Source organism: Caretta caretta, chromosome 2, assembly GCF_965140235.1.
Source record: "Caretta caretta isolate rCarCar2 chromosome 2, rCarCar1.hap1, whole genome shotgun sequence".
In the NCBI taxonomy this organism is placed as follows: Eukaryota; Metazoa; Chordata; order Testudines; family Cheloniidae; genus Caretta; species Caretta caretta.
In genome coordinates, this window is record NC_134207.1 from 17,910,405 (window position 1) to 19,063,837 (window position 1,153,433).

General features: G+C 42.6%; 4 protein-coding genes and 5 long non-coding RNA genes across 21 annotated transcripts; 4 read left to right on the top strand and 5 right to left on the bottom strand.

Annotated features, from left to right (window-relative positions):
- The first annotated feature begins 1,457 nt into the window (after positions 1-1,457).
- Positions 1,458-181,020, top strand: ADCY8 (adenylate cyclase 8). Of its 2 annotated transcripts, XM_048841661.2 has the most exons (18): positions 1,459-3,997; positions 56,079-56,228; positions 87,276-87,406; positions 91,986-92,097; positions 103,746-103,873; positions 110,940-111,098; positions 116,982-117,252; positions 125,730-125,927; positions 133,717-133,817; positions 142,452-142,653; positions 146,869-146,958; positions 149,799-149,971; positions 155,819-155,900; positions 168,098-168,256; positions 171,210-171,356; positions 177,586-177,678; positions 178,294-178,408; positions 180,455-181,020. In XM_048841661.2, the coding sequence occupies exons 1-18, from the start codon at positions 3,092-3,094 to the stop codon at positions 180,940-180,942; spliced, it is 3,705 nt and encodes a 1,234-aa protein (XP_048697618.2). In that variant the 5' UTR covers positions 1,459-3,091; the 3' UTR covers positions 180,943-181,020. The 2 variants fall into 2 exon arrangements, with proteins under 2 accessions (XP_048697621.2, XP_048697618.2); XM_048841664.2 differs by lacking the exon at positions 125,730-125,927 and having other exon boundaries at positions 1,458-3,997.
- On the top strand, positions 23,153-27,258 carry LOC142070940 (uncharacterized). Its single transcript, XR_012666871.1, has 2 exons — positions 23,153-26,045; positions 26,765-27,258. It is a non-coding gene; the product is annotated as an uncharacterized LOC142070940 (long non-coding RNA).
- Positions 181,021-230,615: 49,595 nt separating the features above from the next.
- Positions 230,616-259,689, bottom strand: LOC142070941 (uncharacterized). The gene is made up of 4 exons (XR_012666872.1): positions 259,633-259,689; positions 240,169-240,297; positions 239,824-239,966; positions 230,616-235,878 (listed from the first exon to the last, which is right to left on the bottom strand). It is a non-coding gene; the product is annotated as an uncharacterized LOC142070941 (long non-coding RNA).
- Positions 259,690-365,620: 105,931 nt separating this feature from the next.
- Positions 365,621-378,688, bottom strand: LOC125632844 (uncharacterized). The gene is made up of 3 exons (XR_007355423.2): positions 378,557-378,688; positions 370,546-370,657; positions 365,621-368,532 (listed from the first exon to the last, which is right to left on the bottom strand). It is a non-coding gene; the product is annotated as an uncharacterized LOC125632844 (long non-coding RNA).
- Positions 378,689-380,395: 1,707 nt separating this feature from the next.
- ASAP1 (ArfGAP with SH3 domain, ankyrin repeat and PH domain 1) lies at positions 380,396-743,003 on the top strand. 6 transcript variants are annotated; one of them, XM_048841649.2, is made up of 32 exons: positions 380,400-380,871; positions 461,238-461,470; positions 466,992-467,078; positions 477,895-478,024; positions 554,064-554,136; positions 570,274-570,419; positions 582,183-582,257; positions 582,601-582,650; positions 601,680-601,809; positions 602,650-602,735; positions 604,541-604,616; positions 610,185-610,271; positions 622,978-623,078; positions 626,518-626,587; positions 650,767-650,854; positions 652,390-652,438; positions 665,988-666,151; positions 667,914-668,047; positions 676,033-676,124; positions 677,657-677,843; positions 680,437-680,522; positions 686,634-686,749; positions 687,084-687,151; positions 692,610-692,717; positions 700,609-700,837; positions 708,147-708,200; positions 711,726-711,887; positions 719,652-719,718; positions 724,670-724,728; positions 728,298-728,800; positions 731,174-731,296; positions 739,356-743,003. In XM_048841649.2, exons 3-32 carry the CDS (start codon positions 467,020-467,022, stop codon positions 739,428-739,430), a joined length of 3,447 nt encoding a protein of 1,148 aa, XP_048697606.1. In that variant the 5' UTR covers positions 380,400-380,871; positions 461,238-461,470; positions 466,992-467,019; the 3' UTR covers positions 739,431-743,003. The 6 variants fall into 6 exon arrangements, with proteins under 6 accessions (XP_048697610.1, XP_048697606.1, XP_048697605.1 ...); XM_048841653.2 differs by lacking the exon at positions 461,238-461,470 and having other exon boundaries at positions 380,396-380,871; positions 728,298-728,602; XM_048841648.2 differs by lacking the exon at positions 461,238-461,470.
- Positions 411,920-477,345, bottom strand: LOC142070942 (uncharacterized). 2 transcript variants are annotated; one of them, XR_012666874.1, is made up of 4 exons: positions 477,272-477,345; positions 473,019-473,096; positions 466,975-467,053; positions 411,920-412,119 (listed from the first exon to the last, which is right to left on the bottom strand). It is a non-coding gene; the product is annotated as an uncharacterized LOC142070942 (long non-coding RNA). The 2 variants fall into 2 exon arrangements; XR_012666873.1 differs by lacking the exon at positions 411,920-412,119 and adding an exon at positions 443,333-444,123.
- LOC142070943 (uncharacterized) lies at positions 712,948-716,995 on the bottom strand. Its single transcript, XR_012666875.1, has 3 exons — positions 716,882-716,995; positions 715,672-715,853; positions 712,948-713,150 (listed from the first exon to the last, which is right to left on the bottom strand). It is a non-coding gene; the product is annotated as an uncharacterized LOC142070943 (long non-coding RNA).
- A 4,842-nt stretch (positions 743,004-747,845) lies between the features above and the next one.
- On the bottom strand, positions 747,846-757,572 carry LOC125631076 (elongation factor 1-alpha-like). The gene is given in 9 exon segments (XM_048837252.2): positions 747,846-748,176; positions 748,632-748,866; positions 749,924-750,180; positions 750,593-750,745; positions 751,128-751,273; positions 751,275-751,410; positions 751,699-751,769; positions 751,771-752,170; positions 757,464-757,572. Coding segments are annotated over 9 exon segments (1,626 nt in total). The 3' UTR covers positions 747,846-748,057.
- CYRIB (CYFIP related Rac1 interactor B) lies at positions 757,438-918,914 on the top strand. 6 transcript variants are annotated; one of them, XM_048841659.2, is made up of 14 exons: positions 781,396-781,601; positions 843,205-843,284; positions 856,998-857,034; positions 877,673-877,755; positions 878,785-878,867; positions 891,952-892,073; positions 897,141-897,246; positions 900,032-900,168; positions 908,278-908,355; positions 908,921-909,037; positions 910,548-910,627; positions 911,781-911,907; positions 912,868-912,938; positions 918,108-918,914. In XM_048841659.2, exons 5-14 carry the CDS (start codon positions 878,795-878,797, stop codon positions 918,169-918,171), a joined length of 975 nt encoding a protein of 324 aa, XP_048697616.1. In that variant the 5' UTR covers positions 781,396-781,601; positions 843,205-843,284; positions 856,998-857,034; positions 877,673-877,755; positions 878,785-878,794; the 3' UTR covers positions 918,172-918,914. The 6 variants fall into 6 exon arrangements, with proteins under 6 accessions (XP_048697614.1, XP_048697617.1, XP_048697612.1 ...); XM_048841657.2 differs by lacking the exons at positions 781,396-781,601; positions 877,673-877,755 and adding an exon at positions 757,438-757,557; XM_048841660.2 differs by lacking the exons at positions 781,396-781,601; positions 877,673-877,755 and adding an exon at positions 757,438-757,557 and having other exon boundaries at positions 856,998-857,030.
- Positions 918,915-1,153,433: the final 234,519 nt, after the last annotated feature.

Genomic DNA, 1,153,433 nt, shown 5'->3' on the forward strand with positions numbered 1-1,153,433 from the left:
GTCACTAGGCAGAGGACACATGTGGGGAGGTCACATGTCCTCCCTTTTAGATTATGCTGGAGAGTAAATACAGTCGAAACTTTCAGTGAAAGCACTTTTGTTTGCCTGTTTGTATCAACTGTCTATCAGCCAGACAATCGTGTCCCCGTTTATTTATTTCCTGTCACTGCCTCTCTAAGAGTAAAGTTACCAGGAGCTTTGGGTTCAGCAAAAGCCCAGGTAGCAACAGGATCTGATCCAATGCAACCAACATTATAATATATTAATATATTAAGATTTCAGTTAGACAATTAATACATTAATATAATAACATTAGAGCATTTACTGCTTCTTATGTTACCTTCATATTATGCTGTTTTTGAACTGGCAAATTGACTGTTTGGTTAAATCATATTATAATGTTTGTCCCTGTTTCCTTTGTTAAAATGTGATTTTTATAGTGAGTTGAGTAAACTAGACATGAGATCCCTTTTCTACTATGATTTGGGGTATCATTATTATTAATCAGAATAATTATGAGCCCATAGTTATGATACCGCTTCTTATATTGAGTAGCACTTTCATCCTCAGGGAGTCTCAATGTTTTAATGGGATGATTCTTGAAGTGAAGTACTGCCCAATATGAGTACAGATATTATTTCTATTATTATTTATTATTATGTATTAATCCTTGATGTCCCATTTGTTACACTCTCCCACTCCAGATCAGTGTCTTTTTCTACCCTGCCCCCTAAGAGTGTAATGATCTTCCACTCCAGTTCACCAAGCCCACTCCTCATCCAAGCTCTTTGTGAGGATTTTCTTTGCTCTAAGTCTGTATAGTGCCTAGCAGAATGGGGCTCAGACTTGGTTGGGACCCAGCCTTGTGGATTCAGTGTTTACTTGTCCACACTGCTTTGTTAACCTGGGTTTACAGTTGCTGGACCAGGCTCTTCTAGCCATGCTAACATGTCTATACTGCACTATGCAGACCTTCTGACTTGTGTTTATGGCTTGACCTGCATCGACACTGCAAAATGGCAGGGATTGGACCTTAGTCCTTGATGGATCCTAGGGCCCAGGTCCAGGGGGCTGCTGACCTGGATCAGCAAGATGTGTGTGCATGACCCATAAGGGGTATTTGGGCTCAACCCTGAGTCTGAGCCGAGTGTGTGGATGCTCTGGATGGCTGTTGTAATACAAATAATAGTCATTGAAATCCTTCCTAAAATCTATTTATTCTATATGATGTCCACCAGAAGTGAGTTTAATAATGAGGAGGGGACGCAGAAGTCACTAAGTCCTACCCACCTCTGGCTCTCCCAGTGCCTGCCGATTTCTGTGCGCCTGTTCTCTACACTGCAGGCTCTTTAGGGCGGGGGCTGGCTCTCTTGATCTCCCCCCCCCGCCCCCCCCTCCATTGTCAGCACTTAACAAACACTTCAGTTCAGTTCCAAAGTCAGTGCCAAAGAAAGTGGCCGGCTTTCACGGCGCCTCTGAGCCGAGCCGAGCCGAGCCCGGGCAGGTCCTGACTCGCCGCCCCTGCACGGGGGATGATTCTGCTGTCACTGGACAGAAGGGGAGGGCAAGAGACTAGAGCCTGACGTCACTGGGCATCAGCTGACCGTGCCAGGGCTCTGCCCGCCTCTTCCAGGAGCAGCCGGAGCAGCCGCGGCAGCCCCGGACACCGCGGCCGGTCTTTACCCCGCTAATCCCGTCTATCCCGGGCGCTAACGCTGCGTGCGCCGCTGCTGCTAATGCCGGCCCGCGGGAACCACTCCGCGCCCTGCTCGCCCGGCCGCCGGCCGCGCGCGCCCCGGGGAGCCGCGCTCGCGGCAGGGCTCGGGCTCACATCTGCCTGCAAGGACCGGGTGTGGATTAAGCCCGGCGGCCCCGAGAGCTCATGAGTTCCCGCCTCGTCCACGCGGCCGCCAACACTTTTGAGAGCGAGGAAACTCCCGCCCTGCTCTCTCCCGGATCCCACACCTGGACCGCGGCTGCCCCAGTCACCCCCGAGGGCGGCTGGAAGTGAGGGCGCCCGGTCTCGCCTCTTTCCCCGGCCCGGGGGCAAGTGGCGGAGCCCCTGGATGCTCGGAGGCGCGCCTGGAAGTCCCGGGGAAAGAACCCGCGCTCCGAGGTGCTCTGAGAGTTGGTTTTGCTTTGTGCAAAGCCCGGCCGTGGCTCCCTGTCCTAGGCTCCCTCCTGCGGGGGCGGGCCCGTAGCCCAGAGCGGCCATCCCCGCCGGACATGTGCAGCTGCAAGTCACCGCTCGCAGGAGAGAGAGAACAAAGTCCCGCTGGGCTGGAGTTGCGTTTGGCAGCCGCTTTCTCCGCCCCTGCCAGCCCGCACGGGGAGATGCTGCTGCCCAGCCCGCAGCCAGGGATGCGGCACCGCTCGTTGCCCTGCCCGTCCCGTGCCCCGGGGCTGCCCGGCCCCCACTTCTAGGTTTCATGAGTGACCTCGGCAAAGACCTTGCTGGGTTGTTTGCTTCTCCGCTCGCTCTTGCACGGATGGCTTCTGCGGCCCGGCGCCTGCGGGGTGACAGCAGGTCAATGAGCCGCTCGCTCCCCGAATCCCGGGGCGAGTAACAGCCGCACCCCGGGGGGCTGAGCTGCCCGGTGGGACCGCCGGGGCTGCAGACTCTGGGGGTGCATGTTGCACCGCTCCGTGCTCCCGCAGCTGGTCCCTGGATGGGACCAAGGCTGCTGCGTCCCTGGGACGTTGCCTCGCTGAGCCTGGGGGCGGGAGGGGGAGGGGGGCGCTTTGCCGGTCCATGGGCCTCTCCTCCTCCTCCTCCTCCTCTCTGCGCTGCGCGGTGCCAAGCCAGACATCACCGCGGCGTGGCTGCACCTGCTAAAAACCAACCGGCGGCAGAGCCAACCAGCCCGCTTCCCTCCCCCGCCCAGCCCCTGTGCAACAAACCAGCCCGCACTCGCGGCATGCGGCAGGGGACCCACCCGGCTCTGCCAGGGGCGGCCGGCGCGCCAGGCACGGGGCCACCCGGCCCCGCCACCCTCCGCTGACCGCCCGCCTCTCGATGTGACACTCGCCCACCCCGACACCCCCTCCTGCTCCTCCCCCCCCCCCGCCACCCCTCTGCCCCCCGGCCGCCATGGAGCTCTCCGAGGTGCGCTGCCTGAGCGACAGCGCGGAGCTGTACACCATCAACCGGACCCCCCCGGGCAGCGGCCGCGCCAGACCCCAGCGCCTGCTGTGGCAAACCGCGGTGCGCCACATCACCGAGCAGCGCTTCATCCAGGAGCAGAGCAGCAGCAGCGGGGGGAGCAGCAGCGGCGGCGGCGGCGGGGGCAAAGCCCTGGGCTCGCAGGACTCCTGCTGCCCCAACCACCACCCCCACCCGCCGCGCCGCCCCTCCGAGCGCCACAACAACGGGGGCACCAAAGTCTTCCCGGAGCGCACGAGCAGCAGCGGGGACCTGGGCTTCCTGCACCTCGACTGCGCCCCCAGCAACTCCGACTTCTTCCTCAGCTGGGGCTACACCTACCGCGGGGTCATCTTCCCCACGCTGCGCAACTCCTTCAAGTCCCGGGACCTGGAGCGCCTTTACCAGCGCTACTTCCTGGGCCAGCGGCGCAAGTCCCAGGTGGTCATGAACATCCTGGACGTGCTGACCAAGCTGACCTTGCTGCTGCTCCACCTGACCCTGGCCTCGGCCCCCATGGACCCCATCAAGGGCATCCTGCTGGGCTTCTTCACCGGCATCGAGGTGGTGATCTGTGCCTTAGTGGTGGTCAGGAAGGACACGACCTCCTACACCTACCTGCAGTACAGCGGGGTGGTGACTTGGGTGGCCATGGCCACGCAGATCCTGGCCGCCGGCCTGGGCTGTGGCCTTCTGGGCGACGGGATCGGCTACGTGCTCTTCACCCTCTTTGCCACCTACAGCATGCTTCCGTTGCCCCTCACCTGGGCCATCCTGGCAGGACTGGTGACTTCCCTCCTGCAGCTCGTCATGCAGCTGGTCATCCCTAGGCTGGCAGTGACTTCCCTCAACCAGGTACCCTCTTCATAAAGTGACAGCCAGCCTGCACTTCTGCCCCAGGATGTGCGGGGGGGAGGGGGATAATAGCCCTTGATTTCTTTAGTCATTGAAATGTGTGTCACTGGGAGGAGAAGGACAAAGATAAGAGACATTGGTTACAGTAAGAAAGCCCCCTGGGAAAGGGAGCGTGGCCTGGGTGAAGCACCTGAATTGGGGCAAGGGGGATGTAGAGGTGGGTTTGCTGAATTCTGCCCCTCCCCCCCACATATCTCACTGCTGCCCCTTGAAACACTTTTTGGGGAGAGTGGAGAGGCTTTGGGGTACCCTGTCACTTCTCCGCTCCTCAGTTCAAGCACTGATCCAGTAGTTAAAGCACAGGAACTGGGAGGCAGCAATGTTGATGCCTCTTCCCAGCTGTGCTCTGATCTCTGGCAAATCACTTCACTTGTTTGTGCCTTTTGGTTTCCTCACTCTCAGAATTATACCCTACCTCCCAGGGGTGTTGGATGTGTGGAGCATTTTGAGATGCTGGCATGGAAAGTGTTGTAGAAAAGTGTGAAATGTTATTGATGACTTTTTTTCCCAAAAGAACATAAGAATAGCCATATTGGCTCAGACCAATGGTCCATCTAGTCCAGTATCCTGTCCTCTGAGAGTGGGCAGGGTCAGGTGTTTCAGAGGGAATGAGGGCAGTTATTGCGTGATCCATTCCATGTTGTCCAGTCCCAGCTTTTGGCAGTCAGAGGCTAGGGATGCACAGAGACTCTTGGCTAATAGCTGTTGATGGACATATCCTCCATGAACTTATCTAATTCTTTTTTGTATCCTGTTATAGTTTTGGCCTTCACAACATCCCCTGGCAAGGAGTTCCACAGGTTGACTGTGTGTTGTGTGAAGAAGGGCTTCCTTTTCTTTGTTTTAAACCTGTTGCCTATTAATTTAATTGGGTGACCCCTGGTTCTTGTGCTATGTGAAGGAGTAAATAACACTTCTTTATTTACTTTCTCTCCACCATTCATGATTTTATAGAGCTCTATCGTAGCCTCCCTTAGCAGCTGCTTTTCCAAGCTGTAAAGTTAATCTCTCCTCATGTGCAAGGTCTGAGAGTCAGAGCTGAAGCCCACTGAAATAATGGAAAGACTCCCATTGAATTCAAAGGGCTTTGGATCTAGTTCTTAGGCAGCCATCTAAACAGTCACCCAAAATTGGTTTGCTGGTAGAGGTGGGTCTTCCTGGGTCAAACAGAAGTGTACAGGGCACTTTGAAGGAATCACTTAGGTCAGGGAGTTTATTGCCTGGTGGAGGTTGTGTGTGCAGTTTATTGGCTAACATACCCCTTGTGAGAGCAGCTCAGGCATGAACGTTCTGAAATGTTAACTGCGTAGGGGCAGGAAGGAAGGACAAAGAGAGTAAATTAAGGACTTAATATTACTTTGCACTCCCATAGCCCCTTTTGTCCTACAATCTCAAAATCACTTTACAAACATTAATGTACAAAAATTTGCAACATCCCTGTGAAACTGGGAAATATGATATTTTGCTAAGCTTTTTTCTCCCACTCACTGGGCAGCAATGGAGAACTTAGTCATTTAGATGCTCCTTTCTCCCCTTCTAGAATGTCATGGTTCTGTGGTCCCCGTATTTCAGATAAGATTATCATGTAAACGTGACTCACTAAAGTGGAGAGGGGAGGCCAGGGGGAGTTAATCTGAGCCAGAGGAAAGCACAAAAATAGCATCATTTTTCTTATTTGGAGACAGTATCTAGCCTCATTTGTGTCTTCTGCTGTTGTGGCCACATGACCGTAAGAGACATGCAAGTAGACGGTGTGCACATTCTTACACTAGGAGTTTTGACTAGATTGGTCTCCTGGCAATCAGATGCCTCAAACCAGTCTCATGGCAGCCAGATGATTCTGCTTATATCATTTAGTACTACAGCTAGTCCATTTCATTTATTTATCCTTGACCTTATGGTCACTGCAAGCACTTTTAGGAGCCTTGCCTTATTTCTAATTGCACTCCTTTCCTGTAACAGCTGGTCTGTTTGGCTGCCTTTGCTTGTTAATGTCCAGGCTCTTTATGATTTATATACAGGAGGCACAGTGTGTCTTACATGGCATTAGCTGTTAGAATATGAAATAGTTGTGCTGTACTATAAAGTCTTTGCTGCTTACAATTAACTATAGTACAAAAAGGAGTACTTATACCAATCAAAATAATTGTCTATGGCAGGTTTTCATCCCAATCCACAAAAACCTTAAAGACTAACATTTATTTGGGCATAAGCTTTCGGGCATAAGCTTATGCCCAAATAACTCTGTTCCAGTCTTTAAGGTGCCACTGGACTCCCTGTTGTTTTTGTGGGTACAGACTAATGCGGCTACCCCCTAATACTTGACATCCCAATCCAGTTTCACTTACCAAAATGTACTTCTGTGATCTTTTTTCATTGTGAGTAATACTGTATAATCTGCTTCATGCATTTCAATGCAGTTAACTAGTCTTTTTGGGGGAAGGGGGGGTCATTCATAACATAGACATTTCTTGGGAGAGATACCAATTATCCCTTCTATTTGACAGCACAATACCTAGTCAGTTATATGAATGAAATGCTATTGAACCATGCAAAATGATAAACTACTTGCTACATGATTGTCTTCATGAACTAAAGATATAGAACTGGGTAATAGGCTCCACACACTATTCAGTACATGGGTGTTGTTTTACACTTTACACCTTTAGACCCAGTTATTTAAACTATCAAATTATAAATCGCTTCAGCACGTTTTTCTCCACTAGAATATTTGATTTGACCTGATCCTCCACCTCCGTGCCAGTCAAAAGGATATTAACATTTATATGACATTTCACGTTTTTTTCTTTTTTCTTCTCTTTTTCTTTCCATTCCCCCCCCCACACACACACACACACTAAGCATTCACCTGATTTAAGGGAATATAGAGATATTTAAGAATATAAATAGCTCTCTCTACCCCCTACCCCATCAAAAAATGTTTCAGAGAATACATAGTTTAGACGATTTTATTTTTTGATCTTGTATTAAAGTGGAGGAGGAATGGAATAGTAAGTAAAGCCAGAGCTGGCAGGCCTGTGACCTCTATTTACACTGGGCGCTCTCCTCTGGCTTTTGGTGCTGAACATCCTTTGCCTTTTTATTTTTGGATGTAGAACACTTTCATTTGGCTCCCTCTTGTGGTTTCTTGTTACTTCCAATAGCAGCTTCTCTCATCTCCCAGCTTAATTTGATATTTACTCTGCCAGTCCAAATGGTTGGCATGATCCTGCCAGGTGCTTAGAAACCCCTGCAAGGCACTGAACGCCCTCAGCTCCTGTGAAGTAAATGGGAGCTGGGTGTGCTCAGTACCCCCACAGAATTGGACCTATTGTCTACATGATAAGGTGTCTCTAAGGTGCCACAAGTACTCCTTTTCTTTTTATGATAAGGTGTAGGTTAGGATAAGTTTACGGGTACTGCACTAAGACGCAATCAGGTATTGCACTAAGACAATGAATTGTAATTCAAATCACATTATCTACCTTGTACACTTTATGGATTTCTTGCATGGTAAAGTGAAGGAACAGGAAACCATTAAACAATATTTATTGCATAGGGGCAGCACATTATAAAGTCATAGTGATGTGATGGCTGCCCTATCATGTAGTTTAGAATAACTCTTATTGTTATTCTTATCATGTCCACAATGTACGAGGCTCTGTACACTCACATGGGAAGATACAGCCCAAAGGGTCGCTTTGCACTGTTATAGCCATTTTCCCTCTGAGGCTTTCAAAGCATTTTAAAATTATTAATGATTTAAGCCCCATAACACTGTCAATATTATTTTACAGATAGGTGCAGATAGTTTAAATGACTTGCCCAAGGTTATACATTAAGTCTGCAGGAGAATTCAGCTATCCTGATCTTCCAGATAAAACTGTCTCTTTTATCATATGGTTTATTTTACCTGGTTGTAAACGTCAAATTCACTGACCCGTGACTATCTAATAATATTACATGCAGTGTTGTCACAGCTGTGTTGGTCCCAGGATATTAGTGAGATAAAGAGGGTGAGATAATAAAAGATAAAGTAAAAATAAAATATATTACCTCACCCATGTTGTTTCTCTAATAATGTTCTGGAAGCTGTAATAATTTAGCCATCTGGATAGACAGGAAGGTGTGTGGGTACCTACATTAGACCAGCTACATGAATTAAAATATGCCAGGAAAGATGGAAAAGACAGAGGGTGAAATTCTGAGTTTTTCTGGAAATAAGAGGTTTTCCATTGACTTAAATGGGGATTTCATGCAGGGAAAATATTGCGCACAGTACTGAATACAATAGCATGGTCTATAGCGTAGCTAATTCATTAGCTTATCCAGTAGTATCTATGTGGACAATGAGTCTGATTCTTTTCTTACTCACACTGGTGTAAATCAGGAGTAATTCCATAAAAATAATGAGGTTATAGTGGTGTAAGAGGGGAGTCAAGTACCAGGTGTCCTGTTTTCTCTTTATCCTAATTAATTACACTTTTATTGAGAAGCACATACTCAGATGCAGCTGAAAGTCTTCAGTCTTCAGACACACAGAGCTTGCCTTTTGGGGTAGCTGTGATTTTTGTTATTTAAGGCACACATTTTAATGCATATAAATATTGCCCACAGTTCACCGTTTTCTCCAATAGTCATTTGCAAGAGGTTATGTGAATTTCCCTGCACCGCTTTTCCAAAATATTATTTAACCTCTGATTTACTTATAGCACTTTAAGGGAGAAAGTGGGGGAGGGGAGGAAGAGAGAGAGAAGTGAAATGAGAAATGAGATAAAGAAAACAAAATTAGATCTACTCAGGCCCAGTTCTGCAAGGTGCCCAGCACCTATTGGAAGATTCTGAGAATTCTCATCTCCCACTGACTTCCAGTTGAGAGTGTTGAGAATTGTACAGGCAATGTTCAATACTTGCCAAGGTTAAAGCCCACAAAGAGGGTCTGATCCCATAATCCTGTTGAAGGCAAAGCTTCTGTTGACTTCCCTAGGAATTTTCCCTGAGTAAGGGTTGCAAGATCAGGCTCAAAGTCTTTACCCCGCTAAAAACATAACTCTCATTTTTATTCGGTCAGCTACTGTGATGTGGTGATGTTTGCTGCAGACATTCCTATAAACGAATTCCCAGAGAGTGTCTGTTTGTATTGTATTTATGATTGTGTTTTCCTCTATTGAATTATAAAATATAAAGAATAAATTATCTGCGTCAGGAATATAGAGAAGAATAAACAATTCACTGCATTTTATATTATTATACAATACAGGCAGATGATGCCATAGATACGAATTCTGATAGGCTGCAAAATAGTCATGTAAATCATGTACATAAACTGGATTTTTATGCTCCACTCCTGCAACCATTGTTCATGTAAGTCAATGAGCCTACCCATGTGAGAAATAGCTACTCACACTGATGGCTTGGAGGATCAAGTCTAAATTACGTACATTAAACCAGGCTTTTAAAAAGAGTTAAGGAACACTACCAAGATTAGTTAGACCTGTAATTTGATCCTTCTATTAATAAATATCTTTGCAGAGGCTATGCAGTTCTTTAGATTTATATAGGTTGGTTTTTTTCCAGACATGTTTCAAAGTTATTATAAAAAAAAGATGACAAATGGCAACCTTACAGTAACAAACTAGTGTACATACTTAATGGGACTAAAAGATTTTGTAAACACATTTCACCTTCATTATTTCCAATAATTTATTGTTGATATCAGTGTGGGAATTTTGCCAAATACCTTGGCAGTATCCTTTAAAATATTTTAGTCTAAAATTGTTTTAAAGACCAAGTTGAATTTGAAAGTCAAAAAATGATTAAACTGTTTCACTCTTTAGCCCTAAAGCCTCCTTCATAGTACAATTTACTGTCAAGTTTTACTGCCATTTTTTACCTGGGGTGATTTATAAACTGATTGTATTTTTTTAGAATGGATTATGACCTTGTTTTTATATCCCAACGGGTATCAGTGGGTCAAAGCATAATTAGATTAGAACTGGATATACTTTTCTCTGGAGCAGCTGCAATAATGTGCCCCATAGGACAAATGCATTAGTCATATTTACAATTTGATGATTAATTGCATTTTGAGAGTTCATCAGAAATGGAGTAATCCAAGCAGGAACATGGAAGCCTGTTTTTATCACTAAGCTTTATCACTGAGTTTCAGACAACAGCAGAACTCTAGGGCACTTGCTCTCAGTGGAGGTGAGTACGATCATTTTGATAGATTATTGTCAAAATCGCTCTGATGATGATTTTTTTTCCCCATGATCAAAACAAGGGGATATGCTGGTTTGGCCAAAATAGCAACTTCCAGCAAAAACCTCTTGTCTGCTAGCGTAGTGCACCAAGGTAGTTATTGATCATGAATGGATCGGATTGGCATGGTCCTTTTTCAGATGTGCAAGAAATTAAAGGAGGGTAACATCCCCATACTCAATCCTGTATTCATGCCTGCCCAGCCTGTGAATCTGGCCATGGCTTGGAAGGAGGAATAGCTGCACCTATTCAACTGATACTTCCCTCTGTAAGCAAGTGGGAGGAGAGGAGGCCCAGAGTGGGGTGGGGGAGTTCGGGCTCTTCCCGCATCGCTACAAGAGTAGCTGGCAAGGCACACATTGGGGTAAGCTGCTGTATGGAATGGAGTGAAATAACTTGTTTCCAGAGTAGGAGAGCATGGTTCTCTGAGATGTTTGGTCTGCTCCTGGGGCAGTATAGCTACCTATCACCCCCCTAACTCAAGGCAGGCTGTAATATTACAGGCTAGCCCAGTGCCAGGGGCACATATGAAAAATATGTCAGTTATTTGTACAATGTAGAGATGAACATTTACAGATCGATTCCAATCTCAGTTACGCTGATGTAAGCCAGGAGTAAATGTGATCAGTCTGGTGTGCAGGGCCTGAACCAGAGAGATGCTAACTCTCCCAATACCCATTGATTTGCTGGTGTTCAACATAGCTTCGAGCCATGCCCAAAGGGGTCTTGCTAGGTGCTGAATGAATGGAAGGCACTCAGCAGTTTGCACAGGGGCCTGATTAAAGCCCACTGAGGTTAATGGAAAGACACCCATTGACTTCAGTGAGCTTTGGATCAGAATATAGGATTGATTTTTCTTTAGGAAAACCAGCAAGATAATTCGGCATTTCTACAAAATGTTACAAGTACATTCCAGGTTAAAGCACTGATTTATGCTTGGAAACCTGCTCATTCTGTCGTGTATTGGTTTGCTCCGATTTCAGTCATTTGGAATAAATTATGTCAATCTTACCTTTATAAACACCTGAATCTGTATCTGATGATGCTGATGTGCTTCTGCCTAAACTACAAGAGAGCAAATGAAGAAGCCAAGAGCATGTTGCACAATGCAAACTTCCGAAACATACTATCACCTGCTGACACAATAACTTTTCATCATGCAAGTTTTGTTTATAAGCAACTATTTTAAGAAGTCCTTGAATTTCATTTGCATTTCATTTGCCAGCTTCTCCTGCTGCAGGATTTCACACAGTTAGTCTTGCAGCAAAGACTCAGACTTTAAGGCCAGAAGGACCATCATGATCATTGCAGGCCACGGACCCTCATTCACCCAGCCCATAACTCCTGTCTGAGTTACTGAAGTTCTTTTCAGAGTAGCAGCCATGTTAGTCTGTATCCGCAAAAAGAAAAGGAAAAGGAGTACTTGTGGCACCTTAGAGACTAACCAATTTATTTGAGCATGAGCTTTCGTGAGCTACAGCTCACTTCATCAGTGAGCTGTAGCTCACGAAAGCTCATGCTCAAATAAATTGGTTAGTCTCTAAGGTGCCACAAGTACTCCTTTTCTTTTTGCGAATACAGACTAACACGGCTGTTCCTCTGAAACCTGTCAAAAAGAAAAGGAGGACTTGTGGCACCTTAGAGACTAAACAGATTTATTTGAGCATAAGCTTTCGTGAGCTACAGGAGAGCTTATGCTCAAATAAATTTGTTAGTCTCTAAGGTGCCCCAAGTCCTTCTTTTCTTTTTGAAGTTCTTTTGTTCTTGACAAATCCATGCTGGCTATTCCTTTAACACTATTATTCTATATGTGCTTACAGGCTGATTATTTTTAATAATCGAGAGGAGGGTTGCTGAGTAGTTTAATTAACCACTACTGCAATGTGGCATTCTGAGAAATCACTGAAGCATTTCAGTGCAGCAACAGCCATTTTATCAGCTGCAGCAAAAAACTGCATTCCTTGCACATAATCCAAAGGGTTTGGGGCTTTGTTTGTTTGTTTGTTTTCTCATCCTGGTGCTCTTAGTATTAATTTAATTCATATTTTCTACCTGTTTTGAATTATGAATCTGAATGCAAAGTGCACATGCATTTCATGATTTGATTATTGTATCTACTGCAATTTTTGATTTTTTACCAGATTTTTTCCCCAACGTTTTACGACGTCATATGCCAAAGTATGTTCTTTTCCTGAGACACCCTACATTGTTTCCAGATGCATCGTCCTCTTGGAGTTAGAGAGTACAATCCCGATTTACCAAATCAATAGGAGCCTCTAATGGGACCAGGATTTCACCAAGAATATTTTTGATTCTTCTAAACAAGGGCGGAGAGAGAGAGAACTGCAGTATTTACACAGATATCCTAGTTCATATGGTTAGAAGAGGTTTGCATTACAGACACGTGACCGTTCCTCCTTTTCTCCAATCTCTGCTGATTTACGTAGGTGGTCAGTTCTTCAGGGCAGGCACCGTCTCTTTGTTCTGTGTTTGTTCTGTGTTGATCCATGACGGGGGCCTGGAGGCACAACTACATACAAATAATTAATAATAATTTGGTAAAGTCTTTCTGTGAGTCAGAGACATAGCGTGGAAAATTATTTATCAAATACTGTCTACCTTAAATGTGCAACAAAGAGATTAATTAAAGAAACAGCTATTTGTTTTCCCATCTCTGTTACTCAAACAAATGAAGAAGATCTATATCGTATGTGATTGTCTTATGTGTAGTGCCCTACCAAATTTGTGGCCATGAAAAATGCATCGCGGACCATGAAATCAGGTCTCCCATCATGAAATCTGGTATTTTGTGTGTTTTTACTCTATACTGTACAGATTTCATGGGGGAGACCAGCATTTCTCAAATTGGAGGTCTTGACCCAAAAGGGAGTTGCAGGGGGTTGCAAGGTTATTTTAGAGGGGTTACAGAATTGCCACCCTTACTTCTGCGCTGCCTTTAGAGCTGGGCAGCTGGAGAGTGGCAACTTTTGGCCAGGCGCTCAGCGCTGATGATGGTGCCCCACCACCAGTAGCACAGAAGTAAGCATGGCAATACCATACTATGCCACCCTTCCTTCTGCATTGCTGCCTGCAGAGCTGGGCGGCCGGAGAGTGGCGGCTGCTGACTGAGGGCCCAGCTCTGCAAGCAGCAGCGCAGAAGGAAGGGTGGCAATACCACACCAGGCCGTCCTTCCTTCTGCGCTGCTGCTGGCGGCGGCTCTGCCTTCAGAGCTGGGCTCCCGGCCAGCAGCCGCCGCTCCCCAGCCGCCCAGCTCGGAAGGCAGCGCTGCTACCAGCCACAGTGCAGAAGGAAGGGTAGCAGTACCACAACCCCCCCTACAATAACCTTGCAACCTTCCCCCACACAACTCCTTTTTGGGTCAGCTTCCCTACAATTACAACACCATGACATTTCAGATTTAAATAGATGAAATCATGAAATTTAAGATTTTTAAAATCCCATGACCGTGAAATTGACCAAAATGGACCCTTAATTTGGCAGGGCCCTACTTATGTGAAAGTATTTCTAATGGGTATCAGTGTTAATAATATGTATCTATAATTATATACACATCCTTAGAGACTTCTAATCATTATAGAGATCATTCCAATATGTATTAAATCTAATTTATTATGATAGACATATGTGGTCTTGTATGGGAGGTATTGATATCTCGTGCACATTCCAACCAGGGACTGGGAATCAAGAGTTCTGGGTTCCGCTCCTGAATTTGCCACCTGCCATGCTATGTGTGTGACTTTGACAAGTCTCTTTACCTCTCTGTATCTCAGTTTACAAACACAGATATAAATGTATCTTCCAGGGTCCTGTAAGGGTAAATAATTAATGTTTTTGCAAAGTGCTTTGAGAACTTCATGCCAAAGGTGTTATGTAAGTGCCAACTCTTATTATTACCTTGTTGACTACACAAAGTTAGTCTCTGCACCTCACTGTTACCTTTCATTCAAACATATTACCCTTCCACAACAAAGAGCAGGAATAACTACTCTCTGTTTAGTGTCAACAGTCATTAAGATAAAAAGAAAAGGAGGACTTGTGGCACCTTAGAGACTAACAAATTATTTGAGCATGAGCTTTTGTGAGCTACAGCTCACTAGTGAGGATGATTTCAGAAAAAGTGTTGTAATATGACTTTGTTCTTTATAAAGCAGATCTGATTATATAGTGATGGATTTTCTGTTTTAGGGACCTGGTACTCTTTTACACCACAGCCACTTTACACCCCCATGGCACTGCAGGAGGCCATACAATGGGAGTAAACTACTTTATGTCCACTTCAAGGCCTCTTTACACAGCCAGAGCTCATGAGGATTCGGCCTTTGGAGTGCAAAGTTTACATGTCCTAGGATGAATCGTCTGAAATTCAATTCATATTGTTTTTCTTCTCTTCTTCATTTCTCTGTTTATTGATTAACTCTATGAAAAAGCCCCTCCCGAACGGAAAATAAGATCTTAAATAAAATAAAACTCAATCGTTCCCATCAAAGATGGCATGGCACTTTCAAGAACACAATTCAGAGATTTGTGAGAAACTGTTTGTCTGTTTAAAGCACCATTGCTTATGTCAGCTATTTGCCTTCCCTTTCCAGCTGCACTGTGAAACTAGAGCAAGATGGCATAGTTAAAATTAAAAATGCAAATCTTAATGGTTCCCACAGCAATGGTAACTGGGCTGCATTGCCCATATGTAGTATTTTCTATTTGTCTTTTTCTTGTTAAGGACTCAAGCCTTCTACCATTGAAAGTCAATGGCAAAACTCCCATTGACTTCAAAGAGAGAAGGATTGGCACAATAGTTTTATTTTAAATGAAATCTTGAAATTTGCAGATAAAAGCTAAATGCAACAAAAAATATGGAGTGACGCTACTTTGACAGAAGCTGTGATATTGCCAATGTCAATACAGCTTTTGGGTTGATAATGTGGGTAGGGATTGGCTGTATTTGTTAAAATGAAAGGGTTACAGTCTCCTTCAGAGAAAACATCTCAGTAGCCCCCTGAGAGTGGCAGCCCCGTGCTTGTCAAGCTGAAAAGAGCATGTGCAATGTTATCACTCCCTGTGTGATGACACACAGCAAATGGGGCTTCAATCATCTTCTAAAAATCTTAACATGCCCACTGAGCATGCTCAGAATTGATTTTCTTCAATAGCTCACAACTTTCTTTTCTGCCAGAAATGTACTTGTCCCTTCATCGTTAAGGAATATTTATATGTACATTTTCAAAATTCAGCCATATTTTTTGGCTACTGCCCTATAAAAAATACCTCAAGTAGCAGCCTAATATTACTCCCAAATTGTATGTTTAAGTGATGGCTGTGATAGCAACCTAAGACGTTTTAAAGTGGAGTTCTCCCCTGAAAAGTAACTTCATAGACATAGCATTAGGGGGTTCCTGTTTATTGTCTGTTAGTGATTTCCACCTCATGGTCCAGATCAATGGGATTGCTCATGTATTTAAAATTATGCACATGTTTATTGGATTTATTCCCAAATGGTAAAGTAACTGCCAGCCCTACAAATTCAGTCTGAGATCTGGAAGTGAAGCTGGGTCCTTTCATAGAGTCATAGAATATAACGGTTGGAAGGGGGTCATCTAGTCCTGCTCAAAGCAGGACCAACCCCAACTAAATCATCCCAGCCAGGGCTTTGTCAAGCCTTACCTTAAAAACTTCTAAGGAAGGAGATTCCACCACCTCCCTAGGTAATGCATTCCAGTGCTTCACCATCCTCCTAGTGAAAAAGTTTTTCCTAATATCCAACCTAAACCTCCCCCACTGCAACTTGAGACCATTACTCCTCGTTCTGTCATCTGCTACCACTGAGAACAGTCTAGATCCATCCTCTTTGGAACCCCCTTTCAGGTAGTTGAAAGCAGCTATCAAATCCCCCCTCATTCTTCTCTCCCACAGACTAACCATCTCAACCATCTGCATAACCTTGTTGCATTCAGTGGATTTGCACATGTGTAAATAAATGGCACTTATTACATAATTCTGTTGGTGATGCACAAGAAGGCATAGAACCCTGAGTTTTCTAGCTGAGTTTTTTAACATAAGTAAAAATCAGTAAAAACATTTTGTGACTAAGCTCAGAAGATTCGACCCTGAAAATACAAACCAAATAAATCTGCTGAATAAGAAAGTGTTATGTTTACATAGACAAGCCGGATCAGCTTCTGTTGGTGAGAGAGGCAAGCTTTACTGGATCAGCTTCTGTTGGTGAGAGAGGCAAGCGTTCGCTCGAGCACCTTGCTCTCGGCTCTGGGACCTTGCTTCCTCGTGCGGTCCTAGAACTCAGGCTCCAGCCTGAGCCCGAACATCTACAGCACAAGTTTACAGCCCCTCAGCCTGAGCCCCTCCCCCCCCCCAGAGCCCGAGTCAGCTGACACAGGCCAACAACCGCTGGGGTTTAATTGCAATGGAGACATACCCAGAGATTTACAATTAAATACAAGGTGGAACAGATTGTTTGGCATAAGGAGTTAACACGTATTCTAAGGGACTGTTAAAGGTGAAGTGGCCCATTAACAACTACAAGTCATACCACAAAAAAAAAAAGGGAATAGTGGGTTACAGATTGTTGTAATATGCCATAAATCTAGTGTTGCCAGGTGTCTGATTTTCGACTGGAATGCCCGGTCGAAAAGGGACCCTGGCAGCTCCGGTCGGCACCATCGACCAGGCCGTTAAAAGTCTGGTCGGCAGTGCAGCGTAGGCCCAGAACTAAGGCTGCTTCCCTGCCTGCCCTGGCTCCACACGGGTCCCAGAAGCAGCCGCCAGGTCCCTGCAGCCCCTAGGCGCGTGGGCGGCCAGAGACGCTCCGTGCACTGCCCCCACCCCCAGCGCTGGCTTCGCAGCTCCCATTGGCCGGGAACCATGACCAATGGGACCTGTAGGGGCAGCGCCTGTGGGCGTAAGGGCAGTGCGCAGAGCCTCCCTGGCCGCCAATGCACCTAGGGGCTGCAGGGACCTGGCAGATGCTTTCTGGGAGCTGCAGTGAGCCCCGCCAGGACCTCTGCGCCCCAAACCCCCTCCCGAAGCCCAACCCCCTGCCCCAGCTCAGAGTCCCCTCCTGCATCCCAAACCCCTCGTTCCCAGCCCAACCCAGAGCCCGCACCCCCTGCTGGAGCCCTCGACCCCCCCCCCCACACACACACACTCCAACCCCCTGCTGCAACCCGGAGCCCTCTCCCACCCTCTGAACCCCTGATTTCTGGCCCCACCCAGAGCCTGCACCCCAGCTCAGAGCCCATACCTGCCCCCCCCCCCCGCACTCCGACCCTCTTCCCCAGCCCGGTGAAAGTGAGTGAGGGTGGGGAAGAGCGGGCAACGGAGGTAGGGGAGATGGAGCAAGAGGAGGACAGGGCCTCGGAGAAGGGGCGGGGTGGGGGTAGGGCCTCCAGAAGGGGCTGGGCAGGGTGTTTGGTTTTGTGCGATTAGAAAGTTGGAAACCCTACATAAATCAAAGTGTCTTTATTAAGACCATGATTTTTAGGCCCAAGCAACATTGTGGATTTAAGCTCCCAGGGTCATCCTTTGAACGTGGTGTGCATGTTTCCACTTAGGATGAGGACTGAGAGGTCAGATATGGAGTGATCATTTTGTTGAAAATGGTGCTTTTGTCATTTTTCTATGTGAGAGCATAGTGATTGTCTGGTTTCACCCACATACTTGTTATTGGGGTGCACTGGATGAGGTATGCTACATGTTGTAATAGGCATGTGTAGGACCCATGAATCTTGAAAGGTGTATTGGGGCGTAGGCATGTATTGATTACCGTAGCAATGGTGATATGTCTGCAGGCTTTGCATTTAGACACTTTTCGGACATGCTCTTTAGGGCCTTAAAATACAATTACAGTTGGAAAAAGGACTCAGCAAAAATGACATTGTGGTGTTTCCTGTTTATTCTTTCTCTGTAACTTGCTTTCCGATCAGATTAATTATCTTTGCATGTCAAAATAATATCCGCTGTTTTCCTAAAGTTTGTGCATACCTAGCGAGAACTGATAGGTGCAATATAAAGATTGAGAATAAATACTTTAATTAATAAACACGCTGTTTTTTCTAATTACCATTGCTGCAAACTCAAGCTGGAATCTGGAAATGAAGCTGTATTTTTTATGCCACCAGTAATAAAGATGCTGCAATTATAAACTTCGTGGTACTTTGTGCAGTAAATTGAGCTGAATTCTATCATCAGCTGCCTTTACAGAAGTCAGCAACATGCCTTCTCTAAGGGAGGCACCGGCTATCTCCGTCAGCAGTGGATTCCTTTGCAGTGGACCCTGCTAATCTTCACCACCTATGCAGCATATGTAGGATATGGACCCAGAATTCTGTTTGTGGCACAAAGTGTTCTCAACTCTCATACCTCAAGGAAGGCACAGTGTTTGTGCCTCCAGAATTTGCTTGGCGGAGATATCCAGTTCAGTTCAAATTTGCTTGGTTTACTCCACAAAGTAACATGAAGTTTGAAGATAGCCTGGATCAGCCACTAATTAGAAATTAGCCCACAGTATTGTTGGTGATGCAAGTAGAGGGTAGGATCCAGCTGATTCTTCCGTAGCACTAATGATAGATTGCTAAAAGTAGTAAAACATGATCTGCTCAGTAAAGTCAGCATGTACTGTAGAACGCAAAGAAACTGCAGAGAGCGAGTTTGCCAAATAAGCAGAGGCCATTTTTACACAGTCACATTTTTTTATTTTATCACAAACTCACTTCAAATTGTCTCTTGTGCTGAGTTAATAGAAGTCCACCCAGTTCCAATGCCACACAAAGCTGCAAAATTCTCCCACCCCTAATTTCATAGCCCTGTTCTAACTTTAGTAATCTCATTAATGTACATTGCTTTGGTTATGGCCACAGATCATGTTCTTTATTGCAGATGCCATTCAGTAGACTAGCAGAAGGTGTATACACGAGTTTGAGTGAAGAACAATCAGGTAGAATTTTTACAGTTCCTAATGAAAGCCTTGATTCAGCAAGAGACTTTAAGGACATGCATAACTTTAAGCATATGAGTTGTCTTGTTGAAGCCAGTGGGACTTGAGCTGGGTGAAGTATTTTTGGCAAATAGTAAATTCATTGAAATATTAATTTTTCAGGACATCAAAACTATTTGCAAATTCGGGTTGATTTCAGCAACTAGTTTCAGCTTCAAAAAACTGATTTTTGGTAAAGCCAAAAACTGTTTGTTTCATCTATTTTGAAATGTTTCATTTTGACTTTTTGTTTCAAAATGGTGGTTTGTTTTGGTATTTAACCCAAAACAAAATGAAAAAACAAAACCTTTTGTTTTCAACCAAACAAATCATTTTGTTTGACCAAAACAAATTATTTTTAATTGTTGGGTGTTCTTTTTATATTTTTGTTTTGGCAAGAAAATTAAAAAAAATAATCAATTTCGGTTTGAACTGAGCCCTTCCCCCCTGCCCAGATTTTCCAGTTCTTTCCTCCAATCAAAAAATCAGTTCTTGGTCAGCTTTAAATTGGCCTACTCATGTTCTTAAAATTATGCAGAGGCCTATGGGACTTTTATAAAAATAACAGAAATCTTAAAATGTAGATAAAAATGGCCTTGAAGAAGATTCGGAGCTGCTCTACCTCTTGTTTTGCAGCTGAGGATCACCCAGGTGTGGAAATGTCCTGGCCAAGATCCCTTGAAGCTAAACATGCCCATTTGTCAGGAAATCTAGAGCATGGGTGGGGGTGGGGAGCTTAGGAGCAGTTATGGAGTCCATACATCACTGGAAGATTCCTCTGTTTCGGAGAAATTCTCTTGGGGCTGGAGCCACTGGGTTTAAGGCTGCTTTATATCACTGGAGCTGCGGAAGCATCCTTGTGGGCTGACCATCTGGCCCACTTTACACAGGTGTGACTACATGAGATGCCAAGAAGTTGAGAACTGGCTTTTCCTTGTAGCTCAATGAATATAAAGTGATCCCCACCTTATCTAAATAAGCCGAGACTCTTAGCAGCAGCACAGAATTGTAATTCAGGCAACATAATAGCTAATGTTCTCTTCAGGAACAATATACTGAGACCATGCTGGGATATTTTTTTATAATTTTTTCATCGCGTGAAGGGCAGTTCACTCATTCAGCAACGTGCCTTAATTTCCTGAGCACAAATGCACATCAGCACAGTTCAGAACAGCGATCTAAAATTCTTCTGCTCTTATAAAGGATTTTCAAGGCAGCTATCCACCAGCTCCTGCAAAGTACAGGAATCTGGCCGTAATGATGAATACTTTGGGAGTTCAGGCCTTTGGGAAAAATATTCAAACTCATTCTGAGGACATTGTTATAGAACCAGGGAACCTCTGGAGCTGAAAGCAAGAATCTCTACTGCCTGAGGTGAAGGGCCAGCTTCCCCCCTTCTGAACCGTAATAAAGACATGTCTACGCTGCATTGTAAATCCGGGTCTGTGGGATCCAGGCTTGTGGACTCCGTGTTTCCAAGCCTACACTTGAGCAGCCACACTGCGTTGTAAACCTGGGTTTACAGTTTCTGGACCCAGGTCTCACAGGTATGCTAGCGCATCCACACTGTGCTACGCAGACCTTCTGACTCAGGTCTGCAACTTGAACTGCATCAACACTGCAAAATGACAGGGCTTGGACCTGAGTCACAGCAGGAGTTGGTCTCAGGCCTACCCCCCGGAGTGGTTCTAGGACCTGGGTCTTGCATGCGTGCTGATCAGAGTCAGACAGTTTTGTGTGTGGATGATAGTGGGTTTTGGGTTCAAACCTGAGTCTGAGCCCAAGTTTACAATGCTGTGTAGACATACCCTAACAGAATCCCATCCTCTGTGGATCAAGCACCAAGAGGCACACATAACACATTGACCAATGAGCTACAATTGCTCTTTATGCTGTTCTTTTACTAGAACTATTTCAGAAGTGCCAACCACCCTCCCTCTGATAATCAAGCCAGTATTCAAGGTGTCTCAGGTCAGGGAGCCAAAACTTCCAATATGCAAAATCAGCGGTCACTTTGGAAAATGTTGACTGTGGTATTCACAATTGGCTAAGTTAACAATCACACAGAAAAGAGAGATCTTTCATTGCTGTACGCAGTGTTGTTGTAGCCATGCTGGTCCCAGGATATTAGAGAGACAAAGTGGGTGAGGTCATATCTTCTATTGGACTGACTTCTGTTGGTGAGAGAGCTTGTATCTCTCACCAACAGAAGTCAGTCCAATAAAAGATATTACCTCACATACCTCCCCACAGAGAAGAGAGGCAGGAAGAGACAGCTACAACAGAGCCTGATGCCTCTGCGGGCCTCTCTGTATGCCCTGCTAGGAAAATGGAAAGCCGCACCTGTTTAGGCCCCCTCTTGCCATCCCCTGCTGGCTTAGAGGGGTTGAGAGAGGAAGCCTTCCCTCTGCTGCATCTGGCCTAATCAGCAACAAGAGCTGACACTTCATTGCCTGCTCCCACATGAGGTAATGGGAGATGGGGTCAGAGGGGCTGTGGGGAGAATGTGGGCACAGGAGGCTTGTGGAGGGGGACAAGAGTTACATGGGGAAAATTGGAGAGATGGGTACAGGACGGTCTGGTACTGGGGAGTGGGGGAGAAATACAGGGGGACCCTGGAGAAGGGCAATTGGGAGGAACTAGAGGAAGTGGAACAGAGGGAAAGATGGACAAGGGGGAGACCAATAAGGTGAGGACCTTGAGTGGGGGGCCACCACAGGCCGGGACTTTGGGTTGGGGGTTTGGGTACAGGAGGACTGGGGATGGGGTAACTAGTGCAAAGGGGGGTTCTTGAGGAAAAGGGACAGGTACAAAGGGATCTGGGGGGGAAGCAAAGGGTGTGGTGGGGAAACTGGGAGGGTGGCTGGAAGGAGAGGCAGAGTAGTGGAGAGAGTTGCAGGGAGGGGAGCTCTGTAGGAGACTTCAGGGGCACCTGGAAAGAGGGAGGCAGAGCCTGGGAACTGAAGGGGGAGGGATCCGGGAGACAAAGAGAGATGAAGACAGAGATTAGCTGGAGAAAGGATGGGGGACGCAGAGCAAAGAGAAAGGGTGTGAAATGTTGAGAGACAGAGGGGGAGTATCTGAGGGATTGAGAGAGAGAGAGAAGTGGAAGTTTGGTGCATGTCAGACTGAGGGGATGTTAGGGGTGTATGTTTTTGAGAGACCTGGGGGCAGAGGGATATTGGGAGAGGCAGAGAGAGATGGGGACTTTACAGGGGCAATGAGGAGGGGACTGGGATGCTAAGTACTTTTGAGCTCTAGAGCTAGGTCTTAGAGCTTGAAACACTTCTGTGTATCATTATAAATACAGTATCCAGCTCTTCAGCGGGGAAGGCTAGTGCTGCTGGCCCTCTTTGTTCACAAGATGACATATGGTGTCATAGAAGCATCACTGGACCAGAACTAAAATGATCACTGCTGGTCCCCAGACAAAGGTCATTTGGGGATAAATTCCACATTTGAAGGAAAAACTTGCTTTTCTTTTTAGAATTGGTCAAAAATGCAATTATTTTTCATGGGAAATATCAAAACATCTTTATTTTTTCTAAGTTTCCTGTGGAAACTTTTCAGGGTTTGTTTTAATTAAAGAAAAGAATTGATTTTCAGTAAAAAAAAATTGGTTTTCAAATATATAACCAAATTCTAACATTTTTCCTGAAATATTAATATTTTAAATGAAATTGTTTTGGTTTTCAGTTACTGTTTTTTCATTAAAAAAAAAACAACCCAAATTTCAACCAAAACAAAATTTTTCCAGTTTTCCCAATTTTTCTTTCAATTTGAAAGCCATTTTTCATTAATAAAATGTTTTGATGAATTAATTTTGACCAGCTGTATTTATTTTTGTGGTAGGTGCTTTTCTTTTAACAAATAGGAGTTGTTTGAAGTAACTTAGAGATTGGTAATTTTTTTTAAGTACTCCGTGTAGAGAAAGTATAGATACAGCATGTGAGGATGAGGTCAAATGTGCATGATTAATACCGTGTATTACATGACTGTGTGGTTTACTTCATGGTTGCAGAAATATGGGAATTTATTTTATGAGTCTAATGCCCATATATGTGTTTACCTCTAGCTGTTTTCTACAAACTGATTACTTTTAAAATGTCAGCATTTGCAAAAAAGTGGTATTGTCTGTTTGTTCCCTATAGTTAGAATAGTTTATAAATGTGGTTTCTGTGTCATATGTGTTACCAAATGTTGACTTAATAATGGCTGCTAATGTATTTGAAAACCTCTCAATCAGTGTTTTTCTATAGCACCAGCACTGTTGTATCTGAACACACAGGGAGAAACCATTTGAATATTGGGTCCTGATTCATTCTCCATCAAGATACAAGGCTTTCCCATTTTTTCCAGCAAAAGACACCCATACCCCATAGAGCAGTGGTGCCCAACCTTATGAGACAGCAAGACCACATAAAGGGCTACATATTTTAATAAGATTTAAAGTCACCTGTATTAATTTATACTTTAAGTTCAGCTTGCTTCATATGTATTTAAATGATTGTTTCTATGTGCAGTATTGTCTATTTAAACACTTGTGTAAACTAAGATGATGAAAACAGGACAACAAAATGCTAATGAATCGGCCATTAGTACATTGTGTTGAAAGCAGGCCACGGGCCTTATAAAATGCTCTGGTGGGCCATAAGTTGGGCTCCCCTGCCACAGAGAGACAATTAGGCTACTTGGTTGGCTACCCTGCAGCCAGTTTGATTGAAGAACCTCTGCTGTTTGCTGGAGGATGTAACCCAGGAACCGCTTAATGCCAACTAGCAGAGGATACTGGGGTTAGTTTTACAAGGATCCCCTGAGTCAGATATATGTACATATTAAGTTAATCAAAGGGTTGCATGTCAGATCTCTATCATGAGCCACTAGCCCACTGGTCATCATAATCATTTCAAAATGTATGCACAGCTAATAGTTAAGGACTTATGTATCTATACTGGAAATTCGGTTCTCAAAGCCTTGGAACTAAGGTAGGTGACCAGTAGGTGATATGTCTGAGGCCTGGACTGCACTACAAAGTTAGGACGACATAAATCTCCTTGCATTGACCTAGTTGTTCATATGTCTACACTTAAATTTGTCTCCCACCGATGTAAGCACCCTGTTGTAGCAACACAGTAACACTCCCTCCCTGCCTCACAGTGCCCGACACTGACTGTTTAGGTCACAACTGTGATCTCCACTGCCCAGGAGTCACGAAGGCTGGAAGCCTTCCCTCCACTTTAAAGTCTTGCACATTTTTGAAATGCCTTTTCCTGATTGCCCAGCGTGGCGAGCACACCTAGCTGCTCTCCATCGTCATGTGCAACTGCCCAGCTGAGCATGCCAGCAACATGCTCCAGATGTGCTCCAGCTTGGTGTAGACAGGAAATATTGGATCACCTTGACCTGTAGGGAGAAGAGGCTGTGAAAGCACAGCTATGGACCAACCATTGAAATGTCGACATCTATGAGCAGATTGCATGAGGGATACAGGAGAAGGAGTATGACAGGGACCAGCAGTAGTGACACATGAAAGCGAAGGAACTGCAGCAGGCATATCAGAAGGCCAGGGAGGTGAACAGTCAATCAAGTGCCAAGCCACAGACCTGCCGCTTTTATAAAAAGCTGCATCCCATACTTGGGGAAACTTCACCACCACCCTGCAGACCACCATGGATACCTTCAGGGAACCAAAGTCACAGGCCCCTGGCATGAACAGTGAGGAGGAGGTGGAGCAGGTAGAGAAGGAGATGGGGGATGTGCGATGAAGTGGGAATTTTCTGTAATATTTTTAAGACTCCTATGTATGCCTCAGTTTCCCCAATATGCTGCACTTCACCCAATAAAGGGTGGAAAAGGACTGTTTGCTCTCAGGGCAGGCTAAGAAACATAAGTGTGGTTGTTGGCTATCAATCTGAGCCTCAGTCCCCATATCAGTGGAGCACCTGAGAAGACAATGGCAAAGCCAATCACCAGAACACTGACACCTAGCTACCAACAACCCAGAGGGAGGTGGAATTCCCCAAGTCTCAGCAGGGAAGCTGAGCAACATTCCCCAGCTCAGGAACAAAGAACTGGAGAGGTGTGAGGTAGGGGGATAAGTGTTGGCTGCTGGGAGGAGTCAGGGCCCTCACCTAGGAATGGACCAAGGAGGTCAGACTGAGAAACACACAGAGTTTGAACAATGGGAGTCACTACAGCTTGGCTGGGCTCTGGGCTGACAAGAATGGTCTATGCATTCTCCTTCGTTTCTCTATGTTAACCAAAGGATTCCCTATGCTGTCTTCCAGTTGACTAATAAACCCTACTGGTTTTGGTAATGCTGTTTGAGAGTCACTGCAAATGCTTGGCAAGGTGCATTAATCCCCAAAGAGTGTACAAGTCTCTATCAGGAGTCTATCTAGTTGGACTTACTGAACGGAGCTCACACTGTGAAGCAGGAGTGCTGAAGGCCTAGAGGTCCAGTCTAAGGAGGTGTTGAAGCTGCCTGGCTTACCCTGTAGGAAGACTGAAACCCCTAGAGGGTCTGGCACACTGAAGGTTCTCCTCCTAGAGAATGTTCCAAAGCGGGGTTGTTAACACCAGTCCTGTGGACCCGAGACAACATCCCACCAGGGAATCCAGCTATTCCACAAGGCAGGACCTGTTTGAGATTCCACTGCAGTCCAGTCAGTTCCGGCAGTCGAGCATGGGTGCACCCGTTGCAGGGGAAGGAACATCGAGTAAGTGTGTGATTGTATTTCCTATTACAGTGATGTACTGATGGCACCCCCAGTGTAACAGGACACAGCTATCAACTTTTCATTAAGGGCTAGCAGAACAACCAGGAGAGGTGGAATTGCTATTTGCTTTTCATTCCCCTGTAGAGTTAGGCAAGGGGGGCCATGCGGAGCAGTTTGTGTATCTACACAGGACTGTTGCTTGGATCCTCCTGAGAGATCTCGATGAAACTTTCATGGACTTAGTCTGCAGTCCTTTGCCGAAGGTGTCTAGGGATGGCAGCCTTATTTCTTCCTCTGTGTAGGACACTTCCAAATGCCAGTCACAGTAACTCTGGCTGCTACTACTGCAGTACACAGACTAGCAGCATATGGCCCCAGGCAGCAGCTGCTCTCTCTCTTCCTTTGTTACCCTCAGGAGTGAGGTATCAGCTAAAAGCACCACTGCCTCTGGAAAATAGTGCCAGTATTCAGTGCCATTGCCCTGTACTCGGTTTCATGCAATCAAGCAATTTCCTCCCCATTTCCCTGAGCCCAGGTGGGCCATACTCACCATGGCTGGTGCTATGAGTGGTGCGCTGCACAAGCACGCCAAAGCAGAAGTGTCAATAAGCACATCTCGTTTAAAACTTTAGGGGACCGAAGGAAAAGAGTTCTGAATCTTAACTTTCTCTTTCCATTGTGACTGTTTTGACAGTTGTACCTCTGTGTTTTACCTGCAGTTGCTAGCACGGGGGAGGGTTCCCCCTCCACACCCATGGAACACCTGAGCCAGATAAGGAGGAGACAGAAGAGGACTCGGAATGAGATCCATCAGATCCTGCAAGCCAGTGCTGCATTAGACAAAGGGCCTGGAGGGTGAACATCGCAGGCAGCCTGGAGAAGGAAATAGCAGACAGGAGAAAGGCCCAAGAGTGCCAGCAGGGAGAGGAGAGGGAGATGCACCAGGACATAATGGGGTTTCTCTGGCAGCAAACACAGACGCTGCAGACTCTTATGGACCTATAGGTTCAACAATTGCCACCTCTCCTCCCTTTGCAATCCATGGAGAACTCCATTAAAACACCTCCCTTAAAACCCCATCAACGTTCCATGTGGCATCAGGGGCCACATCCCTACCCCTATCACTTCACGCTGGGGGACACTAAGGACAACCACAGCTTCACATACGTTGACCTGTGAAAGTCACGGTTGCTGTATGTGTAGGTAAAATGGACATGAATGTTTTTTTTCCCCTTGCTAAGTTCTGTTCCATTAATTTATTACGTTTTTATAGGTTTGCTTTTCAATTGCACAGCTTTTTCTTTGCACTGATTTTGTTACAGAATAAAATTCTGTTATTTGGGAAATAATTCACCTTTATTAGTTCACAACATATGCTGCAGAGGGCCTAGCAGTTCAGAAAGCACTCGCTTACTTGTTACTGTACAGTCTGACACAACTCATAGGATCAGTGACAAACAAGGTGTAATAATCATAAATGTACATCAAGAATCACAAAATTAACAGGTGCATTGATACTGTTATGTTCACAAATGCACACCAAGCAGCACACAATTCCTAGCAGGCCTCAAAACAGCAGGGCCAGGTAGAGCACAATACACCACCATGCATTACTGTGGCTCAGTGTTAAAGTATTCTTTCAGAGTCCCTGAGTCATATAGCTCCGCGTTTAGCTCTTCTAATAGCTTTTGTGTCTTGCTGTTTGAACTTAGTAGCCAGCAGCTCCATCTCTGCCCTCTGCCCCAATGGCAATTTTTCCCCCTTTACTTCACAAACGTTATGCCGGACACAACAGACATCTATAACCACTGGGAATTTTGTGCACTGAGATCCAGTCTTGTGAGTAAATAACGCCAGTGTCCCTTCAATCTACCAAAGTGCATTCAACTGTCATTCTGCGCTTGCTGAGCCGGTAGCTGAATCTTTCCTTGGTTCCATCAAGGTGGCTAGTGTGTGGCTTCGTGAGCCAGGGGAGCAAACTGCAGGTTGAGTCCCCCAGAATCACTATTAGCATTTCAACATCCCCAGTGGTAATCCACCAGTCGGGAATGAAGGTCCCTGCTTATAGCTTTCTGAATAGCACTGTGTTCTTAAAGATGCATGCATCATGCACCTTCTCTGACGAGCTAACACTGGTGTTGGCAAAGTATCCCCGGTGATCCACCAAATGTGCATAACCATAGAAATGTAGCCCTTTCTGTTGATGTGCTCTATAGCAAGGTCATCTGGCGTCAAAATAGGACTATGCGTGCCATCTGTTTGTCCACTGCAGTTCAGGAACCCCATTGCTGCAAATCCATTGACTGTGTCCTGCACATTGCTGAGAGTCACAGTCCTGCGTAGCAAGAGGGGATTAATGGCTCTGCACATTTGCATGACAACGGCTGCCAGCATGGATTTTTCAAAATCCAAAGTGATGTCCCACTGACCACAGAGCGATCGCCACTCGCTTCTCCACTGTCGGTGCAGCCACTCTCATCAACCCAAACCTTATTGTGATGTGATCTCACCAGAGCGGACCCGGAAGCAGTTCTCTGCCATCTGCAGCTGCTCTGTGAATGCCACCATCTACCTTGAATTGGCTCTCACTATGTCCCATAGCAATCCGTTCTCCAAGAAATTGTCATGTTCCGCGCTGATTCGGTTCTTGTTGTGGCTGTGCAAACTCTGGAGGATTGTGCCTCCTCTGCTTGCAATGCTCATGGCAATAGTGCAGAGCTGTGCAGGCTCGATGCTTCTGTCAGAGATGGTGGACAGCGAGGAGGGACATGCAGATTCATGCAGTTTTTTTAAAAAAGGCACCAAAATGATGAGCTAAGCTATAGATTACTTTATGGGATGGAGACTGTTGCATGCCAGGAAATTGACCCCATGCTCCGAGTCACCCCTGTACGACTCATTTCTGCCCCACCATGCATTGCCAAAGCTTCCCAAAAGACAGTGCGCTGGATGGCGGCGAGTTGCACAGTGGGATACCTGCCCATGGTGCACCACACTGTGCAGTGACACAAGCACTTCTAGTGAGCACGTGCAACACCAATACAAGGAGCCAAGTATGCATGCATACAAACAATATACAACCGCAGTGACTTTATGGCAACGTAAGCTGCACTGACCAAAGTTTGTAGCGTAGACATGGCCTTAGACAAGTTGAAGCAGGAGGAAACAAATGCTTCTCTCTCTGTCTGGTCATGTGTGTATTGAACATTGTATGTCTCACAATGGAAGCCTTTTTGCATACTGAGCCTTATATCAGTGAAAGATTGTGAAATCTACAAGAGAGGAAATTTACAGGAAGAAATAAACAGCAGGAGGGGATCCTGTTTATGCATAAAGGCAATGGATTGTGGGGGTACATCTAGGAGCGTGGGTCTTTCACCTGGGAGACAACCTGACAGGATGGCTTGTCTCATGAAAAAGGGATCACAGTGTGGCTAGCTGGAAAGTACGGGTGAGCAGTAATTTATTAGACCTGAAAGTATCTTGTTAATTATATCTAAGTTCTAGGATGCCTGTTATGGTTTTATTTTATATGTAATCCTTCGTTTCCAATACTTCTACTTGCTATCACTGGAATCTTCATACTTTGTTAAATAAACTTTTCCTTGTTTTGACTACAAACATATCTAAGAGTTGTGCGTTAAGCAGAGTGGTGATCTGAGGTGTATCAGGTAAACTGGTGTGCACTGCTTCTTTGGAAGAAGTGAATTTGTGAATACTGCGAGTGTCCAGTGGGAAAGGGACTGGACATTCCAGGGAGACACTTGCAGGGCTCAGGGGTTGGGCTGGACCTATTGATAATGTGTAAAGAGACAGCGAGGCCTGATTAGACCTAGAGGGGAGGGCTTGTGTTGCCAGTAGCCAATGGAGTTGTGGAGCAGACCTCCAGCAGGCCCAGGCAGGGCTTCCTCACGCCAAAGGCGGGTGGTAGCAAGGTGCCTCACAGCCCTGGGGATCTCTGGGAAGCCTCACAGGGGGTTTATGCTTCCAGAGAAACACTCGTTCTGAGTATTAACAAACATGAGAAATTAAAGAGGATCATCACATGAACATGAGGAACACTTTATTTCACTTGTGTTCCAATAGACGGTGAACTGAGACCATCAGAACAGAGCCCAAGGGCTTGATCTAAAGCCTGTAGAAGTCAATGGGCATGTCACCATCGATTTCAACAGGCTTTGGGTTACTGCCCAAGTCCTAAACAATATATCATCCCGTTTTAATTAAACAGAGTCCCTTTTCACCTGGCACCTTTCATAGTGTTTATACATAAACACTGCTTGACTTCCTGTAAAAATCAGCCAATGGGCAGAATCAATTTATTGTAATAGTATTGGCTTGATTTTTAAAGATTAAGGAATAATTTTTCACCCAATGACTGAAACCCCATTGACAAACCCAATACACCAGATTATTCTCCATTTTTTTTAATGACACGAAGCTCTTAAACATTGTCTGTCAGCCCTCAATAATAGCTCCCCAGCATGTCCAAAAGCATATAATGTTCCTTTTCAGAGGCTCATCAGCAATGCTTTCCCACGAGATCAGCAGTTATGTATCATTACTGCTTGGGCACTGATCTGTATATTCTCTGGAGGACCAAAAGCTGCTTTGCTCATGCAGAGAGACTCTCTGATATCCACAGAGTTTTGTGTGAGGAGGACAAGCAGGATTTTGTGTCTCTAAAGTCTGATTGAACTGGTATTGTAAAGCAGCAATGTAGATCGCTCATATTGTGTGTGCATATGGGGCCTGATCCTCAGTCGGTATAAATCAGCATAGCTCCATTTTGGAGCGTGATGCTGATTTACACCAGCTAAGGATCTTGCTCATTATATGTTAACGTATATACATCAAGATCAATGCAATAGGTTTGATCCTGAGATGTACTGAGTTCCTGCAACTTCCACTGCCAGCAGCTGGGATTGGATGACAGGGGATGGATCACTCGATAATTGCTCTGTTCTGTTCATTCCCTCTGAAGTACCTGGCATTGGCCACTGTTGGAAGACAGGATACTGGGTTAGCTGGACCATTGGTTTGACCCAGGATGGCCATTCTTATGTTCACTGATGTCAGTGGGAATTGCAGATGCTCAGCATCTCCCAAGTTTAACCTCCATATTCTTTTAATTTGCTCGGAAGGATCCAATTCCTGTTTACCTTGCTCACGTGAGTAGTCCCACTGAAAGAAATGAACCTACCCTTTTGAGTAAACCAAGCAGGATTTAGTCCACAGTAGTTATCTGGGTGTGCTTGTGATCCCATACTTGTTTTATACCAGAGTAACTCCATAAACCTCAGTGGAATTACTTCTGGCTAGCCACAGTGTGAGATCAGAATCAGGCCTTGCTCAGTGTTTTTTCTCTTCCAACAAACCAGCAGAAGAAATCTAAACCTGTATTATGTCTCTGACATATTCTGTCAGGCAAAGAACTGAGTCAACTTTTTCCCGCAGCACTCTTGGTACTTTTGTATTGCGCTGAGTTTTCATGGCTCGTCACACTGAAACATCCACTGTGGCGAATAGCAAAACACCCCCCACAGGTTTCACAAAGGAAAACATTTGTCTTTGTCTAACTTTCTGAGATAAAGTTTTAATCCAGCTGCTGTGCTGTAGTCTCTTGTGGGTCGTGTCTAGTATATTTCCACTCGCCTCTGTGTTCCTTTCCCATTCTCCGTCTGGGTGGGTTCTTAATTGTGTCTTATGAAAAGAAAAAAAAAATAAGAATCAAAACCAAATAGGCTTTTAAAGAGAACATTTGACCACTGTAAATAAAACTCCTGAGGTGACCTGGCAAGCAGTGATCCAGATCTTGGGTTGCATTTGAGCTGTGCCCAGCCCAGCTCTGGATGGGTGGGAGTGCAGTTGTGGCCTTAAGCCACCTTTGCATCTCACCAACAATTCTAGAGTTTTTCAACTAGGCTGGACCCCAGCCTCAGGGCTTCTCTAATTTATGTCAACTACCAATGGTCCCTAAGGGCCATTCCAGCAACTGGGTGTTGGTGTGGCATAGAGATGCCCCAGACATGCTCCCTTTTCCATGGTCTGCATGTCTATATACTCAAGGCTAGGAAGGGGATGGTACATCAGAGGGCTACATCAATTTTATGCCATTCAAGAATTCCCCTAGATAGGGACAATATTTAGAGGCCTGTATCTTCCATGTTTACAGACTGCTATGGTGCAAAGCAGCTGCCGATCAGCTGAGAATCTCAGTCAGTATTTTTATTTAGGGGTTGTCTATATGGCAAGTTACTGCATGGGATGGTACGGTGTGAATCTACAGTGGATCAGCTTGACCTGTGGTAACATCCCATTTGGACACTGCTACAATTCTGGAGTGCATCTTGATCTACTACTACTTGAAAGCTTAGTATGCCAAGCCACACTCTGGGACATAGCACACGGGATGTTACTGCAGGGCAAGCACAGTAACTTGTTATATAGACAAGCCCTAAAGGTATAGATCTGTTATGAAAACAGACTCTAAAAATGACATTGTTGGAATACATTTTTTTAGTGATTTCCAAATGGAACTGACTAGTTCCCAGAAAAAAAGTTGGGGGATTTTTTTTTCCTTTTTTTTAAATATTTCTTTAGTTATCTTAATTGTGACTTTCAGGGGCATTGCAAAAAGAAAAATGTAATGTCGTAAAATGGCAGGAGCAGTGGGCACTGGGTAACAGAACAGAGTTGCTATTTTGCTACCAGCAGGTCTGAGTAAATATATTCCATTTTATGTGCAGGTAAGCTGTATGTACTAAAAGTTTTACAGTGTGATGAAGAGATCGCTAGATTTCTGGGTGGCCAGCCATGCAGAATCAACCTGGAATCTGAAAGTCAAACTTTTGGATTTTTACCAATATTATATATGGATTCTTCAAGCCAACTTATATCCTTATTGACACCCATGCAATCTGATTTTCTTCAGATGCTTCCATCAGTGACTGGTGTAATTGAGTGGGAAAATTATTCCTGCCATTGGAAGTTAGATAAACATTCTATCCATGATGCTTAAAAAGGGCTAGAATTGAGCTCGCTTTTCTCAGCTGCGTTGAACTGCAGAGTAAACAGGAGTAAAAATGCAATAAAAACTTATTTCATAGAATCATAGAATATCAGGATTGGAAGGGGCCTCAGGAGGTCATCTAGTCCAACCCCCTGCTCAAAGCAGGGCCAATCCCCAACTAAATCATCCCAGCCAGGGCTTTGTCAAGCCTGACCTTAAAAACCTCTAAGAAAGGAGATTCCACCACCTCCCTAGGTAACGCAATCCAGTGCTTCACCACCCTCCTAGTGAAAAAGCTTTTCCTAATATCCATCCTAAACCTCCCCCATTGCAACTTGAGGCCATTGCTCCTTGTTCTGTCATCTGCTACCACTGGGAACAGTCTAGATCAGAGGTGGGCAAACTACAGCCCGTGGGACCCTCTGGCTCGGCTCCTAAGCTCATGGCCTGGGAGGCGAGCCCCCGGCCCTTCCCCCACTGTTCCCCCTCCCGCGCAGCCTCAGCTCACTGCGCCGCCATCGCAATGCTCTGGGCGGGGGGCCGTGAGCTCCTGGGGCAGCGCAGCTGCAGAGCCCGGCCTGCCCCAGTGCTCTGTGCTGCGTGGTGGTGCAGTAAGGGGGCAGGGAGCCGGGGGGTTGGATAGAGGGCAGAGGAGTTTGAGGGGCTGTTCAGGGACCAGGGGTGTGGATAGGGGTTGGGGCGGTCAGAGGGTGGGGAACAGGGGGGTTGAATGGAGGCAGGGGTCCCGGGGGGGGCAGTCAGGAATGAGAGGAGGGGTTGGATGGGTTGGTGTGGGGAAGTCGGGGCGGGGGGTCCAGGGGCGGTCAGGGGACAGGGAGCAAGGGGTGGTGGATGGGGCAGGAATCCGGGGGGAGGGCTGTCAGGGGGCAAGAAGCAGGGGGGGTCGGTTAGGGGTCAGGGGCTGGGCCACGCCTGGCTGTTTGGGGAGGCACAGCCTCCCCTAACCGGCCCTCCATACAATTTTGGAAACCCGATGTGGCCCTCGGGCTAAAAAGTTTGCCCACCCCTGGTCTAGATACAGCCTCTTTGGAACATTTTTGAGATTAAAACCAGCAAATGTGACTTTGACTACATGCAGGGAGCCAATCTGTTGAATAAGAAGGTGCCACTTTCACAGTTTCATTTCAGAGTAGAAACACACTTTGAAGCACAGTTGTACTGCGCAAAAAGACTAATGATATCATGGAGTTCCTTAGTTATCCTTCAATAATTTCCATATCACATTTTCTCACTTTTACAAGTCAAAAGATGATTTTCTAACTGCGGACAATGCAAACTCTTCCCGGGGTATGAAACCCAAGCTGTGTTCTGTTTGTGCTTTATAGCATCACTGACAAAGGTTCTTGTTAGGTTCATGGCATATACACACACACAGTTATAACAAAAGATGAATATTCTCCCTGAAAGGTTGCAGTGGAACACCACTTATCCAGAACTCTAACACCCAACAACCAAATGCAGAGAGAGAGAGAGAGAGAGAGCGCGCGCAAGCAGGCTGCTACCTACATGCATCTGACGAAGTGGGTATTCACCCACGAAAGCTGATGCTCCAATACGTCTGTTAGTCTATAAGGTGCCACAGGACTCTTTGCCGCTCTTACCTAAGGCAGAGAGGCACAGCTCCAGGCTGGCTCTTTATGCAGAGTGAGTCTGCTGAATATCCAGCTTGCATGCTTTCCCACAGAGTCTCGTAGCCTGCAATCAGCACCAGGAAACCCCTTCAAACTTAAAGTGGTCACTTGTAATTTTAACACAGTTTTCAAAACACCACAGTTCTATAATCACAACTCAACAGACAAGTTTGAAGCAGATGAGCAAAGAAGAGAATCCTGCATGCTCTTCTGCAGCTATGCTGGCTGTACAGCATTAACAGTGCTATACGCTTGTTTTTGTCTCTCGAGTAAGCAGGTGTGATTCAAGGGCACACAGTGGACACATATGTAGTGAAGGATAAGGAGACATTTTAGCAGGTTTCCTTTTCAGATCATACTACACTTTAAATAGGACTGTGGGCAAAGAGTGACCAGCAGAGCCCTAAGTCTCTAAAAGGGTTTGATTCAGCTTGCACACATACTTTTACACTGTATTTTTACACTGACTTCATCTGAGTTATGCCTGAATTAATATTTGTGTAAAGGAAATCAGAAGCAGGCCCTGTTAGAAGCAAAGGTCTTGTGGTTAAGTGTGGAGATTCAGTAAACCTGGGCTGAGTTCTCATTTCTGCCTGTACTTCAAGTGTGACCTGAGTCCAGTCATTTAGTCTATTCTAGTTCCCTGCCTGTAAAGTTGGGGTAATAGTACCTCCTTACCACATAGAAGTGTTGTGAAGTGAAATACATTAAAGGTTTTGGAGCACTCAAATGCTATGGCAAGGCAGGCAAAGTAAGTAACCGCGTTACATTATCACTATTTCACAGATGGCACATTCATTATTTCGGGAGACTCTCACCCGGGATGGAATGCCCTTCATAGCAGCCTTTTTATTTCTTGAAAAGTATAAAGGACCTAAGGCAAATGCTAGCTCACTATTGCTTTGCTGTTGCTTTCCTCTTCCATTCTATAGCAGATCTGGTTAGGCAAATCCAGTTTCCTGCCTCTAGCAATGGCCATGACTTGATATTTCAGAGGAGCACACACACACAATATTGCACCTGATCTATTATGCATGGAGGGAAAAAGCCTTTGTAATCTCTGCTCTGGGCAGGCTCTTGCGGTTATTCTATAGAACTGCATCAAACACTGTTGTCTGGATAGAGGTCATGAGACTTGGCAGTTGCAGTGGGGAAGGAAGTGCAGTGTGTTCTGCGGGTAATTGTCAGGACACACATATATTTGATGGACAAAGAACAGCAACAAATAGTGGAAGAAAAGATTGATTGCTGTCCATCACACAAACATAATTATCCCTCATCCACTTTTGACAACCTCCTCCTAATGAGAACTGTCATCTGAGCAATGAAAAACAAAAAATTGTCAGAAAGTTGAAATATAGGTCAGCTAATTCTGTTTTTGTTATACTATATTTTAGCTAATACCGAAGCTGAAGCGGCATAGCAGTCAGTGTTTGATAGTGGCTGTAAATAACCATCTACATCAGTGGTTCCCAAACTTGTTCTGCCGCTTGTGCAGGGAAAGCCCCTGGAGGCCGGGCCAGTTTGTTTACCTGCCACGTCTGCAGGTTCGGCCGATCGCAGCTCCCAGTGGCCGCGGTTCACTGCTCCAGGCCAATGGGAGCTGCTGGAAGTGGCGGCCAGTACATCCCTTGGCCTGCGTCGCTTCCAGCAGCTCCCATTGGCAATCTGATGGCTAAATCTTTTGTTCGTTGTTCGGGATGACACATTATCACCATAGTTCACACATTTTTACATGGTTACAGGCATGCAAAACTCCCTATTTAAGGTGGGCCATCTATTTTTCACATGAATATCAATCCCTTTTCCATTCTGTCCCCCCTAAAACTTCTTCTAGGCCAGCACATTTTGGTAGAGCTCAAAAGGGAAAATTCACATCCCTATTTTTCTCCCTATATATCTTTATTGATAGCTTTGAAAACCCTAGCACATTTAGTAGCTTTTCTCCTTACTTTAAAACATAACTAGTTAAATTTGTCAATGCTACTGACATAGGACCTGATCCTGTGTCAGCCTGCACTGAGTGGCAGAAAAAGTGATGGTTCTCTGCATGCCATCATCTCTTGCCCAGTGACTGAAGTAACTGTAAATAAGTATATGAGGCAGCCAAAAGCAAACAGGATAAGGTGGGAGGCTGCCACCTGCTCAGATATAGGGTTCTTCTCCCTCAACACTCACATTACTGTATATATGTACCTGAAACAGCTGTGCGGCTTTCTCTTCTGCACGCAATCATCCCACTCCCAAATTTCAGATTTACAAGGCTGAGTCTGTCCAAAGATGGGATACTTCACCTATCTTTTATTCAGAAGCTGATCTGATCATAGAATCATAGAAGATTAGGGTTGGAAGGGACCTCAGGAGGTCATCTAGTCCAACCCCCTGCTCAAAGCAGGACCAACCCCAATTAAATCAGCCGACATAGTAGCTGCACAATTACTGTTCAAGACAAAGGCCAACGTGATTACATTTAATATACGCTGCCTTCCTTTTAAAGGCACATGGAAAGTTAATTACTTTTAATAGAAGTTACAGTATTTAACCAAAGATCTCTGCTAAGTGTCTCTGAAATAGGGAAGCACCTTCATATAATCATAGATGTTAGAGATAGGAAATTATTCTTAGGTTTTGTAGCCCATCCCTTACCAATGCTGGGTTATTCTCCCTGATTTATACATACTATGCAAACTCTGGGTCAAGTGTTCAAAAGTGGTCTCCGATTTTGGTTGGCTCAATATTTGAGTGCTCAACTTTAGACCCCTAGGACTGTTTTTACTGAGCACTTGCAACCCCAGCTTAAGAAAATGGGTGCTCTGAATGCCCAGCACCTCTGAATCAGGCTGCCGTTGAAGCATTAGGGCACCCTAAAATTGAAGCATCCAAAATTGGAGGTCACTTCTGAAAATTTTCCGTCTCCACTGCTTTGTCCATTTTAACGTTAAATAAGTAAGGCAATGAGGCTTCGAGCACTTCCTTTAAAATATATTCCATTATCAGGACTCCTGGAAAAAATTTCCACCAAAACTGGTTATCAAATGAAAATTGGGTTTTTGACTAAATAAAATTCTTCACAAAAACTGCCTGGGAAAAAAAATTGACTTTTCATTCATAAAGCCCCAAAAAGCAAACAAACAAACAAAACCTGAAACCAAAATTTTTTGCCTGAAAACTGGAAAATTTCTATTTGGAAATGCTACAACACCACCTCATGGGTGCTGTAGTTCAGGTCCCTCATGTCCCAGTTCTCCTCTTTGGAACATGTGCCCAGCAAGACTGCATTTCCCATGCTATACCGTGGCCAGGGACTACCATGATACTCCAAGGTGGCTCAGCAGGAGAGACCCTGGTGCATCATGGGAGGTGCAGGTTCGCCAGGGAGCCTGGTTTATAAAGGAGAAGAGAAGCATGAGGCACCACAAGTACAACTTCCATGAGCCACCATGAGCATCAGCATTTCCAAATAATTTTTTGGTGGATTTGGACAAAAATGTTCCATTTGTGAACTTTTGTCCAAAAGTAAAAAGAAAAAGTCATTTCCCAACCAGCTCTAACTTTTATCTTAGAGACTACTTGTGTATACCACACTTTTAGGAGGTTTCTCCTGATGTTCAACCTAAATTTTCTTTTCCTTACATGCATCCCATTGTTCCTAGTTATATCCCCCTTATACCAACCTAGAGAATCCTTCTCCCTCCTATAGTCATAGATTCCAAAGCCAGAAGGGACCACTGTAATCATCTAGTCTGACCTCCTGTATACCAGAGGTCATAGAACTTCCCCAAAATAATTCCTAGAGCAGATCGTCTAAAAAATAAAATAAATAATCCAATCTTGATTTAAAAATAGCCAGTAATGGAGAATGCACCACAACAACACTTGGTAAATTGTTCCAATGGTTAATTACTTTCACTATAAAAATGTATGCCTTATTTCCAGTGTGAATTTGTCTAGCTTTAACTTCCAGCCATAGGATTGTGTAGTTCTTCCTCTCCTAGGCTAGTAACCAACTATCAAATATTTGTTCCCCATGTAGGTACATATAGACTGTCATCAAGCCACCTGTAGCAGGGTAGACACCCGCTCCTCCTCTGAAGGGCTTAGAACAGCCCAGGAGAGGGCTGGGGCTGGGTAAGCAGCCCAGGCTGAGTAGGGAAGTAAGCTCAGCTGGGGCCACACCCCAATTAGGGCTCAGCTGGCCTTATAAGTAGGCAGTGAGCCAGGAGCTGAAACACTCTCTCTCTCGCCTTTGGAGAGGGAGGGACCTGGCTGTAGGGAGCAGAGAGTACCTAGATTGGAGCAGGGCTAGGGAAAGGCCAAGGGAGCTGGGGAGCTCCGGCTGGGAAAATCCCAGACTGTGGCCTAGTTGAAGGCCAGGCAGGTACTGGGGTTGCAAAGGGGCCAGCCCACAGGTAGGCCGAGGCAGCAACTCCAAACCCCTCCTTGCCAGTGATTAGTGGCTTTTACACTGCAGTCTGCCCCTGATACAAGGGGCTAGTTGGTGACTGGCAGTAGACTTACACTGAGGCAAGGTGGGGATAGTGGGTGGGGGGACCCTGAGAGACACTGGGTGTGCTGCCAGGGAGCAGCTATCCAGGAGGCAAGGGGCACTGGGTCCAGGAGGGATGCAGAGCCAGCAGTAAGGTGGATCATTGGCCTGCAGAGGGTGCTCCAGAGCCTGGTGAGCTAATTCCCAACCAAGACCAGCAGGAGGTGCTGCAGGGGTGAGTCCATTCCCTTACACCACCCCTTAGCCTTCTCTTTGTTAAGCTAAATAGGTTGAGTTCCTTGAGTCTATCACTATAAGGCATGGTTTCTAATCCTTCAGTCATTCTTGTGGCTCTTCTTTGAACCCTCTCCAATTTATCAACATCCTTCTTGAATTGTAGGTTCCAGAACTGGACATAAAATTCTAGCACTGGTTGCACCAGTGCTAAATACAGAGGTAATATAACCTCTCTACTCCTACCTGAGATTCCCCTTTTTATGCATCTGATTGCATTAGCCTTTTTGATGACAGTGTTGCACTGTGAGTTCATGTTCAGTTGATTATCCACCAAATTTTCTTCAGTCACCGCTTCACAGGATGGAGTCCCCCATCCTGTAAGTGGGGCCTACAGTCTTTGTTCCCAGATGTATGTTTACATTTAGCCATATTAAAACACATATTGTTTGCTTGCACCCAGCTTCCCAAGTGATCTAGATTGCTCTGTATCAGTGACCTGTCATTATTTACTACTCCCCCAATTTGTGTCTCATCTGGAGACTTACATTTTTACTAATGAGCTGGAAGAAAACATAATTACTGATAAACAGCATAGGGTGAAAAAAAAATCTGTGAGATCCTGTTAAACACAACCACTCAATGATCAATTTCCATTTAGAATTACATTTTGAGAGGTATCCGTTAACCATCTTGTAATCCATTTAGTGAGTGCCCTGTTAATTTTATATTCTAATTTTTAATCAAAAGGTAATGTGGTACCAAGTCAAGTCCCATATCAGCTGCTCCATTGTCTTGCCCAGGATTGATGTCAGACTGACAGGCCTATAATTACTCAGGTCATTCTCTTTATCCCTTTTAAATATTGGCACAACAATAGCTTTTGTCCAGTATTCTGGAACTTCTAAAGTGTTTCATTGAAAATTTGAACACTAGCTGTCCATCAAGCTCCTTAGCCAGCTCTTTTAAAAGTCTTGGATGTATGTTATTCAGACCTGCTGATTTAAAAATGTCTAACTTTAGTAGATGCTGTTTAACATCCCCCTGAGATACTAGTGGAATGCAAAGAGTGTTATAATAAGATGACTACATCATCCGTTTTTCTCAAAATACAGGATAGATATACTTCTGACTTTTCTGCATAATTGTTGATAATTCTACCACTTCCATCTAGTAATGGGCTAATACCATTGTTAGGATTTTTTTGTTGTTGTTCCTAAAATACTTAAGTCTCTTTTTTTTATTGTCCTTAACTATGCTGGCCATACATTTCTCCTTGGATTCCTTTGCTTCCCTTATCCATTTTGTACAGCTTCTGATTTATTTTCATTTCTATCAACTTCCCCTTTCTTCCAATTATTATATTATTTTTATAGCTGCCTTCAGTTCCCCTCCAAACCAGATTGTTTTTTGGACATTAGCGCCTTCTTCCTCAATGGTGGGACATCAAGAAAAGTGTTTTTAATCAATTCCCAATTATCATTCACATTCTTGGCAGTTAGTTTGTTCAAATACATGTAGATCAGTGGTTCCCAAACATCTAGTGATGAGCGGGGTGTGTGTGTGTATGTATGCCTGGATGGGTGGAGAGACAGATGTTTAGATAGACTGAGATGTCACGCAGCCATGGAAAGCAATTTCTGAAAAAAAGGAGCGTTACAGTTGGGACCGCACCTGGGCTATAAAGGGTCAGAGGGAGGTCAGTAAGAGCGAAGCAGCTGCGGGGAGAGGAGGTCCCCTCCAGTGGTCCCTGAAGGAGGAAGGGGCAGGGAATTGGGACAAGGACCAGGATCGGGACCCAGCTGAGACAGTTCCTCGTGGAGAATGGGCTGTGACCAGCTTAAGGCTTTGTGGAAGATTTGATTTGTTTGCTTTGGAACTTTGTAAGTAAAGAAATCAGCCTTCAAGTATGGCTGTGATTGCATGAGAGAGATTGTGTGGGGTTTGCATAAGGACCCCTGAGGAAAAGGAAGATGGGGTGGGGGCACTGCAGAGTCACCCCTTGTCTTGAAGTGGAACTTGGGGGAGGGGCAGGCAACCCTGTTCCAAGGAAGTATTCATATCGGTCCTCATTTACCTGGGGTGCAGGGAGCAGCCCCAAGCCTTCCAGTGTCCCAGACAGTCCTTGATGTCTGGTCACTTTAGCATTTTTATGAAAAGACAGACTTATCAAAACTCCAGAAATATGTACGTTTGCTAAGGTTATGCCTAAATACTAGACTAGCTCAAAATGAGTTAGCGGTGATTTGCTGAAAATGGCTTGGCATTTAGGGATGCTCAGTGGCACTATGAGGGTTATATTTTAGCTTGCCTGCCTCAATGCATCACTCAGGTTGTGTCACTTGCTGTCACTTTGTGGCTGATAGGACATGATTTGTCTTCCCGACCTAATGTATGGGCAGTGTATTGCAAATGCCCTGCCTTAAGTGGACAGCTGCTTTGCTAAATGGCATGTTTCGAGTTACCCATGAACAATTTTCTCTAACGTTTAATTTTCTGCATGTCTAATGGACTCAATGGAAGAGCTCAAGAGGGAAATAGCCATGTTTTCATAATAGAATATTACACCTCTTGTTGTGAATATTAAAACAAGCATTTCTGAATTTTTGTTTTGATCTAAAACCATGACAACTGACTTTATGTAAGTGTATTGTTCTGGGGGGGAATGTTTTGTTTTCTAAATTGTTTTTAGATACAGACTAACACGGCTACCCCTCTTATACACACTACGAACACTCGTATTTCTGGAAATCCACAACTTACCTGTTGAAAACTTTCCTTTTGAAAAATCTGGACAACGGGCTGAGCTCCTGAAAATCTGGCCCTGAGCTCTTTTGAAAATTTTGCACCAAATTGTCATTTCCAGAAGTTAAAACCCCAAGAGGTAATACCTGCAAAAACTAATGGTGCTTACACTTAACAATCCAACAAAGGACCTCATATGAACCATGAGGACATGTGTTTGCTTAAACTGAGCTGACTCAGAATCAAACCTCCTAATCTTATTATTGATTTGTATTTTAGTGCCCAAGAGCTCTGGTCATGGAACAGGACCCTATCGTGCTTGACTCTGTACAAACACACCACAAAGACTGTTCCTGCCCCCAAAGAGCTTGCAGTCTAAGTCTTATATCTGTAACCAGGGTCCTTTTTTTTTCTCCCAACTGCCCCTCTCAGGTATGTTATATGCTCACTCATCTCTCAAGTCCATCACTTACTTTATAAACTCGTTGAGGCATCTAGAACAATTATGGGTGTAAAATAACAATCCCTTACCTGAGTACCAATAGAACATGTAGTATAACTGTGGCCTGGATGATGCAGGGGATTAATAATGGTCTATGGAGCCTTTCCTCCTATGTCAAGTGTGTAAATCAAGCCTGAGTCAGTCTGTATTAACTAAAAGTTATGGCAGTGGCTCAGTGGCCTTTGCAAAACGAGTTGGTGGTCTCCATTCAGTTCCTGGTGGAGACATGTCCATAAGTTAAAAAGTAAATGCTACAGTTGTTAGTACTTGGCAGCATCCGCTGAGAAGCCGAAAGAGCATGGAGAGTGATTTTGGCCTTTTGAGTGCTGATGCGTGCCTTTCAAAGTCCATTGATCAGATGGGGATGGGAAGCTTGCATAGCCAAAAGTTCCTGTTCTAGCCAAAGCAGAGGAGTTCAGCCTCCAGAGCTAACAGTCCAGCACATCACAACCCCACCATTAATTAATTTGAGTTATTATAAGTGATTTTAAAAGAGCATGTTGAATAATATCTTACACTGAAGTAACCAAACCCCAGGTGAGCTGCAAGGGGAAGGGGTAAATGAGACTTTGGAGACTATTTTATTAAAGAAAACAACCTTCTGGCAAACAGCTATTTTTAGTTTAATAACTAATGATGCTTCAGAATGCTTCATCAAACCTAATTAACCAATAATAATTACCATAGCAACCACTGCTTTATATGGCACATACTGAAAACATTCTTAAAGGAACACAACAGCTTTCATTTCCACTACTTACCTATCCTCAGTCAAACTTCTGTAATGCACTGGTGGAACCAACGCAAACTTAAAACATGGAGTAGGAAAAGAATAAAGTTGTTATAGTTTGTTTTGCAGTTGGCTTTATTTGGCTTCCAGAAGCAGTTTGGCTGTTGAACTGCTAATGTTCCTTTTATACTCACAGTGCCAGTCTGCTGTCTCCAGTTCCGCTTCTAAGTGGCTTTTATCATCAGTTTCATCATACACTAGAACTTTGGGACTGTGTTCTTTTGCAGAGCACTTTGGGGTATTTGACTATGATATGGGATAAAATACTTCTGTTAAGGTGTATCTGCATTGCAATAGAGCATGATTCCAGATGGGGTAGGCATATCTGTACTAGCTTTAGTGTAGCTAGCTCCGTTAAAAATGGCAGTGAAGATGGAGCTGGCCAGGCTTCAGCACAGGCTGTGGAATCCTGGGTGTATACTCATGTTGCTAGCCTGCACTGAGGTCTCTATCACTGCCTCGTTACTGCTATTTTAAGCTTCCTTAGCTAGATTAAATCAAGCATGGATTTGCCTGTCTGAGCTGCAGTCGCACCTCTCATTGCAGTGTAGATGGAGAGCTTCAATTCTCCTCTGGTTTTCAAAATTCTTCACGGACTCTGTCAACTTTATCTCAGATCTATTCTCTCTCCCTTCTCCCTCTCTCAACTGGAGTTGGTCAAACTATTAATTGTGAAGAATGTTTGTCACCTATCTACCCCCATCTTGTTAGTTAACTAACCACTAACCAACTGATTCTCATAATCTTCATAATGCATTCATAAATATTCACCAGAAAATTTGGATCAATAATTTTCAGATGACTAGCTCCTTGGAGGGGGTCTTTGATAATTGGCTATTCATTTATTGCTTATCCTCCCTGCTTGGATGACTGAATCTTTTCAAACAGGAGAATAATGAATAGTGTGACAAAGCTCTGTCCTTGCCTCCGTGGGTCCCATGTTTCCTGGCGGATTTCACTAGCCTCAGAGGCTCACTGTGACCCTCCACGTAACCCTTCTCTCTCTAGAGACAAGGGTCACAGTCTGAGCCATTTTCATCATAAGCCAGCAAGGGAGGAGAGGACAAATTATCCTTCCTTGCACAGTCTCTGTTATCTCCCAGTTTCAGTGATTGATCAGGGGGCAAAGGTGGGCAGGGGGGAGCCCAGGCCCACCCTCTATTCCAGGCTCCAGCCCAGGGACCCTAATAGTATCAGCTATGGTAGCTGTCCTTTTAGAAACATAACAATTCCCTGGGCTACTTCTCCCACAGCAGCCCTCACTTCCTCAAGCTCCACTTCACCCTTACCTCAGGGCCACCTTCCTTGCGCCTGATATGGTGTGTACTACTCAGCCTCTCCACCAACACAACTTCCTCCCACAGCTCCTGACATGCACACCCACCTGACTGGCTGGGAGGCTTTTAACTAGTTTCAGCCAGTCCCTGATTGGCTTCAGGTGTCCCAATCAACCTAGCCTTCTCCCTGCCTTCTGGAAAGTTCTTAATTGGCCCCAGGTGTCTTAATTGACCTGGAGCAGCTGCCATTTCACTTATCCTGGTACTAGGGATTTGTTTAGCCTGGAGCTAATATAGCCATCTGGCCTTGCCCCGTCACAATAGCAAAAAAGCAAACAACACACGTTCTGTTTGGAAATTTTGGATGCAACATCACTCGTGCTAAAACTTTCAGGATTCACAAACATTTCTGTTCAGACCTGCCAGTTGTCCAAATAATGGATTACACTACCCTGCAAATGAAGTCAACTGAACCAAGTATTTTTATTTGCAGATATATCTACAAGTCAGTATGGTGACTCTTGGATCAGCTTTTTTCAGTAGCTAGGAACTACTTTCCTACCTGTGACATTTTGAAGTTTCTTCTTTCTGAACCATTAATTCTCTCTTTCTCTTCAGATCAGCCCCTCTATCGTTTTGCCTGTGGTTCTGATTCATTCAGCTCTAATCTGCAAACCTACTGGCATACCCCACTGTCCTTTTAAAGAATATTCCCTTTTTCTGTTCTCTTTATTTACAGTCATTGCTTCTTTGACTAACACTTCCTCCAACTGTGTTTGAATTGCTCTTCGGCTGAGATCTGCTGCTCCCAAATATCTTCCAAATGTTATCGGGTTTCATCTCTTTTCGCAAAGCACTTTGAGAGTCTCTGCATGACAGGCCCCAGACAAAAATGAATTGAATCAAATCATTGTCCACTTTCACAGCAAAACTTACCTTGTTTGTTTGACTTGGCTTGCTCACGTTGCATTGCCTTTGTTTTTATACTGACTTTGTAAAGTGCCCTCGAGGTGCCTGCATGAAGGACATTTTATAAATGTAAATTTGATTTGACAAGTGATTTCTTTGTGAATCAAGCTCTTATCTCCTGAGTGATAGAGGGCAGTTAGATTTACAGGAAGTAGAGATATGGGAGTAAAAATTATAACAGCATTTCTAGTCACCTGTGGACACTTTAGCATAACCTTCTTATTCATCCACCCTTGTTATGTGACTCCAACACATACAGCTGTGCAGTGGAAGTAGCTCTGATTTTGGAGTAATGATATCTCCCCAACCATTGTGTGGATGGACACTTTCTTGTTTCCAGTTATATAATATCTAATATGCAGATCTTCCTGGGGCATAATTTTACATCTACCAGTCCTGTATATGGCTTTTTATGTCACTTTATAGCCCAGCTGCATCTGTTTATCCAAAGGCTGTGGGAGACACAAGAAGGGTTAAGGGACTCGTAAGTGATCTGAAAAGGTTTTCTTTTTTTAACCTCTCATTCCTACTGTGTTGGCATCTGTTTTCTACAATACAGCAGAAAGAACATGGAGTGGTCCACAGCTTATAAAACCACAATTTGGCTTTGGCATCTGGCCAGGCTGTTCAGTGGAAATCTCACAGGCCTTTTGGTACCAGCCATGTTGTGTGGGTGGTGGAGGGGCAACAGCGAAAGACTCGAGTCTTTTTTTTTTTAAACAAGACCCAGATTCTTCCACCCTTACATTGAGAAGTACCTTACTCTGCAAGTGGTTCTGTTCGTTTCAGTCGTGCTACTCTGTGTAAGGATGGCAGAAAGTGGCTCCATCTAAATAAGTCATATCTTCTTCTGTAACTAGTTTTCTTTAGTACTTTTTGTCCAGAATTAGACTGTGCAGTCATGGAATGTATTTGAAGGCCGGAGTTGTCATAAATATAAAGGGAAGGGTAACAACCTTTATGTATGCAGTAATATAAAATCCCTCTTGGCCAGAGGTATAGAATCACTGAACTGATTAACCCCTACAGGTAAATTAACCTAGTTGGCACCTGACCAGAAGGACCAATGGGGAATGAAGATACTTTCAAATCCAGAGGAAGGGGGGAGGATGTCTTGTTTGTGCTTTTTGTGTGTTCCCTCTCTCGGGACAAAGAGACCAAGCAGGTAACCCAGCTCCTACTGAAATGATGCACCTAAAATTACAGAAATTGTAAGTAATAGCAAGGAAATGCATTAGATTATCTTTTGTTTTAGCTTGCGAATTTTTACTGTACTAAGAGGTCATTTTATTCCTGTTTTGTAACTGGGAAGCCAACTCAGAGGGAAATCCTCTGGATTTTAAATCTTTTTATTTACCCTGTAAAGTTATCTTCCATCCTGATTTTGCAGGTGTGATTCTTTTACTTTTTTTAATAAAATTCGTCTTTTAAGAACCTGATTTTCAATGCCCTAAAAACCAGGGATTTGGTCTGTGCTCACTTTGTTAACCTATTGGTTGGTATATTATTCTCAAGCTCCCCAGGAAAGGGGGTGAAAGGGCTTCGGGGGATCTTTTTTGGGGGGATAGGTCTCCAAGTGGCCCCTCCCTAAATGTTTGTTTAAATCACTTGGTGGTGGCAGCAATACCGTCCAAGGACAAGGAAAGGAATTTGTGCCTTGGGGAAGTTTTTATCCTAAGCTGGTGGAATATAAGCCTAGGGGGTCTTCCATGCGGGTCCCCACATCTGTACCCCAGAGTTCAGAGTGGGGAGGGAACCCTGACAAGAGTCTACTGCCCATATTCTATGAGCAGTGCCACTGAAGTTGGTGGAACAAGTTATGAACTAAAGTATCAGTGAGTAGAGGCCAGAACTGGCCCTACCAGAACATACAGTTGATCTACCGAAAACTGGACTAACTGTACTCTAAAATCTGTAAGATGCTTGTCTGTGTAAGGTAAATTGGCCAACTCTTTTTGGAATGTGTATGTTGGGGAGGAATGGGGTTGAATGCCAGGTTTCCAAATAAAGTTGATTCTTGATGTACTGAGGGATCAGTATTAGAGGTGGTTCTGTTGAAACTGTGTTTTGATGAAAAATTGGGTTTTTGATTAAATGAAATTTCACATAGAAAATGTCTGCTCTCTGAATGCAAGTCAGGAGAGGCAGGGATTGTAACAGAATTGGAACTGGTCTGTATTAACTTACGATTACCCCCAGTTATTGGGATGTTCACTATATGTGTAATGATCTTGGGGTTCATTAGATAATAAACCAGTGAATGAGAAAGGAATAAAACATTAATAAAACAAATTGGAGAGCATCTGTTGTGAGTTGTTGCACCCAGCCATGCGGTGTTCCCAACCTCCGCCTCCAGGGCACATCTCCAAATTCCCATGTTTATAATATTGTCCCTTATGAGGGAGCATCTCCAGATCACAATCTTATACAGACAGCTATCAGCTCTCATAACACATGCATAAAATTCTCAACCCATGTAGTAACTTTCCAGAAACCCATCAACTACCTTGAGAGGAGAGGTTACTATCATATCACTGTAGAGTGATACACTCACTTTCCCCACTTACCCCTTCTCCAGGCACATTAGCACATCTGAGTCTTTCAGGATGTTTAATCTCCCGCACTGATCAGCCACACTATCAGAGGCTCATTCACCTGCGCATCTACCAATGTGATATATGCCATCATGTGCCAGCAATGCCCCTCTGCCATGTACATTGGCCAAACTGGACAGCCTCTACATAAAAGATTAAATAGACACAAATCAGACGTCAAGAATTATAACATTCAAAAACCAGTCGGAGAACACTTCAGTCTCTTTGGTCACTCGATTACAGACCTAAAAGTGGCAATTCTTCAACAAAAAAACTTCAAAAACAGACTCCAAGGAGAGGCTGCTGAATTGGAATTAATTTGCAAATTGGATACAATTAACTTAAGCTTGAATAAAGACTGGGAGTGGACGGGTCATTATACGAAGTAAAACTATTTCCCCTCCTACTGTTCTTGTAAGTGCTGGAAATGGCCCACCTTGATTATCACTACAAAAGGCTCTCGCCCCCCTCTCCCCCCAAGCTCTCCTGCTGGTAATAATTCACCTTTCCTGATCACTCTTGTTACAGTCTGTAACACCCATTGTTTCATGTTCTCTGTGTATATAAAATCTCCCCACTATATTTTCCACTGTACGCATCTGATGAAGTGAGCTGTAGCTCACAAAAGCTTATGCTCTAATAAATTTGTTAGTCTCTAAGGTACCACAAGTCCTCCTTTTCTTTTTACAGATACAGACTAACACGGCTGCTACTCTGAAACCTGATCTTCTCAGTATCACTCTTTCATTAGAGTGTGAGTTGCTCTCTTGTTCGTTGACAGTTTCTCCTTTATGCATTGACAATAAAGGATCAGTCAGATAGGAAATGCCGGAGTCCACATCTACTGTCAATGTGTTGGAACTTTCTGGGATTACTCGTAAATCCCTTTGATTACATTGAAATGTGTCTTCCCTGGTCCGTCTGGATTATATAAAATCTTGGATGCAGCTGTTCTTTAACAGTACTCTTTGGCCCTGTGTATTAGAGGTGTGATTACAAAGGCACACCCCATCACCTGGGTTAAGAGATGGGAGACCACGGGCCCTTTGCCAAAATAATTCTGCTTCCACTTCAGATTTTCTTTCTTTTTCCATATGGTTTCATTGTTATGAGATTTCAGCAAGTTATCAGTAATTGGTAAATTAGATCTGATCCTTCTTCCCATTACAGCTGAGCTGGAGAAAAGCCATTGTCTGGGGTGTACTTCAGTGAACCAGTAATGTTTTTTATACAAATCACCCCACTGTCAAGTCTTTTCATAAGATTCTTTACTGTCCATCTAGACCTTTCCACAAGGCCTTTTGATTGGGGATAATTTGGATTTGATGTTTTGTGATGAAAATCCCAGTCTATGGCAAATTGCCTAAAATCCACAATGGAAAATTGTGGCACATTATCGCTAAAGACTTCATCTGGAATGCCACATCTAGAGAAGATTCCCTTCATGCCAGCTATCACTGACTTACTATTAGTACTGTGCAGTGTGTAAATTTATGGATACAGAGAATCATAATCTGTGACTATTAAATAATCCTTTGATTGCCAGGTAAAGAAGTCAGTGCTGACCTTCTCATAAGGCCTTTGTGGAGCTGTATGCACTTGACTTTTCTGCATTTGGTATCTACAGCATTTTGCAAAATGATTATTTTCCCCACATTTATGACAGTTTCCCAAAGGAAACACACTGTTTGGGGCCATGCTGTGATCCATCTGTACCCAGTCTTCCCCCTCACAGTGGTTTTCATAGTGATTGGTTCCACTCTTTGATTTGACCTATTCTGGCTATATTCTTTTGTACTTAGAACATGGATTCACCCTTTCTGGTGAATTTAGTTCTTTGGCTTGTGCTTTCACAGTTTCTACTGCCCTGCATATCTGGAGATCTTTTTCTAAAGTTAAGTCTCCTTCACGGAGCTGTTTCTCTCAACACGTTGTCTTTAATGCCACAAATGATTCTATCTCTGACCAGAGACTGTCAGCTCACTAAAGTCACAGGCTCTACTGAGTTTTCTTAATTCTGTGACACATTGCTCTATGGTGTTATCAGTGTTGTCTTTGGTGTTATCATGGATGTAAAAATGTTTCTCTCTCAAAGGTTTCATTCCTTTTTGAGGAACATTGCATGCCAAATTTAGTCAGTCGGTATTTTACTTTACTTCATGCTTCCACCTTCTTCAAACTTAAACTTGTTATAAATATTGAATGCTTTCTCCTCAGCAACATGCAAAAAGATACATGATTTCACTTTATCATTTTTCTCCTCTGCCCCATGACAGTTAAATATAATTCAAATCTCTGAATTTTTTACAGTTCTCTGCACCATTGCCTGACAATTGCAGACAGGAAGGAGGTTGCAACACATCAATTTTTGGCTTCCCCACCCTGCTTTCTTAAGCTAGTCAAGCTACTACTGTGCTCACCAAATACATGCAAAAGCCTCCATGCCTGATGCTCCACATGCTTCTCTGGTGCTTCCCTTTGTCTTTGTTTTTAGTTGCAAACATAGGAGTTAACTTCAAAATGACTGCGGTTTCCTTCTCATTCAGCACTTCTGATACCAGGTAATGATCTTTGGGTTCATTAAATAACCAGTGAATGAGAAAGGAACACAACTTTAATAAAACAAACTGGAGAGCTTCTGTAGTGAGCTTCTGCACCCAGCCATGTGGTGTTCCCAACCCCGGCCTCCAGAGCACATCTTCAAAATCCTATGATCACAATACTGTCCCTTAGAATCATAGAAATCAGGGTTGGAAGGGACCTCAGGAGGTCATCTAGTCCAACCCCCTGCTCAAAGCAGGACCAATTCCCAACTAAATCATCCCAGCCAGGGCTTTGTCAAGCCTGACCTTAAAAACCTCAAAGGAAGGAGATTCCTCCACCTCCCTAGATAACGCATTCCAGTGCTTCACCACCCTCCTGGTGAAAGTTTTTTTCCTAATATCCAACCTAAACCTCCCCCACTGCAACTTGAGACCATTACTCCTCGTTCTGTCATCTGCTACCACTGAGAACAGTCTAGATCCATCCTCTTTGGAACCCACTTTCAGGTAGTTGAAAGCAGCTATCAAATCCCCCCTCATTCTTCTCTTCTGCAGACTAAACAATCCCAGTTCCCTCAGCCTCTCCTCATAAGTAGTGTGTTCCAGTCCCCTAATAATTTTTGTTGCCCTCCGCTGGACGTTTTCCAATTGTTCCACATACTTGTAGTCTGGGGCTCAAAACTGGACACAGTACTCCAGATGAGGCCTCACCAATGTCTAATAGAGGGGGAACGATCACGTCCTTTGATCTGCTGGCAATGCCCCTACTTATACATCCCAAAATGCCATTGGCCTTCTTGGCAACAAGGGCACACTCTTGACTCATATCCAGCTTCTTGTCCAGTGTAACCCCTAGGTCGTTTTCTGCAGAACTGATGCCTAGCCATTCGGTCCATAGTCTGTAGCGGTGCATGGGATTCTTCTGTCCTAAGTGCAGGACTCTGCACTTGTCTTTGTTGAACCTCATCAGATTTCTTTTGGCCCAATCCTCCAATTTGTCTAGGTCCCTCTGTATCCTATCCCTACCGTCCAGCGTATCTATCGCCCCTCCCAGTTTAGTGTCATCTGCAAACTTGCTGAGGGTGCAATCCACACCATCCTCCAGATCATTAATGAAGGTATTGAACAAAACCAGCCCCAGGACCGACACTTGGGGTCCTCCACTTGATACCGGCTGCCAACTACACATGGAGCCATTGATCACTACCCATTGAGCCCAACAATCTAGCCAGCTTTCTATCCACCTTATAGTCCGTCCATCCAGCCCATACTACTTTAACTTGCTGCCAAGAATACTGTGGGAGACAGTGTCAAAAGCTTTGCTAAAGTCCAGTAATAACACATCCACTGCTTTTTCCCTCATCCACAGAGCCAGTTATCTCATCATAGAAGGCAATTAGCTTAGTCAGGCATGACTTGCCCTTGGTGAATCCATGCTGACTGTTCCTGATCACTTTCTTCTCTAGTGCTTCAGAATTGATTCCTTGAGGACCTGCTCCATGATTTTTCCAGGGACTGAGGTGAGGCTGACTGGCCTGTAGTTCCCAGGATCATCCTCCTTCCTTTTTTAAAGTTGGGGGCCCTACATTAACCTTTTTCCAGTTGTCCAGGACCTCCCCCGATTGCCATGAGTTTTCAAAGATAATGGCCAATGGTTCTGCAATCACATCCGCTAACTCCTTTAGCACTCTCAGATGCAGCGCATCCAGCCCCATGGACTTGTGCTCGTCCAGCTTTTCTAAATAGTCCCAAACCACTTCTTTCTTCACAGAGGGCTGGTCACCTCCTCCCCATGCTGTGCTGCCCAGTGCAGTAGCCTGGGAGCTGCCCTTGTTCGTGAAGACAGAGGCAAAAAAAGCATTGAATACATTAGCTTTTTCCATATCCTCTGTCACTAGGTTGCCTCCCTCATTCAGTAAGGGGCCCACACTTTCCTTGACTTTCTTCTCGTTGCTAAAATACCTGAAGAAACCCTTCTTGTTACTCTTAACATCTCTTGCTAGCTGCACCTCCAGGTGTGATTTGGCCTTCCTGATTTCACTCCTGCATGCCCGAGCAATATTTTTATACTCCTCCCTGGTCATTTTTCCAATCTTCCACTTCTTGTAAGCTTCTTTTTTGTGTTTAAGATCAGCAAGGATTTCACAGTTTAAGCCAAGCTGGTCGCCTGCCGTATTTACTATTCTTTCTACACATGGGATGGTTTGTCCCTGTAACCTCAATAAGGATTCTTTAAAATACAGCCAGCTCTCCTGGACTCCTTTCCCCCTCATGTTGTTCTCCCAGGGGATCCTGCCCATCAGTTCCCTGAGGTTGTCAAAGTCTGCTTTTCTGAAGTCCAGGGTCCGTACGCTGCTGGTCTCCTTTCTTCCTTGTGTCAGGATCCTGAACTGGACCATCTCATGGTCACTGCCTCCCAGGTTCCCCTCCACTTTTGCTTCCCTTACTGATTCTTCCCAGTTTGTGAGCAGTAGGTCAAGAAGAGCTCTGCCCCTAGTTGGTTCCTCCAGCACTTGCACCAGGAAATTGTCCCCTACACTTTCCAAAAACTTCCTAGATTGTCTGTGCACTGCTGTATTGCTCTCCCAGCAGATATCAGGGTGATTGAAGTCTCCCATGAGAACCAGGGCCTGTGATCTAGTAACTTCTGTTAGTTGCCGGAAGAAAACCTCGTCCACCTCATCCCCCTGGTCCGGCGGTCTATAGCAGACTCCCACCATGACATCACCCTTGATGCTCACACTTCTAAACTTATCCAGAGACTCTCCAGGTTTTTCTGCAGTTTCACAGCGGAGCTCTGAGCAGTCATACTGGTCTCTTACATACAATGCAACTCCCCCACCTTTTCTGCCCTGCCTGTCCTTCCTGCATAGTTTATATCCATCCATGACAGTACTCCAGTACTGAGGAAGCATCTCTAAATTAAAATCTTCTACAAACATCTCTCTCCAGTATGGATCCATTGGTTTAGTTCAATAGGGGGCTATAAGGAAAACCAAAGAGGAGGGTAAAGGAATGGCTCAGGATGTACACTTCTCCTCAACCAACTGACAGATGTTAAGAGTGCCAAAATGGGAATATATATGGGAACGAGAGGATTAAAGGACTTTAGCAGTTTAAAGGGGGGAGTTACTTCGGTAAACTAGACAAAAACACAGGCACCTGTTACGGGTGAGTGAAAAACATAGGCCTGCCTAGGTTACCATCAGGGGATTATAGAATCATAGAAATGTCGAGCTTGACGGGACCTCAAGAGGTAACTAGTCCAGCCCCCTGTGCTGAGGAAGGACCAAGTAAACCTAGACCATCCTGACAAGTGTTTATCTAACTTGTTCTTAAAAATCTCTACAACCTCCCTTGGAAGTGTAGTCCATTGCTTAACTATCTTTATAGATAGATATTAGGAAAAACTTTCTAACCTAAATCTCCCTTGCTGCAGATTAAGCCCATTACTACTTGTCCTGAATCCAGTGGACACTGAGAACAACTGGTCACCATCCCCTTTATAATAGCCCTTAACATATTTGAAGACCATTATCAGGTCTCCCCCTCCGCCCCCGTCTTTTTTTCAAGACTAAACATGCCCAGTTTTTTTATCCATCCCTCATAGGTCATGTTTTCTAAACTTTTTTTATCCTTTGTGTTGCTCTCCTCTGGACTCTCTCCAATTTGTTCATCTTCCTTAAGGTGCGGCTTCTAAAACTGGACATAGTATTCCTTCTCAGGTCTCACCAGTGCTGAGGAGAATGTGACAATTACCTGCTGTTCTTACGTACAACATTCCTGTTAATATACCCCAGAGATAATCGCCTTTTCTCAACTGCAGCACGTGGTTGATTCATATTTAAGTTGTTATCCACTGTGCCCCCCAGATCCTTTTTCAGCAGTATCACTGCCTACCCAATTATTCCACATTTTGTAGCTGTGCACTTGATTTTTCTTTTCTTCCTAAGGGCGTGTCTACACTGGCAATTTACCGCGCTGCAACTTTCTCGCTCAGGGGGGTGAAAAAACACCCCCCCGAGCGCAGCAAGTTTCAGCACTGTATGGTGCCAGTGTATTGCGGTTCCCAGGCATATCGAGGTGGGTTTTTTTAGAGCGCTGAGAGCAACAGTGCTTTAGCGTTGCCAGTGTAGACTAGCCCTAAGTGAAGTATTTTGCAGTTTTCTTTATTGAATTTCATCTTGTGGATTTCAGACCAAATCTCCATTTTTTTTTTTCAAGGTAGTTTCAAATTCTAATCCTGTCCTTCAAAGTGTTCAGAATCCCTCCCATCTTGGTGTCATGCTCAAATTTTATAAGCATACTCTGCTCTCCATTATCCAAGTCATTAATGAAACTATTGAGTAGTACCAGACCCAGGAGTTTAGTTTGTGAAGGTCTGGGGGAAAGTGAGACAACAAGCAGAATTAGAGTGACCTTGTAAATTGTGCTCACAGGGCAAAATCCCCAGCTAGTGTAAATCAGCATAGCTCATTTAAAGACAGTTGAGCCCTGCAAATTCACAGTAGCTGAGGCGCGACTCCAGGCATGCCCCAAGCTAAAATAAACTTTATGGAGGGGAGAAGAGGAAGAAGCTGGGATGCCCCTTCCCCTAGCACAGAGTGTAGTTTGCAGTTACAGGAGAGGAGAATGTTTCCTTAACCTTTTAATGTGGTAGGGATGAAGTAAGACCTCTGTTTATACCACAGCCATACTGCAAGTATTTGTTTATGCCTTGGGTTTGTGTTGGGTTTTTCGTTCAGAAATATGCGTGCCGGTTCGTTGTCAGCTGATAATGAGGTTGTTTCGAGTGTCAATAATATTAATACAGTAACAACAATTCAAAATTAAATGGATAATCTGCCCTTTTGTGGTTCTTTTTTATGTGGCTCACTTCTCACACAAAGCATGAAGCGTATCACAATGCTGCTTTTACAGATGGGACTATGGAAAAATTCTTAATTGTGTTTGTAACTATGCTTGACTAGGGCTTTGTGAGTCAGCTCTTGGAAACATCATTTGTGGTTCAACCAGAGTTTAATGCCCCCACAAATACTGCATATTTCCTCCTGCAGGCAGAGTGTTTCATATGTTTGACACCTTTAAGATCCAAGACTTTTTTCTACTAACTTTCTTAACTGTTTAGTTTTCCAGCCTACATGACTTTTAAGCAGTCTTTTCCCTTTTTAAATGGATATTTCTGCCTCAGTTGTCTGATCAAAGTCCTGTTTTTCTTGTCTGTTTCAGATAGCGGCTCCAGCAGTGTTGTTTATGTGTATGAATACAGCGGGAATCTTCATCAGCTACCTATCAGATAGAGCTCAGCGCCAAGCCTTCTTAGAGACCAGAAGATGTGTAGAAGCAAGACTGAGGCTAGAGACGGAAAACCAGAGACAGGTATCCAGAGAAATGCTGCTGCTGTCCTATAAATTGGAGCTGATACATCACTAGGACCAGAGCCTCCTCTTACTTACACACTTGTAACCTCACTGATGTGAATGGATTTATACTGGTTAAGTGAGGGTCATGCTCTATCGTTTGTTGTATTTTGCTCACATGACATCTCAAAGGCTTTCATCAGGAAATCTCTTCCTTGCCTCATTTGTGCAGAGGAGCCTACTCTGACACCCTTCTCATGCAGTAGTTCATTCTCCTGTATACACCCTCACTCTGCCTCCTGGGTGTATACGTTAAACTCGCTTTGCACCCACCAAATGCTAAATCAATGCCATTGTGCTGCATTGCCATTTAAACTAGTTTTAGGACCAGTATGCATTCAACATATAAATTGTGTTGCCACTTAATTCACTAATGAAATTAGCCTAATTTTATTATATATGTAAATGGTTTTCTCCTTATTTCCTTCCCTTTTTGCCAAACTTACATTGAGAGATCCAGAAGTTGTGTAATGTTCTTGACATTTTATCTCTGCACTATCCTGCCTAGGGTTACCATACATCTGGGTTTTCCCAGCCATTACTACTTTTTTGAGGCTCCGTCCTCTGTCCAGGCAGGTTTTTCAAATAACAGGAAATGTCTCATATTTTTGCAGAGAAGACATTGCAGATCAGAAAGATGCCCGAATTGGTCTGCTTCCTGATTGGTCCATGCCCCTGCATCCAGTGCTGTGGGATCCTGCTCATCCAGGCCCAGCTCCCAGCTCTGTGGATGGGGACAGGGTACCACAGGGAGGCACTGACTGACGGCTTGCACCAGTCACCCTGCCACTGAGACAGGGAACAATACTGCCCCCCACCTCCAGTGAGTAACCCTGCCACAGGTACCCCCTTCAGCTCCCTCTCCCGATCTCCCCCCTCAGCATAAGGAGACCAGCCTTTGAAACGGCAAAAGCGGGATACATGCAGGATCCCCACCCACTGATCCTCCTTCCCCTGAGGCCCTGCCGCCCGGCCAGGCTGGAAGCCAAAGGCAGGCCATGGTAAGAGCTGCCCAGGGAGCCTGGGCTACTGTGGGGTGACCTGGACTCTTCACCTGCTCTGGGCAGGCGGCCAGGTGCTTAAGAGCAGCCCCTGGCTCATGTCCCCACCACCCAGGTCCGCCGCCCAGGGTAGGTGGAGGGTTTGGGGATCCCCACAGTGGCCCAGGCTCCCTGGGTGGCTCTTACTACTGCCTAGCTCCAGCTTCTAGCCTGGCCAGGGGGTGGGGCATCAGGGAGGAACAAGAGGCAGGGGCGGAACCTTGTGGTGGGGGGCGGGCTAAGGGCTAAGCCAGGAAGAGACTGGTACTACCTCTGAGCCTTGGGCAGGTGTGGAGTGGCACCACAGGGAACCCAGAACAAATATTGTCCCAGAAACATTCAACCCAAGATCAGGACTTGAACTCTGCATTGCAGGACTGTGGATGGGTGGTCACCATACTCTTTTGGGGAATTTAAAATCAAAATTTTCTGTTGGAAAATTTCAATTTTGCTTAATTTTTTTGATTTTTCAATTGGGAAAATTAAACAAATTTGAGGTCAGACACAGATCAGAATATTTTGTTTCGTTGAACTGACCCAAAATGTTTCAAATCAGTTAATATCAAACTGCATTTCCCATCATGGCATATTGCCTCAAGGGAACTGTAGTTCAGGTCCCCATTCTTTCCTATGGCTTAGACTCCCTGCAGGACTACATCGCTCATAATGACAGGTTTCAGAGTAGCAGCCGTGTTGGTCTGTATCCGCAAAAAGAAAAGGAGGACTTGTGCACCTTAGCCTAACAAATTTATTTGAGCATAAGCTTTCATGAGCTACAGCTCACTTCATCAGATGCAACTCAGATTCAAGTCTGACCAAGCTTGTTACATCATTGGAGTCACATGACTGATGGTGCATGATGGGAGATGTAGTTTGTCCAGGAAGCCTGGCCCATGGAGGTGAGTGGTGAACAACAACTCTTAGGAGGCACTCCTCCACACCTGGGAAATGCAATTTAATGTTGAGGTTTCTCAAAACAAAATATGCACGGTCAGGTTAAAAACTAGACAAACATTTTGATTTCAAGAATGTCAATGTGTTTTGACTGAAATTGTCAAAACAAATTTCAATATTTCTGAATCAAATCTTTTGGAATATTTTATTCTATGAAAAACGTTGAAATTTCAGCTTTTTGTCTCAATCTAGGATAAACACAAATGTGGAAATACTGGAACTTCCTGTGGGATGGAAATTCTGCCTTTTGCTCAGCCCTGCCCTCTAGATACATGCTTATTTCTTTGATTTCTGAGAATTTAAGGTCATTTGAAGGCCGGGATGTGTACAGAGGTGAAGCAAAGAACTGTGCTAAATATGTAACAAAAAATAACTGCCATAATTTACCATATCAGTATGTTCTCTACTTTAGCTTTAATCAGAATTATCCAAGGAGTCCCTCATTAGCATAGAAAACTCTTGACTTACTGAGGCCATAAGCCCTGCTTATTCTGCGTTTGGTTTTATTTCTCCCCATTCACGTAAACTGGTTAAAGATAGCCACGCTTTAAAGATATGTATAACATACAACACTCTTCTGGTTTCCTGTAACCCTAGGGTTCCCTTTCATTGGCGTGCATGGGATGATTAAAAGGGAGATATTTTTACTTGAAATTCTGCTCCCTTCCATTCAATTCTTTGCCACCAAATTCCCTCCCTCATTTAAAAAGTCTGTCTAACCACTCCCCACACCATGGTGTAAACTCTTCTTTGAGGAACATAAAGCCACCCTGATTCAGAATGAAAATGTCATTATCAAACAGAGATTTCATGTTCAGTAGATACACAGTACATTGTGGATCAGATTCTCTTCTTTGTTATCAGCTGGGCAACACAGGCATCTCACGGTAGCTCCTTGATTCCATGGATTGATCTGTACTGGTCCCAGGTAAGTTAGAGCAGCCTAGGCGCTGCTGGATACTACTCCAGGTGGCAATGGCCCCCGAAGGAACCTTAAAGTAGCTTGACATTGCCAGAATACAGTACACTCTGGCTGCCTCTCGCCCCTCCTCCTTCCTATAGGCAAAATGCAGGGGGTGATGCTGGGGCCAACTGCATGGGAATGCAGTAGAGAAGCTCGTGTTCTATTCACAAAAAGCGGCATGATCTAGAGGTTTGAACAAGGGGCTGACTGCTTGTAAATTTTGAGTTCTAATCTTGATTCTGATATTGACTTGCTGCATGGCCTTGGGCACATCTATCTTTCTCTTTGTTTTCCCCATCTGTAAAATGGGGATTATAGTGCATATTTACCACACAGAGATTAAGGGGCTGATCCCACAAACACGTGGTCGTTGTTTGTATTACATAGTCATAGACCAGGACCTCATTGTACTAGGTACTGTATAATTACAGAAGAAGAAGACAGGTGCATGCCCCAGAGAGCTTACAGTCTAAGTTTAAGACAACACATAACAGATGGGAGAGTACAAGGAAATGGTGAGACAACGTTGGCCAGCACGGTATAGACTGCATAAAGCCGTTAAATGTTTTGGTGGTGTTTGGGGGATTTTGCATTGATCCTCCAATAAGCACCTGCAGATCTATTAGAATACAAATATTGCACTCATATTTTAATGGAGGAATGCAGGACTTGGTAGTATGTATGTCTAGATAAATTCCACATAGAAATCATGACACTTTCCCCAGCAAAAACAGTTTTGCTTATTTCTTTTGCCTTTGCTAATCATAGCTGGTTCTTATGGAATGCGGTGCAAATTCAAGGTGACACTATCAGAATGATGCTTTTCCCCTCCCTCCCCATGTGTGTGTTTTGTTTTTGGGGGGGTGGGGAGGTGATTCAGTTTTTTCCATGCAGCTCTGAGCTGAAATTGGACAGTTAATGTGGTAGCATCTGCTGCATATTATGTAATTCTTGTTATTCTACAGCAACTCTTGTTCTCCTTGTCATTGATATTTTTCATTATAATGTGGGTCCCTCGCTTTTTTTTATTGTTATAATTGGTTTTCTCAGCTGGGCACCATATTGGCCAAATTCTATTCTCAGGTACATGGGTGTATACTTGGAGTAACTCCACTGATCCATTGCTCATAGCTAGATACATTGTGATAAATTCACCTACTGTGAAGAAAGCAAATAACTATGGAAATGCAGAATTTTATGGTGGGTAACAGTTTTATATATAGGATTATGGGTAAATTTTCAAAAGGGACTTAAGTATGTAGGAGCCTAAATCCCATTGACTTTCACTGATACGTCAGGTAAAATTTGCAATAAGAACATAAAAATGGCCGTACTTGGTTGACCAATGGTCCATCTAGCCCAGTATCCGGTCTTCTGATAGTGGCTAATGCCAGGTGCTTCAGAGGGTATGAACAGAAGAGGGCAACTCAGTGATGCATCCCGTATTGTCCAGTTCCAGCATCTGGCAGTCAGTGGCTTAGGGACACCCAATGCATGGGGTTGCATCCCTGACCATCTTGGCTACTAGCCATTGACAGAGCTATCCTCGATGAACTTAACAAGTTCTGTTGTTTTTTTTTAACCCAGTTATACTTTTGGACTTCTCAGCATCTTGTGGCAACAAGTTCCACAGGTTGACACTGTGTGTGGGAAATACTTCCTTTTTGTTTGTTTGTTTGTTTTTTTAAAAAAAACCAGCTGCCTATTAATTCCATCAGGTGATCCCTGGTTCTTGTGTTATGTAAAGGGGTAAATAACACTTCTTTATTCACTTTCTCCACACCATGATTTTATAGATCTCTATCATATCTCCCCTTAGTCATCTCTTTTCCAAGATGAATAGTCCCAGTCTTTTTAATCTTTTATCATGTGAAAGCTGTTTCATACCCCTAATCATTTTTATTGCCCTTCTATACCCTTTCCAATTCTAATATATCTTTTTGGAGGTAGGATAACCAGAACTCAATGCAGTTATCAAGGGGTGGGGGTGTGTGTGTGCCATAGATTATGTAGTGACTTTATGATATTTGCAATCTTATTATCTATCCCTTTCCCAATGGTTCCTAACATTCTGTTATCTTTTTTGACTGTCACCACACATTGAGCAGATGTTTTCAGAGAACTGTCCACAATGAGTCCAAGATCTTTCTTGAGTGGTAACAGCTAATTTAGACCTCATTTTGTATGTATACTTGGGATTGTTTTCCAGTGTGCAATTTGGCAATTATCAACATTGAATTACAACTGCCATTTTGTTGCCCAGTCACCCAGTTTTGAGATCCAGTTGTAACTCTTCAGTCTTCTTTGGATTTAACTATCTTGAGAAATTTTGTATCATCTGCAGACTTTGTCACCTCACTGTTTACCCCTTTTTTCAGATCATTAATGAATATTTTGAACATCTCTGGTCCCATTACAGACTCTTGCAGAACCTGCTATTTACCCCTCTCCCCTGTGAACCCTGACCATTTATTACTATTCTTTGTTTCATGTCTTTTTACCAATTAGGGAATGTCCTCTCATGGATCTCTCTGATATCATAACTACTTTTTTTGCCTAAAAACCTTTGTTGAGGGACCTTGTCAAACGCTTTCTGGAAGTTCAAGTACACTGCCTCTACTGGATCACCCTTGTCCACATGTTTGTTGACCCCTTCAAAGAATTCTGATCAGTGTGTCATGATTTCCCTTTACAAAATCCATGTTGATCTTCCCAAACAAATCATGTTCATCTGTGTCTGACAATTTTATTCTTTACTATAGTTTCAACCAATTTTCCTGGTACTGAAGTTAGGCTTACCAGCCTGTAATTGCCAGGATCGCTTCTGGAGACTGTTTTAAAAAAATTGGCATTGCATTAGCTATCCTCCTGTCGTCTGGTACAGAGGCTGATTTTAAGCAATAGTTTACATACCACAGTTAATAGTGCTGCAATTTCATAGTTGCATCCCTTCAGAACTCTTGGGTGAGTACCAACAGGCTTGGTGATTTGCTACTGTTTAATTTATCAGTTTCTTCAAAAACTTCCTGTACTGACACCTCAATCTCTGAGAGTTCCTCAGATTTGTTACCTGAAAAGAATGGCTTAGGTGTGTAAATCTCACTCACATAATCAGCCATGGAGTCTGATTCAAAGAATTCATCTAGCTTCTCCATAAAGGCCTTGTCTTCACTGAGTGCTCCTTTAGCATCTTTATTGTCCAGTGGCCCCACTGGTTGTTTTAAAAAGGCCTAGGTGCCTTACTCTCATTGGGAATTGGGCATCTAGGTGCTTTTGAAAATCCCCTTGGGCATCTAGCAGCACCTAAATAATGTTAAGAATCTGGCCCTTACCCTATACCGGTGTTTCCCAAACTTGGGACACCGCTTGTTCAGGGAAAGCCCCTGGCGGGCACAGCTGGTTTGTTTACCTGCCGCGTCCACAGGTCGCAGGAAGCAGCGGCCAGCACATCCCTTGGCCCGCGCCGCTTCCCGCAGCCCCCCATTGGCCAGGCACAGCGAACCGCAGCCAGTGGGAGTCGCGACCAGCCGAACCTGCGGACACAGCAGGTAAACAAACCGGCCGGGCCCGCCGGGGCTTTCTCTGAACAAGCTCAATCCCAAGTTTGGGAAACACTACCCTATACCAAACATGTGGATGACAGTAGAACTAAGGAGGGAGAATTTTTGCCACCATTAGGTGTGAGTGATATTGTGATAAGTCAGTAGCACACTTCCTTGGCCTTGTTTCTATCTGTTTGATAAAACCACAAGAAACCTGGTCAACGTGTGACAGTGAAATCCAAAGAAGAGGCTATGGCTATACTTTTCCTGTTTTCACGTAGAAATCAAATCTGAGTTTGCAACTTGGTTTTGGTTAAGATCTAGAACCTTTGAAAGCCAGATTGAGAAAGTGAAACCTCACAAATGAAGACTCCCAAGTATTCCTATTTGTGGAAAAAACAAAAGTGGGCTAGTGGGGGTAACACAGCTGAGACAACTTGTTGTGAAGCAATGGTGCAAGTAGATTTTAACTCTTACTGGTACGCCTAGGTGACTTATGGGAGGGACACAAAGGTGGGGCACGAGTCCTCCCGTGTGACTCCTCCCAGCCCAGGGCCTCCATCCCATGTTACCTGGGTGGGGGCTGTCTACCCTCTGTGCTGGATACCAATTTCAGTGGATACCGATTTCTGAACTGCAGGGCTCTCCTGAGAATTGCAGCGCCGAAAGGAGCGGAGCCAGCAGCTCCTCCGGTGCGGCTGTACCACACCTAGTCCCACCTCCAGTCCTGTCCTCCGGCAGGGCTGTACAGACCCTAGACAGGAGGTGGAGCTGCCAGCATGGGGCCACCTGGCAGCCCCACATTCCTCTTCTTTTGCCACTGCAGTTCCCAGGAGATCCCTACGGTGTTCAGCGATACAGAATGTGGCTTTCCTGTACGGCACACCGGCAATAAATGTCTTAATGGTACAGCGAACCTGACCGTACTGGTTTGCTTATACCACTGTTGTGAAGGCAATTGTATGTAGCAGGTTGATGACACTGGCCAGTATGTTAATTCATTTATGGAATGGTGGAACACACTCACCCACCTGGGCCTGAAAACTATGGATGTTTCAGGCAACAAAAATGCTAAAGTTAAAACAAAGCATATCTTGTCAGCCAGTTTGTCAGCTGCTGTAAGCCATCATAGCTCCATTGACTTTACTGATTTACACAAGGTGAGTATTGGGCCCAGTATGTTACGTGGAGCATTACAAAAAGACTTACAGCCAGTGCTTCACCAACCTTGTGAACAGAATATTTAAAGATCGATATAGTGTATTTTTTCTTTCGTACTTGGTATTACCTCAAAGACCGAGTGGGCAATCCTTCTTTCATTAGGGCAAGGCAATGAAAATGAAATGTGGGACTAATTTTCTGGAATATATTCTACACGTTTTTCAAAAATAATTATAACCCAGATATGCAGTTTGCCTTAGTGCTAAAGTTTTTTGTATACTTGCTACCAGGACAGAGCAGAAAGCTTCACTGAGATGAAAATGGAATTTGTTCTTTATTTATCCACTGTTCCTAACTTGCAAATGAGCCATATAATACACATACACACACTGGGGTAATGTCCATATGATTATTGCATTAATGATACTCTCTTGTCTTCCTTACATGCTCTTTATCCGGTAATTGATCTCCACTGGAAACTGGTTGGATAAATCAATCTTTAAATATCTTCATTTAAAGATAAACAAATCTCCCAGAGAATTGTACCCTTCTCCACCCCCCATCCAAAAAAAAAATTGCGTCTGAAAACTGCACTAGTGCAAACTCTCATGACTCAAGTCTGGAAATAGACACCATAGAAGGGGAGACTTCCTTCTTCCAAACAAGGCACAGCTCTCAAAATAAAACCTCAAAATTACAACATTATTATGCATAGAAAAGCTATTTTAGTTAAGCTTTCCAGGTCTCTACAGTGTATTAGTTAAAGTTTTCTTCTCCACCCAAGGTCCATATAGACTCATTTTATTAAGTAAGCCTGCCTTTCTTGGTGGAGAGATATGGGACCTGATCCAAAATCCAACAGATTCACTGAAAAGAGTCCTGTTGACGTTAATGGGTTTTGGATCAGGCTCATGAAGAAGTGTGCCAATAAAAAGATTAAAAAACCTCTCTAATATATTTTTCTCTGAAATGTGTGACGCATGCACAATGCATGATGGTGTCTTGTGGCGTAAGGACTCTATATGGGCACTTGTTTGAGATGACCAGCTTAACCCGTAATGTGTCACTTGGATATGTATGTTTACTCTCATGGTAAGTATTTGTTACTCTCCTCACTGCAGCAGGTTCTGAATAATTTATAAAATGTAAACTCCCCTACCCAGTGCCAAGATAACCACCCACAGGGCTACACAATTACTGCTGTGCAGGGACTGATATTTGGCTTAGACTCAATCAAAAAAATTCATCAGGTCTAGAAACCTGAAGAAGAAAAAGAAAGGAAAAAATGCTTTGGGTCGTAATTCACCACTGTGTTCTGCCAGTTCCCATGGAGCCACCCCAGCAGAAAAAGGGAGTAAGGCAGCAGGGAGACAGACCTTTTGTTGTTAGCTTCTTTGTTTTCTGGGAAGACAATCTCCCTCCATCACATCAGCCAGACTTCTAGAAAGCAGCCCTTTTCTATGCTCGCATTATTGTCCTGCGATGTACCCACAGGGGGCGGGGGTCTTCTGGGTATGGATGTAGTTCACGCAAGCAAAAGGGAGTGCTTCAGTCACCTCCACAGACCTTCTACTCCACTGCTCCGGACTACATAAAGACCTCAATGGCATTTGAGCGCATGATGGGGGAGTGGGGGGAGACTGAGTAGGTCAAAGGAAGAAGCAGTTGGTCAAGGTGCAACTGGGAAATACACACTGCCCTACTCTGGTCCCACGTGTCATCAACTGTGGCATGAGTGTGTCCTCTCTGCATGCTGTCCCAGCTCTGCACAGGTAGCTGATTCAACAGACCTTGATAGAACTGCCCAGAAAGATCACAGCCTCCGTTCAGTGATGAAGGTGCTCAGCCAGGTATATTGCCAATAAAGTATGGTAATAGCACCCTGTAGCTTCTACAGAGACACTAATACATGTATGCCCGTGACAACTGACCAGCCCAGTCAGTGGTGGGACTTTCCACTGCCCCCTAAGCCAGATAAAGAGTTGAGGCGAGGTACCCCAACAGTTGTAGACTGAGACAAACAACTTATGTGTTTTTGTGACATGTTCGTTTCCCCCCCACCGCTCCCCCCGTACCTTTCTCCTGATGATTCGGACAAAATGTCCCTATTTATCACTTCTGTCAAACCATCCTATCTTGTGCTAGTTTGGGGTGTTCTTGTGCTAGCCTGCTGGAATGTGTTTCCATATTCAGTGTATTTTGGCAGTGTTAGCAGAATCTCTGCCAAGTTCATGTACTGGACACTGCACTTAGAGGCATTTGCTTTAATACATTGCTTGACTTTGGTTCACAGCCTCTGGTGCAGGTCTTGCCCAGGCCTAACACTCTAGACTCTATTGACTACACCATGCCAATTACTCAGCAGCCTGCTTGTCTTCTATCTGTTCTGGGGAGGCTGTTAGGGTGCCAGGGGAGGCTGTGACCAATAAGAGTGCCTGGTCATGTGGCTCCAGTGGAAGCTGGGGCCAAGTGTACCAGGGGTTACAACCAGTAGGGCTATCCCTGGAAATCTGCCAGCTTGTGAAGAGGGGCTCCCTTTTCAGGGAAGAGAGGACAAATTCCTATGAATTCTACAATTTCAAGTACAGTTCAATTGAAAAGATACCATTTTACTTCTACTACTTCACCACTTTGTTTCCTCTGTATTTCTTTCACTCACCCACCCAAAACACTACTTGCCCAGGGTAAGTGGAGTTTTGCTAGGCTGTCCAAATCTACTTCTTATCTACCTAAAATCATGGAGCAGGTCCTCCAGGACTCAATTGTGAAGCACTCTGAGGAGAAGAAAGTGATCAGGAACAGTCAGCATGGATTCAACAAGGGCAAGTCATGCCTGACTAATCTAATTGCCTTCTATGACAAGATAACTGGCTCTGTGGATGAGGGGAAAGCAGTGGACATGTTATTCCTTGACTTTAGCAAAGCTTTTGATACAGTCCCCCACAGTATTCTTGGCAGCAAGTTAAAAGTATGGGCTGGATGGACTATAAGCTGAATAGAAAGCTGGCTAGATCGTCGGGCTTAATGGATAGTGATCAATGGCTCCAGTCTAGTTGGCAACCGGTGTCTAGCGGAGTGCCCCAAGGGTCGGTCCTGGGGCTGGTTTTGTTCAATACCTTCATTAATGATCTGGAGGATGGTGTGGATTGCACCCTCAGCAAGTTTGCAGATGACACTAAACTGGGAGGAGAGGTAGATACGCTGGAGGGTAGAGATAGGATACAGAGGGCACTAGACAAATTGGAGGATTGGGCCAAAAGAAATCTGATGAGGTTCAACAAAGACAAGTGCAGAGTCCTGCACTTAGGACAGAAGAATCCCATGCACCACTACAGACTATGGACCGAATGGCTAGGCATCAGTTCTGCAGAAAACGACCTAGGGGTTACACTGGACAAGAAGCTGGATATGAGTCAACAGTGTGCCATTGTTGCCAAAAAGGCTAACAGCATTTTGGGCTGTATAAGTAGGGGCATTTCCAGAAGATTGAGGGATGTGATCGTTCCCCTCTATTAGACATTGGTGAGGCCTCATCTGGAGTACTGTGTCCAGTTTTGGGCCCCACACTACAAGAAGGATGTGGAACAATTGGAAAGCATCCAGTGGAGGGCAACAAAAATGATTAGGGGACTGGAACACATGACTTATGAGGAGAGGCTGAGGGAACTGGGATTGTTTAGTCTGCAGAAGAGAAGAATGAGGGGGGATTTGATAGCTGCTTTCAACTACCTGAAAGGGGGTTTCAAAGAGGATGGATCTAGACTGTTCTCAGTGGTAGCAGATGACAGAACGAGGAGTAATGGTCTCAAGTTGCAGTGGGGGAGGTTTAGGTTGGATATTAGGAAAAACGTTTTCACTAGGAGGGTGGTGAAGCACTGGAATGGGTTACCTAGGGAGGTGGTGGAATCTCCTTCCTTTTGAGGCTTTTAAGGTCAGGCTTGACAAAGCCCTGGCTGGGATGATTTAGTTGGGGATTGGTCCTGCTTTGAGCAGGTGGTTTGGACTAGATGACCTCTTGAGGTCCCTTCCAACCCTGATATTCTACGATACCTACTGATACTGTGCTGGTAAAGAAACCTTGTCCAGGGCTAGAGGAGGGTTAGAAATATCAAAGGATTAGTGCTAACAGTTTGTCCCCCACATGCTCTCCCACCATCTGTTGTCTCAATGGAACAACCATCTGTAACCTCCCCCCCCCCCCCCCACCCAGATCTCTCTTTTCCTGTTGGATTGTTAACAATGTACCAATATAGAAACTAAACAGTGTGCTAGTTACACACAGCAGTGGCACATTGCCTATCCATGTGGAGATCTGAATGTCTACCTTGTTTTGCTTAGTCTGGGCTGGGAAAGGAATCCAGGATTCGATGGAAAGCTGACACCATGATTAAGAAGCAAGTTCCTTCTTTCTGCTTTCCATTTATTTCCCTTACATCTCCAGTTTCAGGAGTATTTTTTCTTGCTTCCCTTCAGCAGTCGCCATCTCATTTTTTTTTCCATTTGCTGTAATAAAGCTCTCTGGAGGCTGATGAGATCTGAAATTTTGTTTTTAAAGAAGCTTACATGTCATGCAGGTTTTATCAAGCTCTTACAGCTCTAGTTTTTAATCAACAGTCAGTATTTACAACTTTTAAAATAAGAGCAGATTGGGTTGAGATTGGAAAGGATATTTTAAGAAGGTTATATGGTCTAAAATCATCTCTTTTTTTAATATGGAGACTAAGAATATAAAAATCCCTCTAAACTGGTATGAGGATAAAGTTCAGATTGGTGAAAAAATATTCAGAGACTTCATATTTCAATGCAGAAATGGTCTAGAAAGTATCATAAATAAAAATTCCAATCACAGTTATTTGGGACTTGTTTTAAAGGGTGAATGTTAACCCCCTTATAAAGTTTCTCTGTAGTAAGCCTTTGATCCGGGTTTGTTTATTATTAAATAGAAATAAAAGACCAGTTATTTCTCTATGAAGGAATTTCAGGAAACTTCTTAAGCTTAAGCTGCCAGAGTTTTCTTGCAGTCATTAGAATATAAGAACATAACAGCCATACGGGGTCAGAACAATGGTCCATCTAGCCCAGTATCCTGTCTTCTGACAGTGACCAATGCCAGATACTTCACAGGGAAAGAACAGAAAAGGCAATCATTGAGTGATCCATCCCATGCCGTCCACTCCCAGCTTTTGGCAAACAGACTCCTAGGGACACACAGAGCATGGGGTTGCATCTCTGATCATCTTGGCTAAAAGTCATTGATGGACCTATCCTCCAGGAACTTATCTAATTATTTTGGAACCCTGTTATAGTTTGATCTTCACAAAATCTCCTGGCAATAAGTTCCACAGGTGGACTGTGTGTTGTGTGAAAAAGTACTTCCTTTTTGTTTTAAACCTGCTGCCTATTAATTTCATTGCATGACCCTTGGTTCTTGTGTTATGTGAAGGGGTAAATAACACTTCCCTATTCACTTTCTCCTCACTATTCATGAGCGTATAGACCTCTGTCATATCCCCCCTTACTCATCTTTTTCCAAACTGAACAGCCCCAGCGTTTTTAATCTTTCATCATATGGAAGCTACTCCATACCCTTAATCATTTTGTTGCCCTTGTCTGTACCTATTCCAATTCTAATATATGTTTTTTGAGGTGGGATGATCAGAACTGCTCACCGTACTCAAGGTGTGGACGTACCTTGGATTTATCTACTAACATTATGATATTTACTGTCTTGTTACCTATTCCTTTCTTAATGGTTCCTAACATTTTGTTAGCTTTTTTGACTGTCGCTGCATAATAAGCAGATGTTTTCAGAGAACTATCCAAAATGAGTCCAAGATCTTTTTCTTGAGCGGTAACAATTAATTTAGACCCAATCATTTTGTATATGTAGTTGGCATTTATGTTTTCCAGTGTGCATTACTTTGCATTTATCAACATTAAATTTCATCTGCCATTTTGTTGCTCAGTCACCCAGTTTTGTGAGATCCCGTTGTAACTCTTCACAGTCTGCTTTGGGCTTAACTATCTTGAATAATTTTATGCAAATTTTTCCACCTTACAGTTTACCACTTTTTCCAGATCCTTTATTAATATGTTCAACCACTCTGATCCCAGTACAGCCCCCTCGGCAACACCACTATTTACCTCTCACCATTCTCAAAACTGACCATTTATTCCTGCTCTTTCTTTTCTGTCAGTTAAACAGTTACTGATCTCTGAGAAAAAAGAAAAGGAGTACTTGTGGCACCTTAGAGACTAACCAATTTATTTGAGCATAAGCTTTCGTGAGCTACAGCTCACTTCATCAGATGCATGAAGCTGTAGCTCACAAAAGCTTATGCTCAAATAAATTGGTTAGTCTCTAAGGTGCCACAAGTACTCCTTTTCTTTTTGCGAATACAGACTAACATGGCTGTTACTCTGAAACCTGATCTCTGAGAGGAACTTCACTATCATCCCATGAGTGCTTACTTTGCTTAGGGGCCTTTGGTGGGGAATCTTGTCAAAGGCTTTCTGAAAGTCTAAGTATGCTATATCCACTGGAGGATCACCATTGATCACATGCTTGTTGACCCGCTCAAATAATTCTAGTAGGTTGGTGAGGCATGATTTCCCTTTACAAAAATCCTGTTGACTCTTCCCCAACAAATTATGTTGATCTATGTGTCTGACAATTCTGTTCTTTACTATAGTTTCAACCAGTTTGCCCAGTACTAAAGTCATTTACTGGCCTGTAATTACTGGGATCACCTCTGGAGCCCTTTTTATGAATTGGCTTCACATTAGCTATCTTCCAGCCATCTGGTAAAGAAGCTGATTTAAATGATAGGTTACAAACCACAGTTAGTAGTTCTGCAATTTCACATTTGAGTTCCTTCAGAACTCTTGGGTGAATACGATCTGGTCCTGATGACTTATTACTATTTAACGTATCAATTTGTTCCACAACCTCCTCGACTGACACCTGAATCTGGTGACTGTTCCTCAGATCTGTTACCTAAAAAGAAAGGCTCAGGTCTGGGAATCTCCCTTGTCGTCCTTGAGTGCTGCTTTGATACCTTGATCATCCAGTAGCCCCACTAGATGGTTTGGCAAGCTTCCTGCTTCTGATGTACTTAGAAAAAAATTACCATTCGTTTTTGTGTCTTTTGCTAGTTGCTTTTCAGATTCTGTTTTGGCCTGTCTAATTATACTTTACACTTGACTTGTGTTTATGCTCCTTTCTATTTTCCTCAGTAAGGTTTGACTTCCAGTGTTAAAAGGATGCCTTTTTTGTCTTTAATTGACTTCTTTACGTTATTGTTTAGCCCTGGTTGTATTTTTTTTTTGACATCTTCCCATTTTGGAGGGCAGGAGGGGGGTGGGTTGTTATTATTGTTTCTGGATATATATTTAGTTTGAGCCTCTCCTATGGTGTTTTTAAATAGTTTCTCTGCAGCTTGCAGATATTTCACTTTGGGGACTATACCTTTTTAATTTCTGTTTAACTAGTTTCCTCATTTTTGTGTAGATCCTCTTTCTGAAGTTAAATGCTACCATGATGGGCTTCTTTGGTGTTTCCCCGCAGGGATGTTAAATTTAATTTATATTATGGTTGTGATTACCACGTGGTTCAGCTGCATTCACTTATTAGACCAGATCCTGTGCTCCGCTTAGGACTATATCAATAATTGCCTCTCCTCTTGTGGGTTCTTGAGAGGCTCCAAGAAACAGTCATTTGTGGTGTCAAGAAGCTTTATGTCTGAATCCTGTCCTGAGGTGACATGTACCCAGTCAATATGGGGATAGTTGAAATCCCCCATTATTATTGAGTTTTCTATTTTTTATTGCCTCTCTAATCTCCCAGAGCATTTCACAGTCTCATCACCATCCTCATCAGGTGGTCGGTAGTATATCCCTACTGCTATATTCTTATTATTCAAGTATGGCATTGCTATCCAGAGAGATTATATGGTACAGTTTGATTAATTTAAGATTTTTACTATATTTGATTCACTGCTTTCTTTTACATGTAGTGTCATTCCCCCACCAGCACGACCTATTCTATCATTCCTCTATATTTTGTACTCCAGTATTAACATATCCCATTGATGATCATCATTCCACCAAGTTTCTGTGATGCCTAGTATATCAATATTCTCATTTAACACCAGGCACTCAAGTTCATCCATCTTAGTATGTAGACTTCTAGCATTTGTATATAAGCACTTATAAAATGTGTCACTTTTAGCTGTCTGCCATTATGTGATGTAAGTGAATGGGACTCTTTTTCATTTGACTGTTTCTCATCAGATCCTACCTGTATTTGATCCTCTTCCATCCTCTGCTCCTTACTAGGACATAGAGAATCCGCATTAATAGATTCTCCCCTGCAGGGTGTCTCTGTCTGAACCATGTGCTCCTATGCACATGTTGACTTTCCCTCAGCCCACAGTTTAAAAAACTCCTCTGCAATCTTTTTTAATTTTACATGCCAGCAATCTGGTTCTGTTTTGGTTTAGGTGGAGCCCATTCTATTGTGGAGGAGAACTTTAGCCCCCAATGTGATTTGAGCTGAGTGAATAAGACTTTTCGAGTCACTAGCAATTCTGAAAAATCAGGAGAAGGAGGAAGTAGCTTCTGATCAAACCAAAAATGATTTTTTAAAAAGTTTTTGGCAAATCAAAAAGTTTAAAAAAATTGTTTTAGTCAAATTAAATATTTATTTCAATTTTAAGCATCTTTAAATGTTTCTGATTGCTTTTAAAATAAAATTAAAGAAATTTTAGATACAAAAAGTCATGTTGAATTGAAAAATCAAAATGTTTTTCTTTGAAAATGTCAAAATTAAATGTTTCATTTAAAATATTTTTAAACGACTGAAACAATTCAGTGAAATTGACACAAATTCACAAAATGTTTCTTGTGTTGCGCGATCTGCATTTTTTTGCTGACGAACTTTAGTGTGAAAAATGTCACCCAGCTCAAGTGGGAATGGGCAGGGCGTTTCAGCCCTCTAAATCTGTAGAACTTCAGACACCCAGTTAGGACAGCCTAATGCCTCTGCACAGTTCCCCAGGCCTTTCTCTTACAGTGGCACATTTCCCTTAGGAGCCATGATCGCATAATGTCCTTTGTGGCTGCTGCATTCAAGTTTCCACTTTGAGGCTAAGGAGAATCACTCAGTGGATAGGCCAACAACTTAACTGGCGGACTGGGCCAGTGTTATATTGTGCTTCGCAAGTCTTGTACACTTGTGCCATAGGGGGTGACTCTCTTCGCCCTAGCCCTGCTCCCTCCTGACTCATGAAACCAAAACCTTGATGTTCACATGTATTGAAGCTTCTCTAGAAACCTAGGAACATGTCACAGAGCTGATGTTCCCCTCTTCCTGTCCTCTACCCCAGAAATGTCTAACGCTTCCACTTGCAGTGACCAAGGGAATACTTTTGCCATAAGATTTCAGATCCTGTTTCTCCTGGCTCTGCTCGTCTGCAGCGTTTGCCCTTTCTGATTATGTCTAGTCCATCCTCAAAGCAGCACCCATAGCTCCTTCCTTCAAGCAAAGATTTAAGAAAAGGACTGCAAATCAGTAGTTAAAGGACCTGTCACCTCTCATGCCCATTGTAGATGAGGAGTAACTCCACTGAGGTCAGTAGAGTGATACTAGTGTACAACCAGTGCAAATGAACTGCAATTTGTAAAATCAATAGTCCGGTTAGGGCTTCAGTGAAAAGAAGCTTTCCCTATCTGAGTTCTGTTGGTGAGCAAGAAGACATAATTCTCACACTATAAATAGTTTCAGAGTTGTTTATTATAATATATATGTTGTGTCACCTCTCAAACACTTGTTCAAACCTAGCACAGGTCAATAGTGAGCCGGACTTATTACTGTCTGATGGGTGTTTGGTGGCCTTTGACTTTGGTCATCTCAGTTCACTGCCAAATACACAGATATTTAATTAAAAATAATAATAACTAAATACAAGACTATCACTGCTGAGAATGACTAGTTGCAGTAGAGAGGTCAAGGATGGAAAGGGCACAGAAATGGAAATGTTCTCACAGCTCAACAGAGATGAGACACTTTGTCCAGGCAGTCTGCATTTCTACTGGCTATGGTTAAATAGAGGATCCCAGGCTCCACAGTCATCATTCAAGTACCTTTTGCAAACTCTAAATACACCTGAGTTGGCTGCCTGAAGACTTTTCCAGAAGGTGAAGGTCACTGATCAGCCAAAGCGATTCCCTGTCAAGAGAGTCAAACTCGGCCTTCATATCCATGAATGCAGTGTGAATGTGGCACTTGAATTCTTGTACCTTCTGAATAAGGTGGCACATTGTGGCATGGCTGGGAGTGAAGCCAGCTTGTTGTGGTCTTCTGTTGCTCCTTAAGATATCAATGTTTTGACCCAACAGGACATAGGCAAAAACTTTCCTCAGGACAGAGAGAAGAGTAATGCTGTGATAGTTACAGCAGTCTCATTTGCTATGTTTATGTTTCCAAAGCAGTAAAATAATGCCTTTTTTGCTAGTCCAACAGGAATGACTTTATTCTCCAGGTGATATTGAACAGCATCGGCAGCCACAAAAGAAGGTGCGTAAAGTGTGTACTTAAAATCTGGGGCAGCCAAAATCACTTGTCGCTTTTTAAAATATTGGCCTAAGGCTACTTGGGGTGTTGGTTTGACCCAATGGTGGTTGCTCTAAAACAATGAAAGCTAAATAGTAAAAGTCTAGTATTGGTGTTGCTTAGAATAACTTGGCACCTAGTGCTGTTAATATCGCATTGCAGACTGGTCTGAGACCTTGTCGCTGCTTCATCAGCTAAGAATGCTGGGGGCAGAGAGAGCTGAGGTAATGTCCACATGCCCTCAGGAGTCAGACCAGCAATCTAGAAATTATATGACTGGGCTGAATATCAAGAAGTATTCAGTGTCAGTAGAATTAGTCAAATAGCAGAGATGGCAGAAGGGTTGGCAAACATTTTTCATTAGCACCATAGGCTCTTGCATGCTATCAGTGAAAGTTAAATAATAGGATGAAATTAAGACAGTACATTTAAAATAGGACAGCTGGAGACTGGAGAGGGTGCAGAAAAGAGCCACAAAAATTATTCAAATGGTGAGAGACTAAGAGTGCAATCAATTTAGCATATCAGAAAGAGAAGTTTGGTTTGAGATGTGACTTGATTACAACGTCTAAGCAGGTTTAGTATCAGATTAGTTAATCTAATGGTCCCCTCTGGCCTTAAGCTCTATGAATTTATGAGATAGGACACCGGATATGTTGGATCAGTGCTTTGAGGTGGTACAGGGAATCCTAGATGCTTAGCTGGTGAGTCTTGCTCATGTGCTCAGCCTCCACATAGGGATAACTGGGTGAAATGTAATGGCCTGTGATGTACAGGAGGTCAGATTAGATTATATGTCCCTTCCAGACTTAATCTCTATGAACTACATGAACATTTTCTGATAGTGAAATCTGTTAATCCATGGAAAAGCCTCTCCTGGGAAATGTTGGAAGCCTTGGTGCTTGTGACATTTAAGATTGGACAAAACACATATAAATAAACAATAGGGAGTATTCCTGCTTTGGCAGGGAGATGGTAGGATATAACCTTTGGGGTCTTTTCCATTTCTATATTCTATGATATTAGGCTGCAAAAGAAATGACACTCAATCTTTATTTCTGCCACTTTTCTTGTTATTTTCTTATTATTTAAGGAACATACTTATTATCCAAGATGCTTGGTAATTTTTTAAACCACAAGAAAATAACAAAATGGGGAGGGGGATCTAAATGAATGAAGAATACCAGCAATGTAGAATAATTATAAGAGCATTTAACAGCAACAGGATCAAAGCAATCGTAGAAAGGTCAAGGAGTGTTGTGAGATATAGATTCATAGATGTTAAAGCCAGAAGGAACCATTATGGTCTTTTAGTCTGGAATATGGATTGACTTTGTAACAGGGAACTCCATTCACATCCAAATAAAATTAAAAGCAGGACTAGAAACATTTGTTTATCCTAATTATCTGTACAAGAAGAGGAATTTTAAGTGCTGCAGATTTTTGAAGCCTTTATAGATCTGCTTTTTGAGTGGGATTCTATTTTTTGTTGTATACATCAAATTTTATTAAGGCAAGGCTATAGAGCCCAGTGGGTGATAAGCCAGAAGATAGTATAGTATTTCTATTGAGGACTTGCCTGTGTTGTCACATAAGTACTTTTTCTTCCTAGTTGTTTTTATCCTCTAAAATCATCCAACAAATTATCACACCAGAATGTATTATGAGGGTGGGTAGAAACACACGAACATTACTTAAAAATTATTTAAAATTTCCCTTGCAATACACTGTTGCCAATGGAGTATAACAATTTTGGACAGTATCTAAAATACACATCAACTTTCACCCCAACAAGACCGGCTAGAGATGTATATTATTGTGTAGCCTATGCTGTGTCTCTGTGTCACCCTCTAGTGGCTGGACCTTATGGGGAAAAACAAAACACAACAGTATTTACAGTTACCTCAACAAAAATGTACTTCAGCAACAATGGTCAGTGCACTTTGTTTACCAGCATGCTACATGACAAAGTTAGTGTTCACAGATCAAAGTATCACTCTTAAGGTATAAAAACACAAGCTTCCATCCCCAGAGGGAGCCTTCTGCCTTACAGGGAGCTCCAGCTCCAAAGAGGGCACCTTGATAAATAAACTTTGCAAGCTATATTGGTGCATAACCAAATGACCAAACTGAAAGTTACCTTTGAATTACAGCAACACTTAGGATATAATGTTAATCACCAAAGCCGTCAGGATTTCACAATATTATACTAGCTATTTGCAGTTATCAGCCATTCCTTTTTATCCCCTGTCAAACAAGGAGGCGACAATGAGATCAAACGGTACTCTTAAAAAGCAGCCGTGAGCCATGCTCTCCTCCATTATGTCCTGTGTTTACTACTTCATGCCATTCTCTACTCCATTACCTAGGAAAATATCAAATAACATGTTCCCCCAATGGTGGGAGAAACTGTGTGTCTCTTCTCACCTTGAAACAATAAACATTTTCTCTGGTGCCTTTTTATTAACTATACACAGTATTAAGGCTACTGCGCATAAACTTCTATAAACCCCAGTTGCTTTGGAAAAGGCCACAAATTGCCACATTTCAAAAGATTCTCAAATCAAGTACCCAAACAAAAAAAATATATAACTAGAGGTTTCAGCACTGCCCTGTGTTTTTCTTGGAGTATACCAAATTTCTAAGTGCCATAAGCAGCCAAGTACTGAATAACTGGAATTGGTAACTAGCTGAATCCAAAATAAAGGCAAGCTGATATGTCTTGTAATCTCACATTGCAGCAGCAAGTAATAAAAACTAATAGACAACCTTGTAAACTCACAAACCAGAACATATAAGATATTGCTTTTCCTTCTGTATCCCATGCATCACCTACTATTGTCTTCATAGAGTATTGTAAAGAAGTGCGACAAAGAGCCCATCTATTTTAGATGACGTAAGAGTGTGAGAATTTCAGTTCAAAGAAAAGGAGGACTTGTGGCACCTTAGAGACTAACAAATTTATTTGAGTATAAGCTTTCGTGAAGTGAGCTGTAGTTCACGAAAGCTTATGCTCAAATTTGTTAGTCTCTAAAGTGCCACAAGTACTCCTTTTCTTTTTGTGGATACAGACTAACATGGCTTCCCCTCTGAAACCTTTCATAATTTCAGTTCAGAGTCCCTAACTATAATGAGAGTTGATTTTTCCATAAAGGTTTTTTGAAAATTAAAGCTATTCTGAAAATAATTACTTTTTCTTTCATACAATGATTACATTTTCTTGTTTCTAAAATGTAAAATGAGCAAATGCACTTTGAAAAGGTTAAGGTTTCTTATTCTATTAACCTAGAGGCTTAAGATAACTAAGCCTACATTGTGATATTCATTAACTACCTCCTTTAAGCAAGTTTGGTCCTGGCAAAAAGCTTCTTAAAATAAAGACTGCAAGTGTGAAGTTGTTTTCCCTATAAACTAGAGTCTCACCTCTAATCTATGATCTTGAGTTCACAGATATCGGGCAGGTGGGTGGGAACAGAAAGGCAGAGAGGGAGGTTCTGATACAAACTGGTAATAAGGAGGCGGGAAATCTTCTAATTTTTCCTTGATCTGTGCTGATCCTGCCACCGAACTGCCCATGAAGAAAAGGGTGAGAAAGCAAAGGAAGTCCAGGAGAAGCTCTGGCAGCATGACTCTGTTGGAGCTGTGCTGCCTGGAAGGGGCTGGTGCAGACAGTGTTCTCTTTGGGTTGAATCCCATACTCATTCCACAGGGGAATCCTGTGGAGCGTAGCTTCCTCTTGGCATCCTCCCTCAGGGCCCATGTCATTAATATATTTGTTGATGTTTGTTCCTTTATTCATCTCTACAAATGAATTTTTACTCACAAGATTAGGCTCTGATCTTTTTGCTAATTAAGGCTTTATGAAAAATGTTTAAAGGGTATTAATTACTCAGCAGGGAGATGTTGAACTGGGTTGTGAATACACATGGCCAAATTCTGTGCTGGAGTGTGCAGGCCTGACTTTCAGTGGGAGAAATGCCCATTCACCAACGGTTTCAGAGTAACAGCCGTGTTAGTCTGTATTCGCAAAAAGAAAAGGAGTACTTGTGGCACCTTAGAGACTAACCAGTTTATTTGAGCATAAGCTTTCGTGAGCTACAGCCTACTTCATCGGATGCATCATATGCATCCGATGAAGTGAGCTGTAGCTCACGAAAGCTTATGCTCAGATAAACTGGTTAGTCTCTAAGGTGCCACAAGTACTCCTTTTCCATTCACCAAAGTTACAATCCAGCCATAGGGACGATGTTGGGATTGGTGTCGTTTATTGCAGATGCATAATGCAACATGTGGACTGTGGCATAAAAATAATCTTAGCATCATATGGATCAAAATGAACCTGTAATAACTCATGTAGGTAATTTCCCATTCTCGTGATAGGATTTAATTAATTCTTCCTAAACTGTCCCTAATAGTTCAGTAATAGATGTGTATAAAGTCTGGTCTTTGATTGTGATTTCAGCTGGCCTGTTCCCTTGTCTAACTGTTCTTCCAGTGAAGGCTTTTCTTTTAGTTAACTTAAAATTGTCCTGCTCCAGTTTAAGTCCATTCCTTCTTGTTCCTTCCTCGCTGACTAAAGGATAAAGGACGGAGGATAAAAGAGATCTGTCTCCTTTATAACATCCCTTTGGATAGTTGTAGATAGTTATTACTTCTTTTCTCTTGAATGATTAGGTCCTGTGTATTTCCAGACTTCTTATCATTACTATCACTCTCCTACTAGTCAGTTGCTCATCTAGCAACAGGAGATGCAACAAGGTGATCTGGTGGACCGTCCCCCTTTCCTTCTGCTTCAGCCTTCAGGACATTTCCCCATTAGGTTTCTCTCTGAGGCATGAGCATCCTCAAAAGATATTTGGCATACATTGCTCACTCCCCAAAAGTGCCACCCACTATGAAACTGACTGGAATTGTGAAGGGGGGAAGGTAATGGGTGCGGGGGGGGGGGGGAGAGAACAGATTTGTACAGTAAGAGAGTGGTTCCAGTAATGAAGCATAGGCGACTGCAGAGAGACTCAGGACTCTGCGTTCTATTCCTTGATCTGTCACTGGTATGCTGCATGTGACCTTGGGGCGGCCACAGAATCATTCTGTGCCTCAGTTTCCACATTTGTAAAATGGAAATAATAATATGTAGTTCATAGCAGTGTTTGCAAAACACTGAGAGATCCTTAAATAAAGGCGAGTATACACAGAAAATTATATCCTTAGACCTGCAAAGATCTCTTTGCACTGCTGCATTGGTGCAAAGTAGGAAAGCTGTATAGACTAGATGGCATATCAGGGTTAGATGGAGGTGAGAGAGCATGTTCCAGGGGAGAGAAGGGAAGTACATGGTATGCTATGCACTCCACCAATCCCTGGCCAAGGAAGTGATCCCTAAATAGTATGAATTTGAGCAGCCCTGTGGCTGCTCTGACTTGCAGAATGTGACTGGTTCAGCACCTCCACCAGAGTATGGTCATGGGTGGCATAAGAGTGGTTTAGAGCCAACTTTGCCTCTGCTGAGGATGGTGCCCGCAGACATTATTAGCTGGTGGATTTTATAAGCAGGGGAATCAATCACGGACTGTTTTGCATAATTTATATATGCAGTAATTTTGTTTCCATTTTAAAATGTTTGGCTGTAGCATGACATACAATACAGCTTACTGTGTGAACTGCATATGGGATTCATGCTGGCATCTGGACAATATCCCTGCACGTGCTGGGGTATTATAGTAAACGTCTACAGCGGTGGCACACTAAAGATCATCTCTCTTTTTATGGGTCATTGCCAGATTTTATGTGCAGTTAAGACCATTGAATTTATCTTAATAAGTAGGATGAAGGTCAAAGTATCAAATGTGTTAGGCACATTTTTCTTGGTTTGCTGAATGTGTGTCAAGTGAACCGTCCTTTATTTTAAAAAAAATGTTCTGGAGCCACTGTTTGATACCTTCCCCAAATGAACACCAATGAGGTTTATAAATCTTTCCTGTCATGAAAGAAAGAATATTCTATTTCTTTGTCTCTGTGTCTATGAAGAAATGGCCTTTTCTTATTTGCTCTTATCACAGCATTAATAAGTAGTTCAATAATAAACAGTTCTTCTGTTTGATTTCTTTTCTTTTTTCTTTCAATTCAAAGTACAATTTCCTTTCTACAAGGAGAAAGTCGGAAATAAAATACATGATTTTATAATGGAAAGAGCTTTGAATATAAGGCAAGTGTCTTCAGAGGAATTTGTCAGACTTTTTAATCATCTGGATGCCTAAAAGACTGATATGATTTAGTTAAAAGGGGTTTTATTATATAGTCATGCTGAGCAATGTGTTATAATATTCAGAGAATAAGGGACACTGAGACAATATTCTGTTAGATTTCAGAGTAGCAGCCGTGTTAGTCTGTATTCGCAAAAAGAAAAGGAGTACTTGTGGCACCTTAGAGACTAACAAATTTATTTGAGCATAAGCTTTCGTGAGCTACAGCTGATTTCATCAGATGCAGAGTTTTGTTATGTTAGAGTGTATCTTAAGGACATGAAGTACCAAGAGTGTTTTTATTTTTCCTTGAAAATTTTGGCTTTTGATCAGCTAATGACCCCAAGTCTGCTGTGCGGAGAAGCCCTGAGACATTGTGTTAACAATGGCGGGGTTGCATTAGAACTGTCACTACACAAGTGCATTCTGGGACCTGCAATTCAAACTGACTGCATATTTTTGCAGGTTTGGTCACTGAACTAGGAAGTGAGCTTTCCGAATGGGAAGGGCAGAAAAATAAACAGAGCAGAGTTGTGGAAATGTGGACTCCCACCTCTATAAAGGTCACAGTTTGCAATGTCCATCCACTAAGGCAACAGATGGGGTGTCCAGTAAGAATGTCTGTCAAATCACTGACAGATATTCTTATCTGTAGAGTGGCTTCTTCTCCTTCTGAGTTTCTGTGGGCTCTCATAGATTCTGAAAGCCATCCTGGGTTAACAATGAATTCTAGGTGCAGACTCAGTAGGGGACAGATTGGAGAAGAAGAGGCACGGGTCAGTGATGTTCTGCATTAGAATTTTATGCAGGGAGATGCACTGAAGAGACCGACTATCTTTAAGTGGAACATTATTTTTCTCCTGCTGGAAATAATGTGAATAAACTATTGACAATATGTGTTCTAGTTTCTGAAGCTAAATTACCTGTGGAACTGAAGATGTTTGAACTGAAGGTTGTTTGTTCATAATGCGCTTTCAGTGCAGCTGGGAATTGCTTGCTACCTAATAAGTCAGTCTTCCTGGAAGGAAAATGCTGGACAGTTTTCATTTTACAAAAAGTAAGCATGGGATATATTTCTTTCAAACACTATTGTTGTTCCAGCTACTCATGCTGATATCTAAGGTACTGATATGGCCACCATTACCAAAGTATCTGAGCACCTCATAATCTTTAATGTGTTTAGCCTTACAACACATCTATGAGTTAGGGAAATATCTATTATCCCAATATTAGAAATGAGAAACAGAGGCACTGAGAGGTTATCTGATTTACCCAAGCTCACACAGGAGGTCAGGGAATTGAATGCAGCGCTTCTGAATTCAAGGCTAACACCCTAACCTCTGTTCCCATCCTTCGTTCCTGCTAGACCCTCAGACTCTCACACCAGTGAGCAGTCACATCTAAAGGAGAGACAACTACAAAGTCAAAAAGAAACCTATAAATACACAGTCAAAAGGCACTGTGGTGGTGAGAGACCTTAAAAGCCCTGGGCCAATGCTCCTCTCACATACAGGTCCTAGGACATCAATTCTAATGGGAGAATTTATCCCCCTGGCTCTCCTGTAGGAGCTGGGCTTGCAATTGCACCATGGTTCTCCACCAGAGAGGGTGCTTTCCAGGGAGCTGGTGGGAGGATGTTCACTCAATGTGGTTATTCACCACCACTCCCTAATGTGATTAGTCCCCATGCCTAACCCATTAAAAAACCTTCCCATAATGTCCAGGGTAGTGAGAACCAATCTGTAAAAGTGGCTGCTACCTCCCTACCATGTGAGAAAGGGGAGATATATTTTTGGAATTCCCTCTGCATGCAGATCTTAGATGCATGATGTGGCCCTGGACAATTACTGACTACTTAGTCAGGCAGTTATTTATTTATTACTAAGTTGCTTAAAAAGACATACAGATATGCATGATTCCCTATGTCTGTTTACTTAGCAATTGTAGCATGTGTGGGCATATTTCATGCACATCCTTCCTCTCATTATCATCTCTGGTGTTTGTCTGACCTCAGGTTCGTATATGGCATTCCCTGGCCTTATCTCATCCCATCCAACAACCTCATCAACTGAAATTTGGTGATAAGCAGCTTAAAGAATCGATATGCTTCTTCATCTTGTCCTAATCTGCTGCTTATAGACCTTGTAGACCAGGTGCCAGCTCATGCCAAGATCCCTAGGCTTCATGTGCATAGCTGGAAACTATTCTAGCTTGCCTATATGTTAGTAATACAAAATAGGTATTAGACTTGTAACAACGTGTTTAGTTTTTAGACTTTTTGAAATGCTTGTAAGTTGTGACATGTATTAATCTCACTAATAATATCTGTAACCCATGCTATATGGCAGTGCTTAAGTGTTTGTTCTGTAACTGTAAAACTGCTCTGAAACTGTAAATCCAGTCAGGAAGGAAACATCACCAAGTATGTAATACTGGTTTGCACCCGCCAGGAGGGATTATCTCCAGCCCCTCGGGAAGCCTGTTGAATCCAAATGGGTCATTGTAAGCCATCAAAGAACAAGGACTTCATTGATTGCTCTCCGTACACCCACGAAGAGGAGCAGGTGATGATCCTGAGACAAAAGACCCTGAAAAGTTATGTAAGGTGAGGAGAATATCCCATAAAAAGAAAGCCCTAGATGAGGAGCCAAGAGCTTTCCTCATAAGTTCCGACCAGGCATCCAAGCACCCTGCTACTCCAGATGCCATAGAGACTGCTGCAGTGGAACTGGCTCAGTAGGGCAGGCCAGGAAGAACACCAGCGACTGATGATGGAACTGTGGATCAAGGAGACCGATCAAATCCAAGAAGCTGAGGACAGAACCCATCACAGATACATGGAACATAGAGCAGCAGTCAAAGCCAAGGCTGAAATTGAGGAGGGAGCCCACCAAAGATGCATGGAACAATGAGAAGCTGAGGAGAGAGCTCACACATTGCAGGTTAGAGTACTGGAGCAGCAAAAGGAGCTTCCTCAGTCAGCAAGTACACTGCCCATAAAGGAGTGGGAGAAAGCCTGCCCAATTTAAAAGGGAGTGGCTGTATAGAAAAGTTCCTACCTGCCTTTGAAAGATTGTGTGGGATCCACAAGGTCCCAGAGGATAAGTGGATGCCTATCCTCTTGACCAGATTAACTGGGAAGGCAAGAACTATGGTGTGTAAGAAATGTAAAAGAAATGTATTCAAACGGTTTAAGATTACCCTGAATCCTATCAACTGAAGTAGAGAAATCTTAAAATGTTTGACAATATCACACATGTGGAATATGTACATACAATGTGTAAGTTTATGAGAAAATGAATAATGGGGGCAGGACTGAAGGTGACTTGATCTGATAGCCCAGGTGCAATTATTATGGGTGGTTACAAGGAGTTGAAGGCAGCTATTTATGATCAAAAAAACCCCAACCTTCCACAGTTTTGGAGGCTGATGAATATTGTTATAATTTTTGGTGTAAAGTGATCATCTATCACAAAGTCCAGCTTGCCTGGGTGGCAAGATAGACTGGAATGCCCAAGAGGACTGTCTGTGACTCCATGGTAAGACTGTTAGAGTGCTTTAGGAATTCACACTTGTGACTGGGTTGGTGAAATCGACTTACAGAACATACAACCAGTTTGGGTTTTTTTCCCTGCTTCTTAACAGTCTGCCCTGAAGTTTGCACTCACAGTGTGAGCCACTCCAGACAATGTGACATTTGTTTGTGAGCCTTTAGCTCAAAAGCTGGTTAACTGGAGTCTTGACAGTGGAAGCTGCTAGATTTGTTTCCAATGGATATCTCAGGATAGGGTCTGTAGCCCAAATAATGGACACATTGAATTGGTTTTTATATTTGTGACAGGAGGCTGGGCAGTTAGAACAATTTTATTTTACATAAACTAATAGTAAAGCTGAATCTACTCTTGAGTGTTCCTAGTCTATTAGATCAGTCTAAAAATTATTAATATTAAATGCTGAGTATGTTGAGTTGTTTTTTACTGAGAGCAGTTAGTGGAGTAGTTAGCATTGGACATTGTTGATTAAATGGTTAGGCTTACTTTCTGAGATTATGGGTTACATTTTCAAAAGTGCTTCAGTGATTTGGGGCTAGCATTGCCAACTTTCTAATCACACAAACCGAACACCCCTGCCCTGCCCCTGCCCCACCCCTTCTCCGAGGCCCCCACTGACTCCATCCCCCTCTCTCTCCATCACTCACTTCTCCCCAAGCTCACACACTTTCACCAGGCTGGGGCAGAGTGTTGGTGTGTGGGAGGAGGTATGGGCTTTGGGCTGGGGGTGCAGGCTCTGGGGTGGGGTTTGGGGTGCAGGAAGGGGCTCTGGGCTGGGGCAGAGGGTTGGGGTGCAGCGGGGGTGAGGGCTCCAGCTGGAGGTGAGGCCAGGGATGAGGGGATTGGGATGCAGGAGGGGATTCAGGAGGGGGTTGGGGTGCAGGGGGACGTGAGAGTTCCAGCTGGGGGTGGGGGTGCAGGAAGGGGCTCCAGGATGGGCCAGAGGGTTGGGGGGTGAGGGTTCTGGCTGGGGGTGGGGCCAGGGATGAGGGGTGCAGGATGAGACTCTGGGCTGAGCCAAGGGGTTGGGGTGCGGGGGGAGGTGAGGGCTCTGGCTGGGGGTGGGGATGAGGGGTTTGAGGTGCAGGAGGCGGTTCCAGGCTTTGCCAGGGGGTTGGGGTGCGGGGGGGGTGAGGACTCCAGCTGGGGATATGGGCTCTAAGGTGGGACAGGGATGAGGAGTTTGGGGTCCAGCAGGGGGCTCTGGGCTGAGCCAAGGGGTTGGGGTGTGAGGTCCCAGCGGCGTTTACCGTGGCTCCGAGGAAGGCACTTAGAGGTCCCTGTGGCCTCAAGGTGCATGGGGTCTTTGTGCCCAGAGGCGCTGCCCCCCACAGCTCCCATTGGTCATGGTTCCTGGCTAACGGGAGCTGCAGAGCCAGTACTCAGGGCAGGGGGCAGCGCGCAGAGCCTCGCAGTCCCTGGCCGCGCCAGCACCTAGGGGCTGCAGGCACCTGGTGGCCGCTTCCAGGAGCAGTATGGAGCCAGGGCAGGTAGGGAGCCTGCCTTAGCCCTGCTGTACCGCTTACCGCACTTTGGCACTGCCGACCAGGCCATTAAACCAGAGCTGCCAGGGTTCCTTTTGGACCAGGTGTTCCAGTTGAAAACTGGTCACCTGGCAACCCTACTTGGGGTCCAAGTCCTATTTTCAGTGAAGGTCAATGGAACATGGGCCCCTACATGCCTAAGGCCAAAATTTAAAGGTTTTCAAAAATGATTAGTTATGGGAGCTCAACTTGAGGCATCTTAATGAAGACTAATTTTCAAAGGCTGGGTGCTCAACACTCTCTGAAAACCAGGCTCTTTGAATGTATCTCAAACGGGACACCCCAAAATTAATGCATCTAAAATCACTAGTCGCTTTTCAAAATCTTGGCCTAAGTTGCTCTTGAAACATAGGTCTTGGGCTCCTAGATCAGTGAGATTCATTTGAAAATTTTGCCCTGTGACTTTATTGTTAATAAGTTATTTTCTCTCTCTCTTGTATCTACTTTAGACTCCCCCACCCACAAAACTTTTACAGCCAGATTGTACCTATTAGGTACAAAGCAATGCTGGAGGTGGTGGGGGACTACACCGCATCAGTCAGCATTGTTCCTTCAGTCAACAGCTGTCACTTATGGTCTCATGCTTCCCTGCCACTGTTAGCAGGACTAGTGCCGTAGAAGTGACACAAAGGCCAGCAGCCAACTTGTGTTTTCCCCTCCCCCTCTCAAACATAAACAAGCACCCACCATAGTCTGGCCCTTCGGGTAAGAAGAGTATTTTAAATACATATCAATTCATTGCTGGTATCCAGCTTCTTCAGCATCTCTTATTGAGGTTAATGAAGATCACTCTGAGGCAAAGCCTGGCTGATGGCACATAAGGCTTTTGCAGACATCCAAATCATAACACAGTTTAGGCTGGTGTTGCCAGCTAAATATGGTCTATAGTGAGTGCCAGCTAAACAGTCTCAGCTAGTGTAAATTGGCATGGCTCTGCTGAAGTCATTGGAGCTATGCTGATTTATAGCAATTGGGGATCTGCCCCTTAGATTATAGCACAAGTAGGCATTTTATTATATTATACTGTGTCTTTAACTTCTTCTTGTTAGGTCAAATTTGGGGCCAAATCCTGCTCTTCTTACTCATGTGAGTTATCCCGTTGACTTCCAGATGAGCAGGATTCTAGGCTCACTGTGCACTTGTTAATAGATATTGATCTGCAGTTACATTAACTAATTATGTGCATATGAGTATTATACACCCCATTTGGAGTTTCTGAAAAGAGGTCAATACTGAGGATCTGATCCAGCAAAACTGTTCAAACATTTAAACAGTTTAAGTTTAATTGTGCAGGAAAAGCTCCCAATACAGAGCTCTGTCATTTTGCTGCGAAGGATTAACGCAGACCCAGTCTAAAGGGCCCATCCTGTATTTTTTTTTTTTTGCTTTGGTTCAGGAACGGCTGGTGCTCTCCGTATTACCTCGATTTGTTGTACTAGAAATGATTAACGACATGACCAATGTGGAAGATGAGCACCTGCAGCACCAATTCCATAAGATCTATATTCACCGCTATGAGAATGTCAGGTGAGTGAAGGTGCCTGTCTTCTATTTTAACAACTCAGCTTGTACTGGATATCAGTTTCGTAGGGGTGGGGGGAGATATTTTTTGTTTTTTGTTTTTTTCTGCCCCTTGATCAATTCAATAATCAGCTATTTGAAATACCAGGAAGTTTTTTTGTTTTTCCTAAACAGATGTGTATTTCAGAGCCTTCTCTAATTTATCAGACTGGTTGGATGCCTTTGCAACAGCTGTTCAAATTGAACACTGCCCTTTTTTAGCACATGGGAGCAACACACAGAAATGTTTATTTCTTCATTACTAAACTGCGCCACAGCTTTATTTGATCCCATCCAGGGACAGCCCCACAATGTGGGGGTCTGCAAGCTTTGCCAACAAATGGGTGGGAAGTTCAGCATGAACTTTCCTCCCTATGTTCCCTCTACTCGAGAAGAACATCTTGTTCCCTTTTGAGCTAACAAATCAGCTGAGAAACTCTGGGGCCCTGTCAAGAGTGTAGGGTTATCAAGTGATTGCCCTGAACTCATATTAACGGCCCTTCTCTGCAGCGTTCATACAATCAAGCTTCTTCGTGACCATTTTCTTCTCCTCCTACTTCTCCCTTTTCTAAGTCACTCTATCTAGTGGACACAAAACTACAGCTCAGGGATGGTGTGGGAATAGTCCTTGCATGCACTTGCCAGCACTGGGAGTCAGTAAATAACAACCGCCTTTCATTTGCACCAGAATGGTTAGCTTTCACTCCCAAAGTGTTACAGAATCTCTTCCCCTCTTTGGGCTTGCCTCTAAGGGCAGAGAGTAAATCTATAGCATACTAGTGCCTCGCAGTAACTCTCCGTGTGGAGCCTGCTACCATGCACTAAAAGTTCCGCACTGCTCACTGACCCACTGCTGTTTCAAGGTGGAGTGGATCAGTGGTTTTCAAACTTCTTTTCTGGGGACCCAGTTGAAGAAAATTTGTTGATGCCTGTGACCCAGTGGAGCTGAGGATGAAGGGTTTGGGGTGTGGGAGGGGCTCAGGGCTGGGGCACAGGGTTGGGGTACGGGGGTGAGGGCTGAGGTGTGGGGCGGGAATGAGGGGTTCAGGGTGTGGGAGGGGACCCTGGGCTGGGGCAGGAGGAGGTGCAGGAGGGGGTCAGGGCCCCAGACTGGGGGTGCAGCTCTGGGGTGGGGCCTGGGATGAGCGGTTTGGGGTGCAGGAAGGGATTCCAGGTTTGGGGGGCTCAGGGTTGGGGCAGGGGATTGGGGCACAGGGTTGGGGCATGCACTTACCTCCAGTAGCTACCGGTCAGTGGCGTAGCCGGGGTGCACCGTGGACTGTGCTGTGCCACGGAAGCAGCCAGCAGCAGGTCTGGCTCCTAGACGGAGGTGCACAAGCGACTCCGCACGACTCTCGCCTGCAGGCACCACCCCCCCAGTTCCCATTGTCCGTCAACTCATCGTGTGGAGCCAGTGCTTGGGGCGGGGGCAGCACGTGGCCCCCCTTCCTAGAAGCCAGACCCCGCTGCTGGCCACTTCCGGGACACAGCGTGGTGTCGGAAAAGGTAAGCACTAGCCTGCCTTAGCTGGGCAGCACCGCTGACGGGACTTTTAACATCCCAGTTGGCAGTGCTGACCAGAGCAAGGCGACCCAGTAGTGGGTAGTGACCCGTGGTTTGAAAAACACCGGAGTAGATCAAAGTGCACTGTGGAACTTTTAGTGTGCAGTAACAGAGTCAACAAAGCCAGTTACGCATGCTAATGTGCTATAGATTTATATTTCAGCTCACCACACACTACCTCTCTGTCTAGACAAGCCCTTTGATTCAAACATGATACCTCTGGCTTAGAACATCAAGCTTAGCCCGTAATGTCTGTCATGAGTCTGTCCCATACCAGGAGGAGAGAGTAATCAAACTGCCATCATATAAGCATCTTCTTATTAAGGTCTATGATTCAATAGGAAAGCATTTGTCTAGATTTTAAATGAAACCCCTATATAACTTCGGAAGGGCCAGTTCAATAAACAACATGTTCAACTTTTACAAAGTGTAAATTGATTTTCTGCCACTCCTGTGGCCTTGGCAGCAAGCCACACATATTATTGTATTGGATGTGGCTGAAGGTACCAGGAACCTTTACAAAAGGTTTAGACAACACTAAATAAAAATTTAGTTTATTATCCTTTCTCATCCTCTGTTACAGTAACTGTTTTTGTAGATTTCAGAGTAACAGCCGTGTTAGTCTGTATTCGCAAAAAGAAAAGGAGTACTTGTGGCACCTTAGAGATTAACCAATTTATTTGAGCATAAGCTTTCGTGAGCTTCAGCTCACTTCATCACATGCATCCGATGAAGTGAGCTGGAGCTCACGAAAGCTTATGCTCAAATAAATTGATTAGTCTCTAAGGTGCCACAAGTACTCCTTTTGGTTTTGTAGAATAATTCAAATGGGGAGCAGATTATTGTTACTTAGGTAATGCTGCCTCTGCCTTTTAAACACTGATAGTAAAGGGTAATTAAACACTGATAGTAAAGGTTTTGAGATGAAGAATGAAAATATTTCACCTATCTCCCACTTGAAAATGGTTATTGCTGTACAGGTGCTTTAAAACTGTTATGCGCCCCCCCCCCCTTTTTTTTTATGTGAGCCCTAGTAGAACCTACTAGGAAAAGTCCTGCTTTAGATTTTCAGCCTCTTAGAACCTTCATCCAATTTCTTTATTAGCTTTTGCCTCTAGGAAAGCAGCGAATTATCCTTAGCCACATTTTACCTTCTTCCTGATCATAATCTAATTTTTGCATTAGTCTGGATTTAGCATTTAGTTATTCAACAAACATACTGAAGCTCTTCAACTGGGTTACTCTTTGCTAAATCTCAAGCTGCACCACTGATTGTTGTTTTACTATGAAGTTTCAATGAAGTCGGCTTCAAATTATTCGCAGTTCTGGGCCTAGTTGAAACACTCCGTGCTGAAGTTTACTTTCTTCCCCAAACAAATCCTTGCTTTCCTCGTCTTTGGTTTTCGTCCTCCAAAGTCTGTGCTTCTGCATGCTTAGATCGGAAATGGGAGGGAAATTCTTATTCTGCATCTAAGGCCATATCTATACATGCAACGCTGCAGTGGTACAGCTGTCCCCGTGGAGCTGCGCCGTTGCAGTGTATCTGGTGAAGACGCTCTGTGCCAAGGGGAGAAAGCTCGCCCGTCGGCCTAATGAAACCACCTCTGCGAGCAGCAGAAGCTATGTCAGCAGGAGAAGCACTGTGCATGCAAGCACTTATGTCGGTGTAACTTATGTTGATGAGGGGGTGTTTTTCCGAAATCCCGGAGTAACATAAGTTATGCCAGCATAGGTTGTAGTGTAGACATAGCCTTAGATATAGCAGACTATTTGGGCAAGTGTGTCTGTGCGTGCTTAAGCACTATTAAAGCCTTTCCCTCCCCGCATTCTTAAATTTGAGGTGGTTGTTATTGTAGGAATAGAGGACAGGGGTCCACCCCTCTTTGCTCTCTCCATCTCTGGTTGCTAAAATGGCCCTTTGGGCTGTTGGCTGCTGAGCACATATTAGAGCAGGGCTGACAGCATTGGAGAGTCATAAAGTAGGCATAAATCTACCTATGTTCCCCCTTTTGAGTCTAGCTGTGAGCATAATTTGGCTAGACCTGAAGACCAAAGAATGAAGTGTCAAGCTCTCACTGTGCCCCCAGCAAGAAAGGTTGTGTACACAGACAAGTTCTAGTCTATATATTGAGGAACAGTGTCAGCTAGTGGCTGAAGACTGGAAGTCAAGACTTCTGGGTTTCTGTCTATCAACTTATACGGCCTTCATCATCACCATAGCGTCTGAGCATCTCACGATCGTTAACAGATTTTATCCTCACAACACCTCTATGGGTCACACAGGCAGTCTGTGGCTGACCCAGGAGTTCGCCCCAGGTCTCCGAAGTCCCACTGTAGTGCTCTATCCATTAGACCATCCTCTGTACCGTCCGTTCCCAGCTCTGCCACACTGACTTGCTGCATAACCTTGGACAAGTCACTTAGGCCCCAGTGCTCGAAGGTATTTAGGTGTCTAATTCCCATTGATTTCATTAGATATTAGACACCTAACTACCTTTGAGGATCTGGGCTTTAACCCCATTGTGTCTCTGTCTCCTCAATCATAAAATGGGATAATTATGCTAAATATAAAAGTTTAGTTAGTGCTTTATAAGTGATATGAGATCCTCTGATGAAAGGACCTATAGAAACACAAAGTATGAAAATTACTATAACATTCTTTTATGAAGCAGTTTTTTAGTACTTTTCTGCTCATATTTTAGTACTTTTAATACTAGTTCTTTGTACTGCAAATAGTCTAGTGAGTAAGGCCCATAGCAAAGACAGAATAACTTTAAAATGTTCCCTCCCTGCGTCTGAGCTAATGAATTTCCCGCTCTCCTTAAATTACACCCTGGCCAGACATTGGCTATTTGCCTATCACTTTTTCACATATGCAGAGTCCATACTAATCACTATACACAGGATTACTGTTTGTATTTATCTTGCCAATTATGGCGGAAATGGATTGAAATATTAATATCCTTTCCCTTTCTTTGTTTAGCATTCTTTTTGCAGATGTTAAAGGTTTCACCAACCTCTCCACAACCTTGTCAGCACAGGAGCTGGTCCGAATGCTGAATGAACTCTTTGCCAGATTTGATCGACTAGCACATGTGAGTTAAATGCAGTTCATTTTCAAAGGGGCGTGATGTTGCATCTACAATTCCTCACCAGCTGAGATTGGACATAGCCACTAGGGATGGGTGAAGCGCCAAAGGTCTGCAGTTAGGTTTCAGTTCAGATAAGCATCCAAAAGTTCACATTCTCATCTGAACCTCATGTGTTTGCAAAACTAGGCTGAGAATCTCATGAGAGCAGGCTTTCAGAGAGTTGTCTCCTTTTGTTCCAAGATGAAAACTGGAAGAGAAATCGACTGATCTGAACATTTTAAATAGCTCAAAGATTTATTTAGAGTTTGATTCTAAGAGTTGGGCAAAGGTTCAAAGATTTATTATTGTCACTGGCCTTTCTTTGCCCAGCCACCATACTCACCAAGTATTGTTACTTAGGGTCACATTTTGATTCCCTTCTTCATGTTAGACAATACCTAACGCCACATATAGTCCCATTGGAAACAATGGCGTGACTTGTGGAATTAGGTGCTACTCAACATGAGCAGACTAGAACCTGCCCTCCTAGCTCACCAATGGGAATTCTTGCAGAGAAAGGTGCTGAGTGGCAGAATTGGGTCCATTATAAACTCTTTTGGGAGGGTTCTCCTATTTTCTGCTTTTCGACTGGCTTCCGGTACAGCGGCATTACTAACATTGTGGTATGTCTCAAAGTCCTTTAATAAGGTCCCTCTTTAGTTTCCTGTGCATTGTGCTTATTCAGAGGACAGGTGTGCATCTCCCCACACTGATGCGATCCTCAGCCTAGGCTCTTTACTTGCACATCAAGGTCAAGAAAAGTAAGACTCTATTTCTCAATTACTGAGTGTAATTTCTGAGCCAGCCTTTGTGATCTGAAAAGGAAATGTACTTTCTCAAGTGTATAATATTGCCCTGGTAATGGGCCAAAGCATTAGCATATTGCCAGTGCATTAAGATCTACTTACAATATTTGTTTTGCCAACAAACAAAAAATGCCCACTCTCTGGCTGTGCGGTGCTGATTTGTGTTGCCAAAGCAAGCTAAGTGAAAGGAGTTAAATTGGTTTTGTCTTTGATGCAGGTTAAACACTCACAACTGCTTCTTTATCACTTAGTGAAAGTAAATTGTCAGGTGGAGAAAAGTATATTAGATCAAATTTAATTAATTTGTGTGTGTTACAAAGGCATTTTAAAACATAACTTTTTTTCACAAATGTATTTAATGCATTTGTTTTACATTTCATATTTGCCCAATATGCCAGGAATAGTCTCGAGCCTCATGTGCATAGATTTCTTCTTTTTTAATTCCTTCTTAAACCATATTTAATGCACAATGCCTTTGTAACCAGGTGTCTGGCTTCCATCGCTATTGTGTCTGACAAACATTAATGAATTTATCCTCACATGACCACTGTCAAGTCAGGAAATAATTTAATCCCAATTTTACAGACGGGGAAGCTGAGGCACAGAGAATAACTGCTTCTCCTCTCATCTGAGGTAAATCAAAAATAGCTCCATTGAAGCCACTGGTGCTAATGGGAGAATAAGGAAGCCCGGAGGGGTTAAACGACTTGCCCGATGTCACACAGGATGCAATAGCAGAACAGGGAGTAGAGTCGTTGTCTGAGATTTTCAAAATTAGATGCCTAACGTTTCAGCTTCTGAGTCCACATCTAGGCACCTAAATGGACAGCCTGATTTCCAAAGTGACCTGCACAGCTGCATAGACCTACTCTGATCTGAGCTAGGGGAGCAGAGGGGAAGAACAAGGACTGTGTGCCTAGTCGGTCCTGCCTTCTGTAACCAAGTGGGCCAGGAGAGGACAGGGAAAGGCAGGAAGAGCTGGACAGGCAAGAGGGAGAAGGTGAGCTGCACTCTGAAAACACAGTTTTTTTTCCAGATCAGGGGAGAGCCAGAATTCCTTCCTAAGGCAGCCCAGGTGCGTGCTGCCCCTTCACAGAGTCCCTAAAAGATTCTATGGGGGCAGGGGTCATCTTGGAGTTGAGGATTTGTACAGCATCTAGCACAGTGGGGTCATGGTCCATCACTAGGACTCCTAGCTGCTACAGTAATGCAAATAATAAGCTCAATCTAACCTTTAATATCAGGAATCGACTCCTAGTTATACCTCCTCAGACCAGCGTTAATAATTGCTCTCTCCATGGGGCTTAATGGCCTTCAGATATGCATAGATGATTATGTTCTCCAAGAGCCACCTCGTAGCCAAGCTATAGGCAATTAGCTCCTTCAGTCTAAATCAACTCAAGAGATCCAGTATCCTTTTTGTTGCTTGTTCTCTGAATTCCCTCACACTGTCAGTTTTCTTGACAGGGGGTTGCCCAGTACTGAATTCCAGGGGCATTTGCACCAGCATTGTCAGGAGAAGGGCTGTTGCCTCCCCACTCTATAGCATGAAGTTCTGCCCACCCAACTCCAAACGAGTACTGCATTCACTTCATGTCTATTTGATAACTGACTTTACTCTATGTGGGTCCAGACTGAGCCATATATCTGCAAGTCATGATCTCATTGTAGATTAAGGGTAACCAAAGATTCCCATTAACTTCCATGGGCTTTTGGGGTAGGATTGTCCAAAAACAGCTAGGTGATGAAGAGCACAAGATCCTTTGACTTTCAATGAGATATGCCCCTAAGTCACTGGGGCACTTTTGAAAATCCCAGCCCTAAATAGGGTACAACCGCATTTCTGTCATTCATGAATTCCTGTTCCCACATGTCATAGAAAAGTGTTGCAGTGAGATGGATGCATATTTATTACAAAATTTAATTAAAAAAAGATTCTGTAAAATATACCAGGGCAAACTCTGTTGTCAGTTATATCGATATAATTTTACTGACCTCTTTGGAGTTTGTCAGAATAGTTAACATTAATTATGTCAAAAGAAAAGGCGTACTTGTGGCACCTTAGAGACTAGCAAATTTATTTGAGCATAAGCTTTCGTGAGCTACAGCTGATGCTCAAATAAATTTGTTAGTCTCTAAGGTGCCACAAGTACGCCTTTTCTTTTTGCGGATACAGACTAACACGGCTGCTACTCTGAAACCATTAATTATATAGCTAGCCCGTTAGCTCTATGAGGTTTCTCACTCCTCTTTGGACCTGTGTTGCTTAGCTATGGTACATACTGAAGAATGAATTTAAATGTAATAGATTTTAAGGCTAGAAGGGATTGTTAGATCATCTAGTCTGACCTCCTGGATAACTCAGGCCATATAATTTATTCCAATCACCACTTTTTTTGAGCCCAATAACGTGTATTTGACTGAAGCATAACTTCCAGCAAGGCATCTAGTCTTGATTTGAAAACTTCAAGAGTGAGAATTCACCGCTTCCCGTGGTAGTTTGTCTAATAATTAATCTCCCTCACAGTGATTCCTTATTTCTAATTTGAATTTGTCTGGCTTTAACAACTAGCCATTGGTTCTTGTTATGCCTTTCTTCATTAACGAGTCCTTTAGTACCCACTCTTTTCTTCCTGGGAAGGAACTTATACACTGTAATCAAGTCACTTCTCAGTCTTCTTCTTGATAAACTAAACACAATGAGCTGCTTAACTCTCTCACTGTAAGACTCCAGCCCTTGAATCATTTTGGTGGCTCTTCACTGCACTCTCTGCAATTTTTCATCATACTTTTTACAATGGGCGCATCAGAACTATATGTAGTAGTCCAGTATTGGTCCTACCTGTGCTGTAAACAGGAGTAAAATCATTTCCCTACTCTTATTCACTTCTCCTCTGTTTATACCTCCAAGGTTGCCTTTGTCATTTTTGCCACAGCATTGCACTGGGAGTTCATGTTCAGTTGTTTGCTCAGTATGATTGCTAGATCCTTTTCAGAAGCACTGCATTCTTTATTCCTAAATGTATGACCTTGCATTTGGCTATATTAAAATGCATTTTATCTGAATGTGTCCTGCCTATCAAGAGATCCAGATCTGTATGACTGCCCTCTCCACATCATTATACACCACTCTGCCAATCTGTGTGTCATCCATAAATTTTATCAGCAGTGATGTTATATTTACTTCCAGCTCATTGCTTAAAGTATTGGATAACATTGGGCCTGGAACTGATCCCTGAAGAACCCCACCAAAAACACCCGCATTTTATGATGATTTACCACTGACAACTATTTTGAGATCTGTTAATTAGCCAGTTCTTACTCCATTTAAGATGTGCTTTATTGATCACACCTCTATTTAAAATAGACAGCATTGTTCAAACAATTTGCAATACACTCTGTGCTCAGATTGGCTTGACAATGACTCTTCCTCAAATGAAAAGGTTTGCTACAGAAAGCTTTAGATAACTTTAAATTTTTGATATAATTTCTTAAATTTTAATTGACACCTTATACATTCATATTTACTCATTAATAATATTATACATTTATAATACTATGTCAAATAGCAGCTTGATCTGCTGAATCTCTCTTACAAACTTATAGGCATAAAGCTGATAATATGAAAAAGGAAGTTACTTCACAGCTTAGCAAGTTTCTGGTTAGTTTAGCTAACTAACTGTGTCTGTTAGTCTGATTCCTCTATATGGAACACAGAAGCAGCATCTGCTGTTTGACATTTTTTAAAGGCTTAGGCCTGAGTTATGCCAAGGATTCTGGTCTATGTGGATGTATATGACTATTACTATTAGTAACAAATTTCATAAGCTGTACTGAATTAAGAGCAGACATCAGCCCACCATTTGTTTAGAAGAAAAATATAATAGCATGATATATTTTGCTACTTCTCTCTCCTACTCTCTCTCCAACATTTTCAAAAGATTTATGGTTATTAAAGACCCAAGTGGCAACTGGAAAGAAAGCAAACCGAACTGGCATAAACCAGAGCTGAAGAAATGAGTTCTTCAAATATCAATCTACTGGTACAGAAGCTTCATTAATATTTCTGTTTTCCTCAGGCAGAAATTCTGAGGTGGGGGGGAAATGACTGACTGCATTTTGCAGGATGTGTATGGCTAAGAAAGTTCCAGCTTTGGTGAAGTAATAGCTATATTTGCTATTTATTTTTCTCTCCCCATCTCAGAAAAGCGATTATCTGGCCCACCAGATTAAATTGCTTGCCATATGTCTCTGTCCCTGTCATCTGTGTGGAGATGCAGTTTTAGATATAAAAAACTAAGGAGAAATGATCCGATCCTCAATTGGTGTAAATGATTGTAGTTTTGAAGGCTTCTATTACACCAGCTGGCTATCAAGTTCACTGTCATTACTCACAGCTGTAGCTCACGAAAGCTCATGCTCAAATAAATTGGTTAGTCTCTAAGGTGCCACAAGTACTCCTTTTCTTCTTGTATATGTAGTTGGTGTAGAGTATTCTGGAATCTCTGGTTGAAAGGGACTATTTAAACATCATATATACATGTAAATAAGGGAGTAAAATTCAACATCATACAGTAACATGTTAGATTAATGGTATGTCGCACAGAGAGGGAGAATTAATTGGACTGCTAATGTACATGTCAGTGACATTTAACTAAGCATTTCATTCACCTTTCTGTAGATGTGTAATGACAATTTTAGAAAACCTTTAGTTTCCATAACTTCTCTTTGAAGTCTTGCATTCTTAAAGGTCATTCTGGAGTATTTTTTTTCTGACTGTGTCCAATACTTAATTATCCACTACTAAAGCTCATTTTTTTTCATATAGTTATAGCATTAGAGACTATAAAAAGCCTATTAGGTCAGCAAGGGACCTATATTATCCACATGATGCCCCAATCTAGCAAACGTTTAGGCACCCGCTTCACTTTATGCACATGATTAGTTCCATAAGCCTTATGCAGAAAATCAAACTCGATGAGGGCCAAAATTTTCAAAAGCGCCTACATTCCATTTTCAAAAAGAAAAGGAGGACTTGTGGCACCTTAGAGGCTCACAAATTTGTTAGAGCATAAGCTTTCGTGAGCTACAGCCCACTTCATCAGATTCACCTGCATCCGATGAAGTGAGCTGTAGCTCACGAAAGCTTATGCTCTAATAAATTTGTTAGTCTCTAAGGTGCCACAAGTACTCCTGTTCTTTTTGTGGATACAGACTAACACGGCTGCTACTCTGAAACAATTCCATTTTCAAGAATCACTTAGGAACCTAATTGTTATTGATTTTCACTGGGACATAGGCTTGTAAAGCAACTTTTGAAAATGAGATTTCAGTTCCTAAGTCACTTACATGCTTCTGAAACTGTTACCCAAGATGATCGTAATAGTCCCTTCTGACCTTAAAATCTGTTTATCACATGGACCACATAGCAGATTAAAGAGTTTGGAAACCTTTGCTCTAGCAAATATTTTGAGGGACTTTTTGTGTTCTGCACTCCAACCTCACCCGATTCCTCACTTACGGATGATGAAGTCGAGCTTGAAATACTTGTGAAAACTGAATGTTTGGTTAGTTGATAGTGAACATTTCGGGCTCCTTTGAAAAGCGGGTGGAATGATTAATTCACTGCAGCTGGAACTCTGATAAGCTGGGTTTATTTTACGAAATGCAATCAATCTTTTTATTTTATTTTTTTTCCTTGGAATTTCTGCCTGAGGAGACAAGAAATGTTAATGAAGTTTCTGTTTGTGTGTTTCAGTGGTTTGATATTTGAGCAACTCATTTCTTCAGCTCTATTTTATGCCAATTTGCTTTGCTTACTTTCCAGTCACTGCTGGTGTTTTTAATAAGCCAAAGCATAAATCATTCACATGCTACTCTGTCATAATCAGCTCATGTGTTTACAGTAGGACTGCAAATTCCCTTTTGCTCTGGGTTAAGGTGTTTTGGATTGGGGAAAAAACTCCCTATTAACTGCTAAGGATCTCTGTTAGAACTGTTATTGCTGATCATCTAGGGCATGATCCTGCTCAATTTACTCAGGGAAAACTGCTTTTGACTTCAGTTGAAGTCTTGCTTGAGTGAGGATGGCGGGATCAGGCCCCTAAACACTGTCATTCAAATCAGACGAGAAACTGATTTAGAGGGAAAGGAAGTATTCCAGTAGACAGTTTGACACTAATCGGAACCAACAGAAAATAATGCTAATCACAGGGGGATGAGTGATACTAATGCATGTATTTTTGAGCAGTGTTGCCTGTCATTCACATGCAAAAGGAGAATTTCTGGGGTTCCAGGAGGGAAGTGGAATAGGAAGAGAACATAAGGAACAGAAGAGGATGAATGAGACATCATCAAAGAGCAGAATAGCAACTGCTGGTTTGAAATATTGCTCTAACCAGTTCATCTTTCTTTTTTAAAAGCATTTTGATCATTTTGCAGTTGATTTTTTTTTCTGCATAAAGTTGGATTTCACTTTACATAAGCTTTCAGCTTTTTAATCATCTATTGTAATCAGGCTAGTATACAGCAATAGGCTTGAATACTAAAGGCAGGGCAGGTTATTCCTCTTTATTGTTTCCTTTGACTGAGAAATGTGCTGGGCAATTCCAAAAGGTAACTTGGGTCCAAATTTACAGCCACACTTCTGCTGCATTGCACCTCTCCAGTGGCACAGAGCAGCCATAAACCAATAAACCTGACCCCTGGTCCCTCCCCAATCTAAATTTTAGATGTGACACGAGTGGTGGAAATAAACGGCAGGAGGAATTGGTGTGGGCAGCACAGTGACACTGTTACTTAGCTCCCGCACGCGTTGACACTGAGCCCGTCACAATGATTCAGTTCAGGGTTTGTTTTATAAAACAAAAACAAGGCAGGTAAGACCTTGAATATTCTTGACTCATTGTGGCCATCACAGAAGAGAGACATTTCTAGGAGAGATTTTAAAAAGAGAGGGTAGGGTGCTTGCTCGATAAAACAGAGTAGAGGTGGTATTCTGAAGGGGGCAGCATCTATCTAGCCAGCGTCGTGCTAAAAATATGTCAGCGGTCTCACACATATATTCACACTTACATGCAACAAACCCTTATTAGCATGTGACAGGTAAGGATGTGTATTTCTTATCATTTGTCTACATTACTGTTCTTTTTGGCAACAATTTGGTTTGGGGATTTTTTTATACAGATGGTTAACATGCAGGGTGAAATTCTAGACCCATTAGAATCTATGGGAGTTTTACCATTGACATCAATTAAGCCAGGATTTCACCCACTGTTTTTAAAGAGGCACCAAGATCCAAACCACTGAGATCGTTCCAGTTTTGCATGAGATTTCAAATTAGATACTTGGTTAATGGCGAATAAGTGTTATAGGGAACAGTCTGATATTTCAAGAATAACCAGGCATATTAGTGTCACATACAAGCTTATCACTGGAAGGACTTTTTCCTAATAAGAGTTACTCTATCAGAGACCCTTTTGTTACCTGGAAGTTGACCACTTTTTGTTCTTTCTCTAAATTAGAATGGCGAATCATCAACTGATCATTTTTGTAATTGTCCCCGGTGGAAAAGAATCTGTTCAACAATCCATTACCTTATTCCAGTGGCCTCCTATCAGTATAATATTACACAATGCTTATTATAGTATGTCAGCATAAAAGCAAAATATAATTTATCCATCTGAAATCAATGGGACTATTTGAGAAGCAGTGCAGCTTATTATGAATATGGGTATCAGGATCATAGAATCATGGGGATGGAAGAGACCTCAGGAGGTCATCTAGTCCAATCCCCTGCTCAAAGCAGGACCAATCCCAACTAAATCATCCCAGCCAGTGCTTTGTCAAGCTGGGCCTTAAAAACCTCCAAGGATAGAGATTCCACCACCTCCCTAGGTAACCCATTCCAGTGCTTCACCACCCTCCTAGTGAAATAGTGTTTCCTAATATCCAACCTAGACCTCCCCCACTGCAACTTAAGACCATTGCTTCTTGTTCTGTTCTTTAGTAATTATAAAAGTGCCTAGAACCACGTAGAGGGAACATGCTACAGAAACTCTTTAAGGTAAAAGTTCTGGTATCACTAATCAACTTCCACCAACATAAATTTGTTTGACTTGGAGTCACATCTCTGAGCAGAAAGTAACCTTTCGTACCTCTGTGTTAGGAATGATGGTGTCCCAAACCAATCAGAAAAGATATCCCTTTAGCCCTAACTGGAATTACTAGTAGTTCAATAGTGTGCATGCATGTGTGTAAGGGGAGGAGAGGAGCAGATATAATGTTTACAGTTTTAGAAGCTTTACTTCATTTTAACATCCCTTGTTACACTCCAAAAGCAATGCATTGCACTGCAAGGGCCTGATCCAGTATTCATTGTGATATCCACCCCTGTACAGAGGGCCAGCCCAAGGCCTATGCACCACTCAAGTCCCACTGAGGGCTTCAGTAGCACTTATGTGGTGCATAAGCTTAATCTGGCCTCTACAGTCGGCGTGGATTTCACCTTCCCTGCATACCCAAAGGTTCCGTTGACTTCACTGGGAGCTCTGGTCCCAAGTGATGCTGTAATTAGGTCACTTTCACCACTTAAGTATTTGAAAGGAATATTCTGAGGCTATTTTTCAAGACTCCACTTTGATTCTGTAGTAATGTAAATGATAGCATAGAGTCAATTTGCCAATAACCGATTCCAGAGGCATGGCAGGCACTGGCAGTTGCTGCTGTATGACACCTGCAGTCATCATGTTCCCCGGTGTTATTAGTGCACCCCTGTGCTCCCACTCCATTTCTTTTGATTGAAGTACAGCTTACACTGGAGATTGCTTGGGACATCAAGGAGAAAAGAGCTAAAATAAATATTATAGATAAAGGAGACCAGATTTTATTGTTAATGCAGGAGTTTGAGAAATCTCTACACTGCTTCCCTTGTACTGTATGTCTGCGTCTTTACTGCAAAGGTTTCCTGCTACCATACAAACATACACTGATCTGGTGTTAGAGTGCATTTATTTTTTAAACTACTTTTCATCATGAAAAGTCTCTTCCAGCTCTAGAAAACCCACATTTGTACCCCTGAACCCTGTAATTCCAATTACAGCACATTGATTCTCAACCATAGCCCACAATCCAGCAAAGCACGTAAGCATATGCTTACAATTGAACACAGTCTTAAGTGCTTTGATGGGTTGGGGATTTTGTAAAAAATGAATTTTATTTCATCAAGTACAGTGGAGAGTGGAACCCGTGAATACTTGGGTGTTTCTGAGTGCTGTTTCACTAGAAAATGATATGCCAAAGTAATGATCTAAAAACAGGATAATATGGTGTTTCAGTTCATTACTATAGACTCCAGAAGTATCTTTATATATGATGAAATACTACAGTTTCCCTTGAAGTTGAAGAACATTTCTAGTTGGATGGTATGCAAATAAATATGTACTGTATCTGTGACCAATGACATCTGTTTTTTTATTTTATTTTGGAATATAGGCTTCATCCAAAGCCTATTGAAATCAATGGGAGTCTGCTGACTTCAGTGGGTATTGGATCAAGCTCTGGAAATGTCTGCAATTGTATTGGAAGCAAAAACTTTTTTTAAGAGGTGGAAAATGCTCCTGGAGATATGATTCAAAAGGTTTTGCTGTTCTATATTTTCTTGCCTTGTGGACCTGAACAAAGAGAGAACAGAAAAAAATGAAAAAAAATCCAAAGCAAAATAAATAACTCTTTAAATCTAACTATTTAAGCTTGTTTTTTTCCCTTAACAAACATCTTGGAGGGAGGGTGTAACAGGTCCTCCTGGGTCCTGCTTCTGTCTCAGTCGACAGACTACACAGAAACCCTTGTGCTGGTCCAACACCTTGTGCAGTTTATTTATTTATCTTCACATCATACATAGTGCCGTTAACAAGCAGGGGAGAGCAATCTCTCTCTCTCCCTATTACTGCCTGCTTCCCCTCCTTCTTACTTACTTCCTGTGCCTATTTGTGGGCTCTGACTAATGGCTTAATCAGCCTTTCTGCCCTGCGCCACCCACAAATTAGGCACAATCTGCTTTGCCTGATTGAAGCAGCTGTGAACAGAATGCTGACTCAGGCTTTCATACCTAGCACTCTGTCACAGAGGGGTAGAGGTGCTCCAAAACATTGCCTGTAGCCTTCATTCAGTAATTGCTTCATGAGAAACTAAGGAACTGTTTTCTTACTATAATTAAATGTAATGGACCACATTTCATTGCTGGATATATGCTCTGATTTGTTTGTAAGGGACAGAGGCAGAGGAGGAAAACCATGGAAATTCCTTCCTACTACATTGTTTATTCCCTGTCCCCAGTGTTCAATATCTTCCCGGACAGGGAATGTGTTGTTCCTCTCTGTGGGCCTGATCCATGCCCAGTGAAGTCAGTGGAAGGGCACGCTACGGTGTGGATCAGTCCCTATATATTTCTGTTGTTTTATAAATGTGAGACTCCAGTTAACCCACTGTGCAGCTTCTGGGACCTTTGCCTAACTTCTCATCCAACCCTGCTAAGAACTTCACACACCTGCAATAAGAACTTCAGACACCCACAAAAAATAAGTAATTGTATATATGTATATATATATTTTTTTCTAGAAGTATAAAGGCACTAATTTTCAAAATCAGAACAAATCAAGGTAGTATTAGTTACACACATACACACACAGAGTATAGTGAAAACCTTTTACATTTCCTTCCAATATTTTTTCACTGCCACCTCCATGCTTGTGTTGCAAATACAAATCCATTACTAAAAATCTTTCTGTTTTGATACATTTAATTTAGGAACATCATTGCCTTAGAATTAAGATCCTGGGGGATTGTTACTACTGTGTTTCTGGGCTCCCGGAACCTCGCCAAGATCATGCACACTGTTGTGTTGAAATGGGACTCAGCATGATCAAAACTATCAGGTAATTCTTTTCTTTGTTGTCCTCTTGTGTTGTTGCTACTGTCCTGTGGTCTGTTATTTAAGCATTTTTATTGCTAGACAGAGTAACTCTTCAAATATTATCTTGATGGTGCATTGGCTTCAGAGATGGATTATTGACTTACTGGAGCAAGACAGAATTTTTTTATCTGTGAAGCAGCACCAGGTCCACATTCATAGAAACTGAATCAATGTAAGTAAAATACTAGGATTTAGAATCTATAACATAATGTCTAAGATGATAGTAAGAAGGTGGAGGAGGAGACAATGGCCAGTGTATTTCCACAGATTGGAATTTAGCAGTTATTCATTTTCACTGCTGCAGTTTTTTAAAGATGAGGTTGCTTAGGATAAAACGAGGCAGGCTCATTTTCTATAATCTCTTTGACAATCAAAGATCAGTAAGTAGACAGCAGTGGCAATGGCTTTATATGAATACTAGGTCAGAGAGAAATTTATAAGTTATATAAGATTTGCCAGCTAAATAGGCTTGCTTATTCTGTTAAGGTTGCCTCTTAACTCTACCAGAACTATGAACGTTTTAGTTACAGCTTGAACCCCCAGTGTATATATAGCTTTGTTTCTGGTAGCGTACGGTATTCAGAGGTGATCCAAGCCCATTGGGAGCCCTAAGCAGGAATATTGTGGGAACCTTTCCACCCACTCCCCACAACTCATATTAATAATTAGTAGGGGGCCCCATGAGCTGCTCAGAGCCCAAATCAATTGCTTAGTCTACTTATGCCTAATGCCAGTTCTGCATATTTTGATCAGATATATGCACTGAAACTATCAGGCTTCAGCAGCCCATTTATAGTCAAGTATTTTGCCCTGCTAGTGCCCAATTTCCAATACTACAAAAGAAGCATTCTTGGCTTTTTTCACCCGTGACCTCAAAACCACCCACTTTTTGGTCCAATGAATCCTTCTCCCAATGCTCCTCCTGTTGTTGCCTTCCTTATCAAATCAGTGAGTCCCACACCAAAACTCCTCCCCTTATTACTGCTGTTTTCCTTTCCAATCTCTTGTGTATTCCATTTCCTGTTTTTCCCACCTTTCCACCTGCCTTCCTTCCTAATCCTGGATGTGTCCCATGGAATTAGAGAGTTACTGTGGACTGCACCTATATTACTGTGTCCTGAATTTAAGAGGAGCTTGAAGATAATTAATAAAAATGCAACTAAATAATGGACCTTGCTGTTACTGATCTCTAGGAGGGGAGCTGACAAAACTAACGGACCAAATATTGCAGAGTGTGGTGGATATTTTGCTTCGGGTCCCACAACCAAAGTAAAGCACAAATTATAGAAGTTATAGGTGGAAAAAAACTATCTATGGGCTTGTCTTCACTACCGGGGAGATTGATACTGCTGCAATCAATACGGCGGGTGTCAATTTAGTGGGTCTAAGACCTGCTAAACTGACAAGAGAGTGTTCTCCAGTTGACTCTGGTACTCTAGCTCCCCAAGAAGAGTAAGGGAAGTCGGCAGGAGAGTGTATCCCATCGACGCAGCACAGTGAAGACACCGGGGTAAGTCAACCTAAGGTACATCGACTCTGGCTATGTTATTCATGTAGCTGGAGTTGTGTAACTTAGGTCGACTTCCAGTAGTGAAGACAAGCCCTATGAGTAATATTAAATATTGCAGTTATGTATATAAATATATGCAGTGTAGTAACCCACTAACCCCCTCTTTTTGTCCTAAGACTGCAGAGGTGTTAACAGGCCACTGTACCTTGAAAGATCCCTTACAATATGTGCTATCTACTTATGTTAACAATCTGTTCCACCTTGCATTTTGCTGTGACGCTGGGAGTTCCTTTCCCAGACCTGAAGAAGAGCTCTGTGTGGATCAAAAGCTTGTCCAATAAAAGAGGTTACCACACCCACCTTGTCCCTCTTATATAGATAAAGTCATTTGTACAAACTTGACAGCATATCCTCTGCCAAGTCCTTCATAGGTCACTTTTCCTCAATGATTGTAAATTCCCTGGGGACAGGAACCCATGTCTCCTTATGTATTTGTCAGCATTTAGCACATTGGGATCTCATTACTGATAAGGCTTTTTCATAGAGTCCAAAGCCAAAAGAGACCATTGTGATCATCTAGTCTGACCTCCTTTGTATCACAGGCCATAGAACTTCCCCAAAATAATTTCTAGAGCACAGCTTTTAGAAAAACATCCAATCTTGATTAAAAATCTTCAGTGATGGAGAATCCATACAACCCTTGGTAAATTGTTGCAATTGTTAATTATTCTCCCTGTTCAAAATTATGCCTTATTTCCAGTCTGAATTTGTCTAGCTTCAACTTCCAGCCCCAGGAGCATGCTGTACCTTTCTCTGGTAGGTTGAAGAGCCCATTATCAAATATTTGTTACCCAGGTAGATATTTATAGACAGTAATCAAGTTACCCCGTAACCTTCTTTTTGATAAGCTAAAAAGATTCAGCTCCTTGAGTTTATCCTGTAAAGCATGTTTTCTAATCCTTCAATCATTCTTGTCATTCTTGTCTCACCCCTCTGCAATCTATCAACAGCCTTCTTGAATTGTAGGCACCAGAAATGGACACAGTATTCCAGCAACAGTCTCACCAGTGCCACATACAGAGGTAAAATAACCTCTCTGCTCTTACCCGAGATTCTCCTCTTTAGGCATCCCAAGATCGCATGAGCTCTTTTGGCCATAGCATTACACTGGGAGCTCATGTTCAACTGATTATTCCCAGAACCCTCAAATCTTTTTCAGAGTCGCTGCTTCCCAGGATCAAGTTGTAGCTTTGACCACTTGCCCATGCAGCTGTATGGATATACCCAAATTTAACAGAAGAAGAAGACAGAGCTGCTAAGGACCTAGCAAGAATAGAATCTACTATCTCTGCATCCCTTTATTCAATCTTATGTCAGATCATCTGGATTATTGTAACACAAATAAATTATAAGAGTAACAATAGGGTCTGGAGGCCAAATAAAAATGGGATCTTCTTGTGCAATGTGACCAGCACGTCCCTTGGCCCGTGCTACTTCCCGCCCCTGGAGTGGCGAACCATGGCCAGTGGGAGCCGCAATCGGCCGAACCTGCGGACACGGCAGATAAACAAACCAGTCCGGCCCGCAAGGGGCTTTCCCTGAACAAGCAGCGGACTGGCTTTGAGAACCACTGATATACAGGATGGTACACACTAGATGGTCTCTTCTGGCCTTAAACTCTATGAATCTGTGGTAACATAGGTGGCCAACAGTCCATGTTAAGCTGGCTTCTGTGATTGCTCAGCTGGCTTGAATTTCTCTGGGCCTGGGGCTAACTCCCCCCTGGAATTTCTTTGTTCCTGAGGCTTACTTCACTCGGAGAAGGGAGGTTGTGTGGCTGTGTGAGTTCTAGTACCATCAAAGGGACAGGGGTCTCCCTGCACAGTAGTGGAAATCCAAACAAACCTTACCAACACACTTATTTTGCAGGTCAAGGAGTCTTGGATGGCTAAGTGTCTGGGATACCTGCCCACTAAAGTGCCAGCTGAAAGAATATTTATTATTATGACAGGAGAAGTAGTCTCACCACACAACTGAAACTCAACTCAGGAAATAGTGTAACAGCTTGTCTTCATTATAAACCAGTCTGTCTATGCATAGTCTCTAATAGAAGTAACATTAATTCAAGAAAAGCCACTACCATGCATGATCTCAGTAGCAGACCTGCCAAGTTTCCTGCTGTTTCCCAAGAAACAACTGCTTTTTGACCTGTCGTATTGGTCTGTTGGGAAACCTGACCCACCTACTCCTTATTCTGTTATATATGAATTCAGAGAGATTTATGTATGGTAAAGAAAGTGCCCTGGCACTAAAACGTTCAAAAGTTGTTTTTGAACACCCTGACATAGCACAAATTATTCAAAATTAGGTGCCTTTTCTAATTGGTTTTGGTAATCATATAGGGCTAGCTCCTCAGCTGGTATAAAAATGAGCATAGTTGCAGTGAAGATAGCAGTGAAGATGCTGTGCAGTGAAGATAGCAGTGAAGATGCAGTGCAGAGCAAAATTCAGAATCCCAAGAGACAAGAGGTCAAGAGACACTGGCAAGTCATTTACCACAATCGGTGTGTTTGAACACAATGTTGGTGGAGTAAGAAAGCTGGGTGTGCTTGTTGTTTATAAAGAAACATGTTTTTGTTCAATACATTGGAGGAAATGTGCCAAAAAATAGTTTATCAAGGTGTAAATCTCAGTTCATCCCTCTTGCCAAGGTCACTGAGACCTCCTGGTATCTGAATCTGACAAGTAGGTGCTGGGCTAGCAGGATAACAGCTGCATAGGAACATATTATAGTCATCATTTTTCTAAGAAAATGTGCAGGAGAGGGCAATAAAGGTGAATTGCTTTTTCTAGAATCCTCTCATTTTTATATAATTTCTCTCCCTTTTTGAAACTCAATTTCACACACTGCATTGATGTCCTTGTTGACAGCAATCAAAGGCCAAGGATTGAATGGAAACTGGTGATTTATCCTTTTGTCCCTAGACATGATCTGTCTAGGTCAGATTTGAGTCTATGATGTGCAGCTCGTGAATTGTGAAACAGCTGTTTATTCTTTGTCTGTCCTAAGGTGTGATCATGCATCATTGCCATTGACTTCAGTGGTAGCAGGACTGGGAGTGTACAAAGAAATAGCAAATTTCAGCCTGCCGTGCACTTTATTTATTCTGAGACTGCCAGCAAGGATATTAATTAGTGCAAACAGTAGTGGGGGGGAGGTCGGTAAGGAAAATTTAGAGTTCATTAATAGTGTTAGATTGAGAGCTCTGAAGACAATACGCTCTTTGTCCTCCCAGTAGGTATAGCACAGGTAACTTAGTTGTGAGCTGCTCCACACTGCCCAGGCAAAGTCCTTGGAAGGACCACCTCTGGGATGCAAAGTTAATTTAGTGTCTCCACGTACACTGCATTGGAATCAGTCTGAAAGGAAGGTACTAATTTAGTGTAAGATCATTGTAAATCCATCTTTTGGCTCAAGTCTTCATCTGGTGGAGCTCCATTTACTTCAGTAGAGCTACATTGATTTAAACCAGCTGATGATCAAGCACATGATTTTCTTTCTGAGACTGTTAACAAAGTTGCCTAGTAATGTCAACTCTGAGAACAATTTTTGTAAAATGGATTTTACCATGATACACACAACAGGGCAGAGCTGAAGGTTGTTTATGCAACTTATCTCTGGCATTTCCTGATTTCCAGACAACTGTAACATTCTCTCAACATAGGCTTTGTGTGCACAATATTCCTTAGACTGGGGAAAAAAATGGCAATGGTGCATGCAAGCTCATAAATCTGGAACTATCTGTATCATGGGCAACCTGGACATGTCATGTCCCATGCCCCTTAGGAGAGCTGCCAAAGTAAGCACTTCTCCTTGTGAACCTGGTATGTTGGGAAGTTGGGGAAGGCATTCTGTTCTTTCCTCAGATCTGGCACATTTAAAACATATCAGAGGAGTGCTTCTTTCTGCAAACCATACAAAGAGCAAAGCAGTGCTCCCTAGCCCTGTCACATTTCACAAGATCTGCCGGGGCTTTGGCACCTTCGCTACATAGCTAAGATAGTCATGCGTGCATACATAACACAACCTCCATTAGCTGCATATTTTATCAGCTTCATGCAAAGCCCTGTGAAAAATGTACTCTGTGAGTGTGCAGGGTACAATTTTCAATTGGGCAAATCTCCAATTTTTACAAGCACACCCCAAGGCTTGGTCTATGCTTAAAATTTAAGTTGACATAGCTACAGCATTCCAGGGTGTGAAAAATCCAGGCTCATGAGAACGATAGCTATGCTGTCCTAATTCCCGATGGAGACACAACTAGGTCAATGGAAGAATGCTTCCATCGACATAGCAACTGTTGCTCAGGTAGGTGGTGGTCCAACAGTAGTGGACAAACAAACCCCTTCCATCGCTGTAGGATGCATCTACATTATAGGTTTATGCTGGTAAAGCTAAGGCACCTGGCTGTGCTGCTATAGTCCCCATAGCGTAGACATGGCCCAAGATACTTCTCTTTAATAAGGCTTATTTCCATGCCAGATTTTAGGTATGCAACCCCAGCCGTTTTGACTTCAGAGCCGCTCAAAAAAGATCACAGGAATTTTTGTTATAATGGGAAATGTATATATTTTTTTCAATCCCTTCATATTCTAAGAAGCATTTTTGTCCAAACCCTCTAACAAATATTTCACCTTTGGGTGAAGACCAACCCTAGAAAATGTCAGCCAGAAAAGGGATGTTTTGGAAAGTAATGAGTTACTCCAAGTAGGAGGAGGATAGAATGAGAACATTGTATATGTTAACTATAATCGCGGCAAAGAGTCCTGTGGCACCTTATAGACTAACAGACATATTGGAGCATAAGCTTTCGTGGGATCTGATGAAGTGGGTATTCACCCACGAAAGCTTATGTTTCAATACATCTGTTAGTCTATAAGGTGCCACAGGACTCTTTGCCACTTTTACAGATCCAGAGAAATACGGCTACCCCTTTGATACTTAACTATAATAGTTTCTCTTGATGTGTTAAATGTTCAATTATGCTTTTATGGGAAAGGACTCCGTGGACCCTACGGTTGCTTCCATTTAAACGTGTCTCTCTCTCTCTCTCTCTCTCCCTCTCTCCTTTGATATTTCTGTAAAATAGGAATAATATGTTTGCCATCAAACCGCAATTAAGCACCTCTGTGATAATCCAGCTTTCAGACCTATTTTATGACTGCATGTACTCTGTGACCCAGAATGTTATCTCTTAATTGTACCAGGCTACCAAGTATCCCTACATGTCAAATTGGTGTTGCATTTTATGGACTATACATTTTTTAAACACGTAAAACCTCTGAATGATGTTAGTTCTGCAGCTGCCCTGTTATCTGACAAGACCTACAGGACAGTTGTTACGATGCAGTAAAGATGTGACTTTTCCATATGGATCATAGTTACAGCCTTCTATGGAGTTGATGGCATGAGCTGATCTTGTATTTCTTTGTGTATTTAACCCCTTAACAAAAACAGGTATGTTAGGTCAAGAACAAAGCATGACATTGACATGCGGATTGGAATACATTCTGGATCAGTGCTGTGTGGGGTGCTGGGCCTACGGAAGTGGCAGTTTGATGTCTGGTCATGGGATGTGGATATTGCAAACAAACTCGAGTCAGGCGGAATTCCTGGGTAAGACGGAGCATGATACCATCAGCTGTATAATTTTTGTGTGCCTTTGACAAATTAACTCTCTTTCCAGTATTTAAATAGGTTTGATGCAATGTTGAAAGCATCCTTCTGGTGATATTTGTAAAATGGCACTTAGCAAAGGCTGGTCAAAAGATTGTCACAAAATACCCATATGTCAGTTCCTCCTCTTAGATAGCCATTGACTGCCCCCACCGCGCCACCCCTGGCATGCAGATCTTCTGGGAAGGTCAGCGGATCTCATTTCCATCGCTGTCTTGCCTGCCATGCAAGCCTGGGTGTTGTGGATCTGGCTGGGGGAAAGAGAATGTTGCTCTTTGCAAATGGTCAGTGATAGTATTCAGTCAATAACTATTCCTAAATGAAGCAGAGCTTACCCGGTCTGGCTTCCAGCCCTGCTGCTCCCTCAGTTTCCTTCCTTTCCCCGTTAATCACACTTCACGCTGCAGCTGTTTTCTCAGTCATTCTTTCCTTTTAAGAGTCTGATTTATTGATGTAAAATACAAAACAACACAGAGCTTACATCCAGCCTTCCTAGCTAGATCATAGACCTTGGGGGCAGGATTCTTGGTCCCAGTCCTCATTGCAAACTTCCTCCCCTCACTCCAGCCTTCCCAGTTGATTCCTGATCTTTGGAGGCTTGCACAATCCAGGCCTTTGCTTGGGACCCTATGGGGAGTGTCTTTTGGAACTCTCCTCCTGCCCCTTTTAGACTCTCCTCTGAATGGTCACAAGCTGTCTCTTATATTTTTTAGCAGACCTGGTTCTGAGTTCCCCCCTCACATGCTCATTATACTAATTTCCTTTACCTGAAGAGCTGAGTTAAACCTGCCACAGGTGAGGGTGAGCCCCAAACCCCTTAAAAGGCCAGCTCACCCTGTGACGCAGTATCGGACATTAGATTTATGGATATACCTTTGGTTCAAGATTCTCTCTTCTGACTAGCATGCAGACTTCACTTCTAAGTCCTTTGGTTCCAAATGCTGGTGTGAGGAACATGGGTGCAGTTTCCCATGATTTTACACAAGATGTGGGAGCATTGTTGCATCCTTCATGAGCTGCCAACCTAATTTCATAGAATTTTGGAAAACTTACCCTGCAGGGATTATTCACAACTAACTTGATGCTTTGAGCTGCTAATCTGTGCTTTGTGACCTTTACAGCAGCAGTTGTATATGTAGGGATATACATGTTGCCATCCATCTGCTTCGTGTTTCTTCATCTGAGATGTCTGCTTCGCCCCAGGGCTGAAAAGTTATTTCTGCCTCATATGACCTGCATCTCAACACATTTTGAGATGCACAATTCCTATCTTTGCTGTGGTGAGTCAACCACTCTCAGTACCCTTTGCAGCCAGACCACTTACGATTTTGGAGATCTGTTAAGGTCAAGCAATTGTGCCATGCTGGCCTCAGAAATCCCTGTTGAAGCTCTGGTCCTGTTCCTGTTGGTGTATCTGGGAAAAGTCCTATTTACTTTAATGTTGCAGGGTCAGGACCTTGGAGCATAGAAGCAACATCTGGGGAAGTCTGGAACAGATGAAGTTTAGTGTGACTGCCAGTTCTTGCAGTGGGAGTTGTGCTTAACTAGTTCGGTCTTTAAGTGCCTTAGAACACCCCCTTCTACCTAGATCTGCCTTAAGCAATGCATGGAAAAACCATGTTTCCAGGCTGTTGTAGAGATATTGCAGATACAGTACCCCCGCCCCCATACTGACTGCCGAATAATTGTCTTTAAAGTCTGTGGGAAATGAGTCATTTTACCAATCTGTTGGTATTGCCTGTAATTGGTTTCTAAGTATTTGCAAAAAGAAAAGGAGGACTTGTGGCATCTTAGAGACTAACCTTAGTCTCTAAGGTGCCACAAGTCCTCCTTTTCTTTTTGCGAATGCAGACTAACACGGCTGTTACTCTGAAACCTTTCTAAGTATTGGTTTTTAAAGTGTAGTTATGCTCAGAAAAATGACTCCTCCTTTCCCAACATATATGATCTGTATGTGCCTGAGTCACATGTGCACACAGGAGTGACAAAACCCTTTCATTAGTGTTACCACCACAGAACCAATACAGGAACAAGCTGCATCATACTCAGCCTGGTCTTCATTAGCAAAATGATCAAGCCAAGTTCTGCTTCCCAAATCTGTATTGTAGTGGGTTGAATTTCACCCCTTCACTGAAAGTGCACAACACAAAGCCTATGCATTTATACATAGGGCCTACCAAATTCACAGCCATGAAATACTCATCACAGACCGTGAAATCTGGTCTCCCCCCATGAAATCTGGTTTTTGTGTGCTTTTACCGTATATACTATACAGATTTCATGGGGGAGACCAGAGTTTCTCAAACTGGGGTTCTGACCCAAAAGAGTGTTCTGGGGCAGGGGGTCACAAAGTTATTTTGGGGGGGTTGCAGCATTGCTTCCCTTACTTCTGTGCTGCCTTCAGAGCTGGGCGGTCAGAGGGCGGTGACTTTTGGCCAGGCGCTCAGCTCTGCAGGCAGCAGCGCAGAAGTCAGGGTGGCAGTACTATACCAGGCCGTCCTTCCTTCTGCACTGCTGCTGGCGGGGCGCTGCCTTCAGAGCTGGGCTCCCGGCCAGCAGCTGCCGCTCTCCAGCCGCCCAGCTCTGAAGGCAGCGTCGCCGCCAGCCGCAGTGCAGAAGTGAGGGTAGCAGTACTGCACCCCCCCTACAATAACCTTGCAACCCCCCCGCAACTCCTTTTTGGGTCAGGACCCCGACAATTACAACACTGTGAAATTTCAGATTTAAGTAGCTTAAATCATGAAATGTACAATTTTTAGCATCCTATGACAGGGAAATTGACCAAAATGGACCACGAATTTGGTAGGGCCCTAACCATATAAATCCCACCTAGGCCCTCAATAGTGGGGCTTAGTGGGACTTCAGTGGTGCATAGATTGAAACCTGGCCCTTAGCTTGCAAGGGGGTGAATTTCACACCTAGTGACTAGGAGCACAAAGAATACACCTTGACTTTCAGATCTCAGATGCAGTTTGCTGCAATGAAAGATCAATCATTTCTGTCTTCCTTAGGGCATGTCTACACAAGCACTTGCTGTGCAGCTAGCTGGGGTGTTAATCTACAGTGCTCTAGCGTCCCGCACACTAAGTGTCCGTGTGGGACCATGCTGCTGCTCAGTAAAAGTTTCCTAGTGCACTTTGACCTACGGCTGTTTCAAACCACAGTACGGCACCAGAGAACTTTTCATGTACATAAGCACAGTACACACAGACAGCTAGTGCGTGGCATTCTGGAGCTCTGTAGATTTTTATTGCAGCTTGGCATACAATGTTTGTGTGGATGTGCTCTAAAATGAGCAAATGGATCCAGAACCCACTGATAGAGAATACATACGGAATCCCAGAATATTATTTTTAGAGTCACTTTTCTGTGTATTAAAGTCAGGGCTGTTATTTCTAATACATGATATGTGTCACTGTGCATTATGGAATTAACCTTTTTGTTCCTGCATAAGACATAGATGATAACTGATTTTTCAAGATACCTATTTATGAATACGTTCAAAAGTCTTGGGTCTGATTCCGGTCTTACCTTTTCTAAAACGGGTTAGATCCGTTGACTTCAATGCGAGTGTTCCTGATGTACACATTTTAAGTGAGCCCAGAATCAGGCCACTTCAACATACATTTTAAATGGATGAAGAAAAATCAAATGCATGTAAGGTGGAACCAAAACCCATTCTTGACTCCACCAGCTGGTTTATTAATATTTTGTCCCAGTATGTTTATTAAATCAGTAGCCAGGATCACAGCTCTACTGAGCGCTGTTATCGTTTCCATTATAAGCCCCACATTTCAGGAGTTTATAATGCAATCTTCTGAAATTATATTAGACTAAAACTCAGCACAAAGATAGTCACCCTAGCAACTAATGTATTATCTTCTTTTCTTTTTTTATTTAGTCCCTTACTTAAATTAATTTAGCCTTTTTGGATTTATAAGCTTGGAAACAAAGTCTGTTTCTCAGGTAGAGACTATTTGTTTTTTCAAATCCAGGCCAAATGCTGCTTACCGTCTGGAAACAATTTTTACAGTAATTTTATTGTTAGAGACCATTCATCTCGGGGGAAATTTTGGAAAAAACAATGGTTCAGATCCTCTTCTGAGTTAAATTGGCATAGATGCATTGACTTCCATTCAGCTACATTGATTTATATCGGCTGAAAATCTGGCCCTGGGTTTTAAATGGATTGAGATGTAAATATTTCAAATTTCTTGGGTTTTTTATTGTGAAATTATGTTTCATATTATATATAGCTCCTGATTCTGTGTTTTTCTGGATTCTTTCACTTCCAGGCACTTCAGAGGAGTTAAGTGTAATCAGCAACTTGGAGGAGGTAGTCACTAACACAAAGGGTTAAACCCATACCCTTTTTACTACACAAATTTCGAGGTCTATCGCTAGGATTTTACATAGTATAAATCTGCAATGGCACCAAATAGGCCGCAAAACAAGGGTTGCAAAGAGGTGGGATGGGAAATATTATGGGCCAGAGTCTGAGCTGGTGTAAACCAGCACAGAGCTATTGAAATCAATGCCAGGTTACACCACTGCAAAATCTAGCTCTGTGTATCTCCTGCATATGTTACTCCTGGGGGAATTCTGTTCCAAAAGATTAAGAATTCTGCACACACTATTCTGTTTGTTAAAATAACACAATAGAATCATGCCAGTTTCAATTAGTTAGGTAATTTATTTCAAAATACCTGTCAGCAAGTAATAATACAGACCAAAAAAAAAAGATCCAGGAAATGTTTTCTGACAAATAGATTCCTCACTAGGTGTATTAATGCAGAACTTCAAGTAACTCATTTAAACTACCATACGAAAACATATTCCTGCACCTCTCAGAAGCAGTGCAAAGCCTTCGGGGGGGGGGGGATAGGGAGGAGGGCAGCACACGGAGCCCCGTGGCCTCCTCGCCTAGGAGCCGGACCAGCTGCTGGCCACTTCCGGGGCACGGTGCAGTGTCAGAACAGGTAGGGACTGTCTTAGCCGGGCAGCACTGCCAAGGGGACTTTTAACAGCCCGGTCGGAGGTGCTGACCAGAGCCGCGACGACCCAGTGCCTTACATTCCGCCACCCAGTACTGGTTCATGATCCGCAGTTTGAAAACCACTGCTCTGGCTCACACTGAATAGTACCTCACTCTGGGGGTAGTCTGATGGCAATCAATGGGACTGTTCCTGGAGTAAGGTCCTACTTATCTTAAGGGCATCAGGTTCTGGTATTAAAGCCCCAGTCCTGCAATCTGATCCATGTTAGCCTGGTGATGGTCTGATACCACTGCATACCATGCTCACCAATAGTGTCTCATTGTTTTCTTGTACTCCCTCCTCAGTCTGTCGGTATCCATTTGTTGTCCCTTGCCCTATACTTGGATTGTAAGCACTTTGAGGCAGGGACTGTCTGTTTGTGTGTATAGTACCTAGCACAATGGGGTCCTGGTGCGTGGCTGGGGCTCCCGAGTGAGACTTCAATCCAAATAATTTAATAATAATAATAATAATAATAATATAGGCAGATCCCTACACCTGCATGGAATCCCAAGAAGTGAATGGGGCTCCATGCTGGTGCCAGTGTTTGCCCTTGGGCTCCCACTGCAGAACTGGAGCCTGTGTTTATAAAGAAATTTGGGGATCATGAGTGATTACACAGCACCTCTAAAATGTAACCATTTATAATGTTTAATTATCGTAAAATCATATGTAATACCAAAAAGAGCATTTATCTATAATGTTAAATAATGATGTAAAGCTCTTGATAGTCCTTCCTGTCAAAATATGCAATCAGCATTTAGTACCACTTGTGTCATACACGCAGGAGGATCCACATCTCCAAAGCCACTCTGGACTGCCTGAATGGGGATTATAAAGTTGAAGAAGGACATGGTAAAGAAAGAAACGAATTCTTAAGGAAACATAACATTGAGACCTATTTAATAAAACAGCCCGAGGAGAGTCTGTTGACTTTGCCTGAAGACATTGTGAAAGAATCTGTCAGCATCTCAGACAGGAGAAACAGTGGGGCAACATTTACAGAAGGATCATGGAGCCCTGAACTCCCATTTGATAACATAGTGGGAAAACAGAACGTAAGTCAAATTTTCCTTAATGTCATCAACTATGAAAGCATGCTTGAATGCGTCTCAATAATGAAAGCCTCAGAGGAAACAAATTCATCTTTAACCTTTTCTCTAACATTTACTGCAACTGTAGATGATTAAACAAATCACCTCAGGACAGAATTAACCTATGTATCAGAATCGGGGAAATGCCAAGGTTTCATGACGAGAAGGGGCAGGGGTTGGGTTTTTTTGGTCCAACTAAAATTAAATACTCTGCAGCTGAGTTTTAATTGTACCAAACCTCAAAGTAGTTAATTAAATGTAAAACCAATGTCCTTAAATGACACGAGATGGGCAAGTCACCATGTGTAACCTCTATTTAACCAACACACTATATTTTCAGTGCACTGCTGTATTCATTGTCAAAGTCAAGACAAGTAGGTGTATGCTGTGTGGGATATGCAAACATAGCGATGCATGAGTCCAAGTAAAGATATTTGGACTAATACGCACCTTGTGATAACAGTATCATTATTCTTCACATTCGTTCTTTATTAGCTTAAAAAAAAGTCCTGGATGTAATTATGGTTCCCTGACAGGGGGTTACTGGAATCTTGACTAGCTAAGGAGAAGTAGGGAGCAATAACATGAAAGAAATGTCTCTCTAGATTGCTCTCAATCAGACCCTTTTCAAAAGCATTTTATGTAAGTTGTACGCATCCTGGGGATCCAATAATTTTTCACAGTCCTAAAATCAGTTATGAAACCTGTCTGCTTAAAACGAATTAAAGATGAAAAGGTTAAAATGCCCTAAGACACCACTCTTTCTACTGCATTTGAAAGATTGATGAGTCATAGTGAAACAAGATCAGTTTGAGTTGCTTTCCATTGGTATGTGAGAGATCTATAATGACATATTTTCTTTCTTTTGCTGCATGTACTTAGTCCTAGTCGGCTGAAACGTCTGTAGAACTTAAAGCTTTATTGTATGAAGATCTTGCTTCGTCAACTGTCTCTTGCTTAGAGTGATAAACCCTCACAAGTGATCAATTCTTTGTGAAAAGTCTTTGCCCTTTCAGACTAAAATGGTGCATGGTACAGTTTGCGGTTACATAAAACATACGTTTTATATGGGTATTTGCTTATCTGCATGTATAACTCCTTTCAGCTCTCACATCATTTTGTCAGCTTATATCCCTATTTTCATTCCATTGGGAATGAAAGAGTGCATGTGTGTTGCTAAAATTAACTTCTCTCAACATTCTCCCTTTCTTTGTTCTTTCCCTTTCCGATTTCTGTAGGCCAAAAAAAAAAATGTTGCAGATTGGGCTATTCTCCCATTGTCCATATTCTCAACTGTACCTTATCATGGTGCTAACAATGAAGAAAAAGAGCTATTGTTTTATACCATTGTTGACCTCCTTCCATCTAACAAGCCCATAAAAAGTCTGTGAAAATGACTGAAAGGTGTATCAATGCATGTATCTTCAAAGGGATTTGCACCTTATGGCTACAAAACGAATCTAAATCAACAGAAGATGGCTTCTCCCTATTTTGATTGACTATTATTTATCCCAGTATTAAAAACATAAACCATTTTTACTATATAACAGTTAATTAGCTGGGTAGATGCTCTAATTAGCCAATCACTGCATGCATGACTCAATTGTGTAATTTTCAATTGTAAAGTCAATATAGTGTGCATTATTGTTCATTAATAGTGGGCTGCAGCTAATATAATCTTAGAAATCAGATGGCATCTTTGAATTATGCTAGTAATTTGTATCTTTCTCCAAGGGCTGGTCAGCCTTGGACAGATTAAGCATTTAATAATGTTAATTATCAGCAGAAAGATCAATTGTAGCAGAGGAGGTTAGAGATGCAAGAAGCAGCTGTTCAACAGCGAAGCACTGGATCTGCTTTAGTATTTGCCAGTTCCTTTCAAATGTCCTCACTAAAAAATTATCAGTTACAACAAGATTTGGGTAACTCAACTCATCTGGTACCTGTGGCTTAATTCTAGGTCTTGCCGAGTCTATTTGAATCTGACAGATTAGAGTCTCTTCTGATTTCTCTCCTCCAAGCCCCAATTCATCACATTTCAAATTCTTTTCCCTAATTTATTTTGGACTGGTAGCGTATGCGAGTGGCGGGGAGTGGAGGTATGAGATTTGATTTAGAGGCCAAATAAGCCATCTACACATCACACACATGTAGAAAAGCTAAAGTTACCAGGCTTGTGACTTAGGTTTGGTTGTGAATTACGCCGAGGTTGTGAGTGGCCATAATGAAATTTAGTCCATGTCCAATATTCCTGGACTGTAAGGCTAGTGGAATGGAGCTATTAGCATGGGTGGGCCCTTCTGTAAAGCACAGACAGTCTCCAATCCCTGTGGTATATGGATAGTTGGTGGAATTGGATTCTCTGTCTGTGCTTTACAGAAGTTGAAACCAAGGGCAGAATATGGCCCCTGATGTTACTCTGAAGAAATTTGACACAAATGGGATGCAGTTACAAACATGCTAATCTGACAGCTTTGTGGTGAATGCACATATTCTAGTGATTGTTTTGGTGACTGTTACCAATGCAGACATCTAATAAACAATGTATAAAGAATTCCATTGATTTTAGAGAAGTATGAACAACTGTTGTAAAGATCAGGAGTCAAACATAAAAGGGCAGGGGGTCATAAAGTGCAGGAGACGTAGATACAATTCCTAGTGTCAACCTCTTATTTTGGTGCCAAAAGCCCCTATGAAATAGTTTTACAGGATTGAATAGACAATGGAAACCTGTCTTTTGTTATTTTAATCATCCTGTAGTGTTTAACAAAAAATCATATCCCTGCTGTAGCACTCCACTGTAAAAAAGAAACTTACAGAAAGGATATATTGCTCTCTATTCAATTTTATTACTTTTAGAATAATTTTCATAGAATTCTGTTTCATGCTTATGCAGTTCTGTAGGACTTCGACATAGAGCATCTTTAGCTGCTTCCATATCTTTGTGAATCTGGCCCTTGGGCTAGGAATATATGATGACAAAATGGAGCAGAGGGAATACTTCCTATTTTTTTCAAAAATGTGTGTATTTTTATTTTGAAAACTAACTTTTTAAAATTTGACCTCTGATTCCTGTACTTCAATATATTTCTGCACCCTCTGTTTTCAATGTATCTTATTTTATGTCTGTTTTTGCCCTCTCACGCTTTTTGGTCTTTTCACTTTGAAGTCCAGATTCTGCCCTCTGGTGTCAATGTTATCTCATCTAGAGGTGGAACTTGAACCTGAGAGCTTGTGCCTGTGTCATACACTACAAGACTCAAGCAATTAACCCATGTTCGAAAAGGAAACATTCAGCTCAGTGAACGGGAATTCGAATGCACCATCTTTTTTAGCTAATGGTAGTATGAGTAGCCTGTCTACATTTGCATTACATCATGCTGAAAACACAGCCCTTAAGGTCCACCAGAGTGTCATTTCTTCTGGCTAATAAATCAGGAGGCAAAACAAAACTCTGTTGGCACCACAGTCAGTTGTCCAAGATTCCACTTGGCCAAGTTTTATATTCCGAATAACTAAGTTGACTCTGGATCTTTTTTGTTTACACAACAAAACCAATCCCAATTCCACACTAATTGGATATAGATAATATTGTAATTAGATTTAGTACTAAATTACAATTCAGCTGGAATATGTTGAATCAAAAGTATTTAAACCTACCCCCTGAAACTCACTCCGTGTTTTTTCTTGTATTTTTTCAGTTACAAAAAAAATAAGGAACCCTGGGTTAATGGGAAGTATTCTACTACTTCTTCCAACATTATTTGGGCCTAAACCCATATTCCCTGTCTATGCAAAACTACCACAGGCATCACTGGGAGATGACAAGTAATGGGCCTGTCTCACGCAACTCTTTTATATCAAAGTACGAGCCTCTTGAGTTGAGATAACCCAAATATTTGAAGTAATATGATTGCAAGGTGTTAACATGCTAAGGCCCAAAACCTAGTCACAATGAAGTCAATGGAAATTTTGCTGTTGGTTTCAACGCGATAAGGATTCGCAGCTGAAGCATTAAACAACACTGGGAAATGCATTGTACTGTCAAACTGGAAAAGTTTTGTGTGAAAAACAAATTATAACAACTTCACTTGGGTGGCGGTAATAGGCATGAGAAAAATTGGAAACCATGTGCTGAACTGCATTATTCATGCCTTTTGATCCGCCTCACTAGATCTCTGTTTAGTAATCCTCGCCCTCCCTTGGAACATACTTGTAATTCCAAATCTCTTGACAACATCAAACAATGCCTATTTTAAACCTATCAACTTACTGGATGTTTCCTCCTTTCCCTTAATATTACACTGGTCTGAGGTACAGGATGGGCACCAGGAAGAGATCCTCAGCTGATGTAAATTGTCAAGACAATGTACTCCCAACTGATCTGCCCCATGGGATGAAATCCTGGTTCCATTGAAATCAATGGCAAAACTCCCAGGACTTTAACAGGGCTAGGATTTCAACCCGGACTAATGCAGGGGTAAGGTTAGATATACTGTGGTCCTGCAGCGTAACACATAGGAGCTTTGTGTGGTTAGAAAGGGGATATTGCCCTATTTTCCCATGGGATATACAGCACTTGCATCTCACCCTGGAAGGGCTAGTGATATCTGCATGGATGATCTCACTTAAGTCATTCTTAGAGTTTTCTAAAAATATATTCATTATTACTTTCCTCTTCAGTACAGCTGGACTCGTGATATTAAAGGAGCTTGGTTTTACAGGCAGAGGGAAGTGAAATATCGTTCCCATGCAGTATTTCAAATCTCTCTGAAACATTTCTAAAGTTGTTTTTTTTGTAACACATCTTCATCTGTGTTTGAGTAGAACCTCGTACACTAGTTCCCTGATTCTGAATGGAGTCTTAAGGTGCTACTGTAGTGTAAATGCTGATGATCATGATATATAGAATATGTCATTGCATGATATAAAGGTTTCAGTGCTGTTCATTTGGGAGGTTAGGCCTAACTCCTGAGTACAATGGCTATCCCCAAACTCAGGTCAATAAAACCTTTAGAGCACACCGTTGCATGCATGCACATTTGTGCATATGACAGACAGACACAGAACCGTTGCCTTTAAAAAAAAAAAAGACATTTGCCAACCGTTAACCACACTCATATCATGGACACTAGTTTTTCCCTAGACTTAGAAGAATAAATAAATGTGATAACTCTACAGTAGGGCATCTGTGGCAAACGTGGAACTGTTTTGTTTTGACCACTGTATATACAATGCTTTCTCTGCCAGTAGGGGTGTGACTGAAAGCACTATGTCTTGTCTTTCAATGTCACTCACTAATATGGAAAAACAAATCCTTAGGTCCAGATTCTGCCACCCTCACTAATATTCAGTAGTACTTTACTCTGCAAATAGCCCTGTTGGTTTCAATGGGATTACTCGAGGAATAAGAACTACTCTGGATGAATAAGGGTGGCGGCATCTGGCCCTCAGTAGTTATATGGATCACCAGTATTTGTTCCATATAGCTGCTGACCAGACAGCATCATAGGCTTGGTGGGGAAGCAAGTATTCCACATTGGTTCCCCTAGCAAATGCAGAACAAAGCATGGGATGTGCTGGCACAAGTGGATTAGAGCACATACCTTGGTCAATGACACACAGATAACCTTTTATTACTTGATTTTTATTGCCCATTAGGGAGAAGCTGTTTGTGTCAGTGTCTTTGTTTGTGTGAGAGAGAAAGATGGACATATTACATCATGTTCAGCTGGGATTTGTCCTTCTTTTTCCCGGAGAAATATGGATTGTTTCAATCCGCTTCCCTCCTTGTCCCACTGCAAATTGCATTGTGGCCCCTGTCATGATTAGGTGGCATATTTAGTCACCAGTAGTTCTAAACCAATTAGTTAATATACGCAGCAACAAAGCAGCATGATTCTTCACTTCACATTAAGCCAAATAATTTTAGTTACCTGCTGAGGTGAGGTGAGATAATTTGCCCCAATTAATCAAGAGTTACCCTGCTAAAACATCAGGCACTTGTCTCCCTCTGTTTCCAGCAGAGCTGGACTTAATTCTGAAGAGACCAAAACACTTCAGCCTCTGAAGTGATCCTGTTCTTATAGAGACCAAGCACTGCTTCAAGCCTCCATCCCTGTAACAGAATATCCATAATAGCTTCGCCACAGATCCCAAGTTTAAATTAACTCCTTCAAGTCTGGAGAATGACTAATATACCTCTAAAGAAAGGATGTTATTAGGTGTGATCCACAACACATTGCAATCACATTTTCTAATGTTCCTAAAATCTCAAATCTCATGATCCAGGGCTTCTCCCAATCACCTGTAGGGATCAGAAAGGACCCTTATTTTTTTTTTCTCCTTCCTCTGAAGTATCAGAGATGTCCATACCTGCAGATGGAACACTTGGCAGAGTGGGCCAGTGATTTGAGGTGGTACTGAGCATTGTGTCTCTCAGCTTGGCTGGCTGGTTCATGCTCACATGCTCTGGGTCTAACTGATCGCCATATGTGGGGATGGGAAGTTATTCCCCCAGATCAAATTGGCAGGGACGCTGGTTGTGGTTTTTTCTACGGCATGGGGCATGAATGCCAAAATCATCTGGGTATATATCACTGAAAAACTCCTTGTCACTGCTGGGGCCTCAGGCATTTGTGCACCTCGGTCCTTCCTGTTCTCTGCCTGTGGCATGCAATAGTTTAAGCCATAGACAGCTATAATACTTTGATCTAATTCTGGTTGATAGGGTTGGTCTGGGGATGGCTAGCTGGAGTTTATTGGCCTGTGATTTACAAGAGGTCAGATTAGACGTTCTGGTGGTACCTTCTGGCATGAAACTCTGACTCTAGAAAGATTCCTAATGATTTCACTGGAATCTGCCCTTAATGCATACATCTTAACTTTTGCATACCAGCGATAAGATGGGGACCTAGATATGTCTGAAAGTTTTTATGGTAATGTTTAATTGATTTCCCTTTCCGAAAATTTGGTAGTGCTGCCTTTTTTGTGACTAAGTAAAAGGGCTTCTCAAAACATTTAAAGGGTGAAATCCAGCCGTATTGAAGTCAAGAGCAAAATCCCCATCAACGTCAATATTGGAAGGGATTTGAGCCATAGTGTGTTAAGCTCTTTTGGCTTTCTGTGTTCTAAAGTTTCTCTTCTAATTATGCAGTGTAAGAGAGCAATTTACTATTCAGGATTATTTCATCCTTGGCCTCTGTACCAGGACTTCAAATAAGGTTGCCACTTCAGCTGTATTTTGTGGTGGTAATTAGGCTAAAACCACTCTCATTTCTTATGTGCTACTCAACATTTATCAGAAGGTAACAGCTTAAGATCGTTTCTGTCCATGCTCTGAATTTGGACCAGGGAAAGACTCCATATTCCATTATCTGCATGGAGTCTCCTAATCAATAAAAATTGCCTTATGGGTTCAAACCACTGGTCCATCTAGACCAGTATTATGTCTGCTGCAGCGGGCAGTACCAGATACATCAGAGGAGCCCTGCAACAGGCAGCTGTGAATTAACCTGCCCACAAGGAACATTTCTTCCTAACCCCTAATAATTAGAGGTTGTCTTGTACCCTAAAGTTTGAGAGTTTATATCCCTTCTACTCACTAGCATTTTTTTAAACATTGGGACTATAGCAGACAATAATGTTTAAGTTTTCCCGTTCAGTCTGCTGTCTTGTGGTTTGCATAATGAATTGCTACACTGGGTTGAGTTACTCCTTCATGGAATTAAATTCTACATCTGTTCTCAAAGTTAAACACTACTCTTACTATCTCCACCATCTGTCCTTTTCGAAACTTCACAGAAATCACTTGCGTCATCAGTGATGGAAAAGGACAATTTAAATGATCTACAAAAAAATCTACCACAGTTACGACCATGAAAAGTGATGTATATGAATGATGTTAACCAATATGGCATAACTGTGATCTACATATGCTGGTTGGAACATACCAATGTAGAGAAGCTCACTGTCTGTTTGAAAGCATATGAACAGGCACATGGTGAGGCAGACAGGGACGTTTCTCTTTCTTTCTCCTCCCCTCCAAAATATCTGTTCCCTGACTATACACATCCAGTAACTTCACTGTCTTTTCTCCTTTACATATTTTCTGTGAATTCTATTCTAATTTGCTGAGACTGACCACTGAATTCAGTCCCCTGTTTCCTTGGTAATGCAGCGGCAAAATCTGGAAACATTACAATGATATAGTTCAGTGGAACCACAAACATAAAGGCCCCTACAAAACGTGACACGAAAGCAGCCACCTACTATACTGTATGTGTTTAGTGGAACAGACGTTATTTTAAACTTCTGTAGGTTTCATTGAATGAATTGCATGAAATGCTGTTACGGTTTGCAATGCAACATAATCTAAAACATTGCATTTTTAACCCAAGGGGACCAGCAGGTTTATTCTGTTTGCATGTGCTTTCCCCTAGACTCTGGCTGCCCTAACAAGAAATTCAATAAATCTGCTTCCAAACCATCTTGCACAAGCTTTGCATGTCCAGTCTGGGCCCGAGGAAATTAACAAGCGAATAGAGCACACCATCGACTTACGGAGTGGCGATAAATTGAGAAGAGAGCATATCAAGCCTTTCTCACTGATGTTTAAAGACTCCAGCCTGGAGCATAAGGTAGCTGGGTCTTGATAGCTGCATTTTTCCAATTCAAATTGTCTTAAATGTCCACTGAATTAGAGACAATAGCTCTAGGTTCTAGCTTTGTTTTGTTTTGTTTTGTTTTTTAGAAGACACGATTGAACCGAAGGTCATTCTACTCCTTGATGAGTCAGTTCCAAAGCTAGCAAATCCCTACTAGTGAGCCAAGGGCTGCTTTTGAAGAAAAGTGAAAGCTGTTTGCCAGCTTTTTAATTGGATGATGAGTCAAAGCAGAGCTTACTTTTTAAAATGAGGCTGCTTGGGCACAAAAACCGGGAGCAAGCATGTCAATAAAATGATGCTTCTCCTTAGGAAAATAAAAAAAAAAAGAGGATAGATAGTATAGAAATCTATTCCCCCTTTTTGGTGACACAATCCCACCCGAAATCCTAGTCAATTGCTATTTTTTATTTTGAGTCAAAACCACTCTATCAAATCTTTGTTTTAGTCCCGAAATTAAAGAAACGTTCTACTTCTGAGGGATAAATATTGTTTTCTCATGTCTCATGTTGCTCCTGAGCTGCAGTATGATCCCACCCGAATCTTGTCTCTTGTCTGCATTCAAAAGCACATATATATTTCAGTTTGAAAGTGGGGGGGAGGGGAATGGAAAAGCGAGCTCGTCCAGTGTTCCTTGCAAACTAATTGTGTTGGTTCTTTTCATTGGTTTCAAATGACTTCATCAACCCAGAGAATAACAAAGTGCTCAGTGTCAGCAGTGATAGTCTTATGGTCAGGTATATGCCTAATTGGAGAAGGGGGAGGGAGAGAAACAGCATGGAAGTTGCACGCTTGAGGAGTCTTGCTGTCCATCAGTGCTTTAACATCTGTTGAGCAACAGCTCAAGGTACATTCGCTCAACTCATGTAGGCAGATCCTCAACTGGTGTAAATTGTCATAGCTCCATTGACTTCCACAGAATTATAATAATTGACAGCAGCTAGGGGCCTGTCCCATAGACATCTGCGAGCAATTTGAGTCTGATCCCACATTCCGGACTCAGGCAATACTCTGATTACAGACCTTGCTCTCATTAAGTAGGAACTTCTCCTCCTGAAACCCTTGCTGTCATTGAATCGTACATTACTTTGCAAAAGACCCCACTGAAGAAAAGAGGACTGACTATTCAAGAAGTAAGTTACTACTCAATACGAGCAAAGCCTCAATCTGGCCCAAAGTAAATAGGAATTTTCCAGAATCAAGTCCTATGTTAGGGGCATTGTTTTGTTAAACCTGCCTGCCAGCTCAGACTCCACAATCAGCAATGACAGGAAAATTCCAGACAGAAAATTTGGGATCTAATTTAAATTCGGTTTAAGCAGGGCAAGAAAAAACCCACCCATCACATCTCATAGGTCAGATTTCAAATATTAACAAGGTGTTAAATTATATCTAAATGACGGAAAGGTGTCTGTCAAAAAGTCAGCATTTGTTAGTGGTTGCAACACCTGTTGCTCTCAGTATGGTACCTCAGAGAGCACAGTGCCATAACTGTTGGTAAATTATGACTTTTTTAATGATAACCATTGTATATCCGCATTTCTAGTCCATGCAGAACCAGCAGGCACAGAATATGAAAAAATGAAGAACGTCTTTTAAAAGTGAACTGGAATAGTTTCAACTTTCTGAATCTGCTTTTTTCAAGTACTGGGTAGAAGTAGATTCAGATAGATTATGTTATCTGATCTGGTTTGTTCAGAGCTAATAATTAGAGGAAAACCAAGTTCTCATAGCTATTCATCTTGCTAAGATGCAGTCTAACCATGCCATCACAAGCTAGACAATGAGTTCTTGAGGGCCTGGGACTGCTTCGTCGTACATGTGTGCAAAGTGCCATACACACCAATTGTGCTACTCAAAATAATACATCTAGTAAGTATTCATGGGGCCAGTAGGTTAATGAAAGGCAAATCATCATGTACATTTGATTACTAATATAGTGGAACTACCGTATATTGACATGCAGGAAATGTTTGTTCCTCCCAGTTTTGCCTGTGCAATGATTGCAGGGTTAGCACCACTTAGTGACGTTATACAAGGTAATATCTGCAGAGAATAGCTACAATTTCTAGAAAGGCAGCCCCTAATTATTTTCTAGATTGTCTCTATACTATCATTTAACACTAATTGTTTTCCTCTTGTTTTATCAGGTTAAAATTTGAGTCCGACCAGACTATTTCAAAACATTTTCTCGCTAAGCTCTCATTGTCCCCGGTCCTTGCCTTTCACTCCAGAATCAGACTTTTTCCCCAGTTCTTAACACTTCTCTGCTGTCTGCCACGACCTTCTACATCAGCTCCTCTAGTTGCTCTCCGCAGTGCTTCTGAGTAAATGAACTGGCACACGTTTATTGGCCTTCCCCTCTCACTCTGCAGTTCCCCCATACCTGATTGATTTAGTTTGCTCCCTGTCGCCTTCAGTTTAGTGCGGTGGCTGCCGCAAGACAGCAGCGGCTTAGAAATAAAAATATTTCCAAAATGTTTCCAATTTCTTTTTTTTGAAACCTTGTGTCCGTACATTCAGCCTGGTGCTTTTACACAGCACCGACTTCTCCCGAATAAACCCTTCTCTTTTGTTGTCCATGTATTTCTCCCTAGAGAATGCATATATTAAATGTGTACAATAGATTCGCTAGCATTAACCCCACTGGCAATAATAAAGCATCATACTTGCTAGCCATGGTCATTCTGGACAGAGAGTCAATGGCTTATATCTCAGATCAATTGACAAGCAAGTAAATATAAAAAATGCACTCCGACTGTATAGGCAATAGGACTGTGCACCACTTATGTCCCATTGAAGGCTTATTTTCGGTAGTTTGAGTGGGACTTAAAGGGAGCATTGAACTTACATTGCATCTCTGCTCAGGAGCTGGGATTTCATCCATTATAAAATCACTGCAGTCAGTGGAATTACAGCAGGGTTAATTTGGAGCTTTGATTTGTTAAAAAGGATATAAAAGCAAAGTATCAATTTCAGGAATCCACCTGTTTTGTGTAAATGGCACAATTTGTTGTGACGTAGCACAATTCCTATCTATTTATAACAGTTTAGGTCTTTATGATTACTTCCAGTGGCAGGTTCCCCATTCCTCTGTTGTTCTCCTCTACTGTTGCATGAATGTAGATTCCACAGACACGGCAAGCATAGTTATATCAGAAAATAGGATACCACCATGAAAGGAAAGATAAAATGCACAGTGAACTCCACCAGGATTCATTGTGTTAGGAGGAATTCATGCAAGATCCCAAATAGTGTGTTTTTAAAATTATATCACCAAATGGACCAGTCATTGCTAATTCATATGTCACGTATTAGTGCTTGATATCTCACTGGACTTTCATTATAATTCACTCCCAGTTTCACTTGAAGCTATTTTCACAAACAGGATAGTGGCAAATGGGCAAAATCAAAAGAGACAGAGCTAAAGAATCCTTGAAGTTTTAGCATCAGACTGTGGAAGATGCTGACAGCCTTCTAATGGCTCACAAAGGTTCTCAGCTATCACTTAGGATGATTCCCCTCTAAATAGGTGTTTATCATGGAGGGGGTTCTCTGCATTTCTTGTTTGTCCGTTAGAAATTTCCCAATACCATGAATCCCATGCAGATATATCAGGGGAGTGTGGCAGAGAAATTTTCAGCAGGGCGAATGTTGTGCTCAGGAAAGTCTCATTCCTAAAAATGTAGCTATCCCTAAAGGAATTCCTAGCCTCAGAGTTATTCCTCTCCTCACAAGGGTTATTCCTACAGAGAACTACATTGCATTGGGAAAGGAATGTAGGAGGAAGTTGCTATGGGGAAGTTGTCCCCAGGGTGACATTTCAATCTTAGTGTTCCCATGGAAAATGTGTAATCTGGGCTGTTCTAATTACAAAAACATCTCCGAAGGCTGTGAGCTCTTAAGGGCAGGGACTGTCCTTCCATTACATGCTTGTACAGTGCCCAGCACAGTGGTGCCTGATACTGCATTGTGGCCTCTACAGGCTAATGATGATAAACCTCCTCATCACTAATATTAATTAAGGCCAGTTCATGCCCTGGTTCTCTGCAGCCGTGAACGGCGGAGTGCCCACTGCCATCTGTGACTGCACAGTCCCTGCCCAGACCACCGCTCTACGCATGCGGAAGGAAAGGGATTGGATGCTGCGAGCAAGTGGTCAGAGAGGGGTGGGGAATGAGCAAAGCTGTTTGGGGCCTGCTATGCTACGCACAGTGCCGGATGGGAGCCCAGGGAAGCATTGTGCCTCTCTGAGTCAGAGTGACTTCCTGGCATTCCTCCTGGAGCAGGGATGAGCCTCGAGGCTCAGTCCAGCCCCTAATGATTTCAAAGCACTCAGAAATATTAACAACAAGTCCTTCTCAAGGCACAATTATGCCACATACGCCTTTATCCTTTCAAAATCAATTTAAATACAGCAGGAAATGCTGTATTTGTACTGCAGTAAATTAATTCTCTATAATTTCCCTAACCAATCATTTTCATTTCATAATAAATTGTAAAAACTTAAAATTAACTTTCCTTGGTTATTTTGTGCAGTGCATAGGCCCAGTCCTGTACAGTTTAGGCAGGCAAAACCCTTTCTTTCTTCAGTGATAGTTTTACCTGAATCAGGAGTGTGGAACTGGGTATTTCACATGTTACTAGAAAGAAAATGGGGCTTTATATTTGAGAGGAGACAAGTTTTGTGTTTACGAAGAGCAGCTGAATTTAATATGCCAGTTCTCTTTTGTACTATCATTATGTCATTGTTGCTGATAGCTCAGTGACTCAGGTAGTATGTGGAGACAACTCTAACTAAACTCACACCCATGGCTTCAAAAATTGTAATCCATCTCGAAAAGCGAGTAGGAAGCATCCCCTAATGAGTGTGGTGAGGCACTAGCAATCAATTTCTGCAAAGTTTAAGCCGCCTTTAAAAAAAGAAAAAGAAAAAAGAAAACATGAATGGATGAAGTGGTGTCTTGCAAACGCAGGTAAACAGATCTACTGTCTCTGCACACAGCAGCAGAGTGAAACTAGTAACCTTGTGCACAGTAGTGAAACCATCAAGAATCATGTCAATTTCACACTGCCGCGGCAATGAGTAGACAAAGGAGTTATTCATGAGAGAAGGGGATCCAAAAGACAGAAGCAGGCAGAGAGGTAAATGGACATCCTTCTTCCTTATAGCAAACAGGACACTTTGGAAGAGGGAGAAGCTAAGAAGCACCTTCTCCCTTCCAAAAGCTAGATGAGATAGAGCTTTAGATTTCAGCAGATGCTCAAACAGGAAATGAAGCCCAAGGATGCAAGGATTGGACACAGTTTTAAAGCCCATCACTCACCTCCTTCAAAAGTAGCCAAGAAGACAGAGGGTTGAACTTTGCAGCATGCTGTTACCCAGGGACCTTAGTGATGCAGCTCCCTCTCTCTTGCCACTTGCCCTGCTCATGCCCACATTTTAGTTCTGCTTCTCTGGACCTGTCGGCATTGGGGGGGGGGGAGTTTGTTTGTTTCTCACAAAATCTGAAAGGGAGATCCATATACATTTTATATTACCTTTGATTTCATTTACAGTGCTGAATATATAACTCGGCTTCACCATCACTTAGAGAGATTAGATGAAGCAGAGAGGCATGATTCCATTGCAATAAAAGAGGAGAGAGAAAGTTTTACAGATAGGCATCTTTTTACTTTTATTCCTTAAAGGAATTTTTGTAGCACAGATAAGGCATAAATAGAGCTATGCCAGGTTTTTTGAAATTTAGGTACACGGGCCAGCTCCTCATCGGCTGTAAATCGACATTGCTCCACTGAAGTCAGCGGTGATATGCTGATTTCCACCACTTAAGGACCTAGTCCATCTGCCTCCTGGTTTAACTGATTCACTTTTATTGACTGAGCCCAAAACTCGTTTATGAAGGGACTTGCATGGCAAGGGTCACGTGGTAATCTGCGATGTCTGCTAGGATTTCCAAAATCTGTGGTTTGCAGGACTGGAAGCAAAATGCTTGGCAATATGTAGTTTGAATTTCAAAAAAAAAAAAAAAAAAAGCCAAAACAGAGGAAAGCATTTGGTGGCATCTTTGCAACTCAAGGAGCCTTCAGTATAAAAGTTGGGCTGTTGGCAGAATAATATCCCCACTTGAATGCTCATGTTCATAAGTTTCTATATTACCTGTGTGTTAGTTGGAATATTGACTGTCACGACTTGAAAGGAGAACAGGATAAATGTAATACAGAGTTCAGGCCATATTCTGTTAGGCTCCTGGGAAAAGGCATAATGCTACCCCAAGTGACTCATACATTACAAAGGGAGCATTAACGGTTATCCATATTATCACCCAGCGCCATTCACAAATCTCATGCACAATTTATTCTCCTGAGAGTAGGATATGTATGGGTTTGTGGAAGGGGGGGAGCTGTGTGAAGAGGAAATTACAGATTTAAAGATCATTTAGATATGAATAGAGCCCTACCAAATTCACGATCATGAAAAACGCATCATGGACTGTGAAATCTGGTCTTTTGTGTGCTTTTACCCTACACTATACAGATTTCTTGGGGGAGACCAGTGTTTCCCAAACTGGGGGCCTTGACCCAAAAGGGAGTTGCAGGGGGGTCGCAAGGTTATTTTAGGGGGTCACGGTGTTGCCACCTTTACTTCTGCGCTGCCTTCAGAGCTGGGCGGCCGGAGAGTGGCGGCTGCTGACTGAGGGCCCAGCTCTGTAGGCAGCAGCGCAGAAGGAAGGGTGGCAATACCACACCAGGCCGTCCTTCCTTCTGCGCTGCTGCTGGCGGCGGCTCTGCCTTCAGAGCTGGGCTCCCGGCCAGCAGCCGCCGCTCCCCAGCCGCCCAGCTCGGAAGACAGCGTCACCATCAGCAGCAGTGCAGAAGTGAGGGTAGCAATACCGCAACCCCCCATAGCTCCTTTTTGGGTCAGGACCCCTACAATTACAACACTGTGAAATTTCAGATTTAAATAGCTGAAATCAACTATTTTTAAAATCCCATGACCGTGAAATTGACCAAAATGGACGTGAATTTGGTAGGGCCCTAGATATAAAGCTATAGACTGACCTTGACATTACACTCCGTGATCCCTTCCCATCACAGAGTGGTCTCTTGCCATGTTTTGGAGAAGTCAGAATAAGCAAGGGCAGTAGAGCTCAGGAGCGGAGGGGAGGGACTCACTTCAGCTGAAAGTTGAGTATTTTAAAAGGAAAATGTAATGACCTTTATCCTGAAAACACTTACGCACACATGTAACTTTATGTATGTGATGCAGCCCCTGTTGACTTCGGTGCATTTCTTCCATTTCTTTTTAATAGAGTCCCCAATTAAAACCTTGTATCCAAACACTGCTGAACTATGGGATATTAGAGATCTAGATCTGAATTTACTGCTTGGACTTCCCTGTCAGTACTATGTACCTAGGTATTTTGCATCATATTCATCCCCGTGGTACCTGTATCCTCACCCCATCTTTTGCTTTTTAATGCATGGAATTCAGACAAAAAGGCAACCATGTAAAAGCACTTTGTATTATAAAGCAAAAGGGTTGGGGTTTGCTCCCATTGTGAGAGTGGTTTATTGGCTCATTCATGACATGATGATTTTCTTTCATGATGATTTTCTTTCTTTTTTAAAAACAACACCACAATATGCTGATTAATGTACCAGATCCTCTTGTAAATTTCCCAGAAATGTCAAAGAATGTCACTCTTTACAAAACTGATGCATGAGCCGAAGGTTAATTCATTCTTCTTTATTTTTTTTCCAGTATTCTCAAATGAGGGATGAAGTGTTCAAATCAAACTTGGTGTGTGCATTCATTGTCCTTGTATTTATCACGGCAATCCAAAGTTTACTTCCTTCTACAAGGTAAATACAAAGAGACCTCATTACAATTCTAAAAGGCATTACGGGGAAAGCACAGGATTAGGGCCAGTGTTTTCTGGCAATGAAAACAGAATAATTTCAGATTTTCAAAGCTGTATATTTCGGAAATTTTGGAAATGTAGTATATTACTACAAAAATACATTAATACAAATATCAACAAACATGAGCAATATATAATTCTTTACCGCACAAAAATCCTAAGTGCTGAGGGGTAGACCCAGGTGTGCAGGGGAGGTGAGCGGGGTAGAAGTGCTGTGAATGCTCTCAAGAGCAGGTACGAGTGCCATCCGCTCTGCAGCATGACAAGGGAGCCCGGCGCCCGGCTGCCAAGTCCCCTGCCCACCCAGGGGAAACTCCGCAGCAGTTTTGCTGAGCCCAGGCCTCTATGAGAAGAGGAGAAGGTATCAGCAAGTCTCAATAGCCAGCGTCTGCCCTGTGCCCTCAGGATGAGTCAGGTTTCTCCGGGAAGAAATCAGCAGTCGGAGGGCATGACCCTGCATGCCCTGCCCACCCTCTGACCAGCGATTCTGGAAATTAAGTGTAATTCTAGAAATGAAGTGTCATTTCAGAAAAAAACATGGTAATAGCAACAGTTTCACGGAAAACACTGGCCCTACCCAGGTCAATAATATTTCTAGAATTTCCTTCATTTATGTAACATAAATCAAGCAACTTGATTCTAAAGTTCCTAAGAAAAGATTGGAAATATTAATGCATGGGTTTTTTTTCTTGTAACATACTTTTGTATCATGCTGTCTTCAGGACCTAACACCACTCCTGTCTTCTCATCTTGTTAGGGAGAGAATTGAAATCCACAAGGCCTGCTATGTCTTGAATCATTCTATCAGTTTTAAGTGGCATGTACCATTGAAATGAATGGGGAGTTTGACTTTAAAAAATCAGCATCATATGGCCTCATGTTTCTACAGATAATCTAAAAAATGCTCATTCTGAATGGGTACAATTTCTTATTAGTAAATAATTATTGGTGGGTTGGTGACTGGTTAAAAAGTGCTTTTGTTTCTGTGTTCCATCACAGCACATAAGTATGTCTTAAGTAAGTTGTGTAATTATACTTTATCAAGGGTGTGATGTGATGTATAATTATCCTGTCAGGAACAGTCTTGTACTGTCAAGAATGGTAGAGTAAATGACCTAGTAGCTCTTTTCCCACTCTGATTTATCTGGGCTTCACATAGCGCTGAGTTCTCTTAACTCCCGCTGAAGTCAACAGGAGTTGAGGGTGATCAGTAATTTGAATAACTAGGCCATCTGTATTGCACGATGGAACTTCATGTAACATAACCAAACGTGTCAGACTTTCATTTTTGTCCAGCTTCTCCTGCCATTGAATGCAGCATTTTTCTAAGCATTATGCACCCATTTGTCTATCTACATGCCACAGCCGTGTTGAGCATCTCCTGCTCTACAATACAAAAACCCTAGGCTCTTCACTTCCCCAAAGTCACACGGCTGAGTCTCCTATGAGGTGAATGATGCTGCTACTACAGAACGGGATGCACAAAGCACTCAATTCTCAGACAGCTGCTTGTCACACAAAGGAACTTGACCACCTGTGGGATAACTTTGAAACTATAGCAACCTGACAAGCGCTAAGGACTTAAACTAACTGATTTGTGCTTTGAATAAGTATTAAAAGTGCCTGTAGCCTAGGACAAGTGCTTTTTTTCATTTATCAATGAAAAATTTTAAAAACATATGATCTTAGGCATGCCTTTATATTATGGTGATGGGCACATTATAAATGTGTGTATAGTAATTTGCGTAAACTCCCACAACATTTAGAATTCTAACGGATCAAAAACACCCCTTATTTTTGATTTTATAGAAATCACAAACCCAGCCACCACTGGTTTGCAAAATGTCCCTGTCCCCCAGCCCATTTTTACCAATTTATAATCTCCAGTTTCTTACCTTCCGTTCTTTAGAAATAATCTACTCTGAGTATCATAAAGCAAGGTGAATACTGGGTACATGAGCTATTCTAGTCATGGTGGGAGTCTACTATAGACCACCGGACCAGGACGATGAGGTGGACGAGGCTTTCTTCCACAGAAGAAAACTTTCTAACTCGCAGAAGTTACTAGATCGCATGCCCCGGTTCTCATGGGAGACTTCAATCACCCTGATATCTGCTGGGAGAGCACTACAGCGGTGCACAGACAATCCAGGAAGTTTTTGGAAAGTGTAGGGGACAAGTTCCTGGTGCAAGTGCTGGAGGAACCAACTAGGGGCAGAGCTCTTCTTGACCTGCTCCTCACAAACCAGGAAGAATTAGTACGGGAAGCAAAAGTGGAGGGGAACCTGGGAGGCAGTGACCTATGAGATGGTCCAGTTCAGGATCCTGACACAAGGAAGAAAGGAAAGCAGCAGAATACGGACCCTGGACTTCAGAAAAGCAGACTTTGACTCCCTCAGGGAACTGATGGGCAAGGTCCCCTGGGAGAATAACATGAGGGGGAAAGGAGTCCAGGAGAGCTGGCTGTATTTTAAAGAATCCTTATTGAGGTTACAGGGACAAACCATCCTGATGTGTAGAAAGAATAGTAAATACAGCAGGCGACCAGCTTGGCTTAACAGTGAAATCCTTACTGATCTTAAATACAAAAAAGAAGCTTACAAGAAGTAGAAGATTGGACAAATGACCAGGGGATGAGTATAAAAATATTGCTCGGGCATGCAGGAGTGAAATCAGGAAGGCCAAATCACTGGTGGAGTTGCAGCTAGCAAAAGATGTTAAGAGTAACAAGAAGGGTTTCTTCAGGTATGTTAGCAACAAGAAGAAAGTCAAGGAAAGTGTGGGCCCCTTACTGAGGGAGACAACCTAGTGACAGAGGATGTGGAAAAAGCTAATGTACTCAATGCTTTTTTTGCCTCTGTCTTCACGAACAAGGTCATCTCCCAGACTGCTGCACTGGGCAGCACAGCATAGGGAGGAGGTGACCAGCCCTCTGTGGAGAAAGAAGTAGTTCGGGACTATTTAGAAAAGCTGGGCGTGCACAAGTCCATGGGGCCGGATGCATTGCATCCGAGAGTGCTAAAGGAGTTGGCGGATGTGATTACAGAGCCATTGACCATTATCTTTGAAAACTCATGGCGATCGGGGGAAGTCCCAGACGACTGGAAAAAGGCTAATGTAGTGCCTATCTTTAAAAAAGGGAAGAAGGAGGATCCTGGGAACTACAGGCCAGTCAGCCTCACCTCAGTCCCTGGAAAAATCATGGAGCAGGTCCTCAAGGAATCAATTCTGAAGCACTTAGAGGAGAGGAAAGTGATCAGGAAAAGTCAGCATGGATTCACCAACGGCAAGTCATGTCTGACTAATCTAATTGCCTTCTAAGATGAGATAACTGGTTCTGTGGATGAAGGGAAAGCCGTGGACGTGTTGTTCTTTGACTTTAGCAAAGCTTTTGACACTGTCTCCCACAATATTCTTGCCAGCAAGTTAAAGAAGTATGGGCTGGATGAATGGACGATAAGGTGGATAGAAAGCTGGCTAGATTGTCGGGCTCAACGGGTAGTGATCAATGGCTCCATGTCTAGTTGGCAGCCGGTATCAAGTGGAGTGCCCCAAGGGTCAGTCCTGGGGCCGGTTTTGTTCAATATCTTCATAAATGATCTGGAGTATGGTGTGGATTACACCCTCAGCAAGTTTGCAGATGACACTAAACTGGGAGGAGAGGTAGATACGCTGGAGGGTAGGGATAGGATACAGAGGGACCTAGGCAAATTGGAGGATTGGGCCAAAAGAAATCTGATGAGGTTCAACAAGGACAAGTGCAGAGTCCTGCACTTAGGATGGAAGAATCCCATGCACTGCTACAGACTATGGACCAAATGGCTAGGCAGCAGTTCTGCAGAAAAGCACCTAGGGGTGACAGTGGACGAGAAGCTGGATATTAGTCAAGAGTGTGCCCTTGTTGCCAAGAATGCCAATGGCATTTTGGGATGTATAAGTAGGGGCATTGCCAACGTGATTGTTCCCCTCTATTCGACACTGGTGAGGCCTCATCTGGAGTAGTGTGTCCAGTTTTGGGCCACACACTACAAGAAGGTTGTGGAAAAATTGGAAAGAGTCCAGCAGAGGGCAACAAAAATGATTAGGGGACTGGAACACATGACTTATGAGGAGAAGCTGAGGGAACTGGGGATGTTTAGTCTTCAGAAGAGAAGAATGAGGGGGGATTTGATAGCTGCTTTCAACTACCTGAAAGGGGGTTCCAAAGAGGATGGCTCTTGACTGTTCTCAGTGGTAGCAGATGACAGAACAAGGAGTAATGGTCTCAAGTTGCAGTGGGGGAGATTTAGGTTGGATATTAGGAAAAACTTTTTCACTAGGAGGGTGGTGAAGCACTGGAATGCGTTACCTAGGGAGGTGGTGGAATCTCCTTCCTTAGAAGATTTTAAGGTCAGGTTTGACAAAGCCCTGGCTGGGATGATTTAATTGGGGATCATCCCTGCTTTGAGCAGGGGATTGGACTAGATGACCTCCTGAGGTCCCTTCCAACCCTGATATTCTATGATTCTATGATTCTATACACTGAGGCTCAGGGCACCTGTGAATGTAACGGGGCGTTTCCCAGCTCTGACATTTAGCTTGTTGGCGCTTCTGATGTACTGCATTGCTGCCAATGGTATTGCAAAATCTGTTCGTGTTTTTTAAAGTCCTTCTTCTTCCAGTACATTAATCTACCATGTCTAGAGTGCTTGACTTTCTTGTGGTTGCTCGTATGCAATAGGATTGATGGAGCTTGCTTATGGAACCTACTTTTCATTGGAGTTTTTTGCTCCTTTATCACTTCTGTCACAGTAACAAAATACAATGTGCTCTCTAGTTGTATGGATTCCTTTCCACTAATACTCACAACCCCACCCAGTGCCATATGTGACATATCCATCTTCACTGCAGCTCTTTTGCTTTCCCTCTGGTTTCTCTTCCTCGGTTCCGTGCTACAGGGCAAGTTTCTGCTCTCAGGAGTTGAAAGATCACTCTCCAAGTTAATGACGACAAACATTTACCTACCACTTTTTCTTGTTGGTAAAGTCCATATATTTTGTTTTGAAAACAAAACCTCGTTCTTTACAAAGCATACAAATAATAATACTCTTTGCTAAATAATCATGTACAACCCTGCAATACGAAATAGGTCTGTTAGAGCAAGAGAGAGGAAAACATTTAGGTGAGGAAACTGATCTAGGCGTTGTATTTCTAGCACAGCATTTCAGCCCACACTGAATTTTAAGCATGTGAGTAATCCCATCATGTTCAGCAAAGCACTTCATGTTTTTGACTTCAGCGGGATTTAGGCACATGCTTAAGTGGTATGTTGAATAGGGAATAGGATCGCACGCATGCTTAAGGTTAAGTAACTACTGAAACGTATTGCTGAGCTGGACCTCTGGTGAATTATTGGAAACAAGTGAAGGGAAGCATTATTGAAATGATAATGAGCAAGACTTTACTCAGTAGCTTTACTAACACTCTCAGATATGCTGTATGCACTCATGACAAAGAAGGAAACTCTTTGTTCCATTCTCATATCTGGTGTGTACAGAACCATTGGCAATCTCTTTGGCACCCTCTTGTGGCAAAGCTGGATGACAGAGCAAGCCTGCCTCAGTTTCCCTCCTCTGCTGGACCCCTGGCTATCTCACCCCCTTATTGGTCCTTCATCATGACCTCAGCCCTCTGGCTGGGTCATTGGTAGTCCTTTCCCCTTGCAGGGTGCTGAAGAGTACAATATCTCAGGAGACCAGTTGCCCTAGATGGGGGAGTATAGTCCCTGGCCTCTTTGAATGTACCTGTTTGCTCAAGGCCTTCATGAACCTTCCTGTTGGGTTAGTAGGGGGACCCAGGCCCATACACCCTCTGGGTTCCAAGCCAGGAACTCTGTATAAGGTGGTTGGTGCCAATTTCTCCCAACCCTTTACAGATTCCCTGCCCTGCTTCCTACCATGCTCCTCCTACTGGCCATTCCTCTGGTTCACAACCTATAGTCCTCTTCTCCAGAGGATTTCCTGTATGGCTTCTCCCTGGTCCTCTCAGCTATTCCACTGGGCGAAACTCCAGATCATCCTTATGGTTTCCCTCCTGAAAGCAGGAGTCCCCCACCCCTGTTCTCGTTCTGGAGCTGGAGTTGTGGTTTAGGTGAATAATAACTCCCTCCTTTGGACAGGAGTTCTCTCCGCCTGCTTCCTGGGGCTGTGCTTATGGTTTAGGCCAGCTGCACAGCTTTAGCTTGGAGGTCTCAGCAAGCCAGTCCCTGTTTCTCAGGAGCAGCGAGTTCTTGAGAGTGTGTGTGTTTGTTTGCTTGCTGGCTTGTTTTCCATTTGTTTTTCAGTTTGCAAAGTCTGGTAGGAAGCCAAGCCTTAGATTACAGCTGAACCTTGATTAAGGGGCGGGGCTTCCTTAGGCATCAGGCCTATAAAGGCAGCTAACTGGCCAGCCAGCAGCACAGGAGCCAGCAAACTGAGCTGAAAACAGGGAAATTTGGGGGAGCGTGGGTGTGGTGTGGGTGGCTTTTTTCCTTCTTTTTGACAGGAGTTAAGTAGGGAAGGTTATGAGAGATACAAAGACCCAATGAATGGAAGAGACAATGAAGATGACCGGATGTGGAAGCTGCGGGATGAATATTCTGGAGCAGATACCTGAAAGGTGTTTCATTTCTATGATGTGCTGCCTGATAGATCTCATGGAAGAGAAGACCCGAGGTTTGGAGGTGCAGCTAGAAATTCTGGTTGAATTTAGAAGGGGATTTGAGTGAATGATGGAGGGAAGGAGAAAGGAGGCTGAGGAGGAAACTCAAGACTTGCAGATGCAAGATGGACAAGAGTATTGTGAGGGTAGACGTCTGTCAGCAACTGAGTCATGGGCCATTTTGCCCAGTGGTTGGAGCAAGAGCCTACCAGTTGGAATCCAGATGGGGAGGATGCAGCCAAGTGTCATAGCTGGGAGTCAGAGACAAAAGCCTAATCTGAAGGGTTAACTGGAATCAGAGTTGGAAAGTGTAGCAGAAGTTTTAGCTGGGCGTCAGAAACCAAATCCAAAGCCAAAGGGTTAACTGGACTTGCAGTAAGAAGGTGGAACTGAGGGTCTGAGTCAGAGCTCCGGCAGGAGCTGGGACAGGCTGGAGCAGGAGCGGAAGCAAGACTAGAGATAGTGGAGGCAAGTACAGGACCAAGCACAGTTGCAGGCGAGGAATGCATTGAGCAGCCACTGGACTACTGCTGCCATTGAGCTTAAATATCAGCCTGCTGACTCCTGCAACCAGTCAGGACAGTCAATGGAGACAGCTTCCATCAGGGCCAGCTGTGCTCATTGGATTGCTAGGAGACTGGCTCTGCTGCAGATTAAGACCCTGACAACTTCTGGATGAAGAAAGTGGCCCATGTAAGCATGTGACTATGAGAACAAGGCAGATGAAAAGACTAGCTAGTAAAAGAGAAACAGAGGAACCGGAGGAACAGGTTGGCTGAGTTGGAAAATGAAGGGGCGCAGCAGGCAGTAAAGGAAGGTGGGAAGGCAAGAAAGAAGAGAAGAGCAGCTAGTCCTACAAGAAGAAGGAAAGAGATCATGCAGATAATGCAGAGTTTGGAGCCCCAGGAGGCTAGCGGATGATGCACAGAAGATTGAAAGTGAGAACAAAAGACAAGAAGACTTGCAGCCAGAAAAGAACAGAAGGGGGAAGGCCAGAGAATCACATCAACAACAGGAAGAGGCAGTTTCTACATGACTGGGGACTCCTTACTAAGAACAGACAGGTCTGTTACCAAAGCTGATCTGGTGAACAGATGGGGTGCTATCTGCCAGGAGCTAAGACACAGGATATGGACCTATGGCTGAAGAGGATTCTAATGGGAGTGGGAAGGAATCAACTGACTGTCCTTCGTGTGAGAGCAAATGAAACTGTTCAATTCTCACTGGAACACATCAAGGAAGACTACGCCAGACTGGGGAAGACACTTAAAGAAATGGAGACACAGGTGATCTTCAGAGGGATTCTATTTGTCCCTAGAGGAGGAGAGTGAAGGTGAGCCAAGATTATGATGATCAACAGATGGCTCAAGCAGTGGTGCTATAAGGAGGTTTTTGGGATGTTTGACCACTGGGAGGCATTCATGGACAGAGAACTGGGATGGACTCCACCTGAGTAGGAAGGGTAATAGACTTCTTGGATGGCATCTTGAAAGAGAAGCACTGAGGCTTGAAAAGAAGGATATTTCTACCACTCGAACACCCAGTGCACAGAGAGATATTGGTAGTAATTTCGGTGGAATGTTGCCTTGACAGCAGTTGCTTAGCAAGCTAGAGGATAATAAAATAAGTGAAGTTATGGTCAGCCATATGGAATATAAACAATTCTTTGTATTCACTGGGATGTCCACAGCATATATGATGTGTCTTGGGGCTAATTGTGCCAGTCATTAGAACAACTGATTTTAAGAGAAAAAACTGATGGAAAAGGAAGGGGAAATGTGCTGTGATCTAACTAGTATTTATTTCCTAATACTAACTAGCAGTTTACTAGGATTTTTTTTTAATACTAAGTGGTATTGTTTTAATATTTTGCTGGGTTTTCTTTTTTGCCCTGCAGGATGATGCCAATGGTCATTCAGTTTTCCATTCTGATTATGCTGCACTCCACTCTTGTGCTGATCACCACTGCAGAGGATTATAAATGTTTACCCCTAGTGCTACGGAAAACTTGCTGCTGGATTAATGAGACCTATTTGGCCAGGAATGTGATCATTTTTGCATCCATTTTGATTAACTTTCTGGGAGCCATCATAAATATTGTAAGTATCAGACGGACTAAGGGAGGGTGGTACATGTATACCAGAGAACTTTTTTATGAATTATAAAATCCTATCATTCTTCCTGTTACTCTTCTTGCTAACTAATGTGGTAATGAGCCACCCATGGTTTAAATATAAAAGGCAAAGCTAAAGCACTTCAGAAAATTCAATCGGTTGTTTAAAATATGGTTTTCTCCAGTGCATAATTATTTCTCCCTTATGAGGATTATCTATTTTCAAATCCCATCTGCTGCTTTCTGCTCAACATGTCCAGTGCTTTGCAAACCGTTTATGGTCTACTGCTGTGATGATGTGGTTTCTTAAGAACTAGTATTCGAAATAATGATCACAAATAAAAGGTACAGGATTCTCATCTGTTGCAACTCTGTTGTGAATTAGATTTCTAAGCAATGCTATTGACTGATAACATAAGAAAACACCAGTGGAAGAATGGATCAAATGTGGGGTAATCCAGTGGTTAGAGTCAGAGACAAGAAGTCAGGAGTCCTCGTTTCAGTTCCTAACTTGGCTATCCATTCAATGTGTGACCTTTGACGAGTCACTTAGCTTATCTCTCTGTCAGTGTACTCATCTGTAAAGTAAGCAAAGCAATGTTTGTGAAGCATTTGTGCTTAGATACGAAGTGTTAGTGCTTGATTGTGTGGTGAGGAGCTCTATAGAAAAGGGCCCTGTGTAACTGAAAAATTCAAGAATGCACAGACTATCTGAAGGTCTTCAGAGGCACCAGCAACCTTCAGATAAATGGGTCAGATAAGCAGGTTCTGCCAGTCCAACCAGTATCGAAGTCTGTGCTCAGGGTGAGCTAGGGTGACCAGATGTTCCATTTTTAAAGGGATAGTCCCATTTTGGGGGACTTTTTCTTATATAGGCGCCTATTACCCCCCACCCCCGTCCCATTTTTTCACACTTGCTATCTGGGCACCCTAGGGTGAGCTGAAATCTCACTGTGTGAATTCTAATATGTTCATTCTTTCCCCTTCTAAATTACCTTTTGACCAAGGATCTTGAAGTGCTTTACCTGCTTGATTTTACTATTTGTATCTTTATAACTCTTACCAGATGAAGACCTGAAAGCCCTTTCCAAAAACATAATTAACTAAGCCACCATATGATAGGCACATGTTATTATTTTCCCCCATTTTGATAGATGGGGAAATGTCGCCACAACGAGGTTAAATGACAAAGTCTTGTGTGCTGAAGTCAAACCTCTGACTATGAATAACCAAGAGTTTAATTTAGGGCTGGTGTACATGAAGTTAGTGCATAACAACCTGGGATGTAAATGTACCTTGCACTAGCCTGCAGCATGTGAACTGTCCATGCAGGCCCTGCTGCCATGCACTAAAAGTTCCCTAGTGCACTTTAATCTACTGTTTCATAGCAGGGTAGATCAAAGCACACTATGAAACTTTTAGTGTGCAGCATCTGATTCCACTTGGACAGTGAATGCGTGGCAGGCTGCAGTGAGGTAAATTCACACCCCAGTTTGCTACACACTAACTTTTCATAGAGACAACCCTTACCCATGTCACCATTGTGGTTTGATAGTACTGTGTTCTGCTGTTGTCATTCCACTGTGATTGACAGATGGTTATCAGTGTGCTATGGCTTCCTTCCAATTTTTTTGTGATATCACGTAGCCAGTGGTAGGGAGGACAGGAGCAGAAAGAAGAATGTGACCACTGATTCTTACCATTGTAGATGAAGTCCCCATTGTCTTCAGTAGGGGCAAGATTTAATGCGTGGTATTTAGATAATTACCACAAGAATGGTGCTTCTAAAATGGGCAAATAGATTATAGTTGTGAATGCATCTGATGAAGTGAGCGGTAGCTCACGAAAGCTTATGCTCAGATAAATTGGTTAGTCTCTCAGGTGCCACAAGTCCTCCTGTTCTTTTTGCGGATACAGACTAGCACGGCGCTATTCTGGAACATTGTACCAATAGTTAGTATAGTTGTGGTAAACATTTCTAACTATTGTATTGCTGTTACTTCATATTTGGCCTGAGAAAACATATACAAAATTCCACAGGGGTACTCCAGCATGCCCGTGAGTTCTGTCTAGTTGATCCTCGCACATACTATTGAATTGCGCCTCTGTCAAGGTTCCTCCCCAACTCTGAACTCTAGGGTACAGATGTGGGGACCTGCATGAAAACCTCCTAAGCTTACTTTTACCAGCTTAGGTTAAAACTTCCACAAGGTACAAATTAATTTTATCCTTTGTCCTTGGAATAACCACTGCCACCACCAAACTCTAACTGGGTTTACTGGGAAACGTAGTTTGGACACGTCTTTCCCCCCAAAATCCTCCCAACCCTTGCACCCCACTTCCTGGGAAAGGTTTGGTAAAAATCCTCACCAATTTGCATAGGTGACCACAGACCCAAATCCTTGGATCTGAGAACAATGAAAAAGCATTCAGTTTTCTTATAAGAAGACTTTTAATAGAAATAGAAGTAAATAGGAGTAAAGGAATCACCCCTGTAAAATCAGGATGGTAGGTACCTTACAGGGTAATTAGATTCAAAACATAGAGAATCCCTCTAGGCAAAGCCTTAAGTTACAAAAAAGACACACAGACAGAAATAGTCATTCTATTCAGCACAATTCTTTTCTCAGCCATTTAAAGAAATCATAATCTAACACATACCTAGCTAGATTACTTACTAAAAGTTCTAAGACTCCATTCCTGTTCTATCCCCGGCAAAGCAGCATACCAACAGACACAGACCCTTTGTTTCTCTCCCTCCTCCCAGCTTTTGAAAGTATCTTGTCTCCTCATTGGTCATTTTGGTCAGGTGCCAGCAAGGTTACCTTTAGCTTCTTAACCCTTTACAGGTGAGAGGATTTTTCCTCTGGCCAGGAGGGATTTTAAAGGGGTTTACCCTTCCCTTTATATTTATGACAGCTTCGTAGATCATTCCATCTTTGCAGCCACATGCATCTGCTAAGTTCACAGCACCAGATAAAAAGGGCAAGAATCATCGAATTAAAAAAAAATAATTAAATTCTTTCTAACAAAAAAGATTTGGGTTTTGGTTCAAGCTTTCATCAGAAGGTCAAATGGGTTTTATGTTTCTCCGAATTGGTTCACTCATCCCTGGTGGAATATTCACATACAACCTCTAAGCCTGCTGATCTTTTAACTAGATAGCCAAAGTGGTTCTCATGAACTCTATAGTGCGAACAGAGATATTCTCTGATGAATGCCATATGAACTTATATAAGACATAAACTACTAATAGTCACTGAGGAGTGCACAAATATCCTAGAGGATGGTACTGCATTGCTGAGACCACCATTATTAGAGGAACAAATAGGAGAGTTGCAAGTTGAGACTTCATTAGAATTTAATTATAGGAAATCGGACCTCATTAAACAAACTATCTACTCTGTTTCCAAGAGTGAGAGGAGATTTGGCCTGGAAGTATTAGCCTGCTAATAAACATCCAGACTGGATTAACATGTGTGACAAGTGACTCCTAACTTCATTTTTAAGATATTAAATCATTACAGAATTTTTCTGTTTTTATATTATGATATATTGCATCTCAAACTGCCATTTGGTTTAGATTTTAGCTGGTTTATATATTTTAATTAAATACTCTATTTAAAGCATCTGTTGAGTTTGTATCAGATAAATCTATTTCCAGTACAACCCTCTAATTTCCTATCATCACAATAGTCACTCCCAGAATCTTAGGATCAAATTCTGTTTTTTGAATGCACAAGCCAAACTTCCAGTGAAGCTATGGGGATTTGGCCCATATCTGCTGGGACCATACTGTCATTTTTAGTGCAATGTGTATGTTGTCAAAGGGGTGCATAACTTTTATGTGTACAAAAATATATATCTATCCATGTAAAGTGGGTATTTTTAATTAATCTACTCTTAATCTAATTAATCTAATCTTGTGAAATGAGTTTGGTCTTTATATGCCAATAGACAGTTGCACACAGACTTCCTAGACATCTTCCTAAGCATTCAGCCTTTGGATTTTCTGCTAAGACTGCTGGCAAGGGAGCCAGTTGTAGTGGTGGTGTGTTTTGTGATGTGACAACCTGGAAACCAAAGAGTTCCCTGCTCTATGTCCACCTAATTCTACTGGGGGTTTGGTCATCAGGGACCAGTATAGTGAATAACTTCAGTTTAAATGCATCCCTAACTTCTTGTTTTTTTTAATCCACAGCTATGGTGTGATTTTGATAAACCAATACCCTTTAAGAATCAGACTTTCAATTCCTCTGAATCTTTTACGGATATCTGCTCCTATCCTGAGGTATTTCTGAGTTTATATTTAAACTCGTTGAGATCTTCGTGTTTATCAACATGCTGGTAGAAAACACAATGGAAGGTTACAGAGAGAACCAACTTGACGATCTTGTAGGACATTACAACCAGTTTTTGCTCTCTATTATTGATACAGTGGTTCCTGAGTGCCCCTCCCTTTGCACTGTTCTCACAGATCACTTCCATAGGCAGGTATCAGAAGGGTAGCCGTGTTAGTCTGGATCTGTAAAAGCGGCAAAGAGTCCGGTGGCACCTTATAGACTAACAGACGTATTGGAGCATAAGGTTTTGTGGGTGAATACCCACTTCATCAGATGCATGTAGTGGAAATTTCCGGAGGCAGGTATAAATATGCAAGCAAGAATCAGGCTAGGGATAATGAGGTTAGTTCAATCAGGGAGGATGAGGTCCTCTTCTAGCAGCTGAGGTGTGAACACCAAGGGAGGAGAAACTGCTTTTGTAGTTGGCGAGCCATTCATAGATGATTCACATCATCAGTGATCTAGAACCCATCCTGGACAACGATCCCTCACTTTCACAAGGCCTTGGAAGGCAGGCCAGTCCTCGCCCACAGACAACCCACCAACCTGAAGCATATTCTCACCAGCAACTACACACCGCACCATAGTAACTCTAACTCAGGAACCAATCCATGCAACAAACCTCGTTGCCAACTCTGCCCACATATCTACACCAGCGACACCATCACAGGACCTAACCAGTTCAGCCACACCATCACCGGTTTATTCACCTGCACGTCCACCAATGTAATATACGCCATCATGTGCCAGCAATGCCCCTCTGCTATGTACATCGGCCAAACTGGACAGTCCCTACCTAAAAAGATAAATGGACACAAATCAGACATTAGGAATGGCAATATACAAAAACCTGTAGGAGAATACCTCAACCTCCCTGGACACACACTAGCAGATTTAAAGGTAGCCATCCTGCAGCAAAAAAACTTCAGGACCAGACTTCAAAGAGAAACTGCTGAACTTCAGTTCATTTGCAAATTTGACACCATCAGCTCAGGATTAAACAAAGACTGTGACTGGCTCGCCAACTACAAAAGCAGTTTCTCTTCCCTTGGTGTTCACACCTCAACTGCTAGATGAGGACCTCATCCTCCCTAATTGAACTAACCTCATTATTCCTAGCCTGATTCTTGCTTGCATATTTATACCTGCCTCTGGAAATTTCCACTACATGCATCCGATGAAGTGGGTATTCACCCACGAAAGCTTATGCTCCAATATGTCTGTTAGTCTATAAGGTGCCACAGGACTCTTTGCTGCTTCCATAGGCAGGTGAACTTTGGCAGACATATGCAGTGTTAGGAGACTAGGGTGGCTATGACAAAATAACATTTTGAAGTCCTATACTATGGTGAAGGCCAAAGAAGAGTTGGTTTTGCAATCAGCACACCTTAGAGGCCTGTTTGCTTACTCATATCCCTGTTGAGCCAAGCGCTTATGCACATCCTTATGTCCCATTCAAGGCAATGAGAATAAAGAAGATGCCTGAGTGATTGGCTAAGCCGGGGCCTTAGACAGGGAGAATGAGACACTTGTTGTTGGCTCAAACCCCTGTTTGAGTTGACTTTTGTCAATGTTTCATTGTTGTTTGCATTATAGACTTTTAAATAATGCACCCAAAGATTATTCCTTGGTTCAATAAAATACAAAACCAAATGTAAGTCAGAGGAAGTCAATGGAGTGTGCTAATAAATCTTACACACCAAAGAAGAACTGCAGTGACTCTGCTGCCACAGCTTTCGTTCCAGTCTGTGCCTTTGAAGCAGATGGACTCTTCCTTCCATTGGGAGCAAACACATCAGCAGAACTGAACTGGGTGGTTGTAGATAAAAACAAGTATGTTGCTCTAAAAGAGGCACATGGCAGTGTCATAATGTTGCCATCGTTATGCAACGAATTTCCAGGTGGCAGCACCTTACTGGAGAAGAGAGGGCAAAGAGGTGGCATAAGAGAAATTCCATAAAAATAATCAATTCTGCACCATTGCAAAATATTACTAATGAAATATTATGGATGTTTATCGGCACTAAGATGTTCGGATTATAGGTGTTAACGTTGCCATTTCAAATGTAAGCCGTTTGAGGCCAGGTCCATGTTTTCCTCTATGTACAACATCAAGTGCAAGGATGGTGTTTGACAAAAACGTAGTCATGAAGAAAAATGAGATGTTGAAAGTATTAGAAAATGAGAAGTGAATGAGGTTCTGGGCATCACATTGTAAGAGGGCAGTGAAATTTTGCTGGATTTGCAATACCAAAGCACCCCTTCAGGTTTGATTCTCCACTTGGACAGCATGGAGGGGGCATGTTGCAAGGCAGGGGCTCCATGATCCTGAACCTAGTGTAAGAAAGGACTGCCAGGGGCAAACCTAATTTATGCCCCGAGAGACCATTTGCAAGTGGGCAATTAGGTATAATGCCCTCTCCTCTCTCCACTGTGCCCAAGAAATGCCCTTCCCAGGATGGGGTAGCTAGCACAGGAATTGGTAGAGCCATCTCTGCCAGATTTCTGCAAGTGGAGAGTTCTCCTGCACAAAGGGAATCCTCCTCTGACCATCTCCATACAAACTAACTGTAGTTAGTCTGCACCAATGACTAACTGCACATATATACCCCATAAATGTTTAGGCCTAAATTATCGTAAGGGTCCACCGTGCAGGGATGCTTCCATTTTTGGTGCCCCAAATAGGATACAGAGCTGGATTTTCTAAAGTTCTGAGCACAATTGGTGGACACTTTGAAAATTCAGGCCTTCATAAAGTTGAAACTGACCACTCGTGCTCTCTGTTCAGTATTTTGTCTTTACCGGTGTTTTGGCAATGGTGACCTGTGCCGTGTTTCTTCGTCTCAACTCCGTCCTGAAGTTGGCAGTGCTTCTCATTATGATCGCAATCTATTCTCTGCTGACTGAGACCGTTTATGCCTCCCTCTTCCTGCAATACGACAACTTGAATCACAATGGAGAGTAAGTGTTAGCAGCTACATTTGGAAAAAATGTCTATTGTTGTTATACTTTTTATGGGACGGGTTTTGCCACTTTTGCTCACAATGAGTAGTGCCATGCTCCGAAAGGGACTCCTAGTGTGGTAAGGTGCTACTCACCAGGAGTAAGCACAACTCTGTGTGCACTGTATCCTTGCTTTCATTTCTTGAATAATCATTAATAATTAAGGATCGGACTGTGATCTCCTTACTCATGCTGATTAGTACCTTCCACTTTTAATAGTCCCAGCAGAGTGAAAGGATCTACTTCTGGAGTAATATGCTGCTCAGTGTGGAAAAGAGAATCACAATCTGGCCCTGAATAAATAATAATAACACCGAGCTCTGATACAGTGCTCTTCAACAATACATTTCAAAGCATTTCACAACCTTTAATGAAAGAATCAATATAGTCTTGGCTAAGAAACCAACAAGGCATTGAAATTGGAGTGATAATCTCAAGTTTATTGGAAATAGTTTCAACTGTCAATAAGTGATCAATATGTTAAGGCAACTCAAATAAAAAAGAAAAAGTAAACTCCAGACATTCACCAGGAGTTATAAACAATAATTAGCAATACGTGTCAATTAAGAGAACATGCAAAAATCTTAAGCATAATTTACATATACATATAAAATCTGTCTGTGCATGTAGATTGTATGTGATGTACTTCCTTCAGATAATACAGTGGAGTAGCAACACCATACTTAAGGTTGTGCCAGACATCTAATTTTAACGCAGCTGAAAAAGTTGCATTAGAAATGTGTTTTCAAAGAAGGGATTGATTTGAAATGCTGGATGTAGTTTGAATTTAGCTATCACGATTCCAAACAACACCATATGTTAAACATTTTTGAAGTGGCTCTTGTTTTCTTCAGAACCCTTTTTAAAATGTACTAAAGCAGCCTTCGGTATGATGTTAATGTGATCCTTTGCTATCTGTACTTTGGATGATGGTTAGATAAAAGCTGCAGCATGCTTTGTATCACTACTTTTTAAGATTCAAAGAGTTACCATTTCGGGCCTCCACAAGACTAATTAACAATGTAAGAGGCATAAGAGCTGTGATGACACAGTGGCTGAGGGTGTCAGATGACGCAGTGTGTCAGGCTTACTTGTTACTATGGCGCTAGAGGTCTTCAGAAAATGCAGTGGTAATCCACATTAACCCAGTGTGCATGTTTGCTGTACTCTAGTGGCCAGGCCACTTATAGAGGTTTATGCTATTGCATGTGAATTAATGGAGCTGGTCCTTTAGGCCTCCACAGCAGACATGCGTGCTTTTAGATTCAGAGTTCAATCCCTGAGGACCAAGGGAGTCATTATGTGAGGTGGCCCATGCAGGGGTTGTGGATTGTGTATTCTCAACATGAGCTTCTCAGGGCAGATGGAATGCGTTAATCACACAAACACAAGTGTGACTTTATAGCCCCCTTGAGTGGTTAGATCATGTGTAATAATACCCATAAGCCAGATCATCTGCAAGGACTGAATTTGGGAACTAGTAGATCTCAAGCCTTAAGCCGCTGCTGCTTAGCTCCATTAGCTCACATGTAGGAGCAGACTTGTGAGCCTCTACAGAGCCCTTCAGGGTGAGGCTGTCTCTTGCTGTGCAGTTATTTTCTTGGGGGCTCGTAGGAGCTACTATAATATAAATAATGCTGATAATAAGCTACAAGCATCAAATGCCATGGTGATATATTTAAGCATGATCTTCTTTCTCCGAGCTACCTGCTGCTGATGGTTAATTTATTCAGTCAGTTATATTTCATTCATGCCATGTGTTGCTATTTTCTGTCCTCTGCTAGGAGTATAATGTCATGTCGTTAAACATTAAGGGACAAAAAGGCCTTAGAAACACAAAAAATGTACCCTGAGTCGTCTCATTTGTAGACAAATCAGTACCTCCTTGCTGCAGGAAACGTCTCATTAACTAGCAATAGAAGAAGATGTATGAATGGAACAGGGCAGCCTTAATATAGGTCTCATAAATTAAAAAAAATAAAGCTGTAACTGTTCTGATGTGTAGATCCTTCCCATTTCAATCTCAGATGAGTGGTTTTGTGGCTCTCTAATATTCTGTGCAACTCTCTGGCCATATGAACTACCTGTAGTATATGCATGTCCTTGTATGCACCAAGAGCTAAAATATTTCCTTTGAACCATGGCCACGTAGCCCAAGTTTGGCCCCGTGGGGAAGGAAAACTCTCCTCAAGATATGCCACAACTGTTACTGTAACTTTAAAGCTGCCAAAGCCTCCATTCTTTCTCTGTCCATGCCCCCTGGGGACAAAAACGGGTGGATTTTCAGTCTCCCCACTGGCCCTTCCTCAGCCTGCCCTCCAAGACACAGGGGATGTGCACCTCCTACTTCTGAGGGAATTATGTGCCAAAAAAAATAAAAATTCTGCACACAATATTTTTAAATTCTGCAAATTTAATTTGTCAATAAAGAAATGAGAAGGCTCCAGCATGGCAGTGAGGAGCACAGGTGACTGGCTTCACAGAGGTGGGAGATCACCATGCAGCCCCTCTACCCCTGGACATGGACTTGGCCATGAGGCTGCACCCAATCCTGACACAGCACAAAGGCTGGGCCTGCCCCAAAGGTCCATGTCCCAGGGAGGAAGAAGGGATCTCCCACCTCTGTGCAGCCAGTGGCCTGTGCTCCTTACTGCCATGCTAGAGCCTCCACATTTATTTATTGACATATAAAATTTGCAGAATTTTGCAGAATTTCTAATTTTTTTGGCACAGAATTTTCTCAGGAATAAGACTTCCAAATCCACACATTTGAACCATCTCTAAAAATTATCTACTGTAGTCTTTAATGCACAACATTAAGGTGTAGATGAAACAGCTCAATTCCCATCGATTTCCGTTGAGCCATCATTTCACCCTTATCTCTGGATCTTTCAGGGCTAGAAGGAAGTGTTGTATATCTCACTGGAAAGCTTATTCCACTGCTTCTGGGGCCCTGCTCCTGAAAAGAAATGCAGCTTAATTGCAAGGAGTGCTTCTTGTGGTTCCTATGTATTTGAGGGTAGGTGTACACTTAAAACACTACAGCAGCACTGGTGCAGCTGGGCCACTGTAGCGCTTCAGTGAAGATGCTACTGTCCGGACAGGAGAGCTTATCCCATCAGTGGAGTTAATCCACCCCCACAAGAGGCAGTAGGTATGTCGACAGGAGAAGGGCTCCTGTCGACATAGCATTGTCTACTCCGGGGGATAGGTCAGTATAACTGCTTCGCTCAGGGATGTGGATTTTTCACACCCCTGAGCGACATAATTATACCGATGTATGTTTATAGTGTAGACCTGGCCTAAGTGCCATGTGAGCACTCCATAAAGTGATAGAATTGCCAGTGAAGATTCATGTTTTTGACTAGTCTTGGGCCAAATCCAGAGAATTCCACATTTTAATTCTTCTTCAAATATCTTTGTATTTTCAGAGAAAATAGTCATATATCCAAATCAATTTAGCACAGATGTACTTGCATGACAAAGATGATATTTATCAGCTTACGTTACCCTCGGCTACAGTGACACGTACAGTGTGCCCGCTGGTTTGTTGTTATGTATTAGAGAGTTGTCTTTGTTCACAGCCAGTCTTGGATTGTTAGGAAAAAAATCTAGTAGAAAAGAATGTACAAATGCTATTATCAATATAAATCATCTAATACTGAAAAAAAGAGGACAGGTTGATTGGAACTTAACAGTGAGTGTTACTATTAGAAACCAGTTTTCCTGACAGTCTTGAGGCACCATGAATGACAGTGAGAAGATACCAACTGTTACAGGGCAGTGGTTTCTAAAAGGCATATTTAAGGAGATGCTTACTCTTACAAAAAGGGAATATATTCTAAGCATACTAAAAATATACTAGTTTTCCATCAGGAAATATTATCAGATGGATTTTCATGGGATGACTTCAGTTTGTCGATAATATGAGTTTTGGGCTAAACTGATGAATGGTATGTTGAGGTGAAAAAAAAGACTATTATATTGAAACATGTAACCATTGTTTTATAACACTGTGACATAAGAGAAAGAGTGATCTAGGTACCTGTTGCCATTCTAAAATTACCATAGGCTAGACGGACAGGCAGGTAGATTGATATGATCAAGTTACCTGGTATCAACAAAATATCCAACAAATGTAGCCCTCCTTTCTATTTAAAAATCATTTCCAAATATAGCTGATTTTTGCAAATCTATTTGTAATTGTGCAAATAGAGCAAAACATGTTTGTATAAGTTATGGGCTGTTCACAAACTTTTCATTTTATCCCTCCTGCTATTTGTAATTCATGGTTTCTGATTGTTCATCTTAGTCAAATGATATTGTTTCCAGTCTCGACAGGAGGATTTAAAACATCAGGACACTAAGACATTATGAATGGTATCTGCTTTTATTCATACACAGATACCTTTCTTCACTTTTTAACTGTGAGTAATTGTATGAATAACAGACATTTCCCAGATATTTGGGTGAACAAAACCTATTTATGTGAATATTCATCAATAGTGATTAAAAAGGGCCTCGGCATAATCTAACCAAACAGCCACTTGGAATTCAAATGAAAGGCACAAACAAATTATCTGACTTGCTCTAGATGTCTGGAAATCATTTGCAAAGCCAGGAATAGAACCCAGTGGTCCTGACTTTATCTTCTACTCAAATCACTCTCTCAGCCAGAGCTAGTAAACAATGTTTTTGTAGTATTTCACCAGCTCAGGTCGGGAGAATCATTCGAGTAGAAGACAAAGTCCGAACTACTTGGTTCTATTCCAGGCTTTGCAAGTGACTTCCAGACACCTGGGACAAGTCACATAATTTATTTGTGCTTCTCCTTACCCAGCTGTAGAATGGACAGAATACTGATCTACCTCAAAAGGGTGTTGGGAGGCTTTGTCAATATGTGTAAAATGTTTTGAAGTCCTTGAATGAAAGGTGCTAGGCACGTGCAAAATATTGTAATGGCTGAAGTTAGGATTGTAGGTCATAATCCCAGATATAGGGTCAGGTTCTCTCCACTCTTCCAAACCCCTTGCACTGCTCCACCAGCAAAAAGGTGCCAGATGCTGGTTGTATCTGGCCCGCTGAGAATTCCTTCAGTGAAAGGAGGTCTCAGCTGGCCTAAAGCCAGCATAGCCAGTTCCTACCCTGTGTACTCTCCCCTGATCCTGACACAGAGGGCATGCTGGGAACCAAAGTAGGTTTCTAGGGGTGCAGCAGGAATGTGCTGTGCTCTCCCCAGCTTGTGTAATGGACCCTTTGGGGCCACTAAGCTGCTCTAAATTCCAGCAGGACCAGGGCAAACTAGAGACTTACAAAGCCATAACACACTCTGTTATAGGCCCCCTTCTTCAGTGCCAAGTGGGTTTTGGTGCTGCAGATCATCCTGGCCCATAGCTCTGAAGCCTGGATTGGGAGAGGACTGAAGTGTGCATACCTCATTTAAGGATATATTTAATCATGTCAGTTCTGTTCATTGCATACCACTGCCACTGGGATCACCACCACAAAGAGAGTGACGAATGCATGGCTTCTCTGTCATGGTTGGAAGGGAAGGATTAGCATCTCCTGATTGCTAGTGGAGGCCTCGCTTTAATCGTTCAACACATTGGTTATTAGACAGTGAACATTTTAATTACAGTCTTGTACTGTTGAATTAATTGTTATTGGTTATATTTTCAAATGCCAAGGTTTTTCACAACAAACCATAGAAAAGCACGTAGGTTACCAAATTAAAGCCCTCCCTGATTAAAATAAAACTCTGACCGATCAATAATAATGTCTTTCTTTGGGTTTTTTTCTTTCCAGAACCGATTTCCTGGGCACAAAGGAGGCATCCTTGCTACTGATGGCAATGTTCCTGTTAGCCGTATTTTATCATGGTCAACAGGTAAAGCAAACATTTACTGTAACTGCTCGCTTTACAAACTAGAATTGCAGGATGCAGCAATAATTACTTTCAAAATACCAGCTGGCATTTGAAGCAAATATTTTTATCCACTTGAGTATATGACCTTTAATAATGTAATGTCAAATAAGCCAATTAAGCAAAGACTGATTAAAGAAGGCTCACATCCAGCACAGTGCAGTTTTAGTGATTCTTAAGAGCAGCATGCACTGCATAATGGAGAGAGGCCAAATGTGCAATCGTCTCTGTATCTTAGGTACTTATATGGCTTCCATAGCCATAGTATTGGAGTGTCTCACCGCCTTTGATGTATTCATCCTCATCACACCACTGTGAAACAGGGCAGAGCTGTTAGCCTCAATTTACAGATAGGAAAGGGAGGCATAGAGAGGCCAAGTAATTGGGACTTGAGTGCAGAACTCCCACGTCCCAGGTGAGTGCCCTAACCACTGGGAAAGACTTCCTACCTAGGATACCTCAGAAATAGAGAGTTATGGTTAAAGGGGGACCAGGATCTGAACCCATCCATGCTTCTGGATTTGTAAACGTAGAACCGCATTGAAGTTGTTGCAAAACCAATCCAGAGCAGTGTCGGTCACTAAACTCCTCTGGGTTATACAGTAGGAATGTTAAGATCTAACCCTAGGCAGTCCTAGTCCAGTGCTGGAAAACCTCCTTTGGCTTTGGCTGAAGTTTTTTTCTAGTAATCTCAGAAGGATCAAGCCCTTAGAACACCCCAAGTCATGCAAGGTTCACCTGTGGCATCAAACCACAGTGCTGCATTCGAGCAACCAACGTGAAGGAACAGAACTCCTGGGGGTGGGGCGGTATTTGGAGTCATTCTGCTTCAGGAAGATGCAATGTCTCCTGGAGCTCCCTGGTTGGGCTGGTGGGGGTAGAGGTAATTTGCTACAGCCATTTAGGGCATGAAGCATACTCCCCTCTGCCGTCTGGAAGGAGAGGAGAGCATGGGGAAGGCATGGCTCTGTATGTTCTCAATCTCTTTCCAGGGAATTGTTCCTAGGGACAAACAACTTGGCAGCAGCCCTTGTGCTCTCACAAATACAGGGGCTGTGATTCAGACCAGCCCTTACACAGTCTAAGATTTGGACGATAATGTAGAGTTACTTTCACTGACTACACCAAGGTGTAAATTTGGCCCTGACTTGCACCATATTGCAGCAAGCGAATGGATTGCACACTGTAAATCCATGGTCCTAGATGTTTTTAAATCATTTCTTATTTCTGGAGATCTTGAAGTTTATTCATAGAAAAAATAGCATGTGATCATGTAATTAAATACAGTATCATAATGCATGTGCACAAGAGGGCCAAATTAAGGTTGCATGGGAAATGCTTATGCTGGCATTTCCTAACTTTTAAAGTGCTTGAGTTTTGCAACCTTAATGTTCTTTCAATATAGTTTGTATGTAATTTCCCAGTTTAAAAAAAAATAAACAAAAAAAGAAATTCCACTACATGGTATCATATTGACACCCATGTGGGGTATTGGTGGGGCTGGAACCTTTAGATCTCTTCCACTTGAGCTAATGGAGTAACTGATAGCATTAGTAGGTTGTCATCCTCTATGGGGATGGTTTTACCATCACCCCCTGCTCTAGAAGGGGATGAGAAGCACACTTTGCCAGTAGTTTAATAAATACTTGCTGAGAAATGGTGGGACTTAGAAACCTTGAGTTCCATTCCAGGCTCTGTGGGGGGAGTGTTCTCTAATGAGTACAGACTCTTCTTCATATTTCCCCCAAGATTAGACCCCTTCTGCTCCATCCTGTCCAACTTGTCCCTGTCCTAATTCAGTCTCTTTCCCACCCCTGGTTTCTGATCCCAGCCCCATTCTCCTCACCTAGTCCCAATCTCAACTCATCAGGTTTATCATTCCAGCCCTAGCCTCTTGCTGAGCAAATCCTATTCTAATGACTCCAGATTCCCTGTCCCATTCTCTCCTAATTTCCAGCCCTAGCATCCTTGCCCAGACATTCCACTTCCCCTTTCCTAACTCCTCATCCAATCTGTCTCTCTCTCCCATACTCTGGCCTCCAGTCACCGCATCCATATTCCCTGTCCCTACTGGTTCCCAGTTCCAGTCTCCCTCCTTGAGCTTGTCCTCCAATGTCAGAGCTTCTTGTCCAATTTCAGTTGCCCACTTCCCCTGCACCAGCTCCTTGTCTCGGTCTCTTTGCTCAGTCAGTCCCAGTTCTCCTCCTGGACCCTGACTCCTTACTGGTATACGTCTGCCTTCCCCGCTCAATGCCTTCCCCCTTCCCCAATGCTTCTGAGTCCCCATCTCCTTGCTTAGCCAGTTTTCCCACCTGACTGTTCCTCTAATCCTGGTCTCCCACACACTTACTGGCTCCCAGTCTCTCTCCAACATTTCCCACCCATTCTCAGTCCCAATCTCTTTGGCCTGTCCCAATTCCTCTCCCATGCTGGTTGTCCTAATCTACTCTTCCCCCAGCTCCAGCTCTAGCCCCCTCTGCCTTCAAATCAGGCATCTTCCTCCTTCATATTGCCTAGGCTCAGCACGGAGGTCATGGAGAACACAAGAGAGAAAGGCTCTCTGCTCTCAGTTTTAGTATTCAGATGGCCTACAGCAGGTCAGAGCTGCAGTTGCAAGGAAAGTCCTGTTCAACTGCCAGCTGGAAAAATGTTCATTGCAGACAGAATCTTTGGAGACTTTAGCTGCTTAAGCCTAACAAGTCAATACTGAGCCCATTTAAACCGTGATTTTCCAAAGATTTATAGCTTGGCCAAATTTGGCTGGATTTGCACAGGGTCAGGAAAAGGTATACTGCTGACACAAAGGCCACCCCCTGCCAACTTTCAAGACTCTGCTCCAAACATGGGCACACACTAGAACTTTCAAAAATGGTTGCCCACCACTATATTTTTCCCTAGCCTCATTCTCAGAAATGGCTAAACAATACTGGCTGACATTTTCCAAAAATAAATAAATAAATAAAATCCACACTGATGCAGACACCTGGCATGAAAAATTTCAGTCAAAACAGCTGTAGTCTGGCAAAGTTATAAGCAACTGAAAACAGGGTTTTAGAATGGGCAACATCAGGCAACCTTAATAACATGCTGCTTATAATATGCCACTGTGTAACCTTGTGCTCCTTGCTGTGTCCTAATTTCAGCTTCCACTCACTTCAGCTATACATTGAAAGCATGTAAAAGTCAAAGAGAGCCCAGCTCTCCCAGAAATAGATATATAAAAATAAGTAAATCACTATGGAAACATGGAGATAATGGGGGTTTGCAAGAAAGGGGTTGAAAGAACTGTAAATGCTTTAGTGTTGGATTTTTTGTTTGTTTTTCAAATTACATAGTATTGAATGGTGTGAAATAAAAAGAAAGTTTTAGAAGTGGATGAAACAGAACATTAAAAGTACCTCAAAGAAGAGCATAAAACCTTTAAAGTGTAACAAAAAGCAAAAAAACCCTGACATGTGCTAAATAAAAATCACGACAGTGATTCTTCATGTTGCAACTCCAGTATTATGTTGCAGCAAAGACACTGATTTCAGCATGCATTGGTGTAAAACTGGAGTGATATGATGAAGGAACCATGCTCAGAATATTTTAGGTACAGGGGGGAAATGCTGTAAAGTGACTGATTGATATGTCCAAAGGGAGAACATGAATGTAGGAAATACAAGCTCAGGAAATGAAAAGGGACAGTTGTACAGAGTGGCTCCCGGATGGGGCTGAGTACCCTCCCCCTCACTGACTCCTCTGGATAGCAGCTAAAGGCCTATCTGGGGTGGAGAAACAGGGGGACTTGATTCAGCTTTGGCTTGTTTGGTCCCTGGCTACAGTTATTAAAGCCTCACTTTAGCTGCTTAGGCAGAGTATTAGAGTTAAGGTTAGGTCTAATAGATGCTTTAGCTGCTATCCAGAGAGCTAGGGCCCTAGAAGCATTTCCCTGTATGGATTTTGTCTTGAAACATTTTTCTCTTGTCGAGGAACTTGTATGTGATGTTCTAGTTATATGTAATTTGGGCTACATGATTTTTGAATGAAATAAATACTTCGATATAGAATAGCCATGAGACTGGGACTGCCTCAAATGTCAGAACAGCTCTCCTGTGCAACATGTCATTTCAAAATATTGCTGGAAGTCAAATGCTTTTAGAATATAATTTTCAGGCTCAGAATGCTTGTTTTTGTGTTAAATTAGGTTCCTGGTATGGAAATATTTGATATATGTTGATACCATATATTGCTAATGGAACTATTTTTAATTAGGGGTTTAGCATGACTGATTTTTCCAGACTTATTGGCTGCACCAGAGATGGATTCTTTAGGAAATTCTCTCACTGTGACGAGACAGCCTTGCTCTGTCTCGACTGTATCTAGAAAAAGTAACTTAAAAGCTTGTGTGTGCAAAATGAGGGATGAACTTTAAATTAAGTTTGTCAGGCTCCATAAAGAATGGCAGACAGCTAACAATTCTGAAATGGAAAACACTCACATTTGTTTTAACACGAATCTCCTGCCTAATAACTCTTCCTAGAACAGTGCATGCCTCAACCTATTCTACCACAGCTGAGTGAGGAGAGGGATGAGAGACTGGGGGTAGGAGGCTTCAGCCAAAGGCATTATTTTCTTCTGCAATCCAGACTTTTGAACTGCATATGTCATACAGGATGAAATTCCGCTGTATTTACTACTCAATGCTCATCTGGAGATTTGCATACATTGATGACCCACAATACTGGGATAATATTTCAGTTCTGCAGAGCTCTGCATTCTGGCTGGTAGGACCGATTTGCCTAAGTAGCTATTTCTCAACCACAAAATAAACACAATTATCTCAGCTTCTCACCCTCTCTACCTGGTTACTCCATTGGCGCTACTCTCCTCCACTGAATTAATCCCAAGGGAGATTAAGTCCACATACTTGCAGTAAAGAGCTTCTTGTAATTTAGTTATATTTATTTTAGATGCTCTTCCTCTCCACCTGGTTGAGATTCATCAGTGCAGCTGGAGGAGAATCCAGCATCCATCCTCAGACCTTTCAGCATCTGAATAGCTCTGAATGTGGAAAGGGGCTCTATGGGAGGAGAGGTGAAAGCAGGAGAGAATTTGGGGAAGGGAAAAGAATCTTAGGGAAAGAGAGAAGAAGGAAAATGGAGGGAAGCTTTGAAATTCAATGTGATGTTAAAACTCCCTCTTGTCGTTGGAGTACAGGGTAACCCTTCTGGAGACTGATCCATCTCCCACTGAGTCTTTCCACTGAACTCAGTGGGAAGTGGCAGGTCTTGCAAGTGTAGTGAAAGGGGAGAAAGCACATTTGCAAGCACTCTGTCCTTGGAATCTTTTAGTCCAGCATGTGATTATTTGCTCTTAGAGGAAGCACCCTCAAGAGATGTCTTGACTACACTCCCTCTTCCCCAAAATAAATTACACTAGAAATACTGAGAAAACTGAGAGTTGAACCCGTTAGCACCTTGTGCTTCCACCATGCATGGTGATTATATATGCATAGAGGCTGGATGGTATCTCCACTCCTAGGAATTGGGGGTTTTTGGCTTCCCATGCAATAGCCTATTTTCTTTACTCAATAATGAAGGTAGCCACATTTCTAGTAATCACATGGCAGAACCAAAAAATCTGATTAGCAGTGATGCAGCCCTTGGAACAGTCCTTTCCCATTAACACCACAGTGGGGCCGTTCCATTTGTTCACAGACAAAAATAAGCTTACATTTTAGATATTTAATAACCCTGTATATACAAACCACTCTCACCCACAAAGTCACATAGAGTCAACTCTGGAGTAGAACAGAGCAGCCATTTTGTGCCAGGGAGGCATAGAAAATTGTTCCAGCTGAAATAAGAGGGAATTTTAAATAGCGAAAATTAAATTATCCAGATTGGATTTTGGCCTGGATATAAAGGCTAAACACTGATATGCTGGACTGGACTTGGAGGAGTCTTATGTTAAAATTCTCCCAATGTTAGTAATTTATTTTTCACAGGCAATTTAAATACATATATAATTTCAAAGCTCTCATTCTAAACTACAAAATAAAATTTGAATGAAATCTTTCATTATGTGCAATGAGAAATATTCTGCAAATAACTAAATTTCTAAATGTTATAGAAGACAATTTTCTAACTCAAAAAGTGTTGCATCCAACCCCGGGGAATTCTATATTAGTCCTCATGTTGACAGATAAAGAAGAACTGATCACAAATCTAAAAATTAGTGGTAGCTTAGATACAAGTGATTATGACTAGATCACTCTTATAACATGCAAATAGCATAAAGTCCACAACAGTTTTATAACATATGATGCTTTAAAAGGGTCAATTTCACAAAGCTGAAAACAATTATGAGCCAAGTCAGCTGGAAGGAAGAATTTAATTGGTAAAAATGTGAATAATAATTGGGAATTGTTTAAGAATACTTTGTTAGATTGTGCTTTTGGGGGCATCTAACAATCGAGGAAGAAGGCTGTATTGGTTAAAATAACAACCTGGTTTAGAGCTATAAAAATAGACAGATAAATAAATAAATTAAATTAAACCAATGGAAGAAAATGGAAGTTGATAGTCGTGAGTATAAATCAGAAGGTAGAACTTATAGAAAATTGATAAGAGATGCAAAAGGGACCTACAGAGAAATGTATGGACAGCTCATTTAAGAACAATAAGAAGGATTTTTTAAAACATATTAGAAACAAAAAGAATCCTAACAATGGTATTGGTTCATTACTAGATGGAAATATTAGAATGATCAATAAATAACGCAGAAAAGGCAGAAGTGTTCAATAAATATTTTGTTCTGTATTTGGGAAAAACATAAGATGTTGTCATACCATGTGATAACACTCTTTCCATTCCACTAGTATCTCAGGAGGATGTTAAACATAAGCTACAAAAGTTACACATTTTCAAATCAGCCAGCCTGGGTAACTTGCATCTAAAAGTTTTTAAAGAGCTGGCTAAGGAGCTCACTGGATCATTAATGTTGATTTTCAGTAAGTCTTGGAACACTGGGGAAGTTCCAGAAGACTGGAAGAAAGCTAATGTACCAATATTTAAAAAGCGTAAATAGAATGACAGAGTCTGTGATTCTGAAATTGATCCTGGGCAAGACAACGATTAAGCAGATGATTAGGAAAGAATTAAAGGAGGGTAATGTAATTAATGCCAATCAAAATGGGTTTATGGAAAATAGATGGTGTCAAACTAACTTGATATCTTTTTCTGATGAGGTTACAAGTTTGGTTGATAAAGGTAACAACGTTGATGTAATAAACTTCAGTAAGGCATTTGATTTGGTACCACATGACATTATTGAAAAATTAGAATGATTTAAAATGAACATGGCACACATTAAATGGATTAATAGCTGGCTAACTGATACGTCTCAACATGTAATTCTAAACAGGGAATCATCATTGAACTAGTATATTCCTAATAGAGTCCCACTCTGTTCTTGGCCTCATACTATTTAACATGTTTACGAATGACCTGGAAGAAAACATACAATCATCACAGATAAAGTTTGCAGATAATGCACAGTTTGGGGGACTGGTAAATAATGAAGAGGACAGGTCACTGATACAGAGCAATCTGGATCACTTGTTAAGCTGGGTGCAACCAAACAATATGTGTTTTAACATGGCTAAATATAAATGTCAGGTTTCAGAGGAACAGCCGTGTTAGTCTGTATTCGCAAAAAGAAAAGGAGTACTTGTGGCACCTTAGAGACTAACCAATTTATTTGAGCATGAGCTTTCGTGAGCTACAGCTCACTTCATCAGATGTATACCGTGGAAACTGCAGCAGACTTTATATACACACAGAGAATATGAAACAATACCTCCTCCCACCCCACTGTCCTGCTGGTAATAGCTTATCTAAAGTGATCAACAGGTGGGCCATTTCCAGCACAAATCCAGGTTTTCTCACCCTCCACCCCCCCACACAAATTCACTCTCCTGCTGGTGCTAGCCCATCCAAAGTGACAACTCTTTACATAATCAAGTCGGGCTATTTCCTGCATAGATCCAGGTTTTCTCACATCCCCCCCCCACCCCCATACACACACAAACTCACTCTCCTGCTGGTAATAGCTCATCTAAACTGACCACTCTCCAAGTTTAAATCCAAGTTAAACCAGAACATCTGGGGGGGGGGGGGGGGTAGGAAAAAACAAGAGGAAACAGGCTACCTTGCATAATGACTTAGCCACTCCCAGTCTCTATTTAAGCCTAAATTAATAGTATCCAATTTGCAAATGAATTCCAATTCAGCAGTTTCTCGCTGGAGTCTGGATTTGAAGTTTTTTTGTTTTAAGATAGCGACCTTCATGTCTGTGATTGCGTGACCAGAGAGATTGAAGTGTTCTCCGACTGGTTTATGAATGTTATAATTCTTGACATCTGATTTGTGTCCATTTATTCTTTTACGTAGAGACTGTCCAGTTTGACCAATGTACATGGCAGAGGGGCATTGCTGGCACATGATGGCATATATCACATTGGTGGATGTGCAGGTGAACGAGCCTCTGATAGTGTGGCTGATGTTATTAGGCCCTGTGATGGTGTCCCTTGAATAGATATGTGGGCACAATTGGCAACGGGCTTTGTTGCAAGGATAAGTTCCTGGGTTAGTGGTTCTGTTGTGTGCACTTTGGATGGGCTAGCACCAGCAGGAGAGTGAATTTGTGTGGGGGGGTGGAGGGTGAGAAAACCTGGATTTGTGCTGGAAATGGCCCACCTGTTGATCACTTTAGATAAGCTATTACCAGCAGGACAGTGGGGTGGGAGGAGGTATTGTTTCATATTCTCTGTGTGTATATAAAGTCTGCTGCAGTTTCCACGGTATACATCTGATGAAGTGAGCTGTAGCTCACGAAAGCTCATGCTCAAATAAATTGGTTAGTCTCTAAGGTGCCACAAGTACTCCTTTTCTTTTTGCAAATATAAATGTGTACATCTAGGAACAAAGAATGCAGGCCATACTTACAGCATGGGAGACTCTATTAGGAACATACTTGTTCTAAATAAGATGTGTGGGTGGTGATGGAAAGTCAGCTGAACATAAGCTCCCAGTGTGATGCTGTGGCCAAAAGATTTAATGTGATCCTGGGATGCATGAAGAGGGGATTCTTGGGTAAGAGCAGAGAGGTTATTTTACCTCCGTATTTGACACTGGTGCCACCACTTCTGGATCACTGCATCCAGTTCTGGTGCCCTGTGCCAGAGAATTGAGGCCCAAGAGATGGGTCAGCACTCTGATCACGGTAGGCTCAGTTAGTTTACGCAGTGTCAGCAGATTGAGGAAATAGGGAGGAATTAGCTATTCAGATGGGGAGGCTGTATAACTGGAATTAATTCGTCCATAAATTGACTAGCTTGATAAAAGGCAGGAAGGAAGTGTTAGAGGGAGGGAGGATAAGGCCGGGTGTGCCCAGATTGAAGGAGATCCCAAGGAAGAGAGTTCTCTTTTCCTCCAGGGCCCTGATAAACAGGCACTGAAGGTTGTAGGGATTCTGGCTGTTGTGTTGCATTCTACAGGTGCTGATGGAGGGGACAGTAAAAGAAGAGAGTCTGAGCAGTTCATGGGGTTACAAGGACAACAGTGTGGGGGAAGGCCTTGCACCCCCTCACATCCCCACAATTCAAGAAGGATGTTGATAAATTGGAGAGGGTTCAGGGCAGAGCCACAAGAATGATGAAAGGATTAGAAATCATGCATTATAGTGACAAAATCAGGGAACTCAATCGATTTATCTTAACAAAGAGAAGATTAAGAGGTGACTTGATTATGGTCTACACATTCCTATATAGGGAACAAATATTTGATAATGGGCTCTTCAGTCTAGCAGCGAAAGGTATAACATGATCCAATGGCTGGAAGTTGAACCTAGACAAATTAGAACCTAGACTAGAAAGGTGTAAATTTTTAACAATGAGGGTAATTAACCATTGGAACAATTTACCAAGGATCAAGGTGCATTTTCCATCACTGTCAATTTTTAAATCAAAATTGGATGCTTATTCTAAAAGAAACGCTTTACGAATTATTTTGGGGAAGTTCTATGGCCTGTGTTACAATGGAAGTCAGAGAGGATGATCACAGTGGAACCTTCTGACCTTGGAATCTATGAATCTGTTAATCTAAAGCCCCACGTAATTATTCAAATCACGAGGGGATCCCATGACAAGTAAAAAGAAAAGGAGTACTTGTGGCACCTTAGAGACTAACCAATTTATTTGAGCATGAGCTGTAGCTCACGAAAGCTCATGCTCAAATAAATTGGTTAGTCTCTAAGGTGCCACAAGTACTCCTTTTCTTTTTGCGAATACAGACTAACACGGCTGTTACTCTGAAACATGACAAGTAAATGAGAGATGATTTTAGGCCTCTTTTTCCTGGTGATGTAAAGGTAGATCAGGGTCTTATCTGCACCCTGGCTCATAACACAAGAGCAAGGGGGTATTCAATGAGATTGAAAGCTGAAAAAACTGGTAAAAGGAAATAGTTTTACAGACTATGCACCGTTAGCCTGTGGAACTCACTGCCATGGATATAACAGAGATCAAGAACTTAGCAGGATTCATATGGATGACAAGAGTTTTAGAAAATAGTGCAAAATAAATACAAGTTTGTAATGAGATATAAACCTGCATCCTGCAGGGCTTAAACTCTGTTCTAGCTATGGGAAGTGAGGAAGAAACTTTCCCTCCAGTTAGGTTATCCTATAACGGTCCATGCAGCATTTCTTGCACCTTTCTCAGAAGATCACTGGCCAGTGTTCTTGACAAGATACTGAACTGGATGGACCACTAGACTGCTACAATGTGGCAATACCTAAATTCATTGTTCACCATTGGGGATTATCCTCTAGACAAAGATACCAAGTGTCTTATCTGGTCTGCTCTCAAACATTTCTCGTGCTGGAATCTCAATAACTGTCGTTGGCAAATCATTTGATTGGCTAATGCATCTCACAGCTAGAAAATGTGCTTGTTCTCTTATTTGAAATATTCCCATTCTAGTTGTTTGACCCTTACTCTTGGTTGTATCATCCCAAACAGCATAAATCGTTCTTTGACATGTTTGATGGCATCCATACACAGACACAGCCCCATTATTTCAGTGCCTTTCCATAGTTCAATCAGTGACCGCTTCTGCACCTCTACCAGGATTAAACTGCATTGTCTTCCTTCAGATCCCTCATTAAAACTCTCTCATTTGATGTGATGCCTACAAAAATCTGAACAATGGTGAGGCAGCTGGTATCTAGAGACCACTATTGTCTCATTCTTCCTTGTGCTCCCCACGCCTGTCTGCACCCACCTATTGCCTCGCGTTCTAGGGACTCTTTTCCAGAGATCCTGTTTGTACAGCATCTACTGCACTGGGGTCCTGGCCCATGACTGGGGCTACTAGGCACTATGGTTATACAAATAATCAATAGCAATTTTGCAACCTTTGGAACCAGAATGCAATCTGAATGAAACTACAGATTATTCATGTAGCTACAAGACAATCTATATGCTTCCACTATCATATATCAGTTCAAAAGCAAATGTCTGTTTGCCCTAGCAGCAGAAACAGCTCACTTCAGGCATCTCAAACTTGAAAGTCTGAAGCATGTTGGGCTTTTCATTTTTTTTTTCACTGAGAGAAGAGTGCTTGTCCTTGAGATGTAAATTATCTCTCTGCACAGTATCCTTATTCACCCTGGCTCTGTTTTTTTGTGAAGTACATTCCAGTTGAAAACAGTTGTAAAAAGCTGAATATATTTTCTGATTCAGGAGCTGGAAGAATATGTTGTTAACCTAGCTATGTATTCTGTTACTTTATCTCATGTCTGACTCCATAATATCATTCTTTAAGTAATGCAGACATGTTCTAGGGGGAAATAACTTTATTGAAATTTTCCAACCACTAAATATAAGATAGCAATATGACTCATGTTATTGGGCCCTTGATTCCTTTGCGATTCTCACTATACATGACAAAATGCTGGTATTTGTTTATAGGAGAAAGAAAATTATTTAGGAGTCATAGTTCTGGTGTCTACAGCACTGAAGTAATTTAGGTAGTAGCGACAGGCTTCCATGATTACAATCCCATGTCTGCATTTAGCTCATCAGACTTAATGTTTGCCTTTCTTCATAAATATAGCTTGAATACACAGCCCGCCTGGACTTTCTGTGGCGTGTTCAAGCGAAAGAAGAAATCAACGAAATGAAGGAATTAAGGGAACACAATGAAAATATGCTTCGAAATATTCTGCCAAGTCATGTTGCCCGTCACTTCCTGGAGAAGGATCGAGATAACGAAGTACATATCAGTTTGTTTCTGATACTTTTTTCCTAACAGGCAAAAGAAAACTAGTGTCCTTTATGATACTGTGAGAATGTTAAAGCTGTTGCCTCTGTCTGATATTATTTATTCCATGCAGAAAATAATGCTAAAAGAACATTAATGTTGCAAATCCCTCCAAAGATAGGAAATGCCAGAATTAACTAATGCCTGTGTAACCTTAATACACTCTGCTCATGCATAATTAGTCTTGTTCAGCATCACACAGGAAGTTTGTGGGAGAGCTCTCCTGGGTGCCAGTCCAGCCCCTTAAATCCAAGAGAACATCCTTTCTCTTTTTACAGCCGTTTGCCTCATTTACTATCCATCCTGTGCACTGAGGGATGCATCCGATGAAGTGAGCTGTAGCTCACGAAAGCTTATGCTCAAATAAATTGGTTAGTCTCTAGGGTGCCACAAGTCCTCCTTTTCTTTTTGTGTATGAAACAGGGGTTTTCTTAGAACAAATATAGACCATGTAATTAAAGAATGTATCCTAATGGGCCTTGGCAAACTTAATAAGGATATGTTAAGAATCAGAATAAATACAAAGCTACACTGGACAGGCCCCTGAGACAGAGGAAACAGGTAATAACAGCTGCTGGTAGGGGAGGCTTTGGAGATTCTTGATGGAGATCTCAGAGGGGTTTACTCAAGGGATGAAGGAAATCTGAGAAAAAAGAAAAGGGAGAAAGCATGTCTGAAAGTAGTGTGACCAGAAATAAGTCAAATTCTCACAATAATATTAGTAGGGGCCAAGCTGAGCCCTTTTCTACGCTAAAGGGAAAAGTCAATCTAAGCTATGAAATTTGAGTTATATGAATAGTGTAATTCAAATCGACATAGCTTAGATCAACTTACCGTGGGGTCCACAATACGCAATGTCAACGGGAGACACTCTCCCGTCCACTCCCCCTACTCTTCTCGATCAGGTAGATTACAGGCATTGACAGGAGAATGATGGATGGTCAATTTAGCGGGTCTTCACTAGACCCACTAAATCAACGGCCGATGCATCGATCGCCACAATGTCAATCCTCCGGGAGGTGTAGACAAGCCCTGAGTGTGTTGTAAAGTGCGATGTAAATCAGGCTTGGGATTGGAGATATACATGACCTTTGAACTGTGCATCAGGAACCAAGGGTTCACAAATAGTTCTAGAATCAAGATACCAACAATAAGCTATTTGCTGTACAATTAAATGGGTTCAGAATCCCACTTGTCAGGCAGTACTTTTTTGAAAATAGATGTAACTAGCCAAAATAGGTCTGACAGGACATGCCATTGTTTTTTCTAAAAGTTATGCTTTAAAGTATTAGCTAGGAAAAAATGGCATCATCTTCAGGGGTTTACATGTCCAGGCATTTAAGAGTTTCACCTCTTGGGGAATCTCCTACTTTGCAAGAATTAAATTGCTAAGAAAACACAATGTTATTCTGCACAATTGAAAGTGTGTGTGCATATGACAGAAAGAGAGCAAAAGTAAAGCCCTTTTTTTAGTGTGAAATAAACTCCAATTCTGGCCCCTGCCATCTTCTGTCACGAATATACTATGGCTGCTGGAAGGGTACATGCTCCATCCTACTGAACCATTGAGATATGTACCTCCACACACATTCACATTCAGTGCTAAAATAATTTTCAAAAGAAGCATTGAAACCAGTTGCCTGGTATTTCAGTGCTGATGCATTCAATACACTTGCAGTTGGATTTCAGCTGCCACCTCTGCTTTTTGCAAGGCAATTTCCTGGAGCGATTATACCTGGGGAGGATTTATGAATGAGCTGGCTGGCATTAACATCTGGAAGATTACTGTACAATCAATCCTGTAATTCATGTCTGGCTATTAACTTAATTCTCCTGCTCTCAAAAAATGAATCCCCAGATGTGTACTGTAAGCACTTTCTCATGGACTTATTATTTCTATCTTGATGTTTCCTACTAAAAATAGAAAAACTGAGCAACGGAAGGCTCAGCTGAACAGTTTTATAGACAGAGATAAACAGACAGAGATATATAGACAGAGATTTATAGACAGAGATATATATACATACACGTTTATATATATATATATATATACACACACACACACTGTCTCTTCTCCCATAATTAGGGCCCCAGGCTCCACTCTGTGCACTGCAGCCGTGAAAGGGGGAGTTTGGCCTCGGTGGTATGGTTCCCCTGTCCCTGCAGAGGCACCTCCATCACAGACGGAGGAGGGGCTGGGGTAAGAAAGTCAGCTGTGTTCCAAAGAACGAACGAACAAACAAACAAACCTGAACAAATTAAGACTCCCCTGGGTGGTTGTTGTTATTCCCATTTTTACTGTTGGGTAAATTGCTGCACAGAGAGAAGGGATGTGCCAACGACTACAGAGTGAGTCAGCAGAAGAGTGAAGAACAGAAATCAAGAATCTTGATTCATGTCCCCGATTCTTGCCGTTAGACAACACCTCTATTGCCAATCCCACTCATTCAAAAAAAATTGAGTGGCTTAAAAATCATGTGATTTTCACAATATTAAATGTAAGGTTCTTTTTATTTGTTTTCTGGTGTTTGAGCCTTGCAGGTACACATTTTCAACGCTTCTCCACAACCATGAGGGCTGAAACCGTTTTTCTTTTAAATGAAAGCTGAAATTCTTACATAATCACATGACTCAAGCTGATAGGGCTTTAAGAAAAGCACCGACTATTGTGAGAGACTCATGATAAAATTACAAGAGTTGGCAACCCTCTTGGCAACCTTCTCCCAGGGAACTCAATAGTACCTACGAAATGCCATGTCCAGAGCTGTTCATCAAACAAATGTTAAGTTCTTAAAAAGATAGACATGTGGGTTGTGAAGTGCAGACAATGATTTTCAACAGCCCTACATCACCTATGGGATACATTTCCACTCCAACTTGTTTTTCTTCCCTATTGTTCCTTTAGGAGTTATACTCTCAGTCCTATGATGCTGTTGGCGTGATGTTTGCTTCCATTCCTGGGTTTGCTGATTTTTATTCTCAAACTGAAATGAACAACCAAGGAGTGGAATGTCTCCGTTTGCTGAATGAAATCATTGCAGACTTCGATGAGGTAATACCAGCTAATAGAGAAGGGGACTTGGTGGACTTTAAATATTGAACACCCAGATCAGCAGGTCTGACATTTGATTCATCATCTTTACTAAGTCCCTGCAATATTTGTGCCTGGTCTTTACTGTAATTGCTATCCAAATTGTTTATCTTTTCTTCTACTGAAAGTGCCAAGCACTGATATTAATTACACCAGTAAGGTGAAGTTAAGACTAAAATTAGTTGAGTGACTTGGATTTACACCTTTGTGATTGCAATCAGAATCTGTCCCAATACATCTAGATAATATAGATATAGACTATACCTTGGTATTGATGGTTAAAGAGGATGAAGTTATCTGCACTAGTTTTGGGAAAGGAGTGGTCCAGATATAGGAAGTAATGGCATTGTTTTGAAGGCAATGAATTTATGGACTCAAGGAATATGAAAGAAAAAATAGTGAACAGTGTCAAATCAAATGTCCAGATTCTTGAAAGAAGATGGTAAATGAGGGATGGAGAGATGGTTGAGTTTTGATTGAGGGTGCTGGCCTGATCAGATAGGGAGGATACAGGTTTAGATATATTAAGCTGAACAAAGTTTCATAGTGATGCTAATAATCTGTGAGGAAAGGACTTAAAGTAAAGGGCTATATTTAGGTATCATTTCCACAGAAAGGACAACCAAGGTTGACTTCAGAATAGGCACCAACGGGGATAAGATAAACAAGAGGAGAGAAGCCGGCCTAGGACAAACCCCTTAGGTTTAAAAGCAGAGAAGTAACCATTGCCCATTGCAAGAGAGGAGCAGTTGGCTAGCGGAGTGAGAGCAGGAAGCAAGTTGTCCAAGGCTATTGCTAACTCTGCCAATCAATTAATAGGGATGTCAAGATAGATGGTGTCAAATTCTGTACTGCGGTCAGGAAGGATTAGAAGAGAAAAGGAACAAGGGCTAGACCTGAGAAGATCTTTGAGCAGAAGGACAGTTTAAGAACTGTGAAGCAGCTGGAAGTGAGAGTGGAAACTACCAAGGATAGAGACTGTCAACCTGGGGGGTACAAACAAGTTTCAGTAGGTTGTGACTGCTCTGCCCTTCGCATATTGCCAAATGGCAGCAGTTCTAGATCCCAGCTAAATGGAAGAGAGGTCCTGGTTTCAGTGTGGAAAAGCTTGAGCACCACGGATCCAGGGCATTGCTTTTGGAAAAGCAAATTAGAGAGCTCAGAAAAAAAATCTGGATTTCCAGGATTTTGCTAAGAAAGAGAAGATTGGAGATCAGATGGAGAGAGGGTGGGGATGGACGTAAATAAGGAGGAATCTTCAGAAAGGGTAGGAATAGTGGTAATCTTAAAACCACCAGGGAAGGTACCAAAGGACAGTGGGTGGCTGTCTGTTGCTGTGACACTGAACTGGGAATCAGGAGGAGATACGGTGACAGGGAATACAATCAAGGCTTACAGTGCTTTTCTACTGAAAGGAAGATAGTTCAACAGGCACCAAAGGAAAAGGATGAGGGTGTGAGTGATAAGAACATGAATGGAGTAGAGGAGATACATTTCTCTAGGTTCTTATATGGCCTCCAGCACCATGGTGTCCAAGCGCCTCTGAATTTTAAATGAATTTATCCTCATATTGCCTCTTTGCCAGAAGCATTGTTATCCAAATTTTACAGGTGGGGAACTGAGGCAGAACTAGGACCCTCACCTTCCTCTCCCAGGGTAGTGTGAGAGGGAGACTGGTGGTGGGTACATCTTGGATTTTGACTCACTGGCATTTGAAGCATATAGACATCGTGGATAAAGAGGTGGATGAGAGGAGAAGCCTGAGGATGTGTCCACAGAACTGGATGGGGAACAGCAATTGCTGGAGTGAGGTAGTGGTGGTCAGGGTGGAAGAAAGAGACACAATCTGATGTCCTTATGTAACATAATTACCTTTCAAATATCATTGCTACTTAACAAGCTTTGCTACTTGCTAGGCTCCTGCACAGGTATAAATATCTGATTTTATACCTAAGCTAACACCCAGATGTCATCATATTTCTTTATTAATGGTTTTGTTTTTCTTTGTAGTTCTGATTTAAAACTTTATGCCTCAAAGATAATTCAAAGTTTATGCTATGAATTAATTTTAAGAAGTCCCATCATGCATGTGAGTGCAATTTTGGCAGAAGAATCTTATTGCTGTAGCTATGATCATTAAAGACATCTCGTTCACCAAGAATATGAAAGTTATCTCACATTCAAGTCCCTAACACCTGCTCTCTGATGAATAAAGAGCCTATTGAGGAACTATGTTAAGTCTCAGACATCTTTAGTTGTATAATAGGTTGTGGTGTGGATATTAAATGAAATAATGTGATCCCTTGCTGGCTGCTAACCTATTTCTATGGTGGAGATGCAGTTTGCTTACTCTAGCTAGACTCTGGTCTGCAGCTCAGCTGTTTGAAAGGAAGCACATAAGAGAGAATGACTGAAAAGAGTTAATGATCATACACAGGAAAGAAGGGAAGGCTGAGAAGCATGAACAAAATGTACTGCAAAGAGACAGAGACGTCATTAAGCTTCCTGTTTTCAGCTGTGCAACATCCCCTAGCTGAAAGTCTGCTGGTAACATTTTCTTGCAAATATTGACTTAAGGACAAGGTGGAGGGGTGGAGGCATGATGCTTCCTTGCCAGTATTTCACCCTACTCCTTATTTGCAGACCTGTCAGCCACGTCTGGATGCACAGTTTGGGAGCAGCACTGTTAGTGTTGGAAAAATGCGGCTTTTCAGCATTACATATGGAAAGATTGTGAAAAACAATTGCTTTACTCAGCAGCTGTTAAGAGCTAGAAGGGTGATTATGAAAAATGGTGACATCTTAGTCAACGTTTCTGCACCCTGCATGTATTCGGAGTCAGAGCCGCTGACTTCAGTGACCAACATCCATTGTGACTGCCTATTATTCCTGTTTGACCCAGTCAGTGCCAGTGAGAGAGAGTGAGATGGATTCTTTACTGTTAAAGATTCTGCAACTGGAATGTAGTTGTCATTGGTGATGGCATGTGAGCTGGAACAAATCCAGTTTGCCTGTCAGAGCCAAGATTGAGTTTGCAGATCTGGCAGGTGGAGGGGAACAAATTAATTATGGAATCACTGAATGATAACAAACCATTCTTTATTCAGCTTGAGATCAGGGCTCAGATTTGCACCTACCTGGGCAGAGGACCTTTTCTGTTGATATTCCTTCCGCACCCCATTGCATTTGAGAGCTGCATAAAGGAACATACTGTGTTGAACCATTCGGTTTATATGTTGATGGGAAAATATAATTATCTTCTTTCCTTGATACGTGTCTTCTAAATGTCCTTCTGCACCATCCTCTTTGGTATGCCTTCTGCAGCAGAAGAAGCATGAAGGAAGGGCGGTTAGAAAGCTAGTAGTAAAAATCTTGTTCTGGATTCGCCCAATTGCTGCATGTACACTTTTAAGTCATGTGCGGTGGCTGTGATGTAAACCACCTCTTTCACCACCATAGCAGTCTACAAATAAGGAGGAGTGGTGTGCATCAGGAGAACTCTTCTGGGTGTAGTCAGCCTGAGGAAACCAATCTGTCTATGCTCAAAAACTGAGATGAATGTTGATTGCTGTATAATTTGGTGAACAGGACTGCTAGGGTCTGGTCTTTTGTCCTCATGGTCTATGTTGAGGAGAGAAAAACAAACAGAAGATTTATCTGGCTGAATTTCAGCCATTTTGTGCTTCCTGTGCTTCTGGGAAGCTGTATGCTACCTCAGAGAGTCACAATCCCACCACTCTTTGCCCTTTGTCTCTGGGGAGAAATAACCTACACTGGGGGAATGAATTCAAGACTGCCCACTCCCTACCCCTCTCCTCCAACTCGCCACACATCCACACAGGAGGGGGAAGCAGTGGCCTCATGAAGCCCTGCTTTCCTTGTGTTCCTAGAGCACAGTCCAAAGAGGACTCTCATGGATGTAGAGGCAGGTGTCTAACTGCCTCTTATATCCTTGTACAGTCACACAAGGCCAGGCCACAGTCTGGCCGCAAATTTGTGTATTTGGGGTCATGTGAGTCTGGAACTTGCTTTCCCCAAAGCTCCAAAAGTCTGTTGACCTTCAGAACCTGCTGTAAGGCCTGTCTAGTTACCTAGGCTTTCCCTGATTGGCAAGCCGGGAGATGTTGACTTCTGGACTGGCATGGGGAGTCTTTCAGTGTGACAACGTGTCATTTCAGAATGCAATTATACGTGATTTTCTATTTTGTAGATGTGCTCAGAGGCACTGACGGCACATTGACTATATGGACACTGTGCTGCCTTTTTATAGCACCACTTTTCAGAGTCCAAGATGAATATTATTATAATTATTTGTTGTATCCCAGAAGCCACAACCAAGACCAAGCCCTCAGTGTTTGGTATGCTGTACAGAAGCACACACAGACATTGTCACTGCCCTGAAAATTGTAGATCTAAGGCAATTTTTTTGGATATCTCATTTTCTATCTAATCAATTTAATCTAAGGTGCTTACCACCTTAGTGGTGTCTTGGTGCTGATATTACTTGTTTTGGTATTTTAATAAGGGCTTTCTACTTCACGGACCATTTTTCCTTTCTCTTTACGCTGCAGTGACTTACGCCGTGTTTATGCCATAGCCGTTATTATACTGTCATAAATATAAATTATGATTTAACTGCAGAATCACATTTTCACACTTCACTGGTTAAATTGTACTTGCATGCATGCAACTGGGTAATATTGCATGTGTACACTTGAGAACCAATCTTGCATTTTTTGCATGATCAGTGGCATCCCACTGACCTTGGATATGTGAAGAATGTGGGATCAGGCCCTGAACTGGTTTTTGGGCTCAAGGTAAGTGTTAGTATTAGAAAATGTTCCCTAAATTGCCTAGGCAAATTAGTGAACACAATAAGGGGGAAAAAAACAGAATTGAGTCAATTTGAATATTTTCCCACAATATTAAAATCCATCTTTGTAAGATGCCACAGAGCAGAAAATGAAAAAGAAGGCATTGTTTTAAACATGGATGAAGCAGCTGATAAAAAGGCTAAACCTCTGAAATATAGGGGTATTTAAAATAATAGAAGACAAAAAAGAAGATAGCTTGAGATATTCTCTGTAAATGATCTAAGAGCCAATGGCTTCTTTGCGCCTGAAAAGAGCACGGTTCAGATATTTGTCATGCTTGTTAAATTACTGCGTTGCTCACTGCTGTTTACAAAAACCCTTTGGAAGCTGAAAATGAAATCTGTTTCTTTACCATAATTGTTTTCCCTGAACGCCTGTTCACACTGATCTGTTGCCATCTGATTGCTCATGAAGGCTGCGTTACAAGCAGTGATTCCTTTCTTTAGGAGAGCATTGAAGCTGCTGGCTTTGGGCAGGGAAAGGCACATAAATGGCTTTGCAAGCAGATAGTAGGTCAGGTGTTGGCCTTCCCATGGTTTGAAAGGCATATGGGTTTACATTCCCTGCATAGGCGGCAGTGCAGCATTCCATGAGAGGCAGGTGGTGTGATTTCCATAAACGAGATACAATGTTTCCAAGACCCCAGATTCTTGACTTACGTACAATGTGGTTAGTTTGATGGGAGGTCATCTGTGATAAGCCTGTGGTATGCGTCTTGCTTTGAATAAAGTAATCCCTTTAGCTTTTAATCAATGGGAACCTCAGACACATGAACTGGAAGAACTTTGCATAGTGGTATATAGTATAAGGGTGTTCATGTTTTGCCTAATAAAAGAGAAGTTTCCTCTAGGATTTACGGAGATTTTGTAACATTCTGGAGGGCTGGTTGTTGGTTTTTTTCAGTTTGTTTATGCACAATTAGTGTGTGTGTGTGTACATGTATATGTATCTGTGTATGTGTGGGTGTGTGTGTGATGGAACTCCAGCAATTGCCTGAATTTAAATTGGACTTGAGTGTGTGTATTTTGTACAATCCATAATTTGCTGTGCCGAGCAGACCTGCAGGGTTTAACTGAATGCATTTTGTGAATACCTACCATGAAAACATTGAAAGCTTTAAGCTCATTGTACAAAGAAGTTCAAGCAAACTGTGTGCCGTTGTCAATTACACAAGATGCTCTACCAAATTAGATCTTCCTTACAATGAACTGTGAGAATAATTATTAGTTTAGGTCTTTGTACTTTTACAATTTAACTCTACCGCATTTTGAATCAGGTACTATAGAAGTAACAGCCTTTTGTCTCATTTGCATTAGTTACTAGGTGAAGAAAGATTTCAAGATATTGAAAAAATTAAAACCATTGGCAGCACATACATGGCTGTATCGGGATTATCACCTGAAAAACAGGTAAGGGACTAATTCAATCTTTTTAAAACAAGCAGAGATGTCAATGTTATGCTCTTCATCTGTTCCTGCAAAGTAAAGGATATTGGTGTCATTTTTAGATGCTCACAGGGTGGTATTTACTAGAAGAAAATAGATATTTGGAACTTCTAGCAAATGAAAATCACAATTGTTCTCAAAGAATTCTCTCTCCCTCTCTTTTCTTCTTTCACTCTCAGTGCTGTTTGTCCCCTTATTCCCCTGCCTCCCATTCTCGTTACTTTTCCTCCTAAGACAAGTTGTGTTTCTCTCCTTCCTCACACCCTCTCAGCTTTAATTTTATCCCCTGAAATCCCACCTCCTGCTTATTCCCATTATTACCCATCAAATTCCTGATCTCAAGCAAAGTATCTACAATATTTCACAGCAAGGCAGCTCTGCACTGAAATGTGTAAGCAGCGCACCATAAATGGAATGTATTACCTCTCCATTAACCGTGAACCACTTCACTGAGATTTAATAGGGTATGATGAGACTGCTCTTATGAATTATGATTTCACATACTTAGCTCTGGGGAGACCGTTGTTTTATAGCAAATGCAAAACACACATAATGTATTCCATTTTAATTCACTCTTAGCAATGTGAAGACAAATGGGGACATTTGTGCGCTCTGGCTGACTTTTCCATAGCTTTGAATGAAAGTATACAGGAGATCAACAAACATTCGTTCAACAACTTTGAACTCCGCATCGGTAAGTACCGTGCAAGCATTTGAAATAAAATGGCTTATTTTTTGCAAGCACACACCCTTTATATGTAAGAACATAGGAATGGCCACACTGGGTCAGACCAGTGGTCCTTCTAGCCCAGTATCCTTTCTTCTGATAGTGGCCAGTGTCTGATGCTTAAGAGGGAATGCACAGAAGAAGGCAATTATTCATTGAGCCCTCTCCTGTCATCCAGTCCCAGCTTCTAGCAGTCAGAGGTTTAGGGACACCCGGAGCATGGGGTTGCATCCAGACCATCTGGGGTAATAGCCATTGACGGACCTTTCCTTCATGGACTCATCTAATTGTTTTTTGAACCCAGTTATACTTTTGGCAGTAAGTTCCACAGGTTGCTCGTGCACTGGGTGAAGAAGTGCTTCCTTATGTTTGATTTAAACCTGCTGCCTGTTACCTACCTGCTGCCTATTATGACCTGCAAGGACATTGTATACTGATCACGTGGATGTACTGAACTTCAATACCACCAGCTATTTTGTCTTCTGTGATCACATTGACTTCAAAGTCGTGAGCAGGATAGAAATACGATCCTCCGGCTCCCAAAATACAGCCTCCCACTATGTAGCCTAAAAGAGAATCTTCTGGTTCTCTTTTTATAATGCCTATAATCTCTTGGGCAAGCTATGGTACCAATGGATGACAACATCCTGTACACTCTCGCATGAGTCTGACAGAGAGGCATCACTGTGTGATGGTCTGAACACTAGACTGGGAGCCAGGAGCACCCTGGATCTGATATTGACTCACCTTCTCTTTTTTCATTTAATCTCCCTGCATCAACTGCTTCTCCTGTAAAATAGAAATGGGAGCTTATTCTAAGTACAGCAACTTGGTTTTTGGCTTTGCACAAAAAGCTAATCCCAGTTCTGCCCAGACCTGTAGGACCACCAGAGGTTTTGAATTGCTGCCATAGGAAACCTGGCATCCTGGATGAAACCATTAGGATGGGACACAAAAGTATCATAGGCTATATGTATTGGATACAGCAGTAACATGCCTGCACCTGACAGTCAGTATAGCAGACTGCATTACTGGACAAGCCCAAAACACATCCAACAGAAATGTGATCCCTTCGAGGTGGTTTTCCACATCAAGGTTGAGCTATACAGATCATGCAATCTGGAGGTTTGCATTGTCATTGTCCCTATATATATGCTGTCCTTGTATACACATATACATCTGAGAGAAAGCAAAGCAATTTCTCTCCAGAGCTGTGTATCTATCACCTTTCACCAGTACTGAATTTACTTTTAAAATAGGCATATAGACCCTTTTAATCTTACAGCATTACCCCTTGTCTTAAATTTATTAGGAGTGCTTGCAGGACAATTTTAGCTTTCCCAAAATAATGCTAAGCTGTTAAGAAACTATGACATTTTTAAGCAATTGCATCATGATCTTGTGATGTCTTTCCATAGGAAGTAACAATATGATGACAATGAGGAGTCCGGTGGCACCTTAAAGACTAACGGATTTATTTGGTCATAAGCTTTCATGGGTAAGAAACCCACTTGCGTCTGAAGACGTGGGGTTTTTTACACACGAAAGCTTATGCCCAAATAAAACTGTTAGTCTTTAAGGTGCCACCGGACTCCTCATTGTTTTTGTGGATAGATACTAACATGGCTACCCCCTAATACTTAACAATATGATGATGTCACATCTAATACTAACAAGTTTGTCTTTCAGGATAAACTCCCAAAAGATGGCAAACCTACTTGGAACAATGGCTAGTCCTGAGCCCTTGTACAGTACCAAGTTTATTGCTGTCAAGGTGATGCATAGTTTACAGATATTCACATCATATAGTGATAGCTACCATATACAATCAATATCCAGATAGAAGTTCCAATGTTTTATGTCCTTATTTCTCTTTATTTCCACCCTTTTCCTAAAACTCCGAGAAGAATGTGTCTGAAGCAAACTTCTAAAGCATAATTGCAAACTTGGTATTTCAAACATTCTTGCCCGATTGTCTAATTATGTTTCCTCTTGATTTTATTTTGTTTGTAGGTATTAGCCATGGCTCTGTTGTAGCAGGAGTTATCGGTGCTAAGAAGCCCCAATATGATATCTGGGGCAAAACGGTTAACCTAGCTAGTCGAATGGATAGCACGGGTGTAAGTGGCAGAATACAAGTGCCTGAAGAAACGTATCTGATCCTGAAGGACAAGGGATTTGCCTTCGACTATCGAGGAGAGATTTATGTCAAAGGTATCAGCGAACAGGAAGGAAAAATCAAAACGTATTTTCTTCTAGGAAGAGTACAACCAAATCCTTTAATCTTACAACCAAGAAAACTGACTGGACAGTATTCCTTAGCGGCTGTTGTATTAGGACTTGTACAGTCTCTTAACAGGCAAAAACAGAAGCAAATTCTTAATGAGAACAATAACTCCGGCATCATAAAGGGACATTATAACCGGCGGACTTTGCTAACTTCCAGTGGACCAGAGGCAGTGACCCAAGCAGAGGGCTCTGACAAAACTGAATTGCCATAATAAACATTTTGTTTGTGTTCTTTTTTTTAATTTCTTTTATATATAAATAAATATACAAATAAAAAGGGTTTAATTTTTTTTAGAAGTATGATTTTTTTTCCTTTTCATACAATGTTCATGCAAAACGTAAGTCACTAGCAGTTTCGGGAATTAGTAATGGACTGAGAGACCTCTAGTCATTACTTAGTCTTAGTTATCCATTGTACTACCATAGTAAGCTAGAAGCCCCATCTAAGATCAGGGTCCCATTGTGCTAGTCATCGCACAAGCCCCTAATAAAAGAGAATCCTGGCCTGGAAGAGTTTAGAATCTAAAGAGGCCTAACAGACCAAATGGGGAGGGAACTGAGGCACAGAGAGGTCATGTGACTTGTCCAAGGTCACACAGGAAACCTGTGGCACAGCCAGGAATTGCACTCAGATCTCCTGATTTCCAGTCCAATGCCTTAACGACAAGGTTGTCCTTCATCTCCTTGAGCATCACTTCAAATTCACACCAGGTCTACATCATTACCATCTGATGGCTCTTTGGCCTGTGTGAAATGAGTGAGTCTCAGTCTAGTCCACATCACAGAACTCACCACTTCAACCGCTGCTCCTTTTAGATTTATAGACTTGAAGATCAGAAGGGACTATGGTGATCGAGTCTGAGCTCCTGTAGGTCGCAGGCCTCAGAACTTCACCCACCCATTCACTCCTGTAATAGGCCCATAACCTCTGGCTGGGTTACTGAAGTCCTCAATCCTTGATTTAAAGACTTCAAGTTCTAGAGAGTCCACCATTTACTCTAGTTCAGACCAGCCCCACGTTGCAGAAGAAGGCAAAATTTAAACCCCAGGGTCTCTGCCAATCTGACCTGGGGAAAAATTCATTCCCAACCCCAAATGTGGTGATCAGTTAGACCCTGAGTATATTGGAAAGACCCACCAACCAAACACCTGGGAAAGAATTCACTGTAGTAATTCAGAGCCCTCCCCATCTAGTGTCCCATCTGTGATCACTGGGGATATTTCCTACTAGCAGTAGCAGATGGGCCATATGCCATTGCAGTCAGTTTCATCATAACATCCTCTCCCTAAGTGTATCAAGCTCAGTCTTGAAACCAGTTAGATTTTTTCCCCTACTGCTGTCCTTGGGAGGTTGTTCCAGAACATAGCTTGTCTGATGGTTAGAAACCTTCATCTAATTTTAAGCCTAAACTTGTTTATGGCCATTGTATAGCTATTTGTTCTTGTGCCAACATTGGCATTTAACTTAAATAACTGCTCTCCCTCCCTGGTATTTTTCCCTCTGATGTATTTATAGAGAGCCTTTGTTTTGTTAGGCAAAATAAGACACTCTGCCTAAGTTTCCTCTTGTAAGGTAGGTTCTCCATTCCTCTAATCATCCTGGTAGTCCATCTTTATACTTGTTCCAGTTAGAATTCATCTTTCTTAGACATGGGAGACCAGAATTGCACACATTAATCCAGATGAGGTCTCACCAGGCCCTTGTATAATGGTAATAACACTCCATTGTTGATTCCAACTGATAAATCCCCATCTTATGGCAAGAATTCTTGTTGTTAGTCCCTAAGTATATGACCTTGCACTATTAAATTTCATCCCATTCCTATTACTCCAGTTTTCAAGGTCATCCATATCTTCTTGTATGATATTCTGGTCCGCCTCTGTATTGACAATACCTCCCAACTTTGTGTCATCCGCAAATTTTATTAACACACTCCCACTCTTTGTGCCAAGGTCATTAAGGAAAATGTTAAATAAAATTGGTTCCAAACCAAAAGACCAAGACCAAACCAGCAAACAAACACTCTCAAGAACTCATACTGCCCCTATGGAACCAGGGCTTACCTCCCTTCCCCTCCAGCAGATCTCCACTCAAATTCCCGTTTTCAGCTCTTTTTGCTGGCTCCTGTGCCCTTTTGACATCTATAAAGAGGCCAAGTACTTATTCTTAGCGTATGCACAATGTGCCTCAGGTGGTACATGCCCAGGAGTCATCATCGAATTTGGTCCACTAGTTGGATCATTAGCTTCACCAGGGCTGGGTACTGACAGGGAGCACAACATGAATGCTGATCTGGGCCCCGCAGATGGAGAATTAAGACTGAACTACCCTTCTTACCTCTGGATGTAGATCTCTGTGCCAGGATTGAGACATCTTAGTGGGGAGGGGGGAAGCTTGCCCTGCTGCTATGCATATTTGCCACAAGATAAACGAAGGACTCTTTTCTCCAGAGCTGCCAATCTGGCACCTTTCACAAGCACTAAAAATCACTTTTAAAAGCAAGCTGTGGATGTGAATGTAAAAATGTGAAAAATTCACACTAAGCAAAGAGGCAGGAAACAGACTTTCTGGAAACTCCAGAATGCAGTTCCCGTGTATACAGCAGTAGAATTCGTAAATACAGTAGTTTGAAATATAGAGTTGTCAAGGTTCCTTCCCCACTCTGAACTCTAGGCTACAGCTGTGGGGACCTGCATGAAAAACCCCCTAAACTTATTTTTACCAGCTTAGGTTAAAACTTCCCCAAGGTACAAACTATTTTACCTTTTGCCCCTGGACTTTATTGCTGCCACCACCAAGCGTCTAACAAATATATAACAGGGAAAGAGCCCACTTGGAAACGTCTTTCCCCCCAAAATCCTCCCAAACCCTATACCCCCTTTCCTGAGGAAGGCTTGATAAAAATCCTCACCAATTTGCATAGGTGAACACAGACCCAAACCCTTGGATCTTAAGAACAATGAAAAAGCAACCAGGTTCTTAAAGAAGAATTTTAATTGAAGAAAAAGTGAAAGAATCACCTCTGTAAAATCAGGATGGTAAATACCTTACAGGGTAATCAGATTCAAAACATAGAGAATCCCTCTAGGCAAAACCTTAAGTTACAAAAAGACATAAAAACAGGAATATACATTCCATTCAGCACAACTTATTTTCTCAGCCATTTAAACAAAACAGAATCTAACGCATATCTAACTAGATTGCTTATTAACCCTTTACAGGAGTTCTGACCTGCATTCCTGCTCTGGTCTCGGCAAAAGCAACACAGACAGAGAGAACCTTTGTTTCTCCCCGCCTCCAGCTTTGAAAGTATCTTGTCTCCTCATTGGTCATTTTGGTCAGGTACCAGCAAGGTTATCCTAGCGTCTTAACCCTTTACAGATGAAAGCATTTTTCCTCGGGCCAGGAGGGATTTAAAGGTGTTTACCCTTCCCTTTATATTTATGACAAGAGTAATGTCCAGGTGAGTGGAATAGAATTACTGTGCCAACAGAAAATACACTAAACTCTTACCTCTTTTACCATAGCTTAAATTCCTCACCCTCATAATGTTGGGCAGTCCTTATCCCATGGGTTAGTATAGTAGTTAAGTTAAACTCATTAATATATTTGTCAGTTAGGTTACTATGCTTACCTGTAGTTAGGCTGTTAGAGGGCTTTCCCTTCACCCTCCCACTTCCCTGGTTCTTGTCACACACACAGCAAGCAGCAAAAGACCAGAAGTCCAAAGTACAAAACAATTTAATATTTAATGGGGTTAGTTTCCAAGCAAGCATATTCCAAAGCCCTTCGCACCAATCAGGCTTACCTCTATACGCCAACAGAGTCTGTTCCCAGCGTCCGCCTTCCCAGCTCTGACGCCGTAGAGCGTTTACCCCGCATCCCCCTTCCCAGCTCCGACGCCGCAGAGCGTTTACCCCGCGTCCCCCTTCCCAGCTCCGACGCCGCAGAGCGTTTACCCCGCGTCCCCCTGCCCAGCTCCGACGCCGCAGAGCGTTTACCGCGCGTCCCCCTGCCCAGCTCCGACGCCGCAGAGCATTTACCCCATGTCCCACTCCCAGCTCCGACGCCGCAGAGCATTTACCCCGCATCCCCCTTCCCAGCTCCGACGCCGCAGAGCATTTACCCCGTGTCCCCCTGCCCGGCTCCAATGCCGCAGAGCGTTTACCCGTGTCCCCCTCCCAGCTCCGACGACGCAGAGCGTTTACCCCGCATCCCCCTTCCCGGCTCCGACGCCTCAGAGTGTTTACCCCGCGTCCCCCTTCTCAGCTCCGACGCCGCAAAGCATTTATCCCATGTCCCACTCCGAGCTCCGACGCCGCAGAGTGTTTACCCCACGTCCCCCTGCCCGGCTCCAACGCCGCAGAGCGTTTACCCCACGTCCCCCTTCCCAGCTCCGACGCCGCAGAGCATTTACCCCGCATCCCCCTGCCCAGCTCCAACGCCGCAGAGCATTTACCCCATGTCCCACTCCCAGCTCCGATGCCGCAGAGCGTTTACCCCGCATCCCCCTTCCCGGTTTTGACGCCACAGAGCATTTACCCCATGTCCCACTCCCAGCTCCGACGCCGCAGAGCGTTTACCCCGCATCCCCCTTCCCGGTTTTGACGCCACAGAGCATTTACCCCATGTCCCACTCCCAGCTCTGACGCCGCAGAGCGTTTACCCCGCGTCCCCCTTCCCAGCTCCGACGCCGCAGAGTGTTTACCCCGCATCCCCCTTCCCGGCTCCGATGCCACAGAGTGTTTACCCCATGTCCCACTCCCAGCTCCGACGCCGCAGAGCGTTTACCCAGCGTCCCCCTTCCCAGCTCCGATGCCGCAGAGCATTTACCCAATGTCCCACTCCCAGCTCCGACGCCGCAGAGCGTTTACCCAGTGTCTCCCTGCCCGGCTCCAACGCCGCAGAGCGTTTAGTTACCATTCCCAGCTCTGACACTGCAGAGCATTTACCCTGCGTCCCCCTTCCCAGCTCTAATGCCGCAGAGCATTTACCCCGCATCCCCCTTCCCAGCTCCGATGCTGCAGAGCATTTACCCTGCGTCCCCCTTCCTGGCTCTGACACCGCAGAGCGTTTACCCCATGTCCCCGTTCCCAACTCTGACGCCGCAGAGCCTTGCCTGTGATCCTGTTCTCCGTTCCCTATTCCTTATTCCCGTTCTCCCCCCACTTAGCGAGCATAATTCCAATTTCCCTCCCCCCCCACTTCCTGTTTGACCCCAGTTTATATAGTAATATTCTCAGCTATACCTTAACCAATTATTTTACTGAAATTTAACAAACCAATCCTAACATATTGTAACAAAATTCTCTAACCAATTATATCCCACTACCCTAATTAACTTACACCTAGCAAAATTAATTATACAGCAGACAGAGACAATTAGAGAACCAGACAGATTAACAATAGAAATGTGGGGGCCATAAAGATAAAACAATACAGAAATGAGGGTTTCACAATTACAACCATTGATAAGTGATTTTTTGCCAGACAGGGTGCTATCAAACTAAGTTTTCTTTAACCATCTTAAAAATCTGTTTCTTCATCTGGTGGTGATGGGCACTATCAGGACAGGATCATCTTCCTAACAGCCCAATACCACTTTATTTCAGTGCAACTGGTTTGGGATGTGAGGAGGTGAACGGTGGCTTCCCAGCTTATGGCTGCCTCTGCTGTTTAGCTAAAGGTCTTAGCATAAGCACAGAGCCTCAGACTATCCTAGTGAGAGAAGGCCCGCACACAGGCGGACTGTGATTTTGCTCCTTTGTTTTAAATACCCCTGTAACTAGCTAAGTGTTAAAAATACACCTACATTCTTAAAGTTAGCGTATGCTAAAGTATCGGCTTTACAGGCAAGCCTGATTATCTATAGTCTAACACTGGCATCTGCTGTTGTGTCCCTCCAAAATATTCTACGTTGGTATAAACTCCCTTCTTGCAGTTACCTGCCATCAGTTTGCAACACTGGTGTTTATTGCAAAACAATAAACAAAGTCTTATGCATCTTGTGACTTAAGATCACGGTTCGGTTATTTACTTATACTAATTTATTGAGCAGCTACTCCTACTCACGCTATAAGGCCTTATGCTAACTGCATAAGCTATTCTGATAAGTCTAGGCCTATAGGTCTCGCATTTCTGCTACTAATTCCTTACCCCTTTCTCTGATGATTACTGCTATAATTACTGTATGGGCTACACTATGTTAATGTGAACTAGGTACCTTTTAGTTCATGCTAGCAGGGTCTACATGGGGCAGTTAGAGTACGTCTACACTGCAATTAGATATCCGCAACTGGACCATGCCAGCTGACATGGGTTCATGTGGCTTGGGCGAAGTGGCCGTTTAATTGCAGTGTAGACATCTGGCCTTGGGCGGGAGCCCAGATTCCAGGACCCTGCAAGGTGGGAGGATCCCAAAGTTCGGGCTGCAGCCCAAGCCTGGACATCTACACTCCCACTAAACAGCCCCTTCGCTCAAGCCCAGCGAGTCTGAGTCAGATGGCACGGGCCCGTCGTGGATTTTTAATCGCAGCGTAAACTTACCCTTGGCTTGCAACATTTTAATGTGCATTGCTAGTCATAGCCCCATAATCTGCACTGCACAGACAAGCCCTGAGATAGTTAAACTAATTTCACATTCGATGCAGCATTTGGGGCACTAGGAAACCAAGTCTTGGCATGTTTAAACAGCGCTTTAAAAAACAGCTGTCTTTTCCCTTAGGCGCTAGTTTTCCTACCAACAGGGATAGATGAGTGTTTCCTGTGGTTCACTTGGCATTTCATCCTTGCTAAACACACATGTCCCTGATGACCAGTTTTCTCCTTCTCATTGTCAATGCTGCCAACCCTTGTAGTGACAATTTCCAGCATGAGGAAGGTGTTAACTAGACAACAGGAATCCATGCTGAAGATGTGAGGATAATAGGATTTTTAATCTTGTGCTTCTCGGCATAGGCATTGGTGGCTTTTTTTTTTTTTTGTTAGTCCTTCCAAAATCCCCCTTAGTGTAGCTATATTCCCGAGCAGAATTCTTTGCTAATGAAGTCTGAGCTTTGTGTCACACAGATAAAGCGCTGGCTAAATTTGTTCAGTCTCATGGAATAATATGCTAGTGAGGACATTTCATCTGTGACTATCACAGGTAAAAAATCCCAGCCTGGGGTTACTTGTCTATGTTAGATGGAGCCTACTTATTCCACTGCTTGTGACTTATGCAAATATGATAGCCAAAAGCAGTGGTCTCCAACCTTTTTAAGCCCAAGATCACGTTTTGAATTTAAGGACAACCCAGGATCTACCCTGTCCCTTCCCCAAGGCCCCACCCCTTCCCCAAAGCCCTGCCCCACTCACTCCACTCTCCCTCCCCCATCACTCGCTCTCCCCCAACCTCACTCACTTTCACGGGGCTGGGGTAGAGGGTTGGGGTTCGGGAGGGGGTGCGGGCTCTGGGCTGGGACCAAGGGATTTGCAGTGTGGGAGGGGGCTCTGGGCTGAGCCTGGGGCAGGGGGTTGGGGTGCAGGAGGGGGGTCAGGGCTGGGGCTTGTGGTACAGGAGGGGGGTCAGGGTGCAGGAGGGGGTATGGGGTATTGGTTCCAGGAGGGGGCTCAGGGCTGGGGGTTGGGGTGTGGCCCCCCGCCCGGCAGCACTTACCTCCAGCGGCTCCCGGTTGGCAGTGCAGCATGGCTGCCGCTGAGGCAGGCTCCCTGCCTGCCCAGGCCCCATGCCACTCCCGGAAGGGGCCAACGCACCCCTGTGGCCCCTGGGGAAGGGAGCGGGCCGGACATGGCTCTGCACGCTGCCCCTCTCTGCAAGCACCACCCCACAGCTCCCATTGGCCATAGCTCCCTGTTCCTGGCCAATTGGAGCTGCAGGGGGCGGTGCTTGCAGGCGGAAGCAGCGCGCAGAGGGAGACCCCTACCTTCCCGAGGCCACGGGCCACGCTGGCCACTTCCAGGAGCAGCGTGGGGCCGGGGCAGGCAGGAAGCCTGTCTTAGCAGCAGCCCCGCTGGAGATTGCGATCGACTGGGAGATCCTCTAGGACCAACCAGTCAATCAGATCGACTGGTTGGTGACCACTGGCCGAAAGGCTACAAGTGAAACACTAGCTATTACCTATGCTCTGTTTTATAGATATACTCTACGACTTGTCAATAGCATTGTAGTTTGTGATCTTACACCCAACCCATATCAATATTTATATCTAGCGTCAGTGGTTCTTGTCTGCTGGTGCAGGTACCGCTATTCAGGCTAAAGAAGGAGGGATCCACCCGGACCACATACTTGATTTCTACATTCCAGTACAAAACTTAAGTCGTTCTCTGTGTAAGCATAGGCTTAGTAGTACAGGATGTCGCTATGCAGGCAACTTGTCATGATATCTTTGGCCCAAGAGGTTAGCCAATATTGGGGGCTTTATGGGGTTGTTTCTAGTCGAATGAGAAATAGATGATGTGAGTCAGGTTTTTCTTTGGTAAAATCTTTGTTTCTATTGTGTTCATAGACACAGAACTTTTTGGACATTTTTTGTACACAAACAGCAGCAGGCAGTTTCCTTGCGCAGAAACTCCCCAGTCTACCATTCCATGACCCCAAGCTCTGCTGGCTTCTACCACAAACAGGCTGCAAAACCAATAGCCTCGCCCCTGTATCTGCAACCAGGGAAATCCCTCAGACCACTTGGTTTTGCTCCGACTTGCCGTGTGCCCAGGCCAGCGCTTCCATTGTCTGTAGCTGTCTCTTCTACACAGAGGGGCTTGACTGGTTCTTCCACTGAGACTGAAGGAGTATTAGCCACACCCATTGGCTTTAAATTAGGTCTGTGATGGTCTTCGGAACAAAGACTTACCCAGTGGCAGCCTACAAGAAGTCCAATATGCAAGCAGTGTAGGCAGTGACTAGGCATATGCACCCTCGTAAATACCAGCGGTGAGCTCAAGCCCCAGTATAGAGCTGGAGTTGAATTTACCCAAAGTTTAGGCATGTTTGAATCCACAGTTTGGTTTGGATGCATCTCCCATAACAATACACTGTTTCATATAGCTTCAGAAATTGTCTTTTTAAAAAGATTAGCTATTTGTAGGAAGAAGAATAGCATCTGCTGAACCAACACATCAATTGCAGTATGGTCAGTTATTCCCAGTCTCTGAAGAACCCAATTTTGATCACTGACTCAGATAGGATATTGAACTAGCTGGATCACTGATCTTACACTCCTCCATGTGTATATATTTACAATGTAAGGTCATTCACCCACTTTAATAAAGAGCAAATTTGGGGCTAAAATTGTAGTGTTTGGCATATTAAAAAAATATTTCAGGTCCCTTCTGGTTGATTGACAATACCATATCTAATGTTCAAAGTTCAAGAAGAAGAGGTGAAAATGCTATATGACTCACCACTACAGAGACAACATTTATCACACAGTGAGATTTGAGAGTATTGGGGCTTGTCTACACAGGGACACTCAGGAAAATTAATCCAAATTAATTTTTGAAGTAGATTAGTGAGACCACATTTTATCCCTATGTGCACACTATAATTCACTTTGGAAGTTAATTAAATTAAAACAAATTAAGACCATCTGAATTCTGAATGAGAGCATCCACACAAGCATTTAATGTGGTTTAACAAATCCACTTTAAATTCACACATTTAGTTCATTTGGATTAATTTTCCCTGAGTGTCCCCATGTAGACAATCCTTCATTTCCCTGTCCTTAGCATAGAGCTGAACTGTGGTATCTCAGGGCTTTTCTATACAGCGCATTAGTACATGCTAGAGGGATGTAAATTCCAGTGTTGCACTAGTGTGTTGCACACTAAGTGGCCTGTGTGGACCCTGCTGACACACACTAAAAGGTCGCCAGTGTGTGTTAATGTACTACTCTTTGAAACAGGACTACATTAATGCACAGTAGGGAACTTTTAGTGTGCATTGGCAGGGTCTAGCATGGGCCCTTAGCGCCACATGCTAGTGCATACAGGAATTTACACAGTTTAGATAAGCTGTCAGATACCACAGTGTGGACTTGGCTAAATGCTGACCTGATAACGGTGGCTGTTGTGTATGTAACAACTGAAAAAAAACACAGCTTCTCACTCATTCCTGATAATCTCACTGTTGCTTGCTGAAAACATCTGAAAACAGCCAGCAAAGATTTCTCTAAGTGACAGTCTCATTTAATCCTTCTCTTCGGTATCCATAAGCATTTACCTCCTTTTTCTATGCAGCATGGAACATCAAGGAGTTTCCATGTCAAAAATACTCAGTATCTCCCTGTTTTCAATAATGACAGGTTTCAGAGTAGCAGCCGTGTTAGTGTGTATTCGTAAAAAGAAAAGGAGTACTTGTGGCACCTTAGACACTAACCAATTAGTCTGTAAGGTGCCACAAGTACTCCTTTTCTGTTTTCAGTGGACAGTTAATAATGGCCAAATAACCTTTCATTGGACACTGTCAAGCTGACACCTTAGAAGCAGAGAGTCCTACCCAAGACTTGATTTTGGCAGAGGTGCAATGAAATGATTAGAGCAGAAAAGCGCCACATTAAGCTTCTCCATTGGTACATGAAGAGCTTTGTAATTGCACAGTCAAATTCTTAACCTGGCTGGGAATTCCTGTCAGTTGTCATCCAACAGCAGAGTGACATGGATGGGCATTTGCAGTCTTTCAAGCTTCGCTCTTCACTACAGTGAGGGGGAAAGATTACAATGCAATAGACGGGACACACAGAGAATGCTTAAAAACTCCATGTCAGTGTCTCCTTGTCATTGAAGCCTATTGTCCTTGGGTTCGAATTTAAGGCACTTTGTGTTAATTAGCCTTGCTGTAGTAATGTTTACTTGGGGTATGTCACATTAATGGGTGAAGTCCGTTTCTTTATATAGTCATTTTCCTTAATCAATTTTTTTTTCCATTTTCCCCTTTTACCACTTAATAAACACACTGAAATTGATGCGCCGAAGGCCTTGCTACTTCACAATTAATGTACCTCTGAAGCTCTTTTCAGCAGCGTTCCCTTCGGATGTGGGGGAGGAACACAATTCAGTACAGCTTTGCCTTGAGACAGTGGGATATAGGTAAAATAAAATATGTGAAGACTCTTACCAGGATAGTGTGAAACTGGAGGATTTTTGTCCATTGATCCAAACAAGTAAAGGGGTTTGGGCAACAAAGCTCTCATCTTTATACCTGCTCACACACAGCAGCAATGATACTGAGATTTTTATGGCAGTGAGTTAAGGATCAGTTTCATTAGGTATCTATTTCTTTTTTTAAAAAAACCTATTTTCTATACTTTGACACTCATCCTCACCCATGTTGAGTAGAAATACTAGCTTCCCAAAGTGCCAGCCATAGGCGATTGAGGCTAATGCAGGTTTAGGAGAGAGAATACCTCCCCTGAATGGTTCACAGGGAGATGGGCTCAGATAGCATTTCTAGGTGGCTGATTCTAGTCTAGCCCATTGACTGCAAGTTGTTACGGGATGACGGCTGGTCAGTGGCCTGAGTAAAATGACTTGGTTGTATCAGGCTTGGTCACCGTGTGAAAAGGCGGTAGGAAAGCCACCATCACCAACACAACTGGTCCGTTTGTTGGCAATCATTGTCCATGAGGGTGGAGGGTCACTGGGGAGATGATGTGGGTTCTGTTTTCCCATGCTGTTCAGCTCCTGCTGTGTGAATAACAGGAGGAGTTCAGTTTCCATGCAAACCAATCCATCACCCTATTTAAAAAAAAAAGGGCTCCTGTGTCCTGGCTGCAAAATGCCATTTCATGGCTTCCTTTTTATTTATTCATTCAGATTTCAGTCTGAATTCAAAGAGACAAGAACACTGGAAATGCCAAATAAAACCCAACCAGAGCAAGAGCACTGCTTCCTCCCACCCTGCCACACACCAGCTGATCACCAGGCACGTGACCAATACAACTTACAACCCCAATTGCACTTCCCCACCAGACACACCCACCCTCAACTGCCTTAACCCTCAGCCATCCCTGCCCAAAGAGACAGGCCTTGCAGTGTGCCTGGAAGGTCAGCAAATTTGGGTTTCTTTGGATCTTGAGGTGCTACATGGGGCAACCGTTCTGCCTCGGTAAGGCTGGAGCCTGGCAGCAAGGTCCACATCTGGAAGAATGCAATCTCCCAGACAGGCAGAAGCTGGTAAAAAGCAATCAAGACACTTGCTGCAGTGTGCACATCCAACAGCAGATGGCGATCCAGCACTACCCCCAGATTGCAAATGCTCACAAGAAGTGAGTGGCAGGCAAGTACCTGAGGTATCAGCCTCCCGGTCCCCAACCTACCGGCATAACCTTAGTCTGATCTGAATTAAGCTTCAGACAGCTAGTTCTTATCCATACCCCAACTTTCCTCAGACACTTGGCTAAGAGTTCAACCAGACTGTCTGGACTTTACCCCTATAAACATTTTCACTGATCCTGCCTCCCCCTTCTTTCTGTGTATTCAAGTTTGAAAATGCCAGGTGGGGTTTCGCTAAGCATTACTGGCTAGTCTGCACACTGCCACCCTACAGCTGAGTGCTTCTCTCATCTGGCTGTCAGCTACTCTGACAAGGAAAGGGCATAGTCTAAGACTGTCACATATAATTCCTTACTAGTTCTAATTTCTGTGCTCCACCAGCCTGACAGCTCAGTTTCTGTGTGGTCGTCAAACAGGTTCTGCCAGTGCATAGTGCCAATGTCAAGCCTGACTGACTCAGAAGGAATATTTATGGAAAAGGAAGGGATTCACTGGATTTCATTTAATTCATTACAGAGTATAAATACATAAAAACAGCCACACTGGGTCAAGCCAAAGGTCCATCTAGCCCAGCATCCTGTCTTCCGACAATGGCCAATGCCAGGTGCCCCAGAGGGACTGAACAGAACAGGCAGTCATCAAGTGATTCATCCCCTGTCACCTATTCCCAGCTTCTGGCAAACAGAGGCTGGGGACACCATCCCTGCCCATCCTGGCTATAAGTCATTGATGGACTTGTCCTCCATGAACTTATCAAGTTCTTTTTTGAACCCTCTTATAGTCTTGGCTTTCACAACATCCTCTCGCAAGGAGCTCCACAGGTTGACTGTGTGTTGTGTGAAAAAATACTTTGTTTTGTTTGTTTTAAACCTGCTGCCTATTAATTTAATTTGGTGACCCCTAGTTCTTGTGTTATGAGGAGTAAATAATACTTCCTTATTTACTTTCTCCACACCAGTCATGATTTTATAGACCTCAATCATATCCCCCCTTAGTCGTCGCTTTTCCAAGGTGAAAAGTCCCAGTCTCATTAATTAATATGGCAGCCATTCCATACCCCTAATCATTGTTGTTGCCCTTTTCTGAACCTTTTCCAATTCTAATATACCTTTTTTGAGATGGGGCAACCACATCTGCACACAGTATTCAAGATGTGGTGTACCATAGATTTATATAGAGGCAATATGATATTTTCTATCTTATTATCTACCTTCCCAGGAAGAAAATATCATATACAAAAGAGCTCTTTAATTTACCAGAGAAAGGCATAACAAGAAGCAATGGCTGGAAGCTAAAGCCAGAAAAATTCAAATTAGAAATAAGATACAAATGTTTCATAGTGAGGATGATTCACCATTGAAACAAATTGCCAAGGGAAGTGATGGATTCGCCATCTTCTGAAGTCTTCAAATCAAGACTGAGGATGCCTCTCTGGAAGAGATGCTCCAATCAAAGACAAGTTATTGGGTTCAATGCAGGGATAACTGAGGGAAATTCTGTGCCTGTGCTGTACAGGAGGTCAGACTAAATGAACTAATGGTCCTTTCTGGCCTTAAACTCCATGAATCTAGCATGATCTCTTCACTCTCGTCCAAAGCTGGCTCCTGGGGGCTGACCAACCATTGCCTACAGAAGCAAAATATTCAGCCTATGGAATGGTCAGTGTCACTGACTGAGTGTTAAAAAGGCTGACATTTTCCATGTTACTAATGTGTGCAAAACCCCTAGCAAACAACGCTCACTCTGTGCATCTTGCTAGGGAAAGCACCCATGGAACTCTCCATCCCTGTGTCTGGCTGATTGATTTTAAAAACACATCCAGATCTTAACAACTAAATATCAGAAGAGAAGTTAAAATTGTTTCTTCCAATTGCATTTCCTCCAGCACCACCCAGATTCTCACTCCCTTCATCGTGTGTTGTGAAAATATTATGTAATCTGTTTTAATTAGATTTTAAGATCCTCGGGGCAGGGTCCATCTTTTCTTGACATGAGACCAGGAGAACTGAGGTCTACTCCCAGCTCTCTCACAGTGACCCAAGATGTGACCTTGGCCAAACAGGGGTATTAATGTATTCCCATACGATTAAAGTGCTTTGAGTTCCGTGGATGAATAGTGCTAGGTAAGTGCCATATCTCATTACTATTAAATGTCTCAATCATTTGCAAATAAGCATGTGTGCATCTGGTGCAGTATAAATAACTATGCAGTCTTCCATGGCTTATGCAATCTTCTGTGTCACAAAGGCCACAAATGGCTGCTGCAGAATAGATCATACAGAAAGTAGTAAAAGAAGAGTGGAGAGAAAATCTTCTCCTGGAGATGGGGGAAGGGGAGGAGTTATTTTTAGATGCTCAAAAGGATCTTTCCGAAAGAAAAACATTACATAACTGCAATCCATAATTAAAAATGTGTTTCCTGTACTTGTCACAGAGGCTAATTAGGGGAATTAGAGAATTATTTGTTTTATTGTCTCTCTCCCGGCAAAGTCTGAACTGCACTGTTAGCTGAATCTGTCCCAAGACAAAAATAATATTTATAAAGCATAGTATTTCACTTGGATTAGCCATTCCTGCCGAAAAACAGAGGCTAGAGTTTTTATTGATGAAAGTGACAGTGCAAAGCATCAAGGCAGAATAAAAGCTTCTGCTGCTTTGAATTATTAATTCTATATCAGCTCAGCGCACACCCAAATCACACGGCTCTTCCTTCTCTTGCCTCGGGAAAAAAGTGACATACTTGTAGAGAACTTTAAGTCTATTAAAAGTGTTCTGAGTTCACCAGGCTATTCCATAATGGGCCTTGTCCCACTCCAGTCCTCTTACACATATCCCAAGCTCCTTTGGCACCTGAAATCAGACTCTTGCACTAAGCTTTTAGGGGGGAAATTTTTAAAAGTGGAAGGGAGCGGATCAGTGTGGAAAATCTCCCCTTTGAAACTAATTATTTTGTATCATTCTCTTATGTCACCAAGCTCCATGAAGTGCGAGGAGAGGATGTAAGCTAGGAATTGTCATCTATCATGATCTTCCTCTGCTAACTTATCTCTTGCAGGGCCCATTGTTTGATCCTTCAGGTTAAGACATTAAAGCCTTTATAATGTATCTAATGAGGCCTCCTTCAGTTTCCCTCCAAGCTAACCAAAAGGCTGCCGTGGATAGCTCTTTGCCAGACCCTTAGTATGGTTGCCTGGGTGTCAGTGTCACCCTGCTCTTGGCCAACTGAATTGGCTAAATAGGAAGCCAACAGGTACACAACAGGGTGTTATTACCGATAGAAAAGCTCTTCATGAACTAGGAATGAGGAACTTCCTGGGCTAGCTTCAGCTCTGTGATCTACCCAAGCAACTGATCTCAGCCGAGGTGACTTTTCCCATCAGCCAGCTAAAGATTCAGGCTGGATCAGGCCAAAGCTAAGGCTCCCCTCCCTTAGTATCAGGCTCCTTCTGGGGCTGTTCTTAGAACTCATGATAAGTCCTTCTTGTCTATGCATTTTTATTTATGATTTGCCCTGCTTCCATCTTGCTTCTTTGCAGAAGAGGAGCAAGGATTTGGGGTGAGGTGGGATTAGCGGGATTCTAAGTCTGACTGACTGGGTTATTTTATCTACAAAACCCAGGGCCAGATTCTGATAGCAGTTCTGAAGAACACATTCAAAATGTGAAACAAGTGTTATAGCAATGACTGCAAGAGTCTGCAGGCAGCCTGAAACAATAGCTCGGGGAGATGAGAATTGCTCCATTCATCTTATTGGGTTAGTAACCCTGAAACACATTACCCTGTGCCACCCACCAGGGGTCTATATGAGGTGATAAAGGAGGGGGTTCCCTGTCACTGGCCAATCTCAGTTGTGATGTGATGGCGTCAGAAGGGACCCACACACACATGAGGGATGGAGGCATCTGAATCTTCTCACCTATTATAGACACACCCCAAGCTACCAGTAGACAAGGAACCCTGCTCAAAGTGGGCACTCCAGCACAATACTCTTGTGTAAGTGGCCTCTGGCATTGCCACCCCAAGAAGGTGTAGGGACCCAGTACATGGGGGTGTGGCTATAGTGTGGGGGTGTGACCAAGGGCAGTCCGCATATACAGTGTGTTTAGGGCCCCAGATTGCCTTAAGCTTGTCCTGGCAACACTGAGTCCCATTGCTGAATAGTAGAAATAAATAATCATTCAATACTGTATCATGAAACCATATTCATTCCTGGCCCCAGCTACTTTTCAATCTACAACCTGAAACAGGAGGGAATAACAGCTCTTGAAACTTCTATCCCGGTTACTGGAATAGCAGATACTATTTTTAATCACACCAGTGTCTAATGCTGTTAGCATCCCACTTCTCACTGTCATTCATGGAAAGGTTAGCCTCACTGTCACTGAGGACTGCAATCCCTCTCCATTCGGCCTTGTGCTCAGACTGACTTGTTTCAGTTGTCTGAATATAAAAGCTGACCCAGGTCAGACTTCTACTGCCTGTCTCCATCAATTCAAGTGAGGCTCTTTCTCCCATTCCTCCCACTTCAAGCTTCCAACATGGCTGCTTACATTTCCATGAACACAGTAACTCTTGCTCACCGTGCAACCTTTGCAATAAGCGTTCCTTCGCACCCCTAATTCTTTCTGACTTTAAAAATGCCACTAACGAGACTATATTTGGCCACCTTTATGCTGGGCCCTGATTGCCAGCTAAATCCAAGCACCCTGGAATGTGAAAATTGAATTATAGAATGGCCATAACCCATCAGGGAGGTTGTTAAAGCTGCTGGTCTCCACAAACTGCCACAGGATCATCAAAACGACCTTTCATGGGCTTTTCTATTGCACCCATCTACATAGTATCTGAGTGCCTTTGGTACAACTAACACTTTAACACAGAGGAGCCAGAGTTGAATGAAATGGATTTAGCCTGTGGCATCTCTATCATAGCTGCACAAATGTGTTAAAATCGAGTACCTGTGTATACAAATGTGAGTGCACAAAGGGCATAATCAACAGCCACTGGACCTAATGAATCAGACCGCAAAAGTGCTCGAGACTATGGTGAGAGGCTCTGTAGAAAAAACATGGGTAGAATATATGTTTGCTCATACATCAAGCTTGTGCTTACACAAATGGAGGCCTAGATCTGAACAACTGATGCAGAGAGTTCCTCCTATTAGAGATGAATTCAAACACATGTAGATCTCGGCTGTGCTTCAAGAAATATAAATGCGAGAAAAGATTTAGCATGCTTGGAGAAGGAAAAATTAGGGTAATTAATTGCATATTAATTAGGGTTGTTGATTAATTGCAGTTAACTCACATGGTTAACTCAAACAAATTGTGATTAAAAAAATTAATCGCGCTTAATTCCAGTTTTAATCATACTGTTAAACAATAGAATACCAATTGAAATTTATTAAATATTTTTGGATGTTTTTCTACATTTTCAGATATATTGATTGCAATTACAACACAGAATACAAAGTGCACAGTGCTCACTTTATATTAATATTTTTGAATACAAATATTTGCACTGTAAAGATAATAAACAAAAGAAATAATATTTTTCAATTCACCTCACACAAGAACCATAGTACAATCTCTTTATCATGAAAGTACAACTTTCAAATGTAGATTTTTTTTTTGTTACATCACTGCACTCAAAAACAAAACAATGTAAAACTTTAGAGCCTAAAAGTCAACTCAGTCTCGTTCAGCTAATTGCTAAGAGAAACAAGTTTGTTTACATTTACGGGAGATAATGCTGCCTGCTTCTTATTTACAATGTCGCCTGAAAGTCAGAACAGATGGGTCACATGACATTTATGTAGCCAGCATTGCAAGGTATTTACATGCCAGATATGCCCCTTTATGCTTTGGCCACCATTCCAAAGAACATGCTTCCATGCTGATGACGCTCATTAAAAAAATAATGCATTGATTAAATTTGTGACTGAACTCCTTGGGGGAGAATTGTATGTTTCCGACTCTGTTTTCCCTGCATTCTACCATATATTTCATGTTATAACAGTCTCAGATGACGACCCAGCAGATGTTGTTCTATTTAAGAACATTTTCACTGCAGATTTGACAAAACAGAAAAAAAGTACCAACATGAGATTTCTAGCTACGGCACTGGACCCAAGGTTTAAGAATCTGAAGTACCTTCCAAAATCTGAAAGGGATGAGGTGTGGAGCATGCTTTCAGAAGTCTTAAAAGAGTAACACTCTGATGCAGAAACTAGAGAACCCGACCCACCAAAAAAGAAAATCAACCTTCTGCTGGGGGCATCTGACTCAGATGATGAAAATGAACAGGTGTCGGTCCGCTTTGCTTTGGATCGTTATTGAGCAGAACCCTTCATCAGCATGGACATGTCCTCTGGAGTGGTGGATGAAGCATGAAGGGACATATAAATCTTTAGCACATTTGGCACGTAAATATCTTGCAACGCTGACTAAACAGTGCCAAGCAAGCGCCTGTTCTCACTTTCAGGTGATGTAACCAGGAAGACGGCAGCATTATCTCCTACAAATATAAACAAACTTGTTTGTCTGAGCGATTGACTGAACAAGAAGTTGGACTGGCACCAAAGTTTTACATAATTTTATTTTTGAATGCAGTTATTTTTGTACATAATTCTACATTTGTAAGTTCAACTTTCATGATAAAGAGATTGCACTACAGTACTTGTATTAGGTGAATTGAAAAATACTATTTCTTTTGTTTTTTACAGTGCAAATATTTGTAATAAAAAATAAAGTGAGAACTGTACACTTTGTATGTGTTGAAATTGAAATCCATATATTTGAAAATGTAGAAAACATCCAAAAATATTTAAATAAATGGTATTCTAGTATTGTTTAACTGCATGATTAATCGTGATATTTTTTATAATCACTTGACAGCCCTAATAATATATGTGTGACGGGTTGGGTCACAGAAACTCCCTCAAGACTGTCACTAGATGTGCTGGGATACCACTGAGAACAAACCTCCGTTCCACTCCCGTCTTGCTGAGCTAGACACACCAGTTGGCTCCAGCACAGACCAAGAGGTTGGGCTATGCCCCCCTGCAGTTACAGAATCTAAGATTCACTTAGCCGAGGGGCTTCTCAGTTAACAGGGACTTTCCTAGCACCCAGTATTCAGTTCTTCTAGGAGCTTAAACCCCAAATAAAACCATTTTGCTCTGTATAAAGCTTATGCAGGGTAAACTTATACATTTTCAGCCCTCTACAACACTGATAGAGAGATATGCACAGCTGTTTGCTCTCCTGGTTATTAATCACATACTCTGGGTTCAATAACAAACAAAAGTGATTTTATTAAGTACAAAAAGTAGTATTCAAGTGGTTCCAAGTAATAACAGACAGAACAAAGTAAGTTACTAAGTAAAATAAAACAAAACAAGCAAGTCTAAGCCTAATATATTAAAAAACTGAGTACAGGTAAATCTCCTTAGAGATGTTCCAATAAGCTTCTTTCACAGACTAGACTCCTTCCTAGTCTGGGCCCAATCTTTTTTCGTGGTACAGTCCTTGTTAATTCCAGCAGGCATCTTAAGTGAAAAGCAGGGGATTCCACATGACTGGCCACCCATTTGTTCTGTTTCACCCCCTTATATATCTTTTGCACAAGGTGGGAATCCTTTGTCTCTCTCTGGGTTCCCACCCTACCTTCTTAATGGAAAAGCACCAGATTAAGGATGGATTCCAGTTCAGGTGACATGATCACATGTCACAGTAATACTTCATTACTCATTTGTTGGCACACACATATACAGTGGAAGCTTGCAGGTAAACAGAGCCATTTACAACCAATTGTCCTGGTTAATGGGAGCCATTAAGATTCCAAACCACCATTAATGGCCCACACTTTGCATAACTACAATAGGACCTCAGAGTTATATTTCATATTCCTAATTTCAGATACAAGAATGATATACATACAAATAGAATGAGCACACTCAGTAGATTATAATACCTTACAAGAGACCTTTTGCATAAAGCATATTCCAGTTACATCATATTCACACTCATTCGCATATTTCCATGAAACATAGGGAGCGCAATGTCAGAACATGCTCCTGCTCCTTGAAACAAGTCAAGGAATATTCAGCTCTTTCAGCAGGCATGCACTAAAAAAATGCCATTAAAACATGGTCACATCTTCTGACTGTGACATTCAGACTCATTTAGAAATCCATCCTAATACTTCTCAGAGGAAAACTGCTAGCATTAGTAATGCTCTCAGTGTTTGCTGTGAGATTCATTTGTGCAGTGAACAGTGAGTGTCGCTTGCAATGGCTTTCCCTATTTCTCGCCTTCCTGTGACACTTCTAAAGAGCACTTGTCTCCCTTTTATCAGTACACGCTGCTAATGTGCACACAGGTCAGCAGTTTCAGTGCTGTATATGCATCATTTTGAAGTCGCTCTTGAGTAGCACAAACGTCTTACAAATAGCATCAAACACCGTTCTTTCAAGCCTAGCACTCTCTCTCAAGAACAAGGATGGTTGATAATGTCCAAAAATAACCCTGTGGCATTGATGGCTGAGTAAAATGATTACAGTGCAACTTAAAACCCCAAAGAACTAAGGATTTGTTGGCCTAAGGATTTGTTGCAAACCCATGTTCTGCTTAGGTTTACCAGAAGGTTACATAATGTTTGTGAATCTTTCTAGTGAAATTGAGGCCCAGTTTAAAGCTATCTGTCATGGACTTCACTCACCACTAGTGGTGCCTCCTCCTGGGGATTATCTTTGACCAGGTGTTGCGCCCTCCTCTGGTGGTGTCTTTCCTGTTGTCCTCTTGCACCCTCTTAACTTAGGGTGTTGCTTCTTTGTGATTTGGCCCTCTGGCCAGGTCACTATGTATGTTTCTCCTCCTGCTATACAAAATGGCTGTCTTCCCTTCACTGCTGTGACCATGCCACTTTCCTGTGGCTGGTAGGGGAGCCAGGGCCCACCTTCTGCTCCAGGTTCCAGTCCAGGGATGCTATTTCTTGCAAGAGTGACTTGTTTGGTCCGAGACTGTATTGGTCTTCCCCTGAACTCCTTCCTACTTCATAGCTCTACCTTCTGACTTCCCCGCTTTCTCTGGGTTTGCCAGGCCAAGCCCCTCCTCTCAGGGAGTGATTGCAGACTACTTCCCTGCAGCCTCTTTCTGCTCTCAGCTCCTGGGCTTTATACAGGCCTCCTCCTGTCCACCTTAGTCCCAGGTCTAATCAATTCCCTGCTCCCTGACTCCTCCTCCAGGTGCAGCCTGGGCAGTTAATTGGCCTACGTGCACACCTGAATCCCTTCCAGTCTTGTGTGGGGTGGACATCCCATTACACTATCCTTGGATGATTTATGGTTTCAAACCTAAACCTCGGGAAATTTATGGTTTTGATGTGAAATCACAATAAAAATAAAATCATATTGAAATGGGAGGAAAATGAGGGTGAGGGAAGTCAGTGGTGGGAGGGGAGAAGAAGAAAGAATCACCTAAGGTAACTTCTTCATCTGAATCATCAGTATGTGTTGTTTGCAGTTTGTGGTTCTAGACTCCAAGCTGCCTGAGACAGGAATCATGTTGTATCTGTGTCTTTGAGAGCAGCAAGTCATGGTACCAACACTTAACAAAAAATGAAAAACAATAATATATAACAATACCATGGGGAGCGGTTGTCTGAGTATCACTTGGGGTTTTTGGTTTCAGAGTGGTAGCCGTGTTTGTCTGTATCAGCAAAAACAACAAAGAGTCCTTGTGACACCTTAGAGACAAATTTATTTGGACATAAGCTTTCGTGGGCTAGAACCCACTTCATTAGATGCATGGAGTGGAAAATACAGAACCAGGTATAAATATATGAAAAGATGGGTGTTCCATTACCAAGTGTGAGGTCAGTCTAACGGAACAATTCAACTACCAGTAGGATACCAAGGGAGGAAAAATAACTTTTGTAGTGGTAATGAGAGTGGCACATTTCAAACTGTTGACCAGAAGATGTGAGTAACAGTAGGGGGAAATTAGGCTTAGGTTTTGTAATGACCCAAGCACTGCCAGTCTTTATTCAGGCCTAATGTGATGGTGTCAAGTTTGCAAATTAATTCCAGTTCTACAGTTTCACGTTAGAGTCTGTTTTTGAAGTTTTTTGTTGAAGAATTGCCACTTTTAGGTCTGTTATTGAGTGACCAGGGAGACTGAAATGCTCTCCTACTGGTTTTTGAATGTTATAATTCCTGATGTTAGATTTGTGTCCATTTATTCTTTTGCATAGAGACTGTCCGGTTTGGTCAATGTACATGGCAGAGGGGCATTGCTGGCACATGATGGCATATATCACGTTAGTAGATGTGCAGGTGAATGAGCCCCTGATGGTGTGGCTGATGCAGTTAGGTCCTATGATGGTGCCCCTTGAATAGATATGTGGACACAGTTGGCACCAGGGTTTGTTGAAGGGTTTGATTCCTGGGTTGATGTTTTTGTTGTGTGGTGTGTAGTTGCTGGTGAGTATTTGCTTTAGGTTGGGGGGCTGTCCTTAAGCAAGGACTGGCCTGTCTCCCAAGGTCTGTGACAGTGAGGGATTGTCCTTCAGGATAGGTTGTAGATCCTTGATGATGCGCTGCAGAGGTTTTAGTTTGGGGCTGTAGGTGACAGCTAGTGGTGTTCTGTTACTTTCTTTGTTGGGCCTGTCTTGTAGTATTAATTGATTAATTAATAATTAATTAAAATTGATTAATTTGCAAACTGGATTAATTTATACCTGCTCCTGTATTTTCCACTCCCTGCATCTGATGAAGTGGGTTCTAGCCCACAAAAGCTTATGCCCAAATAAATTTTTTAGTCTCTAATCACAAAAACAACAAGGAGTCTGCTCCAATCCCTCAGACAGAGACAAACACCTACAAGATCTTTATCAAGCATTCTTAAAAGTACAATACCCACCTGGGGAAGTAAAGAAACAGATTGACAGAGCAAGACAGGTACCCAGAAATCACCTACTACAGGACAGGCCCAACAAGGAAAATAACAGAACACCACTGGCCATCACGTACAGCCCCCAGCTAAAATCCCTTGAGCACATTATCTCCAGCACCATCTACAACCTATCCTGGAAAACGATGCCTCACTCTCACAGATTTTGGGAGACAGGCCGGTCCTTGCTTACAGACAGCCCCCCAACCTGAAGCAAATACTCACCAGCAACTACACACCGCACTACAGAAACACTAACCTTTTAGGGGGGGGGATAGCTCAGTGGTTTGAGCATTGGCCTGCTAAACCCAGGGTTGTGAGTTCAATCCTTGAGGGGGCCATTTAGGGAGCTGGGGCAAAAATTGGGGATTGGTCCTGGTTTGAGCAGGGGGTTGGACTAGATGACTTCTTGAGGTCCCTTCCAACTCTGATATTCTATTCTAACCCAGGAACCAATCCCTGTAGCAAACCTCATTGCCTACTCTGTCCCCATATCTACTCTAGCGACACCATCAGAGGACCAAACCACATCAGCCATAACATCAGAGCTCATTCACCTGCACATCCACCAATGTGATATGTGCCAGCAATGCCCCTCTGCCATGTACATTGGCCAAACCGGACAGTCCCTATGTAAAAGAATAAATGGACGCAAATTGGACATCAGGAATGGCAACATACAAAAGCCAGTGGGAGAACACTTCAATCTTCCTGGACATTCTATAACAGATTTAAAAGTAGCTATACTTGAACAAAAAAACTTCAGAAACAGACTTCAACGAGAAACAGCAGAACTAAAATTCATTTGCAAATTTAACACTTGAATAGGGCTTGAATAGGGACTAGGAGTGGCTGGCTCATTACAGAAGCAGCTTTGCCTCTCCTGGAATTGACACCTCCTCATCTATTATTGGGCGTGGACTACATCCACCCTGATCGAATTGGCCCTGTCAACACTGGCTCTCCACTTGTGAGGGAGGTAATTCCCTTCCCTTCATGTGTCATTATATAATGCCTGCGTCTGTAATTTTCACTACATGCATCTGAAGAAGTGGTGTTTTACCCACGAAAGCTTGTGCCCAAATAAATCTGGTAGTCTTTAAGGTGCCACCAGACTCCTTGTTGTTTTTGTGGATACAGACTAACACGGCTACCCCTGATATTAGTCTCTAAGGTGCCCCAAGGACTTCTCATTGTTTTCGGATTCATTAGGAACTAAAGCTCATTCGACTGTAGTTGTCTAATAGGTGTGTTTTCATCTTGTACATCAGGCTTGAACCCTCACAATTCTGGACAGTTTTTACAGTTATAGTCTGAGGCAGTGTGTAAGTTTACACACACATGGTGTTATCTTGTAAATTATTTTACCACAAAAAGCTTCTATAATTTGGAATGCTTGGTCAGTGTGGGAAATAAAACTTAGCTAGACAGTTTCATCTTGTGGATTTCATTGGTTTCCAGCACTGCCAGGGACAGTTTATATTACAAACTCTTTTCACTGAAATTACAATATTAGGAAATCATGAAAACATTTTCCTCTACATTAGGTGTCATAAAACTCTTCCTTTCACAACCTAAATTTGGGACCTAATCTACTTTGACAGTGGTTGCCCTGTAAAGTTCTATTAATCTGCTTTCCTCCCATATATGCAACTCTGTTATACTCCACTGGATTGGAGGTTGCATGTTGTTATAGTTATTTACTACTCTTTTTTTTACAGTAGTGCCTAGAGACACCAAATTAATTTGGGGCCCCAGTGTACTAGGCACTATACATACATATTGGGTATTAGGCTCCTAAGTCACTTAGGTGCTTCTGAAAAGGTTATGCTATGTGTATGTACAGCACCTACCACAATGGGTGCCCCAGTCACTTAGGCACTTTTGAAAAATATATCTGTAGTAAGACAGTCCCTGAAGTGCTTACAAACTAAATAGACAAGACAGACACAGAGGGAAAGGAAACAGAAGCACACTGAGTTAAAGCCATCTGCTGTGTGATCTTGGGCAAGACTGTGGCAGAGCCAGGGGAAGAAATAAGGATTCCTGATTCCCAGTCTAGTGTCCTGCCCACTAAACAATGTCGCCTCCTCCACACTCCTACCTCACTGACACATCGGCATTAGTGACTTTTAGAAGAGACTTGGAAGCGAAGACCTCTTGGGCATGTAGTTTTACAGCCCACCTTGTTGAATTGACTATATGTTTTTGCTTAACATATTTCTTAAAGAAACCCTTAAAGAAAACACTTCCTGCCTGAGGAGCCTAATCCTTGTAGAATCTCAGGAGAGACTCAACAAGGATTTTGGTCCATTTTCTGTCACTATTATCAAGATCTGATTGACTTATTCTTTCATTATTCTACAAGCTTAGAATAATGGAGAGTGGCACTTTGTGGTTGTTTGCTTAAAAAACACTCCTACTCCACCATTCAAACAGTACTGTGTCAAAGCTCTGTAGTACAGAATAGAGCACTGTTACTATTTAAATACCCAGTTTAACACTGAAAGGATTTTTTTGCATATTTGAAACTTGCCTTATGGCTTTACTTGTTAGGCATTTTTCTTTTGATCTTACAAAATATGTTCATCTCTACAAAATGGGTTTGATTTTTGTCAGTGTTGTATTGAGGCTCCTAAATTAATTATTTGCAGCCATTTAGAGTCAGAGTCACTCCTTTTATTCCAGCTGACCACATTGGTAGGCATTAATGTGGCAGACAACTAGATTTTTGCAAGACTAAATGGGGTGGGGGAGGGTGCTGGTATCATGGGGGTATACCAAGAATGCTTTTATGCAATTACATGGTGGTTAACCAAGAGCAACCAGGACTCAGGATTGATGCCCACAATGGGACCATGAGGCTTTGCAATGATTCTTACTGATCACATCTACCTGACAGTGATCTACAGAGGTCTCCATTCTACTAGTCTCTGAGCCCTGGTCTACACTAGGACTTTAGGTCAAATTTAGCAGCGTTAAATCGATGTAAACCTGCACCCGTCCACACGATGAAGCCCTTTATTTCGACTTAAAGGGCTCTTAAAATCGATTTCCTTACTCCACCCCTGACAAGTGGATTAGCGCTTAAATCGGCCTTGCCAGGTCGAATTTGGGGTACTGTGGACACAATTCGACGGTATTGGCCTCCGGGAGCTATCCCAGAGTGCTCCATTGTGACCGCTCTGGACAGCACTCTCAACTCAGATGCACGATTGTTTGCCGTTGCTCTGATGCAGGGAGGGGTGACTGAGGACACGGCTTACAGGGTTGGCTTCAGGGAGCTAAAATCAACAAAGGGGGTGGCTTTACATCAAGGAGTATTTCAGGCAGGACTTCACGGAGGGTTCCAATAAGAAATGGTGCACCTAAGTTATTGTTCTTATTGGAACAAGGAAGTTAGTCTGGCCTCTGATTGATACATGGCTAGATTTACCTCGCTGCACCTTCCCTGTGAGTGACTACAGTGTGACCTAGAGGAATGAGTCCCCTAGACAGGGGAAGGGGGGAAGCAAATGAGTACAAAACAAATCTGGTCTATTTCTTGTTTTGATCCACTCCATCTATCTTTTACATCTTTGGCTGGCAGCAGATGGTGCAGAAGGACTGCATGCCATCCACATCTCATGGCTGCTCAGCAGAAGATGGTACAATACGACTGCTAGCCATCCTCATCTCTTGCCTGCCCGGCAGAAGATGGTACAATACAACTGCTAGCCATCCTCATCTCTTGCCTGCCCGGCAGAAGATGGTACAATACAACTGCTAGCCATCCGTATAGCCTGCCTGCTCACCATAAGACGGTTCAATAGGACTGACTGCAGGACTAAAGAGAATGACCTGGTCAAGTCACTCCAAATTTAGTCCCTGAGCCCATGTCTGTCCAGACACTCCCGGCCAACGTGGCCAGGAGCACCTCGGACATGACGATGACGGCTACCAGTCGTATTGCACCGTCTGCTGCCAGAAGGCAAGGGGTTGCTGCTACTGTGTAGCAATGCAGTACCGCATCTGCCAGCACGCAGGAGACATACGGTGACAGTTACCTGAGCGGGCTCCATGCTTGCCGTCATATGGAGTCTGCACAGGTAACTCAGGAAAAAAGGCGCAAAACGATTGTCTGCCCTTGCTTTCACAGAGGGAGGGAGGGAACGGGGGCCTGACGATATGTACCCAGAACCACTCGCGACAATGTTTTAGCCCCATCAGGCATTGGGATCTCAACCCAGAATTCCAATGGGCAGCGGAGACTGCGGGAACTGTGGGATAGTCACCCACAGTGCAACGCTCCGGAAGTCGACTCTAGCCTCGGTACTGTGGAAGCGCTCCGCCGAGTTAATGCACTTAATGCACTTAGAGCATTTTCTGTGGGGACACACACACTCGAATATATAAAACTGATTTCTAAAAAAACGACTTCTATAAATTCGACCTAATTCCATAGTGTAGACATACCCTGAGGGACATATCTCATTAGGAAAACAATAAAATTCTGCATCTATTTAGAATTTGTTAGGGGCTTCCCTTTCCTACATAAGGAAATATCTAACCTCTCTTTCATCAGTTGGCTGACCTATAGCGAGAGAGAGACATAAATAGAGAAAAGAAAAAAATCTTCAATTCTTCCTTTATGTCCTCCTTAGCCTTCCAGTGTTCCTCAGCTCCTTTGCCTTTCCTCTGTCCAGCCATCAACTCACCATGACTCCTCATTATGGATCAAAATGCAATACATTTACTCACATTGGGTATTGCCACATTCCACCTACACTCCCATTAAATTCAGTGGAACTTCACATGGAGTAAAGTCCTACTGAGTGTGAGTAAAGATATCACTATATGGTCCTTATTTATATTCTGGTAGCACCCAGAAGGTCCAGTAGGGATCATGGTCCCATTGTGCTGGATACAGTAAACCAGCAAGGAGGTAATATGGTCTAGTGAATAGGCCACTGGCCTGGTAGTCAGGCTGTTTGGGGTCTAGTCCCAGCTCTGTCACTGACCAGTTGTATGTCTGTAGGTAAGTCTCTGCACCACTGTTTCCTCTCACACCTTTTGTCTGTTTTGAATCTGAATTCTTCAGGGCAGTGATTGTATGTACATATACAGTGCCTAGCACAACGGGGCAAACTCAGTTGGCGCATTTAAGTGTTACTGCATTACAAGTAAAAACAGAGGACTAGAAAGCTATTTTTGTGGTTAAACTTATTGGGGGTGGGGGACACACAAAAATTAACACTTGAAATCAGGACCTCAAAGTCCAGGTATCAGAGCCTAGCTGTTGCTGTATCACATGAACAATGGGCATATATTTAATGTAATACAAAGTAACTTTCATTTAGCTCTTCATAGACAGGTAAGCTTGGAAAGCATATACAATAAATAAATCTCTCTCACCAGGTGGCTTCCCACAAGCATTCATGGTTCTATCACAATGGTATTTTCAATGTCTTAATCACAGTTGGAAAGCTGCATATCCTTGTGTGTCTTTGTCCTGTACTTGGGCAACAATTTTCCTTTGCTGCCATCTTGTGGAGCAATTGGCAAAATGCCTATTGAAACAAAGCAAAAGGTTTCATTCAACCTGTTCATCCTTACTGAAGTGAAAAAAAAAAAAAACAGGTGTAGAGTTACATGAGACTTTCTGTTTTGGTTCACATGGTTTGTACCCACTGAGTTTTCCCTTTGAATGTCAGCTTCTGTGTAGCAAAAGCTGAAATGCTGAATGAAACCAGCAGAAAAAACGAGGTGTCTTGGAATGAGACAAGAATATCGTTTAAGTGATTTTTTGGAAGCAGTCTACTTTCTTTAGACAAGGTCAAAATGAAATTCTCATTTTCACTCCCACATACTAAGGTGACTCCCATGAAGTACATGGGAACTATTCCTAACCTGAGGCATGACAATAGGGTCCCCTAAATTACCTGTGTATCAAATAACACATCTTGAGAGAGAATATCTCACACCTGTAAGAGAATTAGAGGAGGTCTTGGAAAAATGAATAAGGCAAAGGATTAACAGCTAATTGCTATTGTCCATTAACTAAAACAAATTCTGAAAACTAAGAACCCCTTTCCCATACGCGATACAGACTATGTATGCCAGATTATTGGCAAACAAGTTGAACAGAGACTTCATAGAACTTCATTGTCTTTGAGAGAGTCATCCAATTGAAATTACAGTCTCCTTGAGACCTATAAAGCTAGTCAAATTTGAAGAATATCAATTTTGAGAATGTAAGTGGGACTCAAGTGGTGCACAGGTTTTGTACACTGAGGTGAATTTCAACATCAGTGACCGTGTTTCTACCCATGACTCTCCAAAACAGCTGTGCTCCTCTGGGACAACACAGTTGACAGGACACATGAGAGCCAAAGACAAAGCCTTCTTGCGTGAGAAGGTTCAACTCTTTGGCAGGAGGGATAGCTCAGCGGTTTGAACATTGGCCTGCTAAAGCCAGGGTTGTGAGCTCCTACCCAAGGAGGGAAGGGGAGCAGAAAATACCATGGAGTATACGATGAACTGCACTATGCAGATTTAACTGACCTGTGACGCACTTAGGGTCAGGCCCTTGAATACTAAAATATTGGATACTATAGAAAACCCTTAATTGATTGATTATGTCAATCCCCTGGGCAGTCTCATCCTTGTCTGCAGTTTAAAGATGCCTTTCCCTGGTGGGACCATCAGCAAACACTATAAGTTTGTATTGGTGAATTAGAAAAAGCAATTGCAATGGTGTATTACAATATAGACGTACTAGGTTCTTCACTGTAGTCCATTAACAGGTCTGATCTCAGCTGAGGAAAGCTTCAGTGTAACCTCAGTTTATAAGTAAATAAATGCTATTACCCAAGACAGGGTGGCCCAGAAAGCTAATAATGCAGTCAGCACTGGGTGAGCTACAGGTGCAAAGCTTGGTGCTTGGTGCATAGTCAGAGAAAGTACAGAGATTGCCTGCAATAAACTTGTGGGGCTTGAAGGACTTTACATCATCTCAGTAAAACAAAGTGCTATAAAAACTTGTGGGACCTTGGGGCTTTATAGGTGCAGTGTCATTTCAGTGATGTGGAACTTTTGGGGGGGAGGGAGGTAATGTTGATTTTTTATCAGTATGTTTAAAACCTAAATCTTTAGGAAGTGGAGTTAAGAATTTTCCAGGTAGTGCTTCACACTGTTAGAAGCAGTTCATGCGGGGAAGTGGCTGCTCAGATCTGAAGAACCCAGGTTCTGGCTGTGTAGCCTGTCAGCAAGGCTTACAGTGTGTCTGCAGCAAGAAGTGTTAAGTCTGCCATAGTCCAATGATGGAACTTCATTGTTCATTGGAAAAAAAAAGGTTAGGGTTCAGAGAGCTTGTTCAGATACATTAATAATGACCTCTCACAATAATCCACCTCAGACCCACTTTAAAGCTCTTCTTTTTGTGGCGGTGATGGGAGGGTAGGTATATGAACCTGGAAGGCCCCAGGTTCAAGTTTTGGTCCCACGTGAAAATTATGTTGGTGGTCTTGTACTTCCCTATTGTCTAGTGGCCATTTCTCTACCCAAAAAAACCTATGGAACAACTGAACATGATTTACAGTTTCTGCTGAAGCAAGCCCAAGATTAGACTAGACCAGCAGTGTCCTTTTATGTTAGTGCTTTCACAGCAGAGGACATTACATTACAGCACAGCATTAGCCTTATCTTCCAAGTGAATAGTATCGGAGCCGGCTTCCTCCGTGCTGAGGTCCTCATGTCTCTGTTTTTAATATTCATGCACTCTGGGGTTCAACGCTATCCAGTGAGCATTGTGATCCTGAGCTCATAAATTCAAAATGGAGGCTCCCAGGGCTCAGCCCAGAGATAGGTAGGCCTGACTGCCCAATGTACAAGCTAAAGGGGATCTGTGGGAAGGCCTGTGGCAGATGGACAGAAGTTAGTGGGCTTCCAGAGGGTGTGGGAATTGAGCAGAGATAACAGTAAAGTGGCTCACCCAAGAGGCAGAAGCAGTGTGGAAGAACCAGTGTCAGTCCCTGCTCTGTAAGAAACAACAACAAAAGACACATTGTAAAAATGGAAAATGCTGTGGATCAGATCCTCTGCCTGTGTAGATCAGCATGGCTCCTTTGACTTCCCTGGAGTGATACTGGTTCACTAGCTGATGAGCTGCCACTGCATTTCAAAGGGGGGAAATGCTGGAAATTTTAGCCTGGCCAAGTGAGTGCTTGGTTGGGAGGCAGAGGAACAAAATAAATCATTAAATCCTCAATCTGCCTGTCCTCCAACATGCGTAGCAAGTTGTCTGTCCTAGTCTGTGAGTTTTCTGGAGCAGGACTGTCCTTGTTCTACTCATTTGTGCATCACCCAGCACAATGGGGCACTGAGGCCCGATTAGGGACTCTATGTGCTACTGCAACATAAATAACAAACTTCCAACCCATTTACATCTCTCAGCCTATATGGTCTCTCTGAGCTTTGGTGATCCTCTTTATCCGCATGTGAAACGCAGCAGAGTCCTAGCCAACAGAACCCAGCACATGCCAGCAGCAAATAGTCTGCTGACAGCAGTGATTGCTTCATTTAAACAACTGCTTCCAAACACTTTTCTGAATGCAGGTAGGGTCTGTTGTGTTCCTTACTAACAAACACACTGTGTATGAGGAGCAAAACTAACTACAGAGCTGAAGTGGACTGTAGGCATTCAAAGAGATGTAGGACCAGATTCTCAGCAGAGGTATATTACCACTAGGGGAAGGGATAGCTCAGTGGTTTGAGCATTGGCCTGCTGAACCGAGGGTTGTGAGTTCAATCCTTGAGGAGGCCATTTAGGGATCTGGGAGAAAAATTGGGGATTGGTCCTGCTTTGAGCAGGGGGTTGGACTAGATGACCTCCTATGGTCACTTCTGACCCTGAGATTCTATGACCATAGCTTTCCCCCATTGGTGTAAACTGCCACAGGTCCACTGATTTCATTGGCTCTACACTTGTTTACAAGAACAGAGAATCTAGCCCTTAATTTAGTTATTTTTTTCCTCATATTGAATTTAAGGCACAACCTGAGCACTTTACTTTACTATTATGGGCAAAGTCATTTGAAAAATATCCTCAGGGTCATAGAATCATAGAATCATAGAATATCAGGGTTGGAAGGGACACCAGAAGGTCATCTAGTCCAACCCCTGCTCGAAGCAGGACCAATTCCCAGTTAAATCATCCCAGCCAGGGCTTTGTCAAGCCTGACCTTAAAAACCTCTAAGGAAGGAGATTCTACCACCTCCCTAGGTAACGCATTCCAGTGTTTCACCACCCTCTTAGTGAAAAAGTTTTTCCTAATATCCAATCTAAACCTCCCCCACTGCAACTTGAGACCATTACTCCTCGTTCTGTCATCTGCTACCATTGAGAACAGTCTAGAGCCATCCTCTTTGGAACCCCCTTTCAGGTAGTTGAAAGCAGCTATCAAATCCCCCCTCATTCTTCTCTTCCGCAGGCTAAACAATCCCAGCTCCCTCAGCCTCTCCTCATAACTCATGTGTTCCAGACCCCTAATCATTTTTGTTGCCCTTCGCTGGACTCTCTCCAATTTATCCACATCCTTCTTGAAGTGTGGGGTCCAAAACTGGACACAGTACTCCAGATGAGGCCTCACCAATGTCGAATAGAGGGGAACGATCACGTCCCTCGATCTGCTCGCTATGCCCCTACTTATACATCCCAAAATGCCATTGGCCTTCTTGGCAACAAGGGCACTCTGCTGACTCATATCCAGCTTCTCGTCCACTGTCACCCCTAGGTCCTTTTCCGCACAACTGCTGCCTAGCCATTCGGTCCCTAGTCTGTAGCTGTGCATTGGGTTCTTCCGTCCTAAGTGCAGGACCCTGCACTTATCCTTATTGAACCTCATCAGATTTCTTTTGGCCCAATCCTCCAATTTGTCTAGGTCCTTCTGTATCCTATCCCTCCCCTCCAGCGTATCTACCACTCCTCCCAGTTTAGTATCATCCGCAAATTTGCTGAGAGTGCAATCCACACCATCCTCCAGATCATTTATGAAGATATTGAACAAAACCGGCCCCAGGACCAACCCTTGGGGCACTCCACTTGATACCAGCTGCCAACTAGACATGGAGCCATTGATCACTACCCGTTGAGCCCGACAATCTAGCCAGCTTTCTACCCACCTTATAGTGCATTCATCCAGCCCATACTTCCTTAACTTGCTGACAAGAATACTGTGGGAGACCGTGTCAAAAGCTTTGCTAAAGTCAAGAAACAATACATCCACTGCTTTCCCTTCATCCACAGAACCAGTAATCTCATCATAAAAGGCGATTAGATTAGTCAGGCATGACCTTCCCTTGGTGAATCCATGCTGGCTGTTCCTGATCACTTTCCTCTCATGCAAGTGTTTCAGGATTGATTCTTTGAGGACCTGCTCCATGATTTTTCCAGGGACTGAGGTGAGGCTGGCTGGCCTGTAGTTCCCAGGATCCTCCTTCTTCCCTTTTTTAAAGATTGGCACTACATTAGCCTTTTTCCAGTCATCCGAGGAGGGCTCCCCGAGGAGGGCTCGGGGTCCTAGTTCTCCACTGCCTTGCACACTGTGTAGTCCTTGCAAAGTGGATGCAAATGTTGTCATGTCAGAATTTTCCCTTCACTTGCCCCATCATAGCATTTCACACCCTCTCTGCACAGAGCAAATGACAAGGCAAATCAAACCCTCCCATTTTTTAGTAATGAGCAAATCCATTCAGCTCTCTAGTCATTCAGATACCAGCGGACGGGTCCTGGTTGCCAAAATGTACCAACAACTGTTCTTATTCATGCTTTCTGAATTCGCCACATTATTTCATCTTGGAACACTAAAATAACCTCAATCACTTAATCAGTAGAAAAAAAAGATGTCTCTCTCCAAAGGTCTTGGGTGGGGGGGTGGGATGTTCTTTGTTTTCATTTTTTTTTGGTTGCTTTGTTTTGGTTTTTGACAACAGAAACTATCAAAATGTAATGCATTGTACTATCATTTTTGGCTGGGAGAGCCATTGTCCTTCTCACAGTTGCATTCTTGCAATACCTCTCATTTTTGTTGCTCACAAAGAACAACAAACTAGTTTTGTTTTATTTAGTTATGTTTATTACAGTAGTGCCTAAGGGGTGACGGAAAACTTCATTGCGCTAGAGTGATGGCCAGTCCCTGCTCCAAAGAACGTACAGTTTATCAAGACACACACAGGATAGGGGAATGCATAGAATGTACAATCGAAGAGAACAGTGATCGTTTGCAGTTGTCACATGTTAGGGGGCTTATTCCTTCACCCACTTACTTCCCTGGTCCTTCTCGCATGAACAGAGAGCAACAAAACCCGAAGTCCAAAGGTGCAAACAATTCGATGTTTATTGGGGTGAACTTCCAGCAAGCATGATTCCAGTTTCCTTCCTTAGTATCCTCCTTCCCAGCTCTGACACCACAGAGCCTTACACCTGTGTTCCTGTTCCCATTCCTGCCCTTAGCCAAACATGATTCCAACTTCCTTACTCCCATTCCCTGTTCCCATTTCCCCCTTTAGCAAAACATGATTCCAACTTCCTTACTCCCATTCCCTGTTCCCATTTCCCCCTTTAGCAAAACATGATTCCAATTTTCTTACCCCCATTCCCTGTTCCCATCTCACACACCCACATGCCCACCCCCACCCACACCCCGTCACTTCCTCATTGACTACAGATTATATAGTAAAACTTGAGTTCTGCTTAGCTATACCTTAACCAATCATTTTCCTGAAATTTAACTAACCAATCCTAACATATTGTAACATGATTATGTAACCAATTATATCCCACCACCTCAATTAGTTTACACCCAGCAAAATTAATTATACAGCAGACAGGAACAATCACAGAACCAGACAGAGATTATACAGACAAACAACAGCAAAGTGGGAACTATAATGACAAAACAATACAGAAGTGAGGATTTCACATCCCAGCTATTGATAAGTGAGTTCTTGCCAGACAGGATGCTATCAAACTAAGTTTCCTTTTACATTTTCTAGGCACTTCCCTTCCTCTGGAGGTGATAGGAATACAATCCTGTCCTGATAGTGCCTAACAGCCCAATAGCACCTTATTTCAATGTGACTAGTTTGGAATGTGAGGATGTGACCGTTCGCTTCCCAGCTTATGGCTGCCTCTGCTGCTTAGCCAAAGGCCTGAGCCTAAGCACAGGGCCACAAACTGTCACAGTAAGAGAAGGCCCTTACACTGGCAGACAGTGGTTTTGATTCTTTCTTTCTTTTATACCTCTATCACTAGCCAAGTGATAAGAATACACCTAAATTCTTAGAGTATAGGCCTTTACAGACAGGCCTGAATATCTATATCCTAACATCACACTAGAGCAGGGATATTTTTGTTTGTTAATTTTTTAGGGTGGGGTGTTGTTGGGAGATGATTGCTAAGTGGAGAGACAACAAAGGAAGGGAGAGGGGGACAGAAAGAGGAGGAGGGCTCGGGGGACAGGGAGAAGAGTGAAGGAAGGGGAGAATGGAGATGAGCTAGAGTGAGGCTGGGCTGAACAGACTGCAAGGGAAGAGGCAGGTGGAGTTGAGCTCACAGCCAATCAGAGCAGGGGAGAGAATGTCCAGAGGGAAAACTGTAGGAAGCAGCCTAATGATATCATCAGTATCCAATGGTCCCTACTGAGGCTGCTTCTGTGTCTGCTCTGCTGGTGAACTTCATTGTCTTTGAGAGAGTGGCCTGGGTTGGCTCCTCCCCAGAGTTTTGATTCACTAAGCCCATATGGCTTAGGGGAAAAGATGGAACTGTATGAATCTTAGTGCCCCTAAAGAACAGAGGGCACCATTCCATACTTCTGGGTGCTTGGGTGCAGAGCTGGCCACAGCTGGGCCCCATCTTTCCTACTCACCACATAGTGCTGTTTCTGTGTCTGCTCCTGAGATTTGGAAAGAGAATTTGGAGATACACCACCAGTGTATTAATAGTCCAAGAATATAATAAGCTGTTACAATTTTACAATGAAGTGTCAATAATACATGCCCCAATAGGAAAGTAGATACTCTTTTGTGGTGGTGATGGTGATGATGATGAATTATTAGTATTACAGCAGCACCTAAAGGCCCAAATTTCAGTTGGGCCTAGGCACTGTACAGACACACAGCAAAAGGCAGTATACACTGCCCTGAGGAGCGCTCAGTCTAAATAGACAAGAAAGATGAAGAGCAAGAGGATAGATCCAAAGGTCTTGCAATTTTCAGCTATTTGTAGCCATTTTTATGTATCCCTTCAGTCATCACTTAGCCAGTATAGTTAATTTTCCTCATAGATTAATTCCTGCAGCCTCCTGCTCATTTTAGCTTCTTTCCTCTGAACCCCCTCAATTTGGAAATCTATTTCTAGTAATGTGGTGCCCAGAACTGAACCCAACATCAGAATTATGGTAATACCAGAAACCAGAACCTCTGTGCTTAGTGGTCTAATTATTTTGTATATATTGCAAAATCGTATCTAATTTACTGTCCAGTTTCATCTAGGTCTCTCTCAGCATTAATGATTCCCAAGTGTCCTTTACTCATTGAGTAGATCAGTATGTGTTTCAGGTTATTTCCCCCCAGATCATTTAGCTTGCTTTTCTCTAAATTGAATCTCATTTTATTTTCTGCCCACCCAGCCTGCTAACAACTCCTTGTCCTTTTGTGTTAGTTCTTTCTCCTTACTGGTGTTCACATTTCCTTCCAATTTAATAGTCACTGAGAATTCCATTAACATGCTGCCTACTCACTCTCCTAGACCATTAATGAGGGAATTAAACTAGATTGACTCTAATGGTACCCCATTAGCTAACCCCCTCAAAATATTACCTTTTTATTATTTCCAGCCAGTTTTCAATCCACATGCCAGTGGTCCCATTAAGTCATTTTGAATTAACTTTTTGAGTAAGATTTCCTGAGAGATAGCACCAAATGCTTCCCTAAAATCCAAATCCATTACAGTGACTGTGTTCCCTTCATCCACTTACATCCTGAGCCGTATTTGACTTCAATGGGTGCTGCGGGTGGCAGACCTTTATCATTCTAACAAAAAGCAATCGAGAAAATGCATTTGGCTGCTGATTGCTCATGGTACCATTACCATCTTTTCACTTTCTTGCAGTACTGTTTCATAATTTTCTTAGCAACAGAAGTTAAATGGAAGGGATGCTGATTGCCAGCATCATTGTTCTCTCCTTGTTTGAAAACTTTTCTTTAGCTTTTCAGAGCAATCCTAGTTGCCCATGATTTTTCAGAAGAAGTTATCATGGGTCTCGCGAACATGTTAGCTAATTCTCCTAGGGCTAGATTCAAAATCAGAGCACATACCTGAACAGGGGATATAAGAGATGCATAGATCCGTAGATGGGGTACTTGGACCTTGGGTCCAGGCTCATGGGATTGAGTGCAGTTACTCATCTGTTTGCTCTCTCTCTGCAACAGGTGGGTGGAGAGTGGCTGAGCATCACTGGTTCTAAAGTGTGGTGAATCTGCTGTAGTAGAAGGCTGATGGGGGCAAATCTGCTGTTCTCCTTCTCCAGATGGGAGGTTGATTGGGTCACAGAGGCAGGGTCTCTCAGTCTCTAGGCAGAGCATATCATTGAAGGCAGTTAAAGGAGTGGATATGGGGACCCACTGGTGTTATGGCCTATAGAGCTTTAACTGGTTTAAAAGTTCAACTCAGATATAACAGCTATTTCTCAGGGATGCTGTTCTATAGAGTACATGATTTCATGCTTTTGGAAACTAAAGCGAATGGAGGTAGGTTGTCAAATGAGAGAAAGATCATTCATACACAATCACTACCCACGTAGAAAGTTGCATGGAATTACTTCCCAGATCTGTGATGAGAAAACATTCCATACCCTGAAGAAACGCTACATAATTACACATCTACCACTTTCAGAAGAGGAAATGGTCTGTGTAATAGCTATCCATAAGAGAAGATGCGTAATTCAGCCACCTACTCTAATTAGGCGAGAGTATAATTAACAACACAAACACTGCCCTGGGATACAGGTTTATACAAAGAATGATTCATGGATTCTTTGCCCACTGGTCAAAGGAGAAAGTAAAAAATGTTTAAACTGATATATAAAAGGCCAGGAAATAGTTTCTGAATTGCTCACAATTCCCTCCTGCACCTCCCAGCCAATTCTAGTTGATTTTGTTGCTAGCTGTAATGAACAGAAAACATTAGCAAAAAATACCATCCTTTAAAATTCCTCAGCCAGACAGTGCCATCTGCTGAGACATTGCTGTGAGGAAAGATTCACACATAAGTTTTTAGCTGGATAAAACAGTTACTAACCTGTTCTGTAGCTGTTCTTCCGAGATGTGTTGCACATGTCCATTCCACTTCAGATGTGTACATGCCCAGTGCACTAGCTGCAGAAATGTTTCCCTTAGTGTTACCTGTCAGGGTGGTGCATGCACCCTCTACTGCCTCCTGCTGCTGCACAAATGGGTATGAAATAAAGGGCAGAGACAGCCCAGGCCCCCTGCAGTTTCTTCTTCCCCTCTATATCACAGTCCTTCCAGGAGGGAGGATAGGTCATGGAATGGACAGGTGCGGCATATCTCGAAGAATGACAGTTGCAGAACCGGTTAGTAACCATTTTTCTTCAAGTGATTGCATGTGCCCATTCTGCTTCAGGTGACTCACCAAGTGGGATTAGAGTCTACCTAAATAATGATTGAAGGATTGTACATCCAAATCTGGCATCATCTCTAGACTGTTGAGAGCTGGCATAAATGAGAAGCAAAAATATGTACTGCAGACGAAGTTGCAGCTCTACAAATGTCCAGTCTAGGCACTTGAGCTAGAAAGTTTGCAAAGGGGGATTCACCGGACTCAGTACTGGGAGCACCTGCCTACAGCTCTTGTTGCATATTTTCGAAACATCTAGTGGAGAACATAGAGAGGGGAGGGTGTGGAGAGGATCTAGAGGCAAGAGGAAACCTCCACAGATTCCAGTACAGCCATTGATAGGCATGGGAGCCCAATCGTGGCTCCCTGCTAGCTGACCAATGTGGAAACTCAACTGAATACCAGGGTAAAAACCCCTCAGAAGAAAGTGATGGCTTACACATGACACATGAGATCCAACTTCCGACTTAGACAACAAACTCGAGCCATCCTGCCAGGGAGATGCAGTGCCTCTCAGTGCTGGGGAATAGTGATGGGAGTCTGAAGAAGATGACATCGGGGAAGTCAGAGCCACCTTGGCTCTTGATAGCACAGTACAAGGGGATACCACAGTGACCAGAGGTGCCCACAGTACTCAGGGCTGAACTCTGGCCTCCAGAAAATCCACACAAGTGTCCGTCGGTACCAGGCAAGATGTCTCTTGAATCACTGGCGAAGTCATCACCGAGATACTCAGCAGATCACGTGCTGCAGTATATGCCTCAGGCACTGATGGCACGCTGGGAGAGTCTTTTGTTGCTGTCGCTGAGCCAAAGATGATGGCACCGCTGAACAGGATGGTGGTCCTAAATCAAAACTGACCATGTGAATGCACCCGACTGGATCTGAACCTGGATCTTTTAAGGATGTGCATTTTGCGTTACTAATCCAACAGAGAGGATCTCATTAATCCACATTACTGAGATGCAGCATCAAGAGCCTATCCCTGAAGACATCTCGGTATTGAGGTGGAAAGCACTTCAGGGCAGGGATCATGATTTGCTCCCGGTTTCTACAGCCCTGCACACACTGTCAGCATTCAGTAAATAACAATCTTTCACTTAAGGGTGAACTAATTGCCCAATTCCAATCCCATTAAAATCAAAAGTGACTCTTTCCACAGCTTGATTGGGTCCTAGATGAATAGCTATAAACAGATTGAGGTTAAGGCTTAACATTTGTAGTTATTGTGTCTAAACATCTCATATGAAACCACATGCATCACCACTAAGAAGATTAATAAACCCCACTTTCAATTCTATGGACTTGATTCGCTATTGTGTTGTGCTGCTCCAGGTTTACACTGGTGAAGTGCCACTGATTTCAGTGGAGTTACACCAAATTCTCACTGGGGTAGATGAGAACAGAAGTTAACCCAATATGTATCTATTTGCTTCTATATGGGCTAAAAACCTTGCTGGCCCTTACTCAGGTGCACAGAGGGGGAAGGAGCCCATAAGGAGCCTTCCCACAACCCCATGCATGGCTCGTGAAAGACTCAGACACAACTGAAACTCCTGAGCTCTGGAGAGTGCACCAGCGGCTGCCTCCCTGCTTCCTTCGCAGGGCCATGCAGAGGCATGAATCCATCCCCCTACACACTGGCTGGCAGAACCAGTCTGCACAGACAGGATAGCAGGTTGCACCTTCCAAAGGGGTGTGGCACTGGGTGCATGGTTTTCTATGCCCATGAGCTCCAGGAGGCATTCTGCACCCTTTGGGCCAGGGCAGTTCTGCATTGACTTCTGTGCAGGGCTGTGCTTAAAGGGAAAATGTTCAAGTCCAATATTATAACTGTCCTTAAGATATAGTCATATTATCTTCATGCTTTGCCTTTTCCCTCCTGCAGCATTTGTTTAATTTCAGAGCTAGCGTTAATGCATTTCCTTTATTAAAATTGTCACCTCTTTTTGCTTTTATTAACACTCTGCTTCTGAGTCAAACAAGAGCAGAATGTCATGCAGTAAATTGAATTCTGGCTCCAGCAAAAAGTTCATCATCTCCCATTATCCTGCATTCACATCATAATTTACACCCTTGATAAAAAGAGGTGCAAAATCAGGTTTAAAAATATCCCATTCCGCAGACTACAATTGCTGTCCTCTGTAGGGAAGGGGGTATTTCAGTTCTGTTTTATTCAGCACACCCTCTGTAAAGAACAAAACCTGTATGAATATACTGGCAAAGGAGACTTCACCTTACAGATGGGTTCACTGTTGTTTCTATGACAGTGACATCTGGAGGCCAAAGCTGGGAGTGCGGCCCCACTTTGTTAGGTGCTGTACACACTTCTAGTAAGAGTGTCCCAAACATTTGAAATGGACAAGATGCAGGGTGGGAGAAAGAGAATTTCATCCCCACGTTACAGTTGGTGATCTCGCGCACAGAGAGGTTCAGTGACCCTTGCAAGGTTACACAGGGTGGCTATTGCAGAAGCAGGGAGTGAACCCAGCTTCCTGAGTCCTAGGCAAGTGTTTTAACCACAAAACCATTTTTCTTCTCAGGCCTTATTTAAGGAAAGCTCCTGTTGATCCTACTACAGCAATCTGGAGTTAGTCAAGGAGAGCTGGCTGGTGAGCCCCCCAGACCCTTCTAGATCAGCTGGATTGGTTGCTTCCCCATTCTGGCTCCTAAAGGCTGAGTGTTCCCCCACTGCCAGGCCAGTGCTTGGGAACTAAGCCTGGCTCTCCTGCATGGCAACACACACTGCTTAATTTCATTACACACGCTGTTATAGGTACAGTATGAAAAAATTAACATATGTTGTCATTATTTATCAATTTAACACCTATACCTCACGTAAAGTGCACAAGTTCCACAAAGTGTTAAACCCCAGGTTGTTACCTCCTCTACCACCACCATCTGTGGAGTCAGCAATCAGCAGAGATATCTCACTTGAAGGGCAATTATACTCCTTCCCATCTAATCAACTGGGATTGACATTGCTGCTACTTCCGATGGAATAGATTCCATTTCCCTCTCAGGTTAATTGCTGAAGAGGTAATGCCTTACTCAGCCTCACTGCAGGACCCCTCCCCAAACATCACAGGTAGGAAAGCATCTGCCATTTGCTTTGTCAAATTTCCTTGAAAAAGAAAGGTTGGTTTTAGGTGAGCACCTTAGAAATCCAATGGAACATAATATTTTATGCAGAGAATGGCAAATTGGAAGGACCAGTTTTGGAAACAATTTTACTCACTATGGATAGGCTAATGATAAGATCTGTAATCTGATAAAAGAGCGAATGCAATTAATGCAGTTACTGAGCCAAACAATTTAACATTCTTTGAGCAACAAGAAGGAATGGGAAATACCAATTAAAATGGGAGAAGGGTTTGTATTTCTAGAGAAGTGGCTCTTACCCAGTGGTTCCCAAACTGGGGTTTGTGAACCCCTGGAGTTTCATGAAATGTTACAGGGAGTTCTTGGGAAAAAATTCCCTAATGGCAGACAGAGCTGTCCCTAGGGACTCCGGGCAGCACGGGACCAGCAACCCAGAGCCCCTGGACTTCCAAGAGCTAAGCAGATCAAAGCAAGCATATCTATCACACTGAGGAGATTTAAACTTCAAGACTCCTTATAAGAAATGGAAAGGGAGGTGGATATCTTTTGCTGTTTTTAAAATTAAATAGGCAGCTAGTGTTGTTTCTAAAATTATTATGAAGAACAAGTTTAAGCTTTTGTTGTAATGTGCGTTGTTTGCCTGGACTGCTTGTGTAGGAGGAACTCTTTGAGTTGGCTTCTTAAATATCTTTATGCTGTTTCACATCTGATACTCCTTGATGAAACCTAGGAGCCTTGTCTTATAACAGGCTTATTCAAAGTGATATAAGCTACAAAAGTGAGATCTTGGAATAGTGTTGTCATTTTTATAATGTAATAAAAATACTGTAATGATAAATAATAATTAATAATAAATAGTGTGTAATAAGCATGTCATAAAAACAAATTTTATATTTTCAAGATCACTGCTTTTATAATTTATACTCAGGTAAAGGATAAAATCCCTGGAAATATTCATTTTTTGGAGGGGGTTCGCGAGACTTGACATTTTATTGAAAGGGGTTCACAGGTTGTTAAAGTTTGGGAACTACTGCTCTGACCTGTGGTCTATCCAATGGTTGAGGTTCTTCAGACAGGTGCTGTCTAATACTATAATATTAAAAAATAACAGACTACAGTATGAGGGAGACAAAGTAGGAGAGGTAATATTTTTTACTGGACCAACTTCTGTTGGTGGAAGGTACAAGATTTCGAGCTACCCAGAGCTCTTCTTCAGGTCCAGGGAAGGAAACCTGAATGCATCAGATGAAGTGAGCTGTAGCTCATGAAAGCTTATGCTCAAATAAATTTGTTAGTCTCTAAGATGCCACAAGTACTCCTTTTCTTTTATCCTGGAATCAGTGACTCTGAAGAAAGGTTTTGGGGTCATAGTAGATAATGAGCTGAACATGAGCTCATGGGATGACTTTGTGGCCAAAAGGGTTAATGTGATCCTTGGATACATAAACAGAGGAATCTCAAGTAGGACTAAAGAAGTTATTTTACCTCTGTATTTGGCACTGGTACGACCACTGTGTTTGGATCTGGTGTCCACAATTCAAGATGGATGTTGATAAATTGGATAGAATTCAGAGAGGAGCCATAATAATGATTAAAGGATTAGAAAACATGCCTTATAGTGATAGACTCACAGAGCTCAATCTATTTAGCTTAACAAAGAGAAGGTTAAGGGGTGACTTGATTACAATTTATAAGTCCCTGGGAGAACAAATATTTTATAATGGGCTTGTCAGTGTATCAGAGAAAGGTATAATATTGGCTGGAATTTGTCACAGTTCAGGACAACTGCACCTGTATTTCCCTTTCATGCACAAAGTGCACCCCCTCTATGCTCCAAACTCCTCCGCTGTCACTCCTCCGCAGACACCATCTGTCTCTCTCCATCCTGGCCAGGAGTTTTTCAGAATGCATAGTTCCCTGCCTATACTGTGATATTCCCATCAATCCAGACTGCCTAAACTGGCCAGTGTCTGTGTTTTGCTTTCTATCCAGAGGCTATGTGGGTGGAGCCATGGCTCTGCTTCCCACAGCCATTAGCCATCACAGCTGAGCTGACAGAGGGGGAAAGAAGATGTACATTGCAAAGGGATGGTGCAACTTACTTCCTACTCAGAGCAAGAGGGGAGTGGTTTTGCTTCTCTCACATAGAAAAGAAGTGACTTGCTCAAGGTCACCCATTTTGCCAGTGGCAGAACTGGGAATCGTATCCATCAATGTCAATGGAACCTCTTGCATGAGTAAAGCAAATAGGATTGGCATATTTAATGCCACCTGCTATAGGCGGTGTGTAGCAGACATGAGCGTCACATCACACACCTCAATACATCTGTAGTTTTTAAACAATTTTAATTGGAAGTAAAGTGGCTGATCACCAACATTGCATATAAACCTGTTTCAGGATCAATCAGAGTAATTTCCTTATATGGTGTCATAAATATAAAGGGAAGGGTAAACCCCTTTGAAATCCCTCCTGGCCAGGGGAAAGCTCCTCTCACCTGTAAAGGGTTAAGAAGCTAAAGGTAACCTCGCTGGCACCTGACCAAAATGACCAATGAGGAGACAAGATACTTTCAAAAGCTGGGAGGAGGGAGAGAAACAAAGGGTCTGTGTCTCTCTGTATGCTGCTCTTGCCAAGGACAGAACAGGAATGGAGTCTTAGAACTTTTAGTAAGTAATCTAGCTAGGTATGTGTTAGATTATGATTTCTTTAAATGGCTGAGAAAAGCATTGTGCTGAATAGAATAACTATTTCTGTCTGTGTATCTTTTTTGTAACTTAAGGTTTTGCCTAGAGGGGTTCTCTATGTTTTTGAATCTAATTACCCTGTAAGATATCTACCATCCTGATTTTACAGGGGGGATTTCTTTATTTCTATTTACTTCTATTTTTTATTAAAAGTCTTCTTGTAAAAAACTGAATGCTTTTTCATTGTTCTCAGATCCAAGGGTTTGGGTCTGTGGTCACCTATGCAAATTGGTGAGGCTTTTTATCCAACATTTCCCAGGAAAGGGGGGGTGCAAGTGTTGGGAGGATTGTTCATTGTTCTTAAGATCCGAGGGCCTGGGTCTGTAGTCACCTGGGCAAATTGGTGAGGCTTTTTACCAAACCTTGTCCAGGAAGTGGGGTGCAGGGTTTTGGGAAGTATTTTGGGGGGAAAGACGCGTCCAAACAGCTCTTCCCCAGTAACCAGTATTAGTTTGGTGGTGGTAGCGGCCATTCCAAGGATAACGGGTGTAATATTTTGTACCTTGGGGAAGTTTTGACCTAAGCTGGTAAAGATAAGCTTAGGAGGTTTTTCATGCAGGTCCCCACATCTGTACCCTAGAGTTCAGAGTGGGGGAGGAACCTTGACATATGGTTTATATTAACATTATCCTGATGAGACAACCCTAACCAGGTAATATAAGATCACGACTCCTGTAACCTATTAAGTCATAAATAGGTGGCTCAATTAGCTACTAGATGTCAGAAAATAATCCAGAATACATTTGTATTAGGCCACCACAGGCAGTAACTGATCATTCTTCTAATCCATCTTCAAATCTGTTTCCTATAACCGGTCACCATAAATGCAAGAATTCACAGCACAAGGACAATACACCTGAAACTAGAGCTGGCAGAACAATTTCTGAAGGTTAAGCATTTGGGTTGGGTTCAGCTAAGTAAGCAGAAGTTTGGAGGCTTACTTGAAACTCTGCCAAACTCTCCAACCATTTAATTTGCTAAACTGGTCAAGAATATGTGAATGATTGGACTCTCGTGGGATTTCCTGAATGTTAAAGTAAATCAATACATTTCAGAACCTTAATAAAGGTTTGGTTTGGTTTGCTTGAATAAGTATAAGCCACAAGCAGAAAAAAATATATTTAGGCCAAACGATTCAGGCTATGACAACAGAATCCACGAGTAATATGTTCAACAGCCAAAGAACTGCATCACAGCTAAGACTAAGCATTTCTCTAAGATACAGGGTATTACATAGGAAGAGAAAACAAAAATTGTATTATTGGTACCAATATAATTTAGTGACAACCTATAATACTACAAGTTCAAGGTTGATTTTACAAATAGACTGATTCAGATGGGATTTCTCGCTTTTTCTGAACCTGTCTGCCCATCTCTACGTGAACCCAGGACCAGTAATCAATCCTATAATATATAAATCATAAATTAATCAGTTAGAATTATTCATAGGACCATTTCAGTAAGAAGCTGTACATTCTATCTGATTACTTATTGGCTCCAGCGTCATCAGTAATTTTTCAAAGAGCTGTAGCAAAAACGATTGTTGTTAAAGTAACTTTAGCAAGCTGAGGTATACGTTGCCTACTTAGAGATAAAGTTTTATTGAGGTGCCTAAACACAAGATCTTTGCCATGTAGGGTGAAATTCTGCCTTCAGTTATACCCAGTCATCCCCACTAAAATCAAATAGGTTGCACTGGTGTAAATGAAAGCAGAATTTGGCTCATAAGCCTCCCTTGAACTAAGTTCTGCCCCCTTGAAAATTGCTGAGAGCAATGTTGCAACTTGTCTTCAGTGTCCGAGTAAAGGAGCATAAAATGTCTCCCTATTTCTCTGATCTGGCTACCCATATCACAAGTAGCAGAGTGGAGTGTAGAATGGCCTATGGATGGCCATTGTTTTCCTTCCCATGCAGGTTGGTGGGTGGATGTGGAGTCTTGTCTCCTCCCACACACAGTGTTCAGGCCAGCCCGGCTGAGCAGGCATGGATGGAGACATACAGTGCACCAGGTTTAGAATCCCTGAGCAGGATGGGAACCAGATTATTATCCTGAGTCACGCAATCTAATTCCTGGGACAGGAGAACTATGCACTGCCTATTACTCACGGTTTGTGGCAAGGTCACAATTGATCCCTTAGATTACTCAGGTGTAAAGGAGAGCAGATCCTGTCCCCTATCTTAGATAAAACATAAAATACATATAAAACATGCACTGTAGCAAAGATCTGAATATATTGAATCCTGAAAGTACCAGATCAGTTATTTTTCACATTAATTATATTAGATTAGCATATTCTGTTAGTTATGTTGGATTAATTAACTAAAAAACCCTATCTTTTAATTCCTGCAACAGCCTCTCAGTGCCTGCAGGGTGGCACAATTGTCTTTTTTCATATGCACTGCATGACATAAAGTTAATATGCTAATTATAAAGGCACAGTCAGTTATCTGGCATGGGATGTTAGAATGCCCGCTACAGCCTTACTGAGAGCAACGTGTTCAGATCTTTTCAGCCAAGGAAGAAGGCCTTTAGGGGTAAATATGAATACGGTGTGCTAGGGTTTAGCTCCAGCACTCCAATTAACTTTAATGGGAGTCACGCAGCTGAGACTTAGTGGCTCGTGTTACAAATTTAGCCCTTGATGTTCAATATTTAAACAAAAGGTTTAGTGTGAGATCAGACATTCTTCCTTTAACATTAAAGCAGCATGAAACCAGGAGAGAGCAGGTTTCCAAACTCTGACATTGGGTTCCTATACTGACGGTGTTACAAATGAAGCCACTATTCAAACAAAGGGCAGCCCACAGCAAAGGGCTCAGAAATGCCTATTTTAATTACTTTACAGTTCAAGAACGCACATCCAGGAAATATTAAAATTCCTCGGCCAGCTCTGAGCATCACAAGAGACTAGTGAGCAAGACAAATTGGAAATGGCCCAACTTGATGATCACTTTAGATAAGCTATTACCAGCAGGACAGTGGGGTGGGAGGAGGTATTGTTTCATGGTCTCTGTGTATATATAATGTCTTCTGCAGTTTCCACAGTATGCATCCGATGAAGTGAGCTGTAGCTCACGAAAGCTTATGCTCAAATAAATTGGTTAGTCTCTAAGGTGCCACAAGTACTCCTTTTCTTTTTAAATTCCTTGTGCCTGCAGCTCAAATCAAAGTAGCAGCTCACGGAGGAAGTCTCTATATTCTTCCGAGGGCCAGTGATCACTGGTTGCCAGAAATCTGGGACACCCTGGAAAATGCCATCTACACAATTGGAATATTGATCTTTTCTGTATGTGGATCCCTCTTATCACTTACTGTCAAACAAATAAACAGGTGACCTTTACTTGTGGTGCTTTAGCTCTCCCCTCTTATGTTTTAATATATGCTGAAATATGTGTAGTGCAGTGAAACGGGTGGGCTTTTGTTGTCTGTTGCATCATCTGGGTCAAATCATGCCATCAATGGGAGCTTTGCCTGAGTAAGTGTTACAGGATCTGTCCCTCTATGTGACAATATATGTACTCTGTCCCATGGGTCTAACCCTAGTCCATCACTTCCACAGCCACGGAGGGTGCAGTGCAGAAGTACAGCACAGGGAGGCAATAATACCAGCAGGCCCAGGAAAGCATGCTAGGGGGAGCTTGCAGGAGGAGGTGGAGCACAAGGCTCCCATGATAGCTGTGGAGTAGCTGGTTCCATTACCACAGCATGACAGGAGTACTCTGCCCCCCTGCCTTGGCTCAAGCCCAGCTTGGCATCAAGGGGAAGACTGCCACCATATAAGATTTTCTTTACTGTTGCTCTTCATTCAGAATCCTGGGTTAAGCGATGGGGGCTGCTTTCCAGCCTGGGTGTTGCTGCCACACAAATTCTCAAGGTGTTGAGAAGGGCTGCTGTGTTTCACAAGAAGTGCTCCTCAGCAAGTCCCCAGCCAACCATGTCCCTCCCCAACTGCTGCCTCACTTGTACCAGCACCTTGCCTCTGCCACAGTCACTGATCTCAGGGGAACAGGAGTAGGTTCCATGCCTTCCTGCAGAGCTGGAATGTACAAAAACAAAGCACAGCACAGGTCAGCAGCCATGGGCCTAGAGTGGAGCCTGGTCTCTCTTCTGGCTGTACAGATGCTATGGGTCAGTCAGACACAGCCGAAGGTTACTAATGGAGATGGAGAACTGAGGGGCAGTGGGGTATCCTGAGTAAAGAGCAATGCATGGTTGTGCGGAGCCCAGAAACCAGATTGTGATTCACAACCCGGTTCCCACTCTGTTTGGGGGTAGGGGGAAAGAAAGATAACCAGTGGAGTAGAAAGACAGAAAAGAAAATGAAAGGAAAGGGATGGAGAGGCAGGAGGGAGAGGGAAAAGAGAGTGATAGTAAAACAGAGGGAGAGGAGAAAACCTGAGGGAAGGGAGAAATCCAACAAGGAAGGAAAAGGGAAGAAAAATATTATGAGTAAGGATAAGATTATGTCACAGAAGTCACGGATTCTGCGACTTTCAGAGACCTCCATGACATTTTCTAGTGGGACCCTGGATCTCCCAGCCCTGAGGCACATCGGGTGATGGCGGGGGGGGACCCTGGAGCTCTGAGGTGCTTCAGGCGGTGGGGGGGACCCCAGAGTTCCAAGGCGCTACGGGTGGGGGGGGGGAACCCTGGAGCTCTGAGGTGATTCGAGGGGGGGATCCTGGAGCCCCAAGCCACAGTGGACAGCAGGGGGGCCCAGAGCTTCCAGCAGCGTGGGGGGACCACGGAGCTCTCATCCGCTGAAGGCAGTGGGGGAGACCATGGAGCTCTCATCTACCGCAAGCAGCGGGGACCCAGGAGCTGGCAGCCACAGGGGCGCAGGCAATGGGGACCCTGGAGGTCTGAGCCACTGGGGCTGCGGTGGGGGCACCAATCTATCAGTCGCCACAGATGCGGGTGCTGGACGCCTCTCCCGCACCCATCGCAGCAGGACTATGGTTCTCTGCCCCCGTCCTGGCTCAGGCTTCAGTCACCCACCCCCGCCAACACCCCCCCACACACATTATTTTTAGTAAAAGTCACAGACAGGTCATGGCTTCCGTGAATTGTTGTTTGTTGCCCGCGACCTGTCTGTGACATTTACTAAAAATAACCGTGACAAAATCTTAACCTTAATTATGAGACTAAGGAAGAGGATGATAGAGAGAGAGGAAAAAGCAAGCAAAAGGCCCAGCTCAGAGGGTAATGAGCTGTGCTTTATCTATTGCTATATGTCTCTTTTATGCAAATTGCATCGTGGGGAGAATACAAATTGACACCAAAATGAATGTAAATTTATGAAAACATATGTGCAATTTAGCTGCACCCTTGGGGCTCCTGGAAAGTTATCAACACAGCGCTCTGCACTGCCAAAAGTGTCTGATCTAGTCAGTACAGTTCAAGCGCATAGAGCTCATACTGGTCTCTTATGGAAGGTAATCAAGAAAGTTGACAGTGGACCTGTTTTCCTTTGTAGCTTGATCAGACTTTGACTACTTCACATTGCCTTGGGGTCCCTTATGTACTCAGTAGTCTCTTTTCTTTTGTCTACTGGATAAAAATCAGCCACAGACAAGGGCTATATTCTTTTCTTCCCCTCTGATGCAATGGTTTGAAATGTGAAGTTCATCAGGTTCCTGGATAGCAAGTGAGCTTGCATATTTCCTGCATGGACAGAAGTGTGATTGATTAATTAGAGCGCAGAACTGGGAGTCAGGAGATCAGGGTTTCATTCTGAGCTCTGTCACTGATATATTGTGTGACCTTTCCAAGTCAGTTTAGTTCTCTGTGCCTTGTATTTCCCTGTCTGCAAAATGGGGATAAAAATATGTACCTCACAGGGTGGGGGGGGGCCTCAAACGGTGCTCTGACTCCCCTGACTTTTTAGCTATGCAGGACCATGGGGTGCAGTAGACCATTTTTAGTCTTTTTGTTTATTTTCAGTGACATGGCCTATTTTGGCCCCGCACTGCCAAGGGCCCCTTCCCATCATTTAGAGAGACAAGCTAGCCACTGTTGGAAGTGGGTGAGTCTGGCCCTGATTCTGTAATTAACCTGTGCAGAGATCCACTGACTTCAGCAGTGAATGTTCAAGCTCTCGTTGACATCTGTTGGCAGCCTCAGCCCCTTTCTGAACTCATACAGATTCCCCTCTAGAGGGAGCCTTTGCTCTAGTGTCAGGTTAGTCTTCCATGGAAGCAGTTCTGATCACTGGATAGCCACCGCTTCTGGTGCTGAGCCCTCATCCAGCCCAATGGACAGGGAATTTGTGCTGCAAGTCCTCTTGAACACCTCTGACAGTGGTAAAACTTTTCTTGCCATGTTCCTTGGCCTCCTAAGGATATGTCCACACAGCAATGTAAGCCCAGAGTTAGTAAAACTCAAGTTAGCAGAGCCTGTTTTTTTTAACCTAGGGCTTGAGAGGCTACACTTATTTGAAAATCCAGGTTAGGAATTGTTGAACCCTGAGTCCCAACCTAGGGCTCCATTGTCTATGCTGCATTACGGGGCCTAAGTCCAACTACCCATATCCCAGACTTCCTAGCATCCTCCCAAAATGTGGCTGCTCGGCCCATGGGATTGTGGGATACTTTTAATGGACTCCCAGAGCACAAGTCCAGTGGGGCTATGTTTATACTGAAAAGCAATAGGCCTTGAACCCTGGTCCAGGTTTGACTCAGGCTCAGACCCTCCACCCTATGGAGTCATAGGACCGTGGGTCGGAGCCATGGGTTAGTGTGTAGACAGGAGGTGGATTAAAACAGCCACATTTTGAAGATGTCTATTGCCTGGCCTAAATTCTGCCTCTCTTCAAGTGAGCCCTGTGGTATAAGGTATGGAAGGGGACTCTGAAGTTCACTGATTAGTGCCCCTGGTTCCCAAATGAGCTGTGTACCAACTAACATGATTTATTACTAATTGATATTAATAGTTTCCTTTTGGGTTAGTTAAGGTTCTCTTTGTTCATAGATGTCACCTTATTTACCAATGAAACCTCATCAGAATCAAAGATTAATTCTGACCTGAATGATCATTTAGAATCATAGAAATGTAGGGCTGGAAGGCTCGTTAAGAGGTCATCTAGTTCAGCCCTTTGTGTTGAGGCAGGATCTAGACCTTCTCTGACAGGTGTTTGATTAACCTGTTCTTAAACCTGTTCCAATTGTGGAAATTCCACATCAGTGCTTTAAGGTTTTTGCTTATGCAATCTTAACTAGTCACACGTACTGCACTGTTGAATGTACTGAGAACCACCAAATCTGCCGGAGAGCACTTCTAGGTTGGGATTGTAAAACCTGCAAACTGAAAAGCACAAAAGATGTTGTAGTACCCAGAGTAACAACAAAATGACCCCAGGGCAATTATAATACTTAGCAATTTACATAGCAAGCAGGCCACTTGACTATTGTCATATGCTGGGAAAATGAAACAGAATTTCAAGTACACTTCTTATTATTAGTCTGGTGTTCAGTGCAAACTTTTCTACCTTTCCTCTGAACTCCAGTACCCTGAACAAATCCAGCAAATAGTGTCTAGACTCCAGCAGCAATTGGAAGCAGTGACAGCTCTATAGGCAGCAACGTGTCCCTCTGATATCCTATCACCCAGGCCCTCTCCTTCACCATTGCTTCGGTTGGCACTTTTTACATGAGCACAGATGTTTAACACCAGGGTCCTGGCTGAATTCTAGAGTAGTTATCTGAATTCTGAATTCTAACTGAATTCTATCTACAGTTTCAAGTGACTGAGGTATTCTGCTTCATTGCCTGTCCTAAACTGTTGTACATTGTCACAAATTCACATTTCAACCTGGACAGTGGAATTTCACCCAGAAAAGGTTTGCTTGCCAGAGGAAATGGTCATTTTCCAACTGAATCCCAGTCTCAAATGTGCAGAAAATGTCAGTTTGTACATGCTCTTAAAACAAAACTCGGTAGCTTTGCACCCGACCTTCCTCCAAGATTGCAGCAACAGAGGTGTGTCTGAGCAGAGACATATCATCCTTCCTACCCATTTAAGCTCCTGCTTTCTAAAATAGCCACACTCAGTTTTCTTACATCTCCACAAACTCAGGGCCATATTTTTCTTTCATCACCCGTGGATGTCATTGGGAGTTCTGCACAAAAATTCATGAGAATGGGACTGTTGCGGGAGAGGGGGGCAGTCATAGAATCATGGACTTTAAGGTCAGAAGGGACCATTACGATTGTCTAGTCCGACCTCCTGCACAACTCAGGCCACAGAATCTCACCCACCCACTCCTGTAACAAACCCCTAACCTATGTCTGAGCTATTGAAGTCCTCAAATCATGATTTAAAGACTTCAAGGTGCAGAGAATCTTCCAGCAAGTGACCCGTGCCCCACACTGCTGAGGAAGGCGAGAAACCCCCAGGGCCTCTTCCAATCTGCCCTGGAGGAAAATTCCTTCCCGACCCCAAATATGGTGATCAGCTGAACCCTGAGCATGTGGGCAAGACTCACCAGCCAGACACCCAGGAAAGAATTCTCTATAGTAACTCAGATGCCTCCCCGTCTAACATCCCATCACAGGCCATTGGGCCTCTTTGATTACTTGCTAAAGCAACATGTTGCTTTTTTTAGTATTCTGAGCTATACGTAGAGCAGAGTATTTCTGTATTTTGCCACTCACGTGTTAAAATAGCCAAAGATTCATAGTTTGACATCTGAGGAGGGCTGAATATGGCAAAAGGGTGAGCTATTTGGGAACTGTGATGGGAAAATCCAAACTATTGATCTATGAAAAAGTGTAAAAGAAAATAATTGTAAAAAATTTAAGTAAGTAGCTTCCTTATTATTTATATTATGGTAAAGCATAAAGGCCCCAGCTGAGAATAGGGCCCCATTATACTAAGTGCTGTATGTACACAGGACGAGAGAGAGTCCCTGCCCCAGTGAGTTTACAGTCTAAATACACAAGACAGGCAAAGGGTAGGATTAGAAACAGAGACACAGAGAAAGAAGTGATTTGCCCAAGGTCACACAGTAGGTTAATGGCAGCCCTGGGATTTAAAAATGGCTAACTGGTAGATCTCAAAAAGGAATTGTAAACAGGAAATCATCATCCAATGGGAGTTTTTTCTAGTAGGGTTCCACAGGGATCTGTTCTTATATCTTTATCAACGATCGGGAAGAAAATATACCTTCATTATTGGTAAAGATTTTAGATGACACAAAAATTGGTGAAATGGTGTCGCATGGGAAACTGAGCTCACTTGAACAACATGCATTTTAATACAGCTAAATGCAAGGTCATAGGAACCAAAAATGTACTTTTAGGATGAGGGACTGTGTTTTGGAAAGCAGTGACTCATAACAGGATTTAGGAAAACCAGCTACTCATGAATTCACACTGAGATGCTGTGGCTAACAGAGCAAATGCAAAAGTAGAAACAGGGAATTAACATTACCACCATGTGTGGCAGTAGTGAGACTATTCCTGGAATACCGAGTCCAGTTCTGGTGTTGACACTTAAAAAATAACGGGTTCCACAAGCTGGAAAGGATTCAGAAAAGAGCTACAGGAATGATGTTAGGTCTGGAAAACGTGCTACAGTGAGACTCTGAAGAAGCTCAACGTATTTGGCTTAACAAATAAAAGGTTAAGAGGGGACTTGATCATAGTCTATAACTACCCACATGAGGAAAAGATCTCTGAGAGGAGAGGGTTCTTTACGCTAGCAGTCAAAGGCGTAATATGACCCAGTCTGAAGTTAGAAACATTCAGACTAGAAATAAGGCATGCATTTTTAGTGGGGGTAGTTAGCCATTGGAACACTTTGCCTTCAGACATGGTGAATTCTCCATCACTCAAAGTCTATACATATGGATTAGCTGTCTCTCTAAAATGTATGTTCTAGCTCAACCAGAAGGCTTGATGCAGAAACTACTTGGAAATCCTATGGCCTGTGTTACATAGGTGGTCAAATTAAATTATCATAATGGTTCTCTCTGGCCTTGAAATTCATGAGAAGCCAATTTTCCTGAGTTCCCATCCAGGGCCACTACCCACTAGCCCACAATGCCTCTCCGTTTTAGGCCCTGATTCTGCAATCTGATCTATGTGGGCAGATGCCTGCACCCAGATGGAGCACCGTTGACTTCTGTGGGGCTACATGTGAGCAAAATGGTCTGCTTGTGCAGATCAAATTGTCGTTTCAGGACCTTAGTTTGCATTGTTGCTGGTACTGTGTTGAGCAAATTAGACCCTAGTCCTGCAATGAGCCTTGCACAGATAGTCCCCAGAGTCTGTGCTGAGCCTCAGTGGCAATGAATGGACTCCATGTGGTGTAAAGATCCACCTGCGCAGAACTCATGTCGATCCTTAGACTGCACTGTAGCTGTGCTATGGTAAGCAGCTTCCTGTGATCTGTCACTCAAAGATGCTGAAATCAGAAAAAAAAAAATGAATGAAGTTGTTTCCCCAATATTTTCAGTGTGTATTTTCTGTTTTGATCTCTCTGACAAGTTAATATTTAGAATTTCACCAGTTATCTTCCCGGTTGCTAAGTGACAGCAGAACTGAGGGTGAGGAAATTTACTGTATAGGAAACAATAGGATGCTGTTCTCAGAGGTATAGCACTTTAATTGTTACATTGCAACGCATGTCGTAGAAAACAATATGCTAAGCACATCCAAGGAAGGAGATCCGGCAGCATAACTGACAGTCTGCTAATTTGAAACAATGTTCAACAGAAACTGTCAATGCCCACAAAAGTGTGTTCATCATTGTTCAGGGTCTATCCCGATTCTTTTGCATTATCATATTAAAGGGATGCTGTCAGTTCATGCAGCAGTCAGCATTAAGGCTCTGACTGAGCAAGGTATTTAAGCATGTTGTCACAGCTTGACCCAGTACTGCACTGTATGGACACCAGTCTGTTGCAAGTGGACCCAAGCACTAGGTTCCATGTGCTTCTAAGCCCCGTGGGTCTGGGAAGAGCCTAGTCGCTGTTTCTAGCTCTGGATATTCAGGCTGCAATCCCAGGTCTGAGCACGTCCTTGGGACTCCACAGAACAGCCCGTTAGACCCTGAAACTGGCGCCTCAGACCTTCTGAGCTACCCCACCCAGCAATGACTTGCTCGTGCTTCCTCAGAGTGTGATCACTCTGGGCTTCTTGTTCAATCCCCTCAGGGACCACGTGACAGGAAAGCAAGGAAACACAGGCTTAGCACAGGAATTTCTTAATCACAGTCACATTAATCTTAAGAGCACTAGACAGTTACAGATCTTTGACAAATAACAAAAGTGCCCTCAGGCCAGGATGCACTTCACCCCTACTCTGATCTCACCCCTTCAGTAGGTCCGGGGTTTGTCAAAGTTTCAGGCTAAGCAGAGGACCTTCTGCCTGCTCCCTCTCCAGTTGGCCCTGCTTATATGTGGTGACAGTCTTCCCCCACTACTCAAAGAAACGCCCTCCTCCCCAATACAGTCTGCTTCTCCTTTTGCCATGGGCCCAGGCTGTGCACATCTACCAGCCATGCAGGTGCCCCTATGTAGAAAATACAAAGTGACCTACTGTTTCATATCTTAAGCAAAAATTAAGACTGTTATATCAAATAACAATTAATCAGATGAGACTGTTACCATCCAGACTCACTAACTGTTTGTGTCAGACTCTACTTTATTTCACTGAGAGAGTGAATCCATTTTCAACTACCTACTGGTTTTCTTCACATGGGCATTTACCGGTCTTTGCTTTCCCCCTGCTGATGGCCATTTTATTGTTATTTCACAGTGCGACAAGAGGCTACTGGGTTCTGCACAGCACAACGGAAACAGCACATGCATTTGCAGTTCTCACCTTCCAATCAGTCACATACTAGGCAGCAGCTGGAAGAGTAAAGTGGTGCTAAGTCTTAGGCTGTTTTCTGTATGTGAGTGTGTATGTGTACTTATATAGGTCAGTATATGCATGTATGAGTGCACACACAGAAAACAATTTTTTTTTGTACTGTGGTATAATTCAAGTGCTCGCTACAGCAGTCTTTGAATGTTCTACTGAGAGAGCCAGAAGGCTCCTTACAAGCTTTGCTACAAACCCCTATACACCTTCTTTGCTTGAGCGGTCTCATCTGTAAAATACTTATGTATGAGGATTAATGAGTGGATGTTAAGATAGTGCTTTAATGCACTATCGTAAGTGCCAAATATTATCTGTATTATTATTTACACTTCAGAGGCTTTGACTGGGTTCTAAATGTGGTCGAGCATCAGACAAGCTGTTTCCATCCTGCTCTGTTTAACATTTAATAAACGTATTTTAACCAGAGCAAGATGGAAATAGCTCTCCTGATACCAAAGCCCACATCCTAGACCCCTCCTTACCTTACCTCATGTTTCCTGCCTGGTTAACCTTAAACCTGCAGCGAACCCCATTGGACAGATGTACCCCTACTACAATAACAAACACCGTAAAGCTCCCTAACAATTCACATTTTCAAAAGTAGCCACTTGCTTTGGGTGCTGTCTTTGTTTCAGGGCCCCCAAAATTAGTGGCCGCTTTTGAAAATGTTCACCCTCAGCTTTGCAATGGGGTATACAAACCCCACACTGGGCAACCAGGGGTAGCCTGGCCCTGCCAAACCTATAGAAAATATTCCAACTGGAGGAGAAGTTAAAAGGCAGGGGAGTGGCTCATTTGGTGGCAGACCAGTGTAACCCTTCTGCCCGTCAGAGTTGGCAGCAACAAGGGCAGGTTTCAGTATCTAGGGGTTCCATTCCAATAACACAATGCAAAACTGGCTCAAACCCCACCCAGTGACCTGGGACAAATATATACCACCCTCGCTGGGCGCCTCCAAGAGGCAATACTTCCTCTCTCGCAAGCACAGAGTCTGAGTGTAGCAAAAAGCCTTTTAATAACAGAGAGAAACAATGTGGCATTATGTTGGGGAAACACCACCAACAGGATTCATAACACAACCCATGAGAAAAAAACCCACCCCAAGGAAATTGGGACATCTCCTTTCCCTTTGGTTCTTGAGTCCAGCAACCCAAAATCACCCAAAGTCCCAAAAGTCCAACAACCCGAAAGTCTCTGTCCCTGGTCAGGGCAGCCCCAGAGTTTGAAAGTTTATCTGCAGAGTTTTACCTCCCAACCTGGGTGGAGATCGGGGGGGGGGGGCAGTTAAGGGGCATCTTACATGGTCCAAAGCGGATTGCCCCACCTCCCCATGGGGCTCCACTCTGCCAGCCACCCCCATGAGCTGCTCCAGACATCCGACAAACTGCTCTGCTCTGCCAGCTGTCGCGCAAACTGCTCCACAATATATCTTCAGGCTCTCCCCCTACTTAACACAACACTCAGTGATTTCAGCTCTTAATAAATTTAGCTCTTTTGTGATTTCAGCTTGTAGTAGGGGAGCCTCAGTACTGGTGCACCATTAGCTCAAAGTGAATTCAGCTCAGCAGTCTGTAACTAAACTCCTAATAGAATCAAAATTACCTCTGATATTCTATAGTGGAGATACATGCTAATTGCACTTCCTTCTAAGACCCTCACCAGGGGAGGAGGCCTATATCACCAAATATTAATACCTCTCCCCACTCACTGAGTTTTGGAACCCAGGACCCTTGCATAGCGAGCGCTGCTTAGTTGATGGTGAGTCCCTCCATCATAACAAAAGGCCAAGTACAGTTCCACTGTCCTTGATTCACATAATCAGGATAATAATCGTTTATTCCTGCCCCAATAACAGAGAAACTGGGGCTCCTACAGCAGCCAAAGTGACCATCTAGGCAGGGTGGGTGTGCCTATGCAAATGAGATCAGCCCCTGAAGTTCTTTTCCACAACCCACCATGACTCGCCACCAGATGTCAGGGTAGAGCTCATCCTGACTCTGCTTACACCAGGAAAGAGAGCAGACCTACCACCTACAGCTCCAGCGGAGGAAAGCTGAGTGAAGGAAAAGACAGAATCTCTCCCCACAACAGCTACCCAAAAATCCCTCCCTGAGGAAAGGAAGGACCTGCTAGAGACAGCCTGAAAGGGAAGCATTCCCCTCTCCCTCTCATATGGACTCTGAATTTTGTTAATTCCCCTTTACTTTGTTTGGACTACCCCAGCATGGGCAAGCCCTAGGACTGAGCTGGCCCAGGAGGGTGGGCCACACTGCAGGAGGAGGCAGTTGCTGCCCAAGAGAGATGAAGCTACCATGCTACATGTAACTGCCAGATGGTGCCTTGTGGTGAGCAGATACCCTTCATGCCGCCTAACCCAGATGGTGACTTCGGGACAATTGCAAGGGGGCGGTGATAGACAGTGGCCAGGGAGGGCAGGCTTAACCAGCCCAACTTAACTAAGTGAGTGGCTTTGAGGACTTACATAAACACAGTGTGCATCAGTTTTTCCCATCTGTAGCATCACATCTCCCACAAAAGGGGGCTGGGAGTGTTATTGCTTGTAAAATGCTTTGAGATCCTTGGATAGAAGGTGCACGTTGAGTCTAGAGTTGCATGGTCACAGTCCTGTACAATGGAAATAAAAGGAGGTCACTACAGTGCATGATAAAGTTGGCATTTGTGTCTATTTCTTCCTCATTTGGGGTGAGATTTTCAAAAGTGTTCAGTGTTGATCTAATTTTACTACTAATGAAATCAAATAGAAACCTCACTGTGACTTCTGTAGGGCAGAATTAGGCCAATGCCAAATGATTTTATAAAATCCCACCTTATAGCTCATAAGCTGTTTAAACTTTATCCTGAAGACAAATCCAATATTCTTCACATGAAGTCCTGAGTAGCTTGTCATAAGATCATAGTAGGTAGAAGTATGGGAACCATGGATCCAGTCCCTTCCCTAGGAGGGCAGGACATTATCAATTGACAGAGAACACAGCTAATACTAAACTGATAACCAAGAACTTAGTCAAAGGGCAGCGACAAACATAATGCATATGCAAACATCTGCGTAATATAACATACCTCTGTCTATTTTAACTCTCAGGGTCTGCAGGCCAACAGTAGAAGTTCTGAGTTTCTATCCTTGTTTTCAGGCAGGCTGCAGTTGTTTCTGCTCCCTTACAATGACCTACCTATTCTCTGAGAGAGAGTGTGTCTTTTCTTATCTTACAATTAATACTTCACAGAACAAGTCTGCAGGTGTCTTACTAAAGCACTCTAAATTTCTCTCGACAAACACACTTTGTTTTCATTGCTTTCACTTTGGGGGCTAAAATCATGAACCGGATAGTCTGTGTGTGTACACTGCACTCTCTGAGATGGAATCAGAATTGTCTCCGTTGGTTCAAATGGTAGAAGCTTGTGCTTTTGGAGCAGGATAATCTGAGGTCTATCCCTGATTTTGCTTTGGCATTCTAGGTGGCCATTGCTAGCAGCATAGTGACAATCAAGAATGTTCTAGATACCACAGGTTTGTAACAATACTTTGTGCTACTGCAACACCTTTCAGCAGCAGATCTCAAAACATTTTATATTAATTAGGCCTCACAATATCAACATCAATGTGAGGTAAGTATTATGCCCATGCTACAGATAGGAAAACTGAGGCATGAGGCAGTTAAGTGGCATGTTCTAGGTCAATGACAGAGCCAGCACTAAAATTCAGGGATCCGACCTTGCTCTACCCACTACACAACATTGTCTTAGCCATGCAGTGCCTTGGGTTTAAAACCTTTTGCAGTAAACCTCTCTCAACAAATCCTCTTATAAACAGTCCACCACCTTTCCCCTGACTACTTTCTGTGGTTGTTTTAAATAAGTTTATATTTAGTATCAGCACTTTCCCCTCTTGCAGAGATTACAGATAAGAAATGTAAGGCAAACGGTGTAGTTTCCTGCATCGTATTTGGCCCAATACCAATACTCGATCCAGTCCTGCTAAATGGGAAATTTGCCCTTGATTTCAGTGAGAGCACAATTCTCTCCTTATTTCCGTAGTACATCTTTTGCCAAATTGTGCTCTCAGTTACACCTGTGTAAATCTGGAGTAGTCCCATTGAAATAACATGGCATATATGAGACCAGACTCTGGCCCATTGCTTTCAAATTTACATTTCAAAACACATCACTCTTGTGTCATCAAAGAGAGAGATTCAAAATCTGGAGTGAATAAATGCCAGCACTTGCATATAAATTCTTTCAGAAACCTGGGGCTGGTTTCTGCTGTTATCCTGGAGTAACTATCTAAGCTAAGCAAGTTACACTAGCATATGTAAGATCTGAATCAGACACATTTAGTCTGCCTCATCAGATGTCATAGAAGACAAATGTTACCACAACAGCAGTGTCCTGCCAGCTCTCATCACTTCATGTAGGGAGAGAGAGTTGCTGGATTTGAAGCGGTGGTATGCAATAGCTTTTGAGATGACTTGTTTAGAACATAGGGGTATTCAAAAGAGAACAAACAGAAGTGTTTTTCTTGAGGAGATTATTTAAAAAATGTGGCTCTGTGACCCTACCGTTTGCTAGTTCCGGCTTTGAGGTTTAGCAAAGAATTCTGTAATATTCATGCAGTGCTAAATTAGATGTTTGCTGAGTCTGGGGAAACATTTATAAATCCCCCTCTGCTTAACAGTTCACCTGATGAATGTAAAGTAGGCACTGGACGTTTGGTGCTCAATTTGAGCAGATTTGCCAGTGAAGGGAAACTGCTGGGTTAAGAGCTACAGCTGGGAAAGAAACCTGTATGCATGCTGAAACTCACTGGCCCAATTTCTGAAGTACTGTGGTGAATACATAATAGAAAGGTGACAAAGGCTTCCTGCACAATAACAACTGTGTGAATGTGGGTCTTTCTGTGTTCTGAGGTACATTTGAAGAAGTTGGAGGTATGGCTGAGGGTCACAGCCCCAGTTCAGAAAAACATTTAAGCGTGTGCTTAAGTGCATCCTTATTCAGCAGCGCATTTAAGTAATGGGACTTAAGTGCATGCTTATTGCTTTGCTGCATCAGGGCTGATGGATTTATCTCAAAGCTCTTTGACACGCTCTGACATGAACTCAAATTTCATGTGATCTTGGATGAAAGAAGAAATAAAGAAATATGTTGAAAATATTTTTTTTTTTTAGTTTAAAGTAGCTTCATTTGAAGGATTCTTTCTGAATCTCTCGTTTTTTCTTGCTCTCTTGGGGCCCAATCCAGCTGACATTCAGTCAACAGGAATTTTTTCCATTGACCTGTATGGAAGTTGGATCAGATCTTGGGTGATTTGGTCAAGTAGGTCTGCCTATTACTCGCAGTTAACTGATGTGATTAACTCAAAACAATTAATCGTGATTAATCGCACTGTTAAACAATAGAATACCAATTGAAATGTATTAAATATTTTGGAAGTTTTTCTGCATTTTTAAATATATTTATTTCAATTACAACACAGTACACAAAGTTGACTGTTCAATTTATATTATTTTTATTATGGATATTTGCCGTGTAAAAATGGCAAACAAAAGAAATAGTATTTTTCAATTCACCACATACAAGTACTGTAGTGCAATCTCTTTATCATGTAAGTGCAACTTACAAATATAGACTTTTTTTGTTCCATAACTGCACTCAAAAACAAAACAATGTAAAACTTTAGAGCCTACAAGTCCACTCAGTCCTATTTCTTATTCAGCCAATGACAAACAAGTTTGTTTACATTTACAGGAGATAATGCTGGCCTCTTCTTATTTACAATGTCACCTGAAACTGAGAACAGGCGGTCACATGGCACTTATGTAGCCAGCATTGCAAGGTATTTACATGCCAGTTATGCTAAACATTTGTATGCCCCTTCATGCTTTGGCCACCATTCCAGAGGACATGCTTCCATGCTGATGATGCTTATTAAAAAAATAATACGTTAATTAAATTTGTGACTGAACTCCTTGGGGGGAGAATTGTATGTCTCCTACTCTGTTTTACCCACATTCTGCCATATATTTCATGTTATAGCAATCTTGTATGATGACCCAGCACATTGTTCATTTTAAGAAGACTTTCACTGAAGATTTGACAAAACACAAAGAAGGTATCATTGTGAGATTTCTAAAGATATCTCCAACACTCGACCCAAGGTTTTAGACTCTGAAGTGCCTTCCAAAATCTGAGAGGAATGAGGTTTGGAGCCTGCTTTCATAAGTCTTAAAAGAGCAACATTCCAATGCAGAAACTACAGAACCCGAACAACCAAAAAAGAAAATCAACCTTTCTGCTGGTGGCATCTGACTCAGATGACGAAAATGAACATGGTTTACTTCCCCCACCACCACCACCACCGTTCTTGTCAACTGGTGGAAATGGCCCACCTTGATTATCACTACAAAATGTTCCCCCGCCCCCCGGTCTCCTGCTGGTAAAATAGCTCACCTTTCCTGATCACTCTTGTTACAGTCTGTTTGGTAACACCCATTGTTTCATGTTCTCTGTGTATATAAAATCTCCCCACTGTATTTTCCACTGTATGCATCCGATGAAGTGACTGTAGCTCACGAAAGCTTATGCTCAAATAAATTTGTTAGTCTCTAAGGTGCCACAAGTACTCCTTTTCTTTTTGCGAATACAGACTAACACGGCTGCTACTCTGTATTCTGTGTTGTAATTGAAATCAGTATATTTGAAAATATAGAAAATATCAAAAACTATTTCAATACATGGTAGTCTATTATTGTTTAACAGTGAGATTAATCGTGATTAATTTCTTTAATCAAGAGATTAATCATGATTAATTTTTTAATCACTTGACAGCCCTAATCAAAAGTTACTCAGTAGTAAAAGAGGATCTTACTTTGTTTTACTTTGTTAGGATAGGGCTATGGAAAAGATGTTAGTGTGGGACATTTCTCTTTCTTTCCTGTTGAATGCCATCTATTAAAAATAGTCAACGACTGCATCTGTGAATTCAATAGTGTGTCCAGTTCTGTGCTACAGGGTATGTTTGAAGATGTAGTCCCACTCAACTTCACTAGGGGGAGTCAGAGAGCTGTTCAAGTCTGGTTCAGCACATTGCTGAACTGTGTGCTCCTTTGCTGACCTAGGATCCTGGCCTTTACCTAGCTGTAATGCAGCTAATTGTGGAATCCTGCTAAAAAAAAAAATCTCAGGAAGCAGCTCTTACACAACAGAGATGCTTATAGCTCTCACTAAGAGAGCTCAATGGATACATATGGTGGCTGAGCATGAGAAGGAGCCAGACTCAGGAAGTGTGGGCAGGCTCTTGCAAGGTCCTCTGTTAAAGTGGGATTTGATCCTGCATTCACCCCAGCTGCCTGCCTCCATCTCTGCATTCTGCCTGCCTTGTGATGCTGGACCTGAACGCATACTGCCTACCAGGCAAACAGCTTTTTAGCTTTATCCCAATTTCGTGCAAATGACGGAGGCGTGAGAAAAACTGAATCTTGACAGCTGTTGAGCTGTAACACCAAAGCAAACCTCTTTCAACAGTAAAACTACCTGTGAGCATTTCATATTGAATTGTGCATCTTCTCCTCGCTTAGCTGGTTGCACCGATTCCTGTGAATTAAGCGTGAACAAAGCATCGGCTCTGGGTCCAGAGTCTTACCCTGTCTTCTTACTCGCAGATTCCTATTCTTGTTTCCCTGGGGAGGGCAACGCTAGTGCCAGCAGTTCAAAAGCAAGTTCATAGCTGTTTGTGCCTGTGATGTTTCTGCAGGGTATGGATGACTTGATGAAATTCTTGTGACACACCAGTCTCTTCCTAAAATCTATGCTTGCATCAGTCACTGCAGACCTTTCACTGAGATATAACTGACCTGATTTTCAGAGATCCTTGCAGTTCCCCATTGTCTTCATCAGTGGGTAAAGTAGGTTGAATCAGGAGGGGGAGTTATCACAGCACCAACCAGAGAGGAAGGGGAGATCTCGGACGGGGAGGTGCTCTGACCTTTGCCTTCTCCCTCCCTTAATTTAATCCCTGCACTTCATCTGGAGGTGCAAGTGCCTGGCATCCTTGAGTCCTAGTAAGTGCGTCTTTTTATCAGACTGGTTGATGGGCCCTGGGAACAGTATTTGAGTCCAGACCTCTAAAACACTATGATAATGTGACAAAGAATAACGTACTGTAGGCCTGATCTAAACCCACTGAAGTCCATGGAAAGATTCTCATTGACTCATTTGGTCTTTTGATCAGGCCTTCTCTGAGCAAGAATCATCTCGGACTGCATTGCAGTATTTTAAAGGATGCTATCAATGCTGCAATCTAGGGCCTAAAGCAGACAAGTAGGAGTCAGGACACTTTGGCTCTGTTTCTGAATCTGCCACTGGCTCCGTGCATGTCTTAGGGTAACTCAGGTCATCTCTCTTGGCCAAATGCTCCCTTTTGGTTCCATGAGCAGAGAGGAGACTGCTAGGTGGATCATGGCTAGAGGATGCTGCACAAGGGGGGGATGCCAGCCTTGCTTCCCACTCCTTCTAGCCCTGCAGTTTGAGAAGGGGTGGGGCATGGGGGAAGGGACATGGACTGCTTGAGGAGCTGGCTGAGCGGTGTCAGATTCTCCCCTCAAAACCTGCAGGGTAAAGCAGACTGAGTGTGAGGGGTCCACACATCAGTGTACTCTGGTAGACTAAGGAGACCTTAAAGTGGGCATAAATGTATGTCCTTTTTAAGGCCCCTTTACACTGCGAGAATGGTATAAAGGGACCCTTAGTGTAAATGAGAATCAGGAACTAAATATTTTACACTAGTTTCTATAGAATACAACTATACAACTGTGGGGGGTGTTTCCTGGGGTGGGCAGCAGTCAGGGAAGCCCCAGGTGGCATGGCTCCATCATCAGGAGCTGTGCAGCACTGTGGAGAAAAGCACCATGAAGGTATTCCCTATTCCAAGGGATTTGCCCCCACCCCAAATTCCCAGCAGATTAAGTAATCTGTGGCGTCAATTAACTGACACAAGGAGGCATAGACCCTTGTTGCCTTTCCCATCTGTCAAGTGAGTGTGATAATACTTTCCTGTTTCATAGAGATGTGGGAGACGTAATTAATACTGGTAAAGTGCTTGGAAATCCTTGGATTAAAGGCACAGTTTACAGGTACAGTGCCCTTTTATTTCATTGCTCTGCACTGTTTGTCATCCCCTCGTAGGAGCCTGGCAATAGCACGTCTCTTCTCCGCAGATTTTATCCCCTCATGTATGCCAAACATCGCTTTCTGTTTGTTTGCTTTTCCCCTGTTTTTAATGAAGGTGAAATTAACATGCCACCTTGTTTACATCGCTGTCTGTGCTGCACCAGCAGCGTTCATTGCTGTCAGCACAGTTCTGGGACCTGCAGTGTTTAGATAATCACTGGTGCAAAAATCTCCTGTTCCGTTAATGGAATAAGTTAGTCACTTTTGGTTAGGACCATAGATCATGCTGCCCTCTTACTAAATATACATGCACTGCTGTTCCCTTCAACAAAATCCCCCATTTTCTACACTATTGCGCAATGACAAGGTAGTCATTAGTACACAGAAAAGAAAATAACCTATATGAAGCAATGCTAGTCATAAGCCGAAATGCAGAATGCACTGCTTCTTCAAGGCCATCTCTGATCCCTGAACTCTGCCTACAGAAATAATTGAGTTCAGGTGTGATTGCTAGTTGGGGGGCATAACATTTGGGAAGTGTAACACACAGGTAAAGTGTGTGTTACATCCCCTCCTCATAGCTGGTCCAGGAGCGGCAAACTGCTGCAAACCCCATGTTACCAGATGTGCCGGTTACTTTGGGGTATGCTCATTTATTAGGGTTACTCTTCTGGGGGCGAGTTCTGTAATTCTATCAATGTACTGCTTGTGTCACTTGTGTGTTCATATGGAGCTCTACTTCTCCCTTCTGCAAGTCCCCTCCCCGTGGAACTATCCTGCAGGATCTAGGTTCCCCAGGGCTGGGTTCCTCCAGCCCCAGAATCAGATATATACACACACACACACATACACACTAACAGAGCAAGTCTGAGTGGACCGTGTCAATCAGCACTCTCAAGCTGACCCCTTACATGCCCCTGGACTCAATAGACTGGGCCAAGCAGCACTTCCAAGCTGCCACCCTCATATGCCACAGGTACCGCACCGGAATAGAGTAAGCCTGAGAAAGCTGGGTTGAACAGCACTTCCAGGCTGCCACGCTTATATGCCCCTGGACTCAGCAGACTGGATCAAGCAGCACTTCCAAGCTGCCACCCTCATGTCATAGATTCGGTACATCCCTATCCCCACTTTCACATTACAATGGTTCTTGTTAGTAACCCACTTGATAAGCAAACCCTACAGTAGTTTGGGCGCTACAGGGATCTTTCGCGTACGTAAGAGGAGCATTGCTGCAGAATAAATGGGGAAGCCAAAACACAAAAGAGTAAAGCTCAGAGAGAGAGGGAGGGGAGTAACCAGCTTAACCATAAAAGTAATTTATTGAATAATAGTGATAACTACATAAGAAGAGCCTAAACAGACATAGCAATTACATTATTAAAGATTAAAAACTGATCAAACAAGTCAGGGTTAAAAAGTTATACCTGAGGTAGAAAAGAAAACAGAGAGAGAGAGCTGGGGTCTCACCACTCCATGAAGCTTGAACTCGTCAGTGTACCCAGGTGATGGTGGTAGCTTAGGGTTCTGAGTGCTGGAGACAGGCAGAGCCCCCAGCATGATCAGTCAGGAGAAGATGAAGTCCCAGTGGAACTGATGCAGAGTTTGGATCAGGATTCAGAACACTTAAATGAGTATGAGTAGGGGTTTTTGTAGGGAAACACAATGGTTCAAGGGAGAACACTAGATTCGTTTATGGGTAAACTGATGACTCAAAGGTTTTCTTTAGGCTAGACAACAAGAACTGATTATTCCTGGCTATGGGTGGTGTTCCTTCAAGGGAGCTCACAATGCAATTAGGCAGCTTAAGTATTTTGGATATCAATCAAGGATTCATTACTAGAATTGGTCTGATAACTGCTGAGCTGGGTGTGTGCCGGTGTAGGTTCATTAACATCTGGAGCAGAGATTCCCCATGATGCAGTGCTTCCCTGCTTTTCTGGTCCCAAAGTTCAGGGCAGTTCTTGCCTTGGAATCTCTGTTCTCCATTCTGTATGCTAATGGAGATGCCTCCCTGTCCAATCTTTGATGCAGATGAGGCTAGAAGAGTTGCCTTAATCTTGTCACCCTTGTCAGGAGGGGTTTAGGTGTGTCTCCCACCGCCTTTTCATTGCTTTCTGTAAGTCTTTCTTCTGACTGGTTTTGGTTCAAGCAGAGGCTATAGGCAGGGAGGTGTCCTTTGTGAGTCAGACAGGCTGGATACTGCACCCTGGTTCCCCAAGAACACAGAGCTGACTGGTATCACCCAAAGAGAGTTAGTCCTGTAGCTCAAGGGGTAGCAGTCTATGAAGCAGTGCTGAAGGTTCCAGCTTCAAACCCTACTGGCTACCAATGCAGGAGGTTGTTATAAAAAGGAGCCACACTGGATGGAGCAAAAGCCCAGCACTTGGATTAATTGTACAATCATTCTGGTCAGTGTGAGTCTACTGAGGCTTCTAGTTCACACTGGGTATGCTCTGAGGTTTAACCTGGGTATTAAAATAGTCACACCCAGACTTATAACTTGATACCTTTCATTCAGGGCACTGGAGTAAACTGTTAAAGGTTATTAGAGAGACCTCTCAATTTAAAAATAATTTATCTTTAATATTTTAAAGAAATTTCCATTCCCCTACCAATTTCTCTGGTTTTACAATCGTTTCCCTCATGTATTTAAAATGCTCTTTTCTCCCATCCTGGTGTTCAAAAAACTCACATAAAGAAGGGCAGCTGTGTGGTGATTGGAGGGAAAACAGTAAAATCAATGATATGCAAAGCAACGTGAAAGGCACAAAAGAAATAAACTATATTAAAATAAGAGAAAAATGTGTGTTTTAATAAACTGCTTTCATTGATAGATGTTAATTGGTACAACAATGGGCCAAATCCTCAGCCAGTGTCAATCAATACAAAATCAGTGGGCCCAAAACCTGGAGACATAAGCTGACAGTCTGTCTCTTTTAACACTAGTTCATTTTTTATATCTACAGTGTGCTTTAAAAAGCCGGCTTCTGGCCAAAGCCAAGAAAAGGGAAAGAAAAACAGTTCACTTGTGCAGTTTTTGAAAGAGAGACATGAGATCAAAGTTTCCATAAATGAAAGAGGAAACAGGGACTGTGAACCTTGTTTGTTCCTTTCATCTACACCCACCTACCAGAAGGAAAACTTATGGCTTCATGTTTTTTATTTGCTTCCATGTCTAAATTGCTAGCATTCAGCAAGCTATACAGAGACGGAACGCTCTGTAGCTTGAGCTGGGCTCTTCTGTGACCTGATTTTATTCTCTTGCATCCTGCAGAGAAGCTTGCTGTCTTTCAAAGTAGCCTGAAGATCTGATCTGATATTTTTAGAACCCCTCTCTGGTGACAATCAGCCTGCATTCCCAAGAAACAAACATACTCGTTGTTATTAAATAGAGAATTGGCTCTGGCCACCCAAGTCTCTGCTATACAAGATTTTTTTTCTCTTCCCCTTAGAAAAGACAAGGACATTCTGAACTACAGGTTCACCTTTTTCTTTCCCCTGTTTCTTGAAAGGATTTTTCTAAATAAATCACTTCTGCTTTCTCAGGGCTGCTGCAGACATACAGTCCATGGAAAGTATCATCAATTTCAGCACAGAGCTGACAAGGCCAGCACAAAAATGTACATGGTTGGCAAATATGCCTCTGTGAACTCTCCCATTATCAGATACAATTGTTAACCAGCAGCTGTATTTTGATGTATCCTCTCTGTCCTTTTGGAAATAAAACATGTCCATATACCAAACTCACTGCTTTGGTACAAGATGATGAAAATGATCAAGGGAATGAACAAACTCTCAAAGGAATGGAGAGATTGAATAGACAGGAATTATTTATCTTAGAAAGGAGATGAAATAGTGGAGACATGATAAAAAATATATAAAATAATGAATGGTCTAGAAAAGCTGGTCCGGGAACTTCTGTTCTGCTCGTCTCATAACACAAGAAAATGGGGACATTCAATGATGGTAAAGGTGGCAAATTCAAAACTGATCAAAGGAAATACTTTTTCACACGATGAATAATTAGACTGTGGAACTCCTTGCCACAGTAAGTTGTGGCCAGGAATTTAGCAAGATTCATAAAGGGATTGGACATTTATATGGTTATCAAGAATACCTAGTGGGATCATAGCTAATGCTAACAAAAAGTGTGGAAGGGCTATAAAACCTCATACTTCAGGCAGAAAGCCAATCTCTGACTAGTAGAGATCAGGAGATGTAATGTGGGAGACAGATTATCCCACAGCTGTCTACTATAGGAGGTCTTACACCTTCTTTTGCAGCATCTGGTGGTGGGAATATTGAAAACAGGATCATGGACTAGTTGGCCCTCAGGTCTGATCCAGTCTGGCAATTCTTATTTTCTATCATAACAAATATGGTTTAAAAGAGAAATTAAACCCCATCTGGCCAAGAGGAGTGAGTAAAGTGCTGGGCCATTGGGTGCCTGGGCTTCTAATCTCAGCTGAGCTACTGATTGGATGAGCCAAACCCCTGGGATCCTGCACTGTAAGCCTGCCTCCTGGAGGCAGAATTCAAATCATCCACGATTTCCTCCCGAGATCTAACTGGCTTGCAAAGGGGTAGAAGTGAATTAATTTATTCAGAGCTTGATTTTCAGAAGCTCTGAACACCCTTGGCTCAGCTGCCAATGATCAATGGGACATTAGGGCATCTGACAATAGCTAAGGCACAAGAACGCCCCAGCCACTCCTCCTTCTCCCAATCCCAGCAACATCCCTGACTTTGCCTCCTCTTCCAGAAGCTCTCACTGGGGTCGGTATTGAGCCAATTGTAGTGACACAGTGGCTGCTGGGGAGTCCCTGTGCACCCAGGTGGCACACTTCAATAGGAACTTTACACCAGCAGAGCCATGAATCTGGCCTTTAGAGAAGAGATGCCCTGAAGGCAGGCCCTATTCCACCAACAGTTCCAAGCTCCATCAGCCCTTAGGGGAAGCCATTTCCAAAGTGTAGGGCCCCTCGGTGATGACAGCCTGCCCACAGCTCCCCTCTCTCCAAACCAGAGGCCTGTGAGCTCATGTGCCTTTGATGATCACAAAGTGCCATATCCTCATACAGGGAGAGAGCTGATCTGGAAGCCAGGCCGCTACCCATTCAAGGTTCTATAGCTCAAAACTAACGTCTCCACCCACTTCCTGCCCACTGGAAGCTCAGTGGAGCCCAGCACGTCACTGAGTTCAGTTTTAAAATGAGAGATATTGCTTGATAAACGTGCACACACACCTTACTGCAGAAGACATTCCTCGACTAGGGATACCCCACCCTATTGGCATTACATGCCTGAAAAAGAAACACAGGCAACATAGGCAGAGAATACAATAACATTGTCAATTTATTGAAGCAGCCAAGGGTCTCCTGACCTTCCACCTTGCCTTAGGACATCCTTGCACATCTTACTTCCTACATGAGCAGCTCTAGATCATTTACCTGCTCTGTTGTGGAAAAATACTTAATACTTTTGTTAGTCAAGGAGGCGTAAACCTTAAAAATCACAAACAATTGGGCACAACCAGGAGAGCAGAATCGTGCTTAACCGGCCTTCACAATGCTGCACAAAGGCAACGCTGATATGTACTGAATGACCAGTTCCCAAGCTACTGTAAATCAGGACAGGTTCACCGAAAGCACAGCCTGGTTGCCCTTCTAGCTTGGTTTTGCTTGGGATCCCTCCAACTGTAAGCCTTAGCACATTGAAGTGGGATTGATGAGACCTGGGTTCTAGTCCTGGTTCTGCCACTAACCTGCTGCATGACCCTGAGCAAGTCACTTCACTGCTTTGTGCCTCAGTTTCCCCATCTTTAAAATGGATTTAATAACACTCACCCTCCTTTGCAAAGTGCTTTCAGACCCAGAGATGAAAAGTGATTTACAAGAACTAAGTAGGTTTCAGAGTAACAGCTGTGTTAGTCTCTATTTGCAAAACGAAAAGGAGTACTTGTGGCACCTTAGAGACTAACCAATTTATTTGAGCATAAGCTTTCGTGAGCTACAGCTCACTTCATTGGATGCATACTGTGGAAAGTGTAGAAGATCTTTTTATACACACAAAGCATGAAAAAATACCTCGCCCCACCCCACTCTCCTGCTGGTAATAGCTTATCTAAAGTGATCACTCTCCTTACAATGTGTATGAGTATCAAGTTGGGCCATTTCCAGCACAAATCCAGGTTTTCTCTCCCCCCCACACACACACACTCTCACAAATCTTGGGAGACAGGCCAGTCCTTGCCTACAGACAGCCCCCCAACCTGAAGCAAATACTCACCAGCAATCACATACCACACAACAGAACCACGAACCCAGGAACCTATCCTTGCAACAAAGCCCGTTGCCAATTGTGCCCACATATCTATTCAGGGGACACCATCACAGGGCCTAATAACATCAGCCACACTATGAGGCTCGTTCACCTGCACATCCACCAATGTGATATATGCCATCATGTGCCAGCAATGCCTTGTACATTTGTCAAACTGGACAGTCTCTACGTAAAAGAATAAATGGACACAAATCAGATGTCAAGAATTATAACATTCATAAACCAGTCAGAGAACACTTCAATCTCTCTGGTCACGTGATTACAGACATGAAAGTTGCGATATTACAACAAAAAATCTTCAAATCCAGACTCCAGCGAGAGACTGCTGAATTGGAATTCATTTGCAAATTGGATACAATTAACTTAGGCTTGAATAGAGACTGGGAGTGGCTAAGTCATTATGCAAGGTAACCTATTTCCCCTTGTTTTTTCCTACACCCCTCCCCCCCCCGACGTTCTTGTTAAACCCTGGATTTGTGCTGGAAATGGCCCACCTTGATTATCATACACATTGTAAGGAGAGTGGTCACTTTAGATAAGCTATTACCAACAGGAGAGTGGGTTTGTGGGGGTGAGGGAGAGAAAACCTGGATTTGTGCTGGAAATGGCCCAACTTGATTATCATACACATTGTAAGGAGAGTGATCACTTTAGATAAGCTATTACCAGCAGGAGAGTGGGGTGGGGGGAGGTATTTTTTCATGCTTTGTGTGTATACAAAGATCTTCTACACTTTCCACAGTATGCATCCGATGAAGTGAGCTGTAGCTCACGAAAGCTTATTCTCAAATAAATTGGTTAGTCTCTAAGGTGCCACAAGTACTCCTTTTCTTTTTAAGAACTAAGTATTATTATGACCCTGAACTACCGCCGAGACAGGGCACATTGGACAAAGCCCAGGATCTGTTGGAAGGAGTCATTGTTGCTGAAATAGGTCAAAATATTCATATTGTGTAAAATGTTTAACTCAGTATTTAACTCATCATCTCTAATTTCAATGGGCAGAGGAAAGAAAAATAAAAGACACAAGAGATAAAAACTATATACAGTGAAAAGGGGAATGCATTTTATCTGGGCCAATGACAATGATTCTTTCTGAAGCATTTGGTATTGCCTACCAGACAAGTTCAATTCACAGCTGGCCAATTTATTAGAGCCTCTGAAACATTTCAACCAAATAACAGAATGAAAGTAAAACTGTATTTAATAAACAGCACATTGTCAAGCTGTGGCCCATTTTTCTCTATATAAAGAAAAGCTGATTTGTTCCATTATTATTTCTAATCGTTTCCTTCCTTGCTCTCTCTCTCTCTCTCTCTTTCCTCGTGGTTACTCTACCAAGATAGAATAATCACTGTGCCAGATTAAAGCTGACATTTCAAACCCTTTTTGTAGGCCGTATCTTCTGGATGTAAAGTATTAGCTGAATGTCTCTTCTAAGTACTCCAGGCTCTGGAAGGATGAGGTTCTTAGGTATAATATGGGGAGAGCAATGGGATAATATATATGACCAAGCAAAAATTTTCCTTAAGGGTCTAAGTAGAGCTGGTCAGAAAATTTTCATCAAAACAGTTTTATGTCAGAAAGAGCTGTATTGATTTTAATGAATTTTCCCAAGAAAAGAAAATTCTGAATTTCAACCAGCAATATGCTATTGCACCCAACCTGTGGCCCTTGAGTCTCTAAACTGTGACCCTCAATGGCAACTGTGTTCAGAACAAACGTGTAATTGGAAGATGAAACCCAGCTGGCCTCTCTGAACCACGCACGGTGATTTTTAAACAGAAGTGTTTGACTTACCCCATTACAGACCAGGGCTCTGTCTCCCACTGCTGCCCCCTAGACAGGTGCAATTTGACAGTGAGCAGTGCAAAGGAAGGAAAACAGAAAGAAACTCTTCCCCCCAAAGTTTGATTGTGGTCCCTTGACGTTTATGAAATAATCTGTCATCCCTGATGCTGAAAAGATTGGGCACGACTGCTCTGAAGAGATTTGTGTATCTGATATATTGCCTCTCAACATTTATTAATAAACCTTCATTATTGAAGTGGGTCAGACCTCACACCGAACCTCCGGGGTTAGACAAGCATCCAAGAATTCAGGCATTTATCAAAGCTTATCCTAATCATTTTGGCCTGGTAACAGACAGCTATAACAGTGTAATAATTAGCAGTCACAGCTCACCAGCTGCCCAGCCATTGATTTCAATGGGCATTGTTCTGAACATTGAGCTCTACTGAAATGCATCTAGGAAAATGTTTTAGTCTATTATTTCATAATATTAATAATCCGCACTTATCAGCACCTTCTTCCCAAGGATCTCAGAGCCCTTCACATACATCAATGAACTGAGCTTTGCAATACGACACGAGAGGTACAGAAGTAGTATTATCCTGATTCCCCCTCTTACAAATTGGCAAACTGGTGCGTGGAGATTTTAAGTGACTTGCCAGAGATCAACTGGGAAGCTAGGACAGAACTAAGATCACTTTGTTCCCAGTTTTATGCACACAGCATCTTTTGCCTTATATTTTTGATCCATTCAGAGGCAGAGCACATGAGGATTTTTATAACTCCCACAATTCTTTTTATAGCTCATAGCCATCCTGGTGCAGGATGAATTAAATCTCTCTTCTGATGAAGCAATACAGAGCGAAATAAGTTTCAGTGCATTTCATATTTCATTAGCTCTAAATGCATTACTGTGCTAATACCAGGTGCTTTCTTCAAAAGGGACTTAGGCTTCTAGGCCATTGGGCAAACAACTTTTATTCTGTTCTCTTTAACTCTGGATATTTTGTATAATGAATGTTAGCACTGGTGAAAGAGGGTGGCCTGAGAGATCTGGGAACAAATGCACTGAAAAGCCAGCTCGCACTTTGGTCTGTTAAAAAACAGAGATAAGATTTAGCCATCACACACGATGTATAAGGGAGGGGAAGGCAGGCTATTAGCAAAACAAAAATAAATACACATGCAAAATAAAATAAAACTCACTCTGCAAATACAGATCATTTACATTAGAAAGAGGTGGGTCCGAGATGCAAAATTCAGCCCTGGGTTTCTAACCTGCAGAGTCCTAAGGTGTTTGGCTCTGGGATTTTGAGATAGCACATTAGGGGCTAAATGGAAGAGAAGAATGAGGGGGGATTTGATAGCTACTTTCAACTACCTGAGAGGTGGTTCCAGAGAGGATGGTTCTAGACTATTCTCAGTGGTAGAAGAGGACAGGACAAGGAGTAATGGTCTCAAGTTGCTGTGGGGGAGGTTTAGGTTGGATATTAGGAAAAACTTTTTCACTAGGAGGGTGGTGAAACACTGGAATGCGTTGCCTAGGGAGGTGGTGGAATCTCCTTCCTTAGAAGTTTTTAAGGTCAGGCTTGACAAAGCCCTGGCTGGGATGATTTAATTGGGGATTGGTCCTGCTTTGAGCAGGGGGTTGGACTAGATGACCTCCTGAGGTCCCTTCCAACCCTGATATTCTATGATTCTATGGTCACAGCCATTACTTGGCTTTGCAAGGGACTAAAGGGTAGTGGGGGAAGGTGTTCCTTTCTCCCTGTTTGGCCCTGTTTAGATTGTTACTACAGCTTGGCGGGGAAGCTAGTTCTACTTGCCTGATACATGCCATTGTGAGTAAGTGGGCAGGGAAGCGGTGGTGGGACAGAGAATTGGAGGAACCCAAGCTCCGCCACTCCAGCTCGCTGGCCAGACGCACAGTGTAGGAAGGAAGCTCTTCAATAAGAAGGTGTGAAGTGACTCCTCCATCACTACCCTCAGAGCAAGTGGTGATCTCAGGAGGAAGGGTTGTCTCTGAGTCACAATTTGTTCCCAGGTCTGTTGCTGGGGCAGAGCAGCTACTCAGAGCTGACTGTACAGTTGCAGTCTAGCCCTAGGTAAATAGTGCCCAGCCATGTCATCCAGTTCCAGATCTGGGCTTGGATTCTGAAATACCTCTCTACCATCTCCAGAGTTCAGGGGTGTTCAGATCCAGGGGTTGGGTCCAACTAAATCTAAATGGATCTCGCCAACAGTCTACTAAGCAGGGTTTGGATCTGTCCCCATAAATAATAATTAGCACTTGCCTATTGCTACTGAAACTGGTAAGAGCTAAGTGGTAAAAGGCGCTGCAAGAAGAGGTTTTTGGCCAAAGGACTGGGCCAGGTTTTATTTTATCTGAAAAAAATGGCTTATTTTCATCCTCAGTCTTAACTTCCATGGGAAATTGACCACAGGGGAGAAGTAGCATAAATAACAATGGGAGGATCAAACCACTGTTCCATTCGGCAGCATCCTGGGTGCAGTGTAAAACACAGTGGGCCTTCTCCTGGGCTCATCCACAGGCAAACTCATCAGCATAGGGCCACTCGGTCTAATCTGTATTCTCTAATCCCATACACCAACCTTCCCTTCCTTTAGGGCCTGATCCAGTGGGCTTTGTATCAGCTTTCTCATTCAGTCTCACCCCATCCAACCCTCATATTTTATTCCCTGCTTTGCAGCTTTGTTAGCTTTTAAATAAACAGGATTTCTACAGAGAAGTGACACAGTTGCACCATGCATGTCCAACCTATTATGGCTATTATCAAAACTCAAGATGCAGGACCTTCCAGCTATTTATTATCTCTGTAGGCCAGAGAGCAGTCACTTCCTTCCCAAATACAACAACTACATAACATCCACACCCTATTCTTTCCTGCATCATGACATCCTGCCTTGATCTGTAAAGTCATGCACTGGCCTGGGATGAGCAAACTCATTGTACAAAATTTCGAACAGGGTGGTTTTAAAAATTGCTCTCAAACTTGATATTCTTGCATCCATGCTGTAGTCTGGAGAGACATTTAAAAAGGTGCAAGGAGGGGAAGGAGGGAGATTTCCAATGGAAAAAAAGGGAGCAGAAAGTGTGCCAAGCAAGGGAAGGAGCCGTGAAGCTGGGAGGGAGAAAGTCTAATAAAACAACTAGAAATGCAATATTAGTACACAGGACACCCTTCTTCCTGGGAGATTCTCCTGAGACTTGTTTGAAAGGCTTCCCTTCAGCTAGAAAAACAGCTGCTTGTTTTGAAATTATTTCAGCCTTTAGTGGAGGAAAGGTCTGTGACCTTGAACTGTTTTTGTCAACCTAAAAATTCATTCCAGCAGTCTGCAAAAAGCACAAAGCCCATGAGGTTCGCCTGTCTCCAGTACTGGCTCCATCTTCCAATACAGAAGCAGGGGTCTCTTTCAAAACATGTTTGAGGCTGGCAGTGACCCTCTCAAACCTGCTAAATTTGTTTAGTAGATTTGTTTCTGAAATGCATTTCACAGAGCAAGCAGAGCCAGCTGTGCCATGGTTTGTTTCTTACAGTCCCATGGCCATAAAATTTGTCCTGTGAAATCCTGGCTACATTCCCATTCCCTTCAGCAGGGGCAAGATTTCATCCCATTTGTCTTGAGGGGAGAGAGAAAATGAGACTCTTCTGCACCGATTATAGTCTATAGAGTTTAAGCCCAGAAGGGACCATCAGATCGGCCAGTCCAACGGTCTGAATATCAGAGGCTACCAGCACCACCCAGCACCTGCACACTAAACCGAATGACCAAAATTAGACCAAAGTGTTACAGCCCTCAGTAGACTAAACTATGATGTGCTAGAGGCAGAGAATAAGAGGGACCAAGGCACTCTAATCCCCAAGGCCCTCACAATAGCAGGGAAAAGTTTTCGTGAGATAAACTCAGATGAGCCTAGCAAGTGACCTACACTCCATGCTTCAGGGAAAGGCGAAAATACCCCAAGGACATTGCAAATCTGATCTGTGGGAAAATTCTTTCCTGACCCCACATATGGCAATCAGTTAGACCCTGAGCATGTGAGCAAGAACCAGCCAGCCAAGCTGAGAGAGAGAATGCTCAGTGCCACCTCAGAGCCCTGGCCCACCCTGCCGAAAGTCCCATCTCCAGCCATAACCATCTTGGATGCTTCAGGGGAAGGAGACAAGAAAATGGAGTGTGGGGGGGAAATCTCTTCTTGACTCTGTTGATGGAGGGGACAGTCCCATAGTGTGTATGCAGCATATCGGGACCAGAACAGGAGTAACAATCTCACCCAGGGTGGTTTTTTTCCCCACAGAAGCTGTCAAGGCTGATTCCCTACTCTGGCACTTTGAGTGCAGAAGGTGGGAGCCCACAAGGATTCTAAAAATTAATACTGGCCACTCCAGGCTGGTATTAAACTTCCAAGGTTACAGCTTCTCTCTGACCTTAGATAGGTAGATGGTGCCACCACCCAAGTGTAAAAAACCCCCTTGGACCCAGGAGGGCACACTTGGGAATTCCTCCTTGTGGGGTAACCTCAAGCCCTTTCACACGCACCCAGGGAAGAGCTAAGAAAGAAAACAAAGGAAATCAGCTGTTGCCACCAGCTAATTAAACAACGTGTGCACAAACCCCTTAGGACACCAAAAACCTAATCCTGTTCTTAAAAAAAAGTAAATTTTATTAAAAACAAAAAAGAAAGAAAATACATCTAGAACTCAGCTATTGCTAGATTTAAAAAGAGCAAATATAATAATTAAGCATCAAGAATGGTTTTCTTGAGGCCCAGCTTAAAGGTTACAAGCAAAACAAAAGCACCTGTGGTTAGCACAGAGGAGTCCACAAGCCATAAAGAAATAAGAGAGATAAACTTAATCGTGTCTTCCTACACATTCCCAGATCTATTTACATACCTGGGGTTTCAGATAAGTAGTTTTGAGGTAGTTTTGATGATTTTTCATACCTGGTTTAAAGGTTCTTACAGCATTGCTGCTCTGTGTCTCCCCTCTCCGGAGAACAACAGACAAAGGGAATGTTTTTTTCCTAATTTTATAAAGTTCTAGCCTTCCCATTGGCTCTTTTAGTCAGGTGCCCACTCCCTTCCTTTTACCTATGAGCTTTTTTTAACCCTTTACAGTAAAGCAAGTACAGAACAGCTACTAACAGGGATATTGTAGCTAACTGGCTGGCTGGGTGTCCATAAAACTGAGCTACCGCCCGCCCCCTTCATTTATCACAGAAGCTCAGTCTTAATTCATTGTCATTTGTCTTGCAGGGTAGATGGAATATCAAGGCTCTTGGTCTATAATCTATTGTTTCTTGAGTGCTGTCAAGGTTGCTTGGTACTGTGCAATGCAGAGGTGAGCAGATCACTTGATATTACTTGCAAACTAGTTGTCCCTGCAAAATACAACTGTGAAGTATAGTCTCCAGCCACATGCATGTTTTCCTCCTCCTTAGCATTAATGAGAGGTTCTTTATGCTCACTAATAGAATAGACCCCCATGGAACCCAGCGTATGTAATATGTGCAACCTCTTTTCCAATGGCTTTAGACTCTTTGATCAGACTTGATATTTGGTATCTGTAACATATTGTTGAATTTTAACTCAGTAGAAGCAATCCTATTGCTCATACTTTGCTTATTGCAAGAGTATGGGCTGAGGAAAATGTGAGTCTTTATGGCAGTGGTGGGCAACCTGCAGCCCGCGGGGCACACACAGCCCATCAGGGTAATCCACTGGCGGGCCACGAGACAGTCTGTTTACATTGGCCATCCTCAGGCACGACCCCCCGCAGCTCCCAGTGTAATACAATGTATTTATTTGCTTTGTGTCTCTCTGTGAATGCTACCCTGATTTAGGGCTACAGCATGCTGGATCCAAGGCACAATTAAGGCTGTAATAATTATTATAATTAACAATGTGTTAGATGCTTTAGAAATGGAGGAGGTAAGGCCCCTGCTCTGAGAAGCTTACAGTTTAAATATCAGCAGAGATGAGATGCGGTGGAGATTGGTTAATAGGCCTTGTGGCCTATAAAGCCTTCCTTACACAAGCAGATAACATTTCGGTCCCTAAAAATGCCCCAGAGGGGAGTGTGACGGGGTGTACCAATCGTGCATTGGGCCAGTGGGGCCAGACCAATCACTGTGGGCCCAGGAGCACAGCCGCCTTTTCCCTGCTGCGCATGCTCTAGGTGGAAGAGCCAGATAAAGGGAGGCAGCCCAGCTCAGTCAGGGCTGGCTGTGGAGGAGGAAGGATGTGGATGGCAGGTTCCTTTAAAGGTGCCGGTGACACTCCAGGCGGTAGAGCCCGAGTGTGATGGGTTCAGTCACAAAGACCCCCTTGGGACTGTCACCTCACATGCTGGAATTACCTCTGAGCCCGTTTTCCCCGCCAGCTTGGGACTCTAGAACCCTGCCTTGTTGAGCCAGACACACAAGCCTGCTGCAACACAGACCCAGGTCTGCTCCATGTCCCCAAACCTGCAGACTTTAACCAAAAATTGCTCAGCAGGTCACCTATCTCCAACACCCAGACACCCAGTTTCCAATGGGATCCAAACCCCAAATAAATCTGTTTTACTCTGTATAAATCTTATACAGGGTAAACTCATAAATTGTCCACCCTCTATAACACTGATAGAGAGATATGCACAGCTGTTTGCTTCCCCAGGTATTAATCACTTACTCTGGGTTAATTAATAAACAAAAGTGATTGTATTAAGTATAAAAAGTAGGATTTAAGTGGTTTCAAGTAATAACAGACAGAACAAAGTAAGTTACCAAGCAAAATAAAGCAAAAATATGCAAGTCTAAGCCTAATAAATTAAGAAACTGTTTTCAGGTAAAATCTCACCCTCAAAGATGTTCCAATAAGCTTCTTTCACAGACTAGACTCCTTCGTAGTCTGGGCCCAATCCTTTCCCCTGGTACAATCCTTGTTAGTTCCAGCAGCCATCTTAGGTGGAAAGCAGGGGTGTCCTCATGACTGGCAGCCTCCTTTGTTCTGTTCCAACGCCTTTTGGAGCATTAGCACCAGGCAGGAATCTTTTGTCTCTCTGGGTCCCCACCCCTCCTTCTAAATGGAAAAGCACCAGGTTTAAGATGGATTCCAGTATCAGGTGGCATGGTCACATGTCCTGTGAGACCCCAGGCTCCATTTTTCCAGAGCTGGCCCGCAAGCACCCAGAAGGGTTTGCAAGTAAACAGACCATTTACAACCAATTGTCCTAGTCAATGGGAGCCATCAAGCTTCTAAACCACCATTAAATGCCCTCACTTTGCATAATTACAATAGGACCTCAGAGTTATACTTCATATTCCTAGTTTCAGACACAAGAATGATACATTCATACAAATAGGATGAACACACTTAGTAGATTATAAGCTTTGTAATGATACCTTACGAGACCTTTTGCATAAAGCATATTCCAGTTACATTATATTCACACTCATAAACATATTTCCATAAAACGTTATCGAGTGCAACATCACACTTACCTGCGGACAACTCGCTGACTGTGGAGACTGACAGGGAAGCCAAGCCGCCACCAGCTGAGGAGGTGCCCAGACCACAACTTGTGTTAGGAAGTGACCCAGGGAAGGTAGTAGAAGCCGATGCCTGAACCCCTAACTGCTAGTTCCCTGGCTTCATAGGGCCCTGGGTTGGAACATGTTGGAGAGGGAGGGCCAGGTTCCCCTACCACACCCCATGGGCTATCAGGCATGGCTGCTGTCTGTTCTACGTCCCAGCCCAGAGGCTTAGAGGCCACAGACCAGGGGCGGCCAAACTGTGGCTCGTGAGCTACAAGTGGCTCTTTTACCATTAAAGTGTGGCTCGTGGAGCCCCCCAACCCCCACATTCTCCACCTACCAGACTGAGAGAAAGGAGCTCAGGACCTCTGCCTTGCAGCGGGGTGGTGGGGTAGGAGCTTCTGCCCAGAGGGGATGGGCAGTCTCGGGGCTTCTGCCCTGTGGGAGGGGTCGCGGGGCACACCTGCCGGGGCTCAGGCTTCAGCAGGCTCTCGAACTTCTGAAGATTATCCTCTGTGGCTCAGCGGGTCAGTAAATTTGGCTTCCCCTGCCACAGACTTCTTGTTTGTTTTGCCCCGTCCAAGGGGCACAGACTGATTGCTGTTTTGCTCTGCCCAGGGGGCCAGAACTACAGCTGTGGTTGTCGGTCCCAGCCCAGAGGCTCAGGGGCTATGGACTGTTTGTTTACGTGGCCCCACCAGGGGACCGGAGTCCATCTTGCTTCAACTCCCTGAATTAGCAGGAAATCCCAACGACTGGGTGACGATGTATACCAACCCCACACTGGGCCAATGGGGGCAGCCCGGCTCAGCACATGGAGCCCCGGTCGCAGGGAGATCATAGTAATGATGTCACATGGCTATAATCTATCCTCTAATATCAGGTAGCTACATGTGTGTATGTTTTTTATGACCATGGTGACATTATCACATAAAGCAAATTCCCAGCTTTAAATAGGGCAGTTTCTCTCGCTCGCTCGCTCGCTCTCTGTCTCTCTCTCACACACACACAGAATAAAATTAACCACTGGAAAAACTTACCTAGTGCTGCGGTAGATTCTCCATCACTTGAAGTCTTTAAAGCAAGTCTTTCTAAAAGATATGCTCCAGCTCCCCAAAAAGTTGTGGGCTTGATGCAAAAATCACTGGATGAAATTCTCTCCAGGATGTCAGACTACATGATTATAATGGTTTAGTTTGGTCTTAAAAATTTATAAACCTATGAATTTACTAATTTCAGCCCTGATTCAGGAAGGCAAATCTATTCAGGGCTGCGTTTAAGCACATGCTTAGTTTAGGCACATGCGTAAGTCCCATTAACGTCAGCAGGACATAAGCACATGCTGAAGTGCTTTGCTGAATGGAGATGGAGTTAAGTAAGTGCTTACAATCTTTGAGAACTGGGGCCTTTATCTGTATTTCCTTTTGTTCCACCATTAAGTGCAGTATTATCATTTAGCTTAATTGCTGGTCTGTGTCAGATACACTTGGCAGTTCACATTTCTGATTTCAGCTCAGGGCTTTTGGTCCAGATACTGTGGATTCTACACAGCTGGACTAGACTTGCATCCTTACATAACCTCAGCTGCTTTGATGTGGTTTTGGTTTATTTATAACAGCTCGGTCTTGTGAATAATAATTCCTGCTTCAAAGAGTTCATAGCTCAAGTTTCTGTTCCTCCTCTACTTGCCCTTCAGGAAAAAAAATGTATTGTTTATCTGTGCACTTTTCTGTAGCCCTGGAGCAGAATAGGCACAATGACAGTTTTTAGTCTTATGTTGTTCATTCTATGTGACTCATGGTCTATTGGTCAGTGCTCAAAAAAATACAGTTCATAGGAGATACCTTCGTTGGACTGGAGGCATTTCCAGACGTAGATTTCATGACATCCAGGCTGACCCCTTTCTCCTTCATGGTGTATTTTTAATGGCTCTTGCCCTTGGCACTGGAGAAATGTTTACAGATGAATTATTTGACTTCTATTGTTGGACAAACGCTTCTGGTGCCAATTAAGCTTCATCATGATGCAGTGAGGAATTTCAGGAGTCCTTTTGGGTCTGTGGAAAGAGGGTCCACACCTCGGACCATATTTTTACTTCATTCCTTGCACTGAGTTTCCACTTGCACCCAGGGGATGTGGGCCCAAAGGTTATGACCGTGGAAGAAAAAATAGCCATTTCTGCCAGTGTCATGCAAAGACTTCTAAAGCGTCTTTTTTCATGGGTGCAGCCTAATGGGATTTCATCACAAGTGAAAGTCTGTAAGTGCATGGGCCAGAGAAGATGGTTAGGGGGAATCAAAGGTTTTTCTATCCCTAGTGTTTGTGGCCATGTAACCAGTTCTTTTGTATTGTTGGGTTGGTAGGAGAGGCCATCAGAGACTAATGAGGTTCTTTGTTTCTCTTCTTAATCAGATGCTTATGTTACCAGCTTGGACAGGGAGCCCTGGTACTGCCCAAAGGCTCCTGGCTCTCCACCACTGGGAGCCCAGATGCCCAGATCCGACTCTCGGCTCCCTGCTCACCACCACCGGAAGCCTGGTTGCCTCCTCCCCCAGGCTCTCGGCTCCCTGATCCCTGCCGCAGCTGGACTCCCGGCAGTAAGACGGGAGCCTCTGGGCGCCCATGAGGAGTAGGGAGTCCAAGGTGCAGCCTGGTTGGGAGCAGGGAGCCAAGAGCCTGGGGAGAAGCCGGGGTCCCAGCAGGGAGCTGCATGTGGAGCTGAGAGCCCAGGTTCTCAGCCCTCCACCTTTTCCCTCTAAAGTCAGTGGAAGTGCTCTGGGTGAGGACATGCACCACCAATAAAAGAAGGGCAGCGTGGACGTGAACCAACGCAGTAATTACTGTGGTGGTTGTAAGTTGACCTAACACAGGTTGACTTGCGTGTCTACTGTAGACATGCCCTAAACTTGCTGTCCACCATCACCATAATGTCTGTGTTCAGGATTATTTTCCACCCAATGCGTTTTGATGGCTTGCGGTTTTCCAAGGTGAATCCCATTTTCTCACTTTTGTCTCATATTTCTAACCTGTCCAGGTTCCTTTGTATTATTCTTCTGTTGTCAGTGGTGTTCACAAATCTTCCATTCTATTTAAGAATTGCACTATACCCATAGTGAAAATCAACAGCTTACAGGAAATGAAAGCAGAAGACAGAGTAGCAGAATAAATTGAATCTTTTGGGAAGAAGGATGGGTCTCGTGGGTAAGACACTGGACGGGGAATCAGGAAATCTGAATATAGCTCCCAGCTGGGCCACAAACTATGTGTGACTTTAGCCAAGTCATTTAATCTCTCTGTGCCTCAAAATGAGGATACTAACATTTCCTTTCTTTAGACTATCTCGTGTATTTAAATCCTTAAGCTCTTTTCAGCAGGGATTGTCTCTTACTATGTGTATGTACAGCACCTCTCACAGAAGGGCCCCGATTTCAGCTAGGACTTCTAGGTACCATTTTAAAACAAATAATAATACAATCAATTAGTCTGAGGATAATTCAAATGAGCAGGAACATTGTTTATAGTCAAAAATTGTGTGATGGTCCCTATGACCTATGAATCTGTCAATCACATAAATTTTTCCCACAATGAATCCTGAAGAATTAAGTCTGCAATCATTACTGAAGGCCAACTTCAGGCTCTGGGGAGCACTGCTTGAATTGCAGCATGAAAAGATAAGTACCAAGTGCACAGAATGAGTGTGTCTAGCCAGTGATGAATATTAATGGGCTATACAGCAAACACTACAAAAGCTCCATACAGCCACTAGCTTATACAAATGCATTTTAATTAAAGAACAATCCTGTAACACTCATCTCTCTGGCCTCGGTCTTCCCATCTGTAAAATAGTGAGAATAGCAGACCTTTACCCTGTTGTACAAAGCACTTTGAGATGCTCAGATGACAGATGCTATAAGTGTGAAGGACCATTCTTTTTCACTTCTATTCCGCACGGTTTTGAGCATCCTTCAGATGCAAATCAACAAAGGGGTTGACATGAGAATGGCCCTGAGGGACCTGCCATTATGAAAATCTAACCTCTCCTAGGTTCAGTGGAATCAATGAGATTTTACAAACTACACTGAACATACTGGGATATAAACAGCATCTCATCTCCTCTCAGAACATAGACCCAGTTCTCAATCTGATACAATGAACCTAGATATACAATGTCAACCTGGCCAAAGTGAAATGTGTTCCTAAAAGGACACACACAAAAATAACAGATCAGGGCTTTTGCGATGGTGCACAATGTGCTGTTTTCACACACATGAAGTTTTCTAAAACCTCAGACTCCAGAATCAGCATCGCTCATGTCAGTAACTTACAGTAATAAATAGTGATAGAAAACACCAGGTTTCTATAGGCTGCAGGTTAGGGTCTAAAATAACAAACAGCCTCAAGGAGATGGCCAGTCCATTTGTCATTGTTGCCGCCCAGTGTGAAAGAACTAGCTTCATCTTCATTTTTCATTCACTTGTCCCACTTCCTGCAACAACACTTTGCACAGCATTCGAAGTCTCTTAAAACAGGGCAATGTCAGTGTGCATTCTTCCATCTAGACCACCCCCTCCTGCCCAGATGTGGTTTTGCAGGGGACTTTGATTACAACTACCCCTCTGGTAGGTGCTTTCCCCACTATGTGCACTGGTCCCAGCCGGCCTCTTCTCTGGGCCTTCTATATCTCAGCCCTCCAGCCAAGTCACACAACAGTTCAATCACCTTCCAAGGTTCAGCTCTAAACAGAAGGAACTTTGCCCCTCCTGGCCTGGACTCCATACAACAAGTCCTTTGCCCCTCCCGGGCTCAACTTCAATTCTTCCCCCTTATCAGGGTACTGACCTCCCAGGTGTTTCCTTGCTGGGAGTCAAAGTACCTCTTAAACTGACTTTCCACCCCTCCTGGGTGTCTACCTCATTCCCTGGTCCTCACAGATCCTAACCCAGGTCTTCTCTCTGCTCTAGGGCCCCATCACAGGACTTAACCCTACTCCTATAGCTCTGCCTCCTGACCATAACCAATTCCAGGCTACCAGATCTTCCTCCTGGTCCTTCCCGTGCAGAGAGACCTCTCCCTACCTCCTCCCTTCTGGGTCTGTCACCTCAGCTGAACTCCCACAGCTCCTTGTACAGTCTAGGTCTGCCTCCTCTGGCCAGGAGGCAATTAATCACCTCCCAGGGGCAGAGCATAACTAATTAGGTCCTTTCCCTTTCCTTACACATGATGGGGATAAGCCCCATCACAGACAAAGACCTCCGTTTCAATTGCTGAGCATTCCATGAGCCCCTGTACCCCAAACGTATGAAACATAACATGTCATCTCAAGGTTAGAGAAGAGGTCTAGGGGAAAGGGACTCCTGGGTTTTATTCACATCTCTACATCTCACTTGTGCAAATCATTTAACCTCTCTGTGCCTCAGTTTATCTACATAGCGATTTGGGCATAATAACACTTACTAAGCTCTGCGAGGTGCTGTGAAGCTTCATTAACTGTGGGATAGAATCACAGAATCATAGAATATCAGGGTTGGAAGGGATCTCTGGAGGTCATCTAGTCCAACCCCCTGCTCAAAGCAGAACCAATCCCCAACTAAATCATCCCAGCTAGGGCTTTGTCAAGCCTGACCTTAAAAACCTCCACCACCTCCCCAGGTAACCCATTCCAGTGCTTCACCACCCTCCTAGTGAAAATGTTTTTTCTAACATCCAACCGAAACCTCCCCCACTGCAACTTGAGACCATTACTCCTCATTCTGTCATCTGGTACCACTGAGAACAGTCTAGAGCCATCCCCTCTGGAGCCTCATTTTAGGTAGTTGAAAGCAGCTATCAAATCCCCCCTCATTCTTCTCTTCTGCAGACCAAACAATCCCAGTTCCCTCAGCCTCTCCTCATAAGTCATGTGCTCTAACTCCCTAATCATTTTTGTTGCCCTCCGCTGGACACATTCCAATTTTTCCACATCCTTCTTGCAGTGAGGGGCCCAAAAATGGACACAGTACTCCAGATGAGGCCTCACCAATGTCGAATAGAGGGGAACAATCACGTCCTTCGATCTGCTGGCAATGCCCCTACTTATACAGCCCAAAAATTCCGTTAGCCTTCTTGGCAACAAGAGCACACTGTTGACTCACATCCAGCTTCTCATCCACTGTAACCCCTAAGTCCCTTTCTGCGGAACTGCTGCCTAGCCATTTGGTCCATAGTCTGTAGCAGTGTACGGGATTCTTCCGTCCTAAGTGCAGGACTCTGCACTTGTCCTTGCTGAACCTCATCAGATTTCTTTTGGCCCAATCCTCTAATTTGTCAAGGTCCCTCTGTATCCTATCCCTACCCTCCTCCCAGTTTAGTGTCATCTACAAACTTGCTGAGGGTGCAATCCACGCCATCCTCCAGATCAGTAATGAAGATATTGAACAAAACCGGCCCCAGGAGCGACCCTTGGGGCACTTCACTTGATACTTGCTGCCAACTAGACATGGAGCCATTGATCACTACCCGTTGAGCCCCACAATCTAGCCAGCTTTCTATCCACCTTATAGTCCATTCATCCAGCCCACACTGCTTTAACTTGCTGCCAAGAATACTGTGGGAGACCATATGAAAAGCTTTGCTAAAGTCAAGGAATAACACGTCCACTGCTTTCCCCTCATCCACAGAGCCAATTATCGCATCATAGAAGGCAGTTAGGTTAGTCAGGCATGACGTGCCCTTGGTGAATCCATGCTGATTGTTCCTGATTACTTTCTTCTCCTCTAAGTGCTTCAGAATTGATTCCTTGAGGACCTGCTTCATGATTTTTCCAGGGGTTGACGTGAGGCTGACTGGCCTGTAGTTCCCCAGATCCTCCTTCTTCCCTTTTTTAAAGATGGGCACTACATTAGCCTTTTTCCAGTTGTCCGGGACCTCCCCCGATCGCCATGAGTTTTCAAAGATAATGGCTAATGGCTCTGCAATCACATCCGCCAACTCCTTTATCACCTTCGGGAGCTGACCTTGTTCGTGAAGACAGAGGCAAAAAAAGCATTGAGTACATTAGCTTTTTCCACATCCTCTGTCACTAGGTTGCCTCCCTCATTCAGTAAGGGGCCCACAATTTCCTTGACTTTCTTCTTGTTGCTAACATACCTGTAGAAACCCTTCTTGTTACTCTTAACATCTCTTGCTAGCTGCAACTCCAAGTGTGATTTGGCCTTCCTGATTTCACTCCTGCATGCCTGAGCAACATTTTTTTATACTCCTCCCTGGTCTTTTGTGCAACCTTCCACTTCTTGTAAGCTTCTTTTTTGTGTGTTTAAGATCAGCAAGGATTTCACTGTTAAGCCAAGCTCGTCGCCTGCCATATTTACTATTCTTTCTACACATCGGGATGGTTTGTTCCTGTAACCTCAATAAGGATTCTTTAAAATACAGCCAGCTCTCCTGGACTCCTTTCCCCCTCATGTTATTCTCCCAGAGGACCCTGTCCACCAGTTCCCTGAGGGAGTCAAAGTCTGCTTTTCTGAAGTCCAGGGTCCGTATTCTGCTGATCTCCTTTCTTCCTTGTGTCAGGATCCTGAACTCAACCATCTCATGGTCACTGCCTCCCAGGTTCCCCTCCACTTTTGCTTCCCCTACTAATTCTTCCCGGTTTGTGAGCAGCAAGTCAAGAAGGACTCTCTCCCTAGTTGGTTCCTCCAGCACTTGCACCAGGAAATTGTCCCCTACACTTTCCAAAAACTTCCTGGATTGCCTGTGCACTGCTGTATTGCTCTCCCAGCAGATATCAGGGTGATTGAAGTCTCCCATGAGAACCAGGGCCTGCGATCTAGTAACTTCTGTTAGTTGCTGGAAGAAAGCCTCATCCACCTCATCCCCGTGATCTGGTGGTCTATAGCAGACTCCCACCACAACATCACACTTGTTGCTCACACTTCCAAACTTAATCCAGAGACTCTCAGGTTAGAGCATGGAGTTGGTTTAGTTTAGCATTTAGTTAGAGGATCTCATACAAGATTGTGAAACCAGAAACCATTATTTAAAAATTGTGCCTTGCCTGACATCATGATTTTTATTTTTGGGGTGAATGTAAATTCAATAGACTGAGTTACAACCTCTCCTTAAGGTGTCCACAATGGAAACATTCTCACTTAACCATGCACAGCTACCACAAGCCTGAATAGTAATAATTATCATCCCTGGGGAGATTAATCAGTGGCTGTCTTTAGAGACCAATTTATGAATTTAGAAAACAAAATGAGTACTGCATGGAGGTTTCACAGCAAACATAATTTTTATGAAAGCTTGTTTGCAAATAATTGCTAGATATTCAATAAACTGAGCATTTCAGAATTGGGTTTTTGTGCTGTACAGAAAGACATGATACAACAATAGAGAGGAGCAATGCAAGACATTGCTGATCACAAAAAATTGCTGCCTTGTGAGTGGAACAGAACTGAATGGAGTGTGAACCTTCCCATCGTACTGGGTTTCATCGACTTCAAGGCCAGAAGGGAACATCATGCTCATCTAATGGGACCTCTTGCCCATCGCAGGCCACAGAACTTCACCCACCCTCCAATAGGTCCAGAACCTCTGGCTGAGTTACTCAAGTCCTCAACTCTAGTTTTAAAGACTTCAAGTTACAAACAAGCCATCATTTACTCTTGTTCAAATCAGCAAGTGACCCATGCCCCATGCTACAGAAGAAGGCAAACTGCCCCTTGCCCCAGGGTCTCTGCTAATCTGACTTGTGGCAAATTCCTTCCCGACCCCAAATATGGTGATCATTTAGACCCTGAGCATGTGAGAGAGACCCACCAGCCAGATGCCTGGGAAAGAATTCTCTGTGATGGGTCACGATGGATGCTCACAGTTATACTTCAGCCTCAGGAGCTCTCAGCTATGGTCTATACCATAGCCATAGGACCTTGTAAAGCTCTCTTTAAAGGGAAGGAGGATAATCTTGTGGTTCAGGAACTGTCAGGACTACAGTCCCTGGCACTAGCCTCGCCCATGATACTGTAGCCCAGCAGAATATAATGCAAAGCAGGGTATAGAATAGTGGGTTTCCTTACCTCTATTCTATTCCCTGCTTTGCATTATATTCTGCTTTATTATAATCCACAGTAATGCAAGGAACCTACAGGTTTGTATCCTGTAATACATTGGCTTCAGCAGTTAGCATGAGGCTTGAGGCCTACAAACTTTGGCATAGATAAATATAGGTAACTCATAAGTTTGGGGAACTGAAAGTAGAGTATAGGGGGGAATTTCGTCCTTAATCACATTAGCCAACCACAGAAACATGAACTGACACTGGCTTCTGGAAGGTTTTGGATAGAACATCCAACCACAAGAGTGCCATGGCAACGAATTGACATATATGATAATGGGATGAAATCATAAATACACTCATCTAGAGAAGAAGGACACCTTAACATTGGTAAGGGGAGGAAATACAAATAAGGAAGAGGGGAGAAACCCCTATTGAATATTCATTGGACATAGGAAAGTTGGCGTAATATATTATAAAAGTGGCATCACACTCTGTGGGCAATAGGAGAGAGAGATGTAGCCCTTGGGAGGGGCCAGAATGATGCCCACTGGTGAAGAGAGGAAGGTAACAGTGATGAGGAAGATATTAGCTAAAATTTCAGGTTGTTCTGCAAGGGATGGTGTGAGTGTGGATGTTCAGAGGTACTTTCTGTATTATCTCTCTCTATCTTACTGAGTTCGAGTGTGTGTGACTTTGCTAAACATATTAATAAATTATTTATTTGTAAATAAAAAAGAGTTCCTAGTGTGAGTGTTGCACCTGTGCACATCGGGGTTCCCAACTATATAATAATTTTAATAACACTGGGCCTGATCTTGGGACAAGAACCTGTCAACCCTCAAAGTGATATCTGGGAATTTTTATTCATAACCTACAGATCAGGCTACAATACCAAATAATTGTATATCTTCCTTTAGTGCTACAGTTTACCGTTGTCATATCTCTAAACCATCTCAAGGTGGCATTGTTTCAGATATCACTGAAGCAGATAAAACATTAGCAAAAAAACCTGATATATAAAAAATTATCTAGTAAAGGATTATTTGGTTTCTTTAGAAAGTGTTTGAATCATGTAATTATTTGCTTGGAATTAGATTATGTTAAAAATATTCACAATCACTGAACTCTGCAAGTTAATGAAAAGCACTTATGCTTTTTACGTTCAGGCTGCTTTATAAATATTAATTAAAGTGGTGAACTATCACTGAGAAAGCAAATGTGTGTCAAACATCTACATGAGTGAGGCTCACAGAGAAGAAATGTTGCTTTTTGCATGGGCAACATGCTTTTCATTCAGCACACCGTATTTTGGAGTTTTCCCAGTGAAAGCAGCTTTTCAAATTCTTGTGTTGAAATCAGAGATGAACCCAAGCTGCAGGATACCAATTGAGAATTGGATCAAAATCCGAAGTTACCAAAGATGGGATGAGTCATATTCGGTATCCTTTTGTAATGTTATGATAAGCTTCAAGACACCTATCTGTAACCCTGGGCTCAAGCCTGCCTCAGTGAAACAAATGAGAGCTTTGCCATTGACTTCAGTGAGAGCAGGATTGAGACCTAGATTTGTATCCTAACTAGCCCAAAGACTTTGGAACAGGTGTTACCCATTAGGTCTATCTTTGTCTCAAGTAAACAATGGAGATTAGATCCTCACCTCCCAGCCTCCCCTTTGCCTCCTTTAGACCAAGTACAAGGTCCAGTGTGGCATAAACAGGCTCTATGAGCACTGGTTTGCCTGGGGGAAGATGCCCCTCACCTAAGCACTATGCAGGACGGCCATAATGCTGCCTGCTGAAGACCCTCCACAAGCCCTGACGTAGGGGAGGCAGGGCTGGGAGCAGCAGGGCTGTTTCAAGGATAGGGCCCTGGGAGATACAGTGCACTGATTCTGCAGGCCACGGTACGCACAATGAAGCAGCCTGGGGAGGCTGCTGTAAATTAGGCCCCTTGTGCTGTCTGAGTTATGGCAGGGCTACTCCAGACCCTGGAGCCACACAGGATCAGGAAGGCACAAAAGTAACTTTGAAGACGCTTTAGCTCCTCCTTCCGCACTGTTGTGAGCGTTCTACGGAGTCTCTAAGAGGCATAGCAGAATCATGCTGTGAGGATAAATCCATTAAAGAGTGCGAGGCACTCAGATGCTCACATAATGGGGGGCTATGTAAGCACCAAAGATAAATAGACTGAAATATTTCTGTATCATGGATCAACAGCCACATGCTAGTCCCAGTGATGACAGTGGCCAAACTCCCATTCGTTTCAGCAGGCGCAGGGTTTGGTTCCGATATATTAACATTCTCTTCAAAGAGAGTCATGCTGACTGAACAGAAACAAACGGAAAATCAAACTGTTGAAATTTTGGACTTACTGCAAAATTCCTGTGTCAGGGACTGGGTTGAATATGTGCCGTGTTTGCTGCTCAACAAAACTCGGACATTTATGACATACAGAGAGGCAAATTGCTAAACGGTTACCTCAGTTCAACTGAGGCAGAGTTTATAAATGAGATGAAGGAGATGAGGCCTTGTAGTCCAAGGCTACAATGTACTGACGAATCCTCTAAGGCAGAGGTTCTCAAACTGCAGTCCGCGGACCAAGCTCCATTCAGGGGGTCCGTGGATAGTTCCCTCTAAGGTGCTCGCCTGGGCGGTCGCACACGAGAGAATGAAGGGCCACCCACCTAATTAGTGGAGCCGTGCAGGGGCGGCCCCACTAATTAGGTACCTGGACCCTGGAGAAGACGCACATGTAAAGTGAGTTGGTGGCCTTGGGTGGACTAGAGGGGTGAGAAGAGGGGGTGTGGGGAATTTGGGATGTGCAGGGCAGCGGTGGCCAGAGAAAGAGGTGACTTTCCCCAGTTCCAGGGTCTGTGGCTGCTGGGGAGAGGTGGCCCTCCTTTCCAGCCCCAGCAATGTGGCTGCTGTGGCTGGGGAGAGGCCCCCCATCCCTCTCAGCCCCAGCTCGGGGGGCTGCCACAGCGGGGGAGACAGGGAGAGACCCACCTCCTTCCTAGCCCCAGCTTAGGGGCTCCCACAGCGGGCGGGAGAGGGCACATCCATCACATTAGAAAGGTAAAACTACTGATATTAAAATATGAGTTGTGTGCTTTTATTTGTAGAACAAAAAGAGTCAATTATTATTGCTTTTTTTTATGTAGCACTTTTATCCAAAGCGTTTTACAATAGTTAGCTAACGGTACAAACAACATTTGGAAAGTTCATTAAGTGGTCCGCTGAGACCCTCAGCAATTTTCAAGTGGTCCACGAAAAAAAAAGTTTGAGAACCACTGCTCTCAGGCCTGAATACCAGCCAAATGCATTCTCTATGTATGTCTACATCATAGCTGGGAATGTGCCTCCCAGCCCAGGTAGACAGACATGGAGCAGGGGTGGGCAAACTTTTTGGCCCGAGGGCCACAACAGGGTTCCAAAACTGTATGGAGGGCTGGGTAGGGAAGGCTGTGCCTCCCCAAACGGCCTGGCCCCCGCCCTCTAACCGACCCCTCCCACCTCCCGCTGACTGCCCCCCTCAGAACTCCTGACCCATACAACCCCCCCTGCTCCTTGTCCCCTGACCGCCCCCACCTGGGACCCCCACCCCTAACTGCCCCCCCCGGGACCCCACCCCCATCCAACCCTCCCTGCTCCCTGTCACCTGACTGCCCCAACCCTATCTACACCCCGCCCCCTAACCGCCCCCTGGGCTCCCATGCCTATCCAGCCGCCCCCTGCTCCCTGTCCTCTGATTGCTGACTACCCCCTGGGACCCGCTGCCCCTTATCCCACCCCCCGGCCCCAGGCCCCTTACCATGCCACTCTGAGCAGCATGTCTGGCAGCCACGCCGCTCAGCCAGAGCCAGACACGCTGCCGCGCTGTCCTGCAGGCGTGCGCAGCCCCTCCACCCAGAGCACTGCCAGCACGGCAGCGGCGTGGCTGTGGGGGAAGAGGGGACAGTGGGGGAGGGGCTGGGGGCTAGCCTCGCAGGCCAGGAGCTCAGGGGCCTGGCAGGATGGTCCCGTGGGCCAGATGTGGCCCGCAGGGCATAGTTTGCTCACCTGTCCTAGAGCTAGTGAACTAAAAATAGCAGTGTGGATATTGTGGCATGGGTGTCACAGGCTAGTTACCCAAGGGGTTGAGCAGGCTTGTGTTTGGGTTCCATCCTGTAGTTCTTGCATAAGCAAAATTTCAAGTGTTCCCTGAATAAGGATGCAAGATTAACAATAGGGGCGCCTACAGTAAGAGAAATGGAACACCCCCACAGCTAACTAATGAGTCTCCTGTTCCCATTGTATACATTGCATTTCATTAAAACTTCATGAACACAGAGCTGTTTCTCAAATCTGGACACTCAAAAAGCAACGTGGGAGATGCAGAATCTTAGCCATGCAATTGCAACGCTTGCAAATGTTAACAAATCTTAGTTTTCTGGGGTGATTAAAACATTCAGATCTACTGAACACCACAAATAAAATCGTTTCCTTTGTTCCAAAGCCCTGAGGTCGTGGCCGTAAAATGGTCTTTTCAGCCATTATCGGCTGCATAGAATTTTTTTCTCTTTTCATACAGTTTTTAAAATGTTGTAATTCACACACATTGATTTTCACTCAGCAGTTTATGAAATGCTGGAGAGATGCAGAAATGAAAAGTAATGAGTCTCTTTTTTTCTATCTGTCTGGCTCATTGACTCACCATCTCTTTTCAAACTTCATCTGAAAATATCAGGCTATCTGGCCCTTGTTATATGTGAGACCTCCTTGCTGGGGTAGGCCTGAGAATGGGGAATTCACTCCACTCTGGAATTCCCCCCTCCCTACCAACAACGAGTACCTACAATTAGTATGTTACAGGCCCCACTCTCCCCAAGGAGCTTTTCAGAATGACTCCTCCTAGCCCCTTTCCCTCCCATCACTGTGTGCATCATACTCTTCTCATTCACGCTCCCTGTCTGAACTTCAACAGGGCGATGTTTAATTCTGGCTTCATGGGCTTTATTATGTGTACAGCACCAAGCCCCAGGGCAGAGAGTTTGGATGCGAGGGGAGCTTTATACATAAATTATGATGACCCGTCCCCCCTCACCTACCCCCGCAGTTCCTCTCTCCCTCGGTTATTATTTATTAACTCTGTATGTGAATTATTTAATCCTCTGAAGCCCTTTGGGGATACAGCATGTATGAAAGAAATGAGGGTCCAACACTGCTCCCATTGAACTCAATGGCCCAGTTCCTGTTGATTTCAGGGGGAGCAGTACCAGGCCTTAGGGTTGCTTTAAATGAAAATTAGCTCATTATCATAGGGCCATATGACATTATTCAAAGACTCGGCTTTAGAATTCTACATAGATGTGTGAACAGAGCCCTCCAAGCAGCTCATTCCTTAGGGCTGATGAAGAGGGTAAGCATGTTGCTATCCATACTGAGACAACCCCACCCTTATATAGGGATTCAAGAAGCAGCCCTGGCAAGGCGCACTGGCAAGGAGAAACAGAGTCGGTGTGCAGGATCCAGGCATCTCCTAGAGGGCTGGGGGGGATCCCAAATCCCTAGGTCAGGGAACCCAGGAAATCTCTGCAAAGATCCCCTGTGGAACCTACTTTCCTCTCAGAGCCCCATCCCATAGTTATTTCGGGGGGGGGGGCAATCTGGCCCACTGTATCATCCTGTCTTCTCCTTCAGTGTTTCTATGGTAACTTTCAAGTTCTGGGACTCATCCCATCAAGTTTGATAATTTGCATTAGGTTATACTCTGCATCAGTTACTCCGGCTTTTAGCACATCTTGCTTATTTCCCATTCTCCTCAAATGTGTGTACACATCATTGAGTAATTAATACTCCATTGTATTATTCACCTTTTAAGGGAGACCATTGCAGTCATCTTTCACATGATGCAGTTTGAAAGTACATAAGTACTTCTCCAATTTTTAGAGGCAAGTGGAAAGATTGTTAGGCTAATTATCATTGATTTTTAAATATAATTTTCCTTTCTGTGCTCCTAAGAGTATCACAGCGTAAAAAAATTGAAACAATTTCAAGAACATAACTTACCTTTCCTCTTTTATGCTCCCTGTTTACTTTCTATATTTTACTCCACATGGAGGATAAAAATAGACTAGTCAATTTCACCATGCCTCTCCAATGTGCTAGCAAAATGATACAGGGCTTGTAAACATTACAGAGAAATAACTCAAATCAAAAATGTTTTCATTGGAATGTTTAAAAAATGAAACATTTTGAAGCATCTGAAACTTGCTTTTACAAAATTTAAATTAGATTCTAAGCCAAGCTGATGGTGTCCTCTTGAAAGTGCCCCCTCTACACACTTCATGCCTGCATTAAAGACAACATAACAATCCTTGGGCCACATCATGCCATGGGTTTTTAGGAGGAAAGCTCCATACTTTGGAATGATATGGCCTCATGTTGCTTCTGAACCCAACAATAGATTATCCTTCCTACTATGAAATATATTAAAACAACAAAAATATCTCAACCTATCTGAGAAAATGGGCATTGGGGAAACATATTTGGAACAGACTTGAGACAATGAGTCTTCTGGTAGCTTAGGTAGGAAGTAGAGTATGAGTTTTTCAGGTTATTCATCTCCTCTGGGCTTGAGTTAACTTACCTTTGAAGGATTTTAAAGCCACAGAAAAATGTCAAAGTCCAAAATTGGCACTGTACATTTTCTTCCATTAGATTCTTTTTTTTTTATAAAGCAAAAGCTTAACTTTTTTTGCTTCCAAATACAATAGAAACACTTCCAAGTGTAGCCATATGGATTTAGTGTACTTCCACTGAAAACATGCGTAAATCCCCAGTAATTTTCTTAGCCTAGGGGAAAATTCTGTACTCTTCTTGGCCCTGGAGAGCAAGAAAAAAAAGGGTTTCTGACAATTAGCAGCGGGCTGTGGTGGGCAAAGGTAAGTTGGAGGCCATGTCAAAGAGATACTAGTTAGTAATACTATGGAACCGTCTCTGCTCCACTGGAAGGTTAGTACCAAGCTGATAAGAGACAAGCCCTGGTTTGCTTGGCAATCAGCTGCATTTGCCAGGTGCCAGATCAGCACTTTGCACTCTCCAGTACAGCCATGATGTGAGAATGCTGCTCTCTAACCACAGCTGTGACAGTGTGTGGTGAGTAATAAAAAAAAAAAAAAAAAACCCTATAGAGGCAACAGCCAAGTCTCCCAGGCTTCAAGCAAGTAAGTAGGACCATTAAGTATAGATGCAGAACAAGATAATACAATGGTTAGGGTATTAGTCTAGGACTTGGGAGACCAGTGTCAAATCCTTGCTCTGCCACAGACTGCCTATGCGACCTTGGGCAAATCACTTAGCCCCTCTCTATGTCAGTTCCCCATGGATAAAGCAGAGATAATAGCACTTCCTTCAGAGGGTGTTGAGAAGGTAAAAGCATTAACAGATTGTGAGGCAGACACACTATGGTAATGGAGATCGCATAAGTATCTAACATGGGTAAAGCTTGGGCAGAAGAGAACTCTGTGTTAGTGCACCAAGTTCTTTGTAAAATGGTAATAAGCAAGAGGAAGAGTCTGTGATCTGATGTCCAAACACCATCAGCTGAAGCAGGCATTAGCCTCCATCCCTTAGCAGAACTGTGATCACTCAGGTTCTCCTGGCCGCTCCAGACAGAAACCCACATCAGTATTAAACCCAAATAGCCAAAGCATGGCATGACATGCTGAATGTCAAACCTTCTCCATTCTCATGAGAAAGAGAATGTGCAACGCCAACATTCATAAACAAACCATCTAGAGGAACAAGAAGGACTGTAATGGGAAATATCAGGGAAACAAAAATAGCTCATCACAAGTTCACCACCAGGAGGGACTTTCCCTTTGGGATGAGATATTTGTGGCTAGGTAGGCAGATGAATCATATAAATAGAGTCTGTGTAAATTCTGTAAATGTGAAAATGTCAGCCAAAACAATAACATTATTGTCTGGGGAAAGCTACAAGGAGTGACCCTGTATTGAACTCAAGATTTAATTCTTTGTTCATCTATTGCAGAAAATGCAGGATATGTTTTCAATCACATCTAAGCCCTTCTAAGCTTATTTATTGATCCCAGTTCTACCAATTGGGAACCAAAACCCACCGAGATTAATTGACTTGCCCTAGATCACAGTGACTTTGTGGTAGAGCCACAAGTTGAACCCTGAACTCCTGAAGGCCAGTCTAGTGCCTTCACTACAAGACCATCCTTCCTCTCAAGTGAAAAGGCTGTCTCTGGGGACAGTACCTCTACTTTGCCACACAAGCAGAAAAAATACCATTAACGCACTATGCTTCATACTGAATAACAACTTCCAGCCTTTTCTTCTTTAATTAAAAGTTCTTGTGTCCCACCTCGTTGTTTTACGTATTCATTTAGACTCTCCTTCTCACTGTCCACAGATGTGCAGCGGTACAGGCATCCCCTAAGCCAGCATTTAATTTTCAAGATGACTGTCTCTTGGCTTGGTGAACTGAGATATTTTATGGGCCAGGATATCACAGCAAGATGGCACATGGGATTATTCACCTTCTATTTCCAGTGTGAAGTTGTAGCAGCATGGGGACCCTGAGGCTAAGTGTGGATGTTGTACTGCAGTCACGGATACATAATCCAAGAGACAGTTCTAGTAGCTGTGTGTAGGTTGGAGGTGTCCAACTCCTCTGAGGTCAGGGGGCACAATGAAGATTTGCAAGGGCTCTTAGAGACACATGGAAAATTGGAGCAAATTGCAACAGGCCTCATCTTTAACACAAAGCTTCATCCATGGAGCAATATAGAACTTAGTATGCATGGTACCATTTTGATCTAAGCATCCTTCCTCTAGGATCAAGGTAGAACATAGCAGAATGAAATGTGGGGCCAAGGATGCTGGAACAATTTTACAGTGGGGGTGTTGAGAGCATTGAACCAATCTGTAAACCCTATATATAATGGAAACCATTTCAAGCCGGGGGTGTGGCATCACACCCAGCACCCCTAGTTCTAGCACCTATGTGTAGGGCTCACCTCCATGCTCAAGAAGAGGGCAGCCACATTGCAGATTTCCATGCGATACGTTTGGTATGCAAGCTGTACTTCATCCACCCCTATTATACAAATTCCACCTTCACTCACCACAAGAGGGAGCTACCCGTCCCTAGGACCCAGAGACTGGCACACAGCCATATTCTGCAGGGGTTCCCTGTGTGGTGCGCTATACAGCTGAAGTTTATCTCAAAGATTAGCAGCTTTTACATTTTAAAATAATCTACGCAAATATGTCTTCCTGTCCTGAGTAAGGTTATTTTTAGATAGAAAAAACTACATACACACACAGCTATATAAATAATCAAGACCATATGGGTTTGGCATTCTAAAATGATCAGTGAAATTAGCTGAGAGTTTGGTTTTCCTTTTTTTTTTTTGATTGCGTAAGGAATTTAGCACAGACGAACTGTAGCAGATCGACAGCCCCAGAGAACAAGGTCCTCTAAAGATTTACAGCATGAGCAGCAGCTCAGTAAGCTTCTGATCTTTGCCATACTAACCTGCCTCAGCACCGATCTGGAGGGACAACCTCTATAAGAAAGGGATAGGTCAGTTTCTATGATACATTCAGTCTTGGACCTTTGCTCTGACACAATGAGGCCAAGCAGTGCCCGTTGTGGTGGTGATTTGGGAGATGGGCACTGTACCTGCTGAAACTACCTAGCACATTTCACATAGGCCACCTCTCTCTTCTTCTTCCTTGCCACTTCCCTATACAGGGTCAGTGACTTTTATAGCCTTCTTCCAAAAGTCAATATTGTACATCTGGCTGTGGTTCAAACTGGTCTCTCTAAGGTCCACTGGTAGTCAGTCCATGTACCCCAGAGTTCACATGAGTAATTTTATTGGATGAGCTTTACAGATTGGCTGTCCAAGCCTGATACCCCTGGTTTAAAATTGGAGTTTCCCTTCTCCTAGGCTGCTTACGGAGGCTAATGAACCACACCGGCCCTGGCAAGTCATACTTCAAGGCAGTTTTTACTCACCTGGATGTCTTCGTCATAGGGTATTTATAGAGGTAGCTGCGTCACCATCTACCCCCTCCCCCCGGCCCTGCTGAAAGATGCCGCCACATGGTTTGCTACTGCTAATTGGATATTCGCAGCTGTCCTGCTTTGGCAGGATGGTCCCCTATCCACCACCCAGGGATGCGCCTGATGGAAGTTGGTTGCTTCTTCATAAGCCACCTCCCCACCACCACATATTTACAAATTTTGGTCACCCCAGCCATAGGTTGGGTTTGAATGGGTGAGCTAGAGATAAAAGGCTCCCTTGTTCACCCCTAAGGCCTAAAGCCATGCAGACCAAATATACCAAGAGCCCGATCCTGTGAACACTTACACAAAGAAATAATATTACTTATATGAATAGTCACACTGAACTGACTAAAGTCACTCAAATTATCTTAATAATATTTATTTATTTATTATGCTTCTAGGAACAAAGAACAGATAGGCCATACTTACCGGATGGGGGACTCTATCCTGGGAATCAATGACTCTGAAAAAGATCTGAGGGGCATGGTGGATAATCAGCTGAACATGAGCTCCCAATGTAACGCTGTGGCCAAAAAAGCTAATGCGACCCTGGGATTCATAAACAGGGGAATCTCGAGTAGGAGTAGAGACGTTATTTTACCTCTGTATTTGACACTGGTGCAACCACTGTTGGAATATTGTACCCAGTTCTGGTCCCCACAATTCAAGAAGGATGTTGATAAATTGGAGAAGGTTCAGAAAAGAGCCACGAGAATGATTAAAGGATTAGAAAATATGCCTTGTAGTGACAGACTCAAAGAGCTCAATCTATATAGCTTAACAAAGCAAAGGTTAAGGGGTGACTTGATTACAGTCTATAATTTTCTACCCAGGGAACAAATATTTATTAATGGGCTTGTCAGTGTAGCGGACAAACGTATAACACAATCCAATGGCTGGAAGTTGAAGTTAGACAAATTAAACAAATTCAGACTGGAAATAAGGCACACATTTCTAACAGTGAGGGTGATTAACCATGGGAACAGTTCACCCAGGATCATGGTGGATTCTCTATCACTGACCATTTTTAAATCAAGTTTGGATGTTTTTTCTAAAAGGCCTGCATCAGGGATTATTTTGGGGAAGCTCTATGGCCTATGTCAGGAGATCAGACAAGATGGCCATTATGGTTCCTTATGGCCTTGGAATCTTTGAATCTATTAGTTATTAATTATTTGTATTATGACAGTGCCTAGAGGCCCAGTCAGGCATTGGTGTCCCATTGTGCTTGGCACTGTCCACACATACAATGAAAAGTCAGTCCTTTTCCCAAAGAATTTACAGCCTAAATATCACATGTGAAAGTAGTTACAGGATTGAGCCCTACATTTTCTTTGGCTATGTTGAAATAAGCTGCAAGTTCTCTTTATCTACATGGTAATTTAATGGGCTTTCACTCAGATGATGCCAAACAGCGGCAGTTCCTTCCAGGCTGCTAGATATTAAAGTTCACCCTATCAGCACCCGGGGGTTTAAGAGACAAATATTGCAGGGAAGTTTGTATATTACTTGGGTTGAAGAACCCACTCAAAAGCTGTTGAAGAAAATAAAGACAGAGTCCCATGGTGACAACTAATGCAGTGAGTAACAAGACAGATGCCAGTATATGCAGAGTAAATTAGTAGAGGGAGTGCAGCCAAAATTAACCAGTGTCATAAAGTGTTTTTAATAGTAGGGCAGGGGCAGACTATATTGCTTTTCTGTTTACTTGTTTGTTTTAATTTTTAATACCAGGTAGTCCCCATTCTAAATGCTTCACATTGTTTACACATTCTGCCAGAAATTATTCTTAGTTTGAAAGCTCTGTGCCCAATTCTCTCCCCGAATCCAGCCCCTTTGTGTTGATCACATACAGGCTATATATCTGGCCAGCTGAGAATTCTCCCCATGTGGGGAGTTCTCAGATGATGCAAAAAGGCTCCTCTCGTCCCACCTTGTCCTGGTTTAGGGGCTGTGCTGAGAGGATAACAAGACACGGTTGGTGTGTTGCTATGTTCCAGCAGTTCTCAGCTGGCCATCCCTTTGGTACTGCTGCTAGCTGGCATAGGTTAGAGCAGTTTCAGGAGCTACTCCAACTCCCGCTGGGGTAAGAAAGAGCTCCAAGCAAGGCTGTCCCCTTAACCCACCTGGGCCCAGAGTATGGTCCCAGGTTCCCCGACACACACCACAAATACACATACCCGGGGGCAACACATGGGGTAGGAGCTACCCAGACTCCCAGGGTAAAGGAGAGACAGAGGAGCCAACTGCTAGTAAACCCCCAGCACGTGGCCTCAACAATGCATTTCCCCCGGGGGGGCATCCCATGGAGCAGGTGCTCTCACTTCCCAAAATAGGTAAGAGAGCCAGGTCAGGATCCCCCCGGCTACTCTCTGGATCCAAATGGCACCAGTGACCCATTCCTTCTGGGATAAAGCCTTCTCCTAGTGCCACCTGTTGTAGTTAGTCCTGTAGCTCAGTATGAGCAGTCTATGCTACAATGCTGAAGGCTCAGGGTATAAACCCTGCTGATGATGCATAGAAGGGAGACTGTTACAGCTACACTTAATGGCTTTTATCTTTGTCCTTAAAACAAGCAAACAAAAAAAAACATTAGGAGCATTTAGGTTGCAAAGTCAGGCACTCCAAAGTTAGGAAATGCTGGAATTAAGATTGCCTATGCAACCATAATTCCCCCCCTTACACATATGCATTATTATGCTATGGTCTGTAATTACATGACCACATACTATTTTGTTCACACCTGTCTCATTCAGTGCACAGGTTGGATGCACAAGGGCAATCATAAATCTAGGATTTGCTAACTTTCAGGTGATTGACTTTGTAATCTAAATAACATTGTTTGAGCAGAGTTTTTGTATGTGATATATTACATATATTACATATACATATTACAGTACCAGTGCATAGAACAGCAGTGGCTGAGTGGTCAAGGTGGGCCTGGGTCTCACTTTGACCGCACACTGACAGGCTGCTTCCAGTTCACCCAAATGTAAAATGGGTACATGATCCAAAAGTGGCTGGACATGATACTAGTTGCATCACTTGCTTGAATACTGTGGGCTATAGAAACTGATGTGCCTTAAACCTCATCTGCCTCATGAGTTGTCTGTGACTTGGGGCAGACTTTGATACTAGTAGTAACTGGTGAAATATTTACTTTTATGTAATTGTATTAGGGCTTATAGCCTCTGTAGGCTGCAGCCCATAGAAGACCACATGACCATGACCACTGCAGAGATGAGAGTAGTGTAGCCTATATAGTATTTATTAGTAAGGACACACTTGCTCCCTGTCAGTGTAGTAGTTAGCCATTTGCAAGTAGTATATAGCCCTTAGAGGGCAACATGATCTCACACACACTTGAGCATGTTTGCCTCATTCCAACCTGTAGAGGGAAGTGATACATTTTATACACCCAGACCATCAAGGGAGGACAGACACAGAAAAATACACTGTATAGTTACAGGGACATTAAATAATCTGAAATATTACTTTGTGGTCCACAACCGCTGTGTTTTCTCACTTCTCCATAATTTGGTAATGGACCTGTTCTCTTTTCTTCTGCTCTTCTTTGGACTTTTCATTTTTCTTCAAGATAAGTGGCCTTCTCTAATTTCCCCACTTTTGGCTGGACCCAGGAGCTGAGGAAATCACTACACTTCTTGCAGGTAGTTGTTAATTGTCTCAAATCATTTAGAAAAACAACAAATACCATTTATATCAGACTTTCTGTCGGCAGAAATGTTTGTCAGTGATCTGACTTCAGCCTCGTTTTGCTGCTTCCTAGCAAGCCCTGATTTTCTTAGTACCCAGGTTTTTTCTTTTAAATCGCTGTTTATCCCCATTCCTCATCTATCCATCCATTATTTCTCCGTTCACTGATATTTATCCGTCCATGCTTGATAAAGCTGAGCTCTTCTTCGTGTACTGTTCACAGTCTCCCAAGCTTTGACTCATCTCCCTAGAGTATCCCAGCTGCTTTTCAGCCACAAAAATTTCTCTGCCGCATTTTATTTTTCATTCCATGCATAGTTAGAAGCGGGAGATGACTGATAGCTCTGACTGATTACTTTAATATTCATCTCTGTTTTGTGCCTTTTTTCCCGCATTACTCGCTTTTTGTACATGTGGGATTTCTGTCAGGTGGTGTTAATTTCTTCCTCTGATGTGGGTGTCACAAGTGACAGGAGTTATTCAGGTTTGATCAGTGACTTTTTGTTTTATTCGATTGGAGGATTTTTTTCCTTTCACTCTCTTTGTCTCTTTAACACCTTTGATAGATGGTACATCACTGAGTATCAAGGCACAATATAGAAGTCTTGTTGATATTTATACACGTAGGGTATTTATATATATTTATATTTATATATTTATATTTATTAAATATATAGATATTTATCTCACAGTTGCTTGGAACTAGGCCTTCTGCTGAAAAGCCTTTAATTGTATACAAGCACATTTTCACCCTTCTAGCTAAGGTTGACTTCCAAGGAATCCCCATCCATCCCTCCTCAACCTAAATGACATGGTGCCTTGGATAAAAAATAGCCACTGAGGAGAGATACTTGGGGCCTGAACAGGTAACCAAAGGACTCTCAACCCCCTTCCCAGCCAAAAAAAATAGTACATTTGATTTTAACTCCAACTGAGCTTTTAAAATAAGCAATATTACTAATAGGAGAGACAGAGACTTACATTGCAGGTTCAAGTTCACTCTGACTCATAGTGACTCAATGTTGTTACCAATTACTGACCTCAGATGAGGGGGTGTTCTTAGTCCACACTCACAAGGTTGGGGATCTATGCAGAAAGTAGACATAGAATACTGCTCCTCTGTTGGGGTGTATGATCTGAGAAATCATCATACACCCCAACCTTTCTTTTGTTTTATGCATCACCCAATCTCGAGCCATAGACACCTTTTGTGACCTCTAGTCTAGCCTACTGCAATGCTCTGTAACTTCATGGGAAAGCACAAACTCTTTAAAAATCTTCATTTGATGTAGAGCACAGCAGCCTGCCTCCTCAGCAGTGCAGGTCACCGAGAACACATCATGCTGTGCTTCACTGGCTTCCTATTGAACATCAAACCAAGTTTAAGTTCACAGCATTTATCCTTAAGAGCCTCAGTGGAATGTGCCCAGGATAACTACAAGACCACCTGCACCTCTAGGATCTCTATATCCCTGGACAGCTCCACTCCACAAGAACAATAAAACTGTCCACCTGCACCAGAGTCAGGGCTTTCTCATTGGTTGGACCATGGCTCTGAAACTTACAGGCACAGGAGCTGTGATGAGACTGACCAAAAATCTGTCTGCCTTCTGGTCTCAGTGTATATCTCCCCTCTTCTGCCTTATTTTCCCCACACAGCAACAGATAATTGTAGCAATTAAAAAATATAATCCAAAACTACTCCTCACAAGTGGGGAGGGAAAAAAGACCAAGGATGAATCACCCTGATTTATTTTCTTCTCTGTAGGATGTCCTAACACTACAGTAATGGGTGTAATATAACAACCTAAATCCACTCTCCAATTAATGAGTCCACACAGCAAAAAGAATCAACATAACCGGCAGTCATAGCAGAGAGGGCAATGAATTTGCATTGACACAGGGCTATCTGTTGAAATCAGGAGGGTGGTCCCTCCACCAGGGTTGAGTCACATTAGCAGGAAGTGCTGTTGCATCTGTTCTGTAGAGTAATAAATAGAAAGCTTCCGTCTCCAGGGCCTATCAATTTAGTAACCACCCTAAAGACAATAAATGTCACGCACAATTTTTAAAGAAAAAAAATAAATCAGGTTAGATAAATTTAATTTGTAGGTGTTTAAACAGAAGAGAGGGGGAGAAAAGTGTACCAATATTCATCTAGTGCCTCCTGCATGATTCTTAATATTGCTTATGAGCTGGCACGCACTCTATTAGTCATGCATTACCTGAAAATGAGAATTTGTTCTTAGTGGAATTTCAGTAGATTAAATGTAGGGTTTGACTGATTTTTCAAAAGGTCTTGTTGCACTTGTGCAATGAAGAAAAAAAATTACTGAACTTAAAAAAGAATCAAACTCTACGAGCCCCATTCCCTGTTGCTCTGCACGTCGGGTTAGCATTAGCACCTGTCCAAAGCCCACAATTGTAACTACTGATGCTTCTGGTTATGGACTGGGGGCTGTCCTCACACAACTTCATGAGGACAACACAGAGAGGACTGTTGCATTTGCTTCAAGGACACTGAGTAATGCTGAGAGAAAATATTCTACAGTCCAAAAAGAAGCACTTGCTTGTGTCTGGGCTACTGAAAAATGGAGAACTTACCTGTGGGGCCGCACATTCAAGTTGCGCACAGACCACAGCCCTTTGATGACGTTGCTCACCATGAAAGGACTGGGAAGAACAGGATATTGTATTGCTCCGTGGTCTGCAAGACTACTCTCTTTCACTTATGAACTGGAATATAAGCCTGGAAACCGAAATGTGGTCACTGATTGCCTTTCTCGCCTGCCTTTGCCTTCACCAGATGGTCCACCGGAGGATGAGGATGTAGTGGTTGCGCTTATTACAAGCACTCTCACTGCAGTTACAAGAGAACAATTTCAAGCTGCTTGTTCAGCGTGTCCAATTCAACAAAAACTATGGGAATTTCTGACAAAGAGATGGCCCAGTCACCCTAAAAACCTTGAGCCAGTTTTGCTGCCTTATTTTAGAGTTCAGGATGAACTTTCTTTGCTCGATGGCTGAGTGCTACGAGGTACACACCGGCTCCTTGTGCCAGAAGAATTACAGTCAAAACTCATACACCTGGCACACAATACTCATCAAAGAATTGTCCGAACCAAACAATGACTACGGGATCTGTATTGGTGGCCAGGGATGGACTCTCAAACTGAAGCACTCATAAAATCCTGTGTTACTTGCCAAATGTATGATAAGACAGCAGTGACATGTACCCCTCCATTACAGCCTGTTCCTCTTCCTGAATCTGTATGGGAAAAAGTGGTGAGTGACATTGTAGGACCCTTTGATACTGCTCCAAGTGACTGTCTTTATGGCATAACCTTAATAGACTATTTCAGTAAATGGCCTGAGGTAGCGTTTACATTGCAAATCTCTTCTGCTACAGTAATTAAGTTCCTCTCTTCAGTTTTTAGCAGGGAAGGTAACCCCAAAGAACTGGTTTCAAACAACGGTAGTCAATTTACTTCCCTGAAGTTTGAAACTTTTCTAGCGGAGACGAACATTTTACACAGACAGTCATCCCTACCCTCAAACCAATGGGGAAATCAAACGGTTTAATAGAAGTTTGAAAGGGAGTTTGCAAACAGCTAAACTGGAAGGGGATTGTGGATAACCGTCGCCACTGATTTCTTGCAAGCATACCAGGCTACACGACTTGCCACAACACAAAGATCACCCGCAGAGTTACTGCATGGGAAACAGATGAATACTAAACTGAACATTGCTGGATTGTTAAAGGCACGACCTGAGGCCCCAACCGAGGATGATGTGAGAAAAACAGTTGAACAGAACCAAGCAAAGTATAAGGCTTTCACAGACAAGCAGCAGGGTGCTAAGGAACCAAAGTTTCAGTGTGGTTCCTTCGTTAGAATATGAAAACTTGGACTTTTATGCAAAGGGGACCATAAATTCACAGCCAACCTTACACCTATCGACTTTCTGATGGGCGGGTATGGAATGCTTCTTATCTTGCACCTGCCTATGCACCAAGAGGAGATTATGCCAACACCCAGTCTGCACTGGATGACTTCACTGTAGTATCAACACAACAAGACATCGCACTGGAACCAGGGCTTGAGAGACGGCCTGTCAGACCCAGACAACCACCTGTCTGGTCTAGAGACTATGTTATGTAGTATCTATAGTGTTTTTAGTGTAATATTTCTGTCAACAGTATAGTGCCTTATTTCCTATTTGTTCCTGTGGTTAGAACAACAATGTTTATTGTAATTGGGAGAGTTTCTTAAGAGAGGAGGGAATGTGGTGTTTAGATGTTGCTTGTAATTATTAGAATTGGGAGCATTGGCTCTTGGGAGTCTGAAAGGACAGAAAACAGGAAGGCAGGGGAGGAGTTGAAGAGGCTGAGGGAGAGCTACTGAGGATGCAGCAGCAGCTTGGAAAAGAGATTTCCACTTTAAAAAAATAAAGTCCTGTTGAAGTTTGTTAGTACCTTGCCTGGCTACTACAACAGTTATTTATCCCTTCACGTAACACAAGAAGCAGGGGTCACCAAATGAAATTAATAGGCAACAGGTTTAAAACAAAGAAAAGAAAGTACTTCTTCACACAATGCACAGTCAACCTGTGGAATTTATTGCCAGTGGATGTTGTAAAGGCCAAAACTATAACTGGGTTCAAAAAAGAATTAGATAAGTTCATGAAGGATAGGTCCATCAAAGGCTATTAGCCAAGACGGTCAAGAATACAACCCCATGCTCTGGGTGTCCCTAGCCTCTGACTGCCAGAAGCTGGGATGGATCAATCGATAATTGTCATGTTCTGTTCGTTCCCTCAGAAGCACTTGGTATTGGCCACTGTCAGAAGACACGATACTGGGCTAGATGGATCAATGGTCTGACCCAGTATGACTGTTCTTATATTCTCTACTTTAACAGCAGAGGGGATGCTATGCTTCCAATCTACTTCATTTCTTAGCTACAGGCCCATCTATCTCTCCTAATACACAGACTAAACACCTATACTCATCTGTATTTTCCAGTATTGCAAAAGCCCCTCCACCCATGGAAAAGTTGTTAATAGTCACTCTTTCATGAATGTTATAGGCAAAACCATGGCATTGATTACTATTATTTATTTATTTTTATTTATACAGTGCCATAAATACACAAGCATCTGTTCAAAGGCTTACTGCAAGCAACTGACAGACACTCCCTTGGTGTTGTTGGTATTCCTAGTGACATCGTAGATAGATAGATATTCCAGCTTTGGAATAACATACTCCATTTTTCATTCAGCGCAGACTGTCTAGATACTATACATACAGTCTCTAGAATGTAAGATTAACATTTACTCTGGTATCTGGAACACGACAATTATTGATTGATCTATCCCCTGTCATCCATTCCCCGCTGCCAGCAATCAGAGGCTAGGGACATATATATATATATATGTATGTGTGTTTGTCATATATATATATATATATATTTACATGCATGTGCATATAACCCCATGTACTATTATGAAGGGTTAACCTGAGTTGAATATATTATTGATTTTTCTTCAGGTAAACTTGAGTTGAATAATATATTCAACCTGAGTTGAATATATTATTGATTTTTCTTCAGGTAAACTTAACAGAGGACAAACAAACAGAGCTCTGAAGCTGAAAAGAATGACAGCTCCAAAACAACCTGGAGAAAAAGACTTATCTACCAAACAACTCACTTTGAGGAAGAAGTTTTGGGCAGTCTCTAGAATGTAAAGATTAACATTTACTGTGTACAAGTCACTGGTATCTAGACTGTCTGTGCTGAATTAAAAACAGAGTGTGTTGTTCCACTCTTGTGAAGGATGTCTTTTACAGTACATGAGTCTTAAATATTTGATCATGGTGGCAGATTCCTATGTTCTTCCACAATGTTTGTGCCAAATTGCATTCACCTGGCTGGTGTCCAGTGTGAAAACTCAGAAGCCCAGTCCTGCAAAGAGCTGGGTGTTCATAATTCCCATTAGCTGTGTTGGGAGATGAGCATGCTCAGCACCTCACAGGATTGGGACCTATAGCACCTGGCGTGTAAGTCAGTGTCTTATTTCTGACAATTAAATTATCTTAGGCCCCAATTCAGCAAAGCAGTTAAGCATGTGTTTAAATCCATTCCAGGTCAGGAATGCACATGCTTAAGTCTCATTGATTTAGCATAAGCATGTGCTTAAATTTTCCGCTGAATAAGGATGGACTGCTGAATCAAATGGGAATTGGTCACTGATTATTAGTTGTACAGTATATTAATCAATATGTATTATTTTTTCTTCAATACAGTGGATCTTTCTCTGTATTCAGCAAATTCCATCCTGGGAGTTTTTCCAGTTGGGTTCCCATTCACTTGTCATTAAAAATCACAAGACAAAGAAACTAAGTTATTGAGACACAGCCAAGTGCTGCAGAGAAGGCAACATAATGCCCCAGGCATAAGAGATGAGGACTGGAAGCTCCTTCCAAACATTTCAGAGGTGATCAGAATGCATACTCTCATTTGGCTCTAGATCAAATGTATCCTCTAGATCTGAAAGGGATGTTAAAGATGCAAAAATGAGAGACCTTCAGTAAATTTTTATTTATTCATGATTTCCCATTTCCACTAATCGTTATGTTAGTGAGCATAACACAAACTGAAAATACAGCACAATGCTTTCTTTCCCCTTCTCCCAAAACAGACTTGATAGCATAAGCTTTTGAAATCATTAATCACTGGAAAGATTATACAAGAAAGGCCCATTAGGATTTCACTTGCACTAGGATACATCAGGAATTAACTCTATTGGAGTTATGGAGTGATGCTGGGGTAAAACCAATGTAGGCGAGATGTACCTTATACAGAGATCACTGGCTCCTTTCTAGGTCAAGTAGATATTATAAATAATTTTCAAATAAATGAATAAACAAATATGCAAGATAAGAGAAAAGGCAATAAAAAAATCACCTGAGAAATGAAATATACCTTTTTTTACTTCCCCTCAAACATGTTGATATTGAAATCTTCGCCTACCTCGGATATACAGCAAATCAATTGCACTGTACTGTGTGGGTTTTTTTTATTGTGTTCCTCTCATCACTTTCCTCTGTCTCAATATTTTCAGCATTTTATGGTATCTTACACACACATACTCAGTATAAGAGTAGGAAGCGGGCAGCAGGATCGACTGGATAGGGCACTGGGCTGGGAAGCAGGAGACCCGGGTTCCAGCTCCAGTTTACTCACTGACCTCCTGTGCCTCTGTTTCCCCTCCCACCCTTTGTCTGTCTCACCTGTTTTGTTGTAAACTCCTACGGTCAGGGATTGTGTCTTCCTTGCACAATGGGGCCAAGGTGTTGACTGAGGCCTCTAGGCATACCTATAAAAACACTGACCAATGCCTGCATTCCCGGTTATTGTCAACTTCAGACACCTGCATCTGGAACTGTATTCTGCAGGAAGTGTTAACTACAGTGGTTTAGTCAGAATAAAACAATGTGTTGTAGTAGCTCTGTGGGGGATGTTAGAATCAGAGAATATCAGGGTTGGAAGGGACCCCAGAAGGTCATCTAGTCCCACCCCCTGCTCAAAGCAGGACCAATCCCCAACTAAATCATCCCAGCCAGGGCTTTGTCAAGCCTGACCTTAAAAACTTCTAAGCAAGGAGATTCCACCACCTCCCTGGGTAACGCATTCCAGTGCTTCACCACCCTCCTAGTGAAAAAGATTTTCCTAATATCCAACCTAAACTTCCTTCACTGCAACTTGAGACCATTACTCCTCGTTCTGTCATCTGCTACCACTGAGAACAGACTAGATACATCCTCTTTGGAACCCCCTTTCAGGTAGCTGAAAGCAGCTATCAAATCCCCCCTCGTTTCTCTCTTCAGCAGACTAAACAATCCCAGTTCTCCCAGCCTCTCTTCATAAGTCATGTGTTCCAGTCCCCTAATCATTTCTGTTGCTCTCCGCTGGACGTTTTCCAATTTTTTCACATCCTTCTTGTAGTGTGGGGCCCAAAACTGGACACAGTACTCCAGATGAGGCCTCACCAATGTCGAATAGAGGAGAACGATCACATCTTTCGATATGCTGGCAATGCCCCTACTTATACAGCCCAAAATGCCATTGGTCTTCTTGACAACAAGGGCACACTGTTGACTCATATCCAGCTTCTCATCCACTGTAACCCCTAGGTCCTTTTCTGCAGAACTGCTGCCTAGTCATTCAGTCCCTAGTCTGTAGTGGTGCATGGGATTCTTCCGTCCTAAGAGCAGGACTCTGCACTTGTCCTTGTTGAACTTCATCAGATTTCTTTTGGCCCACTCCTCTAATTTGTCGAGGTCCCTCTGTATCCTATCCCTACCCTCCAGCGTATCTACCTCTGTCATAAATATAAAGGGAAATGTAACCACCTTTCTCTATACAGTGCTATAAAATCCCTCTTGGCCAGAAGCAACATCCTGTTATCTGTAAAGGGTTAAGAAGCTCAGCTAACATGGATGGCACCTGACCCAAAGGATCAATAAGGGAACAAGATACTTTCAAATCTTGGAGGGGGGGAGGCTTTTGTTTGTGCTCTTTGTTTACGTGGTTGTTCTCTCTTGGGACTGAGAGAGGCCAGACAGAAATCCATCTTCTCCAACCCATCCTAATCCAAGTCCCTAATATTGCAACCAGTATAGGTAAGCCAGGCAAGGCGGATTAGTTTCTCTTTTGTTTTATGTGAATTTTCCCTGTGTTAAGAGGGAGGTTTATTTCTGTTTTTTGTAACTTTAAGGTTTTGCCCAGAGGGGGATCCTCTGTGTTTTGAATCTGAATACCCTGTAAAGTATTTTCCCCTGATTTTACAGAGGTGATTCTTTTACCTTTTCTTTAATTAAAATTCTTCTTTTAAGAACCTGATTGATTTTTCATTGTTCTTAAGATCCAAGGGTTTGGGTCTGTGTTCACCTGTACAAATTGGTGAGGATTATTATCAAGCCTTCTCCAGGAAAGGGGGTGTAGGGCTTGGAGGGATATTTTGGGGAAAGACGTTTCCAAGTGGGCTCTTTCCCTGTTCTTTGTTTAAAATGCTTTGTGGTGGCAGCATACTGTTCAAGGACAAGGCAAAGTTTGTACCTTGGGGAAGTTTTTAACCTAAGCTGGTAAGAATAAGCTTAGGGGGTCTTTCATGCGGGTCCCCATATCTGTGCCCTAGAGTTCAGAGTGGGGAAGGAACCCTGACAACCTCTCCTCCCAGTTTAGTGTCATCTGCAAACTTGCTGAGGGTGCAATCCATGCCATCCTCCAGATCATTAATGAAGATATTGAACAAAACCGGCCCCAGGACGGACCCTTGGGGCACTTCACTTGATACCAGCTGCCAACTAGACATGGAGCCATTGATCACTACCCGTTGAACCCAACAATCTAGCCAGCTTTTATCCACCTTATAGTCCATTCATCCAGCCCATAGTTCTTTAACTTGCTGCCAAGAATACTGTGGGAGACCATGTCAAAGGCTTTGCTAAAGTCAAGGAATAACATGTCCACTGCTTTCCCCTCATCCACAGAGCCAGTTATCTCATCATAGAAGGCAATTAGCTTAGTCAGGCATGACTTGCCCTTGGTGAATCCATGCTGACTCTTCCTGATCACTTTCCTCTCCTCTAAGTGCTTCAGAATTGATTCCTTGAGAACTTGCTCCATGATTTTTCCAGGGACTGAGGTGAGGCTGACTGGCCTGTAGTTCCCCAGATCCTCCTCCTTCCCTTTTTTAAAGATGGGCACTACATTAGCTTTTTTCCAGTCGTCCGGGACCTCCCCTGATCGCCATGAGTTTTCAAAGATAATGGCCAATGGCTCTGCAATCACATCCGCCAACTCCTTTAGCACTCTCGGATGCAGTACATCCAGCCCCATGGACTTGTGCTCGTCCAGCTTTTCTAAATAGTCCTGAACCACTTCGTTCACCACAGAGGGCTGGTCACCTTCTCCCCATGTTGTGCTGCCCAGTGCAGTAGTCTGGGAGCTGACCTTGTTCGTGAAGACAGAGGCAAAAAAAGCATTGAGTACATTAGCTTTTTCCACATCTTCTGTCACTAGGTTGCCTCCCGCATTCAGTAAGGGGCCCACACTTTCCTTGACTTTCTTCTTGTTGCTAACATACCTGAAGAAACCCTTCTTGTTACTCTTAACATCTCTTGCTAGCTGTAACTCCAAGTGTGATTTGGGCTTCCTGATTTCACTCCTGCATGCCTGAGCAATATTTTTATACTCCTCCTTGGTCTTCTGTGCAACCTTCCACTTCTTGTAAGCTTCTTTTTTGTGTTTAAGATCAGCAAGGATTTCACTGTTAAGCCAAGCTGGTCACCTGCCATATTTACTATTCTTTCTAAACTTTGGGATGGTTTGTTCCTGTAACCTCAATAAGGATTCTTTAAAATACAGCCAGCTCTCCTAGACTCCTTTCCCCCTCATGTTGTTCTCCCAGGGGATCCTGCCCATCAGTTCCCTGAGGGGGTCAAAGTCTGCTTTTCTGAAGTCCAGGGTCTGTATTCTGCTGCTCTCCTTTCTTCCCTGTGTCAGGATCCTGAACTCAACCATCTCATGGTCACTGCCTCCCAGGTTCCCCTCCACTTTTGCTTCCCCTACTAATTCTTCCCGGTTTGTGAGCAGCAAGTCAAGAAGGGCTCTCCCCCTAGTTGGTTCCTCGTCCACTTCATCCCCCTGGTCTGGTGGTCTATAGCAGACTCCCACCACGACATAACCCTTGTTGCTCACACTTCTAAACTTAATCTAGAGACTCTCAGGTTTTTCTGAAGCTTTATACCGGAGCTCTGAGCAGTCATACAGCTCTCTTACATACAATGCAACTCCCCACCTGTTCTGCCCTGCCTGTCCTTCCTGAACAGTTTATATCCATCCATGACAGTACCCCAGTCATGTGAGTTATCCCACCAAGTTTCTGTTATTCGTCACATCATAATTCCTTCACTGTGCCAGGACTTCCAGTTCTCTCTGCTTGTTTCCCAGGCTTCTTGCATTTGAGTATAGGCACTTGAGATAACTCACTGATCATCCCTCTTTCTCAGTATGAGGCGGGAGCCCTCCCCTCTCACGCTCTTCTGCTCGTGCTTCCTCTTGGTATCCCATGTCCCCACTTACCTCAGGACTTTGTGTACTCTGAGGGGACTGTGGTACTAAAAGGTTCACCATCCATGCAGAATAGGCAGGTCCTCAGCCTCACAGTCTCCTCTGAATGAATAACACAGAGTAAACTCCATGGAATTCCATTTACCTGCCTCAGAAAGATGAAGAGTTGAGACAACCCTAATTAATCACTTTGTAAGATACTTGGTGCATGTGAAATGTTATATCAGTGATACCCATGTTGAAATTTGAATCTGTAGTTCCCAGAAGTCTTCGTATTTCAAACTCTTCACTTACAACCCCACTTACAACCGTCTGTCCCTTCCACCATTATTTTTTAGCTCTCCTTGTATTATTCCCATGGACTGACTTCCTTTGACTGCACACAGGCTATAGGTCTGAAGGAGATACTTCTGATCTGGCTGGACACATATTATTGGTCATGCAGTGTTAGATTATTTCTAACAGATTCACTAAAAAAAATTTTGTTGCAGAGACCTGAAGTCTCTGAAGTAAAAGCTGATATTATGTTTCTGTGCTCACCTCCAACCACAATCCACATACCGCCCAAAAATCTGCCATGAGTACTCTTTGGCAGGCAGGGCCAAAAGCCTTTGCCAGACACTCGGCACATCAAGTGTCAATGAGAAGAGATCTAAGGACAGGAGTTATTATCCTTGGAGCAATTCACTTCTGCTGTAATTTTTAAAACCTGCATTTCTACAGTTTTCTAGTCTCCAGTCTTTAGTTTCTCAAGCTTTTCAGTGTCCATTCTAAGTCAGATCAATAACTCTGAACTTCTAAACCCAAACCTAAGTTACATTATATAATGTGACCACAGCTAACCCCCAAATTTTTGCAGTTTGGCTAAGTAAGAAATTACAGTGTCACACTGAGATCAACACCCAGGCCAAGCAGGCTCTAGGTTTAGTTTTATCAAATAAAAAATAAGTTTTAATCCACTTAAAGAATTACAGCAGCATTTTGGAAACCAGAGGACTTGTCTCTGAAGTTCACATTGAAGTAATGTATTATTAGTCTTGATTCCTTTTTGGTTTAATCCATTGTGTGCATGTGGGCAGATTGGGTCCTGCCTTTGACTTTTTTAAGAAAATATTTATCTATCATCCTGAGAAAACTCAGAAATGAGCAGTGACACATGAAGGAGGACCCAGCAGGGGACTCTGCAGTGCTATTTTTTGAGAGCAAAAAGGGAAGAATGGATTGCTAGTACTTTAAAAGCCATCGACACCTAACCATTTATCTATGTACCAGATCTAATATTACATATGCTAATAACTAGTGTTCTAAGCTCCTTGCTCCTGAGCTCAGGGCTTACTTGTGTGATTAAAAGCTGGTTGATAGGAGCTCTCACTCAGTTTCAAACTCCAAAAGTGTTTAGGCTTCTCCACACTGCGCTGTTGTGACTGCAAAGCTCCATCATGCCTTTAACAGCATACGCAACTGAAGAATACTGGCTGGTACAGCCTCTGTTTTTATTGTGGTAAACTGATACTGACGCCCAAAAAAGTTGGGAACCATTTGTGATGGGTTCAGTCACAGAGACCCCCTTGGGACTGTCACCTGATGTCTGAGCCTGTTTTCTTTGCTAACTTGGGACCCCAGAACCCTGTCTTGTTGAGCCAGACAAGCTAACCTGCTGCAACACAGACCCAGGGTCTGAACCACGCCGCCAAAGCTGAAGACTTAACTGAAAACAGCTTAGCAAGTACTCCTGTCTCCAGCTCCCAGACACCCAGTTCCCAATGGGATCCATTGTGCTAATAAAATTTGCTGATAACACAAAGTTGGGGGGTATTACCAATATGGAGGGGGACCAGAATATCATACAAGAAAATTTGCTTGACCTTGAAAACTGGAGTAATAGAAATGGGATGGAATTTAATAGTGCAAAGTCATGAACTCAAGGACTAACAAGAGTTTTTTTGCTATAAACTGGGGACTTACGAGTTGGAAGCGACAGAGGATGAGAAAGACAGGTGTGTACTGGTCCATAACAGGGTGACTATGAGTCACCAAAGTGATGTGGCCACGGAAAAGGTTAACACAATACTAAGGTGCATTACGTGAGATATTTCCAGTAGAGATAGGGACGTGTTACCATTGTACAAGGTACTGGTGAGACCTCATCTGGAATACTGTAGTGTGTGCAATTCTAGTCTCCCATGTTTCAAAAAGATGAATTCAAACTGGTACAGCTGCAGAGAAGGGTTACTAGGATGATCACAGAAATGAAGAACATGTCCTGTGAGAGGAGACTTAAGGAGCTTGGCTCATTTTGCCTAACAAAACAAAGGCTGAGAGGAGATGTGATTGTTCTTTGTAAATACATCAGAGGGATAAACACTAGTGAGGGAGAGGAGTTATATAAATTAAGGGCCAATGCTGACACAAGAACAAATGGATATAAACTGGCCATCAAGAAGTTTAGGCTTGAAATTAAATAAAGGTTTCTAACTATCAGAGGAGTTAAGTTCTGGAACAACCTTTCAAGGGCAATAGTGGGGGCAAAAAACTAACTTGTTTCAAGACTGAGCATGATAAGTTTATGGAGGGCATGATATGATGAGGTTGCTTTACAATAGCTTATGGCCCATCCACATCTGCTATTAGAAAATATCTCCAACAGCTGGAAATGGGACACTAGATAGGGATGGCTCTGAGTTACTATAGAAAATTCTTTCCCAGGGTCTAACTGATCACCATATTTGGGGTCAGGAAGGAATTTTTCTTCAGGTCAGATTGTCAGAGACCTTGCAGGGTTTCACCTTCTTCAGCAGCCTGAGGCATGCTGGTTTGAACTAGAGTAAATGGTGGACTCTCTGTAACTTGAAGTGTTTAAATCAGGATTTGGAGGACTTCAGTAACTCAGCCAGAGGTTATGGGCCTGTTACAGGAGTGGGTGGGTGAGGTTCTATGACCTGCAATGTGCAGGAGGTCAGACTAGGTGATCATAACCATCCATTTTGGCCTATGAGTCTAGAAGAATCTACACGCCATGGCGCTCTCTGAATTTGACGCACAAACCATAATTTTAAAATAAGGATTTATTTAAAGCATCAGAACACATGAAAAAGAAATAAACTATTGTTGCAGAAGCCCCCCCAGAAATCAACAGCTGGCATTTTTCAGCTTTGAGTGATAGCTATAACCTAGGCTACTGGGTAAATCCACCTAAGCCCACTCAGGTAGCATGTAAAACCAGTCTGTCAGAGACACTATTGCAAGTGTTCCCTGTGTGCGGAAACAAACAGCAGGGAAGCCAGTGAGACGAGTGGATAGAACTTGTGGAAAATGGTAATTATTTATCATGGAAATATTATGGGCTTCATGCAGAAATTATTGGGTTCTTTGGCCTGTGTTATGCAGGAGGTAAGACAAGATGATCTTAATAGTCCCTTCTGGCCTTATAATCTCTGAAACTATGAATCTTTACATTTTATATTTTTTGTTAAAAAAACCTGGATTTTGGTTTTTCTCAAAGTAGTATCACTTAGTGTGAAAATGCAGAATCTGATGATTGGAGGTACTTCATTTCCTCACAAAGATATATACAAGGTTATGTGGAACTCACCGTATAGTCAAACCGAAAACCAGATTGACCACATTATTATCAGTGGAAGGTAAGGTATCAGTGGAAGGAAGGTAAGGTATCAGTGGAAGATTGACCACATTATTATCAGTGGAAGGAAGGTAAGGTATCAGTGGCAGGTCACTGTTGGGTGTTACTGTGTATATACCTGTCAAGTGTGGCAGTGATCATGAACTACTAATAGGAAAGATTAAGATTAAGCTAAAGTGAAAAGAAACAAGATAGGTGCAACCGGAGTCAAATTTGATCTTCATAAGTTAAACGTTACTTCTGCTGGGGAGACCTGTAAGGTGATGCTTGGAGGGCTTTTCCGGCCATTAATTTGCAATGAGGAAAAAATCTCACTGCGGCCTGGATGGGAAATATTCAGGGAACCAATACAAGATACAGCAGAGGATGTTATTAGAAGTTGTGAGCAAACAAGAAAAAGCCAGATAAGCAACAAAACAAGAACAGTGTAAACAAGCCAAGACTCCTGGAAAAGCAGAAGTAAACGTGTTGCACAGTGAGGTTAAAAATTACAATGATTGGACAAGCAAAATCTCGCAAAGAAGAGGCTCAACAACTAGAAGAGGCATCAAGAAAACAATATATGAAAATGAGATACAAAAAGGTTAAATTGTATGGAAACACAATCGGGTCAATGACACAAGAGGTAAGAAAGGCTATGGGTGAACTGGCAACAAGCGCAGAAGAGTTTCTGGAAGTATGGAAGAAGCATATTGATAAAGTGCTGAACCCTGTAATTCATCCATATGAAATCATTCTAGAAACACTAGGTGACCAGGGCAGTTTGGAAGGCAGAAAGGGTGTCAGCACTGAACCACCATCTGAAGAAGAAATAGAAAGAGCAATGAAGCAGTTAAAAAATGGGGAAGCTGCAGGAATAGACAATATAACCTCTGAGATACTAAAAGCCAGTAGGACAAGTGCCATCAAAGCATTAGGAAAAATATAAGCTGGTATGGGGGCAAGAAGAGGTACCAGATGACTGGCTAAAGGCAATTGTTGTACTAATCCTGAAGAAAGGAGATCCTGCCAATCCAAATAATTATAGATGCATAATTTATTGTCAATACCAGGGAAAATCAAGATGAAAGTCATTGTATACAGAGTAAGGCCAGTTTTAGAGGAAGTGGTAGGCAACAAAAAGTACTGCTTCAGACTAAGCCAAAGATGCACTGAACAGATAGTCATGCTCCAACAGTTGATGGCAAAAAAGAAAGAATGGGGATTAAAGATGTTTGCTTTTTTCACTTTGACTTCACAAAGGCATTAGATTTGGTGTGGAGGGAGGTAATATGGAAAGTAGTAAAATCATATGGAGTTCCAGATAGGATAATTATAGAAGTTATGTATGAAGACTCCTGTTCATGCCATAAGAATTCGTGGAAAATTAAACAGCTGGTTCAAGTCAAAGTTTGGAGTAAGAGAAAGGGGCATGGAATCACAGCCGCTTTTCATCATGTTCTTAAATTGGATGTTAAGAATGGCAGGTGAATTGGAGGTGTGACATTGGGTGATCTATAGTTAAACTCTTCAGCTTATGCAGACAATATCATATAACGGGCAGACATTTGAATTACTAATGATACTATTTGCTCTCTTGGAAAATTGGGGTAGTTGACGTGGACTTACAGTAGATGCTAAGACGATGAAGTGGTTGCATCTTAGAAAAGGGACAATAGATAAAGTACTGAAATGCCGCAGTGGTGAAGTCGTAGAACAAGTAAAATCTTATGTGCACCTAGGACGGTTGATCAGTGCTAATGGAACCATCAAAGATTAGGTTAAAAAGAGATGTGTTTAGCTACGAGTACTGCACAGAAGTTGATGAAATTATGATCTGATAAAACCATTATGTTTGATACCTGGTACGGGGAGCGCATCCAGCACTAACTGTGATAGGGTTAACAAAGGCCTAAGAGGCCATAGTTTAGCTGGCATCACCTGAGAGAGGAAGGGACAGGGTTAATTGAGAATGAAGCCCAGCTGGGGAAGGGCTGGGACAGCACTATAAAGCCAGGAAGCTGAGAGTAGAAGGGGGCTGCAGGGAAAGGAAGCTGCAGCGACTCCCTGGGAACAGGGAAGTCATCAGGGGCAAGGAGGAAGCCCAGAGGGAGAGTAAGTCCTGAGATCCTTCCCTAGAGTAAGGAGTCTGGCAAAAGGCTAGGAGGGGTGCAGTAGCCACAGTAAGCTACTGTGGTAAACTTAGAAACAGGCAAGAAGATAGGAAGACGCCCAGGGAAACAGCAATAGCGACTTGGCTGACCTGGATTGCTGGTTGTTGGTCCCTGGGCTGGAACCTGGTGTAGCAGGTGGGCTCAGGTGTCCTTGCCAGCCACTGGTATAGTGGCACAGAGCCCCTTGTTGGGGCTGAACACTGTCTGGAGGCAGCATTTGCACAGTGGTCATGTTGGACTTGGTAATTCTGGAAGTGGTGGATTAAATGGTGACCTGACCAGAAGGCCAAGTTACCAGAAGAAAAACTATCACAGAGCAATCAATGAAGAGCCAGGGGGCACCTACCACAGTGAGAGCAACATTCCCAGACCTAAATGCAAGGAGGTGCACAAGCAGTGAGTGGGAACGCTGTTAGAGTAACAAAGTGAAAATGTACCAAACCAGTGTACAAACAGTATTACTCTATTGTCTGGAAGCAGCTGCATTAAATAAAAGACATGAGGAGTCTGGATGCAGTAGAGATGAGAGATCTGTGGAATATGGCAGGTATACAGTGGGATGATTTTAAGACAAATGAAGAAGCTGGAAGCAGAGTATGATGTGAAGTCAGGGTACAGGATTGGCTGCAATCAAAAAGATTATGATGGTGGGGACACTGTAGAAGACAAACAGATGATAGGATGCCAAAGGAAATAATGCAAACACAAACAAGGGCAGTCAGACCTAGAGGTCAACCACCAACTAGATGAGGGGACATTGTATGCAGGGACATGGCCAGGCTCATCTTAATGCAGGAACAAGCTGTGGACAGGAATGAATGGCGATGCCTTACTGCTTCCCATTTCTGTAGAGACTCTTTGAGATGAGAAAAAGAAGTAACATATTATGGAGAGCTACACCATTGTTTCCCATAAGGGAGAAGAACTTGTCAAAGGTAGCAGGCACGTGAAAGCTTTAATAACACATGGCAAATGCTACAAAGTGGGGTGTAATTGGTTTCATTTTTCTGAAAGGGCCCTCAGCTTTCACAAGATTGGGAAACATTATCCTAAACTATCGTGCAAGATCCCTTTGAGCCTGTTAGGCGGAATCAACCTAGTTAGCACATGTGACTCCATTTTGGGTTTCCTGTCGGCCATTAACGAGAAGCTAGCAGACCATGTACCAAGGAAGGATCCTTCCAGGTGGACAGCTGGACAGTTTCAAGATAAGGGAAATAGAGGAGACAGGAACCAGCCGATATGCCTGAAATAGCTGCCACTTCAGCTTTTTTTGCAGGGGGAAGGTGGCTGCAGGGGATTGGTGATAGATAAGGAGAAGGCCCATTTATTGGTTTAGGCCCCCCCGAGGCACACAGGCAGGATGTTTTGCCAACAGTATACAATCTTTGTGTAACCTGTAATCGGGGTCCCATTCTGCTTAACAGAGCGGTACCACGCTCGAGCGTAATAAACCTACAGACTTTGAGACACTCTGCAGTCTGTCTTTACTTGGTTGCCTCAGCCTAGAAACGATCTGTACGCGTCCTCACAGGAATAATTCATACAAAGCCTAAAAGTGCACTGTAATCTGTTTATTGTCACCAAATAGCTGAACACATCTCTTCTCTGGGCTCTGTCCTCTTGGCAAGAAATTCCATCTGCTGATTTCTCAGAAGACAGAAGATTTCTCACTCCAAGCTTTGCATTGCTTTCTTCATTTTCTGTGATGTGTAATTTTTGCATCTAGTCTTTTCTTTCTTCTCAATTAAATCTGTATCATCCAACAACCCATTTTGTCATCCCAGATCTTTAATATTCTCAGATTTATACAGCTCTTGATAATAAGCCTTAAAACTAATGTTTTTAGCAATAGTTTTTTCTGCCTTCCTTGCTTTTCATCTCTGTAACATAATTATCTTGCTCCCTTTTTCTTCGGGCTACCAGTGCCAAAAGAGAGCTGGTCTTATTACTCTGGTCATACATTTTTAATGAATTTTTGTTTCATGCTGGGTATTCCATTTTGTGAATAGATTTCTATCTTTCTTTCATTTATTATTATTTATAAAGCATCCTCACTCGCCTCCCTGCTGAGGCACTCAGAATACTGCCTTAACAGTGAGAGCAGAGCAGGGGTAGGCAACCTATGGCATGCAAGCTGATTTTCAGTGGTACTCACACTGCCTGGGTCCTGGCCACTGGTCTGGGGGCCTCTGCATTTTAATTTAATTTTAGCTTCTTAAACATTTTAAAAACCTTATTTACTTTACATACAACAATAGTTTAGTTATATATTAAAGACTTATAGAAAGAGACCTTCTAAAAACATTAAAATGTGTTACTGGCACGCAAAACCTTAAATTAGAGTGAATAAATGAAGACTCGGCACACCACTTCTGAAAGGTTGCTGACCCCTGGAGTAGTGAATAAGGGGAAATGATTTACCTTGTAATCTGACTTCTCTTATGATATCTTCTTCCTGGCTCTCAGGTTGTCTCAGACAGAAAGGCAGAACTCCCCAATCTCTATGGATTTCCACTGGTTTCTGTGTCACTCTGCACTGCTTTTAGGTCCATCCAGTCAGTTCTTTTGTGACGGCTGGAGTAAAAGTTGCTCCCTGCAGGATCAATGCCTCTCCAGCCACTGGACCAGCTCTTCTGATTCTGCCAGCTGTGACTTCTCCAGGAGTACATTCTGTGTGTCCCTCCTGGCATTCCATTCAGATCCAGTTCTTTTTATTTACTGTTTTATTTTGGTGGCCCAGTGTCTCTTTGGTTTCTGCTTGCCCAGGAGTGCTGACTAGGTGCCAGTCTTCAGAGTCCTTGGAAGTACCCTACTTCCATGTCTGGAGTTTTCAGTTTGGCATTGAGACCTTTTTGCCTGAGTATTTCAGTGCAGTCAAGATGGTACAAAGGCTCTGGGTTCCTTCTGCTTCTGAGGACCCAAATAGACTGAGTAGCCAGAAAGGCCTTTTGCTATCTGCAGCTGGACAAGAGCCTACACCCATCCTCGTCAAACAAGAAGCTGCCAAGTGATCATGCATTTATCACCTCCAGGCTCCACTTCTGCAATGGGCTGTACTCAAGTTTGACAGTAAATGCCATCAATAAACTCCAGATTGGCCCATCTCTTGGACAGCACAGAGCAGTAAGATCACATCAGTCCAGGCCTCTGCACATTGCACTGGAGGAACAAACCATGTTTTCACAGTTTACTCTACTTTATCATTACTCTTGGGGTATGCTGGAGAGGAGGTGTGCTGGTCAAACTCCCTCTTTCACACAAATTCCTTGAGTTCTTTCAAGGCAAATTGGAAGCTGATCCAATTTAAGAATTTAATCCAATTTTCAAGGCCCTCGGTGGGCCAGGACCAGGCTATCTCTCTCCTGTGATCATCTGCCGATTTCTCCTCCTCCCTCCCCCCCAAGCCCACCTGCAGGACCCCCTCAGCCAATACATCCAAACCCCATCCCCCCGAAAGCCCAGCCACAGGGCCCTCCCTGCCCCAGAAACCTGTCCCCCTTCCCCTCCCAGAGCCCAGGGATGCAGAGGGAACAACAGCCTGATGCTTGATCCCAGGCTTGCACAGTTTCCCGTGCACCACCATCTCCTTCCCTCAGGGTGTGCTGGAAAATTGCAGCTGCCAGGAACCCTCCATCTTTCTCTCCCTCCCACAGCAGTGTCTATGTCCAAGATGGGCTCCGCCGAGTCCAGTGGCCCCTAGTGGCAGCTAGTAGCAGTGCATCCCGTTTCTGGGGGCGGAGAGGAAATTCTGCATGCACAATGTTCATTTATGCAAAATTCTGCATTGTGCAGTGGCTCAGAATTCCCCCAGGAGTATACCTGTGTACTTAGGCTATACTGTTTATCTTTCCTTTCAAGTGTAAGGAAAAACAAATCAATGCTAATTGATAAGCATACCTTACTGTGTGCATTAGGTTTGCTGAAAGCAGGGCAAAATGTTATGGGAACAAAACCTTCACCTTGGGTTTTGATTTTAAAGAGAAAATAACCATTATGGGAACCCTGAAGTATGCAGCAAATTTAGCTGCATGGCTGGTTTCCTCTTCTGAATTACACAGTGATAATGGGGATTTTGTACCTAATAAAGACTGACATTCCAATAGCTTGCAAGGGGCTTCACCGCTGACATCCCCAGCTCCAGACACCAATTGTCATTTTCAACCATCTGGAAAATGCTGAGTACAACAGGAATCCAGAAATCCGTTGTCTGGGATTATTTTTGACTTGCAATCGAATCACCTTTGCTATTAAACATGCCTTTCCTTTCGACACTTCAACCTTGCTCAAGGAGATGTGGAAGAGCATGGCCTCGATGCCTCAATTCTGCACAAAATACCCATTTCACATTATATTCCCACTGCCTGTTTCTAATCACATGCAACTTTCTTGCAGGAAATGGAACAGGATACACAGTAATTAGTATGTGTGTTTTGCAATCCGTTTAGGAAACAGATTACCGGTAAATTTCTCCCTGGTACGGTTAAAAGATTGTTTTACTGGATCAGCAGAAACCAAACTACAGCAGGGATACTTAACTTGAACATACAGAATGGGTAAGGAGAAGTGGTGGAGCTTTTGCCTCCAGACACTGTTAAGATCATGTGTGGGTTATGCTTGCTCTTTGGCAAGGAGCTTGCCCCCAGTGACAAATGTAGTTACATCGGCCCTGCAGCATAGGGATGGGCTGGCCTCCTGCTGCTTGTTTTCCTGCCTCTGGAACAGAGAGAAGGTTTGTGCTTGTTGAGCGTATTAAATCAGTGGGTCTGTTTGAACAACAAACAAATGAATCAGACTACAGGCCTTTTTTTCCCCCAGATAAATATCTAGTTTTACAGTGAACAGCCAATGAATCACCAAAACCAGGTTCGTTAAAGATCCTGCAGCATCCTAAATCTAATTACATTCACATCGAGGGAACCAGCACCCATATCTAAGTAGCTGGTGGGGTTCTGAGCACAGGGAAAGAAATCACCTCCTCCACCTCAGCTACAGAGCCATGCTGCAAAGACTGGTTCAGCCTAATGATTTAAGTATCCATCTGTAGCCCCAAGGAATGGCCTGGCGGAAGATTGGAGAATCTGTTCTTGCCTTGCCCAACGCTACTACCTGCCACACTCCAAATCCAGAAGGTTAACAATTCCAGGCTCTGGAGGATGGAAGGTGAAAACAACTCCCAAAACTGAGCCCCCTTCATCAATAATGCCATAGTCTTTCAAGCCTAGTGGAACCTAATTCAAGCACTTCTGCTCACAAGTGCAGCAGTAGCAAGCTCAATCAGAGGTATGCTTCTATGCAAGCATGTTCCATGTCCTTGCTTGGCATAATTTTGTTCTTTACAAATCTTTGCTGATAAGAACTCATAGGTCCATTACCACTTAGACACTTACAGGTTTGATTTCCCCTCCCCCAATATTTGTTTCCTTGTTTTAGTAGGATTCACATCGCAGATTGCACAGTCAGTGGTGGAAATATGTATTATACACTTGAAATGAAATTCAGAAGTCCACTGGCACAATTAAAACACTTCTGATCTTATTTACAAAAAAATGTGCAAATCTTAGCAAATGTCATTGGAGCCCATATGGTCATCATACATACTTTCCTATTAGCCTATGAAATATCACGTCGTTCTTTTGGAGACTCAGTCAGTCCAGATCATTTCACCAGCTGTGATTTTGTTAAAGTGTATTGCATTAAAATATAAAACACATACAGAAGAATGAAATTCTGACCAAATGAAAACTACTAGGTATGAAAATTCAAAGATAGACCCAGGGGAGTAGTTGAGTGTCTTCCATCGTTCTAAATGATTCCCCTTACAATGCAGAATGCAAACGGTGTTAAAAACAGTGTAACTATCCAACAGATATATTATATATGAGTTTAAACAGCCCCAAATGGACTGCAATATTATTCCTTACGTTCTACTTTATGGCATGAGGGAAATGAAATATTTATTTTAAAATGCAATTGAGTTACATTGTAGATAAACGAAAAATGAAGCATGCTGTTCCAGCTCCCAGTAAATGTAATGATATTTTACACTTATATAGCACTGCTTATCATAAACCTCACAACACACCTGCCAGGTAAAGCTATTAGCCACTGGTAACAGGAATGTGACTTGCCCAAGGTCATACAACAAGGGTTGGAAATAGAACCTAGAAACTGTCCTGTCCCCCTGAACTAACCACTGGATACACCTATCTATTCAGGTTCTTATCCTACGTGTATCAGAGTAGCAGCTGTGTTAGTCTGTATCCGCAAAAAGAACAGGAGGACTTGTGGCACCTTAGAGACTAACCAATTTATTTGAGTCGCTAAGGTGCCACTAGTACTCCTGTTCTTTTATCCTACATGTAGAGGCCCATGTTTTTCACAAATATGAAATAAAACAGAAAACAACATATAAAATGCAATAAAACAAACAACTCAGTGCCTAGTGGTCGGTTTCCTGCCATGCTGGGCCTGGTTCCCTGCTCCAGACATTGTGACCTGGCACAAGGGATCACAGTGCCATTCAGTTTTGGCACAGCTACCAGTCATGATGCCGGGCAGACAGACCAGATGTGAGTGAGTGTAGCTGCGACCCCATGCACCAGGTGGCAACAGAACTCGTTCTAATTTGGCCTGGTTTCCAGGCCAAACCTGGGCAGTGCGACAACCCTGTGCATCAGGCTGCAACTTTTAGAGCAAGCAGCTGGGCCCAACCCCATGGGACAGAAGCCTCCGTTGCATGGTGAGTATGGGACAGGCTCACTCTGCACATACACCCAGGGCCTCCCCCGCCACACTGGGCAGGATCCGACACGCTCTCCCCTCACCCACTGTGTGTATAAAATGGATACAATAAATTACTCAAAATTTCTGAAAAATAAAACAAAAAAATATATAAAATAGAAAAAGATAGTCCCGGGGTGTTAACCAGACCCCTCACCAGGGCAGCTGGCAGTGATGCCAATAGTCATCACATCGTGCTATACAAGATTACAAACTCATGCAATCGCATATATCTCTGCTCTTCCATGGTCCTTCCACTCATTCCATTAGTCTACTTGTTCACCTGCAGTTGTGTAGTCTAAATCCTAGTCTGTGAGCTCTTGGGGGCAGGGACTGTCTACGTATATTTTGTCTGTGCAGTGCTTAGCCCAATACTTAATCCCTGCTCCAGGTCCCATGGAGCTCTTACAATAGAAATAAATAATAATAAGGTTGCATCAGAGGTTACTATTGTACCCTTTGATTGAATAGCACCAAAAATTAGCAGTTATAAAAATGATCCAGCTGTTTTTTTCAAGCTACGTTAGTCTTTAATAAAGGTGTATCTAAAGTCACATTTAGACTTGGCTTTGAGTAATATCCCATGATATTGCTAATTGATTTTTCTTACCTTCTCAGCCCATATGAAAGCAATGCTGTTGGGATTGCTTAGGGGGGAGTACTGTTTGTTGCCACAAGAGCTGCGTGGCTGGCAGCCAACAGAGCAATTGCACCGCCTGCCTGGAATGATAATTGAACTAATAGTCTTTTCTTTATTTTTAACCTTGATATTAGCACTGATACAGCCTTCTGCTGCCAGAGTGACAGATGAGGCCATTTGAGTTAGATTGATTACTAAGGCACCACCTGCAAAGAGTGCAGGAGAAAGTGTAATGGGCATCTGTGATGCTGGCAGACCAGGTGCCAACTGTTGCCAAAGTCCCCATGCCTCAACTGAACACTGACAACTACAGAGCTGAGATCAGTCTGGCTCATCTGTGTCTTAGTATTATTAAAATAGGTGTTAGCATTATAAGAATGTGGTTTAGTGTTTTGAATTTATTAAATGCTTGTGCATTGCTGCATACATTAGTCTAAGTTATAACCTCTGTATGCTCTATTGTAAGATAATATCTGAGTGGTTGTATTGTGAGCATCTGTGATGGTGTAAATCATCTGACAGGAGAGAGACATTAATTAGTGTAAAGTGCTGGTTTCCAACAAAAGGTGTTATGTCCTGCCCTACAAGAAATGTCCATCAACACCAGACAAACTATTGTGGGATGTTAAAAAGAACAAAAATGTTTGTTGTTCTGCCCTCCCCTTCTTCAAGTGGGTTCCTCCTGTCAGCTGACTTTGCAGCTCAGAGCACTTGGAAGGAGGGAAAAATAACCCCAAACAGAAGGAACCAATGATCTCTGTGCTGCTTGGACTGTGGGAAGCAAGGTTTTCTAGGCATAAGCAAGAGATCACCACCTGCTTAGCCTAGGTTAACCCTAAAATATATATAGATCTTTCTGATTATAGAAGCTTTTTTATCTTTTGAAACTTAAGATTGTAACTCATTTGTGTATATATGTTTACCTGCTTTAACCTTGTAAATAACTGTCTTGTTTGCTTTTCCTGTTTAATAAATCTCTATATAGTGTATAATAAGATTGGCTACAAGCGTCTTTAGTGTGAGATCTAAGGTGCAATTGATCTGGGGTAAGTGACTGGTCCTTTGGGACTGGGAGTAACCTGAATATTGCTGTGATTCTTGGTGTCAAGGACCGCCTGTTACAAAGGGATGCTCACCTGGGTGGCAAGATACATTGGGAGTACCCAAATGGACAGTCTGTGACTCCATGCTTAGGCCGTTACAGTGCCTGAGGAGCTTACACTTGATAACTGATTGGTGAAATCTAAGGATAGGATTCACAACCAATTTGGGTTTTGTGCACTGGATCTTAACAGTCTGCTCTGAGGTTGGCATTCATACTCTTGAGTCACTACTGGCAGCGTCACAGAATACACCCAGTCTCATGTGATGGCTGGTGTAGTCTGGGAAATGGGAGGCTGTTATTATTCATCACTAATACAGTAGCAGTGCTTAGAGGCTAACAAGTCAGGGTCTCATGGTGCTAGACTCTATACAACATTCGTAAATGACAGCTCCTTTCCCAAAGGGCTTACAGTCTATAATGTAACACCATGGTCTCTGAGGTGAGAATAGATGCTAGGAAACATTAATCAGAGACTCAAAATCAGGATAATCAACAATGTCAAGACTTTGCTTTAAGATCAGCAATCGGGCTGCTGTGGTAAATAGCAAAAGCAAAGCAGCTCCTAGTCATGTAGCCTGACATTTTATAAAGCCACTCAAGTATGGCTGCCAAAGTTTCCAGATGCACTGGTGGGGAGTAATTCTCACTCATTCCAGTTACTACTATGATCTGATCTCTCTTCTTGGCTACAGCACAGCCTCTGTTTCTCTCCCCACCCACCCCTTCTCCCTCCTCCAATGCCCTCCTTCCCCACCTCCAATGCTGTTTTCTACTTCAGGCTATCTTCTGGATGCATGTAAATTTCCACCCACGAACGGCATGTGAGCTGAGGCTGGTTGATTTGAGCTCTCACATTGGAAAAAGGAAGGGAGGGAAATATATTTAAAACATGCACAATAAATATGATGTGATGTCAGTTAATTAAGGAGATTGAATAATTTTGAAACAGGCATCGACACATGGCCACATTCTTTAATGGCAATTTTTATGAAATCCAACTTTGAGGATGACTTTATGGGTCAAGAAGAAATAATGTCATGGTGCTACATACAAAACCAAACCAGGAAGCACTACATTCCCTCCAATACAGTCTGTACATTTGTTACAAAGTACAATTCAGCATAAGCAAGAAAGTTCAAGTTCAGGCTGATACTCCATCTTTAACTCACCGTTGCTATACCCTTTGGCCCAAATCCTACCATCTCTTCCACAGTGTTCCCAACCGTCATGATTTTATTGCAAGTCTCACCTTATTTCATGTTTAACTTAAAGACCCAGCTGCTGTAGACATTAACTGCAAGAGACGCTCAGCTTTCACTTAAAACAAAATTAAGTTGCCAGCCTTCGTTGTTTGACAGATCCCAAGGCCAGAAGGTACAACTGTGATCATCCAGTCTGATTTCCTGTGTAACACAGGCCAGAGAACTTCCCCAAAATAATCCCTAGAGCAGATCTTTTAGAAAAACATCCAATCTCGATTTAAAAATTGTCAGTGATGGAGAATCCACCACAATCCTTGGTAAATTGTTCCAGTGGTTAATTACCCTCACTGTCAAAAATGTACACCTTATTTCTATTCTGAGTTTATCTAGCTTCAACTTACAGCTATTCCATTGTGTTATACCTTTTTTGCTAGATTGAAGAGCCAATCATTAAATATTTGTTCCCCATGTAAATATTTGTAGACTGTAATCAAGTCACCCCTTAACCTTTCCTTTGTTAAGCTAAACAGACTGAGCCCTTTCAGTCTATCACTATCATTCCACACTCGCAAATTCCTAATCATAAAGTGATTTGACTTTGTGCAAAATGCCACAAGCTAGCAGAAATCCTGCCTTCTTTCAATCACTCATTATATACAAAAGTGGCATTGCATGCTTTTTGCCCACATCACCAGCATGGACAAAAACACCCCAGCACACCGTGCTTTCAAACTCTCCATCAACATGGAAAGAGGTGCTTGCCCTGACCCTACCAGAGAGTCATGGATTTTCAGTATTAAGCCAGAACTGGGAACTGCACTATGCAATGCCTGGTGTACCATCATCAGCTGTGGTCACTCTGGCTGGCACAACCTTCCTCAGTAGACTATGTGTGCTTGATGGGGTAGATATGGAGAGGAAGGAGGAAAGAAGCCAGGATGGAGCAGATAAGAGCAGAGACAGGCTGGGGTCACAGGAACAGAGTAGTCTATAACCACTAGAAAACACTCACCTCCGGAACCTGGAATTGAACCCAGGAGTGCTGACTTGCTACTCTCCTCTGCTGTGAGCAAATAGGTGTGAACTGCACTGGCAAAGTGTGTGCCTCATCCTCCACCTCTAAAGACTGACTCAAGTAGAGGCAATATTGCCAACTCTCATGACTTTATCACAACTCTAGTGATTTGGGGATAAACTGTCTAATAAAAAGACAATGAGAGGCACCAACTCACAAATTTTCCCTTAGTCAACATGGCCACCATATCCCACTACTGTCCATGGGGCTGAAGCCAGAAAGATGGACACCATTTCCCATCAGTCTATCTGAAGGTGGGAGTGAGGCTGCCCTTAATAAAGCTGGTGGCCATCTTCCACTGGTTTCAGTGAGCCTGAAGCCATGCTCCAAGGCAAAATGGCTGTCATGCTATGGTTCGGGAGGCTGGGCAGGACACGGGGACTGTGAGGAGACACAGAAATGTGGATGGGAGGAATGAAGGGGAGCAGGGCACTGGTGGGACGTTGAAGCAGGAGGCAGATTTTAGGGGTTGCAGGGAAATGGGGTGCAGGGGACGAGAGGGGACGAGGGAGAGCAGGAGAGGAGGAGGAATGATGGAGAACAGAAGGTAGTGACGGGCTGAGAGATGGAGGGATCAGATGGCAACTCCCTCAGTCTGTGGGGAGTGGTTCAGAACAGGAGTCCCCTCTTAGAAGCCAGGGGAAGGCAGTGTCGCCCTGTTGCCAACTCTCTCAAACTGATTGCAAATCACAAGATTTTGGTGCGTGCAAAAGGAACAATATTATGATAGTGTGATAGGGGCTGGACATACAGGTTTGGTGTTGTAAGTCTCAACCTGGGTCGCTCACAAACAGCCTGCTACCATGCAGTTCACACCCTGAGTGTCTATGTATATCTACAGCCCTGGTCTAGCAGCTCTGACCCCAGCAGCCTGTCAGCACACATCAATCATACGCTGGCTTCCATCAGGGTGATCCCAACACACTCCCAAACCTGGATTTTCCCCAGAAAAGTGTGTTCTGCACTATCCAGTCATCTCCTGGACATGCCAGATATATTAGGTCAGTTACCCCTCTAACAGGTCAATATACAACAATTTTCCACTTTACTTGGAATTACTCACACCCTGGATTAGTTTTGATTAAAGAACAAAACAAGTTTATTTAACTACAAAGAGGTAGATTTTAAATGAGTACAAGTAATGTTGCATTAAAGTCAGAAATGGTTACAAGAAAAATAAAGATAGAATGCTTTCCAAACGTAACAAACTAGGTTTGGTTCAAGCTGAAGTCCCTTACCATGTGTTCTAGTAATATTGCTGACCAAAAAACTCTCAGGTCAGGATCTGCTTCCAAGGTCCACTGGCTGTTTCTTTTGTCTTCTTAGGTGAAAAGAAAGAGATGGGTAGTATGGGAGATAACTTGGCGTGTTTTGCCCTTCATTTTTATAGTTCAGTAACCCTTTAAAATGGATTTTCCTGAGGGTGACCCCTTGATAAAGTTCTTTCCAGCTGAGAGCAAGGAGTCATGGAGTCTGGTAGAGAAGACGTGGTATGCTGTTGTTTGTCAAGAAGCAGATCTGTTTGTTCCGGCCCCCTTTCCTTCCTAAAGAATAGCCACTTGATAGGTGATGGCCCATCAGCTTTGAAGACATCTGGCTAGAGGCGTCAATTTTTTCTTTGTCTTTGAGAAATAGACTTACCCGCTTCCCAGACTTGTTGCTACATACATTTCACCATGATATTACTCAGCAGAAAGGTATTCGATTTTGAATGATACCTCACAAGGCATATTTTGTACAAGGATTTTAAAAATAGTACTTAGGGTGTGAATATAGGGGTGCACTCCATCATAGTAAGCCACTGGTTAAGAGTACTCTAGTGGAAGCCAGGGGAGCTGGGTTCTATTCTTGGCTCTGCTGAGTGACCTTGAAGAAGTCACTTCCCCTCTTTGTGCCTCTGTTTCTCCTTTCATCTCTCTTATCTGTTTAGACTGTAAGCGCTCGAAGGCAGGCATGTCTCTTCCTACGTGTTTGTACAATGCCTAGGACAAGCAGATCCTGATTTCGGTATGGGTCCACAGGCACTACTATAATACAAATTAAAAGTCATCCAAAGTGTTATTATTTCTTTACTTGTGTACGACTACATTAGCAACATTCTCATATGTATATTCTGTATTATTTATATTATAGCAGTAATCAAAAGGTGGCATACAGTCATTTATAAATGCACAGTCCATTCCCTGGCCCAAAGGGTGTTGCATTATTTTGCACTTTCTTTTTAAATGTTAGCACTCAAAAGAGCTAAGTAAAACCAAAAGAAAAGAAAACAGCTCAGCAAAGCAATTTTCCAGCAGAAGTGACTCAGCCATTTTCCATGCAGCAATAAGCATGTGTACAAAAATGTCTATGCCGCATTACGCAGTTATCACCTACCTTTCGCTAAAGAAACAACAGAGCACTACTGGGGCACAATAAAAGCATCCAGAGGCAGCCATCTTCTATGCTATATGTAGGGCATATCCCTTCCCCCCCCCACCACCCCCCAACTCCTCTCACTCCTGTGGCTTAAATCTGACTCCAAAAAAACCTTTCTGAAAATCTGGAGGGAAAAAATTCAATCCTGGCCTGCAATGAGACCTTTTCTGCCAAGTTTCATCCAGAAGCAATTTTTTACAGCTGAGTTATAAACCCCTGGGGAAAAGAGAGGCTTTATAAAGGAAATGCAGCCACAACCTTAGCTGCAGCAACGCTAGTGGCTGGTGCTGGAATATTCCAGGGGTAAAAAGGTCTTGCATTAAATGACACTAAACTGGGAGGAGAGGTAGATACGCTGAGGACAGGGATAGGATACAGAGGGCCCTAGACAAATTAGAGGATTGGGCCAAAAGAAATCTGATGAGGTTCAACAAGGACAAGTGCAGAGTCCTGCACTTAGGACGGAAGAACCCCATGCACCGCTACAGATTAGGGACCGAATGGCTCGGCAGCAGTTCTGCAGCAAAGGACCTAGGGGTTACAGTGGACGAAAAGCTGGATATGAGTCAACAGTGTGCCCTTGTTGCCAAGAAGGCCAATGGCATTTTGGGATGTATAAGTAGGGGCATTGCCAGCAGATCAAGGGACGTGATTGTTCCCCTCTTTTCAATATTGGTGAGGCGTCATCTGGAGTACTGTGTCCAGTTTTGGGCCCCACACTACAAGAAGGATGTGGAAAAATTGGAAAGCATCCAGTGGAGGGCAACAAAAACGATTAGGGGACTGGAACACATGACTTACGAGGAGAGGCTGAGGGAACTGGGATTGTTTAGTCTGCGGAAGAGAAGAATGAGGGGGGATTTGATAGCTGCCTTCAACTACCTGAAAGGGGGTTCCAAAGAGAATGGATCTAGACTGTTCTCAGTGGTAGCAGATGACAGAACAAGGAATAATAGTCTCAAGTTGCAGTGGGGGAGGTTTAGGTTGGATATTAGGAAAAACTTTTTCACTCAGAAATGCGTTACCTAGGGAGGTGGTGGAATCTCCTTCCTTTGAGGTTTTTAAGGTCAGGCTTGACAAAGCCCTGGCTGGGATGATTTAGTTGGGGATTGGTCCTGCTTTGAGCAGGGGGTTGGACTAGATGACCTCCTGAGGTCCCTTCCAACCCTGATATTCTATGATTCTGTGACAATAATGGGAGACTTTTAGTGAGTAACAAGAAATTTGCTTGAAGTCTTTTTTTCCTTTGTCTTTTCCATTTTGGTCCGTTCTTGATCATTTATCTGAGTTCATTAAAATAGCTGTCAGCTGAATCACTGACTCAGGTAATCACATACCCTCCCCTTTACTGGTGACAATGCTTTTTGAACTATGTTTTTGGACAGTGTTTTACTGTAGGTGCTGATTATCGACCAGAAACACCATGTCAACAAACCCAGCGTTAATTGTTAAGCTCATTAGCTGGGCACAACGTCTTCTATTTAAAAAATTATTTAAATCAATTCTCCATGTTTATGCGAGCCACTAGACTGAAAGCCCCGGAGGCTGAATCCTCTGTGTATCCATCAAGTCAGCAGCAGAGACAGCAGCAATTATTTTTTGTATAACAGTACCTCCAAGAGGGCACAATTGAGTTCAGGGTCCCATTGTGCTAGGTTCCACACATTAAAGAGGAAAATCCTGCCCAAAGGACTCTACAGTCTAAATACACAAAGGAGGGGAAATAGAGCCACAGAGAAGTGAGAAGTGATTTGCCCACAGTCACATAGCAAACTAGTGGCAAAGTAAAGGCTAGAACCAGGTCTTCTGACTGACTGTCCAGTACCCGATATAATAGACCACACTGCTTCTCAATTCTCCTCAAGTTTCCCCACACTGCCCTTGACTCATGTGTCTCAGCTCTGACCTGTTGGGAACACCACTAAGCAGTAAGAGGGCAATTCAGTCGCTATGCCTTTCTAGTCCTTGGCCTTTCTGCTGAGACTGGGGCAGGAAGTGCCAATTGTGGTGGCCGTGTTTGTGATTTACATACTTATTTACTGGAGGCCACTGAACAGGCATTAGATAACACTATCAGTCTGGTCTGGGTTTGGACCAATGGCCTAGAGATGAAAGGCCATTTGGAAGGGATATTAAACCTTATGGTTCAGGGCTTAAGCCAGACTCTAACTATAGAGATCAGGATGAGATCTATGCTGGGGGAAGATTGTCCCACTCTGCCTACTGCAGGATTCTTGTGCCATCCTCTGAAGCATCTGGTGCTGCCTACAGTCAGAGACAGAATACTGGACCATATGGACCTTGAGCATGTTCCAGTCTGGCTATTCTTATGTTAATTCTCATTCCCATCTTGAAATGTTTATTTTTCAAGTGTCCATAGCAGCAAAGCAGGTCCTTTATAATACAATTGCATTTCAGTCATCCAGTCAACACCATCTTCAGTGTGGTTGAGGAAATGTGAAATCAAGTGGCAAAGATCAGCATTGCCTGAACACTCAGGCCATCAGTTGTTTTACCTGTTTTGCCAATGCCATGACTGAAAAAATTCTGTGTCTTTTTGAGAGAATTCCTAGCAAAAGGAAACCTGTTGTGATCAGCCAAATTCCTTGGAGTGGGTATACTGTATTCTATGGCTTTTCAGACAAAGATAGGCTTATATAATTTCGGAGGAGGCACAAGAATTGTCCTCTTCATCCCTTAGTGCCTGTTCATCTGCAAAGCAGCCAACAAGTCATTAAATTTAGGACAAGAATGAGAAGTGTCAAGAAGGCATGCACCTAAAAGTCAGCTGGGATTTCCAGTCTTGGGACTCATGAAAATATTTCCCCCTATTCCAATGATGGCAAACTCTAGGAAAAGATCCTTCAGTGCTCACTGCTGCTTATAGACATATGGCAGCAGTTTGTGAAGCTAATTCTTTTATGCTCTCCACACATAGTTCACAAACACCTTCAGCCATAGAACAGATTATAGAAGGAACAAGACTAAAACCAATTATTGGAACAACCCAAATTCTAGGGGATTGGACAAAATGAGACCAAGAGCTGAGTTACCTCCAGCTGATTTAATTTTGTCAAACCAAGTCCACATACAACTCAGTCTGAAAAAGAAAGAGATGAATAGTCAAATTTTCAATAGTGCCTAAATGACTTAAGAGCCCACATCCCATTTTCATAAGTCACTTGGGCATCTAAGAGCCTAAGTCCCATTGAACGTCATTTAAACTTAGCCCATTTGGAAAATTCTGTCCCAAAATTGGAACTGTTTATCCAACGTCCTCCTCATCCCCACCAAATTTGGGGTTTGACTAAAATGGGGACAAGCTCTGAACCTTCTCTCTATGGGCAACACAACCTAAAACCAGGGTTTTCTCCGTCTCTAGTGAAAATACTTGGGTTGATTCTGTAGGAGCTCCATAGGTCTGAGCCTCAGCGGGTGTAAATCAGCTTAGCTCCAGGATCTGGCCTCATGTATGGATCTCCTATCAAATCCTCCAGGAAACTCACATACAAAGGCCTACTATTTGCTACTCTTACTAACCAGTAATGCAGGCTTTGGCCATATGTAAAATAACCACTTCAGCATGTTGGTACATCTCCATCAGCTATGCATGAAGTCAGCAATAATATTGTAAACCAAAAAACAAAATGTATTTACAAGTAAAATTCAGTTTAAAGGGCTAATGGAAATGCTTCTGTCTGCTCATAGATTATACAGTCAAAGATCACTTTACAATGCCTGGCCAGCACCCAACCCTTCCTAAATGGAGAACTCATGCAGCTCTATCCTTGTTCCCTCAGAGTGTTTGTTACTGTGCTGAAATCAACTGGAAAGATGCATGGCAAGAGGCTGTCTGCCAGGAGGCAGGGTTTTTAATCCCACTCCGAAGCACAAAACAATAAATCATGTTCTGCCATCAGCTCATTATTTTTCTTCTGTTTCTTATAAACACAGCAGTGACATCAAATGAAATATGAGCTTTCCAGGGCAGTTGGATTTCCTAGGATGTACTGTAGAAAGCAACATTCGCAGACATATGGCAGGCGGGCTACGCTCAGAGAAGTATTTTTAAAACTGGGGCATAGCATTTTTCAGCCCAATAATGTGTAGGTGGTCTATGTTACTAACCCTAAATCACTTCAGTGGTAACTATTTTTCCTGATCATAAGTCATAAGCACACATCAGCCTATATGCTGTTGGTTTATTAGAGGGGTTGTTGTTGTTATTTAATGGAACCCTCAGACATAATCCACTTAAAGGAACTGTAAAAGGTTATCCTTTCAATGCATGATTCTTTTTATTGTTTATTACTTTTCAGTGCCCAAGTACAGTATATGGGACTCAAGAGATTTGGTCTCTGTTCCCAGCTCTGCCAGTGACCTGCTGAGTGAGCTTGGCCAAGGCACTTCACTAGCCTCCGTGCTTCTGTTTTGCTTACCAACCCTTGTCTAGTTTGCCTACTGAGACTGTAAGCTCTTTCGGGTAGGGATCATCTCAAGGGCATCGCCCTTGGTTGAGGCCTCTAGGTGTTGCCATAATACGCTAGCCTGAAGAATTTGCAAATTAAGACTCCCATCATACAAGTTGCTTTATCACTGGAGACCACCACTGCCACAACAGGGCTGGCATGGGTACAGGGGTCTGCCTCATGGCGTAACTTGCAGGATGGTGGCCTAATTTCAAACATGACGCAAGAAAAATAAGGAGGCAGGGGGAGGGCTAACAAAACAGTAGGAAGGCTGGGGAAAGGAGAACAGAGGCAACCTCAGTACGGTGACACAGGAACTCGATAGATACTAGCACACGGCATGACTACATGAGAAAGGTATGTATGGAGAGGGGGTTTCATATAAAAATGTATAAGAAATCTTAGTTGGCTAGTTTGCTGTGGGCATCACTGTAGACATGTCTCAAATTAACATAAGATGATCAACTCCAGTCTAATTGCATTGCGAACATGAATAATTGCAAAGGACCAGATTAAAATATGAAAATCTTAACTGAAATGTTAAATACGTTTCAGAGCAAATATTTTTGTTATTGATTATTTTCTAGAGCAAACAGCAATGGGTACTTTGAATACAGGCAGGCAGACATGGTCCCTTCCCTGCTGAGCCTGCAATCTAAACAGACAACATACAAATGAAAGACAGGAGCTGGGATGTGATGAAAAGTGATATGACCAAGCAGTGAAGTTGAGCCCATGTTCTCCAAATAATGATGCACTAACCTGGGCCTTGAGAAACCTTGGTTCTGTTCCCAGCTCTACCCATGACCTATTTTGTGTCCTTGGGCAAGTCACTTCCTGCTTTTGTTTTCTCTCCTTACCTCACAGGGACATTGTGAGGATAAATACAATAAAGGTTGTCAGGTACTCAGATACTATAAGAATCGAGGCTACGAATGCACTTAAAATACCTTGTTAGTTCCATGCTTTTGGCCTACATTCTTTAAATTAGTTGTGTGTAGTGTTTCAATGACTGGCTGTCTGATTAGCTGTGCAGAGACTAGGATTTATAGGCCTCTTGGAAGGGATGCTTTTTAAGGAAGGTCTTGGAGGAGTAGATGGGGGCATGGCAGATTGGGCTAGTGAGGGGTCTACTGGTATAGGGACCAAGATTGCCCTAAGTCAGACTTTATATGCTTTGCAGGATTTGTCAAAAACGTAGTGTTCTTGTAACACTTGTTTTTGCTGTGTGATGTTCTTCACTATGTACTCTTCAGTCTTAACCATGCTGATGAGTTTGATCTGTGGATCAGTTAATTCAATTAGGATGCAATGTCTGCATTTGAATGTTCATAGTGAAACAGCAGTAAAGAACACTTTGAATGAAGCATGAATTTTACTGGTGATTTGACTTCTTGTTTTCAGCCCATCTCTGTTTTCACTTGTGGCTGCAGAATAGTACGTCTTTAATACTAACAGATTAAAGTGCATTGGCAGGACTGGATGATTGAATGCATCTTTTTCATCTCTAACCTGTGTGTTTCTAAATGGTGTTTAAAATTCATCCAGCAGCTGTGAGAGCTTCCATTCTTTCTTGTGCTTATGCAGCCCTTTATCTTGAATTAGAAGCATTCATTATTTATCCAGATCTGTCATTCATAAATCTGTTTATTATGCAAGGAATTAGACACCTCCCCCATACAAATCCCATTATTCCCAGGGATTTATGGCTGTGCAATCAGCATTCTGCTTTGAAAATGCCACAGTCTGTCTTTAAGCTACTTTGGGAGATTGCTACCTTTAAATAAACACATGACAAAGTCCACGTTATAACTGCACTTCCCTAGGGCTGTATTCTGCTGTTCTGACTCAGGACGAATGGTACCTCACTCCACAAGGAACGTAAATCAGGATGGCAGAATGTAGTCCACAGTGTGTTTCAGCAGAGGGTCTCAAAGCACTTCCGGAGAAATTTATTAAGCATCACAATGTGCCATAAGGAGTGTCTTATTCCTGAAGCAAAGAAAAGTTAAATGACATGCCTTAAGTGTCATAGACAATCAGTAAGAGAACTGATGTTTTTCCTTTTAGTCACCTGTTCTCAACACACACAGTTCTCCTATTCTTTCGTTTAATGAAGGCCCACAGTTTCCATCTGCTCTGATTAAAACTGGGACCAGCACTGGGGCCTGTTTGACTGGCTACATCACTCCCACTAAGATCACAAGTTGAGGAGAAAGTGTTGAGAGAATCACAGTGAGAGAAGTGTGGACAGCAGCAACCAATGCTGGTGCAGGGATGAAAGTCACCTGGCCAGAAGAGCAGGGACTTTGGGGCTAGGACCCTTGTGCCAGATCACAGAGAACAGGAAAAAAAAACAAGGGCCTAGTTCTTGTCTCATATACATTGGTGTAACTCTGTTGGGCAAAATACTCAGATTAAGGGCAATGGAATTACCTTGATTTACAGCAGTTGAGGATCCTGCCAATTTCAGTAGAGTCACTTCTGATTTATGCTGGGATAAATGAGAGGTGACTCAGGACCACGGACCTTATGGAAATTAACTATTGAGGCAAATAGTGGTAAAGATAGGAAACTAGTGACTTGCTGAAATTAATACCTGAGATGGGAAACAGCATTTGGCTTATAAACCACTGCAGACTAGCCCAATGTTCTTACAAATTGGGTTAACAGCCAGCAACTAAGGAGAAGACAACTAATGCCAGATTTTCTCCTCTGCTAGGAAGTTTACAGCACATATTGTTCCAGAGGCAGATGCTTCTTTGAAATGTAAGGCATTAGAACGAGCAGCCTTTTGAGTTGTGAATAGACGCACTCTCTTATCTAGAGGGAGGAAAAACAGACATAATTGCACTGAGCTCAGACACAGGTTTGATTGACACCTGACCTTCCAAACCGGAGACCAACGATTCTGAGTAACAGCCAAGGTGCGCTCTTGCAGCCAAGGGGTTTAATGTGTTTGGAGAGGAGTTAAAACAGAGCACACTAGAGCAATCACTGAGAAATACTTCGAAGGGTGGCTTGAACTCAGTTGCTTTCCAGAATTCTGGAAACGGTATTCGACATCTGAGTTATCCGCTGCACTTTTGCTCAGAAGTGGACCTCCAGTAACTAAATTAGATTAGGATACAAGCAACGCGGTTCTCCCCAACGAGGAAATAGACTGGTCCTCAAGCCAAATTCATCTCTGTTGTAATTCCCTTAACTTCCAGGAGGTTGCACCACTGACAGATTTGCCCCTGGAGCACAAACCTTTCTGGCTGCTCAGCTGCATTACTGTATGCTCTGCTATGCGTAAGGTGTACCCTCAAAACCAACAAGCATTTTAAAGAAGACTTTGCGGGTGAGTTTTATTTTGCTTAAGGTTTAGGTGAATCATCCCCACGGAACAAGTTAACCATTTGGCATGGGCTCACAAGAGACACAAGACATCAATAGTGTGGGTGCCTCAAGGCAGAAATGAGGGAGCATTCTGTAAGGTGCCTGCCAACCCTACATCTCTCTATTTCCTATTGTTAATGTCTCCCTTCCTGAGGGCAGTATTTAAAGGAACAAGCTTTTCAAGCTGGTGATTTCCTTCTCTTTGTTGCTGAAGAGATGTAAACATATAATGTCAACATACCGAGACCTCACATTTTACCTATATTAAATTCCAGTGGGGCTGATTTATTGGACCCTCAGGATGAAATCCTGAGCCCCACTGAAGTCAATGGAAAGATGGTGTAATCCTAGTGGACAGAACATGTTTTCACCAACCCTGCAAACTTAACCAGGATTTGAGATTCAAGCTCAAATTACTAGCCACCTCCTGCAAGTAAGGGTCACCAGGTGCCTGCTTTTTAACCAGAAAGTCCAGTCAAAAAGGGTACCTGGCAGTGTCCACCAAAAGTCTGGTTACCATGGGCCGGGGGTGGGCAGTGCCAGGTCATCAACCCCTGCCAGCTCCTGCTCAGTTGGGGCCACCTCCTACCTGCATCTCATGGGCAGACAGGCAGCAGGCTCTGCATCAAGGTATAGCACCCATCCCAACCTTGGAGCAAAGAGAGCCCAGCGGGGAAAGGGGGAGGGAGAGAGGATCCAGCGAGGAGGAAGGGGGAGGGGGGAGCAGCGAGTGACGGTGGGAGGAGGGGAAGAGGAGCGAGCAGGGTACAAGGCCTGAAGGGAAGAGGCAGAGTAGGGACAGGACCTGGGAAAAGAGACGGAGCAGAGGACAAGGCCTTGGGGGAAAAGGCAGGGAAGGGAGGGTCCAGTTTTCAGAAATTAGAAAGTTGGCAATGCTACCCAGTGGGGCAACAGAAATAGAGGTCCTATAGGCCAAACTGGGTATCTAGTTACACCCATGCAATACTAGTGTCTTCAGATGATGCAACTCTGCAACTTCGTTTCCTTCATGAGTTTACACTGGTATCTATGATTGCAATTTAGTAAACAATTCTGTTGATGATGCAAAAGATAGGATAGAACCTAGCTCTCACTGTCTCTCTCTGTTGTTTTGTTCTTCTGGGCTAGTAAGAATAAAAATCAGTTAAACTTATTTGTATTACTAAAGTCAGCAGATCTGACTGAATATGCCCAGGGAGCAGAACACTGACATAAAGAGGTGCCATTTTTACATTCATTTTTCAGAACAGAAATACACTTTAAATAGTAAATAAAGAAAAGCACTTAACCATGTTGTTCTAATAAGAACAGTTTAGTCTGGATTCAGCTCCCTTTGCCATATCTCAAACCTCCACCTTACCCACCCACTGACACACATATGGCACATGCACATACAAGTCCAATCCCCACAGAATGTACACAGATGTTTGTCTTCCCTTTGATTTTGGATTTCATCTCTCAATGCAGCACCTCTTCCCCTGTGGGCCTGACTTCAGAAACCAACTCAGACTGATAAAGTGACAGAAAACCATTCTACATGGAGTAGAGTAATTCCTACTGTCTCAGCATATATGCCCGACACATCCTAAAGCTTTCAACTAGACCTGAGTGGCCCCTGTATTAAAGGGCTTCCATTCATTAAAGACAGAAAATACACATTTCTTATTTCCATCAGATTCTGAGCTGGCAGTAAGATACTCAAAGACTGGCTGGCTTCAAATGGTTGTCTACCAGAAATCAACATGCAACAATGCAATAAGCACATGGGCCTGACTCTTCTGTCGTTTACACCAACTTTACCCCAATATAACTCAATTGAAATCAATAGAGCTTTTGCTGATTTACAACTGAGGAGTTGGTCCATTTAACGTCAGTGGAGTTACTCCTGATTTACACTGGTGTAAATAAGAAGAAAGGCAGGCCCAGATGTTTTTTTAATTTATTAGATTTTCCTTTCCAAGAATATGCTAGCCATAGAACCAGACGGGTGTGGGGAATGATAAGGTGGGAAACATGCTGCTGTCTCAGACTTTAATCATTTGAACAGGAAAAATGGGAATTAAAGAAAATTGGTGCTGGTGGAGCTTAGTGACTAGACTGCTGGACTGGGACTCAGTAGACCTGGGTTCTGTGCTGATTTTGGTCACCTGTTTGCTGGGGGACCTTGAGCAAGTTGCTTCACTACTCTGTGCCTCAGTTTACCCATCTGTAAAATGGGGATGATGATGATGATGATGCCCTCCTTTGTAAAGTACTTTGAGATCTACTGCTGAAGAGATCTAGGTATTAATTTTATTATGCAAAATCAACCTGGAAATAAGATCCAAATTTTTAACAGTGAGTATAATTAACCACTGGAAAGTTATCTATAAGATATTAGCCCTGTGTGCAATACATAACATCTTTTACTAAAAATTCTAATCACGGTTACCAAATATATGTATCACAGAGTCTACACATCAGTTTAGTTCGTTACCCTTTGTTTCACCACACTAAACTTCTAATGTACTTAATCCTTTCGTGTACTGAATTAAGAGCGATCAGTAAAATCATGGTTTAAACCCATTTAAATACATCTGAACTGGGGTTGGCTAGATGGCTGTAACAGAATCAGTTTATTTACACCACCACAAATTTTTTAATATGGTGGTTTTCAACCTTTTTTCAATTGTGGACCCCTAAAAAATGTTGAATAGAGATGCAGACCCCTTTGGAAATCTTAGACATAGTCTGCAAACCCCCCAGGGGTCCGCGGAACACAGGGTGAAAACCACTGTTCTGATACAGACACTCCCATGTGTTGGCCTTCTTACCCCATTCTCTGGCTATATAGAGGGTAAAATAATTCTTCCTTATTCCTGTATGGTTTTGATTCTATAAAGGAGAGGAGGGGATTAATGAGGCACTCCAGAGGAGCAGATGAGAGTTGTGAATATATCCCTCAGTCTAGTCATGTTAACTGAGACCTAATAAAGCACAGAAATCGGAGCTGGCATGGTATTTTTTGGCATGGCTCATGGCCCATCCAAAATAAAAAAAAAGTAGAAGAGCAAAAGAAGGAGCTTGATTATGGAGGCAATTTCCATAATAAGTGTAAACAGATGTCAATCTAAACCTGATTTTGAACCTCCTTTCCACTTCTCTGCCCCAACTTTGATCAAAAAGCAAGAGAGAAATAACTCTTTTCAGACTGGCATTTCAGGTGTTTTAGTCTCTGACCAGAGGAGAGGTTTTTGTGTAAAATTTGAAGTGAATCTAAAAAGCCATTTTTAGAAGTGTGAGACTGCTCTGAAAAGTGAGTGTGTAAAAAATGCCACCTTCTTATGCCACAGACCTGTCCCCTGTGTGTTTAAGGCAGTGGAAACCACAGGTGTCACTTAGGACATCTTTTGAAGAAATGAGCCTGATTCCTGCTGCTTTCCACCTTGTGTTGTCATTTAAACCAGTTCAAAGGGAGTGCAAAGCACTATCATTCTGATCGGCTAGCACGTGACGCGGACTTGGCAGAAGTGACTGAGCAAACCAGGGCCCTGAGAATAACACCCAAAGGGTTGCACCTGGTCTGATATGGCCTGCAGAGCCTTGTGTCAGTGGTGGTGATGTGTGAGAAGGAAAGAACCCAACTTGACTATTACATCTCACGTTGAGTTTCCAGGACTGGCAGCTAGGGAAGAAAAATCTCTTTATTTGTCAAAGGTGCATGTTTGATCTTAAGGCACGGAGAAACAATGAGCACAAAACTCCACAGTGACATTCCTGCAGAGTTACTCTTCAGAGTAGAATCACACTTGAAGTCAAAAGATACTTTTCATGCTGTTCTGATATTTACCTGTGACAGCCTAACTCTACCTTAACAATGATTTTTGCCTGTCAGTGATAACTAAGGCTATGTTTTAGTCACGGGTATTTTTAGTAAAAGTCATGGACAGGTCACGGGCAGTAAACAAAAATTCACGGCTTGTGACCTGTCTATGACTTGTACTATATACCCCTGACAAAATCTTCTGGGGGGGGAGGCCCAAGGGTGCTGTGGGTGCTTGGGGGGGGCAGCCCAGGCAGGGGGGGCCGCTGGTGCCTGCGGGGTCGCCCAGAGGATCACGCAGCTTCTGGGGGTGGGGGCGGTGGTGTGCGGCCTGGGTCCTGCACTGGTGCTGGAGGTGGGGGTTGGCAGGGCTGGCAGGCTCCCTACCTGGCTCCACACCTCCCCAGAAGTGGCAACATCCCTCAACTCCTAGATGGAGACATGGCCACACAGCTCTGCACGCTTCCTCTTCCTTGAGCTCCAGCTCTACAGCTCCCATTGGCTGGGAATTGTGGCCAATGAGAGCTGCGGGAGTGGTGCCTGCAGGCAGAGGCAGCATGGAGAGCCCCCTGGCCATGCCCCCCCCATATGCTGAGGGATGTCACCACTTCCGGGAAGTCCCCCTGTCAAGGCTGATTCCCCACTCCAGCACTTCCAGTGCAGAAGGTGGGGGCCCGCAAGGACTCTAAGGGTATGTCTACACTACGGAATAAGGTCGAATTTATAGAAGTCGGTTTTTTAGAAATCGGTTTTATATATTCGAGTGTGTGTGTCCCCACAGAAAATGCTCTAAGTGCATTAAGTGCATTAACTCGGCGGAGCGCTTCCACAGTACCGAGGCTAGAGTCGACTTCCAGAGCGTTGCACTGTGGGTAGCTATCCCACAGTTCCCGCAGTCTCCGCTGCCCATTGGAATTCTGGGTTGAGATCCCAATGCCTGATGGGGCTAAAACATTGTCGCAGGTGGTTCTGGGTACATATCGTCAGGCCCCCCATTCCCTCCCTCCCTCCCTCCATGAAAGCAAGGGCAGACAATCGTTTCGTGCCTTTTTTCCTGAGTTACCTGTGCAGACGCCATACCACTGCAAGCATGGAGCCCGCTCAGGTAACTGTCACCGTATGTCTCCTGGGTGCTGGCAGACGCAGTACGGCATTGCTCCACAGTAGCAGCAACCCATTGCCTTCTGGCAGCAGACGGTACAGTACGACTGGTAGCCGTCCTCGTCGTGTCCGAAGTGCTCCTGGCCACGTCGGCTGGGAGCGCCTGGGCAGACATGGGCGCAGGGACTAAATTTGGAGTGACTTGACCAGGTCATTCTCTTTAGTCCTGCCTGCAGTCAGTCCTATTGAACCATCTTATGGTGAGCAGGCAGGCGATACGGATTGCTAGCAGTCCTATTGCACCATCTTCTGCCGAGCAGCCATGAGATGTGGATGGCATGCAGTCCTTCTGCACAGTCTGCTGCCAGCCAAAGATGTAAAAGATAGATGGAGTGGATCAAAACAAGAAATAGACCAGATTTGTTTTGTACTCATTTGACTCCTCCCCCGTCTAGGGGACTCATTCCTCTAGGTCACACTGCAGTCACTCACAGGGAAGGTGCAGCGAGGTAAATCTAGCCATGTATCAATCAGAGGCCAGACTAACCTCCTTGTTCCAATAAGAACAATAACTTAGGTGCACCATTTCTTATTGGAACCCTCCATGAAGTCCTGCCTGAAATACTCCTTGATGTAAAGCCACCCCCTTTGTTGATTTTAGCTCCCTGAAGCCAACCCTGTAAGCCATGTCGTCAGTCGCCCCTCCCTCCGTCAGAGCAACAGCAGACAATCGTTCCGCGCCTTTTTTCTGTGCGGACGCCATACCAAGGCAAGCATGGAGGCCACTCAGCTCACTTTGGCAATTAGGAGCACATTAAACACCATACGCATTATCCAGCAGTATATGCAGCACCAGAACCGGGCAAAGCGATACCGGGCGAGGAGGCAACGTCAGCGCGGTCACGTGAGTGATCAGGACATGGACACAGATTTCTCTGAAAGCATGGGCCCTGCCAATGCATGCATCATGGTGCTAATGGGGCAGGTTCATGCTGTGGAATGCCGATTCTGGGCTCGGGAAACAAGCACAGACTGGTGGGACCGCATAGTGTTGCAGGTCTGGGACGATTCCCAGTGGCTGCGAAACTTTCGCATGCGTAAGGGCACTTTCATGGAACTTTGTGACTTGCTTTCCCCTGCCCTGAGGCGCATGAATACCAAGATGAGAGCAGCCCTCACAGTTGAGAAGCGAGTGGCGATAGCCCTGTGGAAGCTTGCAACGCCAGACAGCTACCGGTCAGTTGGGAATCAATTTGGAGTGGGCAAATCTACTGTTAGGGCTGCTGTGATGCAAGTAGCCCACGCAATCAAAGATCTGCTGCTATCAAGGGTAGTGACCCTGGGAAATGTGCAGGTCATAGTGGATGGCTTTGCTGCAATGGGATTCCCTAACTGTGGTGGGGCCATAGACGGAACCCATATCCCTATCTTAGCACCGGAGCACCAAGCCGCCGAGTACATAAACCACAAGGAGTACTTTTCAATAGTGCTGCAAGCTCTGGTGGATCACAAGAGACATTTCACCAACATCAACGTGGGATGGCCGGGAAAGGTACATGACACTCGCATCTTCAGGAACTCTGGTCTGTTTCAAAAGCTGCAGGAAGGGACTTTATTCCCAGACCAGAAAATAACTGTTGGGGATGTTGAAATGCCTATATGTATCCTTGGGGACCCAGCCTACCCCTTAATGCCATGGCTCATGAAGCCGTACACAGGCAGCCTGGACAGTAGTCAGGAGCTGTTCAACTACAGGCTGAGCAAGTGCAGAATGGTGGTAGAATGTGCATTTGGACGTTTAAAGGCGCGCTGGCGCAGTTTACTGATTACGCGCAGCCAGACACCAAGGCAGTTAGAAGAGCACAGGAGGGCGCGGTACGCATCAGAGAAGCTTTGAAAACCAGTTTCATGACTGGCCAGGCTACGGTGTGAAAGTTCTATTTGTTTCTCCTTGATGAAACCCCCCACCCCTTGGTTCACTCTACTTCCCTGTAAGCTAACCACCCTCCCCTCCTCCCTTCGATCACCGCTTGCAGAGGCAATAAAGTCATTGTTTCTTCACATTCATGCATTCTTTATTCATTCATCACACAAATAGGGGGATGACTACCAAGGTAGCCCAGGAGGGGTGGTGGAGGAGGGAAGGAAAATGCCACACAGGACTTTAAAAGTTTACAACTTTAAAATTTATTGAATGCCAGCCTTCTTTTTTTTGGGCAATCCTCTGTGGCGGAGTGGCTGGTTGGCCGGTGGCCCCCCCCCCACCGCGTTCTTGGGTGTCTGGGTGTGGAGGCTATGGAACTTGGGGAGGAGGGCGGTTGGTTACACAGGGGATGTAGTGGCAGTCTGTGCTCCAGCTGCCTTTGCTGCAGCTCAACCATACACTGGAGCATACTGGTTTGGTCCTCCAGCAGCCTCAGCATTGAATCCTGCCTCCTCTCATCACGCTGCCACCACATTTGAGCTTCAGCCCTCTCTTCAGCCCGCCACTTACTCTCTTCAGCCTGCCACTTACTCTCTTCAGCCCGCCACCTCTCCTCCCGGTCATTTTGTGCTTTCCTGCACTCTGACATTATTTGTCTCCATGCATTCGTCTGTGCTCTGTCAGTGTGGGAGGACAGCATGAGCTCAGAGAACGTTTCATCACGAGTGCGGTTTTTTTTCTTTCTAATCTTCACTAGCCTCTGGGAAGGAGAAGATCCTGTGATCATTGAAACACATGCAGCTGGTGGAGAAAAAAAAAGGGACAGCGGTATTTAAAAAGACACATTTTATAAAACAGTGGCTACACTCTTTCAGGATAAACCTTGCTGTTAACATTACATACATAGCACATGTGCTTTCGTTACAAGGTCGCATTTTGCCTCCCCCCACTGCGTGGCTACCCCCTCAACCCTCCCCCCTCCCCGTGGCTAACAGCGGGGAACATTTTTGTTTAGCCACAGGCAAACAGCCCAGCAGGAACGGGCTCCTCTGAGTGTCCCCTGAAGAAAAGCACTCTATTTCAACCAGGTGACCATGAATTATATCTCACTCTCCTGAGGATAACACAGAGAGATAAAGAACGGATGTTGTTTGAACGCCAGCAAACATACACCGCAATGCTTTGTTGTACAATGATTCCCGAGTACGTGTTACTGGCCTGGAGTGGTAAAGTGTCCTACCATGAAGGACGCAATAAGGCTGCCCTCCCCAGAAACCTTTTGTAAAGGCTTTGGGAGTACATCCAGGAGAGCCGCGAATGCCAGGGCAAAGTAATCCTTTCACATGCTTGCTTTTAAACCATGTATAGTATTTTAAAAGGTACACTCACCGGAGGTCCCTTCGCCACCTGCCGGGTCCAGGAAGCAGCCTTGGGTGGGTTCGGGGGGTACTGGCTCCAGGTCCAGGGTGAGAAACAGTTTCTGGCTGTCGGGAAAACCGGTTTCTCCACTTGCTTGCTGTGAGCCATCTACAACCTCATCATCATCATCTTCTTCATCCCCAAAACCTGCTTCCGTGTTGCCTCCATCTCCATTGAAGGAGTCAAACAACACGGCTGGGGTAGTGGTGGCTGAACCGCCTAGAATGGCATGCAGCTCTTCATAGAAGCGGCATGTTTGGGGCTCTGACCCGGAGCGGCCGTTCGCCTCTCTGGTTTTCTGGTAGGCTTGCCTCAGCTCCTTAAGTTTCACGCGGCACTGCTTCGGGTCCCTGTTATGGCCTCTGTCCTTCATGCCCTGGGAGATTTTGACAAAGGTTTTGGCATTTCGAAAACTGGAACGGAGTTCTGATAGCACGGATTCCTCTCCCCAAACAGCGATCAGATCCCGTACCTCCCGTTCCGTCCATGCTGGAGCTCTTTTGCGATTCTGGGACTCCATCATGGTCACCTGTGCTGATGAGCTCTGCATGGTCACCTGCAGCTTACCACGCTGGCCAAACAGGAAATGAGATTCAAAAGTTTGCGGTTCTTTTCCTGTCTACCTGGCCAGTGCATCTGAGTTGAGAGTACTGTCCAGAGCGGTCACAATGGAGCACTCTGGAATAGCTCCCGGAGGCCAATACCGTTGAATTGTGTCCACAGTACCCCAAATTCGAGCCGGCAAGGCCGATTTAAGCGCTAATCCACTTGTCAGGGGTGGATTAAGGAAATCGATTTTAAGAACCCTTTAAGTCGGACTAAAGGGCTTCATTGTGTGGACGGGTGCAGGTTTACATTGATTTAATGCTGCTAAATTCGACCTAAAGTCCTAGTGTAGACCAGGGCTAAAAAATAATACTGGCCACTCCAGGTTTGTCTTAAACTCCCAAGGTTACAGCTTTTCTGACCTTGGATTGGTAAATGCTGCCACCACCCAACTGCAAAACCCTTCTGAGAACCCAAGAAGGCGCACTTCGGAATTCCTTTCTGTGAGGTATCCACAAGCCCCTTCACCCCACCTTGGGGGAAGAGCTGAGAAAGAAAAACAAAGGAAATCACCTATTGCCACCAGCTAATTAAACAACTTCTGCACAAACCTCTTAGGACACAAATATTCAATTCTGTTCTTTAAAAATGGTAAATTTTATTAAAAAACAAAAGGAAGAAAATACATTTGGGAACTTAGGCTATTGATAGATTTAAAGAGAGCAACTACAATGATTAAGCACTAAGAATAGTTTCTTGAGGTCCAGCTTAAAGGTTATAAGCAAAACAAAAGTATCTGAGGTTAGCATGGAGTCCACAAGCCATAAAGAAATAAAAGGAGATAAACCTGATCGCATCTTCCTAGACATTTCCTGATTTACTTACATATCTGGGGTTTCAAATGAGTAGTTTCTAGGTATGATACCAATGATTTTTCATACCTGGCCCCAAGCTTCTTACAGCATAGTTGCATCTCTGTCTGCCTCTCCCAAAAACAGACAGACAAAAGGGGAGTCTTGTTTCAATTTTGAAAAGTTCTAGCCTTCCCATTGGCTCTTTTGGCCAGGTGCCCACTCACTTCCTTTTACCTATGCATAGCAGTGACTTTTAACCCCTTACAGGTAAAGCAAGTAGAGAACAGCTACTAAGAGGGATTTTGTGGCTAACTGGCTGGCTGGGTCCATAAAAGGGAGCTATCCCGCCCCCCCTTCATTTATCAGATGCTCCAAGGTAAGCACAGCTCAGAGCCCTCACCCCCTCCGGCACCTCAACCTCCAGCCCTGAGCCCCTCACTGGAACTCCTGCTGCTGATGTGGGGCGGGGGCGGTAGCCCAAGACTGCCCCAGCAACGGCCAGTGTGACTGGCCACTGCAGAAGTCATGGAGGTCACAGAAAGTCACGGAATCCATGACTTCTGTGACCTCCGTGACAAACTCACAGCCCTAGTGATAACCCCATGTCTCGTATGTCCTTTATACAATAGGTGGCTGAGCTGTTGCATTCCACCACCCTTTTTCTGCACAAGTTTTAGGCTTCAATTTCCTGAACACTGACAATTTCGCCTACTATCCCTACCGTGTACCTGGAGAAATAGGGGAGGCTTACTAACGACACTGTTCGTCCTGAGGGGAGGGAAGAAGAACTGGGATGGAGAGGGATTGTGTTTGGGGTGCATTGCTGTTTTTGGAGGCGGATGGGGGTGAGAGATGGAAAGTGACTGGCTAAGGAGCATTGACTGTTCTTATTTGAGTGACTGCACAAGTCGATTCCACTTAAGTTAGGTTTGCCCCAAATGCACCAGAGTTGGAGATTTTTTCCTTAGTGGTACCCATTGGGGCAGCGGATGCACCTGCAGCCACCTCATGCTGCTGCATAATGGTATAAAGGGCAGAGCCACCCCAGACGTCCCCACAGTTCCTTCTTACCACCCATGATCGGTAGTTAGAGTTCATCAGCTTGCTACTGCAAGTTTCTCCCTTTACAGGGACATTATCTTCCTTTCTGTAAATAGTTATGTTAGTGTTATTCATTAGGATTAGTTTAGTGTATGTTTTGTTTTAGTGTATGGGTGATCCAGTGGACATAGTGCACTTAGAAGCAAAGAAAGCGGTCATGGGATAAGTGGAAACATTCTCTCATGGATCAGTAACTGGCTAAAAGATAGGAAACAAAGGGTAGGAATAAATGGTCAGTTTTCAGAATGGAGAGAGGTAAATATTGGGGTCCCCCAGGGGTCTGTACAGGGACCAGTCCTAGTCAACATATTCATAAATGATCTGGAAAAGGGGGTAAACAGTGAGGTGACAAAATTTGCAGATGATACAAAACTAATCAAGATAGTTAAATCCAAAGCAGACTGTGAAGACTTACAAAGGGATCTCCCAAAACTGGGTAACTGGCAACAAAATGGCAGATGAAATTCAATGTTGATAAATGCAAAATAATGCATATTGAAAAACATAATCCCCAACTATATATATAAAATGATGGGTCTAAATCAGCTGTTACCATTAAAAAAAGAGATCTTGGAGTCATTGTGGATAGTTCTCTGAAAACATTCACTCAGTGTGCATTGGCAGTCAAAAAAGCGAACAGAATGTTGGGAATCATCAAGAAAAGGATAGATAATGATATAAAATACCATTTTCCCTCTATATAAATCCATGGTACGCCCACATCTTGAATATGGCATGCAGATGTGGTCGCCCCATCTCAAAAAAGATATATTGGAATTGGAAAAGGTTCAGAAAAGAGCAACAAAAGTGATAAGGAGTATGGAATGGCTGCCATATGAGGAAAGGTTAAAAAGACTGGGACTTTTCAGCTTGGAAAAGAGACGACTAAGGGGGGATATGATAGACGTCTATAAAATCATGACTGCTGCAAAGAAAGTTTTTTCAATATGTTATCCCACTGCCTATTGGTCCCATATTACCTCAGATCAATGGGTCCTAAATATGAGGAATAGGGATATACCATGCAATTTATTTCTATTCTCCCCTCTCAAATCCCCTTCCCTGTCCCTCTTAAGAGACCTCTCTCACGAAGATATTCTCCTCCAAGAAGTGCAATCTCTTCTTCATTTGGGAGCTATAGAAGAGGTTCCCCCTTTTCACTGAGGGAAGGATTTCTATTCACATTAATTCCTGATTCCAAAGGCAAAGGAGGTTTCAGACCAACCTGGGCTTCCAAATTTGAACAAATATTAAAAGAAAACAATGTTTCACATGGTCACCCTAGCCTACCTAGATCCCGGTAACTGGTATGCTGCCTTCGATTTGAAGGATGCATATTTCCATGTGGTTATCTGTCAAAGCCACAGGCAAGTCCAAAGATTCCTGGTCAGCAACATCCATTATCAGTTTATGGTCCTACCCTTTGGCTGGTCTGCTGCCCCCAAATATTTACAAAATGCAGGGCGGTGGTAGCTGCATTCCTAAAGAAAGCAGGTGTGCAAGTATTTCTTTACCTGGATGACTGGTTGGTATAAGATTGATCCAAGCTCCAAGTATATGTCAATCTATCCAGGATCCAATCCCTCCTCAGTGTTCTGGGTCTGTTGATCAAGAAGAACCAGTCAATCTTCTCCCCAGTTCAGAACACAGAATTTATAAGGATAGTCCTGGATTCTACAGTAGAAGCATATGTAGTGCAATTACAATACATTCAAATCTTCAGACATTGGGGAGTCATACAAACCATTTTTTCTCCATAGCTAGTAAGGAATAATTACAAATGACAAATATACAATACATTGTGTGCATTTTGCAGGAAACGTAACTCGACCTTTTCCCTCCTCTTCTTTTTCTTTTGATACAGGCAGAGACTCTGGTGTAAGTCACGCTGGATTATTGCCAAGAGGCACTCAGTCATGCACCAAGCAATCAGAGAATAATCATCCTTTCACGTATTCCATTTCATCTGAGAACAGTGCAGAGACATTCAAGAAGATCACAGCTGACTAATTTTTGACATAGGGACAATTTCTTCTCACCTTACTCATGCGAATAATCTCATTGAAGTCAGTGGGCCTGATTATGGCCCCCTGGGATGGCAGAAACAGCAAGCCACCTTCTTGTGCCTCTGTGACCAGATGCAGCCACAACCCCTACATTCTCCCAAACCAAGGAACAGTTCCCATCTAGTGCTTCTTGTAGGTATTAGGCAGATGTGGGTAGGAAATCAGATAGTGGAAGCTTACTTTGAATGAGGGGGCAGAGCAGAGTGCTCCCTATGGGGAGCAGTGGGGAGTCAGCAGCAGCAGGGTAGGGAGGGAAGGTTAGTGTGGGTGCTCTGTATGGAGAGCTATTGAGATTCAGCAGCCAAGAGGGCGTCTTATCTGTTCCCTGGCCCGATCCTGGGCACCACGGCGGCTGCTCCAGCCCATCTAAGTCCGGTTCTCTTTTCTGCTTCCCTGCACATGCACACAGTTTACAGAGAATGAGGGACAGCAACAAAAACACAGATCAACACCCACAATATTGCCATTGTGGGGTGCTAGTCCTACTGCCCCCTGGTTCCACCACCCCTGGAAGAAGTGGTCCCATCCAAACTTCCTTACCAGCTACCAGAGCTGCTCGGAAGTATAGGAGAGAGCGTAATGACACCTTGAAGGTGCTTGCCACTGTACTGTAATGAGCTCCAGAAGACACCATACCTCCCTGAGGAACAATGTCTCCTGATGGGGCTGCGTGGCTCCACGCACCTCCTGCCTCAGGCTGTGCCAGAGCTACTCCTACCAGTAAGGCAAGTGGGATTCGGTCATAATGCTCAATATCCTCTTTAGAACTCAAACTCTTTAATCTGATTTATTAAACAACGGTCTAATCAGGCCCCACTTTTCTAGCTGTAGTAGGAAGAGAGCCTGAGACATAAGCCCTAGTATCAGAGGCCTGGTATGAGGCAGGACCTGCTCACAGAAACTGGCGAGAACCAGGCTGATGTTGCAGAAATAGAATCATAGAAGATTAAGGTTGGAAGAGACCTCAAGAGGTCATCTAATCCAACCCCCTGCTCAAAGCAGGACCAACACCAACTAAATCATCCCAGCCAGGGCTTTCTCAAGCTAGGCCTTAAAAACTTCTAAGGATGGAGATTCCACCACCTCCCTCGGTAACCCATTCCAGTGCTTCGCCACTCTCCTAGTGAAATAGTGTTTCATATTATCCAACCTAGACCTCCCCCACTGCAATTTGAGACCATTGCTTCTTGTTCTGTCATCTGCCACCACTGAGAACAGTCTAGCTCCATCCTCTTTGGAAACCCCCTTCAGGTAATTGAAGGCTGCTATCAAATCCCCCATCACTCTTCTCTTCTGCTGACTAAATAACCCCAATTCACTCAGCCTCTCCTCATAAGTCATGTGTTCCAGTCCCCCAATCATTTTTGTTGCCCTCCGCTGGACTCTCTCCAATTTGTCCACAACCATTCTGTAATGGGGGGACCAAAAATGGACAAAATACTCCATTTCTAAGAAGTGCTCAGTATTCACGCAAACACATTCCAAGATCAAGAGTATCTTTGTCCTGCCAAGGGGGGAATGAAGTCCTGCCATTCATTGAGTTGCATCCATTGTCGCAGGCATACATGTCTTAATATCCTCGTAGAGTCTGCCAGGTGCTATTACTGTGCTTTGTTGACAATAAACCTGGCCTGGCACCTTCGTACCTTAATGGATCTTGTGGTTATTGGGTGGTCTGCTCGAGGTCTGCTGTATGGGCTGTCTGCACAGAGCTTGGGCAACACAATAAAACACACACACGCAGCTGAACATCTAACCACACTAGTAATATTGCAGTTGTAATTTGTGAGTGATGAATTTCCTCTCCATTTCTTGACATTCCCTTCAGTCCATTGCTGTGGTAGGCTCTATTTAGCAAGCCCAATGGTTCATTTTCCTCCTCCTGTTCAACCCAGTTACAGATGTTGAGGTTCCTTAACTAACATGAAAACAATGTGACCTTAGGTGAGTCACTTAACTTCTCCATGTCTCAGTTACCCTGACCTTGAAATGAGGATTATAATACTTGACAAATGTTATGTTATGATTGCTGTTTCTAACTGGCTAAGAATTGTGCACATCTTATTATTTTTGTTATACTTCTCCCCTCTCTCAAGCCACTAGTTTTCTCTCATTTGCCTGTTATGTCTTACATTTTAAGCACTCGTCTCTTTGGGGCAAGTAGTTTGAGTCAACACTTTGGGGCAGGGATCATCTTTTTGTTCTGTGTTTGTACAGTACCTAGCACAATGGTCCATGAATAAGTTTTCTAGGCACTATGGTAATACATATAACAAATAATCATTATAATAATTGTGTGTGTTTATACAGCACCTTGCACAATGGGATCCTGCCCTGGTTGGCATCAAGACATTACCACAATATAAATATGTTTTTATATATATATTTATATATTTTATATATATATATTTATATATATATATAATTTTAGGTTAATTTTAGGAAATGTGATTACTGCTTTATCATTACATACAGAACTGCATTAAATGAGAGTTTATTATCCTCTTTTGGACAATAACGAAAGCACATGCTCTTGACATTTTTGGCTGGATGGCTGTTTCTTATGAATGCTTATTCTCTTTAATTTAACATATGTGAGTGGGTTTTTTCTTACATCTACCTGATGTCTTTCAGCCCCCTTTTGTGAGTCACATTTACACCTCCTGGAGTGCGAGTGAGGTTGATTCTAACTGTTAACTGCAGACTTTTGAAAAGACTTCATAAAATGAGAGGTAGTAAAACCTATCTATAAGGGTTTCTGTCTTCCAGTTCTGTGTGTACTGGTTTTTATAGAAATGTAGGTCAGAGATTGAAGCTAGTGGCAAGATTTATATAGAAGTGTTTCTGAAGTTATTGTGTTCCTTTTGCCTATCAGGGTCATATTTCATAAAATGTCATGCCTATTTTTAACTGTTCAAAATCAAATAAAATAGTCCTATTATTCAATCACTATATTTACTTAAAAAGAAAAGGAGTACTTGTGGCACCTTAGAGACTAAGCATCCGATGAAGTGAACAGTAGCTCACGAACGTTTATGCTCAAATAAATTTGTTAGTCTCTAAGGTGCCACAAGTACTCCTTTTCTTTTTGCGAATACAGACTAACACGGCTGCTACTCTGAAATCTCTCTCTCTCTCTCTCTCTCTGTATATATATATATATATATATTAGGGCTGCCAATTAATCGCAGTTAACTCACGCAATTAACTCCAAAAAAATTAATTATGATTTAAAAAATTAATCGTGATTAATCACAGTTTTAATCACACCATTACACAATAGAATACCAATTGAAATTTATTAAATATTTTGGATGTTTTTCTTCATTTTTATATATATTGTATTCTGTGTTGTAATTGAAATCAAAGTGTATATTACTTTTTATTAAAAATATTTGCACTGTAAAAATGATAAAAGAAATAGTATTTTTCAATTCACCTCATACAAGTACTGTAGTGCAATCCCTTTGTTGTGAGAGTGCAATTTACAAATGTAGATTTTTTTGTTACATAACTGGCCTCAAAAACAAAACAATGTAAATCTTTAGAGCCTACAAGTCTACTCAGTCCTACTTCTTGTTCAGCCAATCGCTAAGACAAACAAGTTTGTTTACATTTACAGGAGATAATTCTGCCCTCCTCTGAATTACAATGTCACCAGAAAGTGAGAACAGGCATTTGCATTCCACTTTTGTAGCCGGCATTGCAAGGTATTTACTTGCCAGATATGCTAAACATTCGTATGCCCCTTCATGCTTCCATGCTGATGACGCTCGTTAAAAAAAAATGCATTAATTAAATTTGTGACTGAACTCCTTGGGGGAGAACTGTATGTCTCCTGCTCTGTTTTACCCACATTATGCCATATATTTAATGATATAGCAGTCTCAGGTGATGAGCCAGCAGATTTCATTTTAAGAACACTTTCACTGCAGATTTGACAAAATGCAAAGAAGGTACCAATGTGAGACTTCTAAAAATAGCTACAGCACTTGACCCAAGGTTTAAGAATCTCAAGTGCCTTCCAAAATCTGAGAGGGACAACATGTGGAACATGCTTTCAGAAGAGTTAAACTCAGATGCAGAAACTACAGAACCCGAACCACCAAAAAAGAAAATCAACCTTCTGCTGGTGGCATCTGACTCAGATGATGAAAATGAACATGTGTCGGTCCACACTGCTTTGGATTGTTATCGAGCAGAGCCGTCATCAGCACGGACACATGTCCTCTGGAATGGTGGTTGAACCATGAAGGGACATATGAATCTTTAGTGCATCTGGTATGTAAATATCTTGCGACGCCAGCTACAACAGTGCCGTGAGAACGCCTGTGCTACTTTCAGGTGACATTGTAAACAAAGTGGATAGCATGATCTCCTGCAAATGTAAACAAACTTGTTTGTCTGAGCGATTGGCTGACCAAAAAGTAGGACTGAGTGGACTTGCAGGCTCTAAAATTTTACATTGTTTTATTTTTGAATGCAGTTTTTTGTACATAATTCTACATTTGTAAGGTGAACTTTCATGATAAAGAGATTGCTCTACAGTACTTATATTAGGTGAATTGAAAAATACTATTTCTTTTGGTTTTTTACAGTGCAAATACTTGTAATCAAAAATAAAGATAAACTGAGCATTTGTATACTTTGTATTCTGTGTTGTAACTGAAATCAATATATTTGAAAATGTAGAAAACATCCAAAAATATTTAAATGGTATTCTATTATTAACAGTGTGATTAATCATGATTAATTAATTAATTGCTTTCCACATGTTGCAACTAGGGAATGTTCTTTCACACTCATCTGCAAACTATGACATCTGTAACTAAAACATTAATGAATGCAAAATAACTGGTTATCAGAATGTTTTCTTGAATTTGCTATCTACTAACATGGCCAAAAAATTATTTCTCCAAAACCACTTTCTCCCATGCATGGCAACCTGCATGGAACTTGAGGAGCAGCACAGATTGCAGGAGGGAAGAATTTGGAGGCGGCACCAGGGAGGCTGTCTGTGTGCACATAAATAGAATGCTAGCCGCTGTTGCAACGTCCCTGTACATAGCTCTCTTATAAAGAGCCCATTTAGTTTTACAAGCATGGAGTACACTCATGTTACTACCCAGCATGCATTGAATAAATTAAAGTCAATAGCTTGGTCTGCTGAAAGTAGAAAATTAGATTTAAACAGATAAGTGCCCTCATCACCATGGTTAAAAAGCCCTGGACAGAGTTGACGCTCCATGGTTCCATTACAAAGGACAGGCTGTTTGGCACCCAACATTCCTCATGAAGCCATGCTCAGTTGGCAGGTGTGTGATAGGGGACTGGCATTTGTGCCCTTTTTTTATTCTTGCATAGACAAACCCTAAAAGGTGGTGGTGGCAAAGGGAAGAGGAAAAACAGGAAATTTGATGTATTTTTGTTTATTACTTTAGAAGTATCATGAATTTCAACTCTAGTCTTCCCTGGTATTGCTGGGAGACTCCTTGAAAATCCTTGAATAATAGGGGGTTATGTATACCAGCAGAGCTGCACCAGTATTATATCACCAGTGCAAGCCACCAGTGTGGATGTGCTGCACCGGTGCAGCTTACTCCAGTTTGAAACCAAGATAAGATTGGTGCAAGTGTAATGCCAACAGACCCCAGTTGTCAGCAGGCAGGATTGAACCTGGGACCTCTGGAGTTTAGTGTATGAGGCTCTACTGCATGAGCTAAATGCCACATGCCTATTAGCTAAGGCCATAACAGACTCATTAATCTCTAAGTGGTCTCGGTTCCACTACATGGGACAGAGCATCACATCCGGGAGGTGTGTGGGTTACACAGGTTCCGTATTACATGGAGCAGCACACTTTCACTGAAGGTTGCACTGATATAGATAACATGGTACATATATCCCCAATATAAATAAGTCCTCAGATAGGAGCTTTCTGAGGCCAGGTTGTTGAATTTTTAACAAAGGCATCTTTCTCTCCTAAGCATTGTACAGGCATTGGAATTAAGTAGCTGTTAACGTGTAACGGAATCTGCTTTGCATAGCATATCCAGCATCACACATTTCTTAGATCTCCAGTCTTCCATAGCATCTTTTTTTAAAAAATAGGGTACGTACAACCTGAATTTCCAAAGTGTTCCAAAGTCTTGGGCCACCATGAAGAAACATAAAAGGTCAGGTGCCCCCTTTTCATTTTCTCCTTTACAGATCTGTTATGGGGTGTGTAAACCTCACATAGAGGGACAGAAGAGGTTAAGGAGCAGTTCTGGGCTCAGGAAGATCCATCCTGCTGGACCTGCAAAGCCTCCTTGAGCTGAAGGAGCAACTTAAAAGACAGCCAGGCAGCTCAGAAGGGGGCAGATAGGCTAGGAGGAAAGATTTATTTGGGGAGTGCCAAAATACAGGTACAGCCGGAATCCTGGATTAAGGGGAAAGGTCGGCAAGTGCCAGCTGCCCCAGGCTCTAGTGTTAGGGAACTCTTCGCTCTAACTTCTGGTGGATCATTTGTGAGGCTTTTAACCATGCTCTAGCCTGGGAGGGTAAGTGGTAGGAAGTGGCCCAGGGAGGCAGGCCCAAAACACTGGGTCTTTGATATCTCTGCCTCTCGTGATAGAGCCCTGGGCCAGAGCCCCTTAGAGAGGGAGGGCCTGAGCTCTCCTACCAACCACCCTCTCATGAAGGGGGCATAAATCCTTTCTTCCTGTTTCCTCCCCCTGCGACAAGGGAGGGGGGAAGAGACAGTCTAAGCCCCAAGGCAAGAGTTAGCAACCCACAGGGGCCTGGAGCTCGTCTGAAGAGCCTTTCTTTTGTGGAGATGTAGGACTGTATATATAGCATTGCACTCTGTTACCATGTAAGGAATGGACTTGATTGGTGACCTGGCCACAGGGCCAAGTTGCTACCTACCGAAACAAGATACACCACAGTGTTTGAGCAGCTGCTGGCAAGGGATACCAGAGATGGGGGAGAGATGGGACCTAGTGCTGTAACCACCAGGTGGCACCTCCGGTATGCCCAGCCTTGTCACAAGATCCCTGTCTAACTTTTAGGATGGCGAATGCACATCTTGTTGGTGTACACAGACTGTGTACAATAACACAGAAGGAAGGTGTTGGCTACTGAGCTGGAAACACTGTTGGCATCTGTAATGGTGCTAAAAATATCACAAACACAGCCATTTATGTGGATCTCATGGTTCATATTATGCAAGGAGTTAGAAGCCTCACTTCTCTCTGATTCACATCCCCTATTGCTCAAACACATCTAACTGCCTATTAAGCCAGGTTAAGATCAGTCATGATTATGCCTTTTTAAACTTCCTAGTGTTTCTAGCCTATTGACGAACCGCATCATGCAGCTGACTAATATCCCAGCAGGTTCTCATTAAGCAGTATTCCTTCACTCTATCACAGGACCGCCAGCTGTGCTGGAGATTTCCTCTGAGTCAGGAAGAGAACAAGATCATTACCAGAGAGGACAGCTTCTTCTCCCAGAGTCTCCCACTGTCGGAGTGGCATATAGGGACAGAGCAGAGCTGCGCCAACCCTGAGGGAGCTTGGGGAGAAATCCTGCCTCAAGTAGGCCTAAATTCCTCCCAAGCTGCCTCGCGTGTAGAAAGAAATATGCCCTACATCACTCTTCCTAGATCTTAAAGCTTCTACTGTTTAGGCTAAAATACCCAGCTCTGTTAGCCAAGGCTGAAGCAGACTCATCAACCTTAATATATGGCCCGATCACCAATAGAAAGGGTTAGTGCCCTACCTGAATGGGTGTGGGTTACACACACTTAATTCCCTGACTGCACCAGTCCCATGCTGCAGGCTGATGTGTTCACAGCAGGGTCATAGCCCCATTGCCTTTCCCTGCCCCCTCTGAGGTGCTCTGTAAAGCTGGGGAGCTGTGTAGCAATCCCTCTAACCAGCTCAATACTGGGGCTGCCATTATGCCTATCCCTTATCATGCAGGGCTGATGTAATGGTTGTTTGTGCCCTGCCATGGCCTCCTTTGTGCACATCAGTAACATCCTGGCATAACCCGGCCCATGATCTCCTTACCTGCTCATATTCTCCGACTCCTTGCCTGATCTAATATGACATGGAGGCTCAAGCAAAGGAATGGGAGTCAGGAAATCTGGCCTCTGCCACAGACTTCCTTGCGCAACTCACAGCTCTTCTGCACATCAGACTTCCCATCTGGAAACAGGGTATTGTGAGTCTTCATTCATTAAGGGATTGAGTCTGTACGCATTGAAGTTGATGGCGGAGCTCCCATTGAATTCCAGGTTGCTGGATCAGGCACTTATGTCTTAAACAGAAAGCTACACCGGTACAAGGTTTGTCATTATTAGACCTGGACAAACTTTAAAAATCTAATTTACTTTCATAATTGATGCTGTTTGTTTACTTTTGCATTTCAGCATAGACAATGCAAATAGATTGTTTGACTATTGTTCATAGTCAGTTTATTAGAGAACTTTACATTCCATTTCTCATGCATTAGCACAGTGTTGTGATATTTAGGTTGCCAGCACTGCAGAAGAAGGTTTATTGGTTAAAAAAAACTGTTTCTATCTGAATTTTTTATATAATCATGGAAGCTTTTCAACTGGTCTTCATTTTGTAAAAACTGAATTTTATCAAACCTAATTCTGGGGGCAAATTTGACCTGACAGTTTCCTTTAATTAAAAATATCTATAGATACAAAGGAAAATAGTCTATTGGAATTTTTATCTTTAATTAAAATGAATAAAACATTCGCAAGAAATAAAATCTATATATAACTAAAAGCTTGCAGGTTACAAAAAATATATTACATCCTATTGATTGTATAATTTATCTTGTAGCTATAAATTGTGAATTCATTAGAAGATTCTAAATACTAATGAAATGACCCAGCCTATTAGGGTAGAAGGAGTAGATCCTTTCAAGGGTATCTTCATGAAGGCAGTTCTATCCAGCAGTCAGTGTTTCTATGAGCAGAATTTGTTGTTGGTTGTTTGTATTACAGTAGTGCAGAGAGGTCCCAAGTGAAGCTGGGGGCCAATTGTGCTAGACCCTGTACAAAAAAATAAGACACAGTGTGTGCCCTGAGAACCTGACAATCCAAATAGATAAGACAGACAAAGGTGGGAGGGCAAACACAGGCACAGAGAGGTGACTTGCCCAAGGTCACACAGCGGTCAGTGGCAGAGCCAAGAATAGACCCCCCCCCCCTCCCCAGGTCTCCAGTCTCACATCCTATCACTAGCCTATCCTGCCTCTCTTTGGCCACATGGCCTCTCCTATTTGCACTCTTTGTACTTCAGTATTTTTTGCTGAAGTACAAATTGATTTTTACTTATCTTTGACCTGACGGCAATTTTATGATGAAAAAAAATCATCATCTGCCCTCAAGAACAGGCCACTAATATTTTTTGTGGCATTCCTTCACTGCTGTGACTACTAGCACTTCCATAGGCCTCTTCTGCATTCTGGTATGGTCTAAATGATGGGGCTGCTTGCACTCAACCCAGCTGAGGACTGTTATGCTAAACTTACCAGGAGTCTAAGGACTACAATTAATATGTATAAAATGGAGCAGCTAGCAGCCTACCCTAGTTTAATAAGGAGATTCATCCCAGATAGATCACAGGTCCCCACCAGCCTGCAGTGTTCCATCTTCATCCGAGTGGTCTTTTCCATGGGTTACTGGATGTCTGGAGCTGTAGTCTCCTTGTTAAAAATGAGAGCAGCTTCATATAGAACTCCATGGCCCATGTTTGACCCATGGAGTGAACTTTGCCTAACCCTGGTTTATGACCTATTCTGTTTCATGAGATGCACTTGGTCAACACATGAGAACAAGGAAGTAGGAGATGAAAACATCTGCTTTTCTTGTCTTGTGCTTTCCAGTGCTGTTGTGTACAGCTTTTTGTTCTGGAAGTCCATCAAGCCCATAATACTCTCCATCCACGTGGATGCAACTGCTTAACCTGGTGCTTCTGTAAATTTGTTTTCATGCTGTGGTCAATTTAAAATTTTTCTGGTTTGACAGAATGTCAACGTGCCCAAAGATTTTACTTGCTGTCCAGTGGTCAGGCTCTCAGTGCAGAATGCCTACTGTTAGTGAGCTGCTAACAGTTCTGGTCATCATTGTTTCCAAGTAAAACAGTGATTGATTTTTAAAGATTTCCAGTATGGCAACTGGGAAAACAACTCAGATTGATGCTAAGTCTGAATTTTATATGGCCACTGTCACTTAATAAATAAGCTACTAGAGACAGACCTAAGCCCCCAAATTCTGATTTCAAACACTGCAAAGAATGGGGGTATTTTGATGTAGGATTTTGGTTTGGGCTGTAGATACTGACCAGATGGTGTCCAGAATAAGATACTGCCATAACCCAGATCTGATTTCACATCTGACACCCAAACATTAAACAGTGCAAATCTTATGAAAACATCTGCTAGAGCATCACACAAGGGCCTGCTGGATTAGTGGCGTAGCTCCAACGGGGGTGGGCAGACTGCTCTGTTCTGTTCCATTTTAGCCTGTGTAGGTGATGGGGGAGGGAATCTGTCATTCCTTGGAAGACTCACTTCGATGGCGACGAAAGGATGGAAGCCATCTTTCCATTCCACACAGTACCATTGCGAGCTCTTTTCATCTCTCACTGTACAGTTAGGGCAGAAGGGGAGGAGGTTGTGGGGAGAACAACTGGGATGTCAAAACTCCCATTGACTCCAGTGGGGCCAGGATTTCATCCCTCTGGTTTCCAGTGTCGTAGTTTTTCTTATTCTAACAGTCAGCATGCTCACCAGAAATGCTTCAAGAAATGTTTCAAGAAAATGGGTGTACCCAGAAGTGAGCAAGAACATGACTCCAGTGACGTATGGCCCAAATTCTGCTTCCAATTATCCATCTGTCAGGTTATCTGTCTATCTTGGTACCCAGCGTTGTATTATCTAAGCACTGCAGTACATTCAATGGGCTTTCACAGGTGGAACTAAGAGCAGGATCAGTCCTACTGATGCCTGTGATGGGTTTGAAAGCAAGTAAAAAGTAGAAAGTTGTAACTGCTTTAAAACCCTGCATTCATCTTACACAGCCTAGGATGTTCCCAAATCCTTTCCGTTGGATTATTTTGTTTGCAGCCATCCTCAGTGCACAGAGCTCATTAATATCCACCTTCTAAGGGTTTGCTTCCTTTTGGGGCCTGTTGTTCATTTTCACTAAGATCCCTGGCAGCGCAAAAAATGCCTTAAAGTGGGAGTGACTTATATTGACACCCAGCATGAAGTTGGATGCCTAAAATCCTTTGAGGGGCTGAGTGTAAATGAGAATCAGGCCCTCTGTTTTTAAACTACACCTGGGCCTGAGTCTCATGTCACTTTATGCCAGTGTAGCTCCCTGGAAACCAGTGAAGCTCTTCCTAATTTACACCAATGTACATGAGAGCAGAGCCAAGCTCTAAATCTCTGTCTGCTCTTTGCTCAGAATAATGACTGCTCGGTAACTGCACTGAAACATTTCACAGCATTTATTCTTCAGGACAGGAGCACCTGCAGAAGACATTTCCCATCCTCCCTACAGTATTAGTAGTTCCCCTTCCACTTCCAAATTTTTGCTGCGTGCTGTACTCATGTGGGTTAGGGGGAGGCCTTTGTTTTACTACAATGATGAACAATTACAAAATCTCCCTCAAGGCACAACGGTAGCCACTCTGGAACGCATTGAATCAGTGTAGTGATAGCAATGGGAGAAGTATTAGAAGCTGGCACTGCCAAGAGCATAACTGGCTTAAGGGGAAGAAGATGGAGTTTTTTTACGGCCAGATTCTGCCACCCTTTCCTGTGAATTACCTTACTTCATAAGTAATCTCCTTGAAATTAGTGCAGCTAGTCGGGAAATAAGGTACCACCACAAAGAGCATAAGGGTGGCAGACTCTCACCCAATGAGCAACAGAGGTCTTCCTAGGAGGCAGTAAAGCAATTCATGACTGACGATCAGCTAGGGTGACCAGATGTCCCGATTTTACAGGGACAGTTCCGATATTTGGGGCTTTTTCTTATATAGGTGCCAATTACCCCCCACCCCCGTCCTGATTTTTCATCCTTGCTGACTGGTCAACCCTCGAGCAAGGCAGCAAATGCAACCCACTCTACAATTTGTTCAGATACGCGCTGGAGTTTGCAAAGGGCACAACAAGAATTGCAGAGGAAGACACACACAGAAAGATGACTTGAGTCTGTAAATTGGAACCAATTATTCAAATGCAGATAATTCCTCCCTTATCTCTCCCAAACCCCTCACAAACCTATAACACAGCAGAATCAGATGGTCCTGATCCCCATCTGGGAAATCGTTTTTATTCTGCAGCAAAGCAGGAGAAACACACGTTGAAAAGAGTGTGTTTTCGGTACAAAAATGTTGCAAATAATGGGACTGTTCCTACCCATATGTGAGGCTCAGATTACCCTCGCCTTCCATTCTCGTAGCCTTAGGGTCTATCTATAGTGGAGCTGGAGGTGTAATTTCCAGATTGGGTGGATGTACCCATGCTAGCTCTGATTGAGCTAGTGCACTAAAAATAGAAGTGTAACATGAGCAGCGGTAGTGTAGCAGGCTGTGTCGCTGCTTATATCTGCCCAAGTACATACATAGGGTTTCAGAGGAGATCTTACTCTGTCTGCTAGTCTCTCCTGCTGCTCACACTGCTGTGGCTACACTTCTCTTTTCAATGCACTAGTTCGATCAGAGCTTGCACCTGTATGTCCACTCAAGCTAGAAAGAACACCCTCCAGCTCCAGTGTGAACGTACCCCAGGCTGATTGCTAGTACTCAATAGTCAAATGTAACAGCTGCTGAATACCTTTCATAGTACAGTATTACTGTTGTCTGGTTATTGTTATCCATCTCATTCTTGATCATTCTAGGCACGTGATGCTAGACCATGCTGGTTTGGTTGCCTTCATGGTTTTGCTTAGTGCAGTTGCTAAAGGCTTGTCAGGGCAGCAGGACAGTCCATATTTTTGTCACTTTTCTGGCAGGTTATTTCTCACATCACAAGGTTATCCCATTGCCATCGAACTGAAGGAATATTTTATGATCACTTTTCCCATAAGTAGCGACCGTAATTTTTGCTGCAAAAAGCAACCATTTCGGAAACGCCCCTTCTCCTCCAAAGGCAAGCTATTTCACAATGTACAGTATGTGTCGGGGCATTTCATCAGGTGGGTATTTTTACACCATTCACATGTTTCTCACAGGCAGTGAAACAGATAGCTGGGTGCTGTAATTTAGAGGCCCTTTGTGCATCAAACTCAAGCTGCAAAACTCTGCCTCTCCCTATTTCTCCAATCTTGTCTTTTATGTTTTCATCCCCGCCTCCTCCATTCTGTCAGTGAGCTACCTGATTCATGCTCGGCTGCCTGTGTTATCAGCTTCTCCCACAGCTAACTCTGCACATCTGTCCTTGCTGTGGGACACCCTCCCTGAAGTAATTCATGAATCCAGTGCCCTCTCCTTCTTCAAGACCTGCCTCTGCTGTGATGCTTATATGAAATCAGCCAGCCAGTGAGGCTTGCAGTTTGTGTCAACCAGGGATAGCCAAAGTCTATGGTGATTTGGAACCATCAGGGGCCACCTAGTTGTGAATAACTGTGTATGTCATTGTGATGGGGTATTTGCCCCACATCAGCACTGAATGGGTTAAGGTGAAAAGAGAAGCTAATTAGCCATAGACTGCACCTGCTGGGGAGCTCAACACCATTCCACAGTCTTGGCAGGATCCACTAGGCCTCTACGCTGAATGGCCTCTATGCGGCTCCTGTGTGTCAAACAGGAGGAACAACAGCATCCTAATCCCTGCTGGGCTTTGTGGGGTGAAATTTAAAACTGGTCTTGAGAAAGACTTGAGTGGTGCATGACCCTTGTGTTGGAATAGGGGAGAATTTCACTCAGGGGGCACAAGGGTTGAATTCCTGACCCCACTTAGGTCAATAGGAGTTTTGCCATTGATTACAGGATAGGCTCCCCAATTTCTGCCTCGAACCTGTGCAAATGAAAGAGCACCAATTCCACTGTGAGAGGGCCTTTTGCAGCTGCAGAGAGGGATGGGGCTGTCCGTAAGCTCTGGCCATGTAAATACAAAGGGTACTGGGGCACTATAAGATGTTGCTGAAGGACATTTCACTTTGTTCTCCTTGTGAGATAAGAACATAAGAATAGTCCTACTGGGTCAGACAATGGTACATCTAGCCCACTATTCTGTTTCTGACAGTGGCTGGTGCCAGGTGCTTCAGAAGGAATGAACAAAACAGGGCAGTTATTGAGTGATCCGTTCCTTGTTGTCCAATCCCAGCTTCTAGCAATCAGAAGCTCAGAGACACCCACAGCACAGGATTGCATCCTTGACCATTTGGGCTAATAGTCATTGCTAGACTTTGTCTTCCATTAACTTATCTAGTTCCTTTTTTAAACCAAATAATATTTTTGGCGTTCACAACATCTCATGGCAATGAGTTCCACACGTTGTCTGTGTATTGTGTGAAGACAAACTTCCTCATGTTTCTTTTAAACCTGATGCCTATTAATTTCATTGGCTGACCCCTGGTTGTGCGTTATGTGAAGGGGTAAATAACATTTCCTTATTCACTTTCTCCATGCCATTCATGATTTTATAGACCTCTATCATATTCCCCTTTAGTCATCTAAAATGAACAGTGTTTTTAATCTCTTCTCATACAGAAGCTGTTCTATACCCTTAATCATTTTTCTGGCCCTTCTCTTTACTTTTTTCAATTCTAATATCTTTTTTGGGACAGAGTGACCAGAACTGCACACAGTTTTCAAAGTGTGGGTGTACCACAGATTTATATAGTGAATTTATGATAATTTCAGTATTTATTCCTTTCCTAATGTTCCTAACATTTTGTTCACTTTTTCGACTGCCGCTGCACATTGAGCCGATGTTGTCAGAGGATAGTCCACGATGACTTCAAGATCTTTCTTGAGCAGTAACAGCTAATTTATACCCCACCATTTTATATGTATAGTTGGGATTATATTTTCCAACATGCATTACTTTGCATTTATCATACTGAATTGCATCTGCTATTTTCTTGCCCAGTCACCCAGTTTTGTCAGATATCTTTGTAACTCTTTGCAGTCAGATTTGGACTTACAAAATTAGATAGTTATCAAGATAGTTATCATCTGCAACCTTTGTCACCGCACTGCTTACCCCTTTTTTCCAGATCATTATGAATATGTTGAACAGCACAAGACCCAGGACAGATTCTCGGGGGGGACCCCATTGTTTACCTCTCTCCACTGTGAAAACTAACCATTTATTCCTACCCTTTGTTTCTTTGAACCAGTTACCAGTTTAATTAGTTATTGATCCATAAGAGGACCTTCCCACTTATCCATGACTGCCTATATTGCTTAAGAGCAAAGGAACCAGCTCCTCGGTGAAGATGAAATCTGCTTCTTAAAAGAGAATATTTTTAAGAGGAATGATGGATGAAGATTTCAGTGTTTCAGCTAAATTCCTGTCTATCACTATTAATATTCCCATAGCCATTCCCTATCATATTTCTTTTGTTCTTGTAACTCCTTTCAATCTTGAAAGTTTGCATAGAACTGTGGGATACGTGGAACCTATTGGTGAGCAGGATCCAATAGACAGGGATGGTAGCCTGTGGAATCCACTCTGCTCGAGCACAAAGAGGTTCCAGTTCTCATGTCTGCAGCTAGCACTCAGTCACATAAGCCCTTGCAGCTGGCTATTATGTCAACAAATAATATAAGAGCAGAGTGAGTTTTAAATTCTGAGAGAGAGAGAGAGAACGAGAGCAAGAGACATATGTGTGATTTAAGACCTTAGTGCCCTTGTGGATGGGTCAAAGCTGTCATGCAACTCTGTGATGTCAAAACATGCATTTCATTTTTAAAATAACAATTTGTAGTTAGGTTTCAGAGTAGCAGCCATGTTAGTCTGTATTCTCAAAAAGAAAAGGAGTACTTGTGGCACCTTAGAGACTAGCAAATTTAAAAAAATCCACTCCATACGGCTAAATTCAGTGCCTTGCATAATGACAGGTTTCAGAGTAGCAGCCGTGTTAGTCTGTATTCGCAAAAAGAAAAGGAGGACTTGTGGCACAAGTACTCCTTTTCTACTTTGTAGTTAGGGCTGTTGCTCGGTGATAGTGTTATGATAGGAGAGACTCAGTCTCTAAAGCGGACATGGATCTCCTACTGCCCCTATTTGTTGGAGCTCAGATTTACAATGGAAAGTGCATGCTTAGGCTGAGAGAGGAGTGAGAACTTGCAATACACAACCCTCAGAACTCCTGATCTAAAAAGCAGAATTAGTGCTAATCTCAGAGAAGGCCTGTGATGGGATAGAGAGAGAGTGTTAAGAAGAACCTGTGAACCCAGTTGGCTCTGCCCTGCCACCTCTGCAGGGTGAGGGGAGTTAAAAGGAGAGAGGAGTTAAAAGGAGGCACCCTGGCTGACCAGGAAGGAGAGCAAAGTTCTGCTTCTCCTGATGTTAGAGACTGAGGTAGCTTGCCAGTTGGACAAATCTCCCTATAGAAGGGATGGCTAGACCCCAGGAGACTGACCACAACACTAATTATTTGAAGACAGGCTTTGAAGAGAAGGGCAGGGTCCCACTGAAAGCTTTTTCAGATGACTCTATTTTGAGTTGTTTTTTCTTGTTTTTTGGGACTTTACCACTCCAAAGGGGTAGGACAGAACTGTGCATTGGCTGCAGGACTAAGGCACTGCTACATCAGTCCATGGGAGTGACTGTGGCCATCCCCCCAGAGATCCTGAGACCAGGTGCGTTATACCCCAGTAGACCACGAGCAGGTGCTGCAGAGGCAGACCCACACACCAGGCCTCATCCAGCTCTGAAAGATCACAACACCCACACCTGTTTGTGATGACAAGATTAATGCGAAAGGTAGTGTGGTCCAGTAAACAGCAGGGAACTGCAATTCAGAGCTCCTTGGTTCTTTTCATTGCTCTGTCAATGCCTAAGACTATGGCCAACTCACTTAGGCCTGAATTTTCAAAGCATCCAGCTAGGTCTGTGAAGTTGGGCATCCAAAAACTGAGGCAACCAAAATTAGTGGCTACTTTTGAAAACGTGGGCCTATCCTCCCTGTGTGTTGTCCCCCCACCCAACCCTCCATGTTGTATACTACCTCATGCCAGTTTTGTGGGTCGGGGGTTAATGTTTGCAAAGCACTTTGAAATTCCCTGACAAAAAACACCATAGGAAACAAATGCACAGTATTATTAGTAAAATTGTGGTCCCCAGAACGAAGGATCAGAGGATCCCCAAGGATATTTCCCAAGGATTTCACTCTTGTAAGATTTCCAATAAGGTACAAAGCAATGGAAAAATGTGCCAATGTGAACGTACCCAACCCATGTATAGGTGCGTTCACCTCCTCAATGATAGCTTTCTGACATCCTGAACATGGTCTGTGGGGTTCTCACAGATTCTTCCTTTTGTGGGGAGGGGTTGAGTTAACATTCTTTTTATGTATACACAATATATCATGGCCAGACTGTTGCTTTTAAAGTCACATTAAGGAGGGCATGCAGGAGCAGGGAGTGGAGATGTTCTGTCATCAGAACTCTAAGGCAGGTACAGTGCTTGTGGGGGCCCAGTAGAATGTACTTAGGAAGTGGCACCTACCTTTGGAAGTTTTCCTTAAAGTTCTGCTTTAGGAATTATTTTGGGAAGTTATATGGCCTGTGTTAAACTGGCGGTCAGACTAGATGATCATCATGATCCCTCTAGGCTTTGAATCTATTAACCTCTTTGAGGGTGCAGCCTGGCTCACCCAGGTTTGGACCACTAGCCTGTGTGTAGATGGAGGCCTGTCCATGAAACATACCTCCTCTGGAGTTTCTAGCACAGCAACCAGCATTAAGATGTCTCCACACCTTGCACTCAAGTAGTTCAAATGCTGGCATTCAATCACATCATGATCCTAGAGCTGATAAGGAGTCTGTCAGTCTATCTAGGTTCTTACCTCACATCCAACACCACAGTCCTTTTACATCTATGAGTGAATACAAGCAGATTTCTGTATTTTTTCTCTCCTTCTCCCACAGAGACGTTTGGTTGTTAAAGGGGATGAGGGATAGAATTGGTGCGGTTGCTGAAGTGGGGGAAGTTAGGCTGAAAGAATAAGATAATAATGGAAAGAGGAAATATTAAACAATATATATATAACCAAAAATGTGAATCTGTTCATTCTCTGATCCAGCACCAAACATTCTGTGCAGATAGCACAGAAGTAGACTCAGTGATTGTATCATGGAACTAAAAATGTGTGGTGTTGTATAAATATTTGAAGCTATTATTATGCAAGCAATGAGCTGGAGGCTTTGTCACCGCACTAGTCAAAGGACCGTTAGGAGAAATGCAGAAACCCACGCAATAAAGATAGGCATGGAACAAAACCAAGTAAGAGGAAAAGGCAAAATGTTGTGATGAATGTACTAACTATATTTAAAAAACTAGAAACAACATTTTATGTGTCTTTTAAAGCAATTTAATGCTGGTGAAACATACCAGACTGAGAGCCCTAGAAACTGAAATCCTCTATTCAGCCACAGGATGACCATGGTCCTGGCAGTGGTGGTGGTAATATACTTCACTCCACACTGCACTGACAGGGCATTTGGATGCCTGATTTGCAAAATCATTTTTGAAACCAGATAAACTTTGTGTAGACAGGGTAAATTGTGGAAATGGACCAGGCTTCACTTCTGGATCCAGGTTCAGGTCATGCACATCCCAAAGTTTGGGGATGTTTGAAAACTTTTTGGTGCAGGACGATCTCTGATTAAAAGTTCAGTACTCTATAGTTTTTTGTTTTCTCTTTAGATTGGGAAAAGCTCCCAACAGCATGGAAATTACTCTGTGCACAAAGAAATTCCCCTTTCTATATGCAAGAAGCCTGGGAAACAAGCAGAGAGAACTGGAAGTCCTGGCACAGTCAAGGAATTATGATGTGAGTGGAATAACAGAGACTTGCTTGGATAACTCACATGACTGGAGTACTGTCATGGATGGATATAAACTGTTCAGGAAGGACAGGCAGGGCAGAAAAGGTGGGGGAGTTGCACTGTATGTAAGGGAGCAGTATGACTGCTCAGAGCTCAAGTATGAAACTGCAGAAAAACCTGAGTGTCTCTGGATTAAGTTTAGAAGTGTGAGCAACAAGGGTGATGTCATCGTGGGAGTCTGCCATTGACCACCGGACGAGGGGGATGAGGTGGACGAGGCTTTCTTCCGGCAACTCACGGAAGTTACTAGATCGCAGGCCCTGGTTCTAATGGGAGACTTCAATCACCCTGATATCTGCTGGGAGAGCAATACAGCGGTGCACAGACAATCCAGGAAGTTTTTGGAAAGTGTAGGGGACAATTTCCTGGTGCAAGTGCTGGAGGAACCAACTAGGGGCAGAGCTCTTCTTGACCTGCTGCTCACAAACCGGGAAGAATTAGTAGGGGAAGCTAAAGTGGATGGGAACCTGGGGGGCAGTGACCATGAGATGGTTGAGTTCAGGATCCTGACACAGGGAAGAAAGGAGAGCAGCAGAGTACGGACCCTGGACTTCAGGAAAGCAGACTTTGACTCCCTCAGGGAACTGATGGGCAGGATCCCCTGGGAGAATAACATGAGGGGGAAAGGAGTCCAGGACAGCTGGCTGTATTTTAAAGAATCCCTATTGAGCTTACAGGCACAAACCATCCCGATGTGTAGAAAGAATAGTAAATATGGCAGGCAATGAGCTTGGCTTAACAGAGAAATCCTTGCTGATCTTGAACACTAAAAAGAAGCTTACAAGAAGTGGAAGATTGGACAAATGACCAGTAAAAATATTGCTGGGGGATGCTGGAGTGAAATCAGGAAGGCCAAATCACACCTGGAGTTGCAGCTAAAGAGATCTTAAGAGTAACAAGAATGGCTTCTTCAGGTATGTTACCAACAAGAAGAAGTCAAGGAACGTGTGGGCCCCTTACTGAATGAGGGAGGCAACCTAGTGACAGAGGATGTGGAAAAAGCTAATGTACTCAGTGCTTTTTTTGCCTCTGTCTTCACGAACAAGGTCAGCTCCCAGCCTATGGCACTGGGCAGCACAGCATGGGGAAGAGGTGACCAGCCCTCTGTGGAGAAAGAAGTGGTTCGGGACTATTTAGAAAAGCTGGACAAGCACAAGTCCATGGGGCCAGATGCGCTGCATCCGAGAGTGCTAAAGGAGTTGGCGGATGTGATTGCAGAGCCATTGGCCATTATCTTTGAAAACTCATGGCGATCGGGGGAAGTCCCGGACGACTGGAAAAAGGCTAATGTAGTGCCCATCTTTTAAAAAGGGAAGAAGGAGGATCCTGGGAACTACAGGCCAGTTAGCCTCACCTCAGTCCCTGGAAAAATCATGGAGCAAGTCCTCAAGGAATCAATTCTGAAGCACTTAGAGGAGAGGAAAGTGATCAGGAAGAGTCAGCATGGATTCACCAAGGGCAAGTCATGCCTGACTAATCTAATTGCCTTCTATGACGAGATAACTGGCTCTGTGGATGAGGCGAAAGCGGTGGACGTGTTGTTCCTTGAATTTAGCAAAGCTTTTGACACGGTCTTCCACAGTATTATTGCTAGCAAGTTAAAGTATGGGCTGGATGAATGGACTCTAAGGTGGATAAAAAGTTGGCTAGATTGTCGGGCTCAACAGGTAGTGATCAATGGCTCCATGTCTAGCTGGCAGCCGGTATCAAGTGGAGTGCCCCAAGGGTCGGTCCTCGGGCCAGTTTTGTTCAATATCTTCATAAATGATCTGGAGGATGGTGTGGATTGCACCCTCAGCAAGTTTGCAGATGACACAAAACTGGGAGGAGAGGTAAATACGCTGGAGGGTAGGGATAGGATACAGAGGGACCTCGACAAATTAGAGGATTGGGCCAAAAGAAATCTGATGAGGTTCAGCAAGGACAAGTGCAGAGTCCTGCACTTAGGACGGAAGAATCCCATGCACCACTACAGACTAGGGACCAAATGACTAGGCAGCAGTTCTGCAGAAAAGGACCTAGGGGTTACAGTGGATGAGAAGCTGGATATGAGTCAACAGTGTGCCCTTGTTGCCAACAAGGCCAATGGCATTTTGGGATGTATAAGTAGGGGCATTGCCAGCAGATCGAGGGACGTGATCGTTACCCTCTAGAGTCAACATTTGTGAGGCCTCATCTGGAGTACTGTGTCCAGTTTTGGGCCCCACACTACAAGAAGGATGTGGAAAAATTGGAAAACGTCCAGCGGAGGGCAACAAAAATGATTAGGGGACTGGAACACATGAGTTATGAGGAGAGGCTGAGGGAACTGGGATTGTTTAGTCTGCAGAAGAGAAGAATGAGGGGGGATTTGATAGCTGCCTTCAACTACCTGAAAGGGGGTTCCAAAGAGAATGGATCTAGACTGTTCTCAGTGGTAGCAGATGACAGAACAAGGAGTAATGGTCTCAGGTTGCAGTGGGGGAGGTTTAGGTTGGATATTAGGGAAAACTTTTTCACTAGGAGGGTGGTGAAACACTGGAATGCATTACCTAGGGAGGTGGTGGAATCTCCTTCCTTAGATATTTTTAAGGTCAGGCTTGACAAAGCCCTGGCTGGGATGATTTACTTGGGGATTGGTCCTGTTTTGAGCAGGGGGTTGGACTAGATGACCTCCTGAGATCCCTTCCAACCCTGATATTCTATGATTCTATGATATGCAGTTATAATAGTGCCACATTAATCCAGGATATGCACAGCACATATTTAACTGACATGTGTAGTTAATGTTTTGACACTTTGTTAATGTTATCCCTAAAATAATGACTCTGGTGTGGTATATATTGTAATGATGTGTTAAAATAATTATATCGTGGGAGTAAACATCCCTCTCTGCTTCTCAAATAGCCTATAGCAATTGCAGCACATACCCAAAATTTCTATCTGAAGTGGAGGGGTGTAAATTTGGGTCATGTTAGTTTGTGTTCTGCCATGCAACTGATGCAGTACAGAATGAAATCAGTTTATGTGGCATCCCATCTGATGGGACACAACATTCAAAGTGGTAAATGGAATGATGCAGTGATTTAACTGACAGCCAGGCAGTGAAGAATCTCCCTTTACCAAAATACTTCTGAATCTCTTATCTTGTAAAATAGTTTGGCTTCCCAGTGGTAAGGTAGCTTTGTTTTGTCTTGCGAATTCTCTGGGACTCAGTCAGTAATTACCCCTCTCATAGGGAGAGTTAGGGGTTTATTTGGCACTGTCTCCACTGCCAGCCAGATGTACCCAAACCATGGAGGAAAATAGCCCTTCTCTTTTGTCTGTCTTAAGAATCTTCCTTTTCAGTACTTTGCTATACTATATACACAGGTGCTGGGGGTGCTTCCACACTCCCTGGCTTGAAGCGGTTTCTATTATGGACAGTTCGGTTCAATGGCTCTCCACACCCCCACTATACAAATTGTTCCAGCACCCCTGACGATATAGGATCATACCACAAGCAACAGAAGTGGTTGGTTTCCCATATGTTTGAATGGTTTTTACACTGTAGGTGTTGCTGTGGTAAAAGCGAGAAAAGCATCTGAATGTAGAGCTCTGTTATTAGGGAAGCAGATGCCCACCAGTTGTGGATAAGAATATTGTACATTTGAACTAACAGCTGGTTTTCTACCTCCTCACTGCGTGAAGCAGACTTGGCAGTTCTACAAGCACCATCTGATTTACTAATGCAGGGACAAACTGCAGCATCACAGTCGTGCCCACCTCTGCAACTTCAAAACTCAGGAGACAAATAAAAAAAGTAATTGGTTTTAAAGATCTTGCAATTTTTCAAACAAACCACACTTCATTTCTGGCCTATCTTCTATTTTTTTTTGTAATTCTTTGCCAATTTAAAATAGGCCATACTCATAAGAGCGATGGGTACGTTTTAGGCTGAACATCAGCCTGAAATGTATTAAGGGTCACTGCAGGTAGTTAGTCTTTCATTGACTTCAGTGGGCTTTGGATGAGGTGTATAGTGTATATATACAAATTGCAAGGGTTTATATATGTATATATCTATAGGGACTTTCTCTGCCTCCACCTGACTGATAGGAGTGACAGCTACGTCCCATGCTTCTCCTGAGAATTGCTGTCTCTTGCCTCTGAGGGTACATCTGAACAGGAATGAAAGACCCGCGGTATCTGAACTCTTCTTTGTCTTCTCCTCTGGGCCCTTCATGCCTCAGTTTCCATATGTGAGAGCTGGGTAGGAGAAAATTTTCCCATCCTGTAAAAACCTTGAGATTTTGAAAGAAAAAAAAAATCCAGTCCTAAATTGGGGCAAAGCGCCAGTCTCAAATGTTTTCACAAACCAAAAATCCAAACACAAAAATGTGGTTGAGCTCAATCGAAACATTTCATGTTAACGTCAATCATTTTTCCCCAACATTTTCTTCTTTACTATGAATTTACTTAAAGTTTGAAACAAAAAGTCATTTTGAACAAAGAAACAGAAACTTTTCATCTGGAAAATCTGTAAACCGGGTATTTAGACAACTTCAAAACATTTTTTCAAAGGTTGCCCAGAATGAAATTCATCAAAATTGACCTTTTCCACAAAAAGCTGTGACCAAGCTATTGTGCCAAAAATAGCATGGTGGCTGCAGTGGGATGAACTAGCCTCCCCTCAGCATGATCCCACCCAGGACCCCAGGTACGTACTTGGCTGCCGGCCTGGGCAATGCTGTCAGCCAGAATGTGGAAATGCAGGAGAAGTATGTGTGTTTGTATAGAGAGAAGGACTGAACAAATCTGGACTCTTAAGAATTCATGGTTGTCACTGTGCTTCAGACCACGGCCACTAAGCTTCCTGAAGAGAGTGGCAGAACTCAGGACCTGTGATCAGATGCACGAGCCCCAACTCCTTTTGGTTTTTAAAAAGAGAATCTACTTTTGTAGTACAGGTACAGTAACAAACTAGAGCAGAAGGGGGAAATGGTACAAATATGTACTAGCCCATTCAATACATATATGGCCTTTTTACAAAGTATTAAAAGAATGTTAAAGTTTCAAAGTCAAGTTCTTAAAAGTTAGCAAATGCCAGTATTAAGGCTGCAAACTTAACTAGGTCTCCTTGGGCACACGCAGGTTGATCCAGTCTTAATATGTTATCACATACTTACTATCACCTTTTACTCTTCTGGGGCAATAGCCAGCTGGTGGAAAATGGCATGTGCCTTCCAGCAAAGAATAGGAACTCTAATAATATCCCGCATTATGGATGTTTGCGCATCATATTGGTGAAACAAAAGTGAGTCATGCAGGATACACTTGTAACTGTGGCTTGCTGCATAGTCATTTACTATCTGAGGAGGATTAATGTTGTCCTGCATGCAAAGATGTGGAGCAGATATACCACTGATTGGATGGCATGAGAATACACCACCACAAAGTAGGATGAAGAACAGGAGGACTTGTGGCACCTTAGAGACTAACCAATTTATTTGAGCATGAGCTTTCGTGAGCTACAGCTCCCTTCATCGGCTGCATTCAGTGCCACAAGTCCTCCTTTTCTTTTTGCGAATACAGACTAACACGGCTGCTGCTCTGAAACAAAGTGGGATGTTTCTGGAAGTATAAAGGCTCATGAAAGCATGTGGATCTCAGGTGACTAGAAGCCTCCTCTTACTCCAAAACACAGCAAAGGGCCAGATCCTCAACAGGTGTGAAATTAAACCTTTGATAAGCAGGCAAGAGGGTCATTATCACAGGATTTTAGAGCTCCTTCTTCTTGAACTGTAGCTGCCGCTATGGCTTGCCTTGACACTGTAGCTACATGATAACAGATTTGTAAGGCTTCCTCCTGCAGCTCAATTCATATCTTTACCTATTCTCTAAATAATGGGGACAGACCCATGGCTCACTTCTCAATGATAACTGAGGATAATCCTTCCATTTCTTTTTAATTTGCACTCCTCAATACTGTGCCTGAGGAATTTCTCCTGCTTTGTAATCTCCTACAACGAGAATATGCAGAGGCAAATACATGAAGGAAAGAGGCTTGTTTTCTTAATGTGTTGACTATGCAGATCTAAACAAAGCCTCCCGCCTTTCCTGCCTCAGTTTTTCTAGATTTGGATCAGGTGGAAAGGAAAAGAGGGATGGTCTGGGCAGTACACCTCTTATCCTCACACTGAATGCTCAGGTCTGTGGTCAATGCAGTAGTTAGGGGCATTGAAAGTCTTCTGGAACTCCCACAGCTCAGGGCTTGGGTTCTACGTGTGGAGGAATAAATGGGAAAGAACTCCAAGTACTACTGAGTTCTAAGTAAACTTCCTTTTTAAACAATTTGTTTCGGAGCTGGCTCTGGATAAAAATCATCTTGTTTTAATCACTGTGTCTTATGGCAGCACAGCTCCTGCCCCAGCCACCCTGGGACTGATATCTAAAAAAAAAAAAATATTCCTCTCCTTCCAGGTATGGAACTAACTAAATAACTTCACAACTAGACAATGAATGTGTTTTAATTCATATGTAGCCTGGCAGATGATGTCAGTGCCCTGGACTTGTTGTTATTAATATCTTTTTTAACCTAGTTGCTATAAGAGCAGCTGAGCCAACCCTACCCACACTGATTTCAAAGGGAGAAAAAAAATACCACAGCTCTAGCAGAAGCTAATTGCTTGCAGGCAGCCTTGCTGCAGCAAACTGTCTGTCCTCAGGGTCCTAAGTCCTCCAGGATTTTTGATCAGGATTTTCTATCAGAACAGGGTTTCTCTGATCGTCATATGCATAGAGCCAGCCTCCCCGATGTATAACAAGTGAAAGAGGGATGTGTCTATCTTCCCCTTGCCCTTCTGCAGCCAAGAAATGGTCTTTAAAAATGGTCTGACATCATTAAAAAAAATTAATGTTTCCTCTCCTTCCTGATATGGAACTAACTAAATAATGTCACAGCTATAGAATGAATGTGTTTTAATGCAGATGTAGCCTGGCAGACGATGTCAATGCACTGGATGTGTTAATATTATCTTTTTAAACCAAGCTGCCATAAGAGCAGCGAGCCAGCCTCAGCCGCATTGATTTCAAAGGGAGAGAAGAAAATACCACAGCAGTGTGGAAAGATCTCTTTAACCATGTGGGCAAAGGCAGCTTGTTAATGTTCCTGCCAGGCTATGGCCAGGTAAATGGCTAAGTGGGAATTCAGGATCTGCCAGAACCAAGCGTATTCTCTCATCCCTTCTGTTTTTCATACAGTGGCCACCAAGCAATAGCTAAGCTCCTTTCAAAGAGGCTGCCTTCAGTAGCATGACCAGCTTGTGTAACATGTAGCTTCTTCTCTCTTTTTCGCCCCTGGGAAAACTTGGATGTGTGCTTTTTGTTGCTGTAGTGTCCAGCTGCTTTTATTTCTAAGAGCAAATTCAAAGAAGTGCGCCTTGCACCTGGAGTGGAGAGTGATGAGCTCTGAAGTAGCTGTTAGTGCCTACAGGAGTGAATCTAGTCAATCTGAACTTTTGTGAGTTTGGGCTCGACAGACATGCTCTGGAACACATATCCAACAATTTGCTAGTAATCGTGCTGCTGGCTCAGAAAGACTTTGTAGGTTTTTGGAGCATGGGGAGGAAGATTGGATCTGCAGGTGTTGGGAGTTATATTCAGACTAAACCTTTCTGGGTGTTTCCCACCTTGTCTCTTCCTCTTAGCTAGAAGAGTCCAAGCCTGAGGTTTGCCATACTGAGACTGCCTGTGTCAGGGTTCCTTCCCCACTCTGAACTCTAGGGTACAGATGTGGGGACCCGCATGAAAGACCCCCTAAACTTATTCTTACCAGCTTAGGTTAAAAACTTCCCCAAGGTACAAACTTTGCCTTGTCCTTTAACAGTATGCTGCCACCACCAAGCGTTTTAAACAAAGAATAGGGAAAGAGACCACTTGGAGACGTCTTTCCCCAAAATATCCCTCCAAGCCCTACACCCCCTTTCCTGGGGAAGGCTTGACAATAATCCTCACCAATTTGTACAGGTGAACACTGACCCAAACCCTTGGATCTTAAGAACAATGAAAAATCAATCAGGTTCTTAAAAGAAGAATGTTAATTAAAGAAAAGGTAAAAGAATCACCTCTGTAAAATCAGGATGGAAAATACTTTACAGGGTATTCAGATTCAAAACACAGAGGATCCCCCTCTGGGCAAAACCTTAAAGTTACAGAAAACAGGAATAAACCTCCCTCTTAACATAGGGAAAATTCACATAAAACAAAAGAGAAACTAATCCGCCTTGCCTGGCTTACCTATACTGGTTGCAATATTGGAGACTTGGATTAGGATGGGTTGGAGAAGATGGATTTCTGTCTGACCGCTCTCAGGCCCAAGAGAGAACAAACACATAAACAAAGAGCACAAACAAAAGCCTCCCCCCCAAGATTTGAAAGTATCTTGTTCCCTTATTGGTCCTTTGGGTCAGGTGCCAGCCAGGTTGGCTGAGCTTCTTAACCCTTTACTAATAGGTAAATAGGTAATAGGATGTTGCCTCTGGCCAGGAGGGATTTTATAGCACTGTATAGAGAAAGGTGGTTACCCTTCCCTTTATATTTATGACAGCCTGGAAAGAGGTTTAACTTCCAGGCTGGTTGATTCTGCCCTTCATCCTCCTTCATTTTTGTCCTGTTAGTTGGTTTGGCCATGTTAGGAGGTTCTAGTTTGTGTGCAGAATTTGGAGGCAAGTTTTGAAATCAGTTGCATATATTTTCTCCCTGTGATAACTTATTTGATACCCAAGTTATGGTGGCATTTGTCGCTAGGGAATTTGGGTTCTTTCTCCACACCACCCCCATTTTATGGCAGCAAAAGAAGAGGCCCTGATAAGTGGTATCTAAGAGCCAGATCCACAAAGGGGCTTAGGCATTGCAATGCTGAGCATCACAGCACCTAACTTTTAGGCGCACAGGAGGTCACAGGAACAACAGTGCAATGCACAAAGCTGAGTTAGGTGCCCAGGCTCCCTGCACAGTGCATGGGGAGAGACAGATGCCTTCAAATGCAATCCAACAAAGGCCAGCATGCTGGCGAGGAACCACCTAAGCTAGCCCATGGGAGATGCTGATGAGAGGAGTATGTCCAAAGACCCTCCACTCTTTCAGAGATAGCTACCTAAATCCAGGCTGCAGGATCTCTCCACAGCAATCCATGAATGGCAATCATAAGGCTTAGGAACCTAAGGCATTGTGACCCAGGAACTTCTTGATGCCAAACAGCAGAGGGCACAGGAGATGCATATTTTTACAGGGATCCTTTGGGTCAGATATATGCATAATAATTCATTTAAAAGTGGCATGTGAGATCTCTACCAATAGCCTGCTCTGCACAGGCCATTACAATCAATGTGAAATGTTTACACAGAAGATATTTAAGGAGTTATGTATCTGTACTGAAAATTATGTTCTTAAGGTGTGTGAGTTACTGTAGATGCCCAGAAGGCAATAAACATGATTCTGGTCAGACAGGGGGAAGTAGACGCTTATCTCTACGTCTGTCACTATGCATTGTGTGCCTCACAACATAAGTCTATTTGTATACTAAGCCACCAGCTAATCAAGTTTGTTAAACTGACTAGAGATCACAAAATCTACAGGAAGGAACACACAGCAGGAGGGTGTCCTGTTTATGACTAAGATCAAAGGATTAGTCTGATACATCAGGAGAATGCAAGGGGACACAGGGTATTCTTCACTGAGGAGATGAACTGCTAGCATGTTCTGTCTTATGAACCAAGGGCACAGCCAACCTGGCTGGAAAATGCTGGAAAATATCTTTGGGTGAGATAAACTTCATTAGACAAGACAGTATCTTGTTAATTAGGTCTAGGCTCTTATAGAATTGTTATGATTTTATTTTACATGTAACCATTTATTTCCAATACTCTCACTGCTACTTCTTGAATCTCTATTCTTTATTAAATACATTTTTACTTGTTTTCACTATAAACATTTCCAGGCGATGTGTGTTAAACAGAGCAGTGATCTAAAGGGAAACTGGTGTCTACGGCTTCTTTGGGAGCTGCTAATCTGTGCATACTGTGAACATCCAGTGGAACAGGGACTGGACGCTCCAGGAAGATGCTTGGAGGTTGTAGTCGGAGGTTGGAGCCATACTTAAGGGTCAGTAGCTCGGTGCCTATGCACAGTGACATGGTATTAAATTGCATGATCCCATACTATTTCTTAAATAGTAGAGTCACACTTGGTTAGCTGCAGATACTCTTTTATAATGCTTTTATCAGTCTTTTCTCCTGACCACTTTGTCAAAATGGTTCAATATCTCTTATTTAACCTAGACTTTCCATATAACAACCTCTCTGCCCTGCAAGGTTCAGTATATGCTTTGATAGTTTTGTCAGCACCCATGTACTGTACTTTCCCATTTCAACCAGCAGATGGCCTTCCTTAGGTGCAATTGAGGGGCTGAAGCAGTTAGCTAGGAGGCAGATTTAGCCAGCACACATGTGCAGGGCAGTGTTCCTTAAGTATATATAGCATACTATATGTAAAACTCACGATGGACATTTCATGTGACACCCATAGACTCTTTCTGGCAAACTGACAGTAGTACCTGTTGCATTCATGCTAGATGTGTATAGATGAGTCCAAAACCAAATAGTATGATATAGTTTGTTATATTATTATGTGAGCCATTACGGACTGTATCATATATATTCACACAAGGGAGAAGCATTTAGGTTAAACAAGCAACATTAACATAGGTATTTCCTGCATCTTTAATGTCAATGTAGTTTTTTTTCCCCCACTGAATTTTTTTAGGCTTCCTCTGCAGAGTTCATGAAAGTCATTCACAAGCCAAATGTGCAGTGAATGACGCTTGGCACCACAGGGGAACACAAGATGCTTTCCACCAGGTCTTTTATTTGAGGTATAACATGTGATGATGCAATTCAAGACTGTCATGATGCTTATAGACAAAGAGGCAAAGTTAAGGTTGTGTAGAGGTTGTGTAGGTAAACTTGATTTTTAGCATTTCCTGACTTTTGAGTGCTTAATCATGCAACCTTCTTGCTCTCAACATTTTTAAGATAAAGAACCCAAAGACAGCTGATCCATTTTTTGAGTGCAACCTTCTGAAATAAATTCATAGAGAGATCAGCCAGGGAAAATTTTAGCCAAATAGGTGAAAGTTTCAGAGAGATATGAAGGACTTAAAATAGAAGCTTAGAATGGAAACACTCAGGCCACTAAATAGCATTAATTAGCCCAAAGAAATACACATTGCATGTACTGTGCAGTACATATTATATGTATTAAAAGCAGCAGGAATTGTAAAACAGATCTCAAATTTCCCAGCTTCAATTATAGTAACAGACTCCACATTAGACAGTAATAAACCTCCACATTCATATGAGTTTCTTCCATCTTTCTGGTACTGGATGAGTGTATATCCTGTGATTATTCTCTCTCTATTTCTCCCAGCAGTTTCTCAATACAGGCTGACAGATGTATAAGCACAGGGTGAATAACTCATTGCCCTGGAAAAACCCAGTCTTACAGGAAATTCCTATATAACCAAAAAGAGGAACCTCCGGTCATGTAGCTACTTCCTCACTTCTTCCAGCATTCCATTAGAAAATCAGAGATAACAGTGGCTTATATGAAGACGTGGTTTCTGATCAGCTAAACACCCTTCTGCTTTCTGTGTCGGTGAAGGTGATGAGTACTAGCAGAGGACATTCATGCACAAGTTAGTTTATATCCTATACACAAGGTGACAAATGCCAAGAGTATCCCTACACAATGCTGTGGAGGGGTTGATGGGGAGCCGCACCTTCCCAATTCCAGGAGGATAGTGCAACCTGCTCCCCTCTGCACAGCTGGCCTGCTGCTCTGGCCAGTGCTTCAGGTGCAGGGACTGTGATGATTTCTGGCTCCTAAGCAGGGTGCAGAAGCAGGGAAAAGGCTTCTTATGTCTTCCCCCTACACACACACACAAACACAAGCCTGCACCAATGCAGGGGGGATGATCTAGCCCCAGATGAAGAATGACATGGCCTTGTACAAGTAATGTGGCTCTGACAAGCACTGCTAGGCACAAAGAGGAGGTAGCAGTCGTCTTTGTCCCTAGCATCATGCTTTCCAGGGCCAGATACAAGGGGACGCACAGGGAGATGCACTGGTCTGAAAAGCACCCATGGCTCACATGTGCTGCTGATTACAGCATGCATAGCAGCATAGTCCATCTGTCCATTAGTATTTACCCATCACCTTAGCATCTGGGTGCTGCCAGCCAGCATAGCTGGGGGCTGGACACCCCGCCACAACTGGCTGACTTTACTCCATTGACCATGATATAGGAGCTGGTATGCTACCGAGCTGTCTCTTCCAGTGTTCCTAGCTTTACAGAGAGATCCCACCCTGTCACTATCTACTTGCTCTTCTGTCTTCCCCCTGGACAGCAGAGTGTAGAATCTAGCTATCAAAGTTCAGGAGAGTGAGTATGGAAAGACAGAATACAAGATGGAGGAGAAGCTTCAAAGTGACTAGCTGTGCTGACTGCAAACCCTTAATAATACAAGTAATAATATTTATCACTAATGCAGAGCTTTGTACATGCACTAATTAATCTGGGAAGCGGCAAGAGATGCCGTTTGCTACAGGGAGTGTAACAGTGGCAAAATGATTACCTAGAAAGGCACTAATAAAACCCACTCTCACGTTCTCCAACTGACCCTGGCAGCCAAAGCTTCCTCCAGAAGTGACCATGTGCTATGGCACAAACTAGAAAAATGTTTGCATTGTTTTTTATGACTATTGTGTATGACTGTTTCCCTGTTCCATTTGGGATTGTTCCCTGCCTGAATGCACAGAGTTAAATCAAAAGAGGCTGTAAAGGGAGGCTGCTAAAGAACCTAGGAAAGGTAAAACAATGACACAGATAAAACAGACTATCAGGAGCCAGCTCCAAAGGAGTTAAGATAATAGCTGATTCCATCCAGACTACAATGGAGTACCTTTCCCAAGGCCAAGCTTGAGAGCAAAAGGCCCTGGCCGATAAAAAGGTCCCTGGCAGAAAAGAAGGGGGGTTGGGGTGAGCTGAGGATGTGTCAGAGAAAAAATTAACAGTCTGATTGAGACACAGAGGCCAGGCTGCAAACAGTGTAGGCTGGTTCTCCCAGCTCAGCAATAGGGAATAAGACAGAGACCCACCTGCACTATGGATTGAGAGGCTAAGTTTGGTAAGGGACTGGGTGTGTGGGCCTCTTTGTTATTTTAAATCTACTTCCCTAAGACAGTGTACATTTTGTACAAAATAAACCATGCTTTGTTTTGATGACATTGTCTGCATCACTGCAAATATATGCTGTCATGGGCTCCCAAAGAGAGAGCCTGGCAAGGTCTGATCCCAGCTGGACCTGCTGAATTAATCACAGTTGGTACCAGGCAGGCTGCAACCCAGGTCTTGGTCTTAGAATGGGTGAACTATGGTGTTCCACTGCAGGAGAGTTAATGCTCCAGGCTTGGGATCTGTGGGGATTGCCATCAGAGAGACTCTGAGAAGGGACAGCAGTGCAGCTAGCCTGGTAACCGTGACATGCTGCTTTCTTCATCATCTCTCCTTAATTTCCTAAAGAGGAGAAAAAGTTTTAGGGCCAAATCCTCAGATAGCTTAGCTGTACTGATTTACAACAGCTAAGGATCTGGACCTTAATTCCAACATTAATCAGGAAAAAATAAAATTTGCTTATTGGAAAACATTTTTGTTATGAGGGACACAGTAAATCCCAGTTAATGGAAGGCAAGGGAGTATTTGTTTTAAATAGTTTATCTTTTTCTCTTTCAGTGTTCTAGAAGCTTTGAAACAAAATTGCTTTTGCTACTGGTGTTATTTTCCAGTTAGCAACCACCGATAATTTTCCCCTTGGTGTGCTTGCAGTAGAGCCATTGTGAGTGGAAGGAAGGATAGTGGAACATGTAGACTTGCGAGTCAGGATGCCAGGGCTCTATTGTTAGTCCCACCACACACCTGTGGTACTGTGAAGGGGTCAGCTTGCTGCTGATGCCTCTTTATGGCCAGGCATGGCATAGCAGCTCTCCCTCGCCACTGGGATCTCCTGCTGCTGGCTGCTCCACCTCTGTGGTGGCTTGTCTTTTCCCGTGACACGGCCCTCTGGCCACGTCATTTCCAAGTCGGAAGACAGGGGAATTAACACAAATATACAGAGTTAGTATGAGAGAGGGGGACACCTCCCCTTCAGGGTGTTCCAGGATCAGGCCTTCCCTTGCCTCAGGGAGGGACCTTCAAGCAGTTATTTTCAGGGAAGCTCCTGCTTTCCCTCAGCCCTTTCCTCAGGCACTGAGCATTGAAGGTCTGTTCTCTTCCTTGCTTTGCCCACAGGTGAGCTGCTCTGTTCCCTTTAACTACTTCCCTAGTCTGTGCATCTCTTGCAGGTCTGGTAGGGCGGGGTCAGCTGGGCCCAGATCACCTTCTTAACCCCTTGGTGTCCAGTGTGGGGTTTGTGTACCTCATCACAGTGACTTTGAGCAACTCACAAAGGGTATGGCTACACTGCCAAAAAGAAAAATCACCAGCAGCAGCAAGTCTCAGAGCCAGGGTCAACTGATGTGGGCTTGTGCTTGTGCTAGGGGGTAAAAATTAGCAGTGTAGACGTTCCTGCTCAGGCTGGAGCCAAGTTCTGTGAGACCCAGCAAGGGGCCTGGGTCTCAGAGGTCAAACTCCTGTCTGAGGGGCTATTTGTAGCCCCACAGTGTGAGCCCCATGAGCCTGAGTCAGTTGACTCAGGCTCTGAGACACACGGCCATGTTTTTACTTTTTGCGGTATAGACATACCCTGAGGCTCAAATTTTCCAAAGTGTCCAGTTTTTGGGGTGCCTCAATTGCTAGATGCTCATGTTGAGCTAGGATGGGCCAGGGGTTAAGGTGCTACCCTGGGGCCCAGGAGACCCGTGGTCAATTCCCTACTCTGCCCTAGATTTCCTGTGTGACTCTGGGCAAATACGTTAGGCCCAGATCCTCAGAGGTATTTAGGTACCTAATTTCCATTAAGAAAAGGAGTTCTTGTGGCACCTTAGAAACTAACCAATTTGAGCATAAGCTTTCGTGAGCTACAGCTCACTTCATCAGATGCATACTGTGGACTGTTTTTGAAGTGATAAACACCCATTTTTTCACGGTCTGTGTGTATAAAAATATCCTCACTGCATTTTCCACTTTTATGCATCTGATGAAGTGAGCTGTAGCTCACGAAAGCTTATGCTCAAATAAATTGGTTAGTCTCTAAGGTGCCACAAGTACTCCTTTTCTTTTTGCGAATACAGACTAACACGGCTGTTACTCTGAAACCTAAAATAGATAGGACCTAATTTCAGGAGAAGATATATATCCACCAATCTAGCTGAATTCATTGGGAACTCCAGTTACACAACACCTCTGAAAACCAGGTTCTAGGGCTCAGATCCATAAAAGCGTTTAGGCTCCTAATTTCCTTGGAGCCTCAAATTGGACATGTACCCATATTGACACCTGAATAATCTGAACATAATGAGCATGCACTAGTCTCTGTGCATCTTAGTTTCCATATTAGTAAAGATAGATAATGCTACCTTACCTCATTCCTACCTGTAATGTGCTTTCAGATTCCTGGACAGAAGCGGCTTAGTGCTTTTTTTCATCTTCTTACTTGGGCAAGAGCAGCATCAATGATTCTCCCACTAGTCAGTGACTGGAGTTTCTTAAAAAGAAAAGGAGTACTAGTGGCACCTTAGAGACTAACCAATTTATTTGAGCATAAGCTTTTGTGAGCTACAGCTCACTTCATTGGATGCATTCAGTGGAAAATACAGTGAGGAGATTTATATACACACAGAACATGAAAAAATGGGTGTTATCATACACACTGTAAGGAGAGATTTTTAGTTTACTGTGGCTGCAAAAGGAGAAACAAACTTTTTAATTTAATTTAGGACCCACATAAATCATTACAAATGGGGTTTTTTTCTTTCTATTTCTTTGAATGATGAATTGTAAACAAAAGGAATGTAGAGGACTTTCCATGATTAATGTTAAGGAAGGACAGAAATGGAGGAGTTTTATTTACTGTTCCTCATAAGCTGAACATTTTTAATTTCTTAATTTAATAGTAATAATAATACTTAGCTCTTATATAGTGCTTTTCATCAGAAGATCTCAAGCTGTTTTACAAAGTAGCTGGAGGGTAGGGATAGGATACAGAGGGACCTAGACAAATTGGAGGATTGGGCCAAAAGAAATCTGATGAGGTTCAACAAGGACAAGTGCAGAGTCCTGCACTTAGGACAGAAGAATCCCATGGACTGCTACAGACTAGGGACTAAGTGGCTAGGCAGCAGTTCTGCAGAAAAGGACCTAGGGGTTACAGTGGATGAGAAGCTGGATATGAGTCATCAGTGTGCCCTTGTTGCCAAGAAGGCTATGGTCATATCGGGCTGGATTAGTAGGAGCATTACCAGCAGATCGAGGGAAGTGATTATTCCCCTCTATTCAGTACTTGTGAGGCCAGTTCTTGAGTACTGCATCCAGTTTTGGGCCCCCCACTACAGAAAGGATGTGGACAGATTGGAGAGAGTCCAGCAGAGGGAAACGAAAATGATTAATGGGCTGGGGCACATGGTTTATGAGGAGAAGCTGAGGGAACTGGGCTTATTTAGTCTACAGAAGAGGTGAGGGGGATTTGATAGCACTCTTCAACTACCTGAAGGGGGTTTCCAAAGAGGATGGATCTAGACTGTTTTCAGTGATGGCAGATGACAGAACAAGGAGTAATGGTCTGAAGTGCAGTGCGGGAGGTTTAGGTTGGATATTAAGAAAAAGTTTTTCACTAGGCGGGTGGTAAAGCACTGGAATGGGTTACCTAGGGAGGCGGTGGAATCTCCTTCCTTAGAGGTTTTTAAGGTTAGGCTTGACAAAGCCCTGGCTGGGATGATTTAGTTGGGGATTGGTCCCGCTTTGAGCAGGGGGTTGGACTAGATGACCTCCTGAGGTCCCTTCCAACCCTGATATTCTATGATATCATTATCCCCATTTTACAGGTAGGAGGGAAACTGAGGCACAGAGAGAAAGAATTATTTGCCTAGAGTTGTCTATTCTATATAGGCTCTTGTGCCATCTTTACTGCCCTGGTGTCTGAGTGCCTTCCAGTAGTGCATTAAGCAATATAACTAGCATCTGTCTGGTGTGGTTCATTCTCTCTCTCATCTTCTCCACAGGGCTGAATTGTGTGTTCAGTGTAGTGTTTTGTTTTCGTAGGGTTTTATTTTATGGCTCCCTCCCAATCCAAGTGGAGATATTGGTACAGGTAGTGTGGAGAACTTTATATTCATAGGATCTGGTTGGTGTGAGAGAAGGAATAGACTCAGAACCCAAACCTGTCACATTGAAATCAGTGGAGGTTTGGCTTCAAGGATCACACACCTGTTAGGACATCAGCCGATGCAGGTTCCACATTAAAGTTGGACAGACAGAATGAATTAATCAGTGGAGAACTGTGCTTTCTACAGTACACAGTCTAGTCGTGTTTTGGCAAGTCTGCCATATGCCCCAAGCAAAGAGACTTTTACCACTTTCCTTGGGAGCTGGACTATTCCATAGACTAACAGCTCTTATCATCAGGAAGGTTTTCCCAATTTCATTCTAAGTCTTTTAGATAGTCTTCCATGTCCCACCCGACAATTTCTTCTCCCTCCATTTTTCATCCTTCATGTATTTCAAGACTTATCAATGCTCCTTCTGTATCCTCTCTCAACAACAATACTTAGATTTTTCATCAAAAGTCAGTTCCTTCTGGTCCCTTTGCCAATTTTGTTGCTATTTTCTGAACTTCCCTCCCATTTGTCACTACCTCTCTGGTCTTGAGATATTTATTATATAATGCAATAATCCTGGCGTGGCTGCCCCTTTATCATTGCTATTTATTGTTTACTGAGTGCTTGACAGTGTACGCAGAGCCCGATAGGAACAGAAGAAGACACTATCCCTGCCCCATGGATCTTACTAATGAAATCAAATACAGACAACAAACACAAAGTGACACACAATGTGTTGTACACAATTCATGCATTTCAAGTAATGCTGTTTTTATATCTAATGCAGTAGGTGAGTTAATGTTGATGGGCCTCATGGAAGACGTTAGCTTTAATGGAGATATTCTAAAGTAGAGAGGGTTGATGGGGACTGGTGGGGTGGTGATAACCATTGGGAAGATGCCCTTACAGGTTTTCATTTCTTATATATACATACACTCATTAGGCTGAGAAATGAAAACCACAACCTCCTTTGCTCAGCTCCATAGCTCCAGCTTCTGTATATATATACACACACGCTTTAAAGATGGTTCATAGATTTGGTTTGGATAAGTGGGAAAGTTGAAATATGGACAAATTAATTTTTTTACCCAACTGGTTCTGTCCTACATAGGATCTTACATTGCTCTCCTCATCGTAGCATTTGAATGCCTTTCCAGTAGAGCACGGGGCAGCGCAAATATCATCTTCCACATGGGGTTTGTTCTTCCTCTCATCCTCTCCCCGGGGGGAGAATTGTATGTGTGGTGGAGTGTTTTGTGTTGGTAGGGTTCAGTGTGCCCTCAACTCTCGGGTGCCCCCTTCAGGCCCAGAAATGGTGTTCCGAGGGATCCTTGTCTCCAGCACCTCTGGTCGCTACTTTCTTGACCCTGCAATGGCCATTCCCAACATAAGTCTCTCTCTCTCTCTAGGAGTTCTCTAGTTGAGTCAAATAGACCTTCTGCAGTAATGAAAGGTCCAACTATATCTTAAAACTAATACTCTTTTGCTCCTCGTGGGCCACTCTAAAGTATTCTGCTTTGCCCCCACTGCTGGGCCCTGCACAGTTCCTCCCCTGCTGCTGCTTGTCCAGCAGGGTTTTCCTTCTCCCTCCACCCCCAACTCCCTTACCCAGGGACTCTGTCAGTTTACCTCAGGGATCTTCCTGCCCCTTATGTGCCCTCTCTCATGGTCTCCCCCAAAGGACCCTAACCTGTGCCCTGTGGATCCCTTCCAGCCTGGCTTCCCCAGGCCTTGATCAGAGAGAGAACTCTCCCTGTTATGCTATCCTGGGTCCCTCCTCCTTAATTGAGTTCTGCACTCTGTTTATAGTCTTTTTCCTGACGCTTTCACAGCTGGCCTTATGAATTATCTCACCTTCAGCTCAGGGCAAGGCTGAGCCCAGTTGGCTTTAAATGGCCAGCCAGCCTGTAACCGGTTCTAGATCGGGGTGGGCATACCTTTGGCCCAAGGGCCACATCTGGGTATTGAAATTGTATGGTGGGCCATGAATGCTCACAAAATTAGGGTTGGGGTGCAGGAGGGGGTGAGGGTTTCGGCTGGGGGTCAGGGCTCTGGGGTGGGGCCAGAAATGAGGAATTCAGGGTGTGGGGGGGTGCTCCAGGCTGGGACCGAGGAGTTCAGAGGGCAGGATGGGGGATCAGGGCTGGGGCAGGGGGTTTGGGTGTGGGAGGGGGGCAGGGGGGCAGGGGGGCAGGCTCCGGGTGGCGCTTACCTCAAGCAGTTTCCAGAAGCAGCAACATGTCCCCCTCTCTGGCTCCTATGCAGAGGCGTGGCCAGCGGCTCTGCACGCTGCCCTTTCTGCAGTCGCCACCCCTACAGCTCCCACTGGCCACAGTTCCCAGCCAATGGGACCTGCGGGGGCAGCACTTGGGGCGGGGACAGCATGCGGAGCCCCCGGCTGCCCCTATGCATGGGAGCCAGAGGTGGGACATGCCCCTGCTTTCGGGAGCCACACTGAGTGGGGCAAGCCCCTGACCCCGCTCCCTGGCTGGAGCGCCGGATCGGGACAAGCCACGGACCTGCCCCCTGGCAGGAGTTTGAGAGCCAGATTAAAATGCCCAGAGGGCCAGATGTGGCCCCCGGGCCGTAGTTTGTCCACCCCTGTTCTAGATATCCTTAAACTACTTGATATTATCTCTTTCAACTTCCCATTTTCTATTAGTGAATGTATCTTTAAGAAGAATGGGATCTCTGCAGTTGCCATGGAAAATTTTGTGCATCTCATGAGACTGAATCATAGAATATATAGTGTAGTTACAGAAAATATCTGGAACTATGCATGCCTCGAGAGCTGCAGTAATCAGGAGCTTGGAAGCATTTTAAATAGAGATGTCCCAGATGGGAAATGAGATCTTTTTTTTCCATACATAGATAATATGGGCATAATGGATGACACAAAGCTTGGAATTCCTTCCTACTCAGTAGCAGTCAATGGAAAATTGTGAAAGAAAATGGGAAAGTCTGCATGGTACTTTGTCATTCATGCAGAAGAGTGCCAGAGGAAGGGATGAGCAGTTCAGCTCAGGAATGAATAAGGCCTGAACTGAAATCAAAACTTTTAAGTTTTGAATCAACTTCTCCACAATTCCCAACATGGCTGTTGCTTCCTCTGCTTTCATAACCCTCCCTTCCTCCTCCTCCCACAGCAATAACCAGGGCTCTGTATGTTCTGCAGCTGGGGAATATGCTGAATAATCCATCTCATGCCACAAAAGAAAGAAAATTCCTATTCCTTGCAGTCGTAAAGAAAAGCTTAAAATTGTCAACTGAGGCTATGTTTGCAATATGACTACCTCCTGTTGATTTCAATAGGAGTTAGAAATCTAAATACTTTTGAGGATCGGGGCATAATCTTTAAATAAAAAGAATCAAATCCAAGCTGTCTGTGCCTTAATCAGAACAACATGCATGAGAAGTATTGGCCACTTTCACCACTTTACAAAAAAAAACTAAAGGGACACATCTGAGAGCAGGGACAACACAAGAAGAGTTTGGAAAACTGGATGAAATGGTCAGCAAGAAAGAAGCCTATTTCTCAGTTCTTTCTGTGTAAAGTGCAATCAGAGTAGACTTGGCCCTTTGGAGTGCAGAAACGTGACATACACCTTTGAAGGAACATGTTCCATCATTCTCTTCCTCAAGCACACTTTTTCATAGTGGGAAATAAGAGAAAATAACTCAATCTCATCTGAATACACATTAAGCCAAAAGGGTGTCATTCAGAAACCACATCTAACAGCAGGTGCTGCCTCTGATAAGCACAATGCTGGGATTGAAATTTATTCTACGGTTTTACATTTGGTTTAGAAATTGAATAATCCCAGTGCAATTCGTCCTGGCAACAGTGAAGTCCAAAATAAACCAGGCGGGAGAATGCAAGGCAGAGTTCTACAAGGTTATGCAGTGCCCAGTGTGTCCTTGACAGTTTTTAAGTGTCAGCTTCCTTGCCTGACTACTGCAGTACATGATTATCAGAGACTCACTGTGGTGAATGAAAATTTGAGACCTAATTGTCCTGGTACTCACACTGGTGTAAATCAGGAAGAAACTCCAGTGTAGTCATTAGAGTTACACTGATGTAAAACCAGTATGAGCGAGAGGAGAATCAAATGAGCACCCCTGCCTGCCTCATCAGCACCACCTCTGAGGAAACTTTACATCCAGATCCCAACTTTCTACCTCAATCCAATCTCTTAATTCCACTCTCATAAAAAAGTCCAGGTTGTGCTTGGGGGCAAAATACGAAATACGCTGTGAGCATTACAGTGATAAGTACCCTGGGTATTCTGCAGTTACGTGGCCATGGGCTATACCACAGAATCCACCCTTCTCAGAGAACTGGGCTTCATAACCTAAACTTTAATTTTTAAAGGAATTAAATTTCTAGCATATGCGGTTGAGAAAAAAACATTTCAAATGTGAACCAATCCAGAGCTATCAGATTACTTGCATTGATATCTTGATTCTGAAACCTAATGATGCCATTGTAAATGTCAACATTATTAACTATATCTATGATGGACCAATGGAAACATCATGATAATGCATAGCTCCCACAAACCCAAACTGCTTCTCGCATCTTCCAGCTACCAAAAGCCTCAGTTATCCCTTATCCTGCTACCAAAATCTCCAGCTTCCCTCATTACAGTTTCTGCAATGCAGTTATGTGGTTTCAATACAAAATTTTACAGCACATTGAAAATGAAAAGTGAAACATTTTGGGCAGCCTAAAATAACCGTATTTTAAATAAGACAAGAAATACTGTACTGATTGCATTCTTTTTAATATATAATTCAACAAAACCTGCACCGTTTTAAAGGATATGAAGTGACTACAGACGTTCTACTCTGCTGCATAGGAGTACCACAGAATCCAGGTGCCTTGCCATAGAATTTAGGTCAAGCTCATTATAGTCTATCCAGGGCCTTGATTATTATTTATTGGTTACAGCAGTATCATAGGTGTGCATGGCATATGTGATAAATGAAGAGGGTGTGGGAGGGTAGCTCCCTTTTATGAACACCCAGCCAGCCAGTTAGCTATAAAGTCCCTCTTGGTGGCTGTTTTCTTCTTGCTTTACCTGTAAAGGGTTAAAAAGTCCCCCAAGTAAAGAAAAGGGAGTGGGCACCTGACCAAAAGAGCCAATGGGAAGTCTAGAACTTTTTAAAATGGGGAAAAAACTTTCCCTTTGTGTCTGTTGCTCTTCTCCAGAGAGAGGGGACAGAACAGGACAGGGCTGCAGTATTGCTGTAAAAAGCTTTAAAACTAGGTATGAAAAAGCATCAAATCATATCTCAACCCTACTTATCTGAAACCCCAAATATGTAAGTAATCAGGGAATGTCTAAGAAGACGCGCTTAGGGTTATTTCTTTTATTTCTTATTGGCTTGTGGACTCCTCTGGGCTAACCCCAGATGTTTTTGTTTTGCTTGTAACCTTTAAGTTGAACCCTCAAGAAAGCTATTTTGGGTGCTTAATTTTTAGAATTGCTCTTTTAAAACCTAGCAAAAGCCTAAATTCCAGATGTATTTTCTTTCTTTTTGTTTTAATAAAATTTACCTTTTTTAAGAACTGGATTGGATTTTTGATGTCCTAAGAGGTTTGTGCACATGGTGTTTCATTAGCTGGTGGCAACAGCTGATTTTCTTTGTTTTTCTTTTTCAGTTCTTCCCGGGGGGGGCGGGGGGCTGAAAGGGCTTGAGGGTACCCCACAGGAAAGAATTCCCAAGTGCACCTTTCTGGTTCAAAAAGGGGTTTTGCATCTGAGTGGTGGCAGCGTTTACCAAACCAAGGTCAGAGAAAAGCTGTAACCTTGGGAGTTTAATACAGGCATGGAGTGGCAAGTATTAATTTTTAAAATCTTTGCGGGCCCCACTTCTGCACTTGAAGTGCCAGAGTAGGGAATCAGCCTTGACAGCATATTACAGGCATAATGAGGCAAGGTGCCTTCTCTGAAGAGCTAATTTAGGCTGAATAGAGGAGAGGAGAGAATGAAGGAAGGTTTCAACAGTAAAAGGTCATGTGATTTGTATTATATACAGCCTGATAGGGGGTTGAGGGTTTTGTTTGCTTTAAATCTGGTTTATTTTTTAATTTATTTTTACAGAGAATATGTTGTCCTACACCAAGCTTTATATTTCATCTCAAAACACATAATCAAAGAAGTCCTTAAGGTAGCACTGAGCCTGTAAGAGGCCAACACCCAGAAGAAGAGCCACTGGCTCCAACTGAACCCAGACACAACTTTAAGTGATGCTGTTGGAAAAGGAAAAACAAAAGTGGTGCTCACTTCCCCAGTCAAAGACATCTGCCCTCCACCTAATTGTCATCAATTAGGACGAAGTCTTGAGGTCTTACTGAGCTCATCTCTAAACTCGCATCCCCAGGTAGCAGCAGTTTTAAGAAGTGATTTCTTCCATCTCAGCTTAACAGGAAACTGCACAACTTCCTCTTGCATGGGCATCTTGTCACAGTATTACATGGTTTCATTGCCTCCAGACTGTACTACTGTGACTCATTTCATCTGGGGCTGAAGGTGAAGACAACACAGAAATTCAGCCTGGTGCAGAACACAGCATCCAGAAAAAATATCAAGAGTTTATCACACAAGAACTTCATACCCTCCACTGGCTTCCAGGTCACTTCAGGTGGCAACTCAAGGACCAGCTCTTCATCTTTAAGGACTTGTTATATCTGAGTTAGCCTCTCCAGCCATGACTCATCCAGATGGTTCTGTTGGCTGATCCCTCAAGAACAAGAGATAAAGAATTTTCCCAATCAAAGTTTCCTCTTGCCTTTAGACCCACCTAGAGGAAGAGAGAAGGGTATGCGCTTGCAAGCATGATCATTTTTAAGCAGGCGGCCCATGACTCACCCTTTTGCAAAAATTTTCCCACAATAGTGGAAGAAAACCTCAAAAACACAGTAAGCAATGCTGATGAATATGGGGAGGCAAACAGCAGTGTTCACTGTGGAATTCTCTTTGTATATGTCACAGTCACTGATGCTATTGTCAGAAAGGCCAAGTAAATACCTAACGCAAACAGGCAGAGGCTAGTAGTTACTGGTGCTTGATGAAAAGTGTGTCTTGAGGGAAGATTTGTAAGGAGATATTGAGTGTGGTTAGCACACAGGAAGAGGGTGTTAATAAAGGGAACTGTAAGTGGCGTTTATGAAGAACCACATCTTGTCTGTGGTAATGACTTCAACAGAATCAGGATCTGGCCTAAAGTAGATTGGGTAATAAATCCAGAATCATAACATTTGCCGCACACTGATCAACTCCTGGTCGATCTAATCCATGATCCAGTCTCTGGTGAGACTGCTGCATAACACTTCATAGAATCAAAAATGTTCATTTAAACAACTGTTTTGACAAAATGTGGTCTTTGCTTATGTTTAAATTGGAATTTTGCCAAAAATACTTCGATTTTTCTCAAAAGTTTCCAGTTTTCTACAATCCTTTTTCCATCTTTTATTTATGTTTTTTTCTTCTGTTTATCATTTCTTGCTTTTGTTTTTGGATGACAGGAGTCTATTGCCAATTTTGATTGGTCGATGTAGTCCTAACACGGTAGAATTTTTTTTTTCAAAATTGAAAACAAAAATAAATGAATTGAAAAAATGCCATGGAAAAATAGGGGTGAGGTGGGAGAACAGTCCATTTAGAAAATCAGCAAATCTCACCATTGCTGTGCCTTAAGTAACATTTATTTTTCGACCAGCTCTCCTAGGAAGATGAAAAAGTCAGTGTCCCTAACTACTTATGCAAAGCTGGATATCTGGCAGAGGAGTTCTCTCATCTCATGACCTGAATTACTAAGGGCTTAAATCTCAGCTTCCCCTATGCAGATGAGGGAAGAAAGGTGCCTCTCCCTCCACCCTACAAGGACTCCAAATAAAGGCTAAGCAAAATTGCAGTTACTGCTCCCCAATTACATCCCCAGGCCTACCTAGGCCCCCAAATGGGGTGGAGAGAAGGAAGAGTCATGGCTGCATGGGGGTCTCGTGGAGTATGTTGTACCTGATCCCTTCAGGGAGGTTAGTGTTGTGTGCACGCTCCAGAAAGCTGCAGAAAACTTTCTGGATCATAGACAGTCAAACTATAGGCCAGTCACTTACCCTTTCTGTGTCTCATTTCCCACTGTGCAATAGGGATAGTGACATGACCTAGCACTCTGGAATGCTGTAGCTTTAATTCATTAGTATCTATAAAGCACTCAGAGATCATCTCCTGGATGGGGCTCTAGAAATGCCAAGGAATATTGTATATCACTTTTAGCTACACTCCTACTTTGAAAGTTTCCCCACAGAATCCACTGATTCAACTATTTCAAATTCTGAATTATCTAACTTGGCAAATTGGAATCGGCTTTTCAGAACGTTCTGAGAAGCAAAAATGTGCTCTGTGTCAGTACCAGGAAACACGGAGCAGTATTATAGTCAATCTGTATGCTGAATGAGTCAGCCACAGTTTATGCACCTGCTGTGACTTACAAATCTGAATGCACTTGGAGATGCTGGTTTTGCAAACAGATGGATTTTGTAAATCCTGTTACACACAGAAATGTTAAGAGCTTCACAACAGAAAAGGAGCATGTCCATGTAAGTATCAGATCCACTTACCCTTACAAATTTTAAAATTGTGCTTCATTTTACTGGGGCAGAAGATATAAATAGCATCATCTTAGGCAAGTCACTCTGGTTGCATTTCTGAGAATGGTGACTCTCAAGAAATTTAAATTAGTTGATTTCTGCATTTAGCTACAAGAAATAATCAGGAGGCTAGGATGAGTGATGTGTACCTCTAATGATACATCAGTTATAAAGGATTCCGTTTGACCATAATCTAACAAAAGAACCAGTTCTGAGAAAACATAGGGTCTGCATGTGTAAACTGCTTGCTGTGCATTCTCTCAATCACAGGGCTTTGTTTCCAAAAAGTTACTGGAATGTGTTGTTTCCACAATGTTTAAGCAGCTCAGGGAGAGAAAAAATTGCATAACGTATTTTGTACATGAGCTTCACTTTTTTACATGCATTGAACTCCGTTTGCTTTGTGCATAAACAGAATCTGCTACTGGGGCACAGAACAGGGATATGAAAATAAACAAGGAGCAGAGCTAGATTTTATTTATTTTTTTTACTAAAGGTGGCCGTGGGGACAGGGGAGCTAGCAACTGGTATTGTGGAAAGACAAATCCCAAATAGAATACATAAAAAATTCAGAGGGGCAGAAATATCGTAGAGTGTGTATCAGCAATTCACATACAACATTGCTGGAACACTTCCATTTATCAACACAGGGAGATGGCTGTAATCGCAGCGTACTTGGCTCTGACAGTGATTACACAGACTGTATGTGCTGACTATCTTAAATCAACACCAGACACAAAATACGACCTGGCAGGGTTGCACTTTAAGGAGAGAAGAGTACTCTAGTGATCTGTGCACAGGACTTACAGCATGGACCCCTAGCCTTCTAATCATGGCTCTCAAATGAGTACTTCTGTGGCATCAGGCAAGATGCTTAACCTCTCAGGGCTAGATTATGTCGGGCCCCCATTTAGGACAGTGGGTTTGGGAATTTGTAAGGAAACGTACCATGGGTTGTACCCTCATGAAGGGGATAGCCACTACCTCAGTCCTTCCTCTGATGCACACTAGGCTAATACTGAGCGGCACTAACCATCCCAATAGGAGAGAGGGGGAGAGAGAGCCATGACCCCATCTCCCTCCTACAGCCCAGCCAACAAATCTGACTGGCTGCAGAGGAGATTAGCAGTGACTGCACCCCGCCTTTTGCTCTTTGGGAAACAACATCCCTAATGGGAGATAGTGGCTGAATGGCAGAAATGAGTGAGCCCTTACTTCCCCTCCTGTAAGGTGGGTATGAGACCTATATACTTCCCACCGGTGTCGGGAGAATCAGTTCGTTAATGCTTGAAAAGGGCTACATATTATACACCCTAGCTATTGTTATTAGAAGTGTATTATGTTAAATATCATTAAAGCAGTTAAAATATCATTATTGCTAATGGGATTTATCTGGGTAGATCTCCCATGTGGTATTCTCTTAGAAAAAGAAGTGATCAACTTTTTAGCTTACGTCGCCAAAGATAAACGTGTCCACTCCTGTATTACTAACGACACAGCTGGTAGCCGTGTAGTACTGGTAAGGGAAGTTGAACAAATGTCTAGCATGAGTGAACACAGTTTTAACTTGAGTACTGTGGTTGTTTTCATGATCCCCCTCACAACTAGTAAGACAAGTATTTTGTTGCCAACCAGTCCTCTAAAAAGTAGTAATTGTTCAATTAGCACTTAGGGTCTGGAGCTCATTTCTTCTTCCTCCCAATCATTAACAGCATGTTGTTCTGCTAAGATCGTATTGATAATTTCGGAATGTACATGCAAGTGGGAGTGAGGAAAGAGCATCGGATCCAGGCATTCATTTATATCCCACACCTAAGGCAAAATGGACCTGTCAAAAATCTGTCACACAGAAACTTTCCTTCTGAATGGGGCAGAGAACAGGGACTCCGGTAACAAATGGAAGGGGCTGGGCCAGAACTGGTGTCCATTTTCCTAGGAGACACAGGGCTATAGAGACTGGAAATGCCTGACAAGGAAGCTGGGGCCTTGAGCCTTGCAGCTGAGTCTCTGGGAAATAATTCTATCAAAGCAGCATATAGTACCATGTGCAACTGCTGCAGACACGTAGCAAACATTCTGCTTACTGCACTATACTAAACTTCCACTCTAGGAGCCAAAGGTTAGTCTCATGGATAAAGCCTAAGTAGGTGGTTTTTGAGCATGGGACCTCTAGAGATATTGGGATCGAAGAAATTCTCCCTCCCACCACCACCCCAATCCAGATGTGGAAGGCATGGAACACTACTGCAGCCCACTAAACATATGTTTTGGCCAGTGGATTCATGGAATTGAGGATCCATTGGCAAAACCTCCACCCCTTCCATGGTTCAGACAGCCCCCAGTTCTCTTTCCACAGCACCTCACAGGGTGCTATTGCAGAGCAATGCTGCACTGTGTGCAGAGGGGTCGAAGTCCTTCTGCATGGTTTTACTGCAGTCAAGGCCCCATAAGCACAGCAGAACCAATTCCGTTTCACTGCCTTTGAGGACTTCTTCAGCATTTCCCTGGGACAGAAGATTTTTCTCTTAGCCACCATCAGTCTAAGTTTCTGGTGTTGCAGACACTATGGCTAGGGATTTTCAAATGTGCCCAAGGGCATTAGATGTCCAGCTCTCATTGAATTTTGGAGTTGGCCTAACTCCTTTAGTCAACTTTGAAGATCTCAGCCTGTAACAATATAGGCTTCCCTCATCCCACATGTATCACATCGCCGACATTCCAAAGCACAGTGTGAATTAGTCTGCACAAGCTAACATACTTTACAGTCAGCCCATAGCAACAGATGTGCCCACTGCACTATACATGCAGGCTTTGTGCCAGGACCATTGCAGAGGGCATCCTCTTTCTTTATGGTTCTTGTTCTGTAGATAAAACAAATTAAAATTTGAATATTTATTCACCTGGCACTCAACAGGATCAAATGACTTTCGATATATTGACAGTCAGCCTCCATCTGTTACTAATGATCCCAATTACTGTTATCATAAACAGAACCCGATCAACTAATATGCTCTGAGTCACTGTTTTCTTTTTCTTATATCACATCCCTACTGCGCTACATTGAATATGTCTAACCAGAAAGCAATGCTTTGTTACTAGGCAGATCATCTCACTGTGATGCCAGCTATATAAGAATCAGGAGTGGACTCAGTGCTTTGGTTTTGTAGACTAGTGAAGATCGGGAGCACTATGGAGGTGGCAAGATTGGAAGGGAAAGAGCCTTTTCGTTAACTGATCCGTGGAATAGCACTTGCTGCTCTCCTGGGCTTACAGAGGCTCCTGCAGCCATGTTGCTACGTGGAATGAATGACATAGGGATGACATGGAGAGAGGAGACAAGTCCCCCTATTATAGCAACAGGCAGTTGCATTGACTTGGATGTAAAGCTGTGGCCTGAATTAAGGAGTTTGAATGTCGAGTCAGAGCCAAAGCAGAACTTTCTCAGAGTTCAGGCCTCTTCAAATTTGGGATTTCTCCTTGACCCCATTATAGGTTTGGGTCTAAGATGGAAAATTCCAGTCTGGACCAGAATTCCCCCTATATTTAAGGGTGTGGATATTGCTTGGATATTATGTGCTACTTACGGCCCGTCTCCACTTGGCAGGTGGTGAGCTGAGACTGCTGCTTATTGGGCAAAAGATGCATATTTTACTGTTAACTACTTCCCCCACACACACCCTGTTGGCTTGTATCATCCACCTGTTGCATCTTGTCATTATCTTGATTGCAATTTTATTGGTGCAGGGCCTGTCTTTTTACTATATTTTTGAACAGTATTTAGCAAAGTGGGGCCCTGATCTCGCATTGAGGGCCCAGCACATTACTATAATGACAGGTTTCATAATGATTGATAGGAATACTTGGTGGAGGAAGGAACTGGGTAGACTCCAGAAAACAGGAAGTCAATTTTTTAAAGAATTATCCTATCAGAATCATTTTATTTCTGATCATTTATCTCCTATTGCCACTGTTCTTCTGTTTAGATGCATTGGAAGGGGTGCTGGTGCGTGGGCCTTGGAGCCAATTAGTGACAGTGTGATACACCATTGAATTATCTTTATCTAAAGCATCTCGATTCTTTCTTATGCTGATTGCTCAGTAAGACCCTGATGTAAAGCCCAATCAAGTCAACAGAGAGACTCCCACTGACTTCAGTAAGCTTGGGATCGGGTCCTCATTAGTTAGATCATACAACCCTTCCGTTAGTGAGTGCTTACACACAGAAATAGCCACCTTTAAATTAATGGGACAATATGTGTGATAAAGTGTGTACCTAAAAGAGTAATGCTTGTACAATTCAGCCCTAAATGACTTAAGTAAGATTTTTTTTAATTGCCATAGATACAGTATATTAAAATTAAACGAGCAAATGTTGATTCCTAAATTGTGCATGTAAAAAAAAAGTCATAATGGCCCCAATCCAGCAAAGCACTTAAGCACATGCTTAACTTTAAGCATATGAGAAGTCCCATTCTCTTGCTTAAAGTCAAGTACATGACTGAGCACTTTTCCGGATCAGGGCCTATATGTGCAAATAAGCAGTGACACCTGCAGCCGTATACGTTGTAGGCACAGGTTTCAGAGTAACAGCCGTGTTAGTCTGTATTCGCAAAAAGAAAAGGAGTACTTGTGGCACCTTAGAGACTAACCAATTTATTTGAGCATGAGCTTTCGTGAGCTACAGCTCACTTCATCAGATGCATACCATGGAAACTGTAGCAGACTTTATATATACACAGAGAATATGAAACAATACCTCCTCCCACCCCACTGTCCTGCTGGTAATAGCTTATCTAAAGTGATCATCAGGTGGGCCATTTCCAGCACAAATCCAGGTTTTCTCACCCTCCACCCCCCCACACAAATTCACTCTCCTGCTGGTGCTAGCCCATCCAAAGTTGTAGGCACAGTTATCTGCTTGTGCTCTTGCACGCATATTTTGCACTCACAGATGATAGCACCACCTTCTTTTTTTTTTCTTTTTTTTTTCTTTTTTTTTTTCTTTTTCTTTTTTAATTTTTGGCCATAAGGGCCAAATTTTGCTTTCTGCTCCATAGAAGCAATTTCCCCTTACTTTAATGGGAGTCTCACCCTTGTAACTGAGAGCAGAATTTGACCCTTAGGATATATCTACCCTGCAATTATATGTACCGTGGCTGGCCCGTGTCAGCTGATTCGGGCTCAAGCTGCAGAGCGGTTTAATTGTGGTTATAGACATTGAGGCTTAGGCTGGAGCCTGGGTTCTGGAACCCCTCAAGGAGGGAGGGTCCCAGGGCCTGGGCTCCAGCCTGTGCCTGAATATCTCCACTGCAATTAAACAGCCCCACAGCCTGAGCCCTGTGAGCCCAAGTCAGCTGACACAGGCCAGCCCTGGGTGTTTAATTGCAGTGTACAAATACCCTCAGAGTCTAAATTAAACTGACTAATGCAAGGGAAATTGAAAGTTAAGTCTGATGATCTACTGCATGCATGACAGCAGAGTTTAAATAAACAGTGCTTTAGTGCAGGGACAGGCGATATGTTTGGAAATTTGAGCAGGCTCTTTCTGCCATCTGTGTTTTGTTTCTGAATCCAGAGCTATCATAACAATCAAGCTCTTTGGTTTTTCAACCACACCATGTGGGAGCTAGTTTCTATCCAGAACTCCTTTTTCTGAGAGGTTAAATATATAAATATATTAGTTGTGTTTTTTTAAAGTCATATAGAGCAGGACACTTACAGAGCCATACATGTACTGTAGATTCCATTGTAGCAAATGTGTACAAAGGAGTGAAGATCCTCAGATGTACCATTCTACAAAATATCGGCTCCGGTTCAAAAAAGCATCCTATTCAGATCATTTAAGCACTGAAGCTTTTAACTCTCACTGAAGACTAGGGGACTTAATTACACACTTATATGTAAACACATGGTTAGTGGAGTAGATAGAGTATACCCTTCAATAAATCCTCCCCTACCTAATGTGATTGTCTGAACTGTGTGTTCCTCCACACCAGTTGGCTTTCCCTCAGCCCTTAGGGAAAGTCCTCAAGGACTTTTTAAATTTTACATACCAGCAATCTGGTTCCATTTCACTTTAGGTGGAGCCCATCTTTCCTGTATAGGCTGTTCCTTTCCCAAAAGGTTCCTGACTTCCTAGTCAATATAAATACCTCCTCCAACCACCATCGTCTCATCCACACATTGAGACCCTGCAGCTCTGCCTGTCTACCTGAGCCTGCACATGGAACTGGAAGAATTTCAGAGAATGCTACCATGGAGGTCCTGGCCTTTAATCTTTTACTTAACAGCCTAAATTTGGCCCCCAGGACCTCTCTCCTATCCTTCCCTATGTCATTAGTACCTACATGCACCATGACCACCAGTTTCTCCCTAGCATTGCACATAAGTCTATATAGATGTCTCAGAAGGTCCACAGGCAATTCACCATGTGGTTCTCCTGGTCATCACAAACACAGCTGTCTATGGTTTCAGAGTAGCAGCCGTGTTAGTCTGTATCCGCAAAAAGAATAGGAGGAATTGTGGCACCTTAGAGACGAACAAATTTATTTGAGCATAAGCTTTCGTGAGCTACAGCTCACTTCATCGGATGCATTCAGCTATCTATATTTCTAATAATCAAATCCCGCATTACTATTACCTGTCTCTTCCTAATAACTGGGGTATCCTCACTGCAAGAGGATACCATGACACCATATGGAAGGAGGGTCCCAACTATGGAATTATTTCCCTCTGCTCCAGTTTGATGTTCTCCTTTCTTGAGATTTTCATCGTCCTCAACAGCAGAGGCTGTCAGACTGGGGGTGAGATCGCTCTACTGTGCCCCTGAAAGTATCATCTATGTACTTCTATCTCCTTAGCTCCTCCAGTTCAGCCACTCTGGTCTCAAGACCCTGTCTTTGAGGGCCATGAGTTTCTTGCACTGAATGTGCACATATGCCACCTGCCCACAAGGCAGGCAATCATAACTGCTGCATTCAGTGCAATACACTATATAGCCCTCACTCTGCTGTGCCATAAAGACATGAAGATCCATGGAAAGTGGCAGTGGGCGCAGCTATGGACATTTCAAAAGAGCCAAAAATACAGACCTAGAATTTTCTCTCCAGCACTCTGACCCCATCTGGGAGACATGGAAAGAAAGGCCACTTCCTCTGATGAAGTGAGCTGTAGCTCACGAAAGCTCATGCTCAAATAAATTGGTTAGTCTCTAAGGTGCTACAAGTACTCCTTTTCTTTTTGCGAATACAGACTAACACGGCTGTTACTCTGAAATCTGTCAGTGTGGGCACTGTAGGTTTTGTTAATAGGCTGTCTTTCTTACTGAAAGATTCCAGAGTGCTTCGCAACCTATAGGGGAGGGATTTGAAAAGGCACAAATGGCAGCTGGGTGCCTAAATCCTATTTACTTCCATTGGGAGTTAGGAATCTTGCCAGAGATCTAAGATATCACCAAAAGTGACCAACCAGTGAACAGCCCAACAGTTGCACAATGAGAAGTACTCTTACAAAATGCCTCATTCTGAGTTCTCTAACATCTATGTAGAGCAGACAGGAAATTATAGTCGCATCTGGCTGGAGAGGAAGGATGATCCAGGAGTTAGGACAGTAGTCTGGGAGTTGAGAGACCAATTCCCTGCTCTGCCACAGTCTTCCTGTGTGACCTTCGACAAGTCATTTAGGGCTAGATTCACAAAGAAACATAGGCTGCTGGAAAATTGCTGGAATTCTCAAAGCCTGAGTTTAGCAACTAGGCTCCTAATACAATGAATGGGAAGAGAGATGCACCTTAGACTGGGATTCACAAAAGTCAACACAGTAAGCAGAGCCGCACCTTAGCTAGCCAATGGGAGATGCCAAGCTGTGGGGGGGGGGAGTGCTAAGCCCCACCCCCACCCCTTTCTTGGAGACCCGCACCTCAGTCCAGGTTGCAGAGAGGCATCTCCTGCGTGGGATTCTCAGCTGCAAACCCTCTCGCGGCCATTTTAGGAAGAAGCCGGCGGCGGCGGCATTCCCTCCCCCTTGTAACATTTGATGCAATATTTAGTTACACACCCGGGTCATGGGAGACTGCCAGTTCAAGCCCCTTTCCACCTGAGCTGCAGGATAGTCTGATGTGGGGCGCCCTCACTCCCTCCTGCTGAAGCTGTTCCCCTGTGCATAGCTAATTTTAAAAAGTCGTTGGAGCAGGGGGGCTGGCTCCTGGGGCTCCCACCTCCGAGGGCGAGTCTGTCTCCTGCTGGTGTTCTCTCTGCTGCAACGATCCTTTCATTAGTTAATCTGCCGTGGAACAGCGTCAACGGGAGAGACTGCAGGAGCCCCACCTCAGACCAATCCATAGCCCACTGGCTGCGGCACTTACCTCTGAAGCGGCAGCTCCCTGTGCAAATCCCTTGGCCCCTTCAGCTGGAGGGAGGGACTTGAATCAGGGGTCTCCTACATTCCAGGTTAATGCCCTAACCACTGGCCAGATCAGAGGTGGGCAAACTACAGACCGTCCTGCCCGGCCCTTGAGCGCCTGGCCAGGGAAGGTAGCCCCCGGCCCCTCCCCCGTTGTTCCCCCTCCCCCGCAGCCATGCCGCCGCATGGGCAGCGCTCTGGGCAGCGGGGCTGGCTCTGGCCGGGCGGCACGGCTCCAGACATGCTGCTCTGAGCGGTATGGTAAGGGGGGCCGGGGGATTGAATACGGGGCAGAGGGTTCCGGGGGGGCAGTCAGGGGACAGGGAGCAGGGGGCTGTTGGATGGAGAAGAGGTTTGGGGTGGGCAGGGGATGGGGAACAGTGGGGGTTGGATGGGAGGGGTTCCGGGGGGGGCGGTTAGGGGTGGGGGGTCCCTGGAGGGGGTGGTCAGGAGACAAGGAGCAGGGGGGGTTGGATGGGTGGGAGGTTCTGAGGAGGGGCAGTTGGGGGGCGGGAAGTGGGAGGGGTTGGATAGGGGGCAGGGGCCAGGCTGTTTGGAGGAAACAGCCTTCGCTACCTGGCTCTCCATACAGTTTTGCACCCAGATGCGGCCCTTGGGCCAAAAAGTTTGCCCACCCCTGGGCTAGATGTTCTTCTCCTCCTTCATCATTTTGTGTAACCTTCTCTGTAGGGGGCCAATCCAACAGGGGAGGTCTAAGCTCGCTAACCGGATCGGGCCCTATAGGCAAGCTAGGTGGAGAAATGCTTATCTTCCCCCAGTTTGTGCACTGCCCTGGGTTGCCGGCATCGGGATGTCTGATAGGGCTGCAGTGTGTGTGCTCAGAGGCAGAAACATAGGTGCCTGGGGAACTTTTAGTGCAAAAATATAGGGTGCTGAGTCAATTTAGGCCCCTACAAGATTCAGGGGCACCTGAGTGGAGGCTTTGTGAAAACCAGGCGGGCCTGATTCTGGGATATGGGCACCTAAAGTGTCAGTTAGGCACCCAAGTCCTTTTCTGAATCTGAACCTCTGTGTCTCAGTTCCCACTGTAAAACAGGAAGAGTGGGCACTTCCCTACCTCACCAGGGCATTGGCAGGGGATGAATACAGTAACAGATTTTGCGGTGCTCAAGCACTACAGCAAGGGGTGTGGGGGGTCACATAAGTACCAGAGTTAACTCTGAAAGAGCCTCAAAGCAAGCTGCATTCAATTCAATTTATTGATTACCAAACATCTGACAGCCTCCCACTCACACCCTCAGTTCTGTGAGTCGAAGGGTATTTTGGGGATGCAAGAAGGGCTCCTTCAAAAATAGCTCTGCCTTAATGGACAACGAAGAATAAATTACAAAGGAAAGAAAAACTTCCTTACAGGAACTAATGTTGCATATATTTTGTGATCTACAGTGAAATCCAAGTGGCCTGCAAGGAACCCTCTCTCATGTGACAGCTTAACATCCCAGGTTAGCAGTGCATTTGCATGCCACTTTAGCCATTAACAACGGGCATTTTCAAAATGTGCTAATTTCTTCCCTTCTGCTGTCGAGCAACTGGGCACAGAACTCACTGGCAGCCGTGTTAATTTTATTAGAAACTATTGAACAAACACATGTTCGTCTTATCCCTTTATTTTATTAATATTTATCTTCAATAGCCCCAACAATATGCTAGGCACTTTCCAAATAAAGAAGGCACAGTCTCTACCCTGAAGAGCCATGGGTCTCTTTCAGACCCTTTGCAATAGTGTGATCTCTGGGAATCACAAACGTAACCTCTGTCACAAATTGAAAATTTAAAGGTAATTTTTATATTTTCCCTTTTTTCCCAGCAAAACACCATTTCTCTTCAAGAAGGAGATGTATTTCTTCCACTGCAATTGGGCAGACAGGAGCAAAATCCCCTCCCTGATAGCACTGGGTATCTTCAATTCCTGTCCCAAGCTATTCTGTTGTGTTGGCTGCACTGTTAAACAGCTATTGCATTCTTCCTCCACTGCCATGGTGGATGAAGTAATCCCTTTAGAAGTAAGTGTAAAGCTTATTTGGGGAGCCTGTAAAATCAAAGGTGCTAAACAGAATTAATATATGGAGCTGGAGTCTCATTTGATCCAATTCCGCATAGCTCCATTGACTTCAATGGAACAGTGCCAGGTTACACCAGCTGGGGATTTGACTCACAGTCTTTATTAATTATTGTACCTATTCAGTCATCAAGAATACGTTCAGCATGTAGTATGGAGAAATCTATCTGGTTGATGTTGAAGGTGTTTGCGTGTCTCGACTCAGGGAATGTTACATGAGTGATTTAAATGCTATTGGCTATTGTGAACTAGTCTGTGTGGCCTTTTAGGCTTGGTTCTAAGACAGATGCTGTGTTCCTGAGGGACTGTGTAAGGGAGTGAACAAAGACACACCCAAATAGTAGCAATGACTGTCCCCAGTCCATGAGGATGATGGTTATATTGGTGCTGTTTAACACAGGCTCTGGTTTTACTCCTTTGTTTGGAACCTTGCACATAGATTATAGAGGGATTTGTCAGACGTCAGACATTTTCATTTGTCAGACTGCAGTTTCCACGGTATGCATCTGATGAAGTGAGCTGTAGCTCACGAAAGCTCATGCTCAAATAAATTGGTTAGTCTCTAAGGTGCCACAAGTACTCCTTTTCTTTTTGCGAATACAGACTAACACGGCTGTTCCTCTGAAACCTGCCAAATGAATGTTTATTCACAGAAACTGTTTTTTGTTTGGTTGCAGGGCTCTAGCTGGCATTTGTCTCTGGGCAGAGCTGATGAGTTAGTATAAACTGCTTTCTTGGCAGAAAATTTGTCCCCAGTCTTTGCTTTACTATTTGGAGGGGAACCTTAGCTTTCTTTTGTTCGACTGTAAAAAGTTGTCAAGGCATCTCCTCCTCTACATCCGCATCCACCCTATGCCACTCATTGGAAGCTAACAGGGGTTTTCTGGCAGGGAAGGGATGGTACTCACAGACGAAGCTGACAATGACTCTAAATGCGAAAGCATCAGTGAGCACACAGGTTCCCTTCGGATGCACATATGCCGTTCTGCTGACTGTATGTTTAGGGGGTACTTGGGCCCATACAGCCAATGTTGCCTATTCAAACTTCATCTCTGCTCTGTGAAGCTAGGGAAGTGCCTGTATCATGGAGCTGGAGAGCTTGGTTTGATTAATACATTCTGGCTTTGGTCAGCTATGATGCGAAAACAGTCAAATTGAAGTAGATTAGTACTAAACCCAAATAAAAACCTTTCCTTGGTTTGCTTGTGGCCAGTTACTGAACTGGAAGCACAAGTTCCCTAAGGGAGGAGAGAGAAAGAGGTAGAGGCAGAGAAGTCAGCGATGCTGTAGAGGTGGAGGAGAGAGACCTGCGCATACTCACTGACACAGGGTTTGGTCTTGCAATATACTGAATACATCCAAGAGTCAACGAGAATGGGGAGTGTTCAGGAACCCTTGGGAGTGCTTCAACCCCTGGCAGGTTCAAGCCCAGAGAGAACAGCCACCCAAATGACAATGAAAGCTACAAAGCTGCCTTGCCTGGGGATGTGCAGTGACCTGGGAAGTTGTTTTGAGAGACCACTTCTGATTTGCCTGGCACATCAGTCTGCTGATGGGGGAATGAGTTGGTGCTATTTATGGGAAAAATACATGCTAACCTTCAGAAAGCAAAAACCAAAAAATGATTTAACCGTGGCTTGCTTGCACGCTTGTGTGGTGCTAGGGGCATTGTTTGATCTCTGGCTCCCTAATCGAGCAAGACCAATTAATACCCTCAATGATCAGTGTTATCAAGTTTCAATAAAAGAAAGCTCACCCCAGCATACCAAAAGTAAACAGGTTTTGTCCTTACTGTTCCTGCTGGCCCCTTCAGCACTCATTGCTGCCATGAAACGAAGCAGCTGGACTCTCTTCAGCTTTCTCTTTTGAAATGTATTTTTCTTACTTTAGTGCTGGGCATGTCTGGCCCCGTTTCAGGTTTCCTTAGTAGCCCTGCAGCTAACTGTAATGACCCTGATCAAATGTATTTAGAGGCCACTGATACCAAATTGGGAGCGGTTGCAAGTGCTCTGGAGGATAGGATTAAAGTTCAAAATGATCTGGAGAAATGGTCTGAAGTAAATAGGATGAAATTCAATAAGGACAAATGCAAAGTGCTTCACTTAGGAAGGAACAATTAGTTACAAAATGGGAAATGACTGCCCAGGAAGGAGTACTGCAGAAAGGAATCTAGGGGTCATAAGCGAAATATGAGTCATCAGCGTAACACGGTTGCAAAAAAAAGCATACATCATTCTGGGCTGTATTAGCAGGAGCGTTGCAAGCAAGACACAAGAAGTTATTCTTCCACTCTACTCCACACTGATTAGGCCACAACTTGTGTCCAGTTCTGGGTGCCACATTTCAGGAAAGATGTGGACAAATTGGAGAAAGTCCAGAGAAGAGCAACAAAAATGATTAAAGGTCTAGAAAACATGACCTATGAGGGAAGATTTTAAAAAATGGGTTTGTTTAGTCTGGAGAAGAGAAGATTGAGAGGGGATATAACAGTTTTCAAGTACCTAAAAGGTTGTTACAAGGAGGAGGAAGGTAAATTGTTCTCGGTAACCTCTGAGGATAGGACAAGAAGCAAAGGGCGTAAATTGCAGCAAGGGAGGTTTAGGTTGAACATTAGGAAAAACTTCTTAACAGTCAGAGTGGTTAAGCACTGGAATAAATTGCCTAGGGAGGTTGTGGAATCTCCATCATTGGAGATTTTTAAGAGCAGGTTAGACAAACACCTGCCAGGGATGGTCTTGATGATACTTAGTCCTGCCTTGACTGCAGGGGGCTAGATTAGAAGACCTCTCGAGGTCCCTTCCAGTATGATTCTATAATTCTTTGATTTGGGGTGCTTTCATTTGTGGGTGTCCCACACTGAATCAGATATCTGCTGCATTCTGAACAAGCAAGCAATGGAGAAGCGAAGCAGAAAATGATACAATAAAGAAGCCTTGTGATCACTAGAATATGAATGCCATCCCTCCTCCACAAGAAATGTTCTGCCTGGGCCATGCTTCTAGCTACATGCAATGCTCCAATATGCTTTTCAATTGAAAATATAGGTCTTCAACATATTAAAATGCCTACCAGGATTCATGCAATCTAAGGAGTGATTCAAAAATGATAGCTTGCGGTACTGTGGCAGGATTTTGTCTCTCCTGAAATGCAGGATCTTAGGGGGCTGTGGTTTTGGGGAAAGTGATAGCCCATTAATCCAAAGTCATTACTGATTTTAAGGTTTGTAAATAGATGAAGCTTTACTGTGTACGTATTTGCAGCTTCTCTTGCAGCCCTTGGCTATCAGAGTCCATAATATGTTGTGTGTGCTTAATAGTCAAGATGGATTATTCACTACCTCTTATGCCCAGATAGCAGCAAAAGCTAATAATTCTGCCTATTATCTTTGACTGCATAAATTGCACCTCCCTATGCTAGCCTTATCCACTGTTTCCTAGGGAAGATTCAATCCCAGGACAATGAAGGTGTTTCCATCGCTGGAATTTTGCCAGGGGCTCCCTGCCAGCAAAGGCTGCTGAGGGGATGCACCGAATTAGCACATCCCCTGGTCATCTAGCACTGCCCATGTTTCAAAGTCCACAGGTCACCTTTCCATTCCCTGCATTCCTGTGTACTAACTCAGCATAACCCTGGACTGAACCTACCCCATACACATTACACTGAACTACCCACAATAGAAAGTATGTTATTCCAGGAGGGCTTTATTTCCACACTTTAGGGAAATCTCAGTCTGAAATCTGTGCCTCAGGTCCATCTTAGGTTTGTTATCATTTAAGATATTCTAGCTACATTTCTATATGCTTCATCATTTCTCTGACTAACCAAATTAACACGTTGGTGGTCCAGGGCTACTTTGAACCAATTGCAGTATGCAAGTAAACTGCTGGAAGAAACATCAACAGTCCATTTGGCAATACAGTACTGCAATTTCAAAACCCAGCAATCTTACATGGAGAGCTGGTCAGAAAAAAACATTCATGGAAGAGTTTTCCATTGGAAAATGCAGTTCCATTGAAATCAAAACGCTTCACAAAATCATGTTGTTTTTGCCAAAGTTTTGTTTCAGAGAAACAAGGGGGGAAAGTTCCAACAATATCAACATTTTCTACTTCGACATTTTCAGAATGAAACATTTCAATTTTTTCTTTTGAAACTACTTTTCATTTCAAATTGTTTATATTTTGGTTTATATTATAGATTATAGTACAAAATTAAAACATCAAAATGGAAACATTTCGATCAAGCAAAAAATCTGAATTTTCTTTGGCTGAGAGTTTTGAAATTTTGGGGTAATGTTCTGAATCAGGACAAAGACAAATTTTGAAAACTTGAAATCCTCTATGGCATGGAGTTTCTCTTCTCTGCCCTATTGCTTACAAGGCTCTACTAACATTCCCATATAAAGAGGGATGCTGCCTTGTTTGACTTTTTGATACACAAAACTTTTGATTAACTTTCTGTTTGTAAGAGGAATTGATACGTGTCATCCTCTGCTTTACAGATACACAGATAGGTGTACTCAATCCTGCCTCTGTGATCGGAAGGATGGACTAGATGACCTCTTGAGGTCCCTTCCAGCCCTACATTTCTGTAGGGCAGGACTTTGCTGGCACATACGATAGCACAAGCTCCTCTGTGACACTTTTCACCTTAGCATTCTATACACACATATTAATTGCTTTCCTGGCGTTCTCTCCTACATCTTTGTATTCAGCATAATCAGTTAACATTATTTCAGCTAAACACTGGTATTAATTCCTATAATGCAGGTTGTTGAGAAATGCTGGTGGCAGCTGGGGCTTGGTTTATTTATTTTTAAAATATACAGTATCCATGTCCTTCATATAATTCATATCTTAAGTGAATTCATTATGCGTGAATGTTGGTATATTGACTGCACTGTGGAATGGAAACTACAGGCCAGATCTTCCACTGGGGCAAATCAGTGTAGTTTCATTGAAGTCCCGCAGACATGACCCTTGCTTTACTCTGATGCCTCTCATAACTCTGACTTATGTAGTAGTTGCTCTTACTGCGAACTAGGAAAGATAAATATCCTGAACAGCACACTGCTAATACATGTGAGCTATATTTTTTCAGGTCCTGATCCAAAGCACATTGAAGTCAATGGAAAGACTAGCATTGATTTCAGTGAGCTTTGGAGCAGCCTTTAGACCCTGATTCAGCAAAGCACTTCAGCGTGTACTTAACTTAAGCACATACTTAAAGTTCCATTGACTGAATGGGACTTAAGAGTGGGCTTTGCTGAATGGCATATGCTTAAGTGCTTTGCTGGATCACAGCTTGAGTGCAGTAGTTAGAATATCAAAAATTGAGAAAGGATTTGCTCTAAGTGACATTGCCAATAACAATCTTTCCCCTGGTTAAAGTTCTTAGTGCATCCCAGTCTGTCACACATAAGAGCCATAATTCTATTTCCAGATACTGTATACTGTAGTTAACCTGCCACAATCACCTATGGAAAAGTCCTGTAGAATTTAATAGGAAATTATAACCTGAATTAGACCTGAAGAAGAGCTCTGTGCAACTCGAAAACTTGTCTCTTTCGCCAGCAGAAGTTGGTCCAAAAAAGATATTACCTCGCCCACCTTGTTTCTCCAATAACCTTTCTATAGATTTTTTTAAACCAACCTATATTTAAAAAATGGAATTATACCCTGGTACAGAATTCTATAGAATGAAAATGATCTCTATTAAATTCAATAGGTTTTTTCCACAATTTCTATACCCCACTTCCATCTTTAGAACCACATGGTCTTATTCCTATTAAATTCTATAGCAATTTTCCACCAGGGTGATCTGTCAGTTATTTCTGTTTTGTTAATGACTGTCCAAATAGGTAGATAATATCAGTTTATTCTGGCATCAATGCGGCAAGAATTTGAAGTCACTTTTCAGTCACTTCGGAACTAACATATACAGAGTTCAATTATTTATATCTTGTGTACACAACTGTACTTGAAAAACTATGTTTCATCAGAGAAAGATGAAAGTATTGTAGTTTGTTTTAAATTTTCTCATTTTATTTTTTCTTTTCTGCTTTTTAAAATTAAACAAATATGAGCAAACAGTTCTAGCCAAAACAGAAATCTGTTTCAAAATTATCATGATTGTGCCAAATTGTTCCCAAAGTCCAGAAGTGTTTAGCTCCATACTTTTGATTCAGACCCATCTCTAACCAAGATTAATTTGTATGGGTATAATTGAACTTTCAAATTATTAAAAGCCATCAGAGAACTTAACAGAGCCTGAATTTTGCATATGCCTAATGTATATATGCAAGAACATTTAGATTAGGTATTGGCTTCTGCTGTTGCCAAACTAGAAAACTAACTGGCCATGTGCATGTGCAAATACATGAGTGCATGCACATTTATGTATTCACATGTATAGGCTAGACACGCACAAATGCATAAATGTCATTTCCCTGTGTCCAGCTTTAAAAATTGAATCCATTATCTGGGCTGGTTGATAATGATACTGTAAAATAAAGATCAGATTCAAGAGGAATATTTATATCCATGTTTGATCTCAGCAGTGAGTGGGAACCGTCACACTTTTGGAATGGCTATTTCTAGACTACCTCAAAATGCAACACTTATGACTCATTGCCGAAGGGTGCCCTAACTAATCTTTCTCCTGCAATTATAAGTTTGAGTAGATCAAAAATATTTTAATATCTTCATGCTGTATGCAGCAGGCATATCTAGAGGGAGCTAGAGAAGATACTTGGGCTGCACTGTGAGATTATTACAGTTAATTTTTACAATTCACTTGATTCTGATGGTCTGTGACATCACCAGAACCACTTGATGGGATTAGAGTTCCATAATTATAGCTTTATATTTTACAGGTTTTAATAGCTTTAGGGTCAGATTCTCAGCTGCCATAAATCAGCATAGCTCTATTAAAGTAAAGATAACTAAATTGATTTATACTGGTTAAAAATCTGGGGTGAAATCCTGGCCCCTATAAAATCAATGGGAGTTTTGCCATTGATTTCAGTAGAGCCAGGAATTCACTCCTGGTCTTTATATTTTACAGCCACTTTGCTGCCATTAATTGTATCCGTACAGTAAATTGTGGAAGAAAATGATATAACCAACCAAGATGATGTCATTGTGACGTTACACTCCATATTCTTCATAGAAATATTTCTGATTCTAACGTTAGGAATATTGACCATTACAACTGTGTGTGTACTTGGGAGACACCCACCAGACAACCGGCCATCGCAGCCTTGATGGGCCGTTAGGAAGAAACAATAAGACTGTGAAGATACTAATCTCTCTCCTTCCTGAGAGGCATCCTGGGACGTAGCTGTGACACTACAGATAAGATCATCTGATACAAAATACCACCCTGGACACTGCTGGTACTTTTTCTCTGTAGGAGGATGGGGATCAAAGAAACGATTCCCACCATGGGGAGGGGGTTAATCTGGGCTCTCCTCCATTGCCTACCCAAGAAGAAAGACTTATGAAAGTACCTGAAGGAACAAAGGAACCAACCTGACAGGCAGGGGTGAGTGCAGAGTGAGACGGGTCCAGTCTGTAAGAAGAAATAACTGGAACTCTAAGCTACAGAAACTCTGCAACTTGCCTAAAATAACATTTAGGGTGAGAAATTACTTCTTGAAACCAGTCTCTTTAAGATCTTAAGCTTAGTTTGCGTGTTTTGTTTTATTTTCTCAGTAATCTGCTTTGTTCTGTTTGCTATCCCTTATAATCACTTAGAATCTGCCTTTTATAGTTAATAAATTTGTTTTGTTTATTATTAAACCCAGTTTATGCAATTTCTAACTTGGGGGACAAGAGGTTGTGCATCTCTTCACAATGAGGGAGAGGGCAATTTTTTATGAGCTTGTGCTGTGCAGATCTTTCTATACAGAGCAAGACAGTATTATTTTGGGTTTATTCCCCAAAAGGGTTGTGCACGTGAGTGCTGGGTGAATCCTCTCACACACAGAGCTGGCTTCAGTCTGTGTTTGCAGTTGGGTGTGTGCTGCCAGAGGCCCAAGAGCCTAATTCAGCAAAATAGGGAGAGGGAATCCAGGCTGGTGGAGCAGAAGGGGCTCAGTGAAACCCCAGTACATCAGGTGGCATCCCAGAAGTGGGGTCCAAGCCATCATAGTCACCAATTAGAATATATAATTACAGAAGATGTTCTAAAATGTAAGACACCAACGGCTTGATTCTCCACAGCCTTGTACCTTGTGTAGTCATTTTAGTATAGAATAGAAACTGTAATGTTTCCTTTATTCTAGCAGTCATTACCATTCCTGAATCAGTAGGTGATATTTAATCTTGCTTGTCATTGTGATGTGTTTTGTATACATGGTAATTTGTTTTGCATTGTAAATATATCTTTTTATGGATGTATTTTAAAAAATATGGATGCACATAAAATTGAAACTTCAAAGAGAACATTAATAAATGTGCTTAAAAAATCTACTGTTCATACCCATGCCTAAGTGAGAAAGACATTTTGGCAACTGGCAGTTCACCAAGATTTCAAATAGCCAAAAAATGAATTTAATCATCTCACTCAGATTTCTCTGGCAACCTGCAGAGCCTGCTGTGAAGAAGTCAGACAATGAAATATGAAGTTAAAGTACTGAGCATGAGAGAATATATTGCCCAAGGAAAAATAATGGAATATTCCATATGTAGGTAGTGACTGTCATTTGATTCCATATTTTAGAGGTGACCTAGCACTGCTCCTTCAGGGTGAATGCAATTATCCCATACTCATGGAAAATGCAGAATTCAGTGTCCAGTGTGTCTACTCATAATAATATACTAAGCACTTTTACAGTTATTTACATCTTCATTTTACCACCATTAACACCCCTATACATTAACTCTATGTAATCTTCATTTATCAGATGTGTAGACTGAGCTGTTGAGAGCTTAAGAATAAAAGTTTAAAATCGGTCATTGGTTATTGGTGCCTAAAATTTGAACTCAATTGACTTGCCCAAAGTTATTCATAGAATTAATGTCAGAGCTGGGATTAGAATTTAGGAGTTCCTGGGTCCCAGAATCAGACACTCGGCAACACTGTATTCTTCTAGTATATGTAATTCCTTTTTAAAAATCCAGTTAGGAACACTGTAGTCACTATTAAGAATATCAATGTAGGCTCCCAACCTTATTAAGAGATGAGAAAGTTGTATGTGGGAGAAAAGAGGGTGGTTTCCCACCCTGTATCAATTTTGGTTGATAAAGATACCAGTTTGAGATAGCATTCACCTCATATTATTGCCATATCCCAGACCTCTGGTTTTGCTGTGTTATATCTGTATTTATACCCTCAACTCTACAGTTTGTTCCTCTACTGAGCTAGTCATAACTCTGCCAGATTTGTCACACCAAACATAGCTGGCTTGAGTTAGGCAGACTGTACCTGCACCCGGATGGTATCTCCATCGAAGTATGGCAAGTAGAGAAGCCAACAACACCTGTAAAGCATCAGGGCTGTTGACTGGAAGGAGTTTTTCCCCCCTAATGCACAATTGGCTAGTTGAGTTTGGGGATGAGGTGACCACCTCTCTCTGAAGCATCGGGGATTCTCCACACTTGGAGAGGGGACCCTGGACCTGTAGACTGGTGCCCTGAGGTGGTACAGAGAGTTCCCTTTCTTGATGCCTACCTGATGTGTCCTGCTCATATGCTCAGGGTCTAACTGATCACCACATTTCGGGTTAGGAAGGAACTTTCCCCCATGTCAGATTGGCAGTGGCCTTGGGAGTTTTCCCCTTCCTCTGCAACACTGGGCATGGTTTGCCTGTTGGGGTTACCTGGGCTTACCTCTTCTAATCAGTTCCTTGCCCAGGGCATTGGTGGCACCTTCATAGAATCACAGAGCTGGAAGGGACCTCGAGAGATCATCTAGTCCAGTCCCCTGCACTCCCTTCCTCTCTCCTGCTCTCTCCATGTGGCACACAGATTAGTCTCCTGAGGACTGAAATGTTTTAGTCTAAATAAAGTCTCTAGGCTTAATATAGGGGCATCTGGGTGAAAATCAATGGCCTGTGACATACAAGAGGGTAAGACTAGATGATCTTATGGTCCCTTATGTCCTTAAACTCTTTGAAACTATGAGCCGTAATGCATGTTGAAGGAATATCACCTGAGGGAAATTAGGCCAGTGACAGAAATCCTTGACAACTGAATCATGGCAGCCATAGGCACTGACTCCATGGGTGCTCTAGGGCTGGAGCACCCACAGAAAAAAAATAGTGGGTGCTGATGATTAGCTCCTCCCACTCCCTCCCAGCACCTCCCACTCCCTCTCAGCTGTTGAATGGCTGGCAGAAGGCACTGGTGGGGAGGGGGTGGAGCAAGGGCAGGGCGCACTCGGAGGCGGGGGCAGAATGGCACAGGAAGAGGTGATGCCTTGGGGGAAGAGGTGGAGTGGGAGGTGGGACCTGGGGCAGAGCGGGGGTCAAGCACCTCTAGGGAAATGAGAAAATCGGCCCCTGCGATGGCAGCCAAAAAAACACTTTTTACCTCAAAGAGGCACTGACAGTTGAAATACAATTTTGGCTCCAAAGCTAAAAGCACTGAAGGGGACATCGGTACTACAAGGAATTGTCAGGGTCATGCGAAATGAGAGATGAAGAGGAAAAGTCAATAAAAAGAATTCAGAAATCCTGCTGCCAACTGACCCAGAGTCCATAGGAATGGCAGTGATCGCTGCCATTCTGACTGGGGAGTTACACGAGCACGGTCAGAAAGGAACTGAAAAGGAATGTTCTAGATGGGGGCACTGTGGTACCAAGAGTCGGTCTCCGAGTGAGGCACTAAAAGAGCAATAATCCTTGAAAGATGAAGGAGTCCTGACCACAGGTGCAAACTTTCACACAGTAAATAAGCACCCCGACTTTCACAATAAGCCAAAAATCAAGCTAATCCCATTTCAAAACGAGGCCAAAACAAGTCAATCCCTAAAAACGCCAACACTCTATGTGACTAGATTCCCACAGCGTGCAGGTAGGCCTGCTGTGCACCCCTGACTCTCTCCCCCTCACCCCACCCTTGCCCCTGCTTGCCAGGAGCCGATCAAAAAAAAGAAGCAACTAGCTACAACAAGCAACAAGCTACAAGCCAAAACTACCCAACAAGCAACTCACAAGCCAATTAAGCGAAAAACAAGCCCAATTTCTGTGTTTTTCTCATGGTTTGGCATGTCTGGTCCTGACCTGCGTTGCACCAAAGAGCTATGATCCAAGAGTAGGAATCTGATCAATATGGTACCTCTAGGGTAGAAACAAGATCTGAGAAGCAGGGTCAGATGGAGTTGACACAATGGCAAGGCTGAGAAATTAAAGTTCAGTGCAGTGGCTAGGGAGAAACCAGTGAGAGGCTCAAAGTGGGGAGTGACAGGAACAGATTGACAGGCAAGGATGGTCATTTTGGATGAACTGAAGGAAATAATATGAGAGTTGGGGGGGGGGGGCAGACAGGAGGTTACAGCAAATAGTGCTGAACCCATATGCCTTCAAGTTAAATCCACCCTTGAAAATAACATGTCAGTGTTACCAGCATTACACTGAAATAGTCACAGGGCTCTGTTTCCCCATCACTGCCTGAGAGATTTACAAGGATAATTTCCTTTAACTCTGCTGACAGTTACACATATCAGTCCCCTGTGTATTGATGCATGACTGTGATGGTTTCAGTGTCACTCTTTCTCAAAACAGTGAGCAAGATGAATGCAACACTGCTGACTTTTTTTCTGGATGCAGCGAATAAATGGGTAGGTGACATGGCAAAGCTTTAGTTATACAGTATTGTTATTAGTCCCGCTAAAGGAATTTGGGCATACCAGATTGACAGAACATGGATCATACAAAGGAAGACAGTTGGGAGCAAGTATACGTAGACTCATTTGTATCCTGCCTATGAAATCCCAGCGAGCCTCGTGGCATGCAGTTGTCAAGCACATCCTCAGGAACTGATGATCTAATTACGCTGAACTCCAGTTAATGAGCTCTGACAGGAAATTTTTTTAACAAATCTCCTAAAACCTCCTTTTCTGGTGAATCTGTAAGTTAACTCTATCCTTTTTTTTTTAATTATTCCATTTTAAGTTAGAATTCAACTATATAACGATTGAGGGCCAGATTCTCTGCTTCCATGGGTGAAGGGAGAGCTGTCAAGAAGCTGATTACAACTCCCTAATTCTCTGCCTGATCCCAGGCCCAGACCTCCATGACCTGCTCTGACCTATGCCAGCTGGCAATGGTCCACAGAGGACCATCTGCCAGCTGGGGACAGCCAGAATGCATTGCATTCCAGCTACTCAATTCCCTTCCCCCACCACAGGAAAAGAGATGGAGTCAGCTCTTCCAGTTTTAGGACTGCTGAGGATGCCTCCATGAAGGGGAATTGCCATGACGGGATCTGCAGCCAGTCTTCACTCCCTCTTCACCATCTGAGCCTGAGCAGCACAAAGGGACCGGAATAGGGTAGGGAATCTTTCCTAGTGGGTCAAACTTTGGCTCTGTTACACCAGCTTAGCCCCAATAGCGTTGCCCAAATCTAAGTGAGAGCGGGATTCAGCTCTTGCTAGGTGACCAGATATCCCGATATTAGGGGCTTTGTGTTATATAGGTAACTATTACTCACCCCCCTCCCAAAAAAGAAAGTGTCCTGATTTTTCACATTTGTTATCTGGTCACCCTAGTTCTCACCTACAGCATTTGCAGTTTGTATCACGTCACTGTGAGAGGCTACACAAATAGTTGTAACTATACTATTGAAGGGGCGAGTAGCAAAGCTTTCTGGGATAGCAGAGGGCCCTTTATTTGCATTTCTGTGCACGCTGAAAATTGCAAGTTGGATGAATGCACAGAATTAACCAGCCTAATGTTCTCTGGGAGGCAGGAACATCCTACTCTGTATCCTGTTTTTATGGTAAAGGTTGGTTTTCTGTTCAGGCTGGCTGCTTGATTAATGTACTGATGGACTAGTTAGCTGTCTGCACAAATCCTCCTGTGCCTTTGAATTCCACCATATCCATGTAATATCCCCAAAATCCTGTTGTTGCAATCACTATCTGAAGTAACTTGCCTTCCCCCCCACCCCACCCCACCATCTGCGAGTCCAAATAAACAGGGCAATATGTTCCATTTAACAGCTGGCAACATACCCCTGTCATATTAATTCATGTATGTGTGCTGCACAGACACGTATGGTTTCTCTAATCTTAGGTTACACCAACATGGTTTATGGATTGTTCACAATCATTTCTAATATTTGCAAGTCAAAAAGCATATTATGCTGTTCACTCTCTGGTCCCTGCCCTGCACAGACATTTCATTACTGAAACAGCTGCTAACGCAGCTCTAGCTATGGGTTTGTCAGAGTTTCCATTATAAACCCCCATTTTCAAGGGGTAACTGCAACTCAGCAATAAAAATTTGCTCTAGGCTCAAACCTGGCATAAATGGTCTCTAGTGGGAGACTGAATAGTTCACTAAAAGAAATTCAAAAGAAATTCACTATCCCTCTGCAGACTGCTTCTTCCAAGTTTATATGTATTTTATATATGTATTATATGCTTGGCCCTTGAAAAATTAGCTATTTATTAAAATAACAAAATCACTGACTTCAAAGTTTTATTTCTTTGTTTAAACACACATGGTAAGGTGATTTCAGTTCGAAAAGCAGCTACTGCGCAAAATAACACCAAAAGTAAGAAGAATTTTTAAAGGAAGACTTTCACAGGTAGAGCTAGTCTTTTTAGGGTGTTGTGCCTAGTTATCCAGCACATGTGGAGCTGAGCAGGGCAGCTGGGTCAGGTGATCAAGATCACTTGATAGCAGCCCTGGGGTGGGACTTTCTATAAAAGAGTGCCTGATCCAGTAGGGAGAAGAAGGGGGAAAGGCTTCCAGGAAGGTGCATCTAGGGGGAATTCAGGGTTAGAGAGGGTTGAGGTAGGGGTTCTCCACATGAGCCAGATACAAAGGCCTGGCTAAAGTAACCTCCAGTTGTGGGCAGGAAGCTTTCTGTAGGCTAGGCTGGGCAGGAGCAGGAACCATAAGAGGAGCAACAATCTAAAGAGAAATTATATTTGAGAAAACATCTGGCTTCAAGGCTAAGCTTGATAAGTTTATGGAGGGGATGATATGATGGGATAGCCTAATTTTGGCAATTAATTGATCTTCAACTATTAGTGGTAGATATGCCCAATGGCCTGTGATGGGATGTTAGATGGGGTGGGATCTGAGTTACTACAGAGAATTCTTTCCTGGGTGTCTGGCTGGTGAGTCTTGCCCACATGCTCAGGGTTTAGCTGACTACCTTATTTAGGGCCGGGAAGGAATTTTCCTCCAGGGTAGATTGGCAGAGGCCCTGGGGTTTTTTTGCCTTCCTCTGCAGCATGGGGCACAGGTCACTTGCTGGAGGATTCTCTGCACCTTGAAGTCTTTTAAACCATGATTTGAGGACTTCAGTAGCTCAGACATAGGTTAGGGGTTTGTTACAGGAGTGGGTGGGTGAGATTCTGTGGCCTGCATTGTGCAGGAGGTCAGACTAGACTATCATAACGGTCCCTTCTGACCTTAAAGTCTAAGATTCTATGAATAGAAGCTGATCCCGTGACAAAACTTTGGCCAGAAATGGAAAGAACGTGCTTGCAACAGAATAGAGCGGTGTGGCCTCGCCTTGCGTTTGTGGAAGGATGGACAAGGACAAGCTGGACAAAGGTGATTAGGAGCTGGGTTTGGGGAGCCTAAGAAGGGGCTGAAGGGAGCTGGGGAAAGATTTGCTTTGGTTTAAGGTAAACGTAAACATTTGAACTGTTGTGATGTTTTCATAAACCAGTTCCCACAACAAGGGTGTTATTTCTCTCCTGTGAGAGCTGGGTACAGTTCTTGGGAAGGCCAAGAAAGGGAAACTGAGGCAGCAGCACTTTCTGATGCTGAATTGGGTACAATCTTGTTAAAATAGATTAACTGTGCTCATCCAAGCACTTGCACCTACAAACTAAAGGGGCTGACCCTGCAGAGCCTTAAAGGCATGAGTCATCCCATTGACTTCAGTGAGACTACTCACACGTGTAGAGTTCAGGATGTGTGTAAGTGTGTGCCGGATCAGGGCCTAAGTGATATAGCACTCGGGGATGAGAAAGGAGCCCCAGTGCAGTACCTGTAGAATTTCACTGTTTAAGCAGGGTGGCCCAATACTGGGTGGGGAGGACTCCAAGAAAAACCTAAGTACTGAAGGAAGCGGCTTTCTGATTCATGAAGTGGCACCCTTTCCTCTGAATCAGTCCTAAACAAAAGCCCAAGCATGGTGTTAGGAGGGAACTGTGCCTTTGGACATGCTGTCATTCAGAGGAGATGGAAAACAAACATCCTGTCCTCTGTGGCCACAAAAAATAAAACCCATGGCACTTCTTGTGAGAGTAGGCATCTTAGCCCCAGACTTCTGACCAATGTCCAACTTAGGCAACTACATTCGACATACCTAAATTCCCAGTGGAGGTTCCTATTGTATAAGAGATTCTACTTCACTTTTTGGCCTCAATAGTTGTGTAGTGTTACTGCTCACTGATAAATACAGGAGAGCTGGCTGTATTTCAAGGAATCCCTGTTGAGGTTACAGGGACAAACCATCCCGATGTGTCAAAAGAATAGTAAATATGGCAGGCGACCAGCTTGGCTTAACGGTGAAATCCTAGCAGATCTTAAGCATAAAAAGGAAGCTTACAAGAAGTGGAAGGTTGGACATATGACCAGGGAAGAGTATAAAAATATTGCTCGGGCATGTAGGAATGAAATCAGGAGGGCCAAATCACACCTGGAGCTGCAGCTAGCGAGAGATGTTAAGAGTAACAAGAAGGGTTTCTTCAGGTATGTTGGCAACAAGAAGAAAGCCAAGGAAAGTGTGGGCCCCTTAATGAATGAGGGAGGCAACCTAGTGACAGAGGATGTGGAAAAAGCTAATGTACTCAATGCTTTTTTTGCCTCTGTCTTCACTAACAAGGTCAGCTCCCAGACTGCTGCGCTGGGCATCACAACATGGGGAATAGATGGCCAGCCCTCTGTGGAGAAAGAGGTGGTTAGGGACTATTTAGAAAAGCTGGACGTGCACAAGTCCATGGGGCCGGACGAGTTGCATCTGAGAGTGCTAAAGGAACTGGCTGCTGTGATTGCAGAGCCATTGGCCATTATCTTTGAAAACTCATGGCGAACGGGGGAAGTCCCGGATGACTGGAAAAAGGCTAATGTAGTGCCCATCTTTAAAAAAGGGAAGAAGGAGAATCCTGGGAACTACAGGCCAGTGAGCCTCACTTCAGTCCCCGGAAAAATCATGGAGCAGGTCCTCAAAGAATCAATCCTGAAGCACTTACATGAGAGGAAAGTGATCAGGAACAGTCGGCATGGATTCACCAAGGGAAAGTCATGCCTGACTAATCTAATCGCCTTCTATGATGAGATTACTGGTTCTGTGGATGAAGGGAAAGCAGTGGATGTATTGTTTCTTGACTTTAGCAAAGCTATTGACACGGTCTCCCACAGTATTCTTGTCAGCAAGTTAAAGAAGTACGGGCTGGATGAATGCGCTATAAGGTGGGTAGAAAGTTGGCTAGATTGTGGGGCTCAACGGGTAGTGATCAATGGCTCCATGTCTAGTTGGCAGCTGGTATCAAGTGGAATGCCCCAGGGGTCGGTCCTGGGGCCGGTTTTGTTCAATATCTTCATAAATGATCTGGAGGATGGTGTGGATTGCACTCTCAGCAAATTTGCGAATGATACTAAATGGGGAGGAGTGGTAGATACGCTGGAGGGGAGGGATAGGATACAGAGGGACCTAGACAAATTGGAGGATTGGGCCAAAAGAAATCGGATGAGGTTCAATAAGGATAAGTGCAGGGTCCTGCACTTAGGACGGAAGAACCCAATGCACAGCTACAGACCAGGGACCGAATGGCTAGGCAGCAGTTCTGCGGAAAAGGACCTAGGGGTGACAGTGGATGAGAAGCTGGATATGAGTCAGCAGTGTGCCCTTGTTGCCAAGAAGGCCAATGGCCTTTTGGGATGTATAAGTAGGGGCATAGCGAGCAGATCGAGGGACGTGATCGTCCCCCTCTATTCGACGTTGGTGAGGCCTCATCTGGAGTAGTGTGTCCAGTTTTGGGCCCCACACTACAAGAAGGATGTGGATAAATTGGAGAGAGTCCAGCGAAGGGCAACAAAAATGATTAGGGGTCTGGAACACATGAGTTATGAGGAGAGGCTGAGGGAACTGGGATTGTTTAGTCTGCAGAAGAGAAGAATGAGGGGGGATTTGATAGCTGCTTTCAACTACCTGAGAGGGGGTTCCAGAGAGGATGGTTCTAGACTATTCTCAGTGGTAGAAGAGGACAGGACAAGGAGTAATGGTCTCAAGTTGCAGTGGGGGAGGTTTAGGTTGGATATTAGGAAAAACTTTTTCACTAGGAGGGTGGTGAAACACTGGAATGCGTTGCCTAGGGAGGTGGTGGAATCTCCTTCCCTAGAAGTTTTTAAGGTCAGGCTTGACAAAGCCCTGGCTGGGATGATTTAATTGGGGATTGGTCCTGCTTTTGAGCAGGGGGTTGGACTAGATGACCTCCTGAGGTCCCTTCCAACCCTGATATTCTAAGATAAATATCTGCATTCCACCCTGAAGGTGAGCATGTACATAAAAGGATTTGGGTTCCCTTGGGGAACAAGTGCAATATAAAACTCAGCTCTGCCTCCCTTACTCCCCTTTAGCGCTAGCTTACTGTGCAGGTAGTTCCTTGAAATCAGGTACTAATCAGTATGGTTGAATCTGTTCTTAAACATCAAGTAATATGGTATTAACTAGACCCTAAACTAAGGGAGAGTGGGACCCACTTGTACTGCCAGGAAGCGAGTTCCAACAGTCAATAGACTGAAGTTCCTCTGAAAGAGGAATTAAAGTGTCTCACAGCTATAATTTGCAAATTAAAAAGTTCCTAACCTGCTCATTGACAGAATTACTCTATTACATTCTATCATCTACAATCCACTTGGGAATTTTTTGATTCTCTGTATAAGGCTGGCCTCCTCCAGTTCTAAACTACACAGCCACCCTCTGGTGCTTTGCTCTGTGATACAAACTCTCAAACATCAAGACCAAATTTAGAATATGATTTGGGGACTTGTGTAGTAGTAGGAACTATGTCAAGCTTACCTTTTCATGAAGATATTATTTATCCCCTTAGATAACTTTCTTCTCCTGGCACATATAAATCAGTTGTCACCAGAGAGAAGTGTGAAGTGACCTTCTTCAGTGCTCCATTGATAAACTTTAATTGACCAGAATGTCCCAAGTGAGAAAAAGACCCCTTCGCATTTCTTTCAGCAATTTACTCCTGGGTCTTTTACTTCATAGCACATACAGTTTTGCTTTAATCTACCACAGCAGACATGTTTTGAATGTTACAGCTCTCCTTTGCTGCGTTTCTTTCTGTAATTATGAATTAACATTAAAACGCTGACAATAGCCTTCTCTTTCTGTTGGAGAGCCAAGAAGCCCACAAGGGGAAGGCATCAGGTGATTGGAACTCCTTGTTGTTACTGGAGTCCTGTCCCTAGCCACTGTCACATTATTCCCTTCTGCCAGATTGTCCAATATGGCCTGATATTGACAGACAGCAGAAAAATCCTAATGAAGCCTTCTGTGATTGCCAAGACTTTAAAATTTTGCCTTCACTATCAGACAAGTACCATCTATATAGAGTGCGCAGTAGGGTTTCCATGCGTTAAAATGTTCATTCCTGTGTAATCACAACTGATGTCCGCTATGTGCTGTTTCATTCTGAAATTTCCAATGTGTCCCTTTGCATTTTCTGCAACTAAAAAGTTCTCTGAAAACATCTGCTTGATGTGTAGCAGCTGTCAAAAAAGCAAACAGAATATTAGGAACCATTAGGAAAGGGATAGATAATAAGACAGTATAATGCCACTATATAAATCCATGGTACACCCACACCTTGAATACTGCCTTCAGTGCTGATCGCCCCATCTCAAAAAAGATATATTAGAATTGGAAAAGGTGCAGAGGAGGACAATGAAAGTTATTAGGGGGTATGGAACAGCTTCCCTACAAGGAGAGATTACAAAAACAGACTGTTCCGTTTAGAAAAGAGATTGTTAAGGGGTGGTGGTGGTATGATAGAGATCTATAAAGTGATGCATGGTGTGGAGAAAATGAATAGGGAAGTGTTATTTACCCTTTCACATAACACAAGAAATAGATGATGAAAATAGACTCATAGACTTTAAGGTCAGAAGGGACCATTGTGATCATGTAGTCTAGTCTCCTCATATTGCAGGCCGCAGAACCTCAGCCACCTACTCCTGTGATAGACTCCTAACCTCTGGCTGAGTTACTGAAGTCCTCAAATAATAGTTTAAAGATTTTCAAGTTACAGAGAGTTCACCATTTACACTAGTTTAAACCTGCAAGTGACCCATGCCCCATGCTGCAGAGGAAGACCAAAAAAAACTTCAGGGTCTCTGCCAATCTGACCCAGGGGAAAATTCCTTCCCAATCCAAAATATGGCAATCAGTTAGACCCTGAGCATGTGGGCAAGACCTACCAGGCAGATACATCTGAAAGAATTCTCTGTAGTCATTCAAAGCCCTCCCCATAATAGGCAGCAGGCTTAAAACAAACATAAGGATGTACTTCTTTACTTCTTGTTCACACAACACAGTGAGTCTGAAGAACTCATTGCCATGGGATGTTCTGGGTTCAAAAAAGAATTATATATGTTTATGGAGGATAGGTCAATCAATGGCTATTAGCCAAGATGGTCAGGGATGCAACCTCAGGTTCTGGGTGTCTGTAAACCTCCAAATTCTAGAAACTGGGACCGGGCGACAGGGGATGGATCCCTCAGACTTGCCCTGTTCTGTTCGTTCCCTCTGAAGTATCTGGCACCGGCCGCTGTCAGAAGATGGACCATTGTCTGACCCAGTATGGCCATTTTTATGTTCTAAATAAATAAATATAATGTATCTTGCCTTTTTTCCAAACTTTTCTTGCACAGAAGTTTAAAGCTACTGAAATACAATGTATTTCAAGTGAATACACTTTGATGTAAATGTATTTACCTTAAGACACAATTTGATACTTCCAAATGCAGTTAGAATATATTAATGCTCTACGAGGTATCACACTGATAGGCAAAAAAAAGTTCCTTCCCACTGTAAATAGAGCTGCTCTTTTTTAATATGTTTCTTCTTCAAAGATGAGATAATAAACATTTCCATCTGGGATCCAACCCGGCTGTGGAGAAAGAGCAGCAGCAGCATCCAAAGTAGGAGTAACAGCAGACTTTGGTGTCAAAGTTCAGTTCCCAGTGCCATCCTGTTGTTTATATGTGATCAGGGAAGTAAATGAGTTGGAAAAATACAGTCAAGTACATCAGGGTAAGGCATTATAATCAGCTGAACATCCCTCTGTTGGATAAGCATTGGTGTTGAATTAGCATTTTTTATTTTGACTATTAAATATGTTTTACCTTGTAAGCAACTTGCATGTAAGAAACTGGTAAAGCAGAACACCAACAAAGTATGGCAGAAAATTACTAATACAAAAGTTCCCAGAATGTGATGACCTGGTTCGGTGATCTACCAGAGAGCTCGCTGCTCAGGTGGTATGCTGGCTTTCTTCCTGGTTTCCAGCTGAATGAAACAAAGCCAGTGGAAGGGGAAGAGAAAAAATAAACAGCAAAAAACATCAGTGTGGTTAGCTTTTTCAAAAAGGTCAATACTCATTACATTAAAGACAGCTTTAAAGGAAGGCACAAAATACTTTCTCAATATGACTTTTCCATGTAACATAAGTTGCCTTGGGGATGTTATACAATCGTGGGAGGTGCCCAGGAGACAATCTCAGTGGTAAGATGTGAGGCCTGTTATAGGAAAGTTGGAGAACATCTGCTGGAGCACAAATAGGTTTCCGTATCCTATTTGCACAGTAAAATATATCCTGCCAATTTCAGCAGATTTTTTCAAAGATCCCACAAGCATAAGAGAACAATGTTAACTTCCATCTGTCCTACATAGGTTCTTTTCAGATTTCTCATGAGAGAATTGATTTACCCAGATCCTAGTAGAAGACAAACATAGTACAAAAAATGCAGGACCATATGCTCCCATGGCTAATGTGCCACATGTCAAAGAAAAGCCGTGCGAATTGGCAGTGTCTGACGTGTCAAATGTGACGAAGTGAGATTATGCCAATAATTAAAAATGGATATTTACTGCACCACAGTGTTTGTGATATTCCTTATGTTTATAGTGGGAAGTACTGCAATAAAGGATTTAGGGGCCTTATTTAAAGCCCATTAAGGGCCATAGAAGGACTCCCCTTGACAGGGCTTGGATCAGGCTCTATTAGTGGTGGTGCTGGTTGCACTTAGTATTAAGGCTGCCTGACACTTCCCATTATAACACCCTTTTTTCAGTGGCTTATTGTCACTGTTCAGGGAAACTGCACCTGTAATCCACCTCTATGGTCCAAGAAGGACACCCACCTTTCAGCTTCCAGCTGGCAGCCATCACCTCTCTTGGGCAGATCTCTCAAAACTCCTGATCAGGGTTTTTCAAGGCTGCATAGTTCCCTGCCTACACGGTTAATCCCAACAAGCCATACTGCCTAAACAAGCCTGCATCTGCACTTTGCTCTCTTCTCAGAGGCTACAAACAATTGCAATTGCTCACAGTTATAAATTACCACACAGCTCTTTCTAAATAAGCTAATTTATTCTTAAAGTGAAATAATTACAGCAAAAGTATATCAGAAACAATAAAAGAACCTACATCCATGCTCATAAGTTTACCAGAGGTCACCCATCTGTCTTATGGGGCCTCCATAGGCCAAAGTCCTTTCAACCCTTCACAGGAAGGACTGGAAGCCCCCCTTGGACAGAAATTCCAGCCCATTTGCTGTGTCAGAAAGAAGACCCTGAATCAGTTTAAACTCCAGCTGTTTATCCAAAAGAACTTTCTTTGTCTGTTGGTCTCTGGAGAATCCATTCTGAGCTAGTATAGGTGAGCCTGTCCAGGTGGTGGTACTTCTCTGGAGTGTTACTTGCTAAGTGAATTTGCCTGATCACCTCTCACTGTTCTTAGCTCCTGGAGAAGCTGTGGTCACTCTAGCACAGGGAATTACATACAATCCCTGGCCCGCAATGATACGTAAACTTGACACAGTAAGATCTCCCCAAGATATTGCAAGAAATTGCCATATCTGTCACACTGATAACTTTGCTGAACTTTTACCATTGGGCTCAAATTTTCCATGCTGCGTGTCAGCTTCATATCAAAGTTTTTGGAAAATTTCAACCAAAAAGGTTCAGCTGGTTTTGGAAGAAGCAGCCAGGGGAAAAATATATTGGTTTTTTTTCAATATTAAAAAAGTTCAGGTGACCTTTTATTTGGAAAGCTTTAGTGCCTCTGTGCATTGATCAGGGATTTGAAATTTGGCCTTTATATCAGGGATGTGCCTTTTGCCATCCCCATGAAAATCTGCCAAAATTTGGCCAAGTTATAAGCCTTTGAAAAACTTCAGTTTGTATATGCAGGTAGAGGAGGCCAGGGTAGGGGATAAAGACATGTGAGATGAGGAGCTTGGGAGATGGGTAGCTAGGACTATCTGGGCAAGGAGAGTGGGGACAAGAGGTTGGGGGAGGAAACAAGCAATAACTGGGTAAGGATTGGTGGGGAGACTGAGATGGGGTTTTCAAAAGGGTGAGACTAGGACTTGCTGGGTAAAGAGACCAAGACTGGGATAAGAAACCTGAGGAGTGGAGACTGGAGCTGGGTAGGTGAGGAAAATGGGACTGAAATGAAGGGGCAGGGGTGGGGAAGACATAGGCTGGAGGGGACACACTTGGAGGTTATGGAGAGATTCCCCTCCAGAATCTTGACTGGAATCCAAGATTCCTGAATCTCATCATTCCTCTGCTATCAGAAAATATCTCTGAAACCCTCTGGCAAAATGTCCCATTTCTTTCTAATGCTGGTCCACACTGAGGATGACAACCTACTGTTGCTATCAGTTACACTGTTAGCTCAAGTGGCAGAGGTCTGTGTGGTGAATCTACCTGCTAATAATCCATGTGGGTGTCAATATGATGCCACATGATGGCATTTCTGCGAGGGGGTCAGTTTGCTTTTTAAAAAACCTAGAAAAGTACACAGAAAAAAACTGTTACAAAAACTCATTATTGAGCATGCAACATCAAGCACTCAGAAGTTAGAAAATGCCAGAACTAAGGTTGTCTGGGAAACTTTAATTTGACCCCTTTGTGTGTGTGCATCATCATAGAATCGCAGAAATGTAGGGCTGGAAGGGACTTAGAGAGGTCATCTAGTCCAGTCCCCACACTCAGGCCGGGCCAGGATACCTAGACCTGGATCCCTGACAGCAACCGAATGGATGGTGCTCATTCAGGAAGAAGCTATTCCCTATTTTGCTTTCACTTTGTTATTCACTGTGTGCCCATACGGTGGGGTTTACAGACCCCTCACTAAGAGTATGAGCTTTCGTGAGCTGTAGCTCACGAAAGCTCATGCTCAAATAAATTGGTTAGTCGCTAAGGTGCCACAAGTACTCCTTTTCTTTTTGAGAATACAGACTAACACGGCTGTTACTCTGAAACCTCACTAAGAGTGATGGAGTGATGGAGCTGTACTGAGCTCAGAAAGCTCCACCCCTCAGCAGCTGCAGAGCATCCTGCACACGGGAGGGCTGACTTAAAAGGTGACTCTGACAATCAAGCACGGGGAGAGGCTGCCTGCAGAAAGGAAGCAGTTAGCCTCTTCTGGGACAGAGGACACAGCTGGGGAGACACTATGGTAAGGCCTGTTTGGGCAGCAGGGCCTGATCCCTTTTTCTCTCCCTTACAAGGGAGGCTCATTGGACACCAGGAAGGGAGCTGTGAAGACTTGTTGGACACCAGGAAGGGAGCTGTGAAGACTTGTTGAGACTGCTTGAGCAACCCTCTTGTGGGAGGGAGGCAGAATGCTGTGACCTTGCCCCAAACTGAGGAGAGACGGGGTGGCAGGAAGTGGCCCAGAGTATGAGCTAGAGGGAGCTGAGATGTTCCTCATCTCTTCCCTGTTGAGCCCTGAGCTGGCACCTGGTGGAGAGGGAAGGGATGGGTTCTCCCTACCCTTCCTCTGCCCCTTCTCTGACTGGGGTAACTTGGAGAAGGCTGGACTGTAATTTGACTGCTAGACTCCCAGATTGCCTGACCAGGCCACCCCTAGGACTTTGGGGACTGTTGAACTGTGGCCTGCCCACTAGGCCTTCTGGACCCTAAGTGAACCCTGCTACAGCTCTGATGTCTTAATTCTGGAATAGCCTAATTTTCTGTGCTTGGCTTTGCAACCCTAGGAATATTCTTTCAACATTTGTTAATATTGGTATACACTGCACCATGGCCCTCCTCCTGCTTCCACTGAAACCAATGGCAAAACACGCCCTCAGTCAACTCCTAGCTTTACAAAGCTTTACAAACCAGGTTGGTTTGTAGAGAAAGTCAGCATATCCGACAAAGGGTGTGTGCATGCTTCCCTGCAAAATCAGCAAATTCAGTACAGAAATACCATTGTGCATTCATGCTGTCCTAGGCAACACTTGCATGGTTTGGGAGCTCATGGAGACTCTCTCCTGCCTTCATAGTGCAGCTCATCTCTGATTTCCAGGGATTCTGGATTGTTTGATATAATTCAGTGTCTTCTGGCAAGTGTTGGAATGTGGTACTATAACACGATATTTAAGCCTTGGAGGTTTTGCAGAGTGGGTTTTACAGCTATTCTTGCAGCGCTGAGGCATGTTGGCTTTTGTACAGATCTGAGTGTATGTCACAGTATATATTGAATCGTCACTCTTTTGCAGAGCTTTTCACACCTTTTGCCGCCTCCTCTGGTTTTAACTACCCAAGAAGTGTTATCTAGTTCTTTTCTGAGCATCAGAACTGAAAGAATGCAAACGGAACAAAAGTGTAGGTGTGAAGGGAACTGTGCCTGTCTTGTTTCTGAAACTTTAGCCTGACAAGGAGTATGTGCATTAATAATTACAAAAAGTGTCTTGCTGTACTGAAAAAAGTTACACATCCAGGTAGTATCAAAAAAGTTCATTGAAAAGCAACTGGGAAGGCATGTTATTTTTAGGAGTTAGTTAATTCACAGCATTTTGTGCCCAAAATAAGGTATCCAACTGTTTCATTCTGAGTCATCTTTGTTCACAGTATTACATAAGAAGAATATTTTAGTGAACCCTATCATCTAACATACCTGCCATATTCTTTATATTATAAATTCACACTGTGTTAGAAAGTCTTTAGAAAATTACATTTTTAAAGCGTTAACAAAGCAAAACAATATTTCAGGTACAGTAACTCTTATGTTGTAAAATGCTGACTTTCTTAATTATGTTTTGAAATATTCCATGTCTTTTTATGATCATTTTCTCTTTTGCAGTTTGTGCAGTACTTATGTAGCCAGGAACATGTGTTTCAAATTATCTTAGTTTTTCAAATTAGCTTTGTGTTCAATGGCAAACTTTTTTTAGGTACAGCTCCTCCTCCCAAAGAAGTTAACCCTCCTTACTCCTTACAGAGCAGACAGCAATGGTGGTTGATTCTAAATCCATTCTAGATCTAATTTAATCAAGAAACCACTTTAAACGTCCCCTAGACAAGAGTTTATAAGCTGCTAAACTCTCAGAATGTTTTATGAGACAAAATCAAGTTTTCAGATTGAAATCATACGCAGCATAAGAGAGGGAAAAGATGTCATTCAGCCTATCCTCTGCAAAACATTTTCTAATGTTCTATATAGTAAAGAATCCAGTGTAACCATTTACTACTGTAAGTGTAGATGTTTTAGACATCTCATTTTTATGCCTATGTACATAGCCCCCATCACCTTAGTATATGAGCGCTGCACAATCTTTAATGTATTTATTCTCGTAACACCCCCATGAGGTAGGGAAGTGCTGTTACCCCAATTTCACAGCTAGTCTCTCTGCACATCAGTTTTCTAAGTGACTTGCCCATGGTCACTCAGGAAGCCTGTAGAAGAGCAGGGTCTTGAACCTAAGTGCTAGTCGGTGCCCTAAGCACTGGACTATCCTTCCTTTCCAGGATATGGAAACGAGGATGTGACATGACCTTTGTTCACTATGGCACTAAATGGAGCCCAGTTGTCCATTCACTTGTACTACTTGTGAGTGAGAGGAAAAGTGCAAGATGCATCATTTCAATGCATGGGGTAACTTGCATCAGAAGGGCTGTGTGGGTACCATTTCCATGGTTGCTCTCAGGAATAACCAAGGGTATATAGAAACTTTATTCTAAAGTGTTGTGCTTGTGGGGAAATTGTGTGGCTATCTGAAAAGGAGGCATGCACACCAAGAGGAGGCAGAGTGTGGCATTGTCTCCCTCACTAGCAACCATGTAGCCCAGACAATAATGGAGCTGGAGGTAAAGCAGCCAGAGGGACCTTTAACTCACGCTTTGTGTCCTATGGCCTTCTACCATGCCTATGCTGTGTAGCTAAAACAGATGTGCAATCAGCATAATATACTGCAGTGCTTGAAAGCCCCAGACAATAACACAACACAGGCTGCCTGCATAGGGCACTGGGATGCAGTTCTGCCAAGCCAATGTCACTGTTTCAGCTGGTGAACGCAAGCACATCTACACACAGGGACATATAATGAGGACCTGGGCACCAAACAGCTGCTGCAGACTTGTTTTGATTTCCAAGTTTCACTAAGTAACAGACTCCTATAACCCAGGTATAATGAGGACAGGAAAGCAGTGAGGAGCCATCAATGCACATTCCTGTGGCATAGACTCTCTCAAAATGCACCCCCAAAAAAAGAGATGTTTCTTTTGTCTCGTTGAGTAACCTGTCCTGTGACAGTCCCTGTGATTGTTCTATTTTTCTTCTCTCCTGGAGCACCACAACTCTATGGGTTGGTTTCTAGTCCCAAGCACTTTGGTTACAGGAAAGGAAGTGGCTGAGTGCTGCCATGCTGCTTGTACCCTTTGTGACTCTGCACTTTTCAACTCTTCTTATCCAACAGTCCTGGGCCTCAGCTGGCTCCTGTCACTGTTATCTGTGCAACTTTGCAATACACTACTTTTCGTATTTTTCACAACTGTTTAGTTTGTCAACACTTTTTCCTCGCTCTTTTCTCACCTTTTAATGCTTTCTTGGACCATCCAGCTTCAGGTTGTAAACACCTGCGTATGCATCCCCACACATATATAAACCCTTGCAGCTACAATTGTTGCAAACTCACAGAATTGTTGCAAACACAGAGAATTAATTGCTTTATGTTTTTAATATAAACTTCCTAGTTGTATGTATAAAGTCAGTGATCATGTTATCTTCCTTATCCATTTCCAAAGCCATTTCATAATTGCACTTAGAATTTTATTTTCATTTTTCTAGAGACATTTCTTTCCTCTTGTCCACTGAACTCTGGGGTAAGGGATATTCTGTGCTATACGTTTGCCTTGAAACGGAATCAAATGATGTTTTAATATTTGCCAACTCTTACCATAGGGGGCGAGTTATATGGGTCTGTGGTGCCCGGGCTCCAGCAATATTCAGAGTCCAGGGGCCCGGCTCCACCAATGTTAGGGACTGGGTCTCTCCCCTGGCCCCACCTGCCACCCCCTGCACCTCCCCAGAGTGTCCCCCAGCCTCCCCTTGCTGCCCGGGCTCTGCAGCCTCTCTGTCTCTCCCCTGCAGCTCCATGCTGCCTCCCTGCATCAACTGCCGCTGCAGGGTCCTAGCACCCCCCACCCAATACTGCCAGGACAGGCTGACCCTGAGCCTGCCCTTCCCTCTCAGACACTTTCATTTTCCAACGGGACCCTCCACCAGCACAGGGGGCCCCTCCGCCCACAGTCACCGCTCCTGCCCCACGCTGGACAAGGGGCAGCCCCACCCCCAGTGAAGCTACAGTAAGGGGCAGCAGCAGGGGAGGAGGTGCACATGGGATGGCAGCCCCCCGCATGGCACCCACCGCAGGGGAGGTGAGGGGGCTTCCTGTACGTGAGAGGGGCCCTAGGAGCACGTGCAATGGCAGTGGTGTGAGGTGAGTGTGGTGTAGGGGGGCCCTCCCCCCGGAGCTCACTGCTGCCTGCGGGGAGAGGGCTGGGGGGAATCCTCCTCTCTGGCCCTTGCCCCAGGGCAGCCTGTCCCACCCCAGAGCCCTCACCCCCTGCACCCCAACCCTCTGCCCCAGCCCTGAGCCCCCTCCCACACCCTAAACCCCTCATCACCAGCCCCACCCCAGAGCCCTCATATTTTTACATTATTTTAAAAAATATACAGTAAGTCCTCGCTTAATGTTGTAGTTATGTTCCTGAAAAATGTGACTTTAAGTGAAACGATGTTAAGCGAACCCAATTTCCCCATAAGCATTAATGTAAATGGGGGGTTAGGTTCCAGAGAATTTTTTTTTGCCAGACAAAAGCCTATATATATACACAGTATAAGTTTTAAACAAACAATTTAATACTGTACACAGCAATGATGATTGTGAAGCTTGGTTGAGGTGGTGGAGTCAGAGGGTGGAAGAGGGTGGGATATTTCCCAGGGAATGCCTTGCTGCTAAATGATGAACCAGCACTTGGCTGAGCCCCCAAGGGTTAACACATTGTTGTTAATGCAGCCTCACTCTACAAGGCAGCAGGAATGGAGGGGGGAAGACAGCATGGCAGCGAGAGAGAGACAGAGACACACACCCTGTGTGTGAGAGAGAGACTTGGAGACAGCAGTTGCTGCCAGCAAGCTCCCTCCATTCTGAGCCCTGCTGTGTCCCCCCCTGCTCTGTGGAGATGAGTGGGGGCAGGAATGGGGGAGGGGGACACCCTGACAACAACATCCCTCTTTCCCCTCCCCACCTGCCCATAGGGTGACCAGACAGCAAGTGTGAAAAATCAGGACGGGGGTGGGGTGTTATAGGAAAAAGACCCAAAAATCAGGACTGTCCCTATAAAATAGGGACATCTGGTCACCCTACCTGCACAGCAAGCAGGAGGCTCCCGGGAGCAGCTCCACGGCAGAGGGCAGGAGCAGCACAGGGCAGTGTGGGGAGGGACGGCTGAACTGCCCGGCAATTGATAGCGTGGTGGGCAGCAGCCGCACAGGGAATTTAGGGGAGCTGATGTGGGGGCTGTCGGCCCACCCTGGTTCCAAGCCCCCACCAGCTAGCGCCAACGGGCTGCTCTTCCTGCAAGCAGTGGACAGAGCAGGCAGCTGCCAAACAACACTATAAGGGAGCATTGGGCAACTTTAAACGAGCATGCTCTCTAATTCAGAGGTTCTGAAACTGTGGTCCGTGGACCACCAGTGGTCTGCGAGCTCCATTCAGGTGGTCTGTGGATAGTTCCCTCTAAGGTGCACTCCTGGGTGACCGCACATGAGAGAACGAAGGGCCACCCACCTAATTAGTGGAGCTGCGCAGGCGTGGCTCCTCTAATTAGGTCCCTGGACAAGATGCACATGTAAGAGGAGGTGGTGACCTTGGGGGGAATAGGGGTTAGGTAGGAGGGGGCAGTGGTGTGAGAAGAGGGGGTGGGGGGAATTTGGGACATGCAGGGCTACAGTGGCCAGAGAAAGAGGCTCCAGGGCTGCGGCTGCTGGGGAGAGACCCCCTTCCTTCCCAGCTTCAGCTCTATGGCTGCTGTGGCAGGGAAGAGACCCCCCCCTCCTTTCCAGCCAGAGCTCAGGGGCTGCTGCAGGGGGGGAGAGAGGGAGAGACCCCCCCCTTCTTCCCACTCCCAGCTTGGGGGCTGCTGCGGTGCGGGAGAGAGGGCATATCCATCGCATTAGAAAGGTTAAGACTACTGATATTAAAATATGAGTTGTGTGCGTTTATGTGTAGAACAAAAAAAGTTAATTATTATTTAGGGTTTTTTTAATATAGCACATTTATCCAAAGTGCTTTACAATAGTTAGCTAACGGTACAAACAACATTTGGAAAGATCACTAAGTGGTCCATCAAGACCCTCAGCAATTTTCAAGTGGTCCACGGAAAAAAAAGTTTGAGAGCCACTGCTCTAATTGATCAGCAACGTAACAACAAAACAACGTTAACCGGGACAATTTAAGTGAGGAGTTACTGTATATTGGCTTACAAGGCAGGGGTGTGGCGGGGGGGGATTTGGACCTGTTCTGGGCACCACCAAAAATTATACAAACCTGCCACCACTGACTTACAACTTCACGGCAAGTCTCATGATACTTGGCATTTTTCTTAAAGCTTCTGCTCCAGGAATCAAAGGATTATATGAGAATCTTAGATTTAATTTTTTGGTTTTTAGAAGTTTTTAGCCTTCACTGTTGTAGGGTAAACCTTGAAAATGTGGCTTATATGCACCATGCCGGGCTCAGAAAGAACCCCAAAGTTTGGCTTAAAACATATGAGATTTTAAAAAAACAACCTCGTTATTTGTTTAGGGCCTGAGTCCTGATTTTTGAATGTTTGGAGTTTTGCGATACTGTAACTGTAATTTAAATTCTCTAAAATCAGCCAGTGGCAGCATGGCAAGGAGCCATTTTTTCTACCAGTTCTTGTGGGGGATTGCAAAAAGCAGTGTAGTGACAAAAGGAAAACACACACATGGTCTGAGATTCACAGGATGTCCTATGAAATATTTTCCCTGCTTTTTCTGCAGGGCTGTAAGTCCAAGATGAATGATGCAGACGAACAGTGATTGTACCCAACTTTTAAAATTCCCTTAAGTTGCTTTATGTTGCTAGAAGCTTTTAGCAATATGTTGTATTATGATGTGTTCATTTGCAGTATTTAATTCAACTACTACATGTCTCTGTATGTTGTGTGGAGTTCCAGACAGGTTTTTGATCCCTGGCAAACAAAGCAGGAACTCAAGCTGTGGGGAAGTCTGTTTGTGAGTCTTTAGTTGGCAGCTGTTTGTTAAAGAAAAAAAGGCAGACAGTGTAAGACAGATTGTGGTTCTATGCTGTATATTGTGACTAAAGATAGTGTAATGTTTAGTTTGAAACTTTCTCTGAAAAATGGCCTCTTTTCATGGAAAATTGTTTAATTTTGTTTTGAAATTTTCCAATTAACAAATCCCCTGAAAATTGTAGGGTGTGTAGGGGTGGAGATGTCACTTTCTCACTCTGCTTTCTTCACTCCCCCCTTCCTCTTCTCCTTTTCTCTCCTCCCTTTTTCAGCAGCAAAAAAAGAGAGGAGAAAAAATTAAAGCTGAAATATTTTCAGTGTTTGCATCTCACAGAAAAATTAGAACAGTTAGAAAGGAAACATTTTGAATATTTTCATGTAAAATACTTAACATTTTTGATCAGCTTTAATTATGATATTTAGTGAAACCTCTAGTGGCGAAACAAATTATCTTCTTGTTTTCTTGGTGCAGTTTGCAAAAGTCACCAAGGATCAAGTATCTTTTGTTAATCAGTTTCTAATTCCTGCTATTCCATAATGCTGAGAGATGTTATTTGTTTAATTAATAAATGTGCCAAAGTGGTGTTAAACCTGTTAGAACACTGTTTCTGTTGTATTTCACGGATTGAACAGTGGGGAAAGTGGTACATTTGTTGTTTAATATAAGAGCAGTGGTGTGCTGTTGTATGAGGAGGGCTTGGTGCTTTTGCTAATGCAAAATGCTGCCAGCAGGGATGCTGATCTTAAAAGTAAACCTCCTTGTTTGCTCATTTAGGAAGGAGAATAACATAGGAGAATGGGCATGGATCGCTAAGCAAACATCTTAGAAATTGAAAGACGTTATGAACTAATATTTTATTGTAACACAGTAAGACGGCTGTACAGCAGTTAATTGCTGAACTTTGTGTTACAAATACTGTTTATGGTTTGTGTTAAGCAGTGTTAGTGTTCATGCAATCTGTCTGTTTTCTAGTCATTTTCTGTAATAGTTTGCCTGAGTTTAAGTGTGTGTTGTTATAAATCCAGTATATGGTCACAGAGTGAATGTGGAACTCTGTTTATACACTTCACAGTATTCCAGCGGAATCTAGCTTCTAGTAGTCGATTAGTCGGCTGGGATCCCCAACTAAATATGTCTGGCCAAATTCAGATGTCTAAAAAGAGTAAACTAACTACATGAGTAAGTTAGTAGTTTTCAAGGGGGAAGCACCACATCACAATTGATTGGTGATGAACATGGAAAATTATATCCCAAAACGAAAAAAGTTTGGGATTTTTTAATTTTTTTAAATTATTTTTAGATTTTCAGTCTTTTGACACCCCGCTCCCCCTGAAAATGCAAAGAATTTGGATGAAAATAGGAAGGGAAACTGTTTTTGTTAATTTTTGTTGGAAAAAAGGCCATCTTCCAACTATTTGTACCAATATGTCCTGCTGTTTCAACACTGAAAATGATAGAATTTGGGGACTTGATGATTTCACTAAATTTTCGTAGTTTTTTTTTATTTTTGTCAGATAAACCTTCAGTGATAATTAATTAGGAGAGTTGTGTTTTCTGTTTCAGATACTGAGCTAAATCATCTTGAACTTCACTGAATTAGAATCATCTACTTAATTTAGGTTTCAGAGTAACAGCCGTGTTAGTCTGTATTTGCAAAAAGAAAAGAAGTACTTGTGGCACCTTAGAGACTAACCAATTTATTTGAGCATAAGCTTTCGTGAGCTACAGCTTATGCTTATGCTCAAATAAATTGGTTAGTCTCTAAGGTGCCACAAGTACTCCTTTTCTTTCTACTTAATTTAGTCATTTTTAGAGCATTTTGTTGAAAATTTTGAATTATTTTCACCAGCTCTAGCACTTAGCATATTAAGATCTAGGGATGGTGGAACAAACCAAGTATAAAGCCCAGCTTATCTGGGCATGTTATGGTGAGTATGTGTTTCTTTCTAACTTAGTGGCAAAGATTTTCACATCTGTATTCAATAAAGCTTTTGGCTGTTTTGTGTCTGTGATAGTGGATGGCTTGTAGCAGTGTGGTCTTCAAGGAGGCTTACCCTGTTTTCAGCTACAGTAATTCAGCTGGCAATGGTTTCAAACTTTTGTTCTGCTCTATTTTCATTATGCAGACTTTTTCCTTATGATTTATCTTTATCAGTTTTATCATTCAACCGACATTCTACCCTTTCCTCTCTATCTGATTAGGCCCGTTCCTAAACATTTCAATCAAAACTCTTTTCCAGATTGATTATTGCATTTTCAACTGAAGAAAATTGTGCTTTCCACAAAAAAATTCCAATTTTTAATCAGAGAAACAATCCTTCTGCCCCAGTGTTTGCAATTTTCAGCTGAAAATATTACGATTTGGGGTTTCTCGTTGAAAAGTCAAAATTTTCCATGGAAGACTTAAATGAAAACTATTTTTTTCACTCTTGTTGAAATTTTCCAAACAGTTCTACGCCTGACTACTTGCTCCTCTGCTACTTAAGATGAAGGTAGCTACAATCCCATTTGCAGTTAGGGAACAATGAAATTGGCTCAAGTCTGATGGCTTCTTTTATTTTGTCCTTTTTTATTATTTTGTCCTTGCTCATCATGAGTGAATTGTGTTCCGCAGAAGAACATTTGTCTACCTCTGACAGTAAAAGCAGACATAGTAGCAGCAAATTATAGGCCCTTCCCCCTCCCCCAATTCCCTTCTTACTAGAGAAGGGTGAAAGTTTTCAAATTAAAATGTTTTAGTTGAGAATGGCATTTTTTCAAAATCAGAATTTTTTGTGAAAACATTTTTTTCAATAAGGGTCTTATTTACTTCTCATCCTTCCTCCCACGCCCCCAATGAGACAGTAAAAAGCTAGCTTTACAGTCACTTTCTCATCTGTATCCCACATGATCAGCTCTGTATACAGACTCAATTCTTGCTTCTATGCTTGTGCAAGGTTTTTTGTCAGGAAATCCAACATTCTTGGTGGTCTGAGTCCCTCCATGCTGCCTGCTTGCTCAGTTTCTAGGTACTGTTTTGTTTGCCTGTTAATCACACTCTTCCTTGCTGTGGGTCTCATTAGACCACTGGTTCTCAACCAGGGGTACACATACCCCTGGGGGTACATCCACTCATCTAGATATTTGCCTAGTTTTACAACAAGCTACATAAAAAGCACTGGCGAAGTCAGTAGCAACTAAAATTTCATACAGACAATGGCTTGTTCATACTGCTCTCTACACTATACACTGAAATGTAAGTATAATATTTATATTCTAATCAATTTATTTAATAATTATATGGTTAAAAATGAGAAAGTAAGCAATTTTTCAGTAATAGTATGCTGTGACTTTTTTGTATTTTTATGTCTGATTGTGTAAGCAAGAATTTTTAAGAAAGGTGAAACTTGGGGTATGCAAGACAAATCAGACTCCTGAAAGGGGAACAGTAGTCTGGAAAGGTTGAAAACCACTGCACTAGACTGATTGTTGCCACCATATTTAGCATACCATGTGCTGGGTAATGCCATATGAGGACACCATGTTTCTAAATCAAAACTCTCACTGTATTAAGTGATCTACGTACAGACATACGGTAACTGCAGCAAGCATTCTATCGATGTGCACACAGACTGACCTCCTGGTACCTCCTCCAAATTCTTCCCTCCGGGAGCCAGTAAAAGAGATGAAGAGAGGAAGCCACCTCAATCATATCACTGTGTATCTCTTATTTGGTGCCTATATAGTACAACAATGACCACCCTAAAAATACCTGACGTAAACATACAGATATTATACATGGGTTTCCCATAAAGAATACTTCTGCTAGTGAAGAATGTGGGTATCCACTCTCTGTGCCAGCCAGGTTAATGAATGAGTGCATATTACTCCTATGTCCAAAGCCTTTCACTGGCTGGGTGACTTTCAAGGTGCTAGTTATCCTGTACAAAGCCCTCAAGGACGCACGAGAGTCCAGATACCCAGGGACATCCTCTTGCTTTCCAGCATGCCATATGCCCTGAACAGATTGAAGGGAGATAGGGGCAAGGTATTCTTAGCAGTAGACCAGGGATTGGCAACCTTTGGCATGTGGCCTGTCAGGGAAATCTGCTGGCGGGCCAGGATGGTTTGTTTACCTGCAGTGTCCACAGGTTCGGCCAATCGCAGCTCCCACTGGCCGCAGTTCACTGTTCCAGGTCAATAGGGGCTGTGGGAAGCGGCATGGGCTGAGGGATGTGGTGGCCGCCGCTTCCCGCAGCCCCCATTGGCCTGGAATGGCAAATCGCGGCCAGTGGGAGCTGCGATCGGCTGAACATGTGGAAGCTGCAGGTAAACAAACCGTCCTGGCCCATCAGCGGATTTTCCTGACGGGCTGCGTGCCAAAAGTTGCCAATCCCTGCAGTAGACCCTGGCCTTTAGAATTTATTAACACCAGAAAGTCATCTAAACTTGCACCTGGCCTCTTTCAGAAAACATAGTATGGTTTCAATCCTGCAAACACACATATGCTTAACTATATGAATGTGAATATTCCCACTGACTTCAATGAGATTACTCATGTTTGAAAATTAAGTGTACACATTAGCATTTGCAGGATCGGGGTTAATTATGCACCTACTTTTGCACAAAGTTCTAACGGGTCTTTAAAAGCTACAACTGCTCAGGGTCCTAATTAAGTTTTTATCCAATAAAATTAAAAAACTATAGGAAACAACAAAAACTCCATGAGAAAATTACACAACATGCTGTTTTCATGCTACATAGGAAAGTAAACCAAAAGAGACAAAGCAAAATCTTTATTTAGGCAAAACTCCCCGGTTTCATCAAGAGTTTATCCTGACTAAGAGTTGCAGAGTTTCAATTGGAAGTAATTGACAAAGTATAGTAAAGGTATTTTAAAAAAATTATCCCCTGTTTCTTTAAGAGTGTTCTCATTTTTTTAAACTGTCCTTCCTCCATTCTGCTTCAGTCAACAGAATAATAAAATCACCAAATGGTACCTGTAAAGTAACACATAGGAGGCTGTATAAATCTGATGTTACAGCAAAAGAAAGAAAAAAACTAAAAATACAGATGGAAATAAAGCAAATAGAGAACTCCTAGGTGAACATGGTTAGCAGCACACAGATATTCAGACAGGCTGCTGCAGACTAAGGCTGCAATATAATTTACTTTTCAAATGAGGAATACTAACCTAACAAAAATTGCACAATTTAAGTAAAATGTCACCATGTAGAGATCAAAAGCAAGAGGGGAAAAATATCCTCCACAATAGGCTAAAAAGGAGTCTCAACAGAGCTCTGCTTGCTCAGACAAACACATAATGAGGAACCATTTAGACTTTTGAACCCAACTAGACAGATTATGTTACTAGGAATGTCAGATTTCAGTTTTAGCAGTCGTCAGGGTAAGGGTTAACTGGAGACGCAGCATGTTAACTGTATCTGTGGAGATTATGGAATGTTTATCCAGTCATCAGATTTCCTGTTAAGTGTTTGGATTTCCTGAAATCCTTGCTATCGACCCAAGTGCTGTCCACTGAACAGACTTTTGTGGGGGGGTTTTCTTTGTGCTCACATGGTAGGCTTTCCTTCCTGCTCCCTTCCCAGTTGTAGTTCCTGTGTGTCCTTACTGCTTAGGACACTTATGGATGGAAATCAAAACTTTTAGTCTCCAGAAATCTGTGGACCACTGTACATTGGATTTTATTTTTTTTTAACTGGAAATAACAACTGAAGAAACATGGTTTCTTTCAGCGGCCCGTGGGAGAAGATGTTTTAGCCTAAAATGGAATAATGGCCTTAGGTTTGAGAAACAAATTTGGAATGGGAATTCAAACTGCACAAGTTCTGGTGAGTTGCAGCATGCTAAAGTTAGGTGTGGTTAGTACAGTACTTAGACAAAGACAAGGTGTGAGTGTGTGTCCATTAAATCTGATTGCTAATCACTTTACAACAGACAGATCCATGAAACTGAGGAGAAAGGACTTTTGGGGAGTGGGGTATGCTGGTGAAGTCCATTGTTTAATTCCCTGTAAATGCATGCTATTTACCTGAACAAAATATATAGAGCCTGATTCTGCAAATCCTTGCTCTTGAAAGTAACCCTTACTCACGAGTAGCCTGATTAACTTTAAGAATAGCACATGTAAGCAAGAGCTTTCAGGATTGCGCCCATATATAAGTTACTTGGTAGACCACAATGTCTTGATCTTTTAGAAAAGAGTGAGTGAATCAGAGGTTTTTGTTAAAATAGGAATTTTATGGCTGTATTTTTAATTGTAGTCCTCATAGGTCTTTTGCATGTTGAATCTAAACTTGGTTTTAAATTTTAAAAAGAATCATTGTGACACTTTTTTCCTATTGCCTTTTCAAATAAATTTGTAATAGAAGCAAAAATGTATTTAGTGCAGCTGTATTGCTAGAGGCCAAAAAGGGGCTTCTTTTTGTCTGTAGCAGAATTGCTAAAAGATACCCTGTAGCAAATGAATTGTGCAACTAAAACAAAATGTAAGACGTGGCTTATGATTAAACTAGAGTGCATGGCAGTGATAGTAGTCTTGTGTATTTTTAATTAAACCCTGATCACAAATTCAGCGAGTCTGATGGTCTCACATTCAATGAGTCAGCATTTGAAAGGAAATGCTTAAGGCCCAATCTTGCAGTCCTTGCTCAGGCAAATCTTTTCTAGAAAATCAGTGCGAGTTCTGTCTGAACCAAAGGGAAAAATCAGACCCATATAGGCACTGAACTATCAAAATTCATTTTACACTGTCCTTAAATAAATGCTCTAGTTACACTCAACACTTCTGAGTTATTTGAATTAGTTCAAAAATCTTTTAGTGGGGGTGGGGGATTAGATTGCCTCAAATTGCTTGGATATTAGGGAGCATCTGTGCTAGAGGGAATTATGTGTAATAAATTTACTTGAGATATTTACACCTCAGCATTGTTTTCACACTGGAATACTGAAATCTCCCTGAATTTTAATGTACAGTATTGCAGGTCTGGGGCAGTCAAGCCATTTTAAAACTAAAACTCTCTAGGTATTTAAGTGGGAAAATATTTTTCCATTTACAAACTGAAAGAAAGCGCTCACCAACTTCTGCATTTTAATCTTACTGTGTGGAGGCCTTGGAGTTTCTAAACACATTTGTTTTTATTTTGGTGCTCCCTCTGCCTATGCAACATCTTGGACCTGATCCTGCAGTTCTTAAGCAACACACTGATGTCAATAGGAGGCTTTTGTGAGTGAGATTGTCAGGATTAAGAACATCTTCTTCCATCAGTCTTGTAAGAATGCCATTTTTATTGTTTTCTTGTGATACTGAAGAGAAAGTAGCCAGTGTTTTACACATGGAAAGTTGAGATTCTCTTTCAAAGTTATGCACTTTGAGCTTAATCCTTCCCAGACACCCATACTCATGTGAGTAGCTCCTTGGAGCCGACAGAGGCATGAGTAGGGACCTGAGTAATGGTATGCAGGATGGACCTTTGGTGTTCTGCTGTGCATTAAAGACTGTACACTACTTTGGTTATCTATATGCATGACTGGAAATAAAGCAGAATAGAGGGGGATATCCTAATCTCCAGGCTATAATGTTCTGTCTGCAAAACTCCTAGCAATACCAAAGGGCTAAATGCCCAAGTCCAGGTGTCACTGGTGACAGGTGATCTTCAGAAAATTCAGAGGATGAGTTGAGATAAGCATTGAAAAGAAGTATGGGAACTTTTCCAAGCCCAATCAAATCTCTTGGGTTTGAAAATCAGGTTGGCAGTGTCATAAAAACATAAAAAAATGCCAGTGTTTCTGGTTTTGGTTAAGCTGGAAATGCTCTGAGCATAGTCCTTCTAGTGACATTTTGGTATTTCCTCTTTTGCCCACACCCAGAAAGAGGAAATGCAGATGCACAACCTTTATTTCTTTGTGTATGTGTTTTTTTTTCCCCTTATGTGAACTTCCTTTTTCACAAAGTTTTAAATTTCAGTTTGGTTTGGACTTTGGGAATTTGTTCAGCGTTCTGTTTATTTAACTGCACCAAGCCATCTCCCCTTAACTAAAAATGATTATTACATTTGTTTTGTTTTGTTTTGTTTTTTTAAATGTAGCCTTGATCCAGCTACCAGTGGCCATTTGCGGACATAACAATAAGCACCATGGTAACTCACCCTCTGAAATATTTTCAGTGACAGTCAGCATAGAATGGGTTGAATGGGCATCGAGAACAAACCACCCTGTTATCCTTGGAGATATTTTCTTCGGGTCTTTTTAGTCTATTCCTAATGACCACCAATAAGCTCTACAGTTACAGACCCTATTGTACAATCTCCTTTCTGCATATATGAGGCTCTCCTCAACTCATGCTCTCATTCTGTGCCTCTCATTCACTGTTGGGCCTGCCAACCCTCCTCCTTTTCTTGTTGTTGTTGTTGGCAAGAGTGAATAAACAGTTTTGACAGGCATAGAGTACTGGAGAATCAACTTAATACATACAATGATGTTTCTCTGCTCAGACGATCGATGGACCAGAGTAACTAAGCTATTTTGACTAAATCATATCTCACATTAAAAGCTTCTAACCCTTCCTGTCCCCTTTGTTCTATGGCGAAAGAGTAGGATGTGATTTTTGCATCTCTTCTGGCCTGCAGAGCATTTTTAATCTTCAGTCATTTTTCTACCATTTCTCAAACCCTTTCTAGCAGTCCTATTGTAGAACCTATTTTTTTTTTTAATGGCCACCCAAACTTCAGATGAAATTCCCACACTTGTGGGCACTTCAGGCACACTAGAGGGGTAACTGTCCACATGCATTTGTATGTGCTACCGTGGGATCTGCATGGACAAATAAGGCAGCTGATTTTGCAAAACTGTCTCCTTGTATGATTGGGTTCATTGCACAAATATCTGTTCCCTGGCTTTGCCACCCATAACAAAAAGAAAAGGGATTTTTTACTTTATGGAATATTTCTGTCACGCAATGAGAATTGGCCCAGATTTAAAGTAGGCTCAGTGGAGCTCAGGAGAGGGTTCCAAATACGCCAGTGTGCTTGTGCTTCTCTTGCCCTCTGCTTCAAAGTCCCCTTTTTGGCTTTAGGAAGCTGAGGTACCTCAGATACAAGGGAAGGAAGGACAGAATATAGAGCAGGGGTTCTCAAACTGGGGGGTCGGGACCCTGAGGGGTCGTGAGGTTATTACATGGGGGGTCGCGAGCTGTCAGTCTCCACCCCAGATTTGCCTCCAGCATTTATAATGGTGTTAAATATATTAAAAAGTGCTTTTAATTTATAAGGGGGGCTCACACTCAGAGGCTTGGTATATGAAAGGGGTCACAAGTACAAAAGTTTGACAACCACTGATATATAGAGTCTTAAAAAAAAACAGGTCAGAATAAAAGGAATGGAATTAGCACTCAGATTGGAATAAATTCAGTCTTGGTATTCTGCCCACAAAGCAAGCTCCCCCTACATGAGCATGGCTTGTTTCTAGGGTTTCTAGCCCCAGCAGGGCTCATATGTCCCTGTACCTATTTCCTCTCCCTAGAGAGAGTGTCTCTTCCGCTATATTTTCTTATATCTTGGCTGGAGTTTAAAAAAAATATCTACCACTGTGAGTCAGCAGAAATTACTCTGCATCTTTATGCAAGGTTCTAGCACCCAGAAACGGGATGAATTCCTGGATGAATGCTGTATCCCTCTCCAGGTTCAGAGACCCTGCCACTGTATTTGAGGGAGACTGGATGACCCAGACAGCACAGGATTGGTAATAAGAGCTAGAACCTTACCGCTGAGTCATAGGTAACCAGCACAAAACTCTCGTAGTTTGACTGGGTCTGACCTTATGAGGTGCCACCTGCAAGAACACTCGAGGATACTTCCTGGCCTCACAGAACTGGGCACACAGGGCCTGATCCAATGCCCATGGCAGTCAGTAGAAAGACTGCCATTGATTTCAGGGGGCTTTGGATCAGGGCCATAGTGGCCAAAGTTTGTCACCTTTTAATGGCTGTTTACCAGCTATCGTAAAACTCTCAGGTGGCATTGGTCTTTTGGAATCAGTGGGTGTTTTCAGCATAGTTCTTGGCAGGTAGATGTCCACATCACACGCACAAAATCCCACAACACCATAACTGTCTCTTGTGTTGGCATTCTCATCGGGAGACCAAATACTGAAGGGAGACAAAGAATGAACTGTCATTCACCATGATAGGTGGCCTGTTTAAGTCAGGGTAGAAGCAGGTCAGGTCAATGTCAAGAAGCAGATGTACGCTCACAAGGAAAGGGTGCAGATCCTTGGTTGCTGTTAACTAGGATAGTGGATGGAGATTTGCCAACTTACACCAGCTGAGGATCTGGCCCAGCATGTTAATAATTAGAGCTGTTTAACAAAGCATCTTTCACCAACAGTAAATTTGAACAAATTGTCAATTACAACGATCAGCGTTTACTGCTTCTCAGTGGCTGCTAGTTATTTCTAAAAGTCAAGAGGAATCTACTGATTTGCTTTGCTCTCTAATATATCTCACTGAAAGCAAATTAAGGAAACCCTCTCACCAAGCTGATCTACAGGTATGTGTGAAGGGGGGGGAGGTGCTTAGTGGTTAACCACTTAACAATTTGAAGCATGTGGCTAATTCAAAAAAGCCTGTCTCTAACTATTTGCAGCCTCTAATTATATTAACAGGAAAGGAGTGTTTGTTGGTTCTGCTAGCTGCACTGTAGTACTGCGCCAGGAAGCTGTACACATCCCATGACAAAGCTCCTGATAAAATGCACTCATTTTATCCTTTGGAACTTCTCTTTCGTCTGCCCACTAGGGCAAGGCCCAGCTGCTCTCCTATGTCAAAGCTATATTGTGTTTCTGCTTGGCATGTCACAGTGAAACATGCAACAGGAAATAAAATAGGGAGAGAAGAAAGAGGGATGTTTGTCATAAGAGGGATAGCAGCTTCATAGAGGTAATAGGAGGCAGAGTAACAAACTGAAATTGAGGAATATTTGTAACAAAGCTTAGTAAAGGTGAGGTTGTGGAGTAGTCTCTCTAGTGGGAGCTACATAGGCTGAGACATTTAGAACATGACTTGAAGAAGCACTGGAGGAATATAGAGCAGCAAGCATTCCTGTTTTAGTGGATGAGTGGGCTAAATGCCCTACTAGGTCTCTTCCATCTCTAATTTCTTGTTAGTTAGGGAGGCAGGGTACACATAAAACAGAAATGTCCTACTTTGACAAATAACTTTGGGGGTACATACTCATACATTTGCATGGTCCTTTAGTTGTACAGTGCTCATCCAGGCTGTAAAGAGCTTAAACCACTAAAACTTAAGATTGCAAAATTTTTCTATGTTGAGAGACTCATGAGAAATCTTACAACCAACAACTGCTGCTAGTCCCCTGCAATAGGAGATTTGTTTGTTTTCAATTTTCATTTATTTCTAATGCAGACACACATACTATTGGCAGGCCTTCCTATCCTTTGCTCTGAATCTAAGTGCTATTTGACAGGCACATTTTTAAAGAAGTCAGCTATACAGCCTGGCTACTCCAGTTACCTCCCTTTGCCCAACAAGGAACCTAAATTATAACCCAGCAGCTAAATATGTGTTTCCAACTTGTATGGTGTCCCACCAAAGTCCCCCCCAGCATCTCTCAGCTCAGGAAGCAAGTGTACCTTGCAGCATGCCATGAAGGTTGACTAGCTAGCATTGATTTGGACCAAGGGGAAGTGAGGCCCTGCCAGCTGCTCCCTCTCTGTTATATAATCTCAAGCTCTGGCACCTCTGCCGAACACAATGGTGGCTGTGTGGCATGGAAAGAGAGGTGGTCTTCCAGATCAGTTGGTCCCAGACCACATGTGTTTCTTAATATCCATTCTCCAGTCTGAGGAGAAGAAAATTATACTATGGGCTAGTGCTTGAACCACAGGAAAGAGATTTGGGATTCCCAGTGTAACCTTGTTCTGCCATTGTGAACTCGAGCAAGCCTCTACAATTCCAACTATAAAATGGGAGTAATACTACTTACCAGTTTGCAGAGGTGGTACTTCAATCATGTGTTTTCCCCCATCTGGTTTTCAAACAAACAATCAGCTCCCTACTCTTCTCCCATCACAATCCTTAAAGTTAATGGTCTTCCCCTTAGTCTGACAGTTCTTCCACACCCACTCCTAGCCCAGTATCCCTCAATCCACCATGCTCTCCCTGCTCAGCAACCCATGAAGGCAGGCAGGTTGTCCTGCAACCTGTGGCTGTGGATTTGCAGACCAATGTTCTTTAATGGTGGGGAATGGGTCCCCTTTGGTTATCGAGGTTGATGGATCTTCTCTAACTGCTGGAAGTTGCTATTAGTTGGTGTGGGGGATCAGGTCTTCTGTAATTGGTGTCAGAGAGCTGGTCTTCTCTAGGTAGCCTGAGGAAGCATGTTTCCACTGAGTGATAGTGGGGAATCTGGAGGAAAGCAGAGCTCCAGTCAATCAGCTCCATCTAGTTCTGGTTCTTCAGTCTCCAGATGGGGCTGGGCATACAAACATCAGAGCAGCATCATGGCCCTGCCTCCTGTCTTTCTCCTTGTGCATGGCTGGAGCATGCAGCAGGGAGGGAGGTGTGTGTGTGAAATAGGTGGTGCATCCTCCATGTGCTCCTAGATGCCAGTGGAACATGCGGGAGGGTAGTTCTTTTGCAGATGCTAGCACAGCTTTGCCAGTTGTGAGTGCACCCACTGTGCAGTGCCTGGCTGAGTGAGCACCAGCCAGTTTAGTCCCTGCCTCAGAAAGGGCTGAATGTTTTAACCAGCAGTCCTTAGCATTTTGGACTACACCATAACACTGAGTGCATGTTGTCATAAATGGACCATGTGTGATGTGACTAATTGCTGCTTCTCCCCTGCACTCAAACCCTTGTTAGATGGCTAACAACCCAAAGCACTTAATACATTACATCACTATGTAAAACTCTCATAAAACACCATCAGCTGCTCAGCTGGTGTAAATGATCTGGCACATCCAACTTATCAGATGCATATCTTTGTTGCACTTCCTTTAATAATTAAATGTGCCAGCAGGTGCTTTTTTATCTCTGTTCATATGAGTAACAATCATAGCCAAGTATGCAGCAAAGCTTATCAGACTCAGATCTTAGCCCAACTCAGTATTTATACATCCAAAAAAGTATCTACGCTTAATGATTGAGTTATTTGTCATGGCATTTTATAATTCCTACAATATACTGTGTGTTTATATTGAATGTACAGCTTTTAAATAAATACAGACATTCAGGCCTAAATTCTGATCTCTTTTACAGTAGAGTAACTGCTTTGACTTCACTAGAATTATTTCAGAATTACACAAAGGTAAATGAGATCTTCATCAGAACTCTTGTCCTCAAAAATAAGTATGAGATTAACATGAACATTGTTTTGTATGTTTAAGAAGTTGTGTATAATTGAGAAAGGATGGATAGAAGCAACACATCCCGCTTTTGGTAAGGATAGGGTTTAAATCTGGTTCTGGCACAAGAGAAGATCTACAGCTATTATCTGCACTCACTGCCTAGAGAGACAAATATATCTGAGCTCAGCTGAAACCAGTTTCCTTACTATGGAGAATACTGGACTTGAAAGGCCTGATAATCAGTTCCTCCATTCCTGCACTTGGTACAGGAGCAGGGACGCAAAGGTAATTGTAAATCATCTTTGTGCCCTCAATATACTGGAGCCCCGCAGGACCCTACCTGGCATCAAAAGTAAGTTAGAATACCCTAAAAAGAAAAGGAGTACTTGTGACACCTTAGAGACTAACAAATTTATTTGAGCATAAGCTTTCGTGAGCTACAGCTCACTTCATCGGATGCATTCAGCTGTAGCTCATGAAAGCTTATGCTCAAATAAATTTGTTAGTCTCTAAGGTGCCACAAGTACTCCTTTTCTTTTTGCGGATACAGACTAACACGGCTGCTACTCTGAAACCTGTCAGAATACCCTAAGACATCTAACTTATGTTTTTCTTCCCAGGGTCCATCATGCCCCATGAGAAGTATAAAATAGCCATAGGGCTGTGACTCAGGCTGAGCCCCTGACAGTCCTCTGATCTGTCTCTGATGTCGTGCTTGGGAGCAGAAGATATCATGGTTGGTGTAGAGCATTTATGCCAGTTTTACACTGGCTCCCTGCACAGAGGGTATTCTCCAGGGGCAATTCTCCCCACTTTAGGGACCCTTAACACTGCCAGAGTAGCCTAAAGTATATCTGATAATTAGGCCCTAAGAGTGCATAAGCTGTTGGAAACTGATATCTCAATGAATTTGTGTGATGGCCACCACCTCGGTGCAGAGACCTCTACAGTGGAAAGCAAGAATCTCTACAGTTTGAGTTAAAGAGTCAGGCTCTGAAGCAAACCCATATCCTCTGTGGATCATATGCAGAACAGGGAAAATACATACCCAGCAGTGGGTTACATGCCCTTCTTCTGTCCAGAGGATGTAAGTCAAGCATCTGAGGCTCTCAGCAGTTCATATCCCAGATGAGCTCTGATTTATGTGACAGCCACCATCTTGGCTGACACCAGGAATTGTACAGGGGCCTTTCTAAGCTGAAACCATGAATCTTTACCACTTGAGCAAGAAAGCTAGGCTCATAAGCTAAGAGCTCCAACAGATTCTCATCCTTTGTAGATCAAGCACAAAACATGATACCTATCACACACTGAGCAGTTAGTTACCCTATTTCCCCTTGTTTTTTCCTAACCCCCCACCCTCAGACGTTTTTGTTAAACCCTGGATTTATGCTGGAAATGGCCCACCTTGATTATCATACACATTGTAAGGAGAGTGATCACTTTAGATAAGCTATTACCAGCAGGAGAGTGGGGTGGGGGGAGAGAAAACCTTTTGTAGAGGTAAACACCCATTTTTTCATGCTTTGTGTGTATAAAAAGATCTATACTTTCCACAGTATGCATCCGATGAAGTGAGCTGTAGCTCACGAAAGCTTATGCTCAAATAAATTGGTTAGTCTCTAAGGTGCCACAAGTACTCCTTTTCTTTTTGTGAATACAGACTAACATGGCTGTTACTCTGAAATCAGTTACCCTTGAGTTAGACCTAGGCTCACCCTGATAGCAAGGAAACAGGGAATTTTAGTCAATGGGTTTTTGTGCTATTTGTATGTTGAGTTTATAATTTGAGTCTGTAGGGACGCTTGTCTTTTCCTTGGGGGAAGGGGGATGGTATTTGTATGTCATGTTGTATTTTATGGGTTTGGAGAAAAACATCGCAAAGGAACTTTTAAACCATAGAATTTGTCATAATTCTGTTGACCATGAATGTGGAGCTGGCCAATCTGCAGTAGTAATGCTTCACTTTGAATATCAGTATCAAGAGTACCATTCTTGCTAGAGCCAGGCATCATGGCCAGAAGTTAAACTAACCATTTTTAAAACTTCAGTTCCTAAAGCTAGGTACCTAAATAAATAACTTCCAGGGGAGCTCCAGGTACTTAGCACCTTTGAAAGTCAGGCTATTTATCTAGGTGCTTGTATATGGCTAGAAGGACCTAGCTTAAGCCACCCAAGACTGAAAACTTTTGTCTGTTTCTCCCCATAAGTCTGTTAATGTATCTCAGTCCTAATGTACAACACTTCTGCTTTTGAAATTCTGGGCATCTCCTGAGTAAGAATTGCCAACTGAGCCAAACTGTGGTGTATATACAAGTCAAATAGCGACTTGGAAGAAACCTCCAAACTCAGATGAATTTGTGAATTTACGCAGAAAAGGAATCCAGATCCCCAGAAACGACAACTTGGTGCTTTAGCTACATAGCACCACATAACCGCATATGTGCATATTCATTCACTAGGTTCTGTAGAAGAAGAATGCTGGAGATAAATACCAAAAAAATGTAATCGGCTTATTCAGCTTTTCTGTATACAAACTGCAGTGAGCTTTGCACTAACCCCTTCAGATATAACTGAGGGGAGGAAGAAGGATTGAAGTGGCCAGACACCATCTCTGTGAACTCTGGCAAGCCAGGCCTTCCTTGAAAATGTGAGACTTTTGTTACTGAACTATGTTAATTGTGAGAACAGAAAATCTATGTTTTGTCCTTTCCCATCCGTGTCAGAATGAGCATGAAAATTTCTTTCCAAAAAGGAAATACACTGATGCTGGAATACATGGAGTACATTAGTTTCATTTAAGTATTAGAGGATGCACATGTGGGATTTTAACAGCTTAAAGCACTCCCAGGTGGTTGTGCAATACCATATTTCCACTGAGAAAGAAAGATAGGAAGTCTGGCAAGAGACCACCCTGGCTTAACCAGGAGATCTTCAATGATCTGAAACTCAAAAAAGAGTTCTACAAAAAGTGGAAACTAGGTCAAATTACAAAGGATGAATGTAAACAAATAACACAAGTATGTAGGGACAATATTAGAAAGGCCAAGGCACAAAACGAGATTAAACTAGCTAGAGACAAAAAGGGTAACAAGAAAACATTCTACAAATATAATAGAAGCAAGAGAAAGACCAAGGCCAGGGTGGGCCCATTACTCAATTTTAGGGCGGGAGGAAAATAACAGAAAATGTAGAAATGGCAGAAGTGCTAAATGACTTTTTTGTTTCAGTTTTCACCGAAATGATTAGTAGTGATTGGACGTCAAACATGGTGAATGCCAGTGAAAATGAGGTAGGATCAGAGGCTAAAATAGGGAAAGAACAAGTTAAAAATTACTGAGATAAGTTAGATGTCTTAAAGTTGCCAGGGCCTGCTGAAATACATCGTAGATTACTCAAGGAGCTGACTAAGGAGATATCTGAGCCATTACTGATTATCTTTAAAAAATCATTTAAAAACGGCAGTTATTACAGAGGACTGGGAAAGGGCAAATATAGTTCCAACCTATAAAAAGGGAAATCAGAACAACCTGGGGAATTACAGACCAGTCAGTTTAACTTCAGTATCTGGGAGAGATAATGGAGCAAATAATTAAGCAATCAATTTGCAGACATGTAGAAGACAATAAGGTGATAAGTAACAGCATGGATTTGTCAAGAACAAATAATGTCAAAACAACCTAATAGCTTTCTTTGACAGGATAACAAGCCTTGTGGATAGGGGAGAAGCAGTAGATGTGGTATATCTTGACTTTAGGAAGGCTTCTGATACTGTCATGCATGACCTTCTCATAAACAAACTAGGGTAATACAACCTAGATGGAGCTACTATAAGGTGGGTGCATAACTGGATGGAAAACCAGTCAAACTGGAAGTGCATATCGAGTGGGGTCCCACGGGGATCAGTTCTAGGTCTGGTTCTGTTCCATATCTTCATCAATGATTTAGATAATGGCATAGAGCAGGGGTGGGCAAACTTTTTGGCCGGAAGGCCAAATCTGGGTGGGGAAATTGCTTGCAGGGCTGGGGCAGGGGGTTGGGTGCAGAGGTGGAGTGTAAGGTGTGTGAGGGGGTGCAGTGTGCAGGAGGGGGCTCAGGGCAAGGGGTTGGGGCAGAGGAGGGGTGTGGGGTGTATGAGGGGGCTCAGGGAAGGGGGTTAGGGTGCAGGATGGGTGTGGAGTGCAGGAGGGAGCTCAGGTCAGGGGGTTGAGGTGCATGAGGGGTGCAGAGTACAGAAGGGGGCTCAGGTCAGGGGGTTGAAGTGCAGAAGGGGGCTCAGATCAGGGGTCAAGGTGCAGGAGGGGTGTGGGGTGCAGGAGGGGGCTCAGGGCAGGGAGTTGGGGTGCAGGATGTGGCAGGGGCTCAGGGCAGGGAGTTGGAGTGTGGGGTGAAGGAGGGGTTCAGGCTCCGGCCCGGTGTTGCTTACCTAGAGCGGCTCCAGGGTGACAGCAGCGCATACCGGGGCCAGGGCAGGCTCCCTGCCTACTTGCCCTGGCCCCACGCTGCGCTGCTCGGGGAAGCGGTCGGCACCATGTCCCTGTGCGGCCCCTGGTAGTGTAGGGGACACTGAGGGCTCTGTGTGTTTCCCTTGCCTGTGAGTACCTCCCTCGAAGCTCCCATTGGCCGCGGTAACCCGTTCCTGGCCAATGGGAGCTTTGGGGGAGGTACCCACAGGCAAGAGCAGCACGCGGAGGCCGTAGGAACGTGGTGTGGCTGCTTCCCAGAGCGGCACGGCACCACGGTAGTGGCAATCCCACAGGCCGGATCCAAAGCCCTGAGGGGCTGGATCTGGCCCACGGGCCATAGTTTGCCCACCCCTGGCATAGAGAGTAGACGTATAAAGTTTGCAGATGATACCAAGCTGGGAGGGGTTGCAACTGCTTTGGAGGACAGGATTAAAATTCAAAATGATCTGGAGAAATGGTCTGAAGTAAATAGGATGAAATTCAATAAGGACAAATGCAGAGTACTCCACTTAGGAAGGAACCATTAGTTGCACACATACAAAATGGGAAATGACTGCCTAGGAAGGAGTACTGCAGAAAGAGGCCTGGGTGTCATAGTGGATCACAAGCTAAATATGAGTCAACAGTGTAACACTGTTGCAAGAAAAGGAAACATCATTCTGCAATATATTAGCAGGAATGTTGTAAGCAAGACACAAGAAGTAATTCTTCTGCTCTATTTCACGCTCAACTGGAGTATTATATCCAGTTCTGGGCGCTACATCTCAGGAAATATGTGGACAAATTGAAGAAAGTCCAGAGAAGAACAACAAAAATGATTAATGGTCTAGAAAACATGACCTGTGAGGGAAGATTGAAAAAACTGGGTTTGTTTAGTCTGGAGAAGAGAAGACTGAGAAGGGATATGAATGGAACACTTAATGATTACATGTTCATTCCCTCTGGAGCACCTGGCATTGGCCACTGTCGGAAGACAGGATACTGGACTAGATGGACCTTTGGTTTGACCCAATATGGCCATTCTTATGTTCTTATAACAGTTTTCAAGTATATAAAAGATTGTTACAAGGAGAAGAGAGAAAAATTGTTCTTTTTAACCTGTGAGGATAGGACAAGAAGCAATGGGCTTAAATTGAAGCAAGGGTGGTTTAGGTTCAATATTAGGAAAAACTTCATAACTGTCAAGGTAGTTGAGAACTGGAATGAATTGCCTAGGGAGGTTGTGGAATTTCCATCACTGGAGATTTTTAAGAGCAGGTTAGACAAACACCTGTGAGGGATGGTCTAGATAATACTTAGTCCTGCCATGAATGCAGGGGACTGGACTTGATGACCGCTCTAGGTCCCTTCGAGTCCTACGATTCTATGATTCTATGTATGTCTGCTATTGTGTGGCCTTTGCAGTGAGCAATAGATTTAAAAAATCCTGTTGTTTATGCTACCAATAGATTCTCTCTCCTTGGAAGTTGCATATGTTTGCAGTATCACAATGTCCTATCTAGCCACACTTTAATGAGGGGCAATGGGGAGAGAGGAAAAGAGTTCCAGGAAGAATAACATTCTGACTTCTGTTCATGTCTATGCCGTTCTTGTATAGTGTTCCCAGTGCAGGAGAGTGGGGGAAAGACAGGGTAACCTATTCTTGAAAGAAGTATGAGCAAAGATGTGCAGTAAGTCATAATTTATAATTAAATATAAGTCAAAATTTGTCTGGAGATGAATGACTGGCAAGGATGTTACTGAGTTAAAGTGGATCAGCTATGTCCTGTGAAAATCTGAGTTGAGTTTAAAAAGTACTGGGGTTTTGTTTTTTGAGCACATAGGAAGGTTTAGTTTGATGCTCTTACACTGATGCTCTTACACTCGTTTGAAGAGCTGGCCTTTGGGGAGATCATATCGCCACAAGATATCATTGAACAAGAGCTCCGAAGAGTTTATAAAAGGATTTGCCATTCGTATGATTAATGACAAACATCCCCAGTTACCCGATGAATTAAAACCATTTTCCTAACGGATATAAACCCTCATGCTTCAGAGCGTAAACCAGTTCTTAACTGACAGGGTTAGGAAGAAACTTCCCATATGGATAGATTATTCCAGAATTATCCATTTGGGAGGGTTTTAAACCTTCCCCTAAAGCAGAGGTGGGCAAACTATGGCCCGCAGGCCACATCTGCCCCACGGGACCATCCTGCCCGGCCCTTGAGCTACCTGCCAGGGAGACTAGCCCCCGGTCCCTCCCCCACGATACCCCCTCGCCTGTAGCCTCAGCTCGCCGGGCCACCAGCGCGGGAGGGGGCTGCACTGCGGGGGCAGGGGAGAGCAGGAAGGGAGGCTCACCTGCAGGCACAAGGCACAAGGCGGGCGGTGCGGGAGCGGAGCGAACGTGGCGGAGGACTCAGGAGGAGCAGCAGGCGGCCACCCAGCTGCCCAGAGAGAAGCAGCGCTTTGAAGGGGAAACCGCCGCTTCTCTCTGGCTGTGCAACTGCCCCTGCTCCTCCTGAGTCCTCCGCCTGTGTTCACGGGGCCACATTCCAAAAGGGGCTTTAGAGAGGGGGTTAGATAGGGGGTGGGGCCCCGGGGGGCCTGTTGGGGGGCGGGGAAGTGGATAGGAGTCGGGGCAATCAGGGAGCGGGGGGTGGGGTCCTGGGGGGCCTGTCAGGGGGCGGGGGGGTGGATAGGGGTTGGGGTAGTCAGGGGACAGGGAACAAGGGGGGTTAGATGGGGGGAACGGGGGGGCAGTTAGGGACGGGGGTCTCGGGAGAGGGCAGTCGGGGCCAAGGAGCAGGGCGGGGTTGATGGGTCAGGGGCTCTGAGGGGGGCAGTCGCGGGCGGGAAGTGGGAGGGGGCGGATAGGGTTAGGGTTTGGGGAGGCACAGCCTTCCCTACCTGGCCCTCCATACAGTTTTGGAACCCAGATGTGGCCCTCAGGCCAAAAAGTTTGCCCACCCCTGCTCTAAAGCATTGATTAGCCACCAAAGGAAACAGGTTACTGGACTCAATTGATCAATGGGACACCTAGAATGTAAAGGAGAATCTAAGCATTCAACTTTTTAAAAATGAAATTTAGCCTTTTTATTACAAAGACAGCTTTGAAACTGTAAACCAATGACCAGGTCTGTAAAAATCAATGGAAAGCTTTAACAAAGCATTCTCCCAGGGATTATTCTCTCCTACAGTTGCGCGTGGCTGGATTTTTGGGGTAGGGTGAAAGCTCATGGTCACAGGTCCCTTGACTTTTTTGTGGGGGAGTTCATTTCTGTTTAGTTCAGTTTCCGAATCTAGTAGAGGGAGGAGGAGAGTACCACACAAGCTACCATTAGGAATGCTGAAAACTCTTTTGCTAAGCTGGTCTAAAAGAGAGATATCTCTACAGCATGAGAGAGAGAGAGTGTGGCCTGGTGAACGAGGCACAACACTGAGTCCAAGGGACTTCTACAGTCCAATACAGGCTCTGACACTTACTGTTTCTTTGATATTGGTAAAGTCACTTAATTGCCTTAGTTTCTCCATCTTCAAAATGGACTTAATAATAATTGTCTAGTTGAAAGGGAGCTGAGAAACATGTTACTAAAATTAAAGTTTGAAAATTGCTGTGGTGCTAAACATTTCCTGGAATGTACAAAACAAATCCTCCAATCACCGAGGGCTTGGTCATCCCAGTTCTTTGTTGTTCCCGATGCATATTACACACATGGGTACACATGGGCACCATGCGCCTGAGTCTGAAAATTCTTCAAATCAGAGTCCGTTAACCTGTACATATGCAGTAGCTCTCCTTGTGTCCTGACCGAGGGTATAAGAGACAGTGCTGGTCGATGCCTTTCCAGTTCCTTCTTACCACCCCGTGTTCTGGGTCAGATTAGTGTCCTCCTTCACTCTATTGCATAAACTGCAAAGAAAGAAAATACTTGTAAATAGTTATATAGCTTATCTTACTAGTTAGTAGTTAGTTAGCATGGAGTAATTTCTTTCGCCCAGTTGGGGAACCCCTCCCTGGCTCCGGGACTACGCTCAGAATCCCAGAATTCAAGAATGCATCTCTTGCCTTCACTCCTTCTCCATCAGTGAGTAACATCAATGGTGCCTGTACTGTCTGGGTGAGGCACATATCTCTGCAAAGTGCAGTATCTGTTGCTTCTTCCTGCCCAGAACTCGAAGCCCAGGAGCTTCACCTATGAAAGCACTTGCTGGAGAAGGCCCCTCTCCAATCTGGGCCAGGGAGACCCTCCCTGTACATCAGCCTCAATTGACCAGCAGTGCCCCTCCAAACGTGTGCCTTGGAGCGGAGCCTTCAGCATTTCAGTCCAAGGATTCTTCTTCCAGAGGGCAGTCTGATGGGCACAAGGATAGATCCTCTTTGAGGACTGTCCATAAGAAGTGCGATTTCTCCCTGAGCCTGTCCAGGTCATCTGAGATGTCACATATGGAACCCAAGGAACCAGCTCCACTGAAGACCGCCAGATTGGAGGGTAAGGTGCATAAAAAGAAAGATCTGTCAGTTCTATCAGTCACCTTGGTACCGAAGCACAAGGAGAGATGTTTGCCAGTTCTGTCTATGAGTACTGGTCTGTGTTGGTACTGCCTCATTCTTCTAAAGATCATCCAGCTGCTGCAGATGCACCGGACTTGACTGTTGGAACCCTTCAGAAACCAAGCCGTATGGAGGTGTACATAACACTATGGATAAAGGAGGAATATATCCTTCAGTCTTCACTTCTTTCCAGTCCTGCCCTCCTGAGGAATCTCCTTATTCTGGAGAAGGAGTCTATATCAATGTCCCAGAAACATCTGGTAGGAATGCCCTGGTACCAACGGTGCCACCTCTATTGAAGGAACAGTTCTCGGACTTGGATGAGTCAGTGGAGGTAGCCACACTGGTATCTCCATGGAGATACTCTATCCCTGACAGACAGTCTAGGGGTTATGCTTGCCATTTCTCTGGGTACAGTCCCCCCAGCCCAGGGACCACTGGTACCATTTCCCTTGGGATCCCTTGCAATCAATCAATCAATCAATCCCTCTTTCTGGCCTTTCTGTGGGATCCCTATGGCAAGTGTCCAGGCTCCTCTCAGAGTCATACTGCTCCTCTCCCTCTTGCAAACCAGTTACATCAGTGTACGAGGATGAAGAGCCAGAGCCAGAGCCGCAGGTACCAGTGATTCCGATGGGTGCCTCTTCATCATTCCCGGACAATGCGGTCACTCGTTCGCCTTCTCTGGTGGATGACCACTGGCAGAACCAGGAGCTGTTACAAAGAGTTACCAATGACCGAGAGATCCCATTAGAAGAGGTCCAGGACCTGCAACGCCCGCTCCTGGACATCTTGCAATCTCAGGGACCGAGTAAGGTGGGTCTTCCGAGCAATATGGCACACTCCAGAATCCTGTGCCCCTACACAGAAAAGAGCCAAAGGAGCTGAATTTTTATTTTTCCCATCCTGCCCCCAGTGCATGGGTGGTACAGGCAGCTACAAAAAGAGCTTGTTCACACTATCAAAGGGCCACCCTGACAGATAAAGGTTCTGAGACTCGACCTCCTGAAAAGCAATGCTTTTTTTATTGCTACCCCACTTTCCCGGCATGCTCACCGGTTCTTTCAGACTGTATTCTTTCACATTGCAGTGTCTCCGTTCTTCATATAGAATCTTTCTTTCTGTGTAATCCTTGCTGCATTCTCACAGCAGATGCTCAACTGTTTCTTGGATTTTGCATGTGTCGCACAACCCATCTTTGTGCTTGTTTAGTAAATATAAAGTACCGTTCAGGTCACGGAGAACTGCTAGTACTCTAAATATAGTTACTTCATTTCTTCTTCTATCATAGCTGTTGAGTATTCCATTATCCTCAAGTTCAGAACACATTTCATTGAACCTTCATTCTTTCTTCTCCATAGTGCTTGCCATTCCTTCTTAAGGTCTCTCTTCACCAAACTTTTGAATTCTTGTTTGCTCTTTATATCAACCGCCACATTTTAAGGCATTTTTTGCTGCCTTATGGCCATTTTATTGGCCAGTATCCCAACATGTGCTGGAATCAACACTATTTCTATATGTATATCTAATTACACAATCTCAATAATTAAGAACAATATTTAATTGATTAAGTCATTCCTGCCTTTCGAGATTCCCTTTCTAATCACCATTATACCCGATAAACAGTCATCATTGAGTATACATCCCTTATTCAGGTCAGTGCCAACAGTGTGCCCACTAAATCAGCTGTCATAATGGCACTAAATTGTGTAGTCTCAGATCTCTTAATTACAAATTCAAAGATACAAAAGGCCTTTACCACTCTACCTGTGTTGTCGTCATCTCTAGAACTGTCAGTATAGATTTGGCAATGCTGACCCCATTTACCATGTATAAACTCATAAATCTTCGTAGTCATTTTTTAAGGTCTTGCTCTTCCACAATTGGAGGGATAACCATCCAGCTATAGTTTGATTTCCCATGACTAAAAATTTTAATTTCTTCCCGACCTCCATCTTCACCCAAGTCTTTTACCCAGCTTTTGACCCTGTTAGTATGTGGGAGTTTGTGGTGTCCAGTTACTTCTTGTCTACTTAATTCCCAGCAGTCCTTGTGTATTTATTTAGTACTCTTATCTTCACCATTTCCATTAGATTTAACCTTTTGGGTAATGGTTAACCATCGCATCCTTAAATTTATAAGCATTTTCTCCAGTTGCTACTTGCAGCACACACAGCAGAGTCATAATACTCACACCACCTGGGATTCACAGAGCTTGGGCTTGGATTGGTTCTAACTTTTTTCAGTGTTGATTTAGAAGCTCAATTAAAGATTTAGAATCCATAATCTATAACTGGACTTATTAATGCCTTACACAGCATCAGCATGTTTGTATCTGTGCCCTAGTTGTTCCCAGCAATACTTTTAAGCAGATTCATCCTATCTTTTCATTTAGTCTTGATGTTATCTATATGACCCTTCTAAGTTAGTGTGCCATCGAACGTAACTCTTAAGAATGTAAAATTTTGAACTACTCATATCTTTTCTGTACAGAGATATAGGTTCCACTTTTCCCCAATCTTCCTATTTTGTGAAGAACATTCCCTTTGTTCTAGGAAGAGAAATCTTAAATCCCCAAGTATCTCCCCATCCTGAAATCCTCTTGAGTGCCTCACTGGTTTTCTGCACAACATCTTAGGTCCTCTGCACAGTCATCTGTAAATGAAGTAATACCTATTCCTGCCCATATACTTTCTGGGAGATCCTTAATAGTAATGTTAAACGGGGTGGGGCTGATGGCACTCCATAGGGGAGTGTTGTTAAGTAAGTTTATAACTATTCAACAAAGCTGCCCCCACCCTGACTTATATGGTTCTGTCACTTATTATCCACCAGAACATTCTTCCTCTTATTCCGATTGTGGTTAGTTTATACAACAAGCCTTCCCTCCATAGCCATCCCTTCCAATCATATACACTTTCAATGTCCAAAAAGACAGCTATCTGTTCATGTTTTTTTGTATTGCTGTTTCTATTACAACATGATCAACTGTGCATCTTCCTGTCCTGAAACCACTTTGTACACAGTTTATAGTTTCTTTTTTTTCCAAGTAAGCTACTCATCTCTCATCCTTTCCATAATTTTCCCCACACACGGTGAGGCTATATGCATCAGGTCTTGTGTGTAATTTGCCAGGTTTTCCTATCCTTGTAGCCACTGCTTTCTTCCCTTCTGCTAGTAATATTCCTTTTCCACATATATTATTATATAACTTAAATAAAACTCTTAAACTCCTTTCTGCTAGATGCTTAAGCATTGCATTACACATACTATCTTTTTACCGAGGGCTGTATTTTTCTTTTGTCTATAGTTCTTTTTGAGTTCCTGTATGCTGAAATTTTCATTCAATGCCTCATCTTTATAGTCTACCCAGCCATGTAAAAGCTCACAATTTTCTTCAGCAAACATTTGTTTTTGTTCACAAAACTCTTTTACTTTAATTTCTATCACTACTAACTTTTTGGAACTTTTTTGCTAAAATGTCCACTTTTCCTATGTTAGAACTTTCAACTTTATCATTTGCTAGAAGACCAGGTATACATTTGTTTTTACTCCATATCCCATTCATTATTTTAAACTTTCTCATATATATATCTGAAACCTTGAAATCTTTGTTCATTTTCCCACAATACTCTTTCTTTGCCTTTTTAATAATTCTTTGTGCCACTGCTCTACATCTGTTATAGTTCATTAAGTTCTTGCTATTCATTGTACTTTTTTGTTTGTTTATTTGACTTATTTATTTCTTTAAATGCTGCTTTACAATCTTCATTCCATCAGGGAACTAGATTTCTGAGTTTGTGGCAATTCAATGTCTTCCATATCATTAGGTTGGTTGTTGCTATAACTCCCTTAATTATATTATCATGAAATTCCTCTAGGTTATCACTTATTCAATTGGTACTTAGATACTCAGCACATTTACTCTTAACGAGTCTCCAATTTGCTTTTCTAAGGCTCCAGGTAAGAATTCCTTCAGTGTTTTCAATGTTACCTTGGCCTTTATATGTAATTAGCATAGGAAAGTGATCACTTCCCATTCCATCTTCTTGATAGGTTTCCCAGCTGCATTTACTTGCTACATTGCTTGTTGCAATTCCCAAATCTAAACATGAAAAGGTTCCATCCACCTTTTGAGCAATACCAGGTTGTGCATGGCAGTGAACCGTTCCAAGCTTTTGCCATTATAAGCAGTTTTCCTGCTTCCTGATAATTCATTATGGCTATTAAAGTCTCCACAAATAACATACAGGTCTTTGACACCATTAACTAACTCTTCCAATTCTAGAGTGCCTAGGTTTTACATGGGTTGTAAACATTAAAGATTCGTATAAGGGTGCTGTTACTCTGCAGAGGTATCTCAAAACTTACATTCTGTAATTCTATGTCAGTATAACTAAGACCTTCCTTTATAAGTATACAGATCCCTCCTCCTCTTCTTATTTCCCTGTCACATCTGATTACATCATATCCTGGCAGCCTAAACATACATTTTCACTAACCATGTTTCTTGTACAAATATCACGTTAAATATGTTTCCATTTCAAAACCAGTTTTCTTTCATTCCTGACCATGTGTGTTTAAACTATGTGCATTCCAGCAGAAAACATTAGAATGATGTTGTTTAAACTACTTTGTTACCATCATTTAAAATTGCATGAATGCAGTCTATCGAGAGATTGCCTATATGCAAATATTTTTCTGCTACTTTTGTTATTTTTATTTTCAGTCTCCTTCTCTCTCTGTAAAGTGAGGTTTATCATTTCCAGTCATAAATGCTATACATTTCTCTTTGCCTGTAAACAATACATCTTCATCTGTTCCTTTTATATGATCTTTTCTGCTCTGAACTGCATGTGGTTCTACCGGTAGCTTTTTTCCACACTGGTATTTTCTTCCTTCTCTACATTCCGCTGTGAATATATTTTGGTAGCTTCTGCACAGCATTTCTTTTTGATAGTTTTAGCTTTGTGTAGCTCTAGCTTTTTCCGCTGCTACAAACCCTTTGTGTACTGTACTGTGCTTATCCCTACAATGGCTGCATTGTAGTTCTGTTCCTTCCATACAGCTCTCATACGAGTGTTCTCCTCTACATTTACCACACCTCGTTTCCCCCATACAGACAGCCACCACATGCCCAAACCTTTGACATTTATAACATCTCAAAGGGGCCAGCAAATATGATTTAACCCAGAAGGGTTGATATCCTATACGAACCTTACTGGGTAAGCACTGCACCTTTAAATACTACTCAGACAGCTGTGGATGGTTTTGTGTTCTCTCTTTCTGCTAATCAGTCACTTAACAAACAGCATTTGGTCCTTGTCTATAGCCCTTTTAATTTCATCCTCAGCCATGTTTGGGGGAGCCCCATATATTACCCCTCTTGTTTCTGTCACAAATTTAGGTTGCTGGCAAATTACTTTTTATTTTCCCTGAAAGTGTAGCTTTAAGAAGTTTCTCAGCCTGTTCCTTATGTGCAGATCCTGCTAATAGATCTCCAGCCTGCATTCTTTTAGCTCGTAATAACTCTCTACTACTTTGCCTAATCCAATCTACTGTTTTCAAAGGATTAACATCTTCTATCTTTACATCTTCAGCTAGTGATTTGATAAGGATAAAATGTTGATCCTTTTTCCTTATTCTCTTTTCCATCCCTGTCTCCTCCCTCTTCTTAGAATTGTAGAACCGTAGGGCTAGAAAGGACCACAAGTGTTGTCTAGTCTAACTCCCTGCCAAGATGCCAAGATCCAAGTCAGGTGGCTATCCAACCTCTTTTTGAAAACCTTCAGTGAAGGAGCTTCCACAACCTCCCTAGGCAGTCTTTCATTGTCCTACTGTTCTTACAGTTAGGAAGTTTTTCCTGTGATTTAATCTAAATCTGCTAGGCTGTAGTTTGAACTCATTGCCTCTTGTCCTGCCCTCTCTGGCAAGACAGAACAACTTTTCTCCATCATTTTATAGCAGCCTTTCAAGTTTTTAAAGACCACTATCATGTCCCCCCTTAATCTCCTCTTTTCCAAACTAAACATACCCACTTCCTTCAGCCTTTGCTCCTTCCTTTGATTATCTTTGTCCCTCTCCTCTGCATCCTTTCCAGTTTCTCTATATCCTTTCTGTAGATTGGTGACCATAGTTAGACACAGTACTCCAGCTGAGGCATAACCAGCACCAAATAGAGTGGTACTATCCCCTCCCGTGACTTGCATGCTTTGCCTCGATTAATGGACCCTAAAATTGCATTTGCTTCTTTTTTTTTTTTTTTTGCAACTACACATCCCCCCTATCCACTAAACCAGTTACACTGTCAAAGGAGGAAATCAAGCTGGTTTGGCATGATTTGTTCTTAGTAAATCCATGCTGGATGCTAGTGATTACCCCTTCACCCTTTAGGTATTCACAAATGGAATGTCTTATTCATCTAGTAGCTTCCTAGTATTGAGGTCTATAATTCCCTGGCTCCTCCCTTTTCCCCTGTTTGAAAGTTGAGCACTATGTTAGCCCTTCTCCAGTCTTGCAGGACTTCTCCTGTTATCCATGAGTTTGCAAATATTATTGCCAGTGGCGCCAAGATTTCTTCAGCTATTTCCTTCAGCACCATGGGGTGAATAGCATGATGCCCCACTGACTTGAATTCGTTCAAATTAGTCAGAAGATCTCTGACATGTTCTTTTCTTATCCCAATCTGCATCCCTTCCCTTTTATTGTCTATGGTAACTTTTGTGTCATCCAGTTGTATGTTGTTTTTTGTGAGAAGACTGAAGCAAAGTAGGCATTTAACAGCTCTGCCTTCCTATCATCTTCTGTTACCAGCTCTCTAATGTCATCTCTAACATTTCTTGCCATTTGTAACTCGTTCTTTGCCTTGGCTTTCCTGATTTTGTCTCGACATACTTGCGCTATTCCCCTGAATACTTCCTTGGTGACATGCCCCTCCTTCCATTTCCTGTATGTATCCCTTTTGGTTTTTAGATAGCTAAAAAGCTCCTTCTGCAGCCACTTTGGCCTCCTGTGGCTCTTCTTATCTTTCCTTTGCACAGGAATAGCTTGATGTTCAGCCTCTAATATTACATCTTTCATGAACTACTTTGACTCCTTCTCTTCCTAATTGGTCTTTCCGTGGGACTTTGCCTACTACTTCTCTGAGTTGGTTGAAATCCACCTTTTTGAGGTCCAGTGTCCTTATTTTGCTGTTCTCATATCCTCCTTTCCAAAGGATCTTGCATTCTATAGTTCACGATCACTTCTTTCCAAGTTCCCGATCACCTTCACATTTGCAACTAATTCATCCCTGTTGGTCAACACCAGATCCAAAATGGATGACTCCCTACTTGTTTCCACAACTTTCTAATTCAGAAAGTTGTCCCCTACACAGGACATAATATGTGTTGCTGTAATAGTCTGCCACAGATATCAGGGAAGTTAAAATCCCCCATTAATACTAGCTCATGTGTGTTAGCTATCTTGTTACCAACTTGTAGAATGCCCCGTCCACTTCCTCTTCTTGATTTGGTAGTCTATAATAGACCCCCCCCCCACCATGACATCACTATTATTCTTTTCCCTTTTTATCCTCACCCAGAGACTCTGATTAGGTCTGTCGCTCACTTCCTCTTGGACCTCGGAGCAAGTGTATGCATTCTTGATGTACAGCACAATGCTTCCTCCTTTTTTCCCCATACCTATCCTTCTGGAACAAGCTATTTCTCTCAATGCTGGTACTCCAATCATGGGAGTAGTCCCACCAAGTCTCTGAAGTGCCAATAAGTCATAACTGATTTTCTTCAAATACCATGACTTCCAGTTCATCCTGCCTGTTCTCCATACTCCTTGCATTGGTATATAGGCATCGAAGATATTTTGCAGACTGTCCTGTTGCTTTTCTTCTTGCCTCTTTAATGTGGTTGTGATTTCTAGTCCCTTCTCCAGAACTTAAGCCCTTCCCCTTGATTTCATTATTTAAGCCTAGATGCGCACTGGCTGGATTTTTGTCACCATCCCCCATAAGACCTAGTTTAAAGCTCTCCTTATCAGGTTAGCCAGACGACGTCCAAAGATGTATTTGATAGATGCTGCCTATCCCAGCACAGTAATCCTCTTTCCTGGAACATCAGCTTATTGTCAAAGAAGCCAAAGCCCTTTTGCCAACACCACCTGCATAGCCATGCATTTACTTCCACGATTTGACAGTCCCTGCCCAGGCCTTTTCTTCAACAGGGAAGATGAATGAGAATACCACTTGCATCCCAAACTCTTTTATCCTCCTTCCCGGAGCAATGTAGTCTTCAAATACTGATATTTCTATTCTTTTTATTTTCTTCTTCCAAATCTGAAGCCACACCTCACTCCTTTCTGCTTCTCCCATATTTTCCCTACATAACCTCTAACCTTTCCCTCTCAGCCTGTGTTTCCAGCTCTGGTCAGCCTCCAGCCTCAGCCTCTTTCTGGTCACAGCTTCATCTCTTTATGCAGACCCAACCTGCTCCTTCCGAGCTGAACTTCATCTTCCATTTGCTTTCCTCCATATGCAGCCTATAAGATTAATTGCATTTACCTTTTAACCTGCTCTGTCTTGTCCCATACATGCTTCCATACATTCCAGGATTTTTTTTTCTTTTTTAAATATTGGCATTTGTCAGCTACACACAGATTCAGCACAAGCAGCTGGACTCCACTTCCACAGCAGGGTTAGGGAGACCTAAAGGATTCCCACCACACACACACTCTACAAACAGAGCTAGCTCACAATGCATAGTGTATAATAATCTTCTTACTGAACTCAATGGGACGACATACATGCTTTAAGGTAGGCGTTAGTACACTGATAAATTGGGTCTTATGCAGGCCCCCTTAAGGTCCACATTTTGTGATCCCTCTAGTGACACAGATGAACACTTAATCACAGAAGAAATCTCACGGTCATCCACGGGACTTCTTGTACAGCAGCAGTGTGCTGCTTGATGTGAGTAAGTGTATACTGAAATGATTTCTCTTTTCTAGTCCCCAGCCCCTATGTAGCCCAAGATTTAACTTGGCAGCTCTTAAGGTTCTGAGTGGCATTTAGTTCAGCTGTTTACTATCCTATCTTATCTACCTACCAACAAAAACTCCCAAATGTCAAAACTATGAAAATAATGGAATTCATTACTCCCCTGGCAAAAAGAAAACTTTTATAATCTACAATATGTTACTTTGTAATATTTTATATTCATGTAACAACTCTCATCCAAGAAGATCAAAGCTCTTCCAAACATCAATGAACTAAGCCTCCCAATATCATTCAGATGGAGATGCATAATATAGCATTCATGGTAGTGCATCCTATAGATAAGATTGGTATGGAAGTTCCTTTATACATTTTTTTGTTAAATTTCTCCATAATTTTCTGAAAAGATTTTCTTTGGGGGTTGAAGCATTCAATGTTTGATCTTAGTCCAAAGGTTACTTTAAATATATACATGTGTTTTTTCCACTGCGGGGGGAGACTAATAACTTAAATAGGAATTAACGTTAAGTCTGAAATATTAGCTGTCTAGATTAGTTGATATGAAAGCGCGAAGATATCCCAAAGTTATATGCAATGGAACAATTGCTTTTTGGCTTGGACAGTCAGAAATTCTGTTATGGTGTCCCATTTTGATTTTCTAAACCCCTACTCTTGCCTCTGTGAAAACACTACATGTTTCTCAAGTCATTCTCAGCTACTTGGAGTGGTTCTGAAGGTTGCAGGGAAGGTGGAGACAGGGATTACTAGAGGTTAAGGAATGGCTAAAGGCACTTGAAACCTGCTTTATAATGCATTACTATTTATTTATTTATTACTACAGCATCATGTGTGTATGGCTCTTTACAGACAGATATGAGAGGTCCCTGCCCCAGAGTGCTTACAATCTAAAAGCCTGACTCAGAGTCCATAGACGTCAATGTAAAGGCTCTTGTTGACTTTGAAAGTGTTTGGATCAGGCTCTAAGAGCCTCATTATGTTTTCCTTACTTAAGTTGATTCATATCTTACTGTACAAGTACTCACTTTGATTTCAAGGGGACTAGTCATGGTGTAGGGGAAAACTCAACATAAGGTTGGGCACAGACACAAAGAAGAGGGCGGAAGGGATGTAAAAACTGTCTTTTGTTTAAGTCTGCCACATGTTTTGTATTACCAGGAATTTGGGGGGTATAGATATCATATAACACTACAGTTTTTGTATGTATATTAAAAGAGAGGATGGTCAGCAATACAAAGCTATCCAAAAGATGTGCGATTCTAGGTGGGATTCCAAGTAGGAGAGTGGAATTGGTTGACAAACAGGAGGAGGGAGACCTAGGGGGCAGCATGAAAAAGAGACAGATGCTAGTGGGAGAAGACTCAGAAAGGCTCAGAGAGGTAGAATGGGTTGGCAGAGTGTAATACACAAGCATGGGTGTAGTCAAAATATGGTCCTGTGGTTAAGGCTAGATCTACACTACAAATTACTTTGATATAACTTACATCGCTCAGAGGTGTGAAAAATCCACACCCCCAAGGAACATACCTTATACCGACCTAAATGGTGTGGACAGCACTATGTCAGTGGGAGAGCTTCTCCTAATGACATAGCTAACACCTCTCACGGAGATAGGTGTTATTACACCGATAGGAGAGGTCTCTCCTATCAGCTTAGAGCATTGGCGCAGCTGCTGTAGTGTAAACATAGCCTAAGTGCGAGGAAATCTGGGTTCCGTTCCTGGTTCTGTTACAGGCTCCTTGTGTGACCTTGAACTCCCTGGAGATTAATTAGGGGTAATACTTCTGTACTTCAAAGGGGGCTTTGTGAGGATACATTCATTAATATTTGTGGGGTGTTCAAATAGTGTGGCAATGTGGGGACCATATTAGCACTTAAATAGTGGGAGCTGAGGGAAGAAATATGTAGTTTGCTTCATTGCAGAGCTGCTGTCACAGAGTAAAAATGTCACGGCAGGAGGACCATGGGAACCTGCAATTCAGACTCCCCTAATTTTTCATAAGGGAGCAAAATTACTTTGTACGTGGCTGCAGATGGCTCTAATTGGCTCTAATTTTTATAATGTCTGTCCCACAAAGACACTTAGGAAATTACTACTATTGAATTCAGCCCATAATATCTGTTTTAATATTACAAATCAGTGGGGGAAGTTATGCAACATCGAGGTTGGTGGTATTCATCTACAATGCATGTAGAGTATGCAGGCCTATTTTCTACAGACTCTACATGGAGTAAATCATTATACTGTTATTGGCCTGACCATGGTAGAGGGTGATTCTGGCAGAGCAGGTGTTATCTCTTGCCAAGGCCGTTAGGCTTCACTGAACACTGACAAATGCATAGCTGGAAACCAGTCTGGCTCACCTGCATATTAGTATTGTTAAAACAGATAGAGTTATAAGAATGTATTTAATGGTTAGCCTTTATGAAATGCTTGTAGGATGCTGCATTTATTAAATATAACCTGATAACATGGGGTACAGATGTTATAAGTAAGAGTAAGTATCTGCTCTGTAACTATAAGAGGTGTTTGTTGTTAAAACTGTAAACCCCCACCATCAGGAGAGAAGCATTACCAACTGTGAAACACTAGTCTGCCACAAGAATTGTCATCTCCTCTCTAACAAAGGAAGGCTCCCTATACACCAGAGAAGCCATTGTGGAACATCAGTGGACAAAAGACTTGTTGATTGCTCCCCACCACCTATGAAGAGGAGACATGCACAAACACTTGTCCCATCAGCTTGAGCTCTGTAGGCAGGGACTAAGAAGAAATTGTTACCCTATGCTGCAGGGACTTTAGGAAGAGGACAAGATTTCTAAGCGTATGCAAAGGATCCCCCCAGCTGTTTAGCTTGGGTAGTCCTAAAGGACATATAGAGTTTGCTCATTACAGCAGCTTCTATTACTTCTTGAAACCTAAGACTGTCACTCATTTATGTAATATATGTTTACTTGCTTTAATCTTGTAAATAACTCTCATTTCTTTTTCCTAGTTAATAAACCTTTAGGTAATTTATTATAGGATTGGCTACAAGTCTTGTCTTTGAAAGATAATGACCTGGGATAAGTGACTGATCCTTGCTACTGGAAGTAACCTGAATATTGTGGTGGTGATTTTTTTTTTTTTTTTTTTTTTTGGTGTAAGGGCCATCTAGCACAAACACAAGCTTGCCTAGGTGGCAAGATAGATTGGAGTACCCAAGGGAACTTCCTGTGACTCCATGTTAAGGCTGTTACAGAGCTTGAGAAGTATCACACTTGATACTTGGCTGGTGAAATCTAATTATAGAACACACAACCAATTTGGGGTTTGTGCTCTGCTTCCTAACAGTCTGCCCTGAGGTTGGCACTCACGGTCATGAGCCACTCCAAGACAGCTTGACAGAGGGGAAACATCCTGATTTATTATTAACCTCTCATTGGATATAAGAAGTGAATTCTAAGTTACTTAAAATATTGGATTGCTGATGGCAGCCTTGTCATCACATATATAAAGTGCCATTCATGAGATTAATGAAAGCGCTTCAGAGATTTAAAGAAAGGAAGCAGACATACTGATGAGCTTCTGCCTCCAACAAAATGAAAATGCTTCTGTGAGCCCAAGAAATAGCTGAAGGATAGAGTAGGGATAGGTTGAAGAAAATAATTCTTATGTATATCAAAAAGAGATTTAAGCTGTGGATGGATACAACCATCCTGAAACCATCAGGCAAATAGTGGAAGGCAATGGCACTTGCTTTTCAAGAGTGGGAGAGTCCATTTCTCTAGATAATTATATGGATCTTTGTTATATATCTGAGTCCTTGAGCAAATCTGTCTTTGAATGGAATTGCAGAAAAACCCAACTGCAGTTGAACACCCTGACATTTCAATACAATATATGTTGTAATACTGTACTGATGTCTCAAAACCATGTTTTGGCTAATGATGATGCATGCATCACACTGTAGTGTCAGAATGCCCTGTGGGGTTATTTTGCGTCTTTTTGAGACTCCTTAATATTGTATGCTGATGATGAAGTACTCTCCATTCCAAAAGTAACTGAGGATGTTAAAAAATAGCTACTAAAGTTTGCTCTGTCAGCCTAGTTTTAGTTCATTTAATGTGCACCATGTCAAATCTGTATTGTTCTAGTTTCTTAATCAAAATGTTATATGGCACTAAGTCAAATGAGTTACAGAAATCTCAGGATATGACATCAACACTTTTTAGGTGATATTAGAAGTTCAGGTTTCAGAGTAGCAGCCATGTTAGTCTGTATCTGCAAAATGAAAAGGGGCACTTGTGGCACTTTAGAGACTAACAAATTTATTTGAGCATAAGCTTTCGTGAGCTACAGCCAGTACCTCACGAAAGCTCATGCTCAAATAAATTTGTTAGTCTCTAAGGTGCCACAAGTACTCTTTTTCTTTTTACTAGAAGTTCAGTTGATAAAGACATTGTTACTTTGACAAGATCTATTTTGCATAAACCCATGTTGATTGGCATTAATTTTATTTAATTCCTTATTAATCAGGTCCCATGTCAACCATTCCATTATTTTGCCTGGAATCACTGTCAAGCTAACAGGCGTGTAATTACCTGGGTTGTCATATTTAACCTTTTAAAATTTTGGCACACCATTAGCTCTCTTAAAGTCTTCTGGAAGTTCCCTAATGTTCCAAGAGTTATTGAAAATCAATATTAACCGTCCCACCTTGGACAGCTCAATTACAATTTTCAAATACTAGTTATCCAGAGCTGTTAACTTAAAAATGCCTGTAAATACCTACATGGGGAACAGAAATTTTATAATACAGGGCTCTTCATTCTAACAGACAAAGGCATAACAACAGATACAATGGCTGGAAGTTGAAACTAGATAAATTCAGGTTAGAAATAAGGTGCACATTTTTAACAGTGAGGGTACTTAACCACTGTAACAACTTACAAAGGGTTCTGGTGGATTCTCCATCACTGGAATTTTTAAATCAAGATTGGGTTTTTTTCTAAAAGATATACCCTAGTTCAAACAGGAATTACATTAGGGAAGTCCTATGGCCTGTGTTATGCAGGGGGTCAGACAAGATAAGAATGGTCCCTTCTGGCTTTATAATCCACATAGAGGCAAGACATGGGGGGGGAGCATGCAGGATCACATGCTTCTTGCAGATTTGCTGCTTGGCTTGTACATGGAGTGAGCATGCTCAGTAATATTGCTGAATATTGCCAGCTGCCCTCACTCTCCCCAACCCCACTATTGGCAGGCACGGGTGGTCTCTGAATCTATGAATAATATAACCTGCCTCCCAGCACTGTTTTTCTCTTTTTTTCCATTTTTCCACTTCGTTCATTGGTGGGATCTCTTCTTCTTCTTGGGAACAGCTTCTTTATTGCACCATCAGGGAGCATTTGTGCAAAGGGAACAGTGGCTCCCAAACCATTGTTCCTGTTGCTGCGTGCTCCCCGTTACTGTCCTGAATGCATCAGAGCAGGGACTCTGGGAGTGGCCCTGTGATCAGAGTTCTTATTGGATTATCTGACATCAGGCAGAAAGGACGGCCAGTCAGACCAGAAGCCTCCAGAAACTGCTCAACTACCACTGTTCAAATAGCAATTAACATTAACGGGAGCTGTGTGTGCCCATCCAGGGGAGAATAGACTTTCCAACTGAGAACTTCATGTACTGCCTTGTTTTCAGGAAAGTGATAATGATGATTTTATTATTATTTATTTTAATTATTCAGTATTCAGCAGTGTGCAAATTAATTGAAGATTTTGATTTGTACAAAGTGCTGAGCACTCACATTTGCATTTGAGGTCAGACTGGAGCTGCTAGGTGTGCAGGACTTCTGAAAATCAGGTCCAAGGTCACTTGTACTCCCCACAAATACTCCTGTCTCTGCCTCCGTAAAATACATCAGAGTGCATGCTAGTAGTGTTATCCAAATCAGAGATTAAGGTGACGCTGAAGAACATCTGTTTGTTATATCTATCTTGGCTTGCACTGAGGGGACACAAAGAGAACAAATTTATGGCAGATTTTGCCATGAAATAAAAGGAATTTTCTTTCATCACACTGCCATTCGAGAACATGTGAGCTGTGACATGGATTGAGGATTTAATTCTTTGCTTTGGACATGAAAATAGCAGCACTGACCTTTATGAATTATATATATTTTTGTAATCTTTAAATTTGTAAGCCATGCTCTTCTACAGAATTTAGGTGCCAACAATAAGCTGGTTCCATGTAGTTCAAATAACCAGCTTATTTTTTTTTTCATTTGCAGAAAATAAGATTTTTTCTCTCCTGTATTATCTTAAAGCTTCATAGTTTTCATACTATCACCCCAGTCGTTTTCTGTAAATTGCAGGAAGAAGCAGTACTTCCCTTACTTTTACTGATAATGTAGTCTGTTTATACCCAAAGTACAAGGGCTATAATTACAACATGATCACATTATATATCAAGGTCAGAATTCTGTGATTCACTCTATTGTTTGGACATAAAGGGAGTTGATTTTCAGCCTGGTGGTGTACAACTACTATTATTGTTACATCAGTGACTGTAGAAACAATATTAACATTTGCTTGTTTCAGTTTTTATACTTAGGTTAACTTAGTTCAAACATTCCATGAAAATAGGCTGGTTAATATTTGCCCTAAAATATTAATTAGAGAAGCAAAGTATATATGATGTTTGAGTTCTGTATTATTTTTGAAGGAAAAAAATCCAGAGCAAGTAATTAAATTACGTATGGATGATAACACATGGATTGTAAACAACCTCAAATGCACATAACCGAAGCGTAGAAACATATCTCTTGATCCTTTTCTCTCCTACACACAATCCCAAAGCTTCTTTCATGACTACCACTGCATACACTTGGCATGGCCTCTCAATTTATATATTCCAGTCTTATAATTCATCTGTATTTTCTACTACTTGATCAAATCTAACTGCCTCAAAGGACAGGACCACCACCACTTCAGTTGGAAGACTATCCTATGATCTAGAGTCTAAGACCTTGATTTAGCAAGGCATGTAGGTAGTACCATTGATTTCAGTCAAATTATTTGTATTTAAAGTTAGGTAAATGCTTAACTGCTTTCCTGAATTGGGTCCTAATGGAATTTACTATTGTCATTAGTACATCTTAACTGGTATGAAGTCTTAATTTATCTTTTTAATATCATTCCATTTCACTTAGTTACGGTCCCTTCTTTCATCTCTCCTGGAGCAATCCTCCTCCTCTTCTTGGAATCAGAGTCCCTCAGATACTTGTCGACTGTGATCATGTCTCCCCTTAGCCGTTATTGTTGTCTAGCTATCCAGGGCATGTAAGCACATACATACCTTTGTGAATCTGACCCAAACTGATTTGCGCAAAGTCACACAGGAAGTCTATGGCAGATGAACAAGGGTCTCCCAAGCCTCTAGACTAATGCCTTATCCACTGCACTGTTTTTCCTCCCTTGCGCCAAGCTCTTATTGGAAGAGAAGGTTCAAGGTCTAGAGAAACAAGTATCAACCCTGCATTGCAAAAGAGAAACTGAAGATTTCCTGGACAGACGTCAGGATATGCTCTACGGGCACAAGATTCTGAAGATTCAGAACAGGCTGCGCAGCGGGGACAGAAGGACGGTGAAGAAATTTGGCAGTATGTGACCTCCAGAAAAAGAAAGGGGAGCGTCCATGTACCAGCAATGCAGATACAGGTAAGCAACCATTTTCATGTTCTCTCCACAGGTACTAATGCGGATAGTGGACTAGATGATACATCTGAGGGAAGGAAGCAGAAGGAAACTCCACCGGTTGGAAGGCATGAGATGCACTGTCTTAGGGAAGGGAGTTCCATGACCACCGCTCCCAAGAGAAGGAGGCAGGTGGTGGTGGTTGGGGACTCCCTCCTCGGGGACTGAGTCATCTATCTGCTGCCCCGACCGGGAAAACCGAGAAGTCTGCTGCTTGCCAGGAGCTAGGATTCACGATGTGACGGAGAGACTGCCAAGACTCATCAAGTCCTCAGATCGCTACCCCTTCCTACTTCTCCACGTGGGCACCAATGATACTGCCAAGAATGACCTTGAGCGGATCACTGTGGACTATGTGGCTCTGGGAAGAAGGATAAAGGAGTTTGAGGCGCAAATGGTGTTCTTGTCCATCCTCCCTGTGGAAGGAAAAGGCCTGGGTAGAGACCGTCGAATCATGGAAGTCAACGAATGGCTACACAGGTGGTGTCGGAGAGAAGGCTTTGGATTCTTTGACCATGGGATGGTGTTCCAAGAAGGAGGAGTGCCAGGCAGAGATAGGCTCCACCTAACGAAGAGAGGGAAGAGCATCTTCGCAAGCAGGCTGGCTAACCTAGTGAAGAGGGCTTTAAACTAGGTTCACTGGGAGAAGGAGACCAAAGCCCTGAGGTAAGTGGGGAAGAGGGATACTGGGAGGAAGCACAAGCAGGAGAGTGTAAGATGGGAGGGCTCCTGCCTCATACTGAGAAAGTGGGACAATCAGCGAGTTATCTTAAGTGCCTATACACAAATGCAAGAAGCCTGGGAAATAAGCAGGGAGAACTGGAAGTCCTGGCACAGTCAAAGAATTATGATGTGATAGGAACAACAGAGACTTGGTGGGATAACTCATATGACTGGAGTACTGTGATGGATGGCTATAAACTGTTCAGGAAGGACATTCAGGGCAGAAAAGATGGGGGAGTTGCATTGTATGTAAGAGAGCAGTATGACTGCTCAGATCTCCGGTATGAAACTTCAGAAAAACCTGAGAGTCTCTGGATTAAGTTTAGAAATGTGAGCAACAAGGGTGATGTCGTGGTGGGAGTCTGCTATAGATCACCAGACCAGAGGGATGAGGTAGACGAGGCTTTCTTCTGGCGACTAATGGAATTTACTCGATTGCAGGCCCTGGTTCTCATGGGAGACTTCAATCACCCTTATATCTGCTGGGAGAACAATACAGCGGTGCACAGACAATCTAGGAAGTTTTTGGAAAGTGTAGGGGACAATTTCCTTGTGCCAGTGCTGGAGGAACCAACTAGGGGCAGAGCTCTTCTTGACCTGCTGCTCACAAACCGGGAAGAATTAGTAGGGGAAGCAAAAGTGGATGGGAACCTGGGAGGCAGTGACCATGAGATGGTCGAGTTCAGGATCCTGACACAAGGAAGAAAGGAGAGCAGCAGAATACGGACCCTGGACTTTAGAAAAGCAGACTTTGACTCCCTCAGGGAACTGATGGGCAGGATCCCCTGGGAGAATAACATGAGGGGGAAAGGAGTCCAGGAGAGCTGGCTGTATTTTAAAGAATCCTTATCGAGGTTACAGGGACAAACCATCCTGATGTAGAAAGAATAGTAAATATGGCAGGCGACCAGCTTGGCTTAACAATGAAATCCTTGCTGATCTTAAACACAAAATAGAAGCTTACAAGAAGTGGAAGATTGGACAAATGACCAGGGAGGAGTATAAAAATATTGCTCAGGCATGCAGGAGTGAAATCAGGAAGGCCAAATCACACTTGGAGTTACAGCTAGCAAGAGATGTTAAGAGTAACAAGAACGGTTTCTTCAGGTCTGTTAGCAACAAGAAAAAAGTCAAGGAAATTGTGGGCCCCTTACTGAATGAGGGAGGCAACCTAGTGACAGAGGATGTGGAAAAAGCTAATGTACTCAATGCTTTTTTTGCCTCTGTCTTCACGAACAAGGTCAGCTCCCAGACTACTGCACTGGGCAGCACAGCATGGGGAGGAGGTGACCAGCCCTCTGTGGAGAAAGAAGTGGTTCGGGGACTATTTAAAAAAGCTGGACGAGCACAAGTCCATGGGGCCAGATGCACTGCATCCGAGAGTGCTGAAGGAGGTGGTGGATGGGATTGCAGAGCCATTGGCCATTATCTTTGAAAACTCATGGCAATCGGGGGAAGTCTCAGATGACTGGAAAAAAGCTAATGTAGTGCCCATCTTTAAAAAAGGGAAGAAGGAGGATCCGGGGAACTACAGGCTAGTCAGCCTCACCTCAGTCCCTGGAAAAATCATGGAGCAGGTCCTCAAGGAATCAATTCTGAAGCACTAGAGAAGAAAGTTATCAGGAACAGTCAGCATGGATTCACCAAGGGCAAGTCATGCCTGACTAATCTAATTGCCTTCTATGATGAGATAACTGGCTCTGTGGATGAGGGGAAAGCAGTGGACATGTTGTTCCTTGACTTTAGCAAAGCTTTTGATATGGTCTCCCACAGTATTCTTGCCAGCAAGTTAAAGAAGTATGGGCTGGATGAATGGACTCTAAGGTGGATAGAAATCTGGCTAGATCATTGGGTTCAACGGGTAGTGATCAATGGCTCCATGTCTAGTTGGCAGCCGGTATCAAGCGGAGTGCCCCAAGTCCTGGGGCTGGTTTTGTTCAATACCTTCATTAATGAACTGGAGGATGGCGTGGATTGCACCCTCAGCAAGTTTGCAGGTGACAATAAACTGGGAGGAGTGCTTAAAAAAAGGAGACTCACTGAATGAAGAAAGTATATTTATGATCAAGCAGTTAAAGGGTACCATAATGCATATGCACAAGGGGACCAAGGCGGCACTGGCTACCTTAAATGTGGCATTTCTTAATTTTTGAGAACTTGACTTCACAATTTAAATGCTCTTTTAACTTTATTTTAACATTCGCCAAGTTTTTAAAAAAGCAAACTGAACCTCCACCCCCCTGGAGAAATTCCATCATGTGGCATCATACTGATAAGCATGTTTCATAGGCAAGATTGGAATCTTTATTTCCACCACACTGACCTCTGCCACTTGAGCTAATGGAGTAACTGGTAGCACTAAAGGGGGAGGAGCCACACACTTTGTCAGTGGGTTTCAGAAATATTTTATGACACCAGGGGAAGGGTGAGACTCAGGAATTTTTGGCTTCCGTTCCAGATTTTGAAGGGGAGTGCACTCTAGTGGGCACAGATTCATCCTGTTTCCCTGCAAGCTTGACTGTTTCTGCCCTGTTCCCTTCAACCTGTTCCTGTTTCTTCCATATCCTGGCTCCATGTCCAAGTCCCATTTTCCTTCCCCACACAGAACCATTCTCCTTGCCAAGCAAGTCCTAGTTCCCCTCTCTTGGCTTCACATCAGATCTGTCTTTCCTCTTCCTCCTCCTTCTCCTACAGCTATGTCCCAGACCTATTTTGCCCTTCAGGCTTCTCATCTAACCTCAGTTTCTACCTCCTCCCTGGCTTCTTGTCCCAGTCTCTCTGTCCATCCAGTCCCAGTCTCTTCTCCCACCCCAAACTCCGAGTCTCACTAGGCACATTGTCCCAGTCTGCTCCTTTTCCTCCTCCCCTGATCTGGCTTTTGTCCCCTCAACAATCAAATCAGATGGTTCCTCCTCCACATTCCTGAGTGCAGGTGGAGTGGGAGGTGTCACTGAGAGCACAGAAGAGACAGACTCTCTGCTCTCAATTCCAGTCCCAGGCCTGGAACAGGTATTACAGGGAAAGTCTGGCTTAGCCCCTGTAGCCCCAGGACGGCACATGTGTAGTCCTGTCACATGTAGGAACTGTGAGGGGATGGAGCATGCTTGGGTACTCTGTGGGGATGGCACATACACAGTCTGGCTAGCACTTGGAGCTTTGAGCATTAGGTGCTCAGAAAGGATGCAATATGTAGAAACTTTAGCAGCCAAAGTTAAGTATATGTCTACTAAATGTGCAAATTACGAATTTTCAGACCGTAATAACTTGGCCACATTTGGGCAGATTTTCACAGGCAGAGCACATTACTGACACAAATGCCATCACCACCACCACCCCTTCCCCTGTCAAATTTCAAGTCTACTCAAAAGCATAGAGGTGCTAGAAATTTTCAAAGGTCTCAAGAATTTTTTTAACAAGTGTGGTAGACCCAGACCAGTGGGGTACAGGAGTCTGGTCGAAGGCAAATCTACTGGCCTCTGGATTAATAGTTTTCTGTTCCATGAGTGACCAGAGCAAGGGCTGCCCTAGAGCAATCAGGAACTTGCCAGAACAAATTAATACAGGCAAGCTAATTAAGACACCTGGAGCCAATTAAGAACTTACTAGAATCAATTATGTCAGGTGGGCTAACCAGGACACCTGGTTTAAAAAGGACTTCCCATCAGTTAGTGGGGGTGCACAAGGAGTGAGAAGGTATGCTGCTGGAGGACTGAAGAGTACAAGTGTGATCAGGCTTCAGGAGGAAGATCCTGCAGTGAGGATAAAGAAGGTGCTGGGGGAACGCCATGGGGAAGTAGCCCAGGGAGTTGTAGCTGTCACACAGTTGATACAGGGGACAGTGTAGACAGCTGCTATCCATAAGGCCCTGGGCTAGAACTGGGTGTAGAGGGCGGGCCTGGGTTCCCCCCAATTCCTGATCGGATACAGGAGGAGTTGACCTGCTCTGTGAGGAACATCAGAAGGGAAGATCTAATTTGGAAAGGGCTCTGGCTTGTCCCCAACCCACTAGGTGGGACACAGAGACTGCAGGGATTGTTCTCTGTTTCCCCCATGCTGGCCAGTGATGAGGTTAGTTGGGTGAATGGCAGGCTTGAGCCTCTAGCAGAAGCAGCCAAACTGAGGGCTGCCGTGAACCTCTGAGGCGAGCAAATCCGCCAAAAAGTGCAGGACCCACCAAGGTGGAAGAGGAATTTTGTCACACAAGGTAAAACAATATAATTTTCCTAATCTCTTTCTTAGAAATGGCTGAACTGTTTTTGCCGAAAATTTCCAATTTCAGTCCACAGTAGACACCAGGCTTGGAAAATTTCAGCCCAAAGAGTTAAACTTTGGCAAAGATATAAGCAACCGAAAACAGGGTCTTATAATGGGAAATGTTGGGCAAGCTTAATTATATGCAGTGCTATCAGCCCCACCTACAATACAGCTAAATAAATAATTGCCAAATTCTATGCATAAAGTTTTTTCCCAGTAAGCTGAAGAGGCTCTCTCTTAGCAATATCTAATGTTGCCTCAATGATTTTCTAATGGGTCTGTGTCTTGTGAGGAAACTTGCAACATCAAGTACAATAAAACAAGTATAATTATTTATTGCAAAGTAACTAAGTAACTTATGTTGAATTTTTTGACAGTGAGTCTTGTTACTGAGGCATTCATAGATTTTTGGACACTGTTTCAAACTTAAAGTTTTAAAAAGTGACCTTGCAAGTTCCATAGCTCTGTTCACTATTAATTACTTTTCTCACTTTTTCTCCTGGTGTAGGTAGTTTTCTCGTGGTGACAGATGAGACATGAGATCTTCAGCCTCCAGGCTTTCAAGTTTTTCTTCAAGAGATTCATTATGGAATCGGTAAGAAAGCAAAACGACATTTTAGGTCAAAATAATAGTTTTCTAGTATTTGCTACCTTTAAAAAAAAACACAAACAAACAAACAAACAAACCAACCTAGATGCTGGTTCATGGCGATACCAGTTGCAATATTTGACAATTCTTCCTCTTTTGTTTTTTTGCTAGTTTGGACTAATCACAAAAGGTGCTTTTCAGGGGAAGGCCAAAAGCATTACTCAATAATCCCTTTTAGACAATTATGACTTTAAACACACAATAGGGAAAATATTAATATACATAAAATATTACACTTTGCATTGTATAGATATTTCAAAGCTGCTTAACAAAAGGAATCTAAAAAGTAGCAGTTTGTCCCTTGTGAAGTGCATGCTGATCTGGGAAATAAAGCTCATTTAACTTTTAAAATAGCACACATTTGAAATCAGCCTGCAAGGCGTTTGCAGTGCTGCTAGGACTTGTGTGGGGGTTTTAAAGAGCAGACTCTTATTCCTTTTGGTGACGTAGAATGTAGAACAGCACACAGTTGTCTAAATATGCTTTTGTTTATTCAGTCTCTGAATGGTGAGTACTCTGTTTTAAAGTTTGCACTGTACTTCATTAAACTACAATAAGCTACATTCAGATTGCCTGGAGATCCTTACTTGAACCCAGGAGTGACTACAAAATTTAGGGTTAAGGCTGAAATTTGAGCCTCCCTTCACTCGCTAGATCCAGCTATTGTGACACATGAGTCTTTAGTCTACTTTAGAGCCCTGAGTGGGGTTGGCTGATCTCATATCAGACAGGTAAATGGAATAGCCTAAAAATCAGATTAAATCCATATTTTTATAAAATTTTTCAAAAAATACAACAGCTATACAACTAGGTATTTTTAAAAGCATGTTATTTACCTGCTAGGCCATGCCAGTTTCTTTTTTTTTAAAGTTTGCTACTGCATATGATTTTAAAAAATAAACTGACATGGCCTAGCAGGTAAATAACATGCTTTTAAAAATACCTAGTTGGATATGGATTTAGGATAATTTTAAAACAAATTCCAGACTATTCCTATTAAAAAAAAAACAAAAAAAACTACTTCATGAAAAGCTAGCAAAATTAAGGCATAAAAAACTTCAACTAATGTTTCAAAGGCCACCCTTCCCCCCTTCCAGGGTGTCAGAGCCCAGGCTCCAACTTGAACCCAGTTGACTACACTGCAATTTTATAGTCTCAAAGCCCAAGCCCCAGCTAAGCTGAGGGTCTTTTATTGCAGGGTAGACATACCCTAAGCCAGAGCGGGCAAACTTTTTGGCCTGAGGGCCACATCAGGTTTCTGAAATTGTATGGGGGGCTGGTTAGGGGAGGCTGTGCCTCCCCAAACAGCCAGGCGTGGCCTGGCCCCTGCCCCCATCTGACCCCCCCTCCCGCTTCTCGCCCCCTGACGGCCCCCCCAGGACCCCTGCCCTGTCCACCCCTCCCTGTCCCCTGACTGACCCCCACCGCCCCATCCAACCCCTCCTCTCATTCCTGACTGGCCCCCCCGACCCCTGCCCCATCCAACCACCCCTTCTCCCTGACTGCTCCCTGCTGCCCCATTCAACCCCCCGTTCCCTGCCTTCTGACCGCCCCGCCCCCTATCCACACCCCCGCCCCCTGACTACCACCCTGAACTCCCCTGCCCTCTATCCAACCCCTGCTGCTCCCTGCCCCCTTACCGCGCTGCCTGGAGCACTGGTGGCTGGTGGCGCTACAGCCGGGCTGCTCAGAGCACCAGGACAGGCAGCCGCGCCACCAGGCTGGAGCCAGCCACGCCACCATGCAGCACAGAGCACCGGGTCAGGCTGCAGCTCTGCAGCTGCGCTGCCCGGCAAGAGCTCGCAGCCCTGCTGCCCAGAGCATTGCGCTGGTGGCACAGTGAGCTGAGGCTGTCGGGGAGGGAGAACAACCGGGGAGGGGCCGGGGGCTCGCCTCCTGGGCCAGTAGCTCAGGGGTCAGCAGGAGGGTCCTGCGGGCCAGATGTGGCCAGTAGTTTGCCCACCTCTGCCCTAAGCTATCCAACTGCCCTGTTCTAGTTTAGAAACAGAAGCATGGCTTAATCTATATTGTAAACACCCAGGACTTAATTTTAAAATCAAACCTCTGAGTTATGGCAGATCTCTGTGTTCTGAAACTGGCATGCTTCAAATGCTTCAGGTTTTGCACATAAACAGACAAAACAGATTTATTTATTTATTTTTAAATTTATAACAGCAACAACAAAATTGCTCCCAAGCTGAAACTTTGTATGCCAAGTTCAAGTCTGGAGTGACTATTTTTAGGAGAGTTATAAATTCCTGGAAATAGAGTTTATATAAAGGAAATGCAGATATATCATTAAATGAAGTGGTTGGAGGGGCCTTTCTTATACTTTCTCGTATCTGTAGACTCATTTTATCATCAGTATAATGATATGCCGTTTAAGAAATTAAGCAAACAGCCAAGTGTGTTCATTCAACACTATAAGCCATCTCTTGGATTTCATCTGCTTGAACTCATTGGACCCGCAGATGTGAATGTTTGCAGGATTGGGGTCTTAATGGGATAAGTTCTTATAAAAACAGGTGTTTAGGACACATCTTCCTATGGGTTTGTGTACAGCCCAGAACAATGGGGCCCTGACCTTCATTAAACCACGAGACGCTGCTTTAATACAACTTCTGCTACTGTTGGGTCGGAATTGGTTAGAACTGTAATGAAGTTTGTGTCTTACATCTGCACCTCACTAACTTCATCTGGAAAATAGCCCTTTTAGTTGCCTGCGAGTCTTTTGTTTACCGAGACAAGCAGTGCTTAAATGCTTTGACCTGAGTGCTTCTCATTGTTACATAATTTTTAAAATAACATAATAAAATGACTGAATAATAAGACTTTACTCTTAGAGTATTTTTCATCTGTTGATCTCAAAGCACTTTAACTCAGGAATTAAATTTTATTACATCCCCATTTTACAGGTGAAGAAACTGATGTATGAGGTAGTGAATTAGAATCATAGAATATCAGGGTGGGAAGGGACCTCAGGAGGTCATCTAGTCCAACCCCCTGCTCAAAGCAGGGCCAATCCCCAATTTTTGCCCCAGATCCCAAATGGCCCCCTCAAAGATTGAACTCACAACCCTGGGTTTAGCAGGCCAATGCTCAAACCACTGAGCTATCCCTCTTCCCCCATTGCCCAAGGTGAAATAGCAGTTCAGTAACGGAACCAGGCTGCCTGACTCTTAGGGTATGGCTACGCTGCAGCTGGGAGCATGCTTCCCGACATGAATAGAGAGGCAATCACTGGCTTGCTTGAGCTATCACACTGAAAACAGCAGTGTAGCCAGAGGTAGCACAGCAAGTTGGGCTGGCCACCCGAGTTTGTACCCGGGGGTCTAGTGGGCTTAAACTTAGCTAACCTGCGGTGCTGTCCAGGCTACCTTGGTTACACTACTATTTTTAGCATTCTGGAAAGCACGCAACTAGCTGCCATGCAGAATGTAACCTTAGGGTGTCTGCGTTACAGCTGGGAGGTATAATTTCCAACTCGGGTAGATGTACATGCATTAGCTCTGCTTTTCCTATCATGCTCAAAATAGCAGTGTGGCACAGCAGCATGGGTGGCAGCTGAAGCTAGCTGCGAAAGGACCTTGGACAGGATGGTAGTCAGCTGGCTAGTCCAAGCCATTGCCTGTGCTTTCGCAGCCACACTGTTGTTTGTAGTATGCTAGCTCAAGTAGAGCTAGCATATGTCTACATGAGCTGGGATTACGCTTCCCAGCAGGCGTGTAGACACACTCTTAGCCCAATCCCTTATCCAGTGACCACACTGCCTCTCCATGTGGGCCTGAATTTGCAGGTTCTAGGCAGCCAAAACTCGCATTACCATCAGTGTTTGTTCAATTGCCCCAGCAGGACTGCGGGATCTGCTTAGATAGGGATGTAGCACAATCACTCCCTCTGTAACAGACAGAAAATACTGAAATGTTTGCAATATGGTTTGAAGAACTATTTCAGTTTTTTATTCTGGAGAAGCCTACTGCACTTGCTGCCCTGAAACCTGTTAATTTGTGCCACAGCTTTCTCTGTTTTTAGTCAGCACAGTTTCTCATATTGAAAACTCAGCCTGGCTACTTCTGCCCTTTTTCAAGACCTGTTGCTATCACTTTCTAATACAAAGAGGAAATGGACCAGATTCAGGGTTATACTATTTTCCCCTTTCATTATGCAAATGCAATTCACTGGCCTTGTTGATACACATGCTAACCAATATTTGCATTTCTCCCCGTCAACTCCCCAGCCCGAGCACATCTGTCCACACCATACAAAATGCCTGGGCAGTCACACCATGGTTCAGAACAAATTTGATTCAAGGAAGAGTAACCATTTTGCGGCTCCTTGCTGTGCTAGTCTTCGCCAATGCAGGGGGGTTGCAATTTATGGTGGTTGTAGGCATAACAGTCCCAATAGGGACAGTCCTTCTACTATTGTCCCACAGTGCACTTGTCACTGCTTAGGTGGTCTTTGCGGTTTACTATCTGCACTCCAGTCCAGACAAGGGTCAAGTTTGCCAGAAGACAAATACACCAAGGAGCTCAACTCATGGCTGTTTTCCCAGCAATCAACTTTAACAAGATTTTTTTCCCTTCATAAATAGGGCCCTTCAAGGGAATATACTCTGGGGTTTTATCTTCTATAGATTCTTTAAGGTAAGGGAAAGCCCTGTTTAATCTAAGCTCTTCCCCTCATCCCACAATTATCTTTCCTGTGAATTAGAGAGGGTTTCTTAAAGGGAGCATCTGCAATCAAAGAATACAATATTCAACACACCTACAGTAAGAACAAAGGAACATCTTCTGTGGCATCATCCTGGTACCACTTGGGGTTAGTTCCTGTTTGCTCTGTTTTTATTTTGGCAGGATACCGAGGATCCAAAGAATAGACCATTGCTGCTTGTTGTTACTATGAGTCTGGAATGCCATTATGCAATTGTCTGTATGACTCTTGATCTTTCATGACAACACCAAAAACAAAGGCACAACTAAATCAGCAAATTAGTCAGCTTAATCTCATGTAACTTAATGCTCTACTTAGTTTTCAGGGTTTTTGCTTTCAACTGCTTTCTGACACAGCTATTTGAGGGCATCCACCATTAGCATAAGCCCCTATCACAGGATATTAAAGATAAAGTGGACAACATGCAAAATATGTAATCAGTTGTTTTTATTTGATCTTTTTCATAAACACATAGTATTAAAATGACAGAACTTAATGTTACTAAAATGTCATCTATAATGGGAAAACAATGAATCCTTTTTTCCTATCCTATTAATATTGAAAGACTGTAAAAAGGGCCTTTTTGTTTACCTTGCTATTACTGAAAATATGCTCTGAAACTGAAATAGTAATTTCCAAGATAGTTGCCTATGTTTCCTTATCTAATTTTAAACACCAAGTAAAGAAAAATACTTGAAGTTGTCAGTTTGAAAATTGAAATCAGCTGATGCCAGTATCGAAAACAGCCAGACAGGAGTAACAAAAAACATTGAGGCAGCTTATGTATTCCACAAGCCAGGCTGCTGGATGCTGTAACTCGAAAACACATCGTGTCAATCAGAATTTTGATCAGATTTTGTTTTTTGTATATAAACAGTTTATGTGAGGTAGAGCGACAGCTGCTTTCTTTGACTGTAAAGGTACCCTATTATTATGTGCCAAAAATAACAATTTCAAAGGTTTGTTTGTAAATGTCTTATCCCCTAATCTCCTTAGTGAAGGCAGTTTACAATTTATCATATAGGTTTCCTTATAGCAAATTAGCACCAATGTCAATATGTGGTGTAGGCTTCAACATTTAAAATAGATGTAGCCTTTCACTGCGAGTACATGGTGCATTTCATGTGAGATTAAAAGTATAAACATGCTGTATTTAAAATACATTTTTCTTACCTTTCACACAAGGTTGAGTCAGCTGCTTGAACATGCTGGTGCTAGGACACTGTTTCTGAAGGTGAAATTGCTCCTGAACTGAACAAAACATTTCAAGCTCAAGCACAAAGTAGATGATATTATATATCCTTATGTAAATAATAAATAACAAGAACATTCAAGCTATGTGCGACCTATTTACAAAAATATGTACTGAATCTTGGTACAGCTGATACCATACTTGCAAATAACAAGCCAAATTCATCCTTGCTTTAATTTTATGTATTTATTTAACTGTTCTTATCTGCAGCCTCAACGTTCAACCAAAATTATAACAGTTGCAATTTTAGACATATTACCGGATATTCTAATGCACATAGATATACATGTGTATTTCCTCGTAAAGGTAGTGGAAGTTCTTTGCATGTTATTATGAGACTTAACCTATACGTATATAACCGTAATACTTTATGTATATAAAGTTTTTCTTCCTGAGAGATACCAAAGAATCCACTATGAAAATGCAACCACCTCTGGGGTGAAATGGTGTAGCTGTTTTAAGCATAGAGCAACGCTATACAATAGATTAGAACAAGAAGAGAAGAATAATATTGAATACTTTTGATTGAAACTGAAGAATATAATTATGCAAATTGGAAATTTGTTTTATAATCTGGGCATCCCTCTCTCTAAAACCATTATATGCAGGCTGTGTCTGAATGTTGCAATTTCTTCCTGTATAACATCTCCAAGATCCAGCCTTTCCATTCCATCCACACACCTAAAACACTTTTATCCACATCCTCCTCTTCTTGCACTTTGACTATTGAAACCTCCTCCTCTCTGGCCTTCATACCCTACTTATATCCATTCAAAACACTGCTGTAAAGATCACCTTCCTGGCTCATTCAATCTCATCATCTCCCTCCTTGCATTCCTCCTGTCTCCGTTTTTTTCCACTTCATCATGAACCAACTGTCTTTCACTTTAAGGCCCTTTTGGTCTACTCCAGCCCTACCCATCATCTCTTACATGCTACAGAGATTTAAACTCCCACTGCACCAACAGTACCCTCCTTGATTGCCCATTTGTCAAAATTTTGGATAAACAGTGTTGTGCTTTTTCTGATGCCTCTACATTAGACACGGTAAGAACTTGCTGTAAATATCTGTAACACACTCTATGTTATCCTCCTTTTAGTTTCTCCTAAAAACCAACCTATGTCATGATGTTTCCAAAATGCTTCACAATAGTGAGGCAAGTGGTATGCTGTGACTGCTGTTTATTACACTGGTCATAACTGCCTCACAGTAATTTTGTCTTCACACTGTCTGTTGTCTTTAAATGGGGATCTTTGGGACAGGGACCATCTCTTTGTTCTATTCTTTGTTCTGTGTCTAGCACAATGGGGCGCTGGCCTCCAAGAACTATGGTGATACAAATTATTTATAATAATAGCATCAGTGATATACATCTACCATTTACACAGGCATCTTGATTGTAAGACCAGATCAAAGATACTGTAGTTGATTTACTTTTTCTTCCCTGTCTTATTAAGAACAGCCTATTGAGAGAGTTCATTAATTAAACATGGACTCAGAAAGCACCCAAGCAGAGGAATTACAGCATTTTGAAACGAGCTCCAATCTTTTTTTGATAAATGCTGTTGTCTTCTGTACCCACCAGGGACTTTCCACGAGGGCAGTTGTGACAAGCCTCTCAATGCTGATATTCAGAATTGAAAGCCTTAGGCTACAAAGAAAATGTCAAAAAAGGCTAGAAACAGCAGACAGCTACGATCTATGTGCTACTTGTAATCCATCTGTGAGCAAGTCCCAGGGCTCTCTAAAAGGGACAACAGCTGGTCACCTTCAAAGAGAACATGGTTACAAAATAGCTCCATGATTTTTGTTTTATTACAATCCCATTATTGTTAGTCCATTGTTTTGTGTGTGTGTTTTTGTTTTAGAATGGTCTTGGCCTCATCCTGCAAAGTACTGAGCAGTACCTGTGAATTCAGTGGGAGCTGAGAGAGAACATTGTATCTTTCTGGATAGGTCCCTTTTCTAGGGAAAATTTGAACCCTACTTTTCTTATGGCTCTTAATTCTCTGTCTCACTCTCTTTAAAATCCACCCCTGCCCCTGAAACATATAACCAGAGCCTAATCATCCTGTCAGCTGCATGAATGCAACACTCAGCTGACTGGATGATCTGGCGCAGGGACTCTGACTCTATGGCTTCAGTGGTTGCAGGTTTTCAGAAGCTTATATCATCACTTCAGTTTCCAATGCTTGTCCTCTCCCAACAAGTCTGTGCTATTCAACTGCCTGACCCTGCCAGCTTACTAGTGAAAAGTACATGAGAGTGAGTGCTCCTCCTCGATGTAGGGCTCAGTCTTACAGCCCTTACATCTATGTGGAGGAAAGCCAGGCCATGTGAATAAATACACATGGAGGGCTGCTGCTAAGGCACCATGATCAAAGAAAGAAACTTGTTCAGTCAGGACTGTTTCAGCACTGCTCATATTTTTCTGGCAGGGAAGGGATGCAAACCATACTGAGAACATGTATTTATGGGTAGGCACAAATCAGATACTTCTGGTTTTAATATTTATCCAAAAATTGCAGTATTATATTGATTTTTTTTTAAATGTAGGAACACTTTTAGGATTACATGCGAATCCACTTTAAAACCTACTTGTGATTTACAGCCGCGTGGTTACTTATATGGAGTATTATGTGAAGAAACTTTTGAATGGGCACATACAACTAACTACACAATGTTCATTTTAGGGAAGTTTTTAAGAATACATGTGTTTACTTCATTCTCAATGTTCCGCTCGTATTGTGGCAGGTCATCGGAAGAGCGGGGCTCCACGCAGCATAATATACAAATCTGATTGAAACAGCAGATGCGGTTGGTGATTATTCAGGCCTCGTAAGCCTAAGCTTTTTTTTTTAAAAAAGGCATATACAGAAATAAAAATTTAAGAGAAATTTTAAAAAGCACCTGTTCTTTTCATTAGGTTAATTCCTAAAGTTACATGGGAAAACAATGCAGAAAATGTATTTTCCCTTATTTAGAAATATTACTGTATTTAAAAATAGCACCTCTGAAAGTTTTATGGGTTATATAACTTTAGACATGAAGTTGCTAAGTGTATCCCAGAAATGTATGGTTTTGGAAAATGTCAGGCTACTCCTTCTGCTGTTTTAATTTATCCAGATGGGAATAATGGTGATCTATGCAATACAATAGTCTTTTCAGTATTAAAAATACAGGTATAGCTCTTTTTGAAAGTAGCATAATTTTCAAGGATTCACATATATAATTAACTTTATTTAAAAATGTATTGTTTATATTTTGTGATCATATAAACAGGTGCCCCATATGTCTTACTATCAATGAAAAGTGGAGGCTGTGGGGGAGAAAATCAATATAATCAGCTTGCCTGGACTATTTCATCAGGAACATAATCTTATTGAGATATGAAATATCTTAATTTGCCCCTTCCCCCCATTATAAAATGCTTGCAGCACAAGGATTTATGAGTGCTAAAAACAGCAAAAGCATTTTAATTTGATGGCTGTGATGGGCATTTAAAAAAAATATATATTTACAGTCTTGCCCTTGAGATTTATCTTCAGCTGATTAGATAGCTTGGGAATCATCCAGGAACTAGACTAGCAATTCATTGATCTGTGCCTTGCTGGGTGACAATCCTATTAACTGATGCCAAGATGTTGCTGGAATTTAAACTTGTTCTTATGTTTGGTCAGACTATTAACATGAGATGACATTCCTTACGAAAGCATCTTATGGGGCTGTTTAAGTAATACAGAATAACTGTGCAATTCTGTCAGGAGGGGACTAGACTATATGGATGGGTAGAGCTAGCATGGGTCAGACTGGTGAAGGAAGACCATCTGTCGTGTCAGAGAAAATGAGAAATCTGTGGGCAAACCCTGCTCAAATCTGTCCTACAGCTGTTTTTTTTTTTAAGTGTATCACTTATATTACAGGCGCTCCTTCCTGAGCTCTTGCCCGCTTCCTTATGTTTGTGCTTTGGCTGCAAACAAAAAGACAAACAATAGCTCCCCCCCATCCGCTGCGCAGACATGCTCTCCCACGTCTATTTCCAGCCGCACAGGACAAAGCCGCTGGCTCCCACTGCTCAGCCAGGAGAGCCGGCACCGAGCCCGCCCCAGTGCCCGGAGGGCAGCGCGTGTAGAGGGGAGGCCGCCTGCACGAGCGCGCGCGCGAGGCTCCAACCTGGCCCGCAGCGCGTCCTCTTGGTCTCGCGCGGGGCTGCTCCGGGGTGGCGCGCGCACCCCGCCGTGGCCGCGCGCGCGCGCGCGCGTGTCGGCCGAGTTCGGCGCAGGCGCAGAGCACTTCCTTGTTTGCCCACGTAACGGCTGCGGGAGGGCGGGCTGCTGAGCCGAGTGTCACTCACGCAGTGGCTGTCAGAGGCGGCTGGAGCCCGAGTAACTCTCCGGAGCCACCAACGCCGCCGCCCCCCCCGCCACTTCTCCGCCGCCCCCTCTACGCTCCCCTCCCCCCCCCCGGCCGGGGGCGCAGCCGGAGCCCGCACAAGTTAGTGCTCAACTTCCCAGCCCCCTCCCCGGGACAGCGGCGAGCGAGGGGTCCCCGGGCGAGGCGCCTCCTCAGCCCCCGAGCCCGAGCGGGAGAGCTGGCCACAGCACCCCCTGCCGGCGCGGGCGGGCGGGCGCTGAGGCGGCCGGAGGGAGACCCCCGTCCGCAGGGAGCCGGGCAGAGGAGCTCCTGCCTCTGCGGCTCTGCTGGTGGATGCTCCGTGTCTCGCTGTGTTGTATTTAACCCCCTCTTTTCCCTCTCTTCCCCCGCCCCGCTTCTGTTTCCTCGTCTTCTCCGGGCAGGATCATGCCGGACCAGATCACCGTGCCCGAGTTCATCGCGGAGACCACGGAGGATTACAACTCTCCGACCACCTCCAGCTTCACGACCCGGCTGCAGAACTGCAGGAACACGGTCACGCTGCTGGAGGAGGTAAAGAATCCCCGCCTCGCCCCGCAGAAACTGTAGCGGGACAGGGGGGAGTGGCACCCCCAGGCCAAGGGGCTAGAGGCGGTGGCATGTAATATACTCTCCTTTCAGTCATTCTTTTAATGGTGGTAGCCTGCCGCCAGGTTTCATCCTTCACATGCACGCAACGCGCCTTTTAAACCTCTGAGGGCTGAAGCCTGTATGTGTCAAACAGTCAAGGCTGCGTGAACTTCTTCAACAACAACACGCAGATTTTGCCTTTCTGTGGTGGCGGCGGCAGTAGAAGAATTGTCTGAGGTTGGAGGAATGGAGGCTGTATGCTCTTGGGCAGCATAGTGGTAGATCCATTCTGCTTGGCAGGGACCAGCAAAGAATGTGATGGCCGGGGGAAAACTGCAGAGGAAATCTGCTTCAGAAGTGAGGCAGGGTGAAGAGATGAATGTAGAGTGAGGAGATAAATTGGAAAGAAACTGGGGGTCAAGGGAAAGCAAAATGATGCAATAGAACTGTCAATTTGGTTTCATCCCATTCAGCCTAGCAGCCGGAAGTTATACATATGTTATTGGTACTTAAACCTACTCCCCTATTTGAGCAACTTGGAAGGGTACTCAGGGAACTGGATGTATTGTGTAGTTGCAGAGATGGCGTTGTTGCATCTTGTGATCTGCATCTGTCACTTGTGACATCATGATTTTCAGTATGTTTTTATAATGAATGGGACAAGTGTAGTAGATATTTTAGGGACAAGACTGACAAAAAAAAACAATGTAAAACCTTCTTTTCCCTATATTAGGTCAAAGTTGATAGCATATTGCCATATAAACGAAGTGAAACGTTTATTATCTTAGTTTGAAAGTTCACAGCTCTCAGTTCCCTATGATGATTTTCTTAACATTACAACTGACGTGTTTCAAGAGCTACATACAGACTAGAAGATAGATTGTGTTGATTCTCTCTATATTACAAAATTTTGCTGAGTGCTACTAGGAGACAAAATGTCTTGTGTGGCATGCAAAGGAATAGTATTAATCATGACATTCTTTTGGTAGTCTTGTGGATACAAAATGTAATTCTGTAAGATTACAATTAGTTAACGTTCCCTATGTTCAAAACTATAGTGGAACTATTCTTTTCTACAATAACTTTTAGGTAATAGAGTGGTAATAGAATTACTGGATGAATACAATTGCGTTAACATCCCTTTTATTTTTAAATCTGTGGCAGTGATCAGCCTTTAATATAACTTATTTCTCACTTGAAGATTAATCATTTCGTAAGACGGTATGTCTTATACTTGTACACTTGTACAATTGTCAGAAATCTAGTTTGTTCTGCACTTGACAATATTGCACCCTTCTGTTTTCAACAGTCTGAAATAGGGACAGTCATTATTATATACGTTTGGTAGTAGAGATGATGGTTCTTGAAAGCTACGTCTCCAAAGGCAGTGATAAGAGTTAAAGTAAAATTTCATAGAACTGCTCAAATCCAACATTGATATTCTCTTTCACTGACAACTTTTAGGGTAAGTATAGATGTACTTCAAATACAATATAACATTTATGTAATATACTGACAGTCTCAGTTGTGACTTTCCAGTTAAAAACAAAATAGGTAGGAGACCCTATTCAGCAGTCAGAATAGATAAGTTTAATGTGCCCTATGTTGCACCATTATGTAGTGATAGTACAAATCTTGGACCTTTGGAATATATAATATCTGTTTTTGTGAAATACATTACTTTGTACATTGCCTTTTTCATAAGAGGATCAGTAATGAGCATTGTTTATATTTGCATTGATAGTTTGGGGATTTTTTTGTGAAACTATATATATTCTGCATGCTTTATTTAATAGATCAGCACTTTAGGTTAAATTGGGTTACTTTTGAAGTTACAGTAACTTTTAGGAAAGTCTTTATTGAGGGGGCAGAGGGAGGAGAAGGCAAACCAGTAAACCGTTCTGTTGGGTACTTAAAAGATGTTTAACTTGATTCTTAAGTCACAGAAGTTCGGGCATGGGGGTGGCTTGCAAAGAAAGTGAAAAGTTTAGATGGGTGGATTGCCCCATATAAAGACTTTGTAGGGAAACTGCATTCTCACTTTTTTTTTTAAAAGTGATAGTTTGTTTAAAAACTTGGTTTATCCACAGTAGGAGAATTAAACCTTTCGACATGACCCGCTTTGTGTAGTGCCCTCCCAAAATTAATGTAATGCCTACCTTCTTTCTAATCAACAATTGCAACAGTATTCTGTCTCATTAAGACTGTGACAAAACTGCTCTGATTTTATTTTTTCCATATTCACAATCAGTGCCAATAAGACATCATTGAAATGTGAATTCCTCATTTCCATGTCATAACTGATGGCCTGTATACTTAAGTGGGAGAAAGGGTAATGGAATTTATTGGCTAGCTTAACTAGGGTTTCCTCATGTACTTTTTCCCACCATGCAAGAAGCCAGAGTGTAGCTTATTTAACTGCCTCAGTACACTGATATGTATTCATTTGTGACTCCTTTCATATCATGTTAACTGGATTCCAGAAGCTAGTGGAGATTCGAGATTTGGTGAATCTTGCCCATATGCTCAGGGTTTAGCTGATCACCATATTTGGGGTTGCGAAGGAATTTTCCTCCAGGGCAGATTGGAAGAGGCCCTGGAGGTTGTTCGCCTTCCTCTGTAGCATGGGGCACGGGTCACTTGCTGGAGGATTCTCTGCTCCTTAAAGTCTTTAAACCACAATTTGAGGACTTCAAAAGCGCAGACATAGGTGAGAGGTTTTTCGCAGGAGTGGGTGGGTGAGATTCTGTGGTCTGCGTTGTGCAGGAGGTCAGACTAGATGATCATAATGGTCCCTTCTGACCTTAATATCTATGAATCTCTGAATCTATGATTTGATAGGATGGCAATATTAAGCCTGGGATCACGTGAAAAATTAGAGAAGAAATTGTTATCAAATGACACCAGTATATATATATATGCCATAATTTGGTACGTTTTTAGCAGACGGCGAACATCACAAGAGAACATCAGAAGACTAAGAAGGACTCTGTGAAGTACTCTTGTGTATTTCAGTTTTCTCTGTAAATCATATTTAAGTAAAACTAAATGTAACGTGAGATTCTGTCAGTGAGAAAACAGCAATTACACACTTGTACAGAGCATGGAACCCTTGTAGTCAGTAAAGTTGAGCACGTATTAGTTCAAAATCTTAAATTCACTTTGAGACTGTTTGCATTTTGCAATATTCTAGTAAATGAACTTACTGGCAGGAATGTCTGTTTTAAGGTACAGTCTGTTTTAAGAGAATGTTACAGAATATTAATGGAAAGCAGATTTTAAATTTCACAAGTGTTTCCACACAAAAACCTGATCTTGTGAGTTCTTCTCATCTCGTCAGGAAACTAAAATAGACTATGTGAGCTCTGTAAAATCAAAACTGCTTGAATCTTAAATACTAGTAAAAAAGTATTTTATCAGATAACACATGCAAAGAGAATTGCAGGACTCATTATATAAACTAGTTGTTTAATTTAAAGTATCTGAGATTATCTAAAGTAATTATTTCATCAATAAATTGGGATTATGTGGTAATTCCTACTAAAGGTAAAATAATGGGTGTTACCGATATTTACATGTTTGTATTGATAGGAGAATGAAGGATTTAAGAGAAAATTAAATTTGGTGGTGGTTGTTTTTGTTCAACAAAACTTGGAATTTTTTGGTATTTTCCTACAAAGATTTTTCTTGACATAATGTTAAAGTCACAGAAATATCCTTGCCAGAGCTATCATTATAACGTTATTTTTCTGTGGGAGTATTGCACAGTAGTTTATATATCAATTATATACAAAGTTGATGGGTCATTAGAACATTGGGTGTATGTAGTCATACCACAAGACAATATACAAGTTATTGAAGGCATGGGATAGGATAGTGTGTGGGCACTAGTTGTGAGTATAGATCTGATCTGTTCAGGTGTAGTCTCTCAGTTTTGTTCTTGGCAAGCATGCTTTTAAATCAAATAGCCTGATGAACCAAATTACTGAAACAGTTAATTTTCTATCATTAAAAGTAATATGTGTGAATTCAGTGTTTGTGAAAAGTGCCAGCTTATTTGAATCTTGGGGAATGAAAACAGCTATTCAGAGCACAAGTTTCAAATGTGCAGTAGCAATGCAAGGCTCTCTCCACTACCTTCCCAATGTGCCTCAATCCTAAACTGGAGGAAGACGTCTGCAGTGAAAGGGTAACTTTTGGTCATCATGATCACACGGTGTTTAGTCTCTCTTTTAAGGCTGACAGCTGGTGCACTATATGTGTTTTTGGTGGGGTTTGTCAGATGGTCACTTGTATATTAAAACTAGACCACGACTCCAAACTCACTCTATATGGGCTGATAAACAGCCATCAGATTATGATTTTCTGTCTCTACTGACCTGGTCTGGATTTGAGCTTATGACATAGCCTTCACCACTAACAATTGCTTCCAATGACTACTTTCCTGTAAATTTGTGTAGCACTCTTGCAATTTGAGTTAAATATCACTTTTCACTGAATAGTAGTAAAGAGAAGTTTAAAACTGTGAGCACTTTCTCAGGTCTGCAGGATTTTTCAGTAGTAGTAATCTCATAAAGCCATATTTGTAGGTAAATTTAGGAACTGCTTAGATGGGATGAAAGGTGATGTTGGGTAACTACAAAACATGAGTGCCAAAATAATTTTCTGTTTCACATGTTTTGCAGTCTGTTCTGGTCTCTGGTAGAATTTTGTTGTAATATACCATAAAAGCACTATGAACATTTCATATCTCTATATAAAAATGTTAATACACTAATACAGTGGTTCTCAAAGCTAGTCTGCCGCTTGATCAGGGAAAGCCCCTGGCGGGCCGGACCGGTTTGTTTACCTGCCGCGTCCACAGGTTCCACCGATCGCGGCTCCCATTGGCTGCAGTTCGCCGCTCCAGGCCGAGGGGGGCTGCAGGAAGGGCGGCCAGCACGTCCCTTGGCCCATGCCGCTTCCCGCAGCCCCCATTGGCCTGGAGAGGCGAACCATGGCCAGTGGGAGCCGCGATTGGCCGAACCCGCGGACGCGGCAGGTAAACAAACCGGTCCAGCCCGACAGGGGCTTTCCCTGAACAAGCAGCGGACCGACTTTGAGAACCACTGCATTAATACACTCTCCATCAATAAAATAGTAAATAGATATTTAATCAAATAGACTGGAACTAGAGTACTTCATGGTCCCAATTACAGCACAGTATGTGACAACTTAAAAGAAGCAAAGTTCTGAAAATTTCTCTGCTGCAGTTAAATGTTATATCTAAGATGAGACAGGAAAGTGAAATGTTGTTGTTTTTAAAACTTGTTTATCCTGTGCTGCTGGTCGCTTTCAGCTTTAGTTTAGAAAGACATTAAAAAAACAGGATTGTAAAATGACAAAAACTGGCAGGATGACTCCAAAGCTCATGTAGTGCTAAAACTACTTCAAATTCATTATGGCGTAGGTAATGTGACTCTGTATGTTAGACATTGTAGCATGCCTATAGTTAAGAACATAAGACGGCCATACTGGGTCAGACCAAAGATCCATCTAGCTCAGTATCCTGTCTGCCAACAGTGGCCAATGCCAGGTGCCCCAGAGGGAATGAACAGAACGGGTAATCATCAAGTGTGATCCATCCCCTGTTGCCCATTCCCAGGTTCTGGCAAACAGAGGCTGGGGACACCATCACTGGACCTATCCTCCATTAACTTATCTAGTTCTTTTTTGAACCCTGTTACAGTCTTGGTCTTCACAACATCCTCTGGCAAGGAGTTCCACAGGTTGACTGTGCATTGTGTGAAAAAATACTTCCTTTTGTTTGTTTTTAAACCTGCTGCCTATTAATTTCATTTCATGACCCCTAGTTCTGAGAGGGAGTAAATAACACTTCCTTATTTACTTTCTCCGCACCAGTCATTTTATTATAGACCTCTATCATATCCCCCTTTAGTTGTCTCTTTTCCAAGGTGAAAAGTCCCAGTCTTTTTAATCTTTCCTCATATGGAAGCTGGCTAATTTTACCTAATACTTTCCATCATAAGACCCATGTTCGCGGTTGCTTGTAAGGTTGCAAAATCAAGCACTCAGCATTAGGAAGTTCCAGAATTAAGACTGCCCCCTAGTATATATGTTAAGATAGTCTTAAATTAATATTAATAACTTCAATTAATATTAGGATAGTCTTTAATTATCATGATCCCATGTTTTCCACAGAACCCCTGCCTTAATATAACCTTAATGTTCTTTTAACATAGCTTTTTATATGTAATTGCTTATTTTACAGTAATGCCTGGAGGTCCTAACCAAGTCAGAGCCCAACATGACAGCGTCTTGTAAAAACTGTAAGAAGTTGGTGCTTTGAAGACTTACAGTCTGAGACCCTGATCATGCAGGCATTTATGAATAACTCTGCCCATGAGCAAAGCCATTGGGTTCAGTGGGACTACTCATATACATAAGTGTTTGAATATTCAGGGCTGAAATTTAAGATGTTTAAAGTGGGTATAACAAAAATGTGTGTGCATGAGTGGGTGGAGGTGAGGGATTGGGACACAGGGAGGACAAAGTAGCAGTAATACAAAGATACTTTTCTGAAGAGTGACTGACTATTTGTTGTGGCTTTTCAGACAAACATCAGTTCAGAAGTAGTAGTCCCAGCTTGCCGCCTGTTTAGCCTTTATTAGCTGGTAGTATTCTGTAGACATCATAGCAGAAGTCATTGAGGAAGTATTTGAAGGAAGATAAGATAGTGGCTGTGACAGATATGGCAACTTCTTGCAATATCCTTGAAGACTTTATTGTATTAAGTTTATGTATTAAGGTGGGCTGGGATTGTATGTAACTTCCCTAGGAGGTAGATGTGACAGATGTGAGGCCTGGGGAGTGTAAAGGAGTTCAAAAGATTATATTGAAAATGTTCCAGTCAAGTATGGACTTTTGGGACAGTAGGCGTGAAGTGAATTTCCTGGGGAATCCATAGGGAGAGCTTAATGCAAATTCCCCAACTCCAGTTATGCAAAAACCCAGCCTCTTGAAGCAAGCCCTGAGGAGAGGGTCATTGTCTGCTGCTTACCAGGCCTGATCTGTATAAAGAAATGGCTGATCTGCCCAGCCTTTGTTCTGGATCTAAGACAGATGAACCTGTAACCACGGGAAAAACCCTTCTGTGAGTTTAAAGGGAATAAAACCTACCAGAGCTCTAGGCTGAAGTTGGAGGTGATCTCTGGTAAGCTTTTTAGTATGTGTGTAGTTTCTTTTATTGTTTTAATATGTTTTTTCTGTAATGCTTTTACCTTAAGAATAAAAGTGCTCGCTTAGAAGGAGCAGTGTGGTAACTTATAACTATGGGTGGTATGTTCTTTGTAGCCCTCAGAGAACAAGCAAAGGGCAGGCATTGGCCTTTTTAGGCTGTCTGGCTTGCTGGAGATATTAGTGCAGCCTTAAAATCCCCAGTCAGAAGAGAGTGAGATGTGCGTCTCTGCACAAAAACGTGGAAGCAAGAGCTGGAAACCCTTCTGTGGGTATCCTTGAGGGATCACAGAAGGGGAACTCAGGTACAGTTACCCTGAAGCTGTGACAGTGCCTTTACAGATCATTTCGGAGAAGGCATTCTATGCAAATAGAAGAAAGCGTAAAGATGCATATGGGGCAACTGGACAAAGCAGCAAAAAAGCAAACAAGGCAGCTGATGTTAGATAAATTATTAGAATGGACAGAAAGGGTGGAACTAACTGGTGGAGGGCCTTAAAGTAAAGGATGAGAAGCTTGTATTTGATGTGGTAGAGAAAGGGAAGCCAGTAGAAAGACTTAGAAAGAGTGTCATGGTCAGAACGATGGGCTGGGAAGATTTTTTCTCTATAGGTAATAAATGAAACCCAGTCGCAAAGATCAAATACACTTGAAGGAGACGAGGCATCTGCAGTCAAGAAGCAAGGTTAGGGTCCATCAGAGTTTTGGCACTGTGGACAAAGAGAAAAGGCCAATCCTATGAATTGTTATTTAGGCAGAAATGGCAAGATTTAGATACCATATGAATGCGTGGTTCTAGAGACATGGCAGAGTCCAAGATGACATCTAAGTTATAGGTGTGAGTGACTGGAAGATTGTTGGTATTAACACTGCTTGAGAAAGGGGGAACTGGTGAGGGCTTGATGTGGGGTGGGGAAGGAAGGATGATGAATTGAGCCTGGGCCACGTTAAGTTTAACATAACGATAGGATAATGAAAATGAGATCAGAAAAACAGGCTAGGATGTGGGTTTTGACAGAGAGGGACTGTCAGGCATAGTGAGGCATTGACATAAGACGGTAGTTGAAACCAGGTGAGTAGAGAAGGTTGCCTGCTGATGGGGTGTTGAGAGAGAGAGGAGGAAAGACCAAGCACTAGATTTCAAGGGCTTTGACTAAGGGCTTGTCTACCCTTACAGTGCTGCAGCTGACTGGAGAGGGGATTAGGTTGGTATAACTGTGTCGCTTAGGGGTGTAGATTTTCCAAACTCTTGATTGATGTAAGTGGGTAGAGTAGATCAAGCCTAGTTTTTAAGTCAGCTGCTTGTATTCTGTTTCACTTCCATCCAACAGAGTTGGCATAAAATTGTTGTTCTGTAAATCCACAGCTTTGTAGCAAGCTTGATGTCATGATGCCCTCATAAAGGGTGCCGAAAACTGGCAGCAGCTTCTGCTGTATGAGCTTCCTCTAGCATTGTCTGTCATGCTGCCTAAACTTTGCTGATTACAATTTACTGTTCTGAAACCACTGGGAAGTCTGTTTTTGAGTCGCTGGTTAAAGTGGAAAGCCATCTTTCTTTGACTTTTATTTCTACTAAAGCACACGCTTTCCCCTGCACTACTGTAACATAAATCATAAAGTTCAAATTTGTTCCAATTTGAAATCCAAAAATAAGTTACTTAAAATATTGACACTAAAAGATCCCAATAGTACAAAATTTAAAGCAGGCTTTTCTAGCCTTTTTGCAATTTGTAGCATGTTACCAAGCAGTCCGGCATCGTGGCAGTGCTTGTGGTTAGTTACGTAAGAGCTAAGTTTAGACACTAAGCTATACTTAAGTTTCAAAGGAGTGCTTTAGTACATATGTTCTTGATAGCAAAACATCCAAAAAAAGCCATACAGGAAATCAAAAGCCTCTTTGCTTCATAAAAGAAGTTCAGGATAATTATTTTTTTATTGCTTAGCTAATTCCACACCAAATAAGTAAAACCAGGTATATGATTTCTCTAAAGCAAGTGAGAAACAGGGACAGCACTCATACAGGTTTTTCAAGAGTGACTTCTAATCAGGATATCAGAAATATTGAGGGAGGAAAGAGGCTGCTAAATCCTGTCACATTCTTTATAATTACATGCCACAGAAAAATGCAGTGGATGATATTTACCGTATATACTCTATCATAAGCTGGTTCGTTTATAAGCTGACCCTCCCCCCAGATAGATAAGTAAAAATGGCAAATTTTTATGACTCATTCATAAACCGACCCTTTAATTCAGGAATCAGCAAACTTTGGCTCCCGGCCCATCAGGATAAGCCACTGGCCAGCTGAGACGGTTTGTTTACCTCCAGCGTTCGCAGGCATGGAGGTAAACCTAAGTAAACAAAATGTCCCCGCCCACCAGCAGCTTACCCTGATGGGCTGGGACAGCAACTGGTGGGGAAATTTTTTGTGGGGGGAGAAGCTGGGGGTCAGGGGAGTAACCCCTGTGACCACCCGCCACATGACCCCACAATCTCCCCATCCCATCCCTTCCCACCTTACCTGGGGCGGGCCAGGGCTGGATGTCTCTGGCCCGGCTGGAGCTGCTGTGACAGGCCGGGTGGTGCAGCCGCAGCCTGCCAGCCCTGGAGCTGCAGCTGCTTCAGAGGCTGGGGGAGACCAGCATGGCCAGAAGAGGAGAGACTTTGGCCCCGCCTCTTCCCTTCTGGCTCCGCTGACTGTACTGCCTCTCCTTGCCCACTCTGTTGTAGGTGGGAGGGGGCTGTGTCCAACCTCTTTTCCTCTCTATACCCTTTCGTAAGCTCACCCCCTTCTCTGATGCTTCCCTTTTTTACTAAAAAAATTTGGCTTGTGAATGAGTATATATGGTAGCTCTGTATATTTACAAGCTGCAGTGCATATCCATATATTGTGTCATCAGTTTTACCCTTGATCCAATAGAAACAGAAATACTGGATTATAACAAGCAAACAAAGCCCAGCTGATTCCGTCTTAAGAACAAATGTCTGGTGTGGGTAAAGAGAGTGGTTCTAAGTCAAAATTTCAGGTAGGGCAAAGTAACTTGCCTTAATTTTTTACAGTATATGTTCATTTTTTAGGGGCACCTTCCAGAGTGCCCCTCAGTGCTGTTTAGCGGCTCGTGTGCTGTTCAGGAGAGTACTGCTGCCTTGGAACTCTCTACTTACCGGAGTGTGCCTGTGTGCTCATCAGGTAATCGCACAGTTGGAAGTGCTCCTTGGTGCTCTGCTCAGTGTGCTGTTCAGGTAAGCCTTGCTGCTTTCAAGCCACAATGGAATATTCACCATGCAGTCTGGAGAATTAGAACAGATGCCCTACATGGATCCTTCAACCAGAAGAGGTGTTCTCTTAAAGGGGTGTTCAACTTATATTTGGCCGAAATATTTAAATTGTGTAAAAACAAGATCTCATGAAATGTAAGACCAGTAGAAATATTTTCATAATTAAAGAGCAATATAATAAAGAAAATTGTTCACAAATAAACTTTCCACTTCAGGGTTTCAAATCCAGCATTGAGGCACGAGGAACGTGAAAGTGAATCTGACTTATTGTCTAAACTGAGAGAAATGTCAAAAGTAAAGTGACAATAATTTGAGTTTTCATAATTCTCACTTAGTCTAATCTGTTAGTATCAGAGACATTTGTTCCTTTAACTGCAGAGAATTAGAAGAAAGATAAATTCTCTTCTCTGCTTTAAAATTATGAGTGGGGAAATGTCTTAATGGTGAATCCTTTCCTGAAAATTTGGAAGGGTAGAAAAAACACAGTTTGATGCAGAAATCAACGTTTTAATCTTGTGTTAATATTGCAGGGCTTTTAAGCTATTAGTAAAGTTTACCAATTATTTTATATAGTTATAATTTGAGCTTTTCAGGATCTAATTCAGAATTGCCTCCTTTTTAAAAAAATACTCCAGCCTACCTCATGGACCTTATTTGTCTCTCTTCCCTCCCTGATTCTCTTTCACTGAGCATTTGGTTCTCCCATGCTCTGCTCCGCAGTCTTGCTACTGTTGGTGTGAGAGCTTTATTCATGCTGTTTAATTTCATCTAAAACAACCTTTTTGTAGCTTTCCATTTAATTAACCCTCCTATTTTATAATCTCACTTCATACAATTTCGTTCCCTTTCCACTTCTTCCTACTACACAACATCTCCAAGATCTGACCTTTCCTCTCTGCCACACTGCCAAAACTTCTGACCAAGCCCTGACCATCTCGCACATTGACCCCTGTAATCTCCTCTGGCCTTTATGCCTGCAACCTCAGCTCCTCGAGTCGATTCAAAATTTTGCTATGGTGATCTTCCCAATTTATTGCTGTGACTGTCACACTCCCCCTTGAAATTCCTTCACTGCTTCCAACTCTGATTCTCTACTTTTTAGACAGCCATGCACACAAACAGAATACAGTAATGAGTGGGGAGAATCATCATGGCAAATCTCAAAGGGACATGGCCTCCTTGCAAATTGAATGCTGCTTGAATCAGTGTTTGGCAAGGTGCTTAAGGCTGATTGTATATTCAGTTTTTCATCACAACAGTTTGGCAATCTTGTCATGCCACTGAAGCTTTTGATACCTATGTGATCACTGGTGTTTAGTGGCATTCCGTGGTACACACGCTTCAGAATTTGTTGGTCTTGTATTCTTATAATATGTCCATACCAAGAAAGCTGCTGAAACTGAACCATTGCTGACAGAGGGAATAGCTGGGTTCGGTTTCAAATGTCCTCCTTTTTGTTCTTGATCTGTTGTTCTTGTTTGCCTCTTGATATGGAGCAGCTGGCAGAGAGGATGAGAATTGAAAACATCAATCCAGTATTATTCAGCCTTCCTCAGTGCCCATGTTTCACTTCCATCCAACAGAGTTGGCATAAAACTGTTGTTGTATAAATCCACAGCTTTGTAGCAAGCTTGACGTCATGATGCCCTCATAAAGGGTGCTGAAAACTTGCAGCAGCTTCTGCTATATGAGCAGCCTTTAGCATTGTCTGTCATGCTGCCAAGACATTTGACAGCTGCCACCTACTTGATGTCTCATCAGGACAGGTTAATATTGAGATGGTTGTAATCTGAATCAGGTAGAAGTTCCCAGTGAAAATCCATAAAACCGCCATGGTGTTTGCATTTAAGTCCTTCCTCAAAACTTGCCTCTTCCATAATGCATACAGGAAATGGCAACCTAATAACAGCTAGGCTGGTGATAAATTGTGATTGAAAATTAATTTTGTATTACATTAAATGGAGGTAAATGTGATAGCAAGAAAAAAGGAATACACACTTCTTTTCATTTTGTGTGTGAAGCTTGTTTAACTGATTTTTATTCTTACTAATTTTGCTATGTAGAATAATTGTTTTAATATATCATTATATTTGTTTCAAATTTAATTTCCTAGAAGATATACAGGCAGAATAAGTTGCTTAGTGAAAACTCATGGTTATGAATACATTAATTATTTTGTTTTTCTGCTCACATGTATAGTAAGCTTCCCCCTGCTTCCCACGAAAAACTACCAGCTTGGTGTACTTAATTACTTGAACACACTTCCAGGATTTGATTGCTGCTTATTCTATATGTACTGTGAAGCTTGCAAAGTTTGTCTAAACTTTCTCTTGGTGTACCTGTTACATTTCAGAGGGTGACACTGTGTCTTTCATGAAACATTTAAAGAAGTTTACAACAAATGGAAAGTAACATAGATATGATTTAAAAATAACAATTTTAGTGAGTACTGTGTTTGACAAAAACATCATGCTATCCAAATAATAATCTCAATGATAAAACCAATTTATATTTAATCCTCACCATACTTTAGCAGAGCTATTCTGAGATGGTATCTATGCTGAATTAAGTGATGTCAGTAGTGCCCAGTGAATTCTTTCTCAGAAGAGGGACTGAATTCCAAAACTGATAGCTTTGATCTGAGCTGAGTGCTTACAATCATTTTACCTTGAAAACTTAGCCTATACCATAAGGAGGAAGGAGATTTCTCTTCACTTTTGGATCAACAGAGAAAAAAGTTGGAAGTGAGGGGAAAAACAGAGACTTGAAGAAACATTACTCTAGACTGGAAACTTAATGTCTATTCCCATAATATTTGTGGGGTGTAGTGGAGGCAGGGAAAGACTTAAAATTAAAGAAGCATTGTGTACAAGGAGAGTTTGTTTCTATCACAGGGTGAACATGCCTCCCACCTTCAAACAGTCTCTCAAAGGAACATTCCCTTTTTGTGCTAGGCTTCCACTTTTTGCAAGGGGAGGCCCTGCATCTCCACTATGAGACATGGCCTAACTTCAGCATCACTTTTTCTCATTATGAGTCCAAAAGAACTTGAACTCTTGTTGAAGATGTAGCCATTTGAGAGCTATGCAACCAGCAGATGTTTGAAGCAACACAGGACAATGCTTTAAACATAAGACAACATTAATTTTAGTCAACTGGAATACAGTTGTGAAAATTTAGGATTCTCTCTCTACAATTTACAAATTCTGTGTGAAATTATGAACGCTGTATATATCTTTCTTAAACTGCAAAGTCCACTTTGAATGTAGGGACTTGTTAACTTCCTAGTTGTGCTTCTCTCTGAAATTTCACGGTGTAATGATACAAAGCTGACAACAGAGGGTCATTAAATCAGGACGGTCCTCTCTTCTAATACAAATACCCTAAAAGATAGACTGGCTTCCAACCAGGAAAACTGGTTTGTCGGGGAGGGGTCATCTGGCAGCAAAGTTACCTAGTAGAGGTCTGTGATTGCCGGGGAGGCTGATCCTGGAGTCACCTGACGGGGACTGGGTGGTAAGAAAAGGATGTGGCAGTGGGAAAACTCAGGGACACACAAGACGTTTGGACAGGTGGCAGGCCGACCAAGGTCAGAAGAAGAGCTGGGAGGGAGAGAAGGCTCCATGTTTCAGAACACAAACCATGCACTTGAGCAGGAAAACTCTGTACAGGACCAGACTTCAAAGAGAAGCAGCTGAGCTTCAGTTCATTTGCAAATTTGACACCATCAGCTCAGGATTAAACAAAGACTGTGAATGGCTAGCCAACTACAAAAGCAGTTTCTCCTTCCTTGGTGTTCACACCTCAACTGCTACAAGAGGGCCTCATCCTCCCTGATTGAACTAACCTCGTTATCCCGAGCCTGATTCTTGCTTGCATATTTATACCTGCCTCTGGAAATTTCCACTACATGCATCTGGCGAAGTGGGTATTCACCCATGACAGCTCATGCTCCAATATGTCTGTTAGTCTATAAGGTGCCACAGGACTCTTTGCCGCTTTTACAGATCCAGACTAACACGGCTACCCCTCTGAATCTGGACCAAAGAATGTTCTGGAGTGGTGAGGAAACTGAGGAAAGGAAATGTGTGTAGGGTTTATTATTTTTCTATAGATGTGTAAGAACACAAGAATGGCAATACTGGGTCAGACCAATGGTCCATCTAGCCCAGTATCCTGTCTTCTGAGAGTGGCCAATGCCGGATGCTTCAGATGGAATGAAAAGAACAGGACAATTATTAAGTGATCCTTCTCTGGTCGTCCATTTCCAGCAGTCAGAGGCTAAGGGACACCCAGAGCATGGCGTTGCATCCCTGACCACCTTGGCTAATTGCCATTGGTGGACCTATCCTCCAGGAACTTACTTAATTCTTCTTCTTCTTTTTTTTTTTTGAAGCCAGTTATACTTTTGGCCTCACAACCTCCTGTGGATAATTTCAAATCTAGAATCCTAAAAAAAAATAAAAAGCTGGCTGAGATAATCTGTGGCCTGATGAAAAGAACAGGAGTACTTGTGGCACCTTAGAGACTAACAAATTTATTAGAGCATAAGCTTTCGTGGGCTACAGCCCACTTCATTGGATGCATAGACTGGAACATATAGTAAGATGCATACATGGACGCGCACACACGTGCAAACATGTTGGAAGTTACCATACAAACTGTGAGATGATTCTCTGGAAAATAATGGAAAAGCTGATATGGGATTCAGTTTCTGAAGCATAGGAGTATAATTAATACCAGTCAACATGGTTTTATAGAAAATAGGTCCATCAAACAAATCTGACTTCATTCTTTGAGATTTCAAGTTTGGTTGATATGGTAGTTGCATAATATGCATGACTGGAATATTGGTATAGAAGAGTACAGCTTGCTCAGGAAGCATAGGCTAGGAAAAAAGGGAGGAGGTGTTGCCTTATATATAAAAAATGTATAAATTTGGACTGAGGTTGAGATGAAAGTAGGAGACAGACTTGTTGAAAGTCTCTGGGTACGGATTAAAGCGGTAGAACACAAGGGCGATGTCATGGTATGGGTCTATTACAGACCACCTGCCGAGGAAGAAGAGGTGAATGAGGCTTTTTATAAATAACTAACAAAATCATCCAAAGCACAGGACTTGGTGGTGATTGGGGACTTCAACTACCCAGATGTCTGTTGGGAAAATAACACAGTAGGACACAGATTACACAACAAATTCTTGGAATGTATTGGAGACAATTTTTTGTTTCAGAAGGTGGACAAAATCACTAGAGGAGAGACTGTGCTAGGTTTGATTTTGACCAATAGGAAGGAACTGGCTGAGAATTTGAAAATGGATGGCAGCTTGGGTGAAAGTGATCATGATATGAGAGAGTTCATGATTCTTAGGAATGGTAGGAGGGAAAACAGCACAATGAGAAAATGGATTTCAAGAAGACAGGCTTTAGCAAACTCAGGGAGTTGGGGCAGGCTTTAGCAAACTCAGGGAGTTGGTAGATAAGATCCCTTGGGAAGGAAGTTTAAAAGGAAAAACAGTTCAAGAGCAGTAGCAATTTTTCAAAGAGACATTATTAAAGGAACAAAAGCAAACTATCCCACTGTGTAGGAAAGATAGGAAGTCTGACAAGAGACCACCCTGGCTTCACCAGGAGATCTTCAGTGATCTGAAACTCAAAAATGAATCCGACAAAAGATGGAAACTAGGTCAAATTACAAAGGATGAATATAAACAAATAACACATGTATGTAGGGACAAAATTAGAAAGGCCAAGGCACAAAATGAGATTAAACTAGGTAGAAACAAAAAGGGTAACAAGAAAATGTTCTACAAATACATTAGAAGCAAGGAAGACCAAGGACAGGGTAAGCCCATTACTCGATAGTGGTGTGTTGGGGAGAACAATAACAAAAAATGTGGAAATGGCAGAAGTGCTAAATTACTTTTTTTTTTTTTTTACCAAAAAGTTTAGTAGCTATTGGACATCTAACTTAATGAATTGCAGAGGCAAAAATACGGAAAGAACAAGTTAAAAATACTTAGACGAGTTAGATGTTTTCAAGTCATTAGGGCCTGATAAAGTACATCCTAAAAATTATCCAAGGATCTGGCTGAGGATATCTTAGCCATTAGTGATTATCTTTGAAAAGTCATGGAAAACTGGAATAATTCCAGAGGACTGGAAAAAGGATAATTTAGTGCCAAGCTATAAAAAGGGGAAATAAGGACAACTTGGGGAATTATAGACCAGTCATCTTAACTTCAGTACCCGGAAAGATAAGGGAGCAAATAATTAATCAATTTGCAGAGACATAGAAGATAATAAGGTGATAAGTAACGGTCAGCATGGATTTGGCAAGAACAAATCATGTCAAACCAACCTAACAGCTTTCTTTGACAGGGTGACAAGCCTTGTGGATGGGGGGAAATGGTAGATGTGGTATATCTTGACTTCAGTAAGGATTTTAATACTGTCTTGTATGACCTTCTCATAAGAAATACAATTTAGAGGAGCTACTATAAGGTGGGTGCATAACTGGTTGGAAAACTGTTCCTAGAGAATAATCAGTGGTTCACAATCAAGCTGGAAGGGCATATTGACTGGGGTCCTGCAGGGATTGATTTAGACTCTCATTTAGAGTCTTTGGTTTAGTTTCCTGTATTCCTCTTTCTCTCTTGAATTGGCCTCAGGTTGCAGCAGAGCAGGGCCATTTAAACTGTGCTGCTGTAATTATGAACATTCTCACTAACCACATAAATGACTAATCCTCTTTTTGAATCTTACTAAAGTTCTTGGCCTCCATGATACTTTGTGGCAATATATTTCACAGGATAATTCAATGTGGTTATGAAGAGGGAGAATTAAAAAATAGTTCTCAAGTTTATTTCTATTCGGTTCTATTGTATATTTCCTTGATTTGTATTGAGAGGGTAGATAGGAAGGAGTACCAAATTTACCTTCTCTCTCCCATTAGCTATTTTGCATTCCTCTGTGATTTCTTGTTGTAGAATTTATTTCTGCTAATAGGTTATTGACAGTAATACTCTAGTATAACATCTATAATCCCAGTTGCACAGATACATCTCCTGATATCCCTCACTGTAAGATTCCAGTAGTCAGTAGACTGTCCAGGAAATATAAACTGGAGGACACCTCTGTTGCCCAGAGGGAAATAGTACCATACTACAGATATATTAGTGGATGCATAAGGAATGTGGGATATCTGTCTTATTTTTGCTGCATATTTATTTGTTCATACTCCAATTTTTGGTGGTTTTGCTGTTTGTTTGTTTTCTTTTGGTTCATATTTTTGACCCAGCTGCTCTGTGCAGGGGGGGGGGGGGGACTCTGTATCCATCCTCCTCCCCCCCTCCCTCAGTTGGGATTAACGTTCCTGAGTGACCGGGGCATCCCCAGACCCACCTTCCCCCAGTGATTTACCTCTCCACCCGCTGCCCAAGCAGACGTATCTGAGCTGCCAGGGAGGGGTGAGTGAGCACTGGTGCAGCTTCTCTTTGCTTCCCCACAGAAACCATTTTATGTGGAAAGTAAAGAGAATCTGTGTGTGGGGTGGGAGAGGGTAGCATTTTCTGCTGCACCGCAGTGGTGCAGAATTTCCCCAGGAGTAGAGAGTGTGGTTGACAAGAAGGTGTGAGGATACTTAATTTAAGGAAATAGATTCAATATGTGTAATGACCTAGCCACTCCCAGTCTCTCTATATCCTGGGACCAACACAACTACAGCAACGCTGCAAATAGCTTGGTGTTGAACATTTTTAATCTTGCTTTGAAAAAGACTTGTATGTTTGAGCGTACCTTTGAGGATTGCTAGATTTGGGAAAGGTGGGTTTATAATGAGTATGTAATTTATTCAAATTATAATAATTAGTATTACTTAAATTTTGAATTCCAGCTAGAGAAAATGTGTTTATCATCATGTATTTAATGTTTGTAATAGTGCCCAGTTTCAGAAGAACGTAGTTCCTTCTGATGTTTTTCTTTTAAAGGTGGAACACATATATACAGCTTGTCTAATTGAAGTGGCTCAGGGCATAAAATAAGGCTACTAAGTGTCATAGTATAATTAAAACACACTTTTCGTGCTTTTATTAAAATCATTTAAAAACCATATATGTTGAGAACAGAGAAAAGGGGAAAAATTGGTTCTGAGCTATAATCTTTTCAAATTAAAATATGTAGCAGTGCAGGGCTTAAAATCCATTTGTTACTGGTGAGTATGGATGCTCTCACTTGCAAGTAGGGTAGCTTAAGCCATCAAATTCTGTGGAATTCAATTTTTCATTTATAATGAAAACCAACAATTGTAGGAATAGTAGCTGTGAAGAGAACCTACCAGATGTAAACCAGTGCAATGTTTCTTTGAGTCTGTGGACAATATTCAGTTCTGCTCTGATCCAGTAAAACAGGTGTTAGATCACAAATTATTTAATGAGGAGAAAACAAAATATTGAATAGCTGTTCATTACTTGAGCACATTCCATCCTGTGCACTGAATGAGGCAGGTCCTGGAGGAAAAAATGGTATGTGATCATGTAATCAAAGTCTGTATCATAATGAATATGCAGAGGGGGATCAAATTAAGGTTGCAGAGTTCATCTTAATTCTGGCTTTTCCTGACTGTAGAGTGCTTGATTTTGCAACCTTAATGTTCTTTTAACATAGTTTGTGTGTAATGTGTATGGACAGTGGTACAGAACTGTCTTGTGAATACTTTATTTAACAACAAATTATAAATCTGTAACTTTTTGACTCTTTCTGTACTAAAAAATGATTCCTAGAGTGGGTATAGGGCACCCCAAGCAAGGTAAGTGTAATATTGACCAATATGGGAAAACTACAAAGTAAGTTTTGATCATAGTGAAAATACTGTCTGAATGATGTACAGTAATGGCTCTTGTTAAGCCAACAGACTTAGAGAAGAGTGGAATTATTCCATCTCTTTATTTTTAAATCTGATAAATAAAATTAAATTTATAGAAATAAAGAAAAGAAGCAGAAATAATGGCTTAGAATTAGTTTGCTTCTTAAGCTAATAACCTGGTGCTAAAATGCTGGTTGCAAAATGTGTCACTCTACAGAACAAAACATGTCTTTTTGTATTTGGAGTCAGCTAAGTAACATTCTCACTTCATGGCTGATTAATATGAAGACTAGATGCCTTATGTTTGTGTGTGTCCATTAAGTGCCTAATAAACTGCTGCTGTATCAATCTCTTCACTCTTCTTGCAAATGCACAGAACTCTTAGGCTTTTGCAACATCACCCATCTATATAAGGGTCTAGTTGTCAGTTTTCCATTGAATACTTAGAATCAGTATCCATGAAACAAGGAAGACCGACACTATCCCTTAGCGAACATAACAGCTAACTTTACTAATAGTAACCATCAGAACATCTTGGAGAGCAGAGTTTTAATTGTAAAAATCTGTTCAGCGAAATGGTTTAGAGTGGCATAGAAGATTTCCAAGAGGAAAATTAACAAGCAGCGAAAACTTTTGTCTTTGATCTTCTAGGCCAGTTCAGCTATTCGCCTTTTTATGGAGCTCCTAAGAAGTTAGGGTTTTGACAGAAGTGTTGCAACACTGAGCAAATAAGTGCCAAAAAATGCACTGGAGCAGTGGTTCCCAAATTTGTTCCACTGCTTGTGCAGGGAAAGGCCCTGGCGGGCAGGGCCAGTTTGTTTACCTGCTGCATCCACAGGTTTGGCCGATTGCGGCTCTCACTGGCCGCGGTTCGCTGCTCCAGGCCAATGGGGCTGCTGGAAGAAGTGCGGGCCGAGGGACGTACTGGCCGCCGCTTCCAGCAGCTCCCATTGGCCTGGAGCAGCGAACCGCGGCCACTGGGAGACGCGATCGGCTGAATCTGCGGAGGTGGCAGGTAAACAAACCGCCCGGCCCGCCAGGGCCTTTCCCTGCACAAGCGGCGGAACAAGTTTGGGAACCACTGCACTGGAGTATTCAAAGTAAAGGCTTCACAATTTAGATAATAGACCAAGTGGATGGTGGGGACGCTGTATAAAGAATACACAGATTGTGTGAAGAACCGGAGCCATGCAGGAGCATAATGAACAGCGAGTTCCTTTGTTGACTGTGGTAAAGAAGGAACTGACTGGAATGTTTGGAGAGCGTGTTTTATTCTTACTCGTTGATTGTTGTTACTGCTGCCTTCAAACTTCAAATCTTTCAGATCTGAGGGCATTCACTGGTCTGGCGCTGAGGATTACAATATGGTAAATTCCAACAGATGGTATACATTTTTTTTCTTTAACTCACTTTTACATCCATTTCAGTGATCTCTTGTATTCTAGCTTCTTCCTACCCACCTTTCCTTCCTCTTGGCTGTTCCCCACTCCTCTTTTCCTCAAGAGGAGCCTGACATAGTGACGACACTTTCTTGTTACCTTATCTCCATTTGCCAGGAAATCATCCTATTGCAAGATCATCTCTTAAGTTAAAGGCGCATTACTCTAGCTTTCTAAATTGCTGTTTTCCTAGCTAATGTTGAGAGCCATGTCTGCTCAAAGGGTAAGTTGATAGCAATTAACATTCTGTGTGTATGTACCGTTAAATATGTTGACAGCATAACACCTGAATTCTGAACTTGTTACTTCAAATTATCTACAGTAACCAAGGAGAGTAAATTTTTTTTTAAATCTGATTTTTAAAAAATATGTTTATTTTTAAAATAATGTATTTGGAATTCAAGCAATACATGTTTGCTGTTAAAGTTTTAAAGAAAGTCACACCAACTGAACTGGAAGGCACTAGCAAAGCACCTGCGACCAGAGTTTGTCGAAGTGCTAAACAGGCTTTTGATAGTAGTAGCCTCTTCTGCAGGTGTAGAGAGAATATTTTCTTTTCAGTTTATTCAGCTAGTTCAGTTCAATAACTAGTTCATTCAGTGTTTCACTATAACATGCGGAAGAAGATTTTTTTTCTCTAAAAGCTAGACCTACGTTTATCTCCAGTAAATGTTAAGGTAATATTTAGAAGTGAAGTTGCATACATTCTTTCAAAATTAATGTGAGCAAGTAGACATTGATTCTTAAGAGGAACAGAGTTAAGGTATCTGACTTAATCATTTCATTATTATTGTGGTGAAACAATGGGACTTAAACTTTTTAATTCATTCCTTCAAGACATCTAAGAATCTGGAGTGTTTCTTTGTTTTTGTGTTTAATTTTATATGTACTGTTATACTTTGGTAGACATCCTGCAACTGAGGCACTTCTGTATTCACACCCTACATGCTATTGTAATAATTCTTGTTTGCCTTGTGAGGTATCATTTGAAAACTAATAAATTGCTGGTCAATAATATCATGGAAAATGTATGTCGCAACACTATATGTAAAGTTATGAACAAAAGCTGAGATCATAACTGAAGTGTGTTTATCAGACACATCTGGGTAGTGGGTAAACCTGCTCCTTAAAGACAAAGGATAAGTTGATGCATCTCTCAAGTGTCATCAAAGCTGCTGGGCCATCTCCTATCAAGTGACCATGCTTTGGCAAGGAAAGGGGGCCGGAACAAACAGATCCGCATCTTAGCAAATAGCAGCATAACACCTCTTCCCCACCAGACTCCATGACTCCTGCTCTCAGCTGGAAAGAACTTTACCTGGGGTCTAGGGTGACTAGATGTCCCGATTTTATAGGGACAGTGCGGATTGTGGGGGCTTTTTCTTATATAGGGACCTATAACCCTCCACCCCCTGTTCTGATTTTTCACACTTGCCCTCTGGTCACCCTACTGGAGTCACTCCCAGGAAAATGCATTTCAAAGGGTGACTGAATTATAAAAGTGAGGAGCAAAAACACCAAGTGGTCTCTCCCTGTTCATTTCACTTTTCACCTAAGAAGGCAAAAGAAACAGCTTTTGGACCTTGGGGGCAGATCCTGACCTGAAAAGTGGTCAGCACTGCTACTGAAAACCTGTGGTAAGACTTTTACCTGGAACCAAATCTGGTTTTAAGTTTAGTATTAGGAAGCATTTTGTCTATCTCTTTCTTGTAAACATTTATGACTTTAGTGCCTTAATACTTACTCACTTAAAATCCTATCTTCTTTTGTTAATCTTATTTTATTCTTTAATCAAAACTAATTCAGTATTGTGAACTGTGTGGGTAACTCCATTTAAGGTGGCAAGTTGTATATTTTTTCCTTACAGGGACAATGGACCTAAAATATCTGAACTGTCCAGAAGCAGGCTGAACAGTATAGAACATACATTTTGGGGGGAAATTTAGGGACTGGTACTGTGTTGGGGTCACCCTTCAAGTAATAACTAAGGCTAGTGGGAGCCTCAGTGTGCCTGTTGTTTGCTGACGGGCTGCTGGGATCAGAATTGCTGAATCAGAGCTATGGCCATACACAGACACTCAGGGTGTGACCTGCATGCTGGTAGGCTGTTTGGGTGTGGCCCAGGTGAGAGCTACAGCAGCAAGGCATTGTGAGGCACCCCAAAATTGCAGAGCAGGGGTGAGACAACACCTCACTGATCTGGATTGCACCCCAAATGTCATACATCCACATTTAAAAATAAATTGAATCCCTGAACAAATAACCATGAACAAAAGTATACAAGACAGACTGGATTGTTTCTGAAAGAGTTAATATACTTCTGCATTAAGGAAGCAGTGTCTGATTCTAGCTGTTTCCTTACTTTTATTACTTTATTACTTGGAGACCTGACACTGATTAGGGGTCCTATAAAGGTAGCCAGCCAGTCACGCAGCGGCATAGACAGCTGCAGCGGCACAGGAGCCAGCAAACACAGCTGTAAACAGGGGAGTTTGAGTGGCAGTTCTGTTGAAGGCGTTTGGATTGCGTTTGGGGTTTGTTTTTGCTGTGGGTGGTGGTGTTTTGGTGTGGTTTGTGTTTCCCGGACTAACAGGATTTAGGTGGGAAGACTGTGACAGATACAGAGGCAGCAGTGGTAATGACCCAAGCAGTGGAGGACTAAATGAAGATGACCGGATGTGGAAGCTGCGGTATGTACATGATACTGGAGGGGGTACCTGGAAAGAGTTTTGTGTGCATGAAGTGCCGACTGGTAGAGCTGATGGAAGAAAAGATCCAAGGATTGGAGATGCAGGTGGAAAGTCTGGTTGAGTTTACAAGGGGGTTCGAGCAGATTGTGGAGCAAAGACATGAGGCGGCTGAAGGGAAAAGTTCATACTTTCAGATGAAAGCAGGACCAAAGAACTCAGAGGGGAGACTGCTGGGTGAAGAAAATGGACAGTGGAAGCACATTATTAAGAGAACGAGGCAGAGGAAAAGATGGGCTAGTGAAGGAGAAATAGAGCTCAAGAACAGGTTTGCAGAGTTGGAAAATGAAGAAGGGGTACCGCAGGTGGATGCTGAATGTGGAAGGGCAAGGAAGAAGAGAAGAGTGGCTAGTCCTATAGGAAAAGGGGAAGAGTCAATGGAGACAACACCAAATATGAGCCCCAGGAGGATACAGGATGGTTTGAAGAGGATTACAAGAGAGAATAGGAATGGAAAGGACTTGCAGCCAGCGGGAATGGGATAGACCAGAGAATCGCACCATCACCAGGAAAAGGCAGGTCTGCGTGATTGGGGCCTCCTTACTGAGAAGAATAGACAGGCCTGTAACCAGAGCTGATTCAGAGAACAGAAGGATGTGCTGTCTACTGGGTGCTAAGATATGGGATGTGGACCTGAGGCTGAAGAGGATCCTAAAGGGAGCGAGAAAGAATCCATTGATCGTCCTTCGTGTGGGAACAAATGATACCGATAAATTCTCGCTAGAACATATGGGAGACTATGCCAGCCTGGGGAAAATGCTTAAGGAAATTAAGGCTCAGGTGATCTTCAGTGGGATTCTGCCTGTTTCTAGAGAAGGGCAGCAAAGGTGTGACAAGATTATGATGCTCAATAGATGGCAGTGGTGCTGTAAGGAGGGCTTTGGGATGTATGGCCACTGGGAGGCATTCATGTTCTCTTGGGATGAACTCCATCTGAGTAGGGAGGGAAATAGACTTCTAGGATGGAGGCTTGCACAACTGATTAAAAGAGCTTTAAACTAGGAATTTTGGGGAGATGGTTGGGAGATGTCCAAGTAATCTCCACGCCAGATTTTAACATTGAGAGGTAAGAAAATTAAGTAAGAAAGGATATAGCTGGGGGTAGGAGAATGGACAAAAGGAGGAAGGGCAGTGTGGATACCAGTCCAATAGGTCATACTGGTGGTAGAATGTCCATGCCTAATCGGTTGAAGAAAGTGAGTGAGGCGAAACAGCAAAAATTAAGATGTTTGTACACCAATGCGAGGAGCCTAGGTAACAAAATGGAGGAACTAGAGCTACTGGTGCAGGAAGTGAAACCAGATATTATAGGGGTAACAGAAACATGGTGGAATAGTAGTCATGACTGGAGTATGAGTATTGAAGGGTATGTGCTGTTTAGGAAAGACAGAAATAAAGGTAAAGGTGGTGGAGTAGCATTGTACATCAATGATGAGGTAGACTGTAAAGAAATAAGAAGCGATGGAACGGATAAGACAGAGTCTGTCTGGCAAAAATCACATTGGGGAAGAAAGCTACTCGAGCCTCCCCTGGGATAGTGCTTGAGGTGTGCTGTAGACCGCCAGGATCTAATTTGGATATGGATAGAGACCTCTTTAATGTTTTTAATGAAGTAAATACTAATGAGAACTGCGTGATCATGGGAGACTTTAAGTTCCCAGATATAGACTGGAGGACAAGAGCTAGTAATAATATTAGGGCTCAGATTTTCCTCGATGCGATAGCTGATGGATTCCTTCATCAAGTAGTTGCTGAACCAACAAGGGGGGATGCCATTTTAGATTTGGTTTTGGTGAGTAGTGAGGACCTCACAGAAGAAATGGTTGTAGGGGACAACTTTGGCTTGAGTGATCATGAGCTAATTCAGTTCAAACTGAATGGAAGGATAAACAAAAATAAATCTGCGACTAGGGTTTTTGATTTCAAAAGGGCTAACTTTAAAAATTTAAGGAAATTGGTTAGGGAAGTGGATTGGACTGAAGGACTTATGGATGTAAAGGCGGAGGAGGCCTGGGATTACTTCAAGTCAAAGTTGCAGAATCTATCAGAAGCCTGCATCCCAAGAAAGGGGAAAAATTCATAGGCAGGTGTTGTAGACCAAGCTGGATGAGCAAGCATCTCAGAGAGGTGATTAAGAAAAAGCAGAACGCATACAAGGAGTGGAAGATGGGAGGGATCAGCAAGGAAAGCTACCTTATTGAGGTCAGAACATGTAGGGGTAAAGTGAGAGAGACTAAAAGTCCTGTAGAGTTGAACCTTGCAAAGGGAATTAAAACCAATAGTAAAAGGTTCTATAGCCATATAAATAAGAAGGGGAAAAAAAGGAAAGAAGTGGGACCGCTGAACACTGAGGATGGAGTGGAGGTTAAGGATAATCTAGGCATGGCCCAATATCTAAACAAATACTTTGCCTCAGTCTTTAATGAGGCTAATGAGGAGCTTAGGGGTAATGGTAGCATGACAAATGGGAATGAGGATATGGAGGTAGATATTACCATATCTGAGGTAGAAGCAAAACTCGAACAGCTTAATGGGACTAAATTGGGGGGCCCAGATAATCTTCATCCGAGAATATTAAAGGAACTGGCACATGGAATTGCAAGCCTATTAGCCAAGAATTTTTAATGAATCTGTAAACTCAGGGGTTGTACCGTATGACTGAAGAATTGCTAACATAGTTCCTATTTTTAAGAAAGGGAAAAAAAATGATCCGGGTAACTACAGACCTGTTAGTTTGATATCTGTAGTATTCAAGGTCTTGGAAAAAATTTTGAAGGAGAAAGTAGTTAAGGACATTGAAGTCAATGGTAATTGGGACAAAATACAACATGGCTTTACAAAAGGTAGATCATGTCAAACCAACCTGATCTCCTTCTTTGAGAAAGTAACAGATTTTTTAGACAAAGGAAGCGCAGTGGATCTAATTTACCTTGATTTCAGTAAGGCCTTTGATACCGTGCCACATGGGGAGTTATTAGTTAAATTGGAAAAGATGAGGATCAATATGAAAATTGAAAGGTGGATAAGAAACTGGTTAAAGGGGAGATTACAGCGGCTCCTACTGAAAGGTGAACTGTCAGGCTGGAGGGAGGTTACCAGTGGAGTTCCTCAAGGATCGGTTTTGAGACCAATCTTATTTAATCTGTTTATTACTGACTTGGGCACAAAAAGTGGGAATGTGCTAATAAAGTTTACTGATGAGATACCTCAATATTATATATCAGATGTGTACTGCACTATTAACATTTAACTGAAAGCTGCTGTCATTGATCTCAGATTATGAACCTCACATTATGGTATTCTCTCCCTAGTGAGAATTTAGAGATGGATGTTTTGTAGTGCTCTAAAGGCTTTCTAAAAGTAAAAATGGGAAACATCAAAACTTTTGCAGATATTAGTTTTGCTGAGATGGTGAGCACCGAGGGAAATTTATTTTATTACAGGTGTCAGTTGTTATATAAGAACATCTTTTATTAACTTGTGTTGTTAAAATGGAGGTCATAAGACTACAGTAAGCTGGCAAATACTGTCTTGTTTTAACCAAGGTATATTTTTTAAAAATTATCCCTGATTGGTGTTGGTTCTGATATACACATTCAAATGCTGCAGTAACTTAGTGGGCATTTCAGGTTTTGGTCACAGTTGACCTTTTTTCTTTAACAGTAGTTTACTAAATTGTTTTATTCACTCACTGTTGCTTCTCAAACTAACGACAGTTACACAGGAAATGGAAACTGTTAAAACATTGCAAGACTGGTAGTGGTATTGATTATATGGGTGGAATTGTCAGTAAATTGGGGTTTAATTTCCTTTTTGTCTGGAGGAATCTCCATTCTCACTTCTCCTTCCAAAGATGGTGAAAATTGGGATTGCCAAAATTTAAAGAGAGAGCTCTTACTCAGGAATCTAAAATAGGAATCCAGCTAACCACCATTAGTTGCATTGCTGGGCAGAAGGAACAGATAGCATGAGAAACCTTTGTAGCTATTTTCCCCCTTCCTTTTCTTCCAACACAATTAAAATAGACAGGGAGGAAGTAAGGGGTGCACCCTCTTACCAGCGGTGCTCAGTTTGCTAACTCGGGTGGATCTTTGGTGGGTCAAGGAGCAATGGAGACACCTCCCTGGGTGAGGAGGGCAAGATCTCAAGTGGGAGCAGTTGGGTCTGTGCTATACACTCCCTTTGCTTCCTCCTCCCGATGGCCTTGTGGGGTGGGAAAGGTGGAGGGTGCCGCTTCTTTCTTGTTCTCACCCCTTCCTCCAACCTTTCCTCCATTGTGGGGATTTGGGTAGAGGTGGGACTTTCTCACATTGCATCAGGGTACTGGAGCTGGTCCTGCCCACCCTGCTCTCATTGGATAGTGGGTGGTCAATATGGCCAGCTAATTGGCTTCTACCTGCTGAGGCGGGGTGGACAGTTTTCTTCTGCTTGCTCTTGCTGTTGGTGGGTAGCTATTTGGGGTTCTGTTCCAATCCGACCCTTATCTAGTGAGCTGGATTCTATGATGCTGTGGGCTAGGCTGAGGTGAGGTGGGGAGAACATGCTTTGGAATGTTACATGCTGGGAAGGTTCGGTTTGTGGCCACAAGAGCCAAAGTGACAAGAAAGGGAACAGAATGTTTTTTTTCTTCCTGTCTGTTTAAAAGGAAAGCCTCCAAACAAAGTGAGGGCAGGTCTCAGCCATAGAAAGCTTGAAATTTCTACAGGTATAATTCAGGGTGGATTTGATTTAAAGGCAGGAAGACTCGATTTAACCATGGATTTTTACGTAAAAGTACATTCTTGTTGGTTGTTATAACCTTAATACATATTCTTCACAACTCAGAGATAGATGTAGGTTTCATTTTTAGAAGGTACACGCAATACATTTTTAAAGTGATTTATTTTGAAAACTTTTCAGATTAGTTTTACAGCTATATCAGAAAATGAATGCTTGTTTAGTTATTTCTGTTACCAAAGGTAATTGAAGCAGATATTTATGAGGTCATTGGGAGGTAAACTATCTCCAATTCAACTGGTTAATCATTAATATTTGGAGGATTGTCTTGCCATGCTATATTAGGAGGAGAACATCACCAGACAGACATTTAAATTGCTTTATTTAACTAAAACAACAATGTTATGTATTCTGGATTTTTTTCTTCAAACATACAATATTTTAACAAAACAAGCATATGAATTTTTGAATTTAAACATTCAAGTTTTTTAAAATCAGGTTTGTTTTTGTTAAAATTGTTTTTAACTAAAGTAGTTAAATGAAATATTAAAAAAAAAAACAACTCCAAATTAAATAGACTATGTCAGTCAGGTCAACATGAGAAACTTAAAATATTGGCTTCTGCAGCTAACTCTGTTGTCTTCACCTTCATTTTCCTATTTGTTCATAATCTGGAAAAGAAAAACAAGCTTTCCTGCTTTTCCAGGACCCAAACGGTTTCTCAGTTTGGAATGAATTCATCCAAAGGAAGAAAGTATTCTTTCTACACCGGCAGAAGAAGCTACTGCTGTTAAAATTGAGATTATCACTTCAACAGTGTCTGAATCCAAGTGCTTAAGTGACTTCCACCAGTTCACTGGTGTGACTTTCTTTAAAACATCATCAGCAAACATATATTTCTTCAGTGGTTCACCCTTAGCTCTGCAGTTCATTATAGTTGTCATTATGGAGGGATGATTGCTGGATGTCCATGTCATAGCCAACTCCTCTTCTTCGGCAGTTACCGAGTATTGAGAATATTTCAAGAAAATGAGCTGGAAATAGTGCTTGTCCCATTTGTTTTTTTAATGCTTGTAATTTAACTCGGTCATTGCATATTTCTCTTCTTACTCGGTTCCTTCCAAATTTCAACAGTGTCAGCAATAAAACAGCTATTTCCCTGCATTTTGTTCAAGGCTACAGAAATAGGCTTCAGGGTAATAGGCTTCAGCATGTGGTCAACATTTCTCTTAAGCCCAATGTTGAGAACTTTGGCTGTGACAGTATTATCTATTTTTTCATTATTTTGTTCACAAACTGTCATCAGATTAGTTCTTGATATAGAGCTCAAAACAGTCCATACTGAGTTCCATCACATGTCTTGTGGGAGAGTTAGCTTGGTTCCTCCCACTTTTTTCAGAGCAGCTGCTGCAAAGTGGTTGTTACGGAAGTATTTTGCAATTTCAACAACGTTAGCCTTTATTTCTGGAAGTCTTTGGCTAGGAGGTGCATCAAATGAGCATTGCAACCGTATGTTATTAGCTTGGGACTCTCTTCACTGTCTTCTAAATAATGTCTTCTCATCTTGACTACATTTGCAGCATTGTCTGTGATCAAGCTGCGTACTAGATACTTGAATTTTTTTTCACAGTTTGTTGTAGCTTTTACTGCTACTTCTTGTAAGTATTCTGCTGTGTGTGCATTTCCTGTTGTATTAATTGTTTCTGTAAGGAAGACATTCACTTCTTCTGTTGTCACACAAGCACACTCAACAGGCTCATTGTGAACATTGCTCCACCCATCAAAATTCAGGTTAACAATTTCACCCTCACTGCTCAATTTCTCTTTCATACACTTTATCCAGCAATTTGCCTGCAATGTCTGCTCTGTTGTGTGGACTGTATCCTAGTCTTAATGACTGACCCACGTTAATGAAGTGTGGGTTCTCAATCATACAGAAAGGAGAGTTTGTTGCATAAACAAACCGGGCAATTTTTTCATCAGTTACCTCTTTTTGTAATCTGCTGGTTCTTATCACAAACTGATCTATGGTTGTTTCTGGATGATGGAGATTTTTTTTCTTTTTGCTACAGATCATATACTGTGGCTATGTGACATACATGATGTGACTGAAACACTATCATTGGCAGATAACTCTGAAACTATAGAAAATGACGGTGATCCTGAAGGTGGATAGACTTCAGAATCCTGTATGTTGAGGATGGGTTCTCCTAAACAAAATAAGTCAATGTAGTTATTTAATTATTATTACTATACTGTTCATTTAGTATTACTCATTGCATTCACTGACACTCAGTACTACTTCAAAGGTGAAATTGTAAAAGGAAGATCTGCCTATTTCAGCTATTTATTTTTTATCACAACTGCATCTAAAATGATAGTACTATAGAGTAACAACTGAATTTTTTTGATCAAACATGAGAATTCAAGAATAGTCCAGAAGGAAGACAGGCAGTCCTTAAGAAAGAAGTATGAAATAAAAAAGTTTACCAACCCGAAGATCCTACATGTTCAGACATGTTCCTTTCATCATCTTAAGCGCAGCTTCCTCCTGAGAAGGAACACTTCTCATGCTGTTGTTTCATTCGGGCAACCAGGCCTTGCATTTCTTTGCTGCACAGTTTGCATTTTGCACACATGCCTGTCTTACCCACAGGTAGAGGAACTTTATTAAAATATTCTGAAACCTGGGTCTCTTTTATGGCCTGCTGCCATTATAGGTTTTCCCTTCTCGTGAGAGAATGGTAGGGTAGATCCAGGGCCGGCTCTAGGATTTTTGCTGCCCCAATCAAAAAAAATTTTGGCTGCCCCTGCTTTTTTTTCATGCCCCCCCCGGCTCCGCCCCTTCCCAACCCCTTCCCCAAATCCCCGGCCCTGCCTCCTCCCCCGGGCATGCCGTATTCCCCCCCATTGCTTCCTGCAGCTCCCCCCCCCCCCAGCTCACTTCCGCTTCGCTTGCTCCCCTGAACACGCCGCCGACCCGCTTCTCCCCCCTCCCTCTTAGGCAAGGGAGAGGCAGCGCATTCAGGGGAGCAGGCAGAGCGGAGGGGAGCAAGGGTGGGGGGGAGCGCAGGAAGTAACAGGGGCGGGGAGAGGAACCACTCCCTGCCCCAGCTCACCTCCGCTCCACCACTGCCGCCGCCCCCAAGCACGCCGCCGCTCGGCTTCTCCCTTCCTCCCTCCCTCCCTTCCAGGCTTGCTGCGTGAAATAGCTGTTTCGCGCGGCAAGCCTGGGAGGGAGTGGGGACAAGTGGAGTGGTGGTGGCACGCTCAGGGGAGCAGGTGGAGGCAGAGCAGAGGCGAGCTGGGGCAGCAGGGGCACATTTCTAGGGTGGCATGGCTGGCGCAGGAATGCTGCCCCTAGATATGTGCCTCCCCAAGCACCTGCTTGTTTTGCTGGTGCCTAGCGCCGGCCCTGAGTAGATCTCAAATCAATGAAGGCTACGCTCAGAAAGACCTCAAGACTTCTGGAATATGCTGCTCAAACAGTTTCACTTTTGTTTCTACTGCCTGTCCTTCCCTGCTCACATTTTTCTCCAGACTTCTTCTCCTTGTCCAGATCTATTCCGCCCCCAACAATCTTTTATTCATTGAACTTTTTGAAACTTTGCACTTTTAGAGAGAGGTAAGGGATTGACTCTGTGTACGCAAATTTGCAGAGGGACAGTAGGATTAAAGTTTGTTATTTATCACCTCTATATATTATTTATTTATTTATTTAAAACATTTTTGCTGTTGTTAAACATGTTATCTCTGGGGAGACAAATCCAGAGTTTGAGAACTGCAAAACTAAGCATCTCTGATGGTATCTTCTAGACTGAGCACTGAGTCCCATTGTGTAGACAGAAAGATTAACCTAAATAATCTATACAGAAGCTCCTGGAACCCATAAGATTGGATCCCTAATCCATGAACTATTGGAATTCATTTACAAAACTTTTTTTAAACATTACATTAATATAGTTTCTCATACTATAGAATTAGAATTTATAATCACTATTCCATGATGAGATATCTTTGAGCTATAAGGTATCTTAATTAAAACTATGTTTAGATCAGATTTTTTTGATGAAATGCTTTTTGAGGGGAAAAAATATTTTTATTATTTAAAAAAAATAATTGATTTTTATCCATCCTGGAATAATTTCTTTTCATTGTTGAATTGCAAAGATGTATAGACCAGGATGTGGGTGGTCAAGCGTAGTAGTTGGAACAGGAGGCAAGCCTATTGGTTGGGGCAGGAGTTGGTATCCAGCAATAGGAGCTGAGGGTCTTGAGGTGGATTACCTGGAATGAGGCAAGGCTGGGAACAAGCAGGGGCCAAGGGCAAAAGCTTTGAGCAGCTGCAGAATTCCTGCTGCTGGGCTTAAGAGTGGGTCTGCTGACTTTCCTGCCAATTAAGCAGTCTGCTACAGGCCAGCTGTGCTCATTAGGTTGCCCAGAGGTGGAGACTGGCTCTGCTGCAGAGGTGGAGACTGGCTCATGCCTGACACTGTCTCTGCAACTTTTGATGTGAAAACACTTGAATTATCCTTTAATGCACAGGTAAGGCAGAGACTTACCATATTAGCCCTAGTAGAATGAGCTATTTAAGGGGTAAATTCTTTCTCTCTTTTACATAGTAGTCCTTTTTTATTAAAAATTACTTTTTCTTGGGGGGAGGAGGGGGGAATCTGATTGGTTTGCCTGACTCCTTTGACTTTGAACTGGGATTTGCATAGGTGGCAGTTGTTGCTAGCCATTTCTTATCTTATCCTCTGCTACTGTCTCAACTTATTTCTAAGTTGAATGTATCTGGCTTCAACTTCTAGTTACTTGTTTTTGCCTAAACTTTCAGTTGGCCAAATATTACACAATTGGGTTTATCATCGTAAGGTACCGGAATACTTTCTGTAACCATCCTGTGAGCAGTAAGGGCCAAACATTGGTATTGAATTAAAGACTCTTTGGGGTCATAATTTAAGTGAATTAAATTGAAAATTATTTCCCTCACGTAGTGGTCCTTCTTGACCATAGTATTTGAATATTGAACTGGCATCAGTAATGTCTTTTTGCTTGACTTTTATTTGTATTTAAGCTATAAAGCACCAACTTCCAGGTGTTAGATATAAGGATGGTTTATTGGATGTGAATTTACAAATTTATTGGATTTTAACCTAAACTTTTACATTTTAATGTGAGCAGTTTTGTTTTCCTTTTTTAGTTTTAGTTAGAAAATTCTAATTTTACGTATATTTTTTTCTTTAACTACATATGGAGGAGACTTAAGAACCTGAGAATATAAGGTGGTTAACAGAGCTAACGCCTTAATCGGACAGCCTCAGTTTCTAAGTGTCTCCCAAAAATTCCCTCATGCAAATTCAAGACCTTTCCTTTTCGATGAATTTTAAGTAAAACTTAGTAGTACTCACCAACCACATATTTTCAAATCTTTTACCTTCCCTCTAAAATAGGAGTATTTCATTTTTGTTAAAAGTGTAAGGAAAGCAAGATTCGGAAAAGAAAATATGGAATCAAGAAATAGAGTCACTATATCTTTTTATGCTTTGTGACAGAGGTTCTCAAACTGTTGTCCATGGACCACCAGTGGTCCACAAGCTCCATTCAGGTGGTCTGCGGATAGTTCCCTCCAAGGTGCATGCCTGGGTGTTTGCACATGAGAGAATGAAGGGCCACCCAGCTAATTAATAGAGCCGTGCAGGGGTGGCTCCACTAATTAGGTGCCTGGACCCTGGAGAAGAGGCACATGTAAGGTGAGGTGGAGGTCTTGGGGGGAATAGGGAGTAGGTGGGAGAGAGCAGTGGGATGAGAAGAGGGGGTGGGGGGAATTTGGGATGTGCAGGGCTGCGGCGGCCAGAGAAAAAGGTGACTGTCCCCAGTTCCAGGGCTGTGGCTGCTGGGGAGAGACAGCTTTCCTTCCCAGCCTCAGCTCTATGGCTGCTGTGGTGGGGGAGAGGGGCCCCCCCACTTCCCAGCCCCATCTCGGGGGCTGCCATGGTGGGGGAGAGGGAGAGAGACCCCCTTCCTTCCCAGCCCCAGCTCAGGGGCTTCCGTGGTGAGGGGAGAGAGGGCACATCTATCGAATTAGAAAGGTAAGACTGCTGATATTAAAATATGAATTGTGTGCTTTTATTTGTACAACAAAAAAAAGTTAATTATTCAGGTTTTTTTTATATAGCGCTTTTATCCAAAGTGCTTTACAATAGTTAGCTAACAGTACAAACAACATTTGGAAAGATCCTTTCTTCCCTTTCCCATGAAATCTGCAATTCAGAGGAACACGGACTGTATATTCATCAATGGATCACTTGACATATCCTCATCTCATATCGTGGTGTTCACCTGATGTGATTGTGATAGCCAAGTTGTAGTTTACTTCTGGGGGATTTCTGTGCCAAAAAATGAAAAATTCTACAAAATTTAACATATTTTATTTGTTAAAATAACACAGTATAATCATGCCAGTTCCAGTTACTTTAGTAAATTATTTCAAAATACCTGTCAATTATGTCTGTAACAATAGAGACAACAAAAAAAATTCAGGAAATGTGTTTTGACAAATAGATTCCTTATTAGGCATATTAATACAGAACTTTGAGTAATAATTCATTTAAACTATAATACAGAACCATATTTCCCGCATCCCTCAAACAGTGCAAAGGCTTGAGGGAGTCAGGGGTAACGGAGGAGCTGAGGGAGAGGGAAGTAATTGCTGGGAAGGAGCCTGGAAGTGAACCTGGAGGATTGTTGAGTGTGGGTGGGAGAAGTATGGAATGGGTTTTTTTTGGGAGGGAGGTGAGGGTGAGGGATTGTTAGGGAGCCTCCCCCATGTGAACCAGGGCTGACCCCTAGCCTCTACCATTCAGTCAGGCACATCTGCCCCGTCCCCTTTTTTCCCTGAATCCCCACTTAGCCACCCTCCTTCCCATCCCCATGGGTCCCTGCTCTGTCTCTGTGTATCCCGGCACTCCCACTCAGACACCTCCCGCCCCCATGTGGCCCTGCACCTTTCCATCCCCATGTGTCCCTGAACCCCCACTCCCATTTAGTCCCCGCTCCAGGCTGTCCCCCACACTAGCCCTTCTGAATCCCAGTCTGTGACACGCTCCCCCCCCCCCCAGCAGCCCTGTGTGTCCCGTTCCGACTATCCCCTCCCCCCCCCCATAACCTGTGCCTTCTCACCTGGCAAAATGCTGTGAGGAAGGCAGCCTCTTTTCTCTCCCAAACAACTGCTGACTGTTAGAGGCGCTGAACTGACTGCCTCTGTTCTGGTGCCACAGCAGCCCGTGGTGGGAGAAAGGTGTAACTGCAGAGCCTCTTAGGGAGAATGTATTTTCTATGGGGAAAAAATCTGCACATGAACGCTGTGTATTCGCAGTGGCGCAGAATTCCCCCAGGAGTAATAGTTTGATGTTTAAAACTTCACTTTTTGGATGATCTGTCGGTGAAAATGTTCGTAATTGAAATGTCACTCCTCACAGCCCAAACAGTTCAGTAACTGAACCATTAGTAATTCATAATTATCATTGAAACCCATAAACAAAAATTTCTGAGTCTTATTTATTGTAGAAGTTTTAAAACATCTCCTCTAGTAATACTTAGAGTAAAGTGATTAGCAGAAAGCCAGCTTATCATTCTTTTTCAATGTTCTGTTCTAATTTGGCAGCCTCTCAATCTTCAGTTGTCAAAATATCAATTTTCGGATGCCCAGCTACACACCTTTAACTGGCTGAGTGTTTAGTTCTTTTTGAAAATCAGGCCTTAAAATATCCCATGTAGAGCACTCATAATCACTACTCACTTTTGGAAATGTAGTCCTTCATTTTCCTAGCTTATTAAATGTTGTCACTGCTAGTAAGATCCCTTTTTTGTGTGCTTTTTGTGTTTTGAAGAACTTGATTTTGTTTCACTAATTCAGACAAGTGATTTCTACTAGTCAGCTTCTTAAAACAGGGTTAGTTTGATTCCTTACAATGGCTTGTTAGAGATCATTAAACATCACTAATGCTAGTAAACAACAAAAAGGTATTTTATGATTCTGGCTTTTAAGGAATGATTAGCATAAAGGTCTGACAGATGGATTTCCTGAGTATATGACCACCTCGGCTTAATGCAGTGTAGTTGAAAAAGAACTTTGTGTGGCTCAAAAGCTTGACTGTCTCACCAACAGAAGCTGGTCCAATGAAAGATACTGCCTCGCCCACCTTGTCGCTCTAATATGCAGGCTTAACATAGTCAGATGAATTGGTTTGAATGATTAAATTGTGGTGTTTGTAGTGATGACCTTACCAAGACATCTAATGCAGGTGTGTCTGTATGACCGTGGAAGAAATTGTTTATAAACAAAAGAAAAGCAAATAATCTGTGTACAAACTACATGTGTTCTCTTGACAGGTTTGCATTTGATTGAGTCAGAGGTTTGCACAAAAGTCTCTGATTTCTGAAAGACTGGACACCATGTGACTGTCCCTTCAACAGGGATCCTTCTAACTTGCAATATGTTAAAAAACAATTCTAGTTAGCCTCTAAGGTGCCACAAGTACTTCTTTTCTTTTTGCGAATACAGACTAACACGGCTGCTACTCTAAAACAACTCTAGTTCAGTGTGCCAAATTACACATCAGCAGTTTTTCCTGAAAACAAACAGCTTTTATGTTATGTTTTATCCAGTCAGGCAAATACTTTGGTCTCAATGCTGGTCCCATTAGGACAATGTATTTTACCATTGACTTCACTACATTCATAAATTTCAAGGTTAGAAGGGACCTTTTTTATCCTTTAGTCTGACCTCTCTGTATAACACCGGTCATAGAACTTCCCCAAAACAATTCCTAGAGCGTATCTTTTAGAAAAACATCCAATCTTGATTTAAAAATTGCAAGTGATGGAGAACTCTTCAAGCTGGAAAAGGCCTCTGTCTTACTTCTCAAACTTATTAGTTCCTGCATTAGAGGGGAACACTTGATACGGTAATAAAAGCTTTCATTTTTAGCTTTTAATTTCACAAAGATTTCCCCCTAAAATAAAGTATGCTTTAAGAATTTTCATGTGCACAGGTTTGCAAATATTTGAAATTGTGTAGTAAAATATAAACTCTGACTATATTTTTTCAATAAAACTTGGACAAATACATACATTTAACTGATTGAATTGGATTCCTTAGTTTCTCAAGTATTTAAAAAATATCCAACTAACTTATTCCAGTTACTGTTCAATTAAAGCTTTTTAGATGGAAATTAAGCAGCTCCATAATTCAAGAAAGTTTTCCAAAAACCTGTTAGCAAGATGCTATTATCAGAATGATTGGGTGTGAATTCCAAATAGGGACCTGTTTCCTAAATACTTTCTTCTTATTATTACTAATGCATGTCAATGGCATTGTATTGTGGGCCTCTCTTTTCAGTACTGTAAAGCATTTTATTTTTAACGATTTTGTATTGACAGCAGTTTTAGCTAATGAAATGTCACAGGAAAATTATGTTAGTTAATACTTCTGCCCAACAACAATTATTGCTGATTTTGCTCTGATAGTTTTTAATTTATTTTATAATATTTATATAAAACACTGAAATTTTATCAAAATCAATTTGGATTAATTTCCCTTATTTTCCTCTATCTTCACTTGTTTGATATCTGTGTCATGGATATGCAGTTTTGTGACTTCTGTGCTTTTAAATTTAGATGGTAATTTTATAACAGCTAGCACAAACTTTGTACTTCATCAGGGCATCTGTTTTGCCTAATCTTATTCCATCATGACAAGGGTATACTTGCTGAGAGACTGGTTGCAGGCTATGAATGTTATTATAGATCAGATCGTAATCAACCCCAGGGTGCCTGGCAAGACCTCTTCCCCCCCTCCCCCCGGCCATACAGCCTCATGCATGCCATGCCTCTTGCAAGACTCCACCTTCGTTCAGACTGTGTACTCGCCAAACCGACAGTCCGTGAGCACCATAGTAACTGTTCCCACCAAAATGCCTCCCAGATAAACAGGAATTGCAACATATACTGTTCCAGAGAAGCCCTGGGTCACCCCTCACAGAGCAGTGCACTATTCCTTACGTGGTCAGATCTGAATTATGCCTTTCCTCCACTACCGCTACCACCTAGAGTATTGCACAAGATTAGGGAAAACAGATGGTGAGTTATTCTCATTGCCCCCAGCTGGCACAGGTAGTTTTGGTTCCTGAATCTCCTATGTGTGTTGTCTTGGGCACCAATCATGATTCCTATGTTTCCTGATCTGCTGACTCAGGGGAATGGCAAGATTAGGCATCGCAACCCACAGTTACTTCATTGCAGAGCCTGTTTTTTGGATGCAAAACAGAGCAATCATGTTCTGAAGCTGTGCAGACCATCCTTTCTCATAGTAGGAAGGATTCCACTAGGAAATGTTATCTAGCCAACTGGAGGTGTTTCTCTGTCTAGGCACATAAAAGACTTACTTCTCCAAAAGCCACAGACATTCATCTTGTTCTGGACTATTTTCGTTTCTTGAAGATGGCAGGTTTTTCTGTCAGTTCCTTACTGGTCCACTGGAAGCAATCAGTGCATACCATCTGCCTTCACAGGCAACTCAGTCTTCACACACACTCTGTCTAGCAGATTCTGGATAAGTATAATCAGAACTTTTCCATCTATAAAAAGGCCTGCTCCTCAATGGGAATTGAACCTTGTTCTCTCAGTACTCACTAAGCAACCTTTTGAACCGTTGGCTTCTTGCACCATGTCTTTCCTAGCCATGAAGGTGACATTCCTAGTAGCCATCACCTCAGCAGGAGGGCTGGTGAGCTTGGGGTGTTGATGACTGATCCTTCTTACACTATATTTCATAAGGATGAGGTTTCATTAAGTTTACACTCTAAATTCATCCCCAAGGTAGTCTGAGTTTCATCTGAACCATTCTATCCACTTACCTGTGTTCCCCAAACCTCACACATCCTCAGAGGTTCTGTTCCCTTGATGTTTGGCAAGCCTTAGCCTGTTACCTCCAGAGAATGTAAACAACCAGACATTCCACTAGACTATTTGTTGCCATAGTAGAAAGGTCAGGGTTCAGGCTACATACTGTTGAAATGGATCTCGGGCAGTATTTTTCTCTGCTGTCAGCTGTCTAATCTTCCCCCTTCCTCATGGGACAAGAGCTCTTGCCACAAGAGTGCAAGCAACATCTATGGCATTGCTTCAAGTGGTGCCTCTGCTTGATATTTGTAAGGCAGCTATACTGAGCTCAGTCTACTGATTTGCTAAACACTATGTCTTGGTACAGGACTCCTCTGTTCATGCATCCTATTGGAACTGCAGTCCTCTCAGCTTTGCCATCTACAGCCTCGCACCCTTCTCCTATTTGAGTAATGCTTTTCGATCACCCTCAGTGGAATAAACATAGGGATCAGCATGATAATTTTTACATGAAAAATTCACTATCCTTTGTGGAAGAACTAAACAAATTGGCCTGAAAATATTTCAGTTACTACTCAACTTACAGTTAGATGTATTAAATCAGTGAGTTTCTTTTGGTTGCAGTGAAGACTGGATGGAGTCACTAAAATCACAGTCAAAAGAGAAGTTGGAAACTGACTTATAAATCCACTTAAGTGAAAGTTAATCAAATAGTTTCATAAAATCCAGAACAGTTGCGTTCACTGCTAATTCAATGTATTCCAAATGCATTCATATTTAATATAATTCATTGTAAAACAGGGGGAGAAAAAAGTCTACTAGGAACTGGACTGAGATCACCAGTTGACTTTATATTGGTCCTTCCTTGAAACCATCTGCTCAGCCTACTTATTCTTTCAGTCCTCAATCCATCAACTGACCACTTTCTCAAATGTCTACTTAAAAAAAAAACAATCTTTTTTCTTTCTTTTTTTTTTAAATTAACCTTCTGGACAAATTGCACAATCAAGGCTCTCACCAAGGTTTCCCTTGAATAATTGGAGGGCTAAGCCAATGGGAATTGTGATGAATTGGTATTCTATATTTTTTTGGCTTGTAAATGAGTATCTGCTCATATGTGGCTATATGTCTTACACCAAGCACCCTACAGTAGTTTCTTTGTAGGAAATTATATTTCACTTTACCTAAGCAATTGTTTAATCCAGAGGAAAGGATGGAAGTTTTTATAGTTTGCATTTGACATCCAAGATATCTGAGTACAGGATGTTCACTGTTTCTGATGTAAAACTTTAGAATGAAAATATATGTATTTATTTCAAGGTTGAGGAATTGGAATGAAAGCGAATGTTCTCCATAATTTAGAATTAGCAGAATTTCATACCTTTGTATTTCAGCCTTAACTTTATTATTATTTACACTGACAGAGTGCTTGGCATTATACAGAAGTTTATAGGAGGAAGTAGACTCACTATTGCTTTCAGTTGTTTAAAATAAGATTAGATATCTTTCTGAAAAATATGCTCTAATCCAGTTTCTGAGAGAAGTTGGGTGACGTGTGTGTGCAGGGAGGTGGGAAGAGGGGTGTTTGGGCTGATTGGTAGTGTTCATCCCATCTGATTTGGGAATCTGTGAATCTGTAAATGACCTGTTCATTCTCTTCCTTCATGGTCTTGAACAACATCATTATCTACATTGTCCTCAACATGCTCATAACACTTATAGCTCTGTATTCTTAAAATGTATTCTTAAAATGACTATAATCTCCTGCTTCAAGGCTTCAGGGCTTCAAAATCCTTTTTTTTGATGCACACTGGTAATCTGGGGGTTTTTTTCTGCCTGTGTTCTGAAGTGCAGAAAATTCTCTGTTTTAGACATTTGGCTGATGCGTCTTGCTCATATGCTCAAGGGCTGACCAGTTGCCAGATTTGGCTTCAGGAAGGAATTTTTCCCCAAGCCAAGTTGGTAGGGCAGGTTTTTTGTTTGTTTTTTTTTCACCTTCCTCTGTGGCATGAGCTGTAGATTGCCTTCTAAAATCATCTGGGCATGTCTCACCTAATTCAGTTCCCTGCCATTGGAGGGGTCTCAGGCATTGGTGGTCTCTCCTGTTCTCTGCTTGTGGAACACAACAGTTCAGTCTCTTCAGGACTAAAATGATTGAGTTGAACTGAAGTCACTGGGCTCAATTTAAAGGTATTGGGGTGAAATATGATGACCTGCGATACGCCGGAGGTCAGACTAGATGATCGAGTGGACCTTTCTGATGTGACATTCTATGAAACGTGACTATGTCTAAATAGTATATGGTATAACAATATAAATGGACTAAAATCAAATATCACCTTTTTCCACTTTATTAGTATGTATAATGTCACTTCCTGGGTGATGGATTGCGATTGATGGGTTGCATGATAGAAATTGGGGGTGGTTTTGGGTAGTGATTTTGGAGGAATGGTTGTAAACTTGCCACAGTGGACTAAGGAGGACATTCCAGTCAGTGGGACCAGCTCGTCAGCACTCAATCAGGCCACTCTTTAAGGACCTAAAAACAGATGTAGGATCCTGACTTTACACATATCAGTCTAATTAAATTGCTTATATTTTAATAAAGCAGCCCTAAAGTATGAGGCTTTAAAAAGTTAACTCTAATTTTAATTCCAAAAATGGAAAAGAATTTTAAGTTAATGTCCATATTCTTCAGTCCTTGAAAATTTTGCTTTTTGAAAAATCTTGCAGAGGCTCATCAGTTTAATTGTTGCTCCTGTAAATAGTAAACCATCAAGACTAAGTAAGTAGGTACATTTATTCATGTCTGAATATCAGTGATATAGCAGAATTTTCAGAAGGCTTCACAATTCATCTATAATTTTGAGCACTCAGTGGTTGATCTTCCAGTAATCTGCCACCCCACTGTCCATCGACCTCGTTTGTTATCCCCTACTATGATGACCCTCTACCATTCCTTCCATAATAACCGTTCCAAGATTATTTCCATCAGTATGCATAATGTGGCCAAAGTACATAAATTTGTGTTTGTTGATTTCTGATATCAGGGCTTGCTTCAATCCAATAATATTTCTAACATAGGTATTAGTCTTTTTTTCTGTTCCGGAGATCTGAAAGCATATGATCAATAGTTTATTGTACTCTCTGTATTTTTCAGTGGTGATGTGATTTAACTCTTCTGCCTTTCAGTGTCTCACTACGCTCCTCAGGTGCCCATCCATTTATCCAAAGGCATTGGTACTTTTTGAGGTTTGCTAAGTTACTTCACCACCACTCAGCACCCAGCATTGGCCAGTTGCAGGTAATCCTGTGTGCTGCCATTACTGTAGCAGCTGCAGTGCCTGACCTGCCCTTGACCAGCAAGGGTATGGAGGGTAATTTAGCACAGAACACTACTGACTTATTATTTATTTATATATTCACTTAATCTTTCTTTTCAGGGTTTTTTCAACTTATATTTAAATCACCAGAACATAAACAATTTGTCTTTATCATTCTAATGCCCACAATCATTTTGAAATTATGGATCTTACCTAAAAGGTTGGAGGGAATGACACATTGACTTTTTTTTGTTGAATACAAGCTGTAATTGTATATTGACATTTATAATTTTGTGTGGGACTAAATGTTTCAGCCTTATGAGAATTAATTTTTATTGTATTTCCTTGAGTCATTTTGCAAAGATGGATAAAGAATATTCTGATATCAGAAGTTCAGAAATGGTATATGGTTGTAATATGGTTATTCCCAAATTTAAAAAAAAAATATTCTAAGAAAATGTATCATACACGTTCCCCCTCTTCTTCTACCAAAAAACAGAAGTGCACCTTTGATTCTATTAGGAACAGAATACCAGAGTTACCATATGCTCCTACCTTTACTTCTGTAATTTGAGAAATTCTTAAGACAGACTGAACAGGCAGCATCAGAGAGTCAACTTTTTATTACCCGTCATCTGAAAAGTAGAGTCTAGTCAGGACTACAATGCTATGATCCTTAGCGGTCACATTTTATGATCATTTGCTCATTCTAACTAGAAGAAATTACAAAAGAAGTGTTTTATATAAATGTTTAGGAGCATGGCATTTGTAAAATTCATAAAAGTAATAAATATACTTTTAAAAAAAACTGTTTAAAAAAAGCAAGTGTTAAATTTCCAAGTCTTTTAAGTTCAAAAAAATGTATCATTACCAAAAAAGATTTGAATCTGTTACCAGTCTTTTTTCCACTAGTATTTCAAAGCTTATTACGAGTTATGGTTGCTACTTATATTCTGAATCAGTACCAGTGAAACCAAGATTTGAGCCATGTTCTCTTAATCATTGTTTACTGACTTTTTGTGGGTGGTGAAGAGACAAGAATTTCACCTCTATCTGCAGGTAGAACAGCCTCTTAGGAGCTCATTATATTTAAAAGACAAACTGAACATTGAATCCAACTGTTGGACTAACAGAATCCAATTGTTGGACTTCACACAAATATATGTATGTTGACATATATAATGAGCTTGTGTTTGCAGGTAAGCTAGCGTCATAGCTAAATGGCCCAGTTCCTGACAGCGCTACTGGTAGAAAATGAAGTGTACAGTACGTGCGTTCTTGGAAAATTAAAATACATACCATAGAGAAAATAAAATGTATAAAAATTCTGCATCAAGAAAGTAGGGATCATTCCTGTAAGCATAAAATAAAAATAGTGCAAGATGCCTCATGGCCTCTGGAAACTGGATTTTTTACTGTTCTTACATTAAAGTATGTGATGTGGATTATTTCTCCTATTCTTCTAAAGTGAAATAAAATTTTTATTTAGTTATGAAAAAGGCTTTAATTACTTAGGTACTACTTGACTTTTTTACAGTCATGGAAATAGCCATTTGTAAAATACTGCTTCTTCTAAGCTTCTGCAGAAGTATGAATTGTTGGTGTGCCTTCAGGGAGATCAGTGCTGCAGGAGGGTTTCACTGAAGTAAACCTTAATTATTAAAATGTCTGCTTTGGCTAGTTTGTCTAGAGTGCTTATATAATATTATTTCAACTGAGTGGGCTTTATGGAACCATATTGTATTATTTTATTACAGAAATGTGATTCTTTTGGAGTAAGTTTAATTGCCCTACCTTTTGATCGTTAATATGAACTCTAATTAAAGTTAATCAGGGTTCTCCAGTAAAATATTTTTTTTGCTACATTAGGGACTGATGTTAAGCTTGGCTACCCTCGGAATAACTTTACCTAGACAATAGATGGATGAGTACAGAATTCTTGTAGTGACACTTGGGTAATCACAGTTATGCTGCATTCAATAGCTGAGGCAAGGCATTCATAACTTTGTGTAAAATACAAGGCTTGATTGCACAAGGAAAAATCATAGTGACTTTATTTTTGAAGAGCAGAAATAATATGTCCAGTTTAAAATAGATTCTTTTAGGTTTACTTGGTCTTGGTCAGCGTAGGGGGCTGGACTTGAGGTCCCTTCCAGCCCTACATTTCTATGATTCTAACATGTAAATGTATATTACATACACAAGCTGAAACTATTCTCACATTTTGCAGTATTATATTTGTAAACAGTTGTATTTGGTACGTGAGTTGCACTTTCACAGTTTGAAGTGCGCTGATACTCTGGTCTGAAAATAAAATGTACCAGGCAGCCACAGCTGACACTTTGGTTCCTGTGTGAATTTCCCTTTGCTCATCTGTTTCCCCAGCATTTCTCTAATTTAAGCAGAATCCAGCTTGCGAAAGGAACTCTAAATATTTTTTGTACATGGTTACGTTCAGACTTTTATGACAGCTAACTTCAAGAAGAAAAAGTGGAAGATGTAGTGGTGTCTGTCTTCCCAAGCCATAATTGTTGCATTGGTTTTTTTAATAAATGACTTACCCCAGGTCCTTGCTTGCTTCAGAAGAGATGCCGAGAAGAGATCTGTTTATTTTTTCTCCCCCTAGAATCTTCTTATTTCTGGATGTTAAGCTTCTTTCAAACCTGATGACATATGCTGTTCAGATTCAGGATGGCTATCGGAGCATTGAATCAAAAGAGGCAAAGGAAGCTAATCTGATTTTACACAACAACGTTTGCTCCATAATCTATCTTTGTCCTGCACATTGACATAATTTTGCTATTAAATCGAGTTTGATCTCTTCAATCTTGCATACTAGTTCAGTTGTTTGAGCTATAGTTCCTCCCATCACAATGATGGAGGTAGGATACTAAGTCTTTTGATGTCATACCTCTCTTCTAAGAGTCTAGCAACCTCTGTCTCCATTATAGAATAGCCTTGCCCACCTGCACAGATGTGGCCTTTGCAAAATGGAGTCTCAAGCAGTTGTCAGATGAGAATACCACCTATACTAAAAAGGTTAACTATATCTGAAGATCAAGCTGAATTTTTTCTTTACCTGTTATCTTTCTTCAAAATCTTTTATACGAATCCAGATCCCCCTGCTTTTAAGATTCGGGTGGCTATCTTGTGTTGAATTTGAATACAGACTCTGATACATCCTGATTTCAGCTGTTATTAATGTTATCTGTTACTGGTTAGTGACAAATAGAGTCAGTCTAACTTTTGTTTGTTACTACTTCCAAATATTAAGATGAAGACAGATTTGGCTGTCTGAGTGTGAGGGCACGACATTAACAAATATCCTTAAATGCTCTCTTTCTATCTGCTATTTGGGAGGAACCCAACGTCTAGACTGGCACAAGAGACCTCAAAGGACGATCCCAGTAACATTTCCTTAACTTCTCCACCTCTCTAAACATCTTGATAGCCAAATACTGGTGTTTCCTCAGGTTTGTCATTAGAAAGCTTTATTTCTAGTAAAAAATGTTACCATACAGGCGTATCACACCTTTCTCCTCGACAGTATTCAATATTATTGTAGGCATGATGACCTATTAGTGTTGAAATTCTCAGTGATGCATAATTGGTTGAGATAGTGGCATTGACTGATGGTCAATGAGGAGAGAAGTACTAGCTCTCTTTCCACTTCCTCCTCTCCCCCCCGCCCCCCCAAAAAGATCATCTTTGGGCAGTGTTTGACAAAAAGCTAAGGAGGAGATTTCAAATTTGGAGTCTTTGTTGCTGACGGGATAGCTTCTTATTGGTTAACTGCTTAGTAAATTAGAAGTGCACCTTTTGTGTAATTTATTAATTCTAGGATACCTATTCATTTCAAAGGTGTATCTTCAGAATGTAGGATATTGTTTTCTACTTGGTGCAAGGACTGGGAGAGGTTTCATGATGGCCTGTACATGGATTGAGCATGTTCAGATCTAGCTGCACATTTTATTTTTGAGGTACTCTTATTGGGGTGTTTCACCCTAGAGTTCAGAGTAACAGCCGTGTTAGTCTGTATTCGCAAAAAGAAAAGGAGTACTTGTGGCACCTTAGAGACTAACCAATTTATTTGAGCATAAGCTTTTGTGAGCTACAGCTCACTTCATCGGATGCATACTGTGGAAACTTCAGAAGACATTATATACACAGAGACCATAAAACAATACCTTCTCCCACCCCACTCTCCTGCTGGTAATAGCTTATCTAAAGTGATCACTCTCCTTACAATGTGTATGATAATCAAGGTGGGCCATTTCCAGCACAAATCCAGGTTTTCTCATACCCCCCTCTCCCCCCCACAAAACACACACACAAACTCACTCTCCTGCTGGTAATAGCTTATCCAAAGTGACCACTCTCCCTACAATGTGCATGATTTTCCTGGACACTACAGTGCTAATAAACAATGGTCACATAAACACCACCCTATACCGGAAACCTACTGACCACTATTCCTACCTACATGCCTCCAGTTTTCACCCTGACCACACCACACGATCCATCGTCTACAGCCAAGCTCTGCGATACAACCGCATTTGCTCCAACCCCTCAGACAGAGACAAACACCTACAAGATCTCTATCAAGCATTCTTACAACTACAGTACCCACCTGCGGAAGTGAAGAAACAGATTGATAGAGCCAGAAGAGTTCTCAGAAGTCACCTACTACAGGATAGGCCTAACAAAGAAAATAACAGAACGCCACTAGCCGTCACCTTCAGCCCCCAACTAAAACCCCTCCAACGCATTATTAAGGATCTACAATCTATCCTGAAGGATGACCCAACACTCTCACAAATCTTGGGAGACAGGCCAGTCCTTGCCTACAGACAGCCCCCCAACCTGAAGCAAATACTCACCAACAACCACATACCACACAATAGAACCAGTAACCCAGGAACCTATCCTTGCAACAAAGCCCGTTGCCAACTGTGCCCACATATCTATTCAGGGGACACCATCACAGGGCCTAATAACATCAGCCACGCTATCAGAGGCTCGTTCACCTGCACATCCACCAATGTGATATATGCCATCATGTGCCAGCAATGCCCCTCTGCCATGTACATTGGTCAAACTGGACAGTCTCTACGCAAAAGAATAAATGGACACAAATCAGATGTCAAGAATTATAACATTCATAAACCAGTCGGAGAACACTTCAATCTCTCTGGTCACGCAATTACAGACATGAAGGTCGCTATCTTACAACAAAAAAACTTCAAATCCAGACTCCAGCGAGAGACTGCTGAATTGGAATTCATTTGCAAATTGGTTACTATTAATTTAGGCTTAAATAGAGACTGGGAGTGGCTAAGTCATTATGCAAGGTAACCTATTTCCCCCTGTTTTTTCCTACCCCCTCCCCCGACATTCTGGTTAAACTTGGATTTATGCTGGAAATGGCCCACCTTGATTATCATGCACATTGTAAGGAGAGTGGTCACTTTGGATAAGCTATTACCAGCAGGAGAGTGAGTTTGTGTGTGTGGTTTTTGGAAAAAGGGGGGGGGGGGGGTGAGAAAACCTGGATTTGTGCTGGAAATGGCCCAACTTGATTATCATACACATTGTAAGGAGAGTGATCACTTTAGATAAGCTATTACCAGCAGGAGAGTGGGGTGGGAGGAGGTATTGTTTCATGGTCTCTGTGTATATAATGTCTTCTGCAGTTTCCACTGAATGCATCCGATGAAGTGAGCTGTAGCTCACGAAAGCTTATGCTCAAATAAATTGGTTAGTCTCTAAGGTGCCACAAGTACGCCTTTTCTTTTCACCTTAGAGTGATTGCCATATATAAATGTACTGTCTTTGTAATTTAAGAAAATTAACACTTGGAATTGTAATAAGGTATTATGAAAGTTCCTTCTTGTGGCGATAACTGATTTATAGAATAGAGGAATTTTGCCTTGGAAAATTGAAGTATTGTAAGATGTCCATCTGTAACTGTGGCCATATTCACATATGAATTCAACAGTGGTCATTAGGGATTGAACTCCTATTTTAAGCACTGCATGCACAAGTCATTACAGCTTGAACAAAACAACTCCTTTGTATGTCAGATGGTGGTAGGCTGTTTAGAACTAGCCACTAGAGGGAGACACAGTTACATCCACTGTTGCCTCCATGACAACTTTGTATCAATTGGAGCTGAATTTCCAAACTTCAATGCCTATCGTTTGCCAGGTAAAAGCCTTTTAGACATACACATCACTGTTTAGGTACCTAAATCCTAACAGCTTTAACTAAGCCTAAATGATTTAGGTGCCTGACTCTGGTGAACAGTGTGCTGCAATTCTTTTGTTTCACATACCAGGCTCTGCAGCTTTTATCACCCAGTCCAGACTTCTGTGCCTTACTCACCCACCACTTGCCAGAATGCTTTTTTGTGTGTGGAAAGTCAGCATGAAGCTGCTGGTCCAGCTTTTTGGCTAGCTGGTGCAACTCCTCATTGCATACTGGCTTGTCAGGTGCTCTTCAGTGCCTCCACTCATGTCCAGTTGCCTTTAATATTCAATCACCTAAACCATTCTGCTCTTCTGCCTTTTTGAAAATGAACACCTATGAATATCACTGCTGTACCTTAAGTCTGAGCCTCATAGGCCTATTGATTGTTGTGGTTCTTTAGTATTCTATAAAAGCAAGTCTGTGATTGAGTTTGTGCTTCCACAGAATATACACCTGTAGTCCTAAATTATGGACTAATATGCCTTACAAAATCAGTCTTTAAATCTACGTCAGCTGGTGCTTTGATACTTAGGCCTTGTCACTACGGGAGTAAGTTGACCTAAGTTACGCAACTCCAGCTATGTGAATAATGTAGCTGGAGTGGACATAGCTTAGGTCGACTTACTGTGGTGTGTACAGGAGACATTGTCCCATTGACTTAGCTTATACTTCTCGTTGCGGTGGAGTACCGGAGTTGACGGGAGAGTGATCTGTGGTTGATTTAGTGGGTCTTCACTAGACCCACTAAATCAACCCCCAGTGCATCAGTCGCAGCAGTGTTGATCTCTGGTAAGTGTAGACATGCCCTTAGTAATGTTAAGGCGTTAGAACTTAGAGAAAGTAGTGAGAAAACAGAAGAGCCTTTGGGGTCAAATGATTAACTGAGGCAATTGTGTTATATGTGAAAAGTTTATCTCTGATCACCAGATTTCAATTTCTGAGACTTTATAAGTGTTATGTTTTGGGGAATCTGTACAGTTTATGAATTCTGTTTGACATTAGGGACTCTCTCTAGGTGTATCTGTGGCAGGCTGCAAACTCCATTTTGAATGTGGGGTTTGTTTGTCTTCTCTGCTTTCTTTTGCCTCCATATTTAAACCCACACGAGGTAACAGAAGAAATTCTCTGCACCTGGCACTGGTCTAACAATAGCTGATCATTTAAACTTTGATTGTCCATTCAAATGGAGTACCTTTGGACGAACAAATGGCTGCCGTGCAGGGCAAACAGTTTTTGAAGTCTGAAGTCCAGGAAGATCGTAACTAGTTACAGATAACCCGACGGGGGCTTTGGTCACCTGACAAGACTGATCAAGAAATCACCTGACAAAGGGGGATGGAAGTCATAAAAGGGGGATTTGATGGTGATCTATCATCGGCCACTTTAAAAGGAAGCTTGGGCAAGAGAGAAGAACAAAGGGGCATGCTTTCCTGCAGAGGGTCCTGTCTAACTGCAGGAACCGTCCAAAGAAGGAGACTGGCCTTGGAGGCGAGACATGCCATAAATTCAGAGTAGAAGCCTTATGCGGGAGTGAGGATCCTGGACTACTTATTGGACTCTGACCTAAGCCCAGTTTAGACTTGTGTGGTGAGGAAATTGAGGCAAAGAAGTGAGGGTAAGATGTGTACATTTTTAAAATCTGATATATCTGTTTATAATAAATACATTAACTATACCTATAATTATAAATGCCTAGATCTGAGCTGGATTTTTAATAAGTGTAATATCCATTCATTTTTAATATGTAAACTTAAAGTTTATTTTATAGTTAAAATTAGAAACTTTTCTGCATAACTTATGAATCTCATACCACACAACAGAACCACTAACCCAGGAACTTATCCTTGCAACAAAGCCCGTTGCCAATTGTGCCCACATATCTATTCAGGGGACACCATCACAGGGCCTAATAACATCAGCCACACTATCAGAGGCTCGTTCACCTGCACATCCACCAATGTGATATATGCCATCATGTGCCAGCAATGCCCCTCTGCCATGTACATTGGTCAAACTGGACAGTCTCTACGTAAAAGAATAAATGGACACAAATCAGATGTCAAGAATTATAACATTCATAAACCAGTCGGAGAACACTTCAATCTCTCTGGTCACGCAATCACAGACATGAAGGTCGCTATCTTAAAACAAAAAAACTTCAAATCCAGACTCCAGCGAGAAACTGCTGAATTGGAATTCATTTGCAAATTGGATACTATTAATTTAGGCTTAAATAGAGACTGGGAGTGGCTAAGTCATTATGCAAGGTAGCCTGTTTCCTCTTGTTTTTTCCTACCCCCCCCCCCCAGATATTCTGGTTTAACTTGGATTTAAACTTGGAGAGTGGTCAGTTTAGATGAGCTATTACCAGCAGGAGAGTGAGTTTGTGTGTGTATGGGGGTGGGGGTGAAGTGAGAAAACCTGGATCTATGCAGGAAATAGCCCGACTTGATTATGTAAAGAGTTGTCACTTTGGATGGGCTAGCACCAGCAGGAGAGTGAATTTGTGTGGGGGGGTGGAGGGTGAGAAAACCTGGATTTGTGCTGGAAATGGCCCACCTGTTGATCACTTTAGATAAGCTATTACCAGCAGGACAGTGGGGTGGGAGGAGGTATTGTTTCATATTCTCTGTGTGTATATAAAGTCTGCTGCAGTTTCCACGGTAAACATCTGATGAAGTGAGCTGTAGCTCACGAAAGCTCATGCTCAAATAAATTGGTTAGTCTCTAAGGTGCCACAAGTACTCCTTTTCTTTTTGCGAATACAGACTAACACGGCTGTTCCTCTGAAACCTTTCAAGTGTTGTTTTCAGTTTTCCCTGTGGGAATGAGGGGAGTTGATGAGCTTTTACTTAAGGCTACTCCTTTGATGAAATTTATATTTTGCCAAGGCCTCTTGCAATTATCTCTCATATCTGATAATCATTCCTCTTCCATGTGAAAATATCATATGCTGCAGGGTATGATAAAGGGTTTTATACTTTCTGCTCCACGCACGGGCTGGTTTATATGGTCAGTATACCTTGTACTTTGTACATTCTATATTTGACCATAAAAAGGCTGTTTTACAATACAAGCAAAATATATGCAGAACCTCTTATTTTTCTGCTTACAATTTTAAAATTATATTTACCTTTAAATTGCCAAAAGTACTGACCTTTTCTTTGCACAAGTTTTTCCATATCAGCCTTAAATTAAATGTGTAGTTTGTATGCATGTCAACTGTGCAGTTTGTATGCATGTCAGACTTGGTATTCATAAACCTCATGTATTAAAAATATCTTTTAAACTGACACAAGCACAGAAAACAAATTTCTTAACTTACAAATTTTTGATGTGAAAACTGTTGTTTGTACCAGAGGAAAATGTTAGAACAAGGTTTTAAAATATATCTTACTAAGTTTAGATATCAGATTAGTACTGCAGTACATTAAACTTGACAACCATTTTGTTGTTAATTTTGTCTAAAAAGAAAAAGGAGGACAAATCTTCATCCTAAATCACAAACGATTCATTCAGTGAGGGTGAATAGTTCATTTTTGAATTTGAAAAATATTGAACCAGCCGTTGTCTTACATAAATTGAAAATTATTATTGTTAAAATAACTTTCGCTTGACAAGCAAAGCGACCTTAGTAGGGTATTGCAGTTTTGGGGGGGTTGTTCAATTTTCCATTTGCTCATGTTATATAATCAGGATTAATAGATGTTTGAACAAATTGTTTTTTATACCAGTTTTAACGTTTAAAAGGAATGCAAATCTTGTTCAGAAATATTTCTTTGCAGTTGTATAGTGACTAGGATTTTAAAGTTATTTTTTCAACCTATTAATTTATTACTGTTAGTACGTCAATCTGTCCAGACTTTCTGTACAGTCTTCCATCACTGTGGTAACTGAGCACCTCAAGTGGCTGTGAGATTTAAAGTGTTAAATTTATTTGAGTACTGATTACTTTTATTGGGAATAACTGTTTTGATATTTACAATGAAGTAGGGTTAACAAAAAGTAATCTTTGCCAACCAAGTTGAACCTATGGTACACATCATAATAAATTAACATTTTCAGTAATACAAAGTTTAAATTCTGTGCTTCCAAAAAAAATTCAGAAAATGACTGCTAAACCTAAACAACAATTTCTGACATGTGGCTCTGGAAAACTGATACCAGATTACTTAAAATATTACATGGAACTCAAGTAAAATTTAATTTAGCATTTAAAAGCTGCTGTCTGTGAAGGGTATTAAACTCTGTAGACTGTTAATGCACAGTTATTTTGTTTTTGTGTATTAATTCTATTAAAAAGGAACAACTAAGCATACAAACTGCAAGGTAATGTTTTTTGTCACTATCACAATCTTAAGAGAAAGAGTCATGTTGACTTTCCATAGCTCATCCCACAGAACCTAACTGTAGTGCACACAATGCTTGTATATTGCTTGTTGAAGACTATTGCAATACCAGTGTACAGTTTGGTATAGTTTACACAAAGTAAAGCTATTTCCCCATGTTTATTCCCCCCCCCCCCCCCCCCCCCCCGTTCCTCAGACGTTCTTGTTAACTGCTGGAAATGGCCCACCTTGATTATCACTACAAAAGGTTCCCCCCCCGCCTCCCCCACTCCCGCTCTCCTGCTGGTAATAGCTTATCATAAGTGATCACTCTCCTTACAGTGTGTATGATAACACCCATTTTTTCATGTTCTGTGTGTATATAAATCTCCTCACTGTATTTTCCACTGAATGCATCCGATGAAGTGAGCTGTAGCTCACGAAAGCTTATGCTCAAATAAACTAGTTAGTCTCTAAGGTGCCACAAGTACTCCTTTTCTTTTTAATGTACAGTTGTATTGTACAATGTACAGTATTGCAATACCCATGTACAATTTGGCAACTGAAGTTGTGTTTTAAAATGTTCTCATACTCCGTTCTTGATAATTGAATTAGCTGTTGATATTAATGATCTTAGAGTCTTGGTCCAGACATCTAGTGATCAAATTTCCTTAACAAAATTGCTTAGGGACTGAATGATGCAGATTGCAAAAACAGAAGATGTCACTGGTGAAATATTTACAGGGAAATGATTACAGAAATAGCAGTGAGTTGGTTATGTGAAGAATACTCCTTAGAGGACTAACTTTAGCATTTGTGTAATTCTGAAATGGAGAGAATTTCCGTAAAATAAAAGACTTCAATTTAAGGATTTTAAGGACCGTTTTCATTTCACTTGGACAATATTTACATACAGTTGTACATCTTCAGAGATCTTGATGAACATTAACTGTCCTCAGAATTTCCTAAACCTTATTTTTCTTTAACAGTTGGGGAAACACAGATTAAGCGATTTGGCAAAGGCCTCAGAGTGAGTAGATCTGATATTAGAATTGGAAGAACCTGGCTTTCAGTCCTATGCCCACTCTAGTAGACCACATAGTTAGAGGGTTTATCCATTCACCCTCCCACTACACTGGTCCTTCTCGCGTGAACAGAGAGCAGCAATACCCGAAGTCCGAAGGTGCAAACAATTCAATGTTTATTGGGGTGAACTTCCAGCAAGTAATGATTCCACTTTCCTTCCTCAGTGTCCCCCTTCCCAGCTCTGATGCCACAGAGCCTGGCCTGTGTCCCTGTTCCCATTCCCTGTTCCCCACCCTTAGCAAAACATGATTCCATTGCCCCCCCCTTACTTCCTGATTGACTGCAGACTATATAATAAAACTTGAGTTCTGCTTAGCTGTGACCTTAACCAATCCTAACATATTGCAGCACGATTATCTAATCAACTATACCACCACCTTAATTAGTTTACACCTAACAAAATTAATTATACAGCAGACAGAAACAATCACAGAACCAGACAGAGACCATGCAAATAAACAATAGCAAAGTGGGAACTGTAATGACAAAACAATACAGAAGTGAGGATTTTACACCCCAGCTATTGATAAGTCAGTTCTTGTCAGACAGGATGCTATCAAACTAAGTTGTCTTTCAGAGTAGCAGCCGTGTTAGTCTGTATCTGCAAAAAGAAAAGGAGTATTTGTGGCACCTTAAAGACTAACAAATTTATTTGAGCCTAAGCTTTCATAAGCTACAGCTCACTTCATCGGATCCATGCAGTGAAAAATACAGGAGGGGGATTTTATATACACAGAGAACATGAAACAATGGGTGTTACCATACACATTGATCACCTTACCTGATCACTTTGTTACAGTGTGTATGGTAACACCCATTGTTTCATGTTCTCTGTGTATATAAAATCCTCCTCCTGTATTTTTCACTGCATGGATCCGATGAAGTGAGCTGTAGCTCACAAAAGCTTACGCTCATACAAATTTGTTAGTCTTTAAGGTGCCACAAGTACTCCTTTTCTTTTTAAGTTTCTTTAAATCTTCTAGGCTCTTCCTTTTATCTGGAGGTGATAGATCGGATCACCTTTCTAACAGCCCCAGATTGCCTTATTTCAATATGACTGGTTTGAAATGTGTGAGGACGTGACCGTACGCTTCCCAGCTTATGGCTGCCTCTGCTGCTTTGCCAAAGGCCTTAGCTTAAGAACTAGGCCTCAGACTGTCACAGGGAGAGAAGGCCCTTACACAGGCAGACTGTGATTTTGATTCTTTCTTTTATACCTCTATCACTAGCTAAATGATAAACATATATCTAAATTCTTAAAGTATAGACCTTTACAGACAGGCATGAATCTATATCCTAACACACATTCCCTTCCTGAGAGCTCTAAAGCAGTGGTTCTCAACCTTTCCAGACTACTGTAGCCCTTTCAGGAGTTGGATTTGTTTGCGTACCCTCAAGTTTCACCTCACTTAAAAACTACGTGCTTACAAAATCATACATAAAAATACAAAAGTGTCCCAGCACACTATTGCTGAAAAATTGCTTACTTTCTCATTTTGTCTGTATGAAATTTTAGTTTAGTACTGACTTGCTAATGCTTTTTATGTAGCGTGTTGTAAAACTAGGCAAATATCTAGATGAGTTAATGTACCCCCTGGAAGACCTCTGTGTACCCCCAAGGGAACGTGTACCCTGGTTGAGAGGCACTGCTCTAAAGTATCCATTACTCAACCATTTAAAAAGCCTCATGATCATGAGCAGTCATCTGCTAGATTTTGAGTTTTGAGACTTTGTTTTATTTTCAATATTTACATAAATAAAGAACCTGGAAAAATCAATATTTTTTTTTCTGTTGTGACTTCTAAAATTTAATTTTAAGGCAATAGACAATGAGTAAAATCCAGTTGCATTGAAAATAGCAAAACTCGCATTGGCTTCAGTGGAGCAGGATTTCACCCAAGATCTATAAAGAAAAAAATATTGATGAATGTTGATACAGAGGTGTGGATAGAGAGGGTAGGGTGATTGTGCAAGTTTTATTTGTTGGTAACTGAAATACATTTTCAGATGATTTCCTGCTCAGCTAGGTTTGAATTCAGTAGTGAGATTAAAAGATTCCTTGCTTCTCTCCCTTCTCCTCTTCCTTTTAAAAAAAGGAAACAGAAAAAAACAGCATGCAAGTTGGGAGCAGGGGAAGGAGGGGAGCACAGTAGCAAAAACTGTAAAGCAAATTGATGCATAAGAGAAATGCTAAAACAACTGATTGCTGGTTATGGCTCTAAACCCCTTGGCTCTAATAGAAAACCGGTATTGTGTTTGAAGTAAATGGTCTGCATCAGGAAAGCTTTTATAAAGAATGTGTATGCATTTCATTAGGAAAGCCATGGAACTGTAGAAAAATTCTCACGTAGAAGCTGTTATTAATTAAAAGCTGGAAAGATTACAAGAAGTGAATGTGATGGTTAAAAACATGTTAAAATGCTTAGTAATTGGATATTCTGGGTATTTCATCAGTTTTCTTCATTAAACCATCTCCTCCACTGGTGCTTACCCTCCTCTTTTATTGGCTTATGTAACAGTTTTGTGAAGTGAAAAGTGTTCATTAGATTTATTTACACTGTGCAGATCACATTTGACCAAAATGCTGAAAATTTCACTTCTAAATGCATTTTAACATGGAGTTATTTGATATTTTCATTGTTTTAAATAAATTTTTATTTGGTATATGCTTACATACGTAACCTATATATTCAAGTTGTACATAACAAAACAATGAAAATCACTGAATAGCAATCAGTGAAACCTGTCAAACAAAACAGTCTTCTCCAATATCGAATCATAAGAAACTCCTGCACCATTATAGTATTGTTTCCACTCTGTGTCCCAGATTTCCTCCTGCCTTTCTAAATGATTCATTTTTTTTAAAAAAAGACCAACCCACCTATCCCCCTTGCAAAGTAACACCTATCGCCTTCTAATCTGTAAGCTTGCTATTAGCTATATGATGGGATGGAATAATTCTCAAGCAAGTTCATTCATTTCTGATTCTATCATCTTTCAAGTTTTCTCATACAGAGAATGTAAAAATGGTCTCAGGACCTTTGGAAAACTGTACTACTTATTCTTGCCTTTTTTTCTCCATGAACAGGATTAGCAGAAGTGTTAATTTCCAGAATGGTAATGAAGGTGGGGACTCGTTGATCCACTTTATCAGAATTAACAAGGAGTCCGGTGGCACCTGAAAGACTAACAGATTTATTTGAGCATAAGCTTTCGTGGGTAAAAAAACCAACTTCTTCAGATGCAAGATTCCAGAAGTGGGTTTTTTACCCACGAAAGCTTATGCCCAAATAAATCTGTTAGTCTTTCAGGTGCCACTGGACTCCTGGTTGTTTTTGTGGATACAGACTAACACGGCTACCCCCTAATATTTTCAGAATTGTTTTTTCACACTGGAAAAGGCTTAGTGTTTTAAGCAGGTCTTCACTGGAGAAGGCAACTTTTTGATTAAAACAAATTTCCAATTAGAAGTATCACAGAATATAAAGGAAACCAGTAGATTAAAACAAACAATGTTAACATGATTCCAAGGAGACCACCTTTGAGCATGACCATCAGCAGAGGACCTAATTTGTTGTTTTCTAATTTCTCTCATGTTGTTGGGCCAACCCTGGGGACAAGTTAGCTTCTGACTGGTTGGGTAGTGTACAGTTTTTTGTTGTTTCCCTGGCATTAGCTGCAATAGAAATTTTGGGAATTGTCTATATTAACTCAATCCAGCTTCATTTGTTAGTCTCCTGTCTCATAATGTGTTCCCTCATTAATCTAAAGTTAGATCTAAAAGGTTTCTGAGTGTTTTCTTAAAAACCTCCCATGATGGGGATTCCACAGCGTCCCTTGGAAGCCTTTTCCAGTGCTTTGCTATTTTCATAGAAAGATTTTCCTAATATCTAACCTAAATCTCTCTTGCTGCAGATTAAGCTAATTACTTCTTGCCCAACCATGTAGGGACATGAAGAACAAATGATTACCATCCTGTTTCTAACAGCCCTTAATATATCTGAAGACTGTTATGAGGTCCCCTCCTCAGTCTTTTCTCAGGGCTAAACGTGCTCTTTTTTTTTTTTTAAACTTTCCTCATAGGTCAGTTTTCCTAAACTGCTTATCATTTTTGTTGCTCACCTCTGGACACATCTTCCCTAAAGTGTGGCTCCTCGAATTGGATTCAGTACTTCAGCTGAGGCCTCACCAGCACCAAGTAGAGTAGGACAACTCTACTTGGCCTCACCAGCACCAAGTAGAGTAGGACAACTCTACTTGGCCTCACCAGCACCAAGTAGAGTAGGACAACTCTACTTGGCCTCACCAGCACCAAGTAGAGTAGGACAACTCTTCCTGTGGGTTACATAGTGCAAGCAACCCCTCCCAGCTTGGTGTCTTCTGCAAAGTTTATAACCATACTCTCCACTCGATTATCCAAGTCAATAATGAAAATATTAATTAGTGTGGGACCTTCTAGACAATGACCCCCCAGTTTAACAGCAAGCCATTGATAACTACTCTGTGAGTAATTCTTTCAACCAGTTATCCACCTGTCTTATAGTATTTTAATCTAGACCACATTTCCCTTGTTTGTGTATGAGAATGTCATGTGGGACTCAAAAAGAAAAGGAGTACTTGTGGCATCTTAGAGACTAACAAATTTATTTGAGCATAAGCTTTCGTGAGCTACCGCTCACATGTGGGACTGTGTCAAAAGCCTTACTAAAATCAAGATATATCAAGTGTACAGCTTCCACCCATCCGTTAGGCCAGTTACCCTGTCAAAAAAGGATATTATGTTGATTTGTCAGGATTTGTTCTTTACAAATCCATGTTGGCTATTACTTATAACTGTCTAGGTGCTTACAGTTAGATTTATTAGTTTGTATCTTTCCAGGTATCCAAGTTATGCTGACTGGTCTATAGTTCCCATGTTTCACTTTGTTCCTCTTTTTAAAAATAGGTACTGTGTTTGCCATTATTCAGTCTTCTGGGACTTCATTTGCTTCAGCTAGTTTCTTAAGTACACTAGGGTGAATTTCAGCAGACCCTGCTGACTTGAATAATCCAATTTATTTGAGCATGAGCTTTCGTAAGCTACAGCTCACTTCATCAGCTGTAGCTCACGAAAGCTCATGCTCAAATAAATTGGTTAGTCTCTAAGGTGCCACAAGTACTCCTTTTCTTTTTGCAAATACAGACTAACACGGCTGTTCCTCTGAAACAGATAAATGAGAAGTATTCTTAAAACTAACTTGTGCATGTAATTCCATCTTGAATCTAATTTCCTGCAGTCTTTGCAATTTCCTTTGTCCTCCAGAGTTTTCAGCTAACTGATATTCACTGTATTCTTATAAACTCCCCCATTTTAGAGGTGCTGCATACTGTTAAAGTTGCCTGATACTTCCTATTATAAGACCCTGTTTCAGTTGCTTATAACTTTCTCAGAACTGCTTGGGTTGCAGTTTTTTGCGTCAGGCGAAATTTTGGGGGGGAAACTTCAGCAAAAATGTTTCAGCTCTTTCAAAGAACAAAGGTAGGAAAAACCACACTGCTTTATGTATGTTAATTTTTTTTTTTTTGAACAGCTCATGCACCCCCATGCTTTAGAGCAGGGACTTGAAATTTGGTGGCAGGTGGGCAAGGGAGAGAGGAAGTTGGCCTTTGTATCGGGGCATGTCTTTTGCTATACCAGTGAAAATCTGCCCATGTTTGGCTAAGTTATAAGCCTTTGAAAAATTGCAGTTCACACATGCTCAGTAAAATGATTTAATTTTTTGGAAAATCACCAAAGATTCAGTCATCACTGAACATGTTCCATCTTCTCACAGTTCCTAGTGCTGACCATGCAGTGTATGCACCGTCCCCACAGAGTGACACCCACATGGGTCATCAGCAGGACCGGAACCTTTAGATCCATTGCACAGACATCTGCCACTTGAACTAATGGAGTAAATGATTCATAGATTCCAAGTCCAGAAGGGGCCATTGTGATCATCTAGTCTGACCTGTACAACCCAGGCCATAGAACTTCCACAACATACTTCTAGAGCATATCTTTTACAAAAGCATCCACTCTTTATTTTAAAATTGTTAATCATGGAGAATCCACCACAACCCTTGGTAAACTGTTCCAATAGTTAATTACCCTCACTGTTAAAAATGTATGTCTTATTTCCAGTCTGAATTTGTCTAGCTTCAGCTTCCAGTCTTTGGATCATGTTATGTCTCTGCTAGATTAAAGAGCTCATTATTAAATATTTGTTCCTCCTGTAGGTACTTAAAGACTAATCAAGCATATTGAAAACTAGCTTTATAGGTTTGCAGGTGATAGTTAAATTGGAGACAGAATAAACAGGGAAGGCATGGGGGAAGAAAAATACAGTAATCAAATTAAAAAAAACACATTAGAACAGTCTGAATAATTGTTCCAGCAATAGAAATGCAGTTAGATATAGAAATGTATAATGTAATTAAACTTAAAGGAAAACAATGTGTGAAAAGTACTGAATGGAACTGAAAAGATGCTAAGAATATATTGGGTTTTAACTAAGGTGATACAAAAAGGAGGTATTGTTACAATAAAGGCCTTGTTAGATCCCATCTGGAGTACTGTGTAATATATGAGGCCAGAAAATACATATTGCATTGAAGTGAGTGCAGTGTAAGGAGCCAAGATAACAGCACAATCATACTAATATTCACTTATGGGTCACTTGAGGATTAACTGTTCTGTTCATTCCCCCTGGGGCACCTGGCACTGGCCACTGTCAGAAGACAGGATACTGGGCTAGATGGATCCTTGGTGTGACCCAGTAGGGCCATTCTTATGTTCTTATATATATTTATTCTAGGTTCTGCTTTGCACGAAAGGTTATAAAACTGTTCTAATAATAACTTTTTATTTTCACTTGCCCATGACTTTTCCCCAAATCCAATCCTGCTTTCCTTCTGCTATTTTTTTTTGCCGGAGGGCGGGGGGTTATTGCGGGGAGAAAACTAGCATGCACAATCTCAAAAAGTGAAATATATTATATACATAACTATTTTAGATAATACTAGAAATACTATGCATTAAGTAAATAAATTGTGTAACCCCACCTGGAGTATCTCAAGAGTTGTATCAGAAACAGAGGGGTTTTTAGAGAAATAACAAAAATATTAGAGCCATGTAAAGACTTTCATATTAAGACATTGAAAAGATTCTGGGTGGAGCCCTAGCTCCATTTTAGACTATACCATTTCTATCATAGACTTAAAAGGAGCTAGCATTTCACTATTTCGTTTAGAGAAGAGACATACAGCTGAAAACCTAGCAAAGGTATACAGAATGATGAATAGCATAGAAAAGGTAACTCAGGCACTCCTGTTATCTACTTGTAATATTACAACAAGGAGACAATCAGTTAAATTGAAAGGCAGCCAATTTCAGACTGGTAAAAGGAAATATTTTTCCTAGGGCTGTCAAACGACTTAAAAAAATTAATCGCGATTAATTGCAAGATTAAAAAAAAATCATGATTAATTAAAGTTTTAATCACACTGTTAAACAATAATAGAATACCAGTGTAAATTAATTATAAATATTTTTTGATGTTTTTCTACATTTTCAAATATATTGATTTCAGTTACAACGCAGAATACAAAGTGTAGAGTGCTCACTTTATAGTAATATTCGTTATTACAAATATTTGCCCAGTAGTGCAAGTCGAAGGATGAAGGGGCATATGAATGTTTAGCATATCTGGCATCTAAATACAAGAAGTAGGAATGAGTGGACTTGTAGGCTCTAAAATTTTACATTGTTTTGTTTTTGAGTGCAGTTATGTAAAACAATAATTCTACATTTATAAGTTTCACTTTAATGATAAAGAGATTGCACTACAGTACTTGTATGAGGTGAATTGAAAAATACTATTTCTTTTGTTTATCTTTTTTACAGTGCAAATATTTGTCATAAAAATAATACTATAAAGTGAGCACTGTACACTTTGTATTCTGTGTTGTAACTGAAATCAGTATATTTTGAAAATGTAGAAAAAAATCCGGAAATATTTACAATAAATTTAAATTAGTATTCTATTTTTGTTTAATAGTGCAATTAAAACTGCAATTAATCATGATTAATTTTTTAATAGAGTTAATTCATTTTGAGTTAATTGCGTGAGTTAACTGTGATTAATTGACAGCCCTACTTTTTACACAATGTATAATCAACCAGTGGAAGTCATTGCCACAAGATACCATTTAGTCCAAAATCTTGTTAAAATTAAAATTAAAAAATTAGACACCTTTATGGGAGCATATGCAATCCTATATTAGGTAGGATAACTTCTTTTAAACCTTCCTTAAGTGATATAAACACTTATGCTTCAGGACACAAACAAACCACTATCTCATGAGAGTAAGAAGAAATTTCTCCTACAGGCAGCCTATTCCATAATTGCCCACTACAGGGCTACATGCACTTTTCTCCAATGTATTTGATACTGGTCACTATCAGTGACAGGATGGACTAGAGAGGGCCTTTGTATCATCCAGTATGGTAATTCCTACATTCCTAGAGCAAGAAAAGTTACATAACACATGGTATTAGTTTTTATTTTATTAATACATGTTGTATCACTTTTTATTTCTGTTAGCATTCCCATAGTGTTCTCTTTATGGTGGGAGCTGTATGCAGTTAATGATGGCAAAGTCATCACAACATGGGGCATCACAACATCACATGGCATCATAACATGGGGAATAGATGGCCAGCCCTCTGTGGAGAAAGAGGTGGTTAGGGACTATTTAGAAAAGCTGGACGTGCACAAGTCCATGGGGCCGGATGAGTTGCATCCGAGAGTGCTAAAGGAACTGGCGGCTGTGATTGCAGAGCCATTGGCCATTATCTTTGAAAACTCGTGGCGAACGGGGGAAGTCCCGGATGACTGGAAAAAGGCTAATGTAGTGCCAATCTTTAAAAAAGGGAAGAAGGAGGATCCTGGGAACTACAGGCCAGTGAGCCTCACTTCAGTCCCCGGAAAAATCATGGAGCAGGTCCTCAAAGAATCAATCCTGAAGCACTTACATGAGAGGAAAGTGATCAGGAACAGTCAGCATGGATTCACCAAGGGAAGGTCATGCCTGACTAATCTAATCGCCTTCTATGATGAGATTACTGGTTCTGTGGATGAAGGGAAAGCAGTGGATGTATTGTATCTTGACTTTAGCAAAGCTTTTGACACGGTCTCCCACAGTATTCTTGTCAGCAAGTTAAGGAAGTATGGGCTGGATGAATGCACTATAAGGTGGGTAGAAAGTTGGGTAGATTGTGGGGCTCAACGGGTAGTGATCAATGGCTCCATGTCTAGTTGGCAGCCGGTGTCAAGTGGAGTGCCCCAGGGGTCGGTCCTGGGGCCGGTTTTGTTCAATATCTTCATAAATGATCTGGAGGATGGTGTGGATTGCACTCTCAGCAAATTTGCGGATGATACTAAACGGGGAGGAGTGGTAGATACGCTGGAGGGCAGGGATAGGATACAGAGGGACCTAGACAAATTGGAGGATTGGGCCAAAAGAAATCTGATGAGGTTCAATAAGGATAAGTGCAGGGTCCTGCACTTAGGACGGAAGAACCCAATGCACAGCTACAGACTAGGGACCGAATGGCTAGGCAGCAGTTGTGCGGAAAAGGACCTAGGGGTGACAGTGGACGAGAAGCTGGATATGAGCCAGCAGTGTGCCCTTGTTGCCAAGAAGGCCAGTGGCATTTTGGGATGTATAAGTAGGGGCATAGCGAGCAGATCGAGGGACGTGATCGTCCCCCTCTATTCGACATTGGTGAGGCCTCATCTGGAGTAGTGTGTCCAGTTTTGGGCCCCACGCTACAAGAAGGATGTGGATAAATTGGAGAGAGTCCAGCGAAGGGCAACAAAAATGATTAGGGGTCTGGAACACATGAGTTATGAGGAGAGGCTGAGGGAACTGGGATTGTTTAGCCTGCAGAAGAGAAGAATGAGGGGGGATTTGATAGCTGCTTTCAACTACCTGAAAGGGGGTTCCAAAGAGGATGGCTCTAGACTGTTCTCAATGGTAGCAGATGACAGAACGAGGAGTAATGGTCTCAAGTTGCAGTGGGGGAGGTTTAGATTGGATATTAGGAAAAACTTTTTCACTAGGAGGGTGGTGAAACACTGGAATGTGTTGCCTAGGGAGGTGATGGAATCTCCTTCCTTAGAAGTTTTTAAGGTCAGGCTTGACAGAGCCCTGGCTGGGATGATTTAATTGGGTATGGGTCCTGCTTTTGAGCAGGGGGTTGGACTAGGTGACCTCCTGAGGTCCCTTCCAACCCTGATATTCTATGATTCTAAGTGTTGCTGATGAGATTTGAGTGAAATTGCTGTTTAATGGTGTGTTTTGAAAGTAATTTTTTTATTTGTACATCTCAATGGCAGGGAATTCTTCATATATTATAATGTCTGGGTGTTTCTTAGATAAGGGAAGTAGTGTCAGTCAAAGTATGACTGAAGAAGGGGAAGAATGTGTGTGCAAGAATGTATTTTTAAAAGAAAATAGTAAAGAAGACAGGAAAGGTTGCTGTTGTCTCATCTGTTTTTCATAACTACAGAAAATTCAACTTCTTCTCTTGTTATCACCTCTTATATTATCACCTCTTCTTTTCTCCTTTGCATGGGGTGGCAGAGTCACTGCAGTTGCATCATGACTTCTGTTTAAAAGTTGACCTTTCTAAATTCTCTAAAATTTGACATGCTTAGATTCCTTTTAAATTTGGTGGTGTCACAGGAGACTGTAGGGTAGGCTTACTGATCTATTTGGGGTCATTCAAGCTAGTGGTTGTAGAGATATAACCCCTCTCTCTCCCATTTTTCAGAAAGTTGATAGTTTTGTTTTGGGAGGTTTTTTTGCACACGAGCTAGAGATGAAATTATTGATGTGAGGCTGTTCAAAGTAGTCTGTCTGTCAAATTTTAACTTAGGTAGTGCGTGGCCCAAAATGAGACTGATATTTAGTGCAGGGTAGCATTAATTATTCAAATACGGGGGTCATTTGACTGAGGAGTTCCTGAGTTACATCCCTCCCCACCCACCTGCCAAACCCAGTTTCCTTGTTACTTAGTGCTGTTAAACTGAGCGGTATTAATGAGTAGATGGGTCACAGACCTCATTGAGTTTGATTGCTGTGAATTCATCCTTCAGTTAACATAACTAAGGATAAATTTGTCACAAGTCCCCACCTAAGATAAAAAGAGTTTTGGACCGAGTGTCTGGGGGTTGCTACAATTTGTGAGTAATGGGTGACAATTTTATTTTGTAGCATTGTAATCAAAGCATTTGAGGGAAAAATTAGACCTATGAATGCTTCCTGGGAGAAGAAAGAGGGTGTATTAGGGGGCAGAAGAATGGGAGAATAAGGGAAGAGGTTTTGGGGCTGCAGCAAGTCAAGTTTTACCCAAAGTAACGCATAGCACCACTTAAATCTTTGGGGAACTGCAATTGTGGACAGTATTTAAGAACGTGTTCACTTCACTTACATAGATGTGCAGTCTGGAAGGATTACACTACACGTACGCCAATAAAAAAAATAGTGAGAGAGTTTCTATATAGCTATTTTAAGCTTGCCAGTGTAGTTTGAGGGAATGTGCCGACAGCATTTCCCCAGTGAATACTCCACCACTGATGTTTCTAGTCTGAACCTTTGTACAGCTGTGCAGTAAAGATTTAATAACTCATGTTGCTTGCTACAAGTTGCCTCTGTTATAATATAACATATTTAATTTATGAACACACAGAATAGTCAGCAGCCAATTTAACTAACATTTTGGTTATATTGGGTGGGAAGGAACTGGAGGCAGAGGATTTTGTGGGTGCAGAGAGGGGGTCGGGACCAGGGGACAGGAACAGGGGTTGTGTCTGCAGTGAAGATGAGAAATTAGCTCAGGTGATAGGCAAATCTTGGATTGGTTGGTTAAGAAAATCTGTATTTTAGTAACTCTTGGGATTGGTGGGAGAGGGACAAATGCCTACTTCTTGATCTGGGGGCAGATTAAGGTGGTCTTTCTCAGGACACACAGTGTGGAGGTTTGGAACTGACATTGCAGGTACCTTGACCGCTCGGAGAAATGAATACATGTGTTACCAGGGTTGCCAACGTGTGGATTCTGGTCAGTTTCGGGATTACAAAGTTGCCGAAGTTTGTGGGAAATCAAGGAGCACATCTTAACAGGGGTATTGCTGACTACAGGCTAATTTGGGTATGGACAGGTGGCTTGCATTGGCATCAAGTATTGCTGATTCTACAGTGTCTAACTGGTGATTTAAGAGGTTGTGACCTACTGCACATTATCATGGTTTACTCAGGTGGAAATGAAATGGGCCTTATTCCTGGTGTACACCTCATACAATGTATATGAGCAGATTGGGAGCATATCAGAGATTTATATTCAAGAGCTGTGATAGTTTGCTCTGATTTGGCTGAGTGAATAATTGCTGCAGTGACAATATGTAAACCAATTAATAAATATTAGAAGAACATTAATAGGGAAATGGAAGGGTTCATAGCTCACTGGAATATGTGAATATGGAATAGAAACAATACAAGCTCTGACAATAAAGAGTTTTTGAAGTATGTTAGGCACAAAAGGAAGCTTAACAATGGTATTGGTCCATTAATAAATGGGAATGGTAGAATTATAAATAATGATGCAGAAAAGACAGAAGTGTTTAAGAAATATTTCTGTTCTCTATTTGGGGGAAAAAACAGATGGTGTCATATCACGTGATAACACTCTTTCCATTCAACTAGTATCTGTTTAGGATATTAAACGGTAGCTAGTCAAGGTAGACATTTTCAAATCCGCTGGTCTGGATAACTTGTATCCAAAAGTTTTAAAAGAGCTGGCTGAGGAGCTCGCTGGACTGTCAGTGTTGATTTTCAACAAATCTTTGAGCAATGAACACCCCAGAAGCCTGGAAGAAAGCTAATATTGTGCCAGTATTTAAAAAGAGGTGGCCTGGATAATTATAGGTCTGACAGCAATCCTGGACAAGATAATGGAGTGTCTGATAAGGCACTCGATTAATAAAGAATTAAAGGAGGGTAATATGATTAATGCTAATCAGCATGGGTTTATCAAAAATAGATCCTGTCAAACTAACTTGATACCTTTTTCTTTTTAATGAGATTACAAGTTAGGTTGACAAAATTAATAGTGTTGATATAATGTACTTAGATTTCTGTAAGGCAGCTGACGTCATACAGGATGACATTTTGATATAAAAAAAAGGAAGATTAACATTGCATACATCAAATGTATTAATAGCTGGCTAACTGATAGGTCTCAAAATGTAATTGTAAACAGAGAATCATCATCAAACAGATGTGTTTCCAGTGGAGTCTCATAGAGATCAGTTCTTGGCCCTGTGCTATTTGACATTTTATTAATGACCTCGAAGAAAACAAAATAATTACTGATAAAGTTTTCAGATGACCCAAAAATTGGGGGAGTGGCAAATAATGAAGAGGACAAATCACTGATAAGGAGTGATCTGGATCATTTGGTAAGCTGTTGTAAGCAAACAATATGGGTTTTAATATGGGTAAATATAAATATGTACATCTAGAAGCAAAAAATATAGCCATCCTTACATGGTTGGGGAAGAATCAGTGACTCTGAAAAAGATTTTGGGGTCATGGTGTTGAAACAGATGAACATGAGCTCACAATGCAACACTTTGGCCAAAAGGTGTAATCTAATGCAATCCAAGGCTGCATAAACACGGGAATCTTGAGTAGAAAAGGAGTACAGATATTATTTTATCTATGTATATGGCACTGATGCAGCCATTGCTCGAATACTCTGTCCACTACTGGTAGTCACAATTCAAGAATGATGTTGATAAATTGGAGAGGGTTCTGAGAAGAGCCATGAGTATGATTAAAAGATTAGAAATATGCCTTATAGTTGTAGATTTGAGAAACTCAATCTATTTAGCTTAAAACAGAGGAGTTAAGAGGTAGTTTGATTACAGTCTATAAGTACCTGCACAGGGAACAAATATTTGATATTGGGCTCTTCAATCTACCAGAAACTGGTATAACACGATCCACTGGCTGGAAGTTGAAGCTAAACAAATTCAGAATGGAAATAAGGTGTAAATTTTTAACAGTGAGAGAAATTAACCATTTGTGCCACTTACCAAGGGTTGTGGTAGATTCTCCATCACTGACTATTTTAAAATCAAGATTGAATGTTTTTCTAAAAATATGAAATAGGAATTATTTTGGGGAAGTTCTGAGGCCTGTGTTATACAGGAGGTCAGACTAGATGATTATAATGGTTCCCTCTGGCTTTGGAATCTATTAAAAACTCACTGTTTCTTTTAGCTGGGGTTCATCTATTGGACAGCATTCTTAAGATTTTTCTCTAAAATATAAAACTTTCAATATTTTGGAACACAAACCTTGTTTATGATTTTTTCTCACCAGCCATGCCACAAACTCCACCCTCCAACTACTCCAAAAAGTGACTAGGAACACCATTCCACTGTAACATAGTTGTTCTTTGCTGCAGGCACTGCTTTTGAGTTGGCTGATAGGAGGGGGGAAGTAATGGCAATAGAAACGTTTGAATAACAGGAAGTGAAGACTTCAGGGAGACGGATTCTCTCTTTGCAGTGGGTGGGGGGAGGGCTGGATACACAGTGAATGGTTCAGGGTTGCACTCTGAGGCCACCAAAAAATTTGTGTGAGAACCCCTGATCTAGGTTCATTAGGTGTTGTTAAATGCCAGAAGGGTCAATTTCAAAGCTACAGGATGAGCTTACTTTCACTGGCAAACGATTTGCATATGACAGACTGGAGCTCATTAATATCATGATGAAAGGCATCTTCAGTGATGAGATAGTTAAAGATATCAGTTGAATGGATACTCAGGTTCATGACTTGTATTATCCAAGGCTCCATCAGTCTATAAGCTCCAATCAAGAAGAATAGACTAAAGTTGTGCTCAAATACAAAGAGGAGAGAATGAAGATGGCAGGGACTATTACAGAGCTAATCGCTGACAGGTCATTGTTTGCTCATCTCTTGGTCATGTCCAGATCTCAGCATGATACTGATTTACATGAGACTTTGGGAAAGTACAGGTTCTCCATGGTAGCACAATTGATGTTTGAATGAGAGGGAACGGTGTATATGTTCTGGGTAAAAAGCATACTAACGCACAACTTGCATGGTCTTTCTAAGCCAGCATCTACTGACAATGTGACTGGTACCTTTTGCTAGCACAGGCCTTTCGGTGTAGCAATTGTAGATGGTATGACTGAGGTACAAGCTCTCGACAAACCAGAAACTGTTAACATCTGCCGAGATTTGGCTGACACTTCATTATGAGGCTACAGAGAGAATACTGAACCAGTAATGAAGTTCACCCCGTGTTCGACATGTATGCAGATAAACCAATTAAAAACATTACCAGAAAGAAAAGATTCAATGGTATTGCATGTGTGCAATACAAAAGCATTGACTCCGTGAACATCTCCAACATTGCAATGAAGAAGCAACTGTCTCATACTCACATGAAGGGCAAGTTTACGGCATACCTTGCAGGAAAAATACTCCAGCATGCGAAGAATTACTCAAAAAAATTATTTATTGCATGGCATAATGAAGCTGGTGCTTTACATTGTTCAGTGCAGTTTCCATGTAGTTCCCATGAGAAGGCTGACACTAAAATTACCTGGCATGCCATCAATACCACAGAGAAACGTACTGCTAAACTCTGGATTTTTGCACAAGACACACATATTATAGTGCTGTCTGTGAGATGCTATCCAATACTTCTGCACAATTCTGTTTTTGTGCCTGCTGCTGGTGAACAGAATCACAGTATATCCCTCAGAGATGTGTTCCTATCACTCGGAACATTAAAAGCCAGTTCGTTGCCAGGTTGTATGTCCTTTCAGTATGTGACACTACTGGAAGGTTGACTGAAAAGACTAATTTAATTTATCTTATTGGAAGGCATTTGATTCAGCATCCAGAGACACTCTCCTTGCTCTGAAGATGTTAGGAATGGCTGAGAAAGTCACTGATGAGTTTATAAATGCACTGGAGGCATTCATATACTGAGTTTGCCATTTGAAGACCATCTTTGTGATACTTGTAGAGCTACATTGGGGGATGTTTCCTGAGAAGCAGACAGAGAAAAATTGCCACTGACAAGGGGTATATTTATACCTGCTATCTAGAGGGCAAATTATTAAGTAATGGAATGGCTCCAGGATAATTGAGCACATCCAAAACTACACTCACCGATCAGGCATGGATGGGTCTTGGAGAAGGGACTGATCACACTAGTTATATCTGAAATATCATGCATTCCTGAATCAATCCTTCTCCAAATCAAATGCTCATGTGCAATGACCAAATGCTCAGAACCTTCCAGATGTTTGGCTGGCAGCCTTCCTTGCACAGAGAAGTGTGAGTGTGGCATGGACAAGGATTAGTGTTGACAACATTGTCTAGGAATGGTGCTCTGAGAGGACACAGACGATGATTTTGAATAAATGTTTTCAGTCCCACATGTAAAGGCTAACTTTCCTAGCATTACCAAAGATGAGTGTCTTCTTTTATGTATGCAATGTTAAAGTATAATTGAAAAAATGATGATTTTTAAACATTTTCTCAAATATATATTTATATACTGTACTAGTTTTTTTAATGTTTGGCACCATTGTGTTTGCGGCAGAAAGAGCTTTCAAATTATACCCATCTTGACCCATTTCTGATGATGTTCTATTATCAACATTTCCAGCAACTGTTGGTCCTGCAGCTGGTGTGGGGCGAGTCCCCCCTGCGAAGCCACAGAGGAGAACACCATTGAAATTATGATTCTGTAGATTTTTATAAATCAAATGACATCTTCCTTACCTTTCTATCACTAACTTGCCCACGAAATGAGATTTTAGTACATTATACTTTTCTAGTCCGCTTTAACATAAATGCTCTTACTACGTTAAAGTGCACAAGGGACAAACACACACAACACTAAACCATGGGTTCAGTAACAAGGAGAAAAAAGTTAAACTCACATGTAAGTCATTTTTATACATATAATGCCATATAACAAAAAATAAAGTAGATCCTATTTAGGCAAGAATTTTGGTAAGTACCTGAAAAAATATCTTCGCATTACAGTATCAAAGAGAGAGACAGGCCTGCCCCCCTCCCACCATAGAACATGAAAATTGCTAAAAATAAACCCTGGAAAATGAAATTAATAAACCTTCCAAAATAGAAGCCCCATATACATTTTATAATTAACAGGGTACAAAGCGTTTTATTGCAAAGGGTATTGTAGTAGTGAGCTGTGTATATGAGAGCAGTCTAAACATTTATTATCTGCATGCACTCCAGGTAAAGTGAGTGTGATCTGGATCAGATGTATCTGTACTGAATGGTGGAGGCAGTAGGTAGTTCTGCTTTGTACAAGGGTATTTGTGACATCTATGGATTACTTTGAGGGGTATTACAGAGCTTTGATTGTTATACGAGGCGATCTGTATTTTACACCCTCTTGTGTCTATGAGGAAGGAGAAGAGGTGCATGCATACCTTCAGGGTGGAGTATTAATCTTCTCTGTGCAGAATTGCGTAGGTTGCATGAACAGCCTTAATTGTGCATTTTCTTGTTTTCAGTAGTTCGAAATTTGCTTAACTCCACATTCTGCAAAGGGGTGACATACCACCAAGCAATCTAAATCGTAACATAGTTTTTTACCATAGGATTAATAATAATCTGTAGTAAAAGGTGCTTGGTTTGAGTCTTCTCTCCTCATTTGATGGGACAAGTTGCTTTTCTCACAGCTCTGATTATTTGTCGTCCGGCAGTGTTCTCCTGAAAGACAACAAAAGTGATCTCACACAAGATAGTGGTTTAAAAAAAAGGGAGCAGTAGAGATCATTTATCCTTCAGAAGAATCAATATCAGTTAGTGTAAAATGTATCCACTTGCTAAAGTGCTATGCACATATAAAATTCAGGTGGACCCTGAAAGATAGAAGTTTTGCATGGAAAAATGCATAAAATGTGCCAAATTAACATTGGTTAATCCACAGAAACAGTGTACCAATGACACTTGTTTTAGTTCAATTAATACATTATTTCTCCTAAGAGAATGTCTTAAATATCTGTCAAAGAGATTGAGATGCCATTTTCAAGATCTAGATGTAGTTTCAATATTTCTATTCGTTCAGTTGCAATTAAGTACTGCGTTTGCCTGTAATTATTTTATTATGAGTTTAAATCCATTTTAGATGAATAACACTGTTTGTGGGAGCGTCTGTTGGTTTGAACTTTAGTTCCAGGGTACCAAATTATAGACTTATAATGTAATATTCAGGATTATAATGTTTTCTATTTGACCTCCTACAGTAGTTCAACAATCTACAAATTTTTACACACCCATTTCAAAAGCACTCAGAATGCCATAAAATTACTAATCTCTAACTATGGGAATACAGCTTTTATGAATCTACCCAGGTGAAGCTCTTGTTGGAATTTTATATTTCTGAACTTTCTATTTTATAGAATAAAAATATTTTAATAATTTTCTGTCTGTAAAATAGCTACATCTGCTTACATCTAAATATGTTTGCTTGGAATGATTTTTTTTTAATATATATGCACACACATACTTTGGACTAGTAGGGGAATACAAAGCTGCTCCTTTCCATTTGAACCCCTTCCAAAGACAATACTTACGAATAAAAATTAATTTGAAACTTGGATGCAACATAATTGTGCTCTGCTATTTATAACTACTTCCTTGGAAGCAAAATATAGTGTAATAAAGTATTAACACATCAAATGTAAGAGTTTAACATATTTGGGGACAAAAGTGCCTCTGTTTTGAAATTATTAAGTGGAGGAAGGTATGATAATTGTTGCTGTAACACCCAGAAACCTCAGTTAAAATTCGGGTCCCACTTTGTAAAGCATTGTACAAACATTCTGTCCTGAATTGATATATATGATATATTTTGAACTAGACAGGATTTGTTCAAATAGAGATAATACTTTAAAGTATAAATGTACAAAACTGACCTGCGTTGTCAGTCTAATTTAATCTCATAAACTCCTTGAGGCCAGAGATGTCATCATCTATATGTGCTGTGCTCAGTGATGGTACTCCATTAATAATGTAAACCCACTCCAATGAATTGAAAACTAGACAAGATTCAATTAGGTTTCACTCTGAAGGTCAGATTTTCTTTTATCTATTTCCAAATTAAACTTCCCTTCATGAACACACAGAAGTTTTCTTAGAGCTTTGAATTTCTTCCTGAGTGTCTTGTTTGGTTAATTATTATCAGATCTCTGCACAAGCTTTATCACTGAAACATCTCCTAATTCACACATCAACAGTTGTATTTTGCAACACAAAACAAAACAAAAAAACCCCCTTTAATGCTGAAATTCCAAAGCTAAACTAAAAAGCAGCTAGATAAGTGAAGAATTACACTATCTTTTCTGAGTAGCCCTCATCATCCTTGTTGAAACTAATTAGAGCTTAAATAGACATTCAAGATAAGTACTTGTTGAGGTGGTTTATGGTGTATGGAATAGTAATGCAGTTTTGGTTGCCATTGAGGGGGCAGCAGAGGTCAGCTACTACACACCTTGTACCATCATCAGATCTTCCAAGTACAACAATAAAACATTCTTAGTGTTGGTATTTTTCAGTTTTACAATTTTAAATATTTTTCGTTTCCATCCTAGTATTAGGCATGATAACATAAAATATTCCTCACTGTAACTAAAGAAAAGATTGTGTCTATGTAAAATTATATTTGTATCCATTGTTCTGATATAATTGAAATGAAAAGAAAGAACAGTATAAAAAGAGATAGTGTTGCTGATTCTGTGGTTTGAACTTGTCAAAAATTAACTATATTTGAAATGCTAATAATTTATTGTTCAGTCGAGTACAGAATGTGCTCTGAATTGGATACTAATCCATAAAATATTGTGTTATATTCTCTTTTACTATTGGTATTATATATCTTTTAACTATAACTATTTTGCTTTGTCAAAATTGAGCCACTTACATTTTAGGTAACAATCTGAATCCAAGTGCATTGCAAAAATGCAAGGTATTAACTGAACATTTATAAATATAAACCTAACACCATAGTCATTGATATTAAGTTGTTCCCTTTGTCTTTAGTGGTCCAAAATAATCAATTTAAACACTTCTATTGTGTATCTGTTCTCTCTGTTATGAACGATGAGTTATGTAAGCAAACATATGTAGTAAAGTGCTTAGTGTGTTCAATACCTAAATTTACAAGGGAATGGGCCTAGAATGTCTTAAGAAGCTCTAGTGGGACTTTAAAATTTCTTACTCCACAAACTAGGCTGGCTTTTTATTTCTTTGACTTTATTTTAATTTGGAGCTTTCACACAAAAGTTCTTTCTGAAGGTTTATTAACTTGTTTCATTCTTTTCAATAGGTTGTGAATGGGTTCATGGGGAGTTCTACGAGGTTAAAATAACTGGGCCAGGAGTTTAGTCAAAAAAATTGACTGATTTGTTCCTTGAAAGTATTGCAGTCTATAGAGGCTTCTGTGTTCCAAATCTAGGGACCAAACCTGAAAACAGTTATTTACTTGAGTAATAATACTCTTATGGATTGTTCAACTTAAATACTGGTTTCAGAGTAGCAGCCATGTTAGTCTGTATCTGCAAAAAAAATAGGAGTACTTGTGGCACCCTAGAGACTAACAAATTTATTAGAGCATAAGCTTTCATGGGCTAGAGCCCACTTCATTACTAGATACTATGATACCATTAACTTTGAATAGAGACTGGGAGTGGCTGGGTCATTACACATATTGAATCTATTTCCTTAAGTTAAGTATCCTTACACCTTCTTGTCAACTGTCTAAATGGGCCATCTTGATTATCACTACAAAAGCTTTTTCTCCTGCAGATAATAGCTCATCTTAATTAATTAGCCTCTTACAGTTTGTATGGCAACTTCCACCTTCTCTGTATGTGTACATATATATATATATATCTTCTTACTATATGTTCCATTCTATGCATCCGATGAAGTGGGCTGTAGCCCACGAAAGCTTATGGTCTAATAAATGTGTTAGTCGCTAAGGTGCCACAAGTACTCCTGTTCTTTCCACTTAAATAATGGACTTGTGTGTGTTTACAAAATCAGGTTCTTAGTTTTGTTTTTTTCTTTAAATTTATCGCTCTGTATCCAATTTATTTTTAAGAGGAACACAGTCAGCCTTAAAAGTTAGAATTGTATCTAAAAATGTTGTACCTAATATCACAACAACTAACCTCCAAAATTACTGAATGATAATTTCACTGTTTCCTCTGAATAGTCAGTTTTGTTTGTGTCAGTAATAGTGAAATGGCTAAAACCATAGAAATTGGCAGGGAACTCAGGTGGCTGTAATACCTAAATGACTTTTAATTTACTTTTTTAAATTGACTATCTTTCAAGTTGACAGAGTTCTTTTACAAAGCTTTAATCAACTTATAGCTGTCCTTTAGGTCTCTCACAACCATTCACCTCTGTAGGATAAGTCTCCCTTCAGAGCTGTTTAATTCAGCTCTTTAATTGACTTGAAGGGGTTGAGTGACCTAAGACCTTCCCAGAGGGCTGAGCACAGTGCATCTGTAGTGCTTCCAGACCCTGAAATTATTCACTGTTTACTAAGAAATATTATGAAACTGGCTGATGCTATTCAATAACAAGCTAAATGGAGGTGGTCTTTTTTGACAGTCTTTCTTTTATTACAGGCATTGGATCAAGACAGAACTGCACTACAGAAAGTGAAAAAGTCTGTAAAAGCAATATATAATTCTGGGCAAGGTAAGTGATTTGGGTCTTTTGTGAGAATCTAGACCATTCTATTAAATAATGTTTACAAAGTTTGCTTTGCTGTTCATTGCATATTAAACTTAAAGAATAGGTGATGCCTGCCTATTCCATAATACAAGTACACCTCTGCCCCCCTGACACCTCATTGGAAGCCATGTATTTCAAGGATGTCATCCTGATTTCCCCCCAACCCCCCAAAGCTCCCTACTGAACTGATCCTGCCTTCCTGGGGAGGTAGGGGGCAGGGGAGAGAGAGAGAGACTTTTTCTCATTCTGTGCTACCATAGGTATATTCCACTGGAACAGCAAAGCTGTTGACCAGAAGAGACCTGTTACATCAGGAGACTGAACCCTGGATCAAGATTATAACCACATGAATGAGAATGACCATTAACTTCCTCGCCATCAGAACTAAAATGCAAAACGTACCCTTTTGCCCAAGTTTTACAACATTAGTAACCTTACACCATCACTCTCACTCTCCTGTATTAAATAATAATGTACAGAAAACGAAAACACCGTGCATCTTGTCAGCAGCGGGGGGCCAGAAGGGGAGATTTGCCATTTTTTGCCCCTTAGGAGGAACTTGGATACAGCGATAATGGGCACCAATATAAGAACCTAGATGAATGGCTAGAATGCAACTATGTCATGAAATTTTGACCCTTTTGAGGTCTGTACTTTACAAAATCTCCATTAATGAATTTTATTAGTATGTGTGTAGGTATTCTTAATAAAGTTGGTAAACTTAAATAGGTATTAAATTTAACAAATTGTCAACAATCAACACAAATATTTATTTGGATAGTGTGCGCCTTATTAGGGCCAGCTTCTACCTATATCTATTGAAATCAATAGGAGTTTTGTCCCTGGATATCTAAGGGAGCAGAATCAGGCTCTTGGTCATTTGCCATCTTATTCAGATGGAATTACCCTTGTTGAAAATATTGAAGTTCAGGAAAGCACAATTTGTATACCTTGGCACTCACGTTCAGCTTAGCAAATGTCTTGCCCTTTAGAGCAGCTTCTTGGAGTTACAGGTTTTAAAAAAAAGATAAAGTTGTTGTTCTATGTTGGTAGTTGACTGTATTTGGTAGTTGTAAGGTTTTTTAATGGCAATGTATATTACTTTGTGCTTCTCCCCATTTCTCTCCCCCACCCATCATTCCAACCCCACAACACACGCATCCTCCCCTCCCTCGCTCCCATAGCTCTTCAGTTGATTTGGATAAACATTTTGCCAATAGATTGTTAAGCCAACTAAACACCTTATGCAAGTTTAGAGTGTATATAACTATCTTTTGCCACATGCATTGTTTGACACAAGTGCATTTACTTTTACTGAAGATTAGATTTGTAAAGGTGCTCTGGGCCTGCAAAGTCTCATATTTGACTCTAAAGAGGTCTTTAAACAACTACATGCTGATTGACTTTCAAAACTGACTAGCTTTTAAGAACTGTCAAACATTTACTGCCTCCTGTGAAATGTACATGAATTGCACTGTAGCCTCCAGTTGCCATTTGCCCCAGGCTTTGAAATAAAACTGGTTTCAATGTCTTCAAAGCCGGTAACCATGGCATGTTATGTGAACTGTTTAAATGACTCAATAAGTGATATAACATTAGTTAGGAGCCATTTTAAACAATAATGTTACAATTGAAAATTAAAAAGCTTGTTTGTAGCCAAGTCAAATATGAAGCTCACTTCTCTTTCTTTTGTACACCCTGGAAATTATTTGGAAAATTATACCATTTTCAGTAACTTCTAAAGTCTAATGATGAAGGGGCAGGCAGTATGTTGGAAGAACCAAAGTAATTTTTGAAAACTACTTGCTTACAAGTGTCTAAATTGATCTGACAGTTCATTATAGGGAAGGAACGTATAATGAAAACACTTAAATAAATATTAATAAGTAAGGACCAAGAATAAATAGCAAAGTCTCAAAATGAAACCCATTACCGATCAGGAAAAAGTTAAAAGAATATACATAAAATTGTAGTAGTCAGAAATTATGTTCCAAGGAACAGATTGGTGTAAGCATCTTTAATTCTTTCTTCATATAAAGTATGAAACAATATTGTAATTCCCTCTTCAGAATGTTGTGCAGTTGGGATCACTTATAGCGAAAACAGAATGCAGAAGGCAATTAATTCAGACTATAGTTAATAAACATAAGGAAGCGTTGTATGCATGTTGGTCTCAGGATATTAAAGAGACAAGGTGGGTGAGGTAATAATCTTTTATTGGCCAGCGTCTGTTGGTGAAAGAGACAAGCTTAAAAGCTTCTCTAAAAGCGTGTCTCTTTCACCAACAGGAGTTGGTCCAATAAAAGATGTTACCTCACCCACCTTGTCTCTCCACTATGGAAGAGTTGGCTTATACAGGTTGGAGGGGACATAAAGGAAGTGAGTAGTGCATATAGTATTAAATATATTGCGTCCTCCAAAGGAAAAAAAATGTGAAAACAAAGGGATTAGAGACTGATAGTAATAGTAGTTCAGATCAGTTTGTCTCTTGAGATCTCATTCAAATAGAATTTTTCCACACAAGATACCAAAGACAGCAATGGAACCTCTTGTCATACATCAGTTCAAGAAGGAGATGGATAATATTTTTATATTGCAGGGGGAGGCCACTAGCTACATTTGGGGGGCTTAGAGGATTTATTTTATATTTTCTTTATAACCGGCATATGAGGTTAATAAATCAGGTTAATAACTCTCAATAACAAATAATACATTTGGGGGGCTTAGAGGATTTATTTGATATTTTCTTTATAAGGGGCATATGAGGTTAATAAATCAGGTTAATAACTCTCACTTACCTCATAAACTCTTTTGAAAAATCAAAACTGGCTAGGGGTGGAGGCAAATAAAATTACATTGGGGCAGTAACAGTGCCTGTCTGTTGAGATCTCTAATCCAATATATGCTTTTCAGAAAGTGACAGTTACATTATTGTTTTGCCTGTAATCATATATGAACAATGACATTCAGGGGAGTGTAGTCCCCCGGAGTAGAGAGTCCCCAACCACCACTCCCAAGAGAAGGAGGCGGGTGGTGGTGGTCGGGGACTCTCTACTCCAGGGGACTGAGTCATCTATCTGCCGCCCTGACCGGGAAAACCGAGAAGTCTGCTGCTTGCCGGGGGCTAAGATTCGCGATGTGACGGAGAGACTGCCGAGACTCATCAAGCCCTCGGATCGCTACCCCTTCCTGCTTCTCCACGTGGGCACCAATGATACTGCCAAGAATGACCTTGAGCGGATCACTGCGGACTACGTGGCTCTGGGAAGAAGGATAAAGGAGTTTGAGGCGCACGTGGTGTTCTCTTCCATCCTCCCCGTGGAAGGAAAAGGCCTGGGTAGGGACCGTCGAATAGTGGAAGTCAACGAATGGCTACGCAGGTGGTGTCGGAGAGAAGGCTTTGGATTCTTTGACCATGGGATGGTGTTCCATGAAGGAGGAGTGCTGGGCAGAGACGGGCTCCACCTTACAAAGAGAGGGAAGAGCATCTTTGCGAGCAGGCTGGCTAACCTAGTGAGGAGGGCTTTAAACTAGGTTCACCGGGGGAAGGAGACCAAAGCCCTGAGGTAAGTGGGAAAGCGGGATACCGGGAGGAAGCACAGGCAGGAATGTCTGTGAGGGGAGGGCTCCTGCCTCATACTGAGAATGAGGGGCGATCAGCAGGTTATCTCAAGTGCTTATATACGAATGCACAAAGCCTTGGAAACAAGCAGGGAGAACTGGAGGTCCTGGTGATGTCAAGGAATTATGACGTGATTGGAATAACAGAGACTTGGTGGGATAACTCACATGACTGGAGTACTGTCATGGATGGTTATAAACTGTTCAGGAAGGACAGGCAGGGCAGAAAAGGTGGGGGAGTAGCACTGTATGTAAGGGAGCAGTATGACTGGTCAGAGCTCCGGTACGATACTGCAGAAAAACCTGAGTGTCTCTGGATTAAGTTTAGAAGTGTGAGCAACAGGAGTGATGTAGTGGTGGGAGTCTGCTATAGACCACCGGACCAGGGGGATGAGGTGGATGAGGCTTTCTTCCGGCAGCTCGCGGAAGCTACGAGATCGCATGCCCTGGTTCTCATGGGTGACTTTAATTTTCCTGATATCTGCTGGGAGAGCAGTACAGCCGTGCATAGACAATCCAGGAAGTTTTTGGAAAGCGTAAGGGACAATTTCCTGGTGCAAGTGCTAGAGGAGCCAACTGGGGGGGAGCTTTTCTTGACCTGCTGCTCACAAACCGGGAAGAATTAGTAGGGGAAGCAAAAGTGGATGGGAATCTGGGAGGCAGTGACCATGAGTTGGTTGAGTTCAGGATCCTGACACAGGGAAGAAAGGTAAGCAGCAGGATACGGACCCTGGACTTCAGGAAAGCAGACTTTGACTCCCTCAGGGAACGGATGGGTAGGATCCCCTGGGGGACTAACATGAAGGGGAAAGGACTCCAGGAGAGCTGGCTGTATTTCAAGGAATCCCTGTTGAGGTTACAGGCACAAACCATCCTGATGTGTCGAAAGAATAGTAAGTATGGCAGGCGACCAGCTTGGCTTAACGGTGAAATCCTAGCAGATCTTAAGCATAAAAAGGAAGCTTACAAGAAGTGGAAGGTTGGACATATGACCAGGGAAGAGTATAAAAATATTGCTCGGGCATGTAGGAATGAAATTAGGAGGGCCAAATCGCACCTGGAGCTGCAGCTAGCCAGAGATGTTAAGAGTAACAAGAAGGGTTTCTTCAGGTATGTTGGCAACAAGAAGAAAGCCAAGGAAAGTGTGGGCCCCTTAATGAATGAGGGAGGCAACCTAGTGACGGAGGATGTGGAAAAAGCTAATGTACTCAATGCTTTTTTTGCCTCTGTCTTCACTAACAAGGTCAGCTCCCAGACTGCTGCGCTGGGCATCACAACATGGGGAATAGATGGCCAGCCCTCTGTGGAGAAAGAGGTGGTTAGGGACTATTTAGAAAAACTGGACGTGCACAAGTCCATGGGGCCGGATGAGTTGCATCCGAGAGTGCTAAAGGAACTGGTGGCTGTGATTGCAGAGCCATTGGCCATTATCTTTGAAAACTCGTGGCGAACGGGGGAAGTCCCGGATGACTGGAAAAAGGCTAATGTAGTGTCAATCTTTAAAAAAGGGAAGAAGGAGGATCCTGGGAACTACAGGCCAGTAAGCCTCACTTCAGTCCCTGGAAAAATCATGGAGCAGGTCCTCAAAGAATCAATCCTGAAGCACTTACATGAGAGGAAAGTGATCAGGAATAGTTAGCATGGATTCACCAAGGGAAGGTCATGCCTGACTAATCTAATCGCCTTCTATGATGAGATTACTGGTTCTGTGGATGAAGGGAAAGCAGTGGATGTATTGTATCTTGACTTTAGCAAAGCTTTTGACACGGTCTCCCACAGTATTCTTGTCAGCAAGTTAAGGAAGTATGGGCTGGATGAATGCACTATAAGGTGGGTAGAAAGTTGGGTAGATTGTGGGGCTCAACGGGTAGTGATCAATGGCTCCATGTCTAGTTGGCAGCCGGTGTCAAGTGGAGTGCCCCAGGGGTCGGTCCTGGGGCCGGTTTTGTTCAATATCTTCATAAATGATCTGGAGGATGGTGTGGATTGCACTCTCAGCAAATTTGCGGATGATACTAAACGGGGAGGAGTGGTAGATACGCTGGAGGGCAGGGATAGGATACAGAGGGACCTAGACAAATTGGAGGATTGGGCCAAAAGAAATCTGATGAGGTTCAATAAGGATAAGTGCAGGGTCCTGCACTTAGGACGGAAGAACCCAATGCACAGCTACAGACTAGGGACCGAATGGCTAGGCAGCAGTTGTGCGGAAAAGGACCTAGGGGTGACAGTGGACGAGAAGCTGGATATGAGCCAGCAGTGTGCCCTTGTTGCCAAGAAGGCCAGTGGCATTTTGGGATGTATAAGTAGGGGCATAGCGAGCAGATCGAGGGACGTGATCGTCCCCCTCTATTCGACATTGGTGAGGCCTCATCTGGAGTAGTGTGTCCAGTTTTGGGCCCCACACTACAAGAAGGATGTGGATAAATTGGAGAGAGTCCAGCGAAGGGCAACAAAAATGATTAGGGGTCTGGAACACATGAGTTATGAGGAGAGGCTGAGGGAACTGGGATTGTTTAGCCTGCAGAAGAGAAGAATGAGGGGGGATTTGATAGCTGCTTTCAACTACCTGAGAGGTAGTTCCAGAGAGGATGGTTCTAGACTATTCTCAGTGGTGGAAGAGGACAGGACAAGGAGTAATGGTCTCAAGTTGCAGTGGGGGAGGTTTAGGTTGGATATTAGGAAAAACTTTTTCACTAGGAGGGTGGTGAAACACTGGAATGTGTTGCCTAGGGAGGTGATGGAATCTCCTTCCTTAGAAGTTTTTAAGGTCAGGCTTGACAAAGCCCTGGCTGGGATGATTTAATTGGGTATGGGTCCTGCTTTTGAGCAGGGGGTTGGACTAGATGACCTCCTGAGGTCCCTTCCAACCCTGATATTCTATGATTCTATGATTCATATCAGATTCTGAAGGGTTCTGAGAAAGAAGAGCTCAAATGTTTGTGTGTGTCACAAATCCTCTTTACTGTTGAAACATTAAAGGCAGGAGATTTTTTTCTGTTATTAAAAGAATTCAGGTCAGTTTACACGTCACACCAACCTGTTTGCGAAGCTTTTTGCAGTTGCCCCTCCAACTTGTTAGGTACTTCTGGAATAGTCAGATTGGATTTGTGAGTTGGAAGCTGTCTTTTGTCTCACTGAAGATGGTACCTGAAGTCAGTGGGAAATCTTTTAAGATAGTTTTCCAATAACACTCGGTTGAATTTTAGTGGCATTGAATTCAATCATAACTAATAGTGTAAGTTTTCAATAGCCTTTTCCTATTAATTGAATTGAATGGCTAATCTTCATTAATTTATAGAGAGTCTTAAGCAAGAATGCAACATAATTTACAAAGGAAAATTGTTCAGTGGTGCGTGCATCTGTATGCAACAAACTAATTCTTGCAGTTCTCATCTCAATTTTTGATGGATGTGTGTGTCACAAAAAGTGACCAAACGTTTAGCTGAAAAATGTGAAGATATTTTAAATTGTATTGCAGCAAGAAAATAATTTTAAGAGGGGCTGGAAAGTAGTAAAATGTGGAATTATCTAATGTATTTATTTCACATTCCCACTGAGGAAGAGAATGAGACAGATGTTTTAATCTCATCATGCCACCAGCCAACAAGGAGCTTTTTGTGCTACAGTGGAGGAGAAAAGTGAGAACTAGGAAAAGGGGTTAGAGCAGTGAGTACTAGCTGACGAAACATCTTTCAAAATGAGTTGGATCAGTGCTGCTGTTCCTTGACTTAGTTACTTCCTCTTTTTTTTTTTTTTGGTGCATCTCTTCTCTTCCCTTCTCCCAGTGTTCATAGATGGATCATGGAAATGTTAAGAAAGAAAATAGTAATACCTGTTTCAACTCTTCAACTGTTCTACCCTTCTCACTTCCTCCTTCTTTTCATTATTTGTGTCCTACAGTCCTGCAGATGAACATTCCTAATTCTTTATGTTCATTAAAAAAAAAAAAAAGACCCAAGATTTTTTTTGTCAGACATATCTACAGAGAAGTTTGATATAGATAGACCCCTGTACAAATTTAAGTAGAACTATAGAAGTAATTCTCATTACATTTAAAAATATACCCACAAAGAAACATGAAGTGGAACAAATTGATATATAGGATAGATTGCTGCTTGTTTGGTATTTTCCTCTTGTAAAGTGTAGTTTATTGGTGAGAGACCTTTCATCTTCTTTATTGTCTGGAAGGGAAGATCTCTCAAGAATACTATACTTTAGAAAAAGAAAAATCTAGCCTATAATTATAGCTCCATAAAGTGAATATCCTCTGTAAAGTCACAGATACCCACACTGTTTCTGAAAGGCACATTAAAGTTAAGAGTGGATACTTGCTTTTGGAAAAACATTGATAGTTGAAAGTTTTGAAGTAATATAAGAGAGACAAGGTAGGTGAGGGAATATCTTTTATTGGACCAACTTTGTTGGTGAATGAGACAAGCTTTTGAGCTACTCAGAGCTCTTTTTCAGGTCTGGGATAGGTAAACAGACTAAATTCAAGGTGGAACAGATTGTTTAGCATAAGGAGTTAACACAGGTTGCAAGAGACCGTTCAGGATGAAGTGGGCAATTAACACCTCTGCTGTCATGGGACAAAAGAGGTTTAGTGAGTTACAGATGGTTATAATGAGACATAAAACCAGTGTCTCTATTGAGTTCATGAATTTTCATGTCTAGCAAAGTGATGAATTTAAGCTCCTATGAGGACGAGGATTGAGAGGTCAGATACAGAGTGATCCTTTTGTGAAAAAGTGTTCACCTATGGGTGATGTGGGCATTTTTGTCATTATTCTGTGTGATTTCATTCAAGAGTGACTGTCACCCACATAGTTGTTGTTGGGGTGTTTAGTGCACTGGATGAGGTACATGACATGTTGTAATAGACATGTAGGACCCAATCTTCTTCTCTGGTGGAGTGTCCTTGTTTGGTGAATGTGGTTTTAAGTGTGTTAAGATGTGTACCTTGGACTTTTTCCTTGGAGCATATTCTGTGGTATCTGAGTGCCTGGCTGTAGATAACAGATTTCTTGGTGTGTCTGATGTGGTTACTGGATCTGTTGAGGTAAGTATGGTGATCCGTGGGTTTCTTGTATATAGTTGTCTGTACAGTTTCATTGTTGAATCTGATTGTTCATGGGGGAGTGTTTTAGAGAGAGTTTGATGGATAGGTGGTAGTTATTGAAGTTGTGGTTGAAATCTGAGTAGTCTGTCCAGAGGATGAAAACACTGATGTATCTCAGATATATCATTGGTTTTGTGGTGTATTTTTTCAGAAATTTTCCCCCAAGATGGCCCATGAAGAGGTTGGCATATTGAGAACCAACACGGCTCTAACAACTCTGCAAACAAAATTGATGTATTATACTCTATCTTGCTATAAAATAACATTTTGCCATTAGATACAGGGAGTCAGATATTCAGAAGGGCTTCCTTCATGTATATCAGGTCGCCCTGACTTTATTGTCTCTCTTTATCACTGCACCAGAGTGCTGGACTTCACTGAAGAGATTTACTATCCCAGTACACATTCAGTAAACCCATTGTTTTTTCCACACAGTGCAGGAAGGCTATTTTTTTATGTACTGTATCAAGAATTGGGTACATAACGCACTTCAGTCTGTTTCCTTAATCTTCACAAATAAACTTTAGTTTCATTGTTGATTACATTGTTCAGTACAAAAATATGCATTGCCTTGCGGAGATTAATAAAACAGACGATTATTGAAGTTAAAATCATTTATGCATATTCGCTGTTTCTACTTCCAGCTTTCGGACTGTTATCAAGATCATTGTATGCACTGTGAAAGCCGAGCTTGTTCAAATGTTTTAGCACCTTGGTAATCTTTAAATAAATAAAATGGTATTTTACTCAATGGATGGGTTAGGTAGGGACTTATATGAATTTTGTGGCATGCTATGGTGAATCTGACATTCCCTTTTCCTTATAGTCTTTCCATTGAAACAGAAGTGCAGAATTACTTCTTTATCATTTGTACATGGTGCCACGTGTGCATGGTTTAAAGCCCTGATCATTGGTAAGGATCTTATCTAGGGGTCCAATGCTACAAACATGTACATACATCACTTTACTCATTTGAATAATCCCGTTTAAGCAAAGTTCCATTGAGACAACCAGTACAATTACTCACATAAATGTTTAAGATCAAACCAATAGTGAGATAAAACATGATATCATGGAGGGAAATAGTATACTTGGCAAGAGGATGAAGGAGGGAGGGAGGTTTAAAAATAAATAGGGTTGTAAGTTCTTGTAGAATTGTATCTTGTATCTTCTGAATGTGTGTCAGTTTTTCATGTATTTTAAATTTTTCTTTACCATAAAGTACATCTATAATATGTCCTGTAGAACTTCTGGATGGACTAAAAAATTAGTGGAAATGTCTGGATGGAAATATTTTCAGATTTTCACAGCTTGAATAATTTTCTAGTTCATTTTAAAGTTAGGCGGGACATATTGTAGATGTACTTTATGGTAAAGATTATTAAATATCCTTATTTAGTACGTGAATTTCATATGTTAGGGTTTTCTTTTCTTTCTTACTTACTGCTGATAGTGGCATTCACTTTACCTTACTGGAAAATAGTCTCACGTGCACTTGTGTGTTGTCAGAATCCTGAGGCCTCTCCCCTGCATTCATTCTGGGATAACCAGCCTTTTCCTTCCTCACTTCCCCTTTCTAACTGGGAGGGGGAGGGGAAGCATATATCCTTTTGCCCAGGTAAAGGTAATTGTCTGATCTAAAGCTTGATACCAACACCTGTGTGGTATGGTTCTGAGTAGCCATTACCACCACCTTTTTTAAAAGTAGATTGAACAAAGTACTAAGAAATATACTGTCGGGAGAAATCCTGCATTGGCAAGGAGAGGAACAGAATGAATTACTGGGTCTTTTTGTTGTCTGACTTCTATGGTTCCCTTATTCTTCCTTGACCCCCCAGAACAAACCCTGTGACACATTTGAGCTTCATTAGGCCAGGATTGAGTCAGCTAATACTCCTCCCTAGCTGAGATCTCCTGTGCATATTTACAGAATAACTTTTACATTAAAAATATGCATTTTATTATTGCATAATGATTTATTTGGTTTTTATGCCAAGATATTTGATTAAAAGTGTAAACTTTTAGAACAGATTTAGCCTTATTAAAAACATATTTTACTATTTGTGAACCCACAACATCATGACTGAAAACTTTGGGCATCTGATAACATTAATTTTTGTATTTGCACTAAGTAGGACAATGGTATATAAATTAATTATAAACATACACTGTAAAATCTTATTTACAAAATACAGTTAAAAGATCATGAGCAATTTCATAATTTTGATCTGAGTTTAAGAAAAGACATTTGGTTTTCTCTTATGGTTGTAGTGGAACTTAGTACTTAGCAGATTTTTTTAAAGGGTTTGGAAGTGTAATTCTTTTGAGGCTTTCTGCCAAGTATTTTTAGTGTTTAAGATGATTCATGCATCATGGGATAATGCACATGGATTGTGGTGAAATTCATGGTTTTAAAAGTAAAGTGTGGAAGTCAACAGAAAAATAGTATTTTGCAGCACCCAAAGATTTCAAATTTATATCTGAAATTAAATGGTAATTTTTTTATTTTTTGTAATTCAAATACTGTCAGACAAAATTTACAACTTGGAGAGAATGATACTCATACTACTACCTGAAATAAACATAATTCCTGTTGACATTTATAGCCCTCTCTCTCCCACTAAGGAAAATTAATTTTGGGAGGTGTGTCTGTAATGTGTGGGGTTTTTTTTAAAGCCATAAGGATGGGAATCTAATAAAGAAATGTTGAACAAACCAGTATTGGAGGCTTAAAGTAATTACTCCTGAGGGAATTCTGCACCACTGCGCGCATGCCAGTATCACGTCCCCCACGGATTTCTTTGCTTCCCCGCAGAAAAATGACTTCTGACAGGTTAGCAAAGGGAAGCCGACAGAGCAGTCACGCGTCCCCACCAGCAGCGCGGATGCGCTGTTTTGGGCATCTGGAACAGCTGGCAGAATGGTAAATCACCGTGGTGGGGAGCAGGGAACTCCCTGGCCAGTGGCTCCTATCATACGTTGGGCTCTGCTTCTAGTTCTGGCTAGTCTGGGGAGGATGGGACTTCTTCTTCCCCTGCAAGGAGCAGCTGGGGCTGGGTCAAACCCACTCCAGAAAGCTCACCTGGCTGCAGGAAGCTCTGCACAGCCCTTCTCCCTCCCCCCCCACCCCGCTTCCTGCCTCCATTGCTCCTCAGCCATGTGGGGAGGGGTTACTGTACGGACATCCCCCGAACCCCCATAGCTGGAGCCTCCATGTACCCAAACCACCCCCCGCACTTGAACCCCCACCCCAACAAGCCCCACCATCTCCCGCACCTGGACCACCCTGATGAGCTCCCTGCACCCCCACAAAGACCCAGTCCCCCAGCACCCGAAGCCACCGCTGAGCCCCAACCACCTTTACCTGGATCCTCCTGCAGAGGCCCATTATCCCTGCACCTTGAACCTCCCAATGAGCAGAATTTGTAGAATTTTGCAGAATTTTATAATATTATGCACAGAATTTTAATTTTTTGTCACAGAATTCACTCAGGAGTAAGTAATACAAAAAGACAGAAGAGGAGCTTAGTAACGTGTCATTACCACAATTGCAAATGAGGAAAATATTAAACACTGTTGGAAGGAGAACATTAGACTTACAAGACTGGACTCTTAAAGATTCTGCATTCTTTAAAAACAAAAACAGAAACCCCCCACACACAACAAGTTAGTGTAGCTGTATTCTCAGAGTTTAAATACATTTGCTTCTCAAGAAGTATTGGATACTTCTAAAGAATCTCAACCCAAGTCTTGTGAATCATGCCCTTCCTGGCTGATGAAAGAGAGTCATAAGCAGCTGGTGCCACTCCTAACTGAAACAGCCATTTCCTCATTTAGGGAAGTAATCTTCCCTTCCATTTTTTTCCAGAGTGCAGTAGTCTGACCAACACTGAAGAAACCCACCCTGGATACATCTGTTCCAACTGGTGCCCAATAAAAAAATCTTCTGTTCCTGAGCAAGCTCATAGAGAAGCTAGCCCAGGACTAACTACAAGCTCTTCTGATTAAAGGCAATATCCTAGTCCCAGCATAATTTGAATTCAGGTCAGGCTATGGGATGAAAACATCTTTGATGGCACTGATGGATGATCTCCTGCTTTCAGTGGATGGAGGATAGACATCTGTTCTCATCCTTCCCTTGAACTTTGGAGATATTGTCTTGTCTGAGAAAGGAGTCGGGAGAAGGCTCTAAAATAGTTTTAAGTCCTTTCATGCCCGAAGAGTAGAAATAGGAGACTGCACCTTTGTCTCTAGACCTCTCACTTGTAGAATCCCAAAAGGATCAGGTTTTCTTCTGGTCCTGTTCAACATCTGCATGCAGCCACTAGATTAACTGGTAAAATGACACGGACTCAAGTGGTAGCAATATTCAGATGATAGGCTCTAATTATCCTTTACCATCTGTGACTGTGCCACTACTAGCAAGATGGCTCAGTGCTTGGATGAGATCCATTCATGGATGAAGAAGACCTGGCTGAAACTGAGAAGGATGAAGTTTATGCTGGTGGGAAGAGGAAGGGACTTCGAGGAGTCTTCAGTCATGGTACAGGCTCCTTTGATTGAAGATAAACACCCATAATTGGTCAGCTCAATCTGTAGTTCTTGAGTGCTTTTAGATTTCTCTTTGATGGTAAGCTCTCTCCTTGCAGCATCCACAAGTAGTGCTTCTGGTTATCCAGGAAACTACATCCCACCCATCCTGTCTGACAATGACCCAGCCTTGGTTATATATGTTTTTGCCCTTCTCATCTGGATTACTGCAATGCATTATACCTAGGAGTGAAACCTTTGGCCCTTAGAACTCCTGCTAGTACAAAATGCTACAGTACACTTACTTAGCAAGACAAACTACTGTGAGCACATGTTAACCTATCCTTCAAAGTCTCTATTTGTGTTTAAAAACCACTTAGTGCCCTGAGCCCGGGATATGTAAAAGATCACCTAAAGCTCTGTGCAGGAGACAGAGATTTCTCATGGCTAGTCCCAGACTGTGAAATAAACTTTCACCAGAACAGAGGGCCATCAGATACCTTGCCACCTTCTGCTTTAAGTGCACAGTGCACTTCTTTTACCGTGCTCTTTGAAACATAAACACACAGCAATATATTTTAAAAAAGCAACATTTTTTTAAAAAGCATGAGAAAGATAAAACAGTCTTCCAAAACAACTCTCTCCACAGCGCATACAATTCTCCCCCTCTAGACAGGATGAGAGAGAATGAACCACATGTCACAAAAAGAACAGGAGTACTTGTGGCATCTTAGCGACTAACAAATTTATTAGAGCATAAGCTTTCTTGGACTACATAGAATTGGATCCATAGAATGGATAGATACATATACATACATACATATAGATATATGTGTATATATACACATACAGAGAAGGTGGAAGTTGCCATACAAACTGTAAGAGGCTAATTAATTAAGATGAGCTGTTATCAGCAGGAGAAAAAAACTTTTGTAGTGATAAACAAGATGGTCCATTTAGACAGTTGACAAGAAGGTGTGAGGATACTTAACATGGGGGGGGGGAATAGATTCAATATGTGTAATGACCCAGCCACTCCCAGTCTCTGTTCAAACCCAAGTTAATGGTAAGATGTTAGTCACCTTGCTTTATGCATTCCTGAAGGTGCTCAGCTGTTTTGTTGATGAGGGCAATAAAAGAATATAGAATTGAATAATAGCTGACTAAAGATCTTCTCCCGAACTGCTCCAAGCAAATCATTTAAACTTTCTCACAGCAGGAATAGTTTAAGGGGTATGAGATTGTATACGTTAATTTAGAAAACATTGTTGGGAAACAGTTAAGATTGCTGCACATACCATATGTGTATCAGGATAATCAGGCCATCAGTTGTGGCTGGAACAGGAACTGAGGCAGGAGCAAGCTGGAATGGGCAGAGGCGAGCAGGAGTAGTCTGTCGGAAATAGCAGGTAGAGTATCCCCAACAAGGTAATGATGTTGAGCATACTGGAGTTGCTGCTTTCATTAGGGGCCTGTATACCTGCATTGGAGTCACCTGGCTAGACCCTTGCTTGTGGATTGTATTGAAATGCAAATGAAAGGGCTGGGCCCTTAGGACTCACAGGTAATTATCTTAAATGACTCATCAGACTCAGGCTCAAAACACTCATCACAACCTGACTCAAACCCACAAAATCAAGGAAATTAAAATTTAAGTTATCTTACAGTACATACCGTCTACTTCTCCACCCACAGGCACACACTATCCTAGCATACATCACAAACCATAGACTTCAGTCTTAACTCTCTCCCTTAACCTGCCCTTCTGCATGCACTGGTATACCAAGGTATCCCTTCTCAGCACTATTACTTGTTCATGTTTGGTATAGTAGTTTGTGTTGTCTGAGTAGTTGGAAGGCTGGCATCCCTAAAGGGCACATAGTGAGAGTTTTTCCTCTACAGTGGTACTCAAATGGGAGACGCAAACAAGCAGAAAAAAGAGCAGAGAGATGCCAGAAAAAGAGGAAGGAGGAAGAGAGAAAAAATAGAAAATGTGTTAATACACAGTGATGGTTCTTAATTCAGAATCTCCTTCCTCTTTAGGATTTTAGTGATAATTTGCTTTAACTCTAGATTAGCTTCATTGTTTGGTTCTGACATCAAAACATAGTCATTTCAAAATTGCCTAAGCATCTTGATATCCTTGATTTGCAATTAGTGTTTCAAAATTAAAATATAACATTCCTTATGGCCAAGTAGTAATATATTTTCTTTTTCATTGAGATCTTATCTCTACAATTAGAAAAATAAATTCTAACATTCTATTATGAATAATACAAAACATGAGGGCCATTTCTCCTGCTTAATCTACAGAATGGGGGTCAAATATATCCCATATTTATACCTCTAATACTATTGACTTCATGGTTTGTTTTGTAATTAAACATGCTCCTATTAATAATAGTAGCGCTAACTTCATTTTGATTTTTATTCCCAAGTAAATTTCAATACATCACACAAAAAAAGAAGATATTTATACTTTCTGAAAAACAAGCTAATGTTCCCATTTAAATAGCTCTTTATCATACTTTTCTCAGTTGTATTACTTTATTAATCATTGATAAATTTTGTATTTCATTGATTGTCATTACATGTGACCTTAAATTTAGATGGTGACATAAAAATAACTTCCAGCTATATGTTAAATAGTCCTTTTTAATTTTAAAATAACCAATTTTCAGTAAATGCAGTAATTTATTTTTCTTGACACCGTGGTACTAATTTGTAAATTCACTAGTTTGGTTTCATTAATACTCTGCAGTAAAGTATAGATTTAAAATAGATAGTTATAGGAAAGAAACTTGCTAATTTTGAACCTCTCTTTTCAGATCATGTTCAGAATGAAGAGAACTATGCACAAGTATTAGATAAATTTGGAAGTAATTTTTTAAGTCGGGATAATCCAGATCTTGGCACTGCTTTTGTTAAATTTTCAACACTTACTAAGGAACTATCAACGCTGCTGAAAAACCTGGTAAGGAGTTCTATATATGTTATTTTTATAAAATGATTCAAAACAAACTACAGTGGAGCACCTTTATGTTCTTGATGATTTGATTAGCTATGTAAATATTCATCAGAATGTTGTCTTGTAAACAAATCAGCTAATTTTAAACTGAAATCAGTGTATGTGTACTACAGAAATAACCTCAATTACAGTTACACTTCAAAAACCGTTGGAAAGAATAAGATACATATTACACATACTGTATTTGGTTATGGTAATGTCTAGTCAGACGGAATGATGGAAGTGTGAACTGATGCACAATTAAGTGACTGGAAGAATCTTACAGTTCTCTGTAATTCCTATTGGGCTCTGTATAGAATTCCTAAAGAAAGCTAGATCTGTCAGAATTACTTTTTGTCTATAAACCTGGCTGTTTAAAATAATAATACTAATGGTAAAAATTTTCTTATTCCAGAAACTAAGTCAATTTGCAAAAAAGTTAAACCACTCACTTCTTTGCTAGCAGGTCCATTTAAAATATAGGTTCTTGGCAGAGAACCTCTCACTTCAAAGAAAACCAGAATCCTATCTATGACTTCTCTGCAAATCAATATCTCTCATTTGTCTGTCCACACTGGGAGAAAGTCAGGACACCATCGATGTGGTTTAATTTGATCACAGATTTGTTCACTTATAATATCTGGGTGTGTCCAGTAACAAATTGTACAGTGTGGGGAGTAGGGGGTCAGCTCTTTGCTGATCCAGACAGAGAAGCCCCAAACCCTCTTCCTCAGCTCTCTTAACCGGAGACCAGGAAAAGGAGTGTGGTTGGTTCCCCTCTGACGGGACGTAGGAGCCCAGAGCCCCAAACCCTACTTTCTCAGCTTCAAGAAGGGATACTCTCCTTCAAACCCTTTTCCAATTAGTATAGTTTTGGGAGGGCAGGGCTGGCATTGCCCCTCCCCCAAACTGCAAGTCTCGGGCAGATGCGGAGTTGCGCCGGCAGGGGCTGTGCTTTGTGGTGGGGGAGCAGATCCTGAGGCTTGCAGTTTGGGGGGGCAATACCCCCCCATCTCCCAAGCTACATCCATATTAAAAAGTAGGGGGCACGGTTCCCAGCCTCCTGGTTCCCCCATACCATACAACCCTCATGTCTCCACTGCTCTCCGGCTGCCCAGCTCTGAAGGCAGTGCCTCTGTTGGCAGTAGCGCAGAAGTAAGGATGGCAATACTGCAACCTCACTACAATAGCCTCGCAACCTCCCACACACCCCCTTTTGAGTCAGGACCCCCATGGTTATAACACCATGAAATTTCAGATGTAAATAGTTGAAAGCATGGATCTGATAGCTTTTAAAAGTCTTTGACTGTGACATTGACCAAAATTGAATTTGATGAATTTGGAAGGGCCCTATTCATAAGTAACAGGATTCTCTTATAGTTTTGAGAATATGAATAGATCGATATACTTGGTCTTTTAGTCTCTGTAGAACTTTCTCTTGCACTCATACACTCTCTTCACTCCCCATTAAAGTCCACAATTAGGATGAGATAACATGGAAGTCTTGTTATCGTTCTTGTTTCCTGAAAAGTATTTCTTCCAGTTACTTTGATTCCATTGAACCTGTCTCCCTTTGGTAGTTGTAAACTTGTGCTCGAGAATGTACATATAACAGACTTCTATAGGATTTCGTACATAAAATAAACCTGGGCTTAGAAGACTATTGTTTTATCTTTACAAATGCCTCTAAAAATAGCAGATATTCGCATTGGATAGAAAGCACTTTCCAATGTAGTTCTTTCGGAGAAGTTCAATGTAACGATTAGATAGTTAATGAGACGTGCATCAAGGGAATGGAATGTTCATACAGACACTTTCTATTCACTTAAAAAAAAAAAATGTTTGGAGTGCTGACAAAGTGTCTGTCCAATGGCATCTAGACTCAAATACTTTCACGATTCTCCTTTAAATTCAGATGCCTGCAAACTGTAGCAATGTATGCTTTTATCAGAGGTTTTGGGTATTTCCATATTTTGGTGACTTCCCCTTTTGGTTCATGGTCTTTCAAATACTGAAGAATTCAAATACCAAAGGGACTCTGATCACTGGCTCATGTGAGCATTCTAACATTAGTATATCCCTAAAAATTGATCTATCCCTAGAGACTCTTACTTTCAAAAAGGGCCAAGTTTTTTATTTAAACATTGAAGCTGCAGGCTCTGGTAATTTGGCAATATAAAAGCTACAAAAGAATCGAAGTTTTGAAGGTGGTCAAAATTTTTCTGATTTTTTTTTAATCTGGCAATTTATTATTGAATTAAAATTTGCTCATTATTGCAAGCTGATAATTCTTTCTATATTCACACCTTAGATTCAGGAATTTTGCCAGGAAATTTTTTTGCTAAATCTAGAGATAGATACCTTCAAAGACAACACAGTGTTAGGGAACATCATAAATGGCAGGATTATTTTGTCTCAAGTAGCTGAATTTAAAGGCACCAATCAACTAAGGGCATGAAATGAACAAAGGAGGACTGAGAAACTCCAAATGGATCTTGTCAGTCTTTGTGGTTGGACAAGATAGTGGAGGAAATTAACACTGAGAAATGATTATAATACTCAGAACTTTAAAGATATTAGTGCTTTGCAAAAGCTAGAATCAATTAAACTTTACTACAAGTCTGATGTATTGAGAAATTAACACAGCAAAGTTAAATTACTTGCTCAGAGTCACACAACAATATAATAGCAATCAGGAAGAGAAGCCAGGAATTCTTATGCTGTCCACTGCTCTGACCACTATACTCACTACCTCACAGGAAAGAGTATTCATAATTATAAAGTGTATAATGAATTTGAGACCAAAATGAAATGTAGCAGGAATGATTTCTAAAAGAAATCCATATGTCTTCAGAAAAAAAAAATACTACCAGAGTCAATGAATCAGAAAATGATCCACGTAAACTCTCTAATCAAAAGCAATATTGAAAGGTATGCTAGTTAATGAGGTGAATGGAGATATGGGAGAAATAATGGCACAGCTGAAATGTTAGTGGTAAGTGCAAAGCAACACACATCTATAAAACAGGTTTAGATACATTTTTCATACATACCACATGGATTAAAATTAGATAGTATCCCTCAGATACTATGATCTGAGAGTCATAGATATTTAGCAAAGATTGGCAAAGTGTGCAGTAGCCATCACAAAGGCTGAGGGCTTGGCTACACTTGCGAGTTACAGTGCAAGAAAGGAGCCCCGGGCGCACTAGCTCACTACCTGTCTACACTGGCAAGGCACGTAGAGCGCTCTGACTCCGCGGCTACGGCGCTGCTGGTACTCCACCTCGGCGAGTGGAATAGCGTTTGCTGCGCCCCCGCTGGAGCTCCGCGGCGCCAGTGTGAACGAGGTGTTGCATTACTGCGCTCTGATCAGCCTCCGGAAACGTCCCATAATCCCCGTAAGTCAAGTGGCCACTCTTGTCATTGTTTTTGAATCGCTGCAGGAATGCGGATATGCCCTTCGAAAGCTCCGTTTCTGACAGCTGGCTGCTTATCTGCTCCGAGACAAAGCAACCATTACTGTGGAATGCTGTGTGTGTGTGTGAGAGAGAGAGAGAGAGGCCGGGAGTCTGCTGCTCTCTGAACTTACAAGACAGCATGCTGACATGCTCTCAGCCCCTCAAAAACCCACTCTTTCTCCCCGCACATACACACAATACACACCCTGTCAAACTCCACCCCATCCCAGCCCCCATTTGAAAAGCACGTTGCAGTCACTTGTATGCTGGGATAGCTGCCCACAATGCACCGCTCCCAATGCTGCTGCAAGTGCTGCAAATGCAGTTATGCCAGTGCGCTTGAAGCTGTCAGTGTGGACAGATTGCAGTGCTTTCCCTACTGCACTCTCCAAAGCCTGGTTTAACTCAAAGTGCTCTACATCTGCAAGTGTAGCCATGCCCTAATATGGTAGATAGTATGCTAGAGTGCATTAAAGGGGGACAGAAAATGTAACCATAAGTATTTTAAATCGGTTCTGGTTATCACCTTTACATTGGCATATTGAATTTGAAAAGTTGAAGAAAAGGGCAAATAGGATGCTAAGTGGTCTAGAGAATTTATGTGGAAGGCGAGATTAGGACGAATTTGGTCAAGATTTTCAGAAGTGAGTAGTGATTTTGGATGTGTCAGTTTTTGGGTACCCAACTTTTGTAACATCTTAAAGGTCTGCTTTTCAGAAAGTGCTGAGTACCACCTTTTATACAGCTGGTCCCTTTAGGGCATTTCAAAATCACTAGCCACTTTTCAATATATTGACCTTAGGCCATCTAGTTCATAGAGCTGGAGAGTAGGAGGTGATGAGAGTATATATACAAATGAATGGTTTAGTAAAATTCCAATCCCATAATACAAAAATAATGGATAACACAGTGGAATGATAGGAAATTTTGAAATGTTAAATAGGAATGTTTATCAGCGTATAACTAATTTAGTGTTCATAAATAACACAATTAAGAGTGGGATATTTACATAATCAATATAATATAAGCAGTGTCAAAACTTTTGAGGTATAGTTTTTATACCTAAGAGTACAAATAAGTTTTTACTTTACAACGTGGGATATTTCCAAGTTATTCAGAGCATTGTAGTTTTTTTAACTGGTATGTTGGGGGGGGGGGAGAGAGGAAAACAAACTGCATAAAAAAGATATATTAAGTAAGGCTTCCATTATACTGGAAAAAACAGAGCTGCCTTGCTGAAGAGCTATAAAAAATGGCTTCAACTATTGAGCTAGATGTATCAACCACTGCATTCGAGAAATATAAAGTTTTCTCCTTTCTTGTTCCATATTTGGTATTGACAGAGGAACTATTCAAAGCAGCCACAAGTACATTTTTACATGCTCTTAACATTCCTCGGGAAACAAGCAGGTTTCTTGGTCAGAGGGTTTTCCTTTTAGTTTTCTTTCCTTTCTATAATTGGATTGTTCCTTAAATTTGAGAGGCCCTCATAAATCATCAGACAATAAAAATATATATTCAAAACAAAAGGAGTACTTGTGGCACCTTAGAGACTAACCAATTTATTTGAGCATGAGCTTTCGTGAGCTACAGCTCACTTCATCGGATGCATACTGTGGAAAGTGTAGAAGATCTTTTTATATACACACAAAGCATGAAAAAATACCTCCTCCCACCCCACTCTCCTGCTGGTAATAGCTTATCTAAAGTGATCACTCTCCTTACAATGTGTATGATAATTAAGTTGGGCCATTTCCAGCACAAATCCAGGTTTTCTCACCCTTCCCCCCCCCACACACAAACCCACTCTCCTGCTGGTAATAACTTATCTAAAGTGACCACTCTCCTTACAATGTGTATGATGATCAAGGTGGGCCATTTCCAGCACAAATCCAGGGTTTAACAAGAACGTCTGGGGGGGTGTAGGAAAAAACAAGGGGAAATAGGTTACCTTGCATAATGACTTAGCCACTCCCAGTCTCTATTCAAGCCTAAGTTAATTGTGTCCAATTTGCAAATGAATTCCAATTCAACAGTTTCTCGCTGGAGTCTGGATTTGAAGTTTTTTTTGTTGTAATATAGCAACTTTCATGTCTGTAATTGCGTGACCAGAGAGATTGAAGTGTTCTCCAACTGGTTTATGAATGTTATAATTCTTGACATCTGATACCCGTTGCCAACTGTGCCCACATATCTATTCAGGGGACACCATCACAGGGCCTAATAACATCAGCCACGCTATCAGAGGCTCGTTCACCTGCACATCCACCAATGTGATATATGCCATCATGTGCCAGCAATGCCCCTCTGCCATGTACATTGGTCAAACTGGACAGTCTCTGCGTAAAAGAATAAATGGACACAAATCAGATGTCAAGAATTATAACATTCATAAACCAGTAGGAGAACACTTCAATCTCTCTGGTCACACGATTACAGACATGAAAGTTGCTATATTACAACAAAAAAACTTCAAATCCAGACTCCAACGAGAAACTGTTGAATTGGAATTCATTTGCAAATTGGATACAATTAACTTAGGCTTGAATAGGGACTGGGAGTGGCTAAGTCATTATGCAAGGTAACCTATTTCCCCTTGTTTTTTCCTACCCCCGCCCCCCCCCAGACGTTCTTGTTAAACCCTGGATTTGTGCTGGATTTGTGTTAAACCCACCTTGATTATCATACACATTGTAAGGAGAGTGATCATTTTAGATAAGCTATTACCAACAGGAGAGTGGGGTGGGAGGAGGTATTTTTTCATGCTTTGTGTGTATATAAAAAGATCTTCTACACTTTCCACAGTATGCATCCGATGAAGTGAGCTGTAGCTCACGAAAGCTTATGCTCAAATAAATTGGTTAGTCTCTAAGGTGCCACAAGTACTCCTTTTCTTTTTGCGAATACAGACTAACACAGCTGTTACTCTGAAACCTGTCATATTCAAAACAGTTATCATAGTGTTCAGTGCCCAAAATCTTGATGATGTCTTTACATAGTCCCTGGAATAAAAATATACATATACTTTTTTTTTGAAACAGTCATTTATTATTAAGACATTAATTATTGTTCTTTTCTTCCAAACTCTTTATTGTATGGAATAAAACCTGGGAACTTTCAGATACAGTAAGCGAGTCATCTCAAAATTAGGTGTTTTCATAGACCTTTAGGTTTTCTCTGGTAATTGGAGGATACTTCCCTGTAGCAAACTTTGTGGTCCGTAAAATGTATGCATACTTGTCAAAACCCCTAGCAAGATTTTAAAAAGATATGTGAACTACAAGACTTGCTAAGCAGCTCTTGTTTTTAATATGTTAGTTTGGGGCTCGTTTTATATAACTATGCCATTAATATAATTAAGTGTAATATTTCTCAGTTTAGAACTTCAGATTTTTTTCTTGTATTTTGACATATTTTTCATAAGACACTGCCAAATAGGATAGCACCAGTTATATTTTCTGTCAAGTAATATAATCCTGATTTCAATAAAAACTAGAAATCCACCATTTCAATTAACAGTAGTCACAAAAAATGTGGTATAAGTGCCATCTGCTAACCCAACTATAGCAATTAGCTCACATTGTGTACCCTGGGAATTGCTGTCGTTATGAGTAATGCAGGTGCAGAAACAAGGAAGTAAACTAAAATAATTAAATGTATATACTGGTAAATAAGGTAAAAGAAATGATAAAAAAATCAGCATTTATCAAATGATAAAAATAAAAGTCATTAACAAGAAATTTTATTTTTCAAGACATTTAGAGTATAAGATTAAATAGAGATGCAGAGGGGGAAAGAAAGGAGCTGATTAAAATGTTTCTTTCTCTAATATAAATAATGTGGAAATCCTGCTAATTTATACAAGTTATTGAGCTCAGTACAGGAGTAACCGGGTAAAATTGTATAAGTTATGATACACATGAAGTTTTTTTCTGGTAAGACTGCTCAGCGTGAATTATCTGAGTTGTTTATATTGAAGTTAATTCTGAAAAATATTCAGAGAATTTGCTAGCTGCTGAAAGCTTCTAAATATTTGTGTATGTTGTTTGCAGTGTCCAATTCTGAAGAACTATATCTTAGTATAATAAATTTAAAATAATTTTCAAAGTTGCAAAATGCAATCATAAGCAGTAAAAGTGAAAGATATGGTTAAACTTTGTGGCAAGCAACTTTTCTTTTCTTTTTCTTTTCTTTTTCTTTTCTTTTCAAAAAAGTCCAAATAACACTGAATCTAATTTCCAACACCGGATCTAATACTATTAAACTTTGAATTGGAACATTTATGCTGTGTTAGGTATAAAACAATCACTCTTGGAAAAAAGATTGTGAAATACAAGGCTTTTTTGAGGACCAGAAGCATAAAGAGCAAAGTTTATATAGTATTTATATAGTACTTTGTATTTTCAAATCACTTTTTCTGAGAGAATAATAAAGAGACTGCTTCAGTCATCTTAAATAATTTGCTGTTTTCTTATCTCTTCTTCTTCTTAAGATTTTAGCACATACATATATATAGTGAAAACTCGTTCCTGTTCAATAGAGTCATAGTAAGTCTGTGCCAGACTGGAAGTAGTTTCTTCTTCGAGAGATGATCCCTCCGGGTATGCATTGTGGGTGCTCATGTGTTCCATACTCCTGAGAATATAAGATTTTTCACTAGAAGCATCCGTTGGTCTGCACCTATGCTCTGCACCTTCTCATGCTCCAAACCAAGGGCATAAGGGATGGCCCGGACCGACCACCTCTCCTGTTTCTTTCTACCAGTCGTGGTGTGACAAAATCTCCTGTGTGCACAAGCTTTACTAGCATTTCTCATTCTTTTCCTCCTCAAACCCTACAGTCTCATGAATTCCAACTCTGTAGACACTTGGAGCTTTCCATGAGACCCATTATGATCTCAGGCCTTCTGGGTGGCCAAGTAGTTTCCCTCCAGCCCCAGTGCTCCCTAGCTCCAAATCCTCAGAGGTCAGGCCCACTGACTAGTCCAAGCATAGACATGAGGAGGGTAAGGACAAGCAGCCTCATATGAAGTGGGAGAAATTGCCTCCAAGTCCTCAGAGAAAAGGACCACCTCCCCCATGTCCTCGGGGTCTGGTGAGACTCTGTGGCCTGGTGGGGGGGTGTCAGGCGCTAATGGGGAGCATGGGTCTATGTTTTGGGTACCCAGAGGCAAGGGTGCTCCTAAACCACCTGCACGAGGGGCAGAACCAGCCCCTGCATCAGCAACCTGAGAAGGGAATAATCTCCTTTACTGATAGTACTGCACTGCTAAAAGATGCTCCGCTGTCCAACCCAAGTCCTCATTGTCAGCTCCACCCAGAGGCACACAGTAAAACATATTGGATGTTTTCTCACAAATACAACATCTGCTAGTACAATTTCTCAGAAACACTTAAAGTGAGGACCAGAAAATCCTTCTGTTGTTTAACAACTTTGTTTTGCGGGGAGGGAAGACTGGCTATCCGATTTTGTTTTTCATCCTTCATGGAACTTCCTAGAGAAAAGGCATAGTGGGGAATGAATCCGGAGACCTGTTAAATATTCAGGAATAGTATTGAGAGTCTTTGATAATAAGTCATGAACAGCGGGAACTTTAGCGTTTCAAAATGGCACGGTGAGGACTCTTGCCTGACAATTTTTTGTGCTTGTTATCCCAAATCTTTGGTGTCTCTGCATGTGGGGAAACATTTACACTTCTTGAATGAATGCTTTGACAGCCAAACACATTTTTTTGTAGTGAGTGTGAAGGACAGGCATTTGCACAGTAGAAGCAGCAAGAAGCATTAGCTTAAGATGCAGACACAGAATCATTGGGTATGGAGAATTACTGACTTAAACGGGCATTTTTCAGTGCAAGGTTTTTATTATTGGATTTTTAATGTTTCCTATTAATCTTTTGACATAAATTCAAGGAGACAGATGCCTGTTTAGATTTAATTTTATTTTGGTTGACAGATGTATTATTAGGTTCTCTTTTTATGCATCTTCATATCTGAAGATGGTGTAAAGTTCAGAAAATTCAATGTGCTGGTTTTTATCGGAAATTATAGCAGTGGCTTTGACACACCCCAGTGAATTTGATGGTGTCATGCTTTCTTGGAGCTGGGAAATGCTCACCCTTACATATCCGGGGGTCAAAGGCACTGATTAAGAATGCCTACATTTGTTCTGTTTATGGAAGGGAAGTTGGCTGGTAACTACTAACTTTTGTTTCATAATTAACACTCAGATATTTTCTAATCCCCACATGATCTCCCCCAAGGATAATGGTAAGAGACTCCATTAAAATAAGAAATTATTTTCCTTCCAACCCCAACTTAAATGATGTAACCTTCTAAATTTGAAGACTCTGTGAGCATGTTAATTCATTTCTCAAATATTAACGTTTTGATATGGCTGTTTATCCTGTTAGAAAGGCCTTGTCTACACAAGCTAAAAGATGTATTTTTCAATTAAATTAATTTGATTGAAAATCCCCCTTAACATTCATGTGGACACATCTTTTAGATAGTTTGAGCAGGTAGTGTTTTAGCCAAACTGTTAAATATCTGTACAATTTTATTAGACAAAGTTTGTAAAACAGCCAGTATATAGACTCAGAGTTTAAAAACAGATGTGCAAATAATTTTCCCAAACATTTATTGTGATTGTATACATCATTGTGGGATTTGTAAATGTGAGTGAACATTTTCTGCATTTAGCAATTTGTGTGCAAATATAGTATGCACAGTCAGAATAGTACTTGCAATTGGGTACATGTGTTTAAAAAAAAATCTGAGCTGATGGATGACTATTCTGTTCGCAGACTGAAACATATAAAAACATATACAAAAGAACTTGAAGATGTTTTCAGATAAAGGCAAACTTATGGGTAGTTACCCATAATGGTATTTGTTAAAGAGAACAGGGTAAATATCTTTCTATCTTCTAATGACTGCAGATGGTAAGGGTCTCAGTATTGTTTAATAGAAAATATGTTGAGACATTAATTCCATTACTGCTTTGGAGAAGGAATCCCACTTATTGAATAACCAGTCTCACTCCTGTGTGGTCTCCCTTCGAAGTTTTGAATCACCTCCAAACTGCTTAGGAGAATTGATGCAATTGCAGTTGAAGGTATGGTGGCTGTTCATGACTTTCTTCTAGTGATGTGAGGACAAACTTTTTGTATGGATATGAAAAGCTAGAATGTGTGTATTTCATTTTACTGACATATAACTCAAGACCATTGTAAAGATATTCCTTCCTGGATGCTTGCGTGTATGTCATCTGAATTGCAACAACATTGTATTCAAGGATAACAATCAGTTCTAATATCTGTGAGTCATAAGAAGGATGGGATTTAAAAGAATGCTAACAAACTGTATTAAATGAAGAAGATATCAATAAGTAAACAGTAGCTCATGTTCATCATCCTCCCCACACCCCTACCCCACATCCCCCCAGTCATATTTTTCAAAGGCTAACCTGTGATTATCTCCAGAATCCCATTCTAGGATATTGTTTTCAAACGTCCTTAAATTAACAAACATACTGACTTAAAATACACTTTTTTTATATATTTTGTGGAACTTTCCCTTCAGCCCTGTGGAGCCCAGGTTTGCTAATGACCTTCAGGTCTGAGTTGTTGGTTTTATTTTTTTAAAGCAACAATTGACAAGCTACAATTGCTCCATATCTTTTGTTTGTTGAACTGTAAGAAAAGCCTTATTGACCCAGAAGCCAGCATATGGGCAGGGATGGTGTCCCTAGCCTTTGTTGGCCAGAAGCTGGGAATGGGTGACAGGGGATGGATCACTTGATGATTACCTGTTCTGTTCATTCCCTCTGGGGCACCTGGCATTGGCCACTGTCAGAAGATAGGACACCTGGCTAGATGGACCTTTGGTCTGACCCAGTGTAGCTGTTCTTATGTTCTTAAATTGCTCCCCAAGTAATGTTCTATTGTTTGTTAGGGAAACTGAAAATTACCTTGATCTGTTTTCTGGACCTCCTTCATCTGTTAATTTTAATTTCACTTTTCTTGTTTCCCTGAATGTCCATAAGTTTCCTATATTTTTTTAATGCTTCTGTTTCCATCCATGTACATGCTGATTAACTCTTTATGGATCTGAATTTGCTATTAGTGTGGAACTTTTTTGCCACAGTTTTCAGCTACATTAGATAGTGAAATGAAACAAAGATATGAGTGCAACATATTTGTTTAAATCATGATATTTATACGTTTTTCTTTAAACTCAACTAGTGCTGCTTCTTTTTTTTTCCTTAGCTCCAGGGCTTAAGCCACAATGTTATCTTCACTTTGGATTCTCTCTTAAAAGGAGACTTGAAAGGAGTTAAAGGGGTAAGTGTTCAGTGAGTACTTTCAGGGGAACATTTTCAGGGTTGCCTAGATTTCAGCTCCTTACTATCCACCCATCCATCCAGATTCTTATGTTGGCACTTATTGTCATCATATCTGCATGGATTCTGCTAAGTATAATTGAAGGTGTATGATTAAAATTCCACTTGGAAAATATGTGGTTCATATCTGTCTTAAGATCCGTGAGAGAGGAATATTTGAAAAGATTTAAAAGAAAAGACTTTTTAAAATGCCATTTATGATTTTTGGAATGATATCTTAATTTTAAACCTACAATTTAAAAGTGTTTATAAACCTATTTTAAGTGCATTTTCTGTTTCCTAAGGATCTTAAAAAGCCTTTTGACAAAGCCTGGAAGGATTATGAGACCAAATTGTAAGTATTCTTCATTTTGTCATAATTCATACAAAGAGAGAAAACACTTTAATGTCAGAGAAGGAAAACCTTTTACATTCTAACCTTGATTATTATGATACTGAGAATACCTGTCATTTATCTTTGTTTCGGTAGATGACTCAGACTTATTTAGCAGGTCAGTAACATTTTTGGATTTTCATTCTGGTTCAGAACTGTTCATTGTTACCATTGATGAATCTGTAAAGATGAAGGATTAATAATGGGTTTATTCTCAATGCCATGAACATCACATTAGATATATAACCTTCAGTGTTAATGGAAATTCAAGCTTTTGTGTATTCTATTGAAGAGTTAAACCTTATGCCTAATATTCCTCTGGAATAAGGAAGAAGACTGGGTTGCTGATCAAACCATTAATTTTCTAGTTGGGACTGTACATTTTTAGTTGGTATACAGACATACAAGCTATACACCATACATATAATATCTAGACATTACAGATACAATAAAACTTCTGTGGACATGTGACACAGGTTTTATAGATTAAAAAAATCTTAAAACAGCTGTTCACGCGCTCTAGTCTTAAGCAGTATATAATAGAATAAAATAGTCTGTGTATACAGAAGGAATATTAGTTATAAGAAGTGATGAATAGTCAGAAATGAAAGTAAATACAATATATTACTAAACCATACATTTGCAATATTTTTATGTGTGTAGACTAGTTGTGATGAAAAACTAATTTTAAATAAGTTTACAAGGAGAAATCATGTATCGCTCTGGGAAGCTTCAGTTCATAATGCCCCTAACTCAATGTGTGGTAGTAGTTTTATTTCTGACCCATCCCTTGGTGCATAATTCAGGCATCTGGGCCCATGATAATCTGTTACAGTCCATTCAAAGGAAGACTTGATGGAAGTGAGTTCTGGATTGGCATTAGATTTTGGAGTGTTATATTAAAAATTCAGTGACTCTTACTGAGTGTAGCTGTAGACACTGGGACAAGGTTAAAAGGATGGTTGGATAAGTGATATAAATTTTAAAAATATTTGATGTTTCACTCCATTTGTTTTATGGAAACATGCTAATGTGTGAATATGATGTAACTGGAATATGCTTTATGCAAAAGGACTCTTGTACGGTATCATATCAAAGGTTATAACCTACTGAATATATTCCTCCTATTTGTATGCATGTATCATTCTTGTATCTGAAGCTAGAAATATGAAGTATAACTCTGAGGTCCTATTGTAATTATGCAAAGTGTGGGCCATTAATGGTGGTTTAGAATCTTGATGGCTCCCATTGACTAGGACAATTGGTTGTAAATGGTTTATTTACCTGCAAACCTTCCTGTGTACATGTGGGCCAACCTTGGAAGAATGGAGACTAGGGGTTTTACAGTGACATGTGACCATGTCACATGGCACTGGAATCCATCTTAATCCTTATACTTTTCCACTGAAGAGGCGGGTGTGGGGACAAGCACAGACAAAAGATTCCTGCCTTATGCCAAAGCTATAAAAGGGGGTGGAGCAGGACAAAAGGGGCTGCCAGTCATGGAAAAAACCCTGCTTATTACCTGAGATGTCAGCTGCATCTAACAAAGACTGTACCAGGGGAAAGGATTGGACCCAGACTACAAAGGAGTCTATTCTGTGAAAGAAACTTATTGGAACATCTTTGAGTGTGAGATATTACCTGTAGTCAGTTTCTTAATGTATTAAGCTTAGACTTGCATATTTTGTTTTATTTTGCTTTGTGACTTACTTTGTGCTGGCTGTTATTACTTGAAACCCCTTAAATCCTACTTTTTATCCTTAATAAAATCACTTTTGTTTATTAATAAACCCAGAGTAAGTGATTAATACCTGGGGGACCAAACAGATGAGCATATCTCTCTATCAGTGATATAGAGGGCAAACAATTTGAGTTTACCCTGTATAAGCTTTCTACAGAGTAAAATGGATTTATTTGGGGTTTGGATCCCATTGGGAGCTGGGTGTCTGGGTGCTAGAGACAGGTAACCTGCTGAGCTATTTTTAGGTAAAGTCTGCATTTTTGGGGGCATGGCCTAGACCCTGGGTCTGTGTTGCAGCAGGCTAGTGTGTCTGGCTCAACAAGGCAGGGTTCTGGAGTCCCAAGCTGGAAGGGAAAATCAGCTCAGAGGCAATTTCAGCACATCAGGTGACAGTCCCAAGGGGATCCTCTGTGACCGAACCTGTCACAATATTATTTTGGATAAATGTCAGCAGTGGTGATTTCATTTACGATAATTAGTGTATATTTCATGTGGGGAATAATAATGTGATTTAGGGAAGCTTTATTACTCTGTTTATCTGTCTCGTTACTTACGTTTCTCTTATTCATCACATTATTTGCCTTGCTCTCTATCTATAGTTATATGTAAGCAGAAAAAATAAAAGGGAAAGAAAAGTCAGACCAATAAGAATGATTGATTGATTTTTATTAATCATACCTATATAATTTTAGCACTAAACACAGATATTTTCACATTCAAGTCTCATTACAAATATTAGTCCTTGTAAATTAGTAAATAAATATTCCCATCTTCCAGAGGAATCAAAGGCAAAAGGATTAATGTCCAAGTAAAAAATGGCATCTTTTTACTAAACTGTGTGTATTCAGTCACATCTGTATATGAAATTACTTTTTATTCTTGCTAGCTCTGGAGAGCTGTGGCTCATTCTTCCATAAATATGTTAAGTATTTCTCTGGCCCGTGCATTTTCAGTGGAATAGCTGATTGTATACATTTGCAATTGCTGGGTCAACTTCTACATTTCGTGATACCTGTGGAATTCCGCTAAGGCCATTTGGGTTGTGCAGGTGTCACTAAGAGCAGAATTTGGTGTATAGAAACTTTTCTGGTGATGCATAAGACAAACAGAACCCAGTTTGTCTATCAGATCCTAAGCTGAGTTTCCAGGGCTGACAGAAAAATATCTTTCTACTTCTTCGAGGAGTGTCCCTGTGGGTGCTCTATTTTGTGTCTTGATGCCCTGCGCTTGTAATCGGAGATTTGTGGTAGCAGTGCCCAGTTGGGCCGTGCACGCGCTGTAGCCGTCTCACACCGCTTCGAGCAGTTACATAGCGGTGCGCAGCCAACTGTCCTTCAGTTTCTTCTCTACTGCCTTTGTCTTGAGTTGGAGCGATCAGCAGGGCCCTCTCTTACCTCCTATAGGATTAATAGAAGATAGTCCGTAGTTGTTTCTTGGTACTGTTAGTTTAGCTGTAGTTAGCTACCCTATCCCTTTGCCTTACTATAATTTCTTCTATTTCATTCAAAAAATTTTTTTTTCCTTTTACCTTCCCTATCTACTCCTGTTTCTCCATGAGGCAGACAGCTATAGCCTCAAACAGGGTTTATCCCTGTTTTTTTTCTTTAAGAGACCGACGCTCTCAGGCATGCCCAGCTCACCTAGCTTTAAATGCTGTCTGACTTGCAGACTCTACATACTGGTCTCTGATGGCCACACACAGTGTGTCCGCTGCCTCGGTGAGACTTACATTATTCAAAAGTGCCCACACTGCAGAAAGCTGACAACCAGGGCAAGAAAAGCCAGGGATCTCCAGCTTAAGCCCCTCATGATAGAGAAATCCCACAGGCCAGCCTCGGACCCCAAGTCCAGGACCACCCACTGGCCAATGGGCGCCGCCAGCAGCAGCTTCTGACAGGGGTTCTGCTTCAACAACGGCTGCCAAGGAGCCTGTTCCGGTGAAATGAGCTGTAGCTCACGAAAGCTTATGCTCAAATAAATTTGTTAGTCTCTCAGGTGCCACAAGTACTCCTTTTCTTGTTCCAAGAAAGACTACCAAAAAGTGGTCGCAGACATCCTTGTGCCGAGAATCGCCTAAGAAAAAGCAATCTCCAATTGAAAAATCTGCCCCAGTACTGACAGCATCAAGAGCGCCAGACTGTGCGGCACCGGGAACGTCCAGTACCGAGAGTTCTAGAAGAACTAAAGACCCTATGTGGGCAAGCTCAAATGGAGGTTCACACAGTAAAGTGAAACCTTTCAGCTCGGCACCCATGGAGCCGAAGAAAACCTCAGCACTGAGCAGTACAGTGGTGCCACCTGCTGTACGTGTATCTCACAGCTCTAAATTCTTGGCACCGGCAGCTGCAACTCATACTCCCGGGCCATCCATAATGCAGTCTCCGGCACAGAGCCTCACGGTTCTGCAGCAATTCATGAGACATGCAGACCCGATAGTGGCCTCAACGCCTGAATCTCCTCTCCTCGGTACCGAGGGTACCCCATCCAGATTGGTACCAAGTCAGCTGAATACTCATTGTAGATCAGTCCCTCCTATCTCCAGTGATGAGGAAGAGGATGCTGCAGTAATATATACTCTTTGCCACTCCTCACCCAAGCCTGGACCATCTCACCACCAACCACCTATAGATATGTGAGGCTGGTATAGTCACCCATGGGCACTGCCCCCCATACCATTCCCACCTAACTGGTTTGGCCATACTGGGATCCATGGACAATGTATAGGTCCCAACACCGCAGGACCTGAGCCGGCCTAGGTCCAAAACAACATGCTTCCCTTCACTAACTGTCCCAGCACCCTCAGAAACACAAGAGGAAGAGACTGAGGAACCTGAGGACAGAGCTGAACATGACACTTCGCCACCTACTCACCTCTCATCTTCTTCACCGGACGAAACCATAATGCTACCACCCACCACTACAGGGGATGATTTCAAATCCTTTCAGGACCTCTTCAAAAGGGTAGCTGAATCTCTAGACATTTTGTTAGAACAACTATCAAAAGCCCAACATAATCTCACGGACATACTTCAGACATCCCGAGCAGCAAAGATAGCCCTGCCAGTTAATGATACTATCATGAAGCCTGCAAAAATAATCTGACAGACACCGGCTATAGCAATACCCTTATGTAAGAGGTCTGACCAAAAATATTATGTGGCAGCTAAAGGGGCTGAGTTTTTATCTGCACACCCCGCACCAAACTATTTAATAGTAGAAGTGGTCAACCAAAAGGGGAAAACAACACCAGTCCAGAATGACCCCATATGATAGGGATTGGAAAAGGTTTTTTTGGACGAAAAGCCTATTCCTCTGCTACATTTAATTCCGCATAGCCAATTATGTGGCCCTGCTGGCAATATACGTATGCAATATGTTCTCCAAAATGTCTGAATTTATTGAAAATTTTCCAGATGGCAAAAAACAATACAAGGCGAACATTTCCAAAGGGTCTCTTATCAGCAGGACAGCCCTACAGGCCTCCCTGGACTCTGCAGTCATGGCCGATCCATTGCGACATCTGTGGTCATGCACCATGCATGTTGGCTCCATATCTCCGGGTTCCCAAGGGAGGTCCAGGCAATGGTCAAGGACTTACCCTTCGAGGGTCAAAAACTATTCACAAACAAAACTGATGTGTCACTATGCACTCTAAAAGACTCTAGGGGAACTTTAAAAACCCTCCGGGCATTTATGTACCTGCAAACAAAAAGAAACGGCAGGGTTTACAGTCAGATTCCGGTCAACTCCATACTCTCAACCCCACACTCAGTACGACCAACGGTGTAAACAAAGACAGAACAGATGTCGGCAGAACCAAGATCAACCTTCGACATCTCAACAATCCCACCTCCAGACAACAATTTTGAAGGTGTGGTTGAGGGCACAAGACCACCACACTCTCGAACTCTGGAAGTAGAAATGGTACCCCATCCATTCAGAGACCGCCTTGTCACCATTTTACCCAATCTGGAATACCATCACAACAGACAAATGGGTTTTAGAGATTATCCAAAAGGGTTATTCTATCCCCTTTATTTCTATCCCTCCGACCCACCCCTCTGCCCCATCTCTCTTCAGGGACCCCTGTCACGAGCACCTGCTGCAACAAGAAATAAACCACCTCGTACAATTAAGTGCTGTGGAATCCGTACCATTGCAGCAAAAGGGGAGAGGTTTTTATTCACACTATTTTCTAACTCAGAAAAAGACTGGTGGGTGGAGACCCATACTGGATCTATGCAAACTCAACAAATTAATAAGAACACAACGTTTCAAAATGGTGACTTTACCTACAATAAATCCAGCACTAGAGAAGGGAGATTGGCTCTTGACCCCCCACCTCCAGGGCGCATATTTCTATATTACCATATACCCAGAAGATTCCTGAGATTCATTCTAGGGAAACAACACTTGCAATACAGAGTACTACCCTTTGTGCTATCCACTGTTCCGAGGGTTTTTGCCAAAGTTCTTGCTGTCGTGGCAGCTCACCTCCGCAGACGTGGAGTACTGATATTTCCATACTTGGATGACTGCCTCATAAGGGCACCAACACAGCAAGAAGCAATAAATGCCACACAGAGCACGATAACCCTTTTCACAAACCTAGAGTTGTAAATAAATGCACAAAAGTCCACACTGGTTCCTGTCCAAAAGTTGGAATTCATAGGAGCCTGCCTCAACTTCCTGACAGCAACAGCAACACCACCCCAACAACGCTTCCTCACACTGGTCAATCTAATTTTGATTCTGATGCACAGCCCACAGACATCCGCCAGAACATGCTTATAACTCTTGGGGAATATGTCAGCAACAACGTTTGTTGTCAAACATGCCAGACTCCACATGAGATGCTTGCAGCCGTGGCTTCGAACAGTGTATATACCACAGAGACACTTTCTCAACAGATGCCTCACAATGCCACGCAGAGTAAAAGACTCTCTAACATGGTGGACACAGCCAAAGAACAACTGTTCAAGAATCCCCTTTCTACAAAGAACTCCAACAATGATAATCACAACAGATGCTTCCCAAATAGGTTGGGGGGGTATATCTACTCAACAATATGGTCCAAGGCCACTGATCCCCAGCGGAGTCCAACCTGCACATAAACCTACTGGAGCTAAGGGCAGTCCAAAATGCATGCAACCACTTTTTCCCTCTAATCAAAAACAATGCCATCAAGACCCTCACACACAATATAGCGTGCAAGTTTTACATAAATCACCAAGGGGGAGCATGATCATTCTGTCTATATACAGAGGCAATATGACTTTGGAATTGGTGCATCACCAACAACATAGAGATATTGGCATCCTATCTTCTGTGATGTTGGAATACAATAGTGGATGTCCGAAGCAGGGACTTCTCACAAACCTATGAATGGGAGATGGATCCCAGAATTCTAAAGTCCATGTGGGGGTTCCCCACCATAGATCTGTTTGCAACAGCTCAGAATGCCAAGTGCCCATATTGCTTCAGGGTGGGATTGGGACATCACTCTCTAAGAGACATTCTCCACATAAAATGGGATGCACCACTTATGTATGCATTTCCTCTCACCCCACTTCTAAGCTGAGTCATTCACAAGATCGAGCAGGACAAATCCAGGGTCATTCTCATAGCACCTACATGGCCCAGACAAACATGGTTCCCATACCTGCTTCAGATGGCGATGAAACTGCCTCGAACCCTTCCCTCACCTTCTGTCACAAAATGCAGGACGCGTCCATATCCCAATCTCGCAGTACTCCACCTCAAGGCCTGGCTAATCCGTGGCTGACTGGGGTTGAGGAGGCCTGTTCAGAGGAAGTAAAAGATATATTACTGAACAGTCAGAGAGCAAGTACAAGAAAGAAAGATATTCATAAGTGGAAACGATTCAGCACCTGGTGCCAAGATAAACAGATCTTACCACAATTGTCCCCCCAGAATCCTGGACTATATACTGGAACTTAAAAAATCAGGGCTATCCACTAGTTCCATCAGAGTATACTTTGCTGCTATTACATCCTTGCACGACAGGGTGGACAGAGTCACTTTGTTCGCCCAACCATTAAATGTTTCCTTAAAGGCATTGAAAACACTTACCCCACAATAAGAAACCCTACGTCCATGTGGGACCTCAACCTTGTTCTGTGCGGACTCATGGGAAAGCCGTTGACCCCTTGCAGCCTGCTCTTTGTTGTATTTATCCATGAAAGTGGCTTTCCTCATTGCCATCATGTTTGCCAAATGGGTGTGGAGAATTAGGTGCCTTAATGGCAAACCGACCTTATACAAGATTATTTAAAGATAAAGTAACTCTACAACCGCATCCCAAGTTCCTACCCAAAGTGGCCTCCCCCTTTCATTTGAACCAACCCATTTATTTACCTGTGTTTTTTCCAAAGCTACATGCGGACAGGAAGGAGACTTCACTCCACACACTGGTTGTTTTCAGAGCATTAGCTTTCTACACTGAAAGAACAAAAACATTTAGAAAATCACAGACTATTTGTTTCTATAACAGAACACTTGAAGGATCAAACAACCATCTCAAAACAGAGACTGTCCAAGTGGATATCAGGATGTATCCTGTTGTGCTACCAATACAACAAGCTACAACCTCCAGCAGGAATTCATACACACTGCACCAGAGCACTGTCAGCATCTGTGCCCTTTCTCAATAATGTCCCTGTTGCTAACATTTGTAGAGCAGCTACCTGGACATCAGTCCATACTTTCACTAAACACTATGTTATAGAGCAACAATCAGCATCAGTTGTCCACTTTGGACTCTCATGGTGTTATCCACCATCAATAGAGCAACTCCAAAGGCCCCCTCCTTCCCCTCTGCCCCCCGCCCTCGCACTGAGGGGCACTACTTCAACAGTCACCTAAAGTGGAGCACCCACAGGGACACTCCTTGAAGAAGAGGTTGTGCGGTAACTGAGGTTCTTCAAGATGGTTGTCCATGTGGGTGCTGTAGTACTCACCCTCCTCCCCTCTACTCCAGAGTTTCATGTAGATTCTCTGGGATAGAGAAGGAACAGAGGGACGGTTGGCTGCACACTACTGTGTAACCACTCGGAGCAGCGTGAGATGGCTACGGTGCATGTGTGGCTCAACCGGGCACTGCGACCACAAATCTCCTATTACAAGTGCAGGGCATCAAGACACCTAAAGTAGAGCAGCCACAGGGACAACCATCTTGATGAACCCCAGTTACTGCACAAGATGAGTGACTTTCTCTTTTGAAACAGTTTTCCACTTAAAATTTGAATAAAGTTTATCTGAATTCATTAAGACAAAAATGGAACATGGTGTCATGTTAGACTTTTCAGAGAAGAATCACATTTTAAGTAATTTGCCAAAGGCCAAAGAGGGAGTTATGATCAGAGCCAGGATTAGAACTTCAAAGTACTGTACTCTGTCTACTAAAACCATAATTTTCTTTTTAAAAAATCCATCAAAAAGCACACTTTTAAGGAAATAAAAGAGATAAGAACAGTTATGGATATGTCAATAGTATGGACATTTTCCAAAATGTAGGAGGGATCAGTTTTTGCAGGTGGGTAAACTGGTCAATTGGGAAGCATTCAGTTATCATAAAGTTCTGATCTTCAGAAAGCAAAACTCTTTTTGTACTGATATGGCACCAGCCCAAGAAACACACAAGCTTAATGCTTTGCCAGACATTTTTAAAGGTTTCCAAAAGTTCAGCTAATGTTCTTTAAATGTGTCGAGAGAGGATGACAGATTATTGAGAAGGAAAGCAGATGTCTACTCAAATTTTGTTGCTTTGTATTGGGAAACTAGATTTGCATACAATGGACTATATGTAAACTGCAAAAGAGATGCACTGAGACCCTCTAAAACTACCCAAGAGGACCAAGGCAGGCCTCCTAATCCCAGCCTTTAGTTTTAGCACTTCAGATTCTTGGTTTGGGGTATTTTCTTTTCTGGAGAAGGTAGCCAGTTGCAGTCATGTCATATTTACAGAATTGTCTGGAGACAAGTTTCATACAGCAATTATTTAGTAGCTGTGAGTTCCCAATTTAGAGTATGCAGAATGTTTGACTAAGAGTGCAGACTCTCTTGTTTTCTTTGAGTAGTTGCAGACATGTATTCCATTCACGTGTGCAGGCTTCCAGTGCACCAAAGCTGGAGAACTTTGTCAAGCAGTGCCCTTGTGGGTGAGGGGGTGCTTGTGTGAAGTGGCTCTAGCCCCTCTGCTAGTTATTTAAGGGCAACACTATACTGATCCCCTTCAGTTCCTTCTCACTGCCAGTGGCTAGTCACAATGTCTCGTGGTGATTTATCTCACTTCTGCTTCTCAGTTTTCTGGGAGTTCTTTGTATATATGTGTTCATTCATATATTTAGTGTAGTTTTGTAGTACTCTTAGGTTTAGTTTGTAGTATTTAGTTAGATTAGATACTTATCTTGGTGAGTGCCCTCCTGGGCATTTTAAGCATTGTCTGTTGTGTGGGATAGCTATCCCCAAGAATGACCCGCACACGTGATGCTTGTTCTGGGGAGAAAGGCACTTTAAAGAATAGTATTCTGTCTGCAAATCATTCAAGAAGAGAATGCAGGTGACAAGGAACTTCTGCTTAAGGCAGTACCTTTTGGAATAAGCTATGAGGCCTGCTTCAGCACTGGGGACCTTCACTGATCTGATGTCGTAATCCCCTTTGGAGCCGGCATGAGATGTTACTCTGGGTGCAAGGTCTGATGCTTCCCCTAGGAGGAAGAAAGACAGTTCTCCTTCCTCTGGTCCTCCGAGGAAGAGGACCCACAAGATGAACCAAGACGACTACGGGGATCAGAAATGTTCCTTGTTGTCTTCTCGGAGGAGTGCTGATCAGCACCGTTACTCCTCCAGAATGTAAGATGGAGCTGAGCCATCTAACTGCTCCCTGGTTGCGCATCAGGACTAGATGGATATCATACTGTTGACTCTAGTTCTGGCCATGGGGTGTCTGTTGTCTCTAATACACTGGCATACCAGGTGATGTCAAACCTGCTCTGCATCCCTAATTCCCCAGCAGTTCAGAGGCACTCAGCTGCTGTGGCTTCTTCCTTCTCTGTGCCCTTGGCACTGTCTGGGCTGGTCGCAGAGTTGTCTCATTCGTCAGCACCATAGTCCGCATCACCTGAGACTCAGAGTGCAGAGTTGCAGTTAACTTCCTTTATGGTACTGGAAGTTCATCAGTGCAGTGCTATCTTCAGCACCAGTGATATCTCTATTATAGACCCTATCATCAGTTTCCTCAGCTCCGGCACTGTCCTTTTTTCCGGAGCCTTTTAGAAATGTGATGCCTCATCTGGCATCAAAGGCATCAGCTACTCATTCATCTTCAAAAAGAAAAGGAGTACTTGTGGCACCTTATAGTCTCTAAGGTGCCACAAGTACTCCTTTTCTTTTTGCGAATACAGACTAACACGGCTGTTACTCTGAAACCTGTCATTCATCTTCAGTACTGATGCCATCCCTGTATTGGGCTTTGGACAAATCTGATCATTTGTTTGTCCTATCTGAGGTGGCTCCTCTGCTATCACAGGATGATTTCCAGGGCTTGCTGAGATCCAGTTCAGGGACATCTTCTGCCCTTCCCTCATGTTCAAAGCATTGCTCTTGGAAGTCTTCAAGACATCTTTAGTACTGAGATTGGCACTGTTTCTGCACTAGGGATAAGTGCTCCTGACTCGGAACCTACTGGCCAGCAATGCTTTTCCCTTATTCTCAGTGGTCTCCTTGAAATTCTTGGGATATTCCTCAGTCTACAGTTCCAGTCCAGGGCAAGATCACTGATCCCAGTTGCAATTTCTGTTCTCGAGCCACTTCTGTTGCAGGTACGGTCTGAAGGCATCCCTTCTGAGCCAGTTCAACCTGATGCTCTTGCACAGGAACCAGTTTCCCCCTCAGGAGCCTCCACTGGCCCTTTTTCATCACCAGACAACTCAATGGTACCAGACTCTTCTTCACATGTGCCCAAGGATTTCAAGTCATACCAGGACCTTCTCAGGTGTGTGACCTCTGCCTTGAGCATTCAGGCTGTTTGTGCAAGAGAATACACAACGTTGTTGAATAATCTCCAGTCATCAGCACCAGGGAGAATGGCCTTCCCGATAAATGAAGCTCACTTGGAGCCTTCAAAGCCCTCAGAGAGTACCCCAGCTTTGTTACTTTCTACACCAAAGTGTTCTGAGAAAAGATTGTATATTTCTATGAAGGGCTTTTAAACCCATCCAGCTCCTAACTCTCCCTCGTGATAACAGTGGTGAGTGACAGATTACAACAGGAAAGGTATAAGACCACTCTTAAGGACAAAGAGTCTAAGAGCTGGACTTTACGGGGAAAAACAATTTACACAGTTTTTTTACAGATGCACATTGCAAACCAACAGGTACTGTTCTCCAAATATGACTTCCTTATTTGGGATTGTGTGTCTAAGTTCATGGATAAGTTGCCAGAATCCTCCAGTGTAGAGTTTAAGACATTAATTAAGGAGGGCCGTTGAGTGGCCAAAATGTCATTGAAGTCAGCTCTGGATGTGGCAGGGCCGTTGCGTGGCCAAAATGTCATTGAAGTCAGCTCTGGATGTGGCAGATGCTTCATCCAGAGTTGTGGCATCAGCTGGAACCATGGGATGGGCCTCATGGTTGCAAAATTCTGGCATAGCTCTGGATCTTCAGCTGAGTGTAGAGGACTTGCCCTTTGGTGGTTTTTTGTTTTTGGGAGAAAACCAATGAGACCTTACATTGCTTTAAAAATGTACAGGCTACTTTATGTTTGTTGGGGGTTCATACCCCAGCCACCAGGAGCTCTCATTGTGGGGCCTTTCTGCAACAGCAGCAATACCGCTCACAAGGTTTTTCCGGCAGATGGCCTTCATTATTAGACAGCAGGACTTCTCCTGGAAAGGACATAAATCGCAGAGGAGGTCTTCTGGGTCTAACTTTAAACAGACAGCTTGTCCTCCACCATCATCAAATAAGCAACCAGTTTGACTTTCAGATCCAGGACAACATTCCAGTCATGACCTCCATGCCTCCATCTCCTGAGTTCGGGGATGGGCTGTCTCACTTGTACAGTGCTTGGGATGCACTAACTATGGACAAATGTGTTTAAGTACCTTGAGATTGGTTTATGACATTCAGTGCCTGTGCATCCCCCTCACCAGTCCCTCTTCAGGCATCCCTCTCATGAGCCACTGTTCCTTCAGCTGGTCCAGACTTCGCTTACTCTGAGACCTATAGAGGAGGTCCCTCTACGGCATCAGGGGGGAGGATTTTATTCCCGGTATTTCCTGGTCCCCAAATCCAAGAGAGGGATGAGACCTAGTCTCAGTCTCCATGGCCTCAACAAGTACATCAGATACATGACTTTCCATATGGTCACTCTGGCATATCTCCTTCCTATGTTAAATCACAATGACTGGTTTGCTGCTTTGGCTCTTCAGGATGCCTGTGTCCGCGTGGTGATTCTCCTGGGCCAAAGAAAGTTTGTGGTAGCAGATCACCATCAGTACATAGTGGTTCCCTTTGGCCTGTCCTTGTATCCAGACGTTGTTACCAAATGCATGTCTGTAGTGACAGCATACCTCAGAAAGAAAGGAATTCACATCTTGCCATACCTGGATGATTGGTTTGTGAGAGACAGATTCCAGGAACAAGTCCTCTTTCATGTCCACTTCGCATAACGTATCTTCAGTCGTCTCGGTCTCATCTTGAACAAAGGGAAGTCAACATTAATATAATAACATCAAATTCATTGGGGCCCTACTAGATTCCACAAGTTTGAGAGCATTTCTGCTGAACAGTTTCTAGCAATTTGCTAGTCATGTCTGACACTACAATCTCAACCCTCAAATATGGTTCATATATGTCTAAGGTTACTAGGCCATATGGCCACATGCAATTAGGTAGTCAAAAAGGCAAGACTGTGCCTTTGTCTCTTTCAGGTGTGGTTGAGGTTGGTCTGTCACCCGAGTTGTCAAACATTGAACAAGCTTGTCAGAGTGCCTCTCAATCCTGCATTCCTTGCAGTGGTGAGCAAGGCATTCGATTTGCTCTTCCTCCTCCAACCAGGACTGGAGTCACTGATCCCTTCTCAATAGGCTGGGGAGTGCATCTGGGGATATTGAAGATTCAAGGTTTGTAGTTGGACCAGGAAGCTTCCCACCATATCAGTGTCTTCACAGTGCCTTCCAAACTTTCCAGGATCACACTGGGGCACAGTGGTTCATATACTCACAGACAGTAACAGAACAATGTGTACAATCAAGGAGGAGCATGCTCCAACCAACTGTATCAAGAGGCAACGAAATTCTGGTGGTTCAGTATCAAGGAGACCATAATTCCCACAGCTGCTCACTTACCTGGAATCTGGAATCAATTGTAGACTCACAGGCTTTAAGGCCAGAAGGGACCATCACGATCATCTAGTCTGACCTCCTGCATGTCATAGCCCACAGAAACTTACCCGTCCACTCCTATAATGACCAGGATCTCTGGCTGTGTTATTGATGTCCTCAAATCTTGATGTAAAGACTTCAAATGACAGAGAATTCACCATTTACTCTAGCTCAAACCAGCAAGTGACCCATGCCCCGCACTGCAGAGGAAGGCGACCCCCCGTCCCAAGTCTCTGCTAATCTGACCCGGGGGAAAATTCCTCCCTGACCCCAAACATGGTGATCAGTTAGACCTTGAATATGTGGGCAAGACCCACCAAGAAGCCTCCTGGAAAAGAATTCTCTGTAGTTACTCAGAGCCCTCCTCAAATCCAGCTGTTGCAGCTATTTGCTGATATCAGTCACAGATGGGCCATATGGCCATTGTAGGCAACCTTATTATACCATCCCCTCCATAAACTTATTAAACTCAGTCTTGAAACAAGATTGTTTTTTTGCCCCCAGTGCTCCCCTTGTGAGGATGTTCCAGAATTTCATTCCTCTGATGGTTAGAAAACTTTGTCTAATTCCAAGCCTAAACTTGTTGATGGCCAGTTTATATCCATTTGTTCTTGTGCCAACATTGGCCCTTAATTTATACAATTCCTCTCCCTCTCTGCTCTCCATAAATATATCAAAGGAATAAATACCAATCATATTGCCCTTCTGCCTTCCTTTTGTTAGGCTGAACAAGGCAAGCTCCTTAAGTCTCCTCTCATAAGGCAGGTTCTCCATTCGTCTGTTTGTCCTGGTAGTCCTTTTCTGTGCCGGTGTGAATTCATCTTTCTTAAACATGGGAGAACATAAATGTACACAGAATTTCAGATGAGATCTCACCAGTGCCTCACACAATGGTAATGACTCTTTCCTATCTCTACTGGAAGTACCTCGTCTGATGCATCCTAGGATGGCATCAACCTTTTTCACGGCTGCATCACATTGGTCGCTTATAGTCATCCTGCAATTGACCAATATACCCATGTTTTTCTCCTCCTCTGTTCCTTCTAACTGATAAGTCACCAGCTCGTAGCAAAAATTCTTGTTGTTATCCCCTAAGGCAGGGTTGGGCAAACTATGGCCCATGGACAGCGTTTGGCCCGTCAGACCTTTTAATCTGGCCCTCGAGGTCCCGACAGGGAATGGGGTCGGGGGCTTGCCCTGCTCCAGCGTTCCAGCTGGGGAGCAGGGTTGGGGGCTTGCCCTGCTCCGTGTGGCTCCCGGAAGCAGCAGCATGTCCCCCTTTCAGCTCCTACATGTAGGGGCAGCCTGGGGGCTCCGCATGCTGCCCCTGCCCCACGCACCGGCTCTGCAGTTCTCATTGGCTGGGAACTATGGCCAATGGGAGCTGCAGGGGTGGCGCCTACAGACGGGGCAGCATACAGAGCAGCCTGGCTGGCCCTGCACCTCCACGTAGGAGCTGGGGGGGACAGACTGCTATTTCTGGGAGCTGCTTGAGGTAAGTGTCGCCCGGAGCCTGCACCCCTGACCTCCTCCTGGGCCCCTACCCCAGCCCTGATCCCCTTTCCGCCCCAGCCCTGATCCCCCTCCCACACCACTCAGTCCCAGCCCGGAGCACCCTCCTGGACCCCAAACCCCTCAGTCCCAGCCCCACTCCAGAGCCACACCCCTAGGTGGAGCCATCGTCGCCACACACACACTCTACCCCCTTGCCTCAGTCCGAAGCCCCCTCCCACACTCCAAACCCCTCAGCTCCAGCTCAGAGCCCCCTCCCCCACACCCCAAACCCCTTCCCCAGCCAAGAGCCACCTCCTGCACCCTGAATCCCTCATTTCTGGCCCCATCCTGGAACCCGCACCCTCAGCTCAGAGCCTGTACCCCCGCCTCAGCTCGGAGCCCCCTCCCATACTCCAAACCCCTCTGCTCCTTCTCCAGTCCCCTCATACACCCCAAACCCCTCATCCTTGGCCCCACCCCAGAGCCCGCACCTCCAGCTGAAGCCCTCACCCCCTCCTGCATCCCAACCCCCTGCTCCAGCCCGGAGCCCTCTCCTGCACCCTGAACTCCTAATGTCTGGACCCACCCCAGAGCCCGCACCCCCAGCCAGAGCCCTCACCCCCTCCTACACCCAACCCCCAATTTCATGAGCATTCATGGCCCACCATACAATTTCCATACCCAGATGTGGCCCTCAGGCCAAAAAGTTTTCCCACCCCTGCTGTAAGGGCATGATCTTGCACTTTGTAATATTAAATTGCATGTCATTTCTATTACTCACGTTTAAGGTCATCCAAATCTCCTTGTATCATAGTCTGGTCATCCTCCATATCGGCAGTACCTCCCAACTTTGTGTCATTTGCAGATTTTATTAGCATACTGCATTTTTTGTGCTGTCATTAATGAAAATATTAAATAAGATTGGTCTTGTATGCAGGCATCACACAATGGGGGATTGCTCAACTTTGTGACTTAGCAAAGCCCACCAGGACATGTCTGGGCTAGTGTTTTGCAGACACACAGACTGAGGATATAAAATAGGGGACAGTGGCATCATGCTTTTGCTTTTCTCCTTCCCTCACCTACTCTGGAAACGACAAAAATGCTGGGAAGACAAAGACTTCAACTGAGGAGACTGGTCCCAGGCTTAAAAAGGGAAGCCTGTGTATTAAGAACTGTAACATCCAGTGGAGTGAGAAAACTGCTGGAGCCAAATACTGCCTAGTCTATTAAGGTTTAAGATTTAGACTCTGCGCTTACCTTTTATTTTCTTTGGTAACTATCTCTGACCTTTTGTGCCTACTACTTATAATCACTTAAAATCTATCTTTTGGTAGTTAATAAATCTATTTTATATTTTACCAAAAACAGTGTGTTTTGGTTGAAGTGCTTGGGAAATTTCAGCTCAGGTGACAAAGGCTAGTGTGTGTCCTCTCCACATCAAGGGAGGGACAGACTGGGTAATAAACTTACACTGGTTAGGCTTCTGACCAGGGCAAGACAGTACAGTCTAGGGTGCCAGGCTTGGGAGATTTGCTGGTGTCTTTCTCTGCGTGATTCGTGAGTGGCTCTGGGAGCATTCATGCTGTCTAGCTGGGTGTGGGGCTCCACATGTTGTGCTATGTGATAACAGCGCGTGGAGGGGTTTTCTGCTTGTCACTAGCAAAGTATTGTGAGAGACAGCCCGGGCTGGAGAGTTACGGGGGCAGTGCGGTACCCCAGTTCCAGGTTGTACCCTGGGGATCCTGTCACAGGTCCCAAGATGAATCCCTGAGGAACTCCACTAATAATCTTTCTCTGGCCTGATGTTTCAATATGGCTCGTTGTAGTCTCACCTCTAACCAATTCCTTACCCACCTTTTGATTCTCATATTATAATCCCCATTGTCTACAGTTTAACTAATAATTTCCCATATGGAAATGTATCAGATGCTTTACTGAAATCTAGGGAGGTTAGATCTACTGAATTTCCATTGTCTAGAAAATCTGTCATCTTCTCAAAGAAAGATTGAGTTGGTCTGCATGATCTATCTTTTGTAAAACTATGTTGAATTCTATCCCAGTTACCACTTACCTCTGTATCTTTAATCATTCTTTCTTTCAAAATTTGTTCTAAGACCTTGTATACAATGGAGGTCAAATCAATGGTCCTGTAGTTCCCCAGACCATTATGTTTTTCTTTCTTAAATATAGGTACTATATTTGCAATTCTCCAATCATAGGGTACGCCTCCTGAATTTACGGATTCATTAAAAGTCCTTGCTATTGGGCTTGCAATTTCATGTACCAGTTCCTTTAATATTCTTGTATGGAGATTATCTGGGCACCTTCATTTGGTCCCATTAAGCTGTTTGAGTTTGGCTTCCACTCTGGAAGTGGTAATTGATGCTTCCTTATTCTCATTCCCATTAGCCACTTCTCCCAAACTCCTCATTACCCTTACTGAAAACTGAGGCAAAGTATCTGTTTAGGTGTTGGGCCATACCCAACTGGCAGTTCTAGCACAGTAGGAATTTCTCCCAGGATCATGAGTGGTCTCTGAAGTCAGTGTGTGGTGAGATCCAGCTTTGCAGAATGGGGCATTCTGACTGTTGATCTTTCTGTAACAAGAGACAACAAGAAGTGCCATCAATTTTGCTCTCAAGCAGGTCTCATCCCAGGCTTCCAAACAACCCCTTGCACTTCAATTAGGGATTAGCTCTGATGTATGCTTCCACCCTCCCCAATCCCAGTCACCACAAAGGTCATTTTAAAGCTGAAGTTGGAGCATGCCAAAATGATTCTCCACACTCCAGCTTCGCTGAAGCAATGTTGGTTGTCTGACCTTCTCAGTCTGTTGGTTCAGCCTCCCATATTACTTCCTCTTCATCCTGACCTACTGACTCAGCACCACGGTCAAGTTTTGCACTTAGCACTCTGTATCTCATGGTGTGGATGTTGCATGACTAGATGAGGAGGGAGCAACAATGTTCGGAAGCTGTTTGACAGATGTTGCTTAACAGTAGGAGGCCTTCTATTACGGCAGCTTATTGGTCCAAGTGGAGAATTCAGCCAATACTGGCCTTCATTCAGGACATTTTGGAGTATCTATTACACATCAGTCTTCTGGTCTCTTACTCAGTTCACTGAGGGCTCACCTAATAGTGATGTCAGCATTTCGTCTGCAAGTCAGTTCTCTCAAATCCCAAGGTATTATTGAGGGAACTTGTTAAAATATGGGAGAATGTGTGTTTACAGAATGGCTATTTTTCCATCATGATGTTATACAATGTATGTTTTAGTAAAATTTCTGGATCACATTACAGTGAAATAAGTTTCCCAAAATCTATTTTAATTATAATTCCAGCACAAAAATTGAAAAGGAAAAAAGAGAACATGCAAAACAGCATGGGATGATACGAACAGAGATAACAGGAGCTGAGATAGCAGAAGAAATGGAGAAGGAAAGGCGACTATTTCAGCTCCAGATGTGTGAAGTAAGAAACAACTTTCACCATTTAATTATGTGTCATACTTTAATAGAAGTGTCCTATCGATCCTATTAGAAAGTGGTGATGAAATTCTCTTGCTAGTGAAATTAGAAAATGCGTTTGGCTGTCAAGTGGCTGAACTATATTAAAGATTATTGTTCTGGAAATCCTATGCAAGACATGGCTTCGCCATCCTCTCATTTTGAGTTTCAGTCCTCTGTTTAGATTGTTAGAGTAAGGCTCTCAAGCTAAAGAAAGCATAGTAAGCAAAAACAGTTTTCTTGGTCTTTAGGTGCAAAGCATTGCTGTTCTGGATGTCTTTTCTGATATATTGTTTGTAAAATTAGGAAATATTTGGTTGAGAATCTGGTGATGCCTGTTAAACTGACATGTTAGTTCAATCAATATTAATTTACGATGATCGCTTCTAAAATATTTACTAGTAACTTTTAAAATAGTTCTCTTTATATTCAATTTGAGGAGAAATCAATTAGAATTTGATAACATTCTTATTTTGAAGTAATGCACTAATAATTGTGATGTAATGAAAAGGCATGTCTTCCTACCGTTTGAGGGGAAAAAAATTCCTGCATTTATGGCAAACTTGTATTAGAAATTGTTAAAATTAGTTCATTTGGGCATTCTAAAAACATACTAATTTATTTTGCGTATTCAGGTTTTAATCATTGTGTGTTGGTTCAATGTTCTGCAAATCAACAACAAGGTAACCACAGAGATCATTATTGAATTAGTTGAACAGATTGGAGACAGAGACTCTTCTTTTTGAACATAGCTGAAGATCTAACATAAAAATATCATCAGCAAGTTATGTTTTTATTTCTACAGTATCTCATTAAGGTTAATGAAATCAAGACAAAAAAAGGTGTGGACCTTCTACAGAATCTTATTAAGTATTATCATGCACAGTGCAAGTAAGTATAACACTTTGGATCGTTAAATCCAATATTTCAGTTAAACAAATGTGTTTCTCTACCTCCCTTTGCTACATTGTCTTGATGGTGTCTGTCTTTTGATGGTGGGTCATTGAACAATTTGAGGCTTTTCTGCCAAATAAATCTAACAACAGAAATGTGAACATTGCCTAGCTTTGACTCAAGTCCAGGTAATGTCTATTCCAAGCAGACTGTTAAATTGGGCCATTCTGAATACTTAATGATCAGTGCTGTCTATGAATTGAGAGCCATTGAATTTGATTTTAAAGTATCAATAGAATTCAGTTCTTTATTCAATTTTGTGTTCCATTTAATATCACTAGGGTAAAGTGACTGGACTGCAGTAGAATACATGCTAGCTCTCTTATGTGTATCCATAATTCTTACTAGTAAACGAACTTGAAGATAGTGTTTTGTAAGGCCATATCAAATTTGTATCTTTCATTTCTGTTCTGAGTTTCTCACTCTGTGGGAGTGAGAGGGTTGAAGGGTATTTTTTGTATTGCACAACAGTGATCCATTAGGTTAATTAGGGAATAGCTTTGTCTGGTCCAAATACTGCTCTCTCTAGTCCTCCTCCAAGTGAAAAGATGGTGACTACAATATGACCAACCTAAATAGAGATTCCACAGGCAAGTAAAGAACTGCTTCCTTCAAAAAGAAAAGAGGGAACCAGAGAGAGAGGTAGGTCTAGTGAAAAGGCAGCATAACCCTCTAGTGCTGTGTAGGAAGCAGATTTTAACTGTCAAAGCAGATGGAGCTGGAATGTAATGAACAGGTAACTTGCTTACTTCTACGTAATAATAATTAATATTTACATAGCACTTTTAGTCTTCAAAATCATTTTACAAACAAGTAATCCTGACAGTATCCATGTGACATCAGTAGATAAGTGGTAAATTATATCAGTTTTTACAGATGGGAGCACAGAGGCAGACTTACCAAAACTAGACTTTAAGACGCTTTTGTCTTGAATTGATGCACAAAATGAGGGAGATCTCATGTGCAGCTGTGATGAGAGAGAGAGAGAGAGAGAGAGAGAGATAGGAATCGCTAAAGAGAAAAATGTTTACTAGCAGTGATAAAATAAAACAATGAAATTTATCTCTATTGATGTTGGTATCTAGGGGTAGAAGTCAGTGTTAAATCTCTTCTGCTGACAGAAGTGGTAAGGGAGAGTGTGCCATTGAAATCTTAAGAGAAATACACGAATTAAGAGCTTGTCTCTCTGGTGGATAAATTACAGTCTCTTTCCCAGAGCTTTCCACTTAAAATAAATGCTTCGTTGACAGGGATTAATATTGTGTTTATCTACAGAGGTTTGTATGTCCTATGTCTACCTATCAGTTGATGAATGCAGTTTGGGTGAATGTGTGTGGAGTTTGCAGAGTTTTATGAGACTCATACACGTAGGCTTTTGCAGTGTGTGTACTGTGTGAATTTGCTTTTTACATGACATCACTGTATACTCTGAAGTCTGAAATGCTAAAACCAAATCAAAATTGTATGCAAAAGCAGTTTCAAGATTAACTCAGTCATAAAATTACATATATTTGGGCATACTCTGTATTCATGCAGCAAGGGATATTTGTGAAGAATTATAATATAACATTCATATCTTTAAAGTGCTTTCAAATTAGAGCTATGTGGAAATGATATTTCAGATGGTTTCAGACAACTGGTAATGGGTATAAGTTGTGTATAATTTTCAATGTAAAATTCAATGATTTTTGATACAGAAAATTCATGTATTGCTGATAAATCACGGGTATTTTCCATTGTAGTTTCTTCCAAGATGGCTTGAAAACTGCTGATAAGTTGAAACAGTATATTGAAAAGTTGGCTGCCGATTTATACAATGTAAGTAATTTGAGGTACTGTAGTGTTTGAAAATAGGAAAATGTTTTTGCTTGTTCATCTGAATTCAGTCTTAAGTGCTATCAGTAAACCGAAATAACTAAATAGCTAAAAGTATAATCTAACTTCACATTTACACTGTAAAAATAAAAAAGTGTTCCTTCAAGCCTCAACTGTAACTAAAATGGTGGGACAAGCTATCTTAGTAGTTAGATGGTACTAACTGTTTCCTAAAACCTTTGCATTCTGTAAGTTATACCATGATTTACTTTGAGGAAGAAGTTATCTATTCAGCTGCAAATAGAGGCTTTGACTGTTGTACCATGTGGATAGTACTGGATGGGTATTCTTGCATCAGATATTCACTAATATAGCACAAAGTTTATCTGTGTCTGGTTTTCATAATGGACTGCTTGACAATACAGACTTAATTTGGAATTGTGTACAACACAGCATTTGATGAGTGAATTGTGTAGTTCTGTAATCTCTCAAATACTAATATTGCAAATGGTGATTGTTGATTTGGAGGCAAAAAATGATAAAGTATTAGAGCTCAGTGTCACCAATGTAATTTTGTATTTCATAATCTGAAGTCATAAGGTACATGTACATGGCATAAAAAATCCTGTGGCAATATGTCTCAGAGCCTTGGACAATTGACTTCGGCTCATGGGCTCTCACTATAGGACTAAAAATAGCAGTGTCGATATTCCTGCTAGGACTGGAGTACGGGCTCAGAAACCCAGCAAGGGAGGAGGGTCTCCTAGTCTGAGCTCCAGACTGAACAGGAACATTTACACTACTATTAGCCCTGTAGCATGAGCCCCGCAAGCCCGAATGAGTTGACCTACAACTCTGACTCGCTGCCACTACTTGGTTGATTGGTTTGTTTGTTTTTGTTGTGTAGACATTGCCATGGTAATCCCATTAGCTTTTGTAGTTTATTAGTCTGGGGGCATAATGTGTTAAAATCTCATTCTGGGAGCAAGTGAACGATACAAAGGTAAGGAAGGTGTCATTTGATTTGTAAAAATCTACAGAATCATAATTTCAGTGGTGTCACCCTCTATGGCGTAATGGGGTCGGGGGGGGGGGGGGGGCGTGTTACTTCTGCTGCCAGATCTCCAGTTGGTGAAATTTGATAAGTGTCATTGGAAATGGGTCAAGTTGGGTATCGTTCAAAAGCCCTTTCTCCCACAAACACAATGATGACAAACATGACATACATATGTAGATATGTGTTTGAGATAATGTTTAAAACCCAACATTTTAATTATACTTCAACACAGGGATGTCTTGCTTACATAAAAAACATGTTGATCTTTGGTAATACTAGGGAAGCTAGTCTGGACATGTTGGACTGAAAACATGTATTCATCATCAGTGTTGTCCTTGTCTAGGGCCTCACTGCTAGCTATGTGGTCACACTGATCCTTGTACATGCCAAGCTAACACATCTCTATGCCAGGCAGGCTGCTGGCCAGACATTTGCAGGGTGTTGAGCATCTGGTCATTGCATACAAGCATTTGATTAGCTGAAGGATTGATTCAAGAATGCATGGTATTTCACACTTAACTGATGTGATCAGGTTCTCCTCGAAGACCGATTCATGCCCAATATGGGAAGATAGTTTTGGATGCGCTTAATCATCCTAAAACCATTTCATTACTTGATAGTTTGCCCTTTTGGTAGCAGGTATAAATGTACCCTTTGTCAGTGGCAACTTTTCTCTTTCTGCTTCTTAGACAATATCCACCAACATAGCTCTGCAAGTGTTACAATCTTGGTCTTGAAATGGTAAACTCAGCATATGAATGCTGGCAACGTGCCAGCTTTTAATGTTCTAAGTAGTGGGAACACAGCTTGGAGGGATATACTGTGATTCTGATTCCCAGCAGCATGCACAAAAATAGAATCTTGAGGAAGTATTGGGTACCTTCTCACAGAGAGCACTAGATAATCTGTCAGTAGGTGTTGGCTTAGAAAGACTATGCAAGTTGTGCATTAGTTTGCTTTTCTCCTGGCACGTATACATTGTTCCTTTACATTCGACCATCAGTCGTGGTATCACGGAGAACTCCTACTTTCCCAAAGTCTCACATAGATCAGTATCACCCTGAGATCTAGACACAACAAGGAGATGAGTAAACAATGACCTGTCTGTAATCTTATCACTGAAGATTTGATATTAATGAGCTCCGGTCTGTCTATGCAAATTGGTTTTCAGTGAGAGTAAGATCATCCTGTAGCTTTAAAATCGACCCTTCTTAACGTTTAACAGCACCTGATGAGACTAGATGATGTTTGGTTACTTCTGGGGAGTCATCTCAGCCATGCTTAAAGTTTCGTTTGAAATTCGATGGAGTTCCGGGATTGTCAGGAAAATAGGAAAGAGCATTTGTATACTGACAGGTTTCAGAGTAACAGCCGTGTTAGTCTGTATTTGCAAAAAGAAAAGGAGTACTTGTGGCACCTTAGAGACTAACCAATTTATTTGAGCATAAGCTTTTGTGAGCTACAGCTCACTTCATCGGATGCATCCGATGAAGTGAGCTGTAGCTCATGAAAGCTTATGCTCAAATAAATTGGTTAGTCTCTAAGGTGCCACAAGTACTCCTTTTCCATTTGTATACTGTTATGCCCACCAACCCGTCCCCTCCCCTCTCCCTCCCCAAGGACTTTCAAAGCTCTGTATTCTTGTTTTAGGGCATCATGTGGACAGAAGTGGCCAAGAGGCAACCTTCTAACAACCACATTTCGTTTTCAAAATTTCTCCCATATGTCAGGGTCAGACTTTTCCATATCTCTTATTCAGGTTGGGCATCATCTATCTGTCCCTGAAACTCCCAACATACTGCATGCAGGACAAAATGCCTTTCTGTAAAATTTTAGCAGCTGCAAACAGTGTCTTAATATTACTGTTGAAATCAGCTCTTTTTTTCTGCTTTTGATAGTGCCACTTCTTTTGAAGATTTCAAGGATATGTGCTGAGATTCATTTCTGTGGATCAGATTGCAAAAAGCAATGTTCGTAGCCTGCAGTTCATCTTCAATATGTGCTCTAAGAGCCTTTCTGTTAAACATTTGTTCCTTTTCTATCCCATTCAAAGCATATATTTCTCTCTATTTAGTTTCTGCATCAGCCATCAACACCACTTTCCCATTCATTAGAGCCTCTGCAAGACAATTAGTCAACTCCAGTTGAGTTGTACAGTTTGCAGTGGTAAAACCAGTATTTGTTTCTTTTACTTTTGATGCAACACATTACATACTTCCTTGGCATAGTCGATGTGATAGGCAGTGTTGTATGTGTGGGTGTCTTTTGGATCAATGCAGCCACTTAAAACTTTATTTTCCAGGGAATGTTCTCACCAAGGGTGACTACTTCATATAGTTTCTCACTTGTCTCATGTGTTGAAACTATATTTAATGGATGCCACTGGGCTTCCAGCTTACCAGACAAGAAGCAGGTGTTCTCGAAACATGTGCCACGGGAACTAGTATAAGGTGAGTCTTGCCCACAGCTAGCACATATCCCAGCATCTTCAACTTTTTCCTGATGCACAATGTACTTCCTCTCCAGCCTTGCTAAATTCAGGTTATGGGTGCACTTCTTACAGCATTTAAAGTGCCACTGAGCATTGTGTTTAACCAGGTCCTCCACAGTTATAGTCTCCAAAGATTCAGCGGTTAGTCAGTACTCTTGTGTCTCCCCATTAATGCCTAAAAAGGATCAAGACCGAAGTAAAAATAAGGATTTTGTAATAAATTACTTTGGAATTGTAATTAATTATGTTATGTAATATACGTTATGTAACTACATGCATACCGTTTGCAGATGAATTCCAGTAATTTCTGGCTGGATGCTGACGTCTTAACCAGTACCTCATTACAACTGTTTTGGCATAATAAATAAAGCTGATAATCAGTACCACGGAACCACTTCTTGTTTTGCTGATGATGGCAAATCAACTTGAAGCTCTCCTTCCATTTAGAGTAATCTGTAACCTTAAAAAAATTTAGCAGGTATGTTCTGGACATTAACTGATAACACAGTACTGTCAGTCAAAGGCCACAATTTATCTTCGTGAGGACTGCATGTTTGACATGCCTGTGTTAAAGTATAATTTAAAAAATATATTTTAAAACATTTTCTTAAATATATATTTACATAATTGTTCTAGGATTTGTCATATTTGATACCATTTTTTTCGAGGGAGATAGGGCTTTTGAATGATACCCAGCTCAATCCATTTCCAACAACACTGTATTATTAAAATTTCTACCAACTGGTGGACCTCAACCTGGGAGCCAGGATGGCAGCGATTCCCTCCTATCATGCTGCAGAAGTTGACACTGTTAAACTGAGATTCTGTAGACTTTTACAAATCAGATGACATCACCCCTACCTCTGCCCACAGAATTATACATGCTCCCAGACCTTATGTATGTGGTTGAATTAAACTCTTTCCGTTTCCAGTCTAGTTATAAACCAGCTGTCAAGCTTATTTGAAATATTAAGACTTTGGAGACTAATTTAGTGGTGTTAACTATAATGAACCATTAACATATGGCAAGAAAGTACATGCTATCCATTTGCAGAGACTGAAGAGGCTATTTCTCAATATACATTCACTTTGGCTTGCTTTTGAGGTATATGCGTATAGAGGATAAATACATAAGGAATAGACTACTGTGTGTTTAATTTTCATGGGTGACTGTAATGGCTCTGAGTGGTGGGGTGTGCTATCACAGTCCTTTGCTTATCTCTGGTGCTCCCTGCAGGCTGCTGGCCAACCTTATTGGATCTTCCTTCCGTGGCTTGGCTTTCCAATCCAGTCACAAAGTCTGAATGAACCCTTTCTGGGGTATCCAAGTCCAATAACTAAACAGTCTGTTTGCCCTCGCTCAGGTCTTCAGCCCTGGCTCTGGGCACTTTAAATTGGGCTGTTTGTTCAGGCTCCCAAATAAAGCCTGTCCCCTTCTTGGGGTTTATACTTTAGCTGTGGCTGGTAGGGGAACCCAGGCACACCCACTATTCTGAGTTCCAACACAGGAACCGTATACACAGCAGCCACTTACTGCTTACTTCAGTCCGTTGCTATTTCTCTGGTCTTCTCCTACCAGACCCTTTTTGTCTCCAGCCCTATTTCAGGGCCAGCATCCTTCGGTTCTTTTCTATCTCCAAGCCATAGAGGACCTCTCTTTCTCACTCCTCTGATTTCAGCCAGGATGACCTGCTAAGGCCCTGCCGCTCCTGTTATCTGAGCCTGAGGGCTCTGATTGGCTTGACTGTCCCTACCCCTTTTAGACCTTGGAGGACCAGGTTTCCTTAGCTTCCAACATGGCTGCTTCAGTGAGGCCTCACCAGAAAGGCATGGAGGACCCACCTTTGCTCCACTTTTTCTCCTATCTCACTGCTTCCTGGGGCAAGCGTAGCAGAGCAGCGGGACCTCGAAGGCAGGGGCCACGAAGGCCAAATACAGAGTGCCAAATTTGGTGAATTTAAACTTTGAAGGTAAAAGTTGCTTTTAGAAAAGGAAATAATACCAGTAATTTTTCCTTCCACAGATAAAGCAGACACAAGATGAAGAAAAGAAACAGCTTACTGCGCTCCGAGACTTGATAAAATCCTCTTTACAGCTTGATCAGAAAGAGGTAGGTAATTTTACATGTGTCTTACTCTCGAGCAGATTGTAAATTGTATGAAGTCTGAGTTGAAAACTGGCTTATATAGGCATCATTTCTTTGTGCAGAACAATTTGTTTGTTTCCTAAACAGTATTCAACAAAAATAACATTCAAAATATCCAAGTACATGTCAATGCAGAGCAAGGTTTTGGATATTTGTCAGATTTCATATGTGAGAAGAGACCCTTCCCTCCCCTTCTGCTCCTCAAAAGAAACAGCAAGAAATCATACTACAAATTCTGTGCAATACTATGATGCTAAGTAACAAAATATTTCAAAATAAAAATGAGATCTGCCTTTGCGTATTCGTCCCATGCTGCTGCCATTTTATTTTGTGATGGCGGTAATACTTAAGATGGGAAAGAAGATAAACCTATTTTTAAAATAAAAACTTAATTTTTTCAAAAGAAAATGTTTACTGTTAAGGCTGGTCCAGATCTTCCTCCTCTCACATCTTGATTACAGCAGCAGGACATATATAATGAAGTTTGGTCTGTATGACCAACTACTCCTAACAGGGTCACCTGACCCAACCATGTTCTTAAACGCCATGCAAATAAATATGCCCTCCTTCTATGATTTCTTAATGTCACGTTTTGTATGCTTAGTTGCAGAGAAAGCGTTGTAATTACAGTTTGAGCAGAGGGTCTACTTAGTAAATTTTAAAATTAATGTCATTAAGGGTCAAAAATAACAACTATCCATCCCTCATCTAACTATATTAAGAATGTGAAATATTTAATATTTAATTTACACATATGGTGAAAATAACATTAGGAATCTGAAGTTTTCTGTCTTTTTTTATGATCAATTATTTCAGTTACTTAATATAGTTATAGTATAGCCCTTATATTGCACTCTACTGTAGTGTTTTTAAAGCTCTCCATCTCTGGAGTAACCAGTTATGTACCATGCTGGTAGCCAGTGTAATACAAAGCCTTGCTGGCAACTAGTGTTGTACCTCATTGGCTGCTCAGTCTAAATCTAAACATCAGCTGGTATATAGATGTAGAAATTAAAAATAATCTGAGGGAAATCAAATGCGAAAGTGTTGATCATATTCTCTCCAAAACAGTGAAGAACATGATTTAGTTTTAGTAGTTTAAAAAATGGAAAACTCTATCAAATCTTCTTTTGTTCTTAAACGTAGGGTACTAAAAATGGCAATCAGTGGATTGTGCAGATGATTTTGTAATGGCGTACATTGTAAATCATGAGCACCCTCCACTCTCTAATAAGATACTTATGAAGATTAATGCCTTGGTGGGGATCCTATAATTGGGCAGTATTGCTAATGTTAGATAGTGGACATTGGTAACCAGAACAAATGACCATTTTTGATATACTTTATATTGTTAATTTTGTATGTAGCACACTGAAATTCTTTAGCTGATGTCTGTAGATTGCAATATGACTTCTCAGAGGGTTTATTTAAAGTCAGATGTATAGTCATAATTTAGTATTTTTGTAAATTATTGCGAATACAGACTAACACGGCTGTTCCTCTGAGAACTGATTTAGTTATTCCAGTTGCAGTTACCATGAGTCAAGCTGTCAGACTTAAATAAAAGATAAACCCACTTTTAAAATTAAATTTTGGCTTGAAAAGGATACTTTTAAAGTAAAAGGAGGAAGGTCATTATTCTCAAATATTCAGTGAGCTCAGGGGAGGCATTTACTATAATGAAAGAATAAATTGTTTTCAGGGAAAGAAGTTCTGTTTGAATAGATATTGACACCCAAATGGTGTTTTGAAATCATTTAAAAAAATTTCATAGAATCATAGAATCATAGAATATCAGGGTTGGAAGGGACCCCAGAAGGTCATCTAGTCCAACCCCCTACTTGAAGCAGGACCAATTCCCAGTTAAATCATCCCAGCCAGGGCTTTGTCAAGCCTGACCTTAAAAACCTCTAAGGAAGGAGATTCTACCACCTCCCTAGGTAACGCATTCCAGTGTTTCACCACCCTCATAGTGAAAAAGTTTTTCCTAATATCCAATCTAAACCTCCCCCACTGCAACTTGAGACCATTACTCCTCGTTCTGTCATCTGCTACCATTGAGAACAGTCTAGAGCCATCCTCTTTGGAACCCCCTTTCAGGTAGTTGAAAGCAGCTATCAAATCCCCCCTCATTCTTCTCTTCTGCAGACTAAACAATCCCAGCTCCCTCAGCCTCTCCTCATAAGTCATGTGTTCTAGACCCCTAATCATTTTTGTTGCCCTTCGCTGGACTCTCTCCAATTTATCCACATCCTTCTTGTAGTGTGGGGCCCAAAACTGGACACAGTACTCCAGATGAGGCCTCACCAATGTCGAATAGAGGGGAACGATCACGTCCCTCGATCTGCTGGCAATGCCCCTACTTATACATCCCAAAATGCCATTGGCCTTCTTGGCAACAAGGGCACACTGCTGACTCATATCCAGCTTCTCATCCACTGTCACCCCTAGGTCCTTTTCCGCAGAACTGCTGCCTAGCCATTCGGTCCCTAGTCTGTAGCGGTGCATTGGATTCTTTTGTCCCAATCCTCCAATTTGTCTAGGTCCTTCTGTATCCTATCCCTCCCCTCCAGCGTATCTACCACTCCTCCCAGTTTAGTATCATCTGCAAATTTGCTGAGAGTGCAATCCACACCATCCTCCAGATCATTTATGAAGATATTGAACAAAACCGGCCCCAGGACCGACCCCTGGGGCACTCCACTTGACACTGGCTGCCAACTAGACATGGAGCCATTGATCACTACCTGTTGAGCCCGACAATCTAGCCAGCTTTCTACCCACCTTATAGTGCATTCATCCAGCCCATACTTCCTTAACTTGCTGACAAGAATACTGTGGGAGATCGGGAGAAGCTGATAGGGGGGTTGCTGGTTCACCCCAGTTCCAAGTCCCCACCAGCTGGCTCCAACGGGCTGCCCTTTCTGCAAGCAGTGGACAAAGCAGGCGGCTGCCAAACAATGTTATAAGGGAGCATTGCACAACTTTAAACGAGCATGTTCTCTAATAGAATTTGTAAAACAAGGATGTTTTTTTCCAAGTTCCTCAATCCCTAATAACTTTTTAAGTGAAGCTGAGATGTTCTATGGAATTAAAAAGATTTATAGAGTTCAATTCACCAACAATGTCTCTTGACATTGCTCTGCTGCAGAGTCTTCTATTACCCAATACTCCTTTTCTTTTTCCAGTCTATTTTCTAGGCCTAAAATGCACTAGAATTTGCATTACTGCATCTATGAAGAAAAAGGCCAATACAATACAGTAACTCCTCGCTTAGCTTTGTAGTTATGTTCCTGAAAAATGTGACTTTAAGCAAAACGATGTTAAGCGAATCCAGTTTCCCCATAAGAATTAATGTAAGTAGGGGCAGCTAGGTTCCAGGGAAATTTTTTTCACCAGACAAAAGACTATATTATATGTATACAAACAGTATAAGTTTTATACAAACAATTTAATACTGTACACAGCAGTGATGATTGTGAGGCCTGGTTGAGGTGGTGAAGTCAGAGGATGGGATATTTCCCAGGGAATGCCTTACTGCTAAATGATGAACTAGAACAGCTGAGCCCTCAAGGGTTAACACATTGTTGTTAATGTAGCCTCACACTCTACAAGGCAGCACGAATGGAGGGAGGGGAGACAGCATGGCAGACAGAGACTCCTACCTGTGTGTGTGCGAGACAGAGAGAGAGAGAGAGATGCATATTGTCCCTTCAAGTATGCTGACCCCACTCTAAGTACATTGCCTTTTTAAGTAGATCAGCAAGCTCCCTCTGTCCTGAGCCCTGTTGTGTGTCCTCCCTGCTCTATGGCTATGGTGTAAGCAGGATGCAGGGGGGAGGGGGACACCCTGACATATTAACCATTCTTCCTCCTCCCCCTCCTCCACCGCCCTGTACAGCAAGCAGGAGACTTCCTCCAAGGCAGAGGGCAGGAGCAGCACATGGCAGTGGGGGGAGGGACAACTGAACTGCCCGGCAACTGATAGCCTGTTGGGAGGCTGCAGCACAGGGAATTTAGGGGAGCGGGAAGCTGATAGGGGGGTTGCTGGTTCACCCCAGTTCCAAGTCCCCACCAGCTGGCTCCAATGGGCTGCTCTTTCTGCAAGCAGTGGACAAAGCAGGCGGCTGCCAAACAATGTTATAAGGGAGCATTGCACAACTTTAAACGAGCATGTTCTCTAATAGATCAGCAACGTAACAACGAAACAACGTTAACCGGGACAACTTTAAGTGAGGAGTTACTGTAACTTATACTGTACTCCTAAATACTTACGTGCTTTGTTAAACTGAGTCCTTACTCATTAGATTGTCACAGCTTTTAAAATATACAATAGCTTTTTAGTCCTTTAATACCAAAATAATATAGCACTCAGCACACGAGTTAAATGACATTGACACAGAAGATACATGACCCTGGTTTGAACAACGAATTCTTCAATGATCTATGGGTATTTGAACTTTTACATGATTAAAGCTGGAGTTTGTTACTGAAACAGATGGCATGGCTGTTAGAGATTAAGGGCATTTTTCCCTTGCATTACTGCATTGTAGCATTTAACATCAGGAAATTTACAGATAATTCAGAATATTACAGCATATGAACTGAAATTGGATTTTCTCTTGCAGATTTGTAAGGTTCTAAACTATTTTAAATTGCATCAAAATTCACAAATTAACTTACCATTTACCTTCCAAAGTACTTTAAGGTAGTAAAATTGAGGTCTTGGCTGTTCATAATTAAAGCTCCCATGACACTTTTAACACAAACCAGATACCTTGTAGCTCTTCTTTGAGTGATTGCACCTGTCAGTTCCAGTGTAGGTACGTGTGTGCTCCCTGCTTGGATGTTGGAGATTTTTTTCCTCAGTGGTACCCATTGGGGTAGCTCAAGTGCCACTGTGTGCTGATAAAAGAGGGAACCACCTCTGGCCCCCCTCAGTTCCTTCTTATCACCAGTCACAGTTGTCAGAGCAATTCCAGACTTGATTAATTCAGTACTTCCCTCGCTTTTTTTTCTATATACACCTCTACCCTGATATAACGTGACCCGATATAACACGGGTTCTCATACAATGTGGTAAAGCAGGCCCTTCCCCTCCCCTCCCCCCCCGGGTCTGGGAGGCAGGAGCTGTGGGGGGGCACTTTGGGTGATTAACTGGGGACTGGGAGCAGCCCGCTCTGCTTCCCTCGCCCGGACCCAGCTGTGTCGCTCAGGGGAGGGGGCTTGAGGGAAGGGATCCGCCCCTCCCACCCCCCGCACTCACTGGCAGCGGCGGAAGTGGAGCAGTCCAGCCCCAGCCCGCTCCACGGCACTCTGCTTCCCGCCACCAGTAAGTGCAGGGGGCGTCCTTTCCCCAAGCTCCCTGCACTCACCGGCGGCAGGAAGCGGAGCGCCACGGCTGGGAGCTGGCAGAGTGGAGCTGGCTGGGGCCCCGTTGCTCTGCTTCCCGCCACTGCTGGTGAGAGCCTGTCGGGGGCGGGGGTGTGGATAGAGGTCAGGGCAGTCAGGAGACAGGGAGCAGGGGGGTTGGGTAGGTGGTGGGGTCCTGGGGTGATTAGGGATGGGGTCTCTGGAGGGGGCGGTCAGGGGACAAGGAGCAGGGGGACCAAAGCAAGTTCGCTATAACGTGGTTTCACATATAACGCGGTAAGATTTTTTGTCTCCCGCAGACCGCGTTATATCTGGGTAGAGGTGTAGTTGTAAATTTGTAGTTTGTTTTAGAGACAAGGGTGAGGTAAGATCTTTTATTGGACCAGCTTCTGTTGATGAGAGAGGTCCAGTAGAAGATATTACTTCACCCACCTTATCTTTCTAATATCCTGGGACCATCAAAAGAGGTACCACACTGCATACAACAACAGTTATTTATGGTTAGTTTAGTCAAATTTTGACAGTTTTAGGGCTAAGTTTCCATTTTTGGTCTTTTATTTGACCATTTTTTCCTCGTTTGGTACTAGTACCAGAATGACGCCTCGCTTGCCAGGGTTTAAGTCCTGCAGATCCTGCGGAAAGCCTATGCTGGTCAACGACCTGCATTCAACCTGCCTGAAATGTTTTGTCAACGATGTGGGATTCTCCTAATGTCACATCTGTAAAGGTTTCAAGCCACGCTCAAAAAAAGATAGGGCAGCGAGGCTTAAATGCTTGCTTTTGGAAGCAACACTTCCATCCCCATAGGAGTAGTCACATGGGGAGAACAGCTGAAGTACATCAACTTCAGTATGGTACGCCCCACTAGAGATGTCTGCGGCTTTTCTGTCCTGTTCCCCTGTACTAAAGAAGAGACTCAGACCTTCCTCAGGTTCCGTCTTTCACTCTTCTATGTTAGTCTGAAGCTTGACAGAGGTGGATGCTCCATAAAGCGTTTGGAAGAGAGGCCATCCCTACAACACTCCTTGCCTCCAAAAGGAGGACTGCTGCCTCCGGAGCCTGTGCCAGGTCCATTGAGGCCGTTCCCTAAGGACCGTTATGGAGCAGATGGTACTGATCCCAACCCCCCGGAGGTGTATGCAGCCACAAAAGACTTGCTTAGCCTCTTAGTACTGGTATCGCTGGCAGTAGTAGGCCTGCAGCTAGTACAGTGGCCTGCTTCTCAGACCTCGCACACCAAGATCCTGCAGACTTCTAGCCAACCCTCCACAAAAGCCTCTTGTCAAGAGGAAACCATCCCATGATTTCTCTGGTACCACCATACCAATAAATATTATTTTACAATGATTCAGATGTTCCATTGTTCTAAAAGCTGGGAATGGGTAACCGGGGATGGATCATTTCATGATTACCTCTTCTGCTCACAAAAAGAAAAGGAGTACTTGTGGCACCTTAGAGACTAACCAATTTATTTGAGCATAAGCTTTCGTGAGCTACAGCTCACTTCAGCAGATGCATTCAGTGGAAAATACAGTGGGGAGATTTATATACATAGAGAACATGAAACAATGGGTGTTCCCATACACACTGTAACCAGAGTGATCACTTAAGGTGAGCTATTACCAGCAGGAGAGCGGGGGGGGAACCTTTTGTAGTGATAATCAAGGTGGGCCATTTCCAGCAGTTGACAAAAACGTCTGAGGAACAGTAGGGGGTGGAGGGGAAATAAACATGGGGAAATAGTTTTACTTTATGTAATGACCCATCCACTCCCAGTCTCTATTCAAGCCTAAGTTAATTGTACCCAGTTTGCAAATTAATTCCAATTCAGCAGTCTCTCGTTGGAGTCCGTTTCTGAAGTTTTTTTGCTGAAGTATTGCCACTTTTAGTTCTGTAATCGAGTGACCAAAGAGATTGAAGTGTTCTCCAACTGGTTTTTGAACGTTATAATTCTTGATGTCTGATTTGTATTCATTTATTCTTTTATGTAGAAACTGTCCAGTTTGACCAATGTACATGGCAGAGGGGCATTGCTGGCACATGATGGCATATATCACATTGGTAGATGTGCAGGTGAATGAGCCTCTGATAGTGTGGCTGATGTGATTAGGCCCTATGATGGTGTCCCCTGAATAGATATGTGGATATAGTTGGCAACGGGCTTTGTTGCAAGGATAGGTTCCTGGGTTAGTGGTTCTGTTGTGTGGTGTGTGGTTGCTGGTGAGTATTTGCTTCAGGTTGGGGGACTGTCTGTAAGCAAGGACTGGCCTGTCTCCCAAAATCTGTGAGAGTGATGGGTCGTCCTTCAGGATAGGTTGTAGATCCTTGATGATGCGTTGGAGAGGTTTTAGTTGGGGGCTGAAGGTGATGGCTAGTGGTGTTGTGTTATTTTCTTTGTTGGGCCTGTCCTGTAGTAGGTGACTCTTCTGGCTCTGTCAATCTGTTTCTTCACTTCAGCAGGTGGGTATTGTAGTTGTAAGAATGCTTGATAGAGCTCTTGTAGGTGTTTGTCTCTGTCTGAGGGGTTGGAGCAAATGCAGTTGTATCGTAGAGCTTGGCTGAAGACAATGGATCGTGTGGTGTGGTCTGGATGAAAGCTGGAGGCATGTAGGTAGGAATAGCGGTCAGTAGGTTTCCGGTATAGGGTGGTGTTTATGTGACCATCGCTTATTAGCACCGTCATGTCCAGGAAATGGATCTCTTGTGTGGACTAGTTCAGGCTGAGGTTGATGGTGGGATGGAGATTGTTGAAATCATGGTGGAATTCCTCAAGGGCTTCTTTTCCATGGGTTCAGATGATGAAGATGTCATCAATGTTCATTCCGTCTGGGGCACCTGGCATTGGCCACTGTCGGAAGACAGGATACTGGGCTAGATGGACCTTTGGTCTGACCCAGTATGGCTGTTCTTATGTATGTTGCAGTGATGTAAATCTTTGGTGTTGACATATACTAAAATCTTAACTGTGCACACCCAAGGGATACAAGCTTCACATCACCCGCTTCACCAAACTGCCCCCTCCTGATTCGACATACTGTTGCACCAAATATACTAAATTCTTATCACTTGGAAGTAGTTGCAGAAGAACAGGTTGAGGAAGCAGAATAAAGTTGAAGTGCATCATCTATGATATATAGTATTTGGAGTAATTTTAAGGTGTATGATTATGGATAGAGAGGAGGTTATATAAAAATTAAGACAACTTTTCACTTCCTTGCTTTTGTAGCTTTATTCAGGTATTTTATAACTACATCTAACTGCTTCACAATAAAGTTTTAAAATATTTTAATTACATTAATAAAATAATAGGTTTTTTAAATTGCTTTTACAAAATACAAGTTTTCAGCCAAAAACACTGCATGGTAACTCTTTAAGTAGCTATTCTTCCATAATTAGTTCCAGTGCTATGGAGGATGGGGACAGTTGTTATGAACATTCAAAAATTTATAAAGAGTAGGAGATGCTTAGGTAAAATCTTTAAACTTTTTAGTCACATGAAAATAATTTCTGCTCATTTGAGTAGTTTCATCAGAAATCAACGACATTCTTCACATGAGTAGAGATTACACACATAAATTAATAACTGCATTGTTTTAGTTTATAAATCCCTCTCCACCAAGGAGTTCAAATAGCAGAACAAACAGCTAATATGCAATAAAACTTGAAAGCAGAAGAAAAATGTAAGAACTCTGAGTGACAATGTTATTAGTGAGGTGGGTGAGGTAATATATTTTATTGGACCAACTTCTGTTGGTGAGAGAGACTAGCATTTGAGCCACACAGTGCTCTTTGTCAGGTCTGGGAAAGGTACTCAGAGTGTCACAGCTAAATGCAAAGTCAAACAGATAGTTTAGCATACATAGTTAGTATTAGGGCTGTCAAGCCATTAAAAAAATTAATCACGATTAGTCACACTGTTAAATGATAATAGAATACCATTTATTTGAATATTTTTGAGTGTTTTCTACATTTTCAAATATACTGATTTCAATTACAAAACAGAATACAAAGTGTACAGGGCTCACTTTACATTTAATTTTGATTACAAGTATTTACACTGTAAAAAAACAGAAGAAATAGTATTTTTCAATTCACCTAATACAAGTACTGTAGTGCAATCTCTTTATCGTGAAAGTAGAACTTACAAATGTAGAATTATGTTAAAAAAAAAACTGCATTCAAAAATAAAACAATGTAAAATGTTAGAGCCTGCAAGTCCACTCAGTCCGACTTCTTGTTCAGCCAATCGCTCAGACAACAAGTTCTCACTTTCTGGTGGCATTGTAAATAAGAAGAGGGTAACATTATCTCCTGCAAATGTAAACCAACTTGTTTGTCTTAAGCGATTGGCTGAACAAGAAGTAGGAAGGAATGGACTTGTAGGCTCTGAAGTTTTACATTGTTTTTGAGGCCAGTTGTGTAACAAAAAAAACTGCATTGTATGTTGCACTTTCATGACAAAGAGATTGCACTACAGTACTTGTATGAGGTGAACTGAAAAATACGATTTCTTTTGTTTATCAATTTTACATTGCAAATATTTATAATAAAAATAATATACACTTTGATTTCAATTACAACACAGAATACAATATATATGAAAATGTAGAAAAACATCCAAAATATTTAATAAATTTTAATTGGTATTCTGTTGTTTAACAGTGCGATTAAAACTGCGATTAATCGCAATTAATTTTTTTAATCATGATTCTTTTTTTTTAGTTAATCACATGAGTTAACTGTGATTAATCGACAGCCCTAGTTAGTACATATTCTAAAGGACCATTCAAGGTGAAATGGACTGTTATCACTCCTGTAGTCACAGGACAAAATGGGAGGTTAGTGAGTCACAGATTGTTTTAATAAGCCATAAATCCAGTGTCTTTATTAAGACCATGATTTTTAGTGTCTAGCAAAGTTATGAATTTAAGCTCCCAGACTCATCTTTTGAAAGTGTTGCGCAGGTTTCCTTTGAGGATGAGGCCTGATAGGTCAGATATAGAGTGATTGCTTTGTGAAAAGTGTTCACCCATAGGTGATATGGTGTTTTTGTCTTTTATCATTCTCCTGTGTGAGTTCATTTGAGAGCATAGTGATTGTCTGGTTTCAAATTCATAACTTTGCTAGACACTAAAAATCATGTTCTTAATAAAAAACGTTGGATTTATAGCTTACTACAAGAGTCTGTAACCCGCTACCCCCCGTCATGCTGTCTGAAATGGCTCACGACAGTGAGTGTCAACCTCGGGGCAGACAGTCAGAAAGCAGTGCTGACACCCCAAACTGGTGGTATGTTCTAGAATTAGATTTCACCAACTCAATAACAAATGTGAACTCCTATAACAGTCTTACCATGGAGTCACAGACAATCCCCCGGGTGCACTATCTTGCCACCCAAGCAAGCTGTACTTAGTGATAAATGGTCACTTGCACCATAGATCATAAAATATTCAGGTTGCTCCCAGTCCCAGGAGACCAGTCACTTACCACAGGTCAGTTTGTACCTTAGACCTTAGTAAACTCCTAACTAAGGATTTATTAGCTAGAAAAAAGAAATGACAAGTTATTTACAGGTTAAAGCAGGCAACATGTAATACAAATGAGTTGCAGTCTATGGTTCCAAAAGGTGACAGAGATATAGTAATCTGTCAGCATTGAATGTCTTCTAGGGCTAACCCAGGTTGATCTTGGAGATATCTGCTTTTTGTTTCCTAGCTTCAGCCCTCTGAGAGTCCAAACAGCAAAGAGTTGAAGAATTTTCATGTCTGCTATCTTTACTTTCTGCTTTCAGAATTCATGTTGATGAGATGAGCTTCCTTGCACGTAGCACTTTTATTGATGTAAGGAGGCCGTTAGCCAAATCTTTGTATTGTGATGCTTCACAATTGCCTAGTTTTGATAGTCCTCCTTGATGGACAGGTGAAACACTCCTCCTGTCTGAGTTCACAAGTTTAGAGCAGGCATTTTTACAGTTATAAAGCAAAACTTATGTATTGCCTTATAGCATGGGATACAGACATTACAAGTAAGATTAATGCATGCTGGAACTTACAACCATTTTATAGACTAAACACTAAATACATCCTTACAAGTCTAACACCTATGTTGAACAATACTAACATACAGGTAAGTTGGTCTGGTTTCCAGCTATGAATGTGTCAATGCTCAGCTGATGCCTACAGCCTTGGCAAGAGCTGGTCTACCAGCAGCACACCCCTTTTTATCCTGACTACAGAGGTGTTAAAGAGCCACTTCACCTTGAACTGTCCCTTAGAATATGTGCTATCTGTTCAACCTTGTATTTAAGTGTGAAACTGACCTGAGGAAGAGCTCTATGTATCTAGAAAGCGTATCTCTCTCACCAACAGAAGTTGGTCCAATAAAAGATACTACCTCGTCCACCTTGTGTCTCTAATATCCATGTACCGACATGGGTACAACAGCACTGCATACAACAATGTTATTAGTATCCTTCCATGTTCCAATTCAATATTAAAAGATATTTTAATTACAAACCACTAAAAGATAAACATGTACAGTATTTTAGCATGCTCTAATGTTACTTGGCAAGCAAAGGCTAATAAGTGTCTAAACAAAGAACTGTGTTGTTTCTTCCTACTAATTAGTGCCATTTGCAAGAATGACTGCTGATTGTCTTTTTAAATGTGGAAGCTGCAGAATATATGTTCAGGAGCACATTATTTTCCAAAATTAATTCTCTTTTTGAATTCTTTGCTTTTTCTTTCCTGTGTTGCTTTTGCCTTTCCTGATCGAAGGCTAGGAGAGTAAGTCTATGTTTTAATAAGCCCTTTGTTTTTCTAGTGAATTTGTTGACATTTTTATCACCCTACTTGTTTCTTTCATTAGTTTTTTTAAAATTTATTTGGGGAGATTCCATTTATTAAAAAAATATGTACACTATGTGTATTTTTAAACTTAATTAAAATTGAGGATGATTACTGGTGTTGTTTCCTATATAATTGTGCGTGTAAAACTTACTTGCTTTCCTTTAACAATTTATGATGAGCCTTTTTAATTCCTTCGTTACCTTGGGACACACACCTGCATTCTTTATATACTAAAATTCAGAGTTTTGAATATTACATGACCTGGTCATGTATTTATTGTAGCGTCCATAACTAGTTATTAAACTTCTTAGTTGGGATTCCTTGTTTGAAAAATCTGTTATTACATAAAGTGGGAGGAGGTGGGGAAGGAGAGGTAAACTACAATCAATGTGAGATCTTGTTACATAATGACATCAAAGTTTTTGTAATGGCTTTTTCCCCTTCTATAGGATTCCCAGAGCAGGCAAGGAGGATATAGTATGCATCAGCTTCAGGGAAATAAGGAGTATGGAAGCGAGAAGAAGGGTTATCTCTTAAAGAAGAGTGATGGGTATGTAGTTGGAGTATATAATACACTAATATGAATTATTTTATATAATTGATCACCATCAATATACAGTGTATGCGCTGAATTTTTTGAGTTTGTACATTTTAAAAACATACATGATTAAAAGAATTCTTTTAATTTACGGATTAGAATGCTTGCATATCTCATTTGTGAAGTGCTTATTTTCTCTTTAGACATTGTTAAAACTTAGAATTTATGAAAACTATTTAGAAATAAAAAGTCAATGTTGTTTGGTATATCAATTCATGTGGTGTGTAACATAGAGACATCTGAATCACACTTCATGGAGATATGTAAACCTGTGATTAACTTGTGTGTTAAATTTTTATTACTTGTCCCATTGGATGTGCAGAAGATGTTGTTTACTTACCCCATTTGATATCATTTAGTGCTCTTGAAAATCCAGAATTTCTACATTTGAACATAAACTACTAGATTCAGATACTTCTCAATTCATATTATACACAATTTTAACCCTTTTTGAGACATACTTCTCTGGGCCGTTTGAGTAAAGTTTTCAAAAGCACCTTAGAAACTTAAGAGCCTAAGTCTGTGTTTCAAAAATGACTTCGGTCCTTAGGACCTAGCTCTCTCTCAGAGCTGCTCAATTTTAAAATGGGACTTATGCTCTTAAGTCAGTGAGGCACTTCAGAAGACGTTACCCTTTATAAATAAAAATACAATGGTTAAAAGTTGAACATTTTGGTGTCTAAATGTTTGATTTGAAATTCTTGATTTTCAGGCTCATAGCGTTAACTATAAAATAGAATACGATTTATGTATCTGTAGAAAACTGAGAGAATTATAGTAGTTTACAGGCCGATCCTGCAAGCCTATACTCACTCAAGGTGTTCCATGGGCTTCAGTTAGCCAGCTAATGAAAGACATATTTAAATGAGCAAGTGTTTGCTAGGTTCAGAGATTTAATTTGTAATATTTATATTTTATTTACCAAAAAGTTATTACTTCAAGCAATTTGAATGTAGCATTAAGGATGAAAAAATAAAACACTCAAAGATCAGGAAATACATATCTAACTTTAAAAATGTAATCTTAACTCTTTTTCCTTATGCCAAGACCTTAAAGAGGTTCTCTCTTTGAATTGTTAAGTTATTAAAAATGTTTATTACATTATAAACTGGAATTTCTTGCAGAATCTTACATACAGGTTTCATGCATATCTTATTTTCTAAGTATCATTAATATCTACAAATAAAGCAATTTAAAAAAAGGTTTAGTAGTTTTAGAATCCTTAACTATTCAGATGTCACCAGTCATTTCACATGGGATATTAAACCAGCTGCAAGAAGATAACTGCACTTTTCTACAGACATGAATAATATTTTAACCAAACCTTTGTGACTTAGAAAAAAATCCAAACTTTAACATTTGAAATCTGAAAAATAGTCAGACCTGCAGTGTGAAGGTTGTTTAACAACTTGAGTCATTTTTAGTGCTAGGGCATCAGAAAAGTAAATCTTCTAGCACTAAGATTTTAAGATTTTATTATTATGAAAGAACAGTCTGACTTCATTTTGTTACTTACATTCCATCTGGGTGGTTCTTTTGTTAGCTTCACTTATTTTGTTTCTTTGGTGACAAAAAATGCACAGCCACTGTGTGAGAGCTCTGTCAACCAATAATTCTTTTTCTTTTTAATGCTCCAAAATTTGCTGTCTTCTTCAACATACATAAATTATATAAAACAGATTACAGTAGTCACCCCTTTAACAACTTTTGTATTAGCTGCAAAGATAGGGTGAGGAATGGGAAGACAGGCCAGAATTACATATTAGTGTAATGACAGGTTTCAGAGTAGCAGCTGGTTAGTCTGTATTCGCAAAAAAAAGGAGTACTTGTGGCACTGAATGCATCTGATGAAGTGAGCTGTAGCTCACGAAAGCTTATGCTCAAATAAATTTGTTAGTCTCTAAGGTGCCACAAGTACTCCTTTTCATATTAGTGTAATCTATTCATTGAAAAAATGGAACATTGTGTGGTCATGCAAAATGTTAAATGTGAAATCATAATCCAGATTCTTTATTGCCAGTGTTTTCTGTCTGTAGATGCCAGACTTCTTCCCAAAGATAATATACATTGGTGCCCTAGATATTAGAGAAGTGAAGTCATTAAAAGACCAGTCCAGTCTGTAGTTCATTTACTCCCTATTAATCTAGTAGCACATCAGGAACAGGAGTTACATCAATCAAGTGAGGGCAATGTAGATAAAAGCAGGTAGGAAAGTCTGCAATACTGTCCCAGTGCTCCTGAATGAGGTATTAGTGCTGATGAAAGTTCAGGGACCACTTGGTTTTCCTCTTCTATATAGTGATTTAAGGTATGAATAAAAATAAAAGCCTCAGTAGTGAAAAAAGTAGAAGCTGAACAGCATCTTTTCTTCAGGGAACATAGAGTGAAGATAGCCAACTAACACAGCTTTTATACAGAAATGTGTTGATGGGAGAGGATCCAATTTTCTGCTTTGAACCTTCCTAGAACAAATTTAAATAATTGTTTTCTGTCTCTGAAAAATATTAAATGCACAGCATCAGAACTGCATAGCCTTAAGATAATTGGTACTAGAGTGGAGGTTTTTCCTGCTCCCCATCCCATATAAGAGATGAGGAAGAGTTGGAGAATAGGATTCATATAAGCATAATCTATTGAACTGGGAATTTAACTCAGAGAAATCCTAAAAACATTGATTAGAATCCTACTGTAGTTCTATTTTAATCAGTTTCAAGTACTTTATAGGCTTAGAAGCATGGGGACTACATGAATGATCAGACAGAGTGATAAGCCTTTTAATGTACAAATGCCTTTTTCAAAGAGAATTTAATTTATGACCTTTCAATCAGAGATAAATCAGGGACATGAATTGTTAACTTTGTGGTGGATACAGTTATACATTTTTTTTGTTTGTTTTAAAACGTGGAGACATAAATGAAAAATTTAAGTTAAGCCAAATCAGGTTTGGATTATGTCACTTTTTTATTATTTTACATGAAGAATTCTCCTCACCTGATTAGAAAAGTGAAATTAGGTGTTCGTTTTATTTAAAAGCCTCCATCTATTAAACTAATGCAGTTAATGTAATAAAGCATAAGGAGAAGTGATAACATTTTCAAAAGTAAATTAGGTACTTAGGCACCTAAGTTTAATTGAAAATCAGTGGGACTTGAGCTCCTAAGGGCTGAAGACTCTTTTGAAAATGGGAATTAAGCACTTTTGAAAATTTTACCTAAATCAGTTGGTTTGATGGAGAGTGTGTTGGCTTGCTAATCTATTTTAAATGTAAACAGAATGATAAACGTGTTTATTATCTTTAACTTCTGTTTGTCCTCCAAGTTTGTTGTACAGACAAACTAAAAGGAGCAGTAATTATGTTTGGTTCTTGATATATTGTCCTGTTATTTTTTAGGCTAAGGAAAGTGTGGCAGAGAAGAAAGTGCACTGTCAAAAATGGAATTCTTACCATATCACATGCAACAGTAAGTTGACTTTTTTATACTCCATTATTGCCATAGTGAATTCAATGAACTCAATCCCTGTGAATCTATTGACTGAATTAATATAGATCTGTTATGTGACTATTTAAAGTATGGTGAATAAATACCTCTTCTACCTAGATAATTTAATACCTGTTCACTTATTTGTGAAAAATTGAAAACCATTCAGTTAAGCAAAATAAATGAAAACATAAAAGATTGATTGAATGGTAACATATAATTAATCTATATTGTGTATAATAAAAAATCTAGCATGAAGTAGGTTTTTTGTTATATTTGTTCTTTTGTACACACTGACTTCCAAAGTAAATGCTGAACTGTTTTAGGCTGCTGGAACCTGTTAAGATTTTACCGTGATTTACATTAAACAGCTTGTTGTTAGAGCTAATTCAATAATAAAAATGTATTTGTGAATAATGTATTTGGCAAGTGACAAAATTTTTTGGAGAAATTATTCACAATGAATAAGTCATCTAGTTTTACTTTGTTAGAAATGTTGCTAACTTCCAGGTTTGAGGCATCTAGCTGTTGCTGGGACTCAATGGGAACAACTGAAATCAACAGACAGTATTAAAGAGCACATCTTATTCTTTGCACATTAATAGTAGTAAAATTTGCCCCACAAACTGCAATTTTTTACTTCTTTTATAAATAAAATTAGACCATATAAATAGTATCACATTGTTTTGCCTATCTAGCCATTGGAATAGAGCTGTTGCCAAGTGTTCGGGGCTTATGTTACATATGAGTGGGGTGCAACAGTCTGATTAATGTATTGATTTAGTAAACACTTTCACCAGTTCTGGAGATTTAGGACAGATTCCCGTTGCTTTCAATGGACTTTAGGATGTGGCCCTTAAATATCTTGTGCCGAATAATGTTAGTCCATGGGCAGTTACAACAGATTAACTAAGAAAATGTTTTCCTTAGCAAGTGAATTGGCGTTTAATACATTTATACTGAGGTGCTAATACTAATTTAAAAATATTTTAATAGAACATTCGTACCCAGTTTTAACAGCTGGAATCACATCCTCAATTGCTTTCGTGAATTACATGTTCATCTTACCTATGATTATTGTAATTAAGTGTCAGCCAGATCAATTATGTTCTTGGCTGAACTATTTTTTCCTTCTCCCATAGGCTGCTACATAAAAATATTTTCTTCACTTTTTGTGTTCAGGTAGCAAGTGGGGATGCTGCTCAGACTTCTGTGCAACATTACTCAAACTCCATAGAGGAGGCAAAGTTTGTCTTTGGATCTCACTCTGGATATACAAATGAGTCTATAATTTGATCTGTAAGCTTGAACTTCTTCCATCCACTTCGGGCAATGATCTCATCACATAGCTTAAATTAGGCAGGTTGAGGCCTGATTGGTATTTGCATGGGTGCTCAGCTAGAATGGTGGTATGATGTGAGAACTTCAATAGAACAAAAGACGATGATGATGCAAGATGCCTTATAGTGATAGATCCAGAGAGTTCAAACTGTTTAGCTTAACAAAGAGAATATTAAGGGGTGACTTAATTACAGTCTATAAGTATTTACATGGGAAACAAATATTTAATAATGGGTTCTTCAATCTATCAGAGAAAGGTACTACACAATCCTGTGGCTAGAAGTTGAAGTTAGACAAATTCAGACTAAAAAAAAAGGCATAATTTTTAAATGTTAATTAACAATTAGAACAGTTTACCAATGGTTGTGGTGGATTCTCCATCACTGATAATTTTTAAATCGAAATTGGATGTTTTTCTAACAAATATGCTCTAGGAATTATTTTTGAGAAGTTCTATGTTCTGTGTTATACAGGAGGTCAGACTAGATGATCACAATAGTTCCTACTGGCCTTTGAATCTGTGAATTTGGTGTTGCTGAAACAGATGGTGACACCTTTCCCTGTAAGCCAGTGTTAAGTTTATAATGCATTGTGCTGGTGGAGGTGTCATCTATCAGATGAGGTGTAAAACCTGGTCTTTACCACTTCAGGTAACTACAGATTCCAGATCTTTCACAAGTATTGGAAGGGGTGTTATTGTGACTTTTAATCATTTCCAGTTGGCTAATTTCATTCTTCCTACGCAAAAACACCTTAAAGATATTTTTTTGCTTTACTGAAGTGGAGAGTTGTTGTATGCTGTGAAATGACTGGTATCTTCTACCTCAGTGATGGTAGCATTTGACCAGTGGATGAAGTGAGATGTGTGAGTTTTAATTCATAAAATCAATTTGTAAATGTTGTAAAGGGCTTTGTAAGACAGATTCAATTAGTTATTATTTATTATTATAATATACCACCATTCGTGAGATTAATATCATCTTGGCAAATGACATATAATACAGGATTGGTGTTCCAATGTTGGTATAGGTTCATACGCTGGTATTACTTGTACTGGCATTGCTGAAAACTTGTCAAAACTCACATTGCTACTGGCACAGTGTATCTTCACCAGTACCCCTGCTAACTCAGCAAGTGACAGAGACTCCTTTACGCTTATCTAAATTACAGTAGTTCCGTCATAGCTCCTGAAAGGGAAATCTCTACAGGAGCTTCAGTGCCTTCTCCTGATTTTGCAAGTTTTTATTTGATAATTAAGCAACAGGATAAAAATTGATTGCGAACACTAACTTAAGAGAAATATGTTATGATTATCTTTTGGGACGAAAAGCACAAAAGAATGCCTGATTCATATTCAGGTAAGAATATCAGTCTGTTCATTTACCCTCCTGTGTTTGCTTAGTTATAGGGTCTGTTTTATTTAGATGAATAAATAACAGGATGACAAATGATTTCTCAGAATTCCTCACAATGAACAATTACAATTATCTGTCACAAAGGACGTTATTTGCAAGGAGTTTTTCTTCAGTGAACAAGTTCTCAAATCCTTCCAAAAAATTGTTAGTTACTCTTGGTGAAATAGGTATAAAGACCAAAAACTGATTACAATAATTTGGATTGCAGCTTGGGTATGAATTAAGCCTACGTTTACTGCTCAGTATTTGATTTCAAACTGCCCCCCCATATCTGATCCAGAGTAGTTTTTTCAGGAGTTGTTTGACTTAAGGCTTACAGTTGACCTAAGGACAAAGTTAGTTCCAGTACTATGTTAAATCTGATGTCTGATCACAACTCATATGGAGTAGTCCACAGCAAATTCCCTCATTGCTGTTCTAGAGAAATTTAAATTCTCTAGCTTCCATATTTTGGAAGATTTCACTCTTACAAAATCTGTAAACTTTCTCTCAAGGTGTGTGAAAATGTTAGAACAAACTAAGTTCTGATTCATAAGTGATAACTGTAATCCACGTAAAACATAAAAAGCCTTCCCAGACTAAGCATTAAGAAACCTTCTTCAGGTTTATCTACTTTTATTGGTTAAGATTAGGCTGTTACTCAGATTCTAACTAGCTAACTTACCAGGAGACTCAGTTTGCTAAAGTGATAAGTGCCTGCCATGCTGAACTTCAATTGTAATACATATAGAGATCAAGAACTGATTGACTTGTCCTTCTTAATCTTTATACTTTTAAAATTGTATTCCTAGTGGTCATCACCTCCTTTAGTTGAGATAACAACTCGCAAAATTTGACAGCTGACATCTTTCCTTTAAAAGACATGAAGGCAAGATAGTTAATGTTCTTGCTTTGAGATCTTCCCCAAAATACTATATTCTACAGATTTCATATAAACCAAGAGAGTTCTGTGCCTGTGCTTGTCGTCCCTCCAGTCCCTCCCTCCTGCCAGTCTCAGTAAACCTAAGATGGTTTTTCCCCTGTAAAGACTCAAATATTGGTCCCTCCGACTTGAAATTGTAGAAAACTAAAATTGCAATAAGGTCAAAATGCTATGAGAATTCTTTTACATATAATGTTTTTTGTATAACTTGTTTTCATGAGATAATGGCAGCAATCAATTATAAAAGTTAGGTTACTATTTTTACAGCATCCAAAAACATGCTTGGTGCTTTACAGTACAATAAAGTTATGATATGATGAGACATGAAAGGAAACAAAGTGAGGAAGACAAATATTACAGCATTAAGAAAACTTCAGGCCTGTGCATATACATGACTTGGTGATTAGTTTTTTGTTCAGCTCTGCTAAACTAGAATTTTTTCCTTAATAAGGGATGGTGCAGAGGCTGTCCTACTTTAGCTGGTTCTCCAGTTCCACCTGGAACGCAGACCACTCACTTCCTGTAGCAGCAAGGTGTGTCTGTAATTGACAGCACTGAAGACTGAAGCCGTGTACTCTACAGAATAGAAGCATCATGTAGAAAAGCAGCATAAGCTTTCCCTGCTGATTACTGCATCAGTCCTGACCTAGAAGGATTATCTCTAGGGATAAGAAGATAGCTCAGTCTCCAAGCCTATCCTAAGCTTGGTCTCTCTGCTGTGTCTGGCAACAAAGGTGTCATTTATGGTGCTGGCTTTTGTGATCTAGACACCTATGCATTTCAGTGGCATCATAAAAATCCTCTACATTGGGAGGATAATTAAATTATCCCCATTAAAACTTGTTGAAATCAGATAAAGAAGCCAAAGCTGTCAGAAGAACAAATATAGTTAGCTGTATGGGTAATGCAGTTTGTTTTCTTTTTCAGGAGTATATAAGCAAAACAAAGGTGTTTCATTTTTTCTCAGGGCAGTCAGTTCCTTGTAGTTACTAGTCTAGTTATGTCATAACCCAAGGGTTTATCAGAAGACATAGAAATATCAAATACATTCAGTGATTATTTCATTCTCAGCAGAAAGTATGAATGATCCATTGTTTCTCTTTCCCGTGTACTGTATTTAAATGTTTACTACGCACCACCTTTTCAACATACTCTTTTCTGGGCATGTAATATGCATAGTAATGCCTTCCCCCCCACCTTAGTTGACTTTCGTGAGTCAAATTAAAAATGTAATCTATAACCAAAAAGAGAAGGCATTAAATCTTGTGAAGCCTGTCAGTTTTAGAGGTTGAAAGAAAGGTAAAGCAATAAAATTGATCCTTTTGGGCATTTTTCTTGAACTAATATGTGAGACATTCCATTTAAGAGTGCAAACCAAGCCAAAGAATCCTCTTTATATCATGTATGCTCCAGTTTGCCAGTTTTGGCCAGGTCTTCTCCATTTTCTGGAGTACAGTGCAGGGCATCTGTCTTGGTTTTAAAATAAAATTAAAAATTGGCCTCCCACCACTAGGGGCTGCAGTAGTGTTGAATGATTGAAGGAAGTATGATTGTTCTTCTTCTATGCAGCTGCCCAGTGGAGCAGAAGCAAAAAGAATGAACACGGAACTGGCAAAAGCCACTCCTGTCTCAACAGTCCCAACAGTCCACATTAATGTTTTAGTGAGTGATTTGGGGTGGTCTCTCTTTCATACACATTTCAGGTATCTCAGGGCTGACTGGGACACATGGATTTCAGGGGAAGGGAAGCAGGCGCAAGTAACCTGGTGAGAGAGGAAAACCGCAAACTCTTCCCACTTTGAGACTGGAGGAGCTTTCTTCCTGCAGGATCCTCCTCCACACTGGAAATTGGAAGGCCAAGCACAATCTGAACTTCTCTTCATATGTTGAGAGGTGCCCACTAGAGAATCCTGAATGGGGTTGCAGAGATGGTAGTAGATAAAAGACACAAAGGTGGAGGAAGCTTCATACTACGTCTTCTAGTAGTGTCCCTGTGGGTGCTCCACTGTAGGTGTATGTGTGCCCCTGCACCTCTAATTGGAGATTTTTGGTAGCAGTGTCCTGTTGAGCCTGCGTGCATGTGCCCTCCCTCCCTCGTGGTCTGCCTGGAGGCTATTTAGCACTGCAGGGTGAACCTCACTTCCTCACTTCCTTCTCTACCGCCTTTGGCCTCAGATGGAATGAACAGTTGTCCCTTCCTTATCTGTGTCATTAGCATAAGTAGTGTTTGTTTTGTTATCTTTGTTCTCCTTAAAAGTAGTTAGGCTAGTGTGTGTTTATTTTATTTTATTCCTTTGGGTTAAAAAAAAAAGAGAGAGAGAAAGGAAAAGAACTTCAGTTTCCTACCCTGTCTGGGGGCATTCCCCCTGCCCCCCAGGCATCTAGTAGACTCATCATTTTTTTATTTTCAGGTTTGTTTGTTTTTTTAAATAAAGACCACGTTCTTCTGCATTCCTCTCTGCTAGAGGATGACAACCCCCTGCCCAGGGGCATGTTTGGCTCTCTCCGCTCCAAGCGGTGCCTCTCCTGCCAGGAGTCAGTTCCTGTAATGGCCAGACACACTCACTGTGCCTAGGAGAGCCTCACAGAAGTGTTTTATCGGCCACAGCTAAAATGGCAGTCCCACAAGAGCTGGAAGCTGAAGTTAAAACTCTTCCATATGGAGAAAACAGGGGACTCCCGTGAGTGCTGACCCTGGATCATCCCTGGAACTTCAAAAGGGGTCGAGTGGTGAAGAGGACAAGAAGGGGGCTGGGAGGAGGTGGGAGCCAGCAGCAGACTCCCACTGGAAAAGCTCATAAAAAGAGCTCCTCCGAGCAACTGGCCAGCCAGAGGGGTTCCAGTGTGGCCATCTCGGCACCGATCCAAACACATGCATTCTGAGTAGCTGGCCAGCCAGTGGGGCTCCCCAGAGTAGCCACCTCGGTAGGACCTGCGGCACCCTCCACACTGCAGCTCTGAAGCAGGCACCTGAGACAGGGTCTCCTGCTGTGAGCTCTGCTGCAGCACCATCCCCAGGTTACCACACCGTTCCAGAGATGCCAGGGGCTTCCACAGTCAGTACTCCCCCGTACTCCCCCGAAGGAGCGGGGACAGTTACGTACTATCTCTAAAAGAGCGGCACAGAGAAACCCTTTGGTACCAGGTGCAACAAAACTCCTATCTAGGAAGTGTTCTGCACCTTCCCAACCATCGATACTGACAGCATACTACAGACACTCCTCTGTGGTACTACGGGAGCCCCTAATAACACACATGCTCTGGTACTCCGGAGATCTGTGGCCTCACTATGCAGGGAGAGACAATTACTGTACCATCTCTAAAATAGTGGCACCAACAAACTTTCTGTACTGGGCACAACAAAACTCTCATTTAGGGAGTGCTTTGCCCAACTATCGGTACTGACAATGTACCGTGGACGCTCCTCTGTGGTACCAAATGAACCCATGGTACTGCATGAGCTCTGGTACCCTGGAGACCTAATGATTGGGGAAGAATCGCAATCCCCATTACTTGGTATCAGGACACTGGTATCGAGAACATCCCCGCACCCAGAATCGCTCTTGACACCAGGCTGTATACTGCCAATACCCCAGTCAGTGCCACCCTTACCCACTGAAGAATCTGACACCGGTCAGGAGGAGATAATTTCCCTGGCCCTCATCGTGGCCCACCGTCACACTACAAGGGTCCTCCCCAATTCCATCAAGCCAACTTTCAATCATGGTACGGGCCCCCTGAGGTAAGCCCACCACCCATGCCTGCCTTCTTCCCTCGCCCCCCCAACGCCATATTGTAATTTTTGGGCGACATACACACACACGTCGCGACCATCCCAAGTGACTCTCAGGGAGAGTCCACCAGATGGTTTGCTACAGCCTGGCTGTCCAGAGCACCTGAGTCAGCACAGGAGGAAGCTTTTCCAGAACAGGAAAAAGAACCTGAAGAGGAAGCTACCCCTCCAGAACACTTCTCCTCATCTCTCCCAGATGAGGCTGTGCTGCCCACCATTCATCACTAGATGAAGATTTTAAGAATTTTCTGGATGTTACCAAGAGGGTTGCAGACAAGCTGCAGATTCCCCTACAGGAGGTGGCAGATACACATCACAAGTTGGTGGAAATTTTGCACACCACCTTCTCATCTAGAATTGTCCTCCCAATTAAAGAGGCAATTCTAAATCCTACCAAAGTCATCTGGCAGACACCAGCCACCATTGCACCATCCAGCAACAGAGTATAAACAAACAAACAAAAAAACCTATATCTCTACCCAAAGAGGCCGACTTTGTTTTCAACATCCACAACCCAACTCCATCATAGTGGATATGGTTAATGCATGAAGGAAGCAATGATGCCAAGTCAGCTCCATACAATCAGGCAAGATGGTGTATTCATCGACAACATTACAGTTTAGAGTCATAAATTACCAAACTGTCATGGCCAAATACAATTTTATTAATTATGGGAAACCCAATGTGTTTCTGGAACATTACTGGGAACACAAAAAGAACAGATTCAGACCATTCTTAGAATGGTCAATTGATAGCCAGACTGGTCCTAGAGACAGCACTGGATGTAGCTGTTACAGCTGCCCGCCCAGTCTCCATGACAGTGGTACTGAGGTGGGTTGCGTTGTGTTGTTTTGGTTTTTTTGGCTACATCTCTCTAGATTGTTCAAAGAGCTACAGACTTCCAGTTTGAAGGGCCAAACTCTTTGCGGAGAAGACAGATTTTCTCTCCACATCCTGAAGGATTCTTAGACCATGTTACACTCCTTAGGAATCTACACTGTGGGACAGAAGAGAAGATATACCTCTCAGCCACACCACAGGTCACAATCTTCTCAATACCCAACATCTCAGTGCTGTTATGAGCCACAGTGTAAGAGGACCAGGACTCAAAAGTGGGAACAGTCTGCACCCCAGTCCGTGACCTCTCAAACTGTCTCTTATAAGCACTTCTGGTGAGCTGGTCGAGGGCCTGAACAATGATACCTTACAGCATCAGCTGCCATCTATACACCTGTCACACCACTCAGAAGTCACCTTGTCCTACTTCACAGCAGTTAGGACCAGCTCTAAAGCAAGGAGGTTGATTTCTGGCCCTGAACCTACAGGGTGCCTACTTCCATATCTCAATACAACCATTGTACAGGAGATTTCCTACTGCTTGCCTTTGAGGCAGGATCATTTTCACAGGGTATTCTCCAAGGTTCTCTTCATTGTAGCAGCATACTAACCCCGGTACAGACACTAGACTTTATCAGCACCAACCTTGATGCAGTACAAACGAGAGCATTCCTCTCGCTACTCACATTCACCAACCTGGAACACGTCTCCCTAATATGCTGGGGAGATCACCTACACAACCACAAGGTTCAAGACAAATGGCCTTCCACAGAAATGACCTCACATATAACTTTTTTGGGGCTAAGGGCTGTCAGGAGTACCTATGCACACTTTCTGCCTTTCATCAAAAACAACACACACAAAGGTCATGATGGACTTAATGTGACGTGTATGTTTTGTATAAACCGCCAAGGAGCTGCCAGATCTCCCCCCCTCTACAAGACAGCACTCAAACTTTGGAATTGATGCGCCCATCACAATGTACTCATCTCAGCTGTCTATCTACCAGGGATACAGAACGTTACAGCCGACAGTCTCAGTTGCAGTTTTCTCACAACAATGAGTGTGTACTGAATTCAGAGGTGCTTCAAGATATATCCACTCGTTGGGGAACCCTGACTATGGATCTCTTCGTTACTTAATGGAACAAGAAAGGTCCTTGTTACTGCTCCAGGACCGGCCTGGGGAAACATTCACTGGCAGTTGCTCTCATCTTCCCACAGGACAGGGCCCACTTGTATGTGTTTTCCCAGTTTCCTACTCTATCCAAGATTCTGTTGAAATTTCAATGAGACAAAGCAAGAGTTATTCTGATTGCCCCTCTTGACCATGATAACTCTGGCTCCCTTACCTGACACAGATGGCAATATGCCCTCCGGCTTCTCTTCAGCCCATCCCTCACCTGCTCTCTCAAAACAATGGGCTGACCCTTCACCCCAACCCACGGGTCCTCCACCTCCAGGCTTGGCTCCTTCTTAGTTCCAAGGCTGAGAGGCAGAATGCTTTGACAAGCTGAAAGATGTGTTGCAACACAACAAAAAGTTGGGCACTTGACATACTTATCTACAAAATGGAAACGACTCCAAGTTTGTGTCATTTCAGACACACAGACCCAACCTCATCTTTCCTCCCTCTGATTTTGCACTACATTTTAAACTCTCACTCAGCTCCCTTAAGGTTCATCTTGCGGCAAAATTGGCTTCCCACTTGGTGTTTGCTCACCCACTAATGCATAGATTCTTAAAGGGCACTGGGAATCTCTTCCCGTATGTGACACCACCCTGGGACACTCCAGCCTGGGACTTTAACCTAGTTCTCAGGGCTTTGGCTAGACCTCCCTTTGAGTCCAGGGCAACTTGTTCTCTCTTACACCTGTCCATGAAGACAGCATTACTAATTGCCATCACCTCAGGTAGGCACATAGGAGAAATAGCGGCCCTGATGGCACATCCATCATTCACAGCCTTTTTTTTTAAAGACAGAGTAACTCTAAGGCCATATCCCAAGTTTCTCCCTACTTTCTCTGCACTTTCCATATGAATCAACAGATCCATCTCCCTGTTTTTTCCCAAAACCACGTTGTGACAACTGGGAGATAATTGTGCATATGCTAGATATTAGAAGGACATTAGCATTCTACGTGGACAGGACTAAGGACTTCAGGAAATCCCCTAAACTCTTCCTTTTGTCCACAGAAAGATCCAAAAGCTCTGTGATATCAGCTCAAAGACGATCCAATTGGGTCTCTAGTTGCATTAATCACTTATCAAGGACTCAATTTGCTTCCGTCCAGAGTCCATACTCGCTCCATGAGGTCAGTTTCTACCTCAATCACATTCCGTAGGGATACCCCATCTCAGCAATCTGTAGAGCAGCGAATTGGGCCTCTGCCCATACTTTTGCAGAACATTATGCGATCACTGAAGATTTGGCCGCTGACACCATCTTCAACTCCACAATACTCTCTGTAGTAAAAGACTCCACTCCGAAGTCCCAGCCTCCAGTATTGGGTACTGCTCGGGAGTCACCTACAGTGGAGCACCCATAGGGACGCTACTTGAAGAAGATGAAGTTATTCACCTTGTGCAGTAACGATGGTTCTTCGAGATGTGTGTCCCTATGGGTGCTTCACAACCTGCCCTCCTCCCCTCTACTTCGGAGTTCTCTATAGGGCTCTGCGGTAGAGAAGGAAGTGAGGGGGGTTCGCCCGTGCAGTGCTAAATAGCCTCGAGGCAGACCACAAGGGAGGGGAGGGCACATGCGCAGGCTCACCGGGACACTTCTACCGAAAATCTCTGATTAGAGGCACAAGGGCACACATGCACCCATAGGGGGACACATCTCAAAGAACCATCGTTACTGCACAAGGTGAGTAACTTCCTCTTCCTCCGCTCCTACATTCCCAGGAGTGGCTGGGAGAGTGGGGAGCCAAATTCTTACTGTATGAAGGAAGGAAGCAAGAAAGCATGACATGCCCACTAAAGATACCCAGGAGCTATGGATGTGCCATCCTCCCCTGAAATTCTAGGGATGGCCCGCATAATTTCCCTCTTCCCCCAAAAGATGCCATTGAGAGGAGATAGCTGCCCACTGGCTTCCTCTCCCCCTCCTTCTTCACCCAAGAAAATTGAAGGTAAGGAACACCTTTTGAGGATAGAAGTTTGTCTGGAGACATAGGAATGTGGGTCATTGTGGGGCAAAGTTTGTTAGGGTCAAGTAAGAATCCAAACTTTTTGGATATCTGTCCAAATCCCAAAGCTTTAGAGGCCCTAATAACTTATATATAAAATATTGGGTAGGATTTTGAAAGAGTTTAAAGTTTATATAACACTTTGGAATCCATATCACTGTGAAAATATAAAACTTGATTATCACAGAATATTCATGGCTTTTGTTTTGCCATTTAGCATGTGTTTTGCTCAAGGGAGATAACTAAAATTGTGGTATTGCAGGTCCAGACTGAGATGCATTGCCAGAGATTTGAGAGACGGTTGCACTGTGTTTGCCTCTAAGTCTGGATATAGTGATGATATCAATTAGATTGCAAGCTGTCTGTGAGATTGCAAGCTCTTTGTGGCAGGAATAGTCTTCTCAGTGTATAACTGCACATCACTTAATACAGTGAGGCCCTGATCTGATTGAAGAGTCTAGTTGATACCACAATACAAGTTATAAATGCCAGGTTTTTTCATCTATTGTAAATTTCCAACCCTATCCCTAAAAATGCAGATAAGCCAATCTGGTAGCACAGAGCATGGAGCTACCATTCAAGACATCTGTGTTCAGTGAGACACTTGGGAATTCAGACTCTGTACCCCTATCAAAACCAGAGACTTTTTGATCAATGTCCAGGGTAAGATGCCAGCTCTCTTATTACCTAGTTATTTCTTGCTGTCTGTTACATAGAGCAAGATTCTTATTATGCTGGTCATTTCCTATGTAAAGTGAGTTAGCTGGCTAGGGATAGATGAGCTGCCAAATAAATCTTAAAACGAAGGCTTTTAGAGTAGCTGCAAGGAAGCAAAGTTGGGGACATTGCCAGGAAATAGCTTGTTTCTTCTTTGAGTGCTTGCTCATGTCGAGTCTATTCTAGGTGTGCACAGTAGGTCATTGGAGATTTTTGTCTTAGCGCTATCCATAGGGTTGGTAGTGGCTCTCCCTTGAGTGTCGCACTCATGTGTCGGTATATCAGGCACTGCTGGCCCTATGCCCTCTCAGTTCCTTCTGACCACCTGTGGTGGTTAGTTGGAGAGCATTTCCTGGCATAGCAAGATCTAGCTGTTTCGTCTCTTCTGACGTTGAGCCCTAGGGCCTTGTAAACAGTAGTTTATAGTAGTTAGTGTTAAGTAGTTGGTAAGTATAGTTGGGAGTTAGAATCTCAATGGGAACTTCGCCCCAGGTGGGGCATGCCCCAGTCTCCGGAGTTTAAGCCCTATGCGGACTGTAACAGGCCTTTGCCTGTAAGTGACCCCCACAGCAGCTGCTGCAAGTGCTTGGGGAATGCCATGGGAAGGACAAGTGTTGTATTTGTAAAAATTTTCAACCCAGCACTCAGAGCGGGATATTCATTTGCGGGCTCTCCTCATTGGAGGCTGCCCTTCGTCCAGCTTCCAAATTGTCCTGCCAAGACTCACCTCATGCCTCGCCCTCTGGCACCCCTGGCACTTCTCGTGTCAAATGAGGAACGCAGGCTACTCACTCTGGATTTCAGGAGGGCGCTGGCCTTCTACATAGATAGAACAAAGCCATTCCGTAAGTCAATGTAGTTGTTCATTGCAGTGGCAGACAGAATGAAAGGTCGTCCAGTGTCTGCTCAGAGGATTTCGTCCTGGATCACGGCCTGCATCCACTATTGCTATGAGCTGGCGAAGGTACCTCCGGCAGCAATTGTGATGGCACACTCGACTAGGGCACAAGCGTCATCAGTAGCCTTCCTGGCACAGATACCAATCCAAGAGATCTGTAGGGCTGCTACCTGGTCATCTGTTGACACGTTCACATCTCATTATGTGCTTACCCAGCAAACTCGAGGCAATGCTGGCCTTGGCAGAGCAATGCTGCAAGCGGCAAGACCGTGAACTAAGCCCACTTCCATTGATACTGCTTGTAAGTCACCTAGAATAGAAGCGACGTGAGCAATCATTCGAAGAAGAAAAAATGGTTACCTACCTTTTGTAACTGTTGTTTGAGGTGTGTTGTTCATGTCCATTCCATTATCTGCCCTCCTGCCTCTCTGTCGGAGTTGCTGGCAAGAAGGAACTGAAAGGGCTTAGGGTAATGCTCCTGATATACTGGGAGCTCCTGATATACTGACGCAAGAGCGCAGCACCCAAGGGGGCACCCCAGCTGGCTCTACAGATACCGCTAAGGCAAAAATCTCGGATGACCGTGCACATGGGCCTGGGCACACCTAGAATGGAATGGACATGAGCAACACATCTCGAAGAACAATGGTTGTGAAAGGTAGGTAACCATTTTTTTTTGAAAGAGGATTAAAAATGAAAGGAGATCTCAAATTTAGAGGCCAAGTGTGTAAGGTTTTAGACTAACATTTAAAGGCCTAGTGCAGTGATACTCAGACCATAGTGGTTTGGGAGCCAAATTAGCAATCAAAATTACCCAAAAGAGCCCCAGTAGTGTGAATTCATTGTTTCATTTACTATAGTACTATATATTCATGTTTAAACAGTATTACAAGGAAAATATTTAGTTTATGTATATGTGTGTATATAAATTCATAAATATATAAATTCTCATAGTAAAATGACTGACCAAGTATTATTATTTTATCAACTATAATTGGTTAATAAAATAGGAAAAGCATCCTGATTGGTTAATAATTAAATCACTCTGTGTTTTAATATCACATCCTGCAAAGAGCTACAGGAGACTCTTTAAAGAGCCACTTGGAGCTCCGAAGCCTCAATCTAAGTATCACTGTCTTAGTGTGTACTTCTCTTAGTAGAGAATGTGTCATTTTTATCTAAATCAGATTTTAACAGATTTTTTTTTAATTAAAAAAAAATCTTGCAGGAGTTCACTAATAGTTTACTGTAGTCTAGCAAAAAGAAAAGGAGTACTTGTAATTTATTTGAGCATAAGCTTTCGTGAGCTACAGCTCACTTCAAATGAGCTGTAGTCTCTAAGGTGCCACAAGTACTCCTTTTCTTTTTGCGGTTACAGACTAACACGGCTGCTACTCTGAAACCTGTAGTCTAGCAGTTTAATGGGTTAAACCCAGGACACACACAAAACTAAAACTGCAGATCACTTCATAAATTCTATAAATTTAGCACTCATGAAGTCATGTCTGACTGACATCCTCTGAAGTCCTCTTGTTGTATCTAGCGGAATTAGCACTTTACATTTTAACACTTGCAGATGAAGTAAAATCTAATAAATATGCTTTGTTGCTGTAATTTGCATTTGGTGGGTAAGGCGCTGGCCTCAGTCAGGACACCTGGTTGTACTGCAAGTGCTGTCACTGACATCTTGTGTGATCTTGGGGATATCTCTTAATTCCTTCTCACCATCTATTGCTATGAGACAGAACTTGGCAATGTCCAAGCTTCTCACTCAAAATACTTCAGGTTATTGTAACATTCATACATTTGCATTTCAGTTAATAGATTGTTCAAAACAGCTTTAAAAACAGGATTTATGGCAGAGGTTTAGATGTCCTATACTGTGCTGCTGTTTCTGGTTCTCCTAGGATATCTCCTCTTTTTGTTGTTGTTCAAGTGCTTGTCCATATATATTGCACTGTTGGTGCATGTGCACCATGCACTCAGTTTAGGATTATTTTGGCCAGCAGCATATGGGGTCGCACATGCACTTTGCATATCCTTGTGGCGTCCACCTGAGGTTTTAAAGGATGGGGTGACCTCAGCCATCCCTCAATTCCTTCTCACCAGTCTGTGGCTATGAGATAAAACTAAAGCTTCTCATTCTGAAGTCTGTCCATTATTTTTTAAATAAGTGGTCAGTAGATATTTAGTAGTTTGTGATTAGGTGTAGTCATTTGTTTAGTGTTTCCTTTCTTCTCTTAAGAAAGAACTTTTCTGTACCAGTGAGACTTTCAAGTACCAGGTCCAATCCTTATGATGGAACACAAGTTATCAGTCTTAGAAATTGTCCTTCATCTGAGACAATGATGTCCCTTAAAGATGGACTCAATATGCTTATTATGTCTATTGGTGATGGTACGTACTGGAGAAATTTGCCATTTGCAAATTGTTCTTGAAGAGAACACAAAAAGCAAGAGAGACTCACCTGAAATTGTTTCTGCTGGAAGAGGTCCATGAGCCCCTCTTGAAATACTACAGGGACTGGGCCTGAAAATCCCGAGTAATCCTCAGAAAGTTAGCTCCTTTGCTAGCTCATCTGAGATGGACATCTCTAAGGAATCATCTTCTATAAATAGTAAAACCTTTGGGGCCAGGGGAGAAAGGAAAACTGAGCCTCTAAGGGGAAGAGATCAAAGTCCCCTACAGTAGGTTCTACCTCCTAAAATTCAGAAATCCTCTTGATTTGCCTTAGAAGCAAAGCCCAAGAAGGTCCCTATTGCATTCATTCATGCATTGGCTGCTGTGTCCTGGTACTAGCTTCCTCGGCGTGTCTGAGGACTCCCAGTATAGAGACCTCCAGAACTCACACCTTCTATTTGCCTGCCAATGGTGCCAGCTTACTTGGTACTCAAACCTATATGTTCAGAGACCTCATGGTGTCTGGGGTACAGGAGTCACCACTGTTCTCAGTGGTTATGTTATCTCTTCTGGTACCAACTGCTATTGAGTTTGATAATGAGCACATCAGCAGTACCAGTTAAAGCACAGTCTAAATGTGCATCTAACACTCCAGTCGGGGCTAGTTCACCCCTACAAGAGGAGTACTCCTTTTCCTCTGGTTCAGACAGTCTATACCTGGTTGTCTTGTGATGCCCATAAATAAGGGACTACTTGGATCAGCCAAGTTACTCTGCCAATACTTATTCTGTTGATATTCTGTAGCACAGACATCAGCAAAAGCAGATCACCATTACTAAGTGCCTTCTAGCGGCTTTGAACAATTTTATATGCACCCTGAATCTGGGTCATTGGTTGTTGCAGTGATCCACAAAAGGACTAGACATCATTGTGAGCAAAATCTATTCTTCAAGCCAAAGAATTCAAAAAAGCTCAATTTATTTGACTGGAAACGTATTCATCATTGTGACCGTCTATACTATTATGGTCACCACTTTTACAAGACTGTGATAAATTTTGTACAAAATATGCCTTATGAGGTATTATTAGAAAGCTCATAATATGCTGAACATTATCTGTCTGGGTAAAATACATTTAGCAAAACTATATGTGAGACTGTAAGAGTCTAATTCTGGGTACCACCTACAAACCAGTTTTTCAGCCTGGTGTTAAAGAGCTATCACCGGCTTAAGCAGCCATTCTTCAGCAATGGGAAGGTATAAACAAGAAATTTACATTTCATCATAGACACAGTCCAACCCTTATGTCCATCCACAAGAGACTACTTATCAGCTACACTCCAGTTAGGAGTAATCCTCAAAGAGGGGAGGGTCGTATAAGAGAGAGAGAAAATGGCCTCCATTTCACCTCTCCTCCTCCCATCTCTCTGCTCATGACATCAACTCTCAAGGAACTGAACTAAGGGAGCATAGTCCCAGACTGAAAGAAAAAGCCGCCTGTGAAATTTACTGCATCATACAGAGAGGAAAACCTTTGCTTTTAAATTCACTTAGCTTGTTAAGTTAGGTGTTAGCTTGTGTATTGCTCTTTTATTTTTGTTTGTAACTAATGCTGGCTTTTATGCATCAATACTTGTAATCACTTAAAATCTATCTTTCTGCAGTTAATAAACTTATCTTACTGTTTTATCTTAACCAGTGTGCTAGGATTAGAGTGTGGGGGAAACTCCATTTGGGATTAAAAAAAAAGGCCGGTGCATATATCATTTTCCTTTGATGGAATGATGGACTTGCTATGAACGTGTATTTGTGTGCTGGACAGTACAAGGCACATTTCTGGGGAGACATGGCTGGGACTAAGAACTTGTGGATGTCACCCTGTATGTAGTTAATGAGTGACTGGGCAGAGCGCTCATGTATTTAGCTGGGAGTGAATTTGCATCCTAAAGACTGTGTGAGCAGGCCAGTAGTGGATTTTCTAACAGCAAAGCTGTGTAGAAGGACCCCCAAGCTAGAGAATTAAGGGGACACTGCTGTTCAACAGTCCAGATTGTACCATAGGTAATGTCACAATCATCAAGTCTACAAATGAGGATCGTCAATAATCAGGCTTTGATTACTTGTTTTTGGACTTTGTTTCCAAATTTATTGACAAAATCCCCCATGAAAACAGAAGAATTTGAATCTTTGGTTTTGGAGGAGCAACTTGTGGCTCACACATCTCGTCAAGCAATTCTCTGCACTGTGGATACAGTTTCCAGATCCATGGCCACCTCTGTTGCCATGAGAAAATCCTCTTGGCTTGTTTCATCTCAAATTCCTAAAGAGGTGCAGGTTACAATAAAAGATCTGCCATTTGAAGCGTGTGAACTTTTTAATACAAAGACTGATGAGGCCTTGCATGCTCTAAAATATTATGAGTGATGCTGAGCACGGCAGAGACCATCTAAACTTCTGAAAAAGTTAGTGTTTCCTCCCTTGGAACCCATCTACCTCTACTACATCTTCTTACCAGGCTTCTTTATTTTGCTGCTTTCACAGTTTTAATAGCAATGTCTTTTTTTCTTATCATTGCCCTTTCCTTTTCTCTCAAAAATTTTTTTAAAAAAATTGGACTGCCATAGTGTTTTCTTTTGTTTTTGTATATTTTTGAAGATTTACGTAGCCTGTCTTTCAAATTTCACCTTTTCTATTAAGCAGATAGGACAGAGGAAATAATACCAGATTGTGCTCTTTACTTTTCTTGGACAGGGTCTACACCTGGTCTGCAGTTAAGATTTACTTGCTTACCGTGTACTTTGATTTGCTTATCCTCAGTCTTGTGACCTCTTCTGTGCTGTACACACAGATCGATGCAGTGATACTTTGATTGTGACTACACAAGCTACAGAGATGTCCTATTGGGGACCAGGGATTTTAATTCTGATGATATTGTATAACTTTTTTTAGTAAATCAGCTTCATTCTGACATAGTACAATCTCATCAGGTTATATTTTAGTGACTGCCACCATGAAATGCTGCTTGAGGACAAGGGTGGGTGTCTAACGTTGCTGCTGATGTGCACTGTATGGGGGAGAAAGGACTTTGTGACTATCATAAAAATCTCTTCAGGTCCTGAAAATACTTCAAGACATACATACAATCTACATACCACACAGGCTATGCTGACAGCTCGTGCCACACGCCCTCAAAGAAACTGTGGAACCACCTGATCAACATCCTCTACAGCAAACAGGGAAAGATTAAGAATGAGCTCCCAAAACTGGATACTCTCATAAAAAAAACAACCTTCCACACAAACTTCCTCGTGGCTGGACTTTACAAAAGCGAAACAAGCCATTTACAACACACACTTTGCTTCTTTACCAAAGAAAAAGGACACTAAACTATCGAAACTACTCCATGCCACAAGGGGCCACAACAGTGGTTCCCTTAACCCACCCAGCAATATTGTTAATCTATCCAACTATACTCTTAGCCCAGAAGAAGAATCTGTCCTATCTCGGGGCCTCTCCTTCTGTCCCTCCACCCCCACGAACATGATACAGTTCTGTGGTGACCTAGAATCCTATTTTCGACGTCTGTGACTCAAGGAATATTTCCAACGCACCTCTGAACAACATATTAACCCACAGAGACCTTCCTACCAAGACTACAGAAAGAAGGATTCTGGGTGGACTCCTCCTGAAGGTTGAAACAACAAACTGGACTTCTACATAGAGTGCTTCTGCCGACGTGCACAGGCTGAAATTGTGGAAAAGCAGCATCACTTGCCCCACAACCTCAGCTGTGCAGAACAGAATGCCATCCACAGCCTCAGAAACAACTCTGACATCATAATCAAAAAGGCTGACAAAGGAGGTGCTGTCGTCATCATGAATAGGTCGGAATATGAACAAGAGGCTGCTAGGCAGCTCTCCAACACCACTTTCTACAAGCCATTACCCTCTGATCCCACTGAGAGTTACCAAAAGAAACTACAGCATTTGCTCAAGAAACTCCCTGAAAAAGCACAAGAACAAATCCGCACAGACACACCCCTGGAACCCCGACCTGGGGTATTCTGTCTGCTACCCAAGATCCATAAACCTGGAAATCCTGGATGCCCCATCAACTCAGGCATTGGCACCCTGACAGCCGGATTGTCTCGGTATGTAGAGTCCCTCCTCAGGCCCTACGCTACCAGCACTCCCAGCTGTCTTCGAGACACCACTGACTTCCTGAGGAAACTACAGTCCATCAGTGATTTTCCTGAAAACACCATCCTGGCCACTACGGATGTAGAAGCCCTCTACACCAACATTCCACACAAAGATGGACTACAAGGTGTCAGGAACAGTATCCCTGATAATGTCACAGCAAGCCTATGGCTGAACTTTGTGACTTTGTCCTCACCCATAACTATTCCACATTTGGGGACAATGTATACCTTCAAATCAGCGGCACTGCTATGGGTGCCCACATTTTTATGGCTGACTTAGAACAACGCTTCCTCAGCTCTTGTCCCCTAATGCCCCTACTCTACTTGCACTACATTAATGACATCTTCATCATCTGGACCCATGGAAAAGAAGCCCTTGAGGAATTCCACCATGATTTCAACAATTTCCATCCCACCATCAATCTCAGCCTGGACTAGTCCACACAAGAGATCCACTTCCTGGACACTACCGTGCTAATAAAGCGATGGTCACATAAACACCACCCTATACCGGAAACCTACTGACCGCTATTCCTACCTACATGCCTCCAGCGTTCATCCAGACCACACCACATGATCCATTGTCTACTGCTAAGCTCTACGATACAACCGCATTTGCTCCAACCCCTCATACAGAGACAAACACCTACGAGATCTCTATCAAGCATTCTTACAACTACAGTACCCACCTGCTGAAGTGAAGAAACAGGTTGACAGAGCCAGAAGAGTACCCAGAAGTCACCTACTACAGGACAGGCCCAACAAAGAAAATAACAGAACGCCACTAGCCATCACCTTCAGCCCCCAACTAAAACCTCTCCAACGCATCATCAAGGATCTACAAGCTATCCTGAAGGATGACCCATCACTCTCACAGATCTTGGGAGACAGGCCAGTCCTTGCTTACAGACAGTCCCCCAACCTGAAGCAAATACTCACCAGCAACCACACACCACACAACAGAACCACTAACCCAGGAGCCTATCCTTGCAACAAAGCCCATTGCCAACTGTGTCCACATATCTATTCAGGGGACACCATCATAGGGCCTAATCACATTAGCCACACTATCAGAGACCTTTTCACATGTGATATATGCCATCATGTGCCAACAATGCCCTTCTGCCATGTACATTGGTCAAACTGGACAGTCTCTACATAAAAGAATAAATGGATACAAATCAAACGTCAAGAATTATAACATTCAAAAACCAGTTGGAGAACACTTCAATCTCTCTGGTCACTCGATTGCAGGCCTAAAAGTTGCAATTCTTCAACAAAAAAACTTCAAAACCAGACTCCAACGAGAGACTGCTGAATTGGAATTAATTTGCAAACTGGATACAATTAACCTAGGCTTGAATAGAGACTGGGAGTGGATGGGTCATTACACAAAGTAAAACTATTTCCCCATCTTTATTTCTTCCTCCCCCCCCCCCCCCCCCCGCCCCGTTCCTCAGACATTCTTGTCAACTGCTGGAAATGGCCCACCTTGGTTATCACGACAAAGGGTTCTTCCCCCCCTCCCCCCCGCTTACCTTAAGTGATCACTGTGGTTACAGTGTGTATGGTAACAGCCATTGTTTCATGTTCTCTGTGTATATAAATCTCCCCACTGTATTTTCCACTGAATGCATCCGATGAAGTGAGCTGTAGCTCATGAAAGCTTGTGCTCAAATAAATTGGTTAGTCTCTAAGGTGCCACAAGTACTCCTTTTCTTTTTGCGAATACAGGCTAACATGGCTGCTATTCTATACAGTATGAAGCTGGTATCAGAGATTTTTGTTGTGTTGCTTATTGTATAAATGGTACCTTATGGCAGTGAAGATGATAAATTTTAAAAAGGTATTGGGGAGGCTTAGGTTGTTTATATCAAGCTTGCATAGAGAGGGGAAACGTCTTATATCTGTGGAGAGAGTCCCCAATATTTGAATACTGAAAAGACCTCATTAATCAAATCAAAATCAAACCATTAGTTGTGACTCAGGTATGATTGTTAGTAACAGGCCTTCACTAAATAAATTAAAGAACAGTGACATAATTTTATCATTATGAGTGCCAGGCAGACGTTTGTGCCTAGATCTTCAGAACGGCACAAGTTTAGTTCAGTATGGCACAACAATATTAGTATGGTAGGTTTTGGAGAATTACTTATGAATATGATATGTGACTACAATTAATTAACTGTGTAGAAAAAAGAGATCCAATTATTTTCACAGTTATGACTCACTTTTAATTCTGTATGGTAACACATCATAATGTATTAATAAACATCATCTTTCTTTATATTCCCATGCCCTCAGGTGCATAATAGGGTGTTCATCAGTTTCCACCATTTATTTAGGTCTTGTGCTGGTCTGTTCAGGCCTCTTGAGTGTCATGTTGATGGATTTGGCTTCTTTCTCTATAGTTCCGTGTAATGTTTCTCTAGGTTGCCCTCTTTTTCTCTTCCCAGGTGGTGTCCATAATATCATTTGATGTGGCAGTCATGTTGGTGGCATCCTTAAAGTGTGTCCTAAATATGTTCATCGTCATCTGACCATGTTTTGGTGCTTTAGGTTTGTTTACTCAGTTTCTGATGTTGCAAGAAACTCTTTCCAATGGACTCTGAAGATCTTCCACAGGCATTCACTTTGGAATTAGTTGATCTTCTTATCAATTTCTGCTGCAGATTTCCACAACTCTGCTTTATAAAGGAGGACAGACTTGGTGGTGTTAAAAATTAGTAATTTTGTATCAGTGCCAATTATGCTACTTTTCTAAATCTTTTCAAGTTTGTGAAAGTTGTTTGCTGCTTTTGATATTCATTGCTTGATATCTAGCATGGTGTCACCATTGTTTCACTTCTCACTCCCTAGATATGTAAAATGACTTACTTCTTCTAGTGTCGCCTTTTGCTCTGATGGTTGCTCTCGGGACGTTGATGGCCAAATATTTTGTCTTCCTCTTGTTGATAAACTTGTTTTGCAGTGTCTGCCAAAATCTGTGTCTTTTCTTCCATTAAGCAATATGTTGAACGCAGGAGGATGTCATCAGCAAAATCAAGATTACCCAATTGTTCTAATATAATGTGGTATATTTTATAAAATAGCAAAATCTTAATAAACTTCACTAAGCTTCTGCTATGTTTTTCTGAGAAATGGCTATTATACAATGTGTGGATTAGCAAAATTCTATTGTAGTTTGGGGAGTGGGAAATGGAGAAATCATCCTTCCTAAATCTAATCCGTCTATTTTTTTGTCTCGTTTTGCTTGCATGCGCTATGGGGGATGAAAGGGATATTAACTGTGGATATTTTGAGACCCATGTAATATGCTTCTTGAAGGTCCCCTAACTTGTTCTTGCATTTGAGTTGAAGCCTTATTCTCTACATGTGATTTGAGCATTCACATTTAATATAACTTTTTAATGACCATAAGCCTGGCGGCAGCTCTTCTGGTCATTATTTTATTTACGTTATTTCAGACTGCAGGGGACAACCAAAACCTTTTTGGTGGTAGTTCACTCAAACAAGGTTTATTTAAACTTACTTACTGCACTTACCCCGAGGAGTATTTTGAAAGCTGACAGAGGAGCTAGATCTTGAGGATTTGTATACAGAAGAATTTCAATATAGATCAGTGGAAAGATGTATTGTGTGATTCCTGTGTGCTCATATTAGACCATTCAGGAAGGTACTTAAACATACTTTGATCATGTGAGTAATCAGTTGAGGTCAGTGGATACATTAAAGCTAGGTATATGCTTAAGTACCTTCCTGAACCAGAGCCACAGTCAGGTAAGTGAAAATATAGAAAAAGATTTAACAAAGCACATTATGTACACATATTTACTAAAGCAGTGGTCAGCAATAATCCCTTCCGGATTTACACAGGAGCTACATTCAGCTCAACCACCAAAACTGGTTGGAAAAACAGAGCCAGCCTGTATAGTTAATTTGGTTTCACCTTTTCTTTACCCATTAGTTGAAGAAATGACACTTGTCTCCCAGTAAGGGAAATGGGTGTTGGGGGGGGGGGGGGTTGTGTGTGTATATATATGTACTGTGTGTATATACTTATCAAGATTGTTTTGTTACTTTTTAGCTATTTTCAATTACTTTTATGAAGTAATAAAATAAAATGCAAGAAAAATGGAAGCATTCATGTATGTATTCATTATGTAACAAAAAATGCTTAATGATAACAATTGAATCTTTGTGTTTATTAAACACAATAGGAAAATTAAATATTGGGACTTTTTTAAAAAAAAATCATTTCTTCAGACACGTCTGAAATTATAAAAAAAAAAGAATTGCTAAAAAGGGGCTTTTGTTATTCTTGTACTGCTCCATCTATACTGATTAAAATGTGACTATAACCATATATAAAAGGAATGGAAAAAATACCTCTCAGTGGGAAAAGGGCCCTAAATCAAGACTGCTATAGGTAATTTTTTTTCTTTAGTCCAACAGGCAACCTGCCAAACTGAATTTACTAACCTGCCAGGTGAAGCCAAATGCAGAAGATAAGAAGTCTTTTGATCTGATATCACGTATGTGACATTTTAAGTGAATAAATATTTACACCATTCATTATCAACTAGTCTATTGGCTGGGATTTTACAGAATGTTGTTGTATAGCAAAATAATTACAAGGTTCTATTTTAACTAGAAGTGAGTCTAAAATGCAAAATTAAGCTCCTAATCCAAACTTGTACAAAGTTTTGTGGATATTTGGATCCAGCTCTGATTTTGACTCAAGGACCAAGACTATATACATCTTCGTATGGAAAGTTTTCTAATATCTATACTGTGTATCTGTTGCAAACCATAAGATGCACTGTGCACAAAATTAACTGTTATGAAGAGTAGCAACTATGCGTGAACGTGTTTGCTTAGATTCAGTCAGGTAATTATTCTGCAGTTTTAACAGTCTATCAGTACTTGTTCAAAATACCCCCTATACTGTGTGTGGAACTTCAGTTTCATCTCCTTCATAAAAGATAGCCTTTAACCATTTAGTAATACCTGTGCCTGTCTATCTTGCGTTGTGTCATAGATAGGGCTCTGTGTTCGTCACAGCAGTCACGGATTCCCTAACTTTCTGTGACCTCCTTCACTTCTGTAGAGGCCAGTGTGGCTGACCCCAGGCTGCTGAAGCAGCTGGCTCCAGGGCCAGCTACTCAGTTAGCCCTGGGGACAGCCACACCAGCCGCTGCTGGAGCGACTCTGCAGCCAGCCACTCAGGCGGCCCCACAGCCATCCGCACCAGCCCAAGTAGTAGTCCCCGGGGCGGCTGGAGCAGCTGTGCACCTGCCCCCACTCTCCCCAGCTGCGGCCCCGTGGGGCATGCTCCATACAGCAGCAGTCCCCTGGGGTGCACCCCCCGCAGCAGCAGCTGCCCCAAGATTTAGTCAGGGGTATAGTATAAATCATGGACAGATCAGGGGCCTGAATTTTTGTTTTTGTCCGTGACCTGTCCATGACTTTTACTAAAAATACCCATGACTAAATCATAGCCTTAGTCATTGAAGTTAATTTTGATGGTGATAAAAACAATAACATTTTCTTTGTGTTGATTTTATTTTTTTCCAAACAAAATGTACCTATTTTGGGTTAATTTTGCCCTAATTTTGTCTTGTGCAACTCCTTTTACTTCAAAAGGGATTTTACAAGGCAGAATATGCCCCATATAGTGTTTTTCTATGCATTCTAAAAAAACAAGGGTGTCTGTTTTCAACAAATTGACTAAGATGTGGCATAAAATATGCTGGCTGTACACACCAAAAAAAAGTGAACTTAATGTAACTCAAAAAGTATACTGCCTCACCTCTTCGGTATTACATTAACAATATCTGTCACCAGACCCTCATTTGATACAAATGACTTATACTGTCAACAATTCTGTTGCTTTATTAAAAAGTTAGTAACTGAAAAATAGAGCTGTCATAGGTTTACTGACTTATGTTAACATATGTCCTTACTTGCTGAATATATTTTGGTAACAAATGCTGTTTTGGCATCTTAAAATTAATTTCAAATCTGTCAGGTGTGTTCAACATTAGAAAGATTTTTGTTTGTATTTCAGATAACAGAACATACCACTTTCAGGCGGAGGATGAACAAGAGTATATAGCGTAAGAATGTTTACACTGTCATCAAGATATTTTTAAATCTGTCTCTAGAAATATGCAAATCATTTCTTTGCATTGAAGAAGTCACTGGCAAAACTACTTTTGTTCAATTAGTGGAAAAACACTATATGCCTTTGTTCCCTGGATTTTTTGTTATGCTGAAAGTCGTAAGTGAAAACTGCCATTCATCAGAGTGAAGAGTGGTAAAGGTTACAAAAGGTTTGATGCCTACAAAAACTCCATGAGAAAGGGGGGGAGGGGAAGAGACAATAGAATAATTATCTGTACCCTATCTCACCTTTTTCACAGCCGAAAAAACCATATATCTGCCACTTTAGATGTAAGAGTACGGTACTGGAAATGGGAGACAGAAAACACCTTCTCTTTGAGTCTTACTATACTTTGGAATCTAGTCATTTACGTTAGTTACTTTATTAATGCAGTTACTTGCCCCCATAGACTATTTCATTAGACTTATCCATCTACCTGCCAGTGCAGAACTCTCTAGAACTTTCTAGTGTTCTCTGATTCACATCTCTCTGTTTGTCTTTTTCGTATTGCTTTTGGTAGCCATAGGGCTTTGATAGCAGTGTGGTTGTGTAGAACAGTGGCTCTCAAGCCTTTCCAGATTACTGTACCCCTTTCAGGAGTCTGATTTGTCTTGCGTAGCCCCAAGTTTCACCTCACATAAAAGCTACTTGATTACGAAATCAGACGTAACAATGCAGAAGTGTCACAGCACACTGTGACTGAAAAATTTCTTACTTTCTCATTTTTACCATATAATTATAAAATAAATAAATTGGAATATAAATATTGAACTTTTACATTTCAGTGTATAGTATGTAAAGAAATATAAACAGGTCACTGTCTGTATGAAATGTAGTTTGTACTGACTTTGCTAGTGCTTCTTATGTCGCATGTTATAAAACTAGGCAAATATCTAGATGAGTTGATGTACCCCCTGGAAGATCTCTGCATACCCCCAGGGTATGAACCACTGCTGTAGAACATTGCACTCCACTGCCACCTGACAATTCCCGTAAGAAAGCTGCTGGTGGAATGCCCAGATTGAGGTCTGGTGCCTGCCTGCCTCCCTCCTTTCAGCTTCACTATTCCTTACCTGCTCACCTGTATTCTAGTTTAACACCAGATTGCTTCTTGTACGCTTGCTGTCTTGTATGCATTTGAGAAGCCTTTACAGCTGATTGGCAGGTGAAGAAGTAGATGACATGGGGAAGCAGTGGTTTAGGGCCCAGTCACAGACAGGGAGTGAGCAGGGAAGGAGCCTCATGTTGCACATGGAATCCTTCAAAGCTTTAGGCCAGTCCTGCAGGTTGTGAAAGGTGACGGTTCTGTCATGTTTACAGCTGACTTTGCACATTGTCTGTTTGGGAAGCACCATGTTATTTTCCCTTCATTTGTTGGGTGAGAAGAAAATAATGTCATTTAAAATATTTAGTCAGCAATGTCCTGGATGCACAATTGATCTTGAAATATTTGCCGTAAATTAGCTTTTCCTATATTTGTTTATTTGAAAGATCAAGCTATAATATATTTCATTTTCTTTATTAGTCTTTGTATTTTGAGACCCAGTCATTTAAAGTAGTTATTTGTTACTGCGTATATTTTCCCCTCTGATTATTTTGTCAGACTAGTTTGAGATCCCACAATGATTTTATTTCCTGTAAGCTTCAGTATGTTTTATCAAAATAAAGGAATACGGTTCAACTTCAGTAGCTCAGAGAATGAATTTGTTCTGCAGTATTTTTTTAATATTTTTGTTGCTAAATGGAACTTATTAGCCCTACAAATAGATTTGAGAAGTTTACTGGATTTAGAGGTAGTAAATTGATGAAAACTAATGACATATTGCCTGTTTTGGAAATACAAACCACTAAAAACTACAACACATTCCTGTAGTTCTGCTTATTCAAGTGCTGTGTGTTTTGGACAAGTACTTATAAGTGACCCAAATAGCATTAGATATGTCTGTGTAATTTTGTGAATTTGATCGGTGATACAGCTGTTTCCAAGTCTAATATATCTTTTTTGTGATGGGGCAACCAGATTTGCAGGCAGTGTTCAAGGTGTGGGCATACCATGGATTTATATAGTGGCATTATGATATTTTCTGTCTTATAATGAAACCCTTTCCTAATGGTTCCTAACATTCTGTTAGCTTTTTTGACTGCCACTGCACACTGAGCAGATGTTTTCAGAGAACCATCCTCGATAACGCAAAGATTTCTTTCTTCAGTGGTAACAGCTAATTTAGACACCATCGTTTTATATGCATAGTTGGGATTGTTTTCCAATGTGCATTACTTTGCACTAATCAACTGAATTTCATTTGCCATTTTGTTCTCCAGTCACCCAGTTTTGTGAGATTCCTTTGTAACTCTTTGCAGATAGGTTTGAACTTAACTATCTTGAGTAATTTTTTATCGTTTGCAAATTTTGTCACCTCACTGTTCACCCCTTTTCTTCAGATCATTTAGGAATATGTTGAATAGCACTGCTCCCAGCACAGATCCCTTGGGGACCCTGCTATTCACCTCTCTCCATTATGAAAACTGACCATTTATTCCTGCCTTATCTTTTAACCTATTACTGCCTCCTGAGAGAACCTTCCCTCTTATCTCATCACTCCTTATTTCTCTTAAGAACCTTTGGTGAGCTTTTTGAAAGTCCAAGACACTATATCCACTGGATCACCCTTGTCCACGTTTGCTGACACCATGAAAGAATTCTGACACACATGATTTCACTTTACAAAGGTGCATTGAGTATTCTCCATGAGTGCGTCTCATAATTCTGTTCTTTACTAGTTTCAGCCATTTGCCTGGTACTGAAGTTTGGCTTACTGGCCTGTAATTGCCAGTATTGCCTCTGGAGCCTTCTTAAAATTAACATTACAATTAGCTATGATCCAGTCATCTGGTAGAGAGGCTGATTTAAGTGATACCAGTTAGTAGTTCCACAATTTCATATTTGCGTTTCTTCAGAACTCTTGGATGAATATCTGTTTAGGGCAACGATTTAATTTACCAATTTATTCCAAAACCTCCTCTATTGGCATCTCAATCTGGGACAGTTCCTCAGATTTGTCACCTAAAAGGAATGGTGCCAATGTGGGAATCTCCCTTACATCCTCTTCAGTGAAGACCAAGGCAAAGAATTCATCTAGCTTCCCTGCAAAGGCGTTGTCTTCCTGGAGTGCTACTTTAGCACTTCGATCATCCAGTGTCCCCACTGATTGTTTGGTAGTCTTCCTGTTAGTTTTTGCTGTTTGTTTTTGTGTCTTTTGCTAGTTGCTCTTCAGATTCTTTTTTTGGCCCACTAATTATATTTTTACACTTGATTTGCCAACGTTTATGCTCCTTTCTCTTTTCCTCAGTAGGATTTGACTTCCAATTTTTAAAGGATGCCTTTTTGCCTCTAACTATTTCTTTTAGTCTGTTGTTTAGTCATGGTGGCATTGTTTTTTTGGTCCTCTTGAGGTTTTTTGTGGGAGGGTGCTGGGGGTATACCATTAGTTTGATCCTCTACTATGGGTGTTTTTAATTAGTCTCCCTGCAGCTTACAGGCATTTCACTCTTGTTACTGTTCCTTTTAATTTCCATTTAACTAGCTTCCTCATTTTTGTGTGGTTCCCCTTTTTGAAGTTAAATGCTACTGTGGTGGGTTCCTTTGGTATTCCCCTCCTCCCAAGGATGTTAAATTTAATTACTTTATGGTTGGTATTACCAAGTGGTTCTTCAAGTAGTGTCCCTGTGGGTGCTTCACTGTATGAGAGTTCCACTGTAGGTGTACTTGGATTCCTGTGCTGCTGATCAGAGATCTTTATGCCCTGCCACGAGGCTAGTCAATGCGCACGGACTAACGCCTGTCAGTTCCTTCTCTACGACTCCTGGCTAGAGACAGAGCTATTAACAGTCCATTAGCAACTATTACCTCATGCTTTCTTTGTAGCCTAGACTAGTTTTTAGTAGTAGTCTAGTGTCTTTTATTTTTTTCCTTATATTCTAAAATATATCTATACTTATATGTAGAGAGATATAGATAGAATTTAATTTCTTTCTTCCCACGCTTCTTATTGGGGACCCTTCCCCCCCAAATGGGGCATGCCCAGTTCTCCAGGCTTCAAGAAGTGCTTGTCCTGCAATGACGCTATCTTCATTGCAGACGCACTCATGGTACATTCATTGCCTCAGGAAAGGACACGTTTAAAAGTGCACTCTTTGCCAGTAGCTTAGATCTTGGTCTCGCAAGGACAGAGAGCTAAGGCAGAAGATTATATTCATGGAGGTAGCTCTGAGACCTTCTCTGGACACACACCAACAGTCTCCACACAGACGTGAGTCTTCCCCACAGCCCTCAACATTAAAGGGCTATGGGTTGAAGAAATCAGCCACCAATCCTTCTCATAAGTTGAAAAAGAGAGCGGGAAGTCCCCACAGTGAGCCATGAGATAGCCACAAACGATCCCTGTCATGCTCAGTATCCTCAGTACCATCAGCACCGAGACAGGCCAAACCTGGTACCCATGGCTCAAGGAAGACTACGGTGGCAGGTACCATTGATGCACCCACAGACCCAATGGGCATGGGCACCAAGTCAACAGCACCTCAGGAGAAGGACCGGAGTAAACACTCCAAGGCACCACTGGTATGCCATGTCCCATCTGTACCGATGCCTCTTCCAGTACCTGAACAGCCAGTCCGGAGAATATCTCCCCGCCCCCCATCACCGTTCGTCGCACCGAGCCAGTCAGCACCACTGGAATTTTGGCACTCGAGGGACCTCCATTTAGCTGATGTACCAGAGTCTCTCCTTGGCACCAGACCTCTGCACCGGGTCTCCGCTTGACATGGGAGTTTTTCCCGCTGCCTTCCCATGCTCCCCTGCTCTGCAGTGTGGTCTGAGATAGCGGACCAGAGATATTTCAGTACTCATCTCAAGCCCCCTACAGTGCCTGATACCAGCAGGTCCTCCAGGCATACCCTTATATGTCCCCACTGCCACCATCCTAGTATGGCCATCCATGGACACCACCACCAGACTCCATGCCACTGCCACCCCAGTGGCCATACTGGGATCCCTGGGCTGCATACCACCCCCGTCCCTCTCGGGCTTCTAGTCCCACCCAGAAGCCCCCCAAGACATCCTTCCTCTGCTGCGATGTCCAGAGCTTCAGAGCCCCCAGAAGGAATCTTGGAGGAGTGCAAGGGTGATGTCAAGGGGGAGGCAACCCCAAAAACTATATTCTTCTCCTCCCCAGATGAGGCTGTCATGCCTCCCCCACCATCCCTGGCAGATGATTTTCGCCTCTTCCAAGACCTCGCAAAGAGAGTGGCTGACTCTCTCCAGATACCTCTGGAGGAAGTCATGGACACACACCACAAGTTCCTGGACATCCTCCATCCTTCATCCTTAATAATAGCCCTCCCTGTCAATGAGGCCCTTCTCGACCCACAAGAACCATATGGCAGACCCCAGCACTGGTCACACCGACTTGCAAACAAAAAGTAATACATCCTGGCCTACAGAAAGAGTTCCTCTTCTCCCACTCTCCACCCAACTCAATCAATTCTCATGGCCGTCAACACCATATGAGGCCCACTCCCTACAATAGGGACTGGAAGCAGGAGGGTGTACTCCTTGGCCATGCTTCAGTTTCAAATTGCCAACTACCAAGTGCTTACAGTGAAATATGATTGCACAAATTACTCAAAACTGAACAATTTTATTGAGTAGCTGCCAGAGTCACATCACAAACAATTTAAGGCCATTATCCAAGAAGGGCAGCTAGTGGTAAAGACAATGCTACAGTCTGCCCTCAATGCGGCTGATACTGCAGCCAGATCCATCTCCATGGTGGTGATGCAATGTGACTCTTGGCTCCACCTGTCAGGTTTCCTGAAGGAGGTGCAGGCAACCATTGAAGATCTTCACTTTGAGGACACTAAGCTCTTTGTGGAGAAAACCAGTGCCTCCCTTCACCCACTGAAGGATTCTTGAACCACTCTTCATATGCTGGGCATTCATGTGCTGGGACAAAAGAGAAAATTTAGTCCACAGCTCCAGCATAAACCATAAACTTCCCAGTGCCCAGCTCAATGATACTACGAGCCACAGAGAAAGAAAACTAAATTCTCCAGACGTAAACCGTCTGGTCAGCAATGTTCCTCGTCCCAGCCTTCCACGTCTAAACACCAGTGTTGGTTGAGGTGCCGATAGTTCACTCCCCACAACTGCTACAACCTACCATCACTACCCACCCTTTTGGCCACCATCTGGCAGCATTCTGCAGCACCTGCAAGCATATGACATCGGACTTATGGGTCCTAGAGATGGTTTACCGTGGGTACTCTGTCCATTTTGTCTCCCTGCCCCCTCCACAACAGCCTTTCCTGTCCCTCTTCAGGGACCCTTCTCACGAGAGTTTATTACGACAAGAGGTAGACAGTCTCCTCCAGTTAGGAGCCATAGAACCAATACCTCAACATCTGCAAGTCAGAAGTTCTACTCTTGGTATTTTCTAATACCCAAGAGGAAGGGGGCTGGAGACCCATATTAGACCTCAGTGCACTCAACAAGTTTGTCAAAGCTGTGAAATTCAAGATGGTCACTAACGATGATCATTCCAGCACTGGAACAGGGAGACTGATTTTAAGCCCTTGACCTCCAGGATGTATATTTTCACATCGGTCGTACCAAATCACAGGCAATTTCTCAGATTGACCCTGGGACAAGATCACTACCAACACAGGGTAGTCCCCTTCAGGTTATCTTTGGCCCTGAGAGTATTTTCCAAGATTTTCTCAGTAGTTGCCACCTGTTTACGCTGCCAAGAGATCATGATTTATCCTTACCTGAATGATTGCCTCCTCAGAGCCTGGTCTCTCCTAGAGGCTCACCAAGTCACCAAATCAACAATGCACTTGTTTACAGAGCTGGGCTACAGATCAACGGCCAGAAATCAACCCTCACTCTAGTACAGCACCTGGAGTTTATAGGCGCCAACCTTGACCAGCACAGATTACTCTTTCTGGCTACACTTACAGAGACTGTCCAAAACAGTCCACAAATATCAGCCAGACTGCCTACAGCTCTTGGGGCATATGGCAGCTGGCACAGCAGTAATACCACACGGCAGACTCCACATGCGGTGCCTTCGGATGTGATTCAGCTTGGTTTGTAGACCAAAGAGGGACATTCTAGGCAGAGCCCTGTCACTGGCCACCAGGGTAAAAACCTCCTTAGACTGGTGGAAAGACCCAGCCAATATTAGCAAAGGGATCCCCTTCCTGAAGAATTCTCCCTTGTTGCTTCTCACCACCAACGCATCCCTCCTAGGGTGGGACTCACATCTAAACAGCCTTACGACACAAAGGAAGTGATCTTCCATGGAGATATCCCTCCACATCAACCTCCTCGAGCTAAGGGTGGTCAGGATGCCTGCGCCCATTTCCTCCCATTAATCAGATGGTCACCCATGAAAGTCCTAACAGACAACATTGCCTTTATGTTCTACATAAATCGACAAGATGGAGCCCAGTCTCCCTCCCTCTCTGCAGAAGTGTTGAGACTATGAAACTGGTGTATCTCCCACGCTGTCTGCGGTCTACCTCCCAGATACACAAAACTTGATGGCAGACCGTCTCAATTGCAAATACCCACACAACCATGAATAGGAGCTATACCCAGTAGTGCTTCACAATCTATTCAGGAGGTGGGGGATGCTGACCACAGACTTGTTTGCCACTTACCTGAACAAGAAATGTTCATGCTACTGCTCCAGAGCAGGGATAGGACAACCTACCCTTGTCCCATCTACTTTGGAGTTCTTGTCAATGACTCTGCGGTAGAGAAAGAACTGAGGGGGGTTAGCCTGCACGCACTGCCTAGCCTCATGGCAGGGCACAAAGAGAGACCGTGGGGGTGGGGGCGCTAGCGGACACTGCTGCTGAAGTTCTCTGACCAGCAGCACAGGGACCCATACAGTGGAGCCCCAACACAGGGGGACGCATCTCAAAGAACCATTGTTACTGCACAAGGTGAGTAACTTCTTTGGCTATATGCACCTCACAGATCAGATCCTGTGCTTCACTTAGAACTAAATCAAGAATTGCCTCTCCCCTTGTGTATTCCAGGGATATCTGCTCCAAGAAGTAGTTATTGATGCTAGTTGTGTCTCTGCCTCTGGTCGTGAGGTGACATGTAACCAGTCAATATGGGGGTAGTTGAAATCCCCCATTATTATTGAATTTTCTATTTTTGTAGCCTCTCTAATCTCTCTGACCATTTCACAGTCACAGTCACCATCCTGGTCAGGTGGTTGATAGTATAGTCCTACCGCTTTATTATTGTTATGTGTTACTATTCAAGCATGAAATTTCTATCCATAGAGATTCTGTAATTCAGTTTGATTCATTTAAGATTTTTACTATATTTGACTCTGTTTCCTTTCCTTCGCTCCCCCAATAGCGCAACCTACTCCTGTCATTCCTATGTATTTTGTACCCTGTTGTTACTGAGTAGCAGCCGTGTTAGTCTGTATTCGCAAAAAGAAAAGGAGGACTTGTGGCACCTTAGAGACTAACCAATTTATTTGAGCATAAGCTTTCATGAGCTACAGCTGACGTGAGGTGCCACAAGTATTCCTTTTCCTGTTGTTACTATGTCCCATTATCATCTTTCCACCAACTTTCTTTAATGCCTATTATATCAATAGCCTCACTTAATACCAGGCTGTCATAAATATAAAGGGAAGGTAAACACCTTTAAAATCCCTCCTGGCCAGAGGAAAAACCCTTTCACCTGTAAAGGGTTAAGAAGCTAGGATAACCTCGCTGACACCTGACCAAAATGACCAATGAGGAGACAAGATACTTTCAAAAGCTGGGGGGAGGGAGAAACAAAGCCTCTCTCTCTGTCTGTGTGATGCTTTTGCCGGGAACAGAACGGGAATGGAGTCTTAGAACTTAGTAAGTAATCTAGCTAGATATGTGTTAGATTCTGATTTTTTTAAATGGCTGAGAAAATAAGCTGTGCTGAATGGAATGTAGATTCCTGTTTTTGTGTCTTTTTGTAACTTAAGGTTTTGCCTAGAGAGATTCTCTATGTTTTGAATCTAATTTCCCTGTAAGGTATTTACCATCCTGATTTTACAGAGGTGATTCTTTATACTTTTTCTTCTATTAAAATTCTTCTTTTAAGAATCTGAATGCTTTTTCATTGTTCTTAAGATCCAAGGGTTTGTGTCTGTGTTCACCTATGCAAATTGGTGAGGATTTTTATCAAACCTTCCCCAGGAGGGGGGGTGTAAGGTTTGGGAGGATTTTGGGGAGGGAAGACGTTTCCAAACGGGCTCTTTCCCAGTTATATCCCTGTTAGACGTTTGGTGGTGGCAGCGATAAAGTCCAAGGGCAAAAGGTAAAATAGTTTGTACCTTGGGGAAGTTTTAACCTAAGCTGGTAAAAGTAAGCTTAGGAGGTTTTCATGCACATCCCCACATCTGTACCCTAGAGTTCAGAGTGGGGAAGGAACCTTGACACAGGCAATCAAGTTCACCCATCTTAGTATTTAGACTTCTTGCATTGGTACACAAGCACTTATAAAATTTGTCAATATTTAGTTGTCTGGCTTCATATGATGTAATTGAGTGGGACTCTTTTTCATTTCAGAGTTTCTCTTCAGTTCTTATCTGTACTTTCTCAACTTATATTCTCTCTTCTTTATTAGGACATAGAGTATCCCCTTGAATAAATTTTCCCCTAAGAAACTGTGTGCTTCTCTGTCCAAACCATGTGCTTCTCTGCACCTGTCTGCTTTCCCTGAGCCCTTAGTTTAAAAACTCCTCTAATACCTTTTTAATTTTTCATGCCAGCAATCTGGTTCCATTTTGGTTTAAGCGGAGCCCATCCTTCCTATATAGGATCCTCCTTTCCCAAAAGGTTCCCTAGTTCATAATAAACCTAAATCCCTCCTCCCAATAACATCATCTCACCCATGCATTGAGACTCTGTAGTTCTGCCTGTCTTCCTGGACCTGCGTGTGGAACTGGAAGCATTTCAGATAATGCTACCATAGAGATGCTGGATTTTAATCTAAATTTGGCCTCCAGGACCTCTTTCCTACCTTTCCCTATGTCATTTCTACCTGCATGTTCTATGAGCACCAATTTCTCCCCAGCACTACACATAAGTTTATCTAGATGTCTTGAGAGGTCCACAACTTTTGCATTCTGCAGACAGTTCACTGAGCCAGTCTCCCAATCATCACAAGCCCAACTGTCTATATTTCTAATAATTAACACCTCCATTACTATTACTCGTCTCTTCCTAATAACTGGGGTCCCCTCACCCGGAGAGGTATCCTCAGTGCGAGAAGATACCAGGACATTATCTGGAAGGAGGGTCCCAATTATGGGATTGTTTTCCTCTGCTCTAGCTTGACGTTCTCCTTCCTTGAGACTTTTATCTTCCTTAACAGCAGAAAGGCTATCAGGTTGGGGGTAGGACCATGCTACTGTGTCCCTGAAAATCTTCTCTAGGTACCTCTCTGTCTCCTTTAGCATCTCCAGTTCAGCTACTCTGGTCTAAAGAGCCAGTAGTCTGTCTCTGAAGACCTGCACTGAATGTACAGGTATGCAGTCCTACGTGATGCATTCAGTGCAAAAGAATGGATAGCCCCTCACTATACTGCTAGACTCCTGCCTGTATTATTTTTAGTCTTGCAGGATTTGTTTGTTTATTTTATTTTATTGTGTGTGTGTGGGGGGGTGGTTATTGTACTAAGTTTAGAGTATTTTTATTAGGTGTATCTGGGTCCAACAGTCCCTCTCGCAACTCCCTTGCAAAACTTCCCTGTTCGCTAGCTCCTCTAGTTGCTTAGAAGCTGGTTTTTTAAACTCCTGTTCTCCCTCAATTAGCCCTGCCATCTTGTCAAGGGATTCTAAAGGGATTAGGAATCAAAGATGGCAAACTAGAACCTCATTAGCAAGTTCTCAGTCTAGCCTAGCAGGCTACTTGGCTCAGCACACAGCCCCCAAAACAGAACAATGACAGAAACCTGTGGGCAATAAGGGAGTCCTAGGAGAAAACAGAAAGCTGTCCAATATCTAGACATCTGAGGAAGAGAACACCATGGAAAACTGGGCAACTACTTAATTGAGGTGGAGATTGCAGAACCCTGGTCTGTAATACAATTGGACAACTGTGCAACCGGTTTTCATTAACACTACAAATTTATATCTGATCATCTTTGCATATTACATTGCGTCCAGTGGCTTCATACAGTGAAGCAGAAGCATTCTGTGTACTTCAAACAGAAACTGTACAAAACAACAAAGCTATAATTAAAATAGAGAGAGAACCATAGGACACCTGGTAATGTCATATTGGGTTAAAATGCCATTTTACTGTTTTGAGGGCTTGGGGGAAGAGGTTGTTCTGCAGTGAATAATGTATATAATATATTTCTGCCATTTTGGAGTATTAATGATCAATTCTGTTTTATAAATGGCATGAATGTTTGTGTTAAATTAGCCCTGCTGATAATCTCTAGCTACAGCACACAGTATGATGCTTTGTGCTCTGAATTTTTCAGAGATTGCATCAGGTGATATGCAGCTATATGGAATTTTTCATTTCCTTGGCTAAAAGGAATAAAAAGCGAATTGTTATTGCTGTATGTAACTGTAGTAAATAAAATAATGCTTGAAACACTAATCAAACCTCTGGTCAGCTCACACATCCAATTTTTCATCTAATTTTCATTCCTTCTAATAGTGATTGAAAGTTGCTTTTTAAATTGCTATTGTATATCTGACATTCAATGTTAATTTCTATTTATCGTAATTGCAATTAAATTGGAACCATAATAACTGTAGCTGCTGACGAGTTCTTTAAGCCAGTTGCCAATTTCTAAATGAACAGATATTTCAGCTTGTACATTACCTACATTTATCTGGATTATGCTAATATCAGAAGCCAAGAATACTTCCTTTTTGTTTTGTTTTCACAAACTGGTCTTCATTAGCAAAATTGCAAATGACTGCCACCTAGAGTGTGTTTATATATTTTACTTTACAAATTCAGATTATGTGTAGCACATGTATTGTTTTCTGTACACAGAACTATAGAGGGAAAATATTGGAAATGCTTACATTTCTCAGGGGTGGGAGCGGAAGGGGGCATGGTAAACTGGCTTTTACTAACCTTCCTTTGCAAGTTTTTTGGAAAAGACCATTTGTTCCCAGATTCATCTTTTGCGCATTAATCACAAAACAAAAAAGTGCATATGTGAGTGCAAATACAAATTCAGGCCCTGATTCTGCAAACATTTATGATGTAACTTTATTTGTATAAGTTCCCCATTAAACTACTTATGTCTCTAAAGTTACTCACATATGTTAGTATTTGCACGCTAGAGACTATGAAATTAAGTCTAAAGTTTCATCATCAATCCATTCAGTTGAACCTAGACATTACAGCACACTGCAAAAAAAAAAAAAAAAAAACAAATCACACTGAGTATAGAAAGTTGAAATATCTAAGCAGGAAATTGGTTAAGAAGAGCTTGAGCATTTTTAGACAGAAGTGTGCTATTTTATCTGCTTTAGCTCCAAGTAACAAACAATTACTGTAGCTGAAAGGGATTGGAGGAAAAAAACCTGTTTTTTGTTTTGTTTTTTCAGCTTGCTAATTTGATATATTAGACAGCACTTAGTGTGTAGCCATTTTTTCTAAATCCTTGTAAAATCTGTCAGTCAATGGCCCCTCGTAGTTTGGGACTTTCACACAACAGGAAGTGAGAGAAACACACTTTTAAAAATAGGGAAATGTTGTTGTATAAACCTTAAAAATCAGTGGGTAGACTCAGCACAGTTATAGTACCTGAAACAACTTTTAACTCTTTGTTGATTTGTTTTAACTTGACTGAGTTGCAGATTGATATCTGTAAGATCACGTTACCAGTTATAATCTTAATGTTGGCCACTACTGTTACTCCATTACTCTCTATTCTCATCTTTCTCCTCTTTTCTAAAATCCTATCCCATTTTTACTCCTGACCTGTCCCATCTACTTGGCCTTCATAGTCCTTGTATATGGGCTATTATAGCAAAAGACTCAGGGCCAGATTTTTTAAAGAATTTAGGTATATAAAGATGCAGATAAGTGTCTAGTGATATTTTCAAAAGTGCCTAGGAACCTAAATTCCAAATCTGGCCCTTAGTCTCTATCCACTCCCAGGCTTTAACCCACTTCAGAAACCAGGAATTATATATGTTGGCACATGTTGCAGTACATTAATTCAAACCCTTTTTGATGAGCAATTTAAAAATCGTTTCCCCTTGTTTTACTTTGTTCCTCCTCTCATTTTTGTTTTACTTCTGCTTTTTTTTTAACTTTCCAGTCTCTCTCACAGTATACTCCCTCCCCTCCACATCTACCCTGTTCTTTCACCTGCAAACTTGCTATAGTTTATAGGTAAAGTTGTATTTGCAAAACAATCTTCATAAAAACCCTTCATTTTATACTAGATGGATATCAGTATTGACTAACAGTAAAGAAGAAGCATTAAACATGGCATTCCGTGGAGAGCAGAGCACAGGGGAAAACAGTTTAGAGGATCTAACAAAAGCCATTATTGATGATATACAGAGATTACCCGGAAATGAAGTCTGTTGTGATTGTGGATCACCAGGTATCTTAATTTACATGAATGTCACCAAATGTCTTATTTCAAGCAAAATAACATTTTTAAAAAGTTTTTAGAGTGCAGATTAACTTTCTGAGCAATATGTAGATCAGCCTTCAACCCTAGTTTAAAAGAGCAAGTGTTCTGAGTCTCATCCATCACTGTTGTGTGTTGTCTGCACTCAGTTTCAGCAGTTCAAGCCCCATTGTGGGATTTGAACTGCTGATGTTGTTGCACTCTCTCCAGATCCTTATTTCAATGGAATGGAAATTGTTTAGCGTCACTGTTTTTGTAAGCTACTTACTTGGAAGTGAGTCGTGCTTAGGCAGTGATTAAGGAAGATGTAATCCTCCAGCAGTCTTACTCTTGGATCTCAGCTTCATAGCATGAGACTCGTGGAATTGCCAAAGATCTTAAAATTTCTGACCCTAAGGACAATGGTAATAGGGCGATGCACAAACCATCCCCTTATTGGTTGGCAATTAAGCTAAGCGCTTGACACAACTGTCAATAGGGTGTCCTGGTTCATGCTTTATCCTTTTACCCATCGGTGCCAAAAATCTTCAGAGCTTTGGTAGTTTTCCCAGATTTGTGCCAGGAAGCAAAGACTAAGTGTAAGAATCCTTTTGGAATGATCTCTTCAGAGCAGCAGAATTATAGGTCAGTCATTTTCCCTTGTCTGAGCTTGAGGACAATTAAGAGTTATAAATCATCATTGAGCTACTGAGTTAATAGTGCTTGATAGCTGCTGCTTTTGTATCATAAGGAGGTTCCTTAGAAGGGAGGTAGAACGGAGGACTGGGGAAGATAGAAGAATAATGTCTCTGGCAGGTAGCTGATACCAATATTATACTGAAATACTGGTAGCTACATTCTACAATGATATGTACATTAGAAATGTAAGTAGAATATTGCAACCATAGAAAAATACAGCTTTTCAAATACTGAAAGACGATAAATAGTTTGTAGTTTATAATTTAAATCTCTGGAAATCTGGGGAAACATTTTTTATTAACCTTTGCCACCTTGATTATAATGAAGTCCCAAGCATCTGTCCTCTTTTTTCTTGCTTTAAACTATTGACTCAAGACTTCACGTAGTGGGCACTTAATTATCCCTCTGGTCAAGGAAGACTGAATGAGGCTCATTTTGAACCACTTGACTTTCTTGTCTAATCTGCCCATGTTATTGCTGTTAAGTGGTCCAAGAAAAAAAAAAACCTCTCACGGACTGAACATGCTCATTTTGCAACATACATGATGTGAGAACTATTTGGGTATTTAGCATAGGGATGCTCACATGGCAGTGCAGAGTACTATTACTGGGCCAACCCTAGAGTTTAAAGTTTACCTCTGTGGATGTCCATTCCATCTATAGTGAAATGTTTCTTAATTTAATCTTTATGAAAAAATACACTTAGAGCATTAAAAATGAAGGCCAAAATGGATAAATTTGGTGGGCCGGCATTACATTTAGGTGCCTAAATATGTGTTTAGACACCTGGGTTTGAAAATTTTGCCCTAGATGTTTCTAGATAGGTGGTGGATTTTTAGGAATATACAGACTTAATTCTATTAATGGAAAAATGCATTTTATTAACTTTTTGGTTCAGTTTGGTGATGAAGTTTGAAAAAAACAGATATTCATAATTAAGTTGCTTCCCCTAAGAGGAAAGTCATTTTCATTGAGGAATATTGTTTTTTACAGAAAATAACTTTCACTCTTTTTAATATTTGCTACGTATTTTATTTCTCAAACTCTTCTACAGATCCAACTTGGCTGTCAACGAACCTGGGCATTTTAACCTGTATAGAGTGTTCTGGAATACATAGGGAAATGGGTGTTCATATTTCTCGAATCCAGTCTTTGGAGCTAGACAAATTAGGAACGTCTGAACTCTTGGTGAGTCCCTGTAGTTTGTGTATCTTTAATCAGATACTCTGCATATAAAGGATACTTCCAGGTATAGAATAATGTACTGTTACTTATTTTTTAAAGGACATGTTTTGTAGAAAAATGTATATTCACATTTTGCTAGTACTGTGGAGAAGGATTTATCTTGTACTACTTATACTTTTGTCCATTTACCAATTTTATTTTCTTAATGAATCAAGTTTTTCCCTAATGATGTATTATTAACTGCTGCTGTCATTACTAGTATACTTCGAATATTACCTTTCGGTACGTAGTCTTGATCCTGAATCAAAAGCCACTGACAAAATCCTTGCACGATAAGAGAAAGTAAGCTAATTGCAATCAACAAGAGAGTTCAGAATGTTGCCATTAAATTGCATAGGATGAAACTGTAATTTGAAGGGAAAGATCCTGCACTGATGTTAAGAGATGCTGTGAACTGGATGTGGGAGAAGACAAAAGTGAAGTTTGACATGTTTCAAACAAAATATGTGTGACCTAGAAAAAGATTTATGTTTTGCATAGGAAATTGTGAAAAGTGTGTGTGGGGTGGGGAGAACATGTAAAAATTATTAGGATTTAAGTAGCAGGTAATTCTGAAGTTCTCTGAATGATGGTCCCTATGTGTATTCAACTCGAGGTGCGCATGCACACCATGTGCCTGAGACCAGAAGATTTTTCATTAGCAGCGTTCATTGATCCATACCTGCACCCTCTGCCTCCTTGTGCTCTGAACTGAGTGCATAAAGGGTGGTGCTGCCTGACCACCTCTCCAGTTCCTTTTTACCACCCCTTGTCTGAGATGGGACCTCTCCAAGTGTCTACAACTTTGCTAACGTTCCTGTTTAAATTCCAGGTTTTTTTAAATAGTTTACCATTCTCTAGTTATTTAGTTTTTAGTATTTAGCTATATATTGTTAGTAGGAGTTTTACCCCTCATTTGGGTACTTAGTATGCCCGAGATCCCCAGTTTCAAGTTCTGTGTAGCCTGCCCTTGGGTCTTCGTGGTTAGTGACTTCCACACTTGTTTTTATTGCCTTATCCCTTCCAAGTGCATCATCTGTCATTTATTTCCTCTCTGAACCCAGTAATATTGAGCACTGCAATTCAGAAGATTCCTGGTGGAACTCCCCCGATGACCCAGTTCAACCTTGGGTCATCAGATCCTTCTGTGCATTGGCCAGAGTCACTGTATTGTGCCTATCCAGCCACAGTGCTCCCAGACTCCAGATCATCTGAAGGAAGAGCTACAGACTGCAGGAGGCAGAGCAGGTGGGAGCACTCTCTCAAAAAACTAGAGAAATCCCCTCCCAAGTCATGATCCAAGAAGTGGACTTCTTTCCCTGCTGCCTCCAAGTCTGGTGGGACTCTGCACCCTGCTATAGGTGTGTCAGGAGCTCACAGAAAGCATAGGCCTGTCTCGTCAGTGCTGAGAACCAAGAGTGCCCTGAAACTATCAACTGCTGAAGGGCCTGGACCAACTCCAGCACGGGTGAGGGAAAGAAGGCAGCCACCCACATGACTGGTATCATCCCACAGCAAGAAGGAGGATTCAGCAGTACCAGCTCTCACTGCCTGATCTAAATTAGCACCATTGGCTCTGCCAGTAGGTAGAAGCCCCTCCAGCTCCCCTTCCTCAAGGACTGGATGTACTGTGCTCAATGAACTGGCTGAATATTCTGATCTGGGGTCACTAATCCTCTCAGAGCCGATTATCACCAGAGAGTTGCTCACACTGCTGAACATTTGCTGGTACCTGTGGTCCGCTAGTGCAATCTGAGGACTTATATTCTTCTGGAAAGTTTGAGACTGAGACAGTGGGTCCACCGACAGTACCAAGAGACAAGAATAACCCCAACAGAGGTTCCAGAGGCTCTTGAGAACCCACCCAATCCCACAGGATGCTGCCCAGCTCAGGACCAGTGGTATCCTTCCCCATAACACCACCTGCTTACCCATATGGTCCTTTACACTGAGATCCGTATCTAAGACCTCCTGAGTATGGCGGATCAGACAGAAGTCACCTCATAAGGAAGAACCCCAGCCCACTGAGGAACACTATGTGGAGGAGGAGCAACTTGAACCAACAGACCTACTCTCCCGAGCAGCATTTTTATTTTCATCTCCTCTTAAGGCTACTGCACCTTCCTCGCCATCACCGTGCGGTGACTATAAGCAGTTCCAAGATCTGAGAAGAATTGCAGATGCACTCCAAATTCCCCTGGAAAAAGTTCAGGATACCACTTGTAAGTTGTTAGATATCCTCCAGAGTGCAGCCCTAGCAAGATGGCACTTACAATCAACAAGGCCATATTAGAGCTGGCCAGAAAAAGTCTAGCACAACCCAGTCACTTGTGCCCCCCACTCTGAAAAGAATGGAGAAGAAATACTTTGTTCCTTCTAAGAGGACGAAAAACTTCCCTTCACACCCCACACCGAACTCTCTAGTTGTATAGGCCATCACTGAATGTAACAGATTACACCAACCTAAGTCTGCTGCCTCCAACAAGAACACCAAGCAAGTAGACCTCTTCAGATGGAAGAGTTTCACCTTGGCTAGCCTATAATTTTGCATTGCAAATTATCTAGCTTTGATGTCTAAATATGATTTTATTAATTATAAGAAGTTTTTTTGAGTTCACAAACTACCAACCCGAGAAGCTTGATCGCATTTTCAAGCCAGATCGATGAGGGTCAGGTGATAGCTAGATCGTTCCTTCAAGCTTCGCTAGATGCAGTAGACATCACTTCTCACTTCATGGAGACTTCTACTGTCACGAGACAAGCTTCATGGCTCCAGTCCTCTGGGTTTCCAAAGGAAGTTCAAGCCACTTTGGAAGACTTTCCCTTTGAGGGCAACCACTTGTTCAGTGACAAAATGGATGAGTCATTGTATATTTGTGAGGACCGTCATGCAGCCCTCTGCACCTTGAGTATATACATCCCAGCATCTTAGAGAAAATACTCCACATCACCACTGTATAAGCAGTGTCCCACTTCTCAGCTCTTTTACTACATAAGGGCCGATGAGCCTTCCAGGAAGCACCAGAGTGCAGTGCAGCAGACAGAACGTCTCTGTCATTCTCTCACCAGCCTCAGGCTCCTGCCAAGAAATCTTTTTGATGGGACCCTTGAGAGTCACAAACCAGCCCTCCTGCATCCACACTTCATTTAGTAGCCACCTGGCCCATTTCTCCCCAGCATGGCATCATATCATGTTGCATTAATAGGTCCCAGAAATTGTCACCACCAGATATCTTATAAAACTTCTGTTCATCCTTACCAGAAAACATCCCTCCCTATCTCTTTTCAGGGACCCCCTCTCATGGGAGGATATTCAGACAGGAGGTAGATCCATGCTCCAGCTGGAGCTATATAGCTTGACTCTCCTCAGTACAAGGTAAGGTGATTTTGTTCACGATGTTTTCTCATTCCCAGAAATACCCTTTCTAGATCTCAGACAACTGAATGTCTTCATCCACTGTTAAGGATTCAGAATGGTCATCTTGCCTCTCTAATCTCCTCTTTGAAGAAAGATGACTGGTTTGCAGTTCTCAATTTAAAGGACACCTATTTCCACGTACACATATGTCCAGCACACAGGAGGTTCCTGCACTTTATGGTGGGCCTAAACCTTTATCCATACGGAGTACTTCCTTATGTCTCTCAACCATCCTGAGAGTTTTCACAAAAGTACTATCTATTGTGGCAGTATACCTACATAACCAGGTCACTCCAGTATTTCCCTACCTCAACAACTGGCTGCTCAGGGGTTGGTCATACAGAGAAGTGCAGTCAATGTCCTATCCCTTGTCAGTGTCCGTCAATCCTTAGGGAGCCTAGAAAAATCCACGTTAGTTCCCATGCAAATGATAGACTTTATTGGAGCAGCTATGGAGTCAATTACAGCCAAAGCATACTTACCCCAGGACAGATTTCAAGCTCTGAGGGACTTCATCTGTCTTCGACTGAGCCCTCAGATGACAGTGCAATCCTGCCTGATCCTCCTAGGCCAGATGGCCCTGTACGTTGACTCCCTTTGCAAGGCTCCATTTCCAGTGTTTTCAGGTGTGGTTATGCTCTGAGCAGGGATAGCCTGGTCAAGCAAGTCTCACTTCCCCATCGTATTCTGACATGATTCATCTGATGGGAAGACAGAGAAGCTGTGAGTAGGGGTTCCCTTTGTTTCCCATCTAGACACAAAGAAGCTAATTATGGATGCCTCCCTATAGAGTTTGCGTGTGCATCTGGGCAAAAATGGCTCAAAAATGGACCCAGCAAGAATCCAAGATTCACAAAAAACTGCGAGCAGTACACAAAGCCTGCAAAAGATTCCTGCCATTCATCCATGCCCTGTATGTTCAGGTCATGTGAGACAATATGATTATAGTATACTATATAAACTCGAGAGTGTATGCCTCAGAGGTGATCAAGCTGTGAAATTGATGCATCTGGCACCAGATCTGTCTCTCAGCAGTGCACCTCATGGGAGTACTGAACATCCTAGGGAACAGCCTCAGCAGGAACATCCACAGAGACCACGATTGAATGCTTCACAACTCAGTGGTACAGCACATCTGACAGTGGGAATTCCCTTTGTGGATGCCTTTGTGTCGGAAGAAAACAAGAAATGCCCGGACTACTGTTCTGGTGCAGCTCAGGGACACAATTCCGGAGGACTTGCATTCCTAGTACACTGATCAGAGCTCTCCCACTCATTCCCCTCTTATCTCAAATCCTGAGGAAAATCAAGCAAGACACAGCATCAATCATCCTAGTAGCACCCTGGTGGCTGAGGTAGCTTTGATTTGCTATCATCCTTTGGACAGCTTCAAGTCCATGCATACAAAACCAGCTGTTTCCTAATCTGCTGACTGAAGACAAAGGGAAGACCGCCCATCCTAATCCAGCATCCCTCTATTTAATAGCTTGGTATTTGGATGGATGATGAATTTAGAGAGATCGTGTTCTAAGGCAGTAAAATCCGTCCTTAATAATAGCAGGAAAGTCTGTATAAGAAAATGTTATGCTGCAAAATAAGAGATTTTCCATCCAACGCCATCAGATATAGTAACTCCTCAATTAATGTTGTTGTTATGTTCCTGAAAAATGCTACTGTAAGCGAAATCAAGTAAAGCTAATCTAATTTCCCCATAAGAATTAATGTACAGAGGGGGGTTAGGTTCCAGGGAAATTTTTTTTGCCAGACAAAAGTCTATATTTTATAGTGTGTGTGTGTGTGTGTGTATAGAGAGAGAGAGAGAGAGAGAGAGAGAGCAAGTGTGTGTGTGTGTGTGTATATATATATATACACACACACATATACATAGTATACATTTTAAATAAACAGTTTAATACTGTATACAGCAATGATGATTGTGAAGTTTGGTTAAGGTGGTGAAGTCAGAGGGTGGAAGAGGGTAGGATATTTCCCAGGGAATGCCTTGCTGCTAAATGATGAACTAGCACTCGGCTGAGCCCTTGAGGGTTAACACATTGTTGTTAATGTAGCCTCACACTCTACAAGGCAGCAGGAATGGGAGACTGCATGGCAGAGAGAGACAGACACACACCCTGTGTGAGACAGAGAAGTACGCTGGCCCCACTCTAAGTACATTACCTTTTTCATAGAATCATAGAATACCAGGGTTGGGAGGGACCTCAGGAGGTCATCTAGTCCAATCTCCTGCTCAAAGCAGGACCAATCCCCAACTAAATCAAGTAGATCAATTTAAGTAGATCAGCAAGTTTCCTCTGTCCCGAGCGCTGTCGTGTGTGTCCCCCCTCCGGCTCTGTGGAGCTGGGGTACAGGAGTTGTGGAGGGCAACACCCTGACATTAACACCCCTTTTCCCCACCTCCACCCCACCTTGCACAGCAAGCAGGAGGCTCCTGGGAGCAGCTCCAAGTCAGAGGGCAGGAGCAGCACATGGCAGTGCGGGGAGGGACAGCTGAACTGCCCGTCAATTGATAGCCTGGTGGGCAGCTGCTGCACAGGGAACTTAAGGGAGCAGGGAGCTGATGGGGGGCTGCTGGTCCACCCTGGTTCCAAGCCCCCACCATCTAGCTCTGCAAGCAGTGGACAAAGCAGGTGGCTGCCAAACAATGTTATAAGGGAGCATTGCACAACTTTAAACAAGCATGTTCTCTAATAGATCAGCAATGTAAAAATGAAACAACGTTAATCAGGATGACTTTAAGTGAGGAGTTACTGTACCTCCACAGGGCTCAGGGATACTACCCATTCTGAACTACCTTCTTTCTTTAAAAACATCAGGTCTGTCCCTCAGCTTGCTGCAAATGCATTTAGTGACCATTAACTCCTTCTTCTTTCCTCTGGTGGAGAACTTTTTGGTCTTCACCCACCCTATGACAATGAGTTTTTTCAAAAGTCCTTAACCTTTGCTCTGGTGCTAAAACCTACTTCAGCTTGGGACCTCAGTCCTGTTCATATTTGCAACATTCATGAATCCTCCATTTGAACCTTTAGCCTCCTGCTTCTTTCTTCATCTGTCTATAAAGGTGGCCTTTCTGACTGCAGTTATGTCTGCCAGAAGAGTTTGGTGAGGTTGGGGCTCTTATGGAGTGTACCTTCCCTACGGGGCGTTCCATAAGGATAAGGTCTCTTTGAGGTAATACGCTACATTCATTCCAAAGATTCCCTCCAAATTCCACTTAAATCAGGTCATACACCTTCCAGAGAAGGTAGGAAGTTCCATTCGCTGGATATTTGTCGAGCCTTAGTGTTTTACCTGCAGAGGACAAAACCCTTCAGGAAATCTCCTAGATTATTCATCTCCTGTGCTGACCATATGAAAGGGGAAGTTACCTCCTCACTGAGACTTCCTAAATGGCTTCAGGTTGCATCCAGCTATACTATGAGTTGGCAGCAATAGCTCCCCCACAGAGTGTCAGAGTCCAATCATCCAGAGCCCAGGTATCCTCAGAGGCATCTTTTCAGGATCTCCTCCTGGAAATCTGTAGAGCAGCAACATGAGACTCTATGCATACATTTACTAGGCATTACATCCTGGCACAAGCGTCTTCAGCAGATGCATCCTTCAGCACAGCGATCCTGAAATCTGTGATACAGCAGAGTTCCTCCTCCTCCTCAGTAAGAACTGCTTATGAGCCGCGTAAAGTGGAATACACATAGTGACTATCGCTTGAAGAAGAAATTCTGGTTACTTGCCTTATAGTAACTGGAGTTCTTCAAGATGCGTGGGCTCTATACGTATTCGACTATCCTGCCTCTCCTTTGGATTCTTTCCTAAGGTGATTCACAGTACAAAAGGAATTGAAGAGACGTTCAGTCCACACCACCTCATATGCTCTTGTTTCAGAGCATGAGGAGGCAGAGGGTGCAGATGTGAACCAACAAACACTGCTAATGAAAAATCTTCCTGTTTCAGGCACATGCAACACATGTGCACCTAGCATGGAATACACATAGGGTCCCCACTTGAAGAACTCCAGTTACTATAAGGTGAGTAACAAGAATATCTTTCAATCCATTAAGGTTATGTCTGTGCTTGGAGCTGGGGGTGCAATTCCCATCTTGAGCAGACATAATCGCACTAGCTCTGATTGAACTAGTGTGCTAAAAATAGGAGTGTAGTCATAGTAGCATGGCACGTGGCAGAATGGGCTAGCCCAAGTACCCACATGGTCCAGGCAGGTTTGTACTCGGCATGGCTATCCGGTGCAACTGCTACCACAATTAAAATATTTTTAGCATGCTAGCTCGATCAGAACTAACATGAGTACATCTGCTTGAGATGGGAATTGCACACCCAGTTCCAAATGTAGACATAGCCTACATTGAACTTTAATGCTATGCATTCATTTTGTTATTTGTACTGTCCTCTGCTGCTAATAAGAAAAAGGCACTGTATTTTTTTTTAAAAAAGTCTTATTTGAAAATTTGAGACCAATAGCAAATTATGAAAACATGTGCTTTTGTTTTTTCTACAGCTGGCCAAGAATGTAGGAAATAATTGTTTTAATGATATAATGGAAGGGAATTTACCTAGTCCTTCACCCAAACCCACTCCATCAAGTGATATGTAAGTACATGAACACTTCCCCAGTGTACAGTTGGAATGGAGTATATATGTGTAGATAGGTTTTCCATAATGAGATATATTAAGTATAATCAAGTCAAGGGAGAAGTTAAAAAAGAAAAAGCTGTCTGAGGATGGCAAAAATTTTTGTTTCATTCCACCTGCCAATCTTGACTGCTAAATTTCTCATTACGGAATTCCAAATCCCTTCTCTGGTCATTATTTCTCTTCAAATTTGCTCTTGAATTTACTTCACAGGCAGTTACAGTGTTCATACGTGATGGGTTGTGTCTCCTTAGAATATGCTACAGTATTTGTTTGGTTTTGTAATTCATGATCATGTGATAAACTCTAATGGAGTCACTAACAATGAATCTTTTCGTATTAATTTATGGATAAATCCAGCCCCATTGTCCTCTGGAGGTCATGCAGAGAAGTTCAGCTCCTGAGGAGTATGGGAGTGGTGGCTTAGTTATTCTGTAAGTGGGCAAGACCAGAGGATCATTGCAGTCAGGGGAAGTAAGGTCCCATAGAACCTATCTCAGCCACTAAACTAAAGTGGTCTTCACAGAGCGCAGCCCACTCTTGTGGCCTAAGGAGGGAATTCCTTTCCACTCCACCAAGAGCCCTGCTGGGAACTGGATTTTAACCTTAAAGTGGGATTGTCATACGAGAGAAATCTTGGAAAAAAGGGCATTTCTACAAACAGCAGTAATTGGACAGTAATTTTGTTTTTCCCTTTACTATTATGGAAGATGTTTAGCTTGAAAAAAAAGCTTTCTTTTCAACCCTTCTTCTCCTTGATTATGCAGCAGGAAGTCATAATCCTCTGTTTATAATACAAGTCAATTGCCTTGGAAATAATTGTTGTAAACTCAGTTTTATATCATCAGTTCAGTTACTATAAGGCAAGTAGCTGATGGTCAGAAAGGAGAAAACCCTTGTTTTAAACAAACAGAATCACAGAAATAGTAATGGCAAAAATCTGCTAGACTATCATTCTATTTCCTGGCGCGCACGCGCGCGCGCACACACACACACACACACTTTGATTTTGGGAACTCAGTTCAGAACTGAAGATGCAGAAGGGAATTTTCATAATATGAAAATACATGAAAGATGCACCAATTTGTTCAATTGTTCTTCATAATTTTTCTTGAAATTGACACAATTGAACAAGTTGATGTATTTTACATGTATTTTCCTATTACGAAAATTGTCTTCTGCATCTTCAGTTTTGAATTAAACTGATTTCCCAGAATCAAAGGCTGTACCTCATGTATTATTGAAAAGGCAGGATACTGTAAGATGCTTGTTTACTTCATTTTGGACCTCTTTTTTGCAAATAGTGTGTCACGTGCATAGTGATTAAATTATTATATATTAAATGGGGTTATCAGATCTTTTTCTATACAATCAGTCCTCACTTTTCAGTTTAAGCAAGCTGAGTTCTGATTTTAAGCCTAAATTATCAGTCCATTTGAGATCCGTTTTGCTCAGAATTCTAGACCAAGTTCTGTTTTTTTTCCTCCCAGGACTGCACGTAAAGAATATATCACTGCTAAGTATGTAGATCATAAGTTTTCTAGAAAGACTTGTGTATCTGCAGCAGCTAAACTGAATGAACTACTCGAGGCTGTCAAATCCAGGGATCTACTTGCACTAATTCAAGTCTATGCAGAGGGGGTAGAGCTAATGGAGCCACTGTTAGAGCCTGGACAGGTAAGCTTATCAGATAAACAATATTGAGGAAGTTAAGAACATTATTTTTGGAAGCCATCAATTAAAATAGTGATATAACTTATAAGTACATGGGAGAATGATGTTTATTAGAATCATAGATGAAAAAAATCTTAGCTGATCTGGCTTATCCTCCTGCCAGTGTATTTTCTCTTGCCTTTTCCTGTACAGTTTAAAAGATTTGTTATGAATGTTTGTATATGTGCTCAAAGAATAGTCTAGTACATTTTAAAAGTCTGAAAGGTAAATAATGTGGTGACCAGATCCGAGTGTTGTATTCAGGGACATCCACATTTCTCCCTAATCAGTCGTTTTTGATGTGTGTCCTCTTTTTGAGTCATAGAATCATAGAATATCAGGGTTGGAAGGGACCTCAGGAGGTCATCTAGTCCAATCCCCTGCTCAAAGCGGGACCAATTTCCAATTAAATCATCCCAGCCAGGGCTTTGACAAGCCTGACCTTAAAAACTTCTAAGGAAGGAGATTCTACCACCTCCCTAGGTAACGCATTCCAGTGTTTCACCACCCTCCTAGTGAAAAAGTTTTTCTTAATATCCAATCTAAACCTCCCCCACTGCAACTTGAGACCATTACTCCTTGTCCTGTCCTCTTCTACCACTGAGAATAGTCTAGAACCATCCTCTCTGGAACCACCTCTCAGGTAGTTGAAAGCAGCTATCAAATCCCCCCTCATTCTTCTCTTCTGAAGACTAAACAATCCCAGTTCCCTCAGCCTCTCCTCATAAGTCATGTGTTCCAGACCCCTAATAATTTTTGTTGCCCTTTGCTGGACTCTCTCCTGTTTATCCACATCCTTCTTTTGATGTGGGGCCCAAAACTGGACACAGTACTCCAGATGAGGCCTCACCAATGTCAAATAGAGGGGGACGATCACGTCCCTCGATCTGCTCGCTATGCCCCTACTTATACATCCCAAAATGCCTTTGGCCTTCTTGGCAACAAGGGCACACTGCTGACTCATATCCAGCTTCTCATCCTCTATCACCCCTAGGTCCTTTTCCACAGAAAAAGGAGTCCCGCCAACAGGTCACCTTTCTCCACATCAGACACAAACTTTTGGTCTTTACCTTCAAGGCTGTTCACAATTCAGTTTCTTCTTACTTACCTACTTTTTTTTTATCTGACTGTGTCATGTTGTGAACAGATGCCTCTACTCTGACAACAGGGGCAGCCTCCAACATTCATGTTAAGCACTTTCTTTGCTGCTCCATGTGCTCTGAATACCCTCTCTGAATCTTTTCACATAGTCATTAATCTGTTCTCCTTCAGATCACTTCTCAAAAATCATCTCTTCTGTGATGCTCACAATAAGATACTTAATGATAATGGCTCAGCAGATAGCCTGGTACAGGCCCATCAACATTTTTATATTATGTGGTTTTTAAAAAAAAACCTTAAAGTCTGTAACTTATGCATATAGCTAGTATGTGCAACTTTGTGTTCCTATTACTGAAGTTGTCAACTCCCAATAGTTGCATTTTGTCCCTATCTAGACTGTAAATTCTTTGGAGCAGGGATTATCTTTATATGTTTATAACGTGCCCAGTAGAAAGAGGTCTTGATCCTGACTGCTGCTTCTGGACACTACCAGAAAAGAAATAATAAATAATGATGGCATATTTTCTCTTTCTTTCTTTACTATAGTTTAAATGTTCGGGGTGTCTGTTGTTGTGTTCAGAGAGCAGTCTGATAAATACATTATAAAAGACTAGCGAGTTGATGACCTGGTCTACATTACAGGCGCAGCTACACTACACCCTATTAAAATGACACAAAATTCTTCCAAGGTGTATTCCTTTTAAAGCAATAATACATGCCAGTCTCTGTGTGTGTTGTATACTATGAAACAGTCATTCTCTTTCCTTAAGTGCTGATCATGATGCAACATTTCTGTTAACATTGTTTTCTTCAATAGGAAAATGACTGATTTTTTTCAGAAGTCCTGAACACTCGCAGCTCCTATCGAATTCAATGAGAGTTGAGTGCTCAGTTCCTTTGAAAATCAGAATGCTTTGATTCAGATGTCTAAATTTATGCACTTGTATTTAAAAATTTTGGCTTCTGTTATTTTCTTTGTATATCTCACCATTATCAATCATAATCCTTTCACCAGCATCACAATTGTTGTGCAAGTTTTACAGACATATATATGGTTCCCTACCCAGAAGATGCTTACGGTCTAAGGACCCAGTATTACAAGTTCTTATGGGGGAGGAGAACATACTCCTGCTAGAAGGGACTAATTGCAGTTGTTACTAGGAGTAATGGTTACTGGTGTTTTCAGGATTGTGCACAATGGTTAGACCAAACTTAATACAAAAGGAAAGCTGGTTGGAGAGGGTGATGGGAGCAAAAGGAGGGAAAAGTAGCACCCATAAGGAGTGAGAAACAAAAGCTGTTTGCATCATAGCTTTCATAATAGTTTCTCTATTTAAATATTTAATACAAAGATAAGTGATAAAAGTATATTTTAGTAGGAGATTAACCGTGATAATCTTTGCATAGAAGAGAGTCCAAAAGTGTTTAATCTTGTACATTTTTTTCATGTGTTTAGGAGCCAGGTGAAACAGCACTTCATTTAGCAGTCCGGACTGCTGACCAAACCTCCCTTCATCTGGTTGACTTTCTTGTACAAAACTGGTATGGATTGCTCACTTGTTAACCAGAGTAACTTTAATGACAAATTTACCAATTCAAAATCATTCTCATAATTTACATTGCTTTGTATGATGTTTGTTTTTATTAATGATCATACTACTTAGTATTTTGATGTTGCATCTGAATAGAATTCCTAACTTGAGTTGACCTTTGTGTTGTAAAGCAATAAAAAAGGGAAAAAGAATAAAAACATGAACATTAGGTACATGAACTATGTAGGGAAAGAGACACTATATGATAGAGTAGGGAAAAAAAGAGAAAACATTGAGGGAAATGTTATGACAAAGGAAAATCAATGCAAATAGAGAATATGGAAAAGAGATGGCAAGAAAGCTTCCAAAATTAGGAATAGAATAATTCAAGGAAAGCAAGACAGTGAAAACAAAGGTATAGTCATTTTTTCTCTCAGAAAATAAGAAGTAAATGAATAAAAGTAACCTAGGAAAAGATGGACATTTTAATAAACAGTAGGTTTAAAACTATGGAAAATGCAATACAGTAGAACCTCAAAGTTACGAACACTACAGGAATGGAGATTGTTCGTAACTCTGAAACGTTCGTAATGCTGAACAAAATGTTATGATCTTTCAAAAGTTTATAACTGAAATTTACTTAATACGGCTTTGAAACCTTACTATGCAGAAGAAAAATACTGCTTTTAACCACATTAATTTAAAAGAAACAAACACAGAAACAGGTTTTTTTGTCTCTGATGCTTGATTATGTACTTCCAGTTCCAAATGAAGTGTGTGGATGACCGATTGGTTTGTAACTCTGGTGTTCGTAACTCTCAGGTCCTACTGTAGATGGTGTAGCAGTGTTAAGTAGCAAGTTCTCAAACTATCAATGGGCTGTTGAGATATTTTATGGTGTAGAGAGGATGTGATGACAGGGGCAAGGAAAACTTAGTGAAAATGACAGGTTTCAGAGTTGCAGCTGTGTTAGTCTGTATCCGCAAAAAGAAAAGGAGGACTTGTGGCACCTTAGAGACTAATCAATTTATTTGAGCATAAGCTTTTGTGATCTTGGGAGACAGACCAGTTCTTGCTTACAAACAGCCCCCCAACCTGAAGCAAATACTCACCAGCAACCACACACCACACCACACAACAGAACCACTAACCCAGGAACCTATCCTTGCAACAAAGCCCGTTGCCCGTTGCCAACTGTGTCCACATATCTATTCAGGAGACACCATCATAGGGCCTAATCACATCAGCTGCACTATCAGAGGCTCAATCACCTGCACATCTACCAATGTGATATATGCCGTCAACTGGACAGTCTCTACGTAAAAGAATAAATGGACACAAATCAGACGTCAAGAAGTATAACATTCAAAAACCAGTCGGAGAACACTTCAGTCTCTTTGGTCACTCGATTACAGACCTAAAAGTGGCAATTTTTCAACAAAAAAAACTTCAAAAACAGACTCCAACGAGAGATTGCTGAATTGGGATTAATTTGCAAACTGGATTCAATTAACTTAAGCTTGAATAAAGACTGGGAGTGGATGTGTCATTACACAAGTAAAACTATTTCCCCATGTTTATTCCCCCCCCCTCACCCCGTTTCTCAGACATTCTTGTCAACTGCTGGAAATGGCCCACCTTGATTATCACTACAAAAGGTTCCCCCCCGCTCTCCTGCTGATAATAGCTCACCTTACCTGATCACTCTCATTACAGTGTGTATGTATGGTAACAGCCATTGTTTCATGTTCTCTGTTTATATAAATCTCCCCACTGTATTTTCCATTGAATGCATCCGATGAAGTGAGCTGTAGCTCACGAAAGCTTATGCTCAAATAAATTTGTTGGTCTCTGATGTGCCACAAGTCTGCCTTTTCTTTTAGTGAAAATGCACACTCTAAAGGAAATAAAATCAATTCATATACAATGCAGCATGATTATTTCTGATATGAGATTTACAGTTGTGCAGTGAGCTGACTAAATAGATCTGATGTCACTTTTAATGATTTCCTGTTGAGTGAAGAAAACAAAGAGCTGCTGCTGTCTTGTCAAATTGTGGGTTTTAGCACAGTAGCAGTAATTAAGGGCTAGAAGATGATCAGTAGACTCATCACAGCCTGTTTTTTTCTAACACAGCTGATATTTCCTGTTAACCTTCAGAATACAGTCTTAATTATACTTGTTTTCCCTTCTCCTTTCCAGTAACTCATGTAGCTACTTCAAACTTTATATAGTCTGTATAAGAGAGGAAACTTAGTCTTGTGGTTAAAGCATGGGACTTGAAGTCAGAAATGGGTTTCATTTCTAGATCTCTCATTGACTTGTTACATGTCCCTGCGAAAGTCACTCATCGTTTCTGAGCCTTCACTTCTCTCATCTGTCAAATGGAATAAATGTTACTTGCCTACATTAGCAAAAGTGTTTTAAGGGTTAATTTATTAATGTTTGCAAAGCACTTTGAGACCATCAATTGGAAAATGCTTTAAAAGTGTAAATTATTATTATTGGTTTTTCAGATGGTTTGATACTTTACACAGTGATTAGTTGAAGTGATTCTGCTTAGTTATGAAATCTTCACTTGATGATCTTTTATGTCAATGTTCTCATCTATATAGTCAGATTTTTTTTTGTCAGTTGTCACTCTTTGTCATGTTAAACTCAAAATTGGAGTGCACTTCTCCAACAAAAAGAGCCAGCCACTGGTTCTTTGGCATGAACAACACTGGCCAGCCACCTTGTATATTTTTCTTCTAATCATTTATAATTTTCTGAGGGCAACTCTACACTATAGCTGTACATTGGCGTAGCTACATCAGTGCAGCTGCGCTGCCGTAGTGCGTCTGGTGAAGATGTGCTATGCTGACGGAAGACTGCTCTCCCATCGGCATAATTACTCCACCTCAGTGAGAAGCAGAAGCTATGCTGGCGGGAGGGTGTCTCCCGCCAGTACAGTGCCGGTGTGCACAGCGCGAAACTTGTGTCGCTCGGGGTGGGGAGTGGGGTGGGAGCGACATAAGTTAGATCGACTTAAGCAGTAGTGTAGATCTGCCCTGAGACTGTTCTTTGATTTTCATAAATATACACACAAAAACTCAAACTTCCAGAAATGGTGAAGAGTATTATCCTGTCATGCTAGTGACACAGTCTCATTGGACACTTTCATTCCAAGTCCCTGTTGTCAGGCAAGGGCTTCCAGCAAAAGAAGAGGACAGCCTCTGAAAGAGGTCTGGTCATTGGTGACTCCTGCTTAATCTTCCTGCTACCTCTAAGACTCATGAGGATGGGGATTGGTTTTCTTACCCCTTCCAATAAGGAAGTTGGAAGCCTCTCTGCTGCTTCATGTTCTGATGATATGGTGGGCCAAGCTGCTCTGGCTGTCTGCACCTTTTGGGTGTTAGTGAAGTCCCATTCACCCCAATATGCAGTCAGGGAGAGGTGCAAGGATACGGTTGGTCTGCCCACATATTAGATTCCCCATGAAACTAGACACAGCAGTAATAAAGGGTGCTACAGCCCAAAGGCTGATGTGCAGGTTTTTCAGCTTGAGATGAGGACTCTATTCTAGTCATTGTATGGAGCAGACAGTAATAAAAAATGCAACATATACACAAGGGAGCCAAATTCCAAAAAAAAAAAAAAATCAGTCTCCTGCCGTGTAAAATCTTTAGTGGCTTTACGGTGCATTAATGAAGATTTTCTCTTTTTGACATTGACTCCACAAAGTCCCACTACGAGAGAGGTATGCCACCATCAGGCTTAACACTCTCAGATAAATGTGGGAAGACCACAGGAAAAGAGGGACATATATCAAACCTTGTTTTAAAACAAGATCACCACTTTGGGCAAGGTGACACAAAACTACCAAAAATGGAATGGAGTGGTCAAAAAGAAAAAAAAGAAATGCTGTGACTTTCCAACCTAAACTAAATCTAACAACATGAATAGGGTCCTACCAAATTCACAGTCCATTTTGGTCAATTTCATGGCCAGGGTTTTTTTAAATTAGTCAAAATTTCACTTTTTCAGATGTTTACATCTGAAATTTCATGGTGTTGTAACCCTTGGAGTCCCGATCCAAAAGGCTTTCAGGGTGCGGGGCTCACAAGGCTATTGTAGGGCAGTCGTGGGATTACCACCCTTACTTCTGCCCTGCTGCCTTCATAGAATCATAGAATATCAGGGTTGGAAGGGACCTCAGGATGTCATCTAGTCCAACCCCCTGCTCAAAGCAGGACCAATCCCCAACTAAATCATCCCAGCCAGGGCTTTGTCAAGCCTGACCTTAATAACTTCTAAGGAAGGAGATTACACCACCTCCCTGGGTAACGCATTCCAGTGCTTCACCACCCTCCTAGCGAAAAAGTTTTTCCTAATATCCAACCTAAATCTCCCCCACTGCAACTTGAGACCATTACTCCTTGTTCTGTCACCTGCTACCACTGAGAACTGTCTAGATCCATCCTCTTTGGAACCCCCTTTCAGGTAGTTGAAAGCAGCTATCAAATCCCCCCAGCAATCAAATCTTCTCTTCTGAAGACTAAACAATCCCAGTTCCCTCAGCCTCTCCTCATAAGTCATGTGTTCCAGTCCCCTAATCATTTCTGTTGCCCTCCACTGGACGTTTTCCAATTTTTTCACATCCTTCTTGTAGTGTGGGGCCCAAAACTGGACACAGTACTCCAGATGAGGCCTCACCAATGTCGAATAGAGGGGAATGATCACGTCCCTCGATCTGCTGGCAATGCCCCTACTTATACATCCCAAAATGCCATTGGCCTTCTTGGCAACAATGGCACACTGTTGACTCATATATCCAGCTTCTCGTCCAGTGAAACCCCTAGATCCTTTTCTGCAGAACTGCTGCCTAGCCATTCGGTCCCTAGTCTGTAGCTGTGCATGGGATTCTTCCGTCCTAAGTGCAGGACTCTGCACTTGTCCTTGTTGAACCTCATCAGATTTCTTTTTGCCCAATCCTCTAATTTGTCTAGGGACCTCTGTATATTATCCCTACCCTCCATCATATTTACCTCTCCTCCCAGTTTAGTGTCATCTGCAAACAGGGTGCAATCCACACCATCCTCCAAATCATTAGTGAAGATATTGAACAAAACCGGCCCAAGGACCAACCTTTGGGGCACTCCACTTGATACCGGCTGCCAACTAGACATGGAGCCATTGATCACTACCTATTGAGTCCAACAGTCTAGCCAGCTTTCTATCCACCTTTCAGATCTGGGCAGCCAGAGAGGAAGGCTGCTGGTCGGGTGCCAGCTCTAAAGCCAGCACCAGCATCAGCGCAGAAGTGAGGGTTGCAGGGTAGGGGGGGTGGGTTACCATATGTCCAGTTTTCCCAGCAGTCTCCTACTCCATTGGGGGCAGGTGACAGCTCAAGGAGCCGTAGCCTCTCCCTACACCGAGGGGAGATGACAGCTGGAACTGCGGTGCTTCCTGCAGTTGGGGAAGGTTCCTGGAGGTGGGTCTGATCCACTGCGGGAGCAGCCCCTGCAGGGGAAGAGGAAGTCTCATCCCTCTCCATGCCCGCTAGGACTAACAGCTGGAGCCCTCCGTAGGGTAGGAGCCCTCGGCTGGGTGCCAGATTTCATGAGAGAGATCAGTTTTCACGGTCCATGATGTGTTTTTCACAGCCGTGATTTTGTAGAGCCCCAAATAGAAAGTATTTGTTAAGATACAAAGTTAGATTTGATAGTTTAACATGCCTGAGAAACAGGAGTTGGGTTTGTTGACCACTCTTGATGGCGAATAAAGAGGAACTTAAGGTACCTGTATAAGGAGCAGGGCACATACCCTTGGGCTTTGGAATGTAGGCGCAGAGAAAATATTTATACTCTATAACTTTCAGCCACTGTTCAAAAAAGGTTCCAGAGCCATGTGCCTAGGCACACAACTCCTACACTGTATTTCACTGAAAGCAGTGCAGCCACAGAACAAGAGTTACTGTTAGACAGAAAAGGGTAGTTACTTGTTAAAATACACGTTTTCTTTGCAGAAGTTATGTATGTTGTCATGTATGGTGTCCATAATAAGATACAATATACAGATGACAAATTTGGGACTGAACATGCATATGATTTTTTTCTCTTTTTTTCTTTACTTTGTTTAGTGGAAACCTGGATAAACAAACTGCTTTGGGGAATACAGTTCTACACTACTGCAGTATATATAATAAACCTGAATGTTTGAAATTGCTTTTGAGAGGCAAACCGACTATTGATATAGGTAAGCTCGCTAATATGTGATACTTGAAATTTTTCTTCGCTAATATGTGATACTTGAAATTTTTCTTCCTAAAATATGAGTTTATGCAGTTTTATTTGTATACCAGTGTGTAAAAACTGATTTACCAAGCAAAAATGAAAATTGTGTTAAGCACGTATCTATGACCCAAATGCCCTACCAAGAAGACAAAGAGGAATTCAGCTAGGAAATAGGCTTTAAATATTTTTATTCAAATATTTTCTTTCGAAGAATTGCAAGTTAATGTATGGTTCCAGAGAGATTTTACAACATAATGTATACATAAAATTATTCAGCTTTTTAACTTATTTTATAGTAAACCAAGCTGGAGAGACAGCTCTGGACATAGCAAAGAGACTGAAAGCTACTCAGTGTGAAGAACTGGTAAGAAAAAAACTTTGTTTTTTAAGCACCCAACATCTCAAAACACTGGCAGAATTAAGATAAATCAGAAATTATTAAAATATTTAAAATTAAATGTCACAAATTAAAGAAGAGAAGTTTTTTCTTTTTCTAAAGATACTGTCTATGTAGGAGTCTCACTCCTGGATTTCCAGTCTCCAGGCTGGAAACTACCTTGCTTTTAAGTTTTTGTTTGTTTTTGTTTTGTATTCTCTGGGTCTTCTGTAGCTTAGCTTGAGGGTTCTGCCCTACTGGGTGTGCTGCACCCTCAGAACATTCCAGCCAGCTTCTTTATGACTGGTCAGTGAAGAAGCTTGCTTTCTACAACAAATGTTTTATCTACTTTAACCCGCAGAGCTACAGCTCTTACTTTTGTAGATCCAGTTTAGGAGCTGTGCATCTTTCTCAGTTCTGGCCTCTTCCCCAGTCTGAGACATCTTGGCTGCACCTTACTGTATCTTATGGGACACATGTTCTCCCTGTTGGCCTTTCTGCCAGGACCTCAAATCAGGCCAGTAAAATGATGGTGCACATATCAAGACTTGTCAGGTCTTGGTCTCCCCTTAGATTTGCTACTAGGAGCACAGATCGTATTTGTTGATGGAGTAATTAGACATCTTCATCTTCAGAAATCCTGAAAAGAGAAATGGAAACAACTCAATATTGAGCTCCTAAAGAACAAAGAAACTAAGGGGCAGTGAGTGAAAGTAAGGAAAACTCGCACCCAATGTGGGTTACAGAAGTAAGCTGGAGCAGTGATGGTTAAAACTCTTAGACATCTCCTGTAGGGGAGCTCCTTTGCTAAATGCAGTCAGAATGTTCCAGGGGCACCTAAGGGGAGCTCTGATTGGGCAGTGCCATTGCGTAGACCTATTGGTGTCTGAGAGGGCCAGAAGTTTTGGAGCTTGGGGAATTTTCCACTAGACCAGAAACCTAATAATGAGAATTCTGCAAGAATTTTCAGAGAATCACAACAACCTGTAAGTAATTTTTCCTTCTTGCTTTTGAAGGAAACTGTTTGGAATCAGAGTAGCAGCTGTGTTAGTCTGTATTCGCAAAAAGAAAAGGAGTACTTGTGGCACCTTAGAGACTAACAAATTTATTTGAGCATAAACTTTCGTGAGCTACAGCTCACTTCATCGGATGCATTCAGTGGAAAATACAGTGGGGAGATTTATATTCATAGAGAACATGAAACAATGGGTGTTCCCATACACACTGTAACCAGAGTGATCACTTAAGGTGAGCTATTACCAGCAGGAGAGTGGGAGGAGCTTTTGTAGTGATAATCAAGGTGGGCCATTTCCAGCAGTTGACAAGAACGTCTGAGGAACGGTGGGGGGGGATAAACATGGGGAAATAGTTTTACTTTGTGTAATGACACATCCACTCCCAGTCTCTATTCAGGCCTAAGTTAATTGTATCCAGTTTGCAAATTAATTCCAATTCAGCAGTCTCTCGTTGGAGTCTGTTTTTGAAGTCTTTTTGTTGAAGAATTGCCACTTTTAGGTCTGTAATCGAGTGACCAGAGAGATTGAAGTGTTCTCCGACTGGTTTTTGAATGTTATGATTCTTGACATCTGATTTGTGTCCATTTATTCTTTTACGTAGAAACTGTCTGGTTTGACCAATGTACATGGCAGAAGGGCATTGCTGGCACATGATGGCATATATCACATTGGTAGATGTGCAAGTGAATGAGCCTCTGATAGTGTGGTTGATGTAATTAGGCCCTATGATGGTGTTGCCTGAATAGATATGTGGACACAGTTGGCAATGGGCTTTGTTGCAAGGATAGGTTCCTGGATTAGTGGCTCTGGTGTGTGGTTGCTGGTGAGTATTTTCTTCAGGTTGGGGGGCTGTCTGTAAGCAAGGACTGGCCTGTCTCCCAAGATCTGTGAGAGTGATGGGTCGTCCTTCAGGATAGGTTGTAGATCCTGGATGATGCTTTGGAGGGGTTTTAGTTGGGGGCTGAAGGTGATGGCTAGGGGCGTTGTGTTATTTTCTTTGTTGGGCCTGTCCTGTAGTAGGTGACTTCTGGGTACTCTTCTGGCTCTGTCAACCTGTTTCTTCACTTCAGCAGGTGGATATTGTAGTTGTAAGAATGCTTGATAGAGATCTCGTAGGTGTTTGTCTCTGTCTGAGGGGTTGGAGCAAATGCAGTTGTATCGTGGAGCTTGGCTGTAGACAATGGATCGTGTGGTGTGGTCTGGATGAAAGGCATGTAGGTAGGAATAGCGGTCAGTAGGTTTCCGGTATAGGATGGTGTTTATGTGACCATTGCTTATTAGCACTGTAGTGTCCAGGAAGTGGATCTCTTGTGTGGACTAGTCCAGGCTGAGATTGATGGTGGGATGGAAATTGTTGAAATCATGGTGGAATTCCTCAAGGGCTTCTTTTCCATGGGTCCAGATGATGAAGATGTCATCAATGTAGTGCAAGTAGAGTAGGGGCATTAGGGGACAAGAGCTGAGGAAGCGTTGTTCTAAGTCAGCCATAAAAATGTTGGCATACTGTGGGGCCATGCGGTATACATTGTCCCCAAATGTGGAATAGTTATGGGTGAGGACAAAGTCACAAAGTTCAGCCATCAGGTTTGCCGTGACATTATTGGGGATACTGTTCCTGACAGCTTGTAGTCCATCTTTGTGTGGAATGTTGGTGTAGAGGTCTTCTACATCCGTAGTGGCCAGGATGGTGTTTTCAGGAAGATCACCGATGGACTGTAGTTTCCTCAGGAAGTCAGTGGTGTCTCGAAGATAGCTGGGAGTGCTGGTAGCGTAGGGCCTGAGGAGGGAGTCTACATAGTGAGACAATCCGGCTGTCAGGGTGCCAATGCCTGAGATGATGGTGCATCCAGGATTTCCAGGTTTATGGATCTTGGGTAGCAGATAGAATACCCCAGGTCAGGGTTCCAGGGGTGTGTCTGTGCGGATTTGTTCTTGTGCTTTTTCAGGGAGTTTCTTGAGCAAATGCTGTAGTTTCTTTTGGTAACCCTCAGTGGGATCAGAGGGTAATGGCTTGCAGAAAGTGGTGTTGGAGAGCTGCCTAGCAACCTCTTGTTCATATTCCGACCTATTCATGATGACGACAGCACCTCCTTTGTCAGCCTTTTTGATTATGGTGTCAAAGTTTTTTCTGAGGCTGTGGATGGCATTGTGTTCTGCACGGCTGAGGTTATGGGGCAAGTGATGCTGCTTTTCCACAATTTCAGCCCGTGCACGTCGGCGGAAGCACTCTATGTAGAAGTCCAGTTTGTTGTTTCGACCTTCAGGAGGAGTCCACCCAGAATCCTTCTTTTTGTAGTCTTGGTAGGAAGGTCTCTGTGGGTTAATATGTTGTTCAGATGTGTGTTGGAAATATTCCTTGAGTCACAGACTCAAATAGGATTCTAGATCACCACAGAACTGTATCATGTTCGTGGGGGTGGAGGGACAGAAGGAGAGGCCCCGAGATAGGACAGATTCTTCTGCTGGGCTAAGAGTATAGTTGGATAGATTAACAATATTGCTGGGTGGGTTAAGGGAACCACTGTTGTGGCCCCTTGTGGCATGTAGTAGTTTAGATAGTTTAGTGTCCTTTTTCTTTTGTAGAGAAGCAAAGTGTATGTTGTAAATGGCTTGCTAGTTTTTATAAAGTCCAGCCATGAGGAAGTTTGTGTGGAAGGTTGGTTTTTTATGAGAGTATCCAGTTTTGAGAGCTCATTCTTAATCTTTCCCTGTTTTCTGTAGAGGATGTTGATTAGGTGGTTCCGCAGTTTCTTTGCAAGCATGTGGCACAAGCTGTCAGCATAGTAAAAACCTGTGTCAGCTGACTCAGGCTCTTGGGGCTTGAGCTAAGGAACTGTTTAATTGCAGTGTACATGTTTGGGTTTGGGCTGGAGCCTGGTTATAGGACCCTGCGAGGTGAAAGAATCCCAGAGCTCAGACTGCAGCCTGAACCCAAACGTCTACACCGCAATTAAACAGCCCCTTAACCTGAGCTCAGTGAGCCTGAGTTATCTGATAGATACTACCACTTCTGTTACTCTTAGTGCTCTTTCTAGTACTGCAGACACACTATCCGTTAAAAGAAGAGCTACTGCACAACAGAATTGTGAGGACTGGTTGCTAACTTTTTGACCTGGGTATACAATGGTTTTGTATAGTTATAAATGTACCTTTTATGAAAATCTTAGCAATAAACCATCAGGTATCCTAACCTGTCGACATGGGACAGTTTGACAGCACTACATTTGCTTATTATTGTAATTGAAATCCTGCAAATACCTACTCAGACTGTCATGGTTAATTAAAAATAAGACTGATCATTTCATATGTTTTTATATTTTTCCATATTGGGGGAGAAAAATATTCTCTCTGTCTTTGAAAACTGACAGTGGGACTAAGTTCACAATTGAAAGGAAGTGGCAACACTTAATATCTATGTAAACTATAAAGGAAGTAAAAAGTTATGGTGTCAAAGTATTTGTGCTGATGAAGGTAAATTCATGAGTAAACTTTCTTTGGGTAGCTTGGAGCCTTAACTACACAATTTCCATTAGGTTAAATTAAGTGAGATGTCCTAAACCCTGTGCAGTGCTTTGTAAATATACAAATTATTATTTATGTTGTTTGGGTCTGACATTGTGTTTGGTGTTGTATGATGCAAGACAGCCTCAACACCAAAGAGCTTACAATATGAAATAAGTGAAAGAACACACTCACAGTGGGAAGTACGAGGCAGTAGATAAGAGGTTTAATTATTCTCCCCCATAATTTCAATAAACTCTTCTTTTGAAGGTCAACACAGAAGATATGGTCTCTGAGTGGGGTTTGAATGAGTCATATAGACTGGCCAGGTGGAGTTCAGAGGACATTCCATGTGTAGGGGGTAGCGTGGAGGGAAAATGACAGCTTCATACTGGTCTTAAAAGGTGCTCTGATACAATGGTGATGGGGGTCATCTAAGTACATAGACAGGAAAGTATCAGTTTGCAAGTTTACTTTGCTCCTTTCTTCCCACTCTTCCATAGATGACACCAGAAATGGCACACACAAAAATAACTAGCATTCTCTAATAGTTTGTCTGAAAAGCTGTGCAGAAAAGGGCAAATTGCTTTTTTAGAGGAACTCTCCAGATGTATGCTGCTTTATACAGATATTCTGTTGTGTTCAAAATATTAGTATGTTTAAGTCAAATATGACAACGCCCAGGGGTTAATAAGTGCTTTAAAGAAAATTTGATTAAAATGTTTGTGTGGATGTTTTTTGTTTCTTGGGCTTTATGATTTTAATTTTGGGGAAGGGAGAAGGGTTTAAAACTAAGACAGAGTGGTTTTTTGCCATTTGTTCAAGCTCTTAAATATTAAAAAACATTCTTACTGCACACTTTTTGGAATAGGAAGTAGAGACTGACGAAACAGTAAGCATTTTGATACTGTTACATTTTTGCTTTTCAGCTTTCCCAAGCCAAGGCAGGGAAGCTAAATCCACACATACATGTAGAATATGAGTGGAACCTTCGACAGGAAGAAATTGATGAAAGTGATGATGATTTAGATGACAAGGTAAAAGTGAATTTTGAATAATTGACATGGGTTTCCAAGAAGTTCTCAAAGTTGGCTAGTTTTGTGGAAATGTAAGAAAATATTTTTAATTTAAATTTAATATGAAATTCAATAGTTGCTACTTTGCCAATTGAAACTAATGCTGACATCTTTATCCTGTCCCAGTTTTTCGAGTGATTGCACGTGTCCATTCCACTGCAGGTGCTTCCATGCCTCATGCACAGTTGTTGGAAAACTTTTTCCCTCAGCAGTACCCATCAGGGTGGCTTGAGTGCCTTCTGTTGCCATGCTACGCATGTTGTGTAATAATGTGGAGCCACCCCCAACCCTCCTCAGTTCCTTCTTACCACCAGTGACAGCTGGAGTGCTCCCAGTCTTGCTATCACAAGTTTATTTCCCTCACTCTTTGTATATAATCTGTTTCTCATTTAGTAGTTAGTTAGATATAGTATATAGTTCATACTAGTCTTAAGTTTCAGTTTTTAGGTACTTTTGAACCAAATTTGATTCTCAGGCCCAGGACTGGGGCTAGAACCATGCCTCGCTCTCTGTCATTCAAATCCTGCCCGTTGTAAGCCAGACTGATGCTGGTCAGTGACCCACACCTCAGCTGCCTAAAATGTTTGGAGGAGTCCCACATGAGTGACAAGTGTCTCATTTGTAGAGGGAATAAACCTCGCTTTAAAAAAGATAGAGTAGCAAGACCTAAGTGTCTCCTTATGGAAGCGGCACTTCACCATTCATGGGAGCCATCAGTACATACGGCGCCTCCTGAGATGTCTTCAGCGCTATGTTCTGTGTCTCTGGAACTGAAGAAGAGACAGGTCTTCCAAGGACATGGTACCTCATACAGCAAGACCTTTGGTACTGAGGCCAACTAGAAGCAAGAATTCTGAGAGGGTCACTGAGGAGAAGCATTCCCCAGAGTGTTCCTCTGCTACAAAGGGGGAAGATTTGTCAACTCCAGAACCTGTGCCAGGTCTGTCAAGGCCAACACCTGAAGTTCCAATATGCTGGACTCAGGACCCAATTCCAGCACCAAGAATGCCAGAGGCATATGCTGCTGCCAGAGAATTGTTTAACCTTTCTGTATTGGTGTCCCTGGCAATGCAGGAAGGGTTTCAGCTGATACTGGTGACTGTAATTCCTGCACCAGCTTCTCAAGACCATGGAGTGGCAATGCCACTTCCAGTACCTAGAAGGCCTGTATATTCCAGGGGAAAGCTATTGTTAATATCCCCAGTACCACCGTCCCCTGGTTCGGCTTACCTGTGTCCTGTCCACATGGGTTCTGCTCCACCATCACCGGGGACTCAGAGTCAGATTTGGAAGTGGGGTCTTTTGTGTCCCATACCAGACAGGAAGTTGACTTTCCATAAGAGCCTTAAAGTCCATGGATGTCACATCAGTCCCAGCAATGGGCACATCGCAACGGGCCATGGCCTGCATAACCATGGGGCCCACCACCATGTCAGTGGCCATTCTGGAAGGTGGGGTGTCTGTCCCCCTGTTAAGACCTCTCCTCACCTGAGTTGACTTCCTCAAGGGTGCACAGAGATCATCAGCACCACAGACAATGGTTTCTGGTGCCCGGAACGGGGAGCGGTACTGAGCAACTAGAAATTGCTCAGACAGCACTTCCACTGCAAGAGGCAGATCAGCCATTCCCTCAGCATTGCCCTGTGTACCAATGGTGTGTCTTCTTCCTCATCACCCAATGAGGCTGTAGAGATGGTGAGTGATTCTCCACAACCAGAAGAGAATTACAAGGCTCACTAAGGACTGCTTGCCTCGGTTTTAGACAGTCAAGTGGAAGGGGTCTGTGAAAAATATCACAAGCTAGTGAACATATTAGTATCTGCGGAGCCCTCCAGAGTGGCAATTCCAGTTAATGAAGCAATTCTGGAGCCAGTTAAAAAAACTTTGGCTGACCCCTTCTTCTCTCCTGCCTATGGTGAAACAGGCAGAATAGAGACACTGTGTCCTTTTTAAGGGTTTTGAACATCTCTGATTTCACTTGCTCCCAGTCTCTTTGGTTGTGGCACTAGCTAATGAGTGGAAGAGGCAGGACACCAAGGGTCAACAGCAAAGAGTAATGAATCAAAGAGGCTGAATTTGTTTGGTTGTAAACTTTATTTGACAGGAGGCCTATTGCTTAGAATTACTAACCAGCAAGCTCTCCTGTGTCACTATGACTTCACCGTATGGGGAGCACTGGGAGCAAAAAACCTACCTGGCTTGACTTAGCTTAATAAGTTTATGGAGGGGATGGTATGATGAGACTTCCTACAATGGCATGGAGCCGATCTGTGACTGCTAGTAGCAAATATCCCACTGGGGCTATGATGATATGATGGGAAACTAGATGGTGAGGGCGCTGAGTTACTACAGAGAGTTCTTTCCCAGTTGTTTGGCTGGTGGGTCTTTCCCACATGCTCAGGATCTAACTGATTGCCATATTTGGGGTCGGGAAGGAATTTTCCCCTGGCAGAGACCCTGGGTTTTTTTAACCTTCCTCTGCAGCATGGGGCACAGGTCACTTTCAGATTTAAACAAGTGTAAAAGGTGGATTCTCTGTAACTTGAAGTCTTTAAATCATGATTTGAAGACTTCAGTAACTCAGCCAGAGGTTATGGGTCTATTACAGGAGTGGGTGAGTGAGGTTCTGTGGCCTGCAGTGTGCAGAAGGTCAGAGCAGATGATCATGGTCGTTTCTTCTGACCTTAAAGTCTGTGAGTCTATAAAACATCACAACGTTTAAAGACAGCTACTGGAGGACTCCAGACAGTTCACTCTTATGATAGAGAAGCGTAAGTTGGTGGCAAAGACAGCTCTTCAGGATTGCTTGGATGCGGTGGACTCAGCAGTTCAATGCATGGTATCTGCCATGTCTGTAAGGAGGTGTTCATAGCTGCAGTCTTCCAGTCTCTCTCCTGAAGTACAGCACATCATCCAGGATTTGCCATGTGATGGTCTGTCCCACTTCTTGGAAAAGATGGATGATAGGCTGTGTAACCTAAAAGATTCCAGGACAACACTGAAGTCACTTGGAATCTACATGCTGGTGACAAAGAGGAAACAGTTCTGGCCCCATCAGGCTCACAGATATCAGAATTTTATACCTTGGCACCAAGACCTGCCAAGAAAAAGAGGCAGGAATTACAGGAGACGACAGCCCCCCTTGTCATCTGTGACAAGCAGCAGCCCAGTTTAAATATGCATTTTCACGGGTTTGTCAAAGGCAGCATACCAGTAGTTACAAACCAATTTGTTTCTACCCTATCTTTGCCAGTCCTTCATGCTTGGACTCACACCACATCTTATTGGTGGGTCCTTAGCATAATGGATCTGGGCTATTCCCTGCATTCGTTTCCAACTCCACTTCTCTTCCCATGCCTCTTCAGGGACTGCTCACAAGACCATTCATCAGCGGGAGGTCCAATCTCTCCTTCTAGTGGAAGCCACAGAGAGAGTTCCTCAGGCAAAAATGTTTTTATTCCCACTCTTTCCTTATTCCCAAATCAAAAGGTCGTCTCATTTTTATTTTAGACCTAAGAGAGTTAAACAAGTACCTGAAGAAAATAAAGTTCCATATGGTTACCCTAGCTTCCATCATTTCTTCCCTGGAACAGGGCAAATGGTATGCTGCTCTTGACTTTCAGGATGCCTACTTCCAGAGAGCAATCTGTCCAGACCATGGGAAGTTTCTCAGGTTTGTAGTGAATGGGACACTATCAATTCATGGTACTTCCATTCGGCCTGTCAGCAGCCTCTTATGTTTTCACAAAGCACATGGTACTGGTAGCTACATATCTGAGGAGATTGGGAATCCGTGTGTTTCCCTGCCTGCACAACTGGCTGGTGAGAGGCCAGTCCGAGTCTCAAGTGCTGTTCAGTGTGGCCATCATTCAATCCACCTTCAATACACTGGGGCTCTTACTCAGTCTGGACAAACCAATTCTAAAATCTGTGCAGAGAATAGAATTTACCAGGACACTCCTAGATGCTACAAAAACCAGAGTGTTTCTTGCCCCATTCAAGGTTCCAAACACTCTGAGACCATGTTGGATCTAAAAGCACATCCTGTTACCACAGTGCACATTTGCCCCAAACTTTTGGGGCACGAGGCAGCATATGTACATACCTATGTAGTACAGCATGACAGACTACTCCTCAGGAGGCTTCAGGGATGGGTAGCATCAATGTATGTCCCCTTTCAACATCTTCTAAACAGAGCGATTCACGTCCAGAGGAAATTTTGTCCTCTCTGAGTTGGTGGACAGACCCTTGGAACGTTTGCATGGGAGTTCCCTTTGTTTCTCCGCAACTAAATCTCATTTTAGTCACAAATGCCTCGTCCCTGTATTGTGGTGTACACGTTGGAATCGTGCAAACTTAATGCTTTTGGTTATCACAGAATCTGAGGACTCATATAAACTTCAGGGATCTATGTGCTATCCATCTAGTCTACTTGGCCTTCCATTCGTGTATTCTGGGAAAATATCTGCTAGTTTTAACAGACAACACAGCAACTATGTTTTATGTAATCAGACAGGGAGTGGTACATTTGTCCCAAATGTACAAGGAGGCAGTTCTACTTTGGGAATTCTGCGTAACCAATTCCATTCACCTCTAAGCTGCGTAACTTCCAGGAGAACAGAACATGTTGGCAGATCACCTAAGCTGGTCTTTGCTCACCACACGTGGTCATTACATCGAGACATTGCCAGGTCTATCTTCCGGCTGTGGGGGAACTCCCCAAATAGACCTGTTTGCAGCAAAGGCCAACAGAAAGTGCCATCAGTTCTGTTCCCATGGGGGTCACAGCTCAGGGTCTTTGACAGACACTTTCTGCCTTTCCTCTGATACTATTTCTACTCAGAGCCCTGTTCAAGGCCAAGCAGGATCATGCTTGCCTCACTGACAGCACCAGCGTGGTCTTGGCAACATTGATTCTCGACCCTGCTAGTATTGTTAGCGAGGCCACTTCTACTTCTTCCATTGAATTTACATGTGATTTCTCAAGACCCTGGCTGTCTGCTCCACCTCAAACTACAGGCCTTCCACTTGACAATATGGATGCTTCATGGCTAGCACAGTGGAAATAGTTGCTCGAAAGATGTTCAGGAAGTGCTTTTGAATTGCCAAAGCCTTCAACTAGACATACTTACCTGGCCAAATTAAAATGTTTTTCTATGTGGTCTCAACAGAAAAGTCTCTTTCCTGTGCAGGCTTCCATTAGCCATGTTTTGAATTGTCTGTTGCTCCTAAAACATCAAGGTCTGACAGTTCCACTAAAACACATTTGTCAACAATTTCAGTATTCCATCCCTCCAGTGGGTAATAGATTGCTTTTTCTCCAATTCCATAACTATCCGGTTTCTAAAAGGTTGGACAGATTATATCCTCAGGTTCAAGAAGCTGTTTCCTCATGAGATCTCAACATCATGCTAACAAAATTAATGGGACCTCCCTTTGAACCTCTTGTGACTTGCTTCCGACTCCATCTCTCCATGAAAACGGTGTTTCTGATGGTGATTACCTCAGCAAGGAGAGTGGGTGAATTGAGAGCCTTGGTTTGAGAACCTCCTTATTCGGTTTTCCATAAGGATGAAGTTTACCTCCACCCTGACCCAAAATTCTTGACAAAGGTGGTTTCCAATTTCCACATTAACCAAGCAATTTATTTGTCAACTTTTTTCCTGAAGTTTCACAAGCATACACATCAGCAGAAGCTTCATTTACTGGATCTAGGATGTGATTAGCCATCTACTTGACTGCATCAGACTCTTTAGATTTTCAGCCCAGTTATTTGTCACAGTTGCAGATAGTGAAAGATAAATTGGCTTCACTCAGAAGATTTCCTCCGGGATTTCGTCTTGCGTTCGTTTTGCTACCACTTCGCTAATGTCAATGGCTCATTCAACTAAAGTGCAAGCAGCTTCAGCAGCTTTCCTAGCACAAATACCTATCTGAGACATTTACAAAGCAGCAACCTGGTCATCAGTTCACACCTTTGCTGCTCATTATTTAGTTGGGGATTGGTCCTGCTTTGAGCAGGGGGTTGGACTAGATGACCTCCTGAGGTCCCTTCCAACCCTGATATTCTATGATTCTATGATTATACCATTTCCCATCAGTCCAGGAATCATGCCAGCTTTGGGTGGATTGTTGTACAGTCATTCAGATAGACTCCAAGCTCGCCTCCACGTTAATCTGCTTGTGAGTCACCTACAGCAGAATTAACATGTGCAATCATACAAAGAAAGGGAAAAAAGGTTACCTACCTTTCTGTAACTTGTTCTTTGAGATATGTAGCACATGTCCATTCGACGACTCGCCCTCTTTCCCCTCTCTGTCGGAATCTATCCGATAAGAAGCAATTGGCAGGGAGCGGCTCTGTGGTGACAGAGGGTGCTTGAGCCGCCCGATGAGTACTGCAGTTCTGACAACTGTGTAGTAGGCACGCACATGTCTTCAGTAGAATGGATACGTGAAACACACCTCGAAGAGCAGGTGTGGTAGGTAGGTATGGAAAGGTAGGTAACCATTTCTCCTTTGATTAAAATGTCTATTCATAGATGTTAAAATATGCCCGTTGAAGACCGGACATATCTTTAATGTAAAATGCATGTATGCCATTTAAAAAAAATGTTGCACATTTTTACTTTCAGCTTTAATTATAGCTGCCAGAAGAAAATGAATTTAATTAAATCAATATAGTTGTCCTTTTTATGGTGATTTTTCCCTCCAAATTGAGATAGGTTAGGTTTTTTTAATTCATAAAATGCACTTTTTGTGTTAAATACACTTTCTACAAATCCATAATTTGTTTTTACTTGTTGCATCAACAGCCCTGTCTGTTTTTCAAGAACTGTGTTGCACAGTTATGGAAAAAGGAGTCATGAAAGAACCAAATTCAGGGCAAAAGGAAGGATTTCCTAGTGGTTAGAGTGATTGTCTAGGTCTTGGGAGACCAGGTTTCAATTCCGTGCTCTCCCACAGGCTTCCTGTGTGACCTTAGCCAAGTCACTTAATTGCTCTGAGTGCTCTTTCCCCATCTGTAAAATGGGGATAACAGTACTTCCCTACCTCACACAGATATGAGGAAAAATACACTAAAAATGTTGGAAGTTGCCCCATTATTACCAAAAATGGGGACCTTAGGGATCTTCAAAATCGAAAATGACACATATTTTGGGAAAAGAAAATATAGCATCTTGTAAATGGCTACTGCAGTAAGCATGCGAAACTTGTTTGCCTGAAAAGTTATTCCTTTATTTCTCTATGCATTTATAATTCATTCTAGCATCACATGTAATTTTAAATTAATATCCTGGCCCCATTGGTAGTCTTCCCCCTTGATTTCAGTTGGGCCAGGATTTTAAGTGCAATTCAAAATGAAGGTTTACTGTTACCTCCTAAATAATACTTTGTTAAAAACCAAGCAAGGTGAATAGCATAACTGTATAGCAGTACATATACAGTTTTCAGTGCCGATAATCTAATTACAACTTGTAAATTTTAATCTGCTAAAGCCACAGCCATTAATTTATGTGAGAGGAGTGGGAGTTTCACGAATGAGGATACCTTAAGGGGATGAGCTGAAGTTATCTAACCAATCAGCAAGGAAGTCATATTGGTATCTATGTATATGTATATCAGGAACTAGTTCTGTTGTAATCATACAAATATTTTTTCTGTATTTAATCATACATACACACACAAACCCTTCCTGTATATATACACAGTGGCTTTCACATTTTGTATAGCATTGTAAAAAGGATGACAAAGCTGAGAATTGCAGGACTCCAAAATGTGTATATGATGACTATATTGGCCCTCCTATACTAAATCTGTGCAATAATGTAATTTTTCTCTGTTTTCATAGCCTAGTCCTATAAAGAAAGAACGTTCTCCAAGACCCCAGAGCTTTTGCCACTCTTCCAGTCTTTCCCCCCAAGACAAAATGACTCTGCCTGGATTTAGCACTCCTAGAGACAAACAAAGACTGTCCTACGGAGCCTTTACAAATCAGATTTTTGTCTCTACAAGCACAGATTCTCCAGCTTCTCCAACAGCAGATGCTCCTCCTCTCCCTCCTAGAAATGCTGGCAAAGGTAAGTCTGTTCACAAAAATTTAATGGAAATCAAAAATTGTTGTTCAATGCTTCTCATAACCAACCTGAACACTTTGTGTTCTTCCAAGATTTAGTGTGCTTTTCTTTCACTTTGTATAATGCTTTTTAATCTAATGAAGTTCACATACTGAAAGCTTGCATTTTACAGTGCTGAAATGAAAAGTTTACAGTAGATTTGTATTTAAGTTGCATCCGACATGAATTATTAAGAATAACAAATACGTACTACAATTCTGTTTTCAAAAAAGCAGCTAATTCATTCTATATAGAAATAATTCTGCTCATGTTATGCTTGTTATTTAAAGCCATTATTTTAACAGTACACACTGGACATAAACCCAAACCAAAATCTCAAATCTGAGCCCTTTGAACATCTTGGTAACTAATGAGCGGTGCTTCAGGTTACAGTGCTATGCAGCTTCTGGCAGAGAAGACAGCCAGACCATGAGCAGGCTGGTGAGGTCCCCACTTATCATACTAGGCCCCCCACATGTAGAGCTGCTAGAATGGCTCTGCTGAGCACTAATGTGGGGGAAGGGAAGGTCCTAAGCACTGCACCAGGTGTCCAGCAAACCGCATATTCACGGAAAAACTGAGCAAGAGGCCCCAGGTCTTCACTGAGTGAAACAACCGCTTGGTTTTGTAGGATTAGGATTATCCATGAAGAAGAATTAAGGGTTTGTGCTAAAATTGTTGGTTTCAGAGTAACAGCCGTGTTAGTCTGTATTCGCAAAAAGAAAAGGAGGACTTGTGGCACCTTAGAGACTAACCAATTTATTTGAGCATAAGCTTTCGTGAGCTACAGCTCACTTCATCAGATGCATACTGTGGAAACTGCAGAAGACATTATATACACAGAGACCATGAAACAATACCTTCTCCCACCCCACTCTCCTGCTGGTAATAGCTTATCTAAAGTGATCACTCTCCTTATAATGTGTATGATAATCAAGTTGGGCCATTTCTAGCACAAATCCAGGTTTTCTCACCCTCCGCCGCCCCCCCCCCCCCCCCCCCCAAACTCACTCTCCTGCTGGTATTAGCCCATCCAAAGTGACCACTCTCTTTACAATGTGTATGAAAATCAAGGTGGGCCATTTCCAGCACAAATCCAGGTTTTCTCACCCCTCCCCCCCCAAAAAAAACACACACACACAAGCTCACTCTCCTGCTGGTAATAGCTTATCCAAAGTGACCACTCTCCCTACAATGTGCATGATAATCAAGGTGGGCCATTTCCAGCACAAATCCAGGTTTTCTCACTCCCCACCCCCATACACACACACAAACTCACTCTCCTGCTGGTAATAGCTCATCCAGACTGACCACTCTCCTTACAATGTGTATGATAATCAAGGTGGGTCATTTCCAGGATAAATCCAAATTTAACCAGAACGTCGGGGGGGGGGGGGGTTAGGAAAAAACAAGGGGAAATAGGCTACCTTGCATAATGACTTAGCCACTCGCAGTCTCTATTTAAGCCTAAATTAATAGTATCCAATTTGCAAATGAATTCCAATTCAGCAGTTTCTCGCTGGATTCTGGATTTGAAGTTTTTTTGTTGTAAGATAGCGACCTTCATGTCTGTAATTGCGTGACCAGAGAGATTGAAGTGTTCTCCGACTGGTTTATGAATGTTATAATTCTTGACATCTGATTTGTGTCCATTTATTCTTTTACGTAGAGACTGTCCAGTTTGACCAATGTACATGGCAGAGGGGCATTGCTGGCACATGATGGCATATATCACATTGGTGGATGTGCAGGTGAACGAGCTGGTCAGTTTGGATGAGCTATTACCAGCAGGAGAGTGAGTTTGTGTGTAGGGGGGTGGGGGGTGAGAAAACCTGGATTTGTGCTGGAAATGGCCCACCTTGATTATCATGCACATTGTAAGGAGAGTGGTCACTTTGGATAAGCTATTACCAGCAGGAGAGTGAGTTTGTGTGTGTATTGGGGTGGGGGGTGAGAAAACCTGGATTTGTGCTGGAAATGGCCCACCTTGATTATCATGCACATTGTAGGGAGAGTGGTCACTTTGGATGAACTATTACCAGCAGGAGAGTGAGTTTGGGGGCGGGGGGGCGGAGGGTGAGAAAACCTGGATTTGTGCTGGAAATGGCCCACCTTGATTATCATACACATTGTAAAGAGAATGGTCACTTTGGATGGGCTATTACCAGCAGGAGAGTGAGTTTGTGTTTGGGGGGGCGGGGGGCGGAGGGTGAGAAAACCTGGATTTGTGCTGGAAATGGCCCAACTTGATTATCATACACATTGTAAGGAGAGTGATCACTTTAGATAAGCTATTACCAGCAGGAGAGTGGGGTGGGAGGAGGTATTGTTTCATGGTCTCTGTGTATATAATGTCTTCTGCAGTTTCCACAGTATGCATCCGATGAAGTGAGCTGTAGCTCACGAAAGCTTATGCTCAAATAAATTGGTTAGTCTCTAAGGTGCCACAAGTACTCCTTTTCTTTTTGCTAAAATTGTGTAATCATCACCATGTGCACTTAACGTAAAGCCATGAGATATTTAATGTTGCCTTTTTTGTGATGAAATAATAAATATTATAATAGTGTTTAAAAGGAAAGAGAATCTCTTACAACTATATTAGTCCTGAAGATTTTTTTCACACCTCATGTATTGTTGCTGTAATAGATGTTAATAGTTTGTTAATCCATTTATACCATACTCATAACATTATGATTTGGAGTGGGCTATTCATCTATGGAATATAATTGTTAGTTTTCTATAATGCACTAAAGTCTAATCTTGAAGCTTTGCTACCATCAAATTTTCTACTTTTTTCTCTCCTGCAGCTTATACAGAGCCAAACTGTTTTTATTTATTTATTTTGATTTTGATTTGTTTTTAAACTAGACTTATGTAAAATGTGCTTAGTGGCTAACAGCATAACATGAGGCTAAAAGCCTTAAGTGAATTTGTCCCCTTGAGTTACAAAGCTGTTACATAACTATTTGCATTTCATTTTCTTGGCTCTTATGTTAGTTTAAATTTTTAAAAGGAATAAAGAAAAGATCTCATTAAAATGTACAGCGTGACACTGGATGCAGTAGTCTCTGTTTGCTTTATAGAACAACAGTTGCATGATTCAGATACCATGCTTGGGAAATACTGTTCCAAGGGCAGCATTAGTCATGTATTGGTGATTTTAGTGTTTCCTGGGTTGTTTTTTTTTTTTAATATAGGAAAGTTGCCAATTGACTGCCTAACTAGCCTTGCTGTTCTGTTACACAGTTTCTGTCTTCATCCATTACTCATGGGCTAATGCTCCCCCTCCTGTGGCATTTGGAGGTGGTCCAGTGTTGTTGCTGGAGGCTCCAGGACTAAGCTTCGCTCTTCAGCTAAGGCCATCAGATTTTCTGCCTCTGGTGATGGAGCAAGCTGGTAGTTCAGTTTCTCCCAACCATTTTGTTTTAAAGCCTTTGTTATTATTCATTTTCATGCAGTTTTGACTTATTATCTCCCTCCTCCCCTCGATGAGATGAATAGCAGCAGGGCGGTTTCAGCCACCTGGATCTGCTACTGCAGCATCTCCTGTTAGACTCCTTTGCAGAGCTGTCCTAAAAACACCAGACTTAAATCTAAGCGTTGTTCCTTACATAAGGCAGCACTTACAAGATCTATAGAGGGTTCATTATGACCTGCTTGTTACCATCTAGCTGACCTCTGCATTACTAGGGCACGGGGCTCAGAGTCCAGCCAGCCGACCTTGGCACTGCTTGGGCAGTGGGCTCAGAGTCAGATCAGCAAGTCGAGTCCCAACCCTGCCCCAATGTCTCACAGAAAAGCCTGATCAAGAGCTTCTGAGCTTTCGGGTAGAGAGTCTAAGGATGAGGAGAAAGCTGTTTGGTCATTTTAGGGGGTAAGTCTTGCAACAGACATGGGCTGGAGGGGGAAAAAATCCTGAAAGGAACTAGTGTCCCTCCCTGATAGTGAAGTGGGTCCTCAGCTCCCTGGGGAAAGAAGCAGGGCTCCTACACAGCTCTCCTTACTCCCACTATGAATCAGGGGATTCTCAGGATACTCAGGGGTAAGTCCTGCATATCCCATACACTCCCAGAATGACGGAAGCAAATGTGTCCTTCACAAGGCAGTGATTACTCCTGGTAATGAATAAATCGGGAGGAAATATGGGGTTAGCCTCCTCCTCCTTTGTCTTCTCCTCCTGAGGGAGTGTTTGCTGGGGCTTTTGTCATACACAGAGTTTCACTCACAGACCGTCTTCTCTACCATGCTCACTGCCCCTCCGCCATGCCCTGTAGGGATGCAGAGAAGCCTGTGTTCCTCCTATGCAGTTCTTCCTCAGGCTGAAGCCTAATTGGGATTGAGCCTGTCTGGCTTTCAGCCCAAGGACCCTTGCTCTGCCAGGGAAAGATGGTCAGACTCTGAAAGGCAGACTCCACCACTCCATAGGCTGGCTCCACATTAAAGCCCTAGGAGCACTTCAAGCAGTCTGACCAGAACAGAGGGTGCCCACAAAACTGCACCATCATGGGATTACAGGGAGGTAAATGAGAAATCATAGAATCATAGAATGTCAGGGTTGGAAGGGACCTCAGGAGGTCATCTAGTCCAACCCCCTGCTCAAAGCTGGACCAACACCAACTAAATCATCCCAGCCAGGGCTTTGTCAAGCCTGACCTTAAAAACCTCAAAGGAAGGAGATTCCACCACCTCCCTAGGTAACATCTCCTTGTCTGATGTAAGGTTCCAACAGCTACCATGGGACTGTGCTAGAGCATGGAGCCAGTCCATAAGGAGCAGGTAGGTGTTGGGTTCCATTATTTAGCAAGTGGTGTAGTTTTGAAAAAGTTTCTTAATATTGTTTTATATCCTTTGGGATATAAATATAATAAATCTTTTCCAAAGCATGCTGTATACTTAAAGAAAAACACCTCCCTTTAGTCCTTCGTAAGCTGGCTTCAGTCTCCAGTGAAGTTCCTTAGTGGCACGGTTCCATGGTTTTTGCTGAGATGCCACAGTGAAGTGGAAACCATCAAATCTGAGCTTTGTGTGTTGGAATTATTATTTATGTAGGGGATATTACCATGACACTAATTTAACTGCAGATTCCTTTGTTAAATCCAAACATTGATCATATTTATACAATTGCTCTAAACATGCCTAAAAAGCCTAAATAATAAACAACTTACTACATCCAAAGAGTGACAAAACATTTATAAGCATCTGATCATGATATTTACAAACAGGCTGAACCCAGGAGTTTTAGACCCAATTTAGTCAGTCAGGCATTAACAATGACCCTTCAGGAGTTCACCCTTTTGTACCCTTTTCATAAACCAGTGATGGCATTGCCTGTTACTAACTTAGCTAAAAACCATGTTGGGGCCAGTTTCAGGTCATTGCTGGTTCAATGTGCACAATTTTTTCTTATTATTAACTAATTATATTATAACTGGGGTTTTTTCTGCCCTTTATCTTTATCAATTACCCTTCAGGGCTAGCTTTTCCAGTTAAGCCATATTCTTTCAAGGCCTTCTCACAACTGCTAGCAAAACCAGCACTGTACACACAAACCACGAAGCATTTTTTTTTATTTAACTAAGCTAATTTAACTCTGTTCTAGCCTACAGTGTGGGGGAAGGAAGGCAAGTTAAAAATCATTTATGTACTGAATGCCCCTCTTACCCATGGTTTTTAGTGCATTTGATGTCTAAAAATTAACTTGGTTTATTTTTTAAAACTGTGTGCATGTATATGGGTTTCTAAATTACAGTATGTCAATTTGTGTGTGTGTGTATAGCTAATGTATTTGCAAGTTATTTTTATATTTCTGCATATATTAGTTAGTGTAAGACTGGGTCTTTTGGCTTGGTAACTTTTCAGCTGGAGTTTTAAAAGCTGCAGAAATTGATGTGTTTGCTCCCTACATTTCATCGAGGAAAAAGGGTATGTTAGGTCTTGTCTATGTGATAAAAGTTGCACCAGTTGAAGTTAAATAGGCATACCTATTTATGTTAAACTGGTGCAAATCCCTGCATGGACATGCTTATTTTGTTAAAAGGTTGCTTATTTTGGTTTAGCTAAAACTGATTACTTAGATTAATTTATGCTAAACCAAAATAAGCCTGGTTTAAAAGTGAAATAAGTGTGTCCACACTTTTTGGCACCAGTTCAAATAAATCGGTTTAAAAATCACATCTTTAGTTAAACTGGCTCAACTTTCTCACGTAAAAACAAGTCCTTAGTAATACTTAGTGAGAAAGTCAGTTGAATTTCAATTTCCATAATTCTGACAAGCTTCAGTTGTCTGATAGGTCTGCTGGTTAGTGTGTTGTTTTTGTAATGTTTTTTTTAAACTGACAACCAAAAAGTAGCATGGCTCAACCCATTAGTTTCACTGATCTTAATTAAATCTCTGCAAATGTTTAGTGACAAACCCAGTATTCAGGGTAATGTTGCCAGCTAGTTTTTCTAGTCCTGTTGTAAAGGTTTGGGGCAAATATGGGTCATTTTCACAATTTTAGGTGAAAATTAAGAAAATCTAAGTGGCTTTGCCAGTTTTCATCAGAAGACTTAATCAAAACCCTCCAATTTAGGTCTGTTTGGATTTTGAGCTGCTGGATGCATTTGATTTCCAAACTTGAAGCAAAACACAGTGTGTCAACCCATATACATTGAAAGCACAGCTCTGACTTTAATGCTCTTAGACTATATTATGACAGTCTTTCCTTACTAAATGCATACACAACTAATTTTTAAAGAAAAGTGCTTCTAGCTATGTGTTTTGTTGTATTTCATTGTCTTGTGTTTTTGATTTAGGTAAAACGAGCTATTTCACTCTTGTTTATATCTTGTTTTGTTAGTCTTGATTCGCTATACTGTTAATTTTCCAGTACTTTTAATAGGAAGAGAGACCTGATAGGACGCAAGTATGAATATATGAAAATCTATATGAAGTAACTTGATATAAGTTGTTAATTGTAGGTTTTGGCTTATTTTACAGGAGAAATTTAGAGTTGACAGTTGTAAGTATAGTGTATAGTTAATGTTCAGTCAATTTATTCTGCTTATGTCCTAAAGAGTAGTAGTGTGCTTGTGATCAGTATTTCTCAAATGTTGGCAGTAAGAGCTTGACGAGTAAAGAAAAGATATTGTCTGAAATGATTAATCTAATCAAACAGAGCTTTTAAATAATACCAATGAGCAATTTATATTTCTCATAAGAATTTTGAAAAAAATAGCAATATTTGTTATGAAAGTATCATTTTTAACACAAACTTATCACTTTCCTTTGCAGTACGTGTCCTACCATTAACTGGAATACTGGTTCTGCCATACCTCTCATGCAGTGGTAAAAAAATATATACTTTAGGTTCTCCCACTACAAAAAAAAATTATTTGATGGATGGTAACAGCTTTGCATGTTGTCACTGGTACACAAATTAATATATAGAACATGTACTAACTCCACAAAAGCTGAAGTACACACACTGTTAATTGCAGGCCTCTTACAATTATTTTAACTTCCCACAGAATGTTTTTAATTGCTGCACGGATAAATATCTTAAGGCTGGAAAATTTAATTTTAAATTACATGTTCTGTTAAACATTTTCTAACTTACCTTGTATAAATTTATGCTATTCTGAGTTTTGATCGTTACAGGGAAGATAGTAATATTTTTATCAATATAGGTTGAACCTCTCATCCGGTACTCCCTGGTCTGGCAACATCCATTGTCTGGCATAGTCGCCGACTCCATGGGTGCTCCAGGGCTGGAGCACCCACAGGGAAAAATTAGTGGGTGCGGAGCATCCACTGGCACCAAGCTCCCCCCTCTGCCGTCCTTCCCCTTCGCCTCTCGTGCGCCGGAGACCCCACACTTACCAACTCCTCCTTCTCCCTCCCAGCGCTTCCAGAGCACCGCAAACAGCTGATTCACAGCGTTCAAGCTCTGGGAGGCGGGGGGGTGGGAGGGAGGACCTGGAGCCGTCCTCAGAGCCCCCGGGGAGGGGGCTGGCAGCCGGGACCGGACTAGAGTGGTTCAACCTGTACTAAACATATCATTACAGACCTTAGTATCATTCCATCACCTGTTTCAGTAATAAAAAACAGATTGCAGTTCATTTTTTCCACAATAGTGTTTCCTGAAAATCCAACAATTTGACTTTCTGTCATTCTGAAACTAGCTATTTCCCTGAATATATTTTAGATGGTTTTCCCTATATTCCTTATTTTCCTGAAAAGAAACTTATCTTTGGTAAATGTTACCCACTACTTTCCCTAAAAGGGGGGGGGGGGTGTTGTTTAGTGATTAGAGCAGGAGAGTGGTTGGGTTTATTAGCATTGGCGAAATCACTGTGAGTATTATTAATTTGTATTACTGGAACAGCTAAGACCCCTAGTCATAGATTAGGACCCCCCCATTGTGTTAGCTGCTGTACAAACAGCGAATGAAAAGGCAGTCCCTGCCTGCAAGGAGTTTACAATTTAAGTATAAGACAAGAGACCACAAATGGCTACACACAGGGAATAGAAAGGAAACAATGAGACGGAATTGGTCACCACTGCAAACCAACAATGTAACCGTTTTTTAGGCGAAACTTCTCTGTGTCTGTTTATGCCATCTATAAAATGGGTATAACACTACCTATCTCACAATGTATGTTGCAAGTCTTAAAATTTGCAAAGTGATTTGAAATCCTTCTACTGAAAGGAGTTATATGTTAATTATTTCTATTGTACCATCCATAAGTTTCACATGTTAGAATGTGAACATTTGAAAACTATAAAATTATAAACGTTTTAAACTCCTTCTGTGGTACCTATAGACATGTTAGTATTATGAGGTATTAAAAATGCGTACACTCTATCTCAGTTTTAGTCACAATTTTTTTCTGTTTAATTTTACTTTTGGTTTTTGAAATATATATTCTTGCTTTGCATTACTAATAAAAAGAGAGAGATCTTATTCAGTTTACTTCCACTTGAGTTTGAAGCTTTATGTTGCCTTAATTTAAATGGCAGTATATAGTGCCAATTCAGGATACTTTCTCCATTTTTTGAATGAAGCTTGGATTTTTTGTTCTGTAGTTCAGCTGGAAGGACTGATAAAGATGGTATGCACTTCCATCAATTGGTCACTAGGGGGTGATCGGGTAAAACTGTAATAAATGGTTTGCATTTATCAGATCCATGTGTCAGCACATGTACCTCCAAAGTGGAGATTTCAAATAATTACCTCTTTTCTTCTGTCCTTGTGTAGCAAACAAATATATTGTATTAACAGTGACTTTAGAATAATGTTAGCAGCAGCACAATGAGTACTGAACTCCTTCTAAGGACCTCCTGAGGTCCCTTCCAACCCTGAGATTCTGTGATTCTAAGGTTATATTTTGAGCTGCTGTTGGTTTGTAGCACTTCACAAAATCATTCATATAAAATAAAATGAAGAGCTTCTGTGTTGCACAAGTCTACAGAATCCTCAATCTAGATTTATATCACCAAAACTGTCTATATGTTTATTGGGAGAATTGTATTGCTTAAAGTTAGCTTTTTTTATAATGAAATTTTAAAAGATACAGAAATTATTCACATAGAAACTAAATGATAAAATTAGTATAGAAGAAGTGCATTAATTTGCACTCATGTCTGAGAGAATTGCAAATTACTGAATTGGTGAATAAGTTAAACAAAAATAGCAAGGATAATTCATTGCAAAATTTATAGTAATTTGTTCATACATTTGACATGTAATTTGGTTCACATTATTTTTACATACACGTTTTGCAGTACACGTGTAAAAGTAACATATTATTCATAATATCCACTCGGAGCTCTGTATTTTCTGAGGGAGGAAACAGCACTGCTTGTGTGCAAATTATGGCGTATATTGATTAGCAAACTGCAAATTAGCAATGTTCTACTGTATGACTTAAACAAGAGATCATATTATTATTTATATCATAAGTAATATTCAATGTATATTTAGGCAGGTTTTGAATGGAGGAATAATTAAGTATTCATAGATAGACGCTATTTTTAATGCCTAAATCTTGCAATAAGTGCTATGTGGGCAGATCCCTGCATCTGAACAGAGCCTCGGACTAGTAAGGCTCTATCCAGTCAAAGGCCCATGCAGAGCTCATTGCAGGACCATGGCCAAAAAATGCATTATTACTTTATTGTAATGGCAAGAGTATTTGGAGCCATTCTAAACAAATACTATATACGTTTAAAATGGGGTTTTGTAATGTCTATTTCTTATCCACTAGGTTTAACGCTTTGTCGTGCACTATATATTTAATCCACACACAAACAGTAGCAATTAACAATAGAAAAATGAATTTATTTTGGAAACCTATTTCTTAGCATTCAAGGAAAGTTTGCTAAAGGAAAAAAATTATAAAACCTTGTTAGTCCCATTAGCTATGATATGATGCTCTGAAGCTATAATACTGACAGCATGCTAAAAGATTTAGTTTGTTGTTTCATTGTGGTATGGAGATTTTATAAATAGTAATTCTTAAACCCTAATTGAAGTACTTTATCTTCAATAAATAGTTTATAAAGATTTAAAACATTTTCTGCAGTTTTTAACAATGTCTAAAATTATAAATCCTGCAGTGATTAACCTTATGTGAATGTACATTTTAAAATATATGTTTGTCATTTATTGTCAAATTGCATACTGTCATATTACAATTAAAAATGGCTAAAAGGTGATGGGTATGTCATTAATCTCAACAGTGTTTTGGCATGGCTTATTTTTCTTTTCAGTCCTTTGCTCCATTTTACTATATTCTGATTTTGAATTCTTCAGTGCTACTTTGTTGTTACACATCCTGTATTGGTAAGATTTTTTTGTTAATTTTACAGGTCCACCTTCAACCCTTCCTCTAAGTACTCAACCCTCCAGTGGCAGCTCCACTCTTTCCAAGAAGAGACCACCTCCCCCACCCCCTGGACATAAAAGAACCCTCTCTGACCCACCAAGCCCGCTACCTCATGGACCCCAGAATAAGGGCCTAATTCCTTGGGGTGAGTTTTAAAAATGTAAAATAAAACAAAACTTAAGATGGCTGGTGTATATTACTTGCTTCTCTTAGTCAGTGCTAACTGTCCATTGCTGCTATATTTTATGGAATTTCAGAACAATTCCATCCTCAAATAAATCCCCAGGCTCTCTGTGATGTTGCCTGTACCAGTCCAGAGACTGGCAGGGTTTACATCTTTCTGCCAGCAGCAGGATGTAAAAAACAGATTAAGTATTTGTATAATGGGATACTTTGCTGACAAAAACTTTATAGAAACATTTATTACAGACCTATCCAGATAGGCACTTTCTTTTCATAGTAAAGACTAACTAGCCCAGTCAAACTTCTGCTTCTATTTGTAAATCCTGCCTACTCCTGGTAGCTGACACTCTTAGAGGAATTCCTTTGTCATGATAAAGACAAATCTTTTCTGAGGGAAAGTTGCCACCATTCATAAAACCAGCCCAGGCACATCACATTCTTCTTTATCCTAAGGCTAGGTCTATAATACAGGCCTATATTGGTATAACTACATTGCTCAGGGGTGTGAAAAATCCACATCTCTGAGCAACATAGTTATACTGACTTAACCCCCTTCCCCTCACTAGTAGACAGCACTATGTACATAGCTGCCCCGCCCCTCAGGGAGATGGATTAACTATGCTGACTGTAGCTCACGAAAGCTTATGCTCAAATAAAATGATTAGTCTCTAAGGTGCCACAAGTACTCCTTTTCTGTTTGCGAATACAGGCTAACACAGCTGCTACTCTGAAACCTGTCATTATGCTGACAAGAGAAGCTCTCCTGTTGGCATAGTAGCATCTTCACTAAAGCACTACAGTGGCACACCAGCAGCATTGTACGTGAAGAGAAGCCCTTAGAAAAAATGAGGGGAGGAATTGGTGCAAAGCAAAATGCTATTGTTGCCCCTTTTCAACCAGAGTGGCTAGTCAGAGTTTGGGACCCTCAGGGTGTTCCAGTTAGAAGTAGAAATTGATAGAGTCTTGCATTTTCTTTCATGTAATCTTGTTTATTTACATGGTATGTACAAAGTCTCTGCTTCTCCGAGCGCAAGAGGAATCAAGAACAAGAGGAGCAGTTTCTTGCTTTACAACCCCAAGCCTCTTGGGCTAACAGACCCAAAAGCTCTCTCCCTCACTTTTTCCAGTGTCATGCTGTGCTCGCCGGCTGCTGCTGGGCTTTCTTGGTTTTTTTCCCTCTGTGTCTCTCTCTTTCTGGTCTGTTTTCAGTTTCTCTGTGTTCTACCTACATACACACAGACCACAAACAATACTCAGCAAAACTCTCTGTCCACACAGTCCAAATTCCTGGGCAGATTCACGACACCTGCTTTTGTTTGTTTTTGTTTTTATTACAGGTAAACATGCACATATGCAAGAGACAATAAATCAAACCTCATTTAATCTTTTGATCAACTATTTAAAAGAGTCTGTAGACATTACTGACAGATACTAGTGAAAGTGTCTGGCACTGATGATACATAGAGTCTCAGTGTTTAAAAAAAAAATCTATACCAAGAGAGATGTTTCAGTCCAATGGCCACTCAACAAAAAATGCCTTTTCCAGTCAACACCGTTTCATCTTAGGTCAGAGGCTTCAGATTAAACTTATCCTGACAGTTATATTGATTGAAGGATGTGTTCACACCCACTCTCAAAGAGGTTTGTGATTGATGCAGTCACCAGTATCTGTCAGCATAATGCTATGTGCAGTAAACATTTGATACTGCTGCAAGTAAATACAGATGGATATATTTTTCTGGGGTATTTCCAAGTGAATATCACAGATGTCCCAAACGTTTTTTTTCTGCCAGATATAGCTTTTTGGACACAATGCATCTCAGGCCCATGTGATTTTACTCTGCACAGACTAAAGCTGGCAGGATTTCCCTAAGCCCCTGTACCTTTAGGATTTAGGTCCAAAAATTGTTTAATGGGTCACTCACACTTTACTCAGATTGCTGTGGCTGTCCTATTCTAAAGCTAAAATCTCTAACAAACATAAAAGCCATATAATTAGTCCAGTCAGCAACCTTTGGGCTTACACTAGATCCCAGTCTGATTCCAGTACTGATTTGTCTGTCATCTGTATTTGAGACTCAGGTCAGATTCCAGTATGAGAGATGAAAAAGCCCAATGAAAGTGAAAGTTCTAAAAAGGAAAATATACACCTCTTTGTTACATTCATCATACCTCTACTTTCTTAAAAACTTGAGAAGTGAAGAGAGGCTTTGCAGCATTCCCTGAAGCACGTCCTTGGCTAGTTCAGGACGAAGTGGGGAGTGCATTCATAGATTGAAAGGCCAGAAGGGGTCATTGTGATCATCTAGCCCAGGGGTCCGCAACCTATGGCACGTGTGCTGATTTTTAATGGCACGCTTCTGCCTGCCCCACACATCCCAGCCCTGACTCCAGCACCCCCTACACATGCCCCCAGCCCTCTGCCCTGACTCCTGCACCCTCCTCAAACACCTCCAGTCCCCCCACACCCCATGCCCTGACTCTTGCACCCCCCACATTCCCACCCCCACCCTGAGCACCAAACAGGAGCTCCTGCGCGCACACACACACACCCCACATTCCCACCTGCACCCCTCGCACCAAATGGGAGCTGCCCAGGTAAGCACTCCACACCCAAACCTCCTGCCCCAACCCTGAGCCCCCTCCCTCATTCTAGCTCCTGGCCAGACCCTACACCCCAACCCCCAACCTGCTCCTTCACCCCCAGCCCTGTGCTCAATGCACTCCCACCCTCAGCTCAGTGCAGAGAGAGAGGAAGAGAATGGGCTCGAACCAGGGAGAAGGCAGGTACCCACTCTATGTGGGCAAGGCTGGGCTCCCAGACCGGCAGCGGGCTGAGCGGGGCGGCAGCTGGAACCCTGGCTGGCAGGAGCCGGCGGACGGAACCCCAAACTGGCAGCGGGCTGAGTGTCAGCGGGCTGAGCTGCTCAGCACACTGCCAGTCTGGGGTCCTGGCTGCTGGCCCCTGGCCATCCGGGGTCCTGGCCACAGGCCCCACTCAGCCTGCTGCTGGCCTAGGTGAACGGAACCCCAGGCTGGCAGTGGGCTGAGTTGGCCAGCAGCGTGAGATCAGCATTTTAATTTCATTTTAAATGAAGCTTCTTAAACATTTTGAAAACCTTGTTTACTTTACATATGACAATAGTTTAGTTATATAATATATAGACTTATAGAGAGAGACCTTCTAAAAATGTTAAAATGCATTACTGGCACGCGAAACCTTAAATTAAAGTGAATAAATGAAGACTCGGCACACCACTTCTGAAAGGTTGCCGACCTCTGATCTAGCCTGACCTCCTGTATTACACAGGCCATAGAACTAATAATAATTCCTAAATCATATCTTTTAGAAAAACATCCGATCTTGATTTAAAAATTGTCAGCGATTTCCAGTTATTAATTATTCTCCCTGTTAAAAATTTACACTTTATTTCCACTCTGAATTTGTTTAACTTCAACTTCCAGCCATTGGATTGTATTATACCTTTCTCTGCTAGATTAAAGAACCAATTATTAAATATTTGTTCCTCATGTGGATGCTTATAGACTGTACTCAAGTTACCCCTTAACCTTCTCCTTGTTAAAATAAATTGATTGATTTATTTCAATCTATCATTATAATCATTCTTGTGGCTCTTCTCTGAACCCTCCCCAATTTATCAACATCCTTCTTAATTCTGGGCACTTGGACAGGTGCAGTATTCCAGCCGTGATCGCAACAGTGCCCAATATAGAGATAAGGTCACCTTTCTACTCCTGCGTAAGATTCCACTGTTTATGCATCCCAGGATCACATTAGCTCTTTTGGCCACAGCATCACACCGGGAGTTAATGTTCTGCTGATTACCCTCCAAATCTTTTTCAGTCATAGCTTCCAGGAATAGAGTCGTTCCCCCACTTTGTAAGTATGGTCTACAGTTCTTTGTTCCTAGAAATATACATTCACAGTTAGCCATATTAAAATGCATATTGTTTGGTTGCACCCCATTTGCCAAGCAGTCCAGATTTGCTCTGAATCAGTGACCCGTCCTCTTCATTATTTACCACTCCCCCAATTTGTGTGTCATTGCAAACTTTTATCAGTGATGACTTTGTTTTCTTCCAGGTCAGTGATAAAATGTTAAATAGAATAGAGCCAAAAAACGATCCTTCTGGGACCCCACTGGAAACACACCTGTTCAATGACATTTCCCTGTTTATATTTTGAGACACCAATTAGCCAATTTTTAATTCATTCAATGTGTGCCATGTTAATTCTATATCATTCTAGTTTTTTAATCAAAATGTTGTGTGGTACCAAAATCAAATGCCTTAGAGAAGTCTAAATATGTTACATCAACACTGTTATCCTTATTGACCAAACTTGTAATCTCATCAAAAAAAGATATCAAGTTAGTTTAACAGGATCTATTTTCCATAAAATCACGTTGATTTGCATTAATTACAGTACCCTCCTTTAATTCTTTATTAACTGAGTCCTGTATCAGCCGCTCCATTATTTTGCCCAGGATTGATGTCAGGCTGACAGGCCTATAACTACCTGGGTCGTCATCTTTACCTTTTTTAAAAATTGGCACAACATTACCTTTCTTCCAATCTTGTGGAACTTCCTCAGTACTCCAAGACTTATTGAAAATCAACATAATAGTCCAGTGAGTTCCTTAGCCAGCTCTTTTAAACTCTTAGATGCAAGTTAAATGAACCTGCTGATTTAAAAAACATCTAACTTTAGTAGCTTCTGTTACCCTGAGTTTTCAGAACCCAAAGCAGTGGTAATTTAACTGTTTCTCTCCATGTGGTATCAGGAATAAATCAATGGGGGCACACCTCCTCCGTCTGATACATGATTGATACAAACCAAAATGCTTTTATCTAAAACTACTTTTTAATGAGGTCTCAAGCACACACACACATATGTACCAGTAAATTCAAAGCATTCCAAACATTTATAGTTACCCAAAAGTCTGAAATTGTTTCAAGAAATCAGCAGCCAGGCTTCAGGTGGCCCCCTCCTTCTATCTAGCTGCTGAGGAACGTAGGTGTCAGATCCTTTCCCAAGAAAAAGCTTCCTCTGACTGCTCCAAAGAACACTTTCTAACAAAATCTTTTATAAATTTTATGAGACAAAGCACATAAATCATAATAGCCCCTAATAGGCTAACAATTTCCATGGCAACAGCCAATAACAATTCAGTATTCTTCTTATCGGCAAAGCATTTCTAGCCATAACAATAAAACTTACATGTCAGTGGCACGTAAAACCAAGGCTTTCCAAAAATTCCTTCTATTTTCATGGAAGCTTAACTCCCTGTCCCAGCCTCCCATTCTGATTAGCAGAACTGCAAAAATGCAGCTGCACGGCCTTGCCTCTCACGGTCCTAAAACTATTTCTAGCTAGGTGATGACTGGGTTTTAGCTGGCAGTGTTTGAACATACAAAATGGAAAGAATGTCAAATTCTGCGGATACGCTGCTCGCTAACATTCTCTAGAGATACTAATGTGTTGTTATCAACATACGATGAGACTGTATCATCAGTTTTTCCCCAAATACAGAACAGAAATATTTATTGAACACTTCTGCCTTTTCTGCATTATTATTGATAATTCCACCATTTCAATCTAGTAATGCACCAATACATTGTCAGGATTCTTTTTGTTCCTACTATATTTTAAAAACACCTTCTTATTGTTAACTCTTCAGACCACACATTTCTCCTTATGTTCATTTGCTTCCCTTATCAATTTTCTGCAATTCCTAATTTTGATTTATATTCATATCTTCCATTTGTTATGTTTTCTTTTTTTATAGCTGTCTTCACTTCCCCCCGATGCATCTGGGGGTGGGGGGGGAATGTTAGCCCACGAAAACTTATGCCCAAATAAATTTGTTAGCCTCTAAGGTTAGAACTCCTTGTTCTTTTCACTTCCTGGTAAACCAAAGTCAGGGACACTCACAAAGAACACACTTTGAGATTTTGGAGCTAGTGAAAAACAAACTAACAAAAAAACCTCTTCTTTTAAAGCTTTCGTTACTAGATGGATAGTTCAGTTAACTAATCAGACCCCTAATTGAACATTATCAGTCAGGAAGTCAGATCCTCTGACTCCGAGTCTGAGTGAAATTGCTTCGTAGATCTCAGAAAATTATTTCTCCTACAACTACAAGGTGGACAGGTTGTCTTCAAGCAGGCAGGTCTCAGCAAAAAAAAAACAAACAAAAAAGGCTTTTTTATTCATGATATAAAAATCCTTCATTGTCCAGCGCTTTCTGAGTTACTATGCCTTGGGGCCCACCTACTCTAACAGTGGAATTTTTATAAATGCTTACGATTAGCCTAACTCTGCTCCCTTTTGAAGTCAATGGAAGTTTCTTTACTATTTACTTTGGTGGAAGCTCAGTTAAGCTGTTGCTGAATGATTTTGAAAATCTCAATGTAATCTTCTTATCGGATATGGAGCTTTCCAAACCCATTTGCAGTGCAGAGACCTCAGATCAAATCTAGTCAGAGGGCAGAGCACATAAAGTTTCCTTATCTTGTCAAATTTTTTTATCAACTTTCCCTTTATATTTTTAGTAGTTTACATTTAACACAGTGCTCCTTCCTTAGATATTTTTAAGGTCAGGCTTGATAAAGCCCTGGCTGGGATGATTTAGTTTGGGATTGGTCCTGCTTTGAGCAGGGGGTTGGACTAGATGACCTCCTGAGGTCCCTTCCAACCCTGAGATTCTATGATTCTATGTACTGTATATGCCTTTTTGTCTCTGCTGCTGCCTGATCGCGTACTTTTGGTCCCAAATGATAATGTGGTTGACCGGTGAGTTGGTAACTTTGGTATTCATAACTCTGAGGTTCTACTGTATGCAATTTCATTTTCTTTGTGTAGAAATTCTGTGCTTTCTTCTTGACTTTGATCATTAGGTATAACTTCAGTAAATTCACTTTCTGTGGAATGAATTTAACTGAAGTTTTGGTGTCAGGGGATCAAATGATATGAATGAAACACTTTTAATGTCACACTTAAGGATCTTCAGAAATAGGGTTATAGTAGGAAGAGTTGATAATAATAGGGTCTCTTATACAAAGAAGGTACTATAAGTGCAACTGCTCAAGACTTGGAGATTCTAGTGATTATGAAGCCAGGTTTGATGTTGACGGTTTGGATATTCTGACTTCAGTTTTTTCTTCCTCCACTTACTGGCAGAATTGAGTAAATGGACTGTTTCTTAGAATAATATAACAATCCTTACAAAATCAATATTTGTTTTGTGAATAAGTGCTAATTCATGATGGCTTTTAAAAATAATGTGTTACTTCCAAAGCAAGATGCTGCACTTTTTTTGCCCTTTCCTTGTACTGCCTTCCAACAAAATAGTTGAGGGACAATGTTGTGAAGTATTTTTTTCTTGTTTCAGAGACAAAATAAATGCCCTGAAGTAGTGACTATAATCTGATTTGCTTTTTCTTGCCAGTGGATAGATGCTATCAATGACAGTTTTTCAAACATATGGTATGCAGGAGGTCAGAATAGATTATATTAATGGTCTTTTCTGGCCTTAAAATTTATGAGTCTATGAATGAAAAATACTCATTAAAATATACTTAAGTTTATATGGAAAATATTGGGAAAGCTGCAAATGTTTGTTTTATATGATATCCTCTACCTGCATGTTTCTGTTCTTTTATTCTCCATTTTAAAAAGTCTAAGTAATTTATATCCCCTTAGGTAATGATTTGGGTCCACCCTCAACTAAGACTGCAAACAAGTTTGAGGGAATGTCTCAGCAGTCGAGGTAAGATTTATGTATTTGCATATAGTAATGTTGTGCATGATGTGGCCAATTTATAAACTGTGGAAAATCAGCTGTTAATTTTCTGAATATTCCAACTATACAGTGCATTCTTGCTCTCGAGCTCTGCCAAACCTCTTGAATCAGTTTGAAGCAGCCACAAAGAACTGAAGCTCTGGATGGTACAGACAAAATTATGGCAGCAGATGCTGCTGCTGTTTTCTCTCATCAAAATACCATTGGAACTAGAGAAAGTTGCACTAGGCTGTGATCCAGGAATTTTATTCTCATGTCTTCTGCTGACGCTAAATAATTCTGTGTACTTCACCACCCTCATTCCTGAACTAGGTCACGTGCCCCTACCATACACTAACACAAGGTTACATAAGTTCACTCTTGGCATAGCTTGGACTAGAACCTGGTTCCCTAATATGACAGATATAAGTCTCATCCATTTAACCACACATTTCTCAGTCTGACTGATCTGTGCATTTGTAATATAAGCTATTCTTGCATATAAAACCCACTGGTTCGATGCATTATGCATTGATGCAAAAAATAACACTCTACTAGGTGGAACATAAAAAGATCCTAGAATCTAGAAGATTAGGGTTGGAAGAGACCTCAGGAAGTCATCTAGTCCAACCCCCTGCTTAAAGCTGGACTAACACCAACTAAATCATCCCAGTCAGGGCTTTGTCAAGCCGGGCTGTAAAAGCCTCTAAGGATGGAGATTCCACCACCTCCCTACGTAACACATTCCAGTGCTTCACCACCCTCCTAGTGAAGTAGTTTTTCCTAATATCCAACCTAGACCTCTCCCACTGCAACTTGAGACCATTGCTTCTTGTTCTGTCATCTGCCACCACTGAGAACAGCCTAGCTCCATCCTCTTTGGAACCCCCTTTTAGGTAGTTGAAAGCAGCTATGAAATCCCCCTCGCTCTTCTCTTCTGAAGACTAAATAAGCTCAGTTCCCTCAGCCTCTCCTCATAAGCCATGTGCCCTAGCCCCCTAATTATTTCCGTTGCCGTTCACTGACTCTCTCCAATTTGTCCACATCCTTTCTGCAGTGGGGAGCCCAAAACTGGATACAAAATACTGCAGATGTGGCCTCACCAGTGCTGAATAGAGGGGAATAATCACTTCCCTTGATCTGCTGGCAGTGCTCCTACTAATGCAGGCCAATTTGCTGTTAGCCTTCTTGGCAACAATGGCACACTGTTGGCTCATATCCAGCTTCTCGTCCAGTGTAACCCCTAGATCCCTTTCTGCAGAACTGCTGCCTAGCCATTCAGTTCCTAGTCTGTAGCGGTGCATGGGATTCTTCCATCCTAAGTGCAGGACTCTGCACTTGTCCTTGTTGAACCTCATCAGATTTCTTTTGGCCCAATCCTCTAATTTGTCTAGGTCACTCTGGACACTATCCCTACCCTCCAGCATATCTACCTCTCCCCCCAGCTTAGTGTCATCTGCAAACTTGCTGAGCGTGCAATCCATCCCATCATCCAAATCATTAATGAAGATGTTGAACAAAAGCGGCCGCAGGACCGACCTGGGGGGCACTCCACTTGATACCGGCTCCCAGCTAGACATCAAGCCGTTGATCACTACCCATTGAGCCTGACGATCTAGCCAGCTTTCTATCCACCTTATAGTCCATTCATCCAATCTTCTTTAACTTGCTGGCAAGAATACTGTGGGAGACTGCATCAAAAGCTTTGCTAAAGTCAAGGTATATCACATCCATCACGTTCCCCATATCCACAGAGCCAGTTATCTCATCATAGAAGGCAATCAGCATAACTTGCCCTGCGTGAATCCATGTTGACTGTTCCTGGTCACCTTCCTGTCCTCCAAGTGCTTCAAAATGGATTTCTTGAAGACCTGCTCCATGATTTTTCTGAGGACAGAGATGAGGCTGACTGGTCTGTAGTTCCCCAGATCCTCCTTCTTCCCTTTTTTAAAGATGGGCACTAGATTTGCCTTTTTCCAATCTTCCAGGACCAACCCCAATCACCACGAGTTTTCAAAGATAATGGTCAGTGGCTCTGCAATTACGTCAGCCAACTCCCTCAGCACTCTAGGATGCATTAGATCTGGCCCCATGGACTTGTGCATGTCAAGCTTTTCTAAATAGTCCTTAACCTGTTCTTTCTCCACAAAGGACTGCTCACTTCCTCCCCATACTGTGCCGCCTAGTGCGGCCTTCAGCTACTGCCAGCCAGTGGACTTGCTCTTTTAGCTCAAGTGATAGAGGACTGAGTTTTGGTTGCAAAACCCCAAGTTCAAACTCAGATGACCACTTGTTTTTTGAAGGTGGTTGTGTGAGGATTGTTACAGTTGCATGTCATTTTTTTTTTTTCATTTTTCTTTTAAAAAAATAAATAAATAAATAAACCTCGAAAACTACATCTAAAAATCTTTATTCATGTTACAAAATCAAACACTCACAGGTTAACAAATGCCAGCATTGAGGCTGCCTATGCATCAGAGGATTGATTGAATTCTGCTTATTGAAAAATATTCTGACAAGATTCTTACTCAACTGATCATCTGCCCTCATTGTTTTACATTAATCTTTACTGAGGTGTTACTGAATTTTTGCACCTTGATTTTTATTTTTAGGCAGATTTTTTTATAACTTCGGTTGGCTTGCTTTTTTCTTTGTGTTCTTTGCCTCCGAGGCAGTTGGAAATAACTAAACATTCCTGAAGCAGTAGTTAAACTCATGGTGGTGCAGAACAGCCACTAGAGAGTGTGGCTTTTTTTCCCCACCTTGCTGCCATTGTCCTTAAGTGCCATAACACTTAAGAGCTTGTGGAGTTCCACGAGTCTCATGTTAAAGAGCTGAGACCCAGAAGTGAGAAGCTTGTCAAAATGATAGCTTCAGAAAAGCAGAATAACAGGTCAGAAATTTTCCCTTTTCTTGGCACTATTTGGCTGGTCCCAGGCCAAATAGTAGTTTGGTTAGGAATATACTGAGTTAATGAGGCAAATGCTTTTAAATAAGGTCAGTAGCCTGAACTAACAAGGTCAGCCAATGGGTCAGCTGGGAAGTGGAACCCTTCCAGTTTTAACAGTATCTGCTCACTCACATACAGTAGTTAAATCCCCTAATCTGATAATATATTTGTTCAGTGGTTTTTGTCTATTAAAATGTAAGACTCATACTCTCATTTTGTGGAGCGTTCCATAAGGTGACCATTCATATTCAAAACCATAATAATCTCTTAAATGCACCTTCATCATCATCTTACAGTGTATATTTTGGACAGTTTTACACCACACAAGGAGATTATGTTCCTGTATCTCTTTGCAACATGCTTTTATCCTTGAATTATGCTCCTGAATAAGTCTAATGCTTATAACATCTGTGCATGATCTAAAAAAAAGGTTCATAGTGAGATCTTATCAGAACATTGTTTTTGTTGTCTTTCTTGTGTTTGTATGTTAGACATGCATGACATGTTAAGCGCAAAATACTACTCTTTTTATATGTACTATACCACTCGTATTTACCAGTTTAAAGCATGTAACCCCTTGAAAGTGGAAATTTTATACTTAGGGAAGCATTGATGTAATTCTGTGGTTGTACAGAAAGTGGTGTACCCTTAGAAAAAAATGAAAATTACAATAATTATTTAATAAACGACAGTGTTTAAACACACTGCAGCCCTTGCTATAAAAAAAAAATCCATGAAAGTGATCTCGCTCATTTGAATGATTCAAATCTGCTATTCACTGGCAGTTTATCATGTCAGATGGCACTTCACATAGGGTGTCAAGTAAAGGGAAAGTGTAGAGGAGAGGAGAACAGAGTATTAGTGGAGGAAGAGTAGAGGGGCAAAGAAAATGATTTCTTAAAAAATTGCTTAATTCACTTTGCACTTCCCTGGGCAACATTTACTAGAAGATCAAAGCTTTGCTTCATTCGCTCATTATTTTAATATGGAGTAAAATCGGTAGGACTCATATGGAGCTCTACCTTATTGAAGTCAATGGACCTATGAAAACTTTCACGAGCTGAGGATCTGTCTGATGGAGAGCAGTCTGTCTTCCCTTGGCATGTTGGCACATGGTTGTGAAATCTCTTTTATTATCTACGAAGCATACACAAAATGCAATTTTCAGAGTCTCATAATTTAACCAAATCAAAACCAGTTTTCACCAGAATACTCAGACATTTATCAAGAAGAGTTATCTCTTAATCCCCAAATTGTTTCTGTGCAAAATGGGTTCAAGAAAAATTCATAAGGCATTTTTATTGGTGTGTGTGTATTTTTTCATATTCCTTGTGTACACATGACTCAAATTTTGTTGTTCAGACTTTCAAAAAGTTTCACCCTTGAACCAAGACTAGGCTTGAAAAACTTGAGCCTAATTGTTGAAGATTTTGAAAAGATATCCACAACTGAAAAAACAGGTGGAATGTTTTGGCAAACTTACCTATAACAGATAGTATACACATGGGGTGAACTGTGAAGCACACAAAGAAAAAGATAGACTATCTTAGGCCATAATTGCATGCTTTTGGAATGTATTACCTATGTACTTAATATGGTTATTTTAATGTGTTAATTTAAGTTCTTGACTTGTCCTTTTATTGCTTCTTCTTTAAACAAAATCTGTCAGTTGAATTGCTCTCTCAATTTAAGCAGTTTTCTAAATATAAATGTATGCACAAATTGTTATCTATGGAACAGATGTGCCATGCAGCATGAACAATGCGTAGGCTTTGCACAGCTTTTTCCTTTATTTGAATAATCCAAGCCCACTTCCAACACTGCTTTGAGTTTCAGGGCTGTTTCATGGACAACATTGTGTGTCCTGGCTATGCATAAACTCTTACTATAATTTTTTTTCCGAAAAGTGGGTGGGTGGTACTAGAAATGGGACACAGTTAGCTCATTGTTCAGAAGTTTAAGTACTGATAGTTCATATCTATTGATTAGCACGGGGACCGCAAAGACTGCACTTGGCCCAAGAGTTCTTCCTAAACTACCTCAAAAAGGTAAGACCTTTTTAAAAGATATATACATAGTTGAATTTTGGTGCATCTGTGTGTGTGTTAAACAAGTGATGATAAATCATAAGGGTCTTCAGAAATTTGGTGTTTTGAGCAAAAAACATTTATTTCTGGGACAACACAAATCTGGAAATTCTGGCAAAATCTATAGGGATTTTTCAGCAAGGATTTTGTAAAAAGACTAAACATATTTTTAGTACAAAAGCTGAAATCCTGCAGAACCTGGAGGAAAATCAGTAAGAATCTGTGTATTTTTATTGTCCTCCTTCATTACTGGTTTATTCCAAGATCATAAGCTCCTTGCAGAAGAACCACATGTTCACATGTATTTATACAGTACTTAGCACAATGGACCAATGACACTGATTGGAGTCTGTTGTTATTACTGCAATATAAACGGTAAATAATACAAATCTAGGGGGGGAAATTTTCAAAATTGTCTAAGTGACTTGGGATTCCAAATCCCATTTACAAAAGTTACTTGAAAATCAATGGAACTAAGGTCACTTCTGAAAATGTGCTTCAGGCTCCTGAGTCGCTTAGGTTCTTTTTGAAAAAAATCCCCCTATTCTAATTGTTCAGGGCCAAGAAGAGAGGTTAAAAGTCTTCCCTTTTTGTTTTGTCAGAGTTCAGTGAGATAACAATTACATAAGTCTTTCATACTATAGGGTATACTACAGGATTACCGGATATTATGGGGTGAGTCTCAGTCTTTCCTGTTGAAGCTGTTTGACTTCGTATAAATAATTAAGTATTCACTGAAGCAGGGACTGGACTGGAACCCAGCTGTTGCCCTTCTAGGTCAGTGCTCTAACCACTGAGCTATAGCGTCATTCTCTCTCTAAGCCAATGGCTATTCAAGTATTTTATACCAAGTGGAATAGCTTGAACAGGTTAGATAGAGAGACCCAACCCAGAATAGCTTATAGCCTAATGGTTAAGGCACTCCCCTGAGAGGGGTGATACCTGGGTTCAAGTTCTTGCTCCAGAGTGGGGATTCAATCCTTGGTCGCCCACGTCACACGTGAGTGCCCTAACCACAGGGCTAAAGGTTATAACACCAACAGCACCTCCTCAATTTTGTGAATGGCGCCTAAATCCCCTTGTGACTCTAGCTGACAATATCAAAAAAGACTGTTTTGACATTTGCTTGTTTTGTTTTGACCAAAACAGTTGGCTAAAATCAACTCGAATTCACAGAATGTTTTGCTGGACCTGAATTTACATTTTTCAGCAAAAGAAGTTTTGTCTGAAAAATTTCACCTAGTGTATGCATGAGAACAGGGCCGTCCCTACCTGTACGCAGTTGTGTAGGGCACCAGAAAATTTGGTGCAGCCCCTCCTCTTCCCGCCCCTACTCTGCCCCAGCCCCGCCCCCACTCCACCCCTTCCCCAAAGCCACCACTCTGTTCCGCCCCCAGCCCCGCCCCCACTCCCCTGAGGACTGCTACAGGGGCAGGCCTGCACTCCCTGATGGTGGGAAGTGCAGCAACCCAGCCACACTGCCGGTGAGTGCTGGGGGGCAGTTCCCCCTGCCCCCCAAACCAGCCCTCCTCCTTCCCCCGCAGAGGCCTGGGGTCAGCCTCTCCCCGCCCGGCGGCCTGGCTCCCACCCTGCGGGGGGCCTGCATAGGGCGCCAGAATAGCTAGGGACAGCCCTGCATGAGAACATGCAAATACATTATAACCAATATGAAGTTTTGGTAAGAAACTTGCAAATATAAATGGTTTGAAACCAACCAAGAAAACATTGTATGCTGTGCATATATACAAAAGGGGAAAATCTATACCTTAACATGTAAGGTAAGATTTCCTATTGCTAAAACACAAAGGTTTAAGTGAGTGCTTGAAAATGAGAGATCATAACAATTAATCTTTGTAATATACAGGATAATGCATTACTTTCACACTATGGTTTATGGACTACCACTGGTCCTAGGAGCTTTCCTGTACCATAGTCTGTAAAGTGGAACATTTTGAGAAACAGAGTAGAAGATTGGGAGGAAAAGGTGGTCAATGGAAGCCTCTTTCTCTGAGTGATGTGCCAGAATTAATTGAAGAACTGGAGAAAACAGAGAAATATACATACACCCCTTCACACATGCACACACACATGTGAGCACACACAGTGAGGGTAAGCATATAAAATATAGCACAGTTTTACATATGCCAGTGTGTGTGTGTCAGTGGATATTACAACTGTATTGTTCCAAAGTATGAGAACCAGAGAATGAATCTGGCCATTCTGCAAGATAAGAGAAATGCAAAGCATTAGTGGCAAAAACTAAATACAAATTTTAAAAATTCAGTTTTTTACAGGTAAGAAAATTAATTCAGTTCAGCAGTTTCCTTTTAAGGTGTCATTGAGATGACAGGTGTCACTACAAAATAAGTCAATATTCACTTGGTATAAAATTAGGTTAGAGCTGACTGTCATTGTGGGCTGAAATTACTTTGGGGCCATATACAGAACTCTCAAACCATAGCAAGTGGTTGTTCCAGCCTTTATGAGGGGTGTGTTACCTAGCAACAAATCTGATATTCTGTTTTATTTGAAGCGCTCATTTTGGAGGACTAATTAAAATGTATTTAATATCAGGAGTGCAGTTAAAATAAACTGCTTGGCCTGATTTTCAGCCTGAACTTGATTCATTTGTGCCTTATTTGCATATGTGTTACGACATGTTTGTAGAAGTCATTCTTATATACATGTATGGCTAAATCGTCTCTCACTTGTAGTAATGTGTGCACAATTCTCATCTAAAAATCAGGATCATCGTATATAATGATGTGAATGTGTTTTTGTAGTAGGTTATATTATAAATAGTGTATATGTGTGATATTATTTTGTGGTAAGTTTAAATGTGTGGACCTATCATTCTTGACAGTGTTGCTTGACCTAAAAGCAAATGCTGAACACAGTATGAAATTATCCCTTTTTCTGAGTCAAAATGATGTGGTACTTTCATCAAGGCGCTTACTCTCTCAGTATCAGGCTTCATACATATATACCTGTAAAATATATCTAAGTACACTCATGCCAGTCAAGTTTTGCTTGGCACACTTAATGGACGAGTCTAAGGAAGAAAGAGCAGTGAAACTAAGAAAATGTAAAAATAAATGTTGATTGAAAGGACCTGCGTATTTTCCAGCTCTTGTAGATAAACTACAAGGCAATATCGTTTTTTAAAATTTCAATCCTTTCTTTTACATCACAAATATAATATTGCTTATTAATTTCAACTGTTGGGAAATAGTGTTTTATTTAAAATGTGTGAAAGGTAACTCAGAGTATGTCTGACATCTTCAGTTATTGAAGATAACTGCTAGGTCTTGAGCTTTTTAGTTTCTTTTATTGTCGATATCTGTACTTGGAGTTAGCCTGAAATAGAAATTCTCTTTCTGTATTTTGTATGATGTAAATAAATCTTTCTAGAAGAAAAGAAGTTGTCTTGCATACTTCAGATTCTCCTTAAATGTAATATGGGGAAATGAGACTGTCTGTCTGAACGTGAAATACATGTGGAAATATCCTGATTTTGCTTTCTGTTTTAGTGGCACTAAGAAAAATAGAAACCAGTCATCATCTTTCAATAGATAGATCTAATCAACACCTGGAAATCTTTCAGAAGTCTTCACAGTCTGTCGATCTGCCACAGAAACCACAACCTGGAGACTTGCCCCCAAAGCCTCAGCCTGTGGAACTCACCCAGAAACCTCCAATTGGAGAACTACCCCCAAAACCAGGAGAATTACCCCCAAAACCTCAGCTTGGAGATTTGCCACCAAAACCACAACTTGGAGACTTACCACCAAAGCCACAAATGAAGGACCTGCCTCCAAAACCTCAGCTAGGAGAGGTATTGGTTAAAACTCAAGCTGGAGAATCATCACCAAAGCCTCAGCCCTCAGAGGCAAATCAGAAATCTCACTCCATAGATCTTTCTCCAAATGTACACTCTAGAGATACCGTCCAAAAGCAAGTATCTGAAGATTCTAATGATGTGACACATACTCTGCCAGAGACCCCAGTGCCGCTTCCCAGGAAAATAAATATGGTGGGTAGTTCTATTATTCCAACATGCTGAAAGCCTCATGGCAAGCTTTGAAGTTCTCCTAAAGCTAAATTTGCAAAAAGACTGCACTTGAGTTATGTGCACAAAACAGGCAACAACTCACAAATTTGAGCACAGATGTATGCTTTTGAACGGTTTCAACAGATAATGTTTCTGATGGTAAAGCCTCTTGCATGCCAAAAGGAGTATAAAAACATTAAAAGGTCAGGCCTGGGAGCAAGGCACTCCATTTAAATTCACCAGAGCATTTTTGGCAGTGTTAAGGGTGCAAATTATGTTTCTGCAATATGTGGTGACTTTCTGAGCGTTGAGTTAAAAACATTTTTAAAGCTTTCTGTCTTTAATTCTTTGCTCTCTGTTTCCTACATATAAAATAACTGGGACATATATTTGATTTTGAACATATTTAGAAAAGGGTTTAATAGGTTTTATTTTAAACTTCCTTTTTAATAATTGTTACAAAACTTAAAATGTCAACCACAAAAAATCAACTTTCACAATGTAACAGTTCAAATATTTAGCACCTATATGCTTAACAAAGGTGCATAAGTATCATTGTATTTACAAAAGGGCCCATAGAAGCACAGAGGGAAATTTTGACTTGCCAAAGGTCGTGGAGCAAGTCAGTGGCAAAGGTGGGAACAGAACTGGAACCCAATCTGGAGTTCTCACCACTACACTTTAATGTAATTCACATCTAACAAACTTAGGTATAATAGGAACAGTTTATCTTCATCTAATTTACATAGCCCTGGTCTACACTGGGGTGGGGGGTGAATAACATAGCTGAAGTCGACATACTTAGATGGACTTACCGTGGTATCTTCACCACGGTGTCCATCTAAGTATGTCGACTTCAGCTATGTTATTCACAATTACAGGGGTCAACGGGAGAGCGCTCGGGGATCAATTTATCGCATCTAGACTAGTCGCGATAAATCGATCCCCGCTGGATCGATTGCTGCCTGGTGATCCAGCGGGTAGTGTAGACATACCCTAAGACATGATAGTTTGCTCTCTTGCCTAACTGGTTTGAAGTTTGTAAAGGTTTTCTTAATATTTAATGTGATTTTTAGTACATCATATTAAATCCAGTTTTGACTAATGGATCCCTTCCCTTTTATACAATATTCCTTTATATATTTGCAAACAGGTGCCATCTCCACCTCAATCTTATTTTTTTAGAGTCTCACATTGTCTTATTGACTAAGCTTGCATGGTTTGCTTACCATCCTTCTTAGTTGTTGCTTCTGAAACTTTTATCATTTGCCTTCCTTTAGTCTTTGAGTGTTTGAAATGTGATATACAATAACAGATCATATACTTGCAAGGTAGTAAAGTTTGGAAACTGTTTACACAGTTCCCAGAAAAACAGGCTGCATCTAGAGAGGGGCAGTGTTTGGATATGAATTGACAGTCTAGCGCAGAATCAGACCTACTGATTGTGTTTGGGTTCAGAATAATTAACACAAGCCATTCTCATAAGAGAGCAGCCTAAAATAAAAGGAGTACTTGTGGCACCTTAGAGACTAACCAATTTATTTGAGCATGAGCTTTCGTGAGCTACAGCTCACTTCATCAGTTTCCACGGTATGCATCCGATGAAGTGAGCTGTAGCTCACGAAAGCTCATGCTCAAATAAATTGGTTAGTAGACTAACACGGCTGTTACTCTGAAACCAGCCTAAAATAGTGCCACTCATCTTAGAGTAGATCTTCATGTGGAATTTCAGCCATTGAGTCAAAATTTCATGAAAATATTGTCTTGCTAGATTTAGTCTGTGTCTATTCCAGAACCAAAGAATAGGTTCATTTTGGTTTTGCACTGGACCTGGAACCAAAACTTTAGTAGAGGTATAGATACTGGGGTTTGAATTCAGTAACTTCCTTAGTTCCCCTATCTTTCTGAATTTCATCGGCGATTGGATTTTAATTTGGTTTTGGCCAGTTCTTAATTCTAATACACATTAAAGGGATAGTGTATATAGACTAAGACCATGTCAGAACCATTGTTAAAACTATTTTCTAGTCTAAGTAAATATAGGTGGGGCCTAAATCATTTAATTAGGAAGTAGTTAGATGTCAGGCTTTCTAACATTGTATTTTTGAATACAGACTATATAATCTAGATTTAGTTGTTTAAAAACCTTGATGAAACAAGGCACATTGGCATGATGAGCTGGGGAGCAGGCAGGGGAGATGGGGAGGGCAGGGTTCCCCCTGCAATCAGAGATATAAACTGCTGGTAAAATGCACTGGATTTGTAGAATAAATCATAGCCAAAACTCCAAATTTAAATTCTATATATTTATCCCCTTTCTCAGCTCTTTCAGCTAAAATTGTATTTACTTTTTAGGGGAAAAACAAAGTTAGGAGAGTGAAGACCATTTATGACTGTCAAGCAGACAATGATGATGAGCTTACATTTGTTGAAGGAGAAGTAATTATAGTAACTGGTGAAGAGGACCAAGAGTGGTGGGTATGTATCTCTCCTTTTATGAAAATTCTGTATAATTGACACTTTATTGGGCATTACTCTCATCTGAGTAGCAGCTAGCTTACTCATAGTTTCTATATGCTACACCTTATTTGACCTACTTAAAGCTCTTGAACATCAGACCAATCATACTTCATTGAGAAATTCAATTATTTTATGCTTCATAGGGACTTAAATGCAGACTCCCATTCTTAATGGTGTTAGCAACTACTAGGGACAGCAGCAAAAACTGACCCCATTTCATAGGTTTTCAGACGATTGAACTTACTGAGAGACCTTATATGCTCTTTGATTCTTGAACTGCTGCTATTCCAAGTTTGATTCCTTCCTTTACCCTAGACTAGAGGAAACTAACTGGACAGTGACAACATACCATGTATTGTACATAATTTGCATTACTGTTTGCATCTTTTGTCAAAAAATTATGCAACAGCATTTATGTAAACTTGCATCCAGTATTTAAATTGAAGGAGAATGGGTGTGTACAGGCAAGGAATTTACCTGCTTTTGTGGGGAGACAGTTTTCCCTGGATATTGCTAAAACTATCCCTGCCAGCCTCAGAGATACTTCTGAAATGCAGTATTTTGTTGCCTTTGGAATGCACCAGCTTTCCACTAAATGAGGTAGTTTCAGATTTCCCTTCCCCTGCAAATTATTCCATTTAAACAGTGTGTGTACCTTTGTTGATACATGATAAAATATGACAGGTTTCAGAGTAACAGCCGTGTTAGTCTGTATTCGCAAAAAGAAAAGGAGTACTTGTGGCACCTTAGAGACTAACCAATTTATTTCGTGAGCTACAGCTCACTTCATCGGATGCGCTCACGAAAGCTTATGCTCAAATAAATTGGTTAGTCTCTAAGGTACCACAAGGACTCCTTTTCTTTATGATAAAATATGGTTCTTGTCTGAATTCACCAGCAACATTAAGCTAGTTAACAACAGTTGCTGTGAATATGATTGTTGTAATTAATCCCATGCACTGTTGGTTTCCCCTCCTAAATTACATGCAGTTGATCAGTTTTGTCCTTACTCTGCAGTTTACTCGTCTTTACCCTCTGTCTTCCTCCTGGATCCCACTCCACTGCTTCTGTGTTCCTGGACCTGATCCAATTTTCAATCTGTTGGTAACCTCACAGTTTCTCAAACCTAGCCTTAGGCCCAATCCTTCCTTCATCCTCTGCTAGCTTCCTCCCAAGCCCTAGTGAATCCTGCTTCCCCAGGCCTCAGCTGTAAGGAAGGAAAGTGAGACAAATTTTACCAATAAAAATGTAATTCCTACTGCTGCACTGTCCCAGCAGGTGTTAGTGCACCAGTCCAGCTGCAGTGCTGTCCATAATGTCTGGGGTCTGTGCCAGATACAATGTTTCTTCTCTCTGATTACCACACTCAGGATTTCCTGTCAGAATTCAGACTCAGTACAAAATATTAAAGGACTGGTGCCCAGATGAAAGATGCTAAAACATTTTACTTTTTTTAGTTTCTCTTCCTCACAATGAGGAGGAAACAGTGGGGAAGGGAAACAGAGGTTCTCTTATAGTGCTAATGCAGGTAACTGCACTGCTACATATGGCTGTTCTCCCAATCTGTGTATAATTACATACAGTCAAAATAAATATCAGTAAACGGCTGTGAAATCTCAGAAAATGGTCTGCTGGATGTCCACATAATCCTGAAATTTCAGATCTTGAAAATGGAATTTATCGAACTTGTCCATTATATTGTCTATCTGTCTGGACACACAGTTATCATCAGGCCAATAGATGTGCCTCATTCATTTGTATTGACAATGAATCACTGATAAATGGATAGATGTGTTGTATGTCTGTGAATGTCAGTAGTAACCATTCCATTCACATTGAGAAACAAGAGGCCTTATATGTTATCAATATGTCATGGGCCATCCATCCTGCAGATTTCTAATGCATTAATCACTTATGTGTCTTTGAGTCAAAGCCAAACTGACAGTTTAATGGCTCTTTTGTCTTCATGATTCCAACATCTAGTATTCACTTATAATATCTGTGGAAACATTTCTTTTATCTCCTTTAATTTATTTATATTTGTTCATACATTCTTTTTCAAAAATGAAATTACATTTCATATGCATTATTTAAAGGTGAAGACTGACAAAAGGAAATTTGGAGTTAAGGTTCATTCTCTTTCATCAATTTATTTAGCTTTGGGATTCTAGGAAGTTCAAAACAATGGATAGTGCTAAAATAATGCCTAATTTTCAGAAATGTGTACCTAAGATTTTGTTTGCAAAAGATCCAGCTGCATGCACAATTGCAATTTCCCAGTGTGACACTTGCATCTATGTATGTCAATGCATCTTTTACAAACAAAAATACCTATTTTTGTCAAAAACCATTGAACAGTGTCTTTTTTTTTAATTGAGCCCTATATATTCTGCAGTCCATATGTAGGTATGACAAGGTAAACCAAGAAGAAATTGACACATCATAGAAGTTAGATACTGAAAAGACTTATTATATCATCTATTCCATCTCCCTAATAGTTCAGGACTGTGCCTTTGGCAATTCAAATCTCTAGCGAGATACTCTACCTAATTTGTATAATGACATGGGAGCACTAATTTTTTCTGAATTTATTATGGCTTTTCTGGACCATTCAGTTTGTAAACTTGATAACTCTTGGTTTTGCCTATCTTCAGAGTGCAGAAATGGCTTGCAGGAACTCAGATGATGTGGCAATGGTGTTATTACAGCAGCACTCAGAGGCCACAATTAGAATCAGGGTCCCATTCTCTGCTGCTCTGCACAGGACACGGGTGGGTCCTGTAGATGTCAGGTACAAAAGACAGAAAGTACGCTGATCGTTTATGGAGTTTATGGTGTGGTAACTACAATTTGAGGCTGGGAAGGTTACACTGAGGCCTGCCCATTACCTGACTGCTTACTCAGTTACCCTCCCTCTCCCCCCACACACACACACATACACCCAGGTCCCCAGAACAGCTGAAAAACTCCAGAATTGTGGACCTCATCAGGGCTCCCAAGGCTGTGAATGACTCACCACCTTGTACTGCTGGGAAAGAGAAGGCTTTTGCTGGGGCCATGTGCCCCCAAAGTCTTAGCACCATTGGGGAGAGGTAGCCTCTGCTTGTCCCCTTGCCCCATCTTCTGACGCTGCTGGCAGTGGTTGCTGAGTCTCTCCTTCATGAAGGATGCTGGTACCTTCTTAAAAGGTTATTCCCCTGGGAAATTCCATGAAGGGCTCTGAATCACCTGGTGCTTCTGGGATTGGGGGATGAGGGCTGTTGGGCCATTTGCTTCAAAGTCTTGACTCCATAGGGGGTAGCAATGGGCTCACCTATTCCCCCTCTCCATTTTGATAACCTATAGAGCAGTGAGAGGCACATTACAATACTGAAAACAGTGAACCAGAAGGTAAATCTTCAACGTAGAAGAATTAAGAGCTAGAAGAGGACTGACTGTACAATAAATCAAGGCATGCTGTTCCGATACTGTTAACTAGAGTTCGGCAAACTGTGTGTAGTGGACAAATTATTTAGCTTTTCTCCCGTTTGTGAAATGTCCACACACAAGATAATGACTGATTCATTATTTGAAACTGCTTGGATCTCTCTTTATGAATGTATATTATGCTGTGGATTGCTTGCAAACTGTTTCCTGTACAGATTTGATGTGTGGGGCATGGTTGGTCCCCTCATTTGCAAGTTATTGAGATTTGTTGGATCTATCCTTTTGTAAACATGAGTGACAGACATCATTGGTGCTCTATTTTGCTTGGGGGGCGGGCACCCTTCATCACCTGCTCCTTTTTCATGTTTGGTATGTAATGCTTTGCTTGGATTTCTTCTACCCACATCTATAGAATTATTCCAGGTAACTTCCCATTTTTAGCAAACTTGTAGGTTTCTCTTTTGCTCTTTTCATCCACAGGCGGCTTCCTAGGGTAGGAAAGTCCCAAGATTCCTTATTCTGGAGTGAGTTTGTAGCAGTTCTCTTACAAGATACAGTTTGATAACTATAGTTTAATCTGACAGCCAAGAGAACCTCTCCTCTCTGTGTTTAGTTCAGTGGAATATGTGACACTTCCAGATCTACCATTACAACCGTGATCCTTTCATTCCTGTTCATTTAACTTGTCCCCCTATTTATCCCAGTTACAGCAATGTTTGGTGTTGGTTACTGATCTCTTTACAAATCCAAATATTGTTGTAACCAAGGTAGACAGAGGACTATATTAATCCAAATAAAACAAAATAAAACTCCAATGTCTATGTTTGACAGTGGGAGATATTGAAGAGTAAGGATGTGTCTACACTAAGAAAATAGGTCGAATTTATAGAAGTCGATTTTTTAGAAAGTGATTTTATACAGTCGATCGTGTGTGTCCCCACACTAATGCACTAAGCGCATTAAGTCGGCGGAGTGCGTCCATAGTACCGAGGCTGGCGTCGACTTTCAGAGCGTTGCACTGTGGGTAGCTATCCCACAGTTCCCGCAGACTCCGCTGCCCATTGGAATTCTGGGTTAAGCTCCCAATGCCTGATGGGGCAAAAACATTGTCGTGGGTGGTTTTGGGTACATGTCGTCAGTCGCCCCTCCCTCCGTGAAAGCAATGGTAGACAATCGTTTCGCACCTATTTTCCATGCGGGCACCATACTGCTTTCAGCAGACAGTGCAGTTGGATTGCTAACCATCATAGTCATCCACCGCTTCCGCTGCCACTCTGCTCTCCTGATGCGATGAATCCACCTCGCAGGTCCACTATATTACCATCATCATCCACCACTCTTCTCTCCTACCCTCCTGGTGGTCTCGCAGGGCTTCTTCCACTGCAACTCTGCTCGGCTGCTCTTGTCTCGCCATACCACGGCAAGCATGCAGCCTGCTCAGCTGTTGTGTCCTGGCAGCAGACGGTGCAGTAGATATGCAAAACTGCTTATCCAACCACCACTTCTCCTGCAACTCTGCTCTCCTGCAGACGCCATACCACGGCAAGTATGGAGCCCGCTCAGACTTCTCTCAAAGCACAGACCCCGGCAGTTTGGCCATCCTGGTGGCAATGGAGCAGGCTCTTGCCATGGAACGCTGAATTCTGGGCCCATGAAACAAGCACAGACTGGTGGGACCGCACAGTGTTGCAGGTCTGGGATGATTCCCAGTGGCTGCGAAACTTTCGCATGCGTAAGGGCACTTTCATGGAACTTTGTGACTTGCTTTTCCCTGCCCTGAAGTACCAGAATACCAAGATGAGAGCAGCCCTCACAGTTCACAGGCGAGTGGCAATAGCTCTCTGGAAGCTTGCAACGCCAGACAGCTACAGGTCAGTCGGGAATCAATTTGGAGTGGGCAAATCTACTGTGGGGGCTGCTGTGATCCAAGTAGCCAGTGCAATCACTGAGCTGCTGCTATCAAGGGTAGTGACTCTGGGAAATGTGCAGGTCATAGTGGATGGCTTTGCTGCAATGGGATTCCCTAACTGTGGTGGGGCGATAGACGGAATGCATATCCCTATCTTGGGACCGGACCACCAAGGCAGCCAGTACATAAACCGAAAGGGGTACTTTTCAATGGTGCTGCAAGCAGTGGTGGATCACAAGGGACGTTTCACCAACATCAACGTGGCATGGCCAGGAAAGGTACATGATGCTCGCATCTTCAGGAACTCTGGTCTGTATGAACAGCTGCAGCAAGGGACTTACTTTCCAGACCAGAAAATAACCATTGGGGATGTTGAAATGCCTATAGTTATCCTTGGGGACCCAGCCTACTCCTTAATGCCATGGCTCATGAAGCCATACACAGGCATCCTGGACAGTAGTCAGGAGCTGTTCAACTATAGGCTGAGCAAGTGCAGAATGGTGGTAGAATGTGCATTTGGACGTTTAAAAGCACACTGGCGCAGTTTACTGACTCGGTTAGACCTCAGCAAAACCAATATTCCCATTGTTATTACTGCTTGCTGTGTGCTCCAAAATATCTGTGAGACTAAGGGGGAGACGTTTATGGTGGGGTGGGAAGTTGAGGCAAATCGCCTGGCCGCTGATTACGTGCAGCCAGACACCAGGGCAGTTAGAAGAGCACAGCAGGGCACGCTGCGCATCAGAGAAGCTTTGAAAACCAGCATTCTTGGGTGTCTGGGTGAGGAGACTATGGAACTTGGGGAGGAGGGCAGTTGGTTACACCGGAGCTGCAGTGGCGGTCTGTGCCTTTCCTGCACCTCAACCATACGCCGGAGCATATCAGTTTGATCCTCCAGAAGTCTCAGCATTGCATCCTTTCATCATGCTGCCGCCACCTTTCCTCTTGATCCCGCCACCTCTCCTGCTGCTCCAGCCATCTATCCTCTTGCACATTCCTCCTGTCCTCACGTTCTTTTTGTACTTTCCTGGACTCTGCTATTGTCTACCTCCACGCATTCTGCTGGACTCTTTCAGTTTGGGTGGACTGCATGAGCTCAGAGAACATTTAATCGCGAGATCACTTCACCCCTCCCCCCACCACTTGGCTAACAGTGGGGATGATTTATTTTCAGTCACAGGCAAACAGCCCAGCAGGAACGGCCACCTCTGATGTTCCCTTAATAAAATTCCCCTATTTCAACCAGGTGACCATGAACGAGATCACTCTCCTGAGGATAACACAGAGAGATAAAGAACGGATGTTGCTTGAATGCCAGCAAACACTGGGACCACACGCTGCCATGCTTTCTTATGCAGTGATTCCAGACTATGTGCTACTGGCCTGCCGTGGTAAAGTGTCCTACCATGGAGGATGCAATAAGGCTGCCCTCCTCAGAAACCTTTTGCAAAGGCTTTGGGAGTAACTCCAGGACAGCTTCAATGAGATGTCCTTGGAGGATTTCCACCCCATCCCCAGACATGTTAACAGACTTTTCCAGTAGCTGTACTGGCCACGAATGCATCCCAAGTTTTCAGGGCAAATTAATCATTAAACACGCTTGCTTTTAAACGGTGTATTATATTTACAAAGGTATGCTCACCAGAGGTGCCTTCTCCGCCTTCAAGGTCCGGGAGCTCGGGTTGGGAGGGTATTGGCTCCAGGGTGATAAACAGTTCCTGGCTGTCAGGGAGAACAGTTTCTCCACTTGCCTGGTGTGTGCTATCTTCAACCTTCCCCTCCTCATCATCTTCCTCGTCCCCAAAAACCTCATCCCTGTTGCATGAGAGTCCATTGATGGAGTCCATGCACAGGGCTGGGGTAGTTGTAGGGGCACCCTTTAGAATTGCCTGCAGTTCATCATAGAAGCAGCATGTCTGGGGCTCTGACCCCGAGCAGGCGTTCGCCTCTTGGGTTTTTTGATAGGCTTGCCTGAGCTCCTTAAGTTTCATGCAGCAATGCTGCGGGTCCCTGTGGTAGCCTCTGTCCTTCATGCCCATGGAGATTTTTTCAAATATTTTGGCATTTTGTCTTTTGGAACGGATTCATCTCCCCATACAGCAATCAGATCCAGTACCTCCCGTTCGGTCCATGCTGGAGCTCTTTTGTGATTCTGGCACTCCATGATTATCTCTGCTGATGAGCTCTGCATGGTCACACCACAGTGGCCAAACAGGAAATTAAATTCAAAAGTTTGCTGGGCTTTTCCTGTGTACCTGGCCAGTGCATCCGAGTTGAGAGCGCTGTCCAGAGTGGTCACAACAGAGCAGTGTGGGATTGCTCTTGGAGGCCAATACCGTCGAATTGCGTCCACACTAACCCAAATTTGACCCGGCGATGTCTATTTCAGCGCTAATCCCCTCTTAAAATTGATTTTAAGAGCCCATTAAGTTGATAAAAATGGCTTCGTTGTGTGGACGGGTGTAGGGTTAAATTGATCTAACGCTGCTAAATTCGACCTAAACTCATAATGTAGACCAGGGCTAACATACATCAAAATGTAGCTTCCTTGGCAAGGGTTTAGATGGCATGCTGTGAAATGTCCAAGAACCATCACCAGGCTTGTATTGTTATGTACGAGGAACAGTGTTTTGTTATATGGAGTAAGCGAGAAACCCACAATGTTTTTCTCCTTTGTTGCAGATTGGCCATGTCGAAGGACAGCCAGAGAGGAAAGGAGTCTTCCCGGTGTCCTTTGTGCACATTTTGTCAGATTAATAAAATTCAAAACTTGAGCATTGCACATCCTTCATGCAAGACAGGCTTTTTAGCAAAAGCTAACGGCTGCTGCCTCTCTGTAATCCTGTGCACAATTGTGTATATATAGCTGCTGTTACAAAATAAGAATTCATTTACGGTTCACCTCATGAGGTGAATTATATGTATTGTAAATATACTGTGTTATTCTGCCTTTGCCAGTATTATGGTAGCCTTGGAACCTGGCATGCCTTACTGGGTTTGCTGAAGCCATCCTTGGCATCTAGCACTTACATCTCTGTCTATGCTGTTAAAAATGTGTATCAACTGCCAGCTTTCCAAACATAGGTTTCCATCAACCATGTAACTTTGTAGAAATGACTGTTCCTAATAACTCAGTATTCTCAATTATATAATTAGCAGAGTTAAGATTCTGTTTTCAAAGTAAATGGTTTTGGCCCACTTAAAGACCAATCTACAATTAAGTGTACACAGTTTACAGCTAAGAAACCCACTTTGGTATTTATTAAAGAAAGTGTTCAGTTAAACGTAAGTTTGAAAGCAAAAGGAATATTCACTGACTTTACAGAAAATCAGTAGCATTTTATGGTGTGCATACAGCATTTCATGTTTATATTATGTGGACCTATGCCAAACTCTGATTGCAGTTTCCCTGTGATATTACCTCACTTTAAGACAGTTACAAATTACTTCCATCTGAAAATTTATTTTGATAAAAATTAGTCATACTGTCTTTCCTTATACATATGTGAAATTTGCTGAAGGTTTTTCACTGAATTTTTAGTAACCAAGGACTTTTAGAAAATATTACACTGTTTACATTATGCATGCATTTAAAATAGTGGTTCTCAACCTGTTTATCATTGTGAGCCACATATCTGGCCCACAATGTGTTACCTGGGCCGCAGGTTGTGAACCAGAGTGCCCCCCAGACCCAATGCCCAGCGCCTCCCGCCCAGAAACCCCTCCACAGAGTGGGGCCAAGAGTGGAGCCCTGGGCAGGTGGCAGGGACCCCAGACCCTGCTGTGCAGAGCCAGGCAGTGTGCGGCCGTGTGACTGGGCAGACGGGGAACAGCCCAGATACCGGACCCCATGGGGTTGGCCTGTAGCCCTGGACCTTGTGAGTTGGGCAGCAGCCCCGGACCCTGGAGTCTGCAGGGCCGGGTGGCAGCTCCGGATCCAGGACTCTGCGTGGCCGGCCGGCAGCCACTGATCCCGGATTCCATGGGGCTGGCTGCAGCCCCGGACCCCGTGGGGCCGGCCCGCAGCCCTGGACCCCAGACTGTACGGGGCCGAGTAGCAGCCCGGACTCCACCACACTGGGCGGCCAGGCAGGATGACCCGGGGGGCCTTTAGCACACAGCTGGGCCGCAGCTGTGTGCTAATTAGGCTGCCTGTGGGTTGAGAACCCCTGATTTAGAATCTTACTTGAAACCTGTCTTTGTACAGGAATAGTACTGTAGTCACATAGCTAAGCTGGAACAAAAGAACATTTTAATTTGATAACTATTCAGATTGAAATGTGAGCTTGCAACAGTATTTATTTATAGCTAATTGGCTCTCCTTAAAAATCACTTATTTAAAAAAAATGTCTTCCGCTTTGCTGAAGGTTATAATTAACCAGTGTAAAATTTCCTCAATGTTATTGTCTGGATAAATGTAAACTATTACAGTATAAAAAATTGTTTAGAAAATCAGAGTGAAAGGTTGACCTTTCATGCAGTTTGTCAGGCTATTAATTATAGAAACTAATCACTAGTATCAAGTTGTATATTAACTGTCTTCATTAAACTATCTTTGTATTTCATAGTCTTAACTCCAAGCACCAGCCAAAAAACACATTACCACAAGTCAAACACATCCTTCCAAGACTTATTAGAAATTAATTTTATGGTAGCTTCAGAGTTGTTATAAAATGGCATTAGTGGAAAACACATTCCTTGCAGTTAATTCACTTAGTTTCCTTTTTTTCTAATCAAAACATTTAGCGTACTATTAAAAACATTCATTTACTTCAGATTTTCTATATCTTTTTTAATTTTGGAACAGAATGAAATTGTTATTTTCTGTGATCAGATAACTGTATTGATCAGGTTCTGTGATTTTCTTATGTAGGACTGGTATTATATTGCTTAAAATGTTACTTTGGCAACAGTACATATTACTAATATTTTACAGCAGACAGTCTTGGCTACATAGGAAGATTTTTCATTTCATAAAAGCACAACTCAAAAAAACCTTCTGAAAGTTTTCATTTTTAGTGCAGTTTTACAAGGCTATAGTCAGTGAATATTTAATTCTATTTATATGGTTATGAAAACTTAAATATCAAATAAACCTTGCATGAGAAAATATTCCAAAATATTTATCAACTGTTACTGGAAAGTGGCTTTTAAACTATTGCTTTATCAGTGTCATGACAAATATGTATTCAAAAACAAATACACCAGTGAGTGAGCCTGCTCACATCTAATCCACAGTGTTATTAGTTTCAGTCTTATACTGTTCTTTATGGAAGGCAGTCAGGACCTGAGTTTATTTAGCATTCCATTTTATCCATTAATATAATGTTTTAAGTTGCATTAAAGAAAGAAAAACTATTCACTTTTGTGGTCAAGTGTATTTTTAAGTGATCTCAAAATAATCTGGTAAAAGCTAACCACATAAAGAAAACCTAGACATGTAAAATGATGTAGAAGCAAATGTCTATTCTTTTGTACACTCTTTGCAGTAGTATACATAGGCATTGTTAAAATGAGATTAGTTCCATCAGGAACAAGAGTTCTGTTTGTTCTGGCTTATTGTGGGTCATAGGAAATTTAAAAATACATTGTATGTTATATTGCTTGAGTTTAAGTACAATATTATATTTAAACTCAGTGAGCCACTATCTGCAATTTTGTACATGAAATAGTATTTGGAAAGTTTAGATCTTTATAGACAAATAGCTAATAATTAGGTTTTTTTTTCCCCTGGGATGGGGATGTTCTGCAAATGATGTCTTATTTTACTGTTGAACAGCAATTGCTATTTATTTTTTTATTACATAATACATCAACATGTTGTATAGAAATCAGATTTGGTAATGCCAGTAGTTAAAATTTTGACTTCTCATTTGAATGTTAAGATCAAACATCAGTACACTTGTCTATTCACATGTATGTAAATGTGACAGTTTTTGAGTACTGTATGTGTTAATTTCTACTTTTTTAATATTTAAAATTGCTTTGAAATAAATGTATTCAGTTGATCCCAGACATCTGAACAAGGCCCTTTTGTCAGCTGGAATCTCCTGTAGGAGGAAAGTCTACATCTCACGTAGGTGGCTTTTGAGAGAGAACTCATTTTAAGCTATTGAGTAGAGAGCTGAATTATCAATATAAGTATACTTTAAGTTGATAATTCATGTATATGTGTAACCCATTTGTTAAATATGAATGCACTTAGCAGCGAAAAGTTTTAGGATAAAACTATGTGTTAGTATCAAAATACACTCATTCTTTCATGGGTGGGATTAAACATCTCTGGTGGCCCCATCAGCTTCTGCAGAATAAAGTTTTAATATTTAAAAACATGACTAGCCCTTCTGATTGTGAAGAAAACATTCAAAATGTGCTTAACAGAGTGCCATCTTTCTGTGTCTGCAGATAGACTGAAAATTCACAGCTCTTTTAGAGATATTGGGTCACATTGATATGTGGAGCCTAGCAGTCATTTAAATTCTTTTTAATGATTTCACAGGGTGTTGCTAGGATTCAAAGGGAAGTAAGTGGTTATGAATCCACAGTAAAGGTGACTTGCAAAGGGGAAAAAAATCACTTATCTTCCATCTGTACAAAAGAATGGATTTTTTTTTCTGCCCCTTTTTTTCGCCCAACCTCAGATATCAAATTGCTATTTTGTTGTTAGGTAAATTGGGATGAGGCTGTATGGTAATTCCTGTGCCCCAATTATCCTAATAGCGGCCAGTAACTCATTACTTCAGAGAAAGATACAAGAACCTCTGCAGCAAGTAATTATGGGATAACCTGTCCATAGGAAAAAATTCCCTTCTAACTCTCAATAATGAGAGAGGCTACACCTGGCAGCATGATGGTGTGTCTTCCAAAATTTTCAATGTTCACTATAACTCTGGACATTTTTATTATCCATGTAACTGTACAATATCTTTGCATCGTGCTAGACACTTGGTCTTACCGATAGCCTGTATAAGACATTTCCTTTTAAAGGCCCTGAATTGCTACTTTCCTGACCTGTTACCACAGTGGGGTTGACATTCTTTCATCCTTTAACTCAAAGGAAAGCAGCATTTGACTCTTTCAAAATGACTTGTGCTCCCTAATAGTTGGGGCTTTTGAGTTCAGTAGGTATTTTAACAAAGTTTTAAACAGTCATAATTCTGTTACCCCTCCCATACCTTGGCAAAAAACAAACAAACGCCAGGGTATGCATATGACATTTCCAATGCAAGAACAGAGTATTTTTGACAGATGGTGTAGAGGATCTTTGAATCCTCCTTCAGCAAAAAGGTACAGGCACTTTCCTGGTTAGAGCTCAAATTTTTAAGTAGGCCTGCCCTCTCCTTGCACAAGAGAGCTAATACTTGTTCATTCAAATTCCTCAGTCTGCTGTTCAGAAATGTATGATCTGCTTACCCTAGTCAACACCAGCAAAGAAAATGGAAGCTTTAAACTGAATGATGATTGGCTGATCAGTGATTAGGTTCAGATGCTGAGCAGTAAGTCTGCTGTAACTATAGACTATATCTAATCCTTAACATTTACTGTATTCATTTAAGACCTATTATACAGATTACCTAGTGAAAGATAAAGGGTTAAAAGTTTGCAATTCAATATTGGAGGTTGCTCAGTAAGACCATAAATCCTTCAAGCCACCTCCCACAAAGTAGTCAGTCATATACTACATCTCAAATGGCCTAGTTAGAAGAAGAAAGTATGTTCATGGATTGTAGTTGAAGGGAAAGCCCTCAAGTGTCTAAAGACGTGCTCTGCATGTACACAGTAAACACTAATCCTTCAATTTACAGGAAACGTGAATACTGTTAATTAAGGGAGAGATCTAAGCCCCAAATAAAAATGCACTGACTACTTGGACACTAATTTGTGACATGTAAGTCTACTTAAAATACACCAACATTATTATACTGCAAAACATTGGAGAGGCCTTGAGACTGCTTGGCACTTGTTAGAATTAGATGCAGCAGGTTCACAATACTGTTGAAGTTTGCTAATATTGCACAACTATAGGCCTAAACCTTAAGATTTGGCTAGTTCAAGATTTTGTTTCCAGAGTATGTGTGATAAGCACAGAGTTAGTAGGAACTTACACCAGTAGACTTTGCTGGTGACTTTAAGTTGAGATATTGAAGCTAAACATTAACTGCTTGTTGCTTTGTGAAAGGAATGGTTTTATGGAAGCTGACTTTGTAAACAGCTGTTAGTGTAATTTTACTTCCTTACACCTGTCACAAACGAGATTAGGTTAGTACTAATGTACAGGATTACAGGACAAATGGCAGCTAGTCTAGGAACTACAAATTGACCAGAACCACCCCTCTACTTTTTACTCCTGTTTCACTTTGACTTATCAGTAAAATTTGACTGCAAGCATTTTCAACTTGTCTGCATTTGTAGATAGTTTAGAAGATTCCATGTCTTATCAAGATCAGCACCTACAAAACCTTAACTGTTCTCCTGCTCCATCAGAAAAGCCCTCTTGCAAGGCTAAGCAACAATCCCACTTATAGCTTCCTAGCCTAGAGTAGAGGATTAGTCTAGCCACATGTGCCTTTCTGCTCCCTCCCACTCAGCGATCTTTATGAAGTAGGCTTATGACATGCTTGTACCAAAGATGCATAAATTGGAGATTTTAGGTTAACACCTGTGAAAGATTAACTGTACTAGATCACAGGTAAAACTAAAGATGCTAGACTGATGCAAAATACCTTGTGTCAAGTTTATTCAAAGAACACTTAAGCCAGCAGTCCCCAAACTTTTGAGGGTCCCATCTCCCTCCCAGGGCCAGGAACCAGCCACGGGTGGATGCAGACAGGGATAAGGGGGCCAGATCTGGGGCCAGGAGCAGGGCTGCATTGGGGGCTAGCAGTCAGGCCAAGCCCCACCCCCAGCCAGGAAAGGAGCAGTGCGAAGTCTTGGAGTTGGGGAGAGGCTCTGTGGTGCTCCCTCCCTGCCCCTTTGTGGGCTAGCCTGGAGCCTGCCATAGCACACATGCCCCAGATAGTCCTCCATGTCCCCCCTAGGGGGGCATGCTTTACACATTGGGGACCTTGGACCTAGGCCATCTTACACCCATTAGTGAGAACCACAGGCTGGAATTTAGGCAAAGAATATCAGTAATTAGAAGGGATACTGAATAAAGTGTTAAGCTGGTTCAGTTTCTCTGGCACTTGATACTACAGGGGGTGGGGGAGGGGGAAGAGTTTGGCTTCTTCAAGGCTAAAACTAAGGAAGACTTTTGAAAGAGAACCCTAAAGGATACTGTAGGGGGGGGAAGTCAATTAGGACTCTTAAAATTTCCCTAGGTTTTTCAGTGACAAAGTTATGTTTAAACTAGGGCTGTTGATTAATTACTGTTAACTTGAAAAAATTAACTGATTACAAATATTTGTGATCCAAAAAAATATAGTGAGCACTGTACACTTTGTATTCTGTGTTGTAATAGAAATCAATATTTAATTTCAATGGGTAGTCTATTGTTTAACAGTGCAATTTTTTTGGATCACAAATATTTGTACTGTAAAACTGATAAATAGTCTTTCAATTCACCTCATACAAGTACTCTCTTGCAATCTCTTTATCCTGAAAATGTAACTTACACATGTAGATTTGTTGTTCCATAACTGCACTCAAAAACAAAACAATGTAAAACTTTAGAGCCTACAAGTCCACTCAGTCCTACTTCTTGTTCAGACAATTGCTAAGACAAACAAGTTTGGTTACAATTTGCAGGAAATACTGCTGACTGCTTCTTATTTACAATGTCACCTGAAAGCTAGAACAGGCATACGCCTGGCATTGTTGTAGCTGGCACATAAATACCTTGCAAAGCCAGATATGCTAAACATTCATATGCCCCTTCATGTGTCAGCCACCATTCCAGAGGACATGCTTTCATACTGATGCTTGTTTAAAAAAAAAAATTTAAATTGTGACAACTCCTTGGGGGAGAATTTTATGTCTCCTGTTCTGTTTTACCCACATTCTGCCATATATTTCATGTTAGTCATCTCACATGATGACCTAGCACGTTTGTTTTAAGAACACTTTCACTGCAGATTTGACAAAATGCAAAGAAGGTACCAATGTGAGATTTCTAGAGATAGCAACAGCGCTCAACCCAATGTTTAAGAATCTGAAGTGCCTTCCAAAAATCTGAGGTGTCGAGAATGCTTTCAAATGTCAAAGGAGCAACACTGACTGAGATGATGAAAATGAACATGTCAGTCTGCTCTGCTTTCAGTTGTTATCTAGCAGAACCCACCATCAGCATGGACACATCTTTTGGAATGGTGGTTGAAGCATGAAGGGACATATGAATCTCTATCACATCTGGCACATAAATATCTTGCAATGCCAACTACAACAATGTGGGCAGTATTATCTCCTGCAAATTGTAACCATACTTGTTTGAGCTATTAGCTGAATGAAATTATATATATGACAGAGTGGACTTGTAGGTTCTAAAGTTTCACGTGGTTTTATTTTTGAATGCAGTTATTTTTTGTACACCATTTTACATTTGTAAGTTCAACTTTCATGATAAAGAGATTGCACTACAGTACTTGTATTAAGTAAATTGAAAAATACCTTGTTTTTCACAGTGCAAGTATTTGTAATTAAATATGAAGTGAGCACTGTACACTTTATATTGACTTCAATTACAACACAGAATTGATTTGAAAATTTAGAAAACATCCAAAATATTTAAATAAATGGTATTCTATTATTGTTTAGAAGGGAGATTAATCATGATTAATTTTTTTTAAAATAGCTTGACAGCCCTAATTTAAATCTACTCCTACCTCCCTTTTCATCTAGTGAAAGCTGTACGTGGCCATTCACAGAAGTGCTAACCACTAGAAACTCACATCCTAGTTCTTGCTACTACTTCCCCCACAAGTAGAAGTGAGCTTGCTTCTTGAGTTTAGAGCCCTTTACATAGAAGCTCCTTGAAGTTCACAGTGGCTTGCTGGAGTGTTCTAAAGTAGTTGAGGCTCCTGAAGCTGTGGCCACCTGTCAAGCCTACTTACATAGATGCAAGTGGTAGTTTGAAGCGGTCCTTAAGACCTGTTCAAATTGCCTTTGTCTCCACAGCTGGAGGGTGGAGACATTTTTCTAGGAGCTTAAAATAAAGGAGGAGGTACCAAGCTGTGCTTCTCTTAAATGATTTCTTTATTAAACTGGATGCAGGCCTCTGAGATGAAGAGGCTTTTAATGTTCAGATAATGTTACTGGCTCTGAACCAGCCATAAAACAGAATCATCCCAATTCTGGGTTAAGCAAAACAAAAGTCCATCTCAAATTAACCTTATTACATGAAAGGTACCTTTCAATTAAATTGGCTTTAAACAAAAAAAAGACCCATTTCACTTGATAAGCAGAGCTTTCTGCACCTGTTTTCTAGTGACACCTGCAGGCTTCTTTTCCACAGATTTGATGACTCCAACCGCAACAGTCTGCTTCAAGTCCCAAGCTGCAAAGCGACCTGAAATGAAGTTAAATATTCTAGTTGCCTTTCAAACAAAGGAGAAGGTGCTACTGCTTATATTCATGCAGTCACCTTGTACTTCCTCCAGCCCCATCTGTCATCTTAGAATTAGACTTAAGCTCTTTGGGGCACAGACCATCTTTGTTCTGTGTTTGAACAGCATTAACTCAATGGGGGTCTGGTCCATGACTGGACTCAAGTGTTACAATTCAAGCTGTTCAGACTGCTAAGCTACCCTTAGTGCAGTAACAGTCTGTTTATTTAAGTTGCTTAGCTGAAGTCTGCAGTTTACAGTCAGCTTCTTCCCTGCCCAATCCATCAAACTACACAAGATCATGATAAACAGACAATGGAAATGGAAGCTCCTAGGGTTTAGCTAAGGTGACTCATCACATCTCATGTATGTGATTAGTAGCAAATAGGTAGAGCTGACTTGACTTCAAAACACTTGCCTAAAGGGGGATAGTCAAAAAACCTCTCCACACACAGAGGCTTCTTAGGTACAAGCCTGACAGTAGCAGAGTCTCCGGACTTCAGCACGGAGGGATTGTCCTCCAGCTTCTCCCCAGATCGACGGTCAATCTTCTCAAAGAGCTCAGCAAACTGGCAGGTGATATGAGCAGTGTGACAGTCTACCACTGGTGAGTAGCCAGCCTTGATAAAGCCAGCGTGATTCAAGATGATCACCTAGGACAAAAGGAGGAACTAAGGATCTGTGCTTTAGGAGTTCCCCAACCCTCTTGTCATTTTAAATGACTAGACCAGTGGTTCCCAAACTTTAACAACCTGTGAACCCCTTTCACTAAAATGTCAAGTCTTGCAAACCCCCTCCTAAAACTGAATATTTCCAGGGATTTTCTCCTTTACCTGAGTATAAATTCTAAAAAGCAGTGATCTTGGAAATATAAAATTTGTTTTATGACATGCTTATTACACATTGTCATTTATCATTACAGTATTTATTATATGATGAAAATGGCAATGCTCTTCCAAGATCTCACTTTCGTAGCTTGTATCACTTTGAATAAGCCTGTTATAAGAGAAGGCTCCTATGTTTCATAAAGGAGTATCAGATGTGAAACAGCATGACGATATTTAAGAAGCCAACTCGAAGAGTTCCTCCTACCCAAGCATTCAGGTCTTGAGCAGTCTAGGCAAACAACGCACAAAGCTTAAACTTATAATAATTTAAAAATACTAGCTGCCTATTTAATTTTAAAACCAGCAAAAATATCCACCACCCTTTCCATTTCTTATAAGGAGTCTTGAAGTTTAAGTCTCCTCAGTGTGATAGATATGCTTGCTTTGATCTGCTTAGCTCTTGGAAGTCCAGGGGCTCAATGCTGTTGGCCCCATGCTGTCCGGGGTCTGTAGGGACAACTCTGTCTGCCATTAGGGATGTTTTTCCTGAGAACCCCCGTAACATTTCACAAACCCCCAGGGGTTCCCAAACCCCAGTTTGGGAACCACTGGCATAGACATTTATGGAGAGCAGCGCCTCCAAATTTGGGCAGCAGATACGGCTGGAAGCTGCCTAAGCGAACAGACCCCAGCATTGGTGAGGAGTGTCTGTAGCAATTACTGTATTCTGCAGAGTCCAGTCTGACCCCCACACCTATTCCAAACCTCCCAGTGGTGCTACCAGAGGTCACACCCCTCAGGAATTGTGGCCTCCCTGCTGCACAGACATGAAGGGCCAACACCCTATGAACCATGTAAGCCCCATAGAGGCAAGTCTCTGCACCTGAGCAGTGACGTGGGCTGCTGCTGCTGGGGGGTCACTCCTGGAGTTGCCAGCTACATGGCCCCGTCTCAGGTTCTTGACTGAGATGTTCTTTATGTTGAAGCCCACATTGTAACCAGGAAAAGCCACCTGCAGCAGCTCATGGTGCATTTCAATGGTTCTGACCTCTGCTGAGAGGTTTGCAGGGGCAAAGGAGATGTTCATGCCAGGCTTGAGGATGCCTGTCTCTATCTTCCCCACTGGTACAGTGCCAATTCCTGGGAGGAGACAGGGGAAGAGTAAGTCAGAGCTGACTGTGGAAAGCCCATAACCAGCACAGCAAGCAGACCAGTTAATTTGAGGTAAGGTGGGTGTCCTGGCTGGGATGGTGGAGGAGGGAGAGTCTCCTCAGAAGTGTTTCCTTCATGAAGTTGAGCCTTCACTAACCAAGGCCAGAAATAGCAAAGAGACCAGTACCCAGGCTGCTTAACACTAACTGCTATACACACTTCCTGAGTCTCAGGCATTACAAGGAGCAAGTTCCTGAGAGACTCATCTACACAGAAAGTCATTAAGTTGGGGGTGATTTGGGCCCTTCCAACAGAGGAACAGTCAATCACCTCAGAAACCCCATGCAGAACCCAGCTGTAGATCAGCATGTCCCAAGGTCCCATTCCTGCCTGGACTGGCCTCCAATCTTGTAGACGTCCTGCAGAGGCACCCTCAGCGGTTTGTTACTGGGCCTCACGGGAGGCAGGAGAGAATCCAGCGCTTCCAGAAGCGTCTGTCCCTTCCCAAAGCCTTCCTTCCGTTTGACCTTCCAGCCTTTGAACCACGGCATCTGCAGGGGGTAGAGGGAAGCCAGGGAGATGCTTGGCAGCCTTTGGATACAGGAAACGCAGCCTGGGGCTGGGACCCAAGGTCTGGCGTTAGCCCCCGTTGGAGGGCCATTCCCCTTGGACTCACGCTGAAGGGTGCCCATAGGCCTGTCCCTCCCAGCTATAGCTGCAGCATTCAGCGCTTCACCTTGCCACCCCCAGCTCCAGCTCCATGGCACCTTGGGCTCTGCCTTCTGGGTCAATCGCCTCCCCACCCACTGGGCATGGCCGAGGGCCGGAGCCCTGCTGGAGCGGAGCAGCCCCTCCACGGAACTGAGCGCCACGTGGGTCCCTCCCACCAGCAGCTGCCCTCAGCTCCCGCTCCCCATCCCCGGGTCTCCCCCACCTGGGGCTGGGCAGGGTGACGTTCTCGCCGGCCCAGCCGGACACCGGCAGGCAGGGCACCGCGGCCGGGCTGTAGCCGATCCTGCCCAGGTAGAGGCTGACGCCCCGCACCACCTCCTCGAAGCGCCGCTGGCTGGAGGGCGGCTCGGAGCAGCAGCTGCTTGACGCCCAGGGTGTAGGCCAGCAGGGCGTGCTCGCGGGTCTGCCCCTGCCGGCACACGCCGGCCTCGAACTCCCCGGGCGCGGCCGAGGCCGAGACCATCAGCACCGCGGCGTCCGCCTGGGGCAGAGACGGGCCGGGTGAGGGTGGGGGCCGCTCCGTGCGCCCGGCGGGGCTGCAACCGCCCGGCGGGGCTGCAACCGCCCCCGGCCCCAGCTCAGCCCGGGGCAGGATCGGGGCCGCTCCCTGCGCCCACGGCGCTGCACCCCCCCCCCCCCCACACACACACACCCTGCAACACCGGCCCGGGGCAGGATCGGGGCCGCTCCCCCAGCAACACCGGCTCGGGGCCGCTCCCCGCGCCCTCGGGGCCGCACCGCCACCCCGGGCGAGGAAGGGGCCCCGCTACCTGGAGGTGCCGGTCAGCATGTTCTTGATGAAGTCGCGGTGGCCCGGCGCGTCGATGATGGTGACGGAGAAGCGAGAGGTCGATGGTGATGCCCCGCTCCCGCTCCCGCTCCCGCGCCGCCCGCGGCCTGTCCAGCACCCAGGCGAACTTGAAGGAGCCTTTCCCCACCTGCGGGGCGGAGCGGCGCTCAGGGCGCCCGGGCCGGGGCCGCCCGGGGAAGGGCGACCCCGCCGTGGGGACGGAAGGGGGCGAGCGTACCTGGCTAGCCGCGGCCTCCAGCTTCTCCAGCAGCCGGGGCTCCAGCCCCCCGCACTGGTAGATGAGGTGGCCGGTGGTGGTGGATTTACCCGAGTCCACATGGCCGATGATCAGGATGTTCATGTGGCTCCGGCTCCCCCATCCTACCGGGGTCGCTAAAGGCGCTTCCGCCGCCGGCTCCGCCTTTATCGGGCGCGCTGATGGGCCAGGCCGCTCCCCTCAGGGACTGGGCCGCATTTCAGACCCCTCTGAAGCCCTGTGTTGTGCTGGGCCCCTGCCCGGAGAGCAGCTTCTCCCCAGGGCGCAAGTCTCACGTCCCCGTGTTGGGCCAGCGCTCCAGAGTCACCATGTACATAGAAAGTTACTTAAAAGAGAAAACCAGCCCCAACCCTGCCAAGATGTCCCCAGGTCATGGCTGCCCCTGCCTTTGTTCCCAAAGAGAATAACTGGGTCTTCTCACAGGCAACTTCACTGGGGACTTTTCCCAGTTCTCTCTCTCCCTATGAGGAGCCATTAATAAAACTAGGACTTTTCAGCCTGGAAAAGAGGCGACTAAGGGGGATATGATAGAGGTCTATAAAATCATGAGTGGTATAGAGAAGGTAAATAAGGAAGTGTTATTTACTCCTTCTCATAATACAAGAACAAAGGGCTGCCAAATGAAATTAATAGGTAGCAGGTTTAAAACAAACACAATAAAGTATTTTTTCACTCAGTGCACTGTCAACCTCTGGAACTCCTTGCCAGAGGGTATTGTGAAGGCCAGTACTATAATGGGGTTCAAAAGGGAGCTAGATAGATTCATGGAAGATAGGTTCATCAATGGCTATTAGCCAGAATGGGCAGGGATGGTGTCCCTGGCCTCTGTTTCCCAGAAGCTGGGATTGGGTGACAGGGCATGGATCACTTGATAACCTGTCTGTTCATTCACTTTGAGGCATCTGCCATTGGCCACTGTCAGAGGACAGGATACTGGGCTTGATGGACCTTTGGTCTGACCTAGTATGGCCGTTCTTATTAGATGTCATCATTATAATTAACTAAAAGAAATTGAGTCTTCCAAAGCCCACCGGTCGTCAGTATAGGCAGCCAGTAATTGATTTTCAGTCAGAAGAGGCTAGAATTTCATGGAAAGACAGACTGCTCCTTGGGTATTTGCTAGAGTACTCTCTTCGCTGTAACCATTTTAAGGCACTGCCTTGTGTTCTTTCTGGTGTTAAAGTGACATTATAATTTTGTCCCAACATTTACATTTTTAAAAAATCATGGAGCCCAGTTCCCAGGATATTTTTACCCTTTTAATAAAGATGGTGTGTCACTGGATCTCAAACAGTCCCTTGCAGTGTTTGCAACCAATCACAGATGCATTGTGCGAATGCATAGACCTAGACAATGAACACGGTGTCAGTGGGTCCTTGTGTGGGGATATGGGTCTGTCGGCATGGAACTGATTGCAGGATCGGGGCCTAAAGAACAACAGACTCCCCTATTCTCATATTCCAAGTTGGAGACAATGAAAGTTCAATATGAAATAAAGAGCATAGGTGTTGGGAAGTGGACTACATTGGAAAAAATTTTGTAATGTTAAAGCTCTAATATGAGTAAGGGGTTTCTTAAAATGTCATTTTAACATGACAATGTCTTTCTTACACATTTTACGTGCAATCTACTGCTAATAATATTTATATAGATTGCCAGCTCTTTGGGGCAGGGATCCTCTGTTTGTTCTGTGTTGTACAGCACCTAGCACAAGGGGATCCTGGTCCATGATTAGGGCTCCTGTTTGCTTCCGTAACGCAAATTATATCAAAGTAATATAATGGAGTAAACTAAGGAAGCATCGAGTACAGTCCATTCACCTTAGTCTCTTTAATTTTCATAGTCAAGGTACTGATACTGCAAGCTGCTCATGCAGCAAGATGGTCCAGTGGTTAGGGCACTGTTCTAGAACTTGGAAGACATTCAATTCCCTTTAGTGTGACAGTGAACAAGATTCTCAAAGCTATTTATGTCCTTAACTGGCATTGCAATCAATGAGAGTGAAGTACCTTTGCAGATCTAGGCTTTAGCTTCTCTGCCTCGGGTCCCATCTGTAAAATTGGAATAATAGTTCTTCCTTAATTCACAGAGGAGTTGTGAGGATAAGTCCATTAATGATTATGAGCTCAGATACTATGGTGAAAGGGGCCATAAAGGAATGATACACAGGCAGTTTGCAAGAGTGGGCTGAGTGTGGGAAAGTATTTACTATGAACATTAGCCTCTGATGCTGTGATTGGATCGACATGGGCTGACACTGGCAACTACAGAGCCCCACTGAAGTCAGTAGAGATCTACAAGGTCTGCACCTATTGCAGGATCAGAGCCCATGTAAATTATCCTTATTATAGGCAGTAGGTAGTAACATTTATAGGTAAGGTTCCTTAACACTTTCCATTAGAAGACCCTGTTTTCAGTTGTGTATAGCTTTGTTAAACTTTAACTGTTTAGGCTGAAATTTTCCATACCAGATATCTGCCTCAGGTTGAACTGTTTTTGGAAAGTTTCAGCAAAAATGGTCAGAGCAGATTAGGGGAAAATATGTGGCCTTATTCATGTTAAAAAAAATTCCTGCACGATTTTTATAGCACCAGGTGTGTGCACGGCATTTTACAGACTTGTAAGAGGACAGTGCTGTATCTCAAAGAGTTTACAATCTAGGGATTACTTATAGGGGCTATTTTTGTTCATATACTGTTAATGCTTCTTAAAAATCTCTTTAAATGACTTGAAACCAACTCATAGTGAACATAGTGTTTCTAACCACACATTCCTGTCTCTGTGAGCCTGTTTCTCTCTCACAGGATTGGTTACGTCCTCCTGTGTCTTGTCTTACATAAAGACCTGATTTTACTTATTAGAAATTTAATCATGTGTATACACTTACTCGTGGCATCAGGGTTTGCTGGATCAAGGCCTAACAGGTAAACTCTTCAGCACAGGGACTGTTCATTAGCATATGTGTGTGCTCTGCCTAACGCAATGGAGCCCCAATCCTGATCAAGGCCTCTGACTGTTGTTGTAGTATTATTAAGAAACTGGCATCAGTATAAGATACTGGGGTATGACGTCGCTGTTCCTGGTTGGGGGTGGGATGGGGGGAAGTGCCATGAAGTTCTTAACTACCATAGATAGACAGGACCTTGGTTTTATTTTGAATGTGGAAAAGAATATCTAATGTGTCCTGAAAACGCTGAACTTTAAACACAGCAGTGATCCCACTAAAGTCAATGGAAATACTCATATACCTAAAATTAAGCATGTGCATAAGTGTTTGCAGAATTGAGAAATATTTTGATGGAAGGTTGTTTCTTTGCTGTTCCCACAATGCTACGGTTTTGTGATCTTTTTGTCTGCTACAATGAATTAACAAACTGGGGGGCCTGATTTTGCCACCCATACTCACAAGGAGTCATCTATGGCTCCCATTTACATACAATATCAAGGTTGGAAGGGACCTCAGGAGGTCATCTAGTCCAACCCCCTGCTCAACGCAGGACCAATCCCCAATTTTTGCCCCAGCTCCCTAAATGGTCCCCTCAAGGAGGGAACTCACAACCCTGGGTTTAGCAGGCCAATGCTCAAACCACTGAGTTATCCCTCCCCCCAGGGAGGGGGACTATGTTTCAGGGGGACTATTTAAGGAGCAAAGTGCTGCTCCAGGAGGAAGGGTGACATGATCGAATTCTCCTGGCTTTCTAGAGCTCCGCATGATCCTGGGTGCCTCAGCCATTGTGCTGCGGCACACATGGGGAACCGAGCTGTATAGAGCTACTCTGACTTCTGCTGCCAGAAGAGAGAGGAAAAGCCGGAGGAGCGGTCAGTATTTCTTTAATAGAAAAGCTTTCAAGAGGGTATAATAAATGAGAAGAAAAATTAAAACTGCAGGTTGCAGTTGATAGTGTCTCATTAGTGACCGCCTGTGTGCAAGCACTAACCCCTGTATGTTGGTGTGTCTAGAGCGTAATCCTTCCTTTTCAATTGTGGTTTTGCTTGTAGCATTTATTCACACCAGCGCTGCATTCTGGCTCAGTGCTGTGGCAGTAACAACCAAGCACCAGACGAAAACTTGACATTTATAGCATGAGCACTGTCAACAGCAAAACCAGCCCATTGAGTCTCTAACACAGCTCTGTAAAGCCAGCACTAAACCTCTGATTGCCTTCTGCTCTGATCCTGCAAACGCTTACACGTGACAAATTTAATACAGGTGAGGAACTCCATTGAGTTCAACAGAGCTGCTCATGTCTCTCATGCAGCAATTGATCCCGATTCAGTAAATACTTAAGCGCATGCTTCTGTTCAGGCATGAGCTTAAGTACCATTGATTTCAGTGGGATTTAAGCACGTTTAAAGTTGAGCACAAACTTAAGTGTTTTGTTTAATAGGGATGAACGTCATCACATGCTTAAGGGCTCTCCTAAAGTGGAGCCCATGTCCATAAAATTAGCTTTGCGCTTAAATGTCTGAAAGATTGGGTTTATTTCAACCCCATTCTGCTCACTGGGTATTCGCTGCTGCAGGCATGTCTGCATGTAGTCTGACAGGTAACGAGAGGAGTAGCCACTGGTTGCAATCCATGCCGGGCATGGCTGTTATTTCATGTCTACACGTGTGACTTTAGTGGTCCCATTCACTAGACCCACCTTCCAGGGATGCTTAGAGGTTGATTTTCAGAGCTGCTAAACACTCCTGCCCACCTCTCCTTTGGCTTATTTCTCCTCTCCCCCGAATGTAAAACAGGAGCGATGCCATTGAAGTTAGTGGGTTTAGGCCAGTGTAAGTGAGAAGAGAATCAGGCTCATTGGCTTCGGGTGGAGCTGGGGGTGCTCATCAGCTGTGAAAATCAGACCCCCAGTGGGCGTATTCAGTCGGTGAATGAAACCAACCAGACTCTAGCTGCAGCGTGGGTTATTCTTCTGTCTGAGAAACAAGGAAAGAAAATGTCTGGACTTTTCGATCGCCCTTGTGAGCGTGCTTGGAGTATCCCTACGGGTGAAATAAATCCAGCATTAAACAAATGCTTTCTATTGCACTTCTCCGGTGAAGATCTGGGCGTGCTTTACAAATACTGAACTTCACAGCACCCTAGGGCCCCCATCCTGCAAGGTGCTCAGCGCCGGTCAACTCCCAGGGGGCGTGAGGGTGCTTCGTGCGGCCAGGAGTTGCCCAGCAGCTTGCAGGGTCAGATCCCTGGTGTCATGGGCCACCCCTGCGAGCAGTCCCCGCTTTTTGAGCTGGGGGGGGGGGGGGATCTCTGCTTCCCTGCTGCACGTGCACGGAGCCGCTCCCGGGCGCCCCTGCAGGGGTGGTAAAGAATCCGCTGTTTCTGCCAGGCCAGGGCAGTTGCGCTTTTCAAAGGTAAACAGGGTTTCCTCTTCCTCCCCCGTGAGTCTCTTCCTTTTATAGTTATTTCTCATGCTGCCGCGGCCGCTTTGCAAACCTGGGGCGGTGACGCTGACGCGGACCAACCCGGAAGCCTGCGACGGGCGCCGGCACCCGCGGTTCCTTCGCCGGCGGCAGCAGCAGCTGCCTCTTCCCGCGGCGGCCCCGCTCCCGGCCCCAGGTACCGTGACCTCATTGTATGCGGGGCGCTGGGCTCGATTCCGGTGCCTTGCAGCGTGGGGGGGCTGCTCTGGGCGGGGAGGGATTATGGATGGGGCTGGCATTTTGCAGGGATGGGACGGCGCTTCATCTGCCGACGCAAGGTGCCAGGAGCAAAGCCGGTCTCCCCGGCCCCGGCCCGCAGGTGTGCCTTCCTAGAGCCGCCTGCGTGTGCACGTGGGTTCGCCCCCGTTACCGAGACGCTCCCCACACCACGATGCACGTGCACGAAGGGCTTCACCTCCCGCAAGAAACAGCCCCCGGAGAAGCCGAGCCGAGCACGATTGTTTGCTCCGGGGTGGATGCGGTGAAAGAAGCCGCGGCGGCGAGCATGTCCCTCCCTCTCTCCCCCCGCCCTGCCTCTGCAATGCCCAGATGCGCTGTCCATTGTGGGTGCGCCCCGGCGTGCGTGGGGGGCCGGGCGTGTCGTGGCTTGGGATCAAAACCAGCCCGAGACGCAAGGGCTGTATTTCGGCCGAGGGCCAAGACTGGGGTTTCCTCCGTAGGGGGGTGAAGATGGCCTGGGGGGTGAGTGTGGGACTCGCCGAAGGGCTGTTTCCAATGCTAGGTCGATTGTGGTGGGCGAAATCACTGGTTTAATTAATCGGTGTCATTTGGGGCTGGAAAGCAACAGCTGCAGCCTTGAGGAACTGGGGCGTGGGGGTAGATCTTTGAACTCTCCTACTTCCTCATAGTGTTAGGCACCCGCCTGTCTTCAAGGGAGACTTCCTCTTTCAGCTTTAAAAAACGTTTATTTCTGGTTTGTGTGAGAGAGAAAGAGATGGGGGCGGTTCTGTTTTTAACAGTGGCATACAAACCTCTCTGCTAAGTACTCCACATACCATGATATTGGGAGGAGGGGGATACCTTGAAGGTTTTCCACCAGGAACCATCATTGCCTTAAGGAAATGTTGCTTAGCAGGAATGAGGGCTCCTGCTCCATCTCTCACTCCTAGTCCTAGAAATAAAAGGAAGTGTTCCTTTGATAGCTGGCTTCTGAGTTCCAGCCCCCAGGAGGGGGAGCGGGGACAACTGGCGATGAGGGAAAGGGGTCATAGTCAACTGGCTTGAGTGCAAAGGATGCAGGCCGGGGTCTATTGTGGTGCTTGTTTTAGTTCTCTGGGTTCACACTGGGTGTGGGGTCAGGGAAGGAAGCAAGAGGTTTCGCAAATGTCAGAGTGGTGGAAATTCCTCATAGGGAAAACCCAGGACACTTTTATCCATCGCTGTTAGGTTGATGTGGGAAGGTTTTCTTTTTATGGCACTGGCGTGACGCCCCTCTCCTCTAAAAAGAGACAAACGAGCAGCCCCTGGGCTTGCCTGGTGATCTTTCTCTTACACTTGGCCCTTGAGTTCAAAATTTTTCGAACGGCTGGAAGAGTACAGAGGCTCCTGGGGTCAGGACTCTTGGGGATTCCTGGCTTTGCCTCTTATGTGCTGTACCTGGCCAAGTCACAGTGCTTCTGTTCTCCCGCCTGCAACATGGGCTCAAACCTACCCACCGCATTGGGGTGTTCATGCAGCTTTAGTAACCCAATAATCTTCTCACCCCTTTTTTAGCAGAGGATTTCAAAGCACGTTAATTTAGCTAGGGTGGGGGACACCTGTTGAAATGTCCACGTGCTATATTTTTCATGGCAAAAGTCCCAAGTTTTCTGGGGGCAAAGGCAGGAGGTTGAGTATGATTATGACAAATGATGCATAAAGCTAAGTAATCAAACCAGTAGATTTCCTTTTTGTTGGAGCAGTAAGGAAAAGTGCCTCCGTCGGAGCCTTTTGGAAACGTGATCTCAGAAATTTAGACCGTTTGTTTGAAACTCTCAAAACTGGCGAGTGAAGAATAAGGCAAGAATGGCTTGGGAGCTTCTCAGAGGAATTGGCAGAGTTAGGGAAAGAAAGAGTTTGCATTCAATTCAATTGATTTTTGTAGAGCTTCTTTACAAAATGCTGAGCCCTTGCTGTCTGCGCTCAGTGGAGATGGCAAAAGAAGCGAGTTCATAAATACGCAAATAATCAAATCTCAATCAAAAGGTTTGTGTACAATAAAGGGATTTTCTCCCTGCCCCTGGCTTTAAAATAACTATACAAATCAATAGCCCACAATCCTTAGTTTGTTGATCAAGCAATAAAAGGTGCAAAGAATGGAAAACTCAGCCATTGGCACGAGAGTGGATTTGATGGGACTGCTCACAGCTCAGAGAAGTAAATTACAAAGAAGAGCGTGGCTGGACTTATCCACCTGCGGATCCGCGGGGCCTGATTCTCCTCTCAGTTACACATGTTTTACACGAGCCTGTTTCCACTGAAGGCAGTGGAGTTACCCTGACTTACACCAGCTTACATTGCAGAAGAATCAGACTGTAAAGGGGCCTCTGGTGGAAATAGGGCTTAAAGAGGCATAGTCTGTGGGGAAGATGTCCTAGTGGTCTAAGCATAGGATTGGGAGGCAGGAATTTGAGTTATACTTTTAACCTTGATCGTGACTCCCTCTGTGACCTCAATGTCACTTGGCTTGTCTGCCTCAGTTTCCCCACTTGTAAAATGGGATTAAGTCTGTCCACCTACCTGATGGATGTGGTTGTGGAGATCAGCTAGTTAATGTTCGTAAAGTGAATTGAAGATGAAAAGTAATAAGGCTAGAACACTGGAATATTAGCATTACATAAGACATACTAGTGCTGTGTAAGTGCTATTCATAGAATCATAGAATATCAGGATTGGAAGGGACCTCAGGAGGTCATCTAGTCCAACCCCCTGCTCAAAGCAGGACCAATCCCCAATTTTTGACCCAAATGGCCCCCTCAAGGATTGAACCCACAACCGTGGGTTTAGCAGGCCAATGCTCAAACCACTGAGCTATCCCTCCCCCCTGTTCTTCCCTTGCAAATAAAGATAATCACAGCAAATGTCAGTCCCAAGGAAACACCAGTGAGTGGATAACGTTCCTAGTTTCAATCACTGCAATTTCCAGTAACTCCCAGTTTGAAGCCCAGCATTCTTAATTGATGATTGCCAGTTTTGTCAGTTGCTAGGAGTTGCAGGCTAACATTTCCTCATGCATGCATGGGTGTGTGCATGCTCCTCCGAGGCTGTTTGTGATTATCCAAGTATCTGACTGCAGCGACTGACATGATATTGGAGGGCCAGTTTATTACAGACTGATCTGGATAGTTTTCCTTTGACTAAAAGCAGATTGTCCCCTTATGTTAGAGCAGATGCCAGGTTTGAGACCTTTGAATCTTTGTTATTGTTAATGCAAATCTTGCACCTGTTATTGGCTAACACAGCTAGAAGTTCAGCCTGAGAGCCAAAAATGTATTGGACTGGCCTGTGAGAAGAAAAGCACTTCTGCTTTTGGGGCTTTGTACTTCCCTGTCTGAGAAGGGACAGCACAATGGCTGTGAGCTGCAAGCATGACTTCTGTTTGCAAGAGCCACCTCCCTTTCTTAAGGAAGAAGTTACAGTGCGGTTCAAAAGGAATGATGGTGAAATACAGAGGAAATTAACAAAATAATTATAGCTAGTTGATTTGCCTGGTTTGTGGTTAGAACATCATATTCTGCTGCCCAGCTTGACCAATGAATAAATGAGCTATTATCTGTAAATGGACCATTCTTTAAAATCCCTTTAAAAAGACAAGAGGAATAGGTCTTGTGTTTGCCACTTCATCAGTTGCCTGATAGGAATAGGAAATGTCAAAGGGGATCTGCTTTCATCACAGCAAGATCACTAAACCGGTATTTTTTTGTTCCAAGAAGAAATAAATTCTGAAGGGATCTGGGATTTGATTGCCATGTTGGTTTGGACCAGATAGTCTATCTGGTCTGCTCTTTATAAGAGTGGCCAGTACCAGGTTTTATACTGGAAGGTGCAAGAAACCTTGCAGGAGGCAGTTGTGCAGTGGGAACAGTGAAATGTCTATTATGCAGATTCTCCAGTGTCAGGAGAGAAAAGTAATCGCAGCTCTGGGAGTGTATTACTCAAACAGGCATTCCAACAAGTTCGCTGGGTCCAGCAGAAACAGGATCAGGCTCACAGCCAGTAAGCACCTTTTAAAACGTTGCTGATACAGTCTAGAGTATGTGTTTCTTTCAACAAGATCTGTAGCTTACATTGCTTGGTAAAAAGCAATGTAATGGATTTTCAGTAATACAGAGAGCACAATTAATAAGGCCTAGACATGGGAAGACCTGAGAAAAAACAATTGGGCCTTACTGCTGTGCCTCTAAATATGAACAGGCCAGACAGAGATGTAAGAGGCTTAGCTAGTGCGGCCAGTGAGAAGTTTAATGCAGTTTGCAGGGTGTAGAAAAGCCGTAGTCACTCTGATGAACTATTATTTCTTCTTAGTGAACGTTACTGTAGGATAAATGGCAGCGATCAAGTTATTTGAGGCCCAAACAAGGTATTTCTTGTGTTTTGGTTTGGGAGAGTGTAAGGGAGAATTTCTTGCTAAAGTGCATGGAACTCTGTTAGGGTCAGATCCACAGCTGGATAAGTCAGCCTAGCTCCAGTGAAAGTCTAAATGGAAATTCTTTCTTTTTATGATTGGAACTCTCTAAGGACACTGAAGAGGGGAGGGGTCTCAGTACCTTTCAGCTGCAGGGCCTAGCATTGCATTTGGCCTGTAACAAAATACATCTCTTCCCTCACTTCACCAGAGCCGGGGGAGGGGGGAGAGTTCATTCTGTTTGCCTACAAATATCACTAAACATCTGATTAGATCTATAGGTTGGATTATCAGTTGCTAGCTCCAGTGGCCAAGATAGGCCCCCTTTCTGCATGAGTAACCTATCACATGGAGCTAGGCCAACCAGCTGAGGATCTTTGCCACCGTGCCCTGTCACTGTGTCTCAACCCTGCCCTAGAAGGCCTAACTTTAGGCAAAGCTAATTCAGGCTCTGTGCCATATCTGTCTGATCAGCTAATGTAGGTTTCTGCATGGCACTCATCACTACAGTGTCTAAGCACAGCTCTTCGCTGAGGAAGCACCAAGTGTGGTGGTGGCTTCTGTAATGGAAACACAGTTCCCCTAGGAACTGAACTGAGATGACCAACTCATAGATGCCTCATTCTTTAACTTGTACGGGCACAATTCTGGGCCTTAGGACTGCTTCAGAATGCTGGAAAACTTATACTGACAATACCTATGTATTAGAAGTTGCTGGAGCAGCAATTTGGATTCAGCAACATGAGCCTTTGTATCCCAGTGGAAAAGGAGTGTCTTTGCCTTAGCGTCTTCTGTGCAAAGTGAAATCTGAAAATTACCCTGATAGTACAAACCTAACTTAAACCCCTCTAACCTGTGACTCTTTATGTGGCCTAGTATAAGCTAGTTTTGCTTTTGGTGCCGCACTCTCGAAGGCTGTCTTTCTGGTCCATACTCTTATACTCACCCTTTATTTAAATATCAAGGTTCTCACCCTCCTAGGATCTTTCCACCCAAGAGATGCTGAAGGATCCTTGTAGGATCGGCCATGTGTTTTAATAGATCAATGTGGTTCCTGCTTCCACTGGCTCCTTTGGTTTGAAGTTTGTATTGAATTGTGCTGCATTTCTAACAACAAAAAGTACATCAAAACCCATCTTACTTGCAAAAGTACTGCAACAAATCTCTCTTTCTTATCTATCTGCATGGTGTTCATTACCATGGTACCTAATGTGCAAGCTCTCCTTTATTTTTCAAAGTTTGTTGCCTAGAAAAGGGAGGATATAAAATCTACTAGCTAGGGTAGAAAACTGAGAGTCAGGATTCCTGGGTTCTCTTCCTGGCTCTTATTGAGAGAGACTCAGTAAGAGTGAAGCTCAGCTAGACTGAGAAGAACTTGGAATTCACCTGGCTGTCAGACCATTAGACCCCAACCCTCTGTATTTAAGAAATAATATGGATGCTAGAGTTATAATGGAAACCTAACCCGCAACCTAATTTGTTGTAATACCACAAAGAATTTGTCAGCAATAATCACTGGAACCCTGGAAGCGAAGATGCAATCTGTGCCTCCAAAATACTTAGGTCAGTTGTAGTAACTGCCAAGGGGACTGTGAGATAAGTTGGAATCACTCACTGCAAAATGTGGGGACCAATATACAAACAATTCTCAGGCCGTTGTAACCAGAATACATAAAACTGCTTGCAAGACTTTTTTTTTTTCTTTTAAATTTTAACGTCACCATTAGTAGGTCTAAAAATTAACCCCTTTTGTCAATGGTCCCCTCAGAAAGGTCTTTCTTTTCAGCCTCAATTCTGTGTAATTCAAACCAGGCACGCTAAATAAAGCCAGATGCAATTTTCTAAGTGCTGTTAATGGATAGTAATTCATGCACTGTTTGTGGCAGTACCAAAGGCGTATTTAAAAAGGAACACAATGAATTTCTTACCCACACTGGTCAGCAGTTACTAATATTTGTCAACCTGTTTGACCTTAGTGGGACAACTGTGTGAGAAAACTGACCACTTTCACTCTGAGTTTCTAAGCTACAAATTGTGTAAATGGGACCATGTTAGTCACTTGTGTCCCATCAACCTTGACTGTGACCCTTTAAGAAAAAAAACATTGATTTCATCGATCTATAGTGGTGATTTTCAACCTGTGGTCCACAGACTATTTTGATGATTTCCAAAGAGGTCTGCACCTCCACGTTTTTTAGGAGATGAAATGAAAAAATGTTGAAAATCACTGAGCTACAGTAAGCCTAACGGCTGCATGGCCCAGGAGCCGTGAGCCAAAAAGGGGAAGGAAGTTTTTAGTGAGTGAAACACAGAGAATAATCAAGTCAGATGAACTGGAAGTCATGTCCTGAATTCGTAACATTGCCATGTCTGATGGTAAGAAATCTCAACTGAGGAACTACTGACTTGTCAAAAAAATTGACAGCAGAACTGGACTTCCTGTTTCACTGCTCTGGAAATACAGTACACTTCCTCTTTTTTGCACTATTTATTTTAAACTGCTTTATTTGAGGGTACTAAATTATAACCTCTGGGAATGTGCAGATTATTATAGCACTGCTGAGCAGTTGCTTCCACAGTTAGTTAGTTGCTTGGCAGTAGGTTGCCTAGGACACGAAGGGATTTATGGTGTCAAGGGAGTAACCTGGAATCCAGGGAGACCTGTATCTTTGCAAAAAGTTTCAGAAGGCCTGGCAATGTCTAGATGCTCCTTTTTATATCTTTCTTCAAATCTATGCTTCTCTTAGAGGTTTCTGGATTTTCCCACCGACACACACATACCTCGCTCTCCTATATACCTTTCCTTCAGCCTCCATGGCCTTGCATCGCTGTTGCATCCTTCCAGCTGAAGACTGGTGGACATTTCCTCTAGAGTCTCAGGGCTGTTCCTGTATTAAGAGACCTCTGGGGACAAAGATTCCTAGAATCATGTCCTCTAACATGGCACAGAGAAGCCCAAGAGCTGGACTCTAAGAACTAATAACTACCTGAAAGTCAACCAAAAAATAAACCTGATAGTTAACATTAGCTTTGTTCAGCCATGCCATCGCAGATCCAAGCAGATCCTCCACCTCTGGGAGTTTTCCTTGTATCCCCAACCTGTCTACAGGTGTTAAGGGTCACTTGGAAATCAAGTTAAACAATATCTTAAAGCCCTTTTGAAAAGTTTGCAGAGGGCTGGCCTCTCTATCATGATCACATTGATGCCCTTTCTCACATAATGAGAGAGAAGACACTCTCTAGTTCAAGTGTAGACAGTCTACCATGAATACCCAACTTAATGTTATTGTAACAGCTATTTAGGCACTGTAAAATGCTCTTCGGCCTATTCTGGCCTCCACTCTAGTCCCAGTAAGGCCATTTTGATGATATATAGAAACCGTACAGTCACTGTAACCAAGGGGGAGAATTTCTGTGGTGCAAGCATATGCAGCCCTAGATTGCCCTCCTGGCAGCCTTTGGCATAAGGGTCATGATGGAGGCTTCTTGACCGCTACAGAAAGCCTGGCCTGCTCCATAAGCAGCCATAAACTAGAGCAGTTTCGTAGGGGCTCGAACTTATGTAGGGGGCTGCACAGGCCTCCAGCCAGCCCAGAATTCATGTGGTGCAAAGGTGGCTTGAAAGCCATCTTCTGCCCTTCCTCCCCCCAGGCTGTGCCTTCTGCACTGTGCCTCAGGGAGGTGCAGCACCAAATCCATCCCTCCATTTGCAGCCAACAGGTTGAGGAGCTCTTCTTCTGTGCACTCCTGATGATGTAGAGCCATTTTAACTCTGACTGTAATTCCATTGGAGACAATAGATTTACGGCTAATAGATGAATCTGTAATTTATAGCACACAACTCCAGGTCAGGGCTGAAACATGATGGTAGGGAGCAGGCCGTGTCCTTTGCCAGCATATACCGGAGGGGGGGTGTTAGTTTTCAGACTATGGGTCTGGAACCTTTCACCAGCATGACGTTAAAAAGTAAACTACGGCACCAAGCTTGTTTCCTCAAACCTTCTGCCCCCATTCAGTTTTGTTCGTGGCAAAAGCTGCCGTTTTGTGTTTGCAGATGACTCCTAAGGCAGCTTGCTGCCTCTAACGGTCTGGCCGTGTCCCGAAAATATGATCTGCTGCCATTAGTAGGTTCATCTGGCACTCTGCTTTTGTTGAGGCCTCAAGAAATATTTACTGTAAGGAGCCACGTTCTCTCTTTAATATGCTCCACGTATCACAAATATCCACAGGCACTTGCCAAAGACAATTTATCAAATTAGAACATTAGTAGGATTCCCTCTGAATGAACAAGCTATTCAAATATCTATTTAAGGATTGGAACCAAGTATCTTTGCTATGGTTGCTGGTTTGAAATTAATTTCTGTTAGAAGGGGGTTTCAAATACCATGAAAACTTCGGTCTGAAGAAGGGAAGGAGACCGCCCCCTGAGAATTTTGGGGGAGGGGTTAGTTCAGGTCCACCTCCAGTTTTTCTGTTTATGTGATTAGTGTTTACCAGATAAATTTGTGTGTGTATAAAATATAAATCATAGTACATCTAAAATATTTATTTGTATTGCAGTGGCTCTTAGGAGCCCCAGTCATGGACCAGGTCCCTATTGTGCTAGGAGCTGTACAAGCATATAACAAAAAGATGGGCCTTATATCTAATCTACTTGATGTGCTGTATTACCAGACCTAGCCACCCACAGTAGTTTGCGCTCTTTGTTTATATTCTGACTGAAAATGCTTTTTTGTCGTTGACTGCTAGTATGTGGGTCTTACTACTGGACTCTTCTGCTCTCGTGCAACCAATATAACATCAGCACGATTTCTCTCCATAGACTCTCATGGTAGCTCAGCCAGTTCTAGGGGACAAGGGAGGAGAATCGGGATGCTTGAAAGGGAAGAACTTGCTCAGGTGAACACATTGAATATAATGGACTTGTTTCTGCAGACCCGTCACATACTGTGGGCCTGATTCTGCAATCCTTCTATATCCTTGGACCTCAGTGGGAGTTTTGAATTCACAAGGAGTGCAGGATTCAGCCCAGTGTTCTCTATTTTGTCCAGAGCTGCTGGAGAGAGTGCTCTGTTAAAGGTAGCAAAGAGGAATTTTAGTTTGCTCCATGGATTTTTGTGTAGCGTGTTGCCTAGTGGACTTTGTGGCGTTTCTAGGTTCTTATTTTCTTAGGGATTAACTGCCTCTAGATCATTTGCATAGTGCACAGGCTCTTGGGTCCTCCCCTTCCACTTATCTCTAGCAGGCATGATCCTATGTGCACAATGTAAGGAAAGTCAATGTCTGAGTTAATGCAACTTCCTCTTACATTTCTAAGCAATGCAAATCCTTCTTATGTATTCCCGTGCGGGAAGGGAAGAGCCTTCTTTGCAACATTAATGCTAGAGAGGACCTTTTGAAGTGGCTTTGTCTCTAGAACAGGAGTGGGCAAACTTTTTGGCCCGAGGGCCACATCGGGGTTCTGAAACTGTATGGAGGGCTGAGTAGGGAAGACTGTGCCTCCCCAAACAGCCTGGCCCCTGCCCCCATCCCCTCCCACTTCCCGCCCCCTGACTGCCCCCCTCAGAATCCCCAACGCATCCAACCCTCCTGCTCCTTGTCCCCTGACCGCCCCCTGGCACCCCACTTGTCCCCTATCCAACTCCCCCTGTCCCCTGACTGCCCCGACCCCTATCCACACCCCCACCCCATGACAGGACCCCCAGGACTCCCATGCCTATGCAACCCCCCCCACCCCCTATCCAACGCCCCCTGCTCTATGTCCCCCCTGACCGCCTGGGACCCCAACCCCTATCCAGCCCCCCCGTTCCCTGTCTCAGGCTCAAAACACATAATAATATGTTCCAGATAAAATGGAGAACTCTAAAATATTGACCAACTACTTCTATAAAGTCACTTTAGCCTCCTGAGCAAACAGATTAGAAAATGTATCTAATCTGTACCTTAAACATTCATCACCCATCTTCTCTCCTATCCAGTTGACCTTTAAAAGGCTTAATAAAATGTATCTGTACTTGGTTCACAAAACTGAACTCTTTTCAAAAAGCGAAAATAGTTGAGCAAGAGTTTGTATCCCTTGTGAGTTTAAATTACTTGATCAATCTGCCATTAATACTAAGGGTGTTTTGAAGGACAAATTCCCCTACCACCATGTAACTTTACCCCAAAGTCTGACGTTTCACCTGCATCTGTATGCATTACAATAGATGATAATCCATTGGAATAGCTAGCTGTGTACATACTGGTACCAAAAGTGAGTAACCAAGTGATCCTGTTACAGCAAACCTTTCCTTTCTCATCTCTCTCTCTCTCTCCACCCTAGACTGTAAGTTCTTTGTTGCTGTTACTTATATTAATGCCTCAAGGCCCCAAAAGAGATAGGGGTCCTACTTTGCTATGCATTCTCTAAACACATAGGGGGAGTAACCTCTGTGCTGGAGAGCTTACAATGTAAATAGATGAAGGGTGGGTGGAGAAACAGAAGCAGAGAGGTGAAATGATTTGCCCAAGGTCACACAGCAAGCCAGTGGGAAAGGCAGGAATAGAATCCAGTTTTCCTGACACCCAGGCCAGCACTGTATCTGCTGGACCACAATGCCAAAGACAATTTGTCTTTAGCAAATCTTACAGATCCTGGAGAGGCTAGCCTCAGGAAGGGAGTTGGTTCTCACAAGGAGGAGAAATGAGCAGTGTCAAAGTGGGATCTTCTTCTCTAACTTCCAATCTTCTAGAGATACTTGAATGACTTTCTGCTCATAAATGCTTGCATGATAGTTCAAAAAGCCTTTGACATCGGTGCTGGAATTAGGAGTGTGGCTTCACCCCCTGGCTTGAAGTGGTTTCCATTATAGACAGGGTTTACAGTTTGGTTCAATGGCTCTCCGCACCCTCACTACACAAATTGTTCCAGCACTCCTGGCCTATGACATTTTTTTAAGATGGCAACATCTGTGGCTGGATATTTTTCTGATATTCTTGAAAAGGCTATTTCACATCTCACTACAAGTACAGTGTAAATTATTAAAAAGTAAGAATTCCTACCTCCAACCCCCACAAAATATTATGATTCATTTGCAGCACTGAACACAATTTTTATAACAAAGTTCTAAGGTTTATGTTTTTAGACTGTGGAATTAAATGTAAATTGTTGAATCACTATCTGAAAGTAAATCTGAAGAGAATTCAAATGATAAACAATCATAGTTTTAAGAACTCTTTCCACATCTGTATTGTATAAGTGTACCTAAGCCCATTGTACTCAGAACTGACCCGCTCAGTAAGAGTTGAATCATGCAAGGTACTTACCATGCTCAACTCACCTTTTACTCAATGGGAGTTGAGGGAAGCTCGACGCTTTATGGGCTTGCTCCGTAATAGAATATACAGTAAAACTGGGCCATGTTGTCACTGCTCATGTGCTATGAAGGAGTTGTTAACTGAAATGCAGGTATGAAAATGCACCTGAATTCACGGCTGGTAGCAGCAGATTCCATGAATCTGCATCCCCTACATAGTATTGGAGGAATCTGAGATCCAGAGATAAAAGGGCTTGGTGCCAGAATGAGACCGTCAAGCTATTTTACCTCATGCTGCAGGCCATGTGCCCCAGCTTTCTTCCTCAGTGGTCTTCTGTCACCTCTAACCAATACCCATGGAGGCACTCTATATATTTTGCTTCTGGTCTCCTCTAGCAGACCTGGAATGTGGGTAGATACGTGTAGCATTTTGGGGACTTAGAATTTGCAGAACTGTGTGTAAGAATAACGCATGATCTTGTTTTGCAGACCACATCCCCTTTCCTCCTTCTTCTCCAAGACTTATTGAGACCCAGTGGACGTAGGCTTGGATGCCATTTGTGAGTGCTAAGTTTGGAGATAAGTTCTTTGTCAGGTTCCCCATGTTCTCCTAACGAAGGTAGTGAAGAAGGGTTAAAATAGAGTGCCTTAAAATGTTATTTTATTTAATTAAGTGCTGGCAAGAAATCTAAAGTCAGACTGGCAGCCCTGGAAACACAAGTGCTCTGGCAACATCTTAGCCACTGCAAGATACCTTACTACACCCTACTAGTGTACCTCTTCCCTGGACCTCCAATGTGGTTCATTCAGTCTCTGTCTATCAAGTTTTATTCCTTTCTGCTGAGACTCCCAATGAGGATGTTGGTGGCTTTGTGATGTGGACACCTGTCCATTAGGAATCTCTCTCTCATGCCACATAGACCACCAAAAATGATTAGATGTTTAATGGCTTCCAATCACTACTGGACTGGATATGAACTGATGACCTACAGGAGGAAGGCTCCATGTCACATTGCTAATCTCCTGAGGCATCTGATCCTCAGACATGGATTTATCTCATTTTCCTAAACCATTGATGACTTGCACTGTCATGGTGCTTCCATTCCCTTAGGAAATCCCTTGGGTTGATATCAAATAGATGGTTATTTCTGGATTCTGTCCCAAAGGATAGTGTTGTGCTCTAACTTACTGTACTCTGATTCCCACATATCAATGAATAGGTCATCGGACAGTAGTAAATATCCAAAAAGCTTTATTGAAGGGGAAACAGATTATTAATAATAGAGTAGTTCTGTGTATTGTTCTTGAGCCACGTAAAGCTAATAGAGCATTTTTGTTTTTAAAGGTAAAAGTGTAAAATATTGAGTCTGGATTGACGGCAACATTCAGTGGCTACACTTGTCAATTAATGAATTGCAATAGTTAACTTTGCTTCAAAGTGAGAAATGCAGCTCCCAAGCTGTGTAGTAAACATCTTTAAATAGAACAAAAATCTTTGAGTTGCTAAGGGCCTATATTAATTTTTCTCCTTTTGTATTGGGAAAGGAACATTATACACACAACTGTAATTCTGAATCCGTTTATTTTAAAGCTCCGTGTGTGCCTTTTTTTTTTCTCTTCAGTCTTAGAAATCAATCTTTGGAAGGGTTGATTTGTCATTAATTCCCCTAACAGAATTTGCGAAGTGCTATTTCAGATTATTCGTTACTGTAGGGAACACCAAGACTTACAGAGAACAGGGAATAAGACTTTAATGAATAGATATATTTGCAGTAAAATCTCTAACTGAAGTCAATTACAAATTCTTAGGATTAAGAAAGGTGATCATGTAATTAAAGACAACATGATAATGCGTATACACAGCCAACACTGTTGCAGAGGGGAAATTGCTGGGTTCTGTTATACCTCATGCTTTGTCAGCAAAATATTCACCTAAGGTTGGATTGCATAAATTTTATTACGGGTGATAAAAAAAGCAGAAAGGATGCAACATAATTTTTCAGTTCTTATGTGGAGTTTATAGACTGATCAGAAAAATCTTCTCTTCTATTAAATATACTTTAAAGCTTTCAAAAAATGGAATATCCATGTCTATTTTAGTCGCTTTTCTGACTGTAAACTTTAAAGGGCTGGATTTGATGCCAGATTTAAGTTTAGTATGTGGTAAGGATTTCAAAGATGTCACGCTCAAGTTCTGAAAGAAGGGAAAGATGGAGAAGTCCGACATTCCTTTACACCACCTTTCTGCTATTCTCCCCTGATTGAGCAAAGCACTTTTGTAATGTCAAGCCTGTGCTCAAGTCCTTCCCTGAATCAAGGCCTGACGCTGTGTTCTGTCTGTCCTCCAGACACCTGGCAATGATCATGTGACACGAAAAGGACCTACTTCTATATTCCCTATGTAGGTGAAACTCCTTTTGCTGTCAGTGGGAGTTTTGCCTGTAATACGAGTACTGGATTAGGCTATGTCTGTGCTTCTAGCTTACTGAGTGTCTTGGGACAGATAGTGAATAATACATGCTTTTTATGTTTAAATCCAAATATATTATGTGATCATGGTTTGGGATTCCTTAATCTGCAGAAAAATGATACAATGATCTTCTGTTGAGAAGATGGTATGGTCTAATAGAAAATTGGGGGTTATTTCAAAAATTCCCTGCACCAAGTAATGGTATTCTTCAGATGGTGACCCTTAGGAGCACATTGATGTAAATTGCATTAAATATAGTGTGTTAGACATATAGACATATGGCTGGTGACACTGACTGACTGTCTGTGAGGTTTTTTTCCCCCACCATTTAGAAGCTGTGTGTTCAACCCTGCTCAGATTATAAATGAAAGTGCATTTGGATGTCACAAAAAACAGGTTTTGGCGAATCAAGCCATCGCTTTTACTCCACTGAGCAGGACAAAGAGTATGTTAACACTGCAAAAAATGTTCTTAACATGGGTTAGCCGACTTGCATTACTTACTTGGGTTAAAGTAGCAGTGAAGACACAGCAACTCAGCTTTTAATTTGGGTTAGTAGCTCGAGTTAAAACCTCTAGGAAATCTTAAGGCTGAACTCAAGCTGCTAAAGAGAGTTAAAAGCGGAGTTGCCCTGGCTTCACTGCTCTTTTAACTTGAAATAGCTAAAACAGGTTAGATAACCCAGTTAAGAGCACAAACTTTTTTGGGGTGGTGGGGGCGGGCAGTGTAGATGGATCCAAAGACCAGACTGGGGGAGTGTTTCAAATTGGCGCCAAGGTACAGAAGCAGAACAGTGGCAGAAACAAGTCTCAATGTTACAAAGTGCTGAGCACCCTCAGGTCCCACTGAAGTTAATAGGAGTTGAGGGCACACAACAGCTTGCAGAATCAGGCCCTTACATAATCCATTCAGTGGTTCTCTCCCGGCTCCTTATTTGGTAATGTTTTACACCCACTTTGCACAAGGGTGCAGCTCCATTGATTACAATGAAGCAATGCTGATTTACACCAGCTGAAGATTTGGTCCACCAGGGCTGGGGCAGTGAAGCATCATGCCCAAAATCACCTAATTTCTCCACTGAACATTTAGGACTGAACCGTTCTCTTACTACACATGTGAATCGCTGGGGTCAAACCCTGCGTTAGACCAGTTCATGGTCTGGCCCCTGGGCTCTTAAATGTCATGATCTTACAGGACATCCAGTCTTTAGCATTTTGGCCCACTTCTATTTGACTGTTACCTCCTATCTGGGAAGCTCTACCCAGCTCTTCCCTTGTCCTGAGGCACTTGTTTGACTACATTATAGGTTTATGCGCACAGGGGTCTTGTTTCCCCTCAACAACTATGCATGCATAATTCTTATTAACGTCAATCAGACAGGAGGAGACTAGTTCTTAGCTCTCAAAATCACAGACGCCCATGATGCAGACAGCGGAGAGCAAAATGTTTTGATGAAGACTAAGTCAGTGCTTTTCTGGTTTAGATTCTACTGTATAGGCAGCTGTCACACTCCTGACTGAGCTCCCCCTCCTGCATGCTCACCAGGCAGCTGTGTTCAGACCACTGAATGTGGGCTGCATCCAATACTACCTGTATGGCCCTGAGGATATCACATGGGCCACAGCTGTGTGCTGATTGGGCCGCAGGTTGAGAACAACTGTCTCATGCCCATGTTACACCTGGCTTTGCCTATTATTGTTTTGGTGAAATTTGTGCTTATATGCTGACTTTTAGACTCGGCACTAGAGAATACCTCTTCCCCAGCCATTTAGCAGAGGTCCTTTAACTAAGTCACCTAGCTAGTCTACCATTGAAAAACAATTGTTTTGAATCTCATGTGATCTAAAGAAGATGTTACAAGTGAAACTGTAGAGGGGAAAACAGCTAAGCAGAATTAAAGTGATCCTCTGACTATGTCCCTGGAGGACAACTAGACACAGTCAAAACAATTATGCGTAGAATGATGTTCTAATAACTTCTATTAATGAATGAAGTCAGCACCTAATTAAAAAAGCAACAACATTTCAGTGAAGGACATAATCAAATTAAAAGCTGATCTTACATTCCTGAGGCCGACACAACTCGCATTGAAATCAGTGGAGTTTGCCTACATCAGAACTGCAGGATTGGGTTTATAGAAATAGTTTTCTCTTTCTGGCAGAGGGTGATTAGTCCTATCTTTTTAAAATGTCTCTTTCTTGCCTGTAACAGTGATTATATTCATTAGCTGGAATACTGTTGACTCAGACTATTATAAGGGGAAGAGTGGATGGCTAGACATGAAAACTCACTACCGATACAATATCTAGCTTTGGGTGAGATCCTCGCTGTTGACCAAAGTTTACCGCTGAGCTAACCAAGGCAGAAGGGAGGGTCAAGTAAGATGCCTTGAAGTCTTTAAACCACAATTTGAGGATTTCAATAGCTCAGACATAGGTTAGGGGTTTGTTACAGGAGTCAGTGGGTGAGATTCTGTGGCCTGCGTTGTGCAGGAGGTCAGACTAGATGATCATAATGGTCCCTGCTGACCTTAAAGTCTGACTCTATGCCTGAGGTCACATAAACTCCGATTCAGTAGTCCATTCCTATTCAACATAACATATAAACATTTGCTTAAATCTAGTACCTTGAATGTGAGTTAAGCACCTGCTTAAGTGCTTTGCTGAATAGGGTGTATTTAAGCACGTTTAAAGAGTCTGGGGCTGTTGGAGGTGAAAGGACTTTTGTGGGCTTGACTTGAGTGGGCTTTGAATCACACCCTTGCTGACTGTAGCCAAAATGAATCACAGAGCCTCGGTTTGAACCTAGTCAAAGGTCCTGTCATTCTGAATTCTTCTTTCTAGCCACTGCTTCCTGAGTTGGACAATGCTGAATTGTCTAGAGGATTGTTTAAACTGGTTTCTCTTTCACTCTTCCACTTCACTTTTGCTACCAATAGCTTTTAGAACACCGTGGCACATCTAATGAGGAATTACCTTCCAATGCAATAATAATCTGTACCCCTAGTTACTGGAAGAATTCTGTATTGTGCTCATCTCAACAAGCTAATCAAAGACTCAGCATAGCATAGGAGATGTTGCTCTATTTTATAATGGGGACAAAGTACAATTAAATTAAAAGCTGCAGTTTCTCTTCTGACCTTCCTTTATCCTTATTTTACAATCCTTTTTGTAGTGCAATTTCAACACCTGCCAATATTGGTCTATTTCTCTCCCCTACCACATTCGAGCAGGCAGAAATGCAGAAGGAAGGCAGTGATGATATCAAAACAAAGAAGCTGTATTGTTGTAATATCAGCGTTATCTCTGATCATGGGCCAACATTATTACCCTCTGGTATCTCTTGACCTTCAGGAACTGTCCACTAGCTGTGGATGTGCTGTATTTGTTGTCCTAGGGCCTAGGCCACACCAGACTAGGGAATTGCCCTAATAATTTGGTACAAGTAATTGTATAAAAGAAATGACTGATGCAATCAGCATAGTGTGGTGGTTAGAGTATGAGAGTGGCAGTTAGAAAATCTCGGGTCTTTTCCCAATTTAGGCCTTGATTTGCTGGAGTAAATTGCTTAATTTCCTTGTGCCTCAGTTTCCGCATCTGTCTTATGGACATAATAGCCACTTTTTAAAAACAGTGTTTTGATATTCTGGAGTGAAGGGCTACACACAATGTCAAGTGCTGTTACTGTATTGGGGAAAACCCTACAGGCATTCTTGTAAGCATAGGATAATCTGACCTTGGCATTTTGTTTTGTCTCTACGCTTTGAAATTTACATAGTTTATTCATGTTTGTTACGTGTTTTATATTTCTGAAGAGACAAGGTTGGTGAGGTAATATCTGTTATATTGCAGGATTTGTACTTGCTGAAATCAAATGTGTAAAGCCTTAAAGGACAGTGCAGTCCGAAGGCAACTACTTCAGCAGTCTCCCATATGCTAGACAGGGTGACTTGAGCAGAGAAATCTGAAAGTGGGAAAACATAACCTTCGTTTCATCTGTAGCAGAAAGCTGATATGAACTGCTCCAATATAACAAAGGATTGTTACAAAAGCAACTGCTATCTTTCATTCTTAAGATTTTACAGTAAAAATCTGTCTTAATGGAAAAAAAAGATCTCTGGATGTGGGGAAAAGCCTGGTTTCCACATTGAGACATGTAATGGAAAACTTAATGGGCCCCCTGGATAAACACTACTGTTCATGGACAATGCACCAGATTGTGATTGCTGTGTACAAATGACAAAAGAGAACTTCCCTTATTTTATTATTTCTGACTTTCTCCCTTAGGCTGCCATTAAAATTAAAAGTAATAGAACAATTGTAGCTGTTCGTGGTGCCTAACTCCCTTGGGCTTGGGACTTATATACGTTTTTAAAATAAATTATTAATTTTGGAGAACATTTTAGAGCAGATTAGTAAAACCACAAATTCACTGTCAAATCTGTCTTCAGACTCCTACACTGGAGTTGTGCTGTACAATAAAAACAAACTTGGAGATGTTCAGCTGTGTGACGTCGCTGACAGCAACTATTGCCACCTACCATTTATGTGATACTAACTAGCAAGTGTGGTCTCATCTTGGTTTCTGTTACTATTATTCTAATAAGCTGTTCAGAGGCATTTATGATAGAGGGGAACACTTGGAGTTAAGATCTGAGGCAAAATTAATGGTATTCAAAGCTTTTCTAGTCATTAGGGATGACTTTTTGAAAGTATCCGCTAATGTTAAGTAATTCAGTTGAGTGCCCAACTTGGGGGACATGATTGTTACAGCTTCTCAGAACAGCAAACTCCAGTGGAAGTACTATAATAAACCTTTCTATTGTTTCAGTGGGGCTCTTCTGTCAGCTCTGCTTACAATGTCCTCAATAGCCCAAGTCCCCAACCCTCAGGCAAGGTTATATGAGCTTACATGTGTTTAGTGGGACAAACTAGCTGCACCATGAGGACACGACAGGATCTGGTCATTTGATGACATGATACTATTCAGCCATGATATTGCATCCAACCTAAACGGAAAGCGTGATCCAGCGTCTGCTTGAATTTTATGGCTTGGACATCAGTTGGAATAGGATTGGTCCCTAGATATGAGGTTTTAAAGGTTCTACAAGCTGTAGGATAAGACTGATCCATGAAAATCTGAGACTGACTTGCACATTTCAGGATGGATGGCACCCATACTCCCAATCAGCCACCACTTTTATCAACTAGTTTGGGGGGAAAATGCCATAGGAGGGCAGCAGAGAACATTATGGGCTAAATTCTTAAGTTCATCCAAACTGCATGGAGGACAAATCAGAGTGTAACTTTAATCTCTCCCTTGCACTTCCCTGATCTTGGTGCTGCTCAGTGAATCTCTTCTTTCTTGTGCTGTTTTAGAACAGCCTGCCCTTGGGTCGTACACAGGCTTCTAGTGGCCACAAGGACCAAAATCAAAGCCCAGGATCAGCATAGCCCAGGGGGCATGCTCACTTCTCCTTTTCTCTAATCATGCTTTTGGCAGCAGGAGGTTGGATTTTGTGGCATGCAAGCCCCCATGTTGGCCATATGCCTCTGGAGGATCACCCTTGCACTGGAGCGATCCTCTCTGGGCTGTTTGGACAGGTTTTGTGGGTGAAGTATGCCAAGCAGTGCACTGTAAAGCAGCCACTCAGAGCCCAAGGATCCACTATAAATATATATTAAAGTTTTTGTTTGCCCAGCACTGAGTCCACGTATCCATGCACAGCTCTAAGGGTGGGATCCATGAAGGGACTTAGTTATTGCAATGCTGGTGCTAACTTTTAGGGGCCCAGAAAGTCACAGGAACAATATTGTGATCCGGAGGGATAGCTCAGTGGTTTGAGCATTGGCCTGCTAAAGCCAGGGTTGTGAGTTCAATGCCATAGGAGGGTAGCAGAGAACATTATGGGCTAAATTCTTAAGTTCATCCAAACTGCATGGAGGACAAATCAGAGTGTAACTTTAATCTCTCCCTTGCACTTCCCTGATCTTGGTGCTGCTCAATGAATCTCTTCTTTCTTGTGCTGTTTTAGAACAGCCTGCCCTTGGGTCCACGTATCCATGCACAGCTCTAAGGGTGGGATCCATGAAGGGACTTAGGTATTGCAATGCTGGTGCTAACTTTTAGGGGCCCAGAAAGTCACAGGAACAATATTGTGATCCGGAGGGATAGCTCAGTGGTTTGAGCATTGGCCTGCTAAAGCCAGGGTTGTGAGTTCAATCCTTGAGGGGGCCATTTAGGGATCTGGGGCAAAAATTGGGGATTAGTCCTGCTTTGAGCAGGGGGTTGGACTAGATGACCTCCTGAGGTCTATTCCAACCCTGATATTCTATGAAAGCCTGAGTTCAGGCTCCCTGTATTATAAATGAGGACAGTAGGTGCCTTAGACTGCGATCCACAAAGCCAGCATGCTAAATGGGGAGCTGCCTAAAGTAGCCCATGGGAGACTCCAACCGGAGGTGTGTGTGCTAAGCCCTGCCCCTCTCAGATAGGCATTTACATCTGGGCTGCAGGGAGGCACCTAGCTCTGCTAGTGCTCCATGAACTGGGGAAAGATAGGCGTTTGGCTACCTGAGGTGCATGAGGGACCTGAAACAAAACAGCTGGGGAGGGGCGAGGAGGCCCTCCTTTATAACCTTTGGCCTCGTAGATAGGGTGCTCACACCCAGGATTTTGGAGGCCCCCAGTTCAAGTCCCCTGCTCCTCCCAAGGAGGAGGAATTTGAACAGAGATCTGTCACCTCTCAGGTGATTGCCTCTTCACTGGGCTATGGAATAGTCTCCCTCCATTTCTCCTCTTCATGTTGTTCTGCTTTAATTAAACAATAACATATTTAAATGAGCCAGAGAAAGAGCCTGGGGACAGGGGGCAGTCATTCTGTGTTTGTGTGAACTTGCCTGAGGGGCCAAATCCAGTAAGCATGCTCAGAGGCTGCCTACTAGATCAGGCCCTCCTACATGTGACTTGAGCAGCGAAATGTCTGTCTTTCCTGGTTTGTGAATCGCTCAGGGGCTGAGGTGGGAAATAGGTGCTTGGACACCTACCGTGAGGCAACAGTGAGCCTGTTCGGACAGAATAGAGGCACCTAGAGTGAGGCTGCAGTGTAGGTGCCCAGAGGAAAAAAACCTTCGGTGCAGAGTGAGTGTCGAGGCCTACAAGGTTAGGTGACAGCCGAGCAGGAGTTTTGTGGATTGCTGTTGTGCCTAAAAATAGGACGTAGGCGCCTAAGTACCTTTGTGGATCCCCCCTTAGTTCCTACCAGTTTGTGTAGAAGCTTTGTATAGTATATCAGAGTATGGAAAGCAGCATGAGTGGACATATGCTCTAGTCCTGCCAGAAGCAATGGTAATAAGAAAGTGAGTACATATCTATGATCTGAATCTCTGAGTTTTCTATTCCTCACTCTCTTTACTAACATGGGGTTGTCATTGCTATTGACAGTTCCAGCATTAAACTTGAGTTCCTCTCTTTTTTGAAGAGGAAGTAGCAGAACCAAGTGACTACACTTCTCCTAGCTTTCAGTGTGGTTACTCTAAAACAAATCACCTCTGCCCATAGTGCTGCTTTCCATCTTAATGCTGTGTTTACGAAGACCCAAATCACCAAAGCCTTAGAGCCAGCCACCTGCTTTCTCATTGCACTACTTCTGTCCTTTTGCCCACCTGTGCTGCGCTGCGATTCAGGAACTGTATGAAAATCAGAAGCTAGCAGCTTTGAAATGATCATTGTTGAGACTCTTGGCATTAAAGGCAGCTTGCCTATTCTATTGTGAGGCCACCACTCTACAGAGCTGGTAATGCAGCAATGCCAAATTTTAAATAATAAAAGAGTGTTTGGCTTCAGAAGATGCAGCCAGGCTAAAGACCAGCTAAGGCCTCTTGGGGAAACATTTTTGAAAAAAATATTTGACTTGGATATCAGAAAAAAAGATCTCTTCCCCTTTTGTGCTGCCCAGAAAACAGGATCTCTGTTTCACTCATCTGCTCCTGCAGCTTAGCCTACATGTGAAGTCTCTTAATCCACAGTGTGTGACAACCTAACAATTTCCACAGTCACTGTGTCAAAAAAGGATGTTCATGACTCCAAACAAGGAACAATCAGAAAAGAGCAAGTGAACTCCTAGGAGACAAAGAACTAGTTTTCATGCAAATAGTATTAAAGGGGTATGTGTGGCTGTGAAGATTTTTAAAAAGGCATTTAAGTTTTTAAAACACTTATAAAAAATCAAATAGTAAGTAGAGTTTTAAAAAATGCATTATGTGCTTTGTATTTTACTGCAAGTGGACAGCAAGGCTAGGTTGGTCACTGAGGCAGCAATGACAGGTTTCAGAGTAACAGCCGTGTTAGTCTGTATTTGCAAAAAGAAAAGGAGTACTTGTGGCACCTTAGAGACTAACCAATTTATTTGAGCATAAGCTTTTGTGAGCTACAGCTCACTTCATCGGATGCATACTGTGGAAACTGCAGAAGACATTATATACACAGAGACAATGCTGCAATGGTATTCCCCCACCAGCATGGGGCCCTGCCCGCACTGAGCTCATTGCAGGATTTAAGCTTTTTGCCCAGACCTTGCAATGTGATTTATTTGGGAAGAAATTTGTGTGCTGCTTTTTTTTTTATTTTTAATTGAATGCTTGGAGTTGACAATCCTATGGTTGGCAGAAGCCAAGGAGTTGTACTCCTCCCTCAACTTAGGGCAGGGGTTCCCAAGCTTTTTGCCAGCACAACCTCATTTGAATGAAGAACTTCTGGCCGGGACCCCAGACAGCATGGAGAATGGCATTTTGAAGAGCAACACTGTGTCCTCCGCACAGCATGACCCGTGTTAGGTGACCCTGCATGAACGACGCCCTTTTGCTCTACAAAGCGGTGTCCTCCACACCCTGTGACCTTGAACACATGGTGCGTGTGAGGTCACGCCGGGCATACCTCCCATGCACTGTATATACAGGGACACGCTGCGCGGAGCAAACGGGCATCCTCTGCCTGCTAGGGATCCCTGTGACCCCATCTGCTGATGGCACGACTCCCAGTGTGGGAACTGCTGACTTAGGGGCATCAAAGGCAAAAGCTCTGCAAGCTCTGCCTTTGGCTGATCTAGCCGGTGCCCAGGGGCCCCATAAAGCGGCAAGGCCTGGTTATACAAGGTGCTGCCCAAGCAGGCATTAACAGCCCTACACCTCCTGTGAAACTGGCTGGATCGGGTAGAAATCCTGCTACTTCCTTCACATGGCAGCAGGCATGGGGCTGGTGGAATTGGGGTGATGGAGGAACCCCTCCGGGAAGAGGGCCAGGCCCCCTGAGTGTCCCCAGGGACCGGCTCCCCTAGGGCCCTCCACTGCCCCAAGGCTGCCCCCCGGGCCGTCGTGCCGGCAGTTCAGGGCGGGAGGCTAAGGCTAATAGGAAGCAGCCTGTGGGTTTCCTCGGCAGCCGAAAATGGTGTCGCTGTGCCTTTAAGAGGCTGCACTGGTCGCCGTACCCTCCCGCCTCCCTTTCCAAACCAGTTCAGGCACCGAGATACGCAGGGTTGAGGCAGGTGCATACGCATGCGCAACGTGAAGGCCGCCGCCGCGCAGGCGCAATCACCTGCCTGCTGCCCCCGGTACATCCGGGTCATTCGCACGCCCGCACGGTCTCCCGGGTGGTTGCAGCCTGTTCCCTGCGGCTGCCCGGTGCTGCCAGGATCGGTCTGTCCCCTCAGCGGGGGCTGCGGCCGCGGCGCTGCCTCGAGCCGAGCCGGGAGAGGCGCCTCCGGGTTCCATCCACGCCCGCTCCGGGGCGGCTCGGTGAGTGTCAGGGCGGGCGAGGCGGGGCGCAGCTGCCGGGGGCGGAGCGGGCGGCTCGGCTGGGCTCGGCTCCCCCATCCCCTCCCGTCGTCAGAGACCGCGGCACCCGCCGCTCCCCCGCCAAGCGCCGCCACTCCGCCGCCAAGCGCCGCCACTCCGCCCGGGACCTGCGTCCTCGCCCCGGCTCCTTCCGCTCCGCGGCGGGCACCCGCCGCCTCTCCCCATTGACCCCTTCCGGTGCCCGGCCGCGGCCCCCTCTGACCTGCCCCCCCCGACTGACCCTCTCTGCTCCCCGTCCCCCTCTGACCTGCCCCCCCCCCGACCGACCCTCTCTGCTCCCCGTCCCCCCCTGACCTGCCCCCCTCCCCCGACCGACCCTCTCTGCTCCCCGTCCCCCCCTGACCTGCCCCCCTCCCCCGACCGACCCTCTCTGCTCCCCGTCCCCCCCTGACCTCCCCCCACCTGACCGACCCTCTCTGCTCCCCGTCCCCCCCTGACCTGCCCCCCTCCCCCGACCGACCCTCTCTGCTCCCCGTCCCCCCTGACCTGCCCCCCTCCCCCGACCGACCCTCTCTGCTCCCCGTCCCCCTCTGACCTGCTCCCCGTCCCCTCTGGCCTCCCCCGACCGACCCTCTCTGCTCCCCGTCCCCCTCTGACCTCCCCCCACCTGACCGACCCTCTCTGCTCCCCGTCCCCCCCTGACCTGCCCCCCTCCCCCGACCGACCCTCTCTGCTCCCCGTCCCCCCCTGACCTGCCCCCCTCCGACCGACCCTCTCTGCTCCCCGTCCCCCCCTGACCTCCCCCCACCTGACCGACCCTCTCTGCTCCCCGTCCCCCCCTGACCTGCCCCCCTCCCCCGACCGACCCTCTCTGCTCCCCGTCCCCCCCTGACCTGCCCCCCTCCCCTGACCGACCCTCTCTGCTCCCCGTCCCCCCTGACCTGCCCCCCTCCCCCGACCGACCCTCTCTGCTCCCCGTCCCCCCTGACCTGCCCCCCTCCCCCGACCGACCCTCTCTGCTCCCCGTCCCCCTCTGACCTGCTCCCCGTCCCCTCTGGCCTCCCCCGACCGACCCTCTCTGCTCCCCGTCCCCCTCTGACCTCCCCCCACCTGACCGACCCTCTCTGCTCCCCGTCCCCCCCTGACCTGCCCCCCTCCCCCGACCGACCCTCTCTGCTCCCCGTCCCCCCCTGACCTCCCCCCACCTGACCGACCCTCTCTGCTCCCCGTCCCCCCCTGACCTGCCCCCCTCCCCCGACCGACCCTCTCTGCTCCCCGTCCCCCCTGACCTGCCCCCCTCCCCCGACCGACCCTCTCTGCTCCCCGTCCCCCTCTGACCTGCTCCCCGTCCCCTCTGGCCTCCCCCGACCGACCCTCTCTGCTCCCCGTCCCCCTCTGACCTCCCCCCACCTGACCGACCCTCTCTGCTCCCCGTCCCCCCCTGACCTGCCCCCCTCCCCCGACCGACCCTCTCTGCTCCCCGTCCCCCCCTGACCTGCCCCCCTCCGACCGACCCTCTCTGCTCCCCGTCCCCCCCTGACCTCCCCCCACCTGACCGACCCTCTCTGCTCCCCGTCCCCCCCTGACCTGCCCCCCTCCCCCGACCGACCCTCTCTGCTCCCCGTCCCCCCCTGACCTGCCCCCCTCCCCTGACCGACCCTCTCTGCTCCCCGTCCCCCCTGACCTGCCCCCCTCCCCCGACCGACCCTCTCTGCTCCCCGTCCCCCCTGACCTGCCCCCCTCCCCCGACCGACCCTCTCTGCTCCCCGTCCCCCTCTGACCTGCTCCCCGTCCCCTCTGGCCTCCCCCGACCGACCCTCTCTGCTCCCCGTCCCCCTCTGACCTGCCCCCCTCCCCCGACCGACCCTCTCTGCTCCCCGTCCCCTCTGGCCTCCCCCGACCGACCCTCTCTGCTCCCCGTCCCCCTCTGACCTGCCCCCCTCCCCCGACCGACCCTCTCTGCTCCCCGTCCCCTCTGGCCTCCCCCGACCGACCCTCTCTGCTCCCCGTCCCCCCCTGACCTGCCCCCCTCCCCTGACCGACCCTCTCTGCTCCCCGTCCCCCCCTGACCTGCCCCCCTCCGACCGACCCTCTCTGCTCCCCGTCCCCTCTGACCTGCCCCCACCCGACCGACCCTCTCTGCTCCCCGTCCCCCTCTGACCTGCCCCCCCCGACCGACCCTCTCTGCTCCCCGTCCCCTCTGGCCTCCCCCGACCGACCCTCTCTGCTCCCCGTCCCCCTCTGACCTGCCCCCCTCCCCCGACCGACCCTCTCTGCACCCCGTCCCCTCTGACTGCCCCTCTCCCCCGACCGACTCTCTCTGCTCCCCGTCTCCTCTGACCTGCCCCCCTCCCCCGACCGACCCTCTCTGCTCCCCGTCCCCTTCTCACCTGCCCCCCCCCGACCGACCCTCTCTGTTCCCCGTCCCCCTCTGACTGCCCCCCCCGACCGACCCTCTCTGCTCCCCGTCCCCCTCTGACCTGCCCCCACCGGACCGACCCTGTCTGCTCCCCGTCCCCTTCTGACCTGCCCCCCTCCCCCGACCGACCCTCTCTGATCCCCGTCCCCTCTGACCTGCCCCCCCCGACCGACCCTCTCTGCTCCCCGTCCCCCTGTGACCTGCCCCCCTCCCCCGACCGACCCTCTCTGCTCCCCGTCCCCCTCTGGCCTCCCCCGACCGACCCTCTCTGCTCCCCGTCCCCCTCTGACCTGCTCCCCGTCCCCTCTGGCCTCCCCCGACCGACCCTCTCTGCTCCCCGTCCCCCTCTGACCTGCCCCCCTCCCCCGACCGACCCTCTCTGCTCCCCGTCCCCCTCTGACCTGCCCCCCCCGACCGACCCTCTCTGCTCCCCGTCCCCTCTGGCCTCCCCCGACCGACCCTCTCTGCTCCCCGTCCCCCTCTGACCTGCCCCCCTCCCCCGACTGACCCTCTCTGCTCCCCGTCTCCTCTGACCTGCCCCCCTCCCCCGACCGACCCTCTCTGCTCCCCGTCCCCTTCTCACCTGCCCCCACCTGACCGACCCTCTCTGATCCCCGTCCCCCTCTGACTGCCCCCCCGACCGACCCTCTCTGATCCCCGTCCCCCTCTGACTGCCCCCCCGACCGACCCTCTCTGATCCCCGTCCCCCTCTGACTGCCCCCCCGACCGACCCTCTCTGATCCCCGTCCCCCTCTGACTGCCCCCCCGACCGACCCTCTCTGATCCCCGTCCCCTTCTCACCTGCCCCCACCTGACCGACCCTCTCTGATCCCCGTCCCCCTCTGACTGCCCCCCCGACCGACCCTCTCTGCTCCCCGTCCCCCTCTGACCTGCCCCCACCTGACCGACCCTCTCTGCTCCCCGTCCCCCTGTGACCTGCCCCCCTCCCCCGACCGACCCTCTGCTCCCCGTCCCCCTCTGGCCTCCCCCGACCGACCCTCTCTGCTCCCCGTCCCCCTCTGGCCTCACCCGACAGACCCTCTCTGCTCCCCATTCCCCTCTGGCCTCACCCGACCGACCTTCTCTGCTCCCCGTCCCCCTCTGACCTGCCCCCACCTGACCGACCCTCTCTGATCCCCGTCCCCCTCTGACTGCCCCCCTCCCCCGACCGATCCTCTCTGCTCCCCGTCCCCTCTGGCCTCCCCCAACCGATCCTCTCTGCTCCCCGTCCCCCTCTGACCTGCCTTCACTGCACCGACCCTCTCTGCTCCCCGTCCCCCTCTGACCTGCCGGCCTCACCCGACCGAACCTCTCTGCTCCCCGTCCCCTTCTTACCTGCCCCTCTCCCCCGACCGACCCTCTCTGCTCCCCATCCCCTCTCTGGCCTGGCCTGGCCTGGCCTTGTCCGACCGACCCTCTCTGCTCCCCGTCCCCTTCTTACCTGCCCCTCTCCCCCGGCCGACCCTCTCCGCTCCCCGTCCCCTCTAGCCTCCCCCGACCGACCCTCTCCGCTCCCCGTCCCCCTCTGACCTGCCTTCACTGCACCGACCCTCTCCGCTCCCCGTCCCCTTCTGACCTGCCCCTCTCGCCCGACCGACCCTCTCTGCTCCCCGTCGCCCTCTGGCCTCGCCCGACCGACCCTCTCTGCTCCCCGTCCCCTGCCTGGCCTGGCCTGGCCTGGCCCGACCGACCCTCTCTGCTCCCCGTCCCCTCTCTGGCCTGGCCTGCCCCCCCCCCGACCGACCCTCTCTGCTCCCCGTTCTCCTCTGGCCTCACCCGACCGACTCTCTCTGCTCCTCGTTCCCTCTCTAACCTGCCCTCCCCTTAGCCCCTGCCCCCACCCCCACCCAACTGACCTTCTCTGCTCCCCATACCCATCATTTCTCTGACCTCACCTCAGCCCCACCCTACTGACCCTCTCTGACCTGCCCTCACCCACTCCCACCCCATTGACGCTCTCTGCTCTCTGACCTCCGTTGACCTCGCTCCCTCACCTCAGCCCCACCCCATTGACCCTCTCTGATCCCCATACCAGCTTCCCTCACTGACCACCTCACTGACCTCCTCTGACCCTGCCCCCTTACCTCAGCCCTGCCCCCACTGACCCCTTCTGCTCCTTGTACCTCCCTCCCTTGCTTGCCTCACCTGAGCCCTGCTCCCACCCCCACTGACCCCTTCTGCTTCCCTCACCCGCCTCCCCCACTGATGTCCTCTGATCCCACTCCTTCACCTTAGCCCTGCTCCCACCGTATCCTCATGACACCCTCTGCTGCCCGTACCTATCACCTCTCTGATTCCCCCGACCCTGCTCCATCACCTCAGTCCCGCCCGTCCCCCACTGACCTTCTCTGCTCCTCATACTTGTCTCCTCACCCCGACCCCCTTTGCTCTCCGCACATGCGTCTCTCACTGATCTCCCCGACCCTACTCCCTCACCTCAGACCTACCCCCACCAACCCTCTCTGCTCCCCGTACCTGCTTTTCTCACTGAACTCCCCTGATACTGCTCCCTCTTTTCAGTCCCGCCCCTACCAATCCCTTCTGCTCCCTGTACCCACCTCCATCACTGTCCTCCCGTGACCTCAGCTCCACCCCCTTTTCCCCATTGCCCCCTTCTCCTCTCCATATCTGCCTCACTGACTCCTTATCCCAGCTGCCCCATCCCTTCCACTTGGCTTCAGCCCTGCTCTCTGATTTCTGTTCGCATCCTGCTCCCTGAGCTCATGCTGGCTCTTCCCTGCCATACATACGCACACTGATTTTCCCCATCATCTTCTTTGTGACCCCATCCTTTCATTCCTCTCCTATGCCCTCCTGCTGTTTCCCACATCATCTCTCTCCTGACCAGGACCCCCCACTTTTCTTATTCTCAGTAACCAGGCGTGCGCTTTCTATCACCCCCACTCAAACACACCTGCCTCCCACCGTAAGTCAACTGTGCTCCTTCTTATTCCTTTAACTGCCACACTGACTCCATCTATTGCCTCACCCTGTTGGCCCCACTGCCAATTATCCTAAGCTGGTTCCCCTTCACGTTTTTTCCTCCTGCCTCCCCACGCTGACCCTAGTTCCCCTCCCTCCACTTCTTTTTTTCCTCTTTCCAGCCAACTCTCATCAGTTACATCTTCCCTGACCGTCCTCTTGGCCAGTTCTTCAATCACAGGCCACTCTTTGACCCCATGTTCAACCTCCCAGTCATCTATCCTCTCTCTCCACTGATCCTTTACCTGTTGCCCAGGGCCTGGTTCCTAGCATCTGCTGCCTTGCTCTCCCTCGAACACTGATGACCAAATCCCATCCCTTCTTACTGACCCTTACTGAACTCTAATTCTTTCATCCCTTCCTGTTCTGTTTTCCTTTCATTGAGTATTCCATCAGATTTCTTAATCCTTCCATTCATTTCCTCCATTTCTCACACATTGATCCAACCCTCCCCTTACACCTGGCTTCTTTCTCTCCCTTCATATCTTTCATCTCACACCCTCAACAATACCTTCTTCACTTTCTCATTCTACTGGCTTCTAGGCTCATCACTGTCTTCATCAGCATGTGCAGTCTGCCTGGACTCTTCTCCATTGCCTGCTTTATTTCCATGTATGCCCTCCAGGCACTTAATAATGATACTTAGAGGAGGCAGCAGGGGTGTGTAATTGTTTATCCCTCTTGTCTTTTTTTAAATCAGTACTTTGACTATGTAAGAAACTGCAGTAGTCACATGTTGATCTATGCTTACTTTGTCTCTGGGATGCAGTGGTTCTCCGCATTCCCCTCTCCTCCCGCCCAGGTCTCTGTGGGTACTGGGCACCCCTCCCCTGAGAGGGGTGTGTGAATGGAACGTGAATCTGTGAAGAGGGGCTCAGCAAAAAAGAGTTTGGAAACCTCTGCACTAGTTTGTATAAATTGTCATGTATAAAAACATCTTCCAGGAAGAGTGTACCCCGGATCTATCCATTCCCAAGGGATTTAATCTTCTTTCCCTTCCAAATATCAGATCTGGTCCAATTTCCCCACTCACGTAAGCGGACACATCTCCATCGATGTTAGTGGAGTTGTCTACTTGTGCCAGTAGTTAGTGACCTAACCTCATTTGCTATTTAATTTAAATGGCCTTCTCTTGAACCCATTTGCATTTGGGGCACTATAATCTCACCACAGAACCCAAGATACATAGATCATTTCAGGATTTGTAGTAATGGAAGAATAGTATGAATGTTTGCTGTTGACCTCTTTCTGCAGGCTAAGCTTGTTGAAGGGACATCTAGTTTCTCTAAAAAGCTAGGACTAAAATATGCAATGGTTTATCTAGAATTCACTTGTGAATTTATGGTAGTATTGGTAATATTCTGAAGTTTAGACAGCATAATAAAATATTATCATAGTAGTAGGCAATTGACTCACAGGGCTATAATTCCATCTGGGGTTCAGGTGAATTCCTAAACCGTGAAAGAAAGTAATAATTCAATTTTTTTAATAAATGGAAATGATAAAATCCGGTTCACAGGACATTAATTTTCTCTTGCTTTTGATTTAAGAATATGTGGAAGAAATGTAATTCAGAGCCTCTGTTTGTCACTTTGCAGTTGAATCACTGCTCATGAAAATACTAACTGACTTTTTTGACATCTAAAATATTTTTATGTAGACTGCTTCTGTGAAGATTCTTGGTATCTTTCTCCCTTTACATTTTCTGTGCAACTTCATCGGCGTCCTAGACCTTGTTGGCAGTAATAGTTTGACAGATGTCAGGGTTTTTGTGTTTTTTTTTGCTGTAATGATGGGGTCTCATTGTTCATTTAAAACTTGTACACCATTTTTAATGCCTCTGATGGAATGTGCTATATAAGTGCAAAGTATTGTTATTGTTCTCAGGTATGCATTGATCCTCCCTCTATTACACAGGAAAATAATTTTGTAATTTCAGTCATGGTATTATATTCTCACCTAGATTACATTTTACTCCATACTCTCTCCTCTTATAAATTGAACATGCTGACTCTTTACACATCACTGTCTCTTTACACAAAAATGGAAAATTGTTGAATTGTTTATGCTCTTACTACTTCAGAGCACTTTACAAACACTAATGAACTAAGACTTGCAACATAGTAGTGAGTTAGGGCAGCATTATCCCCATTTTCTGAATTGGGGTGGGTAGGGAACTGGGGAAGAAAGATCAAATGGTTATCTAAGGTCACATAGTAAATTATTGGCAGGGCTAGAACTTGAATCCAAATGTCTTCCCGGTTGTGTACTCTGTCTGGTAAATTGCTCTTTACCAAGGTGCACAGATTTAAGAGGTTTTTTAGTGTTCCACTTTCCTGTCTCGTGTCACCACTTTCCTTAGTATCTTTACCAGGAATGATTCCAGAGTGCTTTACAGACGCTGTTGCTTCACCTCTAAAATGTATCCACTTTTGGGGTAGCATACAGGTACTATTCCATGCCAGTAACAAGTGTTTAATAGAAAAGTAAAAAACTTAATCTAAGTCAAACTATAACAAGGGAGTGTAAGTAAGCAGAAAGCTGTTAGTAAGGTATTATTATCTTTAAATGCATTTGTATTAAAAAGTTCTCAGAAGCTCCAATTGGATCAAGAACCCATTGTGCTAGGTGCTGTGCACTTGTATAGTAAGAAATGGTCTCTGCCCTAAAAGCTTTCCTCTTCTAAAAATTTCTGTGTTGTCTTCAACTATAGTGGACCATTGTGTGACTATACCATCCAAATAAATCATGGCAAAGCAAGTTAAAAATATTGCGGGGAAAATATGTAGATAGTTTCGATACAACAGCAAATACCATGAACTAAGTTCCTAGACCTCACTCACAGGACAGATACTGGGTATTGATATTGTAAAGACACAGAGAGGCAGGGAATATTCCTATTGAGCACTAATGAATTATTGAGCAATACAGTGATAGAAATTGACTCTGCCATTTAGAAGGTAGTGTTTAGAGGGAAACTAGTGGTGGTTTCTAGTTACTTGGAGGATAATAAACATGAATTATTTTAATTATTGGCAGTCTTCTTCTAGCAGAATACAAAGACATAATTTCAAATCTTTATTAAGGCCTTGTCTGCACAGAGGATTTTGGCCAACGCAGACCATCCGTAACTATAGCTGCGCTGATGCATACTCCGAGTGCAGACAGTTTAAGCCACAATGTGCACTAGTGTCATTATTCCTATTTGAAATCTGTGTAAGTGACACTAGGGCAAATTGCAGCTTTACATGATTGTGCTAGGGATTTGCATCAGTGCAGCTATACTGATGGTTGAAATCACCAGGATAGACCAGGCCTAAATGTAGCATCAAAGAGTGAGTTCTGCCTTTTAACCTGCTGTTCATGGATATTCCCTTGTGTATTATTGCCCATGTTCGCTTTTTGTCTTAATTTTTAATAAATGTAAACAAAGCTTAAAAACAATCCCCCCCCCAGGCTGAAATATTTTGGTCAAAAGGTTTTTTGTTGTTTTGAAGATCTACTAGTTGGTACTGGATGTAACATATTCCAATAAGAGTGCATCAGTTACAAATCATACTTATCTCTTTCCTACAATAGATAATGTGTCAGATTATTAGTTACATGTATCTTTTGACATCTTTTTAGTAACTTGTTTTTATCTTGACCAGGTAAACATATAGCTTCATTTCCACTCCATATCAACTCAGTAGTGCTTCTCTTGGGCAAATGAAGTATTCTCCATCACAGCTGAAAATCTTGCTATAATCTTCATCTACACCTTCATCGCTTTTTGCTTGTACTGTTGCTGCTTCTGCTTTGGGCTCTCCAAAGGTTTCCACTCTCCATCATATGCAGAAATTTACTCTTCACTTTCTCATGCATTCAAAGTAGCATGACCAAGTGAATCCTAGCATTAGCTTCATTAGATTCAATTTAATTTCAGGACCTGTTTTAAATTTACCCTATTATACTCTCTCACACACAAGAACTGAGGTTGGTAGCCAAATACAAGTTTTGGCAGTATTTTGTTTTAGTGTCCACAGAGTGTGTGCGGTGGGTTTTTGTGTGTGTGTGCGTTTTGTATTTTAAGACTCTGCATAAAAAGAAACTGCCTGATAACTTTGTCACTGTTGAGCATTCTGAAATATGAGCACTTATTATCACCCCCTCCTGATTCAAGTGAGGGGGGTGATAAGTGCAATTACTTTTAATGAAAACGTCACACTAATATTTTGTTGTGTGCATTGTAACTAATTGTTCCATATGTTTTGTATACATTGCTAGTACATCAATCCTTGCCCCTCCCCGTGCCCACCTCCCTCCCCGAACTGAGACACAAGGTATATTCTTCTTGTACTCTGAGTATGCTCACTCAACAAATTCTTACATATTCACTCATGACAAATAATTTTCAAATACTGGACAATTAAAGACATTAACAGATTATAAACCAAACATACACCAAATGCAAAACAAGAGCTACACGAAGAAGTTAAGGATTGCTGCAGATGCAATGGACAGAGAAGCCATTAGTAAGAATGGCCGTGTGTGGATCCTTTAGATCCCACTAAGCACTCGGAGGCAATAGTAAACATTGTTTTTAGAGTGGCACCACCATCAGTCAGTGAAGGCGAAGCACAGTTGACATTTAACAAATGCAAGAATTTGAACATAGCCCACCTGGTTCTGAAACACAATACCAAGGATGATAGAGACACCGGCGGTGATAAAAAAAAAAAAAAAAAAAGTATGCAATGGTTGGTCCAACACAGCTATTTGACACCAACCTTATCTATTCAAGACCGATAGGCCTACAAGCAAATTCACAAAAGAGTCACATCAAGAATATCTTGTCACATGGCTTCTTGTGCCAGTGTTCATTGACTGTGGTTACATGAGGATTGCTAAGGCCAAGTCTAACCTAAAGAAGTAGCTGCAGATGGAGGTGTCAACTAGACATACTTCACAAGATGTCACCTGCGCAGTCACTGAAGTTCCACAATTCTTTGGGTATTATACTGGCCAGCAAGTGATATCATCAAGGACTTTGACAAGGTTCAGAGTCTATGTTGAACACAAGCTAGCAGCAGGTGATATAGACTTTGTCTTCTACAGCTGCTCTTGCTCCTCCAGACATTTTGAAGTTAATCAAGTGCTCTTGTGAGAGCAGTGCACCTTGTAAATCTATGAGATGTGGCTGTAACAATGCCAAACTGCCATGCACTATATTCTGTGTGTGCCAAGGAAGTATGGTGTATTGCAATAACCTGGCAAAATCAGTTCTAGCATTTGCAGATAAAAATGGGGATGCATGTAGTGACCCGTATTACACATAATAGGATACCAAACTGTAGTTTGAATGAGGGAGAATACTAGAAGTCATTTATAATTATTTCAAAATGAAGTATTTAGTTAAAATGATCATAATTATAATTCTGTTTGGAAAAAAATGCATTTAGTTTGAATATTCTTCACATTAAAGAAAACTCCTCTGCTTTGATTTTGTATGCCCCTAGATAATGCAAACTCTTACTGATTGTTTGGGGGTGGCAAGTGTGGGATATAATGATATTTCAGAATGCTCAGCAGTGATAGTGTCATCAGGCAGATTCTTAAAATGTATGGTCTTGAGATATAGAATCCACAGAAAACTTGTAGAGACCCCAAAGCAAAACTGAGTAGCTGCCGGATTTATTTCTGGCGCTCCTGCCATCTCTGTCTCAACTCAATCTAATTTCAAGTCTCATTTGAATAACATAAAGGTACTCTTCCTTATGCAACTTTATTTTGTATCGTGCCTGTGATATAGATTGCAACCCAATAGTTTACAGACTTAAGTATTACTTATTCCTTTTATGCTCTATTACTTATCTCTATCAACTTGAATATAGTCCATTTTAAAATTGCTCAACTAATGTTTATTACACCTTCCCTTGTGTGAGACAATTTTTATGGTTTGTCACATTTTCCAGTATTTAATAATCTATTTCTTTCCCCTATTACGTGAAAGACCCATGTTGACTCCTTTTCCCATTTACTTGGGGTCAGAGGTGCCCACAATTCTTTGCCAGTCCTTCCAGTTCATGGCACAGGTTCCTAGGTCTTGGAGTGCCAGTCCTGTTTTTTCCTACAAACTTTTCTTGACACAGTCTTTCCATTGTATCTTTGGTCTTTCATGTCCCTTTTGGCTGTCCTCTTCTTCCCTGTCTTGTCACATGTTCAGACCACCTCAGCATGTGCTCTCCAGCCTGTCACTGAGAGTCCCAAGTTCATCTTCCTCTTTATTTCTTCCATGTGCACTGTCTACAATCCGTTTGCCTGCCATTCTTCTCATTATATTTTCTTCTACTATCTGTGTCTTCTTTTCTTCCATCTTCGTAAGTCCCACCATTTCCAAACCATAGAGCTGGCAGGGACAAACACATGTAGCATACACGTTTCCTTTCAGTTTATTATTTAATTGCTGGTCCTACAGTACTCCTACCACCTCTTTCACTGTTGACCATGCACCTTGAGTTCTTCTTTTCAGTTCTTCAGATCTCTCTCCCAGGACACTTTAAGTACACTTTTTAAGTACACAAATTCTCTTGATTGAGCTTCTCTCCTGAAACTTCAAACAGCAGCTCTTCTTCCATCTTGCCTACTTGCATAACTTCAGTGTGAAAGACCCATACAAAGAAAAAATGCCTACACAGAAGAAACAATGACACTAGTTACATAAGGCAGGATAAAAGCATAAACAGAGAAGTGTTTTTCTCTAATTTTTCACTTACAGTAATTTTAGGAGTTGCTTGAACAATAGTAGGTAAAATATTTTCAGGCACAAGTATAAGTTGATAATGACCCTGTAAGTGGTATAGGAAAGTGAGAAAAGTTGTAACCAAGGAATCATGGGCTTTACCTTGTTTTGGTCATGGTTTCCTCTACGTGCTATTGCAAGTGTTGATGGAGATTTAGTATTTTTAAATGAGGGTTTTCCTGATCCTGTCTAAAGTGTTTGGTACGTTCAATCAGGTTAACTGTGGGAATGGTAAAAACATAACTTTATAATTACTTACAAGGCTTTTTGTTATCTTACTTAGCTTATCTTCTTTTAAGGTGTCTTGTCTCTTTTTTTTTTTTAGTCTCATGAAAATGTAACTTCTCAAAACTGAACACATCAGTGTGATTGATATGCTTAGTTTTGTCTTTTTTTTTTTTGTGTCATGCCTGTGTTTACTGTGAACTTATATAGTTAACCAATGGTGACTGACCTGCCACACTTTTCACAGTACCATACAAAATCTTCACTGGTGGATAGTATCTTACTTCTGTTTACTACCAAAAGTAAAATAAATGCACCTTAGCTAATTCAGATCCACCTCCACAAAAATAATGTACCTTGCAAAAACACTCCTCTCCCTCAGCCTGAGGTCTGGTTTTGATGGCAGATGGTATCTTTAATTATCTAAATTCTGTCAACCACTACCGTACTGCATTACTGTCCATCAAGCAAAATTATAGTATTAGCATAATTATTTTCTTATATGAGAAAGTCAGTGAGACAGTGCTTTCCCAGAAACATGTTTTATCTTAAATACCTCAGCATTTCCTCAACATGGGAGATCCTGTAAATGAATCCCATTGGCACGCCTTAAGTGACTCCTAAAGTCCGCTACAAGACCCCTGCAGTTCTGTATAGAACTGTCTACTGGTTGTCAGAGTCATCTTTTTACTGATATGCTTGAGGATTGAGTTGCATGAACTGTCAACGTGAAGGATTTTTTCTGATGTGTGCTACATGGAAATAAATGAGTGATTCCCAAAAGCTGAGGTAGAGCAGCAGCTGACTCGATGAAAGGGCTTGGAGTTTTTTGTGTGATGTAGGTTGATCAAGCAAAGATGTAATTTTGAACATTAAGAAAAATGACAAAGAGTATTTGCAGTCATGCCTGGCATCCTTCATGTCTCTTGGTTCTTCCTCTGCCCACATTTACAGTAGTCACTGTCCTTACAGAACCTTTTGGGGAAAGAGGGACTGTAGTCTTTCTTACTATTGGTCAAGGGAGGCATTCCCTGTCTCTTAACCTGTGCTGAGATACAAAGCTAGTTTTATTATCTCTGGAATGATTGACGAGTGATTACTGCATCAAATACCATTAGTTCTAATTGTCTGTCCACAGACCTGTGCAGGTTTATAGTGGGAAGGTTATTTTTGCGACTTTTAACAGCTAAAATGCATTTTTAAATAAACTTAATTTTAAAAAATTAGCTTCCATTTTCATGTCCATTAGGGGATATTTCCCACTCCCTACAGTGAATTGGCTTTTCAAACCCTGGTCTAGAGTTTGGAGCTTTTCCAGAGTCTTTATACCTCCTTTCATGTATAACAAATTGACCTTTTTTTGTGTCTGAGGGAACAACAGTGGGCTAAAATTCCATCTATTTAAACAATTTGCTGCATTTTAACTCAGTGTCTCTATAAATGTAGGTAAATGAGGTTAATTGGAAGGCATCATAAGCATGTATAGTACTTTATCCATTTATCTTAGCCTTGTATTGCTACGTGATGCAAATAACTATGGAGATGTATGCACATTTGACCAGTGAAGGATTACCAAAATCAAAGTTCAAAATAAAATAACATTTAATCTGTCACTTTACTGTATTCATTCAAAATACAGCAAGCCTTGGAAATGTTGTGGCAGCATGTATGGCATTATAAAATGTGCATTAAATTTGTATAGCACTTTAGAATCTTATGAGATCTATTCCCCACCTGGAAGAAATAAAATGTTACAGTTAAAGGTTAACCTTAAATACATCATCTGTTAGTAATTGTTGCCTGTCATTATGACTTAAGTTACACAGTATGTAGCTGAATAGTAATTTAGAGTTTGGCATAAAAGTTTTTTAAAAGAAAAACATTCCTGTTTCAAATTTACATAGTAAACCAAGGTTGCTGTGTACTTGACAAAAGCACTTCCTCTGTTTAAATATACAATATGTCTGAATCTTTACTTACTTTGCTAAAAATCAATATGGAGAGCCTGTTGTATGATATTACCTTTTAAAAATGCTTAATTGTCAATATTTTTACATCACTGTTGAATAAATGGTTGAATGAATTGCTTAGTGTTCTGTTAGCATTGTGCAATAAAGGTAAAGTAATGTGTGCCAATAGAAGTCTCCTGGCTGAGTGTCAGTGAAAGTTTTTGCAGTATCTTTTATAGTCTAGAAAATAAATGATGGTTTTATTGGGAGCTTTATTTTTTTTTAAGGTTTTCATTTTTTTTTTTTAACAATAATGAAATTAGTCCTAAGCAATTAAGTTGTCAGTTGTTTAATCATAGTGGCTTTCTGATAAATGTGGATCATAAAATTATACTGTTTTGGGATTTATTATAGGAAGGCCTGGTAGTGCCATCAATTTATTAATGTTGCCTAACAGTTCCCATAATAAGACCTTGTTTTCAATTGCTTAAAACTTTGCCAAACTCTATTTGAGTTGAAATTTTCCATGCCTGGTGTCTGTGTCAGGCTGAATTTTCAGGAAAAGTTCATCCAAAACAGTTCAGCTGTTCCTGAGAAATGAGACGAGGTTAAAATATATGTCTAGCACATGGTAAAAAACAAATATATATATTTTGGTGACCTTTTCTTTGAAATGCTCTAATGTTCCCATGTTTTGCATCTGGGACTTGAAATTTTGTCTATACTACACAGCTTTGTCGACAGAAGTGGCTTTTGTCAACAAAATAGTGCAAGTGTATGCACTGAAATGCTCCCCCCACCGATATAACTCCCCTGGTATGACAACATAATAAAACCACCCCAACAAGAGGCGTAGGGCTTGTATCAGTGTAGTTAGGATGACCCAATGTAAAGTAAAAACTGTATTCCTTACATTGGCTGTTGGCTATGATTCTTGTTAATTTCACAGCGAAGCCATGAAATTGACAAGAAAGAGGGGCAGCTAGAGCCCAGCTGCCCCGCTCTCCTGGTGAGCTAGGAAGCTGGACCCTGCTCCTGGCTAGAAGTCAGGGCAAGAAGCCTGGGTGACCTCCCCCTCACTCCTAGCGGGGAACGAGGGGGCGGGGAGAGCAGCCAGCCGGAAGCCTGTGGGGCAGCTGGGCTTCTGGCAGGGAGCTGCCAGTGGAGCTGAGAGATCGAGCTCTCAGCTCCCCACACTGCCCCTCTTATGTCGTGGAAGCAGTCCTGGTGAGGACGCGCACCACTGACCCAAGGAGGGTAGTGTGGACTTACAGACACCACATTAGTTACTGCGGTGGCTGAAGTCAACTTAACATAGGTCGACTTATCTTTGTAGTGTAGACATAGCTTTAGAAGAGGGTCGGGGTGCTTTTTATCAGGAATGTGCCTTTAGCCCTCTACATGAAAATCCACCCTTATTTGGTCAGGTTATAAGCCTCTGACAAATTGTAGTTCATGTATGCCCAATAGAGACTACTTAGATTTTTAGCTGTTAAAATCTCCAAAAATGTCATACTCGCTGGCCACCCTCAAGCTGCAACCAGCTCCTACATGTGACCAGACTGCACATCATCCCCACTGAGCATGCTTCTACCAGCCCAGGACTACACATGTGAAACTGGACTTCTGTAATGGCTGCTCACAGCTGTTTCAGGCTGGGGTAGTGCTTGGCATTGGAATGAAGAACAGGGAGCCTATCTCTTCTGTGCTCTCTGCCCTGAATGTCTTCTCTTCTCCCTCCTTGCCTTCCCAAGCATCCAGGCAGTGTGAAATGTGAAGGGGATAAAAGCCATACCAGAAGGAGAAGGAGTAGATTGACTGGGGCAAGGTTTGGTGGGGATGGAGATGGGACTTGTTTGGGAGGTGAGGTGGGGATTGGGAAGCAGGGTTGGGAGTAGGCTGGAACTGGTTAGGCAAGGAGACTGGCACCAGGGGAGAGACTGGGAGCCAATTGGCTGGATAGGGGGCAAACTGCCATCGAACAAGGCGCCTGGGGCGATTGGTGCTGGGTGGGAAGTGAGAAGGTGACTGGGATGAGAACCTTGAGTAGTAGAGACTGGGAAGGCAAGAAGAATGGGACATGTTGGAGGAGACTCAGCAGAAAAGGTCAAGTTTGCAGGGGCACAGGCAAGTGCCCACTAGAGTACACTCCTGTCCAGATCTTGGAATGGAGCCCAAAATTCCTGAGTCCACAGTGCGTGATTACTGGCTACTGCTATCAGTTATTCTATTAGTTCAAGTAGCAGAGGTCTGTGTGATGAATCCAAAGGTTCCAACCCTGTTGATGAATCATATGAGTGTCAGTAGAATGTGAGGTGGTGGAATTTCTATTTTGTTCCCCTCCACACACTTCCCCTCCCCCCAGTTTTTTTTAAACTGGGAAATTGCAATCTTAATATTAATGTGGCTTTTTTGTATGTAAATCAAGCTCAGTGAGCCTCTGCTTGGCTCTCTCCTACATCCTTCATTTCTGGGTCCTCTCTCTTTCTGTGTGAATAACTCCAGTGCCTTCTGTTGCTGTCCTATTGTTCCTTACTCAAAGCCTTTAGGTGAAACTGACATGATTATTAACAATTTCACCTCTGGTCACAGGATTCTGAACAACACATGAAACTGACCTGGATCTTGTTACCTTCTGCTGCGCTTGGCAAAGCTATGAGCAGCGACAGGGAAGGCTTATGTTCAGTTCATTTTTGGAAGGTTATCTTTGTAACCTTACAGGCTAAAAAACTGGTTGCATAAAAGATTAAACGCTGCAAAACCTGGCTTACACCCTCAGTTTCCAGTGAAAGCTTTCTACACACTGCTAGTGAATGGTTTTAAAAGCAATTTAAAGATAACACTATCCTATTGGAGAAATAAGGTGGCAATAGTAATTGTGGTTTTGCTCTGAAAAATTTACCTCTATGCTGGGTCACTTAGCACAGCTGGTTACTGATATCTGACACTGGGCAAGTGGCAGACAAAGTTAAGTATAATTTTTTTCCCCCCCAAATTAAGGTACTTCATGTAAAAAGGTATGGTTAGAAAAATATAAACAATTTAAATGTGAGAGCCACAAGTTCTAGTTTCTGGTCTTACCATTCTAGGCTTTTTATGGGTTATGTGCTCTGTCAGTTCTTCATATCTTTATCTCAATGAGTGGATTTATGTGGTTTTTAAATCTCTTTAGTGCAAGTAAGGGATTGTAATAACATGTTTATAGAGGAACATAAAAAACAACATGTTGAAACAGATAGTTCTGGGTGAGTCAGGCATGAAATGAGTATGGTAGCATTAAGAATGAACAATGTCATGATTTAAAAAAGCAAATCAAAACAAAATAACCTTGTTTCCACATAGTCATCGGAGAATGAAAGTATGAAATAAAGCTACAGAGTATGGCATTCTTCTTGTCAATCTAATAACATAAAGTTGCTCTTTTATGTATAGAACTTCCATAAGAAAGGATGTACCTGTGTCAGTTGAGGACAAAAAGAATTAAATAAAATAATTACTACTTCACATACAATAATTTGAGCTCCTATGTAAAGCCTGTGGATAAAATGTTAAATTTCCTGGATGTGAGTTAAAATAATTGGTAAGCAATGCACCCAATTTCTTCCCTTCTCTACAAATTTATATGACTTACTGGTACTCCAGAAAAAGGGGGTTGCTGAAAATATTGCTTTTGGACTCTAGTCATGTAGTTGTGATGATTTTGTGAGGGCAGTACTCATTGCGCTCTGGAAAAGGCATGTGTGCATTCATTGTAAAATACCCTTTACATTGCTGAAACTGTGACACTTACACTAAGTTTACATTTGGTTCGTTTTTATCACCTTAAATTTCATGTTTGCTGCCTTTGCAGTATTGACAACATGGTTTGCATACTGTTTTTCCATTTTGTCCTGTTTATGTATGTGTAAATTCTCAAAAAGGGGAACTAAAAAAGCATCCTATGTAACTTAAAACAATTTAAGCCTTTTCAAGATTGTTGAAACTATAGTTTTAACTTAGAACATGTCAAGTGTTCAATATTAAAATTCTTTAATTGGAAAAAGCACTTTCATTAATGTGATCAAAAGCTTCCTTCAAATGGGAAGCACTAACTTTAACGATCAGAGCAACAGTTTGTTTCCTGATTCTAAAATCAAGCTTTCCTAAAAATAAAGCATTTACTTTAGTCCTTTTAGATAGCATATGATTGAATATAGCTTATGTTGCAGTTTTAATAATGTCACTTTTATCAATAAACACACAATTATGACTTAGAAATTCAATGTATTGTAGTAACACTATTGTAAGACAACAATGGCCTTAAATACCACCATCAAAAACTGAATTAAATGATCCTTGACACTGTTATTGACAGAACACTATATAGAGGAAAGGTGGCTAGATTTTTCTCTTCACTGCATGTAGCAAAGAGGTAAGCAATTATATTAACTGAATGTTGGGCTTATTGTTTAATTTCTTTTTATTAAACATAGCTGGCTTTGCAACTTTCTTGCACCTCACGGTGTTTCACACATTTCTTAACCTTTTTAGTCTTATCCAATTTTCTAAAGTGTTAGAAATGTTTTTATTTTCAGTTAAGAGCTTTTTTCTTCTTTAGCCAAGAAATCTGCTTTCCCTCCCTTCTCCAGTAATTCGTAAGCACCAATTATCTTTTTTCCTTGCACACTCCTTGACTCCAAACGGGCATCTAGTGAAAGTGGCTTTTTTAAAAAAGTCATTCAGTCATTTCCCACGTTTTTCCTCAAAATTTTGGCTAATTTCCACTTCACTAATTACCAGTGTTACTTGCACAAAATTCTCTTACACATACTCTAGGGCAACCACCTTTACCCTTCCGTGGACTCAAGGTATAAGGCACCCAATCTTGCCCTAGTTCCTAGGGCTCAAGGCGCACAGTCTAGGACTCCCCGGCTCTACCTTCTTCCTAGGGCTCAAGGTGTAACCTGGTTGGTTGATTTAGCACCCCATCCTTTCCCAGTTCCTAGGGCTCCGGGGGAAAGGCACCAAGTTCCTAGGGCTCAGGGCCACGCATACCCAATTCCTAGGGCTCAGGGCTTAATTTTTTGCTAGTTTACGGGGTCTTTTACCAGTGAAAGAGCCTTACACAATATCCTTAATCTCTATTTATTAACAATCAACAAAACAGGATGCACACACTAAGCGTACAATGCTCACCACTCCCAATAGGCAGGTGAACTTGTCTTGGTGGCTGGCAGGATTAGATCATTTGGTGACTCCAGCTTCTGCATAGTTTGACTGGCAGGGTGTTGAGATCTGGCAGCTCTGCTCTTGGGGCTGTGTCCTGGAGTTGGTTCCAAAAAACTTCCTTTTGGACCCATTTATAGAGTGAAACTTGAGTTTTGCTTAGCTATACCGTAACCAAACATTTTACTAAAATATTACTAAACTATTTTCTAACCAATCCTAACACATTGTAAACCAATTCTTTAACCAGTCATACTCCACCAGCATAGTTGATTTACACTTAGCAAAATTAGTTATGTGACAGAAACAATCAAAGAATCAGACAGAGACCACATAGATAAACAACAGAGAAGTAGGGACCATAAGGGCAAAACAATAGAAGTATAGATTTTACTGTCACAACTGTTAACATTCTGTCAGGCAAGAAATCACTTATCAAACAAAGTTTTCTTTAACCATCTAAAGATATGTTTCTTTATGTGGTGATAGTGAGTACTATTAGGCAGGATCTTCTTTGTTTTGATGTAACTTAGATGGAATGTGAGGATGTGACTTTCTGCTTCGTGGCTCATGTCTGCTGCTGTCCTAATATGGCTGCAGAAAAAAAACCTCAGACCTTACAATATGGCAACAGGAAAAGGTCTCATCCTTACACCAAGACTATGATCTCTCTATCAGTTTATGGGTTTTCATTTTAGAAGTCTTTCAGTGTGAAGCCATGTCATAAATATAAAGGGAAGGGTAAACCCCTTTGAAATCCCTCCTGGCCAGGGGAAACTCCTCTCACCTGTAAAGGGTTAAGAAGCTAAAGGTAACCTCGCTGGCACCTGACCAAAATGACCAATGAGGAGACAAGATACTTTCAAAAGCTGGGAGGAGGGAGAGGAACAAAGGGTCTGGGTCTATCTGTAGGCTGCTCTTGCCAGAGACAGAACAGGAATGGAGTCTTAGAACTTTTAGTAAGTAATCTAGCTAGGTATGTGTTAGATTATGATTCCTTTAAATGGCTGAGAAAAGCATTGTGCTGAATAGAATAACTATTTCTGTCTGTGCATCTTTTTTGTAACTTAAGGTTTTGCCTAGAGGGGTTCTCTATGTTTTTGAATCTAATTACCCTGTAAGATATCTACCATCCTGATTTTACAGGGGGGATTTCTTTATTTCTATTTACTTCTATTTTTTATTAAAAGTCTTCTTGTAAAAACTGAATGCTTTTTCATTGTTCTCAGATCCAAGGGTTTGGGTCTGTGGTCACCTATGCAAATTGGTGAGGCTTTTTATCCAACATTTCCCAGGAAAGGGGGGGTGCAAGTGTTGGGAGGATTGTTCTTAAGATCCAAGGGTCGGGGTCTGTAGTCACCTAGGCAAATTGGTGAGGCTTTTTACCAAACCTTGTCCAGGAAGTGGGGTGCAAGGTTTTGGGAAGTATTTTGGGGGGAAAGACGCGTCCAAACAGCTCTTCCCCAGTAACCAGTATTCGTTTGGTGGTGGTAGCGGCCATTCCAAGGATAACGGGTGTAATATTTTGTACCTTGGGGAAGTTTTGACCTAAGCTGGTAAAGATAAGCTTAGGAGGTTTTTCATGCAGGTCCCCACATCTGTACCCTAGAGTTCAGAGTGGGGGAGGAACCTTGACATGGTGGCACAGTGGTGGGATTAACCTGAAATCATTTGAGATCCAGTTGAGATTTTTTTGAACTAGAAATACAGAGTTTAAAAAGGAAATTTTTTTTTCTTTGGAAAGAAAGTCCAGAAAGCAGCTTTGAAACTTTGGCCAAGCAGAGACAAAAGGGGATTATCTTGTGAATTGCAGGTTTTTTTGCCTGGAGGCAGGGTACTTAACTCCTACAGGGAAATTCACAGTCTTCCAACCCATTGTTTTTTTTTTTTTTCTTTTCTTCCTAAAAGTAAATAGGGGGTGTGTGTTCTACCCATTTGCTTTTTCTTTGGGCTGGGTAAGCAGGTTTCCAAGCAGTTGGAGGTTTTTTGCTTTAATTTGGGCCCAGAGCAGAGACAAGGGAATTGTCTTTTTCTGTAGGCTGACAATCACTATCAGAGAATAGGTATTCTATTGCAACACAGCAAAATTTTACAGCCAAGTTTTGTTTGTTTATTTCTAAACCTCGGGTGTAAAGTTAGTTAAAAACAGAGAGGTTAGAATGACCAAATCCTCAGCTCGACTACAGCTGGAATTAGCCAAATTTCAGGCTGAGGAAAGACAAAGGGAACATGAAAGACAGATAGAACTCATGCGGCTGAAGAAGGAACAAGAAAGGGAGGCAGCGAGAGAAGCAGAACAACACCAAGCGGCTGCTCACAGGAGAGCTATGGAAGCAAGGGACAAAGAACTGGAGGAGAAGGAAAAAGAGAGGAAGTATGTGGAGGAGATGGAGAAGATAAAGGCCCAGCAGAATATACCAACAAACCCTAGCAATCCTTCTCCAGGTACCACTTCCCATCCCAGAAAGTTCCCCACCTACAAGGCAGGTGATGATACTGAGGCCTTCTTAGAAAACTTCGAAAGGGCCTGCCTTGGGTACAACATCTCTACTGACCAATACATGGTAGAGCTGAGGCCGCAGCTCAGTGGACCCTTAGCTGAGGTGGCAGCTGAAATGCCTAAAGAACACATGAACAAGTATGAACTGTTTAAATCCAAGGCAAGAGTCAGAATGGGGATAACACCCGAGCAGTCTCGTCGGAGGTTCAGAGCCCTAAGGTGGAAACCAGACGTGTCATTTACCCGACATGCCTACCACATTGTGAAACATTGGGATGCCTGGATATCAGGAGCAAGTGTTGAATCTCCAGTAAATTTGCCCTTCCTAATGCAAATGGAACAATTCTTAGAGGGTGTTCCTGAGGAAATAGAAAGATACATCCTAGATGGGAAACCCAAAACTGTAATTGAGGCAGGAGAGATTGGAGCCAGATGGGTGGAGGTGGCAGAGAAGAAGAAAACTGGTCGCAGTTGGAGCGGAGACCAGAAGGGACCACCCCAGACCACACCTTATTACCGGGGGCCGCCCAAAGCCCCACCTACCTCCCAAAGAACCCTCCAGACCCCTTATCGTCCCACCACCCCGTTCTCCAGCAACCCTCCTCGCCCCAGTGACCCGTCAGCTGGACGATGTTTTAAGTGTAACGAGCTGGGGCATGTAAAGGCCAACTGCCCCAAGAACCCCAACAGATTACAGTTCATTGCACCGGAATCACACCAGAGGTCCACAGGCCCAGATACCTCCCAGATACCCTTGGAGCGGAGGGAAACTGTGAGTGTGGGCGGGAAGAAGGTCACCGCGTGGAGGGACACCGGAGCACAAGTGTCAGCTATCCATGCTTCCTTAGTGGACCCCAATTTAATCAACCCAGAGATCCAAGTGACGATTCAACCCTTCAAGTCCAACTCTTTCAATTTGCCTACAGCCAAGTTACCTGTCCAGTACAAGGGCTGGTCAGGAATGTGGACTTTTGCAGTCTATGATGATTATCCCATCCCCATGCTGTTGGGGGAGGACTTGGCCAATCATGTGAAGCAGGCCAAGAGGGTGGGAATGGTCACCCGCAGCCAGGCTAAACAAGCCGTGAGGCCTAGCTCTGTTCCGGAAACTTCTATCAGGACCCAGTCAGAGGTGATGGACCTGGACCCCAGGCCAATGTCTGCAACAGCAGTAGTGGATCCAGTCCCAGAGACCCAGACGGAACCAGTCCTAGAACCGGAACCAGCCGAACAACCAACACCAGACCCCGTGTCAGCACTGAATCCAGTACTTGCAACCTCAACACCAGAGGGCCCCACCGAACCTGAACTGGCAGCAGCCGATAACCCTACACAAGAGGCTCAGCCGGAGCCTGAATCCCAACATAGTGCACCAGCGGAGAGCGGTTCACAGTCAACAGAAACAGCTCCATCCCCTATATCGCTTCCAGAGGGACCAAGCCTAGGTCCACAATCCCATGAGGAACTGATGTCTCCAGCATCAAGGGAACAGTTCCAGACCGAACAGGAAGCAGATGAAAGCCTCCAGAGAGCTTGGACGGCGGCACGGAGCAACCCACCGCCTCTCAGCTCTTCTAATCGATCCAGGTTTGTTGTAGAAAGAGGACTTTTATACAAGGAAACTCTTTCTGGTGGACACCAGGAAGACTGGCATCCTCAGAGACAGTTGGTAGTTCCAACTAAATACCGGGCCAAGCTCTTGAGCTTAGCCCATGATCACCCTAGTGGCCATGCTGGGGTGAACAGGACCAAAGACCGTTTGGGGGGGTCATTCCACTGGGAGGGAATGGGCAAGGATGTTTCTACCTATGTCCAGTCTTGTGAGGTGTGCCAAAGAGTGGGAAAACCCCAAGACCAGGTCAAAGCCCCTCTCCAGCCACTCCCCATCATTGAAGTTCCATTTCAGCGAGTAGCTGTGGATATTCTGGGTCCTTTTCCGAAAAAGACACCCAGAGGAAAGCAGTACATACTGACTTTCATGGATTTTGCCACCCGATGGCCGGAAGCAGTAGCTCTGAGCAACACCAGGGCTATAAGTGTGTGCCAGGCACTAGCAGACATTTTTGCCAGGGTAGGTTGGCCCTCCGACATCCTCACAGATGCAGGGACTAATTTCCTGGCAGGAACTATGAAAAACCTTTGGGAAGCTCATGGGGTAAATCACTTGGTTGCCACTCCTTACCACCATCAAACAAATGGCATGGTGGAGAAGTTTAATGGAACTTTGGGGGCCATGATACGTAAATTTGTAAATGAGCACTCCAATGATTGGGACCTAGTGTTGCAGCAGTTGCTCTTTGCCTACAGAGCTGTACCACATCCCAGTTTAGGGTTTTCCCCATTTGAACTTGTATATGGCCGTGAGGTTAAGGGGCCATTGCAGTTGGTGAAGCAGCAATGGGAGGGATTTACACCGTCTCCAGGAACTAACATTCTGGACTTTGTAACCAACCTACAAAACACCCTCCGAACCTCTTTAGCCCTTGCTAGAGAAAACTTAAAGGATGCTCAAAAAGAGCAAAAAGCCTGGTATGATAAACATGCCAGAGAGCGTTCCTTCAAAGTAGGAGACCAGGTCATGGTCTTAAAGGCGCTCCAGGCCCATAAAATGGAAGCATCGTGGGAAGGGCCATTCATGGTCCAGGAGCGCCTGGGAGCTGTTAATTATCTCATAGCATTCCCCACCTCCAACCGGAAGCCTAAGGTGTACCATATTAATTCTCTAAAGCCCTTTTATTCCAGAGAATTAAAGGTTTGTCAGTTTACAGCCCAGGGAGAAGACGACGCTGAGTGGCCTGAAGGTGTTTACTACGAAGGGAAATGTGCTGGTGGTGTGGAAGAGGTGAACCTCTCCATGACCCTTGGGCGTATGCAGCGACAGCAGATCCAGGAGCTGTGCACTAGCTACGCGCCAACGTTCTCAGCCACCCCAGGACTGACTGAACGGGCATACCACTCCATTGACACAGGTAATGCTCACCCAATTAGGGTTCAACCTTACCGGGTGTCTCCTCAAGCTAAAACTGCTATAGAACGGGAGATCCAGGATATGTTACAGATGGGTGTAATCCGCCCCTCTGAAAGCGCATGGGCATCTCCAGTGGTTCTAGTTCCCAAACCAGATGGGGAAATACGTTTTTGCGTGGACTACCGTAAGCTAAATGCTGTAACTCGCCCAGACAACTATCCAATGCCACGCACAGATGAACTATTAGAGAAACTGGGACGGGCCCAGTTCATCTCTACCTTGGACTTAACCAAGGGGTACTGGCAGGTACCGCTAGATGAATCTGCCAAGGAAAGGTCAGCCTTCATCACACATCTCGGGCTGTATGAATTTAATGTACTCCCTTTCGGGCTGCGAAATGCACCCGCCACTTTCCAAAGACTTGTAGATGGTCTCCTAGCGGGATTAGGAGAATATGCAGTCGCCTACCTTGACGATGTGGCCATATTTTCGGATTCCTGGGCAGACCACCTGGAACATCTACAAAAAGTCCTTGAGCGCATAAGAGAGGCAGGACTAACTGTTAAGGCTAAGAAGTGTCAAATAGGCCTAAACAGAGTGACTTACCTTGGACACCAGGTGGGTCAAGGAACTATCAGCCCCCTACAGGCCAAAGTGGATGCTATCCAAAAGTGGCCTGTCCCAAAGTCAAAGAAACAGGTTCAATCCTTCTTAGGCTTGGCTGGTTATTACAGACGATTTGTACCGCACTACAGCCAAATCGCTGCCCCACTGACAGACCTAACCAAAAAGAAACAGCCAAATGCTGTTCAGTGGACCGGAAAGTGTCAGAAGGCCTTTAACAAGCTTAAAGCGACACTCATGTCTGACCCTGTACTAAGGGCCCCAGACTTTGACAAACCGTTCCTAGTAACCACAGATGCATCTGAGCGTGGTGTGGGAGCAGTTTTAATGCAGAAAGGACCTGATCAAGAATTCCACCCTGTAGTGTTTCTCAGCAAAAAACTGTCTGAGAGGGAAAGCAACTGGTCAGTCACTGAAAAAGAATGTTACGCCATTGTCTACGCTCTGGAAAAGCTACGCCCATATGTTTGGGGACGGCGTTTCCACCTGCAAACCGACCATGCTGCACTGAAGTGGCTTCACACCGTCAAGGAAACTAACAAAAAACTTCTTCGGTGGAGTTTAGCTCTCCAAGATTTTGATTTCGATATCCAACACATCTCAGGAGCTTCTAACAAAGTGGCTGATGCACTCTCCCGTGAAAGTTTCCCAGAATCAACTGGTTAAAATCGTCCTTGAGATGTGGAAAATATTGTTAGTCTTTATGTACTTGGTAGTATTTAGAGATGCATGTGTCTTATTAACTCTGTTTTTCCTAGAGCTCCAGGAAGAAATCCCAGCCAGTGTTTCACCCTAGCTGAGATTTGGGGGGCGTGTCATAAATATAAAGGGAAGGGTAAACCCCTTTGAAATCCCTCCTGGCCAGGGGAAACTCCTCTCACCTGTAAAGGGTTAAGAAGCTAAAGGTAACCTCGCTGGCACCTGACCAAAATGACCAATGAGGAGACAAGATACTTTCAAAAGCTGGGAGGAGGGAGAGGAACAAAGGGTCTGGGTCTATCTGTAGGCTGCTCTTGCCAGAGACAGAACAGGAATGGAGTCTTAGAACTTTTAGTAAGTAATCTAGCTAGGTATGTGTTAGATTATGATTCCTTTAAATGGCTGAGAAAAGCATTGTGCTGAATAGAATAACTATTTCTGTCTGTGCATCTTTTTTGTAACTTAAGGTTTTGCCTAGAGGGGTTCTCTATGTTTTTGAATCTAATTACCCTGTAAGATATCTACCATCCTGATTTTACAGGGGGGATTTCTTTATTTCTATTTACTTCTATTTTTTATTAAAAGTCTTCTTGTAAAAACTGAATGCTTTTTCATTGTTCTCAGATCCAAGGGTTTGGGTCTGTGGTCACCTATGCAAATTGGTGAGGCTTTTTATCCAACATTTCCCAGGAAAGGGGGGGTGCAAGTGTTGGGAGGATTGTTCTTAAGATCCAAGGGTCGGGGTCTGTAGTCACCTAGGCAAATTGGTGAGGCTTTTTACCAAACCTTGTCCAGGAAGTGGGGTGCAAGGTTTTGGGAAGTATTTTGGGGGGAAAGACGCGTCCAAACAGCTCTTCCCCAGTAACCAGTATTCGTTTGGTGGTGGTAGCGGCCATTCCAAGGATAACGGGTGTAATATTTTGTACCTTGGGGAAGTTTTGACCTAAGCTGGTAAAGATAAGCTTAGGGGGTTTTTCATGCAGGTCCCCACATCTGTACCCTAGAGTTCAGAGTGGGGGAGGAACCTTGACAAGCCATATTTCACCAGTGACAATATAATCTACCTTCACTATGGATCTACCATTACAAATCTGGTAACAATGCCAAACACAGCAAGAAATCTGTTATCTACAGACAGGCCCACAGATACCACACAATATGCTCAGAAAAGAGAATCCAGGATACACACCTTAATGTACTTAAAAACACTTTCACCAAAACGGAAGCTCTACCAGAAATGTAGATTGCATCGTGGAACAAGTCCCCCAAATACCCAAAGAGAACTTGCTTCAATATAGGGGGTGGAAACCCTCCGACTGCACACCCTTAGTTGTCACCTACCACCCCACAATGGAATCCTACAGGGTATCATTAAACAGTTACAACCCATTCTCAATGGGGACCTCATCCTCAAAGAAATCTTTCCTAAACCCCTTCTTCTGGCCTTCAAACAACCCTCCAGTGTTGTCAAGCTCGTCAGCCAAAGCAAGCTCCCTGTAGACCAGGACCCATCAACTCAATGAAGCATCAGACCTTGCCATAACAAAGAATGCAAAACCTTCAGACATATCTCCACTGCTACAATGATCAATACTCCTGACAACATGCCTTTCAAGATCTGTGGGTCCTACACATGCCTTGTGCAACATGTGGTGTACAACTATGTCGGTAAAACCAGACGTTCACAACACTCTTGAATAAATTATCACAGAAAAATAAGAAAAAAACGCCATATCATCCATGGGTGAACACTTTTCACAAAATGATTACTCCATATCTGACTTCTGTCCTTGTCCTCAAAGGAAACACCTTCAAAAGATGAGCATGGGAGCTTAAATTCATAACTTTGCTAAACACTAAACTCATGGACTCCGTAGAGACACTGGGATTTATGTATGCAGTAGTGTTGTAGCTGTCTCGGTCCCTAGATATTAGAGACAACGTGGTAATATCTTGTATTGGCCCAACTTCTATGGGTGGGAGAGACAAGCTTTCGACAGGTTTTAGAGTAGCAGCTGTGTTAGTCTGTATTCGCAAAAAGAAAAGGAGTACTTGTGCACCTTAGAGACTAACCAATTTATTTGAGCATAAGCTTTTGTGCATCTGATGAAGTGAGCTGTAGCTCACGAAAGCTTGTGCTCAAATAAATGTGTTAGTCTCTAAGGTGCCACAAGTACTCCTTTTCTTTTTACAAGCTTTCGAGTTACACAAAGCTCTACTTTAGGGCTGGGAAATGTATTGTCACAGCTAAATACAAGATTGAACAGGTAGTTTAGCATAAGTAGTTAACTCATATTCTAAGGGACCATTCAAGGTGAAGTGGTTCACTTTGTGTCTCATGGGATTTGTGTTTTATTACGACAATCTGTGACACACTAACCTCCCTTTTTTTTGTCCTAGGTCTGCACCGGTGTTAAGGGGCCACTTTACCTTGAATGGTCCCTTAGAATATGTGTTAACTACTTATGCTAAACAATCTTTTCTACCTTGTATTTAGCTGTAACACTCTAGGTATGTCTACACTGTGATTACCCATGGCTGGCCCATGCCAACTGACTCGGGCTTGTGGGGCTCAGTCTGCGTGGCTGTTTAATTGCAGTGCAGACTTCTGGGCTTGGGATGGAGCCTGGGCTTTAGGACCCTGCAAGGTGGGAGGGTTCCAGAGTTCAGGCTGCAGCCCAAGCCTGGAAGTCTACACTGCAATTAAACAGCCTGAGTTGTGTGAGCCCGATTCAACTGGCAGAGGCCAGCTGCGGGTTTTTGTCTGCTGTATAAACCTATCATCTGAGTTCCATTCCCAGACCAGAAGATTCGCTCTGTGTAGCTCAAAAGCTTATCTCTTTCACCAACAGAAGTTGCTCCAATAAAAGATTACTTCAGCCATCTTTCAGAGTAACAGCCGTGTTAGTCTGTATTCGCAAAAAGAATAGGAGTACTTGTGGCTCCTTGGAGACTAACCAATTTATTTGAGCATAAGCTTTCGTGAGCTACAGCTCACTTCATTGGATGCCTTCAGTGGAAAATACAGTGAGGAGATTTATATACACACAGAACATGAAAAAATGGGTGTTATCATACACACTGTAAGGAGAGTGATCACTTAAGATGAGCTATTACCAGCAGGAGAGCCGGGGCGGGGGTTGGGGGGGGGAGTGGAGAAAACCTTTTGTAGTGATAATCAAGGTGGGCCATTTCCAGCAGTTAACAGGAATGTCCAAGGAGCAGTGGTGGTGGTGGTGGTGGGGGGAATAAACATGGGGAAATAGTTTTACTTTGTGTAATGACACATCCACTCCCAGTCTCTATTCAAGCCTAAATTAATTGTGTCCAGTTTGCAAATTAATTCCAATTCAGCAGTCTCTCGTTGGAGTCTGTTTTTTAAGTCTTTTTTTGTTGTAATATTGCAACCTTTAGGTCTGTAATCAAGTGACCAGAGAGATTGAAGTGTTCTCTGACTGGTTTATGAATGTTCTTCTTGACATCTGATTTGTGTCCATTTATTCTTTTACATAGAGACTGTCCAGTTTGACCAATGTACATGGCAGAGGGGCATTGCTGGCACATGATGGCATATATCACATTGGTAGATGTGCAGGTGAACGAGCCTCTGACAGCGTGGCTGATGTGATTAGGCACTATGATAGTGTCCCCTGAATACATATGTGGACACAGTTGGCAACAGGCTTTGTTGCAAGGATAGGTTCCTGGGTTAGTGGTTCTGTTGTGTGGTGTGTGGTTGCTGGTGAGTATTTGCTTCAGGTTGGGAGGCTGTCTGTAAGCAAGGACTGGCCTGTCTCCCAAGATTTGTGAGAGTGATGGGTCGTCCTTAGGATAGGTTGTAGATCCTTGATGATGTGTTGGAGAGGTTTTAGTTGGGGGCTGAAGGTGATGGCTAGTGGCATTCTGTTATCTTTGTTGGGCCCGTCCTGTAGTAGGTGACTTCTGGGTACTTTTCTGGCTCTGTCAATTTGTTTCTTCACTTCCGCAGGTGGGTATTGTAGTTGTAAGAATGCTTGATAGAGATCTTGTAGGTGTTTGTCTCTGTCTGAGGGGTTGGAGCAAATGCGGTTGTATCGTAGAGCTTGGCTGTAGACGATGGATCGTGTGGTGTGGTCTGGATGAAAGCTGGAGGCATGTAGGTAGGAATAGCGGTCAGTAGGTTTCCGGTATAGGGTGGTGTTTATGTGACCATCGCTTATTAGCACCATAGTGTCCAGGAAGTGGATCTCTTGTGTGGATTGGTCCAGGCTGAGGTTGATGGTGGGATAGAAATTGTTGAAATCATGGTGGAATTCCTCAAGGGCTTCTGTTCCATGGGTCCAGATGATGAAGATGTTATCAATATAGCGCAAGTAGAGTAGGGGCATTAGGGGATGAGAGCTGAGGAAGCAGCGTTCTAAGTCAGCCATAAAAAATGTTGGCATACTGTGGGGCTATGCGGGTACCCAGAGCAGTGCCGCTGATTTGAAGGTATACATTGTCCCCAAATGTGGAATAGTTTCTTTAATATAATGGAAAACACTTGGAAAATAGCTGTTACGTTCCAATTGTATCTTGGATCAGAGAATTCTAATCTGGCCTGTTGCTCTTTGTATTTCTGTCATTGCATTTGACTTGTATTTAGGACAGTGTTTTGTTTTTAACTGATTAGACAGTCTGTCCCTTGAGTAGGAAACTGCCTTTTTGCACATCTTTCTCTTCCTCATTCATTGTCACTGACCTCTTCTTTTTTTTTTTCTGTCTCCACCTTGCCAAACATAGTGTTTATCACTGGTAGTAGTTCTAACCTTGAATATTAACAGATTTGGATAATGGATGGTGGTAATGCTTCTCTTATTTAATGCCATTAGTGCTTCTAGCCATCCCTTCGCTGTCAGGTCAGACATGCCTATGGTAGAATCCATCTCTCTGACATATACTCCATGTTGCAGAAGATTTCATTCCCTTTTCTTCTTTCCAAACCAGTAGAAGGTTGATTCTGTGACAGCAGGCTCTATTTTTCCATGACAGGGCTGGAATCTCATGGTTACTAGGAACTCTAATCAACTAGAGGTCACTAAGCAGAAAAGTTACCAGCAAATTGTTCAATTATAACTTGTTAGAATATTTAGTTAAATGAAAAACAAACCATGTAGGACTTTCACAGTGTATCGTTTTAGCAAATAGCCTTTGCTGAAAGATGCAACTGTGGCTTTTGGAAAGAATGCTATAATTTATCTGGCAATTTCAAAATAATAATTTTTTTTCAATTTTTGATCTTAGTGAATCGATTGTATCCTGTAGTGTATTGAACAATATCCTACAGAATTTACAGATTGTTCTGACTACCAAAAAGAGCTTTTATTTCCCTTTGAAAGATAAAAGAATTCGGTATGACGCAGATTGTTTTTGGCTACAGGTTATGGCAAGGGAGGATAGGAAAGATAGCTGATAGGATTCCATACACAAAGTAGTTAATTTTAGAAAGCTTTATTTAAAAAAAAATTGCTGAAAGAAAAGAAGTTGGAACATCACATGGCATTGTGGAGAGAATTTGAATTTGCTGCCAAAATGAAAAATTCTGTACTTTTTTGGAAATTGGTAGTAATGGGCTCCAAGAAGATCAGGAGTAATATTGAGGCTCTGATCCCCAAGCACATTTGGAAGAAATAGTTTTCTGTGCTTTATAATGGTAGGCCATGAATTAACTTTTTAGCACAATTGGCTCTGGTAGTCTCTCTATTCCCTTCCAAACTGGTCAGCAGTGTCCACCGAGGAAGTAAAATTTTTAATTGATCAACAACATTGCAATAAAGCGCCAGAGAAGGAACATTGACTGATTTTGTTTAAACTTTAATATAAATAATTCAGGGATTTCCCTCCCTCACGTTGGACTACTAGTATTATCATTCCACTTTATTAAAAAGGGGGTAGGAAAGACCCTGGGAATTACCACCAAGTTCGTTTATTGGATATTGCTTTAAAATTTGTATTAGAAATCTTTTGGGGGAAACTGAAGAATTTATTTGCTGAGGAACGAGCTAGTTTCAGAAATGGCCATTTCACTACAGATAATTTTCTTCCTTATTTGATCTACAAATACAGTGTACTCCCAATTATCCAGATAGCATCGGGGATATGGATTTTATTGGGATAATTAGGAGTTCGGACAATTGAGATGGTAGGAGCCATTTGGCAGCAGGATGGCCTCCATTGCGGGTAGGGGTTGTTGTCGTCGTCCTCCTCCTCCTCCTCCTCACGGTCTGGGCTGGGGGCTCTGCTCTGCACTGCTTGCTTACTCCCGTGACAGCAGGGCTACAAAGGGCTCCCTACATTGCCACAGGGCTTGTGACATCTGATCTTTGCAGGCGCAAACTTTGGCGGGAGGAGAGAGGCTGTGGTCCTGGCAGGACAGAGAAGAGACCCTTGGCCAGGACTCTTGCTTTGCCCCACCAGGACTGCAGGCTTCCCTGCACCTTGCATGTGCAGGGATCAAGTCTAACGAGCCCTGCAGCAGCACAGGGAGCCCTCTTCAGCTCTGCTGCTACAGGGTACCGCAGCAGCCTCCCCTGCAGCTTGGGGATTCATCCTCTTCCTCCTTGCAGTCCTGGCCACGGGTATCTGCTCTATTATCTGAACCTCTGCATTCTCCAAAACCCTTGTTTGTCCCCCAGCATCAGGTACGTGCTGCAGAGGGCATGTCTCATGCCAGGAGACAAGGAAGGTATTCGTATAATGCAGAGGTTCAGATAATAGGGTTTCTGGAGTATACTGTGTGTGCCTTCTAAGGGGGAAAATTGTATGCAGCTTTTGTCAATTTAAAATCATCCTTTGATTCTCTTGATAGGGACCATATGTGGGGCAAATTGGAGATGGTAGGAATAGATCCCCGGTTACTTCGTATGTGAAGAACTTTTCACAATGAACAGTGGCCGAGATTAGGATAGTCCTGAATGGGGAGCTGACTATTGAACCCCCTTTGTCATTGGGATAAAATCAGAGCTGACTCTTAGCCCTTTTTCTGTTTAACTTTTGTATTAATTATGTTTTAGCATTAAAAGGGGATCCGTATTTTCCCATAAAATCGTGAATCACCCTGTGTCTGTCTGGTTATATGCAGATGATATGGTTCTGCTGTCACAAACACCTTCTAAGATGGAAGCATTTATTAAACACATTTGGTTTATACTGTCAACTCGAGGGGCTTTCAATAAATTATTCCACAACTAAAGTAATTGTTTTTAGTCTGAGACAGAAATGCATAAATGGAGGATTGATGGGCAGTGTAGCGAACAAGTTAGCTCTTTCTCCAACCTGGGGAAAATGGTTTGTGGGGTAAGCATATTCAGGTAACAAAAGAGAGAAGGCCTCAGATTCACTGCAAACATGTTGTGTTTTACTGGATTCATGGGAGCAACTTAATTGCACTAGCCCTTAGAGTGTTTGAGGCTAAGATATGGATTCAAATTTGTATGGAGCAGAAATATAGGGATGGATTGATACCATGGGACTGGAAGTGATTCAAAACAACTCTGTTAAGAAGATCCTTGGTCTCCCAAATAATACTTCAGATGCTCTTCTTAGATCCGAGACAGGTAGGAATTCTGTTCTGTCCAAAATGCAATACTAATATTAATTTTTGGCTTTGTATTCCTAGTATGCACCCACAGTGTTTGCCAAGGTTATGCTTAGACAAACAGCTTAGCAGGACTTCATCACATACATTTCCTTTGTCAGAGTATAGTAAAAATTCTTTGTACTCTTGGCCTTGCAGAATTGGAAATTATTAGATTTAAACTTTAAAAATGTGAACACTCTAATGAAGTCAAGAATAGAAGATAGTAATAAGCAACTGGGATATGGCAATTGTCTAGTTCAAATGTCTCCTTGGTTCCTCCTCTTAAAAAGACTCATGATTATGCCAGATATTTAGATAGTTTGTGTAATAACATGCTTAGTAGGACTTTTACAGCTCTCCATTTTCAATCCATGGAAACAGCTTACTTACAAGGCTGCTATACTAGCATCATGAAATTCAAGCGCCTCTATCCATGTGGTTATGGCATGTGGAAGATCTATTCCATTAGTTATTGCATTATAATTTATATTGCCATTTGAGGTCAAAATGGCTTTCTGTGGGTTTTGTCCTGGGTACTTTATTATCTGAGACGTCGTAGAAAAAGGTATTTTGTTAGGAACTGAAACTGTGTCTGTGATTCGAGTGGTTACTCTATTTACGTGGTCAGTGTCACATTCTGGGGTGCAATCCAGACCAGTGAGGGTTGTGTCACTGCCTGCCCTGTTACTCTGGGTGCCTGAAATTGCTCTGCTGCTCTACCTCCCTTGTCTGGATGCTCTCAGCTGGCATACAAACATGTATTGAGTTGAATGTCTTTGATAAGCAGCCATGGACCAGCAATTCTGATTCCAGCATCCTGCTTGTTACGCCCTAGCCACACTCTGGTATCTGCCATCGTTTTGGTTACTCCTGGCAAGTCGACCCCAACACCTTCCTAGTCCTGAATTTTCCCAAAACCATGTGCTCTGCCCTTTCCTGGATCATTCAGTGAAATAATAAGATTCATTTGCTCCTCTAAACAATCACTCTTTGTGCAGCATGACTGACACTCAGAACCTTTCACAGAAGTACAGAGTGCTGGTTCCCCTTGTCTTTCTAGGTGAAAGATAATTTGTGGTTTTTTGCTCCTCACTTTTCCCTCCAGTGACCCTTTGGAATGGATCTTTCTGAAGGTTACCCCGGAAAATAAAGTTCGTTTGAACTGTGAGGAAGGAAACATGGAGTCTGGGTGGGGAAAGAAGTTCCATGCTGGTTTCTTCCCGCGTTGGCGTTTGCAAAATTGCAAATCAATCTATTCCTGTTCTCTCCAGTGCAAATGAATGGCCACTTGATGTGTGATTACTAATTGACTCTGTCACCTGGGTGGAGGCATTGGCTTGTCCTTTGTCTGGGAGAAACCTGTTTATCCACTCCCCAGACTTTTCTGGTTAACTAAACATATTTTAGTTCTATGTTTCCTTCATATTTGTATGGTCCATTGGGCGTTTACTGTACAGACACCATGCAAGAATACTAATGATCAATGTGGTGTTAGTTTTCCAATGATACCTTACATGACGAGGTTAGTTAAACAATTAGGAGATTAGTGAAACAGAAATTAAGGGTACAGTGCCAAAAGTGAAATCTCTGCAAGCTCTGGGGAAACTTTTTAAAGAGATCATAATAGAGGCTCAATTTAAATGTATACCCCAAATTAAAAAACATGGTAATAGAACCAAAAAAGAGCCACTGTGGTTAAACAACAAAGTAAAAGAATCAGTAAGAGGCAAAAAGGCATCCTTTAAAAAGCAGAAGTTAAATCCTAGTGAGGAAAATAGAAAGGAGCATAAACAAAAGCAGTGTAAAAATACAATTAGGAAGGCCAAAAAAGAATTTGAGGAACAGTTAGCCAAAGATTCAAAAAGTAATAGCAAAATTTTTTTAAATACATCAGAAGCAGGAAGCCTGCTAAACAACCAGTGCGGCCACTGGATGATCGAGGTGCTGAAGGATCACTCAAAGCTGATAAGGACATTGCAGAGAAACTAAATGAATTCTTTGCATCAGGCTTTGTGGCTGAGGATGTGAGGGAGATTCGCAAACCTGAGCCATTCTTTTTAGGTGATAGATCTCAGGAACTGTCCCAGATTGAGGTATCATTAGAGGAAGTTTTGGAAGAAATTGATAAATTAAACAGCAATAAGTCACCAGGACCAGATGGTCTTCACTGAAGAGTTCTGAAGGAACTCATGTGAAATTGCAGAACTACTACTAACTGTAGTCTGTAAGCTATCATTTAAATCCACTTCTGTATCAGATGACTGGAGGATAGCTAATGTGACATCAATTTTTAAAAAGGGCTCCAGAGGTGATCTCAGCAATTGCAGGCCTGTAAGCTTGACTTCAGTATCAAGCAAACTATAATAAAGAACAATATTGTCAGACATATAGATGAACATAATTTGTTGAGGAAGAGTCAACATGGCTTTAGTAAAGGGAAATCATGCCTCACCAATCTACTAGAATTCTTTGAGGGGGTCAACAAGCATGTGGCCCAAGGTGATCCAGTGGATATAGCATACTTAGATTTTCAGAAAGCCTTTGACAAGGTCCCTTACCAAAGGCTCTTACACAAAGTAAGCTACCATGGGATAAGAGGGAAGGTCCTCTCATGGATTGGTAGCTGTTAAAACAAAGGACAGGTATAAATGGTCAGTTTTCAGAATGGAGAGAGGTAAATAGTGGTGTCCCCCAGGGGTCTGTTCTGGGATCAGTCCTATTCAACATATTCATAAATGATCTGGAAAAAGGGGTAAACGGTGAGGTGGCAAAATTTGCCGATGATACAAAATTGCTAAAGATCATTAAGACCCAGGCAGACTGCGAGGAGCTACAAAAGGATTTCTCAAAACTGGGAGACTGGACAACAAAATGGCAGATGAAATTGAATGTTGATAAATGCAAAGTAATGCACATTGGAAAGCATAATCCCAACTATACATATAAAATGATGAGGTCTAAATTAGCTGTTACCACTCGAGATCTTTGAGTCATTGTGGATAGTTCTCTGAAAACATCCACTCAATGTGCAGCAGCAGTCAAAAAAGCGAACAGCATGCTGGGAATCATTAAGAAAGGGATAGATAATAGGACAGAGAGTGTCATGCTACCTCTATATAAATCCATGGTACACGCACATCTTGAATACTGTACGCAGATGTGGGCCCCCCATCTCAAAAAAGATATATTGGAATTGGAAAAGGTTAACAAAAATTACAGGGGTATGGAATGGCTTCTGTATGAGGAGAGATTATTAAGACTGGGACTTTTCAGCTTGGAAAAGAGATGACTAAGGAGAGATATGATAGAGGTCTATAAAATCATGACTAGTGTAGAGAAAGTAGATAATGAAGTGTTGTTTACTACTTCTCATAACACAAGAACTAGGGATCACCAAATGAAATTAATAGGCAGCAGGTTTAAAACAAATAAAAGGAAGTATTTCTTTACACAACGCACAGTCAATCTGTGGAACTCCTTACCAGAGGATGTTGTGAATGCTAAGCTCATAACAGGGTTCAAAAAAGAGCTAGATTCATGGAGGATATGTCCATCAAATAGCTATTAGCCAGGATAGGCAGAAATGGTGTCCCCAGCCTCTGTTTGTCAGAAGCTGGGAATGAGCAACAGGGCACGGATCACTTGATGATTGCCTGTTCTGTTCATTCCCTCTGGGGCATCTGGCACTGGCCACTGTCGGAAGACAGAATACTGGGCTAGATAGACCTTTGGTCTGACCCAGTAGGGCCATTCTTCTGTTCTTATGACACACATCAGTTTGACATTTATGAATTAGGGCACACTGAACTGGTCAGGCCAGCTGAAACTCACTATCACATACTAATAGGCCCCTTGTCCCTTGCATTAGGATACTGTTAGGGTCACAGTCAGTGGCTAAAAGGCAAGTGGCAAGATGATTATACACAAAATAATGGTGTATGTCTTTTTTAATATTTTATAATTTTATAATTAAGTTTTTAGACTTTATTATAATGTTTTGTTTCCTGTGCATTGGCCCAAGGCTAAGTTGCTGTTAATTTTAAAAAAAACAAAACATGTTTCAGTCAATGGGAATAGCTTTGAAAATCTGTTTTGTCTTTTGTCCTTTAATTGTCCTAATCTTTTTTTAATTTGAGGAGAACTTGCTCTTGGTTTCTTGGGCTTTGGTTCTTTTAGTCCCCTATCTACTTCTAAGATGTGGTAAGACAACCTGCTGCAGATTTTAAAATGCTGTGTAGGGAAAGCCCCAATGTTCTTACATTCTAGACCAGCACCTCAGCAGTTAATTTTCTCACCACTATTACACTCTTTTGTAATAAAGATAATCCTGCTCCTTGTATTTACTGAATCTGTACTTTGCAAAACAGTAGACATTTAATCATTCAATAGAATTAGAAGTTTATTGGTATAATGGTAATAAAATAACTTGTATAAATGCCCAGTGTTATGTTCAATCAGGTTCTGAATGGTTTCAGCTAACTCATGTGTAAATTGTGTTTGCTAGTACATATCTTGTGTGCTGTTCAGTGTTTGTGCAGGAAACCAGGACAGCCATCAAGTGTTACATCAGCTGCTGGGGTCAAGAGCAGAGGACTATAGGTGTCTTTGAATTGTACAGTACACTTTAGGATGTCTTTCTGCACTGAGATAGAGGATTTAGAATAGAGTAATCTACATGCCCATACACGATTAGGCAGTCCTGTCGATGCCGCAGATCAGCATTTGGAATCTTATCGCGATCTCACGCTTGTTTTACAACCTTGCTTGTGAGCAGCTATGAAGCATGGATAGGAGCCCTATGTTAGTCATGTCATGTGTGGAGTCAGCTGTGTCACTACATGGTTTTAAAAAATATCTATAATGTAGATGAGTGTAAATCTGTTTATGCTGGCAAAACTATCTTGTTCCATTTACAACACCACTAGAACACAGTTCAGCTGTCTTCGTGGGGAGGGGACCAAACCATGTTTTAACTGTGTGCCTTATGATTCTTTCAGTGCCTACAATTCTGTTGATTTGGACTTGTCAATGTCCCTCACATCATCATAGTGAAGGTAATTCTGGCAAAGTTGATGCAAAGTGAGAGTCTGTTGATCTAGCTTCACTTGAACCACTGTCTGCCATTGAAATTCCAAAGTGAATGGAAAAACCTTTAACAAATATGTGCAAGCTTTAATATTTTAGGAAGACTGTCTAGAAATGAGATCTGTTTTGTGGAGTTCAGCTCCTAATGTACTGTTGTGATCTCTGTGAAGGACAGTTAATTATTTTGTTTAGCCTCTAAAAAAGAATTCTTTGATCGCTGTAATGAAGCTTTCTACCATATAGATTTAAAAAAAAAAAAAGCCACATCTACACTACAAACTTTGGTCAATGCAAATTATGTCTGTGTACAGCTGCCAAAGTTCATATATCACCTGTATGTATGCATAATTGACTGCTGGCATTGGTGCTGCATGTACTTGCCAGGAGTGCTTATGTTGATGCAAACTACAGTGCACCAATGGGGTAAAGATCTCAGCATGCAACTTTCTCCATCTCAGAAAGCCATACGTATTCTCTATTTTAGATGCCTTTTTAAAAAATCTCACAAACCCATGCATCACTTTTTGCCTATGCATTATTCTCATGAACATTGCAAATATAGGACATGCAATTCTCCTGTATTTGCAGACCAACAAGAAGTATTGCCACAACACGAGACATGAAGATTTCTTTGAGGACAGTTTGCTAAGGCAGTGGCTCTCAACCTTTCCAGACTACTGTACCCTTTCAGGAGTCTGATTTGTCTTGGGTACCCCTAAGTTTCATCTGTATGGCAGAAAGCTCCATTTCATCTCAACAACTTGCTTTTACACAATCAGATGTAAAAATACAAAAGTGTCACAGCACACTATTACTGAAAAAATTGCTTGCTTTCATTTTTACGTATAATTATAAAATCAATTGGAATATAAATATTGTACTTACTTTTCAATGTATAGTATATAGAACAATATAAACAAATCAATGTATGAAATTTTAGTTTGTACTGACTCACTAGTGCTTTTTAAGTAGCCTTTTGTAAAACTAGGCAAATATCTAGACGAGTTGATGTACCCCAGAAGACCTCTATGTATCCCAGGGGCATATGTACCCCTGGTTGAGAACCACTGTGCTAAGGGATATAGCGAAAAACAATTCAAGGTTGTTGGTGGTGTTCATGGAGCAGCTGCAGACAGTGGAGTGCTACTTTGGGGCCTGAGAAATGAGCACTGACTAGTGGAATTGTATCATAATGTAGGTTTGGAATGACGAGCAGTGGATGTGGAACTTTCAGATGTGGAAGGCCACATTCCTTGTAGTGCTGTGTGATCTCGAACACCAGAATGTCTAATTACAGATTACTTGTTTTCCTTGTAATATAGTTTGTGTTAGCTTTCTAAAAAGGAAACAGACTTAAGGATATGACTCCTTCTTGTAGAAGGAAGGAAACGTGAAACTGAACTTCTGGCAAACTGTTGCAGAGTGCTTTCAACAATGGCACTATTACTGAATAGAATTAATACCACTCTAACTAATTTCTCGAAGTAAAAGTTAAATTATAGTTTTTTGTATGGATTTCCTTAATTTTATGGATTTGTCATCTGTAAGGTCACTAATTGCAGCACTAGAAGTCTAAACATGAACTCCTCCAATTGCAGTAGTTTAAATGGTGCGTGAGACTGCAAAAGTACACAACTTTCACCTTAAAGAATGTGAGGAACAAATCCACAAGCAGGCACAATCCATGACATACGCTCCAGCATAAGACACCTTTCCAAGCAGTTGCGGTTTGAGACTGGTTAGAATAGTGAATTCTCATCAGTTTAAATTTTTGCTAACACCATCTGGAAAGAAATTTGGGGGCATCGGGCAGTGAGGCGTGTTATTAGTAAATTACTTAATAAACTCAATTTCACCTCTGTACCAATACTTGTCATTCTCCCATTTAAGTGTAGGGACAAATTATTTCCTTCCATCCTCTGAAGCAAAATGAAACTGAAGTCCCATACTTCCTGTATGCAGATTATGAAATTTAAACTGTGAGCAACAAAATAGCGGAACTATTCTCTCTGTTGGTAGAATGCTATTCTGTCTTTAGCTAGCTGGCTAGCTAAAGAATAATAGGTACAGTGGCTAAGCAACTTTCCTAAATCCTTGCTTGTTTGTTAATCTGTTGTACAAATAGCACTAGTGCTGGATTAGCCTCCTTTCATTCCAAAGACAAAATGACCACCATTTCAATGTGTCAGCACAAGACTTTTTCTAGACTGTGCCATCTGGCAATAGTCCAAAATACTGGCTGGATGTTGTTTCAATCAATGATTTACTATTTGAAGTTCTTATCTCTTTTTGTAAACTTTCTCAGTCAAAATTCTACTGTGAAAGTACACTCTACTCAGATGTGAATGAGTCCAAGGCTGACACCATGTGCAGGATATAAGAGATTCTTATAGTCCGTGTGTGTCTGCCAAGAATTGACTGAGCTGCTGTTGTGCTTTTGAAATACAGAAAGCTCTGCACTTTACTGCCCTGCAGGGTTTGAGTGAATTTTAACTGTTCCTCATATCGTATTCAAGTATTTAAAATATCACCTTTTGAAACACATTTTTGAAATCTGTCCAATCATTTTATACTGCATTTGGCAGGAGTAAAACTCAAAATTCAGAAAGTAGATTAGATCAAGGTACTACTCTCTTTGCTTACATCTTCTTTTCCTTCCTTTTTTTGGGGTTGGGGGGTGTGTGTATCTTTTTGATCAGAAGCCAATATTTAGGTGTAAAAACAAAAGAGAAAAAAAACTAGATGTACCCAGAATAAGGCCCTTAACTGAAATTAAAAACACATTAGAATAGTCATGTAATGACATGTTCATATACAAATCTCACAGGTTCAACAGGACTCTGTCTGAAGTGCTGCAGTTCTTACTCCATATGTTGGCTTTGTTTTTATCTCTAAGTAGGACACGTGCACTCACTCTTGGAATCCATTCTGCTCAGTGCTACAGATCAATTTGTTCAAGTTTGGAGTAAGTGTGTGTGTTTTCTTTTAAAAAAAAAAAAAAATTTACCTTGGTTAATGCGTCAGGCAAAACAGTGTATGGAGCCAGTAGGCTCATGAGCTTGCATATATAACGCAATCTGATATAACATGAATTCGGATATAATGCGGTAAAGCAAAAATGGTTTTCTGTCTTGTCTACAACATTGGTTCTCAAACTGGGGGTCGCGACCTGGTTATGTGGGGAGTCGCGAGCCCCGACTCCTGCGCCGGGCTGTGAGCCCCGACCGCAATGCATGGCTGCGAGCCCTGACCCCTGTGTGGAGCTGCGGGGCTAAGAGCCCTGATCCCAACGCGCAGCTGAAAGTCCCAACCTTGACTCCTGCACTGGGCTGCAAGCCCCGACCCCGGGCTTGTTGTGAAGGACAACATCAGATGCACTCTTTTTAAAACAACACCAGGAATAAAACTTCTTGTGTCAAATACTGTATGAATAACAGAAATGCTCGAGGCCAAAGCAAGTTCGATATAACGCGGTTTCACCTATAATGCGATAAGATTTTTTGGCTCCTGAGGACCATGTTATATCTGGATAGAGGTGTATTGACAAGATAACTGAAGCATACTAGATGTAAAGTTTAATCTTTCTCTCTTTTCATGTAGGAACACTTTGGAAGAAGTTCGTTCCCCCCCCCCCCCCAAATCAGTTCTGTGGCAGTTGTTGCTATTTTGTCACTAAGGATGCCAAGTGATTCATTGTCATTTTAATGAGTGTTGTTCGATTTTGAAGGATAACTTTGTAAAAATGGTAGTGTGGTGCTCCATGTTTGTTTAATTGATTTCCATATCAGATCTACTAAACCATGGTTTATTTTGCTGCCAGTCCTGTAAACTCCAACAGGGATCTATAAATCAAGCTGAGTTTCTCTTTCCCGACATCAGCAATAAAAATTCTGCAACCAAATCTAACAGTTCTATTAACATGCTCATTCCCTATTATGTTTGGCTCTGTAAGGCCAACATTGTTAAAAAAAACAATAATATCTTATTTTAATGATTAGTCAGAAAATAACTCTGAATACATAGAATGCAACTGCACTAAAAATACCAGACAAAGCTCTTACTTTAAATCCTGAATAGCTCTATTAGATAGAAGAAAAGTGAACATTTACTTCCCATTCCCTTAAATGAAACAACAAACCAATTCACAACAGTGGTGCCATGTCAGATATTTATTGTGAGGGAGCAGGAAATTCCAGTCCCTGCCACCATCCCTGGCAGGAACTCATTCCAGGTCCTGCTCATTTCCCTTCCACCACACCTCCTGCAGGGATGCTGGGTCTTCCTGGGCTCAGGGAGTCTCCCATCTCTATTATCCTTGTAGCGTGTGAGCCAGTGCTGCCATCAGCAGACTCCCCTGTGCTCTGTTGTACAGGAACAGATTCCCTATGCTCCAGGTTGCAACGCCATTTGGCCTGGTGACGCTATCTGGACAGATGGGCTACTCAAATTTCAGTGGTGGTACAACCACAAAGCTGGAACAATGCTCTGGACTGCTCCGGCAGCAGGCGGGTTGATTTAGTATGGGACTGTTGCTTTAAAGTGGTTAGGCCCCCCCCACCCCACCCCAGGGCTCTGTGACCTATGGAACTTTGAGCAAGTGCAAAAACCTTGGCGTATGGGGGGGCATATATCCTCCCCAGCCCTCCTAATTGGTACCACAGCCACATCACCAAATATGATGTGTTGTTACTTACGATCACACTAAAGGTCCAAATCAAGATTGGGACTTCAATATACTAGTCACCGTACAGACAGAAAAGAAAATTTCCCTGATCAGTTTTTTTCAGGGACCATATTTTTAATGTAGTTTTAAACTCTTAGCAGTTTAGAGAAGAAAATGTATGCTTTTGCTAGGATTTATAAAGTATTTGTGCTGCTATTAATATGGATTAGCTTTGATTTTGTTTTGTTTTTTAGATATTGGAATTGAAACTATGCCAATAATATATGCTGTAACATAATTTGGCAGGCACTGTGGTTTGGCTAAATGGAGAGGGAGAGAAGACAATCAGCAAATTCTGATCAGTGGATTGCCTGCTCACTTTCAAACAAATGATTATGTTCTAAAGATGGCAGCATTCCACTCAACTGTACGAATACTTTTTAGTACCACCATTTTATTTGTTCCTCTTTACACGGATGATATAAAGCCTGGCTATTGACACTGTCTGTTGCTTGAAGTTTAACTTGAAATCCTGACCACTTAGAGTTAGAAATACCACTTTCTGCAGCCAGAGATGGGCTACACTTGATTTAGTTGAGTTTTTCGTTAAGTTTTTCAAGTCGTGTGAAAACTTAAATCTTATGTTTATATAACTATCAAAATTTCAGTGTATTTATCTTGATCTTGATCTTCCTCTTTCCAAAGTTACTAGTCATATTTATACTTCATAAAAGAGAGACCAAATACAGTTGTTTTCTCCAGCAGTAAATATTGCTTGGGACGTTTGTTTTTAGCTGTCCAAGAGGTTTAATTTTTTAAGTTTCGAGTTGGCATTTGTTTTTTCTGTGTCTGACTTTCACAAACTCCAATCTTGTAAGTTTTTTGCTTTCGATAAGCAGTCCTTCAGTAATGGAGGGGCAACTTGTGAGATAATATCATTGGGTTAAATTCTTTTACTACTTAAGCAGTCCTTGTCCTTTCCATCAAATACTGCGTATGCCCTGTTGGATTATTAACAAAGTAGTATTCAATTTGATGTTTATAGTAGGGGCTCTCAACCTTTTCCTTTTTGAGGGCCCCCCCCCCCATGCTACAAAAACTCCACGGCCCACCTGTGCTACAACAACTATTTTTCTGCATATAAAAGCCATGGCCAGCATTAGCGGGTAGCAAGCAGGGCAATTGCCTAGGGCCCCACACCACAGAGGACCCCACAAAGCTAAGTTGCTCAGGCTTCGGCTTCAGTCCCGGGTGGCGGGGCTTTGACTTTCTGCCCTGGGCCCCAGTGAGTCTAATGCCTTCCCTGCTTGGCAGACTCCCTGAAACCAGCTTGTGGCCTCCCAGGGGGCTCAGACCCCTGATGGAGAACTGCTGATTTCTAGAACCCATTTAATTAGTTCAATCTTATTCTGTTTACTTTAAAGTAATCAAGATATAGTGTTAAAAAAACACAGTATTTCATGAAAGTAGTCTTTCTTGTACTCTCCCTTTAATGATACAGTTTTGAGTGTGCTACTTTGTCATTCTGCCCCAAGTTTGTTACTGCAGTCTTTAAAAGTGGCCATAGAAATTGTTGCTACCCTCATTCTATTCTGTTTTGCTAACTAGTAAGAGCTTCTAAAAGTTAACCTGACTCATGCATCTTGGCTCAAGCAGTAATGTCAATTTATACATTGTTTCAGATTTGTACCAGTTTCAACATGAAGTGTTTTGGGTAGGAAAGTTAGTGTAATTCTGACTTCTTTCAGGAGTTTGGCCTTTGAGAGAGACTGTTTTGCATCCTAATGATTTGGTAGGTATGAAGTATTTCCCTTTGATAACATGTTAAGTTATATTTGTACTGACCTGTTGAGTTGTCTCACTGAAGCTCAAGCTGTATTGCACTGGCCTGCCTTGTTTAGTCTCTGCAGACCATGCTCTGTTTAATGAGGTAGCCAATAAGAAAATGGATAGTTTGCCTCTGCAGTGGTTCCCTTTTCATCTGAAAATAAAGCTGCTTGCTATATCTCTTTGACATTACGCACTACATGTTGTATCAATCTGTAATCTTAATGGAAACATTTGAGTGATTTGGTAGAGGGAACGTTATTAATATGATAGCTTGATTTCTTTTTTTAAAATTCAATCTTAGTGCATACTCAGCTCTTCCTATACATATATACAAAGACAGTACAGCATGAAATAACTGCACTCCTAAACTGTACCGCAGAATATTGCGATAGTTACCATTGAGTAATTGGTATAGTTTTGTGTTCAGTGCTGTGTGGGATTGAATAATTTCACACATCGTTCTAGCACATTCTTTTAGCACATTCAGTTGTGCACTGATAAAATATACTTTTTTTCTTATGTGGTTTAGTTTTAATTCATTAATCATCTCTTCAGTCGATCTGACACCAAATGGATATATTCAAATGATTATTCTGTAAGTAAAGAGAATATTTCCTCTCCTCTGTTGTAAATTCATGCTAACTTTAGACTCTGGGCCTACTTCTTGAATTGTAAGTTTATTTTAAATGTTTTATAACACAATCATTGTATCTTTAATTTAGTATTAGATTTGGTCATGTTGTTTAAATAACTGAGGATTGCAAATTTAGAGTTCTTGTGATAAGAACAGAAGATAAGAATGGCCATACTGGGTCAGACCAATGGCCCATCTAGCCCAGTATCCTATGTTCTGACACTGATTAGTGCCAGATGCTTCAAAGGGAATGAACGGAACAGAGCAATTTTAACAATCCATCCTCTATCATTATTTTTATTATTGTCCTGATTTTTCACACTTGCTGTCTGATCACCCTATCTGTCATCCAGTTCCACCTTCTGGCAGTTGAAGGATTGGGAACTCCCAGAGGATCGGGTTGCATCCCTGACCATGTTGGCTAATAGTCATCGATGGACCTATCCTTTGTGAACTTATTTAATTTCTTTTTAATCAGGTTATACTTTTGGCCTTCACGATATCCCCTGGCAACAGGTTGATTGGGTTGTTGTGGGAAGAAGTACTTCCTTGTTTCCTTTAAATCTGTTGTCAATTATAGCTCAGTGGTTTGAGCATTGGCCTGCTAAACGCAGGGTTGTGAGTTCAATCCTTGAGGGAGCCATTTGGGATCTGGGGCAAAAATTGGGGATTGGTCCTGCTTTGAGCAGGGGGTTGGACTAGATGACCTCCTGAGGTCCCTTCCAACCCTGATATTCTATGATTCTATGGATGACCCTTTGTTCTTTGTGTTATGTGAAAGGGTGAATAACGCTTCCCTATTCACTTTCTCCACGCTACTCATGAATGTGTCTGCTTCTACCACATCCCCCCCTTAGTCGTCTGTTTTCTAAGATGAACAGTACCAGTCTTTTTAATCTCTCCCCATATGGAATATGTTCCATACTCTAATAATTTTTGTTGCTCTTCATATCTTTAATCATTTTGTTGATCATGTAACAGAAGACTATATTACTAAGGCATGTGCCCAGGTTTGCAGAATTAAGGTTGCATGTACAGTTTTAACTCTGGCATTTTCTAACTTTTGAGTGCTTTTAAAACTTAAGGCTCTTAATGTTTTTTGTATGTAATAAAGCACATAAACAAACGGATTTTTCTCTAATTTTTTTGCAGTTACGTTCAAGTAACACAAGGATTCATCATATTTCATTTCTTCCATAAGTTTGTGTTAAAGGCTGGTTTGTTTGTTGGGAATTGTTCAAAGCATTCGGAGATGTTAGCATAACAGCTTTAATTTCTGAATTTCCTAGATTTTACAATTTGAACTGTGACATAGATAACATATTGGTTCTGTAAGTAGACATAAATTGGACTAATTGTTTTAGGAAATCCATGTAAACTCTTCTTCTAGTGGTCTTTTTTTCTTCTATACACAAGTACGCTATTTCCAGAAGGATGTTTGAGTAGTAAAGGTGGTGTCTGAAGCAAAAGCACTTGTAATATTCTAGGCAGGTCAGGCAGCTTCAGCAGCTACTGCATGCATATAAAACTGCCACTTGCATATTGGATAAAGGGATTGCCCAACACTGTAACTGAATCTGCCTTTGTCATGGATATTCAGAACTTGCTTCCTGTATCATGTGTAGTACAACTACTGTCCATGCATTGCTTTGCTAGTTCGAAGCAGATGTGTAAAAGGAACTAATAAGATTAGAGAAATTGAGTTACTAATATGGTGTTTCCTCAGTGTGAATGCTAGTTTCCCCCAATTGGCTTTCTGTTTTGCTGTGTGTTCTCTCCTAATAATATAATTATGATATGGTATAATCTAGGTAAAAAAACTCTGTGCTTCTTCAAATACTGCTATTGCAGCATCACCTTAAGAACAGTGCATCGTCCTTGCACACAGAACTGTCAATAACAGTACAGTAACTCCTCGCTTAATGTTGTAGTTATGTTCCTGAAAATGCTACTTTAAGTGAAACGATGTTAAGCGAATCCAGTGTCCCCATAAGAATGGCTGTAAATGTGGAGGTTAAGTTCCAGGGAAATTTTTTTTGCCAGACAAAAGACTGTGTGTGTGTGTGTGTACACACAGTATAAGTTTTAAACAAACAATTATTATTAAATGATTGTGAGGCTTGGTTGAAGTGGTGGAGTCAGAGGGTGGGATATTTCCCAGGGAATCCGTTACTGCTAAATGATGAACTAGCACTTGGCCGAGCCCTCAAGGGTTAACACATTGTTGTCAGTGTAGCCTCACACTCTACAAGGCAGCAGGAATGGAGGGAGGAGACATAGCATGGCAGAGAGAGACAGACACACAGGCCCTGTGTGTGTATGTGTGAGAGAGAGATGCGCACTCTAAGTACACTGCTTTTTAAAGTAGATCAGCAAGTTGAGACAGCAGCTGCTGCCAGCAAGCTCCCACCATCCTGATTCATGTCCATCCCCCCCGCTCTGTGGAGATGGGGTACAGGAGTGGGGGAAAGGGGGACACCCTGACATTAGCACCCCTCTTCCCCTCCCCCCCTGCACAGCAAGCAGGAGGCTCCCAGCTCCAAGGCAGAGGGCGGGAGCAGCACAGTGCAGTGGGGGGAGGGACAGCTGAACTGCCCAGCAATTGATAGCCTGCTGGGTGGCTGCTGTGCAGGGAATTTAGGGGAGCTGATACGGGGGCTGCTGGTCCACCCTGGTTCCAAGCCCCCACCAGCTAGCTCCAACAGGCTGCTCTTTCTGCAAGCTTTGGACAGGGCCGGTGGCTGCCAAACAACCTTTTAAGGGAGCATTGCGCAACTTTAAACGAGCATGTTCTCTAATTGATCAGCAACGTAACAGCATTCATCGGGACGACTTTAAGTGAAGAGTTACTGTACCACACCTAGTTAGGATCTGATGGCTACAGAACTCTAGGTTATAGAAGGCCCTCTTGACACATCCACGGTTCCCTACTTTCTGCCTGTGAGTATAGTCATGGAACTGACTACTCTTTTTACAGTTAGTAGCATTTAGTTTAAAATTTAGCTACCTTTTGTATAGTTTATTCAGGAAATTAACGATGGCTTTGGGTTGTCCAGTCCATAATGTAAGGGTGGGTTTAGTGTGTTTGAGTATCAAAGTGTCTCTCTAGTTCAGATCAGCAGGGTCAGTAGTTGGAAGCACTGCCTGAAGGATTGTTTGGTCTGTGGGCTGTTGCCATATGTGACAGAGTGGAGACTGGAGATCCTGCTAATAGATGAGTCCTTACCTTAGTCCTTGGATCTGAGCCCATCATGTCAAGTGGGGATTGCTTCCAGGGATGAGTGCTGTAGTAAGGGTTCCAGCAGAGTTTGCAAACAAAGGTTTTTATTCCCAATATTTTTTTTTCTCTCCCAACCCACCTCCTACCAAAAATAAAGTTGTATCACATTTTTGATCTCTTAAGTTTGTTCAATTTTCTAAGTGCCCCATGGTGTTTTAGCAAAATATTTTCTTCTCTTCCTGCCTAGGATTGATTGGTGCTCTGTCTCAGATGCTTATATTTGTGTAAGAAAAAGGCATAGGCAGCTTGTTTTCAGCAGTGCAAAAACCATTTCCACCATTGAGTACTAATTTTCAGATTGTCTGCAGCTCCAGGTTCAGAGTTTCCAACAAGAGTCTGATTGTTTTGACTACTCATTAGCGAAGGATTGGTTTTCATGTTTATCTGTACCTAGGTGACTAAGATTAGTGTGGGATATGAAGGTAATTTGTGATATATTAGTCTAATAAACTGAGTTTAGAGAAATCTGAGGTGGAATCTGTCCTTATAAGTTCTGTTGTTTCTCCAACAGAATTAGTACTGATCGCTTTAGATTTGAGGAGCGAAGGAAAATTGTGTAGTCAGATCAATTGAGTGTACTAGCTACAAGCTTGAACCAGTCCTGTTTTTGGTCAGCACCATCATTACTTATTAACATGTAGTATAGAGATCCCATCAAGAGAGGGGTCCCATTATGCTGGATATTGCATGGACACCTAGTAAGAGACAATCCCTACCCCAAAGAAATTGTGAAATAAATAAATAAGACAAGAAAGGAGAAAGGAAGTGGCATTGGTCCCACTTAAGATGAGGTGCTGAGACATATAAAACTGAAGTGACTTGCCAGAGATCATACAGGAAGGCTGTGGTATAAGTCTCCAGAGTCCCAGTTCAGTGCTTTTACCATAAAAAACCATCATTTGTATTAGCAATATAACAGTAGTCAAGTGTCTCTGGTAACAGAGAGGCCTGAATGAAAATGTTTGTGTAAGGCATTACAACTGTTGCAGCTTTCTTTGAGAACTGCTGCAATTAATCTCTCTGTGGCTGGAATCACATTTTCAGTCAGGAATTCTCGGCTTTGGAACATGTTCCCTCCAGCATTCTCCAAGATCAAGAATTACTTGGACAAGCTTTTTGAAAATTTTTAGGTTTGATAAAGGTTAGGGATTAGGGCTCTAGTTCCCTTATTGGTAGCCTGTCTTTTTCTTTTAAATCTTTTGTTGATGTAAGTGCTTGGTGAAAGGTACAAATACCAATTTCTAAGTGATTTTACTTATATTATTGTATATGTAAACGCACAGTGAGGTACTGGATAGATGAATAGTCCACATGTAGGCAAATACTCGGAGACAGGAGGACTTGATTTCTTTATAAAGAGGCAAAGTATAAATAATTTAAGGAAGGTATTCTAGGAGCAGAAGAACATTTGTATTAAATTACTGTGTTAAGTAACCCTTCCGTTCATTGTAACTGGTGACTTGTCATTCCTCCATTTGACATATGTGTTGCTGCCATCATGTACACCACGGAAATACTTTGTGAAACAGATATAGTATAGTAGTATCTCAAGATGAAATTTGAGTTAGTTCTGTGTGACTCGACAGCTTGTCTCTCTTTCTCCACCAGTAGTTGGTCCAATAAAAGATATTACCTCGCCCACCTTGTCTTTCTAATATCCTGGGACCAACACAGCTACAACTACACCAAATGTAAACCAACCTGACATTTGACATGCTCTTAAACAGACAATATTACCAGAGATAGTAGAAAATTAAAATGTTCATGATTGATGTGGGCCCATCATTTGGACTCAGTTCCTCTTGTTGACTTTCAAGTGTCAGACTAAGTCCTCTGTCTTTAATGATAGTACATGTAAAATATAAGTTTCTTATTATTTAGTTGCCTTTCATTTAAATAAAAAGTGCATCTATTCTATTTTTATGTTTTTTAAAAAATGATCCTGCTTTGTCAATCTCCTCAGCTTGGTCTTTTCAGTGATTGTTGTGTTAGCCAAGAACTGGTAGTGTTCCAGTGTACCCAGAGTCATGAGAATATACTTGCATTGGTGAGAAGCTGATCCAAGGTCATGTAACTTTATCCACATTCACTGTTTTCTTCTTCCCCTTACCAATAGGCCAAGGCACCTCGAGAGTGCCCCTCATGTAGAAGAAAATCTATTAGGAGTTCTGCTTACAGTATATGTGTTTATAAACCAGTCTATATTTTTCCAATGCTTTTGCCATAGGACATCTATGATAAATTGCAAAAGTTCATGAATGGCAGTGAAAAGAAAACAGTTCCGTAGTAGGCAGTGCTTGTTTTGGCTCATGCTACCAGTGATCTAGTTAAGGGCTTGTAATGTTCGATATTCAGGATTGCCCATTTCAGCTGTTGGATAGGATATCTCAGAACAGTTAATTATCTAAGATTACTTCTCTAATCATTGGTCAGATAAAATTGATGCCAAGGATATTTTCTATTCATTTCTGGAATTCCAGTGTTCTAAATCTAGACACGAACTCTACACTCCAATATTGAGAAGGCTGAAATAAACGTGCTCTAGAAATAGAAAGTAACAAGGCATCTTCTGAACCAACTGCAGCAGGGATCGGCAATCTTTGGCACGCGGCCTGTCAGGGAAATCCGCTGGCAGGCTGGGACGGTTTGTTTACCTGCAGCGTCCGCAGGTTTGACCAATCGCAGCTCCCACTGGCTGCGGTTTGCTGCCCCAGGCCAATGGGGGCTGGGGGAAGTGGCATGGGCCGAGGGATGTGCTGGCCACCACTTCCCGCAGCCCCCATTGGCCTGGAATGGCGAACCACGACCAGTGGGAGCTGCGATTGGCTGAACCTGCGGACGCTGCAGGTAAACAAACCATGCCGGCCCGCCAGCGGATTTCCCTGACGGGCCGCATGCCAAAGGTTGCCAATCCCTGAACTACAACATCCTCCCAAAAATAGAAACAAACATTGGCTTTCAACACACCAGAAAAACCAAAACCCAGTCACGGCTTCCTGGCCTAAAGGACCTCTTCCTAATTGAAGAAGTTTTTTCTTTTACTCTTTTCAGACTTGCATGTTTTCTAAAAATGCAAAATTTGGGGTCTCACATTCAGAGGATATTTTTTGTTTTTTAATTTAGTTTCTCAAATTCTTCTGTGCTGTAAAGAAGTTCTTGCTTGCTGTATTTGGCCTTCCTAATTGAGGGAGTATAGGTGCTCAATTTAAGGTGTGTGAACTTTTAGTTTGTTCCTGGGTACTCAGGAAGTAGCTGTGGACAACAGCGATTTTCTACCTGTCAGGTACAGTTGAAAGTGCAACCTAGCCTCTCTGCAACTATGTGTAGCTTTGTCTTCGGCACCTCAAGATTAGATCATTATAATGTGCTGTAAATGAGGCTATGCACTGAGATTAAAAAATGAACTGAACCTGGTGCAGAATTCAGCACATCACTTACTAAGTGGTGCATATTGGAAAACATAATCCAAACTATACATGTAAAATGAGGGGGTCTAAATTAGCTGTTACCACTCAAGAAAGAGATCTTGGATTCATTGTGGATAGTTCTCTGAAAACATCTACTTAGTGTGAGCAGGTTTCAGAGGAACAGCCGTGTTAGTCTGTATTCGCAAAAAGAAAAGGAGTACTTGTGGCACCTTAGAGACTAACCAATTTATTTGAGCATGAGCTTTCGTGAGCTACAGCTCACTTCATCAGTGTGAGCAGCAGCCAAAAAAGCTAACAGAATGTTGGGAATCATTAAGAAAGGGATAGATAATAAGACAGAAAATATCGTATTGCCTCTACATAAATCCATGGTACATCCACATCTTGAATACTGTGTGCAGATGTGGTCACCCCATCTCAAAAAAGATATATTGGAATTGGAAAAGGTTCAGAAGAGGGCAACAAAAATAATTAGGATTATGGAATGGCTTCCGTGTGAGGAAAGATTAATAAGACTGGGACTTTTCAGCTTGGAAAGAGATGACTAAGGGGGATATGACAGAGGTCTATAAAATCATGACTGGTGTGGAGAAAGTAAATAAGGAAATGTTGTTTGCTCCTTCTCATAACACAAGAACTAGGGGTCACGAAATATAATTAATAGGCAGCAGGTTTAAAACAAAGTATTTTTTTCACACAGTGCACAGTCAACCTGTGAAACTCCTTGCCAGAGGATGTTGTGAAGGGCAAGACTATAACAGGGTTCAAAAAAGAACTAGATAAGCTCATGGAGGAGAGGTACATCAATGGCTATTAGCCAGAATGAGCAGGGATGGTGTCCCTAGCCTCGGTTTTGCCAGAAGCTGGGAATGGGCAACAGGGGATGGATCACTTGATGACTGCCTGTTCTGTTCGTTCCCTCTGAGGCACCTGGCATTGGCCACTGTTGGAAGACAGGATACTAGGCTAGATGGACCTTTGGTCTGACCCAGTATGGCCGTTCTTATGTTATGTTTTTTGGAGCATTAGTCCCCTCTTAGTCACAGAGTATCAATGCTCGGTTCTGGGGTATGCCTCAGTCTTGTGCCAGGTAAAATAAATCTATGCTGATGAGAGATTCTCATTCTGCATGACTGAAGTGCCTCTTGAGGGTCACATTCAAGACTTCTGCCAGATTTTCAGGGACTGGAAACCCCTGACAGAAAAGGACAGAAGTGAGTCTGTGCCACATTCTCATAGAGGCACCCTGCGGCCACCTCATGAACCTTCCTTCTCAGGGCGGACACCAAGTAGTCTGGCATCAGTGAGAAGTACCTTTCCGGACACTGCATCTGAAAGTCGGCACCGGTCACTTTCTCTGGTGCCTAGAAGGAAGCACAGAATTTTGAAGCATCAGAGAAGAGCAGTTAAAAGGTCAATTTTTAGACACTCTTGAAGACGTTCACTGTGTAAATTATAAAGCACATTTATTTTGATATAATCTAACCCAAAACTTTGTTCCAATATTTATTATAATTATTATGAAAATTAGAATAGGAATTAATTTCCCTTCCTCTGGGATACATTGCACAAGTTTCTCTTGGCCTCCTCTTTTCTTAGTTTTGCTAATGGGAGCAGTTGTTCGTAAGTTGTTCTTGTGTTATTTAGGTACCATATTCATGTGAATGTTCATTAGTGCTGGAGTAGGAAATGTCGTAATGTGGCTTTTGTTTGTAAATGAACTTTCCAAAGTGCAACCACTGACTTAAAAGATAATTTTAAAAATGTTTAGATTATCCTAAGGAATCTGACTTCCAAAAGGCATGCAGGTAAATGACTTGTTGTGACATAAATAAGCAGTAGATTCTTGAGGGGAAAGACATCTCCTACTCAGTGCTTTCTATTAAAAGAGGTGCAACCAAGGTATGCAACTGAGTGCCAAAAAGGTTAAATGATTGTGAAGATTCAACTGTCAGAAATAATGTGGAGTATATCAGAACACAGTGACTTAAGATACAAAAGTGTCAGGGTATGTGATTTGTGTATTAAATCCCTTTCTTCCAGTTTCTTCTGAGTAGGAACAGTTCTTATAATGATGAAACATGATTGATCATGAAGAATGAGAATTAGGGAAACTTACGTTACTACACTTTGTATAAGCTATGCAAAAATGCAATGGTGATATTTGCTTTGAAAAGATGAAGCCGCCTGCAAACATCCACTTTTGTAACCTACATACATCTTTTTAGTGAAGCTCGTTAGGAAGCAAGAATCTAGAGTACGTGACTAGCTGACTTTTGAATTGTTATAATGGGATGAACTTGCAGTAACAAAATAATTAAGCTGTGCTTTATTTCTTCAAATTAATCTAAGAAATTAAAATAAGTAAATGCAATATTGTATATATTGTAGGTATAGTTTTAATTTATTAAGAAATTAGTAACTGAATTACCAATTTAAAAAAAGTTAATTAAAACATAATTACAGTTCTGACCTTCTGTCTAAGTAATTCATTCTGACTCCCATCTGGTCCATGTTAGATGCTTCAGAAAAAAGTGTAAAAACACCATATTTCAACTAACTGTGTTACTATACAACTGTGTTTTTTGGGGAGGGTGGATGGTGGTTTCCTCTGGGCATCAATTTATTCTTTCAGAGCCTATGTGCTGAAATACAGCATTGATAATCTTTGACCTACAGTTAATATGAAGTTGCTGTTTTAATTAGTATAAATGTCTAATCTTTTTGTAAAAGCGATGCCACAGGACTCTTCGCCGCTTTTACAGACCCAGACTAACACGGCTACACCTCTGATACTAATCTTTTTGAGACATTTACAAAACAGTTTCTTGATTTACTGCATGAATGCCATGTTAACTATATATTTTTTAAAAATTCCTTCTGTTGACTTAAATACTGATTTGAAAAGATACTGTCTGGTTAACAGATTTTCCTTAAATATGTTATCAAAAGTACTGTAGACTTTTTTGCAATTAACTCAGCGTGGACAATCAAAACAGTTTATTTAGTCTGACTTCTTGTTTTGTTACATTGTATTCCTAATTGCAGGAGAATGTTTAGATTGAAAACTTAAGGTTTATTTTGCACGCTAACTCCAGTGTCATTTTAAAAAGATCTAAATAGCAATTCATTAATCTTATCAGAGTTAAGGTAAATGAAGTAATGTTAGAAAAAATTAGCAGTAGGGTAAAAATGAGTTCCTTGTTCCAATTTTAAATTCAAAATAGAAATGTTCTAGTTTCTAAAGGGATACACTCACGCAAAACCTGAAAAATCCATTCTCCAGTAGTCAGATGCTTTCCTGGTTAGCATAAAGGGATCTAAGCCATGTGTTTCTGCAGGAATTTAGGTTTTATTAGAAGAAATTCTAGCTTTTAAGGCTGTGCAAATAACCAGTCATACATGAGCTAATTACTAATTGATGCCATGTCATCTTCTGAGTCTGCAGACTGCTACAGTACCTCTGCTGCTCAGAGCTTTGTCAACATGCAACTGAGCGTAATAACGCAGATGATTTTCAGTGCTGCTGTTCAGAACTCTTTAGGCACCAAAACTCCTTAAAGTATCTTAGCTCACACTGTTAGATCATTAGCAATTTCTTGGGCAGTGACAAACAGTGCTTCAGATAATGAAATATTCAGAACAGCAAACTGTGTTAATTTGTCATACAGTGTGTTTGTTTTCATCCTGTGCAGATTGTGCCTTTGCTGATGCAAGTTGCTGAGGCCACCCAACTCTTTAATACCTGATTTTTCTCTCTCTCTCCCTTCCTTGTACTATTCCCTGCTACATCTCAAGTGTGCCTCCTATATATTGATGAAAATAGGATAACTTCGTCTTGTCTGTAAATTGGCTTTTCCATAACATGCACAATAAATCCATTAATCTAGAGAATCCCTCTCCCGTAGTTTTTAGTTTGGCTCTTCTTTTGGTGATCAGAACTGGTAATTTTGTTCTTCAGGTTGAAAAATTATTTAATGTGAAATTTGGTGCACAAGTTCCTATTTATGAGCGCGAACTGGCACCAAAAATTGAAAAATAAAGCTGTTCTTTCCAGTAATACTATGGACTAGTGGCTGTAATATACTGAGGGAATTATGTGCACAATATTTTAAAATTCTGCATATTTTATTTGTCAAAGTAACACAATATAATCACAGTATTTTCAATTATTTTTTCAGTTATTATTTCAAAATACCTGTCGGCAACTATGTCTGTAACATATAACAAAAAAGATTCAGGAAATGATTTTTGACAAATAAAATTCTTACTAATATATTAGCACATCTATGTGGCTCCACATGCATCCCGACCCTCCCCCAATCCAGGTGTTGGGCAAGCAGGCTCAGCCTGGCATGATCCAAGTATGGAGGGGCTTAGTGTCTGCGGATCCAGGTGTGGGGTGAGAGGGTCCTGTGTGGGTCAATCTGGGTGTGGGCAGCTCAGTGTGGGTCCCAGGTGCATCTGGATGCACAGGGCTCACTGATGGGGTTTCGGGTGCAGGGGGATGGGACTCGGGGGTCAGGGGGTCCACGTGAAGGTGGTTGCAGCTACATGGGGCTGTGTCTCAGTGTGGGGTGATGGCACTCGGAAGGGAGCTCTGGGTTCAGGGGGCTCAGTAGGAGGGGTCCGGGTGCTGGGCGAGTGGGGCTTGGTGGGGTGGGGGTCTGGGTGCGGGAGGCTTAGCGGGGTGATCCAAGAGCAAGAGGGATGGGGCTTGTCAGGGTGGGAGTTTGACTGCAGGGGGCTCTGTGGAGGGAGGTTGCTGGATGAAGGGGTGAGTCCGGATGCAGGGGGCGGTGGGACTCAATGGGCTGAGGAAGTGTCTGGGTGTGCAGCCCTTGGATGTTCCCAGGCATGGTTCTGACCCACCCCTGGTCACATAAGTGGCCTGTGCAGGGCAAGAGGAAGTCCCTCCTCCCCCACAGCCAGGACTAGCAGCTGGAGCCTGGTGCAGGATGGGAGATACCTTTCTGCTCCAGGCTCACCGTGCTAGCGAGCGAGAGGGACAGAGAGAGCCCAGAGGCAGAGATTTACATCTCCTCCAACTGCTCCTGATGCCCGACCCAGATGCCCCCTCCTCCCCCAAACTTCTGCCAATGAATCATAGAAGATTAGCATTGGGAGGGACCTCAGGAGGTCATCTAGTCCAACCTCCTGCTCAAAGCAGGACTAACACCAACTAAACCATCCCAGCCAGGGCTTTGTCAAGCTGGGCCTTAAAAACCTCTAAGGATGGCAATTCCACCACCTCCCTACGTAACCCATGAGGGTGAAATAGTTTTTCCTAATATCCAACCTAGACCTCCCCCCCTGCAACTTGAGACCATTGCTTCTTGTTCTGTCCTCTGCCACCACTGAGAACAGCCTAGCTCCATCCTCTTTGGAACCCCCTTTCAGGTAATTAAAGGCTGCTATCAAATCCCCCCTCACTCTTCTCTATTGCAGACTAAATAAACTCAGTGCCCTCAGCCTCTCCTTGTAAGCCTTGTGCCCCAGCCCCCTAATCATTTCCATTGCCCTCTGCTGGACTCTCTCCAATTTGTCCACATCCTTTCTGTAGTGGAGGGCCCCAAACTGGATGCAGTACTCCAAATGTGGCCTTACCAGTGCCGAATAGAAGGGAATGATCACTTCCCTTGATCTGCTGGCAGTGCTCCTACTAATGCAGCCCAATATGCCATAAGCCTTCTTGGCAACAAGAGCACACTATTGACTCGCATCCAGCTTCTTGTCCACTGTATCCCCTAGGTCCTTTTCTGCAGAACTGCTGCCTAGCCATTTGGTCCCTAGTCTGTAGCAGTGTATGGGATTCTTCCATCCTATGTGCAGAACTCTGCACTTGTCCTTGTTGAACCTCATCAGATTTCTTTTGGCCCAATCCTCCAATTTGTCTAGGTCACTCTGGACCCTATCCGTACCCTCCAGCATATCTACCTCTTCCCCCAGCTTAGTGTCATCCACAAACTTGCTGAGGGTGCAGTTCATCCCAGCATCCAGATCATTAATGAAGACGTTGAACAAAACCGGCCCCAGGACTGACCCCTGGACACTCCGCTTGATACCAGCTGCCAACTAGACATCAAGCCATTGATCACTACCCATTGAGCCTGACGATCTAACCAGCTTTCTGTTCACCTCGTAGTCCATTCATCCAATCCATACTTTTTTAACTTGCTGGCAAGAATACTGTGGGAGACCCTATCAAAAGCTTTGCTAAAGTCAAGATATATCATGTCCACCGCTTTCCCCATATCCACAGAGTCAATTATCTCATCGTAGAAGGCAGTCAGGTTGGTCAGGCATGACTTGCCCGTGGTGAATCCATGCTGACTGTTCCTGATCACCTTCCTCTTCTCCAAGTGCTTCAAAATGGATTCCTTGAGGACCTGCTCCATGATTTTCCCAGGGACTGAGGTGAGGCTGACTGGTCTGTAGTTCCCCGGATTCTCCTCCTTCCCTTTTTTAAAGATTTATATTTATATTTGCCTTTTTCCAACCGTCCGGGACCTCCCCTGATCACCACAAGTTTTCAAAGATAACGGCCAATGGCTCTGCAATCACATCATCCAACTCCCTCAACACCCTCAGATGCATTAGATCCATGGACTTGTGCATGTTGAGCTTTTCTAAATAGTCCTCAACCTGTTCTTTCACCACTGAGGGATGCAGGAATCAATTTTTCTGCAGGGAAAGAGTAAAATCTGCTCGGGACATTAATTCTGTCCTTACGCAGTGGTGCAGAATTCCCCCAGGAATATGTAAGAAATCTTATTTCACATGTAAAACAAAATGGTTTTGTTCTGCTTTGAGTACTTACTGATATAGGTTGTCCAGGTTTACTAATGTAGATAGCATTTGTCATGTAGCTGATCTCATACAATGTAATACTGAATGTAGTTTTTTGCCTATGCAATGAACCAAAAGCATGTTGATGATAACTTGGATTAATGAGTCAAGCTGCACTTGGTCACATAATAGAATATTCAGACTTGTTTAACTTCTGCTTTTTAAAATGCATTTTTCTGGTGTTAGCACAAAGAATTCTTCATTGTGGCACATAATTGCCTTTACTACAGGGGCATAAAAGCATAACATTTTATTTCACTGACTGAATACAGCAATGAGGGATTGGGGGAGGGAGAGAGATTAAAAAATAAGAAAACATTATTTTTTAAAACCCCAGCAATTGGCAGGGTGATTCTGAGGTCAGATGTTGTGCCCGAAACTATGGGCTTTCACTTTTAAATTGTGTTTCTTTCACTGTTTCAGTTGCCCTGAGGTGTCTGCTATGTATGACTAAACTAAATGTCCAGGATATTTTTTTTAGACTCTTAAGATCATAACAAAGGTGAAAAGGCCTACTAAATCTGCAGTAGTGGAAGATAAATCTGTTGCCAATTCTTTGTCTATGATTCAATTGCTATGCCAAAAAGCATGTGTGTGTGTATTTGTCATTATTTTGAGTGCTTTCAAGAGGCCTGTATAAAGAGAGTCCCTATATAAAATCAAATTAGAAACTAAAGACCCGTATAATCAGAATATAAACTAGAAACTTCAGTGTTTCAAAGAGGGGAGTATTAGAGTAATTTTGAGAGCGTCTTCATGAAGAAAAAGTCAATATAAAAGCTTACGTGTTAATGTATTTGTCATTCTTACGGCTGTAAAATAAGTCTTACCAGTAAAATAGCACATTTTAAAAAAAAAATTTCTTTACTGGAAAGATATACTACATTGTAAATGGGATTTGATTACCAGGAGTACTACACTTCATTGTGTGGTGGTATTTGTTAAACTGCGAGCTGTTTTGTATTGATAGTAACTTCACTGGGTAATGCTCAAATTTAATGCCACAGGTTGCTTTGTTTCATTCTGTGGTAGTGGTTAACCAGCTGCCTGTGGTGATTCATGGAACCAATGAGTAAAAATTCTTTTCTTGAATTTTTTTGATACTCATTTTATTTTGGTGAGGGAGAGTTCCCATTATCTAACATCCTGTGCTAAATCATGAGTCAGAAACTTGTGAGTTTACCTGTAGCTACTGAAATAGTCTAGTGTACTGGCAATTGAAATCTCTTGAGCAAGGTCATTTACAAGATATAGTAGTTTTCTGACTTAAAAATGGAGTAGTAATTGTAAAAAGAAGTTGTCAGTTCATTGAAATTGGATAGTCATCTCACAGGTAGTATAACTTGTAGCTGGTATTTCAAAATCAGTTTTCTGATATCACTCAAATGGTTCTCAGTACTGTCCAATTTTAATACCAATCCAACTTGAAATAACATGGGACTCCTCAATGTGTTTGTCCTATAGTTTTATTCCTGAGGCAACTGAAGATATCTGGAATTGTGGTCTTGCATCACACTCAGGTTATGTATATTTGTAGGATAAGGGTTTCATGATGTTGCTCCACTTCCATAAACAACTTCAAAATATCATGATTCTTATTTGCATTTCTTCTGAATCAGAATCCTTCCTGTGCTGTCAGACGTTGCTTAGGGCATGAACAAGGTTCTTCCATCCCTCGCTATTCTGGGCTGCTCTTTGCATGTCGTCCATGTTCTGTTTTTAAGATGGAATAATTATATTGGTTCCTTGACATGAAAATAATTAACAACCTGTAATTAATTTAAGTTTCTTACTGTACATTAAAGTTTTTTATAAAAATTAATTGTGGTATTTTTACTGAATTAGACCATGTGCCATTTATTTTTAACTTTGTTTCTCTGTTCAGGTTCTGAAGACAAGCTGCTACATCAACTCCATAAGGAGTAGGAATTTTCCATTAAGACATCAAGAAGATCTCATCAACTGGTAAATATTTATTCAGGTGTCCTTGCTTGTGCACTGTTAATTATCTTCCTTTTAGTGAAAGAATAGCGTTTTACACTTCACTGAATCCAAATTAAATTTAAAGATCAATGTGTTATCCACTGAGACTCAACCCTTTATATTGGGAAATATTAGGTTGTGGTGGGTTTTTTAAATAATAGTAACTATTCCTTTATTGTTTTTAGAGTCTGCCTGATAGATTAATTTTTACATTCCATAGACCCCTGACATCTCACATCTCTCTGAACATCTATAATACAAAACGCATTGCACAAAGATTGCGTAGTTGAAGTAGTAACATAAAACTAATGTTGAAATTTCAAATCTAAAGCATTTTCAGAAGTGGAGGATAAAATAGCTATATTTAAGAAGATAAACAGTTCAAGATTTTTAGGTATTCTATTGTCTTGATAAGTGGCCTCAAACCTCATATGTCTACTGGTATGTGGCAAAATATTACCCTTCCTGTAGTGTAGATATAAATCACATACCAAAAACTGCATTAAAACAAGTTATTTAGTCAAACACTCAAAAGTTAGAAATAAGGTTGCACAGGCAAATGTATTTCCTGTCTGTTTGTGTCTCCACCCTGTATACTGAATGAGAGAGAGGGATTGTAGCAAAAATAGTATGTGATCATATAATTAAAGTGTATATGATAATGCATAGGCACGAGGGGGCAGAATTATGATTGCACAAGCGACTGCAAAGCTGACATTTCCTAACTTTTCAATTTCTTGTCTTTGCACCCTAAATAACATTCTTTAAATGTAGTGTTTTGTATGCAACTTCCTGAGGCTTTTTAAAGAAAAAAGGTAAAAACAAATTCTGTTATTTATATACACACACAAAACTGTAACAACCCCTTACTGTGATCCAGCAATAGAGTTTGAACCCTGAACCTTCAGCATGTCAGCACAGGTTGCTACTGCTTGAGCTACAGGACAAAGTAAACTAGCTGATTGTGGGAGTCTTTTAATCCAGAGGGAGAGTGGACCACTGGGCCTAGGATTAGGGAGGAGGAAAAACAGAGAGAAAGGGACCTGGCCTACCATAGAGGCTCTAAAGCATCTCACTGGAACACTTGTAAGAATTAGAGGTCGACCACCAACTAGATGGTGGGACATCATATGCAGGAAGGTGACCAGTCTGGACTTATTGGAGGAGCAAGCCATGGACAGGAATGAATGATGACACTGTATTGCAAAGATGTTCCGGGATGAAAGAGAGGGCAAAACAACTTATTTTTTCCTGAACTCATTCTGACAGACGGATGAACCATTTTAGCTGAAACTTAAAATCAGCCTGGGGCAGACACTTGGCATGGAAAATTTCAGCTCAAAGATTGTGTTTGGCAAAATTATAAGCAACTGAAAAGAGTGTTATAATGGGAAGTGGTTGCGTAACCTTTACTATTGGTGGGATGGAGCGGAAGAATAGTGATTGTTTTAATGCTTTGCCATACTTAGTAGTTTGCTAAATTTGTAAGAAGACAATTGCACCAAGGGTCTGGAAAAACACAGTAGTCAATGTTGTCTAGCTATTTGAAATGCAGACACCACATTCTATGAATTTGGCTTTATATGCATCTCCTATATACAAGGTTTAACATAGTGCTTGATTTATAGTCTTATAGTTCAGCAATTTTTTGAGGTAACTGAAAGCTTGAACAGCTTTGGATATAGGCACCTGGCTTCCTGAGGTGGTGGCTATTGACATTGACATTAGGACTTGCAGGTGGGGGATTATTCCCTGCTAGTTTTGAAAAACACCATGGGACCCTTAACTTCTATCTGGGCAAGCAGAAGGGACTTCTCATCTGTACTATGGCACGTTTGACGATATACCCAAATATTGCATTCTCAACATTGGTTTTGAGCCAGTCCTATTATGGGTCAAGAACTAGAGTCAACTGAACCACGCTGTCTTTTTAGTACAAATACTATATGTGCTTATGTCATTGCATGACTGACAAGCCTGCCGTGTTCTTGTGCACGCAAACAAAGTGAGAGAGCTAATAGCAATAATTAGTAGGAAATACAAGGTTTTTCAGGGGAAGAAATCCATTGGAGTAAACTAGTTGATTCCAGGTAGGCTATTTCCTTTGTTTAAAGGAACCCTCTTTCTAAAAAGAAGCTTTTGTTGAGTATCGAGTCTAAAGCCAAAGCCCCACCTTTCCTTAAAAAGGATAACATATCTTGCATTTTGAAGATATGCAGAATAAATATTGTGCTCTAGAACAAAAAGATAATCTTAAAATTAAGTTTATACAAAATTATACAGGAATCTTAAAAATGTTTGTTCCTTGTTTATTTGATGTAGTAGCTGATACTTACATAGAATATATAAGGTTGAATTTTATGGACATTTTTATTTGTAATAGACTCTCTTGGGGCGGTGGGGGGAGATGCTCCACTCCCCTTTCAATAATTGTGATCTCTGTAATTGTCTCCTACTTCAGAGGGTATAAATACAGGAATGGTCACTCTTTCTTGTAATTTTATAAATAGCTTTGTTTTGTCACCTGCAACCCTGTGACTCACCCACATGTTTTAGAAGTTGTTAGAGATTTGTTTTTATGTAGCTAGTTTACCAGAAATAGTTGAAGTTTCCTGTAATTTGTAATGATGAGTATATATGCTGATCTATTATGGTGCATTGTACAAACTGCTCTAAGCATGTTATGCAGCTTGTATCCCAGAGCTGGTATCATAATAACCAAGGATTAACAGGTTTACATCTTGTGTGCTGACTTTTTAAACAAACTTTTTTTTTTGAAGTGTACCATTTTCCTTTGAAATTTTTAAATTGTGTGTGAAATGTCCTTTTTCCCAAAACAATTGCAGTATTCAGCACAAACCCCTTCTTATTTAGTTGTGAAAAATAGGTGTAGGTTACCTTCTAACTTGCATTCAATCTAGCACAAGCCTTTATATCCTCCCTTTCCTTTCCTCTTCTCCTTTCTCCCCAAAACAATTAAAACAAGAAAAAAAAAAGTAGCAAAATAGCTCATTCAGAACTGATGTTGAGTGTTGTCCAGTACTCACAATCTTGCATATGATAACGAGTTTCCATGTAGTTACACTGATAACTTTGTGAGACAGTTCTCTGGGTTAATTGGTGGGGAAGTAAACGAAGAATCTATTTGTGTTGCCAGCAGTATAATATGAGGCTCTCTTTTATTGTTACAGCACACCATTCAATGTTTCCTATAGTAAATTAGGAAATAGATTCTAAGTAAGAGATTAACAATATTTAAAAATTGTTTATTAGAGCATGTATTTTATCATCAGGGAAATCTAAATTGCACAGATCCCTCAATTTTTGTGCAAGATGGAAAATGTAGTAAGGTGTACTAATTGTAGAATTTCAAATTGTGTTACAAAGTACCATGCATAATAATTTTTCACTGAAAGTCATGCTAATAAGCTACAGAATGATAGTATCACATACCAGAAATATGTGGAAAATCCTATTTTATATTTATTTTCCAGGGGAGTGAAACCACTTGTATTTTGTCTTATATTAGCATCACAAATTAGAAATAATCTTCTCTGATCGTATTATCATACATAAATTGCTATAAAAATATTTAGGACACCAATACAATGAAGCATAAAAATACTTTAATGTTATTTTATATAGACAGCTTGTGGAGTTGATTTGTTTGCATGGTTCTTGTAGTATTGGTTGAATTTAAATCAAAATGCTTCGTAGCAGCGGGATGATAGGAAGCAATTTTCTTGTAAATTTTAAAGGCATGGATTATTTTTAGAAAAGATTTACCATAAAACATTTGCCTGCTCATTTGCATTGTAATAATTTTGAACAATTATTACATATTTTATAGCAATGCTGGTACCTGAGCTGAGCACTGGGAAAACCCCAAAAGATTTAGGCATATTTATGTGCTGTTCTTATTTTCTATTATAAAATGTAATACTTCTGTATCAGTTAATATTATAAATTGCATAATAAATTTATCTGGTGTTTATCTAATATGTCAAACAACAATGGTATATTTGTAGGCACTGAATGTACAAACAATCTCCTTAGTCACAACTGTACTGGTTTAATGATGTGGCTTGTGCTATTGATACTGTCATAGTGGGTATATTTAAAACCTTGAATGAAAGCAATGTCTCTAAAAGTGAGGGATTAATAGTCCTGAACACCAGCTGTGTCAGTGCACCCCCGTCGTCACCTGCAGCAGCCCTGCTATTGCATTCTCTAGAATTTTTGCTTTCTGTATAAACGTGCTAAATTAGTATAATGGATTTGAGTCTGGGACTTTGGCTTAGTGGCTAAAGTGGGGAACTCTCTATTCTATTCTTGACGCTGCCATTGACTCACTAGATACCATTGGAAATCCTCCCATTTTTGGTTCAATTTTCCCATGTGTCAAATGTGTGCAATAATACTTACCTATTCCTTAGGGTAGTGAGGCGATTTTTAAGCCAAATATTGATCCCCTTAATATTATATGTGAAGTCACTGGATCTGACTACGTAATAAGAGAAGCAGAATTTATCCAAGGATTTGACAAGTGTTCAGAGGTCCTTGGGTGGAAGATGAATTTTTGATATTTACACAAATAAGGGACTTAACTTTCAATTGTGACTGCTCTTAGAGGTGAATATGGGGCATATTCCATACTAATTCACTGCGTAGCGTAGCCCTACGGTCCTGCTGCAGTTCTGTCGTTATTTCCACTTGTAAATGTTTTGTCCATCTCGGTGTTAAAAATGAATTTTGGGCAGACCTTGTCTTCTGGTTTCTTAGTGTGGGAGCACATTTTTAGCAGTCTTTAAACTAGAAGGAATTATGTTTGAATAGTGTCATACCAAATGTTTGAAAATTCAAACCTTTGCTTAGTGTCCTAATAATCAAATATAAGTAGGGACACCTCTTTGAAATTTAAACAGTGAAAATTAAACACTTCCTACTTAGAATGAGTTTAAAAAAAAAAAAAGGCAAAATAAAATCTTCATATGCTGTTAGTTCCCAGGCTGTGCGTTCCATGTGTTCAACAGCAAGTTATGTGAGACATAAGCATGATGTCCTGTTGATGCACTCCTGCAGTTGAGCTTAACCACGTGCTCAGTAGTATGCTATTACGTCCGATGTTTTCTTGGTGGTTAGTTGTTTGTCTGGTGTGGTGTGCTTAAAGCAGAGTTTGCCAACCTGTGGGTCATGACCTTGTGTTTGCAGGTGGACAGAAAAATATCTCCCTGGCTTTCAACTCTTGAGTCCTATCTCCACCTTGCTGTTTCCTTCAGTGGCTTTGCTCCTGTTTTTATTTCCAGGTGAAAGCCCTTCAGCTAGGACTGTTGGCTGACTCATCTAGCTTTCTATCTAATCCACCACCATCACCCCCTCCCTGCCCCTTTTCATACCTATCTGCCTTGTGGAATAGAGAGCAGCTAGAGTGGGCAGAGAAGAGGCCGAGTTGGCAGTGAGGAGATTCAACCACCTTGATCAGCCACCTGAACCTGGTTCTTCCTCATCCCCCGTCCCATAATGGGTCATAATGAGTCAGGTCAGAGTAAGCACTGGGCAGAGGCAATTCTTGAAGCAAGGAGAAACAGTGAGACTCTTAAGGTTTTTGCCCTAATTTTTCATTCATTCTGCTCCACTGTTGATAAATATTTAAACACTGGATCATTTTAAACAGCAAATGTTCAAATTAGACTCAACTGAACTATTTTTAGTTTTTTAGTTTAGTTTTTTGTAGTTTAGCTTCCTTTAAATTCCAAATGATAAGCGCTCCTTTTTGTTCTAAATTGTTGTAATAAAGTCGTTTAATAATTGAAAAATCACCACACCCAGGTTGTGTCTAAAAGTAAGTTTTCTTTAAAAACAAATTTCAGAGTAACAGCCGTGTTAGTCTGTATTCGCAAAAAGAAAAGGAGTACTTGTGGCACCTTAGAGACTAACCAATTTATTTGGGCATGAGCCTTATTTGAGCATTAGCTCACAAAAGCTCATGCCCAAATAAATTGGTTAGTCTCTAAGGTGCCACAAGTACTCCTTTTCTTTTTGCGAATACAGACTAACATGGCTGTTACTCTGAAACCTGTCATTATGTAAGGCACTGCATTTAGCCGTATGGAGTGGAAATCTATCAACTTTAAAAACAAAGTAGCATATTTATTGCTACAGGAGATATCCTAGTGATCTAAACTTCAGATTTGGAATAACTAGACTCCTTGGAAGCACACAATTATATTTCAATGCAGTGAATTTAAACTATTCATCTTTTTACAATAAACTGAGTACCATGTAATTTACCATTTGAGCATATTTGGGATGGAAATAAAGCAGAGCTCCTATTTGTGCATTCAGGGTTCCATGACACTGCTCATAAGAATACATCATTGTCCTGGTGTCCTTGGCCATAGTTTCCCTACTCTACTATTGTACAGCGTCATGTTTATGGTTGCCAACATATATCCCATACGTCACTGCACTTCTATGTGTTATGTCTGGGGTTTTTTGGTAGCACTTTGAGGAGCCTTAAGAATGAATAATACTCAGTTACTGTTTTTCTAATAAAGATGTGCTTTTGGGAATAGCACATAAGAGTAGAATTAAATAAGGTATTTAATTTACAAATCATAGTTTGGGTTATACCTTAAGCAGCTGTTTTCATATTTGTAGCTGACTCCATTTAGTTTAACTGCATAAATTTGGATGTGTTCATCTAGAGCTGGGCATATAATTAGCACTGGGTATTTTTCTGAATACCACTAAAAATAAAAAAAATTGATATTGAAGTATGATTCGCAAGGCTTATTTTGGTAGCTTCTAGCCTCCCAACATTGTGTGTTTAACTTTTTCTCTCTTGGGTGTCAGGAATTGGCTATGAGTATTTTTATTCTTCATTCTGATTGGCCTTTGGCATTGTCTTTCCCCTCCCCTCTTTATGCACCTCCAGTTTGACTCACTTTCTCCCCATATCAGAATATTTCTGATCTTCCGTTGATGGCTTTTAACTTTTTATATATATTAAAAGCCACTCGAGGCATCACAATAAAACATACTGCCTGAATAGTCCACACTGTACAATAAACTTGATGGAAATTCTTTTTCAGACTTTTTTATAACAGCTAAGCATTTCAAAAGATTAAATTCTAATTCAATGCACTCTTTTTGCTGTTTTTTAATGCTACAAACAGTCAGGTCTAAAAGTAATAAAAAGAAAAAACTGGAAATGCTTAGATCTTGACATTGTTTTCTGTAGGTGGATTTTACTTCTCACAGAGTCATAGAGTTTATGCCAAAAAAGACCACCACATCAGCTTGTCTATCACAGGTCACCAATACCACCCACTACCTGAATATTAAACCCAACAACTAAAATTAGGCCAAAATATTACATTTAACAGGAGACTAGACTGTTATGTGCCCAGGCAGAGAATCGGAGGGACTGAGGTGCACCAGTGTCCAAGGCCCCTGCAATGTAAGGGAAATGATTACGTGGGATATACCTAGATAGTCCTGTCCCAGATCATAAAGTACTTCTTTTCTCCTTCCCTCTCCATTTAAGAGTAGTGACTAAAGGCTTGTCTACACACAAATTTTGTACAGATTTAACTGTATCTGTTTGGAAACCGATTATAGTTTAAGATTTATGCCACCCCTATTGTGGATGCATTTGTAAGGTGTTTATTAAGTCAGATATAGTTAAACTGGAACAAAAACTGTGTAGAAAAGCCTTAAGGTGCCTCCTTCTTGGCCTTCTCTCTCAATCCTGTGCTCTCATATCCTACTATGCCACAAAGCCCATGCTGCTTTGTTCGCATTTTAAATACCCTGCTGGAAATAACCCTGAGGGCTATAGAATAAGAACTGGTTATCCCAGATAACCAGATGTGTGTGTTAAACAACTAGATTGTAAGCTCTTTGAGACAGGGACTCTTTTCATTGTGTGTGTTCAGTTCTTTGTCTAGTGAGGCTCTAATTACTAATTGGGGCCTCTAGAAGTGAAGAGAATTCTTAATAATAAAAAATTGGAACTGGTAAGAAGCCTCTTAACCCTTATCTGTCATTCACATTTTGTAGTTTCCCATCATTCAAGTTGTCTAGTCGTGTTTTAAGCTCCTTTAAACCATTAATTTATTAGAACAGTAACAAAAAGGAGTAGGAGTTCAGGGTCTCCAGTAGGCTTGGCCTTAGAAACTTATGCCTAATTACAAAATGTTACTTGAGTTATTTTAATTCAGAAAACTTCATTTCATTGTGCTTTGCATTTATATAAAATGAGAATTACTACCTTTTTATCAGTGTTGGGTTAGCATTTAAATGTGACTGTTGTTCAAGACTGAACAATTACAAAAGAAAAATGAAATTTAAGCAGAAATAAAACAAAAATAGGAACTATAAAAAAAACCAGGCAATTTTAAATGTACATATACTAGGTAAGTGCTGGGCCAGTTCTTGAAGCATCTTGTTTTTCATTATCATCTTTCTTTATCTGCTTCAACTGATTTGTCTATATCTTTGTCGTCATCATCAGTATCTCCTTGTTCTTCATCTGATGAATACGGAGTTTAATCTTCATCTGCCATTTTCTTCTCTAATCGTAAATTGTGATACATGTTCACCAGTTTCCCAGCAGTGGAGGTCTTCAATCTATTTTGGGTTTTTGAATGGATGGTTTCTCAAACTGACCAGTTTCGTTCTGCACATGCAGTTGAATGCTGAAGTGTTAAAAAGAATTTCTGCCACTGTAGTTAAAGAGCAGGGAGGACACAACCCTTTCCAGCGTGATGAAGGAGCAAACTCTTTTTATTCAACTGCTGGGATTGCACTTCAAATTGTTTTATGTCTTTTTGCTTTATAATTTGCTACCTCCATCAGAATTGCTTGTTTGTATTTTCTTGAAATTGGCAAAAGCCACCAGGAGGTCACAGTGTGAATGAAATACATCATCAGAAAGGTCTTGTCCCTGAAAATGTGCTCCAGATGGTAGGCAACATTATGTGTTGGAGTGATCACTTGATTTTTTTGTGATTTTATTTTGTTGTCATTTTCTCTTTAGCTTTTGTAAGTGGACTGTATTCATTCTCACAAATATGTTTCTTGACATTCAAGAACTCCTTCGTGGCATCAGACAGTGTATAACTATCATTATCCATATTCTGAATGGACTGAGCTTATGGGTTCCAGCAGTGAAATGAATTTTGAGTTTAGCATCCAAAAGATACTGTCATCAAAAATGTGAGTGTGGATACTCGGGGGGGCATCATCCAGCCAATTGTTTTTCAACAGCAGCTGATTGAAGACCCTTCTTGCATCTTTGAGACATTTAATAGAGATTTCCTGTTGAGTGTGACATGGCTTGCTCAGGGTGGATAAAATCAAGGGCTGTACTAAGCGATGATGAAAAATGGCTTCTAGTACATGTTTGCTTTTGAAAATCTGGACAATACTTTTTACTTTTGACACATGATGAGAAGTTGTCAGATCTTTAACATCACCAGTGAAAAGCTACATTATCTGGGCAGCACATCCATAACACAGAAGGTCTGGATACTGATTTATTAACAGAGCCCAGGCAGCTTTCATATTAGCTGCATTGTCAGTCACAACTGAAATTCCCTTCAATGGACCCAGTTCTCTGATTGCATTTTTAAACTGGTCAGCAATATATTGAGCCATGTGGTGAAACTCAGTTATGCATTGATTGTGGAATTACAACCATGAAGTTGATTACGTTCTCATTGTGATTGTCGTACCATCCATCAGACACTAAAAACACATGAGGAGCTTGTGCAATAAGAACACCAACTCTTTTTCACGTTATCCATTTTGAGATTCAGAAGACTTCCTGCAACCATTTCCTACTTGACATTTTGTAAATTGGATACAACTTATGAAAAAATTCTAGACTATAAGGATTTTCAACCATACGACATTATGTATTGCTGGCATGAATAGCTCTAGCAAACATACAATCAGGTTTGTTTTTCTGGTCATTGGACATTCTGTTCAAAAACATCATAATACCAATTTGATGAACATCTGAAGACTTTCCTGAATTAGGAGTTTTTGATGCTCTAGCAGTTGAAGTAGTAAAATTTGTATTAAAAGATGAAGAAATGGAATTAGCTTCACTTTAATTGTTTCATTACTGTTTTCATCAAAAGACTCCATGCTTTCTGATGCTGCTGCCAAAAGCAAAGTAGGGAAATGCACAGAAGAAAACAAATTTTGTTGCAGACTAATTTTCCATTTCTTGGTTTGACTGGACACACACATCACAAAAATTCAACAAGTGTTTCTCCATTCTGTCTACATGAGTGTCATACTCAGAAGAACAGAAATGTGCAGTTAGCTTTAAGTTTTTCCATGTCTGGTTAATTTGTATGGATTTTTTAATTTTTTTTATTTAGGCTTTCCTGGACTCTGTATAATTCATTGTCACTGTTATTAATGTCTCACTACTTCTGGGATGCTCTATAGATTATGAAGTATCTCTTGTATTTCAATCAACCAGTAGCCATTCAGTTCTATTTCTAACTGCTGCTATCCCAGAAGATTCCAACCAATGAATGTTTTAGGTCATATGCTGCCCCTTCTTTCCAGGACCCCTATAGACTTCTAGATAACATGAAGAGAAAGGGAGGCAGACATCCCTATAGCAAACCAATGGACTCATAAGCAGGAGGAGGAGGAACAGAATAGAAAGGGAGGTTCCTCTGCCAAGATGTGATGTCCTCTCATTAGCATAGAACTTTTCATATTATCAGTAATAGTTGGCTGAGGATATGTATCATGACCGGGACAAGAGTGGTCAGATCTAGTGGTAGGGACAGGAGTTGGGAGCCAGGTTGAGTCAGGTACCAGTATATCAGAGTCTGAGACAGACCAGAGAGTGAACTGATGATCAGGTGTAGGGCATGCAGGGTCAGGTTACCAGGAGATTGGGATCAGGCGCCGGGTTACAGACAGCCATCAAAGAGCAAAGATGAGGGCAAACCAGGGTCAGAAGCTGGAGACTAATCACAACCAGGGGTCTGGAGCAGAGACAGGCAGGCAGTCTGTGTCGTTGCTCAGGAAGCTCCCCTTCACGGCTTCCTTGTTTAAGTACTGGTATTGGCCACTCGGGGGGCTGTGAGGGCCACCACTCAGGTCCTGCTGGCCTGTACTTCCTACCAAGCCCAACCTCACAGGGTCCTCCCATGGGAGCTCAACTTGAGCCTCCTACGCTGATGCGGAGGATCAGCAGCTGAGAACCCCCCTGGTCCAGCCCTGCAGGTTCTAATGATATGTGGGCGGGAGGGAGGTTATGAATGGGATATTTGTTGAGAGGTGGAGTGGTGGTTTATTTACATGGGCATTTAATGTGGGTTGTTTGCTTTGAAAGTGCGGGGGAGGTGCTGGGGCAATTAAAAGCTGTGATCCTTTTGTTTAAGGAAGAGGCTTAATGTTTGGACATTTTTTCCTCTCTGTGTTGGGAGAGGGGGTTTAATGACTGTGAACCCTCCTCTCCTCCCACTCCCTTCTGAGTTATTTCTTTGGGTCAAGAAGCGTGATTTTTAAATTGTTTACTGTGCTTTGAAAACTGCCATGTACATTAATTATATAAAAATACATAATACGTAATGCCTTTGTTCTAGAAGATTTCATGACACATCTAGAAGATGCTTAGCTTTCAATTGGTTCACCTTTTTCCCAACAGGTGGCATTAGCATATAATAAAGGGTATTGAGCAAGACATTGAAGTAGGCTTGGTAATAGATGGCCCCGTGGTGCAGTCAAAAAGATATGCCCCCACCTACATCTGGACATTCTTACAGGAGTATTTGACAGGTGGTCAAATAGGGGGCTAGTTATTGGTCAGATGATATTATTTGGCCGGTCAGTTGACCGGCTTGCCAAGCCTAGCCTTGCTGCCAGGCTTCATGGAATAGCGTAGGGCACATGCTATATATAGTCCAATATATTTAACCCTCGAGCAGAAAACTGGGGAGCAAGAAGCAGCTGCAGGCCAGTTCCCAGCAGAGCAGGGAGACTAAACAGAATGTTAGATGCTTGGCTGCAGCAAACTGGCAAATTCTGTGGCAAAAGTTCTGATTTTGTGTTATACTGGAAAAATGCCAAATTCCATTGTTGTAGATTGCATAGTCCACAGAGCTCTGGCTGAAACAATTCAGGCAGTTCACATGTCTTAGCTATTATTTCAGATTGTCCATAGAGTCAGACAGATATCACTACTTTGGTTTATGCTCGCTCCTGGTTTGAGGTTATGTCTGTGACCATGAAGGCTATAAACATTTTTATTTAAAACCAAAAAAAAAAAAAAAGAGAGAGAGAGAGGAAAGGTAGAGTTGTCATGATCCCTCAAACCTCTTTGTGACCTCCAGACTGAGAATCCCTGTTCGAATACAAAAGGCAGTTAACATGGAATATTCAACTGAGGTAGTGGAAGAAGCAGCTAATGTTGGTTATTATTTGTAAGAAAGAGGGCAGGAGCCAATAGCCAGTAGAGCAGAAAGTAGATGCGACTCACATACAAAGAGTCCCCAGTCAGGAATCAGGGTTCTACTGTACTAAAACTGCCTGTGTGTACACATGCACACGCACAAAAGTAGTCTGAAATCATTAGTATCTGATGATCCACGCAGATCTGGGTATTGCCAAGCGGGAAGGATAACTCGGATTCCTCTTTCTCCCTCCATCCCTGTCTCTCCTGGTGCTACAGTACCTGCTGAGTGTTCTTGTTTGGTTCTGTTATCAGTAGAAAATATTGTAGTGTCTAGCTTGGGAGCTGCATTGGATTCAGTGGATTTCCCTGCTTCCTTTTGAGGAAGCATGCTGTTAACATAGAATCATAGAATATCAGGGTTGGAAGGGACCTCAGGAGGTCATCTAGTCCAACCCCCTGCTCAGAGCAGGACCAGTCCCCAATTTTTGCCCCAGATCCCTAAATGGCCCCCTCAAGGATTGAACTCACAACCCTGGGTTTAGCAGGCCAATGCTCAAACCATTTTAGTAGTGTTTCTTTTTTATATTAACCCTAAAATGTTCGATAGTTGATGAAAGTAACATATAGCACAGACTAGAGCTGTGTAGGAGCCATGTGGCCTTCCTCACTGCACAGATGTAACCCTTTGATGTATTTATCAGAAGTGTAGACTCCTAAAAGAAGCATGTTCTGAGCCCTGGAGCCAGACCTTCTGATGTTCTATTTTCAGAAGATATTTAGTGTATTTTAAAGCTTCTGTCTCTCACAGTATTTGAAAACTTTTGCCTTTATTTGTATTGAGAGCCTAGAGATTAATGTAATGATGGGATATGTGTACTAATGGCTAAACTAAATCTAGCAAACTCCTGTAAAAGCAAATTTTGAAACCAAGTTGTAAAATAATCAGAACTGCCTGATCTATTCTGATATCTGTCAGTGAAACGAACTAGCATGTGGTATTGAGCCATTCATTAAAAACTCCCCACACTTGTAAAATGTCTCAGTACTACACACCGTTGGTGTTCTATACATTCATCAGTTTCAAAAGAACAGTACCGTGGATCAAACAGATATATATTCTTCTTATAAAGCTAGGTAGCATGTGTTAAACATCTTAAACTTAGGCTTTTTTAAACATTTAATATTTATTAAAATGCTTTATAAAATCTAGGTGCAGAAAATATATTATTTCATAATGTATGTATGTTTTTTTTTTTAAACAGACGGGGGTCCAAAAACAGAGAGCAGCGCTGGCTGTAGGTAAGAATTTTAACTTCTCTATCATTGTGTAAGTGCATTGATGGGGAGAGAATTGGCCAAGGGAATTAAAACTATAAGCTTTTAAAAGATAGCAAATGGAAGAAAATTGTTAAGCTAGCATTAATTGTATCTTGAAGGAAAAGCCCCAATTGGCTACTTTGATTTTAGAAATGTACAAAGCTCATTGGGAATTACTTAGATTTTCAGCCTAGAAAGGAATGACTGAAACTTATTATTGGTTGTTTGCAGTGCTATTGCAACCATGTTGGTCGCAGGGTAGATGAAAGAATGTCTTTTTTATTGGACCAACTTCTGATGGTGGAAGATGGAAGATACAAGCTTTTGAGCTGCTTATCTTCCACCATCAGAAGTTGGTCCAATAAAAGATATTACCCCACCTACCTTTTCTCTCACTTATTCATTGTCTTACTTTTAACCTTCAGAAGGTAGGAGAGAGTATAAATATGCTTGATCTACTAATTTTTTTCATTAAGATGCACTTTACACAGTATCTTGCCAGGGAGAAAACAGATAAAGGAGTCTTTTGCTTCTGCGTTGCTCCTTCAATATCCTAACACAGTCTTCAACTTGATAACAGTGAAGGAATAAGAAGATAACTTGAAGAAAGCTCATTAAAATGGCTTTCATTTAAAGAAACATGGGCTCTGAGCATGTAAATCATTGATAGCCTTTAAAAATGATAATGACCTTCAAGGGCAGTGTTTCTTAAACTCTTTGGAAGACCAAACAAAGAGAAAACTAATTGCTTCAGATCTTTGCAACACACTAAAAATGCTTTCTTAATGTGGCTACAGTGGCATCTGCTTTAGGATCTTTCCTAGACCAGATGTTTTACCTTCAAAACAAGCAACATCTTGTACCACCTTTAAGATTCTGTGAAATGGGGTGTGCACTATAAATACTCTATCTTTTTAGCTTTTTATCTTGCAGTCATATAAGTTAGCACATAAAGCATAGTTGTATTGTACCTCCATGTTTATCTGGTGTTGTGCCAACAGAGGCCCAGCAGTGCTGGCTGTCTTTTAACTAGAGATGCTGAAGAAGATACCACTGGCACCGGATAGAAGAAGAATGAACCTTACCTCTTAGTTTTGATGCATCATCAAGAAAGTGTTTGAATCACTGGGTGGGAAATTAGCTACATCTGTCCTGTCTGATTAGTGTTGGGAGTAGTGTCAAGAAGACTCTTTGTTACCAATTAAACTAATTGTCTTATTTAAGGAATAAGAATGTAGGGGGATAGGAACATATTTTATGAGATTGTTCTATATAAAGAAGTGTGGCACTGAGGGATTTAAGTCACTTTCCTAATGTCACATGGGAAGTCTGTAGCAAAGCTGGGAATTGCCTCGATTGCCTGGGTCCTGGTCCAGTGCCTGAACCATAAGTCCATCTTTCCTTTCCATTCTTCAGCTTCAGTTAAGAGTTCTTACTAGTAACACTGTAAAAACATAGTCACTAGTGAAATAATTGATTGGTGCACAGTGTAATATAGTAATGGCGAGGAATTTAACTGATTTTTAGATATCTGCTTATTTCAAATGTTAAGTGTTCATCTCAGTTCCTAGGAGACTTCAGTTCAGTACTATGTGACCATGCAAGTAACTGCGTGTTCTCACCCCATATTTGGTAACTCATCTGTGCCTAGCTTCTTGCTTTTCTTTTTTTTTTTTTTTTTTTTCGGTTGTTGACTTTTGTAGTCTCTTCTCCTCTTGATGGAAAAGAGCTTTTTATGTATATACATTGTCCACACATCAAAAAGGGTTAAACCTTTTTGTGTTTGCATACTTGTCTCACATTTTTTTTACAAGAAGGTTTGATTTTTCACTAACACCTATAAATCTAATTTTAAGTACTTTGTAGTGAGATTCCTGGCAGTTCTGATATTGGCTGTCTCCTCACTAAAAATCAGATATCCGAAGCAGGGAATATTTTCATAGTCTACAAGATCACAAGTAGGTGGAATTTAGAATTATGAGGAAATAGTAATATATGTAAGTCAAGAGAACTTTCTCAGTATTTGCTTTAGAATGTGTGCAGGGAAACATAAAGAAGTTTTTTACAGAAGAAGTGGTGTAAACTGCCCCTTATGGTAGTGACTTGGCACAGTTCAAGGACCAGACTCCGAGCAAGTGAGCTGCCATACCAAATCAAGAACAAAACCTCTCAAAATATAATGGGGCAAGTTAATACCTATAGTATTAGCCAATAACTATCTTCTTGTCAACTGAAGATAACAAAAAGTGAAAATGCCTATACTTGATCTTGGCAGTTATGACAGTGGGGAAAAACACAGCCTATGCAAGATCTAAATGTGAACATAAATTGCCTTCCTGAGAGTCTAAAATACAAATATGAATGTCCAAGTGTTTGTTTCCATTTAATTCTACTCTTTTTCAAAGTTTTCATCTATTTTAATCAATAAAACACTGGCTTCCTTTGGAGATGGAGCCTTTCTTTTAGAGCTGCAACCCAAATTTAAAAAGTGGGGCACTGTTGGGCCAACATTTTAAAGGATCGCTGTTGTCCCTCTAGCTTTTGCCCTATTTATAGATGCAAAAAGTCTGATCCTCAAAATCCTCATACTGAGTCCCCCAAAGATTTGTGGCAGCTATTTTAGTATTTGAAAATCTCCAATTTTGACTTTGGGAATGGAAGTAATATCCTCCCAGGTGCCAAAAGTAACCTGCTGCCTCTGTCAACAGTTAACATAGCTGGAATCTATCATGATGTATTGGCTCAGTCTTATCCAAATTCTGCCAAACAAATGGGACTGCACTCAGTAGGTATTCTGGAAATGGAGATCCCCTACAGCTCAATCTGATGGACTTCCAATACCAAAATTGAACCACGTTTTTTCAGGTTCTTGGATCTGAAGTGCTCTCTTTCCTTAGAGCTGTCCTGTGTATTTCCCTAGTTAACTCTCATAGGTTGATAGTTAAATGTATAGAAAAACAACTTTATATCTTTCAAATACTGAATGTGTCATCTTTACTGGCTGATATGCAAAACAAACCTGAGGACTGGGAGCTAGAATATGGAAATAGGCATTTACATAATTAAATAGGTGATTATTGATAATTATCACAGTCATGACCATTTTGATCTGTGATGGTTGGTGGTGGTTAGAGTGAACTAAGGGTTTCCATTTATTTTGAAGAATCTTCTGTTTTGCTGTAGTTTTATCTAATACTTTTTCTCTAGCTACAATGCATAGAAACAACACGTTGTTTGCATTACTTGATCAGATGACAGGATTAGTGAGCCATTATGGACAGAGACCTTCATGTACTTTCCAGTGTTCGAATAACAAATATTTTATATTAACTGAAGCAATATGAATGTTCAGGTCACAATCTAGCATCAGGATAGCTGGGCACTTAGACTGGCATTTGGGTGGGGAAATAAAGTTAAGTCTACTGGGAGTTTTGCTGATTCCAAGAAGGTATGATTGGAATAAAAGTTATTAAATGACTCCTCTCCTCTACATAAGTGAAATTCACACCAAAAATGCAATAAATCAATAGATAATAGACCTCAGAGTGAAAATATTTGAAATATTTTTTTAAATGATGTATTGAGGCAAAAAGACTTGTACGTTTTGAAACTTTAAATGGATAAATCTATGATGTGAAAGTGTTTGTTTGTTTTTTTTTAAGGGGTGCGTAGTGCTCAATAAAGGTGCTAGACTGACAGCCCTGAAATAGAAAATCCTGTATTACTGCTGTAAAACACAATAAATATGCATAACACTTTATAAGGAACGTAAGACAATCCTTGCACTGAGAATTACAAAATTTAGCCACAGAAAAGGCAAGCTTTCCCACCTCACCCCTTTTGTGAAGGTGTCACTTCTAAGAGTGAAGAAGGTATTCTTAATCACTTAATGTATGGCCTTTTGGCTAACACTACAGCTGTAACTACCAAGTATGTAGTGTGGGCTCTATAACATTGGACACCCATCCCTTAGAAAATATACTAAACCCATCAATTTATTTCAAATAATCTACTGAACAAGCCTGAGGTAATGATTTATCTCATTGGCTATTAACCTGATCTGGATCAAGAGTGAAGGTCTGTATCCCAGTCTAAATCACGGAGCCATCCAAAGCACCTTGCAAAATTTTTAATGTCTTGCAGCTTTATTTACGTGAATTTCTTGTTACTTTTCCCATGACTGTGTAAAACACTAATAGAATGAAGAAATTTTAAGTGTCTTTGAAAGGAAACAAATATATTAATGTCACAAGGTGGTACCAGTGATTAAGGTTTGAGGATCTTGGTTGTCACAGTGTAAAGTGCAGAAGAAGAGGAACTGCATGCCTGGGGATATGCAGAGAAAAATCTACTATGATAATTGTTTCTCTGAAGTTGTGATGAATATTTCCCTTGGTCTGCAAGGTCAAGTTGTAAATGAATGACCTCTACAGGTGGAGATGAAGTACTACAAGATAATTTTTATATGAAAGATTGAAACCTGCTTGCAGTTGAATGTAAATATACTGTAACTAAGATTGGTGGTGTAATATTATTAGATTGGGCATTGAACTGGGCATTGAACTCAACTTTGAAAAATTGTTTCCTTTTTTCCATTCATTAATTCTAAGAATTATTTATATCTGTTAACTTTTAGTACAAACTGTTTAACTTGATAAGGACTGGCGAATAACTTTTTCATCTTAAAAAAAATACAACTTAGAAATATTTTACATGATCATGATGCAAATATAAAATTAAATGCAAAATGTGTGCTTGGAACACCTAACAAACAAAGAGATCTGGAGGTAAGATAGAGAGTACATCCTTTAGCTTGTGTCCTTATGAAAAGGAAAAGCACATTGTTAATAGTCAAGTCTGTATTAACCCTGGACTTACACACTCCAAGGTGAACTGCACTCAGTTTTTGGCTGTGGGTAAGTCAGTTCACAAAGCATAGTAATTATTCCAGAATAAAAGTGACTTCTATTCCGCAGTAGCGTCCACGGGATGAACTTTTCTTATTCTTGCAACATCTATGCTGGCCGGTTTCCCTGTGTACATGAGGTCTTCCACGGGGCCTCCAATTCTTGAAGAAAGTTCCACAGAATCTTTAGTAAAAAGAAAAGGAGTACTTGTGGCACCTTAGAGACTAACCAATTTATTTGAGCATAAGCTTTCGTGAGCTACAGCTCACTTCATCGGATGCATACTGTGGAAAGTGTAGAAGATCTTTTTATACACACAAAGCATGAAAAGAATACCTCCCCCCACCCCACTCTCCTGCTGGTAATAGCTTATCTAAAGTGATCACTCTCCTTACAATGTGTATGATAATCAAGTTGGGCCATTATCATATACATTGTAAGCAGAGTGATCACTTTAGATAAGCTATTACCAGCAGGAGAGTGGGGTGGGGGAAGAGAAAACCTTTTGTAGTGGTAAACACCCATTTTTTCGTGCTTTGTGTTTATAAAAAGATCTTCTATTCTTTCCACAGTATGCATCCGATGAAGTGAGCTGTATCTCACGAAAGCTTATGCTCAAATAAATTGGTTAGTCTCTAAGGTGCCACAAGTACTCCTTTTCTTTTTGCGAATACAGACTAACACGGCTGTTACTCTGAAAAGAATCTTTAGTGTCTACACAGAATAGACTGTATTCAGCTCAAGGTCTCATCGGTGATTCATACAAAAAAATAACATGATGATCCATTTTTCTTTTAAAATGAAGGGGGTGGAATCAATCCTGCCAAAACTTTGAAACTATGATTTCAGGGAATCTAGGTGTTGATTTGCTCACTAAGCCATTTCCTCTGGCAAATGATGAGATCCTGGGAAGAAAGTCCTGTGATTTGAACCCCTAAACTCTGCCACAGGAGAGACTATTGATACAACTTTAAAAAATCACTCCATCAAAATAGTTTCTTAAGTAAAAACAGGTGTTTTACTTTCCTCTGAAATTAGAAGGCAACTTATTCACAGCTCAGATATTAGTAAAGAACCGCTCAGCTGTGCAGTCCTATAATCTGATGTCAAACTCCTTATGAAGGACCCTCAAGTAGATAACAATTTGAACAGAACATAAGAATGGCCATACTAGGACAGACCAAAGGTCCATCTAGCCCAGTATCCTGTCTTCCGACAGTGGCCAATGCCAGATGCCCAAATAGGAATGGGAATGAACAGAACAGGTAATCATCAAGTGATCCATCCTGTCACCTATTCCCAGCTTCTGGGAAACAGAGGCTAGGGATGCCATTGATGGACCCATCATCCATGAACTTATCTAGTTCTTTTTTGAACCCTATTATAGTTGCTGGAAGACTTAATCTACATTTATTCCATAACTGATTAATTTCAGTTAAGGCAATATTTTTCTTATCAAAGAACAATGCATGAACTATTCCAACTGCAGAATTGAAGGGCCACTTATGGAAAAACATTGTAGTTTAGTAGAATATTGTTCCAAGAGAAAACTGGTCTGTGTGAAAGCTATTATGGAGTTCTTGAAGTGGCTCTTTTAAGAGCCACCACTAGATGTCAGTCGTGGAAAAGAATGCACAAAACTTAAATTTGATGGTAAGAATATTAAACAATAAAATGTGCTCTAAGTAATTTGTGTATTAAATAGCTAAAGCACAGATCAATTTCTGAGTTGCTCATATGAAATTCATGGTAGTTTCCATTCTTTAATCTGAATCATACACTGAAATAAGTAAATGTCCATAACTCTAAATTTACATCTTTCCTGTGTTAAAAAATAAATAAAAATTCCACCACAGCTGTTTTGTCATTGGATTTTAAACCTGCATCTCTGTTGTTGAGTGGTTACATAGTTCAAATTAGTAGTACCTATAAACATTAATAGGGCTGTGTTTTTTTCCACTCAGTCTGTAGATTGAGCATTCTCAATGAGCAGTTGAGCAGGTTATTTATAAGCTTGTACAAGTGTCTGAATAGCTGCTAGATTTCAAGTAAAAATCTATTGGAATAATCCTTTCCAAGCTGGACATTAAGGCTTGTTTGCACAATACAGTCCCTGAGTTATAACCTTAGATCCCTTAGGCGGACCTCATTAGGTAACATCTATAATACTAGGTTTTTCAGTAGATGGAGATGGTTACACTTTTTAGTATTCCTGTTCCTTCATATGGCTCCATTGGAGGGGAAAAAATAACTATGGAGATGGGACAGTAATGTGGACTACATTCAGAGCCAAGCAAAATATTAAGATCTTTCTGGTCGCTTTCTGTGAAAGGATTAACTCCTAGTATCATTGTTACAAACCTCTCTGCGTTCCTGGAGCCTGCCATCTGCCTTGAAGGCTGAATGTATCTAGAGCCTCTGAATTCCACAATATTGGTGGTGAAGCTTCAGAGTATAACCTCAGCTTCCCATTTCCTCTTCCCTCCAATCACAAACTGTATATTTCATGAGGGAAGAAAGCAAATAGTTCAAACCAACTGGGTAGCTATTTTCTGATGTCATGCTCAGGCCATTATCTGACTAATCTAATTCTGGGACGACATATATTCAGAAAATAACTGTTAACCAGCTCTTCCCTGCTTAATGAGTATCTCTTTGTGATACATTCAAATAAAAACATGTTCAGCGTGCCTTAAAAGACGGAGTTGCCAAATTGATTTCCAGAATTCTCCTGCTGATAATAGCTCACTTTAATTGATCACTCTTGTTTTAGTGTGTATGGTGACACCCAATTTTTCATGTTCTCTGTGTGTGTATATGTATCTATATTTATATCTCTTCCTACTGTATTTCCACTGCATGCATCCGATGAAGTGGGTTTTAGCCCACGAAAGCTTATGATCAAATAAATTTGTTGGTCTTTAAGGTGCCACAAGTACTCCTCGTTAGTCTGTATCAACAAAACATTTTGCTGATACAGACTAACACAGCTTCCACTCTGAAATCAGTTACAAATGCTTGCCTGACTTAAAAACTTCCATAGGATCCAGTTCCCCACAAAGAAAATAAATTGTTTTCATGTTTTTAATGGTATGTATTCTTGCATGTCTGAGGGTTGGGAGAGGAAGCTCAACTAGTGTACAGAGCCTGGATTTAAGGTAACTGCTTGTAATTAAGCACAAGACCTTAAATATATTGAACATTGCTATTGATTTTAAACATCATAGCTGTCAATGTTAATGTGCATTTAAATGCAAATAATAAACCATCACAGGAATATTTTAGTATTTTCTATTTTACCTCTACAAAGATGAGTTGATTTATTCTTTAAACAAAAAGCCTCATTGGTTACAAATATATCTTCCTGTATTTGTACATTATCTGAGTTAAAAGCATGGCGATTTTATACCTCACATCTTTTACATTTGGCACAATTCTTGATTCTCATATTTTCTTACATAAATACTAAAAAGGGTTTTATCATTCATTGAGCATATATTTTGTTGTTCACCAGTTGGGAGCAAAGTACTTTAATGTACAGTTCCCCTCAGGGAATTGGTCTATAGTGCTCGGGAATTTGGTTACGTCATGTACTTATATTAAATTTCCTCTGGATTTCAGTAAAAAACTGAAATCTGTCAGGGGTGTTTTCAGCATGAAGGGCATGCGTGCGAGTTTTGTTTTGAAAATATGCCTTTGCTTTCTGCTTGTCTGATCTTGACACTGCACTCAGCATCAGACAGCCCCATAAGGCTGTAATGGGCCAAATCATTGTAATCAAATGTGGCATTCCATATGTCTTATTTTTTTTGAAAGTAGGTCAAGTTTGAAACCATTTTCTTGGCTAGCCCTTCTGTTTCCCACAACTTGTTCCACGTGGCCTGAGCATTGGCGAAAATACCTTGAGTGCCAGAAAGGATTATGGGCAGCTTCACAGGGATAGTCAGAGTTTTGTGGGCTGAGTGATTGGTAGTAGCATTTATTTTCTCTCTAGCTTTATCTTGCTACCTTTGTGGCAACAGAAAAAAGTACAGTAGAATCTCAGAGTTACAAATACCTCGGGAATGGAGGTTGTTCATAACTTTGAACAAAACATTATGATCTTTCAGAAGTTTACAACTGAACATTAACTTAATACAGCTTTGAAACTTTACTATGCAGAAGAAAAATGCTGCTTTTGACCATATTAATTTAAATGAAAAAAAGCACAAACAGTTTGTCAAATTTTTTTAAACTTTATTTTTTTTTAGTAGTTGACATTTAATTACTTTTTTTACATTTAACTGTTTTCCCCCTTTTTGTGTGTGTGTGTCTGCTGCTGCCTGATGGTGTACTTCCGGTTCCAAATGAGGTGTGTGGTTGATTGGTCAGCTCATAACTCTGAGGTTCTACAGTAATGCTGAGGAGATCTTATAAAAAACAAGAACTTCAGTTTTCACTAATATTGAGTTAAGTTTGTGAATTAAATCGGTAAAAATAACTGGAAGTAGGCAGCTAGACGTGTGAGGTCAAAGAGAGGTTGTCATGTTGGTCACTGTCTGACTCCTTGCTGGAACATCCGTGGGGCTGAGAGGGAAGCTGGAGGTGAACACCCCGGTGATTCTGGGGACTGAGCATGATCATGAATGGGAAATTAACCCAGCAGTGCTTCACAACATATTCAGTTGATGGGGAACCCCAACAAGAGACCTACTTGGTACTTACCGGAACAAGAAATGTCCCCACTACTGCTCCAGAGCCAGACTGGGGAAACCGTTCCTAAGAGAGACTTTCCTCCTTCAGTGGGGCAGAGAGCTGCTATATGCTTTTCCTCCATTCCCTCTGATCTTGAAGGTCCTATTAATAAGTCAGAAAAAATCAAGAGTTATACTGATTGCACCCACATTGCCGAGACAGGTGTGGTACCCAAGAATGACATAGCAGTGTGTCCTCCAATTCTTCTTCAACCCATTCCTCACCTACTCTTCCTAAACAATGGACAGCTCCATCACCCCAACTTACAGATCCTCTGGCTTCAGGCTTAGCTCCTTATAGTTCCCATACAGAGAGAGCTGCTGCTCCAAGGAGGTGAAGGAAATGTTACTCCACTGTAGGAAATCGATGACTCATTGCACTTACCTGCAAAAGTGGAAATGATTCCAAATTTGGTGCAATTCCAAACAAGTTGCTGTAACATCATCCTCCCTTCCCTTGAGCCTAAATTATATACTAGATGCTAAAAGGGCTGGTCTCTCTCTTAGCTCACTCCAAGTACATCTTGGGCCACAACGGCCTTCTACCAGGAAGTGGATGGATATTTGGTATTCACCCATTCAACAACATGAAGATTCCTCAAGGGCATAGGAAAACTATTCCTGCACACCAGACACCCAACTCCAACATTGGACCTCAGTCTAGTTCTAAAAACCCTAACTGGACTACCCTTTGAACACCTGAAATGTGCAATCAGAGGCGTGGGGGAACAAATATACCTACAGTGTAGCAGCCATAGGGACACACATCTCGAACCATCGTTACTGCACAAGGTGAGTAACTTCTTATCCTATTCACTTCCACACATATCTCCCTTCCCTCAAAAGCCTATTACAAAAAGTGTCCTTGTTACTTTGTCTAGGAGCTGTAGAAGAGATTTCACAGAAATATGGAGCAGTTTTTACTCCATTAGTATTTTCCTCCAAAGTACAAATGGGGAGTCTTTATCCTACCCTAGACTTGAAGAGACTGAACAAATGTATATACCAACTCAGATTCAGGATGGTAGCAGTTGCCTCAATCTTTCTATTCCTGTCAAGTTCAAGACTAATTTGTGGCTCTCGAAGGATGCTTGTTACCATGTAGCCATCCATCTAGCACACAGGTAGTGCTTGGGTATCACAGTGGAGTCAAATCATTACTAGTACAAGGCACTGCCATTTGGATTCTCAACAGCACAGAGGGTCTTCATGAAATGCCTTGCCGTGGTAGCAGTCCACATTTGCCCATACATGGATGACTGACAGATGACAGGTACAGCATAGTGAGAGGCAGCAACAAACTTATAATGTGCTCTATCCCTTTTCACCCAGCTGGGCTTTCTAGAGAACTGTGAAAATAATCCTTTACCCCAGCACATATGATAGAGTTCATAGGATCCTTGATTGACTCCAGATCTGAAAAAGAATACCTGTCCAAGAACTGGTTCCAGTCATTACAAGCTTTCACTCATGCTCTAGTTATAATAACCAGCTACAACAATATGAACATATCTTGCAGTGCTAGGCCACATGCTGGCATTCGTGTACATGATTTGATGCCACTTGCCAGACTTTCAGCACTGGCTCAGACCAGTCTATTATCTGGTGAAATGTCAGACAGACTAGAGGGTCTTAATACCACAACATATTGCAGAGCTGGCTTAGTGTTTGGAACCCAAGGGACAGGTTGGAGAGCTCATTTGGAGCACCTACAGATTCAAGGAACCTGGTCCCCAAATCACATGATTAGCCCAGAGCCATCAGACTGGCCTGTATAACGTCCTTACCTGTACTCAAAAACTTGGTGTTGCAAATCTTCACACACAATATGACAGTTACGCTATACATTTGCAGTCCCCAAACTGTGAGACCTAAGCTTGTTGGAAGTGGTACACTATGACTGTCCCCTTTAAGGAGAAGTGGAACTCAGGGCCAGCTAATCCCTGTTCCATGATATATAGCCCCTTTTATAGAAACAGAGATCTGCTTCCAGGGAGCAGCAGACTAGCTGGAAAATGGGCCAGGTGTTAATCAGGTAGCTACCTTCTTAATATAGAACCCAGCTGTTAGGTGATTCCCAAAAGGAGGAGGAAGGCAGACAGCTTGGAGAGCACAATGTCAGGGGAGCACTGAGTCAGGAGAGAGGCTCCCTAAAATGGAAGCCTGCTAGAATCACAATGCAGCCTAAGCTGGAGGGCTGTGGGGCCCCTGAGTCCAGGGGAAGGAGTTGAGATCAGCACCTGAGGAGACTAATAAGAAAGACTTTCCAGAGATTCCAGGGCCTGCGGTGGGACTGGCAGAGCTCTCTGGCTCAGAGGGAACTGGAGGGGAACTGGGAATAAGAGCAGCTTGGAGCTCAAGTTGCCTGGTGCCCAGGTAAGGATCAGAGACCCATTTTAAATAGAAGACACCTTGCCAGATGGGCTCTCAGCTGAGGAAAAGAAAGAGTTGATTGAACTGTCACATGATGGTGGACCCAAGCTCAAATTCAACAAAGTGCAGCTCAGTGACTTTTTGCTTAGAATGAGAGAGGAGTTAGCCTGATAATGGACAGAGCTCTGAAACTTTTGATGCCTTTCAGCACTACATGGCTCTGCAAGACTGGCTTTTCTGCAATTGCTATTTAAAAAAAAAAAAAGTACAGTTCAGTGATGACACAGTATCTCGTATGGATTGGCTTGGCAGAATTCAATTTTAATTTTTTTAAAATAATTTTGATGGGTAATATGTTCATTTGTGAGCTTTTTTTCTCAATTTTTATCAATTAAAATTTTCTGACTTGTGCAAAATTATGGGTTCAAAGCTTTATTTTTTTTTTACTTTTTATAGATTTTACATTTTCAGAGTTGTGGGAAATTATGGGTGGGGGGGTCAGACAATTATTTAATGAAGACATGTTGAGATTCAAAATGTTAAATTTTGCAACTTTTAAAACACAAGTTGTCAATATCACATGTCTAAATACCCTTAAATCAAACTAAATTCTCAAGTAGCATCTTTCTAACTTTGCCTATCTGTAAATTTCAGTAGTTATCGATGGAAATATTTTTGTTTGTGAGTGTATGGTGAAATCGATGTTTACTGATACTTACTGATAAAAATCTAATCTTTCCAAATCTACTTATGAACAGGCATGGCTGGTACATCCTGTTTCAGAAGTGACCAGTTCTGGCTTGGCTAAGATTTGATTACAGATATTATGAACAGTTAGAACCTCAGGCATTTTGAAACCACCTTGGCCTGCTGTTCCTTCAACCTGGAAATATCAACAAGAGTCTGATCCAAAAGGCTTCAACCTTGATTGACCCATTTGGAAGTCTCAGACGAGCATCTGACTCTGCCTTGGTAGCAGCCAGACTGAAAGCCTTGGTGCTGTCTTGATAATCAGCATGTCTCCAATCAGCTAGACTAGGAGTGGTGGTGTACAGCATGTAGCGGCTTCCCTACTCTATTACTAAAATGCTAATAACTCCGCGTTAGACACCTGGAAGCTTCTAGTTGTCCCAGCCTTATTTGAACTGGTTCTTTATCCCTTAAAAACAAGAGGTTGTCCTGGGAGCTCAACTCAGTGTAACATTTAAAATCTTCATACAACATCCCCTCCTCCCCCCCGACATTGTACTAATTAGTGAGTGTGGGAGCAGCGGCATACCTTCATCTGTTTTTAAGGTATTCTCTATTTTCTGTATGGGGATGCCATCAGTTTTCTCCCCCATTCCAAATCTATGAGAGTCTAGTGGTGGAGGCTACCAGGCCAGCAACAAGAGTGGCTAGACCTACAATTAAATTAAACAGCAGTTGTTTAAAATCCCAGATCATTAGCACTTTCTTTAATGATTATTCTTTAGGGATGCCCACAAAACTTACCTAGTTGCTCTCTCTTTGTATTTCTCAGTACACCCTCTTTTCTGTCTGGTACTTGGAAAGAACTTTAGTGTCACATCATACTGTTCAGAGGATGTTATCAGCACTTCACTTAAGTAATAGCACCACATGTTTTAAGAAATGTTGCACTTATTTATAATATATTCTGCTGGTGTGCTGAGACCACTGTTATCACGCTGACTCCTTGTATTCCCCTTCCCTCCTGGTCTGCATCCGTTTGTCTCTTGTCTTTTACTTAGATTACAAGCAACTTGGGGGTAAGGACCATCTTTTTTTCTCTGTTTGTACAGCGCCTACACAATAGGAGTCTGGTCCATGGTCCTATGACAATATAAATAATAGTGCTGTTCATCCTAAGAGATCCCAAAACACTTGGCAAATTGAGTATCGCTCGTCCCATTATAGAATCTACCTTAGGGTGAAACAAAAAAACTGTATATATAGCCAACACACACATTAAGAAAAGAAAGAGTAAAGAACACAGAAGTTACTAAGATGTGATGTGATATTTTAGTAGTTAAAATATAACTGTTTGAATTTGGCCAGGACCATAACTCATATCCCTAGACCTTATAAAAAGCACAAGGAATTTTTTCCTAATGATCAAGACACTCCTTGCAAATCTCATCCAAAGCCATCTTCCCTGCCTCTGGTAGCACAGTGTCTTTTAATCCCATTCTGGGGCATTGGATCAGTGCAGACATGAAAGGAAGAAAGCTATTCCTCAAATCACCAGCACCATTTCCTGCAACTCCTCCTTAGTTTTCTGTTGAGATCAATCAACAAGCAACTGATTTAGCCCAACTTTGCCTAGCCTTGTGTATATCAGTATTTGAACTGAGCATGTAATTACAGCATTTTGGGGCACTTAAATTGGGTGCAGCCTTTTCTTTTGAAAGCTGAATACAGTATATCTTTTTCAGTTTGTTGTATGATGGTAAGGCTTTCTTTTTTTCTTCAGAATACACAGCTGTTTGGGCCTTTGTCTAAATTATTTATATTAGAGCTGTTGGTGCTTCTGTAAACTCAGAGTTCCTGTCTTTGTTCATATGACAGGCACACAATTATTAAAAAGCAAATCAGCCTTTCCTATGTATTGAAGTATATTATGGGTCCCCCCCCCTTTTTTTTTTAATACTATATTTTCAGCGCATTGAAAATTAGTTGATCAGGAAACATTCTGAACATTACCTAGATGGCTTAAATTTTTGAGAATTCGAAGTGGGGAGTTGTGGTCATAATCCACTGTTATGAAACTGGAGAAAGCATTACTTTCTTCCAAGAGCTCAGACTTCATATACTATGAAAACTTTTGGGAGCCTTGAGTAATTTTTTTCACAGTTGTTCTGAAACTAGGTAGCAAAACCAAATATTTTCTAATTTGACTTCGTCTTTTGCTTCTCCCTAACAATTTTTTCATTTAGTTGATACTCTTTAGTGTCTAAATAACAGGCTTTGGAAAAAATGTTTGTCTTCTAGTTTTAAACTGAAATTGAAAATATATAGCGTTAGGCCTTTCGTAAGGAATCATGATGGTTGTCTGAGCAAATGCTATATGAAGATTTTTTTTTCTGCTGATAGTTAAAATATATCTTGCAAACTCTTTATTTGCTTATGAATTCATTGTCTGAGAAGTCTGGTCACCTCTAAATTCTAACTGGAACAAAATGACAAGTCCAGGCATCATTGTATTTGTGCGGCACATTACTTCTGGCTATACTTGGTCAGAGTAGAAATTGAGAAAGACAAATGAATTCCTTATGTATGCCTCTTTTGTGGGAGAAGTGCACTAAGCAGTTTACCTTTAGGTAATCGCATTTCTGTTTATAAATCCAGCATGTATTCTGCGATATTTCACCATAGGGCTTCAATGAAGCATGGCAACGGTTTTATTTGTTAACCTTATTCCTAGAAAAGAAACTTGGAACAGTAGATTCCTGCAGGAAATGAAAATCTATTATATGAAGACATTTCTGACTGAGGAGTCGTTAGGCACAAAACTGTATTTCCCCTCTAGCTTATTTTAGGAAGAGAGGGGGATTTTATTGAACAATTTTTAAAACTGCCCTCGAATGATGGCTATAGATTTTTCCTAGAATATTTTATCATCTTCTCAACCTAGCAGCACACACTCGCCAACCCACTTAATCTGACCGTGTTGCAACGGTGGCAGAAAATTCCTGCTTCTGTAACTAATATCTGGCCCAAAACAAATCAGAAAACAAAAAAATATATAATTTTAGAACTGAAAATATTTGAGGGAACTTTTGGGCAGCTCAAGGATGTGCATAAAGATATTTATTATGTATAGTTAAACTTAAATATTTGTTTCTCTTTTAGCAAGTAACATAAAAGTGTCCTAAGTTATGCAGCAACATAAGCATTTGAGAGAAGGGATAATTTTTTTAATTAAGGCACTAGATTGGGATTCAGAAGATGATCTGGGTTTTACTTCTGGCTCTGCTAGAAAGTTTGTGTGACAATGGGAAGTTACACTTCATCTTAATCCCCCATCTGAAACTCTAAGGATGAATTCATTTTATTTATGGTGCTCATCACTGTAGTATCTGAGCACTTCTCAAACAATGAATATGTATTCAGAATACACTTGTGAGGTAAGCATGTAGTAGTTATCCCCATTTTACTTCCCTGCCTCACAAGTGGGTTTTGAGGAAAAAGTCAAAAATTTGTGACTGGCTCAGATGCTCTGGCAAGGAGCATTGTGAAAGTGTGTGATTGTGTGTGTATTTAGGAAAAAATCAATCCATCTAAACAACTCCTCAAAACATGAGTCTCACTACATTGCTGAACATGAGTCTCACTACATTGCTGAAATAGGTCAAGATTTTCCTAAACAGGTGCTTAAAGTTAGGCTTCTGAGTCCATATTTAGGGACCTAAATAAGTGACCTGACTTTCAGAAGTGTCGATTATTGCTTATGTTAACTTTTGTAGCTGTCAAGTTTGTGTTTCTTTGAAACATAGCAAATTCTAATGAGATATTAACCAGTAGGAAACCATTTGTAGTGATATTTGTAGAGATCTCTGTGACCTTTCAGTAAACTGGGAAATAAATTAATCTATGGTAACAAGCTTTTGAGAGCCAAAAATGCCAAAAATTTACCTTGGGTTGAGGGTATTTTAACCTACTAAAATACATAGTTCATTATTGTCTTAACCTCAGTCCCTGTTCTTGGTGGGCTGGGGAAGTGCTGGAAGACGGGGTTAGTTATAGGTTCTCCTGCAAAATAGTTTTCAAGGCTATAGTGGTGGGTTTCAAATATATTTAGCTGCTGTATTAACTTAGTCTTATTTCTCAAATTTATAATTTTTGGTAAGCATTGCAAACCCTTTATGCAGTAGCCAGACAAACAGGAGAGCATACAGCTTGTTAGGAGGGTGTAGACTCTGAAGTTTTTGTTTTGTTTTGTTTTTAAATGTTAGGGAAGTCCATCCTGATCAATTGGCTTACATTTTAGGGATGCTTTGGTAAGAAAAAGGGCTAGAGGCTTACCTTTTTAATTATATTTTAGAATTTGCTGGAACCTTATGGACCATTCTTATGTGCTTAATTCTCCAATGAGTAATTTCATAAATGTATTTCCCAGCCTCCTTGAACTCATATACTTTAAAGCCAGAAGGGACCATCATGGTCTTCTACTCTGACCTCCCTGCATTTGGCAGGCCATGGAACCTCACCCACCCACTCCTGTAATAGACCCATAACCTCTGGCTGAATTACTGAAGTCCTCAAATCATGTTTTAAAGACTTCAAGTTACCACCATTTATGCTAGTTTAAACTTGCAAGTGACCATGTCCCATGCTGTAGAGACAGGCAAAAGAACCCCCAGGGACTCTGCCAATCTGACCATGGGGAAAGTTCGTTCCCGACCCCAGGTATGGCAGTCAGTTGGACCTTGAACATTTTGGCAAGACCCAACAACAAGACACCTGGGAAAGAATCCTCTGTAGCAGGGGTTCTCAACCTTTTTCTATCTGAGGCCCCACTCGATATATAAAAACTCCAGGATCCAGCAGGGGCAGGGGATTCTCGGGGCAGGGGCCTTGGGCATAGGCGTAGTTTGACTTCTATTTTGGGGGGGGGGGGCCAGCAGGGCTCAAGCCACCTCCACATGATGGGGTCCAGGGAGGGAGTGCCACCTCCATTCCCTGACTCACTGCAGCAGGCTATCCAGCCTGTCTGCATTTTGGGGGGTGCACAACCAAATATAACTCAAAGGTGGGGGGCTTAACTGAAAAAGTCTGAAAACAGTTTAGTGTGCAGCGAAGTGGGTAGCTAGGGGCTATGTGCAGACAGGAAGTGGCTGTGCATGTGGTGGGAGTACTAGGGGCTATGTGTGGGTAGGGGGTAGCTCAGGGTGCAGGGAGGTGTAGCTCAGGGTATAGGGAGAGGGGTATTAGGAGCTATGTGCTGGGAGGACTCCCCTGCGGTTCCTGTTCCCAGAGAGGTCTGCTGGCCGTGGAGCCGCGTCTCTCCACCCAGGCGGGCTCTTACTGGCTGCCTCTGCGGGAGCAAAGGAGGCTGGGACCTGAGGAGCAACTTCAACCTGGGGCACCAGCAGGGGAAGAGGGAATGCTACCGCTGCCTGCTCCATAGCACCACCAGAGCAGTAGCTGCCCCGCAGTGCCCGGCTCTGGCTTCCTGCCTCCGACCTGGCCAGGGAGCAGGGAGAGGAGATTGTGGGGTGAAGGTGTGGAGCTGCCCCCTGGAATGCTGTGCTCTTGCACTGCAGTTTTTGGGGAGGCAATGCCCTCTATGTCCCCAACTCTGCCCATGGACTCAGGGCTTCTGCCCCTCAGGGAGCACCAGGGCTTGGGGCTCCGGGATTCAGGGCCTTTCCCCCTCCCCCCCCGCCTCCCAGCTTCAGCTCCCCAGGGGGCACCGGGGATCGGGGATTCAGCCCCCTGGGGGGCGCCAGGGATTGGGGCTTCAGCCCCACGCCCTCCTGGCTTCAGCCCCATGGCGGGCAACAGGGATCAGGGCTTTAGCTGCAGGGCCTTGCAGCCCTCTTGAAAGGGCTCGCGGACCCACAGTTGAGAACCGCTGCTCTGTAGTACTCAGAGGTCTTCCCATGTAGTATCCAATCGCTAGCCATTGGGGATATTTGCTACTAGCAATCGCAGATTATCCATATGCCATTGTAGGCAGTCTGATCATAACATCCCCTGTATAAACTGATCAAGCTCAGTCTTGAAGCCAGCTAGGTTTTTTGCCCCCCACTGCTCTCCTTATTGGTCTTGGGTACTGTATCTTGCTGAGATCTTAAAAATAAGCTTCATTTGGAATTTCTAAAATAGCTGTGTTTTGATATGAGGTATATGGCAAAAAGGATAGGGAGAATTTTTAAAAGATTATTACCAGCTGTTTGACTTCTCAAGTTCCATATTGCAAAAATACGGATCAGACTTTCAAAATTTGAGGTGCATGTGACTTTTTTTCTAGGACTTTAGAGAGCGGCTAAAATTGGGCAGCATGTATAAATCTTCGCTATGGAGAGAGATTTTCTCATTACTGTCCAACAATTTCATAATTGCCTGCCTTTTGTCTGACTTCATTATAAATGGCTTCTGAAATGCTTTGTTATCCATAAATAAACAAAACACCCATGACCTTCTGCATGTCTTGGATTAATTCTTCCCCTCTCCCCCCCCCCCCCCCCCAACTGCTTCTCACATCATGTGATGCATTCTGGGGTACTATCTAATCAGATGGATAGGAGTAGTGGGCCTGTTTCCAGTGTCTTTAGTTGACTTCTTTCCAAATTACCCCAGTTCCTTTTGCTGATTCCAAGCACTATGAGATCCAACGGCTTGCTTAACTTACTGGTCACTGCTTCAGTCATGTACTCTACAAGTCACTAACAATTCAGAGTGAATGGTCTTGTGCTCTCCCGCTCCAAATAAACATTGCTGCCATGAATAAAGAATTCAGAGCACCTTAGTGAAAAACACTAGATTTCTGTGATTTTTATACAAATGCATTCAATGAATTGCAGATCAATAAACTTCCTTCTTGGCTCCTTCCATTTGAACCCATAAGTCAGACTATTGATCTGGCCTTAATTTAACATTTTTATTTTTAAGTGCTTGAAATCCACATCTCACATTTTTTAGTTTAGTGAAGCTTCTGAAATGGGATCGTTCTGGTAGTAAGTATTTGCATTTGGGCCTTGTAGCAGCAACATTGTTAAAGCACCCCACTGAATTTAGGTTGGCTCATGCTCATTGCTGTTCTGCAGATCTTGCCAAAGCATGATGGAGAGCTATATGTTGGTCTTAGAACTATTGATGTGCATTGAAAATGCTGCCCTTTCATGATGTGTCATTCTGGCATTCCTATGTAAGCATTTAATTACTTCTAAAATTTGCTGGTAATGTTTGAGGTTTCATCATGTGGATATATGTCTCAACCAAGTGAATCTAATAAACCACAATTGTTTTTCTTTCACTCTGTTTGTTTTAGCTAAGATGCAGCAGAAAAGCATAAGAAAAACCTTTCAAATATGATTCGCTCATATTTTGGGGGAATAAAGTTTAACTTATTTGGCTTGTCAATTTAACTTCAGTTTCGGTGGGGAAAATTGTCCTTTGCTACAGACTACTCTTACCAGATTTCTAGCCAGAATTGCATTTCTTCTGGATTTTAGAGAGAGGAAGAAAATTGTGTTTATAATGGACACCATGATTCCACCCAGTCTGTGATATAGCTGTGACCACCCCATGGGACACTGCAAATCACACACTACTCAGTATTAAGCAACTATAATGCTAGAATTACTCCTTGCTCTTCCATAGTTGGATACAAATGTTTGTCATAGTTGGATACACATAATGGCAGAATTTTGTTTTTCTGTATAAATTGCCATCTTCTTTTTCATTAACCACTTATTTCTGAGAAGGGATAGGTGGAATGGCACTTGCACAAAGTGCATGTTAGCCCTGTCCAAGCCACAAGTTGGTGAATCAGCACATGTGTGAAACCACAAAGGAGCCAGCCCTAAATGGACCCCAGTCCTCTGCTTAAAAAAGGAAACAATTATTGGAACTAAACAATGTTGCCATTTTTATTTTTAGGTTTGCTGGCATGGGTAATCTCATTAAAGTGCTAACCAGGGACATAGACCACAATGCAGCACATTTTTTCTTGGATTTTGAAAGTAAGTCTTTCAGCCCTTCGCAGCTGGTGCATTTTAAAATGGTCACGGTAGGATTGCATGTACCCTCCACCACCGTGAAGGCGGAGGGAACAGCAGTTGCAAAAGCACAGTCTGAGAAAGGGTTGCATGTTTTGTTTTTGTTTTTTCAGTAGAGGCAAGCCACCATCATGCTACTATGTAATTCTTGATTTTCATGTGCTTAATCATTTTGGGTCTCTCTGGTCAGTGATGTCCTTTCATCTGTCTGCAAATCAACTAGCCTTACAATGAAAAATTCTGTCAGTGTGCCATAGTGAAATGTACAGACTTTTATGAAGGAACAGTAAAATCCCTGTCTGATTCCAACTTGTTCATTCATAGCAGGGCTAGTATTGTTTTTACCCAGGATTTAAAGTCATGAATGGAAGTGAATTCGGGCGTCACACCTGTTAATTTTCAGGTGCATTACCTAAAGATCACAGGATCTCTAGGATCACATATGGTGCTATGTTGTTTTTTGTACACATTAAACTGAAATGAAAAAACTGTCCAGATGCAGGTTTCTATGATGTTTCTCCTAAAACAAAATTGTAAAGGAAAAAAAGAAAGCTCTCCACCCCTCCACATCATCAAACGCAGTCTGGGTCAACATTAACATAGTAGCCATGCTGCATATAGGATACTTACCCTTGAAGGCACAGACACTTGCTCAGGACACTGGCTCAGTGAGATGGAATTTATTCACTTATAAAGCCTTCAGTTGGAGCTCTTCTTTTTCACAGGAGAGACTATGAAGATGTGGGTGACATATGTCTGTCACTTTTTACAGGAGATCCACACTGCATCTCTGGGATCACCAGTTGTACATCCTTGGAGGTGGGGATCACCCTCCACCAGCATGCACCATAGCAGGAACCTGAAGGATGCTTTTATATCTGATGGAACTGTTTGGACTCCCCAGGCCCCTCCTCCCCACCTTCATTCTACTATATTTGGGCTGTTCCTTCTTATAAAGGGATATTCTCTTTTCTCTCATTCTTGTCTCGACAGGTACCTTAACATGGGGAACCTTCTTAAAGTTTTGACATGCACAGACCTTGAGCAGGGGCCAAATTTTTTCCTTGATTTTGAAAGTGAGAAGATGATTTTATATATCTATTTCTCTTTGCCTGCAGTAGACTGCATTTATGTCTCATGCTAAACATATGTCTTCACTTTGCCATCCTTCTAACTACTTTGCATGACCGAGTTATGAATACTTTTGTGAACAATTGGAAAGTAAAATAATTGTCAATATCCCACTATATTTATATTAACAAAGGTAAGCTTGTCTTTTTTTTTTAAAAAAAGGGAAGCCAGACGTGAGTTTGTCTTAGCGATCGCTTTTGATATTACATTGTCTGGGATCTGATATGCTTTTGTGCCTTTTCTAGACATTAATAAATTTTAAAGAAAATATCTGCCCCTTATATTATGCCTTGTAAATTTGAGACTTCACTAATTGTAAAACCTGCACATATAATGGTCCATTCATCCCTTTAAAAAAAACCAAAACATTTAAGTACATAGAGGTAAATAATCCTCTCAATATGTCATAACTTAAAAAGAATTGTAGAATGACTTGCCAAAACTGGCTTACAGATTCCAGAACTAGAATACTAATGTGAATCCAGTCTTCCACACTATACCAATATATACTGAAACAATCGTTGGTATGCTAACCATGCTAATCAGTTCACAAAAGCCATTCATAACTCTCTAACAGCAGCATGTTAAAGGTGCATTACATGTGAACCTAACTTGACTAAGCACAGAAGTGCTTCCTACAGTTCATCAAAAAAAAAACCCAAAATCTACATGCAGAACTTTAGTAATTTTTAGCAAAGAAAAAAATCTCCTTTCCTGATCAGTGCCAAATGTCCTGAAAGGTTCACATATCTTTTAATTATTTCTGCTTTTTGTTTGTTCCACACTGCATGATGTAATATGGGCTAAAAATGGCAGGTAAGTGTTATTGGCTGTTGTGCATGTTTAACTGCTTTGCTTTTGGCTATTATTTAACTTCCCAGATGTGCACCAAAGCACATGAAAAAAAGCAAACTAATGCTGTTAGTCTGTGGGGAAAGAGAGTTGCCCTTTTAGTAAAATATAATCAATAATATGTAACTGAAATATTAAGAGAGCAAATATTGATATAGCGTAAATATGAAGTGCACTCTCCATTTTTTTAGATTTCCCCTTTTTGCCAAAACAATGCCATCTTGGTTATATTGGTTTTAATGTGAAAAAACTAGTTTAAAAAGTTAAATTTAATCTTTAAAACAGTAGAAGAATAATTAATTCTAAACTTGCCTTTTATTGTTGACATTTACAAGTATTGACTTTCCTGAATATATTTACGTTCCTTACAATATCTTGGCATAGCTGCCTTTTATGTATGATTTCTTTGGTTTACTGTTTTTTTAAATTTTCTTTAATATTATTAATATACTTTATGAATTATCATGTCTCAGGACAGTAAAATATTAACTGTGGGAGCTTTTGAGTTGTGTATCAGAATGTTGGAATAAAGATGCACTCCACACGCTCTAGACTATTTAATAGCACTTCATCAAATGACTTTAGTGGTAAGAATCATACATCCAGCAAACTTAAAATGTGATAAAAATCTGTGCTAAGTTTTTAAAATGTTTTGACCTTTTAAAATGATCAGTTCTATTGCAAAGTGCATGTTTTCAGCATGAAAAAGGGTAATTGGCATGGGGATAAGCAGGTTGCTGACACAAAGTGTTTACATATGCAATCAAATGAAGCAGCTTATATTATGGCTGGGTTTTAGGTCATGTATTTTGTTCATTTTGAACTTGCATTTGGTTCTACTGCTGTACTTCGTGTCCGTGCCTCTCTATTCTCTCTGTTCTGTTTCAGATGGCTTGCATTTACAGAATCTTGGCTTTGATACAGTCAAGATCTTATACTTCAAGATTTGGCACTTGATCTTTTGATAAACTTAATGTCGTGTTTTATGTGGGCAAGTGAGGAAGCTTCATATTAAATACAAATTTGCTAGCTGCTGTGTTTGTTTGGCCTATCAGTGTTACAGAACAAGCTACTTTTGGGTTGTTGTTCCATATAATTCAAGCCTATAAACACACTTCACAATGACCTCTTGAAAAGGTTAGTTGTTAAACACCCGTATTATCAGAGAATGCAGTACACAGCACAAAGTTAATCTGCATAAGGTTTACTAAGGATACGTGGTGAACCTGAAAGACGTAGTATGGATTTGTACGCCAGTCTCTGAGACTTCCAGACTTAATTTTGTTTGGTGCTAGATTTCACTGATAGTAATCTCACTGGCTTTCAGAGAATGCAAAGAGAGAATATCAAGGAAGTTAGTATGATGGGCTGTCGGCTCTCCCTTTAGATATTGTCAGTGTGTTGCAACACTGGTGGTTTTAAACTCAGCATTGTTGTAATACTCCTTAAATATCTGAAAACCAATAGTAGGCTTTTTTTTTCTACTTGTGTCCATGCACTAGGGTGACCAGATGTCCCGGTTTTATAGGAACAGTCCCGATATTTTGGGCTTTTTCTTATATAGGCGCCTATTACCTCCCACCCCGTCCCGATTTTTCACACTTGCTGTCTGGTCACCCTACCGGGCACCAACATTCTAAGACCACCAGTGTAAGGGGCACAGCTACGGTGGGGACAGTATGATGTGGTTATTTGTGAAAACACACACAGGAGTCGTTGCAACAGGGCAGTAGACGGTGATGACAGTGGACCTTATAGGTTGGTGTAATTGCTCCAAAAGAGCAAATATTGATTAGTACTCAACAAGTAAAGTTGAAAAACAAATAGAATCCAGAGTCCTCAAATCTTGATGTAAAGACTTCACGTTACAGAGAATCCACCATCTACTCTAGTTAAAGCCAGAAAGTGACTTATGGCCCATGCTGCAGAGGAAGGCAACCCCCACCCACCAGGGTCTCTACCAATATGACCTGGGGGAAAATTCCTTTCTGACCCTCAAATATGATCAGTTAGACCCTGAGCATATGGGTGAGACCCACCAGCCAAACACCTGGAAAAGAGCTCCCCATGGTGACTCAGAGCCCTTCCTATCTAGTGTCCCATCTGCAACCGTTGGAGATATTTCCTAATAGCAGTTGTGGATGGGCCGTATGCCGTTGAGCAATCCCCTCCATAAACTGCTCAAACTTGAAACCAGTTAGGTGTTTTGCCCCCACTGTTCCAGAACTTCACTCCTCTGATGGTTACAAACCTTCATCTAATTTCAAGCTTAAACTCGTTGATGGTCAGTTTATATGCATTTGTTCTTGTGCCACCATTGACCCTTAACTTAAACACTGGGAAGGGAGAAGAGTTATTTATCGCTCCCTGTAGCCTTTCTTTTGTTGAGCTAAACAAGCCAAGCTCCTTAAGTCTCCTCTGGCAAGATAGGTTCTCCATTCTTCTGATCGTCTTAGTAGCCCCTCTCTGCGCCTGTTCCATTTTGAATTCATCCTTCTTAAAAATGGGAGACCAGAATTGCATGTGGTATTCACCCATGCTTTGTATAATGGTAATAACACTTTCCTATCTCTACAAAAAATACTTCATCTGCTACGTCCAATGATTTCATTAGTCTTTTCCATGGCCACATCACATTGGCGGCTCATAGTCATCCTGTAATTGACCAATAAACCCATGTCTTTGCCCTTCCCTGTCACTTCCAACTGATACATCCCTAGCTTATAGCAGAAACTCCTGTTGTTAGTCCCTAAGTGCATAACCTTGCATTTTGCACTACTAAATTTCATTCCATTTCTATTACTCCAGTTTTGCAGGTCATCCAAATCTTCTTGTATGATATTCTGGTCCTCCTCTGGATTGGCAGTACCTCCCAACTTTGTGTCATCCGCAGATTTCATTAGCAAACTCCCCTTTTGTGCCAAGATCATTAATGAATAAGATGGGTCCAAGGATGGATCCCTGAGGGAACTCCACTAGTAATTTCCCTTCAGCCTGACAGTTCTCTTTTCAGTATGACCTATTGTAGTCTTCCCTTTAACTAGTTCTCGCGTTAATCCCCATCTTCTCCAAATCAACTAATTTCCATGTGGAACTGTATCAAATGATTTACTGAAAATCAGATTGATTAGATCTACTGCATTTCCTTTGTCTAGAAAATTGGTTATCTTCTCAAAGAATGAAATCAGGTTGGTCTGGCATGATCTACCTTTTGTAAAACCATGTTCTTTTTATCCCAGTCACCCTTTACCTCTGTCTTTAACTACTCTCTCTTTCAAAATTTGTTCTAAGACTTCGTATACAATGGAGGTCAAATTAAGGGGCCTGTAGTTTCCTGGATCACTGTTCTTTTCCTTTTTTTAAATATAAGTACTATATTTGCAATTCTCCGGTCATAAGGTATGACCCGGGGTCCTGGATTCATTAAAAATCCTTCCTGTTGGGATTGCAATTTCATGTGCCAGTTCCTTGAATAATGTCCATCCAAGAATATTAAGGTCCCCCAATTTGGTTCCATTAAGCTGTTTGAGTTTGGCTTCCACACAGGATGTGGTAACTTCTACTTCCATATCCTCATGCCCAGTAGTCACCCTACCTCTGTCCTCAAGCACCTCATTATTCTTATTAAAAATTGAGGCAAAGTTTTCATTCAGATTTTGGGTCATGTCTAGATTATTTTTAATCTCCACCTCATCCTAAGTGCTCAGTGGTCCCACTCCTTCTTTCCTTGTTTTCTTTTTATGTGTATCGCTGAAGAACCTTTTACAGATGGTTTTAATTTCCTACACAAGGTCAAGTTCTGCTTGGCTTTTGGCAGTTTTCACTTTCCCTACATTTTCTGACCTCCAAGAGATCCTTGCTGATCCATCTCTTCTTCCATTCTTTGTAGACTTTCTGCTTTCTCTTAATAACCTATTTAAGGTGTTTGTTCATCCAGTTAGGTCTGCAACCTTTCCCTACAATTTTTTCCCCTTGCTTGGGATGCAATCTTCAGATAGTTTCTGCAACTTTGATTTAAAGTAATTCCAAGCCTTCTTCACAATCAGATCCTTGAGTTCTTTAGTCCAGTCCACTTCTCTAATTCACTTAATATTTTAAAGTTAGCCCTTTTGAAATCAAGGACCTTAGTTGAAGATCTATTTTTGTTTATCTTTCTGTTTAATTTAAACTGAATTAACTCTTGATCACTTGAACTAAGGCTATGGCTAAACTACGGAGCTTACAGCAGTGCCGTTGCACCTGTGCAGCTGCACCGCTGTAACACTGCTAGTGCAGACACTCTAAACTGATAGGAGCGAAGTCTCCCATTGACTTAATTACTCCAGCCCCCGCGAGTGGCAGTAGAAGCTCTCCAACTGACATAGCTCTGTACACACCGACGCTTAAGTCGGTGTAATTTACGTCGCTCAGAGAGGTGGCTTATTCACACCCCGAGTGATGTATGTTATACCACAGTAAGTTGTAGTGTGCACATAGCTTTTGATTGATCGACCTGGGTGCAACAGTTCTTGTTGGGTAGCATAAAGCCTTCCACCAGAGCAACCTACCGGGTTAAGTGGAAAAGATTCACGTGCTGGGCTTTGGATCAGCATATCCGGGCGTCGCTGCAAGTGATTCTGGACTATCTTCTGCACCTCAAACTTCAGGTCTTGTCCCTGTCATCTATCAGGGTCCACCTGACTGCTTTTTCGGCTTTCCACCCTCCATTCCAAGGCAGGTCGGTCTTCGCTCAAGACATGACGGCCCAGTTCTTGAAAGTCTGGAACATCTTTACCCTCATGTCCGGGATCCTGTCCCTCCCTGGGATTTGAGTCTCATGCTGTCAAGGTTCATGGAGCTTCCCTTCTAATCTCTGGCTTGCTGCTCTCTTCTCCTTCTCTCCTGGAAGTTTGCGTTTCTGGTGGCGGTTATGTCCTACAAAGATAAGGTCCAGTTCCAGCCGCACCTGATGTTCCTGCCCAAGGAAGTTTCCCAGTTTCATACCGGACAGGACATTTTCTTACCGGTCGTCTTTCTGAAACCCCATAAATCTGAAGAGAAGCGCAGGTTACACGCCTTGGATGTCCAGAGAGCACTGGCCATATATATCGATAGGACATGGTTGTTCCGTAAGTCAACACAACTGTTCGTAGCAGACCGGAAGAAAGGTCGCCCTGTGTCTGCTCAAAGAATTTCATCCTGGATCACAGCCTGCATCCAATACTGCTACGAACTGGCGAGTGTGCCTCCACCAGCAATAGCCAAAACACACTCGACTAGAGCACAAGCAGCATCTGCGGCCTTCTTAGCCCAGGTGCTGATCCAGGAGATCTGTAGAGCTGCTACCTGATCGTCTGTCCACACATTTACGTCCCATTATGCGCTGACCCAGCAGGCCCAGGATGATGCTGGCCTCTATGATAATTCTCTGTCTATTCGGTTACCCGCCCTTCTGCCCCTCTATCGTATTTGCCAATAAGAAGGAACTGAGAGAGCGTAGGTTCAGCAGCGCCTGATGTACCGGTGCATGAGTGCAGCACTCAAGGGGGCGCCACTGCTGGCCCTATGGATACTGCTAAGGCAAAAAATCTCTTGACACCTGTGCACGTGGGCACGCGCACACCTAGAATAGAATGGACATGAGCACATCATCTCAAAGAACAACAGTTATGAGAAGTAGGTAACGTTTTTTCTGTGAGATCCTCAGTATTTACCAATACTAAATCAAAAATGGCTTCTCCACTTGTTGTTTCATGACTATTCGGTGAAAAAATCTGTCAGCTATCACATCCAGGAATATCTGGTTTGTACCATTTGTCCTCCAACCTATATCTGGGAAATTAAAGTTTCCCATAATCACACAATTCTCAGTAGTATTTATTTATGCACTATTCTACTGGAGCCTTTGTTACCTTTCTTTCCCTAAGTGATTTTGATCCAAACAAATTCAATTTTTTCCATTCCATCTCTTCTAATTCCTTTATAGCCTACCTCATCATTAATATACAATGCTACTCAACCTCCTTTCCCTTTATTTGTCTTTTTTGAACAGCACATACCCTTCAATACCTGTTTTCCAGTCATGACTATTATTCTATCATGTTTCCGTTTTCCCTATAATATCTGGTTTCACTTCCTGCACCAGTAATTCGAATTCCTCCTTTTTGTTACCTGTGTTTGTTGCATTGGTGTACAGACATCTTAGTTGTTTCTGCTTGGCCTATTGACACAGTTTCCTGTTGTCTATTTTCCTACCCTCTGTTGTTCCTTTCTCCATCTTTTACTTACTTTTCCTACCATTCAGTATTAGCATCATGTGTGGAGATAACATGAGGATCTCCCAACCGTCTCCCCCAAATTCCTAGTTGAAAGCTTTTTATCAGTCATCCCAACCTCTATCCCAGAAGTTATTTCCCTTCCTGTTCAGGTGGAGTTCATCCCATAATAACAGTTCTCTGTCTGTGAATGCCTCCCAGTGATTGAATGTCCCAAAGCCCTCCTTATAGCACCACTGGCTAAGCCATTTGTTGATAACCATAATCTTGTCTCACCTTCTCTCTCCTCTTCTTGGGACAGGTAGAATCCCACTGTAGATCACCTGAGCCTCCATTTCTTTGAGTGCCTTCCCCAGCCTGGCACAGATTTTTGCTGGGACGCATCAAACAGTATCATTTGTTCTGACATGAAGGACAATCAGTGGATTCTTTCGCACTCCCATTAGGATCTTCTTTAGCCTCAGGACCACATCCTGTATCTTAACTCCTGGCAGACAACACACCTTTCTGTTCTTGAGATCAGCTCTGGTTACAGGCCTGTCTGTTCCTCCCCTTAGTAGGGAGTCCCCAGTTACGTAGACCTGCCCCTTCCTGGTGTGGGTGCAATTCTCCAGTCTTCCCCCTTCTGTTCTTTCTAGCAGCAAGTCTTCTTGTCTTGTTATCACTTGCAGTCTTTTGTGCATCATCCTCTTTCTTTCTGGGACTCTGAATTCTGGCTATCTCCATTGTCGTTCCCTCTTATTGTAGGATTAGCTCTTCTTCTCTTCTCCCTTGCTCTCTCATCTTGTTACTGCCTGTCTCTTCACTTTATGTTCCAACATACATGCTGAACATAAAAAGTAAGCTATTCATATCTATTTCTCCTTCGCTAGCCAGTCTTTTCCTCTGACTTGTTCTCATAGTCACATGCTTCCACTGGCCACTTTCCTCATTCAGCAGTCTACCTCACAGTCCTCTGGTCCAGCATCCATCTCCAAGACTTGAGGTTTCCCTTCAACCTCCTCTCTCCTTCCCTCCATCATCCACTCCAATCCCCTTCAAAACTGAACCATAGTTTCTAGCTGTGTCTCCAAACCTCAGATCTTCAGGTAGCGCTTTATACAAGCAAAGCAGCTTCCAGATACCTACTCCAGAATAATGTAAATACCATGGCTTCCACATCCAGTCATCTTAATTGTTTCTTCCCTTCTTTGGGTCACTAGCACTGCTGTCTCTGTAGCTGTCATAGCTTTCCTTCCTAAGCTCCTGTCAAGAAGAGTGGGAACCCTCCCCCTGTCTCTCTCTCTCCCCTACAAACTCCTACTCAACCTCCCTTTTTTACAGCTCTTCTTGCTGGTTCCTGTGCTGCTACTTCTGGGGAGAATATTTCACAGTACAATAGAACTTGCCATTAGGGAAGTATTTACTGATATGCAGCGTAAATTATTTGTTGCTCAATTTCATTGTTCAAACTATCCTAAATAATCCCTCTCCCTCTTAAGTTAGATTCACTTCTGGCACTAGAATGGGCATCCACATCCCCCCTACTTGATACACTGTCTGTCATACTCTTATGTACTGTCCTTCAGCCAATATTCAGCCCATGTGACAGTACTCATATTCCTACTAGTTCTTATTACTTCAGTGCAATACTGTATAGCTTTTCTGAACTCTTAGATATATATTGAATCTAGTGCATTCCCATACCAATTACATTTTAAAATTCATTGAAGGTTAGCTCTAAAAGGACTCATCAGTTGCTTGAAACAACTGGGCCAGTCTTTCTAGTTTATAATCTAGAAATATAGATTCATAGAGTTCAAGTCCTGAAGTGAACATTGTGATCATCTAGTCTGGGGCGGACAAACTTGGCCGCCCCGACCCCTATCCACACACACCCGCCCCCAACCACCACCACGAACTCACTAGTACTCTATCCAGCCACCCCTGCTCCCTTCCCCTTTACTGCACTGCCTGGAGCACTGGTGGCTGGCAGCACTACAGCCGGGCTGCCCAGAGCACCAGGACAGGCAGCCGTGCCACCCAGCTGGAGCCAGCCATGCCACCACGCAGCACAGAGCACCGGGTCAGGCCGCAGCTCTGCAACTGCACTGTCCAGCATGAGCTCGCAGCCCTGCTGCCCAGAGCATTGCACTGATGGCGCAGTGAGCTGAGGCTGCGGGGGAGGAGGAACAGCAGGGGAGGGGCCGGGGGCTCGCCTCCCGGGCCAGGAGCTCAGGGCCAGGCAGGAGGGTCCCGCGGGCCGTAGTTTGCCCACCTCTGATCTAGTCTGACTTCCTGTAAAGCACAGGCCATAGAACTTCCCCAAAATAATTCCTGGAGCACATCTTTTAGAAAATCATCTGATATTTATTTTAAAATTCTGAGTAATGGAAAATCCACCACAATCCTTGGTAAAATGTTTCAGTGGTTTACTACTCTCACCTTTAAAAATTTACACCTTCTTTGCAGTCTAAATTTGTTTAGTTTCAATTTCCAGCCCTTGGGTCATGTTATACCTCTCTCTGCTAAACTGAAGAACCCATTATTAAATATTTGTTCCCCATGTAAGTACTTGTAAACTGTAATTGAGTCACCCCTTAACCTTCTCTTGGTTAAACTAAATAGATTAAGCTCTTTGACTCTATCATGATACATCGTGTTTTCTAATACTTTAATCATTCTCATGGCTCTTCTCTGAGTCCTCTCTAATTTATTAACATCCTTCTTGAAGTATGGGCACCATACCTGGGCACAGTATTCCAGCAGTGGTCACACCAGTGCCAAATATTGAGATAAAATAACCTCTCTACTATTCAAGTTTCCCCTGTCTATGCATCCCAGGACTTCATTGGTAATAGCAAGTATAAGGTGAAGTTAGCCTGTTTACCTGAAAGATCTAAGGGTGTAATTTCCCCCAGAAACAAATGACAACCTCAACCATTTAAACATTGCAAAACTTTTGGTGTTTTTGCTGTCATCAGGTGTTACAAGGGAAATGTAGAATCCTGGTCTTGTCATATAAGCAAGAGTGGGAGCTCTTTCAACTTTGCTTTAGAATGAATAATTGTATCAACCCCTCATCCTGTTCTGGGTGTATGACATAGATAAATTCAACCAGTCATTAAAGGATTGTCTTTAAAATGAACTGCGGCATAAATATCCTTCCTCCTCCTCGTTCACTGCCCACATCCTGAGGGAATGAGCTCCATAGCGAGAGACCCTTAACTGAAACAGCCCTACTTCCAATCCCCAGAGATGAGTATCTAGGTGGTATCACCTCAGATGACTTCAGAAACGAAGAGCACAATCTACCCTAATGCATCAACTCAGCATATCCATTCTGTGTAGAATTTCTGACATTGGCTAGTATCTTCACAAATCCTTCTACTACTCTGTCAGTGTCTAAAAGGAGCACCCTTTATAAGGAGGGTGAAGCAAGGAAGGGTAATGGAAAAGCTTTAAGGTTATAGGAGATGTATTCAGTATAAGAGAACCAAAGTGTCAAGTCTTGATTGAATTATTTAACAATGCAAATACTCTGGAATGCTACAGAGCTTTATATTAGACTATACTGTCCTATAGTATTTCATGTACTATAGCATTTCATGTTTGTACATGAACTGTTAATAGTAAACTGCTGCTTACCTGTCTGCTATTTTTATCTTAATTTCTTACAGCAGTCTTCAGCAGCTTTCGAAATTATAAATCTGATTTTTCTATGACAATCTCAAAAATGTTGGCCAGTTATTTCTGTAGTCAAGACCTAATCAATGTGGTGCTATTTTTTCCTTTTAAAAAGGGAGCAGCAAGCTTCCTTGTGTTCAGATACTTCTTAATATTGAAATGTTAAGTATTAATAAACTGTTACAAGGTCTACTTAGGTGCACTTGCTAACAATGCCCCATCTTTATGCATGTAACATAGATGTCCTATTTTTGTGGTTTAACAAAACTGAGTATAACAAAACCAGATAGATAATGTGTGTGTAACCTTTTTATTCCATCATGATCCATGCATTAAAACTGTTTTCCACAATGTATAAAATTAACGGATGTATGCTCCAATTGATGGGTGGACTCATGGACCACCCATCAATTGTGGTCCATACTCATGGACCACAATGCACTTTATTTACATTTGTATAACTTAATAGAAGCCATTTAAATAACCTACAAAGAATCAGGCAACATATCCCATGGAACACATTGGCTACAGCTACACATGCCTTGAGCTGCAAGGAGCCAGCTGGGGAAAGCAGCTATTCCAAACGCTCTTCACTAATGTGCAGGCACCTGGTGTCTGTCACAAGGCAGCAGAGTCCTGCCAAAAGTGGAACAGAGTTCTGTGTCTCCTCTAGGACCACAGCAGCTTTGCTTGTCAAGTCCCATGGAGGGGAGAGCCAGGCGCAGGGGATCCCGTACTCCAGGGTGCCAGGCATTCCCTACAGCTTACGTACAACAGGCAGAAAACAGTTGGAAGAGCAGGAACTGCTACCCCAGTGGGCTGGTTTTATTTTGGGAGTTAGGCATTTGTATCATGGACAGAAGACCCTTTACTCTAATTTACCTTTAATGTGGTATTGATTAGTTACATTAAACTTGTACAGGCCTAGCTGCACCTAACGCATGAAATATTAGCATTAGTGGTCAGTTGTTTACAGATAATCCTTACTAGAAAAATAATTTTTATTTGGTCAATATAATTACCTGGATTTTGTACTTTGAAAATCTTAGATTAATTTACTTTTGAAAGTTTATTTCCTAACTCATTTGCCAGTGTAGATAGCTAAGAAATAGTGTCAATGTTAAAGTTGCAGAGTTCAGAAGTAATGACCAGTTTCATTGGTCTGAATAGCTTTTCTTTCTGACACCATAATTACCAGTTAGGGATATAAAAGGAGCCAAAATTGTATTCTTTTATAACTTTTTTTTTCTCACAATCTGATCTCACCTCAGGTAAATAATTTATGAAATAAAATGTTTGGATTAGGGATGATGCTCCTAAATATTAAAAAAAACAAAACAAAAAAAAACTTGTTAGACCACAAAAATATTACAACATTTCTTAAAACGTATACATTGTTTTTATGAATTAGTTTTGTGTTTATTAGGCAAATATAGCATTACTTAAATGATACCCAGAGATGGAGAGTGTCTTATAGCTGAAAGAGAGAGATTTAAGTATCCTATTATGTGGGATAACAATATATCCCAATTATAGACAATATACAGGAGAGTCTGCACAGGTGGCTTTAACAATTTTTTGCATCTGTCTTTGAGCCAATTACAATGGATCGTCTCATGACTAATTAGATTACTGGCCTTTAATCAGCATTTATATTTTAATATGTTCAGAACTGAAAATGTGCCCAGGGCTATAAAGAAAACACAAAAATACAGTTCCTGCTCCAAAAACTTAAAATATATGTGTACAGTTTTTTAAAATGAAAGTAGATAAGACTACCTTATTTTGTAACACTTTTAGTGTATCCTTAATCAGTGTGTCTTTCCATAACTCACCTATGGCTCTTCCACTGAGTTCCTGCTGAATCCTAAAAGTGAGAATAAATCCTAGTATGGTTTGATAAATAAAAACATATTAAAACTTGTCAATTTTAATTAAAAAAAAAAAACCCTTAAAATTGTAACTAACCATGGGTAATAATGTTTGGTAATCTGGAAGGTAAATTTAAGGTTTTAACATCCCCGCTGCCTGTAGACCTCATACACGAAAGATTCCAAATCCAAAAAATGATGGGGGAATATACACAACTGTAGTTATCTTTGTAAAGTTTCTCAGAGATCTAGTGGTAGCTTTATGCAGTAAATGGAATAATAGTTATACAAGAATTCATTAGGAACTTTGTCCTTTCGATCATGGTGGACTTCTTAAAAACTCACGCAGTTAAACAAATTATTTAATATGCTCTCCTACTGTTTAGATGCCCAGCCTACAGAATCTGAAAAGGAAATTTATAATCAGGTGAATGTAGTGCTAAAGGATGCAGAAGGAATCCTGGAAGACTTACAGTCATACAGAGGAGCTGGCCACGAAATACGAGAGGTAAAGCATCGTTAGATATTTTGCGATCATAACCTGGAACAGATAGATGAGCTAATTTTCAGCTTCTCTGGCAGGGCTATTGTATTAATAATCTGAAATGAAAATATTCTACTTTGAAATATGGTTCTACTCTAAAATGTTGTGATTTAAAAAAAATCACTGGCTACTATATCACTGGCTACTATATTTGTCTTCAGTAACTTTCATATTAAATGCACATAGTTGAGTAATTAAAAAGATGTTTCCTCTAAAGCTTTTATCTTAACAGGATTCTTGCTGCTGGATCTTGGGTCACTAGCCTGAGACAGAGATCTGCTTTCTGTGTGTATTCAATAACATTTGCTGACTTTACTGACTAAAACAACTTTTTCATTTTTGTTTACTATTGCAAGCTAACACAGCTGTTGGAGACTATAGAAGATTTTTCTGACCACACATGTAATCGTTGTTAACTAAGCTGAAATTGCAGAATCTTTATTACTTATAATAATGCATGAGCCAGAAAGAACATAGCTTGCCTTTCAGATTCATAGGTGAGTTTGCAGGACTAGCAGTTGGAGCTGTATTTTTGTTTGCTGGGAAAAATTGCTGTGCAAATCTTGAGAGACAAGAAATGCCCCCATAATACGTTTTTAATAGTCTTATTTGAACTAGAGATTTGGGGGGGGGGGTTCCCTCTCTAATAGCTTGTTCCAGTTGTTCCTTGCTTCCAATAAAACGGTGGTGCAGGCAGTCCTCCCATTCCTAGAGAATTCATAGTTCTCAGCTCAATGCACCATGCCCCAAAAGTATATGAAGTCCTATTGTCGTCCTGAGCCAGGCCAATATGACAACTGTTCTCCAGAGGTAACCCTACTGCAAGTAACTAAAGGTCTGTGGAAATTGCCCAGACCTGTTAACTAATTTTATATACCCATCACCATCAGTGGAGTTTAAAAAGGCACCACAAGGTACTTCTCTGGTCTGCTCTTAAGTCCAACTTATTTAAAAGAAAAATAGACAAGAAAAAAGTAAAACTTTGCAGACCTGAACAGCTCTTAATGCAAAGCTGAGCACAACCTCAGTGTTCGTAGATTCCAAGGCCAGAAGGGACCATTGTGATCATCTAGTCTGATCACCTGTGTAGCACTGGCCATAGAACTTTCCCAAAAATAATTCCTAGAGCAGATCTTTTAGAAAAATATCCAATCTTGATTTAAAAGTTCTCAATAATGGAGAATCCACCACAACCCTTGATCAATTGTTCCAATGGTTAATTAATCTCACTGTTAAAAAGTTATGCCTTATTTCCAGTCTAAATTTGTCGAGTTTCAGCTTCCAGCCATTGGATCGTGTTATACCTTTCTCTGCTAGATTGAAGAACCCATTATTAAATATTTGTACCCCGTGTAGATATTTATAGGCTGTAAACAAGTCACCCCTTAACTGTCTCTTTATTAAGCTAAATAGATAGACTCAAAAGCTAAGTCACTATACGGCATGTTTTCTACCCTTTAATCATTATCATGGCTCTTCTCTGAATCCTCAGAATTTACGGCCAGAAGGGACAATTGTGATCATCGAATCTAGTGGCTCTCAACCCGTGGGCCGCCTGCGGCCCAATCCGCACACAGATGCAGCCCATGTGACATCCTCAGGGCCATATAGGTAGTATGTATATTGTGTGGATGTGGCCCACATAATACAGAGAGAACTGCATATGCAGTCCACTGATCTAATCTGACTTCATGCACACCACAGGTCACAGAGCCTCCTGCACCCACTCATGTAATAGCTCATAACCTCTGGCTGAGTTACTGAAGTCCTCAAATCTTGATTAAATGATTTAAAGTTACAGAGAATCTGCCATTTAATCTAGTTTAAAACAGCAAGTGACTTGTGCCCCATGCTGCAGAGGAAGGCGAAAACCATTCTAACAGCAGCCGCACCAGTGCCAAATACAGAGGTAAATAACTTCTCCACTCGTACTCGAGGTTCCCCTTTTATGCATCCCAGGATCCTATTAGCTCTTTTGGTCACAGCTGGCAGAAGAATTGTTTTCGACAGTTGTAGGCAATATAGGCAACCTGCAGTGGTGTCCCAAATTGACTTGTTTGCTCTCACCCCCATATCGCTCCCATCTACAATAACAATTGCAATTCTGGAGCAACTCTTTTGTGTACAGTTCAGGGTATTGTCTGCCTTTTCTGTTTCTGTTTTCTGAATATGGATTTGGATGGCTCCTGAAACTTTAGATCTTCTGCTTGAAGATTTTAATCACTACTTGAACCTTTCATGTTAACTGCTGGGCTTGGCTTAGACCAGAGTGGTCATAGTGTAGTGTCACAGTCAAGGTTTGTGAATCAGTTTGGAATGATTAGACTGGAAAGCCCAGAGTCTTTGATTTTGATAGATTCAGGCACACTTTGGTGTTCTGTTGACTATTACTACTACACCCAGCTTTGAATAATTGAATGAGAAAAAAGTCTATTGATTTCTATGTAAATATAATTAAAGTACCATACGGTAACTCCTCGCTTAATGTTGTAGTTATGTTCCTGAAAATGCTACTTTAAGCGAAACAGTGTTAAGTGAATCCAGTTCCCCCATAAGAATTAATGTAAGGGGGGGAGGGAGTAGGTTCCAGGGAAACTTTTTTTGCCAGACAAAAGACTACACACACACACACACACACACAGCATAAGTTTTAAACAATTTAATACTGTACCCAGCAATGATGATTGTGAAGTTGGTTGAGGTGGTGGAGTCAGAGGGTGGGATATTTCCCAGGGAATGCCTTACTGCTAAATGATGAACTAGCACTTGGCTGAGCCCTCAAGGGTTAACACGTTGTCAGTGTAGCCTCACGCTCTACAAGGCAGCACGAACGGAGGGAGGGGAGACAGCATGGCAGAGAGAGACAGAGACATACACCATGTGTGTGAGAAAGACGCGCATTGCCCGTTTAAATATGCTGACCCCACTCTAAGTACACTGCCTTTTTAAGTAGATCAGCAAGTTGAGACAGCAGCTGCTGCCAGCAAGCTCCCTCCATCCTGAGCCCTGTCGTATTCCGCCCCTGCTCTGTTTAGATGGGGTAAAGGAGCTGGGGAGGGGGACACCCTGACATTAGCACCCCTCTTCCTTTCATCCCCCTTGCACAGCAAGCAGGAGGCTCCCAGGAACAGCTCCAAGGCAGAGGGCAGGAGCAGCACATGGCAGTGCGGGGAGGGACAGCTGAACTGCCCGGGAATTGATAGCCTGCTGGGCGGCTGCTGCACAGGGAATTTAGGGAAGTGGGGAGCTGATAGGGGGCTTCTGGTCCGCCCTGGTTCCAAGCCCCTACCAGCTAGCTCCAACGGGCTGCTCTTTCTGTCAGGAGGCTGTCAAACATAATAAGGGAGCATTAAGCAACTTTAAACGAGCATGTTCTTTAATTGATCAGCAACGAAATGACATTAACCAGGACAACTTTAAGGGAGGAGTTACCGTATTGGGATGCCACTGAGTAATCTAAGTGTGTCCACAATGATGAGAACCAGGGATGGAGAGAGAAATGAAGTGTTAATATACAAAAACTCCCACCTTATACCTCCACACTGTTAGAAATCAACTAATGTTTTTAACAAATAATAAGAATTAGTTCAAAAGTAATGACTGAAACACAAGGTTTGCAGCAAGACATGTAAGAAAACAGTGAACAAGAAGTGAAACAATGTAGTAACCAGTATAAACTAGACAGATGAAAATAAAAGTGTATCAGTTCACAAATGTTATGCAGGAACATAAGAGTTTCTAAACTTCCTGCCTGTTGGTATCTTACACAGCAACTCTTTCCAAGAGTGTCTATTTTCAAAATTTTAGTATCCTTCTTGTAAGATATATGATATATGTACACTTCTCATCTAAGTTGACTGGGAAGGGAAGGTTAAGACTAGGAAACTTTAAAAAGAAAATTAAATTCCCCAATACCTTACAGTATGGAAGGAAAAAATCAATAAGATTGTTTGCATGCATTATGCTTCCTGTTAGTTTTGGGAGAAAGGAAATTACTCTAAACTTTAATATTTACTGCAGTAAAATTTTTCTAAATAATTTTATAGAATTAAATATATTGTTTGTACTAAAATTCTGCATGAAATAACATATCTGAATTTATCATTATATGATCTGAAAAGTACAAAGGGGTCATTTAATATTTGAGTGTTCCTCTTTTAAGCAAAATTCCAAATACAAGCAAATGTAGTTCTTGATTGACACTGTTGAATAACTTGCTGTTCTAGAACTCAATGTTATACAGTTTAATTTTTGAACAAATATTTTCCTATAAAATGTGACAAAATACTGCAAAGCTAACTGCAATTAATATAGAATGTTTATATATCAAATGTTCTGACACAGCACTACTGTCAGAACACCAAAAAAATCTCAACTACCTGAGATGTTTAGTCACCTTTTCCCTGGTGTCATATTCTGCCAGCAGTATTGACTTGATTGTATAAAAATTCCATGAGCTAAAGGTGGTTGGTTCTCCCTCCCCATTACCTGATACCGATTGCTATAGCTGAAACTAATTTTGTGTACAAGCCATGATCATTAAACTAGGCTAAACTCATTCTCTTGGAGTATCCTGATAAAGCAGTTATTTGACCAAGTAGATTGTACTGTGTAAATTTTCCTTTTTTGTGTTTTAGGCAACTTTAAAAATCGTCCACATACAAGTAATTGTATAATAGGGTTTACATCCTATAAAATATTATGTTCATAAAGTGTGTTTAATTATTTTCATTGTGTATGTGTAAAGAATGTGCATAACAGGTACAATATGTGATGAAAGACACCAGCTTATAATTTTCAATGAAAATCTGACTCATAATAGGACACTGGTTGCACCCATAATGTCTGGAGAAACTGTTCTTTTCCCACAATCTAAAGAATGATGCTCCCTTCTTCTGTTTTCCTGCAGTACCTCTGATCAATCTCTTTTAATACATATTTTGAATGAAAGAAAACTTTCCTAGTCTTGATTCCTGTTGTTAAGCGAGGTGTGACTTTTTTTTTTCTTTCTCCATGTGTTCGATTTTCAAGGCGATACAGCATCCCACTGATGAAAAATTGCAGGAGAAGGCATGGGGTGCAGTTGTTCCATTAGTAGGCAAGCTAAAGAAATTCTATGAATTTTCTCAAAGGCTAGGTAAGTTGAAAGGTGGTAAACTAATGACTTGATAGCTTTCATACTAGCCAAAGACTCAAAAAGTAACAGCAAATTTTTTTTAAGTACATCAGAAGAAGGAAACCTGCTAAACAATCAGTGGGCCACTGGGCAATCAGGGTGCTAAAGGAGCACTCAAAAGACAATAAGACCGTTGTGGAGAAACTAAATGAATTCTTTGCATCGGTCTTCAATGCAGATGTGAAGGAGATTCCCACACCTAAGCCATTCTTTTTAGGTGACAAATCTGAGGAACTGTCCCAGATTGAGATGTCATTAGGAGGTTTTGGAACAAATTGATAAACAGTAGTAAGTCATCAGGACCAGATGGTATTCACCCAAGAGTTCTGATGGAACTCAAATATAATACTGCAGAACTACTAACTGTGGTATGTAACCGATCATTTAAGTTTAAGTTTTATAGGACAGTCCCAATATTTGGGGCTGTGTCTTATATAGGCGCCTATTATCCCCCACTCCCTGTCCCACACTTCCTGTCTGGTCACCCTAACAAGACTACTGGAGGATAGCTGAGTGACACCAATTTTTAAAAAAGGCTCCCAAGACAATGCTGGCAATTACAGGCTGGTAAGCCTAACTTCAGTACCAGGCAAACTGGTTGAAACTGTAGTAAAGAACAGAATTATCAGACACATAGATGGACATGATTTGTTGGGGAAGAGTCAACATAGCTTTTGTAAAGGGAAATCGTGCCTCACCAGTATATTTGAATTATTTGAGGTCAACAAACATGGACACGGGTGATCCAGTGGATATAGTGTACTTACACTTCCAGAAAGCCTTTGACAAAGTCCCTCACCATAGGCTCTTAAGCAGAGATGGGATAAGAGGAAAAATCCTCTCATGAATCAGTAACTGTTTAAAAGATAGGAAACAAAGTGTAGGAATAAATGGTCAGTTTTCACAGTGGAGAGAGGTAAATAGTTGTATTCCTTAGGGGTCAATACTGGGTCCTGTGTTGTTCGACATATTCATAAATGATTTGGAAAAAGGGGTGAATAGTGAGATGGCAAAATTTGCAGACAATACAAAATTACTCAAGATAGTTAAATCCAAAGCAGACTGCAAAGAGTTACAATGGGATCTCACAAAACTGGGTGACTGGGCAACAAAATGGCAGATGGTATTGAATGTTGATGAATGCAAAGTAATGCACATTGCAAAACATAAGAAAATTTAGAGGGGATACACACATCACATTGTATTTTTGATTATCCTCCAGGAGGTGCTTCACTTACTATAAAACGTGCACTGTTGCCCACTGTTGTAGAGGCAAACCAGTTACACCACTGAAAGAAAGGATAAAATATGTCACCCTCACCATAGTGTGTTTCCTGCAGGAATATGTTTCCATAAACTTTCCTTGTATGTTAGCATACAGTCATTGGAAACCTTCTTGTGGTCTCCAAGAAAATGTAGCATCTTCTTGCACCTAAATGTTCCAAGTTTCTGAAGATGAAAAAATGTAATCCATTAAAAGTGAAATCTTATCTTAGTTTTACAGGCCTTAGAGAGACCAGATGGGTGAGGTAATATTTTTAAAAAGAAAAGGAGTACTTGTGGAACCTTAGAGACTAACCAATTTATTTGAACATAAGCATCCGATGAAGTGAGCTGTAGCTCACGAAAGCTTATGCTCAAATAAATTGGTTAGTCTCTAAGGTGCCACAAGTACTCCTTTTCTTTTTGCGAATACAGACTAACACGGCTGTTACTCTGAAACCTGTAATATTTTTATTGGACCAACTTTTGTTGGTGAGAGAGACACGATTTCAGAATGTCCCTTTGAACTACAGTGTTAAGAAATGGTAATTAATCAATATCTCAGAGTGTCCCTTGTATGTTAAAGCTGGAAATGCATCAGCCATAGAACTTTCAGAACTATTTTTGGCAGCTTTGTCTATTGAACAACCTTCTGTCACTTCCACAGTTAATAGCAAAATAGTGCTAAGTGCAGGATTGTATTTCATGAATAAGGTAAACTCTGCTTTCTTCAGGCAATCTCATCTCACCACAGTCCTCTTCTCCCCCCCCCCCCCCACCGAAAAAAAATTGTAGAGGAAAAACATTTGAAGGTCTACATAAACATGTCTAAAGAACATAGGAAACTAGCCACTTATTAACTTAGCTTCTCACTTGTTAGTGCTAAGGTTTAAAAGTTTCTTCATTAGGTATTCAGCCAACAGAAGAGTTCTCCATTCTGGGTTAGTGGATTGAAAGATACTTGGAAATGCATCTTTTAATTGAGTAGATAATTTCATGACAAAGGTTTTTTTTGTTTGTTTGTTTTTTAAATAAAACTTTAGCCTGCCAAATTTTAAGAGATTACAGCTTGCCTTCTTTAACTACTAGCTGCATTTCCAATTTTTTGATATGGCCTTTGTAGATAGGGAAATTTTGTCACTGTTTCATTTCTGTTCCTTAACATTGAATAGCTTTTCATATAGCAATATTAACTGAAATGACCAATGTAAAGTCAATTTCAAACAAAAATTGAATATAGTCATGAAACAACTTGAAAAATTAGTTTACTGTAGAATCCAGTCAGATATAGGCTCTATATCTATAGCAATTCATGGGTAATCTCCAGTATAAATGCCCCATGAAAACCAGTTATAACTTATTTGATCTTAAAACTCACTTTAGATCATGGAATTACCATACATTTTAGCATTTTAAGTCAACGACTAATATATAGTAGAAGTAGATACCGTTTGACATGTTTTGATTTTCTTTCTTTATTTAGAGGCAGGATTGCGAGGTCTATTGGGAGCCCTGACAAGCACCCCATATTCACCGACTCAGCACCTGGAGCGAGAGCAGGCTCTTGCTAAGCAGTTTGCAGAAATTCTTCATTTCACACTCCGATTTGATGAGCTCAAGGTAAATTTCCATGCATTTTTAAATAGGCAGTTCATCTAAAAGGAGCCCAGGACTGAGGTTTGGAGAAACCTGGGTTTCATTCCAGACACTGCCACAGACTCTGTGACAGTGGGCAAACCTCTTAATCACTCTTGATGTCCCTATCTGTAAAAAGAATGATGGTTGCTTCAGTCCCTCTGTGATGCTTCCTAATACTTAAAATCCTCAGATACTTTATCTAGATCAGTGGTTCTTTAACTTTTATACTGGTGACCCCTTTCGCATAGCAAGCCTCTGAGTGTGCCCCCCCCTTATAAATTAAAAAACCTTTTTTATCTATTTAACACCATTATAAATGCTGAAGGCAAAGCAGGGTTGGGGTGGAGGTTGACAGCTCGCGACCCCCCATATAATAACCTTGCGACCCCCTAAGGGGTCCCGACCCCCAGTTTGACAATCCCTCGTCTAGATCATGAAAAGTTAATTATTTCATTGAATGCTAGCATTCATCATGTATTATGGAAAAATTGAGAATTGCTTCATTTATGCAACAGAAATTGCATAAGTCGAATGTCAGGGGTGAGGAGAGGGCAACGAAAGTTTAAAGCTCGCTTTTTCATTCCCGTGATCCTGCTGTAGCTGTATGCGGGCTAGGTCTCCTTATGGCTACTTTAACATCAGGCTGCAATGGCCTCAGGGCACTGAAAATGCAGCCGAGGATTAGTATAGCACATGACCTTGTCAGCAGTGCTATTTTTCTTCTGACCATGCCTCTTTCCCTGCAATGTCAGCAGGAGTGAAAGAAGAGTGGTCAAAAGAATAAGAGCCTCATAAATTGGCTCTCTGCCATTTGAAGTTCACCCATACACAGGTGAAATCCCCTTGGGCTGATTAAACTGACTTTAGGTCCAGGTTACACAGTCAGTGTGGTACAAAGTAGCTGCACTGCATCAAATCTGGCCCCATGTTCCTGAAAATAGTTAATATAATTAAGTATGAGGAAGAAAAAGTTGACTAACATTAAAAGAGAAGAAAGCAATTAACAAAAGCTAGGAAATTTATGACTGAGATGGATGGTCTTTGGGTTTCCCTGGCTCTTGTCAATTTGCATGAAGCAAATATATATATCTTCCAAATATATCTGTACTTACTGTTCTGTGATTTCTTTACAGAGAGAGTACTTTCATTGTGCTTAAATCTCAAACTGTTTGCCTTTACATTAAAAATTATTGCATGTGACCAATACAACATTTTTGAAATTCTGTATATTTTTGTTTTTGATTGAAAAAGAACAAGAAATATTTTTGCCTGATCCATTTCCAGGTTTAATTTTTGAAAATAGGACTTTTAAAAAAAATGGGGAGCACAAAACATACTACTTATTCGAAATGTAATCCCTTTCGTTTTTCTGTTTGGAATATTTTCAAAATGCCTACTAACATGAAAACAGAATTTTTACTTGGCACAAATGTTAATGATAAAGTGTTAAACTCTGATAATGAAGTCTGTACATAATGGAAATGTCAAGACCCATCAATAATTCTGTAAACTCCTCAGACGAGTACTGTCTCTAACGCATGTCTACACTACTGCTGGATCGACACTCCGGCGATCGATGCATCAGGGGTTGATTTAGCATGTCTAGTGAAGACCTGCTCATTCCGTACTGTGCCTAGAACAGTGGAGCCTTGATCTCTCTTGGCGTGCCTAGTGGCTACTATAATACAAATAATAAAAAATATTAGTTTTCTTTTCTTCATGTGGAATCAGTAGCCCCCAAATACCAATTTTAATTTTGGCTTTAAAAAAATACTCCTGGATCCAAGTTTATTTTTGTCCACAAGTAATTGTGCACTGGGGATATTTTCTAAACTATGGGCATGTCAGCATTAGAGATTTTTGTACCATTGTTTCCACACCAATGTAAACCCCACAGTGTACATGTGTCGCTTCACTGTAAAGTGAGGTGCGTGCCAGTGTGATTTACCTCCTGGAGTAAGTTACCTTGGTGTAGTGCATCTGCACAGACAGTTTACTTGAACATGCCTTTGCAAGTGCAAAAATCCATAATGCAGACAAGCCCTAAAGCCATGTGTATTATTCCAGTTGCTCAAGGCTAATATCAACCATGTACAGGTATACTTAATCCTTCCTCAGTGCAGGGTGATGGACTAGATGGCCTCTTGAGGTCTCCCCACATTACTGAGGTTCTGTGTCTCCCCATTTTAGTCTGACATACCTCTTCATCAAGAGAAAGTTGCTACCTCTGGACACACACTCACACTCTCTCTCTCTTCTCTCTCTCTCTCACTCTCATCGTGTCTGTAGTTTCCCAAAAACCACGTAGCAATGGTCTAGACACACTGGTCTAATCCTATGGCAGTAAAGCTGGCAAACTGGAGCAGATCAGAACATCCACTCTTCTCTCACATTAGTTTTTTATTCTGAAAAATTATATAGAGCAAAGCAGGAAATCTTACGTGCTCTAGCTACTTCTAAAGCAGTGGTGGTTCTTCGAGAGATGTCCCTGTGGGTGCTCCACTCCAGGTGATGGTACATTCCTGCGCCTTTTCTCAGAGAGTTTTGCAGCAGTGCCAATACGGGTCGCGCACTCGCGGTGCCTGCCTCACGCGCTGATGGCAATTTCATACAGCATGCGTGCAACCCGGACTCTCAGTTCCTTCTAAACCGTCCCTGGCCTAAGACGTTGCTCAGCAGTCCCGTTGAAAATCTTCATTTCAAATAGATAAGTTTAGATATATTAGTGAGTTCGGATAGTTTAGACAAGTTAAGTTTCAGTTATTAGAGTTACGTTCCTTTTATTTAAAATTAAAAAAAAGTTTTCTTTTTCCATCCCTTAGTACAGTTAAAATTAGGTTAGGAAAATGCCTAGTTTACCAGGATTTAAAAGATACACGACGTGCAGAGAGGCAATGCCTGTGTTAGATGGACACACTCAATGTGTCCGTTGCCTGGGGGAAGCTCACATTCCTCAGAAATGTGTCCACTGTAACAAACTGGAGGCTAGGGCACGAAGGGATAGAGTCCTGAGACTTAAACTCATCTTGATGAAGAAGTCCTTAAGACCAGCCTCCGACCCGGGACAGGAACCCTCTTCCCAGCATAGGTCCCTGGTCTCCCCACTGCCAAGGTCCCTGAAGGCCAAAAACTGGCCATCCTCTTAACCTCATAGAGAGCAGATCAACACAAAACGGTCACTGACCAAATCGCTCTCATCGGTGCCAGCCACACTGCTGCTCAGCAGATATGATTCTCTGGGCACCTCCAGCACAGTCCATGTGGCAGCGGCCGCCGGAACCCAGCACTACAGTGCCATGGTTAAGGGCTCTAAGCTGCCTGCCTCCACCACGGTACCATCAGCAGCTCCAAAGGAGACTGCACCGACAACCGCTCCTATCTCCGTGCCGCAGCCCAGTGCTACTAGGGCAATGACACCAATACAAACTATATTGGCTCAGCACATCACACCAACGATGCAGTCGGGACCTTGCCCTCCAGCACCAAGGCTCTCAGCAGTACGCCATTTTCTGCACCACAAGGATTTATTGGTATTCTCAACTCTGGGGTCCCCTCTCTTAGGCACCAATATCTCACCAGGGCCAGCGGTACCACACCATTTATCTTCGATAGCATCACAGTTCTTGATCAAAGAAGAGAAGAATTTTGAAGGGGTATTTTCCCTTCACCATTCCTCCCCCATGGCTACTGGACCCCTGCGGCCACAACCCTCATATGCTCACGACATGTCGCTATAGTACAGCCACCCATGGATGGCACCAGCCATACCCTATCCTAGTCACTGGCCATATTGGAACCCTAAGGGTCTTACCAAAGACACTATAGCAGGCACCACAGACCACGTAGGGAAGATGCAAGATCCCCACCTCCACCTTCAGAGGCTAGTGACAGAGACAGATGAACCCATGGCAAAGCAGGAAGAAGACACTGCTCCCGACACCTCGCCAACCTAGAACAATACATCCTCCCTCCTCACTGGGTGAGGCTATTATGCCTCCACCACCAACCATGGTGGATGACTTTACCCCCTTCCAAAACTTATTCAAAAGAGTGGTCAGTGAGCTCAAAATTACTCTGGAGGAAGTGCTGGAAACTCAACATAAGCGAACATATCTTAGACATCTTACTCCTCTAAGATAGCATTGCCAATCAGTGGGGCTATCATGGAACCCGCCAAGATGCTGTGGCAAACTCCAGCCACCATACCTCCTACCTGCAAAAGGGCAGACCGAAAATATTATGTTCCCTCGAAGGGATCAGAATTTCTATTCACACACCCGCACCCAATTTTCTGGTAGTGGAAGCAGCCAACTAAAGGGGCAAACATCAGCACTTTTGATCCACCCTACAATAAAGAGAGTAAGAGATTGGACCTCTCCAGCCGCAAAGTATACTCTTCATCCATGCTTCAAGTCAGAGTGGCAAATTATGTGGTACTACTTGCCAAATATGACCACAGGAACTATGGCAAATTTATGGACTTTATTAGGGAGATCCCAGAGGAAAAGGGGCAACAATTTAAATCTCTGGTCTCTGAAGGACAGATGATCGTACGCACGGCTCTACAGGCCTCACTAGACTCTGCTGACACAGTCGCCAGGTCCACCGCTACAGCTGTCATCATGCAACATGCCTTATGGTTTAACTCCTCAGCATTCCCATGGGAGATACAAAATACAGTCAAAGATCTCACCCTTGATGGAGAAAAATTGTTTGCAGCCAAAACCAATGAGGTAATGCACACTATGAAGGACTCGCAGGGCACTCTCCAGTCCCTCGGCATTCATACACCTGCCACAAGAAGGAGACAATATAGGTATCAACCATATCAGAGGAATAGATACCCAACATGCGCACAGAAACACCAGAGGCCTTACGAGCAACAACACCAACAACGACAGAGACCACAATGACAATGTCCATCACCACGAGTGGCATCTAAACCTACTGCCTCTAATAAACAAATTTGAAGGCTTGTTCGAGGGTCTGGAAGACCTCTCCCTCATTCCAGTGCTTACACCATCCACCCATCTATTTGGAAGCCATTTGTTCTCATTCTACCTGAAATGGGCTGCCATCACCATGGACAAATGGGCCCTAGAAGCCATCCGAATGGGCTATACCATTCCTTTCCTGTATCTACACCCCAACCTCCCACCCTCCCCGTTCATCTTCAGGGACCCCTTTCATATACCTCTTGACATAGCAAATGGTCATCATCTCCTCCAATTATGGGCAGTGGAGACTGTTCCCGCACAACACAGGTGGAAGGGATTTTACTTCCACTATTTTTTAACACAAAAGAAAAATGGGAGATGGTGACCTATTCTCGATCTCCGGTGACTGAACAAGTTTGTAAGAAAGCAGCGGTTCAGGATGGTCACCGTAGCAACAATAATACCAACACTGGAGCAGGGGAACTGTTTTTCAGCCCTCCACCTGCAGGATGTTTATTTTTGTGTTAGCATACACCCTGCCCACAGGCGTTTTCTGAGATTTACTGAGATTCGGACACAGACCACTATCAATGCAAGGTTTTACCTTTTGGTCTGTCAACAGCGCCTCGTGTCTTCTCAAAGATCCTCGCAGTAGTAACGGCGAGTGCACCTGTGAAAACAAGGAATAATAAATTTTCTTACCCGGATGACTGTCTCTTGAAGTCATACACTCGATTAGATACCATTCGCTCTACCCAAACAACGGTAGATTGCTTCCAGAGTCTCGGTCTACAAATAAACAAAAAGAAGTCAACAGTAGAATTAGCTCAACAATTAGAATTCATCAGCACTTATCTCGACTTGGTGACGGTGAAGGCATCACTTCCACGAGACAGATTCAACATGGTAAAGACACCCCTATCCACAGTGCGGAACAGCCCACACGTGCCTACAACGGTTTGGCCACATGGCAGCATGCACATTTGTGGTCAGACACGCACACTTGCACATTCATTGCCTGCAAGGATGACTAGCAACCATCTACAAACCAAACGAACACAGGTTTAACATATGATTAACAATGCCCCCACAAGGTCAAGGACTCAATATCCGGACGTAAGAGCACCCACACAACCCTGGGACTTAAACTTGGTCTTAATGGCCCTCACTCAGAAACAGTTTGAGCCCTTAGCAAACTGCTCCCTACTACACCTATCCATGAAAGTGACATTCCTAATAGCAATCACATCAGCTAGACATGTGGGAGAAATTGGGGCACTCATGGCAGATCCACCATACATGACCTTTTTTAAAGATGAAATCACATTACAAACCCATCCTAAATTTCTCCATAAAGTACAAGCGTCCTTCCATGTTAATCAACCTATACAGCTTTCTTTCCTAAACCACACAAGAACGTGTTTGAAGCTAAGATGTACACCCTTGACGTTAGAAGAGCACTAGCTTTCTACTTGGACAGAACCAAGACATTTAGAATTTCACCAAAATGCTTTATATCCATCGCAGAACGCTCTAAAGGTACCGCCATATCCACGCAGAGACTCTCTAAATGGATATCTGGATGCATTCACCTGTGTTATCAATTAAAATGCTCACAACCTCCAGCGGGGATGAAGACGCACTCTACTAGATCATATCAGTGTCAGTAGTGTTCCTAAACAATGTTTCACTTAAACATATGCAAAGCCGCCACTGGGGCCTCCAAACACACCTTTGCCAAACATTATACAATCACACAAGGCCCTAAGGCGGATACTTGGCTAGGCCGAGCTGTATTATCGGCAATTATCCTACCAACTCCGAAGCCCCTACCATCCTAGGAGGGCACTGCTCTACAGTCACCTGGAGTGGAGCACCCACAGGGACATCTCTCTCGAAGAAGAGAAGGTTACTCACCTTGTGGAATAACAGGTTCTTCATGTTGTGTGTCCCTGTGGGTGCTCCACTACCCGCCCTCCTCCCTTCTACTTTGGAGTTTAAAGTAGACTCTGCGGTAGAAAAGGAACTGAGGATTCTGGGTTATGCACATGCTAGATGAAGTGCCAACGGTGTGTGAGGTAGGCACCACGCATGCGCGACCTGTACAGACACTGCTGCAAACTCTCCAAGCAAATGGCGCAGGAACACACCATCACCTGGAGTGGAGCACCCATAGGGACATACATCCCGAAGAACCTCAGTTACTGCAAAAGGTGAGTAACCTTCTCTTCTCAAACTTATTTAATCCTACCCCCTTCTTTGAGTCTGTAGTAGTTTACGCTCTCCTACCCCGGGCACCCGGCCAACAGCCACTGCTCTCCAGCTGCCCAGCTCCTAAGGCAGAGCGGTGAGCTGTGGCTGGGGACCCAGCTCTGAAGGCAGGACCACCGCAAGCAGCGGCGCAGAAGTAAGGGTGTCAGTATCATACCACCCTGACTTCTGTGCTGCTGCTGGCGGCTGTGCTGCTTTCAGGACTAGGCACCCAGCCAGCAGCTGCAGTTCTCCGGTTGCCCAGCTCTGAATCTGCACAGTAAGGTTGTTCCCCCCAGACCTCCAATTTGAGAGGCCCCCCAGTTTGAGAACTTCTAAAGACATCCTGTGGCGGTTCAGTGATGAGACAGAACACAGCTTTTTGCAGGCAAGCAGGCTGGTCAGCTGAGATGGGCGTTCTGCCCCCCCCGCCTTCCACCTTCTCCTTTTATTATATTTCTCCCCCCTAAGCATTACACACTGCTACCACAAAAAGATACACAAAGGAATGTATGACATTGATTAATATACTTAGTTGCATCTATATCTACTACAATCCTGGTTCTCAGGCCTTGAGCCCAGGCTAAGAAAGCCTCCCACAATTGCTGTCCAAACAATCAAGTTCTCATGGTTCATGTCTAGCCCTTGTCCTTGGATAGAGCAATGTGTGCATTGCTTCTACGAAACAGTCAGGGTGTGCCCCGCCTGCTTCCAGGTGGAATAGCTAAACATTAACCCTTCAATCCAGGGCTTGCAAGATGCTGAGTGCTCTATACTTCCAGTGACTTCAATGACAGTTGAGTGTGCACTATACCTCTTAGTATATATATCTCCATAAAGTTTGTCTTCGGATCCTAACTGAGCATCTGTCACTAAAATATATTCATTTTCTCACTTTTTGTAGATGACAAATCCTGCTATACAGAATGACTTCAGCTACTACAGAAGAACTTTGAGTCGTATGAGGATTAATAATGTTCCAGTAGGTAACCTCTGGAAGTGAAAAAACACTTTAAATGCTAAATTCTTTGTCTTTCTAGTACTATTTATCCAGTTTTTTAGGGTACAAAACAATTTATAGTAAAAGCTGTGTTATCTGGCACTTTACCAACCGGAAAGCTCTATAAACTGGCTTTTCTCATCTTCATTGAAAGTCCGGTTTATTGACCGGTTGGTGCAGGGCCAGCAGGTTCCCTACCTGGCTTTGCGTGATTCCCCGGAAGCGGTGACATGTGCCTGCTGCTCCTAGGCGGTGGTGTGGCTAGGAGGCTCTGCACACTACCCCGCCCCACCCCGAGCGTTGGCTCTGCAGCTCCCATTGGCCAGGAGCTGCCCGAATCCGGTACTCCGAAACCCCTCCCGCACCCAAAATCCCTTCCAGAGCCCACACCCCCTCCTGTGCCCCAGCCCTGAGCCCCCTCCTACACCCAAATTCCCTCCCTCTTAGTTAACTGAATTTTTTTTGACTTACCGGCACCCCCCTTTCCCCCAATATGCCGGATAACAAAGCTTTTACTGTACATATAATTTTGTATCTTTGTTTATAGGCAGAGGGTGAAAATGAAGTAAATAACGAATTGGCAAATAGAATGTCTTTATTTTATGCTGAAGCGACGCCAATGTTGAAAACCTTAAGTGATGCCACGACAAAATTTGTGTCAGAGGTAAGCATATGGGAGAAGGTTTTTCTTTGACTTGGATATTGCACTGTAAAATGCAGCTATGTTCTGAAAGACAACAATTAAGAAGTTATTGTGGGACATTCTGTCCTGATAACTCCCAGGTGAAATTTGCTGAAGACTTAAGGATTGTCTACATGGCACAGCAAAGTGCACCAGAGGGGTAGAAGGGAATGATTTATAGATCACTCTAACATTCTGTGTTCTAACTGCACAGGACTGCGTTAAGACGAGCTAGGTACCTTTTAGAGCACGCCAGCAGTCTACATACCTGCACAGGGCAGTTACAGTGCAGCATATGAGTGCGCTCTACAAATCACAACCCTCTACTGGGCTATACAAGCCCGTAATTTAGAATCTGTAAATCAAATATCTGCCTTTTACGCAAGCAGAAGAAATTTAGATGCAGCCAGTCTTGCAGATGCTGTGCATGGTAGAATAGGTTCCAGCTGGCCTTCCAACAGTTCTGTTGTAGGCTGCTGTCCAATAGCTATGTCTGTACTGATATCAGTAAAAACTTATTTTATCCAGTAAAATAAGCACATGCCTGTTCTGGTCGTGTGCCTTCGGTTATGTTGTCTGATAATCTGCATTTTTAGATGGTCACTTTTTCTAATCATATATCCATACTCGAAAAGGGCTTCTAGAAACAAAGAGTGAAACAAATTGGGCTTGAATATCTCTGCTTGAAATTGAGAAGCAAATAAAAAGAAGTGATGTGCTTTTTTTAAAAGAAAGTTTCCCAGGAGAGCTTCATTCTGGTACATATAGAAGTTAAAATGTAATTACAACAATACAAGCATAAACTTGATTAGATACACGAGTGTGTTAGAATAAATCTTGAACCTGTTATGGAATAGGATCAAAGTATCCAATTACTTTCGCATTTGTCCTTGAACTACCTACTGAAGTATCTGACATGACATCCACAACACCACTATTATTGACTTGGCTCACTTATTACCACAGTTTCCCATGTACAGCTGAGAAAAATCAACCTTTATTTTTAAAACTATACCATTTTTTTTAAACAAAATATGTTACTTTTTCAAATGAATAGTAATGTATTATTAATACTGTAGTACATAATGATCTCCAGTCAAAGACAGAGAATCTTATTTTAAGGTCACATTTTTCTTCCTTCTCAATGGACCTGTCATGCCATTGTTTAAGCTCCCCACTGAAATCAATATAGCAAAAACAAACTCTCCAAAAATCAATGAAAAATTCTGTGTAAAAATGGAAACTATAGTAAGGCCTGGTGTCTGTAATAGTGGAAGTGGTACAATCACTATGGTTTTAAAACAACTGATTGTAAATGTTTTATTGATAAAGTACTGCAGTGTTTCTTATCCCCTAAAGGGGGGTGTGTGGGTGTGTTTTTAAACTCGAGCACTCAGTCTTAGGTAGTGTTCATTGACCTAGAATTGTATTAGGTTTTACAGTATTACACTTTCATTACACTGAATAGAATTACTCATTTCTCCTTCCACAGAATAAAAATTTACCAATTGAAAATACCACAGATTGTTTAAGCACTATGGCTAGTGTGTGCAGAGTCATGTTGGAAACCCCGTAAGTATGATCTGAGTGACAAAATTCATTTCTTCATTTATAGGCCTCTTGTGCACAATATCAATAGAAAATATAAGTATGCATGTCCGGCATAATCCATAATGCATAAAATGAATGGGAAAAAATAGGAAAATTAACAAAATGGGAGCCAAATAATTTTTTTTATTAAATTCCATAACATTTTTCTAGCCTTGTTATGACTTATTTTTCTCATGCACTAGACATAGCATGTTGTCTACTTTCTGTGAGAATATTGTTTAATATTTAAAAGTAGAATGGGTATGAAAGTTAACAGATCTCTCAGTACATTTGTAAATGACTTTGTCATGCATAATTCAGGAAAATTGAGCACACTTGCCTAGAGCATGCTTTGAAAAGTGGCTCGAGCAGTGCACGTAATGGTTGTTTCCTTGTTAACTGCTGCATGAAAGGAGAGTTCAGTGGGTGAATGGTGGCTCCAGCAAGTCTACTGCCTTGGTCCTTGTTTGAGTCTTGACTATAACAACTTGTAGGCTTGGGCTACTTGAGTCTACTGTAAATGTGACAAACTATGGGCAGGAGAAGTTAAACATTGTGTGCTAAGTTTTTCTAACCAGTTGTTCATGGATCTGAAGAGGCTGCTATTGATATAGCTGTTCAGGAATGAAGTAACCATGTCAAATTAAAAACAAAAACACAAAGGACTGGGCTGAATACCAGTGCATGTTTTATTGTGGGGGGTATAAGAAGGAGGGACTCCAAACATTGAACTTCAGGGACAGTTTGTGCCACTGACAGACAAGCAGTTACGCCTTGCTCATAAAAACTTGGCATCCTTATTCCATGCGTACATCACAAGCGAATTGTGTTTTTCTTCTTTGGGTATAAACTAAATGTTCACTTGTTTGGAAGAGGCCAAGACAGTTAATACGAAAAATCCTAAAATTAACAGCAAGATGTCAGTTTGGGCTTGAGAGAGATTTATTCTTCCAGTTTCCAAATAATGGGCTTTCTAAGCAATGGTTTAACTTCTGTGTTGGTGAAAATAGTTGCTCTTGTCTCTGAAGAAACTTTTCTTTTTTGGAAGGTTCCCCTCTAAATGTCAGTGTTAAAGACGAAGGCCTGTTTTGGTGTTTGATATAATAATGGATATTTTTGTGTTCTAAAATTCCAGTGAGTACAGAAGCAGGTTTACAAATGAGGAAACAGTATCGTTCTGTCTGAGGGTAATGGTGGGTGTCATCATACTCTATGACCATGTGCATCCAGTGGGCGCCTTTGCCAAAACTTCAAAAATTGATGTAAGTTTTGTGGTGTTCATAGTCTTTGGATGTTTAAACCAAAGTTATACGTAGACTGTCTTTTCCCCCCTCCCATTGTAATATGAATTTTCTGAGTCCAAATAGATCAATAACAAGTATGCGTACAGTCTGGAATGGTCCTAATTGGTTGGCATATACTACCAGCCTACCGTATAGATGACTGCACACAGCAAGCAATCCAAAATATACATTCAAATGCACAAAAAGGCATCTTAAGAGTTAAGGTAGAATGTGAGTTTCAGTGGAATCCAGATAACACCCAGAAACATTATTATACTTTATTCACACAATATGTCTATCTTTTAAATAACATAAATGTTAGAATATCTACAAATGAAAGGCTAGTAGGTCCAGTGTGTTCCCCACTGCCACATAATTTTTCATCCCTCACAATCATCCAGACCAACTTGGATTGGTTGCATTGTCCTCCAACCTTCAACTTTGCCCCCTTTTGTTCCGTAATTGAAATGTGCTGTTGGATGTATACTATTGCATGTATGTTTTATTTGTTAAATGTGTAGTAGATGCATCAAAAGAAATATTGTCCCATGGAACTTGGTCCAGGGTCAGGGGTTTTTATTCTGTATTGTTCTGAGCACACTGACAAAACAAGTATTAATTTTAAAAACCAGAAAAAAACCCTGTGAAACCTTTATATTGTTCTTAAGGTAAAAGTCTTTCAGTTCCTTACAGCAGATTTTGATGTAGCTATTCCACTGCTTTCAGTGTGATGGCAAGTAACTAGATAAGCCTTTCTACATTAAGGGAAGATTTCAGAGTTCTAGATGTTTGCTACCTTTCCAATATCCAGAAGAATAACATGTACATTTAAAGTCTTTTAAAGTAGTTAAGTGTTAGGGCTTGGGGAACTGTACTTTTTGCAAGTTATTTTTGTATGGCATTTACATGATACAGAGTGTTAACTTGTTTAATTTCCAGATGAAAGGATGCATCAAAGTCCTTAAAGACCAGCCTCCTAACAGCGTAGAAGGCCTTCTAAATGCTCTCAGGTACTTATTTTTAACTTGAAATGATTTTAACGTGAATTTTTTAGAAGGTGCTGAACAGAGACACCTGGATGATGAAGTCTTCTATCAATATAACAGATAAAAGATGAGCCTCTCTTCTGCAGGCTTCCTCACTAGCATGCCTTAATCCTAACATGGAGTTGACTGCCTTTGTGGGTAAAACAATAGTCAAGTCTTCAGGCCCATTCATTCCCTGCTCCCTGGCTACGACTGCCAGTCAGCTTACCTACTGTTAATTGTGTTGTTTTATGGTGGTTTTTTGGTTCAAAATTTGCATTTACTAACATGGAACTGCCATTTGTATTGCCCATTTCCATAGCCAGTTAACCACCTAACTGCACAACTGTGTACATTAGGTGAGACACTAGGGGAGTTAACACTGCATAAAATGTCATGCCCAAACAAATAGACTCGTCAAATCCAGTTCTTAAAGTACAAGCAAAGGAACAGAATTGGAGAAATTTAATTAGTTGCTCACTGGGTAGATGGAAGGAGGAGGCATAAAATGATATATGAGAAGCCAGTTTAAGCAAATCTGAGGAACCACAGAAGTGAAAGCTCAATTTTGGATTGTGGGGAATGTCAGAAATGTTCATATTGTATGTTTTGAGATATCAGTTTGTTTAAGATGAGTTTATATGATATTAGTATGTATATGGGGAAAGATATAGGACGTTTATAATTCAAGATTCAGTTAAATATTCTAATACAGGTCAGCATTTCACTTTGGCACAGTACTCTGTACAGTATAATCCTTCTGGATCTCTGAAAATCTTAGTCTCTTATTGTGCAGAACATACATTATCAGAATGGATTGAAATCCTAGGAAGAAAGCACCACTATATTTGTTCACTAGGATAACAGCAACAACAAATCAGAGTAACCAGTTTCCAAATCCGTGTAACTGAGTATCACAGGCAGACAAGTGGCTAATAATTTAGTATAACAGATTTTAGTTACAGGAATAAATGTAAGCTGTAGTCTAATGGGAGTTTAGTAAAGTAGACCTCCAATATAAAACAACTGGGGTGTTATACATGGATAATAAACTTGATTGTATACAATATTCTCCTGTTTATTAAAGATAAACAGTGGCCAGCATTTGCATAGATCTGGAAAATACTTGATGTTAACCTTATAGATAGATACTTGGGAAAATGTACACCTCAGTGCATAGCAGATTCTTTAGTTATGCAGGGGTGCACAACTTGCAGTCAGAATGAAAATTTGAGCCAAAAAAATCTGCTGGAAAGGACTTTCATTGTCCTTAGAGGACCGTAGCCAGATCTTGTAGTCAGAAGTTTTGATGTGCCAAATATGTCCAAAAATGAGTAAGATGTGGCCAGTTTCAATTTATTCTCCAACTCATGCTGCATCAGTGGGGATTTCTCTTGTCCCCTGCGGAAAAGCCAGCTCCTCCCCCAACCCCCAACAGTTAGCTCTCCTGAAAGCTGTTCTGTGCAGCTGTCCTGTTGTTTTGAGAACAGAGCTAGCAGCAACAGCAAGGGCTGCATGGTAGCAGCCTTGAAGTGGGGAAGGTGGGCGCCTAAATGTTCATGCTGCTTGAATCATTGTAAAAATCTACTTTGGAAATTTGAGAACACCAGTAGAATCATAGATTATCAGGATTGGAAAGGACCTCAGGAGGTCACCCAGTCCAACCCCCTGCTCAAAGCAGGACCAATCCCCAACTAAATCATCCCAGCCAGGGCTTTGTCAAGCGTGTCCTTAAAAACCTCAAAGGATGGAGATTCCATCAACTCCCTGGGTAACGCATTCCAGTGCTTCACCACCCTCCTAGTGAAATTTTTTTTCCTAATATCCAACCTAAATCTCCCGCACTGCAACTTGAGACCATTACTCCTTGTTCTGTCATCTGCTACCACAGAACAGTCTAGATCCATCCTCTTTGGAACCCACTTTCAGGTAGTTGAAAGCAGCTATCAAATCCCTCCTCATTCTTCTCTTCTGTAGACTAGACAGTCCCAATTCCCTCAGCCTCTCCTCATAAGTCATGTGTTCCAGTCCCCTAATCATTTTTGTTGCCCTCCGCTGGATGCTTTCCAATTTTTCCACATCCTTCTTGTAGTGTGGGGCCCAAAACTGGACACAGTACTCCAGATGAGGCCTCACCAACGTCGAATAGAGGGGAATGATCACGTCCCTCGATCTGCTGGCAGTGCCCCTACTTATACAGCCCAAAATGCCGTTAGCCTTTTTGGCAACAAGGGCACACTGTTGACTCATATCTAGCTTCTCGTTCACTGTAACCCCTGGGTCCTTTTCTGCAGAACTGCTGCCTAGCCATTCGGTCCCTAGTCTGTAGCAGTGCATGGAATTCTTCTGTCCTAAGTGCAGGACTCTGCACTTGTCCTTGTTGAACCTTATCAGATTTCTTTTGGCCCAATCCTCTAATTTGTCGAGGTCCCTCTGTATCCTATCCCTACCCTCCATCGTATCTACCTCTCCTCCCAGTTTAGTGTCATCTGCAAACTTGCTGAGGGTGCAATCCACGCCATCCTCCAAATCATTAATGAAGACATTGAACAAAACCGACCCTTGGGGCACTCCGCTTGATACCGGCTGCCAACTAGACATGGAGCCATTGATCACTACCTGTTGAGCCCGACAATCTAGCCAGCTTTCTATCCACCTTAAAGTCCATTCATCCAGCCCACACTTCTTTAATTTGATGGCAAGAATACTGTGGGAGACCATATCAAAAGCTTTGCTAAAGTCAAGGAATAACACATCCACTGCTTTCCCCTCATCCACAGAGCCAGATATCTCATCATAGAAGGAAATTAGATTAGTCAGACATGACTTGCCCTTGGTGAATCCATGTTAACTGTTCCTGATCACTTTCCTCTCCTCTAAGTGCTTCAGAATTGATTCCTTGAGGACCTGCTACATGATTTTTCCAGGGACTGAGGTGAGGCTGACTGGCCTGTAGTTCCCCGGATACTCCTCCTTCCCTTTTTTAAAGATGGGCACTACATTAGCCCTTTTCCAGTCATCCGGGACCTCCCCCGATTGCCATGAGTTTTCAAAGATAATGGCCAATGGCGCTGCAAACACATCCGCCAACTCCTTTAGCACTTTCAGATGCAGCGCATCCGGCCCCATGGACTTGAGCTTGTCCAGCTTTTCTAAATAGTCCCGAACCACTTCTTTCTCCACAGAGGGCTGGTCACCTCCTCCCCATGCTGTGCTGCCCAGTGCAGTAGTCTGGGAGCTGACCTTGTTCATGAAGACAGAGGCAAAAAAAGCTGAGTACATTAGCTTCTTCCACATCCTCGGTCACTAGGTTGCCTCCCTCATTCAGTAAGGGGCCCACACTTTCCTTGACTGACTTCTTGTTGCTAACATACCTGAAGAAACTGTTCTTGTTACTCTTAACATCTCTTGCTAGCTGTAACTCCAAGTGTGATTTGGCCTTCCTGATTTCACTCCTGCATGCCTGAGCAATATTTTTATACTCTTCCCTGATCATTTGTCCAATCTTCCACCTCTTGTAAGCTTCTATTTTGTGTTTAAGATCAGCAAGGACTTCACTGTTAAGCCAAGCTGGTCGCCTGCCATATTTACTATTCTTTCTACACATCGGGATGGTTTGTTCCTGTAACCTCAGTAAGGATTCTTTAAAATATAGCCAGCTCTCCTGGACTCCTTTCCCCCTCATGTTGTTCTCCCAGGGGATCCTGCCCATCAGTTCCCTGAGGGAGTCAAAGTCTGCTTTTCTGAAGTCCAGAGTCCGTATTCTGCTGCTCTCCTTCCTTGTGTCAGGATCCTGAACTGGACCATGTCGTGGTCACTGCCTCCCAGGTTCCCCTCCACTTTTGCTTCCCCTACTAATTCTTCCCGGTTTGTGAGCAGCAGGTCAAGAAGAGCTCTGCCCCTAGTTGGTTCCTCCAGCACTTGCACCAGGAAATTGTCCCCTACACTTTCCAAAAACTTCCTGGATTGTCTGTGCACCGCTGTATTGCTCTCCCAGCAGATATCAGGGTGATTGAAGTCTCCCATGAGAACCATGAGCTTAGTGGCTGCTCCATCCCTTCCAGCTCCAGAAGCCTTCTGACACTCCACACAGGTGCGGCTTCAGAAGATGAGCTTCTCAGGTCTTGAGATAGAGGGGAAGAATCAGAAGCATGCCCCCACTCATCAGCAAAACACCTGGGCATAATTTCAGTACATTCAGTCATAAAAAAGAACATACTCTACAAAGGAGCTACTGGTATAACCAATAAAAATAGAAAACACAAATTATCTGGTGAACATAAAATTAAAGGGAAAGGAGAGGAGAAGAGAGCTGGGTACAAGAAAAGAAAGCGTTTTAGAGCAGGAATTAAATTCAGTTTTCCTCCAGTGACATAGGACAGAAACAGTCCACACATAAATACACTTAAATGTCTGTTACCTTATATTCTACATAATTTGAAGCACATATACATTATCAATTACGAGATTAAACACACTTTAGATAATTCCCATAGTAATTCACACATACGATGGCCTCACTTAAATACTTGCTATTTATCCATATTAAATGTTTCTTCAACATTATCCAAATATAGGGACTATTGTAAATATAAATACTTAGTTCAATGTTACCTACAGCATTAAACAGAATTCAAGAATAAGAAATCCAATAAGTAGCCATTTGTTTACAGTAGGGAATTCCCAAAATTTGTCTTTACTCAAGTAGAGCATCATTATCAAGCCTTAATCTCAGTCCAGACCTACACATTTTAGATGTCGTTGACTGACAGTTTAACAGTCTTTAATGTGTCAGTGTTCCTTACTGATTCTAGTCTATCCAACTCAAAAGAGATCTTGAGGTTTTTTCCCAAATACATGTAGGGATCCATTTAAAATCTCCTTTTGTAACAGAACAGTTGGACATAATCATGAGTAGCATTATCTGTCATTTAGTATTTTTATAAATTTAATTTTCTGAAAGATGTATGTTACTTTCAATGGGAATTACTGAATTTTCCTAGTTAGGAAGTACACAAATAGATCTCCCAATCATTGGTGAGGGTTTACTGTAACTAAATAAATTTGGTATTGTTCCTTCAATTACCTGCTTTGTCTGTTGTAGAAGAACAGAATTGTAAGTGTGCTTTTGTAAATCTTTTTTTTCATTTTTAGGTACACAACAAAGCATTTGAATGATGAGACTACCTCCAAGCAAATTAAATCTATGTTGCAATAACAGTTACCTGGAATTAGCCCCTGCTGTAAACAGAAGACAGTATTCTGCAATGACTGAGATGCACAGATTTTTTTTTTTAGTGATTGCAACTACTATCTCATTCGTTCTTGCTTTTTATTTTCTTCTCTCTTCCTCTTTTCCCTTTTTAATCACTTTCTTGTTCTTAAGTAAGCTCAGACTTCTTTTCTGTGCCAAATCATTGAAAATGATCAACTCTGGAAGGTATTTTTACTTTTCAGAACAGCCATCCTTAAGTGGCAGCTAATTATGCGTTGCGTTTGGATTTCTCTGTACGGGGAAAGTTCTGTGACTTGAACTAAATATTTTTAAACTTGTGGTTTTTTCTTTTTTTGAAAAACTAATATTTAATATTGCTTCTTCTGCATGGCAAAACTGCCTATTTCTGCTATTTAAAAAACCCTCAATGACTTCATTTTCTATTGCGGCTTATTTTCAAGTGCAACCATGAGGAAACATAAGAGCAGATTTGTTTAAATTAACTGTGTTTGTACAAAATGGTACTCAACACAAAAGTTTTTTTAAATAAGTAAAGACTGTTTTGTTTAAAAGTTATGTTTGCATTTTGACTCATTTTTGTAAGGATAAGGATGTATGTTGTATGTTTAACCTTTAAAAACTAACGTTAAAATATGTGGTGTGTGCGTAGCAAAATTACGTATGCATGTTCATGTCAAATGATTGGCTGTGGATAAAATAATAAAAATCAGCTTTCATTTTTCTAAGTGTGGTTTGTTTTACCAGTGTTTTGAGTGAGATGTCTCCATGTTTTTTTGGCTTTTTACCAGAAAAGTACATGTATAAATTTTATATAGTGAAAACTATGCTGCTGTTTCATTACATGTAATCACCTGAAATGGATGGAGCCAGTGCTTAGTTAAGCCTAACAGGATCTGTTAGGGTCCCTGATTTACAATATATGATATGGGTTATTTCCTAATCCCAAGACAGTCATACAAGCAAGGGATGGGAAAAAATCATGTTAGTTCAGCTAGTCCAGGAGTTTTTTTTAACCAAGCAGCCCAAAACATCCCAGTCTTCTTTTACTGTGTCCCATAGTAATTTGTGCGCTCCCAGTAAAGAACAATGGAAAAAACCTAAAATGTGTATTTTTTTTAAAATTTAAACAGTGAGTGTGCTAGCAATGTTCAAAACACAGAAGTCATCCTGTCTTCCCCCACCCCAAAATTAAAATCTGTTCGAAATGGAGAAGACGGTACACATGGGGACGGCAGAATGGAGAGCGCTTAGTTGAGATTTTTTTTAATCTTTGATAATCTGTGGCAAAATTATCAAAAGATTAAAGTAGGCATTTGCATAGAATAAACTGATTTCTCATTTAAAAAATCCTTCAAAATTTAACCCTTATACGTGCTTATTGACAACTTCACAAATTGCACATTCCAAATGTAGTATTTAATTAACATCACTGTACCTTTTTATATTGTGAACTTTCCCAACTAGAAGGGATTGAAATACTTCTTTAAAAAATAAGTTTATTCTGTAGAAAATATCTAGAAAATTTTCATGACTCAAGCTGTCTGAACTGATCGAAAGCATTGTTTGCTAGCAGTTTGAATTCTGTAAAAATATTGTTAGTTTGACTATGATTGTACCTCCTGTTTGTGAACATTCACACGAACAAGTCTTTGTTAGTACAAATACTTGGGGAATGGCTGTATTTGAATGAATGCCCATATCCACATGCAAACAAGGGTGTTTGTGCAGGAATAATAGTATCTGCTGGCTGGTCTTCATCTATTCTCATCTTGTCTTACAATCGAAGGCAGAAATACCATGCGACTCAGGTGACCCTTCACATACCACATAATGATTGTTGAAGGAAGCATGTTCTGAGCATCGGAAGGCTTAAACTGATGACTAGATGTCTGCCACCAGGGATTCCTGCCAGGAGACCTGCATTCAAAAACATACAATGCAGTTTTTGCTCTCAGATGAGAAGAAAGCTGCAAAACGGCCATATAACAAAATATTGGAGAGATTTTGTATTCTGTGGGTCACAGCAGAACCAAAACAATGAGATTTCTTTGGAGGAGTGAAGTCCCTAATCATGACTTTCGCTAGAGGAGCACTGAATAAGTCAATTGTAGCCATCAAATTGTCGAGAGTACGAGGTTCCTCCTCTGCTGAAGATGCAATGTGCAGGCATAAAACTTTGTGATACAGAAAATGGTACAAAAGGCAAAGCAATCCCTTCTCCAGGAGCACCTTCCTTTGTGTTTGCCTGGTCCCTATTGGTCCACCCCAGGGCAGCATGGTTGTCCTATAGAAATTCTTTCCCAACATGGGAAGAGGAGATGTCCCTTTAAATGTGATAGAAACAAGCAGCTGTGGCCCTCAAGTGATCATTCTGCTGCTAACTCTGTTTGCTGCATCTCTTTCCATCCCACCTAGTGAGTACTCTTAACTCTTGTTATACTTTCCTCTAGTTTTCGTTCTTGCTGAAAGAGCCGACATTCTCTCAGAACAATCCATGACCTTTTCTTATAATACCAGATTACTTAGTGCCTTTGTTGTCCTTGATAGCTCAATGACATAAATCTGAAAAAGCTAAGAAAAAATGCATTAGAATGACATTCTAACGACATTGCTCTATTTCTTTTTAGCAGACTTTGTTGTTGTTGTTTTCATTGGTTGTACTGCTGCCCAAGAACCTTAGTAAAGCAAAGTGTAAGACATCTAAAAAGAGCTGGCTATTTGCTCGGTTGCTTTTCAGGATTCTTTTAGCAGCTGCCACTAGAAAAATGCTGAGAACTTTTTGAGTGGTTGCAGATGAGTATTCCATTCAGATCTGCAAGCACCCAGTTCACCAAAGCTCTCAGAGAACTTTGCTTAGCAGTAACCTCTGGCCCTGTAGCCCTCTCAGTTCCTTCTCACCTCCCATGACTTGTCGGAGCATTCTGTGTGGTGTTTACCTCATGCTTCTTTCTGTCCAGAGTTTCAGGAGTTGTTATATATAGTAAGTCAGTTTAGTAGTACCCTTAGGTTTTTATTAGTTAATGGTAGCTAGCAGTAGTTTTTAGCCTGGTGTAATGACCTCACTAAGTTTTAAATATTGCCTGCCATGTGGGGTGGTTATTCCTCACACCCCCACACTGGGTGCTTATCTCACCTGGGAGCTGGCACGTTAAATAAAAGGTTCTCAAGAACTCAAGTTGGAGGGACTTGCACCTCAAGCAGTACTTTCTGGAGCAGGCCTTGAGACCCGCTTTGTCACTGGAAACCTCCACTGATTGTGTAGACTTGCAGAGCCCTTCAAAACTAATATGAGATGTTGTTCCAGGCTCTGGCTTAAGAGGAAGAGAGGGATTGCTTTCCTTCTTCTGGTTCTCCAAGGAAGAAGTCTCACAAGATGGACTGAGACCATTCTAGGATTCGAAGAGATTCCTCTTCGTGCTCTAAGAGGGATGGTGACCGGCACCATGATTCCTCATATACAGGGGATGGAGCTAAGCCATCTAACTGCTCCCTATTACTGCATCAAGATCAGTTGGACACTGTATTGTTGGTTCTAGTACCGGCCATGGGGCATTTGCTGAGTCTGGTACCAATGACATTGGTGTCAGCACAGACTGTCTCTATGCCATTGGTGTACCAGACAGTATCAGACCTGCTCTGCCTCTCCATTACTGATTCTCCAGCAATTCAGGAGCACTCAGCTGCTATGGCTTCTTCTGCTTTGGCTGTGTCCTCAGTGCCACCTGGTCTGGTCACGGAATTATCTCGTTCGCCATTACCATATTCTGCACCACCAGGGGTGCAGCATGCAGTGTTGAGGTCTGCCTTCTTTTCAGTACTGAGGGGTCTGTTGTTGAGGGCACTATCATTGGAACCAACGATACTTTAAGTGCAGACCTCATCTTCAGGATTGATACTGATTCCAGCTTCAGTATCCCCATCTGCTCCGCTGCTGAGTGGAAGTGTGATGTCTCTTTCGTAGATAAGACATTGACTGTTCTTCCATCCTCCGTCTCCACATTGATTTTCATGTTGGTGCGTAGCTCTCCAGATCTTTTGGAGCCTAATCCTTGTAGAAGAGCTTCATTGCCACCTACAGCAATGTGTACTGATAAACAATATTATGTCCCTATGCAGAGTTTCAAGTGCTTCTGTACCCATGCAGCCCCTAACTCTTGTAGCAGCAGCAAACAATAGATCATAGCGGGGGAGAAGCAAGTCCACACACAAGGACAGGGACTCTAAGAGGCTGGAGCTGATGTGGAGAAAAATTTATTCAACCTCATCATTACAGATAACAATGCTTGCTGATTTGCAGTGAGCATCTAAATATGGCTTCATCAGTTGGGATGCTGTGTCCAAATTCATTGATAATTTGCAAGAATACTCCAGGAAAATGTTTAAGGTGTTCATTGCAGAGGGCCATCTGGTGGTCAACATGTCATTGCAGTCAGCTCTGGTTGTAGCAGATGCTTTCTCCCATATTATGACTTCAGCTGTGACTATAGAATCATAGAATATCAGGGTTGGAAGGGACCTCAGGAGGTCATCTAGTCCAACCCCTGCTCAAAGCAGGACCAATCCCCAACTAAATCATCCCATCCAGGGCTTTGTCAAGCCTGACCTTAAAAACCCCAAAAGGAAGGAGATTCCACCACCTCCCTCGGTAACCCATTCCAGTGCTTCACCACGCTCCTAGTGAAATAGTTTTTCCTAATATCGAACCAAAACCTCCCGCACTGCAACTTGAGACCATTACTCCTTGTTCTGTCACCTGGTACCACTGAGAACAGTCTATATTCATCCTCTTTGGAACCCCCTTTCAGGTTGAAAAAAGTTATTAAATCCCACCTCATTCTTCTCTTCTGCAGACTAAATTATCCCAGTTCCCTGAGCCTCTCCTCATGAGTCATGTGCTTCAGCCCCCTAATCATTTTTGTTGCCCTCCGCTGGACTCTTTCCAATTTTTCCACATGAGAAGGGCTTCATGGGTATAGAATTCCGGCCTTGCTCCTGGGGTTCAGCAGAGCATAGACTTGGTTGGGTTTTGTTTTTTGACAAAACTGTTGAGACTTTACATTCTTTTAAAGTCTCCCATCCTACATTACATTAATTGGGGGTTTATTCCCTCGCCCAGGGGTGGCCAACCTGTGGCTCCGGAGCCACATGCGGCTCTTCAGAAGTTAATATGCGGCTCCTGGTATAGGCACCGACTCCAGGGCTGCAGCTATAGGCGCCAACTTTCCAATGGGCCGGGGCAGGGGTTGCTCACTGCTCAACCCCTGGCTCTGCCACCGGCCTTGCCCCTACTCCACCTCTTCCCGCCCCATCCCCTGAGCCTGCCATGCCCTCGCTCCTCCTCCTTCGCCCCCAGAGCCTCCTGCATGCCACAAAACAGCTGATGGGGGTGGGGAGGAGGCACTGATTGGTGGGGCTGCCGGTGGGTGGGAGGTGCTGGGAGTGGGGGTGGGGGAGCTGATGAGGGGCTGCTGATGTATGACTGTGGCTCTTTGGCAATGTACATTGGTAAATTCTGGCTCAGGTTGGCCCCCCCCCCGCCCTAGCCCCAAACAGACATGATTATGGAGGTCAGGAACAACAGCAGCAATAGTGCTCACAGCAGTTCTTCTGGGAGTTGTCCTTTTCTGGTGGGCAGCAAGATATCTCCAGGAAGAGTCATAGGTCACAGAGGAGAAGACCTTCTGGGTCCATTTTAACCAGCCAACCTGACCTCCAGCAAAGTTGAGCAAGCAGCCATTTTGACTGTCATTTCCTGGACAGCTGTGCCCTCCCCATCCCAATCTCTTCAGTTCAGGGACAGGCTGTCTCGCTTTTATAGTGCTTGGGACACAGTAATTATGGACAATTGGGTCCCAAGCACCATGAGATTGAGTTATGCCATCCAATTTCTGCACACCCCTCATTTCCCACCTCCCATCCCCATCCCTTCTCACGAGCCTCCACAGAGGTTAAGAGCTCATTCAACGAGGGCCCAAGTGACATTGATTGCATTTCTCAGGGACTTTTCGTTATTAAAGATTTGCAGCAGGGCTGCTACTTGGTCTTCCATACATACTTTTACCAAGTATTATGCCATTACGACAGCATCCAGATCAGATGCAAATTTTGGGAAAGCCATTCTGCAGTTGTTCTTAAAGTAGACTCCAAGCCCCACCTCCTACCAATACTGCTTGTGAGTCACCTGAGTGGAGGAAAAAGAACAGGAGTACTTGTGGCACCTTAGAGACTAACAAATTTATTAGAGCATAAGCTTTTGTGGGCTACACTTCATTGGGTGCATAGAATGGAACATATAGTAAAAGATATATATAGAAAAGGTGGAAGTTGCCATACAAACTGTAAGAGGCTAATTAATTAAGATGAGCTATTATTAGCTTATCTTAATTAATTAGCCTCTTACAGAGAAGGTGGAAGTTGCCATACAAACTCTATGTGTATATGTATATCTTCTTACTATATGTTCCATTCTATGCATCCGATGAAGTGAGCTGTGGCCCACGAAAGCTTATGCTCTAATAAATTTGTTAGTCTCTAAGGTGCCACAAGTACTCCTATTCTTTTTGCCGATACAGACTAACACAGCGGCTACTCTGAAACCTGAGCGGAGTACACCTCTTCAACTATTCAAGGAAGAAAAGACGGGTACCTACCTGTGCTGTAACTGTTCTTTGAGATGTGAGTGCAGACTTATTCCCCGACTCACCTTCCATCCCCTCTGTATCAGAGACCAACTCCTAATGTTCGGTGCTAAGGAACTGAGGGAGATTGGGGTGGTGCTTGCTTAAATAGGGCGGGGCTAGAAGGCCAGAGGGTGTGAGCTCTGCCCAGAAGTGTACTGCTCACCAAAGTTCTCTGGCTTTGATGAGCGGGGTGTACATGCACCTAAGTGGTATAAAGAAAAGGAGTACTTTTGCTCTTTTGATAACTACAGCATTTGCTCAAGAAACTCCCTGAAAAAGCACAAGATCAAATCCACACAGACACACCCCTGGAACCCCGACCTGGGGTATTCTATCTACTACCCAAGATCCATAAACCTGGAAATCCTGGATGCACCATCATCTCAGGCATTGGCACCCTGACAGCAGGATTGTCTGGATATGTAGACTCCCTCCTCAGGCCCTACGCTACCAGCACTCCCAGCTACCTTCGAGACACCACTGACTTCCTGAGGAAGCTACAATCCATCGGTGATCTTCCTGATAACACCATCCTGGCCAACATGGATGTAGAAGCCCTCTACACCAACATTCCACACAAAGATGGACTACAAGCCATCAAGAACACTATCCCCGATAATGTCACGGCTAACCTGGTGGCTGAACTTTGTGACTTTGTCCTTATCCATAACTGTTTTACATTTGGGGACAATGTATACCTTCAGATCAGCGGCACTGCTATGGGTACCCGCATGGCCCCACAGTATGCCAACATTTTTATGGCTGACTTAGAACAACGCTTCCTCAGCTCTCGTCCCCTAACACCCCTACTCTACTTGCGCTATATTGATGACATCTTCATCATCTGGACCCATGGAAAAGAAGCCCTTGAGGAATTCCACCACGATTTCAACAATTTCCATCCTACCATCCACCTCAGCCTGGTCCAGTCCACACAAGAGATCCACTTCCTGGACACTACAGTGCTAATAAACAATGGTCACATAAACACCACCCTATACCGGAAACCTACTGACCGCTATTCCTACCTACATGCCTCCAGCTTTCATCCTGACCACACCACACGATCCATCGTCTACAGCCAAGCTCTGCGATACAACCGCATTTGCTCCAACCCCTCAGACAGAGACAAACACCTACAAGAGCTCTATCAAGCCTTCTTACAACTACAATACCCACTTGCGGAAGTGAAGAAACAAATTGATAGAGCCAGAAGAGTTCCCAGAAGTCTCCAACTACAGGACAGGCCTAACAAAGAAAATAACAGAATGCCACTAGCCGTCACCTTCAGCCCCCAACTAAAACCCCTCCAACGCATTATTAAGGATCTACAACCTGTCCTGAAGGATGACCCAACACTCTCACAAACCTTGGGAGACAGGCCAGTCCTTGCCTACAGACAGCCCCCCAACCTGAAGCAAATACTCACCAGCAACCACATACCACACAACAGAACCACTAACCCAGGAACCTATCCTTGTGACAAAGCCCGTTGCCAATTGTGCCCACATATCTATTTAGGGGACACCATCACAGGGCCTAACAACATCAGCCACACTATCAGAGGCTCGTTCACCTGCACATCCACCAATGTGATATATACCATCATGTGCCAGCAATGCCCCTCTGCCATGTACATTGGTCAAACTGGACAGTCTCTACGTAAAAGAATAAATGGACACAAATCAGATGTCAAGAATTATAACATTCATAAACCAGTCGGAGAACACTTCAATCTCTCTGGTCACGCAATTACAGACATGAAAGTTGTGATATTACAACAAAAAAACTTCAAATCCAGACTCCAGCGAGAAACTGTTGAATTGGAATTCATTTGCAAATTTGATACAATTAACTTAGGCTTGAATAGAGACTGGGAGAGGCTAAGTCATTATGCAAGGTAACCTATTTCCCCTTGTTTTTTCATACCCCCCCCCCCCAGACGTTCTTGTTAAACCCTGGATTTGTGCTGGAAATGGCCCACCTTGATTATCATACACATTGTAAGGAGAGTAGTCACTTTAGATAAGCTATTACCAGCAGGAGTGTGGGGTGGGGGGAAGAGAAAACCTTTTGTAGTGGTAAACACCCATTTTTTCATGGTCTGTGTGTATAAAAACATTTTCTGTATTTTCCACAGTATGCATCCGATGAAGTGAGCTGTAGCTCACGAAAGCTTATGCTCAAATAAATTGGTTAGTCTCTAAGGTGCCACAAGTACTCCTTTTCATTTTGCGAATACAGACTAACACGGCTGTTACTCTGAAACCTAAGTGGTATACACGGCTTCACCCACGTCTGGAAGAACTACATTTACAGCACAGGTAGGGAACTGTCTCGTCTACACTACATACACGATACATGGGAAAGGGTTTATAGAAGAGCAGTTCAATATTTCTATAGGCAGCCTTAGTGGAGCTGTGCTGATTGACATCTGCTGAGGAGCTGATGGATCCAATCCAATAGACTGACTTTGCTTACCCCACAGATGGATTTGACCCTAGGTTTCTACTCCTTTAGATTATGTCACCTGGAGCTTTTCTCTGTGATGTGTGCATGGTCCCTCCTAACAGCACAGCTGAAATCACATAGTGGGTACCTGAGAGCTCGCCATCCTGATGATTTCACCACCATCAAGGTTGAGCAGCAATTAGTTTTGCCTCTTGTCTTTTCACAATGAATGTTATCTAGTAATAATCTCAGGAGACACAATCCCACTCCCTGTTGTTTCGTGTTATTACTGGAAATAAAGCATGTTTGAGGAAACCCCTCTTTGGAGAGCATGTTTTAAAGTGTAATTTGTCAGCCCCATTTAAGATCTCATTATAAAAGACTTGAGACATTAGAAGAGAGTAAATCCAGCCGAGAAGCTATTGTTTAAGGACTTAACAGTGTATCAGGTTTTTCTTTCTGCGCTGCCTGAAAGAGGCCTTTTAAATTTGACTGCTTTGGACAGCTTTTCATTTCTGCTCTCCCTCCAATCTCTGCCTTTAAACATCATTCCTTTGCAGCCTGAGAATAATTAGAGCTTTCCTTTCTCTTTCCAACGTTTCTGGTCTATGATTGCTCTTGGCATATGCAGCTGGGAAGACAGATTACAACTGGCATACTTTTGATTTTGCTAGTCCCTCTCCCCAGAGAGATGAACATCTGGGATGCTGGCAGGCCTGCCTCAGCTGTTCAGCTTCTGAACTGGAGGCATGTTGGTGTCTCTGAGGTACACGTTCAGCACTTTGCTGCCAGCCTCTTGCAAATGATATTTCCTTTATGCAACTAAATTGTTCCTAAAAAGAAAAGGAGTACTTGTGGCACCTTAGAGACTAACCAATTTATTTGAGCATAAGCTTTCGTGAGCTACAGCTCACTGCATCAGATGCATACTGTGGAAGATGTTTTTATACACACAGACCATAAAAAAATGGGTGTTTATCACTACAAAAGGTTTTCTCTCCCCCCACCCCACTCTCCTGCTGGTAATAGCTTATCTAAAATGATCAATAACCTATTTCCCCTTGTTTATTCCTTCCCTCCCCCCCCACCACTGTTCCTCAGACGTTCTTGTTAAACCCTGGATTAGTGCTGGAGATGGCCCACCTTGATTATCATAAACATTGTGAGGAGAGTGATCTCTTTAGATGGGCTGTTGCCGGCAGGGGAGTGGGGGCGGAGGTTTGGGGGGGGGGGGAGAAGGCCTGGATTTTTGCTGGAAATGGCCCACCTTGATTATCATACACATTGTAAGGAGAGTGATCACTTTAGATAAGCTATTACCAACAGGAGAGTGGGTTGGGGGGGAAGAAAACCTGGATTTTTGCTGGAAATGGCCCACCTTAAATATCATACACATTGTAAGGAGAGTGATCACTTTAGATAAGCTATTACCAACAGGAGAGTGGGTTGGGGGGAGGAGAAAACCTTTTGTAGTGATAATCACCCATTTTTTCATGGTCTGTGTGTATAAAAACATTTTCTGTATTTTCCACAGTATGCATCCGATGAAGTGAGCTGTAGCTCACGAAAGCTTATGCTCAAATAAATTGTCTAGTCTCTAAGGTGCCACAAGTCCTCCTTTTCTTTTTGCAAATACAGACTAACATGGCTGTTACACTGAAACCTGTAAATTGTTCCTGTTAATCCTAGAGCTACATGAGGTGTATTTCACTGACTTTGGAACAGGGGGCAAGCAGACTGCAAATGCCAGCATTTAAATTGTTACAGCATGCTTTCCATTTGCATGCATGAATAACTGGTACAGTATGTGGCCTCTGTCCCTCTATTATGTGGCTTAGTCCAGATTTCTACTTCTGCCAGCCACTAGAGTTACTCCTTTTGTTCAAGTGGCATGGATCCATGTTTTTTAGTGCTAAAGAACCAGCATTCATACCTCCCCAGTGACACATACAGTGGATCATTACGTCTGCACCTCTGCACGGGAAAGCACTTCTGCATGTCTTTTTAAGACTATTTTATGTGACTGCAAGTGATAGTGCTTAAAAATGTGCTTAAAACACGATAGTGTGTGCACAAAAGGAGGCTGGGTTAAAAATGTTTGGGCCCTTAATTTTTATTTTGGGATCATTTGTTCCCAGTAATGCTACTGAAAAACAAAATGTTCATCTTTGCCTTTGTTCTGGTGCTCATAAACCACATCAGGATTTTATTTACCAGAAAATGTTGGGTGCATTAAAGGGATGACTTAGTGAAGTTGGGGGATTTTTATGGCCCGTGTTATACAGGTCAGACTAGATGATCCCAATGGTCCCTTCTGGCCTTGGAATCTATGAATCTATAAATAAGGTGATTTGATGCCACCCTGAAGAAGTGACGTCTATCTCCACCTCTGTCACCGAGTTCCTGTGTGATGCCGGGCAAATCATTTAAACCGAACTTTTCATTACTTTTCTAATGTCAATAATAATCGAATTGTGTGTTTCTCCTTTTTTTGGGTGCCTAATGTGAGATACATGGAGACAGATTTGTAGAAGTAATAAGCACTCTCAGCCGCAATTTAAGTCAATGGTGTGACCCGGGGTGCCTGGGACAGCCCTCCCTGGAAATGCCAAGGTCAGGGCAGGCTGCAAAAGGGAGAGCAGATACTCCCAAGACTGGTGGGTAATACTGAAGTTAAACCCCCCAACCAGTCACAAACTCTGCTTCTGATCCCCCACTCTGGTTATCAAGAAGCAAAAAAGGAATCTCGCAGCCCCCTTTATTGCATTCCAGTTCTCTGGCTCCCAATCAGCACCTCGGTCCAGTATAGTGAGAAGTTATTTAAAAAACTCTGCTCATATATACAAAATGTTCATCTGACCCCAAAGGGTCAGCCACATCACCAGGTCAGTATAGGTTTGGATCTTACCCAGAATACCACTAAAACTAAAGGTTTATTATAAAGAAAAAAGAAAGAACACAAAAAGAGTTGTTAATTGGTAAAACAGTCACATACATACAAACACTTCAAAGTCCATATATCAGATTCCTACCAATATTGGTGAGTTTGCTGGCTTGAAAATCTCTCTGGTACACATCCATAGCTTGGATGGGTCATTCAGTCCTTTGTTCAGAGCTTCCTTTGTAGGAAGGTTACTCCAGAGATAAGAAGCAGGACTGAAGACAATATGGAGAAGATGCAGCTGCATTTTATAGTCTTTTGCCATGCAGCTTGTATTTTCTTTGTTGCAAACACAAGCTGCCCAGCACGTGGTCTGGAAGCCTTAGAGTTCTGTCCATAGGCATGCATGCCCCTGCATGTCTTGCTGAATCATAAGGTGTAGTCCTTGTTCCTTTCAAGGGGTTCATTGTACAGTTGATGACCCTTGATGGGTCATCAAGCCAGGTCTAATATTGATGCCAATCTTCTGGGAGGTGTCACACAGAAACACAGCACAAATTTGGAAATAAAGAGATACCAGACATATCTATAACTCATAATACAAAGGTGATCCAAATATATAAACAAGATCATCATATTTGGCAAATGATATCATTTTAATAAATACCTTACATGGTATATCATATCTGGCCAGATTCCTTGCAATTTTACAATATTTGTATTCATAATATCCTAAAGTGTCCCCCAGATTCTGTACAGTGTCACAAATGGCAGGTGAGCTTTGAACAGAAGAAGTGTTCTAAAATGCTAATGTAACCCTTCTGCCCATCAGAGTTGGCAGCAACAAGGGCCGGGTTCAGTATCTATGGGTTCCGTTTCAATAACACAAGGCAAAACCGGCTCGAGCCCCCACCCACTGACCTGGGACAATTACACACCACCCCCCTGGGTGCCTCTAAGAGGCACTACTTCCTCTCTCGCAAGCACAGAGTCTGACAGTAGCAAAAGCCTTTTAATAAAGGAGGGAAACAATGCGGCATTATATTGGGAAAACACCACAAACAGGATTCATAATACCAACTATGAGCAAAAGACCCACCCCCAAGTAAGTTTGGCAGTGTCCTTTCCCCCTCAGGGTCTTAAGTTCCGCAACCCAATGGTCACCCTCCTCCACCAGTTTCTGTCCTTGGTCAGTGCAGCCCCCCAGAGTTCAGACGTTCATCTGCAGAGTTTACCTCCCAGCCTGGATGGAAGCGGAGGGAGCTACGGGGAGCATCTTACAAGCTCCGCTGCTCAGGTCAACAGCCAAGTGCCATGCCTCTCTATGGGGTTCTGCTGCGGTCTTCACCACCAGCTGCGCCTCTCCACCAACTGCCCTACTATCCGCTCCACTCCGCGCTGGCCATCCTGCTGTCTGCTCACCGACGTGTCTTCAGCCCCCCCCCCACTTAACACAGCTCTCAGTGATTTTTAGCTGGTAGTAGGGGAGCTTCAGGGCTAGTACACCTCTAGCCCAAAGTGGGTGTAATGCTCAGGCCTATCTATCAGCAATTTCAGCTCTGCAGCATATAACAAGACTCCTAATAGAGCCAAAATTAGCTCTGTTTTTATTTATTCCGTCTGATATTATGGAATATCAGGGTGGGAAGGGACCTCAGGAGGTCATCTAGTCCAACCCCCTGCTCAAAGCAGGACCAATCCCCAATTTTTGCCCCAAATGGCCCCCCTCAAGGATTGAACTCACCACCCTGGGTTTAGCAGGCCAATGCTCGAACCACTGAGCTATCCCTCCCCCCAAAAACTTATTAACAACTTCCCTTGCAAGGCAGAAGAGAGTCAGACCCTGTGCCTTTAAACGAGCCGCAACACTATTTTGCAAGATTAAAGATTATTACACAGCAAAGAGATCAAAGTGGTGTTTGGTACCCACACTACCAAGCACACATACTTGTCCCCAACCCTACTCTTAAGTCATTGGCTTTTGGAACTCATGTCCCTTGCCAGCAAGTGCTACTTAGTTGAGGGCGAGTCCCTCCATCATAAAATGCCAAGTACAGTTCTACTGTCCTTGATTCACATAACCAGGATAACAACACTTTATTACTCCTGCCCCAATAACAAAGAGACTGGGGATCCCACAGCAGCCAAAGTGACCATTTGGGCAAGCAGTCCATCATACTAGGCAGGGTGGGTGTGCCCATGCAAACAAGATCAGCCCCTGAAGTCCTTTTCCACAGCTCATGACCAGATGTCAGGGTAGAGCTCATTCTGACTCTGCTTACACTAAGTTATCTGAAAAATCAGGCCATAAGCATTTCAAACTAAGTATTCAAAATTAGTGGAAACTTTTGACATTTTGTCTTTGTGCCTCATGTCTTCATTAACAAAGGAACACAGAATATAGGCCATACTATCTGATGAGGGAGTAGCCTGGGGAGCAATAACTCTGAAAAAGGTTTGGGGTTGTAGTGGTTCAAGGCTAGTGGTCGCCTACAGAAGCAAACCACCATGTTAATCTTTTGGCATTAAGAGCTCTCAGGAATGCCTGTGCACACTTTCGCCCGCTCCTCAAAAACACCCACATGAAGGTTATGCTGGACAATCAATCTCTGGGGGGAGGGCAGCGCCAGATCTCCATTGCTCTGTACAGAAGCACTCAAACTTTGGAATTGATTAATCTGACACAATATGCTTATCTCAGCCATCTCCCTACCTTGGATACAGAACATGACAGCTGACAGTCTCAGTTGGAACTTTTCTCACGACCTGAACGGAATGGGACCTGAACTCAGAGGTGCTTTGAGACATATTCATCTTTTGGGGAACCCCAACTATAGATCTCTTTGCTATGCCTTGGAACAAGAAATGCCCTCGCTAGTGCTCCAGAGCAGTCTCTGAGAGATGCGCTCATCCTCCCAAGGGACAGGGACCTTTTATATGCCTTTCCCTTACTAGCCAAGGTCCTGTTGAAAATACGATGAGACAAAGTGAGAGTTATTTTCATTGACCCCTCTTGGCCAAGGCAAGTTTGGTACCCTAACCAAGCACAGATGGCAGTATGTCATAGAATCATAGAATATTAGGGTTGGAAGGGACCTCAGGAGGTCATCTAGTCCAACCCCCTGTTCAAAGCAGGACCAATCCCCAACTAAATCATCCCATCCAGGGCTTTGTCAAGCCTGACCTTAAAAACCCCAAAAGGAAGGCGATTCCACCACCTCCCTCAGAAACCCATTCCAGTGCTTCACCATGCTTCTAGTGAAAACGTTTTTCCTAATATCGAATCAAGACCCCCCCACTGCAACTTGAGACCATTACTCCTTGTTCTGTCATCTGGTACCACCGAGAACAGTCTAGATTCATCCTCTTTGGAACCCTCTTTCAGTTAGTTGAAAAAAGTTATTAAATCCCACCCTCATTCTTCTCTTCTGCAGACTAAATTATCCCAGTTCCCTGAGCCTCTCCTCATGAGTCATGTGCGTCAGCCCCCTAATCATTTTTGTTGCCCTCCGCAGGACGTTTTCCAATTTTTCCACATCCTTCTTGTAGTGTGGGGCCCAAAACTGGACACAGTACTCCAGTTGAGGCCTCACCAATGCCGATTAGAGATGAATGATCATGTCCCTCAATCTGCTGGAAATGCTCCTACTTATACAGCCCAAAATGCCGTTAACCTTCTTGGCTACAAGGGCACACTGTTGACTCATATCCAGCTTCTCGTCCACTGTAACCTGTAGGTCCTTTTCTGCTTGTCCTTGTTGAACCTCATCAGATGTCCATGGGTTCCTCTTTGGCCCATTCCTCACCTGCTCACTCAAGATGATGGATGGATCCTTCACCCCAACCTCTGGATTCTCCGCCTCCAGGCTTAGCTCCATCCTGGTTCCAGGATTTAGAGGTAGAATGCTCTGACAGGTGAAAGACATGCTACACAGCCAAAAATCAACCACTTGGTGTGCTTACCTGCAGAAATGGAAGCGATTCCAAATTTGGTTCATTCTAAGCACATAGACCCAACATCATCCTCCCTCTCATTTCAGACCTCAAAAAGTCAAAGTTCTTTCTCAGCTCCTGTAAGGTACATCTTGCATCTATAATGGCCTTTCAATGTCAAGTAGATGGATACTCAGTGTTCTCTCACCCACTGACACGCAGTTTCCTTAAGGGTATTGAAAATCTCTTCCCACATGTCAGATCACCCGCTCCAATATGCGAGCTCAATCTAGTTCTTGACTAGAAACACTTTGAGCCCATGGCAACCTGTTCTCTCTTACACCTATCCATGAATACAGCATTTTTTATTGACATCACCTCAGCTAGACGCATAGGAGAAATAGTGACCTTGCTGGCACACTTGCTGTTCACAGTCTTTTTAAAAGACAAAGTAACACTGAGGCCATATCCCAAGTTTCTCCCTAAAATAGCCTCAGCCTTTCATATGAATCAACAAATCCATCTTCCTGTTTTTCCCTGAAACCACATCATGACAACAGGGAGGCTATTCTGCACATGCTAGATGTTAGAAGAGTGCTAGCATTTTAGTTGGACAGGACTGAAGACTTCAGGATGTCTCCTAAACCAGTGGTTCTCAAAGCCTGTCTGCCGCTTGTTCAGGGAAAGCCCCTGGCAGGCCGGACTGGTTTGTTTACCTGCCGTGTCCGCAGGGTTGGCCGATCGCAGCTCCCACTGGCCACGGTTTGCCACTCCAGGCCAATGGGGGCTGCGGGAAGGGTGGCCAGCGCGTCCCTTGGCCCGCGCCCCTTCCCGCAGCCACCATTGGCCTGGAGCGGCGAACCGCAGCCAGTGGGAGCCACGATCGGCCGAACCTGCGGACGCGGCAGGTAAACAAACCGGTCCGGCCCGCCAAGGGCTTTCCCTGAACAAGCAGCGGACTGGCTTTGAGAACCACTGTCCTAAACTCTTCCTTTGTGGAATGATCCAAAGGTTCCATAATGTCCACTAAAAGATTATCCAAATGGATCTCCAGTTGCATTACTCACTGTTACCAGGGGCGAAACCTGGTGCCTCTGTCTGGAGTCTGTACGCACACCACAAGGTCAATCTCTTCCTTACAGATGTTCCTATCTTGGAAAGTTGCAGTGCAGTGACTTGGGCCTCTGCCCATACTTTCTTGGAGCACTATGCGATCACTGGAGCCTCGGTTTCCGATGCCATCTTCGGTTCCCCAGTGCTCTCTGTAATAACAGACTCCACTCTGAAGCCTCAGCCCGCACAGGGCGGATACTGCTGTGATGTCACTGCTAGAAGAAGAAGAGGAAGTTATTCACCTTGTGCAGTAATCATGGTTCTTCAAGATTTGTATCCCCCGGCGTGCGCCACAACCCACCCTCCTCCCCTCTACTTTGGAGTTCTCGGTGTGGGACTCTGGGGTAGAGAAGGAACTGTGGGCGGTTTGTGTGTACAGTGCTAGATAGTCTCGAGGCAGACCGCAAGGGAGGGAGGCTGAATGGCATGGGCAGCCCAGCCGTTGGGGGAGGCTAGCCCCTGGCCCTGCTCCTCCCCCTACCTTTCTACCCGCCCCGCCCCAAAGGAGCCCAGAGCACCCCCACTGCAGCACCCAGGCCCCAGCCCCGGTGTACCGGGTGGTGCAGCTGCAGTGCCCTCAGCCCTGGTGTGCCACGTGGGCAGTGTGGCCCCTGTGCCAGTCACCCTGAGTCCCTGCAGGAGGCAGGCTGGTCAGCCCCAGCCAGCCTGGGCCAGGGCAGAGCACTGGGAACTGCAGGATGGAGCCTGGCTTGGGGGCGGAGTGTGGGCAGGGCCACGCTAGGCTGTGTGGGTGGGGCCACACTGGGGCCATGCTAGGCACAGCCTCCCCCAGCCTACGATACCAGCCACCAGTGCTGAACGGACATCGCTACCTGAAATGTCAGATCGGAGGCGCAGGGGTGCAGATACACCTAGAGTGGAGCACACATAGAGACACACGTCTTGAGGAACCATCTTTACTGCACAAGGTGAGTAACTTCCTCTTCCTTTGTTTCCTGAGGTGAAGGATAAAGATGGAATCTCTCTCTGTTCCTAATATCCCCAAAGGGATTGTCTTTGTCTTACAAGTCAGGAAGGTCTCCTGGGGATTCAGTCTCCTGTTTCTCGGGGATGGAGGAGCCATGTTAATTCTCTGTTTCTTTGGAATTCAGAATAACCCTGGCTGGTTTTGCTCGATTGCTTTGCTTACTGCTAACATGTAAATTTAAGTGAACCCACATTTCTTTGACTAGAACTGACGTACCTGATTATCTCCTTTACCTAGGCTGGGCAGTCTGGTCTTACAAATGTTCTAGTAATATCACACAGAGGGAATTCATAATGTCACATATAACATGAACACATGCATTTGGCAATTACATTAATAACCAGTGTGTGATTAGCTTTCATATGATACCTTACACAATATTGGTACTGGAAATTGGATAAATACCATGACAACAGAGTATTGGGTGTAGAGTTGGCTGGGTCTGAGGAGACAGTGTACCCAATGCCAGTGAGCATTAAAGGCTTTTAAGGTCACAATGATCCCTTCTGGCCTTGGAGCCTATGAATCTGTAAAATAATTGAAAATAATAATACCATCTCACCTCAGGGTGTTGTGAAGATAAATTCAATTAATATGTGGGAAACATTTGGATGCTCTAGCGATGAGCCCCATAGACAAGCCCATGAGGAAGATGATAATTCTGTATTCTGTGCGGGGTTTGAATAATGTATAGTAAATAAGGCATGGGGCCATATACTGAACCATGGGAATAAAAAGAAATAGTGACTAGCTGTCTGTTTAATGAGCACTGTTCTTCCTGTGCACTGAATGTCAGGGGTCCTGTGGGAAAACAAAACAAGTTTGTGATCATGTAATTAAAGACTTTATCATAATGCAAAGGGGCTGAAGTAAAGTTTCTCAGGCACCTTTAATTCTGCCAGTTCCTAACTTGTCAGTGCTTGACTTTGTGAACTTTAATGTTTTAATGTTGTTTTCATATATAATATATACATGTGTATAATCATCATACTGCAAATGTTTAAAACTGTTTGCAAAAAGCAAGCGGTTGACAAATGGCATATCATTATGGTGGTGCTAGACCTGCAGTGGTGTCTTCTACATGTAGCAGATATTTATGTAAGCAGAGTCAGGATGAGCTCTACCCTGACATCTGGTGGTGAGGTGTGGCAAGTTGTGCAAAAGAACTTCATTTGCATAGGCACACCCACCCTGCCTAGAATGAGGCCATAGCTGCCCAAATGGTCACTTTGGCTGCTGTGGGAACCCCAGTGTCTCTGTTATTGGGGCAGGAAGAATAAATTGTTATTACCCTGATTATGGGAACTGTGCTTGGAACTGTAATTGGCCTTTTGTTATGATGGAGGGATTCACCATCAACTAAGTAGCACTCGCTAGGCAAGGGTCATGGGTTCCAGAACTCTGTGAATTGAGGGAGATTGGGGATAAGTATTAGTACCTGGTAGTATGGGTGCCTTGGTGAGGGTCTTACATGCTAATTATACTTCCTCCTCTCTTCACTGTGGAATATCAGAGCTAATTTTGATTCCATTAGGAGTCTAGTTACAGGCTGCTGAGCTCACTTTAGGCTAAGGGTGCACCAGCACTGAGGCTCCCCTACTACAAGATGAATTCACCAAAGAGCTGAACTGACTAAGAGCTGAAATCACTGAGCGTTGTGTTAAGTACGGGGGGGAGCCTGAAGATATATTGTGGAGCAGTTTGCGGGATGGCTGGAGTGCCTTGTGGACAGGCTGGTGGAGCAGTTTGTGGGATGACAGAAGCTGCTTGTGGGACATGGAGCGGAGTGGAGTGGAGCCCAATGGAGCTGCGGGGCAGTCAGCTTCAGATCATGTAAGGTGCCCCTTACCTCTCTTCTCCCCCCCCACCCCCCCGATCTCCACCCAGGTTGGGAGGTAAAGCTCTGCAGATAAACTTTCGAACTCTGGGGCTGCCCTGACCAGGGACAGAGAATTTTGGGTCATTGGACTTTTGGGACTTTGGGTGATTTCGGGTTGCTGGACTCAAGAACCAAAGGGAAAGGACATGTCCCAATTTGCTTGGGGTGGGTTTTTGCTCATGGGTTGTGTTATGAATCCTGTTGGTGGTGTTTCCCCAACATAATGCCACATTGTTTCTCTGTTATTAAAAGGCTTTTTGCCACACTCAGACTCTGTGCTTGTGAGAGGGGAAGTATTGCCTCTTGGAGGCGCCCAGCGGGGGTGGTATATATTTGTCCCAGGTCACTGGGTGGGGGCTCGAGCCGGTTTTACATTGTGTTATGGGAATGGATCCCCTAGATATTGAACCTGGCCTTTGTTGCTGCCAACTCTGATGGGCAGAAGGTTACATTTACATATTTGAGATTAGAATATAACTCTAAGTAATGCTAAGAGGGGGGAAATAGGCTAATATCACAACAGTGAGATCTATTATGCTGCAGAAATATCTTTCAGGGGAACTGGTGGAAATCTGATCCCTAGAGGCATTGAAAATTTAGGCCTGGTCTACACTACAGAGTTAGGTGGAAGGAAGCTGCCTTAAGTCAACCTGTTAATGTATGGTTTCAGAGGAACAGCCGTGTTAGTCTGTATTCGCAAAAAGAAAAGGAGTACTTGTGGCACCTTAGAGACTAACCAATTTATTTGAGCATGAGCTTTCGTGAGCTACAGCTCACTTCATCAGATGTTTACCGTGGAAACTGCAGCAGACTTTATATACACACAGAGAATATGAAACAATACCTCCTCCCACCCCACTGTCCTGCTGGTAATAGCTTATCTAAAGTGATCAACAGGTGGGCCATTTCCAGCACAAATCCAGGTTTTCTCACCCTCCACCCCCCACACAAATTCACTCTCCTGCTGGTGCTAGCCCATCCAAAGTGACAACTCTTTACATAATCAAGTAGGGCTATTTCCTGCATAGATCAAGGTTTTCTCACATCCCCCCCACCCCCATACACACACAAACTCACTCTCCTGCTGGTAATAGCTCATCTAAACTGACCACTCTCCAAGTTTAAATCCAAGTTAAACCAGAACATCTGGGGGTGGGGGTAGGAAAAAACAAGAAGAAACAGGCTACCTTGCATAATGACTTAGCCACTCCCAGTCTCTATTTAAGCCTAAATTAATAGTATCCAATTTGCAAATGAATTCCAATTCAGCAGTTTCTCGCTGGAGTCTGGATTTGAAGTTTTTTTGTTTTAAGATAGCGACCTTCATGTCTGTGATTGCGTGACCAGAGAGATTGAAGTGTTCTCCGACTGGTTTATGAATGTTATAATTCTTGACATCTGATTTGTGTCCATTTATTCTTTTACGTAGAGACTGTCCAGTTTGACCAATGTACATGGCAGAGGGGCATTGCTGGCACATGATGGCATATATCACATTGGTGGATGTGCAGGTGAACGAGCCTCTGATAGTGTGGCTGATGTTATTAGGCCCTGTGATGGTGTCCCCTGAATAGATATGTGGGCACAATTGGCAACGGGCTTTGTTGCAAGGATAAGTTCCTGGGTTAGTGGTTCTGTTGTGTGGTATGTGGTTGTTGGTGAGTATTTGCTTCAGGTTGTGGGGCTGTCTGTAGGCAAGGACTGGCCTGTCTCCCAAGACTTGTGAGAGTGTTGGGTCATCCTTTAGGATAGGTTGTAGATCCTTAATAATGCGTTGGAGGGGTTTTAGTTGGGGGCTGAAGGTGACCGCTAGTGGCGTTCTGTTATTTTCTTTGTTAGGCCTGTCCTGTAGTAGGTAACTTCTGGGAACTCTTCTGGCTCTATCAATCTGTTTCTTTACTTCTGCAGGTGGGTACTGTAGTTGTAAGAAAGCTTGACAGAGATCTTGTAGGTGTTTGTCTCTGTCTGAGGGGTTGGAGCAAATGCGGTTGTATCGCAGAGCTTGGCTGTAGACGATGGATCGTGTGGTGTGGTCAGGGTGAAAGCTGGAGGCATGCAGGTAGGAATAGCGGTCAGTAGGTTTCCGGTATAGGGTGGAGTTTATGTGGCCATTGTTTATTAGCACTGTAGTGTCCAGGAAGTGGATCCCAGAAGTTACCTACTACAGGACAGGCCTAACAAAGAAAATAACAGAACGCCACTAGCGGTCACCTTCAGCAGATGCAGCGTTGTGTAATTCGACATAACTGGCCTCCATGTGGTGTCCCCCAATGCTCATCTGTGTCCGCTCTGCAGATCATTCTCAACTCTGCTGCACTGCAGCCAGGTACACAGGAAACAGCCCCTCCCCTGCTAAAGCCCCGGGAATTTTTGATTTCCCATTTCGTGTTTGATCAGCATTGGGAGCGTGCCAGCATGAGCACAACTGATCATGGAGACTACACGCCCCAAACACGCTCCAACCTGCTCTGCACAGGAGGTGGTGGATCTCATGGCTGTGGGGGGAGAAGAGTCTGTGCAGGCAGAGTTCCGATCCAGCAGAAGAAACGCTGACTTCTGTGCAAAGATCGCTCATGGAATGGGGGAGAAGGGCTACACGAGGGACACACAGCAGTGCCGTGTGAAAATAGAAGAACTTCACTAAGCGTACCAGAAGGCAAGGGAGGCGAACAGTCGTTCTGGTGCTGAACCCCACATATGCCAGTTCTACAATGAGCTGCATGTGATTCTTGGGGGTGACCCTACCAGTACCCCCACAAGTCACATGGACACCTCACAGGTGTGTGAGTCTAGGGACAACAGAGAGGACGATATGGTGGATGAGGAAGAGGAGGTGGAGAATGGGAGACAGGCGAGCGGTGGATCCATTCTCCCTGAGAGCCAGGAAATATTTTTAACCCTGGAGCTCACGGTGGCCGACCATGATGCTGGGGAAGGCACCTCTGGTGAGTATACAATTACAATGAAAGTCCAGTTAAACTTTAGCGGGCACACACATTCGATGGCATTGCATGCTTACTGTGAAGAAAAAGTGAGGTGCTGTGGTTCTCTGCTTACAAGAGGCCGCTCCAGCTATGCAGAAGGTGGCCCTGGAAAAGACTGTTTATGTGGCCTGGGATAGCCCGGGGAATCTTCCATGGATATCTCTAAGAAACTCTCATGGAGGTATTCTGCAATCCTTTGCAGAAGGTTTCTGGGCAGGGCAGTCTTATTTCTTCCACCATGGTAGGACACTTTCTCACGCAACTCCTGAATTAATTCTGCTGGCATCATTGTGGTACATGGTATAGCAGCATAAGGACCAGGTCTATGCCCAGATGTTTGCAGTCTCTTCCTTTCTACCTCTGTTACCCTCAGGAGACTGATATCACATAGGGTCGCCTAGGGGCTCTTACAAGAAAAAAAAAAAGCATCTAGACCACCCCACCCCCCAAACCACGCGGCCACTAATGTGCCTTTATTGTGCTCGGCATGGGTTGGCAAGTAGTTAAAGTGGCTGATAGGGAACTGGGGTCACATGTGAGATTCCACAATTTGGGAGTGAAAACGTTCCGCCCCGCCCCTTCATAAACAGCTTCCCCGGGAGGGGCGATTGTTCAACTAGCTACCTGTGCTCCCAACATGAGCCTGCCATAAACTTCATTAAAAGTGTGGTCACCCGTGACTTGGGTGGGGGGCCTACTCACCATGGCTGGAACAGCAAAATAGTGCAGTGAATAGTTACAGATTCTGATCATGTTATGGCTTGCACCTAGTGTAATAAGGGTTTTTTAAAAATGAAAACAGCTTTGCTATGGAAACATTTTATGCATGTACAATGGTCCCTTTCTTATTTCCCATGACTGACAGCTGGAAATGTGTCCTTCAGCATGTCATCAACACCTGAAAGCACACTTTCGCTGGTTAGAAGGAGGAGAAAGGGAACGTGGGAGGACATGTTCACCGAGATAATGAACACCTCCGGGACAGCTGACCCAGAGCTGAGAGCATGGAGGATTTCACTGTCTGAGAAGTTAGATGTGGACATGGAGAGCAGAAAAACTTCCCATGAGCATGAGTGTGCGGCACAGGACGAGCTGCTTTGGATAATGAGGGACCAATCAGACATGTTGAGGCACCTGGTTGAACTGCAGGAACAGAAGCAGGAGGGTGGAGTCCCTCTGCAGACCGTGGTGGACAGCCAGCCAGCATCACCTGGTGCAGAATCACCATCCCCCAAGTGTTCCATGAGGTGTGGGTGAAAAGTCCATTATCCCTTTCATTTTCCTCAAGGGGAGGATACAAGGAACAGAAGGTGCCTATTCACAGGCCTTTGATGGTCTAGCACGCAGTGGTATGTTACACAGCTGGAAATGTTTCTCCTGCTCCAACTTTACAACCCCTTTTCCCCAAGACTAACTTTTTTTCCTGTTCTCCCTCTTTACTTATGTTTGTTAAATAAACCAATGGATTCGAGAAAAAAATGTTCTTTGAGTGGAAGCACTGGGCTTGGGTGGGGAGTTGGCTTTACAGTGATACAAGCCAGGTGAAGCTTTGAGTAAGCACAATGCAGACAAGCAGCTCACATTACTGTGACTCATTACTAAAATGGCTTTTCAAAGCCTCACGGATACACAGCACCCCTTGCTGTGCTCTTCTCATTGCCCTGGTGTCTGGCTGCTCAAAAATGGCTGCCATATGATCTGCCTCAACTGCCCACCCCTGCGGAAAATTTCTGCCCTTTTTTCCACAGATATTTTTGAGCACACAGCAGGCAGCTATAACTATGGGACATTCTCTTCACCAAGGTTCAGCCTTGTTAGTAAACTTCTCCAGCGCCCTTTCAAATGACCAAAGGCACATTCAACCACCATTCTGGATTTGCTCAGCCTATAGTTGAACTGGTCCTTACTGCTGTCCAGGCAGCCAGTGTATGGCTTCATGAGCCACGGGAGCAAGGGGTAGGCTGAGTCCCCCAGGATAACGACAGGCATCTCAACGTCATCAATGTTGATTTTGTGGTCTGGAAAGAAAGTCCCGGATTGCAGCTTTTTGAACAGATCCGAGTTCCTAAAGATGCACGCGTCATGAACCTTTCCCGACTCTCCTATGTTGAAGGTCGGTGAAACGCCCCCTGTGATCCACCAGTGATCCACCAGTGCTTCCAACACCATTGAAAAGTACCCCTTTCAGTTTATGTACTCTTTGGCAAGGTAGTCTGGTGCCAAGATGGGGATATGCATGCCATCTATCGCCCCACTGCAGTTAGGGAACCCCATCGCAGCAAAACCATCCACTATGTCCTGCACATTTCCCGGACTCACTACCCTTCGTAGCAGAAGTCGATTAATGACCCTGAACCCTTGAGCACAGTAGCTCCCATGGTTGATTTACCTACTCCAAATTGATTCCCCACTGACTGGTGTTGCAAGCTTCCAAATAGCGATCTGCACACACTTCTCCACTGTCAGAACAGCTCTCATTTTTGTGTTGCTGAACAGCAGGGCAGGGGGAAGCTCTGCACAAAGCTCCTGGAAGGTGGCCTTCCGCATTCAAAAGTTCTGCAGCCCCTGCTTGTCATCCCATACCTGCAAAACGGTGTGGTCTCACCAGTCAGCGCTTGTTTCGTGGGACCAGAAACGGTGCTCAACAGAGTGCAGCTGCTCTGTGACTGTTTTTTTTCAATGGCTTGCAGCAGGGCTGCTTGCAGGACATCGCTATGTTCCATGCGGTGGACCCTACTTCGGCTCTGGAAATACTACAGGAGAAGGCGCGAGGTGTTTGAGATGCTCACAGCAAGAGTGCACAATTGAGCAGGCTCCATGCTCCTGGGGTTATGGCGTACGTGCGGTGGTTTTAAGGCGTGAAAAACACTGGATTGTTTGCTGTTGATATGAGGGAGGGAGGGAGGACAGTGCATCATGGGATGATGACGCAATGTTTCCATTCTCCTCAGTGACAATGTTTTGGTCCCATGAGGCATTGCACAAACTTCCCAAAACACACTGCGGTAAGTTGCAGTTTGGGATAGCTACCCACAACGCACTGCTTTGTGCATTGATGCAGGCGCTGCTAGTGAGGACACACTCCATCAAGACAATGAGCATGGTGTGACCATGAACAATCAATTTAATTAATTTGGAGGCTCGAGGTCGAATTAGATAAAGTCGACTTAATTTTGTAGTGTAGACAAACCCTTAGATTGGGTAAAACACTAGAAAATGTGCATTAAGAAACAATCCTGCACTGGGATGGGCTGGATTAGATGACCTAAATAGGTCTTTCCCATCTTGGATCTCTGGGAATCTGTGATTCAATTTAAGTCAATCGATTCCTAACTAGTTTCTGGCATTTAGAGTTCAGAGGTTGGAGAGTATTGAACAAAAGCATGATCTATCAAACTTTGATAACACGCAACAGGAATAATTATAGTGTTGGAATAAAAACTTTCTCCCGCCTATAAAAGGAGCTTAAAAAAAAAAAAAAAAAAGCTCAGAGGAAAAGTTTTCAATAAATTTCTATATCTCTTTGGAGAGAAACTGACTGTCCTGAAGATGGCAGTAGAGTTCTATTGAAGTGAGGAATCTTTTATTGGCTAAATGCCACCATTCTGTTAGTGGCTGTCCCACCTACAAATTCTCCCTCCCATAAATTACTATAGTGCAACTTTTCCTTTCAAAGGCTCGGTGATCCATCACTGTCTTTACTTCATCTTCATTTCAACACAGTGCCACAACTCGCTTCATTCTCTGGTCCTGCAAATGAGGAGCACTTGGTACTGCAGACAAATTCCATGTCTGTATTGCAAAGTGACAAGACCTTTTAAAATAATAATATAAGAAAAAAAAATCAAAGGGCTCTGTGTCAGCACCTACAGATCTGTAAGTCATTTGGAACTGTCCTGTTAAGTGGATATTTTACTTAGTTTTTATCCAGTGGATTTTGTTGTTATGAAGGGTGCTGGATAGACATCCCCAGGGAGTGGAGTCCTTAAATGGGTACAGCATGGGCAGGAGTGCAAGTTTTCTCCAAACTGCCCTGCCTAAGGGTCTCTACTCTGAGCTGGAGGGGCAATCTTTTTTTACCCACTCATCCCTGGCCTCTTTGCTGAGACTGCTGACAAGGTGCCGGCGGAGCTCAGAGTCTGATATGCTTTTGGTCTATGGAAACTTTTTAGCGTGCTGATTTTGTGTAATGCAATTTAAAAGGTATTTTATGCTCAGAAATAACTTATACACCATTCAGGACTATTTGAATTCCATTTACTATTAAGATGAAGGTGAAGAACTGGCCAATGGGAGGCTCAAGTCTGAAAGCCTGAGACCCAGCCAGTGGGAGACCAAGACCTTCAAGCCCAAGTCACAGAAGGCCCTCTCCTATGAGCTGGGAGAGGGAGAGAGAAGAATCAGCTATGATGTCATCTTGGGGAGTACTGTGGGAAACTAGGTGACTCCGTTTGGCATTCAGATACTCTCCAGCTGTCCTGTGGTGCCCATCCCTACAGAATTTAAGTGATGGGAGGATCTCAGGTACTGTGGAGATGCGTTCTTCAGAACTACCTGAGCCAGACTGTGTAACTCTGTACTGCTGAAGGCCTACATTCTGGTCTGGAATTTGGCCTGCATTCTTTTCCATCCTGAGCCCTTCAAAAATCATTAATCACTGCACATAGCCTGGTGCAACATGTCCAGCTTGGGTTCATGTTGCCTGGGTGCTAGGAGCATGACAGTAAGTGATACTGGATTTCGATTGTAAACGAGTAGTTTGGAATCCTTAATCCTAGCAGCATTTTTACATTTACAGCGAGAAGCTCAGCGCTCCGCTAACCCGTACCAGGAGTGGCTCAGAAATGTTATATCATGGGATTGGAATTTGGTCGGTCTGTGCTGTTTCCTGTTCAGAATGAAGATTCCAGACATTTAGAAATGAGGTCCACCCCACTCAAGGGGATATAATAGAAGATGAAACCTGATAGCAGGCGAGCAGAGTTCTGATACCGTCGGCATCTGAAGCTTTGATAAAGCCAGGAATTCAGAACAAATGTTAGCGAGTCGAGCTCAGAAACCCCAGCAACATCTGCACAACTTCTCTGGGCAATACTTCTAAGAAACGTTTTGTATATTGATTTTTGTGTGTGGGTAGCGCATGTGTGGCCAAGTGCAAGGGGGACTGTAAATGAAGAAAACGTAAAATTACTTTTTTTATTTATTTGCATTGCAGTAGGTCCTAGAGATGTCAATTAAGCCTCAGGGTCTTGTTATTATGATCTGTATTAAAGGATCACTTTAAAGTCCCAATCATATGGAGCCCTGTTGTTCTGGTCTCTCTACAGCTATGCATTAAAAAAAGAGCTTTCCATTCAGATAATGACGAGATGCAATAAGTGGATCAGATAAACAAATGGAGGAGGATGAGGTAAAGCAATAATAAAGTAAGCAAGTTATCATACAATAAGTGGAGGTCTCAGTGCATTGTAATAGGTTGTGGTTGGTCACGTGCACTATTGCATTATGGTCTTTAAACATTCCCCTTTTATGCAGCACCATTAAAGGATTTGAATTGCAGACTTCTGTGCAGGAACATTCCTATGCCAGCTAAGCCAGTCCGTCATTCTCCAGTAGAGGGCACGAGAGACTACACAGAATATATATAAAATACACACACCTCCCTTGCTTGTACAATAGATTGAATCTATACAGATGTTTGTAGCAGACAATCGTTAGTGACAATTACTTTTCTAATAACATAGAAACTGTCATACTGGATCAGTGTTTGAGTGGTGAGTGCCAGATGCTACAGAAGAAGGTGCAAGAAATCCTGCAGTAAGTAATTAAGGGATAACCTGTAGCCAGGGTACATTTCCTCCTAATCCCCAATAGTTAGAGGTAACTGTATCAATTTACCAAGCCAAGACCACCTCTGTAAAGAGGTCACTGGTCCTCCAGTTTTACAGTCTCTGCTCTCCAGTGAAGCTGGGGTTACAGTAAACCTCTGTCATGAGGGCAGGCCTCACTGTGCAGAGAAAAAGGGAAGAGCAGTGGCAGCATGCCAGGGCCTGGATGGAGACTTACCAATAGGGGATGGGGTGAGTCTTTGATATATCAGTTTGTGTACTTCTGACCCTCATCAGTCAATATGTCAGTAATAGTATTTGTCTTGCAGTAGTGCCTAGAGAACCCATTGTGAAAGACAGTCCCTGCCCCAAAATGCTTAGATTCTAAACATACAAAGGGTGTGAGGGGAAACAGAAGCACAGAGAGGAGAAGTGACTTGTCCATGGTTGTATAACATGTTAGTGACACAGACTAGAAAGGAATCCTGATTCTTAGTCTAGGGCCCTATCAACTAGACTAAGCTGCATCACCACAAGCTTAAAAATTCAGCAGCTCTCAATACTGAACTGGGACTCAAAATGAAATCGAACCAGTGCTGGAATTTTTGCATTACCAAACCAATCTCTGTTAAATGCTACAAGTAGGTCAAGAAGTCAGAAATAATGATTTCTTAGTAATCTAAGTCCTTGGTTCTGGAGACCATTTCAGATAAAAGGGGTTTTCCTTGTGCACTGGGAGTGTCGCCTCACGCCACAAACAAAGAAAGTGGGTAAATTCAGATCTCAGGGACAGAAATTCCTGTAGCTGCGATGGTTTATGTTGTAGTTTCTTACATTAGCAGGATTTTCAAAGGAGACAATTGAATTTCTCTCCAATTGTCTGAGCTCAGCCTCTCAAAAGTCATTTGAGGGGAACATAAAGGGTCAAGTCACGAAGTGAAGAGTCTTGTGAGAAAGCGAAACTTTAATGATCAATTCCTTGGTCGACAGGGCTGTTGCAAGAGGCCTCAGTTCCTCTGGGATTAGACTCACAAGCTCTGGCATGAGTCGCTCTGTCAAAGGCAGCATTATTTGTGTGATAGCAAGGCACACGCAGAATGAAATAGTATTCCTGTGGGATGTTCACATGGCAATAGACTCTGTGTTTAAGGTTTATCAGGCAAAAGATCTAGCTGATAAACTAGCTACATGGATATTATTAGTCCGGATCTCTGAGTTAAAAATAGATTTGACTGACTGAATCTTTGGTTTCTTTCACCCTCTCCGCAGAGGGATACGACCGCGAAGTAAACCCCCAATAGTTTAGATGGGGAAAATTCTACTGCTGTGTTCTTGCAAAGTATTTAACTTGTTCTAAATGTTGGGCATCCACGTCAATTCGTTAGTGCTGTTAATTGGAGTTTTTGAAGAGGTTGGGTAATTAGTCATCCACAGAAGTTCACAGATACATACTGAAAGGTAAAATTAAAACCCAGGATACTGTACGGTGGGTGGATTTTTTCCCCCACTGCCATTTTAGTCCACACTATTTTACTTTTCATTGAGGCTAGATTGTGATGTTAGGCATAGCTCTGAAAACCAGTGCGGTGTAAACTGCACTAATCCGGGACCTGCGCTTATCTAGATATGCATTTAAAAATGAATTTCGCAAGCATGCTGTGGCGTGTGGGAGGATTGGGGCAATCTGGACTGTACAGTGGTGCCATAAGGAGAATAGGACTCTTTGGAGGGACATGAGATAGGAGTACAGCTGCACAGGGGATGGATCTGTGGACAAGAGCTGTCTAAGGAGTCATGGGGAACACTGGGGCGCTATGTCAAGGTCAAATGAGGATAATGCATGTCACTGATGACAGTAGAGTTGGTTGGGAAAAGGTAAGTATATTTCTTGAAAAAAATTGAAAGAACTAAAAAATACGAATGTAGCTTTAACATTTTGCATTTTCCACCATATTTCTTTCTTCCCTCCCTCTCTGTTTTTGGGAGCAATTTCCCTTTGGTGGTTTGGTTTGGGGAAAAACACTTTCTTTTCATGTCTTAAATGACCACTTAACTAACCATAAAAATTCAAGCACAATTTTGTTCAACGTTTTGATTCAAAAACACCTGATTTGTGGGTTCCTTAAAAGACGCTTCACTGCATTTGCTTGTACTAATATCAATTAAAAATTTAACACAATAGTAAAGAAATCATGTAATTAGACATCACATTGCGTGTAAACCTTTGGAAGCAACTGTAGGAACAAATAGAACAGTCCATCAGTCCACCTATTCTGGTAACTTGTCTCCAACAGTGGTCAAAGCCAGAAGCTTCAAAGGAAGGTGTGTACTAGGGATTGCTTCTGGTGTCTGTGCATATGATAGACATGTTGCTCATGCATCTTGTATGCGGTAGAAAGATTTGTGTGGCATTTTCCCGCACACTGATACTGCCATCGGTAGAGCTGCAGTGTAGAAAGAGACAGTCTTTTGTTTTAATATCACATCATTTATTCCTACTTTGAGATGACACACTGGTAAACAGTCTATTCCCTCTCTACACAACAGTTGCCATTATCTGGGGGCTGGCCCTTGACCAAATGGCACCCCAGGCAAGGAGTGTCTTCAGTCCCCCCCCTCCATGTGTTAAACTTTGAATCCCTTATTTTTTATTGCATTTGTAGCCCATTTCATGTCTCTGATGTACAATTTGCATGAATGATTTATCCCTGTCATCTAAGACGATAAATTTGGCACACTAGGATCTGTAAATGTGTATTTATTCATGCCATATATAAACAAATAAAACATTCATTTCCTCTAAGCTTATAGAAACTTTTAATTTTAAGAATAACTGAAATGTACTAACATCAAGAAATTGAACTGTCCACCAACATTGGATGGACCAGCATTAAATAGTGTGACAGTAGGTGACAGCCTTAGAATGTTAACCCTAGACCTTTAGTTCAAAAGGTCTGTGTTGTTCTGTTTCAGATATTTTCAGAGGTGAAAGTAAGCCGGTCCGGCCCGGCATGGCGTACTGGCTCTTGCCTGCAGTGGTCGGAGCCTCGGGCCCTTTAAATTGCCTCCTCAGCCCTGCTGCCGGAGCCCTGGGGTAGCGGCAGCAAGGCTCCAGCGGTGATTTAAAGGGCCCAGGGATCCCCGCAGTGGCCGGAGCCCCGGGCCCTTTAAAGCGCCCCCCAAGCCCCACTGCCAGAGCTGGAACCGGTGGAAGGGGTAGGCCTGGGTTCCCCTACCAACGCCCCTGATGGACCTGAGAACAGAGAAGATGTCCAGATTACTGGACACCAGGAGAGTGGACTGACAGCCCCGTTCAGCTGAGTGAGTCAGAGCCATGCTCCCACCCCCATTTGGCTAAGGCAGGCACCTTTGCATTGATGCACCACCCCACAGAGCCAGACAGCTGAGAAGGGGGAGAGGCAGCAGAGAACAAGAGACTTACCTCAGGAGATCCTGAATAATGGTGCAACAGGAGCCCAGGCTGCAGGAGACATTTTGCTAGCAGAAGCTAAGCAGCTACCCCAGGCCTGAGAGGAGGGGCTAGCCTTTCCCTAAGACTAGAACTCTTTGATCTAACTTCAGGAGTATCATGGCTGAGGCATTTGATTGCCCAGTGGAGAGGGAGGGCCTGGGCTCCCGTACTAACCCTCCATTTCATGGAAGGGACATAGACCCCTTTCCCCTCCCTTGGAGAGGAGGAGAGGGTAGAGAAATTATAAGCCCTGAGCCAAAGATGTGCCACTCACGGGAGACCAGAGGTGGGCTGAAGACCTTTTCTTTTGTGGGGACATTGGATTGTATACATTTTGTTGGACTCAATTGGTGAACTGGCCAGAGGGCCAAGGCCTCAGATCCCCATCACTTAGCCCAGTTGATCCCACACCTCCTATTATCCCCATTTGCGCTACTCTATGAGAGGATCTTTGATCTCCACAAACCATGTGAGGAGCCAGACCCAGGAACAGCCAGTATGGTACATGTTCTATTTGAGGGAAAACTTGGAGACGCCGTGGGCTTCCTTGAGAAAAAGCCTGCTAAAATCTCAGTAGAATGAGGAATGGCTACAACAATGGAGCCAGGATGTGAAAATTTAAGACCAGTGCTAGGGTTTGTTGTTGCTATCAACCTTCAAGTCAAAACTGGTGACCAAGTGGCAAGGATCATTCAAGGTTGTAAAAAGGGGCAAGGGCAGTTGATTATTAAATCTGCCATCCAGGGAAGAGAAAAGAGGCACAGATGTACTACATGAACTTTCTGAAGGCTTAGAAGGACCAAGAGAGTCTCCTCATAATGCCTTTTCTACCAGAATTTGAGCCTGGCCCCATAAGTGCCCTTTATCCATGATTCTGGCTCAAACAGAGACAGCAAATACAACAGCTAATCAAAGAACTCTCCTTAGTGTTTGTAGCATTGCCAGAACAAACCCACCTAGCCTACCACCAAGTGGATACCAACCCGGGAAAAAAGGTCCCTGAGAATCTACGACCCCTTTGGCAGAAGTTGTGGGAAACGGTCTGCCAGAAACTATTGGCCATGTTGGACCTCAAGGTTGTTGGGGAATCCACTAGTGGAGCCTTTCTCAAACTGGGGGTCCTAACCCAAAAGGGGGTCGCAAGACTAGTGGAGGGTTTTCCCGGACATGACCTCTTTTTTGGTCTATCTCCCTCCCTGTGGGCAGATTTTGGAAATATGAAAAAAAAAAAAAAAAGAAAAATGTCTGATTTTTTTCCTTGCCTTCAAAGCTGGGCAGCAGGAGAGCGGCAGCAACTGGCAGCGTCACCGCCAGCAGCAGCTGTGTAGAAGGAAGGGTGGCATGGTAGGGTTCAGAATTCACAGCTGAGTACTTCTCCTCTGGTATGTTACACAGTTTATGATTGGAATCATCTTCCCTTGTAGCAAAACCCTGCTTGAGTGAGAACATTTCCTGTTAAACTGAATGAGCAATAACTCTGGCATATTCAACCTTCTAGTGCCCAATCTGGCTCCCATTGGAGTCAAAGGCGAGACTTCCAATCAAGCCCTCACTGGTGTGTGTCTGTGTGCAGACAGCGCGAATGAAGAGTCGTCAATGAGTGAGGGTGTTTCCAGTGGACTCCTGCAGGGATTGGTTCTTGGTCCAGTGCTATTCAATATTTATCCATATTCAATGACCTGGAAGAAAATATAAAATATTTATCAACAAAGTTTGCAGATGACCCAAAGGTTGGTGGGGCGGTAAATAATGAGGAGAACAGATCACTGAGGAGGAGTGGTCTGATTTGCTTGACAAACTAGGCACAACCAAAACACAGCTTTTAATGCAACCAGTGTATAGACACAGATACCTATGTGCAGATGCATATACTTGTGAGAAATCAGTATGGCTGGCATATGCTTCATAGTGTGTAATTTATGCATGTCTGAAGCATAAATAGTTGATTGCTGTCATGCTGCTTTCTAACTGTCCTTAGGCATTACCAAATTAATAAGCAGAGAGAATAAATAGCAACTGCCAGCCCAGCCCATTATACTACAGCCAGTTTTGACACAAGTTTTGGGATAAAGGTTGCATCAAGTTGTTGCCATCATCTCCAGTAATATCCTGTGCTGAGTACTTGGGGGAGGGAGCATCATTCTTCCTTTTTTCCAGACCTCTGTCTGAAAGTTAAATGGTTCTGATGGAATGGTCTTTAGATCCTCAAAGGTATGGAGGCATCTAATTCCCACTGAATTCAAGGGAGTCAGGCACTTAAATACCTTTGAGGACCTGGGCGTAGGTCCTTGATTGAGGGATCTCTCAATGTGGATCCCAGTGCAGGATCAGGATTCCTTTCTACCTCTAGTGATCTGAACACTCGGGTGGGCACCAGGACCCCTCCAATTCTAATCTTTGCTCTGAAACTAACTAACTTCTTCTGTGGCCTTTAGCAACTCACAGACTCTGTTCCTTGGTTTCCCCCAGATGGAAAAGTGGGACAATCTATGTTTCACTTCTAATAGTGAAAGAATTAATTCATGAATATCCCTTAATTGCTTTGAAATCCATGAACAGAAGCCAAAGCATTTGAATGGAGCCAAAGGTATAACAAGGTGACTAGCCTATGTGAAATGGTTGCTGGTAGGAAAAAATTAAAAATACCGATAAAAAGAACTTTTTAATGAGTATCAAAAAGTTATTGTGTGACTTTTATTACTATTGATCTGCATTTCAGTAGCACCTATAAATGCCAACCAGGATCAAGGTCCAATTGTGCTATGCGCAATATGTACACACAGTAAGAGACAGTTGCTGCCTCAAGGTGCTTAAACAATCTAAATAAAGAGACAAAAAGCGGAAAGGTAAACAGCAGCACAGAGGACAGAAGGGACTCAGTCAAGGTCATACAGCTGGTCAGTGTCAGAGCTGGGAATATCACCCAGGTCTCCTGAGTGCTTGGTCATTGCTTTACCCACTAGACCACGCTGCTTTTCTAGTCATATCTTTTTGCTTGTAATGAAATTAATCTGTTTCACTACAGCAAAAGGGCTGACATGCTGAGCTAGTCCCAGGTAGGCTCCCTTCCTCATCTGTAGTACATTGTTCCTGTGTTTTTTCACTGGTATTATTATCTGGCTCCATAATTGAAATGGCTCCCTGAAGAAGTTGCTCCAGGTGCTGATAGCTTTATGATTAACTGCAGTGGCAGCTTAGGCTCTGTTGTGTACAGTGGCTGGGAAGGGTTGCTGAACATTTTGTCCCCCTCTGCCTGACTCATCCATTGCTTCTGTGGAAATGTTTTGCAACCAGCAGGGAAACTCCGGGTAACTGAATTCCCAACTCACCGGTGGCAGAAAATTCATCAGCGCAGGCTATAAGAGGCTGTTTTTTAAAATGCAGAAATATCTACCGGAGGCCTGCTGTGCAGACTGAACCCTGAGATATGTAAGGAGAACGCAGCTCAGATGAGAGTTGAGATAGAGTGGATGCAAACCAGCCTGCTGAACGTGCCTGATGGGTTGTGTGATGGGGCATCCACCCCACACTGGCAAGTAAGGGGTTAAGAGGGTTAGGGAGACTGTGCAGGGAAGCGACCAATAAGAGGGGGGCTGTGAGAAACAGCCAATCCAGGCGCAGAAGGCCCATATAAGAAGAGCTGCAGGGCAGAGCAGGGTCAGTGGCTGTGGGAAGCTTGTGTTCCCAGTAGGTTGCAACCTGTTCCTTGGACAGAGCAGTGCAGGCAGGGACCTGGGGAGTAGAGAAGGAGCTTCAGATGGGCTGCTGGGATTGAGTAGGGTTCTGTGTCCACAGGGGAATGGCCTAGGGAAATGTAGCGGGAGTCAAGGTAAAGGAATGCAGACTGTGGTTCAGAGGTCTCTGGGCAAGGACCTTTAGCAGTGGATGGGCCTGGGTCCCATCCCCGCCAACAGCCATTGGGTAGTGGTTAAGGATGTGGGAGATACAAAGAAGACAGCAGGGTCAGGAAAGATTATGATTCCCTGGAAGGGGAGAACTTAAGTGACCTGGCTGGTGGGCCCAGTCAGGAGGAGAGAACTGCAGATCCAGGAGAGAGCAGAGCAGCAGTCAAGATGGGGGAAAGCAAGCACAGAAGGAAGTCCTCTACCTCAAGCTAATCGCCAAAGTGGCAAGGAGGAGGTGCCAGACAACTGTGAGTGGTGCGCCCCATGAGAGGTTGCTTTTAAGGCCTTCAGATTTAGCAGGGTGAGAATTCTATGAAACAAACTGAAGAGAGAATAGTCATAAGAATTACTAATCCTTTGTACTTTTGGGGCACCTTCCCTCAGTGGGTACTAAAGTGCTTTGGGAACAACAAGAAGTTAAACTTTGCAGGAGTAGGATAAAGTGTAAGACTTCCAGTTACATTTATTCAGCAAAGGAGATGATTTTAAAGGGCTGCATGGATTGTGTAGCTCATTTTTGAATGAATGGTGCTATACAATGTCACCCACTGAGTTACCAATTTGTGACAATTATAGTAATTATTCTGCTACAGAAACAGTGCCATTGCCAAAATGTGTTCAATGAGTGGCTTAACCTAAATGAACAAGAATACCCTGAATCTGTGATATTGAATCATTTAATTTTCTGGTAGTTGCTGGTAGTTCACTGTTGCAAATACAGATACCTTTTCAACTACTCCTTAAAGAACAGTTAAGTGGAGCAAATAATTTACTCCATGCCACAGGAGCAAAGGGTTTGTAACCACACTGGGATAATGCAGTCACACAATATGGGAATACACGCCTTCTCCATGAGCTGGAAATTGTTACACATAAAAGGCCAGATTTAAAGGTGATTCTAAGGCCAGATCCACAGAAGAAACTTTTGCTGGTAAAGAAACGTTGGCTAGGTGTGTGATTTTAATTTTTCTATACCAGCAAAAGCCCTAGTGTAGACAGAGTTATACTGCAAAAAGTCCTTTTGATGTTAGAGTTTATTTCACTCAAGAAACTGGTATAAACTATACTGGCCCTTTTTTGTCAGTTTGAGTAACATCTACACTAGGAGGATATGCTGGTACAGCTGTATTAGAAAAGGTTTTCTAGCATAGACTAAGCCACAATGAAATTAAAGGAGCTTAAATTGTTATAATTTCACATTATTTCAGCCCATTCAATATGTAAATCACACAATTTAACAATTAATGTAATCAGTTAACCTCTGAATTGGGCCCCCAAATGCTTAATCATTAAGGTTACATCCAAACACTGTTAATTTAACTGCAGACCGTAGGATACCCAAAATGTCAATATAGTCTGGCATTTCAACGTTGGCTCAAAATTATTTATACTTTTCTCAGGTAATGTCACCTGAAGATAATCAAGCATAGCTGGAAAGGGTGATCTCTTCTGCCCAAAATAAGCTAACCACTCGAGTGGCAGGCATGTGTTACAAAGGTTAGTCAATGGACATTGAAGTTCTCCAAGATGAACTTAATGTCTGGGGTTTTCAGAAGAGTTTATGGGAGCTCAATATCAAACTCCCTCTGACATTCAGTGAGAATTGGGTGCCGAGGGCCCAAATCCTCAAAGCAAAGAAATAAGAGAACTGCCTCATGAAGACTTGAAGCCTGGAGCCGGCTTGCTCAATGAGCCAGCCAGAGACACCTGGGGCAGGTTCCTCATAAAGGAGCTGAAGTGGTTTTGGAGTAGGAGGTAGGGAAGACTGATACTGAGAGGCTGCAAGGGACTCAGCTATAAGCCAGGCAGCTGCAAGCCAAACCTGGCATGGGTCACCTCAAAAGAAGTGATATGAGAGACTCTGTGAAGAAATCTTTTTTGCTCACCCAGGCTCTGAGGTAAGAGCCATGCCCTGGGACAGACTTTCTGGGACTCTGAATGATTGGGGAATTCCCCCTTTTAAGTTTGTTTTTGGGTCACCTTCTCCCTCCCCAAGAGAGGAGTCCAAAGAAGCCCTGTGTTGATGAAACAAACCTTCCTTGACATTTTTTGGATTCTTATTAAGGAAAACCACCTCCCTAGACTCTTCTGGGAGCGGAGGTGGTGGGGTTGAGGTGGGAGGATACCCCTCCCTCATCCTCTTACAAACCCCCTGTTAGTTTCACTATGAGTTAGGTGCCTAAATGCCCCTGAAGGATCTGGGCCTAACTCTCTGAAATTCCTGGCAAAATTCTTTACATGGGATCTCTTCCATCCCTGACTGAGGGGGACACTGTCAATGGGACTTTTAGATTGTTAACGATGAGCTAACCTCAAAAGAGCAGGACTTCTCATTTGGTAATAACCCCCCCTTTAATTTGTTTTGTCAATAAAGAAATAGCTAGAATAGTCTAGAGTGCTTCATGGCCAGCAGTGTCCTTACAATGCAAAGCCCAGTGCTACAGAAAGAGCTGCTTCTTGTTGGAGAAGAAAATGTATTTTATGATTTTGCTCAGAGAGAATTGAACTGTGAGGCTGTGTGGTGCCCCTGCCTAACCCTCTACCCACTCTGTCATGATGGGCTATGCACTGTAAGGCCGTCAGGCATAAGAAATGGCTGCCATAGAATATGTATCTGTTTTTCTTCATGATCCACAATGTGCATTATGGGCAGTAACTGGGGTTGGCTGGAAAACAACAATTGTGTTTTGCAAAAGCGTGCTAGGTTTTGAAGTTTGTTTTCATTCCAGTGCAGAAGGAAAATGAGTCCTTTTGAAATTTGTTGTGAAAAAACAAGAGAGACAGAAGCCCCAGAATAACCAGTAGTTGGGACAGTCTTCTCGGATGTGGGAGAACCCAGCTCAGGTCTCTGAACTGAATCAGTCAGCGCAGGGACTTGGTCCTCAGGCTCCTACCCAACAGGTTATAGAGTCAATCTTTGTTTCTGGCTCAATTAATATTTATACAAAGTGGAACAGCTCCAATAGGAGAGATTGAAAGAGACTGGCTGGCTGCAGATCACGGCAGTGTCTGAATCCAGCATTCTAGCCTTTTAGATGGATTGTATTAAGCAAGTAGCCAGAGGTCACCTTGTAGCTTATAGTTGAGCTCATACTTGTGTCCTGGACACATGGAGCTTCACAGCAGCAGTGGGGCCAAACCTCAGATCTAGAGCAGGGTGGGAATTTCTTGACGAAAGGCTTTTTCATTGGAAAGTGCTGATTCATTGAAACTGAAACTGTTCGCGGGAAAAGAATGTTTGAAACAAATTTCCCTCTTAAAAAATTGAAAATATATTTTCAAAATTATCAAAAGGCCCTCGATTTTCAACATTTTCTAAACGAAGAAGTGCTAATTTTTTGGAGTTGATACAACTTTGTTTTGAAATTTAACTTAATTTATAGAAAAAAGTAAAAAAGAATTAAAAAGTTTAAAAACAAAACAAAATGTTTCAGTATTATTGAAACAAAATGTTTCAGTTGATCTGAGCTGATTTTTGGTTTGCAAAAATTTAAGATTTTGTTTTTTGTCCCGATTCCAGTTGGGACATATTTTTTTCAAAATTTCAAATATTGTGATGGGATGTGAAACCATTTCCCAGCCAGCTCTACTCACATCTTATCCTTCTGCTTGAGGAACATCTTTGCTAAGTATTAATGGGATAGGATCTGTGACAAATAACTAGGAAGTTCAGCTTCCATCTAAGAGACTGCAGTGTGAAAACACCCACACTGATCAGTTTATTACCATAGGTGGAATAAAACCAAGCAGTTCTGACTTGAAATACGGCTGTACTCTACAGCCATCATGCAACGAGTATCTGACACATCTTAATCACATCATGTGACTTTGCCAAGAGGAAAAATCTAACTTGTTCTTTTACAATGTTTTAGAACCTCACTGTTGTCAGAAGTTAACCATAACCTCAGATCTTCAGACAAACCAAAACACCATACATGTCCTGTTTGCACCAGCATGAGAGACCACGCAGAAAGGCTTGTCAGGAGGAGATTTTATGCAATGGAGGAAATTGGCAGCACCAATGAGCTGTGTTTGAATCTGTGAAGGGCGAAGTAAAGTCCATATGCAGAGGTTTAGCCTTCCCCTCCCGCAGAAAGAAGGAACACAGCTGCCTGTCCTGAGTGCATGCAGTATAGTTGTAGGCACTGTACTTTGAATGGTCCATTTTAATACATGCTAACTACTTATGCTAAACAATCTGTTCTATCTTGCACTTAGGTGTGACTGCTTGACAGGGCCAGACCTAGACTAAATGGCTCCATAGGCGAGTAGAGTCTTCAGCAACCCCCTACATTTGTTAAACTTTTGAATACCTTATTTTTATTGCATTTGTAGCCCATTTCATGACTTTGATGCACAATTTGTATGCATGATTTATTCCTGTTATCTAAGATGATGAATTGGCACGCTAGGATCTGTAAGTCTGTATTTATTCATGCCATATATAAGCAAATAAAAAAATCATATCCTCTGAGCTTTTCAAAACTTTTACATTTTAAAAATAACTTGACGTACTAACATCAAGAAACTTGAACTTTGTGCCAACATTGGGTGGACCAGTATTAAATTGTGTTTACAGTAGGTGACAGCCTTAGAATGTTAAGTGATCACTCTGATTACAGTGTGTATGGTAACAGCCATTGTTTCATGTTCTGTGTGTATATAACTCTCCCCACTGTATTTTCCACTGCATGCATCCGATGAAGTGAGCTGTAGCTCACGAAAGCTTATTCTCAAATAAATTGGTTAGTCTCTAAGGTGCCACAAGTACTCCTTTTCTTTCTGCGAATACAGACTAACGCGGCTGCTACTCTGAATCCTTTCCTAGTCCTTTAGTTCAACAAGTCTATGTTCTGTTTCAGATATTTTCCCATCAAATTTGCCCCTTGCTGAAAAGTAGATTGCAATACTGTGCTCCTGCAGGCTTCTTTGGGGGCATCTTTCGTTTTCTATAGGGGGAAAAAAACAGTATTAGGGAGAGCAAAAGTCCGTGTTCCGCAGTTTTAGAAAGTCATCAAACATTATGTGTTGAGCATGGCAAAAGAAGTAACAGTATTTCTTTTATATTAGTGCATAGATAGAGGTTCAATAAATATCTCTGGCGTCTCATTAAATATATCCTTTCTTAGTCGCTACTTACAATTTTCACATCTTAAAACACAAGTACACTTTCACAATTACACAATAAAACAACGTTCACAATATTTCAGCTGGGGGTCTCATTTCACTTCAGTTCATTCTGGAGACTGAAACAAGTATTTGCAGTGACACTCAAACAGAGTTGTCAAAAAAAAAAGGTAGGATTTATTAGTCGACTGGAACACAGCATAGGAAGTCCTTAGGTGAGCATAGAGAAAGGAAGGTTATAGTATAGCCCAGGTCAATTCTGGTTAGCCAAGAGCCTGGTCAACCTGTCGTGATCCCCATTATCCAATCTCTGTCTGTCTCTCAGTCTTACTTCCTTTGTCAGATCCCAGGTGAGAGCCCTGACTCCTGCCATCAGCCAACACTTATCCCCTCTACCTCACACCTCTCCAGTTCTTTGTTCCTGAGCTGGTGAATGTCTTGGGGAATTCCATCTCCCTCTGAATTGTTGGTTGCTAGGTTTCAGTGTCTTGGTGATTGGCTTTGCCATTGTCTTCATGGATTCTGCATTGATATGAGGTCGGCCTTGGCTAGTCTTTTCCCAATGACCCAGACAGTAAGGTGACATTCATATCTATGTCTGGTTTCAGAGTAACAGCCGTGTTAGTCTGTATTTGCAAAAAGAAAAGGAGTACTTGTGGCACCTTAGAGACTAACCAATTTATTTGAGCATAAGCTTTCGTGAGTTACCGCTCACTTCATCAGATGCACACTGTGGAAAGTACAGAAGATGTTTTTATACACACAAACCATGAAAAAAATGGGTGATTATCACTACAAAAGGTTTTCTCTCCCCCCACCCCACTCTCCTGCTGGTAATAGTTTATGTAAAGTGATCACTCTCCTTACAATGTGTATGATAATCCAGGTGGGCCACTTCCAGCACAAATCTAGCGCGAGGGGAGAGAAAACCTGGATTTTTGCTGGAAATGGCCCACCTGGATTATCATACACATTGTAAGGAGAGTGATCACTTTACATAAGCTATTACCAGCAGGAGAGTGGGGTGGGGGGAGAGAAAACCTTTTGTAGTGATAATCACCCATTTTTTTCATGGTTTGTGTGTATAAAAACGTCTTCTGTACTTGCCCCAGTATGCATCCGATGAAGTGAGCTGTAGCTCACGAAAGCTTGTGCTCAAATAAATTGGTTAGTCTCTAAGGTGCCACAAGTACTCCATATCTATGTCTCTTAGCCTCCTCTGAGAGCAAACAGTCCTTTCCCACCCACTGGGTAACATTACTATGTATAGAGAAAACTGAGGCACAAACAGGCTTCATAAAGACAGGTTTCAGAGTAGCAGCCGTGTTAGTCTGTATTCGCAAAAAGAAAAGGAGTACTAGTGGCACCTTAGAGACTAACCAATTTATTTGAGCATAAGCTTTCGTGAGCTACAGCTCACTTCATCGGATGCATCTGATGAAGTGAGCTGTAGCTCACAAAAGCTTATGCTCAAATAAATTGGTTAGTCTCTAAGGCTTCATAAAAATATTACAGAAAATTCCCACTTAACCCACAGCATTAGGAGCCAAGAGACTGGAGTTCTGTTTTTTAGTTCTGCCACACACTTCTTGTGGGAACTTGGGCACATTAATTAATCTCTCTGTGCCCCAGTTTGCTCATGTAATAACATGAGGATAATATCTACCTCACAGGAGTAAATTAATGACTATAAATCCTGTTGAGATTCTGAGGAGAAATGTTCTATATACATGTAACATAATATTACATTTTTTATTATATTCATCTCCTGTGGTGAGGAGTTCCACAGATTAAGTATATGTACTAAATATATTTTTTGTAAATATATTGCCTTATAAGTTCATTGAAGGCTTGTGCAAGGGGGATGAGTAACTGAGTATTCTAAGGACTTAAATCTAAAGTACTTATATTGCCACATTACTGTGTCACACTCTTCAATGTATTTATCCTCATAACACCCCTATGTAGCAGGGAAGTGCTATTACCCTTGTTTTATAGATGGGGAACTGAGGCACAGAGAGACTAAGTGACTTGCTCAGGATCACACAGGAAGTCTGTGACAAACGAGGAAACTGAACCCGTCTCCGAAGTCCTATGCTAGTGTCTTAACTGCTAGACCATCTCTACAGCCCATTTCTAAATCGTGCCTAGGGCTCTGCACAGGAGTGAATTTCACCTTGAATCTTTTCAAAACGACATAGTTCTAATATTTTCAGTCTCCCCTCTTCTTGAATCCCTCTCTGCCATGCATCTAATGGCCATTATTACTTTTATCTGGACCTTTTTAGCTAGGCCCTTTTTGGCGATGAAGTGACCAAACATGGAGGCAGTATTCAAAGTGAGGATGGACCGTAATAACAGTCATATTTATTTATACTCTAGTGGTACCGGGGAGCCTCCCTTGACAATCAAGGCCCCATTGTGCAAGGCACTCTTCAGACATTTAACAAAGAAGACAGTCCCTGCCCCAGGGAGCTCACAACAGGGGTGGACAAACCAAACCAATGGGTCGGAAGGCTCAGGTAACAACAAAATTAACAGAGTTTAGCAGAGAACAAAATGTCACCACTTGTCACGTGCCTAACCGATGGCAGGTGGGAGTGACCTGTGGGCATCACAGCAATGGTGGCTTCAAAGAATGATTTGAAGGAGGATAAAATGTGGCTGCTTCACAAATTTTGCCAGGGGAGTTTGCCCCACACTTGGGCAGGCAGCAGGAGAAGAAGCACAAAGGTGCTCGAGTGAGAAGTGGCTAAGCAGGGCTGGGATGCTTGGCAGAGCAAAGGCAGGGGGCAGTGACTTCGTAAGCTAGTGGATCTGATGGGTGGAGGGGCAAATCATGCTTCGCTTTAAAGGTGAAGACAAGGAGCTTTTGTTTGATGCAGTGGAGACGGGGGAGCCAGTAGAGGGATGCTAGGCAATGGTGTTGTGGATAATGGTCATGTCGTTATTCTCCCTCTTTTAAATATAGCCTAACACCTTATATGCAGTTTGGGCTGCAACTGTGCAGGGAGCAGATCTATTCACTGAGCACACATTGACATCAAGCCCAATTTCCTCACAGGTTGCAATGAATTCAGAACCTGTTAGTGTTTCTGAGTAGCTGAGATTGGTCTTTCAAATCTGCATTACCTGGTTCTTCCCTGCACACGGGTCTAATGGCTGACAAAGTTAAAATACAATTGTCACTTCAATCCTTGCACCCAGTATTCTTGATAGAGAAACTGAGTTGGAATAAAAATGCATCCTCATGCATTTAGATGCCTTCATCAGCCGAGAACGCTGTTTCGGAAAGGGACATTTAAAAACCTCTTTGTTGGCTTTGTAGGTTCTTTAAAGTCTGTCAGTCTGAAAGTCATTAGATAGCAGGTTAAAATTAGTCCATTTGACAGCAGACAGCAACACACTTCCTTCCCAAGGCTCCTTATTAGCATTGATTTTTCAGTCAGGAGAACATCTGAGTAGAGGAAGACTGAATTAATTATACTGCATTTGGGCTGCAAGGTTTGGTTGGAGATACCTGCTCTTTTGCGCAGGGACCAAAACGTACAGTTTGTCCTGGTAAATGAGCTGGTGATTCAATAATGAAAGCACTTAAAGGGAGCACCTGGAATTTAGGAACAAGGAGTTTAATTGGTTTGGGCTACATGGAGGAAAACCCAACGTTTTCTCCTTCATCCCATGCAGCGGGCTCAGTACAGGAGGTGAAATGGGATGGGCTGTGGGATACAGGGGGGTCAGGCTAGGTGATCTCGTAGCCCCTTCTGGCTTTAAAACCTCTGAACCTGTATAAGAGAATGTGTAGATGGGATTATTACCACAGTTCAAAAGTAAATAACTCAATAAAGAAGAAACCAGAAATATTGGCTAGCAATGCTGTGCACTGCTACGTGTTGGAAACATGGGTTAAATTCCCAGCTCTTGGGGCTCACCCCTTGCACTATACAGGCCTCCCATGTGATCTATGTGAATGTTTCCATTGGCTTCAGTGTGCATTGGAGCAGGCTGGAGAGAGCGTGCTGTGTGTTGCTCAGCCACAGTCTCTCTGGTTAGTCAAGGATCAGTGGACTTAGGCATTCAGTGCTTGAATCAGGGATGTTCAAGACATTGGAAGATCAGGTTTTCAGTAGGAACCTGCAGGAGAACACCCCTCAAAACGCAATCTGGTAAATCTTTGTGACTATCATTTTTGAAAAGCAAAAGGCTAGCAAATGTAGTTGTTTTCACTGAAATTAGTTCAATTCTGGTTCTTGTACTGTGCTCATCATCTGGTGTCTGAGCATGTGCAGCAAGGTCCATTCACTCAGAAAGCCCCTTTTGTTTCCTTTCACTGAGCAGGCGCAGTGCACATGCTATTTGTGTTTTATCCTCCTAATTATAGCTCCTATTCCAGGGAGCAATTCCTATTCGCAAGGCACTTAAGCACATGCTTAATTCAATTGGATTCATGTGCATGTTTAGAGTTAAGCATGTGCTTAAGAGTTTTCCTGAATTTGGGCATATATATATATTCAATCTAATCCCCTTTTTCCTAGTATTATCGTTAATTATTGATATTATAGCAGTACCTGGAAGCTCCAACCAATATTAGAGGTCCATTGTGCTAGGTTCTGTTCAAATACATTCCTTGCCACAGAGAGCTTTCAATCTAAATAGATAAAACAGACATGGGAAGTATTATCTACATTTTACAGATGAGGAATTGAGGCATCAAGGGTACATCTACACTGCTGTTAAACACCCACGACTGGCCTGTGTCAGCTGACTCAGGCTGCCGGGCTGTTTACTTGCGTGTAAATGTTTGGGCTCTGACTGGAGCCCAGGTTCTGGAATCCTCCCTACTCTTGAGGTCCCAGACCCTAGGTTCCAGTCCAAGCCCAAACATCTACACTGCAATTAAACAGCCCCACAGTTCAAGCCCCATGAACCCGAGTGAGCTGACATGGGCCAACTGCAGGTGTTTAATTGCAGTGTAGACACACCCAAAGAGATTGTTTTGCTGAGGAGTGTGGTCCTCATATGTATTTGGCCATGGATTCCTTAAAGGATGGTAACAAAAGACATGAAAATCACCTTTATTAAGTACTCCTGTCTCTCTGCTAAAGACCAAGCACTTGATCTGCATAGGCCTTTTTAAAACTAGATCCTCAGTGTTGCCTGGGAGACACCCTGCTGTGGTTGGACTAATGCATTAGCCTAGTGGAATAATGTCAACAATATGTTTAGTAGGGGGCAAATACTACAAAGTACTAAGTGCCTCCCGGAAGCGTTTGAGTGCTCTCAATGCCTAGTGAAGTAAGTGGGAATTGAGGAAGCTCCGCTCTTTGAGCAACCAGTCTCTGAGTCAGCAGGAAGGGAAGCTGGTCACATAGGATTGTCAAAGAGGAAGCGTGCACTCTACTGAAATGAACTGATTAATCGTGGGTATTATGGCAGTACCTAGTGGCCAGCTGAGAATGGTCCCCCATTGTTCTGGGTACTGTTCAAACAAAATAAGAGACCGTTCCTACCCTAAAAATATTACAGCCCAGATGGACTACACAGACACAGGATAGGGGAAAGGGGAACGGCACACATCCAGAGTGAACTACGATGATTTGGGAGGGGTGGATGGACACTGTATGAGTCCTAGTGTCCCCATAGTTTTGTGGGGTTTCCCCAGCATACTTCTGGGTCTGGAGGCAAGGATGGCCCCAGCTGGGCTCCATTTTACCCCATCCTTCCCTACTTGAATTGCTTTCTACAGCTGTAAATTTAATGTTGTAACTTTAACATACAGGTTTGATGTTACAGGGAAGGCAGGATCCTTACCTTGTGTTGTCCAATTAGGCTGCATTGTCTCTCTTCTGAGCCTTGTGCTTGAACATTGCAGGGATGTTATGTGACCACCATCGTATCAGCCCACTACTTTATTCTATTTCATGTAATTGTTTTATAAATCAGCTCAGAAGCTCAGTGTGGGTCATTCTATCCTTACTGAAATGATTAAGTAGATCCACTCTAACTACACTTATCTGAAAAAACGTAAGGCTCTTGGCCAAGATCTTGAAGAGAGTTAAATAAGCATCTGCTGACTGTGTATTCAGACTCAAGAGAAGTGAAGAAAATCACACACACATTGTCATTATTGCAAACAGGAACCCACAGACTGAACAGTCCTCCTCGTCCTACTGAACACTAAATTTTGCTGCCTCTGAATGTTTTGATTTGCATAGAAAGCTGATATGCACTTGGATTTTTCCTCTCTGCATCTCTTTCTTGGTCTGAGTCTGTAGGGTGTAACTGACATTTGTTACTACATGCAGGCTAATGTGAAAAAAAACTGAAGATATTAAACCACCTCCCCATCCCCCAAACCATTTATTACTTTTCCTTATTATTCACCATGTGAAACAGAGCAGCCCCAACACACCTGGCAAACACGGTACTGGTATGATGGACACTTCAGAAAATGAGCTAGTCTTTTCAAGTCAAATATAGTACAAGTGAACAGAAAGAGTACAAATTGCATGCTTTAAGATGAGCAAAATAGAATGTGTGGGTCATTGTAAAATGGCACTGTGATTGCATAGGCGCAGCCATTATTGCAGAATGAGATGCATTAGTCTCTCTTTAACAATATTTTGAGACACCTTTTAGGTCGTGGTTGGTCATTCATGAATTCAACCCCTCTGGCCCATCCCACAAAAAATTGCACTGTCTGCTGCTAGCATTCTTCATCCACAAATGGATGCATGCTGATGCTGTTGATTCCGTTTAAAAGCATCTTAGAATTTGAGGATGATCCAAGATGTGGAGCTATAGAGCTTTATAACTTTTTGTGTTGCCAAAAGGCATTGAAGAAGTTCTGCAAGAACCAAAATCTCAAGGGACCCTCCTACATCAGGGTATATAAAGCCTTTGGGTGATTCTGTCAACATCTTGATGGTCAGGGTTACTATGCTTCCCATGGCAAGGGAAGGTTCATAGACACGCATAATTCATGAAAAATTGCTGCAAGCTGGACTGCATGGGGAAGTAATTTTATTCGTGTTTTGTTTTCTGCAGTAGCCCTGTGCTGGTCAGTATACTAAGAGGCTGCAGAAGTATAAAAGAAAGAGAGCAGAGAATCTTCATAGTGGGTTTCTTCTCCATAGGCAGTGGGAAAGCAATCGTCTGGTGTCAGGACTCCTGGATTCTATTCCCAGCTTTGATGCTGTCTCCTTTTTTGAGACTGATTATGTGGCTTTGGCTCTGTCACTTAGGTCAACAGTGACACAAAGAGATTCCCTCTAAAACTGGGAAGATAATTTGTTACTAATCTAACTCATGGTAGTGTTGTGATGCTGTAGAAAGTGGAGTAGCCTGGGGTACTGTGGGATAGCAATGGGAAAACTATTTGCACTTCTGTGGCTGCAAGGCAGCATTTGTCTTCTGGACTGGCATTGTGCCAGTTCAGGTTGGTAAAGTGGAAGACCACATGGTGGTTAGCTTTGTGCAAAGCAAGGTTACTCATAGTACTGGTGTGACCACCTGTCCAGTGTTTTCCCCAGGAATGGACATTAGGGTGGGGGTGTCCAAAAATATGAGGTGTGTGTGAGGACCGATGACAAGGGAGACAGTTAGGGTGAAGGTGGGCTGTATGATACCATGGTAAAAACTGAAAAATGTTTTACGACCATTTTATTAGCTTTAACTCATGTTTTTAAATCATCACACAAATTAAAGTTGGCTACAGAAAACCTCTATGAAGCATTATATCTACATCCTTCTTGGTTTCTTCTTGTAATTTTGCACAACTCTGTTAATGAACTTCTTGAATGCAGTGCATTCATTTCTGGTGGCTTCTCATGAGTCCGGTACTTCCAGTCCTTCATGATATGCTCATGATCAGGCAGAAGGTGACTTCTTTCAGAACACAAAATTCTATTCAGTGAGGAAAAAGAATGCATCGCTCAACTGTAGCTGTTGTGACTGGGACTAGAAAGAGATGAATTCCTGCTTCTTTCATCCCAGGAAACACAGCACAAAAATTGGGTCAAACCTCTAGTGATGATAAAGAAGAAGTTGAAGTTAAATCTTCATTCATTCGTCGTATGATATTCCACTCTGTGTTCAAATTCTCTGTTCTGTCCTGATCACATGGCAGCCCCATTGCTGGTAGTGCCTCACTCCACTCAACTATAGGTGTTTTATAAGACAGGCATCTGTAAAAGCCACGTGGAGGTTGATAGAATCCAGAAGTTGCTGTTGTAGAGATATAAGAATCAAGTCTGTGTACTTTACTTTTTCAGCTGGCTTAACAAACACTTCTTGCCCCAAGAAGTCAACTTCTGAATTGTCAATATAAGTGCCCCAAGAAGTCAACTTCTGAATTGAAGTCTTTGCTTCTTTCGGTATGTTTTCAATGGATATCTCTCTGATTGATCCAAGTGTAACTTCCATTGCTGGACAGAGATCTGCTATTGTTGTAGCAGATGCCTGGATGGCTTTGTTTAGTGACCCAAGTCGTTTCAACTGTTGACTTACATGAGAGAATGGCGATTTTCTTCTCTGAACTTAGTAGCAAAAGTAGTCCACCAGCCTCACTACTTAGATCTATTCCATCTTGGTAGATATTTTCCAAAGCCAATAATAATGGTTGCAGTAATTTTAAGACAACTGCCAAGGATTGCTCACGAGGAAGCCAGCAGGTTTTCCCAAGTTGGACTAATTTAACTTCAGTCCCAATGTATCTTCTAGATTTTCCAAGACGTTCAGTCCTTTTGGACTCTTGCTGAAAAAAAACAGTATAATGAAGACATTAAATTTATAGCTTTTAAAATGCCTTTTGAAGATCCTGCTGCTTGTACTAGTGCTAGTAGGAGTAGATGGCCTCTGCAGTGTATATAGGAGAGTTTAGAGTTACACTTTTCAATGAGCAAAGCTTGTACTCCACTGTCTTCCAGAGAAGTTTGCAGCTCCATCAGATGCACAAGCAGCCATCTCTTTGGGATCCAATTTACAAGCATTTAACTCTTCTAAGACGTGGGTTGTCAGAGTTGCAGCTGATGTGCCTTCTGTAACCTGAACATCTAGAAATTCATCTACTGGCCTACCACTGACATCAAGATAACGTGACACCCATTTGCATCGGTTCATTCATCAGCCATGTATGCGCATTTTCTGAAAGTGGTGAGAGAGTTCTTCACTTTTTCAACTGCTGAGTCTTTTGCGGTTGCACTGCATGCTTCTAACCAGTCAGCTGAATTTCTTGCAGAAAGATAGAGAGCATTTGCCGGTCTTGGTCGGAACCAGTGTCCAACTTCAGGATAAACAAATGACAATGAACCTAACATTGGCCTCCAGTTTGTAGTGTGTGGTATCTCTTGCTTAGAGAGAAAGTATGATGTGACAGCCATGTTTGTTTGAATAAACTGTGTTGTGTCTCCAGCATTTTTAACAGCCTCATTAAGTACTTCTAAAATTGGCTTTGACAATGACTGGCTTATAAGGTTTTCTGCATGTCAGTGCAGTCCAGAGGATTTGTGTTTTGTAGCCTTTTCACTCAGTTTGTCAGCATTGGATTTGCTGATTTGTCTGGCAAACCAAGCTCCTCCACTTTTATTATATAAATCCATGGTATGCTCACATCTTGAATACTGCTTGCAGTTTTGGTCGCCCCATTTCAAAAAAGATAGATTGGAGTTGGAAAAGGTTCAGAGAAGGGCAACTAAAATGATTAGGGGTATGGAACAGCTTCCACATGAGGAGAGATTAAAAAAACTGGGACTTTTCAGCTTGAAAAAGAGAGGACCAAGAGGGGATATGATAGAGGTCTATAAAATCTTGACTGGTCTGGAGAAAGTGAATAAGCTCCTTCACATAACAGAAGAACTAGGGGTCACCCAATGAAATTAATAAGGGCAGGTTTAAAACAAACAAAAGGAAGTACTTCTTCACACAACACACCCAACCTGTGGAACTTTTTGTTAAGAGATGTTGTGAAGGCCAAAACTATAATAGAGTTAAAAAAAGAGCTATGTAAATTCATGGAGGATATGTCCATTGATGGCTATTAGCCAGGATGGGCAGGGATGCAACACCATGCTCTGAGAGCCTGTGCTTGCCAGAAGCTGGGAGTGGATGACAGGGGATGGATCACTCAATAATTGCCCTGTTCTAATTCCCTTTGAAGCACCTGGAATTGGCCACTGTCGGAAGACAGGGTAGATGGACCATTGGTCTGACCCAATATGGCCGTTCTTATGTAAAAATTAATTATAATATAATCATAGAATCATAGAATATCAGGGTTGGAAGGGACCTCAGGAGGTCATCTAGTCCAACCCCCTGCTCAAAGCAGGACCAATCCCCAATTAAATCATCCCAGCCAGGGCTTTGTCAAGCCTGACCTTAAAAACTTCTAAGGAAGGAGATTCTACCACCTCCCTAGGTAACGCATTCCAGTGATTCACCACCCTCCTAGTGAAAAAGTTTTTCCTAATATCCAACCTAAACCTCCCACACTGCAACTTGAGATCATTACTCCTTGTCCTGTCCTCTTCTACCACTGAGAATAGTCTAGAACCATCCTCTCTGGAACCACCTCTCCGGTAGTTGAAAGCACCTATCAAATCCCCCCTCATTCTTCTCTTCTGCAGACTAAACAATCCCAGTTCCCTCAGCCTCTCCTCATAAGTCATGTGTTCCAGACCCCTAATAATTTTTGTTGCCTTTCGCTGGACTCTCTCCAATTTATCCACATCCTTCTTGTAGTGTGGGGCCCAAAACTGGACACAGTACTCCAGATGAGGCCTCACCAATGTCGAATAGAGGGGAATGATCACGTCCCTCGATCTGCTCGCTATGCCCCTACTTATACATCCCAAAATGCCATTGGCCTTCTTGGCAACAAGGGCACACTGCTGACTCATATCCAGCTTCTCGTCCACTGTCACCCCTAGGTCCTTTTCCGCAGAACTGCTGCCTAGCCATTCGGTCCCTAGTCTGTAGCTGTGCATTGGGTTCTTCCGTCCTAAGTGCAGGACCCTGCACTTATCCTTATTGAACCTCATCAGATTTCTTTTGGCCCAATCCTCTAATCTGTCTAGGTCCTTCTGTATCCTATCCCTGCCCTCCAGCGTATCTACCACTCCTCCCAGTTTAGTATCATCCGCAAATTTGCTGAGAGTGCAATCCACACCATCCTCCAGATCATTTATGAAGATATTGAACAAAACCGGCCCCAGGACTGACCCCTGGGTCACTCCACTTGACACCGGCTGCCAACTAGATGTGGAGCCATTGATCGCTACCCATTGAGCCCGACAATCTAGCCAACTTTCTACCCACCTTATAGTGCATTCTTCCAGCCCATACTTCTTTAACGTGCTGACAAGAATACTGTGGGAGACCGTGTCAAAAGCTTTGCTAAAGTCAAGAAACAATACATCCACTGCTTTCCCTTCATCCACAGAACCAGTAATCTCATCATAGAAGGTGATTAGATTAGTCAGGCATGACCTTCCCTTGGTGAATCCATGCTGACTGTTCCTGATCACTTTCCTCTCATGTAAGTGCTTCAGGATTGATTCTTTGAGGACCTGCTCCATGATTTTTCCGGGGACTGAGGTGAGGCTGACTGGCCTGTAGTTCCCAGGATCCTCCTTCTTTCCTTTTTTAAAGATTGGCACTACATTAGCCATTTAATAAAAATGTTTAGTACAGAAACTCCCCAAGATAACGACATCTCAAGATAGCAACAATGTGAGATAATGACCTTGGCAAATAATGCATTTTTAAAATCTTGGCCTACTAGGAAATGTATATTAATATAAGTTTCTCAGTCACCAATCTAGCATCCTGGAGCAAAGTCACTAAAATGTACTCCAACAAACAAATGTTCCTTTAACGTGCTCCACCGTTCTTCCTCTACTGCACCCCACTCATAGTTGTTGTCCTTGGTCAGTGAAGACCCAGAGTTCAGAGGTGCTTTCACATGAGTTCACCTCCCACCCTGGAGGAGTGGGCGGGGGGGAGAAGGCACCTTGCTCATCCCTCCAGCTGCTCACCACTCGCTCCAGCCGCTCACTCCGGGCACTGTTGTTTGTCGCGCCACCATTCACTCCTCCACTCCATCGCCGATGGCCCTGTGCCATCACCTTCTGCTGCCACCTGCCACTATGACCCCTGCAAGTCGGTCTCTTGAGGTTCCACCCAGCTCTCAGTGATTTCAGCTCTCAGTGGGGGAACAAAGCAAATAAAAGGAAGTATTTCTTCACACAATGCACAGTCAACCTGTGGAACTCCTTGCCAGAGGATGTTGTGAAGGCCAAGACCATAACAGCGTTAAAACAAAAGTAGATAAATTCATGGGGGATAGGTCCATCAATGGTTATTAGCCAGGATGGGCAGGAATGGTGTCCCTCGCCTCTGTTTTTCAGAAGCTGGGAATGAGTGACAGGGGATGGATCACTTGATGATTACCTGTTCTGTTCATTCCCTCTGGGGTACCTGGCACTGGCCGCTGTTGGAGGACAGGATACTGTGCTAGATGGATCTTTGGTCTGATCCAATAGGGCCATTCTTATGTTCGTATGTTCTTAACCTCATAGCGAGTGCAGGCTGGGCTGTCTTTTCCACAGAAATGCTGTTCTGCAGCAGGTCTAAGCACTTAGACCTGATTATTAATGATTTCAGCTCTAGTGGTCACTTAACAAAACAAAAGACTCTCTAGGGAGCCTAATAAGCTCTATCTTTAAATAGGGGAGCGGGATATAGATGAGAATTTTCTCATTCAAAATTTGTTGCATCTAACATAGCAGAATTCTATATTAGGCCTCCTCTTGACAGATAAAGAGGAACTGATCTCAAAATTAAAAATTAATGGTAGCTTAGGTACAAGTGATCATGTCTCAATCACATTTATAATGTGCAAACAGAATAAAGTCCAAATAAGTAATATGTATAACCTGGTGCTCTAAAAGTGCCAATTTCAAAAGCTGAAAACACTTATGAGAAGAATTTAATCAGAAAAACGTGAACGATAATTGAGAATTATTTCAGAACACAAGCAAAGAAAAAGTTAAAGAGATCCTGAGAGATGAATTAACACACCTAGTTGCACTTAGAGGGTGGGTCAGGCTTAATTAAGGATAAAGCCCAGCTGAGGGAGGACCTGGGTTGTGACTATAGAGAAGGAGAGTCTTGAGCAAAAGGGGGACTGTAGGGAAAGAAAAAAGAATGCTGCTGTCACTCTCTAGTTTCTCTGGTACTAGAGAAACTGGGAGGATAAAGGAGGAAGCTCAGAGGGAGAGTTGGCCTTGGGATCCTCTCCTGAGTAGAAAAGTCTGGCAGAAAGCTAGGAGAGACATGGAGTAATCACTGGGCTGGACCAAGCCCAGATAATAGGGCAGGATCTCGACTTCCAGGGAAAGAGCCTTGGGAAGAATTTAACTGAGGAATAGAACTGAGGTAACTTAAGAGATTTGAAAGGTCAAACGTGAGGAGGGAAAAAGTTGGTTAAAGTTTGTATTTTTGGTTTGCAATTGTGTGTGGGGATTCCAGGGGAGAACCTTATAAGTCCTGGCCCTGAAAGAAGGGTGAACTAGAGAATTTGTGGGGAGAAAGCCCAGGGAGAGGCTTGTGTAGGAAGAAGCTCCAGGAGGTGGCAGCAAGGAGTCTGGTAAAGTGAACCTTGACTACCTTTCCTAGGGTTCCTAGACTCAAACCCAGTTTTGAAGGTGGGCCTGGGTTCCCTACCAATCACTGGTAAAGTGGTGTGAAGCCCGTGAGAAGGGGATATGGACTACCCTGAGAAGAGTGTGTATGGACCACTGGGTCCAGAACCTACAGCAGCAGAATGGATGTAGGGATTGGACATTTGTTTTTATTGGATTTTCTGTTACCTCAGATGGGGTAGGACTAAATGTGACCTGACTGGAGTGTCGAGACATGAGAACAGAAACCATCACAGGATGAGAGTGACTGTCAGCAGGATGTCAGCAGTGACTGTCACTAGATGAGGAAAGAGCTGCCATGCCATGTCCAGCCATGAAGGGGCACTCTAGCAGAGAGTCCACTCTTCCACAGTGCTGCTGAAACACAAACAACATCAATAATTCCCAGATAAGAGTAAACACAGGCCTGGGATCCGGGAGCTTCTGAATTCTAGTCTCTGACGTGGACTCGTTCTGTTGTGTTCAGCAACACCTCTCCCTGTCACAGCAAATAACTGTCTTTCAGAGTGACATTATTAATTAGGGTTTCTAAAGTTACACTTGTGTTATGTAAATGATTTATTTTATTGTTCTATAACCACAAAGTAACAAAAAGAGATTTTATTAAAAGTTCTCTGTTCTGCCATCCTAAATCGAAGCACAAAGGTGTAACAGGGGTGCTACATTTTAAACATATATTGTGCCCTGTGTATACTGCGGCAGGAGAACAAATGTGTTATAAGGCGTGGTGGTGGTGGGCAGGGGGGAGTTCATTTCCAGCCGCCTTACAGGCCAGCTAAGTGCAATAGTCCAAATAGATTTCTTTCTTTTCTATCTGAAGACAAATTTTGAAAAAGATTTCAGTACCCCAGCCATCAGTGACCTCACTAGGTCCTGGGCCCTGCAATGCATGTGCTAAACCTTGAGCACGTGACAAATCCCACTGACTTAAATAGGGCTATGCGCTTGCTTTAAAGTCAAGCATGTACTTATGTACTTATGTGCTCTGCTGTATCAGTGCCCAGACTCTGTGATTTGTGAAAGTCTTCCTCGCTTTCCTTGCCTCCCAGGCTAGCATGAACTCCGTTTTGTTTCGCTGCCCCATTGTTTCCCTGTGAGCTTTAATTGACTCTTTGCCTCCCCTGTTTGATTGCGTCATTCCTTGCAAGGGCACTGGAACTTTTTGACTTGGGCGTAGTCTGGGAGGCAGGGAGAGGTGTTTTTCAACCTGCAAGCCTCGGGGGCAGGCACGGAGTGGCACTGGCAGGAGCTGTGCTTTGCAGTGGGGGAGCTCCCGGCACCACTCCACGCTTGCCTGAGGCTTGCAGTTTGGGGGGGCAACACCACCCTCTGTCCCTCCCAACTATGCCTATGTTAAAAAGTGGGGAGGCATGCACTGTGAGAAAAAAAAAAAAAAAGAGAGTAATTTTTAATTCACCTAATACAAGTACTGTAGTGCAATCTCTTTCTTGGGAAAGTTGAATTTACAAATGTAGAATTAAGTAAAAAAACAAACCTGCATTCAAAAATAAAAGAATGTAATATTTTAGAGCCTGTAAGTCTACTCAGTCCCAATTGCTCACACAAACAAGTTTCAGAGTAACAGCCGTGTTAGTCTGTATTCGCAAAAAGAAAAGGAGTACTTGTGGCACCTTAGAGACTAACCAATCTCCTGCTGGTGATAGCCCAGGAGAGTGAATTTGTGTGGGGGGGTGGAGGGTGAGAAAACCTGGATTTGTGCTGGAAATGGCCCAACTTGATGATCACTTTAGATAAGCTATTACCAGCAGGACAGTGGGGTGGGAGGAGGTATTGTTTCATATTCTCTGTGTGTATATAAAGTCTGCTGCAGTTTCCACAGTATGCATCCGATGAAGTGAGCTGTAGCTCACAAAAGCTCATGCTCAAATAAATTGGCTAGTCTCTAAGGTGCCACAAGTACTCCTTTTCTTTTTACAAACAAGTTTGTTTACGTTTGCAGGAGATAATGCTGTCTGCTTCTTGTTTACAATGTCACCTAAAAGTGAGAACAGGCGTTCTCGTGGCACTATTGTAGCCAGCATTGCAAGATATTTACATGCCAGATGCGCTAAAGATTCATATGTTCCTTCATGCTTCAACCACTATCCCAGGGGACATGCGTCCATGCTGATGACGGGTTCTGCTCAATAACAATCCAAAGCAGTGCAGACCGACGCATGTTCATTTTCATTATTTGAGTCAGATGCCACCAGGAGAAGGTTGATTTTCTTTTTTGGTGGTTCGGTTCTGTAGTTTCCGCATCAGAGCGTTGCTCTTTTAAGACTTCTGAAAGCAGGCTCCACACCTCATCCCTCTCAGATTTTGGAAGACACTTCAGATTCTTAAACCTTGGGTTGAGTGCTGTAGCTATTTTTAGAAATCTCACATTGGTACCTTCTTTGCGTTTTGTCAAATCTGCAGTGAAAGTGTTCTTAAAATGAACAACATGTGCTGGGTCATCATCCGAGACTGCTTTAACATGAAATATATGGCAGAATGTGAGTAAAATAGAGCCAGAGACTTATAATTCTCTCCCAAGGAGTTCAGTCACAAATTTAATTAACACATTATTTTTTAATGAGCATCATCAGCATGGAAGCATGTCCTCTGGAATGGTGGCTGAAGCATGAAGGGGCATACGAATGTTTAGCATATCTGGCATGTAAATACTTTGCAATGCCAGCTGCAAAAGTGGTATGTGAACCCCTGTTCTCACTTTCTCGTGACATTGTAAATAAGAAGAGGACAGCAGTATCTCCCATAAACATAAACAAACTTGTTTGTCTTAGCGATTGGCTGAACAAGAAATAGGACTGAGTGGACTTGTAGGCGCTAAAGTTTTGCATGGTTTTGTTTCTGAGTGCAGTCATGTAACAAAAAAAAATGTACGTTTGTAAACTGCACTTTCATGACAAAGAGATTGCACTACAGTACTTGTATGAGGTGAACTGAAAAATACTATTTCTTTCGTTTATCATTTTTACAGTGCAAATATTTGTAATAAAAATAATATACACTTTGATTTAAATTACAACACAGAATACAATATATATAGGAAATTGTAGAAAACATCCAAAATATGTAATAAATTTCAATTAATATTCTATTGCTTAACCATGCGATTAAAACTGGTTAATCGCGATTATTTTTTTTAATTGTGATTAATTTTTTTTTAGTTAATCACGTGAGTTAACTGCAATTAATCAACAGCCCTAGTTATGCCTTTTAAAAAATTTGGCCACAGTGACCAACCATAGGCCACACATGAGCCAGTGGCAAAATGGGTGCTGGAGCCCAGAGCTTATGACTCCCAGTCCAAGATGACTCTCTACTGCATAATCTTACCTCAGATAGTTTATGATGGAGTTGTGCTGTCGTGTGCAAACCCTTTGAGCCTTGTTCTCCTAACATATTGTTATTAGAAACTAGTCTAATTGGGAAACCTTCCACACTCAGTTGTTACTGTTTGAGGATTTTACATTATTATGACCCTGATTCATCAAAGTACTTATGCATGGGATTAAGTGCTTTGCTGAATCAGGGCCTCTATTCAAATTATTGCTTATAAGTTAAGTACAAGTATGTATGCTCCAGCTTAGAAACAGCACTAGCTTTGGAAGAAAGAAATGGCCACGCAACCTCTGAAGAACACCGAACAGTAGCTGATACAGCCAGCAATGTGCTCATGGGGATCTCCCACCGGCATCCTCAAGGATCACAGTAAATTGTCTCTCTGGGAGAAAAATTTCTGTTTTTTTCAAAGTAGCATAACTGAGCAGCATGAGAGATGCTTCTTTCCTGTTGATTCAGAGCTGTGTGGGAGAATTGGCCCCTTTTGGACTGGTGTCATTTACTTCATGCATTTCTCTTTCACGCAGCCTGTAGCCCTGGGAACACACACACATGCTCAAGCACAAAATTAAAACCTTTTGTGATTTCCGGTTTCTTTGCAGCTGACTTTTCCCTTTAAAGATGTGAACACTTGTGATAACCCTCAAGCCTGGAAGCAAAGCAACAATATTGTTTGTAGAGTTAGGCAGGTAAGAGAATTTATTTGCTTATTAATCAGCCAGCAATCTTTAAATTTAGAGGCAGAAGAAGAAAATGTTTAGAGCTCTATTTGATATGCTCATGGAAATTCCATTGTCCCAGCAAGACACTCGACCTCAAACTGTTAAGCAGTTTAAATACATTTCCAAAATAGGACATGGTCTGGAATGGAGGGATACATAATAAGTTAATTTAAAAAAAACATTTTATTGAATGTTCATATAACATTGTCAAGATGCCCTTAGACTGAAAACAGTTGGGTCAGATCCACATCTGGTGTAAACTGGCATGGAGACATTGGAGTCAAAGGTGGGTGGTTGATTTACACCAGCTGAGGCGCTTTGGCCCTGAATTTGTGGTGGGGGAGGGAAATAAATCATTTCCCCCAGACGATGAGCCACCCTCCTCTGCATGTCTCTTGCACATTCCACTTTATGGCAGGTTTAGATACCCCCTCTCAGATGCTGTCATTTTCTGCTGCCCATATGTCTTGCTAGTGGGTAGGAAACCTCAGCCTTCCTACCCACCCCCCAAAAAGAGGATATCCCTCTGGATGTATTTCAAAATATCTTAGAAATAATGTTACAGCATTCTAGAATAGCTGCCTGGATTTTTTTCCCATCCATAACATGGCTACTAATTATGGACCCAGTTTTGCAAGGTGCTGAGTGGTGTCTTTAGTGGGATTTAAGAGTTCTCAGCATCACAGAGGCTTGTTAGTTACTAGGAGGTTGCATACTTCATAGCAGCTGTTGACCGAACTCTCTGCACACACCAGGGGCTCCTTGCATCTCTCCATTCCCCCTCATGTTAAACTCTATTGGGAGAATAGACAGAACTGAGATAGGGTTATTGTTATACTTGTAGGCCTTCATGGGTGCCATCAACCAGTTCTTTGCTCTACAGACAATTGCAGAGGTGCTTGAAGCTGTGGCTCTGCTAACCAGAGGAATGGAGCTCAATAAATCCCCCATTATGCCTCCTTTGTTTTTTTGACTTTCCACAAAATCAATAGGGTTCTGCCCAATGATCCCTAGAATATTCCTGGAAACTTTGGACGTGATCACAAGCAGCTTTCAAAAGTTGTGTTATACTACAGACCGAGAAATGCCATTGAGTGTACAGCCTGGCAAGCTTGTCCGATAATTTCTCTTGGAGTTAGGAGTGACAAACCATGGATTTTATAAAGTATTGCATATAAACTCAAGAAGAAAAGGAGTACTTGAGGCACCTTAGAGACTAACCAATTTATTTGAGCATGAGCTTTCGTGAGCTACAGCTCACTTCATCGGATGCATACCGTGGAAACTGCAGCAGACTTTATATACACACAGAGAATATGAAACAATACCTCCTCCCACCCCACTGTCCTGCTGGTAATAGCTTATCTAAAGTGATCATCAAGTTGTCATAAAGTGATCATAAAGTGATCATCATCAATTAATGGCCCAACTTGATGATCACTTTAGATAAGCTATTACCAGCAGGACAGTGGGGTGGGAGGAGGTATTGTTTCATATTCTCTGTGTGTATATAAAGTCTGCTGCAGTTTCCACGGTATGCATCCGATGAAGTGAGCTGTAGCTCACGAAAGCTCATGCTCAAATAAATTGGTTAGTCTCTAAGGTGCCACAAGTACTCCTTTTCTTTTTGCGAATACAGACTAACACGGCTGTTACTCTGAAATATAAACTCAAGGTTCACTTGGAAAGTTTGTCTCCCATCTTGCTAGTGTTGGCCACTTTGATACACCAGTCTTTTTCTGATTTATCAGGAGCACATTTTGTCCCCTAAAATCTCTGGAAAATATGGAAATACTTCTAACGACATCTTTATTTCTTTGAGGCACTCCATCTACCACCAATTTTCTGATAGGCCATTTCTACATTTACCGGTAGATTGGCACTACTGTGATTGATGTAGCGGTGTCGATTTAGCAGGTCTGGTGAAGACCCACTAAATCAATCGCAGAGCGCTCTCCGGTCAACTCCAGTACTCCAGCTCCCTGAGAAGAGTAAGGGAAGTCGGCGGGAGAGCGTCTCCCATTGACCCAACGCAGTGTAGACACCGCGGTAAGTCGACCTAAGCTACGTTGACTTTAGTTACGTTATGCACATAACTGAAGTAGCGTCGTAACTTGGGTCGACTGCAGTAGCATAGACCAGCCCTTAGTGCCCATAGGCACTTCTCATCTCATCACAAACACACTTGTGCCTCGCTCCAGTATCAATATGAGTGTTTTTAGATACCCCATCTGGTATAAAGTGCCAGACCTGCATTGACTTCAGTGGAGCTGTGACAATTTACGTGAGCTGAGGATCTGTTCCTTACACTGCAGCTGGGAGGTGTCCGTGCACTAGCTCTGCTCCACGCCAGCATCTAAAAATAGCAGTGTGGCTGTGATGGCATGGGCAGTAACTTGGGCTCGCCAACCAAGTATGTAACTAAGATCTCAGATGGGGTTGTATTTGGGCAGCTGCTTTGAGCCACTGCACGTGCTGTCATGGCCAAAGTGCTATTTTTTGCACACTTGATCACAAAGACACTGTGAGTATATATACCTGATCTGGGAATTACACCTCCTAGCTACACTGTAGATGTACCCATAATCTCTTGCATGTTTCTAAGTACTTTACACAACAGTTATCCAGCTAAGGAAAAGAGGAAGGTCTTTTTTTCTTTGTCTGGAAACTCAGACTTGAGGTTCTAAAGGAGAATCCCTCAGGAATCTGTCCTGCTAGATCAGTGTATTGCACTGTCCACCGATGCTACAAAGCAGTGCTGGAAGACTGCAGTATTCCTGTCTTGTCACTACTTAAGTTTTCTCTTGTGCATAGGCTGGGTTACACAGGAATGAGTGGCCCTGTCCCCTCTTCATTATTTCATGGCTGCAAGACTCCTGCTTTCCCAGATTTTGTTTCCCCATCCTTATCTATCTGCATGAGTTTACCCCTGTGCTCTTTCATGGATCATATATTGATTAGTAAAAACAGGCGAGCAGTTGTTTGCAGTAGGGCATGCAATGTTAAAGAGACTTTTCAATCCTGGGGCATCAGGATCAGTTTTACTTTCTCCTGGGATCTTGAAAGCTCTTATAATTCAGCATGCAGATTTCAGAGCTGCCTTTCTAGTCTGCAAAGTCAGCCAGCCAACATATAATTATTTTCTGACTGAGCGCCAGGGTTGGGATTCAGAGCCTGAAATTTTGCAGACTGGAATGCTGGCTCTGGCATTGCTGCACTCCTGGGATTCCAGGGCTGGATAATCCCTCAGGGAATTCAATCCCTAGCAAATAGTATGCTCCTTTACAGAGCATTTGGTATATCCACTGACACGCTGTAACAGTGCATGGACAGAGAGGGCAAAGAGGAGGCTATATGGGTTACTTTCTATTTTGGGAGGCAAGAGTAAGCACAGACGCTGGCAGCAATAAATATGGAGAGAAGAGTCAAGAGCATTGGTCATGTGGTTAAGGCTCTTGGGAGAACTGCATTCAGTTTTTGGCTCAACCACAGACTTCCAGTGTGACTGTGGGTGAGGGTACATCCACGCTGCTATCAAAGACCCGCTGCATGGCTGCAGTAGGCCCAGGCCGTCTGACTCGGGCTGGGGCTACAGGGGCTATAAAATTGCAGTGTAGACTTTCTGGCTCGAGCTGGAGCCCAGGCTCTGGGGCTCCACAAGTGGGGCAGGGTCTCAGAGCTCGGGTTGCAGCCTGAGCCAGAACCTCTACACTGCAATTGTATAGCCCTGCAGCCCAAGCCTGAGTCAACTGACTCGGCCTCTGAGACTTGCTGCCAGGGGTTTTTTTTATCACAGTGTAGACATACCCTTAGGATACATCTACACTGGCAGCGAGTCGCAAACCCCAGATCTCTCCACGTGGGCTTGTGCTATGGCACTAAAAATATCTGTGTGGATGCTCCTGCTCAGACTGGGGCCCAGGGTCTGAAACCCGCTCCCCTTGCCAGGTTTCAGTGCTGCAGTGTAAGCTCGAGTCTGTAGACCCAGGCTCTGAGCCTTGTTGCTGCAGCTCTGTGCCTTAGTTCCCCATTTTCAAAATGAGGCTCCTAGCCCTGCCCTGCCTCACCGGGGTGATGTGAGGACAAATATGTTAAAGATCATGGAGTGCACAGATACTTTGTTACTGGGGGCCATCTAAGTAACTTAGATAGCTACTGATCCCCCCATTTACCAGATCTTTGTACAGCAAGAGAAGGTTAAAGTTGGCACAGTGGAAGATTTGGATCTTGTTAAATCTAACTGTGATGTATATCAAAGAGATGCTTAGCCTACTTTCCAGGCTGTAAGAAGCCACTTTACTGACTCTAATTGTCTTTATTAAGCATACACCACAGACTGCAGATGAAGACAAAACAAGGGATATTAGGCTAAGGTGTAGGCTAGTTATGTCATTTCCCCCCTCTATCCAAATCTAATTTAGTCCAGAAAACATAAGGTAAAAGAATATGCTGGTATGGATGGCTGGTTCTGATAAACTCAAAGTCACATAGTCCACCAATTTTGGACACCAGCTATTAGAATATTGAAGAGAATTTGCTTTGTGTGGTAAAACATTGAGTTCAAATGGTCACATATAGCAGAGATGTGTGGGAAACAGAACCGATGGCAATGTGAAACATATGTGTGACTGTCCCTAGGACATGGTGTCTCATTAATAAATCAGTGCCAGGGATGTAAGAAGAGATGTGTGGGTTTTGGTAAAAGCTCTTAGATGATGCATTTTGCTTTCCAGGCCTGGATCTCAGAATAGAATCATATTTTTGATTAGCTCCCCACCGTCCCTCTGATCTTGCATTGTTCAGTAGTTAAAATATACAGAATGTCAGTCTGTTCCCATTGCTTTGATTTTTCTTGGGTAATGCTTAAACCACGTGACTGCTGCCAGTTACAGTAGTGTACGTGTCACGAGGTCTGACTGAACTGATCACAGGCTGTCTGAGAAGAGAACTGCTATAGTAATTGTCACACCTTGAAATATCCAGGCCAGCTTGTTGCTTATCTTCTTGCTCAGGAGCTCTGACTGGAGTGTGTATGCGAAGGGGGGGGGATGTATAAAGCCCATGGGACATATACAGGGAGCCTTTCCAGCAGGGATATATGAATTTGTCATCAGGTAGGATTATTCAATTCTTATATTATCTGTAACAACTGTCATCTTGGATGTCAGCAGAGGTTGAATCTGAAACTTCTAGAGCTAAAAGACTGAGCCCCCCCCAAGCTTGAGTGAAAGGACTAAGTCCCTCTAGCCAGGCACCTGTACCAGACACAGGGGGAGATGTGTAACATACACCGGGTAGGCCTATGATGATAACCGTAGCTAGGAGAGAAATCTCCTCCTGCTAGTGGTTCCTTCCTGATCATTTACAATCATATGAAAGCAGAGATTGTGGCCCAGGGTTGCATGGGGCTTACTTTTCCTCCCTTTCTGTACCTCTTAAAGGAAAATTAACCCTTAAGTGTGACATGGTACACAGAGCCCTAGCCTGCAAATTAACTGCTTGTTTGTTATCAACCTCCCTGCCTGTTAACAATAACATTTCTCTATGATCTCTGGCTATATTTTAGTTACTTGTAATACAGAGGACTGATGAGTGCCCTGGCAACCTGGGATCTGTGGCTAATGCAGCCAGGATGGCATCAAGTTGCATATGAAACGCATTTGTATTGTGCCATTGAATGTCAGCAGCAGGAAAGAATTGGCACTTCTCAGAAACCACGCCTAGTGGCACTTTGGCCTATTGGGAAGTCAGGTACTTACAGGCACCCTGGAAATATCCACTTCACGCATTCCTGTAAGTTCTTCCACTGATCATTTTGTGTCGTGACTGCTGGAAACTTACTGCCAGGGGGTTTGTGGGGTGCTACTTGAGTCTCAGGAACAATAACCTTCTTGGCAACAAGCTGTGGAGTTGCTTTAAATCTATGGTAGAGGAGACAGAACATTGTTTTGGTTGTAGTTAGTCACATAGAAATGAAGGGCCAGATTTTTCATGGCCCTTACATGTGTGGGTAAGATGGAAGAAGAAATCTTCCCACTCCTCTCTCAGCTGGGCCACAGAAAGATCAAGCAGAATTGCAGACCTTGTGCATGGAGAAGTACAGGGGCCGTTCCATCCCAGCTCCCTTTCTGTGGTGGGGGGGAAGGAGGTGGCACCTCAGCTCCACCTCCCTATATCTTAGCTAGCAAGCTGCACTAGGGTGTGGTAATCTTCACACCACAAAGATCCGATCTAGCGGTGGCTGCACTGGCTCTGAGTGCCCCGGCCATGTGAATAGCAATAACTATGTTGGAATGTCTCTGCTAGTAATGGGCAATTGGTGATATGCACCTCTCCTGAAACAAATAAGGGTCTGATCTGCAGTGGGGTCCACATGGGTGGATCCCATAGCCCCTGGGGAGCCTCACTGAGCCCCTGAACTCAGCTCACCACAGAAAGGAAATCAATTTGTAGAATACAGTGTTATCTGGGAAATGTTTGGGTAGGTAGGTGTTAACAATGGGAAGGGTCCACCTACTCTGGAATCACCAGATACATCCCATTGGGTAAGAGGAAATATGTGGTAGCAGCCTTGATCCATCAAAAATATGTAAACAAATAAAATTTATGCCTGAAGTGCTTCAGTGGAGATGAGGGTGCTTAATGCCTGAATAAGTTTCAGGATCAGGTCCTGAATTATGCAAACAATACAGCTCAGATGCACAACGTACTGCAAACATCAAGGTGTGACTTTTTTGTACTGTGTTCTTCTTCCTATGGTGGAGTAACATGTGTGGTTCTGCAAACTTTAATTTCTAACAGGCACGAGTGTGTGAATGAAAACCAAGGTGACAGGTGCTTTAGAAATACTTAAGGGTGTGTTTGGTGGTGGTAAGTGTATCAACATGTAAATAAGCATGTGTATCTGTTCGAGTGTATGTGTTTAAAGAGGTGAAATAGCATGTTCCTTCCTGCTTAAGCAGTGGAGTTGAATGTTCAGATGGAACACTCTAAAAGTAAAGGACAGGTGTCATTTAGAGGAACTATCAAGAAGGACCAATCTCTTGTTAGAGTAGCTGTGAACTCTTGTCTCAGCCTCTTATTCCATGACACATTCCTCCTACATTTGGAAGTGGACCCATATAAAGCAGGAACATGTCCAGAAATAAGATATGTCTTTCCACACTTTTATATATATTTTAAAGCTATGGACTGATTTCAGGTTACAACTTAAGCAACAGTCGTTGCTTGCTGGCAATGTAATTATTTACTTCATTGGCGGCAACTGAAAAACAAAGCTTGCAGGATGATGGAAAAAATATAAAGTGCACTTTAAACAGATTGCTTTGGGCTGAGCTCATTAAATACTATTGCCAATTTTGTGGGTGAATGGGAGCCCATTTTGTGTCCCGCTAGTTTCAATTTGTTAAAGTGAGAGAGAGAGAGAGGGAGAGAGAGAATGTGTGGTCCTGTGCCAGTGAAAGCAGCTGGATATGCTTTTACAGTAGCTGCAAATGGTTTGCTGGAGATGGCAAAATATTACCTGTGAAGAGACACACAACAGCACTGCTTGAGAGAGTCTTTCATACAAACCGTATCCCAAACTAACTACTTTGCAGTATTGATTTATAGAATTTACCACCTTAAATGGAGAGGGACAAATGAAGAGGCATGAGCGCAGAAACATGCTATATTTTCAGTAAAATTTGCAATGAGATGAAGAGATAGAGAGTCAGGCTATTCCAGAGAGCAGGAGCTGCATAAAATGAGGTTATTGCTTTAAAGGCTGGATCCTGACAGATGCTGAGCAAAGCAGTGATCCAGCAAAGCACTTAAGCTCATGGTTCTCTTTATTAGTGATAATAATAAGCCCTGGTTCCTAGTGCTTTTCATCTATAGACCTCAGATGGGTCTACTGTTGGGGAAACCGAGGCATAGTCCCATTGGCTCCATTGAGGCTATTCTGTTGCTTAAGTGCTTTGCTGGATCAGGAAGGGCGTATTCTGTGCCTTGTAGGAGTGAGCCCTACGAGTGGGGAGATTGTGCGCCTGGACAGAGAGGAGGTCTAGGTTAGATGTCCAAAGGTACTGCAGAGGGGAGCAGAGCAAGACAAAAAGGTGAAGTTTTCCAAAGCACCTCATTTGTATGCGTTAGGGTATGTCTACACTGCAAAGACACTTGCGGCAACAAGTCTCAAAGCCTGGGTTAACCGACACAGGCTTGAAGAGCTTGCACTATGGGGCTGAAAATAGCAGCGTAGATCTTCCCGCTTGGGCTGGAGCCCAGGCTCTGAGATCTTCCCCTTGCTGGGTTTCGGAACCCGGCCTTCAGCCCAGGTGGGAATGTCTACATTGCTATTTTTAGCCCAGAGGCATGAGCCCTGTGAGCCCGAGTCAGTTGACCCAGATTATGAGACTCACTGTTGTGGGTTTTTTTTATTTAGTGTAGACATACCCTAAGTTATTTTAACACTTTGAAAATCCCACCCAAAGGCCTTAAGTTAGTCTGAAGCAAATGCATAGAGGGCTATAAAAGCAAGGAGAGCAAATTTGCCCTGGTCACTGAAATGGTTTACCATACACATATACAGACACAGAGTCAAATATTCAACCCAGCCGCAATCAAGTTTTTACAGGCACAATTTTGCAGCTGCAGTTATTCATACTCACAATTTGTAACCTGCAAATTAATGACTTAGTCAGTTAACTTACCATAATTGTGCGCACAAAATTGCACCTGCAATTATTTCCCAACCACAATTATTGCCTTCAAAAACTGGAGACCTGCACTTGAAGAAAATCTGGCCCTTTATATATAAAATCTAGAACTGGTCAAAATTTGTTCACCCAAACCTTTTTTCATCATAAAATGACTTTTTGACCAAAATTTAAATTTTGGGGGAAAACTTTAATTTAGGTCAAAATGTTTGGGTTTTTCAATAAAAATCTGAAAATTAAAAACTGAAACATTTTTGGTTATATTTTTCAACAAAAATGTCCATTTTGAAAACTGAAATTTTACCAATAACAGATTTTTTTTGGTCAGAAACAGTTTTCAGAAACCAAAAATTATTTGGATTTTCATTTTTCATTGTAAAAAGAAAAGGGGGACTTGTGGCACCTTAGAGACTAACAAATGTATTTGAGCCTAAGCTTTCGTGATCCGATGAAGTGAGCTGTAGCTCACGAAAGCTTATGCGCAAATACATTTGTTAGTCTCTAAGGTGCCACAAGTCCTCCTTTTCTTTTTGCGGATACAGACTAACACGGTTGCTACTCTGAAACCTGCCATTTTTCATTGTGAAACCAAAAACTTTTTGCAAGAAATCAATAAACAAACAAAAGAAAGCAAGCAAAAAATCCAAACAAATTCTGATTGCCATTTTTCCACACTCTAATAAAATGACATGTTCACAAATTCACCCAAACCATACAGATTTATCATGTATTTAATTGCATGTAAAAGTGCAAAAGGAACCTTGTCTAAATGGAGTATAATCTATTCCGCATGCTGAACACACTTAGCTAAGGAAGATCCAGTGAGCATATGTAGAATCTGCTATATGGTTTAGATGATAGTCTTAACACTTGGAAATGATCATTTTGGCAAACTGAATGTTTGACCTCTCTAATCTCTCCCTTTCTTGAACCTGTTCCCACACCTCTACTTTCCAGGTAAATAATTTGCTCAGCTGTTTTGTTTTATAAATGGGAATAGGACTGATCACAGTTAGTCATGGGTAGTGAGGCAAAAATTGTCAACTGAAGTTATTTATTGCAGTTGTTAAGCACTGCACAGCCTCTGACCTTTTCATAAGCTCGTTACGAACTCTTTCTGTGACCTAGGATTGCATTATTCCTAACCAGCCTATGATGAATGGAAAGACAGGTAAGCAAAAATGTGTTGTTCATGATCATTCTATCTCTCCCCCCTTCCCCCCCCCCCACCCACACATGCAAGTGCAAATTTCTGTGTCTCCCAGTTTGGGGTGCAAACTAAGGAGCAGCTACAAATGTAAACTTTAAATGAAATTGTGGCTTCAAATTCCATTTTAAATGGACATAGCTGTGCTTTGCCCACGACTCATATAAACCTTATTTCTTCCTTTCTTCTTGAAACATTTATTTTTGTGGGTGACACTTTGGCTTTTTTTTTTAAGGCCTATGCTAATCTTCTATGTATCCCTCTGATTTTAGGGCTAGATCGCTTTAAGGCTCAGCCGTACGTTAGGTGTGGTGCAGAGGCACATTACCTCTCGGGAAGCAGGGGGATGAATTATACATCCATTAACAGAACCTTGTTGCAGGGATGTACAGACTGTACCAACTCCTGCAATGGTGTCGTCTCTTCCTCACAGGCCACGGTCCTGCCTCCCCCCACGCCCAGGAACACACAGACCAGTCTCTGGTCCCCTCAGCACAGGACAATTATGGCTCTCCTTATGTGATACATTCAAAGAAGGGCAGGGACCTCAGAGTATGTGCTGTCAAAGTGAGCATAGCACACTCCTTTTTTCACCTTCTGCTTGTATCCCATTGTGTTGCAATAGTTTTACCAGGTTGGTGACAGTCTACTGCAGGGGTGGGCAAACTTTCTGGCCCAAGGGCCACATCGGGGTTGCGAAACTGTATGAAGGGCCGGGTAGGGAAGGCTGTGCCTCCCCAAACAGCCTGGCCCCAGCCCCCTATCCATCATCTCCCACTTCCTGCCTCCTGACTGCCCCCCTCCGAACCCATGACCCATCCAACCCCCGCTGCTCCTTGTCCCCTGACCGCCCCCTCCCGGGACCCCACCCCCTATCCAACTCCCCCTGCTCCCTGTCCCCTGACTTCCGTGACCCCTATCCACACCCCTGCCCCCTAACAGGCCCCCAGAGACCCCTGCCCCATCCAACCGCCCCCCACTCCTTGTCCCCTGACTGCCCCACCCCATCCAATTGCCCCCTGCTCCCTGTCCCCTGACTGCCCACCAGAACCCCCTGCCCCTTATCCAACCACCCCCCCCCCCAGCTCTCTTACCATGCCGTTCAGAGTGGTAGGAGCTCGCAGCCATGACGTTGCACTCCCCGGCAGGAGCGGTGGGCCAGAGCGCTGGCGGCATGGCTGTGGGGGAGCGGGGACAGCAGGGGAGTGACCGGGAGCTCAAGGGCCAGGCAGAACGGTCCCGTGGGCCGGATGTGGCCCGCAGGCCATGGTTTGCCCACCTCTGGGCTACTGCATACTTAAGTTGTATACCAGTTAACTCTGTATTTATTGGCATTTCTACGACACTCATTACTGTAGCTATGACCGCTGCACAAACATACATACCTGTGAGAGCAGTACGGTCTTGCTACCTTGTGCTGATGGGGAAACGGAGACTGTGAATAGTTATGTAACTTTCCCAAGGACACACAAAATATTTGACAGAGATAGAAAGAGAAGCCCGATTTCCTGACTCCCACTTCTATGCCTTAGTCTCCAGACCATCCCTCTTCCCTGCAGGCAAACTATATTCTATATGACATGCACATTTGTGAAGTGTTCCATATTTTTCTTTAACTCTCCTTTAACCTGATTTCTACAAGACACTTGACAACAGTTTAGGCTGCTGCTGCTGCAACCAATATTGTCTCGTTGTTACCTTATACTCCTAGAATCATAGGACTGGACGAGACCTTGAGAGATCTTCTAGTCCAGTCCCCTGCACTCCAGGCAGGAGTATCATCTGTCTGTCTCAACCTGTCGTCTCATTTCTTATCCCAAGATTGTAAACTCTGCGGCAGGGACTGTTTTTTTGTTCTGTGTTTGTACAGCGCCTAGCACAATGGGCTCCTAGGTGCTACAGTAATACAACATAATAATTAATATGCACAATTCATTTTCTTGTAAAATCACATACTTTTCACGAAACTTTTTGTCTGGTCACAATGTAACAAAATTGCATTAGACATATTAGCAGCATATGAGCCTCTGAGCTTTGCTTTGGGTTCCAATTTAAATAAGCCCATAATTTAAATCAGTGAAACCCTGTGGTGTGTTCCACTCGACACTGTAAATTGGCCCAGGTTTACATCATGCAGGACATAGGTCACTCAAACACTTCGCAAATCTTGGTGAGGCTTTTGTCTAAGTATTAAGGCCCTGATCCCCCAGTTGAACTCTACATGGGTGTAAGGGGCCACCCATGAGAATCGGATTGCTCAATGGGGCCCCGACTTTATAACATAATCAGGTAAGTTCTGCAGGGCTTCAGTTTCGTGCACATGTTTTGCACAGTATCAACCACTTGCCCAAACCCCTGGTTACTCACAGCCGTGGTAAGAAGGATTTCTCAGTTTATTTGAATGGGAGCAGGAAAAGAGTCCATCAAAATATAAACACGTCCTAAACTACCATTGTTCTTATTTTGGATAGTATATTGACTTCAATAAAGGTACACTGATTACGCCAACTTAGGATCTAGCCAAGTAACTGTTCCCCACGCAGAACCAGACAATCATTAGGTTTTAGTTTTAAACTTGAAATTAATGGAGTAATGCCAATTGACATCAGCTGAGGATCTGTTATAGTATGACATAGGTACAGACTTACAACTGGGCCAAGGGCACTGAACATTACTGTAATGAGGAGTGTCGAGGACTGGATTGAAGATTTTAAGCCCGACTCTCCAGTTTCATTACAATGAATTTACGCTGCCATAGAACTGGTGCAACAGAGTGGGAAAATCTGTTTTAGTTTAGCGTCTGCTTGTTTCCACTCCTCCAGTAAAGATAAACAATTTCTTGCAGTACCAGATAAGATCCTGTTAGTCGGTGGGCTGAGAAGTTAAGACAATCTATGCTATTACATTCATCCAAAAGACATGCCAATATCCCTAAAGATAACTTCTGTTGACCTGTATCTGTCACACAAGGTCAGATGTCAAATGCCGACATGCATGTGGCCATATGAGCTGAGTTTTCTCTTGTCTTTTTCCCTGAACTTTAAACCTTTGTTGCACATTAACACCTGGAAGCATGAGGTCCCTTAAAGGCCTGACATCTCATTGATCATATTTGTGTCATCTGCAAAGCCATGACTTCAATGAACGGCTGCTAAGCTTATGGGCTTAGAGCCAGATGAGCCCAAGACTTACCCTGGCAGTTGTGGGCACATTCACAAATTCTGAGCAAGTTGAGGTCTTCAAACTATTTTAAATAAATGTATGTAGTCAGTGGAGTGGGTCATATTTTTCAACCTGTTTTAATAATCAATGGAATAATAATGGTTATTGTTGTTATGGCAGGTGTCACCAAGTAGCATACATGGTCTTCCTAGTTTGTTTTCTTAGTGTGCAAGCAAATTTTGACTCTTGAGAAGACATACTGTGTTCTCAGTTTTTGGCTTATGCAAGGTTTTATGTAGAGGCAACTTTGGGAGAGGGGATGCTATGTGAGCAGTTTGCACTTAGCCTGGGGCTCCAATTAAAGTAAATTCTGGAGGCCGAGTTGCTCTCTGGGAACTGGGCACTGGTGTTGGGCTGAGATTCCTGAAAGAAGGAATTGCCCTGCATGCTGTTTGACCACCACCATTCCAAGACTGGTGGATATGTGTAAATAAAACAAGTTGCATTTAGAATGTACCCAGACTCTGCCTCACTGATTTCTCCTCCACTGGGAAGTCAACCTGCAAGGCCCCAGACATCTGTTACCATTCAGCAACGGGGTGACACTTGTGTCAGAGTGGGCTCTAGTGTCAGAAGAAGGGGGCCATGTTGTTTTCTGAGCTCTTGAGAATATCTAGGCACCTCACCGAAAAAAGACTTGGCTGTGATTTTCAAAGGAGCCTAAAGGAGCTGGGCAACAAAGTCCCATTGGACACTTTCTTATAGTCTTGAGAAAGTAAATCACTGGTGGCCTGATTATCAGAGGTAATGAGAACTTGCAGTTTCCACCAGCGTATGAAAACCAGACCATTAACCACCTTGTCTCAGGTTTCTCACCTCTAAAATAGAAACGAGAGCCTGGTGCCTACATCACAGAGAGAACAAGAAAAATGAATTAGTTAAACTGTGTACAACATTTTAAAGATCATGTATTCATACTCTTTGCTTATGTATCCCATTAACCTCTGAAGGAGGAAAGGGTAACTCTCAAATCTCTGGGATCACAATGTACCTCTCCGCTGTAGGCAACCAGGATTTGTGACTACAGTTTCCGACGGGCTTGCTGTGTGGAGACGGCATTCTTATCCATCTAACCCCCCAAACTGGCTGCAGCCAGTCAAGCAACAGAAGCTCTTCTGTTCTAGTGAACAAGCCCGCCTGCCTCTGACATCCACTGAACCACATTTTCAGAAACCCACTTGACCTTGCCTTCTGTCAAGCACATGTGAAGATGTCCCCGCACAAGCAGCAGAAATGGTGGGGTGGGTACAAGAACAGCTGGAATCTGTTAAGAGTGAGGGCCAGCTTCTGGCATTAGCCCAGAGCTCCTTTCTTGTGCTCTGAGAGGCCCCAGAGCTGACCTCTGTCTGAACTGAGCTTAACTGGCCAGTGCTAAGAACTGGCTTTTCAGGCCCTCTGTGTCAGCACAAGATATTGCCATGACAGAGTGATTACAATTTCACGCAGCTTAATCTTTCCAAGACAGCAGGGTCTTCCACCTTGCTGTTGTTAGCGACTGTTACACTGAAAAAATGTATTTCAAAGCAAAATTTACACCAGCAGAGCCATTGCCTGTGTTCAGGCTACAAAACCTAGAGAAAATCCTACTGGTTAGGATTTAAGCAGGGCTGGCATGCAGCATCTGGAGACTGATTGTGTGCTAACATACATAATGCTTTGAACTCGAAAATTAGGTTCCCAGTCCAGTAAAGGAAACCGCACAAGCAGATGCTTACTCTTATGCAGATTCCACTGGAGTCAGTTGCAGTGGCAGGGGAGTAAGTGTGAGTGCCAGGTGATCACTCTATGAATGGGGCACAGGAATGCGTATTGGTGCCCATCGCTCCCTTTGAGCCAGTGTGCATGTGTGAATGTCAGCACGTGCTCGCCTTTTGCAGGATGTCATGCGGGAGTTAAAGGCTTATGTGCACCAGTCCCATTGTGGGCATGTGGCTCCATGTTCTGATCCCTCAAGGGAGGGGGGGCCTCCGTGCTGGTGCTAAGTCTGTACACCGCGGCGTCATTTTCATTGGTTTTTGTACAACGAAGGGGATAGTCTTGGTGAAATCAAGCTGAACGTAGCAGAGAGGGTGTTAACGGGACTGGGCTAACACCTGGAGGTTAATATTGTGCTGACAGTGACGGGAGCCATAATTTCCTTGCTTTCCAGAGCTTGTGTTGTGAGGGAGTGGGGCACACGTGTGTGGGAGTTTATACGGAGGATCAGGTACCTCTGCATTGCTAGACATTGCGGCTTATCCTGTCACAGACTGCTGCCGTGACATAAGGCATTCGCATCGGGGATTGGATCCCAGAACATCCCTAGGAAGGGGGGCGCGCTGTGCAGTGTGGCAGGGCAAGCTAGGTATACTGTCCTCATTCTGCCAAAAGGCTGGTGTTGATGTCTTTCATTGTTATCCCTCCGCTGTCCATACCACTGCTACCCAAGGAGTAACTGCCTATTAAGAATCCTATCTGTTTCTTTTTTACACTGAATTCCACAGCTTATTCAGCACTGCCCTAGCCCTGGTGACATGGCTGGTAGGAACTCTCTCCAACTGACTTATACCACTGAGTTGGAAACTACCCGGGCCTGTTGTGCTTGATGTCATTGCCCCGATGCTCACTGCCAGAGTTTGTCAGACTCATCGCCATCGATCAGGGCTGGGCCAGAAGCGATAAACAGCGCAGTGGTTAATTCACAGAATTTGTATTTGGAAGGAGGCGTGTCCTTGAAACACACACTCCACCATTGGGTTCCCAGAAAATGCATTAACTGCTCATATCACTGGGACACTAGAAAAGCCTTCATGGTTCAGATAAGAAACTCCTGGAAGCAACTGAAAGAAACAGAAAAGAGCAAGATGGAGCATGGGATCTGATTGGGAATGAGGCCGCCTTTGCAATCAAGTCAGCCTCTAACAGGGTTGGCCTAAAAACATCCATGCCCACTAGCAGAAGAAAGTAGACCGGTGAGATGTAAAGGCAATAGTCTGGATCCTGTGAAGGCAAGTGTCTGGCCAAATCAGGAGAAGGATTTGGGCTCAGATTCAAGCTGTCCTCACAAGAGTGTGTCTGCAAATAGTGGAAATCTTTCAAGATCAGGTGATCTATGAACCTTCTGCAATTTAAGCCTGATATCCCCTGAGAGTTTTTGGCTGAATGCTGGCAAAACAGGCCCCTTCCAGTCCTGGATCCGACCTGGAACCAAAGCTATAGGGGAATGAGTTCTGATATGGGATTCAGCTAATTAGCTATAGAACACCCATTCTAGTAATGTCTGAGAGCCTCCCAGGAATCCAGATCTCTTGAGGGTCTGTTGCGGCTCTTCTCGAAAAGAAAAGTGTCCTGAAAAATAGGATGTGGGAGCTAGCTCCCTGCACTGGGGGGGTGGGAAGGGGAAGGGAAAATTAGTGGCATGAATGACCAGGAAACATTGGCCTGTGTACGCTGGGCCTTTTACTCTCACTTTAAAGGGCAGCTGGTTGAAGCTGCAATAGGCAAATGTGGTAGAGTTGATGCCAAGGAAGAGGGATGTTCGCAGACCTTCCTTTCTAGAGTTTACACCAAGTCTAGCTACACTGGCATGGTGGGGGGGTGGGTTCTGTGCAGACCCGGGGAATCTTCTCACCACTTCTGATAGGACACAGAGTGTCCATGGAGCTACCTCACAGCTGCAGTTGCCCCTGCTGCTGCTGTTCCCAGTCTTCTGTTAGTGTGGAGGGGAATGGTTTTTGGATGAGCATAGAGATCACACCTTCCCTAACAAGGCCCCCGGTCATCAGGGAAGAAGGAGGATCCAGGGAACTACAGGCCAGTCAGCCTCACCTCAGTCCCTGGAAAAATCATGGAGCAGGTCCTCAAAGAATCAATCCTGAAGCACTTGCATGAGAGGAAAGTGATCAGGAACAGCCAGCATGGATTCACCAAGGGAAGGTCATGCCTGACTAATCTAATTGCCTTTTATGATGAGATTACTGGTTCTGTGGATGAAGGGAAAGCAGTGGATGTATTGTTTCTTGACTTTAGCAAAGCTTTTGACACGGTCTCCCACAGTATTCTTGTCAGCAAGTTAAGGAAGAATGGGCTGGATGAATGCACTATAAGGTGGGTAGAAAGCTGGCTAGATTGTCGGGCTCAATGGGTAGTGATCAATGGCTCCATGTCTAGTTGGCAGCCGGTATCAAGTGGAGTGCCCCAAGGGTCGGTCCTGGGGCCGGTTTTGTTCAATATCTTCATAAATGATCTGGAGGATGGTGTGGATTGCACTCTCAGCAAATTTGCAGATGATACTAAACTGGGAGGAGTGGTAGATACGCTGGAGGGGAGGGATAGGATACAGAAGGACCTAGACAGATTGGAGGATTGGGCCAAAAGAAATCTGATGAGGTTCAATAAGGATAAGTGCAGGGTCCTGCACTTAGGATGGAAGAATCCAATGCACCCGCTACAGACTAGGGACCGAATGGCTAGGCAGCAGTTCTGCGGAAAAGGACCTAGGGGTGACAGTGGACGAGAAGCTGGATATGAGTCAGCAGTGTGCCCTTGTTGCCAAGAAGGCCAATGGCATTTTGGGATGTATAAGTAGGGGCATAGCCAGCAGATCGAGGGACGTGATCGTTCCCCTCTATTCGACGTTGGTGAGGCCTCATCTGGAGTACTGTGTCCAGTTTTGGGCCCCACACTTCAAGAAGGATGTGGATAAATTGGAGAGAGTCCAGCGAAGGGCAACAAAAATTATTAGGGGTCTAGAACACATGAGTTATGAGGAGAGGCTGAGGGAGCTGGGATTGTTTAGCCTGCAGAAGAGAAGAATGAGGGGGGATTTGATAGCTGCTTTCAACTACCTGAAAGGGGGTTCCAAAGAGGATGGCTCTAGACTGTTCTCAATGGTAGCAGATGACAGAACGAGGAGTAATGGTCTCAAGTTGCAGTGGGGGAGGTTTAGATTGGATATTAGGAAAAACTTTTTCACTAAGAGGGTGGTGAAACACTGGAATGCGTTACCTAGGGAGGTGGTAGAATCTCCTTCCTTAGAGGTTTTTAAGGTCAGGCTTGACAAAGCCCTGGCTGGGATGATTTAACTGGAAATTGGTCCTGCTTCGAGCAGGGGGTTGGACTAGATGACCTTCAGGGGTCCCTTCCAACCCTGATATTCTATGATTCTATGATCTGTGAGGAATCCTGCTCGCCCTGCACAGAGAAGCTGCACTGTTTCCACTGTTCCAAAGTCTATGGAAGGCTGAAGAGTGGGGGCACATTTTGAAGGCAGGACAGGAGGTTAACTAGGAAAGGAAGAGGGTCAAGGCCAGTTGGAAAGGGGATTTTGATGACATGGACGCAAAACTCTGTATGTGGGGGTGGATAGGTGGAGGGGCATGCTACTGTCACCCCATCAGCTGCTAGCAGTCATTGCAGAGTGACTGCTCCGAAGTTCTGAGCACTATGGGAGAGAGGGTCCTGCCCCAAAAGAGATTCCTTGTATGAGGTTGCTTTAATTAGGCTTCAGTGGGGCTCCAGAATTTGTCGCTGAATGTGCATATAGAGCCAGGCAGGAACCAGATTTCCTGTTTCATGGATCATGCCGTGATTTTGAAATGTCTTGCCTTCCAAAATGAACAAAAAACAAAGATGTCACAATTGTTTTGGGTCACCGGAAATGTTTTTGTTTCAATAAAATCGAAACGTTTCATTCTGATTTGGACTTTTATTAACTTTAAAAAAGTATGTAAAAACAATGAATTTTGTTTCAAAAACTCTCCCTCCTAACTGTGCAGGTTGCTCCCCAGGCGGGGCTGGGTTAGCTCTATTGTGGGAGGGTCAAGGGGCTGTCCTCCAAAGAACATGCTGGGAAAGATCCCCAAAAGACAGCTTTGTGTAATCACACAAAGGTGGGGAGCCCTTCTGCTTCTTAACTCCTCTGCCTTCCCGTTCCAGCACTGGTAATAGTTGTCTCAGTTTCCACGCTGCCACCGGCTCCTAGAGCGTGGGTGTGCATTGTGACCTTTCTGATGGGAGAGTCGCATGGCATGGGGGTGTGGATCAGTGTTGTCTCAGGCAGTATTAACTTTAATGCTCCACGTCTGTTTGCCATTTGATCAGGAGGCCTGATGTACAGCCCAGCTGTCCCCATGACTCCCACCTTCTCTGGCTAGCTATGCTGCCTTTTCCACACAGCCCATTGGGCACATGGCTTGTCACAGTTTGTCTAGTGGTGTGGCTGCCACCTCTGCTGAAAGGGGATGCATGTCCAGTGTTTGCTTTTGTTCAGTCCCTTCTATCTCCATTTGCATGGGATTATGGGACTTTTTCTCCACTCTGTGCTGCATAGTAAAACATAAGGGGCTCCTTATAAATCTAGAGATGGTTCAAAAATAAACATTAAGGGTGGGATTTTGCAAATGCATTCAGCCCTGGCCTAACTCGGCTCCTGTTGAAATCAGTGGTAAAACGCTCATTCGCTGGAATGGGAGCAGAGGTTAGACCAATGCTTTGGAAAATCCCAGTGCGAAAATACATAGGTGTATTAAATTAGGGCAGGTCAGACGTATTCCATCCCGTAGATGGCAGTGCTGAGTATGTACACATGCCTGCATGTAGTGTACATTTTTTGCAAGCCTCTGAATAATTTGAGCACAGTTTGGAAGAAAACACACACATATTACAATATTTCAAAGCTCTAGTTTGATTAGTACCGTATATGTCACTTTAATTGCTTCTCAAATGCATTTCCTACTCTGGCTTCCTTTCAGTTCTCTAGTAACAATCCTCCAGCCACCTAGTGTGGTGGAGTCATCTGAAATTCCATTCGTGAGACTGGAATCTGAAATCCTTTTCGAACTGGCAGTGCCTTTCATGAGATGGGGCTTCACAGCTCTGTAGCTAATTCTGCATTTCTTTGACAGTTGCCACATTCCTGAGATGTGATTGACAGGCTGTGAACTCTAGCTGTGAATTGTGTTTAAATTCCTAGTGGGAGCCTCCCATGGCCCAGCAATTTATGGGTTTTTTTGGCCTCCAGGCTTTCCTTGATTCACAGATTCTTTGTGGATCCAGAACAGTGAACATTTAATAAGGATCTGGGGTTGTGTTGCCAACCAAGAAAACATGATATTTAGCATCACAAAATCAAAGGTTCTCTTAGGCATTGTGTCTGGTGCCTGTAGCTGTTAATCAGTTCACTAGTCTACATTCTTTATTTTTAATTATTTTTATTCCTTTACAATAAATGGAGGTACTTTTTAGCTGTTCAAAAAGGGAAAGTACTTATTTTGTAAAATTATATCTAATACAAATTACTATTGAATTTGTACTGTGTAGACAGAATCATGTGCTGGTTAGTGTATATGTGTACCACTGCCATCTACAGGATGAAATTAGAATGGCTCTGTTGTGTGGCATAGGTCCCATACTGTAATCAGCTCACAGCAGTTCTCCTTTTGCTCAAGTGGTTTAGGGCTTTGCTTTTGAAGGAGGAGGATCAGGCATCTGCAAAGTTGCGAATGGATTTGTTGCACAGCATACTTAGAGCCCTGAAGTCCTAGGGAGCCACCAATGTATTACACTATTTTTTTTGTGATGAACATACAAGAATATAAGATTTTAAAAAGACATCTGTATTTAAAGGGACACATCAACTTAAAAATCACAGAGCGCTATTTTAAAATGAAGGAAAAGTGGTGGCAAAGCACAAAAATTGGCTGGGCAATTGGTGAGATTTCAAGTTGCATAGATGTATAGATTTTTAAGGCCAGAAGAGACCATTAGATCACCCAGTCTGAACTCCTGTGTAGCACAGGCCACAAAAGTTCAAAGAGTTTCACCAATGTTGACTTTGAAAGGATGCTGACAGGTGAAATTTTGCCTGGTTTACATGAAGAAGAAGGTTTTACATGATAGAAACATCAATATTTCTATTATTTCATTTTTAAGAGTCAACATGGAAAGAGCTTTATAAAAAAAGAACAAATATTTCTTTTTCTGTTTGTAAGACACCTTGCAAGTGAAATTGACTAGAAACTCTCTGACACTAATGTAAAATGGTTTAGTTTCACTGTCCCAGTGAGTAAAACACAAAAGACAAAACAAAACACAACCCCCCCAACCACAAAACAAAACAAACAAACCAACCCCCCCCCCCGAACCCGAAACACTTTAATAAACAGCATTATCAAAGATGTTATTACCAATTGTTACCCCACAGGTAAAGTCATTTTATTTCCCAATATGGGTAGGGCCAAATTAAGCCCTGTGCATTAATTTCACTGAAGTTACATCAGGTGTAAATTTGGCCCATCATTTTTAACGAGACAGTGACCTTTAAAAAAGCTGACTACATTTTTGCAGCAAGACAGGGCAATGTTTACTATGGCAAAGTGAGAGGCGCCCATCCATTCTTTACTAGGGCTATCAAATAGATTGTTACTCTAATTACCTTGGAATGTTATTTCTGTAAGATGCCACTTTCCTGAAATACTAGCTGAGTCCCAATGCGGGAGGGGGAAAGAGGCAGCGATTAGCATGCTTTATTATGTATCTATGAAAATGTATCCATTTGAAGAATCAGGTTATTTAAAACGTACATTGCCGCAGGGAGGTGGTGTAGCCTCACAAGGAGACCTGGGTTTCAATAGCGGCTCTGCCACTGGTCTGCTGGGCGTCTTTGGGTAAGTCACTTCCCCCCATGACAGTTTCTCCACCTATAAAATGGAGATAATGATACCGACCTCCTAGGAAAAGTACTATATTAGAGCTAGGTATTTATTATTATTATTACTTTATTACATCCCTAATCATAAGACTCTATCTCCCTCAATAAAACATATGGACGTGTAAAAATGAGGTTCTCTTATGGAGTGGAACTCCCCCTCCCCACCCGCCCCTGGCATATTGTTCTACCATAGGCAGCGAGGGGTTTGGCTAGCCATAGAATGAGTTGTGGGTCTGGCTCCTAGAGATTATAAATCCAGGAAGCTGATTTATCGGCTAATTATGAAACAAACACACGTGCACATGCACAAAACGCACCTAACTTCCAAAGTTAAATGGTTTGTGATGAATTATTTAAGCACTCAAAAGGCATTTCACCCTCACTGTCAATGGGAGTAAGACTGGGCCCAATGAGAGCCAGGGTTTGCACGATCATGCCTTATGCTTCTAAATTAGGATTCTTCTCCGATCCATTCTTTTATGAGTCAAAGTCTCCTGAGACGCAGAAGGGCTGTAGGTGGCAGCATAGTCATTTGAATTGGAAGGAAGGGCTGACAGTTACAGCTGATTTCATCATCATTCTCCCCCCCCCCTCGGTGAGCAATTGCCTGCTGTCTAGTGTCTCAGCAAAAGCAGCTGCTGCTGTCTGATGAGGGCTAGGGTGAGCCTGAATTTTGGAAAATGGAAGATCGAGATATGCACGTTTATTATTCGAGGTGTTATTCAGATGAATAGAGAAATGAATCAAAATGTTGTCCTCCAGCATTTACTGAATCGGGAGAAATGTGTGTTTGGATTTCACTCGTCTGGCTTGGGTTCTGGATTGTCCCAGGTTGTTAGAACATCCAATTCTTCCTAGCCAGGTACAACACAAACACTTGTGACCCACTAGACAGCTGTTAGCTTGCACTTAAACACCTCAGGCCTGATCTGGCCTGGATCATTCACCCTGTCTCCCCCCCACCCTCCATGAGAGTCATGCAAGGAGGGGACACCCCAAGCAGGGGTCTCTACGTGTTCCTGGGAAAAAGTGGCGTAGGTGTCTTCATGGTATTATGTCCACCCATCCTCCAGCCTGCGTATGGGGGTGGTGGAGCCTGGGAGGGACAGCAGATCTTGTGTTGCCTTCTAGCATCATCCTTCCTGCCCCATTTTTAGGCAGAATAGGTTATACTGCCCCAAGCTATATTAACCTTCCCCGTAGAGCCCACTGGGGATCCTGTGGCCACTGTGGCTAGGGGTGGGAATCCTTGGCAGGATGGATGAAATAGAGCTGCAGTGCCAGGCAGGCACAGGGAGGGCCCTGGGTATCCACCAGGTTGAGGGGTGAGCCCTGTAGCCTCTTCCACATCCACTGATGGTACAGTGTGAGGGTATTTTACTCTATAAAGGCCCCTTGTTACAAGGTAGCTGGACCCCGTGTATAGCTCCCCTAGACAAGAGCAGGAGCAAATCCAATCCAGCCAATTAAAGAGGGCTGGGCTACACCTGGGCCTAGGGCAGCCAGTGGGAAGCGGGAGGAGGAATTGCCTGAGGCAGTCTGAGCCCTGGGGAGGGAAAGCCAGCCTAGAGTGAAGCTAGTGCTTGTGGTGGGTCCCTGGAGCCAGTGGCTGGGGGTGCTGCTCTAGGCAGGGAGCTGAGCTGACTGAGGAGGGAAGCTGCCAGAAGCAGGAATGCCAGAGACCCCTGGAAAGGGTGATGGTGGGGCCAAGGACTGGGTTACGACCATTTTCTGATTGTTTGATTACCTCTGTTAATAAACTTCCTTGAAAAGAGTGGGTATGGCAGTGCATGCTTTGGAGCCGGAGACAGGCTGAGCCCTAGGTGACACCCCCTCCAGTGGGACGAGGGTGATCTGACCCCCTGACCGGGCTTTCAGTCGTGTGCACGAGAGGGGCACTGAAATCAACATCAGTGGAAATACTCCAGAGTGAACCCAGGCTCCGTGAAATCAGAGCCGGGCCCCAGTGCACGGCCTTGTTCAGATGTCTGCCATCAGATGAGGCTGAAAAGCAAAGCTGCCCTTTCAGTTCCGGTTCTGTGTTCATACCACTGAACAGCGGGGAGAAAGGATGAGTTGCCCATTCAGCTTACTGTTTTGCTAAATTCCCCTCCTGGCTCTTCTCAGACTAAGTGCCCAGAAATGCACATAGGGAACAGAGCACATGGCTAATTATTTTTGGCTGCAAACAAGTGGGGCAACCATATTTTCTTCCTGGAGATCCAGGTTAACCTTTGACAAGTCACCTAAAAAATATTTTCCTTCCCCTATTATGTACATAAGGCAGCTGTGTGTTCATTTTTTTAAAAAAGGATATGAAGCATATGCCACCACATTTAGGGCTCAGTCCAAATCCGGTTGAGGCCAATGAAAAGATTCCATTAATTTCAGGTCTTTTACAGCTTTGTGATGAACGTTACGTATGTCTCCGTGCCACAAGGATGGAGGATGCAGAAGGGAGCTAGGGACAGATGGGCGTGACCCTGATCTTTAGAATAATGTATTATTCTGATTCCTAGAAAATCTGAGTCTAGGAGTTAAATTCACTTCCAGGCATCTTTAGGCCATGCCTGTTAGTTACTTTGAGAATGGGAGCTATGCACCTGTTTCAAGCAACACCCCAGTTTATTGGTACGTAGTACTGAAAGGACAACCACCCTATTTACATTTGTACACTCGAGTTCCACAAAAATAGTGTCTCTCCTTTTGTTATACCAATAAAATAAAAACCAGCAGGATCTTATTAAAGGGAAAAAGGCAAAATACCACATTTACTGTGAATACAGAAAGAATCATAGTAAGCAGTTAGTTATAGTTATAACATTCCATTCAATCTCAAATTTATTCTCACATTCATTCATACAAACATACACACACACACACACACACACACAGGTTCTGCAAGGTTGTTATCATAGTTACCAGCCTTAGAGTTGCTCATGCCAAGCCACTGGCCAGGTGGCCTGGACATGAGGAGGGAGCAGGGCCTTGTCAGATGCTCATCTGATGCTCCTGGAAGTTGGTTTGCAGAATCAGACCCCAAAGTTCTCACTTTTTAGAGTCTATTTTTATAGGAATTTCTTCCTATGCCAGTCTATGGGAATTGCTTCATCATGCTGTTGCTGAATCAATCAGCAGATAGCACATTCCTGACGGCTCCAAGATGTTATCTTGTTCTTTGGTTCTCCCATTCTTGAGGCTGTTGGGTGGATTCCAGTCTGCCCTCCGGGGGGTCCTCTGGTTATTTCCACTTGACGCCTTCTTCAGCCGATGGACACTGGATTCTTAGGCTGGCACCTCCCTGATCATTCAGTTATTATCCACACCAAGCATCCATCCACATACATCTTCTATCTCTATTTTAATCACAATTGTTAATACAACAAAAGGGCATGAAAGTCTCTGGGTGCTGTTTCTGTTGTTAGAGTATTGCTTTGAGTCTCTCTCTCTCTGTGAATTGCTTTGAGAATAGACTCTGTCTTAGAATGTACTAACAGAATTAGCAGCTTGCAAGTTTCACACATAGAGGGAGAGAAACAGTACCAAAAACCAAGAGACCTCTTAATTAGTAATACCCTGGAATTTAAACTATGGGGAATCAAACTCATTTGTGATTTTAATACAGAACTTCTTTAATATGATCCAACACTTTGCTCTAGAAACTCCTAGACCCATTATAAAATATTATCACACTCACTGGTGTCTCACCATAGTGAAATGCCCTTTCTGCTCTAGTGCGAGAAAGATGTTTCCTCAAATTATCAGGAAACGTAGGAGAATTCTCATGATGAGGAAGTGATGAAGAAATGCTGCTGGTGCTGGGGAAAGGAGAGAGCGAGCTGGCATCATGTTAAGTAACAACCTGTCCCTGGAGTAGACAGCAACCACAAAGGATCGAAGGGATCAAACCGCCAAACACTGCATGTACCTCTATCCCAAGTGAGTCAGACCGACCCATAAGAGGTCTCACTTTTTCTTACACTTAGGCAACACTTACATAATTTGTCATGCCAACGAGTGTCACTGAATTGCACGGTACATGCAGTTAGAAAAATCTACCTAGATTTTTCTGGAAACAGGAGAGAGATTTTGGGGTCTTACGCTTTATAAACTTTGTAAACTATTCTGAGCATTTTGTGAAACATTGAGCCTGATTCTGAACTCACATACATTGGTGTAAATCAGGAGAAACTGAAGTCAGTGGCGCTATGCAGATCTAAAAGTAGGGTAAGTGATATCCTAATTAGAGCCATTGGTGCTGTGTACATAAAATTACTCATGTGCATGACTGCTTGCAGGTTAAGGGCCATTGTTTAGTTGTCACAACATGTACAGAAACATTTTTTGCATTTCTCGTAATGTAACTAAAAAAATTCCCACTTTCATGAGTAAAAGGATTAATTCACCTCTTGTGGCATAAAGACCAAGACATAAAAAAAGAATTGCAACTGCAGCCCTTTGACTGAGTAGACCCATTGGAAATTCTTTGTGAGCTGGGATCTCCTCTTGCAACAGATCTTCTCGTCCTTTTCTTCTCCATCCTGGTACCTGCTTCTCCATCCTTGCTGTGGGCCCCGTTTTTCTGCTGGGTACAAATAATTCCTGTGGACTTCAGTGCTGCAGGCAGAGACCAAACCTGTGTGGCTTGTTCTCTTTATATGGTCTTGTTTCTCTCTTAAAGGCATGCTCTCACTCCCTTTCTCTCTCACTTTCAGGTGACTCCTTTTCAGAGGGTAGCTTCTGCAAGATGTGACTATGACCCTGGTTTCTGTCTACGGCACCTTGGAATGTGCAGGGGCCTTTTGCAATTGGATTGGCTCTGAAGGTGGTTCCAGAGCTGACATTTTTGGTGAACGTGGGAGGGATTCTCTCCCCTGCTGCAGCCTCTCTATAGAGCTATGGTGGTGTACGAGGACTGCTGCCAGCTGGGGAGATTTACCCCAGTGCAGACACGGTGTAGGGTTGCCTATGGCAGCCTTACACAGGCCCGCTCACAAGCCTCACAGTGTAGGATGGCACCCATGGCGGTCATTGTGTCAGGATGGGGCAGGGCCTGGAGTCTCCATAGCCTGTTACTACAGCATTTCTGGGCAGTCCTGGGTCATGGAGGTGCCCATAGACAGCCCAGTCAGGGCTGCTGTAACTTAAAGCCATTCCTGATGTTTCTCTAAGTTGAAATGGAGGCTGCACCAGCCCTCCACCAGCTCAGAATCCCAAGTGTGAAAAGGTAACCTAAAGCCACCTTTGCCCCCATCCCACCGTGCCCCCTCGGGCTGGGCACGTGTGAGCTGGGCCTTGTGGAGATGCAGCACACACTGTCACCTCATGTTCCAAGAGGCGACTAAGGGGCAGGCTGGGGAGATGGGAGAGCTGGCCCTGCAGGGGAAACGAAAAGGTCTTAGTGCTTTTCGTTAAAAAACCTAGTGGTCTTAAGAATGTGCGGCTTTACTGAATCATTCTTCCCACGCACAAGTGACACCTGTTGTTCATTTTATCCACGTAAAATGCAGTGATAAATGGCTGGCCGCTGATTGTGTTTGGCTCTGCTGAGATGAATGCTTATGTCCCGTTCAGTGACTGGGGAGTTAATCATAATGGCGAGCTGGATGTGTAGCGCAAGCTTATGCTGCCAGCCCTTTGGAAACAAAGAGCAGAGCCATTAACCAGGAGCCATTCCTCAGGGAATGCAAAGCAGCCTGCTCTCCCACTTCTCCAGAGAAGATGGAGGAGGATTGTCATGTTTTCTATATGCTAAAAGGCACAACTTGGGAAAGGGAGGCTGCCCCCTTGTGGAAGGAGATGTGGGTTCACTCCCAAGCCACACAGATTTCCCCAGATCCTCAAGGGCCCTGGATCCACTTCACCCTCTTCCCTGCAAGTGCTACTTCAATGGAGCTTTATTACCAGACTCACCCCCTTGGTAGGGCCAACTCCAGGACCCTCCACAACACACATGCAGCCCAGATCTAGAACTTGTGGGGGTGACTTACCCAGGTGTGCCCCCCTCTTGGAGAGCTCTCTGTGGGGAGCCCAAGGAGAGGCCAAGCTGCCCTCCCCCTCTCTCCACACCAGGCAGGGCAGATCGTACACAGAAGGCCTGCATGGCATGTAGATCTGGACATGTGTGGTTGGAAACTGTGTCTCCAATTGCTCCGACACCTGAGATCAGCAGATGTGCTTGGTCATAGTCATTAATAATCATAAAGAAGACAATGTATTAAAATGGCTCTTGGTGTTTAGACTGGAGGGAATTAATGTCTGTAACAAACTCACTTCGGGGAACCCATTTCAGAGGAATTAAAGACATTCAGGTGACTGATGGAGAAAGTAACTCAGGTTTGTATTTGGGGATGATACAGTCAGTGTAACTGTGTTCGATCTAAGGGGTGGGGTGGGGTGGAGGGGAGTACCCCAAAGATTGGCTAAATAGGATTGCACAATCAATCTATGTCCTGTGTGTAGTGTGGGTTATAAAGGGAATCTGGGCTGTTGGACCACTGACAAGACCTTGTATATTCTTGTTCCCAAACTATATCCGCAACCCATACTGACCTATCCAGCATCTCACTAAGTCCTGGCTAGGTGAAGTGTTGTGGGACCCTTATGAAAAATTCCCATAACGTTTGGTATAAAATGATAGTTTTTCTATTGGATTTTGGATCATCCTATAAGATTTACTAGAAAATTCATTTCTACTGTTTGTAGACTTCTAGGGGATGGTCCTATGAGTCTACAAAAAGATGCTCATTGTTGATTAAATTCTGTTGGTTTTAGGTGTAATCACTACAGGCCTTGTTATATTTCTGTAGAACCTGCTGATTTAATCTTGTTAAATTGGTTGGGGGGTGGGTGGTTGTAAGGTAAGGGGTCCTGGTTGTAAGGGAAGGGGTTATTCTTATTTGCTTGAGATGAGGAGACCCTGAAAAGCCTTCATAGTGCCAAGTTTTTAGCCAGTGCTGTGCAGTCTGACTTCTGATTGAAAATACATGTTTCTGTCTGAATTTTTGAGGTGCCACTTGAATACAGGTAAGAAATGCTCAATCTTCTCTCATTTGACAGCTGACTGTAGCCATCTGCAGGCAGGGACTGCATGGGGGGGGGTCAATATGCAAGTTGAGCCTATCAAAACCAACCTCTGCTCATTGCTGAGGTGGATGCATCTGGCAACTTCTATGTTCTTAATCGTTACATGAGATAAAATAAACCCTTTCCCTCCTCTTGTTGCGTCATGCTACAAATTGTGAACCTCATAGAAAGCTGGGTGTTTTGGCATCCAATTATGTTTTGTTATCAGCTCATAAAACTATCCTGCACAGATGACTTGACATGAAAGGGGCTGACTGGAAATCTTTAGAGACTTCAGCTAAATCGAATCACATTTCACAGTTACAGACCTTTTATACAACAGCCCAGAATAGCGTGATTTCTGATCTCTCTCACAGTAGTGTAACTCCATTGACTTCAGTCGTGTTACTTCTGATTTATGCTGGTGTCAGCGAGTGAGAATCATCTCCACAGTTTAAATGAATGTTCTTGAGCAGGTGACTCAAGGAATTGGTAATAGGATACAGCGTCTTTTACTTCCAGGCTGCTGGTCTGTATCCACCCCTGGTTGGTCATAAATAAAGATTATACTCTAATAGCTGTCGGATGGGCTACGTGAAATGGGTTGGGTGGTCTATGTCCATCTCCCAGCAAACAAGTGCCCCTATCACAAAACCCACCAGCAAAATTTGACACGAATTAGCAGCACTGTTTGCAGCTTCGTCAGAGAGGCCAAGGACTAAATGAGCTGCAGAAAGTGAACTATGCCCTTAGTTGCTGGGGATGTTTCGAGGGTCATGGCGTAAAGTTGCCACTGCTGCTGTTCACCCTGTCCTGTTCTTTGGAAAACCAGGGCTGTCAGCCTAGCAACTTCCAGGAAGCCCAAATTAAAAATAGCAAAGAAAATTTAAAACAAGTGGTCGGGTTGGCTCTTAAACATCCAAGCTTCCTAGGCGAGCAGCGATTAAAGTAGGTAGTGATTTTGTGTGTGTGTAGCGGGGTAGGCTTTTACAGGAAGCTCCATATAACCTCAGGCCAGCATGAGAAATACTCTGAGCCTGATTCTCCATTGCATTACCTTTAGTAATGCAGGGCTTGATCCAAAACCCACTGAAATCCATGGGAGTTTTGGATCAGCCTCTTACACCTGTGAAAAGATAGCTTGATGCTCTGTTACACTAAGCTTTGTGCTCATCCACTGGTGCAATGCAGCCCTAAAGCCTGCCGAGCCAGCCAATGGGGAAGTCCCCCCAGGCTAGGGGAAAACTCCGGTGGCACAGAATCGCCATTGTGGTTTCTAATCCACCTGCTCAATCTAGCTGTGAGTGTAGCGGATGTGGCTGGGGAAGAGGGCGTATTGTCCGTACTTCCTTACACCCAGCAGTTTCCTCACTCACAAGAATGGCCACTTCAGGCTGCTCTAATTCCCTCCAGGGACTGGACTGATGCCAGGAAGGCCCCATGATCAGAGGAGCACAAGGATTGTCTTAAAGCCACCTTTGCAACCATCCCTTCCTGAGCTGTGTTGTGCGTTGCTCGACCTCAGCCTAAAATCTGTCCCAAAGGAGTGTAAAAGCACAGCCACTAGGAACTGGTGGCATTAACACATGCTTTGAACATACTGGCATACACAATGTAAATGGCTACACAAGGTCCACAGCAATGGAGCCCCATTCAGGTCCACATTTTCAAAAGCAGCCTCTTATGTTGACTTCCTCCATCTTTGGGTGCCGGGATCTGATTGTCAGAAGGTGCTGTGAGTACCCACAGCTCCTCTTATTATTATTCAGAGATATACTATCAACGGCACCCCCTCTGCAACAGGACACTCCATCCTCCAAACTTTGGTGGAGTCACAATCTAGGCCTGTCTTAATTTTGGCTTTGGTTTTGCAGGTCCAATATAAAAAGCTCAGCTAACTCTCTGGGCTCACCCTCAGTGTCATTACTTTATTATGTCCTCCAGACACATACAATTTAAACTTCTCTTGTCTCATTAGCAGCAGGCACCAGTGGAAATATATTCTGATGTGTTGTGTTATATCACACAGCAACAATGAGCCCAAGTAGTACTCAGTGGTGTGTGGGAACCAATTACAAGTGTATCCTGCTTGCACGGTCTATAAGCATTGCTCCTTCAGAAGGGTTTGATTGTTAGCTGGAATAGTTCCGTACATTTCATGTGACTGAGAGGGTGGTGAGATCACCTGTAAATGTCTTAGAGGTGTGTGAGCAGATGTGAATGCATCTTTAACATAAAACAATACAATTTTACAGGAGTCCTGCCTTTTCAAACCAAATATAAAAATAGCTTGCCTAACCTTTGGGACTCTGCACAGGGGGGTGGGGGGACGACGACTGCCTGCCAGCATCAAAGCCCCTCTGCTCTTGCTCTGTCTCTTGTCAAACCTGATGCTGTCATTGCATGTAAATACTAAAACTCACACATTTCTGGCCTATCTGGAGAGTTGGTTGTTAGCAAAGCGGGAGGAATGATATTTTTTGAGTGGCCTAATCTGGCTTCCACTGACGACAATAGCAAATTTCAGTTGACTTTGCTAGGAGCAGGATTGGGACCAATGTGTGTAGTTGACTATCCATATGTATTGCCACCACACCGGACTGTATTTTATGCAGGGTTTGGATTTCAAGGGTGGCTATTTCTTATACTTTGTCCTGTGGGAGAAGATTATGAAGCTGTCAGATACTACGCTTATAGGGGGCATATAGGTACTTAAGACAGACAGAGAGACACTTGTTCCATTATGCTATTGTGACATGGAGTCAGGCCTGATTTTGCTGTGGGCTCATTTTAGTGCCCTGCAGGGGATAGATTAGTTCTATTCAAAACGGAATGGTCTGTTAAATAATGACAGCATTCCAAAGGCAAGTTGCTTTATTATTCGTTTATTACATATTGTTTATTAATATCATTTAGTTGCAATACAGTAGCATCTAGAGGCCTCAACTGAGATTGGCTCCTTGTTCTAAGCACAGTCAGTGCCCTGAAGACCTTACAAACTACGTAGACAAGACAGGTAAAAAGGTATGAAAAAGACAATTTTTGTATCCCAGTTCACAGTTTGGGAGGGGGAGGGGTCTGAGGCACAGAGAGCTTGTGACCTGGATTCAGCATGTGTGTAACTGTAAACACGTGACTAGCCCTTGGCATTAGGAGCTAGACTTTCAAAGGTATTTAGGCACCTAAAGATGCAGCTAGGTGCCTAGTGGGACTTTTCCCTAAGCAAGTTAGGCACCTAACTCCCATTGAAAACAGTGGGAGTTAGGCGCCAGGTTAGATGCTTATGAAAATCTCATCTGGGGCTAGATTCACAAAGGAAACGTTGGCGCTTAGAAAAATCCCTGGCATTCACAAACACTGAGTTCGGTGCCTCGGCTCCCTATATAACAAATGGGGAGAGGTAGGAGCTTTAGAATGGATTCACAAAAGCCGGCATGCTCGGCAATGCCTCACCTAAACAAGCCAATGGGAGATGCCAAGGTTAGGGGTATGTGCTAAGGCCCCCTCCTCTCTCAAAATAGGTGCCTAAGTCTCCCTCTGCTTGGGCTTCCTAGCTGCAAACCCTCTCTTGGTGCCAGGCGCCTATGCCACTGTAGCAAAGTGTGGGAGGAAGAGGCAGACTCGGAGCTCCCACATAATGTTTAGCCCAGTTGTTAAGGTACAAGGCTGGCATGTGGATGACCCTTGGTTCAAATCCTCCCTCTGCCTGAGGGGGAGAAGGGATTTGAACTGGGATCTGCCACCTCTCAGGTGGGTATCCCCCTGTCTCTCCTGTTGAAGCTGTTCCACTGTGGATAAATATATTTAAAAAGATTCATTGGAGCAGGGGGACTTGCTCCTGGGCCTCCCATCTGAGTGCCATAACCAGCAGGCTAGAGAATCATTCTCACCCTGGCTTGCTCGCTCTCTCGCCCAGTGTTGAAGCTCTTGCACTGTGGATAAACAATGAAAGATTTGTTGAGCTAGAGAGAGCAAGCCAGCATGTGACTGACTCCATAGCCAAGTGGTTAGAGCACTCCCCTGCTTCAATGATTTGTTGTGCTTATTTATTCACAGTGGAACAGCTTAGCAGGGTAAATGGAAGGGAAGTTTTTGATAAAGAGGTGATATTTCAAAAGGAAATGGGGCATGCAAAGGAAATTGTCTTGTGTAATAGCTCAATGCCAACCAAATCCTACAGTAAAGAATTTTGCACAAAGTGTACCAGCAACCAACAGCCACCCACATCAGAATAAGTCATAGCCCAATGGCAAGGATGCTAACCTGAAAGGTAGCAGATCCCTGTTTAAACCTCATCTCTCCCTCATGTGGTTGGGGGACATGGACTGGGTCACTCCCACATCCCTAACCGCTGGCTAAAAATTATGAGGGAGAGGCTCCTTTCGCAGTTTTGTGTAAGCTTGTCTGTAGGGGCCTGATCCTGTAAGTGAGACCTGAGCATGCTAGCTGTGGATTGGACCCCACAGAAGAGTTAGAGAAATGCCTAACGTTGCCCCATTTATACATTGCTCTGGGGCATAGGCGTTGGGACACCTGGCATGGGGCTGCAGTGAGCATATGCAGAGGCAGAAACAGAGGTGCCTAGGGAACTTTTACTGCAACATTTTAGGCGCCAAGTGATTTTAGGTGCCTACAGGGTTTGGGGACAGTTGAATCGGGGATTTGTGAATCCTAATGGGGCCTCAATCTGAGATTTAGGGACCTAAAATGGCAGTTGAGTGTGTAAGTCCTTTTGGTCCTTCACGAGGTGCCTATCTGCATCTCTTGGTGCCTAAATACCTTTGAAAATCTGGCTTGAAGTTACTTGCCCAAGTCACACAGCGTGTCTGTGACCAAGCTGGAAAATGAACCCAGATCTTCGGAATCCCAGTGCAGTGCATTAGCCACAAGACCATTCTTCCCTTCTTTACTTCAGTTTATCTGTCCATACAAGAGGCCTACTAATATCAATGTACTGTACTGCCTGGGGATGTTGCAAAATGAAATGATGGGAGATTTGCAAAGCGCTTGGATATTTCTGGGTGAAAGGTGCAGCAGAAAGGCAAAATATTATTGGAACTAAAAGCATTATAAAAAAAAAAAAAAGAAGCTATAAATTGACTTGCCAGCATTGCATCCCTCTGTGGCTTAGTCGTTGGTCAAGGCCACATCAATGTGTTCATTATATAATATGCTGATGTAGAAAGTGCCGGAAATGATTGCTTCCTATTACATAACTGTTGCTGTGCATGTGATGGGTCTTCTGATACTCAGGGGAACAGAAAGTGCAGTGGCTCTTGCTTGCTAGTACACTTTGTGCGAAATCCTTTACTGTAGAATGTGGTTCACATTTAGCTGTGACATAACACTATTCCCTTAATGGGCCCGTTTCTTTTTGAAATATCACCGCTTTGTTCATATTTTCTCTTCTACGTACTCTTCTAAAATCCAGGCAGTCTACTTTGGGTTCAGCGGCGTTACATTGGGATGAGAGAGAGGAGAACTAGGCCCTTGAGACATGATGGATTAAGGGGCTGGTAATATGACAGAGCAACCTTCTCACCAGTCCACGTGCAACCCAAGTCAATAGTGAATGAAAGTTGTTGCCGGCTGGTAGAGTTATTGGCTTCTGTACAATGGGTTTGGCATAGTGGCTGGTGACATCTTGATTGCCAATATTCAGAATACCCCATAATCATGTGGCAGTGTCGAATGACTAGATTGTGTCCGTAGAAATGTCACAGTTGTGCCTTTCATCAATTTAAATGGGAGTTGCATGGCTAAAGCCCTTAGTCAGCTTTGGAAACCTCAAACAGTAGTTTTGCTATTTATAAGGAGTGCACCCAACCCAAACTCGGACAAGTAAATCTTAGCAGCACACTGCCTAACGGCCCACCATTGGCTTTCGCCCATTAATTCCCTCATCAATCCCAATAATCTGTAGTGGACTTTGCGCGTACCTCGATGCTGCCATTGGAAGTGTAATGGCAGCTCACACAGACAATCCCAAACTAGCTGTAATCTAGCTGGCGTGGCTATCAATAGCAGTGAAGATGTGGAGGTGCAGTCAGAACAAGCCCACCTGTAACCCTGGGTACATACTCATGTTCCCAGATTACAGCTGTGCTGCTACGTCTTCAATGATATCTTTAGCTGTGCTAGCTACATGAAAGATAGCACAGGCATGGCTGGATGAGCTGCAAGCACGTCTTCGGTTGCAGTGTAGACGTACCCATAGAAAGACTTCCAGACTTCGTCTGAAGAGTGCAGAAGCTGACTAATCCACCACCTCCCCAGATATGTGCAATGTGTAAATGTGCTGTTGCAGCCAACAAACGTCAATTGGCTGACTAGGAATAATTATAGTATTTGTATTACCGTAGCACCTGGACCCCCCGTTGTGGATCAGACCCCCCTGTGCTAGGTGCTGTACAAATACAGAACAAAAAGACAGTCCTTGTTCCAAAGAGTTTACAATCTAAGTATAAGACAAGAGATGACAGATGGAGAGAGACAGACAGAAGGGAGCACAAAGAGTCAACAAGATAGTATTGGCCAGCAGGACTGGCAGTGGTCTCAGATTGTTAGTAGACAATTAAACACAAGGGAACAGAGTCAGCAAATGATTAATCAAATGAAAGCTGCTGCTACAAACGACACGGCAGACATCTAGCGGGTTCCAGAGATTAAAATGAGCTTTTAGCGACAAAGGGCATGTAAACACTGCAGCTGGGAGCATGCCTCCCAACACGGGCTCACGCTAGCTCTGCTCAAGCTAAAGCGCTAAAAATAGCAGTGCAGATGTTGTGACACAGGCAGTGACATGGGTTGACCACCCGCGCTCCAACCCAGGTGATCAGGCGGGCTTGGACTAGGACAGGCAGCCCAAGGCCCTGCCACAACATCCACATTGTTATGAAAAATCATTTATGTCCTGCTTTATAGTTCCACTGTGTTTTATAAACACATGGCCAGATTCTGATGCATTTACTGTATGCACATTAGGAAATACCAGCTTAACAAAGATTGTGGTTGATTCTCCATCACTGAACGTTTTAACATCAGGATTGGACGTTTTTTTCTAAGAGATCTGTCTTAGTTCGTGCAGAAATTAATTCAAGGAAGTCCTATGGCCAGTGTTATACAGGAGATCAGACTAGACGATCACGATCCCTTCTGGCCTTAGAATTTATGAGTATATTACTCTACAGTTAGTCCAGGGGTTTCAGAATAAGATACCATTACTCACTGTAAGTAAGGATATTGGAATACAGCCCACACAGTAAACACAATGGAACGTAGACCCAACCCTTGCCTTGAAGAGCTTACATTACACTGATTTTTCTTTTTTAAATTTGAGTTCAAATCTTGTCTTTGTCAGAAACTTTCTGTGAGCTTGGGCTGGGCTCTTAATCTCTCTGTGCTTCTGTTCCTCATCTGTAAAATAACCATAACGGTAACTTCTTTTCTCTCACTCTTTGCTTGTTTTGTCTTTTTAGATTGAAAGCTCTTTGGAACAGGAACTCTCTCTTACTACACGTGTCTTCAGCACCTAACACACCGGGCCCTGATCTTGGTATTACTATAATTAATGAGAGTGGTGCATTATACTGACATGCTTTGGTTCACAAAACGTTATGGAATGTTTTAAATTTAGAAAAACAAACTCCTCTTTACTGAATTTTTTAAAAAAACCCATGAAAATCCTTTTTATTCCTATTGTGGATTTCATAAGCCTCCCCCAAATTGACAGTATCCTATGAGACACCCTCTGCCCCTACCTATGGCTTCTTTAACTATGGTCGAAAGGCCATTGTATTGGGCTGCTTTTAACAGGAGAAGGCGAAGGAAGAGACCCCCTTTTCAAAATTCACTCTCTCTACAATTCTTTCTTCTGCAGATGTCTTAGTGAAAGACGGACTGAAATGAGTGAGTGATTGATCCATTTGCATTTGTCTCATGCCATAGTTTCCTCTCAGCCATTTTTATTGGGCTTGTCCAGGAACACTTTAATCTCATTTTTTGTCAGAAGCTGAGAACTGGAGGTTTTTTCCTTTTCTTTTTTCCCTTAATTTTCAAAGATCGGCCTAAGCTTCTATGTGGAGGAAGGTCAGGCGGAGCAGAAAGAGATGGCTTTTCATGGCTTGGGAAGTAGATGCCAAGACACAAAGAAGGATCCTAGCAGGAGGCTGACCTCAGCCTTTGGGTCCCCTGAACTCAAAGGCTTAATCCTCAGTAATGACCTGTCTTTGTGAGAGATGAAACGGATGAAAGGAGGTGGAGTCCCTGTTTATTTGTTTATTTATTGCCATTTCTGCTCTGGCTCTTTCAGCGTCTGTTTCCAGACTAGCTTGGCTTGCTCCTAATGATGAGGTAAGAAAATTTTTAAAAAAGTTAACTTGTGTGGGAAATAATTAAGCATCTCAAAGATGGAGAAAATTGCTGCTCCAGGAACAATCCATCCTTGCGGCTGCAATAATGTGGGGGTGGAGGAAACCAATTGGAGGTTATAATATCAATCAATTAATTTTTAAATCAAGGTCAGAAGTTTTGAAAAATTGTGCTCTAGTTCCAAAAGGAATTATTTTGGGCGGGTCTTTGCCCTGTGTCATACAAGAGGTCAGACTAGATGATCACAATGGGCCCTATTGGCCTTGGAAGCTATGAGTATATGAATGAAAACACTAATGGCTCACATTGAGTAGCACCTTTCTCCATGAGTCCCGTGAATTTCAACTGTATTGGCTGAGTAAGTTGCTCCTTAATGTGTATCAAAGTAGCAGAACCTGAACGATATAAAAGATTATGGCCCACCCCTGCAACTCTTATTTTTACGTGGAGTCTATGATACTGCTTCACCAAACCCTAGCATCATGCCGGTGCACTGAGGTCAGCACTGACTCTGATGTAAGAGTGCCATGCTCCCTGCAGCCTGGCACCCCCTGGTGCACCCTAGTGCTCGGAGCTCAATTGAGCTAGGTAGCACTGTCTTGGACAGTAAGGATTGCAGAATCAGGGGCTGTGTATTGTAAGTTCCCTCCTGTGGAACTCAGAGTGAGAGCTGGATACTGATGTCAGTTATTTGGTCAGGGCCCAACAGTGCCACCCTTATTCACACTGAATAATACCTCACGGTGCTCACAGCCCCTTGATTTCAATGGAACGTATAGTGGGTGCTGCTCACTGTAAGGTCTGTCACTTGAAGTCTTTAAATCAAGATATTTCTAAGAGCTGTGCTGTAGTTCAGCCACAGGTTATTGGGTTCACCGCAGGAACTTCTAGGTAAAATTCTATGGTCTGTGTTATGCAGGAGGTCAGACCAGATGATCACAGTGCTTCCTTCTGGCCTTAGAGTCTATGAATCAGGCCCTTATTTAGAACCAGATTATGAACCATTATTAGTGAGCAGTTACTCACCCAAGTAAACCTACTCACTTCAGCGGGACGGCTTATGGGCCAGGTTCTGATATATTGACTAGCACCTGACAAGTAGCCCCATTCACTTCTGTAGGCCTAGATGAGGAGAACGGTGCTACTCAGCTCGAGTAAGGGCATCAGAATCTGGCCCGACATGAATAACTACTCACTATTCTGAGTCAAGGGTTCACCATCTGGTCCATATTGTTTTATTTCTTTCCATTCATAAAATCTAAATGATTTCAGTGGAGTTGCTCCACTTTGGTCTAACACTGAGCAAAATTTAACTCTTGAGCTCTTCTTTCTTTATATTAACTAATGACTGCGGAAGACGGAGGTTTTTAAAGCCCTCTAAATGAATGGGAATGAAGCATCCACATCCCCTAGGCAGCTTTGAGAATCTCAACCTTGATTTCTAACTCACAGGTGACATACCAGCTAGTAAGCGACACGCTGTTTAGTAAGTACGACTGCTGATTAGTAAAAACAAAAGAAGCATCAAATTAGCTAAGGAAATCCAGTGCCCTTTGAAAAGTTTTGCAAACAGAAAACTTGAACAGTAGGAGTGAATTGGTTATAATGAACCAGAGGAGAACCACTGATCAAACTTTTTGTAAGAAAATGACCCCTGTAATGTAATTTAAGTGTTCCCTTACACCGAAATCCTGGCATCCATTGCAGTGTTAATGCTGGCAACCAGACCTTCCTGAGAACAGACATGCAGAAACAGTGATCAGGTTTTAGCGACTTCCTTGCAGCTGGAAGGTATGGTACATTTCAGTGCACAAGGCCCAGTCCACCTTGATACGATTCGATAAAATGGAACATGAGTATTCTTTCTTGGGCTTTATGTTGCTGCTCTGATGGGCAGGGTCTTGATTTCACTCTCATCCAAAGGCAGAACTTCCAGCAGCACAAGGACAGTAATTGGTATCCCTGAGATGTAGGTCATTGTATGATCTATTTAAGCAAACACCTCCCACCACAGTTTCTGATTCCTTAGGAACAGAATGTAAGATCAGGACATTCAGCCACAACATGATCAGTTTCACCTTTTTAAAAAAAATCCTAACATAAAAGGAAATCAATACAACTGAAAGGCTCCTGATTTAGATTAATTAATATTCTAATATGCACAGTAGGGGTCCTTTAAGGTTTCACAGTTTTACTGTATGCCATATACTACATAACAAGTTAAATTTCCAGCAGCGCACCCTTGGGTGATGTGCTGTTGAACACTGCAGCAATGCCAAAGCAAATATGGGCATGGAGCTAAAAGAGAAGATAACGATACTAATATGAATATTATACAGGAGTTGAGAGGCAGCTGGGGATAGATGATGTGTGCTTCATTTCTTTATTGTGATATAAAAATTGCAAGTTTGTGTGTGTGATACACTGTATAAAATATATGGTATATATCAGAGTGTATCTCTCTCCCCATTCATGTGTCATTTGTTGTCTTAGGGCTAGATTGTCACTAGTCCAAGGCTGTGATGCAGGAAGTAAGGGGATATGAGGCATCTCTTGGTCCCCTGCCCAGGCTAGCCATATTCTGGGTAGCAATGCAGTTGGGATATCAGACTCCATGGGGCTGCTATTCTCCCTCCTGTGGAGGTGGTCAGAGATGGGGAAGGGCACCTCAGTGCAGGAGAAGTGTAATCTGTACCAAGTACAGGGCTAGGGCAGATTATTTCTCCCTAGGACTAAGTGGGGAACCTGGAATGCAGATTGTGACACTCTGAGTCATGCCTTAGTTCCAGGTCTGCTCCCGAGGCAGTGCAGCTACACAGTGCCCCTTACATGGCTCTTTTGAGAACGTCAAACTCTAGCCTTAGCTTTTGAAGTCTTGGGAGCAGTGACTGTGTCCTGGTATGTGTTTGTACAGCACTGCCCATAATGGGATCCAGAGATTGGTTGGGTTCTTTGGGTGCTACCTTATGTTGGGGTTCCCCCGATACCTCTTCCACTCAGTTTCCCAAGAACTCAGTTGGACTATGGTCTCATTACTCTGGTTCCTTTATTTGGCATACAGGAAAGCTATGCTGAGTTGACCAGATGCAAGCATAGGGTGTAGATACAGGGCATATTTTACATCCAAAGTGACACAGCAAACCCCTTCCTTTATATGCATTTACACATTACATTGCATTTAGTATACATTGCATCACACGTTTTGGAATTGGCTTGGTTACTTTGTAGGAGCCAATCCCTGGTCAGTATGCTCTGTCCACTCACTGTCCATGTATGACTTACTCTTTACCTCCTCTTTACATTCCTGACTTAATCGTATCCATTGTTATCTTGTCCATTGTAAATGGTTCCTTGGGCATTCCCCCTTATCTTAGCTACTATTGACATTCTGTTTTCCAGCCTGCTGATTCATTTACCTCCAGAATCCTGTCTCCTAAAAAATAGGGCCTCACCCATGTCTAATTACCCATGTCATGCCAGGCCTATACAATAATTTAAATATTAAATAATAAGAATGGTCCTCACTCTTAAATCGTGGATCATTTATTTGATAAAAACTGAATTTTTTGTAACAAAAATTTTCAGATCAAATTGAATTAGGAAGCCATTGTCTATTGCACAAGAATCTGTGAGTAACATTTGTTACAACTGGGGCATCCAAACTTTGACCATCCAAGCAATGGTCTACCTCCAGGAGCCAGAAAGCAACACCTAATTTGTATAAAACACTGGGCATTGAAGACACCTTTATCTTTAACAGACAGGCAGGCCCTGGCTGCTAAATTCTGACCTGGCTCTGAATCACCCCAAAGCTCAGAGGTGTGAGAATCTCTTTTGTTTCGGTTTAGCTCGTTCATCCGTTTGACACAGAGGGTGTGGCCCAGAAAGTCTACGACTCTCATGCAGCATGCACTGCTTGGATCAAAGAATCATAGCGTCCTAAATTCTGTAGTCGCTGGAAAGCGCACTTCCCAGTTAAATATTAGAGTAGCCATGAACCACAGTGTAGCTTTGCAAGTATGTAGGGTCTGTACTATCACTGATTGGCCCATGATGGTTTGTGAAGATATTGTCATTTCTTCGGGAGAAGAATCCTGAAGCTTTGAGCTGTGTCATTAGCTCTGTCCAAGAATCACGTGTCTGGTCCACATTCTCTTCTGTACTGAAAATATTTGATGTATATATTTTTGCTCACAACCATCTTCCAAATGGAAGCTGGATATGAGCCAGCAGTGTGCCCTTGTTGCCAAGAAGGCCAATGGCGTTTTGGGATGTATAAGTAGGGGCATAGCCAGCAGATCGAGGGACGTGATCGTTCCCCTCTATTCGACGTTGGTGAGGCCTCATCTGGAGTACTGTGTCCGGTTTTGGGCCCCACACTTCAAGAAGGATGTGGATAAATTGGAGAGAGTCCAGGGAAGGGCAACAAAAATGATTAGGGGTCTGGAACACATGAGTTATGAGGAGAGGCTGAGGGAGCTGGGATTGTTTAGCCTGCAGAAGAGAAGAATGAGGGGGGATTTGATAGCTGCTTTCAACTACCTGAAAGGGGGTTCCAAAGAGGATGGCTCTAGACTGTTCTCAATGGTAGCAGATGACAGAACGAGGAGTAATGGTCTCAAGTTGCAGTGGGGGAGGTTTAGATTGGATATTAGGAAAAACTTTTTCACTAAGAGGGTGGTGAAACACTGGAATGCGTTACCTAGGGAGGTGGTAGAATCTCCTTCCTTAGAGGTTTTTAAGGTCAGGCTTGACAAAGCCCTGGCTGGGATGATTTAACTGGGAATTGGTCCTGCTTCGAGCAGGGGGTTGGACTAGATGACCTTCTGGGGTCCCTTCCAACCCTGATATTCTATGATTCTATGATTCTATGAAATCCCAGTCACAGAGATTTTATCCTAAATCCTCCAGTTGCCCTGTTGACTTGGTACAATGGTTCTCAGATGTCTTTTTTTAATCCCATCATGTTGGAATTTGATTGCATCATTTCAGCACTTTTCTTTATGTGATTACATGGTGTTCTTCTGAAATTTGTTCAGTCCCCCAGCTCTGCTGGAGACTGGCTAGTTCTTTCGCTCCACCAAAGAAACTAATGGAAGAATATGTCAGAATGAAATAAAGATACTAATTGCAATGTATATCCCAACAGAAGAAAACACATCTTTGGCTAACTTTGTGTTTCCCTCAGCCTTTCTTGCAAGGAATCTCTGCAATTTTGCTCAGCTCTGAACAAAATGGACTTTGTAAGTCCAGCCTAGCTGTGATCTGCCATATCATATTCATAGTTGCCAGCTGTTAAATGATATAACTAGATATGCTCATTGCCGTTTTTAATGGCAGACACTTTAGAGATTTTCTCTCTCGCTTTCTCACACTGTAAGCTAAACATTTTCTGCAGATAGTGTAATGTTTCTACAGCAGTGGAGATGATTAACGAAAATATACCATTACACAGTTTATTTCCAGAGTTCTGCAAGATTGTGTGGGAACAAACCAAGACAAAGTCAGGCCAATATTACAATCTGAGATCTAAAATCTTTTTCACACACTGAGCTATATTGTTTGCCTCAATGCAGGTGTGATACTCAGAGCTAAGTTGTGCACATGCAGCTTAAAAGTTTTTCACAAAAAGTGTGGCTTTCTGAGGAAATGTTCAGCTTTTATCAAAAACCCCCAAACTCAAAAACCAAAGTTTTCAGCTCAAAACTTTTCAGTTGTTTGACTAAAAGTCAAAAATTTTCCATGGAAAACATTTTTTTGTTTGTTGAAATTTTTCCACAAAAAAAGAAACCCATTTTCTGACCATCACTACTGCCAATCCTGGTTGGGGCTACTAAGTAGTAGAAGAATACAAATCACTGATAGTAAACCTAATCATCATTGCTACCTGCCTTGTTTCTTTAGTTCTCTTTATGTTCCCTACTAACACTGCCCACTGTGTCACCTACTTACTTCTCTGGGTGCAATCTCAAAACTCAGCGAAGTGTAACAAAGTTAAGGTACAAAAATGAGGTGTCTGTAAGGCAGGATCAATGGAGGAAGCAAAGAATGGAGAAGGAAGAAAAGTGAGGAAAGAAAAGGAGCAACCTCTGACATTCCATTCTTACCAACATGTGGATTTTTCAAGGGTACTGCCTAATACAGTATTGTTGGTAAAAGAGGACACAGTATATGTTAGATTTAGATAGAGAAAAAGCTGAATCAGAATCCTGGCTCTGAACTCACCCCAACGGCCAGGTGTTTGAAATTTGGATATAAGATCCAAATGATGTGGGTGGAGATGATCTCTGCTAAGAATGTTATGGGGAGTTGTAAATTTAAGTCTGAGGGTTGTTCTGGAAAGGAGCAGGAAGCTTGGTGTCATGTGAGTGACCTTTGCTGTCTAATTGGTCTCAGGTATGATCTTCATCAAGTTAAGGAGACCCTTAGCTCTGTGTTCCTCTTTTTTAGATATTATTCCTGCTACTAGGCAGGACTAATTTGGCAGCAGCCAGTAGCGCTTTTATTTAGGCAGGGTTAGGTTACTCCCTTGTCCTGCTTGTTACTTTTCACCTTGCTTCAATACTCACAAACCTGCATTGGTTATACATGGCCTTTGTGTACAGATCTTCTGTTTGGCTCACCAGAAGTGGACCAGGGCCCCCACTATACTAGGTGCTTCCAGCTGATCTCTCCTGCCTTTTCTTTCCTATAGTTCCTTATACCTGTGGCTTTGCAGCTTATTAGACACAGAATATCAGCTCAGTTTGACACTCTGGGAACAATGCTTTACATTTTCAGACAATTTCTTAGATTATTCTCTTGGATCTTTGATGAAGTCCAGAGCATAGATACTTTGGCCATCTCAACATTTCATAATGACTTAGGACTGAAGAACACACAGCACAAACTTTCTTAAATTTTCAGCTTAGGGAATAAGCAGATTGTGGGACAACCAGAATCTGGCTTTATTTTTTTTCCCACTGACTAAGGGTTAAGAGTGGGTAATTGGTACTCCCAGCTTGGCTTCTCTCTCATTTTGTGTCATCACACCATGATGTGGCAGAATGTATTGCATTAAATGGCATCAAACAGCCATGGAATGTGACATGATGCATTACCTGACATGTTATCTAACACCCTGTCATAACACAAAGCATTCAAAGATCGGAGGGGATCAAGATTAATCTTGTCTGATTCCATTTTATCAATCAATCTAAAGTGAGGGAGTGTCTTAATTATTTGCAAAGTGTGCATGGGGAAATGCTGGCATTATGATTTGGTAACATTTGACACCTACTTTGCACAGGTGTGGAGGGCTGCAAAAGGTGCATCATAGTGAAGAATCAATCTCTGAAGGGTGATACAACATGAAGAATAGCTGATAGGTGCCTAACAGGGTTGATTCCCACCCTATATCACCACTCAGTAAAATGTAGGGTAGGAATCCTTTGTGCTCTACAAAGAAGGGTTATAAAACAAACCAAAAAATTCAACAGTTTGAACTAAGAGCTTGATTTAAAGTGCGCTAAGTTAATAGAAAGAATCCCATTGTCTTCAATGGGCTATGGGTCAGTCCCTATGATAGCAGTAGGATTCGGGTGATGTCATGTTATTGTACATATGAGAGCTGGTGGAATAATGTAAAAACCTGTCCGCAAACAGCTTGCTGAATTAGCAACAGATGTGGCCTGTTTATATTCCCTTTGTTGTTTGCTTTTCCTGAATGAATGTTTTTGTTTGTATGAATGTTTCCTGAACTGCAACATTTGGGCCCAAAACTGAGGTGTAATCAAGGAATTGGATGAGCTTTTGGCACAGAATGAAATTTTATCCTGGGTGCAAACAAATTTGGTTAGAGGTTATACTTTAAAAAGTGTAAGTTATCAAATCAAATAACAGAAAAAATATCACATGACTCAAGGGACCAGTCACACAATTTGATGAGTCAATTCCAGATGAATTGATGGAATTCTTGCTACAAACAGTTTGAGAAATATCTGTGTAATAATTTTTTCAAACAGGAGGTTCAGAAATCTGGAGAATTTATGCAAATGTTTTTATGCCTTAACTTGGCAAAGCAGGGTTTGTGATAGTTTGCATCACTGTTCCCCTACTACAGGTGGGATTACCGCTGCCAGCAACCTTCACCATGAATTGAGTCCTGTTTGTTATATGCTAGTATTATATTCCCTGTACTTCTGTTGCGCTGTGATAACTTAGCATTATTTTTAAGGCACTCCATGAAAGGGCTTGTTCATTGTGCTGTCATGCTCTTACCGGAATAGTGCTGCAGCTGTGTTTTAATCTTTCAGTGTCCAAAACCTCTGATCTCAGTGCAAACTTCACAGTTTCTCAGACCAATCTCTAGGTCAGTTAGTTTGACTTTTGAGTAAAAGTTCAGGTCAGGTTTTTTTTTTTTTTTTTTGGATGCAAACTGATTACACATCCCTAGTCAGCACAAATCTTAGGGAAAGGGTACTCATTAAGCATCTGCTGCAGCAGTTTTTTGTGGCAGGAAGCTGCGTTCCCATCATTTGGCTGCAGCTATCCCTGGCAATGTCACAAGTTTGTGTGGTGGGATGATGCGGCAGCCAAGAATGATGGAGAAACCATAGCATCTTTCTGAGACACAGGATGGGAAGGAGCTGCTGAGTACCAGGGTGGAATCAGTGGCAAGAGAAGGGGATTTGGCTCTTGTACCTCAGCATAATATCTTCAAAGTGTTCATAGAATCATAGAATATCAGCGTTGGAAGGGACCTCAGGAGGTCATCTAGTCCAACCCCCTGCTCAAAGCAGGACCAATCCCCAACTAAATCATCCCAGCTAGGGCTTTGTCAAGCCTGACCTTAAAAACCTCAAAAGGAAGGAGATTCCACCATCTCCCTAGGTAACGCATTCCAGTGCTTCACCACCCTCCTAGTGAAAACGTTTTTCCTAATATCCAACCTAAACCTCCCGCACTGCAACTTGAGACCATTACTCCTCGTTCTGTCATCTGCTACCACTGAGAACAGTCTAGATCCATCCTCTTTGGAACCCCCTTTCAGGTAGTTGAAAGCAGCTATCAAATCCCCCCTCATTCTTCTCTTCTGCAGGCTAAACAATCCCAGCTCCCTCAGCCTCTCCTCATAACTCATGTGTTCTAGACCCCTAATCATTTTTGTTGCCCTTCGCTGGACTCTCTCCAATTTATCCACATCCTTCTTGAAGTGTGGGGCCCAAAACTGGACACAGTACTCCAGATGAGGCCTCACCAATGTCGAATAGAGGGGAACGATCACGTCCCTCGATCTGCTGGCAATGCCCCTACTTATACATCCCAAAATGTCATTGGCCTTTTTGGCAACAAGGGCACACTGTTGACTCATATCCAACTTCTTGTCCACTGTAACCCCTAGGTCCTTTTCTGCAGAACTGCTGCCAAGCCATTCGGTCCCTAGTCTGTAGCGGTGCATGGGATTCTTCCGTCCTAAGTGCAAGACTCTGCACTTGTCCTTGTTGAACCTCATCAGATTTCTTTTGGCCCAATCCTCTAATTTGTCGAGGTCCTTCTGTATCCTATCCCTACCCTCCATCGTATATACCTCTCCTCCCAGTTTAGTGTCATCTGCAAACTTGCTGAGGGTGCAATCCACGCCATCCTCCAGATCATTAATGAAGATATTGAACAAAAGCGGCCCGAGGACCAACCCTTGGGGCACTCCACTTGATAACGGCTGCCAACTAGACATGGAGCCATTGATCACTACCCGTTGAGCCTGAAAATTTAGCCAGCTTTCTATCCACCTTATCGTCCATTCATCCAGCCCATACTTCTTTAACTTACTGGCAAGAATACTGTGGGAGACTGTGTCAAAAGCTTTGCTAAATTCAAGGAACAACACGTCCACCGCTTTCCCCTCATCCACAGAGCCAGTTATCTCGTCATAGAAGGCAATTAGATTAGTCAGGCATGACTTGCCCTTGGTGAATCCATGCTGACTGTTCCTGATCACTTTCCTCTCCTCTAAGTGCTTCAGAATTGATTCCTTGAGGACCTGCTCCATGATTTTTCCAGGGACTGAGGTGAGGCTGACTGGCCTGTAGTTCCCCGGACCCTCTTTCTTCCCTTTTTTAAAGATGGGCACTACATTAGCCTTTTTCCAGTCGTCCGGGTCCTCCCCCGATCTCCAGGAGTTTTCAAAGATAATGGCCAATGGCTCTGCAATCACATCCTCCAACTCCTTTAGCACTCTCGGATGCAGCGCATCCGGCCCCATGGACTTGTGCACGTTCAGCTTTTTTAAATAGTCCTGAACCACTTCTTTCTTCACAGAGCGCTGGTCACCTCCTCCCCATGCTGTGCTGCCCAGTGCAGCAGTCTGGGAGTTGCACCTCATCTCTTGGATTCAGGGAGGGTGTGCAATGAGCACAGGGAAGAGTCCATGCATAGGTTCAGGATGTTGGAGAAAAGATCAGTACGTATTTCCCTGCCCTGCAAATCACAGGTAAGATATCTAAATCCACCAACAGTAGATGCTAGCACCCAAATGAGTAATTAATATGTTTGAATCTACAGTGCCCCCAATGGACACACCTAGAATCCCAAAGACCCATGCACGCACACTGGTAAGTAAAATCACACCCACAGAACAGATCACTCTCGCTATAATTAGACGATATTGTCACTCTAAAGTTAGCCGGAGAACATTCACACCAGAGAATCCTCGGCACAGAGTAACCCTCTGTCAATCCCTTTGTTCCCACAGGACAACATTGTGCAATATGCCAGATTTACTGAACTGGCTGTTTTCATCGGTTTGGAGATGAGGGCCTTTCTGCTGCCAAAGCGCAGCGTGGTCCAAACCAGGGCAGTTGATCTGAGTGGGAAGGGGGTGATGGGTGGGGTTGCAGTTCTTTTTATCAACCCTGAAATTAAGAGGGGGCAAAAATTCACAATGGAGGTGCCCTGCAAACACATATTTAAAGCAGAGAATGAATTCTAAGAAATGGAAGCCTTTTATACACAAAGTTCCTATGGGCTCTATTGTGGTTTTAGGCCACAGTCCTATGTCAGGGGCAGACGCAAGGTCACCAGGAAGCATTAGGACCTTAGGGAGAAACGATGCCTCCCAGGGTGCATGGCATGCAGAGGGAGTACACTTAATGTTACACTCCTGCAAGGAGGAAGTACATGCTCCCCTCCATGGCCAGGCAGCAACTCTGGCCATTAAGAATGGCAGGCAGGCAGGACCCTGAGAGCAAGCACTGAGCAATGCTTGCATGCAGAAGGGACTGCACTTGTAGCCCTTGCATGACAGTGATGGTGGGGCTTAAAGTGGAGAAAAGGCATCTTATCACCTCTCTCTACTCCAGGCACACCTGCCTGTGGACTGCAGTCTGGGCTCATGGTGGGGCAACATTTTCTATGAAAGGCGACTGGGCTTAATTTCCGAATATCACCTGCTGCAGCCTTATGGCCCAAAAGCTGCTTGCTTTACTCCTGTGAGTAGGTTTATGCAGACACAAGACACCCAAAACAAGAACCAGGCCAAGGGATCAAAATAAGGTTTATGGGGAACCTCAGTGGTGCCTGTGTCAGAGAAGGGAAGGAGAGGAAAAAGGATAAAGAATGGGAGGAAGTGAAGAAACAAGAAATCACATGCAGAACTTTTAAGGGAATTGTTGATTTCTATTTAACAGAGGCTCCTTTATTTGGTTGTAGTTTCCTGTATTTCTGCACATCTGAGGCAAAGGGCTGGATTCTTGATCCCTTACTATGGTGTTTGTGTTGCTGGATTCTGTAGTTAAATAACTGCAGGAGAAGACAGAGAAAATCTAACATTTGGTGGATGAGGACCCAGCAGCCACCCTTCCCTTCCCACCTCACCCCTAACAGCTCATATAGGGCCTGATCCAAAGCCAATAGAAGACTCCCATTGACTTCAGTGGGCTTATTATCAGGGACCTGGAGACTTGTCTCTTGACATTTAAAAGTAAGTGTTAACAACTATGCATGAATGCCAGCATGAGTGTCTTGGCTGTATGCTTATAGCAGACATGGCTGATGGCTGTCTGAAAATTTAGGAGGAAGCAAAGAATCATTTTGAAGGCTCTCCCCCAGATCCAAAGGCTGATTCCAGGCATAGTGGTGTGATCACAGGGTGTGGAAGGAAAATGTCTTTTTATAGGCCCCTCCCATCATGTCAGCTCACATTCTTTTCATTATGTAATGTTCCCCTTAACCTCCAACTTCAGGTCAATAGATGGGAAACTATATTCCTCCTGGGTCCTCTATTGCTATTGGCTTCCAAGCCAGTCAATAGCTACTTGAATGTGAGTGTCTCTATATGCTAAATGAACTCTGTGTATTTGTCTCTTTGTGTTAGCAACATCAGTGAATATAAGAAAATCACAAAATAGATTAAGTGCAAAGAAAAACTCTCATTGGACAACACTATGTGAAAAATGACACAGGCCCAAATGCTGAGATGTGCTGAGCTCATGTTGTGCATTCCCCATTCTATTGACTTGAAAGGGACTTGTCAGAGGCTCAGTACCTTTCAGGATTTGTCCCAGAATGGTTATACTGTGATATGCATGTATATATGAAAATACAGTAAATTCAACATGCGTCTATTACACCTTGTTGTGCAGATGCCATAAAACATAGACACAGGGCAGAATTGTGCCCTCGTTTACCCTTCTCTGCCCTGCATTGACTTTAGTAGCATTGCACAGGGTAAATGAGAGCAGAATGCTACCTACTACATTTACATTAACGTAGCAATAAAAAAAAATCAACCAGATACACTGCACTGAAACTGAAGATAAACAAGCATGAACAGAGAACCATACAACCACTCATGTAGTCTAAGATATGCATGTGGAATTCACACACTGTACCTGGCACAAACCATCACTTCCCCAGAATCTGGGATGCTATACTGAACAGGATCTGGTTTTTTAAAAAAGTAAAATAAATAACATGAGATGGAGTTGGGGGTTAGATTATATCTGATTTACAGATGAGACGGGGTCTTTGTTTGAGAATGAGCTGTTTTCAAACTGATTCTTTCTCTCAATTTTCTTAATTAATTATAGCTGAATACAAGCAGTTCATGTACTTCTTTATTTTATGCATATATTTCCTAATGGAGGCTGGGTCATTAGGCACTCAATGGTCTGTTACATTACAGTAACCCAGTGCTATTTGATCATGGATTTTTTCATAGATTGCCAGTTTATCGTATTGTTCTCCCACATCCGCTCGCCTCTCTGTCTCAGGGCTCTGGAGCTATGCCGTGGCTATAATGATATCCCATTCATTCCAAGTGTGCTGTAAAATTCTTTTTCTTTTTTTCCCTCTTCGTGCAACCTAATGCCACCTCTTGCTCTTTGATTCTAGCTGCATTCTTACTGGATTAAGGGTTTGCTGTTTCTTGGAAGGAATAAAATGGGGCTATCAGAGTCAGACCAGTAGGAAGGCTCTCTTTAAACTCTTTAATGGGAGTTTTTATGGGATATATTTTCACCTCATTTAGCTCTTATTTCAGCATGGCTCTGTCATCAATCTGCGCACCTGAAGGAAATGAGAACATTATGGGAATGCCAAGGAGAATCTTTGCATTAAAAGGCAATATGAAAACAGAGCTCAAGCAATGGTGATTGTTACAAAAAATAAGGTCTCAATACAATTCCCATTGATGTGAATGTAAATATTCTCACTGACTTCAATGAGCTTTGGAAAAACCCTAATAAACTGTTCTGTGAAAATCTTTCATTGAACGGACACAAGAATTATGCACTGAGTATTGCATTTTCTTTATAGATTAATATATTCATATATTTTTAAGGCCAAAAGGGATGATGATGATCTTCTAGTCTTACCTCTGGAATAACACATGATATAGAATTTCACCAAATAGCTCAAGTATCAGAGTGGTAGCCGTGTTAGTCTGTATCCACAAAAACAATGAGGAGTCCGATGGCACCTTAAAGACTAACACATTTATTTGGGCATAAGCTTTCGTGGGTACAAAACCCACTTCTTCAGATGCATGGAGCCTCCTGGAGAAGACACACATGTAAAGTGAGGTGGTGGCCTTGGGGGGAATAGGGGGTAGGTGGGAGGTAGGGCAGTGGGGTGAGAAGAGGGAGTGGGGGGAATTTGGGACGTGCAGGGCTGCGGTGGCCAGAGCAAGAGGTGACTTTCCCCAGCTTCAGGGCTGTGGCTGCCAGGGAGAGATGGATGTCCTTCCCAGCCCCAGCTAGGGGGCTGCTGCGGTGGGGGAGAGAGGGAGAGACCCCCCGCATTCCCAGCCCCAGCTCAGAAACTGCCGCAGCAGGGGAGAGAGGGCATATCCATCGCATTAGAAAGGTAAGACTACTGATATTAAAATATGAGTTGTGTGCTTTTATTTGTTGAACAAAAAAAGTTTATTATTATTTATTATTATTATTTTTTATACAGTGCTTTTATCCAAAGTGCTTCACAATAGTTAGCTAACGGTACAAACAACATCTGGAAAGATTTTTAAGTGGTCTGCCGAGACCCTCAGCAATTTTCAAGTGGTCGGTGGAAAAAAAAGTTTGAGAACCACCGCTCTAGATCATTACTAAAGTTATTGAATAGCATTGGGCCAGGAATAGATTCTTCTGGGATCCCACTAGAAATACACACCTTTGGTGATGTTTCCCCATTACCAATTTCCCTCCTTTTTATTAGAACTATCCATTCACTAGTTTTTAACCCGTTTAATGTGTATGGCACTGAATTTATAGAGTGCTACTTTTTAAATCAGAATGCGATGTGATCCTAGTAATAACAAAAAGCAGCTGAGAAAGGTGGGTAAGATAACATCTTTTATTGGACCAGCTTTAGCTGGCGAAAGAGACACGCTCTCGAGCTACACAGAGCAAGGGTGTTGGAACATTCCCAAAAGTGGGGGGACTGGTGGCCAGAGACCCCACCCCTCTGAGGCCCTGCCCCCACCCCTCCTCTTCCCCCCTGAGGCCCTGTCCCTGGCCAAGCCGGAAGCTGGATCAGGGCACGGGAGCCCGGTCCCCTCTCCCCCCACCCAGGGAGGGGTGGGGCTGAAAGCAGCCCCCTGCCCAAGGTCTCATCCCCTAGGTCCCCCACTCAGGGCACATGGAGGGCCCCAGGTTCCCCACAGCTGCCCATGTGGCTCTCCGCAACCCGGCTCCAGCTGGGGGGCAGGGTATCGGAGCCACAGCCTGGCCATGATAAGAGCTGTGTGGGCAACTGTGGAGAGTCGCAGCGGACCCTCCACCTGCCCTGGGTTGGGGGCCTGCCGAGAGCAGCCCCTGGCCCATGTCCCCACACCCAGCAACCCTGCCCAGGGCAAGTGGGTGGTCCGCAGCTCCCCACAGCTGCCCACACAGCTCTTACCATGGCCGGGCTGGAGCTCCGAGTTGGAGCCAGGTTGGAGTAAGAGCCCCATGGGCAGCTGTGGTGAGCCAGTGAAAAGTTGCAGACCCTCCACCTGCCCTGGGCTGGACGGGAAGCCTGGGGAGTGGGGATACAGGCCGGGGGCTGCTCTCAGCCCCCCCACCCAGCACTGTGGGCAGGTGGAGGGTCCGCGTGGCTCCCACAACTACCCAAGCTCCCTGGCCGGGCTCCACCAGCTGCTGACTTGGCCGGGGGTGGGGGGAGGGGAAGAGGAGGGGAAGGGGGCAGGCTCTGCTTCAAAGAGTGGGAGGTCTTCTCCTTTCCCAGACCCGAAGAAGAGCTTGTATCTCTAATATCCTGGGGCTACCATAGCTACAACAACACTGCAAAAAAAAAAAAGCAGAATTATTTTAATACCCTTACTTTTGTGTGGTATGTCTTTGGGCTAGAAATAATGGGGGTGGTGGTGGTGGGGGAAGGAGGGAGCCTGAGCATTTTTTTCATTTGAATAAAAAATAAGGTGATTTCTTCAAAGCACACACACCAATAACACACAGACCTACACTGCTGAAAAAAAATTACACAAACAAAACATTTTGTAGTTTGGAAGCCTCCAAGCTGTTAGTGGATTTTTTTACCCATTCGAATTTGCACATTACCTTGAAATGTGTGGCTCAAGTTAGACTTTCAGAGACTAGCAGAGCAAATCACACACAGTCCCTGATTCAGAGTAATACATTTGCTTCTGAGGTTTAAATCTGTAAGGTGCTGAGCACCTCCTGAGCAATCTCAACACTCACCGAATTCAATGGACGTTGAGGGTGCTCAGCAGCTTGCAATATAGAAGCCGTCGTTCCTCCATGAATTTATTTTTGTCCTACTTCTATGCAGAATATTTACCTCTCTTAGCTGTATGTCAACCAGAAAGAGAGAAAGTATCAGCAATCAAAAGAGATGTCCCTCAACTCAGTGCAGGTTTGGGAAATAGGGAATCTGCACAGTCTACTTACCATCTGCCTGGGTATTCTAGAGTTTGCTATAGATCTCCCTGATCTGACAGCGCTGAAACCTGGATGATGACTATGTATCGACAACAGCTTTGTTATACAAAGTATTTTTATCGCTAGTTCCCAAAACAGAGATTGGGAAACGTTTATTTTCCCTTTTGCGGTTTGAGACTGAAGAGTTCTGCCCTCCCTTGGATGTGCAGGAGGAAGAAAACTGCTCTGGTTTCACTTTCAATTACGACCCCAATCCTTGAGACAGGTTTCCGAAGGTTTCCGAACCTTTTGGAGAGCTTAGGTTGAGTTTTGAACAAGTTCCACCAAGTTTCAAGCCAATTTAGGCAAAGTTTTGGGCAAGTTACAAGTGGCTCTGGGCTGATTGATAGTTTTGGGTGGAAATCATGTAAAATGTGGTTTTGGCTGAGATTCTATTTGTGAGTTTTAGTTCCTGAAATTCAAAGCAAAATTCAGTTAAACATTGTCCTAACCTCATGTGAACCCAAACTGGTGACTCTTTTTTGGGTATTATATATAGACTAACCTCATTTCTTAGCTGCATGTTGGCCTGCACAGCTTGAAGCCAGTCCGAGATATGCAAGATTTCCCTGACACAAAAATCAGGGCAAGTGGCAAGTGAAGAAAGCAGCAAAAGAGGGTTAATTCTCACCAACTCTCCACCCCTCAACATAGCCATCCTGTGATTACTACAGATGCTCTGTGTGTCTTTTGGGTCTGAGCAGAAACTAAGGCTCAGCCCTGTAAACACTTAAGCATGCGATTGAAACCAGTGAGCCTACTCATATGAGTACAGTTACACATGTGCATAATTGCTTGCAGGACTGAGGCACAAATCCAAATTATATTTCACCTTTAAATTAAAACAAAACAAGCACCCAATAATTTCATTTGTGGCAGGCTGGAGCAGAAGCTCCTGTGTGTATGAGTTTTTATTTTTTTGGCATTTTTTTCTTCTCTGCCATGAATATTGTGTGGTTCAGCAGAAACAATGAGGAGTCTGTGTGGCACCTTAGAGACTAACAAATTGATTTGGGCATAAGCTTTCGTGGGCTATAACCCACTTTATCAGATGCATGGAGTGGAAAATACAGTAGGCAGGTATAAATAAAAAGCACATGAAAAGATGGGAGTTGCCTTACCATGTTGGGGGTCAGTGCTAACAAGGCCAATTCAATCAGGGTGGATGTCACCCATTCCCAACAGTTGGCAAGACGGTGTGAGTATCAACAGAGGGAAAATTATTTGACCCAGCCACTCCCAGTCTTTATTCAGGCCTAATCTGATGGTGTCAAGTTTGCAGTTTAATTCCAGTTCTGCAGTTTCTCGTTGAAGTCAGTTTTTGTTGTTGAAGAATGGCCACTTTTAAGTCTGTTATTGAGTGTCCAGGGAGATAGAAGTGCTCTCCTACTGCTTTTTGAATGTTACAATTTGTGATGTCTGATTTGTGTCCATTTATTCTTTTGCATAGAGACTGTCCGGTTTGGCCAATGTACATGGCAGAGGGGCATTGCTGGCACATGATGGCATATATCACATTGGTAGCTGTGCAGGTGAACAAGCCCCTGATGGTGTGGCTGATGTGGTTAGGTCCTATGATGCTGTCCCGTTTTGTGGTTCCTCTAGGAAGGAAGGCTGCTCTGGTCTGGTGGTTAGGGTGTTTGGCCTAAGGCTTAGCAGGCCTAGGTTGAATTCCCTGCTCTTCCACAGGCTGTCTGTATGACCCTAGGCTAGTCTCTTAGCCTCTTGGTGCCTCAGTAGCCCATCTGTAAAATGGGGATAAAAGCACTGCCCTACCTCCCAGTGAGATTGTGAAGAACTCTGGCACTACAGTAATAGGGGCTGTACAAGCAGAGCCTGTATAAAACAGATGCTGTTAAAATAAATAATAAGCATAAAAAAGCTACAACTTCACAAAAACATACACCCTGCTTAAATTCTCTCACTGATTATTTGCTCAATTCCTATTTTAGATGGAAAAGTATGTTTTATTGTCATTGCTATTTTTCCCTTCTTTAACTCTGCATTCACAAGTAATAAACCTGTGAAGAGTGTGAGACCTTTGTGTACTTACCCAGACAGTAATATTTTGTCTGAACCCATATGCAAATGCTTTACTCATTATCTGCTATCATGCAATGTGGATGATGAAATCATAAACACGTGCTGTTACATGGCGTATTGGCAAAACTTTGGGCTGTAGTTTAATCTTAATAATACAGCTTACTTCCTTTGATTACATATATGCCTGTTATTAGCTGCCTCCCTCTTTCTCTTGTTAATCTAAATTCTTCATGCCATTTTACAGGAATGAAACTCACCATTTTGGTGGGGGCTTTGCATATGTCTGTAGGTGTGGGTGGCTGATGTTGGGAAAGGGGGACTTCTAACATTGCAGTCCACATTTCTTCACGAAGGCACCATGCCAAGAGAGCTTAGATTTCAATGATGTTGGCCCACTCAGTGGTGCTGAAAAACTCCTTTCCTCTCTTCCTCAGAGTTTTTGTCTTTTTCCAGGCTGGAATAATTGTGTGACCAGATCTGAACATGAAAGACAACTGGTATGATATTGGGTGGTGGGGGGGGTAGGGAAATGATGAGGATCAAGCTAACCTAACTAGCTGGTTGCCTATAAATATCCCTGACAATGTGGTGTAGTGGTTGGAGCACAGGGCTGGGAGTGCGCCTGCAGCGCCTGTGGAGATCTCCAGCACGCAGACCAGACCAGGGGTGGCCAAACTGAGCCTGAGAAGGAGCCAGAATTTACCAATGAACATTGCCAAAGAGCCACAGTCATACGTGCGCAGCCCTCCATCCGCCCCCCTCCAGCCCCCAGAGCCTGCCACCCACCGGCAACCCCGCCAATCAGCGCTTGCCCATCCCTCCTCCCGCCTGCACAATCAGCTGTTTTGCAGTGCACAGGAGGCTCTGGTGGGGAGGGGGAGGAGTGAGGGCACGGCAGGCTTGGGGGAAGGGGCAGGGACCTTGGGGGAAGGGGTGGAGTGGTTGCAGGACCTGGGGCAGAGCAGGGGGTTGAGCAGTGAGCACCCCACAGCGCATTGGAAAGTTAGCATCAGTAGCTCCAGCCTCAGAGTCAGTGCCTATGCAAGGAGACGCATATTAACCTCTGAAGAGCCGCATGCGGCTCCGGAGCCACAGGTTGGCCACCCCTGGACTAGACACTTGGTCTGCTTGTAGGGTCCAGGATTTGGCCCAAAGTCTGTCTGTCTGTCCAATGTATTTGTCTGTTTTTCAGTTCAAATAGCAGGTCAGAATGGTAATGATTGTGGGTGTACAGTCTCTGCTTTGCACCATACCACTAGTGGAATCTAGGCCTAAAGCCAGCACAGCAGTGAAGAGGTCCTCAAGGGTGTAGAACCAGCGTAACACCTCCTACATTGCTCCTCAGCACCTGCTCTTGACATAAGCAGTGTGGCCAGAGAAAAGATGGCTGAGGCTTCCCTTGGCTAGCACAGTGGCCTGTTGGGGCTGTTAGCCGCTGATTTACCTGAGAATAATTCCAGCTGCTGTAGGCTATATTGGGGGATTGGCCTGACACACAACTGTCCCCGGACTGAGAATGTGTAACCCTTTGCACCCCATCTCCTCCGCTGCTTCGTGGGCAAAGCCGAGTTGTGTGTGAGCTCATCCTTGTTATCTAATGACTCTTTGGTGAATCATACGAAATCAGGTGGTGGGTCTCCGTGGCCAAATGCCTACATCACAATAACCACCATGGCCATTGGGACTAATGGGTAACTTTTTGGCAGTGTCAGCAGTGCCAGGAACTGAATAGGCCACAGACAGTGAGCTACTCTCAACCCTAGACTTAGCTCTGTCCTTCCGAGTCAGGGTGGAGGCATATTGGTCGGGCAGAGAGAGGACAATCGCCTTACCACTGCTGGTGCTGTGCCTGTCTGATGGCTGCTGCTGCTGCCCTGCGCCCATTCTGTGACTAAGAAGGGGACTCCAAGTTCCAGGACTGTCAGTCCAGCAGCTTTTATCAGCACTGAGGCCTTGATCCAGCAAAGCACTTAAGCATATGTGTGACTTCAAACATTTGAGTAGTCCCATTGAATCCAATGATATGACTCACATACTTAAAGTTGCACAGATGCTAAAATGCTTTGTTAGAATGGGGCTTAAATGCACTACAAATATAACAAAATACTAAATATGTGTTTTAAACAAACTTCCCCCCTGCGTTAAAAACACATATGTATTCACAGCAAGGAATGTCCTCCCTGCCTGGGATACAATTCCAGTATATTTTCAGGAAAGTAAATCAAAAGATTATCTTTCAGGGCCAGTGCAAATGCCAGAATTAGGGGGTGTGGTAAAGGGATTTCTTTCCCTCTTCCAGAGCTGGATGAAATGCCTGACACAGCTGTTCACTCACAATTCTTACGAGAGGGAGGAATCTCACCAGATGTTGTTCATTTCCTCTCTTGCTGTGTGGCCAGCTCTCTGTTGTACAGAGGATGCAGGGGGAAGGGGAGACTCTCTGGCTAAATTACACAACTCGGGCCTAATGTGGGAATTTTGGGTGAGCGAGGAATGCAAGAGCAGACCCTGACTAGCAAAGCTGGACGCTGGAAGGGCTGAGAACACTCATTCACTCATCTGATTCATCCACCACAGAACCCCGAAAATCCCAGTGTTCAGTGCTTCAACATATGATTATTTTATGAGTTATCACAAAAGCTAAATTATTCCATAAGAAGAAAGGGGGGTTATGGAAGGAGTGAACAGTAGCAGACAAGCCATTGATTCAAAGACTCACAGCTGCAGGGGAGGGTGTACAACCCTCAGCTATGTTATTGACACTTCCTTGCATTAGTCCCTTTGAGGAGTAACGACATGCACAGTCTAGGTCTCAGTGAATGCAGTGACTTGGTGGTGGTGCTGTTTTTATTAGACCCTCTCTGGGAGATGCAGAGCGCAAGTTTGCAGGCTATAAATTACTCACTAGTGGTGCAGCTACCAGTGTGATGTGGGGCAGGTATCTTCAGTGGCTCATGACTGACTGGTAGATGTGTATGGGATTTGAGGGAGCAAAAGAGGGAAGTTGGGAGACAGGCTTGGAAGTGAGATGCTAATACCTGCTTCACGGGGATTGAAGGTAGCTTTAATTAGCTAATTTGGAGGCTTACTTTATGTTTATAAAGTGCTATGAAATCCTCATACCAAAGTGCACCGAGACTCAGTATTTTAGAGATAAAATCTATTGGCACAGTATTTGTCTCTGTTTCCCTGCAAAATGTCTAATGGCCAGTTCTGCACAATGTCACTGGACCGTCTGTGTAGTGGTTGTGGAGCTGCCGCCACCAGGGATTAGGGCTCAGGAGAGGTGATGTAACTGCCTACAAAAAGCTGGGGTTGGGGGGAGAAATGAGAGTGCAAATGCATTAGTTCTTCAGCCACAGTGAAGGTCTCTGCACACTGCAAAAAAAGGTGCACACTTAACTTGGGTTAAAATAGCAGTGCAGACACAGCAATTCCGCTTTTAACTTGGGTCAGTTAACTCGGGTTAAAATAACCGAGCAGATGCAGCAACTTGGCTTTTAACCCTGGTTAGCCGCTTGAGTTCAGCCTCAGGCTGCCTGAGAGGCTTGATTGAACTCGGGCTGCTAACCTAAGTTAAAAGCCTATTGCTGTGTCTTCACTGCTGTTTTAACCCAGATTAGTTACCGTGGGTTAACTAAACTGAGTTAAGAACACACCATTTTTCTCAGTGTGGACGTACCCTGAACCAGAAGAGGAAAAAGCTGGTGGTGGGCTGGGGAAACATCCCCACTGGTGGTTGCCTCTAAATTCAGGAGTGAGATTTACATTTTGGTGCTTGTTACAATCTATATATTTAATACTTTTCAAAGATATTTTTTTAACCAATCTGGCAACCAATTGTTTTAATTAGGCTTTTATTTACATGGAATATTAATGGGACACTGGGTATGTCCAGCTACAACATAAAATACATTTGAGTTAGGAAAAAAAATAGCTAAAAGAAGCCCAGTAACAACTGGATTTCTAGTCCAAGGGTAGGAAGCAGCAGTACTTTACACTCTACAGTACTGCAAGGAAGTTCATAGGCAAGTTAAAGCAGTGGAAATCTCAAGTAACCTATTAAGGTCAATAGAATCACTCCAGATTTACACTGATGTAACTGACTGTCAGATTTTTAAAAGGACTATATAACTGTGTTCGTCCTTGCCTCCTGGGCTCACTCCTTCTATGACTGTCTTAGACTCACCCCTGAATTTGGTCCAAAAGAATTATACTGCTGTAAATCTGTTCTCCCATCTCTATCTTACACAGTTTAAAAACTTTTAAACTGTGTAAGATAGAGATGGGAGAACAGATTTACTTTTAAACTTTTAAAAACACCCCAACCCCCATTTTTATTTTTAAAACTTTTGCATTAATGTTTTGGGCCAGAGGAGGGCAAAAATACTCTCATGGGGAAAAAAACAACAAATAAATTCATTCTGGATAGGCAGAAGCACAACTGGTGAATAATTCACACCTATATCACCACTGTCATTGAGATGTGATAACCATCTACTAATATTTGAACAGGATAAAAATCAAGGTGAAAGAGAGAGCAGGGATGTTTAGATCAACCTCCAAGTAATGGGGTTTAGGAGGAGATATTTCCTGGGGCCTGCACCAGAGTTTCTTCCTGTGATGTTGCCAGTACAGTCGTGGGTGGGATACTGGGCTACAGGGGCCACTGGTCTGATCCAGAAGGGCAGTTCATATGTTTAAGGTGTCATAATGGGAGGGGTATAACTATCGAGGAGCATTGAGATGAAAATTAATAAAGGAAAATGTAGGGCAAGATTCTGCTCTCACGGCATACAGGTGTAAATTCAGAGTAAATCTATTGACATGAATGGAGTTACTCTGGATTTACACCACTATGTCAGAACATAATTTGATCATTAAATGGAATATCAGGAACAGTTCTTTAGCAATGAATGCAATAGTCTCACAACAGAATTGTTTATCTTAGACTAAGATGAAGGTACTCATTCTGCATTTCCAATGAGGATGGACTAGAAGACCTAATACTTTCTCATATCAATCATCTCCTCTTTATTTTCAAAGGGGATCCCTGGAGCAGTTGCCTTAAGATGCAATCTCTCTTCATACTAATTGCCTATTTCTTTGCAATTCTAATCGAACACAGGTGACCAGTCACATTGCTCCAGTAGCCTGTTCTGATCATCACCTCGTAGATTGATTACTTGCTATGGTTTGCAAACTGTCTTATCTAATCTATCTGGCTATTACATGATCAGTACCTGTTCTTCAGAGTCAAAGCTGGAAACTTCCACATTTTCTGCGAACAGCTCATTAATATCACAGAATTTCAGCAAATGCATGTGCAGTTGGAAGTTACAGTTAAGATTACATGGAAAAAAGTGACACGAGCAGCTGTCGTATTTTTAACAAAATTTGGTCACTGCGGATATGAAACCTGAGAACTTGCATAAGAGACCCGCTCCACTGAGTGTTGGTTTAGTCCACAGAGCAGCTGCACAAAGGGGGGCCATTTCAATTCTTTTCTGGAACTCCTTGTCTGGGGAATTGTGGCTGCAGATTCCCGAGGGCCCCCTGGTGTTTTGCACAATCTATCTTTAGAGAAGTGCAAGTTCATTTCTGAGAAGGGCACTGGCTTTGAGCAGGGACTACCTCTAAACTGACAAACCACTTCCTGCAATCGTTAACTGAATTAAGAGGTTGCTGCCCCCCTCAGCCCTCCTTAACAGTCCCTTCTCCCCCCCTCCCCACTTGGCTTGGCATCAAAAATGACTGGTAAAGACTAAAGGACATGGAAGGCTGAAGTGATAGCAGTAATTCAATGAGAAAACAGCACCTCCGCCAAGACATTGAGGTAGTAAGAGAGAACTCTTAAAGGTGATTACAGCCACTGTTTTACTCAGTATTGGCTAATCCTTGGAATGAATGTATCTTATACACACCTGCATCAGATGCTCACTTCTCATTACTGATGGTGTGTTTCCCCAAATCCAGTGCATTAGGACTCTGATTACTGTCATATGGGCCAAATCCTGAGAGTCATAAAGCATCTGCACCTCCCATGTGTTGCCCCTTACTAACATTCAGTGGGGGTGTTTTGGTTGGCTAGCTCCCAGTACTAAAAAGGGGGAAGGGTCGATGGGGAATCAGGACCCTGAGACTGACAGCCCCCAGGAACAATGGGGAGAGGCTAATGCTCCAGGTCAGCCTGAATGACAGGGCGAGCAGGCTAATCAGGGAGTCAGGAGGCCAGGGAGGTCCTGTCCTCCGTGTGAGCTGGAATTGCCTAGGTCAGACAGAGTGGGGCCGAGCTAAGGAGAAAGCAGGGGCGCAAGCTGAGCTGGGGAGCAGAGCTGTGCCAGATCCAGAGGGACCAGAAAAGCAGCCCCGAGAGAGCAGACCCTGTCCTGGGAGCAGAGCTGCAGCCCCAAAGCCAGAGGCACAGCCCAGAGAGAGCAGACTTGCCCTGGGAGCAGAGCTGCAGCAACCAGAGCCAGAGGGGCCAGAAAAGCAGCCGACGAAGCAGGTCAGTGCTGGGAGCAGAGTCACAGAAGCAGCCTGCAGAACAGACCTGTCCAGGGAGCAGAGCTTCAGCAACCAGAGCCAGAGGGGCCAAAGAAGCAGCCCAGGGAGCTGGAGGCAGAGCAGCAGCAGCAGTGCTGAGACAGAGTGGTGGAGCTGGGGCTGGAGCTGGGTGCGGTGAGCAGCTGTGGAGAGCGAGGGGGACCCTGGGCAGCAGGCCCAGCACAGGGAGACGCCTCAGCCAAGAGGCTCTGCAGGCCAGGCTTGGATCATAACCCCGACAGGCGGGGCTGACACTGGGAAGAAGATTCCTACCACTTAGAGCCTGAGAACGTGTGGCCACCCACAGAGCGAGTGTCCAACACACAGCATCCCTGCAGCAAAGCCAGGGCCTGAGAAGAAGGTCTGGGACTCGCAAGGAACAGACTGTGAACTGCCCTGACATTCCAGAGACGCTGTTTGTGATGTCCCCTGCCACAGAGCAGGGTGATGTGTTTCCTTTAACCTTTCTCATTATTCCTTGTTCTTTTTAAAATTAATTGTTGATTAAATAACTTGCATTTGCTTTAACTTGTATGTAATGGTCAGTGGGCCAGAGAAGTGCCCAGTGCAGAGAGAGTACCCCGGAGTGGGGACACCCTAGCCCCTGTCCTAGGTGACCACAGCAGGGTTGGGGGTCAAGCCCTCCAGGAATCCTGGGCCCAGCCTTGTTGGGGTTACGAGGACTCTGCCAGACAGGAGGGTGTAAGGGGAGTCCTCAAAGGCAGGGAGGCCACTGGGTAAAGGAAGTGGGAGTGAGGACTCAGATCCTTTCGCTAGCCCACTTCACTGGGGTAGTGCAGAAGCCAGGAAGGTTCCCCACAATAGCGGGACTATTCCCCTGCTTACACATGGACTTTAGCACCAGTTAGAAGTACTCAGTATCTCTCTAGATTTTGGTCCTTAGGGTCTGTTCTTGCTCCCATTATAGTCAGTGGCAAAACTCTGTTAACTTCAATGGTGCATGACTGAGACCTTAGAGAATTGGGTCATATGAGGCCACTCTCAGTCTATCCACTCTGTCTTTTTGCAAGGCTAACATCTATTACTGTCTTCTATAACCCATTGCTGAATATGTGTAGTGATGGTGCCTCACACATGTATCTCATCAGTTTAATTGGTGTGACTGTTCAGATATGTTCCCAATATTTAGCCTAAAACTTTTCTCCTTTAGCTTCAGGCTACTGGTTCCACCCTGTATCAAGAAACAAATTCTTCAGGGAGGGCTCATCCACTACTGGGACATATAGTGCCGGAGTCTTTTTCTGTAATGAGGTTGCAGAAAATAAAAAGCAAGAAGAGAAAAGTAAACTTTAAAACATTTCAGTTACGGATGAGTGAATTGCTTTAAGTTTTTCTATTATTCGTTAATAATTAATATCAATATTGCAAAATTCCTCTGGATCACTCCCATTGGACAAATAGTTGTTATAATTACATAGCACAGGCATTATACAAACAATCCTGCTTTACTTTTATTTGGAGACAAGCTCCATTAAGACACCAATTTTTATAGTTTCCTTGAATGGTCCCGTAAGACAGGTTTCACATCTGTCTGTCTGCCTGTTGCAAGGAATATATAACGTCATTTTGAGTATTGCTACACAAATGTGATTAAGATTTGGCATTGCAGACATATATCTCAAATCAACTGCTTTGCTACTTTGGGTTGCCACAAGTATGGACTTGTCTTCACTACGGGCTAAAGTGGCGGTGCTGTGATCGATGCAGTGGGCATTGATTTAGTGGGTCTGGTGAAGACATGATAAGTTGATGAGAGAGCTTCACTTCAGTACTCCACCTCCCTGAGAAGCAGAAGCTATGTCAATGGGAGAGCGTCTTCTGTCAACATAGCGCAGTGCGGACACCGCTGTAAGTCGATCTAAGATACGTCAACTTAAGTTATGTATCTTACATAACTTAGATCGATTTACCTTGTTAGTGTAGACCATGTCTATGTTGTTGTCTGGACAGAAGGAGCACGTGAATAGGCACTCACCAAAAAGTGGAGTATATGCTAAAAGTCAGGCTCCAGAGGCTTGAAAAATGTATAGAAGGGAGAACAATGTGAATACAAGAGTTCGCTAAGGTGAATGGTATATTTAAGGCTAGGAGGAAGCCCATGGGCCAGGGAGGAGAACTAACACCAAATGCCACAAAAGGTAGGTGCAACAAGGGCCAGAATAAGCTATTAGGAGACAAAAAGAAAAGGAGTACTTGTGGCACCTTAGAGACTAACCAATTTATTTGAGCATAAGCTTTCGTGAGCTACAGCTCACTTCATCGGATGCATCCCATGGAAACTGCAGAAGACATTATATACACACAGAGACCATGAAACAATACCTCCTCCCACCCCACTGTCCTGCTGGTAATAGCTTATCTAAAATGATCACTCTCCTTACAATTTGTATGATAATCAAGAATGGCCCACCTTGGTTATCATACACATTGTAAGGAGAGTGATCATTTTAGATAAGCTATTACCAGTAGGAGAGTGGGGTGGGGGGAAAGAAAACCTTTTGTAGTGATAAACACCCATTTTTTTCATGGTCTGTGTGTATAAAAACATCTTCTGTACTTTCCACAGTACGCATCCAATGAAGTGACCTGTAGCTCACGAAAGCTTATGCTCAAATAAATTGGTTAGTCTCTAAGGTGCCACAAGTACTCCTTTTCTTTTTGCGAATACAGACTAACACGGCTGTTACTCTGAAACCTATTAGGAGACAGTGTGCTGTCATCCTCCCTCTGGGATAGGTTTGGCTGGTGTAGCCATGGCAAGTTCTAAATCTTGCAGAAGACAGGACAAGGCTGTAAGTACAGCAATGTAGTCCACAAAACTAGGCTATATCTGGGTGGCTCGATCCTACAGTTCTTTGGCGTGCAAAGCACCTGACTGAAGTCAACGTGAGTTTTTAAGTGAACTCGGAATGCAAAATACGGGCTTAGCTTGGGTAAAATTTGTCAAACCGAAAGTAAATGTTAGGAAACCAAGCAAGATTATAGCATTTGCTTATTATCATTCTTTTATGAAAATGCTTGAAATATATCTGTTAGTACATAGGCCTGTTTGTTAGCTTGAGATAGAATTTTGGGTTTGATTTTTGATACTTTTATATCCTTATTAATATGTGAACAAAGACCCTGCATGTTGCATTTCCCACAACCAGATGGGGCTTTTAGTATAATGAGAAAAGATAAGGAATAGAGCTAAAGTGTTGCTGGATATAGTTGGAATGTAATATAGAAGCATACACTTAAAGATTGCCTCAACTCCTCTCACAAGCCAAGGTCAAGCAACTGGTCAGGAGGGGCAGAGACGACTTTAGACAGGAACTCAGTATCAGAGCCAGGACTAAAGCCAGGTCTTCTGACTGCTAATATTGTGCTTTAACCAGCAAAGTATACTGCTACTTCAGTAAGGCTTGAGCTTGTGCATCTCACTGAACATTGTCTTCGTCTGGTCACTGTCATCAACCCTTTTGAGTCTCACAACTAGTGGATGGAAAAAACACAAGCATAAAACAAGCATATCACAACAGAGAGATCAGCCCACCCCAACCATAGACTACCTGTAAACCTATGACAAACAATGAATTTCGGGGAAGGACATGGATAACATCTAGCCTCCCAAGAAAACACAAATATTGCTCCTAACCAAACTCCTTGGAGCCCACCAGTCACTCAGCTTATCTAAACTGTCCACTACATAAGAGGCTGGCAGCTTCCTGTCATTAGAAAGAAGTTACACCCTTGATCGTCAGCAGAGATGTAAACAGGCACAATATGCTCTCTCTCTCACACACCATCTTCTTACTTGTCAAGGAAGCTTGATTCCTAGATTTGTATATGAGGATGATGGGGCAGGTAGAGGGAGTTTACGGCTGCAAACTACTTCAGGTCTGACCTTGATTGGTGCTAAGCAGAGGCACTAAGCACCTCTCTACACCTACCTTTCCCTTCATCCTTTGGTTCTTACTACAGACATTGCTATTTTTGGTTTCAGCACAATTAACTGTCTGTCCAGGGGGTTTCTATAGTCCAAGCACTTCCTACACAAATTGAAACTACAGACACACATGAAAAAACGTATATCTGACAGGATTTTAAAAGTCATACAGGTTGATTTATTAATACAAACTATAAATATCTAGGCAGCTGCAACTAAGTATTGAGTCAAGTAGCAAAATCATGGGACTAGAGCTGGTTAAAATTTTTCAGACAAGATTTATTTTGCTCCCAAATTGCGTCTTTCAAATTTGATTTTTTTTTCAAAAAATTCTCCATTTTCAAATTTTTGTGTGAAAATTCTCCTGTTTTTTAAAGAATCTTTCAGTACTTTTAAAAATGCTTCATTCCTCCCTCCCATTGTTTGGTTTTCCCTTCTTTTCTTTTCCCTCTTTTCTTTCCTCCTCTCCCTTCCTCCCCCCAGCTCTCCCAATAACTTTCAAAAATTGTTGTTTGTTTTGCACTGGGGAAAAAAGGAAAAACACGGACAAATGTTTTTGAAAATCAAGAAAGGTATTGATAAAAAATAGAAAAATGGGTCCATTTTGAACCCTGTGAATTGAAAACAATTTTTAAATTTTTGCAAATTCATTTTTGACCAGCCACAATAAATACATTTAAAATTCATTTCTTTAAAAAATAAGAACTTATTTAGTAAGCCCTCTGTGCATAATCTTACATTGGTTTAAGAGTGGCTCATGTTGGTTTAGCTTACTTCAGTAAGTAATCAAATGAAGCTAGGCTACTTTTAAACCAGTTTAATATTGTCCATACCAAGGTTTGCAGCAGTTTAGCTATATCTAAGAAACTGATTCAGTTAAATTGATGCAAGTTTATGTATAGACCAGGCTAACTACCTTTGAGGATTTGGGCCTAAGATTCTAGGGGCCAGGAACATATCTTTTTTATATGTCTGGACATCATTTGGTACTCTATGGAGTGTTCAGGGAATAAATAATAATAATTAGTGATGTAAAATAACTTCTTGATTCATAATAATATCACAACTTCCAGGGCTAGAAATAAGTGTAGTGTGTCCCACTGAGAAGCTAGTAAAAATCACCAGTGATAGGAAGCTCTGGTTTTTAGGACTTGAATGGCTTGGAGCCTCATTCTCTGCTCCCTTGCTCCTTGCACAGTCATTTTTACCAGTGCAAAGTGGTTGTAAAACACTACCAGATTCAAATGATGTTTTGTACCCATTTTACAGTTCCTTTGCACAGGTGGAAGTGACTACAGAAATTGCAGGGCAATGGAGGATCAGACCCATGGCAGCTTTTGAGTATTGAAAGACTGTCACTTTAACTCTTGCTTTTATTCACATGTATTTGTTTATTGAACATGTCATCCTGGCCTGGCTGACTGCTATTTAATATTCTTAGCCTTTGCTTTTTCTCTAATTTTTAAGGATTGATAGTTGACCTTCACCTTTTCTATTTTGTAGCTGTTTCTAACCTGAGTTTTATATAACAAACACTGTCTGCAATCATTTAAATTATATCTTAAAAGTAACTTTTTAGTTTTTTAAACAAAAATAGCATTTTTAACCCCTTTAAATACCTTCCTTTATTTTAACCCTTGAAAACCACATACAACCTACAGAACACCTCTTCTCCCCACCAAACCTTCCCAACACAAAGAAGGCCTCGCTAATCCCCGCCTCACTTCTTGCGCGTCTCCTGACAGAAATCAGTGATGCTGAACACATGTCATTCGCTCCTCACCTTCTTCTCCTGGCTACTCAGTTCTCTACTTTCCCTCTGCACAACCCCCCCGACAGAAATTCTCTTTCCCTTTAGGAGAGACCTAAAGTCAGAGGGAGGGGCCAAGGTCCTAGGGCCGTGAAAGCTCTTCTGCTTCAGCTCTGGTCCTCCAGCGTGTCCAGTGCAACTTGGCTCCTGGGGTTTTCCAGAAGTGCGAGCCTAGAGTCTCAGATGAAGTCAATGGGAAAAGCGGGGTGCTCAGCACCTCTGAAAATCAGGCTGGTGACCACTGAGGCATCTGATTTTTATTGGGACTATTTTTGTGTCCCTTCGCCTGTAAAGGCAGGGGCTTGGATGGCCACAGGCCTAGTTTTCAGAGGTGCTGAATACTGCTTCCATTGACTTCATTTGAGAATCTTTAAAGGTTTTGAAAAGCAAACTAAAAAATGAGAAATTCCATTCTGTGGCACCACGTTTAGCCCCACATGGACCATCGGCAGCGTTGGAACCTTTGGGGTTGCTGCATGGACCTCTGTCTCTTGAGCTAAAGAAGTAACTGATAGCAGTAGTGGGTTGTCATCCTCTCTATGGACCAGCACTAGAGAGGGATGGGGGTCTTTGCCAGTGGGTTTCAGCAAAGGAATGATGAGACTCAAGAATCTTAGGTTCCATTCCAGCTGTAGACGGGAATGTTCTCGAGTGGGCACAGTCTCTTCTGGCCCTTTCCCTGCAGCTTGACTCCTTCTGCCCTTCCTCTCCAAACTTGGCCTTTCATAGTTTGGTTTCTTCCCCACCCCTGGTTCCTTGTCCCAGTCTGATTCCCCACTCCTCAGACTTCTCATCCTAGTCCGATCACCTTGCCCAGACTGTCACGAGGTATGTGTACACGGTGTTAGTCTCCCCAACTGGGCTCAGTGTCCCAGCCCCCATCTTTTGGTCCAGCCACTCAAAGCTCCAGCCTTCCCTCCACTGGCTCCTCAACTGATCTGTCTCTTTCTTCTACCCCTGGCCTCCAGTCCCAGTCCATGCCCACATTCCCTATCCCTACTGGCTCTCAGTTCCAATCTGTGTCTAACCGCACCATGGTTCCTTGTTCTAGTCTCTTTGCCAGCCATCCCAGTTCTCTTACCTGTATCCTGGCTCCTTGTCAAATTTCTCTCCTCTTCCCTTCTTCCCAGTACCCCACTAGTTCTGTTCCAATTTCCCGGACTGGGCAGTCAGAGTTCCCCCCACACCCAATCTCCCAGTCTCAGTCACTTCCCCCTGTTCTTGGTGTGAGACTCCTTGCCGGTCAGTCTCATTGTCCCCTTCCAGCCTCCAGTCCCAGTCTCTTCCCACAGGTACTTGTCCCAATCTACCTCTCCTCACCCCACAGATCTGGCCCTTGTCTCCCATGCATTTGAATCAGGCCGCTTCCTCCTACAGGCTGCCTGGGTCCACAGGACTGACAGCCTCCCCGTTTTCATTTCTAATGCCCAGACCTGGCACGGTTTGCAGTAACTCACAGCTGTAATTGCAGGGAAAGTCCTGCTCAGCTCTGAGCTGCAGCATGCCCAGTGTGGACAGAATCTTCAGGGAATGTAGCTAAGAAGACTCTACTGAGCATTTGTATACTGTGATTTTTCAAAGGCTTATAACGTGGACAGATTTTCATAGGGATGGCAAAAGGCACATGCCTGACACAAAGGCCACTTCCTGGCAAATTTCAAGTCCCTTCTCCAAAGCATAGGGTTGCTAATGCTGTTCTTAGAAAAGGTGGCCAATAAACAATGTATATTTCCCTAGCCTCATGCTCAGAAATGCCGAAGAGTTTAGGGTTAAATTTTCCAGACAAATTCAGCGTGAGGTATGGAAAATTTCAGCCCAGACAGTTAAAGCCTGGCAAAGTTATAAGCAACTGAAAACAGGGTCTTATAATGGAAAGTGTTGGGAAACCTTAATAATTGGTGGGGCTACCAGCCACACCTATAATAGAGAAAGGTGTGTTGTGAGGTATAGATTATTTTTTCTGGTACTTGTTTGTGCTGACCTGCCTAATTCTGTTGTACTTCACCACCTGTAAGTGATGTCATCATCCCAAACTCTTGCCAACTAAACCTTTCTACTACACCACACAAACATTTATTCTCTCCATGTAGCTATATCTGTACCAGGTATCTATTACGGCAGCTCCACAGTAAAGGTCCAGTTGAGTTTTGCATGTCTAGTGGTTAAGGCATAAGAATGGGCCGCAGGATTTCTGAGTTCTGCTCTTGGCTCGGATTCTATCCCCTGAGCAGTACCTTTCCTCAGGACTTGTCCCACTGAATTCTATGGGACTACCTGAGGAGCACTTTGGGGGGTGAAAAGAAAGGAGTACATGTGGCACCTTAGTGACTAACAAATTTATTTGAGCATAAGCTTTCGTGAGCTGCAGCTTACTTCACATTGAATGCATCTGATGAAGTGAGCTGTAGCTCACGAAAGCTTATGCTCAGATAAATTTGTTAGTCTCTAAGGTGCCACAAGTACTCCTTTTCTTTTTGCGAATACAGACTAACACGGCTGCTACTCTGAAACCTGTCATTTTGGGAGGTGAGTTTACTTCTCTGTGCCTCAGTTCCCCCCCCCCCCCTTTCCGCTCCCCGGTACAATGGATATAATAATGCCCTCCTTACAGGGCTGATGTGAGGACAATATTGTCTCACTGTTTCCTTGTACTCGCTTGTCTGTCTGTCTGTTGCTTCTTGTCTTTTACTTAGTTTGTAAGGTTTCTGAGGCAGGGATGGTCTTTTTGTTCGGTGTTTGTACAAAGCCTATCACAATGGGGTCCTGAGCTATGACTGGGTCTCCTAGGTGCTATCATAGTATAAATAATAACTAACAATTCATTAACAAAGCAATTTGGAATTCAGTAAAAATGCAAAGTAGTATTAAAGTTTGAGGAACATACCCTATACTTCCCTATTTTGCTCTAAGGAATGAAAAAAAAAATACATCCATGATTTAAAGAATTGTAAACCCAAATTGCTGTGCAGTAAGGTTAAGAGAGGGCATGCCCTTAGTCTGGGAAGTTGTGAGAGTTCAAACTCTCTGAGAGCTAATACATGCATAGTGTAGTTCTAACACTCTAAATAGGTACACTGTCATGAGAGAAAATCATGCTAACCAAACCCACATGTCTTGAGTTGGCTGGAAACCAGAGCTCTTCATCAAATAAATGTAAAACAAGTAGAGTCACATGTGCATGCTGACTCAAAACCCATGTTAGGCTAAATCCAGAGTTGGTTCACTATGGATCATTGGGGACTTCTAAATTAGGACAGATAGGATAAAGGAGGGAGCCATTCCACGGCATTTCATTCACGGAAGCTGATGAACACTTCCCCTCTTTATGCTGTATTGGTGAATCTGTGAAAACTGCACTCTTCTGAACCTGGATATTGTTTTAGGGCTTGTTTACAGGGAATACGAAGGAAAATTAATTCAAATTAATGAAAGGTGTGAATTTAAAGTGGTTTAGATAAACCACATGAAAGTCTTGTGTGGACGCTCTTAGTCAGAATGAAAGTTGTCTTAATTTGGTTTACTTTAATTCACTTCAATTACTTATTGAATTAATTATTCACTAAACTCACTTTAACTCAGAATGAGGGATACACACAGGGGTTTCATGTGGTTTAACTAAGCACTTTTAAATTCACAACCTTAGTTAATTTGGATTAACTTTTCTGAGTATCCCTGTGTAGACAAGCCCTTACTGTTTCCACTCACCCCTCCCTTCTAAATATTACTACTAACCAGGACTTAGAATTAGGCTATGTCTACACTACAGGCCTTACAGCGGCACAGCTGTACCACGGCAGCTGCGCCACTGTAAGGTCTCCTGTGTAACCGCTTTCCCATCAGCATAATTAAACCACCCCCAACGAGCGAGGGTAGCTATGTCGGCAGGAGAGCTCTCCCACTGACATAGTGCTGTCCACATTGGCACTTCTCCTGGTGAAACTTATATCAGTCAGGGATGTGTTTTTTCACATCCCTGACCGACAAAAGTTTTACCAACAAAAGTGCTAGTGTAGACACAGCCTTTGTCTTTATTCCCTACTCACTAAAGCTAAAAGACTGGTGACTGTGTGTTGTTTCCTAACACTAGAGTCAGAATGAAAGTTATATAGAAAGAAAATAATCCCCCACTTCTTCATAAGAAATGAAGTCATAATAATTATAAACAAGAGAAGGAAAAATGCCATCTAAAGTTATCCCCACCTATGGATTTCCCACTATGTCCCATCTTCTGTGAGCCTGTCTTTTAGATTTTAAAATCCTCGGGGGAGGGACTGCTTGATTTTTCTACAGTACAGTGCTGAGCACATTATGGGCATTATAGCATCATAAAGAAGAGAAGAATGAGGGGGGATTTGATAGCTGCTTTCAACTACCTGAGAGGTGGTTCCAGAGAGGATGGTTCTAGACTATTCTCAGTGGTGGAAGAGGACAGGACAAGGAGTAATGGTCTCAAGTTGCAGTGGGGGAGGTTTAGGTTGGATATTAGGAAAAACTTTTTCACTAGGAGGGTGGTGAAACACTGGAATGCATTGCCTAGGGAGGTGGTGGAATCTCCTTCCTTAGAAGTTTTTAAGGTCAGGCTTGACAAAGCCCTGGCTGGGATGATTTAATTGAGTATGGGTCCTGCTTTTGAGCAGGGGGTTGGACTAGATGACCTCCTGAGGTCCCTTCCAACCCTGATATTCTATGATTCTATGAAATATATAGGATAAAAATTTCAAAAGTGCCTAAGTGACTCAGGGTATGTTTGCACTGAAAACACCCATGGCTGGCTCATACCAGCTGACAGGCTCGCAGGGCTTGAGCTACGGGGCTGTTTAATTGTGGTATAGACATTTCGGCTTGGGCTGCAGCCCGAGCCCGGGGACCCTCCCATCTTTCCAGGTCCTATATTCCAGGCTCCAGCCCGAGTCCGGACATCTACATTGCAGTTAAACAGTCCCTTAGCCCGAGCTTTTGTGAGCCCAAGTCAGCTGCCACAGGCCAGCTGCAGGTTTTTAATTGTGCCCTTAGGCACCGAAGCCTCATAGTGTTACTAAGTGCCAAAATCACTTTTAAAAATGGAACTTGGGAACCTATGAGAATCTGGGCCAAAATCATGTAGGGACTTTTGATAATGTTACCCAGGATCAATCCATAAAAATAATAAACAAAATACTCTAGTATACAGAAAAGTTTCTGGATGAAAATGGAACCTTTCCTTACTGCTTAACTCTCGTTGCAGAAAATGAACCCTGAGATTATGCCATGTGTCTCATTTTCTGCTGCACATTCCTTCTTGTCATAACAATGCTTCTAAAAACAACAAAAACATCTCTGGACTGTAAACAGGTATCCTTTGAATTTTTTTTTTGGACCCTGAGGCACATAGCAGGATGGCCTCACTTGCTTGTTTACTTGGTCTTAGACTTAACATCAACCTGCCATGATGGATCATTCTAGCAGATGTCTTTCTGTAACTGATCCTTTGACACAAGGGAATTATTACTTCACTTGTTGTCGTGCAATTCATGGTTAGTTGGTATTCAGCAGAGCCCTAGTTTGCTTGCCCTTTTCAATGACCCGTTATGGTGCAGGAAGATGCAGTTGCAGGGAGTGAGTTCTGACAGACACACTGGCATGGCATCTGAGGAGAATCACAAAATCCCAAGGCTGGATCCACCTCATGGAATGCTGAAGTCATGGGGGAGGAAGGGAGATGTTGATGATATTCAGCACGTTACAGGCTCAGACCTTTGATAATCAGAATGGGATGTTCCACTCTTAGCATAATCAGCAAAGTATTTTTAATGCTCTTGTTACAAGTACTATATCACAGTGAGGTGAAGGAATTTTAATAGTTCACATTCTGTGAGGGAAATCAATTTGCTATTTAACCTTATCCGCTTTCTGCCTACAACCACACTACCTTATTGGTGGTAACATCAGGTCACAATCTAAGCAGGGTCAGGCGAGGTGAGAGCTCAGATAGATTATCTCTAGGGAAAGCTTAGGTGATGCTGGATTTAATGATTCAGCAGAAAGGAACTCTTTGCCCAGAATTAGCAAAGAACCAACACTGCAATATAGTGTTACAAGGAGAGGACTGGTGGAGGTGCCAATTTTTAGATGACTCACAAAAATGAGGTCCTGACCATTCTCGGTTGTTAAAGTTGCCAAAAAAGTAGATGTGTTAACTCTCTGCATCCTGTTTAAATTTCAGTTTGAATTCATCTCACTTAAATTTCCTCCTTGTGCTTCCAAATGGATGAGGGCTACTCTGCACTTCATATCCTAGAACTACGTCTTCTGCTTCTTAGGGAAAACACACACATGCAAAAGAAGGTGTCGCCTGCAAAGATCTTTGCTTTGTTGGCAGTGCCATAACATTACAGTAGTTGCACTGGGCAGTAGGTCCTGTGGTTGTGCACGTATGGGAGAGGTTGTATGCTGCAGACTGCACAGAGGTTGAAGCTCCACAGAATTAGGAAGGGCATTCATCACACGTGTGAGCCCAGCTGCATGTAAGGAACTTGCTACATGCTCTTGTTCCTTTGATCACTAGGTGAGTGACTGACAGACTGTAGGTGTTAGTCTTCTACTTCACCCTGTTCAGAATATTAATGTTACAATGCTTCTTGGGGCACAAGTTGAACAATTTACTGTAGTCCACATGTGGTGCCTGTTCTCCAATGCCTCCCTTTTCATCAGGCCACAACCCCCTTTTATACATTCAGGATGTCTGCTACGTTAATTGAATAGGGCAGATGGTAATGGGCATGTGTGTGGGTGAGAGAGAGACTACAGTTTAATTTTGTATCCGCTCGGCCTCCTACAACTCTTCCTCACAGTGTTAATGGTCTTTGGCTCCACTCTGTACTGCATAAAGGTTGGGGAGTGTATGGCCCAAAAACAGCTGTGTAGCATTGCCGTGTGCTGGTAAACAAATGCTCCAGAAGAGGCTGCACATCGGCGCTGGACAAAGTCTGGTTGCATATGTATGAGTTGTACAAACGGTAAAGTTTGGATGAAAACTGCTTTATAAAATTAAGCTCATAATCACCGATTGGAGGTCCTTTCCATAGAATGTTATGGAGGGGATAGGCCAGGAACTCATGAGACCTTGCTTTTATTCTCATCTCTGCTACAGACTTTCTGTGTCTGGGCAAGTCACAGGACCTGATCCAAAGTCCACTGAAGACAAGGGAAAGATTCTCGTTTGGGCCTTGGTATCAATCCATCATCTGTCTGTGCGTCTTGGTGTCACCATCTGGAATAATAGGTTAATAATTCTTACCTACTACACAAGGGTGATATGAGTTTTAATTCATTAAAAGCAAGATCCTGATGCCTTTATTGACATGCAGCAGTACCCTGTGGGGCTATTCGAAGAGTATTGTACTATCCTAAGTGCACTGAGATCTTTGAATGAAGAGCACTGAAGAAATGCAAGGTATTAGACTGAATTAAGAATCAGGTGAGGGGAAGAGGGAATATAATACAGCAGGGAACACAAATCAGTATATAAATGTAGAGCCTCCTTTATTTTCACAAAAAGCAGTACAAAATTGGGAAAAGACATCTGGAATCACTCTTCTAACACGCTTGCATTGTTTCTCCTAATAAGGGATATTTATCTTAGGTGATTAATAGAGAAGAAAGGAGACTAAATGCAAATCCAAAAAAGCCAATCATATTTGCCCATTTATATTTGAAAAACGAAAGTACTTGTGCAGAGCAATTTTCAGATCATAAAAATAACCATTGCGAAACTAACTGAAATTGAAAGCAAGTTTGACTGAATCCTTTTAAATCTTTCACTTCCCAACTGTTTTTTGCACCTTCCTCTTCTTCTTCTTCTCTGCTTACAGTAACTGTTTTTCTTTGTCTGGTAGGGTGAAAAAAATTGCCTATATGTGACTAATGCAATCCCTTCAGTGAGCAGTGGGGGGTAGTCTTACACTATCTGACTGACTGCTTCGTTGGCTTGACAGTTTATCACTGTCCCTGGGGGTAGGTGATTCCATGTTCATCTCTAAACATGGATCATTTGCAGGTAGTAGAATGCATTGTTCTTCCTCTGATGGAATGTCCTCTTAGGTTTCAGAGGAACAGCCGTGTTAGTCTGTATTCGCAAAAAGAAAAGGAGTACTTGTGGCACCTTAGAGACTAACCAATTTATTTGAGCATGAGCTTTCGTGAGCTACATCTGATGAAGTGAGCTGTAGCTCACGAAAGCTCATGCTCAAATAAATTGGTTAGTCTCTAAGGTGCCACAAGTACTCCTTTTCTTTTTGCGAATGTCCTCTTAGTTAGTCTCTGGGTTCAAAGGCTCTTTCAAAAGCTCCATTGACTCATCTACTAAATTGAATAGTTAAAACCACATTAGTTGTGACTGAGATGACACTGGCCATGGGAAGTAGAAGGGTGTGTATAATACCTTCTATGGTGCCTTCTCTATTCCTGTGTTTATGAGGAATTATTTAATTAATTACTGAAAAATCTGAGAGATAATTATTTACCCAGCTATTTTCCAGTCATGACAATAATAGATCTAGGAATAAGAAATATTCCTTGGCTGTGATTATGATTTTTTGGGAAGAAAATACTTTGATATTGACAGCAGCAGCTGTAAACATAGCTTGGAACACACTAGATAGGGGAAAAATACTCTAAAGTTGCCTCGTCCATCTTGTTATGGATATTTTGAGCACTGTAATGGTTATTGGCTCAGTCCTTAAGACAAATTTTGAACTTCTCCCTTTCATGATACTTACATTTCTTGATTTACTTGTTCTGAAAAGCACTTTCTTTAAAAAAAACAACAACCTATTCCTTGTATTGTAATGTGAGGTTGTGCTTAGACCTTTTGAGAAACCTGTCTGTAAGCCACCATGCCAAACCTATTCTTGTTTTCATTTGGTATGTCACTATTATTGCTAACAGGCGATGAGCTGTAATAAGAAGCTCAGGTGTCTACAATGCTGCATGTTCTGCCATTCCACATTTCTTAACAAAATCAAATGGTTTGAAGGTTTAGTTCAGATAAGTGTTTGTTCTGAAGCTTATCCCAAAGCCTGGTTAGAGAGAGAGAGAGAGAGAGAGAGAGAGAGAAGGGTGGGGTCTCATCAGCATGGGTTGGGGGTGGCCATGTTACTCAGAATTGGTGCAACTGTGAGTGATTGATGCAGGGTGTCCTGAATGAGGTGTAATTAAAATCTTTGGGTAAAATCCTGGCCTCAGTGAAGACACTGGTTCACATCCTTTGGTTCACACTGCTAGTTATGGCTAGGGCTCCAGCAAGGCCTACATCATGCATATGCCACATGTTTTCCAGGAAAACATTTCAGAGCGTGCTAATTATTTTTTAAATGAGGACTGTTTTTTCAGATCCTTCCATTTGTAAAGGCCACATGCGCTTAGTATGATGAGTCCAACTGCACAGGATCCAGAGTGAGAGGGAAAATATAACCACCACATTTTAGAAACCTCTAGAAAACCTATTTTAGACAATTTTTGATGTTGTAGGATTGAGGTTTGATGTTGCCGTGCGTGCCACACTAGTGTGAGGGTTATGTAGCTTATTGGAAAGCTGTCACAGTCCCTTTCTAATGGGATAACGCTCATGTATGCGCTGAAGGGGAATGAGATGTAGCTTAAATCTGTCGCTGGCCTAGGAGGGCTGACTGTTGTGGGGGTGTATGTGTACATACGTGTACACATGGGAATGTATGTGTATGCTCACAGGCCTGAAAATGGGAATGGGAATATTGTATTCTCTGTATTTTGCATAAATAAATAATCGGTCTGAAGGTGATGGCTGGAAGTAACAGGCTGCTGAAACATGTCATCGTCATCACCATTCCTGCCTTTTATTCAGCACTTTCCATTGGTAGATCTCAGTGATTTGTTCAGGCCAGCAGCAGATCTGGGAAGAGAATCCAGCTCTCCTGAGTGGCAGGCCAGTGCTCGAGCATTCATTAATATAGATCTACCTTAGTATTGAACAGGTTTATTGAGGCCACAATTCCACATTTTTCATTCTTTACTTTATTTAACAGATGACAATGGCTCCAAGAACTTTCTAAATGGCTAAGCTGAATTCAGAAAATACAGGACAGGGAGATACAAATTACTAAGTGTCCAGCACAGGAGGGGTGATTCACCTAGCACAGGGCAGGTGGTGTTTTTGTTTCCGCTTGTCTTTGCTGTTTATGCCTGGAGGAGGGAGGACAGATTTAAAACACACCTGAGCTCTGCTAGGAGAATGACTGACCAGCCCCCCTGACCACACTACCCCAGCAAACGTTAGCTACACTTTGAATTATCCAGGCTCCGCTTTGTACCACCCGGACCTTGTTACCTAGGAGCTCAACTATGTCAGAGTAACCCAGCAGTGAAACTACAGCCACCACTGCCCTATGTATAAGGTCTGTCTGGAATGACCTGAAGGTCTCAGCGATGTGGCCTCGCACATTGGAACTCAGGAGACCTGGGTAATATTTCTGGCTCTGCCACTGACTTGCTTTGTGACCTTAGGTAAGTCATTTCACCTTTCTGTTCTTCTGTTACTTCTCTCACACTATATCTGTCTTGTTTATTCAGATTGTTTGGGCAGGGACGGTCTCTTACTGTGTGTATGCGCAGTGGCTAGCATGTTCGGGGTCTCTAGACACGACTGTAATACACGTAATAGTATGGGTATGTCAATAAAAGGGTCAGACAAACAGGTATCAACCATTTAATTCTGTCATATTCCACATCCGCACTAGCCCCACCCCCAAGATGCTGACGTTATAGAACATAACTTATTTTTAAGAGTGCTTATTGAAGAATTGGTTACACAACTCTCATGACAACTGATGGGATTTGTGTGGCTGATTTCCTGAGAACTCCATGGAAAATGCATGTGCCTTAGTAAGCTAAAAGAGAGAGAAAATATTTGCATGCTTCAAAGGTGAATGTAATCAGCATCTTCCAATCTGTGATGTTTAAAGGATTTCAGTCTTTAGCACGCGGAACAAAATAACTATTCAGCAACACTTCAGAATAAGTGGCCAGTCATTACTGGAACTCGTGGGATTCACTGTAATAACATTAATCATGATGAATTGGTGTGGCATCTGCGTGGCTGTAATATATAACTCCACAAGAATTCCATTAGGATGCAGTTCAGTATTTTTTCAGAGCGGTTTATCTTTTTCTCTCTGGTAAGAGGGAACTTTTCTAAATCACCTACGTGCAGGGTATTCATAACAACATTTTGCCTAGCAACTTACTATGGCGTATTAGTGGTCTTCTGCTTCTAGTTCAGAGCAACTAATGGCCTTCCTCATGCAATGGCATTACTGACTCAATCTACTCCTAGCAGAAATTAAATTCCTGAAATAATTTTAAAATTCTAGGAGAGCTATTCGCTCAGACAAAAGAAACCAGAAGGGAACTCACTCTGTTTTGATATGTTTTTTTTTCTATGCTTACGCTCTGCCATAAGATAAATCATTGTGGAAAGTTTGAGGAAAATCCCTTCAGTGGTGTTTGAATTATATGGAAAAGTGTTTATGTTGTAAAAATATTATTGCCATGCTATGATAGCTCTGAACAACTGCACTTTTTCTGTTACAGCTCCCAGACCCAACGAGAACCCTGAACCTTATCCTCTGTGGCCATGAGTCCAAATCTGTCCCCACATCGGTACTTCCCCGAAATTGTTTCCATCTGCTGCTGAACGCTGTAGTCTTTTTGGTGCTGTACAATGTCTAGGGGGGAATTACATTGACGTTCCACAACTCATTTCACATAGACCACTGAACTAAAGTCAGGCTTTCTTCCTGGAGCAGGAAGAAAATTATATCTCTGTGTTATGGAGTTAAATGGCCGATGTAAAAAGAATTGGCGGTTTCAGTATAATTCACTACAGACAAAAATCCGTATCATGATAACACCGCCACACTTGCCTCCAGATGAACTTTTGTTGTAGTCAATCTGGGTTGAGAGGTCAAGCAAACGGGCTTGGAGACTGAATTCTCCTTTCCCACCTACAGGTGGCCTCTTCACATCAGAACTGAGGCTTCCTAGTTGTACAATGCGGGCCAGAGTTGCCCATACTGCATAGTACATGTTGGGTGGATAAAGACCCCAATTCACCTGTGTATGGAGGGCCAGCACACAGACTACACTGCTTCAATCCTATTTCAGCCTCATTTTGAGGGAGTAAATGTTGCATAGGCCTTGTGCTGGTGAGTGTGTATGGTACAGGTACCGCCCGCCCCCTTGCCAATACACAGAGGATAAGAGTTGTGACAACTGCCAGCTTCAGAGCTGTGGCTCTTTAGTTTAAGCTGTAGCAGCTCATGCAGTTATCTTAGGAGGTCCCTTTTCAGGCCCCAGGGTGTCAGCCAGGATGGTGGCCATCACACTGGCCCTCTGCTTCCGTGAGAGTGTCACTCAAGTAGAAGGCTTCAATTGTCACAGCTCTTAACTTAGCTTCTTTCACAAGCGCTAAGTCAGTCGTGCGACAGCTGCCATCAGCAAGGGCACCCATGCTGGATTTCCCTCAATATGAAAGAGCGGGGTCAGCTGGCATGGTGTTCTCTGGGAGGACTCTGGAATTTTTCCCCCATCTTGGAACTGTGTGGGGGCTGGGTGCTACCCTGGATTCCCAGAAGTATGCATTGTTTACAATATCCTTCCCCCATTTGTAGCACGTGAGGGGTTCTCCAACCAAAACAAAGCAGCAAAAAAAAATAATAATTTTTTTTTTATCTCTTTCCCTTGATGGAGAGGGGAATCAGAGTAAAAGAGAAGAAAGGCAAAGGTGGTCTGTCTCTTAGACAGTCTTTTGAGGCTTGGCTTACCAGCTGGTATAGTCTCTTTAGTCAGGATGAGGGTCCGCCTCCAGCCCCTCCTCTTGGGTCATCCCACTTTATACCTGGTCCATGAAGTCTAAGGGGCAGTGGGGCCTGTGACTGTCTCCCTCTTGGCTGACCTGGCTCTGTGGTCAGCAGCCTCTGAGGTGCAGCCGTCGTCTTCTTGTTCACCCCCACCCCTTTCCTGTAGCAGGCTTTCCATTTTTAAGCTTCCCCACTCCACACAACATAATCCTTACTGCTGCACCTGATAGTGCTGGGTTGTCTCCATCGCTTATTTCCTGTGAAAAGAAATAGACGCTAGTGTGGTTCTTTCCAGCCAGGTGTTGCACTCAACCTATAGGGCTGTGGCTCAAGGCACCATCGAATTATATGCAGGTTCATGTCTTTCATGTGTGGGGAGCATGATCAAGGATAAAAGGTTACCCAACAGGTATTACCCAAAGGAAGCCATGGTCCATTTGATCGCTAGTGCCTCCTTTGTCAATAATTGAGTAGGCCTTTTCTCTAGGGAATAGCTTCCTATTCAGGTATAGCATTGGATGTTCTTCTCTTCTGAAGTCTTGTGAGACCATAGCCCCGAGTCCAATGTCTGAGTGGACTCTTGTGTGCAGTACAAACTGACAGGAAAAAAATCGGGGCTGAAGAGCTCAGGTGCCCAGCATAGTCACCCTTTCAGTTCACTAAAAACTTCCTCACATTTCCCATCCTATCAGATTCTTCACATCCTTCGGCCTATGGTTATGGGGTAGACCAACTTTTTTGGCAAAAGCTACTATTATCACTTTGGGATGTGTCCCCACTGTCAGTTGTAAAAGTTGGCTGGGGCACATTTTGACATTGCCATGTATACATTGCAGGTGGATTGTATTTTTAGGGGTGTTGTCTCCTACTGTGGAGAATTGAACCATCATCGGGCTGCAGCCAGAGTCCAAGAGTCTTTGAACCCTCTTTCCTTGGACCACCACTGATACCTTCAATTTAGGGGGAGTCTTTTTCTGGGGGTGGGATTCTGCCATCCAGCCCTGGGCATATTCACAGTCCATAGGAGGGCACTCCCTCTTCATGGGTCCTGGCTGCCCACAGGATTAGCAAGTCATTGGGCTGGTGTCTTTTCTAGGTGGGGGTGAACTTGGTTGTGGAGCAGTGGCTGGACCCCGGGTCTGTGAGTCCTACACCAGTTGTTTGAGGTGCCTGGCTGTCCCACTGGCAGAGTTATGTCTGTGCCTGACCCCCTTGGACTACCCCTGGTCTAAGGTATGGTCTGACCATCTGGGAGGACTTCCTTGGGGGTCAGACCTTTCAGAGGGGTTGTTACTGGTTTGGGTTCGCCCTCCCGGATCTCTCTCTGGTCTGTCCCCTGTGCCACCAAAGTCTTGGGGGATTCTGCCACTAGTGATCCTTTGGCTTCTACAAAGTCCTCCATTAGCCACACAGCATCTGATAATGTTGCAGGGTGGTGCTGTAATACCCACTCCCTGCCTTTCATGGGTAATATCATTATAAATTGTTCATTCACAATGGCCTTGGCCACTTGGCACCCAGATAGTTTTTTGGGTGGATCCACTTCTGGCAGCGTTCCCTCAACTGCTGCACTACAATTCGGGGTCTGGCCGAAAGAGTTAGCAGTGGGTTTCTTTGGAAATGTCCAAACAGTCCAAAATGGTGGATTGTACTTGTTTATAGTTCTTTGCTTGTTCCAAGTCCAGATTACGATAGGTTGCCAGGACCAGACCCATCAAGTCTGGGGCCAAAATCAAAGCCCACTGTTCTAGGGGCCACTGGAATGCTACTACCACCCTCTCAAATGTAATTTAAAAGGCCTAAGGATCATCATCTGGCCCCATCTTGGTTAGCTTCACTGGCACTGGTGGGGGAATCCCCGCTGCAGAAGCATGACCTGCTGGAACTACCTGGGGATGTAGGGCTGGTACTATCTGTTGTATCATTTCGTTTTGAAACTCCTGCTCCTGGACCATCAGTTGCTTCAGCAGCTGTGATATTACATGGTCTGACCTTGCTATTGGGTTGCCCACTGCTGCAGCAATTGCTGCTGTTTCTGGGTAGCTTGCTGTTGCTGCATCTCTGCTAGCCACTTATACCACTGCTCTGTTTTTGTCTTGCACAGAGATGCTGAATTCTATCCTCTCTGTGGTATTCTTTTTAACCCCTTGTATCAAGCATAGTTATGCCCACATTCTCTACCACTTGTGGGGGGATTGGGGGCTCCCCTGAGTCCCCACCAAACCATGATTTGAATTGTTTACAACATCCTTCCCGCTTTTGTAACACAAGGGGTTCTCAAAAAACAAATAAACAACCCCCCCCCCAGCAAAAAATAGTCCTTTTCTCTCTTTCCCTTGAGAGAGAGGGGAATGAGAGTGAAAGGCAAAGGTGGTCTGTCTCTTAGGCAGTCTTTTGGGTCACCTCTTTGGGGCTTGGCTTATCAGATGGTATAGTGTCTTTAATCAGGATTAGGGTCTGACCTGTCTTGGGCACTTCACTTTTATATCTGGTCTGTGCAGCCTCAGGAGTGGCGAGATCTGCAACTGTCTCCCTCTTGGCTGATCTGTCTCTGTGGTCCGCAGTCTGTGAGGTACAGCAGTCTTCTTCCTGTTCACCACCCCTTTCTGTGGCAGCCTTTCCTTCTTTAAGCTTCCTCCCTTCAGGATGAGCAAGCATTACAGGTGCACCTGATTCCTGCTGGCTGAGCCCAGAAGATCACGTTAGCCTCCTCTCTACTAGAGTGAGGGTATTCCCCTTCACAGGCCCTACCACCAATTTGAGTCATGTTGCAAGACATTGGTTTGAGAGAGGTTTTGGAAAGGACTGAAGGTATGCTTCCCACAATGAAGAGATGGAAAGGAGTCTCTGTAAGTGGCTGGCTAGCTGAGTTCCTGTTGAAATGATTAATGCACAAGGTGTTTTATTGTATTCTTAATGATGTGTTAGCCTTAGCATGTCCAGACCCTTTGAAAGGTGTTTTTAACATTATTTTAAATCAAAATGAATAAATATAAGATTAAGAGAACAAAGAGAAAATTATATTTCTTATGGTTTTTCTATTTACAAAAGAAATTTGCTCTAAAGGGGCCCCACTCCTTCACAATGAACCAATCCTGAAATGTCATTATGTAACTCTGAGAGCTCTCCTAATCAGTTGACCTCTGGATGGGTGGGCACAGCAAACTGGGAACCAGAGTCCCCTGTACCTAAAGTTTCTCCAACTTCCTGTTCTAGGAATTAACCACAAGAGACTTAGAGAAACTCCTGTGGTTACTAACAGAAGAAACAAGTTCCCTCCAATCTCCCACTGCACCTTGTCACTTGTGGTTTGTGGGAATTACACGACTACTCTTATCCAAGACAGTCAGAAACCAGACCGCTTGCACACAGCAGTATTGTGAATTAAGCATCTAGACAACAGAGTGGATGCTGTAAGGCTGGCATGGTGGGTCGAGTTTGCGGGAAATTGCTCAAATATTTCCACAAAGAAAACCGTTATGTTATGAAAGCTACCTGAGCTAAATCACAGCCGCTCTGTGGGAATGAAACAAAGTTTCGCTACAGATTTTTTTGGTCTTCATCAACTTGTGAGACAGTTTGTTGTTCGAATGCTTTTGACAAAAGGTCTCCTTGCCTTCTTCCATGTTACACCTTCAGCTCATCCATAAGGCCACTAGCCTCTGCTGTTTAAATCCCTCCTCAACACCCCCCTCTGCTGCGATGACTAGAAGAAATAAGCCAATTAGTGGCTGCTAGGTTGACAGGCACATGAGGCTAGTTAACACTTTATCTATTTATAAACTTAATAGAAGGCAGTACTGCCAGCTACACTTACAATAGTAAATGCATATATGGTTATAAAATTGTGTATATGTGATTCAAGCCCTCTCTCCCTACCCTTCATAGCTCATTCATTTGTGCTGTAAGCTTATTAGGGCATGGATTGGGTCTTTCTGTGTTTTTTTACAGTGCCCAGCACCATGGCACACTGCTTTTGGCTGGGCCCTCTTGTTGTTATCACAATACAGGTCACAAATAGTAGGTGAACTCCTGGCCCCACTGAGTTTTGCCATGGACCTCAATGACTACTGACTTAGCTGCTCTGTGGTGTGTCATCCTGAGGGATTACACCATCCTTTAATTAATATTTTTCCCTAGCTCTTCTTTGTTACTCTACAGTTACGCTGCACAGTTCCATCAAAGAAATAACCACAGTTGTCTCCTACTTAATGAATTACATAATATAATGAGTTTCAGGGCAAGAGTGAGAAAGAAACTTGAAGTTGATGTAATGGTCAGGCGAGCGGCTTGATACGGAGCTTCGTTCGCTTTGTTTCCCAGATGAGGAGAGGCATAGCTGCCAGTTCCTTTTACGCGCCACGCAGGTTAATGGCTCCAATTGCAATAAGGTGTTCACAGTTGGTTTTTGTTTGTCTTGTTCTCATTACAAATGCCATGTTGCTCATTTCTGTGACGTCTGGGTTTCCAGATAATGATCCAGTTCCAGGGACAGGCAAGGATTTTGCTTTTGGGAAGGGATTGATTAAATAAAATATAATAAAAAATCATGTGTATGTGTGAGGGGGTATTACCTGAAGGTACAGCTTCCTGTGTTTCTTTGGGCCAGATTTTTAAAGGCATTTAGGTGTCTAAAGATACAGAATGAAAAGTCCCTGGGGTGCACTATTCATATCCCTAGGCAAACTAAATGCCTTTAAAAACCTGTCCCTTTTCTGCCCAGTGATGCTCAGGATACATGCACTCTCCCATGAGTGGGTGGAAGAGTTGAGTTCTTACAGGGTATGTCCATATTAGACTAAAAGACCCACAGTACAGCCACAGCTGGCCCAGGTCAGCTGACTCGGTCTTGTGGGACTTGGACTTCGGGGCTAAAAATTGCTGTACAGACATTTGGGCTTGGACTGGAGCCCTCTCCCTTCACAGGGTCCCAGAGCATGGGCGCCAGCCCGAGCCCAAATGTCTCCTTAGCAATTTTACAGTCCTGCAGCCCGAGTCCCAGAAGCCTGAGTCAGAAGACCTGGGCCAGCCATGGGTGTTTAATTGCTGTGTAGACGTACCCTCAGTCTACTAAGCACAAGGACTACTTCTATCATTAGCTACTACAACAGGCATGGGGGAGACAAAGCCATAGGTTTTCCCCCCTCTGTACTGGCCAGCTGAGGATGTCAGCCATGAAGAGGAGTGTACATTGAGCTCCATTAAGTGGGGTGAAGCAGCAGGCACGTGCATGCCAGGGTGGTCTGTGACTTTCTGAGGTACCATGCCTCACACAGCTCCCAGTGGGGTGATGCAACTGTGCTCTGTCACCAGTGTGAGTCACTGCCTTGCAGGCACGCTGTGTCCTGTACTGTTTTCATGTCCTGAAGTGTGGTGAATTTGTGCTTTGTTCTTGGATTTCGCAGAAGTGGGTGAACTTGTGAAATCTTCAGTCAGTGACATGCCTGTTTTCTGCCCTCAGATTTGTCAGAGGAATGTAACTTGTTATTACTTAAACCAACCTTTGTGGGGGGTCCAAGTTCAGAATTCAAATATGGATCTGAATTTTGAAAATTGCTTTTACCCTTATGATGAACTAAATCAAGGGGTCTAACTAAACACCCCTGGCACTTGAGGGTACTGAAAACTCAGATCCAGAGCTGAATGTTGCATCTTTGGCTTTAATGTAATGAGCAAACAGACTTTTAGAGGAAGTGTAGACTTTTGAATGGGAAATTTTAAATGACATGCACATCCAAATTGGAGACATGTTAAGGGGGAACTGTTGTGATTATTGCCCTTCTGATCGTGTTTACTTCCCAAATGGGAAGAAGGGAATGTTTGTTTGGGAGTTCTCACCATTTACTAGAACAGCAAGAACAAAAGTCTTTAGTAGTTTTATGGTGTTCAGCTGTAGTCGTAATTATCACCACAGCTTTTCTTCAGACAGGGCCCAATCCAAAGCCTATGAACCTCAATGGAAAGACACCAGGCACTACAGCTATGGGGGCCCTCCTAGATAGAGATGTGGACTTACTGTCTCTCTGCTGGTGCAGCTGCTGATACCTGATCTATTTTAGCAACACCGAGGGTGGTTAACGAACTATTTTTATGGTCATTATGTGGACCCATACTGCCAATTAGCACATTCTCATATGTGTGAACACTTGGAGGGGCAGAGGAGGCTAAAAATACTTTAGGCAAGGCATCTGTGCGACTCCATAGAGTCATACATTGTTTTCACTATTCTAAGGTCAGATTCTCTGCTACTGTCCATTGGCCCATCTCCATTGACTTCAGTTCAGGCATGCCAATTGCCACCAGCAGAGCACTTGGCCCTACATGTTGGAAAATCCCAACATTCCAGGTTATGTGTATCATGCTAGAGTGATTTATTTTGTCTGCAATAGAGCTGTTCAAGTGATTTGGAGTGGCCGGTTCTGAATGCCAAGTGTGCTGGTTTTCAGGTGGGTTTGGGAGTGCAACTCAAAGAATAAACACGGGGAGCCTCTCCAATCCCACAGCTATTTTTATGGTTCTGGGAGCTGGTGTAGGACAGTGCTGTAGCTCCAATGAAGGCAGGTGGCTCTAAAGTAGGCTGGGGTGGGTGTTGACCACAGACCCAGAGAGCTGCAACTGTGTCCTTTGTGACTCCCCATAATCTGTGCCTAGGGGTTGAAGGAAGCAGTTAAGAAAAACAAGTCCTTCTGAGAAGGGAATGTAACACAAACAACTGTTCAACAGAAGCTAGAATAACAATAGATTTTGTTTCAGAGTAGCAGCCGTGTTAGTCTGTATGTGCAAAAAGAAAAGGAGTACTTGTGGCACCTTAGAGACTAACAAATTTATTTGAGCATAAGCTTTCCACTGAATGCATCCGATGAAGTGAGCTGTAGCTCACGAAAGCTTATGCTCAAATAAATTTGTTAGTCTCTAAGGTGCCACAAGTACTCCTTTTCTTTTTTTAATAGATTTTGTGTTGCTCAGGTATTTATTATAACTCCTTCCAAAATGTATAGGTCCAAGAAGCTTTCATCACTAATCGATCTATGAAATGAAAAGCAAAAAATAACATTTTGCACCATTCTGAGACTAGACTCTGATCATCAGGTGTATTCCACATCTGCATTGCGTTGCCTATCCAATCCAGAGTGAAGGATGGAGTTTAGTCTGCACTGAACAGCATCTAACATGTTGACAGTGCTCAGTGAGTAATGAATAATAAGATATGCTGTGTACAAAGGGCAATCTTAAAAAGCTGTATTTATCAATTCAGCCATGTAAAAGTTTATTATATTTGCAGAAATTCCCCGTTCTAAGTACAGAGAATATCACAGATACCAGATAATGGTAGAAGACAAGCTTCTTTGAATGTCCACTGTGAAGTAATCCTTTTTACTTTTATAAATATAAGAACGGAATCTGGGATGTTATGATTTCAAATTATGTCCATTTATTTTTTTGTTTTTCATCATAGTACAGATTATGCCATGATACATTACTGCCTTTCCCTCTCAGAAGGCCGGTCAAAATATTGTATGTGACTCTCCAGTAGAAGCCAACTCAGTTCTGCTCTTTTGCAGCATTTTATTGACATTTTTGACCCTTTGTTTAGCTTCTCTTTCTGCTGCCTCTGTACAAGTTGCTGCTGAGGGCAATGCCATTTGTTATGGACAGCCAAAAGACATGGACACTACAGCCTTCTCTGCATGAGTCTTCCGTCTAGTGTCACTCACTGCAGCTGGTTAGGATTTTCTTGAGATGGTGTAGAAGGTAAACATGAGATCAATGGGCTTTAGCACGTGATTGATGGGATCATGTTTGTATGGATTTAAAGCCAGAAGGGACCATTATGATCATCTAGTGTGACCACCTAGTTTTCAAAGATCTATCACACATGGTGTTAAAAAGAACTTTCTGCATAGAGCGAAGTATTTGGGATTAGTGTATATACGGGTTAATAATACCAGAGTCCCAGTTTTCAGAGGTTGGCACCTTAACAGGACAGCCAAATCCCAAAATGGAATCTAGCTACATCAAATGGGAATTTAGTTGCCTATGGTAAGTACTGATTTGAGAAGCTGGATGGCGGGGACCAAATGCTGCAGAGAAGGATGTTTTTTCTATTATTAATCTGCATATCTCAGTCCCATATGAAATTTGGAAAAAATTATCCTTTTGTGATTAATTTTTCCATGAGTGGTCTCTTCCCAAAAATGCATTGTTTTGGATATTTGGAGGAAAATTCCTCCAGCCAGTGTAAATTAATTGAAAAAGAGCATTTAATCTTCAGTTGACACACACACACACACACACATTAAATGCAAGCTTTTCTTTAGTTAACTGCTATCTAGGAAACTTGCTAATACTAATTAAATCCCCAGTCCTGCTGTCTGTACTCAAAATTCCTATTAACTTGAAGATATGGCCAGAGGTAAGGGTCATGGAGCTTACACTAGTCTATTTCAGGTAGCACTTTTCCTCCTTTTTTACTTAATTAGAGTCTGATTCTGCAACTCTTGTGAAAATGGAGCAGTACTTACTCAGGTAAATGGCATTACTTATGTGAGTAAGTGCTGCTTGATATATGTACAGGTTGCAGAGATTTGCCCATAGCTATCCCTTTTTGCTGCGGAGTAGGGACTTTGCTTCTTGTTACTAATTAATGCCTGTCCAAATTGAGTGTGAAGTGCTACCAGATCACAGTATTAGAGTTTTACATCCACTCTGCACTGGTGTAAGCGATTACACAATTTGCAAGGCAGTAGAGAATCAGACCCTAAATGTCTACCTGACGGCCACCAGGTAGGATCCAAGAGTCCAGACAAACAGCTTCTTCCAGCACTGCTTTATTGGGAGCATAGGGGAAGGAGAGGGTAAAAGCTAGAATGTCTCCTAGTAAAGGAGATTTCTGAAATTCCCCAAGCCTTTGCTAGAGTAAGAAATAGAAACCAATGGACTTGGTTTCTTTTGCCATGGTTTATGTGGGCATTTTCCCTCAGGAGTCAAGACATGACATTTGACATATTGCTAGCAAATTATTAACTCATCTTTATGATTATAGTTCTTGGACTTGTGACTAAAGAAACTTGCTGGAGAATTGAGTTGTGGAGAATTGAGTCTCAGTACTCTCTCTTAGAACTCAATGGCAACATTCCCATTGACTTCAATAGAGCCTGATCAGGCTCTGAAAGTGTTATATTGAGCTGGCAGATTATGAGAGGAGAGAAAAGCATTTCAGTGACACAAACAATGTGTTTCTGTTCAGCGGGGAGGGCCAAATTTCCAATTATCAGGGAAACGCCACTGGAGACAATGGTAACCAAGCAGAATTTGACCTGGATTACTTAGAAACAGCTGCTTACCCTCTCTAGTGTAAGTACTGCCTAACCCTCAAGCTAATATGCCTAAATACTGCAACCACAGCTAATTCCTGTGGTTTGCTTTCAAAGGCCAAATGCTTTCTAGGCTCACCAGTGCTGGTAGCCATTCATGATTAGTCTTCTCCTGGATAGCTGGATGAGGTATCAATGAAAAAAACAGTTACTAACTAGTTTTATTTAAATAATGACATTAAAATACGCCTACATTACTAATTGTTAACAGTTGTTGACCAGTTAATAATAAATAACACTAATTCCATCTTGGATCTAGGTTGGAATGTAAGTGGCTCTCTTTCTTCACTTGGATCTTAATGACACATCTCCTAAATTTTCAAATTCAATTTTAAGTCAGTAAAACCAACACACTAAACTCAAAAAGAAAAGGAGTACTTGTGACACCTTAGAGACTAACAAATTTATTTTCCCCTGAATGCATCTGATGAAGTGAGCTGTAGCTCACGAAAGCTTATGCTCAAATAAATTTGTTAGTCTCTAAGGTGCCACAAGTACTCCTTTTCTTTTTGCGGATACAGACTAACACGGCTGCTACTCTGAAACACTAAACCCAAGAAATCATTAGGGGGAGCTGTTGCCCCAAAAACCCACACCTCCTCTCCACTCCTATTCAGACTTGCCTTGGATTGCACTACAGTCAAGAAATGTTAAATTGATTCGTGAGTTAGCACCTTTATGTACAGTGTTGTCAATCATGTCAACGCTTGGGGATGCTTTGTAAATAAATATCTTCATTTTCATTTGCTTGGCTTTCCCACGCACAGCTGAAGAAAGATGTCTTAGCTGAAGTAACACAGAACTGTGATCTTTCCCTGCGAGTTAGAGCAGTCTTTTAATCACTCGACTTTTATTAATAACTTGTATTAAAAAACGGTGTAGATTTTGACATTTTCTTCTGTCACTTCACTGTTTTTTCTGGTTTTACACAAGAGTCTTTTTATTACATGAAGGGCCTGATTCTGTTTTCATTTACACCATTGTAAATCTGCAGTAATTCAAATAAAGTCAGTGGAGTTACACTCGTGCAGACTGATACAAATTAGAATCAGGCTTTTTATGTAGGTAAACAGTGCAAAGACCCAGGACCAATCCCTAGCACCTGCAACTTCCATTGACATTACTATTCAGGAGTTAACCTTTGATTTTTAACTCTTATCCATTGACACCCCTCCTTTCCTACAAAGAAATGTCAGACATTTAAGCCTATGACACAAGGTGCAAGGTTCTCTTAGTAATTATGTATAGGAATGTTGTTAATCTATTATTTTGCAAGTAGAAATGTGTACAGATTAGATGCCACTGACTAATTGCATGGTTACTCAAGACTGATAATATCACATTGTGCATTTTATATTAAAATGGGTTGTATGTTGCATTGCACATCAGTGCCAGATTAGAAGGTGAGGTGGGTGAGAGGTGAATCATGTATGCCATACACAAGAGCAGACTTTGGCCATAAGAAGTTATAATTTTGGTTTATTTTAAGTCATATATGCTTGATTAGAAAAATCATTAATCTTACAGGGTTTTTTGGATAGGTACAAGCAATTGTGTAATTGGATCCCCTCACATATCAAACCAAGTCCATCCCTAGTGTAAATCCTTTGAAATCAGTAGAGAGACAACAGGGATGAACTTGATCCATTGACTTGTAATGTCCTAAAATTGGAGAAAAAAAAGTCTGTCTGATGGTAGTTGACTGACTGGAAGCAAAGGGATAGCAATATTAACAGTAGAAAGCCAAGAACCAGTAATTTTAACTGATTTTTTTAAAATGAAGATCATGTTTTTTCTCCCCCATAAGTGCTAAGCCCTGTACAATGGTCACCCTTAAAAATATGCCAGTTTCACTTTAAACAGATAACCTTATCGCACTATTTGCAGTATTCCTCCTAGTTAGAATATCAGGGTTGGAAGGGACCTCAGGAGGTCATCTAGTCCAACCCCCTGCTCAAAGCAGGACCAATCCCCAACTAAATCATCCCAGCCAGGGCTTTGTCAAGCCTGATCTTAAAAACTTCTAAGGAGGAGATTCCACCACATCCCTAGGTAACGCATTCCTGTGCTTCACCACCCTCTTAGTGAAAAAGTTTTTCCTAATATCCAACCTAAATCTTCCCCACTGCAACTTGAGACCATTACTCCTCGATCTGTCATCTGCAACCTCTGAGAACAGTCTAGATCCATCCTCTTTGGAACCCCCTTTCAGGTAGTTGAAAGCAGCTATCAAATCCCTTCTCATTCTTCTCTTCCGCAGACTAAACAATCCCAGTTCCTCATAAGTCATGTGTTCCTGTCCCCTAATCATTTTTGTTGCCCTCCGCTGGACGTTTTTCAATTTTTTCACATTCTTCTTGTAGTTTGGGGCCCAAAACTGGACACAGTACTCCAGATGAGGCCTCACCAACGTCGAATAGAGGGGAACGATCACGTCCCTCGATCTGCTGGCAGTGCCCCTACTTATACAGGCCAAAATGCCATTAGCCTTCTTGGCAAAAAGGGCACACTGTTGACTCATATCCAGCTTCTCGTCCAGTGTCACCCCTAGGTCCTTTTCTGCAGAACTGCTGCTTAGCCATTCAGTCCCTAGTCTGTAGCGGTGCATGGGATTCTTCCGTCCTAAGTGCAGGACTCTGCACTTGTCCTTGTTGAACCTCATCAGATTTCTTTTGGGCCAATCCTCTAATTTGTCGAGGTCCTTCTGTATGCTATCCCTACCCTCCATCGTATCTACCTCTCCTCCCAGTTTAGTGTCATCTGCAAACTTGCTGAGGGTGCAATCCACGCCATCCTCCAGATCATTTATGAAGATATTGAACAAAACCGGCCCAAGGACCGACCCTTGGGGCACTCCACTTGACACCAGCTGCCAACTAGACATGGAGCCATTGATCACTACCTGTTGAGCCCGACAATCTAGCCAGATTTCTATCCACCTTATCGTCCATTCATCCAGCCCATGCTTCTTTAACTTGCTGGCAAGAATACTGTGGGAGACCGTGTCAAAAGCTTTGCTAAATCAAGGAATAACACGTCCACTGCTTTCCCCTCATCCACAGAGCCAGTCATCTTGTCATAGAAGGCAATTAGATTAGTCAGGCCTGACTTGCCCTTGGTGAATCCATGCTGACTGTTCCTGATCACTTTCCTCTCCTCTAAGTGCTTCAGAATTGATTCCTTGAGGACTTGCTCCATGATTTTTCCAGGGACTGAGGTGAGGCTGACTGGCCTGTAGTTTCCCGAATCCTCCTTCTTCCCTTTATTAAAGATGGGGACTACATTAGCCTTTTTCCAGTCGTCTGGGACCTCCCCAATCGCCAAGAGTTTTCGAAGATAATGGCCAATGGCTCTGCAATCACATCCGCCAACTCCTTTAGCACTCTCGGATGCAGCGCATCCGTCCCCATGGACTTGTGCTCGTCCAGCTTTTCTAAATAGTCCCGAACTACTTCTTTCTCCACAGAAGGCTGGTCACCTCCTCCCCATGCTGTGCTGCCCAGTGCAGTAGTCTGGGAGCTGACCTTGTTCGTGAAGACAGAGGCAAAAAAAGCATTGTGTACATTAGCTTTTTCCACATCCTCTGTCACTAGGTTGCCTCCCTCATACTTCCTTGTACTTAGCATAAAGCATACCTAGTATCTGCACTATTGTAAGGTAATGTTAGTTATTTGAGGCAATTTGGCCGGTTTTTAAGTGTGACCAGTCTACATGTAAATTCAGTGCATAATGTCAGGGCTGTCATTTTACTCATTTAAATGGACTGAATAAAAACAGTGTATTTTTGTAGACTGTCTGTGTTCTCCTGGGATAACTTTGTAAATGAACTGTTACATTCCCACGTTTCAGCCTGGTTAAGAGCCTCATTTAGTACTAATAAAGGACAGTCATTTGCTAATAAGAATATTGACTGCCAGAAGCACTGTTCTGAAGATCCGGACAACAATTTCTATGTGCAAGAAAGAAAGAAAGACATTCTTCACTTATAACAGGATGCTGTTCTATAAGGGCTCAGTCCTGACCAATGCTGACGTACTTGGCACACTTCACTTCAGTGGGCTATATGCAGGCTCAATATTAATATACAGTGCCTCGCACAAAAGAGTCCATGACTAGAGCTCCTAGGCACTAAGGTAATACAAACAATACATAAAAAGAAGTTTAATGGAATTTGACACTTGAGCATACATAATTGCAAATTCATAATGTATGAATTATCATCTGCAAGTGCAGTAGCTTGTCTAGCAAAGTGTATGGTAATATATTCCATAGCAGGATTGTGCCCTGGGTATTACCTTATAGACATACCATTAGCCAGCTATGCACTACAAAGCTAAGTCCTGGTACTTTAAACCTCCTGTGTATTCACTGTAAGGTAGTATTCTGCAGTCTGACACTGCATTTGAGGATAGAATGTGAGTATGAAACTTGGCCCCTTCAATATATAACTTAAATGCCAATCATCAGTATTTGCAGAGCAAGTGCTTTTGCTCGAAAATCTGACTGAAAGACTTTGGGTCTGATTATTTCTCTTACTTACAATGGTATAAACCAGGAGTAATTCCACTGCAGTGAGTGGATCTGCATCAGTGTAAAAAAAGATGAGAATGAGGACTCTATGTCTAATTGGTACCATGCCATGTGTTCCATAGACTCATAAACTCTGGCGATGGAAGAGTTGTTACTGTCCATAATCTAATCCATCTAATTGGCAATGCTGAATTGTTCCTTATACTGCACTTGTTAGCATTTTGTTCAGTATGGTTTTAATTGTACATGATTTGTAAACCCTAGACAGCTCCACCCCTTAAGTAACAGAAAAAGATCTCCCAGTGCCTTCACAAATATTGTGAAATTAACAAGACATTGTATTTAGCCTTCTCATTCAATCACATTACTTTTCATTTTTCTCCCTTGTTCTGCCTGATGCAAGTTTGTATACTAGCTAGAAGTGGATGGAAAGCAAACGTTCTCTTTTGTGAAAAATTGTACAGTTCTGAAATTTGTTTTCGTGCCATGACAGACTGAAAATAAGCCCTCTCAAATGGTTTTGTGAAAAAGCATGCAGGGAGAGCCCTCCTCTGGACTAGCTGATAGTCCAGTGGTTAAGGCATTCAACGGTCATAGAATCATAGAATATCAGGGTTGGAAGGGACCTCAGGAGGTCATCTAGTCCAACCCCCTGCTCAAAGCAGGACCAATCCCCAACTGTGCTTTAGGAGACCTGGATGCAAGGCCTTTGCTGCATTCCAAGCAGCCATCTGAATCTGGTTCCCTCACATCAGAGCCCTAGCACCTGGGTTATTGGCTATTCTGGGGTGTCTCTCTCTTACAGAAACTCCCTTGCAGACATGAGAAAATTTTGTCAAACCCAAAATGTCTCCACCAAAAGTTTTAGTTTTGATGAATCAGCTTTTTCTGATGAAAAAACAACATTTTATTAAAAAAAATAATCCAGTCCAAAGTTCTCCTACTGACTATATGTAATGTTTTCAATGCAGGGAGCTTATCTTTATTGTGCCTGCAAAGTGCCTAGAATGCTAGTCGTGCCGTACAAACAAAATCATAACACCAAATACATAAGAGGGGGGAGGGGCAACTCAAGAGGTGTGTCTTCCATAATTTCTCTTGGGACACTGTTCTACAGTCAAGGACACCTCACTTTCAGGAAGTTATTCCTGATATTCAGACCAAACTCTTCCATTCTTAAATTAAATCCCTTTCTCTTAGTTATTCACTTGTGTACTATGCTCGATAATTCCTTTCCTTCCTTGGTTTTTACCCTTCAAAGAGTTGCATATAGTGATCATTCACTTCACCAAGGGCCTGCCCTGGCTTGCACTAACACGGATGATGATTTTCCTGAAGTTCCTTTGAGCTCATTTTCACCTTCCCCCGCCTTTTCTGATTCAATTTGTGTCAAATCTGCAGCATTGTTATTGGCAGTTTGAGCCAGTGGCTGGTTCCACCAGCAGCCAGCCAGTTGTCGACCATAAGATGCCTAAATACTTTGTGAAACCCACCCGAGGTCCCTTTTATAGGGGAAGGGAGGGGTGTAGCGAGGCGGTGTGGCTCCCTGCCACCCCGGAGAGGGTCGAGCCCCTCCAGACACCAGAGTAGGCGGAGCCAGGAAGCTCTAAGCCCGCCCCTCAGAGGGACAGGCGGCGACCCGGAAGTAGAAAGGCGCGACCCGGAAGTATAAAGGCGGGCTCTCAGCGCTTACTAGAGGACCAGCCACCGGGGGAGCCAGATGTAGCCAGCCTAGCCTGGAACAGGGAAAACCCTACGGCCCCAGGTCCACGCCAAGACTGGCCGGACCCGCCCCGCGCCCGCTCTCCGGGGGAGTTGCCGGACCCGCCCTGCGCCCGCTCTCCGGGGGAGTTACCAGGCCGGTCGCTTGTCCACTGCCTCGAGGATCCCATGGTGCTGGACCCCCCCGGAGAGCCCTGCCGAGACCCAGGTACCAGAAGGAGGGGAGTTAGGAACTAGCCCGGGGGCAGCCAACCCTAGTCCGGCTGTAACTCGGCCAGAACCCATGTCAGTGTGTTGCGGCCAGGATCCCCACTGACCCAGCAGCGGGTCGTTTGCTGCGGCTAGGGCCCTGGGCTGGGACGCCGTGGAGTGCGTGGGCCTGCGTCCCCCCTGCCACCCAACTCATGGGTGGCAATCTCTCCCTCTTCCAGGTCCTTGGAGGCCTGGGCTAATTCACACATGCTGTGTTGCTCAGCCCCTGCCTGAAGGCCTGAGCTATTGACTGTTTGTTCCCCCTGCTCTGACCCAGGGCCTGACCTACTAACATTGGGCTATTTGCTCAGCCCTGCCTGAGGGCCTGAGCTACTGACTGTTTGGTGCCCTGCCCTGACGCAGGGTCTGGGCCTACGGTGCTCCGTCCAGTTACTGCAAGGGCTGCCGAGGGAGACTCCAGTGGCCAGACAAATTCCCCAAAGTTAACTGTGTGTAGCGAGCCGGTGTGGCTCCCCGCCGCCCCGGAGAGGGTCGAGCCCTGGCATAGCCCTTTACCGGGGGGAGAAGGGGGGCAAGGGGAGAGATGGTGTGTGATTGCCCTGGTGCAAATCTGGAGTAGCTCCAATGAAGTGCTTGGCTGTCTGGTTCTTGCTCACGTGCTCAGGGTCTAGTTGATCACAATTTGTGGGGTCAGGAAGGAATTTTCCCCCAGGTCAGATTGGCAGTGACCTTGGGGTTTTTTGCCTTCCCCTGCAGCATGGGGTGCAGGTCTCTTGCCAGGATAATCTGGGTACACTTCAATTACTTCACTCCGATTGCAGGGAACTTAGGCACTAGTGCACCTCAGTCCCTCCTAGTCTCTGCGTGTGGTACATAATATTCCAGTCTCCTGTGGGCTGTCATACTTTGGTCTCATTTTGGTTGCTGGGTTTATTGTGCTGGTGTGGGGTGGTGGTGGTGGCATGTGATGTACAGGAAATCAGACTAGATGATCTGATGGTCCTGTCTGGCTTTAAACTCTATGATTCAGATGAGTTACACCAGTGTAAAACTGGGGTAAGCAAGAACAGACTCAAGCCATTTTATTATTGTTAAAAACCGTGGGGGATAATTCAGGATGGCTTTTAGAGCATACCAGGAACTGCTGAGACCTGTGCTGCCCCAACACTCCTGGAGGCAAGGTGCCTGTGTCTAGAAGCAGCCACTGTTGCACCACCCCAACACAGGCAATGGCTGAATGCCACAGTGCTGCCCTTCCTATGTATCACAAGGCAAGCACAGTTCCAACCTATGCGCACATGTACACGGTCACAGAGAATCACACAAGCATTTCTAGGAGCAAAGGCCCAAATGCACAAAAAGAGTTAGGTGCCGAAGTTTCAGTATTGGGAGCACAGTGATGCACAAAACTACAGCTAAACCCTGTGGTGCCTAAATCACTTGGCACCTAAGCTTTTACAGTAAAAGTTCCCTAAGCACCTATGTGTCTGCCTCTGGGCAGTGCACTGCTGCCTCCCTCTAGACCAGGGGTTCTCAACCCATTTACCATTGTGGGCTCCATATGCAGCTCTCTATTTGTTATGTGGCCGTATCCACTACCTGTATGGCCCTGAGGATGTCACATGGGCTGCAGCTGTGTGTTGATTGGGTTGCAAGCGGTCTGCGGGCCATAGGTTGAGAACCACTACTCTAGGCACCCATCTCCCACCTATCACTTCTCAGATGCTCTAACCACTGGTCTATTGTCGTCACTTGCTTTCAGAGTCGTTAGAGAGAGAGAGAAAACAGAAGCATGAGAATGACTCTCTAGCACACTCTCCCAGGATGTGAGAAGCCCAAGAGCCAGTACCCAGTTCCAATGATGCCTTAATTCTTTTTCCAGAGTGCACCCGTCTCAGGAGAGCCTGAGAGAGCCCTACATCAGAATATACCAGAGCACAATGGTTAGAACACACACCCACAGCGGTGGTAGATTCTTGTTCAAATCCCGTATCCTGCTAAGGTGGAGGGGAGACTTGAACTGGGGCCTCTCACATCTCATGTGAGCACCCTAACTACTGGGCTAAAACTCACAAGGGAGCTATTGCTCCTCTCCCTCTCCCTCAGCCTTCTTGCTAACAGCATAGGTGCCTAATACCAAGAGAGAGTTTGCAGCTGAGAATCCCAAGCAAAGAGAGGCATCTCCCTGCAGCCTGGATTTAGGCACCTATCTTTAGCACACACCCATCTGGTCAGCATCTCCCATTGGCAGCTCCCTGCATAGCATGCTGGCTTTTGTGAATCACACTCTAAGGTGCCTCTCTCTCCCCCCATTCTTTGGAGTTTAGGTGCCAAACTCAGGCTGTGTGAATCCCAGTGATTTTCTCGGCACCTAAAAGTTAGGCGTGACAATGCTGCGGGGGGGGGGGGGGGTCACAACACCAAACTCCTTTTGTGCATTCAGGCCAAAATCCATAAAAGACTTCCAACTACCTTAGCTCTCTCAGTAGCTCCTGACCATGGGGGAAGGGTTTCAGATGTTGAAATGACCTACAGGCCATGTGTGTGCAGGGGGTGGGGGTGGGGATGTTGGAAGCGCTAAACACTGAAAATAAGAAGTGGTTTCAGTCAGCCGTGCAGTTTCTGCTTTTCATTCACAGCGTGAAACTTGTGACAGGATACAGTGAGATGAGGTGAGGGAAGTAACCTTTACAGTCAGTGGGACAGTGAAGTCATTGAAAAAAAAACCACAGCCCGGGAACTAGACTTTTGCCCAGTAAAAGATAACCTATCAGGTACCAAACACGCTCTCATTTTTCTCAATGAAAACTAGGACCCTAGAAGTGCAAGGCAAACAATTCCTACTTTCTCTCTGCCAGCAAGAATGACAAGGCTGTTTGCCAGCTCTGGGGCCTAATTAGAAAATGCTATCTGTGAGGTTCCAGCTTCCTAGATATCATTCATGTCTGTGAGTTTTATGGCTTAATCCTGATGTTCAACATTCCACAAATTCCCAGTGCCTGCTGAGAGTCCCAGTGCATTCAAAAGTAGCCAGACCTAGTGGAGCAAAGTCTACAACACTCCTCCTCCCCCCGCCCCCCAGCCAGCAATAGCTAATCAGGGTTAACTCTTGCTTACATGCTCTGTGCCGCTTCTGCCTAGGGCTGCTGTGATGATGAGCTGGAGCAAATGTAGACAACAGCGATGTAGGAAGTATATTGATAACTTGTCGCATCATGTGGCCATTGATTCAAAGAACTTGACAAACATTAATACGTTCAGTCACACAACACTCCTGTGAACTTCTATCATGCCCATTTTATAGCTAGTGAAATTGAAGCACAGAGAGGTTTTAGGTCCATATGTTCAAAAGTGACCTCTAATTTGGTGCTCATTTTATGACACCTCGGTTGTTGGTTATAGAGCATGGCAGTGGTGGAGCTGGGAATAGTAGTTAGATCTTTCAACTCCCAGTGCTATTAACCACCAATCTACAGTACATCCCATCCACCACTACGTCTATCGTACCTGCATACATAAATCCAGAGTGAAGGCATTTCTCATATTGCTTGACTGTCTGGGGCGCGCTCCAGGTAAATGTCTCTCTCTTTTTTTTTTTTTTTTTTTTAAAACTGTCCCTGTCGTTTATGTTGGCAGGTTTGGCTCAAAATTTACTTGGCGCTGGTTGGAAAATTCATGATGATATTTGCCAGCTTTGCTTCCCTGTTATCTTAGTGCCATCGCTCAAGTGGCAATATGGGATCATGCGTGGTCGCATTAGTCAGAAGTTCTTGCTCCCACAGACCCAGCACTTTTAATTACATTGGTGTGTTTGAGAACACATTTTAATTTTGTGTATTGCTGGTGTGCAGGGAGATGTGTGCATCACCCTCACCCTCTTGCACTCACTAGCGTTCACAGCAGCAATAGAATATAGCCAGAGACTTTAAAACATTTCTGCCCTTCACCCCCATTATGACCATCACAGTGGAGATTTCTGTTAGGGTATGGACCCAGAACCAGCTGCCAGCTATGGAAGCCCTGTCAGCACAGCTCTACTGGAGTCACACAGCTGAATATGGAGGTAGGGAAATGCAAGGGACCTGGGCCGGGATGCACAAAAGGCGTCAGGTGTTGTGAGGCTCAGGCACCTAGAAAAATCACCGTGATTCACAAAGTTAGGTCTTATACAGTGAATGGGGAAAGATAGGTGCCTTTGAACATGATTCACAAATCCCAGCATGCCAGGCAAGGAGCCGCCTAAGCTAGCCAAAGGAAGATGTCGATGACAAAGGTGTGTGCTAAGCCACAACTCTGGGGTTGGCAATTTCCTGAGAAAAATTCGTTTAGCACAGGCTGCTGGTAAATACTGGCTTGAACCTAGTTTAACCTGAGAAACTGGGGGGGAGGGGGAAATTGCTTCAAGCATAGAATAAATCTTCAAATTTTGGATATCACCATTCAAAACTGAGCAATAGGCTTGGTCTATCCACTATGTCAAAGTGCATCTTCTGCTACAGACTGCTGCATGGCCAAATGGACCAGGAAAGGTAGTCGGCGATGCTGCATGCTTCTGATTGCTTAATGCTTCAAGCCAACTCTGCATTACTGTCATTTTCATATAGTTGAATGGCTTTGACTTTTGTCTGTATAATACTGAAAACTGAAATGAGTCATGACATGTATAACTTCCTTGAGAAAATACCGAACCAAAACCTATACAGACATTCCGCTGTTCAATGTTACAATTACATATTAGTGTTACGCCCACTGCAGTTCTACTTTTTATTTGTACAACCCTAAATTAATCCACTATCTTATGTAACCACAGTTTGAACATGTAGCTAGAATTATGTGTAACGTGGTGTGCATTAATGAAAGAGTTTTTAAAATAGAAAAAGGCCTTAAACTGGGACTAACTAGTTTTTCCCAAGGAGGTAAAAACCATAATTTCACCTGGTAAAGACCACCTCTGGTAAGTACTATGCCATCCCTGCACACCCCCCTCAAGGAGATAGGCCCCTAAGTGCAGGGTGTAGGGAGGTGTATGTGTCTGCTAGTGATTCTCAGCTGTGAACTTTCTCCTGGAGTTAGGCGCCTACTCTGTTTTAGCAAGAAGCTCAGGAGGAGGAGCGCTCTTATAACATTTAGCCCAGTGATTAGAGTACTCGTTTAGCACATGGGACACTCCCGGTTCAAGTAAAGCGTCATTGGTGCAGGGAGACTGGCTCCTGGGTCTCCCAAATCCTGGGTGAATACATCAGAATATTCCATAGCCTGACAGTGAGAACACTCATGTAAGAGGTGGCAGATCCCTATTCAAATCCTTTCTCCCTCTCAAGGGGAAGGGAGACTTGAACTGGTGGTCTCCCACATTCCAGATGAGTACCTTAACCCCTGGGCTAAAAGTTATGAGGCACATCCTCTTCATCCCCTCCCTCTGGCTGTGTTATGTGAACCTGCCTAAAAGGCCCAATCTGATAGGTGTGCTTAGAGGATGCCTATTGGATTGGGCCTTGCCTGTGACTTAGGTGGCTAAATGCCTCTATTCCCCTGGCTGGTGAATCGCTCTGGGGCTTAGGTGGGAGATAGGTGCCCGAGTACCTTGAGGGAGGCAGCAGTGCGCATGATCAGGGCAGAAACGAAACTGGGTGCCTAAAACAAGGGCATAAGGGCCTAACTGTATCCAGGCCCTAAAGCCTCCACACAGATGGTGCTGAAGAGGAGGACAGTCTTGTAGTCGAGCCACTGGAGTGGGCCTCAGGAGAGCTCAGTTGAATGTTTGGCTTTGCTACAAACTTTCTGAGTGGTCTTGAACAAGTCATTTAATCCCTGTGCCTCATTTTCCCTTCTGTAAAATGGAGCTAATAATACTCTCCTTATCAGTCTTTTAAGCTCTTCAAGGCAAGGGTTGTTTCTTTCTTTGTGTTTGTATAGTGCCCAGGACAATGGAACTCTGATGATTTTGCTTGGAACCTCTAGCTGCTACGTTAATACAAATAATAAATAGTTAATGGGAGCCGTTATAAGGATCTTGATAGTCCAGGCCTGCACACCCTTATTCAGGTCCCAGTGGCTTCAATAAGACAACTTGCATTTGCAAGGATTAAGCACATGAGCTACTGTTTGCAGGATTGGACCTGAACATTTGCAGCATAAGAGTGATCGATGGGGTTTTTTCCCCTCAGAGTGTCATGGTTTCTAAGAATTTCAGTGACAAGTAGGAATTTGGAAGCTACTGTAGGCTGATAACAGTGGCCGTTATGATTTGTCAAGTATGAAAGACAGGCATGTGTTGTCCTGAGAGATATGCAACACTAGCCATCCATACATCACCCAGGGATGAGTGTTTACAACTTTCTGAATCAACTGTCACTTTTTCTTTTCTTTTTTTTTTCTCTTTTATGAATGAAGCCTGAAGAAAGCCAGACAGAGAGGAAGGCAGTAGAATGTTTTATGAGCTGAGTTTCCTTCTGGTGAGGATGTTACATTTACTGAGGTGAATTTTTGAAAGAGATGTGGAAGGGTTTTCTGGTCAGGGGATATTTCATTCACATAGGAAGTTGCAAAAGCTGAACAGAAAGTGTATATTCTGGAAGTTTCAATTGAAAAAAATAGACTTAAGGCTACAACTGCAAAATATTAGCTGAGGCTGAGAAATCCACCCTATTTCACAGTTTCATTAAAGTCCATTAATAAAAAATAATACATCCTTTAAAGCTGTCGTCAGATTAATTTTCCAGCTAATTTCTTGTACCTCAGAACTTTAGAAATACCTATTAATAATAAATAACAATTATCTCTTACATAGCCCCTTTCACTCCAAAAACACTATAGAAAGTAAGATAGTACTTAGGTTGTATGCTCTTTGGGGCAGGGACTGTCTTTTTGTTCCGTGTTTGTACAGCAGCTAGTACAATGGGGTCCCTGGTCCATGGCTGGGACTTCTAGAGGCTACCTCAATACAAATAATAAATAGTACTACTAATAATTAATAAGAGACTGGAATTGCTTCACACAATGAAGTGCTGTCACTTCCAGGTTAGGCTGCAACAGGTGTTTAACTGCACACATCAGGACTACTCCACACTTTGGACAGAAAGCACACTGGGCCAAATTCAGAAGTGGTGTATGAGTTAAGTTAGGAATCTTTAGGTGATACTCTGAGCGTCCCACATACCAATGTGTAAATTAGTGTATGGGATCTGAAGCTGATGTGGCTTACCTAGAAAGGAGATGAAGGAATTATAAGAAGATCTATGTTAGCGTGGTCTACTTTAACTTTGATTCTTACAACTTCCTGATAAGTTGTTTTTGCCCCATTCCTTTCTTCTGAACCATTATCATGCAAGTGTACAGCTCCTTTACAGACATTTAGACCCAGTGAACCAAATGTGCTGGTGATAGGTGAGGGGTTTTGGCATAGACAGTGAGTTATACTCTAATAAGCCATTATTGTTCAGGGGTCATAGATTTTTTTTTAAGGCCAGAAAGGACCATTATGATTACCTAGTCTGACCTCCTGCATGACACAGGCCAGAGAATCTCACCCAATAATTTCTGAATCAAGCACATCACTTCTGGTTGAGCTACAGCGTATCTTTTAGAACAATATCCAGTCTGAGTCAAAGACTTCATCCATAGGAAAGTTGTTCCAGTGGCTATTTATCCTCACTGTTAAAAATGAGTATCTTATTTCTAGTCTGAATTTGTCCAGCTTCTAGCCATTGTGTTTTGTTATGCCCTTTTCCGGTAAACTAAAGCGCCAGCCTCTAACAGAAATGTCCTCACCATGTAGATATTTGTAGGCCATGATTGTGAGTCTAAAGGAGTCCAAGCTTGTATGATTTGTACCTTCTACCTTAGAGCTCAATTCTGCCCTTGTTTACAGCTGTATAAGTGAGCTTAGAATTTAGCCCTTCCTGAAATTTACAGCAGTTCAGACTTGAACTTCCTTTGTCTCACACTTCCTCCCCAGTGGTCTCTGTGTCTGGTTCATGGAGTCCAAGAGATTCCAAGTTGTTGAAGCTTACAAATTGAATGAGGTTTAAAAAAGTGGAAATTGAAGTCAATGGGACTACGGGCATCATGTTTAAAGTGAAGCACATGTTTAAGTTCTTTGTTGGCCTACATTAAAAATTTGTATCAATGCCATTAAAGGAAATAAAATAGATCTAGTTACACCAGTGCAAATCACTCATGAAGCTGCACTGAAATCAGTTTAATCCTCACTTAAATCAATTTATCTTAAATTGGTAAAATGCCAAATGAAACTAAATTGATTTAAGCAAGGGCTAAATCAGTTTAATTACACCTACATGAGTTGTTTGGAGTGGTCTAACTAGATTGATTTTACATGAATATAGTTGCACTGGTGCACCATTTCTAATATAGACTAGCCCTCAGACTCACTTCTGAATTTGGCTCATTGGTGTTTAACTGAAGTTGGAGGGCAAATGAAAGTGGGCAATACATAATCACTGCAGCCATAAACTGTCCAGGGCACAAATCTGACAGCTTTGCTTTTACAAAAAAGTGGCCCATAATCTGTAATGGCCACAAGCATTCACAACCTTGGCTTATGTCTCATCCCCAGAAAGCACCTCTAGCAGCAAAGCGCTCCCCCAAATGGGGGGAGGGCATTGTTTTCAGTCAGGCCACATCTGCTTGCCTTGTGTGTACATGCCACTTCTTGGTATGCTAAGTGACAGACCAAAGCAGGAAGATTTTCTATTTAGGACTGAACAGATTGTGACGTAGTACAAGCAGTAGCCTGGAACCATATTATGGAAAACCGAACGCCGGGAGATTTAAGGGATGCAAACACAAGCTTACAAAGGTAGCAGACTAAAAAAACATGGAAGCGAGAATGAAAGCAGTTGAAAACTGTATCCAGAGCAGGTTTCCTTTTGCATACAAGCCAGTATCCATGAAACACTGTTATCTGAGTGGTTGACATAAGATCCTCACAGCAAAACTGACAAAGTAATGAAAAACCCACAGATCTGCTGCTTTGGTTTCCCCTCTCTTCCACCCCCAAGTGACTGCAAGCACAGGTGGTTTAGAGTGTTTTTTAGGAGCCGTTTAGTGAAAATGATACAGGCACAATTTAATACACTAGAGTCTGGATCACAAGACACACAATACAGAAACGTGCTGAGGAAGAAAAGTTTCTCTGACTGAGTTGAAGTGCCCAACACTTTCAAGGACTGGACTGATCTGCATGTTTGTTTTTATTTGTTTGTTTTGCCATGAAGAATTATACTGTATCATTTACTTGAGTCTGAACTGAAGACTAATGCTGCGTAAAGAGTGAAAAGGATTTCAAGGAGAAATTTCACCCCCAAGGATGGGGCCCTTATTGCTTTTTCCCCTGAAAAGCATTTTTGAAACAAACTTCCTAATGCTCTGGTGAGGAAGGGACAGATTGTCTCCATTTAACAAGCGGGGAAACCAAAGCATAGAGGTTGAGTGACTTGCTCAGTGCCGCAGAGTTATCATTAGAACTGGGATTAGAATTCAGGGGACTCCAGGTGCTCAGACTGCATTCCTCTCCCAACTGCATGCTTATGAGAAGCAGCAGGAAGTAAGGTGTGTGGAAAGCAGCCTTGAAAGGTCTGTGGAAAGTAGCAATAGAAAGCATGTTTCATTTCCAACATGGTGAGAATACAGTGAATGGAGGAAATATGCAGTGGCACTGGATGGAGCTAAAGAGTATTCCCTGCATTGTGGGTGCAAAGTGAGACTTGGGTTCTGGGAAAAGTTTCCACTACTAGCAAGGTTTGGCACGGTCACCCAACTGAACTTTTGCAAGAACTATTAGCTAGCAGATGGTTGCCTAGTAGGGATGGAAGGCAGAGGTAAGTGTTGGTGACTTATAATAGTTCCTGTTCTCAACATATCTTAAGGCAATGTTAATGCAAAGTTTATTTAGGAGATTAAGGCCACATTTTGCAGAAGTGGCTACTAGTTTTGGGTGTCTCAGTTTGACACAGCCTGGGCCTGTTTTACCCAGATACTGAGAACTCGCCGTTCCTGCTGACTTCAAATGTACCAGTAGCTGCTCAGCACCAAGTCTAAGACGACACAAGTTGGTCACCCAAAAATGGAGTCACCAAAAATTAGAGGCCACTTTTGAAAATTTAATAACTTGTTCCAGGTCACCCAGCTAACAAGCAGCAAGGTCAAGCCGAAACATTAGGTCTCTTGATTGTGTGTCCACTACTAGACAATGCTGACAAATGGCAGCTAATAAGTCCTATGTCCAGGGTCCCCAGGGCAGCACAATGGACATTCTCTCCAGTGTTAACATATAGTATACAGAATAAAAAAGAGTTAGGGCAAAAGCCTAGGACTCAATGGGACTGTAGTATGCTGGATTGGAATTAAATGGGAGCTGAGGTTGCTCATGACCTTGTACCTGGCCCTCAGTGGGATGTAGGTACCTCTGAATCTGTTTTCTCTGTACAGCGTTTTTAATACATGAGAGCTGTGCCTGCCTGTGAGTGTGTGTGCAAGGAGATTTAAGATGAATGGTTTAATTACAGCAAGCCACACTCAGCACCTCACAGGATTGGCCCTTATGGGTTTAACCACTAGAGGTAATAATCATGATTCTGAATATTCTGAATCTACTGCATCTGCTCCAAATGTGTACACTCTCCACTAAATATGAAAGCCATTGATCTACTCAGCTTAATTAAACTGGATATTTCAGCTCACACAATTTAAATAAGAAAATTACTGTTCCTCCAGGACTCAGTCAGAAAGAAACCATCAGACCGCTTTCTCGTTTGGTGTAATTCTCTTCACCTAATTTGTAATGTGCAGTGTTGAGAACCACTTTCCAAATAGATCAAAATGCCTCACCCTCTAGATGGCACACTCTCCTTAAGTTTGAAATGTCAGAAAGATGCACCTGAGCTGTGGATGACTTTTAACATTATTAATATCCAATATAATTTCAGTTTGTACTCCTGAATCAACCATACTAAAAAGAGAGAATCCATAAAATGACAGTGGAAGGTTGGAGGGAACTCAGTTTATTACTGTAAGAAGCTACAGAGATAAAGTGTTTGCATTTCATATGCATCATGGGGTCTCGCAAAATGAAACGTGAGATAAAAGGCATTCATAACCTGGCATATTCCTAGAGTGCATATTGCCAATCCACAACCACAGCTATATGGATCTACAGGACTGATTTAACCAGTACCACACTCTCCTTCTCCGCAGAAAGACTTCATGCCTGTTTCGCTGATTTAGATGTGACTGAAGCAAGAAAAAATTTCATCTGTTGCCAGTGGGGTGACTCACAGACTAGAGATGCTAGTTAGTCATGACAGGAAAAAAATTCTGGCTACCTCTTAGTGAAGGCTTTACCCCAGCAGAGGGGTCTTTAACATGGCCAGTGAGATTTTCCTTCTCTAAGTTGTCTTTCCCCAAAGAACCCCAAGAGAGGAGAGGAAACTACTAGACAGCAACTAATTCTTTTTAATCTCTGGTATGATGAGTAGATATTGCAGGATGCCTGCGTGAGCTATACTTATATTAGCCTTGCAAAGTTCAACTAAGCCACTGACTTGGGGTGATTAAAATATCATTTGTCTTTTCTCCATCAATTCTTAGGCTAAAAAGGAGTAGGGGGAGGAGGGAATGAGTAATTTTTGTGCCTTAGCTGGTAAATTTCTAAAGCTGATCTAGGTAGGTAGATTAAATGGGGCAAGTTGTTTTAGTTCTGATTGATGATATTTGTTCATTTCCTTTACATTGGTAGGGCAGTGACAAATGAGCTATAAATACCTAGACAGACCCATGTTAACAAAATAATAGAGAATGTAAAAATAGTTTGTGGATTTCAAAGCCACATATTAACACTGACTACACTGTTCATCACTTATTTGATGTGTTACTTGATAGTAAAAGTCTTTCCGTTGTCAAGTAACTGAGCCAATGATCTTTTATTCCATGGCTTGGTTTCTTACGTTGCATGTATTTTAGCTGGAAAATATTCAGTGAATAAAATATGAATTGAAACAAGACTGTATCACAAGGCACTTCATTCTCAGTACGTATCACCTGCACAATAACTGCATTTGGATATTCAGATGTACATTTGCTGCCATGAAGAAAAAAAAAAGCGAGCTTTCTGAGCTGTGCCTACAGCAATGGTCTAATCTCAACACAGGCCCCATGTCACATCTATCAGGCAAGTTCAGGACTAGCACAAGCAGCTTTAGTTGCATATTCTTCCCATATTCCATGAAAAGTTGTGCACCTTTCTTAACACTTCCAGTTTTTGATGGTAATAGAATCATTTTTCCACTCTGAGAGCACATTCCATCAAAGGTGCTCAAAGCCCTTTATAAACATTAGTTAATTTAAACGGTCAAAACACTCTGTTAAGGATAAGTACTTTTATCCCCATTTTAGAAATGGGTAAACTGAGGCTCCAGGCAGTTAAGTGACTTGCGCACACACAGCAAGCCAGATGCAATCAGAAATAGATTCCAGGGGCCCTATTTTCTCACACCAGTAGAACTATTCTGTTATACGGTCTGTTTTATTATACAACCCCCATGGGGTGGGGGAATTGGACCCAGGAGTTCTGATTCCCAGGTCCTCATCTTAACCAGGGGACACACTCCATCACTGAATTATACAAAGATTTTGCCAATCCCATTGGAAAGTTACATTACATGGCACTTTTCCTATTGTTAGTAGAAGAAAAAAAAAGTGTTCTAAGATCACGTGGTTATATATGGCCAAGAGTATTAAACCTGATTTTACAGACTTTGTTGTTGGGCTCTAGGGGGTCTCCTCCAAAGCCAGCTGATGGCAATAGGAAGATTTCCATTGACTCCCAAGGGCTTTGGAGCAGGCCCTTGGAGAGCTCCCATCCCAGCTTTTGCACATTGCTCCCAAGTGTCCTGTCCTTGTCGCACTGTGTGATGGGAGACTGTTTATTAGGCAGTAAAGGATGGGAGAGGATGAAACATACGGAGCAGAAGTCTTGTGTAAAGGTATGAGTTTCCCAGAATCCTCTGCCCCTTTTCTCCCTTTACTCACTGGCTGCCCCCCCCCCCCCAAAAAAGGGGGTTTGGGAGAATGAGGAAAGAAAATATTTGTGAAACCATTTAATTCATGTGAAGTTTAAGCTGTTGGGTTTGGTCTCTGCAGTCCTACATGGTTTAGGTCCTGGCTGCTCTAGAGACTGCCTCTCTCCCTGTGTGATAGATAGACCCCCCTCTCTCTGCCCCACACACTTTCCTGGCTTAATAGATAGGGGCATTCCCTGTGACAGCTCCCACACTTCAGAATTCACTTCCAACCTTGGTTTGCTAGACCTCAGATTTTTTAACCTTCTAGACATGTTGCAGTCCTGGTCTCTTCTCCCAGGCTCCTTCCTAGAAACAAATGAGTGGGGGGAAGATTAGGATGGAGACTGTGAGGAGATCCTGCTTTGTTATGCTCAGTGTAATTATTCATGACTGGATTGTTATTTTAAATAAGAGTTAGGCACCTTGTGCCATGGCTAAATGTCCTTTGTATTTACGGCACAATTTCAAAATAAATGTAGTTGGATGTCAAGCGCCCAGATTAGGTCTCACTTGATTATCTGTACTAGGGCTACACTGAAAAGTTACATTGGCATAGCTACGTCTTTTAGGAGTGTGAAAACTCCACACCCCTGTGTGATGTAGTTAAGAGGACCTAACCCCTAGTGTAGACAGCATGAGATCGATGGAATAATTCTTCCATTGACCTAGCTACCGCCTCTTGGAAAGATAGATTACCTACACCAGAGGTGGGCAAACTATGGACCGTGGGCCACATCCAGCCCGCAGGACCGTCCTGCCCGGCTCCTGAGCTCCTGACCAGGGAGGCTAACCCCGGCCCCTCCCCCACTGTCCTCCCTCCCTCACAGCCTCAGTGCACCACGCTGCCGGTGCTCTGGCCCACCGCTACTGCCGGGCAGCATGGGTGGCGGAGCTGCGAGCTCCTGCTGCTCTGAGCAGCATGGTAAGGGGGCGGTGGGGTTGGTTAAGGGGCAGGGGGCGTTGGAAAGGCGTGGGAGTCCCGGGGGGACCTGCCGGGGGCGGGGGTGTGGATAGGGGTCGGGGCATTCAGGGGGCAGGGAGGGGTTGGATGGGGTCCTTGGGGGGTGGTGGGTTAGGGGTGGGGGGGTCCCAGGAGGGGGCAGTCAGGGGACAGGGAGCGGGAGAGGGTGTTAGGGGGTGGGGTCCCAGGGGGCAGTAGAGGTGGGGGTCCCGGGAGGGGGTGGTCAGGGGACAAGGAGCAGGGGGGGTTGGATGGGTCGGGGGTTCTAAGGGGGACAGCCAGGGGGCGGATGGGGGCGGGGGCCAGGCTGTTTGGGAAGGCACAGCCTTCCCTACCCGGCCCTCCATACAGTTTCACAACGTCAATGTGGCCCTCGGGCCAAAAAGTTTGCCCACCCCTGACCTACACCAATGGGAGGACCCGTCCCATTACTATAGTAAGTGTCTACACTGTAGTACTGCAGCTGTGCTGCTGTATTTTTTAAGTGTAGACATAGCCTTAATCAAGAGAGAAACCTAGCAATAGATGCCTATACACTAAATACAGTACTGGTTAGAACCACATATGGCCCTCAGTCTACAAAGGTAACTTATTTTATTATTAGTATTTGTGCCTCTCTGCAGATGAGATCAGAGAATGGTTAGAGTGTTCTACATTCAAGCAACTGTGTGGAACATCTCATTCCCCCATCTCCCCCCAGTACATTCCTTGCTGTCAGACAAGCATACTTAAACCACTTGGCCAGCTTCTAATATTAAACTAAACATTTTAAACAAATTTAGAACAAACAGCCATGCTCATTGATTAGACAATAGTAATTCTGTGCCTACTCCCATCCTTGCACGGTCTGTTAATCTCAGGATTGTTGTGTGAAAATTCAGTGGTGAATTATGTGGGCAACAGCTGCCACACTAAAAGAGCCCAGTGGATTAGAAGTGGGGAAGAGGGAGGTGCTGTGGTGTGTACATGATCCTGGAGAGGGTACCTGGTAAGAGTTTTGTCTGCATGAAATGCCGTCTGATAGAGCTGATGGAGGAAAAGATCCGAGATTTGGAGATGCAAGTGGAAAGTCTGGTAGAGTTTAGGAAGGGGTTTGAGCAGATTATGGAGCAAAGACATGAGGTATCTGAAGGGAAAAGCTCAGACTTGCAGATGGAAATAGGGCTGGGGAATTCTGAGGGGAGACTGGGTGAGGATAGTGGTCAGTGGAAGCATGTGACTAAAAGAACCAGGCAGAGGAAAAGACGGGCTAGTGAAGGAGAAATAGAGCTCAAGAACAGGTTTGCACAGGTGGAAAACGAAGAAGGGGCTCAGCAGCTAGTCGCTGAAGGTGGAAGGGCAAGGAAGAAGAGAAGAGCGGCTAGTCCTATAGGAGAAGGGGAAGAGTTAATGGAGACTACACCAAATATGAGCCCCAGGAGGATACAGGATGGGTTGAAGAGGATTACAAGGGAGAATAGGAATGGAAAGAACAGGTTTATGTGATCGGGGACTCTTTACTGAGAAGAATAGACAGGCCTGTAACCAGAGCTGATCCAGAGAATAGAAGGGTGTGCTGTCTTTCAGGTGCTAAGATACGGGATGTAGACCTGAGGTTGAAAAGGATCCTAAAGGGAGCAGGAAAGAATCCCCTAATTATCCTTCATCTGGGAGCAAATGATACGGCTAGATTCTCGCTGGAAAGTATTAAGGGAGACTATGCTAGGCTGGGGAAGACGCTTAAGGAAATCGAGGCTCAGGTAATCTTTAGTGGGATTCTGCCTGTTCCTAGAGAAGGGCAACAAAGGTGTGACAAGATTATGACTATCAACAGATGGCTTAGGCAGTGGTGCTATAAGGAGGGCTTTGTGATGTATGGCCACTGGGAGGCGTTCATGGACAGAGGTCAGTTCTCTCGGGATGGACTTCATCTGAGTAGGGAAGGAAATAGACTTCTAGGATGGAGGCTGGCACAACTGATTAAGAGAGCTTTAAACTAGAATTTGGGGGAGATGGTTGGGAGATGTCCAGGTAATCTCCATGCCGGATTTTAGCATTGAGAGGGAAGAAAACAAAGTAAGAAAGGATACAGCCGTGGGTAGGAGAATGTATATGAGGAGGAAGGGCAGTGTGGATACCAGTCTAATAGTTTACACTGGCTGAAGAATGACCGTGCCTAATAGGGTACAGACTGTGAGTGAAGCCAAACAGCAAAAATTAAGATGTTTGTACACCAATGCGAGGAGCCTAGGTAACAAAATGGAGGAACTAGAGCTACTGGTGCAGGAAGTGAAACCAGATATTATAGGGATAACAGAAACATGGTGGAATAGTAGTCATGACTGGAGTATGGGTATTGAAGGGTATGTGCTGTTTAGGAAAGACAGAAATAAAGGTAAAGGTGGTGGAGTCAATGTCAATGATGAGGTAGAATGTAAAGAAATAAGAAGCGATGGAATGGATAAGACAGTCCGTCTGGGCAAAAATCACATTGGGGAAGAAAACTGTTAGAGCCTCCCCTGGGATAGTGCTTGGGGTGTGCTATAGACCTCCGGGATCTAATTTGGATATGGATAGAGACCTCTTTAATGTTTTTAATGAAGTAAATACGAATGGAAACTGTGTGATCATGGGAGACTTTAACTTCCCAGATATAGACTGGAGGACGAGTGCTAGTAATAACAATAGGGCTCAGATTTTCCTAGATGTGATAGGTGATGGATTCCTTCATCAAATAGTTGCTGAACCTACTAGAGGGGATGCCATTTTAGATTTGGTTTTGGTGAGTAGTGAGGACCTCATAGAAGACATGGTTGTAGGGGATAATCTTCGTTCAAGTGATCATGAGCTAATTCAGTTCAAACTGAACGGAAGGATTAACAAAAATAAATCTGCAACTAGGGTTTTTGATTTCAAAAGGGCTTTCAAAAATTAAGGAAATTAGTTAGGGAAGTGGATTGGACTGAAGAATTTATGGATCTAGAGGTAGAGGAGGCCTGGGATTACTTTAAATCAAAGCTGCAGAAGCTATCAGAAGCCTGCATCCCAAGAAAGGGGAAAAAATTCATAGGCAGGAGTTGTAGACCAAGCTGGATGAGCAAGCATCTCAGAGAGGTGATTAAGAAAAAGCAGAAAGCATACAGGGAGTGGAAGATGGGAGGGATCAGCAAAGAAAGCTACCTTATTGAGGTCAGAACATCTAGGGATAAAGTGAGACAGGCTAAAAGTCAAGTAGAGTTGGACCTTGCAAAGGGAATTAAAACCAATAGTAAAAGGTTCTATAGCCATATAAATAAGAAGAAAACAAAGAAAGAAAAAGTGGGACTGCTAAACACGGAGGATGGAGTGGAGGTTAAGGATAATCTAGGCATGGCCCAATATCTAAACAAATACTTTGCCTCAGTCTTTAATAAGGCTAAAGAGGATCTTAGAGATAATGGTAGCATGACAAATGGGAATGAGGATATGGAGGTAGATATTACCATATCTGAGTTAGAAGCAAAACTCAAACAGCTTAATGGGACTAAATCGGGGGCCCCAGATAATTTTCATCCAAGAGTATTAAAGGAATTGGCACATGAAATTGCAAGCCCATTAGCAAGAATTTTTAATGAATCTGTAAACTCAGGAGTTGTACCGTATGATTGGAGAATTGCTAACATAGTTCCTATTTTTAAGAAAGAGAAAAAAAGTGATCCAGGTAACTACAGGCTTGTTAGTTTGACATCTGTAGTATGCAAGGTCTTGGAAAAAATTTTGAAGGAGAAAGTAGTTAAGGACATTGAAGTCAATGGTAAATGGGACAAAATACAACATGGTTTTACAAAAGGTAGATTGTGCCAAACCAACCTGATCTGCTTCTTCGAGAAAGTAACAGATTTTTTAGACAAAGGAAATGCAGCGGATCTAATTTACCTAGATTTCAGTAAGGCATTTGATACCGTGCCACATGGGGAATCATTAGTTAAATTGGAAAAGATGGGGATCAATATGAACATTGAAAAGTGGATAAGGAATTGGTTAAAGGGGAGACTACAACGAGTCCTACTGAAAGGTGAACAGTCAGGCTAGAGGGAGGTTACCAGTGGAGTTCCTCAAGGATCAGTTTTGGGACTAATCTTATTTAATCTTTTTATTACTGATCTGGGCACAAAAGGTGGGAGTGTGCTAATAAAGTTTGCGGATGTTACAAAGCTGGGAGGTATTGCCAATTTAGAGAAGGACCGAAATATCATACAAGAGGATCTGGATGACCTTGTAAACTGGAGTAATAGTAATAGGATGAAATTTAATAGTGAGAAGTGTAAGGTTATGCATTTAGGGATTAATAACAGGAATTTTTGTTATAAGCTGGGGACGCATCGATTAGAAGTAATGGAGGAGGAGAAGGACCTTGGAGTACTGGTTGATCATAGGATGACTATGAGCCGCCAATGTGATATGGCTGTGAAAAAAGCTAATGCGGTCTTGGGATGCATCAGGAGAGGTATTTCCAGTAGGGATAAGGAGGTTTTAGTAATGTTATACAAGCCACTGGGCAGACCTCACCTGGAATACTGTGTGAAGTTCTGGTCTCCCATGTTTAAGAAGGATGAATTCAAACTGGAACAGGTACAGAGAAGGGCTACTAAGATGATCCGAGGAATGGAAAACTTGTCTTATGAAAGGAGACTCAAGGAGCTTGGCTTGTTTAGCCTAACTAAAAGAAGGTTGAGGGGAGATATGATTGTTCTCTATAAATATATCAGAGGGATAAATACCGGAGAGGGAGAGGAATTATTTAAGCTCAGCACCAATGTGGACACAAGAACAAATGGATATAAACTGGCCACCAGGAAGTTTAGACTTGAAATTAGACGAAGGTTTCTAACCATCAGAGGAGTGAAGTTTTGGAATAGCCTTCCAATGGAAGCAGTGGGGCAAAAGATCTATCTGGCTTTAAGATTAAACTTGATAAGCTTATGGAGGAGATGGTATGATGATATAACATGATTTTGGTAATTAAATGATCTTTAAATATTCATAGTAAATAGGCCTAATGGCCTGTGATGGGATGTTAGATGGGGTGGGATCTGAGTTACTCAGGAAAGAATTTTCTGTAGTATCTGGCTGGTGAATCTTGCCCATATGCTCAGGGTTTAGCTGATCGCCATATTTGGGGTTGGGAAGGAATTTTCCTCCAGGGCAGATTGGAAGAGGCCCTGGAGGTTTTTCGCCTTCCTCTGTAGCATGGGGCACGGGTCACTTGCTGGAGGATTCTCTGCTCCTTGAAGTCTTTAAACCACGATTTGAGGACTTCAGTAGCTCAGACATAGGTGAGGTTTTTCGCAGGAGTGGGTGGGTGAGATTCTGTGGCCTGTGTTGAGCAGGAGGTCAAACTAGATGATCATAACGGTCCCTTCTGACCTTAGTACCTATGAATTTATGAATCTATAAACAATACAAATGTGCCTAGCTTTTTAAAAATAGGCGTAGTGAATTTAGCTTCTTTGACCTTAGTAGGAGGGAGGGACCTGGGAAGGCAACCACAAAAACCTCATGGGTTACTCCAAGGAGGAGGAGAGAGAGACCAAGAAGGTGGAGGCCAGCTTACTCTTTTTGGGAAAAATAGAAAGGGACAGGTATGGGAGTTGGTACTGCAATGAGGAACCAGAAAGGGATACTGAGCAGAGAACCTCATACAATGCCCACTGCTCTGAGGAAAGGACTGGTGCCGGCCTATTTAAATCCAGGGATTTGCGAGTGGAGCCCATCTCTACAGTCCACCTTCTCAGATAAGGCAGAGGACAGAGGACCTAGGTACATACCTAGGACAAAGAATGGATAAACAGGGATGGGGCGGCAGGTCACAAGGTCAAAACAAGAGCTTCAGGGCGGGGGAGGGGGACACTGAGCAGAGAACCCCAGACAACACCCATAGCCTTGGTACCAACAAGAGCAAAGTTACATCCCTGAAGACTGAAGCCCTCTCTATTTTGACAGGTCAGGTACAGCAAAGATTGTAAACAGAGCAATCTTCTGCCCAGCAGACCCAATTCTCATACCTGATCTATAGCAACTACTTCTAAGGAGGAAAGGGTCCTTCACTTTCCATGTGCCCTGTGAAAGAGGGGGAGCTGAAGGTGCACAGTGTTACCCTTTCTCTCTTGCACTGGGCCATCCCAAACTCCTGGCTTGCACCCAAGAGTGAAAATATTCTTGAATTTTGAAGTCTAGGCATGACCTCCACAGCTGTTCCCAGCAGGTACCCAGGATGATGTGATCTGAATCTTCTGGAACTACATAAATCCTTCACTTGTTCTAAAATATGGTGCATGTGTTTTTGTGGCTCACTGGAATCTACCAATATGATAGATGATATGCTTAGTGAATCCCAGTCCTTTGAACACCTATCTCATCAAATTCTTTCAGACAGTCTTTTGCATTCTGGTCAATAGATAAGTTATGCACCTGTTTAATTACCTGCATTAGATGACTGTCTTCAACTGAAGCACACAAGCCATCCCGTTCCACTGTTTCAAGCTTTTCTGAGTGGCGTCTGTCCTTACGGAGAAGTGCCAATGTGGCTTGTTTTGCACTTGCTACATGGATAAAGGTTAGTCTTTCTGATTACATTTACTGTGCTTAGAGCAAGAGGTAAGGTGTTCAGTGGACAGGACACTGGGCTGGGAGTAAGGAGATCTGGGTTTTACTCCCAGCTCTGCTAATAACCAGCATATGGCCTTGGGAAAGTCACTTCATAGAGTCATAGAGTTTAAGACCAGAAGGGACCACCAGATCATCTCGTCTGACCTCCTGTCTATCACAGGCCACCAGTACCACTCAGCACCTGCACACTAAACCCAACAACCAAAATGAGACCAAAGTATTACAGCCCCCAGGAGACTAGACTATTGTGTGCGACTGGCAGAGAATAGGAGGGACCCAAGGGCCCCGCAATGGCAAGGAAATGATTAAATGAGATACACCCAGATAATCCTGGCAAGTGAGCCACACCCACACACTGTAGAGGAAAGTAAAATCCCCCCAAGGTCACTGCCAATCTGACCCGGGGACAAATTCCTTCCCAGCCCCATATATAGCGATCAGTTAGACCCTGGGCATGTGAGCAAGACCCAACCAGCCAAGCAGCACCCGAGAGAGATAATACTCAGTGACACCTCCGAGCCCTGGCCCTCCCCATCCTCTGTCCCATCTCCAGCTGTGGCCATCTCTGTTGCTTCAGAGGAAGGAGACATTAAAATCCTCCCAGAATACATTGGGGGGAAAATATCTTCTTTCCTCTCTCTGTGCCTGTTTTCCTTCCCGTCTCTTGTCTGTTTAGACTGCAAGCTCTTTGGGGCAGGGATGGTCACTTACTATGTACAATGTTTGTACAATGCCTAGCATAACAGGGGCCTGATCTTTTTTGTCGCCTCTGGGCACTACTGTGATATACATAATTAAAGATGATAATTTCATTGCACTCAGCTGCAATGTCTTTTAATTTATTTCCAGTGTTTCAAATCTATTGGAGAACCTTGCTTTGTAAATTAAGATTCAAAGAACTATCTATGCTCCTACATTATAACTTTGTCCTTCAGGTATGTGTTCAGGCATGTATTTTCCTTTGTATTTCTCTGCAATGTTTTGCTGAGAGAGGAACACACTTGAAGAATGGTTTCCTTTATTTCATGCATGACCCCATACCCCCCGTGCTGGAGAACTTTGTGTCATGTTGTGACTGTTGTCACATTTTCTGCAAGGACATCTGGTCTAAGCCATTCATTTACCTTTGCATTGTGTCTTTATGCCTGGTTGTGCATTTTTAATCAGATTCCCTTCATTCCATTTGGTTTTTGCTAACATTTTCATTTAGGAAGTACAGTTTTCACTCGCCTTGCAAATATCTACTCTTCTTTGCAAAGACAAGTCCATTTCTTCAATAACCTTCTTTGACCTGGCTATCATTTATACCACAAATAATTCAGTCTCTAATTAGTCCATATGTTAACTATTCAAATTCAGATTGGTCAACAGTTGTCTTCATGCTTTCACTGGAATTGTATTGTAGATTTCCAGTGCTTCTGTGCCCCCACGTAGAGCAGTGTGGAGGATTTCATGCTGTTCAATTTCTCTGTAATAGCACTTGTTTTTAGGAACAATCTGAAGCAGCGCAAGCAACTCAACCAGTTCTTTGCCTCAGTAGCGCTGGTAAGACAATGGATCTTTATTTCTTGGTTCTCAATGATCAGGGATACAAAAGTGCAATGCTCTGATCACATGCCAGAAGTCAGTAACCAACAGATACTGTGACAGTGTTTTGTGATCTGGGGATCCTGTCCACTGAGAACTGGACTGAAATGATCAAATGCCATTAAATCTATTATTTAATACAACGAAGCACAAATGCAGAATCTCTGCTTTTAAACTCCCAACCTCCTTTTAGTTATACCGTAACAATGAGAACAAACTTTAAACTAAAGGACCTGATTTTCAAGTCCGGCCTTTTTTAGTTTTTTTTTTTTTTTCAGGCAAAATCACACATCTGCAATAAATTAGCAAGTGAAAGCATTCATGAACAAACTTGTGCTGGCAAAAATGGAGGTTCAGTTTGAAATTAGGACCACAATGTTTTTTCAGTCTTAGTTCTCCAGGCTTCCCCAAAGACGTGATCCAAAGCTCATGGAAAAGACTGCTCTTGCCCTTAGTGGATAAAGACCTAGAGTACACATTTCAAAAGCACCTAAATGCCTTAGGAGCCAAAGCCCCATGGAAAGTCAATAGGACTTCGGTTCCTAAATGACTTAAGCATTTTTTCCAATGCCCCAGTCATTATCTACCATCTCTGATAGATAGTGGAGTGCAGCATATCTGCTCAATAGAGAACCTGCTCCTGCAGCCATGTCCCTTTCCCTTTTTCGGTCAGTCACTGGGATCAGAGATTCTCTGTCTCTCTTTGGATTTCTTCTTCTTTCCCTCTCATCATTTTCCCTTTATGTCCCCTCTAGTCTGTGTGTGTCCCTGTTCATTTTTGGATTTCCCACCCATAGAGTTTGGTTCTCTCCCCTTCCAAGTAGTTCTTTTGTGATTTTACTCACTGGCTGCTCTGCAATTTCCTTCTCTTTTGACGGAAGCCTGCTGTTTTCTCTATGCTTCCATGCCAGGCTCGCCTTCTGTCTCCAGATGTTCAAAAACCAACTGCTCTTCCCAATCCATTTGCAGCAGAAGTTGTGATCCATTCCAGCCTTTCAGTTTTCAACTCTGTTACTAGCCCTTTACATGGAAACAGTAACTGAACAGAGTACAGACAGCCTTGTGGTTAAGGCACTGATGAGTGTCTCAAGAGGGACGCTTCAGTTCTCATCTCCGCCACAGACTGCCTGCGTGATCTTGGGCAAATCTCTCTGTGCCTCAGTTCCTCATCTGTAAAATTGAGTTAATCAATGGTATCTTACATCCATTCTATGCCTTTCTTGTTCCTATTGTAATCAGGGCAGGACTGTGTCTCACTGCATGTTTGTAGTATGCCTTCTTGCACAGGAGGGCCCTGATCTCAGTTTGGGTCTGGACATGCCACCGTAATCCAAATAATAATAAAAAATAATCATCCAGGCTTTACTTGGCCAAAATACAAACATTTAAGGACAAAAGGAACAATTAGTAACTGGAAAATCCCAGGGTAGCCACATAAAACATTGCTTCTTGTGCTTCATCTCTGTAGGATGGCGTATTTTAATTTCTGTTATAAAGCCTTTGATATTGGGTTATGCTCTCTGGCTGCCCTTGTCTGGTTTATGGCTCATGTGACATCTTCTAGTACTAGCAATAACCATATATATAGAAAGCCAAAAGAGTGGTTTAATAGTACACATTATTGTTGTGAAATTGATTTTTGAAAGAATGGAATTTTTTTTTAGATTAGCATTGTTTCAGTTCATAAACACAAAGGACTGGTGTTATTGTAGCAACCGCTCACAGGGACTTGAACGCACAACCTTAGCACAACCTGGAGCATAGACTGCGACGACCAACCGAAAGGATCCATTCCATTAGTTAGCTGCACTAGCTGGTAGCTGTTCCTGGTGGATCAGCTGCAGCGTGAGACTGGAACACCCAACACTGACTGAGAAGTAGGTTGCACCCAATTCAAAACTGGGACCACAGTAGTGTATTAACTTACTTCAGCAAAAATCTGGAGGCAAATGATGAGCCCAAGCCTGCAAAGAGCTGCTGCACTCCAGTTCTGTGATGAGGCTGCTTTGTTCCATTCTGATGGTGCAAAGAAGCTAGAAAGTCAGTTTAACCAGCTATCCGGGGATTTTCTTTGGCAGGGGAAATCCACAAATGACATAGAGCCAGCACCCACTCTACTATATTCCAGTGGGAAGGGTGGGTAAAAGGCAGCCCCTACTGGCAGAGACAACAGAAGCATCCTCTGAATGAAGATACATATAGAATCATATATTTTAAAGTTGTTTTGAACATTCATATTTGTAAAGATACCGGACCTGATTCACCTCTGCATTGCTCCAGTTTTACATTGGCATTGCTCCACTACAATCCAGATTTATGCTCATGTAACACAGAATTGGATCAAGTTCATATTCTTGCTATAGATGGCGCTAGTAGCACTGCCTATTATATAGGTTGTCCGACACTTCCCAACATAAGCTCCTGTTTTCAGTTGATTATAGCTTTGCCAAACTTTAATTGTTTGGACTGATATTTTCCATGCCAGTGTCTGCTGGAACAGGGAATGACTGGGATGAAAAGACTGAGTGGAGACTGGGACTGGGTAGGTGAGGAGAATGGGACGAGGATGAGGAATAATAATGCCCCCTCAGCTCACAGGGGTGTTGTGAAAATAAATTCATTAATGTATGTGAAGCACTCGGACACTATTGTGTTAAGTGCCATAGAGGAGCCTATTAGGAATGTAATAATTCTGTCTTCAGTGCAGGGTTTGAATAGCGTGCAGTAAACAAGGCCCGGGGCCATACACTGAGGAGAAAAAGATATTGATCACTGTCCATCCTGTGCAATGAATGAGGTGGCCGTCTTGTGGAAAAATTATCATGTCATTAAAGACTGTATCATAATGCATTCACATAAAAGGGCCAAAATAAGGTTGCCCAGGCAACTTTAATTCTGGTATTTCTTAACTTTTAATTTTTGACTTTGCAGCCTTAATGTTCTTTTAATGTACTTGTGCGTGCGTGTGTGTGCGATATAAATAAATATCCATCAGATAGATACCAAAGGGCCCAAACCCGCAAGGTTCTGAACACTCAAAAGTTGTTATATCTTATCTCTGGAGTCTCACTGAATGATGTACTATGCTCACTGTATTCTACAAAGCTTGTATTCTACAAAATAAAAAATGGTACATATATAGATGTTTATTTTCTGCCCTTGTCAAACTACAGCCTCAGTTGTGCATTCCCAGGTCTAGTGACTGTAGCTTTAGTCCATGGGGAAAAGAGTGGACACCTGGGAAATGAAGCATTAAGTTCTAGGAAAGCTGATGGCTTTATGTACCAAGCTGTTATCCTTAGTCTCTTAATTGTTCGGCACTTAATCAACAAGTAAATACCGGCTTCCTATGGACAGCTTCACTGATGTGGGCAGTACCAAAGTCAACAAACATTTTAATTACCCTAGGTACCATTTCCTCAGGTATCATGTTACACTACAGGCACTTCAGAGAGAGACGCAGCTGGCTTTGAGGAGACCAGAGCCTTTGCATCAAAGAAGGTCAAAAGTCAAAGGAAATACCAATAGAGGTAATAGTCACAGTAAACCCGCCTTATCTGCTTAATATAAGACTATCATAATCTAGCCAGAGCCTGTCCTTGCTTCTCCTTGACCTCTCATTTATTATAGACCAGAAGCTAACCTATATTGATATAGGCGCAATGGCAGCTGGACTGTATTTGCTCAAGGAGAGGACTCAGGTGAAAATGTGGAAAGGAACCAGGGTTTAGATTAATCAGCCACAGTACTTCTCTGCTCAGCAAACCCTTGAGCCCAGGCATGCAATAACAGGAATTACTCCTAACACTCATATTGAGTCTCAAAGCATAAGACGCCTTTGAAAATCGGTTCTAGATGGAAACATTTCAGATGAAGTTGAAAATATATGCAAAGTGAGCAGGCCTGGTCTGCAGTAAAAATGCAATTGTGTGTGAACAATGGATAATTCTGCATAGAAGAGGTTAATCTGTGTGTGCAGTCACAGCCTGGGTGAGAATAGTGATTTTAGATTAATAGATTCATAGATTCCAAGGCCAGAAGGGATCATTGTGATAATTTAGTCTGACCTCCTGTATAGAAAAGGCCATAGGGCTTTCCCATAATTCCTAGAACAGATCTTTTAGAAAAACATCCAATATTGATTTAAAAATTGTCAGTGCTAGAGAATCTACCAGCACCTTTAGAATGTAGATCCAATGGTTAATTACATGCCCTGTGAAAAATTTACACTATATTTCTAGTGCATTTCTAGGTATTTATAGATTGTAATCAAGTCACCCCTTAATCTTTCAGTTGGTTAAGATAAACAGATTGAGCTCCTTGAGTCTATCACTATAAGGCATGTTTTCTAATCCTTTAATCATTCTTGTTGTTCTTCTCTGAACCCTCTCCAGTTTATCAACATCCTTCTTGAATTGTGGGCACCAGAACTGAACACATTATTCCAGCAGTGGTCACACCAGTGCCAAATATAGACGTAAAATAACCTCTCTATTCCTACTCAAGATTCTCCTGTTTATGCATCTCAGGATCACGTTAGCTCTTTTGGCCACAGTGTCACACAGGGAGCTCATGCTCAGCTGATTATCCACCATGACCCCGAGATCTTTTTCAGCGTCACTGCTTACCAGGATAGAGTCCCCAAATTGAGTAAGTATAGCCTGTGTTCTTACGTGTATACGTTTACATTTAGCCATATTAAAATGCATATTCTTTGCTTGTGCCCAGTTTACCAAATGATTCAGATCACTCTGTATCAGTAACCTATCCACTCCATTATTTACCCCTCCCCCAATTTTTGTGTCATCTGCAAACTTTATCAATGATGTTTTTCTGTTTTCTTCCAGATCATTAATAAAAATGTTAAATAGAGTACAGCCATCAAGTGATCCCCATGGAACCGCACTAGAAACACATCCGCTAAATGACGATTCACCATCAGATTAGGCCTGAATAAAGACTGAGAGTGGTTGGGTCATTATAAAACCTAAACCTAATTTCCCCAATACTAATTTCCCCCTACTGTTACTCACACCTTCTTGTTAACTGTCTGACACTCTCATTACCACTTCAAAAGTGATTTGTCCTCCCTTGGTATCCTGCTATCAATTGAATTGTCTCATTAGACTAACCTCACACTTGGTAAGGCAATTCAAATCTTTTCATGTATTTATACCTGCTCCTGTATTTTCCACTCCATGCATCTGATGAAGTGGGTTCTAGTCCACAAAAGCTTATGCCCAAATAAATTTGTTAGTCTCTAAGGTGTCACAAGGACTTCTTGTTGTTTTTGCTGATACACACTAACATGGCTACCACTCTGAAACCTGTCCCCATTCACAGTTATATTTTGAGATCTATCAGTTAGCCAGCTTTTAATAAGTTTAATGTGTTGTCATAAATATAAAGGGAAGGGTAACAACCTTTATGTATGCAGTAATATAAAATCCCTCTTGGCCAAAGGTACAGAACCTCCTTACCTGTAAGGGGTTAATCAGTTCAATTAACTTAGTTGGCACCTGACTAGAAGGACCAATGGCGAAAGAAGATAGTTTCAAATCTGGGGGTGGGGGGGTGGCTTTGCTTTTGTGCTCTGTGTGTGTGTTCGCTCCGAGACAAAGAAAGAGACCAAGCAAGTAATCCAGCTCCTACTGAAATGATGCATCTAATATTACAGAAATAGTAAGTAATAGCAAGGAATGTGTTAGATTATCTTTTGTTTTAGCTTGTGAATTTTCCCTGTGCTAAGAGGGAGATTTATCCCTGTTTTTTGTAACTTTAAAGTTTTGCCTGGGGGGAATCCTCTGTGTTTTAAGTCTTATTACCCTGTAAAAATTACCTTCCATCCTGATTTTACAGAGGTGCTTCTTTTACTTTTTTTCTTTATAATAAAGTTCTGTTTTTTAAGAATCTAAATGGTGTTTAGTGTCCTAAAAACCCAAGGGTCTGGTCTGTGCTCACCTTGTTTACCTATCTGGTTGGTAGATTATTCTCAAGCCTCCCGGGGAAAGGGGTGAAGGGGGAATATTTTGGGGAAACAGGAACTCCAAGTGGTCCTTTTCCTGAATCTTTGTCTAACTCACTTGGTGGTGTCAGCAGTACTCATCCAAGGACAAGGAAGGATTTGTGCCTTGGGGAAGTTTTTAACCTAAGCTGGTAGAAATAAGCTTAGGGGGTCTCTCATGCGGGTCCCCACATCTGTACCCTAGAGTGGGGAGGGAACCCTGACACTCCCTATGGGTCCAGGAGTTTGCGGGAGGAACAGAGCTACACTGCTTTAAGACTCTGCTCCTGCTCCGATTGAAGTCAATGGCAGAATTCTCACTGACTTCAGTTGTGCAGGATCAGGTACTAATGCAGGCCCATGTGTAAATCAAACCGACAAGATTTGGGTACATTCCACAGATCTCGCTAAATTACAGGCCGGTCTATCAGAACTATCACTAGGGTGGCTTGGTTCTAACTTTAATAGAAATCTTACTGATGATTTCAGAGCATAGAAATGCCACTGTGGAATTTGACTCCTTCCCACCATCAGTGTACACCCAAAACCTCAGGCTGCTGGCTGCTTTTTGTGTGTGCATGAATCATGAAAGCTAGCTATTTATTTTTGCACTCAGATCTATATGCCTGCTGTCGGCTGACAGATGGGAAGGTTCCCGCAGGGTAGCTGTTAGAGTAAGATTTTCCAATTCCTGGGACAAGACAAGTGGTAAGAGTGATGCCCATTTGGAGTGCTCTGGGAAATCTATGTTGATTTAACCGAAACCCCCAAACCTTCTACAAAAAACTAGTGGTCTGTCTTCAGGAGAAGCAGGGCAAATTACATTTGGTTCTGCTCCATTCAAAACTCTACCCCAATCCCAACAACACTGCTAATAAACAGTTACCTGATATTAATAATTCATTATCTGGCAAAGCAAAGAGCAAATTAAATATAAAAAATCAAGATCACGCCCAGCCTGGGTTCAGCATCCAAGGTGAAGAGGGTAAATTGCACCACCTTTTTTGTGCACTAGTGCAAGGGCTGGGCACAACTAAAGCCCTTTTGCTGCCTGAGGTTCAAGACAGCAGGAGGCTGATACCCATGTTGGAGAGGATACTACTAATAGTGGTAAGGGAGAGATGGGAAAGAGCCACCCTCCCTTTTAACAGCCTGCTCTCAAACACAGAGAGCAGCTGGTGGTGCAGCGATAGAGCTGGGAAGTATTAGCTCACTTCAGGTCCAATGGCTCTTGGGGCACCGTACTGCTTCACCATTCACAAAGTAGAGTCTGTGCTGGAAGAGCTTCCATTTAGTCCCTTTATGCCCCCCTGTTTTATTTAGTGTAAACTGTTTACCCCATGTCCGTTACAAATCCACTTTGTCCTCCATTCACTCAGTGCTCCTGTCTGATTGTCTCAGCATTACAACCTCCAAGAGTTCACTTTGGGCCTCAGCCTACTCCCATCAAAGTCTCTGGCACAACTTCCATGGAACTGAAGGGATGCAGAATTGGGTCCGTATATGGGACATTTGTTGGCAACGAAACATGGGAGTCTTCCTCACTTTGTGTTATGTCTTCACAGAGCCAAGGAAAGGCCCAGTGGTGACGTGTGCCACTAGAGACCAAGAAATAAGGTTGATCTTCTGGTTAAAGGATACTGGCGTAGGACTCAGGATATGTGGGTTCAATTCCTGGCTCTATCCCAGACTTTCTGTGTCACCTTGGACAGGTCACTTAGGCCCAGGTCCTCAAAGGTATTTAGGTGTCTCGCTCTCATTGAAATCAATAACTTTTGAAGATCTGGGCCTTGAGTCCTAGTTCTCCATGTGTAGAATGGGAATAATAGTTTTCCTCTGTCTGTCTTTCCTACTTAGACTGTAAGCTCTTTAAGACAGCAATGGCCACTTACTATGTGTTTGTGCAATGTCTAGGACAATAAGATGGTCCTGATCCCGAGTGGGTCCTGTAGCGCTATTGTAATACAAATATAACTACGGCCCTACTTAACTTGCCATTTTGTGGAAATTGCTGATTCCACAATATTAGGCTTTCACCACAATTTTGACAGTGGAAGCCCCAGCCGTCCTGGGGCTAAGAGCGGAAGCCCCCACTGTCAGCCCTGGACTCCCCACTCTCAGCCCCGGGAAGCTGACAGCGGAAAATCATGGACAAGTAATAATGGACTTTATTACTGCAAATAAAAAGGTCCATTATTACTTTTCCGCAATTTTCCATGGCTTGGCTGCAAATCAGCTGCAATTTTTTTTTGACAGTCATCCCACAATTCAAGTAGGGCCTTAAATAGAAAAGCAGAGACAACGCAGGGGAAACCCAAACCTGGATTCAGACCTAAATATCACAGGGAGCAGCCTTGTGGGTTATGTGCCCTTCTGCTTCTCTTTCCCTGCGTGACATGTAGGTAAACATATATGGTGAGGTCATGAGCGATCACCACAAGAGCACAGAGTTCTATTTATCAACAAAGGCTTTATTGATTTGAATATGTTAAATCATATTGCAGGCTTGGAGAGGCATGCCTGTGCTGGGGAAACCCTGCTCTGCTCTGTATCAAAGAGCATCTTTAGCTGAATTCTTTGTAGTGCTAATTGTGGGATGCAGCAGAATTGCTGTGTTCTGCTACAGCACATTAACCCAGAGGGAAGCTATTGCTTGCTTGGTTTATGCATTACTTTTGCACGTAACTTTAGCACACTTTCCAGTATCCAGCCACATCGAGTGTACTTAGGCTAAACAATAAGACTTAGAATAGGTAACTGTCCTTACAAATACACAGTGAAAATTAGCATGATTTTAAAAGACGAATCTGATTCTGGGGAGAGGTAGGAGTGGATTACAATATTCCCCAAACTGCAGGATTTGGAAACATTGATTGATCAGATAGTAGTCATTAGTGGACAGGCACACAATTAATCTAGTGCATCAAAAATAGCCCCTCCTGAATATTGCATCTTTAATACTTCACAAGAGTACAACAAAGGACACGTACGGTTGCCACAAATCTGAGCCAGAGAGAAACAACAGCTGCCCTGAAGATCTGAGACTTCAGTATGCACCATCTCTGGCAGCTGCCAAAACTCTGTCTACATGTGGATATCAGGTGACAGATCTGAACCTTTTTATCATCATGAGGAAAAAAAAAAAAAAGTTAGCTCCCTGTATCTGCATGTACAGCTCTCTAGCCAATTTCACCCAGGAGATTAGACAGTGACATGAGTGGCACATTCAGCACAACACTTATTTCCCTTACAGCAGATGCCACTGCCAATCATGATGACTAACACTGTCTCTTTGTTCCCTGGCACTATTCTGTAGGTTGTCTGTATGCTCCTGTCTCTCTTGTCTTATACTTCGCTTGTAAGCTCTTGAGGGTCGGGACCACTTTTTTTGTTCTGTGTTGTACAGCATCTAGCACCGTGGGGTCGTGGTCCACGACTGGGGCTTCTAGGCACTAGCACAATACAAATGATAAATAAAAATTCCCTAAATACTCTGTAATAACAAGGACCATGATTTACCTGTGGCGGGTTTCTGGATGACCATACTCTTACCCGGTTCTCCTGCCATCTTCCAACTGCCAGCTCCAGGCCAGAATCAGGGACAGTAAAGAAGCTCCTTAGGACACAATTGTTGGCCCTGATTCTGATCTCATGCTGGTGTAAATCAGGGGGTTGAAATTACACCAGTATAAAACTGGTGTATATGGGAGCAAACTCAGGCCCAAAATTTGCTGCATGTTAGTCAGTTAGGCACTCTGGTGTGTACTGAGGTACATAGCCTCCCTGCAGGTGCGGCCTCTTTGCACCACTCTGGGGCACAAGGCAAGCTTCAAGCTGGAGATCCCACTGGAACACAAGAATTCCTGGGTGGTGCGAAAGCCAGTGTAGTTGGTTTTACGCTATCCCCTTCCAGCCCCCTTAACAGCGGGAAGATGTTGGGGGTCAGATGGGGTGTGGCCAAAGCATACGCTGCTCCTGCACACCTTGTGGTATTGCATAGTTTCATAGCATTTAAGGCCAGAAGGGACATCACTTAGTCTGACCTCCTGGATATCACAGGCCATTAATTTTCAGTCAGATATCCTTATATTCAGCCCAAAGACTTTAAAAAGGGGCCACTGTAAGCTTCTGTAAGATAAAGCAACCCTGCTCTGATTTAGGCCAGAGGTCAAACCTCTTCCCAGAAACCCAGGCCTCCTCCCCACTTCAGGTCCCATGCCAGCTGCAGTGTGGTCAGATATTATATGCCCCCCCTCCTTGGTCCCACATTTTCGTAACAGTTATCGACAGCATGAACACAATTAAACTACCACAATTTACAGCCATTCTACTTAATACTTTACAGCTGGACCACAGCTGAGGCTCCAGCGACAGGCACTTGTCATGTGTCCATCACCATGGTACCTCAGTGCTGTACAATTAAGAAGCAATAAGCACCCCTCCAAAAAGGACCACCATCTTTTTTTATATTCTTTAAAAAATCATTCTTTCCTCCCTCTTTCATCTCCCTTTCTTATGGCCATTCTTGACCCCTGTGTTTCCCTCCTAATTGCCCCATTGTAGGTTGATCAGAGAGAGCTACTACTGGTGAGGAGAGCCATGCATGCATAGCCATTACCAGAAAGCCACAAACTCAACTCTCTTGGAGAAGAAGGATGGGCCACTGCTTAGGATGCTAGCCAATCAACTCCCTTTGCTACCACAGACTTCCTGTGTGACCTTGAGCATATCACACAGCCTCTCTATGCCTCAGTACCCCATCTATAAAACAGAGATAATAGTGCTTTCTTACATCACAGGGAGGTTGTGAAGACAAAAACTTTAAAGACTGTGCAGTGCTCATCCTAACTTTGAGTTTGTTAAAATGTTAATTTCCTCATTGAGGGTGTCCATTTGCTAACCTCTGCAACCATTCCAAGTCAGAGTTGCATGCTACAGAATGTATGCTGTCAATTTGAGGGCAGTTTTTTATGTTCTGAGGTCTCAGAATACACCTCAGTTGGTGTAAGTCAACACAGCTCCACTGGAGTGAATGCACTGGAAGTGATTTACACCAGGTGAGGTCGTGGCCTTCTGTTTTTATTCCCCCCAAATTCTGTGGATGTCTTGTGCTCAGACTGACTGCAAAATTAGCCTCCATAGTCTTTTATAAAAAAAGCTTTTTGTTCTCCAATATCCCAAAAGGTCAAAACTGTAAATTAACTATTATCTCTTAAATCTAATCATTCATATATTAGCCTTTAGTTCAGAACCAGGAAGGTGAGTATTTATGGGTCATGACTGCCAAGGTAAAACATGAATGGGCCAAAGAACTGATCTCCCACATTCATAAAAGGTTTAAAAAATTGCTAACACTGCTGCCAGGTCACCTGTAACAAGTTCCAATTCCCAGGAGCATGTGGGAGAATTTTCAAAGTAAAAAATCAATGGCTATGAAATTACACATTAGTCTAGGGGAGTGCACTCTGCCTGTTTTCACAGCTAACATTCATCTTGCTATAGTAATAGTGGTACAGACAATTTGCCATGGTAAAGTTGGTCTATAAGTGTTTTAATTAAAGTTCTGACAGCAAATTTAAACCTTATTTTACTTTTAGAATGCACAATATCCATCTCTCTCTTTTGATTGAGAAACCAGGCCATGTGACAGAGCTTAGAAGTGGGGTAGGCATCCGAGAAATACTGGGGAAAGTCAACATACTTTATAGTATATTCTATAGAAATAACAGCAATAATGATAATACTTTGCGTCTCTGATCTCAAAATGCTTTATAAGTAGCTCACAAAGTCTCACGGTCTTATGTTGCTTTGTACAAAGAGTAGACTCTCATATTTACAGCTGCAATGACTTTTAGTTTAGATTAAAAGAACAAACGTGAGAGATCACCAGGATGTGCCTTCGCTGTAACTGTCTGCACTGAACTGAACACAAAATGGTTGCCCATATCGCCAGACAGCAGAGACATTCGCTATTTAAAGATGCAGTACAAAGAACACAAGAAGGTATGACAGTTGCATATCTGAATACGCCACACACACACCACCTCTGTGATGGGCCTGTGACTGAAACCATTTTACTGAGATGGGGGAACCTGGAGCTCAGAAGTTATGTGTCCCGACCACAACCATACAATGCGCCAGTGACCGATAGTTCTTAGACCTCTGCTCTGATCACTAGACTCCATTCTCAAGTTGAAATGCTTTCATTACGGTGACGATTTGTAGCATTTGTCTGTGTAACACTTGTGAATTCTGTCTGATTTAATGGAATTGCTGTGTCATTGCATTGTCAGCGCATACCGAATCAGTCGTTTGCTAAAAGGGACTGCGTCACATACTGCACAGACTGTACCTAGACAGCTGTTGCAGGAATGTCAAGTCTCATTAACACCTGAATAGGTCTACGCTAGCCACACATGGAGCTGATTCTAGAGAGGGTGGCTGAGCAGCAAGAAAACAGTTTTTTCAGTTCAGACTTTAAGCAAAAGATCACTTGGAGAGGAATCTTGATCATGTGACATAGGCTTTGAGGTTGACCAGGAGGGTCATGTGACAAAGGGGAGTGGAAAGTTACAAAAGAACAAGGTCTGCTCTGGGAAGCTTTCTCTCACTGAGCAGAACAAGGAGGCAGGAAGAAGGAAGGTTAAACTGTAAATCAGAGTATCCAGGAGGGTGTAACTCTGGGCAGGGTGTGCTAGAACCCCTGGGGTGTCTTGGGAGGTCAGCACCAATCCTGGAGGCCTAGGGCATCTGGACCACAGGGTCCCATTCCCTAGAAGCAGCACCAGACAGAGAGTTTGTGCCTAGGATTGCACCTGAGGGTATGTCTAAACTGCAAGTAAAAACCCATGGCTGGCCCATGCCAGCTGACTCAGACTCGTGGAACTCAGGTTAAGGGGCTGTTTAATTGCGGTGTAGACATTTGGGCTTGCGCTGGAGCCCAGGGTCTAGGACCCTGCGAGGTCGGAGGGTCCCAGAGCTCAGGCTGCAGCCCGAGCCCTTAGGTGCTGGAACTAAGGGTGCTGGAGGTGCTACTGCACCCCCTGGCTTGAAGTAGTAATAACAACCCAAATACATGGTTTCCGCCTTCAGTACCCTCACTATAAAAATTGTTCCAGCACCACTGCCTGAGCCTGGCCCCGATCGTCCACACTGCAATTGAAGAGGCCCTTAGCCTGGGCCCTTTAGCCCGAATCATCTGGCGAGGGCCAGCCACGGGTGTCTAATTGCAGTATAGACACACCCTGAGAGGCCAAAGTCTGGCTGGAGCCTGCCCAAAGCCAGGAGAGCTTAGAAGCACATGGATCCATTGCATGGGTCTGAACACAGCTGCCTGGTGAGCATGCAGGAGGGGGAGCTCAGTCAGGAGTGTGACAGCTGCCTATACAGTAGAATCTAAACCAGAAAAGCAGTGACTTAGTCTTCATCAAAACATTTTGCTCTCCGCTGTCTGCATCATGGGCATCTGTGATTTTGAGAGCTAAGAACTAGTCTCCTCCTGTCTGATTGACGTTAATAAGAATTATGCATGCATAGTTGTTGAGGGGAAACAAGACCCCTGTGCGCATAAACCTATAATGTAGTCAAACAAGTGCCTCAGGACAAGGGAAGAGCTGGGTAGAGCTTCCCAGATAGGAGGTAACAGTCAAATAGAAGTGGGCCAAAATGCTAAAGATTGGATGACCTGTAAGATCATGACATTTAAGAGCCCAGGGGCCAGACCATGAACTGGTCTGAAGCAGGGTTTGACCCCAGCGATTCACATGTGTAGTAAGAGAACGGTTCAGTCCTAAATGTTCAGTGGAGAAATTAGGTGATTTTGGGCATGATGCTTCACTGTCCCAGCCCTGGTGGACCAAATCTTCAGCTGGTGTAAATCAGCATTGCTTCATTGAACTCAATGGAGCTGCACCGATTTACGCCACCATGCACACTTGTGCAAAGTGGGTGTAAAACATTACCAAATAAGGATTTTCCACTCAGCCCGATGCTAATAGTATAAATACACTTCACTATCCCTTTGTACAGATGTAAATGACTAGACAATGGGCCAGCCATTGAAAATCAGGCCCTATATCTCTGCTGTGAAAGCTTCCTCTGCAGCCCACATACTCACACAGGCCCTGATTCAGGAAAATATTTTAGGCCTTGTTTAACTTTAAGCAAGTGCTTATGTCTTGTTGCCTTTGTTGCAGCTTAGGAACATGCTTAACTTAAGCACTACACAAGATCCAAGGCAGTGGAGAATCAAGCCCCCCCCTCTAAAAGCGTGTTAAGCATTAAACCTTGGTGCTCCCTGTAAGACTGTTACGTAGTGTTTTCCTTTTATAGTTATTTTTGGTATATTAATTTACAGTAAGGAGAGAAGCAATTGTTTACTATTAGCATAACGATTGATTTGAAATAATTAACGGCAATATTCTTTTACACTAAGCTTAAAACAACTCTCAAATTTATACCTCAAGTACGTTAAAAAACCCCCAAAGCCACTGTTAATTAGAGATTTATTCAGTACCATACCTGGGTGTTTGAACAAATTCAGCTAGGGACTATGCAACATTATAAAACAAATCCCCTGTTTTGTCACATTTGAGAGTTATTAATAAAAAGGGTAATTCAGCATTATAAAAGTGATTACTTTGTCTGGGGAGGCCTAATAGCATGTCAGTATTATATAAGTCACACTATGGAGGACCAGAAGAGAGATATAAATTGTTTGGTTGGGGAAATTAACTGAGGATTGATTCTATCTGTTTTAATTTAGCATCAGAGTGCTAGAATACCCCTAGAAGTAGATGAGCTATTGATCTGACAAGAGGATAATCAGTGCATCAAAACAGGAGGAGGAGAAATTGGAACTCTTGGGGCTCTTCTATGATTGCTGTCTTAGATAGAAAGCTACAGTCTAATTGAAGACTTCTTAACTTGCTGAGAGATCTCATTATCAAGGAGCCCTGGGAGGTAGGAACAGAGCACTGGGGGAGGGAGGGATGGGAGAGGAACGAATGGTCTTAGAGGAGCAAGGATGAGGCGTTCGTAAAAAATGAATCTGAAATAAATACATCTGGCAGTAAAAGGAAATATAAAACACAGGGAGGGAAGATCCTAAGTTATGAGAGAGCAAAGCAAAATGCTAGAGAAGAAGACTTTGACAATAAATCAGTGAAGAAGCACAAACCAGTGATCTTCTGTCAAAGGGGCATTAACTGATCTTTACCTGTCACATATGTGCTAGGAACTCAGATTCCAGGAATTCTGAATGGACGGACTCGCCAGAAGGCTCTGCTGTGTTGGGTCCAGCAGTGCTCATCTATTTATTTTCCTATTCAGTTTCTGAGGGAAGGAATAATTAATGATCTGCTGTCCTGTATCTCCCTGGCTGTGGGAGCAGAGCTTTTCTGGGTTCATGTTAACCACACTTACAGCAAATGATGCTGTCTGATGGGAGTCTGCTGTCATGACTAATGTCAGGACGTCCTGACTCCTGGCACAATATGCAGCTATATACAAATCCCTAAAAGCAGCACTTGAGCTTAAATGTTAGAGGGAAAATGTGAGTCAGGAGAGAAGAGAACAGATTCTCTGGTTCAACCAAACAGTGCTTAACACAAGCCCAGGGTGGGATGCAAAGGTGGCTGAAAGCAACCTTTACATTCCCTTCATTTGAAGGCTCTCCCGGGCAGAGCACCCTCATGGCTGCTTTATTTTGCCCCAGTTTCCCACAACCCCATGAATAGCATTGTCCCTTTCCTGCTGGCCATACTCCTGCTAGAGAGGAACTATGCCACAGGAGAATTCCCCACTGGGGGAATGGAAAGTTGGTCTTGCATTTACAGCTCTGGATTGAAACTCGGGAGATCTGAGTTCAATTGTAAGCTTCATCACAGATTTCCTGAGTGATCTTGAGCAAATCACTGAATCTCTCTGAGCCTCAGTGCCCATATGTAAAACAGGGATAATTACTTATCTTTCCCCAGTTTGTGTTCTTTATTTAGACTGTAAGCCCTTCAGGGCAGAAACTCACTCTTATTATGTATAGCACCTGGCACAATCCGGTCCCCACTTCAAGTGTGCTATTGTAATACAGAAATTAAATAGTGACAACAAGTGGTTGTTTAATCCAAGTTTACAGATTCTTTGTGCTATTAGACCAATACAAAGCAGCCAGGATGTGCCAGTGAATTGGGCCTGAGGTATTTATCTATCAGCTAATGTACTTCTACAGCACCAAAATCCAGAGTATGGGAGTTCCCAAAGTTTTGCAGGGTGGGTAAAATATTAATTGTGGCATTTTCTTGCTGAAGCTAACCTCCCCTCCCATGGGTGACCGCAGAGACCTACTCCTCTCCCATATGCAATAATGTCACATCCCTTTGGAATCTACAGCAATTGCTTACGCACGGGACAGCGTTAGAAGGGTATTAGCGAATTTGCAGCTCTCTCAAGTGCAAGCAGCATTTACTTGGTGTTGAAAATGTTAATCATGCTGTTTGCGTCAGCTCTTTGTGGCATCTCCTCCTTTCATTGGTTCTGTCTCATTCAGCTGGAAACAAGGGGGAGGAATCCAGCATCACATGACCAGCCAGCTCCCTGTAGACCACCACTCCACAGACCACTAGTTAGTCAGCATGCTTTGACTGAGCCAGGCAGTGGGAACCAAGTGCAATTTGCCCTGTTTGGCTCCCATTTAAATCCTGCTTGTTGAGAGACATGTATTTAAAGAGCAAATGGGCAGGAGAGGAGTCACTTCCTGTAACAGAGGCTTTTGTGCCTATCTGGGGTCCTCGGAATACAATATAGGCATTAGGAGGAAGTGATTTCATATTGCAGGGTCTCTGGAAAGAACAAGCAGGATTGTGCTACTTTGCTGTGTGTGGGGGGCAAGCTGGGAAGGCTTCCTCCTACTAGGTGCCAAATGGCCTAATCTCACATTGTGGCTGTTATTTATGTGCCAGCCAAGTGCCTGGTGCTGTACAGCCAAGACGAAGACAGTCCCTGCCTCAGGGTTTATAACCTACAAGCGTGACACTGAGGGAGGAGATGCACTGGGACTCACTGAAGAAAGAGTCACTGTAGGCAATTTTACAGTGTTGCCCACTCTTGCAATTTTATTGCGGGTATCATGATATCAGGCAATTTTTTAAAAGCCCCAGCTCCTGGAGTCATGTGATTATGTGAAAATGTCAGCTTTCATTTTAAATAAAACAAGTTTCTGGCCACCTTGGTGGTTGCTGGGAAAAGCCTGGAGCCCAATAAAGACTCAAAAATCAGAATGTAAATAAACCCCCAACATTTATTTTATTTATTTTTAATCTCATGACTCTTCCAGCCAATCTCATGATTTGCAGGGCTTTACTCATGATTTTTGTATGCGTCGGATTGCATTTATTTTTTCACATTCTTAACCTGATCATTTTGCATTGTTTATACCACAGGGCTTTGTGGAAGAAACAGGGGGATGCATGAGGTGAGGGTGAAGGCTGGGATTGGGAGGTGCAGGGGAAGAAGGTACAAAGTAGTGGGAGGAGGCCATAGAATGGTTTTGAGGCTGGGTGCAGTGGTGGAGCAATGCAGGTGATCCAAACCATGACTAGAGGTGTGATCCAATAAGAGAAGCTTCAGTAGGAGTTGAGAGTACCCAGCACCCCACAGAACCTCACTTTATGGCTCTGATCCTACAATGAATCCCACATGGATGAACCCGTTTATCTGCATGAAGCCCTGATGAAGTCACTGGGGTTCAGTGCAGTGGTTTGTCTGGGCAGAGCTCATTGCAGGACTGAGGCCTATTTCTGCGAACAGATTCTCAGCTGTAATTGTAGACTGGCAATTTTTAGGTTTTGGCAGGAATTAGGAACATAGAATTCCGACAATGATTCCATGATATATGGTTTCTGAATATGGCCAACTAGCAGCTTGTTTTTCTAACTGCTCAGAGCTGCGACAGTAGCTCTCCTTACATGACACTTTTTTCCATGTCCAGCTGTCGACTAGTTAATTTTTTTTTTTTGTTCTCCAGATCTTAACAAGTTAGTCCCAAGTATTATGCGGATTCAACTGAATTAAATACCGACAATTACTGGAATTTAAAAAACACCAGGCCTCTCTTATTCACTTGTCAGATGATGATATCTTAAGTGACAGATGAAAACTTCTCCATTAAAGTCATTAGGATTTCTGAAATAATTACTTAAAAACGAAGTGAAATTTGAGATAAATTGCACTCATTAAAAAGTAAAATTCACATACCACTATAGCGAAAACTAAAGCTTGTACTAGATGCTATAAACTAGAACAAAAAGTTTTCAAGGTAAAGTGTGTACTGGAAAGGAATATTCAATAGTTACAGTAGAGGTCTAATAGTCAAGACTTTCGGATTCTAGTCTCATCACTCTTACTGACTTGTTATCTGACCTTTGACAAATCATTTCTCTCTACAATTCAGTGTACTTGTATATGGTAGTAATACCTAGCTCTTATGAGCACTCTATCTGTAGATCTCAAATTGCTTTATAAAGGAGGTATCATTATTCCCATTTTACAGATAGGGAAACTGAGGCATGGGGAGGCATCTGACTTTCCCAAAGTCACCCAGAAAGCCAGTAGCAGAGGCAGGAATTGAACCGAAATCCCTGCATCCAGCCCAGTGCCCTATCTAGTAAGGGATGTATTTATACTGACCTAATTCATATAGATGTTATGAGATTTAATTTACAACACAAACTGAGCTCTTGAAACAGAAGGTGCTTGAGCAAGTACAAGGTACTATTATTAGTTCACCATCAATCATTTTTCTTGAGAAAATACAGAACTTTTGTTATCAATAACAACTACAGGTCTCAAACGAGATTGGAGCTCCGCTCTGCTAGCAAACGTACAAAAACACAGTAAAAGACAAGTCCTACTGCAAAGCATTAACAACCAATTAGACAAGATAGACAAAGAAATTACTATCTCCCTTGGGGACCCAAGGGATTAAGTCAGGGATCGGCACCCTTTGGCATGGTGCCCATCAGGGAAATCTGCTGAGTTGGTATGAAAAACTTAAATAGTGTGGTCACGAACTACTCTTTAATGTTTAACTTTTAAAACTTTACAGTAATTCACTCCCAATTAGATTGACTGTGTGCACCAATTAAACAGGCTGTTTTTTAAAAAAATGCACAAAAGAATCTCAATATAAGAAAGAGCAGTGAAAATCTTTCATTACAAAACCTGACACCATGCAGAAGTCATAGTTCAGGGTCTGTCACAAACTTGGGGGGAATGGGAACTCTCATGAACCAACATGAACTAAAATCACCAACTTTTATACAACTCACATAAAAGACATAGGACCAAATTAATCCCCGCTCTCCACTGGCTTCGGTGGTGTTATCACAAGGATGAAATTAGCCATTCTCATAATCCGATTGTAATTTTTGAGACCCTATCTCCCCGAAAGTACTGCTCCTACAGCTGAGATCAGCCAAGGTGCTTCACTTAACAGACCCAAGATACAAACTGTCTAATGAAGGGCATTTGGTTTTGCAACTCTCTCCTCTCACTGTTGATCCATCAGAATCACCATTTGGAGTCCGTCAGCTTGAAGAGTAAGGTCCAACTGCTTTATCCAGGAACTTTGCCTGAATAAAGGTTTGGACAGGAGGTCCCGCAAGTCTTATGTGCTCACTCCTGAAAGATGTGGAGCCCTCTGGCCTTGACCCAGCAGAAGCACTTCAGCACATGCTGAGATTTAAACACATGAGTAGTTCCAATGGAGGGACATGACTCATGTGTGTCTGAAATTACACACAGGCTCAAGGACTTTGCTGGCTCAGGCCCAGAGTGCTCAGCTAAATGGCTGAGAAGAGATGTATGTTTGAGTTCCTTTAAGCCACTAGGCTTCTCCGATTACTCTAGGGGAGGTTTATTTGCTGACAGTTTGTTATAATCTTGTCTTTTTAAAAAAAAACATAGTAAATGTGCCTGTAGCGAGGCGGTCTGGCTCCCCACCGCCCCGTAGAGGGATGAGCCTCTCTGGATGCCAAAGTGGGCGGAGCCAGTGAACCCTGCGCCTGCCCCTCAGAGGTCAAGGCGCAGGACAGGAAGTATAAAAGGCCGACCCCAGAGCTCACTTGAAACACTGCCACCGGAGAGGCCAGATGCCGGTGGCAGAGCTTCTAGCTGGGAGACCACGGCAATCAGCGGCCGACCCGAGGACTGGCCAGACCAGCCAATGCCTGAGGCTAGCTGGAGCCCAGAGACGCTGCCAAGCTTGCCACCAAAGTCATAAACTCATAAATCCTAAAGGCACCTCTTTTTTGGTGGCCCAGATGCTGGTGCTAATGCAAATTTTCCCTGCTCCTCCCCCACACCAAACACATTTACAGAATCACTTCTCTCTCACACATTTCGGTTTACAGAAGAAGCTGTTGGGCAACAAGAGTGGGAAAGCACAATGGACATCTAAACTGTGGCCCCCCATCCTCAGTTGCCGTGCATTGCCATAGCTCTATTGACTTCAATGAAATTACTCTGAATTACACCAGCTGAGGATCTGGCCCCTTGTTCCTACCGGTATATTGGTGGTACATGAACTTACTGCCTGCTTTGCCCTGAAGGGCCACAAGAATTGGCCCGTTTATTCCTGCTTCCATCTCTTAAGTGTTTCTCAAATATCAAGTGACTCATTCAGAATCTCTGGCTTTAACTGCTCATGGAAGTTTACGTGATTAGCTCACCGGGGAAAAATGATCTTCCTTTGTCTTAATACATCCAGCATTTACATTTCAGAGTATTCTTTCAATGAAGTGTATCAAGTAAATATAAGCAGGAGTTTATTGGCCAATATTGAAACAACATGAATTTGACGGTTAAATTAAATTTCCTGTACAAAGTCCAGTCCCGTTGCTTTGTCAGGGCTCTATTGGCTTCCCAGGCAAATGTCTTACTGACCTCCCCTTGCAGCTGAACAGGAGTGGTGCCTGAGAAAGAAGTAGTACTGAATAAGGCCCAGAGTAATTGGTGGTTGGGAGGATTTTCCCTTCCAGCAGGAAAAACATAGTAAGTGGTTAGGGACAGAGAAAGGTTCCATGGGGTGCAAATATATGTGTATGTGTGGAAATTGCTCCCCTATGGAATGAACAAGGGGCTCTGTCCCCAGAACTCAGATTTCAGAGGATTTAAAAGAGGCCTTGGGACTTTGCACCAATTCTGCTTCACCCAGACTCTCCAGCAATGTTGCTGTCACGGAGTCAAGCTGCCAAGGGCTTCCCCCACCTGATGGTTGTGCTGGGATCCCCCTCTAACGATGGTGACATACCCATGCAAATGTTCATCTAGCTTCAGCCTGTATTACATTTTCAGAATCACCCTCCTGGGATTGGTGTGTGTTTGGGGGTGGGAAGGAGGAGGTAGGGATGATGCATATTAATTCCACCTGGCTAACTGTGTGGCTCTCCTGAGCCATCTCACTGATCCCTGGAGAAGTGAAACACTGTGCTGTATGCTCAGCATATTGAAGAAGAAAAATATAAACATTTCCAATGATTGCATTTAGTAACAGTTTGTTTGGCAAGCAGAGCTACCTCTTTCCTTGGGGTTATGAAAAAACAAATTATTTTTAAAAGGAAAACAAAGGAATGGATTCCCTTGTCCTTCATCCTCTTCCCAGAGCCCACACACTCCTGGTACGAGGTATTTATCACAGGTGAAGGAAGAGATTTCTTGTGGGAGTCCCTTGTTAAAGAATTGGCAGCATATCACTGCAATGGACCTTTCCAAATAAAAACATGAGCATTCCTTTTCTTCTTGGCACTTAAGATTTGTTCCAAGGTGTATAATGTGTAACAGGGAGTTCTGTTGGTGTTGGAAGAATACCATCTGACTTTTAACAAGACCATTAATTGATACTGTATCTTTTTGGAACTCTTGTTTAAATGGCAGTAAAATTCTAAACATTCTTAGAAGTATTAACGAAGAGGGCAGTTAGACACGCTTATTTCAGGAGGCTTGATATATGAATAAATCAAGAGTTAATTTCAGTGAAGGACCCCAGAGTTTATCTCTCAGAGACTGCAGTTAGTAAATTCCAAAAGTGGCTCTTATCACAGTTCATTTCAAATGGTTCCCATATATAACAACAGCTAACTGGAACAGTAAATCTCGCGGAAACACTCCTGGGGGATGCCTCTTCGTCGCTTGCTTGGCTCATTCTCTCTCATCTGTTTAGTTCAAAGTTTAGATGAGCTCATGCTAGAACTTCAGAACTGAACAAGCTCCCGGATTAGAAAGAGACTCATCTATCCCTCCTCCAGGCTATTCTGTCCAGTAGGTACCACCCGTGCCCAGGGAATTCCAGCCTGAGCCGAGACACACTAAGTAGACAACAGACGCTGTCCATAAACTAAAACCAATATAACTTGACCCTCTCGTTTCTACTGTGTCTTAGCTGAGAAAAGCTAATCTGTTTGCTCTCTTAGGAGAGCATCCTAACACGCGAACTGGTTATCTGTCAGAGCCAGGTTTCAGAGGAGCAGCCGTGTTAGTCTGTATTCGCAAAAAGAAAAGGAGGACTTGTGGCACCTTAGAGACGAACCAATTTATTTGAGCATGAGCTTTCGTGAGCTACAGCTCACTGCATCAGATGCATACCGTGGAAACTGCAGCAGACTTTATATATACACAGAGAATATGAAACAATACCTCCTCCCACCCCACTCTCCTGCTGGTAATAGCTTATCTAAAGTGATCAACAGGTGGGCCATTTCCAGCACAAAGCCAGGTTTTCTCACCCTCCACCCCCCCACACACAAATTCACTCTCCTGCTGGTGCTAGCCCATCCAAAGTGACAACTCTTTACATTTGCTGTAGCACCAATTTCAGTAAATAAGAGAGGTGGTTTGCTTAAATCTTGGCATATACACATTCCCTTACTCATCATTAAATACTCCTTTTTAGTTGTAAGTACATACACATGCACACAAAGACAACTTTGACATGAAACACTCTTGGCTGAAGTTCCTAGAGACCTTTGTACTGTAATTTTATGTCATTTGCCTGAACATCTGGCAATGTTCTAACTGATTTTTAAAGGTGCATATTGGGTTAATCTACACATTTATGGGTATCTGATACCCAGTAATAATACTTAACTGCCTTTGTACTTTTACAACTGTATCGCTGTCTTTGAAATGTTGAGTTACACCAATGAGGTTTGCTTGGACCGCACTACAATCAATGGGATTATTCTGAAAAGTATAAGTTAACAGCTAATTGATATTTGGGTTCCTTATTCTTTATCTGTTCAATAAAAAACATATGATGCTCATCAGAACCGAGAGCTTTCAGAACTTCCATTTCGTCTTGAGCAATATGTGCCTCTGTACACAGTAAATCAGACTTCTGATATATTGGTAAACCATTGTTTAGCATAACTTGTGCTCATTTAAATAATTAAATTGCTCTTATTGTTTACTCCTCAATCACTCAAGTTCAGCCAGCACTGTGGTCAGCATGTGGGCCATTCTGCACTGGCTATCCTATACAGTAACATTTTGGTGAATGAATTAACAAGGCCAAGGACTCAGTTTTAGCTCAGTTTAGATGTGCTTCATCTCCAAAACACGGTTTGAGAATTCTGTCTGAAGGATTCAAACATTGAGACATAGAAAAGTGTAGATGATGGGCAGGAGTTCAGGCTGAATAAATATAGAGACTAAACAGTCTCATTAAACACCATGATATTAAAGATCAGCTGATGCATCACTGTAGACTAATGTAAGTAACTAGCAGAATGTTGGATTTGATGCAACATTCAAATGTATGATGGAATTTTGGACCAATTACTGCCAAAAAATGAATCTCTGTGGAACCCCAGAGGAAAGAAAATTCCATTTATTCTTGCTGTAGAGTACATTAGTCTTGTGCAATCTATTTCAGTGCACCGGGCATTCTAGAAAGATGGTTGTAGGTGAAAACCTAGTATTACAACATTTTCAATTCTGTGCCTTTTGGGGAGTAGAGACTAGAGATCACCTCTACCAAATAGACCATAAAGTGGACAATTTGTCTCAGGATACTGCATTCCCAGAGCCCCACTATTTATTTTGGTCTGAAGTAAACAGGATGAAATTCAATAAGGACAAATGCAAAGTACTCCACTTAGAAAGGAACAGTCAGTAGCACACATACAAAATGGGAAATGACTGCCTAGGAAGGAGTACTGCGGAAAGGGATCTGGGGGTCATAGTGGATCACAAGCTAAAGGTGAGTCAACAGTGTAACATTGCAAAAAAAGCAAACATCATTCTGGGCTGTATTAGCAGGAGTGTTGTAAGCAAGACACGAGAAGTAATTCTTACGCTGTACTCCATGCTGATTAGGCCTCAACTGAAGTATTGTGTCCAGTTCTGGGTGCCACATGTCAGGAAAGATGTGGACAAATTGGACAAAGTCCAGAGAAGAGCAACAAAAATGATTAAAGGTCTAGAAAACATGACCTATGAGGGAAGATTGACAAAAACTGGGTTTGTTTAGTCTGGAAAAGAGAAGACTGAGAGGGGACATAACAGTTTTCAAGTACATAAAAGGTTGTTGCAAGGAGGAGGGAGGAAAATTAATGTTCTTAACCTGTGAGGATAGGACAAGAAGCAATGGTCTTAAATTGCAGCAAGGGAGGTTTAGGTTGGACATTTGGAAAAACTTCCTGTCTGGGTGGTGAAGCACTGGAATGAATTGCCTAGGGAGGTTGTGGAATCTCCATCACTGGAGATTTTTAAGAGCAGGTTAGACAAACACCTGTCAGGGATGGTCTAGATAATTCATAGTCCTGCCTTGAGTGCAAGGGACTGAACTAGATGACCTCCCAAGGTCCCTTCCAGGCCTATGATTCTATGTTAATAAATTGCTGTGTCATTCTGATTTTTTTTTTGAGTGGTTTAGGATGTGCCTAAAATGTACCTCTTACATAGGCAGAAATCCATAAGACAAATATAAAAAGAAAAATCAATATTAAAACAAATAATTTACTGGCACCACAGAAACAGGAATCAAAGCCCTATACTAATGATGAATATTAACTTTCTCTGCAAGAAGTCCCACTGAAACCAATGGAACTACTCTGGGAGGTAGGTGCTGCTCAGCAGGAGTAAGAGTGATGGAATCTGACTCATGAGGAGATTGCTATATCCACGTGGTCTATATCCAGCCCTGGTGTGTAACTCCTTTAATTTCAGAGGAGTTACTTCAGAATTATTCTTGTCCTTATTAGGCAATTCGCGCACAAGCATTAACTAATGTCAGGCTGAATTTGAATTTTGAATAGAATAACTGGAATACAAAAGACAAGACTCTGGGACAAACCCTTGGAATATTACAGTACATTATAGAAGGCAGTTGAAAGAGAGTCTGCGGCTGCAATACTCAGCTTCCCATAGAGAGAGATCTTTATTCCCTCTTAGCCAGCAAGTTGCTTGAGTTAGCTTTTGCACAGACAGAGCCTTTAAATGGATGCTAAGTTTCACTCTCCATTCTGTTATTATTGTACCCAGGGTAATTCATGTCTTCAGTGACTCCCAGTTAGAGGCCTTCTGTGCTGGAGTCCTAACAACAGGTGAAACTGGCAGAATAGAATGTGATAATCAGCAACAGGTAGATAGTTATTTAATAAAGAATAGACAGGGCCATATGCAGCACAATGTAATCAGGAAAGACTGGCATTGAAGTCAGTGGGCAGAATACTACTCTCACACCTGGAATTCAACAGCTACGTCAGATTTACACCACTTCGCCCGAAACTGGGGATTTGGTCCAATGGGAATTTTGCTTTAGAGAGGCGTGAGTAAAGAATGATGATTAGGACTCTAAATTAGAATGATTACAGCCTAGCCTAGCAGAATGAAAACAATTCAGAGAGCTGCAGGGTCATTTGTCTAACGAGAGAGCTTGTGTTATTTGTACTTTGTGTTTTTATGATTAGAGAAGGAAATTAAGCAATTTCTAAGGAAGTTAATTACTTCTTTACAAATTGCTTAGATTTGCTGGTCTGCAAATCCTTATGCCAGACAAATGTTAGCACAATTTTTGCTTGAATGGATGGTGAAAAGAAAGGCAGCAGATGTAATATTATCTGCCAAAGCATTGACAACAATGGGTCATATTCTGCTGTCATTTCCTCTGGAGTCAGGCCCATCCTATCCCCTGTTTGAGACTACATATGGGGGTTGGGGACAGCATCTGGTCTACAGCATTGTTATATTTCCTTGTAAGGACATTATAGACCTTGAGTTATTTACTAAGGGGATTCCTATTTCTTAGAGAGGCTGGTGACCTGTCACTGTGGAAAACAGAAGCAATAAATAGCAGAAGAAATGTTTCTGCAAGGAAAGGAAAGCTCTTCGATGTCTCTTTCTGACAAAATGTTTCTTGAACTTTTAAAGCTTCCATACTTTTTTTTTTTAATCTTTACCAATGTGAGGTGAGGACAAAGTCTTTCAATTAAAATGAAAGACGAGCAATCCCCTCTCCTTTGAACTCAGGTTCTCACCTAATGGGGCATGATTTAGGCCAAGTGCATCTCCAATCACAACATCTCAATGCCCTCTCACTAAGACACCTGGCCTGATTTGAGCTGCTCTGTGCTTGTCTTTTCAACCCATCTCCATTTAATGATGAATTATGATGTTCATCCTGAAGCTGGATGAAGAGATTGTTAGTTGAAAAGCCGAGGAGGAAGAAAGATTTCGTCTTTTATACTGATTGCTAGAATTACCTGGCCTCAGAGCTGGAATTTCTCAGAGCAGCTCATCAGACCAGACTGATTCCCCCTCACTATTGAACTGACAGTACATTTTAAAACCCAAAATGTTTTCAACTATCTTTAGCTACTGCTTGCCTCCCCCTCAACCGTCCTGCTCTATAATGCACCCCCCATATAGTCACCAAATAACATTTTGTAAGGCTTAATACTGTAACGTGTTTTCTAATCTGTATTTGTAGTCCCCATGCTGGCTCAGTGTTGTCTTCCTCTTTTCAAATGACATGTTTATAATGGAGCAAGGAAATTGAAAGCTCTGGTTGATGTGGAGAAAAAAAATCAAAGAAGTTTATGCTTTATTACTTTCTTTGGAGCTTGGCCTTCTTCACTTTAATTAGGTTTTCACATTGGCTGAAGTCTCCGAGGTGACCACAGTCCAGACCCCTTTAGAGGAGAGATTTTAAAATAAGATTGCCCTCCATGCCACAATCTTCCATTAGTTTTGAATAGATTCCTAGGCAAGTGGCTGCTTCCTTCATTCTAGAAATGATGTGAAACAGCAATTGTCCCTGCTTGAAGATGATATGCTGCCTTTCATATTAAATGTGAAGGCAGTGTGTATTGTCATTGACATAATTATGGTAGGACCCCTACTTGCTAGACTGCCACAGTGATCCAGATACATGCAGGTTGCTGTCCAAGAGATTAGCAGCGTGTTCATTCCTGGTCCCGTCTCCATCCTGACTCTTGACTGAGAGTCGTTCTGAATCAGCCTGAGAGGAGACAAATCCTCCATTCCCTTCCCCTCACTACTATCTTCAGGCTCAGTCTCCATCCTGTCATTATTCCCGGTGGGACTGAGACCTACAAGATGATGAACAGTAATCACGTGTCTCTAAAAGCTGGAATCATAAGGCTGGTGGTTTTGTGTCAGAACGTATTTGTTAATCAAGGTGGCTCAGAAGGGTGGATAGGCAGATCCTGGTGAAATAGCCTGGCAAGGGTTAAAAGCTGCCTACCTGTCATATCACTGAGAAGGGGCATGTTCTCTTTCCAGACTGAGAGAAGCAAGGGGAAATCCCTCTGGGGACTGCAGCCTGCTTTGGTCAGGAATTGCAGTGTGTTGTTTTTCATCATGAGTTTGCACGTTTGACTAATATATTGTGTGGCAAGGGATTGAACGGCCTTGAGCGTGGCACTTGTTCCCTCCGGGGCTGGTGAGAGATCCCACCACTTACGTTGGCATCAGCATTTTGTCCTAGCCTGCCATAAAAACCATTATCCCTTCTCCTCTGTCCCTAAATGGAACCAACTGCTGACTCCTGTCTGCTGCCACCACAGTAGTATGCACAGGGCTCGCCACAGGACGCTTAGAGGGCTAATGAATGATGTTTTGAGGCACCCACATATATAGAAATATATGGCTACATTCGAGGGTGCCCCCAAACCATCATTTTAACTCTTTCCAAGTATATCTCGATATAATGGGTGGGGTTTTTCAAAAGGGAGTCCAGAGCACAAGTTCCACTCACAGCCAATGGGATTTGTGTTCCTAACTCATGGAGGGGCTTTTGAAACCTTCGTTTTTGAAACTATCTGCTGAAGAGGTGGAGGGTCACCACTGTCAGCCGTCTAACGGAGCTCAGCTGAATGTGCTGGGGTCCTGAATCTAGTTATTCAATGGCACCCATTCCTGTGAGAGCTGGGTGGGACCATGAACACCTGATAGCATTCAGAAAAGTTTTTCAAGGGAGAATCTGAAACCTAAGTGGGGTTCACTCCAATACCACAGTGACGAGTGTGGTATAAATGCCTAGGTAGGCTACTGAACAATAGATTAGATGGGGGCCTGGTTTGTAAGTGACCCATGTGGACATACTCTTAGAGTATGTCTTCACTGGAGCTGGATGGTATAGTTTCCAGCTTGAGTAGACATACCTATGCTAGCTCTGATCAAGCTAGCACTGCTATGTCTTCCTGAGCTGGACATTACACCTTCCAGCTCCAGTAGAGACAGATCTGTAGTCTAGAATAGTGGTGTGTATGTGAGTAGGTTAGCAGGACCAGTTTTCTTTTACTACAAAGGAAGCTGAGGCAAACCTATAGGTTGTGTTGGTTGCAACTAAGCAGATCAGTTTCTTTTACCTAGGAAAGGTTCCATGGGAATGGAATGCATACGTTTTAGATTAAAACAAGACCAGGTCTCTTTAATGTGATGCTGGAAGCTGCTGTTTTGTTGGCCAGGCACTCTACATGGCAAGGAAGATAAGGGTAAAACCATTACAGTTGCATCCTCTTTGGAAAAATGATCAGGCAGACAGTTATACTATGCTCTGGCAGACGATAACAGGTATCTGTTTGTGTCTACTGAATGAGGGCCGCATTCAGACCTGGTGAAAGCAGGAGCCTCTCTGTTGACCTTAAAGGAGTCACGCCCACTTACACCAGGCCACATCTTGGCCCTGTATGACTTACATTAGAATTCTACAATTATCAAGTATAATTGCCCACTGATGAAATCACTAATGCTCATCCACATGCACAGTAAAGTGGAGAGAGAGACAGACAGATGTTTGATGTAATAAGTATTAAGCTGGGACTCATTCAATCTCTGCCCAATGAAAGGTTACTTATTGCATATTCTCCAGGAGAGCCATTTGCACTTCCCATTTACAAGCCGACTGAAATGTAATCTCCACCCAAGATAGCCATCAGCAGGAAGGTCTCCAGACAAATTAGCCAGGTTAAAAAAGAAGAACATTCACCTTCAAATCAAATTCACTGCACTCTTCTGGCCCCATCAGTAAGCCTGTTCCCTTAGAAGGGGCAATGTAGAGTCATAGAATCTAGATTTCTGTAATGGAGTCAGAAGTTTCCTTGCTTTTCATTTTAGTTATGGAGCTCTATATTCACACCAGGCAAAATTCACCGTGGTGCAGAAGGCCAATACAAGGACTACTGTATCATGTAAGTGGCAGTTATGTGTTTGTCTCTTGCATAGCACAATGGGGTCCTGGTCTCTGATGGGGTTGTACAAATAATGAAGAAGAATAACTATGACTTCCCTATGCACTGCCGTGAATTTCAGCAACTGTTCTTTCCTGCACAATCCCTCATTAAAAAACCTTCTGAGCTCCCTATTTCTGTTCCACGGCTACCCAGTCAATACCCCATTCAACTACCCACCTACACCGGCTTTAACCTCAGACCACAGTATTGCAGCCATTAACCCTCAACAGTACTTTAAATCTTGAAGGCTAGGAAGCGGGTTGAAATGCATTAAAAAGAAGGGGACACGGTCAAAAACTTTCTATGCAATTTGTGGAGTAGGTAGCAATATTAACTTGCTGAGGTCACTATACATTCTTCATTACTTATGCAGATAAGGTTAATTATAGGAGGAGACCAAGGTTCTATCTCCAAAGAAAGAATTTTTCAGAGAAATGACAAATGATTTTTACAAATATTCAAATGTACTAATTCTCATGGAATAATTTCCCCCTGCAGATATGCTCTAATAGGAACATGACAGTTGCCAATTAGGATAATGAACTATGTTCCCTCTCTTTCTCTGAATTATCAGAGCAGACAAGGGGCTTAGTCCAGGGCTCATTTTTCAGGCTAAACTGATGTCAGGTTTAGAATAGAGTTAGTCTCAAGATCATAGACTCACAGAAATGTAGAGGTAGAAGAGATCTCGAGTGCTGAGGCAGGACAAGACCACCCCGACAGGTGTTTGTCTAACCCAGTGGTCTCCAACCTTTTTAAGCACAAGGTCACTTTTTGAATTTAAGTGCAACCCAGGATCTACCTCAAAGAAAATGTAGAAATAACAGTAATCACACAAACTCAAACACCCTTCCATGCCCTTGCCCTGCCCCTTTCATGAGGCCATGCCCCTGTCCTTCCCCTTCTCCCAGGCCCTGCCCCACTCACTCCTTCCCCGCTCCCTCTGTTGCTCTTTCCCACTCTCACTCACTTTCACGGGGCTGGGACAGGGGGTTGGGGTGCAGGAGGGGGGGCAGGCTCTGGGCGGGGCCGAGGGGTTTGGAGTGTGGGAGGGGCTCCAGGCTGAGCCTGGGGCAGGGAGTTTGGGTGCCGGAGGGGGCTCATGGCTAGGGCAGGAGGTTGGAGGGCAGGAGGGGGAGCAGGGTGCTGGCTCTGGGAGAGGCCTCAGGGCTTGGGCAGTGGTTTGGGGTGCAGGGTGCAGGCTCTGGGAGGGAGCTCGGGCAGGGGGCTGGGGTGCAGGAGGGGATGCGGGGTGTAGGCGCTCTGGGAGGGGGTTGGGTGTGTGAGGGGGTGCAGGCTTTGGGTGGGATTTTGGGTGCAGGAGGGGGCTCAGGGCTGAGGCAGGGGGTTAGGGTGCAGGAGGGGTTCAGAGTGCAGGCTCTGGGAGGGAGTTAGGGTGTGGGAGGGGGTTTTGACCTTGGGCAGGGGTTTGGGGTGCGGGCTCCAGCTGGGTGCTGCTTACCTCAGGTGGCTCTTGGGCAGCTCCCTGCCTGCCCTCGCCCCACACCACTCCCGGAAGCAGCTGGCACATTCTTGTGGCCCCTGGCAGGAGCCTCTGCATGCTGCCCCCATCCGCAGGCACCACCCCTGCAGCTCCTCTTGGCTGGGAATGGGGAACTGCAGCCAATGGTAGCTGTGGGGGTGGTACCTGCGGACAGGCGCAGCACACAGAGACACCTGCGCCTCCCCCCGGGAGCCGGTGCCTGACATGCTAGCCACTTCCAGGAGTGGCGCAGGGCCAGTGCAGGCAGGGAGCCTGCCTTAGTCCTGCTGTGCTGCCGGACTGTTAGTGGCCGATCTCCCAGTTTGGCTGCAGGAGGGTTGCAACCCTAGACTGAGACTGACATCGACTGTCAGAGGCTCCACAGTCGACCAATTGATCGTGATCTAATGGTTGGTGACCACTGGTCTAACATATTCTTAAATTCCAGTGCTTTAGCTATCTTTTTAGGGTACATCTAAATTGTGCCAAAGAGCCGTGGCAGCAGGTGAACTGACTTGGGCTCATGGGGATTGGGTTGCAGGACTATAAAATTGTGGGGTAGACATTTGGACTCGGGTTGGAGCCCGAGTTCTGATGCCCTCTCCCCTCACATGGTCTTAGATCCTGGGCTGCAGCCCAAGCCCAAATGTCTACACTGCAATTTTATAGCCCCATGGCCTAAGCCAGCTGGCCCGGGCTCCGAGACTTGATGCCACACGTTTTTACTCACAGTGTAGACATACCCGTAGTTTAGAAAGCTTTTCCTAATATCTAGCCTAAATCTCTCTCACTGAACATTAAGATGATTACCTTCAGTGGACTTAGAGAACCTCCTCTTTCTAACACACTGAATTCAGAGCTGGATTTTGAAAACCTTGTATCTCCAGCTTATTTGGATCTGGAATTTTGGTTCCAGCCAATCTCTAGTTCAGAACAGTACTGAAAAGCTGCAAAATGTTGAGTGTACATCAGTACAGCAACTGTTCTTGGAGAGAATTATTGTAATAATTTGATATCTAGAGCCGTACTGGGAATTTATATTTGGTTTTCATAAGTGACAGCACCTTTATGAATTATTTACTTTCTGGATTTGTTATTACTACAGTTAAAAACCCCTACAAATTACTATAGATCTTAAAAACTCTTATTGGCCTTTTTACATTGACAGCAGTAAAAGTCTCTCTGCTCCAAGCCTGCTGGGCATTACAAGTTAATGGCTGAAACTGACTAGCTGTAAAACAATGATTAATGGAAAAATCTCAAGTCTCCCTATTGAAGTTTGCTCTAGAGCTAGGCTCACATGGTAGCATCTACGATATTTCTCAGAATCAGCTTTGCAATCCCCTGAAGATGAAAAATGGCACCTCTATATATTTCCAGGATAGCTTGTTCTCTTACCATTGACTCTGTTATGCAAGCAAATGGTACTCTAAATATGTGACTAAATATTGGGATGTTTTTATTATGCAGAATGAGCTTATTTTAGATTTCATAAATTAACATGCCAGGAATATCTCCCTTAACAAATCACTGTTTAATTACTATTTAAATTCCAGTTTATTTACTAGAACAGGTGACAATTTCTTAAAACCAAGTATTTTATGAAGCTAAAGATATACCCACTTCTCCCCACAAGGAATAAAACACTTAAAAAACAAGGAAAGTCATAAAGCAGTCCCGAAAAGTTCAGTGCAGCCAACTGGGAAAAATACAGCTACATGGATTTTTGTAATTAGAACGAATATTGACATGCTAATGCATATGAAGTCACAGATGTGCTAAATGGCTTTTTTATTTTAGTTTTCACCAAAAAGTTTAGAAGCAAGTGGGCATCTAACGTAGTGAACGCCAGTGAAAGTGAGGTAGGATCAGAGGCTAAAATAGGGAAAGAATAAGTTAAAAGTTACTTAGACAAGTTAGATGTCTTCAGGTCACCAGGGCCTGATGAAATATATCCTAGAATACTCAAGGAGATGACAGAAGAGGTATCTGAGCCATTATCGATTATTTTTGAAAAGTCATGTAAGATGGGAGAGATTCCAGAGGACTGGAAAAGGGCAAATATAGTGCCAATCTATAAAAAGGGGAGTAAAGACAGCCCAGGGAATTACAGACCAGTCAACTTAACTTCAGTACCTGGAAAGATAATGGAGCAAATAATCAAGCAATCAATTTGCAAACACCTAGAAGATAATAAGGTGATGAGTAACAGTCAGCATGGATTTGTCAAGAAGAAATCGTGTCAAACTAGGTCTAGTTCTGTTCAATATCTTCATCAATGATTTAGATAATGGCATAGAGAGTACACTTATACAGTTTGTGGATGATACCAAGCTGGGAGGGGTTACAAGTGCTTTGGAGGACAGGATTAAAATTCAAAATGATGTGGATAAACTGGAGAAATGGTCTGAAGTGAATAGGATGAAATTCACTAAGGACAAATGCAAAGTACTCCACTTAAGAAGGAACAGTCAGTTCCACACATACAAAATGGGAAATGACTGCCTAGGAAGGAGTACTGCGGAAAGGGATCTGGGGGTCATAGTGGACCACAACCTAAATATGAGTCAACAGTGTAACGCCGTTGCAAAAAAAGCAAACATCATTCTGGGCTGCATTAGCAGAAGTGTTGAAAGTAAGAAATGTGAAGTAATTCTTCCGCTCTACTCCGCACTGATTAGGCCTCAGTATTGTGTCCATTCTGGGTGCCACATTTCAGGAAGGATGTGGATAGATTGGAGAGAGTCCAAAGAAGAGCAACAAAAATGATTAAAGGTCTAGAAAACATGACCTATGAGGGAAGAGTGAAAAAAATGGGTTTGCTTAGTCTGAAGAAGAGAAGACTGAAAGGGGACATGATAACAGTTTTCAAGTACACAGAAGTTTTTACAAGGAGGAGGAAGAAAAATTGTTGTTCTTAATCACTGAGGATGACAAGAAGTAATGGTCTTAAATTGCAACAAGGGTGATTTAGGTTGGACAATAGGAGAAACTTCCTGTCAGGGTAGTTAAGCACTGGAGCAAATTGTCTAGGGGGGTTGTGTAATCTCCTTTTAAGAGCAGGTTAGAGAAACACCTGTCAGGGATGGTCTAGATAATACTTAGTCCTGCCATGAATAAAGGGGACTGGACTAGAAGACCTCTCAAGGTCCCTTCCAGTTCTACGACTCTATGTAATTGATTTTTGGTTTAAAATATTACTTCTAGGGAATCTGAAGAAAACCCATCTAATGAAGGGTCCTATGTGCATATGGAGCCACATACAAAATTTATAAAAACCCTTGAACCCACTCAGACTCAGTCTGGGTTTGAGAATTGTTGCATCTGTGAACCACACTCTTATGGTCTTGAAAGGCTCACAGCCAGGGCCCAACGTTTCCACTGGAAATAACCACTTCCCAACTGGGGAATTAGGGAAGAACCCAGGAGGTACTTACTGTGTCTAAGGATGGATGGTAACAACTACTAATTCTGTTGTAATTGATCTGCATTGTGAGGTAGTCCCATGAGGAACACAATCTAATGTTAAAATGATTTGAATGAAATAAAATGAGGAAACTTGACATTGCATTTCACAGTCAAAACTGAGACAAACATCTGTTATTAAGTGACTCCTTTGTGGGTGCAGTTCAGGGCCATTGTTATCAAAAGGTAAACGTTTACAAAGTCTTTTAAATATATTATATTATACAAAACTGAAAAGTGTAAGATAGAGAAGAAAGCTTTTCTTGATGAGTCATGCCTATCCATTGAGTCAAATAATCATTTTCTGAGAAAACACTGAAACCTAACCCTTCACCCAAACACCCAAACTTTGGAAAAAATGGATCTGAATTTTGCAAGCTCATGCCCAAATCTATTTTTATAATTTATTTTTAGAGCTTAAAAATGTGGATGAAGGGGCTGATCAAAAGCCCACTGAAGTTAGAAGCACTCTTCCCATTGACTTCAAAGGGTTTTGGATTAGGCTATAGATTTCTATTGACTAATCAAGGACGACAGACACCATGACACCCCTTACAATAACTGGCTGAGGATAGTTTAGCTTTCTGTGTTTCTAACCTGTAATAGTATCTCCATCTCAATCTATCTAGCTGCTTACGAGCTTATTGAAAGTTTCAAATTCTGCCTTTTTTTTGACCCCACCCCACCAAATAGGGAATTTTTCAGAACAATGTTGGTAAAAAATTGATCCCATTTTTCAACCAGCTCTATTTTTCTCTCTTTTTTTCTTCCAAGCTTCTAGAAGAAATAGTTTCTAGCTTTTCTGTTCATTTGCGTATGTGCAAAACATCTGTCAAGGGGAAGCCAAGTTGAAGCAATGAGTTCTGTAATTAGTTCTTAAAGTGACTGGTTCCATGGTCATTCTTACCTCTTGCACGATTGTGTGAGAATCAGTCTAGCTCCAGCTCCTTTGAAAGTTCTGTCAGAAGCACCCGGGACCTCTCTTACTGGTTGACAGTGTTACTCCAGATGAACTTAGCTGACATGGGAAGTCACAGATGCGGAGTGAGGTGATCTCTAGGGTAGCTATGGCCAATCCAGGGAAGCTTTTCTGTATCAGCACATTCGGCAGTGCTGGAGCTGCTGTATTCTGCTTTCAGACCATGTAAAAATGCACACTATTTCTCCAACAAATCTCAAGAGAAAAATGGACAGAGAAGTTAAGTCTACAAATGAGCTTCAGGTGAATATCTAGATGGCAGCATAAATGACAAGTCATGTAATTGTTACAGGCCTCCGGTAAAATTGGTGTGTAAGTCATTCTAAAGGCTACATGTCTACAATTACTTATTTTTTTCCTTTGTGCCAAGATACATTCTTTCAAGAAAAGTACCGCTAGGCAAAGGGCACCTGTCTAAAATTACTAAAGCTAAGTCTGCAGATCAACTTTGCTGCCCTTTTCCCCCCTTGAACTAGAACTATATATTTTGCCTACTGAAAAAACAGCAGATAAATTCCCAATGCCCTGATTCATGAACTTTAAAAATGGGTTTTGAAAACCATATCTAGGAGGAAATAGAAAGCAATACTGGCCTTCAGCTGGGTAAGGCTTTATATTTACTGTATTTAAAAAAATAGGAAGATGGCACAAATATTTTTGTGATCCTTCATTTTTTTAACGTATTTTTCGCTTCCCAATAATTATTGCAAGTATCGGTTTATCCTGTAGAGCAACAGCTCTCGGCAAACCCATATACTTCGATACAAGAAAATGGATACAAAATTACAGTGTAATTTTTTGTTTATTAAGTTATATTTAGAGCTGGTTAGACAATGAAATTTCCATCCCCCCCTGAAATTCTAATATTTTAACAGTCATTTTTGTCCTGATTCAGGATCAAAAGTCGAAATAGCTGAAATTTTAATGAAATGAAATATTGTAAAAGATTTTAATTTGGAAATGTCAGGGCATTTTGTTTTGACGCTTCAGTTTGAAATGAATGTTTTCATTCTGAAATATTGATTACACACAAACCAGTTCTTTTTGATTTTCCTAATGGAAGTAGTCAATTTTGTGGAAATATTTTCTGTCTAAATGGAAAATTCATGGGCAGCTCTGATTATGTTCCTAATAGTACCTCAGAATTTTTAAAGCTGATTTGTTTTCATATGTATTCTATCATTTTTGCTCTTTGCAGCTTATTTCCTATATGCAAATAGAATGAAATTCACCCCGGCTCAGAGGATCCATACAAGAACCATGCACCACTTAAGCCCCTCTGAAGTTTCCTTGTCATGTAGGTGTTTCAAAACTCTCTAACCTTTCTTTTTCTGGGCTGCACCCTCTCCAAGCCAATAGCACCAGACATGTGATATGAAGACCAGGCCAGACCACAATACTTCAGATAACAGGCAATATTCTCTACAACTCTAAAGGTGCAAAGAGGCCAGTGAAGAGCTAAACAGATCAGTCGAGATTTCTTCCTTCTGGGGATTGCTGGAACATGTTACTCAGTCAGCTGAGCAGACAAACAGAGACAAAAGATAGGAGTTCATTAGCTGGCACTACTAATCCAGTGCAAAATACCCCCCCAAAGAACTAGTTTTGTCACTGACAAAGTCAATAATAAAATAAAGCAGTTATTTTTGAGTTTCAGTATGGATGATCATAATTGAAAAGTGCCCAGCTTCATGCCTTACGTTGGACCAGGGATGCTCCGTGCAACTGTTTCCTGAAAGTGCTCTGTAATGGAAGAGATAATCGAGTGCTAGCTTCTACATTTTTATTACAGTTTATTTTATGAGAGTAAACATCATTAAGACAGTGCCTTGCTCCCAAGATAATGCTGGCAAAGAGGGCTGCACATTATTGAACATTACAAATCATTCATCCAATAAAAAAAAATCTTTGCAATTGCAAACATGCCCTTCCTAAAAAAATCTCCTTCCCCTTCAACAGTAAAAAAACCTGATTTGTTCTTTCTGAAAGTCAACCAGCCTCCAGTCTATACTTCACAAAGATTAAACAGCTTATTATAAAACTGAGGATCAGTGCTCAGGATCAGTGCTCAGGATCGTAAAAGTGTAGCATTACACCACAATGTTGAGATAGTCTAATGGTGGCCTAATTTATCCTGAAGCAAGATATTATCCATCAGGAACTGAGATTGTCTTGGGGAAAGAGACTAAGATTGTCATAGTTGCACTGAAGTCAACAGAGCTATGATAATTTACACCAGCAGAGATTCTGCCCCTACATCTTTAGGGTGTCTGATCTAAAGCCTATTCACATTAGTAAACTCTCATGGGCTTCCATGAACTGTGGATCAGCTCCAAAAGGCCAGTTCTCTGCTAGTTAAAATAAAGCAGATCTATTGACCTATATTCTTTATCTAAATTCACACAATTCCAGGAGAAAGTTTATAATCTGAAAGTCTATGGGTTAACTCAGATGGCTACATAAGGTTTCCATTTAAGTCCCAAGGTGCGGATGCACTTGATTAGGAATTTAGCTTCAAGAAAATTAAACTAATCTTCATTTTAAGTGGTACAACAATCAGGGTACTATAAGCCAATGTTTTAAGGTATAAATGCATACGTTGCTCCAGCAAAATGTGTGCACATTCATACATCCAGTTAAGTCCATGCCAAATTATGCCTTCATGTATACAAAAGAGGTACTTGCACACTAGAGGGTATGCATTTGTGGACAATTGGATGTTGGCATCAGGAGGTCACTGAGAAGCTCAGCAGCCATACCAGAACACTTGTAGGAAGCACACATTTTACAAATTTTGGTTTATATTTTTTCCTCTTTCAATATCTCCTACTCTTAGTGCAGTGAAGAGTCCCAAGGGAGCTGCTTACGTTCTAATCAAACTACAGCACAGAAGGGATGGGGCTCAAAATGTGACAATCACTGTGACTGCAAAAACATTTCTGACTCATGAACTAATGTATCCTGGTAATCTCAGACACAATGCCATCAGCAGAAATACCAACCTTGATAGGCCTCAGAATTCTGTTTCGAATGAGTTTTGCCAGGATAATGAATATCTAGATTACTATGAACTATGGGAAAAATTTTCAAAAGAACTTAGTGCTCCTAAATGCCTAAGTCTCATCAGAAGTCAATGGAACTTTCTGGTTCCTAAATTCTTGAGCTGATTTTGAAAATCTTCCCCAAAAATCTTTTTTAAAAAATGAACCACCAGCAAACTTTTAAATGGGGCAAAAATATGTGTAGGGTTTGCTCGATATTTTCAAGAATAGAATGATGATATGCTTTTTTTACATTAACTTTAAGATTTGAGGATATACGAAAATAAAATACGACTATTAAAAGAAAGCCCCATTACTACTAATATGAACCCCAGTTTGCATTCCTGCAGTGCTTTTCATCAAAGCATTTCAAAGCACTTTATAAACATTAATTCATGTAGCCTCACAACAGCCCTGTCCACTTGGTATTATCTCCACTTTACAGTTTGGGAGATTGAGATGCAGAATGGTTAAGGCACTGAGAAAACTTTAAACTTGTGAGTAGTTCCCCACTGACTTTAGGGCATAAGAGAATTGCCTAAGGTCACACAGTGAGTTGCCAACAGTAGCACCCAGACTCCCAACAGGGCAGTCTCATCCTAGGACACTTTCTCTGACTCATTAGCACTGATGATGTTTCTTTATGCCCCTATTCTTTTTTTCTAACCTAAGAAGCCATCAGTACCCTGCTATTGTCTTACCTAACTACATTCTTGGCAAGGGTCATGGTGGATTCACTGGCAATTTTTAAACCAAGAATGGATGTTTTTCTAAAAAATCTGCTCTAGGAATTATTTCAGGTAGGTTCTATGACCTGTGTTATGCAGGAGATCAGACTAGATGATCACAATGGTCCCTTCTGGCCTTGGATCTTGGAATCTTCTTGTCTCACCAACACCATTACACCTATTGAGCCTATGCAAATAGCCGGCATTCCGTCTGAAACAGAAATATTAGCATTCAATTCAGAGGAGTTTTTAACAATATGCTCCGAGGTGTTGAGGGTTCATTTTACGTCTGCAGCAAATTTGCTATGTGATCCGTTGATGGGTTGCAGATGGTACCATGAGCCCCTGTTTGCAATAGAAGTAACAATCATGGTCACATTTTACCACATTAAAACAATTTGCTTGGGTGGCAATTACATTGCCATAAACTGCGCTGCCTCACAGATGCTATGTGAGCAGTCTGAGTGGGGGAACTCTAAAAGAGGCAGCGTCAGTCTGTAGCTGACTGGGAGTGAGGGTTTGTGCTGTGGCAAGCTGATGGGAAGCAAGACGCCAGCTGGGATCAGTTTGGGGGGAAAATGTCTATTCTATTGGGGAGGACTAAGGGAAGAGAAGCTAGGATATTGTGCTGACTACTACTGGAATATCATTTTCAGTTTTAGTGTCCACACTTTAAAAAGATATTGCCAAATTGGAGAGGGTAGCTACAAGAATTATTTGAGGTCTGGAAAACACACTTTACAATGAGAGACTTACAGAGATTGGTCTAGTTAGTTTTATAAGAGAAGATTAAGAGATGACATAGACCTTGATCAAAAGTGCCTACAGAGAAAGAAGATATCTGATACTACAGGGCTCTTTAAAGTAGCAGACAAAGACATAAGATCCAATAGCTGGAAGCTGAACGTACTAAAATTCAAACTGGAACAGTGAGGATAAACTAGTTATTAGAACAGTTTATGAAGGATTGTGGTGGATTCTCCATTAGTTGGTGTCTTTATATTAAGACCGGACATCTTTGTAAAAGGTATGTTATAGGTCAAACACAAGCTATTGGCCTTGATGCGGGAACTACTGGGTGAAGTTTGATGAGCTGCGTTATATCAGAGGCCAGTCAAGATGATCCTAGCAGTCCTTTTTGGATTAAAATCCATAAATATTTGACGGTTTCTGTCCATGGGCCTTGCTATGTATTTTCATACACTGTGATTGCACAATGGGGGGGCTGGGGCACCTGACTTACAAGGAGAGACTGAGGGAACTGGGGTTATTTAGTCTGCAGAAGAGAAGAGTGAGGAGGGATTTGATAGAAGCCTTCAACTACCTGAAGGGGGGTTCCAAAGAGGATGGAACTAGGCTGTTCTCAGTGGTGGCAGATAAAAAACAAGAAGCAATGGTCTCAAGTTGCAGTGGGGGCGGTCCAGGTTGGATGTTAGGAAACACTATTTCACTAAGAGGGTGGTGAAGCACTGGAATGGGTTACCTAGGGAGGTGGTGGAATCTCCATCCTTAGAGGTTTTTAAGGCCCGGCTTGACAAAGTCCTGGCTGGGATGATTTAGTTGGGGATTGGTCCCGCTTTGAGCAGGGGATTGGACTAGATGACCTCCTGAGGTCCCTTCCAACCCTATGAGTCTATGATTCTATGAATGCGCTTTTTGTCAGAGTTATTCTCCTTTTTCCTGGCTCCACCCCTTCGTTATAGATGGTCACAAGGCTCTGCCCACATGTATCTCATTGCAGGATCAGGCCCTTTGATGGTAAGATCTTTAGGGTGGGTAATGTGCCTCTATTAGTTTTACCTGGAGCACTTTTGATCACTTCATAAGTCATTAACCATCACCTTGCGAGAAGTAGGCTGGTCACGTAACTACCCCAGTGGCCTGCATACCGTTCTTGGCTCTGTCACAGACTCCCTGCATAACTCTAGGCAAGTCATTAGGTATCTTGGTGTCTCAGTTTCCCAGGAGTAAAATCTCTCATTTCTCCCTTTCCTTGTCTGTTGAGATTGTAAGTTTTTTGGGTCATGAACACTCACTTACTATATGTATGTTCAGTGCTTAGCACAGTAGGACCCTGACTGCAGAAGGCATTAGTATAAATAATGATGGGCTATATGCAGTGGTCACATTGTAAAAGTTTCTTCCAAATTTTTTTTCCATTTTGGCAGACATGACCAGTGCCAGTGGGATAGGCCTTATTTTAATTGTACAGCATATTTCACAAGCTGGTGGATCCTTTCAAAATGGAGGACAGGTAGGATTTTCTAAGGCACTCAAGGAAGATGGGAGCACAAGTCCCACTTAAAGTCATCGGTACTCAGGCTGATGATACCTCGGGCTCTTTTGAAAATTGTAACTGCTTAACAACTAATACCTAGTAACACAGGTGTGGACGCGACCTCCTGGGTTATAGAGATCAGTCCCCTGCTATCACAGGCATAGACTACTGCTGTACGGTCCCTTAATAATGGGGCAGGGTTTGGAGCATGCGTTATAGACCCCAAATACAACTATGACCAAACCCCTGTATCAGACCTTTTCTATGCCCATAACTTAGTAGAATGTTATCTCTGATTACAGCAGCTCATTACACATAATTACTGTGCATGAACAGCTGTAAGGAGGGTTGTGTGCTGAATGCTAAGAAAGTTAGACAAAAAGCTGAACTTTTTTGGTTTCCTTTTAACATTTAGCAACTGTCATTCTGAATCAGCTATACAGCATCCAGAAAAGAAGACTCCAGCAAAAGTTGTTAAAATTAATTTGACAGTATGTTTCTGCTACCGATTATCTTGCCTGATATACCAGCTGTCACTGACAGTGCTAAAATGCAACTTCTTACAGTTCGTAGGGTTTTTATTATTTTTAAACATGACACAAGGCAAAAAGTTTGCTAATAGTGAAGCTCATCTGCAGCAGTTGTCTGGCTGGAACCTCAGTTGGCGTAAAGTGATACGTTTCCACTAAAGTTACATGGACCTACACAGATTTGCACCAGCTGAGGACCTGGATAGGGTGCTTGGTGGAGAATAGTGCAGCTAACGCCAAGGCACAGTGCACAACAGTCATCAGCATAAATACAAACTAAGGATTCTTCTTACTTCTTAATGGAACAGGCTGGGGACTTTCTAGCAATGCATTTGTGTGCCAGAAAATGAACAATGAAAGAGTGTTTAGAGCAGGGGGACTGGACTCAGAGTCTCCCAGCTGCCAGGCAGTAGGGTGACCAGACAGCAAGTGTTAAAAATTGGGATGGGGGTGGGGGGTAAAGGGTGCCTGTATAAGAGAGAGCCTCAAATATTGGGACTATAAAATCAGGACATCTTGTCACCCTACCAGGTAGGTGCCCAACCACTGGACCAGAGTCATTCCCCCTTGCTTTCTTTTGCTCTGGCCAAATGACTGTTTAAATATTTAATCCACAATGGATCAGCTTCAACAGATGAGACTGAGGGAGCTCCATATTAGAATATCCCATAGCTCAGTGGTCAGCGCAGTCTCCTGAGATGTGGATGATTCTGGTTTAAATACTTTCTCCCACCTCTGGGAGAGAGAGAGGGGCACTGAAGCTGGGTCTCCAACATCCCAGACAAATGTGCAAACCACTAGGCTGAAAGTGGGTCTGACTGAGAGCACCCCTGTATTCACATCCTATATACTATTGTAATAATCTTTGTACAAAATATGTCTCGTGAGGTGCCATCTGAAAAACCAATAACTCACTGGTCAATAATAACTTGGTGAAATGTATGTAGCTACATTCTATGTGAAGTTACAGATTCCCCCTGTATGATGCTCTTAGCACATGTTCAAAACCACACAGCTCTGCCCAGACAGAAGTATCCTGAATGAAGAAATGTGCCTTTAGCTCAATTTACATATAAGTAATAAACAGGATCCTCAAGACAGTAGGGAGAAGAGATGGCAGGAGACAAAGCAAATTTGTATTTCAGCAAACACAGGTGAGAAGAAAGAACATGGAGCCTCCTTCACCCCCAAACTCCATGTTTCCTTCTTTACTGTTTGAAACTTTGCTTTGAGGGGTAACCTTTAGAAGAATCCACTTCAAAGGTTAACTGGACTATAGAAGAAAGGAGCAGAAATCTCCAAACTCTCTCTGTGTTTCACCTAAGAAGACAAAGGAAGCAGCCCTTTGACTTTGCGGGGGAGATCCTGACCTCAGAATTTGATCAGCTGTGTTGCTGGGAACACATGGTAAGGATTTGACCTCAAACCAAGTCTAGCATGTTAAAGATAAAATGTTTCTAGTAGCTAAAAATTATTTCTCTTGTAACCATTTCTGATTTTAATACCTGATACTTGAATTCACTTAAAATCACATCTTCTTTTGTTAATAAACTTGTTTTACTTTTTTAATCTAAACCAATCCAGTGCTGGATTTAAACTGAACTGTTTAGTAACACCATTTAAAGTAGTAAACTGTTGAATATTGATCTTTTACAGGGGCAACAGACCTTGAACTGCCTGGGAGAGGGCTGGACAGTGCAGAACACACATTTTTGGGAAAATTCAGGACTGGGAGTATGTTGGGGTCACCTTGAAGGTAGTAACCCAGGTTGGTGGAAGCCAGAGTGTGACTGGAGTGTTGCTGACAAGCTGCTGGGATCAGTATCATGTGGTAAATTTACCACTGGATGGCTTCACTTTCACCCTGACTCCAAAATATACTAGAGCAGATGCCTAACTTTAAGCACGTGAGCAATCCCATTGACTTCACTTTTGGCTTTCGTGATGATGCCCACTTCACGTGTGTATATAGAGTACATAAATAAACCTCACCTGTTTACTGAGTATATAAAGTTAAATATAACTTGTGTGTGTATGAGCACGCACACACACTCACACACCTAATTTAGCTCCCCAGTTCATTTCCTTCCCTGTACTTTTGACCTGAAACTGGCACACAGATGTGGAAGCTTATTGCTTAAACCACTTAAAACTGGACAGAGCAATGGAGAATTATACTGCAGGGAACAATCCTGCTCTGGCTGGTGATGGACAAGACAGCTGCATCTCTAATATTCAAAAGGAGGTTTAAGGCCCAATCCTGGAAGGTGCTGAGCATGTTCAGCTCCCAGTGAAGTCAGTGGGAACTGAACCTGCTCAACCCCTTGTAGGATCATACTCCCAGTCACGAAGGTCAGTCCCTGATGTGATGTGACATCTCCAGAAAAAGGCTTTGACATGCTCTTGCATTGTCCAGGACACACAAACAGTGGGCCTGCTTCTGACCTCAGGAACTGTTAACACATTCAGCTCCCATTGACTCCAGTGGGAGATATGCAGGTGTTTCTGGGCACAAGACCGGAATGAATGAGTCAGAGACTGAATTGGAGGAACTGGTTACATCTACTGTAGGGAATGAGCAGCAGACACATCACATTCCTTTAATCCTGCCCTCTTAACTTTGATAACAATGGAACCAGGGATGAAGCAGTTTCCTGCTGGGAGGATGATGGCATCTTGCACGGAAGCAGAGCACCTGTATTCTCACAGAAAGAAAGAGTGATTATCAAATAAGTGGCATGGACAGGTGAGATGCGCCTCTGAAACAATAACTATCCTTTGTCACTGTAGGCTCATGTTGTTTAATGGGTCAGGCAGATACAATCAAGATGATATAAATGGTTCAGGAAAAACCTTGTAAAGAAGGAGGAAGGAATGGAGTCATTCATCAGCTGTGTCCTTCATCTGGGCCAGGCTCTTACTAGTAAAAGGGAAAGATGTGGACTAAATGCATTGCAGATCTGGAGAACATTTCAGGGTCTAGTGCACCACTGAGGGGAAAACAAAGATGTGTTGAAGATGTGACTGTGGGGTCTGATTTTCTGTGAATGTAGAGAAAAAATATTCATACTGAAAAATACTTGCCTCCTTTCTACCTCGGCCCCAATTCCCAAACCTCGGATGTTCATACATTCCGAGGGCGAAACTGCACAGAGGGGATAATCATTTCCCTGTGCACAAGGCAAACGGACTTGGTTCAGGGAGCGTCTGTGGAGGCAGTGAGGAAGGCAAAATCTTTGCCCATAGGCAGTGCCATAGAATGCTAGAGCTACAGGCTTGCCTTTTGCTGTTGAGTCCTGTGGCTTGCTGTGGATTCATCAGTATTTATTCTGCTCCTGTCATTAGAGGCCCATGCTAAACCTTTCCAAAACCTAATGTGTGAGACATGAGGGCTCTTGTGCACACTCCTTAGATCCCGGCCATGACTTCAAGAGCAGCACCAGTTCAGCTGCAGGTAGGTCCTCCATGGCTGTGGAAGAGAGGCTAGGATTGGCCTTTAATGTGCTAATTTAAGCATCCAAACTGGGCATTTAGATGCCTTCGTCAGGTGATTAGGTTTGAAGATTAAGCCAGATATGTTCACCACAGGGATATGGCAGATCTGTTTCCTTCACTGGATTTAGGGAAGCTTGTCTTAAGAGACCAATCGAGCGACCAACAAAAATGTGGCTGCTTATCAGAGGCAATCTTCTAATGTAACTGGAGCAGATCTAATCTCAGTACATTTGGAGATACAGTGGGGTGGTCTCTAAAAGGAGGGTGCCAAAAAAGCAGAGGTAGGTGAATAACCAGCAGGAAACAATTTACTCAACAAGGTGAGAGATTCCAGCTGTGCTGGTTACTTGTATTCTCATGATATTGCTTCTGTTCCCTGTTTGGATGAAGGTTCTAGCTGAGGGTGGGAGAAGGTCAGGGTGGATTTTGATGTTGATTTTCCCTTGCTGTCTGCACTTTAAGAATGGAGTTCTAGAGGTTTTTCCCCCTTGGACCAGTCATGGACTAGAAGCTGGTCCCCTCCCCTTCCCTTGTTCCCCAGACAGCAACCTGTGGGGGGCTCCAAGGACTGCTAGAGCAGCCACATAGGAGAAGACAGCCTTCTTTTACCACTCAGGCAGGATGGGATCAGTGCATATGGATTCTACTGGATTGGCTTGAGGGGAGCGTCGTATCCTGCCTCTGTGTTCTGCAGGAGCACTTTTAGGCCAGCTACTCATATTAATTATGAATTTTGATTTCACCATGTCATATCAAAGTCTAACACCTGGTCAGCCTACATCTGTTGGAATTAACACTAGGTTCACGTTCAGTTGGACAGACCTGACACAAGCTGTGTCTAGGTCTCACAACACTCCCAGGTGCAGTAATAGCTACAGGGATGCATCAAACTTTTCCCACGTCTGCAGCTTTTGTAGAAAATGTAGGAAATGTCCCCTCTGTCTATATTTTATTGATCATATCATTAAACTACAGCTGGGCAAAACCCAACAGAATAATTTCCTAGGGGTTTATTGAGAACTTTTTTATTCACGTGCCATGAGTTCTGCATGTGAGTGAAGCCAAAAATTCGTATTTAAAAAAATTCTTATCCTTAACCACCAATTTTTGCCTGTTCTCAGTCTGGAACCAGGCAAGAAGAGAGAGTAATCAAAACCTTAAATTGGTCAAAGTTAGCTTGAATCAATGGCTCACATACCTTAACAGGTTTGCAAACCTGCCCAAAATTTTGGATCAGTAACGACAAAACAGGGGCAATTTCCTGAAGTTAGGTGCTGGTATATGCTAGATGTGATAAATGCAAACACCACCATGTTTGATCCAATTGTCCAAAACACTTCACTATTCATCCCTTATTAATGAACTGCCATCTAATCATTCCATGTCTATTGTCTCCTGGTCATCCAGGTTCTCATTAGCTTTGATGCTTGACAGGTGAGGTGTGATCCAAAGATAATTAAATGAATGGGAGGATTTCTATTAACTTTAATGGGTTTTGGCCATTGTGCATAGACACCACTATTAGCTGGCTAATCAGAGCGTTTCAGTGTTATCTTGTCTCTTCAGTGTTTGTTTCATCCATCTTTTGTCTTATAGCAGATGGCATACTCTTTGGACCTGGAAAATTGCCACATAGCTTTATGTGTGGTTTATGTCTATTTCTTTATCTGTTGAAATTTGTCTCTTTTTTGAATATTAAATAACTTATTTCTGTGTTATTTTGACTAGCTAGTTACTAATCAATCCAAAGGGGAAGAAGACCCGGTAAAGTGACTACAAGGTGGTGCATTATATGTCAAAGTTTTAATATCATATTTGCAGCTCACTCACTAAAACCAGACCCAGGAATCCTCACTGAGCCAGAATTACAAACATGATCATTCCTCTAATTCTGGCTTTTCACAGGCGGGCATGTTACTGTGAATAGCAAGGTTACCATTTCATCTTCAAATTATTTATAGAGGCTTTTCCCACTGAGAAGTCACATTGCACCAGCAGTCAGCAGTTCTGAGCTTTCAGTTAAACATTGTGCCATTTAAATGGCAGTAAAAATGAAATGGGACAGCAGTTTGGAAAGGAATCTAAAGACAGGTGCAATTACACTCATTTTTATTTCAGACACTTACATTTTAATGCCTTTTATAGACACACGAATAAATGAATTATATAGGATTCACAACTGTTGGGAATGAATTCATACTGTTCCAGACAGCTCTAGTTTTGTACAGATAGCTAAGGGAATTGTAGGTTCTAAAGGTACCAACTGTTGGCAATAGCTTTTCCAGTGATTCCAGGTACACACCAGGAAGCATCTCCTGTGGGATTATTTTGATGGGAGGGGCTGGTTCTGCAAAGGGCTGAATATACTCAGATCCCAATGACTTCAGAAGGAATATGCAACACCATGCAGAAGGTCGTTGACATCTCACAGGTTTGGGCTTTTCATTCCCTGTCCAATGACCCCCAGTGCTAAGAAATGGAACAAGGAGACCATTTTTTTAATTCTCTCATTTTATTTGGCTGGAAAGGCACAAGTAGGCATCTATATCACATTTCTGTAGAGTGTATATTGCACCCAGTGGTCATCCATATAGATTGGGATTTGCCGAGGGGATAAAAGAATTAGGCACTTAGCTTCCACAGAATTTCAATAGGATTTGAACACCTAAGTCCCTCTGTGCGATTACTGTCAGGGCTAGCCTATGCTGAAAAGGCACACTGTCATGGCTCCACTGTTCGAGGACCCCAGTTAGACAAAAAATCACACCCTGTGATTGCATTCTAGACGTACCCTGAGACTCCTTTGGAAATTCCAGTCATAGAGGATAACAGCCTACTACTGCTGCCAGCTAACCAAGTTACTGCTTTTGCCACTGTAGTACTTGGTAAAAGGAAGATCATGGTTTAACGGAAGCTTTGTTTGCTAGTGATCAAAAAAGCATTTGACAGCTGTTTAGTAGTCTGTGAAACAGTCTTGACTCTTAGTCGACAGCTGTGCACATCATAAAACCCACCACCTCTCTTGGTGCTCTCTGGGCCATAACATCAAAGGCTGAGGATGGAATATGCATGACCTTAGTCACCCTTTAGAGTTCCACACTGGGGATAGGCTTGCATTGTTGCTGCCTTTTACCTTAGCTACACTGTGGACAAAGGACTTCAGCATCCAGGGCTGTCAGTCGGACACTGACCTGCACTAAAATTCACAGACCAAAAGGAGAGAAATCTCTAAACACAGAGTTTTCATTGTTCTTATAGTAACGTCTAGTGGCCAAGTTGTGCTAGGTGCTGTGCATACACAGACTAAGAGGCAGTCCAGGCCTCAGAATACCTACATTCTAAATAGGTAAGACAGACAAAGGGTGGGAAGAAGGAAGCATTACTATTATTCCAGTTCTGTGAGGATAGGGGGACTGAGGCGCAGAGAGATTAAGGCCCTGATTCTACAATCTATTCTGCCTGGATGGACCCTGGATTCACTGCACAGCATCTTGTTGGATAAAGGCTTGCACAAGGTCATAGATGAAGGAAGTATGTGGGAGAACCAGTAATTAACCCCGGTCATCTTAGTCTCAGCCCAGTTCCTTAACCACAAGACCATATGGTAGAAAGACTGATATAGCCATTAAAGTAGTGAACAGTGTCTATGAACATTGGCATATGCTGTAACTATAATCTGGGTGAGGGCAATGTGTTTTGCTCTGAGCTTTTAATGTTTACAAACAGCCAGTTACACATTTCAGAATATATGTATTCAAACTAGGGCTGTCAATTAATCACAGTTAACTCATGCGATTAATTAAAAAAAATTAATCACGCTTAATCTCACTTATAACAATAGAATCCCTATTGAAATGTATTAAATATTTTTGGATATTTTTCTACATTTTCACTATTGATTTCAGTTACAACACAGAATACAAAGTGCACAGTGCTCACTTTATATTATTTTTTATTACAAATATATACACTGTAAAAATGATAAAAGAAATAGTATTTTTCAATTCACCTCATAAAAGTACTGAAGTGCAATCTCTTTATCGTGGAAGTGTAACTTACAAATGCAGATTTTTTTTATTACATAACTGCACTCAAAAACGAAACAGTGTAAAACTTTAGACCCTACAAGTCCACTCAGTCCTACTTCTTATTCTGCCAATCGCTAAGACAAACAAGTTTGTTTACATTGATGGGAGATTCTGCTGCCTGCTTCTTATTTACAATGTCACGAGAAAGTGAGAACAGGCATTTGCATGGCACTTCTGTAGCCAGCATTGCAAAGTATTTACATGCCAGGTATGCTGATCATTCGTATGCCCCTTCATGCTTCAGCCACCATTCCAGAGGAGATGCTTCCATGCTGATGATGCTTATTAAAAAAAATAATGCGTCAATTAAATTTGTGACTGAACTCCTTTTGGGGAGAGTTGTATGTCTCCTGCTCTGTTTTACCCGCATTCTGCATATATTTCATGTTATAGGAGTCTCGGATGATGACCCAGCACATTTTCATTTTAAGAACACTTTCACAGCAGATTTGACAAAACACAAAGAAGGTACCGATGTGAGATTTCTAAAAATAACTACAGCACTCAACCCAAGTTTAAGAATCTGAAGTGCCATCCAAAATCTGAGAGGAACGAGGTGTGGAGCCTGCTTTTAGAAGTCTTAAAAGAGCAACACTCTGATGCAGAAACTACAGAACCCAAACCACCAAAAAAGAAAATCAACCTTCTGCTGATGGCATCTGACTCAGATGATGAAAATGAACATGCGTCAGTCTGTACTGCTTTGGATCATTATCAAGAAGAACCCATCATCAGCGTGGAAGCAAGTCCTCTGGAATCGTGGTTGAAGCATGAAGGGACATATGACTCTTTAGTGCATAAGGCACATAAATATCTTACAACGCCAGCTATAACAGTGACATGCGAACACCTATACTCACTTTCAGGTGACATTGTAAACAAGAACCAGGCAGCATTATCTCTTGCAAATTGTAACCAACCTTGTTTGTCTAAGATATTGGCTGACCAAGAAGTAGGACTGAGTGGACTTGTAGGCGCTAAAGTTTTACATTGTTTTATTTTTGAATGCAGTTTTTTGATACATAATTCTACATTTGTAAGTTCAACTTTCATGATAAAGAGATTGCATTACAGTACTTGTATGAGGTGAATTGAAATATACAATTTTTTTTGTTTTTTACAGTGCAAATATTTGTAATAAAAATAAATATAAAGTGAGCACTGTACACTTTGTATTCTGTGTTGTAACTGAAATTAATATATTTGAAAATGTAGAAAACATCCAAAATATTTAAAATAAATGGCGTTCTATTATTCTTTAACAGCACGATTAATTGTGATTAATTTTTTAAATCGCTTGGCAGCCCTAATTCAAACTAGTAGTGAACAATAATAAAAGAAATAATTCTCTTATCAGCTTTATTGCCACTACTTGGCCGATAACAAGGTCACCTGGTCTGATAACTGGGTTGTACATGCTCTATTTCCATTCATTACTCTGGCTACATGAAGTATTATGGTCAATAGTAAAACTAGAAACAAACTCCCTTCTTGTTTTTCCATACTGGCTTGTTTTTCCTTATGAAGTCCGGACCGATCATGTGACTTCTACAATGGTCTTAATTGGCCAAGTCTCCCTGAATGAAAGCAGCAACATTGTGTAACCAGATGTAAATCTTTGTATAAGCATACTTTGTTCACAGATTGGCACCAGCCTAGTTATGTGCTGTTTTATCCAATGGCTTTCATTCACGGCCATCTATGAATTTTTGCAACGAAGGAGGTAGATAGTCGAAGTAGCAGCACCAAACAGACTATTTCATTAAGACAGACATCAAGTTTTGTGTGCAAGCACTTTAATAAGATTATTCAGTGCACAAAGAATTGATGTAGTGGTTGACTGATGTCACCTCATATTTTACAGGTCTGTATTTTTAGGGGGGGCCAAGATCCAAAGATGATTGTTGCCCTCTTGGCCAGCACATCAGGATCTCTGCAACTGAATGCACAAGCTTGAGCTGAGCTAAACAGTCACTGTAGCAGCTCATATCCCACAGAGTGGGACTTGTAACACACTCAGTAGTGGGTTACACAAACACCTGCAAACCTCAGGGAAATTCAGATCCAGCCCTTCATTATGGCTCAATCCTGCTATGTGCCAGGCACTTCCTGCACCATTCCAAGTGCCCTGAACTCTCATCAGGGTCCATGGAAATTGAAGATGCTTAGCAGACTGCAGGAGGGACTCAGCACCTTGCGAGATCAGGCTCCTCTCTAATTACATCATTTGTTCTGCATCAAGCCCGAGAGCAGGAGTGTAGAACTGCTGTTCTCCTGAGATCCTCACACAAATGAGATGAAGCTATTGACGAAATGAATGAGAACAGAGCCAGAACCCATCCCCAGCTTCAGCTTTTTCAAAATTAATTTTAGGTTAGTAGCCTACTGGCTTCGTAGTCCTGTTTGAAGACTCTCCAGGCACAGCAAGAAACGTCAAGTTTTGATATTTTTACAAGCTTCTGCAGTGGAAAACAAAGTTGTGAGCCAGGTGTGCTCTCAGATCTGCTTCTTCTTCACATTGCCGTATGCTTTTTTAGTTTTCCTGGTATTCTTCTGGGCATGTCACCCACATCATCACCACTCCATTCACAAAGCAAAGAGATTGGCTGTACAAGAAGGGAATCCTATATGTACTCAGTCTGCATTTAAAGCAGCAATTTTGGGGAGGAAATTAGAGTATGAGGCCATTAAAAATATTAAGAGTATCGGGTATAACTTTGCAAACAGCCATGTAACTTAATTCCCTGGCTTTCTCCATGGTAATCTGTCATTTATTCTCATCTAAGCGTATCTGTGCTTCTCAGACTAGAACACACATGGCTTTCACACAATCACTCCTTGAAATAAATTTGCTGCTGTATTCAAGATTATAAACCCAGATACAGTAAGGAGGAACAAAGAGCTCTCCAAGCCCCTCCCCACCCTCATCTCTCTCTCACTTAAGTGCAACAATAAGTTACAGAGGCAGCAATGGAAAACGAGCTCTCAGATGCTGTGGCCTTTCGCAGCTCTGCCTACATACAGCTGGCACGGATTTGGCAAAGCAGGGATCCTCACCCCCTCCAATGAAAAGTGCTCTTTTCAAAACCACTGCTGAAACCATCTCTGGGATCCCAACCTGGTCCCTGATGGCATCTTTGACATGCCTTGTAATCTCCGGCAGCACCCCCAGCCAGAACCTACCACGTAGCTTGTGTCTTGCCTCGGAAGACAGGAGAAAAGTGGATGCCCCAGGATTCCTTCTCTCGCTGAGAACAAGTGACCACCTTCTCAAAAGTGACTACATAGGCTTCAAAATACTCATCTAGTCCCATCTTGGATGGTGAAGGGCTGGGACTTGCCAGAAATCTGGGTGGTATCCCCTGCTTAACCAGCCTCTGGAACATCTGCTCCTGCTGATGCACCAGTTTCTCTGACTATTGTTTCCATCAGCTGTTTCAGGACCTCTTCCATCTTTCCCCTTTATTCTTCTTTCATAATGGTGGTTAAAATATCACCCCTCTAGTACGCTGTTTCAGAAGACAGCCCACACATGCTGCATAAGCTCAGACTCACCCCCTTCCTGCGGCTTGGCTTTACTAACAAAGAAAGCAATAACAATGTCTAACCCAAACTTTCTCCCCAGACTTGGCTGCTCCTAGGGTTCCTCTCTGAAGACTATTCAACCTAGATAGCCTGTCCAGAGAAGCTCTCCTGACTCCTATCTCCTTTATATCCAGTTAATGAGCCCCACTTGCTGCAAAAAGAAAAGGAGGACTTGTGGCACCTTAGAGACTAACCAATTTATTTGAGCATGAGCTTTCGTGAGCTGCAGTGAACCAGCAAAATCCATCAGCAGTCCTTTACAGGTTTCTAACTATTGCTAACAATGTGAGTCAACAGAAGACTCCTGCCTCCCTATTGCACCCCACCTTGTGTACCCACACAGGGACTGGCTATGTTACACCCCTAGTATCAGGGTGCCTCATTAGGTATTCTCATCTTGAGAGAAAGGTACTTTAAGAGATTTAGGGCCCTATTTAGCAAGGTACTTATCCACATGCCTAACTCTGAGTGCTACTCACATTCTTAAAGTTAGATATGTGCTTAAAATACCTTCCTGAATTAGAGCCATAATTCTGAGCTTGTAAAATCAACCAGGTTTATGAACATCCTTTTGAAGATCAACCAGTGTTAGTGGGAGACCTCAACCTTTATTACATTCTAGTGTCATTGCCACAAAGAATAAAATTCTTGTTCAGCCCCACTATTCTACTCGGAAGCATTCTGCTATAACTGCTTACAAAAGATTTCCCATTTATGGTCATCCACCTCATAGCAGACCTGTTGTTAATATAGTGTCTGTCCATCTGGCACATCCAGGTTACAATTTTACAAAGGTCTTTGCATCTCACTTCCACTTTGAATGGTTTTCAAATGTTTTTTAAAGACCACCTTCAAGGAGAAAAGCCGTAAGAGCCACTCAGAAGTACAGAAGGCCTTGAAAAACCAAGTATAGCTATATCAGCAGTTAAAGTGAAAATCTGAACATATACAAATCTGCTGGCTTTGGTGACTTGCGCCCAGGGAATTAGTTGATGAAATGGCTTCACCTGACAGATATTTTTTAAAAGTAATGGAAAACACACTGTGGAGGTGCTGGAGGACTGTAGAAAGCCAAATGTAGCTCTGATCTTCAGAACAGGAACAATCAATATGCTGACAGAAATGTACAAGGAGATGGGCTAGCAAATTGGATGTGGATTTGAATGTGATATGATAGCAAAAGAGGTTGATGAGTTTTTGCGCTGCAGATGCAAATTAATCATGCCATAGAGCCAAGTGGTAAACGGCCCCTCTCTATATAGCTCTGGTGTGTTTGCACTGGAAATATTTCATTCAGTAATGGACAACAGAAAAATACTGAAAAACTGGTACATTCAGGGAAGAGCAAAAAATATGGTCAGGTGGCCGGAGTAATTTAATTTATGAGGCAATATTAAAAGAGGTAAATATGTATAATTTAGTTATGTGATATAAAGTCCCATTGATGTCAGTGTGACTACTTGTAAAATATGTTAATAATCAGCATGAGTTAGTTTGGGATAATCTGTCCCTTCATGGAGATGAGATAAAAGTCTGCATCTATTTCATGTTTGTAAACAGGAAGGAAGGAGACATTCATTGAGGGTGGTACAAAGTATCAGATAGGATTAAATTAAATAAGGGAAGGTTCTAACATGGGACTGGAACATGGGGGGGTTGTGCCTGGTAGTTGGAGAGGAGTCATGCCTAGTGGTCAGGAGAGGAGTCATGCCTAGTGGTTAGACCAGAAGTTGGTAGCCAGCTGCCAGAGCCCAGGGTCAGAGCTGAAGTCAGGAAGTGGAGCCAAGAGTCAGGACTGGGTCACCTGGAGTGAGGCAAGGCAGGGCTAGGGCTGGGACTAAGGCAGGAGTGGGACTGGAACAAGGCTGGGAACAAGCCGGCACAGGAACTGCAGGAGCCATGGGTGCATGCTTTGAACAGGTGCTCAACTGCTGCTGGGCTTAAGAGTCAGCCTGCCGACTCTTCCAGATGATCAGGCTCCTTACTACAGGCCAGCTGTGCTCATTAGGTTGTCCAGAGATTCCTGACAGTACGTATAAGAAAAACCTCTGGACAATGAGACATGTTCGGCTGTGGAATAGTCTCCCAAGAAAAGCTATGAAAGTTCTAGAAATTGAGACACTTAAAACTGGACTGGAGAGTGATTTAGCGGGAACACTTCTGCACTAACAGGGTGATGGATTAGATCACCTAAGGCCTCGTCCAAAGTCTATTAAGGTCAATGGAAAAACATCTGTTGACTTCAGTGGGCTTTGGATCAGGCCCATAATGGATATTTTTGCTCCTAACTTCCATGGTTCTCTCTCTCTTTCCAAACTCCATTCTACTGCCTGTAGGAGATCCTCTCCTTGGCTTCCCTGATGCTAGTTTGAAATTCTTGCAGAGACCTGTTCATTACACTCAACCTTCTTCATTTTTGAGAACCTGAGTGAAAACATTCATAAGGAAAGTCTTGGGAAAAGAAACTGCCTGGGCCCTTTTTGAGCTTGTGAAAGGCTGTGCTAATAAGTTTCGGAACAACCAGCAGCCATGCACAAGCATTAAAAATCAGAAAACCACCATATAACTGGTTCAGCTGTGCTCTGCACACTAAGGAGATGGAAGTGCCAGCATTAATAGAGATAGTGAGAGACCAGAAATCCAGCTGATGCATTACGTAAGAACCAGATGTGGGAATTTTAAGGCATGAACAAGTGTGGGCATTTCTGAATGAGCTTTTGTATGGATAAGCACTCTACAGAGGGTGCAGATCACAGTTAGGCTCTGGTGATAGAGGAGAGATCTGTCTTTTGAAGAACTGTGTAAAAGTTCATTTCGTGAGGCAGAGGAAATCTGGGTAAATTCTAGTTCCAGGAGTACATCTCTGTGAGAATACAGAAGATTTTTAAGCAATAAAAGGCTTGACCTCCACATTCTCATGGTTAAATAGTACTTTCATTTGCTTTGTCACTACAGCAGACACTTGGATAAAGCTGACAATTATATAAAGGAAAGCACCTGAAGTCTCTCTCTAAATACATAAATTTAAAACTTTGTATTATTGGTACCTGGACAGTTGCCACCTTACTTGTTTGCTGTTCCCCTGTCCCTCTGTCTGGTTGTTTTGTCCTTGCAGAGACTGTGGCAAGAATGTGCCTGAAAGGAGCCTAGCACATGATGTACCTACCACCAGACACAAATAATAAAATAAAAGACAATCTCCTGTGCTAGAAGGACAATACCAGTCTTTAAATCATTTAGCTCTCTTGTTTTTTCTTGTCTGGTCACATATGCAGGGTCTGACACACTCCTGCTTTTCACCAAGGCACAAACTGGTAGAATCCCTTCACAATCACATGATGGTTATATATTCTGCATATAAATGTCCCTATCTGTTCACTGCAATCATTACTCTTGGGGGAATTCTGTACCACTGTGCATGCACATCGATTCATGTCCCTGCAGACTTTTTTGTTTCCCCGCAGAATAATAGATTCTGACAGGGAAGCAAAGGGAAGTTGCAAGAGGGATCATGCGCCCTCCCCCTGGCAGTGGTCCTGAGCGGGCGCATCAGTTCAGGTGTCAGGAGCCCCTGGGAGAGACATAACTCACCACCTGGGGTGGGAGGGGGGAGTGGAGGATGTTGGGTGTGCTTGCGAAACTTTGTCCCTCTCATTCACTATCACAGTGCACCTGGCACAGAGGGGCAGGGCCCAAGGGTGTTTCTAGGGCAGACATGGGGCAGGCCCAGTCCTTGTGCTGTCTTACGGTCGGGTGCAGTCTCATTGTTGAGTCCGTGTCCTGGGGGTGTGTGGCGGGGAGCTGCAGGGTGATCCCCCACCTCTGTGCAG

Excerpts from the sequence above, each read along its gene's own strand:
- ADCY8 (XM_048841661.2), top strand. The coding sequence starts at position 3,092 with ATGGAGCTCTCCGAGGTGCGCTGCCTGAGCGACAGCGCGGAGCTGTAC. Across the intron at positions 125,928-133,716 it reads ACTCCAGCCTGGAGCATAAG|TATTCTCAAATGAGGGATGA; the intron begins GTAGCTGGGTCT and ends TTTTTTTTCCAG. Across the intron at positions 171,357-177,585 it reads TCATTGCAGACTTCGATGAG|TTACTAGGTGAAGAAAGATT; the intron begins GTAATACCAGCT and ends CATTTGCATTAG.
- ASAP1 (XM_048841649.2), top strand. The coding sequence starts at position 467,020 with ATGAGATCTTCAGCCTCCAGGCTTTCAAGTTTTTCTTCAAGAGATTCA. Across the intron at positions 610,272-622,977 it reads TACAGCTTGATCAGAAAGAG|GATTCCCAGAGCAGGCAAGG; the intron begins GTAGGTAATTTT and ends CCCCTTCTATAG. Across the intron at positions 652,439-665,987 it reads GATGAACAAGAGTATATAGC|ATGGATATCAGTATTGACTA; the intron begins GTAAGAATGTTT and ends ATTTTATACTAG.
- CYRIB (XM_048841657.2), top strand. The coding sequence starts at position 878,795 with ATGGGGAACCTTCTTAAAGTTTTGACATGCACAGACCTTGAGCAGGGG. Across the intron at positions 878,868-891,951 it reads TTTTTTCCTTGATTTTGAAA|ATGCCCAGCCTACAGAATCT; the intron begins GTGAGAAGATGA and ends CCTACTGTTTAG. Across the intron at positions 908,356-908,920 it reads TGAGGATTAATAATGTTCCA|GCAGAGGGTGAAAATGAAGT; the intron begins GTAGGTAACCTC and ends CTTTGTTTATAG.